At 40.3% G+C, this 908,274-nt stretch overlaps 3 protein-coding genes, 2 long non-coding RNA genes and 2 pseudogenes across 6 annotated transcripts; 2 read left to right on the forward strand and 5 right to left on the reverse strand.

The window, feature by feature from the left end:
• Nucleotides 1-9,902: 9,902 nt before the first annotated feature.
• On the reverse strand, nt 9,903-40,096 carry LOC123789535 (uncharacterized). The gene is made up of 6 exons (XM_045793620.2): nt 39,946-40,096; nt 36,464-36,534; nt 32,631-32,727; nt 31,021-31,122; nt 24,070-24,228; nt 9,903-10,386 (listed from the first exon to the last, which is right to left on the reverse strand). Exons 1-6 carry the CDS (start codon nt 40,021-40,023, stop codon nt 10,249-10,251), a joined length of 645 nt encoding a protein of 214 aa, XP_045649576.2. The 5' UTR covers nt 40,024-40,096; the 3' UTR covers nt 9,903-10,248.
• Nucleotides 40,097-231,694: 191,598 nt separating this feature from the next.
• Nucleotides 231,695-760,501, forward strand: RASGEF1B (RasGEF domain family member 1B). Of its 2 annotated transcripts, XM_087864047.1 has the most exons (17): nt 231,695-231,778; nt 342,315-342,362; nt 424,000-424,053; nt 608,466-608,549; nt 735,330-735,512; nt 737,198-737,320; nt 737,913-738,050; nt 744,010-744,222; nt 744,899-744,973; nt 746,341-746,436; nt 746,552-746,654; nt 748,121-748,200; nt 749,527-749,622; nt 753,580-753,675; nt 754,023-754,146; nt 755,560-755,632; nt 758,922-760,501. In XM_087864047.1, exons 1-17 carry the CDS (start codon nt 231,710-231,712, stop codon nt 758,944-758,946), a joined length of 1,680 nt encoding a protein of 559 aa, XP_087720173.1. In that variant the 5' UTR covers nt 231,695-231,709; the 3' UTR covers nt 758,947-760,501. The 2 variants fall into 2 exon arrangements, with proteins under 2 accessions (XP_087720173.1, XP_045646297.1); XM_045790341.2 differs by lacking the exons at nt 231,695-231,778; nt 342,315-342,362; nt 424,000-424,053; nt 608,466-608,549 and adding an exon at nt 723,031-723,165.
• LOC148109528 (large ribosomal subunit protein uL23 pseudogene) lies at nt 358,972-359,435 on the reverse strand (annotated as a pseudogene).
• Nucleotides 572,183-677,342, reverse strand: LOC148109529 (uncharacterized). The gene is made up of 3 exons (XR_015725430.1): nt 677,035-677,342; nt 575,784-575,865; nt 572,183-573,831 (listed from the first exon to the last, which is right to left on the reverse strand). It is a non-coding gene; the product is annotated as an uncharacterized LOC148109529 (long non-coding RNA).
• Nucleotides 653,473-671,082, forward strand: LOC123789513 (small ribosomal subunit protein bS16m pseudogene; annotated as a pseudogene).
• Nucleotides 759,266-773,795, reverse strand: LOC148109530 (uncharacterized). The gene is made up of 3 exons (XR_015725429.1): nt 773,199-773,795; nt 764,724-771,291; nt 759,266-761,895 (listed from the first exon to the last, which is right to left on the reverse strand). It is a non-coding gene; the product is annotated as an uncharacterized LOC148109530 (long non-coding RNA).
• A 53,593-nt stretch (nt 773,796-827,388) lies between these two features.
• Nucleotides 827,389-828,193, reverse strand: LOC148109531 (thymosin beta-4-like). Its single transcript, XM_087864398.1, has 2 exons — nt 828,034-828,193; nt 827,389-827,438 (listed from the first exon to the last, which is right to left on the reverse strand). The coding sequence occupies exons 1-2, from the start codon at nt 828,191-828,193 to the stop codon at nt 827,389-827,391; spliced, it is 210 nt and encodes a 69-aa protein (XP_087720524.1).
• Nucleotides 828,194-908,274: the final 80,081 nt, after the last annotated feature.

The raw sequence follows: 908,274 nt of genomic DNA on the forward strand, positions 1-908,274 counted from the left end.
TTAGGATTAGGGCAGAAGAGTTCTTTTTTTTTTTTTTTTTTATCATTTGTTTTATTTGGTAAATGTAAAAATTGGTAAGCTTTGAGTTGGAAGGATTTGATATGTTACTGGCATTTAGGGAATTGATATATCAATTTGGAAAATCTCTTCTAATTAATGACTCGAGAATAAGCGTTCTACCCTGAGTGGTAGTTTAAGACTCTGTCTAGCCAGCTAGGTCAAGCTAGGCTGCTAAGAAAGATTAGCTAGAAAAAACATTATAAATGAGAAATGGTCTAAATTCTGTATGTAGTAGAGGGAACTGATTTTTGTATTATCTTTGGAGTTGGATTGTCTGTTAAGAATAGACCTTCCAACTAGGCAAACATCTTAGCAAAAATGAGTGCTGCTAAGTAAACTTTCACAGTAAATCGTGGGCCAGCAGTATGTTCCTGTAACCATACTGCAGCACAGCTGTGCTTGTTTCCCTATTGTGTATGGCTGCTCTTTGCACTGCAGTAGCATTGAAAAGAACTGTGAAAGCCTAAAACATTTACTCTGGCCCTTTACAGAAGAGGTTCAGAGGCCCCTGATCTAAGAGAATTTGTGTTGGGATTGTTAAGCAGCACTATGCTTATTTTATGTAAATAGTACACATCAAAACCTTTTTAAAAAAGGAGTTAAAACTAGGTTTTAAGAAGTGAGGTTTGCCTACATTGGCTATCTGATTTTGATTTTTTGTTACAGAGTTAAAATGTCACTCTGGCAAATGATTCGGTAGATTTAATTAGAAAACAGACTAAAGTGTCCCCAGTTTTAATTCTGTGCCCCCAGTGATATTTTGTTTGGGGAATGATTCCCATTTCTGACTTTTTGTAAAAGTAGCAGTTAAGGAAAAGCAGCTTAATTTTTGTACTGTTTGTTTCCATGTATTCTCAGTCACATTGAAGTGCTCTTTGATCCGTTTCAGGCATTATGTCTTGACCTAGATGAGTATGTTTTTTGTAACAGGCAGATTTAGTTCCAAACTTAGAGAATTGAAAATTTCTCCCTTTACGCAGATCAGTTTATCCCCTTCATGTTTTTCTTCTATATTTCAATCTGAACACACTGCCCTTTAGAAATTGTTGAATAACTGTTGAGTTGGGACTTTGTCATCATTCTAGGCTTCTATTTGCCTGTCCGTTTAGGTCCTCCATTTCCTGAATTTCAGAGCTGCTTTTTGTGCAGCCCATCTTATGCTTCTGAGACCTTTCTGTCTAAAAAGGTCTATTCTACCTTCTGAGTGAATCACTAGTTTTGCTAGATGATACTAGGTTAGTGAAGAAATTGGATGGAACGTTGGTCCTTGATTGTTCCTATGAAGTATGTTTACTCTAAAATGGCTCAAGGTTTTATCTCTGTCCACCAGTGTTCTCAGATTTTATGAAGGGATTATTTCATCCATTGTGTTGGGCACTACATGGGTCTTGTCATTGTGTAAACTTGCTCTTCAATTCTGGGGAATACCACTGAAAAGTTTCTTTGCTCATCCCATTTACCACCACTCCAATCTTCTCTGTTCTCTGGAATTTTGAGTGTAAGCCCTAGACATCTGTTTTCCATTGAAGTGTGTTTGGGGTGATTTTTACAACTTAAATCTTAACAGCTTTTTTTTGTTGTTGTTTAAGGTTTTAGTGATCTAATTTCTAAGACTCCCTCCCCCTTTCAACCTGTGTTATAAACAGCAACATGTTCTTACATGGATACATTATCTTTTCCTCATCTCTGAGGTTATTAGTAATAACTTCAGATTTGTTTCCAAGATGCTTTACTTTCCTGTTGCTTGGGCTTCTGCCTTTCATATTACAAATTTCTCTCAAATGTTTGGTAATCTTTGGCTCATATTTAGGAGTGGACAGTTTAAAAGCTAATTGGATGTTGGGAATTGGGCTAGGGCTTGTTAACTTTGGGGTTCACTGTTGAGTGATCGGACTGTGTCATTTTATTAGGAACCCCTTGGTAATCTCTTCCCCCCTCCCCTTTCCTAAGCTGCTCAGATTCACTGGAAGTGTTCGTCCACTCTCCTACCTGAGGGGTAAAAAACCTGGCTGCCACTGTTTTGGGATTCCAGTGAAAGTACTTTGTTCACTCTATGCCTGTTGAGTACAAAGACACCACTTTTTCTTACCCACTACAGGTAATCTTCAGTTTTCTGCCAGGAATGTAGGGTTCTTTTTGTCAGTAGAGAGGAACTTCGGGTTTAACTGCTTGTCAAACAGACTTTGAACCAATCCTCTTAGTCCTTTTACCTCTATTTTGAAAGGTACTGAGCTGTCAGTTGCTGGGCCTTTCGGGGGTTCTGTGGCACGATACCTTCATTGCTGATAGCATATTCGGTTTTCTTGTCTGTTGAGTCCATTACCACTTGTTCATAAGCTTTGCAGTTTCCAAGATTCTGTTGTCACTCAATGGTTTTTAAATATTCGCGCCCCCCTCCCCCCCGCTTTTCAAAGTACTGGGTTTTAGTAGGGTTTCAGAAGGGACTAGAAGTGATACGGTCAATTTTTTACAGCTGTTTTTATTTGCGTGGGGGTGGTTGGTGATACAGGTATGGGGGAACATAAAGGGGCAGGTAAATTAAAATACAGATAGTATTCCAGAACAGTACCTTCCAGAATTTGGCCAACAAAGTAAATTTCACAAGTTTGCTAGTTGATTATAGAACCGATTTCTGTTTATTAACAGTGTTAGGTAGCTTTGATTTAAATTCTCCAGTTTTGTAGACTTACAAGAGCTCCTGCTTTTCAAGTAATGTGTGAGCTTCCTTGGTCTGCTGTAGTTCAAGTTTAATACTTCTTGCTGTACTAGATGTGTGCTACCAGGTGAGTCATAATCTCTCTTGGGGTTTTGGGTTTGTCTTTTATTCCTTTCTTAACCTTCAATGAGTTTGATAAGGTTGCAAGTTTTGTTTACTACATTATTTCCACGCTGCGTTAGCTCCAGCGTTGTGCACAAGTTAGAATATGTGATGTGGGGCGTGTGTCCAGGCGTCATTCATGTGGAAATCATTTTGAAAGGTGGTTTCATTAATACTAGGATCCAGGTTACTAGACCTTTGCATTCTATATGTGCTTTGTTTTTTTATTGCTTGGAAAAGTTCTTTGAAATTGTTATCTTGTACCTTAAAAAAGTACTTTAGTGTCTTGAGGTATTGGGAATTTTGAAAACCAGAACTGAACCCGGTATCTACCACAGCATTTGTTTTGGTTCTGAAATGCATAATTTTATTTGGTTTGGGGTCAGATTTGTCAAAATCTAGGTCCATAAATATACTAACAGATCTCAGTAAATTTCTTTGGGAGCATTTTACTTAATAGTGTATCCGCATTCTAACATTTAAGCATGACTCCAAACTATTCATAAAAACTGATGTTTACTATCGACTTTTGACAGGCTGAGAGTGCATTCTTTATCCCTTCTTCACTGCTACCATGTTTGAGAATCCAGCCTGAAATTCCACAGCTGAAGTGATTCTGGCAAGATTGAATATCCACTTGGGCAAATTGAGTCAGCCTGGCTTGTTAATTGCTGTTAGTTGCCCGTAATATGGTAAATTGGGGAAGGGTTGATTATAATCCTCATTTCAAAGAGGCCTGCAGCCCATTTATATCAGAATCAGAATTGTTTGGGGTTATTGCCTGGGAACTTGTATTTCACCCCCCCCCCCCAAGTGATCTTAGCTACACTAAAGTTTTACATATTGTCCCTTTAAGATGGTTAAATATGCTGTTTCATAAGGATTTTTTGTTTTTACTTTTATCTCGTGTAAAGACAAAGGTGCATGTTCCTAAGACTTAACATCCCTCAAGTCTAAACCGGAAAGACTTTGTATCCTAACGAGTGTACAAGATGACAGCAGTAGTGTACCAAATGGGGTAAGGGATACAGGAGTAACAGTAGCCTGGGAACATGGCAAGTTGGTTTTATGAGTTTTAAATTCTCTACAGGCATTATGCTCTCATTGCATATTGCCCCTCTTTGGTCTGTCGCTGATGTCACTCATCTATTCCTTTATGAATTGGTAATCAACTCTGAAGTTGTCTTGTGGTTTGGTTACATACTGCCCCACTTCCTTAGTGTCTTTTAGGTTCTCCAGTAATTCCAGCAGCCTCCCATTTTGAATGGCTGTGGTACAGTAGCCTTAGGTAATAACTCCTATCCAAGGGACTATGCAATTTAGGAAGACCAAGCAATGGGTAGCTGCTATGTCAATTTTCCCCAGTAAGCCTTGTAAATTTGGGGGGAAGAAGTGCTCTAAGGGCATGAAGAAAGGACCTTACAAAATTACTGTACTTCTTTTAAAAGGTGAGGCTTCATAGGAATTAGATCCTAAGTAAGAGGAAGGTGTTCTTTGTTAATAGCAGTTCAAATCCGTTACTTTAGTGGTCACACGAGAGGAGATCTTTAAAGTCTTGAGAGAAAGTACAGTTAGATACGCATTAATTCATTAAACAATGATAAGGTTATTGGATTTTTAAAATTCTATTTTGAGAAACTTAGGCACTTAATAGGAAGATCGTTTACTTCAAGGTTAATTGGTATACATTTTATTTTGTAATTGGATAGGCTATATTCTGTTCGCATTTTAGAATTTGAATGCAAGGTTACTTTTCTGGATCTTTTATTTCTCTCAAAAATAAAATATTGGAAGAAACTTAAGAGGTCTGTTAATGTCAGTACCTAAAAGCGACATTTAACATGTTATGGAAGCTATGCTTTGAATAAGTACTCAAGAAAAGGAATTCTATGATTGCCCTTTTTTTGGTTGTATGGATGGCCTTGGATTACACAGGAATTAATCACATTTTTAGAAGACACTTTGCAATCTCACTGATGAAGTGGAACCCTTTAAAAAAAATTGGAAGATGGCTCTTTATTACAGTGTAGTTAAGAAGTTGACTAAGGCAATAAAACCTTAAAATGCTCAGAAATTTGTTGTACACTGCTTCTACAGTCATTGATAAAGCATGCTACTACTAGTCAATTAGTTTTATATATTAAGACCTATCGGCATGTCTTTTTAGTACCTGGTTGACTTGATTTTAAACTAACATGATGTTCTCTGTACCACTTACCATTTTCAGGACCTTCCCCAGCAAATTCTGTTAGAACCAAGTGTTAACATTTCTAGAAGCCTATTTTTAGTCTTCATACTAAGTTTATAGTGGGCTTTAGTGGGGTTTTAATTTGCACTAAATTTTCTTTTCTGGAAGATTACTTATGTTCAAATTATAATGTAGTGCTTTTGTCTTACAATTAAACTCTTACAGCACTCATGCATTTTTTGCACTGTCTTTTTGTTTTTCTTTTTTTTTTTTTTAATTTAAGCTTTCCCCTCTTGGATGAATACCTTGAAATAACAGGCCTTATTTTCTTAGTTGAAAAGGTAAGACAACTGTCATGTTTAAAATGTCATAACGATGTTAGATGATGGGATTCTTTTGAAAGTTAGATTAGGCATAATGGTCAAATAGTGTTTTAAGTTGAAGAGTCACTGAATTTAATGGAAGGAAAAGGGGTAATTTCAAGATTTCTCCGGATGTTCATGAGGAAGAATAGGAAGATTTTATATGGAGATGTTCAGTCTCTGGCCTCTGCTGGGTTTGCTGTCAAATGTGGTGAGGCCACTGAAAGTGCTGGTAGGCATCTATTTATGCAAACTTGTCAAGTTTGCAGAGGGTGGCAAATTGTATTAGACGTGTAAAGTAGCACTAATGTTAGCCAGGGTACTCATACTCAGTGTAAGTACAGAGGAAGCCTAACATAACGTTGTTTCACTATTCCATTTCCTATGTGTCCCTTGAGAACTTTTTGAGGAATACGGGTCAAATCCTCTTGCTGGCCTGTCAAAAGAGAGGTTGCCATTATGACAGGTCACGGTGTGGTGCTGAGCAGGTCTGCTCTGCCACAAATGACCTGTCTATATCCAGCTTGTGATTTGCCTTTTTTCCCTAAAAATCAGGCCAAATAATGGGTTTTGTTCTTTTAATCTCTGCCGTGATTTTATAATGAGATAATATGAAATGTTAAAACAAGTTAAAATACTCCTTTTCAGATTTATTAAAATGTGTGAGACATTCTATCTCGCAGACTTAGAACGATTTCTAGTTTAATACATTCAGTGGAATAGATTATTTCAAATGGATGTTTCTGAGGTTCAGCTCTGTCATTTGCCCTGTGATGTCTGGGCAAATAAAATTTAACTTCTCCAAGCATCAGTCTTTTCAGCCAGCCTCCTGTTTTCCTCAGGTGTGGGTATTAGATGATAGGCATGTGGAAGTGCTTCTGGGTTAGTGGTTGTCAACTTTATTGTGAGATTAAGCACACACTTCGAGGCCATATCCCTGCCTTAAGTAGATTCTTCCGGGGGGGGGGGGGGGTGGAGCCCAGGCATTTGTATTACTTAGGGAAATCTGGTGATTTAGAGTTGAAAACCAAAACTTCATATTTATTGCTATGACTGTTTAAGAGCTACGGAAGTCACGCATAAGAAAAGGTATCAAGTGTTAACGCCTGTATGTGCTGGGCCATCTGAACGTGATGAGTAGAATATGGCCGGGCTTGGGATAGACACAGCTGTCCACCATGATGGGATGAGTGCCCTTTTTAAAGTTTGCCCGGGCTTCTGCTAGGACTCCCCACTTTTACTTCTGTAACTCTTCTGGGCTTCCCTGATTATGAACCTTTGGGAGATTTGGTGTAGAAGTCCCTTGAGTTAGGTAAGTATTTTGAAAGGAGCAGAAAGTAGGCTAAAACAGTCTGGATTACAGAATAGCGTGATATTATAGAGGTAAGAAATAAAGTCACATAAGCGTTTTTGTGGGAAAGGGGGAAGAATACATAGTTGAGTTTTGAGATTTAAAATGTAAGGTGTTTGCGTGATATCCAAGTTGGTGTAACCAGTAGAGAGTTGGAAAATGGTTTGGAATTCAGAAGAGGTTATTTGCTGGAGAAGGCAATGTCAGGGGAGTAAATACAAGCACCGTAGAGTGGGAAATGCAGAGAAGCACAGGCTGAGCTCTGTTGCAGGCCATTTGATGAATGAGTGCATGTTGGACTCCACGGCCTACTCTGCCTGCACCCCCACAGCAAGTGGTGTGTTCATTTGTTGATCCTGTTTCCTCCTACTAGCCCAGTGCAATCAGACAAATGACACTGCTTGTCCTTCAGTTTTCTTATCTGTAAAATGGAAATAATCGTCCCTACCTCAGGGTTGTTGTGAGGATTAAATAAGAATTTTTAAAGTACTTAAACGGCCACTGGTGCATAGTAAGTGCTCAATCCGTAGCTGTTACTGTTGACTGCCTTTACCTATTGAGATAAATTCAGTTTCTAGTAAGATTCAATTACTATCCCACTTACAACCCATGAAATCTTCCTCAGTGACTGGAGCTGGTGTTGATCATTATCTTTCTTGAATTTATTCTCTGCCACGCAATGTACCACTTGAGTAGACATTGTTTTAATGTGTTTATGATTTTTATTGGTCTTGCCACCTCAACTGGAATGTAAGCTTTCTTTGGGATTACGTCCGTTTCTTATACTTCTATATATAGTCACTAATTTCTCAAACATCAGTTGTCCTTATCAATATGGTGACTTAACAATAAATCCTAATGTTTTAGAACTGTTTTGGTGCAGAGTAGGAGCCGAACGATATTTGAATGCAGAAATAAATGAAAAGTCTAAGATTGCCTTAATATTTGTTTCTACTCGGTTCTTTTCTTTTCTTTTCTTTTAAGATTTTATTTATTTATTCGACAGAGATAGAGACAGCCAGCGAGAGAGGGAACACAAGCAGGGGGAGTGGGAGAGGAAGAAGCAGGCTCATAGCGGAGGAGCCTGATGTGGGGCTCGATCCCGTAATGTCGGTATCACGCCCTGAGCCGAAGGCAGACACTTAACCGCTGTGCCACCCAGGCGCCCCATCTACTCGGTTATTTTCTGACAAATGTAGCACAAATAGCAGGTAAACACTCCTTATTAAGCAAGTGCTTTTCTTCTTCCTAACTCTCAAACGCTAAGACCGCATAGGAAAACAGGCGTTACATGGAACTTACTGCCTGGAACCAGGGTGATAGCCTGTGGTACTGCGAGTGGAGAGGAGCTTGTCACATGTCCTTCAGTTTTAGGCTCCTGGGTGTTGGCATCCTAATATGTAAAGTTGGGGAGGGGGTAGATTAGGTGATCTTTAAGTCCATGTCTTCTAGCAATAAATATGCTAGCAGTCGGGAAACATATATATATTTTAAAGATTTTATGTAGGTATGAGAGAGCATGCATGACCCCGGGGTGGGGTGGGGGGAGCAGATGGAGAGGGAGAAACAGGCTCCCTAAACTTGGAGCTTGATCCCGGGACCCTGAGATCATGACCTGAGCCAAAAGCAGACACTTAACTGAGTGAGGCACCCAGGCGCCCCACAAATACATGGTTTTATACATAATTATAAATTATAGAAATGTTAGGGGACACATAGGCCTCAAAAATAACAGCAGCAAAACACATGGCAATTCTTCCTCTCACAATATTCCTCTTCAAATTCCCGTCTCTCCCCACCCTCCCCGAAACAACCAACCGACAAAAAGCAAAATACTCATGTGTCTGGTGTCTTATCTGGCCCACAATTAACTTAAGGCATCAGATAATATACTTTGAGTTAAAGATATGGGCTTCAGGGGCGCCTGGGTGGCTCAGTCCTTGAGCGTCTGCCTTTGGCTCAGGGCGTGATCCCAGAGTCTTGGGATCGAGCCCCACATCAGGCTCCTCCGCTATGACCCTGCTTCTTCCTCTTCCACTCCCCCTGCTTGTGTTCCCTCCCTCGCTGGCTGTCTCTATCTCTGTCAAATAAATAAATAAAATCTTTAAAAAATAAAAAAAAAATAAAATGCTGATACTTGATCATTATCGGAATTAAAATGAATTATCTAGCAGACAGGAAGCCCTGTTCTTTTATTCTTCCCCGTGGATCACTAAATGATTTCTATTTTTTTAATTTTTATTTTTTTAAAAGATTTTGAGAGAAGAGAGGGCATGAGAGGGGGTGGGGGGGCAGGGGGAAAAGGAGAAGCACAGCCTGATATGGGGCTTGATCCCAGGACCCCAAGATCATGACCTGAGCTGAATGCAGATGCTTAACCAACTGAGCCACCCAGGCACCTCACTAAATGATTATTAAAACCAACTTTAGACTTCCAAGTTCCCACTTAGGAAATACAACTCATGAAGCCTTGTTAACAACTGTAAAGTGGAGTTGGATGCTTTGGTTATTAGAAATCTTAGCGATTTGAGGTTATTGGATGAAGGATATCATGTGGAAAAAAAAAAGGCCGTTAAGGTGGTAAAATAGGACCTGTGATTTATTAGGGAAATAATACAGCTTCCTAATTTAAAATTTTTTACACAAGGAAATGTGTAGTATTAAGCAATGGTTTGAGTTGTCATTTCAAATGAAAGAATATGTAGAAGAGGTGAATGTCTATTTCTGGACTGTGTACTCATGTTAAGACTCCTATTTCTTTTTTTTTTTTTTTAAAGATTTTATTTATGTATTCGACAGAGATAGAGACAGCCAGCGAGAGAGGGAACACAGCAGGGGAGTGGGAGAGGAAGAAGCAGGCTCATAGCGGAGGAGCCTGATGTGGGGCTCGATCCCATAACGCCGGGATCACACCCTGAGCCGAAGGCAGACGCTTAACCGCTGTGCCACCCAGGCGCCCCAAGACTCCTATTTCTAAGGGAATTATAAGTTCACAGTGATTTATCTTCTAAGGGGTAAGATAATAGAGATTTAATCAATGCCACAAATGCAATCATTTTTTCCTATTAAGTAATAGTTAACACTTAGATAGCACTTACTATGTGGTATTCTTATTAGCTCCATTTTACAGATGAGGAGACAGGGGCACAGGTTAAATAACTTGTCCAAAGTCACCTAGATGGTATGTGGCTGAGGCAAGTTAAACTTCAGGGGTCTGATTCCACAGTTTGAACTCCTAAACTTAACAAAGGGAAGAGAGGCTGGGGAAGTAGCTAGAGCAGTGGGAAAAAACAAATGGGATTACAGAAATGGCAGAGGTACAAAGACATACTGAAGGGACGGGGAACAACATCCAACCCCCTCTTCCTCCAGTCTTCCATTACCAGAGAATGCTTTCATAATTGTTGGTTGTGGGATTCTGTACACACAACCGTTTATTGATAACTGCTGGGCATGGGGAGAGAAAGGATCAGGTTGGTATTACATTTGTACTTAAAAGAATGATGATGATCGAAAGGAGAATTACCACAGTGATGACTACGATCTTTCGGAAGTGTTTCCACCAGATCCTCCTAAGAATCTTTCTTGTTTTTTGGGATTCTTTGGCCTGAAATAAAAATAAAGACACATGTAATGTTTTCTTTCTGTATCTGGATTAATGGGCACACGTCAGTACTTCTCAGAGCTGTCTGAACAGATTTCGCTTGATTTTGATCAACCGCAGAGTCTCAATAAGTCTGAACAGCTTTTAGAATATGATGCACCAAGATTCTGGGTGCCTTCCTTATTGTGTTCAGCTGTACTTCTTTAGCTTTATTAACTCCATGACTTGACCAAGTTACTAACTCTTTGAACTGCAATTTCCTCATCTTCATTTTATGATTTTACTTAAGTCCCTTAAAACCCTATTTAAACTTGCTACCCCCCATGGGGGACCCGGGTAGCTCAGTTGGTTAAGTAGCCGACTCTTGATTCTAGCTCAGGTCACGATCTCAAGGTCATGAGATGGATCCCCACATTGGGCTCTGTGCTCAGCATGGAGTCTCCTTGAGATTCTCCTGCTCCTTCTCCCTCTGACCCTCCCTGCCCACTTACTCTCTCTCAAAAAATTAATTTAAAAAATTACTACCCCCATCTCCATCCCAGAAAAATATTCCCCTTCAATACATTATTTTTCTCTAAATAATTTTCTTATCTCTTATCTAGCATTATGTAAAAAAATTTTTTTAAGAGAGGGAGAGAGAGAATCTTAAGCAGGCTCTGCTCTCAGCATGGAGCCTGACATGGGACTCAATCCCACAACCCTAAGATCGTGACCTGAACTGAAATCAAGAGTTGGATGCTTAACCGACTGAGTCACCCAGGTGCCCCACATTATGTAAATTTTACTTATTTGTTGAGAATGTAAGCTCCATGAAGGCAGGGGTTTTGGTATGTTCCACTCACTGATATATTGCCAACAGTGCATAACAAAGAACATTCTTCTATTTTTCTTTAGCACCTGTATATTGCTATTGAGAACTGTGGTGCTATTCTAATTGCCAAGCCTTTGTTTTCTCTCTCTCTCTCTGAAAACATTCAAAATCTCTTTCTTTTTGATGTTCTTTAATTTCTGGATTAAATGCCCTGCTATGGTCCTCGTTTTGTTCATTCAATCTGGAAACTCATGTTACTTCTAGGAATGTTTCCTGTATTACTCTGATTTTCTCTCCTTTGAGTCCTTCATGTTCTTTTTCTGAAACTCCTGTTATTCATATGTTGGACCTCTTAGACGATTCACTGTCTTCCTTATCTTTGCTCTCTCTCTTTTTACTCTCCTTTCTGAGAGAATATCTCAACTTTATATTAAAATAATTCCAGAGTTTTAAATTTTTACTATTGTTTTAATGTCCAAAAATCTCTTTTGTTCTATGAATAAGCTTTTATATAGCTTTTATTCTTGTTTCAGGGATGAATTACCTTCTGTTATTTCTCAATAGACAGACAGAGGTTAGGGAATGGCCACCATATTCAAAATATAGATATTCAGGATAAGATTGTTGACTTAATCCATCTGATTTTAATATGCTGGTCACTCTGGCCTCAACTGCACACGGTGTCCTTGTTCAGAGCCTCTCTGATGTATTGTCTTTAGATAATAATATTTATTATCCTTTGTTAGGGATAAGGAGAGGAAGCAATGTGGCTGTAAAGAGTAGGGAAAGAACTCTACAGGTAACATGTTCCTTTTAGAGACTTATACCCAGTCTCTTCTTCCTAGACTTTTACTGCATGTCTACTTTTACAAGTACCATGTATCTCCAATTTCTGATCCTTTCCAAGGTTCCGTGGCCCGGATCAATTAGCATCTTAATGTCTTCTGCTACAAACGTACGTTTTGAGTTTTCTACTCTATTGAGGCTAACAAGCACTCACAATCCATTTTCTAGTTTCCAAAATTATTGACATTTCTTACCTGTTGTCTTTTCTCTTGGTTTTTTTTTTTTTTTAAAGACTTATTTATTTTATCTTAGAGAGTGGAGAGAGAGAGGGAAAGAATCCCAAGTAGACTCCCTGTAGAGTGTGGAGTCTGTTGCAGGGCTCAATCCCACCACCCTGGGACCATGACCCGAGCCGAAATCAAGAGAAGCTTAATTGACTGAGCTACTCAGGTGCCCCTCTCTTGTTTTTTATCCTAGTGTTTTATACATTAAAATCCCTAATTATTGCTTTACCTATCATTTTATTGGAGTTTTGAGAGTATACCAAGATAAATGTACCTGTTTAATCTGCCAAATTATAGTCCATGACCCACATTTACCTGTAGGCTGACTGAGAGAAAGCTTATTGGCCTAGTTTTTATTAAAAAGCCAATTCTGCTTCCTAAGGACATTCAGTAGAGTCTTTTACATAAAGACCAAGGGAAAAGAGAGAGAGAACTAATTTTTGCTAGGCAAAAAAGAGGTTTTAGTGAGAATGATTATGTGCTGTGTGAAAATATTGTGAGAAAAACAAATACTTCAGTCAAATATGTTTTATTGTGCTGCTCTATTCAACTGGCTTCAAAGAGGAAGTCATTTTTTCTTCGTGTAATTGTGTGTGCATTAAAGTGAGATTTGTTTAGAAAGTAAGGCAATAAAGTGAAATAAAATCTCTTAAAAAATGTTTTTTGCCATATTTTCATGGTATTTAGATGTTGCCACTTCCCCCATAAGAAAGACATATAATCTGGGGCACCTGGGTGGCTCAGATGGTTGAGTGTCTGCCTTTGGCTCGTGTCATCACCTCCAGGTCCTAGGATCGAGTCTTGTGTTGGGCTCCCTGCTGGGCGGGGAGTCTGCTTCTCCCTCTGCCTCTCTCCCTTCTTATGCTGTGTTTTTCTCTCTCTCAAGTGAATAAATAAAATATGTTTTTTAAAAAACACAGTTTAATAAAAAATTAATAGATCTAGCAATATGGTGGATTAGGTAACCCCATAATCCTCCTGCCACTATTACTACTCAGAAGTGCTAGATAAAATATAACAGGCAAACTTAAATTCATAGCTGAGTTTGGAAGAAAGTAAGAGTAAGGCCTGGTGCAGGAACCTAGAAAAGCAGTGAAAAATTGCACTTATGGTGCAGTTCCTCTGTATTAGGGAGGGTGAAGATGTTGGCTTCTGTCATCCAGGGCTTGGGGTTCCACTGCTCATAGGCATAGCAGGCTAAGCTCTGGGCTCACATGAGGAGAGCGATGGAACTATACTGAATTTTCATCCTTCCTGTTAACTCAAAACTTTGGAGTCTTCCTTAACTCTTTCCTACTACACATTCAGTCTGTCAGCAACTCTGATTTGCTCCACCTTCAAAGTATATCCAGAATCCAACCAATTCTCCCCACTTGTACTGCAGTAAATATTCATTTAATGTTACCTATACCTTTACGACTTTCTCTGCTTTTTAATTTTTTGCTGAAACTCAGACTTTTCCTCTGAGGTAATTTTCCAACTACCAAAAAACTTCCTTTAGAATTTTCTTTAGTGCAGATGGGACAAAGACAGCCAACTATCCACTGAAGACTTGCGTTCCCCTTCCACAATGTAGAATTGTTGCTGGCAAGAGACTCTCCAATCTCAGGCCACATTTCTCAGGTTCCTCAGCCCACCCTATGCTGTGTCCCTCTCTGCCTCTTGCATTTATGCAAAGCTCTAAGACTAATTCTTACCAATAGGTTGTGAGTAGAGGTGATGGGTATCACTTTGGGACTGAAGTGGATATAAGCAAATGTGCTTCCTCTACTCCCTGTTTAACCTGATCTGCCACCTGAAATTGAAAGACTCTGAAGTCCAAGGCAACGACAGAGTCACAAAATGGAAAAAGCTTGAGTTCCTGGATTACCATGTGAAAGTGTGCCCACTGAAAACCTGTCTTAGACTGTTATACAACCAAGAAATAAACCTCTATTTAGTTAAAGCACTGAAAACTGAGGTATGTCGGTACAGCTAGTGTTTCTCTAATGCAATTGGTGATAGGATGAGATGTTATTATAAGAATCTAAAATATGTGGCATTGGTTTAACTATCAGAGTAGGTAAACCTGTGAAGAAACTGCTGCTAGGGGCTGGAAAGATAAAGACCTATGCTCTTCAGAATAAAATATTTGATAGTTTTACTATCTCCTGTGACAACTTGGAAGGTAAACAAATTGCCTATTGAGTCTCACTTTGGCAGAAAATATTGGAAAACAGAATGGTAGTGGTGTGAGTTCTCATTACTGGCTGCATTTATCAAGGTACCAAATAGTGATTTGCAAGAAGAAATGAAAAAGGAATAGAGAGGGTGTCAAAATGTGGAACACTGAAACATTAGATAAGCTGATGTGGTTTTTTTGGTCCGAACGGTAGGAAATAAGATTGAAAAGGTGTTTAATGACAATTGCCCATTAAGATTCTGCCCTTCCTCGATAACAACCCCCCCAACCTATTAAAAAATGGGCAAAGGACTTGAATAGATTTTCTTCAAAGAAGATCTATAAATGGCCAGTAAGCATGTGAAAAGATGCTCAACATTATTAAGGAAATCACATTAAGGAAATGCAAATCAAAATGAGATGCTAATCAAAAAAGAAAATGAGATACTAGTTCATACCCAGTAGGAGGGCTATCACAAAAAAAATAAATAAATAAAGGAGGGGCACCTGGGTGGCTCAGTCATTAAGCGTCTGCCTTCGGCTCAGGGCGTGATCCCGGCATTCTGGGATCAAGCCCCACATCAGGCTCCTCTGCTGGGAGCCTGCTTCTTCCTCTCCCACTCCCCCTGTCTGTGTTCTGCTTCTTCCTCTCCCACTACCCCTGCTTGTGTTCCCTCTCTCGCTGGCTGTCTCTGTCAAATAAATAAATAAAATCTTTAAAAAATAAATAAAGGAAAAGAGCAAGTGTTGGAGAGGATGGGGAGCATCGGAACCCTCTTACACTGCTGGCGGGCGCCCTCTTACATTACTAGGTTCGACACTGTGGAAAAGAGTTTGGAAGTTATCTCAAAAAGTTAAACACAGAATTACCATATGACCTAGCAATTCCATTCCTATGTATACACCCAGAGGAATTGAAAAGAAGTTTTCAGACAAAAGTTTGTACATGAATGCTCAGGACAGCATTACTCACAATAGCCAAAAGGCAGAAATAACCCAAATGTCCACCAACTGATGATGAATGGATAAGCAAGTAGAGGTAAACCCATACAATGGAATATTATTCAGTCACAAAAAGGAATGAATCACAGATGCATGTTACAGCATGGATGAAGCTTAAAAACATCATGCTAAATGAAAGAAGCCAGACACAAAAGATCATAGATTGTATGATTCCATTTATATGAGATGGCCAGAATAGGTAAATCCATAGAAATAGAAAGCAAATTAGTGGTTCCTAAGGACTGGGGAATAATTGATTAATGGGTATGAGGTTTCCTTTTGGGGGATGAAAATGTTTTGGAACTAGTAAGGTGTTGGGTATACAACATTGTGAATGTAAAAATGCCACTGAATTGTATACTTTAAAATACTAATTTTACCCCAGTTAGGAAAAAAAAAGATTCTGGGGTGCTGGGGTGGCTCAGTAGGTTAAGCATCTGCCTTTGGGTCAGGTCATGATCCCCGAGTCCTGTGATCGAGCCCCGCATCAGGCTCCCTGCTCAGCGGGGAGTCTGCTTCTCCCTCTGCTCCTCCCCCAGCTCCTTCTCTCTCTCACTCTCTCAAATAAAGAAATAAAAATAATAATAATAAAAAAATAAAAAGATCCTGCCCTGCGGTAGAGATCAGATTAAGGGCATATAAGCTACCTATCCAAGCCTTATGACCTCAAGGTAGTTGTCTTTACATTGAAAGGGAGGCACGACGGCAAGGAAGCAAAGAAATAACCAGGTTTCAGAATATCGTCCAGAAAAGAACTTTACATTTGGCTACAGGCATTGGAAAGAACTAGAAGCAAAAGGATTAGAAATCATCAGGTTTTGAACAGAATTATAAATAAACCAAAATCCGGTCCTTTGAAAAGACAAAAAAAAACCCACTTGATTAAAAAATTAAGAGAGTTTAGGAATGAGGAAATTAAACCAACCATAGGCACAGGATAGACTATAAAAATTATTTAAGAATACAACCTCACACCGCAAATAGTATACAGCTTTTATACATTGCTAGAGTCAATCTTTTGAGGAAACAAAGGTAAAATTATAAAACTGAATCCTACAACACACACAAATATTTAATGTGCAATTTATCATATTAACAGGTTTAAGAAGAAAAAGCATTATCTCAACGTAAAAATAGCATTTGATACAATTCAACCCCCTTTCAAGATAAAATTTCTTAGCAAATGAAGAATAGAAAGGAAGTTGTATAACTTGTTAAAAAGTATCAAAAATCTGAATGCAAATTTAATACTTACTTGGGAAGCATTAGAAATAATCATTTTAAATTGGGAACAAAACAAGTATTTCAAATATCACCATTTCTATTCGACATTTTCCTGGCACTGCTAGCTAACATAGTAAGACAAGCAAAATTAAAAATAATAATTAAAAAAAAAACATAAGTAAAAGAGGGGAACCTAGCCGGCTCAGTTGGTAAAGCATATGACTCTTGATCTTGGGGTTGTGAGTTCGAGGGCCATGTTGAGTACAGAGATTACTTAAAAATAAAATCTTTAAAAAAAAAGGAATACATATTGGAAAGGATGAAAAAATACAGTCATTATGTATATACGATAAAATTTCAATGTAGAAAATGTAAAAAAATCCATAGATAAACAATTTTACCATGAAAAGTTTCACTAAGATTTAGGATACAAAATCGGTGTGCAAAAATTGATTGTGTTTCTATTAACCAAAAAAAGCTTTTGAAAGAGACCTAGAAAAATGAAGAGACATAGCATGTTCAGAGATGCGAAAACAATATTTTAAAGATGTCAATCCTCCCCATATTAATGTAATTCCAACCAACATTCCAACAATTTGTGTGTGTGTGTGTAACCTGAGATGTAGATTTTAAACTTCACGAAAAGAGAAAATAAGACTCACCAACACAATTTTCCGAAAGTAAAAAGTATCTTGCACTATAAGATATTAAGACTTCTTATAAAACGACAGTAACTAAAACAGTATAGTACTGGTCTAAGGATAAAGAAATAGACCAGTAGAAAAGAATACGCATATATAAATTAAAAGAATGAAAACATGATATATGATAGGGTTGGCATTACAAACCAAATGGGAAAGGCTGAGCTGTTCAATAAATGGTGTTTGGGCAAACTGGTTTTTTGAACAGAAAAAAATAAAATTTTGATTACTATCTCATACTACGTGCAAAAATAAAGTTCCAGATTTTTAAAGATCCATGTTTAAGGGGGCGCCTCGGGTGGCTCAGTTAGTTAAGCTTCTGCCTTTGGCTCAGGTCATGATCCCGGGGTCTTGGGATGGAGCCCCACATAGGGCTCCCTGCTCAGCGGGGAGCCTGCTTCTCCCTGCTCCTGCCCTCTCTTGCTATTTCTGTTGCTATCTCTGTCTCTCTCAAATAAATAAATAAAATCTTTTTTAAAAATCCAGGTTTAAGAAGCAGAAATTAAAACTTTTTTTTTGTTTTTTTATTTTTTAAAGTTTTTTATTTATTCGACAGAGATAGAGACAGCCAGCGAGAGAGAGAACACAGCAGGGGGAGTGGGAGAGGAAGAAGCAGGCTCATAGCAGAGGAGCCTGATGTGGGGCTCGATCCCATAACGCCGGGATCACGCCCTGAGCCGAAGGCAGACGCTTAACCGCTGTGCCACCCAGGCGCCCCCAGAATTTAAAACTTTGAGGAAACAATATGAGTATTCTTTATAACCTGGGGAAATGAAGGAGTTCTCTCTTTTTTTAACATATTTTTATTCCCTTATTTATTATCTATTTGAACATTTGGCAACCAATTTTTTTTTTTTTTAAGAGAGAGAGAGAGCGAGCTTGCATGACAGTTGGGTGGGGGGCAAAGGGAGAGGGAAAGAGAGAAAACTTAAGTAGTCTCCAAGCCCAGACAGAGTCTGACGTGGGGTTCGATCTCATAATCCTGAGATCATGACCTCAGCTGAAATCAAGAGTCAATGCTTAACTAACTGAGCCACCCAGGCACCCATATTATTTAGTTTTAACTGAACTAAAAAGTAGACATGTGGCTTAAAAATTATACCAACTAAGGGGTGCCTGGCTGGCTTAGTCAGAAGAGCGTGGAACGCTTGATCTCAGGGTCCTGAGTTTGAGCCCCACGTTGAGTGTAGAGATTACTTAAATAGATAAACTTAAAATTATACCAATAAGGCAAACATGAACAACAAAAACATGGCAAAGAGGATATATTTTTGCTCTAGTTTGAGTACTCCATCTGCATATTTAGAGATAAATAGTGATTATAATCAGATCTGACTTTTAATCAAAATTACTATCATTAAAATACATTATTATTATTTTCTTAATCAGAGAGGAACAGCTTTCTTCTTCTTAAAAAACCAAATCATCTAATATTTTATTTCATCTTCATCCCATTCTTTTATTTCTATTTTTCTGTGTGCTTTATTAAAACGTTATTATAGAAGAATATATAATTTAGATACATATATTTAAATGCATTCTCAGGAATATTTTACAAGTAAGTATGCATGATCAAAAAACTTTACAGATCATTGTCTTAGAAATAGTTTTGCAGGGGCACCCGGGTGGCTCAGTCAGTGTCTGACTTCTGCCGACTCAGTCATGATCTTGGGGTCTCTAAGATCCAGCAGGGTCAGGCCCCGCCATCAGCAACCAATCTGCTTGCCCTTCCCTCGGCCCTTCCCCTGTGTGCGCGTGGTCTCCCTCTCTCTCAAATAAATACATAAAATCTAAAAAAAAAAAGTTTTGCAAAAGTGTGCCAAGAGACATGAATAAGAGTGTTCAAGGCAGTATTGCTCATGATAAAGTTGGAATCTACATTGATGTTTATTAAAAGGAGTAAAGATAAGTACACTGTGTTATTTAAATAGTAATGATACGCTGTCAGAAAGTACATTGATAAATTAGAGCTAAGTGTGTCCAAATGAATATATTTCATAAACATAACGTTGAACTAAAAACTCAGGTTTTAATTCATTATATGTATATTATACTGTCACAAATATAAAGTTAAAAATGCAAACCAAGAATGTAGATACATATGTTCCTATAGATACTTATCAGACAAATAGAAGCATGCATACAAATGAGTCATCAAATTCATGATAGTGGTTCTTCTGCTGTGGGAGTGGAATGGGCTTCGGAAAGGTACACAGAGACTTTAATCATATGTTTAATTTATTTCTTTTAAAAACAAAGGCCCCTATCAAATATGGCAAAATATTAGGTCAGATAAAGTAAGCTGATGATTACAAGGGCATTAGATGTATTATTCTTAGAAGTTTTTCATATGCTTGAAATTAATTTTCATAATAAAATTGTTTTGATCCCCAACTATGGCCTCTGATCATGTGGTATTTAAATATTATGACAGGCTTCCTTTTCTTAAAAAAAGAATTTATTTATTTACGTAATCTCTACACCCAATGTGGGGCTCAAACTCATGACCCTGAGATCAAGAGACATACACTCTTCTGACTGAGCCAGCCAGGTGCCCCTACACATGCTTCCTAATACAACAGAATGAGTTAATATTGATTATGTAATTTTATAACTGCCATTTTAAAATTCTTTGTAAGAATGTAATGTCAGTTCTCCACTGTTTGGCTGTTATGCTTTATCCATCTATTGCGATACTTAATCCACACTTAATATTGCAGTTAAGTTTATATAAATCTGTCTTCTTCAGTAGATTAAGCTGTGGCAAATATCTTATATTCTTTTATTACTGAAGATGACCAACATATTGTTTTGTATATAATAGGCCCCTGAAGAACACTTTTTAGTGAATATTGAATGAATCTAAATGGCTTGGACAGTATTATCTGAGCTCTTGTGTTAGAACTTTCATAAAATACAAATGCAATCTTAGATAACGATTTACTTTATTGATTCTCCTTTGTAGATTATATAAACTGATGTGACCTTATCTTTTTTCTGCTATAAAATGATGTAGAGGATTGCTTTGCTCAAATAAATAGTATTAATTTAAATAAGGCTGAGGGCTTGTTTGCTAGGGTTGTAGGTAACTATTCATCATCATATTCTTAATTCTTCATATAGAGCCTGGCAGACAGTAGATCCTCAAAAGATATTTGTTGAATAAATCAATCAATAAAAGTTGCAGGGTTGGCAGAGATAAGAGAGTGATAAACTCAGTCTGGGCAATGAGGAGATGACTCTTGAGTTGGGTTTTGATGAGTGAGTAGAAGTTTTCTAGGGCAAGGAAAAAGAGAGGGAACAGCATGTGTAAAGGTGTGAAATAACGCAATACGTATTTTGGAAACCTACAAATAGTTCAGTATTTTTTGAGATTTATAAATTGCAAGATTGTGATCCCTTGGAGCTATGACTAGAAATATAGTCAGAAGAAAGCTCATTATGTTAGGGGGTTGGACTCTACCCTGTGTGGACAAAGGTGCAGCATGGGAGGGTTCAAGAAGGCTATATATAGATAGGGGTGACTGAGTGGCTCAGTCCCTTAAGCACCCAATTCTTGATTTTGGCTCAGGTCGTTATTTCATTGCTGGGAGATCAAACCCTGTGTCAGGCTCTGTGCTCAGTTGGGAGTCTGCTTGAGACTTCTCTCTCTCTGCCCCTTCCTCTGCTCTCTGTGTGCTCTCTCTCTAGCAATAAATACATAAATCTTAAAAAAAATTAGAGATGTCTCTATATAATACTCCTAATTGCATTTTACTTTATCTTACTAATTTTTTTTTATTATTGAAGCATAGTTGACATGCAATGTCATATTAGTTTCAGGTGTACAACATGATGATTCTACAATTCTGTACGTTATTCAAGGCTCACCATGATAAGTGTAGCCACCATCAATCACCATACAACATCATTACAACATTATTGACTATATTCCCTATGCTGTACTTTTCACCTCTGTGCGGTTTTTTTTAGAGGGAGGGCAGGGGAGGGGCAGGAGAGAGGGAGACAGAGAATCTTAAGCAGGCTCCACCTCACAACCTAAGATCATGATCTGAGCCAAAATCAAGAGTCAGATGCTTAACCGACTGTCCACCCAGGCGCCCCTCTGTGATTTATTTTATAAATGGAAGTTTGTACCTCTTATTCCCTTCACCTATTTTTTTAAAAGATCTTATTTATTTATTTATTTATTTATTTGAGAGAGAGAGAGAGAGAGAGCAGAGAGAGGAGCAGAGGGGGAGGTACAGGGAGGGGGAAAGAATCTCAAGCAGACACTGCACTGAGCATGAGCCCTACATGGGGCTTGATTTCACAACCCTTAGATCATGACCTGAGCCAAACAGTGGGTTGCTTCGACCAACTGAGCCACCCAGGTGCCCCTCCCCTTCACCTATTTTGCCCGCTCTTCCCAAACCCTGCCCTCTGGCAACCACCAGTTTGCTCTTTGTACTTATGAGTCTGTTTCTGTTTTGTTTGTTCATCTGTTTTATTTTTGAGATTCCACATATAAGCTATGGTAATCAAAACAGTATGGTATTGGCACAGAAATAGACACATGGATCAATGGAACAGAATAGAGAGCCCAGAAATAAACCCATGCTTATATGGTCAATTAATCTATGACAAAGGAAGCACGAATATACAATGGGGAAGGGCAGTCTCCAATAAACAGTGTTGGGAAAATTGGACAGCTATATTCAAAAGAATGAAACTGAACCACTGTCTTATGCCATACACTCAAAATGGATTAAAGACTTAAATGTGAGACCTGAAACCATAAAACTCCTAAAAAAATATGGCTATGTCTCCTTAGGCAAGGAAAACAAAAGCAAATTATTGGGACTATGCCAAGATAAACACAAATTTTTGCATAGGAAAGGAAACCATGATACTTGCATTTTTAAAGAACAGTCTAGTTTCAGTGTGGAGGATGACTGGAGTAGAATAGAACTAAAAAAAGGGAGAACAATTAGAGGAAAGACAGTAGTTAGACAAGAAATAATAGAGCGTGGAATGACACAGGAAGTGGCACTGGGATGGGCAGAAGATGGAATTTAGCCATTCTGTGGACTATTATTTAGCAATGAAAAGGAATAAAATATTGATACACACAACAACATGAATATTAAAAATTATTGCTAAGTCAAGAAGTCAACCACAGGGGAGCCTGGGTGGCGCAGTTGTTAAGCGTCTGCCTTCCACTTGGGTCATGATACCAGCGTTCTGGGATTGAGCCCCACATCGGGCTCCCTGCTTAGCGGGAAGCCTGCCTCTCTCTCTCCCCCACTCCCCTTGCTTGTGTTCCCTCTCTCATTGCCTCTCTCTCTCTGTCAAATAAATAAAATCTTAAAAAAAAAAGTCAAACACAATATGTATTGTATAATTTTATTTATATGAAATTCTAGAAAAGGCAACATTATAGTGACAGCAGATCAGTGGTAGGCAGGGGTCAGGGGTGGTGAAGTCAACTGCAAAGGACAGCAGGAAGATTTTAAGATGAAAGAGCTATTCTATAACTTGATTGTGGTTACACAATTGTACACAAGTAACACAATTCATCAAACTCTATAAAGTGGGTAAATATTATTTTACATAAATAATATCTTAATAAATTGTTTCTAAAAGTGAAAAAATGAGGCCAAGAACAAAAAAGATCTAGGAGGCAGAATCAATAGAACTTGGTGAGTAAAAAGTATGTGCGTATTTTGTTTTACATGGCGGCTGTGTTTCTAGAAAAGATCGGTAAAAATAAAATTTAAAATGCTCTAAGGTAAATAACTGTTCGATCCTTACTAATTGCTTTAAAAGTATTTTCTAATAGAGAATTTTGAACATATACAAAAGTTGACAGAATGGTATAATGAACCCCTATATACTCAACATCCAGGTTTTTTTTTCTTTCTTTCTTTCTTTTTTTTACAATTTTATTTATTTATTTGAAAGAGAGAAAGCATGAGCTAGGGGGTGCTGAGGGAGAGGGAGAAGCAGACTCCCCGCTGAGCAGGAAGCCTGAATTGGGGCTTGATCCCAGGACCCCAGGATCATAGCCTGAGCCAAAGGCAGACTCAACTGACTGAGCCACCCAGGCACCCTCAACAACTAGTTTTAATAGTTATCAATTTATGGCCAATTTTGTTTCATTTATACCCTATTCTACTCCTGAACTATTCTGAAGCTCAGACATTATAAAAATTCACTCAAAATATTTTAACATGTATCTCTAATAAGTAATGACTCTTTAAAGCGTAACCACAATACCATTATCACACCTAAAATTTATAATACTCTTCAATGTCATCTAATATCAGAGTTCAAATATCTGATTATTTTATGAAGTTGCAAATTTTCATTTTTATAGTTTGTTTGAGTCAAATTCCAAATAAGGACCACACATTGCAATTGATACACCTTCTCAACCCATTTTTTGGTAAGTTCTCCCTCTTTTTTTTCCCTTGCAATTTATTTGTTGACTAACCCATATCTTTCTTAACGTAAGAAATACATCTGTTATGCAAATAACTACCTATTACTTTAATGGGCTTTTAATTTTCATTGTTTTATAATTTTTAAAAATATTTTAGTTGCATTCCAATCATTTTTTGATAAAGCCATAGTTGGGCAACATAGGATTATCTCACAGTATCCCTGGTATGTATTTGCTTTTGGCCATTTGTTTTAAGCACTATTTAAGTATCAAGACAGGTGAGCATCACTTACAGTTGTTTGGAGATCGTTAGTTCTATCAGTGAAGATGTTCAATCTGTTTTCGCTTTCCAAAATTTCATCAATATTTTGGGACATAATATTTTTTACATCAGTTACTTGACTCCTTAGTGTAGATATCGAGCTACCATCTTGATTGTTATTGTATTTCATCTATATAGAAGTGAAATATAATACAAATATTATTTTCTATAATTGAAATCTATTATAGTATATTGTACAAATTGAACAGAAGTGTCAAAGGTACATTTCACTTGTTTTTCAGCATAAGGAATCAACTCAGCTTCAGATTGTCCCACCTTAATCTTGCTAAGAAAAGAGGGGGGATGGATGGGAGAGCAATATTTCAACGTATTCAATCAGTGGTGAAAGTCTTTTTTTTTTTAAGTTGTTTATTTATATATTTATATAGATTTTTAAAGAGAAGTTTTAGGGTCACAGTAAAATTGAGTGGAAAGTACAGAGTCTTCACATACCCTTATCCCCTCCACCCCCTGCCGCCCCAGGTCCCTATCAACATCTCACACCAGGGCGGTACGTTTGCTACAATGGAGGAGCCTCCATTGATATATCATTATCACCCAAAGTCTATAGTTTACATTACAGTTCACTGTTGGTGTTGTACATTCCTTCGGTTTGGACAAATGTGTAATGACATGTATTCACCAGTATAGTATCATACAGAACAGTTTCACTGCCCTTAAAATCCTCTGTGCTCCACCTATTCAAGCATCCCTTCTCCCTAAGCCCTAGCAGCAATTGGTCTTTTTATTGTCCACATAGCTTTGTCTTTTCCGGAATGTCATATAGTTGGAATCAAGTAGCCTTTTCATATTGGCTTTTTTTCACTTAGTAATATGCATTTAAGGTTCCCCCATATCTTTTCATGGGTTGTTTGCTCATTTCTTTTTAGTGTTGAATAACAGTCAATTGTTTGGATGTACCACAGTCTATCCATTTACCCCATGGGAAGACATCTTGGTTGTTTCCATGTTTTGGCAATTATCAATAATGCTGCTATAACACTTGTATGCAGGTTTTTGTGTGGACATAATTTTTCAACTCATGTGAACACCAAGGGAGTGATTGCTGGATCTTATGGTAAGAGTATGTTTAGTTTTGTAAGAAACTGCCTAACTATCTTCCAAAGTGACTGTTCCATTTTGCATTCCCATCAGCAGTGAATATGACTTCCTATTGCTCCACATCCTTGTCAACATTATGTGTCGTCAGCGTTTTGAATTTTGGCCTTTCTTTTTTTTTTTTAAGATTTTATTTATTTATTCGACAGAGATAGAGACAGCCAGCGAGAGAGGGAACACAAGCAGGGGGAGTGGGAGAGGAAGAAGCAGGCTCATAGCGGAGGAGCCTGATGTGGGGCTCGATCCCATAACGCCGGGATCACGCCCTGAGCCGAAGGCAGACGCTTAACCGCTGTGCCACCAGGCGCCCCTGAATTTTGGCCTTTCTAATAAGTATGTAGGGGTATCTTATTGTTGCTTTAATTTGCAATTCCCTAATGATGTGTTATATTGAACATCTTTCCTGTTTATTTGCCACCTGTAGATCTTCTTTGGTGAGACCATCCATTCAGGTCAGTGGCCCATTTATTTTAAAGACTTTATTTTTTTAAGTAATCTCTACATCCATCATGGGGCTCACACCCACAACCCCAAGGTCGAGGGTCACACGCTCTACCGACTGAGCCAGCCAAGTGCCCCTTTGGCCCTTTTTTGAATCAGATTGTTTACCATCTAATTGTTGAGTTTTCACAGTTGTCTATTTTGGATAATAGATATGTCTTTCGCAAATATTTTTTTCCAGTCTGTGGCTTGTCTTCTCATTCTCTTGACAGTTTTTGGATCCAATCTGACAATCTCTCTCTTAATTGTTGTATTTAGACCATTAACTTTTAAAGTGATTATTGATAGAGTTGGACTAATATCTACCATATTTGTTACTGTTTTCCATTCATTGTTCTTGTCCTTTGTTCCTATTTTTGTCTTCTACTTTATCCATATTAAACAAAAATGATCTCTACGATAGAGTGTTATATAAAAAAGTAAGCTGCAGCTGCAGAACAGTATCAAATAATAACTTATTGAACACTTAATATGTACCAGCTACTGTTTTAAGCACTTCACACATATTAACTCATTTAATTCCCAAACCACCATATAAAGTAGTATTTTTATCATCTTTTATTTTCTTAAGAAGAAAACTGAGGGGTGCCTGACTGGTGCAGTTGCTAGAGTGCTTGACTCTTGATCTCAGGGTCTTGAGCTCAAACCCCACGTTGGGTGTGGAGCCTACTTAAAATTTAAAAAAAAAAGAAAAAGAAAGAAAGAAAACTGAGACTGAAAGTAATAAGGTCACCAAATTGTTACCCAGCAAAACAAGGACAGACTCAGGCTTCAGAGATCAAGCCTTTACCCATTGCATTAATGAACTCAGTTTTGTGAACTTAGAAGGTACATATAACTTATGTTACATATATTATAAACATATATGCATATAAAATGTATATTCACATATACTTATTATATATTTATTTATATGCATATTTATACGTAAATCATTCTGGAAGGTTATACACTAGGCTGTCTGTTAAGAGTGCTCACTTCAGGGCCTTTGATTGAAATTGTAGGAGATATTCATATTTTGCTTTATATACTTTTGTGTTATTTTACTTTATTAATGATAATTATTTTTTAAGTAAAAAATATTAGAAACCCCTGCTCTTTGGCAAGTGATCAAATCACCCATTTTTTAAAAAAAATCTTTTTAAAATAAATGTTTTATTTATTTATTTGAGAGAGAGCAAGCGAGAGGAGAGAGGGCACGCCCAAGTGGGAGGAGGGGCAGAGGGAGAGAGAGAGTAGCAGACTCCCCGCTGGGCAGGGAGCCCGCCACAGGGCTCAATCCCAGGACCCTGGGACCATTACCTGAGCCCAAGGCAGACACTCAGCTGAGCCACCCAGGCCCCCCTCAAATCCACCTTAAACAGAACTCTGATCTTGCTGATTATTGGACCATGCAATTTACAATTGATGTTCTGTGAGGAGCTCACTAGGTAAATGTAGAAAAAAAAGGTTGCTAGCTGAATTTGTGTCCCTCCAAAAAGATATGTGCAATTCTTAACACCAGATAGCTGTGAATGTGACCTTACCTGGAAATAAGGTCTTTGCAGATATAATCAAGTTAAGATCAATGATTAATTTTTTTTGTTCCTTTTTTCTCTTTCTCTCCTTTTAAAAAAAGCTTATTTTTTAACCCAAGGGAATCATTTAAGTTTTGTTAGAATAATGTATTCATAGTCCATTCATTGACATTCAGCTTCTATACACACACACACACACACGCACACGTATATATTTAAATCTCAAAACTATTTTTATCTTGTTAACTATTGTATAAGAAATTCAACAACTTTTATAAAATTTTCTACAGATTTAATGCTTACCAGGTTAGCTTATAAATGTTAAACAGAAATTTCTTTGATGTCAGATGTGTTAACTGCTTAAAATGTGCATATTTTCATATGGTAACTAGTCTTCAGGGAGCTATGTCAATAATATATTTTGGCTGTGTTGAATATGCAGAATTCTTCACAAGAAAATTTATGAATTTAATATAAAAGCATCTATCCTTATTTTTCACACATTGTGGTGGACACACCCTATGGTGACCCCCGATGTATCACATTCTTGAAACCCCCCCCCCAAGTATAACTTGCTTCTAACTAATAGCAAAGGTATTAGGATGTCACTCCTCTGATTATGTCACATTATATAAAATTCAGTAAACTGGAGTAGGGAGATTGTTCTGCTGGCCTCGAGAAGCAAGCAGCAAAGTAGCAAGGAACTATTATCAGTCTCTAGGATCTGAGGGTGTCCCCTGGCCAACAGCCAGCAAAAACCTGCATCCCTGGCACAACTATAAGAAAACGAATCCTGCAACAGGCTCTAAATGAGCCTGGAAGCCGAATCTTCCCGGGCTTCTGGATGAGAACGCAGCCTGGCTGACGATCCTCACCGCAGCTTTGTGAGACCCTGAGAAGAGAGCCTGTTAAGTGGGTCCTGGATTCCTGACCCACAAGAACTATGAGATGTTAAGTGCGTGCTCTTTTAGGCTGCTGATTTGTTAGATACATAAGAGAAAACTAAAACAGGTATACTTAGAATATTTTATTATGGAAAAGTTCAAACATATACAAATGAGAGAGAAGGTATAATCAATCCCTATGTACCATCACCTAGTGTCAACACATAGCCAATCTTGTTGCATCTGTGCTACTACTGATTACCCCTTCCCCAAATGTATTATTTCAAAGCAAATCCCAGACGTTATAGTATTTTAATCTGTAAATACCTCAGTTTGTATCTCTAAAAGATATAGCCTCATTTTTCTTAAAAATAAAACCACAACATAATTATCATATCTACAAAAATTCCTTAATATCATCAAACATCCAGTTTGTGTACATATTTATCAAAAACAAATCAGGTTTGTTTTTTTTTTTAACACTTGTTTTGTTGATCCAAGATCCAAAGTCCACATTTAGTTGATATGTGTAAGTCTCATTCTGTGAGTTCTCCTTAACTTTTTCCCTGTTGCAATTTATTTGTTGAAGAAATTGGATGGTCTTACAGATCTTCTCATATTCTGGATTTTGCTGATTGCATTGCTGTGGTATCATGCAGTGTGGTCACTGATCTCTCTATTTCCCGTAAACTGGTAGTTCGATATGAAGGCTTGGTCATATTCAGGTTTGTTGTTTTGGGCAAGCATACTTCAGATGTGTGCAATATACTACTCATTGTGTAACGACAGGAAACATAACTAATGATTGATCATCTCCCTTATTGTGACCTTAGGAATAATCAATGGTTTTAGGTGTTTTGAGCCCGTTTCCTCTGTTATGAAGTTCCTTACCAGCTTCTCACCTGATTTTTTTCAGTCATTGATTATGACTGCTTAAATCCATTATTTCATCAGGGATAATAAAATAGTGAAATTTATCACCTCTTCTTTGTTTATTAGCTGGAATACTTCTATAAAGACCAAAAGAACCTTTTCCCTAGCAACTACTTGTTTCCTTTGAGGTACAGTTCATATAGGAAAGTCAGAATAAATGATTGAGTCTTTTATGTATTGGTTTTTAGAGTGATGAGGTGGATCCTTAGTATCTTCCAGCGTTGACTGATGAGGGATTATTTCGGCTTTGATAGTATCTAGGAACTGATGGAATGTAACATATTTGGTGTGTTACAAGCCACTGCAGTTATTATTCTTTCCCACTTTCAAGCTATCCCGTTACTGACCAGTGTTAGCCTCTCTAAGTTGGCTCCTAAAGTCTTTGGACATGAGCACAGTGAACTTTGATGGCTTCCTTGCTTCTGGTATGACCAAATGCTTCTGGCTTGTATGTTTCCTGCCTGATATCTGCAATCAGGCAGGTTCCTTTTAGTGTGAAATGGTATTTAGAGACTATAATTTAGATGCTAAGGGGTCACACTGCTCCTGGGTTGCTCATTATTTCTAATGTTTTTCAATAGATACTCTGGGAAGTACCTTTTTTTGAAAGAGAAAATTATTCATGTGATATATTTTCAATGAAAAAATTTTCGGGGCGCCTGGCTGGCTCAGTCGGTGGAGCATGTAACTCTTGATCTTGGGCGTCATGAGTTTGAGCCCCACACTGGGTATAGAGGTTATTTAAAAATAAAATCTTTAAAAAAAAAAACAAACTCAATACTTAGTTTTCAATTAAAAATTGTCACAATTTGATTTTCTTTTAAAAATATTTAATTTTCAATTAAAATTTAGGATTATAAGGTTTACTTAATTCTTTGACCTTACATTTGCAACTCTTGCTGAAAATCTTGATTCCTAATGACATTAACTTGATTATGCAAAGTAATATATCTATACAAACCAATTTTAGAATAGCAACCCAATGTTATCACTAACAATGTGACACTTAAAAATAAATACTTTAAGATTTATTTTTAGTTCTTTTGTTATTAGGGTATACTCTCACTAGGAATATACAATCGGATTATTGTGTTTTAAAATCACTTGAAATAAATTTTTGCTGTCTTTTCAAGCCATCAACTCAATACACAATTAGGTTCTTAATGTTTTTTTCTTTTGAGTTTTAGGGATTACTTTTTAAAATTAAAACAATTATTATGGTAAGATTTACATAACAAATTTATAATTACAATGATTTTTAACTTTATAGTTCAGAGACATTAAGTATATTCACATTGTTGTGCAATTATCATCACCACCATCTCCAGAACATTTTCTCTCTTCCCAAACTGAAACTCTGTACTATTAAACACTAATTCCTCCTCACCCCTTTCCCCCAGGCTCTGGCAACAAATATTCTACTTTTTGTCTTTATGAATCTGATTACTTAGGTATTTGTCCTCTTCTGACTGTCTTATTTCACTCTATGGACAATTTTTTAAATATTTAATTTTATAATTTTATATACTTTTATTTTTTATTTTATAATTATGTAAAATATTAACATGGTTCTAAAGTCCAATCTGGAAAACAAGTTTCATTCAGAGAGGCCTAGTTCCTATTCCTGTCCCCTATCCCTACACAGGCAATGATTAAAATGTTTTTGGTTTATCCTTTTCTTGCCCCCATCCCCCCCTTTTTTTACTATAAGCAAGCATATACATATATTTGTATTTACTCCTGCTTTCTTAAATGGTTGCAAATAAGAATGGTAAACAATAGTATACCATACATACTTTCTCTATCTTGTTTTATTAACTTATTTGTATGTCAAGAATATCATTCTTTATCATTACATAAAGATAGAAGTTCTCCATTCTCACTCATCTTATAGCTCTTATCTCCTAATTCCAAACTGTTTTGTCAGCTCTAGTACAATGTTTAGGGGTACAGTTGGAGGTTACATACCATATACTTTCCTAATACTTGTTGAAAATCTGTAGCAACTGCATTTGAAGGAGAAAAATGTTCTTGCGACATCAAAGGATTTCTCAGAAAAGTATCACTAACCTGGGGACATTAATGGAAATATTTAACCTATATAGATAATTTCAACTGGAGAATTACAGAGCAAATGTTTATTTGAAGCAAAGTCTGGCAGAAATGTGAAATAAAAGAATATTCTATTTCCACACTATTTCTAGCTTTTTAGTGGCAGGGTGTCCTTTCTAATCAAATCTGCAGTATTTACGAAAACTGTGCTTGCCCAGTCTTCTCCACTGCTGTAGTACAGATCACAGTCTCACACAGTGAGACCGCAAATGCACTTTGAGTCTTTGGTATGTCTAAGGACTTGAGGGGAAGAGCAGATGTTCACCTCTGGCAGGCAAAGAAAGATGGGAGTCCATGATATTTTCTAAATAAGTGTTTTTTATTTTGCCTCCCCCCCCCCAAATCCATTCAACGATGACAAAACAATCCCAACTGAATGTCATGGTACTATCTTTCAAACCCTTATGGTTGTTTTTTTCTTTTTTCTTTTTCCAAACCCTTATGGTTGTTATAGGACATTTCAAAGTCTCAAGAAGGAATTCTTGCAAATGTTTGTACTCAATGTTGTATTCCCCAGAAATAGTGGTAAAATGCATGTGGTTGGCAATTTGGTATCATCTGGTTTTGAAAAGATGGTAAAGTTCGGATGTTTTGTCATAGTAGCAGAGAGGGAGAAAAATTAGAGTATAGTCACTTAAATGGCTAACAGTGCTTAGCATCTAGACTCTAGCAATTATTAAGGTGTGTTTGAAGAGTGAATTTCAGTATTAGTCCTTATAATCCTTGATTCTATATGTGATTACAGTTTGAATTGTGTTAAAGCAAGATAGTATGCTAACAAAGTATATGCATGATTCATGAATATGACTGGAGAATAACTGTTAGTAACTATAGTATTGCTGACTGATTTTTCCATTAATGTTTTTTACTTATTTATTTATTTATTTTAGGAAAGATCTATTTACTTATTTTAGAGAGAGAGCACGCACAAATGGGGGGAGGGGCAGAGAGAGAATCCCAAGCACATTCCCAGCTGAGCAGGGAGCCTGATGTGGGGCTTGATCCTATGATCCTGAGGTCATGACCTGAGCCAAAATCAAGAGTTGTATGCCTAACGAACTGAGCCATCCAAGGCACCCCTGTTTGTAAATTAAATACACATGTTATTGAAATGGTATATTAAATATTAGTAAAGTTTAATTTCTTATTTTTAAAGAACAAGATAAATACAAAGAGAGAGTCTAATAGATCTGTGTGGGTAGTCTTTGCAGACCTTGCTTTAGGGTTGGGAGAAATGTGGAAACAGGGCAGATGAAGAACAGGGGTAAGAAATCTCTGAAAGTAAAAAAAAAAAAAAAAAAAGACAAAAGAAAAGAAATCTCTGAAGGTCATTAATAGCTCTGCTTTATAGACAAATGAGTGATCTGCTTTTAGGTAGTGACACTACTACTAACACACGATAAAACAAAGACCTCATAACTTCAATAACTGAAAAAGTCCTTGAAGTAGCATAAGAAATTACTTACATTTTTAAGAAATGCAGATGGTGTTATGGTATCCAAGGCATTGTCTGTAGCACATAGGTATGTGATTCCATCAATAAAGAGAGTGTGGTAGACAAAGCTTTGAAAAGAATACATTCATTTACATGATAACATTGAAGAAATTAAGTACCTTCGTAGAGAATCTGCTTTTATTTCCAAGCTCTCAGTAGTGTATACAAGTTGTATAGATAACGTTTTATAATAAGAATTAGAAAATCTTTCATACATGTGAAAAATTAAATCATGTTAAATAAAAACTCTATTAAATTAGAATATGTATTTAAAATTTCATCAGTAAAAATGAAATACAATAAAGAGAAAACTCTATCATTCTATTTATCTACCCATATTTAAAATAGCTTTGATAGGGGTGCCTGCGGGGCTCAGTCAGTTAAGTGTCTGCCTCCGGCTTGGGTTGTGATCCCGGGGTACTGGGATGGAGCCCCACATAGGGCTCCCTGCTTGGCGGGGAGTCTGCCTCCCCCTCTGCCTCCCTCCTGCTCCCCCCCCCCCCCCCCCGCCGCTTGTGTTCTCTCTCTCTCAAATAAATAAATACAATCTTAAAAAAATGGCTTCGATAGATAATTACTCATTCCAAGACTGAATAAAGATTCTCATCAAATAGAAAATGCTATGTTCACTGATTTTTACTATCCCTATATATTAGGTGGACATATTTAATTTTGGTACTTCTTGGCTTTCTATATTGATAGATTAGAATTTAAAAGTTGTAAACTGCCAATACTAAATATTCCGACGAACAGGATGAATTGGGAAGGGGGAAATTAAACACCTCTATAGAATGTGAAAGTGTATCTTCTCTGACCTTTTTTGCCTTCTCAGAGTCACATATTAGGAAGCTAGAAGACTCTTGGAAAGTGCCTCCATATTTACTGCCCAACAATCCAGAATATTTAAAAACATGGCAACAAAAATAGTTGCTTGGTGCCTAGACTTTTAATCTAATGACTAGATTAAAAGTCATGTATCCATTAAAAAGTCATCTATCCAAATGGTTAGCAGGCACAGACCTGGTCAAATGCTAAATTGGATGTACACAAAAATGACAAATCTCAGAAACAGGGAGAAAAGACGATCCCAGAGGCAGAAAATTTAAAGTATGTGCCCACCTTTTCCAGGTAAATCCTTCATATCATATCATGAATACAATATGCTACAAATATTTTTAATGATGATATTGACTGATACACATAATCCCTACCTGGAAAATATTTTTATTTCTAAGTTGGGAGGAGTCTTTGTTGAAAAAGAGTTGCTAATTCTATCATCTCTCTGAAAGGCATATATGTGATTTGAAGTAAATTGATATTGGATGTGAGGAAGAAATATTTTAAATTTATGCTTAGTATGTTATTAGTGAGTAACATTCAGAAACCATCTTTAAAAGTTAAAAAACTTGAATACGCGATGACTAGGATACACTGTAACTAACAAAGGCAAGATGAGGAAAAGTGTGTATGAGGTACTACGACTTATCTATCATTCTCATACGCTCCCTGAAGGGAAACGCACGTGTGTCTCTTATAGAAAAGAAAAGAAAAGAAGAGAAGAGAAAAGAAAAAAGAAAAAAAAAAAAGAAAACGGCAAACTGAAAACTTTTTCAGAATGGTTACTTGTCTAGGTGGGAAGGGAGAACAGTGTGGAGAGGAAAGGAATGAAAATTAGATTCTTTTTATTTTTATTTTTTTGAAAATTGGACTTCTTTTTTTTTTTTTTAAGATTTTATTTATTTATTTGACAGAGACAGCCAGCAAGAGAGGGAACACAAGCAGGGGAGTGGGAGAGGAAGAAGCAGGCTCATAGCGGAGGAGCCTGATGTGGGGCTCAATCCCAGAACGCTGGGATCATGCCCTGAGCAGAAGGCAGACGCTTAACAACTGTGCCACCCAGGGGCCCCTGAAAGTGGGACTTCTTAAAGAAAACTTGTTTTCTCAATTTGACTTTGGAACCACATGCATATTCTGCTTAATCATAAAAGCTATTAAATCAAACTTTGAGAAATCCTTGAAAATGAAAAACCATGATGACAAAAATGAACCTAACTTTGTGTGGAGGAACCCAGACAAGAGATGATGGCGTGGTTCCCGTGGTAGGACTGGAGGCGGTTGGATTCTGGATATTTGGAAGGGAAAGGAAACAGGATTTGCTGATCGATTGGGTTTGGATGTCAAGGAGACAAAAGTCAAGGATTTCACAGGTTTTAGGCCTGAGGAACCAGAAGAGTGATATGTGCAAGACTGCAGGGTGGGGGGCTTGGTTTTGGACATAAGTTTGAGATGCCCATCAGGCATCCAACAGAGATGCAGAACAGGCAGCTGCATATACGAATCAGTTCAGGAAGAGATCCTCAAAAGATTCCAATCAGAATGCACAATACAGGAAAGCAAATAGGAGATGAGAAAAGAACCTCCTTTTGAAATCATGCTGGCGAATAAGTGAGAACAAAGCTAGAATAGCACCATTTTGCACTCCCCAATCAGTGAATGGGTCCAGGATATAGGCAAGGAATATCACTGGCTGCTAGCATGTCAAAAGGAAAAGTAGGGGCGCCTGGGTGGTGTAGTCGTTAAGCGTCTGCCTTTGGCTCAGGGCGTGATCCCGGCGTTATGGGATCGAGTCCCACATCAGGCTCCTCTGCTACGAGCCTGCTTCTTCCTCTCCCACTCCCCCTGCTTGTGTTCCCTCTCTTGCTGGCTGTCTCTATCTCTGTCGAATAAATAAATAAAATCTTAAAAAAAAAAAAAAAGGAAATGTCAGTAGACACATGTACCATCTGATGGAAAAAAACACCTATAGTCTCACAGAAGGGATCCAGCCTGTGGATCCAGCCACGTTAAACATGGTGGACTGTGTTCTGAATATGCAATCAGCAAAACCAGGGAGTGGGAAACTACACTCTACAGGCTCTTCAATGATAATCCGTAAGGAAAAGAAAGCGATGGAGGGGGAAAATATAGATTAAAGAGATTTAAAAGACACCAAAAGAGAAAAACCGGGCAGGATCAGGCTCTTGTGTGTGAGGTTGCATATTTAGGTGCTGAGGCAATGAAGACCCAGGGTAAATGACTGCGATAGGGGCTGGAGTGGTGGTTGAGTTGGGGAAGAGGGAGGAAGCTGTGGATGGGATAGGACGTGTGGCGGGGAGTTTTGGGGATGGCTGACAGTATTCCATATTTTTGGCTTAGGTGGTAGCTGGAGTTGGTGGGGAGGTTCTCTTTTAAAGCTTTATAAAAGCTATACTTTCACGTGATGTGGTTCTTATATTTTGTTTTATTCTACAATATAAAGGTTAAAACAAACCTGCTCTTAAAAAAAAAAACAGATGAGTCTAAAAGTAATAGATGCTCTTATTTCCCACCTGTTTTTTTACTAGCAAAATGTTGTCAAGACTGGTTTAGGCCATATCATGTTGTGTCCCAAGTGTAGCTTAGAGTGGTTTTATTAAAGATTTTTCAAGTGAAAGTTTCCTTTTTTATTAATGAAATATTTTGGGTATACTAAAAAAGTTTGGAGAATAAGATAACAAGAATATTTTAGATCCACCATCTGGTTATAGATAACAATTTATGTCCCATGGATACCCTTCCCCAACTTCATTTTTCCTCCCTTCCCTTTGCAGAGGTAACCACTATCTTGAATTTGGTGTTAATCATTCTCATTTGATCTTACACTTTTACATACAGAAGTTCTCCTTTATGAGGGTTCAACTGAGAGCACATGCAACTAACAATTTTCCCCCTCATGTCATTACTAGTGTTAAAAAGCAAGCAGACTTTTATGAGAATAGACCTTACCTTCCCATCTGCATTATGGTCTTTGGCTCAGCTCTAAGAAGCACGAGTTTAAGCACTGTTGCCACAGCTTCCTAAAAATAAATTATCAGCATTTACTTTGTGGAACATTGTAGTGTCTTTAATTATTCCTCTCCCTAAATTTACCAATGGTTTGGTTTATTAAAGAACAACTGTTCACTAGGAGAACCAATGGGTAGTTAGTCATAATGTGTGGTTAGAAGCAAGTTATGAAATAGTCATTTGACTATGAAGGAAAATATTAAAATTACACAACTATATATATACTTGTGTGCAAATATAGGTTGTACTAATCAGTCTTAGAGTCACATCTTTCATCTGGCTTTAAGGCTTAGGAAGCACTATCTAATCAAACATCTTTTCAGTGACTTCTAGTCACTGAAACTATACCTAAAAATGTTAATGGATTAAAAGTATTAACCCTTGGGGGGCCTGGGTGGCTCACGGTTAAGTGTCCAACTCTCGATTTCAGTTCAGGACATGATCTCAGGGTTATGAGATTGAGCCTTGTGTTGCGGGGGTGGGGTGGGTGGGCTCCATGCTCAGCAGGGAGTCTGCTTGAGATTTTCTCTCCCCCTTTGCCCCTCCCCTGTCTGAGCTCTCTCTCTCTTTAAAATAAAAATAAATCTTAAAAAAAAGTATTCAGCCCTTATTCTCTGAATATCCTAAGGTTTCCCTTTCTCTCTCTCTTTCGCTTTCTTTTTTTCAGCTTTCTTCTTTCCTTATTTTGATTAAGATAAAAATTTTAATTCGATATTATTCACTGATTTCTTTCTATGAACCAAATAACTGTCAAGGTTTTTAATTTCTGTTTCTTGTAAGGCTCATTCTCTGCGGGAAAATGTGCAAGGTGTTGACGATTATCCAGAATATCTTAAATATGATTAATTGTATGGAGTCCTATTAATTTACTTTAGAAGTGTGAAAGGAAACTGAAAGTTACCCAGGAAAACTTGAATAGCCACATTCTTTTTTTTTTTTTTTTAAGATTTATTTATTTATTTGAGAGAGAGAACACATGTGCTTGGGGGTGGGTGAAGGGGTGGGGGGAGAGAGTCTCTGGCAGATGTCCCACTGAGCCTGGAGCCCCACGTGGGGCTTGATCTCACAACCCATGAGATTCCAGGGCTCGATCCCACAACTGTAAGATCATGACCTGAGCCGGAACCAAGTCAAATGCTTCCCAATAGCCTACCATACACTGAAAGTCTTCCCTGTTTTGAAAAATGAGGCCCCTTCCTGGACCATGTTTCTTTAGCTTTCACCTTATCTCACTCCCTTTCTAAATGCTTAGAATGCCTAGGGGTGCCTGGGTGGCGCAGTCTTTAAGCGTCTGCCTTCAGCTCAGGGCGTGATCCCGGCGTTATGGGATCAAGTCCCACATCAGGCTCCTCTGCTGGGAGCCTGCTTCTTCCTCTCCCACTCCCCCTGCTTGTGTTCCCTCTCTCGCTGGCTGTCTCTCTCTCTGTCAAATAAATAAATAAATAAATAAATAAATAAATAAATAAATCTTAAGAAAAACAATGCTGAGAATGTCTAACTTCACTCTCCCGACTTCCTCTCCCATTCAGTTGGCCTCAAGCAATCTGGCTTCTGCCTCTACCACTTCTTCCAAACTGCTACCTGTAAGGTCACCAATCACCTTTTTTTTTTTTTTAAAGACTTTTATTTATTTTATTTGAGAGAGAGTATGAGTGAGAGAGAGAGCAGGGGGTAGAGGGAGAGGGAGAAGCAGACTCCCCACAGAGCAGGGAGCCCGATGTGGGGCTCAACATGGGGCTCGATCCCAGGACCCCTGAGATCAGGGCCTGTGGTGAAGTCAGATGCTTAACCGACTGAGCCACCCAGGCACCCCCACCAATCTTCTAATTGTAGAGCCCAATAAGCACCTTTTAGATCTTGTTAAACTTCTTTAGATCAATAAAACATTCTTGTAACTTTCTTCTCTTGGCTTTCAGGACACCAGTGCTCTCATTTGGGGTCCCACTTCTCTATCCTGCTCCTAAACGGTGTTCTGACTTTTGGTCCTCTTCTCTCCTCACTCTCATACTTTTCTTTTCTACTCTCTTCTACTAGCTTCAACTGTCAGCCATGACCCTCTGAATGCTACCTATTAGTGCTACCTAACGGACATTTTTTGACTTAAGTCTTTTGGGAATAAGGTGGAGGAAGAAAGACACAAATAGATTGGCCACTTCCAACAGGCAACAAAATTCAACGTGTCCCAAACTGTACTCTCCTCCCTTGCATTCCCTCTGACTTCCTCCCTCGCAATCCCGCTCCTCCATCTGTAGTTTCAATCTTGTTTAATGCCACCTGAGAAAAAAATTTGACAAATTATCATGTCATACACCTTAAATTTATACACCGTGATATGTGAATTATGTCTTAATAATTCTGGGGAAAAAAGATTGAAAAAAAATTGAGAATCGTTCTAGGCATGACCCGGTTCCCTTAGTTTTACAGTCTCTTTAGGATCTGCCCCCTCCTTTCCATCTGCACCCTCGCTGCCCTTCACTCACACCCTTCAGTCTCCTACAGAATCTACAACAATGCCATCCTAACTGGTTCTCTCCCCTCCAGTTCACCTTCCGTATTACAACCAAACCAAGTTTTCCAGAGATGAATCAGATCCTGCTATTCCCCTATTTCATTGGTCCCCAGTTTCCCTACGATAAGAAAATGAATAATATAGGACCCTTCATTAACTATCTTGTCTGCTTTCTTGGCCTCATCTTTAGCCCTACATACTGTGACCCTGTGTTCTAGCCACACTGAGGTTCCTGAGGTTCCCCAAACAAACACACCATACTGTTCCATCTGAATGGAATACCCATTTCCCTTTCATGCCTCAGGCGAAGACTAACTCTTACAAGGCTCCTAAGCCAACCATCCTAATATCACCTCTGCTGTGGTCACCAGCAGCTACCATCCTGAATGCTACCGGAGCAACCTCGACCTATCTCCAACTGGAAGGCTTTTACACTGTAGGACAAACTGTATACAGCCCTTGGTCAAAAGAGACAAAGAGCTCATCAAGGGGCAACTCCAGGTCCCGTCTTTTCTTCATTGCTGCATCCCCTACACCTTTATCCCGGGATTATGCAACTAACACATGTTCAATAAATGTGTGCTGAACTGCAAGTCATTTCTCCGCAGGAGAGATAAAATATTTAAGGGTCTCGGAATTGCAACTGCACGAGGCTGCTAATCGCCTCCAAATAGGTCGCGTGCACCACCAACCCTAACCCCTAGGTGGCGCACGTGCGACCCCGCGGTCCGGATTCTCGGGCTCACAGGCTCCGCGGCTCACAGAAGCCAGCCTCTCGCGGGGCGGGGCCCCTCGCCCCCCACGGTCGGCTCCCGGCCGCCCAGCTGCGCGGCGTCCTGAGGGGCGGGCCCGGCAGGCGCCACTCTTGAAGAGGCGGGACCTGCCGAGGCGAGAGGTCCGGACCCAGAGGTACCTGATAGGAGCCGCCGGTCAGGGCCAGCTCCGCTAGGACCGCTCGGCCATTAGCAATACAGCTGTAGGTGATCGTCATGGTGGGCGGGCCAGTGAAGGAAAGGCTTCGGCCGGACTTAACCGCCTGGGACGGCCTCGGGGCGGTGTCTGGGACGGCCTCGGGGCGGTGTCTGGGGCGGGACTCCAGACGGTGCTTGCGCAGGCGCGAGGAGCGATTGATTGGCAGGGAGGGAGGCGGGGCCAACCCTGGCCTGGGCTGAGCCTATGATGAGACGGGGGCGGGGTTTCGTGAAAAACTGTCTTGGGGTGAGTGAAACCTTTCTCCTTCCTGGTTATCCTTAATTAATCCATCGCTAGTTGAATGCATACATAAAATGTGGTATATTCAGCCTTAAAAAGGAAGAAAATCCTGACACATGCTAGAACATGGATGAACCTAGAAGACTTTATGCTAAGTGAAGTAAGTCAGTCATAAAATAACAAATATTATATGATTACACATACATGAGGTACCTAGAGTAGTCAGATTTATAGAGACAAATTAGAATGGTGGTTGTAGGTGTGGGGAGTAGGGGGGAGGGAGGAGGGAGGAATGGGGAGTTAGTGTGAAATGGGTACAGAGTTTCAGTTGGGGAAGATGACAAAGTTCTGGAAATGGATGGTGATAATTATTGCACAACAATGTGGACATACTTAATGCCACAGAATTGTACACTTAAACATGTACAGTTAAAATGGTAAATTTTATGTTATGAATATTTAACCACAATCTTAACAATTAAAAATTTTTAACCCATTGAAAAAAGTCATTTGGTGAGAGCCAGTGTACTTCACAGTACTACCTACCTAACTTCATTCACAGCCTAGAACATGAAAAGTATAGACCTTGATTTAAAATAAAATTCATCCATTAACTCAACTAGTGTTTGTTGAACTCACAGTGTGAGGATGCTAACATGCAGGCCCTGGGCCCTGGCTGGGAGGGGTTCTTTCTGGAAGTGGTTACAGAGGCATGTGCAGACAGATGCCAATCTCAAGTGATATGTGCAGGTTGTGGTGGAAAGATAAACTAAGTTGCAGAAGCTGGAGTGGAGGCAGCTAATTCTTGGGAGAGCTGCCTGACTTAGGAGGAATTGGAATTCTTTAAGTGGGGAGGAAGGCTAGGACACTCTAAACAGAGGCAACAGCTTCTGTAAAAGCTTGGAGCAGGCAGGTGGGTTTGGGGAATGGGTGTGAGTGAGTGTGGCAGAGGAAAGGTGTGTGGTAGAGTGGGTAGGAGATGAGGGGGGAGGGGTGGTAGAATTAGTTGGCATTTTTAAAAATATAAGCTTCAGGTAAGTGTATATATTTTCATTAGCAGGGTGCCAGTGGTAGAGTGAAAAGAAATCAGACAGACTTGGATTAAATATAGACATTGCCATATACCCTGCGCCCTCATTGTAACTTAACCTTTCTGAGACTCAGTTTCCTAATCTATAAAATGGAGATAGTTGCCCAGTTTAAATTAAGTAATCATACAAAATACTTAGCACACCGTAGATAAGCAGTTGCACTCTTAGTGTGATAAATACATTAGTGAGAATTACTTTCTTGCTCCCGGTGGTATAACTCTCAAGGAAAAACAATCGATGTCCTTCTGGGGTGATTGCCAGAGGTGAAGACAGGTAGTCAATGGAGTTTGTTTTAGCCCAGTGCAATCAAATTGGATTTGACTAGGAAGTAGCAAAACTTGTCTGGAGTGTAGCTCCTGAGAAAAATGCTTTGTTGAATCATGTATCCTCCCGTATAAAGGAAATCTTGAATCTGTGTGCCTTATCAGCTTAGGGAGACTGTCTTGTGTCACAGGTGGGGTGACTGAATTATGAGCACTGGTCACACTGTTTATATAATGTGCGAAAGTGAAATATGTTAATTCTGAGGTACTGTATTGGAATATTCTTGCTCATGATAAAAATAAGCTAAATAAACTTGGCCACATGGCGGCACCCCTTGTGTTTTGTAACTAGTGGAGCCGAAAGAGACTGGGCAATGAAATCATGAGCTGTAGGAATGACAACGAGCATCTGATAGTTGGGGGGTGTATATGGGGCCTCCCCCATCTTGGTCTCACCTTGTCACGTTAAAACAATCCTGTAAGGCAGGTGTGATGGGTTCATTTTGCACAGCCCACAAATTTAGACCTACAGAAATGTAAAACTTAAGTGATACCACAACTCTTTCTTTGAGCCCCGTTTTACCTGATATCTGAGGCTTAATCTAGTCAATGCTAGGTTTCCTCAGTTAACTCAGGATTTACCCCTTCCCCTGTTTCTATATGGGGTAGGGCTGGTGTGTGTGTCAGGGACTTGGTGGTGGGGGAGATCTGATACGTGATCGTCATCTCTCTAAGGTGGCACCTGCTGCTAATGTTTGTTTTCTGTCTTTGGTCATCAGTTCACACACTCCCCTTGGAAACTCAAGGCCCCTTCAGGCTCTCTGGTTCTCTCTCAGCCACTTTTGTAGCCCTCTTGGAGTGAGGAAAACTTTCCCCTGGCCCCTCATGCCATTCTGAGGCTGTGGGAGGCTCGAGAGACTGTCTCAGGCCTCTGGCCAACACGCCATGCTGCCACCCCTCCTGTCGTGCGGTCACTCTGTTGTCATGTGGGGAGCAGCTCTTAGGCCTTAATCTCACCTGGGCAGCAAGCCCTTGGATTCCCAATTAACCAAGAGTCTTCTTCTCACCACACTCATCACCCCTCACCTTCCAGCGGGAACTTTGGCTAATTGGCTTGCTTCCTTCAGACTCTGTCTGCCTCCAGCCTGTGGACACTCCAGCAAGTCTAGGTGGGGAACCTCCTACCACCCCGGGCATTCTTCCCAATTTATGGCATTAATGTTGGCTTCTGCAGCCCCGAACCTTTTCTTTTCATATACTGTCTCTTCAGGGACTTGCCCAAACCTATTTTGAAACTCTAAGAGTGGAGAATCTTTTCCTTTTTTGCCCGCTCTTCCCTCTATCCGTCCTTGTCCTCCATTTTCTTTGTTGTCTATTTTTATGCAGAGAATAACAATGAAAACCGCAGCAGTAATATAAAACATCGCAGGCATTTTTATCTCTCCCTTGATAGTCTGACAAAACCTTGAGGGTGGAGCACGGTGAGTGGCGAGAAGCTGGATCGTGGGAAGGAGAAATGGAACGTTCACTATTGTCCATTTCTTTTAACACAAGCTCTTAGACTTCATGGCTACTTTCACTGACTCGAGAATCTACTGTCACTGCTTTTTACAGGTTAGCTTCACAGACGGGAAAGTCACCGGCATTTGAATCATCCAATTTCTTAGGTCACTGCAGAGTTTGTAAATCTTCCACAAGCTGGGGAGCATCAAGCCCTCACTGATTCACGATGCTCCTTCTTTAGTATTGAAGTTCTCCTCTGAAGGACTCCGCCTTTATGTTGTTCTTCAAAATGAGAATGTTTATATATTTTCTTATGGCACGTAATCGCTGTAGTAATTCAAACAATACAGCAGTAAAAGTCTCTTTATTTTTACCAACCCATAAAAACCCACTAATAATAATAATAGTAATGATCTAATTTATATTTGACTGTTTTGATATTTTTATATTTAACGTTAACAGATACATGCATACTATTTTTTTCTGAAATCTGTTTTTTTGTTTTGTTTTTCAGTTGATATATTGCTTTCTTTGACTATCACATATAGTTCAAATATTTTCCTCTGATGTTTATCATTTTCTTTTTCTTTCTGGTTCCTATTCTTTTGCAGATATTTTTGTTTCTTACTTAGTGAATCATGTCGCTACTTTTTTTTATGATGTTGAAATTTAGTGGCATGTTAGGCAAGGCTTCCTTTCCTATTTCCGTATGAAAATATTTCTTTAATTTTCTTGTCACTTTTGTTGACTTTAATGTTTATTTATTTATTTTTAAAAGATTTTATTTATTTGAGAGAGAGAGAGAGCACGAGAAGGGGGAGGGTCAGAGGGAGAAGCGGACTCCCTGCTCAGCAGGGAGTCTGATGGGACTCCATCCTGGGAGTCCCGAGACTCCGAGACTCCAGGATCATGACCTGAGCTGAAGGCAGTCTCTTAACCAACTGAGCCACCCAGGAGCCCCTATTTTAATGTTTAAATCTTTAATCCAACTGGAAGTTGTTTTTCTGTCTCCTGTAAGGGAGAAATATGTGTTTTTCCAAATGTAATGCCAGTTGTTTCAAAACCACGTAGTTGAAGTGCCACTTCTGCCATAAACTAAATTCTTCCACAACGTTGTTGATTGGATTTTAGAGTTGATTAACACGTCTGTTTCTGTGCTGATATCACAATGATTCAGTAACTGTAGCTTGAATTGCTTTAAATTTAACAAATTGGAAAAAGTTAATATATTTGCAATATTGAGTCTCCTCATCCAGGAACATGGGTTGACTTTCTACTTATTCTTTATTATATCTTCCTATAAAAGCTCTGTAAGTTTTTTCATAAAGGCTTGCCAATTTTTAAAATGTTTATTCTAGGGTATTTTGACTGCTCTTGTTTATTTTTATTTATTTATCTTTAAGGATTTTATTTATTTGACAGAGGGAGAGAGAGCACAAGTAGGGGGAGTGGGAGAGGAGAAGCAGGCTCCCTGCTGAGCATTGAGCCTGATCCCAGGACCCTGGGATCATGACCCAAGTCGAAGGCAGACGCTTAACCAACTGAGCCATCCAGGCGCCCCTTGGCTATTTTTGATTATGGATTTTGTTCCGCATTTTGTCTTCAAATTGGCTGTTTCTGGCATATGTTATTCCTTTTTTTTTTTTTTTTTTTTTAAGTAGGCTCCATGCCCAAAGTGGGGCTTGAACTCACAACCCTGCGATCAAAAGTGGTGTGCTTTACTGACTGAGGCAGCCAGGTGCCCCTGTTTTGGGCATACAGAAAATCTGTTGGCTGTGATGTGGGGTTGTTAAGCACAATGGCAAAGAAAGAATTCTTGAGATACTGTCTCATACAACTTAGCAAGTTTATTGAAGAAGTGTGGGGTCTGGACCCATGGGCAGAAAGGGCTGCACTGTTGCTGTATGAAGCTGGTGGTTATAAGCTTAGTGCTCAAGGGGAAAGGGACATGCAGGGAGTATTTGATCATCAATGTCTTCTTTGAATTTCTACTCGTAAAACTACTTTCACATGATTTCTCTGGCGCTTATATTCAGTTCAATATTAACTCTCAGTGAGATACCCAGGAAGTCATGAGTCCCTTTCAGGATGTAGCAACCAGCACAGATTTGATCCTTATCAGAACTATGCAGGTCAGCCTTCTGGGCTAGAGTTGAACATTTTTCTGCTCCTATCCCTCATCAGCTATATTTAATTTATTTTACATACAGCTCCTGCTCCGTTATATTGTAAACTCCTAAAGGCCAGGGGCTCCCCGTGCAGCACAGAGTGCTATCCTCCATTTGAACAGGATGTAGGATACTGTTGCTGGCTCTCGTATTAGGCTTTTCCATTATATTCAGCATCCAAGTGGAGGGGAACCTCAGGTCGCAATGATGTTTGTGAAAACTAGATAATGATTGAAGATAGTGTAGTGGGAGGAGATTGAAGGGACTTTGGAGTCAACCAGACCAGGACTGTAATGCTGACTTTGCCACTTTCTAGTTGTGTAATCCTGGCATCTCTGAACCTCAGTTTCTTTCTTAGGCTCATCTCTGAACTTAATTCAGAAAATGAGCGTGGGGTGTCTGGGTGGCTCAGTCGGTTGAGTGTCTGACTCTTGGTTTCAGCTCAGGTCATGATCTCAGACTCGTGAGATCGAGCCCCGTGTTGGGTTCCATGCTCAGTGCAGAGTCTTCTTGTCCCTCTCCCTCTGCTCCCCCCCCATAAATAAATAAGTAAATGAAATCTTCAAAAAAAAGAAAATGAGCTAACATACATAAAGCATATTATGACTGCCCCCAGGAGGTGTTCCAGTGTGGATGGCTGTTGTGATTGTCATGAATCCATATTGTCATGGCACCAGCTCTATCCATCAAGATGCACCTTTAAGAAAGCACAGCCTGGCCTATATGAGTTGCCTCTCTACAGATGCAGTGAACGTATTTGAGTCATCACTCTAGGCACATGATACAGAAGTTTTCTAAAATTCTTCCTTTTAAGAAATGTGATCTGTTGGTCTCCCCTCTGTAATAAATTTCCTGAGAACAGAGGTCAAGTATTACCAATCTTTTTATCTCTAGAGCCTCATGCGGTGGTGGACACAATTTAGGTGCCTGCATTTCATAGTATGGAGCACAATAAATTAAATCCCATATACATTTGCCTACCTTTATTTTGTTGTTGTTGTTTTTGTTCTGTTGTTGCTAATACAAAAGATATTGGATTCTCATCTTTGCTAGGAAGCGTAGCCGGGTTTAAGAGAGGGTATGTAGAGGCAACCATCTCTGCAGGCCACCCAAACTATTGTAGTTGGTTTTGAATCGCATTGCTGCATCATGGCCAGCAGAGGGAGCACAGAGCACAGCTTTGAAGGAGAAAGCGGTGCCGCTCTACTGGGGAAGAATGAAAAAGGCCGCTCAGGGCTTGTATAGAGGAAGGAAGTGAGGGCTAGGAAGAAAGTCATTCCTCATTTTTGTTCTCTTCACCCCGTTCTCTTTGGTAACTCATTTAGGCCCTGACAGGCCTCTTCTCAATCTTTTCTTTAGTCCTTGCTCAGCAGCTTTTCATAACCCTTACCTTTCCTCTAGTTAATTACACAGCAAGACCCACAAGTGCCCTCCTGTTCTCTGGGCTAGTTTCTCTGTTAGTTAGCTCAGTTACTTACCTCAGATTCAGGGGATGGACATTGGTGAGGGTCCCAGAAAAACAGTAGGAACCCAGGTGCCTTGATTCACAATTCCCTCTGAATAAAGCCATTTGGGGGGACTGAAAGGCCCGGGGTTGGATTCCTCTCTGCATGAGGAATTGGAGAGGCAAATGAGGACTGGACATGTTGTAGGGAGTGGGGTTTCTAGAGAGTGGGGAGAGGGCCACTCTCTGTATTGTCTTGCATAGGCAGATCTATGGCATGTGCAGAGTCACATGTGACATGTCCCCAGCCACAGAAGCTAATATAGGCCAGTGTTTCTCAGTGTTTTCTGTGGAATGCTAGGATGTTGGTAGATATTAAGTGAGAATAAGGTCTGTGATCAAATAAGTGTGTGGAAGCTGTTAAAAAATTGAACAGATTTCTGTACTGTGGGAGTTCTTAGATCCTTTAGTAGGCTAGTAAATATGATTTGTGAATCTCTGGTAAAAGGGGATATTATATGTATATGGGATTTCCCAAACTTAGGTGAACTGACCATTTTTAACAGATGGTATCTATGGGATGAGTATTTCGTGATTCCCATTTTGGAAAGTGCTGAAATAGACTTGTCTAATGTTCAGGAAATTAGGCAAGTGCTCCATGAGATAGAGCCATGAAAGGGCACTGTTTTCTTCAGAGATCTCCTGTGACTTCCCATTTCCATTGAAGGAGGTGTAGAGGAATGAGCGGAGTGGTTAAAGAAGGAATAGCAGAATCTCAAGTGGGGCTTTCTGAAATCTCATGTCCCTCCCTTCTGCACCCCTCTCCAGAGTCTCATACCATTCTCATCACCTCACCCCCGTATTTGAGGCTCTCTTGAATTGTGAGCCACTCTGTAACTGGGAGGCATCGTACATCTCAGGTGTATTGGAGGAGGAGATAAAATGGTTGTGAACTGTTGTCCTACAAGTCAAGTACAAAATTCTCTGCCTGTTGTTTAAGGTTTGCTGTTGTCGTCCCCAACCCCAGTAGCTCCCTACCTTTAACCTTCTTCTCCCCACATTAATCACCACCATAGCCAATTTAGTCTGTTCACTGACTGATCTGACATCATATCATGTTGATTCCAGGCTGGAAGCTTTTGTTCCTATAATTTTCCCCGCATTGTCCTAATTCTTCTTCCATCCTTTGAAACCCACGTAAAGACCTTCAGAGGTCACCAGCTTTACCACTTATTTTTTTTACAGGATGGGTTTCAGCCATGAATAACATACAGCTAACAAGGTTTAAAAAGCATATAAGTTGTTTGTTTGGAATGTAGAGCACATTTTTCTGCAGAAATATTGTAACTGAGTCAAGGTGTATTTGTAATAGAAATAGTAGAAAACGATCTTTAGTAATTAAACAAAATAGCAACTCTAGTGATTAAACAAAACAGGGAATCAATAAGGTTGAATTAGCTCCCTCCCATTCATCTTGGTGCTGGTGTTTAAGGAAGAGCAGGTTTAATTAAAGGAGAATAGAGAGGTGTTGGAAATTAGTGGATATTCTGAATGGGCCTTATGGGGCAATTTCACAGAAGACACAGGCTTTTTGTTATGTCTTTATTACTTCACAATTCCTCACTCTGCATTTCCATGGTGCTGGTGTCTAGCTGCTAGTGCTTTTGTACTTAGCCATGGTTTGGGTTATTTTTGGCTTAAAAAAGGTTTTGGGAGAATGTCAGAAAAAATGGCAAATAAAGGACCTCCAAAAATATTCCTCTTCATAAGAGCAATGAAAAAAAAGGCAAAAATTTTTGGAATTTATTTTGTAACATATAATTGTTGAATCACTGTGTTGTGTAGCTGAAACTAATATATGTCATCTATACTTTAAAAAAATTTCAGAATTAAATTTTTAGAACCCTCGAAGTTAACCAAAGGTTTACTAACCCAAGGATCATTTATTCAAGAAAAGTGGCTGAATCTTAGTAAGAATAATGAGCTCTGTGACATTTTAACTTATCCTAATCCCACCCCCCCACTTTCCAGTTATGCAGTAGTCTTAATAACAGTCCATATTCCTGGGGGCAGCTTGGCAGCCACCAGAGAGCATAGAACTCTTTCAAAGCCCCATTCTCATAGAATTGTCATTATCTGATCTGTCCAGTGGTTCTCCAGAAGACTTCAATTACAAGACTGACCCAGAGCTCACTCAGTGCTAAAAAAGCCTTCTCCTCCCACAGGGGTTATTGTCAAAACAATCACAGTCAAGGGTTTCAACTTGCAGATGCTTTAGGTGATGGGTAACAGATGGGAAGACAGTAGACTAAACCAAAAGCTTAAAAGGAATAGCTGATGAATGCACTGTCCATAGGGCTTTGAAAACTTCTGACATATTTCTGGTAATTTAGAAGTCCATGTTATGTGGAAGAGCTCTGAGGATGCTTGGGAAAGATGTGAGAGGGCCCTAAGCTGTCATGTCTGATTGACCTTGAGATTTTATGCAAGTAGGAAGTGAAGGCTAAGATGGAGTTATAAACTGAGTTTTTTTTTTTTAAGATTTATGTATTTATTTTAGAGAGAGAGAGAGCACAAGTGGGAGGGGCAGAGAGAGGGAGAGAGAATCTCATGCAGACTCTGCACTGAGCGCAGAGCCTGACTTGGGACTTGATCCCATAACACTGAGATCATGACCTGAGCTGAAACCAAGAGTCAGACACTTAACTAACTGCACCACCTAGGTGCGCCATGGACTGAGTTTTAAAGGCATGCTCTAACACCTACACAGAGCTGCTCACAACAAAGCCTGGGAGATTTATTAGTTCCAGCTATTTAAGGATATTTCTGTCCAATCATTAGTTGACCATTAAGCTAACTAAGTAGAGGCACTAACATGACAAAGAATGTAGACTTTACAGAATTAGTTCAGAAAAGTCATTAAACAAACAATTACTATAATAAGTGGCAACAACAATAAACTCTGTAGGTGGGGGTGGTGGATCTGATTGTCAGAGTTGTCCCATTATATTATTTTAAATGTCTAGTTCTTAACAAAAAATTGTGAGACATATATGGAAACAAGAAAATATGTTCCATAAAAGGAAAAAAGCAGTCAATAGAAATTATCCTTAAGGAACCCCAGATATTGAACTTACAAGACAAAGACTATTTTATTTATTTATTTATTTTAAGATTTATTTATTCGAGAGAGAGAGAGAGTGACAGAGAGAGAGAGAGAGTGCAAGCAGGGGGAGGGGCAGAGGGAAAGGGAGAGAATCTCAAGCAGACTCCCCACTGAGCATGGAGCCTAGTGTGGGGCTTGATCTCAGGACTCTGACATCATAACCTAAGCTGAAACCAAGAGTCAGACACTCAACTGACTGAGCCACCCAGGCGCCCCCCCAAGACAAAAGAGTTTAAATGAGCTGTTTTAAGTCTTCCAAAGAACTAAAGAAGTAATTAAGAATTGATCTAAAGATTTTATGTGTGATAATGACATTTCACTAAATCGACAATATCAATAAAGAGATAGAAATTATGGAAAGGAAACAAATACAGATTTTGGAATTTAAAGGACAAAAACTGAAATGAAAAAAAATCGCTAGAGGACCTCAACAGCAGTTGAAGATGCAGAAAAAAAGAATCAGGGAACGTGAAGATAGATATGTTGATATTATTTAGTTTGGATGACAGAATAAAAAAAAGAATGAACAGAAGTGAACAAAGCCTCATAAACCAGTGGGACACCAACAAATGATACCAACATTAAGCATAATGAAAGTCCCAGAGGAAAGGAGAGTAAGAAAACGGCAGAAAAATACATGAAGAAATAATGGCTGCGAATGTCACAAATTTGATGAAAAATATTCATCTACACATCCAAGAAATTAAAAAAACTCCGTGTAGTTTAAATTCAAAGAGATCCACTCGTAGACATATTGTAATGAAACTGTTGAAAGCTGAAGGCAAAGATAGAATCTTGAAAATAGCAAGAGAGAAGGGATGTATTACATATATAGGAACCCCAATAGTAACAGCTGATTTCTTGTCAAAAGCCATAGAAGCCAGAAGACAGTTGCATGACATATTCAAAGCACTGAAGGAAAAAAAGAAGAAAGAAAAAAAAGAAGAAAAAACCACCACTGTCAACCACAAATTCAGTATCTGGCAAGGAGAAATTAAAACACTGCCAGATAAACAGGAACTGAGGGAGTTCATCATTAGCAGATCTGCCCTGTAAGAAAAATTAAGTAAAAGAACATTATACAGTAATTCAAATCCATATGAAGAAATAAAGAACACCACTAAAGAAAGCACAGTTAAATTTAAATGATAATATAAATGTACTTTTTGTTATTCCTTCCCCCTTATCTGATTTAAAAGACAAACTGCATAAATCTCTAACTATAAATATATGTTGATAAGCATACAATGTATACAGATATAGTCTGTGATAATAAGAGCATAGAGGAGTAGTGGGGAATGGAGCTATTTGGAACAGATTTAAAAATAACCATTGAAATCAAGTTGGTATTAATCAGGAACAGATTGTTATAAATTTAGGTGTTACTGGTAATCACCAGGGCAACCAGTAAGAAACGAACTCAAAAATATATAATAAAAGAGTTGACAAGGGAGTTAAGATGGTCCACTAGAAAGTATTTAACACAAAAGGCTGTATCAGAGGAATCAAGGACCAAAAAAAATCAGATATGTAGAAAACAAATAGCAAAATGGGAGATGTAAATCTTATCAGTAATTAAATATAAATGGATTATACTCCAAGTAAAAGGCAGAGATTGGTAGGATGAGTTAAAAAGCATGATCCAACGGTATGCTGTCTGCAGGAGACTCACTTTAGATTAAAAGACACAAATAGTTTGAAAGTAGAAGGATGGAAAAAGATATACTATGCAAATAGCAATCAAAGAAGTTCTATAGGTATACTAATGTAAGACAAATAGACTCTGAGACAAAAAATGTTACTAGAGACAAAGAGGATGTTTTATAATGATGAAAGGGGCGATTCATCAGGAAGACATAAACATCTGCATGTAGTAGCAGAGTGTCCCATTATATGAATCTAAAACTCTCAGATCTCAAGGAAAAAATAGAAAATTCAAGAATAGTAGTTGGGACTTAAATGCCCCACTTTTAGTAATAGGTAGAATAGGCAGATAATCAATAAGGAAATAGAAGAATTGTGTAACACTATACACCAACCAGACTAATAGACAACTATAGGACACTCCATCCCTGAACAGAACACACATTCTTCTCAAGCGCACATGGAACATTCTACAGGATAGACAATATATTGTACCGTAAGAAAAGCCTCAGTAAGTTTGAAAGGATTTAAATCGTTACAAAATATGTTCTATAACTACAAATCAATAAAATTAGAAATCAGTAACAAAAGGAATTTTGGAAAATTCAAAATACATGAGAATTAAATAACACATTCCTAAATTAACCAGTGGGTCAAAGTAGAAATCACAAGAGTAATTCATCCATACTTTCAGATGAGTCAAAGTGAAAATACAACATGCCAAAATATAGAATATAGCTAAAAAAAGCCCTTAGAGGGAAATTGTATATAGAGGTAAGAATCCCAAATACAAATTCTATAAATTGACAGATAGGTAAATACAGAATACTATTCAAGGCGTGTGCTCATGTGATAGCAGAGGAGCAGGAATAAATAAACTCAGTCAAGCAAGCTCTTTCCAAGCCTCTGCTTGTGTTACAGATCTGCTAGGATCCTGTTGGCCAAAATAAATTACGTGATAGAGTTAAGGGGAGGGGCAGGATACGCTCCTCACCGTGGGAGGGCCTTGGTGCTCTCACTATTATGTTGCTTGTTTCTATTTCCCTCTTCTTGAAGTAGGTATAGAATTGTAAAAACCCAAGATAAAAGCAGTGAAAACCATGTTGCTTTCATTGTTCAGGATCTTTGGTTGTGAATTAATACTTAGCATGAATTCATATGTTAGAAAACTGCTTTAACTGTGTACTCTAATCATTGTGGTGTCACAGAGGAAATATTTACTTGTTATACATTCCCTAATCAGCAGTGTCGGTTCTGTTCAGATGCCATTGTTTAAAATGTACTGGCAAATGATTCTTTGATACAGCTTATCTTTTGAGGGTGTTCATCTTGAATTAGAGAGTCCTTATGGGGCTCTATTAATTAGCCCAGAATTAATAAATCCTTCACTAACCTGTGAAGTTGGGAGGTAGAATTGGAAAAAGCCTGAATATTGTATCACATAAACTAATTTTTGTATTGTCCACTTGGTGGTGGAGTTGTTTTTAGAAAGCAGTGTAAAGAGTAGTGATTTAAGTAAAAAAACAGAATCTCATTAATTTCTTATATATGCAGCATATATTTTTAGTAGGTATTCTTCTAGGCAGTAGCATTACATTTATGAAAGTATAAGAGAGAATGTAATCCAAGGTAGGTATGTTCATATAATAGTGATTTTTTAAAATCACACCTAAAGAGGTGTGATAATTCCATTTCCCAATATATCAGATGAAGCTACTTGCTTACTGGTTAGAGTTCAGTGCTCAAAAATATAGATTTTTAGAAATTGTCTTAATTTGGGTAATCCTAAGCACCATCTTTTCTTTTCTTTTCTTTTTTTTTTTTTAAAGATTTTATTTATTTATTTGAGAGAGAGACAGAGAACGAGAGAGAGAGAGAGAAGTGAGCACACGAGTGGGGTGAGAGGCAGAGGGAGACAGAGCCTGATGTGGGGCTCGATCCCGGGTCTCAGGGTCCCCAGGATAATGACCTGAGCCAAAGGCAGATGCTTAACTGACTGAGCCACCCAGGCACCCCCCCCTTTTTTTTTTTTAATTTAGAAAAATCCTTGTGTAAAGTAAGACTCCTTATACAGTGTTGTCTTAAGTCCCTCCTACTCAAAGGGTGGTTTGCTAATCAGCAACACTGGCATCAGTTGGACTTGGGAGCTTATTAAAAATGCAGAATCTTGGCCCTCACCTCATACTTACTGAATCAGACCGCAATTGGGTTTTTTGCGTGCACTGTAAGATACATTGTTCTCCACTGGTCAAATGCCAGCAGTGGATGTGAGATATAAAGGAAAAAGAAGTAGGACAGGTATCAGGATTGGAATCATTTAAAAGATATTCAGAGATTTATTCTGAACTTTTAATTGCTTATTTGAAGCCATCCTGAAATGCTCCTGCTGTAGTGCTGAAGATTGTAAGCATGGAGCTACCTTGAGTTCTTTTCGATTTTGAAAGAAAGAAAGCAGAGTTAGGTCAGTCATTCACACACTCACCAATCAAGCATTAAAATATGGGAGATTCTGGAGACAGGTGTTCTAATTTGGCCCAGCCAATAACTGATGGTGTTACATTTGGCAAGACACGAATCTCTTAGTTTTTAGCTTCTTTATTTGAAAACTGAGGTGGTTGGGCATGTTTATCCTTTTCAATTTTTCTAAAAATGCTATGGTTTTGGGTATAGTCAGGGCGGATGTTCAGCTGGTAAACCCAGGTAGCCCTGTACCTGTCTTTATACTGGCATTGGTTCCCAGGGGCTGGTCCTGGTGCCCCACTGGTCATTACATAGTTTGACTGCTCCTGTTAACTGATGGTGGAAGGGAAACTAAGTACCAGGGACTTTAAGAAACAGAGTATTATCACCGTAGGTTCCCGAATCCTTACATGTTATGGATTCAAATACATGTAAGTATAGGCCTGAGGTATAAGAAAGCTGAACCCAGCAGTGCAGGGAGTGGAAAGTACATGCTCTCTGGTGTCAGTCTTAGGTTTGAATCCTAGTTTGGTTGTATGGGTTTAAGTACATTACCTAAACTCACTTGGTATCAGTTTTGCTTCTTAGCTGAAAAATAGGATTAATATACTATGTGCCCCACAGTATAATTATGAGGAATTAATAAGATGATTGATGTAGAGAATCTGGCAAATAATAGATGCTCAGTAAATGTTAGTTTGCTTTTCACTTATGTATCCATATACAGAATGACTAGTACATACACTTTTTCTTCTGGAAACCTCTGTAATGTGATATACTGAATGAACAGAAGCACTATGTACCCTAATAATAATAAAAGAAGATGGGGAGCCTGGGTGGCTCAGTTGGTTAAGTGACCGACTCTTGATTTCTGCTCAGATCATGATTTCAGGGTCATGATCTCAGGGTCATGAGATCGAGCCCTTCTTCAGGCTCTGCACTGGCTAGGGAGCCTGCTTGAAATTCTCTGTCTCTGTCCCTCCCCTCCCCCTCCCCAGACTCGTGCACTCTCTCTCCCTCTCTGTCTCAAAAATAAATAAATAAATCTTCAAAGAAATAAAAGAAGATAGCTAACTTTTAGGGCAATTCTAATACTTGCAATTGAGGAGGGGGAGTTTATAACTCCACCTAGGGCTCTTGCTGCAAATCAAAGATGATTTTCTTCTTTAGGGCAGTGGTCTTTAAAGTTTTTTGCTTGCACATCCTCTCTAAAAATTTTGAAACAAACACAAAAAACCAGCCATGTTCTCCATATACATTTTTAAGTTTACATCTAAAATTTTTCATCATAAGTTTAGATAGTTGGAAAAGATGCAACTTCTGGTGTACTATAAATATTACCGTTTAAAAATAAAACTGTTGTTTATCTTTCTTAGATTTCAAATATTTAAAGTTTGTAAAGAAGCATGATGGGAGATTCCAACCTGCAAGGAGGACCATTCTGTATTTTTACAATTCTTATTAGTGAGAAACAGCCTGGTGAGGATTTGTTTTCCCTAGTGTCTCATTCTGTGCCCTGGGTGCTTATTTAGTTTCATTTCAAGAAGGGAAGGTGAAAAATTACATATTACTTCTGACAGTTCAACATTGCATCTTTGACTAAGAGGAAGAGTGGCAAACTTTTTCTTAAAGGTCCTGTAGTAAATATTTCAGACTTGGAGGATCCCACAGTCTTTGTGACAACTATCCAGCTCTCCCTTATAGTGCAAAAGCAGCCACAGACAATACCCGAAAGGACAGGGCTGTGTTCCAGTGAAGTTACTTCCCCTATTAACGGTCACTCCCTTCACCCCCACACCAGCCCTACTAAGTGAGGCATTTACCTTTTATCTCTATAGATTTGCCCAGACTGGAATTTGGGAAGGCTACTTAGAGTTTGTTCTGGTGATTCTGAGAACCTAATTCTTTTTATTTTTTATTTTTTTATTTTAATGTTTTTTTATTATATTACGTTAGTCACCATACAGTACATCCCCGGTTTCCGATGTAAAGTTCGATGATTGTAGTTGCGTATAACACCCAGTGCACCATGCAATATGTGCCCTCCTTACTACCCATCACCAGCCTATCCCATTCCCCCACCCCCCTCCCCTCTGAGGCCCTCAGTTTGTTTCTCATAGTCCATAGTCTCTCATGTTTCATTCCCCCTTCTTTTTTTTTTTTTTTAAGATTTTATTTATTTATTTGACAGAGAGACAGCCAATGAGAGAGGGAACACAGCAGGGGAGTGGGAGAGGAAGAAGCAGCCTCCCAGCGCAGGAGCCCGATGTGGGACTTGATCCCGGAACGCCGGGATCATGCCCTAAGCCGAAGGCAGACGCTTAACGACTGCGCTACCCAGGCAACCCTTCATTCCCCCTTCTGATAACCCCCCCTTTCTTTATCCCTTTCTTCCCCTACTGATCTTCCTAGTTCTTATGTTCCATAGATGAGAGAAATCATATGATAATTGTCTTTCTCTGCTTGACTTATTTCACTTAGCATTATGAGAACCTAATTCTTTGTATTAAATTCCTTTCTTTTTTTTTTTCAAAGATTTTATTTATTTGACAGAGAGAGAGAGAGCACAAGCAGGGGGAGCTGCAGAGGAAGAGGGAGAAGCAGGCTCCCCGCTGAGCAGGGAGCCCCATGTGGGGCTTGATCCCAGGACCCTGGGATGCTGACCTGAGCCGAGTCAGACGCTTAACAGACTGAGACACCTAGGCGCTCCTTACATTCCTTTCTACTTAAAAGGCAGTGAGGGGCTTTTGTTTCTTTTCTTTTTTTTTTTTTTAATAATAATTTTTTATTATGTTAGTCACCATATAGTACATCCTTAGTTTTTGATGTGTTCCATGATTCATTATTTGCATATAACACCCAATCCTAAACCTCCTTACTACCCCTCACCGGCCTATCCCAGTCCCTCACCCCCCTCCCCTCTGAAGCCCTAGTTTGTTTCCCAGAGTCTATAGTCTCTCATGGTTCATTCCCCCTTTTGTTTTTTAAAAAATTTATTTATTTGTTTATTTTAAAAGTAATCTCTACACCCAACGTATGGCTTGAACTCACAACCCCAAGATCAAGAATCACATACTCCACTGACTGAGCCAGGCAGGTGCCCTTAGGGGCTTCTGTTTCTTCCACTCAACCCTGGTTGGTTCACTCAGAGTTTAAGGAGAAAGATGAAGGGTGTAGCATTTTCAACTTTAAGGAGCTTGTTTATTAATGTGTGATAAATGGATATGAAATCACTATGATATTTAGATTCACGTGTATACATTTAAAAATATCAATATTTACAGCATGCCAAAAATGATATCGTTTGAAAATATTTAAATAATGGTGATAAAATTAGATATTTCATTTAAAACTGTGCAAGATACATTGTTTACAAAGTTGCTAAAGGTGAGGTGGAAGCAAAGGAGTCTGAAGTTTTGTGTTAGACTGGGCATCATTATCTCTAGAATGTTCTTTAAACTGAGGCTTTGATTGTACTTTTTGGCTTCAGTCTTTAAAAAATGTTTACCAGCTTTTACAAATCATTTTGTTTGATTCTTTAGATGACAAAGCAACATGCATTTATTATTTAAAACTTTTGAACAAAACAGATGTGACGGTCCTACTTTTAACCACACTTTCTAGAGGTAAATCATAATTAACAGATTTTTATCCTTTGAGATCTTTCTCTGACACAGGAGCTCTAAGAGAAACTTACTTGGTACATTAGTTGATCTCTTGAGGTGCTTCCCAGCATCTAAGATTTCTTTCTTTCTTTCTTTAATTTAATTTAATTTATTTTTAGCAACTAAGATTTAAATACAAATTCAGTGCTTTTCACTGAGCTCTCTTTGAATTCCTGACACAATGCCCTACCTCATGCTTGATGAATCTTTGTTGATACTGATCTCTAATTTAAATGATTTGAAGCCTGACAGCTGAAAAGCAGATCATCTAAGATGTGAGTCTGAAGTACACCTTTTTATGTGCGGCAAAGGTCCTCTGCGGAACAAGTGTTTTGTTTTTGTTTTTGTAATTGAAGATTTTATTCACTTTTTAAACAAGTGGATACCTATTATACAAAAATAACAAATGTCTTTTTTCTAGATCTGAACAAAATGAAGTGATTTTTCATGCTATATCATTTCAGTAAAGATTAATACTAATAATACCTGACGTTTATAATTGCTTTGTATTTTTTAAATTGCTTTGTATTTTACGAAGTACTTTGTGATGTATTTTATTTATTTATTTGAGATGTATTTTACTGGATTCTTGTGAGGCAGACTTAGGAAGGGTTATACCCATTTTAGAGATGAGTAAATGGAGACTAAGAGAGGTTCATCAACTTACCCAAGATCACAGAGTTAGTGGTAGAACCTGAACTAAAACATTTTGACTTTAGTGTTCTTTTCCCCACACAAAACATTGCCCAGCAATTGCCTTTATTAAATGAGAATTTGAGTTAAGATGACTTTGGGGGGTAATTATGGGATGGCTGACATATACTTCTGTAATTTTCACTTCTGTTGCACAACTTTCTATTCTTGGAAGCCAAGTGACAGTTTAGCACTATTAATATAACTCAGTAAGTTAGTTGTGGTCTGAGGAAGGTGCTCTTATTCAATGCAAGGTTTGAGAATTGATGTTAAATTTAGTTTATAACTTTGCATATTGATTAAATAAATGAGTGGGAACTTGAGTATATGGTCCAAGATACACACACACACACATATGTGTTACCTATTCAAAGAACTGGAATCTTGTCTTTTCCCCTTACTTTGAATATACCACAGATTTAAAAGAATAAAGAACCTTCCAAAAATGAGATTGATTTAACTCTGATTCTGGAGGGAGGGTGTGAGGAGGGAAATAAGGCTGGATCAAACCAGCACTGAGAAGATGGTCAGCAGCTGGTGAAACTTTAAGGAGCCCTTCTGACCCTTTCCTCCTACTCAGTGCTGCCAGTGCAGACATCACATGAATTGGATTCCCTTGTGCGGGCACTCAGTTTTTGCATTAGCCTGTCTAAACATTTGGCTAACACCAAAAATTAGGAAGTTTGCATTTTGTTTTTCTTGATTTACTGATGGAAAAAATTAACCTTTTTAATCCAAGCTGCCCATTTGTGGACTGACTTGGGTGATACTTTTTCCTGGCTGGACGAGGTTCCCCTCCCTGCACTTGCCACTGTCACCCATGCACACACAGCCCCAGGTCTCTTTTGAGCAGGTGCTGCCCCATCCACCCAAGCCTGGGAGGCCCTAGACAGATTAGGAACATCATGTGGTCTGTTGACCCAATGATCACTCTCACTATGTGACCTCTAAGACAAGACATTAATTTATTAAAACCCATTATACTGTGGTACATTTAATTCCTTAAATTAAATAGTGTCAGGCAGCAGTGACCCTGCCACTTCCTAGCTAGAAACTCTGAGCAAGTTATCTAACCTTTGGGTTTCAGTTTCCTCACTTGCAGAATGGGGCTAATAATGGTACCTACCTTCATTATGGTTGTGGGGATTTAAAGATGCTGTAGAAAGACTGCTAGCATATGGCCTGATGAATACTTAGTATTATTAACTATCCTTGGGTATATGCCCTAAACTTAGTGGGTAGGGTTTTTTGGGGGGAGGGGGTGCAGGACTAGTAATAATAGTAATTTTAGGAACAATAAGTTGAAATAGGGACCAAAGAAAGATTTCTATAAACTCATAAGTGGGAACTTAATAAGAGGAACTTAAGGGGGAAAGATTCAAGGTTCACAAAGGAAATTAGTGGTCGTTTTTGGAGATAATGTCCCGGGTACAAGTGCTGGTAAAGGGGGCTCAGGTTAGAATTGGAGATCTAGCAACTCCTTCCCTAGTCATCTAACTGGAAGGATGCCTCAGTGTTAAACATCTCCAGGGTGATGGCTGGGACAGCTCAAGTAAAGGAAGATCAGTACTTGCATTATACCCAGGAAGACAGAGGGAGGAAAATTGTGTAAATTGGCACCAGAAATGATGAAATTCAGCAGGTTTTCATTGCATGTTTATCCCTTTTATCCCCTCAGTGTTCAGCTCCTTCAGAGTTTATTTTTATATAGTTGAAATAATGTATGTGCTAATGATTTTTTTTAGTCAAGAAAAATCTCTTGTTTGGAGATCTCAAATGTTTTTGGTTTGGCAAACTTTTTATAGCAATGGATTATTGAGTTCTTAACAGAGCATTTGAAGTGATATATTTAGTGTGATATGATTTTTATTGCTGAAAAACAGAGGATTCTCCCAATGTATATACAACATTCAGATGATTTTCTCTTTCTTATCATCATTTAAATTTCTGTTTTAAACTTACCCTCATCTTCCTTCTCTGTTTTCAACTGCTGCAGAAAAAGGATGAAATGGAATTGGTGTGAAAAAGACTTCCCTGAGAAGGGGGCATCTATTAGAGATATAGAATGCCTAGTGGACTCAAGGAAAGATGCCAAAGTGTGTATTTCTGTGTATGTGTGGGAGACAGGCTGAGCATGGTTATAGAAAAGGAAGGGTGTGGTCAGCCGAGAAGAATTAAACTTCAGTTATCTGTCTATTTTATTTATTTTTTTTCTTTTTAATAATGATTTTTTATTATATTATGTTAGTCACCATACAGTACATCCCCGGTTTTCGATGTAAGGCTCGATGATTCATTAGTTGTGTATAACACCCAGTGCACCATGCAATATGTGCCCTCCTTACTACCCATCACCGGTCTATCCCATTCCCCCACCCCCCTCCCCTCTGTAGCCCTCAGTTTGTTTCTCATAGTCCATAGTCTCTCATGTTTCATTCCCCCTTCTGATTACCCCCCCTTTCTTTATCCCTTTCTTCCCCTACTGATCATTCTAGTTCTTATATTCCATAGATGAGAGAAATCATATGATAGTTGTCTTTCTCTGCTTGACTTATTTCACTAAGCATTATCTCCTCCAGTGCCGTCCATGTTGTAGCAAATGTTGAGAACTCATTCTTTCTGATTGCTGAGTAATATTCCATTGTATATATGGACCACAACTTCTTAATCCAGTCATCTGTTGCAGGGCATCTCCACTCCTTCCACGATTTAGGTGTTGTGGACAATGCTGCTATGAACATTGGGGTGCATATGGCCCTTCTCTTCACTACGTCTGTATCTTTGGGGTAAACACCCAGTAGTGCAATGGCTGGATCATAGGGTAGCTCAATTTTTAACTTTTTAAGGGACCTCCACACTGTTTTCCAGAGTGGCTGTACCAACTTGCATTCCCACCAACAATGTAGGAGGGATCCCCTTTCTCCACATCTTCTCCAACAATTGTTGTTTCTTGCCTTGTCTATTTTTGCCATTCTAACTGGCGTAAGGTGGTATCTCAGTGTGGTTTTGATTTGAATTTCCTTGATGGCTAATGATTTTGAACATTTTTTCATGTGTCTGTTAGCCATTTGTATGTCTTCATTGGAAAAGTGTCTGTTCATATCTTCTGCCCATTTTTTGATTTGTTTATTTGTTTCTCGTGTATTGAGTTTGAGAAGTTCTTTGTAGATCTTGGATACCAGTCCTTTATCTGTAGTGTCATTTGCAAATATATTCTCCCATTCCGTGGGCTGCCTCTTAGTTTTTCTGACTGTTTCCTTGGATGTGCAGAAACTTTTAATCTTGATGAAGTCCCATAAATTCATTTTATCTTTTGTTTCTTTTGCCTTTGGGGATGTGTCATGAAAAAGGTTGCTTTGGCCGATGTCGTAGAGGTTGCTGCCTATGTTCTCCTCTAGAATTTTGATGGATTCCTGTCTCACATCGAGGTCTTTCATCCATTTGGAGTTTATTTTTGTGTATGGTGTGAGATAGTGGTCAAGTTTCATTCTTTTGCATGTAGCTGTCCAATTTTCCCAGCACCATTTATTGAAGAGACTGTCTTTTTCCCACCGGATGTTTTTTCCTGCTTTATCAAATATTAGTTGCCCAAAGAGCTGAGGGTCCACTTCTGGGCTCTCTATTCTGTTCCATTGGTCTATGTGTCTGTTTTTGTGCCAGTACCATGCTGTCTTTGTGATCACAGCTTTGTAGTACAGCTCGAAATCCGGCATTGTGATGCCCCCAGCTTTGTTTTTCCTTTTCAACAGTTCCTTGGAGATTCGGGGTCTTTTCTGGTTCCATACAAATTTAAGGACTATTTGTTCCAGTTCTTTGAAAAACGTTCTCGGTATTTTGATCGGGATAGCATTGAAAGTGTAGATTGCTCTGGGTAGCATGGACATTTTAACTATGTTAATTCTTCCGATCCATGAGCGTGGAATATCTTTCCATCTTTTTATGTCTTCCTCAATGTCTTTTAAGAGTGATTTATAGTTTCTAGAATAAAGGTCCTTTACGTCTCTGGTTAAGTTAATTCCAAGGTAACGTATGGTTTTTGGTGCTATTGTAAATGGGATGGATTCCCTGATTTCTCTTTCTTCGTTCTCGTTATTCGTGTACAGAAATGCAACTGATTTCTGAGCATTGATTTTGTATCCCGCCACGTTACTGAATTGCTCTATAACTTCTAATAGTTTGGGAGTGGCTTCTTTTGGGTTTTCCATATAGAGTATCATGTCGTCTGCGAAGAGAGATATTTTGACTTCTTCTTTGCCGATTTGAATACCTTTGATCCCTTTTTGTTGTCTGATTGCTGTTGCAAGGACTTCTAGTACTATGTTGAATAATAGTGGCGAGAGTGGGCATCCTTGTCGTGTTCCTGATCTTAAGGGAAAGGCTTCCAGCTTTTCCCCATTGAGAATAATATTTGCAGTAGGCTTTTCATAGATGGCTTTTATGAGATTGAGAAATGTACCTTCTATTCCTACACTCTGAAGGGTTTTAATCAGGAAAGGATGCTGTATTTTGTCAAATGCTTTTTCGGCATCAATTGAGAGGATCATATGGTTCTTGAGTCTTTTCTTGTTGATATGATGTATCACGCTGATTGATTTGCGAATATTGAACCACGCTTGCATCCCAGGTATGAATCCCACTTGATCGTGGTGGATAATCCTTTTAATGAACTGTTGGATTCTATTAGCAAGTATCTTGTTGAGGATTTTGGCGTCCATATTCATTAGGGAAATCGGTCTGTAATTCTCCTTTTTGAGGGGGTCTTTGCCTGGTTTGGGGATCAAGGTAATATTGGCCTCATAGAATGAGTTTGGTAGCTTTCCTTCTGTTTCTATTTTTTGAAATAGCTTTAGGAGAATAGGTATTATTTCTTCTTTGAATGTTTGGTAGAATTCCCCAGGAAAACCGTCCGGGCCTGGAGTTTTGTTATTTGGAAGGTTGTTTATCACTGACTCAATTTCTTCATAATTAATTGGCCTGTTTAAGAAATCAATTTCTTCCTTTTTCAATCTTGGTAGTTTATAGGTTTCCAGGAAGGATTCCATCTCTTCCAGATTGCTTAGTTTATTGGCATATAGCTGTTGATAAAAATTTCTAATAATCCTTCCAATTTCAATGGTGTTCGTCGTGACCTCTCCTTTTTCATTCATAATTTTAATAATCTGGGTCCTTTCTCTTTTCTTTTGGATAAGTCTTGCCAGTGGTCTGTCAATTTTATTGATTCTCTCCAAGAACCAGCTTCTAGTCCTGTTGATCTGCTCTACTGTACTTCTGGTTTCTGCTTGATTGATTTCAGCTTTAATTTTGGTCAACTGCTTCCTTGTGCGTGGATTAGGCCTGTCCCTCTGTTGCTGTTCCAGCTTCTTGAGGTGAGAATATAAAAACTGCATTTTAGATTTTTCTATTCCTTTGAGTGAGGCTTGGATGGCTATGTATTTCCCCCTTAGAACTGCCTTTGCAGTATCCCATAGGTTTTGGACTGTTGTATTTTCATTCTCATTGGTCTCCATAAATTGTTTAATTTGATTTTTGATTTCCTGGTTTATCGAGTCATTGCTGAGCAGGATGGTTCTTAGTCTCCAAGTGTTTGAGTTTCTTCCAAATTTTTCCTTGTGGTTGAGTTCCAATTTCAGAGCGTTGTGGTCTGAGAATATGCAGAGGATAATTTCAATCTTTTGGTATCGGCTGAGACCTGTTTTGTGTCCCAGAACATGGTCTATTCTTGAAAATGTTCCATGGGCATTAGAATAGAATGAGTATTCTTTGGTTCTGGGGTGTAGTGTTCTATATATATCTAAGAGGTCCAACTCGTCGAGTATGGCATTCAAAGCCTTTGATTCTTTGCTTAGTTTTTGCCAGGGTGTTCTGTCTATTTCTGAGAGTGGAGTGTTGAGGTCCCCTACTATTAATGTATTTTTATCTATATGTCTCTTTATTCTGGTTAAGAGTTGGCTTGTGTATCTTGCTGCTCCCCTGTTGGGGGCATATATATTTATAATTGTCATATCCACTTGTTGAATACTTCCTTTAAGAATAATATAGTGCCCTTCTGCATCTCTAACTATAGTCTGTAGTTTAAAATCCAATTTATCTGATATGAGAATTGCTACCCCAGCTTTCTTTTGAGGTCCATTTGCGTGAAAGATGGTACTCCATCCCCTTACTCTCAGTCTGAATGCATCTTTGGGTTCGAAATGAGTCTCTTGTAGACAGCAAATGGATGGGTCATTTCTTTTTATCCAATCTGCAACCCTGTGGCGTTTGAAACCAGAATTCAAACCATTAATGTTCAGGCTGAGTACTGAGAGATATGCTTTTAATTCTGCCATGTTGTCAGTAAAGTCTTTGTTTGTATTGGCTGTGACTTTCTGTTTTGTATCACTCTTGGGGCCTTTTTACTTTTATAGAACCCCCCGTAATACCTCCTGTAGGGCTGGTTTCGTGGTTACGAAATTGGCTAGTGACTGTCGATTCTGAAATGTCTTTATTTCTCCATCAATTCTGAATGACAGCCTTGCTGGATAAAGGATCCTTGGCTGCATGTTTTTCTCTGAAAGAGCTTTAAAAATGCTCCCCCAACCCTTTCTCTCATTCCAGGTCTGTGTAGACAGGTCTGACGTAATTCTGATGCCTTTGCCTTTGTACGTGAGAAATTTCTTTGCCCTGGCCGCTTTCAATACTGTATCCTTGGATCTCATATTTGCGAAATGCACTATGACGTGACGTGGTGTAGGTCTGTCATGGTTGAGCTTGGGAGGGGTCCTCTCTGCCTCTTGGACACGAATTTTTGTTTCCCTTGCTAGATTAGGGAAGTTTTCAGCTACAATTTGTTCAAATATCTCTTCTAGGCCTCTGTTTTTCTCCACCCCCTCGGGGATGCCGATGATTCTAACATTGGATCGTTTCGTTGAGTCAGTAATCTCCCGTAGCCAACATTCGTGGGCGTGGATTTTTTTAAGACCATCTTCTATTTTTATTTTTTCCTCTATTAACCCATCCTCCAATTCACTAACCCTTTCCTCCGCTTCTGTGACCCTGGCCATCAGAGCCTCTAGTTTTGCCTGCATTTGGCTCATAGAATTTTTAATTTCTGTCAAATTCGCTCTCATTTCCGCCCTTAGGGATTCTATATTCTCAGTAATATTTTCCTGAATACTTTTTTCAAGTCTACTCATTATCTTGACCATTGTTACTCTGAATTCCATTTCTGATAATTTGGTTACATCCATATCCGTTACTTCTGTGGCAGAGGCCACTGACTCACTGTCTTTTCTTTGCTGGGGGGGGGACTTCTCCTTCTTGTCATTCTGATGAAGAGAGGTTGCGGGGTTTCCAGAGCCCAAAATTATTGACTGGGTCCCAGGCCGTGCCCCTTGTTTTATAGGGATCTTAGAGATGTGGGCTTCTTCTTTAAAGATTTTATTTATTTACTTATCTGAGAGAGGGAGACAGACAGTCAGCAAGAACGGAACACAAGCAGGGGAGTGGGAGAGGAAGAAGCAGGCTCCCAGCGGAGGAGCCCGTTGAGGGACTCCTTTCCAGAACGCTGGGATCACGCCCTAAGCCGGAGACAGGTGCTCAATGACTGCGCCACCCAGGTGCCTGGGTTGTGGGCTTCTTGATTTTTCAGCCTGCCTTCTGGGGGAGGGGCCTGCCGCGCCAATACTCAGGCAACCCTGTTTGGTTAGAGTCTCCGTGTCCCCTGCGAGGGAGGATGGGGATGGGCACTCTCTGAGCCGGTCTTTCCAGGCTTTTGTTCTCTGGCGGCTTTCCCTGGCGGCCGGCTATGCCTCTTCTGAGGGTCAGAGCAGCAGAGGCTGCATTGTCGCAGAACAGAGGGATTGCGGCCCGTTCTCCACTGATGTTCTGGCCACTTTAACTCTATTACTGTTGGTGCTGCTCAACCCTGCAGCGTCCCGGGATGTGCGCCCCACACCCGGCGTCCCTGCCCTCACTTCCAGGGCCGGCGCGTCTCTGTCCTTTGTGTTTCTAATGCCGCCAGCCACCGGCCTGCGCGTCTCTGTCCTTTGTGTTTCTAATGCCGCCAGCCACCGGCCGCCCGGTGCGCTCCCGGGTCTCCCGGTCTCAGTCTATGCCCGGTGAGCACACCTCGATTCCGGAGTTTCGGGAGAAGCCTGGTGGCGCGCGCACCCGGTTCAGGGTCTCAGTCTGCTGTTTCGCGGGTGCCGACCGCGAGTCCGCCCGCTCCCCCGTGCAGGTGGCCCGCCAGCCGCCAGCCGCCCCGCGCGTGCTCCGGGAGTTCCCGGTCTCAGTCTGGATCCCGTGAGCACACCGGGATTCCGGTGTTCCGGGAGATGCCTGGTGGCGCGCGCGTTCACGGCTCACCGGTCCCAGTCTGCTCTCTCGCGGGTGCCCTCTGTGAGTCCGCCCGCTCCCCCGTGCAGGTGGCTGCCGCTTCCCGGCGCCCAAACGCGGCGGCTCCCTCCCCCTTCCGTTTATCTTCCGATATCTGTGCGCGGTTTCATGGCTCTCCTCTTCGTACCTCAATACTCAGCGCTGGAGATGTTCATTTGTAGAGATCCAGATGCATCATCCTGCGTCTCAGGCTGATTCCGTGGTTATTTAGGCTGGTCTGGTACCTATCCAGCTCGACTCAGGGGACCGGCTGAAAAAGGGGTCCCCTACTCCTCCGCCATCTTAACTCCTCTCCTATCTGTCTATTTTAAATGACAGTCTTGATTCCAGAATCTTGATTAAGTAGACTGTAGTAGCCAGGCTAACCTAAGCTTTTCTATGGAACAGATAAACCTGAAAATCTCAGGGGCTTAACACAGCAAAGGTTTATTTCTCTTTTACATCATAGGCTGATGTAGGTTGGGTAGCTCCCTGGCTTGGCTCTCCTCCAAGAGGTGGCTCAAGGGTCCAAGTTGTTTTTCTTTCACAACTCTGATGTCTTGGAGTACTTGGTTACCACTGCATGGATGGGAGAGAGAGTGTGGATAAGGTGCATCCTTTTTGGATTAGAAGTGACACATCACTTCAGCTCATATTCCACTGTTAAGAATTAGTGACATGATATGGAACCTTTACCATAATAGATCACATATTAGGCCACAAAACAAGTCTCAACAAATTCGAAAAGATTGAAGTTGTACCATGCATCTTTTCCAACCACAATGCTATGAAAGTAGAAATCAACCACAGGAAAAAATCTGGAAAGAACACAAATACATGGAGGTTAAATAACATGCTACTAAACAATGCATAGGTCAAGTAAGAAATCAAATAATAAAGAAATTAAATAAAGAAATAAAGAAAAAATAAAGAAATAAAAAAATGCACAGAGACAAATGAAAATGAAAACACAGTGGTTCAAAATCTTTGGATGCAGCAAAAGCTGTTCTAAGATGGAAGTTTATAACAATACAGTCCTATCTCAAGAAGAAAAATCTTGAATAAGCAGCCTAACCTTACACCTAAAGGAGCTAGAAAAAGAACAAAAAACAAAACCCCAAACCAGTAGAAGGAAGGAAATAATAAAAATTAGAGCAGAAATAAATGAAATAGAAACTAAAAAACCCCCCAATAGAACAGATCAATGAAAGCAGGAACTGGTTCTTTGAAGAGATCAATGAAATTGATAAATATTTGGCCAGACTCATTAAAGAGAGAGAGAGAGGACTCAAACAAAATCGGAAATGAGGAGAAATATCAACTGACACCGCAGAAATACAAAAGATTATAAGAGAATATTATGAAAAATTATATACCAACACACTGGACAACCTAGAAGAAATGGCTACATTCCTAGAAACAGATAATCTCCCAAAACCGAAGCAGGAAGACATAGAAAATTTGAAGAGATGATTACCAGCAATGAAATTGAATTAGTAATAAAAAAAAAGGCCCAACGAACAAAAGTCCAGGACCAGATAGCTTCACAGGTGAATTCTACCAAACATTTAAAGAAGAGTTAATGCCTGTTTTTCTCAATCTATTCCAGAAAATAGAAGAAGGAAAGCTTCCAAATTCATTCTGTGAAACCAGCATCACCCTGATACCAAAACCAGATAAAGACAGTACAAAAAAGAGAACAACAGGCCAACATCTCTGATGAACATAGATGCAAAAATCCTCAACAAAGTATTAGCAAACTGAATCCAACAATACATTAAAAAAAACTATTCACCCTGATCAAGTGAGATTCATTCTTGGGATGCAAGCGTGGCTCAATATTTGCAAATCAATCAGTGTGATATATCACATCAGTAAGAGAAAAGATAAAAATCATATGATCATCTCAATAGATGCAGAAAAAGCATTTGACAAAATATGACATCCATTCATGATAAAAACCCCCCAAAAAGAAAGTTTAGGGGTAACATACCTCAACATAACAAAGGCCAAATATGAAAATTCACAACTAACATCATACTCAATGGTGAAAAACTGAGAGCTTTTCTTCTAAGATAAGGAATAAGACAAGGATGCCTACTCTCACCACTTTTATTGAACATAGTATTGGAAGTGTTAGTCACAGCAAGAAGACAAGAAAAAGAAATAAATGGCATCCAAATTGGTAAGGAACAAGTAAAACTTTCATTATTTGCAGATGACATGATACTGTATGTAGAAAACCCTAAAGGCTCCACCAAAAAACTACTAGAACTGATAAATGAATTCAGTAAAGTTGCAGGATACAAAATCAATATACAGAAATCTGTTGCATTTCTATACACTAATAATGAAGTAGTAGGAAGAGAAATTAAGAAAACAATTCCATTTACAATTGCACCAAAATGATAAAGTACCTAGGAATAAACAAGGTGGTGAAAAACCTATACTCTGAAAACTATGAAATGTTGATGAAAGAAATTAAAGGTGACACAAATGGAAAGATATTCCATGGTCATGGATTGGAAGAACTAATAAGTGGAATTAAAAAAAAAAAGAGTAACAACCTGACACAGTTCAGGGACTAAAACATATATGTATTTTTTTTAAGATTTTATTTATTTATTTGAGAGAGAGACAGAGAGGGCACGAGCTGGGGGGGAGGGGCAGAGGGCAGAGGGAGAAGCAGACTCCATGCTGAGACCATGACCTGAGCCAAAGTCAAATGCTTAACTGATTGAGCCACCCAGGTGCCCTGGGACTAAAAGACAGTTTTAAGTAAAGCACTGGCAGCTACAAATTTTCCCATTAAAAAAAAAAAAAGAATTAGTGACATGATCCCACTGGGATTTATGGGGGCTGGGAAATAGAGGGGAGCACATAGATATTTGGTGAAGCATCAACAATTTTTGCTACGGACCCACTGCCTCCATTACGTTATTCTGTGTCCCTTATCTTTTCATGATAGATATCTTATGGAATTAGCATCAGGAAAAGGTTTTCTCATTCTAAAGAGTTGGTATGCTTTTCTCCTTCTCTTTCTCTCTTTTTTGTTGGGAACTTTAAATTTAATGCTGATGTTTACCTGAGCTCAGATTTTTGGTGGCATCATCTGTTCTGTTCCTTTGCTGGGTTTCTAAAATCATTTTATGACTTTATTTTTAACTGACCTATTGTATTTGTTTTTATTTTAAGTTGCCACCCTCCTTCCTAGTTATAGCTGTTATATTGGTAAGGATGTTTTTGCTGCAACAGAAAAGCCAACTGCTAGTTCAAGCAATAAATTCTTTATTATCTGACATCACAAGACTGACAGTTCAAGGCTTGATTAAATTGGATGGTATAACAATATCATAGAGGACCATGTCTATTTTATTTTACTGCTCTGTGAACTTCAGTGTTTGGCAGTGTCCCCTCCTTGTAGTGAATAGATCAGTAGTTCTAGATGTCACGTGCCATGGTAGACCTTGGTCAGGCCTGGGTCTTGGGATGCAGGAGACAGATGATTCTCACAGATGGTTTATCATGATATGGTTGTAACGTAGTGCTGTTAGGCAGGCATCATGCCTAGTTATTACATACCCACTGTGCTATATAATCTGTGGAAAATGTTGCACACGATGCTGGTGGCAGCATAAGAAATTGTATCCGGAGTTGGACGTTCGATCTGGGCAACTGGCTTGTGGAAGAAAGTTTTTGCAGTCAGGTGAAGAAATCATGTTGGTATATCAGTTCACATGTTTGGCAGAGGGGTGGTGGTTATAGAAATGGTGAGAAGCAGCTGGATTCTGGATATAGTTAGAAGGACTTGCTGATGGATTGGACAGGAGGAGTGAGAGTGACAGAGATGTTGAGAACAGCTCCAAGTTTTTGGCCTGAACAGTGGGAGGAACGGAGCTGCCGTTTATTGAGATGGGGAATACTGGAAGAGTTTGGTGTGTTTTATTAAATAAAACATTAAGTTGTTAGCCACAACTGGTGGAAGGACACTAAGGAGTCTGGGCTGGGGCTGAGACAGAGAGCTGGAATCAGAGCAGTGCCCCAGGTCCTAGGCCCTAGACAGGTAGAGAAGATAGCTGGCGTGGGCAAGGACTCCCGTGTGCTGGGGCCACTTCCTCATGTTCCAGACCATGTTCACCTCCAGGTGTCATTGGATACAAGTGTTGAACTTACAAAGAGCTCTGTTATCCATTACTCCACTCAGCCCTCAGGAGAGCCCTGTAATGTGATGACTGCTCTTATGCCCGTGGCCAAAGACTGGAAAACAATCTCAGACCAATCTCAAACAAGTTGTTATTCATGCATTCACGTAACAAACATTTATTATGTGCTGGCCATGTGTCAGGATATAGACCCTAGCTCTCTTGATTCAAGGCCAGTATTCTTTTCACATATCTGCTTCAATATGTTGATTCCAGCTTCCTTCTCCTCTATTCCTCTTCTGTTGTGGTTTTGAAATGTCTACAAATTCATTGATACTTTTAATTCCCTTCTTCATGAATTTGGGCTGGTTAACATTCAGTTAGAATGAAGCAGAAGCGATGGTGTATAAATACAGAGACCATGTTGTGAAAGAGACAGCAACTTCCCTATGAGAAGGGCCACAGAGTGAACTGAAGACACACGTCAGTGACCTTGTAGTCAGATCCCCTTGTCCCAGTGAAGCCTTCAGATGAGTGTGTAGCCTCAGTCCGCATCTTGCCTGCAACCTCACAGCTAGAACCACCTCAGTAAAGCTGTGCTTGGATTTCTGACTCTTGGAAACTGTGTGAGAGAATAAATATTTATTCTTTTTTTGAATTAGATTTTTGAAAAATGCTGAAAAATAGAGAAAAAAAGACAATCTGTAATTTTATAGAAAGAATAATATCTATTTCCAGAAAAATTCCAATAGTATAAAAAGGAAAAATTAAAATGAAACTCGTTTTCCCATCCCTGATCTCTATTTCTTTTTTTTCCAGTTTTATTTAGATGCAAGTGGCATATAACATTATATTAGTCCAAGGTGTACAGTATAATGATGTATGTATTGATTGTGAAATGTTTGCCCCAATAAGTTTAGTTAACATCCATCATCCCTAATCTTTAGTTCTTTACCCCAATGTGACTAAGTTATTCTTCTAGAAAATTTTCATGCATATGCAATATAATGTGTAGCAAATCCTTTTGAGATGTTCACAAAAAGATCATATTACACTCTTTTGAAAAACCATGTATTTTGAAGATGTCTTCATATTAGTTCTTACACATCCATCTTATTCTTCTTAGTGGGTTTTCCATTATTTGAATGTACCATATTTCTTTTAATCATCTCTGTATATGGATATTCAGAATATTTCCAGTTTTTTTCTGTTATAAGAATATTGTGATGAGTATTTTCTTGCTTTTGTTGAATTCCTAGTGTTCTAATTCTGACATCAAAGGGTATGTGCATTTAAAGTTGATCCTATCCACCTGCTCCACAATCTTCGCCCCCCCCCCATTTACACTGACAAAGTATGAGAATGCTATTTCCCCACCAACCTGTGCATATCTTTGATAGTAAACATCCGTTATTATTTTTTGGCCATTTATTTTTCTTCTTTTGAGAATTGCTGGTGCCTAGTAGAGTGTTTATCATATAATATGTAATATTGTAATAGCAATCTCTAGCAATTTCTGAGCCTTCTTATACTTTACATATATTTTATTACTTACAAAGACCCTATGAAGTAGGTATGCTATTAGGATGCTTATGACTGGTGAGAAAACCGAGTCAGAGGGAGGTTAAATAAAGTGCTAAAGCCCAGGAATGCCTGGCTCACTCACTTGGTAGAGCATGCGACTCGATCTCAGGGTTGTAAATTCAAGCCCCATGTTTACTTAAAAAAGAAAAAAAAAACCTGCTAACGGTCACACAACTAGAAAGGGTGGAGCCAGGATGCAAATGATATTGAATCTAAAAAATAGTAGTTGTTGAATGATGAGTGAATGACCTGTTTGCTTCCTTTGCTCATTTTTCTATTGAGTTTTTCTTTTTTATTGGTAGGAGCTCTTTATATATTATGAATATTAACTCCATTTCTAGTCTATGTATTATGAACATTCTCCTCAGTCTGTTACTTATCTGTAACCTATTTATTTGCCACATTTTGGTATTCATTTCTTGTTCCCATTAGAAAACCCCAAAGCAGTAGTTGAAAATATTACCCCAGATATTGTTGTTAAAATTTGTACTGGCCATTTGAGAAAAGTAGTAATAATTTACAGAGGAACTATGATGTGGGTAATATAAGGTCTCACTAAGTTAATTTAAATATGAAAAATAACCTCAAGGGAATTAGTTGCTTTGTTCACATTGAGGTACTTTAAATTATAATTCCCCTTTAGGCATACTTATAATTGAAAAAGAAGGAGTTGGGGGTGTTCATGTATATTAGATTGACATTAGGGGAAATGAATTTTTACTTCATCAGCAACAAATGAATCCTAATCAGTGAAGTAGCTCTGGGCTAAAGGAACTAGAGTGACTTCCTTCTCTCATTTTGTTTCCACTTTTTGAAGTGCCCTTTTTGGTCCTGTGAAATTCTCCCCATCCTGCTGGCTGAGTCACATGTCACTTCCCGTGAGACCTCTAACCTTTCTCTGATCCCCTGGAACATTGGACTTGGAGACTCTGTGTCAGACACCTTTCTTGCTGTCAGAGCCCCACATTTGTTTAGGGATGTGATCGTGCTCCAGCTTCGGAGGTCGAATCAGAACTGGTCAAAGCCTAAGTGTTCTCACACGTGAGCATGCGTCACTCTCACCTTGGGGCGGGAAGCTTGTTAAACATCCCTGAGACCTATTTCCAGAGTATATGATTCAGCGGGTCTGGGGTGGGGCATTCCTAACAAGCTTTGAGGTAATGCTGATGGTTCAAGGACCACACTTGGGGAATCACTGGTCTAAGCCAGTCATGACAATCCAATTGATTTAGGTATATTGTTCTTGATTTTCTCAATTATGTCCTGCAGACTATCATACCTGGAAAGGGACACAAAAATAATTTCTCAGATGATAGCTCTCAATACGTATTGTGTAGAGTATGATCACCATTTCATATTATTTCTGTGCTTTTGTTACTAAAGATTGTGCCCATAACACAGACCCAAGTATGTAAATATACAAGATGCATATACGTGTTTGCAGCTCTGCAATTCAGACTCACTGGGTTTGTGGAGAGGTCTGGTACATGGGCTTGGATATCAGAGTAGCTTGTGTTTGAATTATGCTTTTCCTGTGTTGTGCTGCTTGAACTTTGACAAGTGATTTAATTTCTTGGTCTTTGATTTTCACATCTGTAAAATGGGGATAATCATTCTGGTCTTATGGAGTTGTGAGTATTAATAATAATGTTTGCAATGTGCCTGTCAAATAGTAGGCACTCAAGAAAAGGTGGTAAGTATCGTTATTGTTATTTGGCCATTTTCCAGCTTGGTGCTTTGGTATTCAGTTGCTACCACTAGGCTCCTAGTAGTCACATGTAGTTGAGACTATATGCTTACTGGATTACTCTGGTCTCATCTACATTGTGGAACAGCACTAAAACTGGGAATAGAGCGGATGTAGCTTTGTCCCTCACTTTCTGGGCCTCTGTGTCTTGGTGAATATTGCTACTTCTAAATGGTAAAAATAGAACTAAGTGCCAGATAATCCCTGGTTCCTTTTTAGCTGATCAAAAGAAGGATATTCTCTGAGTTACTTATTGAAGCCTAACCCTTCAATATTATTCCTAGTCACCTGTGAAATTTATTCAAGAATATAGGGAGATGTTGTCAAAGGGTAGCCTTTGTAAATTTTTCTTTTTCTTTCTCAGTACAGACTCAATGAGGACTGCTGAGGCTAACCCAGAAGCCAAAGGCTGTAGAACTTATTATTATTCCTCAAGCCACTTGTACTTTAAATACTAAGAAAATTGAAAATTCAAAATAAGCCATGATGAAGTCACCATTTTTCCTAATGTCCTTCTACATTTGGTACATTTAGTCAATAATGTTTGATAATATTCATGTGACTACCTCATGCATTATTACTGGCTATTCATTTAAAACCTAATTTATCTGGAGGGCAAGGGTTTAGTCTATTTTTGTGAAAACTCTGACTCCACCAGCCATTAGAACTTTTCAAATGCAGATTTTCACTGCACTTGTAACTACTTCAAAGTTGACTTCCAAATCTGGGTGAGTGGTACTATGGAAACCTTTTAGAGTGTGCACAGGTCACGGAATTATAAATTACATCTCTTGCTCATTTCGATGCTTTTAATATTCTTTAACAAAACTTGAAAGGCCAAGGAAAATGCTTTACAGGGGAAAAGCAATACAGTAATTTTATTCTCTTTATTGGATCAATGCAGTTTATTTTTTATCTTTTAAAGTGTCAGTTGCTCAAATTGTCAACCCCCACAGAAATCAGTCTTGAAATAATCCAGAGCTCCAAAATTGGTCTTTGTTCCAAGTTTTCTTTTTTTTTTTTTTTAAGATTTTATTTATTTATTTGACAGAGATAGAGACAGCCAGCGAGAGAGGGAACACAAGCAGGGGGAGTGGGAGAGGAAGAAGAAGGCTCCCAGAGGAGGAGCCTGATGTGGGGCTCGATCCCAGAACGCCCAGCATCATACCCTGAGCCGAAGGCAGACGCTTAACGACTGTGCCACCAAGGCGCCCCTGTTCCAAGTTTTCTAAGGAAAATCAGATGATAAGTATAGTTTCTAATCAATTTTCACATCATTAGAAGCCACACATATTAAACCGGTTTGGGTTTTCTGTGATTATCACTCAAACTTATTTACTAATTATTTTTCTAAATAACAAGATAAATCTCCACACAGTCTTTCCCCCTCCAATAGTCCCATAAGAAATCATTTTGCTATTAGCCTGCAAATGTTCCCAAAGCAGAGCAGCGTGCTGGCAGTGTACAGCGTGGCCTCAAGGGGAACATCAGATGTTGGTTCAAATGTGACTTTCCTGATCTTGATCCCACATCTGAAAGTCAAGATGCAGTGTGTCTCTGTAAAGGTGGTGCTGAAAGGGAGTGTTCTGTCTCTGTCAGCCCATCGGCCCCTGAGGACGGGCAATCTAAAAGCCATCAGTGGACTCCTGGGCATCTCCTTTAATCTAGGTCTTTCTTAGGGCCTTGAAATATGGTGGGAGCAACCAATTTAAAGCAAGCAAATGCTAATCATGCAGCAGCCAGCTGTAGGAGCAGCTCTCATCTGGGGATTTAAAAACACTTTGCAAAACATAAGTCATTAATCTTCACAGTGGCCCTCTGGAGTCATAAACATCCATCACCACCCATCTTTGCCACTAGGAAATCTGAGCTTTCACAGGCACAGCATAGGGCTGCACCCAGGGTCCCAGGTGGGTCCTATAATACAAACAGTGATCTGATCATCAAGCTCTGGCGTTGATCTGGTGAGAAGGCACAGTGGGCCTTTGGGGAGATGGGGCTGATATGATGGGGCCACTCTGTTTGGGGCTGTGGAAGTGCTGGCTTCATCTGGACCTCACCCAAGTGAGGCTGTGTGTTTTCTGAGGAATTGTTAGTGGCAAATGACTGGGCTGTTATGTCTGGCTTTAGTACTTTTCTTTCACTGATCATTTCTCTCCTTACAAGTCCTTCTTTCTTTTTCTTTCTCCTTCCCTCCCTCCCTCCTTCCTTACTTTCTTTCTCTCTGTGTCTCTCTCTCTTTCTTTCTTTCCTGGGGGGGGGGGAAGAGAGAGAGCAAGAGAGAGAATCCCATGCAGGCACCACAGTGGAGCCCGATGCAAGGCTGGATCTCACGACCCTGAGATCATGACCTGAGCTGAAATCAAGAGTCAGACGCTTAGCCGGCTGAGCTACCCAGGCGCCCCAGTCCTTCTTTGTTATATTTGCTCTCTTAGATTTCTCATGTCTAAAGTCATAGATTCACAGCATTTTAGAACACAAAGAGGCATCAGAAACAAACCACTTTTATTTTATTTTATTTTTTTTTAATGATTTTTTATTATATTATGTTAGTCACCATACAGTACATCCCCGGTTTTCGATGTAAGGCTCGATGATTCATTATTGTGTATAACACCCAGTGCACCATGCAATATGTGCCCTCCTTACTACCCATCACCGGCCTATCCCATTTCCCCATCCCACCTCCCCTCTGTAGCCCTCAGTTTGTTTCTCATAGTCCATAGTCTCTCATGTTTCATTCCCCCTTCTGATTACCCCCCCTTTCTTTATCCCTTTCTTCCCCTACTGATCATTCTAGTTCTTATGTTCCATAGATGAGAGAAATCATATGATAGTTGTCTTTCTCTGCTTGACTTATTTCACTTAGCATTATCTCCTCCAGTGCCGTCCATGTTGTAGCAATTGTTGAGAACTCGTTCTTTCTGATTGCTGAGTAATATTCCATTGTATATATGGACCACAACTTCTTAATCCAGTCATCTGTTGCAGGGCATCTCGGCTCCTTCCACGATTTAGCTATTGTGGACATTGCTGCTATGAACATTGGGGTGCATATGGCCCTTCTCTTCACTACGTCTGTATCTTTGGGGTAAACACCCAGTAGTGCAATGGCTGGATCATAAGGTAGCTCAATTTTTAACTTTTTAAGGGACCTCCACACCGTTTTCCAGAGTGGCTGTACCAACTTGCATTCCCACCAACAATGTAGGAGGGATCCCCTTTCTCCACATCTTCTCCAACAATTGTTGTTTCTTGCCTTGTCTATTTTTGCCATTCTAACTGGCGTAAGGTGGTATCTCAGTGTGGTTTTGATTTGAATTTCCTTGATGGCTAATGATTTTGAACATTTTTTCATGTGTCTGTTAGCCATTTGTATGTCTTCATTGGAAAAGTGTCTGTTCATATCTTCTGCCCATTTTTTGATTTGTTTATTTGTTTCTCGTGTATTGAGTTTGAGAAGTTCTTTGTAGATCTTGGATACCAGTCCTTTATCTGTAGTGTCATTTGCAAATATATTCTCCCATTACGTGGGCTGCCTCTTAGTTTTTCTGACTGAGAAACAAACCACTTTTAATCTGTCCATAAAATTTTGAAAATCAGGGCAGGGGTATAAAATTATTGACAGTGAAAGCATAGGCATTGGGGAAGAACTCTGTTCCTGTTGCTTTACCTTTCCCCCTGAAAGTTTCTGGCCCATGGCAGTTGCTTCATAAATGTTTTTTGAATGCATGTATGAATGAATACAACCACACTGGGGGTAAGGGTTGGGAGGAAAGGAATTGTGGCAGTGGTAATTGTTCAGATATTACTCAGGTGAGGCTCAGAGATTTACTAGGTCAGCTTTTCTGGTTGCTCTACTGGTGGTTGGGAACCTTTAATCTATTTAAGACCCTAATTTATAGAACAAATTTATAGAACAAAAAGGATCACAGAGAGTTTAAGTGACATACCTAAACTTTCATAATTCTTAAAAACATAGTCATATAGTAAAATATGAGAAATAACTGGATTCTTTCCTACTTGTGTAGAACCTACAAGCAATTGGCATAATGTCTCGATAAGTGAGTTAAAGTCCTGGTCTGTCACTTCTTCTCTGCGACTGGCCAAGGTCAACTTAATTCTAATGACCAGTTGTTTCTTGATCTGTAAAATGCTAATAATGATACTAACCTTACAGGGTCATTGTGAGGATTAGTAAGATGATGAATGGGAGAATACTGAGTAGATGGTGGAGCATTATGTATTAAGAAGTAGGTATTTTATCATTGTATTTGAATGTAAGGTTCTTGTTGGAGTTTTTTCCCTGAATTACGTATAGCAACTTATTCATAGTGACTCATTAGACTTCCAGACACATCTGATTGTTGTAAGCAGAAGAGTGTATTATCTAGAAAGGAAATGTTGCAAATACGTCTGCTAATGTCAACCATTCCAAACAAAGAACAATTAGATATTGCATCACCGACAGTATTGAAATGAAAATATTAGAAAATATGTTGCAGGAAGTTTATTGAAAGCTTCTCATGTATGGGAGAGACAGGGGAGTGGGCAAGGAAAGGGTGAGAGAGTGTGTGTGAGTGTTGTGACCATATGTTGTGATACATAGGTAGAAACATAGAACAGAACATTTGGGCCTCAAAATTTTTAAAAAAGGCTCTTTTTTTTTTTTTACATAGATATGTAAATATGCATCCACCCCTCTACTCACCAGCATAATCCAGTATTGATATCAGTCACTTGGTTCTCTACTCAATACACATTTCTACTACCCCTCTTGAATGAAGCTAAACATGCCAGATTCTCATTTTGTCAGTGTATTTACAGCTAGTGGTATCCATGTGACCCAGTTCTGGTCCATGAGACATAAGAGAATTCTGCTGTAATGGGAAAGATTTTTCTCCTTGTTCGAGAGATTTGTATGTGGAGGCCATTTCTTTCTCTCTTCCGGTGTTCTGCACTATGGTGTGAGGACATGATAGGTGTCGTTGCTGCAGCCATCACACCACCATGAGACAACCAAACCAGAGGATGAAAGTCTAGTGTGTTGAGGATCTCAGAGCAAAAGAATGGGAAGAACGTGGGCCCTGGATGACATCACTGAGCTGCTGGACCAATTCTTTTTTTTTTCTTTTAAAGATTTTATTTATTTATTTGACAGAGAGAGAGGCAGCGAGAGAGGGAACACAAGCAGGGGGAGTGGGAGAGGGAGAAGCAGGCTTCCCGCTGAGCAGGGAGCCCAGTGCGGGGCTCGATCCCAGAACGCTGGGATCATGACCTGAGCTGAAGGCAGACACTTAATGACTGAGCCACCCAGGCGCCCCTGCTGGACCAATTCTTGAACAGTATGCCTTCAGACTTATTACTTGAAGTGATTATATATTCCTTTATTGTTTAAAGCACTCTAAGTTGGGTGTTCTGTTGATTGCAGTCATAAATAATAAGGATGCAGATAGACTCTTAATGCCCCTTTCTCTTCTTTGTACCAGGAAGAACTGAGGGCACCTGCAATACAGTAGGAGGAAAGAAATTTGAAATAGGTGAAAAATAAAAAATAAAAAAGGATGGAAAAGAAAGATGGAATGAGGACAACAGGTATGCCATGAAATTCTATATATTTTCTAGAAGAGTGCTAACATTTTATTTTGTGGTAAATGAAACACTGTTAGGATACAATATTCAGTGGTTTCTCCAGAAAGTTTGTTGAATGAATAAATAAGAGTACAATCCCAGCTTGGGAAGAAGCTTCCTCCTGCTCTCCTCCCCTCTGAGTAAGAAGATTTTAGCATGGAGAATCAGGGAAGTCAATGAATAGGCATTAAGACTGAGACTCTAAGTTGCCACCATCAGTTGGTTTTCTGACCCTGTTGGCCACTCTGCCAGAAAGAGAAAAAGAATTTTTTTCACAGAACTGTATAAGGCTGAGAATATTAGAAATACATCCTTGGATCCCGATTCTGTGACTCTATTAAAAAATTACAAAACGTTGAAAGTATTCTCAGTATATAATTTGTAATGGCAATAACTGAAAAGAACTTAAATGCGAACTTACAAGGATAGGGGAATAGTATGGTCAATTGTGGCTTATCTCTTTAATGGAATGCTATATGGCTAGTTTTTATTTATACACTTCTACCTATATTTAAATTTTCAAACAACAACAATAACATACTCCTGCTTCAGGTGATACAACTGTCTCTCAGTCCAGTGGAAACACAGTCTCTTCCCCAGAAAAGAGAGATCTAGCATCCCATCAGTCAATGCCACCATTTCTGGGGTATGTTTTTTCTCCTTCTTGCCTGCTTTGTTGGACCCAGCTTACAGAACTGTATTAGTCATCATCCTTGGTTCAGATATACTTTCATCTTTGGTTCTGAGTAATGTTCAGACCTCTCTTAATAAAGTCAGAATTGCAGCTTGATATCCTATACCCTAAAAAGTACGTTATAAAGTTTATCACATTGGGGCACCTAGGTGGCACAGTCAGTTAAGCGTCTGCTTTTGGCTCAGGTCATGATCTCAGGGTCCTGGGACTGAGTCCTACATTGAGCTCCTTGCTCAGTGGGGAGTCTCCTTTTCCCTCTGCACCCCGCCCCCACTCATACTCTCTCTCTCTGTCTTTCTCAAATAAATAAAATCTAAAAAAAAAGTTTATCACGTCAACCTACCTTGTATAAAATAGGGAAAAGGCAGATGGAAAAATGTAGAGATAAAATAAGGAAAAAAAATACATGGTTACTACAATTCTCATTTATGTACCTGACCATAAGATTAGAATTGGTATTTATAACTTCTTTTTTCTACTACCCATTCTGTATTCCCTATGCTTTCAGCTAGTGCCTCAGTGAGTTGTGGTTTTTTTTACCTGGTGGGTGACCCGAGCATTCACTCCTATTGAGTATGAGCCTTTGTTCTCAGTATATTGGGTGGCTAAGTCATCTATGAATTTTTACAAAGGGACAGAGCAGTACTAGGAGCCACCATCTCCCAGGTTCCAGGCTTTGTCTCCCTAGGCCCATTGGCTGGCTCCTGATCCCAGCGGATCTGATGTCTTCAGCCCTTGCTTGTCACCAGATTTTTTATTTCTGAGCCTCAGATTTGCTTATTTTACTTATGAGTGTAACTGTACCTTTAAAATATAAAAAAATGGATGGTCCCTAGGCTTTTGTAAAGGAGGTGGGGTGGGGCTTAACTCTGCTCTACCACACGGACATAGTGTGGTGCCCACCCTGATGCCCTTTTTAGTCACACCCCTCTGTCCACGGACTGCGGGGAATAGGGGCTGGTGCGGGCACCTCTGCTGCAGGAAAGCGCCCTGCCCAGCGTCGCGCCTCGTCTTGGCTGATGCGGGTGTATGAAGGCCTATCCCCTTGCCTTAGTTTGGAGAACTCTGAAAGGCTGTCCAGGCTCCAGAGCTTCCCGCAGGATTGGCTGAGAGCTCAGCGGCAAGTCGATCGCTGTCAGCTCCTCCCCCTGCCCAGCCCTGCCTTCCGTTGTCCTTACAGGTAAAGTGTCTCCCGACAACACTGCCTGAAATCCTCCTGCACGGGGCTTTCCACCTCAGATTCCACCTGAGAACCCAGTCTAAGACAGGTGGGAAGTTCACCAGAGAAGCTATTCACAGGCCTGCTAAATAAATACATTTGGCTTTAGCTAGTGTGGTTGGTATCTACTATACTTTTTCCTGACAAGCCTTTGCTTTTCTGGAATTGTTTTCCTTTTTTTCTGGAAACTGTCCTTCCCTGCAAATCCACTCACACTGTTACAGGGGCTGCCATGTTCTTACATGACCTCATTTTTTATAACAATTCTTCCGGCTTAACATACAGCGAACTGTAATTTCTGCTTCTGGCAACCAAATGTTCTAAACTAGTTCACTAGGTTAAAGCATTATTTTATATACCAACAAATTAATAGGCGTGTTTATTAGATTGACCTACTGCAGCCCAGCAGAGGGCAGGTTTTAAGATAGGATAGGATGAATTAAAATGTAAGATGTGTGATTTTTTTCCTTAACATGAAAAGTTGTACACGACCATTGTAGAAAACTTTGAAAGTAGGAAGGAGAAAAAAAAGATTGTAATCCCACTGCCGGGAAATGATTTCTGTTTATTATTCACTTTTGTATGTTTTTCTAGTCTTTATTTAGGGTTACATGCTTATGTACATATATTTTCTTTTAGAACAATGGGATCACGCTGTGTGTGATGCAAGCTGTTTTAAAATGGTTTTACGATATCATGAATGTATCTTGTGTCATTAAGTATTTCTACCACATACTTTTAAATAACTACACAGTATTCCAACATATGGTTGCATCATAATTTATTGACTCATATCCAAATTTAGGCTGTTTCCAAATAATTTTTGTCACCAATGATATAGTGAATGAGGTCTTAAGGTAGATCTTTGAACATAATTCCCAGATGTGTAATTGCTGAATTAAAATCTTTGTGGATTTTAAGCCTTTCATAAGAATTACTAAATTGATACATTTTTTAAAAAGACTTATTTATTTAAGTAATCTCTACACTCAACGTGGGGCTCAAACTCATGACCCTAAGATCAAGAGTCACGTGCTCTTCTCAGTGAGCCAGCCAGATGCCCCTAAATTGATTTCTCAAATGATTCTATCACTGTATACAGTTGCCAGCAGGGTATGAGAGTGCTTTTTTCTTCTCTTTTCCTTTCTTTTCTTTGTTTCTTTCTTCTTTTTTTGTTTTTTGTTTTTTGTTTTTAGAGGGAGAGAGAAAGGTGGGGGAAGGGGCAGAGCGAGGGGGAGAGAGAGTCTCAAACAGACTCCACACTCAGTGGGGAGCCGCATGCTGGGCTTGATCTCACAACCCTGAGATCATGACCTGAACCAAAATCGAGAGTTGAACGCTCAACCAACTGAGCCATCCAGCCACCCCTGAGAGTATGTTTTTCTTTTTCCTTTTTTTTTTTTTTTAAGATTTTATTTATTTTATTTGTCAGAGAGAGAGAGAGAGCATACAAGCAGGGCAGTGGCAGGCAGAGGCAGAGGGAGAAGCAGCTTCCCTGCTGAGCAAGGGGGCCCAATGTGGGACTTGATCTGAGGACCCTGGGATCATGACCTGAGTTAAAGGCAGTTGCTTAACCGACTGAGCCACCCAGGCATCCCGAGAGTGCATTTTTCTAATATTGGGTTGTTTTCTTGAAAGAATTTTGTCAACTTGATAGGCAAAATGATGCTTGCTTTCTTTAATTTGTATGTCTTTAATTACCAATGGATGAAACCTATTTTCATATGTTTATCATCTCTCTTTATATGTGTGTATGAATGTGTATGCATGCATGTACACATAGACATCTAGTGTGCTGTGTGCAAATGTGTAAATTGCCTATTTTGTCCTTTGCCTAAATTTTTTTGGCATGTTAAAATTTTTCTATGTAATATGATGCAAATACTTTTTCCCGTTTGTCATTTGCCTTTTAATTTTGTTCATGGAGTCTTTTGATATATTCAGTCAAATTTAATAATTGTTTCTTTTGTGGTTTCTGTTACGCTTGGTTAGGCCTTATCTGACTCTAGGGAAGAGGAACTTTGATGGGGGTGGGGTCATCTGTGGCGGGGGAGACAAAAGGGAGTAGACCGAGAGAAAGGTTGACTAAGCCTGCGGCTAACTCCAGCATCCTGACAAAGGCCCTGGAATTGTGTCTTCTACCTCCTTCATTTTACAGATGAAGGAGCAGAGGTCCAGGGAGAATAAGAAATAAGATTGAAGCAGATCCGTAATAACAGCATTACCCATAAAGGGATATATTACATTTTTAGAAAAAATAATTAATTTAGTGTTGGTAAAAAGAAAAAAATCCTTTTGTGTTCTTCTTATATGCTTATGTTGCTTACCACATCGAAATAAAGAATTTGAAATGCCCCTGGAAGCTGATTACATCTTTACACATAGAATTGATGGTTCTAATTTCTTTTTATTGATTGTGTAGCATTTTATAAAAGCTGTATGGATGTCATGGTGCTTACCCAAAGCAAACTCACCGCAGCGGTCATCATCTGTCCATAATTGTTAACAGTGTCTACAAATTAAACTGGAGCTCCTGGAAACCAAAGAGGAAGAACAGCCTGCATGGTATTCAATATCTGGTAGTTTGTCTTGTTGGCTCAAGGACTAGAAACAAACAGCAAATAACAGAATATTCCAGAAGCAGACCTTGCGTCTATTCGGTGGGATGCAGGGCTGTCAGATTTATCAAATAAAAATATAGGACACCCAGTTCGATTTGAGTTTCACGTAAACAATGAATGATTTTATAGTAAGTGTGTCCCAGGTAAAGCATAGGATGTAACTAAAAAAATTATTCATCGTTTATCTGAAATTGAAATTTAGTGGGGCATCCTGCATTTTATCTGGCAACGCTAGCAAGTAGGACCTTTTGTTATACATATTAAAATACTAAACCCATTGCATGCATGGCTGAGCCTGGTTCTGTATCACTGCAATTACAGTGGCTGAATGAAGAAGGTACTTTCAAGGAAAAGTTCACCAAGAATCTCACAGTGATGTGAAAATTAGCAGTAAGAAGCAGAAATACTGTGTGTTGGAGTCTCACGGCTGGCAAAACAAAATACCACAAACTGGTGACTCAAAATAACAGAAACTTATTGTGTCACAGTTCTGGAGGCTGGAAGTCTAAAATCAAGGTGTTGACGGGGCCCTGCTCCCTCTGAAATCCGCAGGAGAATCCTTACTTGCCTCTTTCTAGCTTCTGGTAGTTTGCTAATAATTCCTGGCGTCCCTTGGTTTGCAGCTACATTACCTCTGTCAGTTTCTGCTTCTGTCACCATGTGGCATTTCCCTGGCTGTCTCCGTCTTCACATGGCATTTTCCTTTCATTAAGGACACCAGTCATCTTGGGTTAGGCCTCACCTTAATGACCTCATCTTAATTTGATTACATCTGTAAACACCCTATTTCCAAATTGGGTCATATTCACAGGCATTGTGGGGTTAGGACTTCAACATTTCTTTTTGGAGGGACACAATTTAACCTATAACAGATGTAGTTGCGTAGTATCTTTAATTATATATAAAAAAATAAAAACCGACTGTAGTCATTTTATTATTTGCTAATTCTAGGTATAGAACTGACTAGGCAATCAGCTTCTATTCAGTTGTTCTCTACTGAAAAGATTTTCATTTTTAAAAGAACAAATAGAAGTTTTTATGTGAGATCCTAGGATTTACACTTACACCCTTGGCCTGCAACCCAAACTTGTTAGATGTTAGAAGGAGGAGGCTCTGGGGATTGCAGAAGTCCATGTTTCCCTGAACATAAAGTGGAATGTGCTTTAAAACAAAAATAATAGTCATTGCTGTGGACTCGCAGGTGTGATGGTCAAGTGGAGACTCCTTCTGCAGTCCCAGAGGGACCCCTCATAGCCACTTCAGTGACTTCTAGTGCAATTATCCCAAGAAGAGAGAAGGAGATATTATAAAACCTTCAGAAACGTTTGCTTTCAAAACACATAAAGCAATTTGATTTTAAAGTGCTTTGGAGGGGTCTTTAGACAACATAATCAGATCAACTCCTTAGTGGCAGACAAGTTGTAAAGGAGAACTTGAATGAGCATAACTTGGATTTAAGTTATGATATCAGCAGCATGGTATAGTTACCCAAGGCTAGAGCAGTTCAATTTTCTAATTCAGAGTAAGTCAAGGAAAGGAAGACATTCGAATATTTTTATTCTTGGAAAGATGATATGACAGCCTTGAAGAAAATTTTAAAAAATTACTCTAGGGGCGCCTGGGTGGCACAGCGGTTAAGCGTCTGTCTTTGGCTCAGGGCGTGATCCCGGCGTTATGGAATCGAGCCCCACATCAGGCTCTTCCGTGATGAGTCTGCTTCTTTCTCTCACTCCCCCTGCTTGTGTTCCCTCTCTCGCTGGCTGTCTCTATCTCTGTCGAATAAATAAATAAAAATCTTAAAAAAAAAAATGAAAAATAAAAAATTACTCTAATCTCAGAAACCTTATGCAAATATGTTCATTTCTGCAACTTTCCACTCCTTTTGCAATACAATGACGTACTGTTATAATGTTGGTGTTTCCCTATGGTAAAGTAAAGCATATTTTTATAACTTAAAAATATATCCTTTGAAAATGAAGGCCACCCCCCCTTTTTAAGATTTTATTTATTTGTCAGAGAGAGAGAGAGCGCACAAATGGGGAGTGGCAGGCAGAGGGAGAAGCAAGGAGCTCCTTGCTCAGTGAGGAGCCCAACACGGGACTCGATCCCTTGACCTTGGGATCATGACCTGAGCCAAAGGTAGATGGCTAACCTACTGAGCCACCCAGGTGTCCCAAGGCCACCCAACTTTAAAAAGACATCTTCTACTTGGGTCTGTTATGTAGAAAGAAAGATTACAATAAAAATGTTAGGAAATTGTTTGACATGGTAAATAAGTTTGGTCATGACAGGGGACTTTCTTGTTGGGGATGTTTGTAGACTGAATGTCTTACCTGTAAACTTGTGATTCAGGTTTACAAATGTTTCACCCCACAAACTTAAGTCTAGAGATAAAAGGTTTTATTTCCCATGATTTTTTTGGTTCTTGTTTGGAATGGGAGTATCTACTTTTTTAAAAAGATTTTTTTTACCTTTTAGAGAGAGAGAGAGAGAGCATGAGGTGGGGAGGGGTAGAGGGAGAGGGAGAGAATCTTCAAGCAGGCTCCCTGCTGAGTGCAAAGCCCAGTGTGGGGCTGAATCCCAGGACCCTGAGATCATGACCTCAGCTGAAATCAAGAGTCAGACACCCAACCTACTGAGACACCCAGGCACCTTGGGAGGAACTACTTTTTGAAATAGGTTCATCTCTGATATGTTAATATTTTTCACTATGTGTTCTTAGGCAATATCTGTTAGTTGCTAACGTAGACTTTCTCTGAAAGCTTTCATTCTGTAACCAGTGACGTATTTTCTTTGCAAATCCTGACCCAGTAGACCTGTAGATGCTGGGATATTTCCAAGATAGAAAAGGCCTTGACTGAGTGTAAGTGGACTTACAGAGTGATGGAGAGCTTCTTCTGCATTTGTTCTTGACCACATTTTAAAGGTGAACATTGTTAAGGAAGAAATAAAACTTACACTATTTGCAGATGACATGACACTATATACAGAAAACCCTAAAGACTGCAAGAAACTACTAGAACTGATAAATGAATTCAGCAAAATTGCAGGATACAAAGTAACAGGCATCTGTTGCATTTCTATACACTAATAATGAAGTAGCAGGAAGAAAAATTAAGAAAACAATCCCATTTACAATTGCACCAAAAATGGTAAAATACCTAGGAATAAACTTAACCAAGGAGATGAAAGATCTGTACTCTAAAAACGATAAAATGTTGATGAAAGAAATTGAAGATGATACAAAGAATTGGAAACATAGTCCATGCTCATGGATTGGAAGAACCAATATTGTTAAATTGCCTGTACTACCCAAAGCAATCTACAAATTGACTGCAATTGCTATCAAAGTAGCAACAACACTTTTCACAGAGCTAGAACAAATAATCCTAAAATTTGTATGGAACACAGAAGACCCCAAATGGCCAAAGAAATCTTGAGAAAAAAGAACAAAGCTGGAGGTATCAAAATCCCAGATTTTGAAGCTGTAGTCATCAAGACAGTATGGTACTGGCACAAAAATATACACATAGATCAATGGAAAAGAGTAGAGACAAGAAATAAACCCATACTTAGAGGGTCAATTAGTCCATGATGAAGCAAGAATATACAATGGGGAAAAGACAGTCTCTTCAATAAATGGTGCTGGGAAAACTGGACAGCTACATGTAAAAGAGTGAAACTGGACCATTTTCTCACACCATACACAAAACCTCAAAATGGATAAAAGACCTAAATATGAGACCTGAAATCATAAAATTCCTACAAGAAAACATAAGCAGTAATTTCTTTGACACTGGCCATAGAAACATTTTTCTAGATATGTCTCCTCAGGAAAGGGAAACAAAAGCAAAATTAAAACTACTGGGACTACATAAAAACAAACAGCTTTTGCACAGCAAAAGGAACAATCAACAGAACAAAAAGGCAATCTTCTGAATGGCAGAAGATATTTGCAAATGATATATCCAATAAAGTGTTAATATCCAAAATATGTAAAGAATTTATACAACTCAACACCAAAAAACCCCCCAAATAATCTGATTAAAAATGGACCTGAACAGATATATGTTTTGAAGAAGACATATAGATGGCTAACAGACCCATGAAAAGATGCTCAACATCACTAGTCCTCAGGGAAATGCAAATCAAAAGCACAATATGATCTTACTCCTGTCAGAATGGCTAGAATCAAAAAGAGAAGAAATAACAGGTGTTTGCGAAGATGTAGAGAAAAAGGAATCCTTATGCACTGTTGGTAGGAATGCAAGCTGATGCAGCCACTATGGAAAACAGTATGGAGTTTCCTCAAAAAATTAAAAATAGAAATACCATATGATCTGGTAATTCCACTACTGGGTGTTTACCCAAAGAAAATGAAAACATAAATTCAAAAAGATATATGCACTTTTATGTTTATTGCAACATTGTTTACAGTAGCCAAAATATAGAAGCAACCCATGTGTTCCTCAACAGATGAATGAATAAAGATGATGTAGTATAAATACAGAGTGAAATATCACTCGGCCATAAGAGAGGATGAGATTTTGCCATTTGCAATGATACGGATGAACTTAGAAGATATAATGCTAAGTGAAATAATTAGAGAAAGTCAGATATCATATGATTTCACTCATATGTGGAATTTAAGAAGTAAAACAAATTAACAAAGAAGAAAAGAGACAAAAAAACAGACTCTCCCCCCCCACCCAAAACTAGAATTTACTTAAATTCTAGTCAGTTAACATATAGTGTACCAGGAGTAGAATTTAGTGATTCATAACTTACATATAGCATCCAGTGCTCAATACAAGTACCCTTCTCAATACCCAACACCCATTTAGCCCATCCCCTGCCCACCTCCCCTCCAGCAACCCTCAGTTTGTTCTGTGTAGTTAAGAGTCTCTTATGATTTGCTTCCCTCTCTTTTTCTCCCCTCCCCCTATGTTCATCTGTTTTGTTTCTTAAATTACACATGAGTGAAATCTTATGGTATTTGTCTTCCTCTGACTGACTGACTTCGCTTAACATAATACACTCTAGCTCCATCCATGTTGTTGCAAATGGCAAGATTTCATTCTTTGTGATGACTGAGTAATATTCCATTGTGTGTGTGTGTGTGTGTGTGTGTGTGTGTGTGTGTGTGTGTGTGTGTGATGGACATTTGGGCTCTTTCCATAATTTGGCTATTGTTGATAATGCTGCTATAAACATCGGGGTGCATGTGCCCCTTTGAATCAGTAATTTTGTATCCTTTGAGTAAATAGCCAGTAGTACAATTGCAAGAACCTACAATAGTTCTATTTTTAACTTTTGAGCTTTTGAATATCCATATTGTTTTCCATAGTGGTTGCACCAGTTTGCATGCCCACGAAGAGTGCAAGAGAGTTCCTCTTTCTCTGCATCCTCACCAACATGTTGTTGCCTGTGTTGTTAATTTTAGCCATTCTGACAGTATGAGGTGGTATCTCATCATGGTTTTGATTTGTATTTCCCTGATGATGAGTGATGTTGAGCATCTTTTTATGTGTCTGTTGGCAATCTGGATATCTTCTTTGGAAAAATGTCTATTCATGTCTTCTGTCCATTTCTTAACTGGATTATCTGTTTTTGGGGTGTTGAGTTTGATAAGGTCCTTGTAGATTTTAGATACGAACACTTGCATATATCTTCTGCCATTCTATAGGCTGCCTTTTAGTTTTGTTGATGGTTTCCTTTGCTGTGCAGAAGCTTTTTATCTTGATGAATTCCTAATAGCTCATTTCTGCTTTTGTTTCCCTTGCCTCAAGAGACATATCTAGAAAAATGTTGCTATGGCCAGTGTCAGAGACATTACTACCTGTGCTCTCCTCTAGGATTTTTATGGTTTTATATCTTACATTTAGGTCTTTCATCCCATTTTTAAAAGACTTTATTTATTCATTTAGAGAGAGAGCGAGAGAAAGCAAGAGAGGGGGTGGGGGAGGTGCAGAGGGAGAAGGTGAGAGAATTCCAAGCAGATTCCATGCTGAACATGGAGCCCAACGCAGGGCTCAATCCCACGACCCTGAGATCATGACCCAAGCCGAAATCAAGAGTTGTATGCTTAACCGACTGAGCAACCCAGTCGCCCTGGTCTTCCATCCATTTTGAATTTATTTTTGTGTATGGTGTAAGAAAGTTTCATTCTTTTGCACGTCACTGTTCGGTTTTCCCAACACCATTTGTTGAAGGGACTGTCTTTTTTCCATTAGATATTCTTTCCTGCTTTGTCAAAGTTTAGTTGACCATATAGTTGTGGGTCCTTTTCTGGGTTTCCTGTTCTATTCCATTGATCTATGTGTCTGTTTTTGTGCCAGTACCATACTGTCTTGGTGACTACAGTTTTGTAACATAACTTGAAGACTGGAATTGTGATGCCTCCAGCTTTTTCTTTTTCAAGATTGCTTTGACTGTTTGGGATCTTTTGTGGGTCCATACAAGTTTTAAGATTGTTCTAGCTCTGTGAATGATGCTGATGGTATTTTGATAGGGACTGCATTAAGCGTATAGATTGCTTTGGGTAGTACAGACATAAAAAACAGATTCTTGAACACAGAAAAAACTGGTGGTTGCCAGAGGGAAGGTGGGTGAGGGAATGGGTGAAACAGATGAAGGGGATTAAAGAGTGCCCTTATCATGATGAGCACAGGGCAATGTATAGAAATTGTTGAATCATTATACTGTATACCTGAAACTAATACAACACTGTATGTTAATTATACTTCAATTTAAAAAGCTAAAAAATGTTGAACCATTGGTGGCTTCAACCCCCTCCCATCATTCACTTTCTCTGCTTCATCTTTCCTGGTGCCTGAAAGCTGGTACGACTGAAGCCTTCTTTATGTCCCTCTCACCCTGGTCCAGGTTCAGGGCCAGTCCTTCCTGAAGCAGGACATGTGTGGTGTCAGGTCCCTTGCTTTGTACTTAGCACTCGTCATATTGCCACACCTGAGATTGGGTGTACAGGGTATCATGCTCCAGTGACTCCCGTTCTCCAGCACTCTCCGTATCCTGTATCCTCTCCCTCCTGTGTGTGCCAGCCACCCGTTCTGGCTGTCAGCTCTGGTGCCTGTTAACTTGTTTTGTTCTTGCTAAGCCTTCTCCTACAAGCTACAACCCTGCCTCTGCTTCCAGGATAGGTAACGTGGGCTCTGCTTTACCTTTGACAAATGTTAACACGTTACTCTGGAATCTTTCTTGACCATGGATTTACGGCTGCTATTTTCCACCCACTGCTGAGTGGCTTCCCCCAGTCTTCTCTTCGACTTCCTTTGTGGATCTTTGTTTCTACCACTGATGTTCTTTCCATTGTTCCAGCCCATATTCTTTTGGAGGCTAGATCTATTCAGGCAACTGTCCTAACCAGGTTCTGAGGCATATCTGTGCTATCCTACTCTGCTTCCTCTCTACCTGTGCTGTGCTGCTGGGAAACCCCATCTGTCTGGTACGGAGTTCTGAGACATCACAAGATGGGCCTACTCTTTCTGAACCATTTGTGGATTTTTGTCTTGAGAGCATTTGCACATCCTAATATTGGGTCTTCCTAAGTTCCTCCATTTCTGCATTATCTGTTCAGAACTGTGGTAAAGACAACTTATAGGACTTGATCAAAAAGCATTTGTTGATTAATGAGTGCATGAATGCATGAATGAATGAATGAATGAATGAATGAATAAAAAAATCCAAAGCTCAAGAAGGGTATCTCGTTACTCACAGTAGATAGTAGAAGAGCTGGAATTCAAAACCAGTTCTGCTTGACTTCAGCGCCCACAGGAGAACACCCAGTGACAGCTAATTGATGTAGTGGAAGAAATACTCATAATTCTCTCCCTAGCCAGGGAGAGTTAAAGAGGAAACATTGATAGGTTTTAACCTTTTTACATGGCTTCTAGTTTTATTGATTGTGCCTTGGAATGTTGACTGTGAACTGTTGTACTGCTATAGTGCCTGTGATTATGTTGGAGAAATGGCAGCTGCTTTGTGTGTGACCCAGGCAACATGTATTGCTCCTCGATAGCAGTGAGAGTGAAGGGTTCTCTTGAGAGACCCCTGGGAAGAGAAAAGCACCGAATGGGGGTTTGAGACTTGATCATCATGCAGTTATGTTGTAACAGGAGGCAAACATGTACCCAAACAATGGGTCTGATGATTTGTGGTCATATATCAAGGCAGACTTGGAATAAGGATTTTTTTTCTTATCCTCGGAAGGTTTCAGGAAGGTGTTTGAAGGCTCCTACATAAGCTCCAGTGCTTGAGATATTCTGTGTAGATGCTCTTAATCTGTTGTGTGTTTTTTTTTCTTTTCTTCTTTTCTTTATTTTTCTTTCTTTCTTTCTTTCTTTCTTTCTTTCTTTCTTTCTTTCTTTCTTTCTTTCTTTTTTGGTGCCATGGATCCTTTTGGCATCAGAAGAATGTTTTTGAATGCATAAAATGAAATATATAGGATTACAGAGAAAACACGTTTTATTGAAATCCAGTTATCACAACATAAAGGTCTAATAACTGCTTTTGTAGCGGTGATGTGTACAAATGAAATGACAGGACTCAGCAGCTAGGAAAATATCTGGGGTTTCTGTTGGTGACAAATTCGTAGGTGCCTTGAATACTACAGTGGTTGGTGCCCTATATAATGGAAGGAAACCTAAGTGAGAGGTTTGTGGGGAAAAAAAGGTAATTTTTTTCTAACCCAAGTTCACAATGCCCTCGGTGAAGAACCATTTCTCTTTGGGCTGGAGAACAAACTGGCTGGAAAGCAGCCACTACAGAGCCAGTCGGCCAGGCCTCCCCATAGGTGGCAGAGGGATCTATAAGGCAATTACGGCGTGACAATCGAGCCCAGCTTCATCACTTCACCTCTTTATGTATCACTTTCTTCTGTGTCACTGAATGAGATATGCTGGCTCCATCTTTACCCAAAGGTTAAATGTAGTGATCTATGTCAAATAAAATATGTCACATGCCTTCAGGTCCTTAGAAGCAAAGTCAATATTTAGTAGGTGTAATTTCATCCAGACAGATGTAGGGAAAATTAAATGGGAGAGATCAGTTTTCATTATTCATGATTCTTTCTTTACCCAGTTTTTTTCCCCTCTGTGATGCCCTTCCTAATAAATGTTGCCTCTTGATGATAATTGCCAGGACCCAAATGAGAAAAACCTGGATTAGTTCCATTTCTTCCTTCAGTAAAATAGTTTGTTACCGTATTATTATTAATAATTTAATAAAATTTCTTTGTCAGTTGGAAGATACTGAAAAAAACCCCAAAAAGCCAAAAAAAAAAAAAGGGAGGGGGAATCACCTTCAATTCCTCAGCTATTTTTGGGAGCTACATAAGGTAAGACGTAGAAGTCACCCTGTTCTCTACAACCCTCCCCCCACTGCTCTCCCCTGTCATAAGGATGAAAACGGACACCTGAGCCTGGTGAGCTATAGGGATTGATTAGTTAGGAACAGGGATTTCTAGGATATTCTCTAGGTTGGTTCACTAGACAGTCTTTCAACGTCTGCTTCCTTTGCTCTCCTTCGCCATGGAGTTTGGAATGCTAAATTTTCCTAGATCCCTTTGCGGTGGCATGGGACACTGTTCTGCCAGTAAGAAATAAGCAGGCCTACTGAGCATTTTGGGGGGAGCCTTTGCTTTTTCCTGATATACACACCGCTGCTGCTTTCTTCTCACACCGCCCCCAGAGGTGTGTTAGCTGAGTAGCTGGTGGCGCCTTTGGACCACAAAGAAGACTGGCAGAACATCAGTGCCTGTGACGTGAGGCCAGCAGGCTGTCTGCTCTGGGGACTTCTTGTGGTGTGAGGGAGAAACCTAAAACTCTTATGTGTTGAAACTAATATTACTTGGGTTTTCTGTCACTTGCGTCTAAATGCAAACCCTAATTAATTCAGCATGTGTCTCAAGTTGGAACAGTCAGTCCCCTCAGACTTTTCATGGGAGCTGAAAGGGAAGACAGCTACTCTCCTCTTGCATTGGAAGGATGCGAGTCTGGGTGTTCAGGGGCCTCTTTGGCTACCCTGAAAAAAGGGTTTATCTGAAGAACAAAAGGAGTGACACACTCAGGACAGGACAGCAGAACCCGATGACATCCTTTGAGTTCCTAAATCCAGTCTTGTCTAAAGCTTGGAGCTCTGGGTTTATGATAATGTTTTTATCTTGCCCTGTATGTTAGTTATGTTTCTATTTGTTTTTAGTTATGTTTCTCTCACTTGGGACCAAGAATCTACAAATGACTCATTCTCCTATACTCCCATGTATGCCTCTATTCCACAGAGACATCCATGGTTAGGAGTTTGGTATATGTCCTCCAAGATACTTGTCACACACACACACACACACACACACACACACACACACACACAATTCCTGTATACATATAGGTGGTTTTTATTTAAACATAAATGGCATCATGCTTTATGTATTTTTATGTATCTTTTCTTAACACATTTTGAATCTTTCCATTTTAGCATGCATAGATCCACTTCATTCTTTTTAACAAATGCATAATATTTCATGGAATGGTTTCATCAAAAAAAATTTTAATCGTATTTCTCTTGATGGACGTTTAGATTTTTTCATATTTTTCTGATTATAAACAGTATATAACTGAACTTTCTTGCAAGAAATCCTTATGCAGTCGTGCAAGTATTTTCTAGGATGGATTTCTTCTGTAAGTGGAATTAAGGGTGTTGGAGGATTTGTATGTTTTAAAATTTTCATAGGTATTGGTCAGTTTATTTGCATGAAAATTATATTAATTTAAACTCCTTTGGGGCACCTGGGTGGCTCAGTTGGTTAGGCATCTGACTCTTGATTTCGGCTCAGGTCATGATCTCAGGGTTGTGTTAATTTTTTAATGGCTATTAGCATTGTAAATGATTTCTTTTAGGTATATTTTGGCAGGTTATCTTTTATTTTCATTTCGGACTTTGGAAAAATTAGGCTTAAAATGGGTTTTCATAGTTTGATGGTAAGTTTTGCACAATCTATTAGACTAGCACCGGTGCAGATGCTCCGGTGTATTTTGTATCTATAAATATTAATTGATTACTTACTGTGTTCAAAAGTAGTTTTTGTATCTATAAATATTAATTGATTACTTACTGTGTTCAAAAGTAGTTTTTAATTAGTATTAAAATTTTGAATTGTTATGGTAAAATAATATGCATAAACATAAAATTTACCATTTTAACTATTTTTAGGTATACAGTTCGGTGGCATTAAAGTACATTTACAGTGTTGTGCAAGTATCACCACCATCCATCTCTAGAGCTTCTTCATTATACCAAAGTAAAACTCTCTGCCCAAACAATAGCTCCCCATGTCCCTCTCCCCCAGCCCGATTTTACTTTGTCTCTATGATTTTGACGACGTTGGGTACCTTATATACGTGGACTCATACAGTGTGTGTCCTTCTGCGACTGGCTTATTTCATTTAGCTTAGTGTCTTTAACTTTCATTTGTGTCTAGCATATGTCATGATTTCCTTCCTTTTTGATACTGAATAACGTTCCATTGTCTCACCACAAAACAAAAGGTTAGCTGTGTGAGGTCATGGATGTGTTAATTAAGTTGCGCGTAGTAATTATTTCACAATGTATGTGTATATCAAGTCATCATGTTGTACACTTTAAATATATGCAATATTATTTGTCAATTATGTGTCAATAAATCCAAAAAAAAGAAAGCACTGTTTAAAGATACATGCATAAAAATATTTCATTGTATGTAGGTGCCATATTTTGTTTATCCCTTCATCTATCAACGGACACTTGAGTTGCTTCCAACTTTTGGCTACTGTGAATAATGCTGCTCTGGACATGGGTTTACACATATCTGTTTGAGTCCCTACCTTCAGTTTTTAGATTTATACCTAGAAGTGGCATTGCTGGGTCATATGGTAATTCTATGTCTAATTTTTTGAGGAATTGCCATTCTATGTCTGTGCCTTTATCCATTCTCACCAGGAGTGTACAAGAGTCCCAATTTCTCCATATCCTCACCAATACTTGCTGTTTTTTATTTTATTTATTTATTTTTTCTTTAACAATGGCTATTTTTTTAAATTTATTTTTATTTTTTTATTTTTAATGATTTTGCTGTTTTTTATTTTTATTTTATTTTTGTAAGAGCCATCCTCATGGGTGTGAAGTGGTATCTCATAGTGCTTTTTAATCAACATTTCTACATACAAGGCGGAGGGTGATCACTTGTGACAAATTATAAGGGATTTTTTTTAAAACTCAAAACTACTGTTGTTCATAAATGGCTTTCTTTAAAAAAACTAGAGTGGATTTAACATAATTTCTTTAATAACATCTGCCTCATTTATTTGCATTCCAGTATGCTTTCCTGAGTGGGAGAGTATGTTTTGTGCACCGGGAATTAAGTATAACCTGCACAGTGAGTCATCTGAGTCCATTTCACAGGCGTGGGGCTGAGCCAGCTGTTAGTGAAGCAGATGAATAAAACAAGATCTCTCATCATCTGCTGTAGGTTTACAGATGGGAACATTTTGTTATTAGTGCTGTTCATGGAATTTGATGTAATAAAATGGCCAAGTATTTCCAAGTCATAGCAAGGCATTTATATTGGACATAGTCTTTATATTTCTCTCCAAGTCCTGGAATCACCTCCTTCTTCTGGAGGACCTGCCTTCCTCCTGACTCAGCCACCTTTGCTGGTTCCGTTGCTTCCTGGAGCCTGAGGTTAGGTCCTGAATCCCTCTGGCTTCACACCCCAAATGCTGAACCCCCCTGCATGAAATTAGCCCTTTCCTTCTGTGCTTAGATACTTAGGCCATGGGATCTGGCCTCCTGAGTGGGTCCTGGGGGGCTGACGGGGGGCCCTGAGGGACCTCGATGGAACGGGCACTGGAGATGGTGGGGAACTGGGAAAATAAGGCCTCCTCCTTTCTCCCTTCCTTGGACTGCTCTGGGGTAGTTACTTGTAATCAGTTACGGAAAAGCCCCACGTGCCAAGTGCACGGTCTGGCTGCCTGACCCTGTGTGTCTCTGCAGATTGTTGTAAGGCTGTCGGTGGTCGGGAGGTGGCACTGTGTCTCATTGCTTTGCTGCTTTCCCCACCACTCCTCTTCCATCTCCCCTAAACCATCTTGGACTTGCAACTTCCCAATAAAAGTATCAGCACTTTAATTTCCACTCTAAGTTCTGCTTCCTGGACGAATCCGGCTGAGACGTCACTCAATGGATACTTTGTGCTGAATTGTTTTGAGCTAGCAGACCTTTTAACTCTCGATGGTTACAAAACTCAGCGAATTCTGATATTTAAAAAAATGCTTTTTCTCAGAGCAGTTCAAACTAAGGTTCAGTTTCTTCTTGGTATTAAGCTGTGATTATTGAAATTTAGTGAAAAATTCTTATTAGAAAAATCAGAGGACAACTATTATCATATATGATTATCTTTTACTGATCATACATGTAATACATGTTCATTGCAGATATATCAGAAGGTAAAAGGAAAATATAGTAATCCTAACCCGGAGACTATAGTTGGTTGATATCTTTCCAGCCTGTTTTCTAGATATGTGTGCATACATTTGTCTGTATATGTGTGTATGCATCTGTATACCTTTTTACAGAACCCGGACAGTTTAAACAGTCTGTTCTATTTTGAAACCAGCATTTTGTACTCAATCTGTTATGAACATAATTCCATGCCATTAGTTCTACAACATTGTTCTTTTGTGCCTGACTGCATAACCGTCCATTAACATTATGGTATGCTCTAATATTAAGTAGATTCTTGTGAGAATCACATATAGAAGAATCTTTATTTGGGGGGGGCACAGAGGCAGCGGGAGAGGGAGAAGCAGACTCCCCACTGAGCACAAAGCCCTGTGCGAGGCTCAATCCCAGGACCCTGGGATCATGACCTGAGCCAAAGGCAGACGCTTAACCGATTGAGCCACCCAGGTGCCCCTAGAAGAATCTTTTCTTAGTGAACACTCAACCACTACGCTAATGTAAATTTTAATAATTATTATTTGCTGAACTAGAAAGTTGAAGACCTTCCTTTGTTTGTGGTTCTGTTTTTCTGCCTACTCTCTCACTTTCGCCTTTGTCTTTTCTGAGTCATCTGTTCAGGAGAGGTTAAAATAATAGTAAGCGAAGTCAGTGAAACTTTCTGTGCTTCAGGCCAAGGGATTTAAATTCTGTTGCCCTGAAGAAAACTCATGAAAGGCTTTCTGTGAGTTTTTAAGGCATCATTTCTCTTTCGAGGGCTGGTGAGGCAGATTAAACAACGAGCTTACTCTGTATGACTTCTTTATGCATGCTCAGCTTTTTACATTCCTTACAAGAAATGCATGACCACTACACACTATTAGTGGGCAGACGTGCAGTGTAATCTCAGACATGTCAACCCTTTCTGACACCGCCTAGTGACTTTTGCTGTGTAAAGAATAAGGACACCTGGAGGGGTTGTAATAATGAGCAATTTCTTTTTTTTTTTATTTAAATTCAATTAGCCAACACATAGTACATCATTAGTTTCAGACGTAGTGTTCAACAATTCATCAGTTGTGTCTAACACCCAGGGTAATGAGCAATTTCTTGATCAATAATAGATAGAACTAGTCAGTGCCAAGGTCCAAACTGTTAGGTAAATTGGGCACAAGTCTCTGGTGGTCACTGGTGTTTCTCCATGATTAGCAGAGAGTAGTTTCACTTGCTGGATGAATGGAAAGCTGGACAGGTAATTTATGAGTGTCTCCTAAGGGATATCCTTTGCCTAGTAGTGGATGTCCTCCTTTGCCTGATAATGGTGTCTGGGTTTGGATGGGAATTGGTAGGATGTTGGGCCTTGTGTGTTGAAATAATCTGTAGTTAGGAAGTTGTTGAACATTTGCATCAGAAAGAAGCTAAGGCACACACACAGGCCAAATAATACAAGACACTTTCCTTTGGCAGCTGGAGACAAGGTTCATTTTATTCAAGTCTTTCGCTGCGGTGTTTGTGATATTCAAGGCATTTTCCAACCTTGAAGATCCTTTGGGGGTTTTACCTGAGTCAGAAAAATTTCAGTAAAAAGAACAAAGCGTAAAAGTGTAAAAACAAAGTGTAAAAACTTCTGAATTGCGCCTAGAAACATGTGGATCTGTCTCTAGCAGAGCATTCTTTTTTCCATGAAGGTTTAATAATGATGAATATTTTATGATGTTTGCCAGAGAAATAAATCCAAGGCTGTTGCTTCAGAAGTCTGTCTAAGGAATCAAAAAGAGGGGATCCTTCCCTGTTTGGGGAAAGGCGTTGTTCATTGTTGTAGCCAAAGGAGACTTAGGAACACCTTTGGTGCTTTGGGCTCACTTCGCTTTCCAGGCTGCTCAAGAAATGGTCTTATCCCCACTCATCTTTATTGCCCCCCCCCCCCCCAGTTAGATTACATATTTGAGAAATATATGTTTAACAGCAATTAAACGTCTAGAAGTTTACTCTATGAAAAATATTTATAATAGTCCTCTAATCAACTTGCAATGTAGTAATAAAGCAAGGGAATCGTGAAACTGACACAAATTGTTGAAATATTTTTAGTAGTACTGTTTAGAATTTTGGATTCTTGTTGCTTGTCAAAATACAAACCTACCTCCTGGGGTGCTTCTCATAATGTTTGTTTTTCTTATTTATCAATTAAGCACTTTTGCATTTGCCTTATTGGAAGTTTTTTGTTTTTGTTTTTTTTGAAGAAGTGTAGAAGCTCTTGGTTTATCGTTGGTTAAGATGTTGAACTTGACTCTAGATCTACTTTGCAGAAAATAGATTCTAACTCTGATTTGCATTTATTCTTCTGTGACATTTGACATAGTTCTCATTAGCAAAGCTGGCCTTTGTTTGATTCCAGTAGCTGTTTCTAAGTGATTTCTTGATACTCCTTTTCTATTGGGTTTTGGAGAATGCCATGTCCCTGCTGTGTGACGTCACTCAGCCATTAGCATGTGACATGGAGGAGACATTCCTAGGAGGGGATATGAAGGGAGGAAGGTCCATGCAGACACAATATCAAGTCTGCCATCATTGCCCCTCATCCAACGAACCCCTCCTCTTATTTCTAGAGACTTCACTGCCCTTCTCTTTCACCACCTTTGGCTTTCACATATCTGTTCCCTGGCTACCATTTTTGGTCCACATGTGGATAGGTAAGTAACCCCATCAAGAATCTACTGTTTTTAGGAGACCAAAGGAAAGACATTATTTCTTTTTTCTCTTCAGCAGTGTGGATAGTCTGCCCCATTTTGTTCTTGATTAAGGAGAAGCTATGGCCTAGGATGTCCTGTTCTTCAGAGCTGTTCTCCTTCAGCGACCTAACTGTGCTTTAATTGTGATTTGTATCATGCCAGGCATGTGGGAGTTGCTCAAAACAATTTCTTAAATTGTTAAAAATGACATTAGACATTTGTGTAGTACTATAAGCTAGGCACTATTTTAAGTGCTTTCTATGAATTAGTGCATTTAATTTAACAAGTAGAAGAATGTTATGAAAGATAACAGAAGAAAATGCTTCCAAATTTGATAGACATGAATCTGGTCCATATTTTTTTTGTCTTTGAACTCTATAAGGTTTATGAGAAATGGTATTTAGAAAATTACCTGTGATAGTTATTTAAAAAATTTAATGCTTTATTTATTTAACCAAATGTCTCTGAAATACTACCATTTTAACATGGAACCAACATAAGGTTATTAATTATATGTTTCACTTTTTTTATGTGAAATCTTCTAATCTGGTAGATATTTTATTAAAATTTCTGGATATGTTGACCCTCACTTTTGAGGTTACTAAGAAATATTTACTGAATGCAGCTAGTCAGCTCTGTGAACTTTTCACTCTTTATTTCTGTGCTTTTGAAGCAGGTGTTTAAATAATCTCAGGGATCCAAGGAAACAGTAAAGAAAATTTTATCTCTCTTTTCTCATATTTGTTTGTTTGTGTTTAGAGAGGGGGGAGGGGCAGAGGGAGAAGGAGAGAGAGAATCTTAAGCGGGCTCCGTGCCCACCAGGCTCGATCTCATGACCCTGAGATCATGACCTGAGCCCAAATGGAGAGTCAGACACTTAACTGACTGAGCCACCAAGGTGCCCCTCTCTTTTGTCATATTTGATAAAGGGGTTGGATATTTGGAAGTTTGGAAGTTGTGATTATAAACCAAAATTATTAAGTCTTAATAGTATTTTCTTATGTCTTAATAGTATTTTCTTATATGTGTTTGAAAAATGGATGTTATAGTTTTATGCCACAGAAACTTGTGTAATAATAAACTCTTACTGGATTGTTTTGTGATGCATTACACTATTTTCCCTGAGAACTCTTTTGTAGGGAGAAAATGTCTATCCTGAATATTATAAAAATAAGTCAGGTGTATTAATAAACAGCATGGCAGTGCCTTTTACATCTTTGTCATAGTTCAAGACCTTTAACTTAGGATCTCAATAAATGTTTGTTGAATAAAGATAATTTGGAAAACAGGCAAAAAATCATCCCATATTCTCATCAATAAACATATCCACTTTTAGCATTTATGGGTATTTCATTCCAGATCTTTTTTTCCCCAAGGATAATGAGCAAGCTTCCATGTTATTATTATAATTTTTGTAACCATCATTTCAACTGTATTTTTTCAAAATGGAAATATCTTCATATCTTTCTTCTCATTATAATATGAAAGAAATAACAAATTCAAACCTTAAGAAATGCATTAAGTGCAAAATAAAAATTCTTTATAGTTTTACTTCCCAGAGATAACATGTTTAATAGTTTCATCTGTCATTTGAAACACCTACTTATTATTCCATTTAGTGGGTATAATTTACTCAGGATTTTCGTTTACTTAGGTTTTTCATTATTATTGGATATTTAAGGTCTTTCTTCCAATTTTAGCTATTATAAGTAATACTCCAGTGAGTATCTTCACACATAAAGCTTTGCCCATATTTATTTCTTGGAGATAAATTTTTCAAAATGGAATTATTGCATCAAAAGCTGTGAATGAACTTAAGGCCTATGAAAAATATTTTCAAATTGCTTTCAAAGTGGTTGTGCCAGTTTACATTTTTGACAAGGTTGAAAGGTTGAAACCTGGTGTAAAAATACCAGGTTCACAACACCAGTGCCAGAGTAGAATATTATGATTCAACAAAGTACTTGCTAGTATCATGAGAAAAATAACACTTCCCTGTGGCTTTATTTTGCATTTCTTAAATTTCTATTGAAATGTTTCCCCATGTTTGTTTACTAGTTGTATTCTCTTTTGTGGATTGTCTGTTTATATTATTAGTCTATCAGAGCTGTGAGTTTCCCCTTGTATATATGAACCCTATAAATTGTAATAAGAAGGATCACTTATCTACTATATAACCTAATTTTTTTCTCAATGTATGCCTTTTAATGTTGACTTTTTTTATTACCTTGGAGAAATTTCCCAAGTTTTGGGTAATAAAGGTATTGATCTTTTGTTTCTTCTATTGCTTTTGAGCTTGGGAATGCTTTCTCCCTCCAGAGGTTTTATAGTTTTTATCTGCAGTGAGTTTTAACTACTTAACTTTTTGACCCATCTGGACATTATTTAGTTATGGCAAGAAAGGAAGTTCTCTACTGGTCTTTCAATTCTTTTTACTAAAAAAATTTAGAAAAAAAGATTTTATCTTTTCATTTTATTTTAGAGAGAGAGGGAGAGCGGGAGGAGAGGCGGGGGGGTAGGGAGAGACTCTCAAGCAGACTCCACGCTGAGCATGGAGTACAACATGGGGTCAGTCCCACAACCCCAAGTTCATCACCCAAGCTGAAACCAAGAGTTGGATGCTCAAGAGACTGAGACACCCAGGTGCCCTTTGTTTTTCAATTTTTTATCACATTTCCTCAACATTTATTAAATTATTCTTCCCCTCACTGCTGTTTTATGATAACTCCAGTATCATACTTTCAATTTTTAAGTACCAAAAATTGGTACCAAAGTTAGATAAGGTCTAATTCTGAGTTTTTTATTTGAATCTGGGCATGTGTGCCTTTTACTTATTTGCTTATGTATTACATGATTTTAGCTACCTTAATTTTATAGTTGACTCAGCACATATTTATTGAGAGCTCCCATGTATTAAGATTAGTAACTGATTAATAACATTTCTTTTATCCCTTTTTATTTGACATTCTTACCTGTTTACCCTTTCTGATGAATTTTAGAATATTTAAAGTCTTCTCCACAATCCTGTTAGAATTTATTTTATTTTATTTATTTATTTTTTAAATAATTTTTATTTTGTTATATTAATCACCATACAGTACATCCCCAGTTTTTGATGCAATGTTCCATGATTCATTATTTGCATATAACACCCAGTGCACCATGCAATACGTGCCCTCCTTACTGCCCATCACCGACCTATCCCAATCCCCCACCCCCTCCCCTCTGAAGCCCTCAGTTTGTTTCCCAGAGTCTATAGTCTCTCATGGTTCATTCCCCCTTCTGTTTACCCCCCTTCATTCTTCCCTTCCTTCTCCTACGGATCTTTCTATTTCTTATGTTCCATAAACGAGTGAAACCATATGATATTTGTCTTTCTCTGCTTGACTTATTTCACTTAGCATAATCTCCTCCAGTCCCGTCCATGTTGCTGCAAATGTTGTGTAATTGTTCTTTCTGATGACTGAGTAATATTCCATTGTATATATGGACCACAACTTCTTAATCCAGTCATCTGTTGAAGGGCATCTTGGCTCCTTCCACAATTTAGCTATTGTGGACAATGCTGCTATGAACATTGGGGTGCATATGGCCCTTCTCTTCACTACGTCTGCACAGTCCTGTTAGAATTTTAAAACAACCATAAATTCTGGAAATTTTGATATTTTTACAATAATTTCCCCATTCTTATTATTTAAATCTTATTCTAGAGTAAAGATTTGTGTTTTTTCATACTTGTATATTTCTCATGGACATTTTCCCCTTTTAATTTTTGTTATTTCTGTAGTAAAAATGTATTTTAAAATTATATTATCTAATGGACTACTATTAGGAATGTTGTTTTAAAGAAATATTTATGTTATATCTGGCCATTTTTCTAAACTCTTTTCTTAGTTCTACTAGTTTTTCTTTTTTTAATTAAAAAAAAATTTTTTATTATGTTATGTTAGTCACCATACAGTACATCCTTAGTTACTAGTTTTTAGAATTTTCTCTTTGTATATCAACGTGGTCACTCATCTGCAAATAATGATAATTTTGTCTTTTTCTTTCCTGCATTTATTATTTTTATTTTTTAATATAAATAATATGAAATATAGGTGATAGAAAGGTTACTTGTTTAGTGCTTTATTTCTTAAAAGATTTTATTTGAGAGAGAGACGGAGAGTAGGGGGAGGGGCAGGAGGGACTGAGTGCAGAGCCTGGGACCTGGGGCTTGATCCCAAGACTCATGAGATCATGACCTAAGCTGAAACCAAGAGTCAGGCACTCAGCTGACTGAGCCACCCAGGAGCCCCTGTGCTTAATTTTAATATTACACCTGTAGAATTTCTCTTAAGCATGAAGCTGGTTGATAGTTTGATATAAAAAATAGCTTCTATTTATTGAGTGCTTATCATGTACCGGCTGCGGTGCTATATATACACAAGGTCAGTAGTGCTGTTAGTTGACCCTGGGTCTGTTAAAGTTTCCCCTCTTTTCTTTCTTATTTTTAAGCTATTAACAAAATCAGGAATGGAGGTTAATTTCATAAACTGCCTTTTTGGCATCTGCTGATTTTTATTTGTTGATGTAATGATATTATAAATGTATGTTTGATCCTTTGTGTAAATTGGTATTCTTCCTTATTCAAAGAAAGAATTTGAATAGCTTCCAATTATTTGTATATCAGGATAAAAAATAGATGTCAAGTTGGGGCAGATGATTAAGTCGAGCATTACCTTATAAATTATTTTGTTTAGCTTTTTGTTATAGAATATTATATTAATAAAATTTTCATGATTGGGCCTTTCTTACTTTCCCTGTTTAATTCTATTTGGTTGCCTTAGAAGATATTTTGTTGAATTCTATTTACAAATATTTTATTTGTAATTTCACTTATACTCTTAATTGAAAATTTTCAAAAGTCTCCTTTCTTTCCCTCTCCCCTTCTTTTCCACTTTTCCTCTAAGAAATGTTGTGCTACTACTGGGTATTTACCCCAGAGATACAGACGTAGTGAAGAGAAGGGCCATATGCACCCCAGTGTTCATAGCAGCATAGTCCACAATAGCTAAATTGTGGAAGGAGCTGAGATGTCCTTCAACAGATGACTGGATTAAGAAGATGTGGTCCAGGGGCGCCTGGGTGGCTCAGTCGTTAAGCATCTGCCTTCGGCTCAGGGCGTGATCCTGGAGTCCTGGGATCAAGCCCCACATCAGGCTCCTCCCCTGGGAGCCTGCTTCTTCCTCTCCCACTCCCCCTCTTGTGTTCCCTCTCTCGCTGGCTGTCTCTCTCTCTGTCAAATGAATAAATAAAATCTTAAAAAAAAAAAAAAAGAAGATGTGGTCTATATATACAATGGAATATTACTCAGCCATCAGAAAGAACAATTACACAACATTTGCAGCAACATGGACGGGACTGGAGGAGATTATGCTAAGTGAAATAAGTCAAGCAGAGAAAGACAATTATCATATGGTTTCACTCGTTTATGGAACATAAGAAATAGGAAGATCGGTAGGAGAAGGAAGGGAAGAATGAAGGGGCGGTAAACAGAAGGGGGAATGAACCATGAGAGACTGTGGACTCTGGGAAACAAACTGAGGGCTTCAGAGGGGAGGGGGGTGGGGGATTGGGATAGGCCAGTGATGGGTATTAAGGAGGGCACATATTGCATGGAGTACTGGGTGTTATACGCAAAGAATGAATCATGGAACATTGCATCAAAAACTAAGGATATACTGTATGGTGACTAACAGAACATAATAAAAAATTATTATTAAAAAAAAAAGAAATGTGCTATTTCTGTAAAGTTTTGGCATTAGGGCTATATTTGCCTTTCTAGAATTAATTAGGTTGTTTCCCATTTCTTCTTTATGTTTTGGAGCTGTATCTATTTATTTCATATTGCACCCTGCATTCCTAAAAACTTGAAAGACTTCACTTACAAAACAGTGTGAGCTAGGAACGTAAGCATTCTGGTAAATAAGACAAGAAAAAGTGTGAGAAGATAGTATACCTATTTTTATTCCTTGAAAATGTCTGCCTTTCTTTATAAGTTAATTTCCCTTCTCAAATAAGAATAGTAACAAAGACCTTTGTACTTTTGAGATTAATGTAGTATTTTAAACTGGAATTTTCCTGCTGCCATGATTACATTTGCTGCTCTATCAGTTCAGACTTGACCGTTTGTTGACATTAGTGGTCCCTGAAAAGCTTCTTGATGGTTAATTGTTCTATTCTTGTTCTGCCCAGGTGACAAATCCACTTATTTTCTTCCTTGTTGGCATCTTGTTTAGAGCATTTTATTGTAATGACTCTTGGGGCTCTGCAGAGGCGCAATGTCCTTCTCCTTTGTGAGAAAGTGTGGTGCAAATTCTGGGAGCAAGGGCTACTTTGGAGATCGGCTGATTTGACTTTCCAAGCCCACCCCTCCCCACCACTTAGTAATGGTTGACTTTCCTAAGTCTCATTTTCTTCATCTGTAAAGTGGGAACAGAAATAAACCTTAAGACATTGGTTTTACTAGAAAATACTTTTAAAATGCCAAGTGTAGATTCTGACACCCAGTAAATAGGCAGTGGTAGCTCTTCTTATTTAGTGCTTTATGTTTGTTGCCTCTTTATACCAACAATGTCAAATGTGTTCAGAAATGTAAAAAGTGCTAACTTTTTAATTTAAAAATGGGCTTTACTGAAGTATAATTTACATAAGATGCAATGCTTCCATGAGTTTTGACAAATGTATATACAATCAAAATATAGAACATTTACATCTGCCCGAATGGTCCCCATGAGCTCCTTCCAAATCAGTCCCGTCTGCCCACTTCCGTTCTAGGCAACCACTGATCTGCTTTCTATCATTATAGATTACATTTGTCTTCTACAGAGTTTCATGAGAAAGGATTTATGCAGTAGGCAGTCTTTTACATTAGCTGTTTTGTTTTTTTCCAGCATAGCATTTTAGAGATTCAACTATATTGTTGCATGGAACAGTTTTTGTGTTTTGTAAGATGCATTTGGGTTGTTTTCAGTTTTTGGCTATTATGAATAAAGCTGCTGTAAACATCCATGTAACAATTTTAAAAAATGAGTGTGTACCTATGTTTTCTTTTGAAGAGGTATTTGGGAGAGGAATTCCTGAGTCACATGGTCAGTGTATGTTAAACTTTCTAAGAAATTGTCAGTTTATCAAAGTGGCTATACATTGTTTAACATTTCTACCAGTAATGTCTGAGAGTTCCAGTTGTTCCACATCCTCACTTATATTTAATATTGTCAATTTAAAAAATTTCAGTCATTTGAGTAGGGAAGTAGTGGTTTCTCATTATGGCGTTAATTGCATTTCCTTTGTGACTAAAGATGTGGAGCATCTTTACATATGGTTTTTGGCATTCTGTGCATCTCCTTTTGTGAAATTTCTTTTCAGATATTCTGCCCATTTCAGCTGGCTTATTTATCTTCTTTTTATTGAGTTATAAGAGTTCTTATATATTTTGGAGATAAGTCCTTTATGTCAGATATATGCGTTTGAATATTTTCTTCTAGAATTTTTTGTGTTTTGGTTTATGATCTATTTCAAGTTAATTTTTGTGACTAGTAAAGATTAAGGTTCACTTTTTCCCATGTGGGTATCCAAGCACCGCTTGTTATTGAACATAGATGGGCCGTGTATGGATGGGTATTTTTTTGTACTCTCTATTTTGTTCCATTGATCTGTATGTCTATTTTTATGCCGATACCACTCTGTTTTGATTACTATAACATGATAGTAAATCTTTAAGTCGGGTAGTGTGGATGCTTTGTTCTTCTTTTTCAAAATTTTTTTGGCTAGTCTGAGTTCTTTACATTTCCATATACATTTTAGAGCCAGCCTGTCAGTCTATACAGTGAAGTCTGCTGGGATTTTGATTGATACTATGAATAATCTATAGATCAATTTAGTGAGAATTAACATCTTATCAATATTGAATCTTCTGACCATGCATGTAGATGATATGTTTCCATTTATTTAGGTATTTTGTCTCAGCAATGTTTTATTGTTTACAGTATAGGCCTTGCATACATTTTAAAATAATTGTCCATAAGTATTTCATATTTTTGATTCTGTTATAAGTAATATTGCTTTTTAACTTTAATTCATAATTGTTTATTTCTAGAATATAAAAATACAGTTGATTTTTCAGTATTGTCATTGTATCCTGCTACCTTCCTAAATTCACTTATTATTTCTAGTAGCTTTTGTCTAGATTCCTCAGGATTTTCTATGTATATGAGCATATTATGTCTACTAATAATGGCAGTTTTATTTCTTTTTTCCAATCTGCATGCTTTTCTTTCTTTCTTTCTTTCTTTCTTTCTTTCTTTCTTTCTTTCTTTCTTTCTTTCCTTTGGCTAGGACTTTTAGCAATATGTTTAATAAGTGGTGAGAGAAGGAATTCTTGTTTCTTTTCTTTTTAAGGATTTAATTAATTAATTAATTAGAGAGAGAGAGAGAGAGAGTGAGCAGGTGGGAGAGGGAGAGAGAACCTGAAGCAGACTCTGTGTAGAGCCCGACGTAAGGCTTGATTCCATGACCCTGAGATCGTGACCTGAGCTGAAACCAAGAGTTGGATGCTTAACTAACTGTATAGTTAATGCCACGCAGGTGCCCCAAGAATTCTTGTTTCTGATTTTGGAGGGAAAGTATTCAGTCTTTCACCAGTAAGTGTGTTAACTATGGGTTTTTTCTATATCAGCTGAAGTTCCATTCTATTCCTAGCTTGCTGAGAGTTTAACATGAATGGATTTTGATTTTTTTTTTTGTCAAAAAATGAGATAGTCATATTGTATTCATTTATTTTTTTGCTAATATAGTGAATTACATTGATTGGTTTTCTAATGTTAAACCTTTCATTTCTGGGACAAACAAAAAGCCATTTCTGGGATGCCATTTGATCATGGTGTTTTACTCTTATTACATATTATTGGATTTAATTCTGCTGAATTAAATGCCAATTATTTCATAAAGGTGCGTGCAGATCATGTAGCATTAATTCTGTTAAAAGAGGTAGTGAGATGCTAGGTATAAGGTAGAGCAAATGTTTCTCTGAAACTAAGACTGTAGCCATCAAGGATAGTAGGCGATGTGTTTTACTGCCATAGTATTAACTGACACTAAACCAAAGCTTTCTGTTTTACAGAGAAGTTTAGAAATGTAGAAAAATTCATGGTGAATAAAGTTTTGTAAGCATTTTCCTTCCTTATATTTTTGTTGAGGTTGTCAGTTTATGTTCCTGCTAGTGGGCTATAGAAAGCTTTACAAATGGACTTCAGTTATTCTACATGGCTGGAGAGCTGACAACTACAATGGCATAGCCGTTTTACATGGGCTCTGCAGTCCAATGTCAAGGCCTTTGTTCCCAATAGAATTTAAGTAACGTAAACAAAAAAAGGGCATGGAGGAATGAAAATATGCAGAGCAAAGTCCTTGGGAGTAAATAAGTTTTGGGTGATGGTCCAAGGGTTAGGCTTGTGATGCTACTGAGGATAATTCTGCATCGTATTATCTGAGGCCGTAACTGTAAAGTGATCTTTAAGGTTGTCATCAGATTTGTCACAAAGGAATCTCTTTCTCTGGTAAAAGATAAAAGTCCTTACCAGAGCATCCAGGACAAGTGTATTAAAAAATACATAAGAAGAACATCCCTTCGATTTACACTGGGGTGTGCACAGTCTTCTTTTGAGAGGACCACAGTCCTTTCTCAAGGACCTCTATATTCTTACAGAAAGAGAGAACCATTCCAAGTCTTAATCCAGGAGGCAATCTTTCAATAAAAAATCAGCATGAATATTAGTCCCTTTATGTATGAAACTCAGGAGTTCTGCTCTAGTTTGAGGACCTCTTGAAAATAAGATCTGCACACAGCTCTATGTCTAGTATACTGTAGGGGCTTAGGAAATGTTTGTTTAAAGAATATGTGGGTATTTGGGGACACCTGGGTAGCTCAGTCGGTTAAGCATCTGCCTTTGGCTTCGGTCATGATCCCGGGGTCCTGGGATCGAGCCCCACATCCGGCTCCTTGCTCAGCGGGGAGCCTGCTTCTCCCTCTGCCTGCCGCTTCCCCTGCTTGTGTGCACTCACTCTCTCTCTCACAAATAAATAAATAAAATCTTAAAAAAAAAAAAAAAGAATGTGTGGATGTTTCAATGAAAGAATGTACTTTCTAATATGACCAAAGGTTACAATGTCAGAACTACCTGTGTTCCATAACTACAATAGTCTAATTCCTGGGTTATAGATTTTTAATGTCTGAGGAACATTAACTTTTTATTGATTGAAGAATATTAGGTAAACGAAGACCAGAGGGGTTTGATGCGAGAGGTTTGACTTTATAAAGAAATTAGAATTGGTGTGGACCAGGAGAATCAGCATTTCTTAAAAACAGAGAAATGAAAATTCTCAGGCCCCCATCCTGGATCTCACTGAATCAGAAACTCTGAAAGTGGGGTGCAGTCATTGGTGTTTTAATAAGCCCTCAGGTGAGACTGATGCATACTAGGGTTTGAGAACATTGTGTAAGGGCATGGCTTCTCAACCATGGCTGTAAAGGAAAGACTCATCTTAAAATGTACTGACGGCTGGGTCCTACCCTAGATCAATTAAATCAGAATTTCTGAGAATTGAGGTCTGGGCCTTGATGTTTGTTAAAGACTCTCAAACTGAGTTTATTATTCAATCGGGGATGAGAACCACTGTTATAGGACACTGGTTTTATTTTGTTGTTTGGTTTTTACTTTTTTATTGAAGAAAAAACTTACATACAGAAAAGCAGACAGATCATAAGTGTGCATCTTGATAAATCATCACAAGGTGAACTTGCCTGTGTAACCAACACCTAGGTCAAGATATAGACCATTACTTGCACCTCTTCAGTCCCTTTGAGCTCCACCTAATCATAACCCTCTCCCATGTCCTCTCGTGTAACTACTTTTCCAACTCCTTACACTACTGATGAGTTTTGTAGGATGTTATCTTTTTTTAAACATAGTCTGCATCACTGACATTAGAATCATCTGACGTTCTTGTTAAAATACAGATCCCTGCCCCCTCACCCCACTAGAGCTTCTAAGTCAAAATCTTTAGGGATAGGAGTATGAATTTTTTAGGGGGAGGCAAAGGAAGAGGGAGAGAGAGAGAATCTTAAGCTGACTCCATGCCGGGCGTATAGACCCATGCAGGGCTTGATCTCACAACCCTGAGATCATGACCCGAGCCGAAATCAAAAGTCAGATGCTTGACTGACTGAGCCACTCCGGTGTCCCAGGAGTATGGACTTTTAACAAATTCTACATTTGTTCTTTGCACTAAAATTTGAGAAATGTTAAAACAGCCATTGCTATCACTTATTGTGACTCTTCTATGTGCTAATACTATTCTAAATGTTCTTTATATATTCATCTCATTTAATTCTTTCATCAACACTCTGAGATAGATCCTATTATCGTTCTCATTTTTTCAGATAATTAAACTGAGGCTCATTGAGCTAAACGACTTGCCCAAGGTGATACAGCTGGTGTGAACCAGACTCAGTCTCCGGAGTCTGTATGTGTTACCACTAGCTTATTTTGTTTCTAGTAGGGAAACTAGGGGAAAAATGCAGAGGCATCAGAATAACACTGCCCCATCTCTAATCTTTTTTTTTTTAATTATTTTTTATTTTATTTTTTATTTTTAAGTAGGTTTCACACCCAGCGTGGAGCCCAGTGTGGGGCTTGAACTCACGACCCTGTAATCAAGACCTGAGCTGAGATCAAGAATCAGATGCTTAACTAACTGAGCCACCCAGGTGCTCCTCTAATCTTTTTTTAATAACTAATCTGGAATTAGGACACATTCCAAATTACTTTGGGGACCACTCTTGTTTATTCCCATTTCTTTTGGTATTCTTCCATATATCATTCAAAATTCCCACATGAAGAGTCATTTGAGAACATAAATTATTGGTAAAGTTTTAGTGACTTAATGTACTACCCCTCGAAGTGGTTTCTGAAACAATGAGTCTATTTAGTGCAAAAAAATGAAGTTTGAATGGAGGAATTTTGGCAATAGTAGATGGGTTCATTTCCAGTAGATGGGTCAAAATGGGTATGTTTGGGGGCTTGGGGCCACATTAGGATTCACAGACTATTTCTTTTGTAAGTGACTGGGTGTACAGTACACCTCCTAGTCTGTTTGGTGTGGATGTCTGTTAGGTAGGAACTGTATTCTCATTCATATTGAAATTTATAAAGCATACATCAGCTGAAACTCTTAGGTTCATCTTTTTAGAACAAGGATTGACAAATTGCAGACTCTATGGTGAGATCTAGTCCTTGAGCTAAAAATGGTTTTTACATTTTTAAATGTAAAATTTGAAAAAACTGTTAACCTTTCTACTAGAACAATTGCCTAAGAATTGAGGACATTGTTTCTTGGCTCGTAAAGCCTAAACATGTTTCCTATCTGGACCTTAATAGAAAGTTTACTGACCCCTGGTTTGGGAGATAATTCTTTTTTTTTAAGAATTTTTTTTAAAAGATTTTATTTATTTATGTGACAGAGAGAGACAGCCAGCGAGAGAGGGAACACAGCAGGGGAGTGGGTGAGGAAGAAGCAGGCTCCCAGCGGAGGAGCCCGATGTGGGACTCGATACCGGAACGCCGGGATCACGCCCTGAGCTGAAGGCAGACGCTTAACGACTGCGCTACCCAGGCGTCCCTGGGAGATAATTCTGACATTGCAAGTTATGCCAAAGAAAAGGAGTGCAGTCGCATTGTTTAGGACATATAAACTTTATTGAATTAAGATGTGTTTGTTGGATGGGTATTTGTGTCTGTCTGTGTGTGTGTGTGTGTGTTTGTGTGTAAGCTGTGGGTTTGGGATCCTCTGCTTAGTTGTGTTTGAGTATAACCCAGTATGGCATCCCCCCAGGCTCTGATGATGTCCTGCTTATCGAAATCAGTAAGCAAGGATGCCTGGGTGGCTCAGTCAGTTAAGTGTCTGCCTTCGGCTCAGGTCATGATCCTGGAGTCCTGGGACTGAGTCCTGCATCAGGTTCCTTATTCAGTGAGGAGCCTGCTTCTCCCTCTCTCTCTGCTCCCCCTGCTTGTGCTGTCTCTCTGATAAATAAATAAATAAATAAATAAATAAATAAATAAATAAATAAATAAATATTAAAAATACATGAAATCAGTAAGCATTTGATAACTATTCTTATCAAGTGCCGCTTAAGATTTAATTATAATCTCTCGGATAAGCTTTGAGCTCGGTGGGAGAAATGAATTCCTAAACCTGCTTTCCTAAACTTCCTACATATGATTACCTTCTCAACGTCAGCCATTGATTTCTAAGTGCTTTACATTACTTTGTTTAATCCTCCCAGCTTCTCTATGAGGAACTATTAGCTTCCTCTTACAGATGAAGAAATGTGAGATGGAGATTTTTCTTAGGGCTCTGGCTCTGATTCCTTAAAGTGAGATATAGAGACGAGGGACCAAAACAGGTGTAGTGAGAAACACAGAGGATATTCCACACTGAATAATGAGCCAAGAAAGCATTATTATCCAAATGTTGAATTAATTTATAAATAGGAAATCCCTTTTTTTTTCCTGGGATGTGCAAGCAAATTAAAAAACATCCTTTATGCACAGCAGGATTTCAGAACAGATGCGCACATTGCTGCTTGCTGCTCAGTTTTCAATTAGTTCTGCAGGCCGTGGCAACAGGCCAGCACTCTATGTAGGTTGGAATAGAAAACTGCCCAAGTGCCTGAATTCTCTATAGCAACAACATGGGACTCAGGAATTTGAGGCAAGAAGCTTCCTTCCATTCTCCACTCCTTTCTGGCCACTCACTGATGCTTGAAATTCATTTAACAAGGGACAAAGGCTTTGAGTCATTAATTTAAGAAATACTTCCTTGCAGCCCCTCCTGAGGGCTCTCATACCATTCTGTGTGTCTTAATCCTGGTACTTGTCACACTGTGTAGACAGGGACTGTGAGTTCTATTTCTATAGATAGCATCCAGAACAGTCTCAGGCCTAAAACAAGTTGATTATTAGATATCTGTTGAATGAATAAAAGTTATACTTTGGTATAAATGACTAATATCAGAACCTTTCCTGACAGCTGGTTTTGACAGGGTCTGGGGGAGGAAGGGGCTCCAGGAGAGGAGGAAAGAACCAGGGGGAGGAGGCCGAGAATACTAAAGAAAGCTCATCTCCTTCAGAATTTCCTATGCAGCCAACCCCGACTTGGCTAGCTGAGGTTGGAGCTGCTTGAGAGACATGGGCGAAAACCTGTACTCTTGCTCTTTACACAAAATGAAAACCAGTGGGTACAGTCACTGTGAGTATTTCCTTTCGTGCCCAAGGTGCATAGCAAGTGACCTAGAACTACAATCCTGTGACGGCAGTGAAGCCGTCTTTTGGACATTGAGTCTTAGCATAGTACTTCGATTTTGTTGTTGGTAGAGAGCTTTTTGTTCTGTGACATGGTTTTAGGGTTTGACATTAGCAATTATGCATGTCACTAACTTCATCTGCAGTTCCCAGGGGGCATGTTGTGGGGGTAATGGCTGTCCCATATCTAGCAGGCAGGAGTTAGTGATACGTCCATAGCTGACCAGAAGTGCTGGACCAGAAATGCCCAGTTACTCACTGTTCCAGGGAGCAGTCCTCAGCCAAAGGTTGGTGAGCTTACTTCTCAGGTAGGATCACCTGAGGATGAGTATTTTGTACTGTTTCCCAGTTTCCCCATGGGTTGAAGCTCCAGCCACCCCCCAGTGGTAGCTAGCTTGCCATAATACCTTTGTTGGCTTCTCTCCCTTCCCTCTCTCATTTCCTGCTCACCTACTGGAGGTAGTGCTTTCTGTGCCTCCCAAGGAAACTTCTTGTACACCAGTGGTTGCCACAGGATCCATTTCTGGGGAACCCATGCGAAGGTCATGGATTTTGCTCCTTCCAAAGTAAACCCTAGTGTCTCGCGGTCATCTTACAAACTGCTGGGTTTGTTTTATTTCGTGTTGTCTTTGGTGAGGGTTGGGAGAAGTGTGGGGTGGAGATACAGGGATGAGGATGTATGAGCTTCCGTTGACACTTGATTTCCCTGGCTCACTGTGGACTGTTAACCCATCAGTGTTGAGAGGGTGAGAGTCCTTCTTGTCTACTCGCAATTGCATCATTTGGGAAAATCTCTCTACTTCAAATAGAATTTTTTTATGACCAGTTTATTCATCAGTTTTTGCAAAGCTGGTGTCGATGGCCTTGCTTAGGAGCACTTCCTCAGAAAAGCCCAGATGAGAAAAGCCATCGAGCTTCCGTTTCAATCAGGTACCAACACCTATTTGCCCTTGTCCTTGTGCACTTCATTTTCTTCGCCTGAGGAAGCGTTGAACACATACCGGCACGTGGCAGAGCGTTTAGGTGAGATGTAAGGAGTGACGCTGCTCTGCTCGGTGCCGTGTGTCACCCGGAGCTTCGAGCTTAGGCAGCATGGGACGTAGTAAGACAGCAGTGTCGGAGTATTATGAACATGTCAGGATGATGAATTCACTTTAACAATATCACCATCGGCAGCGCAGGCAATGCACTATATCTCAAACTGTCATTTTCCATGGTCATGCATTGTGTGGAATCAAGCTTTTTTTTTTTTTCTTTTGGTATTGAGTGATGCTTGTAATGGTGGTGGTGAGAAAAACAGAAGTGGATAATGATTTTGGATAGCCTTGTTTGAGTTAACTGTTGTTGCCAGGAGACAAGGGGTGGGTGTGTGGGGGTGAGAGAGAGAGAAGAGAGAGAGAGGGAGATTGAAAGAAGTTGGGATTGGAAACTGGGTGAAGGTGAAAAGGGGTGGAAGCAAGATTGTTATTAAAGCATTTAAGTCCTGGGATAAAGTCTTAGGCCATCCAGGAAAGCTTATGCAACATAAAATTTATCTGTACTCTCTTGTCAGGGTGTACAAACACGGGGTGGGAAATGGGAAGCTTGTATTTGCAGCCCCTATTGGGCTTGGAATATCAACTTGAAAATGACTTAGCGTCTCAAGCTTTTCTCCATTGCTTTCAACTATGCCATGAACCCCCACTCACCCTGTGGCTGCTGGTCACTTCCTGGGACTTTCAGACACATGTCATTGAGAGACTGCTGCTTCTCTGCATAGGGACAAGCAGAGAGCTTGATAGAGATGAGGCATCCTTCTCACTTCCTGTCATATTCCCTTCTCCTCTCTCTTGCCTGCATCTCACAGAAGGTTGTATTAGTGTACACGACTTTCTTTGTTGGAAGGTTGGATAATTAAAGGAAATTAAAAGGTAGGAGTTGAAAATTTAAATCTGTGTGATAAATATTACCTTTTAGAAGTTCTGAGAGGAAGAAATGCAAGAAATGAAATCCTTAACAGGAGAGTACCTATAGCAAGCTGGAAAATAGTCACACAAAAATATTAGATCCTAACCCCTGCAACCTGTGAATGTTACCTTATAAAGAAAAAGTCTTTGCAGATGTGATTAGATTAGGGATTTTGACAGAAGGAGATTATCTGGATTATCCAAGTGGGCCTTAAATCCAGTCACCAGTGTCCTTCTAAGAGAGAGACCAAAGGAAATTATGCACATATAGGAGAAGGGGGTGTGAAGGTGGAGGCAGAGATTGGAGGGATGTGGCTCTAAGCAGAAGGATGTTGACAGCCACCAGAAGCTGGAAGAGACAAGGAAACTGATGGAATTCTCTTATGGGCATGCTCCTGTCCTCAGAATTATTCCTGTTTCATATAGTTCCTTCTTCTAACTTTCCTCCCCCTGAATATCTCCAGGTCTTGTTTGGGAAGCTCCATATCTTTCTAGGAACTGTTTCTCTTCCCTCTTTCTACTGGGAGTCTGTTTCCCCAAGTCTGAGTGGTGGAGCCTAAAGTGATGGCACCCCATCATCGGAGATGTGATAGTAGATCTGAACACAATAGAACTATCTAGATGGAGGTCAGATGGAGACTGTGGTACCCTGAGTCTCACACTGTGGTCCAGACTGGACAGGGCTCTCCCTTTTGTATCTTCTTTATGATCTCACCACCAGAGTTGAGTTGCTCCTATTTCTTCTCCCAAATTTAAACACACACACACACACACACACACACACACACACACACACACACAACACAACACAATCCTTTTATGGACAAACATGAATTCCCTAGAGATAGTCCAGTCTAGACCCATAAGAAGGAAAAAATACCCCTGCCTTATACTTTGTAAGGTGTGGTGCTACACATTGAGTCAGTCCACTACACTTATGCCAAGTAGTATTGGTTCCTTTCCTTCATTCTCCCTTTTAAATTGTTCCCATTAGGATCTGCTGGGAACAAGTAGAGGGTCTAGTGCTGGGCCATTTGGCTTTTGATGGCTGTCTCCTTAATTACCCAAAGATACCGTATTCATATAATTGTCTTGATAAGGGCTTAAAGTTTTATTCTAGTTTCTGTATGGCAGAAGGGAGGTGAGTAATGTATCAACAATACTTCCAAGAAAGAAAAAGAAAAAAAAAATAAGGGGGACAAGTGATTTATGTTTCTATCCACTCAGTTGACTGGAACTGTGGGAATCAGTTCAGAGGGTCTGGGAGAGAAGAATTAGTCTCATTAAAGGAACAGAAAGAGGAAGGTCTGGTTTGCTTAGGGGTTGTGTTCACAGTTGATCATTGGTGAGATTTAAGAGAGGGCTAGAATCTCTCTTACCTTCTCCCCAGTGTTCAATTGTACTAACTTCCCTTTCTCTTTGACTTGAAATGCTTACCATTAGTAAGAGCTTATTATACTACAAAAGGGAGGTGGTGTCTCCAGAAATCCGGTTTTCTGAAAAGCAAAATGGAGCCCTACTTGGGCTGCCTTTGGAGGTCTAGCCCAGAACACATTAGCTATGCTTGAAAGTTTCTTTCTCTTGACATGTCTGCCAATATTGTTAGATATTTTATGCTTTTGCCAGACTTTCAGATATGAAATAGTATCTTACTCTGGTTTTAATTTGCTTTGTCCTTGGTTATTAGTGAGCTTAAACATCTTCTCATAGGCTTATCAGACATCATTTTTTCTTCTATAAATTGCTTGCTTAATAGCCTTTGTCCTTTTTCAATATTTCAGTTTAGATTTCTCATGTTGATTTGTATGATTCAAGATACAAATTGATGTTGAAATATCTTAAAATTAATATTATTATGAGGATGTATGAGCTTCTGTTCACATGGATGTTCCTGGCTGTAGCCCCCCTCACATGAAGACCAAGTAGCACCTGTAGTTAGATGAGACACCACTGTGAAAATCCTAGAATCTGGGAGTGAGCCTGAAACACTCCCCTGGGCAAGAGAGACTGAGACAGGCCACGTTAGACATGTAAGAGGACCAGCTACACTCGGCTGCATAGCCCCTGCCCCAGGCCGCCACAGCACCACGCTAAGAGGGTGCCCCAGGGCCTATGGTTTCTCCTGGGGGAGGAAGAGAACCCAAGGTGGACATTCCATTCTCCAACATTACAAAATGCTTCCTGGGATGCTCATTGGGCTTACCCCATCTTACCTCGCAGGGATCCTTGGTGGTTTGTAGCCCCTCCTGAACTCAGAGTCCATGAGTTGGATGCTCAACCAATCGAGCCACCCAGGCCCCCCAATCATTTTTCAATATATGTGTATCAAATCATCACCTTAAACTTATACAGTGTTATATGTCAATTATATCTCAATAAAACTGGGGGGAAAAAGAAATGTCTTCTTTCAATCTGTGGCTTATTTTTTTCACTTTATTTGTATATTTATGTATTTATTTTTGCCATATGGGGTTTTAACTATAAATGCAATTGAATTTATCAGTCTTTTTCTATATGGTTTGGCTTTTTCCATCTTATTGAAAAAATACTTTCCTACTCTCAGATCATAATGTTGTACTATTATATCTCTCTGCACAAGTTTTAGATTTTTTTCATGTTTACGTCTTTTAATCCATGTGGAATTTAGTTTTTGTATACAATATGAAGTGGGGATCTAAATTATATATATATTTACATTTGAAGTCCATTGTTTTAGCATTATTTAATTACAATATCACCTTTGTTTACAGGCATATCTTGGAGATGTTGTAGGTCCAGTTCCAGACCACTGTGCTAAAGCTAATATTGCAACAATAAAGTGAGTTGAATGAATTTTTTTGATTTCCCAGTGCCTATAAAATTATGTTTACACTATAGTGTAGTCTATTAAGCATTATGTCTAAAAAAACAGTGTACATATCTTAATTAAAAAACACTTTATTGCTAAAAAATGCTAACTATCATCAGAACTTTCTGTGAGTTGTAATCTTTTTGCTGGTGGAAGGTTTTGCCTTAATGTTGATGGCTGCTGACTGATCAGGGTGACTGATCAAACTTGCTGAAGGTTGAAGTTACTATAGTAATTTCTTAAAACAAAACAACAATGAAGTTTGTTGCATCGATTGACTTGCTTTCACGAACCATTTCTCTGGAACATGTGATGCTATTCGATAGCATTTTACCCACAGTAGAACTTCTTTCAAAACTGGAGTTGATCTTCTCAAACCCTGCTGCTTTATCAAATAAGCTCCTGTAATGTTCCACATCCTTTGTTGTCATTTCGGCAGTCTTCATGGCATCTTCACCAGGAGTAGATTCCATCTCAAGAAACCACTTTCTTTGCTCATCTGTAAGAAGCAACTTCTCATCTGTTAGAAGTTTTATCATGAGATAGCAACAATTCAGACAGATCTTCAGGCTCCACTCCAAATTCTAGTTCTCTTGCTATTTCCACCCCATCTGCAGTTACTTCCTCCACTGAAGTCCTGAACCCCTCCAAGTCATCCATGAGGGATGGAATCAGTTTCTTTCAGACTCCTTTAATGCTGATATTTTGACCTCTTCCCATGAATCACGCATATTCTTAATGGCATTTAAAATGGTAAAGGCTTTCCAGAAGGTTTTCCATTTACTTTGCCCAGATAGGAAGGAATCACTCTGTGTGGCAGCTATATATCGTCTTGCAAATGTATTTCTTAAATAATAAGATGTGAAAGTCAAAATTACCTCTTGATCCATGGATTGCAGAGTGGATGTTGCGTTAGCAGGCATGAAAATTATGCTAATCTCCTCCATCTCTTTCAGAGCTCTTGGGTGACCAAGTGCATTGTCAATGAGCAATAATGAAGGAGTCTTTAAGAGGAATCTTTTTTCTGAACAGTAGGTCTCAATAGTGGGCTCAAAATCTTTGGTAAAGCATGTGGTAAGTAGATGTGCTGTTATTCAGGCTTTGTTGTTCCATATACAGAACACAGCCAGGGTAGATTCAGCCTAATTCCTAAGGGCCCTAAGATCTTCAGGATGTAAACGAGCATTGGCTTCAACTCAAAGTCACCAGCTGCATTAGCCCCTAACAAGAAAGTCAGCCTGTCCTTTGAAACTTTGAAGTCAGGCAGTGACTTTACCTCTCCTGCTGTGGGAGTCCTAGATGGCATCTTCTTCCAATAGAAGGCTGTTTTGTCTACATTGAAAATCTGTTGTTTGGCACTCCTGAGTGGGTCAGATGGTTAAGTGTCTGCCTTTGGCTCAGGTCATGATCCCAGGGTCCTGGGATCAAGCCGTGAGTTTGGCTCCCTGCTCAGTGGGGCATCTGCCTCTCCCTCTGCTTCTCCCCTCTGCTTGTGCTCTCTCTCTCTCAAATGAATAAATAAAATCTTTTAAAAAGAAGAAAATCTGTTGTCTAGCTTTGGCACCTTCATTAATTATTGTAGCTAGATCTTCTGGATGACTCGCTGCTGCTTCCACATCAACACTTGAGGCTTCCCCTTGCACTTTGATGTTACAGAGGTAGCTTCTTTCCTCAAACCTCATGAGCCAAACTCTGCTAGCTTTAAACTTTTCTTCCCTAGCTTCCTCACCTCTCTCAGCCATCAGAGAACTAAAGAGAAATAAGGCCTTTCTCTGGACTATGCTTTGGCTCAAGGAAATGTAGTTGATTTGATCATCTATCCAGGCCACTCAAATTTTCTCCATTTCAGCAATAAGGCTGTTTTGCTTTCTGTCATTTATGTATTCATTGGAATAGCACTTGTAATTTCCTTCAATAACTTGTCCTTTGCATTTACAACTTGGGTAACTAGTTTCGAGAAGTCTAGCTTGTGGCCTATCTTGGCTTTTGATATGCCTTCCTCACTAAGCTCAATCATTTCTAGCTTTTGATTTAAAGTTGAGAGACTTGTGACTCTTCCTTTCACTCAAACACTTAGAAGCCATTGTAGGGTTATTAGTTGGCTTAAGGTCAATATTGTTGTGTCTCAGGGAATAGGGAGGCCTGAGGAGGGGGGTGGGGAAGGGCAGTCGGTGGAGCAGTCAGAACACACACAACATTTATCAATGAAGCTTTCTGTTTTATATTGGCACAGTTCGTGGTGCCCCCAGTTACGGTAGCAACAGCAAAGATCACTAGTCACAGATCACCATAACAAATATAATAATGGAAAAGTTTGAAATATTACGAGAATTACCAAAATGTGACCCAGGGACATGAAGTGAGCAAATGGCATTGGAAAAATGGTGTCAGTTAGACATGCTTGAGGCAGGATTGGCACAGACCTTTAATTTGTAAACAAACACAGTATACGAAGTGCAATACAACCAGATATGCCTGTCTGTGTGTGTATATATGTGTGTGTGTACATCTGTATGTATGTGTGTGTATATATATAATATCATATATAAAGTGTCCATTGATCTGTTCGTCTATTTCTGCTATAATACTGTTATAATAATTACAGCATAACAACACTAAGCCTTGATATCTAGAAGAGTGAAATTCCCCTCCTCTACCTTCTTTAAAATTGACCAGGCTACCTTTGACTCTTTACCGTATTTTCGCAAGGTTTGTCATAACTGAGAACATAGGTGTACAATTTCATAACCTGCCATTTTTCATTTAACTTGATAATAGCAGATTTTAAAATTTTCTTAAAACTTTTGTCAAATTTAATTTAAGATAGCTCATACTGTTCCCCTGTGTGCTGCATCATATTTTATTTAGCCATTCCTGTATTGTTGGACATCTAGTTTATTTCCATGTTTTCTTATAAATGGTAACACCGTCGTGAACCTTCTTATGCATAAAGGTTTTCCATCTTCAGGATGATTACATGAGAGTATATTCTCAGAAATGTAATGCATTAGGGAGCCCCTGGGTGGCACGGTCAGTTGAGCATCAGACTTTTGGTTTTGACGCAGGTCATGATCTTGGGTTCCTGGGAGTGAGCCCTACGTTGGCCTCCTGGCTCAGCACAGAGTCTGCTTAGGACTTTCTCTCCCTCTCCCTCTTCCCTTCCTTCCTGCTCTCTCTCTCTCTTTTGCTGTCAAATAAATAAATCTTTAAAAAAAATAATTTTGCCTCTAGCTGGTCCTGAAGAGGTAATTTTCTAGAGACACTAAGCAATATTCCTAAATATTGAAGAAGAAATGGACTTGCAATAATTGTTTGCATGGAGATGGCTTTGAAGGAGGGAGAGAAGAGGGGCTTAAAGAAATTAATCCCAAAGTGGCTTTTTGATTTGGTGTCAGGAATGAGGATATTTCTGTTGGTTTCACTAATGGTAGTCTCATTTCTTCCTCGTATCCCCTGATTCCATATACAGATTTTAGAATACAGCGGCGTTTTGACAGATTATTTAAATCCCAGTGAGGTGGAACAGTATTCGGATTGTTTATAATGACTATCATCAGTGGCAAATTAGTTCAGCCTGTCTCAGTTCATTCTCTCTGACAGCTTCATGTTTATTTCACACCATAGAGGCCGAAAAAGAAAACACATAGAAAGGAGAACTTGTTTTATTGTCATTTAATTATATGAATAATAACACAGTCAAGAATGTGTTTGGGATCCTGTCCCAGCCACAAAAGGAAAGTGGATCTGAAAGTCCACACCAATTAGAATTTTTGGTAGGTTTGGTTTACTATTTTTGTTTCCTACGTAATAGTGTCTTTTTAAATTGAATTCTGTCAAATTGATGTTTTTCTAGAAATGGAAATTTAAGAAATAGACAAGTCATGGTAACTGCAAATCATCCATGATTGCTTGGCCTTTGGAATGTACTGTATGGGATAACCATTTCTTCTGGCCACAAGTTTGACGAATGATACACTTTTACCTATTATTTCAATTAAAAGGGTAAGAATACATTGTCTCCAGAACTCATTCATCTTGCATAATTGAAACTTCATCATCTTTGATCAGCATCTCCCATTTCCCCTTCTCCTGGCAACCACCATTCCACTCTCTGCTTCTATACGTTTGACTCTTAGATTCAACGTGTAAATGAGATCATGAAATATTTGTCTTATTTCACTTAACATACCTTCCAGGTTTATCCATGTTGTTGCAAATGGCAGGGCTTTCTTCTTTTTAAAGGCTGAATAACATTTCATTATTATATATACCACATTTTCTTTGTCCATTCATCCATTGATGGATATTTAGGCTTTTTTCATATCTCGGCTATTGTGACTAATGCTGCAATGAACAATGGAGTATGGATATCCTTTTGAGATGGTGATTTCATTTCCTTCAGATACATATCCAGAACTGGGATTGCTGGGTCATATGGTAGTTCTATTTTTATTTTTTTAAGGAACCTCCATATTGTTTTCTCTAGTAGCTTCACCAATTTACCTTCCCACCAACAGTGTGCAAGGGTTCCCTTTTCTCCAGATCCTCACCAACACTTGTTACCTCTTGTTTTTTTTGATAAAGCCATTCTAACAGGTGTGAGGTGTTGTCACATTGGAACAGCATGGTAACTGCCATTAACATACCGTATTGTATACTTGTAGTTTGTTAAGAGGGTAGGTTCTTAAGTGTTCTCACCATTTTGGTTTTCACTAAAAAAAAAACAAAGGAAGGAAAGAGGTAATTGTGAAGTGATGGATATGTTAATTAGCTTGATTGTGGTGATCATTTCACAATGTATACAATGTTTTGATATCAAACCATCAAGTTATATACCTTAAATGTATACAATTTCTATGTGTAAATTATACCTTGGTAAAAGTGAAAAAATTTTCAAACTCAAAGAAAGAAAAGGTTAAGAATAATTTGAATGTACCCACGTATTTGCTTGTTTATGATCTACTTGGGTACTTCCCTCTCTAGGAGTTATTCCAACATGGGGCGCCTGGGTGGCACAGCGGTTAAGCGTCTGCCGTCGGCTCAGGGCGTGATCCCGGCGTTCTGGGATCGAGTCCCACATCAGGCTCCTCCGCTATGAGCCTGCTTCTTCCTCTCCCACTCCCCCTGCTTGTGTTCCCTCTCTCACTGGCCGTCTCTCTCTCTGTCAAATAAATAAATATAATCTTTAAAAAAAAAAAAAAAGGAGTTATTCCAACAGATGTTTAGTTCTAGGTCTGTCTCACCCTTTCTAGGTGGTGTCTTTGATTAATGCAAAGTAATGTTGGTATTTGTATAAACAGAACACAATAAGAAAGAGTAATCTATTAATAGAAAGCATGTATAGTTTTCTACCAAAAATATGGTTTCACCAAGAGAATGTGGGTGTCTACCTGGGTTTGGACATTTCCAACAGGAAAACAACCATTTACCAAACCCATTTGCATGAGAGGAATCCCAGTGAAGGACTGCCTACATCAAAGACTGGGTTTGTCACCAGGCACCGCTAGCATACCAGCTGTATGATCTTAATCAAGTTTCTTAATCTTTCTGTGCCTCAGTTTCCTCATCTATAAAATGAAGTTGTAAAGATGAAATGAGTTAACATGTGTAAATTATTTGCACATGTAAGTACTTAGCAAATGTTGGCTATTATTATTATTTCATATCTGGAATCCTGAGCAAAGTCCATAGGCAGTGGGTACATTGGGTCTCAGGGAGACATCTTGGTCCTCCATCTATTCCGAACATTCTAGAATTTCTACTGCCACAGGTTGAGCTCCTTAGAAGCAGCCTCTGAGATGGAGATTAGCAGGTTAATTAGGGACTCTTCGTGAGATCATCATCTGTGGAAGGGAACAAAGTGGAGGCTGGGCAGAGGTGGTTTTTGTTTCCCAATTAGATCTTGACTGATATATACCTTCTCCCTCCTCCAATTCGCAAGAAAATTCCATGAAGTCAGGGGCTATATTTGTTTTTGCTCATGAAGGTATTACTTGGAAGTGGCACAGAAACTGGAAGAAATTTCAACAGCACTGCAGCCCTTCTCAGTCCTGGACTCACTGGCAGGCCTTGTCACCATCCAGACTTTCCTGTGGAATCTCAGATGCCAAATAACATATCCTGATGACAATTTCAATCTTTCTAACTCTCTCACTCCTTTACTTCCACTGCAGTTCAAAAGTAGTATAGGAAATGCAGAAGCAGAATTTATAGGTCTGTTTTTTATAGTGACCTTTAATTGGAAGTAATATAATACTGTGTATCTCTTCTCCATTACTTCCCTCTCTTCGCCAGCTTCCTTCCTTGCATCTCCCTCTTCCTCCCCCTTTATTTTGCCATGGCTGCCTGGAAGCCTAGAGCCAAATCTTTCACCTGAATATGGTGCCTGTTTCAATCACCCATTTTTTAAATTAAATACAGATTTATTTACATGGCTACTAGAGACACCAAGATGAGTAAGATGTGACACCTGCCCTCCATGAATGCTAATAGAAGAAACAGACATGTGAGTACACATGCTATAATAAAAACCAAGTGTAGGAGTTCTGTTGGAATGCAGTAGATGGTCTGACTAATTCCGTGGGAGCATAGGTAAGCTATCACAGAGTGTTTGCGTCTTGAAGGATGGATAGAATTTCTTCAGGCAGATGGGGAGAGGCAAGGCATTGCCAGTAGAGGAGACAGCAAGAGCGGAAGCATCAAGGACTAGGAGAGAGTTTCTGGGCCTTTAGACAGGCTGCAAAGCTTGGGCTTGTAGTACTGTGTGGAGCCGGGCCGATCTTAGTGGGTAAGGTGGGCAAACCAGGTCATAAACGCCCTAAGAATTTTCCCAAGGAGTTCAGCCATCACACTGTGGTGATGACAAAACCTCTGAAGGGTTGAAGTAGGTGAACACTGTGATATAATTTGCATTTTATACAGATAATGTAAGTGGATCTGAGATCTGAGGTCTGAGATCAGAAGCTCTCATAGTTATTTAGGTAAGAAATGATGCCTGGCATAAGGGATGGTTGTGGGCTTAGACCTAAGGATATAGATTAACATATTTAAGAAGATAAAACTGATAAAAGTTGTGGGTAAGAGTGAAGATTCTGGAGCCAGGCTGCCTGGGTTTGAATCTTGGTTCTGCCTCTTAGTAGCTGTGTGACCTTAAGTTACGACTTAAGCTTGGTGTTTCAGTTTTCTCCTCATACCCTACAGTGAAGATTAAATTACTTAATATATTAAAAAACCCCAACAACTTAGAGAGGTATTGGCATATAGGAAATTACATTGGGTGAGGCAGGGATGAAATTAGGATAACACCAGCTTTTGGCTTGGATGACAAGATAAATGGTAGTTCTATTAATTTAGGAAAAAAGAAAACAGAAGGAATAGCATTCTGGAAGCAGGACAGCTTGCGTTTAGTTATGGGCTTTCCGCATTTGAGAGCACCTCAACTGTAAATTGTGAACGGACCTAAGCCAGTTTGGTTTTGCATAACTATTAGGTTCTTTTTTGGTTGATAACAGTGAGGACACCCAAATCTGAGATGGATGAGGTTCACCTCTTCCATAGGCTGATATCAGGAAATGATATCATTGGTGATGTCATTGATGGCAAGTTTTAGAGCAATTTCTGCCATACACACAGACTTTTATATTTAAGGTGAGCATTTATTAGCAAGCAGGCACAAAATAATTACCATACACGGTTTTGTAATGTTGATAGAGTTAAAGTCCTCTGTCCTGTTAGCTGTCACATTGACATCTTCATAAAAGTTTCAGCTGTAGCAGAGGCATAAAGCAGTGAGTCCTCAGTTCCAGTGGCTGGAGAGAGGACTGTTTCAGTATAAAATCTCAAGCATGGTCCATAAAGATTCACACTATATGTTCTGCTATCTTCTTGAACTCTATCCTTGTGAGGGAGGAGAATGTCTTGAATATATTTTATTCAATAAATATCAATGAAATACCATTAATTTCTCCATCGAGAGCTTATTTCTACCATCCTCTGGGCTATTCACTTTACCAGTGAAACTCATTTTTTAAACATTCATTATGCTAATTAGTAAACCTCTGGTGTTGATCGAAGATAAAGATAACAGAAGCATATGTAATAGTTGCAGCTGGAGCTGGGCTGCTTGGTTAGAGCACAAGCTGACCACCCCTGGGACATGGATTCCTGACTGGGTTAACTGAGAATACCGAAGGTGTAACTTAAATTTACTAGAGTAAATATACAGGTAATACTGTCTGTGTTGAGGCACTTTAAAGTACAAATACCATAGTTCAAATCCAATAGGGAAGAAGATATGTGTAAGCCTGGGGGTCAGGGGAAAAATCTGAATTGGAAACATATTTTTGGCAGTCTTATGGTTGGCATATTTATTCCCCCTCCTTTATTTTTTACAACACTGCTTTCCTCTTTTCATTCCTATTTCATGAACTATTTCTTATGTATCTTTATCCATCCCTGGAAGTCACTTTAAATCCTTTTTTGGACATTGGAGTATATAAATATCAATAAATAAGACTTTCCCCTCCATATCACTTGTTTTAAATTTCTACTAAGAACTATTTCTTCTGCAACTAACTTTTAAAACTATGTGCAAGATATTTTATTGTTCCTCTTACTTTTGTCACTTTCTTTAAATTACTTCAAATTTTAGGTCAATTTCAGCTTTGGACATATACACACCTTTTTTTGTTGTTGTTTCAAACCATGTATATTTTGCTGCTCCTTTTGGAAATACCTCACAATAATGAAACTAATACACTTTGCCATTCAATAGAGAAAAGCAAGGTTTTACTCTTCATATTTTTAGGCAAGACCATAAACCTTAAATTTTGTTATTGCTTCCTTCACATAAATGACCCTCCCCAATTGCTAGTCCTCAATTTAAATGTCACCTTGAGTTCCATGGTGAGGATATTTTTATATTATATACTGGAAGGAGCAATAAATATTCCGATTTAGTGATATTTTAGGGATATTTTCTTTTATTAGCTTGAAAATTAAAAAAAATCATTTTATATAACAAACAGAAGAGTGAACAAATCATAAGTATTTGCCCCCCCCAAAATTATTGCAAAATAAACATAACTATGTATTCCCTACCCGGGTCAAAAAATAGAACATCACCAGTACCTCCAAAGCCCCTCTTATTATCTCCTGCATATCAGTAGCTCCCCTTTCTGCTAGAAACATTGTGTACAACTGTTAGTATGAACATATGCTTTCATTTCTCTTTAGTAAATACCTGGAGTAGAATGGCTGGGTTATATTTCAGATACATATATATACATACATATATATATATGTATATATATATATAAAAGATTTTATGGGGACATAAAATTTATAATTGCTATAATTTCCTGGGTAATTGAAACCTTTATCATTATGATTTTGTGTCCCTCTTTTTTTTGTTGTTTTTTTTTCTGGCTTTTTGTCTTAAAGTCTACTTTGTCTGATATTAAGATGCTACATTGATTTCTTTCGATTTGTGTGTGCATATTATATCTTTTTCCATTTTTTACTTACGTACCTTTGTATCTCTATTTTTTAAATGTGTTTCTCTTTCAAAAAGCATATAATATGGTTTATGACTTTTTAAAACCCAGTCTCACAATCTTTGCCTTTTGATTGGAACATTTAGTGTTTTTATATTTAATGTAATTACAATCTACCATTTTCCTATTTGTTTCTCCTTCTGGCCCTCTTTTGAATTAAGTATTTTTATTATTTATTTTTCTCTACTAACAGGTTAAGGTACTTTACTATGCTTTTAATGGCTATTCTTGATTGCAGATTACAATCTGCATTCCTGATTTATCAAAGTTTAATATAAATTAGTATTTTTATCCAGGAAAATTAAAAAATATTAGAATACTTTAACTCCCTTTGTCCTTATCCTGACCTATTATTGCTGTCTATTTAATTTTCTCTGTACTCTAAGACCTGCAAGATATTAGTGTTATTGCTTTATACAATCAATATTTGTTTATGTCCCACTTTTTTTCTCTCTTCGTTCCTTTATTTCTTACATCTTTAATATTTTACCTGGGTTTACTTTTCTTTTGCCTGAAGGATACCTTTTAATATATTTTTTATATAGGTCTAGAAGTGTCTCTCTCTCTCTCTCTCTCTTTTTTTTTTTTTGTTTGCCTACAAATGTCCTTATTTTCCCAGCATTCTTTTTTTTTGAATATGAAACTATTTGTTGATCACTGTTTACCAGTATTTACAATAAAGTAAACAATATACTGTTAGATAACAATCTGACTACAAAGTTATTGTTTTTTCCTGATTTCTGCTGAACCAGTAACTCAAATACTGAGTAGATCGAGGCTACTTGTCATAAATGAGTTGGGGTATTTTACCAGCATTCTTAAAGGATATTTTTGGTGGGTATAATTTGGCAGTTTTTCTCTTTGATGCACTTTAAAAAATTATACATTGTTTTTTGAATTCCATTGTTTCTGTTGAAAAGCGATATTTTCTTTTTGAAGGCAGTATTTCTTTTTGTGTCAGGGAGCTGCTTTCAAGATTTTTCTCTTTGTCTTTTTCTGTCAGCAGTTTTACTATGGTTTGCACAGTGTGTTTTACTTTGCATTCATGTTGCATGGGGTTATAGGGTATTTTGGAGCTGTGACATAGCATCTCTCACCAGCTTGGGAAAAATTCTCAGTCATTATTTACCCATTCCTTCTATCCTCTTCCTTTTAGATTATAGTTACCCTTTCACTGTATCCCCTGTATGTCTTACTCACTTTTTATCCTGTCAGTCCTCTTATTCCTTCCCTTCCCTTCCCTTCCCTTCCCTTCTCCTTCTCCTCCTACTTCCCTTCCCTTCCTTTCTCCTTCTCCTTCTCCTTCTCCTCCTACTTCCCTTCCCTTCCCTTCCTTTCTCCTTCTCCTTCTCCTTTCCCTTTCCTTTCCTTCTTTTCCTTCCTTCCCTCCATCCCTCCCTCCTTCCTTCTTTCCCTCCTCTCTCCGCTTCCTTCTGTTCCTTTCTTCCTTTTCTTTCTTCCTTTCCTTTCCTACCTCCTTCCCTCCTTCCTTCCTCCCTCCCTCTTCCTTCCTTCCTTCCTTCCTTCCTTCCTTCCTTCCTTCCTTCCTTCCTCCCTCCCTCCCTCCCTCCCTCCCTCCCCCTTCCCTCCTCCCTCCCTCCCTTCCTCCCTCCCTCCTTCCCTTCCCTTCTCTTCCCTTCCCTTTCCTTCCCCCTTCCCTTCCCTTTCTTTCTTTTTTATTTTGAGTATAGTTGGCCACAATGTTGATTAATTTCAGGTGTACAACATACTGATTCAGCAACTCTGTTACGCAGTGTTCATCACAAGTGTAGCTACCATCTGTCAACCATGCAAGCGCTATTAAAATACCATTGACTATATTCCCTATGCTGTACCTTTCATCTCCATGACTTATTTCATAACTGCAAACCTGTATCTTCCACTCCCCTTCACCCATTTTGCCCATCATCCCACCCCCCCTTCCCTCTGACAACCACCATTTTTTCCTCTGTATTTATAGGTCTGATTCTGCTTTTTGGGTGTTTGTTTATTCATTTGTTTTGTTTTTTAGATTCCACATATAAGTGAAATCATATGGTATTTGTCTTTCTCTCTCTGATTTATTCACTTAGCTTAATGCCTTCTAGGTCAATATGTGTTTGCAAATGGCAAAATCTCATCCTTTCTTACAAGTAATATTCTATTGTATACCGCACCTTCTTTATCCATTCAGCTATCAATGCTTGGGTTGCTTCCTTATCTTGGCTATTGTAAATAATGGTGCAATAAATCTAGGGTTGCATATATCTTTTCAAATTAGTGTTTTCGTTTTCTTTGCGTGAGTATCCAGTAGTGGAATTATTGGATCATATGGCATTTCTATTTTTAATTTGTGAGGAACCTCCATACTGTTTTCCACAGTGGCTGTACCAATTTACATCCCCACCAGCAGTGCGCAAGGGTTCTTTTTTCTCCACATCCTCACCAACACTTATTTCTTGTCTTTTTGATTCTGGCCATTCTGACAGGTGTAAGGTGATATCTCATTGTGGTTTTAATTTGCATTTCCCTGAGGACTAGTGATGTTGAGCATCTTTTCATGTGTCTGTTGTGCATTTGTACATCTTCTTTGGAGAAATGTCTATTCAGGTCTCTGCCCATTTTTAAACTAGATTATTTGTTTTTTGGGTGTTGAGTTGAATAAGTTCTTCATGTATTTTGGTTATTAGCCCCTTATTGGACTTATCATTTGCAACTATCTTTTGCCATTCAGTGGGTTGTCTTTTTGTTTTGTTGATGATTTCCTCAGCTGTACAGAAGCTTTTTTTTTTTTAATATAAATATTTGTTTGGACAGATTTAAATATCACATTACAGTTGTCATTCAGGAACATTATGCCACTGATTTGAGCAATAAGATCTTACACAAATAGAATAATGAATATGGGCACACTAAAATGTATTGAGTAATTATATGATAGGAAATTGTCTTTTAATGATTAGACAATTAGAACATATCTGTGTGCTTAATCTGAAAGTGTCCTTTATAAAAAACAATCCACACCTAATCACAATTAAAATAATACCTTCAGATCTATAAGAACTTTGTTTTGAATGTCCTATGTTTATATTCCAGTTGTCTGTTTCCCTGTCAATTGTTTTCCTGTGAGCTCAAAAGAATAGGTATTATAGCCATCATTTAAGACTATGGGAAACAGAGCTAAATTCTTTCTCAAGGCAACTTAGTAAATCAATATTGAGCACACACTAGAAGAAAAATCCTGTTATTTCTATTCTATGATAACCATGACACTCAGATACTAAAGTACTTCACATATTTCTCATCATGCTGACAAAACCACTCTGATGTAATAAGGACATATAATAGTATACCCTTTTAGTAGATGAAGAAACAGGTCTACAAACTGAATAACCTACTCAAATATGTGTTCATTGCATGGAGCAATGGGAGAGCATGAATTCTGACTTCTAGTTCTGTGCACTTTTTACTATAGCACACTTTCTTTTCTTATATATTCTATTAGACAAAAATTTCCAAATATATTAAATTATATTTCATCCAATGGAATTCTATCTTCACTGTACCACATGTTTTTTAGATGTGTTTGCATGTATAAAAAAATTCATTCATCTTCACACATCTAAAATTCGGATGTTATTTTTGGAGTGAGATTAGGTTATTATTATTATTTTTTAATGATTTTTTATTATGTTAGTCACCATACAGTACATCCCCGGTTTCCGATGTAAGGCTCGATGATTCATTAGTTGTGTATAACACCCAGTGCACCATGCAATACGTGCCGTCCTTACTACCCATCACCAGCCTATCCCATTCCCCCACTCCCCTCCCCTCTGAGGCCCTTAGTTTGTTTCTCATAGTCCATAGTCTCTCATGTTTCATTCCCCCTTCTGATTACCCCCCCTTTCTTTATCCCTTTCTTCCCCTACCGATCATCCTAGTTCTTATGTTCCATAGATGAGAGAAATCAGATGATAGTTGTCTTTCTCTGCTTGACTTATTTCACTTAGCATTATCTCCTCCAGTGCCGTCCATGTTGTAGCAAATGTTGAGAACTGTTCTTTCTGATAGCTGAGTAATATTCCATTGTATATATGGACCACAACTTCTTAATCCAGTCATCTGTTGAAGGGCATCTCAGCTCCTTCCACGATTTAGGTGTTGTGGACAATGCTGCTATGAACATTGGGGTGCATATGGCCCTTCTCTTCACTACGTCTGTATCTTTGGGGTAAACACCCAGTAGTGCAATGGCTGGGTCATAGGGTAGCTCAATTTTTAACTTTTTAAGGGACCTCCACACTGTTTTCCAGAGTGGCTGTACCAACTTGCATTCCCACCAACAATGTAGGAGGGATCCCCTTTCTCCACATCCTCTCCAACAATTGTTGTCTCTTGCCTTGTCAATTTTTGCCATTCTAACTGGCATAAGGTGGTATCTCAGTGTGGTTTTGATTTGAATTTCCTTGATGGCTAATGATTTTGAACATTTTTTCATGTGTCTGTTAGCCATTTGTATGTCTTCATTGGAAAAGCGTCTGTTCATATCTTCTGCCCATTTTTTGATTTGTTTATTTGTTTCTCGTGTATTGAGTTTGAGAAGTTCTTTGTAGATCTTGGATACCAGTCCTTTATCTGTAGTGTCATTTGCAAATATATTCTCCCATTCCGTGGGCTGCCTCTTAGTTTTTCTGACTGTTTCCTTGGCTGTGCAGAAACTTTTAATCTCGATGAAGTCCCATAAATTCATTTTATCTTTTGTTTCTCTTGCCTTTGGGGATGTGTCATGAAAAAGGTTGCTTTGGCCGATGTCGTAGAGGTTGCTGCCTATGTTCTCCTCTAGAATTTTGATAGATTCCTGTCTCACATCGAGGTTTTTCATCCATTTGGAGTTTATTTTTGTGTATGGTGTGAGAGAGTGGTCAAGTTTCATTCTTTTGCATGTAGCTGTCCAATTTTCCCAGCACCATTTATTGAAGAGACTGTCTTTTTCCCACCGGATGTTTTTTCCTGCTTTATCAAATATTAGTTGCCCAAAGAGCCGAGGGTCCCTTTCTGGGTTCTCTATTCTGTTCCATTGGTCTATGTGTCTGTTTTTGTGCCAGTGCCATGCTGTCTTTGTGATCACAGCTTTGTAGTACAGCTCGAAATCCGGTATTGTGATGCCCCCAGCTTTGTTTATCCTTTTCAACAGTTCCTTGGAGATTCGGGGCCTTTTCTGTTTCCATACAAATTTAAGGACTATTGAAAAATGTCCTCGGTATTTTGATCGGGATAGCATTGAAAGTGTAGATTGCTCTGGGTAGCATGGACATTTTAACTATGTTAATTCTTCCGATCCATGAGCATGGAATATCTTTCCATCTTTTTATGTCTTCCTCAATGTCTTTCAAGAGTGATTTATAGTTTCTAGAATATAGGTCCTTTACGTCTCTGGTTAAGTTAATTCCAAGGTAACGTATGGTGTTTTGGTGCTATTGTAAATGGGATGGATTCCCTAATTTCTCTTTCTTTGGTCTCATTATTCGTGTATAGAAATGCAACTGATTTCTGAGCATTGATTTTGTATCCCGCCACGTTACTGAATTGCTCTATAACTTCTAATAGTTTGGGAGTGGCTTCTTTTGGGTTTTCCATATAGAGTATCATGTCATCTGCGAAGAGAGACATTTTGACTTCTTCTTTGCCGATTTGAATACCTTTGATCCCTTTTTGTCATCTGATTGCTGTTGCAAGGACTTCTAGTACTACGTTGAATAATAGTGGCGAGAGTGGGCATCCTTGTCGAGTTCCTGATCTTAAGGGAAAGGCTTCCAGCTTTTCCCCATTGAAAATAATATTTGCAGTAGGCTTTTCATAGATGGCTTTTATGAGATTGAGAAATGTACCTTCTATTCCTACACTCTGAAGGGTTTTAATCAGGAAAGGATGCTGTATTTTGTCAAATGCTTTTTCGGCATCGATTGAGAGGATCATATGGTTCCTGAGTCTTTTCTTGTTGATATGATGTATCACGCTGATTGATTTGCGAATATTGAGCCACGCTTGCATCCCAGGTATGGATCCCACTTGATCGTGATGGATAATCCTTTTAATGAACTGTTGGATTCTATTAGCAAGTATCTTGTTGAGGATTTTGGCGTCCATATTCATTAGGGAAATCAGTCTGTAATTCTCCTTTTTGAGGGGGTCTTTGCCTGGTTTGGGGATCAAGGTAATATTGGCCTCATAGAATGAGTTTGGTAGCTTTCCTTCTGTTTCTATTTTTTGAAATAGCTTTAGGAGAATAGGTATTATTTCTTCTTTGAATGTTTGGTAGAATTCCCCAGGAAAACCGTCCGGGCCTGGAGTTTTGTTATTTGGAAGGTTGTTTATCACTGACTCAATTTCTTCATAATTAATTGGCCTGTTTAAGAAATCAATTTCTTCCGGTTTCAATCTTGGTAGTTTATAGGTTTCCAGGAAGGATTCCATCTCTTCCAGATTGCTTAGTTTATTGGCATATAGCTGTTGATAAAAATTTCTAATAATCCTTCCAATTTCAATGGTGTTCGTCGTGACCTCTCCTTTTTCATTCATAATTTTAATAATCTGGGTCCTTTCTCTTTTCTTTTGGATAAGTCTTGCCAGTGGTCTGTCAATTTTATTGATTCTCTCCAAGAACCAGCTTCTAGTCCTGTTGATCTGCTCTACTGTACTTCTGGTTTCTGCTTGATTGATTTCAGCTCTAATTTTGGTCAACTGCTTCCTCGTGCGTGGATTAGGCCTGTCCCTCTGTTGCTGTTCCAGCTTCTTGAGGTGAGAATATAAAAACTGCATTTTAGATTTTTCTATTCCTTTGAGTGAGGCTTGGATGGCTATGTATTTCCCCCTTAGAACTGCCTTTGCAGTATCCCATAGGTTTTGGACTGTTGTATTTTCATTCTCATTGGTCTCCATAAATTGTTTAATTTGATTTTTGATTTCTTGGTTTATCGAGTCATTCCTGAGCAGGATGGTTCTTAGTCTCCAAGTGTTTGAGTTTCTTCCAAATTTTTCCTTGTGGTTGAGTTCCCATTTCAGAGCGTGTGCAGAAGCTTTTTATCTTGCTGTGGTCCCAATAGTTTATTTTTGCTTTTTTCCCTTACCTAGGAGATGTATCTAAGAAAATGTTTCTATGGCTGATATCAAAACAATTACTGCCTATGTTGTCTTCTAGGAATTTTATGGTTTCAGGTCTCATATTTAGGTCTTTAATCTATTTTGAGTTTATTTTTGTGTATGGTGTAAGAAAGTGGCCAGTTTCATTCTTTTGCATGTAACTGTCCAGTTTTCCCAGCACCATTTACTGAAGAGACTGTCTTTTCCCCGTTGTGTATTCTTGCCTCTTTTGTTATAGATTAATTGACCATGTAAGTGTGGACTTATAGTTTGGACAATTTTTGACTAATCTTCCAAATCATGAATTCTCTTTTTGACTGTGTCCTGGATGCTGTTTAATACATAAAATCTTTTTTCTTAAGTTTGCTTTTCGAGGCAAAATAGTTGTATTAAAGAATCTGCTAATGAGGCCCCTATGGTCCTGCATTAAACATCTTCTAGTGTACCAGGTGTGTGATTGTCAAAGATTTGGTAATCATGAGGGGAATAACTCATAAAGATATTTTAAGGCAGGCTTTCATTCAGCTTCCATAATAATGCTATTTTTCCTATGTTGAAAATAATTCATCAAATTAATAGCTCCTACTTGAAATATTTTTGCTCACTGGCAGTCAGTTCCAGTATTCTTCAGACTGATCCCTCTCTCTCTCTCTGTCTCTCTTTTATTCTTTTTCTTGGTTGCAAAGTTTGCAGCCCAAAGCGACTTCACAAGCCTGTAGAAAATCATGAAACAAAGTTTTCTTAAAATTGCTTCTGAAAAAAAAAATGTTTGTCTTTTATATTTATTTGTTTAATTTTGGTAAAATTAATGTACAGTTTATATACAGTGTTTCAGGTGTACAATATAGTGATTCAACAATCCTATATATCACTCAGTGCTCATCACAGTAAGTGTACTCTTAATCCCCCTCACCTATTTCACCCATTCTCCCCAACCCCCACCCTCAACCTCCTTTCTGGACAAACCACCAGTTTGTTTTTTATATTTAAGAGTCTGTTTTTTCATTTGTCTCCCTTTTTTTTTTTTTTTTTTGTTCATTTGCTTTGTTTCTTAAATTCCACATATAACACATAAAATTTTTAATTTTAATTATTTTATTTAAAAATTTTATAATTCTCCTATGGTTCTCTTTCATAATTTCTGGTTCTCTTCCGAAATTAAAAATCTTGTCTTTTATACATATTAAGTATAGTTGTATTAATTATAGTTATATAAAGTTTGTGTTGGTTAACTTTATGGAGAGTCTGGAGACCCTCTCTATAGGTCTGTATTTGATTGCTCTTTACTTTTGTTTTTAGTCATATTGTCTTGTCATCTTATGTCCCTTAGCTATTTTGATTAAGCGCTGAAGATTATGAAAAACTACAGATAATTTGTAGCTCTGGATATTACCTTCCTCTCAGGGAGAATTTGTATTTGCATTTATGGAGGCTAGGTACACTGGAGATCCCAGATTGGCTTAATCCAATCAGCATTTGAAATGAAAGGGAGCCGAGCTTCAACCTCTGTGGGGGGTGGTCTGTTTTCAGTTTACCCTTACTCAGAGTCAGTAGGTCCTCAAGGAGCTCAACTCTATGTCTGGAGGGGTTGGGGGAGGATTTATCAACCACCACTCACTTCGCTGTTGGCTGTGAATTCCAGTTTTTGTCCTCCTAGCCCTGTGAGTTTGTTAAAACCTCGGGTCAGTTTCTCAGCCTCTCAGCTCCTAGCGGAACACCGGCACACTTCTGTGGTAGAAAAGTGGCTTCAAATCCAGGCTTTCTTCTTGGGTTTCCTTATTCTTCTGGACCATGGCTATGTAATTCTTTACTGCCTTATTATCTGTGCCTTCAAACATTTAAAAAAATATTTGTTTGTCTTTTCAAGTCATTCTTAGCAATAAATTTGGTCTAAATCATCCAATCTGCATTAATGAGAGTAAAACCCTTTTTAAATATGCCTTTAATACTCAAGGGACTGTATTCTTGCTACTCAAGAATATCTGTAGGAAGTACAAGTGAATGCTTTAAATTAAGATGAGATTATTACTTTAAGTTTGCTTGAGTTTGATTAAAAAGATATGCCTGTCTATAAAATAATGAATTTTCATGATTGAACTATATATTACCTTTTTATATCCAGTTCCCTTTCAAATCTGTGCCTATCATTGGCAAAGTAACCCAAAGTTCTTTTCCGTAGTCCTTTTTAACACATCTGAGATAGGATGTTAAATGAAACACGGCTTATGAACTACGTAAGCTGGGACCAGGACACCATGCTTTGTAAATTTAAATCTTGTATTTTTTCATCTCATTTGGAAATTAGCTCAAACTTCTTCGATCTGGGGATGAACACAATAGATTAGTTTTATATATATTCGAGTCAGAATATTGAAGAGGAAAGAGCATTGCTCTGAAAGTCAGAGTGTTGACAACAAGGTAGAATTGGAGTAAGAGATACTTTCAGAAAGAGGTAGATGGGAAAGAAGAGGATATAAACAGGCTACCCACACACTTCCCACTCCTCACTCAGAAATATTCCTTCCAGAGCTTGTTTTTGCTCCCTCATTGTAAAGGTCGGACATTTTCATGCAATTTCTCTCATTTGGTAGACAGAGCTCACTGTGGATCATAAGATCATTACTTATCATCATTATATCCTATTACTATATTATCATCACTTATTAGTTGTATTATCCTAGCCATGCATTGTACCACAGTGTACTACCAACCCAAGGGAAATTGAGCTGATTTTATTTTTCCTGATTTGCTGTACCTCGCACACACACTTGTGTTTGAATTTTTTTTTTTTTTTTTTTTTTGAGTGGGGAAACAGTTCCGTGTAGACCGCATCAATTCTCTGGAGATATATGAGCAACCCAGAAGTCAATTTTTTTTTTCCACATACATAACTAGACTGACAAATGACTGGGTAAATGGCAGGGAAGTAAAATGAAATTTTCGAAGTGGACTCCAATAGAAGAATTTTAATGTCACAGCTTATCACAGTATGGATATATCAACTACGATATTTGGACAAATATGGTTAGAAAGAAAAACAACATGATTTCTTATTTTATGAGGCAGAAAATGCACTCAGTGTTTCTTTTTTTTTTTCCCCATTTAGTAATATCTGTGGTTTCTTCTCTAGGAAGTATTTCTGTATTAATGATGTGAGTATATGCATGCAGACTTACACATTACTTCTGATTACACTGGTTACTTATGACTTTTCATATGTGGGTTATTATCATTTTGTAGTTTATATATGCACATTATATTGAATATTTCTTCAGTGTCAATGAGAAAATAAATCATTGGTATGAGAAAACACTGGCATTACAAGGTATTCATCTGGAATTATTCAACCTTTCACAAGCAAATGAGAAAGATTATAGGATTAGACCAAATCCAGGATTCCTTTTCCTCTCTGCCCATCTGTATTCATTATGGTTGAAAGATAGACAAATGAAACTATTGGTAGCTCAGTCTTTAAAGCTTTATTACAATTTAAAAGCATTAAAAAAGAGAGAAAATGGAAAAATCTTATCAAAGGCTGGAAATGATCATCATACTGAATAGTTGAATTTTCCAGCTTAATGACAAGGAAGAATGAAGATAGGTGTTGTAAAGATATGACTTCATTATTGGTATCGCTCAGTATTCTCAATTCCAAAGAATTGAGCATAGAGCTTTTAAAAGCCTCTGTCAGCATATAGAACTGACAGTTGGGCACATTACTGGAGGAAATGGAATGGGTCAGTGATTTTCAATTCTATATAAACTGCAAGCCCACAGCCTTGGCTAAAACACCAGAATCCGAGACTTCTCTGGACTGTTGTTGTGGTTATTGTTATGCTTCCTGGACCCCAGGAATTTTGATCAAGAAAAGGGAAAGACAAGAGAGCACAAAGCTGCCACATGAATGCAGAGGACATTGTCAGTTTTCTCCCAGTATCTATGTTTCTGCCCTTTCCCCAAAGTAACTTCCTTTTAATCCAGGAATCCACCTTGGCCAACAATGCTCATGGACTCTAGGGGCAGCTGAGCCCATTTCCAGTTCCTGATTAGTGTAAGGGTAATCCTCTCCCTACTGTCACAGTGATTGATTCTGGAATAGACATGTGGCACAATAACAGATTCTTGCTGGGGACGTTGGGTAGAATATTTTCTTTGGCTTTAAGAGAGGGCACCAGACATCTTTTCCTCTGGACATGTTTATGATGTTAGTCCCAGAATTCCTGCAGCCAACTTTGAAGCAGAGACATGGAAAGAGAGTAAAGAGAATCAAAAAGAAATGGACAAGGACCCTGATCCAGTCATTCCTGATCACTGCTGGGAGAGCTGTGAGGTAAACATGTCCTTACTTGTTCATGAAATTTGAGTGGGCTGTTTCTTGCAGCCGAGGTTATTCCTACTGATAGAGAAAGGAGGTCGACTTCAAGCCCTGGTGGTTCCTAATCCAGACGACCGCCCGCAGGGTCTGTTTCAGGGATCCCTTGGCCAATTTGATCTAATAGGAGGGTCACAGAGATGCTCTCTTCTGGTCCAGAGCTATTTTTTAAATTTCATGTTTTGTGGTCCTGCTCTCCAGATTCTCTGGTTTGTAAGCCTAGAGCCCTTCTCCAAAGGCCACCCTTTCTGGGATCGATCTTCTGGATGCAGCCTGATCCAGCACTCTCATGTTGGGCCCAGAAGGGTCTGCCACGGTCACTCCAGGCTGTGGAGAACATTTCAAAATGTTCTTCTCTCTGGTAGTCCATCATCTCCAACAAAAAGTCGAATGAAAAGATTTGTCTGTGGGCAATGCAGCCTAATGCCTGGCTTCTCAAATTTCCCATGCAGCTTTAGTTTTTAGACTAATTTTGGTCCAGGCACACATCAGTTTTGGGAAGGTCAGTTGAGTCCTTATCAACTAAAAGTGGAAGCTGTTGTGATAGAGGCAATTTGGCAACGGAAAAGCTTGGTCAGGTGTGAAAATAAAGCTGGTACCCTAAATGATCTCTAAGCCCAGTAAGAATAGCTGGCTTGCATTCTGAGGGTAAAATATCTATTGTGGGGGCCACTATATAATACAGACAGAATTTACAGCGAGGCATCTGTGATGTGCATGGTGTGTAATATTGTGGGCCTGCAATCAGATAGGTAAGTTTTGCACTTCTGTTTAAATAGAACTGTCGAGTCAAGACCAGGGGAACGTGTTTGAGCAGGAGCCGGTGAGCACCCAGTCAGGAATGATGTCTCACTGTCCTGAGTAAGAGATTTACCTATTGAGGTCGCTTCTAATTTTAGAAGCCCGTGTTTCTGTGAAATTGTCTTTCTTTCTCTCTCTATGTATTTGATACATGTATTGCAGGTCACTACGCATATAGGGCCAATGTGTCACACAGTAAGCTTAGGGTGACTACAAAGAATGACATTTTATTCTTTGGAGGCTCTAAGTGAAAGTGACATGAATCCCCATCACGTTCATATCGGTACTCATGAAATTTTGTTGAGAATTCCTCTGAGAAAGAACGTCTCAGTATCTAGTCAGTTTTGTGGCCTTGAGCTAAGACAGTTGACGAGACATCTTATAATAAGAATAAGAGGGCAAGATGCCCTAAGGGCTTCACATACATTTATATCAAAATGCTGTGAAGGAAAATCAATGTTTTGCTCCTAGCAGTGAAAATCCAAACCTCACCAAATTACTAGGGATGAACACTTTATTTTCAAACACCAGAGAGGGAAACCTCACCCCCCAGCATCCCCACCAAGTTGAACAAATGTTTCACCATGGTTCTGGGTGTAACACGGTGTGGTGGGCGTGGCAATGATCCTGGTTTGAAACTACAATGACCTCATTCCTCCTTCCGTCCAGGTCTTTCTTTGAAATGACCTCAGCGAAGCCTTTCCCAGTCACTCCATCTAATACTTTACTCCATATTTCATTTCCTCTTTCCCTGCATCATGTTTCCTTAACACTTGTCTTGCCCAGAAGCAGGATCGCAGAGAAGGATTTGAGTGCAAGTGGTTGACATGGGGGTGATGAAGGCCAGGGGTTTGTGGGAAAGTGAAACAGGGAAGGGGAGGAAGCCAGTCAGGGTGCGGCAGTGAGCAGGTCGCTGCTGTGGGCAGCCAGGACTCACTCCTGCTGGGGCCCCTGGGAGGCTGCACTGGAGTGCCTCGGAGGGTGTCTGGGGCATCAGGAAGTCAGCATGTTTATCCACCATTCTCATCAGTGGGTGGTTGGGACTTTAACTTCCTAGTGGTTGGGCAGGTGTCCTCCAGCTGCCAGAGAAAGCCCTCAGCTTTGCAGAGGCTCCCAATAGGAGCCCTGGGGTCAGGGCAGGTGGGAACAGAGTCCAAGGGAATCTGAGAAGGGCACTGGTAACATCTGCTGAGAACTTGTTACTCTCTACTGGACTCTATATTTTACTTGTTTATCTTTTTCTCCCACTGTAACATAGACTTCATGAAGACAGGGGCTTTTCTCTCTTTTGCTCACTGAATGGCACTGGAAACATGGTTTCTGAGTTATTCATTCACCATTTAACAACACCAATCAGTGCCTGCCTGAACCCGGTACTGCTCTCACTCTCTCTGACACTCTGGTCTCCAAGGGGCTGTGTAGATCCCCTCGGTCTTTGTATCTACTCCTTCACCTATGCCAAGTCGAGATTAAGAATTATAAGGGGATGATGATAATTTGACAAACACTGTTGTTGTAATGCATATTTGTGGTGACTAAGGAATAACTGACAGCATGAACTGCTAGATCAGAGAAAGATCAACAGGGGGTGGAAGAGAAAATGCAAACAACAGATTAGAGTGCTTACTCCAGCCCCAGCTTCCACAGACAGCCTCCTTGCTAACTGGGTCTGGATGTGTGGAACCCCAAATCCAAAGCCTATCTCTGGCTGACAGAAGGGTTCAGGGCTCATAATTGAGAAAGATGCTTTTGCTTTGGACTCCATGCTTCAGTCAATACAGACTTAGATCTGCCAAATGGCACAGATGACTCACTGAGTGTGTAATCAGCAGCAATTCCAGAGCATTTTTAAAAATGTATGACTGTTAAATTACATCATACCTGCCCTGAACTTTTTTCCTGACACTCTAAACCTAAGTTTAGAATAGTTGTCTTTTTTTTTTTTTTTTTAAAGATTTTATTTATTTATTTGACAGAGAGAGTGGAGAGCACAAGCAAGGGGAGCAGCAGGCAGAGGTAGAGGGAGAGCTGAGCAGGGAGCATGATGCAGGGCTCCATTCCAGGACCCTGGGATCAGGACCGAAGCCAAGGGCAGACGCTTAACTAACTGAGCCACCTAGGCACCCCTAGAATAGTTATCTTAAAATATTTGGCTCATCTTTGTAGCCCGTCATTGGACTCTCTCTCTGAATCCCAGTTGTATCCCTTTCAGCTTCCTATTTCTCGATTTACCAAACTAGTGTTTAGCTCTCACTTATCTGCTCTGTCCTTTTTTTTTTTTTTTAAGATTTTATTTATTTATTTGACAGAGATAGAGACAGCCAGTGAGAGAGGGAACACAAGCAGGGGGAGTGGGAGAGGAAGAAGCAGGCTCCCAGCAGAAGAGCCTGATGTGGGGCTCGATCCCATAACGCCGGGATCACGCCCTGAGGCGAAGGCAGACGCTTAACAGCTGTGCCACCCAGGCGCCCCTGCTCTGTCCTTTTACTCTTCTCCCTCGAATGCTCACTCCCACGCACCCCTGCCCTTTCCAACACACGATACATGTGATTACTATTCTTGAAAACTTTGAGTCCTAGTGTATCTTAGATTTTCAGTCAATAGGAAATAGAAATGAATTTTAATGGGACGTCATTTGTATACAGCCATACCTCGTTCCCTTATAGTAATGGTGTTCCTCAAGGATTGAAGATTGCAAACACTTTCAAGTTCCATTTCCCCGATTTCTAAGTTTGAATTTTTCCTCTGCAGTCAAAACTGCAGGCAGCCGAAGGTCTAGATACACAGCCCATAGTACCAATTATTCTTGTTAACACTTTGTAGAGTCATTTCTGATTGGACACTTTCCTGTACCCAACACCGGAATATGTACTGTTTTAAAATCATTCGTGGGAAGCTCTAGAGTATATCCTCAATGTTGGAAAGGAAATTTATTTCTAAATGCAAATCCAAACATTTTTTAAGTACAACTATAGGGAGGAAAATTCAGAGACATTTGTTTTATGCAGGCACATCTGGCTTGGAAGTAAAACCTCAAGAAGTGGTAACTTCCGGGGCGCCTGGCTGGCTCAGTTGGTTAAGTGTCTGCCTTCGACTCAGGTCATAATCTCAGGGTCCTGGGATGGAGCTCCATGTCGGGCTCCCTGCTTAGCTGAGGGTCTTCTTCTCCCTCTCCCTCTGCGTCCTCCCCCCACTAGCGCTCTCTTTCTCGTTCACTCTCTCTTTCGAATAAATAAATAAAATCTAAAAAAAAAAAAGTAACTTTTGGTAAATTAGGCCATCATCAAAATAACATTTCTGAATATTACTTATGTGTTATTTAACTGGGCACTGCACAAAGCAAAGTGGTCATATCCAAATGTCCGGAGGAGAATCAAAACGCGGTTGGGAGCTCCTGTACCCCAACTCATCGAGGTTTCCTAAGGGGGCCCGTGAGTAGAGGAATGAGTACTCCTGGGACCCTTCCATCCCAAAGATTACGGTATGTGGACTGAGCAAATCTGCCACATTATAAGGTCATGTGTGGGTCTACCAAAGCCACGTTGGTGTTGCCTAAGACTTTGGCTTTACCATCCCTGGAAGTAACAACAGTGGCTCAAACAAGCCAATGGACAAACCATGTGGTTGTGCAAACACTAAAAAATAAAGTAGACAGAGAAAAAGCCTTACATTATGTTAAAAAATTAGGGACAACAAAACGTACATTTTTATCTCCGAGCTCCCTTGGTATTTCATAAAGGTTTTCTCTCAAGTAAAACAATGAGCTTGCTGGTGTGATGAATTAGCAGATGCCTCCTTTGGCGTGAAGTATTCCTGTGTTGCAAATCACTGATTTTATTAGATGGCACCTCTAGCAGCAGTTTAATGCTGCCTCATGAAAAATCCATAACAATTCAATCTAATTTTAATGATTCTGGAAAATAATAGTACATATTTGAGAACAGCCCACTTGCTCGTATTCCCACCTTCCTGTCATGTCTGTTAAAGTGAATGTGATTCATGGACTTTTGTGGCTTTTTTTTTTTTTTAACAACATATGAACCCAACTCAGTTTATCTTTATCTTCACACATCCTTGCTCCCCCTCCGCGTATTTCTCACATCTTGCATATGTTTACAGCTTGTTTATTTATTCATTTGGTTTCTAAGCTCGTTGGAGGAAGATCAAAACTAATTCAGTTGAACATTTAAACCCATTATGACCCTTGTTCACAGAAAACGTGCACATAATGGCTTACTCTTTTGTTTTAGAGAATCACTGAAAATAACTGTACCTAAGATTCCCTTCTGACATATAATTAGAGAGCAGGAGGAGTTTCTAAGATAAGCAGAAAATTGATGAGAGCCAATCTAGGAGTAGACTGTAACTCTGTCCTATTTGCCTTTTAATTTCATTTGTTTACTTATGTGTAAATCTTTATTCATGTGACACCTTCATTGTGTGAAAGTCATGCTGTTTTCCTGTCAGTGCAAATCCTCTGGGAATACACAAGAGCTTGATGTGTAGTCTCAAATAGGTCACTATCTTTTTTTTTTTTTTAATATGGTTACAATAATTTATCTTCCAGAGGCACAATATTGGAAAAGAACAGAACACTACTATATTTTTGTACCTTCTAATTCTTACATGTTAACACTACTGCCTATCCATTAGTTAGACTGTACACAACCTTCAAATATCTCAAGGTAAGAGAACATGTTACTTCTTGACTTCCACGGTTGTTTAAATTCCTTTTCTAGATGTACATAGTTATCAGATTCTGTTCTTTGCATTATTTTTCCCATCAGGATCATCATTTACCAACAGCAAATATTTAGTTTGCTAATAAAATATTAGTCTGTGCCTATGTTTCTATTCCTATTTTCTGGTACATATGCTTTTAGTATGATGTATTTTTATTGGTGTACAATTTCAGCAATATGAGGACTGTTGATATTATTCCTTTGTTTTATTACATTTTAATGGTTTTAACCACCATTTGTTGTCTGCTGCTATTAAGAAATCCATCCTTTAATAGACATACAACACTTTGACAATAAGTGGTAACAAGAATTTCCTAAAAGAAAAGCAGAGTACTGAAATAATCTTAGAAGTCTGTTCGGTCGCCCCAGTTTTCCTACCTAGACTTAGAATAGACTAGTCTGGAGAGATACAGATTGAAATAAATGCAAGGTTTATTTGCTGACTTTGCTCTGTGCGTGTCCATGCCTGTATAAGAGCATTTGCCCAACTCACCATTCGTGGAGGTTACGGAGGTCACATTCTGTTATCTGATATATTACGTAAATAGTCCGTCTGAGACCACTGGTGATCATCCCTAGAGGTGCTTATCATTTCATGGGTCTGATTCCATCCATATTTCTAGTCCTACATTCCTAAACTTTAAAGCCAAAAATACATGTCTTATCCTATTGTCCCTCAGGTTAGTAAAAGATTAACATACAAAAAAGTAAGAGAGCCTAGCCCAGACAGCCTGTTTATCTAGAAAACTCCCGATTTGGATCATACCGTATGAAATCTACTTTCAAAAACCCAAAGGAGAAAGAAATAACTTAATACAAATTGTGGCTGATTTTTCTTGTGGCAAATGGAAATGTCAATGAACCATTCACAAATTTTCCAACAGAATTACAGAATGTTTGCTTTTAAGTGGATTTCATTAAGTATGAAAATACCCTACTGGAGTCCTTTTTTTCCCTCCTCCAGAAATATCTGCTATTGGGTAGGCTGTGGAATAGTTGACTCTTTATCTTTTTCAGACCATGTCAGTCTTGGTATTCTGGCACATACAACATATAGATTCAGTCTGTCTAATTCCTAAGACAATCCTTGATTGATCTTGAACAAGGTGGGCTTTATTATGGTAGACTTAGACTCAGGAACTGGTGGGTATAGAATTGCTGGTGCAGTGGTAGGTTCTGTATCCAGGATGCTTGGAGTAAGGCTTGGGTTGTCAGGCAGAGTTGTACTTTGGGTGTACGCATACTTTAATGCAGACACAATGCCTTATCAAGATGGTTATTTCTTCTACATCATGGCTAATACCAGCATATTGATTAGCCCTTTTCTTGACCACTTTTCCAAATGCTCTCCCTTGGCCTTCCAACCCTACTTCCGAGACACTTAAGTCACCAGGACATAAAAATAAGGTAGAAGAAATCCATTGTCCAGAAAGTAGTAAAGAACATCTGTAGAGCATGTGGGGAAATTTCTCTGGTTTGGCCTAACTCCTATCCCTTCCCTCTGCATTCTGGCAGTCTTCCTTACAACTCTGCTGGCTCCTAAACCATGAGGAGCCTGACTGGGAAGACAGTTTGCACTGTGCACTCCCTGTCCCTTTCTTTCTTAACTTTTCCTCAGCTTCAGAGGTTCTCCACAGTATCAGAGTAGTGGATCTATGATGCTGTAGGTGGTTGTGCTGTAGTATGGGGAAAACGTTTAACATCGTTCCAAGGGTTGTATGAAACCACAAGATAAATTTGGTACAGTTCCCCAGATGTCAAGCTATTATTTCTTAAAGCTCTGAAATTTAAATTGGGCTCACTGGGGTGGTTCTGTGGCCCCACATGTGACTGCTGGAGCTGGAATATTTGTTTATTGATTGATCGATTGATTACTTATTTGATAGAGTGCGCACAAGCAAGGAGGGAGAGGGGCAAAGGGAGAAAGAGTATCTCAAGCAGACTCCCTACTGAGCATGGAGCCCGATGTGGGGCTTGATCTCATGACCCTAAGATCATGACCTGAGCTGAAACCGAGACTAGGACACTTAACTGGCTGAGCCACCCAGGTGCCCCAAAGCTGGGATATTTAAGGTGACTTCTTTACTCACATATCTGGTGCCTTAGCTACAAGGGCTGCAGGAGCTGGGGCAGGCTAGCTAGGCAGCTCTCTCTCTTTCCATGTGGTCTCTCCATTACGGCAGTGAGACCTTTTTACGTGGTGGCTCAGGGCACCAAGAGGACAAACCCACTGTGAAATCACTTATCAAATTTCTGCTTGCATCATAGTTGCCAATGTCCCATTGGCCAAAGTAAGTCACATGACCCAACTCAGAGTCAAGGAGAAAAGGGCTTGAAGCCTAAAAGCATGATTCATTGGGGGTTGCTAACTGAACAGTCTACCACATGGAGTAATATGCCAAATTTACATGAAATTTAACAATGAAACTGCTGACTTCAAGATAACTTGGCTTTATGGTGGGCCGGGACTCATGCACTCTGGATAATGCATTTACTTTTTTCTGTTGCTGAGAACTGACCCAACCCAGTTTGGTATGCACAGCTATTAGGTTCTTTTTTGGTATATCTTGGGAGATATTAATGGCTAGAGGTAAAGAGGGTTAGTTATTCTCTCATAACCTTGTATCAGGTTATTAAGAAAGCAAGTCTCGGAGCAAATTCTGCCACTCACATAGACATTTCTATAGGCAGGCACAATATCATCCCAAACCACTTCTGCAAATATCATTTAGGGATCTTACCCAGGGCTCCACTCCTAAGGACAAAAGTTCCAGGGCTCCCTAGAGTCTTCCCTCCTTTCCCTTTTTTGCAGTCACGGAGAGTGTCTATAAAATATTACAGCCAATTCATATTTCTCCACTGCCACTGACTTCCCAAATGAAAGCCTCATTTTTATCAATTAACAAGCCACTAATTCCACCCATGAAAACCCACTCCTAACATTATGCTGATTAGGAAAGCTCTGTCAGCGAAGGGAGAAAACAGTGCCTGAAGACCTTTTAGTCATTACCTCTAGTGCATGACTTTTCTAATAAAATTTAGCTCATCATCTCCAGACTGTGGATTTCTGATTAGGGCAGCATCCTGCCCCAAGAGTGCAACTGTAACTGACACACACTGTCCATCCTAGAGAATATTAAAATATAGAGACCATAGCATGCCCCTTATAGGGTGCTTCAGTGGAAATATTTAAGAAACCTTCAGCAGAGTATAGGAAATTAGGACCTTGAGGATTATGATTTGTCATTTCATTGCTTCTGGGAACAGCAACATCATACTTCTCAGGTAACTGTTTCTAAAAGTAATCTAAGGGAGCACTGGGTGGGTTAGTCGATTAAGCGTTGGACTCTGATTTTGGCTTAGGTCATGATCCCAGGGTCATGAGATTGAGCCCTGCATCCGGCTCCATGTATTTTTATTCTCTATTTTCAAACATGCACAAAAGTAGAAGCTGTACCCCTCACCCAGCTTCAGTGACTATTAATATATGACCAAACTGTTTAGTCTCTTCTTCACTTTTCTCCTGTTTTCCATCCAGATGCCCGATTCTCAAGTAAGTCCCAGATATCATGTCATTTCATCTGTAAATACTTCATTGTATATTTCTAACTAAAGATAAGAATTTTCCTGTTAGCATAAGCATAACACTATTAATACACCTAAAAAGTGAACAGTTCCTCAGTATTCACTCAGTGTTCAGATTTCTCTGAATCATAAATGTCAATCATTGGTTTGTTTGGTTCAGGATTCAGACAAGGCCCACAGATTACATTTGGTTCCTATGCACCTTGGGTCATATATTTCCTGTGATAGACCCAGAATAGGGTTTCCCAATGTCAGTACTAATGACAATCTGGACTGGATAGTTACTCGCTATAGGGGACTGCCCTATGCACTGTAGGATATCTTAGCAGCATTCTTTACCTCTGCCTACCAGATGCCAATAGCACCAGCCCCCTGTGTGACAACCAGAAATGTCTCCAAACATTGTCTCATGTCCTCTAGGCATAAAATTGCCTCAGTTGAGAGCCACTGATTTGGCATTCATGTTTAACTTTCTGACAAAAATATTTCACAGTTGATATTGTGTATTTGTTATTACATCACATTACAAAGCTTGCAATAATTGGTTATCTCTCTTTTTGATTAGTGGGTCCATGTGTTGTCTACCTGATTTATCCTTGCTAAAGTTGCTCCTTTATCTTTCAGCCAAGAATTTTAATGGCCATTGAGGGTCACTACCTAGATCCATTGTTTTATTAGGTAGGGATTGCAAAATGGGGATTTTACAGGTTTATCATTCTCTCTACATTTATTAGCTGGGATTCTAGTATAAAGAAGAATGTTTCCTTTTCAATGATTTGATTACACTCTAAATGAAGAAACACTGTCCTTCTACTCATTTCACTGCTGACACCAAATGTGTGGGTTTTCCATGAGGCAATTCTCCAACTACAGGTTAAGGGTTCAGTCTCACAAGACTGTCCCCTACTTCTAAACCCATGTTGTCACCTATACTTTATCAATCAGCTATAAATTGGGGGTTCCTATGGCCTCCTCCTTGGGTTCAGTAACTTGCTAGAACAGTGCACAGAACTCAGGGAAACACTTTACTTACTAGATTACCAGTCTGTTATACAAGGTACACTCAGGAACAGCCAAATGGAAGAGATACATAGGGCAAGGTATTGGGAGGGAGCACAGAGCTTCTATACTCTCTGCGTGCACCACCTGCCTGAGAGCTCTCCAAACCCTGTTGTCTAGGGTTTTTAATGGAGGTACCATTACATCGATTAAATGGTTGGGGCCGTTCGTGATTGAGCTCAGCCCCTAGCATCTCTTCCCTTGTAGGTCTGTGGTTGGGGCTGAAAGTTCCAATCCTCTAATGTCATGGTTGGTTCCTCTGCCAACCAGCCCCCACCCTCCAAGAGTCATCATTAGCATAAAATCAGGTGTGTTTATAAGGGGCTTCGCATGAGTAACAAAAGATGCTCCTCTCACTCTTTATCACTGACCAAATTATAAGGGTTTTAGATGCTTTGTGCCAGGAGCTGGGGATGAAGACCAATTATATATTTCTCATTATTTTACAACATTATGCTCCACCCCCTGGTCTTTGGACACATATCTCTTACAGTAAAATGCTCATAAAAGTCAAAAGATACTGGCACATTACTAGAATCCATTTAGTCATTAATAATTATCCAGTCCATCATCATATGGTATGAAAATGTCTCCCAGGGAGAGACCACTCAGGTTTGCAGGCTTTCGTTCAATCTTGTCAGGTTCCAAAAGTGGGAGTGGTCTCAGCAATATATGTTCTTCATTTGCTTTTTTCACTTAACAATGTATCTTGAAGAATATTCTGCAGCAGGGTTTATCAATAGCAGCACTATGGATCGGATGATTCTTTGTTTTGGGGGGCAGTTCTGTGTATTATAGGATGTTTAGCATACCTGGCCTCTACTCACCTGACACCCCTAGAGGCTCTGTCTGCCATTAGACAATCGAAAATGTCTCCAGACATTGTCAAGTATCCCCTTGGGGTGGGAGGAAAATCATCCGTGGCTGAGAACCAGTGCTTTTTAACAATATTGAGACTTTCTCATTTCTTTTTATGACAGCACGGTACTCCATTTTGTGAATGTACCATAGTTTATTCAAGAAGCATCCTATGGTTGAACATTTAGGTTGTTTCCAGTCTTTTGCTATTACAAAACGTGCTACAGTGAATGGTGTTATGCCTACATCATTTCATGTTTTTGCTAGTTTATTTTTGATAGGATTCCTAGAAGTGGGATTGGTAGGTCAATGGGTAAATGAGTGCATGTAACCTATCTAGATATTGCTCAAATTCCCCTCCTTGGGGAGTCTACTATTTTTTATTTCCTACAGCAAGGTATGGGAATGCATGTTTTTCCATAGCCTCACCATAGAGCTTGTTATGTATTGGGGATTTTTTTCATAGTTTAAGAGACATTTGCTTTTCTTTTTCTGCAGATGTTATCATTTGCCCATTTTTCTCTGGGTATTTCCACTCTCTAGAACCATTCAGACCTCTGTACATATGGAAAATAGTAACGCTTTATGAGTGTTATAAGAGGCAAATCTGCCTCCCTCCCTCTTGATTTTGCTTATGTTTTTTTTATGCAAAATTTTCTATTTTCATGTGGTCAAATTTATCCTTTTTAATTTATTCCTTCTAGATTTTAAGTCAAAAGTTTTCTCCATTTTCAGGTTGTAAAAGAATGACCTGTGTTTTCTCTTAATACTTACACACATCTGTGTTTCACATTTAGATCCATTTGGAGTTTATTCTGGTGTATGGTATGAGGAATAGTTTCAGTTTTCTATTTTTCTATATAGCTGACCGGCTCTCCATTGGATAGTCCATTTCTTCCACACTGATTTGAGATTGTGCCAACAATCTGAATTCCATATTCAGCTTGGCATATTTTTGGGTTTTTAATTTCTTTTTCTGTTGGTCTATCACTTCATGTGCCTACACTGAAGGCTTTATAATGTGTTTTAATACCTGATAGGCCTATCCCCCTGCCCTACTGTTTTGTTGTCATTGTTGTTTTGCTAAGTTCACAAAATCACTATGGAGAACTGACATTTTCATGGTGCTGAGTTTTTCTATCCAAAAAATATGGCATGTATTTCCATGTGTTCAAGCCTATTTCTGTGTCTTTCAAGAATATTTTACAGTCTATAAACATTTGGGCCATCATACAGTGTGAAGAGTAAGGCTGTCCTCTCATCTCACACACAACTCCCAGAGAACATGCATGTTTTGAGACTCATCCTTTCATTTTTGTTGCCGTGATCATTTAAACCTGATTCTGTCTTTCTGAAAATTTAGGAGGTAGGGAGAAGAATTGCATATAGAAAGAATATGGACTTTGGAGCTGGACTACCTTTGGTTTGAATTTGGCTCTATCATTCCTCAGTTCTGTGATCGTGAGCAAGTCTTCCCTGGCAAAATAGAGATTTTTACCTCTTAGAGTAATAAAAATCAAAAGAGGTAACATATGTAAAGCAGCTAGCACAGTGTCTGGCATGAGTAAGAACTCCGTTTCAGGGGTTGCTGATACTTATTGGGGGGCACTTAATTTTCCCAGTAGCTATCCTGCTCATGAACAATTTTCCAGTATGGAATTGAAAACTGTACCACCAGCCTTCTGTGTGTTTGAAATATAGGTGTCTCCTATATTACATATACATTTTTTAAAAAAATCCATCCATCTTCTATGTTAATTTCATTGGTGCTTGGTAATACCATGCTGTTTGGAGTTTTTCCTCTTTTCCCATGAGTTGGCATTTTTTTAGACTTGACATTTGTCTCATTTTTACAAAATGCTAGAATAACCTGCAAGTCGTGGTAGACGTTTCGCTCATCTGAACAGTGATGGATCATCTTTTCCAGGAAGCCATCAATCAACAGCAGCTAACAAGAATATGGAGTGGGGCAGGAGTGGAATGGGGCCCGAAGGTCACTTTACTTGGTTCACTGACTACTTGCTGTGAACCCTTTTGATTGATGTTGTGGAAATTTGTGCTGATCGCATCACTATTTCAGGACAGTGTTGATTTGCTTTCCCTGAGCTGATTTCTGATTTTAGTTGAGAATCAGTAGTCTGAACTTTTGAAATTTCATTCAGACAACAACATTAATTGAGCACCCACTGTCTACTGAGCATTGCACAACAGAGCTAAAAGTCAGAAGAAGGCCCAGTGGTATACTATCCCAGGCTGGGTATCTGGGGTAGGCCCGGCCACAGTTGAGGACATGTGACTGACTGGTCCACTTAGTGATTCAAGGAAGATGGGCTGGTGAGTGCTTAGGTACAAGGAGTGCTGGTTCACCAGGGAAGGGTCATCATGGGGAAACTGAGGTAGGGAATAAGAGTGAAGTTGGGATCCTTTATTAGAGAATGGGGAATGAAATTTGGTGCTGTGGCCAACAGAGCTAGAAGAGACAGTCTTGTAGTCCTAAAGCCTTGGCTGAAAGCTGTAGAAGCTGAGCAGATGGTGGGGCAGGAGTTAAGCCAAGGTCACGGGCAAATAGCCAGCATTTCTCTTGGGAGATGGGTTGTGCTGACAGAGTGTGAGGTATTGTGCCGCCTTTTTCAAAGGGCAGCCCAGACATCCCTGGGAGTCAAGCCAGTGAGCAGTGGCCCCTCATCTTAAAGGAACCCTGTCCTCGGGTCGAAGATGTTAGCCCGCAGCTAACAGGCTCAGCACTCTGTAAGCAAAACTGCTATACACAGCAGGGACAGAATCATGTTAATAATACTAGCACTTTTATTTAGTGCTTTTAATGCTTCCCCGCGTTTCTCCTATTTTACCACACAAGGACGAATGCCGCCCCCTTCCTATGAAGAGGATGCTAATGGCTTCCCACTAGCTCTTGTCCTTGACATTGTTTTCCCAGAAGTGTTTATCGACTTGGGTTGATTAGACCACAGTTTTTGGTCTTTTGGGGTAACCCACAGAAGTCAGAAGTGTCAGAGTGAAACTATGTATTGTCTAGATACAAACTTCTGTGTGAGCTATGCACACACACACACACACACACACACACACACACTCATTTACTTCTTCAACTAAAAATTCCCATTGTGCCCCCATTAGGTAGCAGGCACTGCTTTGGTGCTATAGATGTACAAATATTTCTGTGGAAAAGATAAATCTATGTGTTTAGTATGCTGTAGTATCACCTCTTATCCAGAGGTCAGACTGATGGCAGCCTCAAGCATTCAGAACATAAGTTGGAAAAAGGCAACGAGAGAGGCTTGAAGCTGCAAACTGGTGAGGACTTTATTCTGTAGGAAAGACAGAATTGGCCTCAGGCAGTTGCTCAGAACAACCGTGTGTGTAAGGCAGCAGACGAGAGCAGCAGGACTCACTGACCTCATGAGAAATGATAGCTGACAGCTGAGGGAGGAGACAGAACTCTCAAAAGCAGAATAATTTCTTTTGAGTTCTCCCCAGTTCTTTGGCTCAATGGTGCAAGGCAATTTAGTTTAGGAGTAAGCAACCACAAGGGCTACAGTAACTTTTGAGGGCAGGACTGCAGTAAGTAGCACCATACGTTCATAATGCTACTAGTTCATATTTGCATAGCTTTATTTTTTAAAGATTTTATTTATTTATTTATTTATTTATTTATTTATTTATTTATTTATTTAAGAGAGAGAGAGAGAGAGAGCACGAGCAGGGAAGGGGCAGAGGGAGAGGGACAAGCAGACTCCCTGCTGAATAGTGAGCCTGATGTGGGGCTCAATCCCAGGACCCTGAGATCATGACCTGAGCCGAAGGCAGACGCTTAGCCGACTGAGCCACCTGGGTGCCCCCAGCTTTTTTTTTTTTTTTTTGAACACCCTTCTTTACATTACATGGTATTATTGAGTCAAGGCAAACCCCCTATGGCAGCATGTATCAGAATCACCTGGAGGGTTTGTTAAAACAGATTGCTAGACACCACCCCTAAAGTTTCTGATTCAGTAGGTCTGGGATGGGATCCCCAAATCTGCCTAACAAGTTCCCATACGTTGGGACCCCGGCGTGGCACAGTTGGTTGAGTGGCTGACTCTTGGTTTTGGCTCAGGTCATGATCTCAGGGTCTTGAGATTGAGCCTCATGTCAGGCTCCACACCCAGCACAGAGTCTGCTTGAGATGCGATCTTCCTCTCCCTCTGCCCCTCCCCCCTCAATATTTGAGAGAGAGAGAGAGAAAGAGCACACAAGTGGAGACGAGCAGAGGGAGAAGGAGAAAGAATCTGAAACAGACTCTGCATTGAAAGTGGAGCCTGAGGTGGGGCTTGATCCCACAACTGGGAGATCATGACCTGAGCGTGAACCAAGAGCCTGTGGCTCAAATGACTAAGCCACCCAAGTGCCCCATAAATAAATCTTTAAAAAAAAACAACAGCAAGTTCCCATATGTTGATGATGTTGCTGGTCCAGGGCCACTATGTTTGGCTTGATGTATTATTATTGTCTCTATTTTACAAGGGGAGGAAATAGGATTTCAGAGAAGCTGAATTACTTAACTAAGGTCACAGAAGAGGCAGAGTTTAATTTAGGTGTTCTGAGAATAAGCCACATGCTTTTTCAACTATGTGCTGTGTTGTCACAGATTTTTTTTCCTTAAGAATTAAGACAGAGTTTAGTACATTTTAGATTTTCATCAAAATGTTTGGAATTAGGGGCACTGGGTGGCTTAGTTGTTTAGACCTCTGCCTTTGGCTCAGGTCATAATCTCGGGGTCCTGGGATCAAGCCCCGAATCAGGCTCCCTACTCAGTGGGGAGTCTGCTTCTTCCTCTCCCTTTGCCCCTCCCCCTAACTCATGTTCTCTCTCTCTCTCAAATAAATAAATAAAAACTTTTAAAAATGCTTGGAATTAAAATATTGCTATTCTGACTATTATCAAAAAGACAAGAAAAAATACTGGCAAATATGCGGAGAAAAGGGAACCTTGGTGCTCTGTTGGTGGGAATGTAAATTGGTACAGTCATTGTGGCAAATCGTTGGAAGTTCCTCAAAAAATTAAAAATAAAACTATTGTATGATCCAGCAGTCTCACTTCTGGGTATGTACCCAAAGGAAATGAAATCAGGATCTCCAAGAGATATCTGCACCCCTATGTTCCTTGTAGCATTATTCATAATAGCCAAGATATGGAAATAATTTGAGTGTCTATCAATGGATGAATGGATAAAGATCTAAGATGTGAGATTGTGTGTGTGTGTGTGTGTGTGTGTGTGCATGTGTATGTTATAGATAAATTATATGAGAGGAAATCTTAAATGTTCTCAACACACACACACCCATACACACACACACAGAATTATGTGATATGATGGATGTGTTAACTCATATTATTGTGGTAATCACTTCACAATATATAAGGATCAATCATCATGTTGTGTATCTTAAACTTACACAATGCTATGTGCTAGTTATATCTCAATAAACCTGGGGGCAAAACACTGCCATTCTAGTTTATTAGAATATTTATGTATTATGGCATATATTTTTCCTTGACAATGTTGGATGGGGCTTTTGGTGTGTCCAGTCTCCACAACACTTAGAACATTTAGATAAATGCTAAGTAACTAGGATGAGTGGTTGGAAAAGGAATACAAGGAAGTGGATTTTTGGATTGACTGGGGCAGGTGCAAATCCTTTGGAAAACAGCCATGAAAGAGTGGGAAATCATGAGATTTTAGTAGACCAGAAGGAAATTTGTATTTTAGGAACATTTTCTTGCATAGATAATTAATCTGGAATGCTTATATTAACTTCGACTTGATGTTGCTCTTGGTGTCTACACTGGTCTTTTCTAACTGAACAAGCATTCTACTTCCAGGCTTGGAATGTCTAAAGAAAAATCTATTCTGTTCATGTTTATGTGCCCGTTTTCCTTCTCTGAGTGATTTTGTTTTTTTCTGAAGTAGACTCTACACTGGCATGGAGCCCAATGTGGGGCTTGAACTCAAGACCCTGAGATAAAGGCCTGAGCTGAGATCAAGAGTTGACTGCTTAACCGACTAAGCCACCCGGGTGCCCTCTGTGAGTGATTTTCTGTGAGCCTCTTTGTCCCAAGTCCTTTCTGAATCAATTTCAGAATTATGATGAAGCCTCCTAAGAAAAAATCTCTAAAGCCATCTTAGGCAAAATTCTGGGATCCTCCCTGTCCTTTCATTTCAGTACTATAATGCAGAGAATCGACATTAGTCTCTCAGGCCTTATGGCTGTATCAGCAGGATCCAGTCAGGAAAACAAAGCCACTGTAGGTATTTAAAACATGAAGAGATTTTTTTAAAAAGATTTATTTATTTATCTGAGAGAGAGAGAGCATGAGTGGGAGGGCAGAGGGAGAGGGAGGGTATCTGAAGCAGACTCCGCACTGAGCGCAGAGCTGATGAGGGGCTTGATCTCAGCGATCATGAGATCACCACCCTGAGATCACGACCTGAGCTGAGACCAAGAGTTGGACGCTTAGCCAACTGCGCCACTCGGGCGCCCCTAAAACATGAAAAGATTTCATCCTGGGATTGTGGTGCTTAAGAAGCCATGGGAAAAGCTGGAGGAGTGGAAATCGTGGATCCTAGCATTTGCTTCAGGTTCACTGCCATGAAGAAGTGAAGAACTGCTCCCACCCAGAATCAGGACCGTGCAGACAGTGTGGCCTGTGGCCTCCCAGCTTCTCTGAGCTCTGAGTGGCTGAAATGACAGCAAAACAAAGAGGCTGTTGCAAAGACACGTCTGGGCAACTCACACGGCCATCCACCAGTGCTGCCAGAGGAAGAGGAATGTCTGTGTCCTCTCTTCTACCTCCCGAATCTTGCGCAATCTCATCGTTGAACCCTAAGACTCTTGGGTTTAACTTCTTAAACAGGATCTGCTTGGAAAGTGAGGTTTGTGTCACTACATGGATGTGGCTATGGCCCCTTCCTCAAATCACGAGCTAGGGGTGGTTACATGGAGTCTGGTTGGAAGTAGAAGTCCCCACACCTCATTACCAAACCTCTGAGCCATGAAGTCTCATTGCATTCGCTGGTTCTGGATTTGATTTTGCCTGACAGGTAGTAATGACTTATTATTGATTATATTTTTATTTACAGTAAAACCTTAATTCATAGGAACCTACTAAAGCACAAACTTCTATTAATTACATTTTTCTCTCTCTGCATGATTTGGAAAGAAGTTTTACCACTAGAAAACAGTCTCAATGAAAAGTTTTCATTTTTATCCAAAAAATTAAAAAACATACCTGATTACCCAGTTAATACATAACCATTATATAGAAATGGGGAAAAGTACAGTATTTTAAAATATATTTATACAAGTAAATTTGTATTTGTTTAATCTGTCTCTCTTTTTTTAAAAGGTTATTTATTTACTTGGGGGAGAGAGAGAGAGCAAGCTAGCACATGAGCGGGGGTAGGGGCAGAGCAAGAAGCAGACTCCCCTCGGAGCACAGAGCCCGCTGCATGGTTTGATCCCAGGACCCCAGGATCATGACCTGAGCTGAAGGCAGACGCTTAACCAACTGAGGCACCCAGGTGCCCCAATATGTCTCTTTTTATTAGAAATTTCATAGGTTCCAGTTTTTGTTTTTGACTTTAATTACCAGTGGTGGTATAAATACTCTGATACATGCGTCCTACCTTAAGCAATATCTTTGGATAAATTGCTAGAAGTGGATTTTTTAGTACGTAAAATGATGTACTTTTTGAAGATTTTTAAAGCACATATTTATAAATTAACTTCCAGAAAGATTAGGACACTTTTAATTTCCTACCAGCTGTGAATGGGAGTTCCCAATTCCCTGAATCCTCCCCAACATTGGTTCCTTTTTTTTTCTTTTATCTTTTTTAAAGATTTTATTTATTAATTTGTCAAAGAGAGAGAGAGAGAGAGAGAGAAAGCACAAGCAGGGGGAGTGGCAGGCAGAGGGAGAAGCAGGCTCCCTGCTGAATAAGGAGCCCAAAGTGGGACTTGATCCCAGGACATTGGGATCATGACCTGAGCTGAAGGCAGATACTTAACTGGCTGAGCCACCCAGGCGTCCCAACATACTTGTTCTTACATACTTTAAAAAGCTTTGCTAACTTGATAGTTAAACATGATATTTAATAGTCTTAATGGTTTTCTGTGATTAGTAGAGAGGTTGAACATTTGTTCATATGTTATCGTCTATTTACATGTATTCTCCTAGTGAAATACCTTTAGCCTGTTTTTTCTCTTGGGTTGTTAGACTTCTTTAAAAGTTGATTTTTGGTAGCTCTTTATATATTAAGGATAAAATCACTTCTCTCTTTTATATGTCAGAAATATTTGTCTCAAATTGCTGTTGCCTTTTTTATTTCATCTTTTATTTCCTAAAGAGTTTAATATTTTTATTTCATCAAAATTTCAATTCTTTTTAAAATGGGTGTTTGCTCTTGAGGGCATGCTTAGAAAGTCTTTCATCTAATATTATATAAATATTTTATTATATTTTCCCATGCTTTTAAAGTTTCATTTTAAGTATTTACACGTTAATTCCCTTAGGAATTTCTTTCATTATCGTGGAGAGATGAAACCTGGACTGTTTGTTCACATTCCTCATATGCCATGTATGCTGACCAATCAGAATGAATGCCCGCCGTAAAAACCGGATATGGCCAGATTGGTAGATCTTGCTGAGTATCAGCCCTGGATGAAATAGAATTTTTTTCCCCATATGGTCAGCTATTACCCTGACACATATCGTATCTTTTCCTCATTGAATTAAAATGCCTTCTTTATCCTATATTCGATATTTTTTATATTTGGACTCTTTCTAAAGTTTGCTATTGACTTTCAAGGATATGATTGCCTAATTCTACCTATTTCTAGTAAGGCAGTAAACATTTGGCTTCAGAAAACATTTGGCTGTCTTGTAGAACAATTTTTTAATCTCCTTTTCAAATCACTGTGACTGGCAGGCAAGGAAAGGTGCCACTACCCTGACACTTGATCAGCAGGAGAGAACAGGGCTGCCGTGACTCAGTGGAGGCAGGAAAACATGTTCCACTCTCAGGTGTTCCAGTGGGACAAATTTTGATGCTCCCGTCTTCAATTAAAAAAATTATACAAAAGAAAAAAATGTATGGGGAAATCTAAAATGTATGTTGTAGTAAAAATAGATCAGATTTTCCTAGTTGCAAACCAGAGTACTCTACCGATCTCAAAGCAGAGGCCTATGAGGAAATTATTTGGAAATGACTGAAAAATTAGAATTATTTCAGAAAATAGCATTAGCAGTCAATAATTCCATAAGATTTCCGGTTTTGAGTTGTAGCGCTTATATAATTTTCCTTAGGAGATTGTTTCTAATATTTCAATCATTCTTAATATTTGGAACATTTTGTTGGTTTTCCATTTTCGTCTTTCAGGTTACTGCTGTTTTTCTTGATCGAATTCCCTTTTTAATCATATTAAATAATTTCTCTCATTTCCTTTTAAAAGTTATTGTGTTTTCTCCATTTCTTAGATACCACCTAATTATTTCCTGAGTGTGTGTGCGCCTTCGTGCCTACATGTTCTCATATGTGCTGCATTAGTAAAATGGTGCTGCTTGCTATTATCTTGAAATATCTCGTTACTTTCCTTGGTCAGTAAAGCTTCATGCATATGTGAGATGATTGAAGTAATAATTATTTGCGAGACCTAATGTGATCGTTATTTCTGTCCTGAATGTAAATAATGATGTATGTCAATTTGGATGTAATCTTATGTAACTTTTGTCTGATAAAATATAATCTCTGTAAGTACTAAATTGTTCACATTCATCATTGAGGGGCATTCATTAATAATTTTTCAAAATCATTTTGACAAGTTTACATTTCATATTATTGGATAATCTGTATAATGAGCTTGTTTATTTGGAGCTTGTTTATTTTAGTCTTATGGAAAAGAATATGATGAGTCTTAGCAGCAATGCAAATATATTAACAAATATTACTAAAGTTGTTACTTCTGGGCTGTGGGAAGTTTCGTATTTCTCTGTTTGCTTACCTATATTAAAAAATTTATTTTTAAATAACCATCTACTTCTTTGTTTAAAAAAAATTAACAATTTAAACATTGTGTGTTTTTCCATAGAGCTCTGAGGAGGCCCGCAATAAAACAGATAAGGAAGGAAGTGTGGGGTACAAGATTGTGGCTTGCAATTTGCAATTCTGTTCCTCCACTTGTTCTTAAGGGAGCTGAGCAAAAATAATTTTTATGTTCTTCACATTTTTGAGGAATGCATTATTTAAGCAGGTGAATAATATTTAATTTTTTAATATTTATGACCTTTCATATGAAAAAGGAGCTGGAGTGCTAGAGACTTTCTACTTGCAAATAGTCTTTTCAGTTTTCCCTGACCATTAGTATTTGCAATCTGAAATGAATGATTGAATATACTAAGCATATGTACACGTTTGCTAGGGTCGCCATAATGAATACACAGACTGGAGGGTTCAAACAACAAATTTATTTTCTCACAGTTGGTGGCTATAAGTCCGAGATCAAGGTGTCAGCAGATTGGGCTCCTTTGAGGACCATCTTCTCCTTGTGTCTTCCCATGTTCTTCCCTTTGTCCAAATTTCCTCTTCTTATATGGACACTAGTGATATTGGATCAGGGCCCACCCTAATGACTTCGTTTTAACTTAATTACCTTTGTAAAGAGCCTCTCAATGTGGAGTCACATTCTCAGATACAGGGGATTCTTTAACATATGAGTTTTGGGGGGGACAGAATTCAGTCCATAAGGGCAAAAGTGTGCCTATCTATTCAGATGCTCTTTGGTTCTGTAACCACACAGTGGCTCACGTAAGTGGTATTTAACTTCTGCGTTAAGGACTCCTCTGGGAATGAGAAGTAGGAGTACGTTACCCAGAGAGATGCACATATACACTCAATTTCACATCAGCTACCTCCTCACCCTACCTGTGGACCCGAGGCTCTAGAATCCTTGGTCCAGATGCTATTAAACTATGAAGTCAGGGAGTTCAGTGATCAAATCCACCAGACTAGTTGTCTGGAAGTCACAAAACATAGGAAGGTTAACCAGTACGACTTGCAATTTTAGATCTTTCACCTAAATGTTTATAGTCCATTGGCTATAAACTTGACAATGCATGGAATTGAAAGTTGCTCCGTAAAATCCTCACCGTAGCCACATCAATTCCCAAGTGCATGCTGGGAACTCTTCTGAGAAAAAGGTTTCCAAAGAGGTCTCCTGATACCAGGTTTTAAGCACAGATCCATAGTAAGAGAAGCCACGCCTGCTCTCAGGGTGTGGGTCTGGGTGTGGCACTTTGTCAGGGTTTGTGTCAGGAAGAAAATTGATATTTGGGTTCATTCTATTTCTGAAACATTAAATAGTTCTCAATAGCTTTTGTTTTACAGTTCATTTGATTTGACTCCATTATCAAAACAAAATTCAAAATGCTAATTCAAGAATACAGTGAAACTGGAAATCACATAAAATTCCACATTATATAGCTACACTAAAACTCTGTACACAAGCCAAAAACAGAGTGAAGGAAAAAAAGCTTATTTATCTACCAAAAATTTGTTAATTAAATTATAAAATTTTAATGTTTCTTTAGTTTCTCATAAGTGCATTTTTTCTTTGTCCTTTTATTCATTTGAAAAATTATGCAGTTTTGAACCTTTATTGTTACGAGTATGTTTTTACTAGAAATTAACTGGCATACTAAAAATTATCAGGAAAATCTGATTTTACTTAAAACACTGATTCCATAATATGAAATAAGTCTATTAATATATTCAACAAACAACTTATTATTTTTTGAGACAAAATTGTTTAAAGAAGGAAATTTAGAGATCTTATACTTTGATAAATGAAAGGTCAATATTAATATTTTTATATCCTTTCTCAAATATGAAAGTTCTTTTGATGTTCTATTTGGTTTTACGTTACTTAATTGACTTTCAATTGTCTGTGCTACATAGGTAAGAAAAATCATGAATATAAAAACTAATGTTTGTTTTTTTCAAAAAGACTTGAGGAAAGGTTTATGGGTTAGATATTATATGAAATAAATCTCAAAACAGATACTAAAAAATGGTTTAAATTACTTGTAAACAATGATTAACTTTTGACCTTAGTAATGGTGATAGAATTTACAGTTTTGGGCCACAGATGGCAAGAATTCCTTAGAAATGATTTCCTTTTTAACCCAACTCAGATTTTATTCAGATTTCATCAGCTTTTCCACAAGTGTTGTTTTTCTGTTCCAGGAGCCGGTTCAAGATACTACATTGTATTTAGAATGCATTTTATTTTATCAAGTGATTTCTGTTGTTCCCATATTTTATAATAATTTCCAAACAGTAGAAATTCTGACCATTCTGTGTGTGTGCGTTTATGTATCTTTCTTATCCTCTATGGCACAATAGCAAAAGCAATCTTATGTGCTTTCGAATCACATTGACCTGAGTTTTAACCCCAATTTTGCTACCTAATTTTGGGGCATTGGTGGCGTCACCTAAACTCTCTAAACTTCATCCATAAAATAGAAATAATAATAACAACAATACCTATCTTGCTGAGCCAGTAAGACTAAATGTGAATATACAACGAACTGTAGTAGTGATTGTTGGCATTTTTATTACTCACCATCTAATGAAGATACTAAAGAAAAGAGAATTATCTGGAGAGCAGATGGCCAAGGATGATTTTTAAAAATGCGAGGAGGGGGAGTGGCACAGAAAATCACAACTTGACAAACCAACTCTGAAATAATCAGGAATCAATTGTTCAGTAAAATTAAGAAGCTTTTCTATTTCTTGCCAGCATATTTATATCAAAATGTGTAACATGGGGCCAGTTTTGTTACTTGGCATGTTCCTGGCCATTTGTAAAGAAAATGTTCAACAGCTGTTGATCTGGGAGGCAGATGGATGGATGACATTTGTGAATTGTATTTTTCAGATGGAGAAACTGAGGCACCAAGTGGTTAATTGTTTTTCCCAAACTTCCACATCTATGAAACATCAAATTTGAAATTACGGTTCATGAATATCGTCTGCCTTCCAGCTATGCGCTGCGAAAAGAAATTGCCAGTGGATGAGATGGTAAAAATGGGGGGCTTTCTCTAAGGGAGGCCAGCTGAAGGGTCGTGCTTTTGTGTCTGGTACAGATGGCCAACTGGTAGCACTTACCAGGGCTTTCCTCCCCTGCAGCCACCCACCCTCAAGTGACAGCTTTTTGCATCTTCTCGTCTAATTAAACCACCAACAGAGAATGCCAGTTATCTGCTTGTGTGACACCTCTGAATATTAAGTAGCTTTTGTAATTAATTATTTTTTGAAAGGCTTGATCCTCCATCATTAAATAAATCTTTGTGAATTAATAATAGGTTAGCATGGTCTATGGACTAAAACCACCATGAGCAACAACTTGGCAGCGAGGGAAGAAGTTTGCATCTAATACAGTGTGTCTATTTGATCAATCCTTGAGGATCTGAATGCTCCCGGTGCTAACATCATGATGTGTTTCTTCTTTTCTCTATATTCTTGTGCACCCAAGTGGAACCAATTTTTTCTGCACAGAGTAAGATATAAAAATGCAGATTCGCTTAAATAACTTATTGCCCAACAAGGCAGTCTGTGTTGTACATGAAAATATGCTGCAAGCAGCTGTCTGCCTCGTTGTTGCCCTCTGGGTTATGATTGTGATGCTCTTTAGTAACTTTTGTGTCTTTTTGTGCTGGAGGCGACCCTGAGACCCAATAATGGATGCTGGCAAGATCTTGAGAGCAAGGGCGTGGAAAGAACGCCTTTAATCAGGTGGTCAGGTTTTTCCGTGATGAGCTGGTGGGGTGTGACAGAGCTGGCCCACCCCAGAGGACAGTCCAGGATGCCCCCACTGTCTAGCTGGGGAGTCTGCTCTTTTACCCTTGAGAAGCCAGGCGGCTGGAGAAGCAGGAGACCCGTTGCTGGGGGATATCCTGCCTCCGGGGTCTGGAGTCATGATTTTGCTTGTTCGGTGGAGGCTGTTTAAGTCTGTAGGGGTCTAGGTTGTTAGCTGCCAAAACTGGATTGGACAGGTGTTTAGCCAGGAGCAATAGGGGGGAAGGGTGAGGGGCGGAGTTAGGTGAGCAAAAATGGTGCTGCTCTTTCCTTTCACCACAGCTCACTCCCTTTCCTCCCCCTTCTTTCCCTGTCCCTGTCTTTCCCCTTGTCTGCTTGTCCTGCTTGCGCGTTTTTGTTGTAGTGGTTGGCACGAGTATTGTCTTGCGTAGATTTCAGCTGTGAGAGTAACAGGATCATGCCTCGGCATTATACAATTTCAGATCTGAAAGGTCATCTTGGGGGTTCTGGACCAGCCATGGAGAGTCGTGAATCTAAAAGATTCTGGAATGATTTCAGGGTTTCTCGTAGGTGTTTGACTTTTTGTTAGATGAGCCAAGGAGTGCTGTTTGGCTTAGATGTAAGGGTGATGGTTCTAATGATAATTATCATCATCATAATTAATATACATTGTATGATGCATACTCTGTTATATCTTGTCTTTGATATTTTAGTTAATTCCTTTTAAAATTGTTTAGATAATTTTTTTTCAAATACTTATTTATTTTGAGAGAGAGAGAGAGCGTCAGCAGGAGGGGCAGAGGCAGAGGGAGAGAGAAGCCCAAGCAGATAGGTGCTATAGCTGTATAGTTCACAATGCAAAAATTAAAAGAGATACTAATAAAAATTGCCCTTCTTCCTTCCACTGGGTTACCGTCAAAGAAAGAAATAATAGTTATACATTTATTGTATATCCTCCCTGAGGTTTTTATGCATAAGGAAGAAAATATGAACACATATATTCCCCCTGTCTTATGGCACAAGCAGGAGCACATTATCTAGTGTTCTGCACTTCTTGTGTTGTCTTTACTTAATCCTCACAGCAGTCTGACCTGGTTTTACAATTAGAATTCAGCTGTAGCTGAGTAACTTGCTCAGGGCCACGGAGCAGGCCGGTGGAGCTGGGCTACCCCTGACGGTCCGGCTTGATCAGCTGTGATCTTCATTGCTAGGCTGCCCTGCCTGGCCGGAGCTGCTGTGACCGCCCTGCCTTCCTGCCAATCCGCGCAGGCTCCCTGGGGGCTCAGGGCAGTGCTGTCCTGGCCCGACCGGACCCTAGACTCCAGGCCACGGTTAGGGAATGTGGCAAAACTTACTCCGCTCTGCATCCTTTGGCATTTAAGTTTTTCTTTTCTTTCTTTTCTTTTCTTTTTTTTTTCTAATGAAGGAATAGTGTCAAAAAAATTGTAGTCAAATATGTAAAACATAAAGTTTACCATCTCAACCATTTCTAAGTATATAATTCAGTGGCATTAAGTACATTTACTCTATTATGAAACCAATCTGTAGAATTTTTTTTCTTCTTGAGCTGAAACTCTGTACCCATTAAACCATAACTCCCAACTCCCTGCGTCCACAGCCCTTGGTAACCTCTCTTCTACTTCCTGTCGCTACGAGTTTGATCACTCTGGGTACCTAATGTAAGTGGAATGGTGCTGTATTTGTCTTTTTGTGCTTGCCTTATTTCATTTAGCATAGTGTCATTACGCCTATATCTGAGTTTCATTACTTTTTAAGGCTGAATAACGTTCCATTATGTATATACCATATCGTGTTTATTCATTGGTCTGTTGGTGGACACTGAAGTTGCTTCCACCGTTTGGCCGTCGTGAATAATGCTGCTATGAACATAGGTGTACTAATGTCTCTTGTGACGTCTGCTTTCAATTCTTTGGGTACATACCCAGACGTGGAATTGCTGGATCATATGTAGTTCTATTTTTAATTTTTTGAGGAACTGTCACACTATTTTCCATAGTGGCTGCACCATTTTACGTTCCCACCAGCAATGCATTAAGGTTCAGTTTCTCTATATCCTCACCAGTATTTGTTATTTTGTTTTTTTTTAATTTTAAAAAATATTTATTTAAGATTTTATTTATTTATTTGAAAGAGAGAGAGTGAATGAGAGGGAGAAGGAGAGAGAATCAGAAGCAGACTCCATACTGACAATAGCCTGACTCGGGGTCTTTGTCCCACAACCTCGAGACCGTGACCTGAGCTGAAACCAGGAGTCAGACACTTAACTGACTAAGCTACCCAGGCACCCTTGGTTTTTTGTTTTTTTTGGGTTTTTTTTTTTAATAGTAACCATCCTAATGGGTGTGAGGTGGCATTTCTTTTATCATATGCCATTAAGCACATTCCTTCATTGTTGGTTGGGGCCCACCTGCCGCAGAATTCAGAGTTCTTCTTACCTCAGGTCTCTCTTGCTGGGGTGGGGTGTGGGGGTGGGGGGAAGGAGCAACTAGCTTGGAGGCCAAGTGAAGCTGGTGGCTCAGCTCAGAATACCTGGTCAGACCTCTGCACCCACCTGGGTTCTTGGTGACTTCCCTCTGTGCCTTAAGGTGACTGCATCTTCTTGCTGCTTATCAAGAAAGATTTTCTTGGGGTGCCTGGGTGGCTCAGTCATTAAGTGTCTGCCTTCGGCTCAGGGCGTGATCCCAGCATTCTGGGATCGAGCCCCACATCAGGCTCTTCCGCTGGGAGCCTGCTTCTTCCTCTCCCACTCCCCCTGCTTGTGTTTCCTCTCTCACTGGCTGTCTCTGTCAAATAAATAAATAAAATCTTAAAAAAAAAAAAAAGAAAGAAAGATTTTCTTGACCTTCTCTGAAAAAGACAGGATGGGCTCCCAGAATGCAGAGAAGCCTTTCCCGTCTTGTAGGTTTCTCACATACTTCCTTCTTCTTGGATGGCTGCTTGCTTTGTTAAAGTGGGAGACCTTTTAAACCTTGTAACATTTTTATTCAGTAAACCAAGTCATTGCAAAACAGGTCTGCCTTTCACATGGACATCAACCTTTGTTTTATCCTCCCTGGGAAGAAGAGGGGAATGTTTCTCCCACAGTGTAATACTCGGGATACATCAGATACTGTTCAGACTCCCCAGGTTAGTGATGCAGTTCGGCAGTTTAGGTGAGCCATTTTTTCCCCATCTCCCGTCTTTTATCCATCTTCCAGCCTTGGGCTCAGTGGAGGTATTTCTTGGGAATGACTAGGGACCTTGAATCACTCAGGACCCAGGCGTGGTCTCAGAGCTGTACCAGAGTGAGGCATTTGTGTTCCTGCCGTCACCCCACCTCTAATGCAAGGCTCAGCTGCCGCTAGGAAGGAGGTGGGGCACTTCCATTGGGTGCTGTAATCCATTCTCAAACTGTCTTCTCTATGTCCCTGAATATAGCCATTTAAAAAAGTGGTACTCCAGGGCGCCTGGGTGGCTCAGTCAGTTAAGTGTCTGCCTTCGGCTCAGGTCATGATCCCAGGGTCCTGGGATTGAGCCCTGCACCGAGCTTCTTGCCCACTGGGGAGTCTGCTTCTCCCTCTCCCTCTGCCTCTTACCCCTGTGTGTTCTCTTTCTCTCTCTCTCAAATAAATACAAAATTTCTTTTAAAATAAGAAAGTGGTACTCTTTTTAATAACAAAAGCAAACACACGTTCAAAGAAGAAAACTTGGAAAGTGAAGCAAAACATACCACTATAAACATTGTAGTGCCTAGGATTATAACATGGATACTGCTTTACATACAGCCCACTCATTGGCTTAAAAGATTGTATAATTGTCCTACACTAACAAATATTGTTTCACTGTATAACTTTTAGTAATAATATTCATGGCATAATATGGATATACCATCTTCATTAAAAAATTCCTTTTTTGTTGAAAGTTTAGACAATATCCTTTTTGGCTGTTGTGAATTTTCATGAATATCTTGGTACATATATGTGAAGATTACACTATTTTTAAATGCTATCTTTGAAAAGATGTATAGGAAGGTCTATTTTATTTTTGGTGACCCTGACTCCATAGGGATGTAAGTTGACAATGTAGAGACAAATGTTGATAAAAGGGAGTGGAAAGAGAGTACCTTCCCTTTGAATTAAGTTGAAGCATATCTGGGCACCGACACCAACTCCAGAGAACTTAGAACAAACTCAACATCATTATTGCCAATTTCATTTGACAGTCAAAGTTTTAAGATGCTCTTTTTTTCTCTCTCTTCTTGCTGTTCGTGGTCTCGATTAGTGGAACCCTTGGCAATATATCTCCAACAAGCAGCCATACTCTGAAAATATAGATCTAATGCCTTTTTTTTTTTTTTAAAGATTTTATTTATTTATTTGAGAGCAAGAGAGAGAGAGTGAAAGCATGAGCAGGGGCAGGGGCAGAAGGGGAAGCAGATTCCTCCTGGATCAGGGAGCCTGACGAGGAACTCAATCCCAGGACCCCGGGACCATGATCCGAGCTGAAGGCAGAAGTTCAACAGACTGAGCCACCCAGCCACCCCTGTTTTGTTTCGTTCTGTTTTTTAAAGATTTTATTTATTTATTTGACAGAGAGGGAGACCAAGAGCACAAGGGCAGAGGGAGAGGGAGGAGCATGCCCCCTGCTGAGGAAGGAGCCCTATGTGGGACACAGTCCCAGGACCCCAGGATCATGACCTGAGCTGAAGGCAGATGCTTAACTGACTAAGCCACCAGGCACCCGTTTTTTTTTTTTTTTAATTAAAGATTTATCTATTTATTATTTTTTTTTAGAGAGAGAGAGAGACTCTCAAGCGAACTCTGTGCTGATTGCAGAGCCCGATGTGGGGCTCAGTTTCACTACCCTGAGATCATGACCTGAGCTGAAACTAAGTAGAAACCGAGCCGAAACCTACATATTCTTACCAATTAGCTTGGAATCAAATAAGTCATAGGTATGGTAAATTATATGTCGTTAGAAAAAGAAACATCTTTCTATAAATTTTTTAAAAAGATTCCTTTATTTATTTGAGGGAGAGAGAGAGAGAGCGAGCAGGGGCAGGGGCAGAGGGAATGAGAAAATTAAGCAGACGCTGTGCTGAGCACAGAGCCTGAGGCAGGGCTCCATCTCAGAACCCTGAGACCATGACCCAAAGCGAAACGAAGAGTCCGATGCTTAACTGATTGTGCCGTCCAGGTGCCTCTCTGTAAATCTTCTGAATTTTTTTGGAGCAACCGGAAACATTTAAAAAGTGTTTCCACAAGCTTAAGTCATATAAAGTGAGCATAAAAGCATGGCATGTATTGTTTATTCAGAGGGCCCCACATGTACATAGAAAGTATACATAGAGACTATAAAAACCAGGGTGGTAAACTTGGCCCACATCTAGGGCTGAAGAAACTTAAGGGCCTATCTTACCTCATTTGATAAGTAAGGAAAATGGGTCCCACAATATTAAGAGACTTGCTGAAGGTCACTGTGCTTACATTAATTCAACATGTAATTAACGACAGTTTTGCTCCCTTTCTTAGAACTTAGATACAGTAAGTGGATAGAGGGGTGGGCTTATCAGAACCCCACTTAAGGACTGAAACTTTTATTGCCCCAACTACTAGGAATGTTGGCAGCAGGTAGCTCCCAGCTGAGTCCTTCTCTGGGGACTTGCCCTTGATTGCCTCTTTACTGAAGCCTCTTTACTGAAGGTCACACTCTTATCTCAAGGGGCAACTTGCATCTGAAGCCTGGGGTGTCTGGTTGATGAGAAGGTATAAAGGCCTGACCCCCTCAATCCCAACAGAGACAACTCTAAAGGGCCAGGAGGATCAGCAGAAGCCCTTGTTATCCCTGGCTTGTGGCCCAATTTTTCCCTCTGTCCAATGCAGCTTCCTTCCCTCCCCTCTGGGTATGGATCCTGAGAACACTTTCTACTAAATGTCCCGCATGCAAATTCCATTTCAGAGTTTGCTTCTCAGGGAATTGAACTGCAACATTAGACTAACCACTGGGGGATCCCTGAATCTTTAAAAAATATTGTACCATGAAGTTTACATTGATGTCTTTTTTTTTTTTTTTAATACTCTTCATAAATTTTCTTAGGGAGTAAACAGAGGCATTCAAAGTGGTTCTGTTGGGTCAAGTTTGAATATGTATGTATACAAATGCATATGTATTGTATACATTGTACGTAATGTGCAAGCACACATTTTTTAAAACTTATTTATTTGAGAGAGAGAGAGCATGATAGAGAGCACGAGCGTGGGGACATGGGAGAGGGAGAAACAGACTCCCATTGAGCAGGGAGCCTGACACGGGGCTTGATCCCAGGACCCCGGGATCATGACCTGAGCCAAAGGGAGACACTTAACCAACTGAGCTACCCAGGCGCCCTGCCAGCACGCAAATTTCTGCTAATTTTGCAGCATTTCAATAAGACTTAAATTTGGAAAATATGTATCTTATGTATTAATTCCCCCCTTCCTTTCACACCCATCAAATTCACAGTCATTATTAAGGGGAGAAGAAAGTTCCCCAGGTTTTGGGAAAAAGGGAGGGATGACTGGTGGGGATAAGGAGATGAAAGACATTTATGAGCTAATTTTATGGAAATTAAATCTGAGGATTTGAAAGAAAAAGAAAAAATACAGAAATAAAATAACAAACAGCAATGTAGCAATTACCCAGAATTAATATCTGTCAACAGATTCTTAGATTTGATCTTTTGATATATGAAATTAAATGCTACAGACAGAGCACTCAGGATCTCTCTTGACAAGATGGCAGGGCCCCGGTCCTCCCTGTTCTCTGTGCTTGTTTGAACCAGCGTCACACAGCAGCTGACCTTTGACCCCAGCAACCCCGAATGGGAGAATGTGGACAGGTGCCATGTGGAAGCATCACTGGATAGCATTGAACTAGCATGGTGACGAACTAAGTGTTGAAAGTAGAACACACCTTACCTGTGTGTGGACAGTCACCCTGATGGGGTCAGAAAGCTACCAATTGAATTCCAGGTGGTAAAACTTCCGTGAACAAACCCTTTGGGAACATAGCTTTTCCTATGATACAGCCAGTAGCATTTAAAATTCTCCAAAATTTGTGGAGATTGAATGGCTTGTGTAAAAGGGTTTGGAATTCATGATGAATTCATAAATAACTCCTGATATTCCCAAACAAGTTTCTCCCCCTTCTTCCCCGTTCCAGTAAAGCTACCGCTGAGTCACATGAGTCAGAAACCTGGAAATCTCCTTGAATTCTCCTTACTGACACACACAATTGATTTAACCTTTTATGGGATTGTTCCAACTCATTCTTTCCTCTTTATGCTCGGTTCTCTTGTCCTTATTTGGAATCTCATCTGCTCCGGGTTGGGTTATTAGTCTCCTAGCTGGTCTCGATACCCTTAATCTTGCTCCCCGGTCACAGCTCTCCTAGCTGGTCTCGATACCCTTAATCTTGCTCCCCGGCCACAGCTCTACGCCACCTCACAGGCAGGATTTGCATGGGCATCAGCGCGGGTCTTCCTAAAATTCAAATCTGGCATATCTTTTCTTTTTAAAAAAACTTGTTGGCAGTTCCCCACTGCTCATAAAATAAGTTCAAGCACCTCCATGAGGCATTCAAGTTCTCCCCATCCTGGCCTCTGGCTTTTGGCTTCATGGGGCACCTCTCCAGGCTTCACGCTTTATATTCCAGTCATACCAAACTGATGGTATATCCCCATGCCAAATATTTCCCACCACCATGCCTTGGATCGTGCCTCTTCCTTGTCTTAAAATGTGATCGTTGCCCCTAATATTTCGATTGGCTGACTCCTAGTCATGCTTTGAGACTCCACGTTGCTGTCTTCTCCTTGAGGAAAATCTCCACAATTTCTTCCAGCAGGGCTGTCTGTCTGTTTGTACGTCTGTCCCTCCTATTCTGGTGTGAACTCGAAACCCTATTAAACTCTGCATTCCAGCGTCGCCAGCATCCCACATAGTAGCGCACTTAGTCAATGCTTATAAATTTTGGTTGAGTACCAGATCAGTCTCACTGGGAGAGAGGTTGACTCACTATTCAGAACACCAGCTGGGTGACCAGACCTAAGCAGTGTGTGGACCACATGTAGCTGGACACTAGCCGGGGCTTCTGGAACACAGGCATGTCAACTGCAGTGGTTTTCTCTCTAAGAAAGAGGCAGAGGGCTGGGCACCAGGTGTGTTTTGAGTTTTTGTTGACTCCCTGAGACCCTCATGGGCTCACACAAGCTAGATCCCTGGAGTTGGGAAAGAGTGTGGACTTCATGTCATTGGGCAAGGGGAAGGGAACGGTGGAGGTGGTTGAGGGGACAAGATGTCATTGAGCATTGCAGGAATGCACAAAAAACGATAGCAAATTTTGCATGGAAGAGACTGATCAGAAAACATCTTCCTCTTCTTCATCTTCCTTTTTCTTTCCCATTCTTCTTTCTCATTCACTTCCCTTTTTATTTCTCATTCTGCTGCTTCTTCCGCCTCTTTCCTTTAGTTTTGGCAGACACACTACATTTTATGTCCCGAATGACCTTTCAAAAGTAGTGGCACGCGACAAGAAAAAAGGTAGAGAAAAGTCTGTAGAAGTACAAAATAAATTTGGGCTCAAAAGGAGGGTTGAAATTAAAGAGATGACAAGTAAAGTGGTTCATTCATTAAGCTGGGCATCAGCAGCTTTAAAATCAGTTGTAAATCAAGTACTTGCATCATGCAAGGCATATGGCCTTGGGGCATAAATCTCGTAACATTATTGCTGCTAAAATAACGTGCAAGCTCAAAATGCTGGGTTACTCACCAAAACAGGAAAATATATGGTGTTAGGCGATATAGCACAGAGCTTAATCTCCCTCGGCGCTGTCAATCACGCATAAGGTACTGCGTTTCTTTGGTCATTTGTGGATCAGAATTTGCATACAATATTTATGACTTCTTATGAATAGTTTTAGAAGCTAAAGACGAATGCTACACTTCAGAGTATTTATATCACAGGTAAAACCACCGGTGCTAGAATAAGACCATAGCAGAATTTCCATGCTACTGGTTTTACGGTGTTTTGGCTTGAAGGAGTGGTTTCCTGTGTTTAGTTGAAAATATGTCTCCAAGTCAGGACATCATTTCAGCCTCTCTTAGTTGTTTCTCACATTGTGGGCCTTTGAGCTGTATTAGAATAACCTGAGGTGCTTGTTTTGGTCCAGATTCCTGGGCTCCCCGTCAGGTCGACAAGATCAGAATTCCAGAGAGGTGGTGCCAGGGCTCTGCAGTTTGGTTAAAAGCCATTAGTCCCCATTTTCTGCGGCACGCTGTCACGAAAGTGATGTTAGTCTCCGAAATATCACGTAAGCTCCCAGTCATGTTGGATGGAAGATGTGGATAGCTGTCAGAAATTGTGGAATTGGAGTCAGAAATTGTAGGCCACACCGCTCACGTTACACACATGGCAAAGCTGGTGAGCTTTGGGGGGCTGACCTCAGTGTGGTCAAGGGCTCCTGGGTGGCTATGGGAAACCCTTTCCTGGTGAGATGACAAAGCAGTGGCTGGAACAGTGCCCGTGACCTTGGAGGGGGCCCTGCCAGAGGGTATTAACCACAATTGTATTTGGCTGCCTGACTCATGCATGGGAGGTTTTTTTGAGGGTACAATCCTGACCTTGAGCAAAACTGCACAGGGAAGTGGTCTACTTCGGGAGGCTGTGAATTGCATCCAAGCCACAGCCAAGTTCATCTGCGGCTCTGTACAGCTCCTGAGCCTTCAGCCCGCCAGGCCTGCTGCCACTATGGCAAAGCAGGCCTGCAGGAAAGCTTTGGGGCAGCATTTCCACTGTATCTTAGTGCATGGAACAGAAAGTCAGATCGTGATCCTTCTTAATGGCTTTCAACCCATTTGATGGGATCCCAGAAATTTAAACATATTTTCCAGCCTTGATCCACTTCCACTCTGATAACCTAGAATATCGTTTTATCTATTGTATTATTTCTGTCTCTAGCAATATAATTCCTAATAAAGAATGTCATTGAAAATGCACCCTCCATTTTATTTAATGGAAGCATTAGTGTCTGCAATATACTCACATGACATCTTAGAAAAGGATATTGGATTTGTTCCAAGAATTTTTCAGGTTACTCTAGCATCTGGAGTATGTGAACATTCACTACCAATTCTAAAAGCTGCTGCTTCTCTATTACACCCCCTGGATTCACCATTATCAGACTGAGGGGACTGTGGCTCACTTGTTTTGGCTCTGGGCATTCCTGTCTGGTTACAAGGTAGAACATTCGCAGAGCCTCTAAGGACAGGAAAATGTCACCGCTCTGACCTCACAGAGTCCAGCAGCTCTGCCCCTGCATCAGTCCAGTTAGAACCTCCCTACAGACCTCATGATTGTCATGCCTGTCACACATTTCTGTGGACTCTAGCAGGGCTGCCCACACTAGCTGAGAAAGAAGAGAGCAAGAGAGCAAAGGTCCTCTAACTCAGAATTTTTGATAGTTTTACCCATTGGTTCCTGGCTTTTTTTTTGTTCGTTTATTTATTTTTTTAAAGATTCCACTTACGGGGGAATCATACAGTATTCGTCTTTCTCAGCCTGACTTATTTCACTTAGCATAATATCCTTTGGTTCCATCCATGTTGTTGCAGATGACATGATCTCATCCCTTTTTGTGGCTGCATCATATTCCATCTGTGCACACACCACATTGTCCCTATCCATTCATCTGTTGATGGACACTTAGGTTGCTTCCATGTATCTTCGGTATTGTAAGTAGTGCCACAATAAACATAGCAATGCATATATCTTCATAAATTAGTGTTTTCATTTTCTTTCGGTAAATACTGGGAGGGAGGAGAAAGAAGGAAAGAGAACAAAGGTCTTCTAATTCAGAGTTTCTGATAGTCTTACCCCTTGGTTCCTGGCTTCTTGCTTACATCTCTGACCTTCCAGACTGTAGACCTTGTGTGTCTAGAGCTTTGGCACTTGCCAGTGGCTCCTAGGCTTAGCTGACCTCTCTGGGACGCACCCCTTGTGAGACTGATTCTTATGGCCTCATCTCCTGTGCTTGCCTCTCTCACCAGTAGTAGCTGTCAGATCCCCACCGGGCAAAGCAGGCCTCCAGGAACAACTCCTCCTGGCTCTCTGCATTCTTTTCCACCTGAATCTAGAATTTACCCAGACCTGGACATAAGCTCTGTGGGGGGAGGTACTATGTTGATCTGCTCACACCTGTATTTCCTGTGTAGCTAGTACTCAATAAATGCTGGCCAAATGTTGAATGATGCTGTGTATAGACTTTGACATTTTATTTTATTTTTATTTATTTTTTTAAAAAGATTTTATTTATTTATTTGAGGGAGAGAGGAAGAACAAGCATGAGCAGGGGCAGGAGCAGAGGGAGAGGGAGAAGCCGACACAGCACTGGGCACGGAACCCCACGCAGGGCTTGATTTGAAGACCATGAGAACATGACCTGAGCAGAGGTCAAGAGTTAGTTGCTTAACCAACTGAGCTACCGAGGCGTCCCTAGAGTTTGACATTTTTAAAAAAGATTTTATTTATTTATTTATTTATTTATTTATTTGAGAGAGAGCATAGTGGAGGGAGCCAGGGAAGGGACAGAGGGAAAAGCAGACTCCCCACTGAACAGGGAGCCCGATGTGGGGCTTGATCCCAGGATCCTGGAATTATGACCCGAGCCAAAGGCAGACGCTTAACTGACTGAGCCTCCCAGGCATCCCTAGAGTTTGACATTTTAAGAAGTAATTATATGTTATGGGATTGGGAACCCAGAAGGAAAATTATTTGAATAGAAGAACATAAAACTGCAATTCTCCTTCTCATGTTCACAGTAATTCCTGTAGTTCTCTCTGTTATCAAGAGATCTTTCCTACATTCTTCTCAGGTCTTAGGAATAACAGCTAAAAATTGCTTTGCCATTCCGAAATACTGACATAATGGGATTTCTCCCGTTACATGAACTGTACACAGTATACAGAAGGGCAAAAACCTCCCAAATCAGGGAGTAAAATCTAAGAAAGACCACTGTAATTAATGTTCCTGACTCTGAAACAAATGCATTTCTTCTCTTCCCTAGTAAACGCAAATATCATGTGAGCCAACTATTCTGCCAAAAAATTATTTTTTAAAAACTGAAGCATAACTGACATATGACATTATATTAGCCTGAAGTGTACAGCATAATAATTCAATATCAGTGTATATCGTGATATGATCACCACAATAAGTCTAGTTAATATCTGTCACCAACATAGTTACACAAATATTTTCATGTTAAGAAGAAAAATCACTTATGATCTGACTGCCTTAACTAAATCAACTGCTTACCTCTGTGTTTCCTCAAATTGGCATATTAGTGTCTTATCTGAATTAAAGCCTGAGTTGAACCAGCATGACACGAATTCATCCTTTTATCTATTTTTTTAAACTCTGACTTGGCTTGTCTTCTTGGCGATCACTGCAGCTTGTCAAATGACCTCCTGGGGTCATAGTGATATCAGCACTATGGAAAATTTGCATTGTCCATTCTCTTAGAACATTGTATTTTTCCTAAATGAAGGAACTAGAAAAAACAGACCCTTAAGACAAAGCCAAACTCTGGATAAGAACATATGTTTTTGCTTAGATTTCAAAAGAGCCGAACATACCTCAACATGTAAAGAGCCCAGTGAACTCTTAAGAGGGTCTGTGATGTGTGTGTGAGGAGGAAAGATGGACAGAAAGGGGGTTCTAATATCTGGCCTAAGGACAGCTCCACGCGGTCAGCAGCATGCTAGTGATTAGCACTGGCATGGAGCTGTACGTTCGCAAGTGTTTCCCCCTCTGAGTCCCTCAGCAATATGACAATGTGGTTGGATAGGCAAGAACATTCACTAACCTCCTGTTCTACGTAAGAAATGGATGCTCTCCTCAATACAAATTAAGGGAAAAACAATAAAGAAATGGATGTTCAGAACGTTGCTAAACTTCACTCAGCAAGTAAGTGGCAGAGTTGAGAAGCAAACCTAGGTCTTTTGGCCATAAATCTTACTCCTTTCCAACACCACCTTCTGGAATAACGACTACTCTATGTTCTTCCGGAGCTAAGAACAGGCCAGGAATCTCCTCTGCTCTGCGTTGCCTGAGGGCTGGGGTTGATGTGAGATACTTGCTTTTCGTTCAGTTTTATTTTTGGTTTCTTCTAATATTTATTCAGGATGATTTGCCCAGTGTACCGTTGCTTATGAGGTCCAAATTCCTGAATAAATATTGGAATTTTACCTACCTGGAGTTCATTCAATAAACTAGTATCTTTGATATAAACATAAGCCAAACCTATGATAAAAGAGACATTTGCAGAATGTTCAGGGGGTTTTGTTTTCATTCTTTTGTTGCTGTCAAGCTGGGTTATTGGGTTTAAATAGTGCCATAAATTGTACTGTCTCTGACAGAGAGTGGAATGGAAGCCTCATGACATTGTCAAAAAACTTGGTTTTCCTTTTAAATTTCTCGTTGGTTGTTAGTTTTGCTTCTTTTCTGTTGGAGGAAGAGACATTAAAGCACATTTACTCCATAGCCAATTCTTAATTGTGTTCGTCCACAAACCATTACCTGAAATTCTGAATTCCAAAAAAACTCGGAAAATCCCATTTTAAAAAATAAGTTATGCAAACTTATTTGGTGAAAATACCCAGATCTAAACTGGTAGAAGTTTAGGCTTATTTATCCCACTTCATGTGGATATTTATGTGTTTGTTTCAGGAATAATAATATATGGCGCTCCCCAGATCCCATTTGGTGTACAGCTAATAACGGTTGCATAAAATCTAAAAAATTCTGAATTCTGAAATTGTCTAGCCCCAAGGGTTTCAGATAAGGGATTGTAAATCTCTTCTAAAGGAGAGAAGAAGGACATCCTGTGAATAACCTAGAATAATGGAGAAACACAAGCGGTGATTAGAGTACCTTTCATTCACGTTAGTGCCCTCCCTGATGGAAGATTCCATATCTTCATGCTGTTGAATTCATGCACACCCACATGATTGATTTTCTTTGGCAAATGAAATGTGAGCAGAAGAAATGAGTCATTTCCAGGCAAAGCTTGAAGAGGCAACGGGTAGCTCTCCATTCTCTTTCTTTTGCCACGAGCTCAGCAATGTTGCAGCTGAAGGCTCAGGTTCATCAGCTTGGGTTCCCGGTGAAGCCTGGCACGGAGCTGTGGCAGGACACACCATCTGGAGATGGAATGTGAAAGAGAAAGACACCTTCATGGCTGAAGCCTCTGTTGTATAACCTCATCTATCTCTACCGACATGTGCGAAATCAGTGCCCTCTGGGACGGAGCCGTCCATTCCTGTAACACCTGTGGGCAGCGACCATTAATGACCAACAGCCAGTATCCTGCAGGGGTTCCCAGTTCAGCTATATGGATGAACAGTGAAGAAGGAGATACCGAGTCAGGCCTGGCCTGCCACACTGCTGTGCTTTCCCCCCCACCCCAGTGTTGCTTTCCATATGTAGTCCCAAGGCCAAATATCTGCTGATTTTAAGTATGCAAACACATAGTTGGACATTAACACACGTGTTTTCTTACTTTACTGGATATAACAATTGACATCAGTAGTTCATGCTTATTAGAATAAATCAACACAAGGTATGTAAAGAAAAGGCTTATTTTCTTTTTCTCTCCTTCCAGTGGCTATATCCTTCCATACCTTTTTCTGTGTGAGGCAAATATATATAGATACATAGGGTCACTTTTTAACATTATCCTACCATGAACATTACTCTGCCAAGAATATCCATTCTATTCGGTGATTAGCTCTAACTAGACAAGGAATTCTTTTATTAGCTTCTTTTGCTGAGTGCTTACTATGTCCAAATCACTCTTGCAAATACTTCATTTAATCCCTTTGTCAACCCTGTGAGGTAGGTGCTGTTATCATTCGCAATTTCCATTTGAGAAAATGGAGGCCTAAATTGAATAATTTGTGAGAGCCACGCAGATTAGGAAGTGGTAGAATGAGAAACCCAGGTGGTCTGACTCTACACTCTATGCTCCTAAATTCTATGCAATATTGTTTCTTTCATCGCAGAATAGTCTGTGAATGAATGGACAAGAATTTACTCAATCATCTCCCTATTGATGGAGATTGAGGGGATTCTCTTTTGTTCCTCCTCTTGCAACTGCCAACAATGTTGAAATAAACAACATTGAAATATACATACTGATACTCTTTTTATCTGTTGAAAAAAAATCCCATGTTAATTTCTTCCTGTGCTAATTTGGGAGAACCCAGTCAACTCTGGTAGTCTCAGTCCTGGTTCCAATGACCAGTTAGGAATTCTTGTATCACCAGTTCCTCTGAGCCCTCCACATATCTCTCTAATACAGGGCCAACTGGAGAGGCCTGTTTAAGTCAACGCAACTTAACATTTAGAAACAAGAGGAAGTGAACTGTAAGAATTATCTTCTCCTAGATGTGTCAGATGCAATCACACGGCATGGATTTATGAAGTGGAGTGAAATATTTGTTTTGATTGCTCACTGATTAAGAATACACTCTAATGCACAATCTTGACAGACATCTAGGGCAACTACCCTTACTTTAAGAATCTGGGTCAGGTTTTGCCCAACTTCTTCTAATTCAGCAGTCTCGTTTCATTAAAGGATTATGCAAAGGAACCGCAGTTGGCTCTATATAATTGGCTGCTTTGTCTTTGGTATTTAATATTGCAGGACCCCAGCAGTCACCAATGTTACTGTCCATTAATTTGTAATGTCTTCTTCCTCATTGTTTAGTATAGAGTTGGAAAAACCGCTTAGCTGGGGAGTTTATGAAAAACGGACCTACTGTATGAAAAGTGGACATATAATTTAATACTAAAATAATTCATTAACATATTTGAGGTATTGGACAAACCCCCATATGTTGGAGATGCTTAAAAAGGGGGTTTTGCAAAAACCTGAAAATTATTTAAATGGAAATGGTTAAAAATCTCAAGAGGTGTGTTTAAAAAAATTAACCTAGCAGCACTGCAGGGCAGGTATTTATCAACAGATTGCTACAATGTGTTAATATATGAAATTGAACAGTGAAACAGATTTGGTTATTTTAAAGTAAACTATGCAGTGAAATGCAGAGAAGAAAGTCTTAGCATAAACTGGGAGGTTTCCTGTTTGTGGCTAGGTAGTGTATTTCTGTGTGGGGTGAGGCGTGGGGGAGGATAAGCATGCCTCTCCTTCAAATTTTTTTTTTTAAGACCATGTAGGCTTTAGGGTAACCAGTAGTCACTCTATACAGTATATGTTTGAAAGAAATGCATTCAAGACCTTAAAAATTGATGTTCGTGGGGCGCCTGGGTGGCTCACTTGGTTGAGCCTCCAACTCTCGGTTTCGGCTCAGGTCATGATCCCAGGGTTGTGAAATCGAGCCCTGCCTCTGGCTCTGCGCTCAGCGGGGAGCCAGCTTAAGATTCTCTCTCTCCCTCTCCCTCTTCCCCTCCCCTCCCTCTAAAATAAATAAATAAATAAACAAATAAATAAACAAATAAATCTTTTTAAAAAAATGCATGTTTGCCTAGGTGAGAACTTCTGCTTCCGAAGTAAAGTACCACATCATCTCTGCCCTGAAGGGTTCATTTGTCTTTCTGTCCTTAGCCGCCTTCTCCCTTTCTACTTGCATTCCTGTGGATGTAGGGGAAGGGCCCAGGAGCATTTAGGTAGGAAGCCTCACCCTGAAGCATGCGGTTTGCAGGACTCAATCCATTTTTTTTTTCACACTGTTCTTGCAAGCGTGGGAAATGAGGCAGATATTTTCACCATCCCACATTTTTTTTAATACTACTCTTCCCAGGAAGAGCCTCTTCCTACGTCCGTGGTATTGATTAAGATGCTAATCACCAGCGGAGCTCTATTTCTGAACTCTGTACTCCTTAGCAAAAGCACAGGTGAGGACCAAGATATGAATACCTGAGCGCAAGAAGCAGAGTCCGTGTGGTGTCTGGGCTTTCACCCCAAGACTGGGGGCTCCTCATTAGGACAACTGACTGCCCCTTGAGTAAAGCGTAAGCCAACGAACACGTGATTGTGTTCCATCATCTGTACTGAAGGTTTTAAAGTAAACCATAGACATTTAACTGTGAAGGACCTATACAAGCTCTTCAACTCAGCTGCTCTCCATCTTATTTCTCTCTCTCTATTCATTCAGATTTTGCCTTTGGCCACATACTTATTTCCATTTCTGACTCAGCTCCTGCCCCAGGCTGACTTGTGATGACAGTTCTCTTTTTATACCTAAGTGTATGGAAAAGGATCGTTACTATTTTGAGTGACCATTGAGGTTACCTTATTCACTGTTGCCATTATACTAGGTGCAATGTTTTGGCCTTAAAGATGTAAAGCTCTGCCGGAAGAGAAAAACAATGGCAAATTTCTCCTTGGTGTGGAATGCTTTACACTTCAGTCCTTTAGGGCTCTGCTTCCTTTCACCTGTCAAGTGCAGGATTTGGACTGTCCCCGTGAGCTCTGAGACTCAGAGATGGTCTTCCTTGACCTAGTAGTTACACCGGAGGCTAAGTCTGCAGCAGCCTGTGAGGCAAAGCTGTGGAACAGGGTCTGCATTTTAAAGGGCTTGCTCATTGGGTATAGGTCTTTTCCCTTCGGATGGTGAATCTGAGAACGCTGGGCATCGATGTTTGATAACCCAGCCAGCCCTGTTCCTGTAATGACTAATGGATGTGTGTGATGAATAGTGCCAAGATTCTGCCATAGGTGGGGCATCCTGAGACTGAGGGGTGCATCAGAGGGAGAATCCATGAGATTCCACTGCTTTCCTTCAACTTTTGTGCATTGACCAAAAACACGTGAAGAGTGTCACAATCTTACCATGTTTGCTTTTAAATTGAGTTCTGCCCTCTGTGTAGGTTGCATAATTTGTTCAAGGCAGCGGACTCTGCCTCTGAATATTGAGAGTTGTCTGAGAAGGAATAATGGGCTGGCGTTGGTGTCTATATTTACACTCAATTTAAATATTATTTTATAATTTTTTTGTTTCATGTCCATTTCTTCTTTAATGGTAGTTATTCTTCATTACACAGAAACTCAATATAGTGAAACTTGAAAGGAGAATTTATAGGCATAGGTATCTTTTCAATATATGGTACCTGTTGATTGAATTCAATGAATTGCAGATCTCTTGGCTGATACTCTAATGAAAGGACTCTGTTATTTGTTCATTTGTTGCTATATTCCACTGGTTGGTTCTCTCTCTGTTCCCTCTTCTTCAGTTCCCATGATTTTGTTCATTTCCCAAAGACCATGTGCTTGGGTACTTCCTGAACCTTCTATTCCCTAGAACACATGGGGAAGAAGGATTGGCAGAAATCGGCTGCTTTTTCAGCTCAATTTCTTTTTCCTGGATAGTTTAGTTAAATTCTTTGCTTTTCCTTTAAGCCATCAAGCCATTAGGCCAAGAAAAGAAAAAAAATCAAGCACACTTAGAGTCATGTTTGATTATTCTTAATTTATTAGAAAGTAAAAATTTAAGGACATAATATTATATTTTTCTATAGTCTTAAAGTATGATTTTTATTGTGTTTTTGGTCAAATATTCTCTCTCCCCACCTCCTACCATTACTCTTTGGACTAATATACCTTTTTATGCCTCTTGTGACTCCGAAGAAATTTCATGACGCAATGATTCTTCTTTAAATTCATATTTGGTCAATCTGTTTCCTTTTCCAGAGCCATGCTTCAGCTTTTCCTACATTGTTCTGTGCCCTGGCCGTTGGACAACTTCAGCAGGCTACCTTGTCCTCTGGCTCTAGGTTGGTTTGGCCGGGGGAAGCATTGGTGAAGATTAGAGGGAGGGAGGAGCCCGGAGGCCTGTACCTTCATCACCCCTCCCCTTTCTTTGTAGTGTCCATTGGCTGCATTTCTGGACGGACTTATGTTTTCTGTAAACTGTCCCTCTCTACATCACTTCTTTGTTTCCAAATTCCAGGAGCACCCCTGCCCTTTCAGGCTTATGGGTATTAATAGGGACCACCAATAACCAACTGTATTGTCCTTTGAGGTTTCCTGCCTCCTGCCCACCCCATTGTAGACAGGCCTTTTGTTAAACTTTCCTCAAGTTATTGCACTGGAATGTACCATCTGTGTCCTGCTGGGGCCCTGACGGATAGGACAATATAATAAATGCCTGTGTTACTGGGAGGCAGTTTGGTATAGTGGTTATCTTCCATTTGGCATCAGACTGGTTTGGGTTTGAATACATTCCCCTCACTTGTTAACTGGGAATGGGGATGACTTAACCACTCTGAGCCTCAGCTTTCTCAAATTTAAAGTGGGTATGGGGCACCTGGGTGGCACAGTCAGCTAAGTGACTGACTCTTAGTTTTGGCTCAGGTCTGATCTCAGGGTTGTGAGATTGAGCCCCATGTCGGGCTCAGCATGGCGTCTGCTTAAGACTCTCTCTCCCTCTCTAAAATAAATAGATCTTTAAAAAGAAATAAAGTGGGATAATATTATCTATGTCACAGAATTGTTATAAGAATATGTATGAGAATTCAAAATGTTGATTATTATATTAGTTTAAATAAATACAAATATATATGTATATATAATGTTTTAGTTTCCCCTCAACTTACACTGAGTAACCTCCTCACTGACGAGGTGAGAAGTTACAAAGCAATGGTTTTAAGTTCCTCTACACTTTGTGCCGATCTTCTTGCTGAGTTTCAAGTTATATGGACCTCCTCTTCCCTTGTGCCCCATGAGTTCCCGCTTATCTAAACGAAACTTTGTCTCCCACAGATGGTCCTGGCTGCTCTCATAATCTTACCTCAAATCTGTGGAATTTGCAGATATCTCTTCTTCAAATGGTGAATGCTAGACACAGGGGGTCCCTGGTGCAGTGAAAATCTTCTGCAGGTGGGCGGGCGAGTATCTTAGCCCTGGCGTAGGCTGCTGACTGCTCAGGTGGTATGCATCCTTGGGTAATCCAACTGCTTTATAGGATAGCTGTTTTTTGTTTCTATCTGCTTTAAACCATATCTCTAAAATGTTATGAGAGCACTGGCTAAGCCCAGAGAGGTGTTGCAAGGATTAGCTAATTGATTATTTTAAATGCTTTGAAGCTGGCAGAGAATTTAGTAGGAAGGACAGGCTAGATAATTTTTGCAGGCTCAGTGGGAGTACAAAGTGTACCAAACGACTCTTGTAATTTGGTTTGGTATCTAGTAGGACTTGCTTATTGTGTCACGTGTCCCATTAAAATGAGTTATATATGTTACTGCATTTAACGCATGACCCGGGGAAATGTTCTAAGATCAAAGGAAGTGTTTGGAAAATACATAAAGCTTTTGTCAAATGGAGTTGCAGTTCCTGAAACCACCTGAATTTTTCTGACTCGAGAGAAGCCCTATGAAGTGTTTTAGTAAAGTTTGTTTTTAAGGGCCTGTTGTGTATCAGGGCGGGATATGGTCCCCGTGGGTCCCAGCCTCAAAGTTCCATAGGCTGGAAGAAGAGACAGGCAGACACTCAGTGAGACCCTTCAAAGTGTGCGGCAGGGGCTACATGGATGAATATACAAGGTACAGAAGGACAAAAGCAAATGGTAATTAGCTCACTCTGGGGGAAATTAGGAAAGATTCATAAAGGAGGAGAGGCGTGAGTTGGTTTTTAAGGATAAGAGAAATTTGCCACATGGCAAAGGGGTGAAGGACATTGCAGACAGAGGGAACAGCTTGTGAAAAGTCTCTCTTTCTGTCCGGGTTTTATTCAGGCATCTTTAAGAGTTTATACTGCCGCTATATCTAGCTCTATCTTATTCTTTCCACCTAGTAGATACTCAATTAATACTTGTAACTGGAGCATAGTGGGTGGTAGGATTGTTGGCAGTGATTTCAATTTTATTCATTAGGATTTTTTTTAGTTGTAAAATTTTCTAGAGTGAATATGTCTTTCTTTGGTAGGAAGAGTATACTAAAATATTCAGGGAATGGCTCTCAGAGTCTGTGGCTACACGGGGAAGCACCACGGTCAGTCAGGGGGCAGATGGAGAGGGGGAGACATGGGCAGGAACCTTTGCTGTGGTTTCCATGACACGGAAGAGGAAAGGCAGGATAAGCAGGCTGAGGATTGGCCAGTTTGAATAATTTTGGTGGGCTCTCAACATTGGGGCTGTCCCTAGTTGTCTGGTACCTGGCTGTGGGGTGATTAGGGCAGGGGGTGGTGATCTGAGTTAGGTGGCTGGGATATGGGCTTGGATTGGTTGGTTTGCGTATGAGAGATTCACGGGAAGGCAGGTTATTTAGGATCTCTAGGAACTGGCTAGCTGTGAAAGGGGTAGTTTCCTTAGAGTCAGGAAGACCTGGGGTTGAGGGTGGGGCTGGGGAGGGAAAGTGCGGGGAGGGAAAGAATGGGGTGACCGGTTGGCTCAGTCGGTACAGCATGCGACTCTTGATCTTGGGGTCATGAGTTTGATCCCCATGTTGGGGGTAGCGTTTACTTAAAAAACAAACAAAACACCATAACAGAATAAAAACACAGGCTAATACAAGCACCGCCTGACATTATATGGCATGTTTGTTTGTTTGTGGAGCAGTGCCGGGGCTTGGACAAGGGTGAGAGGAGTGGGGCATTCACCTGGGGCACAAAATGTAAGAGAGGGTACACAAAACACTCGGTAATCAAGGTAAATCAGATGTTAATATTTCTAAAAATCAAAACGAATGCAAACATGTGCATGATGAGCACGGTACCAACATTGTAAGTGAGGACGAGCGCAGGAGTAGTGTGTGCTGAGCCGTGTTGGAGCCCGAAACAGAAGGACAAAGCAGTAATATGGAGCCTTTCTGATTTTTATTTTTTTATTTTTTTAAGATTTTATTTATTTATGTGACAGAGAGACAGCCAGCGAGAGAGGGAACACAGCAGGCGAGTGAGAGAGGAAGAAGCAGGCTCATAGCAGAGGAGCCTGATGTGGGGCTCGATCCCATAACGCCGGGATCACGCCCTGAGCCGAAGGCAGACGCTTTAACGACTGTGCTACTCAGGCGCCCCCTTTCTGATTTTTAAAACTATTGCATTAAAATTATTGGGCCTTAAAAAGGAAGAAATTCTGACACATTGCTACGACATGGATGAACCTTGAGGCAAAGTGAAATAAGCTGGTCACAAAAGACAAATATTATAATATTCCATTTACATGAAATATGAAGAGTAAGAAATAGTTGAAATCAGAGACAGAAAGTAGAATGGTGATTGCCAGGGGCTGGGGGAACCCAGGAATAGGAAGTTATTGTTCAATGGGTATAAAGTGTCAGTTGGGAAGGTGAAGAAGTTCTAAAGATGGATGGTGGTGATGGTTAAACAACACTACGAATGCATTTAATACTGCTAACTGTACACTTCAAAATGGAAGATGATAGATGTTATGTTAAAAAAAAAGGAAAACAACCACTGTTGCCTTAACATATTGCTTATCTTGATCACTGAGTTTTTTGGCTGCTCCTCACATTTTGTACTTGCCTCACCCATGTGCTGGCTCTGCGGAGCACTGTGAGAGGAGCTGGGCATACTGAGGAAGGTAGGGAAGGGAATCGGGAGCTGAGGTCTGGCTGTCCTCCTTCAGAGGAGGTGTGCCTTTTCCATTTACTGGTTTAGAACCATTTAGTTTAAGTGAGAAGAGGAACTGTATCAGTTAAAAATGTTTTTGACTGCAAATAACAATACTGTGACTTAAGCAAAAAATGGTTTATTTTTCTCACACTTGAAAAAATCTGGACGTGACCACTGCTGGAGTTGGTTCAGCGATAGTATGGTTGGATCTAATATCTCTCTGGTTTTTGTGTGTTTGGTTGCTTGTTATAGGGGAAGGAACGGCACCATATGCATCTGTCCTTTCCATCAAGGAAGAGCAAACGTTTTCAGAAACACACTTTCCAATAACCTCTTAAGCCTTGTTATTTAATTCTGAGTCAAATGGTACCCTACCCCCCTACCCCAACCCTGCAGCTGCAAAGGAGACCGAGAAAGCAAGGGGCAGAGCCGTCAAGACTGACTTGGACGAATCCTGATCCGTTGCCTGTGTCTGGGCATAGTGACCTTTGCACAAGATTGGAGTTCTGTTAGCAAGGAAGCAAGAAGGGAAATGAACTTTGCATAGGTGGCTAACACAGGGTCCTTGCCTACTGACATCCTTCCACAGAAACAAGGGTATTGGTACGTTGGCATATTTACATAATTTTCCCTCTTGCAAATATAGTAAGCATTTTCTTCCCTGTACTGTGTGGTGTCTATTCCATTGGTTTTTATGAGCTTGAAGCCCTGAGCTATTAAAGGCAAGCCTATGTTACTGCTGGGGGATCCATCCCTCCAACCTTGAGGAGTGATTAACACAGAAGCATTAAAAACACAGCCCCTTTTCTTTTTAAATTACTTAGGATTGGCTGAGTGTTTAATCCTTTACTCCTGCTGGGCCTTCTGTCCAGTGTCCTCACCTCATCATTGGAGACAGATGACTTTCCCAGGGTGGTGAGCCAGGGAAACAGATCATTACATTTTTCTCTTTATATACTAGATAAGCAATCCACAGTTTACTGATTTAGAAAAATTCTTGTCTTGGATTTAAAATACAGTTGAATGGGATAGAGATGTCTGAAGTTCTTATAAGATCTCATTGAAAAAACAGATTATACAGATTCCATGGTCTCAATGTCCCAAGGTCAAACCCATGTCCAGCTACTCCCCAAATATTTTAATATGGAAGAAATAGATTCACTAAAACTGGAAGGAAAAAAGGAATGGAGAGAACATCCTGAAGAAGTTAACAGGTAAGTTGAGAGGTGTGTGTAGGAAAGGGGTCCCTGCCTGGGTGGTCCACGTTGATGATGGGGAGGCACCTTGGGTCTCCATATCAGTGTTGAGTGCCACTTGCTTCTCCGCTTTTTTTCCCTCTGCCTGCTGGAGTTGCACCTATGTTTGTGTGTTCCCTTCTCTTTGCAGTCCCAGCCTTCCTCCACTGGGGCACCTACTTCTCTGGGTTCTCCCTGGTCTCCCCAAGGGAGCTTCTTCCAGGATCTTTTTTATAGAGTTTTACAATTCCTGGAAGAAGTACCTGTTGGATGATCACAGGCCTGGGTGATTCTCTGAGCTATAGAGGACCCTTAACATATCTGGGGATCTTCCCTAGAAATATTCAAGAATCCCCAGATTTGCAAATACTGCTGTAGCTTGTAAGTTCCCTACAAAATGGGTATTTTTTTCCACTGGCTGGAGCAGCTGCTGAAATAGTTTAAGGATTCCTTTCCCCGCTATTTCCGTACAGAGCATATTGTGGACTCTGAGTCCTAGATCCACGTTCATTGCCAAATTTAACATTCTGCCCTTTAATGTATCCAAATTCCCATGGGATTGCAAGCCTTGTTTTGATACCTCTGAAGAATCCTCAGGGAATTTCAAATTATGCTCCAAGTACTAGGTGTCTTTCATTCATCTTGCTGTATTTACTCTGATGTTACAAGGTGGCACCTCCCATCTGGTGGCAACTGTTCTGGTCCACTGTGGCCATGTTCCTTTTGCTGCTTGTCCTAAGAGTGGCTCCTACGTGGCCGCTGTCCACTGAAGGCACTGCTGAAGCCAGTGCTCTGTTGCTGACGCCAGCCAATACCGGTGCCCGGGATGCCAATGCCTGGTAGGTAGTGGGGCCCTGTTATCCGTCCCAGAATTGCTGGTTTCTAGGCCGCAGAGCTGCCAGCACCAATGCGGGGATGCCTTGTTTCAGAGATTACAACTGCGGGTTTTTTTCTCCCCAAGCACCCTTCCTTTTTAAACCAAGCTGAAGTACAAAATGAGTCAAGAGAGAAGAGTCAGAAACCCTTGAAACATAAAAATGTGCAAGTGAAATGTTAAGAAGAGGTCAATTTAGGCAATGTGAAAGGTCTGATGGTTTTAATATTGTATTTATAATATTACCAAACTTGGGGGAGTTTATTGCTTCTTCGATTTCAAAAAGTAATTGCATTTTATACTGTGGTTCAGTTCTAAAGCCAGTGTGCAAAAAAATTTGAACATACCCAAAGTCACTCTGGAAATTCCCTTAAGTTGCTCGTAGACTAAGTATACGTGGCCATATTTACACGCCACAATGAAGACTGATGTATTATCTTTCAAGAAATTGGACACAGTCAGTTTTCCCACTGGCATTGAAACAAACCATTATTTCTTTCATTGCTAAAAGTAGTTGACTTGGGTTTAGGGCCATATTATATCAGAAATATAGATCTTTAAATACTAAAATCCTATGGAATTCAGTAAGATGTTCATGCTGTGAGAGGTTAAACACTGACGTGGACTAAGGGGAAAATGTGGCTTTCATTATACCCATTTTTTAAAAAAGTTAAGCGGAGGCACGGGAGGTCAGGTGATTTGCACAGTTAGAGGCAGAGCTGGCATTTGAACTCAGGAAGGCTGGCTCCAGTGTTCTTGCTCTTAATTGCTTTGCCTTACAGTTTTAACCATGATTGCACAATTTAAATGATCTTTTCTCTCCCCCTTTTCACTCTGGGCAGGGTGGAATTTATCACTTTAAATGTTTTTAATGATGTGACTCCATTGTACTTTCTTGTAGCAAAAATTCAAGCTCTACTAAAAGACATAATGTATCTAAAGAGATGACGTCCTGTGCTCTTGTCCTTAGGTAGAACAAATGTTAACAGTTTGTGCATCCCCCCCCCCGGGATTTCTTTAGTCCTTCCCCCCACCTTGCCCCGAATTTCTTTTATGCATGCACTCACACACGTATTTTTTTGAAACACATACTTTAGTTTAATTTCCTTTTCCACTTATCGATGCCATAGACATCTTTCCATGACAGAATATAGAATTCCACCTCCTTCTTTTAAAGGGCTGCTTTAGTAGGTACCTATTATTCCACTTCATGAATAATCCATAATTTATGTTTGTGTGTTCCCTTCCTGTTGGATACTAAGGTTTAGATGAAATTTTTCCCGGGTTTTTATAATTAGAAACTCTGTGGCAAACATGCTCATGTGTTCTCTTAGTATTTTGTGGGTTTATTTTTTAGTTTTAAATCTTTAATCCGCATGGAATTTATTTTGTGCAAGAGGTGAGGTGGGGATTATAGTGATTTCTTGACTTTCCTCATTCAAATGATGACCCACCTGAAGAGATTCAGTCTCCAGGCGCCCAGGTAAACACGTTGCATCTGTTATAGAAATACATTAAAAATTGTAGTAAGGGGCATCTCTATGGTGGGAAACAGTCGGCTGCGTATTGAGGAGAGGTAGCAGAAGCAGCAGGCCCTACCGGTATGGACTGGAGCAGGGAGCTCTGCTTTCAGGTTGGAATGCTGCATTTTAATTAGCAATATTACTCCCAAATGTTTAGCCGCCACAGTGAGGGGATTAGAGACCCCTGCTTGCTCATCATAATTCAGAACCTGCACATCAGAGTGTCTAATTAGATTTTCTCTCTCTTGAAAGGTCAGCCAATAAAATTGTCATGTTGTGTCATTCAAGGTCTAGAAGTTACTCTGCGATAAGCTTGATGGATTTTTTAAAGTTAAAAATTGCCCGTTCATGTCTAGTGTCTTTTAGCAATCTTTGCTGGCCCGAGATTCTGGCAGGCCATCATGCAAAAGATCTCGGAAATCTTTCAGCCACTTAGAACAATTCTCGTCCTTTCTGTTATTTTTCTTTATCACTTTGGACACTATACTGCTGAGGACCTCTGTATCAGAAATGGGTTGGTATATTTTCCTATTCCCAAGGAAAACAATATTCGATTCAGTTTTTGTTTTGGGACTTGGCTTCTATAATTGAAATTATTTGAAAGTCTGTAATTTCAATTAATTTCCATGGAAAAAAAAAACCACCCCAAATAAGCTGTACTCTTCTGGAAATATTATCATCAAACAGAAATTAATGGAGCTAGATTATCTCAATTTTATTACTTGGATGTAAGTGAAGTAAGTTAAGGCGCTACCTTAATTTTTTAAGCCACTAGGATCTTAATTAGAATTCTGTATGGAGTGACAAGTTCGGAGGGGGGGATGTGAATTATGGGCAACCCTTCTGTATGACAGTTGCTGCTGTCTCGCTCCACTTAGTCCCTATGAGAGGGGCTGCCTGCTGTGGATGCTCAGAGCTCTTGGGCTCTCAGCCTAAGGTTCTGAGACTAGGGGGAGGGGTATTCAAACCCGAGAATGATCAGTACTCCTATTTCAGTTATACTATGGGTTAAGTTAGCTTTTGTGGAGGCTCTCAAGAAAATCTTATTATCACGAATAATGATAATTTTCCAAAGTGTGATTGCATCAGAATCACCTGGCATTTAATCAAAACTCGGCTTGTTGGATTCCATCCCAGAATCAGAATCTCTGATGGTGGAGCTCAGGGATCTATTTTTAACAAGCCTCCTCTGTGACTCCTTCGTTTATTAAGGTTTGAGAACATTTGATTTGTAACATTACTTCTATGGGAAAGGTCCAACCAATTGGCTTCAAAGTGTACCTTTGGAATTTAGTGTGTGGGTGCATGGGGGCTTGCCTCTGTGAGAAATCGGTGGTCTGGATGACAGTCATTTTAAAAGTGTAGAGCTAGGGGCGCCTGGGTGGCTCAGTCATTAAGCGTCTGCCTTCGGCTCAGGGCGTGATCCCGGCGTTATGGGATCGAGCCCCACATCAGGCTCCTCCGCTGGGAGCCTGCTTCTTCCTCTCCCACTCCCCCTGCTTGTGTTCCCTCTCTCTCTGGCTGTCTCTATCTCTGTCAAACAAATAAATAAAATCTTAAAAAAAAAAAGTGTAGAGCTAACAAGTGGGGAGTAGATTATGGCTCAGAGTGTTCGGATTAATTAAATTCTAAGGTGTGGAGTGGGGACTACACGAGGACAGAGCTCCTGCCACAGTTAAAGCACAGAACAGGGGTAGAAGGTGAAGGGACAGGAAGGTGAAGGGGTAGGAATAGTTTAAGCATCTGTACCCGGACATCAGCTGGTTACTCTGCCCCTGGAGATGTGGAGAAGAGGGCTCAAACCCTGGAGTCATCCCCTGGATGGTTGCCAATACCACTCCCAAGATTCCTGCAAATCCTGGGGGAGTTCGCTTCTAGGGTGATATCTGGGGGAATCCCTTTTTACAGTCTGTGTCTTGGAATGATCCTTTATCTCTGTCCGGTATGGCAGGACGTTTCTTCTCAATTAGCCAGAATTTTTATTGGAGGATTGTGGAACCAAAGGCAGGAGTCACATTGCCACATCACACATCACGGAATATAACTTAGCAATCATATGTTAAACATTCCTGTCCCTAGAGGGGTTTTGGCTACACATCACAAGGGTATATGTGTTCCTGGTCAAGCCACTTCCTGTTGTAAACCCAGCCTCTGTCCGTTTCGCTGGCTTCTCTGTCTTCTTTGTCTCAGCTATTTCTCCACTCTTGCTCTCAGGAACTCCAAATTCTCCTCACTCTCTTATTCAGAAAAAGTCAGCACTCTAGAGCCCCCACCGCCAACCTTACACCCCAGGACAACCTTTGCCATGTCCACCACCAGCCAAGGTGCTTGGCTGAGCAAAAGGGCCACCCAGTCTTTTCTTTAAAAGAATTCATCCTCCTTAGAATACAATTTTGGGATTAACTAGGCTTTTCTTAAGATCTATTATATATTTCTTCCATAGAAAAATTAATTCTGGGCTCTCCCGAACGCATAAAAGCTGAGAAAGAATCTTTTCTTCCTACATCATTAAGGAATCTTTTTTGTTGGGAGATGCTCATCCGGAAACCGTTAAGCAGGATTTTTATAAGGTTTTAAAAGCCAGGCGCACTCCAGTGCGCTCCTATTAGTTAGCCTCATCGGTCTTTACAACACTTTTGCTAACGTGTTTAGGAAGAGACTGTTCATATTTGTAGCCAAATAAATGAAAGCAGAACCATTTCCCATTTGCCAGCAGAAAGAGTGATACTGACGGCAGGTGAGTGGTGTCTGCAAGGCCACCCCGTTATTTTGAGAATAAAGCAACAGTCAAATTGTTTACAGGTCAGCGTGCCTTCTTGCTCTCTTTTGTATATATCCGAGAGCTTTCTGTTTGGCTTGAAAAGGAAAGTCATTTCCCAGAGGAGAGAGCATTTTATTCAGTGCTCTTATTTTCTTGGTAAGTATTCGGAATTTTTTTCCTATTAATTTCTATTTTTATGCACAGTGATTCTCAATTGGTGAGAAAATTATGATCTCATAATCTCCTTTCCTTGTACTTGCTGAACGATTAGCCTCATTTGCTGTGTGGGTTCCACTTCACGGTTGTGAAATGATGACTTTCCCAGACTCTGGCTAAGCATGTCGGCTTGATGGCTTTGACCTTTTCCACGAAAACAAGGGAGATGAAATGATGTGACATGTGTGTAAATTGTCACTCAAATGGGGTTATTTTGGCAAAGAGCTCGAAATACATGCTTTGCCGAACTCACAGAAGGTACCAGTAGAGTGCTTGGTGTTTGGGGTTTTCTAAGGCCTCTGAGAGTCTTGTAATGTTTAGGCAATGAGGGAAAAAAATCCTGATTGGCCATTAAATACAAACAATAAATTTACAACCTGAGTTACAAGCCGGGTGGATGACTGCATTATAGATTCCCAGCGAACCCTGTTCTCGAATGGTACCGTGAAAGCCGCCTCCTCCGCGCTGTTGTAGATATTACTTCCACTGCACTTAATTGGGATAACTGACAAATTTAGATTCAGAGCATTGCAGGAACTCCAAGGGATATATAAATATCTCACCAAATCCATTTAAATGGTATTCTGCATTTGGTCAGGGGTCTCACTGTAGTAATTTGCAGGTGTGACTGATATTAACGTATAAATTTCCCATGACTGGTCCTTTGTTGATTTCAGGCCTCCCCTCCTGTTTGGTAATGATTGTTCAGCAAGCATATTTTACCTCCCTTCTCTGCAGGCCTTTTATTGCTTTGAGACATGCCCCCCCCTTTGTGTTTGTGTGTTTATGTGCATGCATGTTTTTAATAGCAATGCATGAGACAGTATTTCCCAAGGGAGCATATTCATATGGGCTTGTGGAGCCATTTCTTACTAGGCATATTTCTCTCTTCACTTGGTTGTGCTTTTTGTGAAGGGCACTTGGACTCTGACTGGACAAGCAATGGCGATAGGGACACATGCTCTAACAATCTGTACAGTATTGCACTTGGCTGATGATCCTGTGATATGGTTTGTAGTAATCACCATTAGGGTGGGTTCGAAGTCTAGCATAATAATCCTAGGAGTTGCTATAATGGAGCTGATAAATTTACATGTGGGTGAAAATGAATGGTTTTTAAAATTCTTTTTCTTTTTCATGACTGAAAATGAGATTCTCATCCCCTGACATTAGAACATGATCTTTCTATCGTTTGTCTTTTTTCCCTATCACTAAAATAGTTTACTATATTGTGTAGGGTTGAATTTCTCGCTGGTTAGTTTTTGACTCATTTCAGAGACTTGACAGAATCAGTTGTGCCTACAAACATGTAAGATTATTGAAGGCAGAACTGTTTGGCTTGTATTACTAGTAATTATTGTCCTCAGCTAACATGTCTCTGTTTAAATGGAGATCTTTAGGGTCTCCTTGCTGCAGTTAGATTTAAACCATTTTTAAATTAAGTTACATTTATTTATTTATTTATTTATTTATTTATTTATTAAGATTTTATTTATTTATTTGACAGAGAGTGAGACAGCCAGCGAGAGAGGGAACACAGGCAGGGGGAGTGGGAGAGGAAGAAGCAGGCTCCTAGCAGAGGAGCCTGATGTGGGGCTCGATCCCAGAATGCTGGGATCACGCCCTGAGCCGAAGGCAGACATGACTGCGCCACCCAGGCGCCCCTAAGTTACTTTTATTTATAACCAACTTTACCTTTTCACTTTTATTGAGGTATGATTGGCAAATAAAAATTGTATATATTTAGGTTGTACAATGTGATTTTTTAATGGTATGCAACGTGATGATTCAATATACATATACCTTGTGAAAGGATTATTGCAATTAAGCTAATTAACACATCCATCACCTCACATGGTTACTTTCTTTTTTCTTTTTTCAATTTGGGCCATTTTGGTGGTAAAATGAATCAGCAGTAGTATGGTCCTGTACATATGAATGTGTCTTTTTCGTTAATGACGAAGAAAGACATTTCTAACGTTAGTATTGTTGATGAGCATTAAGATGGGCATAAAATCTGTCTTAATGAGATAAGCATTAAGATAAGGATAAAACTTCTAATAATAGTAACGGCCAGGGGTGCCTGGCTGACTCAGTCCAGAAAGCATGCAACTCTTGATCTTAGGGTTGTGAGTTCGAGCCCCATGTTGGGTGTAGAGATTACTCAAAAGTAAAAGCTTAAAAAAAATCATGGCTATTATGTAGCAAATAGTTAATACTAAGAACTTATTATTTTGCTGCAACATGGACAGCACTGGAGGAGATAATGCTAAGTGAAATAAGTCAAGCAGAGAAAGGCAATTATCATATGGTTTTACTCATTTATGGAGCATAAGAAGTAGGAAGATCGGGGGCGCCTGGGTGGCACAGTCAAGCATCTGCCTTTGGCTCAGGGCGTGATCCCGCATTCTGGGATCGAGCCCCACAGCAGGCTTCTCTGCTGGGAGCCAGCTTCTTCCTCTCCCACTCCCCCTGCTTATGTTCCCTCTCTCACTGGCTGTCTTTCTCCGTCAAATAAATAAATAAAATCTTAAAAAAAAAAAAAAAGAAGTAGGAAGATCGGTAGGAGAAGAAAGGAAAGAAGGAAGGGGGGGGTAAACAGAAGGGGGAATGAACCACGAGGGACTATGGACTCTGGGAAACAAACTGAGGGTTTTAGAGGGGAGGAGGGTGGGGGATTGGGATAGACTGGTGATGGGTAGTAAGGAGGGCACATATTGCATGGTGCACTGGGTGTTATACGCAAGTAGTGAATCATGGAACTTTACATCAAAAATTTGGGATGTACTGTATGGTGACTAGCATAACATAATAAAAATATATTATAAAAAATTTAGTACACCATAACTTTTTCTATACCTTTAATTACTGTTCTATAATTCAAAATTTCTGCATCGTAAAAAAAAAAGAACTTATTATCTGACAGTCAGTAATGTAAGTGCTTTATGTATGTATGAACTCATTTAATCTGTACAACAACCCTATGAGGTAGATTTTTATTATCCCAATTTAAAAATGAGAAACCAAAGGACAGAGAGGTTAATTAACTTGTCTGAAGTCACACAGCCAGGAAGCCTTAGAACCAAGCTTTGAACCTTGTCAGATTCAGAGAAAACACACACACACACACACACACACACACACACACACACACACACACATACACGATACCCATGCCATACTTGCCTTCTTTTTGGCAATAATTGGAATATAATTACACTAAAAAGTTATTCATTGTTTATCTGAAATTCATATTTAAAGAAATGCTCTGTGTTTTATCTGGCAAACCTAGACCTAAATTGTCTAGCTTCAGAGCCCATGTTCTTAACTTCATGCTAATTCTGTCTAAAACCCAGGCTTACCTGATGAGTGTTGACTTTGCACATGTTAGGTCAATTCTTTTCTGTATCTACTCAAGCTTTCATTGTTCAAGAATGTTCTTCTTTCTAGGTAGGATGTACTATCTATGATAGAGAGAATATGTAAGTTAGCAAAAATGTACTTTTCATTTACTCTATGATCAACATTGTGTCAAAGATTAATGAGATATGGTTTTACCCCGGAAGAGCTCACAACCCAGTAAATGAGATGGGTATGTAAAAAGTTAGTCCTATTACTGTATAATAGTAGCTTTGTTGGACTATGAGCTGTTTAATCTCCTAGGAAATTTGCGGAAAGCATCATAGAGTAGGGAACATTTGAATTGCTCCTTGAAGAATGAACAAGAGCTCATCAGGGAAAGAAACTATCCATAGGAAGAAAATACAATGAGAAAAGGCAAAGTTACGTGAAAGTGCATGGTGGAATAATTTTTCTTTTAAGTAGACTCCACACCAAGCATGGGGCTTGAACTCATGATCCTAAGATCAAGACCGGAGCTGAGATAAGGGTTGGATGCTTAACCAACCAAGCCACCCAGGTGCCCCTGGAATAATTTTTTAAGTGTAAGGTCCATGTGCTCTGCCTAATAGTGGGTGATAATTGGAGAGCAGGATATCACCACAAGGATTTTAGTCCTATATTCGGAAGAAATTTTTCCTGGGTAGCTGGGAGCCACTGAAGTTTTTAAAATGGAAAAGTGACATGATCAGAGATGTGTTTTAAAAACATAACTCTGGTAGCAGTGAGACAGATGGACTGGAGAGGAAAGGCTGTGGATCATGCATTTGGAGAGGACAGGTGTGGTGTGGACATGCAGGTGTGTCCTGGGAGTGGGTGAGTTTGCCCAGGAGAGTATGCAGACAAGGGGAGGGGAGGGCAACTATCGAGTCCTAGGGAACACTGACATTTAGTCTGGGGGCAGGACGAGAGAGGCCAGAAAAAAAGAATAAGAAGGGCAGTCAGAGAGTGAGAAGGAGAAGCAAGAAACGGCAACATTATGAAAACCAAGGATAGTGTGGGGAGTACAACGGGTTCCTCGACGGTGTCAAGTAGTATGCTGGTAGAGGTGATGGAACTGGATTGGACAACTGGGTTTTTTTTATTTCCTTTTAAAAAAATGTCAATTTTAATGGACCATTTTTGAAGGCCATATTGACCATCTTTTCTCTGTGGTTTGAATGTGGCATTTGCTACAGGACTTAAATCAAATGCTCTGACTTGCCTTCAAGCTGATACTCTGTAAGAGTCTATTTTATTTACGTGCTGCTCCAGATTCTGAAATTCTGAATTATTGTGCATAAAAGAAGAAAAAAATTTACATGGGAAATACTATGGTCTAATGCCAATGCAGAATACTTCACAGTATAAGGACTTTGGCTCTTTCTCAGTGACATTAGAAGACACTTGCCCCCCAGGTGTTGATGGAATTGTTAGCTAATCCACTTTACTGGATCTCTGCCTGTGTGCTCCTCCAGATCCTCTCTCGTTTTTTCTCCAGGCCCAGAAAACTGGCCTGCAAGTACTGCCTTAAGGAGATCTCCTTGCCTTCTGGCTTCTTGGTTGGGTTTGATGAATGGGGGGAACTGATAGGACATTTGACAGAGGGAGGAGAAGGGAGTCCTGCTTCCTCCCTGCTGGGTAACCATAGGTTGGCTGCTTCCCTCTCTTGAAGGTCACAGCTCTGGAGTCAGGCATGGACCTTCCCAGAATTCTTTTCCCTGGGTTCTGATAAACTCCCTGGGTTCTAATAAGGCCCCTAGGTGGTAATTTCTCCCCTCTCAAAATCTTCCCCCCATGTTACTAGCTCCAGTGTATGGTTTTATCCCTTACTGGTTTCCCTAAATCTTTTTTTATTTTTTATTTATTTTTTATTGTTTTTTTAATTATATTATGTTAGTCACCATACAGTACATCCCTGGTTTCTGATGTAAAGTTCGATGATTCATTAGTTGCGTATAACACCCAGTGCATCATGCAGTACGTGCCCTCCTTACTGCCAATCACCAGTCTATCCCATTTCCCCACCCCCTCCCCTCTGAAGCCCTCAGTTTGTTTCTCAGAGTCCATAGTCTCTCATGCTTCATTCCCCCTTCTGATTACCCCCCCTTTCTTTATCCCTTTCTTCCCCTACGGATCATCCTAGTTCTTATGTTCCATAGATGAGAGAAATCATATGATAATTGTCTTTCTCTGCTTGACTTATTTCACTTAGCATTATCTCCTCCAGTGCCGTCCATGTTGCAGCAAATGTTGAGAACTCGTTCTTTCTGATAGCTGAGTAATATTCCATTGTATATATGGACCACACTTCTTAATCCAGTCATCTGTTGAAGGGCATCTCGGCTCCTTCCACGATTTAGCTATTGTGGACAATGCTGCTATGAACATTGGGGTGCATATGGCCCTTCTCTTCACTACGTCTGTATCTTTGGGGTAAATACCCAGTAGTGCAATGGCTGGGTCATAGGGTAGCTCAATTTTTAACCTTTTAAGGGACCTCCACACTGTTTTCCAGAGTGGCTGTACCAACTTGCATTCCCACCAACAATGTAGGAGGGATCCCCTTTCTCCACATCCTCTCCAACAATTGTTTCTTGCCTTGTCAATTTTTGCCATTCTAACTGGTGTAAGGTGGTATCGCAGTGTGGTTTTGATTTGAATTTCCCTGATGGCTAGTGATTTTGAACATTTTTTCATGTGTCTGTTAGCCATTTGTGTGTCATCATTGGAAAAGTGTCTGTTCATATCCTCTGCCCATTTTATGATTTGTTTATTTGTTTCTCGTGTATTGAGTTTGAGAAGTTCTTTGTAGATCTTGGATACCAGTCTTTTATCTGTAGTGTCATTTGCAAATATATTCTCCCATTCCATGGGCTGCCTCTTAGTTTTTTTGACTGTTTCCTTGGCTGTGCAGAAGCTTTTTATCTTGATGAAGTCCCATAAGTTCATTTTATCTTTTGTTTCTCTTGCCTTTGGAGATGTGTCATGAAAAAGGTTGCTTTGGCCGATGTCGTAGAGGTTGCTGCCTATGTTCTCCTCTAGGATTTTGATGGATTCCTGTCTCACATCAAGGTCTTTCATCCATTTGGAGTTTATCTTTGTGTATGGTATGAGAGAGTGGTCAAGTTTCATTCTTTTGCATGTAGCTGTCCAATTTTTCCAGCACCATTTATTGAAGAGACTGTCTTTTTCCACCGGATGTTTTTTCCTGCTTTATCAAAGATTAGTTGCCCAAAGAGCCGAGGGTCCATTTCTGGGTTCTCTATTCTGTTCCATTGGTCTATGTGTCTGTTTTTGTGCCAGTACCATGCTGTCTTTGTGATCACAGCTTTGTAGTACAGCTCGAAATCCGGCATTGTGATGCCCCCAGCTTTGTTTTTCCTTTTCAGCAGTTCCTTGGCAATTTGGGGCCTTTTCTGGTTCCATACAAATTTAAGGACTATTTGTTCCAGTTCCTTGAAAAATGTCCTCGGTATTTTGATCGGGATAGCATTGAAAGTGTAGATTGCTCTGGGTAGCATGGACATTTTAACTATGTTAATTCTTCTGATCCATGAGCATGGAATATTTTTCCATCTTTTTGTGTCTTCCTCAATGTCTTTCAAGAGTGATTTATAGTTTCTAGAATATAGGTCCTTTACGTCTCTGGTTAAGTTAATTCCAAGGTAACGTATGGTTTTTGGTGCTATTGTAAATGGGATGGATTCCCTAATTTCTCTTTCTTCAGTCTCATTATTCATGTATAGAAATGCAACTGATTTCTGAGCATTGATTTTGTATCCCGCCACATTACTGAATTGCTCTATAACTTCTAATAGTTTGGGCGTGGATTCTTTTGGGTTTTTCATATAGAGTATCATGTCATCTGCGAAGAGAGACATTTTAACTTCTTCTTTGCCGATTTGGATACCTTTTGTCCCTTTTTGTTGTCTGATTGCTGTTGCAAGGACTTCTAGTACTATGTTGAATAGTAGTGGCGAGGGTGGGCATCCTTGTAGTTCCTGATCTTAAGGGAAAGGCTTCCAGCTTTTCCCCATTGAGAATGATATTTGCTGTAGGCTTTTCATAGATGGTTTTTATGAGATTGAGGAATGTACCCTCTATCCCTACACTCTGAAGGGTTTTAATCAGGAAAGGATGCTGTATTTTGTCAAATGTTTTTCTGCATCTATTGAGAGAATCATATGATTTTTAATTTTTCTTTCTGGATAAAATCTAAGACACCGATCTATTTGTGAATGTTGAATCACCCTTGCATCCCAGGGATGAATCCCGCTTGGTCATGATGGATAATCCTTTTAATGTACTGTTGGATTCTATTAGCCAGGATCTTGTTGAGGATTTTGGCATCCATATTCATTAGGGAAATCGGTCTGTAATTCTCCTTTTTGAGGGGGTCTTTGCCTGGTTTGGGGATCAAGGTAATATTGGCCTCATAGAATGAGTTTGGTAGCTTTCCTTCTGTTTCTATTTTTTGGAATAGCTTTAGGAGAATAGGTATTATTTCTTCTTTGAGTCTTTGGTAGAATTCCCCAGGAAAACCTTCCGGGCCTGGAGTTTTGGTTTTTTGGAAGGTTGTTTATCACTGACTCAATCTCCTCATAATTAATTGGTCTGTTTAAAAATCAATTTCTTCCTGTTTCAGTCTTGGTAGTTTATAGGTTTCCAGGAAGGCCTCCATCTCTTCCAGATTGCTTAATTTATTGGCATAAAGCTGTTGATAAAAGTTTCTAATAATCCTTCTAATTTCATTGGTGGTGGTTGTGACCTTTTTCATTCATAATTTTATTAATTTGGGTCCTTTCTCTATTCTTTTGGATAAGTGTTGCCAGTGGTCTGTCAATTTTATTGATTCTCTCAAAGAACCAGCTTCTAGTTCTGTTGATCTGCTCTACTATACTCCTGGTTTCTAATTCATTGATTTCTGCTCTAATCTTGATCAGCTCCTTCCTCGTGCGTGGATTAGGCCTGTCCCTCTGTTGCTGTTCCAGCTTCTTGAGGTGAGAATATAAAAACTGCATTTTAGATTTTTCTATTCTTTTGAGTGAGGCTTGGATGGCTATGTATTTCCCCCTTAGGACTGCCTTTGCACTATCCCATAGGTTTTGAACCATTGTGTTTTCATTCTCGTTGGTCTCCATAAATTGTTTAAATTGATTTTTGATTTCCTGGTTTATCAAGTCATTCCTGAGCAGGATGGTTCTTAGTCTCCAAGTGTTTGAGTTTCTTCCAAATTTTCCCTTGTGGTTGAGTTCCAATTTCAGAGTGTTGTGGTCTGAGAATATGCAGGGAATAATTTCAGTCTTTTGGTATCAGTTGAGATCTGTTTTGTGACCCACGACATGGTCTATTCTTGAGACTGTTCCATGGGCATTAGAATAGAATGAGTATTCTTTGGTTCTGGGTGTAGTGTTCTATATATATCTATGAGGTCCAACTCGTTGAGTATGGCATTCAAAGCCCTTGTTTCTTTGTCAATTTTTTGCATGGGTGTTCTGTCTATTGCTGATAGTGGAGTTTTGAGGTCCCCTACTATTAACGTATTTTTATCTATATGTCTCTTTATTCTGGTTAAGAGTTGGCTTGTGTATCTTGCTGCTCCCCTGTTGGGGGCATATATATTTATAATTGTCATATCCACTTGTTGGATACATCCTTTAAGAATAATATAGTGCCCTTCTGTGTCTCTAACTATAGTCTTTACTTTAAAATCCAATCTGTCTGATATGAGAATTGCTACCCCAGCTTTCTCTTGAGGTCCATTGGCATGAAAGATGGTATTCCATCCTTTTACTTTCAGTCTGAATGTATCTTTAGGTTCAAAATGAGTCTCTTGTAGACAGCAAATGGATGGGTCATTTCTTTTTATCTAATCTGCAACCCTGTGTCATTTATGGGAGCATTTAGGCCATTTACATTGAGACTGATTATTGAGCGATATGATTTTAATGATGCCATGTTGCCGGTAAAGTCTTTGTTTCAATAGATTGTGACTTTCTGTTCTGTATCACTCTTGGGGCCTTTTAACTTTTATAGAACCCCCCTTAATATCTCCTGTAGGGCTGGTTTCGTGGTTACGAAATTGGTCAATGACTGGCGATTCTGGAAGGTCTTTATATCTCCATCAATTCTGAATGACAGCCTTGCTGGATAAAGGATCCTTGGCTGCATGTTTTTCTCTGAAAGAGCTTTAAAAATGCCCCCTCAACCCTTTCTCTCATTCCAGGTCTGTGTATACAGGTCTGAAGTAATTCTGATACCTTTGCCTTGGTACGTGAGAAATTTCTTTGCCCTGGCGGCTTTCAATACTGTATCCTTGGATCTAATATTTGCTAATTGCACTATGACATGACGTGGTGTAGGTTTGTCGTGGTTGAGCTTGGGAGGGGTCCTCTCTGCCTCTTGGACACGAATGTTTGTTTCCTTTGCTAGATTAGGGAAGTTTTCAGGTACAATTTGTTCAAATATCTCTTCTAGACCTCTGTTTTTCTCCACCCCCTCGGGGATGCCAATAATTCTGACATTGGAACGTTTCATTGAGTCAGTAATCTCCCGTAACCTACATTCCTGAGCATGGATTTTTTTAAGTCCAGATTCTATTTTAGCTTTGTCTTCTACTAACCCATTCTCCAATTTGCTGATACGTTCTTCTGCCTCATTCACCCTGGCCATCAGAGCCTCTAGTTTTGACTGCATTTGGCTTATAGAATTTTTAATTTCTGCCAGATTCGCTCTCATTTCTGCCAGATTCGCTCTCATTTCTGCCCTTAGGGATTCTATATTCTCATTAACATTTTTGTTAATACTTTTTTCAAGTCTACACATCATCTCGACCATTGTTACTCTGAATTCCATTTCTGATAATTTGGTTATATCCATATCCATTAGTTCTGTGGCAGAGGCCACAGACTCATTGTCTTTTCTTTGCTGGGGGAGATTTCTCCACGTCATTCTGATGAGGAGAGGTTGCGGGGTTGTCCAAAGCCCAAATTATTGACCGGGACTCAGGCTGTGCGCCCTTGTTTTATAGGGATCTTAGGGATGTGGGCTTCTTGATTTTTCAGCCTGCCTTCTGGGGGAAGGGCCTGCTGCGCTGATACTCAGGCAGCCCTGTTTGGGTAGAGTCTCTGCATCCCCTGCGAGGGGGGATGGGGATGGGCACTCTCTGAGCCGGTGTGTCCAGGCTTTTGTTCTCTGGCGGCTTTCCCTGGCGGTTTGCTGTGCCTCTTCTGAGAGTCAGAGCAGCAGCGGCCGAATTTCAGCCTCTGTCACTGAACAGAGGGATTGCGGCCCGTTCTCTACTAATGTTCTGGCCACTTTAACTCGTTACTGTTGGTGCTGCTCAACCCTGCAGCGTCCCGGGATGTGCGCCCCACACCCGGCGTCCCAGCCCTCACTTCCAGGGCCGGCGCGTCTCTGTCCTTTGTGTTTCTAACGCCGCCAGCCGCCCCGCGCGTGCTCCCAGAGCTCCCAGTCTCAGTTCGGATCCAGTGAGCGCACCGGAGCTCCGTTTCAGTCTGGTGGCGCGTGTTCCCCGGCTCACGGTCTCAGTCCGCTCTCTCGTGGGTGCCAGTCCGTGAATCCGCCCGCTCCCCCATGCAAGTGGCTACCGCTTCCCAGCGCCCGAACGCGGCGGCTCCCTCCCCCTTCCGTTTATCTTCCGATATCTGTGCGCGGTTTCACGGCTCCCTGCTTCGTACCTCATTACTCAGCGCTGGAGATGTTCATTTGTAGAGATCCAGATGTATCTTCCTGTGTCTCAGGCTGATTCTGTGGATGTTCAGGCTGGTCCGGTACCTATCCAACTCGACTCAGGGGACCGGCTGATAAAGGGGTCCCCTACTCCTCTGCCATCTTAACTCAACTCCCCTCCCTAAATCTTAAGCCTGCCCATATCCTTATAAACAGTCTCCTAATGGCCCAGTATGAGTGTGCCGTCTATTTTCTGCTACAACCCTGACTGATACAAGTATGGACCCTCTTTTCAGAATGGGATGTAGGGCCTGGTGAGAAATACTAACTTGTGAGACCTGGTGAGAAATACTAACTTGTGAAGAAGGAAACTGCACACTTCCTGATAGAGATGGTGCTTCCTTAGGTCATTCATGTTTCTTTTGGGAGAAGAGAGTAGGTGTCGTAAATTATCAGAGGACCTCTGGTGGATTTAGATACTATACTGGAGAAATGAACGGCTCTATACTGGTGTGTACGTTCTTGAATGTTTTTAGGGTCTGTGCCTACCATGGTACTGGGCAGATTAACCAAATGCTTACTCCAGTGCCGTCTGAGTCTTTGTCAGACTACATTAGCTTATAAATTTTATTTTGCTATAGGTGAAATAAAATTAGAGGAAAAGTGAAAAACAAATGGAAGGCAGTTCAGTGTTTTTCAGGTTTTGACAAACCTGGGAAGGAAAACAAGCAACATAAGCCTAAGTATGGAAGGAAAAGATCTAGATTTATGTTATCAATAAAATAAAGGTATTACATGAAACTAGACACCTATTCATTTCATCATGTGATATTAGAATTACAGATGGATTATATAATGTAAGAAAACAAATATATGTAAAAAAATTTCAAACTGTGCCATCCTGTATAAATGGAATTTATTACAATATTCCTGCTTTTCACTATTATACCATTATTAGGATACTCTGTCTCTAGTCCTACTTTTGAACTTTAATTCTTCTAAGGAAAAGTGTGAGCATCACTTTTTGATCAGGATGGTTTAAATTTAATCTTATTTGTTGCAAAGACTTTTTGTTCTCTTTACAGGTGTAAGTTAACCTTACGATCTTGTGCTTTTGTGAGATGTGGGACATACTACAGGGTAAGATGCTTTAGCTCTTGAAAGGAAATCTGAAATATATTCTAAACATCACATTTTGATGATGATAATGGTAATTTTGGAATGTTCTGGATGAGAGTATCTGAACGTACTGTGAATAGAATAAGCAACAGAGGTCTGACCTGGGTTGAGAGGGTCAAGTAAAAATGATCCCACTGGCATCTTAAATGCATGTCAGCCTCAAAGGCATGTCCACTCCTACACGTGTTCTAGTGGAGCTTAGTTACACTTCGTTACCCCTCCCTCCCCCCCCCATGGTGGAAAAGGAAGTAGAAGCTGTTTGAGTCTGAGTCCCAGAGCTAGACTGCATAAAATGGGGGCTAGAATCCAGGCCTCCTCACGTTCACTTTTGTGGTAGGTTATCCCAGCTTTCACTCTGGGATTCTACAACTGCAATGGGAAAATTTGCAAGCATGTTGAAGGAGAAAGAAGCCAAAGAGCCTGGGGTGCTCTGTAGTCAGTCTCTTAAAATTTTGTGACTCGCTGATGGTGAGAAAGAGTTAATTTGACAACAAAGCCACCATAAGGTTATAATCATCTGAGAACCATGTAATTGGCATCCAACCCAGTATTATAATTAACAGATACAGCAGGATCCCTATCCAAGGGGCAGGATAGATGTTGAATTCAGAGAATGAAGGCTGACTTACACAGTGTCCTCTCTCCTTAGCTGGTTTTCCTGATAATTTTCGCCTATTGATTCAGCCATAATTGTGTTTGATAAAATGACTCTTACTAAAGTTCTTCAAATGATCAAACCTTTATTGTGACCTTTCTTTGGAAAGTGTTTGTAAACAAACAGCTCCAAGACCCAAATGAATAATAGTGCTCAATTGTAAAATTTAATGCAGTGAAACTAACAATTATAGCAACACTGCCATCTAACTCAAGTTCATCAATAGCGTCCTAGTTGCAGTTATACTTGAGAACTATGGCAGTGGCAAATTTACCGCTGCAAAATTGAACTGTGAAGAATGAATACCAATGGCATATTGTCCTATTGATGTGGCTCTGGTCGCCCAGCTGGAGTAGGGAAGGATGCTGGGGTGCACTTTTTATGGCTCATGCAAATTAGCAGAGAGTTGTGGGAATAAAGTTCTCTTCTTGATCTATGGCAGGAGATAGCTAGTCTGCAAGAGTTCATTTCAGACTGTAATTAGTTTATTCATTAAGGTTGGGGAATTCAATGACACAGCTGCATGAGGTACCATTGAAAGCTACCTGAACATATGGCAGAAGGATAATGCAAATTTAGTTCCTGAAAGAAAAAGGCAAAATGGTATAACTCTGTGCTTTTATTTTACATCCCAGAGTGATTCTCTGAAGGGGGGGTGGTGAGTTGATTACACTCCAAACTTCCTCATATACATTGACTTTAGATGGGGGGGTATTTATTTTTCTGGAATGTTACATGTAGTACATATAAATGTATATAACACATCCCTACACACATCTCTAGGCATCTAGATACATACACAGAAGACTGAATGCTGCTCTTTGGTCGCTAGCAAGAAAGACTAACACCTATACCTATTAATAATGTTTCTGTCTCCCTTTTTTGTGTTTAGAGTTAATTATCAATATAACAAAGCTTTAAGTCTGATTAAAAATGCACATACAGAGGTGAAATAAAACTATTGGTCATGTCAGACTTCTGTAAGACTTATGTATCTCCATCCATACATATAAAATTCACCTTTACTTGTGAAATGCAAACGCTTGGGTAGAAGAGATTCTCTTAAGTCTGGTTGTTTTGTTTTGGTTTGTACCGTAAAGACTAATCTGACTTCAGACATACCCAGGGTTATATAAGGTTTAAAATCCATATAGCAACTTGGCTTACAGAAGCCAAGGCCTGTAATTCAAGTAGGTTATGAAAGAATCAAATTTGCATTGTTAGGAAGGAAGCCCAGTGGGTTGAAAAAATTGACTGGAGTAAAGCAAAACTCAATTTGAACCACTCCACCAAAGCATTCTTACTTATGTCTCTCTTTATATTCTTCATATGCCACTGATAAGCATTCTAAATGAAAATGTTATTGAAGTCAAACCATTCAACCAGGGAAACAAGCAGGTGTGGGATTGTGACAGATCCCTCATACCTTTGTTCCTGGCAACTGATTTACTCCACAATCAGTGCCAAAAGCTATTTATTGACTACATCATGGGCTCATAACACTAAGGTCTCTTCTTGTGACTCTCAATCCAAACTGATGGATAACACAGATGAAACAAAGTTCTTCTGCCACAACTTAGATGTTGAATTAGGAAGGAACACACAAGAATGCACAATAAGAGGTTACTAGTAATTATTTCTTGGGTGTCTGATTATAAGGGAGCTTTATGACCTATTTTGTAATTTTCTGTATTGTATCAATTTTGTTAAAGGGTGTGTGTGTGTGTGTGTGTGTGTGTGTGTGTGTGTTGCTTTCATAATAATTCAAAGTCTTTCATTTTCAGGGATGTGTATTCACTTCTGTGGAGAGCCTAATGTCTGTGGTTTGTGGCTCTGAGTGAGAGGTGGTTGAGAGAGGCAGGTGGTTGTGGATAAGCAGGCAGAAAGGGGCCAACCACAGCTGTAAGTGGTAGCTCAGGGAGACTTTAGGGACCAGAGTGAGGATGGGATCTGAAACTCATATGCCCGTCAGCGGCAAATTCAGCCAAGGAATGGGTCCAGTTAATTGGACATATTAAGAATCAAGTGATGATAAAATTGAGGTGTTGGGCTGGTAGCATAATCCAGGATCTAGTCTGATGTTGGCAAATGAGAGTTAAAATGAAATGAATCAGGAATCAGATGGTGCAGTGCTGGAATCAGGAGACCCTCCTGCAGAAGGCAGCCTTCCAACTCATCATCCCCCAAAACTTTTGTATCTTTAGGTAAAATAATGCCCAGAACAGAGAGAAACCTCCTCAATTGTACGTAAGAAGACGCAAGTGGAAACACTTGGGTGGATTAGGGAGTACGGACCTTGACCCCCCTTGCATTCATAGACCCTGGTGTTAACCTCCTGAGAGGAGAAGCAGCAGAGTTCAGCACCTCCTGGGTCACAGTAGTTTAGCTGGGTTGTGTTGTGGGTTCAGTGTCTAGACTGTTCTGTCCTTTTCACGGGGGGATGGTGGAAGCTATTCCTCCCCAGAAAATGTGTTTGCTAAGGAGTATCTGTTGACTGATTCCTAATTACTCAACTCTCTATTGATGTTTTGTGTATGAAGAAAAAATAAAAGTTACAGTCTCTGCCTTTGGGAATTTTGTAGCCCTTTTGAGGAGACAAGAGATATAATTGTTCATTTTTACATTCACTCACTCACTATGCTAGATACCATGTCTATGACAATAACTGAGGTCAATTCATCCTTGCCTTCATGGAGATTATAGTCGAACAATTTACTTAAATGATGCAAACTTTCTATTTTTCTTGCCTGCTCCAAATGCCCTACCTTCTTGCTTAAATAATTCTTTATTTTGCAAATGCAGAATAGAATAAAATTAAACAAGGCCTGGTAGTATTAAAGCTTTGTTAATTTTCCGAGATGGTTTCAGCACATTTACTAGCGTCTGCTGAAGAATTGTGATAATTAAAATTCAGCTATACTAATTAAAACAAGTGAATAAAGTCTGTTTAATGTCCTTTTCTCACAATTTTTAATTTCCCTTTTGCTTACTCCTGATTTTGCAGAATTGTGTAATCCTCACTGGAGTTTTCCTGTCATTAGGGAAATTTATGAGGTTATGTAGTTCAGGAAACCTGAAGGAATTATGTAACAGTAATATTTGAATAAATTTAGATTCCTTTGGGTCAACTCCTTAAATCATTGAATTTAAGCTGATATGTACTCTGAAAGTCAACCTTTCAGAAGAAATTCTGACCAATGTTTATTATTTTAATATGCTAAGGTTAAAACTGCATGCCCATATGCTTCCCCAAATCTCAGAAATCAAGAGCTATATTTGTGATGTGAAATCAGCTACATAAAAACTACACAGAAAATAGACAGGAAGAAGGGAATTATACAGACTACTAACAGGGATTGTCTCTGGGTACTGAGATCATGAGGTTTCTGTTTATTTGTTTATATCTTTTCTGTATTTCTAAGTTTTGATTCTAGCATGTAGGATATTTTAGGAAGAATAATAGTAGTCAAGTGGTAACTGCTTTCATGGGTTGAGATTTCTGCCATACATAGGACTTTTGTTTCAAAGACAGGTCTCAACTTCCTTTCAAACAATTTGGGATGGAGGAATCCACTGGCTCATTTTGTTTTACAAATTGTTTTATTTGTTTCTTTGGAACACTGACTTACCAGGTCCTATAGGGTTAGTTTGAGTCAATGGAGAGCTTGGAGAGCTCAGCTTCATCTCTTTAATTTAGTCCAACTCTGAAAAATATAGTGCTGCCTTGTGATTTAGTGTTGTATCGATGATGATAATAATAAATACTGTCTCTACGAAGTGTTGAATCATAGATATGGTGGAGTTTTGAGGGAAATCAGATTTCCATCTGTCAGTATAATTTCCAGCCCCACTCCCCACTTCCAGAATAGGAGAAACTTGGTAAGTTGTTCCAAATGAAATGGGAGAAGGAGTTCAGGCCTGGCTTCATGAGAGTGGGATGAAGATTCAGGCTATGAGGTGTGTATCGGAGAAGGGTATGGGCGTTAGAATCTAAGAGCTGGTTTTATTTATTTATTTATTTATTTATTTATTTATTTATTTTTAAGATTTTTTAATTTATTCATTCAACAGAGAGAGAGACAGCCAGCGAGAGAGGGGACACAAGCAGGGGGAGTGGGAGAGGAAGAAGCAGGCTCCCAGTGGAGAAGCCTGACGTGGGGCTCGATCCTAGAACGCCAGGATCACGCCCTAAGCCGAAGGCCAGACGCTTAACGACTGAGCCACCCAGGTGCCTCTAAGAGCTGGTTTTAGTTCATACCTCCCTCACTGGATAGCTGTGTGACCTTTGACAAATTATTTAGCCTCTCTGAGCTTCCTCACCTGTGAAACATGGACCTTTCAAGGTTGCTTTGCCCTGGTACTGTGCATAAAACATTTACGATGGTGCTTGGCACATGTAGCTAGTTTGGGAACAGGAGAAAGATGCCTGTAGGTAGAAAAGTCCACACGTAGCTTAATATCCCTGACTACCTAATTTAAGAAAATCAACCTTTCTCAAGAACAAGTGTCAACTCTGAGAGGAAGTTATAAACTTTTGTAATACAGGAAGTATTACAAAGCACCCCTGGGATTTAGAATTTTGTTAAAGACGCTGCGTGGCTCTGCAAGCAAGGAATGAGTGCTGTTGCCCACACGTCAATTAACTTCACCCCTCATTAGTAATGTGTGCCTGCAGACATTATTTCTTTTGCTCTATCTTATCTCACTAGGATGCCATCCAAGAGCACACTTAAATAAAAATCCAGTTGTCAAGTCTTGCTGTTAGCTGAGCAAGTGTAGAGTAAACACCATTAAGGTTAAATGTATTACACTAACCCCAGTTGAATGAGCGACAAGAAAGCCGAGAAGTACTCCATCTAAGCTGAGAAACAGCCAAATGTAAATGACAAAAAAATGGAACCTTCTAAACTTAGACCTGGGCTTAATTAGGAGTGTTGGGCATTCTTACCTGAAATCACAAGAGGAAGACTATTTCAAAATTGCTTCATTGGGGCCCATTGATTACTTGTAATTCTTCTTCCTATTCAAGATGACAACTGAGGGTATTTTATACCCTCTTCTTCCTCCTTCTCCCTTTTTGTTCTCATCAAGAATGATTTACTGAGCATCTATTATGACCAGAACACTACGCTAGCTGTTGAGAGAGCTAAAAGTATGAGACAGAATTGTTGCCCTCCTCATCTGTTTAGGCAGCTTGGTTACAAAGAGGGGGCAGAACAGCCACGGTCGAATGTAGTTTTTGATGATGAATGGCCGATGAGTTTCTATATAAAATATTCTGTTGACAGGTTCATAAAAACAGAGATTGGGCTTTCAGTTCCCTCCACCTCGGGTAGGTGACAACACTTTATTTACCTTCAGTTTTCCCAGATCGCAGCTCTACTGCCTCGATCTACCTTTTCTACGGCAGTAACATCCCAAGGTGTCAGCCGGAAGTCGAGAGACATGCTCCATTAACCCTGATGAGTGACTTGTGGTGAAATCCTCATGGATCATGCTGAACATCTCCCTGTAGGTATTGGTTCACATTTCATTTCGGTGGGCATCACACCAGCCTGCACTGAAATTGCTTGCATCATTTAACCTGTAAGGGTGTCCAACAAACCTATGATTGATGGTTTGGAAAGTATTCAGCTTAGTCCAGGCTGTTATTGAAAATTTCCTGGTTTCTTGGTTACAGTTTCATTTTTAGGCCCAAATATAATTATAAATTTCCAGGCCTTCCTTGTTTCCTGTAGGACTCGGGTCAAGATACTTTACATGTGGAATAATATGACTTTAAAATGACTGTTCTAGCAATAATAGAATTATGTAAATTTACTTCTGAGAGCTAGAGGTTTAAGTTAAACATGCATGACAATTGAGTTGCCAGACTGTATATTGTTGTCATTGTAATGATTGGTAAAATAACCTTCAGATTCACAGGCATACGAATGAGCAATTTTTAAAATACTTTCCTGAAAAGCCCAAGGGAACAACAACAAAAAAATCCGATTTCTCTTCCTTACATATCTCTGACTAGTGTTTATATTAATTGTATCTATCTTGATTGCAAATTTCATGTCAGGAAACATTGTTGAGATGTGTAAGTCAAGGTTAATAAGAAGGTGTTCTGTTACATGATTTAGTCATGAGCCACAGCTTGAGGCCTCACCCTTTCACCACTAATGAGTCTCCTCCAGATTATCCTCTAAAGCTGCAAGATTCTGAACCTTTGAACTTCTGGGGAGGGCGTGGGCAGATTCTTTGTGCTTGTGTGTTTGCCCTTTTGTGTGGGGAGCTGGTCCTCACTAGTATTTCCTAACAAATCGAGTCCCTGTTGTAGTCTGGCTGTTAGATTGGGAGCCATTAATAATTGGCAATTTGTAGCTGTCATAACGATGCGGGGGATTTTCCAGATGGCTTTTTCCTTTCTCTTGAGAGGGACTGAGACTTCTGTTTATTCTCTTTGATGGGGCTTTAATCAAGCAGACAATGGTCTCGGCCCTTGACCCCGGTAGGGACAGGACCCGGTTGTCTCATCTCTGGTCTGGGGAGGGCCTGTCTGTGTCTTGTTTTCCCTAGGACAGGCTCACATGCTTGTCAGAGCTCTGGCTTTCTGATACAGGGACAACTTCAGGAGGGTGGCAGTAGGGTATATTAGGAGGGGGTGGTAGAAGTATTGGGGTGTTGTGATTGTAAAGTTGAAAAGAAAAAAAAGAAGGAAAGAAATGCCCATGTGATTTTTAAAAATAAGAAAACCAGTTGTTAAGGGAGCAGAGAGTAGGAAGATGAGAACATTATGTTTCCTTTGGGCCTAGCTCTATGCTGCTCACAGGTGACACACTTAATACAAGTTTAAATCAGGAACAAAATGGTAGTTTGTGCTCTTAAGTTTTATAGCAAATCATCTTCTCAGCTCTAACTTTGTTCCCCTTCTTGTCCTACCACATCTCCCATCCAACCTTAAGGAAAAAAAAAAAAAATGGAATTTGCTGTCAAGTTTTATGGTTGATCTTACCCGAGCAGCATTATGCCTCAGAGTGGGGATGGTGGTCGTTAGGAAGTATCTTTCCTGTGAAACCGAGGAATGTTCTAGAGTCAAGCTTCCTTCTGCCTCATAGTTCTTGTGCTTGGGCTGCTCTTTGACCCTGATCCTGTTTTCTGGGCGTTCTTTGAGGTCTCAGCTTAAACATGACCTCCTTACATACTTCTCCTGACCTGGTCCAGGTGAATGGGATCCTTCCCTCCCTGCCCTACCATAGCCTCTCTTTCCTCCCTCTACTTTCTTCATCCTTGTGGCACTTGTCACCCGCTGGGTAACTGCTTATTGTCTGCCTCTCCTATCAGAAGGAGATCTCCATGAGGGTTGAACCTGACTCTCTCTCTCTTTTAAAGATTTTATTTATTTATTTGACACAGAGACAGATAGCACAAGCAGGGGGAGCAGCAGAGGGAGAGGGAGAAGCAGGCTCCCTGCAGAGCAGGGAGCCCCACACAGGGCTCAATCCCAGGACCTTGAGATCATGACCTGAGCCAAAGGCAGACGCCTAACTGACTGAGCCACCCAGATGCCCCCAGAGCCTGTTTCTTACTGCTATACACACCCCGTGGATTCACTGTAGGCTCTGCATGGAGCACCTGAGTCTCTGTGAAAATGCAGCCCTGCTCTGCTTGTTGAACTCTCATGGATGCTGAATTCCGAGATGCATAGCTGTTCACATTTTAACATTTCTGAAATCAGGATACGTATCTAAAATATACATTTACTTAGATAGTGGTTACTACCCATCAAAGCCACTACTAACTTAATGTACATCTTACAATGAAATGTGCCTTGGAATCACAGATATTGTTGTAGACAGAATGTTCCCCTCTGTGCCCCAGAGGTGTCTGCAACCTGTGAATATGTCACCTTACATGGCATAAAGGGGACTCTGCAGATGTGATTCAGTGAAGGATTTTAAGATTGATTATCCTGGATTATTCGGGTTGGCCCAATGTAATCACCAGGGTCTTTGTGAGAGGGAGGCAGGAAGGTGAAAGTCAGAGAGGAAGAGTTCCTGAGGGAAGCAGAAGTCCGAGTGCTACAGGACAGCAGGTGGGAATGCAGACTCTAGAAGCTGGAAAAGGCAAGGAAATGCCTTCTTCCCTAGAGCCTCCAGAAGGAAGACAGCCCTGCCAACCGTTGTAGGCTTCCACCTCCAGAACTCTGAGATAACAGATTTGTATTGGCTTAAGCCACACATCTGTGCCGACTTACAGCAGCCCTAGGAACTAATACAGGTGTGTAACTGTAGGCAGTAACCTGTGCTACAGTCTGGAACTTTGTACTGTCCAGCTGTGTAATCCTCGTGGGCTTCGTTAACATATGTCATTGCCTCTGTCTTTCCGGTAAGAAAATGTCATTGCTATTTCTGGAGCTAGGCAGGGTGCACTTGTGGGATCTTCTGATGCCCTTTCACAGTTGTCAGTGTTCCACCCAAATACCTGTGACCTACTCCAGATGTCCTCTGCAGATAGCTCTTCTGTTAGAGTAACCAGTCGTTTCAGTTTACCAGGGCTTATGGGGTTCCCAGGATGCAGGACTTTCCGTGCTAACACCTGGCCATTCATGGGTGAGGTGGGTGGGTTGTTCACTCTACCTGCATGCGGAACGTCTTCCTGCATGTGATGAGATGTTCTCTGGCCATAGGCCCCTCCTCATCTCCGTAGAAAGTGGGAGTGAACACTACAGAAGCATCTTGCAAACAGCGGGGGGGGGGGGGGGGTAGAATTGATGGCTATGTGTCCAGCTTCCCTGCCTCTCAGTGGGAACATTGTAAGGCATGTTTCATGCTGTCACGCAGGGGGTCCCTTCTGGGATTGACCCTGATTTTCTCCTGCGCTCATTGGTGACCCTCTTATTGTCTTGCCTTGCTACCTTGTCTTCATCCCTCACCAAGCTTCCTGGATTACTTCCCAAACAAACTTTTTATACCCAGTCCTTGCCTCAGGATCTGCTTTGGGATGAGCTCCAACTGGGACATTGGCCTAAGCTCCATAGTCTGATGTGATAAAGTCCCAAATCCTTCACATGGTCCCAAACATCTGCACCCCGTCTTCCGCACTAGCTTCATCCCTGCTGCTGTCTCTCTTGCTCACCAATATCCAGCCACAGAAGAATCTTGCCTGTTCCAAATTCCTTCCTCACATAGGTTGTTTGAGCTTGCTTCTCCTGCGTTAATGCTCCTAAGTTGTGTTCATTCTTTAGGTCCCCAGTCAAATGTCACTTCTTCATGGAGGTTTCCCTGGTCCTCCAGACTGTGAATGTTTGCCCTGACCCTCCTGCACTTTTCCCTCATGGTACTTACTACAAATAAAATGAGTTAATTGTTTATTGGAGAATGATTATTTGTATATATGTGGGTCTGCAAAGGACTGGAGCACACCAATATCATATGGTGTGGATGTAAGGTAGGGTTGGTGGGAGGATCACAGGTGGAAGTGTCAGTGTCATACATGTCCCTGTCCTCTGGCCAGCTCACTCAGATGTGTGATGGGTGAGGCACAGCGGGACAAACAGTGGTGAGTGCTCTGGGAGAAGGGCCCTGCTGTATACCGCTGTACATATTTATAAGGTCACTGGAAGGAGGCAGTGGACATCTAATGAACATGTCATAGTGGAAGCTTCCTGGACAGGGAGATCGCCTAAGTGTACCACAGCTTAGCTAGAACCATCAGCCCAGTTTTTAAGTGGAAAGCCCTATCAGTTAAAAAAAAAAGTTGAGTCCATACTTTCCATATAAGTTTATACACATATTACTGTCAAGCTAAATGTCAAATAGAAGAGAAGCTGAATTTCTTTTTTGAGATAATCATAAACAATAATAAAAATAAAATGAACATAGAGATAAACATTTAAAAATAAAAGTCATAAAACTTCTTTGCACACCCTATAGATGATTTTGTGTGGGCCCCGAGGTGCACACACCTCTCCATCGAGATTATTGCCTGCTGTAGAGCAGTGCTCTTCTGAGCAAACAAGTCCCATCTGGGGAGCTGGTTAAGGCACAGACTCTGAATCAGTAGGTCTGGGTGGGGCCTGGAACTCTGCATTTCTAACTAGCTCCCAGATGATGTCAATGGAATTGGTTTGTGAACCATACTTTGAGTAACCTGGCTCTAACGCAGCTTGTCATCCAGATACTCATAAGCCACTGAGCTTTATTTATTTATTTATAGAGAGGGAGGGGGGATGGGGAGGGGCAGAAGGAGGGGGAGAGAGAGAATCCTAAGCTGGCTCCACACCCTGCATGGAGCCGACTTGCGGCTTGATCTCATGACCCTGACATCATGACCTGAAGAGAAATCAAGAGTCGGTGCTTAACCGACTGAGCCACCCAGGAGCCCCCGAGCCACTGAGCTTCAGATGCTCAGGTTAAAAGAGGAATACGGCCCATTCTATTATTTTGGAATGATTTTCTCATCTCATCCTTTGCTATTTCCAGGCAGAATCAGTGGAACGTGTGTGACCTTCACCACATTGTTGAATGATGGCTCATCGGAAGATATAAAGAGTAAAGGACTGCTGGGCAAGGTAAAAGTTTGTTGACTTCATTTCTCCTGGCCTTTAAAATCTAATTATCTGTTCTTATTTCTGCAAAGAGATGGCAAAAAACATATCAAGCCCCATCAACAGGCTCTATGCTGGGTGCTTTTCACGTGCCATTTCATTTCATATCTGCCTCTAATGGCAGAAACCAGTCTGAATACAAAGACATCCACTGTGTGTGCATGTGAGAGAGAGAGAGACAGAGAGAGACAGAAATGGAGAGATGGAGAGAGTGACACACAGGGAGACAGAGAGAGATGGAGAGATGGAGAGAGTGACAGAGAGAGATGGTGAGAGTGACACAGAGAGAGAGATGGAGAGAGTGACAGAGATGGAGAGAGTAACAGAGAGAGAGACAGAGAGAGACAGAAAAAGAGAGCGAGACAAAGAGAAAGAGAGAGAGAGACAGGCAGACAGACAGACAGAGTCAGCCTTCTGACCCTCTTTGTCTGACCTGTTGTGAGGGTGGGGCAAACCATTCAAGCTCCCGGTGCTGGGGGAGGCAGTGAGGATTTCCCAGCTAGTGACAGAATCTGAGTGATTTGTGGCCATTTGTGTGCTGATTGTCTTACCCTCTAGGCATGAGCTGTGTTGTATCAGGAGGGCAAGAGGATTTCAGTAGATTTAATATTCCTTGTATGAGCTTCAACCATCTGCCCGCCAGCTCTCAGTGTGAGCATAATAGATGTTTCCAGAATCAAACACAAAGCCTGTTTTCCCCCCCTCTTTCCCCCCTCTTTTCAGAGTTTTTTAGTTTAGGTCATTTGTTTTCTTTATCTTTTGGGGTGGGTTACTAGGGGCACCCTTTCTACAATTGTATTTTGTTTTGTTTGCTGCCGCCTCTGGCATGTTTTAGTAAATGGCTTCTCCTTTCCTGATCCCACTACCCTCTACAGACCTGTATCCTTGAGATTGATAAGGATCTAGGAACTCTTGCGGTGAACCCATGAGGTGGCTGGGCTTAAATTGCAGTCATTCCCAGTGGGTGCCCATCAGACCGTGGACATCTGCAAATTCTTCCCTGGCTAAATCTGAGTGCTGTTTTCTGAAGGGATGAAACTTGAACCTTTTTCCTCCCTCAAGGGAACTTTTGTGACTGTTGCTGGGCCTGTCACAGTATCTGTAGCTCATTGTAGGACTAAGGTCATTTGGCTGTTGGGTGTCTTTGACCTGCAACCTTGGGTCATTTAAGATAATTGGTGTATGGGAATTTTTTTTTTTTTTTTTTTTAGATTTTATTTGAGAGAGAGAAAGAGAGACAGCAAGCACAAGCGGGGGGAGCTGCAGAGGGAGAGGGAGAAGGCTCCCCGCTGAGCAGGGAGCCTGACCTCCATCCAGGACCCTGAGACCATGACCTGAGTCGAAGACAGAGGCTTAATGGACTGAGCCACCCAGGTGCCCCTGCATTTGGGAATCTTAAACTCTGAAATGGGTGAAAATAAGTTAAGCCAATCAAACCGAGTTCTTAACTTAAAATCTCACTTAAGTTGGAGAAATTTAGCAGGAGATTTGGAAAGCTCTTTAATTCAATGGGTGGGAACCCATTGAAACTCTCCTAGCATTACTCAGCAAGCAAGTGTTGGGCAGGGGTAACTCACAGAAAGTGAACTTGGAATGTTCTCTTGTGCAGGCTTGAGGGCATTGGGGTCAACATTCTTCCGTTCTGCTCATTTTTATTTAGTCAGAAAAATTTGCACGTTTTTAGATGAGACAGTGTATAGTTAAAAACTGCTTCCTGTTAAAACTCATTTCACATTCAGTTTTCCCTACAGGGGAGCTGAAAGAGCCCAATCCCTTGCTGCTCTTTGCGTCTAATGATGATGGGATGTGGGGGAAGGCTGTGGGCTCTGGAGGCCAGGCTCCATGTCTTTCTAGCTATGTGACCTTGGAAAGGTAATAAACATCTCTGTGCCATATTTTCCTCATTTATAAAGTAGGGATTAGGATTGTGTTCCGTGAAGGAGTTGATAAAATGATCAGATATAATAATACATAATAATATAAGCAAAGTGCCTAGCACGGTGCTTCTCACATAGCCACGTTGGCTGTTGTTACTGTCATTAGCCCAGAAACGGAGGGTACAGAAAAATGGACATGTGGCTTCCGCATCATGACTTGTGCTGCTTGGCTGTGGAAAGATGTCTGAAACACACCTCTGCCCGTGGAGAATTGAGAGGTCAGGGCTGATAGGGGAAGGAACAAAGAAGATAGAAGTAGTGTTTTTTTTCCCCAAAAAGCTTTGGTTTGGGTATGTGGCTGTTATAGATCTGGTCTGACGTTGAGTCATTTTTGAACTGTATTGGTTGTGGGACTGATGGAGCCCGAGGGGCGACCTTGTCCAGAACTCTTTAATCTTGCTGAGTGTCTAATGCAGAGCAGATCTGGGCCTCTGTGGATAGTTAGAGCTGAAGCAGCCTTAGTGGGATGGTGTGCTTCTCTCCGAGAGCTGACAGTGTCCGTTCCCTTGTCCCAGCTGTCTTTCGTCTGGACTCTCACCCACGTAGGCCACACCACACCAGTTAGCATGGTGGAGCAGGCCAAGGAGGCTATGAAACAATGGAGTGCCAAAATAGCATTTGCCTCAAGCCCCTTCAGGGGAAGCTTTTGGATCTTTAGCTTTCTAGCAGATGCCATGGAGGATTCCTTCCCACGGAGGACCCAGGCTCTCACATGGTTACCTCTGTCCCTGCAGCAGCTCTGCATTTTAGTGCTGGCTCCCTTTCTCTGCTCCACTGTTGTGGCCTTTGTGGCCGCCACTGCTTCCTGGGTGGTGCCACGGTCCTGGCCCTGGTGTTCCTCTGCCTAGCGTAAGCTGCAGTCCTGCTTGCTGCTACTCATTGATGCGCTTGGCACTCAGGGCTCCATATTGATGCCCCACTTTTTTCTGAGGTGAACTTTGGTTCTTTACCCTTGAACAGAGCAGATCCTAAGGGTATGGTGTAGCCCTGATACCACTGTGGGTTTTGTCATTGTTATGTAGTTATCAGTCCTCTCATTGTCGTTGGTGTTGACATAGGCACTCCCACAGTCACCGGCACCCTGAAGAGCCAGACCCTTTCCCACAAGCACAGTGATTCTTACATTAAGCCCCAAACTGGGGGGAGGTGTAGCTTATTCTCTTAGCTTCTTATCACACCTATAATATTGCAACTTTCCCATTTATTGATTCAATTTCTCCAGGCTGCACCTCTCTCTCGAGAGTCATAATACAAATTCCCTGCAGGGCTGAGTTGGAAGCTGATTGATATCACACTGAATGACTTAACCCCTTAAACAGACTAACTTCCTTTTTTGTTGAGGATCAGCCAATTATATTGACCTAAACCTTGAATTTTTCCCATGTTAGAATAGGTTTCCCTTCCATCTTGGACAGCCAGGGCAGGGCTGGGAGGGTCAGAGTATTTCTTTGCTCATTAAAGAACCTCTGGCCATCAGCTTCAAATATCCTGCAAAGACTCTTTCAGGGAGTCCCGTCACAGCTTTTCAAATAAATAAACCTGAGCGGCTAACTTTGCCAGGACCAAATTCCTGCATCAGGAAAGTAAGCTTGGCTGTGATGTGGGAGTGGTACCTCGGGGATGTGATGCTGGGCTCTTTTCCTGAACCTCCATCACACATTCTCTCTCCCCCTTTTTGTCTTCTTTTGTTTTACACCTAGCTCAAAGAATAGTGCTATTTTTCAGGCAAAGTCTCATCCATGATTTAGAGAAGATGTGGAGTTTCGCACAATGGGCACCGAGGAAATGACTCAGGGAACGTGTGGGCTATCCAGAGATCTAGAATCTGGGCCCTGCTCTGGGCTAGCTGTGTAAACTGGGGCAAAAGCCTTAACCTCTCTGTGCCTCTGATTCTGTAAAGTGGAGTGAGGGGAGTGGGATGTGGTGGATTGGACTAAATTCTTAAAAAGACTGTCTTTTTGATGGAAGTGGGCTTCTAGCAACTAGTGACGGAAAAGGCTACTACGTGTCAGGTTTTCCCTCCCCTTCTTCTTGGTTAGGCAGAATGGGGGTCCAGATAAGCCACATGCTTGCTTGTTGTACCGAGAAAGAAGTGAGGCAAATGTGAAGTTTAAATCAATGACAGTACTTGAACACAGAAGATGGAACTATTTTCCTCCAAATTGTTTTGATTGCTGCCAGTAGCTGCTATTTGGTATGAAATCCATTCCGATCATCAAAAGCCCAAGGAGCATACAGTGCATGAAAAGATGGTGTAATTGGCACCATTGTAACTCTGTACAGCTTGTGATCTTAGCGGGAGGAGGGAGGATTGTAGGAAAACTTGTAATCTAATTTTCTTTGTTGTAAAATAGAATGTTACCATTGTATTCCTGTGGAATAATAATTATAACATCTCAGACAAATAGAGCGCCTTTCTCAGGAGGTGCTTAAAGAGCTCAGTAGACATTCATTCAGCCTTGTAAACACAGTGAAACCTGGCTGGCTTGCATTTCTCTCAACTGAAAATTCCTATTAGCCAGCATCTCCCCTCATCCGTCCTACTGGGATAAATGATTTTTATGCTGGCGAGCCTGACACCATGAGAGACACTGAAGTGCCTTCTGCATCATCAAAGAATTATGAAACCTTCAGTAGAGTTGCAGTGTTAATTGCGATTTATGACAGCCTAATTTTTTGAAAAGTGGTAATTCATGTGTTGCATGGATGATAATTAGAATAGTTGATTAATCAGACTGCTCTATTTTTTTGACCATACCGAAGTACAGTATTTACAGTAACTGCAATGCCGGCTCTCCCTGAGAGCCACGAAGGAAGCGAGGTACACTGAAGTAGTATTCTTCCTTTGATTACTATTATTTTTTATTGAGTTATAGCTGACATGCAACATCATGTTAGTTTCAGGTGTACAACATAATTTGATATTTGTCTATATTGTGAAATGATCCCCACAATAAGTCTAGTTACCATCTGTCACCACACTGGGTACAGAATGTTTTTTTCCTTGTGATGAGAACGTTTAAGACTTACTCTTGTGGCAGCTTTCACTTATTCAATACAGTATTATCAACGAGAGTTGCCATGCTGTACATTACATCCTCATGACTTATTTCCTTTATAGATGGAAGTTTGTACATTTTGACCCCCTTCAGCATTTTTTTAAAAGATTGTATTTATTTATTTGAGAGAGGGGGCAGGGAGGGGCAGAGGGAGAGGGAGAGAATCCCAAGCAGACTCGGTGCGCTGAGCGCAGAGCCCGACACAGGGCTCGATCTCACAACCCTGAGCTCATGACCTGAGCTGAAATCAAGAGTCGGTTGCTCAACCAACTGAGCTACGCAGGCGCCCCCCACTTCACCATTTTGCCAACTGCTCCCCCCATGGCCTCTGGCAACTGCCAATGTGTTGTGTGTACCTATGAGCTTGTTTTAGTTTTTGTTTTTTTAAGATTTTACATGTAAGTGGATCATACAGTATTTGTCTTTCTCTTATTTCACTTAGCATAATGCCCTCAAGGTCCATCCATGTTGTCACAAATGAAAATTGCATTCTTTTTTATGGCTAAATAATATTCTTCTGTGTGTGTGTGTGTGTGTGTGTGTGTGTGTGTGTGTGTATCACATTTTCTTTATCTATTCACCCATCAGTGGAGAAAGTATTATTCTTTCTGGCTTGGCAGGCATACATCATCACTTACTCTGGGTAAATGATGATTTCCAGAGCTTTATTCTTCAATTTCTACATTAGTTTCTTTTTTCAAAAAACAAGATTTTATTTATTGATTTATTTATTTACAGCACAAGCGGGGAGAGGGACAGAGGGAGAGAGAATCCCAAGTAGACTTCGCACTGAGTGCAGAGCCCGATGTGGGGCTCGATCCCACAACCCTGAGATTATGACTTGAGCCGAAATCCAGAGTCCAGTGCTTAACCAACTGACCACCCAGGCATCCCTCAACTTCTACATTAGTTTCTAAACTGAATGAGAAGAGAAAATACGTAAGCTATAAAAATAGGTTATATGTGCTGCTTATGACTTTGCCATCCTCAGGGTCATGGCTATTATTGATAACCAGACTCTTAGCTTTTACAATAAAGGTGAGTGTCTTTAAAATTGAATTTTGGATGATATTTAGTAAAGCCTCTTTACAAACCGATTCCTTAAGTAGAGTATCATTGCAGTATATTTAGCTGTGTTAATTGGCCTATTGCAAATGTTTTACTAAAGGGATAAGATCTTAAGTCAGTTAAGATTACTCAATAACTTTTTTTAAATGTCCACGTTCTTCATGACGAAATTTAAAAAAAATTATTAGAATGGATGCTGTGCTCACGTTCACTGCAGAAAATAGAAAATTCAGGAATGTATAAAGAAGAAAGAAAATAAAAGTAATCTATTATTCTGTCACCCCTAGAGAACTATTATTGCCTTTGGTATATCTCCTCCCATTTTCTTCTGATGTATGCACGGAAACATTTTACATAGTGCAGACTACACGTACTGTATGCTGTCCCCCACCAACATTATATAAAGGACATTTTCTAGGTCAGTGAATATTCTTTAAAAGTGTACTTTATGCTGACTGTATTTATGAACCATAATATATCAAACCAGTCTCCTGTTGCTAGATGTTAGAAGATTTACAAATTTTGGCTTTATAATGCTGCAACAAGTATCTTTGCTCATTTATTTGTCCATCCATCCATTCATTCAATCAGTTTTTATAGAATACAGGCAATGTGCCAGGAGTTGAGGATGTATCGTTAATCAGAACCCCTCTAATAGTTAACATTTATTACTATTACTAACTATTGACTAGGTACTTTATTACTATTAGTATATTAATTATTGTATCTGGAGTTTTTGCTGTAAGCCTCTTTGCCGTAGACATCTTTGCTGTAAACATGTTCACTGAAAACCTTTTTTTGCCATATGACTCATTGGCTGTAAGGCAGTTTTGCCATAAAAGATAAAAAAAAATAACTGCTCGACAGTTTGATTTGATTTCTCCATTGACACAGTACTATCATTTTTATATTATATAAACAGCCTTCCTAACAGTCTATACAGTGGTGTGGGGTTTTGAACCCACATTTCCCATAGAATTTAGGAACATCTATGAGCAGACTTGTGACAATACATCAAGAACAAACAAAAACTGTGATACAAAGCTCAGTTACAATGTACATCCTAGGATTTGGAAACTGATACCTCTCTCAATGAAGGAAGAAATTTTTTAGCAAACAAAGAAAGAATGTGATGCTGAATGAGAAGAAGTAACAAGCAAAAAAATGTATAATACTATGAATGAAATACTTTAAAGAAAGTGCTTAGTTAGGTACAATCCACCAAGTAAAATCAATTTATTTGCACAGTATTGCCATGAATCTACACTATACATTTTGAATGTATTAAAATACTTGGTATTTTGCAACAGAGTCTTTATAATTTTGTTATTCTTTTTCATGTTTCCTTTTTTCTTCTTTAATGAATACCCCTCTTCTATTTTTCATGATTTTTATCTTTTATGGCAGTATTGCCTTATGGCCACGGGGTTATGTAGCAAAAACGCTTGCGGTAAAGATGCTTATGGTGACACTACCTAGAACCATTAATTATGTGAATGTATGTTAGTATCATCATCATTCTAATAAGTTAGTGTAATAGTAGTAACTAATTAAATTCTTACGAGGTAGATGTTATCATCCCTACTTTACAGAGAAGGAAATGGAGGCTTACAGAATCATCGTGCCTTGCCTATAATCATTCACCTGGTGCTTGGCAGAGCCAGAGTTCAACCTCAGGCAGGCCGACTCCAGTCCTGCTCTTTTAACCATGATGATTACTGTGTCAGTAAAAAAGACACTTGCCCCTATGGACATGAAACAATTTTAAATGCAATACTCTTTGAGTGATTCTCTGATTATTTTTTAGGATAAATTCTAAAAATAGAAATACTGAGCCAAAGTGTATGAATAACTCTTTTAGTGAATAATGCTATGGCCAAGGTCCTAAATGGGGAAGACGAGAGATGATACTAATTTATTTATTTGCTTTTTTTTTTTTTTTTTTTGTCCTGGGTGTTTGCTAGCTAGGTAGACAACAGAATATAGGTGTGGTAGTGATTTGGGCCTGGGTAGGCCCTGGAGAGAGTCTGGGCAATGCTCTTGCTATCAAGGTTGGGTCAGTGGGACTGCTCTTCGGAAATGTTTATTGCCTCTTGACACTGCAAGATGCAATATGGCAGAGGGGAGGTGCCACGGGGAGGAAGAGCTCATTAAAGCAATGAGTCTCGACCACAAGTGAAATGTACAGCCTTTTAAGTGGAGTATTATCACAAGAAAATGCCACTGCTCACTAAAAATCACCAGTTCCATTAAAGACTTTCTTAATTTAGTATAGCTTCCCTCACACTTAGACCATAAAGTACTCAGCTTCAGCAAGTGACTATCTGTGACTATTCCTTCTGCCGCTCGTTATTGCCACAGTCTTCCTCAAGTCCGCTGTCCCCAAATGAACAGTGCCTGTCCTCTGCCAGCTTTCTGTGATGCAGTATCACGTCATAGCAAAAGCACAGACTTGGTTGGCGGCTGTCCCAGGTTTGATTCCTGTCTCTGCTATTAATCGGTTGGTTGTGTGGTGTTGGACAGTCTTTTTTTTTTTTATTTAAATTCTATTAGCCAACATATAGTATATCTTTAGTTTTTAATATAATGTTCAATGATTCGTCAGTTGCATATAACACCCAGTGCTCATCACATCATGTGTCCTTCTTATTGCCCATCACCCAGTTACCCCCTCCCCTATCCACCTACCTTCTGCAACCCTCAGTTTGTTTCCCAGAGTGAAGAGTCTCACATGGTTTGTCTCCCTCTCTTATTTCTTCCCCTTCAGTTTTCCCTCCCTTCTCCTATGGTCCTCTGCACTATTCCTTATGTTCCACATAGGAGTGAAACCATATGATAATTGTCTTTCTCTGATTGACTTATTTCACTTAGCATAATCCTGTCCAGTTCCATCCATGTCAATGCAAATGGTGGGTATTCACCCTTTCTGACGGCTGAATAATATTCCATTGTGTATATGTACCACATCTTCTTTATCCATTCCTCTGTTCAAGGACATCTTGGCTCCTTCCACAGTTTGGCTATTGTGGACATTGCTGCTATGAACATTGGGGTCATGTGCCCCTTCTTTTCACTACATCTGTATCTTTGGGGTAAACACCGAGTAGTGCAATTGCTGGGTTGTAGGGTAGCTCTATTTTTAACGTCTTGAGGAAACTCCATACTGTTTTCCAGAGTGGCTGTACTAGTTTGCATTACCACCAACAGTGTAGGAGGGCTCCCCTTTCTCCATGTTGAAGTGTAGTTGACACACAATGGTACGTTAATTTCAGGTGTGCAGCACAGTGATTAGACGTGTCTATATGTCATGCTATGCTCACCGCTAATGTAACTGCCATCTGTCACCATGTAACACTATTACAATACCATTGACTGTATCTCCTATGGTGTATCTTTTGTTCCCATGACTTATTCATTTCCTAACTGGAAGCCTGTACCTCCCATTCCCTTTCACTCATTTTGCCATCCTCTGGCAGCCATCAGTTTGTTCTTGGTTTATTTGTGCTTTTTGTTAGTTCATTCATTAGTTTTTTTACATTCCACATGTAAGTGAAATAATATATTTCTATTTCTCTGTCTGACTTATTTTACTTAGCATACACCCTCTAGATCCATCCATATTGTCTCAAATGGCAAGATCTTATCCCTTTTTTATGGCTGAGTAATATTCCTCTGTGTGTGTGTGTGTGTGTGTGTGTGTGTGTGTGTGTGTGACATTTTCTTTATCCATTTAGCCATCAGTGGACACTTGGGTTGCTTCCATGTCTTGGCTATTGTAAATAATCCTGCAATAAATATAAGGGTGCGTATATTTTTTTGAATTGGTGTTTTCGTTTTCTTTGGGTAAATACCCAATACTGGATTATGGTATTTTTATTATTTTTTAAAGATTTTATTTATTTATTCGACAGAGATAGAGACTGCCAGTGAGAGAGGGAACACAAGCAGGGGGAGTAGGAGAGGAAGATGCAGGCTCCTAGCAGAGAAGCCTGATGTGGGGCTCAATTCCAGAACACCAGGATCACGCCCTGAGCCGAAGGCAGACGCTTAATGACTACGCCACCCAGGCGCCCGTATGGTATTTCTATTTTTAATTTTTTAAGTAACCTGTATACTGTATTCCACAGAGGTTGCACCAGTTTACATTCCTACCAACAGTGCACAAGGGTTCCTTATCCTCACCAACATGGACAATCTTTTTGATTCTCAGTGTATTCCTTAAAATAATACAGAATTTTAATGACAATCAAATGTAGTGCCATGGGCAGGAAAAAAAAATAACAGCTAACCTTTACTGAGTTCTTACTGTAAGGATAATGAAATGAAACACTGTTCTAAAGATTTAAAATGCATACATTTACTTATTCTTCAAAACAGTCTGTGGTAAGCTGGATTCTAGATAGCTCTCATGGCTTTCACCCCGGTGTTACTTCTGTGATTATGTTACTTGATGTGATAAAAGCGACTTTGCAGGTGTGATTACATGACTGATCAGTTGACCTGAAGATAGGAAGATTATCTAGACGGGCCTGGATATTATAATCATATAATCACATGAGCCTCTTTAAAGCCAAAGGTTTTCTCTGGCTGTTGGCAGAAGAAGTCGGAGATTCGAAGCATGAGAAGGGCTCAACTCAACTGCTGCTTTAAAGATGGGGCCACATGAAAGGAAGCCGGGGTGGCCCCAGCAGCAGAGGACGGGGCCTGGGCCGACAACCAACAAGGAAGCAAGGACCTCAGACCTACAGCTGTCAGGAACTGGGTTTGGAAGTGGACTCTTCTCAGGGCCTCCAGATAAGAGCCCAGCTGGCTGCTGGTTTCAGCCTTGTGAGATCCTGTAGACACAATCCATGTGAGCCCACCCACAGAATCGTGACATAATAAATGGGTGTTATTTTAAGGTCCTAAGTTGTGACAGCGATAGAAAACAATTACAAACCAAATGCAGTAGCTACCTTTATGATTTGCCCAATTTACAGATGCCCAAACTGAAGCACAGAGAAGTGAAGTCACTATTCCGAAATCTCACAGCTATTAAATATCAGAAGTGAGATTTAGGGGCTCCTGGGTGACTCAGTCGGTGAAGCGTTTGCCTCTGGCTTAACTCATGATCCCAGGGTGCTGGGATCCAGTCTGGCTCTCTGCTTAGTGGGGAGCCTGCTTCTCCCTCTCATGCTGTCTCTTGCTATCTCTCTCTCTCTCAAATAGATAAATAAAATCTTAAAAAAAAAAAAAAAGTGGGATTTAGTAGTCTATCCCCAGAGCCATGCTCTAACCCAGTGACATAGTGCCTGAGACATTCGTAGGTACTCAGTGCATATTAGTTTCCTTTCTCTTTTCTGTTTAGCGTAGTGCACGAAGCACCTAGCTGCCACATTTCTTGATTTTGCTGATGGGGATTAGCTAGTGCTGTGCCCTTGGGTTCTGGATAAAGATAGAATACTTGAAGCGTTAGTTTTAACCATAAGAGTAGGTCTTTCTATACTGTAACGAACCTGAATATTTTATAGGCTAAAATGAAAAAAAGAAAAAACCAGAGATTTCATAGACAATTTATTTTTGATGATTTCTTTACTGTGAAAAATATTTGACTGAAAAACTTGGAGAAGCACTGAGGCCAACTAATTTAGTTTAACACGTTTCCTTCCCATTTTTTTCCCCCTGAATTCATAGTGAGTTTGCTGTAATGGCTAGAATTCTGGAATGTGAATCAGGAAATCCAGCAATGCCTCACCATCCATCCAGCTATCCATTTTCTTCTCTTTATTCAGTCAGGCAAGATTTTACAGAGTGCTTCTATAATGCCTGCAGTGTCTCTAATACAGTGTGGCTTGTGAAGTAATACAAACTTTTCTAGCTCTTCTTCCTTGCATATAAAATTAGGTGATTTGGCAAACTTTCTTTAGGGTCTCTGTCTATGGCCAGTCTAATGCTTTTATAGTTCTTGTATGCCTTGACTTCTGTATTTCACAAGGTAGGGCAATGCTTCTCCAAATCCACACACCACCTGCATCACAATCTCCTGGAGTGCCTAAAAAAAAAAAAAAAAAAAGAAAAGAAAAAAAAGCAGATTCCGAGGTTGCCCCAAACCTTCTGAATCAGAAACACTGGGAATTGGGGCCCAGGACTTCTGGTTTTAAACAAGCTCTCCAGCTTATTTTTATGTACACTAAAGTTTGAGATGTACAGCTATAGGGATGCAACGGAGGTCTTGTGTCCTAAAAGTAACTCCCTCATCAAAAGAACATTTGGAAAGAAAAACAGGGCCACACCTGTCTGTGTCTGTCTCCCGGCTTGACCATCCTTTCCCACCCTAACAACTCACCCAGCCAGGACCAGGGATGGAGCTGTGACTGTGATTACGGAGCTTATCTGCTCCAGCCTCTGTGCCTACAAAGTCACCTCGGCCCTTCTGGGGCACACCTGTGCCTGCTCCATTCAATCACAGGGGTAATGTGAGGAGAGGAGTGGGAGTCTCTCCTCCCAGGCCCTGGAGCCTTTTCCCTTTCCCAAAGGAAGGGTGGGGCTGGCGCAAGCCGGTGGGGGAGCCCCCTGGGCAGCTCGCGCCTTGCAGCAGCAGCTCGCGCCTTGCAGCAGCAACTCGCCGGGGTCAGTCAGCGGCCCGAGGCAGCCGCCTTTCCCCCCTCGGTTCGCGCCGAGGAGGGAGAAACTGGGGAACTGGGTCATCCTGGCCCGCCTCCCCGAGCGGACCCTCCCCGCCGTCGCCTCCCGCTGTCCAGCCGGGCGGTGTCGCCGGAGTGGCGGTGCCCGCGGCGGTGCCGGGCGGTTGCCTGCGCCGCGGCGCTCTGCCCGCCCGCTGCCCTTGCCCGCGCGCTCGGCCGTCCTGCGGAGCCGTTGGCCCTCCCGCCACCCCCTCGGCGGGGCCCTTCCCTTTACTATGGTAATGGTGACATTCAGCGGGAAAGGCTAGCGCGGACCGCAGCGCCCGGCTCCCGCGGCGCGGGAGGCTCGGTCGGCGGAGCGGGCTGCGGCGGCCGGCCGGGCAGCACGCGCGCTCGCCCCGGCCCCCCCCCGCCGCTGCTCCAGACCTCGCGCCCCCCACCCCGGCCGCCGTGGGGCAGCCCCCGAGCCCCGGCCTCGCTGGCCCGCGGGCTGCGCGCGAGCCCCGGCCGCCGCTCCGGCTCCCGCGCGGGGCGAGGACGCATCCGGCGCTTCGGGAGGGAGCCTGCCTCAGCGCTCGTATATGGCAAAGTTTCTCGCCGAGCTCCTGGGCTGCACGTTGCCGAGCAAGGGCGCCTCTCCCATGTTTGAGGTAGGTGGAGGGTGTGTCCCCGCCAACGCGGGCGTCCGCGGTGGCGCGGCGGCCAGCCCCGAGCGGGGCCCTGGGGTCCCCAGGAGTTGACAGGTGTGTGCAGTCTCACTTGCCGGCTTTCCACCTGGAAGTCTGGGGTAGGGCCGGGCGCGGATGGCGAGGAGGAGACCCGAAGCCCGGGAGCCCGAATTCTCGCCTCCTGGACCTCAGTGAATCTGTTTTTTTCTGCCTTAGTTGACAGGCGAGCACGTTTTCTGTCAGTCTGGACTGAGTTTTGCGAGTTGCTCTTTACCTAAAATGCCAGGAATGTCTGCAAATGAGCAGTGTCCTCCAGTCCCTCTTTGCTGCTTCGTTTCCCCTCACCCCCTTTTAATCTGTGGAAAAAAAAGGGTAACAGTAAAATCTTTAGGTCAGAAGGTGTCTGCCTTTCTGCCTCCTCCTGCTCCCTTCCCCCAACCTCCAGCACACTCCAAACTCCATTGAAGTTAACTCATCTCTTCTGTGAGTGAGATACATTGCGGATGAGAAGGGTTAACATGGGATTTGCCAAATCAGGTGAAGCATCTGCAGTTCTGAAGGCAGGGACATCTAATGGCTGGCACCTGCCGGAGGTGGCGATGATGCCGCTGTAAGCGTCTCTGCGAGGAGTCCTTTATGAGAAGGCTGGCCGGCTTGTCCTGCTGTGGGGAGTGGTGGCTGCAGCTGTTTAATGGGAAACCTGTATTGGCTGCTGCGTAGGGAAGGCTTCACAGGGTGCCCGGTAACCCCCTTCCCCTTACCTCTACAGTGGGAACAGTGTATCCTTTGTCTCTATCTACCCAACAGACTGCCTGACAGCCAGGCCTGGACCAGAGGGCAGTGGCCACAGCCGTGGCCAGCTGAACGGGCCTTGCGTGTTCTCGCCTGGCACTCCTCACTCAGTCCTGGGGCCTGACAACTCTTCCCGACAGCCTCAGGGCTACTCCAGGAGCTGCCTCAGCCCTGTCTGTGTGCAGTTTCCTGACTGGCCAGGGAGAGCAGAATTTGGAGTCTTCTCTCATGGGAGTGGAAGCTTATCCTTCAGCAAGGCAACTCTTCATGCTGCAAACTCTCAGACTCTTCCCTGGCTGCTCCTGGGTCTCTTCTCCCCTTTGGCAACTGTAGGTGTTCTTACCTTCTGAGGTCCTGTGGTCACATTGCTTTGATTTTAGAGCTCAGATTGCCCAACCCGTTATCTCTGCTGTGCAACAAATCGGTGTTTAAGCAGGGAGATCTCAGTAGTAAGGGATGAAGAACAGCTGGGAAGACAAGAGCAGACTGGGAGAAACCAGACTGAAATGCCTGGGTGCTTGGTGGCCTGAAATCTAAAAAAATAATGAAAAGCCTGAAAAGGTAAAGTTATCCAGGCCTGCAGCCAAAATCAGCTGTCTTCTTTGGACTGTTACATCTCTGCTCATTTCATTCTCTGTGATGTAAATGTTAGGTAGCATTGGGGGTCATTCCCGAGAGGTGAGATGCTCCTTTAAAATTTTCTCTCTGACTTTTTCTTCATTGTATTTGGATTTTTATTTTTACTTATTTGTTTTCATAAAGAATTTATTTTTAAGTAATCTCTACACCCAACGCGGGGTTTGAACTCACACCCGGAAGATGAAGAGTCGCATGCTCCACCAACCAAGCCAGCCAGGCACTCCCTGGATTTTTGTTTTTAAATTGCCAACCGACACCAAGCAGTTTTGTTGTATGCACTGTCTTTTGGTGGTATATTCCTGTCTTTTTTATCCTCCAGCCAACAGATGCCCCACCTTGAATTCTTAGACTAATTGGCTCTCAATCTTTGCTGGTTGGTGGGCGACTTAAAAAGTAGTCAGAGACCTACTTAGACAATTAAGAAAACGAGTGGCTGTTTCATCTTTCAGGAGCTCTGGGGACAGGGAATTCCCTCAGTTCTTGGTAACTCCACATACCTTGCTTTGCATTATTTTCTACCCATCTGGGGGCCGGAGCCACTGTAGTCTCTGCTCTCTTCTTTCTACAGATGATTGATTGTGTTGGCTGAATCACCACACCAGGTATCACTTTTAATCAATGTTGCTGGAAGAGTTAAGAGATCATCCCTTCCCTACCTATGGGGGGAAATCTGCCCAAAGAGGTGAATAACTGAGTCAGGAATGTGTTTTGAGATTGCTTTCTTCTCAGGCAACACATTCCTACTCATAAATGAAGAGGCATTTGTTGAGCTCTCTATATTTGGGAGGGAGAGAAATGTGTAACAAAGATATTCTTAAACCTTTCTAAATATTCATTTCCCAAAAGTGAAAGTGCTAGGACATGAGAAAATTTAGGCAGCTTTTCCTTTCCAAATGCTCTAATTCTAACTTTGGAGGCTACCTTTAGTTTCGGGGAGATCAAGAGAAGAGACGGAGGTTTTCATAATGAATGGCCTTTGGTTTCATTTTGCTTAGGGGGTGGCTACAAATGTGGTTTCTTCTGACACGGGCCAGTTTGGTCTGCACAGAGGAGATCTCTCCTGTGATTGCAGTTGTCTGACAAGGGAAATCGGGTGACAGATTGCGAAGAACACAGGGGTGGAGAGTCCCTGTGATTGGAAAGCAGGTCCAGTTGTGCACCTTGCTGTGTCCTCTTCAGAGGCGAAGGACAGACAGTGTACATTGGAAACCCAGAGTGTCTTCGTGACCATTTTGTTAATCTTCCCTCTATGTTTTCTTAGTATTTAAGTTTACCAAGTCCTTGAGAAACAATTTTAAAAATTTCAAGAAAAAAATGAGAGGATAGTAAGTTGACCTCAGTCACGGCAGTGCCCTGAGCACTGGGCTAGAATTTTGGAATAATGTTTGTGCCTCACCAAGGCGGAGCTTCTGCAGGAAGAGTGGGCTTTCTGTATATTCTGACGTCTAGAGAAGTAGGGCATTCTAAGCATAGAGTGCTGCTTTCAGACTTAGCAGGTCCTACACACGTGTCCTGTATGCTTAGATGGTTGGATGTCTGGCCCTGACATGCATTCCTGCCCCTGTCAGCTCTGACCTATTATGAACCTTCCCCCCACCTCAGCCTCAGCATTACTTTGCATTGCGCTTCCTGATAGTCAGTGATGAGGTCTGGTTTCAGAGCAGAAAGAGGCAGGAGAACTATATACACAGAGGCGACTATGTTTTTTCCTGCCAGGCCCCCTTCCCTCAGTCTGCAAACCTGCGTTTTTAATGCTGCCATCCTTCATCATCTTTCAGGAGCCACATCTCCTGGGCAGAACACATCTGGCTCTCCAGAAAAGGGGTGTTCAGTTCCACGCCACTGTTTCTGGAAGTGGTCTCTAGAATTGTCACACTTCATGTGTGTTCTACTTATTTCCACATTCTGTTTTCTGTCTCTACCACTATTGCTGCCTAACTGCGACTATAGCTTTAATTTATACATAATACAATAATAACTGTCATTTATTGTCCACTCTGGTAGGCATTGTTCTAAGGGCACAACACACACAATCTCAGCTCTTTTCCCAGTAGGTTCACGATATAGGTGTTAACAGCCATGCTTCACAGCTGAGAAAATCAAGGTTTACAGAGTTCAAGTAATTTGGTTGAGGTCACTCTACTAATGTGTGCTAGAGGGAGAATCTCAGAGCTCGCCTACCTTCTTCAGCTGTGGTTATTTGGTAGCTGGTGTTTTGTTTTTTGTTTTCTACCTCAGCTTTATTCCTAGCTATACTCTTTCTCTTTGGAAATAGGAAAGGTAAATACCCGCCGTCTTTCATTCTTCCTCCTTCACTGTGTTACCACTGGGATGGCATGAGTACCTTACTCCTGGAAATGTTCAATCAAAGGCTGATTGAACTCAGAGGAATTGTTAAGGGAAAGATTCAAGTTCAGTCACCATGACCCTTCACAGAGAGCTTCCACTGATGAAGCATTTCCTGCATGTTGTCCAGTTTTATTCCTCAATGACATTCTGAGGTTAAGTTGTGTTGTCAACCCTGTTTTAGAAGTGAGGAAACCAGGGCTCAGGGTCATTACCTGAATTGTCCAAGGTTGCTCCCTATGATGGATCCCATCTGGTAAATCCTGGACTCTGATTCCACAGTGTTTTGCCAGCCAGCTGCACTGACTTACCTGATCTTGTCCTGGCCTCTGATTGCTGCCTCATCTACTCTATCTTTGGGACCATTGCCAAAGTGATTTTCCTTCATAGCCCAACTCAACACAGTGTCCATTTATATACCCCCAATTCTTTGGTAGGGTTCGCCATTGCATGCAGATGCGGTAGGGGATGCTGTTCCCCTTGACAGTGTGGTCACTACCTAAGTTTCTTGTCCAGTCTTTCCTTCCTTTTACTGTACTCCTACTACTCCGGCAACTTTTGTCTATGCCCATTTCTTGATCATGTCCTCTCACTGCTAAGCTGTGGCTCTGCCTGGAGATTTCTTTCCCTAACTCATCTGTTGAGTTTTCCTCTTTCTGCAAGGTTCAGCTCAAATCCCGCCTCTAGACCCAGCCCCTTGGATCCAACCAGCCCTCTACTGCAGGCCCACTAAATACTATTGTGTTTCTATCGGAGACCTAGGGCAGCTTTCTCTTCCAACTTCTCTATGCTTCAGTTTTCCGTCTTCAGTGGGGATGATAGCAGTGCCGAATGCAGGGTGGTGAGGGTTAAGTGAGTCAATGCCTGGAAAGTGCTTAGAATAGTGCTCAGGGCATGGTCATTGCTGAGGTCCTTGCCTGTGTGTCTCTGACTTCTTCAGGCTCAAGAACTAAGTATTTTTTTCTTTCCACAGCACCCAGCAGAGTATCATACACATCATTTTGCATCACATAAGTAACTGATGGATCTGATTGATCTTCCAACTCTGAGGGTTCATGATTTTCCTTGCTCTTAAACTATTTGTTGTTTTTCTGGAGTTTGAATGTAACCAGCTCCTTGTATTTTTATTTGCTAAATCCGGCAACCCTATCTTACCTTTCCCTCCTCCCCTCAGAACCCAGTCCCTAGAATCCAATCCTACTCAGCTGTAGAAGCCTTGTCCCCATCTTTTCTGCATAATGGCTCCTTTTGTGACAGAGATCCTGTCCCAGGCCAAGGAAACTACCTGTTGGGAATTGCAGTCAGGCAACCGTCTGTCCCCACTGCCTCACAAGTATGGAAATGCTGTACTGAGCAGGCTTTCCTCTGCAAGTGTCAAGTCTGTGACTGAGAGAGGTGTATCACTGGCATCCTGTTTATTCATTCATTTGTTCACCAGTTCGTGCAATCATTCATTCATTTAACAAATGTTATTAAATCCTGGCTTTGTGTTAGGCACACCATGAAAGCCTTGCTAAAAGACATGCAAACTGTTTTAACTGTGACATACAGTAAGAAATATATTTTACACTACAATTCTGAATGCACGTAGCTATTTATACCTATAACATTGAAATTAAGTTTAAGAATAATACTTTTACTTATGACAGGGGACATACTTTGATCTTTGCAATTCTGTTCTTTCCATTCCGTTTCTTCCATTCTACTAAGAATTAAACAGGGAAAGACCCACTGAATTGATTTCATGAGTTGTGACTCATAATTTGAAAAGCACTGCTATATAGGATGGTAAGATTCTATTTTTACAGAACAATTTGTATTACCTCATTATCCCAGTACTATTCTTACACATTATTACACTATACATTAGGAGATTTTTGTGATCTACCATGGGAAGCCAATCACCATGAATAACATTATTTTTTGGGAGAAAATATTTTCAGGGTTTCAAACAACTAACTTACCAAATAACCTTTGATAAATATTCTGCCTCTAAATTGGGTAAAAGGTTTGACATGTTACCTGAGCCCATTTTATGATACGCTTTTTATTTGGAACATTGTAGTTGGATTTCAATTTATTTCTCTTTGCATCTACTAACAACAAATGTGCTCCCTGGGCTGAATGACTCCTCAGGCTACATTTGTGGATCTCTCCAGCTTTATATTTTAATTGAGCCCAACCCTTCTCTCTTGAAAGAACTTCTACTTTCAAGCAGTTTATTCCCCCCTCTAATTTGCCTGGTAGAGAGCTTCATTTTGTCCATTACAATGAGCCCCTTTGTTTCAATGAGTCTTACATGCTCTCATCCACTTGGTCATTCTGATGGGCTTCAAGCATCTAAAGAATGAGCCAAGTGGTCAGGCTGTTTTGAAAGCAGATAATTTGGATGAGTAAGGCTGTAGATTCAGTGATTGGATGTTGGTACATGATCAGAAGGGAGAAGTTTACTTTGAGAATAATAGCTCCTGTTGCCACAGCTGGGCTTTCGATGAGGGTCATTTGAATTTTAAGCTAATGGATACTGAGTTTGTCTTGTAAATTCACAATTCGGTTTGTTTGAGGGCCAATTGGATCGCTCTCTCACATCTGAGCCATTGTATATGCACAGGCAACTCTACTTACCTTTTGTGTTAGCTGCTTTTAATCTCTGCTTGTGGTCCTAAATGCATGCATTTCATTTATAGGAATATTTGGTCCCATTATGATTACATCTGTCTAATGGCTTCTTGCTGAGAAACCATTACATGATTTTTTTCCTTTTTGTATTTCGATAAGTAAAGGCTGGTGTTTCCTTTCTGTCAAATGGCCAGTGCTGGCTGCATGTCACAAGGAGCAGGAAAAGAGCTTCACTCTTTGATTTATTTCCTTTGGCTTAGTTCTTTTCAATTTGTGATAGTATTCTTGTACCTTATGAACTTCTTTACTTCACAAGTCTTTGATAAAATACAATAGGTCTAGTAGTGACATTAATATTTAAAAAGTTCTACCTACTTGGAGTTGCCTATAGAAGTAGCCCATAAATAAAACAGCAACTTCTATTTATCTGAATTTCGTGATGAGTAAGGACTGTGCTTTCTACCCTTGGAGAATCTTAAATGTATTCTAGGCCTATTTCTCCAAATGCCTATAATATAGTAAGTATTCTGTACCCCTTTGAAACCTCTACATTTTCAAAGCAAAAGGGAGGACTCATCATCCTCACTGGACCCACCTGGAACCCCCTTCTCCTTTCCAACTCCATTGGCAGCCCAAAGCATCACACATCTTTTTACTTAGAGTAGCACTTTGGTGCCATTTTTGCTTTCTTCCTTTTCTTTTTTCTTCATGAACAATCTGTCAGTGACTCCCACAGATTCTTTCCTGGACTTAGACCTAGACCTTTCTTTTTATCCCCGTTAGTTTTTGTCCACTGATCTGACAAACATTTATCGAGTATGTACCAGGACCAAGGAGCAGTAGGGTTTGTAGGGGATTTCACAAGAAGTAATAATTGGTTTGCTTCTTCCAGGTCTTCCTCTTCCCCCCTTTCCTGAATATGCTGCTAGAGTACCACGTTGGTACTCTTTTCATTGTCACTTTCCCACACAAGAGTCTGTCTATATGACTCTCTGTTTCCAAAGGCTCAAGTCTTTAAATTTTGCCTGGGTTATTTCCAAGGTGTTCTTTTAAGTGTCTTACTCTGCCTAGCTAACTTTACTTCCTGCCATTAATTTTCTTCAGGGATACTCACAGGTCAAATACAAATTCTTGCCCCTGTGCCTTTGTTTATGCTACTTGCTTATCCTATAATATGATGACCTCTGTTCATTCTTTCCATTTGTCCTAACTAAGCCCTACCTCATCTTTAGGGCCATGGTAAAGATCCAGCCCTTCATGAAGGCTTCTCCAATTACAGGAAAGAGGCTAAGAGTACACAGGCTGGAGATTCAGATATTTGGCTTCCAGTCCTGGCTCCTCCACTTCTTAGCTGTGTGACCTTAAATAAAATACTTCTTTGTATCTTGCTTTTATTTTCTGTAAAATTGGAATGATAATAGTAACTAGCTCATTGAGTTGTTATGAGGATTAAATAAGATAATTCAAATAAAATACTAAGCATAGTGTTTGGCATGTAGTTAATTGACAAATAATATAATGATGAAGATAATTATATACTTTCACCTTGACCCCGATACCCGGGGGTGTCTCTCTCTTTTGACTATCTTAGGACATACCTTTTACTTCTCTGAATTCTCCACAGTGCTGAGCACAACGTAGGTGCTCAATCAGTGCTCATTAATTTTGAAAACAAGCCATATGCTGTTTTAGCAAAATCTGGGAACCAATTTATTTCTGAATATATTTAATTGTATTTTATGGAAATGCGACAGCCACTGTCCTTTAGTGACTTGCCCCCTAATCTATGGGATGTGTATTGATGCTAACTTGGGCTGCAGTTGTACAAATGTTGATAATGTACTTTTACATGCAACTCTGGCAGAAGTAGTACTTGACAAATGTGCCAATTATAAATTCCATTTAAATGAAATTCGACCATAGATTGCAGTATAATTAAACAGAGTATTTTTTATTTTTCAATTGGTTTGCAAACATGTGTCCTCAAAATAAGTCAAGTGAAGCAAATCCATGCTATAAGTCAAGATTTTATTCATCTGACTCTTATGTTGCATGCTATTGATGGAGAATTCTGGCTGGAAGTCAAGTTAGATTATTCCAAAATTAATTTACTCCAAAGAACACTTACCCAGTGGGCTTTCTTTATCGTATTTCCAGTGGGAAAGAGGGAGTAATGATGCCCTGCTTCTCTGGAAGCTCTGTTGGATGGCCTGAAAGCATGGAAATTTACTTTCATGGAGATTATTTGAACTTGGCTGGAAGTCAAGTGAGGGAGCCTGCAGAGAGGCACGTGGGGCTGAAAGCTAGAGGGTGGCAGCATTATGCATTGCAAAGAACCTATACCAGGAGTCTTAAGATCTGGATTCTGAGCCTGGCTCATCTCCTCACTGGCTGAATGCTATTGGGGGAAATCTCTTTACCTTTCTGAGTATCAATTTGTATAGCTCTAAAATGAGAGTAACAATATTCGATTTGTTTTACTCACAGGAATGATGTGAGGCTCCAGAATGGTAATAAATGTGAAAGTCCTTTATGAAATGTCAAACATTATACAAATGTGAATTGCTATTACTGATACTATAATGGAGAGCACAGAAACATAAGCTGCATACTTGGCATCCCAGGCATGTGAGGATCTGTTGGTGAATGGACTATCAAGGATGGTATGGATGGTAAGGAATAGAAATGCTATCATTTGAAAGGTAGAGAAGGAAGTAGGAAGCAGTCATAATTTACTAGAGCTTTAACCCCTGGGCAGTAAGCCCTGGAATCTACTTGAATCTAGAGATTTCCTTAAAGAATAAAACATTTTCTAAGGACGAGACTTAACTGAGTTTATGAGTGGAATTCTTTCAACATTGGGGGGGAGGGCGGGAGCAGATATCAGTGGCAGGAGACAAATTGCAAGGAGGAATTGTTGGGCTCTGAAGAGGGTCTGAGAGTCTAGGATTGTAGATTGCAGAAACATATAGTGGCTGTTGCTTGAACTCTCTCCCTGTTCCTTCTGTCCCCTGAGCCTAGCTACTCTGTGTCAGAAAAAAGAACTTGACCCCACAGCAAGATCATCCATATTGTGTCGGAGAGTAGAACTCAGAGAACAGAACCCTTTCCATGCAAGGGGAGCACTGATGACCTGGGCAGGGCAATAATTGGTAATCTCCTTCAGGAGCCATTCAGGCTCACAGGCAACCTGGGGCCAGCAAGTCCTATCGTTGCCTGAACTGGTTCGAGAGCTCAAATGATGGTATTTCCCCTGGAGGACCCCTACCAATACCAAAGGAGGGATCCTTGGAAGAGAATCTGATGTTCTCAGGGTGAAGGTGGGTTTTTATGGCCAGCAAAGTTTGGGTATGTGATAAGATTATTTCATTTGTAACCACATTTAGGTACAGAATATTGGTCCATATACTCCTTCTTAATCAGTGTCCTTCTTTCCTATTCCATTCTTGAATCAGTGTAGGTCTTTTGTGAAGTCTAATGCCCCAGGCCTTTTTTTTTTTTTTTTTTTGGTCCAACAATCTATTCTTGATGTTCATCTTAGCCAAATTTCATATGTGTTAAAAGGTGTTGTATGTCTGTTGGGAGAAAGAAGGGTGGTGTGGGAGAGCTCAGACGCACATACAGAGCCACACATAGACAGGAAGACACACAGACAGAATGACACACAGCGGTTTGCTTCTGGAATGGCCTTGATGATTAAACCACATGACCAGTGGTTAAAATGCATCCAGAAATCTCCTTGATTTTGTTTACCACCTATGCTCTAAAACCTTAAATGTGCTATGTATGTACATGAGACCGAGTGCGTGGGACGCTTTTCAGGGGCTCGCAAATCAAACTTCCTTTTCTTTTGAGTTTCTCTTTTGCCTCCTTCCTCTCTTCCAGCTTAGGAAGGTCCTTTCTAAGAATCTGTGACATAGCTGTGTGCGATTTTCATTTTTTCCATCTCACTCTGCAAATAGAAACTGATTTCATTTTTTCTCATGTATAAAGAAATAGTGCATCTGATTTCACAGGCCAGAAAGAAATGATTGGAAAGCATCCAGCCAGGCCCTAGGGAACCCCCTAAAATTATCCTCTACCTTATGGACCGTCCAGATTGTTTGTATGTGTGGCTAGGGAAGAGGGGGGCAGGGAAGTGGGATTTGGGAAATAAAATTTTCTCATGCCCAGATGCTGTGAGTGAGTCAGATGGCTGGGTGAGTACCCTGATGCCTCCTGTGATTTTTAGGAGTTCATTTGCTCAGTGCCAGGTTTGGATGTCCAAGCAGTTGGGCGGACCCTCTGGGGTTCCTAGTTAATTCAGCTCCCTCTCTGCACGTTGTATGGACTTCCCTTATGTGCGAATACTTCCTAGATAAATAAAGGGGTTTCTTTAGGGTTGCAGCTTTGATTTGGATTGCTGTGGGTTAGAGTGACTAAGAAATACACTCTCACTTAGCAGAGTTGATGGATAATGGACAATAATAACAGTTCTTTCGAATTTACCATAACACCGTACATACGTAATTTTATTAGAAATGGAAAAACAGTAGGGGATTATTTTACACTATTTACAGATGGAAAAACTAGGGAACAGGGAATTAAGAAATACTAGCTTTGGAAAACAGCTTGGGTCTAAAATTGTCTAACCAACTTTTCACATAATAAAAATAATTTATCACCTTTTCTGTGTATGACTTCCTCCTTCATAGAATTAAGAAGATAGTACTATAAAAATACCGTGTATTGAAAGGCATCTGGGTGGCTCAGTCAGTTAAGTGCCTGCCTTTGGCTCAGGTCATGATGTCAGGGTCCTGGATCAAGCCCCACATTGAGCTCCCTGCTCAGTGGGGAGTCTGTTTCTCCCTCTCCCTCTGCCCCTCCTCCCGGCTCATGCTGTCTCTCTCAAATAAATAAATACAATCTTAAAAAAAAATACAACCAATTGAAATCATTGTTATGAAATTCTTTGCAAAATCACAAAGTGGTACCAAAAACTCTGTAAGGTATCTTACCTCAAATACAGTTTGGAACAATGCAGAGTATGCCTAAATACCATAAAATATTATTATTATTATTATTTTTAAAGATTTTATTTATTTATTCGACAGAGAGAGACAGCCAGCGAGAGAGGGAACACAAGCAGAGGGAGTGGGAGAGGAAGAAGCAGGCTCACAGCAGAGGAGCCTGATGTGGGGCTCGATCCCATAACGCTGGGATCACTCCCTGAGCCGAAGGCAGACGCTTAACCGCTGTGCCACCCAGGCGCCCATATTATTTGAATGAAAAATTAGGGGCTCCTGGCTGGCTCAGTTGGTAGAGCATGGGACTCTTGATCATAGGGTCATGAGTTTGAGCCCCACGTTTGGCATAGAGTTTACTTTAAAAAATAATAAAAAAATAAATGAATGAAAAACTAATTCCATCATTAGTAAAGTTTCTTCCCATTTCTGGCCTTGAAGATGAATATGATAACAAATGGGAACAACTTTGATTCTCTCTTTCCAAAATCATTTTCAACCCCATCTTTGTCCCACAAAATTAGCATAAATCCCACCTGCCATTTCTAACTATCCCCATCTCTTCCTTCAAGTTCCTTATATCACTGGATGAAGAGTACCCAAGCCATGAACTATAAAGAATCATTAGATTTTTCTCTCTCAAGGAACCATTCCTAAGGTACAGCATGTTAGGGTGATTGCCCAGGATTTTAGGTTATGGCGTCTCCTATCCCGCTGGTGGCCAAGAGTGTTATCAGTAGAAGGGAATAATCAACAAATTTTGTGGCACAGTGCTTTCTAGATTTTGAAGCACTTTGATTGAATCCTCTTAATGGTTCTTAAAGTATTATCATCCCCACTTGACAGGCTTAGAAGGTGAGGTTTAGAGAGGTAAAGTGAATGCTCCCAGATAACCACAGCCAGAGAACAATAGAGCTAGGACTTGAGCTCTAGGTCTTCTGTTCCCAAGCTCCTCTGCTCTTTCTAGGGCAACCTAGGTGATGCCCTCACCAATGTAAGGGAGCAACCAAACCTCATATGCATTAGTTATCTCAGTGATGACTCCAGTATAACCAAGGCAAAAGTTGGTTCTTCCCATTCCCTGTATCTTTAGTGATATTAAAGTCTGCCTTTTTTAAAAAAATGAGATGCATACAACATTGTATCGATTTCAGGTATATAACAAAGTGATTTGATATTTTATATATTGTGAAATGATTACCACCATAAGTCTAGTTAACATCTGTCACCATGCAAAATTACAGAATATATTTTTTCCTTGTGAAGAGAACTTGTAACATTTACTCTTTTAGCAACTTTCAGATATGCATTACAGTTATTAGCTATGGTCACCATGCTATGTACAGTATATCCCAGGATTGATTTATTTTATAACTGGAAGTTTGCATTTTTTTGACCACCTTCATCCATTTTATCCACCCTGATCGCCCACCTCTGGCAGTGACCCATCTGTTCTCTGTATCTATGAATCTACGAGCTGCTGCTGCTGCTGCTTTTTTTTGTTTGTTTGTTTGTTTCCACATATAAGTGGGATGATATAGTATTTGTCTTTCTCTGTCTCTGACCTATTTCACTTAGTATGGTGTCTCCAAGGTCCATCTATGTTGTCACAAATAGCACAATTTCATTCTTTTTTTATGGCTGGATATACATCACATTGTCTTTGTCCATTTGTCTGTCAATGGACATTTAACATTATTTCCTTATTTTGGCTATTGTACATAATGCTGCAGTGAACATGGGAGTGCAAATTTTTTTTGGATTAAAATTTTTGTTTTCTTTGGATAAATACCCAAGACTGGAATTGCTAGGTCATTTGGTAGTTCTATTTTAAATTTTTTTAGGAATGTCCATACTGTTTCCCATAGTGGCTGCACCTATCTCTTGTCTTTTTGATGATAGGCTGCCCTTTAATGATTATCTTCTAGAGTGTAGACTGAATCTTTATTCTGTCACTCATCATTTATTATTTGTGTGACCATAGGCAAATTACTTAACTTCTGTAAGCTCAATGTCTTCATATATAAAGTGAAGTCCGTAATTGTTATAAACAGGGTTAAATGAGAAAATACATGTAAAGTAAGTACTATGCCTGACACATAATTTAGATGTTACCTTTCTTCTTATTTTTCCACTTTGTAACATTTTAGCATTATTCCTCTTGTATTAATTATTTGGAAGTAGGGTTGATTATGAGTGAACATGTGATGGGTGTAGGGAGGGCTCCACTATGGAAAGCACATATAGTATACTTTGTCTCTGGCCCACATGAAAAGCAAATTAGATGCCATAGCACTAGTGATGATAAAAGATTGGTTTAATTTCTATCTTTCTTGGATAAATAAACCATTGTGTACTTTTCTTTCTTAAGTCTCTTACCCATAGCATACTGTGCTATGTTGATTACTCATAGAACAAGTATTTATCTAATCCCAGTTATGTGTCCTATATGTGTGCTTGGTGCTGAAAAGGAACAAGACATAGTCTCTTCCCCGAGTGTACTTGAGGAGGCTTGATTTCTAAGTGCAAAAACAGAGGACTATTCTGAACTGGGTGTGTGGTGGAAAACCAGTATGCCTATTCTAAGGAAAAGATTTCACAGACTAACTATTCCCAGCATGCTTCCAAGTGCTGTGACAACCCCTTAAAATGTTTGTCAAAAGAAGTAGTCAATTTCAGAAGAAATTCTGCTTTTCCAGATTGGTGCTATAAATAGGCAGAATAAGTTATTTGTGTCTTACAACTTCTTAAGACACAGCAATGATTAAAAATGGTAAAAAGGTGGCATTATGTTTGGGGTCACATCAAAACCTTTTTGAAACTGTGGCTCATTATTGGATTTTTTTGATTTTTGTTTTGTAGTGCCTTGGGCAAGTTACTTTCTGCATATGTAAAATGCTCTAAATAAAAATATCTCACTGGGCTGTTATGCAGATTATATGAGATATGAGGTAAAAGCACTAGGCATAGCACATGGTAACAAGTATCCAATTAACAATAGTTTTCTTTCTACATTGGTGGGTATGCTCCTTGTCTTTTCTAAATTGAGGTTTTAAATGAGGTCCTCCTTTTGAAGCTCCTTCTCCTGTTATCCACTTTTATTCTCCTATCCCCTGGAGCATTTCAGTACTGTGTGCAGCTCTGCATGGCTTTACATGCATAGCCCATCAAAGAGTTAATAATGCTGTGCTCCAACCTTTCTAGTTTGCTGGAGCTACTTAATCAGAGAAATCATTGTGGCTCTTTTCATGCAACTCATTGATGTCCAAAGCAACTAATTAGAGAGAAGGAGTATAGAAAATCAATCTTTACTAACATTGACATTTCTTCCAATTTAAGCAATTGGTTTGCTTACATTCTTTGTAAAAACCTGTTGAGATCTAAAATTATCCCAGATGACTACATTAGATAGTTCTAATAGGTTCTTAGTACTAGAATAAAGATTATTTGAACATTAAATACATAGAATTTGGAAGGGATCCAATATATTTCATGAGCTCACTAGACAAGTAGTTTGTACTCATGACACCATTAAAGAAGTCTCCTGTCAAGTTGGGGGGCCGTATAACTCTTTGAAAATGTAGCCTAATTAGGGGGAAGAGGTTTGTGTTTGGTATTTCCCTTTGTACCTCTAGTTCTTGATCTTTCTCCTCTGTACTCTAGGAAGCCAGCCCTATGAAATACATCCACAGGGTTCTCTTGGTCTCAGCTTTGTGGCTGGGTTTGGCCAATGGGGAACATTGGTCAGTGACTGGAGGGAGTGGAGATTGTGAGGGCAAGGCATTTATTACCTCAGTTCCCTATTTTCAAGGTCACCTTGAGCTGGCTGTGTCCCTCTACCTAAGATCACACCTGCTGTAAAGTGGTCCTCTCCATATAGCCTGTCTGTCTCCAACTTCCTGCAACTCTCCCTTTTCTTGCTACTTTTTGTGTATGGGGTGGCAATGGGGCATGTTACTAGCCCCATAATATTGTACCATGCCTTGTGGTTTCTTTCTTTCTTTCTTTCTTTCTTTCTTTCTTTCTTTCTTTCTTTCTTTCTTTCTTTCTTTCTTTCCTTCCTTCCTTCCTTCCTTCCTTCCTTCCTTCCTTCCTTCCTTCCTTCCTTCTTCCTTCCTTCCTTCCTTTCTTTCTTTCTTTCTTTCTTTCTTTCTTTCTCTCTCTCTCTCTCTCTCTCTCTTTCTCTCTTTCTCTCTTTCTCTTTCTCTCTCTCTTTCTTTCTTTCTTTCTTTCTTTCTTTCTTTCTTTCTTTCTTTCTTTCTTTCTTTCTTTCTTTCCCTCTCTTTATTAAAGATTTTATTTATTTATTTGACAGAGAGACAGCCAGGGGGAGAGGGAACACAAGCAGGGGGAGTGGGAGAGGAAGAAGCAGGCTCCCAGTGGAGCAGGGAGCCCGATGAGGGAGGGGCTCGATCCCAGGACCCTGGGATCACTCCCTGAGCCGAAGGCAGGTGTTTAACGACCGACCAAGCCACCCAGGCGCCCCCCCTTGTGGTTTTTCTTATACCCTTCTTGTATCTTTGTTAATAGTCAAAATTTTACTAAGCTTTCCTTAAATTACCCAATTTGAATATGTCACCTGTTTCCTATTAGAACTTCAAATGATAGAGAACAATAGCAACTTCTTCTTCTTCTTTTTTTTTTTTGAAGATTTTATTTATTTATCTGAGAGAGAGCTAGAGAGAGAGAGAGCACAAATGGGGAGGGACAGAGGAATTGGGAGAAGCAGACTCCCCGCTAAGCAGGGAGCCCAGCTTGGGGCTTGATCCCAAGGTGCCAGCATCCGGAATCAGGACCTGAGCTGAAGGCAGATGCTTAACTGAAGGCAGACATTTAACCGACTGAGCCACCCAGGCACCCCTTGGCTACTTCTTCTTGAAAGATCAGAGTGACCATTTGAGTTACTGGTTTACAAAAAATTCTGCCAATTCATAAGAATGCTGTGTGCCTCATTATATTTTCAGATAAGAGTGGATGAATTCTCAAGAATGGTATATAATGATGTGGCTTGTGCTGGTTGTGTTTTGTGGTTAAATGGAATGTCATTTGGGTCAAATGAGGATAGTATTAGAAGTTCAGTAAATGCCAGTGTCTTAAAAGAAGTAGAGCTGGAATGGGATGCTGAATGAATTACATCTTAACTTAACTTGCATGTGAGGAATCTGAATGGTCAAGAAATTAGATGAGTTGCCCAAGGTCATATAATTCGTTTGTGGCAAAGCTGGGTCTTGAGCCATGTCTGGTGATTCTAAGGCTAATGGTTGTTTTAGTGCTCCAAATTGTAGAAAAGCGTTAAATTTAGTTTTTATTATGCAAAATACATGGATTTGACTTCAATTGGTCAGCTTGCAATGAACTAGAAATGTACTCCAGTGTGGTGTTGTGGGTTTGATTTGTTTTTAAATAGGAAATTAAGTGCAAGTAAGGAATTTCAGTTTACAATAACCCATCTGTCACATTGACTTAGCCAAATAGAACAGTGTTATGAAGATGTTAACATTGTTTTAGAATTTGTTTATTCGTAAGGGAATTTTTTGTTGTATAGTACTTTTAATTTCAGAAAATATGATTTATACTATTGCTGAGTGATGAATTATAAAAACACTCAGAAAAAACACTAAACCTTTTAATATCTTATTACTAGAAGAGTTTTAGGAAAACTGGTCTCCCACTGTTTTACACTAGAAAAACATTTTATTTTCTATTGCGTATGTGGTGTATATACCTTGAGAATTGGAATAGTTGTTACATGGAAGGTGTCAGTGTTTCTGCCCTTAAGATGATAACATCCTAATGCAAGGGATATGGGATAGAGATTATATCCAAATTGGAAAATAAACAGGGTAAAATGCTGTCTAAGCTAACTGTTAGGAGGACCTACAAGATAACCCCTTCAATTAAAGTGTAAGTCCCTGAAGTCCAGGATAAAAAATTACGTTTCTTTCATAGCATCTTCTACATGTTTACATGGTAGGCAGGGAAAATGATACTTAGTAAATATTTGGCAAATAAATAGATGAAATCACAAAAGGTGAACGTTCTTGTAGTATTTAAGGAGTAAGAAGGAAGTTTGGTCTAATCTGCTTTTTTATCCAGTTCATAGTTGCAAGGCTACATGGTTCACATGTATTACTTTGGGAGTATTACTTTACTATATACGTTGTGAATGTGGTGACATTTTTTTCCTATTTAGGTTTGCATATAGAAAGATTGTTCGTTCAATATAACCTCTTTAATAAATTAAAAAGTGAAACTGTTTAGGTAAATCAATAGCAGATTGATTTAAATCAATTTTACTATGAAACATAATCAGTTTTCTCATACATAAAACCTTGAAAATTAATAAATATAAGCAGTTTATTTGCTTTAATTTTTGTCCTTTGAAATTAATCCATGAAAAGAGTGACTGACACCAGCCAAATGTGTTAGTTTTCCTTACACTTTTGAAATGCAGTAAGATGGTCTTTGCTCTAATTCTGCTTTCCTTGATACATACAGTAATACATTACTGTATTACCTGCATAGTTTAGAATTTTGAACTATCAAATTTGCCTCTGTGTAATGCAAATATGTACCATTCCCTTTAAAACATAAATGGGTCCTTGTTTTTTTAATATCAAGATTGGCTCAGGGGCTCCTGGGTGGCTCAGTCATTAAGCGTCTGCCTTCGGCTCAGGGCGTGATCCCAGCATTCTGGGATGGAGCCCCACATCAGGCTCCTCTGCTGGGAGCCTGCTTCTTCCTCTCCCACTCCCCCTGCTTGTGTCCCCTCTCTCACTGGCTGTCTCTCTCTCTGTCAAATAAATAAATAAAATCTTAAAAAAAAAAAGATTGGCTCAATTAGAGAGAGACAGATCTGTTGAAAAGATAATGGTCAACTATATGCTTATGCAGACCTGAAAATTATATTTTGTTATTTTTATTTTTTTTTAAAGATTTTAAAGATTTTAAAGATCTTTTTAAGATTAAAGATTAAAAGATTAAAAAGATCTTTTAAAGATTTTAAAGATTTTTTTTTAAAGGCAGACGCTTAACCGCTGTGCCACCCAGGTGCCCCTGAAAATTATATTTTGATACTGACATTTCCTCCGAAAAGAAAGTTAAATAGAAAGTTATACCATGATACTCTAGAGAGAGTACTCAATGCTCCTTTATTTCTTATTCTATCAAATTAGTTTTCTTCCTCATTTGACCCCAAGGTGGAGGAATACAAATTTGACAGGTTGCAGGACTCACATTGAGCCGTATCTGTGAGTGGGTGGATTCTTAGTATGAATACGTCTCTCTCTTTCCTTCTTCCTTTCTTCCTTCTAACATGGTAAGGACCAGGGAAAACTCTCACTTGTGAAAACACACAGCTAACTCTCTCTTTTTCTGTATTTCCCTTCTGTATTGTGAGAGTAGAATGCTGTTCCTCAGAAAAGGTCCAGCAAGCTTTCTTGCTGTCTCTAGATTCACTCTCTTCATTCCACAGTGCAACGAATGTGGAGTTACTGTCCTAACAAGAAGATCAATATTAGAAGAAATATATTAGTGCTAGTGAGAATACAGAGGAACTGAAACTCATACACTACTAACGGAAGTGTAAAAGCAGTCAACCCTTTGGAAAACAGTTTGGCAATTTCTTAAACAATAAGCATACACCTACCAAATGATCCAGCCACTCCATTTCTAAGCATTACCCAATAGAAATAAAAGTATATGTCTACTATCTGTGACATGTCTACTATCTGTGACACTATCTAAAGTATATGTCTACTATCTGTGAAGAAATAAGCATAGTTTATGTTTATTTCTTCACTGTTGTATCCCCATAACATAGCAATGTTTCCTGAATAGCAGTCTTGTAGAACTAATACACAAATAAATAAATGCATAAAACCACACCATACCTTTTCCACAGAACTTCCTCTTCCCCCATAATCAGGGAAACTTGAAAAACATTCTACTCCATGAGTATACATACCAAAGGATGTAAAATACTTCTTTGATGAACTTCTTCCTCCTTTCTCTTTGGCCTTGAAGGCTTGCAGATTTGACTTTCATATTAATCTGACTTCATTTCCTTTCAAATATTGAGGGTGGATAGGAAGAATATAGATAGGAAGCATCACCTAATATGATTTGCCCTTCTTTGGGGAAGGCCCTGGACCCTAAAATATTTTAGGATAACATTGGTTGTCAATTCTAAGATCTGTTATGATAGGAACTTTAACATTGTTTAAATTGGTTAAAAATATTGTTACATGTCTGGCATTTTTAATTTAAGTAGTTGAAACTTTATTCTTTTTAAGTTACTAGTATCATTCAATTGAAGAGCACAGAAGTGTAAAATGTAATATAGTTTGTAATGTAGTTTTATTTACTTTTTTGGTAGTTGTTTTGTTTGTTCATTTACATTTTTTGATTTTTTATTTTTTTTTTATTTTTTTTATTAATAATGATTTTTTATTATATTATGTTAGTCACCATACAGTACATCCCCGGTTTTCGATGTAAGGCTCGATGATTCATTAGTTGTGTATAACACCCAGTGCACCATGCAATATGTGCCCTCCTTACTACCCATCACCGGTCTATCCCATTCCCCCACCCCCCTCCCCTCTGTAGCCCTCAGTTTGTTTCTCATAGTCCATAGTCTCTCATGTTTCATTCCCCCTTCTGATTACCCCCCCTTTCTTTATCCCTTTCTTCCCCTACTGATCATTCTAGTTCTTATGTTCCATAGATGAGAGAAATCATATGATAGTTGTCTTTCTCTGCTTGACTTATTTCACTAAGCATTATCTCCTCCAGTGCCGTCCATGTTGTAGCAAATGTTGAGAACTCATTCTTTCTGATCGCTGAGTAATATTCCATTGTATATATGGACCACAACTTCTTAATCCAGTCATCTGTTGCAGGGCATCTCGGCTCCTTCCACGATTTAGCTATTGTGGACAATGCTGCTATGAACATTGGGGTGCATATGGCCCTTCTCTTCACTACGTCTGTATCTTTGGGGTAAACACCCAGTAGTGCAATGGCTGGATCATAGGGTAGCTCAATTTTTAACTTTTTAAGGGACCTCCACACGGTTTTCCAGAGTGGCTGTACCAACTTGCATTCCCACCAACAATGTAGGAGGGATCCCCTTTCTCCACATCTTCTCCAACAATTGTTGTTTCTTGCCTTGTCTATTTTTGCCATTCTAACTGGCGTAAGGTGGTATCTCAGTGTGGTTTTGATTTGAATTTCCTTGATGGCTAATGATTTTGAACATTTTTTCATGTGTCTGTTAGCCATTTGTATGTCTTCATTGGAAAAGTGTCTGTTCATATCTTATGCCCATTTTTTGATTTGTTTATTTGTTTCTCGTGTATTGAGTTTGAGAAGTTCTTTGTAGATCTTGGATACCAGTCCTTTATCTGTAGTGTCATTTGCAAATATATTCTCCCATTCCGTGGGCTGCCTCTTAGTTTTTCTGACTGTTTCCTTGGATGTGCAGAAACTTTTAATCTTGATGAAGTCCCATAAATTCATTTTATCTTTTGTTTCTCTTGCCTTTGGGGATGTGTCATGAAAAAGGTTGCTTTGGCTGATGTCGTAGAGGTTGCTGCCTATGTTCTCCTCTAGAATTTTGATGGATTCCTGTCTCACATCGAGGTCTTTCATCCATTTGGAGTTTATTTTTGTGTATGGTGTGAGATAGTGGTCAAGTTTCATTCTTTTGCATGTAGCTGTCCAATTTTCCCAGCACCATTTACTGAAGAGACTGTCTTTTTCCCACCAGATGTTTTTTCCTGCTTTATCAAATATTAGTTGCCCAAAGAGCTGAGGGTCCATTTCTGGGCTCTCTATTCTGTTCCATTGGTCTATGTGTCTGTTTTTGTGCCAGTGCCATGCTGTCTTTGTGATCACAGCTTTGTAGTACAGCTCGAAATCCGGCATTGTGATGCCCCCAGCTTTGTTTTTCCTTTTCAACAGTTCCTTGGAGATTCGGGGTCTTTTCTGGTTCCATACAAATTTAAGGACTATTTGTTCCAGTTCTTTGAAAAACGTTCTCGGTATTTTGATCGGGATAGCATTGAAAGTGTAGATTGCTCTGGGTAGCATGGACATTTTAACTATGTTAATTCTTCCGATCCATGAGCATGGAATATCTTTCCATCTTTTTATGTCTTCCTCAATGTCTTTTAAGAGTGATTTATAGTTTCTAGAATAAAGGTCCTTTACGTCTCTGGTTAAGTTAATTCCAAGGTAACGTATGGTTTTTGGTGCTATTGTAAATGGGATGGATTCCCTGATTTCTCTTTCTTCGTTCTTGTTATTTGTGTACAGAAATGCAACTGATTTCTGAGCATTGATTTTGTATCCCGCCACGTTACTGAATTGCTCTATAACTTCTAATAGTTTGGGAGTGGCTTCTTTTGGGTTTTCCATATAGAGTATCATGTCGTCTGCGAAGAGAGACATTTTGACTTCTTCTTTGCCGATTTGAATACCTTTGATCCCTTTTTGTTGTCTGATTGCTGTTGCAAGGACTTCTAGTACTATGTTGAATAATAGTGGCGAGAGTGGGCATCCTTGTCGTGTTCCTGATCTTAAGGGAAAGGCTTCCAGCTTTTCCCCATTGAGAATAATATTTGCAGTAGGCTTTTCATAGATGGCTTTTATGAGATTGAGAAATGTACCTTCTATTCCTACACTCTGAAGGGTTTTAATCAGGAAAGGATGCTGTATTTTGTCAAATGCTTTTTCGGCATCGATTGAGAGGATCATATGGTTCCTGAGTCTTTTCTTGTTGATATGATGTATCACGCTGATTGATTTGCGAATATTGAACCACGCTTGCATCCCAGGTATGAATTCCACTTGATCGTGGTGGATAATCCTTTTAATGAACTGTTGGATTCTATTAGCAAGTATCTTGTTGAGGATTTTGGCGTCCATATTCATTAGGGAAATCGGTCTGTAATTCTCCTTTTTGAGGGGGTCTTTGCCTGGTTTGGGGATCAAGGTAATATTGGCCTCATAGAATGAGTTTGGTAGCTTTCCTTCTGTTTCTATTTTTTGAAATAGCTTTAGGAGAATAGGTATTATTTCTTCTTTGAATGTTTGGTAGAATTCCCCAGGAAAACCGTCCGGGCCTGGAGTTTTGTTATTTGGAAGGTTGTTTATCACTGACTCAATTTCTTCATAATTAATTGGCCTGTTTAAGAAATCAATTTCTTCCTTTTTCAATCTTGGTAGTTTATAGGTTTCCAGGAAGGATTCCATCTCTTCCAGATTGCTTAGTTTATTGGCATATAGCTGTTGATAAAAATTTCTAATAATCCTTCCAATTTCAATGGTGTTCGTCGTGACCTCTCCTTTTTCATTCATAATTTTAATAATCTGGGTCCTTTCTCTTTTCTTTTGGATAAGTCTTGCCAGTGGTCTGTCAATTTTATTGATTCTCTCCAAGAACCAGCTTCTAGTCCTGTTGATCTGCTCTACTGTACTTCTGGTTTCTGCTTGATTGATTTCAGCTTTAATTTTGGTCAACTGCTTCCTTGTGCGTGGATTAGGCCTGTCCCTCTGTTGCTGTTCCAGCTTCTTGAGGTGAGAATATAAAAACTGCATTTTAGGTTTTTCTGTTCTTTTGAGTGAGGCTTGGATGGCTATGTATTTCCCCCTTAGGACTGCCTTTGCAGTATCCCATAGGTTTTGGACTGTTGTATTTTCATTCTCATTGGTCTCCATAAATTGTTTAATTTGATTTTTGATTTCCTGGTTTATCGAGTCATTGCTGAGCAGGATGGTTCTTAGTCTCCAAGTGTTTGAGTTTCTTCCAAATTTTTCCTTGTGGTTGAGTTCCAATTTCAGAGCGTTGTGGTCTGAGAATATGCAGGGGATAATTTCAATCTTTTGGTATCGGCTGAGACCTGTTTTGTGTCCCAGAACATGGTCTATTCTTGAAAATGTTCCATGGGCATTAGAATAGAATGAGTATTCTTTGGTTCTGGGGTGTAGTGTTCTATATATATCTAATAAGAGGTCCAACTCGTCGAGTATGGCATTCAAAGCCTTTGATTCTTTGCTTAGTTTTTGCCAGGGTGTTCTGTCTATTTCTGAGAGTGGAGTGTTGAGGTCCCCTACTATTAATGTATTTTTATCTATATGTCTCTTTATTCTGGTTAAGAGTTGGCTTGTGTATCTTGCTGCTCCCCTGTTGGGGGCATATATATTTATAATTGTCATATCCACTTGTTGAATACTTCCTTTAAGAATAATATAGTGCCCTTCTGCATCTCTAACTATAGTCTGTAGTTTAAAATCCAATTTATCTGATATGAGAATTGCTACCCCAGCTTTCTTTTGAGGTCCATTTGCGTGAAAGATGGTACTCCATCCCCTTACTCTCAGTCTGAATGCATCTTTGGGTTCGAAATGAGTCTCTTGTAGACAGCAAATGGATGGGTCATTTCTTTTTATCCAATCTGCAACCCTGTGGCGTTTGAAACCAGAATTCAAACCATTAATGTTCAGGCTGAGTACTGAGAGATATGCTTTTAATTCTGCCATGTTGTCAGTAAAGTCTTTGTTTGTATTGGCTGTGACTTTCTGTTTTGTATCACTCTTGGGGCCTTTTTACTTTTATAGAACCCCCCGTAATACCTCCTGTAGGGCTGGTTTCGTGGTTACGAAATTGGCTAGTGACTGTCGATTCTGAAATGTCTTTATTTCTCCATCAATTCTGAATGACAGCCTTGCTGGATAAAGGATCCTTGGCTGCATGTTTTTCTCTGAAAGAGCTTTAAAAATGCTCCCCCAACCCTTTCTCTCATTCCAGGTCTGTGTAGACAGGTCTGACGTAATTCTGATGCCTTTGCCTTGGTACGTGAGAAATTTCTTTGCCCTGGCCGCTTTCAATACTGTTTCCTTGGATCTCATATTTGCGAAATGCACTATGACGTGACGTGGTGTAGGTCTGTCATGGTTGAGCTTGGGAGGGGTCCTCTCTGCCTCTTGGACACGAATTTTTGTTTCCCTTGCTAGATTAGGGAAGTTTTCAGCTACAATTTGTTCAAATATCTCTTCTAGGCCTCTGTTTTTCTCCACCCCCTCGGGGATGCCGATGATTCTAACATTGGATCGTTTCGTTGAGTCAGTAATCTCCCGTAGCCAACATTCGTGGGCGTGGATTTTTTTAAGACCATCTTCTATTTTTATTTTTTCCTCTATTAACCCATCCTCCAATTCACTAACCCTTTCCTCCGCTTCCGTGACCCTGGCCGTCAGAGCCTCTAGTTTTGCCTGCATTTGGCTCATAGAATTTTTAATTTCTGTCAAATTCGCTCTCATTTCCGCCCTTAGGGATTGTATATTCTCAGTAATATTTTCCTGAATACTTTTTTCAAGTCTACTCATTATCTTGACCATTGTTACTCTGAATTCCATTTCTGATAATTTGGTTACATCCATATCTGTTACTTCTGTGGCAGAGGCCACTGACTCACTGTCTTTCCTTTGCTGGGGGGGGCTTCTCCTTCTTGTCATTCTGATGAAGAGAGGTTGCGGGGTTTCCAGAGCCCAAAATTATTGACTGGGTCCCAGGCCGTGCCTCTTGTTTTATAGGGATCTTAGAGATGTGGGCTTCTTCTTTAAAGATTTTATTTATTTACTTATCTGAGAGAGGGAGACAGATAGTCAGCAAGAACGAAACAGAAGCAGGGGAGTGAGAGAGGAAGAAGCAGGCTCCCAGCGGAGGAGCCCGATGAGGGACTCCTTTCCGGAACGCCGGGATCACGCCCTAAGCCGAAGACAGGCGCTCAATGACGGCGCCACCCAGGCGCCTCCGGTTGTGGGCTTCTTGATTTTTCCGCCTGCCTTCTGTGTTCTGGGGGAGGGGCCTGCCGCACCGATACTCAGGCAACCCTGTTTGGTTAGAGTCTCCGTGTCCCCTGCGAGGGAGGATGGGGATGGGCACTCTCTGAGCCGGTCTTTCCAGGCTTTTGTTCTCTGGCGGCTTTCCCTGGCGGCCGGCTATGCCTCTTCTGAGGGTCAGAGCAGCAGAGGCTGCATTGTCGCAGAACAGAGGGATTGCGGCCCGTTCTCCACTGATGTTCTGGCCACTTTAACTCTATTACTGTTGGTGCTGCTCAACCCTGTGGCGTCCCGGGATGTGCGCACCTACTCTGCGACCCTGCCCTCACTTCCAGGGCCGGCGTGTCTCTGTCCTTTGTGTTTCTAATGCCGCCAGCCACCGGCCTGCGCGTCTCTGTCCTTTGTGTTTCTAATGCCGCCAGCCACCGGCCGCCCCGCGCGCTCCCGGGTCTCCCGGTCTCAGTCTATGCCCGGTGAGCACACCTCGATTCCGGAGTTTCGTGAGAAGCCTGGTGGCGCGCGCACCCGGTTCAGGGTCTCAGTCTGCTGTTTCGCGGGTGCCGACCGCGAGTCCGCCCGCTCCCCCGTGCAGGTGGCCCGCCAGCCGCCAGCCGCCCCGCGCGCGCTCCGGGAGTTCCCGGTCTCAGTCTGGATCCCGTGAGCACACTGGGATTCCGGTGTTCCGGGAGATGCCTGGTGGCGCGCGCGTTCACGGCTCACCGGTCTCAGTCCGCTCTCTCGCGGGTGCCCTCTGTGTGTCCGCCCGCTCCCCCGTGCAGGTGGCTGCCGCTTCCCGGCGCCCAAACGCGGCGGCTCCCTCCCCCTTCCGTTTATCTTCCGATATCCGTGCACGGTTTACAGCTCCCCTCTTGGTACCTCAATACTCAGCGCTGGAGATGTTCATTTGTAGAGTGATTTTTTAAAAAATAAATCTTCAATCCCAATTAATTGGAACATTTAGATAATAAATATAGAGATTTTCTTCACAAGGCAAATTGCTTCTGTTATATTCTATGATGTTATAATTTTGAAAGGTGGTCACAAAAAATGAAAATGGAAAATTTACTTATCATAAATACCAATTAACTTGAAATATTAAACTATCCATGAACTTTTGCTACAACGATTTTTAAAACAACATAATTGTCTTTTGTGCTTGAGTCAGTGTCTTTTTCCTACTTGTTGTGACTGTCCATGGTACTGAAAGCATGCCCACTTGTTTTAGACATAGTCGCAAAATGATGGTGATGTGAGAAATTTCTAGACTCATCCCTCCATTTTCAATGAAAACTTATAGAAGGTTGAACTCATTTACCTAATTTGCTACAGCTTGTAATGACTGATCAGGACAAGTATCCATGTGTTTTTTCCACTTTGCCAGAGAAGTTTTTCCACTTTGCCTAGAGAAACCCATTAGAATTAAATGCATAAGACTCTGGGGTTCAGTTTGAAAAAGCCGTTTCTATATTGTGAGTCTTCATAAACCCTTTGTATGCAGGGAAGTATATAAGTATTTTTGTCCTTGTTGGGTACACCGATGAGAGATTTCATCAGCTTGTAACAACCCTATTGGTGAGGGCTAAACAAAACAAAACAAAACACCAAGACATTCTGAATTTTTCCTGGGCTTTGAGTCTTTTGAGGGCCTTCTTAAAAATCTGGCTGATTTTGGAGTACTTCACAAATGTGAACAACTACCTCATTATCTTAGCATAATGAGATAATGTTAACTATTTAAATTCAGTGTCCTTGCATGGTCTCAAAAAATACATTTGGGAAAGGCAGTGAGATTTGGAGGAATAAATCTTGAGACAACTAGGTAAAAAAAATCCAAGATAAAATATGAGCCACCCTTAAAAATTATTCCTAGAAGAATTTTATCTGTTTAGGCTTTATTTCCCTTCCCAGTAGTTTGAGATGCTACTTTGTTTGTTCTTGCACGATGGATTGCTAATTTTATTTTCCCCATAATTCTTGCCTTGGTTTGACTGTCTTTAGGAAACATTTGAAATCTGTAATGGTACCTTTTTGAAAAAACTAATAAGATTATTTTTAGAATATAGGGAAATTAAAAGAAATGTTGACCTTTGTCTTCCAAATGTATCAATTGGGAAAAGAGCAAAACACGAAAATACCCCCAAAACCAAAAAAACCCACCCTTTAAGCTACACCTGTGTATTCATTGTATCATGTAAGTGCATAGTATTTATTCCTAACTGTATTAGGAAAAAATTAATTCATGACATTCTCCTGGTTTGTTCTTTTTATCTTATACTATAGATTGTTTAAAAATGAATATCATTTTTATAAAGCATTATTGTGCTATAATTGACATATAGTAATTTGCTATTAATGTGTACAGTTGCTGTAAGTACATAATGTGATAGGTTTTGACATATGCATATATATATATGAAATGATCATAATCAAGATAATGAACATATCCATCACTCCCAAAAGGTTTCTTGTACTCTTTTTATAATCTTCCCACCTGTCCCCAGCAACCATTGATTTGTTTTCTGTCTTTAAGGGTTAGTTTGCATTTTGTGGAATTTTACATCAGTGGAACCATAGTTTGTACTCATTTTTTGAAGTTTTATCTTATTCTTTTTTGTGGAGCATAGTCCTCTTCTTCTTCTTCTTCTTCTTCTTTTTATTTTCTTTGACGTTTTGTGTTGGTTTTTACGCATTAGATAAAACAGCCAACTCTGCATCTTGAAAGAGTCGCCTCATGTAGGAAATAATCAACCCTGCCCTAGCTCTTGGTTGTCTCTCAAACCTTGGTGATGGTCCAAGCAGCCTATTTTATTTTTAGTTGCTCCCAGCAGTTAAACATGTGCCAAGACTTTTTTTTTTTTTAAAGATTTTATTTATTTATTTGACAGAGATAGAGACAGCCGGCGAGAGAGGGAACACAAGCAGGGGAAGTGGGAGAGGAAGAAGCAGGCTCATAGTGGAGGAGCCTGATGTGGGGCTCGATCCCATAATGCCGGAATCACGCCCTGGGCCGAAAGCAGACGCTTAACCGCTGTGCCACCCAGGCGCGCCAAGACTTGTTATTATCCTAAAGGGGAGGACCTCCATCAGCACCTAGATTTAGGCTGATTGGAAGCCAGACCCTTAGGCAGCAGACCCCTTTTTCAAGGGAAAACACCCAGAGATGTGTTAAGAGTTTTACTCATTTTTGTCTTGCTTGTCTATCATTATTTTGTGATCAATCCATGTTATTGTATGTATCCATAGTTCATTCTGTAATTTATTGAGAGTATTTTCTTGTATGGATATACCAAAACTGGTTTATTCATTCACCTGTTGATGGACATTTAGATTGTTTATAGTTTTTGGATCTTAAAGTTGCTATGAGTATTCATGGGCAAGTAGACATATACTTTTATTTCTATTGGGTAATGCTTAGAAATGGAGTGGCTGGATCATTTGGTAGGTGTATGCTTATTGTTTAAGAAATTGCCAAACTGTTTTCCAAAGGGTTGACTGCTTTTACACTTCCGTTAGTAGTGTATGAGTTTCAGTTCCTCTGTATTCTCACTAGCACTTGGTATGGTTAGCCCTTGTGATTTCAGCATTCTAATAGGTGTGTAGAGGTATCTCATGTGGCTTTAATTTGTATTTCCCTAACGACTAATGAAGTTGAACGTCCTATCGTGGGCTTATTTGCCATTCATATATCTTCTTTGGTGAAATGTCTGTTCAAATAATTTGCCCATTTTAATATTTTTCTTATTATTGAGTTTTGAGAGTTCTTTATTTATTTTGGATACAATTATTTTATCAGATAAATGATTTGCATGTATTTTCTCCCATTCTGTGGCTTATCTTTTCATCCTCTTAGCTGTTCTTTTGACAAGAAGAAGTTTTTAATTTTTATGAAGTTCAGTTTACCATTTTCCTTTTTATTGATCATGCATTTGGTGTATCTAAGAAATATTTAATCCAAGGTCACAAAGACTTTTCTCCTCTATTTTCTTGTAGAAATTTCCATTTTACATTTAAGTCATCGATCTATTATTTTTGCACATAGTGTGAGGTATAGATCAAAGTTCTTCTTTTTTTTTTTTTTTGCACACAGATATGCAGTTATTCCCACCATTTGTTGAAAGATGATCCTTCCTCCACCAAATTGCTTTAAAAATTTTTTTCAAAGATTTATTCCTTTTTTTTTTTTTTTTTTTTTAAGAGAGAGAGAGCATGAGCAGGAAGGGCAGAGGGAGAAGGAGAGAGAATCCCAAGCAGACTCTACACTGAGTGCAGAGCCTGACAACGGGTTTGATTTCATGACCCTGAGATCATGACCTGAGCCAAATCCAGGAATAGGGCATTTAACCAACTGTGCCATCTATGTGTCCCCCAAATTGCTTTTTTATCTTTGTTAAAAATCAGTTGTTTATGAAAACACTGTACTTTCTACTCAATTTAACTGTGAACCTATGTCTGCTCTAAAAAATAAACTCTTTAAAAAAAGAAGAGGCAAAAGCAAAAAAATATCAGTTGTTTATATAATGTAAATTTATTTCTATACTCTTTGTTTCATTGACTTATTTGTCTATCTTTATACTAATACCATACTATCTTGATTATAGTAACTTTATAATCAGTCTTGAAATCAGATCCTCTAACTTTGCTATTCTTCTTCAAAGTTGTTTGGACTATGCTAGGTTTCTTACATTTCCATATGAATTTTAGAATCAATTTACCAATTTCTACAAAAAAACATGCTGGGACACAATAATATTGTTATCTTCTGACCCATAAGCACAATGTATCTTTCCAATTCACTTAGGTCTTTTAAATTTTTTCTGAGCAATGTTTTATAGTTTTCAGTGTATAGGTTTTATACATCTTTTGTCAGATTTATCCCTGAGTAGTTAATATATTTTTTTAAGATTTTATTGATTTATTTGGCAGAGGGAGAGACAGCCAGCGAGAGAGGGAACACAGGCAGGGGGAGTGGGAGAGGAAGAAGCAGGCTCCCAGCAGAGGAGCCTGATGTGGGGCTCGATCCCAGAACGCCGGGATCACGCCCTGAGCCGAAGGCAGACGCTTAACAACTGAGCCACCCAGGTGCCCCTGTAGTTAATATTTTTAATGTTATTGTAAATTGCATTGTTTTTTGAATTATAATTTCTTCTTTCTTTTTTTTTTTTTTTTTTAAAGATTTTATTTATTTATTTGATAGAGATAGGAACAGCCAGCGAGAGAGGGAACACAAGCAGGGGGAGTGGGAGAGGAAGAAGCAGGCTCATAGCGGAGGAGCCTGATGTGGGGCTCGATCCCAGAACGCCGGGATCACGCCCTGAGCCGAAGGCAGATGCTTAACCGCTGTGCCACCCAGGCGCCCCTCTTCTTTCTTTTTTTTAAGTAGGCTCCATGCCCAGTGTGGAGCCAAACATGTGGCATGAACTCATGACCCTGAGATCAAGGCCTGAGCTGAAATCAAGAGTCAGATGCTCAACCAACTGAGCCATCAGGCACCCCTTGAATTTTAATTTCTATTTGTTCATTGGGAGTATATAAAAAAATACAGTTGGTTTTGTATATTGATCTTTGACCCTGCAACATTGCAAACCTCACTTCTTAGTTCAAGTTGCTTTTCTGTGGATTCTACTTTATTTTCTACATAAGCAATCATATTGACATATTTTTCTTTTATTGCTTTAAAAGATGTTGCTTCATTGTTGTCTCCTGTACCTTGTTGCCTATGGGAAATCTGCTGTCATCCTTTTATTTGTTCTTGTGTATGTAGTGTGTCTTTTTTTCCCTGGCTGTTTTAAAATTTTTTCTTTTTATCATTGCTTAGAATAATTCTATTATGATGTGTATTGGTGTCATTTTCTTATGTTTCTTGTGCTTGAGGTTAATGAGCTTTTTTGTTCTGTGGGTTAATATTTTCATCAACTATTTATTCAAAAATTTTTTTATTCCCTGCCTCTTCTTCTTCTTCTTCAGGGTTCCAATATATGCACGGTAGACCTCTCAAATTGTTCCACAGCTCATTGATTTTCCATTTGTTTTTAAAATTCTTTTTTTCTCTTTATGTTTCATTTTGGAAAATTTCTATTAGTATGTCTTCAATTTAATAATATTTTCTTCTATATACCTAATCTGCCCTTAATCCCTTCTAGTGTATTTTTCCTTTTAGACATTGCAATTTTCATTTCTAAAAGTTTGGTTTGGGTCTTTTTCATGTCTTCCCTGTCTCTACTAAGTTTTTGAAAATATGGAATATAGTTATAGCTACTGTAATGTCCTTCTAACATTTGTGTCAGTCTGGGCCAGTTTTAATTGATTGGCTTTTTTCCCCATTAGGATTTGTATTTTCCCACTTCCTTGCATGCTTGACAATCTTTGATTGAATGCCAGATATTGCCTTTTTGAGTGCTGGACATTTTTGTATTTCCATGACTATTTTTGTGCTTTATTTAAAAAAGTTTGTTAGGGTCACCTAGAAGTGTGTTTAGTCTAGGGCTAGTTATTCCTCACTTCTGAGGCAACACTCTTCCAAGCACCCTACCCAATGACTCCTGCATTATGATGTTTCCTCACCTGCTTTGTGGGAACAGGCACTATTCCCAGTCCTAGGTGAGCTCTAGGTACTGTTCATCAGTTCTTTTCTTTTTTCTTTTCTTTTCTTTTCTTTTCTTTTCTTTTTTCTCTTCTCTTTTTTCTTTTTTCTTTTCTTTTCTTTTCTTTTCTTTTCTTTTCTTTTCTTTTCTTTTCTTTCTTTTCCTTTCTTTCTTGATTTTATTTATTTATTTGACAGAGACACAGCGAGAGAGGGAACACCAGCAGGGGGAGTGTGAGAGGGAGAAGCAGGCTTCTGCAGAGCAGGGAACCCCATGCGGGGCTCGACCCCAGGACCCTGGGACCATGACCTGAGCTGAAAGCAGATGCTTAATGGCCAAGCCACCCAGGCACCCCCAGGTACTGTTCTTTCTAATCCTCTCAGGTTGTTCTTTCCCCAGCTTCAGCTCATTTTCTCACATTCACGCTCAAATCAGTTTCCTGCTGAATTTTTTTAGAGAGATCCTCTGCAGATCTCTGGGGTTATGGTTCTGTGAAAGTTTTTTGTTTTTTCATACTCTGTTGTACAAAGTTCAGTTGACTCGGTCTCCCCAGATTCTCAGCTTTGTCCTTTCATCTCAGGGAGTCAGCTGGATTTCCCCTGGATTCCCTCTCTCTAGGCTGCGTCCTGGAAACTCTCTCAAGGCAGTATACTGGCACAGGTGTGGGCCTCACCTTGTTTCTTGTCTCCCAGGGAGCATTGTTCTTTGTTGCCTGCTATCCAGTGTGTCGAAAACCATTGTTTTATGTATTTTGTTTGTTTTTGGTGGCTTCAGGTAGAAGGGTAAAGCTGGTCTCTGTTACTTCAGATACTCTTGGGGAAATAATTATATGCTAAACCATGTGCTGCATGCAATAAGTTTAGCTGTAGGAATTAAGTAAAAATAGAAGTAATTTCCAGAGTGATAGGAGAAAGGTACATGGAAAAAGGGAATGAACTGGTATTTGAAGGTTAGTAGGATTTGGGTATATACAACAGAAGTATCATATCCTGCAGTCAGAAAGAGTCCTTCTTTTGTCACAGAAAAACTATGGAGATGTGAATGAACAAAACTTCTGTTGTTGACTATTTTAAGGAACCAGTCTACATATTTACCTCAAGGAATTCTTTTTGCTTATCTGTATCTTTTAGAAGAAAACTATTAAGAGATACAGTGAAATACAAAGCTTGGTCATTTGAGAATGTGCTGTTTGTTAATATAATACCAGGTTTTAATTTTCAACATCATCTTATTTTACTATATGAGTTTTTATTATAAATAATAAACAAATGTTACATAAATGGGCTTTGAATCAAGCAGATCCGGATTTGAATTCTGACTCTGTCATTTATTAACTATGTCCTCAGACCAGTTCTCTTAGTTTCAGTTTCTTCATCTTTAAAATGGGGATAATGATGATTGTTTTCAGGGTTAAGTGAGATCATTCATATAAATTACCTGGAACAAAGCATGTCAATGACCGAACCCTCAATAAATGGTGACATTGTATGTTATACTATGGAGTAGAATGGCAGTCACGTGAGGATATTTTGTGGCATTCAGCCTTCTGATGTAAAACTTCTTTTTTTTTTTTCTCGCCAACTCTTATAGCTGAAAAAACTATATTCAAGTGTAACATTCCTCTATTCATTTCTTAAGCTTCATTTTATTTCATATTCTCAGTCTTTGCCTACATGATAATAGACATCTGGGTAAAATTTGAAAAAGCATGAGATTTGGATGACTGGGTTCATCTTAATAACATGCTGGATTGACCAGATGACCTTGACTGAGTTAACTCTATTTATGTGTGTTTCTCTTCCCCACTTTTTATCTGGATTGTTTCTTTTTTTGTCTCTATTATTCCAGTCCTGCTCAAGTTGGCATCTTTTCCCAACAGTTTATCCTTTGTAGGTTTTATTCTGGGAGGGAGTTTGGCTGGTTGATTTTAAGAGTTTGTAGGAACCCAGCTCCCTCAGCCCCTTCAGACCTTACTGAGAACCTCTTGGACTACAAGTGAGAATGTCCTGAGTTCTGAGTTTCAGCCACTGTCCTCACATTGGTCCACTGTGCTTTCTAGTAAGCACTTGTTGGCAATTTTTGGGTCTTCCTGTTCTGATTCATCAGATATACCCTTTGCTTTTTTCTCTTTTCTCCTACATGGCCTAACAAATGGGTCTTGTGGCAGCTGGTGGTTTACTCCCATCCACTCAAATTTTCAGGTTCCTGAGGAAATCTTATCATTTAATTGTCGCCATTTGATGTAAATATTGCTCGAGTTTTTGGTTTTGGTATTCTAGTTGCTGTCTGTTTTTATGGGGGGCATTCGGGGAGATTTAAAAACTACATCGTGGCTGCTATCATATTGCCAGAATTCCTCCCTGATCAGTCTATTTTTCACATTTATCTCTTCATTTGAGATATCCAACAGTTTGCTGGAAGCTTTGACCCAAAGGTTAATGAAATGGAAACTAGATTGTGATAAAAGAAACTAGCTTAGCTGGAGGTGGCTTGCTGGTGGGATTCTTTTAATGCAGGCATTTAATTTTTCTAGATGTGTCTATCCGTGGCTTAGGATACATTACTTCCCTATTATTTAATTTGCAAATACGATGACAGTGTATATGTATGTATATATATTATATATTATATATATATATATAATTTTTATACATTTCAGATATACCATGTGTTAATTTCTGTTCTGCCATCATAAACATGAGAATTGCTAAAAAATTTCTCATATAGCACCATTAATTAAAATTCAGGTGTTGGTTTTATTCAAGATCACCAGAATTATAAAGGGATTTTACTTTTGCCATGTTAAACACTTTTTGTTAAAGTCTTCTTGGTGAGCTGAGGTTGTTTTCATTTCTTTCCCAGATCTCTTATTTTTCTTTGTCTTAAAAATCATTTGCGCTGGAAATGTAGGAAGTGGAAATATATATATATATATTCTTTTTTTTTTTTTAGGGTTTTTCATTGGCTTCACACGTGGAGAGTGTCAATTAAACCAATCCAATTTCTTTTGGAACTTTGCCCCTTTTTTTGAGGAAATTAATCACTGCAGAAATAAACATGTCATCTGGTCATTTGCAACCTTATGGATTTTTGTTCAAGTTTAAAATTGATTAGAAGTAGTGCTGGTAGTGGTCTGGGGTGACTGAGAGAGGAAGGAAGCAGAATTAATTATTGCCCCAAATCTATCACACTCCAAGGGCATTTTCTGCAGAATCATTATTGTGAGTGTGTTGTGAGACCATGAAAGGTGAGTGTATTAGCAATTTTACCTGATTCACAGGAGAGAAAAATAGGAATCTGAGAAATTTTTTAAAGTCCTGGCAAATATAATTAATCCCCAAACTTCCTCCTTGTGTTCTATGTTCTGCTGTAGAGAAAGCTGAACTTTTAACAGCAGTAATCACTAATGACTTGTATTTGCCTTACAATAACCATTTTTACTTAATTTTCAGAGAGATTCACAAGGCCCTCATTTTGAAAACTGTAGAAGTTAGTATTGATCACATACATTTGATCACACACATAAAACCAAGCACACTTCAATGTAGTCAGATGATTTGCAGCAAGCAGAGGTTTTCTCCTCATCTGACCTCACCTCTTTGTCCCCAGTACAGCCCATCTGCTCCTCTCTTGAGTCTTGCTGAGTGTGGTACCCAGTTTAGGACTGTTGAATCCCCAGTTCCCCATTCTTGCCAGGCTGTTTTCTGCTGTCTGAAAAACCTCTCAACATCAGTTGTGTTAGTAAGAATTAATCTTTCCATTCTTATCTTGCTCAAAACTCAAATCCTGCAGGAAGTCTTCTCCTATTAAATGATATTTATTCCCTCAAATGGTGCCATTGGGCAGCATCCCCTCAGCACATATATATTTTATTTGAATGACAATGCTGCTCACTACACTTCATATAGCTTTCAATCTAAACTGAGCTCTTAATAAATGATTATTAACCAACTAACCTATCATTTTCCTTGTAGGAGAACCAGTAAGCCTCATATATAAAAATTCTGTATTTATTCAGGTTTTGAATATATGAGAGTAATACAAATGATTTATGGAAACAAAAGAGGATGAGTTTATTTATTTTTTAAAAAAGAGTATTTATTTATTTATTTATTTATTTATTTATTTATTTATCTATCAGAGAGAGAGAGAGAGCACAGCAGGAGGAGCAGTAAACAGAGGGAGAAGCAGGCTCCCTGCTTAGCAAGGAGCCTGATGCGGGACTTGATCCCAGGACCCTGGGATCATGACCTGAACCAAAGGCAGATGTTTAACTGACTGAGCCACACAGGTGTCCCAAGGATGAGTTTAGATGAATTGGGTGTTATACTAGAATTTGGTTATTTGCGTACCACCTCTTAAATATGGCATATAGTAATAACTCCTTAAATGTATTTTGAATGATAAAAATAGCTACTTTTTAGCTAATTTAGTTACTAGCTATTTTTACTAAAAATCACTACTATGTATTACTATGTACCAGGCACTCTGCTAAAGAAACTGGATTATTTTGTCTAGTCTTCCCAATACTTGGAGGTTTGTAGTACTATTATACTTATTTTATGGTTGGTGACTATGGTGCTTAAAGAAGCTAGATAACTTGCCCAAGATCACCCAGATAATAAATGGCAGAGATGTGGTTTTATTACAGGCAGTCTGCACCTAGAACTTTTGTTTTCAGCCACTCCATTTAACTCTTAATGCCAAGAATAAAAACATTCATGATGAATCATCTTTTTTTCTTGTCCGTTTTGTCATACCTGGGTGGATTTAAATGGTCCAGAGCAGTGTTTTACAAAAACTTTTTTCCAGACAACCTGCCTCAGAATCATTGTATCATATAACAATTCATTGAGAAAGCATGGCATGTGGGATGCAGATTACAGCTTTAGTTTTTTCTCCCACTATCCTGGTTTTATTCAGAGGTCTACTCCGTACCAATTCTTGGTTTAGGCCTGCTTCTTATTTCCTTGTACAGATGAGGCATTCAGTGTTGTGGAACTGGTTTGAAACATTTTTTTTAAAAGATTTTATTTATTTATTTATTTGACACAGAGAGAGAGGCGGTGAGAGAGGGAACACAAGCAGGGGGAGTGGGAGAGGGAGAAGCAGGTTTCCTGCTGAGCTGGGAGCCCAATGCGGGGCTCGATCCCAGAACGCTGGGATCATGACCTGAGCCGAAGGCAGACGCTTAACAACTGACCACCCAGGCACCCCTGAAACATTTCTTTTATAAATTCTACACATAGAAGGGGTGGGTGTGTTTTACACTCACTTTGAGATCTATCATATTGGTGCCTGTGCAGGATATCTTCGTTTTTACCCTCTAGACCTCCTCCCCATTTCTATCCATCCTCTTGTGTGGACTTCACCAGTGGGCTCCCCTGTTTTCTGGCTTCCTCTTGATCAATGGGGAGTTTGAGAAGAAGCCAGGAAAAAGGGAGGAACATGAGGTTGGGTTAGTAATTCCTTGGCTCCTTCTCTACTGGATTTTTTTTTGGGCTGCCTGCCTCCCTCAGCAAAGGCCATAGCTTTTGTCTAACAGTTATCTCCCCCTGACTCTTCTTTTTGGTTCTGGTGACAACTCTCTTCCCTTGTCCTTCTGGGTCTAATGATGTTGACTGGTGCCTTATGTGAGACCTGAGGCTCTGCATTACCCCTTGTCATTTCCCTGCACTCTGCCCTCACCTTTTGTAAATACTCCCTTTATTAAACTTTCCTCACGTTACCCAGCTTCAGTGTGCCATCTGTTTCCTGCTGGGATCCTATTTGATATGACACCCTAGTTGAAACTGATATAGAGATGCTGTCGTTTTAACATCCTGTTACATGTATTAAAAATATAAATTCCTTGGACCCTTACTAGACTTAACTGAATCACAATCTCTGGTGGTGGCAGCATCTGGGATTCTGTGTTTTTAGCAAGCATCTCTGATGATTCTAATGCTCACTAAAGATTCAGATTTAACAGAAGTCTAACATCAATCCAGGAAGTAGAAATCAAGTATTGAGCGAGTCCCAACTATGAAGGTTTAACCATTTTGCCAGCCTAGAAGGCTTATTGAGTTCAAATTGACAGTTCTTTGAGATGCAGTAATTGAGAAATACTGTGTTCATACTATCCATGGAGCATTTGTGTGTGTGTGTGGTTTTTTGTTTTTGCTTTTTTTTTTTTTGGTGTTTTCTCTAAAATTGGCTTAATTCTTGTAAGTGAATTGATTGATATTTTTGACTGCCATACGTAGCTCCTATGCATGGTTATTTTTTTATACTTTTCTTGAGATTATAGACATGGACTACTAGTATCTGTACAAGTTAATGGTTGGCCCAATACCATTTGTTGTTAATACTTCAACAAACAGTGTTTGAAATAACTATTACTGCTACATGCTTTCTAGGACATTTTTTTAAAGGGAGAGTTTTGGAATTACTTTTAATAGAGATGTGGCAGGCACTATAATGGCCCACCAAAAATGTCTCGGTCCTAATCCCTGGAACTTGTGAATGTGTTAGGTTACTTGGCAAAGAGGAATTAAAATCGTAGATGAAATTAAAGTTGCTAATCATATGACCTAGAGATGCTGAGACTGTCCCAGAATATCCAGCTGGTCTTCATGTAATCACAAGCGTCCTTCATAGTAGAAGAGGGAAGCAGAAATCAGAGCAATGTGATCAGAAAAGTACTAGGCTTGTTGGCTTTGAAAATGAAAAAGAACTAGGAGCCAAGGATTGAAGACTTCCTCTAGAAGCTGGAAAAGACAAGGAAGTGGATTCTTCCCTAAAGCTTCTGGAAAGGAGCACAGCCCTTCTGACACCTGGGTTTTAGCTTCAGTGAAACTCATGTTGGACTTCTGGCCTACAGAAATGTAGGTAATACATTTATATTGTTTTAAGCCACTAAATCAGTGGTATTTTATCACAACAATAGAAAACTGATACAAAGGGTTAAGGGAAATGAGGGAGGGAGGTTTCAAATAGTAAATCAATACTTTAACCGCGGTCATTTACCCTGCAAACCCTTTAAGTATGGAAAGGCTGTAATTGCCATGTCTGAATGTTTGAAAATTTAATTCATTCCTTTGGAGCTTTAGTGGGTGACATCATGACTTTTTGATATTTTAATTATGAGGTTGGCATGGGAGCAAATTGCACACCGAGAGTGAGAACTGGGAACCTGTGGTGCGTTATTGGACCCATTCTAAGCCAGGGCTTGACTGTCTAGAGTGTAGCTGACTTTCTGTGACTGGCAGGCCAGCCCCCAGGCATGATAGCTCCATAGAAACCCTGTTCTCTTGTCTCTCTGGGAAACTGTTAGCCCATCACTGAGCAGGTAAAGGAGGCTGGGCAAGGAGCAAGAGCACTTGTGTCTGAATATCTTTCTTATCTTTAACATTTTCTATTGTATTTTTTATTATCTCCCAGTTCTCATATTGAAATTTTTACATTTTCTATCATTTTTAATTCCCAAGAACTAATTTTTGATTTCTGAATGATGATAAGGACTCCCTTCTTAACCAACCTTTAGTCTGGCTCTGCTGAAATCTCTTTTTGAGGATGGCTCTCTTTGGCCTGCCAGCCCTGTTTCAGCAGGAATCCTGCTAAGCCAGTTTAGTGAGAATTCCTCCCACCCCCAATGCTTGATATCCAGTGAAGTTCCTTAGCCTCTTACCTTCCATACCTAACAAATTTCCTCTTAGTATTCCATCTCAAATCCATCTGATGACTCCCTTCGTTCAGCCTGTTGGCCACAAATCCCCAGCTGTCCCTACTGTATTCAGAGTTGAGCTCAGTCTCTCTCCCTGCCTTGGAATAGTCTTGAATCCCTATTGCAATCATCTCGAATAAATTCTTTCTTGCCTGTTTAATTTGTCCAGTGCAGTTTCTCTTGGATAATCCTTCTTTTATATATACTCTTTCTCTTATTTCTTTCAGTTCAGTATCTTCTTTTATCAATCAGAGAACATTGGTGATGGTTTTTTTTTTTTTAAACTTTTTGTCTGAATTTTTTTCTATAAATTTTGAGGGTTTTTTTTTTGTTTTTTGAAAATTTTTTTTGTTTCTCACATTGAAGAATGAGGCAATAAAATTCTGATTGGAAGTTCTCTGTGTGATCTGTGACCTGAAGGGCGTTAGTGTAGGATAACTGTGCCAGGCAGGCCCTTTCATTGCCTCTGCCCCATCCTGCAATTCCCCATGGACAATGGCTCTTTTCTCTGGGGCTGGTGTTCGTCCAGAGAGAAATTTCCCAAACTCTTGCCTGTTGGGAGAGAGAGAAGTATAAAGCTAGCTATGTGAGTTCTGGAAGCAAAGGTGAATGAGAAGCTGAGAACCTCATCTTTCAATATATGGTTTTTATGTACCCACCTATTTTTGTGTCGCATCTGTTATTCTCTGTGTCCCTGGTGACCCCTACTCACAATCTCCCAGATCAAGAGTCTCCTCAGGGTAGGGAAGTTACGGAGAGGTTTCATACAATCTTAGGCAGACTCCTAGCCAATCTTCCTGTTTTAACCCTGCCCAATTTCCCACTCTTGGAGGTACTTAGTAACTCTAATTACCGAGTCTTTTCAACGTTCTGAGGAAGTAATTGGTTGGTCCCTTGGTTTCTTTCACTACGAGTTTAGGGTTAAATTTTCCTCAGGTCTGCTGAGTCAGTGCCACTTGTCTATCTGTTTTCCATTCTCCAATATTTTGTTTCTGCATTTCCTAATTTTTTTTTTTTTGACTTTACTAAAAGTAGGAGTATGAGAAGGTGTTCAGTGCTTCATGCTTAACTGGAAGTAAATGCGTACATTGTAGAAAGGTTTTCAAGATGTTAGCTAATTATATCCTGGTTTCCTCTCAGTCAGCAAGAAATTAAATTCACGTTAACATCCCAGTCCCTCCCAGCAAACTCAGAATTAATAAATGGTGATGGAACTATTGATTTATTATGTAAATAGGCACACTATGTTTGCTTGACACTTTTTAAAGGGTATAAAGCAGCACTGTATTAAATAAATCCAATTGAAGGAAAATAATTCACAGTGGAGAATAAATTACATAAGTGGAAACTACCTCACCCACCATATTGCATTAGAGCTGAGGATTATCTCAGTAATCACTTAACAATAGGGGTCCATATTGATTTTAACTGCTAATTATGTCAGGAATGTGCCCCCAAGTTAGAATTTTAAATTTAATTCTGTGTAATCTGAAAGTACTCCCTGAACTCTGAGTTGTAATTTAAACAGAAAAAAATTACAGAACACAGCAGAACAACAAATCTGACTAGCTTACCCCACATGCAATGATTAAGAACCTTTTCATCATCTTTTATCATGGCAGGATCTGGCCTTGTATTTTGGACCGAGGAGTCACAAACTGGTGTATCTAAGGCCAATCCTAGTGGAATAAAGCTCCCAACAAACTCAGAATTAATCAATGACAACAGACTATTCCATGTAACTAAGCCATTAAGATGGGATATTTCCCTTCTTTGTCCAGGGCATTTGAGTGACAAAAAAAAAAACGTGATTAGAATTTAAGGAAGTTGTAAACAAAATAAAGAATCAGGAGTAAATATGGAAGAATATAATGAATTCTTATTTGGTAAAATCCAGGACTCCTCTTTCTCTGGAATAATGCCTCAAATCTCTGTCCTTCCTTTAAAGGAGATAGAAGCAAACACTGATGACAGCTTATTCTCAAAGTCAGGAGTGATTCTTGGATCAATCTTGGTCATGTTCTTCACTTACATAAATAAATTGGGTCATGGCTGAGATTTTTGAGAAATGTTTTAGGTCATTATTGATCAGCTCAGCTACCCAAAAAGAACTCTGTTTAGAGTAGGGTCCTGAAGTGTCGTATGAATAGTACATTTTCTTGGATGTTTGGATCCAACATGGGGTTTAAAATATCTTGTTAGTAGATAGATATGAATTTTTGGCTGTCAAGGAGATATAGAAGATTAGCTGAATTGACTCCCACTTCACTTCATTCCAAGCTCATGTTATAATGTTTCAGAACCTTCCCAAATTTTAAAAAAAGCTTCTTATTGAAAGCATAGTCCAATGACTTGATGCCGGGTGGTAAGGAGAATCAATTTCTAAAGAATCCTCTGGCACAGTTATGTTTTGATGACTAAGATAACCTTTAAAAATATTCTTTCGGTAAGCCTCTTTTACCTGTAAAATAAGATTTATGTTCAGATACTCTTTTAACAAAGCCAAAAAGTTTTCCATACAAGGAAAGATAGGTTTTCATGCTATATCTTTAGTTTCAATACAATGAAAGAGACTTAAATTTTTTTTTTCTCAAGCTACCTTTGCCAATTCCAGCTAGACTAATGTATTATTAATATTTCAGTCAGCAAGTATGTATTCATTAAATGTCTTAACATGTTCCGGGATACAGAAAACATGTTTTCTTGTTTAATTTTATGAAAGCACCTACCACGGTGCCTATCACCTGGTAGATGACTAATGAACATTTTCTGTACTTCAGTACCTGTTAAATTTATTGACCACCCACTTTAAAATAAGAGGTCTTCAGAAATAAAATATTAAACAGGACTTAAGCCTTTTAAGCAATTGAAGATGAAGAAATGTTCAAATCACAATGTTAAAGTAGGTAAATTACCTATGACTTACCCACACAGAGCTGATATTTAATTAGTATCAGACAAAATATAAACTATACCAGTTGGTATATTGCCACCGCTCTGAGCACCTCTTTCTCTGGGTGCCCTTAGCACCCTGGACCTCCCTACAGTGCAACAATTAAAGAATCAAAGCCTGGAAGATTAGGGGTTGGGGGTCGGGTGGCGGTGGGGGGGTGTCTTCAGGGTTTACAGCTGATTCTGATTGGTCAGTGTCTAGGATACACTGTTATTAAATATCTTGGCTATCACCCTTCTCCACTCACCAGGTGATTTTTGCTTAGGGAATGCAAATAAATTTCAATATTAGCTGGATGCAGATTATATCAGTAAGCAAATCAGTTCTTTGTGGGGGCAGGTTAGAACACAGCATTTCTCAAGCTCTCTTTCATGGAAATATTTTTCATTTGCTTGCAAAATACTGCATTGAACAAAGTTGTGCCTATTTCTTTGGCAAAGGACTTTTCAGAGCCTTTAATATACGACTTTCCATGTTAAATCTCTCGGAAAGTGATATCTCTATTTTCCGAACTTATTTTAGTAAGGAACCTTTTTTTCTTATGGAACACCAATTGATTTCAGTTGATACAATGTGTACTAAAATGCTCCATATTTAGAATAGCCCTTGCTTCTCCTCATATCTGTTAAAAAATCAGCACCACTCACTCTTTGAATTATCAATTTTCTGGCAAGGCAGAAGAAAAGTTAGATTTGATATTGTTTTCATCAGGCCAGGCTAGGTTAGGTCATATTGTAGGAACACATAACTCCTGAACCTCAGTGGTTTAACAGAGCAGTTGCTTATGCAGAATTTGCTGTGGTTTGAGACACTGTCCTTCTTCTAGTAGTGGCCCAGTGTTTGGGCTGCTTTTCCTTATGTCAGGGAGCAGACGGAAGATTTGGTGAGCTCTACTGTCTTTACCAAGACTGTATTGCAAAAGTCGGGATTCTGTAGTTTCATAGGTGAATTGTTCTTCATTTTTATTTTGATAAATAAATAAATAAATAAATAAATAAGAAGCTACATGTTTTTACCTTGCTCGAAAAGTTGATTTTACCACTCTGCAGATTTTCCATTTAACAAGTATCAGTAGGCTTTCTTAGCTCATCCTCAGAGCGTATACCGTTTTTACCATTACATATTCAGGTATTTAGCTCAAGTTTTTAAATATTCAACCTACGCTGAAAACATACCGAATTGGGAGTTTGGTTGTCCGATTTCTATGCTTTTTGGCGTCCTGTTTCCGTATCGATGTTGTTCATTTTAGTGTTTCTTGTTCTTGTGTCTCTTTGGTTAATTTGTGTGTAGATACTCAAACAAGAGCTTGACATTTTTTCCTAAACATCAAAATTACTGTCTTTTCCCATGATTATTTCCTAAAAGACACTCGCCAAATGAGAAATCTTCCCAAATGAGAAATCTTCCCAAATGAGAAACCTGTCACAACTGATAGTCTCTGTGGAAGAGATATTCTGGTCTTTGTTGTCAAGAGGACAGTGCAAAAGATATATTACCACCCAGAACTTCGCAAGAGCAGCGCAACAGAGTGTCCTGTGGTGCCTGGTCTAAATCAATTGTTATTAATTTGTCAGTTTTGTGAGTAGCACATGCACTCACATTTGTTCAGATGTTAATAAAGCCTCCAGTGTTACCTTGGCCTCTCAAGACTCTGCAGGACACGACAGCCTTGATAACGAAATGAAGACCTGAAGAGGTAGTTAAACCAGAGTGTTTTATGCGAGGTTTGACAAAGAGTGAAAAGTTGCAGAAAAACATGAGAGAGCAAAAAGGGGATGAACTAGGTGGAGTAAGTAAACTGGGAGAAACAAGCCCCGTTTGTTCAGATTCCTCTGATGTCCCTCCATCTTAGAAATAAGGATGTTCTTTTCCCCCCAGTGTAGAGAACCTACCACCCACAAGAGGGTTTTATGACCTGCTGCAGGGTTAAGAAGTTCCTTCCTGCACATGGCGTTTGTCAAGTTTCTTCAGCCTAAAGTGTGTTGAGGTACATGTCTTGAACTGCATCAATGTTGTGAGTAAATATGCTAGAAAGTTCCATGGCTCCAGCTGTACCTGAGACTTTCCTTTCTTGGGTGCTCTTACTTACTTGGGGCCATACCAGGCAGATATGGCCTTTGCCGATTTAAGACACTCAGGATGAGCAAACACTGGGCAGCAGATGTGCTAAGCCCCTGTCGGTACTGTTTTCTTCGGGTCTTTGAATCCAGTGCTTTGAGAAAATAATTTTTCCTACAAAAAAGTTGGAGATGGGGTTTAGAGCCTTCAGCATGTTGGATCTTTAAAATAAAAACATTTAAAAAATTTAAATTAAAAAGCAATATGTGCTTGCTGTAATAATATTAAAAATGACAGATAAAGGAAAAGAAAACAAAATCCTCTCTTACCTGCTACCACTCTCCTACACAAAAGTCACTATTGTCATCAGGTCTGTATGTATTATGGTGTTTTATGACCCTTTTAAATAAAAGTATAAATAATTTTTCAAGGTTGTAATAATAGCATAGACAGTTCCATGTTTTCTTTTGCTTTTATGTTTTATAGACTCTTTTCCATGCTTTTTACAGAATTTTTATATTTATCTTTTTAGTGCCTTTTGAACATTTTACTGAGTTGACATACCATTATTTGAAATTAAATTATTGTTAGGAGAAACAGATTTTTTGAGAAATGGCTTTCCCTTCTATCCTTTTGGTTTGAGCAGAGTTCTGGAATATTATAGGTCATTCTCCTGTCCACCTGGGGCATGTGCTCACCTATCCTTAATGTTCCTGTTTTCCATCAAATATTTTTTTAAAGATATTATTTATATTTATTTGAGAGAGAGAGAGAGAGAGAGCGTGCGCATGTGCACAAGCAGGGGGGAGGGGCAGAGGAAGAGGGAGAAGCAGACTCCTTGCTGAGCAGGGAGCCCGATGTGGGGCTGGATCCCAGGACCCTGGGGTCACAACCTGAGCCAATGGCAGACACTTAACCACCTGAGCCACCCAGGCACCCCTCAAAATATATTTTTCTTCATCTAGGCATATGAGTAATATTAGAATTTTGTTTGGAAAGAAATAGTAAGTAAAAAAAGTATTCTCTGAGGAAGCTCTTTTTGGATAGGGTTGAAGGCAGGGTTTTTCATTTTATCCGACATTCGATTCCAAATGAAAATCGAAGGAACTGCAGCTGTATTTTAGCTGCAGAGTTGTGCATATACATGTCTGAGAAACTTTTTGAAACATAAAATGATCACCAGTGCCTTGAACCAAGTCATTACAGTGTGTGTACTTATTTAAGCATATTCTTGGGCCCTCTGCATTCAGACAGCCTGATTTGTAATATATGCCATTCTTTTCCATGCTTTGCATATCAGAGATGACGCCTTTTTTTTTTTTTTCCCCTCTCCTTACTGCTGCTGCTGCTTCTACCTGGGATTATGCAGATTCTGGCTTAAACCTCTTTATTCCTTTCTGCAAGTGCACAGCGTGATGGGCTTCATTCCTGCAAGTAGATGATAATGGATTTCAGCTTTCACCAGTGACATTTGGAAACTACATGTCTTACGTAATATGTGTGCCACACAATAAAAATGGTCACCCTGTTCCAATGATGTGAAAATGTAAATAAAAAGGAGTCCTGTAAATATGTGGAGGCCAGATCTTAAAACAAAGGTGTGTGTAGGGGTCCTAATTATTTTAATGGAGCCAATTTTATGATTTTTCAAGGTGGCTATAAAGGACAATCTTATCAATAATAGGTACTTTGGATAATCAAGGGAAGGCTCTTGGAAAGGGTTTAATTTATTCTGTCAGATATTCAAGGCTATAAAACATTTCAACAAATCAAAGCCATCATTTGAGAAATGACAAAGATTAAAAGCCAGCATTGGATACCATAAGCTTGTGTCCTTCTTGCCCTTTTAATTTGAGTACTAGTTTTATATTAAATAAAGCATACGTATTGATTAGCATTTATTTCTATCTTATTGGGTGTACAGTGCTTTTTCATGTGTTAGATATAAGGGGACTCAACTTCTTGTCTAAAATAACTGAGTATCTTTTGTTTACAAAGATGAACACAAATGTGTGAAGGGTGTGAAGAAAGAGTTTTGATAAATTGGTCAGGCCTGGGCTTTATGGCTGCAGTCCGTGGAGGAAAGCGAGGCAAGGCCACAGAAAGGGCCCATGGGGCCAGGGCACTTGAAAAGAGCAGAGGTATTTCACTAAAGAGCAATGATCTTGAGGATAAGGTTACTGAAACCTCAAAACCCAGTTTTGGTTCTTGAGGCAAAGAAACCTTTGCTTATTCCTTTATTCTCATTTTCCTTATTCCCACTAAGGGAATTTGCTTATTCCCTACCATCAGAGAATGGGCATCAGTTTCCTGCCTTTATGAAAACACGTTTTATTGAGCTTCTCACTCCCATGCTATTTATTCTGTAAGAGAAAGAGGGGGCTTTTCTGCTCCAGATGCCCAGGGAGGACCCTTCCTCATTTCATATTCCTGAATCATCGGGGCCCTTGCACTTGGAGTATTGACCTGTGGCAGCGACACCTCCACCTCTGTGTAATACGTCTTTCAAGTGAGAAGGCTCTTCTGGTCAATACTGAATCAATTTGCTCTGGCAGTCTAATTGAATGCCTCCCTCAGACAAATGGGTCACCGGGGGAAAGGGTAAAACCTTGATATGCAGATCGGAATCGAAGCCCCAGAGAAAGCGATTTTAAAAATATATATTCCTCTTGAGAAGTAGCCTCTGGAACAAAAGCAGTGGTAGTTATTTGCTCAGCAAAATGAACATAAATCAATCTGTTTGCATCCTTCTTTTTTATTTGTACTACTTTTTACTTTAACTTGATCCCTACAGAAAGAGAGAGAAAGAGAGAGAGGAAGAAAGAGAAAGACCCAAAGTCCAGAATGAGGCTAGGATGAGAAATTTCTTGCTTTAAAATTTTGGTTATGTAGATTTCTTTTTCAAAATGGCACACCACTTCCATTTAACAAATTACACCGATGTTTAAATTATTTGATATCCTTCATATTCATAAAATACAGCTTTTTCATAAGATGAGCTTGTTTTTTTTCTCCGTGTTCCCTTGGGGGTTTAAGGGAAGAAATGAGCAGGAAACTCTGCAGTGAGAGCTCAGCATTGGATTCGCTTCTTTCTAATAACTCTTTCCTAGTCCTTACTGCAGCCCTAAGAGAAGTAATGATCCCTGATTTACAGAGAAGGAAAGTCAGAGAGTTTGGGTAACTTGTCCCAGGTAATTTAGTTGCTTATCTGTGTGAACCAGACTCTGGTGTCTCCAAGGCCAGTGCTGCTTTTTGTATGGGGTTAGATTTTGATATCATTTTTTAAAGTGATGTCTTGGGGATAGCTCCTTTTATCTATCGTTCTACCTGAATGATGCAAAAATGTATTCATACTCTGTATTAGTTTCCCGTTGCTGCTGTAACAAATTGCCATAAACTCGGTGGCTTTAAGCAAAACAAATTTATTATATTTCAGTTCTGGAGATCAGAAGTCCAAAACTGTGTCTCACTGGGCTGAGATCAGGGTGCCAGCAGGCTTGCATTCCTTTCTGGACTCTGTAATAGAGAGCGTGCCTCTTCCAGGTCTGGAAGCTGCCCAGGTCTAGAAGCCTTGGCGCATGGCTCCTTTCATCTTCAAAGCTGGCAAAGGCCAGTTGAGTCTTTGTCATGTTGCATCATTCTGACTTCTGCTTCTGTCATTGCTGTGATTGTACTGGGCCCTACTGGATAATCCAGGATAATCTTCACATCTGAGGTCAACCGATTAACAATCTTAATTCCATCAGCAACTTTAATTCCCCTTTGCTGTGTAACCTGACAATAGTCCCAGGTTCAGAGGAGTAGGACATGGACATCTTTGGGGGACCATTGTTCTGACTACCATATGAAATCTTTTAACATAGCAATACACTTGTGAGAGACCAGGATTTTAAGTCAGATTGCCTGATTTAAGTCTTAACCCCTTGCTTTCTCACTGTATGATTTGGGGGCAAGTCAATTACATTCTTTATGCCTTGGCATCCTCATCTATAAAACAAGAAAAATAATTTGTTGTGAAGATTGAGATGATCTTTGCAAAGTTCTCAATATGTGTCAGCATATTGCATACAGTAAACATCCAATAAATGTTGGCTATTACTATTTACGAAACATTACATGCATGTATGATGCTTTGTGTTACAAAAAGGTTTCACAGATATTATTTTGTTAGATTTCAAACCATGCTGTGGCACATATTGTTAATATATTTCCAGTTTATTGTCAGCTTATTTTATTGTTTTTTAAAGATTTATTTATTTATTTTAGAGTGAGAGTTGGGGGGGAGGGGCAAAGGGAGAGAGAGAATTTAAAGCTGACTCTGTGCTGAGTGAGAAGCTGGATGTGGGACTCTTTCTCACAACCCTGAGATCATGACCTGAGCACAGATAAAGAGCTGGACACTTAACCAACTGAGCTACCCAGGTTCCTCAATTGTGAACTTATTTTAAATCAAAACTGTAATTGTTAAAAAATGTGGCTTACAGGCAACTTAGGGGGAAATCCACCATATTAATACCTTGTCATAATTATTTAATTTTGAAATACTTCTAAGTTTTTACCTTTATACATTCTTTAGTTATTTATAAACTTCTAGAGAGTAGAGACAATGTTTTTGTTCCTTCTGTAGACACTGGCTTGAACATGATTAGCGTGTAAAGAGTGCAAGTAAACGCCTGAAGGAATCCAGGGAGGCTGACATGGCTGGAGGTGGGGGCATAGGCTGGGAAATGGTGGGGCTTTTGCATTCTGTCACTTCTTTTGCTGCACTGAAAGTCTCCTAGTGGGTCCCTTAACCTTGATGTGTTTAAATCTTTTCAACTCAGTGAGGACATGGCAACTTATTAAGAGCTGACTTGATCAATTCAGTGAATTTGGCTTTAGCCATGTGCAAGTAACAGAAAACTGGCCTCAAACTGGCCAAATCAATGAGGGGTTTATTAGCTCATGTAACTGAGAAGTCACAGTTAGGTCAGGCTTCAGGTCAGGCTGGAGCCGGTGGTTCACTGATACCATCATTTTGTCTCAACCTTTCTCTTCTCTGTTTTGTTAGGACTGCTTTAGCCTAAGACTGGCCTCGCTTGTGGTCAAAAGACAGTTGCTAGCAATTTCTAGGGGCTCCTTGCTTCCTTGCTTATGTCCTGCAGGAGGAGACAGTACAACTCTCAGTAGTAGTCACAGAAGAGTAAAGAACTGTCTTTCTTAGAAGCCTTCAAGAAGCAGTTCTCACATCTCATTGGCTTAGATGGAATCTCAGCCTCTTGCATTATCCCTGAATCAATCCTAGTGGCCACGGGAGATGAAGTACTCGAGTTGCGTGGTGATGAAAGGTGGATTCCGAGTAGCCAAACACAGCAAATATGAAAACAGCTAAGTTCATCTGGGGGCATAAAAGAAGAAACTCTTCTAGGAAATGAAATCTGGCTGAGTTGGGGGTCCCAGTCTCTTATACCTTTATAAACAGGTCTCTTTAATCATCTTTCTTGGTCATCATCTTGTTAATTTATGGAGCATTTCCTAAAGGTTTTGTTGCAGAGATTTGCTTTTAAAGTGCTAAATACCTCGTTTATTTATTTACAAGGACTTATCAAACATACTCATGCCAGCTGCCCTTCTAAGCCCTGGGGATTCAGAAGTAAACAAAATACAACCCCAAACTTTAAGGATCTTACCACTAAATAGAGATTCTGAACTGCCAGGATCCTTGGTTATTTTCAAGGGTTAATTCACATCAGATTCTCAGTGTGTTTATTATTGTGTCAAGAAAGTTAAGTCTTATTTGTACAGGAGTAGAAAGAATCCACTCACTTATCTCAGAGGGAGCAATTTTGGAAAGGACTCAGGTAATCTGGATGAAAGGTGCATAATCAGTAATGAACACTGACACAATTTAAACTTCTCGTATTGAAGTCATAAACGTAGGGTGGAGGTGGGACAGAGTGATTGGGAGTGGAATGTAGAATGAGGTGGTAGCCTGAAGTGCATTCCATGGTGGCCTGGTGTGAACTGAATGGAAAATGGTTTGAAACCATGCAGTTACATCACAGTTCATGACCTCTATTGGGAGACCCTAGAGAGGAACCTGGGATCGAATCTGTCAATTAAAATCCTATTTTCTCTGCAAGAAGTAGGTCCTCTGGGTCATCCTGAGAGCTTCCACTGATGATGAACTTCACATTTTAACTGCTTTCTTTCTAAATAACTACCTCCCTAGCGTGGAAGGTGCAGATCCTTTAGTGCATACAAAACTTACTTTAAGCCATGAATCGACTTCCTGTAGGTCAGTACAGGAAATCCCGCAGGGCAAGGGTCTAGGCTAGGGGCAAGGACTGGAGTAAAACCAAGTTGCTTAAACTGTATCCACTCCTGTGGTTGCCATTTTCTCCCCCTTTCATAATGTTTTAGTGCTAGATGAACAGAGGAAGCCTAATTATATGGAAACACATTTGGTGTTATAATCAAATAAATTTCAAAGAAAAATAAGATGACTGACGTTAATGGTATTTTTAGTAGTTATTATACATATGACAATTAGTCATGATGCTATTTTCTGCCACTTATTCTAATTAGTATTACTTTGACATAGCTGGACCAGTTTTACATTTTCCCTTTGCTTTGTTAGTTTTTCAGTATCCATGAGTAGCAGTAAAGCTTGTTGGGATCCTTGAAGGGGGCCTCTTAGATAACATCCTCCATCTTGCCTGAGGGCTAAGAAAGGTGAGAAGTAAGACAACAGAATAAAACCCATGAGAGTTCAAAATACTACCTTTATTTTTCATAAAGGTTCAGCTGGAGAATATATTTAATCGTACTTTCCCACCCAGTTATCGGCAGTGCTGGACCAAAGCTGACTCTCTGTGAGTGGGGGAGGGGATTTAAGATAGGGGATTTTAGGGGATGACTTGGGCAGCCCTGGAGAAATAGCCAAAAAACCCTATGAGATAAAAGGGCAGAGTTGAACTGAACATGTCATGTTTATTCCTCCAAATTCATCCATCAGGTAAGTCAGTCCCACGGAGAGGTCATGGGCGTATGAGCTCCCTTCATCAGGAGTAAGAGAAGTGTTCCCTTTAACTATAAATAATTGTTCTAGATGTTTTATGCAGTTTGATTCTCTATTTATATACTGACTCATTTCTACTCTCAACCAGAGACAAGCTCTTGGATTCAAAACAACCATAGGACTTCTTTCTTTCTGTCATCCCCTCTTCTGCCTCATCCTTATCCTCATAGACTAAATCTGGCCCCTGGGCTCAGGCTTCTTGAGGTTCTCCTCTGTATTTATGTAAATTATTTAATTATATTAAATCACATATTTAATCCTACTCGGTAGGTTTGTAGCTTGTCATGTACCAGTCATTTTATAGTCATTATCCCATTTAATCTACAACAAACCGGGGGAAGAAGATATTCTCATTTCTAGATGCAGAAACTCTCAGAGAGGGTAATTCATCTAAGGCTAAAGAGAGAATAAGTAGTGAAAATAGGATTCAAACCTGCATCTCTGCACTCTGAAGCTGAGAGAAACTGATAACTCCCAAGTCTTCGCAGTAGTGATGAATAGGTTTGAGTTGGAGGTGAAGTGTATCCACCCTGACCTGTGAAATGAGCAAATTCACATAGATCTTTGATAGCAGCAGGTATGGGAAAGAGCATAGTTGGACACTGACCTCTCTGAAAAGGTGGAGGGAAAGTAAGAGAAAACTAACTTATATTAAAAAAAAAAAAAGATTTTAGGGGCGCTTGGGTGGCACAGCGGTTAAGCGTCTGCCTTCGGCTCAGGGTGTGATCCTGGCGTTGTGGGATCGAGCCCCACATCAGGCTCCTCTGCTATGAGCCTGCTTCTTACTCTCCCACTCCCGCTGCTTGTGTTCCCTCTCTCGCTGGCTGTCTCTATCTCTGTCGAATAAATAAATAAAATCTTTTAAAAAAAAAAAGATTTTAAGTAATCTCTACACCTGACGTGGAGCTTGAACTCACAACCCCGAGATTAAGAGTTGCACGCTCCGCCAACTGAGCCAGCCAGGTGCCCCACTTACATTTTTAATATAGGCATCTGTCCTCCTAGTCTGACTCTATATGGAGAGAAGTTAAAGCTGGGCAGGCTTCAGGATTAATTTTTCTAGCTTTCCTGCACACATGGACTTGGGAAAGGCTTGATTTCTCTTTAGGTGGAAGCCCTGGGGCGAAGAGATGTGTATATAGGTGAGCAGTTTGTTGACCTGCTGTTCTCAGACAGGCACCTGTTCTCAGCTGTTGGCCCCTAAAGGTGTCCTTTCTCCTAAGACACCTCTTCCCTTTCCTCCTCTCTTTCTTCAGTCCAGAAAGCTGGCAGGAGTGGAGTGCATGGCAGCCTGCACTGCTAAGAACTCTTAAGGCTCCATGGTCAACAAAAGCTTCTCTGTTATTGATGGAGGAGAAAGAAAAGTGTGTATTCTATTTTTTTTTTCTTGGGGCATGGACAGTTATGCCCACGTGTACCTGTTTCTGAGGATCCATGGTTTCTTGACCATCTTTGTCTCTGGAGCAGGAGGTTTTCCTTCATTTTCTTCTTGGTGGATAATGCCATAAACCTTGTCTTACCTTCTTCTTTGAAAGTGGTGTGTGCCCCCACCCTCAAACCACTAATCTAAATGTTAAGACAACCAGTCGTTCAAACTCTATCTGCCTATAGCAGTGCACTGGAAATAGTCATCAGGTTTACTGTACCATGTGCACAACAACTTGGTTTTTGATTCAAGAGAAACTTACAAGTGTTAAACCTCAGGGATGGTGTGCTGGTACATTTACAGTGAATAGTTTTGTCTTTTCTCATTTATCTGGATACCTAATAAGAAGAATAAACATCTCACCCAGAACAATGGGCAAAACCCTAAGCCTGTGGTGTGTGAATGACTAAATGTTTGGCTGAGACTTGTAGGAGCTAGCTGTGATTTATTGGCCTATTATGTGGTGTGGAACTGAGTTACATCGCAAAATCCTTAGTTCTAAGAAGGGTGGAGAAAAGAGATTGTAGGATATTATTAGTAATGTTTCTGAAATATTTAGTGTTTCTCATAGCAGGGTGTCATATTGCCAGATTCTGGTACATTGGTAATTCTAATTGGCCTTTGTAGATTTACTCATTTCTCCTACTAGTACTAAAAAGCAAAATAAATGAAAAAAAAAAAAGCAATAAAAATCCATTCTCTTCATTTCCACACTGCTCAAGGAGACTATACAGTAAGTACTCTAGGAAATTTAAGTTGATTTTAAATTCTATTAATAAATGTAAAAAAGGAAAAGAAAACATGTTTGATTGATTTCTCTCACTTTGCATCCATCTCCTTTACAAACAAACTGGAAACAACGACATGATTCTATTCCATTGATTTCTGTCTCGGTTGGGATGATGAAGGAGTCCATCAGTCATTTATTTAAATTGTGTCTTTGAGGTATCTGTGTTGTTCATGGAGTACTTAAGAGTTTTGTCCTTGAACTAATTGCCAAACAGGGATTCATTTACGGACTTCAATAGAAATGTGTAACCCGCATATCCTTGAGTTTGGCAACACCACTGAAAAAGTGCTCACAGGTTACATACAATGTATTTGTTTTATGTTTAGCTTGAAGGTGTCACCAAAGAGTAGTTTATGTCAATTTTCTTTGTGTAATTGCAAAGAGTTATTTGTGGTGAGCAAAAGTTGGGGGAAAATCCTTTAGCTTGGCAGAAGGTACCCTCATCACCTTTCCTATTAATAATAGCTCATATTTTTGAGAGCTAACTATAGGCTTGCCCTTGCGCTAAATGCAGTGGTATACTGGGAAATGTTAAACAATGATTCTCAAAAAACCCCCAAAACCCCCCAAAACCAAAAACAAAACCAAAACACCAAAAAACAAAAACAAAAACAAACCACACCAAAAACCCACATAGTTTTCATTTTTGTCATCTGCCAATTTTCTGTGGTGTAAATATTCTCACTATGGCCAGTTGCAAGCCATGAATGTGATGTCATTGAAAGGGGAATTGGGAAGAAATGCTACTAATTGGCTTTCGTGAACTAATGGAGTGAACTTCAGCATATCACTGGCTAAATATTGTATTTGTACTGAACTCTCACAACAGCTCTATGGTTTAGGTGTCATAACAGTCTCATTTTAAGGTTGAGAACACCGAAGCACCGAGAGGTAAATTAACTTACCCATGTTACATGGCTAGTAACCAGGATAGCCAGGATGTGCTCAGGGCAGTCTGGCCCCAGAGCCTGCACTCTTCGCCACAATTCCATATGACCTGCAGCCCATGGAGTGGTTTCATCTCCAGTTAAGAAACTTGGTGGGGAGTATTGTTTAGGAATATGAGGTTGTTGAATGTAAAAATTACAAAGTGGAATACACTGTATTAATCTATACTTTTATATCTATGTAAGTTCATCTCTATAAATTACTAAGATAATGGCTATGAGAGGCCATCAGTTGGGGCTAAAATAGTGCCCACATGGGGAAATATCTTTAAGAGTAAGTGAAAACCATCCCATAGCAGGGTGTTTGAGTAGAAAGATGGAGGATGGGAGGTCCTGTGGGTGGATGGTGACAGGGTAAGGCTCTGTCAGCCGGGACTGATAATGTCTGCCCCACTGGCTGGGCACAGAATGTTTATAGATTAGGATACAATTACAGTGCTGATTATATCATTATACTGGTTTCACATATGTGTAGGAGAGCATCTCAGTCTTCCTATTTTGAGTATATTTAATTTCACCAATAGTAACCCATTTCTAGCATCTGTTATGCCAATTAAAAGCCACTAATTTCACCAATGAAAACATTTTCAACATTTATTAAGCCAGTTGTGGAAACCTCTGGTGTTGATCAGAGGCAAGGATAGCTGAAGGCTTGCAGTAGTTGCCTCTGATTAAGTAAATGGTGGCTGACAACCCCTGGAGTATGACTTTCCATTTAGGGCAACTGTAGTTACAGTGTAGTTTAAACTAACAATATATAATACCATGCTGAAATCAAATAGGAGTTGTGCGGGGCATATCCTTTGTCCCAAGATATTTAAGTATTTTGAATGTTCTTTCTAATCCCAAGGCATGATTACCCCTTCCCTCTCAAGAGTGTCCCCAAGATGACAGGGACAAAATCACAACTTTTCTCTGTGGTGCAAGATTACAAACAAGGGGAGGATGTACTGTTGTAAATAGACATGAATGGAGACAGTCTGGTTTGATAGAAATACACTTGCAGTCATTGTGATGGGTTAAACCGTAGAACTTTCTAAAGGGAGAGATATCCATTTTTCTGGCATGTAAACTTTGTTTCCCTAAAAAATGAACTGAAAGAAACGGTAACAAAATGCAGAAAATAAATCCCCAGAAACCTCTATGTAGTTCCTTGTTTTTCATTTTTTTGAAAGTCAGTGTGATAAATATTGCTCATGACTTGAAGACCAAATGAAATGAATGGTAACTTGAAACTCAGCCTACCATTAAGTCTTTTTTTTTTCTTTTTTAATTTCATGTGTCAATTCAGACAAATTGATGGCTTGTCCCATTAAGGTGAAAAAGACAAATAAAGAGAATAGACAATTACCCTTCCTAACCAACCTGCAAAATAAAATATTTATGGAAACTAGAGTTCTTAATTAGCCAGGGGCCATGGAAAAATGAGTTTATGAAAGGCCACTTGAAAATTAGGTTTGCTAACACATCTGAATTTTTACATTGTTCAGGGTACATCCTAATTGGGATCTCAAATAACTCAATGATAAAAATCAGTTCCTTAGGAGGGATTAGATATGAGGTATGATTTTGTTGATACCTGTGTCCTAGAGAAGAGGGCTCAAAATTTGATGTGCAGTATTTTAAAGACAGATTTGAATGGATGGGTTGTTATCTTCCATGGTGGGCCACTTATGCTTGGAATAATTCTATACTTTCTGGCTGTTACATCTTTGAATATGTTTCTCCTATTCTCATTGTCTTATCCTGGCTCTTTCCCTGACTTTTCCAGTTTGAACTATGTGTGTGTGTGTGTGTGTGTGTGTGTGTGTACGCGTGCGTGCACTAAGTCTGGGAATTCTTTAATGGTAGGTAAGGGAAGTCAGGGAGGAAACTTGGATTTGGATCTGGATCCATTCTGGGTCTTTGTGGTGGATTTAGAAGGACAGATCCAACTGTAAGTGCTGGGAAGTAGGTAGGTGTGATAAGTTACAATGGTACCTGGTGAGGAGGGCAATTAAAAGGTAATGGCCCATGAAACATGGATAAGAACGATGCAGCCCTTGTACCCACCAGGCCTCCCCTTCTATGCCAAGAATAGCCATCACTAACCGGTTGTGACATTCTTTCCTCTGGAAACTGATGTGGCCTTGGACTTCTTTTCAACAAAGTGTTCTAGGTAGCCAGTACATTTAAATGCATGATATTTGTGCTCTAACTGGGTGACTCATTGTGGGGATAACAAATCACAGATCAGGCAGTATGTGGAACAGCCGTCAAACAGGCCACAGACATTGTTGGAGCAGGCCGTTAGCTACTAACCAGCCTGGAACTCCAGTCCTTTGAAGAGTGATGAGCAAAGCATGAAGCACTCAGTTGTGAAGGGACTGGGATGTGGGCAGGTCACCAAGATGGGGAACGGGACAGGTTCCTAGAACTAGACTATCAAGTGGGGTCTAGGCTTCAAGAAGAAAGAAAAGTCCTGTTATCAGGCCTGGGGGAACAAGGTTAAAGCTGAGTTAACTGCAAGGAGAGCTTCCTGTTGTTCCCCGGAACAATGGGACAGAAAGGAGAGACCGAAAAACAATCTTTATTGGGCACCTGCTGTGTGCCAGGGACTATTTGATGCTTTACAGACCTGAATTGATTTCGGAGGCAGCTTCTATAATCCCTTCTGCCTAAGAGTAGATTTATTCCTGGGCTGGCTTTAGGCCAAGCTGCAGAGGCCTAGGGTCAGACCAGAGCCATCACCTGCCCCCTCCTCTCATTACTTGTCTTTTAAACTCCCAACTAGATTTTAAGCTCATGAGGGAAGACACAGGACCTACTGCTTCTTTGTATTCTCCCTAGGGTCCTACTTGCCTTAGGTACTCCGTAAATATTTGTTAATTGATTGCTATGTCCTGGTACATGCAGCATCTGCTTTAGAAGAAACATATTTCCGGGGATGGTGTCTCAAAGCAGATCTCTGTGAGACTAAATCCTAATTGTCCTTGCACTGTGGTCTGTGTGGTCACTGAATGAACAGGTAACAGCAGTGAGAAATGAAGTCTGGATCTAAATATGTTGTAAGTGATTGATCAGAATTCACTCAGTGGGATGCTGTCCACATTGAACCTCTATGAGAGGAAGAGTCTGGGTTAAAAACGATGAAAGCCAGAAAGAAAACATAGTACTGAATTCTTACAACCCCTCTAGGTTGGATATGCCCTCCACACCCCCTGTTCACCTCAGCATGCCTTTTGTGCTGAGATTCCCATAGTACTTACTGGTGTCTCTGAGTCAACCCAAAAGAGTTTATGTTAAAATACAGCCAGTGTCTGGAAGATTTAAATTAAATCAGTATCAGTCCTCTGTTTTGCAAGATGAAGAGTATGGCACTCCGGGTGGCTGCGTCACTCAGTCTGTTAAGTGTCCGACTCTGGATATTAGCTGAGATCTTGATCTCAGGGTTGTGAGTTCAAGCCCTGTGTTGCGCTCCATGCTGGGTGTAAAGCCTACTTAAAAAAAAAAAAAGTTATGACACTCTTTCTGTTAGGGCTGTCAGGTTAAGCTCAGTATGGCAAAATAATTTGAGAAGAAACGTGTCCAAGGAAAAACTAATCCTAAAGATAGTTACAATCAGCCTTTCTCAATCTGGGCCACCCCCTTTTAGATATTTGGGGTGGATGCTGAGACATGCAGGTGAAGCAACATGGGCTTTGGGGGTAGGCTGTATTCTTATTTTGTCACTTACTTATCCGGGTAGGTAATAAACCTCTCTGATTCCTGGTTTCTTCATCTCTAAAATGAGGATAACATTGCCTGTGTGCACAGTTTTTGTAATGCTCACAACTGTGCAGCATGGGATACATGCCCAATGAAGTGTGGATATTACTACTAAACTTTTGATTGGTTTTGGAAAGTAGGAGATGAACCCATTCATATCTGTTTTTATTCTTTTCTGACTTCTCCTTTATCCAATAAACAGACGAACAAACAAAATGTAAAGTCCTTGTGATGTACTGCCTTTTTTTTTTTTTGGTATCTTTATTCATCAGACATGGAAATATTTGTCATTTATTATTTTGTCACTCAGGTAACACATACCATTATGTATGTGTAAATGCGAAAACATGAAGTACATGCTGATAGTTAGAGCATTTAATACAGACCATTAAGAAATTCATGATAGAGAGACGAGGGCAAGGTGTATCTTTGATGTACAGATGCTATTGAAAGAAGCAAATACGAATTCCAAAATGCAGATATTGAGGATGTCTCCCTACTACAACCCCATCTCTGTCACGTTCTTCCTTCAAAATTATTTGGGTATTAGTTGTAGCCTTCAGTCATCTTTCAATCGTAAGTGATATACTTATTTAGGAGTGGTCTCCTATATCTGTTAGGCAACCAGGGCAGATCAGTGAGAGGTCCTATGACAGTTCTAATCCATTAACACTTTTTTTTTTTTTTTAAGAGGGAGATGGCATGCACAACAGGGAAGGTGGGGTAGGGATGACACAGAGGGAGAGGGAGAGAGAATCCCAAGCAGGCTCCACGCCCAGCATGGAGCCCAATGTGGGGCTTAATCTCATGACCCTGAGATCATGACCTGAGTTGAAATCAAGAGTTGGACACTTAACTGACTGAGCCATCCAGGTGCCCCCACATTTTTAATTTAAAGAAAAACATAAATGCAGGATAAAAGGGAGCTTGCTATGTTGCATGTATGTGTGTGTGGCCCTAATCACAATAGAACTGTTTAATATTCTGTGAAAATATTTTTACAAGCTCAGTTCCAGTTACTATAATCATGACAATAATTTTTCACACCCCGGCACCTATTAAATTAGCAAACAAGTTCTTTTCTTGAGCCATTATTCAAATGGATTCTGTCTGCATTCAAATTAATCTCAAGATCATAGAAATTAGCAATGGGAAAGGTACATTAAATCACCTAGTCCATTTGTTTGCTAGGGGAGAGGAGAATTGATCTTTACATCATAATCTCTAGTGCTTTGTCCAGTCTGTTTTAAATGCCTTGAATAAGTGTTATTCTGATTCTGGGTGGTCATCTCATCAAATTCCAGGGGAAATTCTTTTTCACAGTCTACTGGAATATATATGGATTTTCTGATGCTTTGCAATTTGCCAGTGCTCAGAGCTGCCAGGAATCAGGCAATGAATTTTCTAGAGGAGTATGAGCGTGCGTGTGTGTGTGTGTGTGTGTGTGTGTGTGTGTGTGTGTATGCGCATGCGCATTGAAGAGGGTTGGGTAGATCATGTGAAGGGGAGAGAAAGACAAAAAGAGGGCAACTTGAGAAGGATGATACATTTGATAATATTTGAGATCTGACTGTTGTTTGCCTTTACTTACTAATGCCCTCTGTGGCTTGGGGAATTGAAAGGAGAAGTAGGCGTTGTCACTAAGCCAGGGGAGGCAATGAAAAATGTGGGTGGGTCTGTTGCTAATTTGAGTGGTAGTTAATGAGATTTTGTGAGGTCAATCATCTAAAAGCCAACTAAAAAGTTCTTTAACTTAAGGTTATACTTTATTAATAATCTTACACATGGATAGTTTAACTTATAGGCTCTAAAGTAGAAAGTCTGAGTTTGGGCATTCTAATATTAGCTATTTTTCTTTCTTTACAAATTCAGTGGCAGCATTCCAATTAGATAGTTAGATAGATAAATAGATAGAGGACAGATAGAAAGACGACAGATAGGTAAAATAGGCATCTATATTCACCATCCAGCTCAAGAAACAGAACATTATTAGTGCAATGAATCCTTCCTTGATTGATGTTTTATTTAACTCAAATGAGATGGAAGGCCTGAATCAGACACTTTGTAAATGTTAGGGTACAACAAAATTAAACCAAATTTTATGGTCTTATTACAACATAGTCATTATTCAAATTAAACACTCTTAGTAGAAGCCAGAGAAGGAGTTGGTACACTAGAATGGACATGAAAAGCATAAGGGTCCCTTCTTTCAGAATCTCATGGAATATAAGGATCATAAAGGACTTTAAATTCATTCACCCTCTGTGTGCTGCCCGAATTTCTACTTGAACATCCAGGACAAGTATTTGTGCAACTCCTGCTTGAATACCTTCTGTGGTGAAAGAAATCATTAGCATGCACGGCTTCAGTAATAATGGCTTGAAGGTTCTTACTTCCTTTAGACCCAAACCCTGCTGCTCAACATGGCCCCCTGTGGATCCTACACTTAAGGGTCATACAGAGTTAATCTCTCACCACAGCTCCTCACACGTTTTGACACCATTATCATTCCCCTTTCTTCAATCCTCTAGCGTTCCCACCCCAGTTTCTTAAGCTACTTCACTCCTTCCCAGACACTGCCCCCTCTGCTTAGTTTGCACATGACTGTCTGAAGTGGGGGCTCCAGGCAAACCCGTTTTTCACAGTCTTCCTGAAATATAGCCTTCAGTGCCCGAGACATCACGGGGGCTTAATATATATACCTGCTAAATGGATGAACATAGCCTAGTCAGTCTTGCAGCACATTTATCTAGTATTGTAAACCTCAGCCTACAAAAACAAATTTTCTTCACTATCTCCCATCTCATTCTCTTCTTGAATCTCAGTCCTCATTAGAAGAAATGGTGAAAACACCACCTTTGCTTCCAAATCCTTCAGTCCCTCAGGAACTGATCCATCTTTTTTGATAAGCCAAACGCAGAGCAAGAATTACTTCAAGCCTCCCTCTCTTCCACCTGCTCTTAAAAAAAAAAAAAAGGAAATCAGCTTGTATTTAACAGATACAGGATTCTTTCAATGCCAGCTAAAATGTGTTGAATCCACGCTATGCACCAACTACGGAGCCCTCCTGTGACCTTTAGAGGACATGCATTGATGTCACAGCAGCGGTGTGGTGGTTCTACTCAGGCGACTGGATTAGAGAAGTCGTTGTGCAATGTAGGAAAAGGGACCCCCACTGGTGGGCTCACAGACAAGCCCTCCCTGTCCCTCTTGGCAGTCCTATTCCCTCCTTCACTGGCCACCTTTGTGGGCTCGCCCTCACAAACCAGCAAATCAGATGCCCAATAATAGATAAAGCTCTTGGAAACTCTTGCTGCTTAAAGGATGATGTTAGGAAAAGAAACAAACCAAATGTTAAGAATTATTTTAAGGGGAACAAGCCAAATGAATTTGTTTAAATATGGTCATGCCTGCCAACCAAACCCACTTGGCTCAGACTTATCTGATTTTACATGGAAACATATTACCAGAGCCCTTAAAGGATGGGGGCGATTTATAATTTGAAAATGAACTGGCTGTGGCTCCTGAAGCTGTGGAGTCCACCAGTACGGGATCACGGGATCACGGGATCACGGGATCACGGGTTCAGGGGATCACTAGCCTTGCCCCTTAAGTGGCGCTGTGCAGACAGAAGGTGGAGGAGCCCGCCCAGCAGGTTGTCTGCTGCCTGATGGTCCCAGCTCTCAAGGCCAGATATTTGTTTGGAGATGAAAAGCTGAGCTCCTAAGAAAGTGGAGAGTGCTGGAAGAAAGAATTAGCACATCCCTCCTAGGGAGGCCAAATGTTAGATCAATCATGTCTTCCAGCCACTGCAGGGACTGCAGGGAATGAGATGTTAATTTATGCGCATTGCCATCAGGAGACTGGGAAGCAAGTTTTGTAATCTGCCTGATTCTCAAGCTGACGGAGCTGCTGCTCTGTAATCTTTGGGCTCCAGTCAGGGACAAACCTTTCCACTGCAGTGGTCACCTGTGGGATCAGCAGACCAGGCCCTATTTCCTAACTTTCTTTTCCCTCCCCTCACTCCCCACTATTTCTTTCTTCTTTCTCCCTGTACAAGTCTGAGATGCTGTGGTGATGGGATAATAAGGAAAACTTTGGGTCCACGTAGAACAATTGTGACTGACTGGAAATGCTTTTCTACACCCTGTAAGGACACAGTGAGTGTGTGAAAAAGAAATAGGTTTATTTCATGTGGTTTTGAAGAAGCCATTTGGAACCGTGGAAAATAACACTCAGCTTTGCAAAACTGGAAAGTTGACCTTGCAGTTTGTTTATGACTTTTTTTTTCCCTCAAGAAAAGCCTACAATCTGTGTTTTTTGGGGAGGGGGTTGGAGAAGAGGTAATAGAACCATCAGCAAGAAAGCCAGAATTCACCCCCTAGCAATATGAATAATTGGAAGTTCTTAAATGGAAATTGGCATGGTTACAGATGACATAACATTTGTTGATGTAAAATGGGATGTCCCCAGAGGCACAGATAGCTTTAATTGTTCCTATCCCAGAGCTTTTATGAGCCCAGGAAGAAGCTGTATTTTGTAGTATGTTTGTGGCAGGTGCCCCGGATAGCAGCAAAGATATATTTAATAAAGTTTTCTTTCCAGACAAAGCCGGAAGGCTCACAGAGCAGTGCTTTGTACTGCATTGCAAGTGTGATATGCCAAAGTTAATTTCCATTTGCTTTTTGTTTGTGTTCTGTCACATACAGGACACCCTGTGGGATTTAGCTGTGTATTTGACCTTGATGAAGTTCTCTCTTCATTTTCTGATTTATTTCCTCATCTCTGTGAGTGTTTCTTACTCAGAGGTGCTGGAAGGGAAGATTACATGGTTGGACTTTTGAAAAGGAGAATGGGAGGTGTTCTTGCTCCAGTGTGTGGAAAGGTCAGATTGAACAGACCAAGTGAGGGGACTTCTTCCGGTGGAGTCTCTTATGCTGATGGCTTTTGCCAACCTCTAAGAGCTTGGAAAAATGTTATGGCTGTGGGTCATGGAGGAGAGGTTTGCGTCATTCTTTCTGAGGCTGGTTGCTTCCTGATGTCCATCTGTCATGGTTCACTGATTATTCACAGAATCACAGATGAAAAAGCCCAATCTCAAGGGGCTATCTTTGCACTGTGTCCAAATTCATATTCGCTAACTTCTAAGCCTTCTCCAGCCCATGTTTCCATAGAAATGATCTTTGAGTGTACTGTATCCATTTTTAATGTGCACTTGTTTTCTCAGTAAGGTGTTTTACACAGTGATCTGGCACAGCCCCGAAAACGTTGGATTTTGAGAAGTGCAGCCTCCTTCCGTGGCTCCACCCTGGGTGCAGACTTCAGCAAGGACTGGTCGCTTTGTGAGATCCAGACACCATGCCTTTCACTTTTACCCACTCTCTCTGCATTGCTGCAGAGATCACCCTATTGGCTCTTCTGTCTCACCAAGATGGCTACGCTCTGGGCTTTCTGCCACTCTGGTCTCAGACTGCTTGATCTATCCAGGCTACATTTCATGACTTACCCCAACACTCTGCAAAAACAGGCAAAGAGGTCTCTGTCCTTATTGAGCTCACGTTCTAGTTGGGAGAGAGAGAGAGTTAAAAAAAAAAAAAGTGAAAAAGAAAAGCAAGCAACATAATATATATATGTGAATGTATATGGGCGTGCCAGTGCAGGGCTAGATCTTGTGATCCTGTGCTGCCCCTCTTCCCTTCTGAAGAGCTCTACCAGGAACCTATACCTTCTTTCTGGGTAGCCATGGAACGAGGCTCCCTTATCCTTCTGGGAGTTCTATTACTGACCCCGACAGAAATTGAGTAAAGAGGGAAATTGTGCTGGAGATGGAGAGCTGGTTCGGTAATAGCACAGAAACAAACCCAGTATAGTAATCGGAAAATCTGGGCCTTTGACTTCATCCAAATCCCTGTATTTGATTTGGGTTGATTGACCTAATTAATTGTAGCACTGAAATGTTGCGCTCATTAGTACTCACTTCCAAAAGAAATGGACATACATATAAAAATATCTGTGTGGCACTTTGCCATTTAAATGAAATGTTCATAAACATCATCTCATTTTAGCCCCACGAGAGTCTTGAGTGGCGGACACAGCAGACTGCATCCTCCCCATGACAATATCATACCCGTAAATTCCAGTCCTACTGTGTTTCCCTGAGCAAGTTACTTAAATCCTCAAAGCCTGTTTCTTCATCTCTAAAATGGGGATACTACTACTTATCTTGCACAGTTCTGGTGAGGTTGTAATGAGAAAATGTAGATAAGGCACCTCGGTAATGCCTGACACATCATAGGAACGCTATGTGACAGCTCTTGTTACAATATTGCTATTTGCAGCTGAGAAACACGTTCATGGAGCGTACTGCATAACAAAAATTTGTCGACCTGAGTCACAGGCATAGTGTCCTCTTAATAAAAATATACTGTTTTTGAGAAATCTCTTCATGATTTAAAAGGTAAAGTAAAAAAAAAAAAAAAAGGTGAAGGCTGAGCGCCTTTTTTGGGCTCTCCAAGCATTGGGAAGGCTGGTGCCTGGAAGTCAAGATCCTCCAGCAGTAGGAGAAGTCATAGGTCGCAGGAATGGAGGAGGTGGCCCTGAGAGGGGTCATGTTTTTCTTTTCAGTAGGAAACGTGATGAGAGGTGAAATGGATATATAGCCTCAAGTTAATTTGAATATCTTCCATTTCTTTTTCCTCTCGATCAAATTTTTCACTTTACTTTTTAAATAAATAAATATATAAATATTATAATATTTATATTATAAATAAACTATATTATTTATATATAATACATATATAATATATTTAATATATTTTAAATATAAATTATAAATTTATATATATTTATTTGTAAATTAAATAAGTAAATAAATAAAAATGGTTCCACCACTTATTTGCTGTAATTAGGGCTGTGGCCTAATCTCCCTATGGCTTTTCCCCACTATAATGATAAACCCACATCAGGAATGATGCGAGGGGCGCCTGGTTGGCTTAGTTCGTAGAGCATGTGACTCTTGATCTCGGGGTTATGAGTTCAGGCTCCATTTGGGTGTAGCGCTTACTTAAAAAAAGGAATAATGTGATTAATAAATGAGTGTATGCCTGGCATTTAGCATAGTTCTTGACATATCCGTTAAAAGGACTCAAAAAATGTTATCTATCATCATCATCATCATTGTTTTAAAAAGTGATGGTAAAATCTTATCGCTAGTTATATTTCAGTATATTACAGGTTAGAAACACAAGCTGATTGCTTGGGTAGAGATTTATTTCATTCCCATTTAAAGATAGAAACAAAACATTTATTGAGCCTCTCTGTACATCAGGTCCTCTGCTGGGAGTTCACATACTCATCGCTGACTTGATCCTGGTGGGAAGCCCATGCACTGCTTGGGCAGAAACTACTATTATTCCCATTTGTTGTAAGTGGAAGCTGAGGCTCAGAGAGAATAAGCGATTCTAGAAGATATTCAGCTAATAAAAGGTAAATGAGACTAAAATCCAGGTTTTCTGACTTAAAGCCTAATGCCTTCTCTACCGTCTCACTGTGTTGCTCCCCCGACCTGCTTTTGCCCATCTCTGCTGATGACCGTGCGTTCCCTTGAATTCTGGCTTGGCCTAATGGCAACCCAAATTCCTGTGCTTGGAGTCTTCAGGATTGGCTTTCACATTCTTGCTTTACAAAGACTTTTAATGCTTGAAAAGTTTTTTTTCCCCTTTACATTTAAAATATCCTGTCTTGAAGTTTCCCAAATGCACAAATTCAGTGTTGTACATACTGTAACTCATTAAAGAATTGGATGATGACTGTATTGAGTAATTTTCAGGGTTTTTACTGAGTAACTTGAACAAGGTCATAGTAAGAGGAGGATAAATTCAGAGCTGGCGGCTGTACCCACCCTCTGTGAGAAAGACTCAGAGCATCATAATGTTTATATGTGTTTCAAGCAATGAATGAAAATTTGCCAAGTTGGTTAGTTGATTATAGCAGAAGAGTCAATAGGATCATGTTTCTTTACAAAACGAAAACTTAGTTTTGTTTGATTTTTTGGCCTGGTTTCAGTTTCATTCTTGCCTTTTCCCGTTTGTCGGGGCACCGCTTCATCTGCTGTAATCTCCATTGCCCTGGCGTTTCTGACGAGCTGCTGGAATGAATACTGCAGAGCCCCAAACAGGTCCAGCAGCAGTCAAGGCTTGTGTGCGCTAGGCTGCAGGGTTATACTGGTGGCAGAAATGCAGCAGCCTAAAGGGGGCTCCACGTCACTTGAGTCCAAAGAGGGATGGGGTTAGCCCCTCCCTTCCCCTTGTCACAGGCTGAAGTCAGACAACGATTTAGTAATCTAGACATTGCTAGTCTGTTCCTATGGAGGGAAAATGTGAAGGGTCAGGTATATAAGTGAGTCATTCATATATTCACCCATTCATCAAAAAGTTATTAAGACCTCTTGTGCGTTTCTCTCTAGAATGTATGCTCCCAAGATCCAGCATGGTGCCTTACATGATGATTTTCTGTTGAATGAATGACTGAATGAGTGCAGGACAAACGCTGTGCCATGGGAGCATGTAAGGGGCAGACTTAATTCCTCAGAGATGAGTCTGGGAGGAAGAGATATGCGAGAAGAGATGAAAGGCAAGGAGATATTGGCCATGAAGTAAAGAAGTGTGCTTTTGGAGATCTGAATCCAGCAGTGCAGTTTTCTCTAGAGTCCTCATCATAAGAGAGGACAGAAAGTGGCAAGGATGGGCACAGGAAGCACGGAGAGACATTTCAGAATAAGAGGTATTAACAACACAGAGCTAGAACTGGGCGTGGGGAAACAGGTAGCTTGGTCTATTCTTTATTTGCTTATTCAACAAATACTTAACTAGCACTAACTATGTGCTGGCACTTGTTAGCACTTACTATTCTCTGTGCTGCATAAATTCATCTTTGGGGCATCTGGGTGGCTCAGGCAGTGAAGTGTCTGCCTTTGGCTCAGGTCATGATCTCAGGGTTCTGGGACAGAGCCCCGAGCCCCGTGTTGGGCTCCCTGCTCAGCGGGGAGTCTGCTTCTTCCTCTCTTTCTGCCGCTCCTACACCCACTCATGCTATTTCTCTCTCTCTCAAATAAATAAAATCTTAAAAAAGTAATAAATTCATCTTCATAACAAAACTATTATTCCCATTTTACACTCGGGACACTGAGGCACAAAGAAATTAAATAACTTATCCAAGGTCATATGGTAAGTGGTAGATAGAGCCAGGATCCAAACCCAGACAGCCCAGCAACAGGGCCCATTTTCTTAATCCCATTGCCATATGAACTCTCGTTGATAAGCAAAAAAGCTGATCAGAGACCTGGTCTTTCAGGACATGAAGAGCACAGCTAATGTTGGACTCCTAGAGGCTATTCTTTATACAAGGGAAAGGAGGCTTTCAGTACAGAAACAGATAGATACCTGGCTTGGTGATATTACAGGAACCTACATTTCTGTTGCATTTAAAGAGGAAAAGGTTCTTCTTAACCTTTCTGACCCTTGGTATTGTGTGTGAAGAGGAGGAATTGGGATGGGTGTTGGGGAGAGAGGGGGGAGAGACAGAGAGAGAGGGAGAGAGAAAGAGAATGGGAATATAAATGGGGGGAATTCTAGTTCAGCGTTTTGGGTATTCAGCCAGACTCTTTGTTCATTCCCAGAAGGTGATCACTGCCAAAGCTGGCTCCTGTATGCCCAAATCTGCTTATTACCAAGTCTGGACTGTTACTTTTGTTCTACATTGCTTCAGACACAACCGGAACCTCCAAATAAATTATTTTTTATTGTATTGTGGTAAGAACACATCACAAGTTGTTAATAAATCTTTAAGTATACGGTGCAGTATTGTTAACTACAGGTACAGTGCTGTGCAGCAGATTTCTAGAACTTGTTCATCTTGTGTAACTGAAACTTCATGCCCATTGAGCAGCATCTCCCTGTTTCTCCCTCCCCCAGCCCCTGGCAGCCACTACCCAAATAATTTTAAGGTGCCTGAAATGGTGAGCAGAGTCTGTCTGGTGCAGTGATAATTTGATGTTTCCTTCTCCAAATTACCTAGACAAAACTTTGATGCAAAGTTTTAGCAGACATAGTTGTAATTGTTACCCAAAAGAAAGTGTATATTTCTGATAGTTCTAGAAAGACATTAAAACAGTTTCTATGTTTAGATTAAAAAAAAAAAACTGATGGCGGATTTGTCTTATAAACTTTATCACATGGCGTTCTTCTGGTGTCCTGTGTTTGCCAGTGAATATAATGCTTATAATGGGGTTGGGAGGAATTCCATGAAAGGCCAGTATCAATAAGATTCATGATATGAGACAGTTGACCGGGCGCTGGTAATTCAGATTTGCTAGGCTGGATTGACAGAAATGAGTTGGTGAAAATAGCATGTAGCTATTGTTTCCAATAGATTTTGCTTCTAACCAGTATTTAGTGAGTAGTCCCTACAGCCAATTGTATATTGGCTTCTGGACCCAGGAGCTCAGGCTCATTTTTCTCTCCCTAAAAGCACTATCATTTCCAGAGGGCAGAGCACGTTAGAAACCTGTTCCTGGGGCTGCTTTGTCAGGAGAGGGAGATATAGTAAGAGGCTGTCGGGAACAAACAAAGACATCCTTGACAATGGCGATTTATCTTGCTACCTGCAACATGCCCTTTGGTTTGATAGCTGCCTGGGCTGGCTGGGATTATTTATCTTGAGCATACACTGATATATGGAAGTGTGCTCCTGGCAGGCTTCCTTCCTTTCTTCCTTTTCCTGCCTGGCTGGTCTCCTCCGTTCATTCTTCCATATCAGAGGGCTGTCAGCCAGCGTGGTCCTGGGGAATTAGAGGGGAGGGCAAGTGACTAGAAATATCTTAGGAGAAATGATCTTCTTTGCAAGCAGAACTTGATCTAGTTTCTTTTTTTTTTTTTTTTTCCTGTCAGTAAAGCCTTGGAAAATCAGCTGCCTAGGGGCTCAAGCTCCTAGCAGGTGCTAGGAATGTGGGACTGTGCATCTCTCCAGCAGCGATCTTATTTAAGCAGACCCTCTCTCATCTTCTGCCTTAAAGAAAGGCTTCTTTCCTTTCTCTCTGCTGCTTGGGCTTGTTCCAGGTGATGCTAACACGTGACAGTTGCAGAAGAACCTCTGGCAGCAGCTCTCCTCCATTTGTGCCTCAGAAAATGCTGCTCCCTCTGTTAAGAATCTTGCCTTCCCTTTACCCTTGACTCACTCCTGCTGGTTGTTTACACATTCAGTTCAGGCATGACCTTTCCTCAGCATCGCTTGACCAGTTCCCCATCTTAGACTGTGTAGGGAGTTTTTCAGGTCACTGGGAAGCTGGGGAAAGAGTTATTAATTCAGGGTTCCTGGGCATTGCCTCGGATATCTTCTCCCACTCCCAACACAAGTCTACAGCACGTGTACACACACACACACACACACACACACACCACATACACACTGCTCCCCCAAAGAGATCTGGTCGTATCCTTGCTGGTTTAGTTCACAAATCAGGCAAGCCTCATGCCTGCGAGTGGAATCAGGCTCGTAAGAAATGGAAGTTGTTCTCAAAAGACTTTTAGCTGCGAAGAGTTTGATAAAGCCACTATTTCCAGTAGGGTGGGTGAGTAAAAGAACCAACACGGGGTAAAATACTGAAGGCCTAGTGACAGCAGGAAGGGACGAGGCTCAGGGATAAAGGTCGTGGGCATTGAGAGAGATGGTACTGTACAACAGGGCTGACCCCTGTGGGCTGGGGCCGCAGAGAAATGCAGCCTCTGCTGGAAGCCTAGTGAGGTTGGGAAGGGGTGGGAGAAATTCATCTATCCTCGAAGACAGAAAAGGCAGAAGGAAGTGTGGATGTTGAATCCACAGAGGGCACACTTCTGGGGCCCAGAACAAGGCCGAGAAGCTGTGGAGAGTACAGGATCTGGGGGGCAGGGATACGGGAAAGCCTGTGGTAGGGTGTAAACAGAAAATAGCCAGCATATGAACATTCTTTTTGTTCTTTGAACCCCTTTGGCAGTCTGGAAAGCTAACAGATCCCTTTTCAAAATAATGTTCCTAAATACAAAAGAATAAACATAGGATGACAAAGGAAACCAATTATATTGAAATAAAGCTATCAAAATACTAAAAATAAATTGTGATACAATAATATATATGCTGGTTAACACAAGACTAAAAAAATCTAGTGGCAGATCTAACAATTGCCAAACTTTCTAAATAATGACAAATGTAAATGATATTTTCAGATAGCTATAACCGTTGAAATAAATATGGAAATATCTGTGATGTTTTTATGGATGATAAAGTCTTAGGTTCTTCTAACACTACCATACTTTGTTCTCTACATTTCTAGTTGAGGGAAATGCTAGATTTCAGTTGAGTAGAGTTTAGTGATATGGATCAATATATAATTTCCCCCATCTAAGTTTACAGACCTCTGAATTCTGTCCAAGGGTTCCTTAGGGGTGTGAAGATCCCAGGTTAAGAACACTTGCCCTAAATATAAGTGCAGGAATGTTACTTTCTAGTGGAGTGGTGTAAGCCTGAGTTTGAAAGGACAGCAGATAGCCCTATTCAGCTTTTTATTGGTAGCAAGATCTTCCCCGTGCAGTGCCCTGGGGCCCTAAAACTCCATACTAGGAATGCTGCATTTGCTCATTTCTCTGGTCAGCAGAGACTTCTGTAAGTAATGTATCCTTGGCTATGCTAGAATGTAAACTTCATGAGGACATGAATTTTTAGTAACTTCTTATTGAAGTTTTATATATGCGCGCGCGTGTGTGTGTATACAGCAAGTGTATGGTTGAGGAATTTTCATAAACTGAACATACTGGTATAGGCAGAACCTGGATCATTACCAGCATCCCAGAAGCCTCCCTCAGGTCCCCTTCCTGACACCCCATTTCCCCTTAAAGGTAGCTATTATCCTGCTTCCTAATGACATAGTTTTGCCTGTTTTTGTTCTTTTTATAAGCAGAATAATGCACTCTATACCCTTTTGTGTCTGGCTTCTTTCTCACAACATTTTACTTGAAGATTCACCCATAGTGTTCCATGTAGGTGTAGATTGTTCGTTCTCATTGCTGTATAGTGTCCCATTGTGTGACTATACCATAAGTCATCCATTCTCCTGTTAACAGGGATTTGGACAGTTTTGTGTTTTTGGCTTACATGGATAATACTTGTTATAAATATTCTAGTACATGCCTTTGGTGAACATATTAAAATATTTCTGTTGTGTATATAACTAGGAGTGGAATTGCAAGGTTCTGGATCTGAGTATGTTCAGCTTCAGTAGGCATTGTCGGTTTTCCAAAATGATTGTGATGGTTTATACTTCTACCAGTTCCCATTGCTCCAAATCCCCACCAACCTATAGCATTCTCTGTCTTTGTTCTGGTAGTTGTATGGCCATAGCCCATTGTGGTTTTAATTGGCATTTTCCTGATGACTAAGGAAGAAGAGTACCTTTTCACTCAGGTCTTTGCCATTTGGATATCCTCGTAATGAAGTATCTACGCAAGTTTTTGTCCATTTTTCTAATAATGTCTGTCTTTAGACATCTTGAGCAAATTAATTATTCTCAGTTTTCTCATTTGCTAAATTGGGATACTAATAGCATGAGGATTAAGAGAGATAGGCTTATAAAATGTTTAGCCTAGTGCTGACTGCCTGGCATGTGGTAATACTCAATACTTTGTGATGGTTATTATTAGTTAATCACTAATTCAGTGCACATCATGGGTACTCCATCTATATTTCTTGCATGACTGAATTTTAAACATATCACTGTAACAGCATTGTAATCTGTTAATATTGGCTACATCTCAGTGGGAAGCTCAGTGGCTTGGGGATGGGATAAAGTAAACTTATTTTTATTCTCTTTTGATCTTTGTACTATGTGAATGTATTTCTTGTTAATAACACAAAGGTAATGTCCAAAAAGCATAGCTGAAGTAGAAATGGAAATAACTTGGCATTAGGTTGAATTATGAGTTATATTACCTGTGTTGCCACAGGTATGCCCAGGATGTGTATGGAGAATGGGCATGTTGTGTGGGTGGTAAAAGGGGGGAAATCTTTTAAAGAAAAAGATTTGGTTAGGAAGGTGTGATGTCGGTGTATTAATGTAGAAGTTATGAGTAGGAAGGAGAAGTAAATTATTCACTAGTTTTAGTATTTGAGGGTTTTCAGAGTTTAGTGAGATGGGATATAAATTTAATGTTGGGAAATAAAAGAATTTCAGAAGATAGAAATGAAATGAATAGAATGCTTTAGTCATGTCCGATCCAGCCTCTCAAAGTCCCAGGAAGCTTGAAAGGAAATATTTCAGTCCAGGTTTCTTGAGTTTGGGGGTACAAATCTTTGAGTCTCTTGGGGCCTTGCTATGTAAAAAAAAGCACTTGTCTCTCTTGGTGAATTTTATATTGCATTTTTTCCAAGATAAGTGAACTTTGATTGATCTAGGAGAAGTAATAGAACTCTGTGTATGTTTTAAAATTATTATTATTGATAACAATTCTGATAGTCTCAATTTGCATAATTTGCTATTAATATGTGCTCTTATTTGCTCTCCACGCTAACTCCTGAGGAGGATAGCTCTGTTTTATGGAAGAACTAAGTCACAGAGGGGCTAATGGGAATGTGGGTGCCAGGACTAAAAGCTAGTTTAGTAATGGAAAAAGCCCAAATACAATCCACATGGTAACTGCGACAAGATGTAAGGGTTGAGATGAGGAGGAGCATTGATGAGATGTTTGAATGGAGAATAATGACAGGAGAATAATGAATGGAGATGTTTGAAGTGGAGAGTTCAGTGACTGCCACCATCAGGGGGAAGTTCGTCGTGTCCTGTCATGTGCTGTTCCTCTAGACTGTGTCAGTTCTGAGCTTTGATGATGTCCAGAACAATGGCTTTGAACCAACATTCAATTTAGTGACTTTTCACGTGGTTCTACTTTCTGTTTAGATGGTATAAGTCTAGGTATTTGGATTTACCTAGACTTATTGAATAGACCTGGGAAACAGCTTCAGTGTCACCTTGAACAATCTCCTTATAATTTTGTAAATGAGGAAATTTGGACCCAGAGAGGCAGTCACTTGTCCAATATCACAAAGCTGGCTGACGTAGAGGATGCATGAAATAAGCTGGAGGAGAGTAAGAGGGCACAGTTGACTTTCAACAGGGAAGATTTTCTATAGAAGTTGATTAAGTTGAGTTTTAAGGGAGGTGAAAGTTCTCGTAGGTCTATGGAAAGAGGATTGCTTTCTGGACCAGCGAGAATTTTACCTACCTAGCTGCTGGGTAATGATGGCAGATAGTGGCCACAAGCTTATTGTAGCTATGGACCCATAGGGCTTTAGACGTAGCACTCCCTGATACACCTTCAACTCCACACCTCAATCCTGAACCAGTGCCAAAAATAGAAACTCATTCTAAAAGGTCATGGCATATGAGCAGGCAGAATACTAAGATGGACCCCAAGATTCCTGCCCCTCCCTTTTATATATTCTTTTTATACACTCTTTATAAAAATCTCCTCCCCTTTGAATGTGGACAGGTCTGTGAATGTGATGGAATTCACTCTTATGATTGGGTTGCATTACATGATAAAGATGAAAGAATTTTGCAAATGTAATCTCAAATCAGCTGATTTTGAGTGAGTAAAAAGGGATATTATCCTGGATAGCCCTGTCTTAATCAGTGAGAGTTTTTCAGAGGACTCAGAGATTCGAAGTAATAGAGATTCTCCTCCTGGATTTGAAGTAAGCCTCTGTGTTGTGAGAGACCTACATGGCTAGTACCTGGGATAGCTCCTCTAGGATCTGAGAGAGACCTCTGGCTGTAGCCAGCAAGAAAATACAGGGACTTCAGTCCTACAATTACAAGGAAGTGAATTTTGCTTACCACCTGAATGAGCTTTGAAGAAGACCCCAAGCTCTTGATGAGACCACAAGCCCAGCTGACACCCTAAGACCTGGTGAGACTCTGAGCAGAGGACCCAGTTAGGCTGTGCCTAGACTTCTAACAAACTCTGCTGTTTATGTTAAAAAAAAAAAAAAATCCCTATCTAGGTAGGTATCTCTATCTTGGAATGTCTCCAAGTCCAGGAGCATAAATTCAGGCAAGAACATATCTTTGGGGGATACTTTATTTACTCTTGGTTGTCAGGGCTGATGCGTTCTCATAGTATAATCTATTAGTTATACAGGCCAGTAGCAGCAGATTTTCAGAGAATTGGCTTATAATAATTTTTGTGAATTATTCTGCAGAGAAATAGTTTTCTAGGGAGTCAAATCAAGCTTTGCTAAGAAGCTTTATTTTGGAGAAGATAATATTCCTGGAAACCTACCAGAGATTCAAAGTAGGTTTTATCCTCCTAGATATAGGATTTCTTTATATTAAGCAAAATCTTTGCTTGCTTGAAGAAAAGAGTCTTTCTGATATATGAGGAAGCACACTGGTGTTTTTCTTCTCTGTTGCTTTATTTTCTAGACTACCTCTTAATTCTTTCCTGACAAAACAGGAAAGACTGAAAATCATTCATTTCTATTTGGTGCAAGGCTTCCCAGGAAAAGAAGACTTAGACCTTTGGACAGGGCTGGCCTCTTTTCTTCCCATGAGACAATGGCTCTTTGTTGCATGGGTCTCTCTTAATCACCTGCAATTCTAGTGGTTCCCTTGCTGCACGGTTTCTGTTCTACAGTTTTGGGCCCATCTGTCGTGAGGGGAGAGGGTAGGGTTGGCAAAGTTCTTGCTCAGGAAGAGCCACTTGGTGGAATTTACTTGCGACACTTCTAGTACACAAATTGTTTATTTCAACTCTCATTCATGGCTGAATACTTGTAAAGAAAAGATTCTTCTAATAATCTTCAGCCGTATCCTCCAGATGACTCTAGATTTTGTGACTATTCAGCCCAAATCAAAATGGCTGAAAGAGGTACATGGGTGGCTCAGTTGGTTAAGCATCTGGCTCTTGATTTTGGCTCAGGTCATGGTCTCAGGGTCATGAGACTGAGCCTGTGTGGAGCTCCATGCTCAGCATGGAGTCTGCTGGAGGCTCTCTCTCCTTCTTCCTCTGCTCCGCTCCTTGCTCCCATGTGCGCACACTCTCTCTCTAAAATAAATAAATAAAATCTTTTTAAAAATGGCTGACAAACTTCCTACTTTGTGTGTAGCACAGAAGGAGGCTTTAAGGAACCATGTCTATTATCAAGGGAGCCCTAAAATGTGGGGGTGCTATTTGTTTCTACAGTACAGAGTGTCCAGGTTCCCCTGAGAGCAGCAAGCAATGTGGGGCAAAGGGAGAAGAGAGAGCATCGCCTCTGAGGAAACATGCCAGATCAGTTCAAACGCCTTTGAAATTCAGAAATAAATCTCTGACTGGGAATCCTTGTAAAGTGACTCAGGAAAGCAGAAAGAATACTGGGCCAGGATTCCATTCTTTGCTGTTACCAACCGGTTGTGTAACCTTGGCCAATTCACAGAATCGTTCTAAGCCTCAGTGTCCTCAGGTTAAGAGTGGGACTTTCCGTCAGAGTTCTTGGTCTACAAGGAGCAGAAACTAGCTGTCACCACCTTAAGCAGAAAAAGATTGTTTGGAAGGTGCTGGGCTGCTCAGGGAACCTACAGAGGCTTGAGACCCTGACTGGGAAAGGGCAGGAAGCAGAGCAGGTCTGCCTGAAGTCTGTGGAGCAGGGCCACCTGCTACAGTAGTGAATGTGCTCAGCTGTGGCCGGTTCTTAGAGGCATAGTTCTTTCCCATGTTACTAGAGACAGACATGGGCTGGTACAGAGGCTTCACGATCACCGCAGACCCTCCTGGCTGAGTCCCTAGCTTTTGGTTTCTCACTTAGTGCAGAACCTCGGATTCATAATATGAATATTTAGTTTAAAAGAAAAAAAGAGATGGGCATTCTTAGCCTTTCTCTTCTGGAACAGTTTCTCTTCTGGAATATATGCTTTATTCAATGGAGTTTCGATTTGATTGAAATTAATACTCTTGCTACCAAGCCAAAGTTTGAAATATGTAATACAGTTTTATCATTTAGTAATATAAGTATGGCGAGGAAGACTCTAGGCTTGACATACTTGACATTTAAATCTAACTTTGTGAAACAATTTACTAGGCAAGAAAAGTATTTGCTATGCTTTCTCAGGTCTGTCTGGATATGTTGTAGGGCAGTAATGAGCATCCCTGGAAGGGGTAAAATACAGGTTTGAAATTGCATTTTTATTTTCTATTTTATTGAAATAGATTCTCTAGGTCAAAGGCCTTTCAACTTATGTTTTCACTGTGCTGGCCATATATTTAGCCATAGTTGCCATAGGAATTATGATTTAGAAAATATTTATATGGAAATACACTGCCACTGAATACATCAGAGCTTTTTTCTTGCTATTCTGAAAGTCAGATTGAAGACAATTAACAGAAGTACCGAATTTCAGGCCATTCATTCAGTTTGTGCATTTTAATCACTTGGAAGTTTAACCATTTCAGATCTTTTTCTTCTTCCTTTATTTCTTTGTTTCTTTCTTTCTCTTTCTCTCTCACAAAATAAAAAGAAAGAAAGAGAAAGAGAGAGAGCGAGAGCATGTGCATGATGCTGGGGGTAGGGGGTCGGGTGGGGGGAGAAGCAGAGGGAGAGGGAAAGAGAATATCAAGCAGGCTCCATGCTGAGCTCGGAGCCTGATGTGGGGCTCGATCCCATGACTCTGAGATCATGACCTGAGCCGAAATCAAGAGTCAAATGCTTAACCAACTGAGCCACCCAGTGCCCCCAGATCTTTTCTTAATCTAAAAATGACTGGGGGTCTTTGTGTTCTGCTGCAAGGATATTTTTCATCTGCATAATCAGATATTTTAATCAGCAAATATTAAGTAAACAGAAAGTGTTGATCTTGTGTGGGTTTTTTTCATGCTAGGAGATGGGTGAAGATTGCAAGAAAGAGTCTCAATCTTGGCTTCTCAGTTGAGTTTAGGAGGCCATGGTTTATTTGTGTTTCTATGTATCTAGCACTCTTCAAGGAGCACTACGCTTCCAATTATCAGTGACAAGGGTGAGCTGTGGAAATGGGGTTCTATTGTTTTCCCATCAGATTCCCCAGGGAGTGTCTCCCATAGGCACATACTACCATGTGATGGAGAGCCCACAAAATCCCCATGGGAGGAATGTGTCAGAGGTGGCTAGCTGTACCCCAAAGTTCATGCTCCCCTTTCTACAGTGCATACTTGTCTCTGTTAAGTAGCTACCCAGTTAGGGCTAAGTTTCCCAGTCTTTCTTGCATGTAAGTATGGCCAAGTAACTATTTCTCACTAACAGAACATGAACGGAAATGATGTGTGTCACTCCCTGGCCACAGTGTTTAAGAAGCAGGGATGCTTCCTCCATGTTTCTTTGCCCCTCTGCTGGCTGGATGCAGACAACTATACTTGGGCATGGTAGAGCCAAAGGATGGAACCATTGTGAGGAGTGCTACCTGTCAGTTAGGAATATCTACCTTGTATTCTTACCAGAGCAAGAAATAAATTTTTGTTGTGCTTGAATTTTTGCACATCTGTACGTCTATTTGTTGCATCAACCAGCATTATCCTGTTATAGGAAATAGATTCCTTTGGGTAATCTCTGATCTTACTATTATTCTATGTTTATTGTATCTTTGAAACCCTTTGTCAGTCTGAACTTATAGTGGAAAGAGACCAGTCTACATTTCCTGTGCTTGTCATATCTACAGGAAGACACAAATGTATGATTAAAAAATTGATACATTCCAGATTTATAAATCACCTTCCTAAATTCTTCTCCCCAAATTTTCGCCCATTGAGAGACAGTATGACATAGTGGTTAAGTGTGTAGGCTGTGGAACCAGAACGCTTGGTATTAATATTGCCTCTGTTGGTTATTGTTTCTGTGAACTTTGGCAAATTGCTTAACCTTTCTGTGTCTCTGTCTCTGCATCTGAAAAATAGAGGTAAGAATACTACCTACCTGAGAGGGTTATGAGAATTCAATGAATTACAGTAATTCCCTTTTATCCATATGTTCCAAGACCCCCACTAGATGCCTGAAACTGCAGATAGTACTGAACCCTATGTATATACTGTATTTTTTTCTATATAGACATACATATGATAAAGCTTAATTTAAAATTTGGCACAGTAAGAGATTCATAATAATAACCAATAATAAAATAGAACAATTATAGCAATATGCTATAATAAAAGTTATGTGAATGTGGTCTTTCTCCCTTTCTTTCTCTCAAAATCTTATTGCACTGTACTCACCCTAAGCCTTGTGATGACATGAGGTGATAAAATATGTGATACGATGAAGTGAGGTGAATGATGTAGGCATTGTGACATAGCTCTAGGCTACTACTGACCTTCTGATGATATGTCAGAAGGAGTATCATCTGCTTCCAGATCATGGTTGAGAGCAGGTGACTGAAACTGTGAATATGGGCCAGGTTGGGGGAAGTGGGGACTACTGTAGTACAGCTAAGTGCCTGCAGTGTTTTCTGGCTTGTAGTGAGCACACAATGAACGTCATTTCTTAGAAAATTTCAAGGACTTATAGTTGTGGTTTAGCCTAGGACTTCTAAGGACCTTTGCATTTGTGTTTCGTTCCCTCATGTTAACATCAGGAGAATCCAAGAGGCTTTTACATGAATGGATGATGCCACTGTTGATGGGACAGAGGCAAAGCTAACATTAAATAATGAGCTGCAAACACTAGCAAACTTGTAGATTAGAAGATCTAAAAACATGATGCTGATGAGGATGTTGATAGTTTACCCTTTATAGTGCTTATATGTGTCAGGCGTTGTTTTAACTTCACATATATTAGCTCATTTAATCATTACAGTGACCCTGTGAAGTAGGTATGATCATTTTCTCTTTTTTACACATGGGGAAGTTGAGGCACAGCAGGGTTAAATTATTCACCCCAGGTCACACAACTAGTAAGTGGCAGAGTTGTTGCTTCAAATCCTGGTAGTCTGGCTGTAAAAGCCACGTGTGGGAAACTCCTGCTCATCTTTATCACCTGGTCAAGGGGCCCCTCTTTGGTGAAGTCTTTTCTGGTCTGTTCACGGGGGTTGTTTACTGCTTTCTATGCCAGCCACCACGATATCTTGGACTGTTTTGATTGCAGCTGGAACCATACTGTATTATAGTTATTTGTTCGTGTTTCTGTGAGGTCCCTGTGCACATAGACTAGAGTAATGTTGTCAAACATCAGTGTGCCAATGAATTGCCTGGGGATCCTCTTGAAATGCAGATTCCAATACAGTAGGTGTGATAGTTAATTTTATGTGTCAACTTGACTGGGCCATGGGGTATCTGGATATGTGGTCAGGCACCATTTCTTTGTGTGTCTGTGAGGGTGTGATTAACATTTAAATCAGTAGACTGAGTGAAGCAGAATGCCCTCCCTAATGCAGGTGGGCCTCACCCAATCAGTTGAAGGCCTAACTAGAATAAAAAGGCTGACCCTTCCCTAAGCAAGAGAGAATTCTTCCTGTCTAACTGACTTCAAATTTGGCTTCTTCCTGCCTTCGACTTGAACTGAAGCAGCAGCTTTTCTTGGATCTCAAGCCTGCCGCCCTTGGACTAGAACTAAACCATTGGCTCTCCAGTTTGCCAACTCAAGCAGTAGATATTGGGACTTGTCAGTGTTCATAACCGTGTTAACCAATTCCTTATAACTTTCTTTATGTGTGTATCTATATATTTATGTGTGTCTATATATTTATATAAATATATATATTTATATCCATATCACCTGTATCTGTATGTATCTCCTATTGGATCTGTTTTTCTGAAGAGCCCTAATTAACACAGTAGGTCTGGGGTGGGACCTGAGATTCTGCATTTCTAAGAAGTTACTAGATGATGCTGATGCTCCTAGGCATTGGACCACATTTTGAGAACCAAAGAAAGACTGTTACACTCACCTTTCTATCCTTGGTCTCTAGTACAGAGGGGGCACCCAGCAAATTTCTTTTGAATATTTTGAATGAAGTTTTCTTACCAGGTGAAAGATTCTCTAAAGGAAATTCAAGGAAATGGTGATAAGAAGTGGTTTTGAAAACTGTAACTTCAACTTTAATAAAGTCTACACTTGACCTAAATTAAGAGAAAAGAGAAAGGAAAATCAGAAAAATGACAAATTTTGTCAAAAACAGTGCTAACATCTAGGAAATGGAAAGTGAGATTAATGAGATTAATGAGACTGATTGGAACCAATGGAATCTATCAGTGGTTATGCATAGAAACGATGAAATTAGTTTTAGCACTTGTGGTTTTAATAGCATGGATTTGAAACTATGCATTGCCTGTGTATCTTAATGTTATATAAAATTTAGTTCCACGCATTCATGCATCAAAAGTCATTATAATCATCTGTAAGGATGATAATGTATCCATGAAGTTTGAGCCTGATAACCTTCAGTTAGTTTCATGGGTCATTATTTTCTGCTACGGAGATGGTGTGGCTCATTGGCTGTGTTTCCTCTTGGAACTTTGTTCCTGAAGTTTGGTTATGCTATAATCAACTCAACAATTCAGAGTTTAATTTTTGTCTGGTGAGTGTTGACAACATGTTTCATCACTGCTTGTTCATCACTTGCTTGTTTTCTCCTAGTAACTAGGGCATATCTACCAGATTTGTAAACCTGTGACTCTTAGGATTAAAATTACCTCAGGAGGCACATATGAAATAAAAGTACTAAAACAGCAACAAAGGAAGACAGTAGGAGTAAGACACATACACAGACATATACATAAAATCTAAGATGCTGTTGATTATAAGATCTATCACTAAGGTATGTACTGGTAAAATTGAAAAAAAAAAGCACTATAATAATTATATTATTATGTTATAAAAATGTCATATTATTATATTGTAATTTGCATCCCAATTTCAGAGGGGTTAATGTGAAAAATGTGCATTTTAGGATTTCTGAAATACATTGTGTATTAATGTATACATGTGTATATTATGGACATATAAACAAATACATATACTTATGTATACATACCCATTTAGATGTTGAAGGCCAAACTCTGTATGGGAGGCTTCAGATACTCTATACAGAATGCAGAAAATGTGTTTTCTCTGGTTCTCTAGAGCTAGAATATGAGATCAGTAGTGATATTTTTAAGCCATTCATTAATTCATTCATTCATTCATTCATTCATTCATTCATTCATTCATTCAAAGTAAGCCCCATGTCCAATGTGGGGCTCAAACTCACAACCCTGAGATCAGGGGTCACATGCTCTACTGAATGAGCCAGCCAGGCATCCCTTAAGCTTATTTTAAATGTTGGGAATGATTGAAATACAGTCCCATTGTAATGTTCTTAGGGCTTAAGCTATTTCAGGCTTTAAAAATAATACTTATTTTGACCTGTGAAATTAAGGATCTCTAGTTAGTAAAGAGAATTTTAATTCAGATAAAGCTATTTGGTTATTCATATGAAATATATAGCTCTTAATGCTATCTTGCTTTTTTTTTTTTTGGCCAGATATTTTAGTACAGATTTGCTGCTTTTTAAAATCTTATTTGATCTCAGGTCTCCCTCTGACTGAACCTGTTAATCAAACCAAATTGCCAAGGCTTTCACTGGTGTGACCTTGGTTAAAATTGCAGGGCAAGTTCAGAATTGCTTCATACATACAGAACTCCCAAAAGTTCAATAATGATCTTTAAGGTTTGTGGACTTTGTGACATGTGGCATGGAGTTTATGTGAGAAACAATTAAAATTGCATCAATACTCACTAATGTCTTGCACTGAGGGATCAGAATTGTGAAAAAGCTATGAACCCCAGGAGCATGATGGATATTGTAGGGCAACCACAGTTGTCATGGAAAAGCTAATGATCGTTATTTTTCATGGATGGAACTTTCCCACTGCCAATAAAACCTTTCAAATGGGTGGACGTGTGTCCCTCAGGAAACATGTTTAGGCATTGCTAAAATCTGTTTTCTCTCCTCCCTCTACCCGAAGTCCCTTTAAGAGATTGATTATTTAATGTTGAGCTTTGTTTTATTTCATGTTGATTTCTGTTGATATATTACATTTGAACTAAGAAAGCTAGCTTATTCATTGTTAAAGCAGGAGATAGAAGAGGGTCATTAAGGAACTACCAAGTTAGCAAGACTATAGGGAGTAAATAACAATACAATCTCATTTTCAGGACCGTGGGCATTCTCTGAAATATTATTATGTAAAGTGTATTTTTTTTTGTCTTGAAAAAAGAACCAACAGTATTTCAATAATGATAGAGATGTAATGTGCTTGCAGTTAACATGATTGAATGTTTCCTGTGAGGGGGGCCCTGGCAACAATTCTATGAGGTACATTCTGTTACTAGACTAGTTTTACAGATGCAGACACTGAGGCAGAGAGGTGTTTGATAACTTTTCTGAGTATCAGCCAAGGTCCCGGAAAGAAACACATTCAAATTGGGTAAGTGAAGGAGAGTTTATTAAAAGGATTATTTATAAGAGTATTGGCAGGGTTTAGAGAAACCAGAATAGAGTTAGTAACGTCAGAAGCCATTTTCACCCCTAGAATTGAGGGGCTGGGGGAACGGAATAGTTCCTGGATTCAAAGCTATAATGGAGAGGATTGCCTGAAAGGATCTATCGATTTAGGGAGAGATGTGTTATTAGGCTCAAAGACTCCACAGAAAGGGTGCTGGGGAATGGATACTCAACCTCACTCTCCTTCTGCTCTTGGATATCCTTCTGGTGCCTTTCATTGACTGAAGGCAAAAAAGCCCATTGATAGAGTCCCTAAGGTTCAGCCTTCTGGGGCACAGAGTAAGAAAGACTGTGGTCTAATTTCGGCACCAGTGCTCCTAACTACTGCTTCATGCCAGGTGCCCTCAGTTTGCCTTCAGATTGAATCTAGGATTTTAAAAAAATTCCATAGAAATATCTTAGCAGCCCCAAGCATCATTTACTCATTCTTTATTATTCACTTAAAATTTCATTAAACTTCGTTTCTACTATTACAGAGTTCTGGAAGAGCATCTTGTCTTTCTTTTCCTGGATTGCATGAAGTTCAGATTTATCTTTGGTTCTTAATGACTATATGTTTGTTATTTCACTATCCCTGTGTAGAGTGTTCTTTTATTGTTGCAAGTGATTCTCCAATAATTATTTTAGTTGAGAAGAATAAGTTCATATCTTAAAGTGATCTTTAAGCCAGGTCGATTTGGAAGTATTTTGCAGTGTCAAGAAAGTATCTGTTTCCAAAAAAGACAAGAAAATTGCCTTTTAGTGTATGTGTCAAAAAGCCAAATTGTCTGGAGAAAGTAATCCTCCTTGCGAACAGGCAGATAAATAAATAAATGGCTGTGCTTTTATACCGAAATGTAGTTATTTCCAGATACCTGATTCATAAGGATTAATTATACAGTTGTGTTTTTCAAAGTCTATTTGAATTATACATAGCAATGGTATAATGAACTTCTAACTTCTTATTTAAATATTTCACAGTTTTCTTTCAAAAATCATTGATGTGCAGTGCCTTAAATAGAAATTAATAGATTCAGTTTCCTATTTTTATATTCACTTGCTTCAAGATATATTTTGGAAATGTATTAGACTTTATCAGTTACAGTAATTTTTATTTTATTTTTTTTATTGTCGAGAAAAGTATAATGAAGAATTTATATGTTAAAATGTGTTGGTATTGTGATGATGTTTTGACCAGAGGAAGCTATTCTTTGTAGGGAGTAGGGAGCCTCAGGTTAACCAGGAATCTGCATCTGGTCTGGGGTATGTGGTAGTCACAGAGCTTAATATGGTTACTCTTGACCCTGGTGGACAGCCAGTTTAATGAATATCCTGATTAATAGTAGTAATAACTGATATTGGTGTATGGCTTTATGTACATTATTTGGTCAAGTCTTCATTCTTAAGAAGAAGTTATTTCTTTATCATCAAAATACAAACAAGGAAACTCAGTATTAGTTTCACAGTTGTGAATGGTAAAACAAGAATCCAAACAAGTTTTCTGACTTCTAAGTTTGGATCTTTTTCTAATTGTCAAATGCTGGCTTGTAAAGTATCAACAACCCAATCAATTGACGAGACAGAACTGAATTTATTGCTTACAATGGTGAAAGAGAACACTACCTTGACACAGCCTTGGCAGTGTCTTGGAGGGGGAAAAGCAAGGTTGGATTTTATTGGGAATTGGAAGTTTGGTTTAAAACGAGGGAACTTGGTTAGGATTGAGTAAGGGTGGCAGTATAACAGTTTAGGATTGGTGAAAACAGCAACATGACGGGGTCCAAGAATGTTGATATTTATTTGTTTTTTATATTTTTTAATTTTTTTTGGAGAGTATGCACATGCATGTGGTGAGGGAGGGACAGAGGGAGAGGGGGAGAGAGAACCTTAAGCAGACTTTGTGCAGGACTTGATCTCACAACCCAGAGATCATGACCTGAGCCAAGATCAAGAGTTGGACGCTTAACTGACTGAGCCACCCAGGTGCCCCAAGAATGATGATACTTAATAAAGAGTTGATGGTGTTTTGGGAAATTCTTGTGATTAACAATCAAGTTACTTGCTGCCTAGGCAGGTGTCTCCTGGGACGGTAAAGTAATACTAATGAAAATGACGGGAGAGTAGTCATGTTAGTGTAGATGGCTCTTTGTGTGTGTGTGTGTGTGTGTGTGTGTGTGTGTGTGTGTGTGTTTGTAAGTAATTTCAAAATAGTGCTTTCTTGTCCAAACTGTGTATGGGGGTAGATGAGTTAGGTTCCCAGTGTTCCCCTTGAATTGAAATGCAGTTATTTCCATAGATACCTGATTCCATACATATCTTTAGCTGAATTGAAGAATAGATCACTTATGTCTAGGAATGGGATCAATCCAGATCTTCCCCAGTGTTTGAGGTGTCACAATTGTATAACCAGTATCTGGGGGTTGTTGTTTCTACCTCTGTAAATATCAAGTTTTCCTACTCTTTTTGCTCAATGATCATTTGTTAGAACATTTGATGGGACAGAATGCTGGAGATCACATATCTGTTTTTTTTTTTTTTTAAAGATTTTATTTATTTATTCGACAGAGATAGAGACAGCCAGTGAGAGAGGGAACACAAGCAGGGGGAGTGGGAGAGGAAGAAGCAGGCTCATAGCGGAGGAGCCTGATGTGGGGCTCGATCCCATAACGCTGGGATCACGCCCTGAGCCGAAGGCAGACGCTTAACCGCTGTGCCACCCAGGCGCCCCTGGAGATCACATATCTGAATACCTTGACACAAATACTAAGAGAATGATCACGATCAGACTTGTAGTCTGCTTCTCAGCCAGAAGTCCACAATGCCCAGATTAAACCAAGAGATTAGATACCATACCAAATATGAAGAGCCCACAGAACTGGGTGGGGTTATTAGCCACATTAACTGTTTTCTTTGTATGCTTCCTGGAGTTTTTAGTGCTATTAAAGATCCAAGAGAGGTCTGTGGGGGACGTAAATGCAAAATTCTTCCTCTAGAATAGCACAAGTCCCCTCCAGAGGCCAATATTATAGCTCAGGCAACTCTATTCTGAACCACTCTGTCCATTTGTTCTATATCCTCGGTACTATTGTCTAACTTTCCTGCAAGTCTCTGAACCATGGCATCTAGGATTCTTCTTACTTTTTCTTTTTTTTTAAGATTTTATTTATTTGAGAGAGAGAGTGAGAGAGAGCACGAGTGGGGTGAGGGGCAGAGGGAGAAGCAGGCTCTCCGCTGAGCAGGGAGCCTGACTCAGGACCCAACCCTGGGACTCCGGGATCATGACCTGAGCCAAAGGCAGGCATTTAACCAACTGAGCCACCCAGGCACCTGGATTCTTCTTACTTTCATAGCCTCTTGTAAAGTGTGATATGAAGAGGTTTGAGAAAAGAATAAAGCGATCAATTTCCCTGAGCAGTTACAATTTTGGTTCTTAAGGCCCAGTTTTTCTCCTTACAGCACAAACTGATGGGTCAGAATGGGCCTTGGGTGATGTCAAGAACAACCGCGAAAGTAGGCATTAGTTTATAGAAATAAGACATTCCTGTTCAGTTATGGGTAGTAATCAGTAGGCTTTTCTTCCACAAATACAATACCAGTCATTAGGGGCTACACGATGATCTACTTTTGGCCAAGATACTCCTATAGGTTTAGCAAATAGTATTGTAATATTTTAGTGCCACTCATTGGATAGAATTTCGTATCATACAGTGAAATGTGTAGTATCAAGAGAATTAGGTCTGGAGCAAAATTAAAAAAAAAAAAAAAGAAACATGTCATACTTGTAAAATCTGTGAAAGGGAGACAGCTTCCAAATACACACCAGCTTGATAAACCACAACTACCTGTCCAAGTAATGAATGCTTTCCCAGAAAATAAAATAATTTTTCCCCTGAGAATTCACTTATGCTTTCAATTAATTTGGGACTTTTTGAAATATGTCAGGCATTGTATATGTTGCAAAATAATTGTCTAAGACCTTGGTTTTCCTTTTTTTATCATACTGGAAATAATTAGTATATCTAGTGAACCCTACACCTAATACAAGGTCCCTCATGACCACTTCCTCTGCTTTTGTGACTCTGTTACATGGTCCTTTCCCAACCCCTTTTGTGTTCTTATGGCTACCGAAGTACTTCAGAATCCTGGAGAATACTTCTGTGGGTCTGTGCACCGTGGAGCTGCATGGATTTTCATAAACATGTTGATAATTATTTGGAAAAAGGAATTGACAGTTGGGGAGGTGTTAGAAGGTGGAGGAGGGGCAGTAAAGTATCCTCCAGGCTGAGAAGGCACTTTGAGACTAAAAAATGAAGCAGGCCACTCTATACTGTTTACACAGAGTTTTGTTCAGGATAACTTACTGATGGGGGGGATTGGCTGGCGATGATCCAGGTGCTATGCTATTCTCGTCTCTGCATGGTTCAGAACTTAATCCACAGCTTTTGTAAAGTAAGGGGCATTGTGGTGAGGTCAAAGGGTAGTTACCTAAAGTGACGCCATCTGTGTGCCAGAGGGAAGCTCAGAACAAGCCTGTCCATGTTCCAGTTAGTGCATACATTAACCTCCAAGGGTCCTGGAACATGGAGGCCTGAGGAAGGTTATTGCACAGACATGAGCAAGATGGAGGGCCAAAGATGGAGTCAGTGTTGTCAGCGCTCCTACACTCCATCCCTCACGTCTTTATGGCTCATACAGTCTTTACACACCATCCTTCTGCAATGACCCTAGAGACAGATATCAGGAGGGGACTTGCATCCTTATGTCACAGCAGCAATATAAACAGCAACATGAGATTAACATACCTACAAGACAACATACTTAGAACTGTGGTTCCTCAGTGACCTGGTAAAGAGGTCCTTTCTGCAGACCCAGCCGTCAGAACAACTGTGAACTTCAGTGTAACTGGTGGGCTGTGACAGGAAGATGTTTCCTGATGTAGCAGGAAAGAACATCAGCAATATGAGGCTAGGAGTGATAAGACAAATATTTTATAGGAGATGAATATGGCAAATCTTCATCTAGGAACAACATGGTAGTGGTTTGGTTCCCATGAGCCCGTACCACCCCTGGATTGTCACCATTCCTTATTCTTGAAGGACTGGGGCAGCGACTGCTCTAGCTACTTCAGGCTGAAAAGGGGGCATAGATCAGGATTTGAGGCATGAAACTGTCTTGCATCTAACTGCGGGTATTCCCTAGTACCAAGTTGAGCCCCCTTCCTTCCAGAACCTTTATTTTTTTATTTTATTTTTATTTTTAAAGATTTATTTATTTGAGAGAGCAAGAGCATGCATGGGGAGAGGGAGGGGCAGAGGGAGAGAGAAAATCTCAAGCAAACACCCCACTGAATGCAGAGCCTGACATGGGGCTCAGTCTCACAACCCTGAGATGATGACCTGAGTCGAAATTAAGAGTTGGACGCTTAATCAGCTGAGCCACCCAGGCGCCCCTAGAGCCATTGTTTTAGAACTCTGATGTATAGTCACAGACAGCAGCGTATTCCACATTTCACAATGAGGTAAATTAGATCAGTTCAGCTTACCAGTGGTCTCATTTCAGGAGGTGGTCCGGCAGGAGGGCATTCAGTCAGGTCTATAGTATGAAAACCATCAGGCAGAAAGTTACCCAGATATGCAAGGATACCAGAAGAATTTAGGATCCAGCCTGGTTTTATAGGTAAACAATAAACATTCAAGGACAGTTAATCAGAACTAGAATCTAACACCCATAAAGGTGTGTCACTGAAGCATTTTTTTTCCTCTCTGAAGCCACCCTCATTTCTGTCAAAAGGAGCCAAATTAAGACTACGTTGTATGTAAAACAAGTCCAGTTTTAACAAACTTGGCCTAATTATTTAAAAAAGTGCAGCAAGAATAGTGACTGGCCATGTAGGTTATTTTGAATCTGCTTTGTTGGAACTTTTCATAACGAATTTCAGATTGAAAGGCTAAGAGCCTTGAAAGGCTAAGAGCCAAGCCAAACACTTGCCATTAGACTCACCTGCAGTACTTACAGATTTGGGTTATTTCCTCTCTTCTCAAGGTTCCCAAAGTATCCTGAGGTTCCTCAGCCTGCTGGGAAGTGATCTTTACTCACCTGGTAAGGCTCCGGGGAACCCTGTAAGCAAAGACACCAGGCCAGTTTTTTCCAAGGGGCTTCACTGGCCTCATAAAATAAATCTTAGCTCCTTAAAGCTGTCTGGTCATATCTGAGTCTATGTACATCTCTCTTAAGTATGACATTTCAGTCAAAGCCTTGGTAATATAACCAATGTTTTTAATGATGTCATGTTACAAGGAGAAGAGATTCTTATTGAACTTATGCAAATAACTATAATTGATTTCCCTTTTGATGGATTCTTTTGGTTTCTCTTAAGTCAGCCATTATAGCAGCTACTGTAGCAATGGGTTGATTAATCATAGGTGCAAAGACAGATACTCAAGTCCTGTACCATGCCCTGGGGGCTGACTGTAAGAAAGGGTCTTTAATCCCTTGACATCTTACAATTGTAACACCCACGTTGCTGTATCTTTTCAGCCCTTTTGCTCCCCTACAGTTTTGGATAGGATATCTAACAATTTCTTAGGCATTTTGGGGGTATTCTCACACTCACACACTGGTCTGAAATGTTCAAAAAACCTGGCCATCAGGGTACCTGGGTGGCTCAGTCGGTTAAGGATCCACCTTCAGCTCAGGTCATGATCCTGGGGTCCTGGGATCAAGTCCCAAGTCCTGCGTTGGGCTCCCTGCTCAGCAGGGAGTCTGCTTGTGCCTCTCCCTCTACCTCTCCCCCCTGCTCATGCTCTCTCTCCTCTTAAAAAAAAAAAAAAGAAACCTGACCAAGTGTACCCACATGGAGATAGCTGGCCAGCTGGGTATTTCTTCTACAAACGGTGGGCTTTACCCCATGGACAATGAAATTTCCCCCAAGGATGTTAGGCTTTCCCCTAACATGGCTCTTTTACGCATGCTTGTTTCATTTCGGTCTCCTGGCTGGCTCACCAGTTGTTAGAAGGTGGAGGAGGAATAGTAAAGTATCCTCCAGACTGAGAAGGCACTTTGAGACTAAAATGGAAGGGGGGAAAATCAGAAGGGGAGATGAACATGAGAGACTATGGACTCTGGGAAACAATCTGAGGGTTTCAGAGGGGAAGGGGGTAGAGGAATGGGGTAGCCTGGTGATGAGTATTAAGGAGGGCACGTGTTGTAATGAGCATAGGGTGTTATATGCAAATAATGAATTAATGATGTACTGTATGGTGACTAACATAATACAATTTAAAAAAATCAAAAGCAAGCCACTCCATGCCATTTACACAGAATTTTATTCAGGGTAACTTACCGACAGGAGGAATCCAACAGATGACGATCCAGGGACTATACAACTATTCTCTGCGAAGTCCAGACCTTCATCCACAGCTTTTATACAGCAAGGGGCATTATGGTGAGGTCAAAGGGTAGTTATCTGAAGTGGCACCATCCGTGCATTAGAGGGAAGCTCAGACCAAGCCTTCCTGTATTCTAGTTAGGGCATCAACTAACCTCCAAGGGTCCTGGGACATGTAGCCCTGAGGGAGGACATTGCATGGACATGAACAAGATGGAGGACCAAGATGGAGTCAGTGTTGTCAGCACTCCCACAGGAGGGAAAAGAGAGATCAAATGAAGGGCATAGGAGGGTATAAGATGTTTTCATAATGCAGCATTGAATCATAGAAAGGAAACTGAGGCCTTGGGACAGCATCTCCATCACTTAGGACATAGCTCACATCAAGCAATCTTTGAACCACATCAGAGTATCTTGCTATATTTTGGTGTGGTCTTAGATGAAAGTATCTTAGCTGAATTATAGCTAGAGAACTTTGTGTATTTAAGAGTTGGCTGAAGAAATATCATGAGGGCATATGAAGATTACATCCTAGCTAAGAGTCACGACCACCACCACTACTACCACCACCACAACTACCATTTCTTGTCTGCTTGCTCTATGCCAGGAAATGTGTAAATGATTATGGCATTTTCTCATTGAACCCTTACAACAACCCTAGGAAGTGGCAATTAATAATACTCTCCTTTTACAGATGAAGATATCAAGGCTGAGAACTTAGAAGCTGGGCTTGGAAAGCTTAGGTAGCATGGCCAAGGACATACAAACAGAAATACGTTGGTGCTCATGTTTGAAGACAGGTCTCTCTGACTCAGCAAGATATTTTAGTAAAATTCCAGTTTGAGCATCTAAGTAATTGTGGGAGCAGCCTCTATGAGACTTGAAAGTGAATATCAATAATTTGGCATGGTCAGCAGGATCCCTAAACTCCAGCATGTCTGCAGTGGTGTCATAGGCAGACCTTCTGGGAAAAGGGAGGTTTTAAATATATAATTGGGAATTTCTATTCAGTGGACTCCTCTGGGAGTCCTTTAAAGAGCTGATGTCTAAATGGGGGAAGACGTCTAAATGGGGAAGAATGAAGGACAGTTGTGACCCCAGAGCCAAGTCAGAGTATTTTTAATCCAAGAAAAGTAGAATCATCTTTTAGGCCTTTGGAATAGATCCACAAGCAGAATTTGTAGGAAGTGATGGACATATATCTGTCCTAAGAAACTGCAGGGAGATGGGAGTAGAGGTCTCCTGATACTGAGGTTTATGGTTGGAGAAACCCAAATTAAAGTTTTATAAGGCTAAGTAGCAGAGCAGGGGATATATTTCACACCATCAGGAGTTTATTCTACCTCAGGGGTCTCTGAGCTCTTCTTCTGAAGTATATGGGAGTGACTCTGACTTAGGAAAAGACCCTCTTGTGAAGAACATGAGGTTGTTTTTACCAGATACTTTTAGAGTCTACACTTCCTGTGTATTTCTATCATCTCGAGACTTAAAAGGGGAAACCGAAGTAGTGGGAGTACTACTGGCCATAGCATTTAATGTCATCTGTCATTTTAAGGAAACATAGGTTTCATTATTCGGTACTCATCTTATATTCTCCAACTAATTAAACAGGATAATTAGAAGATCAGTATCTGCATCCCGAAGAATTCTGTAATTTAAAGAAAAGATTCACGGTATAATTTTTTTACATAGAGTTACTCCCTGGGCATTAAAGTACACATTTATATGGCATTAATTAATTCAAAATGACTAGGGAGAAAGGAACATAAATGTGAAGACTTAGGAGCCATTTCAGTTGGAGATCAGTCAGAAATGAAGATATAGGGGCGCCTGGGTGGCACAGCGGTTAAGCGTCTGCCTTCGGCTCAGGGAGTGATCCCGGCATTATGGGATCGAGCCCTGCATCAGGCTCCTCTGCTAGGAGCCTGCTTCTTCCTCTCCCACTCCCCCTGCCTGTGTTCCCTCTCTCACTGGCTGTTTCTATCTCTGTAGAATAAATAAATAAAATCTTAAAAAAAAAAAAAGAAATGAAGATATACTTAAGTCAAAATGTGAGGCAATAGGAAAACCAGGTTTGATTTACAAAAATTCTATTCACAGACATATCTTCTTAAATGTACTTGGGCTGATTTTGCTGGTAATGCTGTTGCTGACCACCGCTCTTCCTCTTGGTGTTTTTATGTGGCTGCTTCCACAAACTGTTGCCTCAGGAATAGGAAGTCAGCATTCAGTGACAGTACTTCAAGGATCCCTTCCTTGGATAGGAAGGCTTCCCCAATGATAGTCACAGATCTGTTGTCTGTGACATCCACTTTATCCATGGACTTAGCCATTTTCTTAGTACAAGACATTGTTTTGTTCACCTGAACTACTGCATTAGTATACTAACTGACCTCTTGTCTTTGACTTGTGTCTCCTGTCATCCATTATCCACCCAGAGATAGGAATGATTTAAAAAAATACTTACCAGACCATTTCTACCCACTGGTTAAAATTCATCAATAGCTTCCCATTGTACTTGGAGCAAAATCCAAAATCCCTATGATGGGCTATAAAGTCTTGCATGATATGACTTCTGCCTCCCTCTTCAACCACTCAGTTTCTATTCTTTAGCCAACACTGATCAGTTTGTTGAACACATTATGTATCCTTTGGCCTAGGGCACTGCTGCATCTCTGCATGCCTAGTATTTGCATGGCTCTCTGCTTTCCATCCTGTAGGTCTTGGCTCACGTATCACCTCTTCATAGGGGCCTTGTCTCATAGGTTTCTCTTGTTATTCTCTTTCTCAGTTTCTTGCTTGTTTCACATATGACACCTAATACAAATTTGTAATTTTTAGGTTTATTTGTCTGTTTGCTTATGTATTTCTCTCTTCCCCTCCTGTAGGTAGACTCCATGAGAACAGAGACAATTACTCTTTTTTTTTTTTTTAAAGATTTTATTTATTTATTTGACAGAGATAGAGACAGCCAGCGAGAGAGGGAACACAAGCAGAGGGAGTGGGAGAGGAAGAAGCAGGCTCATAGCAGAGGAGCCTGATGTGGGGCTCGATCCCACAATGCCAGGATCACGCCCTGAGCCGAAGGCAGACGCTTAACCACTGTGCCACCCAGGCGCCCCCAGAGACAATTACTCTTAAACGAGTTCCTTGCTCAGTGTCTTGTACACAGTAGGTAACCAGTAAATACTTGTTGAGTGAATCATCTTAGAAATCACTGTCTCACAGAAATGTTAGAAATAATAGTTGATTGTCCAGGCACCCCATAAAAACTTATTTATTTCAAGGATGTAATTTATCCATGGCTCTAGGATTAGCAGCTTGAGTTACGGCTTCTAGGAGTTCACAGAAGGGGCTATGAAGTGGGATTCAGGAAGAGGAGAAGGAATAATTTGCTCTTATTTTCTTACATACAGATTTAGCTGTAGGCAAATTATGAAACTGAGAAATTTTGTCTTCAGCATCTTTATACTTTTTTTCCTGAAGCCTTTTTATTTTATTTCAACTGTTGTAAGGGACAGAGATCCATTCAGGGAAAGCCAAGGAAAGGGAGATCAGATAATGGGTAACCAGGGATAGGAACTAGATCTCACAGAAATAGGAACCGACCGGGAAGATGCTGAGACATACAATATATCCCCAGATGGCAGGATTGACAAAGTGAGAGGAGAATATAGGGAGAGTTGAGATAGAGGCCAAGGGAAGAGATTGAGGAGAACAGAAATGGTTAGCAGTGTCAGGAGCTGCAGAATGGTAAGGTAAGATGAAGACTGTAATTTGGCATTTATGGATTAGGAATCCCAGGAAGAGAGTGAAGAAGTGTGAGGACATGGGTCTGTGACTGCACATGGATACTATGTCTGAAAGGTTAAGCTTGATGGGCAAGAGGTGCCTACATTGGACCAGAGAAATAGGAAGGGTTCTGGCTATTATTCAGAGAAGTCTGGACTTTGCCCCACAGGCAGTGAGGGGCCATTGAAGACAATTTGGCATTATAAGTGGGGTATAGAGTAAGGTGGCAGTGGGGGTTCTGGGATACAGAGTAGCAGGCAATCACATCCAGCTTCACCTACAGCTGACCCTGCACAAAGGAGTCTTATTTAAGTCAGTTTTAATACTTTGTTAGCAGCTCTTGGAAAAGGTTTATTGAAGGAGATTGAAACTCTTGGTTTAAATGAAGGTTCTGGATTATTTATGGATTTAATTTATCCCTGTGATCCATGTCCCCATTTGACACAGGCTATCAAGAGTTAGCTGCATTCTTTTCTCCTTGAAAAAGTAGGAAGAATATTTAATCATAACCGAGTTGCTCTAATACAGATTTTAATAAAACCGGGCTGAGCTAGGACTGGGAAGTTGCATAAGCGATTGGAGAGTGAATGGTCCTCTGGGTGCACTCTGTGCACTGGCATAATTCTTAGGACTGAAATATAGTATTTAATCCAAAGAGCTCATAGGGTTTTCATAAATGCAGTTTAATTTAAAGTCCATGCAAACACATGCAATACATAAACAGGATTTTCTGGGAATGTTAAGCCTCCCTATGACTTGGATATGACGTAAAAGAAAATCTGTGATAAATTTGATAGCGTGCTCATTTAAATTAGTTTACCTTCCATGGAAATCAAGGTAAAGACTCTTGACTGGATCCCTCTCTCATTTTTACATACTCAGCCTTTCTTTGAGGGTAAGTGAGAGGGCCTGAAGAATCATTGCCATCTGGAGCTTAGAGATCATCTTGTACAATTCTCCATTTTGCAACAAGGAAACTGAGGGTCACAGAGGAGAAATGACTTGTCCAAGGTGCCTAACTGTTTCATGCCAGAGCTAGGAAAAGAACTGAGTTTAGGGTACTTGCTATAGGGCAAAACCTACATTACTACTAATACTAGTAATAAAAAAGCAGCACGAGTAAAATCTTACCAGTGCTCCTGACTCCGCTCTAGATGTCTTTAACCCTGCCAGAGTTTTCTTTCCAAAAATGCCCTTCCTACCATGTAAAAGTCTTCAATGGCTCCCCATTGCCTATGGGGCAAAGTCCAGACTTCTTTGAATAATAGCCAGAACCCTCCCTATTTCTCTGGTCCAATGTAGCCATCTCTTGCCCCTCAAGCTCTACCTTTGAGACATAGTATCCATGTGCAGTCACAGACTCAGTTCTCACATTTTTTCACTCTTTCTTCCTGGCATTCCTAACCTGCACCCAGTGCTTAACAATGCCCATTTATCTTCCAGACCCAGCCTATGCACCACCCCCACCCCAGAAGCCTTCCTACTCCTTCTCCCTTTGTGCTTCTGTTCTAGGAGGTTGCATTTCTGTTAGAATATGTGCCACATTGATGGTCATTTATTTGTATGTATGACCATTCCACCACGGGATCCTTGGGTTCAGAGAAAATATCTTACCGTGTTTACATCCTGAGTGCTTAATGCCTAGAATGTATAGATGCTCAGTAAATGCTTATGGAATTGAACAACAGCAACAAAAAGTTCAGATGGTCATGAGCACCTTGTAAAAACTTTAGGTAAGATTATCCATGAGCCCTTACCAGTTTGAAATTCACCTCTTCCATCTGTTCTGTATAACTTCATGGAGAATTTGGCTGGCCTGCTCTTTCCCAGGGATGCTGTCTGCATGTCTTGCTCCCCTGGTGTCCTGGTCAGTGGCATTCTCCCTGCTTGGCAAGCCCATCCTCCTTGTTTATTTAGAAGTTTTTGCTGATATTGTACTGGGCTCTTTACCTATCTAAATAAGACTCCACTATTCGGGCTCCCCAAGTCTTACTCACACTCGTGTCTTCTTCTGACCAATAGTCTCAGCCCTCTGGACTATGTTAGCGCTTCCTATAGGCACTGCGTATTTGATATGTAATAATATATACTACATTTCTATGTTTTTTTTCATTCTAGGCATATTACACACCCACCCAACTAAAGTATAGGACTCTTGAGGGTAGGAACTGTATCTTAACCTTTGGAAGTAACTTAGTAAATGTTGGCCAATGATTGAGAGGACTAGGGGAACTATTTTCTAGTGCAACTCTAATTTTTTTCAATGTAGCTTTTATTTTATATTTGAAGTGTTTTGCTTCAATGTTTCTTTTACTACATAGATTCCAGCAAAGGATGGTCTAATATCAGTCAATATTAAGTTTTTCACTGAGTACCCAGCACTGTCTAGGATCGTGTTTATTTTTATTTTTTTATTGAGATATAATTGACAAACAACATTATATTTGTTTCAGGTATACAATATGATGCTTTGATATTTGTATATATTGTGAAATAATCACTACAAAAAGCCCAGTTAACATATATCACCATATATCCTTTTTTTTTTTTTTTAAAGATTTTATTTATTTATTTGACAGAGATAGAGACAGCCAGCGAGAGAGGGAACACAAGCAGGGGGAGTGGGAGAGGAAGAAGCAGGCTCCCAGCAGAGGAGCCTGATGTGGGGCTCGATCCCGCAACGCCGGGATCACGCCCTGAGCCGAAGGCAGACACTTAACCGCTGTGCCACCCAGGCGCCCCTCACCATATATCCTTACAATTTTTTTTTCTTGAAATGAAAACTTTCAAGATCTACTCTCTCAGCAACTTTCTTTTTTTTTTTTTTTAAAGATTTTTTATTTATTTATTTGACAGAGATAGAGACAGCCAGCGAGAGAGGGAACACAAACAGGGGGAGTGGGAGGAAGAAGCAGGCTTATAGCAGAGGAGCCTGATGTGGGGCTCGATCCCGTAATGCCAGGATCACGCCCTGAGCCGAAGGCAGACGCTTAACAGCTGTGCCACCCAGGCGCCCCTCTCAGCAACTTTCAAATATGCAAGACAGTATTATTAAGTATAGTCATTATGCTGTACATTACATCCCATGAATTATTTATTTTATAGTTGGAAGTTTGTACTTTTTAAACACCTTCACCCATTCCCCGCACTGACTCTGGCAACCATTGATCTGTTCTCTGTATCTGTGAGCTTGGGTTTTTATTTATTTATTTTTTTGTTTCCTTTTGTTTAGATTCCTCATATAATAGTGAGATCATACAGTATTTGTCTTTCTTTGTTTGACTTATTTCACTTAGCATAATACCCTCAAGGTCCATCCATGTTGTTATAAATGGCACGGTTTCCTTCTTTTTTATGGCTGAATATATCACATTTTCTTTATTCATTTAGACCCTGTGATTTTGCTACTGGAATCAGCTGAGTGTGTTTGTGATGCTGCTATGTGTGGAGGCAGGTCAGTCGGGCTGTGGTCAGGGATTCTGGAATTGAAGAGTGACTTTTGGAAGCATAACTGCCTGAGTTTATTAAAAGTAAATATCTCCCAGGTGGGAAGACTAGATCATGTAAAGATTTCCTCAAATTGCAGTGATTTATAGATTTAATACACTAGCAATTAAAATCTGGTTGGGATAGAGAGAAGAGTTTATCTGAAAGAATAAATAGAATTTACGAAGGAGATTCTGTAAAAGTATATTTGAGAGTCTATTTCTATCAGAATTTGAAGCACAAAGAGCTATAATAGTTAAAATATTTTAGTACTCATCCACAGATTGAAAAACACATTATTCTTTTGTTGATTTAATGTATGTGTGTATGTTTCATATGATGCATATGTAAAAAATGCTTATAAACAGTATCATCCTGCTGTCAGTCTTCCCTGGAGCTAGTGGTGGAAACAGCCTTAAATATGCCTGTCCCTGTCTCCTTCCCAGGGACAGCAGGACAAGAAACTCGATTATCCTGAAAGATAGGCATTGGGAAGTATTTCACCAAACCATGGCCCTTTCACATAAATTTTTTAAAACTATATGATTCCAGAGATAACATAGAAACTGTGGCAAAGGGCAGATTTTTTTCCTTATAAATATTGTTGAAATGACAAGTTAGCAATTTGGAGGAAAACTCAGTCTAAATCATCCAATAAGGTAAATGCCAAATGAAAAGCATAAAGATCAAACCATAGTTCTGCATGAAGAAAACAATTTCAAAACAATTTCATACTCTAGGGGGAATGTACTTTACAATGCTTGGGGGTCAGGCAGGGCTTAATGGTGACTTCATAGCCCATAAAGGCCTACAGTAAGTAATTGTAGTGATTCTGTCCGGCACTGTGTCCCTAACAGCATCTGGCACATAGTAGGTTCAGTAACTCCTGGTAGAATGTGGGGATGCATGGATGTTTGAGTGAATGTGTAGACCCTTCAGTCTGATAAGCTGTGAGAGTTCGTTGTGTGCTTGTTCATGCTTTGGCTCTCTGAACCCTGGAGAGAGGAGATAAAAGAGCTCATAGGGCCATCACGTACCATTTCTGACACTTGAGGGCTGTGCTATTCTTTGTGTTCGGTGGGACGAAGGTGCAGACGAGGATGAGAGCCTGGAACCATAGAGAAAAAGTAAAGCTCTTTCAAGGATGTAGGATGGGGAATGGGTTGATGGGGACAAAAGGTGAATTTCTAAATGGTCTTTAAGTAATCACAATCCTCTTCTTCTTTTATGGTGGCAAATAAAATGATGGCCTCTCCTGTACCATGTCTCTTTCTCTAGCTACAAAGTAGGTACTAGAGAGCTGCTAACTGAAAAAGAAGTTCCTTCTTCTGGAGTTTTGTTAATTTTATAACTGCTTGATTACAGGGATCAATAGACTGGTTGAACTATACTAATAACTGTTTACTTGTCTGCCTTCCTTCCTGAAGGCTGGCCTTTGTTTGATTCACCACTGTATCCTCTGCACTAAGCCTATGCCAGTTTTAGAATAGAAACTTGAAAACATGTGTCAAATGGATGAATAAGTGCCTACTATGTGCTTTCAGAGAACTGTAATGAAGTCCTGTAAGACACAACCCTTACCTTGGAATTTATCGTGTGAAAATATCTGGTCTTTATTAGTGTTTTCCTTGTGGCATTGCATTTTCAGAGAATGTTCAGTATTAGGCTTCTACACGTTAATTAGCTTTGGAGACATACGGATCTAGAATACATTATCATCATTTGTCTTGGCCTTATTCGTGCACTGAGTTCATCATTGTCTTATTTTGAGCACAGCTCCTTCTTCCCCTCTCTACTGTAGAGTTATTAATAGTAATCGGAGCTTCCCAGCGTCAGTCAGCGGCATGCCTGAAAGGGATGTTCAAAAGAGATAGGAAGGATTCATCTCCCAAGTAATTTGTATGCCAGGGAGTACTACTCCTTAGAAATCCTGTTCTTTGTAGCTGACATGGTTCACGAGAGGGCTGGCGTGGAGCAGTGAGCCACAGCAAACAGGGTAGACAGGAAGAAACTGGAACGTACAGCTACAGCCCTCCTCCCCTACCCTGGGGCTGAACAGGTGTTAAGGGGCTGGGCAGAGGCAACAGCTAGCTGTGGGAAGAAAGAACAAGGCAGGTAGGCAGACCAGAGCACCCAGGCCGTGACAGGGCAGTCCTGGAAGAGGGTCTAAATGCAGAAAGCAGATAGCAAAACATATGGGAGATGATTAAATGTCATGGTTGAGAAGGGCAGCTTTTGAAAGCAACCCAAGTGTCTAACAATGGCTGAATGGTTAAGCAAAATGTGGTGTATGCATACAGCAGAATATTACTCAGCCTTAAAAAGGAAGGCAGCCCTAATATGTGCCACAGCATCGATGAACCTCGAGGATATTATGGTAAATGAAATGAGGCAGTCACAAAAGGACAAATACTGTATGACTCCACTCACGAGGTCCCTAGATTAGTCAAATTCAGAGAGAGAGTAGAATGGTGGTTGCCAGGGGCTGGGGGTAGTGGGAATGGGGAGATGTTTAATGGGGACAGAGTTTCAGATTTGCAAGATGAAAAGTTCTGGAGATTGGTTAAGTAACAATGTGAATACAGTTAACATTACTGAACTGTACACTTAAAAATGGGTGATATGGTCAATTTTATGTTATGTGTATTTTGCCACAATTGAAAATTTAAAAAAATCAGAGACGATCTGAAAGAAAAAAGAAAGGCATCCTTGAAGACAGGCTGTCCAAGTTCAAATCCTGGCACAGACACTGACCAGATGGGTGTCTTTGGCCAATCAGGTAACGTCTTTGAGCTTTGGTTTTCTTTCTAATATGGGAGTGACAATTATAGTACCTATACTATCGGCTTCTTGTGAGGATTAAATGAGATACTATATGTAAAGCCCACAGCATTCAGGAGAGCACAATAGTGTGAGTTTTCACAACAATGGTCAGAATACATAACATTTCAAGTATGCAAGCAGTTGGCTTGCTTTAGAATGTCTTTGCGCATTCTAAGGGCATAGAGTTCCGGATACCAGGTTCATATTGAGGGACATGACTTCAGTGTGTAGTGGGGCCTGTAAAGAGCAAGGTGTAACCTCATGCTAGTGTCAGCAAGTTTTTATGGAGTACGTGCAAGCAGCCAGGTGCTGCTTGAAGCATAGGAAGACAATAACGTGATCCTGCGCGTAGTATGGTGGATTTGTTGTTAAGTTATTATGGTGAGAATCCAGTTATTTGTGTTGGGATGCAGGATAGGTACTTAGTATTAGGAGCTTTTTAGATGCCCAGTCAGTTATTAGATTAGTTATGGCACCACAAGAGGAGAATTGGATTAACAGCTAGAGTAACTATGTATTAAGACTTTTCCAATTGCCAGTGACAGAAATCCCAACTCAACCTAGCTTGAGCATAAAATTTGATTTATCACTTTACAAATGAAAATCTAGTAATATACCTGTCTTCAGGCCTGGTTGGACCCAGATGTTCTAACGATGTTGGAAGTCTGTCTCTTGGCAACTCTTGACTCTGCTTCCCCCTGTGTTGGTGTCATCCTTAGACAGTTCTCCATGATGGTGGTGATATAGCCACTAATGCCCCTTGGTTCATATCTATCAGCTTAACACTCCTTCTTCCTCTTTCTCTGCCTTTTCTATTTTCCTTCTTTTCCTCTTTTCTTCCTGAATTATTCCATGCAAAAAGCCAGTAAGTGGAATTTAGCAAGCTAGGGGTCTTTGCTGGGGGCTGTGGTGGCACGGAGCAGAGTGTTCGAGCCCAGCAGCAGTGAGAAGCGTGTCTACACGGGAGTGATGAAGCCCATGTGGGGTAAGGAAGGCATTCCAGCAGGAAGGTGGTTTTTGCAGGGCATCGGACTCCAAGAGGGGTAACCAGAGCATCCAGGGAGAAGGGCTACTCCGTGTATTGTGTCAAAGCCTGAGGCGAGGAGAGTGTTCATTGAGTACAGGTTGTTGGAGACCAGGCAGGATGAGGAGAATGCCCACAATGGAGGACCTGGCATGGAGCTCAAGTGGGGTGAGGAGGGTGCCCATGAAAGAAGATAGCTCAGAACGAGGTCTCAGAGCCTGAGAAGGGTGAGGAGGCTCTCCCTGTGGGGTGGAGGGCTTGGGAAGAGGTGTTTGAGTCCAGACGTGGTGTGGAAGGCTTTCACAGGGGAGCCAGGTTCTCAATGTGAGAGAAATGTGTTATAGATAGGAAAGGGAGAAAAATAAAAGCAACCCTGTTAGACTGGATTGGAATTTGATTTGTTCTCTCTTCCTCTATGGTAAGTAGGTAGTTACAGATATATAGATAGATGGAGAAATAAATATAAATGTAAATGTGTACGTATATGCAGTAGTGGTGTGTGTGTATGTATATGTGTATATATATTTGTATCAGTATCTACCTGCCTACCTACCTGCCTACCTATGTTTCTAGATACCATTCTTCACTAAAAGAAGGTAGAGATCCCTGGGGAAATTGATGATTGAGGGGCTGGGGCAGGGAAGGCACAAGATGAGCCTGGAACATTTTGTGCACGAAAGCAAGGAAGGGCTAAAGAATGAGAGGGATATGTCAGAAGGACTCAGGAGCAGTGTAAAGGGCTCCCCCTGGCCACACATGGGGCAATGTGAGTCTCAAAATAAACAGTGATCATAACAGGTTAATGCCCGCTGAATTAAATCAGGGAACCATGATTCAAAGTGACACAAACTGAAAGTTGGGATGACTATGAAGAATGGATATATATGTAGTGTCACTGCAAAATACTTACTACTTACAGAGAGAAAGGAATGGGAGGTAATGTCTCCTAACAAAGGACTGAAATGCTGGTGCTGGAGATGTCCCACAGTCCCTCCAGATCCACTCTCTACGTCTTCCTGCTCCTCACTGGGAGGCTGATCTCTACAGACCCTCACTCCCTTGTCCTGTGGTTTCTACTTGGGTTTGCAATGATCAGTGGCAGCAGGTGATGGGAGGGTGAAGGGCTAAGTTACCTTGTTCCTTGCTGGCTGGGCTGTAGTCTGGCAGTGCTGGGCTTCAGCACAAGCCTCTCTGATGTCTGCAGCTCTCACTGATAGTGCAGAACCCTCCTCTGGGCCCTGTAGGGCCAGTGGTGATAATCACTTGCTACTGTTGTTAGCCTGGAGTGAGTCCCCATCCCATGCTGATTTCCCTTAATCCTGTCTACATGTCTGTACAACATCCCTTCGTTAAACCCTCTTCAGGGTGCTCCCTGTTTCCTCCCTGAGCCTGACTAATACAGGGTTCTGCACTATTAGCAGAAAGAAGGGTAAACAGTAACAGCAGATGTCCACGGCAACTGATGCTGACCCGCCGCTGCTCCCAGATTAGAACATCTGGTCATCTCCGCCATAGACAGGATTGGGCCCCCAGCTGTCAAAAGACCCAAGGTGTGGAAAGAGAATAAAATCAGAGCAGCAGCTCAGTAACCGGAAAGACATTTTGTCCCAGTCATTTGTACAGATACTCCTCTAAAAAGGAAGGACTCCTTAAATTTACATTGGAGAGTCAGATACTTTCCCTCACCTTCAGTCAAGGAAGTGGTGGCCCTACGTTATGAAAGAGTTGCAGTTCAGAATGTCCTAGACCTTTTGAATTAAACTGTCTTCGTGATTTCTTCCAAAGACGATCGAATAAAAAACAACCCAGAGGTCAGGGGATTATCTTCTTTCAAGACTTTCAAGACTTCAATGACTGCACCATTATCACCAGACAAATCGTAAGTGTCAGACATTCTTATTTCTGGAAACTTTCCATTTCAGCCTTTTCTTCTTGTGTCGTTCTGGAAAGCAAGCACAGACAAGGACATGAAGTAGACTTTCCTCTTGTCACATCAGCTCAGAGGTGTCCCTTGTTCCAGTCTCTAAACATGGGTGACACTTCTGAGTACAGCTCGCTAAGAGAGTAGGCAAGTACTCCCATGAGTTATTGGGTTGCTAAGCACCCCATTTGCAGGGTGATCCCATTAAATTACCCTGCATCTTCAATTAAGGGAACTTAGACCAGAGTCCATATTTAAGAGTGCTCCCTTGTCAGTTTCATCGTCAAATTTTTTAATTCACATATATGCATATTTCCTTAGACTAGATTCTTAAATTGCTGGAGTTGTTGATGCTGGATCTGATGTAATATGCATTTTCCTAGGCTTTTTAAATATATTCCCACAAACCTTTCAGAAAACTTCTATTTAATGCCCCCCAGCAGTGCATGAGAGTACCAGGCTCCCAGGGCCCTAAACAACACTGGAAATTGTAACTTTTTAAAATATGAATTTGATAAGTAAAGTCTGGCATTTTGTATTTATTCCTTGATTATGAATAAAGTTTTGTATTAAGGATATTAACTCTTTGATAGTATGTTGCAAATATACATAAACTTTTTAAGCCCCCAAGTAATAAACAGAAATTACATTTGAAAAAAAAAATTAAAAAAAATAAATTGAATTCTTACTGTTGGTAGAACAAACCAAAACATTTCCTAATTCTGCTAGGAATCATACACTGGGGCCCCCTTTCCAATGTGGACAGGGAAAATAGGTCATATTTGCTAGGAAGGGTCACTTAAATTCCCTTTTGGTTTCCATTAAAGTCCTGCACGCAATGTCCTCAGTCACAGCTGCAAACTTAGATGCCAGAGTGCTCATTTTCATAAATAGTCACATTCACCCCTCGCTGTTTTCAACTTTGCAGTAACTTTCTGGAACAAGCTCTTTTAATTAACACTGACTTATCTGAGTTAAGGCCAGAATTCCAGATAGGCTAGTATAATTTGATTGTGGAAGAAGATTCTGGATTTCTTTTATAAAGTTTTTTTCCTGCTGAGCCTCTTTTTTTAGTGTATGGCTATGTATGTGGGGGTGGAGGGTTAGCCTTATTGGGTAGGCTATTTTCATTTAAATGTCTTGAAGTTTACAATAAAATACCATGCAGGTGGTCCCCAATTTAGGCACGCCTAATTTGTGCATGTGTTTTGCATTTGAGGTGCCCATTACATAATAACCCTTCCCCAACCTGCCTCACCACAAAGCTCCTCTCCTTTTCTTCCCTTCTTGTCATTTGCTGGCTCCAGAGAATAGTCTTGGGGTTCTTGGCCACTGATGCCAGCTCAAGTATGACATGGGTAAATTTCTGATTTACCACCTCTTTTCCATGACATTCTTTCTTCCTCTTGAAGCAATTATTCATGTAATACTATTTCTGTGTATCCTGTGATTTTCATTGCTCTGAACTCTGCTAATGCTTTCTCAGGAAATTTTCTCATATAACTGGTATAATGTTTAAGACCATGAATCAGACAGACAAGTTCAGGTCTTGGTTCTACCACATTTCAACAGTATGACTTTTCTTTCTATGCCCCAGTCTTCTGATGTATAAAATTGAGATAATAATATAATTATTCTTATTTCTTAGCCATGTTATGAGTATCTTGTAAAACGTAAGTTGGACAGTATGGTGGGGACCCATTGTAAGTGCTCAAGATGTGATTTGTTGCTGTGCGTTATTATTTTTATTTTAGTTTCTTCTCTGTTTTTCTTTCTTGCTCTATTCTCTCTTTCCTAATTTTTACTCAGGTGTTTGAGGAAAAAACAAGTTTTTTCCCCCTTTTGATTTTCTCCCCCCGTTTCTGTGTTTTTCAACCTGGGGCACAGGCAACAAAGCACAAGAGTCCCTACTGAGGGCTGGCCTGGGCTTTGTCCTGCTGCTGCTCTTCACTACTTACGAGTCCTGAGTGGGCCCTATTCATAGCTGCCGAAGATCAGAGGAATGCTGGGGATACACTTCAATCAAGAAAAGAGAAAACGCCTCTGCCTGGGTGGGGAGGGTGAGGGCATCAGATATGTTAGCAGTGAATACCATATCTTAAAGTTTCTAACAAGGCCTCTTCAGAATTCTGGGATTCCTACTTTAGTCCCCATCCTCTTCAAATTAAATCTGCTTTTGGATTCATACAATTTTTCAAGATGTTGTTAATGGGAAAAACAAAATAGTTTCTTAATTGATTTTATTATTTGTCTTATTTGTATAACTGCTACTCTTGTGATAGTATATTATTTTTTATTGAAATTGCATAGCATCTTAGTTATATTCAATGTTAAATAGGTCTTTGTGTTGTAGTCCATAAAATTATTTCTATGGGGAAAATAAATTCTAAGTCCTTAATGCCTAACTAATGAAAGAAATTTTTAGAAGGCTACAAGTTTGTAAACGGAGGACTGAATGTGTAGTATAGTATGTGTAATGCAGGTGATCTTTTACTAGGCCCAACCACCATTCTGTCTAGATAAGACATTTACCGGGGGAGATGCAAGAACTTGTTTAATGTCAAATGAAAATGTTATTTCTCTGGAATTGAACTGGCTTTTGTATTAGTCAGGGTTCCCAGAGAAATAGAACCAATAGGATATAAACACACATACACACAGAGACAGAGAGAGAGAGAGAGAGAGAGAGAGAGAGAGATTGATTTATTAAAGAAATTGACTCGTGCAGTTTTGGAATCCAGAAAATCCCACAATCTGTTCTCTGTAAGCTGGAAAACCAGGAAAGTTGGCAATATAGTTCAGTTCAAGTTCGAAGGTCCGAGAGCTAGAGGACCACTGGTGGACGTCTGAGAATCATGGCTCCAGTGTCTGAGGACAGGAAGAGATGGATATCCCAGCTCACGAAAACAGAGATAATTTGTCCTTCCTTCTCCTTTTTGTTTTTTTTGGGTGCCCAAAGGATTGGAAGATACCCCCTCACCCCCATTGGTGAGGGTGGATCTCTTTTCTCAGTCAACTGAAAGAAATACTAATCTCTTCTACAAAAACCCACACAGATATGCCCAGAAATAATATTTTACCGGCTATCTGGGCACCTCTTAGCCCTGTCAAATTGACATACAAAATTAACCATCACAACTTTTAATCCCCTTTATTATTGGAAGTCTTATCCTTTAGCTCAGGTTTACTCTCATGACTGGGTTGAGTACAAAGGCTATAATCGTGGAGGTGTATTGCATGGAATATGACATTGAAACCCAATTTCTAAATTTCTAAACATATAAACAAACACAGAATTTGTTTGCTCATGTTTTTAAATTGGAGAGGTTGAAGAACTGTTGCAGATTTACTTCTGGACTACTTTGAGTAATTTACCAACATTCAGCCTGTTTCCATTATCCTTGCCCACCCACTGGTTCAATCAAATTAAGAATTTTAACACCAGGCATTTAAAAGGGAAAGGAAAAAGAGATTCATGTATTTGGATTCTTCAAAGAGAAAGTGAGAGAGAATTCATGCCAATTTCTGTATTTTCTTACTTCTCATCCCAAGTTACTGCTGTCCTTGGCAGGCAAGTCGTCCTCAAATTGTAGATTATGTACCACATATCCATTTGAATTCCATGGGGTGCTCATTAGCATGCACAGTCCTGGGGGCCACCCAGACTTTCTGAGTTGGAATTTTTGGAGTTGGGGTTTGGCAAATTGCATGGTTAACAGTCCCCAAAATGGCCTTTATGAACTCTGATGTCTGAGAACCACTGATGCAGACATTCTGCTTTAGGATGTATGTGCCTGACAATGAACGTGATGTTAATGGCCCCTTTTGATTCAGGATTTGGTTTTGCTGCACCTCCATTTTTTAAGATTCTTGACTTCTTCGAGGTGGATTTGTCAGGGTCTAGGTAATATTAGTTTGTTCGGGCTGCCATCATAAAATACCACGGATGGGGGTGGCTTAAAGAACAGCAATTTATTTTCTCACAGTTCAGGAGGCTAGGAGTTCAGGGTCAAGGTGTTAGCAGGGCTGGTTTCTGGTGAGATCTCTCTCCTTGGCTTGTAGGTAGTCATCTTCCTTGTCTTTACATGGTTTGCTCTGTTCATGAGTGTTGTCTGTGTCTTAATCTCTTCTTCTTGTAAGTACCTCAGTCATAAAGGATTAGGACCCACCCACTGAACCTCATTTTATATGATTGACCTCTTTAAAGGCCCTGTCTCCAAATACAGTCACATTCCAAGGCACCGAGAGTTAGGACTTCAACATGTGAATCTGAGGGGAGGCAATTCAGCCCATAATAGTCTAGATGGATTTCAAAATACTATATGAATAAGTGCAAGGTGAACAGTGCAGATTTATGATCAAGTTCCCTCCCCGTTCTGGCTCCTGGCCATTGGGAGGAAGCTTACTCCTGGTTGCTCTCTTAGTCTCTCTCCTCTAAGGCAAGCAGGAAGAAGGTAGGGACAGTGACAACTTGGTTTTCATTGGCTCTGTTCCTCTGAAGCTCCATTTCTTTGACTGTAAGAGAGTCTAATTACTATTGACTCAACTGCTTTAATGACTAAGAATGGTGGTTTTTGAAGCAAATCTGAGAAGCCAAAAGTCTCTTCATAAGTAATACTAAGATGGTCTTTCCTTTTTTCTTTCTTTTTTTTTTTTTAACTGGACAACACCTGCACTGATCGTGCAAGAGCAGTGGTGGCTGAAACCGTTGGTGCTTCCGCATGAATTAAGGCTGTGGCACTGAGCTGTACTAGTAGTCATTACATATGATTTCCCCACTGTGCATTTGCATTGAAACAAAGAAAATGCCAGTTCCACTTAAAAATGCCCTTGCTGAAGTGGTAAAAATTATTAGGTTTGCTAAATTTCAACCTTTGAGTATCCATTTTTTATTTTAGTAATATAGGTGACAAAATGGGAGGTTTGCATAAAAGCAATTATGCTACATACAAACTTGCAGTGGTTATTTTGAGGGAAAGCTCTTACCGGATTGAATTGTGAACCAAACTAGCCACTTTTTTTTTTGTCATGAAATATCATTTTAACTTCAAAGAACAAGTGATAGATGAACTGTGGGTATTCAGACTCATGTAGCTGGCAGACATGTTCACAAAAATGAATGAAGGGAGCCTGTCACTTCGTGAAATGCGACTGACAGTGTTTGTTGCCCATGATAGAATTCAAGCTTTCAAGTGAAAATTGGAATTTTGGAAAACTCGTATCTGTTACTGTGAGCTTGATAGCTTACCAACATTTGAAGATTTTTCTAGTGAGGTTGGTGATTAACAAATGTGATTTTTTCCCCCATTTTATGTAATGAAATGTGTCAGTATTTGGGAAAACTGCATAATTCATGGCACCACTATTTTCCAAATGATGCTACAAAATCATGGGTGGGGGAAAGATCTATTCTAAGTGTGAGGCAGACCAACACATTTTTATGTAGCAGTTTATTATATGATTTCAGATTCTCATTGCAGCCAACCTTTAAGAAACTCTAATTGTCAAGTTTTGCCATATTATCAGAGAAGAACATTCGCAATTATCTGAAAGGATTATTACAAATGCTCTTTCCTTTTTCAACCACATATCTGAGTGAGGCTGAATTTTCTTTATTTACTTCAACCAAAAATATATCGAAGTAGATTAAATGCAGAAGCAAATGTGAGGATCTAGCTGTCTTCTATTTAAACTAAACATTAGAGATTTGCAAAAATATAAAAACATGCCATTTTTTAAAAAAAAGATTTTATTTATTTATTTGACAGAGAGAGACAGCCAGTGAAAGAGGGAACACAAGCAGGGGGAGTGGGAGAGGAAGAAGCAGTCTCCCAGCAGAGGAGCCTGATGTGGGGCTCGATCCCAGAACGCCGGGATCACGCCCTGAGCTGAAGGCAGATGCTTAACAACTGAGCCACCCAGGCGCCCCAAAACATGCCATTTTCTGACTAATTTTTTTGTGCTTAGGGATATATATGAAATACATAAATAAATTTTATTTAACATGGAATGGGTTTATCATTGCTATTTTAAAATGAATTGTTAAGTACCTATTTAAAAAAATTTCTCAGTTCCAATTTCTAATACAATGAATATCTATACATAGAACCCAATAAACAAAGGCTCTTTGGAGCCCCAGTGATTTTTCAGAGTGTAAAGGGATCCTGAGATCCAGTAGTTTGAGGACTACCGAATTAGACATTTTTCTAGCTATGTTGTGGTAATTGGTTTAGAGTTAACTTTGATTCATGGTACACTTGGAGCCAAATATATTCACTATCTGAATGCTAAACATGGTTTGACTTCTGCTTTTTTCTCATTGGGAGAAAAATCATATTGGTATTCAATACCAAACTTTGCTCATGCATAGAGTAATGCCTGTTTTATCTTTCTTAATTCCAAATAAGGTAGGATAATCATGAACAAACTGGAAAACAAAAAGCCTTCTATAAAAACTAACGTTTTTGAGAGCTTTATTTCAGTTTAATGAAGATGTATTGAAATTAGCAGAGGTTAAAGTCTGCCCTATAGAAATGTACTTGGAAAACTTGCCATAAATGTGCTTTCTTCCTCATTCTGCCCCTATTTTTCTTTTTCCACTTTACAGAGCCTTGGTTTCCCTCTTCTCCTTCTCGTCTTTGTTTCAGACCTTTTCTTTTATTTATTTCTCCCTTTTTCCCTTTGTCTTATTATAGCTGGAGGTAATTTCTCCTGCGTTGCAGTGTGTGGTTTCTGCGGTGTCCTCCAAGAAAGCTGCTGAATCAGTAACTATGAGCAAGGCAGTGACAAAATGTAGCTGTGTCTTTCCATTCTCAGCTCTCGGACTTCAGCGGTCTTCTGTTCTGTATGTAAAATTCAACACTGGAGACTATGCTGTGCTTCCATTCTTAGATTTCTAGAGGCTGTGAAGGAAAGATAGGGAAAGGATTTTAACTTAAGACTTACACCTTCCAAAAGAAATGCCTTCAAAATAAGTTCTACTGTTATACTGTATTCTTCATAGATTTCTTTCTCATTTTTCCTCTAGTCCAAAAGTCACTCCCGAGTTGGCCTGAAATCAAGCACGAAGCAAAAGGTATGTTTTCTTCCCCTCTGCATTGTTCCTTTAGAATACCATTATTTTGGTAGATGGTTTTATTTTTAGTTTTTGAAGAGAATGGCTTGTTTTTGGAAGGTAAGGAGAGTTCCAGAAACAAGGTATTTGGGGATTTTCATTTGCTTTGCTTCTGCAATAGCAAAACTGAAATGGGAGAAAAAATCCTTGAAATGAAATGGAGTGAGAGAGATTCTGGAAACCCAGTGACAGAAGCTGAGAATTTCCCAGGGCTTATGAGAAATTCTGAAAGCAAGGTCAGAATGTGCCAGATTCAGTTCTCTTATTTTTTAAGCCCTTCGCAGTGAAGGAATTTGTTTTTATCTCAGTTCCTGTGTTCACTAAACTTTATTCTCTCAGAATCTGCTATGGAAAATGACCCTCACCTATGACCCGTGGTGAATTGGCTAAAACATGAGCTCTGAGTTAGAAAGAATTGGTTTCAATTCCTGGTTCTGTTACTTTGCAAGCTACCTGACCTTGGACATATTTGTACCAAGAAGATGATTGTACCTACTAGGGTAGTATATTTTAAGGATAAAATGAGATAACATTGTGACAACAGTTATATCCTAAAGCCTAGCACAAAATAGGCACTTCAGTTTTAAAATCCTATATTATTTCATTGGTCCTTTAGATATATGAAACAATAGAAAATTTGAAATTGCAAAATCTTAATCCCCAGACAGACACAGACACACACACATTTACATATATTTAAATTATGTTAATTCCTGGTGATACATAGGGCAATGGTATAAATAGATTTATTAGAATTTAGAGAAGCTCCTCTTCAAAAATTATTATTCTAATGTCGATGTTTGAACCTGTTGGAGCACTTGCCTAACCTTTTAGGATAATGGACGTACTAACTCGGAGTACCTTTCTTGATGTCAATTGTTAGAGGAAAAAAACACCTCAAGAATGCAAAGCATCTAAGAGGTGCTTAAGGAGATTAAAAGAGGTAACATCTGTGAAAGCTCTAAGCCCCGTGCCTAAGTACATAGGAGCTCTTTTTATTAGCAGAACATCATGTTGTTTGGAAAGAAGATGGGGAGACACAGGTTCCAGCCCAGCTTCAGCACTCACCAGCTAATAACAGCGAACACCTAGAGAGCAAATACTGTGCTCCAGGAACAGTTATGAGCACTTATTTAATCCTCTCTATAGCCCTCTGACGTAGGTGTGCTTGTGTCCCCAGGGTCTGTCGGCAGAATGAAATTACACCAATAATTTGAACAGAGACAATTTAATATGAAGAACTGTTAACGGGCTGTAAAGTTAACTAGGTAATGGAAAGAGTCAGAAGCATATGGGCGGGGGTTAGCAATTACCAGAAGCAGGTCTCACCCCCTGGGCTGAGGGATCAAGGGAAAGAGATGGGATTATGAAAACTTCTTAGGTACTTGGAGCAAGGGCCTCACAGAGTTGAAATTCAGACCTCTGAGGAGAGGGTGGCAGATTCTGCACAGACTGGATTCCGAGGCTCTGCAGGAAGGAGAGAAGGGTGTGCTGCTGTGGGGAGGCCCAGAGGAAGCGTGCGTGGTGGAACGAGTTCCTTCTTGTTCCCCCAGCTCTGCAACCACTCTAGTGCTTGTTACTGGCACAACTAACAAGAAGCCAGCTGATGACTCAGGAATATGTCTCTCAGAGTCCCAGGCCTAGACCATAAGGCAGGTGACAGAAAGGTGGGTTTGGAGATGAGGGATAATAATTTAGCAACTGGTACAACTCTTAGCTCCCTTTTGTAGATGAGGAAACTGAGGCACAGATGTGTTAAGCTCTGTTTGTCTAGTGTTATGGTCTGAATATTTGTGTCTCCCTCAAATTCAAATCCTAACCCTTACAGGTGATGGTATTAGGAGGTGGGAACTTTGCGGGGGTGCTTGGGTCATGAGGGCTCTGCCCTCATGAATAGGATTAATGCTTTTATAGAAGAAACCCCACGGAGCTTCCTTAGCCCCTTCCACCACGGAAGGACAGTGAGACGTGTGCAACCCTCACCTGATTATGCCGGCACCCTGATGTCGGGCTTCAGGCCTTCAGAACCGTGAGAAATAAATTCTGTGGTTCATAAGCAACCTGGGCTGTGGTTTTTTGTTATAGGCACCTGAATGTACTAAGACCCCCATCTAGGATGAGGCAGGGTCAGAAATGAAACCCAGCCAACTGGGCTCCAAAGTTTATGCTCTTAACCTCTTGAACAAGTGACCGTGGGCAAAACCACTTCAAATCTTACTTTTAAAATCTGCAAAATGAATGAGAGACTATGGACTCTGAGAAACAAACTGAGGGCTTCAGAGGGGAGGGGGATGGGGGAATGGGATAGACTGGTGATGGGTAGTTAGGAGGGCATGTATTTCATGGTTCACTGGGTGTTATATGCAACTAATGAATCATTGAACTTTACATCAAAAACCAGGGATGTACTGTATGGTGACTAACATAATATAATAAAAAAACATTAAAAAAAATAAAATCTACAAAATGAAAATGATAATCCCCAACTTCTGGGGTTGTTGGAAGGATTAAATAATGTAAACGATGTGCTTATTATATTGCCTGGTCCATTGCAGGTTCCTACTAAATTCTAGCTCTTACTCAATATGGCATTTCTCTTATTTTGAATACAGGAATTTCCTTTTGCCTCAGTGACTCTCTGTGCAGTTTTGAAAGTATTGTTCTTGCCTTGGGGTGATCCCATGTCCGGTGGGTTGTTTATTTAGTTGATTATCTCTCCAGCTTAGCATATTTAAGTGTTTATGTTGGAAAATAAACAGTGGAGAGAATTTAATGCTGAAGGTTCATCAGTGGAGGCTATTTATTTATTTATTTATTTATTTTTAAAGATTGTATTTATTTGAGAGAGAGAGAGCAAGTGAGAGCATGAGCGGGGGGAGGTGGGGAAGAGGAAGAGGGAGAGGCAGATTCCCTGCTGAGCAGGGAGCCCTACATGGGGCTCGATCCCAGGACCCGAGATCATGACAATAACTGACTGAGCCACCCAGGTTCCCCGATGGAGGCTTTACTGATGGTGTCCTTCAAATCATAATTTATTAGGGGTTCATCAGAGCACTGAATTCCTCTTTCACTTCAGATTTTAAGAGGTGGGGGAAATCATTGAATTTATTTATTCATTCTTTAACACAACAGTTATTCATTGGGTACTTAATTGCACCAGATATTATCCAGGAGTGGCATCCAGGAGTGATATAAACAGATGAACAGACCCTGCCCTAGAGACTGTTTCTTCTGATCTGGGGGGACATGGGATGCATCAACTCAGATGCTCATTCTCACTCCTCATTCTTGATAGGTGTATATGTATCTTTCTTGTTACGCAGCTATCATGCTATCGTGTGGGTAAAATATCTATTGGGCCTACTGCAGAGTTGACTAATATCCAGTGGAGACTGTATGGTGGTAGAGAGGTGTTAGGGAGGGAAGCTGCCTCTTCTGAAGGATGGTCATTCAATAACTGAGGAAGTGGCGAGTCTCAGACCAAATGCAGGGACTGAGTGGGAGAGGCTGGGAAGCAGAAGTACTGGAAAGCTCCTGGGCCCCTGGTGGGAGGTCGTAAGATGTTTTTGTTTACGGATATGAGAGTTATGGGCTTCAGGCTGGGTGCTCTGATGCCCTAGGGGCCCTTTTCCCCTTGCCTGGTCGATAGATTGGGAGACAGGACCTGGAAAAGGCAGGGCCTTAGAGCTCTGGAAATAGCTAACGGAGAGGATCAGAACCTCTCCTGTATAAACCAGCCTGTTTTTATGCTTTATTTCCTCTCTGTGCTTACTTTCTGTTTGCTTAAAAATGCCAAATATCATGGTATCCCTAAAGAACTAAGGAAGGGCTTTATATATGAGTTTTGGTCAGAACTTTATGGGGAAGCTGACCTGGAGGCTAGCATGGTAGCCGTTCATTTGGCAAATGAATATTCTATTGCCCCAGTATGGAATTTCAGTGAGCAAGGCTGAATTAAATAGAAGGCTCTTTTATTCCCTTTCCACAAAACTTACCTTCTACTCCCCAACTATCTTTTCAAGATTAATAACAATATTAATAGTAAAAATAGCATACAATCAATGTCCTGGTTGCTTTGCAAACATTCAGTGGTTGCACTGTTTTCATTCGATTTTAATCAGAAAGAAAATTGAACTGCCAAAGCCTACAGTTAACAGAGTGTTTTAAATATCTTATCTCCTGCCCAAACATTTCTCTGGTGTTCAGAGATCTTGAATTTACTGCGTATATCCTTTCTTCTATTAAAACCATCTCTTCAGATCTGATAAATAAATTCACAGTAAGTTACACTTGAATTATATGGCTTAAAGTCTAATCTCTCCTAAGAGTGTTTGCATTTTAATAGGTGACAGAGCTAATGAAATGGAGTTGAAGGGGTGGAATTTCTGGCATAAGCAAACAGGGAACAATTTTGGGTTGGTCGAAAGCTCTTACCCTTGCTCCTAAAATGACATTGTTTACCTGTAAGATTGATTCTGGAGGAAATATTAACTGATTAGATGACCTAGGGTCATGAGTGTATCTAGTGGGTGGGGAGTCAGTGCTCCAGTTTGGAACACCGAGGTTGGCATTTTGCTACTCAGCCTATGATAATCTCCTTCCTCCTACTCCATCCCTGCCAACCTCCTTATTTATGAGTATAATATCTCTTTTTCCCATGCAATTGTAAGCTCTCCTCCAAACAAAAATTGTGTTTTGTTAATATTTGTACCTTTCCTCTACCCTTCTTTGTGGCACCTAGTATCTGAGAGCTTCCTAAATGTTGATAAGTGTATTGAAAAAACAGCCCATACCCCAAACCGTGTTATGGACAATAATCGAGCCTAGTTTTAAGTTTCAGGTCCCTGGAGAAGTAGCTTGTAGTTTTTCCTGCTATAGACTAAAAAAGGCTCTTGCACATTTCCTGTGGTATTATTTTCATTTTCTAACTCTATCTTTAATCTTCATCAGCAGTGTTCTTTTGCCCTTCTGTACCCTCCATTCAATTCCTGCCCCCCACGCCCAGCCTTTCCCACTATCAGCATCCTGCACCAGAGTCATACATTTGTTACACTGATGAACCTACACTGATGCTTCATTATCACCCGAAGTCCATAGTTTACATTAGGGTTCGCTTTTGGTGTTGCACATTCTGTGGGTTTCAGACAGTGTATGACATGTATCTGCCATTATAGTATTATACACAATAGTTTCACTGTCCTGAGAGTCTGCTGTGCTTCCGCTGTTCTAGTCTCCACTCCCAACTGCTGGCAGCCACTGATCTGTTTAGTCTCCACTGTTTTGCCCTGTCCAAAATGTGCCATTGTTGGAATCATACAATATGCAGCCTTTTCAGACTGGCTTCTTTCACTTTATAATATGCATTTAATGTGCTTCCATGTCTTTTCATGTCTTGATAGCTTATTTGATTTTAGCGCTGAACAGTAGTAGTCCATTGTCCAGGTCTACCACAGGTTGTTTATCCATTCACCACTGAAGGACACTTGGTTGCTTCCAAGGTTTGGCAATTACGAATAAAGCTGCTATGAATGTTCATGTGTGGGTTTTTGTGTGAACATATGTCTTCCATTCATTTGGATAAATACCAAAGAGTGTGATTGCTGGATCAATATTTCTTTTTTCTTTTCTTCCCCCAAATAACTCACAGCCTTTGCTTGATTGTCTTCGAATTTCTACATCAATTTGTGTGTTTTCTCAAGTGTCCTTCCTGTTCTTGGCTGTGTATTTTCTGCATGGAGCCCCCTGAGTCCCTGAGAATGATCTGTGCCCCACTTGGAAGAATGCAAGGAAAGAGACACACTATGTAACAATAGTACAAAGAAGTTTTTAATGGAGCAGCTAGATTTGGGCAAGTTAAGATGTAAAAACCGGAAGATGAGCACCCAAAAGTTAAAATTCTGTCTGCCGATGTGTTTCCACTGGCATCAGAGAGAGTCATTTGGGCCTTCTACATAGCTGTGAGGATCTGAACAATGAACCTAGCTTAAGGGAAATTAAAAGTCACTGCTTTCTAGTAGTGGCAATTCCCCTTGAAGGCTCTGGCAGGAGACGGAAAGGAAATCAGACTCCTTGAAGTGGAGTCCATATTATCTTTCATCTGTGTTATCTTTTCATGGCCTGTGAAAGTTGCCCAATGGCTTTCTGGAAGATGCAGCCCAAATAAAAAATGACAAAACAAGCAAGATGAATTTAAAAGAGATGGAGATCATCTCTACAGGGTATAACAATAGGGATTCTAGGAGAACCTACTATTTTTTTTTTCCAGGAAAACAAAAACAAAAATAAAAGACACCTGAATAGCACTTCTATGTTTTGGTTTTTAAAAATGCTATTTTACTTTTCTAGAAAGAGGGAAGTTTTTCAGACAAATATTGTTCAAAGGACCAATGGCTGTGTGTCAGACACACTGACAGTAACTTTTACAGTTATCTCATTTCTGAATTGTATCCTTAAAAGACCCGGAAGGACAAACTGGGCATTTCAGCAATGTAGGTCAAATTCTATTGCCATGAGCTCCAGGGGACTGTCTGTCCAGTGCTTTTTTCACCTCTTGAACTTGTGTTATATTGAATAGTATTTGGAAAGTAAGAGCCTTAGGCTGAGGCTCTGAAAGTGTGTCATGGATTTTTAACGAGATGGCATTTATTAAATGGGTATTGGAATCATTTCACTTTTCCTCTTATTCCTTTTTTCCCCTTTGCCTTGGTGGAGAGCAACTTAAGTCTAACCAAAGCTTGTAGTCCCTCCATGTCTCAGTCCCCTGTGGCTCAGACCAAAGGTCTCCTTCATTCCTGTCTTCTCTCCCTTAATTTTCCAGTACCCTGAGATATTCCAAAGATAGAATGCATGCTCGGAATTGCTAAAGTTACAGCCTAGTACCTCTACCTCAAAAGAGTTGGCTTCAAGGGTGTTTTAGGCCTACAAGTTTAAGCATTCATTTCATCAAGAGCAAATGTATTTGTATAAATGCTATGGGAGATGAGGCCTGACCTGGGTTGCTCGAAGCATCTGCCATGTATTTCTGGAGCAAATGAGAAATAATAATGCCTCTAAGTACAGCTCTCCTTGTTAAATGTTAAATATGGTCACTGCCCAATTCCCCTGTGGTTCTCTGAATTTCAGTAGGTCTCTTCCAGCTGGTCCTCTAATGGGCTTTTCTAGCCTGAATTCAACCCAGCATTTCCGAATGACGGTCTCTCTAAAAGGCGGTGCCAGTGAGCTTAAACCTGGAGGCAGGAGGAGACTAGGTGAGGTTATACTGGGAAATGTCACAAAGGGTCCATAAAGCAATCCAAATGCAATGCAGTTTCTTCTTTTAATTGAAGGGAATACAACCTCTGAAAAATTCATGGGACTTCAACTCAGAATTGGTCTGGGTACCCTTGTGTCCAGACTCTTCTAAAGTAAGTGGTCTAAGTGGTCTTTTATTTTAGGTTAACTAAAACAAAGAAGGTATTTTGATTTGTATAAATTAAAATCTTCCATGGTCGAGAAATGCTCTAGATAGGATTTCAGAAGGAAAAAATGAATATGTATCTCTTTTCCCTCTTTTCTTATAACAAAGACAAATCTCTATGCAGAGATTGGGTATAAACAGCTGAGTGTGTTTTGTTTTGTCCATTTAAGTGATTTCTTTAATTTGAGCAAAGTTAACACACAATGTTACATTAATTTCAGGTGTAGAACTTAGTGATTTGACAAGTTTTTACATTATGCGATGTTCACCACAAGTATAGCTACCATCTGTCCCATTACAACGCTATTACAATGTTATTGACTGTATTCCTTATGTTCTGCTTTTTATTCCCGTGACTTATTCATTCTAAAACTGGAGGCCTGTACCTTCCTTTCTCCTTCACCTATTTTGCCCAGCCCTCTACCTGCCTCCCCTCTGGAAAGCATCAGTTTTTTCTCGGTATTTATAGTTCTGATTCTGCTTTTGTTTGCTTATTCATTTTTTTAAAGATTCCATTTATGAGTGGAATCATGGTATTTGTCTTTCTCAATCTGACTTATTTCATTTAGCATTATACTCTCTAGGTCCATCCATGTTTTGTCTGGGAAACTCTTTACTCTCCTTTTTTTTTTTCTTTTTAAAAAATTTTTTATTATGTTAAGTTAGTCATCATACAGTACATCCTTAGTTTTTGATGTAATTTTCCATGATTCATTGTTTGCATATAACACCCAGTGTTCCATGCAATACGTGCCCTCCTTAATACCCATCACCGGCCCAGCCCAATCCCCCACCCCTCTTCCCTCTGAAGCCCTCAGTTTGTTTCCCAGAGTCCATAGTCTCTCATGGTTCATTCCCCCTTCTGTTTACCCCCCCTCTTCATTCTTCCCTTCCTTCTTCTACCGATCTCCCTGCTATTTCGTATGTTCCATAAATGACTGAAACCATATGGTAATTATCTTTCTCTGCTTTACTTATTTCATTTAGTATAATCTCCAGTCCTGTCCATGTTGCTGCAAATGTTGTGTAATCGTTCTTTCTGATGGCTGAGTAATATTCCATTGTATATATGGACCACAACTTCTTAATCCAGTCATCTGTTGAAGGGCATCTTGTCTCCTTCCACAATTTAGCTATTGTGGACAATGCTGCTATGAACATTGGGGTGCATATGACCCTCCTCTTCACTACGTCTGTATCTTTGGGGTAAATACCCAGTAATGCAATTGCTGGATCATAGGTAGCTCTATTTTTAACTTTTTGAGGGACCTCCACACTGTTTTCCAGAGTGGCTGTACCAACTTGCATTCCCACCAACAATGTAAGAGGGTTCCCTTTTCTCCACATCCTCTCCAACATTTGTTGTTTCTTGCCTTGTCAATTTTTGCCATTCTAACTGGCGTAAGGTGGTATCTTAGTGTGGTTTTGATTTGAATTTCCCTGATGGCTAATGATTTTGAACATTTTTTCATGTGTCTGTTAGCCATTTGTATGTCTTCATTGGAAAAGTGTCTGTTCATATCTTCTGCCCATTTTTTTGATTTGATTATTTGTTTCTCATGTATTGAGTTTGAGGAGTTCTTTATAAATCTTGGATACCAGTCTTTTATCTGTAGTGTCATTTGCAAATATCTTCTCCCATTCCAGTTTTTTTGACTGTTTCCTTGGCTGTGCAGAAGCTTTTTATCTTGATGAAGTCCCACAAGTTCATTTTTTCTTTTGTTTATCTCTCCTTCAAATCTGGATGATAAGCTTGCTGAGTATGTTTGGTTGTAGGTTTTTCCCTTTCAGCACTTTGAATATATCATGCCACTCTCTTCTGGCTTGCAAAGCTTCTGCTGAAAAATCAGCTGATAGCCTTATAGGTTTTCCCTTTTAGGTAACTTTTTGTCTTTTGCTGCTTTTAAGATTCTCTCTTTACCTTAATCTTTGACATTTTAATTCTTATGTGCCATGATGTACCACCTTGGGTTTATCCTGTTTGGAACTTTCTGTGCTTCTTGGACTTGGACATCTGTTTTCCTTCCTAGGTTAGGGAAGTTTTCTGTTATTTTTTCTTCAAATAGGTTTCCTACACCTTTCTCTCTCTTCTTCTTCTTCTGGTACCCCTATCATGCAAATGTTTGTTTGCTTGATGTTGTCCAAGAGATCTCTTAATCTAGCCTCATTTAAAAAAATTCTTTTCTCTTTTTGCTGTTCGGCTTGTGTGCTTTCCATTACCCTGTCTTCTAGATCAATGAAATGTTCTTCTGCATCCTCTAATCTACTGTTGATTCCCTCTAGTGTTGTTTTTAAATTTCAGTTACTGTATTCTTCAACTTTGATTCATTCTTTTTAGCATTTTTTATTTCTTTATTGAAGTCCTCACTGAGTTCTTTCATTCTTTTCTCCAGTCCAGTGAGTATCTTTATGATCATTACTTTAAATTCCTTATCAGGCATATTGCTTATCTCTGTTTCATTTCATTCTTTTACTGAGGTTTTCTTCTTCTTTCTTTTGGTTCATAGTCTTCTGTCTCCTCATTTTGCTTGATTTTCTGTGTTTGTTTCTATGGATTAGGCAAAACTGCTATGTCTCCTCAAGTTGAAGAAATGGTCTCATGTATGGTGATCCCTATGTAGATTGTGGTTGCTTGGTGACTTGCTGGCTGGCTGGGGCTTGGCTCTATACGCTGGTTACTTTTTTAAATTATGGCTTTTTACAGGGAGAATAAAGAAAAAAAATAAAGGAAAAAGATAATAAAAGAAGAAAAGAAAAGAAAAAAGAACAAGGAAGAAAAGAACAAAAGTAAAAATAAAAAAATGAAAAATGAAAAAAAAAATAAATTAAAAAGTAAAAAAAAAAACCCACAAAAAAATCCCATAAAACCATGGCTTGTTTCTGTGCCCCAGCACCACAGGATGGCTGGTGGACCTTTGGCTTGCTGAGGTTGCAAACTTTCTGTGACAATCTGACCCACCAGTTATAGCCTCAGAACCCTGCAATTATGGCATCTGAATGTGTCTCTTATGATGGCTAGACCCTGTCCAGTCTGGGCTTTTGAGGTAGAGAGGGAGAGAGTATTCCTGCAGTTCCTTGGCCCTTTTAAACCATGGCTTTTTTCTGTGCCTCAGCACGTCCAGGGCTGAGGAGGTTGTGAATGAAATTGCAAACTCACTGAGGGGACTAGACTCACCTGTTTGGTGCCTGGGTGTCTGGACCCTGCTCCAGTCTAGGCTTTTTTTTTTTTTTTTTAAGATTTTATATATTTATTTATGAGAGAGAGGGCGAGCGAGCGAGCACGCGCCTGTATATGAGAACCGGGAGGGAGGAGAGGGGAGGGAGAGAGAGAGAGAGAGAGAGAGAGAGAAGCAGACTTCCTGCTGAGTGTGGAGTCTGAAGTGGGGCTCGATCCCATGACCCTGAGATCATGACCCGAGATGAACTCAAGAGTCAGATGCTTAACCCACTGAGCCACCCAGCCACCCCCTTTGGTCTAGGCTGTTAAGTCAGGCTGTTAAGTCAGGGTGGGGTATAAACCATGTCATTCTCCCTCTGACCTAGAGAGCTTTCCTGCAGCTCCTCCATTACTTGGCAGAGTTCGTGTTGTCTCTTTTATGTCCTAGTTGCTACTTTAAATCATGGGTTTTTTTTCTCTGCCCAAGGACAGAAGGATCTATGCCTGGTCCCTCAATACTGCCTCCCCTCCACTGCTGTTGGTAGCATTGGGGGTGGGGGTTCCCTTTGTTACTGTGTCTCCATCTCTCTTGCTATTCTCTTGTTGTTCTCATTGTCTTTGGGGTGTTCAGCGGCTGTTTAGTCAGCCCTCAGTTCTTCTTCAGAAGGAATTGTTCTATTAATAGGTGTAATTTGGTGTGTTCTATGGAGGAGGTGAGTTCAGAGTCTTCCTATATTGCCATCTTGAACTGGAATTCCATTTGAGTGACTTTTAAAAATACTGAACCAATATTTTTAAATTTGTTTTTACATAAATACCTGGATTTGGGGCTTGTTTTGAAATATTGGAATATCTGGGAAGTTAGCATGGATTTCCAAATGACAGTAATCAACCCTAGCTGAATCACCCTCCTCTGAATAGGGCAAGGCACCGCCAGTTCACCACATTCCTCACTTTTCCACATTGTCTTCCTGATACCCTCCACCTTATGCCTTTATTGTTTTCATGGCCCTGAGTTCTTGACCTCTATTCTGTGGGATATTATACTACTTCTATTTTTGAGGCATTTTAAGCCCTTATATGTAGATATTTTAGCTGAGATCAACCCCAGCTGTCTTCTTGTGAACACATTCTATTTAGCAAATTTATTAATTAGGGTTCAAGTTCTCTTAATAACATGTTAGACTTCAAAGAATTATTTTAAACTTGTTTTTTTCAGTTTAAACAGAATTTCTTCTAATATTATGATATTTAAGATTTTTTGGTAAAAGATAATTCAGTTTCATAAATCTTGCATTTCCTATCAGACCCTTGACTTGCAGAACAGTAGTTCTGCATTCTGTTTAAGCTAAGAATAATTATCCTTAAAAATGGAACTAAAGACAGGAATCTGATACATGAATATCCTAGCTTTCTACATAATGATTTAAGTCCAAGTCCAGACATTTTCGAAACATGAATGTTGTAAACAAATATACTCTCAAACATCAATCACCTGATCACAAGACAAACCAATATAGGGATAAAATAGGAGGGAGAAATATGATAGGCCACAAAAGGAGGAGTTGCAAGGAAAATCTGGACATTAAAATGCAAATGATCAGATTCTGGGAGACTGCTGCCTAAGTTGATAGTTCTAGAATCACAGCATCACTGCCATGACCAGGTCTAGATCTAGGATATGATGAGCAAGGTAGACACAAAGTTTAAGAGGGTGCCAAAAAACTTAGTAATCATGATAAATACTTTAGTGCATGATTTAAAAAATTTCCTGCAATATTTTATAAATAAAATTAATGCCAAAAAAATCGATGATGTATAAAGTGATCTTGTTGGCCAATAGGCTAAAATTTGACCAGCATTTAGGAATACTTACCCTATGCCAAGTATGGAGCTAAGCACTTTTCAAGCTTTTAAAAAAGGTTTCGTATACAGAACACCTTCATGAAATAAATTCTATTATTTTCCATCCTTCTTTCCATTTTGCAGCTGAGAAAACTGAGGCTTAAAGATGTTGAGTGATTTGCTCAGGTTAAAGCTAATAACTGATAAAGGCAGGATTCAGGTAGCTTGACTCAAGACCCTGCTTGTGTCCATGGTACTATGGGATGGCTCAGGCCATAGTGAGATCATGAAGTTCTGCAGATGTTGAAGTGAATCCACTATCCTGGTATTCCTGCTGGATTAGGGATAGGTTTGTGACCTCAGAGCAGTCATGTATAGACTGGCATGGAGGAGCTGAATTTAATTTGATGGGAAGACATAGCTTATTGCTTTTCCTATACTGGATGGTTTCTGTTCCACCCAGTGTTAGGAGAGATGGGGGAGAGGGAGAAGAAGGAAGAGAGATGGCAGGGGAGAGAGAGAGAATCAGGAAATACATATGCACACACAGAGAGAAAGAAACCTAAAGACAATGAGAACAGGCCAATGAACAAATAACTATTGTTGGTAGAGGCGAGAGTAAAAGGAAGAGACTGTTTCACCATCAAGTTCAAGCCCAGAATGGAGAGCAGGGGTTTCCTGGCACTGAAATGCACCCAAGTAACTCAGCGCTAGAGCTGAGTGAAATGGTGCTTCAGTCTCTGGGATTATATCTGAAGTCACTGCAGCCTATTTTCCGTTTTCTTAGTGTGTCTTCTTCCTCTGCCTCTACATATCCATATTTTAGTAGATATCCAAAGGTATTCACCACAACCCAAAATAGCCCAACAGGCCCTCTCATTCCCAGTTTCATAGGTCTCTCTTCCCAGTCTGAGTTGTCCTGTCCTCTTGTCCTTTCGCTGCCTTCATCCTTTTCCTGGCCATCCTTTCGCTGTCATTACACTGTACTAGAAGAGTGCTCGTGAGTGGATCCTCGTTTTTCCTCCTGTGGTGCTTCATGAAACTGTAAAGACCCCAGTTGTCTGTGACCCTTCACTGACTCTCCAAGTGCTCCCTTACCTGTCAGTTTCCCCATGCCCACAGGGCAGGAGGCAGAGGGTCAGGAGCTGAGAGGGCTGGCCCAGAAGGGTACAGTAACGGAGAGGTAAGAAAGAAGTTCAGTTAAACTACTGGTACGCTATGAGCACATCTGCTGACTGTAGTGGCGTAATTCTGATGGAACATTTACCTTCAACTGCAGACTTGCTGCTAATGCTACAGCCAGACTTCTAAGACATATGGTAGATTTTCCAGGAGCACTCCATTCACTAAAAATAATAATTAACCCTCTAAATCAGTGGTTCTCAGTCCTCCCAAATCCAACAGCCCCTTTGGCAGTAAATGCATAACAAACATTTTGTAATGACTCCTCCAGTATTTGTATGGACAATATAACCTATTTACGCATACTTTAAAAAATGCTATAATTGTATAAGAAGAAATAAGAGAAAAGTGAATTAAGTTAATAAATGAGGTAAATACAAATTCTTGGGCAAGACCACCCCCAGACACATATAAAGCTGTCAGATATTTTTACCTCTTTTTAGAATCATTGAGAATGGGATGATAAATAATGCAATCTGATTGCTTTTATATTAACCACTCAAAACCCATGAGCAATGTTATAGTCAGTGACATGATTTCCCAAAATGGTTTAACTGTGGTAAGCAGAATAACGGCCTTTCTAAGAATGTTCAGATCTCAATTTCTAGAAACCGAATATGTTACTTACATGGCATATTTTGCAGATATGGTTAAGTTAAGGATCTTGAGATGGAGTGGTTATACTGTATTATCCTTATGGGCCCAATGTGATCACCAAGGTCCTTATAAGAGTGAGACAGGACTATCAGAGTCAGAGAAGGTGTGACAATGGAAGAAGAGGTTGGAGTGGTGCAGGGCCATGAGCCACGGAATGTGGGCAGCCTCTAGAAGTCAGAAAAGGCAAGGAAAGGGATTTTCCCCCAAAACTAGACTTGATGACTCACTTCAGACTTCTAACCTCTAAAATTGTCAGATAATAAATATGTATTGTTTTAAGCGACTAAGTTTGTGGTGATTTCTTACAGCAGTGAAAGGAAACTAATATAGTGACTAACTCTTGCAAAATTCCAAATTACCTAAGTTCAATCTTTATAAAATTTATGGTGATAGCTTTCTTCCTGGGAAATTTATTGATAGTCAAAGTGTACAAAAATATTTTGTGATTATATGTAAAATGGAGCTTGCTGTAGATAGAAATAATTACATACCAGATTTTCACTGGTTTGCCAGGCTTTCTGTTTTCTCACTCTTCAGTTTTCTCTCTTCTCTGCTCTCATCCACTTGCAGTTTTGGTTCACTTTTTGTTTAGTTTCCACCATGTTTTGAGTCTCCTTGCCTTGTGACTTCACCTTCCCTTTGCAGAATAGCCCTTCCAAGATGTTTCCACGAACATGGTTCCCTCTCTAAGACTGCCAGCTTTAAATTTTTTGTTTGAGGAACATGATTTTCCTTCAACCTAAAATGACCTTCTGCCTGCAATCTCTAGGTTTGAGAGATCCTTGTGATCCTTCAAAACTTGATACCATCATTTCCAAGCCACTTCTTTGTCCTCCACTATCATGGGTAGGTCCTTCTTTTGGGTTTTCATTGGTCCCTGAACTTATTTATCTTTTATCTCTCACATATTTTTTAATCTTAATATGAGGACACTTTGCTAAGTACTTCAGATATCTTTTGTCATTTATATCATGTATCAATCCTATGGGTTAGTTATTTTTTTATCTCTATTTTGCAGGTGGGAAAACAGAGTAAATATTTAAAATCTAAAGATTAAAAAAAAGATTCTTGTTCTTAGAGTCCTTTATATTCATAAAAGATTAAATTTCAGGGGCGCCTGGGTGGCTCAGTCGTTAAGCGTCTGCCTTCAGCTCAGGTCGTGAGGTCCTGGGATTGAGCCCTGCATTGGGCTCCCTGCTCAGCGGGAAGCCTGCTTCTCCCTCTCCCACTCCCCCTGTTTGTGTTCCCTCTCTCGCTGTGTCTCTCTCATTCAAATAAATAAAAATCTTAAAAAAAAAGGTTAAATTTCAATAGATTATACTTAAAAGGGTTAAAAGTTTACAACTTTTTACTCAATTATCGTTTATTATGCTTGTATATATAGAGAGGAGTTTCTAGACTATGGCCCAAACTTTTCATGATGCTTGCCTTTGGAGTGAGTGCATGGTTTGTTTTATACATTTCTGATATTTGGACTTTTTATAGTGGTCAGTTAGTGGGGTCAAATTTATTTGGCTTTCATGTATAAAATCTAAATAAAAATTAAAAAAATAAAAGTTTGTATTGGTAGTTTAAAACTTTGCTAGGTTAATTACACACGTATATTTTTTTCATGTGTAAATACAAATTTAATTCATTCAAAAATTAATTTGTTCCATATTTACTTTTGAGTGTCATCACGAACCAGGTTCTGTTCTAGGCACTGGGGATAAGGCAGTGAGTAAGAAAGACTGTGGGGCTCACGTTCTAGTGGGGAGTGTATTCAACACTACATCAGGTGACCACAATACTAAGAGAAAAAAGTAGGATAAGGTGATAGAAAGTGGTAGGGAGTTCTCTATTATATAGTAAAAGAAGGCTTCTCCGAGGAGCTGTTTTATGAGCATCGGCCTGAATGAAATAAGGGAGAAAGCCATGTCAATATCTGGTGAAATGTGTTCCAGAATGTGATTTGCAATTTTTATCCAATAGTTTGGGTTTTATTTTGAAATGAGACTTAATTATATGAAAAGTACTTTTTTTTTAAAAAGATTTGTTTATTTATTTGAGAGACAGGATGGGGAGCTGCAGAGGGAGAGGGAGAGAGAGTCCCAAGCAGACTCTGTGCTGAGCATGGAGGCTGCCGTGGGGCTTGATCACAGGACATCGAGTTTGTGACCTCAGCCTAAACCAAGAGTCTGGCGCTTAACTGACTGTGCCACCGAGGCACTCCAGGACTTCTTTTTTTTTATGGTGAAAAAATTTATATTTAGATTTAGTCAACTGGACTCAGTTTAGATGATCCAAATTTTTTTGACAACATCTAAAGCATCATAATCAGGAACCGGTCGAACATATGCCTTCTTCTCACCGTTGGGCCTGATCAGGGTGTTGACCTTGGCCATGACAGTGTCATAGAGCTTCTTCACAGAGTGATCTGGTACTTGTTGGCCTTGACATCCACAACGAACACAAGTGTGTTGTTGTCTTCTATTTTCTTCATGGTTGACTCGGTGGTCAGGGGGAACATGATGATGACATAGTGGTTAAGCTTGTTTCTCCTGGGAACACTCTTTCCACGATATTTGTACTGCCTTTGGAGATGCAGTGTCTTGCATTGGAATATGGGTGATGTGTGGATCTTCTTTTCTTTTGTGACTGTGGACACCTTTAAGCACCGCTTTCTTGGCCCTCAAAATCTTTGCTTTGGTTTTGGCTTTGGAGGGGCAGGGGCTTCCTTCTTTGCCTTTGGTGCCATCTTTGTGAAAGGGCTATATGAAAAGTGGTTACTGAGCATGTGCTAGTTCTTGGTGGGTGAGTTCGACTGTTGGATAACAGGCAAATGTGAGGTCTGATCTTGGCCACCTAGTTTACAACCTTGATGGGAATTGAGAACAACATATGTAAGAATATCAAATGGAATCAGAATATAATTATGTGGTGCTAAATTGTGTGACACAGATTCTAGGTTTGGGAGGACCCTGTTGAGTCTTACATTTCCGAAAAGAGTATAATTTTGCTAGATTTAAACATTTTAAAGGACAAGTCCATAGACTGAAGCAAGAAGGTGAGAAAAATGTTCTTTAATGGAACTTTAGTTCTCATTCCTTTGGGATTTCCTTATCTTAGGAGCTATTAATGGAGTCTGTGAAATATGATTCTAACTGGGGATAGGAAATGATCAGGAATCCAGAAAATCAGTTTGCAGTCTCTGTTATCCTGAATAGTGGTAGCTTTCCATGGACCCAGACTCCTGAGTCACTGAAGTATGGTGGGAAGGGTAACATGCATTTTTTTTTTCCTACTTCTCTTCCCCATCACTCCTCTGTGCTATGAACAAGCAAAAGTTGTGATCTTGATTTAGACTTATAATCTAATTGATACCGTCCATTCTCTAGCACAGAGCTCTTGATAATGCCTCTCCTTTGGGGCTCTCAATAAATGATTTGTGACCCAAATAGAAATATGCTAATAGTATTTATGCTAGTGGGATTATGATACTTTTGGTGTTTTCCAAGTTTTCTGCTTTCAACAAGTCCCACTCATTCATAGTATGGTTTCTGATTATACTTGAGTTTCTGATTATATTACCTTTGAAATTAAAAAAAAACACGTGAAAAAATAATTCAAAGAAATCATTGGATTTATTACATTAATGAGTGCTTGTTCTGTTTGCACAATAGATTTTCTTTGTTAAATTTAATTTTTTGCTTCAAAGATTTTATGCTTGAATCAACTTTTTCTTTTGTTTTAATGATGAGTATTATTGCAAGCATTAATTATAATACCTAGTGTGCACACTATGATCTCACCCCAAAATGTATAAGCATATTTTTAAATTTAGTAATCCCTTAAGCTTAAGCTTACACAGAAGAGACGCATCAAATATTTGCATTTTATAGAAGGGCTTGGAGGCTAGGTGACTAAAACAACAACAACAACAACAACAAACCAGTTGCATTTACAAAGCTGCCTGGTCTGTTCCTAAAGCTGTTCCAAAGGATGCTAGTGAGAGGGTTTTCTGAGATATACGTAAGCGCTGCTACAAAACTGAGTTGGAAGGCTTTCCCTGTGGTTTTGATTAATAATTTCATTAGCTGAAAAATCAAAGACTACATTCCCTCTTGTTTTGTTCTCTGGTGTTAGAATTCCAGGCAATGATCTTGATGAGCTGCCTCTCACACGGGGGCGGGCCTTTGATTGTTTTGGAAGAGCTTTGTTGCTCTGTGTGCATGTCAATGCGCTGGCCCCAGTCCTGTTATTTGTGTGTCTTCCTGGCTCATCTTCTCCTCTGCTCCCTGTGACAGAGGATCAAACCTGCCAGGCTGGATTGATTCCTAGGCTCCTTGTCCGTTGGTCTTTGGCAAGGGTCAACCAAAGGTGGGCAAGAGGGCTAGAGGGTGGAAGGATCCAGGACCCCAGCTCCTCCAGGGGACTCCAGCTCCTGCCTCCTTTGGGTGGAAGGATCCAGGACCCCAGCTCCTCCAGGGGACCCCAGCTCCTGCCTCCTTTGGGTGGAAGGATCCAGGACCCCAGCTCCTCCAGGGGACCCCAGCTCCTGCCTCCTTTCATGATCCCTCCAGCTTAGGGTTGGTCATGGCTTTCTGCTGTTGCCAATCTCCGTGCTGACTTGCTTTTCTGTTGGGTTTTCTCAACCCCTCTTCCATTACCCATGCCACCAATTTTCTGTTACTAAAGACTCTGTTTTAGGTATGTAAAGTGGTTTTTGATTTCCTAGTTAGACTTTAAGTTATACAGCTCTCAGTTCTTAGGGATGATTGCCAACAGAATGAACCATTGTCTTTGTGAGAATTTTCAGAAAATTAAAGTTTATAAAATTCACCTCATTTTAGACCTTAAGGAGGAGAATAATATGGGAAAACTGGGGTAATAGTTTTATCATTTTGTAGGCAGGTACTTCTGAGCTGATGAGTTATTTTATATACGACTATAAAATGAGACATGTTAATTGCATTGACCTGGTGAGTTTCTTTATTGTCCACCTTAGATTAGTAACATTTCATAATTAGCAAATGATATGATGTGGTATAAAGTGAAGCCACTAAAATATATTGATTGAATTATTTAAAAGTTTATACCTAAAAATACATTATCTGTGTCCTTATTTGAGGCAGACACTCTCCTTAGTAGCATACTATAAGATAGACTGGGAAATAAGTTTATGTGATTTTTCTAAGATGGAGGGAAAATGTCTATCCAGCATTAACAAGTTAGGGGCTAGTTTGTAGTGGTGAGTGAGGGGCTAGCATTTCTTTAACCATGCAGAGTCTGCAATGGGGAATCCACTGGAGTAGGAATCATAAAACACAGATCTTAGGTAGGGGTTACTAGAGACAGGGATGGGCAAGTGATTGATTGAGCAAGGGCTCTATAAGAAGCGAGGGAACAGGACAGGGCAGGGGAAGAAGATTAGCATAGATGTGTTTCAGCTCATGTCTAGCCTTGATCTGATTGCATGGAAAACTCTGGAGCATGAACGACTTCACAGAGAAGTCTCACACTGAGACAGGATGGATGAACTTTGGTTTGTTCATTCACTGTGGTGGCCCCTGGGTGGGTGTAAGTACATAAGCTCCACATAGGGCAGTTCTCTGGAGGAAGTTGTAGCTATGAGCTCTTAACAGCAATACCTGCAGCCGCTGAGGGCTGGGAAAACTGACCTAATAAAGGAGCTATGTATGGATGCCCACAGCAGCTACTGTAAGTATCTATACGCAGCACCCTGTCTCCACCACTTATAAAGCCTTGGCACCAGATAGGACATACGACCTCTCCAAGCCTCAGGTCGCTTATCTGTTAAAAAATGGGGATACAGGGAACAACAACCACCCCATCACTTGCCCTCATAAATGTGCTTTGAAAGGAATAAAGTGTTCTGGAATATTATCTTAAGTAGCTAGTCTACTGGGGAGAGAGCAATGCAGGGTTATAAAGCTACTTCGAAAATGCCAGTTTAAACATGATCATGGTCTTCCTTTGGATTCCTCTGAAAACATAGCCAGCAATGAGGACTCGGGTGAAGGTCGTTTATTTTGGAGATGATCCTAGCAGGCAGGAGTGAGGGAGTGGGGAGAGAGAGTCAGAGATGGCAGAAAAGCTAATACACAGGTGTGCCGCTGAGGTGCCTGCAGCAGTGTGAGGTGGGCTCAGTCATGTGCACTGGGGGCAAGCTGTTAGCAGCAGGCAGCAAGTGAACGCATGAGTGGCACTGTTCATCCCAGCACCAAAAGTGTTCTGTCTGCTATACCACACTCTTGGTGCTGCTCAGATCCACAGATCTTCTTCATTCATTCTATTCTGTCACTGATTCTTCAAAGACTAGGCAGACTCCTGCCTCTAAGAAAAGATTTATCAATGCAACCAGATATAGTCCCTTTTGCTGCAGCTGATTTTGAGGCCAGCAATTGATATCCATCATCTCTGTCCTCCACCATCCATTCTAGATTCATCCTCAACCAGCATTTCTGAGGATGCTTGCTCAGTAGGTGACCCAGACCCTCATCTCTTGGAGCATCTAAACCTGGGTTGACTGACTTCCCACAATTCCCTGTTCCCTGTGATCAGTAGACATAGAAACACCAGGAGAAACCCCAGTGCATCCCCTGAGATCTAGACTTAGTCGTCCTTTTATCCATTGTGTAGCATTGACTATTTCTCCTCAGGATTATCACGACCAGTTTCTCTGTCAATATAGAAACTCCATTCTCTGCCTGTGATCCTCTGGTATGAAGAGCCTAACTGATGAGGTGGGTTTACAGCTTTAGCGTCAGTGTCTCATGGAGAATTTTTGACCTCTAAGAACCAGGACCTTTATTCTAGAAAAGATTAAAGTTGTGGAAACAAGAATTCCAAGTTAAGCAGTTGTGTCACTGGGAGTGATGATGAGAGGAGTCAACCAAGGCTTGTACCCATTGTTACCCAGATCTTTGATTTCCAGTTTTGGGATACACAGCACATGTAACGGCTATTGCTTCAATGCATGTAATGGATCCTGGAGAATAGTATCTCAGCCCTGAAGTGTTGTAGACATGAGTTGATGCCATATTTGAGCCAATATGAGGCTCTTCTAATATTCTAATGGGCAGGGTCCTTCTGGGTGATGCAAAGTAATAGGACCTGTGGGTCCTGGGGTCATGCCTACACTGTTGCATCTTCTCTAGGAGGGAGGTGATCACCATAAAGTGAATCTAATTCACACAAAAGTCTACTCCAGCCATGGCTGAGATGAGAGGTAAGCCCAGAAGAATGTCAGTCAGGGCACGAGCTGTTTGCTACAGTTACTATCACAGATCTTTTGTGATGTTCCTCCTTGCATGGGATGCTGGGTTAGGGACTATATTCCCAGGAAGTGCAAAATACTAGCTCTGCTCTCCTTATTTTCTCTCCTGTTCACCTAGTCACTCAGAAAACCGTGGGTAACTGTTCCAGAACTGTGCTGGGTTCTATGTTAGAGACACAAATATGAGTAAGTCTCTGTCCTTTGGAAACCCAGCACCTAGCACAGGAAATAGATATATAAATAGTGAACTATATTGTGTAACTGATGCTTTTTAATCTAGTGAGTACAAAGAAGAGAGTAATTCATTTTTTCCTGGAGAAGTCTGGAAAGACTTTATAGAAGAGATATTTGTGTTGACCATTATAAGATGAATATGAGTTTTCAAAAGAGACACTGGTAGACCTAAAGGATGCTGGGTAGAGAAAGGGCACACACAAAGGCACTGAGACATGAGAAAACATGGCGCGGTTCAGGAATGACAGGAGATATAGGGACTAAAGCAAAGGGTATGTTGTTGGGATGGGAAGGAGGGAGCTAGAGAGGGGCAGAATGTGAGGAGAAATCAAAGGTTGAACCAGGTCAAATGGAAAGGCCCTGAATTATATTCTAAGGAATTTGGACCTGACATCTCCAACACAGAAATGTGTTTATAGGCGTTGCAGTCAGCATAGTAGAAATGTTAAAGTGGGATGTGAATGGGTAGACAAAACAGTGTTGTAGTGAAGCTCTCAGAGCCTGTGCCATAGCCTGTGCCAGAAGGCTAGCGCTGGAAGGAGCCTTCCTTGCTATTGTGGAAAATGTTTCAAATGAAATCCTACAATGGAAGTCAACATGGTCATCTATGTAGTGAAGTCAGAGCTACTCTGAAGCAATGAAGATGGTGGGGTCAGGAGACTCTGAAGGGAAGGGGCCCGCAGACCTAACTAAATGTTCCCTTGCTCTGTTTACCAGGTAAAAAAATGAATAGTCAGGTGAAATCATGTGTGATTTATCCTAGGTTAGAACACGAATCTTTGAGAGTCTGAAACTCTTTCTCCATATGGTTAAATTCCTCAGGTGTCAAAATGACAGAATCTCAGATGACATTTTGAAATGAAATTTTGTTTCATAAAATATTGAATGTTAATAAGTGTTCAGTCAGTGTTGACTATTCTTACTGTTTCAATTAACCAAAGCATTCAAACAAGTATATTTTGGAAGTAGGTAAGGGGAAATGTGAGGGAGAAATGGAATAAGAATGTGCCGAGTCCCTGCTTGGATGGCACTGGGGAAGGGAAATGGGAGTCCCTAGTGGTGGGAAATTTGCCAGAAGTTGTCTCTGACATTCCACATTCCCTTTTTCTGAATTTAGTCCAGGGTCAACATTAAGCCTGGAAAATCAGCAAATGCTTAGTGGGAGTGGTGTTGGAGGCAAGTTATACTCTATTTCCTTGTTGTTCTGAGCTTTTATCTTTTGCCCTATGGTGACATCTATCTTCTTAATTTGATCCCTAAACTAGTTGTCTCCATTGGATGAAAGGAGCAAATTGGGGAGGAAAAAGAGAGAAGAGGAAACACACCCATGAGTGGGGACAGCAGGACATAGGGGCCTGCTAGAACTACCGAATAGATTTTTTTCAAACTACCCATGGCTCTTCTTCCACTAGTAGAAATGTTAATAATGCTCCCCTGTGGAAGAGGGGAGGTGATTAGCGAGTGTGAGTCACAACAGAGTATGTCTTATCCTTTAGGCACGCTAGGGAGAAAAGAGGTTCAGAACCCCAGATTTACCCATTTCTTTTGCTTTATCTTCCTGATAAGTTCTGGGGAGAATCCTTTCTAATTTCATATTCTTCGTGACATCAGAAAACTGGTAGCTCCTGGTATTTATTTATTACAGTCCTTGGAGTTTATAATTAATCCTAATTAATGATAACATAAAAACCATAAATATCACTGCTAAGAGTCTTAGGCTCATATGCTAGTAGTGCAGGACAAATGTCTGCATTTCTTTCATGTTTTAACAATGGGGAATGGAGTAGGAGGGAGGAAGTTTCCTATGCGTTTATTGTGGTACCCTGTCATAAAGACATTCCCAGTGTTCTGAGTAATTTTTAAACACAATTATGAGTAATAATGATGTGAAAAAAAGAGACAGACCACAAAGAACTTTATATTTTGGTAATTTGTGGGCCATAAGGATGGATGAGGGGAGATTTAATACTTTAGAACCAAATCTTTTAAATAAAATAAGTTTAGTACAAATGCATAGCTTAGTTCCATTAATGGAAAAGGCTTTTTATTTCCCCAGAGTATTTTAGAAATATTTAATTCGTGAAAAGAAAGGGCACAGGGTTAACTGTATTGTAATCTTACTCATTTTTTTTTGCTTTAAAAAATTTATCACACGAATACATGCATGTGGTTTTAAAAGTCAAATGATGGTGAAAGGCTTATGTATAAAAAAATAGCAGTCATCTGTGCCCTCCCTCAATGCCATTCTCCAGAGGCAGTTAACTGCTTGCAACCCATTCTTGTGGTATGACTTCCTGTCTTATGAATTTCAGAATTTTCAGTCTCATACCCTGTCTTCTCACCTCCTATATCCTTTCACGACAGCTATTTCAAAAGTTTTGGTTAATTTCATGTTCATGCTTTTTATTATTTTTTCTAGGTAAATACTATTTTTCACTGGGCAGAATAGGCTATGATTACATTTTCTTTATTTTATAACCTGTTTTCTTTTTTCCTTTCCTTTCCTTTCCTTTCCTTTCCTTTCCTTTCCTTTCCTTTCCTTTTCTTTTCTTTTCTTTTCTTTTCTTTTCTTTTCTTTTCTTTTCTTTTTTTTCTTTTCTTTTCTTTTTTTTTTTAAAGTAGGCTTCATGCCAACATGGAGCCCAGTGTGGGGCCTGAACTCGCGACCCTGAGATCAAGACCTGAGCTGAGATCAAGAGTCAGATGCTTAATTGACTGAGCCACCCAGGCGCCCCTTTTTCTCTTTTTTAAAAATTGAAGTATAATTAACATGCAGTATTATATTAGCTCCAGGTGTACAATATAATGATTCAACAATTCTCTACGTTACTCAGTGCTTGACAAGATAAGGTGTACTCTCAATTCCCTTTGTCTATTTGTTTTATAACCTTTTATTTTTCCTGGAATTAACGATTGCCTCATTCATTGTTTTTACCTGCTTCACTGCCTTCAGATCTTTGGCCCAACTCTTCCCATAACCTCCAGCAGCTTTGTAAAATGTCTTTCTTAAAATTTTTCGCAGCGTCAAACGTATCAAACAATCTGTCATATCCTGCTCTCTTTTTTAAAAGACACCTTGGGTAGCCTCAGTCACTGCTCCACCCTGGAGTGGTTGCTCCCTGGACCTGCTACAGAATTGCCATCCTTTGCTTAATTCACTTTGCTTTTCTCCTGTGACCAGGATTTATGTCATTTTCTTTCCTAGTTTTTTTCTCTTAGTCCTCCTTGGCTTCCTGAAAATCCATTGGAGGTCAATTTTCTGAGACTTTACATATTTGAGAAGACTTACTTTAACTTTGACACTTGATAGTTTGGCTAAATCTAGACTCCTTGGTTGCAAATTATTTTCTTTTGAAATTTGGAAGCTGTTACTACCTTGACTTCTAGCTTATAATGTTGCCTTTGAGAAGATGGATGCTTTTCTTATTTCTGATCCTTTGCCTGTGACCAGTTTTTCCTTGCTGGAAACCTTTAAGATCTCTTTATCTCTGATTGCTGTTGCAAGGACTTCTAGTACTACGTTGAATAATAGTGGCGAGAGTGGGCATCCTTGTCGTGTTCCTGATCTTAAGGGAAAGGCTTCTAGCTTTTCCCCATTGAGAATAATATTGCTGTAGGCTTTTCATAGATGGCTTTTATGAGATTGAGAAATGTACCCTCTATTCCTACACTCTGAAGGGTTTTAATCAGGAAATGATGCTGTATTTTGTCAAATGCTTTTTCTGCATCAATTGAGAGGATCATATGGTTCCTGAGACTTTTCTTGTTGATATGATGTATCATGCTGATCGATTTGCGAATATTGAACCACGCTTGCATCCCAGGTATGAATCCCACTTGGTCATGATGGATAATCCTTTTAATGTACTGTTGGATTCTATTAGCCAGGATCTTGTTGAGGATTTTGACATCCATATTCATTAGGGAAATCGGTCTGTAATTCTCCTTTTTGATGGGGTCTTTGCCTGGTTTTGGGATCAAGGTAATATTGGCCTCATAGAATGAGTTTGGTAGCTTTCCTTCTGTTTCTATTTTTTGAAATAGCTTTAAGAGAATAGGTATTATTTCTTCTTTGAATGTTTGGTAGAATTCCCCAGGAAAACCATCCGGGCCTGGGGTTTCGTTATTTGGAAGGTTGTTTATCACTGACTCAGTCTCTTCATAATTAATTGGCCTGTTTAAGAAATCAATTTCTTCCTTTTTCAGTCTTGGTAGTTTATAGGTTTCCAGGAAGGCCTCCCTCTCTTCCAGATTGCTTAGTTTATTGGCATATAGCTGTTGATAAAATTTTCTAATAATCCTTCCAATTTCCTTGGTGTTGGTCGTGACCTCTCCTTTTTCATTCATAATTTTATTGATTTGGGTCCTTTCTCTTTTCTTTTGGATAAGTGTTGCGCGTGGTCTGTCAATTTTATTGATTCTCTCAAAGAACCAATCAGACAACAAAAAGGGACAAAAGGTATCCAAATCGGCAAGGAAGAAGTTAAAATGTCTCTCTTCGCAGATGACATGATACTCTATATGGAAAACCCAAAAGAATCCACTCCCAAACTATTAGAAGTTATAGAGCAATTCAGTAATGTGGCGGGATACAAAATCAATGCTCAGAAATCAGTTGCATTTCTATACACGAATAATGAGACCAAAGAAAGAGAAATTAGGGAATCCATCCCATTTACAATAGCACCAAAATCCATATGTTACCTTGGAATTAACTTAACCAGACACGCAAAGGACCTATATTCTAGAAACTATAAATCACTCTTGAAAGACATTGAGGAAGACATAAAAAGATGGAAAAATATTCCATGCTCATGGATCGGAAGAATTAACATAGTTAAAATGTCCATGCTACCCAGAGCAATCTACACTTTCAATGCTATCCCGATCAAAATACTGAGGACATTTTTCAAAGAACTGGTACAAATAGTCCTTAAATTTGTGTGGAACCAGAAAAGGCCCCGAATCGCCAAGGAACTGTTAAAAAGGAAAAACAAAGCTGGGGGCATCACAATACCGGATTTCGAGCTGTACTACAAAGCTGTGATGACAAAGACAGTATGGTACTGGCACAAAAACAGACACACAGACCAATGGAACAGAATAGAGAGCCCAGAAATGGACCCTCGGCTCTTTGGGCAACTAATCTTTGATAAAGCAGGAAAAAACATCCGGTGGAAAAAAGACAGTCTCTTCAATAAATGGTGCTGGAAAAATTGGACAGCTACATGCAAAAGAATGAAACTTGACCACTCTCTCACACCATACACAAAGATAAACTCCAAATGGATGAAAGACCTCGATGTGAGACAGGAATCCATCAAAATTCTAGAGGAGAACATAGGCAGCAACCTCTACGACATCGGCCAAAGCAAACTTTTTCATGACACATCTCCAAAGGCAAGAGAAACAAAAGATAAAATGAACTTATGGGACTTCATCAAGATAAAAAGCTTCTGCACAGCCAAGGAAACAGTCAAAAAAACTAAGAGGCAGCCCACGGAATGGGAGAATATATTTGCAAATGACACTACAGATAAAGGACTGGTATCCAAGATCTACAAAGAACTTCTCAAACTCAATACACAAGAAACAAATAAACAAATCAAAAAATGGGCAGAAGATATGAACAGACACTTTTCCAATGAAGACATACAAATGGCTAACAGACACATGAAAAAATGTTCAAAATCATTAGCCATCAGGGAAATTCAAATCAAAACCACACTGAGATACCACCTTACGCCAGTTAGAATGGCAAAAATAGACGAGGCAAGAAACAACAATTGCTGGAGAGGATGTGGAGAAAGCGGATCCCTCCTACATTGTTGGTGGGAATGCAAGTTGGTACAGCCACTCTGGAAAACAGTGTGGAGGTCCCTTAAAAAGTTAAAAATTGAGCTACCCTATGACCCAGCCATTGCACTACTGGGTATTTACCCCAAAGATACAGACGTAGTGAAGAGAAGGGCCATATGCACCCCAATGTTCATAGCAGCATTGTCCACAATAGCTAAATCGTGGAGGGAGCCAAGATGCCCTTCAACAGATGACTGGATTAAGAAGTTGTGGTCCATATATACAATGGAATATTACTCAGCTATCAGAAAGAATGAATTCTCAACATTTGCTGCAACATGGACGGCACTGGAGGAGATAATGCTAAGTGAAATAAGTCAAGCAGAGAAAGACAAATATCATATGATTTCTCTCATCTATGGAACATAAGAACTAGGATGATTGGTAGGGGAAAAAAGGGATAAAGAAAGGGGGGTTAATCAGAAGGGGGAATGAAACATGAGAGACTATGGACTATGAGAAACAAACTGAGGGCCTCAGAGGGAAGAGGGGTGGGGGAATGGGATAGACTGGTGATGGGTAGTAAGGAGGGAACGTATTGCATGGTGCACTGGGTGTTATATGCAACTAATGAGTTATCGAACTTTATATCGGAAACCGGGGATGTACTGTATGGTGACTAATATAATAAAAAATCATTAAAAAAAAAGATCTCTTTATCTCTGGTATTCTCAAATTTTACAATGCTATCTTCAGTATGGGTCTCTTTTTCACTCATTTTGCTATGTCTTTTAAGCAAGAAATTCATGTCCTTCAGTTCTAGCAAATTTCCTTGAATTGTTTCTTTGAGAATTTCTTCATCAATGATTTCTCTGCTCTCTCTTTTTGGAACCCTTACTGACTGGATTGAACCTCTACCTTCTGAAGTTTTTTGTCCTATTTTCCATCTTTTTGTCCTTTTGTCCTGCTTTCTGGGTGAATTCCCTGACCTAATCTTGCTGTTCTTTTACTGTTTCTTATTTTTAAATTTTAACAGTATTTTTAATATCTAGAAGAATTTTCTTTTTAATGTTTATTTTTATACTATGCTTTCATTGCATGGCTGTAGTCTCTTCCTCCACCAGCAGAGATACTAATATGCCCCCTTTGAGGAGATAAAGGGGCTTTTAAACCTCTTTGCCATGAGTATGTCATATGCCATGGGCACATTGGGAGAAAAGTTTCAGAATCCCTGAGAATGTTGAATAGATTACCTTTGTAGTTTTTTGATTTTCTTCCCACATCTTTTCTGTTTCTTCTGAGTTTTTAAAAATTTCTCATCATTTGTTTGCTTGTTTAACTTAGTATTACAGACTTTCCTCAAATGCCTGGAAGCTGTACCTGTCCATTCATATTTATGAGTGAATCTTTAGAAAGCTGATTGGAAGTTCTGTGTCTGTTCATTGGACTTTTCAACTGATGGGCTTCACTGTGGGGTCATTAGGATGACATGGGTTTTTCACTGGCAACCTTCAAATGTCAGAATCTGTAGTATTTTGTCTGGGGTGGTTCAGTTTTTCTCGAGAAGTTTCCTTCAATTTTCTGAATGTTGTCTCTGTTCAGTCTGCAGGCTTTCGCTTAATCTTCCTGTTTTCATTTGCATGCCTCACCTCCACTTTCCCTTTTACCTCTTGTCTCTGAGTCTGGACCCTTATTTTCTCCTTGCAGCAGTAGAAAAGCAGTAGACTAGGACTTGTCAGATACAGCTTTATCCCACCTTCTGAGGAATGTGGGCTCCTAGCCTGCCTGGATTCTGTAGGTATTTTTAATTTTCTTCTCATCATTATCTTCCTTTATAAGCACTTAGATGTATTCTGCCTTCTCTCTGGCAAGTCATTTACTTCTCTATTGCTTTCTGCCGTCTTATAATTTAGTTCAGAATTAAAATTATCTTGTAGTCTGATCAGAGATTCAAGTGCTATTTCTGATTTTTACTTCCTTGAGTATTAGGGTGATTTTTAAAATGAGAGAGGTTGGACCATCTTAAAACTGAAACTCCAGCAATAATCACTTTAATTATAATGGAGAATAATTGGGGGTGGCTAAATAAGTTGCTGAATGGAAAGACTTTTTTTCCTCTTAAATTTCTCTTTTTCTAAAAGCTGAAAGACTGATCTTATGAGAACTTCTTTTTCTTAAATTTGTGAAAGTGGATGGGGAAACAATGAAAGTGATTGATTACGGCTGAAAATCACATTGCAGCCTTTTTGCCATCATTGATAGTGTGAGAATTTCTTCCTTCTCATACAAATTCATGTTTTCAGATCACACCTAGGTTAGAATACAATGGGAGGAAATTGTGAATTTTCCAGATGGTTTGTAGTACCCTGCATACAATCCTAACCTGTGGGAAGAGTGCTCAGTATTCTGGTATCATTAAACTGATGCGTCGTGCTTAAAGTAACAGAGAGAATAGGAAGAAGAGTCTAATGGCTGGATCAGTTTGGGAGAAGGATGTGAAATTGTTTCCCGGGAAGAGTGGTTTTGTGGGAGTGATACAAACAGGAACTAGGTTATGGGTCATCAGAGAAGACAGTGAGCATTCACTGCGTGGCAGGGCCTGTGCTTGGAAATGCTTTCCATTGAATCCTCATGACGAGTCTTGTGGAAAATACCATTACCTTTATTTCACAGGTTGGGAAGCAGAGGATGAAGTGGCTTGCCTAAATTTACACTGACCTGCGATTCAATCCCTGGCAGTCTGCCCCTGGAGCCTCTGCTACTACCATAGTCTGCAGTGGTGCAGAGGCCATAGACAGTATAGAAAAGGAATACGGTGGGTATAGACAAAGGAGGCCTCCTGAATGGAAAAGGGAGGCAGCCTGTATTGATGACATTGAAGGAAACTGTGCCCCAGGGTCTTGCGAGTATTGCTGGGATGAGGGTGTGAGGAAAGGAACAGGGTAAACATTTGCTTCTGTTTGAGCGTGTACCTCCCAGCACTCCTCCACCAATTAGGAGAGCTGTCTTGAAGGATGCTGCCTCAGCTTCTGAAAAGAAGACCCCAGGACACGCATTAATGAGAGGAGGGGAGTTGCAGCTGACAGAAAAATAAAGCTCTCAGTGGGAGACCTGAGCCCCCAGTAAGGCCTGGAGCTTGTTGACTGAGCAGCGAGAGACCCCCTCTTCCCACTATTGGGCTCCCCCCTCACTTGATAGCCTCCCTGCTGCATCTTGGAAGAGCCCTCTTTCCCCTTATGACTTGCCTTATATGGGACAATTAATGAGCAGCGTGATGACAGGCGACACCTCTCCATATTGTTCAAGCTTGGGTTTGTGACCAGACAGTTTGCCATTGCCCTCCTGGTTCCATTAGAGGAGAAGTGCCTTTTCAGCAGTTTGCAGAATTAGGTTGTGAAAGCAGAGGGCACGGAGTTAACTGCATCACATCTTTCATTTATTTAGTCAATTGCTTTTGGGAGAAGCACGGATTTAGAAGGGAAGGCTGTTTTGTTCTATGATGTAATCCCTCTTTAGTCGATATTAAGATACTTATTAGAATTAATTGGGATAAGAGTGGCAGGATTCTTTTACCCACTAATTTAATACAAAAGGAAATCCTTTAGAGTTTTCTTCTATGTAACCTGTTTTGATTCTAAGAGGAAGGTGTTATTATTCCCTTTCTAAAGATCAGGAGACTGAGGCTCAGAGCTGTCTTTGCAAGTGCTATGCCCAAGGCTGGATAGGATTGAAACAGATGTGGAGCTAAGATTGACTTGTTCATAATCCTGGCTCTTTCCTCAGCACCATGTTGAGTTGCCTGTTGCTTGAAGTTTGCTAAAGCCAATAATTCCTTAAGGCTTTAAAAGACTTCCTCTCACAAGTTCCCAGGAGATCATCTGGGAAGAGTCAGTCAGTTGCTCATTAGACATTTTTTTTGGATTATATAAGTATTCACTACATTTCTAGGCACCTGGAGAAAAAAATCAGGTCATGTTTTCTGTCTTCAAGACATTGTCAGTCAATTGGAAGATGAGTAAACAAAATACTTAGTACAATTAAATTCTTGACTGCTACTAAATGGTAAATGTGGAGCTGCTCGAAAAAGGGAAAGAGATGGTGTAGGCTGGACTATTTGGGGAATGGAGAGGGTGGTATGTGAGTGGATGTGGAGGGATGGGTAAGGATGGGAAGATGGATAAGGCATAGAGAGGCAAGAAGAGCTTTTTCCTACCAATAGAAACAATTAGAATATGCAAGGGAATATTCTGGGCTAGCTTTAGAGTCTGGGCTAGTGGTGTAATGGTGGAGGGAGTAAAGAATATACGAATGTGCAGATACACGTTTGGTTGATCTCTTTTGCTCTACTTGGTTTTCTTCCTCTCCTAAGACTGCATAATTTAAAGTGAGACTAAGAAAGAAAAAACCCCACTTTTTCTTGCACCTGTATTTATTGTATTTCTTAATCTATCCATTTTACCAAATAGTTTTTGAAGGCAGAGGAAAAAAGTGGCCAGCACTTGAAAAATTATTTTTAGGAGAGTTACTAGTAAGTGCTAAATATATTATCTGACTTTAAATTCCAGCCACCTCCTTCCCCAAAATTGATTTCCGGGATTTTTTTTTTTTTCTAAAACAGGTCTCTATGTTTATCAGAATATCCACCTGGGAAGAATTTGTATTAATGTAATAAATTCAGAAAAGATAAATAAAAATAAGATTGCCATGTAACTGTCAGTGCCTACACAGGGGAGAAACCCCATAATTGAGGCAGGCAGAGCCAGTCATTCCCGCTTAGTATTTCCATAGTGTTGTGAATCATCTCTCTTCTTCACTACACCATGAGCCCCTAAAATAAGAGACTATGTCACGTGTGTCTTTACATCCCCAGTATATACCCAACTAGGAGAGGTTACTTAAACTTTACATTCATTTAGTTGAATGAATAAGTGACTATATAAAGGGAAGTCTGGCTTTCATCCTATGTACTAATTATGGTAATGCTAGTTGCTACAATAAGTAGGCCCATGAACTTCATTGGCTTTGTACAACAGAACTGTAGTTATTATTCATAATAGGCTAATGTAGTATCTATGATTGATGGGTGGCTTTCCTTTACTTGGCTATTCAGAAGTCTGGGCTCCTACTAGCTTATGACTCTGCTTTCTACTGGCACCTCAGAGCCCACTGAAGATGCTGGGCAGACAGGGAAGAGAACATAGGAGGGGCACAGACAACCTACATCATTTGTGTTGATATTCATTCAGCTAGAACTAGCCACATGACCTTTCCTAGGAACAAGGAGGGCAGGAACATGTAGTCCCTAACTAGGCAGCTTTTTCAAAAAGACTCAACACCCATCATCATGGATGAGAAAAATAGGGATTTTAGTGGAGAGTTGGACATCTCTACCACATCTGACCTTTAGCACTTCCTGCTCTGTGATCTCGGGCAAGTTTATAGCTTCTCTAGGTCTTGGTGCCTTACTTGCAAATGGGTATAATATATTTATCCTGCATGATTGTTGTAAATATTAAATGACACATGTATTTGAAGTAGCTGGTAGTAGTGCTTAATGTATAGGGGCTATTATAATTGTTAATTCAATTCAATGAATATACTTACTGTGTTAACATTTTCCTTTAACCACGGCCATGGCACATACAGAACTAGGGCAACCCAAAGAGAACATGTAGTCTCATGTCTTAAGGTAGAGGACGAGGTGGAGACTTTTAGATTAATAACTCCTACAGGGGCACACACTAAGGCTAGAGTAACATATGGTACCTGTTTGGTAGTGTGGACTTTAGATATAAAGTGAAAACCTACTGCAGGCGTGCTAAGAGAAGTTAGATATTGTCAGTGTGGAAGGTGATTGTCTTGCAGATTTGCACCCCATCCTACTGGTGCTAGATGGAATGGGATTATTACAGGCTTATCCCACAGACCAAGGAGAATAAGAGGCTGGACCCTGGGGAAAGGAGAACAAGGGAGTGTGAGGACTCAGGGCCACGGGGAAACAAGAGAAGGGAAATGGAGCTGGGGTGGGCCCCCTGAGTCTCCCCTCATTTCCTAGCTGCCGGGAGTGTATTGGTGCTGAGGGCTCATAGCTGAGTCCTCTCCCAGAGATTGCCCTTGGTTGTAGGAAGATGCCTTGTCTAAGGTTACAACCCCTGCTGCTCAAGGTGACACTACCAACACCCACTGCAGTCTCTGAAGGGCCTTCCTAGCCTTCTACTTCCCTGCAGGGTCAGCTGAGGCCTTGCTTGCAACTGAGTTCAACTTCTCCTTCTGCTCAGTTCTGCCCAGTTCCCACACCCTTAACAGCTGTGGTTCCCAGCACACTGCCAGGAAGGTTCCCACACAGGGCTGTCCATCTCAGAATCTGTTTCCTGGGAACTGGCCTAGGAGAGAATAGAAGAAAAGGGAAGGGAAAAAAAGGAGAGCAAAGGAAGGGGAGAAGACCCACAGGAGAGGGAATTTTTGCTCATGGATCTGTCCTAGGCAGCACTTCCCAAAGGCGTCAGTATAAAAGGCCTCTTCCTGTTTATTTCCGGGAAAACTCAACGTTGTTAAACCATATGACTCCAACTTCAAGTAAAGGCCTCTGTACATTCTTTTGGACTCCCTCCATATGCTTGCCCAGATGTCCGTGAGCTTGTTTAATAATGCATTGCTCTGCTTACCTTTCACTGTCAATGGCCAGTACTGGTGTTATAGGGTAATTCTGCATGCAGAATGTGCTTCTTACAAAATCTGTTTTCTCCCTCCCTCCCTGCTCCCCCACCCCAAACATAGTCTAACTTACCAAGTTCTGCTCTGAACAAACAATAGTGTACCTTCCATATTCGTGTGTTAGAAGAAAAGAGGAAAAATTTACTTATGGCTTCTTTAATGAAGGGCTTCCCACCAAGAGGGTTTATGCTGCTTTTCACTCCTGCCGATAGGCTATGGAAGGGGGTTTTATGGTTTTCTGTGCCAAGCACACAGTGGGCCTGCAAAATATATTTATATTTATATTTTTATTTATTTAGCACGTGAGGTGGAAGGGGCAGAGGGAGACAGGGAGAGAGAATCTCAAGCAGACTCCCTACTGAGTGTGGAGCCTGATGCGGGGCTCCATCTCACAATCCTGAGGTCTGACTGAGCTGAAATCAAGAGTCATACGCTTAACAGACTGAGCCAGGTGCCCCGCAAAATGCGTTTTAAAATGGATTGCATGGAGTCTAATCAGCGTGACCTCCCTAGCTGCTGCGGCTGCCATTCACCTTCAGGCATTCTCAGCCTTATCTGTTTGCTGCCTTTTCATGGACTTACTCCATAACAGAGCTCCCACTTCAAGGATACTGTGAATATTCTAAAATTTTCCTCTATTTTAAGGGTTTTGTTTTCTTTATGGGTGGGTTTGCCACCATGAGATTCAATTTCCCCCGTAGAAGTGCGTGCTCTGGACTCCCATGTGTGATTAATTCAGAGGAAGCATTTATCTGTTGTGATCTAAATGTGTATTTGTTTTACCCTTAGCCAACAAGACAATTACAAATGTTGTCTTTACTGCAGCTCTAGGCTTGGAAATGTGCTTGTCACAGTGAAAGCTACAAAGCATATGAGTTCCAGGCTCTGTGCTGACACTTGACTAGCCGAATACATGCAGGAGCCAGAAAGTGGAAAATTTTTTTCCTGGAGATGATGAATGCTTTTCTGCCCCACAGAATTGGCAATGGGACTTACTTGGGCCTTAATCTGACCCTGAGCTGTTCCTGGAAGCATACAGAATGACACGTACACTTCCCTAACTTCCCTACCACATGGTATGCCTGTGGGCACTCTGAGAATATTAATTGTGTGGAAGTTCCTTCTTCCTCCTGCCTTAGGGTCCTTGTTGATTCCAAAAGCTCCGATGGGTCCCAGCATCTGGGACAGACTCTGAGTGGAACTTGAGCAAGTAGCTCATTCTGTATTCCAGAACTAGGCTGGGGCTGAGACTCATGTGGGGGAAAACTCAAGGATTGAATATCTGCATTACAATCCTGGAGAAGGTGGAGCCCACTGGACCATAAATCCATCTCTTGTACCTATTTGCCTAAAACCCATTAGTCTTCTGCTGTCATGCACTAAACATTCATTCATAATAAATACTTTTCTGCCCATAGTTCTAAAGACAGAGATGATTATGAAACTATGCTGATAACTATGCCATCTTTGTTATTAAAGCTGAAAAAAAAATATGACTTAGGTGGTGCCCTTCCTAGTGACAAGCCTGAGTATCTGATGCTATCTTGTGATGGTTCCTTAGGGAGCAGTTTTATGTCATTGTCTTATAACTGTCACTCTAATGTGCTGAAGGGAAGCTTTATTGTCATTTGCATATTCTGAAAGTTTATTGAATTTTAAGAGATGTGTGCCTGAGAAATAACTTGTCTGGATATATTTAGGAATTTGGATTTTTTTTTTCCTGGTTGGGACTGCCAAGCCTGGCTGCTACTCTAATCATTTATTTAGTATACCTTTATGTGGATTTAGTCCAAGTACTTGGGATTTAAAAAGGTATGAGCCATGATTCCTGTACATAGTAAAATGAGGGAGTCATACCTGTAAGCAAGTAGCTGGAGCCTTGAATCCTCAGGGGAGCTATGTACCAAGCACTCTGAGAGTAGAAAGGAAGGAGAAAGGAGGAGCCAACCAAGTCAAGCTGGGATACATTCACAGTGGAAATGGCATTTGAACTGGGTTTTATTTATTTTATTATTTATTTTTTTTTACATTTCTTATTATGAGAACTGGGTTTTAAAGAAGAAGTAGGAGTTTGGAAGATGGGGAAAGGTAGTGAAGATCACCCCACACAAGGGGTAAAGTAGGAAGAGGCAAGGTGATACAACACAGTGGGGAATACTTTTGGATTTGAAAAGTGTCTGGGGGCAAAAAGGCACATAGAGATTGTGAAAAGCTCTGGGTGATAGTCTGAAGGATTTGAAATTTAGGTGGAGCCATGGAGGCCTTCAGGCAGGAGAATGAGGATGCAAATGAGCAACCGTCAAACATTGCACAGAGGGTGAGTAAGACGAGAATTGAGGTGAGGGAGGAAATGAACGAGCCAAGGGCCCTGGTAACCTCGGAGGGAGCAGCTTCAGTGGAGTGGTGCTGGTGGAACCAGGCAGCACGGGATTACAGGGTAGGTTGTGGGTCAGGGATGGTAGCCATAAAGGGAAGGGGAGAGTGTGGGATGGTGGCTAGAGGGTAAAGGATGGTGAGGGAAGATGTGTTTTTTAGAATGTTGAAGATTTGTGAAGATAGTTCACCCCCTTTATGAACTATTTGCTATTTATATGTTCTTTTGGACGTCTTCGACATGTTTGACTTCCCTGAAATCCCCAGGTAGAAATGAGTGTTGCTTGGGATTTCTTCTTGGCTTCTGAAATATTCGGGAAAACTTGGCTGGTTACATATTTGCTTTCCCTTATTAGACTGTAAGTGGTTTGAAGGCAAGGATTGTGTCTTGTTAATCTTTGTATCCGTCATCCCTGACACTTAGTAGGTGTTTAGTTGGGGCTTGTCGAAGAGCAATTGAATGATGATGTAAATGTGACAGGTTGAAGGGAAAGAAACTATGGACATGGAGAGGATGAAGATGATGGAGAGAAAGGAGATATTGGTAAGAGGAATTTTCAAAAGGTAGAAAGGGATAGATCCCCCAGAGCAGAGGTCAGCAAACTTTTCTGTACAGGGATGGATAGTAAGTATTTTAGGCTTTGTGAGCCAGGTACTGTTACTCAGCTCCGCCATCATAGTATGAGAGGAGGCATGCACAATAGATGAAAGAGTGGGTGTGGCTGTGTTCCAGTAAAGGTTTGCTTATGAAAAAAGGCCTTGACCCATGCTCTAGGAGAGCTAGAAGGGGAGAGAGACTGGCACTAGCTTGTAAGGTAGAGGAAACTTACAAAGAGAAGATGGGGGAGGGGACAGAAGTTAAAGTAGTGCATATAAGAAAGACTATGTTAAGAGAGGAATAGGGCAGAAATGGGAACAGACTTTTAATATGAATGGAAAGCATTCCAAAAGAGTTCTCTGAAGAATGTTATTGGAAATATACTGGGAAATTTTTAGGGCAGCAGTGGAACCAGGTATAGACTTAATACCATGGTCTCAATAAGCATGGTTATGTGAATTTTGCCACTTTAAGAGGAGTGTTCACTTTACTTTTCCCTCAGCTTAGTGTGCACCTGAGTGCTATGCCCTGTCAACGGTAGAGACATTTTTCCAGGTTTTGGGACATCAGCACTGATCCCTGTCTCATGTAAAGGCCAGGGGAATTAATGAATGGCGTCTCCTGCTGTGGGCAGGATGGTGAGTGCTGACATCAAAGTAGAAGCTTGCTTGGGTTTGTCATTTCTTACATTGAGGTTAAGAATCTACCATTTTATGAACCCAGACTTCCTCTTCTTTTCCAGGCAATCTGAGACCTCCAGTTTTTTGATCCTCAGACATAAAGGTTTTTCTATATCCTATCTCAGGGAATAGAACATTCCACTTGCCCACCCTGTCAAGGGAAGCTAGTAGGATAATCTTCAAGTGACCCCTATACCTTCTCTTTTTTGATTTATAAATGTTCATTACATTTGCAATACCAGACATTAGCATGAATTGACTATTTTTCTACTGGTGATTACCCTTATTTTCTCTTCAGAGATACAAAGTTTCTTACCAAAACCAAAACCAAAACCCCCCAAAAACAAAGAACAAAAACAGTAATTATAATAAGATCCACAGAAGTATAATCACAGACCTGTACCCCTGAAACAAATACATTATATGTTAATAAAAAAAAAGAAGTATAATACCTGGCAGGTAATCCGTGTTTACTGTGGGCTTCTATTTGGGACCTCTATTCTAAGCTCCCTCTAGTATGCTCTCCACTATAGGAGAGGCCAGAAGGTTAAAACCTTTGGAGAGTCTCTTCCAGTTATGATCTGGATTCCTACTCTGGGACCACAGGTAAGTGACTTGATGTAGAAAAGGGAGCAAGAAGAAAGGTGTGAGGTTCCTCCTTCCTGATTACATTGGCTTCTGCAGCTGTTGGGCTCTCCCATGTTGGTGGAGGAAGCTTGGTTCCATCAGCAGGTCTCTAATGGTCTGTCTTCTAGCACGGGCGACAGAAGCTTTTTAGATCACAACAGAGGCTATATGATTTTGGGAGATATTCTTGGAAGCTTGACTTAGTCTATCTCTCCATTTCTTCTACTGAATTTGCTAAGAACCTAATACCTGGCAATAAAATACACACACACTCACACACACACTTATATATATTTATGCTTAAACCAGCTGTAGTAGTGTCTGTTGTTTGCAACTGGCCCTAAACTGATGCAGCCTCCTATCAGGCCTGCAGGCTGAGCTAGGAAGTCAAGAAAGAGATGGCTGCATTTTGTCAGGCTTGATGGTGAGGGAATAGACTGAGCAGGGAGCAGGAGCCAGGACGCAAATGCACATTGAGATGGTGAAGCCAGGTGCAGACTGAGAACTTGGAGGGCAGGGAAGCCTCCCAGCACTGGGGTTCTTCATGAAGGTAAGGGCTGCTTTCAGTGCTGTAAACAGGTGAGGTACATCTTGGCATCAATGAGGAAAACAGCAATATGTGTAAGAATCTCCCAATATACTGTTAATGGAGTGACATTTAAATTTGATCACAGAGTGCAGTAAAGCATGACTGAAAAATTAAGTGAACCTCTTTGGGACACTTAGTAAAGATTTTTATGTCTGATGATGATGCACAGAGAACAGTAAAACTGCAGTGAGATGCACATGCTTGGCCATTACTAAGTTCACTCACCAAGTTCACTGCCAAGGAGTTGATGGATCTCTGCATGTCATGGCCCTTTAGTGGTTACTTGCAAACAGTGAAACCACAAATACTTACATGTTTTATATGTTAGTTGTAGGCTTGTTTCTTAGTCAAACTAACCGATTAGGTAGTAAGTAGGCCAGCTAAATCTCTACTTTGCTTTTTAAGCACTTCATATGTTGATCAGAATCTTGTGATTATTTAATGAATACCTGATAACTGAATTATCAGCCATTCAAATGTGATTGAGACCTTAAGAGTCTGTGGGTAAAAATTAAATCATCTTATCATTAATGTCTCATTTATAAATCCCTTACCTGCTATCTCATGCAAGAATCTCAGGTTTCCCTCAAAGTTTCCCTCATTTATAACTAACAAAGACGTGGGTTTTTGTCGACAGCAAATATTTTAATGGAATTTGGTCAGATGGCTGGAAAGTAGATACATTGTTTCTGTCCTTCCAGTCGTTTTTCATATTTGAATAATTTCTGAGATCACAAACTAAAGGCTGAGGGTAGCTGCAAATGTGTTTTGTTTGCATAGCTGCCATAAAATGTTTGAATTCTTTCCCAACAATAAAAATCAAGAAATCTTACCAGAAAACCCAGATCTGCCAACAACATGGGTGCTCATCTTGGTTGGAGCAGAATAGCTGTTCTCCCAACAGGAGGCACATGGCTGGCCATCCCCAGGCAGTCCCAGCCAGACTTCCCTCATTTATATTGGCAGCCCAACTCCTGTAAGCATTTAAGTTTGTGACTGTGTAATAGCTTATGATTGAATAAATAAAAGTTGTCACCTAGAACTGGAATGTGAGGTCCTCTGAAAAAAAATCAATGATGTTAAGAATGTTTAGCCATTGGTCATAAAAATTGTATTTGTAACAGAAATTTCCTTGTGAAAAAAAATTATTTGGGTTTCTGTTCTAGGCTATGCAGATGATGAAGACTGACCAAGTAATTCCTGTACAACACTATCATTAGCTTCTTTATCCAGCAGCCATTGAGCACTTCCTCCTGCTAAGTTCTTATTTACACAACTTGGAAGATATTTTTGCAACCATGGTATTTATTTGTCTGGTCCCTCTTTGTGGTCCTCCTAGATTGCTCATTTATTCTGTTGTTTAGGATTATCTATCTTTGCCATGTTCCTGGGGCAGCTGGTTCTGCTCTATTTCCTTCTCTTTCCTCCAGTGCATTGTTCTGTGCACTAATATCTATATCATCTTTTATCCCCCTTAGTTTGAAAAATATATCACTCAGTAATGAAGTGTGTTCCTAGAGAATGAACATAGACCCACAGTCACTATTTTGATAAAACGCACACAGAAAGCCAGTATATCTACTTTAGTATATATCAGGGAGTTACATTTATTCATTCAGTTATTCACTCGGCAGATACTTCTTGAACACCAAATGTGTGCCTGATGTGTCTAGATCCTAAGGATGCTGTAGAACCAACATCTAGCCACCTTCTAGGAGGGCGACAGGCACTAAACAAATATCTGATAGTATCTTGGGCCAGCGCTGTGAAGAACAATGATGGAGGGGAGTGATGGAGTCCTGGAGGTGCTATCCTAAATGGCCAGGCAAGTATAGCCTCTCTGAAGAGGCGGCATTTGAGCAGAGATGGGAATGGAACAAGGGGACGAGCCCTGCAGATATTTGTTGGAAGATTTGCTGACTGTTGCAACAGGTGTTGCAAAGGCCCTGAGGAAGGAATGTTCTTGATTTGCTTCTGGAAGAGCTTGAGGCTACTGGAATGGAGTCCCTGAGGGAAAAGGTAGGAAGGGTCCAGGTTCAGGTCAGATGGGCTTCCGAGGCTATCAAAAGGAATTTGGGTTTTATTTTAATTGTGGCGGGAAAACATGTAAGGAAGATTTGTTGCTTGTTTTTAAGATGGGAGACCCTTGAGCATCCATCTATGCTCCGTTGAGAGGAGCTGGCCTGGGTTAATGCGTGATCAGCGGTGGGTTCATTCCCGGCGTCATGTTCAGGTTCGACACAACAGAGGCTGTATGCAGAATTTGGCTGTAACTATGGCCACCCTTGCTCTGCCAGTGCTCCTGGGCTCCTCCTCCTCTCCTCGACCCTCTCCTGTTGGTGCAGGGTCTTCCCTGCGGAGTGTAGCACAATGCAAAAATGGTGCGTGCAGGCTTGTACATTCGTGATTTGTGATGTACCCACATCGGTGTTCATTTGAGTCTTCTGGGAGAACATGGATTCCAGAAACAATGATCCCCATACTTTCTGACTGTGTGATCTCCCCAATATGAATATCTGAATGTTCGCTCAGGGACACATCTGTGCTTATTGGAACTGATGGCAGAAGCCCTGTCTGCACGGCAGCTCTCTGTTCAAAATCCTCCAGGTGCACATTTGGATGGATGTGCATTTAGTCAGGTGCATCCATTAAAAGGGATGATTTTGATAGACAAACTAATTTATAATACCCCATTGACCAAATGACAAAAGCACTCACTTTCCCATACTCCAAAGTACCGCAGTAATTACTTAACTGTTTGGAATTATCATTCTCATGTTAAAGACCTTATTACTTTTCCTCTGGTAACCACTGTTGGAAGGGCACTGATTTATCTGTTTTTCTAGTAGAGAGGGTGATCCACCATTGAGATCTTACTAAAGCCCGCTGATAGTAAGTGTTCTTGTCAAAAGTTAATTTTCATCGTAAGTGAGGAAAATTATCATAGTATTATCTTGTTCCTGTTTTCACTTTGGCATGATTTTAACTCAAACTAATAAATACTGTAGCATGACTCAGAACAGTACGTCATCTGCTGCTCTGCCCCTTGCTGTCTATACCCCAGGACCCTGGCTCTGTCACAGCCAGCTTCAGTTTTTGTACTTGCTGTTCTCTGCCTTGAATACTCTTCCCCAACTTCCCCACACAGTTCCATCACTCATCCCCTTAAGGTTTCTGTACAGATGTCAGCTTATTATTGAGGCCTTTCCTGAACACCTTGTATCAAATCAGTACCCCACCCACCATGGCAGTCATTTCTTTTGCTCTGTAGGATTTTTCTGGGTAGCATCATCACCCCCTGGCATGCTGTTTATTTACTTGGTTTCTGGTTTATTGCCTCCCTCACTAGAGCACAAGCTCTGTGAGAGCAAGGCCTTTGTTTTGAATACCCCTTATATCCTGAGTTGCTAGAAGAGCACTGCATACAGAGGAGTCACTCAGCCAATATTTTAGAAAATAGAGTGTTGAGTGATGGCTGATGAAATCAAGTTGTAGCTCCGGGGACCCATTAGCAGCATATTCTCACCAATGGACCTACTTTCCATAGAGACACTGAAAGCCCAAAGTAAGCAATCCTCCCAGCCAAGGATTTCTACAGGCCAGTTTTCTTTGGATATTGGATGTTTTCTCTAGGAAAGAGAAGTTTGTAGGTGTGACCAACAGACTATATTGGAATTGGCCTTTGAATCCTTGCTCCTCAAAGTTTGCTCTGCTGACCAGCAACACTGATATCACTTCAAGCTTGTTAGAAACGCAGGATCTCAAGGCTCACCCAACCTGCTTAATCAGAATCTGCATTTAATACAGGTAATTACTATGTAAAATTAAAGTTTGAGAAGTACAGCTCTAAATCATCTGACTTTGACATAGAAATCACAGGATATCTTCTAGAACTTGGTCACTTAACTTAGTTTTGGAAATCATCATTAGTAAAGGGGTCATTTTAAGTACTTCATATTTTTTTTCCTTTTTAAGTTGAAACAAATAGGGAATTTGAGTTGGTCACTTAATTTCTCTGTCCTCAAGTGCTTTCTCTCTAGGAGGAGGCAGTTGTTCTGAATGTATCTCTGTGTGTGTGTATGTGTGTGTGTGAGAGAGGGGGTAGAGAGAGAGGGAGTAGAGAGGGAGGGAGAGAGGGAGAGAGAGGGATTGGGGTGTACCTTCCAGTTCGAGCAGATCTGTGGATATCTTCAGTTTCACTTTCCCTCCCCCGCCTCCTACTTCGATCTTTTTAGCGATCTGTAGAGTATCAGATGGAGAACTCGACTTTCTGAGGAAAATGATGACCCCATTTTGTTTGAAGAGAGCGGTCTAATGTTCTGGTCCACGGAAAGAATACCAGCTGATGTGTTAGACTGAAGAAAATAGCATGTGAACTCTTACACTGGCTCAGGCCGTTTGTGCTTTACACCATCAACTCACATAATCCTGACAACAACTTGGTAAGATGAAAGTGGTGCAGTTGTCCCCATTTAAAGTCCTGAAAACCAAGGCCCAAAGGGCGTCACTACTTCGTCAAGTTCACACATTTATAGAGTGGAGGAGCTGAGCTTCCAACCCAGGCCTCAGGGCCTGAGCACTTCCCTAGTTCTGAGGGAGAATCTTGCAAACTGACTTATATCTATTACAGGGAAATGTGGATTAAATGTGGGTGAAAGGCAGTTGTAGGCACGTCCGTGGGACTCATTTGAAGGCAATAGTATGACATCCTGAATTTTGAGCTGAGTGATCAACCTTTATTTATTTATTTTGAGGCTCCTATTAAACCTTTTGTTATGCAAAGCTGCTAATGTGATTTTCCAATGCAAGAACTGTCTGGTTGATGAACAAGTTGTATATATTATTCACTGTAACTACGAACAAGTAGAATAACTCGAGACTGTTAAAATTGCTCTCAAGCCACCTTCAGGCGGTCATTAGCATGCCGGTGCAGGCAGAGCAAGGGCCTTTCCACAACTTGGTGACGGGAAGGGGAGGAGGGAGTGAGAAGGAGCCAGATGTGTGTTTAGCACCTTCTATGTGTGAGGCCTGTGCTGGGTGTCTTACATACATTATCCTATTTAATCTTCACAACACACCGATGAGGTAGTATCGGTCCTTCCCATTTTACAAAAGAGGAAAACCCAGGTTCGGAGCCTTTAAAGTGTTGCTTGCTCTGAATCTCCCAACTAACTGCTAACTGATGGAGGCAGGATTGAAACCTGGTTTAGTGGATCTCAAAACTCATTCCCATTTAGCACTTTGGAGAATAACTGGGAGGTGCATGTGGTGATATGTTTAAAACATAAAAATATGGATTTCAGGTCAACCTATTTATTTAAAAAATAGGTATTTCCCCATCTTATTAAAAAGATGGTGTTCTCACTGACTTCTGGCTCAGATTACTTGACAACAGTAATGTAAGTAAATTAAAAAAAGATAACTGGTTTCCAAAGATATCACTGATTAACTAAAAACAAGAGTAGCGAACTGTTGGTTTATGTGTAGCAGACAACTTATCCACTGCATCTCCAGTCCTGGTCAGTTATCCGTTTGTTCACTTTATGTGGGAGAGGCTGGCTTTGCTTTGGAGGTAGTTGAAGTTATAAATACATACGTATGTCTCCCGCCATCTCCGTAACAGTGCACTCCATGCTGGTGTGCATTGACCTGTGCTGTAAACACGCTTGGCAGGAAATCCACCCCAGTCTTCCTTCTAGTGATTTGCTTCACTGGATACAGTTGCCTTAATGCTGGCGGATTCTCCAAATTAAAAACCCGAGCTGATTTTACCTATCCCTATTCTTGGCTCCTACTAAGACCTAAGAGACTGTGATCCAAACAGGTCAGACTGGCCATTCCTGTGAGGTGGAATTTCTTGACATATTTCTAGATGTGTTGATGGCAAAGTCTGCAAAGGAGAGGTGAATCTCTTTTTTTACTAAAAATGCAGGGTATTTTTCACATTCCAAAAGGAAGGCAGCTGAACCTCTCCGTCGCCACGGAAGCATGTGGCTTTCTGCATTTTGCAAAGTGGCGTTTGTAGCCTTTAAGAGGCAGCAGCCGTGGAAATCGCTAGGGAATCAGCATTCCCCCATTCCCAGTTTAAGTGGCTTTTCTCCCTTTTAAAATTAAGGGCCTTCTGGAAGTCCTCAAAACAACCCATTCTTATGCTGCACCTTCTGGTGGCCTTTCTTAAAAATAATCTCAAATTTAGTAACTCGAGGAATCATTTTTGAATGTAGAGTTATCGGAGTTGATCATTCTAATTGAATAACCCTTGCAGTGTCTGGTGAAGAATGAAAAGGCAGGCCAGTTGTGTCTCCCACACCTCTCCCTAGCCGGACCGTCTTAAAATCCTCCAATTATTCTCCAGTGACAGTATTTTTCAGCTTCCCGAGGCAGCCAGCAAAACTCTGATGTAAAAGGATTTGTCATTTTGTTTCTAGTCGAAATGAAGCATTTTGTACAGTACACGAAAAAATATAGAAGTCTTTTCAGTGGATGAACAGCCTATTATCCATAGCAAAACCACTGTGTTTTATGTCTGTCTGAGAATTACTGATTACAGCGACAGCCCAGGCAGGAAGCAGCTAAGCTGCTGCTGAATTGTCGCGGCCTGGAAATGGATGGGAGCTTTATTTTTTTAAGTACTTTCCCTTGGTGCCATAGTCTCCATTTTCTAAAGTACAAATGAGCTCTTTGGTTAGAAATCCTGAGGGTAAAAGGCAGCTACATAAATGGAGGAGACATTCTCTGACTGCCCGGTTTTGGAGCTGGACAGGAGTGATGGATAACTGATTCATTCCACTAGTGACAAAGCCTGCCTCTTTGAAACCTGTTTACTTCTCTAGGATGATCCATCAGCGTTTTCCTAGCTGCATCCGTGATGGCCAATTTGAGAGGAAGATCAGTGCCTTTTATGACAAATGTGTCTCAGTTTTGACAAGAGCACAAAACAGTCTTTTGTGGAGCCTTACTATAGTGTCTGTATTCGGATACTATGACCACCAAGGTTTGAACTTGCCTTTTCTGTCTTTTGGGTATAAAAACCCTCCAGGAGGGGGCCATAGGAGAAATGTCATCACAGAAAGTGTTGTTTGATGTGTCGAGGCATTTGTAGTCATCCTAATCACATCAAACCCTTTTTGTTCTTGGACTCGGTGCCCACGGCTTGGGTGTGTGGCTCATGTGGTCACACAGGATGGGGTCTCAGAAGAGCCCCGGGCTTGCTTCAGTGCTCTGCTCTTACCTTCTTGGAGTTCTTCATGATTTTTGAGCAAGGAGTACTTCATGTTTATTTTGCTCCATGCTCCACAAATTATATAGCCAGTCCTATTTTTAGTTTAGTCTTAAAAAGTGGCAAACGGGCACTCTGACCAAATATTTCTCTTGTTTATTACCAATTGAGATCGCTTTCCTTTTTAATTTTTTGTTCTGTTTTTTTGTTTTTGTTTTTTTCTCCTTCTGTTTTTTCCACACGGGGAGGAAATTTGTGTGATGTATAGTTAAAAGACAGACTGAGCTGAGGTCATTCTTCATTTACTTGCTGTGTGACCTTGGACAAGTAACTTTTATTTCTTTAAGCCTTAGTTTAATTATTCATAAAATGAACTGATAATAACATCTAACTCGTAGGATGCTTGTAAGGATTGAATTAGATAATGCCTATAAAGCTTTTAGCATAGTGCCTGGCAGTAGTAAGCATTCTCTAAAGAAGAACTGTCAATTTTACCTTTTATTGATTTTCTCCAACATTTTATTATGAAAATTTTCAAATATATAGAACAGTTAAAGAATTTCATGATGAACACCCATACCCACATCTTAGATTCTCCCATTAACATTTCATTATATTTGCTTCACCATATATCTCTCCATCTCTCTATCCACCGATCTGTCTTATTTTTGTGATGAATTTCTAAGTAAGTTGCAGACATGAGTACACTTCCTCTAAACATTTCAGCAAGTCAATCATAAACTAGAATCCATTATTTGTTTACATTTTTTTCTTTTGAGGTAATCTACATAGAATGAAATGCTCAAATGTTACGTATATATTCACTGAGTGTTGACAAATGTTTGTACTTGTTTAACCCAAATCCCTATTAAATTATAGAACATTATCATTACTCAAAAAGTACCCTCCTGCTCCTTGCTCATCAATCCCTACTCCCATCCTCCACCCACAGAGGCGATTGTTGTTTTTCTTAAACCTTAGTTTTGCCTGTCATGTAACTTTATATAAAAGCAATCACACAGTATATACTCTCATACAAGGCTTTTTGCACTCAACATCGTGTTTTTGAGATTCATTCGTGTTAGAGTTATTTGTCTTGTTGAGAACTATTCCATGTATGACTATACCCTAGTTTGTTTAGTCATTCTCCTACTAAGGGACCTCTGGGCTGTTTGTAGGTTTTGGCTATTATGAATAAAGCTGCTGTGATCATTCCTGTAGAAATCTTTTTTTTTTTTTTTTTTGGTGGAATTGCTAGGTTAGAGAGGAGTTCTATAATTAGTTTTATAAGAAACTAATTATAAATTATAAACTATAATTTATATAGTTCCTATATATATTTATATAGTTCCTATAATAATAGGAAACTAATTATAAATTATCCCCAAATGGCTGTACCCAGTTGTGTGCTTTATCAACTGGCTCTCCAAAAAAGAAGGAAAATGAAAGAGGAGGAGGAGGAAGCGAAAGAGGGAGAGGAGGAGGAGAAAAGAAGAGGGAGAAGAGGGAAAAGAAGAAAAAGAAGGAGGAGGAACAGGAGAGAGAGGGGAAGGGGAGAGGAGAAGGAGAGAACCACCCATAGCAACGAGCAGAAAACTGCCAATTCCATGGTGTAAATACTCCTACCATGGCCAATTTCAAGCCACCAGTGTGAGGTCATTGAAAGCTAAATGGCAAGAGATGTGCACGACTGGTTCTCACGAGCCACTGCAAGCTGGCACCTGCACACCGCTGGATGTGCTCTTTCATAGGCCCACCGACGTTGCAGAAGAGTTACAGTTGTTTCACATCCTTGTCAACATTCGGTATTTTCAGTCTTTTTAGTTTCAGTTATCTTGATGGATAAAATGGCATCTCATTAGGGTTTTTAATGTGCATGTCTCTAATGGGAATGCAGGTGTGTTTACTGGCCTTTCATAAAACTGCTTTAATGATGGTTCTGTTGAATCTTACCCGTTTTCGATTGGAGAAGATTTGTCTAAGAATTTATCTACCTCCAAGTGTTGAAGATATTTCCTACCTTTTGTTGTAAAAGCTTTATTATTTAACTTCTATGATAAGCATGCAATCCATTTCAAATTAATTTTTGTATTTGGTGCAAAGTAGAGGTCAAAGTTCACTTTTTCGCATATGGATATCCAGTTATTATAGCAACATTTGCTCTGACTTTTCTTTCCCAGTTAAATTGTCTTCATCATAAATTAAAGGAGTGTTTCTGTTTCTTGTCTTCATTCTGTTACAGTGATTGGTTTGTTGATTACCATGCCAGTAAGGTGTCTTGATTGCCCTAGCTTAATAATAGTCTTGAAGTCAGGTAGTGTAAAACCTCCAATTTTATTCTTTTTAAGATTGCTTTAGATATTCTAGATCCATTGCATGCATCATATTTTCCACAAATTTTAGTCTGAGAACATAGCAAATAACTTTTTTTTATCATAACCTGTCCACTTTTAAAAATTAAAATTCCTTTAAGCATTTAACATATTATGAATATTTTATAAATACTAAGCCCTCAATCAGCAATTCTCCAACACTGTAGTAAAATGTTGTCACTATGACTTTATTTCATGCAAAGAGTAACTGGGGCACAGGGTTAATAAATGCCATATGGCTGTTAGGTAAGATAGGAATCACGTTTTCTGCCTTTAGAGACAGTGAATCCCATTAAATCATGCTGTCTGAAGGTAACAGTGTCAGTTCTTAATAAAAGAAGGATGCTAGATTTTCTAGTGGTCTGCCAGTAGGTAGAAGTCTCAGACTATTTCTGAAGAATAAATATGTGCCATTAATATTGGGTATTTTCAGTGAGCTTTTTTGACTTATGTAAGATCAGAAGGAATTCTGATTCTAAACACCATTCCTAGTCCATGTTGGAATCCCTATTGAGAAATGTTAGAATTTAAGGGAGCCAATTAATCACACTCCCCTTCCTTTTAAATTCTGAACCACTTGAGCAAGATATATAGAAATTAGATAAGAATCAAACATTTACTCTAACTTGCAAAGTTGGTTAGAGTCATGTGGTCAAAGTAGGCTTCCTGTTTCTTATCTCCTGGATTGAGCCCACTGCCCAGATACAGACTATGTAGCTGGATAACTGGAGTTTTTCCCACCCTATAGAGTCCGCATCTGTCCTGGGAGCCTTCCTACACAGAGGAGGCAGGAGTGGGGAGAAGAATGCGTATGATCTGTAGATCTGCGTATAGGCAGCTCTGAAAGGGAGAGAGTCTAGAGAGAGCCTTGGCTAAACATGAGTGTTGAATCTCTCCTCTGCACATGGGGGAGAACATAAAAGGGTGAGAAGAGAAGGCAGAGCAGATGATTTCCCCCTAAAAGGAGAGAGATGGGTCCAAGACAGGAGTGTTGGAGGAAGAATCTCTGCTTGGCCGTTTCAGCATGGGAAACCCACTTCTTCTCAGGCAACCTCCTTATTTTTAAACATCTCCTCTTGTGATAAAGTTCATCCTTATTTTAAGTTGAAGCTGCCTCTTTAAAATGTTACCTTTTGGTCCTAGTTCAGTTCTCCTGACACTCATGGAATACATCTACATGTTGTTTCAGCAGAGTTGAAGTACCCGAGTTGCTTGTTGTTATCTCTTTGTTCCTTGGACCATGTTCAGCAGTCCTTAACTTTCTCAGATTGTGAAATGTACACGGTGTGTTTTCACCTGACCAGCATCTTTTACTCCAGTCTCTCTTCTTCTGGTAACAGCGCTGCAGTTTTTCTTTAGGGAACCCCCTCTTTCCTGTCTGAGTTATTTAACTAGGGTGGGTTTGTACACTGCCTCTCTCCAGTCACATTGTCTCTAGTTCCAGGACTAGGTAATTGATCCCATGGCTGGTCAGTGGATTTGAAATCACTAAAGACAAGAACTCATAAGAACTTTCACTTCCGAGGGAATAGCTGCATGCCTAGAATATTTATCTTCTGGTATACTGCAACTTCAAAGCATTATGGATACTTAACAAATATTTTATTGATGCCAGGTTTAGCATCCTGTCCATTTTCAGGAAGAAATGAACACTAGCTAAATATTTGTTTAGCTTCATTGACTTGCTATCATTGGAGTGACCTCCAGAATGACTGGAGTGTTGTTGGCAGATCATATCTGGATCCTCTGCCCCTTGATTACATGCAGATTTCTGTGAATATGCAGGCAGGGCCCTTTCTGCTGGGCAAGGTTGCCTCTGTGAAACTGACTGTTCTGTTCCATAAAATAAAATGAAGTCATCTATACTTCCCTTTGGATTCCTATAATGTACAATGAAGTCTTTTATTTTGCCCTTTTTATTTTCCATAATTAAGAATGAAATTTATTTAGTGAACTGTACTAGCTACTTAGTGTTTCTACATTACCCAAGGTAATTGCTACTCAGAGCCAGCTCTTTATTGCCTGCATTTAAAGGTCTATTTTTCTTTTGTTGTGGTTTCTTGGCTTTGCTCTTGGCAGGGATGACAAATTAATAGGCATCAGGTACTAAAAGTATTTGCAATTAAAGCAAAGTGGTAATAAAGGTCACCTGTTCCAAGGAAGCTTTTCTTAAAACACACACACAACAAAACTGCTTAAATCAATGCACATTGTGTATAGATTGTTGTCTTTGCTGCAACCCCTTTTCCACAATCAGGTTTTAAATATTTTTTCTGCTAATTTAAAATGGATAAGAATTGCAAATGTTCATCTTTACCTTGATTGTTGTCATTTGTATTTTGAACCAGATCTCTCTGTTATAAACAGAACGAGACAGAAATAATGACACCTGTTTTACCTTCATCCCATTCATTTATTCAAGAAATATTAATTGGGTACTTCTTATGTACTTGTAGCTGGGAATGTAAAGACTCAAGGCTACAGACTGTCCCCTTGAGGTGTCATAGTCTAGTAGAGAGAGATGGAGAGAGGGTAATTGCCAAGCAATGTGATTAATTCAACAACAGAGGAATGTTGGAAATACAAGGGAGGCTATGATTAATTCCATCTTTAAAGGTAGAATGGATAGTTTTTAGGAAAGAGATGTATTTTAAGGGATGAGTAGAAGTTCTCTCTGAAAGCATGGGAGAAGTGGGCGAAGACCATGTTAGGTGGGGGGAGGAGTCTGCAAAGCAAGGCAGAGTCTTTCTCATTTTGAGAACACAAGCAATTTAATGTTTCTGAAATATACAGTCTGAGGTAGGAGATTGGAAATCGAGGCTGGGGGATTATGAATGAAAGAACCTATATTTGTCCTGTGTTGAATTTTATCCTTTGGGTAATGGCATGATTAGCATTATATTTGGTAAGATCTCTCTGGAAGCCATCTATGAGTAGATGTTATTTGCTAATTTTAATGGAGCATGCAGTCAGCAGCCAACTATTTATTATAATTTGCATTCTAGGAAAGCATAAATAATTGAAATCCTTGAGTGAAAATTATTTGACATAAGTAAAAAATAGATATCAGTCCCATTCCACTGTCAGTAAGTAACTGTGTGACTTTGAGAAAGTCATTTAACTTCTCTTGGTTTTGGTTTCCTTCTGTTTCATCATCTGACCAATGAATAGATTCTCTAAAGTCCCTTCCACTGCTAGTAACTTATGGGTGTCACCCAGTGAATTTAGTTTCCTTCCTCACCTTGCCACCTAAGAGAGCCTAAGTGTCTTATTCTACCAGCACAGGACAGGACATGTTTTATTTTCTAGGGATAGTTTACTTTGATTAACGGACACTTGCTGGGCTTCTTTCAGGATGGTTTGTACTTTGATTAATATGAAACTTCATATCCTGGGTTCCAGATAAAAGTTTAAAAAATATGGGGGCGCCTGGGTGGCACAGCAGTTAAGCGTCTGCCTTTGGCTCAGGGCGTGATCCTGGCGTTACGGGATCGAGCCCCACATCAGGCTCTTCCGCTATGAGCCTGCTTCTTCCTCTCCCACTCCCCCTGCTTGTGTTCCCTCTCTCGCTGGCTGTCTCTATCTCTGTCGAATAAATAAATAAAATCTTTAAAAAAAAAAGTTTAAAAAAATATGAGAAGATTGAAGGCAGAAATCATGTTTTATTTATCCTTTTATTTCTGCTCTCGTGCCGTGGATTTTCTTTCCAAAGAATTAACTGGCAGAAATTTTGGGGGCCCTTTTAATTGGCTTTCTCCTTGCTCATTATATTTTCTATGCATCTACTTTTCTATTCTTAGTTTGAGGCATTCTTTTTCATTTATCTCAAGGGTTATAGATTCAACAGAAGAGGCAGGAAAATAGCTGTTTTGTTTCACTGGAATGGGTTGAAGAGTAGGCTTTTCCTTGTAATGTTCTTCATTCGAAGTCAGAATAATATGGTGTCAAAATAATTGTCCTTAAATAAAGGAATTAGCCAGTGCAAATGATCTCAGAGCACCTAATCTTGGAAATATTTTATCCTATGCTTTAGAGTTTGTGATAATTCAGTTATCAGCATATGGATTAGAATATATTCATGGTCAGATTGAGTCTTTTCACCTTTATGATACCAATTCTATGTGAAATACTTGACTTTTGCTGTAAGTGATACTTCTGCCTTCCAGTAGCAATGCAAAAGGGAGATGATTTACTGTATGAAGGCAGAAAATTGAGAGTCCTAGAAGGTACTTAAATACTATTTTAAAATGACCATAATGATAAAGGAATTACAACATTTTCTATCATATTTATATTTTTTGAGTATGTGGTCAATTCAGTTTTCTGTGAGCTAGAGGTGAAAGTACCTAGAAAATCATACTATTGTGAAATTCACGTTCAGTACCGTCACTGTTCATTTCAGAAGGTGTTGACATAAGGCTTAAAGAAAGAAAAAACAACCACAACTTTAAGTCTTTACTTTTTCCTCTAAATTATTTAAACTGTGTTTCTTGATTACATTTACTTGCTCTTTAGTTTCTTGGATGAAATACCTGTAGTTGTAGGAAATTCAATCCTTACTTTGATAGTATTCTTTTTATCTGTGGAAGTTTCAGTTATCAGTTTGCTTTGGAAAGGCCGGTTTTCTCATTATCATAAGCATTTGGGTGTATATCTGCTAGCTGAAGTATACTACATGAAGATGTATTGTGATTGGCTTCGAATAATGGCTTCTATTTAGGGAAGACATGTAATGTCTCTTAACAGCATGAGTCAGCAGAATATGGCAGTTAACAGCATGGATACTAGTTGCCTGGATGTGAACCTCAACTCTGCCACTTTTTGGTTGTATAAGCTTAGGCAGTTATTTAATGCTCCTTTGCCTCATGAGTGTTAATAAACTGTCTATCTAAACAGATATCTGTTTAGATAATAAACTATATTTATCAAATGGAGTTTGTTGAGAAAATTAAATAAATTCATTTAGAAAACATAGATCAAAGTGTTAAAAATTTAGCTGTTATTATTATTTGAAGTCCTGCATTCTTTTTCAAGTTGGTACCAGGAAAGGGTATAGGAGAAGAAGTCTGAAAAGCCTGTATTTTTTAATGTTAAGAAGGGCCCGACACAGTTAAATGTAGCTCTGTAAAGCTGAGCTGCTTTTAAGTTAATCTCTGCACTTTGTCGATTAAAAATAAGCAAAACCAAAACCAAAAAACTAACCCAACAAAGCAAAAAACCCCCCAAATACCTGCATTGAAAAGTGCCAAAACAATTTTAAAAAAATTTAACTGTCTCAAAAATGCTTTAAAAATGCCGATAGCCTCCTTTATATAGTGGGAATCAGGAAATAAATTAGAAGTTTGGTTTATGTGAAGTGCAGGGCTCAAGGAGAAGCCAGGGCTCATGGGGAAAAGTGATGTTTAATTTAGGCATGCTGAGTTTGTATGTCTGTATATCATCCAGGTGAAGAGATCTAAGAGGATTTTATATGAGCTTGAAATAGTGGTAAGTCTATGAATTGAAATAAGATTTGGGAGTTTTGAACAACTGAAAGAACAGAAGTTGTTTGGAGAAATGGAATAATATAAATGGATGGGCAGATGATTGTTGTCATAGAGCACGATATAACAGTTTAGGATTTTGGAAGTAGAGCAGACCTGACTTATGACAAACTTTAGGATGAGAAAATTGAAATTAAGAGTAGGCAAAAGAGTATAAATTTTCATTTTTATAATCACATTTGAAAATGACTTTGCTGTTTGCAGAAATCTTTTTAAATAAAAATAATGAAGGGCGTTATAAGGGAACTGGATTAGAGGTCTGAATATCTTCTTTTCTAGCTGCCCTGCCTAATTTCTCATTTAACTTAGTCTCTGGTAGAAAGTAGCTACTCTTGGGCTTATATAAGCTTTGGCTTTTTAAAAAAACTTCTCTAAAGGAGGGATTGAGGTTCAAAGATTTGGCACCTATAAAACTTCTCTACATGCAAAATAAGTTGCCAGCAGTGATAAAATGAAAACATTTGAGATTAGCTATCAAAAGTGAATGTTAAGGGGCGCCTGGGTGGCCCAGTCAGTTAAGTGTCTGCCTTTGGCTCAGGTCATGGTCCCAGGGTCCTGGGATGGAGTCCCGCATCATGCTTCTTGCTCAGTGGGGAGTCTGCTTTTGTTTCTCCTTCTGCCTCCCTACTCATGCTCTCTCTTGTGCTCTCTTGCTCTCTCTCAAATATTATTTCTCAAATAAATAAAATCTAAAAAAAAAAGTGAACATTAAGTGTCCAATGTAGGGAAGGTAATTGACCAAGGCAGGTGTGAACATGGCTTAACTATAGATGAGACTGAGGTCTTCTGAGGGCTTCTTCTAAGTTCTGCTTCTACTCATGTTGAAGTTCACTTGGGTTATACAGATAACTTGTGTACCTGATTGTCATCCCCTTGAGGATGTGAAGGGACTTTATGCTACTGGGCCTGTTCATAGACTGTATGTGCTGTTGTTTTGTTCTCAGGCCTCCCGGAGGGTCAGGCGTTCACCCACTCCCCTACTTCACTCTGCACAGTTTTACAGTGATGCCCTATAGGTGTTATATTGTATTCAGCTCTCTGAAGTCTTTTGGAGCAGTAATGGTTTAATGCTATTTTTAAAAAAGATTTTATTTATTTATTTGAGAGACAGAGAGCAAGAGCATGAGTGGGGGGAGTTGCAGAGGCCCCACTGAGCAGGGAGCCAGACATGGAGCTTGATCCCAGGACCCCGAGATCATCCTTGAGCCAAAGGCAGATGCTTAACAGACTGAGCCACCCAGGTGCCCCAATCCTATTTTTGAAAGCAGTTCTTGCTGATATGTAAATTTAAGTGTTGATTATATCAAGATGATTTTGACCATGATCAACCATTTTAAATCCTTAACCAGCCATTTCCCCAAAATTAAGGAGCTGTAAAGATACATATATACATACACAAAAGGCAGGGCCAGACAAATAATTCTCCTTGTTACTGTCTGAGGTTTTAGGTCACAAACCATCCTCTTGTCCCCAGATCTTCTGGATGGGAGTATATATGACACCTTTTTCCAAAGTAGTCCTGATTAAACACATAGTCTGTTACTTCCCCAGCCTCCTTCTTGGGTTTTACTCTGTATTATTGCATCCAACCTCGTGGTCAGGGGAAGCAAGGAAAGAGGAGGAAATGCCTCTAGCTGGCTTAGCACAGAAGGACTAAGGCGGCTTTTATGGAACTCATTTACCTGGGTTTAACCCTACTTTCTAGTTACCTTTCTAAAGAAGAGATGTGAGGGTGATGAAGGAAGATGAGTAAAAGAAGGAGGTGAAAAATGATTCTCCTGCTGTGGGGCTTGGAAGGAAGGAGGCAGGAGAGATAATCCTAAAAGAAGTTAGGATTCTAAATTACCACATCAGCCAGAAAGCAGACCTTTAACCTTTGTCATACCCCAAACTTCACTTTTTATAACCCAATACTATCCTTGTCTCTACTATCCCCATCACATGCTCTTCTTGAGAGTGGAAGTAGGAAAATGGAGGTGAGCCTTGGGCTCCTTCTAGAGATCAGCATTTGTTTATTTGTTCATTCAACACATATTAATACTCATTGAGTACTTTCTTGTGTAGTCATTGTTCTAGGCACTGTGTGCAACTATATGGTGAAAGAGAGATTGAGAGAAATTGAAATTTTGATTGTCTCTGGATTTATACAGAAGAGAAAATCTCAATCACTCTGATATAGTTAATCTTCCCTATGCATAATTATGTTACATACTTTTTGTAGTTTTTACACCACCAACCTATGAGATTTTAGAGTCTTTAACTCCTTTCCTTCTATATATTTTAAAAGAATTAATATGTTTGATTACTAAAGATTGGGAAATTATCCAGGTCCATTTTCATTCCAAGTTAAGAAGTTGTTTGGGAGACATACCAATTTATTGTCTTGGCAGATTGTTTAAACTGGCTCTATGGTTTTTAGTCTTCTGAAAGCCAGGGTGAGGAGTGCCAGGTTATTTGGCAAGATTTCTGTCCCACTGTGCAGTCAGACAGACATATGTCGAGCTATGGAATAAACCCAAACCTTTTCTTGGACTAGGGACTTATGGACCTTCTGAGAATGTAGGTCATGGTCACTATCATATATTGAAGAACTTGATATTGAAAATCTGCCAGTGCGTAGCTAAGATGGTAAACTTGTGGCTTTCTCTTGGGAGCAGACAAGAGCCATTCTAACTGAATGTGGAGTTTCTGGATTGCTGGTAAATTAGCTAGAGATTACCAGCACAGGGATGTCCCCATGCTGATATTTGGCCAGAGAAGCTTGGCACCAAAGAAGGCCTTCTTGGCCAGCCCCTATGAACAAACTGGCCTAGAGTCTGACAGTGGGAGTTGATAATAATCCAAGGCTAAGGTATATCTTTTGGAGAATATGTGAAGTCCTGTTTTTACTTCTTTTCATAATTAATTTTTCTATAGTTATAATTGAATAATAATTTCCTTATAAATTTCTCTATTAATACTTATATTTGAATTCAACTAATCTGTTCTTCTATTATACTTCCTGAGTGAAATTATCAGTTATTTTTAAAGAGAGAATCGGTATAGTGTTCCCTTTGTTTTCAGTTAAGTTTAAGAAGTTAAACTGTATCTTTGGGCAGTTAAGGAAGTTACATACACTTCTGATGGTGGGGTTTGGAAACCTCTTCCTAAGCACTAGGAATAAAGAATCTCATAGGAATAACTGAATGTGAAAACATGAAATTAATGACCAAGTCTATCATAGTATAACAAGTTTCTTGCCCCTGTAGTAAACTTCTCTGTAAAGATGGAGAACTTGAACTGCAACAGGTTGCTCCCTTTACTTACTAACTAATTAAAAATTCTTGACCCCTCCTTGGTGAAATGGGGAGATTTTCAACAAGAGAGCAAAGTTTGCAATGTTGGCATGGAATATTGGAAGCTGGACAGCCCCATCACCCAGATCAAACTGGTCCAATGTTTTTGCTACCTGTTCCATGTTTTAATAGATCAGTGTCTCTCTTGAGTACATATTTATTTAATCATTCACTCACATTTGGCTTTCTTTCTCTAGGTCTTCATTTTTGTCTTGTTTATCTCAGGTTTTCATGGTATTGCATTATATGGAGACATGACTCTCATGTGTCTTGTTTAATTTTTTCTCCAGTTATAAATTTTGTTCTCTCTAGTAGAGATCAATGAATTTTGTTCTACGTTTCAAATAACAATAGCTTCTATTTTTTATTAGCTAGCCATGAGCTTTATGACATAAGTGTACTCTTGTAAATTATGTCCTCATTTCAGTATCTGCCTATTCTGCTATGTTGTAATATGATTAACTCTGAATTAGTGATTGCCTATTTTCAGGCAATGCATTTTTGAAAATGTACATGAAAGGTGATCAGTGGACTTCTAGATTTCAAGATGTCATGGGGTGGGGTGAGGAGGTAGTGCTACAGAGGTGAAATATAGTCTAAAATCCTAATCACTCCTACCCTCTTAGATACTATTTTATTTATTTCTATTTATTTATTCTATTTATTTATTAGTACTTACCTTATTTCACATTACATTCTTTATTTTTTTCCCCGTTGAACATACAGTTGACAAGCTTAAGTCTTATCATTTCCTGACTGAAGTTGGGATTTGTCACTTTTGATAAAGCTAAAATTTGTTTTTTTTTAATACAAAGACATGATATTTATCTCCATTGATTCTTCTTTTATGAACTTCATTGAAGTTCAGTAGTTTAATTTATATAGGTCAGACACATTTCTTGTTAAGTTTATTTATTTATATTAATTAATTATTATTATTTTATTATTGTGTTCAATTAGCATATAGCATATCATTATGCTTTTTGATATAGTGTTCTTGTTAAGTTTATTCCTTTTTTCCCCCCATTTTCCCCTTTTATTTTATTTTTATATAATGTATTATTTGTTTCAGGGGTACATGTCTGTGCTTCATCAGTCTTACACAATTCACAGTACTCACCATAGCACATACCCACCCCAGTGTCCATCACCCAGCCACCCCTTCCTTCCCACCCCCCTCCACTCCAGCAACCCTCAGTTTGTTTCCTGAGATTAAGAGTCTCTTATAGTTTGTCTCCCTCCCTGGTTTCATCTCATTTCATTTTTTTGTTAAGTTTATTCTTAGAAATTTATCTATTCATTTAATTTCTGGGATATAAGAAATCTATCTACTTTGCTACTTTGCTAAATTCCTTTATGAATTCTTAGAACTATTGATTTTTCTAAGCAGACATGTGATCTGCAAACAATGACATTTTTGTCTTTGTTTCCAATATTTACTTCATATTGCATTGGCTTTTCGTATAACATTAAACAGTAGTTACAATGGGCATTTTATCTTTGTCTTTTGTATCATGATTTTGATTTCTTGTTATTAATTTTAGCATATGAATGAATTGATTTTTGTTGCATTTTGGTTAAAAATAGGGCAAAAATAGAAACGAAATACTCAAATAATTGCACATAAAAGATAGTACAGAAGAGGCAAAGATGGTGTCACTGCTGGAATTGAACTGGTAGTCAGCTAGCAGCCTTTGTCATACAATGGCCTGAAGTTGTCCCTGGGCAGTGTATGTTCAAAAGTCTACTTTAGGATAGAAAATATTTTTTTTTGGATATATTTATGAAAGTGTGAGTTGCATCAAATTTCAAAGTTATAAATATGACTTCCTCATATAATAAATACGGCTGTGATTGTTAAAAACATGGTCTAAAATTTTTAAAAAAATTGATTGCTGGGATTAGACCACTGATGATCAGAAATCATAGAAGGTGCAGCTCTCTTCCTCATTACCTCATAAACAAAGATTGAACTATGGTTTTCTGTTAGTCTATGAGTTTAGACCAAAGTAAGTAGAAGTATAAAATAAGGAAGGCATTGAATAAGAAGATGTATCCCCAGAGAATTAAACTGCTTTCGTGTAGTTAAATTATGGGGGTCTTTAAATTAGATGCAATTACTTAGAAATAGAGATAACCAAGCATCAAAGTACTCTCTATTAAAAAAAATCATCTCATGATAGCAAAAAAGCAAAATCTAGAAATACTAAAGATAACTTGGTAGAAATTTAGTTAAAGTTTTAAACTTTTTTCTCCCTGAAGTGGCTATAGGTTTTGTTTTTGTTCTTGTTTTTCAGTAAACTATAATGCAATAGTATGTCAAAAGTAACTCTTTGTAAGAGTTTTGACTGAAAATCCCTCTTAGATGTCTTTAGTGGATCAATAGAAAAACAAATGTGTCTGTAGTAGGTCTGGGTCTCATGGCTGCCTAGCTAGCCTGGTGCCGGAAGGGCAGTCACCAACATTCCTTATGATATCTTTAAAGATGTGTGATGATCTCTGGCTTGGTCAAAGCCACCGTTCTTCTCTTAGGGTGTCTGATTTGGAGGGTGTGAGAGAACAAGGAGATATGTTTCCAGGTAGGTTCCCCCCTCTACCTTTGACCCCACTAATTCTTTTTGTACATCCAGTGCTCTGGTCAAATTAGATGAGTAGCTGTTCCTCAGCACGGGCACCACTCTTTACACCTCTGAGCCTTTGCTCTCGTCTGCTACATCTGTCCAAAATTACTTTTCTGACTTTTTCCTCTGTCGTACTCCAAACCAGTGTGGAAAGGCTAGCTGATCTTGAGTAAGTGAAGCAGGAAATTGTAACAATTCCTCACTTGTCTCTTCTCTCTTTCCACTCCTTTGCCACCAACCAAACACAAAACCAACAAAATCAAATCCTCTCTGAGGGTCCATAGAGCTTTTTACTTCTTTGTTACATTCTAGTTTGTACAGCACTTATTGTACATTGTGATTTCTCTATCAAGTTATAAACTCATCAAGGAAGAAAAAAAAGTATCTTATTCATTCACTTCTTTATTGTGTATTCTCTGCCTTCTCCCTCCTTACTTTTCACTGTACTGTGCATATAGTAGATATTTAAACAAATATTAAATTATTTTGAAGATAAATTTCATCATTACAATGAAATAAGATCAATGTACATGGCATGCATCATTTAAAATTCTCTGAAAAGGGAAGTTAAATAAAAGAAGGTAAAAGAGTCAAGGGACTTTTTCTTTTTTTTTAAGTTTTTAATTTTAATTCCAGTATAATTAACATACAATGTTATAATAGTTTCAGGAGTACAGTATAGTGATTCAGGAATTCTGTACCTTAGTGCTTATCATGGTAAGTGTGCTCTTTAATCCCCATCACCCATTTCACCCCTCCCCCATCCATCTTCCCTCTGCTAACCACCAGTTTGTTCTCCATAGTTAAGAGTCTATTTCCTGATTTCTCTCTCTTTTTCCTCTTTGCTCATTTGTTTTGTTTCTTAAATTCCATGTGAGTGAAATCATATGGAACTTGTCTTTTTCTGACTGACTCATTTTGCATAGCATTATACTCTCTAGCTCCATCCATGTTGTTGAAATGGCAAGATTTCATTCTTTTTTTTTTTTTTTTATAGCTGAGTGATATTCCATTACACACACACACACACACACACACACCTTCTTTATCCCTTCATCTGTTGATGGACACTTGGGCTGCATCCATAATTTGGCTATTGTAAATAATGTTACAATAAGCAGGGGTGCATATATATTTTTGAATTAATGTTTTTGTGTTGTTTGGGTAAATACCCAATAGTGGAATTACTGGATCATATGGTAATTCAGTTTTTAATTTTATGAGGAACCTCCATACTGTTTGCCACACTGGCTACACCAGTTTGCAGTCCCACCATCAGTGCATGAGGGTTCCTTTTTCTCCACATCCTCACCAACACTTGTTGTTTCTTGTAGTTTTGATTTTAGCCATTCTGGCAGGTGGGAGGTGATATCTTACTGTAGTTTTGATTTGCATTTCCCTGATGATGAGTGTTGTTGAGCATCTTGCATTTTTCATGTGTCTGTTGGCCATCTGTATGTCTTTTTTGGAGAAATGTCTGTCCATGTCTTTTGCCCATTTTTAAATTAGATTCTTTGTTCTTTGGCTGTTGAGAAGGGACTCTTTCTTGAAAGTCTTTTAAACCAAAATTATGATGGTAGTGTACCATCAGTAGAACAGTAAAATGACTCTTCTTTGGCTATCTTATGTCAGATTTCTTGGAAACACACTCTGACATGGAGATTTGTGTACAAGAAATTTACTGGGGAGTGTGGAATGAGACTGGCAACTGTGGAAGGAAGGCAGGAAGGAAGCAGTACTGGGCAGTTCCAAGATAGGCCTCAGATGGTCGCCTGGAGAGCTCTGGAGTGAGATCTTGAGTCAGAAGTGCCAAATCTTTATACCACCATGCTGACCCTTATTGGAAAAGGTCAGTGACCTTGGTCTAGATGACATTTTTTGGCTGAAGGCAATGACTAGAGAGTGACTCAGCTGAGAGCTATTGCTGCCAACATTGCCAGCACCTGGGGGAGTGAGTGCCTCAGTTCTGAAGAGGGAATCTGGATGACATACCATGGCACTGACTATTTCTGTACCAACAGGATTGGGATACTGGTTGGTTAATTTAAAAACTCAGGTAAAGAGGAGAATCATAAAAAACAATACGTATATCCATAAATACTTTGTTTCAACTTAAAATATGTCAATGTGTATTTATTTGCCAATCTTTTAACTACAGGAATAAAGCCTTTGTTTGAGCACAGACTCTCTGGTTGATGTTTTATATCTTTTACAAGTGACATAAAATCACTGTGTAAAAAATTTAGAGATACTTGTGAAATGTCTTCTTATACATAATTTGAAAGCAATATTTTTAGTGATTTGCCTTTATGTCTTAGTTTTAAAATTTGATTTTATATTTTGTCATAGTCTAAATGCACATATATTTTAAAGTATCACATAGTTCTATAAACCGTATAATTAAAAATAGCACCCCTCCCCACCTTTGAGCCTACTCTCTGTAGGCAACCACTTTAAACTCTCTTTTTTTCATCTGGATTTACCTCCACACACCTACCTCTATGTTTATATTGTTATTTTTGTCTTGATTTTTCAGTTTAGATAGTATTTACATAGATGTCTGCTGTAGAAACCGATGATTTAGTTTTCTTATATCCTTACTGTATCTGACACCCTGGCCCCATTCTTCAACATACACTCTCCGCCTTGTCTTCCAAGTGTGGTTATGTTCTGAAATTGTGGTTTATATTATTAAGCCTATGTTACTATCATAGTTAAACCATGTAGTATGTTATGGTTGCATTTACTTTTCTATGTAACTTTTATGGGCTTTTGTTTTTTTTTTTGAGTTAGTAATTACCAGAAGCTCTCTATGCTTCAATCTGTTCAGCTGTAAAATGGGGAAAATAACTGTACCCACCTCATTGGGTAGTCACAACTATATAAGTGTTAATTACTAGTTTTCATTGACTTTTTTTTTTAATGTATCGTCCCTAATTCATCTCAAACTATCTGACAACTTTATCCTTTTAATACACTTCACCATGTATTAAGTGCTCAATGAATAACTGTTGAAAGATATGCATAGCTAATACTTTAATCTACACTTTACAAACAGCAGAGTAATTTAATTGAGAGAACAATGCATTTGGAGTTAGGAGGCTTCGTTCAAGGCCTGGGTCTGCCTTTACCTAGCCGTATGACCTTGGGCTAGCATATTTGATCACAGCTTTATAATCTGCAAATGAGAGAATTGGATTAGATAATAGAAGATAGGGTATCTTCTAGCTCTGTAATTCTATTAATGAAATAAAGGATTCACAGAAAATACCGAACCATATACAATATAAGATTGCAATGATATTAACGGCCACCACTTCTAGAAGAACACCTCCAGAAGACATCTTAGTAACTTGTCAGGCAAGATTATGGAGACATCACTCACACTGTGGATAAAGGAGAATTTTGCTTAGTCATTCTGTCCCAGCAATTGTCCTACCCCTTTGGGACACCTGGTTGTAATTTGAGGGAGCCACCACTAAATGTCGCTATAGGTTACATAACAGTGGTCAGGAGAGCTCTAAGTTAGTGTCCCTCTACAAGCCACAGAGCTACCGTGAAGTCTCCATACCGATTTAGAACTACGTACTTGAAATACTTAAACTCAAACATAAGGAAACACTAAGATGGAAATTAACTATGATTTTAAAAAAGCAGATGGTAAAACCTTCTCAAATGCCCTTTACTTCTTCCATTTGCCTTTTCCCTCGAAGGTGGTTTCTGTATATCTAGTTACTGGTGTAAATTGGGTAAGCTGGTATTTAAAGGAACGCCGAACTGAGCAATTGCTTGACACTTTGGCCTATATATTCATGATTTTTTTCTCCTCGAGATAAAGACAGTAAGCCACAGAAGGAAATATGGAATTTTCTGTTTCCTGGTTCTTGCTTCTGTTGTATCTCCAAGCTTATCTGGAATCCTAGGCTCTTACTGTATTTCATTGATTTTATGAAAATATGTGCATATTTTAACATTAATATTTTCATATTTTAACACTTCCAGAATTGTAACGCTTTGTATAATCAATGGCAACATATGATTACTGGCATTTCTTCTTTTTTAGTGATGCCTTATGTAATAAAATATCCTATCTGCTATTATGGTATACCCATCTTAATTTATTAGTTTAGTGCTATGTCAAAAATTGTTTGATAGATAAACTTTCTTTTCTAGTCCAATTTTTTAAAAAATGTTCAGAGTGGGGGCACCTAGGTGGCTCAGTCTGTTAAGTGTTTGCCTCTTGCTCAGGTCATGATCCCAGTGTCCTGGGATGGAGCCCCGTGTAGGGCTCCCTGCTCAGCGGGGAGTCTGCTTCTCCCTCTCCCTTTGCCCCTCCCCCCTGCTCATGCTCTCTTTCTCTCTCACACTCTGTCTCTCTCTCAAATATATAAATAAAATCTTAAAAAAAAAAAGGCTTGGAGTGGAAGAGAAAACAATATTTACTGAATATCCACCAGGTGTCTGAGCTAAGGGCATATAGGATCATATTTAATCCTCACCATGCTGTGAAGTGGGTTTTTTTTTTTATTGTTGTTGTTTGTTTTCATAATACAGTCAAGGAAATTTTACATTCATTTTATAGTGAAGGAGGGCCAGAAAGTTCAGTAACTTGTACAGAGTCATACTGTTACAATGGATCATTATTCAACACAATGTATTTATGTATTTTGACTACAAATCTTATACTTTTACTATCATATTAATTACACTGATATTTTGTGGTACGCTGCTTCTGTTAAACAGCCCGAAGACCCCAGCCCTCTTTGAACAATGTACAGTTGTCCTCTGGCAGCCCTTTAAAAATGTTGAGATATCCAATTAAACAGTGTAGAAATGGTTTTTCTGAACTCCAGCCTCAGTCTTTGTGATCAAAAGTATGAAGTGAGACTTGGCGTCCCTGAGATGTGAATCGTTTCTCTGTTGTGCCATGGGCTTCCTAGAGTAAACAGTGTCCCTGCAGCACAGGGCACAGCACAACTTATTCAGGGCTTTTGGATTTCCTTTATCTTCTGGAAGACCACTCTAGGAAATGGTTTTCAAAATGCCTTGAGGGAAAAAAAGGCTTCTAACTTACAGAAAACTGGTTTATCTGCTTTAGAATATGGTTTCAATCAGATTTCACAAGGGTCCTGGAGCTCCAGTCTGTATATGTTATTGAAGGGAAGGATTTAATTGGTCTTCCTTAACTTCCCAAGGGGCAAGGCTGAGGAACAGAGCGAATTCCTTTCAAAGGTCTTTGCTGTAACAGTCCCTTGTATGCAAATGACGCTCCCTGGTAAAGTCAAAAAGGACAAGAGAACAAAGGCAGTTTACTGGTCATCATTGTGTTTGCACAGGCCTGGGCTAGCTAACTTTTCAATTTCCTGCAACTCTCAGAAAATGCTGAAATACATTCTCTTCTAATTCCTCACCTCATGTCCTGAAGTCCATTTGTTGTCTGTAGACTGTATTCTGTTTCCCATTTCCAATCCTCTTTATTTCAAGTTCTCCTCATTTCTGAATCTAAAAACAAAACATTAGCAATCTGTTGAAGGTAGTGTTCCATTCATTTGTCTAGGAATTTGTCATTAAAATACTCCTTTTATATCAGCAACTTGGGGTCTTACAATGATAAGTAATCTTTTTCCTATTTTGCAATGATTTCCCAAATAGAGGGCATATGACTATAGCATGTACAGGATATAGTAGCCAAGAATTCAAGATTGCTAAGAGATGAATTGATCACAATTTGCTTTAAGTTTCCTTGGCTTAAAGAGATTACTGTTTGCTGAAGCAATTTTGAAATGATGTGTTTAACTTTCCATCTCTTAAAGGAGGTAATGACTCTTATATGCTATCTGGGTGAAAACCATTGGATAAGACCTATTTTCACTTATTCAGAGCCATCCATCCATCTTTCTAGTGATGGTTCTGGGAAGGAAGTGGCCAAGTGACAGCCGTGAGGCTTTTCATTTTACCTCAAATTCTTGAATCTTCCCTGTGAAACTGATGAGTTTATGAGTATATGTGGCAAAAGACGACAATAGAAGTCACCCAGTATCTTCCTGAATACTGAAGTCAGGGGCATATTTCAATCCTTATGTGATTTCTTGACTGAATTTCACTCATTTATTTAATCATTCATCTCTTCAGTTGTTCAACAAATATTTATTGAGCACTACCTATGTTTCATGCACTGTGCCATATGCTGTCACTGACGTACTTCCTGCTTTTGGGGAACTATTATTCTATGACGGGTGCAGACCAGTAGACAGTTAAAGTGTACTGTGATAAGCAGTCTCACAGGGATTAGTATTGTATGAGGTGAGAGCACAGAGAATGAGATTCTAGTTCTGATTGGAAAACAGGGAGAGTTTCTTTGAGGAAGTGCTCTCCTAGGTTTCTTTTAGCAAGTGCTATTCTATGACAACACTCTGGCTCTTCTCCTCTGACTCTTTTTTCTTAATTTCTTTAGCTGGTTCTTTTTTTCTCTTCATCTTAGTAAATATCAGTGCTCCTGAACAGTTTGTCGCAATTCCTTATTTCTTATAATCACACATTTTCCTAGGCACTCTCAATTTTAACTTGGCTTCAACTATTCATTCTTATAAATAGTTGGTGCCTAACTATAACTAGTTTTAGACTATTAAGAAGAAAGCTTTATGACTTGAGAGTTTTCTGTAGTTGAATCAATAGAATGTGATGGGTAAGGAAGAGAGGAGTCAAAAAAGACATTGAGATTTGTGGTTGAAAGAGGGAATATGATGGTCTCACCATTAAACAATATATGAACAATTGGTGACAGTTTTTCAGGAGGGGAATACAATGTGTTCAGTTTTGGACAACTCAAGCTGGATATGCCTGTGGGACAGTCCAGTGCAGATACTTAATAGGCAGTAGATATTTAATAAAATAATGAATTTGAAGCTTGGGGGGGGGTATCAGGGATGAACATACAGATTTAGAATGATCATCATATACTAGGAGTTGAAGCCATAGAAGTAGATGGATTATGTTCATATTCAACAAATTAAAAAAATCTATGTACCAGCCATTGTGACATTTAGAATAAGAATATGAATATGGTATGGCCTCTGCTTCCAAAGAAGGGGCATGGGGCATAATCAAATAAGTGCAATATAGTGGGATGAAAGTTATTGTAGAAGTATGTGCAAAGTTCAGAAGTGGCACAAAGTAAAAAGAGATATCACACAGGAAGAACGGAAGACATAGGAGAGAAGAAAACTGGGGTCGGAACTCAGTAGAACTTCTCCAAAGAATATGGGAAATGTCACAGATTTGCTTATCATCTCTCAAGGCACATGTCACATCTCATTTGTCAATATCCTCCCAGCAGAACCCATCCTAATGCCGCAACATAAGGGCTCAGTAATGTTTGTTGAATAAATGGGCCCAGGGCAGTTGGAAAGAAAGGAAGATAAAAATGAAGCATGGAATTTCCCCAAGCCCTGGGGAACACTTTAATCATCTCTTATTAGCCTTTCACTTGGAGAGCTTGTGCAGGTGGAACTCAAAATAAACTCTCTGAAGAAATGAAGATGCAGCAATTTAGAACGAGGACAAGGACTGTGTCTGGCAGTGCTCTAATTATGAAATGTGCTTATGGCAAGCTAGATCTTTTTATTTCTGGTGTAGAGTAAAATTGTGTAACCATTGATTTTTTTTTTTTGTCAAACCATCACTTACAGTGTCTGAGATAATAGTGCATCACCTTTCATTTATTAATGACAGTGTTGGGCTTTTAAACTGGAACCCATCACATTGGGCCTTGCACCCTCCATTATTGTTGTGTGTCCATTTAAGTGTTTTGTAATAGTCAGTGATTATGAAAATGTCTTTCTTTCTTGACCTTCTTCCTCCCTTCCTCCCCACCCTCAAATTTACACATTAATTCCTCAGCTTGGATTACAAATTAACATCGTTGGTTTTCTTTCTCTTTTTTTAAAGATGGATATATTTAGATACCTATTAGTCATGGGATTACCGTGAAAAAGAGAAAGAAAGATATTACGTTGAAGCCTTATGATAAAAGATATCCCCACCACTCTGCTAGTCAGAACTCCTCCAAAGGTTGAGCACCTTCAACTTCATTGCCCCGGGCTGGTACCAGTTTAATCCGCATCTTTCCTGAGAAGTTTGAAGGAGAGAATCTTATCATCAAGCACCTACAACTAGGCTCGAGACTAATATACTTCATAGCAAAAGTCATTATCTGTCTAGTTTAACCAGGAGCATGAAGATTTGCCAGTTTATAATAACCCAGAGAGTATTCAAGGGAGGAAAGGCCAATCCCTCCTCCCTGCTCCCAGCCACTTGCTCTTATAGAGTCCAGGCTGCAAGTAACTTCGTAGCTTTTCCCTTGCTTTCCCCATTCACCATTATGGGCTTAGTGGCACAGTGATAGCCCTGTAAGTCGGTATTTGTGAAGTCTGTAGAGTAAATGTGGCTGGAGACAGAGCTGGAGAAGAAGTCCAGAGTTCTCGGAAATTATAATAATAGTACTCTTTATTGAGCACACGTCCTCTTAAATTCTTACAAAATGCTCTAAGGTAAATCGCCTCATTCCCATTTTACAGATAAGGAATTTAGGCCCAGAGAACTTAAGTGATGAGCCCCAGTCATCGTACAAGGGGCAGAGCTAGGATTTGGGCCCATTCCCCTTCCATTAAGCTACTCTGCTCCCAAGAGGGACACCTCTGGCCTCACCATGCTTTTAAGTGAGAGTCTTTGAGAAGAAGGTATCACATTGCTAAGAAATGTGTCATAGCCATGGCTTTCTTCTCTGTTCTTAGGAAGGCAGGTGGTGATGTGCCAGGGTGGAGGTGGGAATGGGGAGGAACGCAACAGGGAGGATGAGAGTTTGGATATTGGTAGCAGCCAGTAGTTGGCTGAGATTGTGGATTCTCTTTTGTTCAATTCCTTCATGAGTATGAGGAGTCAGCAACTGAGAATAAGTTTAGTAACAACGCTTCTTTTACATCCAGGAAGTACACAGTCTTAGGAATGAAGGATAATTAGAATAATTAATTTGGAGTAAAAAATCCTTTCTAAGGATTTATGACCATGGTCATTACGCTAGTAATTTGGAAGGGTATGCTCTTGGCTCCTCAAGGGCATAACTCAGTTCTAGGGAAGTCTACAGCCCTATGCAGTGTGAGCAAAATGATATTTCCTCCTGTGAACTATTTTCTTTGTTCCTTGGTGCTCACTTTGGCTTTGCCTTGTGCCAGACCTGAAAATCTGGAGCTGTCAGCTCAAGTCCGGTCCCCGCAGAGCATAGTGGCAATGTTCCAATTCCTTATGGTGGTGAGTGTGAAGACGGTTCTGCATGGAGGGTAATATTTATGGCTTTGTCAGCTGTTGGCACTGTAGAAATGGGCTCAAGATGGCCAGAGGAGCTTTAGTGGATGATGAATGTTTGTTTAGAGTGATGATCTAGGGAACTGAGTTACAGCACAGCCTCCCAGCAGCAAACTGTCCTTGTCCAGAACATTCCTAGAAGATGAAATTCTTGGTTCAGCAGTAGCCCAGGTCAGATATGACCAAAGATGATGACCAGTTGCCTTGGACTTGCTGTTTACTTCAGAAAGTCCATTTGCTCACAGCTTTGTGCGTGGTATGCATCTCCTTGTCCACTTCCCTGATATATCTAAAGATGTGGGTGATTGAAGGGGGTTACATCTTTGCTTTCATGCTGCTCTAGCCCCGTGACTCAGTCAGTTGATCATCCCCCTGACCTTAGTGTTAATATTTATTTCCGAAGAGTAAGACAGATTAAAGATATCCAAGTATCAATGCCATATGTATACAAAGTGTTTTGAAGTATACGATTTTCATCTCATCCTCATAATAACCTTCTATGTGGGTAGGGAAAAGTCTATTATGTTCTCTTTTTTAAAATTTATTATTATTATTATTTTTTAAAGATTTACTTATTTATTTGAGAGGCAGAGAGAGTGCATGTGTAAGCGGGAGAAGGGGCAGAGGGAGAGAATATCCATGCAGGCTCCCGCTGAGCACAGACCCTTATGTGGGGCTTGATCTAACGACCCATGAGATCAGGACCTGAGCTGAAATCAAGAGTTGGATGCTTAACCAACTGAGCCACCCGAGTACCCTATTATGTTCTCTTGAAGATGGAAGCCAGTGATTTAATCACGGTTATGAAAATAGTAATTAGTGGAATCAGGACTAGAGTCAGATGTTTTTGATTCCTAGATCTGTACCCAGAAGCAGACAAACTATTGCTTGCAGGGAAAATCTGGCCCACTGCCTGTTTTTGAACAGCTTTCAAGCTAAGAGTGGTTTTCACATTTTTAAATAGTTGAAAAAAAAAGCAAAAGAAGAATATTTCATGACACATGAAAATTCTATGTAATTCAAATTTCAATGTCTATAAAATAAAGCTGTGTTGGAACACAGCCATCCTTATTCGTTTATGTATTTTCTATGACTTCCTTCATGCTGCATTGATGCAGTTGAGTTGTGACAGACACCTTTTGGCTCCCAAAGTCTAAAATATTTACTATCTGCCCCTCTATAGGAATGGCTTGTCAATCACTGTAACAGTTGATTAGTAAGTAGAGATACTGGTTATGTACTATGGTACTAGAATGCTAGGGCTACCATAAAAAGCATAAATTGGGTGGCTTAAAACAACAGAAGTTTACTGCATCACAGTTCTAGAGGCTAGAAGTTCAAAACTGACATGTCAGCAGGGCCGTGCTCTCTCCGAGACTGTGGGTGGAATCCTTCCTTGCCTCTCCCCAGCTTCTGGTGGTGGACAGCAATCCTCGGGGTGCCTTTGTTTGCATCTGCATCCATCCAGTCTCTGCCTCCATCATCACATGGCCGTCTTTACCTCATGATCCCTCTGTGCGTATCTGTGTCCAAATATCCCCCCCTTTTTTAGAAAAGATGTATTTATTTATTTATTTGACAGAGAGAGCACAAGCAGGGGGAGTGGCATGCAGAGGGGGAGGGAGACGCAGACTCCCTGTAAAGCAGGGAACCCAATGCAGAGCTCAATCCCAGGACCCTGGGATCACGACCTGAGCCAAAGGCAGACACTTAACCAACTGAGCCACCCAGGTGCTCCTGAATTTCCCCCTTTTTATAAGAACACCAGTTGTATTGGATTAGGACTCAGCCCATTGGCTTCATCTTAACTGGATCATCTGTAAAGACCCTATTTCCAAATAAGGTCACATTCATAGGTACCAGTGGTTAGGACATGAGCATCTCTTTTTGGGGGACATAATTCAACTCATAACACTTTTCCCACTATAGAATATTGTCCCCATGTTAGCATTACTCTTCCTTCTTTCCCTGCCTCAATCCCTTTGTTCCCCCTTCCCCACTTCTTCCTTTTTCCTCCCCCTTACCTCCCTCGCCTTATTCATTACACATTCAGCAAACATCTGTGAAGTTCCTACTGTGTCCTCATTGTTATGCCCATTACTGTGCCAAGTATAGGGTACACAGATGATGAAGAGTTGGCCTCTGGCCTCGATGAGGTTACAGTGCAGTATGGATCAAGTCCTATCAGGGCGTTTGTATGAGGGACAGTAGAGATTACAGTCAAGATTGGGGGGCATCTTAAGGATCTAAACTCCCAAATATTGAACAATAATCTTTCAAAGCAATTGATGTACTCCTGGTATTTAAAGTATCACAGCTACTGACTCCAAAATTATAGATGCTAATAGACATAGAATTTTAGTGTATCCTTATTATTCTTTTAAAGTCAAAATGTATAGAAATATTCTGCTCCTCTCGTTTGTGTCAGTTCCTTTAATCCCTCTTCCCTTTAGCTCCTACCAGGTCAGATTAGGATATTCTGCTCTGGGAAGAACAATGGGATGACCCTGAGTAGGGGCATCTAGCCTTGTTATATTAAGTTGATGGCTTTAGGGAAACCTGGTCTGCAGCTTTGAGAGATGAAGCTCGACACCACTCAGTGGGTGTCATTTGTCCCAATATGTTGTATTTTGTTGTGTCTTCTTTGAGGCTCTTTGTTTCTCTACTCTCTCCTCCTGGCACTAATTGGCCATGTTCAAATAATGTCATGAAGAGCATGAAATGTGTTTTGACAGCTTCTCCTCCCCTTGTCCCAGAGTGTACCATCTCCCTCATCTCATAGGATCCTCCTGGTCATAGTCAGGGGTGTGAGGGTACAGCCAAGGGAGTCTGTCCTTTTCATGTCAATTCTAGTGGGGGCCATTTGTGGACAGCAACCTCGGGTCCCATCGTTTTTTACTTCTGTGCTCTTTGTAAACTGTGGAATTCCTTCTGCTCTCTGCACATTTAGAGCTTCCTACTGGTTATCTGCCCCAAAGATGCTAACCTGGTGGAAACATCAAAGATCCACTCTCTGCAGGAAGGGGAACTGGTACTAAAAAGTAACACCTCTTCTTCCAGTGGCATTCTCTTCCTAGTGTTTGCTGTTGCTGCCAACCTTATCTTTGTATTGGACTTTATATATACATTTGGACTTTACATTTACATTTCTCAGTTTCTGTTCCACCTAGCCCTTTTCAGGGAGATGAAAAAAATATCTTTATGTAATTCACAATGAATGCAAAGGCTCATTAGCTTTTATAAATGGTGCTGAGTAAGAAAAAAAATTAGTGTTTATTAGTAAACAAACTGAGGGCTTCAGAGGGGAGGGGGGTGGGGGAATGGGATAGGCTGGTGATGGTAGTAAGGAGGCACATATTGCATGGTGCACTGGGTGTTATATGCAGCTAATGAATCATGGAACTTTACATCAGAACCAGGGATGTACTGTATGGTGACTAACATAATATAATAAAAAAATATTATTATTAAAAAAAAGAAAGAAACTTTGACATTGATATTGTCAGACTAGAGCAACCTCACTTTATTAGTTTTTAAATGAATTTCTTACTGTACTCTGATGATCCCAGAGTATAGTTCTCATAGCATAATTCTACCCCAGAAACACTTCTGAAGGCCAGTGACCTGAGTCTCAGTTTGACTACTCACAAGTTAAGAAAACTTAGGCAAGTCACTTAACCTTTCTGTTTCTTGGTGTCCTACAGTGAGGTTAAGAACACTACCTTATAGTGTTGATTGGAAGTTGAAATGAAACAATGTGTGTCAAGGGGCTTTAGAGATTGGAAATTTTATGTAAATATCAGAAGGTATTAGTATTGCCACTAATTAAAATTATACTTATGGAAATTCAAAGATACTTTTTCCTTTCTTGTGAGATCATAAAATGCATAGTTACCGCTACTGTTAACTTCCTTTGGGTATAGCTGAGACCCCTGATTCTCAAGGGATGGTTCCCAGACCAGGAGCATCAACCTTACCTGAGAATGTGTTAGAAATGCAAATTGTTGGGCCCCAACCCATACCCTCTACATCAGAAACTCTGGGAGGTGGAGCCCAGCAACCTAGTTTAACTAGACCTCCAGGTGATTCTCTAATGTTTGAGACCCACTGGCTTAGATGAAGTTATTCTCAACTGGCTATGTGTAAGCTCTGATTTTGCAGATTTTTTAAAAAAAATCTGGCTTTCCTTTCAGACATGGTAGGGATTCTGAAAAAACATAAATGTGTGCACCTAAGATTGAGTTGCCACCGTTAGTTGACTTCCCACAACATGCCTACCAGCTGGGCTTCCCATTTTCAGCACTGACGTAGATCCTAGGATTGGAGGTTCTTGAAGCATCGCCTTTGTTAAACACAAATTTGTCAGATTATGGCAGGGACTCAGTGGGGGTTTTTTAAGGTGCTCCCTCTCACGTGGGATAATAACGTTGAATGAAATGGCTATAAACTAGCGAAATTCAGTAGGGCTGTAGTGAGCTTGATTCCTGTTCTTGCTACCCCTGAATATCAGGTGTTGTCTTCCTTTAAGCAGTCTTTAGTCTTCCGTACACGAACACCCACCTATTAATGAGCCTGAGGCCCAGCCCTGAGGTGCTCTGCCAGGTGTCAGAAAAAGCCAACTGCCCTATTGTACACCCTGTATTTTCCTGTCATGTCCTACAATTGCAGCTATGCCGTAGCTGTCACGACAGACAGGTGGTCGGTAGTTACTTGGGTAAAGTGAAAACCAGAGCTGTAAACGTAATGAAGCTGGAGGAGGGAGAGTGGTGGGGAAAACATGAGGGAAATCATGGTGCTATTGTGTTGATCCACAAGGGCAGAGGCACATGGAAGGTGTTTAATAAGTATTGAATGAATGAATGAGGAATGAATTTTGTGTTTTGGGAGCTAACCTGCCTATTTAACTGAAGAGCATCTATCTTATCCCAAATGAACAGACATTATGACTTGATTGAGTGAACTATTAGATATGTTTAGTTTTAAATGCAGACATAAATAGATTTGATCTTTCCATGGTTCGAATTTCCTCCCATCAGCTTTCCCTTAATTATCCACAAGTGTTCCAAACCTTCATTAGCTAAATAGGATGCAGATGATGGTCATTAGTCTGGGATATAAATCCTGCTGGCACATTCACTGGCTTTTCACTTGGTTAATTGAAATTTTCAGTATTCATGGACTACAAGAAAACACTGTAATTTTATCATTTATTCAGGGGTATAATTTTTTTTCTTTTAGCTGGTTGTGTTTTATAACCATGCATTTAAAAAATATGAATGCCACACTTTGCCTGGAGGGATGCCACTATTTTCAGTGTGCATGTATCAATACTAGTTTGCTAAAGCATGAAGACCAAATGGAAATTTATACTTTGTCTAGAAATTCTAAAATTGGCTGCCTGTAATGTCTAAGAAAGCATCCAAGTAGTGTGCACTTTTGGGACCCCTTGATTCATATGTAAATGACTTCCAAATTGTTAGTAATATGAGTAGGTCTAGTTCTGACATCTACCAATGAGTAAGAAGGCATCCAGTGTGTCTGTGTGGTACAAATGGCTGGTATCAAATGGAGATGCCTTATGCAGGCATCATTCCTTTAAATGGTGCTTAGCTTTCAACTGTATTTGACCATTTACTGAAACTAGCTGGCCTGTTTGTTGGTGTCTGGCTGGGCGGAAACACACACATACACTCATACACACATGTACACACACACATACAGGAACAACTGATGCTTGAAATAAAATTTTGTAACATTACCATCTATCTCAGAGATTCAGTTTCTGAATTCCTTAATTTTTATAATCCAGTACTTAAGCAATTCTCTTGCACCTGACTTTGTTCCAGTTTAATCAAGTAAGCATCATAGGTTTGTTGTTTTTAAAATATAAATCTTAGCTCTAGACATTACATGGAAGAAATCAGCTCAGTAGAGTTTGAGCCTGTTTTTGCTTTTTTTTTTTTCTAAACCTAATTTAGTGGGACTGAGACAACATTATAATAACTCTCACAGGTAAATTCTCTCTCAAAAAGCAGTGTAGAACATATGGAGTCTCTTTTCAGTGCTCACTTTGCAAACCGCTCTCACCAGTGAGAATGGGGTAAGCGTTGCCCTTCTGGAATCTGTTTCTGTAGGCTGGACTGGATGAGCCGTCAATTGGTGATCCTCCATTTGCGTTCTCAAACCAAGGCCTTATTGTGCCAGTTTTTCATCCCAAGTCACTCTTCCTTCTGGGTTGCTTTTGTCTTTCTGCCCACTTGGAATATTTCTATAAATGATCATGAATGTTAATTTAAGGAAGATGTGTTTAACCACCTCATCTTCTAAATAGACCATTAGTTAGTGTCTCTCAAAATCAGATGTAGAGAAATTTTATAAGTTATGCTTTTGTGGATCACCTGTAAAACTCTCTCTAGCTCTGGAGGTAATCAAGAGCTGACCATGTTGTTCAGTCAAATGTTCTTTCCTCAGAGGATGGAGGGAAGAAGTAGGCTGTATACTCATTGATTTCTAAATGATGTGTCTGATAAAATCAGGCCCATTTTCTTCAAATTAGCCAGGTTATCATTACCTAAAAGGTCCTAAAACCCATGAATATGGGTTTCCTTATTTTGTAATGAAGAATTCAAGACCTTATGGCCAGCCACCCATCTTAAGCTCACAAGAGATCTGTTAAGAAGGGACATTAGACCCAAGCACCTAGACTCCTGAGCAAGTGGACCGTTTGTTTATCTGTCTAGAGATTCTATCATAAAAGACCAGCAAACTTCTAATAAGGGATCATGTTCAACTAGAGTAAGTTAGTCACAATGAGTATCTGCCCTTGGCAAAGTGTGTCAAAGTAAAGTATATTGTAGTGGACACAGCAGTGCTCCACACAGATGTCCCTGTTGCTAGGAGAGCAGCTGGCTGACTACTCTCAGCTGTCAGCCCTCTCAGGAAATTGCCCTTGGCTGAAAATAGTCATCTTGCCCAGGGTCATGCCTCCTTTCCAGGGCAGCTCTTAGCTCCGCCCCAGCTGGGGACAAGTCTGCCCCAGTTCAGGGCTCCCTGTTTGGTGGACTGAGACCTTTGTTGAGTATTACCAGGGCCCAACTTCTTCCTGTGCTTGGTCCTGCACCCTTCTCTTTCCTTCCACAAGTGGAGTTCCTGAGAGCAGTCCCTAATAAACCTCCCGTATGCTAACCTCCATCTCACAGTCTGCTTTTTAGGGAGCCTGATGTGACCTATGTTTTTAGATCTTTTCCCATCACCATGAGTGTCCAGTGTCTTTTTTTATGTAAGTTTTCATTTCTCTCCATCAAAATCTGTTTTTGAAATTTTTAGAAAACTTAAAAAACCCAAAGTCAAAAATCTACTTGCAGAAAAGGATCTGATAAACTCATTCCTTCTAAGGTGTAACAGACCAACAATTATAATACATGAAATTTTTAATTGCCCCCTTTGCATTGACTCTTATACCCTAGTATCCCTCGAGGTTTTGTCTATGGTGATACAAAGCCTGATGTGAAAAGCAGGGCTCTAATAAGTGAAATTTCAGGTATCAGTATATAAATGGACAATAGTAGGGCCTCACCTTTCTAGATTCATTTGGCAAATTGCTACAACTTCTATGTGTAATACTGTTCACCCCATGCTGGCCACCTTGCCAACAGGGTTAGAAGTCAGTGCTCTAAAAAGTCATTGTGCACCATTGTGCTTGCACTCCTTTGACAAACGCAGCATCGTGCAAACTTTGGTGGAGTAGACTCATTAGGGGTTTCCTCTTTAGTAGAAAAATATTGATGCAACAGTCAAGAAGGTCACAGTGTGGGTAAGTCACCGTGTTTTGAGCCTTTCATTTCCAGTAATTAAAGTGAACATGTTATTGGAAGGTTTAGAAAGCCCACCCAAAGTCATTTACAATAGCTGTAATTAGGAAACTGGAATATGCCGGTTAAAGGTTTTCGACGGGAACGAAATGAGACCAACGGAGCGTATAAGTAAAATCCCCTTAGAAAATGGCCAAATTAAGGATATAGACTCTCATTGACCCATGCCATACTTCTTTCATACTCATTCCAGGTACCGAGATTTCACCATACATTTGTCCCTTAGCTCAAGTGGTTCCTTTCTACAAATATAATGTTTAGAGCTACTTGTTTTAATTTTTTTAGTGAAGCCAATTTCACCTGTCTCTGACTCTCATTTCTCCCCCAAACATGTTTCTCAGGTCACCTGAGACTATTCTTGAGGGTTGAATGGTATTGTTTAATTTTGAAGATCATTTCCCCTGGGGCTAGAGCACTAATATCTGAATTCTTAGACATGTTTCTTAACTTACCGTCCCTAGTGGTGTATCTTAAACTTACTTAAAAATGCAATTAGAGTTTCTCAAGTTGCCCCCACATGGAATCTGCAGTAGCTAGAATTTGGGTCCTCTCCAGATTCTGACTTTTCAACTTCCATTTCCTGGAAAAAATTTAGTTACACTCGTCAGGGAATCAGGGTTATTTCCATGAGTAGCTCTTCTTGAGTGTAGACCAGTGCTTCTCAACTGGGGGGTGAATTTGCCCCCTCCAGGGCGCACTTGGAAATATCTGGAAACATTTTTGGTTGTCATGACTGAGGTCAGGGGGTGGGGTGGGTAGAGGCCAGGGATGCTGCACAGTACAGCCCACTCCCACCCCCACAACCAAGAATTATCTAGTCCAAAATGTTCATGGGGCTGACATTGAAAAATCGATAACCAAACCAAGCGGATAATAGACAATAGAAATATACTGAATAGAAACTGTATTTTACTACTCTTTGGGTATCTTTTATTTCTCATTTTCCTCTATCTCTAGGCTTTACTTTGTAACGTTATTATATGTGAGGCTGCTTTTCTGGCACTGTGCTTCCAAAGCAGTGTTTTGGGATAAGGACTGAAGTTTCACCTGATGCCGTGGTTTTGTTGTTGTTGTTGTTGTTTGTTTGTGTTTTGTTTTGTTAGCTCAGTGCATATTGATTGGATACCTTTTCTCATGGAAGGCCCTGGGCTAGGTAATGGGGCTACAGCAGTGACAAAGTCTTGTGGGGTCTTTATCTTCCTGGATCAGGATTCTGAGAGTGAACACTGAGGCCTCTCTCATAACATGGTGCTCATGTATACAAAAACATAAATATGAAGAAAGATCATAAGGAAGGCATTTGATGGGAAGACTGCAGGTGGAGTGGTTCAGGAGCATGTTGAGAGCAGTCTGTTTCTTTGGCTTTTCTCTCTCCTAACTGGTTCAGTCTTTGAATAGCAAGCAAGAATCTTTCCTTCTATTCACAAGGAATATGTAAACAAGAGAAACTAAGGTATACCTGGCAAAAGCAAAGGACAAGACAGCATGGAACTTTTAGAGTAGATCTACTCCTGTCAACATGGGCTGCTATTTGTCAGGGTTGAAATTAGGTCAGTGGATTTAATTATGGTAAGAAGAATGAGTCACAGGCCCTCATCCTCTTTGAGCAAAGATGGCTGTTTCTTTTATGGGAGCCTTTTTTTTCTTTTTCCTGATAATTCTGTTATGTCTGTTTTTGTGAACTTTTCATCTTGCCCTTCTTTTTTGATTTTTGCTTTTCCTCTTTTCTTCTACCACTTAAAATTCTTCCCTTCTTTCCCTTTCCACTTTTTTTTAGAGGTTTTATTTATTTATTTGAGAGGAGAGAGAGAGAGAGAGCGTGCAAACACAAGCTGAGGGGGAAGGGACAGAGGGAGAAGCAGACTCCGGGCTAAGCAGGGAGCCTGATGTGGGGCTCCATCCCAGGACCCTGGGATCATGACCTGAGCAGAAGGCAGATATTTAACCGACTGAGACACCCATGAATCCCATCCCTTTTCTACTTTTAATTCAAACTTTCTAGATAACTCACAAATAAAATAAAAACACAAAACTGCCAGCAAGCCATATTTAAAGATCACACCAATCTAAATCTTGAATTTATTTTTTTTCATTACATATGCTTTTTTGTATGTATATCCACATCTGTGTTTTCTGTCCTTTAATGCTGCATATTACTTTGGATCAGGATATAGGCTGGCTCAGATTTTTAACTATCTCTAGTGCTTGTCCTAAAACAAAGCAAAATCCTAGGGGGGGTGGTAGATATTTTTATGTTATGCGAGGAGAGAGTGTGAGAAAATTGATGTAGATTACATCTTCAAGCCATACCAACGTCTTTATTTATTTTACATTTCTTTTGTTTTTTGACCCTATTCAACCAAAATAAAATTATCGGTATAAGTATGTATATGTGTATGTACACACATACAAAATATATATATATGTATATATTGTATATATATATATGTGTGTGTGTGTGTGTGTGTATGAATGTTTTCTGTAACATAGTTTGTAATAGCAGACAAAAGTAAACAAACAGAAAGCAATAACAAAAGAACCAAAACGTGAAAACTACCAAATGTCCATCTGTAAAGGAAAGCACACGTAAATATGGTATATCTCTATTATGGAATGTCATGCGGCTATTGAGAAGAATGAGCAAATCCATATGAACTGACCTAGAAAGGTGCCTCTACTGTATTCTTAAATAGGATGATATTATTTCAGGAAAGAAAGAAATTTCTATATGTGCATATGTAACATAATACAGATAATATGTAAGTCATGTAATTACATATGATGTAATATGTATTTGGATAAACATAGAGAAAGTGTGGAAAGATGAACACTGATTTTTTTGAGAGAGCGATCGAGAGAGAGTGCACACATGCATGTGCAAGCAGAGGGGAAGGGGACAGGGAGAGAGAGAATCTTAAGCAGGCTCCATGCCCAGTGCAGAGCCCGACATGGTCTCCATCTCATGACCCTGAGATCATGACCTGAGCCAAAATCAAGAGTTAGACGCTTAACTGACTAAGCCACCCAAGCAATCCTGGATGAACACAGATTTTTATTATTGATTACCTCAAGAGGATAGGTTAGAAAGGAGATTGACTTATTAAAAATATATATTTTGTAATTAAAGAAAAAGTAGACAGATTTACTGAAAAAAATTTCAATACTATTTATGTGGTTGACCATATATTCATTTAACTCTTCATAGGATAGTCCAAAAGGAACAAACGTGCATATAAATCCCAACTGGCCTTGTATGCTAAAGTGCCTTTTTAGTGGTTCATGAGGCCAGGAAAATAAACACAAAAATATATAAAAAATAAGTCATGTGGAGAGCAAGTGCGCTAAAGAAAATAGAGATCAGATGACAATATCTGGTACTGCTGTTCAGATTCACAAATCTCTTAAATGGGGAGAACTTCCCCTTCATTACTCAGACTCATAATAGGTTTCATTTGAATCATTTGGCACTTGACATTTTGCACATATCTCTTCAAGAGAAAGACAGAGAGTACCATGTGTGGTTGAGAATGTGGGTTCTAGGGTCAGACTTCTTGGCTTTGATTACTCACCTCTCTCCAAGGTATGTGATTTTTGACAATTAACTGAATTGTGCTGCAGGTAACTTGTGAAACAAAGATAAATAAGAGTCCTTATCTCACTCTATTGTTGTTGGCCCATAATCTATGTTCCAGCTTGGGTAGGGTAGTTGGTAGTGGGAACAGTGAAGGGAAGGTATTTTTTAAAAATCCAGGGAAATCAATGGGGTCATAAGAAGTGGTGCCCACCATGGATTAGAAATGAACAGGACAGGGGGCCTGGGTGGCTCGGTCGTTAAGCCTCTGCCTTCGGCTCAGGGCGTGATCCTGGCGTTCTGGGATCGAGCCCCACATCAGGCTCCTCTGCTGGGAGCCTGCTTCTTCCTCTCCCACTCCCCCTACTTGTGTTCCTTCTCTCACTGGCTGTCTCTCTCTCTCTCTCTGTCAAATAAATAGATAAAATCTTAAAAAAAAAAAGAAATGAAAAAGACAGAGTCAATATCATTACACTTTGATGATTCTACTGTGTCACCCACTTTCTTGTTTTATAGACCACCATTTTCAGCGCATTGGCCAGCGAAAAGTCCTTATCTGACTGCAAAAAGGTAAGTCAGCCTCTAAAATTTCCAACTTGCTGTCAGAGTACTAAATGCTTCAGAGTTGATGACATTCAGTTGAAAAGCTACAGGATCAATGAGAATGTTCTGGTGACATGTTGTAGCTCTCTTTCTTTAGAGAAGGAAATTTGAATGGTTCTCTTTAAGGATGTGGAAAACTCTGTTACCGTTTGACAGCATTTTGTTATCAAGCAGCTCTGGTTGCATGTATCTATCTCGCTATTATCTGACATTTTATTCTGCAAGATGAGTATCAAGGGAGTCCAGGACAAGCTGCATTGCAGGCATCTATATTCTTGTTTCCAAATTTAAATGTAATAAACCTAAACTCAACACAATATAAAAATGATTTTTTATTTTGAAAGCTGAGCATATAGCATAAAAATTTGGTTTGGATTCACCACAGTCAAGTTTGAGAAGCTGTCATGCTTTGCAAAAGGATTAGCATCGCTAGCATCTGATGGAAGACGTCCCTGTAATAGATCTTGTCTGGAGACTGCCTGCTGTAGCAGTAGCAGCATGTCTAATTCCTGGCCTTCGCAGACGAGGGGGCACTTTTATCCGCCTCTTTAATCTCAGGTTTAACTAGATCTTCTCCTTCTTGAGGGGAAAGAAACGATTTCACAGCCTGAACAACTCAAATAAATTTTTTGACACTATCTATTGATATGAAAAACCAGGTGCATAAAGAGTTGACCTGTGCCTCATATATTAGTAACTTGGCATTTCTTAGGGTTTTATAGCATGACATTGTTTTGCTGTGCTGTTTCTGCTTCTGAATTCGCTTGATATGGTAATAGGTAGTTGGGATATTCATCTTTAAAGGTGATGTGAGGGCCCACTATTCTGAATGCCATCCATTTCATTATCTTGATAGTTTTTGTTGCCTATTAAATCTCCATCTTGATTGAGTTCTGCTGTGTTTGTCTTGGTCTGGGCTGTCTGAGATTGAGGTCCATCTCGTATTCTTAACATTACAGATCCAGGGAATGAAGGGACTTTAGGGGTTCTCCAGTCTCACCTTTTTTCCCAGAGTGGGACTGCCCTTGATGTCATGTATAGATGGACTTCTAGCCTGTCCTTGAATACTCTATTAACAGGGAACCCAAAGACCCTGACTGTTCACCAGTGAGACAAATCAAAGCTTTAGAAAGTTCTTCATTTTACTGAGCCAGGATATGTTTCCTTTTGATTTCTGCCTGATGTTTCTTCTGAATCTTCTCCCCAGCTCACTCCTGGGCTAATGGTTTTCCTTCTTTATTTCTAGTAGAATATTGTTATAATTGATTTCCAGAAGTGTGGGCTGCTGGTTGCTGGCTATTTGGTTTCAAAACTTGGCTCAGCCACTTACTACCAATGTAACTGTGGTCACATAAGCTATCTGTGCCTCACTTTTATCACTGTAGAATGGGGGTAGTAACTGTACCTACTTCATATTATAGATGAGTTAATATATATAAAGTGCTTAAACAGTGCTCAATATATAATCAGTGCTATATTAGGTATTATTATTGCTTCTAATCTAGGTTATACTTTTTTTTTTTTGCATACTCTTTGTTACCAGTGTCCAAAAATTGTGTATTGTTCTTCAGATGTGGTCAGTTTGGCAAAAGCACTTTGAGACTTTTCTCTCCTCCTTCAGGAGATTTGCTTACATACTTGGTGTGTGCCAGGTACAACATAAGACATGGGCTATGATGAAAGGACAAGCTGTAGGCTTTCTTTAGTGTAACACTAATATTCTACTAATACAGTGTAAGTTGGCATCAGTTTCTGTTTATTAGCCATGTCCCTCTGTGGGCCATGTGAAATTTGAAGTCCTTGTGCATGCTCTTAAGACATTTTCACATGACCTGCTATTAAAACATGACTTTCTTTTATATTTATGTAAATAAGTCTTTGAGTGTGAATATAGACCATTATATTTATTTTATTCATTTTTACAATTTTGATCAATCAAGATAATTTATAAACCCAGTTCTGTTATCCAGCTTATTTACTACCTCTCTCAGTTCTTGTCATGCACAAAGTAGAGTAGCATGGTCAGTCTCTATTGACTCAATTTGATTCATCCAGCACAGTTACCAAGTGATCACTGAGCACCTGCTTATGTGACATGAACTGGAATATCACGGCAAGCAAGTCACATATGACCTTTTCCCTCATAGAACGTATGGGTAGTCATTGGACAAGTAAAACTGTGATGGATGATATGGTTCTTTTTTTAAGTTGGGAGGTTACAAGATCTTACACCAAGGGAACTTAACCTAATCTAAGGGTCAGAGAAAACTTTCCTGAAGAAGTGGCCTTCATGCAGATATCCGAAGAATGGGATTTGGCCACATGAAGACAAGGTGGAGGCAGAGAAACACCAAGTGTGAAAGTCTGGAGGTAGAAGTGGAGAATGATAAAATGCTCAGAAGGTCTGAAAATTGCAACTTGAAATAGAGAATGATAAACAGTGAGACCAAAAAAACAAAACAAAACAAAAACCTGATTATGGAGGGGCTTGTAAAACCGGAATTTGGATTTTTTCTAAGGGTAACAAGAAATATTTACTTGAGGGGGTAGGTGTATGCGACTTGATATGGTTTTCATTTTAAAATCATTTGGATGCTGAAGAACAGAAGAAGCAAGATATCAGACACAAAGTCTAGGTATAAGGCTATAATCTAGACAAGAGATGGTAGTGGCCAGGATTAGAATAATAACGTTGAAGATCGGGAGATATTTGGGTGATAAGATCGACAGGATATGATAAGAGTTTGGATATATGGTAGAGGAAGTAGCTAAGGATGATTCCTTGATTTCTGGCATGGGCAACTGGCAGAATGACAGTGCCATTTTCTTAGGTAATAGGGTCAGGGAGGAAGTTGATGAGTTCAGATTGGTACATGTCAGGTTTGTGGTGTTTGTAAGAGCTCCCAGCAAAGATGACTAGGAGGCATCTGGACATGTTGATTTATAATTCAGGATAGCATTCTAGGATAGAAATATGAATATGGGAGAAATACGCATATAGAAAATGGTTAACAGAGTGTGAATGGACAAGATTGCCCAGGGAATGTGTGGAGGGGAAATGAAGAGTGTTTATAAGAATATGGGAGTATTGGTATATAAGGCCTGGGAGAAGACTATTTCCTGTGAAGGAAAGTGAGAAGATAGGGCCATAGATGTTGGAAGAAATCAGAAGAATATAGTGTCACAGAAATCAAATCAATAAAAAGGAAGTCATTAAAAATGAGGTAGTCACTTGTATCAAAACTCTTGCTGGGACGTTAAATAAAATAAGGACTGAAAAGCATCCACTGGGTTTATCAATATCATAGGTCATTGTTGGTTTTAGTGAGATCCAAGTGATGGGTGCAGAAACCAGGTTACAGTGGGTTTAAGATTGAGTGAGGAAGGAAATAGAAATGGTAGGCTAGTCTTTAAAGGAATATGTTGCGCAAGGAAGGAAAGAGATGAATAGTTAGTGGGGGGCTATTGGGTTGAGGGAGGGTCTCTTAGGATGGGGTAGATTTGAACAAATGTGTTTAAATGCTAGAAAGAAGACAATAGAAAGGCAAGGAGATGCCAAAGCACAGCATTAACCTTAGATAGATGGAGGGGCACATCGTGCTATATAATATCAGGGAAAGAAGAAAGGATATAACTCATATAGATGGAGTTATGAAAGCAGGGAGCCAGAATAGGTCCTTGTCATTGGACAACTCTGGTCAATTCATCCACTTTTTTGTTTAGTTTTTTGATGGGGAGGTAGGATTATTATTCAACCAACTTTGAATCTATACAACTATACTATTTCAACAGTATTTATTTAACCTACAGACATTCCCCTACAATATTTTGCATAGATAGTACCATGCGCATAATCAACAATCTCTGGGCAGTGTTGCCTGTTCAGATGGGGTCTATTTTAAGAAAATTACTCTCATATCTGTGTCTCAAGTAATGAAATCTCTTCTGAACCCTAGATCTGTGATGCTGATTAACCAGAGGTCTTCAAATCAAAACCACACTAAGATACCACCTTACGCCAGTTAGAATGGCAAAAATTGACAAGGCAAGAAACAATTGTTGGAGAGGATGTGGAGAAAGGGGATCCCTCCTACATTGTTGGTACAGCCACTCTGGAAAACAGTGTGGAGGTCCCTTAAAAAGTTAAAAATTGAGCTACCCTATGATCCAGCCATTGCACTACTGGGTATTTACCCCAAAGGTACAGACATAGTGAAGAGAAGGGCCATATGCACCCCAATGTTCATAGCAGCATTGTCCACAATAGCTAAATCGTGGAAGGAGCCGAGATGCCCTTCAACAGATGACTGGATTAAGAAGATGTGGTCCATATATACAATGGAATATTACTCAGCTATCAAAAAGAACAAATTCTCAACATTTGCTGCAACATGGACAGCACTGGAGGAGATAATGCTAAGTGAAATAAGTCAAGCAGAGAAAGATAATTATCATATGGTTTCACTCATTTATGGAACATAAGAACTAGGAAGATCGGTAGGAGAAGAAAGGGATAAAGAAGGGGGGGTAATCAGAAGGGGGAATGAAGCATGATAGACTATGGACTCTGAGAAACAAATTGAGGGCTTCAGAGGGGAGGGGTGGGGGAATGGGATAGGCTGGTGATGGGTAGTAAGGAGGGCATGTATTGCATGGTGCACTGGGTGTTATACGCAACTAATGAATCATTGAACTTTACATCAAAAACCAGGGACGTACTGTATGGTGACTAACATAATATAATAAAAAAATATTATAATAATTAAAAAAAACCCCAGAGGTCTTTCCCACTTTGGTTCCCACAGACCATGTCTTAATGTAAATACATTTTTTACACGTATTCTTTCCCATCCTGAACTCTCTTCTCTTATATTCACCACTCCAGTCAATGGCTTTACCATTCCAAGCTAGGAATGTCAGTGTCATCCTTGACTTCTCTTGTTCCTTTACTTCCCACATCCAACTAGCTTGGATCAAATTCTGTAAATTCCATTTTGAGATGCCCCTAGAATCTCTCCACCATCTGTTTCCTTCCCTTCTTATTCTTTCTTTGGAAGGTTGTAACAGCTCCCTCCTTGCTCTTTTCTTACATCAAGTCCTCTCTTCTTCTTTCCATTTTCTAAAACACTACCAGAGTTACTTTCCAGAAAACACACAACAAACACAACTGTTCGCATCAAATCTTATTTAAAAGCATTTAAGGGATTCAAATTTTATTCAGAATAGACCCCATACCCCCATACTCCTGCATAACTTGACAAGTCATTCGCATTATCTTTAGCCTCATCTCTTGGTATTTTACTAGGTGCTGGAGTCTAGAGGTCTTGAGCAGACTGCTCCAAATGCAAAACTTTTTGGTAACTTTGTGCCCATGTACAAATTGTTTCCTCTTCTTGAATGCTATCTTCCATTTCTTGTCTCTTAAAAACTTAGTCTTCTATGGAGAGACCCTTAATATTGTCATTTGCTTTTCAAAGATTTTCTTGGTCTCTCCAGGAAAGATGAGTGGTTTTACCTCCAGAGTTCATTATGTTTTGTACTTACACCAAGATATAACACCTAACAACAACCACAAAACTTGTCAAGTGTTTACCATATTTTCAGCCCTGTGAAAAGTACTTTACATGGATCCTCTCATTCGATTTTTGTAACAGCCCTCTCAGGTAAGTAAAATTATTACTACCATTTATAGATAAAGAATTTGAGGCCTAGTGACATGAAAGATCTTATTCAAAGATACACCAGTAGCAGGTGTTGGAGCCAGGATGTGAATGCAGGCAGTCTGACGTCAGAACCATTGCTTTAGTGTTTTGCTACTTCTTTCTGCCACTGGATTCTAAATACTTATTTATGAGTTCAGTTTCCCCTTAAACTCTCATCTCTTGGAGGGGAGGAACAATGATGGATTCTGTTAGGAATAATAATACCCCACTAGTAGTAAGAGCTAATAAAGGTTTATTGAATGAATGGATTTGCTGAATACATGATTGTCCATTAATGTAATATCGTTCTGGGGCTATTGTGTTAAAAAAAAGCAGGGTTTTTTTTTTTTTTTTTATCCTTTTCCTAGGAGTTGAGAAAAGAATACTTATATTCGGGGTTTATTTTTGAAGGCAATTTCTTTTTTTTTAATAGTATTTTTTTATTATATTATGTTAGTCACCATACAGTACATCCCTAGTTTTTGATGTAAAGTTCCATGATTCATTACTTGCATATAACACCCAGTGCACCATGCAATTTCTGCAATAAAATAAGGTGTTAATGGATAGCTGGGCAGGGGTGGGGCGTGGATTGAAGTGTTCAGTGAAAGATAGCAAATATCCTACTTCCTAAACACTACCTTATAGAGTTGTAAGAATCCCTGTTCTTATTTTCAGTAAAAGACCAGTTCACTCTTTAATTTGCAGAACCTAAAAACATGTAGGGGATATATATGAATTCATTCATTCATTCATTCATTCATTCATGATTATTTATTGGGTGCCTCCTATTGCAAGGCAGTTATTACTATTAATATGTTGCAGAAGAAAAATGGATATGCCAAGATATGAAGTGACTTACTCTAGGACGCATAGTAAACTCAAAGCAGACTCCTAGAGGATAGGCCTAATTCATATCTTCTGATTTCTTTCCTCTGTAACCTCTCCACCCTACACTATTTCACTAAAGTTGACTTATGGGGAGATGTGTACTGAGGGATGAGCAGCAGAGAATGATCCTCAAGCATGTCCCATGTCTCTTGCTACCTGTTTTATGCTCATTGATATTTATATCGTTGTGTCTTGATACTTTTAAATCTCTCAGTGCAAGATATTCAGACCCAGACATGTTGACTCAGCTATTTTTGTGTAGGGATGTTCTGTGGCAGCACTACTGAACTTCCAGTGTTTTAATTTGAAGCAATGGGCAAAACATATATCCTCACTCCTTCTCAGAGGCTCTTGGCTCTGACCCTGACTCCCACCCCTGGGGTACAGGTCAGAGATAGGTTAGGGGTGATGGACAGGTGAGGGTGATGGATGGGATGAGGGTAAGAAATAAAATGAATCCCAGGGATGGGGTAAAGGTCAGAGATTTCTGTTTCACAAATTACTTAGAAATGAAAAATAGGTGTTTTCTGGTTTGGTATCAAAATGACCTGCTTTATCCTGTTGTAACTTTCATCTGTTTATGGTAATCTAGAATCCTAGCCCAAATCCCTGTTATCATAAAAATAGGTCCCTCAGGTTGGAGAGTTTATTTTAAAAATTCAGCTACCATTTTGATATTTTATTGTTAACATTTTTGTTGGGAGGTGCTCCATTTCACTCTCTGTTTGTCCCTCTGTTCTCTCTCCCTGGATTTCTGATATCTTAACCCTTGTCAATGATAACTTTTTTCTTTTTTAAAGATTTATTTGTTTATTTGAGAGGGAGCCACACAGAAGAGGAGGGAGAGGAAGAGGGAAAGAATCCCAAGCAGATTCTGCACTGAGCACAGAGCCCCACGTGAGGCTTGATCTCAGAACCCATGAGGTCTTAACCTGAGCTGAAACCAAGAGTCAGATGCTCAACTGAATGATCTGCCCTCAGTGACAACTTTTAAAGGTAGTATCTTTAGGAAGTGTATCCCTATCATATAAAAAGTATTGGTTTTGGGGGTGCCTGGGTGGCTCAGTCTGTTAAGCATCTGCTGTCGGCTCAGGTCTTGATCCCAGAGTCCTGGGATCAAGCCCCATGTCAGGCTCCCTGCTGAGCTGGGAGTCTGCTTCTGCCTCTGCCCCCACTTGTGCTTGCTCTCTCTCTCTCTCTAGTGCTCTCTCTTTCTCAAATAAATAAATAAAATCTTTTTAAAAAAGTGTTGGTTTTAGAATATATGGAAACCTGAAGGAAATCTATCTGTTGGTGGCAGTAATTTATGGGATTATTTGTGGTTGTGTTGACTGTGCTACCTATTCTGTCCACCCTTGGCTTTGACCTGAGTGCCCTCCACCATTACCAGTGATGTGTGAGTGTGCAGAGCATGTGCCCACATCATCTCTTAGCCTCCTGTGTGGTATTTTTATTTTTAATAGACATAGTTGATGCTTCACTACCTTCACTCTTCCTTTAGGAAGAGATGATTAAGAATTTAGAACATAATGGGCTATTGGAAAATTCAAGTTTTTCTTCAGTGTTGATGAATAGGTCTCTGGGTAAACACAGTCCAAGATAGTAATATCAGCAGTTAAGATATTTACTCTCAGTTGGTTCCTCAGCCTTTTGAAACTATACTGTATCTGGCTTCCTCTTTCAAAGATCAAGACTTAATGTCTAGACAGTGTTCATTGACCTCCACAAAGCTGGCTAGGCAGAGTTCCATGACTCTCAGCTTCTTGGCAGAATTTCTGGGCTAGTAGGTCATGGTGGCTTCTTCCCATGCCCCGAGAAAGGGCATAAAGACCAGACCAACCCTGTCAGCATTGGAGGAATTCCTCTGTCCTCCCCTCCCTACCCCCTGAAAGACAGAATCCTACATTCTGGAGCAGTCACAGTGAAGGGTATTATTTCGAGTAAATTTGAATGTTGTTTACTTTTTTTTTTTTTTTAAGATTTTATTTATTTATTCGACAGAGATAGAGACAGCCAGCGAGAGAAGGAACACAAGCAGGGGGAGTGGGAGAGGAAGAAGCAGGCTCCTAGCGGAGGAGCCTGATGTGGGGCTCGATCCCATCACGCCGGGATCACGCCCTGAGCCGAACATAGACGCTTAACCGCTGTGCCACCCAGGCACCTCTACTTTTTAAATAGATTTTTTTGGAAGTTAGGAAGGTTCGTTTTTGGCAGAGTGCTGTTTTTGCTGACTTGATGTAGTGCTCTCTGCTGGATAAGGTGTGATATATATATCTTTGCAAATTTCTATCCTTTTTTCATATGTGCCAACACAGGCCACCAATTTATGGGAAGGACAATTGTATTTCTCTGAACACAGGGGAAGCACTTCAGCTCTTCCTCTTTCCTTGCCTCCCTGCCTCCCCCTGCCTCACTCTCCCAGCCAAGAAAGAGCTCTTAGCATTGATTTGCAATATTTGGGATAAGAAAGGTGTTTCTGGATTCCACGCACTCTTCTTTCATCTCATATTGTCTGGTTTTGATTTTTACTATTGCATTTTTCCAATCCCGCTCTCCTGAGATGCAGTATAGGGCAGGGGTCAAGAGCACAGGCTCTGAAGACCAATTTCTGTGACTGGAGTCCCAGCTCCACCACCCATCAACTCTACAACTTTGTCCAAGTTACTCAGCTACTTTGTGCCTCACTTGTCTCATGTATAAAATGAGACAAGTCATGGTATCAACCTATAGAACTGTTGTTACGGATTGAACAGATGGCTCCATGTAAAAATCTTAGAGCAGTGTCTCCGTAAGAGATGTTCATTATTCCATCCCTATGCTTGCAGAGAATAATTTGAACCTTGGTACTTTGAGCCTCACTTCATCTTTTCGCTCTAAAAGAGCAACAACACCAAGGAAAGTACATCAATAGACTTGGGCTAAAATGCACATTTGCAAAAATATAAGCTGTAGTTGCACTGAGAAATACCTTGTATGGGTCTCTAATTCTTAGTAATTCTAATTCTCCGTAATGAGAATGCAGTCAAGTTCAATATTGTTATGGGTTTCAGCTCTATAAGAGCAAAGCATTTCTTAATAAATGAAACATAAAACCTTCCTAATAGTGTGGTGACTATACTTTTCTGTACCAGCACTGACACAATTTTGAGCCCGTAATAGACATTTAATAATATTTGTTAATTAATAAACTTGGCATAGGATCATTCCACCAAAAGCTTCCAGCAGAAGGCTCAAAATGAAAAAGAAAGGAAGGGGGAGAACCTATTCTTTGTATGTCTTCTTATGCCAGCACCTAGAATATACACAGGCAGGTAAAAGCGCTTTATCACTTGCTTGGAGGTATAGAATAAACTATAAAATATTCCTGTCCCTCAAATAAATGTATATCCATTGCCTTTTCTAAATGTTAATATATGGGTTTCTTTTGCCCATTAGCCTATATTTGCCTCTTTTTTTTTTATAGATATAACCTAACACCAGGCATTTTTGCAACCATAATTTCTAGCCTGTGCATCTCAATAACTTTCATAAATTTCTTTCTCTTTTTTCTTTATTCTTCTTTTCATTTTCTTCATTTCTCTATTTAGCTTTCTCTACTCCCTCCTTCCTTCCTTCCTTTTCTCTTTCCTTGACCTAATACATCAGATAACAAGGTATAAGTTATAAATTGTGTCCATTTCCCCATCCTACTACCCACAGACACTTCAATTAATTCAAATCTTTAGGACCTGACTGAGAGGGTGGTTTGGATTCACCTAGACCTAATTAATTTACTATTTCATACATATTGAAAGTCTCCCGTGATTATTTGGAGGATAGAGGACGAAAGATATGGTTATTTGGAGGATAGAGGATGAAAGAATCCCTGTCATGAATGAACTCATAGTTTAGGGGGTGGGCAATACTATACTTGGATAAATCACAACAGGGTAAGTTCTGTATGCTTTGGTAGCGGAGAAAAGGTTGTGAGTAATCTTCCCTGGGAGAGCCACTAATTTTGTCAGTGTCCCCCTCCCATTCTTCTCTCATCAGGATAACATCGAAATGCACCTCTGGGTTCTATCTGCTTTGTGGCCAGGACTGTTTATGTTGAGTCAGAGGTTGAAGGATGGTTTTTTCAAAGATTTGCCTGCCGCATGGAAATTAGTGAGATAACTCTCCAATGTTGCTTGCATTTTAAATATTGTTGCAGGAGATCATGTGCTCTGTCCTGCTTTGGGGTTGAGGCTAAATTTAATGATCTTTAAAACCACAGACCGTGCGGGCTTGTGGAACTGCCTACATATGTTGAAAAAAAATGATGCTGCTGGTGTGGAATTGCAAGATAAGCAGAGAACCCAGTAAATGACTCAGTGGGAGTTTTCCCCAAGGGAGGGATAAAGAAAAGAGTGTACTGTTTTTTGGCAAAGGAAACTGGCACTTAACATGATTATTGCAACTCTGGGCACTTGGGTTTTCCCACTGGGGAGATCAAAAGTGATAACAGCAGAGCTGTTCTTCTAAAGCTGAACCTTCATGAGCTCCAGTCTCCAACTGAGATGTCAAATGGCCAATATCCCTGGCAAGAAGAGCCTTTTAATTAATTAGAGCCTTGAGCTGGCAGCTTGCCACAAAAGCACCTGAACATGGTTGCCTGTGAAAAGAGCTGCGGAGGGCTGCTTCCAGGGACTTGCTGCTCTCCCAAAAGCCTGCGTCAAGTGTCTACCTGTCTCCATGGGAAAGGCAGGTGCTGTGTCCTCATGACGAGGGGTCTCTTTCCACTTGGTGTTCTTTAGAGAGAGGTTTCTGGCCAAGTCTTTCCTCTCCTGCAGTCCCAGAGGTGGGACAAAGACAAAAAGGAAAGTGTTTTCAGTTTCTGTGTGGAGAGCCACAAAGGTCGGCATCTGGAAGAAGCAGAAGGTGTCTAATGAAAAGGTGCACTGTGGCTGAATCAGAGCTTGTCATCTTGCATAATGGAAATCTGGAAATCCCAAGGTTATTCAAGCAGGAAGAGGTCTTGAGGCTGGTCTCGTGTCATCAAAGGTAATCTGGCATTTTGAGAGACATCTCCCTGTTATCTCTTAAGGGGCTTTGAGTCTCAGGAGTCAGAAGCAGTGCTGCCAGTGTCTCAGAGGAAGCATCCTGCAGGCTTGCAAATGTTTTGTGTGCCCCTGTTGCGCAGCCAGGCAGCACCTTCTGCTCAGGTTGCTACAGAGATGCCCTTTGGTAGACTCTTTTCTTATAAAAGACTCTTTACTTATAAAAGACAGAGATATGCTGGAAGACAGAACTCTGCTCAACTTTCCTTGCAGAGTTGTGCTGAGCTACAAATCACATGGTCATAATGAGGACCACTGACTGTGTAGCTTCCCGTCCTGCTCCAACCAGAGCATCTGGCTTTCTTTCTTTGATTTTAGTCTTAATCATGATAGGGGAAATGCTTTGTGTGAACATTTCCTCAGTGTTCTTCCAGGCTCTCTAAAATTTTTAAAAAATCTTTTGGTCCTCTGAAAAAACGTGACAATGTACTTCTACACATCAAAGAGTTGTTATTTATTTATTGGTAAACTTAGGCTAGGTAATCTGTAGACTATTTATAGCATCACGGGATATAATTTCTAGTTTTATGTAAGTACTAAATGACTCTGGAACCAAACTGACCAAATAAAAGGCTGTCTCCAGCCTTAACTCTGTGATGCCCACCAATTTACTGAGCCTCTCTATATCACACTTTGCTCCTTTCTTTTTCTTTTCTTTCTTTTTTTTTTCTTGAGAAATTATTTTTACTTTAATAGTTTAGAAAGGTTTAGTGAGTGAAAGTCAATAACAAGCTTCCACACTGTGGTCAAGGACAGCCAGAAAAGCATTTTATGCAACGTATTACTATTATAAGTCAGACTGAAATCCAGAGTTGATATGGGCTTTGTTTTCAAACTAGAAAATACAAAAACATAAATGCAAAATTGAAATATTATGTTATTGAGTGCCTCAGCGAAGTATAGTATTACTTAAGATTTAGATGTGGGAGTGACCAACTAGGGATATGGTTATTAAAGCCTTGAGAGTAAAAAAAAAGCCTTAGACTGAAAAGAGCAAGGTGAGAAACCAGGTGAAAGGAGAAATCTGGGGAACAGTACTTTTTCAGGGGTTAAACAAAACAACAGACACAAAAGGAGACAAATCTAATGAGACAATAGAGAGGGTTCCCAGAGTTTGAAGATGTTGAGAAAAGAGAAATCAGTTGGTGTAGGAATGTCTTGGAGATGGAGAAGAAAGGGTGCTGGCCACGAGAGCCTAGAGCACAAATGCAGAAATTAACCTTGACCAGAAGGAGAAACACCTCACCCGCACAGAGACCTTTTCAGTATGAATGGATTTGGGTGTAACATGTCTTCATTTTTAAAGTGAAGATAATAAAAGTACCCACCTCAAGGAGTTACTGCCCAGTGATGACATCAAACTCAAATCTCATCAGAGTCTACATCAAGTTTCTCTTGATCTAGAGACAGATCTCTCCACCCCCTTCCACAGCAAAGTATCTCTCCGTCCACACACACGCAACAGATCGTGGTGAGACAGGAGGGAAATAACCACATCGCTTCCTACCGCCAGAAAGGGGACACAGACTCACGGCAGCTGCTGGCTGTGTAATCCTGACGTCTGTGTGGCCCCTTACCTTGGGTAGGCCTCACTTCTCTTTCTAGGGGATACTTTCCCAGGCCTCTGGCTCTGCCTCTGAGAGTCTGTTCTCTTATTGTTATCCTCTTTCTATCTCTTATTGATACCCTCTTGTTATGCACAAGTTAAGGAGGCATTACAGAATACGCCCTCCCCAAGCTGTGAGCCCAGATACCAGCACTGAATACCATATCATGCCTGTTCTTAGCACCCACCTGCCGACAGAGACAATTTAATTCTTGGCCACGTTTCTCTCAGCATGTGTTTTTGGAAGTTCCTCAGAGTTTTTCAAAGGAATTTCTCAGGTTTCCTAATGGAGGTCTGCTAACTGGTCACCTGAGGGAAGCTTGTCTTTGCTTTGGCTGTCCGCTTTCCACGAAAACACTGCTCACCTGTCAGCCTGGTGGGCAGGCGGGCACCACTGCTTCGTGGCTCTGCTCCACAACCCTGCAGGGTGCTGCTCTTCTTCAGTGATAAAATTGGAGAACGCCTCTCTCCTCAGGTCTGCAAAGAACCTGGGCCCTCAGGCTTCAGAATAGCACTGCTTGTTCTTAGAGTTCCACAGTCTTTCATGAACACAGTGTCTTCCAGTTGAGATCTTACCACCCTCCCCACTGAGGCACAGGACCTGTTCTTAAACCTAGGAGGAAAGGTATATGCCATAGCGTCTCCTCCACTATGCTCATTCACCCCCTCCTCGTGTATATCTTTCCTTTCTCCTGAACACCCTTGCACCAAATTGTCTGCCTTCTCTTTTATCCAAATACAGCTCCTGTGTCTTAGTCCATTAACGTATGTGGTCAGATGGTCCCAGCTCAGTTTCATAAGTAGGGAGTCTTAGAATCCTAATCTGGACAGATAGGATGCTCAGATAGTCTGCTTCTCCAAGGTGGTGAGTAGCTCAAAGTCTTTGCTCACAAGACTCCTAGTTCTAGAAAAGTGTGAAGGTTAATTAACCAAAATGTTGGTCTTTTTGTTCCTCCAGACACCAATCAGTTGCTAGAGGAAATCCATGTTTATGTTTCTAATGCTCTCTATCTCTGTAATGTGCATTTCAGCAGTGTGTGGATTTAAAGGATTGAGAAAGCCGGAGTGTCTGTAGATTCTTATCTTGACTTCCATTCATAAACAAAGGAAGCTAGATCACTTATTGAACCACCCATTCAACATCCTTAGAACCAAGCTTGCTACCTCAGCATTTTAAAAGTTAAATCAGAACGTTTTACACCTGAAGCTAATGTAACATTTGTGTCTAGTATACTCAAAACAACAAATAATAACAAACAGATAAAAGTTGGCTTTTGTTTGCAGACAAACTATTTCTAGTGGAATCCGTGAATATCAGGCAAAGTCATGACCTGGTCAGGAAAACCTGCCACTTGGGCTTCAACTTAATGTTATTTTATTGCCATTTGTAACTGTGAAGTAAAAAGACAAAACAAAACAAAAAGGTTTTATTTTCTTTTTAAATCAATCTTCCTTCTTTTCTTTCAATTCTAGTATAGTTAATATGCAGCGTTACATTAGTTTCAGGTGTGCAATCTGGTGACTCAACAATTTTATGCATTAGTTAGTGCTCTTCATGACAAGTGTACTCTTAATCCCATTTACCTATTTACCCATCTCCCATCTACCTTCCCTCTGGTAACCCCCCTCCCCTTTGGTAACCATCAGTTTGTTTTCTATAGTTAAGAGTCTGTTTTTTGGTTTGTCTCTTTTTTTCTTTGATTTGTTTCTTAATTCTGCATACGAGTGAAATCATATGCTATTTGTCTTTCTCTATTTCACTTGGCATTATATTCTCTAGATCCACCCGTCTTGTTGCAAATGGCAAGATTTCATTCTCTTTTTATGGCTGAGTAGTATTCAATTGTGTGAATTCAATTGTATTCAATTCTTCAATTCAAAGAAGTATACCACACCTTTTTCCATTCATCTATGGATGGAAACTTGGGCTGCTTCCATAATTCGGCTGCTATAATTAATGCTGCAATAAACAGGGGTACATATATCTTTTCCAGTTAGTGTTTTTGTATTTTTTGGGTAAATACCCAGTAGTGTGATTACTGGATCATAGGGTAGTTGCATTTTTAATTTTTTGAGGAACTTCCATACTGTTTTCCATAGTGGCTGTACCAGTTTGCATTCTCACCAACTGTGCAAGAGGGTTCCATTTTTTCTACATCCTCACCAACACTTGTTTCTTGTCTTTTTGATTTTAGCCATTCTGACAGGTGTGAGGTGATATCTCATTGTGGTTTTGATTTACATTTCCCTGATTAGTGATATTGAACATCTTTTCATATGTCTTTTGGCCATCTGTATGTTTACTTTGGAGAGATGTTTGGTCATGTCTTTTGCCCGTTTTAATCAGATTATTATTTTTTTATTTTTTTAAAGATTTTATTTATTTGAGAAAGAAAGAGAGCATGAGTGGAGGGAAGGGGTAGAGAAAGAGGGGAGACAAGCCGACTTCCTGCTGAGCATGGAGCCCGGTGGGGGCTTCATCCCAGGCCCCCAAGGTCATGACCTGAGCTGAAGTCAGACACTTAACCGATTGAGCCACCCAGGCACCCCTGGTTTCTCTTTTTCTTTCTTTCTTTCTTTCTTTCTTTCTTTCTTTCTTTCTTTCTTTCTTTCTTTCTAGGAATGATGAATTCCTTTTACTTTTGTCTGGGAAACTCTTTATCTCTCCTTCTATTCTGAATGATAGCTTGCTGGATAGAATATTCTTGACTACAGATTTTTTTCTTTCAGCACTTCATATGTATCATGCCCCACTTTCTTCTGGCCTGCAAAGTTTCTGCAGAAAAATCAACCAGTAGCCTTATAGGGTTTCCCTTGTATAACTGTTTTTTTTTTTCTCTTGCTGCTTTTAAAATTCTTTATCACTACTTTTGCCATTTTAATTATTACGTGCCTTGGTGTGGACTTCCTTGGGTTGATTTCATTGGGGGCTCTTTGTGCATCCTGGATCTGGATTTCTGTTTCCTTCCCCAGATTTAGGAGGTTTTCAGCAATATTTCTGCCCCCTTTCCTCTCTTTCCTCCTGGGATCCCTATAATGTGAATGTTATCACACTTGATGGTGGTGTTGAGTTCCCTTAGTCTATTTTCATTTTTTATTATTATTTTTCTCTCTCTTGTTTAGCTTGATTGCTTTCCATTACTCATCCTTTAGGTTACTGATTCGTTCTTCTATTTCCTGTTGTCTACTATTTATTCAACCTAGTGTATTTTTAATTTCAGTTATTGAGTTCTTCATCTCTGATTAGTTCTTTCTTGTTTTCTGTCTCTTTGTTGAAGGTCTCACTGAGGTCCTCCACTCTTTTCTCAAGTCCACTGAGCATCTTTATGACCATTACTTTAAATTCCCTATCAGACATATCACTTATCTGTTTCATTTAGATCTTTTGCTGTGATTTTGTCCTGTTTTTTTTCATCTGGGACATATTCCTCTGTCTCCTCATTTTGTCTATTTGTCTGTGTCTATTTCTCTGTGTTAGGAAAGTCAACTACAACTTCTGCTCCTACGAGTAATGGCTTTATGAAGAAGAGTTCCTATAGTGCCCTGAAGTGCAGTGTCCCTTGTTCACCAGAGCCTGGCACTTCAGGGGTTTCTCCTATGTGTGTTCATGAACCCTACTGTTGTGGCTGAGCCACTTTTGCTTCAGTCCAGTTGTCTGCCCTGGCTCTCTTTGCCTGTTGTGGGCAGGGTTTTGTTCCTGTGTTGTTAGTGGGCTAGTCTCCGGCTGTTTGGGCTTGAGTTGAGTCAGACCGGGTATTTGCGAGAGATGCAGTAGCACTGAACTGTAGGGGACTTTCCCTATTTTGTCCCCTTAGAAGCTTTCATTGGTGTGTAGGGCCTGCAGTCAGACCAGATGTCTGCCCCCAGCCCACTGCTAGGGTTGCAGTCAGACTGATATCTGTGGCTAGCTTCCTTTCTCCCTGGGACAGGAGTCATTTTGGAGTGGTACTGCCCTTGTCAGGGCTGCTTTCACACCGCCAGACTTGTGGCACTGCTTTGGATGTGCCCCAGCCAAGGGCATATTAAAGGCAGCAGGTCCTTAGGAGAATGCAGAGGCCAGGCGTGTGGTGCCAGCAAGGTCCATGCCGGTCTGCTATGGGAGGGAACCTTCAGCTACCTGGGAAAACTGTAGAGGCTAGCTGCGTCAGAGGGGGTGGGTGTGTGGAAGTGTGTGGGGGCAGGGCAGACTATTAGCAAGCTAGGTGGAGAGTGTTGGCATTGGTTCCTACAGGTGTCCATGTATCTAGGCTGGGGGGCTGCTCTTTTATTCTTGGAGAAATGTCCCAAAGATCCCTGCCCCTCCAGCATATGCTCTGAGATTAGTAAATAAATCTCCTTCCTGTAGATCCCATGTGTTTTTAAACTGCTACTTCTATGCTGTATCTCTCTGGGTTTGTTTATTGCGCTCTCTTTAAAGGCAGGACTTGTTTCCCATCACCCTCCCAGTTCTCTGGGAGGTGAGCCCACTGATTTTTTAGGTTCTAGATGTTAAGTTCCACTGATTGTAAGAACTTGTGAAGTTTTCAAACTCTGGTTTTAAAGCCAAATGTTATGGGGATTTGTCATCCCTGTGTGCATACCCCATGCCTGGGGTGCTTGGTGAGGGGGTCTGTTCCTCTGCCCTCTCTGTGCTTGCCATATCCCTCCTTCCTATGGACTGTCCCGGGAGTCTGTTTAGCTCCCAACCTTGTCTCCACCCTTCCTACCCTCTTTGACTTGGCCTCTTCTCCATATTTAGCTATGAAGAATCTGTTCTGCTGGTCTTTGGGTCATTTTCTAGGTTATTTATACTAACGTAGATGTTATCTAGTTCTATCTGTTGGGGAGAGGTGAGTTTAGGGTCCTCCTATTCTGCCATCTTCTCCATAAAAGAAGAAAAAATTATTTTAAGATGAAAGAATAGGTGTAAATCCAGGAATAAAGGAAACTGAAATAAGATTGAGTCTACAAAAATTAGTTGTTTATGCTCTTGGAAAATAATATTGATTGATTTGAGGGAGATTATTGGAGTTAGCATGATATTGTGAGAAGACCTAGATCTTAGATTCAGTTTCATTATGGATTTCTGTGGTTTGGGGGCAGTATCTTAATTTCAGCATCTATTTGCTCATTTGACAAATGGTTATAATAGCATTTAGGCCCAATATAAAAAGTGTTTTTGTGGATTAACTGTGCACCTGCTGGAATGGCATGAATGTGGTTCTTTGGCATGAGGGTGGAGAAGAGAAAAGGAAGGAGAGGTGAAAAAAGAAGACCATGTTTGATTTCTGTAAAGTGCATGGGAGGACAGAGGGAGATTAAACAAATTGTATAGTTTTTGTGAAGGGAAGAAAAGAGAGGAAAGTTTCAATTGGGGAAATTTGTTGTGCTGTTTCATGCTTTACTAATGAGAAAAGCTGGGGGGGGGGTGCCCCTCTTCATGAATCAAACTGTGATGAACCCTGTGTACTGCTGGTTCTTCAAAGGCAGGGAACCACAATACTATTGTTTCTGTTCTTCCTAGCACATCCAGACTGGACACTGGAACAGAGCTAGTTTTTAATAAATGCCTGTTGAATGATGGATAAATGAATGAATGGATCCAGGGTATAACTTAACCACATGAGGATACAAAGCAATCTCTAGATAAATGCTTTTTGCATGAATGAATAAGTGAGCACACAACTCATTCTCGATGATTGTATAATTAGGTTAATTTGAAGACTACAAAGTATACAAATAGGTGGGTATAAAATAGTTTAAGTGCAAAACTCCAGTGAATCAGGAGGTAGACTGTTTTTAACCCTTGCCACCACTGCTGCTGCTACTAGGGATGATTAGGAGTGTGTTCATATGATAAAGGAAGTGATCATGTAGATGCAGTTTGGGGACTTCCACGTAATAAAGGAATTTCTTTTGTATTTTCAATCTGAAGATTTGTCTTCCATAACCTGGAGCAATTTTTAAAATCCCTTTGCCACAGTGATACAGATAGTGTTTGCAACTTATACATTGGAAAAGAACAGTGGCCTCTATAAAATTGGGTGAATTTGTAGACATGTTCAGAGCTGTGTTAATAAGGTATTCAAAAACCTGACCTTGAGGCATTTGCCAAAAATTTAGACTTTAAGGAACTGTAAACCCACCAGGACCTTCTTTTTTCACTGTTGATGCTCTGTTTACATTTGATGCATGAATGAACGAATCAAGGGAAATTTGATCGGAACTTCTTGAACCTTCTATTCTTCTGTTTAGCTTACCAAAACACTAACTCCTAGAGAGATTGGGCAAATAGCAGACTGAGTCGGTGGAAGATTGTGGTATATAACAGCTCCATTCACAGATATGTTTAGGACTTGGCATGGAAGAATGTGGTTATCTGCAGGCCTGGACAAGTTTTTCTTCGCTACCTGAAGGTTCGTGTTATGCCATTTTGCTTTTATGAAAGACCTACATTATTGTCTTTCTTTTTGCTAGCCAAAGGAAATTAGAAGAGGATTTTCACTTTTACAAAATGCTAATTGCTTCTTCTCTTTATACCATTTCATGCTTAGGATAGGTTTTATAGTAACGCTCTACTTTTGATAGTGGAGGTAAACTATTTTCATTTAAGAAAAAAGAGGAATTTTAGCTAGTATAGGGAACAACCAAAGAGAAGTAGGGTATAATATATATGACTCAGGAAATCATTTCAGTTAGAATATGCAGTCATGAGATGTGTTTTAGGGGTAAAGAATGAGAATATTTGATTTCTTGGGTCACCTCAGGGGTAGGATATTTTTAATATAAATTGACAAGAATTTGCCAACATCAGGTAGAGACAAGTACCAAAAGCCTGCTGGCTTTAGGGTCTTAGAATAAGAGAGAAAGAGGAATAATAACACTGGTAATGCCACACCACTTGAATTGGCTGGGCTCTCTTACACTTCTGTGTCCTTAGATATGCTTCTGTCCCTTTAACTTTTCCCTCCTACTCTGCCAAGAAAGCTCTTCATTAGGACTCTGATCACCTGTTACCTCTGTGTTAGAGCCTTCAGTGAATCTCTAAGCTGTTTCTGTTCTTCATTCCCAGCACATTGGACATTTGTTTTATTTTTATAGCTCTTGTTCATATATGTTTATTGACCATCTACAATGTACCAAGCGCTGGGATGAACAAGATGAAATTGTTGTTTGTCGGGGTTCATAGTCCAGTAAAGAAAATAACATTTGCAGTAGACTAACTAGAAGAAGGCTATGGAAGATATGTTGTGGAAGGCAACTTGATGGGGAGTGGGCATATGCAGACCATTTCAGAAATGGTCTCCCCTCCCTGAGATTCTGATTCAGTTGTTCTGGCAGATGGCCTGGGCACTGACAAATTTTGGAGCTCTCTGGAGGATTCTGCTGTGCAGTCAGAGTTGAAAGCCACTGAGCTAAAGGTATGAGTAGGTTTTCATCTCAAAGTTCTTTTTCTTATGAAATGCCCCTTATGTAAATATGGGGAGGCTAAAGGTGCCTGTGGGTACATTTCTGGCATTGTCTGTAGTTCAGTATGTGACTACCCCTGTTCAGTTCTTTGAATTAAACTGACACACCTGTAATATAAACCACATATAACAGGTAGCATTAAAGAAAACTGCACGGAGCCCTGGCCAACCCCATCCCATTTGCTTCCATGTTTGATCCAGACATGTTTGCTTTATTGCTCACTCTCATCTTCCAGATTCTAAATTCCTGACTCTGTATCTCCACTGAGATAGAAATCCACCTCTAGGGCCCTCCTTGGGTTGTCACACTTTCTGGTCGTTCTTTCCTACACTGCTGCTAGTTCAGCTTTCTCACCCATCCCTGGTCTCTTCCAGGTCAATTCACTCCTCTTTCGCCCCTAATACCATAGGTGGCCACCCTGCCTGGTTCCTTAGCTGGTACCACAATTCTCCTGGGAGGTTAGGCTTTTTGTCACCCATCTGTGTAGACAGTTACTGCTGCTACCTTTTTCTGCCTGCATCTGGGAAACAGGCCTGGGTGAGAAGACATAGATGTGGGCACAGGGAGCAGCAGATGGCTATGCTGATGGGCACAGAGCCCAAAGAGGTAAATTAAGGAGGAGAGTGGTATACGCTCCTACTCTTGAGGTTAGAAGCTAAGGAAGAGGTTATGCATACTGCCTGTGCCTTAGAAACACCTGAGGACAATGAGTGAAACTAGATATTCCTAAGTGCATCTCCCCTCACTGAGATTCTGATTCAGTTGTTCTGGCAGATGACCTGGGCGCTGACAAATTTTGGAGCTCTCTGGAGGATTCTACTGTGCAGTCAGAGTTGAAAGCCACTGAGCTAAAGGTATGAGTGGGTTTTCATCTCAAAGTTCTTTTTCTTTTGAATTGGCCCTGGCTAAGTGGACTCAGTTTGCTTCCTAACCCAATCTCCCCCAAGTGTTAGATACTGCTCCCAAGTCCCCACTGCTGAGGGTCTAGAAAGTGGTGGCACTTCCCTCACTGATCTTTGTTTTACACCACCCCTAATGGGGCCTCAGTGCTGTCATTGGTTCTAGAACTAGAGCTTGAACTAGACTTGGATGTCTTTGATATGCCCTAAACTCAAGGCACGAGCTGTCTCTGGAAGACCATCCTCACATGGGTTTTAGAGATTGACAACTAGAAGTCACCTATCTAAATACTTGGAAATTCCTGACTAGGCGTTGCCATTTTTTTGTGCAGTGCCTCATTATTTTTTTATTTAGTTCTTCTCAACACAGGCCCATGTCAGAGTCATTCTCGGGGAATTTGTCTAGATACACATACCCATCCTGACCAGCTCTCCCAATTAGAATATTGGGTCTGTGAGTAGATCCATGATAACATTTGTGCATACTTGGTCAGGAACAACTCCCTAGATTCCCAGATAACTCTTATAGTCCAGTCCTGATTGATTTCCTGCTAAAAGTGATTGAGTTGGAACCAAGATGATTTGAACATTACCTGGAAGACATCATCATATATTTGAGCTTTCAATATGAAAAGTGTATCCATTTGTGATTAAAGTGACTAGGCTAGCTGCCCACCAACTCTGTTCATCCCCTCTTCTAAGGGGAGAATAGATCTACTCTTAATCCACAAGGACTGATAGACTGCTATTTTGAAGGATTTCATCATGGGCCTGCCTCCCTTCCATGGCCACAATGAAGACTGTTACCCTTACCAAGATGGCAGAACACAGAGTACATAACAGTTAGCTGTACTCTGTTCATTAGGGAAATTCCTGCCTTTACAATGATATAAAACCTGGTCCTTTAATTCCACATATCAGTTTATGTCATGAATCTAGAAGACACAGTTAAAAATCCTGCTTGTTCAGAACCTTCCATCCTCTGCTCCTTGTGCTTACACTAATAGTCCAATGGAATGTAATGTGGCTCCTTCTACATAGAACCTTACATTCCATGTATTTCAACACTGCTAAATTTATGCATAATTATTTACAAATTTCCTCCATACAGAAAGCCCTACAGCTTCTCCCCCTATTTTTTTTATTGCACCTCAATTATTACCATAACCTCAATATCTGGCAGATACCTAGAAAAGTTATCAGTTGCTTAAGATCTGTAAGACACCCTTTTCTATGTCAAGAAGTAATTCAGTGCTAATTCTTACAGGCTCTAAGCATCAGAAAAACAAACTGAAAGGAAGAAACCTTATATTCCCAGTACAAATACAGAACCTGTCCCAGACAAAATATGGAGGACTATTCTTTAGAACTATTTAAAATCAACTGAAATAATGGCATTCCAGTTTCACTGTCCTGTGCCTGTGGACCCACCTGGCTTTCACTATTCCCTGTAACACTTGTCCCTCAGAAACTCTGCTTCCACCCCCACCTCCAGCTCCCACCCCCCATTCTTGATGTAGCCCTTAGAGCCTAAGGTAGAGAAGCAGAATATATGGGAGTGGACTTCGCCACCACAGAGACCAAGAGTGCCTTCCAGTACCTGATTCCAGGGATTGCTATGGGCCTCAGCCCACCACTCTTCTCACCATTTCCTTGGTCAGGCCAGGGTGTGCAATCCAGCAAATCCAGGGTGGCCTCAACACCTACTGCCTAGGGAAAGGCCATTGGAGAAGGGCATGTACCAACTTTCACCTAGCCTTTATTTTATTTATTTTTTTAAGATTTATTTATTTCTTTATTTGACAGCCAGCAAGAGAGGGAACACAGCAGGGGGAGTGGGAGAGGAAGAAGCAGGCTCCTAGCGGAGAAGCCTGATGTGGGGCTCGATCCCGGAATGCCAGGATCACACCCTGAGCCGAAGGCAGACGCTTAACGACTGCACCACCCAGGCACCCCTCACCTAGCCTTTAAAAATGGAACCAACTATGAACAAAGCTGTAAAAAGTCTAGTTGGTAGTGTTCAGATCTTCCAGTGTCACCCTCCTCTTGGATTCTGACCACTTGTCCTCACTCTATTTCCAAAGCCAGCCTCATATCTGATTTCAACAACCACTTGCACCCCTTTCCAGATTGGTCATGCTTTCTACCTCTGCCATCAGGATTTTGGACTTCTAGTCTCCTCTATTTCCTCCCCCCGCCCACCCCACTTGCCTTAGTCATCCAGGCTGCTATAATGAAAATATCATAGACTGGGTCGCTTAAAAACAAACAAACAAACAAACCAAACAACATTTATTTTCACAGTTCTGGAGGCTGGGAAATCTAAGATCAAGGCACTGGCAGATTTGATGTCTAGTGAGGGCTGCTTCTTGGTTCATAGACAGCCATCTTCATGCATTTCTTCCCCAAAATATATCTAAAAGAGAAAAATTATTTAAGGGCATACATCTTTCTGCATTATAAGAATGGCAATTTGGGGGAAGAATTTAATCTACATCTTGAGAAAAAAATGGTGGGACTCAAAGCAACCAAGGTCTGATAAATGAAGGTGACTGCTTATAAATTGGCCAGAATATGGGATTAAAGCACAACATTCAAATGGAGTTTATAATGTGGACATAAATTGAGGAAGCTAATTAATGGAATCAATAATAGTTACATGCTGTAACAAATAACAGTGGATGTGAAATCTAAGGTGAATTTTGAAACTTCACAACAACTGAATTATTTTCTCCTAAAAAGCTGGGGGAAGTTGGCAAGTAAAAATTTGAAGATATTAGAATTCCTGTTAGAATGATGAAGAGAAAGGGTAATCAGCTTATAATATGAAAGTGGACAAGTCAGGTGACACTGAGGAAAAGCTGTGAAGCTAGAAAGTTTCATTGTGGAGCTCTCTCATAGGTAAGACAGATGATTAAAAGTGGGAAAAGTGCAAACAAAGCTAAGGCATCAAAAATGAAGAAACAAAATGTTTAACTGCAAACATGGTAGCTTAGGGAGTGAATAGCTCAATCAAGTTTTGAAGAGTGTGAGCATTCTAGGGTTTACAGATTCACTGTTGTGCCATACAAAACTTTTTGAAGACTGTATGAGAGAAACTTTGGCAAATAGGATGAAGGAGGGAAGAAAAGAATATCAAAGACTAAGAGAGATATTAGAAATTAGAGGCCACCACCACTGCTGAAAATATATTATAGTAGATTTCCCTGTAGGGCTACCTGCAGTGGTCAGCTAGGTCAACAAAGGGCATGTCACAATGTATTATAATATAGCATATGGGGTAGGGAGAACATGAAGGAAAATCCCAGAACATTCCAAAGGAAAAGGTAAAGAGGATGTATGTTATATTTGCATTAATGATAGACTTTTGTTTGATCCAACAAACTATGATTATTTTTCTTTAAGACCATGCAAAAATATACAGTGCTAATAAGATGTGTTGAAAGATCTTTAAATTATTCTTAGGTCATGTGGCCAGCATATGTGACTATTTCTAAAATCATTGACTAGAAAGGGTAGAAAATGAAAGCACTAGGGAAATGAAGAAATGGTACCCAATGCATGTCTTTATTCTATGCATAGTCTGTTAATAATCTCTGTATTAGTAGGGTTCACCCAGAGAAGCAGAACAAGTAGGACACGTATATTAAGAGATGTATTTCAAGGAATTGGTTGCACAATTGTGGGGCTGGCCAGGCAAGTCCAAAATTCCTACAGCAAGCTCTCAGGAAAGGAAGCAGAATTCCCAGGCAGGGGCTGAAGCTGCCAGCCACAGGTAGAATTTCTTCTTCTGGGAAGCCTTTAGTTCTGTTCTTAAGGCCTTGCAACTGATTGATTCAGGCCCTCGCAGATGATCTAGGATCATCTACCTTAAAGTCAACTGATTATGGACTTTAATCGCATCTATAAAATACCTCCATGGTAATAGCTAGATTATTGTTTGATTGAATGACTGGAATTTTAGCCTGGCCAAGTTGACCCATCAAGAGACTAACAAACTCTCATAAGAAAATTTGACATGAATGAGCTGTTATATAAGAAGGGATAAAATTAGCATGCTCAGCCAGGGAGCATGCCAGTCAATTATTCTGACAATAAAAGGAAGGGAGAATGCATTTAAAATATATGACTGGAATATGAGAAATGCTGGATGGTGCAAAGACATGAATTCACTCAGTTCATCATTCACTTACCCACATACTTCATCAAACAGTTGTTTCCAGCTAACGTACAAGACACTGAGGTTATAACAATATGGCACAGCTTCTTCTAATAAGTAGGTCCCAGGCTTGTGAGAGAGATACAGAAGTAGAAAGACTTTACAAGATGTGTGTTTCAGATTATAGAAGTATGTATATGCTATAGGAACAGCAAGGCCGAGCAATGAGGATGGGTAGACAAATCAAAAGGAGCTTGCATTGAAGGTGTAAATGGTGATAGACTTGTGAGACTTCTAGACATATATAAGGAGAGGATGAATAAAGAAAATGAGAAGAAAATAAAGGGAGTAAAAAAGTTACAAGCACGGGAGGGTAACATATTTCTTATGCTAATTTTGCTCTTACACATTCATGATGTGTGTCTCCCCCGAAAGAGTATGTGTGATCCCACCAGCAGTAATGAAGATCCTTTTATGGCCTGTGGAAAAGTAGCACAGTCTCTGAGGGCAGCTGTGCATCTGCTAGAGGGAGAAAAACATGCTGTATAGAATTTTTTCACACCTCGGGGTTACCGAATTTCAACTTTAAGAAACCTGAAGATAAGAGCGATGGTTGAGTGTATAGGTAACTGAAATACCAGATGTCTGAGTCAGCTCAAAAGCCTTCACTGGAAAGAACTGATTTTTATAGTGACTCTATCTATCCCCAAAGGCACCAGTTTACGTTTCCTCCTTTTCCCCTCTGCCCTTCGAAAACAGATCCCCGCTGTATTAATTTAGACTCTTGGTTGTAAGTAACAGAAATCAATTCAAACAGACTGAACAAAAAATGATTATTTGTGAGAACGCAGGAGTAAATCATAGAACCAAGGGTGGGCAGGTAGCCAGACCTGGAATTTTCACCCTATCTCTCCTATTTTTTCTGCTCATTGAACTTCATCCTCTCTGGGGACCAGTGGTCTTTGGGCTCAAGTCCACAAGGTGGAATATCTGCTACATTGAGGACTGTTTGCTCCAGAGTTAACGATTATAGCCAAAGCATCACACATAGACACTTTCCCAGTTCCACATCTGATTGGCCGTGTTTGGATCAGGGATCTGCCCTGTTTAATCAGGTATGGCCCAGGGCTGCGCCTGGCGAGACCATGAGGTCCACAATAGGAGAGATGGGCCATGCACTAGTTAAACCTCTGCAGGGAAGTACCTGGGAAGAGAAAGGAGAGCTGGAGGACATTATATACTTTTAGTATCCCTGTGAACTTGATTCCTATCCTTATTCTTTTTCATCCTGATCTATAGGTGGGCCTTATAGTCATAGCCCTAGAAAATTAGGATGCTCGAGATCCATAGTGAAATAAATCTTTAGGAAACAACAGCCAGTGTGCTTCATTCATTTTTCCATTTTAGTAAAACCATAGTAACACACTGAGTTAAATAGCTACCCTTCCTTTTCTTCACTTCAAGCAACCTATGCCAGGAATTAAGAAACAAAAACCCAGTAGATCATTGTGTCTTCACTTAACTCCTCCTATGTGCTTAGTTTTGTGGGGATCAATATCAGGGATACAGAGGAAGTGTAAGACATGGATCTTGCAAAAAAAGAAAGAAAGAAAGAAAGAAAGAAAGAAAGAAAGAAAGAAAGAAAGAAAGAAAGAAAGAAAGAGGGCTTATTATCTATTAGAATAAAAGGGAAGATTGAGAATAAAGCTGCATGATATCAGATATGTATTCCAATGTAACTTGTTACTATGATATATATAATATCACAGAGTACTAGAGGAAAAAAAATACTTGGTCACTGCCCTCCCTGGGCCTCATGTTACCTGCCAGGGCAGTCTTATATGCTCAGAGAGGGGGAAAAGCACCCTCTGCCCCTTGCACCCTGCCTCCTTCTTGAGGGAGAGAAGAGAAAGGCTGATGTTAGAAGCCCCGGGAAATGCCTAGCTGGGGAGAAGGTGAACATGAATACTGAAATATTTCTGAACCTGACTAGTGGTGTTTGAAATCAAATTTATTATACTTCTCTCTCCATTATGCCATACTGCCTCTCCATAGATGTATAAGTGATGGTAATTGCTCTATTTTTCTGAGCTTTAGCCCTAGTAATAGTCTTATAATGATAATATATTTTACATGGTAATACCCTAATAAGAATACTCCATATAAGATTAAGTGAATTATATTTGACAAATTTAATTTTAAAAAGCCAACAGGAAAAACCACATCCCAATGCGATTAAACGCTGACTTAAGTCCTCAAAGTGGGAAATTGCTAGGTTAATTTTGCCTTTATCACTACTCCACTCCTTTTCCCAGAGGGCTTTGCAGCTGCTGTCGGAGCCTGCACCCCAGAGCCTCTGAAGCACCTGTTGGCTCCTGGGTGGTCAGCGGTGAACTTCAAAGTGAGTTTGTCCAGTTATTACCTCTCTCTCAAGGAACCCTATAAAGATCAGTTAAAATTTAAGTGAATGAATTTAGAGGTTTGTGGGGGAAAACCTGTCAAAAGATTTAAAAATAATGTAGTATCTCCTCACCCTGGATAATCTTCCCCTTCTTTAATAGATAGCTCAATGGAGCAAAATCTCTATTTGTTTTTGATGGGGAGGGGCTGTGTAATTTTTCAGTGTATCAGCAGTTTCAGAAGCTTGGTTTTATAAAAAAAAAATTGTCTCAAAAAGTACCATAAAATTCTTAAAGCTAAATTTGAATTTTGAAAGCAAACCTGTCACATCATACTTTTAGGGAGATGTAATGGAATCTCCCTCAGAAATTGCACCACAAAGGAATATGCCTCTGATTGTGGTCGCTTCCTAAGGTGTGAAGGAAGCAACTTCTGTTGCAAGGACTCACTGGGAAAACAGCCACAGTTTGATTATAACAGATATAAATAGAAGATATACTATTTTCCCTCTTGTCTATAATTGTACTCAGTGTAGTACACAGGATATTTCTGTTTGAGGTTATAATGGTTAATTTGGGTATTGAGGGCGTGTATTGCATGGCGCACTGGGTGTTATACGCAAGTAATGAATCATGGAACTTTACATCAAAAACTAGGGATGGTGACTAACATAATATAATAAAAATATTATATAAAAAATAAAATCTAGGTTGTCTGATAAAAAAATATGTATTTATTAGAGAGAGAGAGTGGGAGGGGGGAGGGACAGAAGGAGAGGGAGACAGTCTTAAGCAGACTTGTGGTGCTCGATCTCATGTCCTTGAGACCTGAGCTGAAACCAAGAGTAGGATGCTTAACTGCCCAGGCACCCCTATAATGTTAATGTTATGTGTTGACTTGGTTGGGTCCAGGTGCCCAGATATGTGGTCAAACATGATCCTGGATGTCTCTGGGAGGGTGGTTTTGAATGAGATTAACATTTAAATTGGTGGACTTTGAGTAAAGCAGATCGCCCTCCGTAAGGTGGCTGAGTCTCATCTAATCATTTGAAGGCCTGGACAGAAAAGGACTGGCCTGGTCCTAGCAACAGGGAATTCTGGCAGCAGATGGCCTTTGGACTTGAATTGTAATGTGGCTATTCCTGGAGTCCCTAGCCTGCAGATATTGGACTTATCAGCCTTCATTATTGCATGAATCAAATCCTTAAATTTCTCTCTCTCTCTCTTACACACACACACACACACACACACACACACACACACACACTCCTCCTGTTGGTCTGTTTCTCTGGGGAATCCATTAATATGGAGGTTGAGTTCCATTATTTAAAAAAATGAAAAAAAAAAAAGATAGCTCCTTATAAGAGTAGTTCTCTTTAAGAACGTATTTAAATGGTATAGACTCTGTTACGTTCTTTAAAACACTCCCTCTTGAATGTAAAGGTTTATAAATCATTTAAAAGGTGCTTTATTTAAGCAAGCACTTAATGAATTGGAACAAACCTGTAATAAGAAGTAAATTATGTGGGACACATTTGAACAAGTATTAGATTGTGAACCCATGGAAGACAAGGTCATTTGCATCGTATTAAGTTCAATCTCTGATCTATTGTATTGAACCTTACAAAATTGCCAATATTTGAGGGTGTCTGACCTATTAAAAAAAGTAATTGAGTATGGTTCAATCCAATACAATTGTATCATATATTTTTATATGATAATGGCCAGCAGAGAGTACTTCCAGATTCTTCCTCCATATAAATAGTTTCCTTTGTTTAGAATCACTGTTTGTTTGTTTGTTTTAGGGCCAGTAAGGTAAGTATAAGATGGAGTGATCAAATAACTTTATGTGAAGAATACGTAAACTTGGGCAGGATAATTGATTCTTTTAAATATTTTTCACCAAATCCTGAGATTTCATCTCTTTCTTGAGGATACTGCAACACCCCTGAAATCATAGATACCATCTATTTTCCTCCCTAATGAATAGCTTCTTGCCTAAGTCACCATTCCAATCCAGTGAACTGGCTACATGCCAGGTGTTCGTGTTGATGCTATTGACGTGCTAGTTGATGTTCAGTCTTAAATGGTATTGATAAATCTGCACAGGAACAATTTATGACATCTCTAGTGATCCCTGGTAGGGCAGGGTTCATAGCTGTATAATACCTTACCAGTTTAGAAAGGTCATTTTCCTTTCATTTTCACACAAACATCATAGAATGCAGTGTCTTCCCCATATTTATAATGTAGAAGATGCAGCCTAGAGAACCAAACTCACTTGCTGAGGTTACATAACTTAATGGAAGGAGCTGGAGCTATAAATTATTCCAGGCGTTGTTGCTTTACCACCTAGAGATTGATTTCCAGCTATCCTGCAACTTACTCTTCACCTTCCAATTCAGTTCTGCCCGTTTTGTGGATTAGCTCAGTACTGGACCTTGCACTGCTTATGCAGCAGGATTCTGTGAACATTTTCCAGGCTGTTTCCAGGGAAAATCTTAGCAGTTCCCTGCTGCATTCTGGTGAGTGGTCTCGACTGTGTTTGGGCTTGCTCTTGTTCCAAAATGCAGTGCTGTCTTAGCAAACTGTCCGTAAACTGTGTGCACTTGGAAAGCATAGCCATCTGCATGCAGTAGAGCTGCAAATGTGGCGTCAGAGCAGCTGGCTGGTTGAAATACAACCTCACTTGTCAAGTGCACAAAGAAAAGACAGCATCAGGATACCCATGTAGCTGCTGTATAGTAAGCTAAGTTTAGAAACCGTGGAAAATGTGAGAGGAAAAAAAAATTTTTTTTTAAAGATTGTATTTATTTATTTGACAGAGAGAGACACAGCCAGCGAGAGAGGGAACGCAAGCAGGGGGAGTGGGAGAGGAAGAAGCAGGCTCACAGCGGAGCAGGGAGCCCCATGTGGGGCTCAATCCCAGGACCCTGGGATCACGCCCTGGGCCGAAGGCAGACACTTAACGACTGAGCCACCCAGGTGCCCCAGGGAGGAAAAAATTTTTGAGGGATTGTTTAAAGGCTCTGCCTCAAGTGTTGGAGAACAAGAGGGAATAAGTGGGAAATATGCAGCCATAGACCAGCCTGGCTGTTAACTACTGTGAACAGAAGAGTCCTTTACCAGAGAAGGCACGGAAGGATGATTAGTTTCAGAGAACATGCCCTGGAGGGCAAGAGCTCTACCTAAGTCTGACTTGTGTCTACCTAAGGACTGGGCATTGGACCCACACGCTTGGATTAGAAGAAAAAAATGGTCAAAATCAGCAGAATGTTCTTTGTGGTCACAGAATAACACTGACTCTCTAGTTAAGGCAAAATTATCCATCTCTTTCCATATGTTTTAGCATCCTTGCTGGTGTCTTTTACTCTTTGCAGGGAGAAAATGCAGTTCTCTTTTGCGATTTGGGTTATCTGACTAGAAGACCGACTTCACCACTGCATAAACTCACAGAGTTTGTGAATATATCTTCAAATTTAGTTCACAATTTCCCTCATCATAGATTTTCTTTCTTGTGAATTTATTTTTCAGTCTTTTGCCTAGATATTTATAGTTGCTTCCTACTTTCTAGCTTAGCACCACAGGGGCAATACTGGCACGAAACAGACATTAGCAGACTGGAATACAAGATCAGTCTCTTATCTTACTAATTACCACCCGTTCCTGCTGACAAAAATCCTCAGATCTTAAAGAGAAAACAAACAATTTACCTGAAAAGCTGAGGTAAAAATATGGGTGTAATTTCACTTGGCTGCGTGCACTCTGTCAGAGGAATTTTTAGTGCTGACTTTCTGGTTGGTGTAACTTAAACAGCAACCGAGGTAAAAAGCTGTCTCTGGCCTGAAGTCTCACAGCTAGTAAATTGGGCCTCAGTATCGCCATCTGTAAAATTGGGATAATGAGAGCTACTTTATTGTGTTTGAAGATCAAATGAGATAATGAATGAAAACTGCTTTGTAAGCTGTAGAGTACTATAAGAGCTTTAGCTATGATGATGATGATGATGATGGATAGAATTCTGGGAAGTTAGTCTCTACACTGTCAATTTTAAGTTGCCCTTTTGTTTTTTGTTCTCTTTAGATGAATAAACTTGTTTGTAGGTATTACAATAAGAACACACAAACACACACATACACACCCCACACACAATTCTCTTTATATTTCTTTCTGAGAATTGTCAAAAGGTTGGTTTTAAAAATGACTACACAGAATTTTGAGAGAGGTTGGCAAACTATGGGCCACAGATGAAATCTGGCCAGCTGCCTGTTTTTGTAAATAAAGTTTTATTGGAACACAGTCTGCCCATTTGTTTACAAATTGGCTATGGCTTCTTCTAAGCTCTAGCAGCAGAGTTGGTTTCTTGTGGTAGACTGTATGGCCCAAGGAGCCTAAAATAGTCACTGTCTGGCCCTTTACAGAAAATGTTTGGTGACGCCTGAATTAGATCAGAGGATTTGGCAAAATAAAATAAATTTTAGTATCTTAGTATGAATATATCCTTTAATATCCCCAGTGGCTCATTGAAATGGACATTTTGATACACTGGTGGTGACAAAGTAAATTGGGGTAGCCTTTCTAAGGACGGTTTGGCAATATGTTCAAGAGTTTGGAAAATTCTCATCTAATTTTAGACACTGAGTGCAAATACAATGACTATTAACAGTATTTACTTTTGAGATGTGATACTTCAAATGATTTTAAAAGCAAACAAAAGCTTCTAATTTTTAAAATTCCCTGCTGTCATTGGAGAATCTTCATAAGAACCAAATAAAAATATAAACATAGCAATTTATGTGATGTTGTAGGGAAAATAAGCCCCTAGTTCAATGCCATTTTAGTATTTATTGCTTGTAGAGCTATGGCAAGATGCCTTTTGGTATGTGGATAGGCAGCTTGCATTTTATTTTGCAAGTTTAGAAACTTTTTAGGTTTCCTTGAAGTCAAACAGGTCCTGGGTTCCAAGTCCTTCCATGTGCCTTCGTATCAAATGTTTCTGCTCCTCTTGTTATTGATAAACACACACACTCACATAAACACACCAACTCAAAAGGACAATTCAGTATTAGTAAGAAAAATATTGTTATTTCAACTTCTCTTTTGCTAGAGCAATTAATTTCATGTGGAAATTCTTGTGTTTAACCAGCAGTCTCTTTTCTTTGGTAGAAAAGAATTACAGTAGTTGGATACATTTTTGTAAAGATTCAGTAAAAAAAGGTTTCTGGTAGAACAGCTAAAGTTGCAATAGCAAAATTTTGCCCTCAAAAAGAAAAAAAGTAAAAGAAATGAACTACAAGTTTAGTGCCCTTGCTATGGTTTAAAAATGATTTTATACCAGAATCTATTTGCATTTATTATTCTTTTATAGTCAGTAGTAGTTCCCTTCATTTGTGTCTTACATTCTTCCTCCAGGGATGAATGCATCAGAGAAAGTGGTAACTCCTGGCAACCAGGCACTGTGTAAGAGGGGCAAACTAACTTGGAGGTGTACTTAATATTTTTTTTGGTGAGAAAACCTTGTGGAAATGATTTTCCTTTCCCCTATTTCCATAATTCACAAGTAATGCACTGTGGAATGTCAAAATGAAAGTGCGGTGAGATATACTACTAGTGGATGGAACTTAGTTAACAACTTTTGAAGTTCAGTTTCAAGGCTGTATAACTGTAGTAGAACCTCTGGGGTCTTCTACGTACATGACGCAAAAGCTGGATGAGTGCTTATTAAAAGTGTGTGTCTTCTCACACTACAGGTGCAGTTTTGGTGATTACAAAGTGACTTTTGCTTTAAGAGAGAGTCAAGAACCAAGCTCATGGAAAAAAAATAGACTGTATTCTGCATATCTATTGATTGAGATAAGCATGCTTGCACAAATACGATTTATAGGTAAACATGCTGCTGAGTATTGATGGAGTGCTTCTTTTTTGTAAGGACTAGATACCCTGATGAAAATTCTAAAACAGACCATTTTTTTTTCCGTTTAAATATACAAACATGCCACAGGGTATTGTTTCAGTATGGAAATGGAATAAATATTGTTTCTACCTCTACTGTTAAATATTTTCTCCTGAAAAACAGAAAAGCTTGACAAACTGATTACTAAATCTAAGAATATAGATAAAAGCATGAAAAAGTTAGGACATAGGGGAAAGGGCTCATTGTACTTCTGTCCCTAGAACAAGACCTGGTGACAACTCCTCTCAAAGAAAAAGAAACCATTAAATCCTTAAGGATTAGAATTGATGGTGATTCTCTGTGTTCACAGAATGTACTGCCTTCATTGCAAAGACTATTAGCACATGGTGGCTTTGTTAATTGCACTTTGCCCTGTGGATTACTAGCAGACCAGATTTTACCACGGGGGGGTGGATAATCTTATATTTGGAAGGGTGTATTTGTGATGTGTGTGTGTATGTGTTATGATACATATGTATGTGTGTATACATATGCATGTATGTGTAGCATACATATATACGTTCACATACAGGCTGCAGCATTATTTGCAATAGCAGAAAACCCAAGAAGCAAGCAACTCCAATATGTATCTATGTTTGTGTAATAATGTTCTCATTTCAAAGTGTCAAAGTTTATCCAAGGGATAGGAGTTTTGTTTTGTTCTGTATGCTTCTGCGCATTTGAAAATACCCACATCATTAAAAACAGTATTTGTTAGCTGTAATGGCAGCTGACAGCTTTTTAGCTATCCAGAATAGTAAGGGAATTTTAAAATTTAAAATTCGGGTCGCTTTTTGTTCTGCAGTTAATAATGAGGTCAAGTGGCACCTAGCGCCATCCCCCCCACCCCAGCCCGTTAGTCATTTCCAGTACCGCTGCCGCCCCCTGCAAAGAGGAAACTGGGCGAGGATGCTCTCTGCGGCTGTGTGCGACAAACGCACTTCACTACCACAGTTGCAGTTATAATTTCACATCCTGACAATGCACACAGTGGACCCAATCTAATAGCCAGTAGTTTGATAATTGAAAACATCGGGGCTTCTAGTTCAGGGTTTAAATTTCTAGTGGCTTCACAGAGTCCATAGTCTCTCTGGGAAATAAATTCAGGGCTTCAGAGGGGGGAGGGGGAATGGGATAGCCCGGTGATGGGTATTAAGGAGGGCACGTATTGCATGGTGCGCTGGGTGTTATGTGCAAGTAATGAATCATGGAACTTTACATCAAAAACTGGGGTTGGGTACTGTATGGTGACTAACATAATATAATAAAAAAAAATTTCTAGTGGCTTCAAACTCCATGATCAAGAAAGCCCAGATTTCTGAACCCCTCTCACACAGAAGAAACCAGAGAAAAAGTGAAGAGATGGAGGAGGTTCCAGTGGGAACCATATATCTGTATTATCACCTGTAGTATCTGATTTCTAAATTTGATGTAGATAGGATGTCTTCAGTAAGTATATAAGTACAGCTTTCATCAGTATATAAACATTTATTTGAAATAATGTGAGAAAAACCAGGGGAAAATATCAGTAATACCTCCAACTTAAAGGCTTGTGATTTAGATTACTTTGGAATTAGCCCTCTTTTGGTTCATCCCTGGAATCACTATTGCCAGACAGAGTAACCCCAAATCCACTCACATTAGATGAAAGGGGGGAGTTATTGTTGGAGAAAAAAAAAATACGAGATTGGATACATCAGAGAGGGTAACAGATGCAGTTTGAACTTACTAGCGTCCCCCCTTCCCCAAGGCAGCACATTTCAGTGCCAAGAGAGATCTTCTCAGCTGTGATTTCTTCTGCTGGGGGAAAGTGAGAGCATGTCAGTGGGTGCCTGGTTTCTCCAGCTGTGCAGGATGCTGCCAAAGAGGCTCATTGCTCTCTAGCCTCATCCAGAATACTAGGTCACGTGCTGAATGACTGGGAGTGGGAAGAGGCTGGAAGAGTGGCAGATAGGATTCTCAGAGGCATTAAAGGGTTGTGGATCCTACTAATTGCCTCATGGACTCCATTGAGAAGCCCTCTCACAAGCTGCTGGGCATATCTCACCCCCAGATCTCTCCAACTAGCCCAGAGCACTCCCCAGCACTCTGTGTGCCCCATTCACACACCCCCTCACCCCATGGCTGCCTTTCTGTGCACACTCCTGATGGTGGTGAGCGTGAGCTATGGCAGATGGCTAGTGAGCATGCATAGACAAAGATGGCCAACAGGTACATGAAAATATCACTAATCATCAGGGAAATGCAAATCAAAATCACAATGAGTTATCTATTACCTCACACCTATTATCAAAACAGATAAAAGATAAGTGTTGGCAGGGATATGGTGAAAAGGAAACCTTTGTGCATTGTTGATGGGAATGTAAATTAGTACAGCCACTATGGAAAACAGTATGGAGGTTACTCAAAAATTAAAAATAGAACTATTATGTGATCCAGCAGCCATACTTCTGGATATTTATCTAAGGGAAGTGAAATCAGGATGTTGAAGACATATCTGCACCCTCATGTTCATTGCGGCACATTATTTATCATATCCAAGATACGGAAATAACCAAAGAATCCATTGATGGATGAATGGATAAAGAAAATGTGGCATATATAATGGACGGAAAATTACTTAGCCATGGGAAAGGAGGAAACCCTACCATTACAACATCATGGATGGACCTTGAGGGCAGTATACATTTTTACAGACAGAGAAAGATAAATACTGTATGGTATCACTTATTTGTGGAATCTAAAAAAGCCAGACACGTAGAAATGGAGTGTTGAATGGTGGTTGCCAGGGCTGGAGAGTGGGTGAAATGGGGAGATATTGGTCAAAGAGTATAAACTTCCTTTATAAGATAAATAAATTCTAGAGATCTAATTTACAGCATGGTAATTATAATTAATAATACTGTATTATATACTTGAAAGTTGTTAATAGAGTAGATCTTAAATGTGCTCACCACTAAAAAGCACAGTAATCGTTTGAGGCGATGGTTTTGTTAGCTAACCCTCCTATGATAACCATTTCACAACAGAGAAGTGTATCAAATCAACACATTGGACACCTTAAACTTATATAATATTATACATCAATTATATCTCAATAAACCTAGGGGAAAAAGTCAGAAGAAGTTAATCATGAATATAGAGGTTATATCTTACTAGGCATACTCATTACTTTGGGGAAAGGAAGAAACCCCCAACTATAGTATAGTTAATCCCAGTGGGAGATTTGGCTTTTAAGACCAATAGTGATGTAATCAGGGGATCAACATTACTTTAAAGCATGGTATTGGTTAGAGATTGGAGGACATATGTAAAGTCTATTTCTTATTGGAGAAATGATTAAAATTTTATAGACACTGCCTCCTCTTCTGAATGGAACTTTGTAATCATCCCTTTGCATAGCAGTTCAACTAATAAGCTGCCTAGAGTTCTAGGTGAATTTTTTTTTTCTTTTACAGAATTGCTTCAAAGCTCATTCTAACTAGGAAGCTCTGATCTATGACAAATTCCTTCAAGTAATTTTTTCAGGTATGATGTCCTTTAAGAGGACTCAAAGTATAGTTTAGACAGTAAATGATAGAATATTAAAGCTATAGAATTATCACTTTTCTAAATATACTTTCTAAATATTATTCCAGCTTCCCTCTTAAAAATGCACGTTTGAGTTTGTTGGTCCAGTATTTTACAGGACGAAACAAGTGTGTTTCAGGCTTAACTATGTTACTAAGGGAAACAGAAAGGTACAGAAGTTATGATTACAATAGTTTGGGGTCAGAGAATCTTGAGATTTAATTCTAACTTTGCTGCATGACAGTTTCTTTACCTTTCTGAGTCTCAATTTTCTTATTACTGAACATCAGAAGTACTTTCTAGATAGTGTTATTACAAATGCTAATGAGATAATATTGGTAAAGGACTTATTCCAGAATCAGGTGTATAGCAAATGTGTATAAATGTGTGTTTGTTTAAATTTGGTGTTACTTTTAACTATTATTATACATTTTTACTATTATACAGAAAAAAATGTCAAATTCTATGCAAGATTTTGTGTCTCCTTTATTGATTTCTGATTCTGTCTATTTACTTATGGACCAAGCTATATGAACCTAATTTTTTTCTTGGTAAGTAAGGTGACTGTTTTAACTGTTGCTTGGTCCTCACCAGGTGCCATCTTTTCAGATGTTTCTGCGTTTACCCTGAAATTGTAAAGATATTGTCCATATTACATGGGACATGCTCCCTCCTTACATGGGAATTTTCTAACCGAGTTTGGTTCTAGGAAAAGCTTTATCACCCTTGGGAAAGTAGTGTGTTTCCTCTTCTCAGATCAAAATGATTTATGAGACTTATCACTTTTTCCCCTTAGTCTTGTTCGTCAGGAAGATTATTGCTGTTCTTTTCACTCAATTATAACCACCTGACTTCTTGTTATAATTTGAATATTTACTTTTCTTCTCCTGTTTACATGAAAAATCTTAGCTTATTAATTTGTTTTGTCTTCCTTTTATCAATTATCTCATATCCTTTCAGGAAAGAGGTGAAGCAGAAATGTATATATTTATATGTATATATATGTATATGCAGATATATGCATATAAACATATCTTCATACAGAAATATTTTCTTTTAATTTTTGTTTGAAAGTTTGACACCCAAGTTTAAATTTCGGTATTAGCAACTTCTTTATTCCGACTAGTGCTTTCTTTCCCCCTTATTCACTTCCTTCACATGTTTGTCCAACACATATTTCTTGGTGCCCAGTATGCTGCATTTTTAGGTGGGGAAGACTCCAGGGAGATGAATAAAATTGTCATCAATGAGCTATGTCCTACAGGGGGTATGAACTCTTGAGAGGAAAAGTGGGCCTAATGAGATCAGGGTTGCTTTCCATAAAAAAAAATAAAATTTGAATACCACGCTAATTCTGATAAAATAATAGGTAGGCTAAGGCCTGGGCTTTTTTCTAATATTATCACTGAATCTAGTGGGATTGTACTAGTTTGCCCACAGCCTCAGGTGAAATTGGTTTTGCTGTTCTTTATCTTGGTATCTTTTGTGGCATAGCTACACATAAGATCCTTTCATATCTGTGGGGAGAGAGAATGAGTTTTGTTTTGTCACGTCCCTGACTGTGCTCTTAGAGACAGGGAGAAAATATAGCTTAAGAGCCCCTGGTTGTTGAATCCCATTTTCTTGTCATTTTGTAGTACACATTTAGGGTATTTCTCAGGACAGCTTAACCATCCTTGCTTAATGTTGTCATATTTTCCTCCTTGTGGTTGTTTAAGGCAACAAGAGGCCTTTTATCCTATTTCATGAGGAAATGCAATGTATTATTAATCATGATTACTTTATTCATAAGTCGACACTGCCTCAGAAGAGCCTGGATCACACTAAGGATATCTCTTCCTGTGTGAAAGGATGCTTTTGAGTCACAGGCTTCTTTAGGGATATTTCTTTTCATCTCAGGGAGTGTTTTTTGACTTTAACACAATGGTACATTTTATTTAGGAAAGCTGCTCCCCAGTGTTAGGGATAATGGTAGTCATTTTGGACTTATTTTCTCAATACTTATTGAACTGCCATTATGAGTTTTATACCATGCTGGGATCTGGACTGAATGTAACCAGTATTTAGTACCTTCAAACTGTAGTGAAGTCTGGAAGTAAGAATATAAGGTAGTTTGTAGGTGTGTAATTTTTGTTGGTCGTCTTTCAAACTTTTGATTCTAACACTGGATATGGGAATTTATGAATTTTGTATAGACTCTGTTATTAAAGTTGTGGTGATCAATGGTCCCAGTTTTTAGCACTGAAAGTGCTAGGTCCCAGGAGCCTCTCAGTCTCAGTCTCAGTCAGTCATACTAAATTTGAAGCTCAGACAGAAATGATACCATAATATGACCATAAAGTGATTTGGACCTTAGGATCTTAATTTCTAGTAAGGCTGTCTTAGACACAGTTTTCTATTTGCATGGAAATTATACCTACTTATTAGCTTAACCGAAGATGGTTTGTTATAAGGAGCATTATGAAAATCAAAGACATGTTGAGCAACCAGACTTCAGGAGAGGTGAGATTCGGGTGGCTCTGAGGACCTCAGCAGCTTAGGTTCAAGGAATTTTAATCTGGTGTTCTGCCATTAATATAAGCTAGCTTGCAACTCCCTTAGGCTCTATGCCCCTTAGTTCAAATATTTTAGAACAAGACTCTCAATGGCTAAACATTGTCTAAGGATTGGTTCCTCTTAGTTCTTGTGTCCAGATGTGGTCTATTTAGCAGTGGCTTAGGGTCCCGGTTGAGATCATTGCAGTTGACTGTCTAGCATCTATCTCACCCCAGCTAATCACTGTAATTCCATTCTACTCACCTGTAGTTTGGTTAGGAATGGACGTGTTACCCAATTCTGGTCAATGATACCTAAAGGGAATCTTCTGGGGGTGCTCTGGAAATGATTCATAAATCCTCAGAATGAGGCACAATGTTCTCTGCACATTCCTCTGTCTACTTGTGTTGCCTGGAATGATGGCGGCCATCTTGTTGGTGGCCTGATGATGAGAGTAATACAAGAAGGGCAGAAAAAAGAGACCAAGTCCTGAGTCTTTGATGACATCTTTGAGTCAGTGAATTAACCCAGAGTGTGCCCTGACTCTGGACTTCCTATAATTAGAGAGTTAAGAAATTCTTTGTTTAAGCCATTTGACAAGTGTATAATGTATCCTATATCCTAGGATGCATAATGTGTCCCAGGTTAATAATAATGCATCATCATCAATCCTCCTCCTCCTCATCATCATACATGCTAACACACACCAACTGGGTCAGGTGGTAGGAGCTGGTAGGGCTGCTCCTGTGGGTAGGATATATTCTTTAAGAAAGCATGAGAGGAAAGAAAATGAGGGGTATTACTTCCACATGCATAAACCATAGATACACTGCATCTTCTCTTCTTTTGAACCTCTGCCTTAATGATTTGATTCCTGTTTTGAATGTGCTAGATACATCCTCCCTCTTACCTTAAAGAGAATAAAAGATCCTACTTCCTCTTACTTACAAATGCAGTGGCTCTAGTCATAATCTAAGAAGGACCCCAATAAGCAATGAGCTCTGCTATCTATTAGTTGCCGGAAGGAAGGAATGAGAGATAACTAAAAAATAGAGTCATCATGGTAGAGTAGACACCTTCTAATATTAACTGGATTATAATTAACTTATTCAGACAAGTATCTTGTTTGGTTATCCAAGATATACTTTGGAAGCAGTTCATTTTGGAGTATGTACAAAGAAGTTTCATTGTTCAAGGGTTAACATTATACAGGTGCTTATACACATACATATATATATTTAAATGGCCAAGCTAGGTATTTGAATAATATCTATTTTTACAATTGTTCAGGCTTAAAATTTCTATGTGTTAGTGAGCTCTGCATGTTATGATTGTTGATTCATCTGTGAGTTAGATTGGAAGAATCTTGGATTTTCCCACGGGAAGAGGGAAGCTCCTTGAGAAGGAAGGTTTAAACATATGGACAGAGCTGGCTTCACAGATATGTGACCTATACAGTCACACAGAACCCCCCCTTCAGAAGGGCCTTGTATGTGATTTAATATTCTGCTATAGCAATCTTGAAATTCTTAATTATTTTTTTCAGTTTTCTTCACATGTTTTTTACCTACCATTTTTTTCTACTTTATTTTTATTTTTTTCATCATGATAAGTGTACTTTTTAATTCCTATCACCTATTTCGCCCATCCCCCCCCCCCACATCCCCTTGTAACCATCAGTTTGTTCTCTATAGTTAAGAGTGTCTTTCTTGGTGTGTGTGTATCTCTCTCTCTCCTTCTCCCCCCCCCCTTTGCTTGTTTGTTTCTTAAATTCCACATATGAGTGAGATCATATGGTATTTGTCTGTTTCTGACTTATTTCACATACATTATATTCTCTAGCTCCATCCATGTTGTTGCAAATGGCAAGATTTCATTATTTTTTATGGCTGAGTGATAGTCCATTGTATTTATATACCACTTCTTTATCCATTCATCTATTGATGGACACTTGTACTACTTCTGTAGTTTGGCTATTGTAAATACTGTTGCAATAAACATAGGGGTGGATGTATCCCTTTGAATTCGTGTTTTTGTAGGGTAAATACCCAGTAATGTGATTGCTAAATCATAGAGTAGTTCTATTTTTAATGTTTTGAGGAACCTCCATACTGTTTTCCACAATGGCTGTACCAATTTGCATTCCTACCAATAGTGCATGAGGGTTCCTTTTTCTCCACATCCTCACCAACACGTGTTTCTTGTGCTTTTGACGTTAGCCACTCTGACAGGTGTGAGATGATATCTCATTGTGGTTTTGATTTGTATTTCCCTGATGATGAGTGATGCTGAGCGTCTTTTCATGCGTCTGTTGTCCAGCTGGATGTCTTCTTTGGAGAAATGTCTATTCATTTCTTCTGCCCATTTTTAGTCAGATTATTTGTTTTTTGGTGTTGAGTTTTATAAGTTCTTTATATATTTTGGATACTAACCCGTTATTGGATATGTCATTTACAAATATCTTCTCCCAGTCAGTGGTTAGCCTGTTAGTTTTGTTGATTGTTTCCTTTGCTCTGCAGAAGCTTTTTATTTTGATGAAGTCCCAATAGTTTATTTTTGCTTTTGTTTCCCTTGCCTCTGGAGACACGCCTAGTAAGAAGTTGCTACAGCTGATGTCAAAGAAGTTACTGCCTGTGCTCTCTTCTAGGATTTTTCTGGTTTCAGGTCTCACATTTACGTCTTCAATCCATTTTGAGTTTATTTTTGTGTATGGTGTAAGAAAAGTGTCCAGTTTCATTCTTTTGAATGTAGCTGTCCAGTTTTCCCAACACTGTTTGTTGAAGAGACTGTCTTTTTCCCATTGCATGTTCTTGCCTCCTTTGTTGAAGATTAATTGACCATGTAATCATGGGTTTATTTCTGGAGTCCTCTATGCTGTTCTATTCATTTATGTGTATTTTTGTGTCAGTACTGTTTTGACTACTACAGCTTTGTAATATAACTTGAAGTTCAGAATTGTGATGCCTCCAGTTCTACTTTTCTTTTTAAGATTGCTTTGGCTGTTTGGGATCTTTTGTGGTTCCATACAGATTTTAGAATTGTTTGTTCTAGTTCTGTGAAGAATGCAGTTTATATTTTGATAGGGATTGCATTAAATGTGTAGATTGCTTTGGGTCATATAGACATTTTAACAATAGTTGTTCTTCCAATCCATGAATATGGAATGTCTTTCCATTTTTTTGCATTGCCTTGAATTTCTTTTATCAGTGTTTTATAATTTTCAGAGTACAGATCTTCACCTCCTTGGTAAGTTTATTTCTAGATATTTTATTGGTTTTGGGGCAATTGTTTTCCTAATTTCACAGATTTCCGTACATTGATGGTATGTCCTGAGATTTTACTGAATTCATTTATTAGTTCTAGTCGGTTTTTTTTGTGTGTGTGTGGAGTTATTAGGGTTTTCTATATATAGTGTCATGTCATCAGCAGATAGTGAGTTTTACTTCTTCCTTACCAGTTTGGATGCCTTTTATTTCTTTATGTTGTATAATTGCTGTGACTAGGACTTCCAGTTCTATGTTGAATAAAAGTGGTGAGAGTGGACATCTTTGTCTATTTCCTGACCTTAGGGGAAAAACTCTCAGTTTTTCATCATTGAGTATGGTCTTGGCTGTAGGTTTTTCATATAAGGCCTTTATTCTCCCTCTGGATCCACTTAGCAGAGGGTTTTGTTTTGTTTTTTTGTTTTGTTTTGTTTTTTAATCATGAATGGATGTTATATGTGGTCGAATGCTTTTTTGGCATCTATTCAAATGATCATACATTTTTTATCCTTTCTCTTATTGATGTGATGTATCATGTTGATTGTTTTGTGACTATTAAACCACTCCTGCATCCTAGGAATAAATCCCACCTGATCATGGTGTATTTTTTTTTTTTTTAGGATTTTATTTATTTATTTGAGAGAGACATAGAGAGGGAAAGCATAAGCAGGAGAAGGAGCAGAAGGTGAGGGAGAAGCAGGCTCCCCGCTGAGCAAGGAGCCTGATATAGGGCTCGATTTGAGGACCTTGGGATCATAACCTGAGCCAAAGGCAGATGCTTAACCAACTGAGCCACCCAAGCATCCCAGATTTTTAAAAATATGTTGTATTCAGTTTGCTAATGTTTTGTTGAAGGTGTTTACATCTATATTCATGAGAGATATTGGCCTATAGTTCTCCTTTTTCGTGGTGTCTTTATCTGGTTTCTGTATCAGAGTGATACTGGTCTCATAGAATGAATTTGTAAGTTTTCCTTCCTCTTGCATATTTTGGAATAGTTTAAGAAGAATGGGTATTAACTCTTCTTTAAATGCTTGGTAGAATTTTCCTGTGAAGCTGTCTGGTCCTGGACTTTGGTTTTTTGGGAATTTTTTATTACTGATTCAGAAATTCTTAATAATTGTAAACAAAGGACTTTACAGTTTATTTTGTCTGGATTCCTGCATATGACCCTGTACTTATCTAGATCTGGTAGCACTAAATAGTTCTGATCAAAGAATAGAATATTGGACACACAGCCCTTGGTTTTTATCAAAAGCTCATTAGATGGCATTAGTAGAGATCGGTTGAAAAATTTGTGGCCTTTCCACTCCTCTAAGACACGCTAAAATCAATTTCTAGATTAAGCCACTGATCTCAGTGCCTGGACTTCATCATTTGCTGCTCTCACCACCCCTCACCTCCTGGCCCCAATTGCTTTATTGAATTGCTCTTTGGGTGAGCCCTCATATTGAAGGATGTCTTTTAAAAGTCCACATGGCACTCATTATTGTATTTACTGGAAAGATGTTGTTGAAGATGTTGTTTATAACATTATGCACTATCTTTATTATGGGGATCAATGAAAGATATTTCTCTTTGTTCTCCATACCAAGAAAGGTTTTCATGACCTATTTAACTGGTTTATCTCCAGGATCTGAAATGATATGGTTGTGTTTTCCTGTTGTCTTGGTTGCTAGAAAGCTTAGAAACAAGTAGCAAATGACTAAATGCACAAACCTCATCATTTGCATATTGTATAGTAACTTCATCCTTGCTTTCATCTTATCTTCCACACCTCATTCTCTCTCTACCTTCATTCTCTCACCCACTTATTTTTTTTCAGTAGCAATCCATTTTCGTCATAGCATGTGCAATATGGTTTAAATTCCTCTGAAATATGGTGAATAATAGCTATGTAACACAAATTGTTTCTTGTATATGTTTCCTCTGTTGTATATTTACTATTTTTTCACTTGGGAACATATAAGGAAAACATTTTCAAAGGGTGGCAAGATTTGAGAAGTAAAGAACAATGACAGAGTTGTTTTTTTCCTATGTGAGATAGAAGTAATTTTAAAGTGGTGTTAATGCAAGAAATGATAAGGAAAATATTTGGTGATAATAAAATATGACTTTGAAATAGATAAACTCTTTGCATGAAATTCGGTTGTATTTGAGTTTTATTTCATGGTGACTCTTGACAAATCTCTCCATCTCCTCGTGCCTCATTCTCATCTATGAAAAGTAGATAATAACATACCATATGTTTCCAAATATTTAGAAGTATTTATTATTACCAGAGTTAAAAGAAAGCAGAATTGCCTTTACTATAGGTATTTTTATAAGCACATAAAGCTACTTTCATTTCAGTACTATTTCTTATAGGGCTTTTTTTTTGGCAAAGAGCGGAAGATTGCTAATATACTGGATATAAAGTAAGTTTAGGAAGAAATATGTGAAATTATAATATGTAGCTAGGTTTTCTCATTTCAAACTTGCATTGTCATGTTTTTCCTATGACATTTTTGACTCAATTTATTAATTTAATATTCATTTACAACTGTTTATCGAGGACCTATTATGTTCCAGTGTTTGTTCTAGATTATGAGAATACGGCAGTGAACAAAAAGCACCCTTATTCCATGATACTTACGTTCTAGTGATTTACTACAAATTATCTTTATGTATGTCTTGAGTATATGTTCCTTTTCCAGTACTATATTTTATTTTCTTATTGGTATGTTAAAATCAAATTTGCCTGAGATAGAACATCTAAGAATGTTCTGGGTTTTCCTCCTCTTTCTATTTTTTACTGATCAAATAGCTGGAAGTTTCACTGGATTTGCTAGTGAACTACATATTTTACTGATTATAGGGGTTATGTGATGTGCTTGATTTGGGTTAATTTACATAATTTCCTGATTGAGCTACATATTAGCCTTTTGACCTTTGCACTTCTTTGAAGTGCAGAGAATAATTAGGCTGCACAATTTGACAGAAAGAATTCACATCTGCTAAAAAAAATTTTTTTTTGCCTCCATTAGCAGACATTTCTGATAACATATAGATATTCTTCCAGGCTGGATATGAATGAGTAATTTTCATTCTGTCAGTAACTGTACCATTGAGAGCATTGCCCATATTTGAACAAACAAACAAACAAACTATGCCACTTCTTCCAAGCAAGTAGCAAAAAAAATCAAGGCATTTGCCAAGGGAGGACAGCAATTTTTTAGTCCTGATAGTGTCCTTGCTTTACCACTTAGAAGGAAACAAAAAGGGAGAAGCTATCTGCAAAAGTACATGAGTTTGCAGTTAGCGCTCAAATGAAAATGAAGTACAAGGACTAGTTAGGTGAAGATTTGAAATTTCTTTTCTGGAAGGAACGACATTTAAATATTCAAGTCACTTCTCTGACTAGATGGAGAAAAGCCACCTTGAAATAGCTTTGTTCTGAGGATAATTATCCTGGAGGAAAGGAATAATACGACCTTTTTTGGTAAGGCTTGACAAAGGCCAAGGAGACTTTAAGCCGTGATCCTGTGTTTTTCTGAGGTTCACTGTTATTAGCAGCTTTCTGGTGGTTACGATAGCTCTAAGATATCACTCTCCCTTCCTAGCTCAAAGAAACTCATCGTGAAGAAAAGAGAAGCCTCGACTTCTCATTGCTGCTTCAACATCAGGGCATTTAAGTCTATGTTGGCGTGCTTTAAAGAGCACAGGCAACAGCTATGTTACTGTAGCTAAAGAATGAAGACATGGGAAGTCAAGGGGGTTACCCTTGAGGAAACAGAATCTCGTTTCCTTGGTAGATCAGCTTGGCCTGCACAAGGATCTGACCCAGCTCAGGAGCCACAAAACAACGGACAAAACCCTTTGGGGCTGTGCGTGCATTTTTAGTAGTGATTTTGTGTGGCAGTCACAAGAGCAACAACAGAAATGAAAATCTCTGGTGGGCTAACCAGACTCCAGTCTTCTCAATGCTGAGAATCTGCAATCCTGATTTTTAGTAAACTTCCAAGGATCTTGAACAATCCTGAGGTGAGGGGGAAACCTCTGAAAAGGGGAAACTCTCTGTTAATTGCACGTCGGAGTGAGTGGTGGATGCTAGAGGTGGATATTTGTATATATGGAAAATAAGAGAATGAAGTGGAATAATCTAATTACATACATAATGTTAGTCCATGTCAAGATGTTTGCAAGTGGATTGACTGTGACTGCTTTTCTAAAGCAACACGAGATAGTAGCGGACCCTCTAACAAGGAGCATTTCATTTAAGCAGCCCTTGCAGATCCCTTGGTGAAATAACTAGTTGGTCTTTCCAGTAGTAAATGTGAGTGGTATCATTTCAATTTAAAGTGTTCCCACTTGACTACGTCTATGAATCTTTGAGTAGGCCTCTTGTTGTTGGAGAAAGTCTATGCATAGTTTTAAATTCAATGCTGTTCTATAATCTTACAATTCCTCTTGAACCAGGGAAAAAGGAGTAAATCTTGTCTCCTTTCAAAAACCACCTCAAATCACTTCAGCCACTTTTCTATTCTTTACACATAGAAATAGTTTTCTTACTCTCTGAGAGGGACTTTATTTGGTTCCCTTGGCCAAAGTCATGTTGTGATAGGGCTTTAGAATGGAGTTTGGTTTCTATCCTCCCAAGATTCCAGTAGACACTCTGATTATTTTTCCTGCATGAAGACTGGTTATAAGGCCCATGGGCCCTTGCAAAGCTCCCCATGGGCATGTTGCACTACAGTGTTTTGGCAGAGTGTAAGAATGGGTTTCTCATATATCTAAAATACGTCCGAGAGCATTTTATCTTTTCTGCTTCAGGAACTATATAATTTTTAATGTTCATCATTTAATGGCCATGAAAAGCTATGGCAGGAGTAACAGGTCTGACAATGCCTAGCACAGTACCTGGCACATAGCAGATACACAATAAATGCCTATTGGAAACAGTGAATGAAAACCTGCTTGCTTATTAAGAAAATATGATCTATGTGGAAGGGAAGGGACAGACTAGCAATAAACTGATAAGTCACTGTCACCTTTGCTAACTGAAAAAGTTAAAATCCCAAGGAATAAGTCAAAGAATCCCAATTCGTGATTAGAAAAATCACGGCCTGTTAACATCCCCGCAGTCTGTCTGATCGGAAGAAGGATTTTACTCCTTTGGATATTTAGTAAAATTTGAAGTTTCTCAAACAAGTCAGGGGACAGCAGAACCTGAAATTTATATTGCACTTTCTGTAACCCCAATGTGCAAGATTAAATTAAATGATCTCAGTAGGCCCTGTAAAACCCCAGGTCACCCATACACATTATTCATATAACCATTTTTTTCATATAACCACTTTAATGAAGTCTAAGAGGATAGAAAGAGCATTTCTCAAGGCACCAGTTAATTATAAGCACAATAACTTTGATTTGAAAGTGGTAATGTTGAGCCAGAGATAACAAATATACAAGCACTTAATGCCTTCAAAACAGGTTTAGACTCTACTGTATTACACCTTCTCTGTATAAAAAAGGCATGACTAAGCTTTCTCCTTAAGTTAGAAGCTTCACCATGAATAAAAAGGCACACAACTCAGGTAATGATTCCAAACCACCAGCTGTTGAACCAGCTACTTTAGAATAAGCTGGTGGAAGTTGCCAAAAAATTGATTTTGGGACCACACTTTTGAAATTATGACTTGGTGGGACCCACCTATGTGTGTGTCTTCAAGGGTTTTTAATTCTGGTGATAGAATTGGTTCAGATGATTAGAGAAACCTTGCCTGATATACATCTAAAAATGCCCAGTAAGATGGTTAAAATAAAAAATATCACTCTTTCTCTCTCATATATTTTATAAGTAGCTGAGTTGGAGGCAGAAGAATGGAATTCTTTGGGTTCAGGTGTGATAAGAACTTTGACTTGATAGAATTAAGCCAATTGCCAAGCCTGGCACTGACCTGGAGTATCTACAGATTGCAGGTTGTCTGTAATGTGGGTTTTAATAGACCACATGTGCACTGAAGGAGGAAACAAAGCCCAGAGCCCCAAGCAGATTGGGGAGTCAGAACAGAGTTCGCACGCAAACACAGAACAATATGCTCAGTAAATATGCCAGAAAATTGCCTCCAAGATGATGTGGCTATGCACCTGTTTTAACTTTGTCTCTCGGTGGCACAAAGAAATAAAGAAAATTGCCTCCTCTGATAATCCCTGAGCACAAGCTCACACTCATGCTGGATCGTATCTTGAATTCACACTATCATGTTGGTGCCAAAACATTCCAAGCTGTATATTTAATGTGAGACGGCCCTGGTTGGTATGGTCTCTAAGTGGCAAGTAGAAGCCAAACAAATCCTCCCTGAAGGTATGCACTTTAAACAGTGTCTCCAAAAATCCCACAGATGATGTTCCAAGTCAAATGAATTCATAATTTAAAAAATTCCTATAGACATCTGGAAATAAGCCACTATAAGTGAGAAGTAGCAATAACAAAGAACTACAGAAACAGATTAAAAACGAAAACAGATATCCAAAAGCTGCAGTCATTGAAATGATCAGATATCAAGTATAATATATAATAATAAAAAGTTGAAGGTCTTCATTTCACCATTAAGAATAAGAAGAAGATGCCCACTGTCATTGCTCTATATTCTCTACTGGGGCAGGGGTGAATCAATGACCTGTGGTTTATGTTTATATTTTTCTGACTAACAAACAAATAAAATTATTATATGTCTGTATTACTTTGGTGGGGTACCATAACAAAGAACCAGGGAGTGGATGGCTTAAACAACATAAATTCATTTCTTCACAGTTCTAAAGTCCTAAAGTCTGGGATCAACTTGAGAGCAGGGTTGGTTGCTTCTGAGGCAATTTTCCTTGGCTTGTAGGCAACCATTTTCTCTCCGTGTTTTTACATAGTTGTCCCTTTGTACATCTCTGTGTCCTAATTTCTTATGAGGACATCACTCATATTGGATTAGGGCCCATCCTAATGACCTAATTTTAACTTAACTATCTCTTTAAATACTCTGTTTCTAAATACAGTCACATTCTGAGGTATGGGAGGGTTAGGACGTCAGCATATGAATTTGGGGGGAGACATAATACAGCTCAGAACAGTGTACAAAGGCAGTAAGTGCAATAGGGAAAAATAAGGTGGGAAAAGGGGTTGGAAATACATAGAGGCTGTAGTTTTAAGTTGGGTTGTCAGGGAAAGTCTCACTGAGAAAGCGACATAAGCTAAGACCTCAAGGAGGTGTGGAAGCAGGCCATACATATTTCTGGTGGATACCAGCAAAAGCAAAAAAATACTATTTTATACCTATGTTATCAGCAATAACTAACAGATCTGAGGATACCAGTTTTTGGCAAGGATGTAGAGAAATGGGAACTCTAATATACTGCTGGTGGTAAGGATATAAATTGCTATAAACACTTTGGTAGACATTAAGTCATTTCCAAATAAGACTGAAGAAGCCTATGTCCTATGGGTTGGCTATTCCATTCTTAGGTATACCCACAAAGAATCTTGTACCTAAATAATAGGACAGAAGTATAAGAATATTCATGGCAACATGGCAATATTCATTGCAGCAAAAAATTGGAAGCAACACAATGTCCATCTAATGAAGAATACATAAATTTGATGTATAAATAAATGAAATAATATATGGCAGTGGAAGTGGATAAAACATAGCTATGTGTGTCAACATGGATGGCTGTCAGAAGATGATAAGCATGTATACAGTATGCTTCTGCAAAAATAAAGTTCAAAACCAAACAAAACTGAATGATTTCTTTTAGGAACACACACATACACACCCACACACACACACACACACACACACACACACGCACGCACACACACGTGGTAAAACCACAAAGAGAAGCAAGGGAATGGTTAGGGGCATGACTAGGTAGGATGGACATAACTGATGGATAGATTGGTTATGGGTTCAGAGGAAAAGGATAATCTAAGACATCATTGGTGGTTTGTCTTGAGCATATGGTAACATTTACAAAGGTGGGGAATCCCAGGAGAGAGCAGATTTGGCAGGGAAAGGGGTAATTGGGAGCTCTTTTTTGGACAAGTTAGTTTTGTTGGACTATTATTATATATCCAGGTGGAGATGTCAAGTAGGCAGTTATATCTACGAGTCTGGATTACAGGACAGATATGATGGTTGAGATAAAAATGTCAGAGTTATAAGCATGTAGATGATTATGTCAATTCGAATATTTCCTGCTACATGTAACAGGAAACCCAAATAGAACTAGGTTAAATGATAATTATACATAAGAGGAAGCCCACATATTGATCTGGTTTGGTTTATACAACACTTAGATGATCTCTTCAAAGATTCAAATATTTCTTTCTCTCTATTGTGCTGCACTAGTATCTTCTGCATCCCAAAGTTGGCTTTTGAATAGTTGACATCAGAACAATGGGCTTTCTCATTCATATTTGAAAGGGGGAGAGAGAAAGACAAAGAGACAGAGAGAGACACACACACATACTGACTGACCAACTGTGGCTCTTAAGAATTAAAAAACAGGTCCTGGCCAGGGATCCCTCAGCAAACCTTTGCCCACATGTTATTGGTCCAAATTGGCTTAAGTTCACCCATCCCTGAACCCATCACTGGCAGAGGTTATGCGATTTCTACTATTGACTCTGACAGTGTGTCTGGAGTGGAACCAATCTGTGAGGTTAACCTCAATTGAAGTCAATTATTTAAACACAGGAACTCATGTAGGGAGAAGGTAGAGATAGAGGGTACAAGAGAATCCAGGCCTGTGCCTGCTGGAATTCTAATATTCAGAAGCTGACCCGAGGAGAATGAGGAGACAGCAAAGTAGATAAACAAGCAGTGGCCAGTGAGGGAATGAGAAAACCAGGGACTGTCATGTCGCAAGGTTGACAGAAGAAAGTGTGGGGAACTATGCAAAATGCTTCTGAGGGATAATATAGTGAGGCAGAAATCTTTGGATTTTGTTAGTGTCTATTGTCCTGTAAAGCATTCATTCTCCATTGGGTTGTGGCTGGAGGTAGGGAACTAACTCCAAAATTCATAAAATTCTAATACTGATAAGTTACTGTTTCTGGAGGAAGAGTGGCAATGGTAAGAACTTACGTTTTTTTTTTTTCCATTTGCTAATTGTGAATTGATAATCATTAGGAATAGTAGTTGTCCATAATTGGCCTTGTTATGCAGGTAAAAATGTCCATTTTTCAGAACTTACAGTTAGACCAAAGATTAGGTTTTACACATCAATAGCTAGGTTTTTGATCCTTTAGTGTGCTATAAGCTGGGAAAAAAAAAAAGCAAAATGAATATGAAAATGTTAAAATCTGATCTCTTCATCCTCCTCGGGTTTCTATACATTCTTTTGTTTGCGTATGCCTGAGTAGACCACAGCCCTGCAGAGGGCAGATGCATCAAAATTAACTGTGACCACACGTGTGAAATTTGCTTGGATGTCAGTGAGAATTCCATGTTCCCTTATGCTGAGGAATAAGGGAATAATAATAAGGGAATGCTGTAACATTCAAAATTTCTTAAGCAAGCTCAGGGTGAGGCAAAGTCAAAAGTCATGTAGAGGGTGTGAACGCCGAAAGAAAAGGGAATATGGAAGAATGATAATAAGCAAGTTTTGTATAGGCCATTTGGACTTTATTGTATCATTTGTTCAGAGTTTATTTCTCCCTCAAATTTTGAACTCCTTCAGGGAAAGGACTGTATGTTTTTACTTTTGTGTTTTCAGGGCTTAACTAGAGTGCTTTGCCTGTAAAGATGCTAAGTAAATGTAAGGAGGAAGGTTGGATGGGATGGGAGAGGGTGGCACAAGACTTAAATTACTTAGAGAAAACCGAGAGTTTTACATCTTTGTGTGAAGCTATTAGTTATGTTGTAAAACCTGACAAGAGGACCCAATGTTAAGAAATTAAATGTTTCCTAAAAGGACCCATTAATTCTGTGAAGCCAGTGGTTCAACTAGGGGCAATTTTGCTCCCCAAGGGACATTTGGGAACATCTGGAGCATTCGGTACAGTTTTCTACACAGTGAACTGTGCATTCACTTCCTGTCTCCTTGTAGAATAGAGCCTATAGTTACTCAGGTAATGATACCTGGAGAAGAGCAGAACCAATCCTCGATTTGATGGTTATGTGGAGCTTTAAAAAATATTCCGTGTGGTGTGTTTGTGTAGAATTTACAGACAGACACCTTGGTTGTAAGGAAGTTGAACTTCACCTGTTTATATTGTTTCTGTGGATAGAAACTATCACTCTTCACACGAGGACACACTCTGGCACACCTGGAGTGCACAACAAAGCTTAAACAGTGATCAGATGAACGGCAGGGTGTATGATGAAATGTGCTGTCCTGCATCTAGCCACTCCCCGCACCATACTCAAATGGCAACAGCACTTAAACATGTAACAATGCTGCTGTGTCCACTCGAGTTTCCTATTTGGAAATGAACATCAGGTGGTGTCTGACAAGCTCAAGGATGTTGAATAAAGGTTTCCCACAGCTGTAACTAGTAGGGAGCTCCCCAGGATAAGGCAGGGAGTGTTTGGATCATTCCAAATTTGCCAGGCTTCTGTGTAATCGCTTCTGAGTGCATAGTTGTGACGTCTCTCATTGCAATTTTAAATGCTGAGCTGATTTTTTAATGCACATAAATTGCCTTCAATAGACTTGGTGATTGAACACAGTAAATATTTTCCTGTGACACTAAAAATAGTAAGAACTCTGGAAAGTGTTTTTCTCTCCTTTTCTGCAAAGGCTTTTCTTTCTGTAGAGTATGAGCTCTTGAACATGATCGTTTACGTCCACCCTTCTCCCTACATCTTTCGCCATCTCCTTTACTAGGGTGAGCTCTGGCAGGGTTTGGTCCAACGCCACTGCCCTTAATAAGCTGAGCTGAGCTGGGCAGTCTGGTGCTCTTGCATGTGTAGTGGGAGTGGGGCAATGCCTTTGAGAAAAGCTGCTGGATTTGGGACAGAGAGGGCCCTCCTTCAGCCGGTTGCCTTGTCACAGATCTGGGCTGCTGCACCTCTGTTCCTTATGGCAAAAAATCAGCTTGCTCTTTTTGCACATTTCCAAGGGCCTGCCATCCCCTGGGGGGTTGCTCATGCAAATTGTATATGGCAAAGCTTGTCCTTCTCTATCTGTGTTTTCTGTGAGCACTCGCCTTTACATTGCTGTGTTAGCAGTCTGGTGTCAGACTAAGGGGCCCCACCATCTGGGCCCCAAGAATGCATCCCTGTAAAATGATCTCGGTTGGTGGTGGAGGGAACTGATCTTAAAAAAAAAAAAATCTATGTTTATGGTTCCAAGCATGATGGTCTAGCATTGCACTAAAAGAATAGCTTTTCTTCAAATTCATATAAAGGACAAGTGGATTGAAATGAGAACTAAAAATGTATAGCCTAGGGTAAAGATTACAGATATTCAGAGGAATAGCCTTCAGACATTTTACTTTAATGTCCCTCTGAATTTTCAGAAGCTGGTACATTTCTATGTTGCCTAACAGTTTCATAAATAATAAGGTAACTTATTGTGCAAGAAGAATGGGGTTCTACTGATTCTGCCATTTTGTTTTCTCACAATATCACCTTAAAGTCAATACTTTTATATTCCAGTAATCTTATAGAGAAAATGTAGAAAATATTGCTAATGTCTTATCCTAACATTTGGGAAAGTTCTCATTACATTATTAATCTCCTTTTGGGGGGCTAGAAGGCAGCAACTTGGATGAGTCATTCCAGGTCAACAGCAAGAATTCAGCACAGGAATTGGGTACCAGCTCTGCCTTCAATCTCTGTGTGTCAGTCTTTCTTTTGACCCCTAATACTCTGCTGGATTTTTTTAGCTGTGAAACAAGGAAAGTATGATCTGTTCTGCTACCTCTCCTACTTCTAGGTCCAGGATCCTTGGGCTGTTCATTGGCAAAGATATAGTAGGCATGTGTTCTTGATAACACTATGATTATTTGCCTCAGCTGACTCCACACAAAAATGATAAGGACGATGCTTTTTAAGCCCCAGAGAGATCGAGTGTCTGTTCTTTGAGGGCAAAACACTGGCTGAGTGTTCTTTCTGGTCTGGTGTGTCTGTGTATGTGTATGTGCGTAGAGGTCACTAAAAGCTGCTGCTGATAGGGACCAGGTCCTGGGCTCAACTTCCAAGTGGAAAATAGGAGCAGGGAAAGGGCTTTGGGGCTTTGCAGCCCACTGTTTTTATAATGCCAGCAGGAAGGGATAGCCTCAAATATGCTGCTCAGAGACCAAAGAGACATCTTGCCAGAGAGGCTGCTGCTTGGCAAGGCGAGAAGAAGAGCTGTGAATCTATCACCCAGTTGGCAATAGGCCGGGTGGTTACAAAGGGTTGATGCACAAAGCAAAGGGGCTCCGGCTGTGATTTTTGAGTAGACCCCTTCTGGCAGCTCTTCCCTGGAGCTCAATCTGCAGGAATGAATAGATGACATTAACTCCCAAGTCTTTTGTAAAAACAGGCCTATCATCAGTACATTCAAAAATAAAATAAACTTACCAATAAGATTGCTAAGAAAATAACATCCACATAGTTATCCTTTATTTTTCAGTAAATGTGTAAGATATCTCATGGTGTTTTTCAAATTTTAGGACTTTGTATAATGTTCAATTAAGACCTCAGGTTTAGAAGCTAGCTCACTTGAAATGCATTCTTCAGGCATTATTGTGAGAAATGCAAATGAGGGTGCTTCTCAAGAAAAGGGAAAGGCTGGAATATGCTGAATCTTAGCATAAAACTCCACATATTTACCTCTGTTATGGGCTGAAGTGTGTACCTCCCAATTCATGTGTTGAAGTCCTAACCCTCAGTACCTTAGAATGCACCTATATTTGGAGACAGGGTCTTAATGATGTAATTAAGTTAAAATGAAGTTATCAGGGTGGGTCCTAATCCAATATGAGTGGTGTCCTTAAAAGAAGAGGAAATTTGGACAGAGATGCACAGGGGGAGGACCATGTGAAGACAAAGGGAAAAGACAGTCATCCACAAGCCAACGAGACAGGCCTCAGAAGAAACCAACGCTGCCAACACCTTAATCATGGGCTCTTGGCCTCCAGAACTGTGAGAAAATAAATTTCTATTGTTTCAGCCCTTCAGTTTGTGGTATTTGTTATGGCAGCCATAGCAAACTAATATACCTACCAGTTTCAATGAGAGTCATGTGAAATGGGCTACAAATCTTAGCCCAAAGAGTCTTCCTTCATCTTATATGTAAAAAAAAAAAAAAAAAATGATTAGACTATATTCTTTCCAACTCAGTCCACACAGTGAAACAAAGAAGCAGGTTGAGAAATACTAGCCAAAAGAGAGTATTACTCTCAGTAGAGAAGAGCAGCCAAACTGTCATCTGTTAGCTAGTCCTCTGAACACTTCCTTCTCCCTCTCCCTCCTTCTTTTCTATCCTTCTCTCTCCCCTTCATACCCCACTCACATATAACCACATCCATGATTGTTAGGCCTGTGTGAAAGGTATCACTCCATAATCATCAGAGAACTGAAGGTGGCCTGTGTGGCTGGAGTGCTGAGAGCAAGGGAAAGTGACAAGCAATGAGGTTGGAGAGCTGGGCAGGGACTAGATGACTATAGACTATGACAAGAATTTTTATCTTAATCATAACAGCAACAAGAATCCATCACAGGGTTTTAACTGGGCAGATAATATAATCAAATTTGTTTTTGAAAGTCTTGCTCTATCTGTAATATGCATAATAGATTGAAGGGGGCATAGAGTGGATCTAGGAATATCGGCTTCCATGGTATTCCTATAGCTCAGGCTTGTGGCAATGGAGATGGAAAAAAATGGATTTAAGAATTAAGAGGTTCACCTATCACCCATTAGGATGGCTACTACTGAATAACTAGAAAATTGCAAGTGTTGGAGAGGATATGAAGAAATTGGAACCCTGGGCTGTGTTGATGGGAATGTAAAATGGGGTAGTCGCTATGGAAAATAGTATAGTTGCTCTTCAAAAAATTAAAAATAGAATTACTATATGACTTAGCAATTCTACTTCTGGGTAGATACCTTAAAGAATTGAAGGCTGGGACTCAAAGAGATATTTGTACCCCCACGTTCATAGCAACATTGTTCTCAATAGCCAAAAGGTAGAAGCAACCCAAGCATCCATCAACAGATGAATGGATAAACAAAATATGCTATATATACACAATGGATATTATTCAGCCTTAAGAAGGAAGGAAATTCTGACACATGCCACAATACAGTTGAACCATGAGAATGTTATGCTAAATGAAATAAGCCAGTCACAAAAGGATAAATATTGTATGATTCCACTTAGAGTAGTCAGATTCATAGAGACAGTGGAATAGTGGTTGTCAGTGCTGAGGGAGGGGAAGAATGGGGAGTTATTTTTTAATGGGGACAGAGTTTAGTTTGGCAAGATGAGAATGTTCTAGAGATTGGTTGCATAACAATGTAAATATCCTTCCTACTGAACTTAAAAGGACAGCTAAGATGGCAAATTTTATGTTATTTGTGCTTGACCACAATTTTAAAAGTTCATTTGAAAAGAAAAAAACAAAAAGAATTAAGAGATATGATGGAAATAATCTGATCATGGGTTGGATATGAGGTGATGAAGGGGTTGTATCAAGAATAGCTCTTAGGTTTCTGACTTGCAAAATGGCTAAAAAGTGGTGCTATTCAGACAAGATTATGGGACACAAATAGTAAGTTCCATCTTGAACATTTTGACTTTGAGATAGATTTGAGACATTCACGTGGTAACATGGATTAGGCATCTGGGTATATGAATATGGAGCTTAGAGGAGTAGCATAGGGTTGAACTATGAAAGTCACCATATTACATGTGAGTGGGATTTATCTCCTGATGAAGGGAAAGGAAGCCAATCAGAATCAATTGATCTGGAGGTTATTTAAAGGTTGGGTGGGAGAAGATGAAGGATGAGCTAAGTAAAGATAGAAAAGGATTCCAGAGATATTTGTGAGGTAGAATTACACAAATACGGGGATTGATTAGAGTGGTGGGTGTGGGATCCATTAGAGGGTCATTGTTAACCCCTTTAGGTTTTTAATTTGGGGAATTGGATAGATGGTGAGATCATTAACTAAACCCAGAAATTTAGGAGGTGTAAGGAGGTAGAAAGTCATCATAAGTTTTGAACCTGTTGAACATGAGGTATTTATGGGGAAAAAATCAAAGTTGAAACGTGTAATAGGCAGCCAGATAATTAGTCTGGGTATCTGTCACAAGCCCTGTCCTAAGGAGCCAGATGTGGGAATCAACAGTGTATAGGTGATAGTGGAGAATGAGCTGTGAGAATGAGCAGAACAGACCAAGAGAATAGGCACAGTAGAGAATAAGAAGGCTGAATACAAATCAGGCAGAGAAATAGGAACCCAAAAGGAACATAAAAGTAAAAAAGGATGGGGAGAAAATATTGCTACAGAATCCAAGTTTAAGAAGGAAGCAAGTGCAAACTATGACACTGAGATCAGCTAGGCTACTGAAATTAGGACTGAGAAATATCACTAGATTGGTCAGTAAAGAGGCCCTTGATTGACCTGAGTAAGATTAGTCTCTGGAAAGTGGTTGAAGGACAGGAAGAATTTTGAGTGAATGGAGAAGTGAATTTTCAGTAAAGTACTGTTCATGCATTATACTTTCTAGAGGTTGGCCAGAAGAAGAGGGGAGAGTGAAGGAATTGGCTGAAGGAAGACATTGAACTGAAAGAAGGTTTTTATTAATTGAAAGGTGATGACAAAATTTGTAGATGGAAAGGAGGGAACAAAGGTTAAAAAATACAGGAGGAAGAGGCATGGGGAAACCCCAAAGAATAGGAAAAAAGAAAAAATTCGTGCACAGAAAACAGGATGTTTAGTTCTCTAGTGTGTTAGGGAATGAGGTCAGGAGAAGCATGGCTATGGATACATTCGGCAATGGTGAAGAGGAGGAGGAAGTCGAGGAGATTCATGCCTGACTGCCTCCCTTTTTCTGTAAAATGAGAGACAAGCGCATTTCCTGAGAGCAGCAAATAGGTAATGGGGTCAGGGACTCCCAGATAGGGATGAAATATTGAAAATGAAGTACAAGAGGAAGTTCACTAGCATAGGCTAAGGAGGTGCTGGGTGGTACTAACAGCTTGGAAACCATAAAGTATCAGGTGATATGATAGTGTAATCTCTTTTGAGAGTGAGCCATGGTCTGGGTAGAAGCATGGAAGGCAGATGGTGCATAAATTAAGGAATTTGAAGGACAGGTGCAAAGAAAAAGTTTAAGTGGGTGAATGTGCTAGTCAATGAGGAGTTGAAGTAATGGCTTGTTGAATCAATCCTGGAAGAAGGAAGTGAAGCCAAGAGGAGAAAAATGAGACGTCAAACCACATGAAATCTGAATGAAATCTAAAGGCAAAGATAGTCAGAGTTAGAGATTTGACAGCTGGAGGGATAGTATTTTGTGGTTAGAAAGTAAAATTTTGGAGTGTAAGATTTTGGACATGGAGCAGTACCAGGCAAAGAAAAGATCATGGCTAGGAGAAGGGATTGGGTAAAGCATGGTTAAAAGTCATTGAAAGTTTTAAAAGAAAGGCATGGGTTTATTTTTATCATGATTTTCCATGAAAAATAAATCGAGGTGAGATATTTGTGAGTAGTGACCAACCAGGGCTGGGGTTGCAGAAGATATGCTTAATGGTGATTGATTATGAGAAAATTTCCCCTTAGGAAAGAGCATTTGCTTACTCATTTATTTTTGTGCATGCTTATTTAAATAAAGGGAATGGGTGGTCTGGGTTTTTCCATTTCCAAAGTCAAATAAATCCCTAAGAGCTGGAGAAAAAGCAACACAAGATGTGATTGCTGCTTTAAATAATGAATTCTCCCTCAGTGCCACCAAATTGCAAATGAGTCGCGATGTAGTTGTGATTATTTCTTTAATGAGAACGTGACCTTAAGACATTCCCAGAAACATAGTAAACTTCTGTTTGCTGATACACCCAGTGTTTTGTTAACTTTTTCACACATGCCATTTTCTGTTCATCCCAAAGCTTTACATTTAGGCCCTCTTAAGTGCTTTATAATATAAATGGACTTGGGAGAGTTTTCTTTTTCAGCACAAAGAGAAGAGAGCAGAAGGCTCTACCTTCCAGTTCTCCAAGCACAGAGCCACTAAAATCAGGATGGGTGACTGGAACAAATTGCAGTCTTGGATGACAGTTGTCATGGAAAGTTTAAAATCCCTGTAAAGTTCTCTTAGTGAAATGCTATTATCTAACTAGCTCTGTTAGTCTTTATATTTTGTATTATTCCTGTTTGCTTGCATTGAGAACAAAGTTGATAGGGAACAGAGGTAAGATGACTTGAAAAAAGTTTATGTGGGTTAAGCAAAGTCCATGAGGCTGACTTCCTTGGTTTCTATGGCTCACTTCTTTCACTTTTAGGTGATTTGTTAAGCATATCGGCTGTCGGGCCATGCCCCGTAAGTTATCCATCAAGAGTGTTCCAGATTATTTATGGTGCGGTTTTATTCTTCATAGCTGTGTCTTAAAAGGCTGCGTAGAAAAAGCCACAGCAGATTTACCTGAGCATAACTTCTATCACCTGATGAGGCATTGAGATGGCCAGGGTACTGTGAAACATGCCTTTGGCTTCACTTTAAAGGGCCAGAAAATAGCCTGCTCTTGTTTTCCTGTGTTTGGTTTCATGTTATACATTGTCAATGCTGCTGCTGGCAGAAAGCTAATTGTGCTGGTCTGGATCAAAGAGGTTAGTCAAACAGCGTGGGCAGAAGAGACACTGGACAGTCACTGACATGTTATTTGACAGAGCCAGAAATGGGTGATGGGCAGCAAGCAAGGTTGTTCAGCTGACTCAGGGGGTGACAAGGGGACAGGTTAGCCCAGCACGGTCTGAGCAGAACCGTCCTCCCTTCTTGTCCCCGCAGATATCTGTGGATCTTGAATCTTTTAAAATGGATTCATATTTCTTATGGACATACCAATAGTTCCTAAAGCTGGCTGTTATTCTTACCCCACCCCAGGCCACTGTTCAGTGTCAAAGCATATGGATCTACTTTTAACCAACAACACAGATTGTCTAAACCTGAACACCTGACCTTTTTCCAGCCTAGTCCCTATCAAAATCTCTGTTGCGGGAATTCATAATTGCAAAGGAGCATTTGCAGATGTTACAAGTCCACCCACTCCTCCAGATATAAAGAGCTTTTCCCTTGGTTGAAGAAGATCATCAGAGGACTGTCTACCTCGATCCTTATTATCGGTCCTTTGTCAAAGTGTTTTAACTGACTTGCACTTTGGGGTTCGAACTGCTTTCGGGTCACTGTGCAAGTTTTCATCAGTAACAGCTGTTCACTATTGCTTTTACCATGGGATGTGTTCGAGGCCATTGCTCACCACATCCCACAATGTCCCCTTTATGAGATCCCACAGGAGACACTGCTTTTAGGCGTCAGTACCAGGAAAAACCATGTTACTCCTGAGTAGTTGGTTTGCTTTCCTCTTAAAGACACGATTCAACTTGTAACATTATGTTTTTTCCTCTTTGCTTTAGCCATTAGAAAGTTAGAGCTGAATTTGGGACATAGCTCTAAAAAATACAATGCAAATCTTATCCTTAGCTTTATTGTATTCCCATCCAGTTTACCTTTTATACTAACTTCTTCAAGTGTTTTATATTCTTTTGTGATTGATGTATTAAGAACTAAAGGAAATTCTCTCTAATGTGAAGAAATTATGGTACACAATCTCAAGTATTTGCAAGTAAAATAGTAGAAAAGTAAAGAACAACTCCTGATGCTCAAAGAAAATGAAAGTAAAGAGTCCACGAGTGCAACTGGCTCAGTTCAAAGTGTGTGTATGTTGCAAAGGTCTGCTGTGCAGCTTTGTGTCATTTAAGTCAAGAAAACATGACTAGAATCAGTGTTCCCCAGAGTATGTCCTGTAGGACATTTGCTCTTAAAGAATTCTATGTTCAAATACATTTGGGATCCTCAAGGAATATAACTTTTTAAAAACCTAAACTGAAGAATTTCTAGGAGTTCTTAACATACATTCATGGTGGATCTTCCGGAGGCAGACTATGTTGTGCTGAGTTTCTAAATTTATTTGGCCATTTGTTTTTCTTGGAGCATGTCCAAAAGCTAATCTTCTTTGAGAAATGCTAGGGTAGAATCATGCCATTATTATTATTATTATTATTATTATTATTATTATATTATTATTGAATTATTAGAAAGGACTTTCTGTTTTCTCTCAAAAAGTATAGGACAAAGGCTTAGATATTCATTCCATTGTGTTCTTAATTTCTTGTTTAAAATTTAAAGTGACAATGCACTAAGAGTGTAAGTAATCCAAAACTTTATAAGCGTGTATGGCATTTTTCTGGATTTATTTAGCAGGGTCTTTCATATTTAGGTTATTCCTTCTTCATTTAATATTTAAGGTTCTTAACTATAGGGTAATGTGACGTTCAGGTGGAATCCTTGGCAACATTCTGATTTGATGACATAGTTATACTTCAGGAAGGCACAGTAGTGAAGTAGTTGGAATTTGGAATGAGACATGGTTTCAATTTATATCTCTGTTACTTAATAGATAGTGACTTACTAGATCTGTGACCTTGGGAAAGTTACTTAAATTCTATAAGCCTCCATGTCCTCGGTATCCTCAGTGTCCTTATATATTAAATTAATTCGTATGTGTGTGCATGTGTATAGTGCTTGACACAGTGATTTTCATGTAGTAAGTACCTAGTAAACAGTAACTATCATAATTTTTATTTACTTGGCAAACGTTTATTGAGCAACTGCCCGATAATGGGTACTATGTTATATGTATGGATATAAATATGAATGAGTCATAGTCCCTGCCCATGAAGAACATAGTCAAGTAGACAAATAACAGTTACATAAAGGTATAAAGTGAAGAGTTTATGAATTAATGGTAAATAAAAGTATAGGAAGGAGTGGAATCATGGAAGAGAGAATTTTCAGTTCTTTTGGGACAAGGTGGAAATGTGGCTTACGCGAGGGAACCTAGTGAATGCTGCATTAGAAATTAAAAGGGGATTAGATGTTTTCCAGGGAGAGGGACAGTGAGGCCAGGGCTTCTGGGGAGAGGGATTCCAAGCTGACTTATGAGAATGAACAAAGGAAGAATAAATTTAGGAAGATACAAGGAGCTCAGAATAGCTGTGAATGGCACCTGTAGGCAAAGATATGAAACAGAGTGGCTGATGTTGGCAGTGGATAGATTGTGAAGGTCTTAAATCCCAAAGTGAAGCATTTGCAAATTATACTCTAAGCAGTAGGGAGGCATTGAGGCATTTCAGCGGTGGGTAACCTTACCATATTTGTTTTAGGTCAGTACTACTCCATTTGTGGTCTGTGTACTTGCTGCATTAACAGCACCTGGGAGCTTTGCTAGAAATATAAAACTTGGGCCCCATGCAAAGCAACTGAATCAGTCTCAGCAATTTATGTTTTGGCAAGCTCTCTAGATGATTTCTTTGTAACATTAAAGTTGAAGAAGCACTGTTTTAAATGGATCACTCTACATACTTCATAGAGGATAGATTGGACACTCTCCAATTAGAAGTAGAGAGATTAATGAGTGAAGAACCATCATCCAGGCAAGGAATGATGGCAGGGTCTGAACTTAGATGTGGAGAAAAAAGAAGAAGAGACAAATAGTAGAAATAATAATAAAGTTTACTTTATGGAATCTTAGTCATTGCCTGGGTATTGTATTAAGAAAAAGGGATGATTCAGGGATAACTGTCAGGTTTCTTGCTTTATTTAGGATCTTAGATATTATGCATTGAGATAAAGAATATAGGAAGAATGTAAGGTTTTTGTTTTATTTTTTTGGCAGTGAGAGGGTTTAATTATAATTTTTGTTTCCAGTATATTAGAAGTGCCTGTAAGATATCCAGATAAAGGTGTACTATTGGCTTTTGCACACAAGGGCCCAGTGCTGAGGGATGGCATCCTGAACAGTGTTATGGATTTAGGACTCATAAATATCAGAGTGGCTGAAAAAGCAGGAATGAATGAAATTGGAAAGTATAGAAATTTGGGTAACAGCAGAAGTATTAGTGGGCTTTTATTATCAGGGCACTGTTTATCTCTCTACCTCATCTCACACCATTTGCTCTTAGCAATGTACCCACCAGTCAAGCTAAAGCACTTGACATTCACTGAACACACATGATATCTTAACCTCAAAGTGTTTGTGCATACTGTTCCCTCTGTCAAGAATATTCCCGGCCTCATTCCCTTGTTCAGTTCTCTGCATCTAGCAAATTCCCATTGATCCTTCAAGACCCACCTCCAAAATAATCCCCTATCCAGGAAAAGTACCACTTCTAGATTTTGCTTAGGGTTACTACATTAAGTACAATGGACTCTTTGTTTCTTTGTTTCTTTTATGCTTAGGTCCTGATGTTAAGGTCTATGTCTGTTAAACATTTCACCCATCCCTGACAGGATACCTGACACATAGTAAGGTGCTCAATAGCTAATTGTTGGATGAATAATGAAAGAATGGTCAGAGGGCGAAAAGTTTTCAAAGGACTAAGAAAGCATAGTATTAGAAGTAGAAGAAGTACAAGTAGGGAGTGACAGCATAGAAACCAATGATGGAAATTTCTAGAAAGGAGTGGTCAATAGTGTTAAAACCTTCCAAGTGATCATGTAACATTAAGACAGAAGATGTCCATGGGATTTAATAATCAAGTCATGGTGCCCTTTTCCAGGATGGTTTGAGGGGGTGAGCTCTTAAAAGAAACCAGATTGTAGTATTTGAAGAACAGCTAGTGTGTAAGAGCGGAACCTAAAACTGTAAGTATCTGGCCCAGAATAGAAAGGATGGAAGAGGAGACATGGGGTCAAAAGAAGTTTCTTTGAAATGAGAGATGATTTAATATATATGTGCTGTTGAATAAGGGCCTGGTATAAGGAGGAATCTAAAGTAAAGGCGGAGTGATAAGTGAACCAGATTTCAGCTTAGCAGAAGGGATCAATCTTCATGAAAAAGGATTAATCTTAAACTGGAAGAGGGCCTGGAAGGGAGTGGAGATGGGTGTGGACATAGACAAGTTTATGGGGCGGGGGGAAGGGAGTTTAGAGAGTGGAGAATTGACAGCTTAATTTTCTCAGTGGAATAGGGAACAAACTAGAAGTTCCTATTTATGAACTTGTGTGTATGTGTGTGTGTGTGTGTGTGTCTAGGGGTCGTTTGGTCAGGCTGGGTGTGCTCATGGAAAGGAATGAAAGGTTCTAAGTAGTCATTAAGACCTGACCGAGAGCCCTGACCAGAAACACGTTATTTTTTTTTTTTAAGATTTTATTTATTTATTCAACAGAGATAGAGACAGCCAGCGAGAGAGGGAACACAAGCAGGGGGAGTGGGAGAGGAAGAAGCAGGCTCATAGCGGAGGAGCCTGATGTGGGGCTCGATCCCATAACACCGGGATCACGCCCTGAGCCGAAGGCAGACGCTTAACCGCTGTGCCACCCAGGCGCCCCAGAAACACGTTATTTTTTTTTTTCTCAGAAAAGGAAGTCCTGTCATTTTAAGGGTAATGTCCCTTATGAATTCTAAGAGTTTATTGATTTTGATGAGAACTTTTTATTGAGTATGTGGAGTGCCATAAGGTCATTTTTGATTCATGATATTATCCTCGAGAGACTATTACTGAGGAAAAATTAAAGGGCTATCCTTCCATATTTCAAAGAATGTTATTTGTCTCACCATCAGGATATTTATACACTATGTAAATGATCTGAACATTTAATAACAGTGTGATCCACGTGAGCCTCCCACATTACAAGAGGAAGACAGAAGAATCCAACCATGTTATTACTTTGGTTGAGTTTATCATATCCCTTAGTTAAATGCATGAGCAACCCATGCTGTGCTGCCTTGAAAAAACTATTAATCAGTATAAAAATATAAAGATATACACCTTGAAATCATGGTTTTATGTCCCAAGTGGCATCATAATATTAATCATTAACATCTTACATAATGCCGTATATTATGCTGCAAGCTTTCTTAGAGTAATCTCATTGAAATGTCATAATAATTCAAGGAGGCAGGAAATATTTAAGTCATATTTTATAGCTGAAGAAACTGAGTCTTAGCAATAGGTAGCTTGCTTCTCCTTTGGCTTGCCATTCAACGGAGGAGATGTAAAATTCAGAGGGCCTGGTATTTAGTAAGCTTAGAGTTCTGCATGTAGTTGCAGTTCTACAACTTTCCCAGTTTTCCAATTTTATGACATTGAATAACCTAGGTAGGGAAGTTCAAATGTCCAGGCTAGCCCAGACTAGCCCCTATGCTCGTGTTGGACAAATACAGGGCATATGTGCCTTCCCATCCCCCTCTGTGCCCATTGCAGACATTGGTAATCAGTCATAGCACACTTTTCTTGGAGTCCAGGCTTGGCCTCAGAAACCTTCAAGAGGTAATGCTTCAAGTAACCACTACTAATTGATTTATCACCCGGACGCTAAAATACCCAAATATTTTGAATCACAGCTGGTGGATAGGAGTATCAGTTTGGATCTTCTGAACAGCAGCCAAGATGGGATGAGACCAACAAGAGGAAATGCCTGTGAAGATAAAGGGGAAGGGAGAAGTTGTAGGCAGGGAGAGTCTTCAGACCATGGTGCAGGTTTGACTTCTGTGAAAGGACAGAGGGACTAAACGATTGCATAGGCAGATTCTCAGATTGTAGCACAGTTCTGAGAATGTCTCAGGGAGGATGATGGGTTTCTTGAGCAAGGTTGTCTCTTCGAATGCTCCCCTATTGGTCAAGAATGGGCTGGCCCTCATACTTGCTTTCCTTGCCATACTCAGTCACTGGTTGTGAGGCTGGGGGAATCATGGCCTTGGAGCTAGAAGCCACAAATCAACTACGCTCTCTAAGACAGTGTCCCTTGGTGAAGATCTGAGTGCACACTTCTCTGGCAGCACGACGAGTATCTCTAGAAATGTCTTAGCTGATTCTTTATAGGTCTGCTAGGAACTGTGATTTGCTACCAAAGCTGACAATTCACGAAGCCACTGAAAATGTCTTAGCAGCTAGAAGATGAGAAGTTTATTTCTTTTTTGAAGCTGTGGCTCATATCTCTGAGTTTTAAGGAGTTGTATGTAGAGGAAGTTCCTGTGTGTTTGTGAAGTCTTCTTCTCCTTCCCTCCCCTTCAAACTTTGAGGACGAAGTATGGCAGCCACTATTTTTTTTTTCATCTGCCAACTAATCCTTGGTCTTATCACTTCATCCAGCTGGAAATTACGTTTCACTTCCACTTAGCAAAAAACCATTCTCTTTGTTACAAGGGTTGAAAAATGATAACATGATTTGTAAAGTAAAACATTGGTATCTACAGGGAATATGTTTAAGATCTCCAAATATTCTCTGAAATTAAAAATATAGAAATGTTTATATTGCTCATTGGCTTTCTCCCAAGTATTTTTGCACTGAAAGACACATGCATTTATCTTTCTTATGTGATGGACATTTTTTTCTTAACAAGGAAACAAAGATTCTGCCACATCAAGAGTCACTAACAATAAGTAACAACTCAGCAGAGCTGCTTGGCTGGTAAGTTTATTCACTAGCTAAGTGAATTGGTCCTGCACACCACCCTCAGAGCATGTGGGATTCAGTGTACTCTGGAAGGATTATATGTTACCACATGTATAATACCACATGTAATGATGACGACGATCACAGCTAATACCTACCATTTATTTATTGCTCATTGCCAAAGCACTGCATCTGAAAAACATTAATATCAGTTATTCACAACAACCCTGTGAGATAGTTGGTACTATTCCCTTTTACAGAGTAGAAGGGGAAAAAAAGGATCAGAGAGATTAATGATGTTACCAAAATCAAACAGTTAGTGAGCAGTAGAGCTGACATTTAACGCCACACACCCTTTGGCTCCAAATCCCAGCTCTTAATTACTATTTAGGGTTATTCATAATAAGCCAGAAGTTGTAGGTCAAATCAATTTACACCAGGGGTCTGCTGCATATAATAATGTATCACCCCAATTTGATCTGATTTGCCTTTAGAGCTGGATGCAAATACCGTGTAGTACATGTATAGTTAGTAAGTCAACCTCTGTCTAAATGTTGTAATTGAGCCTTACAGCTTAAGGTTAGCCTAAGAAAAAGGAGCTTTGTACAGGGACTTTCCTAAGGCATATTAAAAATAGAGAACAATTTCTGTTTATCTCTTCTCATAGTTATCTTGGGGCCAAGGATCGTGATATAAGCTATAAGTGAGTAGAGGTCATGTCTAGCTTATCCCCAGCTCTAGCACCATGCCTGGAATATAAAGGAAGTTCCATACAGATAATGCACAAAAAATTACTGGCACACTGCTGAGAAAATGTGATGTTCATTTAAAAGAAGACATAGGCAGGAAAAGAATATTGTAAGTTCATTTAAATGAAGATGGAAAAATATCTAGAATGTTGTGTGCCCCGTGTCTGATCAGTGGTCTATTCTTCTTTGAGTTTGAGGGTGGTTCTTTGAGGATCTTATTTTCCTAACGGACACAAAAAGGGGCAATTGGCTTAGCTATTGAGAAGGGAAAATGAAAAGGAACATCTGACCACTATTTTTTTTAAATGCCTTATTACAAGTCCTGGAAAAATGTGTACAGAAGATCAAAACAGCCAGGTGTTTGGATAACAGCCCTCTGGGGCCAGCTGGCAGAGGGCAACTGGTCATCAGAGTAAATGGAAAGAACATCTCCTAAAAAATGAAGAGTTAGCCCAAGAGAGGGCACAGGAAAGCACCCAGTGTGGGGAAGGCTATAAACAGATCATAAATTATGTGGATGAAAGAGGATTAAAGGAGCACATTTCAGAAGGTATGGGGGTCTAATAAAAGGTCTCTAATCAGCAGAGGCAAACGTCCAGCTAGGGATGTCAGTTGAGCCTTCAGATGTTGGTGGGTCAGAAGACATGCAAAACATCCAAGAGGTAGACAACTTACTTCAATGTGTGCTCTGATGACACTGGGCACCTGCAGCAGACGAACCACTAGGCTCAGGTCTAAATTACAGGGCAGGTCTCTCCACCTTGAATGTCGGGGATGAAAAACTACTAAAATTTCAACAAATACAATGTAACTAATGGCCTTATGAGGAAGTAATTCAACATCTATGTCTTGGATTTTGAACCTGTCATCCAGTAAAATTATGGACTTTATGTATAAGGGAGAAATTCAAATTATCGCCGTGGTTTCCCTCTTCTCCAACCCTTCACTCTTCTCTGACCCCACTTATGTTTTCAAGCCAACAACATACTGTAGAAAAGAACTAACACTGCCTGCCACTGTGTTTTACATAAATTAACATCTTCATCCTCATAGTAGCCCTCTAAGGTAACAATATTATTATGCCTATTTTATAGATGAGGAAACTGAGTCACAGAGAGGAAACTGATAAAGGAAAAAAAAAGGCCACCTGACACCCAATAGGGCAAGAGAACATAGTCCCACCATGGTTAAAATAAGCTGCTAGTGACAATAACCGACAGGTAGAGATGAAAGGTAAGAAGGGCATCCGGGAAAAACAAGCAAGAAACTGGAGAAACAACCTTTTTAAGGGGGAAGAAAAGACTAGTCTTGAAGAAAGGTAAGAACTAGGCTGAAAGTCTATAAAATTAGACCGATATTTGCTCAGTAAAGGGACTTGAAAGCTAAAGGACAATCTCTAAATCTTGAAAAGAAAACACATCTGGTCATGCTCAAGTCAGCCCAATAATTACAAACCTTGAAGAGGCATTGAGAAAAAGGGAGCACAGGAGAGGGGGAGAGAGTACAGCCCCCAGGGCAGTGATGGGGCGCAGGAAGCTGAAGAGCTGTGCTGTTGCCTGTCTGGTGCTGGCCATCTGTCATGGTCCTTAAACCCTCAAGGCTTTGGCTTCCACACCCCAAAAGTCTCTCATCTTCTGTGGGGTCCATGGAGAGAAGTTAACCAGGCTCCCACTCCCCTGGCAAGCAGTCTGTTGTTACATATATGTTGACATGGAGGCCCTGTCTTCTATGAGAAACTGTTATTCATGTATGCCTATGTAAGCTGAATCAGCTTAACCAACCTACTAGAGGTCCAAGGCCATTCCTAGCAGGTGTCTTTCTCTGTCCCTGCCCTCACCTGGCCTCTTCCCTGCCTTCTGCTGTCACCTTCGAGGCAGGTCCCCTATCCTGAGTCTTATGAACAGAACCGGTCCACCTACAAGGTCTCTCTTTGCCTCACGATTCTCAACCCTGGTCACAGCAAGAGACACTGTTGCCAAGAACTGGGCCAACAAAAATACAAAGATGTTTTTCAACCAGGCAAAAATATGCAAACAAACTGGTTTGAAGGGAGGTGCAAGGCAAATCCAGAGTCTTAGCTCTTGACCTAGAGCAAAGGGAGAGAACTCAGAAGCTAGTGTGCCTGTGGCTCAGTAGTAGAAATGTAGGGACGCCATTGTTTTCGGACTCGTTGAGTCTGAAAGCTGAAAAATTAAACATGAATACTCCAACGTTATCAAGTTGAAGTCCTCAAAATACAAGTTTGGGTTAAAATTTCTCTTCTCTCATTTCATGAGATGTCTGCAGTTGCTTATTTGAAGTCTCCACCATAACAAATGTGGAAGAAGTTATCTCTCCTGATTTCCTCTGCTCTGGTTGCAATGTTGCGAGTGCCTGGCTCTTGGCTACACGGCCCCTCCCTGCCTACTTTTCTGTATCTCAAAGCTGACTATGTCTTTTGTGAGGAGTTAATCTCCTAAACCATCATGCTGAGGGTATGAGATGGCTGCAGACAGTAAACTTCCTGAGAGGAGAGAGGGACAGAAATACCTTGCCCAGCTGGAAATCATAGCCAACTGAGGTAGGCAGAAGGCTGTGTATGTGCGTGTGCGTGTGCGTGTGTGTGTGTGTGCACATGCACACCAATTTGATTGCCCACAACATCTGTCTTGTCAGTTTATCAGGTAAATATGCAGGATTAACTGACTGTAGACTGATCTTTAGGCTTACTGCTTTGTTTTTTTAATTTATCGTCAGACGTAGGCGTATGTACAGTGCTGAATCTGACGGTAGTTCTCAGCATTGGCTGTATGTTGCCATTATCTGGGGAGCTTTAAAACACCAGGATGCGTGGGAAAGTTGGCTTCAGTTGGCCTGGGTGTGGCTTGTGCATCAGAACTTTCAAAAGCTCTCCAGATGATTCTAATTTGCAGACAAGACTAAGCACCAAAAGTGTAGCGTTACTTCCTAATGAGAAACTTAAGAGGATTCCTTAGGCTACGGGGCCGGATGAAAGGACATGTTGTGGTGACACCATTAGTTATAAGGAGGAAAAGATACTCCAGGTAAATATCTAAATGCAGGTCTTTCTGTTTACAAAACAGCAGGACCGAAAGCTATGAGTCAGTGGGGGGGGGGGGCACAGAAAACACTCAATCTCTTCCAAATTTTATTCTTGTCATTAATTCATTTACATCAAGGTGTACTTTGGTCCCCTGCTCATAAACACTAAGAGATGCTCAGGAAGCCCGGAGTCAAAAGGTACAGCTTTATCAGCAACGTGTCCACTTGTTCTCCCTGGAGTTCAAGCAACAGAATAATCTCTGCAGACAAAACCAGTGCTTTCAGTGCACATCAAGATAGCCACCGAAGCCAGCTTGTCTAGATCTGTCACCCCCAATTTCCGGGTGAGGAGACTGTGAAGCCAGACAATTATGCCACTGGGGGTTTGGAGAAGCGAAAGTCAGTCAGATTTGCATTGTCTTTCTGCATCTTGGACACTCAGGCAACTTTCAAAGCATGACTAGATTTTAGTCAAGGAATTCCCTTCCTTATAATTTTATGAAACACTATCAACAATAACACGCCACCTTTGCTGGGCACAGCTCTGGAGCAGGCCTTCTGCTAAGGGCGTGATACGGATTATCTATTTCATTTCATTCGCATGCTTTACAGGAAGTAGATGCTGTTTTCCTCGTTTTATGGGTGAAGAAATTGAGACTTAATGTGCCTTATGACATGGTCATTATCTTGTGTCTAGTAAATGATAGAGCGAGGATTTAAATCTAGATGCGTGACTTCAAAATCCATGCTTTTATCACTGAGTTACCGCCCTTGGTTTATAGACTTCCAGGATAAAACAATTCAATTTTGCTTGTTTCTCAGCCCCTTGGTTTATCCCTTCCTAGAATCTGAATCCTAGTAATTGTAGGGATGAGTAATTTTTTGTTGTTGATTTATTTAAAAATGAGTCTTTCTCTAAGAGTTTGCCGACGCATATGTGAACTTAAACAACAGCTGACTTTATTACTGGGGATTAAGATGTTTCTTTATGCAATCTGATGAATCGCAAGAAGGAAACAACAATAAAAATGAAATAAAGAGTTGCCGAATATGCTCGTGTGCCAACTTATACCATTGGTACTGGTATTTTGTCAACATTGCAACTGGATTTTATGCTTTATACTGTTCCTTTCTGATTTAGCTAATGGTTGTGATAACATCTTGCTCAGTCTGCCAGAGATACTTGAAAACTTCCCAAAGCTATCATTGGCAAGTAATGCAAAACAGAGCCAGCCAGAGTTTCTCTGTCTACCAATACATGGATTTATTGAATGAAGATATGAGGCATGAGGTTACCTGAGCTTTTCTAAAATGGACTGCATTATTACAAAGTAATAAACTGAGAGGACAGGAGGACAGCAAATGAAGGCTCTATTAATTGCATTTAATGTGTGTATATGAAGGGGTCCCCAGGTACATGTCTTCTCCTAACCTCTGTCCTGCACATTAACGTGTTGCCTAGCCTCCGAGAAATCCTGTCATTTTAGTGCAGGCTAGGTGAATGGCTCGGGTTTACTGCCTGAGCTTGCCGTGCTCTTCTGAGGACCTAGACGGGATGACTCTTCGCAGACAGGGCTGTTTATCTGGCCGTTATAGAATGGTCAGGGACTCTTGCCTGGGGCTCTGCACTTGAATTTACAGTGTCAATGGGTGAAGGCTGTCCATGTGAATTATGGAATCTCTAGCACATCTAAAATCTGCTTCAACCTTCTCAGAGTCTTCTGAGGTCAGAAAGCCTAGAATAAATAAATCTTAAAGATCAGTTTATTTCCTTTGGAAGTTTTTATTTCTCTGATGCCAAGACCAATTTTTTTTTTAACCTCCTCAAATAAAGCAGGTAGCAGCATGTCTTTTTATGCTGTTGGGCTCCTCTAACTTCTGGGCTTAGGTGAGAATGGACTTGAGAAGGTGATGGGAAGAGGCAATGCTCCTTCTCGCTCATTGGCAGAGCAGCCGTGCATGGCTGTCCTTGAACTACGGGGAGGAAGCATGAGGCAGAATGCTGGGGATGTCCTTTGATGGGGAGACCAGGTTTTGTTTCCTTCTGATTATAATATATATTATAATTTATATAATTATACATGCATAATTACATATATTATGTTATAATATAAATTATCACTAAGCTGAATTTTGGAAATAATGCAAAGATTTGTGCAAAACCTAGAGAGAGGCTACAGTGGTCAGAAGGACATTGTCGTGTTCACAAGGGCACTCCAGTCTGCTCACGCTCCAGGCCTGCGGTGGCTTTGCACTTCCCCCACTGTTCCCTTGAATTAGGTGTGGCCTAATGACTGCTTTAGCTAACAAGGTGTGCATGGAGGGAAAGCTGAAGTTCTAAAGCCAGAGTGTGCTTTGTAACGCTCACCTTCCTACCAGCGGGGTAGAGGCTGCTCCAGCAGCGCCGGTCCCTGATGAAATCTTCTTATGGACTCACTTTGAATATGTAGAGAGAACAAGAAATAATCCTTTGTTATTTGAAACTACTGAATTTTGGGGTTAGTCTGATTGATAAGGAAATGATCATATTAAAGTCCCCATATTGAGGGGTAGTAGAAATATGACAAAGGAAATTGCTCAAGAGGAAGGGTCTTACAAATTTCTTATTTGTTTGTTTTAACCTTGGGAATTACTAACCAGAAAATGTATGAAAGGATAAAAAAGATATTAAATGCCCAGGCCAAGCCCTATAGAACCCCTGTTTAAAAAAAAAAAATTGGAGTAAAATATGTATAACATAAAATTTGCCATTTTAGCCATTTTTTATGTGTACAGTTCAGTGGCATTAAGTACATTCACACTGTTGTGCAGCCATAACCATCATCCGTCTCTAGAATTTTTCATCATTCCAAACTGAAACTTAGTACTCATTAAATAATAACTCCCTGTTTCCCCTTTTTACCCCCTGGCAACCACCATTTTACTTTCTGTCTCTTTGAATTTGACTATTCTAGGTACTTCATATAAGTAGAATCATATAGTATGATTTTTGTATCTGGATTATTTAAAGGCTCTTTTTTTTTTTTTTTTTTTGTAAAAAGATTGCCTTCTAGTTTTTGCTAGCAGTTCCAATTATCTTTCTAGCTATTTCTGAGACAATCTTGGCTCAAAGAAGAGAGGGATGACAGGACTCTGCCATAATCACTGACTCTGGCAGTGGGTTGAGGTGGCTGCATGCTTTCCAGGCCAGAGGTCAGTAACCTTTCCAAACTGGAATGCCAGATTTCCAAGGCCTATGCTTCCCTTGGGTCAGGGGTCAGGGATGGTTTCCAACCCTGAGCGACCAAGTTTTGCCTCCTGCTGATGTGGGGAAGGCAGATTGCCATATCGTACAAATTGAGGTAGAGAGACAGCTTTGATTTCTTTCATTTGTAAAGGTGGAGTCCGGTGACAGCAGGTGGTTATAGCTTTCAGAAAGGGCTGTGACAATGGTGATGGGTCCCAAAGGCATAGAAAACCATCCTATGGACCATCAGAGAATTAGGGCAGGAGGCTTCTTTATCATTTTTTCACTTAAAGAAAAGTTAAGTTGTCAGAAGTTGTTGGGGTAAGTATGTTTTTTGGTAGTTGCTCTCCCTCCTCCCCGAATTACACTTGTTAGAAGTGCATGGATTAGGGGTGCCTGGGTGGCACAGCAGTTTAGCGTCTGCCTTCGGCTCAGGGCGTGATCCCGGCGTTATGGGATCGAGCCCCACATCAGGCTCCTCGGCTATGAGCCTGCTTCTTCCTCTCCCACTCCCCCTGCTTGTGTTCCCTCTCTCACTGGCTGTCTCTGTCTCTGTCAAATAAATAAATAAAATCTTAAAAAAAAAAAAAAGTGCATGGATAGTCCAAGGGGAACATTGGAGGGGTGAGGCATGGCCGTGGGAGTGGGGTCAGAGGACTCTAAATTGGAGGATGTAGACTCAATGGCATTGATGTGGTCCCCGAACTCCCATCCAGGGAGGTAGGCCAGCCTCAGAAGAGATGGGGGAGCCTTGGGGGCCACTCTGAAATCTAGCTTCTGCACACTCCATTAGTTTTGAGGGCCCATAGGCAGAGTGGCAAAATCTCCATCTTCTGGTCATACATATTGAAGTTTGGAAATGAGTACAATCAAAGGTTTTATTTTTTTTAAAGGGTCACAGACAATTTCAATAAGTGCCATAGAGATAATACAACTGTACTCTAGTTTTCTGTGTTTGCTCAGTAGGTGTCATATATGTGCCAGGAATTTAACTGGCTGCTGAGGATTCCACAGAAGCATAAACACACATGGTTTCCTCCTTCATGGAGCTCCCAGTCTAGGGAGCAGACAATTATTAATCAATAAGTCAGTCAATAAGTATTTATTGAACATGCATTATGTTCCAGACACTGGGGATACTCCAGGAAGCTAAGCAGACACAAATCATGCAAAAAAAAAAAAAAAAAAAAAAGTCAAATTGTAACTCCAAGAGGGGCTAGGAAAGAGAGGTGTTCTATACTGTGAGAGTCTATAATCCGAGTTTAAAGTAGCCAGGGAGAACTTGTTTGGAGATCCAGGGGACAGAAGGGCTTCACCAGCCAAAAGGGGACAAATGAGCATTCAGGCAGATAGAATAGCACTGCAAGGGTCCTGTGGGTGGGAGCTTCGTAGAAGTGAGATGAATGGAGGCTATTTGTGGTGGAGTGGGGAGAGGGGATTGGTGGATAAATTGATCTGCACAGGGTAGGTGGGAGACAGTCCAGAAAGGCATCCTTATAAAAATAAGAGGAGAATGACTTACCGTTTTCCTTGTTAGAATGTGCGTCTCCTTTCTTTTCCTCCTCAATCTAGTACCATGGTTGAGAGCGTGGTTTCTGGAGCCAGACTGCCAGGGTTGGATCTCTGCTTTCCCACTTACAAGCTTTGTGACCACAGCAAGTATAACGTCTCTGTGCCTCAATTTCCTTATCTGTAAAATGGTAAACATGATATTACCTACCTCATAAATTTGTTAGGAAAATTAAATGAGTTTATATATGTAAAGTGTTTAGAACAATACCAGGCATGAATTAAAAGTATCACATGAATAAGACCTATTATTATTGCCCTATACGACAGAGAACATCACTAATCACCAGCTGTTCCCCAATTAGTTTGTGAATAAGAAACCCGAACTGAATCCTATCCCAAACACATACATGTTTGCATGATGAAGAGAGAAAATCTAAAACAAACTGCAGGTCTCTTCAGTGTCCATTTATAGTCTGGAAAAATGCATTTCCCAAGTAAATCATCTCGGAAAAGTGCTCTTTCAAAGCTGAGAGAATTAAAAGGCCTTCTCCTTTGCCCAATGTGTATTTTGGGTTTTTGGAAGAATGTGCATTCCTGATAGTGATTCAGGTGATCACCAAGTGAGGATAGAAATTACCTCAAATCCTTTCATCATTTTGCCATTGATGCAATTGAGCAATCTTAGATGGTAGAGTCAGAAGAAACTTTAGAAATCAGCAAGTCATTTGTTCTGATTTAATTGGCTGTTGGTTTCTGCATGAAGTGATCACATTAGACAGAGCTGCCAGTTTAAGAATTTAATAGACAAGTAATTAATTTAACTGAGACGCTTTGGTGAAAATCATAAATACCATCTGCAGCTTCTCCTTTGGAAGGTGGTGATACATTTTTGCTGAAATTTTCTTTCTTTCTTTTTTTTTTAACTATTTCTGAAAAATAAAAATAATAAGCAGCCTTTGTGCCTATCAATTTGGTATCACCGTGAGTCATCAGGCCCTTTGCGTGGATGATGCTGTACTATTGAAAAAACTTTTATTGAAAGCTCACTATGTACGAGGCCTTGGGGTGGGTGCTTTATATGATGCCTCATTTAATCCTCACAGTAAGTAAATGGGGTCCTGGATAAGTCTTGAGCCCACTGGCCTTGGATCCCGCCTCACCCTTCCTGTGCTCTGTTCTGTGTTGCGGGAGACTGACTCCAGCAGCTGCTTTTCCTAGCTTCTCCTGACCATTAGTTAGGGCATTGGGAGGCACTGGTGTAGACGTTGGGTAGGGGCGGAGAGAGAAGCCAGGGTATTTCTTCTGTCTCTCTGCCAAGGGCTGTACCTTCTCTATGGCTCCCGCTCCCAAGGGACTGTCAAGCCATGCTTCTAGCTTCCACTTGGTGGTTCTGCCCCTAGGTTCCAATAACATTTTCCCCTCACTTGCTCTCTCCAGCCGGAGGATAGTAGAACTCCCGCTCTTACTCATCTCTGGATTACTCCATTGTCAGCTATTTGGCATCCAGATTCCATCACCTGTTTAATCAATTATCTGCATTAAATTCCCCCTATTATAAATAGTTGAAGTAATTTCCTCTTTCTTGTTTAGGCCCTAACTGATAGAGTTCAGTATAAATATACCTATTTTTCTTTTTTTTTTAATATATGAGGAAACTAAGGACCATATAGGCTATATATCACAATTTTAAGCCTAATATTATAAATCTATTAATTAAGTCAAAGCACGTGTTTTGTTTTTAAGATTTTATTTATTTATTTGATAGAGAGAGAGACAGCCAGCGAGAGAGGGAACACAAGCAGGGGGAGTGGGAGAGGAAGAAGCGGCCTCCCAGCAGAGCAGGGAGCCTGATGTGGGACTCCATCCCAGGACCCTGGGATCATGCCCTGAGCCGAAGGCAGACGCTTAACGACTGAGCCACCCAGACGCCCCAGTCCTAGCACTTCTAAGTTCATGTGTACTTTTTCTACTATTATGTTATGGTGTCTTCATAACTCGCTAGGAAATGTAAACCTCTTTTTATAAGGGTGGTCCCTCTTAGATCACCAGTATCATGATGGGTTTTACCACAGTCCTGTTTTAGTTCTATTGGATTTGTTCAGTTCAAAGTTCAGTTGATGACTTATTGCAGTATAAATTTGAGGATCAATATTATACATGTGTCTGGAGACAGAATTATTAGGCCCTCAAGCAACAAATCAGAGAGATGACTTTTGTATGACAACAAAAGCTTGTTTCCTGTGGAAATGCTCCACAGATCCATGGAGCCACCAAGCTCTGGCCGCTCTTCTAGGCCAGATGATGAATTTCCTTTGTTTCTGTTCAAATAGAAAATGGAGATCTTTATTCCTCATCTTGAATTTAACTCAGAATCAGGATAGGAATACTCTTAAATTATTGTTAAGTCCCACATAAGATCAAAGACTTTGGACTTTACCATAATTTTAGACTTAATTTTTAGACTCTTCATAGGAATAAATCACAGGCTAAAATGTATGCGGTCTGAAAACACTGAAGGACTCTTAGGATAGCAAACATCAATAGGGCTCGACGGTATTTTTAGATTTCTAGAACATCCTTATAAGGTAAGAGTTTTGTGCAGGGCCAGGCAAGGGGTGAGGTAATCAATTACCTCAGGTTCACCTGGGGTCAGGAGCAAGCTTTGAACAGGGTGGTTCTCATACCTAGCATGCCCCTCCGCTCCAGTTGGGCTGGTCTGTCTGCTGCCCTGAGGGCAGATCACACCTTTTCTCACCTCTGTGTCTTCACTTCTGCTGTCCTCTCACTTGCAGGACCCACTCCTCCATTCATACCCTCTCCATCCATCCTTCAGAGCCTGAGTGCTGCCTGCTGACCAACCTCTCCCAAGTAGCTTGTTTCCCTTTAAGCCATTATGGTGTGCACATTTCCCATTACTTTGTACTTCTTCCTTTATTGCATTTCATTACCATTTCATTTCTCCGGTTGTGTTAGTCTTGTCTTTCCAAGTAGATCGCGAACTCCTTGAGAGAAAACCTATTTCTTACTTTTTATCGTCCGCCACAACACCTCATACAGCGTGAATGCATGTTCAGTAATTGGCTTAGTGTGAAAACTGCCCTGGGTCTTCTAGCTCCTAGCCATTTCATCTGCTTAGTTACCTTATTGCTTTCTTCTGTAGCCATTGGGCTGTCACCATGCAGTACAAGTTCTGAGCACAACATCTGAGTCCAAAGGGTACTGTGGCATTCAGGGCTCCAGACATGGTGATGAGGAGAGGGGGAGGAAGAAAAAAGGCATTTAGAAACACAGCTTGTTCTTGACCTGGGAGAACTTGTTTGCTGCAAGTTGCCGATAAACAAAGCTGCTCCGAACAATGATCTGTCCGTCTTCAGACTCATACTGGTATGTCTTAAAACAACAATATGGTAGGGAATGACGTACGCCAAGAAATTCTTGGTGGGACATTTGGGTAAAAAGGATTTTCTTTTGTCTAAGAGCATTACCTTCTACATCCATATGTAGAGACCAGCAGGTCATGTCTCAGTAACTATTATTTATTGAACCAAGAATATTATGGTAACTTGAATCTACATGCTGAATTTTTTTTTTTTACCACAAATGTAGATCTGAGTATTCTAAATTACACTAAAAATGAGAAAACTGAGCTCCAGAGTTCAAGTAACTTAAACATCAATAAATCACCTCCTCCAAGAGGCCTTCCCTGGACCTTCAGGATGAGTGAAGCACTGTTAGATCTCCCGTAGCAACCTGCGGCTATCTTTATCGTAGCCCCTATTTATTATTTTATAGAGTAAGTAGAGAGTTTATATAATAATCTGTTTTCTATATCTGTCTCCTCTGTTAGATTGCAGCCTCCTTGAGGATAGAGTTCATCTTCTAAGTTTTCTCTATGTTACATTTATGTTGCTCTTTTCACACATGTCATAGACCTTGGGGTTTTCCACCACAGAGTGCCCTTCAGTTATTGAGAATAATTACTAGCTTTATTATACAGTCAGGGTTATTCAGTGTATCCTCCTTCTCTATGGAAGAGAGTATTTAGGACATTTTCTTTCTTATGAGACACCCACCCCACTGCATTTTAGTGGCCGGAAAGGCTCTGTTTCTACAAGTTAACATCAAAAGAGGATAGCTTACAGTCATAATTGCTCCCTGGCAGAAGGGTTGCCACGGACACTAGAGAACATTCACGGTTAATTTTATAGAACCATGGCTAATGGGACAAATCATTCAGCCATGGAGACCCCTCAAGCTCAAAGAGCATAAAGAGTTGCAAAGAGGGAAGCAGGTCATGGGTTCTGCCCTGGGCTCCTGAGGGGCTCCACGGCAAGGGGAAGGCAGGCAGATATGGCTTACCAGGTCAACCGTGGGTGGCACTGGACTAAGCTGTCACAGCTGGGCTGGCATCAGCAGCAGGGGATTGACATCAGTGCAAAGACAATGCCAGCGGCCAGGGGTGGGCCAACCAGGGTTTGAATCTCCAGACAAGAAAGCCTTCTGTAGGGGGGCACCAAAAGACCATTGATGGAGGCAGTGAGCCATCTTTTGCCATCCGAAGTCTAACTAGGCACAGCTGACGTGGAGCTCGTCTAAGGAGGAACTGTGACGTGTCCTAGAGCACACAGAATGTTAGAGGCCAGGCTGGGATCAGCAATGCAGCACTGGTGTTCTCTCCATACACCACACAGAAAGGGAGACAAGAGCAGATTTTGAAGAAGTTGGGAAATCAGGTTAGGAACAGCCTGACCCTTGGGCAGCTTGCTTCTTCAAAGCACAAAAGGTCTTTGGGCATGTTTGGTGACTGCAGTGATTTCCCACAACAGCTTGGCATTGTTTGCTGGAGGTGACTTTTATAGACTAAGTCAGAAAAAGATTGCAGTAGTGCAGTCATCACGCATGTGCTGATCCTTACTGATGTGTAAGAAGCAGCAAAGTGATGCATGCAAGAGAGAGATTTAAGTGGGAACCCTTCCCGTGCCAGCAACACTCTGCCTTTCGAACAGGAAGCGGTAGTGCATAATTAAAACTATAACAATCTTTAAAATGATTTTTAGAAGATAATAAACAGCTTGGATTTGCCAAACACTTCACTTTTTCAAAATGCTTTGATGAACCCTGTCTCATTTGATCTTCACAGCTACTTCTGCATAACTTGGGAGGCAGTGGTAATCACCCATTTTATAGAGGAATCTGAAACCAGAGAGGTTTGGTGATTTGCCCAAGACCACACAGCAGTACTGTCAGAACTGGGACTAACATGTTGCTTCTTTATCTAGCATTCTTGTGTAGTAAAGGTCACGATCCCCTATCTGAAATTCTGAAACCCAAATGAAAGCAACATAAAGTCTATTTTTTCTTTCCTAACTCATTTGATGGCAGAATTTTTACCTATCCTGATCTAGTTTGGGCAATAAAACCTTTTTTGAGATGATGTGAAGCTCTTTTTGTCCTCTTTGGGAAGAATATTTGTATATTTTATTGATGAAACTCGAATGTGTTCAATTACCGGATGCTGCTTCAAACTGGTGTGTTGTATTTATTGTATTAGCCATATCATCATTCTAAAGTCCAAAAAAAGTTCTGATTTCAAAGCACATTGGGACGTAAGAGGTTTGGATGATAACTGTAACTCTGAAGAAGACTGTCTTTGTCATCTCACAGAGTCAGGGAAGGAGGTGATTCCATTAACTAGATACTCTGGTTAACAGTCACTGGAGGTGGCGTACATGTACCGCTAGTGTTGAACGAATTAGACTCTAATGAGACAGACTTAATGTCAACTCAGCAATTGTTGTGAGGGTTAAATAAGATAACTCAAGTAAATCATTTATTACTGTGTCTGGTTCATGGGACACATTTTGTAACCAGAGTGTTAGCTATTAGCTATTACCTTTCTTAATAAACTTTGTATCCCCATGTTATAGATGAGGAAATGGTCACAGGCAGAGAGGTTAAGTAACCTGCCGAGGTCACATGGCTGGTAAGTGGAACTGCCAGGACTGGACACCCAGACTGACTGTTCCACCCAAAGCATATGCACAACCAGTAGGGTAGAGATAATTCTGGGATCTTCCAGGGGGCTCTAGAAATCCTTCCAGATCATCATTATGAAAATTAATTACTGAATCATTGGACTGTAGCATGTGGAAGTGTTGTTTAATAGCCTGCTGGTTAAGCCAGGTTTTGCTGGCTACAGAGACAGGGAAGAAGTAGGGGAGGGAGGGAAGGAGGGAGAGGGAGAAGGAGTAAGAGAGGGAGAGAGAGAGAGAGAGAGAGGGAGAGAATAAACTACTAGAGAATGTCTTATAAATTAAAAATGACTTTATGGAACAATTGGCAAACCTCTATTTCAGAGAATTATTGCAAGAATATGAACTCGTTGGATAGACTGGATGAGGTCTTCCTGGGAATTAGAGCAAAGAAAAGACACTCCTAGGACTTTTCCCAAAGTTCTGTGGACTAGGCTATTGGGGGGAAAATAATCACAGTTCGTGTTTGTGTGTATAATGAGAATTCCTTCCACTCCCACCCTCCTCCCAGCTTCCCTGGTGACAGCTTTTTTGCCTTCTTGATTTCCTTACTTTGAATCCAGGACCATTCATTTTCTGAGCACGCTTCAGTGGGGAAGGTGGGTGGGCTGAGAGAGAAGGGGCAAGGACAGGAGCGTGGGATACAGATACTTGGGAGAGGAGAGGAGAGTGGTGCTGGCTTTTCAAAAACAGATTCTATTCTGGCTTCCTTCCTGCAAAACGCCCATCCCAGATGGCAAGAGGAGAGCCCCGTGCCTGTGCTTGTGGTCCAGCAGGGCAGCCTGGCAAGACGGTGAGCCACTCAGTAGCTAAGTCTGAGATTAAGAGGACCTCAGAGCCATTGTGCTGGCAGCTGCTCCGCTCACCCGTGCACTGTGCGGCATCGGCGCATGTCTGCTCTCATTTGCTATTTGGGATGCGGCACTTGAAAGGTGCCCCCTCCCCCAGACTCCTTGACATTTGTCCAGAGATTAATTGGGCTAATCCCCTTCTTGGAAGAATAGGTTGGAGAGTATGTATTCAGGGAGGGTGAGGAGGCAGGCCAGGATTGAAGAGGCAAGCATTAATGAAGGCGCTGGGGCTTGCTGGAACCTTTGATGGAAGAAAAGAGCAAATTTCTCTGCTGTTCCTGGACAAGGCTGACAGGTGGGCAGGGAGACTGCGGTTCTTCTGTTCTGCCTGGCTTTGCCAGAAGGGCTGTGCACACCAGCAGTAACAACTTTTGACAGCACCAGCTGTCACTTAGGGAGGGAGCGCTCCCAGCACACCTTGGCCTGCCATTCTCATTTCTTGTACTGAGGGCAGAAGATGAGAGGCCCAAGATAGGCCCTCCTGGCCGTGGAAAACACACATCGCTTGGACACTTGTCTGGGATACTTAGAAAAGAATATTTAAATTTTTTTTGAATCAAGTGTTCAAAACAAACATCATTTATTATTTGAGTTTTTTGGTCGAGGGAAGGCAGGGGACCATGAATAGTGTTCTCTTGAGCTGTAGGCAGCTTCCATATTTGAGAGGGGATGCAAAGCTCTTCACCTTATTGTCTAATAATAATAGCTAATATTTATTGGGAGCTACTTGTGTGCCAAGGCACAGTTCGAAACATTTTGATGATGTTAACAATTAATTTATTCTTCTTAACAACTCCAGTGAAGTGGATGCTGATGTTGTCTCCATTTTACAGACTTAGGAACATGCCCAGGGTCATTTGTAAATGGTGGCACCAAGACTCACATCCCGACAGTCCAGTTCGTGGCCTCCCCTTAACCACTGCACTAGCTGTGTTGCCAACAGAGAAAAAGGAATAAGCATTTGCCTCGGCTAGTCTTGGTTTGGAATATGACTTAAGTGAGATCGAACCGTTAATTGAGGATAATGCATCCCGGGAGAACTGAGGATAAAGAGCCATGGAAATACTTTGAGGTCCCTGGGAACCTCTGAAAGATATGTGCCTAATTGTACTATAGGTAGAAAATTTCTTCCAGCTAACAGGATTCCACTCATGTGCTGTGTTTCTTTGTCAATTACTGTAGACACTGGCATTAACAAATATGAAAGGACTGGTGCTTAAGCAAACGATCTTAAGAAGAGAGTTCTTTAAATGGGATTTATATTGATATCCATTATAAAAACTATTAATAATGAGGAACTTAAAAAATGTCATTGCAAGGTGAAAGGAAATCTGCAAAGGTATGAATATCTGTTCATCCTTGATCAGAGGTAAGATAACTAGGCCACAGAATTTGCTTGGAGGTGGGGGGAAGAAATGAGAGATGCAAATGTCAGAACAACAGTGGGGCGTTTGGGGCATATCTGTGGTTTTTGAGCACAGGGAGAGATTCTTTGAGTTAGGAGTGTCTAACGTCAGTCTGTTTCTTCTATGTAACCACTGTCCACTTGGCCGATAGCACACGCTCAGCCTCTTTGCCGGCCATATTTTCTCCTGCTTTGAGGATTGGTTTCCTGGCACCAGAGACCAGTACAGATTCTCAAGTGGGGTCAGGAAGAGAAGGGAAAGTAGATGCAGAGTCAACTCATCTCCTCTTTGATCTTCAAAACCACCTAAGAAGGAGTACTTTCTTCATTTTATGATGAGGAAACTAAAGATCAAAGAGTGAGTAGTATACAAACTGGATTCGTGCACGGGCTGTGACATTCAGAGCGGTGCTTTCTGCACTGTGCCTACTCCTGCTTGTCACCAGGTCTCCAGCACTAGGTGTTAAAGGTGGTGAAGGAAGGGAAGGGAAAACCTTGTTTTGCCAGTTTGGTGCCAGACCCTTCTCTCCTCTGCTTTGCTGCCAGACCATCAGATCATTTTGCCACACCCAGAGTCAGTTTCCTTGCTACAGGAGGGGATCTGGGGAGGGAAAGGAGGTAGACATCCTTGCTTCCTAATTTCCTATTTGTATTCTTATCCCGGTTCAACCACAAGCCTCCTCTATCACCTCCTAACTGCTCTCATCCATGCCGTCCTTGCTGCTTGCTTGGAGCTGAGAGCAGTACACTGCTGTTGACTCCATAATATGGAAAATAGCTTTGGTCATCTTCGGTAAACTCCTGGGCTTGATGAATTTGATCTGGCAAATCAAGATCCAGGTAGATCTTTCCATATACTCAGGAAGGTTTTTTTCAATATTCATCACCAGGATAGGGTTATAGTTGAAAGTTCATTATACCCAGGGGGGGAAAAAACTCGATGTTAGAGTTTGTCAGAAGAGAACCTCTTTGAAACCAAAGATTTCCAGATAAACTGTTGAAACAGGCTCATTTTACAAGTTGGGGATCACTAGCAAGATCTCTTTTTTCTCCATATATAAAGTCTTCAGTATTTGATAAAATGCCCAGTGGTTTTCAAGTTGTACTTTTTGCATAAAGATCAATGTCTTAATTATGCAAGGTAATATCATTTATATCTATCTGACTTTATTTTAACATGGCTTGATTTGATGGGTGACAGGATCAAACCCAATTTTTCCTTCTCGGTACGGCTCTGGTGCCTTGGGTGCACGTATCCCACTGCACGGACCACTCTGGTCATGTGAACGCCTTAGTTGCATAGCCCATTTATTTTTTAAAGATTTATTTATTTATTGGAGGGGAAGGATAGAGGGAGAGATAATCCAAGCAAACTCCTCACTGACCAAGGTGCCTGATGCAAGGCTCGATCTCACGAGCCTGAGATCTCAACCTGAGCTGAAACCAAGAGTCAGATGTTTTACTGACTGCGCCACCCAGACGCCCTGCACAGACCACGTTTTAACTTATTTTGCATCTTAGCATGAAATCCTTCCACTCTCACCCTGTCCAATCCATTTTCCATGCAGTAGCCAAAGAGAGCTTTTGAAAACATACATCAGATTGTTTCATTTTCTTGCTTAAAACCCTTCAAGGTTTTCCCATTGCCTGAAAATACAAGGTGCATGCCTGAGTGGCGCTCGCCACTCCCTGCAGGTTCTGGCTCTTATCTCCTCGTCGGCCCTGCTCCAGGCCTTCCAGCCTTGGCTCAGCACTCTGCGGCCTCAGGGCCTTGGAGCATGCCCTTCTTTCTGTCTGAAGGCTCTTACCCTGGCTTTTGCGCAGTTGGTTCCTTCTCAAGCCTCAAGTCTTAAATTCTTAAATGTCACCTTAAATGTCAGAGAGACCTTTCCCTGAACAGTTCATCTGAAGCAGGTCTTCTCTCCTACTTTCTATCTCTGCACTCTGTTTAATTTCCTTATCCTAGATATCACACTCGGCAATGACTTTGTTTATTGACTCACTCTGAGTTCTCTATTTCTTTTAATAGAATGTAGGCATCAGGAGGACAAGATCCTCATCTGTTCACAGATGGATCTTGCACACACAGAGTAGTGCTTGGCATGGGGCAGTGCTCCATGCACGTGTGCTTCATCAGTGGATGCATGAATGAGCAAATGAACAATCACAGAGGTTTTCCTGCAGTCATCACCCATAGGAATTACATGTAGAGATTCTACCAATGGTCTGTAACTTGTATTTACCCAAGCGGATTGTGCGACCCCTCATATTTGCAAACACATACCAACCACAAGGAGCCAAGAGCAAGCCACCTCTTATTATAAGAGAGCACTGCCTGAGAGCAGAGTTGGTGTCCAGGGCCCCAGTGCCTGTTGCTTTCACGCAGCCTGCCCTCCTCCTTCTGCTGAACCTGACATCTTTCCAAGCCTGAGATGGCCAAACTGCCTTTGGACATTTTTTTTTTAATGTTTTTATCAGAGAGAGGGAGCCCTATGTGGGATTCTATCCCAGAACCCCAGGATCTTGACCTGAGCTGAAGGCAAGACACTTAACCGACTGAGCCACCCAGGTGTCCCACCTTTGAACACTCTTAAGTACAAATAAGAATGAATTGGGAGATTCTCACTCCTGAATTTGAAAGATTTTTATTCATAGCTCTTTAAATAAAGTATCTGCTTTTACAAGAAGCTTTAAAATAAATGGAAGTGGGTTATTAGGATCTAACCCCTTGTAAGGCGGCTGCCCTGATGACAGCATTACTCCCTCCAGAAGCTAACTATCTTCAGAAACAGGTTATTTATACTGTCATATCCAAAGCCCTGTGTCTCTCTTTCAGATCTTGTGTTAGCATGCTGAGAAGCAAAGAAGTGAGTCTCGCCAACTCTACAAGCACTTAGGGTGACTTACTTTTGGCTCAGCTGGAAAATTTCCAAATTTATCTTAAAAGAAGGGAAGAGTGACCCCACCCCAACAGACAAGGGTGTGTTCAGTACTTCTGTTGCTCCTCCGTTTATGCACTAGGGACCTGGGAGCATACTGTGGAAAATAACTTCTCCAAAACCTCATGTTATCTAGGACGTTTAAAATGTACTTTTTTGGACAAAGGTGCTATTTTATTTAAAATTTTCTATTTGTTTTTATTTATAATGTTTACTAGAATTTCCAGCATGATATTTTGGTTAAGTTCCCACAACACTATTAGTGATTGCTAATGTGGACTTCAAATAGAAAATGGCAAAGATTGTTCTAATAATATTCAGGAAAAATTTCATCCCTGCATTATCAGCTCTTTTGAGATTGAGAAATAATTTCCTAGATTGTGGCCCAAGGTGATAATCTCCTAAATACTGTCTCCTCTTTCAATCCTTATTTTGTTTATTGCCTTTGAATCATTTGTGGATTTAAAGCCACCCCACTGAGTACCAGCTCATCTCTGCCAGGTGCAGTGGGCCTCTATGGGTTGGAAGTGAAATGTGGGGTCCCAAGCAGGGAGAGGGATGGAAACCACACTTGCAGTTTATTTGCTCACAGATGTTCACATAATAGAAGCTGAAATTTAAGAAGTAGTTTCTTTCTCTTCGTATTTGAGAGGAGACAAAGAAAAACAGTTGTGTGGAGGTTGGGAAGGCAAGGGGCAGTGAAACACGGAGAAGAATTGAGAGTATCCATGTTCATCAGCCCTGGCAAGAGAATAAACTCATTGACAAGGGTATTGATTTTTATTCCCAGGAATTTAGACTTGGGCATTTGGCTCTTGATGAATTATCAGCAAGTGACTTTTACATGAGGAAGGAATGAGGGCTTGATCCAGGATGAGGACTCCAAGACCCGACCATTGATTTCTCCCCTCTCCCTGTACCCTGAAGGGCTGTGGAAGAATCATTATGCAGTGTCAGGGTCATGACAACTCCCAGGGTTTCCCGATTCTGCTAAGATGGCAACAGATCTCCCCTCTGCCTATGTCATCACAGCCGGTTTGGGTCTGTGTTGATTACGTCCTGGTATTGAGTTCTCTGTTCTCTCATGCCAGGAAAGGGAGGGCACTGTGAATGACAGGCATCTGCTGTGACTTTCCAGGTGAGCACTGTCTAGGCTGGAAGTTTAGAAGCTACTCTGTTCCCTCCTGTGTGCAGGGCTCCTATAGTCATGGTCAGTCACAAAATGAAGAATTGCTTCTGAATTATGATTTTTATGTGGGAACAGCTAGATTTCTCTTAGATTTGACTAAGTGGTCAGTGTTTAAGATGCTTTTCCAATATGTTATAATTCTTCTAAAATTGCAGTTGTTGTGATGAGCCCTGGGTGTTGGATGGGAGTGTTGAATCACTAAATTCTATACCTGAAACTAATATTACACTGTATATTGCCTAGCTGGAATTTAAATAAAAACTTGGAAAAAATTATACTTATTACATATTTTAAAATCAATGTTACCCTGAGTTCTCACATGAGGGAATATCTCTTCTCCCTTGCCCTAGCAGCCAAGCCTTATCTCTACTGATGTAGCAGTATAGACTGGATCATGCTAGGTTTTGCAGGCCAATAGACATTATTCCATTCCTATTGCCAAGGATCTTATTTAAGAAGAACATCCTTGGTTATGCTTACTTAATCAGGACATTCTTTTGTTTTCCAATCTCATTTTCTAATTATGCAAATAACTTTTTAAATCTCATTCAGCTAATACATTTCCACATGACATTTAAACTCGTCACTCGGTTGCTCTCATAAACTAATCAGATGATGTTGAGTCCCTAAACTTTTAATGAATTGGTTCAAACCCCACTAAATGTCCCTATGTGGGAGACTGAAAATAGATGCAAATCTTTAAAAAGAGCAGATAAGAGAATATTTTAAGTGAGACATAGTGTTTTCAGGCAACAAGATCACGTAATCATGGAAATATTTCCAGACATCTGTTTTCAAAATGCTCTCTTTTTTAATAAGCAATTTTTAAATTCATTGTAAAAATACTCCTCCATAATGGAGGGGCAGATTTTAAAGCAAAATAGAATAGAATTTTTTTTTTTAAAGATTTTATTTATTTATTCGACAGAGATAGAGACAGCCAGCGAGAGAGGGAACACAAGCAGGGGGAGTGGGAGAGGAAGAAGCAGGCTCATAGCGGAAGAGCCTGATGTGGGGCTCGATCCCATAACGCCGGGATCACGCCCTGAGCCAAAGGCAGACGCTTAACTGCTGTGCCACCCAGGCGCCCCTAGAATTGAATTTTTTGAAAATGAATTAGTAGATTTATTATTTTGACAAAATATACCTTCTGGGGTTAGCAATCTCTTATATTACAGAAAACGTCAGAAGATTTGTATTTTTGTAAAAAGAATATGAAACTCATCTGTAAGTTTCATGACTGCAGTACTGCCATGAGACAGCCAATGGAATTCTGTGGAGTATAAGAGTTTTCATGGATACTGCCATCCCATTGCAAAATACTCTAGGCAATTAATGAATAGTAACTGAGAGAGAGAGAGAGAGAGAGAGAGAGAGTGTGTGTGTGTGTGTGTGTGTGTTTGGGGGTGGGGGTCGGTGGTGCTCTGAGTATTTTAAATAAAATACTTATAATGCAGACCAGGAAAGACATATGCAAGAAGAGAAGAGGAGAGTCCATCTTTCTCCACAGAAAACCAAGAGATCTTAAAAGAAAAGCCTTTTTTTCTCCCATAATTTTTAGGTCCTTTCGAACTCCTGGGCATTCTGAAGGAGGGCCTGAATCTTCACTCTGCTACTGGTGATCAGTCTTAACGGGGCAGGTGGCCCCTTGTTTACTGTAGCCCTGGGGTGGGGATATCAATTACCTATTAAGGAGAAGGAACTCACGGCCCAGAGGAGATACTCAATCCACCAAAGGTCACATGAGTCAATGACAGTTTAGGACCTAGAACATTAACTGGAGCTTTATTCACTTGAACACCCAATTTTCCAGGACAGAAAGCAAGCTGGTTTCCCCTCAAAGATGGATACTTTTTCTGTGGCATCTGACACTCCATTTTTCTTAATTACCTAGTTGTGGTGCCCAAGAAGATGTGACTGTGTCTTTGTGCGACTAAAAGGGAAAATCAGACTGTTCAAATATGAAGCATTGTATGAACTGAAAGAGAAACATTATGATCGACAAACTGTCAGAAGAAATAACAATGAAAAATTTCATTAAAAGATAACTAATTTCTTTATCGAAAGGAATCAGTTTTCCAATACTATGCTGCACCATGTAGGGATGAAACTGGGCCTTAACCTCTGCCTTCCCCAGGGGTGTAAACAACACCCCCTTGAATTAGACAGTGCAAAGGTCCTGGTCCCCTGTGAGGGCAGTGCCAGGTCCATAGTAGGTATTCAGTAAATATTTGCTGGATGGATAAATGCACTGGGTACTCTCCTCAACTTCCAGAATCATTTCCCTGCTAGACTTGAGCGACCCTCCTCTAGTCTTCCCGGTTGGGAGGTTGAAACACTCATGCGTGGTGCGACCTATTGTGTTACAAGGCAGGTAACATTATGATCTTCCTCTTACAGGTGTGTGCGTGCATGACTAGTGCACTGGGAGTTTACAAACCAGATTGCCTCGGTTTTACCTTTATCCTGTACTCCTGACTTGCTCTAGTGTCGAATAGTAGTGGATCGGCCCAGACCTACAGAACTGTGGTCATCCTACTAGCCATTAAACAAGCATGTTTTTGAAAACTTGTTATGGTCAAGCTCTGCTGAGAAGTACAGAGATAAATGGTACAAACTCTGCTCTCAGTTCATTACTTACTACCTGACAACCCTAGGAAGTTGGGGGCTGTGGGGAAGGGGGTGAGTCCACTAGTACAGAGGCTGCCCAAGCTATTTGCACTTGAAAGAAGGCTGTGCTGTTGGCATATTTTGTGGGCCTCTTGGGAGAGAGTTTAAAATGGGATGTCAAAATTGAATTTTAATGATATTCAGAAAAGAGGAGAAAGATGAAGCTTCTGTGGCTCATTTAACCCCCACCAGCTTCCCCCCCCCCCCCAGTGTAGGCCTGGGCAGCACTCAATTTCCCTACCCATGATGGGCCCAGGAAATTGAGTGTGGCCGCAGTGTGAGAACAAGGAGAGGGAGTGGAGGTTTGAAGAAAACAAGACTGGTTCGGAGGCTGGAAGGTGTGAGCAGAAGGCTGTGTATGAAACCTGTGTGGTAAAGATGTCATCAGCAGTAACTAACATCACCTGAGTGCCCTCCATTTGTCAGGGATTGTTCCTAGCAGTCTGCATTCCTGTATTTCATTGAATCTCTACAATCGTATGTGGTTGATATTATTATTATTGTTATTATTATTATTATTATGGTGTTTTTCAGAAGAAGACACTGAGGCATGGGGTCATTAAGTTACTTGCTCAAGGACACACAGTTAGGAAGTCCTAGAGGCAGGGTTTGAACTCTTATCCGCCACTGTATGCGGCACAATACAGGAGTCCCCTCCTCATCTGCGGTTTCAGTTACCACAGTTTGAAAGCAGATGATCGTCCTTCTGGCATCGGAAGGTCACTAGTAGCCTCAGGCTCAATCACAGCGTCTACATCACTCACCTCGCTTCATCTCATCACGCAGGCATTTTATCATCTCACAGCATCACAAGAAGAAGGGCGAGTACAGTATGATAAGGTATTTTTTAAGAGAGAAGGAGACCATAGTCATGTAACTTTTATTACAGTATATTGTTATAATCATCCTATTTTGTTATTGGTTATTGTTAATCTCTTACTGTGCCTGATTTATAAATTAAATTTTATCACAGGTGTGTATGCATAGGAAAAAAAACATAGTTTGTATATATATCTATGTATATATATAGTGTTCCCCTACCATCGATGGTTTCAGGCATTTACTGGGGGTCTTGGAACACATTCCTCCCTGGATAATGGGGTACAATATTGATGCTTGTTAGATTGGCTGTGAGAAGTGCGTTGAAGGGAAGGGCCTAAGGTGGACACCCGGTTTTCTGGTGTAGAAACCAGGCCTCATGATGTCATCATTATGATGGGGGACACCAGAGGAGCAAGCAGATTCAGGAGGCCAGCAAGGAGTGTGGTTTGGGACAATTTGAGATGAAGACATTTTGGGGACCTGCTAGTGGAGATGTTCACTTAGCTGATGGTAGGTATATGGTTCTAGAATTCAGGAGAGAAATCTGAGCTTAAAAGAATTTGAGATAGATCTAAACAAACAAAAACAAAGTAACAGAAAAACACACATCGCAGGAAACCAAACCTTTCTATAACATTTGAAATTTTGACCTTTTAACTTGAGCAGTTATCTTCAGAGTCACTAGATACCTCAATCCCTAGTGTTTATGCAAAACAGGCCTTCATACATAAAGTTTATTTCTCTGGCTCTTCTATAAGGCCAAACTTGGAGTGACAATTTTTTTTTCTTTTGTAGCCTTGATGGGTTTGCAACCATGCATCCATAGTCTTCCACTCGGCCTTTGTGACAGCATTAGCTAGTATTGTTGGTACCACTTGTGTCCATGGAACAGACTGACATATGCAGACATCTAATAGACGGTATTGGTCCCACCGACACTATGTAGCCACCTAAGGAGCTGACTGAGAGCAAGACTGGGAAAGGGGAGATGCTGCTGATGTTTTTACGAGTCTGTAAAAAAACGTTTCGGGGCTTATATAGTCAATAAATCTACTTGCAAAACCGATAGAACATTCTATATTGTGGGGAAGATAAATTAGCCTCATGCCTGTGCAATTCTTTGTTCCTGTTCGACAAAAGAGGGTTGCCCACGTGCAGCTATTGCCCACAGAAAACTGTGTTTCAGTCTTTTAATAAAAGATGTCCTTCATGGGCAACAAGTGCCCCCTCTCCAGCCCCAAATCAGAATATGCCCCTATTTTTGGCCCTGTGTTGAGTGCCTATCAGAGAATCAGTTTCATGGAGTGTTTAGGTGATGAGTGGTTTAAAACCAAAGATCTTCAGCGTTAGATTAGAGGTGGCTTCCTGGGGCCGGAAGTCGTTCCCCATAAACTCGCAAAGCATCTTCTCTGTTTCTCGGTGGGGCGGAGGGGTGGACAGCACTGCTCTGCATGAGAACCCAGAGGCCGCTGGGGCTGTTCTAGTCAGAAAATGGACAGAAAGTTGCAAAGAGAAAGAAAAATGGGAACCAATACATTAAGCAGTGCAAAGTCACTCTCAAGAAAAGCTGGGCCTGCAGATTTCTGAATAAGCAGGATGATAGGTGCCCCAGGACATGCCTCTAATTTTCTCTCTCTAATAGGAATTGCCTAAAGGGCCATTCCTTCTATTCTCTGTGTAGCCAGGATAGCTGTTGCTATGTGAGTCATCTCTGAGAGAAACCCATGTTTTCTTGAAAGAGGCTTTCTTCCTTCTATCTTTAAACTACCAGTGTTTAAACTTTTTAAATTGTCTTTCCTTATTGATAGAAAAAAACTTGAGTAAAGACTCTCAATAAACATTTGTGTTCTTAAAATGGATGTGTGTGTGTGTGTGTGTGTGTGTGCGCGCACACACACATGCATGCATGCTTGCCACTGGCTATTATACTGTGAACATTATAAAATTCTTTTTTTTTTTTTTAAAGATTTTATTTATTTATGTGACAGAGAGACAGCCAGCGAGAGAGGGAACACAGCAGGGGGAGTGGGAGAGGAAGAAGCAGGCTCACAGCGGAAGAGCCTGATGTGGGACTCGATCCCGGATCGCCAGGATCACGCCCTGAGCCGAAGGCAGACGCTTTAACGACTGCGCCACCCAGGCGCCCCCAACATTATAAAATTCTATCCCTTGCCTATTCAAGTTAAGCATACTGGAATGCACGTGGGTGAGAATGGCATTATTTCAGTTATTCGTTAGTAGTAGTTGTTAGTGAAAAAGAAAATTGTTGCAATGCAGTATGTCCATACATATCTCGAGATCTCAAATTGAGAAATCTTAGATTGAAGAGAGAAAAGACTGGAAGAGACTTCTGCTTGCATCCAGCAGAGAAGCAATTATGGAAGTCAGCACTTTGCTCTGCTCGATGGTTCTGCACTGGACACCTACTTTGTGCCTTCGAACAAAGCAAGGCCCCGCCTGAGTGAGCCTCTGTCCTCCTGAGGAGGCCCAGCTGCCCTGTGACACGACTCAAGTGGGTGCCGTTTACACAGGTTCCACGGGAGCCCTGGGAGGGGTGGTGTGGGTGAGGAAGCGAAGCTGAACACCTGCTGGGTCAGTGGAGAGCAGCGCTATGAGGAAGAATCACGCGGAGTGAGGGGGTAGATGGTGAGGGGAGCTGCTCCTCCTGGTGGGCCTGAGACCTGACGCAGACGCTGGGAGGCAGCTAGTCCTACGGATATCAAAGGAGGAGCATTGTGGCGTTGATTTGGGGGCCCGTCCGCACACATGAACACCGCCCAGCAGGCCTGAGAATGACCTCCGGAGCGGCTTGCCGGTGCCCGGGGAACAGGAGGCCCGTCCGCAGCAGCTGTGAGCTGCCACATAAATAAGGCACCAGAGCTTTGTCACGCTCAGCCTGCTCCCTGTCAGGCCTGACAAGGCGGCACCCTTTGTGCTCCCCGATAATGGATTTCTTTCTGAGGCACCGTCAGGTTCTGAAACGTGAACCGTGAACCGGTAAGCCCAGCTCCTCTTCCCACTTCTCCCTCTATGAGGCCGGGTCGTCAGAAGCTTGTAAAGACTTTTATGAACGTGCATTGTCATTGTCTCGCATAAAATGAATGTCCAAGCTATGCATGCAGTTTAATCACCAGCTGGCAGGACCCTAGCCTGTGGTGACTGAGTCTTTTGGAAAAATGGGCTTCCAGGACACTGCTCGTGAGGAGGGGCGGAGGTAGGAAGTATGTACTTTTGTTGTAAGGACAGTTGGGAGTGTTTGGAGTCTCACTCCCCTTCTATTCCTAGTGAGCCTTTTTCCAATTATAGAAATAACCCATTTCTTAGTAACTCCCATAATACAACAGTAGAAGAAAATAATAATCTCCAGCCCTTCTCTAATAATTTGTGTAGTAGAATAGAGCAGAGGTCAAGCTTAGCCACACGGCCTGATGTAAACCCTGCCTGCCACTTGCTAGCTGTGTGACCTTGCACAAATTAATGTGTTTGGGCCTCAGTTTCTTTATCTGGGAAATGGGGGCCATAACAACCTTTTACTTACTTTATGAGGTTATAGTATTAAATGAGTAGCACATAATACACTTACAATAATATCTGGTAAAAAGTAAGCACAATATTCATATTAACTATTATTAGCATAGTTATGAAAGTCAATTTTTTCTTTGTTTTCTCTTAAATCATCACATAGAACTTGGCAAGTCATGTTTTTCTTAATTATCTTAGTTAATCTATCACAAGCATCTTTCTAGATCCAAATCTAAACAAATGTAGAGATTACTATTAATTTTGCATTACTGTTACTTAATGTGGATTGCCATTTATTTGAACATTACATTTTTGTAGGCATTCTGTTGTTTCTAAGTTCTTACAAACACTGTAGCAATAAGGACTATTGTACATATATCTTTTTGTACTGTTGCTTTTGTTTCTAAAAGATTCTTAAAAGTGTGATTGCTAGATCCAAAGTTATGAGATTCTATTTTATTTTATGGTTTGTAATTTTATCTTAATTTTTTTTTTAATTTGGATATAGTTGACACACAATGTTACATTAGTTTCAGGTGTACAACATAGTGATTCAACTTCTCTATACATTATGCTATGCTCACCACAAGTATAGCTACCATCTGTCACCCTAAGTTATGAGATTTTAAAATGGTAATAGATGTCCCAAAATATCATAGCAATTTGCACTCCTACCAGAAATGTATGACTGCTCATTTCCCCATGTGCTTACCAGCAGTGGATATTATCAATCTTTAATTTTTTTCAGCCCAGCAGGCAAAAAATAGAATCTCATTGTCCTTTCGATTGACATTCCTCTGACTACCAGTGAGATTGGGTCCATGGAAGGGTTCTAAGCTGAGGCATTAAATAGTAGACTTTCTGGTTTGAAAGATCACTGGGGTTGCAGTATGGTGAGTTGATTAGATGGGAGTGGGGAAGGCTGATCTGGATTTAGGGAGGATGGTTAGCAGGCTGTTTCTGTTCTCCTGCCTTTACCTATTACTTTGACAATAATCTGCACTCCCCGATGTCAGCCTCTAACCCTGACCTTTGTCCTAGCTGCCAGCATCACACTTCTTTCCATGTAATAGACATTACTGTCTGGATGCTTGTGCAGAAACAGCTCAAACTCCAAATGTCCACAATGAGTTCCTATCTTCTGTTTTCCCTCTTTCCAGATCTACCCTTTCTGATAGTTTTCTTGACTCAATTAATGGCCTCACTGTTCCCCTAAGTAAATTGAGGATTAGGTTTAGTTAGTCTTGCCTAAACTACAAAAGTTGGAGTCACTCTTCAGTCCTTGTCCTCTCCCTCCCACAGCCAGTCTTGTCACTGAGTCCTGTAGCTTTTACGTCTGTATGGTCATTGAAGTCCTCCTTGCCTGTTATTCTCTTTGTGGCTGCCATATGATCATAGCTCCATCATCTCTTTCTTGCTCGTTACACACCTTCCTGAGTTCCCAGCCTGGTTGTGTTCTTTAGTTGTATTCTCTCTGCTTGGAATTTTCTTCTATCATTTACCCCCGGTGAAGTGAAACTTTCTCCTAAGCTCGGCTTGAGAGTACCTTTTCCTGGGAAGTCCTCTGCTACTCACATTCTAGTCCAGACAGAACCAATAACTCCTTCTCTTGTGCCCCTGTTGTACTCTCTACAATAACCTGTATTACCAGCCTTTGAAACCATGTCACTCTCTTTTCCCTCAGAGAACTCTGACCTCTTTGAGAGCATGGGCCATGGCTTTCTCATCATTTTATCTAGCACACTACTTGGCAAAAGGTTGCAGTTAGCAGTTTGTTGAAACGAGGAAGCCACACTGGTTTAAACTTTTGTGGCTAAGAATTAGATTATTAGTAAGATGTCTTATCTTTAATTTTTTTTAAAAGATTTTATTTATTTATTTGACAGAGAGACAGCCAGCCAGATAGGGAACACAAGCAGGGGGAGTGGGAGAGGAAGAAGCAGGCTTCCAGCCGAGGAGCCTGATGTGGGGCTTGATCCCGTAACGCCGGGATCACGCCCTGAGCCGAAGGCAGATGCTTAACGACTGCACTGCCCAGGCGCCCCTATCTTTAATTTTTTCATTTAAAATTGTAAAACAACGCTTATTCCTCGTAAGAAATTTGGAAAAAGTTGAAAAGTAGAAATAAAAAAATGATAGCAAGTCATCCACGTTCCCATTTATAATTTTATCTTGCCTTCCCCCATCTTAGTTGAATAAGTATATAATAATTGATGGTGGGATGAGTCCCCCCATCTCCATTCCTAGAGTCTGGTAACCCTAGAATAAACTAAAAAGAAGGGAGCCTGCCATGATATCACTTATTGCTGGAAAAAGAAGTTCATTTGTTAATATAATAAGAGATAAGAAATAGTCACCATAATGTTATCCTTCACAGTGTTTTGATAGATATAGTATTTTCCAGTGTGGTGCCACGGGGTTTAGAGCTAAAGTCTTGTGGGAACTGAACTTGGGATGAATTGAGTGGATAATAGGTGCTCATCTTGGAACCCTACCACCCACTGTATGCTTTATCACTCATCATCATGGTTTTTTCCCCTTAAAGTAAAATTTCTCAGATGAGATTTTTCTTCTTTCCCTTATTCATTTTCATTGACCAATGTAAGCAATGAGCAAACTAGTATTTGTTATCTACCTTTATGTTAGGGCTTGAAAAAGACAAGGGAGATGGGCCATATCTCATCCCACCAGACCTTTATGTCATTAGTCTCAGAAACAAACACAGCAGTTGAACTTCCTTTTGGGTTTCTGGTGTGTGCTTCACAGCTATGACAGTAGATCTGTTTTGTAACTGACTCTTCACCCTCCCTCTTCCATGTAGAGCAATGTGGTTAAAATTTCCATTTGTTAAGTATAATATCTTAATTTCCAAACTCAATCCCATGGTGTTGGATATTTAAGTTTTTCCCTTTTTTACTATTGTAATAATTATAATTAAGAAATATTTTAGGCATTAAACATTTTTTCTGTATTTCAGCTTTTATATCCTTAAGCCATTTCTAGATACAGAATTACCGAATCAAAGGATTAGAACAGTTTGAGGCTTTTGATACATTTTGCCCTATTTTTTTTCAAAAGAGTTTTTCAAATTTACACACTCCCCCATAATGTATGAAAGTGGCCATTGTGTCACAGCATTTCCAAGAGTGAGTGTTGACCATTAAAAAATAAATCCCAGCTAATTTGCCAGGTGGTAGGTTGTTATAGGATTTTTACAGATTGTGTCCTCACTTCTTCAGGAAATCTTTAGACTGACCAAGACAGTTCATCTGTTTGTAAAAGTTTTAACTGGACTACAAGTCTGTTATAGATAATTTTAAATATTCTGATAGCCCTATAATTCTAGGCTACTCTGAATTTATTCCCATTTATAAGGTGCACAGTTACACTTCAAAAATGAATTATTATGAGTATTATGGGCTGTGTCATCTTTGTGTGGGAGGAATGACTCCTGTAAGAGATGGCAGATGGAGGCCCCAGGCAGAAAGGAAAGGAAAGGAGATGTTTGATCAGGGGTAAGTTACGTAATCAGGGGAAACATGAGCTCACTAAACTTTGCTAACCATAAATCATAGTTTTATGACCAAAGGACTGTTAGAGAATGTAACCAGGGGCTTGCTTTCTTTTGTAGCTTACAAAAAAAAAAAAAAAGAAAAGAAAATTCTCACACACATTTCTCTTGATAATGGCAGGGGAGGTGAAGGGAGAAAATGACAGCAAAAAACCTTGTGAGTCTCTACTACCTTTAAATCTAGACACTCCGAATACTCATGGGGACTCATTGAGAGTCCCTGTCTTTCACCACACTTGGTTGCCTCTGTGTAGCCATCTGCCCTTCCTGAGCTCATAACGTGCCACATGCGGGGTTTGGATACCAGGTCACCATTTGGAAATCATAATTTCAAAGTTCCCCAGAGCAGGAAGTTGCTATTTGTGGCAAATGCTTCTCAAACTATTTCTAACCCTTCACAGATATTTTCTCACTAATCACCACATATTTTTGTTTTTCCTTAATGGGAAAGTTGGTCTGATGAGATGAGATTCTGCTGCACTCCCTTATTCATTTTCAGTGCCCAACTAAAGCAACTGGCAAACAGGTACTGTTGTCTACTTTGTGGTGCGCCTTAAAAAGGACTGAGAAGACTGGCCTAAACTCATCCCCCTAATCTCTTCTGGTTAGGAAAAAGCTCAAGGTGATTTGTGACAAAACAAAATTCTGCTTCCAAATAGATTACAGTCCCGTTTGGTAAGATGCATGTGTACCAATAGTGGAATTGTTTCAGTGGGTGATATGTGCTAAGTGTGTTGGGGTACAACTGTGAAGGCAGACGAAGGTTAATAAACAGCTGAACTTCTCTAGAGCCTAACAATATAGAAAAACTTGCAAATAAATTATTCTTATTTGAGATTCTTTAAAACCCTGCTGTGTATTGTAGTCTCATTTTATAGCTAAAGAAACTGAGGCTTGGAGATATTAAATAAATGGCTTGTCAAATAGAATTCCATGTGTCAGGACATGGAAAGGAGCAAACATCTCAAGTTCATGACTCAGTGAGGAGATTCGCCTTCCTGGATTAGGAGAGTCCACAAAGTGACTTGCAGGGCATATGATTCTAGAGGTATAGGAGCCTTTGGAACAAAATTCGATATCTTTGATTTTTTTAAGTTGTGAGTAAGAATATGATGTATTAAAGGTGATGCCTGCCTAGGTATACAGCTTGAATTGGGATGAAGAGAAGCTGACTTCTAGAGGTCGGCTAAATGATACTGTAGTAGCCAAGGTATGATCCACCTGGACATACATTTGGATGGGAGGATGGCGCAGGATGGAGAGCAGAAGATCCAAATGGAGGACATATCAAAAGTAAAACATGGAGGTCTTGGTAATAACACAGACATGGCTGATGACAAAGAAGGGGAGAATAAAAGGTGATTCAGTTTTGAGGCTCGAAGAAGGATGGCAATTCAACTGACATGGACCTGGCTCCTTGAATTCTCAGGCAGACAATTCTCTGAAAGCATTTCTGGTGCCAGTGGAACACAGAGCTGGAGGGTCCTTACACAGCAGTTTTCTGGTTTGTTTATAATCAAAAAGTTAATTTGATTGGGGGAGCTATCAAATAAGAGATGGGAGGCTATAAACCTGAGAAATAACTTTTGTTGGAGTGATGCTTCCATTGTTGATGAGTGTGTTTCTTTGCTATAAGAACATCAACACTAAACCACTGTAGCCAGTTTTCTGCCTTGTTTTGGGGAAGGGGTGTCTGCAAGCTGCCACAGGGACAGGTAAAACTACAGTTCTTTAATACGATTTCTATTTGTGAAGATTTGTAAAATTTTCAATCTCTTTTCAGAAAAGTAGACCCAACTGTTATGACAATTTGTATTTCTCTGGTTTCTCCAGACAAGCACAGTTCCTGAATGCACCTTTAGAGCACATAACTGCTGTTTTAGTAATGTGGGTGTTTGAACAGGTCAGTGATAACAGAAGCTTTTGAATACAAGGGTGTTTTAAGCAGATTTCAATATAATTAGTAGCTCGCGGAATAATTATATCTCATGTTCCACAGTTTTCCCTATTTCAATAATCAGGAGTATTATATAAGAGTAATATTATGTAACCAGATCTCATAGCTTTTAGAGAATAACAGAGAGGAGGCTAGGTTAGGTATCTTTCATGGACATGGAAGAGTCAGAATTTTTATTTATTTTGTTTATTTTAAAGATTTTTTTTTTAATTTACTTGTGAGAGAGAGCATGCACAAGCAAGGGGAGTGGCAGAGGGAGAGGGAGAAGTAGACTCTCCATTGAGCAAGGAGCCTGATGTGGGGCTCGATCCCAGGACCCTGAGATCATGAGCTGAGCCAAAGTAAGACAATAACTGACTGAGCCCCCAGGCATCCCAGAGTCAGAATTTTTAAATGGCCTTTTGTTTTACCTGAATCAATGCGTGAGGGAGGCAAGGAAGCAAAATGTGAGGAAGCAAAACATAAATAGGACTTTTAAAGTCCTTTTGTTCCAGATCTTTTTTGAGTAGATGAGACCTTGAGTCGATAGCTGTCATCAGTGCCTTCCAGAGGCAGACTCTTTGATCTGAAATGAAGGAAAGGTATCTGACCAATGCCCTTCCAGTGTCTGGGGCTGGAGAGAAGCTCACAGTTCTGCCTTCCTCTTCTTTCTCCTCCCCCCCAGATTCCTCCTCCTCCAGCCGGTGAATGTCCAGCATTCTCCCGACTTTGCTAGGCTATCTGTGTGGACTTTGTACTCTGGAAATTATCATCCGTTGTGTCGTGAAAATGTATTCCAGGTTCTTCACAGCAAGTGGACAAGCATTGCCTGAACACCTACCGTATACTCTGTGCTAGCTCCTGTGCAAAAAATGCCCTTTATGTTCACCGAGTCTGGCTCTTTGTTTCTATGGAACCCTTGATAGAAAGCTAAGTAACACTTCCAGTAACATGCCGCTCATTTGGGATTTTGGGTAATGCTGGGACAAGAGCTCCTTAGTGAATTAGTATCATATCTTACTGAGACTTCTCAATGCTGGGTTCCTTTCAGCAAGCATGATCCTTCCCTGAGATAGATAGATAGATACATAGATAGATAGATAGATATCACATATATAATGCGCACACACATATACAGGTCACAAAGAGACAGAGACTAGATGTAGTGACAAGAGACTTGAACTAAGAAGGATTTCTAGACTGGAATGTTCCCATCTGCTATGAGGCTTTGTCCTGGTTGTCTCACTTTGGGAAAATCTTTGGTTTTTCTATATCTCAGTTTCCCCATCTGCAGAATAAATGGTTGGTCTGGAGGCTGCTTATAATCCCTGCCCTTTCCCCAGCTCTAACACCCCATTATCATGTCTTATTTAACTTTTGTTAGGAAAAATGCTACCTTCTATACCTTCAGAGTGCTCAGTAAACTGATATAAACTATATTAAAATGATCGTATTAGTAAAAGTTGCTTTGTTTGTCATTCAGAAACACATTTCCATCATTGGGAAATAAATCCACTTGTAGGGATAATTTGTGTAATGTTATTGTCATGCCTCTTTAACTGGGTGTTTCATGTATGGAAAATAAGTGTAACCTTTTCAAGAGATAAAGCCTCAGAGTTTAATCAGACCGTTTTTACTGCATCTGCTATCTGGAGGCAATTTTCTGTTGTTGTTTTTTGGAAAAATGATTTTTTTCAGTAGATGAATATGGGCACAACATATTTCCATGGTGGGAACAAGGAGGGAGATGAGGATATAGGGTTGGGAGAATACAGAGGAGACAGAGAACTAGGTAGAAACAAAACAGATCCTAATCAAGTCTGTGTGTCCTTTAGAAAAGAGAAAAAGGCACAGCTGCTCCTGTGAATCTAAAATAAATAAATAAAGATTTGTTGTTTAATTATTCAGTTACATAGGCCCTGTTAGTGATGAGGGTGAAGAGAACTGAATAATCTATTTAAATTAAATTGTCACAGGGCATTCTTTTGGGCCCTGGCTGCTTTTCTGACTCTCTGTGGGAGGTTTGCTTTCTGGGTTGGCATCAGCCCAACCAGGATGGTCTGCTGTCCTTGAGAGCAGAACTTAAGGGGTGGGGAGTGAGTGGGGCTCAGGGAGAGAAGGAGACTTGGGACACCTGTGCCTACCCTCACAGACTCAATCAGGGAAACACACTCCCTATGAGAACACAAACCCATGCCTGCCCCTGTGATATATTAAACCTTGTAATTCTAGGGCAAATCATCACTCCTTTGGTTGCTTTTCTTTTGAACCAAAGTTGGACTTTTCCACAAGAGTCCCTGCCTAGAGTTTAAAGCTCGCTCTGATCTATCCCCTATTACTTTTGTCCCATTGCCAAGGTTCTGTAGCCTTCAGTTACAGAACCCAGGTGCGATTTTGCTAGCAGCTAAACCTGGTCCCTTGATAACTACCAAAAGCAATGGCTTCCTGCAGAGGCTGCCCTGGCCTTGGGCTGGTTGCGTGGTCAGACTACTAATTGCTGCCTCTGATGTTTGTCACAAATGCCTAGGAATGAGAATATTCTAGTCTAAGAGTCTTTTTCTCCTGTGAATTTGAAGTTGCATATGGATGGTTGTAAAGGGGGGTGGGCAAGGTGCCTGAGGTCATAGTTCTTCTGTGGGTCTCACCTTCCTCACCAGATAAAGGAGAGGGTTGGCTGAGGTCGTTGCCAGCTCTAATACAGCAAGATATCACAACGTCCACATCTTTATCACTATTTTCCTACCAAGTTCCTGTTCAAATCCCATCCACTCTGTGAGGTCTCTTTGTCCAGACTCCTCTGCCTCCATCAAAATTAACCTCACTTTTTGCAGTATCATCTCACCATGTTCCATTATAACCCTTATCACAGCCCACTTTGTATTTTAGGCTTTGGATGTGTGTCTGTCTCCCTGACTAGACTGTTAACTCCCAGGTATCAGGGCTGCTCATGTCTTATTTATCTTTCCATTTCTCATAGTGTTTCTGCATTGCAGGCAGGCATTCAAGAAATGTCTGAGTTGAACAGAACTACAGTGAAATGATCTGTAAGCAAGTCCTTAGGAACACAACAGGTAAAATCTCAGCTCTTATTAACCTCTTTAGAAGCATAGCAATTGAGGAGGTAGTTAACTCTTTGCTACCAGACCAAAGTTAATTAAAAGGACAGCTGGTTTCAAGAATTCTAGTTCCCTAATGTACTTTTAAAGTTCTATAGCAAACAAGGTTATTTCAATTCCTGCCAGATTAATCACCCCACAAAGAAATGGCCTCTGCAAATATTCCAGAAATAGCAAGTCTTGGAATCCACTGAAAAGAGAGACCAATCAGAGCTCTTTTTCACTTTGCTGGAAAAGAAAATTCAAAATGGTATCATTTCAGCATACTCTTCAAAGATTTATTGAGTCCATACTATGCTCAAGGTATTGGGGGACATAGAAAGCTGAAAACAGCCTCCACAATTCTGGAGGCTAGAGATCTAGGCTTAAGGTGTCAGCAGAGTTGATTTAATTCTGGGATCTCGCTCATTGGCTTGTAGATGGCTGTCTCCTCCCTCTGTCTTCACGTGGTCCCTCCTCTGTGTGCCTACATTTTCTCTGTGTCCTAATCTTCCCTCTTCTTATAAGGGTCTCAGTCATATTGGATTGGAGTCTACCTTAATGACTTCCTTTTACTTTAATCATCTCTTTAAAGACTCTGTCTCCAAATACAGTGACATTCTGAATTACTGAAGGCTTAGACTTCAATATATGAACTTGGGGGGAGCATAGTGTTTCTCCTTTATTTTCCCTACAAGGGAGAACTTTCCCCCTCAAGTAGAATGTGAGTAGCAGAGGTGTGTTCCCCAGCTAGCATTTATGTAATAAGTGAAAAAGCTCTTAACAAAAATATGTAATTATAACTGAGTATATAATGTGTGTGTTATGTACAGTGTTCTTTGTCTCTCTCTGTCTCTCTCTCTATATTACATTTGGTAATATAAATATATAGCTATATATAACACACATGTGCACATATGCACACACACGTTTATTTGTTAATTTTTTTCTCACACGTATGTTTAAACCCTATGTATAAAAACAGGAGACTGAAAGAAAGTACACCAGAATAATAATATTAGTTATCTTTTGTTTGTGGGACTATGGGTACCTTTTTTCTTTTCTCCATGTTTTAGTATTTATCAAATTGTCTACAATTAATATGAGTTATTCTTTAAAGAAAAAAGTATACTTACTAAAATTTAAAAAATAAATAATGAAATTATTCATCCCTAGACAAGTCATTCATAACAAAACTCTTGATAATTCCCACTATCTCTTTCGGAATAAGTCCTTCCATAGAATTACTGCAAGAATTAGTGAAGCACTTTGAAAAAGATTATTCTAAGATCAAATTCTCCTTCTGGAAACCAGAAAAAAAGAAAGTCAAATCTAAAACTTGACTCCTCTACGAAGAAGTGAAAAACTAATAAGAAAGGTGGGTGGAGGAATGGGATAGGCTGGTGATGGGTAGTAAGGAGGGCATGTATTGCATGGTGCACTGGGTGTTATACGCAACTAATGAATCATGGAACCTTACATCAAGAAACAGGGATGTACTGTATGGTGACTAACATAATATAATAAAAAAATATTATTATAAAAAAAAGAAAAGAAAAAATTAGAATACCAAACAAGTAAAAATACAAAGTTCTGAACATAAATGTATTTTAAACTTTATTTATTATCAGAAGGATTATGTTAAGATGGCAACCCTGATTATCTTTGGGTCTTAGACCTATGAGTACCTTTGTTCTCTTATTGATACTTTGCTGTGTTTTGGTCATAATCATGTATTACTTTAATAATCAGGGGGGGAAAAGAGTAAATTCAGAAACTAGCCAGCTGGTGAGACTAACAAAGAGGTCAAATGCTGAGTTGGACTTGGGTTTGGTTAGCATAGTTTTTGCTAGCAAGATAAGGAAATTTCTTCCAATAAGAAAGGTAGCAGAATTGAACATTTGTGGGGTTTTTTTTCCCCCCAAATTGAGCTTGGTCCCTGGCCTGGGTTTGGGTTTAACAATCTGGGGCTTCTTGAAAATGGATAATGGCCATTGTCTCCACAAAGACGTAACACAAAGTTCAGCTGCAGATGCCTGTGGAATGCAGACAGTGGGCCTGAGTGTTGATTGCAGCCCACTCCTGTTTTCTTTGGCTTGAGTAGTTTTTAAAGAAAACTAGAGATTTAGAATAAAAATCTAAGATTCTGGCTTCTAAAAAAAAAAAAACAAGAATATTTGGTATTCCAGTATGGACACCAGCTCTTGGAAGGAGATTGTAGCTGCTACTGGTCCCTGTTATTTCCCCAACACTGGTGTAGAGTTCTGGCTTCAATTCATCATCACACCTGGACTGCTCCTTTGAACAGTTAAGCCAGGCCATGAGTACCTCATGTTTCAAGAAAAGAGTTTTCTTGAGGGAGAGGTAAGGATTAATGAATGTTTGATGTGAACACGTTGGTGTGTTTATGCATTTACTCACCTGTCTGTCCCTATAGTGATTGGAAGTGATGACCCTTCTGTGGACGTTGGGGAAATAGTGCTGAGAGTCTCTCCATGGGTAACAGAAGCCAAAGGAAACAGATATCATAGCCCAGGACCAGGCTGGATGAGACTGAGGGCAAAATTGTTGGTAATACTACATGCAACCCCCAGTCATCATCCCAGAAATCCTAAGATCTTTATCTCAGTGAAAAGCTGAGTCAGTCAGAAGGGCTTGGTGATGGTATGGAAACAAAATACTCCCACATCTCAGCGTCTTAGGAAGCAGGTTTTATTTTTACCTCATACCATTTATGTCTATTGTGTGTGACTAGGGACTCTGCATTGTGTTCTTTTCACTTTGCTGCCTCAGCTGACAAAAAAGACCACACCTGAAGCATTGGCAATAACTGTGGTAGAGGGAAAGAGAGCTATGCAAAGTTGCTCACTAGTTCTTGAAACTCCCACTTAGAAATAATACATGTTATTTCTGCTCACATTTCATTGGTCAGATTAAGTCTCATGGCCATGCCTAACTGCAAAGATTATACGTCATACAGTCCCACCGAACCCAGAAGTCAGAGAGTTGGAAATGGTTGGTGGATAGCATCAAGGACTATGACATAAACCTCTGGAATCTCTCTTAATTTATTCATCCTGCAGAAAGAATTTGAATCGCTCTCCCTTAAATTGAACTTTAGAAAGGAATGGCTGATAAATATTCACATGACTCGTCTTGTTGACAGCCAAGGAATCAGAGACCGTGTACTTGGACATGAACTTTGAGGAGGTGGGCCCTCTTTGTCCAGTAGGAGTTTCTCTTTGGCATACTGAGTATAGTGAGCTTTTTATGGGTTCCTCGCCCACAGCATTAAAAACCATTCCCACTGTGACAGCATAGCAGAAGAGCTGAAGCTTTTGTTTTCTTCCAGAAATAAAAAATAAAATGAAACTATTATTTTGGCTATTCATTGTTCTTTTTCTCATTCCACCCTCAAAACAACTTTTAGCATATGTGTTTTTTGGACATGGCATGATCTGAATGTATAGACAGTTTAGTGTATTCTTTTAAAATTCCACAAAATCTCGGGGCACCTGGGTGGCTCAGCGGTTAAGCGTCTGCCTTCGGCTCAGGGCGTGATCCTGGTGTTATGGGATCGAGCCCCACATCAGGCTCCTCTGCTATGAGCCTGCTTCTTCCTCTCCCACTCCCCCTGCTTGTGTTCCCTCTCTCACTGGCTGTCTCTATCTCTGTCAAATAAATAAATAAAATCTTTAAAAAATAAAAATAAAAATAAAATAAAATTCCACAAAATCTCCATAGATATCCCCCAGGTATGTTTGTATAGTGGTAGTGAGTATCTCGCTAAGCATTTAAAATTAGATCATCAAATAGCCGAATATGATTTCAGAAAGCTCTCAGGACTTTTATTCACTAAGTCGGTACACTTGACTGGTTTGTATTTTCCTAAGGGAATGCATCAGTATTGTTCCCTAAAAGGTTTTGGTAGGTGTATAGAGGTATTCAAACAGACAACTTAATCTTTCAGGGGGTATTTTAGCTACTGAAAAGTCACATCTACTATCATCAAGATTTATACTGCTTTTTATTTTTAAAGTTCCTCCATGTGATTTGTCTTTATAGAGAGAGGAAGAGGAAGGTTAATTATTGAAAGAGTTCATACAGAAATAGAAGTATATTGCCCCAAAGTGTGACTTAAAACTGGGAGAAGTCTGTTCTGACTGGACATTTATTTTCTTTAATCAAGGAGTGGGGGATAAGGAATATTTCTATATATTAACTAAAGAAGACAGAGAAGAAACATTTAGTTCTACGTGGTGGGGGAAATTAATGCCAGAAAAGTTCTCTGTTGTTCATGTATGAAGTTCTTTCATTTTCATCAAGGACTCTAAAACCTTTTTTGTGGGTCTCTTTATGTTTTACCTAGCCTGTTAAAAAGGAGAAGTGAAAAATACAGTTAGAATTTCTTCTTAGAAAGATCTTCTCTTCTAAAATATGTAAGCCACAATGACATAATTATTTGATCTCCCCAAGTCAAGATCTGTGAAAGACCCATTCTCAGGGCTCAGAAAGCAAGATCACAGGGCTCAATTTGCTTGGTCAATACATGGAAAGTCGTAGTTTGAGTTGTATGTATCAGTGGATTTCTAATGCCTGGTTTTGTGGAAATTTAAACCCTTTGAATTAAGAATAGGAATGATGATGGCCTCAATAAAAGGGACAGTAGAATCAACTGTCCCTTTGGGAGAGTGGAAAGTAACTACCTGGAATACCAACAAACAAACTCCCAAAAATTCTTATCTAGTATCCTGGCTTCATGCAGACTGACTTCTCAGACTCTCCTTCGGCAAAGCCAGTTCCCCAGTGGCCTTTCTGCAAGACATCTGGCCCTCTGGTATTCCCCAGAGAAAAGCAGTTCCATTCATCCCAGGCAGCAGGAGGTTGCATTTCTTCTTTTCACAGCAATATGTGGCTTCTTTTCATTTAAGGATCACTGAAGGGCTTTTGCAAAGAATAAAGACATACTTGCAAATCATGGAAAGCATGTTACCCCATTTTACAGATAGAGAAGCTGAGCAGACTTACAAAATGTAAAAGGCCATTTTCTCAAGTATAGCAAAAGCCACAAAATCTATGTCATGACAGTGATTCTAATGGAGTGATCTGATTAAATCACAATTCAGAGGCACTTTTTTTTTTTTTTTTTTTTGCGTCTTCAAAATCAGCCCTGCAATTAAAACATAATTATGCTTTGCTCTTTTGTGGTACCTTTCACCCAGGGAACAGAAAGTGCTGTACAAACATTAATTAAGCAGCACAACACCCTTGTGAGGAAGGTAGGAATTATCCTGTTCTTAGATGTGGTGACATAGAAACTGAAGAATTTAGTAATTTATCCATGATTACAGTGGGAATTGTTATCCAAGGTTCCATATGGTTGAAGTCTCTCTGTAGTGTTATCCTTCAGTGAAATAGTCTTTGAAATGCATTAATAATCTTTTGTGGAAAGTATTTTTTGACTGCTTATTGTTATGAGCATTTTGCTATTTTTTTATTTGTGCTTTTATAAATTCTTTTCATTGTATACCTATTTTAAATACTAAGAGCTTAAATTATAGGGAACATTTTGGTATTTTCATTGATTAGAGTACTCTAAATATCTAAGGTCTCACCTAAATCTGAAAGTCATTTTAAGCATTTTTATCTTTCAGTAAATTTTTTATTGAACTGTATTGAAGTAATACATAGATACAGAAAAGTGCAAAAATCATAAATACATGGTTTGGTGAATTTTCACAAAGTGAATACACTGGTATACCAGCATAGAGCATTAGTACCACCCAGAACCCCCCCACCTCTGTGCCCATATCCAGCCATTGCCCTCCCCTAAATAACCAGTGGTCTGCGTTCTTACAGCAGAGATTAGTTTTGCCTATTTTTGTATTTTAGATACATGAATCATACTGTAGGTACTCGTGTCTGTTTGCTTTCTTTCTAAAAAATTTTTTGAGGTAAAAATGATATACAACATTGTATTAGCTTCAGTTGTATATGACATAATGATTTGATATTGTGAAATGATCACCACAATAAGTCTAGTTAACATCTGTCACCATACAATGCAATTATACTTCAATACAAAACAAACAAACAAATAAACAAAACAAAATCAAATCAGTACATCGTTACAAAATTTTTTTCTTGTAATGAGAACTTTCGGGGTGTTGGGGTGGCTCCGTTGGTTAAGCAGCTGACTCTTGATTTCGGCTCAGGTCATGATCTCAGGGTCCTGGGATCGAGCCCTGTATTGGGCTCCACACTAAGCAGGGAGTCTGCTTGAGGATTCTCTCTCTCCCTCTCACTCTGCCCCTTCCCCCTTCTCTAAAATAAATAAATAAATAATTTAAAAAATGAGAACTTTTAAGATTTACTCTTAGCAACTTCCAAATTGGCAATGTGTACATAATATGTATTATTAATTATAGTCTCCATGTTACATCCCATGACTTATTTATTTTATAACTGGATGTCTGTATCTTTTGACTCCCTTCATCCATTTGACCCACCCTTCACCCCCTGCCTCTGTCAACCATCAGTCTGTTCTCTACATCTTTGAGCTTGGTTTTTTGGTTTTGGTTTTAGTTTTAGATTCCACGTATAAGCAAGATCATAAGGCATTTGTCTTTCTCTGTTTGACTTTTTTCACTTAGCATAGTTTCCTCAAGAGCTATCCATGTTGCTGCAAATAGCAAGATTTCCTTTTTTATGGCTGAATTATAGTTCATTGTTTATGTGTGTGTGTGTGTGTATGTTTTATATAACATTTTCTTTATCCATTCATCTATCAATGGATGCTTAACGTTGTTTCCATATCTTGGCTATTATAAAATAATGCTGCACTGAACATGAAGGTCCATATATCTTTTTGAGTTATGTTTTTGCTTTCTTTGGATAATTATCCAGAAGTGGAATTGTTAGATTGTACATCTTCTTGCATTAAGCACTGTGTTTCTGAGATTCATCCATGTTTTTGCCTGCAGTTAGAATGAGTTCATTGTCATTGCTGTAAAGTAATTCAATTATTTAAACATACCACAATTTCTTTATCTATTCTACTGTTGATGAACAATTCGATTTTTTTCCAGTTTAGGATGATTTGAGTATTGTTTTTAAAGGTATGTTGTTATGCACATTCTTCTTAAATTAAGTTGAAATAAGTAAAAATTGTTTTATTTACCATGGAGGCATTGAGACAAATGAATGATGTATACTAAGGAGTTACTAAATGTTATTCATATGAAGAGGATTGAGAGTCTTAAGAACATGTTTCCCAGTTGTGGAGCAGGAATAATTAACATTTTTCTTTAAACCTGAAACTGTCACTTACCTTATTGGTTGGTTGAGTTCACAAGAGACAGTTTAGGGAAGTAAAAGGAGCTCAGGTGGCAGGTAGACCTGGGTGTGAATTCTTACTCTACCAGTTACTATGTGACCTTGGCCAGCTCAGTCCTTCAACTTCATGTTTCTTAGCCATCAAATTGTCTCTGGGTGGGGCGCCTGGCTGGCTTAGTTGGTGGAGCATGTAACTCTTGATCTCAGGGTTGTAAGTTCGAGCCCCACATTGGGTGTAGAGACTATTCAAAAAAACAAAATCTTAAAAAAAAAGGTCTCTAGGTTTGTTGAAAGATTTGAAACTAAATACATAGCACTAAATAGGAACTGAGTGAATGACATATATTATTAGATATTTTATGACCCAATATGACTCTAAGTCCTACCAAATGGTAGTCTGACTGACTTGGATTATAGTTTGGATTGTTAAGAATACTTACTTGAAAAATTCAAGTATACAGTGAGTATAGAGACATCTATTTTCAAAGAGACCTCTAACACTAAAGGGACCCCCAACATTAAGGATTTCCATATTTCTTTTTGAAATATATTAATGATGAATATACAGCATCCAATTGATTCATTATTGGTCTCTAAAAGAGTTTATCATAGTTTATCATATAATAGAAGAACAGATCAAATATTATTACAGACATATTCTGTGAACAGCTTGATTTAATATATGATTTAGGTTTAGAAAATTATTGGCTTTAAGGTCAGAATTCTGTTGAAGTGGAAGCTTGGGCAGAAACTCATATGAGATTTTGTGTTTGTTGGATCCTAGATCGAGAAGCCGCATGTTAAGTATTTTAAAAGTGATAATAGTTGGAATAAATCAAATGGGAGGGGTGGGTTTATTCCCCCTGATTCTCATGTGGCTTGTTGCCATTTAAACACAGTTTACATATTCTTGAGTTTCTATTGGAGAGTCATTTATCTGAAGCACTACTTCATCCTATTCTACTTTTTTCCATCTGAGGAAATGGTACCCAGTTGCTCAAGCTAGAGCCTGAATGTTCTTGACTTCTACTTAGTCCCATCTAAATCAACAATTCCTGCCAATTCCCCCTCCTTAATATTTTGTGAATCTACCCATTTCTATCTTCTTGCCACTACCATAGTCTAGTCTGCCAACATCACCCACCCGAATCATTTCAGGAACATTATACCTCATCTAGTATCCATTTTCCCTCTTTTACAATACTATCCCAATGTTGCAGCCAGAAGTGATCTTTTCAAACAACAAACCAGATAAGTCCTGTCTTCTTCAAACCCTTTAATAATTTCATACTGAATTTTGGGTAAAGTCCGTAATTCTTAACTCAGTCTAAAAAATGGCCCTTCTCTCCTTTGGTGCCCTGCCCCAGAGATTTCACGCTACAGCCACACAAGCCTTTTTCCTGGTCCTTTCTTTCCCTCAAGAACCCTTATTCTTCAGGTCTCAGATGTAGTATGTTTTTTCAGGAAAACATCCCATGATCCCATGCATTAAATTATTGGTTCCTTCCATTGTATACTTTCACAGCATCTTCTACTTGCATTTATAATAGTGTTCATACTAAAAATTTTGCATTTAATGCTTACTAAAAGTCAATAGGGTTTATGAGAGTAGGGATTTTATCTACTTTGTTTTTTATGTGTCCCTATTACTAAATGGTCAATAAACATTATTGACTGATCGAGTCATGTATTTCTATAAAGTAGGATTAGATTGTTAGCATCGTCAAAGGAAACAGCAAATTTTATCTCTTCACAAATGTGGAAATGATTATTTTAATACAGTTAAGAAAATTGTCAGTGTCTGTGAAACTAAAGAGAAAACTCTTCAAAAGGAATTTTAAAGCCTTTATACTGATACTTATTTTTACCATTTTTCTTGATTTATCTTGTTATCAATAGATAGGCCTTAACTTCACAATATAATTTAAAGAGCAACAACAAAATACAACATATACGATCTTTGGTATCTCAGTAATAGTATGCAGCAGCAACATATACCCCAAAGGAACTCCCTTTCCACTCTACTTTTTCTAACCTTTTAACTATTCTTCTCCACGTGCATCAAGGCCGTGAGCCAGTTCAGAGAGGATGCCTCTTCCTCTCCCCTGCTACATCAGCTGAGCGCAGGGCTAGCTCCTCAGAGTGGAGCATGGGAACCATTTCACTTAGATCACCCCTGGTTTTTACTACAAGTACAAATTCCTGTTCCTGTCAGTAACCCTGGAAATTAAAATCTCTGGCAGATGAGGCCCAGGGAACTACATCTTTAATAAGAAGCCAGGGTTTCAAAATTATTGGCCTAGTGCCTAGTCATTACAGGTTAGGAACTGACAACAAGCATGTATGATGCTAACTTTGGGGAACACAGAAATATAATTTATGCACACCTTTGTCACTAAAGCTCCCGTGTCAACTGTAACCTTCAAATAAGCCTGAATCTCTAGCATGAGAGAAGCCATAGAGGCACAAAGCTAAAAGGACCTTAAGAGACCATTTGGTTAGGATTTGTGCTTCAGGCATACTTATACCCAAACTACCTGAGATTGTTAATGGTCTTTTTCCTTACTGGAGCTGTTTAAGGGCAGAAAACCCATTATTATGTCTTGGGTTTTTCACGGAGACAATCAGATAATTTTAGGTCATCTTCTTTTAACTCTAAAACCTTTTGACTTTACCTAACTAAGGTCCACTTTTTTCTTATTTGGTACTCTGTAAACGTGGAAAACACTGAACATAGTCACGTTCTTAAAAATACTTACAGGTAAACATCCCATTATCCACCAGGACTAATGCTGAACAGTACCCCAAACACAGACTCATCGAGTTGGAAGCAATCATAAACACTAGTTAAACTGAACCTTCTAATTTTACAGACATGTAAACAAATGCAGGGATTAGATGTCATTCAGTTATAAATCTGACAGATTTGTGCATATATTTCAACACCTCAAATTCATTTTTATCTTGAGTTATATTTTCCCATGGTGCAGTTGGAAAGCATCTGGTCCATCTAAATTTGGATCTGTTTCAAATCCTTCTCTATCACCTACTACCTATATGATTTCAGCACATTATTTGACACACTTGAACTTTGTTTTCATAATATTATACTATATATGAAGATAAAACCTACTTTTGTATAATCATATGGAGAACTAAATGGGATAAAGCATAGTGCCTGTCACATTGTGGATGCTCAGTTGAAAATTCATATTTGTTGTTGGTGCAATTTTTTGGAAGACAGTTTGGCAACATGTATCAAAAAATAAGATATGCATACCCTGTGACTTGGCAACTCTAGTCAGCGTAGTGAAATCAGGCACCACAGGCAATATTCAGAAATCTATAAAATAGCGTGCTGTTACAGGACTTTAGTGACTTTAGTCAGGGCTTATTTCCTCAAACAAGAATCTTGAGTAAAATCTTGATACAACCCAAACACCCTTGTACGGTGATGCTGTCTTCTGACAACCTTCTAGAAGATCTTAACTGCATCTACTTTAGCCATAGAAGAAAAATAATCATGATAAAAACAAGTTAACAGTTTATTTAGTGTAAGTTTTGTGCCACCTCTGTTCATTCACTTCATCTTCACCATAACTCTGATGTAGATATGATATTATCCCTATTTTATATGTTTGTTTTATTTTTTAAAGATTTTATTTACTTTTTTGAGAAAGAGAGCACCAGCAGAGGGAAGAGGCAGAGGGAGAAGCAGGCTCCCCAGTGAGCAGGGAGCCCCATGCGAGACTCCATCCCAGGACCCTGAGATCATGACCTGAGCCGAAGGCAGCTGCTTAACCAACTGAGCCACCCAGGTGCCTAGTATTGTCCATATTTTAGAGAGATTAAGTAATGTATGCATCTTGTGGGAGAGCAGCGGAGTGGAAGCATGGTTACACAGTTAGTGAATCAATGAATCAAGATGAGATGTATGTTCGTTTGATTCCAGAGCCAAGAGCTTAAATCTGTAATTCTTATTTGTAGGGATTTAACAAAAATTACTGCGAGTGCCCCATTACAGACTTTCTGAGCCGCAAAGGTGTAAGGCAGGCAGAATTAAGAACAACGGTCAAAACCGTTATACTTTCCTGTCTCTTCATGCCCCTTCTATGTGGTCTGCTTATTAAAAAGAAAATGTACTACCATACGTGTGATTCCCTTAATAACAATAATCAATTATTGTGGCCCTATTTTTACCCATCAAACACTTTACACGATGTCTCAGGGAGTGGGGTCCCCCTTTGAAAGACCTTGATGATGAAAAGAAACCTAATTAGGTACAGATGCCCATGAATACTTGTTTTACTTACTAATGGTTGGGTGTAGATTTACTTCGTTTCCCTCGTCAAGAAGTTCTGAGGCAGCCACAGACTACAACATAAATTTGGGGAGGAAGAGAGGGAAATCTTAGAAAACTCAAAGACTTGATATTTCCCAGACTTGCCCTAATCTGCTTCTGACCTTGTTCCAAAAGGAGTCGTTTTCCGGGGCGCCTGGGTGGCTCAGTCAGTTAAGCATTGCCTTTGGCTCAGGTCATGGTCTCAGGGTCCTGGGATCGAGCCCCACATCAGGCTCTCTGCTCAGTGGGGAGCCTGCTTCTCCTTTTCCCACTGCTGGTCCCCCTGCTTGTGTGATCTCTCTCTGTCAAATAAATAGATAAAATCTTAAAAAAAAAAAAAAAAGGAGTGTCTGTAACAGAATGGAGATGACATAATGTGACTCTCCTGGAGAGTTCTGCTTGAGACAGTAGACTTTCCTTTCTTAAAACCAGGGATTCTATTATTTGGTTCTAGATGCTAAATGCCAACAGAGGGACTGATACTTGGGCCCCCCACTCCAGTACCATACCTCCTTTCTTCATGGCAGCTCTGGTCTCAACACTGCTTCCTTCTCCACCAACATCACCCGGTTGGGTGGGAACAATTTGTGCCCTAGGTGATATGTGCAGTTTATAAGTGTTCACTAATTATATCCTCCTACTTCTAACCAGCCTTGCCTGGTAAGTAATCTGAGAGCTAAAACAGTTTCTCTTTACATTTGGCTGCAGAAAAGACTGAGAAAAATTTGGGAGGTGAGAGAATCTGCCCAAAGCAGCGTGGGGGTGCACGCAGAGCCAGCCAGAACTCAACTCCGAGCGTTTCCAATCTATTAGGCAAGATGACCTCCCAGTTTGCCATGTGGGCTGCCTTATTCTCCTGGTATCTTCTGACCTGAGTTTTTCTTCTGGGGCTAACAACAAGGTTAGAAGAAGGGTCAGCCGTCTGGGTGACTTGGCAGTGGCTTCCATTAAGATGGCTTCTTTCTCCATAATGATGAGATTCAGCCTCACAGTTTCAATGCTTGTCCCAAAATATTTCAAAATGTGAAATGCATGCGAGCCAAATGACAAAAATGTTTTTTTTTAAAAACAAAAACATGGGCTTCTTGTCATCCACCACACTGGCTGTTTCAATGTCTGTTCAGTCAGTAAATTATTCTGTCTGATCTTCATTTCTGATGATATCCAGATGGTCTAAAAGTCAATCTTTTCTGCAAAAGAGAAATTCTCTGTGAAAAGTGAGTAGCCTTTATGTTCAGTTGGTGTGGATAGGGAAAAAATGGAATGACATAAAATTGTCTGTACCCAATTAATACTAATTGATATTTAAATAATTACAGTGCCTATATAGTCAATCTGGGGCTGGATTTAATTATTGTTCTTAACTCTTAAAAAGCAAGTGTATTTTTCCTCCCAAATTATAGAACATTTTGTGAAAGCCAGAATTGCTAATGTAAACTTTTCTTCCTTTCTATTTCTCTCAAATCTTCTAGTATTCAAATGCCGTTTTGATGAGTTCAAAGACATTCTGTAGTCAGCCTGAAAGCTTGAAATGGATCATGGTGCGGATTATGGTGTTTAAGGCTTATTCTGTTTGTTTTTAAATGTAACCTTAAAATGGTTAATAATAACACAATATTAATATAATTTTGAAGTCACTATCACTTATCAGACTTTTAAAAGAAAATGATTATTTTCTTTTTCAGAATGAAAATATTAACATTAGTTTCTATTTATTGAGTCTCTATCCTCTAACTAAGCACTGTAGTAGAGGTTTTCATTTGTTATCTCATTTAGCTCTTTTTAGAACCCAGAAGGCAGACATAATTATCCATGTTTTATGGACATGGACAAAAAGGCTCAAAGAATATCGGTAATTTCCCGAAATTGCGAAGGTTATAAGGATAGGAACCCAGGAGTGTCAGACTCAAAGTCCAGGCACTCTCCACTCTAGCGAGATAGCTTACCAAATTAAAACCCTCACAGCAGTGTTCATGTTCAGTGAATAAAAGGTAAGCTCTGTTATGCAGTTGCTGGTTACTGCGGGATCCAGTGCAAGCAGGAGCTGCTTCAGTTTCCCCTTCCCACACACAGATATGCTCACACCAGGCTCTAGAATACCACTTAGTAGTTACTGATTTTCTTATTGGCTGGATCTGGGGAGAGAACCCCACATAATTGTACATTGTATGGCAGAAACTTAGATACAGAACTTCGGAAGTGCATTTAGTTGTGAAAATCAAAGTATTAGGATTTGAGAAATACTCTGGGGAGTGGAGAGAACACCACAGAATCAATGTTACCATACAAAGGCTGAATATTCAAAGACTATCAGAGACCTCAAAACTCCCACTTTGCTTTTTTTTTCTCCAACGTTCCCCCTCCCCCTCAATCCATCTCTCTTTGCTTTTGTTTTTATTCTCACTCTCACGCTTTCTGATTATAAACAGTTTTCTTCTCTAACTCACCAGAGGGTATAACTGCCCGGCCACTAATGTGAGAGCTCACCATGGGTGTAAGTGGAGGTGGTCGTGGGCACCAATGTGGAGTTAGAAGTGGCCACCTAGATACTTGCTCCTCAGAGTGTGGCTTGGGTGCTGGCAGCATTTGGCATTACCTGGGAGTCTGTTAGAAACACGGAATCTCAGACACTATCCCAGACCTAAAGAATCAGAATGTACCTTTTAACAAGATCCTCAGGAGATTTATATACATAGGAAGTCTGAGAAGTACGGGTCGAGACAAGTCCAATAGGTCTTTCCCTCTGGAGTAGAATCACTGTTCCGAAGTGGAAAGAGACCATCAGAGAACATGGATTCCAGGCTCCTTCTCAAATTAGCTCTAGTTAGGACCAGGGCTGTCCTGTTGTGGGGGGAGACATGCGTTACCGTAGGGAGCAGAATAGGACAAGCCTGTACAAGTGAAGGGTCCAGTGCCAATTCTGGTTACCATTTGACTACACCATTGGTAAGGTGGTCACAAAGCAAGTCCTCTGGAGACTGAGTTCTTGGGGCAGCTACTTCTTTAATTCCCTATTAACAGACACACGCACAGACACACATGCACACAACGTCACTGCCACCCACATCAAAAATAGCCAGGTATGCACCTAAAGGAAAGGGAAGAGAGAAACTCAAATCTATTATACATCTACTATTTGCCAGACTTTACGGTAGGTGCTTTCATCCTGAAGACTAGACGGCATGCAGAAGAAAATCCGGTCTTTGTGTGTGAGCACATATTCAATTACCAGCCAAACTTCATTAGCCGGAAAACCTCTGCACATTAAAGAGGTCTATAACTCGTATTTTTAATGATGACCTCATTAAATGATTAAATTAAATGATAAGATCCTAAAAATCTAAATCATAAAAGAGTAATTAAATTATATTAATTAGAGTTCTCATGTTTATAATATCATCTTAAAAGTCTGTTTCCAAGGGACTTCAAATGAAAAAAATATATTTTAGCATAAATATTATATACTTAACTCAGATGTTAGGGACTTGAAAGGGATCTTCTTCCCTAAGAGTGGTTTTCTGGAGTTGGAGACTATGTGTGAATACTGTAATTTACCAAGTTGTAGCCTAGCCAATCTCTGGGAAGGCTGTCTTTTACAACATTTCTTTGTTTTATGACCTGTAAAAGTTCCCCAGAGTTTACCCTCCACATGGACCACTAAAAGTTACTCAGGCCTACCTTCCTAACATGGGATTATACAAAGAATCCTTGAATGGGATTCTAGTCCTGTCAGTGAGCTGACTAGCTGGAAGATTGATTTGGGGCTGTCACTGAATCCCTTTGGATTTCAGGTTTGTCCTCTGTGAAATGTTAAAGTAGTAGTTTAACTTGTGAGCTTTACTGGACTCTAAGATCCCTTCCATCCCACATGAATATTCTAGAGTCTGTGAACAGAATAATTTAAAATAGAATGTGTCAACAAAGATTTAAATGGATTCAGTTGGGTCTCATCTTATGCTTTGAGCATTTCCAGGCATCCCAAAGTCTGTTCCCAGATGCCAGTTTGTGAATCACCATGACCTTGACATCATTTTCACCGTTCCATGACAGTGTAAAATAATTACAGTACTAGTAGTTTTCCACAAATTTGAATTTATTTTTGTGAAATGATAGTGACAGTAGATGGTAATTATTGTTTTTAACTTATTTGACAAAATAAGAAACCAGTAATTCTAAGACATCTGTCCATATTTTGCTTGCCTAATTTGTCTGATCTATAAATCCAAAAAACAGGACTCACCAAATTAAGATATCCTAATCGCATAGACTATTGGGTTCCATTGAATCAAATGATTTTCACTTTGGAAATCATTTCAATGGGGGCAATGGGATTCTGGGCCTTCCACTTCATGCTACAGCCAGTTACTGTCCCCTGAATTTTTCTATAATACCAATCATCCAGATAACTCAGTTCACACTCACTGTGTATGTGTGCGCATGTGTGTGTTTGCTCCTGTGTGTGAGTGTGTGTGTGCGTGTGCGTGGCATGTGCTTGACACCAGTTCTCAACATGGTCTCAGTGTATCTTGTTTGTTCCCCAGCAGATTTTGGAGTTAGACACAACAATGCAGAGGGTATGTGCTCTTGCGACGGAGTCTGTGCCCTGCAACCGGACTGCCTGGGTTCCAGCCCTGGATCCACCCCCCGTAGCTGTGTAACCTCGAGCAAGTGACTGACTTTTCTTTTTTTTTTTTTAAAGATTTTATTTATTTATTTGACAGAGACAGCCAGCGAGAGAGGGAACACAAGCAGGGGGAGTGGGAGAGGAAGAAGCAGGCTCCCAGCAGAGGAGCCTGATGTGGGACTCGATCCCGGAACACCGGGATCATGCCCTGAGCCGAAGGCAGACGCTTTAACAACTGTGCTACCCAGGCGCCCGTGACTGACTTTTCTATACCTCAGTTTCCTCATCTATCAAATTTCAAAACTAACATTCACTACCTAATAGGGTTATTCTGAAGATTTACTGAGATAATCCTTTACGTATTTATAATAATGCCTGATGCATTGCAAGGGCTCAATAAATAACAGGAAAAACAATAAACAAAGAACAAGCAAACAAAAACCCTGGGGAGTCAGACCAATGAGCACTCTGACACACCCCCCTCCATCACTATTCCCTCCTCTTCCATTTTATTGTATACCTTTAGACAAGTTACTCAGAGTCTCTGCGTCTTCTTTTCCTCCTCTATGTAGTGCCTACCTCAAGCATCTGTTGATCTTGCCATTTGTTCCCAAGATCAATTAAGCTATATATAAAGTACTGAAAACTGTGCCTGACTCATTGTACTTGTACAATCCGTGTTTTATCTCCTCCTTCCCCTTTCACAAATCTGTGTTGCACACAGCTCACCTTTGTATGTAGTGCATACTAATAATTAATAGGTATTTATTGCAGCCTTGTACCCTCTCTTTGTCTCACTGCCTCTCACCTCCATTGTCAGTTTCTCTACAAGGAAGAGCAGAGACCAGTGTGCTCTAAACACAGAACAGGAATCTTACTGGTTGAGACTCAGGTTATTAGACCTGTTGGCCATTCCTCCACTTTGGCCGAGACTGATCCTGATAGACTTCTCTGCTGACCAGACAGCTTCTCAGGAAGGACACTGGATTGGGACTTGTTGTGATACCTTGTCGCAGTTGGGAGATTTATGGGCCCAGCACATTGTTTTAAAGACATGCTGTATTTTAAGAAGTTTGCAGCTTGATGTCTCTCTTTCCTGGGAACTCCAACCTCAGCCTCTTCCTTTTTGCAGTTCTCACATTGTCAGTTCATGAGGCAAAGGTGGACTGCTTTGTTGAACTTGACCACAGAGCCTGGCATGCACGGGGAAGACTTATAAGACATATTCTGGGGTTGATACAGAGATGTCTCTCAAGTTAAATATATTTCATTGCTCTTGAAAAATATATTTCATTGCACAGTACGGGGAATATAGACACTTGTGGTGAGCATAGCATAACGTATAGACTTGTCTAATCACTATATTGTACACTTAAAACTAACGTACATTGTACGTCTTCGGTTAAAAAAAGGAAAAAGGGCAGCACCCTTTTACGAGCCATTTTGGAGTGAGATAATGTTTATTTTCGAAACTGTTGGGGTGAGGGAATGAAGGAATGAGAGATTGCAGAATAAATCACTAAAATAGTTTTAAATATAAAAAAGTATCCTGCCTTGCTGTGACTGCTCCAGTATATAAGGATGCAGTGCTCCTTGCACTAAACTCTGCTCCCCGGGCTTTTCTTTTTCTCAACTTCTTGTAACCTGGAACATGTTCCTTTCCCTTTATCTTTTTAACATTGTCTTAAAAAATTAATGCAGCATTTTAGGAGAGATTCCTTCCAAATATGAGAATTTAGAAGTAATGGTTAAAATTCTGACATTTTAAGATTTGAAGATGTATTCTAAAAATTATGGGGTTATAAAGTGGAGGGTGTGTTCTGTAATGCTGAACTTCCCATCAGGCAGCAGATGGCACCTTGCCAGGGACAGAAAAGGAAGGAGCAACATGACTGGAATGTTCACTTTGAGCATTTGTTGCAATGTGTTTCTCCTCAGGTGTCTGCCATTTCCACTTCTCAGAATAGAACATTCTTTTTTTTTTCACTTTAAAAAAATTTTTATTTTATTTAAATTCAATTAATTAACATGCAGTGTATTATTAGTTTCAGAGATAGAGGTCAGGGATTCATCAGTTGCAAGAATAGAACATTCTTTTACTATAATTCACACGCCTACCCCAGCTCCAGGAACAGTACTGTTTGCAACTCTTGGAGAAGAGATTGTAAAAGTTTCATTAAATATTTACCCTCTGGCTAAAGGTCTGTTCAAAAGAATGAATTTAGACTTGTTTTGGTGCCTTTTCCCTGGGGCCCTTTTTAACATACCTTTTTGTTACTGTGTGACGCTGTGTCTTAAGTAAAATGGGATTAGAGTCTAGAAGAGCATCACCCCTTATTGGGGAGACAGAGAGGAGCAAGTCAATGAAACATCTGTGGACATTTGCCAGATTAGATCAGTTTTTCACAAACTTGTTATTCAGAGAATATTCATGATTTTTTTTTGCCTTATCTATATATCACCTCACTTAATACTCCATAGTTTTTTTTTCTTTAAATCGATGTGCTTTTAAAACCATAGTTTTGTCCTAAGAAATAGTATCTAATCCCTTTCTTCTCCTACTGATCTTCCTACTTCTTATGTTCCATAAATGAGTGAAACCATAGGATAATTGCCTTTCTCTGCTTGACTTATTTCACTTAGTATTATCTCCTCCAAGGATAAAGAAAGGGGGGTAAACAGAAGGGGGAATGAACCATGAGAGACTATGGACTCTGGGAAACAAACTGAGGGCTTCAGAGGGGAGTGGGGGGGGGGAACGGAATAGGCTGGTGATGGGTATTAAGGAGGGCACGTATTGCATGGTGCATTGGGTGTTATACGCAAGTAATGAATCATGGAACTTTACATCAAAAACTAGAGATGTACTGTATGGTGACTAACATAATATAATAAAAAATATTATTATTAATTAAAAAAAAGAAAAATAGTACCTAAGAAGTTATTGGTTTTATGTTCTAGTTTCCTAACATGTACAAAGAAATCCATGACAACTAAAATTAAATTTTAAAATGTGGTATTTCTTAAAATCATCATTTGTAAGACTAGTGATAAGCACACTGACATTTGGGAAACACTGAACTGGGTTGTCCCACTGTTGGAGTTAAAATCAGGTCAAGACCACATTCCTATAATGGGATTGGGAATATAGGAGCTAATTTGCATAGCCAAGGTTGGTAGAAATACCTGTAGGTTTGCCCAGGTGTTTAAGGCCTTCCCTTTCTGTCTGCTCTATAATTCTAAATCTGTGTGTCTGAATGTTAGGACTCCTCCTTTCCTTTTGCGTTCTTGACCTCCATTCTTAATTACTACCTCTGCTTGGCCATTGATTGTGATCTATGTGTTGCCAGCCTCAGACTGAAGACTCGGTGCTCACACGTAGATGCCTCTTTGCATTGGTTTCCTTTGACCTTTTCGACTGTGGGCTTTCCCCCATTTCTGTTGTTATGAAATTAGTAACAGCACATTATAGCATAAACTGCTTAGAAAAGAATGATCTGGAAGGACTTCGTGTGACTAGGAATGGGGCCATTATCAATTAAAAAATAAGATCTTGTGAGAAGCTTCATGTGAAGCAGTATGCCTGCCTCTATCTCTCATCATCATTTTATATCTTAACTGTGGAAAATGTGGACCACCCTCACTGGTTCTCTCATTATCTCCTGCGCCAAAGTAGTTTTCAGTGCTTCAAGAGTAATGATTTCCAAATATTCTTAAACATTTCACCATGCTTCACATACATCCCCAGAGACAGTTTCAGGGCTGGAGAAATGGAAACTGAAAGACAAGGAAATTTACTGGTCTGAAACGCAGCTTTCTGCCTCTGGTTTAGGACTCTCTTCACTGATTTTTGTTTCCTCTCTTTTCTTTTTTTTTTTTTTTTTTTTTTTTTTGAGCTGAGAGCAACATGCATCATTTGGCATCAAATAAAAAAATACCTAAGACTTTTCTTTTAACAACATATTCTCTGAATAAGATGTGGATTTTTTAAAGGGACAAAACCTGTAAATAGTACTGCTAAGTAACAATTGGTAAGTACTTGGTTTACTAAATTCTATTATCAAAGATCTCCTTTGATAATAATACCAGTGGAAGGCTCTACTTCTGATAAATGGTATCAAATTCAGGGGCCATGAGATTGTAGTGTAGCATTCATAGTTTTCACCAATAGTCTTATTTATACTGATGCAATTTCGCAAGTCACCTTTTGGGCAAAGAACAGTCATACCATCTGCTGAAGCATTAAAATAGAGGAACGTGCAGAGAAGCCCTACACTTTCGGATTCTCCTTTCTCTAAAATATCTGAATTCGAACTGGATTTTGGAAATATAAAATTCCTGAGTCCTACTAACCAACGAAGCAAATTTGAAACCAAAGTGGCACACTGAAACGGTCCTGTTGCCAAGGGTGGAGGTAGAAAACCTGTTCATGTCTTTGAGTCCAGGACAGAATGTTATTCACGTTGTGTGGGCAGCTGTTACATTGGGAGTCTTCTGAGAGCCGGCAGAATCTGCTGTGCCTGCGATACTAACTCCTTTCGTCTGTCCCAACCACATGGTTGAATGTGTGTGATAGGTGCCGGTGATGGTATCTACAAATTACTGCTCTTGGTTTTGCTGGCTGCATGGAGTGAGTTCCTCCTCACCACACAGGAACATCTTCCAACCTAACACAGGGGAAAAGTGTGGTTCAGGAGAAGCAAAAATGGGTAACTCTTGCCTAGTGTTTTATTGATGTATTTATTTTAGAGAGAGCACGAGCAGGAGGGGCAGAGGAGAGGGAGAGAGACTCTGAAGCAGACTGCACTGAGCATGGAGCCCTACACGGGGCTTGATCCCAGACCCTGAGATCATGACCTGAGCCGAAACCAAGAGTCAGGCACTTAACTGACGGAGCCACCTAGACACCCCTCACCTGGTGTTTTAAATGATGGTTTGAAAATTGTTAGCAATACTGAAAATATTTACTCACATAACAGAATAAAAAATGGTACTGTAGACTAAGAATATCAGAATACCAGAGGCTTGGGTTTGACAGATGAGACCCCCTTGAAAATGAACAAAGAGAGTACTTGCAAGAAAGGCTAGGCCGGATTTCCCTCTTCAATAGTCTGCATTACTGTCTCAGCTCTATATTTCTTCAAATTCCCCACACACATACCTTGTGTCTCCACAGTTTTTAAGGCAAAGACAAGGCCTTTTAAGATTAAAGTAACTTGTTTATTCACAATTCATAACTCTGCTTAAGAAAATAAGCTAATAGATAAATTGCAAATTTCCTTAATCCTAGAGCTCTATTTTGGCCCATTTGATTTCTTCACTTGACTTTGATAGCATAAACACTGATAATTCATATATGGAAAGAAAAGCATATTGATCGGCCAGAGGCTTTTTCTGGCGGCAACTCGTAAGCAGCTCCATCTACAGGATGTCTGTAGCTGCCTTTCAGAGTCTGCCCTGCTGCATCCATTAACTGAATCCTTAGACTTATTGATGGAAATTCACATTGCATCAGCCCGCAGACCAAAACCCTCAGTGGGTTAAGTAAGGTAATATATTACAGTTGAAAGAAAGCTGAAAACCTGGTTTCAAATTCTGAAACTAGTTTTATGACTTTATGCAAGTAACCTCTCTGACCATCACTTTCAATGAAATAAAAATGTTGAATCAGATCTGGGCTTGTCTCAAATGCAAATTCAGATTCATTGGGAGTGGTGTGCTGGAGAATGTTGAGAAGCATTAAGACAGCATCTACTCTCAGAGGGAATCAGCATCCTCTTTGATTCAGATTTAGGCCGATCCTGATAGATTAGCTCTGTCTATCCTGGGCAGGGAAAGGCGAGAATGTCCTGTATAAGCTAACCTTAACTAGAGTTGTGCTGTCTGGTACCTTTCATCTTTATTTGAGAGAGAGATAACTCATTTAAGAAGCAGCAAAATTATTTTATAATTTTCAGAACCAGAAATAGAAAATTCTCTCGAACAAGACAAGTTTTAAGAGACTTGATTCTTTCTAACTCCTTGGCTGAACCTCTCATACTTTCTTTCTATTAATAACCAGTTGGAACAAATGGCCAGATGATGCACGCTGTCTGGGGACAAGGAATGGAAACTCCTAGAAATTGCTTCTTCACTCACACTCATTAGGTGGGACTTGGAGGGTTTACTTTGCTTACCAGTCAATCGATTTATAATATGTTAGTATGAAGTGCATAGAGCTAGTTCTAAACTGGAGACTTTATATAATCTCCATTTGATGGAATCAGCTCTGAGAGGTCTTTAAATCAGGCAGAAATCATAAAATTATTTAAACCTACATAATCTTAAGAAGAAAGTTTACCATTTAATTGTAATGTTGACTTGTACACTTCGGGATTTATGATAAGTGCCCTGGACGGGTTGAGATACACAAGTGTGTCTTTTGTTAGTTTATTTAAGCGGGGTGTTCCTAGATCCTAAAAACTGGTTCCTACTTCCTAAAGATTTGAAGGAGATTCAGGCCACTGTTTATTTATCCATTAGAATAATTTGCTTGACTTGAAGCTGAGCTTTTGGAATCACTATTCATCACCATCTGTCAGTATACTCTGCCTATGACTAAGAGTCAGAGTTCGGGGGTTCTGGTCCTTTTTTTTTTTTTTTTTTTTAACTTGATCTATTCCTAAATTTAGGAAAATTGTTAAAGCACTGTTTGTCTGCTTCCCTCCCCAAACAATTGGTTACTTGCTTTTGCCCCTTGACTGTACCTCAAAGATATCTGAAGAATCAAAGAAACTCTAGGAGGTCCAGCAAGGCCCTCTAGGGAAAGTCACTCGTGACATCACCATTGTCATTGTCAGCTAGGCTGTTACTTCTCCTGGGCCTTTATGGTAAATAGCCCTGCATATTCTCTTGAGCACAAAGATGCCATTTACATGACATTTACAGCACCCAGAAACTACAGCAGGTCAGAAGAAATCATTTTGACTGTGAAATATTAATACAACTTTTATCTTAATTCACAAAACAAGTTCATCTACTTTATGATTTCTCAAATGGGAGAACTTATGCAACCAAGGCTGCTACCAGGGCATGAGAGTGTGTTGGCAGGTGCCCTAAACACGTTTTATATACTGTAGACTCCTGTAGTTACTTTTCCTACAGTCACTTGTTCTGCTAAAGGCAAAAAGGAGCAGAAGTAACATGTCATGACTTCATTGTCCTTAAAAATTTATTAACTTCAAGAGGACAGATGTGTACAGTTTCAGAGAATATGGTTTTACTTCAACTGATCCTCTCTTATTCTATCATTTTTATAGACTTTATTCATAGTATTAGAACTGGCTGACTATTTTTCTGCCAATATCCGTTCTTTCTCCTTTCCAGCCAATCTTCTCATTCTTTATTCCATATGAGCAGTGGTACATGATTCAAGGGTTAACAAATTCTTGACCTCTGAAGGAAAAAAAAATGAGTCCTGATTTATCCCATTTGCTAATTTTGTGATACAAATACTCCCATCATGGCCATTTTCAAGTTACCAACATGTTCTCACTGAATTCAGAGTTGGGAAGAGGTGCACAGTAGCGCAGCATTATGTAATATTACCACCACCCAAAGCAATAGGCATAAATGCACTTAAGAGCATAGATAATAGTAAAAGGTAGTAAAGTAACTGGTAAGCGATTGGGGTTGAATATATATTTCTCTGGTTTTAAACATGATTTGTTTGTTAGTACATATAATTTAATTTTTAAATAACAACCGGTGTTTAACAATCACCTCACAAAGTTCCTGAAAGTTTAATTGTTGGTTCTTATGAGCTCCTATGGACTGGTTCCAACACACCATTACAAATGAGATATTTAGAAACTAAAGTTTATTAATTTCCTGGGAATGCTTGAAAAACCGGGCAGGGAAATGTAAGTGATTCTAAACTCCCATCCTAAGCAAAGGAACTTAAAGAACAGGAATATGTCCATTTAACATGCTTTATTTGGTGCCAGTACAAAGCCCTGGCATTTGTGCACTTAATGCACAGATCATATCAACAGCAAAGTGGGGGGAGACCAGGCTTGCCAGATAGGCCACTCCTAAAAACATTAAAAAGACTCTTTAGAATTTTGAAAAGAATATAAACATAACTGAACATGAAACCAGAAGAACTTCGAGAGATACATTTTTTACAAAGTTAGTTTAATCTAGACAATATAAACACATAGAGATAGTATTAAGTCTGTCTGGAAAGGCAGTACTGCAGATATCATTGTTCATTGTGTATGAAATGAAGGAAGTAAAGAAGACAGGCGGAAAGGAAACAGAGCCTTAGAGTTTGATGTATGTAGGTAGATTAGGAAAATAAATTTTGTATTTACTTTGGCTACAAGTGAATGGATCTGAGACCACCATGAGTCAGTCTTCAAAGCTTGACTGTTTGGTTAGAATAGCTTAAGGTGCCAGAAGGGAATGTGGATTTTTCTGTGTCTAGAAATCGTGGGCAAAGAAAGTGAAAAACTGTTTTACAAACCTTTCTTCTTCTCCTCCAGAAATTGCCTCCAAGCTACATACTTCCTCATTGCCCACTTCCCGTTGATTCTCCCTCCTCTACTGTCGCCAAGCACTTACCTGGAAGGCTACTTAGCCATTTCTCCCCTAGTCTCCCTCACTGTCTCCTCCCAGCTTTTGCTGTTCTTGGAACTGCAGCTTGAGTATTGGTCCCTGGAAGCTTATCGTGACCCCCCAGGTCCTAGCTGGAAGACACACTGAGTTGAAATGACTTGCTTAAGGGTATGTTTCTCCCAATAGACTTAAAGCTGCTTGAGCACAGAAATGTATCTTATTTTATTGTATCCTATGTGCCTAGAGCAAATCCTAATTATGTAGTATGTGCTCAATAAGTACTTTTTCTGAATGAGTAAAATAAATGAATCAATGTCCCCAGGGAAGACAGAACCCAAAGGAAATTGGAAGGCTTCCCATTGCTTAGTACACATAGTAATATCTATATTACTAGATGATAATACTGCCTTACCACCCTCTCTGAATAAAGGAACAGAACAAAGTCAATTAAGAATTTTCCTTCAATGATCATGCCTCCTGTTGCCCTTCTTCCTGCCAGTATTGTTATTCTCCCATTACTTACAGTAATATCTTTTCCCCCTTTTCCCCTAATTGCCTTCCTGGGCTCCTTGCTTTCCGTACCAAGTACAACAGATGGTCTATAATTACCTGGGATGAAATGAAGGAGAAGGAAAGTCCATTCCAATGCTAGGGACTCACTACCACTGAGCACCTGTGTTACTACTCTCCTCCCTTTATCTCTACCTGAATAATTAAATGCATGCTCTTTGTATTGCACTTCAGCACTCTGGCAACTACTGCTATCTACATATTCATGGAGACGAAATAAAGTGGAGTAAGGAAAAATTACAGGTTAGACAGGTGTCTGGTGATAGCCTAAATTATTATCTTTGCAAGAAGCAAAAAGTTGACGTAGGCCTTTTATACACCTCTAAAGACATGAAATTCAGGTTCTAAATTAGAGGTAGAGTTACATTATGGCGCTTGATATTTTATTCTCAGTTGTATGGGGGATGTCTGGAAGTAAATAGCTTTAGAACCTACAGACTGGGACTGTTTAAGTTGGAAGATATGTCACATGCATGATTTTTAATAGGCAGAAATGCCTTGCACTTTGACTTTTTAGAGTTTTCTGCCTTCAGTCTACTAGACTAACCATGGATTTTATTCACTGCTCTCACAGCCATTTAGGCACAACTGATGACAGTCCATCAGCAATGAGAAGAACTTTTACTTCCTTTGTGACCACAGTGTATGGAATGTCCCATTAACGTGGATGGCATGATCAGTCTTTACCTGCACTTTTTCTGCTTGTTAATTTGGAATCACACTATGTGAGGATGGGACCCAGGAATCTGCATATTTAGCAGGTTCCCAGATGATATTGATATACTTTGCAGACTAACGTCTATCAATTTAGACCATTAAAAAAATAAGCAAAATGCAAGAAATACCCTGTCATTTCTCTATAAGCACAGTGAAAACAGAGCACTCCTTATTGCTGCCATGAGTTGATAATTATATTGTTGGAGAGCCTTGGATGTATACCTGAGCCATGGTGGGTAGAGGTTTGGAGTAAGCTCTCAAAATTGGTAGCCTTACAAACTGGTAGCAGAATTGCCTGTCATTGAACATTGTACCTGGTGTATGAAATTGCCTGTTGTCAGACTCAATAATACAGGTAGGACTGAACAAGTAAGTTTCCTGGGCCCCAGATAGCAAGTACCTTTCTTGGCATGATGTCTGTAGATGAGGTGAGATAAGGTGAAGATTTTTTAGGACTATTTATTCATTCATGCGTTCATTTGACAGGTAATTTGGGGGCACTTATTTTGTCTCAGGCACTATGCTATATTCTGGGAATATAGATGTGAGCAAAACTGATGTGTTCCTTATCCTCATGGGGCTTATAGCAATGTGGGAAGGAAGATATTAAATAAATATTCCTGAAGTCACAGAAATAAGCAGGTAATTGCAATCTGTGGTAAATGCTATGAGGACAAACTACATGGTGCCGAAAGAGTATGGCAAAAGGATCTAACACATAAATTTAGATTTATAGTGCAACTGATAATTCAACAGAACAACCCGAGTGCAATTTATTATTATATATGTAATAAATATCATCAAAATAATAGCTACCATTATTGAGTACCAGCAATCTATCTTGGCACCATGGTAGATTTTTACAAATATTTTCATGTTTAACCTTCTCAATGACCTGATAAGGCATATCTTATTTCACACACAGGAAAGCAAGGTTCCCATACCTATTAAATGTCTCAACTAGGATTCAAATTCTGTTCTATCTGATCCCAATGCCTATATTCTATTCACTGCAATACATTAGACAGATTCCATAGAGTGACTATAGAGTAAAATCTTCATAGGTATATCAGAAGTCATCTAGCCCACTATTTAACACCTCATTTTATAGACTCAAATGCAGGAGCCAAGCACCTATCAAAGCTCATGTGGAAACTTGCTGAGAGTAGAGCTGAGTCTAGAACCCAGGTCTTGAGCCCTCATCCAAAACTCTTCTCCCTCTACCATGTTGCCTCTGTGCGTCACAATTATGTGTGCTCTAGTAGGAATTTAGGATTTAATTGATTCTCTGTGCTAGGCTTTAAAACTGATTGTTTCGGCTGTACAAATAATTCCCACTTTTCAAAAATTGCACTCTTCCGTTCTGATATATTATTATCCCCATAGTCCCCTACTGAGTATTCAAAATCCATCTTATGATCATTAGTAGTAACTCGATGTTCTTTAGCTGCAAATAGTATGCTGTTGGCATATTCTTTGCAAGACATGTACTTCTCAGTTGTACTTTCAGTGATAGAAATTGACTTATTTTTTTCTACCTTTTACCCTGGGTTACATTAATCCTAAGAACACCAATGGCAAGGTGTCTGAGATCCACAGACCTGCAGGAAAAATTTAGCCAACGGCAAGATTTTTTAACCCTTTTCTTTAACATTGTAGCAAACATGAATATACTAAGGAATAGAATGCAAAATTAGAATACATTTTTTAGATAAATAGAAGACTTGAAAAAAATTATGTGGATGCAGCCAGACACTTCAGACTAATGCCTCACAATCATACTGTATCCTTTCACCATATCCCCTCCTCATCTTGCAACACGTGCTCATACCTCTCACCCATGTACATTCACTCCTTTCTGCCATTCGGGATAATTTGGTGAAAAAAATTAGAGCAAATGTGCCTTAAATTCATCACACAGTCAAATCTTTGTCTATTTCTGAAGGTGTAATATAGAGGAAAATTTTGTACTTTGGAATCAGTAAGGCTTGAGTTTGAATCTTGACTCTCAGCTTTGTGACTCTATATTCTGAGTCTCCGTCTGTTTAGTTGTGTATCGGAGATGTATTTTGTACACCATAAGCCTGTTTTGATCATTAAATGAGATAAATTAACGTGCCAATACCTGGGATACAGATGGCACTCAAGAAATGATAACTAATCGTGATCACATGTATCATGAGCACGTATTTGTCAGATGGCAGGCAGAGAGGGTAGGGGCATGGAGTGTGGCCAGGGAAATGAGAAAGACACTGATCCAAGAGAATTTCCTTGGCTTCTAGAGCATTGAAACAAGATGTAAGAGCAAAGTACAAACACCATACACCAATTCCACCACCACAACACACATTCACATTACCTGCACTCACAGGAAGAGGGGACAAGCAAATACCAAGTGAGAAAGATCGGACCATGGGAGAGAGACTTGTGAAGCTTGGAGGTTTTGAGACGTGAGGAGAGTGAATTGAACTGTCACAGGAAAACCAAACCTTTCCATCTTGTTTCCTCTCAAACAGTAATTTGTGAAAAATTAAGGAAACAATTGGGATATGCTTTTTTTTTCTACATACATTTTGTTTTAAATCTAGTCTTTATTCACTTCACATCTATTGCAAGGCTGCTATTTGTGACATCAGGATTAGAAATTACATTGTACCAGAACTAGTGTGACTCAGGATTTGCCTTAAATTTGAACTTTTTGATTTTCCAGTTTATTTTCCCACTTCCTGTTTCCAAGGCCAAGAGCTTTAAAAAGATCAGAAAATAATTATCACACAACATTAGGCTGGAAAAAATGTTTTTATAAGTCAAGTGCAAATTCATCAGAATTAGATAGCTTAAAATATCTTTGGCAGGCTATATATAAGTTTATAGGCAAAAAAAACCCCAACCAACCAACCAAACAAACAAACAAAACAAAACAAAAAACGAAAAAACTTTGGATTCAATTCATCCACACTGTGAAAACTCTACTGTCAGTTGACAAAGCCAGCCAATAAATACCTGTACTCCTGATGCATTATGTTTCTAAATGCCCTCCCCACACAGCCATTGTATATGGAAGTTTAAACAACAGTTCTGTATAGATCCATCTTTAGTCTGGTTCCTATAGGGAAGAAGTGAAGAGAGGGCAATTGCTCTGAAGATCAAAGCGTTAAGCTTGTCTGCTGGCCTGGGGGAAATAGATAGAATGAATTCCATACCCTCCTCCAGAGAAGATATTCTACCCACCTCTGCTCTATCTCAGCTGCCACCTGCATCTCACTACACTGACTCTCACCCATACTCTTTGGGAATGAGAAGATAAGGGTCCTCATATCACATTCTCCAGCTATAGAGAAGGCAACTTCCTGGTCATTATCAAACCAGCAGCATCTCCATGTTGTTTCTTGATTAAGCTTATGAGGAGTTTTAACATCTTCTTACTTTAAAAAGTTTTAATATTACTTCTAAAAATAAAAATATCTGAAGAAATAAGAATCTCCTAGAACCACATTCCCCCAAGGCTCTGTCATACCTCCTGCTCAGATATACTTCTCAAGGCCTCTCTTCATGACACCTTTTGAGCATATTCAGATAGACCTATCCCACTGAAGAATCAGAAACAGGTGGAGGTGACAAAGCTCTTAGAAATGCTTATGCTTTTTCCTTCTCAGCCAAATATCTCTGAACATTGCATCACACCAAGCTCTACTGTGGTAAATTCTTGCCTAGCTTGACAGGTGTTATTGGCGGGCTGGCTTTGGAGAGAAGCTCCACTGGTCATCTCAATAGTGTTGACTAAAGCATAAAGGAAAGGAAATGCTGACGGTTTTGATCAAAGACAGAGATGGTCTGCACCGGATGCAGACAATTGTCAGGACTAAAAGCTTAAGCCCAATGAATCATACTTGTTCAAAGAGATGTCATGAGGCATAGGGGCCTTGAAACTTGTTCTGCCCTGTGGCACCAGGGTAAGGTGAAAAGAGAAGATATTGAAAGGATCCTAACAAGTACCTTCTGAGCATCAGCTTCCAAAGAAACCCCTGGGTATTTTATTTTCACATAGTAAACAGTTTAGACAAATTTTCTTGACCACTGAGTTGACTGTCATTTTATAGACACAACCATAATTAGGAGTATTTGTTTTCATAGTACATACTTTGAGATGACAACCATCAGGATAGAGGGTCAATACTGTGAATTAACTGAGGTCAAGAGCACTTGGCATGTGGAATGAATTGTTACCTATCTCCCTTTTTATGGAAGAAGGAAGTTTAGAATTTGAGGCTAAGTGCAGGTTTTCCTAAGACTTTTCCTAGCCTTGGGCAGTTACTTACAGAATGTGATATGTGGAACATTTCTTCATTCCACAAATATTTATTGAGTCAAGTGCTATGCTAGATGCTAGGAGAAAACAGAAGAAGCAAGTCCCTGCCCTCACAGAGTCTATAGACCAAAGGAGAGAGGTACATCAAATACTTCTGGGTCTGGAACCCCAGACCCCCCACGGGCCTCCACCAGCTTCAGTAAGTACTCTGGTTTCTCAGCTCTCCCTCAAGAGTCCTCAAAGTCTGGCCCACGGACCTGCTACATCGTTGTCTCCTGGGGAACTTGTTTACAATGCATATTTCTGGGTCTCACTCCAGTCCTACAGAATAAAAATCTTTGGCCTTTTAACAAATGTCCCCAAATATTTCTGATGCCATAAATTCTCTCTGCACATTTTAACTGTGATAAGGCTTTACAGTGTTTGTGAAAGAGGGAGCACATGAGCTAGAATGTTGGTTTGTTGTGGAGTGAGCACTGGATTTGTGGCTTTCAGACAGGACTTTAAATATAGGTTTCTTCAGTTGCTTCTTTGCTTTTGAGTCTCAGTTACTTCATCCCCAGTCCATTGAAGGACTGTATGTGATAGTGCCAAGTCTGGTTTGCCAATTGCTTCTTTTGGCTTCTTTATCTAATTAGTAATAAGTTACTCATAAACAGTGTTAAAATATAAGCCATGGACAGGGAGAAGATATTTGCAATATTTATATATAAGGTATACAGTCTTATTTATATATAAAGAATTCCTACGAATCAGTAGACAAGAAACAAATAATCACATAGAAAAACAGGCAAAGGATGTGAATATGCAATTCACGGAGAGGAAAACTAAATCAGAAACAACTCAACTGGTCACAAGGAAATTTGAATTACAACTATCACCTAGTCTAACATTAGCAAAAATTAAGATCTGACAGCATCATGAATTGTCACCCTGTGGGTGAGATGAATCTTTACTGCATTGGTCTTGGGAATATAATTTGATAGACCCACTTTCAAGATAGTATGGACGGCATCTAGTAAAATTCAAGATATAATACTTAGGTCTCAAATATTCCACTGCTGTGTATATATCCAACAAAAACTCTTGTGGGTGTACACAGGGTCATGTAATAGGATCAGTATTTCAGCCTTGCTTGTAAGAGCAAAGAAATGGGAAACAATCTAAATGACCATTTAAAGAGGTACGGGTAAGTAAAATGAGCAGTTAAAAGCGATCATCTAAATCAACTGATTAGATCTCAAGAATTTCATGTTGAGTGAAAACAAGGAAAAGGACCAAATACTCAGCATGAATCATTTATGTAAACAAAATATATTTCCACTGGTAATAAACACAAAGAACAAAAATAATATTATATGTTATTCTACAATGCATGTTTATGTTGGTAGAAGTTTTTTTTAATGAAATAAAAGAAATCAAAATTTACATTTGTTACCTGAGAAGAATAATAAGAAAGGGATAGGTGGCATAAAAAGATGTTTGACTATATCTGTCATTTAACTACATAATAGCAAAATAGTAAAACCTGGAAGAGATACGACCAAACATTAACGGTTGCTAAATCTGGATCATAGGGCTGTGAGCATTTGTGGTTATGTTATTCTTTGTACTTTTCTACAACATTAATGTTTCTGAAGATTAAAAAATGAAACCGATTACTCTTCATTTTCTCATAGCTGGAGAAACCATTTGGATAGACAAGAGGTTGTTGCTAACCTAGAAAGCAGTGAAGGGTCCCGGTATACCTACTGGCTGGGGGATCTGGGGTTGGTTGGGGAGCGTTGGAGGTCCCCAGAAGACTTTCAGGACTCACCCATGGAAGGAGGCCCCAAGAATGGGAACCAAGTTTATAGTATATTTGTATTTGTTTTTAATGCTCTCAGCTACTCTTTATGTAGACAGTGAAATTACCACTCAGAGAATAAATAGCTCTTTCTTCTCTTCCACGTTCCCGCTTCTCACTCACCCCCCCTCCCACCTGCGGTTTGGCAGCCACACTTGACTGCCTTACAATTGGCCACTCCTCTCCATTTCTATTTTATCTTCCTGTCTGGTAGGCGGTTGCTGTGGGAGTATGAAGGAGACAAAGAAAGGAGAGAAGAGGGAGAATGTAATTGACTCTGGATAAATGAAGGACATCTCTTGGCTCGTCATCCAAAGGGTCAAGTTTCATGTCCTGACCCACACATGATTTTAGAGATGAAGGCACTGGGGATTCTAACTTCCAGGCTCCTCAGCAGTTTTGCAGTGACTCTTAAATTTCATGCAGCTTGTCCTCCGGAAATGTGGAGGACACACACACACACACACACACACACACATATACACACACACGTCACATACTCCCATCTCCCACGTTTTAGTAAAACCTCCAGCTTCTTTGGGCAGCATCCACACCCATTAATAAAAACCAGTGTTCAAGGGACTGGAAAATAAGGTATCCCATTTATTTGAACATGCTTCCCATGTATGCATTTAACTTTCAAGCTCCAAATGATACAAGTCAAAGAGAAAGAGGGTTTGTTTTTCTTTGTAATAGTGTGTTATCATTTGGCTTTGATATACTATTATCTAGGTTTTTCTCTTCTTGGAAAGAAATTAGATGTTTGTTGATTCTGTCCACCTAAAAAAGAGCTGTCTTAGTGTCATATAAAGCAGTGATTTCCAAAAAATGTGGTGCCGGTACCATCAGCATCAATATCACTTGAACACTTGTTAGAAATGCACATTCTTGAACCCTCTCCAGAACTGGGTAAAGGCCCTGGACAATCTGTGTTTTAATAAGCCCTCCAGTTGATTCTGCTGCACAGTCAAGTCCAACAGCCTGTGTTGCAAAGAAACAGCACTGAACCAGGGATCCAGAGATGAGAGCTCAGATCTCAGCTCCTTTACCCGCTCTGCCACCTTGAGCAAATAACTCATTAAGATCAAGTGGTATATATATATATATATATATATATATATATATATATATATATAGTAAACAGCAACTATCTAGTGAATGAGTAATGTCTGAAAGTCCTCTGAAAATTTAAGGATCTTATAATTTAAGTTGTTATTATTGCTGTTATCTCATTCAGGGAGTGGTTTTGTTTGGTAAATTGGATGCTCTGATTTAAGAATCTCTTCTGCTTCCCTTAGAAGCTGCTTATTACCATCCATAAAGAGTTGCCAGATTTAGCAAATGAAGATCCAGGGCACCCAGTTAAATTTGAATTTCTAATAAACCAAAACATTTTTTAAAAAGATTTATTTTTTTATTTGAGAGAGAGAGTGAGAGAGTGGGGGAAGCAGCAAAGGGAGAGAATTTCAAGCAGACTCCCACTGAGTGCAGAGCCCGATGTGGGGCTTGATCTCATGAGCCATGAGATCAGTACCTGAGCCAAAACTGAGTTGGACTTTAACTGACTGAGCCACCCATGTGCCCCCACAAGTATTTTTTTAATATAGGTGTATCCCAAACACTGAATGGACATACTTACATTGAAAAGTAACTCATTGTTTTTAAAAAGTCCTATATTTAATAATTTAATCTGGTGTCCTGTTTTTACTGTGGCAACCCCGTGTTCAATGGGTATTTTTTTTAAGATTAGGGGCCAGATCTTATTGATTTCAAAATGTTCATGAATAAGAAGGAATGCTTTAAGCTTCAAGTAAAAGAAACTCTCAGTGTTTTTAACAAAAGGAGTTTATTTTTCTTATATAGGAGGTAGTCTTAGAGAGAGATAATCCTAGGAAAGTTTCAGTGGCTAAGAGACATGAAGGATCTGGTTCTGGGTTCCTGTAATTCTTTTGGTCTTTCCCTCATCATCACAAAATGGCTGCAATAGCTCTAAGCATCATATCCTCACAGAGCTTTCTTGTCAGACAACTTCATAGTATCAGGAAGAAGAATGTTTTTCTCAGAATCTTCTGGAAAACTGGAAAAATACCTAGCTTTACCACTCTCTAGAGTGGAAGGATGAACCGGGGAAGCATTTAGGGTAGCTAAGTCAAAGTATCTGCCGATGTTGAGCAAATATTTATTGAGTGCCTACTATATGCCAATACTTATGTCTAGTGTTAGGGACTCAGAATGTGAAAGACAAAGTTCCTGCCCTCCGGGAGCTTATACTGTATTCAGGAAGGTAGAATTAACTTACAAGAATTGATACTATTAGCCGTGTGCTTTGTTAGAGGTGTGTTCTAGGTGTAGTGAGAGCTTGTGGTGGGGGCACTTCTCTCAGGCTGGAGTTGAGAAAGGGCCTCCTGAAGAGATGCTACCTAGCAGCTAGTAGATGCTTGGGATTATGTGAGGATCAGTGTATGTATATACAAATCTTTATTGTAGTTTCTACACCTAATAAGGATACAACAAATGTTAGCTCTTGTAATGATTATTATTGTAGTCGGAGTCAGTGGTTTGCCTGTTACACGGATGCCCATCTTTTATGGGCTGATCTAAATTAGGTAGTATGACCTGCCTTAACTTAAATAGGGCTAGGAAGTTGACAAGGAGTGGTGAAAGTAAGAAGAAACCAAGCCGATGGCAGAACCAGGGATTGGATTAGACCCTGCCCTAAAGGCCTCATTGAACTTAATCAGCTCTTTAAAGGCCCTGTCTGCAAATACAGTCACATTCTGAGGTACTGGGGGGCTAGGACCTCAACATATAAATGGGGAGGGGACAAAATTTGGCATATAATAGTAGGTAACCCACTGTACCTGTCACATTGCCGGTGACAGATTTCTTTCTGCCTATCCCTGAGCGTTCTCTTGTTCCATCCCTCCGATCCAGAACCACTTTCTTCTCTCCAGATAGCCAAAGATACTCACTTTCTAAAACAAATCCCAAGTTCTCCTCTCCCGTGAATCCTATTCCTGCACCTTTCCTCATCTTCCTAGCCCACTTTGATTGAATTCTGCCTCAATTCATATGCCTGCATCTTCACTGTTGAAGATTTGTCAGCCTGGAAATAACTTGATTAGAGCTGAAGAAATATTATAAACAAGTCATGACATCACACAGTGTGAATTCTTGTTTAGACAAAACCTGGGTTTTAACGAACTTTGGCTGAAGCTGGGAAAGTGTCATCATGCTGAGACAGGAATGTGATCTGAAACCTTTCCTAAAATCTGCAGGTGAGTTCTTCATTGTCACATGTTAAAGTGGGGACTTGAGAGGAACTTGAGGTTCAATCTGAAATCTTTTGAGGGGACTTTAGAATAAGAAACTGGAATATGAGTGTTTAGTTACAAAAGGGAAATTGGTTGGGCACCATTTTATATATGTTGAATTCCCGGTGAGGAGATTCTCCACAGAATTATAGTCTCATGCTATATGCTTTCTTCTCAGTACCTATTATCCTTATTATAATGTGTTAGTATGGAGATGGGAGAATTGCAATTTCAAGATTAAGAAACTCAGCTCACAGACTTTTATAGCAGCAACCATGTTTCAATTTTATTTTGAAATGTGCAATTAACTCCCTAGGCCTCTATAAAGAGTGTATTTCTCAGAGGAGGATCTGGAGTCACTTATTGATAAGATCCTCCTGGGTATGGAATTCTTATTTGTCATAGCTTCACTTGGTGACTTTTTTAAATGGACTATTTCAAGGTTATTTTGAATCTGGAATTTTTTAAAAAGGAACTGTTACTACGTGGGCCTGCTTAAGGCACCGTGCTTTCAAGATTGCTCCCCTCTGTCAGTGCAAAGGTCTTTTTATCTCTGATCAGTGATGGACTTCAAAGAGAAGGACACGTTTGCACATCTTGCCTCGCCACCAATTCCTTTCTTTGCAGCTTTTATTGAAAGGAAGCCAGTGCATTTCTACACACGTGACATGCACACAACATAACAGGTGTCCTGGGCCAGAACCTTCCAAAGGTCAGCCCCCCAGTGATGTGATGAGCCATGAAAATGGTCTTTCAAGTCAACAGCACTTTGTTATCAGGCTTATAAGGAAAATACAGTGTCAGAAGTTTGACGTTGTGTTTAAATGATCCTCTGTTTTGTCACACATGCATCTGCTGTGCTTTCTTATTTAAAATCAGCAGACGTCTACCAACTCTGACCCATTGTGGTAAGTTTGAAATTACTGATATAAATGAAGTGCAGTAGGAACATGAGGGAAGGCACCGTTAGCTCTGTCTGACAAGAGAAGACTCATGGATGAGTTGAGACAGAAGGAAGCCTTGAAAATGAATAAAGTAGAATTTTGCCAGATTGGAGAGTATTTTGGGCAGAGGCAACTTCATGGAGGAGTGAAAATGCAGGGTCTGGTGAAGAAATGTAGAATAGTTACAGAAAAGTCAGGGCACTGGGACAAGGGTGGGTAGTCAAGATCTTAGGGAGAGGAAACAAATGCACAAGTTAGGTCTTAAAGGGTGCTAGGCTATGAAATCAGACTAAGGAAACTCAGTGGATTAACAGAGTATACAGAAAAAGATACTGGCACTAATATTTTACACAATTACAGCGACCAGAGACTAATAGTTGTAAAGTAGTTGGAAAGCAAGCAAAAGTATTGTATCATCAGGTTCTTAACTAAATTACCTGGACAATAAATGCATACTTAGATAGAGGTTTGTGTAGAGGTCAGCATATTCAAAGAAGTCTTCCTGGAGTGGGTGGGGTTGGGCCAAGGTCCGGCAGGTGAGAGAGACTTGAATTACCAGAGAGGAGAAGGGAAGGCATTCTCCCTGAGCAAATGAGTAGGCTTGTGGGAGTGGAAGTGGTAGATATGAAGGACAATAAAGAAATGAACCTAGCAATTGGGAGGGAGGTTTAAACTGTGGAGCCAATTGGTTCATTTAAGTACTTCTCAATATTGACTGCACATTGGAATCACTTAGGGAGATTTAAAAAATATTGATACCTGGGTCCCACACCCAGAAAGTCTAACTAAATTAGTCTGGAGCATGGCCAGAGCAACAGGATTTTTAAAAGCTCCCAATTGATTGATTGTAATATACAGCCACATTTAGTATGGAGACCGATGCATTCCAAGCTGAGGACTTTGGACTTGGTTGCAAAGGTGTTGCATGTTCTTAAGTGATGGAGAAATAGAAGTAATCTGCTAGAGGAAGCTGGTGATTGAAACATGGATTAGAGAGAGAGTGGAGTTTACAGAAATGAAGCTCAACCAGAAATTCATAGAGAAATCCTGGTGTGAATTGTCAGAGCATCAGGCTAGCCTTGTGTCCTTGAGAAAGGAAGGAATAGGGCAGACCCCAGAGATGTGTTAAAGAATCATCCTGAGAACCTGATGACAGGGACAGCAAGATTTAGCAGAAAGAGTGCTGATTCTGGGAGTGGATGGACCTGGGTTCAAATTGCACCTCTGCCCAATTTCTAGGATTCTGACCTGGGCAAGGCCTTTAACTGCTCTGTTGGATGATCTCTCTGCTGTAGAGATAATAACCCTGACCTAGCAGAGGTGTGGTGAGGAACAGTGAGATAATGTATACAAAGTACCTAGCATAGAGCCAGTATTCAGCAAAAGCAGTCTATGGTATTATTTCCGAAGGGAATTATAAAAACTGACTAGTTAAGAGCATCCACGTTAGAGGCAGACCAGTATCTAAACCTAGCTCAGCCCCTTGACAATCATGTGACTTTGGATAAGGGATGAAATCTCTCCAAACAAATTTTCCCATCTGTAAAATCAGTACTTCCTTTTTATGGTCTAGTAATATTCCATTGAACAAATATTCCACATTTTATTTATCCATTTCTCAGCTGATGGACATTTGGGTTGTTTTCACTTTTTGGCTATTATGAGTAATGCTGCTGTGAACATTTGTTTACATGTTTTTTTGTATGTATATATGTTTTCATTTCTCTTGAGTATATACCCAGGAATGGAGTTGCTAACTCAAATGGTGACTCTGTGTTTAACATTTTGTTTTCCACAACATCGGTATGATTTTACATTCTTACCATCAATGTATAAGGGACCCGATATCTCCACTTCCTTGCCAATGTTTGTTACTTTTTGTGTTTTTTATTATAGCCATTTTAGTGGGTATGAGGTAATATCTTATTATGGTTTTAATTTGCACTTTTCTAATAGCTAATTATGTTGAGCATTTTTTCATATTCTTTTTTTTTATGTTCAGTTAGCCAACATATAGTACATCATTAGTTTTTGATGTAGTGTTCAGTGATTCATTAGTTGCATATAACACCCAGTGCTCTTCACAAAACATGCCTGCCTTAATACCCAGTACCCATGAAGATGTGGTTCATATATACAATGGAATATTACTCGGCCACCAGAAAAGATGAATACCTACCATTTACATGGACATGGATGGAATTGGAGGGGATTATGCTAAGTGACATAAGTCAAGCAGAGAAAGACAATTATCATATGGTTTCACTCATATGTGGAACATTTTTTCATATTCTTATTGGCTATGTGTAAATCTTCGGAGAATTTTAAAAAAATTCTGTGCTATTTTTAAATTGGGTTGTCTTTTTATTATTGAGTTATAAGTGTTCTTTATAGATTCTGGATGCAAATCTCTTATCAGATATGTAATTAGCAATTATTTTCTTCCATTCTGTGGGTCACCTTTTCACTTTCTTGATGGTGTTCTTTGAAGCACAAAAGTTTTTAATTTTGACGAAGTCCAATGTACCTGTTTTTTCTTTAGTTCCTCGTGTTTTTGGTGTTGTATTTGAGAAGATTTTGCTCATCTCAAGGTCATGAAGATTAACTCCTATGCTTACTTCTAGGAGTTTTATAGTTCTTACATTTAGGTGTGTGAACCATTTCGAATTAATTTTTGTCTATGGTGTGAGGAAGGAGTCTAAGTTCATTCTTTCGCAAATGTATATGTACCATTTGTTGAAAAGACCATTCTCCATTGAATTGTTTTGGCACCCTTACCAAAAATGTATAAGTCTAGCCTTATGCTGCCTTATCTTTTCAATGAGAAATAATCTAAGTTTAAGAAGTCTTACAGGACACACTGTTACTATTATCCTTTGTTAGATTTATTTCATGTCATTGAAACATTTTAAATTATCTATCATTGCCTTTTATTTTTAAAAATTGTTTTAAAGATTTATTTATTCATTTGAGAGAAAGAGAGAGTGGGGATAGGGCAGAGAGAGAAGGAAAGAGAGTCTTAAGCAGACACCGTGCTGGGGCATCTGGGTGGCTCAGCCGTTGAGGCTCAGGTCATGATCCTGGGGTTCTGGGATTGAGCCCCACATTGGGCTCCCTGCTTGGTGGGAAGCCTGCTTCTCCCTCTCACACTCCCCCTTTCTTGTGTTCCCTCTCTCACTGTCTCTCTCTGTCAAAAAAAAAAAAAATCTTAAAAAAAAAAGAGCAGACACTGCTGAGCACAGGGCCCAATGTGGGGCTCAATCTTACAACCCTGAGATCACAATCTGAGCCAAAACCAGGAGCCCAACCTTAACCAACTGCACCGCCCGGGTGTCCCTCTACCATTGCCTTTTAAAAAAAAGTGATTTGATTTAGATTTTATTCTATATTTCACATTAAAAAAATTGGTGGTGAGAAAATTATCATTTTTTTTCACTTTTCCAAAAGAAAGAAAGGAAAGGAGGAAGAAACAAAACAAGGAAGAAAAGAAAGAAAGGAAGGAAGAAAAGAAAGCAAGGAAACAAACCATGCAGACTTGGCTTGAGGCTCCAGCTGTGGTACACACACTGTTCACTGTCACACATTCTCCCAAACATCTCTCCCTCCCGGCATACTTTCCCTTAATGCATAACTCAACTGGACCAACAGTAGGTTTTGTGGTTGGATAACCATGCTTAATTCTTTCTTTATGTTCATAGCTGTGGATTTTCAGTACAACTCTAGCAGTCTTGTTTATCTACCCCAAATATCTCAAAAATCCTTTTGAAAATGTGCATTGTTTCTCTGCCCTGAAGGTAAAACAACACAACTTTGTTTAATAGTAAATCTCATGTGACTAGTAGTTTAGGAACAGAAGGATTGATTGTCCTCCCTCTGGGTCTAGTCCGCGTTTGTTCAGCCAAAGATGAGGAGCAGAGCTAAAAAAGAGCCAGCAAGCTGGACAGGCAGTGCTACTTTCTGTTGAACGGTAAAGCAACATATGGGGCTGCCTTTTATGGGACATTCTGCCTGCAGAGTGTGTGAGAGGCAGACAGTGGGCATCAGGCCTTGGAGCAGAGTTAATCCATATTCCCAAGGGCGCAATTGATTTCTAAGTCTTCAAGCTGCCCCAGTTGTGATCTTGGGACACCAGACTAACAGAGCAGAGGGTGATTTGAGCCCAAAAAGGACAGTAGAAAGTGATTGTGGAATGGAATATGGTATCTATTGATCCGTACTTTGGCCTGTACTCTCAGTGATTATCTCCTAATGACATATGCTATGGTAGTTTATGCTATCTTTGTAGAGACAAGCAAGGTGGACACGTGGGGAAATGGAGTTTCAGTGCGTCCAGTAATAGCACTGAAAAGACCAACAAAATCTGATCAGGCTTGAGTCATCTTTGTGATGTGATCTAAGGAATTAATGCTAGATTTTGTTTTCTCTAAAACAAATGCCTGGATAATTCTTTAAAATAGCCCAAGAAGTTAATTTGTTGACAAATTTCTGAAGGATAACTGTCATTGTGCCATTCATATAATTTGTGCCAATTTCTGCTTTGTCCTCTATGGGTGCTTGCCAGAGATATAGAATGAGTCTATTCCACATCAGAAATGGGAACTTACTATCCCTACTGAGATATTCTCCTTTGTGGGTGAATATAGGATAGAAAGGCACAAGTTATATGAATGTCACTTTTTAAATTGAACTTCCCTCTGAAGAACTGTGTATTTACCAGTGTTGCTTGTACCATGGATGTATTCTGAAGTACTTAACCTTCACTAGAGCCTGTTACTTTGAAGTTCTAAATCCCTATCTAAACCTTTTCTAGGCTAAGAGTTTCTAATCTTTCTTGACTAAGAGATGATTTCAAATTCAAAATACCCATGGTTAAAAAGCTGGTTCTCTGTGGTGAACAGTGTAACTTGGAGGGTGTTTAGAAAAGCGTGGTTGTCGCAGAGACTGAGGGACTACTGGATACAGTGGACGGAGCGAGAGATGCCACGTGTCTTGCAGTGCAAGGGACAGTCCTGCACAACAAAGAACTTTCCCACCTAGAATTGTGCACCGAGCCCCCTGCACTGAGAAAATCATCCATTCACCTGCTCCCTAGTCTTGTCCCTAAGCTTTTGAGTGGACTGCCATATATTTGTCTACGCATCCTCGGCCCGATATCCAGAAAGAGCAGTCACAGGGTGGGCTGAGGCAGTTACAGCATCACCTAGGTCTGTGGTGCTCATTTTCCTTACTTCTTCTGCTGAACTATCCCCAGGTACCATCTTTCCCCCCACAGCCTCATTCCTGCCATGTGAAGCTAAACGTTCATCTTGGTATTCTTATTAATACTAATAATGACTAACAGACTGAGTGCTTACTTCATAGCAGGGAAGGTGTCAGGTGACTTTATATATTATTTTATTTTATCACCATAATAATCCCCAGAGGCAGACATTATAATATCTTTCATAAAAATGAAACTGATATTTTGAGGAGTTAAATAACTTCCTTCAAGTTGTGCAGAGAGAACAGAGAACTTGTGGAGCTGGAATTGGATACCAGGTCTGTCCACATACAAACCCCTTTCCTTGGACCCACGGTGCTATGTTGCCTCCCAGCCTTTGTCTCCTGGCTAATGGACTCTGCATTGGCTCCCATGCCAGCTTGTTAACCATATATGTGAGAACTCCTGCTAGAATCTCCTCCTTTCTTCATCCTCATCCTAGCCTCTGTCGCCTGGACAATTTCTACCTAGATGTCAATTTCATTTCCTTGGGGAAATTTTTGGTGACTTCTCCACTTTGGAGGCAGGGACCTCATTTCTGTGTACCCTCAATTTCCCCAATCATGGGCAATAATGGCATAAGTACAGTTCATGTGTCTATATCCCTTATTAGACACCAAGGGATTGTGCCTTGTTTATCACTCTCTTCCTGATGCCTAGGTGAGGGCCTGGCACAGATCAGGTGCTGCACAGATGTTTGTGGATGTGGAGAGGGTGGCCTGGGCTCACCCTTCTGGTTCTTGCCATTCCAGGAGTGGCTCAGGTAGTACCTCTCCCTAGGTGCAGCCTTCTGGTCACAACCAGACTTCCTGACTGGGACCCTTTGTAAGGCCAACTCTAAGTGGGGGGCATGAACAGAGCTTGGGTAGGGAGACCGGCACTGAGTATGGTGGCAGGGATTTTCATGAGAGAGCTGGCAGGGCATTCGTTGTACTCTAGCCAGATCTATAGCGCAAGTGGGACGAACTATCATAATGTAGATTCCTTGGGCCACATAAGGAATTAGAAAGGGCTTCCTGATCTGCTAATTTGCTCTAACCTCAGTGCAATTACACTAGAACCCAACCTGGGCCTAATGGGGTCCCCAACCCCAAACCCTCCAAGTGACTCAACAGGAAAAAAGTAGTGAATTTCATGAGAAAAACATTGGAGAAGGAGCATTTCTTTAGTAATGCTTTTGGCACTTAACATTAAAGAAAACTGGCTCGTTACATAGTCAACAACTCAGGCATTTTTTTATAAGATTATATAGATTCTCAACATAATTATGACATTGCGATGGTGCCTACTATGTGCCAGTGGCATTAATTATGTGGATGTGTGGGTTCATTTATTTGTCTGTTTATTTTTCTAATGTTTACCACACTTCTAAGGCTTGGCTATTATTTTCCCTACTTTACACATAGGAAACAAACGTTATGTAACTTGCCCAAGCTCATGCACCTTTTAAGTGACAGAGATGGAATTTGAACTCGGGTTTGTCTGAGTCCACGGTCTGATGAGCTGCTGGTTGCCTCATGCAAAAACATTGCTGCTGTTCCTCCCCACAGTCCTGTCACTTCCTCATTCTTACAGAGACAGTGTTCTCTCACCTGGGATGAGCCACGTGGCCCAAGAAAGCACGAGGAAAAGAAGACTCAGGCATGACAGGGGTGGGTGTGTGCTGAGGAGAACACTTGGCCATTCTTTGCCAAAAGGTGGGATAAGACCTATGACAAGTTGTATGTGTAAGGGATCTGTGATATGACGGGAAGCCTTTCTTTTCCATTAGGACTGCTCGTCATCAAGCAGAGATGATTGAAAATGCCCTAGGTCAAAGAATTTACCTTTGTTTATTCTTATCCAAATTCTGTTTCTTTTTTTTTTCTTTTTTTTTTTTTTAGTTTCCGATGTGCTTAATTTATTTTTCTTTCAGAGAAAAGGCATGAAAGATTCATGCCATAAATTTATTTACAAACATATCTAGTATGCTGAGTTCAAGAGTTTGATCTATTTTTCAGAAATATTGCACCTTTTATTTATTTTTTAATGTTTTTTTATTATATTATGTTAGTCACCATACAGTACGTCCCTGGTTTTTGATGTAAAGTTCCTAATGAACCAAATTTTGTTTCTTAAACCCAGAAAAATATTCCATCTGACGCAACCAGGAGACCTGTACTCATAAATAGATCCTCCCGAAAATAATCAAAATGATAATTTCCTCCTCTGGGCTAGACCAACCTGGTTGCCCGACTGCAATTATCGTCTATCCGCCAGTCTACTGTGCCATTTCATTTTGTCAATCCACACTCGTTTCCAGGCAGTGCAAAGAGCTGGGTGGTTTTGTTTTGTTTTGTTTTTTTCTGCAGCTCAAATCCTCCCAGTCTCCAGGGGCAAGCGTGACTGCTGTAAGTCAAATCGAATTTGCAATTCCCAGGGTAGCCTTTATCACTGTTGTGCAAACACCGTCCTCCTAAAAACCTGTGTGAGGAGCAGCATTTGATACCCCTGTGTCTCCTGACTCCATGAGGTCAGAGTTGAAAAGCTCGCTTTCCTCCGCACATATTCCTGTCAGGCCAGCGCGGATATGGCCTAGTGATATTATGAAATGGCTGTTCTCTTCTGAAGTGTCCCCCACATATGTGGTTCCATTAACAGGGTGGGTCATCACTAAACAAAGGAAGTGAGTGGGTGGAGGAGGGGAGAGTTGTAAGTATTCCCAGGAGGTTAAATAGTTTAAGTGTGGATATGTGTGCCCATTTACGACAGGGCCACTTCCTGTCCTGAATCCCCCTCCGCAAACGTAGGACAATGTCATGTGGTGTATGCCATAGATAATTACACAGTGTGCTGCAGAGACATCTTCAGAGGTTGTCATCGGGAGGACTTTTGATGATAGGCAGGTGAGGACTCTATTTCCATTGTCCGGAGAGAGAAGCTGATGACAGTGAGATTTCGGCATTGTAGCCTGTGTCTGTCAGCACGATGTAATCAGCTCCTGATAATTTAGAGGCAGTTTTTCTGCTCAGTGAATGATTTAGGGCCTTTTATTCTGTGATTGCCAGCACTTCTTTCACAAAAAGGGCACAGGGAGGGGAAATGAGATGAAACTCAAACATGTCCATTTTTCCAACCCATCGTCAGCTTTGCTGAAGGACGTCCTGTAGGCTGAGAAGAATAACACCAATAGCTGGGAAGCCTGCAATGGTTTTTGGAGGAAAGTATATTTAATGGATTGGTATCACTCTCTTCCTGAGAACTGACACAGATAAAATTAAAAAAATAAAAATCGGGAAGTGGAACTCCCATGTCTGTGCCCCAGCTATAAGGTGTAAAAAGAGAATATCCAGGTCACTATAGTTGATAATCTCATCTGGCTTTGGGCACCAGAGCCCCCACCCTGTTTCTTGAAACCGTCAACTGTCTCTCTCCTGTTTCCTTAATCTGCACACTTTATGCTTCTGTCCTCCCTGTTGGCACATCCTAAGCCTCCTTTGCTAATTCCTAGGTTTTCCACTCAGTTCTGTGATGGGGGCACTGTGTTAGAATCTACAGTCACCCTCTTCTCTGCTGGACTCTCTTCCCCAGACTGGTTCCATCCACTCCTGTGTCCTCACTCACACTTGGCTCTTTTAGCGCCAGCGCTAAGCGTCTCACTGCCTGCTGGGTATCAACATAGAGTACAGCAGGCATGTCAAAAATCAAATAAAACTATGCTTCTCTTCCTTTCCCAGCACCTCCCAGGCCCCCAATTCTCACAATTGCTCATCATCACTAAAAATGTCCATCTATTGTTGCTACAGCAAAAATTGCTTCACAGTCTTTGAAAGAAAATCGGAAGACTCAGTTACAATGGAAAATACATATACCCTTTAACCCAGCAACCCCACTTTGGGTTCCACCTTATTGAAATCATAGTACATCTCTATGTAAGAGTCCATGTGTAAGGATGTTTATTGTTTGTAGTGGTTGGAACTTGGCAATCACCTGCATGTCCATTAGGGGAGAATAGATGACAGTGAATTATAGCTGTTATGCAGCTATTTGATGTGAAACGTAGTCCATGTATTCTGAAGTGAAAAAGCAACTTGCAAAGTAATATATATATATAATATTATTTGATTATTGTATGAACAAAATAAAAATTTTTAAAAACCCCTATACGTGTCTATGGGTTTGTGTGTTTGAATGGACATGAGGAAAGAAGTGGAAGGATATTCAGCAGACTATTAGTATTGTATTCCTGGTTGGGGAAGTGGCCAGGAGGAGTAAGTACATGTTTCGTTTGTAATATTGGAAAAAAAGATTTTAATTGTTCATCCTCCCATATTTCTTGCTAGTTATTCAAATAAGAATCTTAGCATCATTTTAGGCACCTCCTTCTCCCTTCCTCTTTCGAAGGATTTATTGTTTTGATGTTTGTGTCCTCCACTAGACTATAAAGTCATTGTCATCAAGGACTTTCTTCATAATACCTTGCATGTATTGCATGTATTTCTCAATATAAGATTATTGACTTAAAATGAACACTTCGGTGTATCATTGCTCCATAGTTTATATATATTTCATATATATATATATATATATATATATATATATATATATATATATATGCTTTTATTTCTAATTCAGAGGGATGCTGATGCTTTTACCAAAACCCTCAAACGCACATTGCCTTCCCCCACCCTGCTTTGGAAAAATGCCCTTGGAGTATGAAGCATTACATCATGTACTTTTCCATCCCTGGTTTACTTATTTATTATTTAGTCTTCTCTTATACATATTTTTACTTACCTCTGTATCCTGCTTTCAGTATCATTTAGAGTCCTCTGAACACGAAGCAGGTAAACAGGGGATAAACAACCCCCTGCAGAGCCTTGTGCATATTTGCACGGAAAACAGCAAATGTAGCACATGTGTCAAACACAGCGATGAAGAATTTGGTCAAACATCTAGGTGTCTCGTGATATCAAATGTCTGGCAATATGAAACCACGACATTCAGACATTTAAGAGCCAACTCTTAAAGCCTAATCTCTATACTAAAGATTAGGTAGGGAACATTTTGTTGCACCCAAGGGAAACTTTCAGCATACCCATGACCTTCTTACACCCACATCCAAACACGCACACTCATGGCATTGAACTTTACCTGAACTCCAACTTGCTGAATCATTATTTCTCTGCCTTTGCTCCAGTGGCTTTCCAGGACTGACGGTTAATGTCTGAGTCGCCTGAAAGGGGAGTGGTAGATGTTCAGTCAGACCTGATGAGTGAATTCCTCTACCAATCTTTCTGCTAGTTCTGCATGTACTGTTCCAGTTTGCATTCCATAGCCTTGAACAAATTCTGATGCAAAGACCTGCAGTTGATCATCCTCACAATTTGTGGGATTGCACAGCACGTTGAATGACCAGGCATGATGCCATTTTGATGCAAATAAACAAGAACACAGACTCTCTGAAAGCAGATCGAGTTAAATCATCGGCATGCTATTTATATCCCCAACACTTTTCAGGCCAAGAGTTCAGCATAATAGCAGATATTAATCACAATGCTCCTTTGTTCCTGGAAGTTGCCATATATCACTATTGCCATTTTACCGATAGGGGAAGTGGCAACGCTGACTTATTCACAAATGTACTGCTCATAGGAGACAGAATTTGACATTCCATTAAAGAATGTAAACTCTGCAAATAGTGAGACCCAAGTAGTTAAAAATAATTGACATGAAAGAAATCGGGGTTCCTAAAGAATGCCACCCTTTGTGATGATATCTACATATATTAATAGGTTCTAGGCTGAACATAGCCAATAGATAGAATCTCATGCAGGAGTTATGTTTCTTGAGCCCTGCTGTCTGTGTGTTCTGCATATTTTAAGGGTTGATATCAAGCTAGTACCTATTGGGGGCTGTATTTTCTTCTATTGGATGCGAATTCTGAATATGGCCACCTCACTTCAATCACTTGACTATTCTGATTGGAGTCAACTCTTCGGAAAGATACTCTTATATCTCTATATTGCTCCCTCCTTCCCTGCAACCCCCCTCCCCAAATAAATAGGAAATACTACCCCAAGCAGAAAAATGTCCTCTGAATGAGTATAATCACCTAGAATCAGAAGTTAGTGGGAGCTTTGCCTAGGGAGAGGAATTAGAAATCAGCCCATAAAAATAAATGAATCTGTTTCCATAGTGACGGGAATCTTTCTCTCCATAGTTTTTATCTTGTGTTCCCCCACAGATCCCTTAGGCAGAATAACAATAAACTCGAAGAAAACATTTTATTATCTTAATGGATTCTTAATTTAAAGCCAAAAGCCTTTAAATTATCTTCCCAAGGATACCATTGGCCATAACTTTTGGAATTGAGTACCTGAACAGAGTTGTGGGAGGAATATTACCTCCCAGAACCCAGCCAAGTGGGAGAAGCAGAGTGGGGAAGACCTAGTGGGTTACACATGCATTTTGTATGCAGTCTTCCTGATGGGTAACACACCTGTCATGTTTAATATTTCATTGGTGAAGGAAATGTGCATCTGTCTCTGTTCATCTGCCGAATGAAATTTTGCACTGATGAAGCCTGCATGTGGTGAACACGACAGGGCTTCCTCATTACGCCCCTAAATCGTATTCCACAGCAACCCGGAGGAATCCGTGCTAGCAGCAAATTCTGAGCCCCTGCTCTTTGCCCACCAGCCAGCTCCAGGGGGCCTTTACCTTTGTCTCTGCAGCTGTGGCTGGGCCTGCCTCTGCCAATCACACCGAGGAGGCTGAGGCAGGCCCAGCTGCCGTTGTGAGAAACATGGTGGCAGAGACAAAGGACCCAGCAGAGCAAATTCCTGGGCAGGAATGTCCTAGGGTGCGGGTTAGAAACTGGGGGCCTCTCCAGGAAGGCAGAGCAAGTGGAAATATCCTGGTATAAACATGGCAAGCTCATTCTATTAGTGGTTCACGTGTGGAATGATGCAAACCACATGAATGGAAATTATTCCAGCATTGTCAAAAAATCAGATGTGAAAGGTCTGAGTAAATACCCTCGATTTTCTGAAGTCATCTCAATAGGAAAAAAGTCTTGACTCCCTTCCTCATTGAGGGTGAACATATGTCCCAATTTTCTTGGACGGTTTTGGTTTTATGCCTGTTGTCCCAAGATAACTATTAATGCCACCCCTCTCCATTCTCAGAAATATCTCAAAAGTTGGAACAATAAATGTTAAGGTCACCCTACTTATAGTCAACAAATTTAAGTCCAGTCTTCCACTACTGACATTTTCTCTTTTTCTTCCCATCAATATTACATGCTGTTTCTAGATAGATTTTTACAACTTTCCCATAATGTAGCAGCTGACATGTGTAGAATCTTTCAAGATAAGGGGAGCCATGAAGACATTTTTCTCAGGATGAAAATTGGAGAAGGAAGAAGTTGCTTCTTTATTATATTGTAATACTTAAGTTGTATAATAATAACCCATTAATTAGTTTTCCACTCTAGATGCAAGTTTCTTGAGCAAAGAGAAAATATGACTTGCCCTTCCATTGCTGTGGACAATTTATGGTGTGTAGATGTAGAGTAAATGCATGTAGGTGCGATCATAAAGGAAAGAACAGAGCAATCGCAAGGGGACAGTTTATTTGGGCCTAATACCAAATAAACTTTGGAGGGGAGGGGCTGGGAACTAATACATGACAGTGGGATAGATAAGGCAGAAAAAAAGAAGGAATTTTGAAGACTATCATTTTCTTTCTCCACATTCGTTAACTTTTTCCTAGTTACAAAATATTACATGTTCATGTTCATTTATGAAATTTAGATAGAGAAATAGGCAAAAATTTAAAAAGGAAAGGAAAAGAAAAAAGAAAATCACAATAATCACGATGAACTTTGTGGGGTTTGGACATCTTGTGTTTCCCACTTACATTCACAGACATGTAAGTGGGTGCCTGTACGTTTGTATGGCTTTTGTCATACAGTCTCTTATCAGGATCACTGCTTTTGTAGGGACTGCACTGTTGCCATTAGCAAGATTTCTTATAAAGTAATCTGTACTACTTGTTCAGGTGGCAAATGGGAGCTTGGAATCGTCTGGAGAATTGATGTGAGTACTCCAAGTCGTGGAGGAGAAATGTGAAAAAATAGTGGGGATTGTTTGTATTGTTTTACTTGGACTCGAGTCTTCCATCCTTTCCAAGGATATTCTGCCTTTTTTCAGAGTCTAAGGTTCAAGTGAGTTACGTCAGGAATATGGGACTTGGAATCAGAAGGTTGGTACATAATTAATCACATAGTAGTTGTCTGAATCTGGCCTCGTTCTTTAACCACTCTGAACCTCAGTTTTATCACTGTGGAGGCATTTGTTCCCACCACATGACACCATTGTAAAGATCAAATGAAATCAGAAGCATACTTGACAGTGCAGGCAGTGAGCACTAGGTGATGGCTGATATAGGGGGTGGTAATATGTTCTTTATGATTCCTATGGAACAGTGTGGGTGTGGAGAACACAGTATTTGGGACATGGAGATGGGTTTGAGACTGTGCTTAGCCCACAATAACTTTGTGATTTCGAGGCAATTTGTTTAATTTTTTTGAGTCTGTATCCTCATCAACTACCTGAAATCATTTATATAATAAAGTGTCAATTTGACAAATAAAATTTTACATTATCATCATGATAATACTAATGATGAGAAGAAGAAGATGATGATGATGATTGTTTCCTTATTGGTAGAGTTGGAAAGAGGAGAGAAGAGGAGGAAGGAGAATATTTCATAATGCTATTATAACAATGGATGAGAGAACGATATTTTGCTACTATATCATAAGCCCTACACCTTCAAGCCCTATGCCAGCCCTACAAATCAAATTGTATTTTATTTCCGCTGTTTTCAACTTTGGCTGTGCATTAGAATCACAGGGAAGTTGAGAAAAGAAGCAAAAACAATATCTGCAACTAGTAAAATGAGAATCTGTGAGGGGCTACATTGGATATCATAGTTTACAAAGCTCCTTAGATCATTTTCATAGGCTGTCAGGGTTAAGAACTACTACTATATGTCCCTGCCTCCAGAAGGAAGCTACTGGTAAAAAGCATTACTGGTTTTCATAATTCAGGGGACTTGAACAAGAAACTTTTTGGGACCCAGTACCCTATGTTGGCAGGAAGATGAGGAAACTAGGACTGGACCCACTGGAGCTAGGGGAGCCAGCCCATCCAGGGAAAGGAGCTCCCTCCCAAGTTGCTGGGTGCTTAAAAGCACAGAGGTCAAAGGCAGCGGTGATCTCAGCTCAGCTCAAACCTCATTGCAATTCCAGGCATTCATCCTTCATCTGGAAGACTGTGTCAAGCCCCTCACTGTGTCCCTGTCTCTAGCTTTAACCCTCTGTAAGCAGTTTTCCACATAGTCCAGCTGAAAACTATATTTATTTTCCATTGCTGCAGAGCAAATCACTGTGAACATGGCAGCATAAAACCACACCCATTTCTTAGCTCACATTTCTGGAGTGTGGAGTAGCTGAATTCCCTGCTCAGGGTCTCACCAGGCTAAAATCAAGGTGTTGGTTGGCTGTGCTCTCGTCTGGAACTAAAGATCGTCTTCCAAGCTCATTCAGGTCACAGATAGAGTTCAGTTCCTTTCCGTTGAAAAGGAAATTCTTGTTTCCTTATTTCCCTGCTGGCTATCAGCCAGGGACCACTCTCAGCAACTACAGACCATTCCCATTTCTTGTCACAGGGCCCCCTCCCGCAATGGGGAATCTCCCTCACATCATATTTATCTCATGCTTTCAGTCTCTTTTGTCAGGAAGAAGTCAGATCCTTTGAAGGGCCCATCTGATTACATCGGGTTCACCTAGGATAATCTCCCTATTTTATTTTATTTTATTTTTTTTAAAGATTTTATTTATTTATTTATGTGACAGAGAGACAGCCAGCGAGAGAGGGAACACAGCAGGGGGAGTGGGAGAGGAAGAAGCAGGCTCCCAGCAGAGGAGCCCGATGTGGGACTCGATCCAGGTACGCCGGGATCACGCCCTGAGCCGAAGGCAGACGCTTTAACGACTGCGCTACCCAGGCGCCCCAATCTCCCTATTTTAAAGTCAACTGACTTGGGACTTTAATCACATTTGCAAAATCCCTTCACAGTGGCACCTAAATTGGTGTTTAATTCAATAACCGAGAGAAGATATGTGTACACAGTGGGCTAGAAATTTGAGGGACAGCCTTAGAATTCTGCCTACCATGGAGTCCAAATATATGCTTAAAACTTTTCAGTGGGCACTCATTTTACCTACTGAGTAAAGCTCATGCTTCTTAGTATGGTATATAAGGCTCTATATAATCTGGCCTGTCTATCCAGACTTGCCTCTGGTTAGTCTACGCTCTGCGCCTTACTCCAGTTACGTTATATATTATCTGCACTAATTTGTTCGTACTTTTGTGACTTTGTACACCATTTTGTTTCTTACTTTTAATCTTTACCTAATGCTGTTCCCAGTGCTTAGAATGCCTTTCCCATCTGTATTTACATGAAAACCCTTTATGATCCATCACAGGCTTTATCCTCTAGGAGACTCCCTGGATTCATTCATTTGAGCAACAAATACTTATTGCCAATGATGTCTCAGATATTGGAAATATAGTAGTGAATCTGGCAATGTCTCTCTCTTATAGAGCATACCTACCAGTGGGGGAAACAGGAAAAACACAAAAATAATTATAAAATCTGTCAAATGGTGATAGTGCTACGAAAAAGAATGAAGCAAAAAGAGAGACTGGTGGACAAGTTACCATTTTATATACCATTAACCTGTAACACTTCTGTCATAGGTGACATTTAAGCAAAGACCTGAAGGAAGTAAGGGAGCGAACAATAGTGAAATGTGAGGAAGAGCCTCAAGGTTTTTCCCTTCTGTTTCTTTTGACTCCATGATTTGCTGAATGGATGAATGGGGAAAAAAGAAAAAGAAAGAAAAGAGTGTTTTAGGGAGATGGAACAGAAAATACAAGTCTCTGAGGTAGGAAGTCCTTTGATACACAGTTAATATTTGCCTGGCCTGATGTATGCAGTTAGACTTTTCAGGGAAGAACTCTAGCCATTGGAACCTGAACAGGGAGAGGGAAAAAATAGATGTCATGGTCCAATTCCTGGGCAGGGACACTAGGGAGCAAGACAGGGCATCATCAAGCACCAACTGAGTAGTCTGGGCTCATGGCAGAGTACTAACTCCTGTGGGACCCCTAGGCCCAAAACAGGGAAACTGAGGCTGGAAGGACAAACTCAAAACATTGAGGGTAAGGAACTTAGAGACAGTGGGCTGATCCCTGTCTGTGGCTGCTGATTTAGTTTACATCCTCAATACTTGCTTTGCATTTTGAAAATCTTTATCACCATTTCTCTCATTTCATTGAAAATCATGGTTTACAGGCCTGTCTCCTGGCCTTCTGGAGGTAGGAATTAGTAGAGGTCTTGCTGTGTCCCTAGCGTCTAGCACAGCTGCCATGAAACAGTCTCCTCTGGCATGACTGTTGGTTCGCAACTTCGGGAGTTCCCTGGGTGAAATTTGAAATTGGCCTCCATACGTGGAGGGTGGGAAGAGACCAAAGAAAGAGGCAGACCACTCCAGATGGGTGGGTGGCAGTTTTCATAAACAAAGGCATTTACGTAAGAGGTTTGTCTCAGGCAACTGCAAAATGAATGATCTCTGCACCTGCCTGTCAGAATCTTCAAAGTTTATATAAAGGCTTTAATCAGGTTCAGTCACAGTCCACAATCCACAGCTCAAATGGTCTCAACAACACCTTGGTCTCTCAAGGTTGTGTCCTTGAACTGTTTCCAGCTATAGGAATAGTGGGCAGAACATTCTGAGGACAAGGGAGAGGGTGAGAAGCCTCCCAATTGTCCAGATCCAGCTCTTTGGTCAGCCAGTGGTCCCATCCTCTTGATGACCTCCTTCAACAATTGTCAAGTTGCCAAATGTGGTGGGGCGAAGCATGAAAGCTGACAGGACCTCTAGGGTTTGGCTCATTGACTAGGCTTTTCTGATTGACATTTTCAAGGTGGTTTGGATAACATAATGTTCGTTGCAATGATGTATATTGATTTAGTACTCTAATTAGAACTAAAACTGGAAAGCTTTCATGATACAACTCTAGGGAATGATAAAGTACACTCACTCACCTTCTTTCTCTTTCTCCTTCTCTCTCTGGGCCCATATCCAACTGGTAGCTTTGTTTTGTTTTCTTTGCTGTGAGGTTTTTTTCTGCTTATTCATAGTTTAAAGTGCCTCATAATTTTGGACTGCACGTGCTTTTGGCTTGCTATGAACCCAACTCTGCTTCATGGCATTTTTTCAGCTTCAATTCATACCACCAACTGGTACACTCTGACTGCATGACTTATTTCAGATTTAGGAGCCAGAGATCTTAGTTGTCCCAGCTCATCGCTTCTTAATACCAGCAAGCAAAAGGATTAGCTTAGCTCAGGTGCTCACCATTAACTTAATTATCTGAAGCTTGGATGGGAGTAGGAGGAAGGAAATAAAGAAGAGGGATCGTGCTGTATAAAATGTAGCTGTTTAGATACCAGGGCCTGAAGGGCGGTGGTTTCTTCAAAAGATGGTATAGGTGAGCAGACATTAGTTGACATCTCTAATTCGGGGAATGAGGTGTGCCCTCGTGGAGGGACTGAGAGTTAACTGAGGAGCTTAAATATCATCACTAAGTACCCAGAGTCAAGAGTAGGTTTGTGAGGGAAAACTAAAAGCAACAGCAAAACCTAGTTGGGAATAAAAGGTAGTGAGCAATCAGAGTAGGAGTTGAAGGAACATGTCTAATGGAGGCTGATCTGTTTTTGTTTTTTTTTCAGAAGTTAGTATCTGCCACTCCTACTTTATTAGGCAGTGGAGGAATAGGGCAACTCCTCAAGGCCATCCACATATAGAGTGGTGTTAAACTGCTCTAAGACAAGAAGTGAAGGGATGCTGAGAGTTCATGTAATTATAGTTAGTATGCTCCAATGCTCTGGCCCTCATTCACTGAAGACTTACTTGGAGTCATAAATACTGGGAGTATGGCAACCTTCCCCACCCTTGATGCTTCCTATCCTCCTTGCCTGATTTATTTTTGTTCGTAGCATTTTTAGCTTTCTGAAATACTACCTGTTTCACCCCTTTATTAGCTTTCTGAAATACTACCTGTTTCACCCCTTTATTTCACCCCTTTATTTCATCCCTGGAATCTAAAATCCATGGATTCTAAGCTATATGAGAGCAAGGATGTTCTTTGTTTTGTTCGATGTTATATTTGTAGCATCTAGAAAGTGCTTTCTGAAATACTACCTGTTTCACCCTTTATTAGCTTTCTGAAATACTACCTGTTTCACCCCTTTATTTCACCCCTTTATTTCATCCCTGGAATCTAAAATCCATGGAATCTAAGCTATATGAGAGCAAGGATGTTCTTTGTTTTGTTCGATGTTATATTTGTAGCATCTAGAAAGTGCCTTGCTCAAAAATAACTTGTTGAATAAATTAATGAATTTCATCATTGATCGAGGTTACTTGAAGAGAGATCATATTCGTAAGTCAGAAACTACCTGGGTGTTCCCTGGAAACACTGATGAGGCATGTATGCATTTCTGCATCTGAGTATTTCCCTCTCTTATTTGGCATAAATATGTCTTGAACATGTTATGTTAACCAATGTATTCGTCAGTATTGGCTACGTTAGACTGTGGTAACAAATTGACCACTCAATTTCAGTGGTCTCACTCCACACAATGTACGCAATGCTGGGTAGCAGGATGTTCTGCTCCATATAGTCACTCAGGAACCCATACTGACAAAGTCTCCATCATCCTTTGATGCCATTGCCTCAGCATGGTATTTCAGAGTTTGCTGCTACAAGAGAGAACAAGGATAATTTATAATCTCTTCATGTTTGCATAAAGCTTTCTCCTTTCTCCAGTAAGACCACCTCTTTTTCCAACGTGACCTCATGGAGACTAGGAAGGCTTCCCATGTATCCAGGAAGGAACAAAGAACCAGGTGTAGTAAGCACACTCAACTCTATCATAGCCCGTGACCAATGCTGTGGAAATATCCCTTCCATTTAACATGAAAAGCTCTTGGAGAACACAGAATTGACTTTTGCGGTTAAGTTGTTTAGTTTAACAAGGTTTGAAATACAGGGCTAAAAGTGAATAAGGATAATCACATGAGTGTTATTCCATATGTATGAGCAAAACTTGCAGCAAATTGTCTTTCAGTAAATTAAAGGGAAAAAAAATCACACAAGGACATCAAGAAGTAGTGACTGACCCGCTCAAGTGATTCAGTCAAGACTCTGACCTGTCGTGAAAATCTGTATCTGAACCACCACTTTTGGTACTCGTTCCCTTTCTCCTCATGCAGAGGGAATTTGTTTTTACCTCCTGTTAGTGTGAAATTGCCACAACAGAATCCATCTTTCTGAATAGAGATGTCTATTTGGACCTGACCTCCGAGGCCCCATTAAAGAGGAAAAGCAAGTGCTTACTATTTTCTAAAGACAACGCATTCTGGCTTTTTATCTTATAATGAAGGAAATTCCATCATACCAGCTCAGTCACTGACCTTGACTCAGGCTCGGCAGGAATAGTTGTGCATAGTCTCAACAAGCCCAGTTTTCATAAATTCACCCTGCTCCCAGTGGGAAACATTTGCAGAAAGCAGTTGTACGAGCAGGCAAGGAGCAATGTCCTCTTCCTCTTACATTCTTTTCGTTTTAATTTCTGAATAGACTAGTTGCCAAAGTGGCTCATGTAATTAAAAGAAATAGAACATTAAGCAATATAAAAATAACATTATCATTCATTATTATCAAGGTATTTTCATTGTAAAAAATGAGAAAATACAGAAATGGCCACAGAATGCAACTTAGCAATAAGGACTCAAAACTATATTCATTGTCACCTATTTTGTGCAGGGTGGAATGGGGAGTGCTAGGGAAAAACCAGTGAATAAAACAGATAGAACCCCTGCCCCCATGAAGTACTATTCAGAGATAATTACTATTAAATATTTAAATGTCAAACTAATAGCCTTCCAGTCATTTTTATTTATTGATTGTATTTTATTCTATAAGACTTTATTTTTTTCTAGAGCTGTTTTAGGTTCACAGTAAAATTTATAGTTCCAGAGATTTACCATAAATCTCTGCCCTCACATGTGCATAGCCTCCCCCATTATTCACATCCACCACCAGAATGGTACATTTGGTAGAACTGATGAACCTATATTGACACATGATAATCACCCAAAGTCCATGGTTTACCTTAGGGCTCACTATTGGTGTTGTACCTTCCATGGGTTTGGACAAGTACAGAATAACATGATAATATGTATCCATCATCACATAAAATCACACAGAGTAGTTTCACTGCCCTAAAAATTTTCTGTGCTGTGTCTATTCATCCTCCTCCCCTAATACCTAGTAACCATTGATCTTTCTACTATCTCCATATTTTGCCTTTTCCAGAATGTCATACAGTTGGGATCATACAGTACATGGTATTTTCAGATTGGCTTCTTTCACTTAGTAATATGCATTTAAGTTTCATCCATGTTTTTTCATGGGTTTATAGTTTATTTTTAGCACTGAATGATATTCCAGTGATATACCAGTTTATTTTTCTATTCACCTTTTTTTTTAAAGATTTTATTTATTTATTTGACAGAGATAGAGACAGCCAGCGAGAGAGGGAACACAAGCAGGGGGAGTGGGAGAGGAAGAAGCAGGCTCATAGTGGAGGAGCCTGACGTGGGGCTCGATCCCGTAACGCCGGGATCACGCCCTGAGCCGAAGGCAGACGCTCAACCGCTGTGCCACCCAGGCGCCCCATCTATTCACCTTTTGAAGGACATCTTGTTTGCTTCCAGATTTTGGCAATTTTGAATAAAGGTGCTATAAACATCTGTGTGCGGGATTTTCTGTGGATATAAGTTTTCAGGTGCTTTGGGGAAGTACCAGAGAGTGTGATTGCTGGATTGTATGGTAAGAGTATGTTCTGTAAGAAATTGCCAAACTATCTTCCAAAGGAGATGTACCATTTTCTTTTCCCACAAACAATGAGTGAGAGTTCCTCTTGCTTCACATCTTTACTGGCATTTGGTTTCAACAGTGTTCTGGATTTGGGGCATTCTGATAGGTGTGTAGTGATATCTCATTGTTTTAATTGGATTTCCCTGATGACGTATAATGTGGAACATATTTTCATATGCTTGCTTGCCATCTGTATATCTTCTTTGGTGAGGTGTCTGTTAAGGTGTATGGCCCATTTTTTAAACTGGTCATTTGTTTTCTTATTGTTGAGTTTTAAGTGTTCTTTGTATATTTTGGCTAGCAACCCTATATCAGATATGTCTTTTGTAAATATATTCTGCCAGTCTGTGCTCATTCTCTTAACATTGTCTTCCACAGAACAGAAGTTTTTCATTTTAATGAAGTCCAGCTTATCAATTATTTCTTTCATGGATCATTCCTTCAGTGTCATATCTAAAAAGTCATCTCCACACCAAAGATCATCCATGTTTCCTCTTGTGTTATCTTCTAGGAAATTTATAGTTTTGCATATTACATTAAGGTCTGTGATCCATCCTGAGTTGATATTTGTGCAAGGTGTAAGGCCTGTCTAGATTCATTTTTCTGCATGTGGAGGCCCACTGGTTGTAGCACTATTTGTTGAAAAGACTGTCTTTGCTCCCTTGTATAGCCTTTGCTCTTTCGTCAGAGATTAGTTGACTATATTTATGTGCATCTATTTCTGGCTCTCTGCTCTGTTCCATTGATTTATTTTTTCTGTTCTTTTGCCAATACCACACTGTCTTGATTGCTATTGCTTACTTCTAATCATTTTCATTTTTACTTGTACACACACACATTTCGGGAGATTTAAACAAATTGGCATGGCTGGAGTGTAAAGATGCTTTGAGAATAGCCTATTTTCAAATCAAAGTAATTCTCAGACCCTCCAAGTCAGGACACATGCTTTAGACTTATATTAAAAATTGCATAAAGAAAGTAAACATCTGCATCTGCCACATAATTTTCATGAATTAACACAATTGTAAGCTACAGTTCAAGTATATGGATGGCACCCTTAAAAAGTAACCAAGCAAGTGAATCCTCTCAATCTATTACAAGTTTCAATATTAAGCTAAAGTCTTAATGTTAAGATTAATACCAACCTTAGCTAGATTCCAAATTTCAGCCAAAACAAATAGATTTCATAGAGACCAGAATTTAAATTCAGCCACAGACGGGGAGCCTCCTGGATAAAAACTGATAAAATAACTCTTCCTTACTCTGAATTCTGTAACGTTTTCTGTTACACTGAAAAAATACATTTATTTGGTAGTCAGGTACTAAAAGTTCTTAATTCTTACCATGCTAGCTCAAATAGAATCCAGATATACACCAAATGTAATGATGAATTAAGGTCTATTAAATTTTTGCTGTTGTTGCTGTTGTTTGTTTTTTTGTTTTACTCTTTGTATACATACACTAATATTAGAGGGTAAATCCTGAAGTTAAAAAGAGAATGCTAGGAAGAATATAGTGGCTGTGTTGTTATGTTTTATCTGTATTTTTAACTTCCCATAAGACTTTAAGTAATAAAAACCCATTAAAATAAGGGGAATAAGGAATTAGAGGGAGGGTGAGTCAGAGAAACTAAACACCAGGTTGTCAAGTGAAACACCTAAATATCAGGTTCCAAACAAGCCGTGGTGGTTCATCCTCTGAGTTTCTTAGATGGATTTTTTTTTTTTAATTTAAAGCCTAAATGAATTGTTCTCCATCAAGAGCTTAATTCTACTCCAATCTGTCTTTAACTGTCAAGTACAATTTCAGTTCAGAATCATCTCTTTTTTATGATTATTAAATTAAATGGTGGAGACACTCAGAAAGAATTAACTGCCCATTCAGAGTGTTGAGGATTGGAAAGAGAGTGTTACTTGAATACTATTACTGGGGTTTACGTGTATTGCACAGTCGGGCTTAGCATCTGCTGCGTCTGCTCTTCGCTAGGAGAGGCTGCCTCTCCCTGACAATGGAAAGGCATTCCCCTACCCTTGGTATGACTGAAGATGAAGTACATGAAGATGTTCAGGCCCACCTGGTGTATGTATGACGGAGTCAGCTGTCTGCATTCTGAAGGCTGAAGTGGCCCCAGCGGGAGTAGCAGCTGGTCTGCATGTGCTCACATCAGCCCATGCTGCAAAAATAGACCAGACTAACACCAATAACTGGCTTTGCATTTGGATGGAGGACACAGTTTTCACTTTTCTTCAAGGCTGATTAATTACACAATTTGCATCTAGCAATCACTTGTCAATTATAAGCAGCAGGCAGCAGATGATACTGTAACTGTCTGCTCAATAGTAATTTTTAGAGAGAAGTGTTCAAAATAGAATTGGTTCAGAAAACAATGTAATTAAATAAGCAGCCAAGAGAAAATATTTCAACTCTTCTTATTGCCTTACTCTACCCTTCTCTATTGGGCTAACAGAAGTATTTTCTTGGTGTTGGTTGTTACTACTGATTTCTAAGTAGATGCCAATGTTGCCTTTTGATGTGACTTGATTTTATAACTGCAGCTGCATAATATGAAGAAATGCCCCTAGTATGTGCCAAATCTATTCAGTTTAAAATTTTTCTATTACTGTTATCTATGTTTTAGAGTAATAGAAACTTAAAAATAGAATTGAGGGAAATTCCACCCAAGGAAGGAATACTCTTTAATTTGATAAAATGTCCTTGAAGCCTTTAGCAGGAGACATGCATCAGTAACACTTTAGGCCAAACATCAAAAACTACCTGTAACATAACAGTAGCAACAAGGCCAACCAACCAACCAAAACATATCAGTCTTCTAAGCTGTAAAATTCTTACAGGTTGAATCAGTTTGTATTTTGATAAGTTGGTTCAAATTTAGTATTTATTTGTGAGAATAAAATAAAATGAAATGTAACAGAAAACAGAATTATATTCCTTTTCTACTCTGTACTCATCCTGAAAAACTGACTAATTTTAGAGAAAGACTTGAATGTAGATGGTGAAGAAACCTATCACTCCTTGTGTCCTAGCGGTGTTCTGACCTGTAAAGTTTTAGGGTGCCAAAAATTGTATGAATATCAAATTATTTTTATTACCTAAGAGTCTCTGTTTACCAGAGTGGAATGCAGCATCAGTAGCTGCTAGTAACTGAAGAATATTGGCAAATAACTTGTCATGTTCTCCATTCCGTGGAGTGTTCCATCCTTTCCATGACACACCCACCATCTAGTCTAGGACGCTCTACACAGATACTGGGAAAAATAAAGAACCCTGGAAGATGACTGGTGCTGTTTAATGTTATTTAGAGTTGACAGAATCTGTTCTAAATACTCTTCATAAGTGAATCATGCTTTTCTTAGACTTTTTTGTGTGCTATATTGGTGAACAGCATAGCTTTTGGAGCCATACAACCTGGTGTTCAAATCCTGCTTTGTCATTATATAGAGATTATCTTAACCAATTTATCTCAATTCATTAAATGTTGGTTTCTTGATCTTCACAAATATCAATCATACTTACTTCATACGGTTTTACTTAACATAGTTCCTGGCATACAAATGTCAAGTAAGAACAATTAACTGAGATTATTTCTGGCTATCTATCTGTCTATCTATCTATCTATCTATCTATCTATCTATCTATCTATCTACCTAGGGGTGGGTGTGTGTGTGTGTGTGTGTGTGTGTGTGTGTGTGTGTGTAAACATTTAGGCACAGTATTTGCTTAGTAAATAGTCAATATAAGGTAGTTATTAAATGGCCTCAGGGCCTTTCTCCTTGGTATTCTCAAACATAATACTCCTCTCCACATGTGTTGTGAAGTTCTTAGTTGCAAGCATTGGAAACCAGCTCTGGCTAATATAAGCAGAAAAGCAAATGTCTTGAAATGTACTGCTGGAGGAAACATAAATTTGGTGGAGTGCCTATTGGTACAACCACTTTGGGAAACTATTTGGTATTGTCTACTAAATTTGAATATATGCAGATTCTATGATCTAGTAATTCTACTCCCAGCTATATACCACAGAGAAAATATATAGATAGTTGAACCAAAGGGCATGAAGTAAGGATGTTCATAGCATTATTATGTATAATAGCCCCAAACTGGAAACAGTACAAATGCCTATCAGCAGTGAAATGGATAAATTGTTATATATTCATAGAATGGAATACTACACAATAGTGAAAGTAGACCAATGATAAGCATGTACAATGGCATGATGAATCTCAAAAACATAATGTCAAAGAAAAGAATGTAGATCCAAAAGAATACATTTTGCGTAATTATATTTGTATGAAGTTCAAGAACAGTGGAGTAGGAGGGAATCTATGATGTTAGAATCAGGATAGTGGCTTCCTTCACAGCAATGACGGGGGGAAGTTTCCACCTGGATGGAGCCTTACCTGGCCTCCAGGTTGCTGAGCAGGAGACCATCTGTCCCAAAGGAAGGAGAGAAAACTTCTATCCTCCTTGACCTAAGAAGCCTGGGAAGCTCCAGCCTGCCTTGATTAGAGATGTGAGAGGAAAGTTGGACCCACTAAGGAACAAGGGGGCAGAGGCGACTCCATGTCCTAAAACAGAACTACTTTTTATTATTTTCACCTTTTGTAATAAAATTTCAGATAAAAATGTCATTGGCATGCATCCTCTCCACTAATCTACTATCACTGTAAATTCTATTTCTTTTCTTTTTTTTTTATTTGAGAGAAACAAACATCTGTGTGGTACTATTCATTCTAGTTTGTAAGTCATGCCCATATGCTTTATCTCATATGGAGTATTACTCTGAGAATTAAAGACAATGTCAAAATGCCTCTATCACTGTGTGTGACCAGAGTGACAATTCATTACAAAACTTCAAGGTGGGTAGGGCAGGCAAAAAGTATCTGTACTTTCTTTTTGTGGAATCAAAAAGAAAAAAGTGTCAGACTCGGCTCCTCTTCTTTTTTTCATTTTTTTCAGCTCCTCTTTTTAAAAAAATTTTAAATTAACATATAGTGTATTATTAGTTTCAGAGGTAGAGTTCAGTGATTCATCAGTCTTATATAACACCCAGTGCTCGTTACAGCACGTGCCCTCCTTAATGTTCATCGTCCAGTTACCCCATTCTCCCATCCCCCTCCCCTCCAGCAACCCTCAGTTTGTTTCCTAGAGTTAAGAGTCTCTTATGGTTTGTCTCTCTGACTTTTGTCTTGTTTTATTTTTCCCTCCCTTCCCCCATGATCCTGTTTGGTTCCTTAAATTCCACATGAGTGAGATCAAATGATAATTGTCTTTCTCTGATTGACTTATTTCGTTTAGCATAATACCCTCTAGTTCTATCCATGTCATTGCAAATGTCAAGATTTCATTTTTCTGATGGCTGGGTAATATTCCATTGTATATATATATATATATATATATATATATACCACATCTTCTTTATCCTTTCATCTGTTGATGGACATCTGGGCTCTTTCTGTAGTTTGGCTATTGTGGACCTTGCTGCTATAAAAATTGGGTCAGATCACTACATTTGTATTGTTGGGGTAATACCTAGTAGTGCATTTGCTGGGTCATGGGGTAGCTCTATTTTCAACTTCTTGAGGAAGTGGCTGCACCAGCTTGCATTCCCACCAAAAGTGTAATAGGGTTCTCCTTCCTCCGCATCCTCGCCAACATCTGTTGTCTCTAACTGGTTACCTTTAGCCATTCTGGCTGGTGTGAGGTGGTATCTCATTGTGGTTTTGATTTGTATTTCCCTGATGCTGAGTGATGTGGAGCATTTTTTCATGTGTCTGTGGGCCATTTGTATGTCTCTTTGGAGAAATGGCTGTTCATGTCTTCTGCCCATTTCTGGACTGGATTATTTGTTCTTTGGGTGTGGAGTTTGATAAATTCTTTATAGAGTTTGGATACTAGCCCTTTATCTGATAAGACATTTGCCATCTCAACACCTGTGAACTCAACCGGTCTCAAACTCGATCTGACACTAAATTCTGCGTTCTTCAATCTGAATGCAGTTTGGATAATGTATCATACATAATAAAGAAAAAACAAACAGCCAATTTAACAATTGAAATATAAAATGAGCATACAATGCTGTGCCATAAATCCCAACCAGATGCATCTCTGGGCATGTCCAAGTAAGAGTCACCTTTGGTCTTGTTCTGAAGTCCAGCCCAGAGGGCTTTCCTCTTGTCAGGAGGAGCTTATCTATTGGTGTGTCAATAACTGCTTCCATAAAACACCATTCCCATTCCCATTCCCTGAGAATTATAGCCATAATCATATGTGAGTACCTAAAATGATATAAATTACATGATGTGGAATCTACAATGTGGACAATATTTTTAAGAATATTTTTTTCTTGTCCTGTTAAAATGGGAAGGGCTGCTTTTGGCTTAAAAATCACTGTAGCACAGAAATAAAATCAGGGAACCCAAAAATCTCGTGAAGGGGCAGATGCAGTGTTGGGTACACGACTGTACTTGCCCCCACGAATGTAGTTGTTGGTTATTTCTCTTTGCTCTTTTTCCTATCAAAACTTGATCTTATTCTTCCTCGGTCATTTCTCCCCTTATCGTGAACTAAAACCAAGAACACCATCTTTCCCAGGGAATTTTACACATTAAGCTTTTTGCCGATTGTTAATTACAGAATGAATGTCTTTTCTCTATAAAAGAAATTTCAGGTGCAGAGAATCAATGGGTGGGGCATCCTTAACCTTCGTGCTTGAAATTGTACTGCCTGTCTGTGTTCTGGGAGAATTATGCCCATGGGTTATGGCTCCATTTGTGAACTTCCAACTGACCTCATTTAATTTCTAGTAGCACAAGAAAATTTTAGGATGACTAGTTAAGGGCTATATTGTTTGAAAATGTTATTGCTGTACGTACTTCTTAAAATATAAGAGTAACTCTGAGCAATCTTTTAGCTTCAAGAAGGGAAGATTGATTAAGACATTTTTACTTTACTATGTCCATATCTGAAAAATGAATCCAAAAGTCACTATAAGAAAGACAGGACTAGAGTTAAAATACAGCTGCTTAGGAAACAGAGAAAGGCTTAAAAGTGTGAGAACAAGGGCTTATTTCCTCTTCCTTAGAAGTGGTGTTTCAGTATAAAGGATGCATGGATATTTTCATTTGTTATTATTTTAGCATTGCACAAAATTTATATAATTGATTTAATCTTTGAAAACTGAAATTTTGTCTATATGGTTTCAGAATCCAAAGCTTAGCTTGAGTCTGTCGTTAAAGAGTACTTAGAGGTGCCTGGACCAGATCAGGTTCATACATTTTCAGACAGATCAATTTTAGTGATTTTGGAATCCAATTTGACTATCTCTGTCGCTTGTATTTTACCTGAACTCCTGATCTGGGAAAAGCACTGGAATGTATCTCAAGTACAGTTTATTATAGTCTTCTAACATCATATCACAATAAATTTGCCTAAGAGTGTAGATTTCACCTATCAGGCCATGCACACTGTGGTAGTTTATGTAGACTAAATTAGTTTTTTAAATATAATCGAACTTTATTAGTTATTTTTTAACTGCTTGCCAACAGAATTGGTGATTATCTTGCCTCTACATTAGTCCATGACAATTCTACTTTAGTACCCGGCCACAGTTAGACTTTTAGGAGGGCTCCTGGCTTCCTTAATTGCAATGCCCTCAACAAAATGAAAATGCAGGACCTTTGGTTCAAAAAACAGGAAAAATGAATGCCATTAAATGTACTAAAGCATATAGTGTTTTCCTTTCTTCTGCAGTCTCTCTCTCAATTTGTGATGGTGTTTTTTATTTGCTGTTTGTTGTCATTCGAAGTAAGGAAATATTAAATCAAATTATTAGGATGAATTTTATCATTTCTATCTAGATTATGCAATGTCAACTTTAAATGTAAATATAAGAGCATTTAACTTGTATGCAGACTCACTGAAATTAAACAACACTTAGTAGCTTGTTTAAGCATTTGTATTTTATTCTTGCCAGAACAGTGGACACATTGTACAATTAACTCAGATGTTTTTATTCTACTTTTTGATACACACATATTCTACCAACACGTTCTACTTCTGGTTTATGGTGGGGCCAGGAAGGACTAAAAGGAAAAAGAACTATGGATTGCCGCATCTTTTCCTTTCTTTTTCTATCATCATTTTTAGCCTAATCAGCTAGCTTACAGGAGACTAAAGGATATGATAAGGTTCCTTGGTTGTTCATGTTTCTTAAAACACTATTGCCTTCATGTTATGTTTGAAGCAAGTTCAAGTCCAAATGGAAAGCATGGTCAGGGCTCTCAGAGTCTGTGTTTACTCAGCTGTGGACATAACACACTTACACCTTGTACTTGCACTAAGTCTCTCTGAAATCCCACCCATTGTGGTTTCACTGGCAGTTTATGCCCATGGGACATCGCTAGCACTGTATGTAAATGGGTTGGCAGGGAGCAGCACACAGACTGTGTGTATCTCCTCTCTACATGTGTACCCTCCATTATTCCATCAGATTTCACTTACAAAACAATGCTTATTTTTTTAAAAGATTTATTTATTTGAGAGAGAGAGTGCTAGTGCGTGCAAGCTATGAAAGGTGCAGATGGAGAGGAAGACAAGCAGGCTCCCTGCTCGGTGCAAAGCCCGTCATGGGGCTCGATCCCAGGGCCCCAAGATCACAACTTGAGCCGAAATCAAGAGTCAGATGCTTAACCAACTGAGCCACCCAGGAGTCCCCAAAGCGATGTTTAAAGATAAAATTAAGAATTGTGAGATGGCAATAACAAAGCATGATATCAAGCATGGAGTTCTTGTAAGCACTGAGCTCTGTGCTGTTGTACAGGTCACACACCCACGGAGCCGGCCCTGAATGTGGTAGTGGAACTATAGTGAAAGTGATTTGTTGCTGTGAGGTCATTCAGAAAAGTATCTACTATAATTAACTTATATCTTGATGACTTATTCACATCAGATGTACACATTTTTTCCTTTGCTGTAGAACAAAATCACGCCTGAGTTTGAAAGTTAAGGTGAGGTTCAGCATCCCCAATCAGAGTGCACAGGCTTTTATACTTGGGGTTGAGGCTCCTACTCTACAGGCACCTCCACTCTCTTCTTGTTTTATTTGGAACACGAACATATACTATTCAAAATCAGGGTATATTTACAAGATGGAGTGAGGGCATTCACTAAGCACAGGCGAAGAGCCAAGTCATTGAAAAAAAAAAAAAACACACAAAAAAAACCCTTTTAATGTTGTCCAACAATTAGCTCTGATGAGGGTGATAGACTGATTCTTTTGAATCCATTTTCTTCTCTATATCCTGAAATGTCACTGCCTATGGTAGCTCCCAGGATCCTGCCTGACTTCCGGGCCTTCAGACTCAACCTCTAGTATGTTCTTCACCATGATGCCAAAGTGATTTTTCTAGAGCATATAGCCAATCTAGGTGCCCCTTGCCTAAAATATTTTGCTGGATTTTTCATATCTTCATGATCATCAATGTCCTTAGTGGTTTGACCCTGCCTACCAGGCAGAAGAGGTAGCCTGTCAGCCTTCAGACAAGGTGCAGTTATTTAAACACATCTGCTCTCTCATCTCTCTATATGTGTATCATCCTCCTGCCTGGAAAAGTCTACCCAATTTTCTTTGCCTGCTCTTCTCTTACTTGTCTTTTAAGAATTGTCTTAGTAGTTCATCCATTTGTTGATTTACCTTTTCATTTATTTACTCAATAAATATTTGTTGGGTGCCTACGACATGCCAAGTGCTATGCTAGAGTTTGGGGGCCCACTGGTAGATAAGAATAGAGAAAGCCCGGACTTGTAGAGTGCTTAGTCATGGGAAGTGGAGGCAGATAATACATGTACGGTATTTTTGCCATAAGCACGTTTGCCACAAGCATTTTCATCACAAACATTTTCACTGAATAACTAATTGCCCATAAGATAATTTTGGTGTGAAAGATGAAATCATGAAAAATGAGATGGACATTCATTAAAAAGGACATAATGAAACATGAAAAATGAGTAACAAAACTTAAAAGACTTTATTGTAAAATATGAAATATTTTAACATACTGAAAATGTATATAGATTTATGGCAATATTGCACAAATAACTGATTTTATTTTGTGGATTGTATCTAAGCACTTACCTTCAAAGTCTCATTCATAGCATTATACATTTGTGGGGTTTTTTTGCTTATTAATTTGTCTCATTTAACATCTTGCTTTTTCTTTTTTCATTGAAATTTTTTCATTCATTCAGAGAGGTATCAGTTTCCAAACACTGGAATGCATATTTGCAACTAAGCTTTGTATTGTGTTTTGAAAGCCATCTACCACTGCTGTTTGTTCTCGGGATATTGTCACATGTCCAGTGATGGGCATTCCTAAGTGTTATGGGAAATGTGGGTCCAAAACTCTGCACCACTGTATAGACCATTATCAGGGTTAAGATTTATATAATATAAAAAGGGGAGTACTGTGTCCATGGAGAAATCAAACCAAATTGTCAACCAGTTATTTTTTTTTATCTTTTATGGCAAAATTGACTTACTGACAATTAGTAATGTGGTGAACGTATTTGCAAAGAGGCTTATGGTGAAAACACTACCTACCACCCAAATAATATGTGCTTTCTTATTAAAAATCATATAAATATAGGTACAGAAAGTGTCCAAATCAATAACAACTTTAATAAGAGCTGCCAAGGAAAAATGCTATGTGGGATGAGAACACAGAAGGAGGGAAATATAACCCAGTGGAAATAACAATTGAGCTGTGCACTTAGGAGAGAATTGGAGTGACTTAGAAAGTGAAGTGAGGAGGTTGACTGGGATGCAGGGAGCAGGGAGAGTTTTTTCTGGAGGAGAGAAGAGCATAAGCAAAGGTCCTGTGGCAGAAGAGAACTTGACATTCAAGATACCAAAAGGAGGAAAATGGTACAATACTAGTGAGGAGTGGCAGGAGGAGGTTTGGCCAGGAAGGACCTTGTAGGCCAAAATAAAATTTTAGTTTGCATCTAAGAGCAACAGGAAACTTCTGGACTATTTGGTTTAAGGGGGAAGGCAGTAGATCAGGAGGATTACAATTCCATTTATTATTATTTTTTTAAATTCCATTTATTCTTAAAAAGACTTCTCAGTCTCAGCTATGTGTGGAGAGCAGATCTGGGGAGTAGAAGAGTGGAGAATCTTTCACAAGTCCAAGGAAGAGATGTTTATGTGTGAAATAGTAGAAGTGAGGTTACCACTTGCATGAAGATTTCTTGATTTCCCTAAACCTCACCCATTTCCACCATTAGGTCTGGATTAGAACTTCTTTCCTTGTGCTCCCATGAAACCCTGTGTTTTTGTTGTGGTGGTGGTTCTCATTTAGTCTATGCAGTGAACTTGTGTGATGAGCATTATCCTTATCCTCATTTTCTGTGCAAGGAAGTATAAGATGTGAAAGGTGAAGGAACTTGCCTCTATTTTCACAGCTGATAGCTGGTGGAGCTAGCATCTCTGAGAAGGGGAGATGAAGGTATGAGGAAGGACGGGGAATGAATCAGCCAAGTGTTTGCATGGGAGAACGCAGAAAATTTTGGCTGCACAGGAAAGTTCAAGTTGAGACAGGAGGACAGTTAGAGTCAAAAAGTAGTACAAAATTTACATCAAATAATAGTATGTTTAAAATCAGAACTCCCGGGGCGCCTGGGTGGCTCAGTCGTCAAGTGCCTGCCTTTGGCTCAGGGCGTGATCCCAGCGTTCTGGGATCGAGCCCCACATCAGGCTCCTCCACTGCAAGCCTGCTTCTTCCTCTCCCACTCCCCCTGCTTGTGTTCCCTCTCTCACTGCTTCTCTCTGTCAAAATAAATAAATAAAATAAATAAAATAAAATAAAATAAAATAAAATAAAATAAAATAAAATAAAATCAGAACTCCCAAGTGGTGAGTGCTGTTGCACCTTTTGGTGCTTAAGGCTTACACAGATGCAAACCCACAGTCCCTCCACATGCCTCACCTGCACCCTTACTATGTCATTCCCTCTTCTTTGAATCTCTCAGGAGTGTGTACTCCTGGTCTCTACTTCCTTACTCCCTCGAAGCATACATGTAATCCTTCGAGCCCAACCTCCACTTCCAAGCAATGTTTAAGCTCTGATGATTTTAATTCCAAACCCTTTCTTATGTCTCTCCACTCTATAGCCCTTCTACTACTTTGCTAGTCCGGATTTTCAGGCATTAGCCCATCTTTCCTGATTTGTTCCAACAGCAGTCTGAATAGTTACAGTCTTTCCTCCTTGAGACTGTGTGCTCTGTCTGCTGGCCAAGTAATCCATTCAAGTATTGTTATGAAAGAATCCTGGGCTTCCTGCCTGCCTTTCCTGCGCCATCTCCCACCACCTCTGTCTCACTCTGTAAGATATGACAGCTTCAAATTATTTATGGCTCACACAAAAAGTCAACATTTGGTTTTTTTCCATACCTCTTGCCTTCGTGATATTTCCTCTTCCCAAAACACTGTAAACCTCTTTTCATATCCCGAGACCCTCCTACCCCTCCCTGCCCCACACCACTGCTTTGTCTGCCTGACTTCTGTTCTGACCTCCTGTGCTCAGCTCCTCTCAGAAGGACCTCCTGGCCGCAGGAACTGCTGTCCTGGCTGAGCTGGATGCTCTTCCTCCTGTAGCCTTAATATACACTGCTCCTTTTGAATATTATTTGTTTACCTCTCTCCCTCATTAGCCTTGGGTAAGATCCTTGAGGGTAAGACAGCCTCTTATTTGCCTGAGTATCCCCAGGGCCTACTCAATACTGATGTACAGAACACCACCCATTCAAACTTCTGCGTATGCTTGGTCGCTGGTCACTGAAGCACCCTTTCCCCAATTCATCTGGCAACCTTTCCTACACTGACTACCTAAAAGTCCCCAAAAGATTTCTGTCCTAAAAGCCCTTCCCCCTGATATTTATTGTCTTTTTTGCTAAGATGTCTTGTGTTAGTTTTCTACAGCTGCCATCACCAAGCACCACAGGCTGGGTGGCTTAAATAATTTATTTTCTGACATTTCTGGGCTAGAAGTTTGAAGTCAAGATGTTAGCAGGGTTGATTTCTCCTGAGCCTTTTTTCCTTGGCTTGTAGATGGCCATCTTCTCCCTGTGACTTCACATGATCTTCCTTCTATGTGTGTCTGTGCATAAATTCCTTCTTCTTGTAAGGACCAGAGTCCAATTTGGATTGGGGCCCACCCTAATGACATCATTTTAAATATTTAATTACCCCTTTAAAAACCCTAACTCCAAATATGATTGTATTCTGAGGTACTAGGAGTTAGGACTTCAACATATGAATTTGGGGAGACACAACTCAGCCTACAAGATGCCTCTTACCCATTGATAACTTTCCCCAAATGTATTGCCAGTCTCTAAGCAGCCCTATCTGCAGAGATGCGGTTACAGCATTGCTGGCTTCCTCCCTCCCTCTTGTTCAAAGCTCCTTGGTCATCACTTTAGATTTGGCTCTTTCAGAACCTAAACTTTTAGAATCATTTTGGGTATGAAGTTGACCATTAGTGACGTAGGAACTGGGAGAACTATTTCTTCTTTGTGATGTTTTCTCATGCTTAAATAGATGACTTCCCATTTTCATTTTATTTCCTATCTTTTCTCAACTCCTAGAGAATGTAGGGTTCATATACTACATGTAAGTGGGTCATTGTGTGGTGTAACTGAACATCTTGGTTTTGACATTCCAAAGAGATGTATAATTTTTTGGTACTGCTGATTGTTTTCAAATACATTGCCTTATTTGGATCTTCTTTAAAAAAATACAAATTATATACTATACTTTTTATTGATGAAGAAATAGAACCCCCAAGAGGTCACACAACAAGTGTCACAGCTATTCTCAAATTTGAGTCTTTACATACAGGAGGGCAGGGCTCTTTTCACTCTGTCATTGTTATTTACAAGGTCTTTAGAGCTAGACATATTTTTATTTTATAAGCATTTACTTTTATGAGCTTATACTTATTTTATTAACTCATAATTGATTACTTTTTAAAAATTTGCCTATTTTTAGACTTTAATTACATGTTTTATTTTAAATAAATTTAAAATTTATAATTATGATTTATAATGTAAACTTCTGAATATTTTTTAAAGTTAAAAAAGGTACCTATTTAAACTTATTTAATAAACTTGTAGCTCTGTATTTATAGCTTTTATAATTATAATAATCTATAATTATTATATTTTTTATTGAAAAATTTACAAACCTTTATATTACTTACTAATATTTCTATACAAAAATACTTATAAACTTAACACAGAGCTAAGTTACAGCACTCAGAGGATAATTTGGTGACCAACAAAGGGGAGAAAATCTATTTATTAAATCATAATAGAGATACATAGATATCTGATATTTCACTCTGAAGAGGGCATCAAGAAAGAATAAAATAAGACATTTGTTATTCACTTGAAAAACAATATTAACACTTTTTATGTACATTTCTTTGGCTGAGCCAAAATTTAAGTTAAATCCTCCAGGTGAGCCTATGGTGTAGGTATCATCCTGTTTTATGTTTGGGGAAACTGAGGTTTATCATGATTCAGCAGCTTACTCAAGATCTCAAAGCCAGCAAGTTATGGAGCTAGAATTTGATCCCGTGCCTCTGACTCCATGCTTCTTGTTTCATTGTGTCACAAGCTGAAGAAATTACAGGATAGAGACATAGTCAGCAACTACTCACTGAAACCAGGGGCACACTGGGTACAGACACTTGAAGCCAATGAAGCCCGTAAAAGGGGCGTTGCATTGCTTTGCTTGGTCATCTGACACTGAGTTACTAACCCCCGTGGGCCTTAGTGTCTTCATCTATAAATACATGGTTAATTGTGGCATCTTTCTCATAAGTTTGCTGTATAGAAAAAAAGGCGTGCATATATATATGCATACATTCATGATAAATATGAATTGTAGCTGTGTAAGCCAGTCTAATCCTTTCAAAAAACAATAATTGGATGGTATAGAATAAGAGCCATAAAAATGTCCATATCTTTGGCTCGGGAACCCTATTCCTGGAAATATATTCTGAAGAAATGATTCAAAAGACAAAAATAATGTTTATTTGTATAGGTATTAGTTATGGGAAAAAATAGTTTGGTTGTTCCTCAAAAAGTGAAACATAGAGTTACATTATGATCTAGTATTTCCACCCCGAGAGAAATGAGAACATATATCCCATACAAAAACTTGTTCACAGATGACTTATTCATAATAGCCACAAAGTAGAAACAGCTCAAATGGATGAATAGATAAATAAAATGTGGTGTATCCAGTCAATGGAATATTTTTGGCAGTGGAAAAGGATGAAGTAGTGATACTTGCTACAGTATGGATGCACTTTGAAAATATTATGCTAAATGAAAGTCATGAAAGACTGCATGTTATATGATTCCATTAAAATTCCATATAAAATGTCCAGAATAGGCAAAAATATAGAGCTAGAGTAGACTAGTGGTTGCCTAGGGCAGGAGGTAGGGAGAGAGCAACAGGAGGGATGCTGAATGACTGTGAAGAGGTAAAGGGTTTCTTTTGCCAGGTGACAAAAATATTCTAAAAGTACATTGTGATGATGGCTGTACAATTCTGTGAGTATACTAAAAAATATGGAGTTTTGCACTTTAGATGGGTAAATTGTATGTTATGTGAATTGTTTCAATACAACTGTTTTTTAAATTTAAAAAAGTAGAGGGAAAAATGGAAATAATAAAAATATTTACCAACATATCAAATACATTATACTCTACTTTGTTGATGGAACAGTATGTATTCACTAAATATTGTAAGTCCAAAGGCTGTGTAACAACACAGAAAATAAGTAATATGATATTAAGTGGAAAATGTAAAAGGGTGTGATGCAAAGTGGTGCTGTAGCTAAATATACATGCATTTGGATAAAGGCTGGCAGGAAACTTATTGACACAAGCATATGGTGAAGGGAATGTGCCTCTTTCTTTCAGGAGTACCATTAATGTTGTTGAGTATCTCCAAAGCACTTGTTTTAATGTTCTTTGTAATGGTAGCCTTGTGGTAGGTACAGGTGCTACTGAAGATGCATAAAACATGGGAAAGGAAGGAAAAAGCACAAGGGACATTTTAAAAATCAGCATGTGAAACATCCAAGAAATGGAAATTTAAATGCAAAAATTTAGCAGAGCATTTAAGGGAAATGGGTACTGAGGGGGGTGCTGGAGAATGTAAAAACAGGGCAGCCTCTAACAGAATTCTGCCCAGAAAACTTAAAAACTGGACTGCTTGTATGTTCTCCCCTGTGATTCTATGCCTGCAAGTTTTGAAGGGAGGGGATTTTCATATGCTGGAGCTAGTGTAGGTCTGTGATAATAATCCAAAAGGAAATAGGAAAACTTAGCAGTATGCACAGTTTACTTAAGTTCACCAAAATTGTACTGGAGTGTGGAAAAAGGGAGGAAGTCTGGTTAAGCCTAAGTGAGTCAACATTTAATGGCCCTCCACCCAGTTCTCCTCCCTTCCCAAGGCCACCTCACCTCTGCATCTGTGTGCTTGACCCTTGCAAGGAAGGAACTCCAGCTGGGATGGGTGGGGTGAACCCAAATCTCTGTTGATTGGCCTCAACTATCAGGTTGGGGGGCCAGAGAAAACAGGGGCCAGAGCAATGGTGACCTATATCATGTCCTTTTTCCGGAACTTTCTCCTTCCTGGGTTCGCACTGAATGTTTGCAATGTCACAGTTCTCTCAATATCCTAGGTCCCGGAAACAACTTATGACTTTTGTGAGAAGCAACTAAAGTGCTGTATTGGCAGTTCTTTAGAAGCACTCTAAGTTATATTTACTCCAGATAAATAATGGTGAGAGGGTAAGGCTGGACAGAGGCATGGCAATCTTTAAATTAAGTTCTGCTTCCACCTCAAAACAGAACATATTGTTCCTAGCCCCAAGGTGTGGAGACAAGGGGTGAGATGCCCATATTTTCTGTGGAGTATAAAATCAAGATTTCTGAAGGAGGACGCATTCTTTCATTCTAGGGTTATTAGGTTCGTTTGAGCTGCCCAGTGATGCACCCTTAAGTAGATGCCATCTGGACTGATCCCACCGTTCAATCAACTAGCTGAGCCTACCAGGTGATCCTTGTGTCCTTCTTTAAAATCCTAGATTATTTCTTTAGCACCAGGAGTTGCTCTTATATTTCAGGCATCAGGATAAACACTGAAGGTTGTAATTACAGTTCCAATCCTTAACCACTTCTTTCATCTTCCTTTAGGAATTCAGTCTTAGCACAAAAACACCAGGTACCTTTCCTGTGGGGATCTCTGAGCAGTTCTGTAGCTTCTCAGGGGTGCTCTGAAGTTATTATGTAAAGAAGATGAGGGGCAGTAATTGCCCTCTTTTTGCAGAGAGCTGCCTGAGGCTTCAACAACTTTTCTCTAATTCTCTATTATTCTACTTTGTCCAAGTCCATTCTCAGCACCGCTGTCCCTGCATTTAGCAAATGGTGAGTTCAGTGTGGAACAGCAATCATGCCCGCCACCCAGCCACTCAGTCACTCAACCACCCAAACAACAACAACAACACCCCATGTGGAAATCCTGAAATGAGGAAGGAGTATAGAAAAAGGGAGACACTAGTTAATAACAACTGTTTGTCCATCACTACTCTGTTTTGCATACAAACCCATGATTTCAGAAATTCCCTTGTATGTATGGCCCAGAATCATCACATATTTTCCCACCAAACCAATAATTTCTACGTAAGAAATCTATGTTTTGCAGTTGCTGGGTTGTTTTAGTCTTAACTATACCCAGTGCAAATGTATCAAGGGAATCTTTAGTCTAAAGAAAATCAGGCTGCACAACAATGTTACGTGTTGCCATAGCAACTGGACCAGTATCAGAGTGAAGGGCAGAGTTCTTCAGATTCATCTACTGCGTCTGCAGATTGACTTCCTTGAAACAGAATCATATGTCCTGATCATCAACACTGAGCCAGTTATTTTCATTAAAAAAAAAAAGTTGTGGTCTCAAGTAGGTATATTTTGGCCTTTCCCTGGTGCCATTCAGTGTCTTTTTATCTTTGGAAGGTGGGGTTTGGTAACGGGATCCTTTGGAAATTTCATTCATGGATTCACTAACATGGTTGGGACCTGAGCCAACAGGGTTTGATAGTAATTAAACTTTGATGGCTGGAATATGACCTGAGAAGTGAGTTGCTTACTAGTCTCAGTTTAACTCCTGAAGGACAGACTGAATCCCTTGGAATCCAAACATAACGCCTGTTTTCAGACCCAGGGTAGGAAGCACAGGTTTGAATGACTTCTCCTAAGGATAAACGCAGGGCTTCTTCCCCAGGAATTATGCTCCACCTTTTTAGGTCACAGATCTCTCCACAATTAGTTTCAAAATACCCTGTGAGATGTGTGTAAATAATGCAAACCACATTCACAGGCAGGTAATTTGCCCAGGGTAAGATAATCAGTAACAGCAGGGGTAGAGATTCCAGAGGGCCATACTCTATCCTTTGCTAAGACCACTGAAAAATCTTCCTTTCACTCAAGAAACATGGCCAATTAATGGACAACAAGAGGTAGGGATGGGTCAATACCTGCTGATTAATTGTTATAGGTCATTTTTATTTTATGGGGTTATTGGTTCCTATAGTTAAGTTTTTTTTCCTTTAATATAACCCTCTTGATGTCTCCTCTAAAAAAGACTGAAAAGAGAGTGAAAAACGTGTGTTATGGGAATGAGAGCTGGGGGTTGGAGAGAGCTGGATCTGGAGGGTGCTTTGGAAATTAGTGACTACATAAAGAAAAATATTTAGCTGGCAAAAAGAAACATTACTCTAGTAGAAAGCACCTACAACATATCCTAGTCTGTACTGGCTGCTACAACAAAATACCACAGACTCGGTGCCTTATAAACAACAGAAACTTGGATCTCACAGTTCTGGAGACTAAAGTCAGATCAGGGTTCCAGCACTGTTGGCTGAGGGCCCTTTTCTGGGTTGTAGACTTCTCATATCTTCATACAGCAAAGAAGCTCTCTTGGGCTTCTTTTATAAGGACACTAATCCCACCTATGAGGGCTCTGCCTTCATGACCCAATCAGTTCCCAAATGCCCCATATCCTAATATCATTCCTTAGGGATTAGGATTTCAACATACGGACTTTTGCAGGGACACAAACACTGAGACCACAGCAATATGTAAGACCCGTGCTAGACTGTGAAGGATACAGAAATAACTATGACATGAGTCTTGTCCTTGGTAGTTCACAGTCCCAGCAGATAGTGACAAGCACTCTAATAATAGTACATGGACACTGTGGTAGAGAAATTTATTCTGACTCTAGTCAGAAGTAGAGGAAAATACAATCTACAGATTTAATGCAATCTCTATCAAAATACCAACAGCATTTTTCACAGAACTAGAACAAATAATCCTAAATTTATATGGAACCACAAAAGACCCTGAATAGCCAAAGCGATCTTGGAAAAGAAGGGGAAAGCTGAAGGCATCACAATTCTGGACTTCAAATTATATTACAAAGCTATAGTCATCAAAACAGTATGGTACTGGCACAAAAATAGACACATACATCAATAGAACAGAATAGAAAGCACAGAAATAAACCCATGACTATATGGTCAATTAATCTTCAACAAAGGAGGCAAGAACATGCAATGGGAAAAAGTCTTTTCAACAAATGGTGTTGGGACAATTGGACAGCTACATGCAAAAGAATGAAACTGGACCACTTTCTTAAACCACACACAGAAATAAACTCAAAATGGATTAAAGACCTAAATGTGAGACCTGAAACCATAAAAATCCTAGAAGAGAGCATAGGCAGTAACTTCTTTGTTACTGTAACAAAGTAATATCGGCCATAGCAACTTTTTTCTCGATATGTCTCCTGAGGCAAGGGAAACAAAAGCAAAAATAAACTGTTGGGACTACATCAAAATAAAAAGCTTCTGCACAGCAAAGGAAGCCATCAAAACTAAAAGACAACTTACAGAATGGGAGAAGATATTTGCAAATGACATATCCGATAAAAGGTTAATATCCAAAATATATAAAGAATTGATACAACTCAACACCAAAAAACAAATGATCCAATTAAAAATGAGCAGAAGACATGAACAGACATTTCTCCAGAGAAAACATACAGGTGGCCAACGGCACATGAAAAGATACTCAATATCACTCATCATAGGGAAATGCAAATGAAAACCATAGTGAGATATCAACTCACACCTGTCAGAATGGCTAAAATCAAAACAAGAAACAACAAATGTTGGCAAGGATGTGGAGAAAAGGAAACTCTCATGCATTGTTGGGGAGGAATGCAAACCGGTACAGCCAGTCTGAGTAACAGTATGGAGGTTCCTTAAAAAATTAAAAATAGAATTACCATATGATCCAGTAATTCCACTACTGGATATTTACCCAAAGAAAATAAAAACACTAACTTGAAAAGTTATGTGCATCCCTGTGTTTATTGCAGCACTATTTACAATAGCTGAGGTATTGAAGCAACCCAAGTCTCCATCAATAGATGAATAGATAAGGTTGTGTATACATATATGTATGTTATGTATATATGCAATGGAATATTACTGAATCATAAAAAGAATGAAATCTTGCCATTTGCAATGACATGGATGGATCTAGAGGGTATAATGCTAAGTGAATAAGTCACTCAGAAAAAGGCAAATAGCATATGATTTAGCTAATATGTGGAATTTAAGAAACAAAACAAACGAACAAAGAAAAAAGAGACAAACCAAAAAACAGACTCTTAACTATAGAGAACAAACTTATGGTTACCAGAGGTGAGGTGAGTGGGGGATGGGTGAAATAGATAGAGGGGATTAAGAGTTCACTTATTGTGATGAACACTGAATAATGTATAGAATTGTTGAATCACTGTATTGTACACCTGAAACTAATGTAATACTGTATGTTAGCTATACTGGAATTAAAATTTAAAAATAAAGAAAAGAAGAAGTAGAGAAAAATAGTGAAATGTTCCTTAGGGAATCTGAGCTGGGCTTAATGGGACAGGTAGGAAATCATAGGCAGATATGGAGGAAAGGATATTTTAGGAACCAGAAACAGCATAAACAAAGGCATAGGATGGAGTCTGTTTAAGGAGAACACGTTGACTAATGTGGCTTGCGTTTTAGTTTAAATTGTGGAACAGAGTTGGAACTCAGGCAGAAAAAGTAAAAAAAAAAAAAAGCCACATGTTGGCAAGTTCTGAAAAGCAACTAGAGAACTTTGGACGTTTTCCCCACATAGAATCAAAGATTTGAAAACTGAAAGTTTACTTGTGGCCAGTGTTTTTGTGCGGTGAGGTATCAGTAAAGTTATTTTCATTTTAAAAAGATTCACATAGTTTGATTTATGGACTATACCTTAACAGATTAGGCTGAAAATATTTTGCATTTATGTCAACATGTATGCATGAATTCCTTCAAAATGTCATAAATGGTTTTGTAATATGTCCTTGTGCAAGGTTAACTGAGTTTGCACAGACTGCAAACTGAAGATGCTCGTGTAAAAATGCTGACTCAAGCATTTCAAGTGACAACCCTTACATTTAAGTGCTTGAGGCACTATTGTGAGAAACTGGAAAATGGTTCTGTGCAGCAGAAAAGCCAGCCAAGTCCCTGAAATCAATCTCTGTCTCTGTCTCTGTCTGTTTCCTTTCTTGCAGGAACAGCAATGGAAACTTTCAATGTATGGCAGCATAACTCCAGTCTGCTTTACAAGCCCTCTGATTGAGAAGCCAATTGGCAAAGTAAGAATGACTCCATTTCTTACTGAACAGTATGATTTGAACTATTGGCTATTATTTCTTTTTGTCTTGAGCTATTTGCGTGAAATAGTCAAACTGATCTCATAAAAGTGGCTGATAAAATCCAAATTTTGAACTGTTTGGTTGGCCCTAGTTTCCCCTTACCCTTGGCAAAATGTCGAACCGAGAGACGTTGACCTGAGATGCCTATGCTTCAGCTTCTACCCCCACTCCCATCCTGATGATGTCCTCCCCACTCCTTCCAATGTCCTGGTTTCTGAGCTCTTGGCCTTATCTTCCCCTATAATGTGTTAGAAGGAAAGAGGATAATTTTAGTAATTTACATTGTAGAGGAGGTAAAAAAAATGCTTTACTCCTTTTGGTTCAAAATCTGGGGTTATGCAAATTAAACTGGAAAAAAAAAAGCTAAGCAAGAGAAAATGTTTATTACTATGAATAAGGAGGCCTTCATAGAAAAGAAGCGGGGACCCAAAGAAGCAGTTCTATTCAGAGCTTACACTATTTTAACAAAAAGCAATAAAATGTGGAGAAGTGACAAAAGAAAGGAAAGGGGGTTTGAGCTTCTCACCATAGACTTGGGTAAATTGTGGGAAGATAAACATAAGGGGGAAATGGATGGGCCATAGAAGTGTTTATTAAGTTTGCTATGCAGACTGAAGTTGGTGCGTTTTCCATTGATAAGAATCATGGCTGGTGATGAAGAGTCATCTTCTTGCTGGTATGTGAGAGGAAGACACATTTACAAATTTATGTAATCTTTAGAAAGGGAAATTTATGTCCTGCTTTTAGACAGAAAGTGATGGGGGAGGGGGGCAGAGTGCTTTTCCTGCCAGTCTGCTGTTTCTCGATTGTCTTTGGCTCAAAATAATTCTTACACCAAACTGGCATATTTGGGGGTGGCACATTCTGATCCCCTTCAACATGTTAGTGTGAAATCCAGCCACAATACTCCCTCTTTCCAACGTACTTATTAAACTATCTTGTGGAATAAAAGACTTTGCTTCTAGAAGAGAAATGACAGTTTTTGCCTGAAGTGCTACTGTTCTGAACCTGAAATCACACCCAACAATCCCACCAGGAAGTGTAGAGCCTGATGGTTCAGTGTGGGCTCTCTAGAGCCAGCCTGCCTGGGTTCAAATCCCAGCCCTGCTATTCTCGTGCCGTGTGACTTTGAGCAGGTCGCCCGTAGAAAGGGCACCATAATAATACCTGCCTCACAGGACCGTCACCAGATTAAATCATTTAACATAAATCCATGATAGCAAGTTTTTATTTTTACCTATTTGGTTCACTCTGTCTCCAAGCACTCAACAAATCATGCAAGCGCATCGAATGAATGAATAAATGAAAAGCAATACATGGTAAGCTTAGAGGAGGCACATCTTCAATTTGCTTATGTCAGGAAATTGAAGCTGGAGGAGGAGATGGAAGAAAAGCATAACTGTGGTGAGTAGATCGGAGACACTTTCCAAGCACACGTTACCAGAAGGACTGCAGTCTGTCTGAGAAGCCTGCCACCTGCCTGTCCTTTGCTTCAGTGGCGCATCTTGGGGCCACACACAATCCAGTGACCTGGATGAAACATAGCTACTGTTGGCACAAGTCAAAAAGAAACAAAAGTTCTTTTAATAGGGCTTTTCTTTCCAACGTATAGGTATATGTGGACAGAGCCAGAGCTTTTTGCCCTTTTTAAAAGGAAATGAATCTATTTGCCTGGCAATTCCTGGTAATTTTGACTTGGCAGCAAGTCCTGCCCAAGGCAGCTGTCCACAGGGTGTGAAATCCTGGCTGAGCAGGAAGCCTCTTCCGCATGCTGTCAGCAAGGCTGATGTTTTGCAGGCATAGCAAGACAGCAACCCAAGCTTCTTGGGACTGAGTTTCTGTACTTGGCGTTCAGTGAGGTTTATACTTCCCCTCTGCTGACTTTAGTTCCTAGTGAGACGAGTATCATTTGGCTGAGAGATTAAAACAACAAACAAACAAAACACACCCTACACGTCACAAAATGCGTTGGCAGCTGCCCCAGCATTCACTGCCTTGCCTCTCCTTCTGTCCCCTCCAGCCCCACCTATTCTGACTTTGTTTATATAGGTTCTAAAAAGACCACTTTGTCTGTGGGGACAGAAAGAACCTATTTCAAAGGCTAAGGTCAGAGGTCAATGAATCTTGGAAGGGTCTCTTTTGACTAAGTTTCACTTCATCCAATAGACAGTCCTGAGTTTCTGCAGTGTTTTCCTAGACCTGATCAGAAACACTAATGGCAGTATAAAAATGGTAGGGAGTGACTTTCTGGAATGCTTTTCAGAGAGCAGAAGGAAATGAATGGCAGTATAACCATTCTTGGTTTGGTGGGATTCTCAGGTCCCCCTCCCACGGCAGGGCAGGGCAGAGTGAGCAGTGACACCAGGACTATCCTGGGTTGTGGGGGATTGCTCTTAAGGATTCTCTCTCTCTTTCTTCTCTCCATAGCTCTGGCTTCTGGGCTCAATACACTTGCTGTAAAATACTCTAATGAATTCATTTTGTATTCAGCTCTGCTTCCCATTCACCTGAAGGGGGAAAATGATGCCAAATATGTAAGCTTTAATTATAGGGGTCGATGGAAAGTAGTGTTTGGGGTGAATAATCGAAACCTATGGTTACTCTGTCCAGAATCCAAACTCTCTTCCTCACTATCAAGAAACTTTCTGTTGGGTGAAAGGCTGCATGCAGGACCCAGATGCAATTTCTACCGCCCAAATTATGGTGCCCCAAGCTGAACGAAGGACCAGTGTCTCCTTGCTATGGGGGAAGGAAAGGTGTTATGAAAACCCCAAGTGAATAACAAAAAATTCCAATGTGAGCTCACAATGGAAAAAAAGGATATTTGGAACCAACTCCAATCTTACAATCGAATGATAACTCTTCATTAATGGTGATGATTAGAGGGTAGAAATAAAGGAAGAAAACTTCTAGGAGCAGAGAGGGAGAAGCCAAACAAATCACTCTGGGCAGCAGGAAAGCAAGCCTGGAATGTGTGATTATTCACTCTCAGATCAAGAGGAATTGAGTGTTTTATTTTACATAATTGGAGTCAGCGCCTTTTGAATGAGCATACAAATTTATGTAAATAAAAATGCAAATGTTAAAAATATGTGTCTTGGGATTTCCAGGGAATGACCCGGCAGCTTTGTCTTCCTTGTCTTTGCAGCTGCTAAATATTGTGTTGTGAAAGCTCAAGATGAACTTATTCCCCCAAATCCCACAATGTTATAACTAGAGGACTTTCTTTGTAATTTATAGGAGATACTCTGGAGAATGAATTAAAATTGACTACTTTTTAATGTATTTGACCGTAAACATGTTGCCCCCAAGAGTTTGCACAAGCTAACAATAGATGCAAAAGGGATTTTGGGATTTCAATAAATTAATGGCATATCCAAAGTGGACTGTTGAAAGGTAATAAGACAATGATGGTGGAGACAAAAGCAGGGATTTGGGGAGATAAGTAACATTAGAGGATGACATAAAATTTAACTTACCAGAGGCTCTCCCACAAAATTCTCATTGGTGCTACTGGCAAGACAAGAGACTGGGCTGAAAGAGGCATTATTTCAGCCCAGCAAGCATTGTGGAGATCATGCCAAGTCAAAACAACCTCGTAAAGTGCCATGACCTTGGCAGACTGAACAGTATACATAGGCAGACGGAGCTGTTTTTAGATTAAGGAACTGCCCGTGACCATGGCTATGCCAACCTGTCTCTCTCAAGAGGAATTTAGGTGACAGATAAACGTGTCCCCAGTCAAAAGGAAAGTAACTTTAACACATTACTTGATCTGAGCAGAGGGAAAGGAGAGAGACACCGCCTTGAAGGATAGCAGTGTTATTAAATGGAAGGGTGGCTGAGAAAGCAAACAAAGCTCCCTGGGCCTCTCTATTTCCGGGTGAGGGAAGGGGAGACTGGAGGAGCTCCATGGAAGTAACTGGATAAACAAGAGATAAAGAGAAAGGAACTGGTGAACTCAGAATCAACAAAATATAGAGCTGCTTTATTTCAAAGTTGGGAGGCATCTGTGGGAAGAAAAGAAATAGAGGTGTCCCTTTAACAGATTAATCTTTAGCTCCCTTTAGCACTGGAGAATTTTTCTTACCAAAGGAAAGTTTAGTGTAGCAAACACAGGCCATTTTATTTATTTATTTATTTATTTATTTATTTATTTATTTATTTATTTATTTTAAATTTTTTTATTATGTTCAGTTAGCCAACATATAGAACATCATTAGTTTTTGATGTTCTGTTCGATTCATTAGTTGTGTATAATACACAGTGCTCATCATGTCACGTGCCCTCCTTAATGCCCATGATCCCGCTACCCCATCCTCCAGCCCCCTCCCTTCTGTAACCCTCATTTTGTTTCCCAGAGTCCAGAGTCTCTCAAGGTTTCCTTTCCTTTCTGATTTCTTCCCATTCAGTTTTCCCTCCCTTCCCCATGGTCCTCTGCACTATTCCTTATGTTCTATATGTGAGTGAAACCATGTGATAATTGTCTTTCTCTGCTTGACTTATTTCACTTAGCATAATCTCCTCCAGTTCCATCCATGTCAATGCAAATGGTAGGTGTTCATCTTTTGTGATGGCTGAATAATATTCCATTGTATATATGGACCACATTTTCTTTATCCATTCAGCTGTTGAAGGACATCTCGGCTCCTTCCACAGTTTGGCTATTATGGACATTGCTGCTATGAACCAGAAAAGACCCCAAATCACCAGGGGAATGTTGAAAAAGAAAACCAAAGCTGAGGTATCACGACACGGGATTTCAAGCTATGTTACAAAGCTGTGATCATTGTAAGAATAGTCTTCTAAGTCATGGGCCGTTGGGAATCATTGAATGTTACAACATGATATGGTGGCTGGATCTGGATAGACAGCACCTATTTTGTGAGAAGTACCTTGGGATTAATACTCAATATTTAGCGCTCTCAGTGACCCAAGAGGTTGGAGAAACCAACTCACAAACTAGTCTGTGGCCTACTGCTGCTTCCAAAAAAATACCGAAAGTCAAGAACAGAATAATCAGAAGAAAATAACAATGCTGAGCAAAGCAAGCCATTGCAATTACTACAGTTGTAGATAAACATGATTTTAATTCTCTGAACATGAGCCGATTTGACTGGATCTCTTTCTCTATACATTTAGCTTCTGGTCAGGGAGGCAAAATGCATTAAACTAAGTATTTCACTTCTAGAGCTTTTTATAATAAGGTGAAAGAGACTTTCCAGTTAAAGGGTCAATTTTCTTCTTCTAAGATAATGGAAATTTTAGTTGGGATATGTCCAGCCAGCTAAAAAGCATATTTTTTGGCTTCTCTTGCAGCTAGATGTGGCAATATAATGAGATTATAGGCAATGGGATGTGGGTGGAAGTGAGGTATGCAATTTCTGAGTTATGCCTTTCATAGGAAAGGCATGCCCCTCTTGCTGTTTAGAATACAGATGTGGTAGCAAAAGCAAGAATAGCCACCTTAGACCACGAGAGGATGGCAGAGAAACAAAATTTAAGAGTGAGGGTCTCTGACTCCATAGAACTGTTGACAGCTTGTGTTCAGCCTGCTATTGCCTGAGACAGACATCAACTTCCATCTTGCCTATACCACTACTATTTTGGCCGTGTTGTCCTAGTACATAATTAGACCAACGGGAAAAGTGGCTGTGTGCTCCAGGGGAAGTCACTTAGAATCTAGTGAAGGTAGAAAGCAGAGCCTGGTACAGTAAATATCAGTTAAAGGAATGAAAATGCCTAGTTGTGAAGACCTATCTCCCAAATTGAGTCTGGACGAGGAAGGAGAGATACACACATTAAGTTCTATCTCCGTGAACAAGGTGATGAGCAGAATTCTGTTCAGCCGAGAACCCTATCTTTGAATTCTGAACATAATAAACCCATATATCTATCATACACTGAATTTCAGAAAAGTTCTCCCTAGACCTGAGGCCAACCAGTTTCCAGTGAAAATACTCAAACTAAGGTACTGCAGTGGAACCCATTACCTGATCAAATAATATTTCTATTGATACTTACTCTACGCAGGAGCTGTCATTTGTTTGAAAATATTTATAAATATCTTCATGCATGTATTTGGCATAATATTCTATTCTTTCATCATCTGAAGCAGGTTTGGGTTCCCTGGGGCAAACATTTTGGACTCCAGCTTTTGCTATAACTCTATCTCATAGGATTTTATGGATAGAGTGGATTGTTACCTCAGACCGCATTCTAGAGTCATTCTCCTTTTATTTAACATAAAATAACACTGTTTTGATTTAATGAATTAACCTGCTAAGACATCAACTGTTACCACTACCGCACATTGGAGTCTATGTCATTTTTTCCCATTCCTCAAAATGCCTGACACCTTGCCATGCATGTAGTGGCAGGTAGTACTCAGCTACTGATGGGTGATAAGTGAACACAGAATTTTAGTTTGTGCTTCAGTCAGCTATTTTCATCTTCTTGTCCTCGTTCATAATGGTTGTTCATAATTTGAAAATTCAGTTTCCCCGCCACTGTCCCACACAGGCACACCTCGGAGATATCACAAGTTCAGTTCCAGACCACCACAATAAAGTGAATATTGTAATAAAGTGAGTCAATTGAATTTATTTTTGTTTCTTACTGCATGTAAAAGTTATGTTTACACTACACTGTAGTCTTTTTAATGGGCAGTAGTTCGTGTCTAAAAAAACAAGTATATACCTTAATTAAAAAATACTTCATTGCTAAAAATTGCTAACCATCACCTGAGCTTTTAGTGAGTTGTCATCTTTTTGCTGATGGAGGTTCTTGCCTTGATGTTGATCTGCTGACTGATCAAGGTCACCATCTGAAGGGTGGGGAAGCTGTGGCAATTTCTTAAAATGAGACGACGATGAAGTTTGCCACTTCAGTGGGCTATTTTTTTTTCAAATGATTTCTCTGTAGCATGCCATGCTGTTTGATAGCATTTTACCCACAGTAGAACTTCCTTCAGAACTGGAGTCAGTTTTGTCAAACCCTACTGCTGCTTTATCAACTAAGTTTACGTAACGTTCTAAATCCTTTGTTGTCATTTCAACAATCTTCACAGCATCTTCACCAGGCGTAGATTCAATCTCAGGAAACCACTTTCTTTGCTCATCCATAAGCAGCAACTCTTCATCTGTTAAAGTTTTATCATGAGATCGCACCAACTTAGGCACATCTTTAGGCTCCACTTCTGATCCTAATTCTCTGGCTATTTCCACCATATCTGCAGTGACTTTCTCCACTGAAGTCTTGACTTGTTAGTTTATAAAAAACAAACAGCACAATAAAGTGAAGCACAATAAATGAGGGATGCCTGCAAATATTAAATAACCAGAGGTGAAAATATAGATCCCTTAAATTCAGATTCTTGGGTTCCCACTATCACACCAGCACTACCTAGGATGAAGTTTGGGCTCATTGGTAGAAGTTCACCTGGGTAAGAAATGCAGCCTGATGCACAAGGACAAGAAGTCTATCCAGCCTCAATATTCCTAGCAGACAAAATGGCTCCATAAACAGGTTCGATAAGCTCCAAAGAGTTAACAAATATGCTTAAACCAATGGCTGTTCAACTTACCTTCTCCTATAAGCATATAAAAATATTCAATGTTGGGGCGCCTGGGTGGCACAGCGGTTGGGCGTCTGCCTTCGGCTCAGGGCGTGATCCCGGCGTTATGGGATCGAGCCCCACATCAGGCTCCTCTGCTATGAGCCTGCTTCTTCCTCTCCCACTCCCCCTGCTTGTGTTCCCTCTCTCACTGGCTGTCTCTATCTCTGTCAAATAAATAAATAAAATCTTTAAAAAAATATATTCAATGTTAGCTCCCAAAACCTACAGAAAATAAACAAAATATGAACAGTTAATATCTGTAGAATTTTTATTTTTAAAGATTTTATTTATTCATTTGAGAGCGAGAGAGAGGGAGCACACGAGCTGGGCAAGGGGGGAGAGGGAGAGGGAGAAGCAGGCTCCCAGCTGAGCAGGGAGCCCAACACAACATGCGGCTCCATCCCAGGACCCTGGGATCATGACTTGAGCCGAAGGCAGATGCTTACTGACTGAACCACCCAGGCGCCCCTGTAGAATGTATTTTATTAGGTTTACAAAATTCATCAATTCAGAAACAGATAGATGACTATATACTATAAAAATGGGAAACAACAGAGTTAACAAAAATCATTCTTGTTCTGATCTTTCTTTACAACTTATCTATAAAGGCTGAAATATATGGTACGACATGTATGGACTAAATGTACAGCCACATTATGACGTACTTAAGGTTAAATATGAGGTGAGTGTTTTGTTAACAGCACACATACACACACCCACACTTACAGATCACCAGACCCTTGCTACTGGAGACTGTGCCGTTATCAAAGGTCATGGAGTCATATTTATATTACAGAACTACTGTTTATTCTTTTCTTGTCTCAATGTGCTGACACTTTCCCCTTAACACTACCCCGATTTCTCCCCCAGAACCCAACTGAAAAATATCAAATGGAACTTCTGATAGAAAATGCTTGGTAGACTGCCTGGTCTGTTATTGACAGAAAAAGAAACTTTAATTTGTCCCACCTAGAAATAGGGGAAAAAGGTGACCTAAGACTGCCATAGGATACATATACTCTCTATTGACATGGATCAGGAAAAAAATACCACTAAACTCTGAGAAATAGCACTATAGAATTAACAGCAGAATTAATGTAGAATTTATGCAGTTTTGCTGTCTTCCCAATACTGTGGGTACCCTTGAGAAAGCCACAGGAAGCCCTTCCTGAAAATATTACATTCTAAGTATTCTATGCCAGCCAAGCATCCACTAAGAAATAAACAGATATTGAATGTCTTCCTTGTGTGAGGCAGTCTGCTATAAACAGTAATCCAGGTCAGTTGGGTATAAGTGATAACAGCAATAATTATTGTAATAGGCACCATTGTTTGAGGGCTCTGTCAAACACTAACATAAGTTCTTCATATCCAATCTCCCATTTAATCATTTTACAGATGAAGCGTAGAGAGAATAAAGAACTTGACCAAGGTCATAGAGCTAATAAACGGTAGAGCTGGCATCCAAAACTAGGCATGGAGGAGAGATGCAGGAGACATGGGTTTTTATTTGGACGATCTCTGTTCTGTTCCTAGTTGAAATATAATCAAAGTTTCCTGAGAGGACACAGAAGGATGCCAAAAAAAGTATGACCTGGCTTATATTATGGGTCACTCTGGCTATAGCTAACCAACCTTAGATTTTCATTTTCCAAAGGCCCCAGTTATAAATAGCAACCCTGCACAAATGGGAAGAAATGTGTGAGCATGCAGCGTTAGGTTATCTCTTTAAAGGCAGTTGCTTTACAAAGAACTTTAAAGGGGGTATGAACTGCAAAGATATCACCATGAGGTTACTCAGATCAAAATAGTATTCTTCAGAAGCGCTTCCATATATTTTGGTGTCCCAGTTTGTCTCCTCTGGGAGAAAGAGGTCTAGTGTTCACCTAATTCATGAGACTATGCTTTTAATTTTAAGAATTTTAACACTTTCAATGAAGAGTCAAAGTGGCATTATTAAATATCATTAAAGTTCAATTTAACAAAAGAATCACAATAAAGCCAAGGGTAGAGCTGGAATCTCCACTTGCCACTAATGCCTGTTAAGTTTTTCATACAGACAGTTTGGATGCCTGGAGAAGTAAATGAGTACGAATGAAGTGAACAGAGAGTAGATTGCATCCAAGTTTACGGTGAAGAGTAAGGGAGGTAAGTGGTGCGATGAACTCCCCAATTGCGTCTACATTTTTAAAGATCATTTCCTGCATTTTATGAGAGATGGGGAATTATATTCAGGCCCCCATAGAACTTTGCTTTTACCATTATGAACGTTTATTTCACCCAACCTTTCTTTAGGGTTGGTTGATTGCGTGTCTGTCTTTTGCGGGGTTTGTAATCTCTGTGGCTGGGGGCCTAGTCAGGGCAGGATTTGTGCCTTATTCATTATTTTTGTCCTCAAATCACCAAGCCTAATTCTTTCCACATTGTAGCTGCTTGTTAAGAAGGGGAGGGAAGTGGTAGAAAGAGAAAGGGAAAGAAGTTCTCATATTGTTGTATCTGAGATTACTGTTTTCTTGATTACCTGGGTTCAGGCTGCTTTTCATTCAGTGCCTTCTGAAACCTCTCTTAACATAAACAGCTTAGTGAAAAATTCAACCTTACCTCAAAAGACATTTGCTTACAGAATAATTCTTAAAAGACATTATTCATTTGCAAAAGGCAGAAACTGATTTTTACACCAAGAACTTTGAAAAGGAAATCAGCATTTGGAGACATGTTGAGATTACAATAAAGTAGAAAAAGAGGGGGCGGGGAGGGAAATGTTCTCATGCTTTGTGGCATGGAAGTTTCCTTCCTTCACTGCACCAGAGAAAGTAATCTTGCCAAGGTCAGTAGGAAAACCCAGAGTATATTTCAGTTCTTCTCTAACTTGACTCAATTGACCTTTTCTTGAAAGTTCTTCCTCTCTTGTTTGTTTTTTTTTTTTTTTTTGAGAACTGACCTTTCTAATTCCCATCTGACCTCAGTCTCTTTCACTATTTTATTCATCTTCCCTCAATGATGCCTCCAATTTTGTTCTCTAGTGTTCCATTCCTGGCACACCTTTAAAAAAAAATCAATTCTCCCTCCTTGAGAAATTTTCTTTATTCTTTTGTTTCATTTGCTCAAGTTCATAACTAGACCAGTTGGCTTCTCATTCCCTTCCTCTGATTCCCCTACTCTACCAATGTTCTGTACCTCTCCCAGTGAACATTCCTACCTTCTTCTACCCAACAATTCAAGGCTGGTACTTGGGCATCATCCCTCTTTCTTCTCTCTCTTCCATTCAGTCAGCCACTCAATTCAGATGGCTCTAAATCCTTGACAGTCATCTTCTCCTTCCCCATTGTGATTGCTGCAAATGGGGACTTTGTCATCTCTCCTCTGGTTCCTGGTGAATTCTCTAACTGGTTCCCCTCTCTCCACTCTCACCTTCTTTCAGCACCTCATCAATACCACTACAGAGTTATCCTTTCAAAGTGCAGATGTGATCAAGTTCCTCACTTGACTGAGAGGTGGACATACTTCCCATTACTACTGAGTTAGTCCGAATGTCTGAATGGCAGACTGAGGCATATGTGATGACATATCTCCCCACCATCCCAGCCTCAGCTCCACTGTTCATTCCCTTGACTCCAATACACTACTTCACAACTCTGTGCCATTGCGTAGGCTGTTCCTGACTTTTCCAAAGTCTGTCTGACTTTCCAAAGTTCGCTTCCACTTTTCTTCTGCTCCTCTTTTGTCCTCTGTTCTGAATTAAAATGGTGCTTTGTTTTCTATTACTGCATTGCTCTCATTTTGTTGAAATTGTTTGCTTCGATTTCTGTCTCCTTTTAGTAATGAACCATGTTTCTTTTCTTTGTATTCCTCAATGAGTGGCACAGTGTATGGCACACCTGAAGCACTGAATGGTCTGGAAATCCTGTTTGTGCTTGTGAAGTTCTTGTCTGTTTATTTTACCACATACTCAGAATCCAGAGCTTGTTCAAACCCAGAATTCAGAACTTTTCTCCCCACTTACACACTTTAGGATTCTCTTGGTCAGAGTACCTGACTCCAAACTCCCACTAATTAAAGTAAAACACTTCTCACAGATGATTAATGCCTACCGTTATGCTGGAACTCATTGTAAGAAAAGGAAAGATTTTTATCAATTAGAGACCATGAAGACATGCCTTGACCAACATGAATTACCTCTATTAACTGATAACAATGAGATAATTGAGGAAGATAGGTATATTACCTTGTTCAGGTAATTCTCCCATATCTATTTATTAAATAGGATTGCAGTGGGAGTTAGAACTGCCTGCTGTGCCTATAGAAGGCAAGAGTGATCGTGGTCAGCAATTCCAGATGCTGCCTATACAAAGAGAAGGAAAAATGGTTACTGGCTTCAGCTTCAACTTTTGATAGGAAGTTGGTCATGAAAGAAGATTTTAGCCTCTTGTACCTTGAAAATATCTGAGCAGTTTAAAACGAGGCATTCTCACAGGGAAACGCCAAGTGAGAGAAGATGAGAGCTTTGTACGTATGAATTTAAACATCCCACAAAGAGGAGTTTGTAGCACTAAAATTTACACTCTCTGATTTTAGCCAATACTAGTGATTATAAAAATAAAATTTGGGGGTATCTTTTTTTTTTTTTTTAGAGCAATTGAGAGACAGAAAAATCAAGAATCCTCATATGTCTTCATTTTAGCATGGAACAACTCTTACCGTGAGAAAAGTATACATTTACAATTATATAATCAAACAATTTTATTAAATGTAGTAGGTGAATATCATTTGATATGCAGTTTTAAGTATTCTGGGAGATACTCAAGTTATTCCTGTCTTAAGGGATATAGAATGGTTTATTCAGCATTGGAAGGTAATTTAAATGTCATCTAGTCCGACTTCTCATCTGATGCTTAAATCTGTCCTACAAATACCAGCCAAACCTCCTGTGGCTATCTGTAGTTAGAGGGGGATTTCTACCACCTGAGGCAGTTCATTTCATATTTATATAGCTCTTATTATTAATGATAATAAATAAAACGTATTGCATGCTTACTATGTGTTAGACACTGGGCTAAGCATTTTATCTTCAAAAATCCTGTTTAATCTTTATCACAACCTTATGAAATGATACTGTTAGTATTTCTATTTTATAGATAAAAGGGCAACTGAGGCTTAGTGAGGCTGGGCAGCTGCTAACATCACCCAATTCTAAGTAGAGGACCTGGCTTTGACTACATAGTCTACATTCTCTCTTTTTTTGCCAAGTAGGCTCCACACCCAGCATGGAGCCAAACATGGGACTTGAACTCACAACTCTGAGACCAGAACCTGAGCTGACATCAGGAGTAGAATGCTTAACAGACTGAGCCACCCAGGCACCCCTACATTCTTAAACTGCCTGCACATGCAGCCTCTCTAATTCAACTTCTTCCCTTTGTTGACTTGAAATATACTTTCTTATAGCTTCTATTCATGGGTCCTAATTTTTAATGAGGTGGCACTAAACATGTCCAGTCTATTTTCCACATGATAGCTCTTTAAATAGTTGAACACAGTTATCCACTTTACCCCCTTGTTATTTCCACTGAATACACAAGTGCACTATCTTCCATTTTTCCTTGTGTAACATGGTGTCTAGGCCCTTCAACATCATGGTCACTGCCCTCTGGACGAAACGCACTTTGGGGTCTTATACATTTAACACAGCACAAAGTCATAAAATCACAGCTTACCGAAAAGCTCAACTTTGTTGGAAGAGTGGAAACACAAGGTTGAGTCATATACTTGTGGTCAACCAAAGCCACTAAAATGTTTTGCATATATGTTGGTAAGCTATCTCTCTGCTATCCTGTATTCCTTACACAGTTAGCTTTTTTAACTTGAATTTAGAGCTTTGTACTTATTTCAGTTATAGTTTACCTTAATAGTTTATTTTTCTAGAATGCTATAGTCTTTTAGGATCAAAATGCTGTGATTTGATATTTTTAATATTTTTAAATATTTAATATTTTACTTAATATTTTCATTTTATTTTATTTCATTAAAATTTTTTCCCCTTTGTATTTATTAGTGGTGGATTTGGCTCCTAATTCTGTGTGTCAGAAGTTATGTTAGGCTCAGCTTAGTGGTATTTTTGGGCTTCACCACTCACGCATCTGTGGTCAGCTGCTAGGTCACCTGGAGGTTGGTGGGCCTAAAAGAACCTCAGCTGGGATCACTAGTCTCTGTTTTACATGGTTTCTTATCCTCCAACAGACTAGCCTAGACTTGTTCACATCTGAAGAGGGGTCCCAAGGCAGTAAATGAAGCCAAGAAAGACTGCATGAATCCTAATAAGCTCAGGACAGAGATACCATCATTTTCCTTGTAGTCAATTGGCCAAAGCAAGTCCCAAAGCCAGGAACCTTCAAAACCTGGGAAAACAGCCTCCATCTCTTGATGGGAGGAGCTTCAAAGTCACTTTATAAAAAACTACAATATCAGAAGACATGAAAATTGCGGCCATTTTTAAAAAATCTACCATACTCTTAGTGTTGCGATGCCATTTGTGGATTTGATAAGCACATCATCAAAATTATTCTTAAAAAAGTTCATAGGAATTTCAATTTAATAGGGTCCAAAAATAAAGTCCTAATTAGTATACTACTTTGATTATTACGATCTATTTAGACAACCATAAAAACACACTATAAACAGTAAAAGAAAAAAGCTTACATGCTAAATAAACTATATCATTCTGTTTCTAAAGACACATAATGAACAAGTGATCTTTAAGGCTACTACCAGGAAAATGAATGTAGATGAGTTTAAACTTGATCTTGTGCAAAACCACACAGACTCAGAGAATAGACCAGAATGACAATATTGAAGAATTCCTCTGAGGAATAAGTGTTAAGAGAAAGGAAGGCTAGATTGTGGGGGATCCATAATGAGAGAACTTGAAGGTGGAAACTTGAATTTGAATTTGACTTTGTAAGCAATGGGAAACTATGGATGGTTTTGAGCAAAAAGATAATGTATTAAAATTCTTGCACAACTAACCTAGCATTAGTTAAAATGCGACATTTTTTTTTTGAGTTAAAGAACCACTGAGAAAGCCTGATACCTTTTTCTTAAGGTAGTAAAAAAAAAAATGACCTAAATAATTACCCTGTCAATAAGTTTTATTTCTGCAAATTTAAGGAGAAGACAGAAGGTGCCAACATCTGGAAAGAGGTGACTATGTTCTTTTTCTTAAAGAAGAAGAAAAGGAAATGTAACTACTTCTGCTTATATTTGAGTCATTATGTCATGTGTACAGATTTTTCAAGGTTATTTCCCTCAATGGCAAAGTGACAGTTTGCAGAAATAAAAAGCTGACATTTTCAAGATTCAAAACTTAGTGATTGAGCAAAACCCTGAGTGATCAAAAAAGTCTTAGTTTTCCATTCTGGTATAGAAGTGCTTCTTATTGTAAGAGGTCATGACAGACACCCCAGCCTTCTCGGATACTCTCAGTCTGAGTCCTACTGTGAGGTCTCTGTAAGTAACAAAATCTCTTTCTAATCAATGTTCCAATGCCAGGACACAGAGTGCTGGGAAAATTATTGAATGTTTGGAAAATACTTTGGGATCCCCCTGAGAAAAGCCTTATGGCTGGCTGGAATTCCATCTCTAGGTGCATATGGTATAATAAAGGCCATCTTGACTACTTGTCTGAAGACATTCTTAGAACACATACTTTCTAGAAGAAGTCAATTTAAATCCTCATCTCCCTTATACACTGAAGTGAATTCCAGATTGATCCAAGATTTAATGTTAAAAAAAATAATAAAGTCCTGGGAAAATATTTAATGATCTGATATTGTAATAGAGTAAGACTTTCTAAGCTTAAAAGTATTGGAACGCTAATGCACTCATGGATCTAGGAAACAATTATCAGTGACCATTAAAACTGATAGCTCAAACATTGATTGCCTGCAACGCTGATTGCCTGGAACCACCAATTAATTTTAACATCACTAAAAGTGAGACACTCAGACATTATGTGTCTCATGACATGATACAAAAGGAGGTCCACTGCATCACCTATGAAGTATTCTGTCTCTCCAAAATTAAACCTGAAGCTTACCAAATCTGTAGCTCTATCACTTGATAGAAAAATTCACAGGATAGAGTAATGTAGTAAATGACATCACATGGATATGACCATCCAAATCTAGAAAGGGGGTTATTCCTTAGGACAGATGACTCCATTTCTTCAACAAATGAAGAAAAACCTTTGCAGCATATCACTAAATACAGCACACGGGTCCTATTTAAATCTAGATTTTAAAAAAAAATTCTGAAATGACATTTATAAAAATCAGAGAAAACCAAGCCCGACTGGATATTAGAAATTTAAAAATTATTGTAAATATTGATGGGTGTGTTGGTTGTTCTTTGAAAAGCAGTAATCAGCTAGAGATATATTCTGAAGTACTTATATATGACATGATATTATGTCTGAGATTTACTTTAAAATACTTCAGCAAAAAAACAGTGAGGGAAGGGGAAAGAATAGATGATGCTTAAAAATGGGAATAGATGATAATTTTTGTGCTTGGTAATGAGTACATGTGGGTTCATTATAATATTTTTTCTACTTTTATATAAGTTTGGAAACATCTGTTCGAATTATTTGAAAGTTGTTGGAAAAAATGTCACAAAGGAAAAGGTCAATATAATCTACAACATAAAATTAAGAATCTCTGTTTTCTTAAACAGCAGGCTGGGGAAAATGTTCGTTACAAATCTGGCAAAGAATTAACATCCATTTTGAAATACATGCATGCACATACATACACACATACAAGCTGAGAGGAAAAATGCTAAGAACTCCATAGCTAAACGATAGAATTCAAAAGGGGAAATGCAAATTACTTAAAATATCCCTTTAGAAATAATCATAAAAAAGCAAGTTAAATTCTTTGGAACTACTAAAGCAAGCTAATCTCCAGAATATATATGCCTTTTATGTCCTGGAAGACAGTCATTTCCTATGATCAATAGAGAAAATTTTTTTAAATAGTACCAGCTTTTTTATTAAATGCCAAAAAATGTCATGTACTGTACAGTAAGGACTATTTGGGGAAAGTCTAACACTTCACCAGTGCTGATAAAATCCTGGCCAAGAATCCATGCTGGGGCTGAAGAGGGAGGGCATCCAAAAAATGAACTCGGGGAGAGGGTTGTGACATGGAAGGGCTTCACAGGGTGCTCCTAAGGCTGTTGACAGTGTTCTTAATTTGGTTGGTAACTGTGTGGGTGGCCCTTTGTAACTATTTCTTAAATTGTACATACAGATTTCATGCCCTTTTGATACATCCTTTATATTTTAAAATAAAAGTTTGTTTTAAAGTAAACTGCATCCAGTATGGTCACCCACATGCCTTGAGTTGCCTTAAGTGGTGGTTGGCCTGAAATTGCCCTGAGTGAGCACAGAGGAGTCTAACTGCCTTGGAATGGAGTGCAGCACGGGAGTGTCCTCGAGGTTCTATAATGCAGAAGCTGTGTTCCAAGAGGAATTCTTACGTTTGGTTTCAGGGGCTCCCCAGAAGCATTGTTGGCTTTTGGAGGAGTGTTCGTTTCTGGAAGTACCCTAAAATTAGAATACCCTAGGAAAACCCAAGAATGCCCTGAGAATTTTCTTTTTTTCCCCAGTTTTATTGAGAAATAGTTGACATACTTTATTGTGTAAGTTTAAGCCATACAGCTTGATGATTTGATCCACATATATTGTGAAGTGATTACTGCAAAAGGTTCAGCTAACATCTGTGTTCTCATATAGATAGAATAAAAAGAAAGAAAGAAAGAAAGAAAGAAAGAAAGAAAGAAAGAAAGAAAGAAAGAAAGAAAGAAAGAAAGAAGAAAAAAGAAAAGGAAACAAATATTCTCCTTGGGACGAGAACTCAGGATTTACACTCTTAACAACCTTTCTATATGTCACACAGCAGAGTTAGCTATGGTCATCTCATGCTGTACATTCTATCCCTAATATTTATTTATCTTATAATGGTAGCTGTACCTTTTGACCACCTTCCTCCAATTCCTTCTCCATACATCGCCTCCGGAAACCACAAATTTGATCTCTTTTTCTATGAGTTTTGTTGTTGTTGTTGTTTCTTTGTTTTTAGGATTCCACATATAATTGAGATCATACTGTATTTGTCTTTCTCTGACTTATTTCACTTAACATAAGTGACTTCAACATCCATTCTTGTTGTCATAAATGGTAGGATTTCTTCATTTTTTATGCTAAATAATATTCCATCATGTATATATACCACAGCTTCTTTATCCATTCATCCATCAGTGGACTCTTAGGTTGTTTCCACATCTTGGCTGTCGTAAATAATGCTGCAGTGAGCACGGGGGCGCAGATATCTTTTCCAGTTAATGTTTTCATTACCTTTGGATATATTCTCAGAAGTGGAGTTGCTAGATCATGTGGTAGTTCTATATTTAATCTTTTGAGGAACCTCCATACTGTTTGCCATAGTGACTGGACCTGTTTCTTTTCTTTAATTCCATCGATAACAGGATGTTTTAATGACTAGAAGAGCTTCGTAGACATTACACATAAAGCTAGCATCAAGACTTTCTAAGAATGGACAAACTCTAAAATGGTTTTCTGATAGTGAAGATGGATTTCTTCTTAATTTTTTTCATCTTTTTACCGAGATTCCCCCAGTGACTAATACTGTGTGTTTGCAAGATGGAAGGTGAGGGTAAAGGAGTGGATGATTTGGTTAAGCTATGATCTTACAAAATTAACCAAGTTTTTCTCCAACATTAACTCTCAGCTCTAAGATGCTGTGTGCAGTTTGTAATTGGTGTGTCCAGAGGGCTTGTGTGTTAAGCAGTCATATCTGGTCAATATCAAATCCTGTTCTTAGCATCAGGTGTTCAACCATGATTTGACCATGGCCATGCACTTAAAAAAAAATGATAAATGATAAAAACAACCAAAAAATATCAAAGAAAGATGTGACCATTTATTGATACAACTGTGGAGATAATCAATTTAAAAAGTTATTTAGAACAAGGAATTAAGGCTTTTCCTGAAACCATACAACTCATATTATGCTCTATAATTCTCTCTCCTCACTTGTCTTCCCAATTCCTCCCACTTTATCAAATTACCTGGAACCTGATTATTATACTCTATTCTCAAGAAAGTCTTTCCTGGAGACAAGGGATTTAGTCTTTAAGTTTCATGCATGAGTTTGATAATATTAATTAATGACAAATTGGAATGTCATTTGATTGTTTGAAATAGAATTTGGTTATCTTTTCTTAGTTCTCAAAAAAAAAAAAACACCCTCATTTTCTGATTATGGAAGTAATACTCTCCTTATTCTTCATTATGGCTAATTTGGAAAATTCAGGGAGGGTCAGAAGGAAACAAAAATTTCCACAACCCAAAGATAACTACAATCCAAAGGTAACATTTTCTTTTTTGTATTTTCTTCCTACTTTTGCATACATTATTGTTATATAACTAAGATTATAAAACATTTACAGTTTTTTATTCAAAAGTTTTAACTTCACATTATTGTTTCAGCATTTTACAATGTCATTACATAGCTTTCAAAAATATCAATTTTTTAATTAATGCATACATTGAGATACAACATTATATTAGTTACATGTATATAATATAATGTTGAAAATCCCAATTTTAATAAATAATATTTGAGTATATCATTATAGTTTAAATTATTTTTAAGCCTTGGATATTTTGGTTGTTTCTTTTATGTTTATCACTAATGCTAAAATTTTTAAAAATGAACATACTTATACTTAGATCTGTGTATGTTTCTCTAATTATTTCTTTGTAATTTTTCTTACACATGGCAAAGGCTGGAAACTTAAAATTTCACAGTTTGTACTGCCTAGTTGCATTTCAAAAGGATATTCAGTGAATAGTTCTAGCATTATATCAGAATGCCAATCTCACTATACCTCTACCAGCACTGAATATTATAGCTTTTAATCTTTGCCAGGTTAAATCATGATATTTCATTGTTTCATTTGCTATTGTTTACTAGAGGCATTGAGGGTTTTTTTTTTTTCTGTGTCAATTTGGTTCTTTATATTTCTGTATAATATATGTTCATATCTTTGATCCATTTTTCTATGGGAACTTCATTTTTTTATACTGATTTTTTTTATATGTGTGATAGGGATAAAAGGAAACTGTATTAAACGAGTAATGTTTGTGATCCCTCCCCTCTTCCCTTCTCTTTTCCATTCCTCATTTCTTTTCTCATAAGAAGGAATGTTGAGCCTTCAAATCTGCTAATTGGAGAGAGGCGTGGTGGGGGGAATACAGACTAACTTATGTACATAAGAAAAGGCATGGCAATATATGAAAGAATAAGATGTGGACATATGGAGGTAGCTGATTGGGGGGAAGAGTTATGGAAATAGCAAGAAGTTGAAGACACTGGACCAGACTGAGGAGGAGAAAAGAAAAAAGGTCAGAATGGGCTACAGTTTGGAGACATGATAATAAGTGATATGAGCAGTTGCTTTGATAGATGAGGCTTTGATAATAATAAGCAAAAAGAATTTTTAGTAAATATCACTGTGTTTTATGTCGTGAAACCTCATATTTGCTGCTACCTCTCCTCCTCATGGCAAAATAAACCCGTGTTCCATAATTAAGTGTCTATATTACTCTTCAAGATTGTGGAGTTAGATTTGTGGTTTTTTTGGATGTGTCATTGAGCTAGAATGGACCTTAGGAAAGGATAAGGTAACCCAGGTTTATTATTAAGGTTGAACTCACATAAGAAATATAAATGATGCTGTCATTTTTTGTTTGTTGAGAGAGAGCGAGAGCTGGAGAGCGTGAGGTGGGGGACAGAGGGAGAGAGAGGGAGAGAGAAGGAGGGAATCTCAAGCAGACTACCTGCTGAGCACAGAGCCCACATGCCGAGCTTGATCCCACAACCGTGAGATCATGACCTGAGCCAAAATCAAGAGTCAGATGCTTGACTAGCTGAGTCACCCAGGTACCCCAATGCTGTCATATTTTTAAACAAGTTATTTTCCCTCTATTGACTTTTTAATTTTAAGAGAATTTGCACAGACATTCTGGAAGGTAGAAATAGCAACTTAGAAAAGTTAGACTACAAAACAGTCCTCTCCTATCTGGGAAAGATGGTTGTTGTTGTTATTGGGGTTTTGTGTGTGTGTGTGTGTGTGTGTGTGTGTGTGGTTTTTTTTTATCTAGTTTTTTCAGTTTTTTTATTATTATTATATTATGTTAGTTTTCTTTCTTTTTTCCTTCCTTCCTTTCCTTCTCTCCTTCTTTCCTTCCTTCTTTCCTTCTTTCCTCCTGTCTCTCTCTTCCTTCCTTCCTTTTTTTCCCTCCAAATGTGTGATATTACACAGGCCTATAATACAGTGAGGTTTGAGAGAACACCCTCCTAACCAAGCAGATCACTTGGGTCAACCCAGGCTATCAATTGTTATAACCAGGGAGTCTGCTCACATTCAATTGTATTATTTATAGCTATATATCTCTATCTTTATATGGTTATGTTTACAAATGTGTGTGAGTGTGTGTGTGTGTGTGTGTGTGTGTGTGTGTGTGTGTGTGTTGGAGTTTCCCAGTATCATTACCTTGCTTTTCTTCCAATTTTTCTGTGGCATCAGTATTTATATTTAACATATAAATAATTATAGGATAATGACTTTTGATATACGATGAGTTGAGGGTCTAAGTTGATTCTTTTTTTAAGTTATCCAATTTGATCTAATGTCATCATTGGAAAGTGAATTCTGTCTCTGTTAGTACGGGACACTCTATTGTATATCAAATTCTTAGAGTCATTGGACTTTGTCCTTTCTTTTCTAGGAGCATGCTGTATTGATTTTTGCAGATTTATAGTACCTTTTGATATTCCCTCATTGCTTTTTTGAAATTATCTTGGCTATGTTCTAAAATTTTTTTGAAACTTTATCAAAAGTACACTAACTCTAGGGGCGCCTGGGTGGCTTAGTCATTAAACGTCAGCCTTAGGCTCAGGGCGTGATCCCGGAGTCCTGGGATTGAGCCCCACATCAGGCTCCTCCAGTGGGAGCCTACTTCTTCCTCTCCCACTCCCCCTGCTTGTGTTCCCTCTCTCGCTGGCTCTCTCTCTCTCTCTCTGTCAAATAAATAAATAAAATCTTTAAAAAAAAAAAGTACACTAACTCTATAAATCACTTTGTAAAGAATTGACAACTTTACCACATTTGTCCATCACATTTAGAATAAAGAATATCTCCCTATTCCAGTATTTTCTCTGTTCATTAGAAAAATTTTATAATTTTTCTTTATGAAAGGTACCACATAATTTTAATCAAAGTTATTGTTATATATTTTATATATTTTATTGCTGTTATAAATGAGATTTTTTCCCTGTAATATTTCCAAACTGGTTATTGCTAATACATAGAACAAATTTTGAATTTTGAATTTTAATTTGAATCTCATCACCATACTGAACTTTAAAAAAATTAATTTTAATGTTTTTTTAGTTGATTCTCCTGGGATTTTCTTTTCTTCTTTCTTTCTTTTTTCTTTCTTTCTTTCTTTCTTTCTTTCTTTCTTTCTTTCTTTCTTTCCTTCCTTCCTTCCTTCCTTCCTTCCTTCCTTCCTTCCTTCCTTCTTTCAGATTTTATTTATTTATTTGAGAGAGAGCGAGAGGGAGAGCACAAGCAGGGGGAGTGGTAGAGGGAGAGGGAGAAGCAGGCTCCCTACTGAACAGGGAACCCGATGCATGGCTCAATCCCAGGACCCCAGGATCGTGACCTGAGTCAAAGGCAGATGCTTAACCTACTGAGCGACCCAGGCATCCCATCTTCTGGGGTTTTCTAAACAGATTTATACTATCTATAACTAGAAATAAAATATCAGAAAGGGCATAAAATTGATTCCGTTTCTTATACTTTGGTTGGGAGATTTCCTAGGAAAATTTTTACCTAATACTGAAAAACAATAGCAAGGTCATAGCTAATAATGGAACACCAGAGACATTACTATTTAATTCAGAAACAAAACAAGGATATCCATTAAGACCACATTACAAATGTTATTTAACCTTTTCATTAACTTAATGGGGATGGTATTATTGATACAGAATACATTTAAGCTTGATGGAATACATAACACATCAATAATACCATATTTTAGATGAGGAAACCAAAATGTGGAGTGATGAGGAATTTGCCCAGGGTCAAGTAGACAGGATTTGAACCCAAGTCTGTGATACGCCAGTCTATTCTGTTCACTAGAACTTTTTGCTTACTTGACCTTTCAGCAAAAGGGAAGAATTTTATTTGTAAATTGCTTTGAATTTAAGAAAAAGCTTTTACACACTTCATCTCATTTTTTTTCAGAATGAATCTTTGAGTTAAGTGAGCCCATGATCATTCTTAAATAGTACTAAATAAACATTAAAACTTTGTCTCTTATCTCACAGATGGTTTAGCTACATCACAGTATCATCTATTCCCTGAAAAAAATAAAATAAGGCAGAGCCCTTAGAGAATGCTATTCTTCCGATTCAGATATGCCCCTGCTGCTTTAATTATACCTGTGGGCTTTCTCTTTCATATGTATTTGATAATATTGAATTGGTGTAATTTTGTAAGAGGATTGGTGTGAGTTAGGGGTTTGGGAGAAACCCAGATAGAAAGACTTTTATTATGTCGAAAAGAAGAGCTACTGGAGAATTTTCAAGTTACCATGTGGATAAAATTTGTATGTAGGAAGGTGATAAGCCTTTTTTCCCCCCAGACAATTTCCAAACCCACAAAGAGCAGCATTTGATATATTTTGAAACAGAGAATGGAGCCCAGATTCCTCACGGCTTGTCTGAGGTTTTACCAAGCTTTGGTGCCGATCTATGAACTGATACAGTTTCTGCTTTTCTTTCAAGAACAATCATGGTGTTATATATTCTTTCAATCTTTCCATTACAAAGAAAATGTAGACTTAGGTTTTGGGTGCCTGTGTTATTTCTGTGTGCCTAACCTGCTCGTCTGGGCTTCACAGTGGCCTTTATCCCAGATTTTCTTACCCCATGACTAAGATCAGGTTAGGGTGGGGCTGCGCCTGCCTTAATCTGAGTTGCAATGGCATGGGGAAGCTGGAAAATACCCACTGTGTCCTCATAAAAGCATTTGTAATAGGTTCAGTTAGGAAAACAGTACTCAAGGAATTATTTGAAGGAAGGCTAGATGTCTTCACACTAAGCTGGTGTGTGTGTGTGTGTGTGTGTGTGTGTGTGTGTGTGTGTGTGTGTGTGTTGCCACTTCTAGTAAGAAAAGAATTCTTGACAGAATATTGGAGTTCTTCCAAAATCATTTGGGCAACAGGTTCTTAGATGTCTTAATACTCTGAATAATTTTAATAGCATTAACAGTAATCAACTTTGTCATTTAGCTTTCTTATACAGTGTATCCATACTATGAAATATTATCTAGCCATTAAAAGCGATTTAAAGCATATGTAACAACTTAGGGAAACTATTTTATAAGTCAATGAAAAATGTCAATACAAACTTAAATTGAGTCAGGTCTCTTTTGGTTGTCTGCAATATTGAGCCACTTCAGGTAAAAGGGACTTTAAGTATGTTTTAGAAGTCTCATGAGAATCAAATCAGAGGAATCAAGGATGGAGGGATATCTTGGAATTTAAATGTGGAAAGTCACTGAGCCTGAAGCTCCTTTCTTGGGTACTGAATTTCCTGTCAAACCTTCTGTATACATGCCTTCTCCATATTTCTCTCTCTACTAGGACTACTCTCTTTCCTTAAACATAGATTTCCCTGTCTCATAACTTCAGTTTGCACAAATCCAAATGATTTCCTTACCTTCTATTATATCTCACATGTGTTCATCCTAACTTATTTATCTTTGCTTAGTTCACTGGCTTCACCTCTGAGTCTCCCAATTCCAAATTTCTAAACTGATTGACTCAACTCGTCTTTTTGAGTCAGACCATAGTTTGTAGGTCTTTAGTCAGTCAAAGAATGGTCCACCCTTGATTCTGGTGACCAGAAAGATAACTTTTTTTTTTTTTAAAGATTTTATTGATTTATTCGACAGAGATAGAGACAGCCAGCGAGAGAGGGAACACAAGCAGGGGGAGTGGGAGAGGAAGAAGCAGGCTCATAGCAGAGGAGCCTGATGCGGGGCTCGATCCCATAACGCTGGGATCACGCCCTGAGTCGAAGGCAGATGCTTTAACCGCTGTGCCACCCAGGCGCCCCCAGAAAGATAACCTTTGTATAAGATACATACCCTTAGGCTGAGGGAACCCTAGGTAAGAAGCATCATCAATATGCCTAGTATTTAAATGCTATGTAGAAATATGCATGGATAAAAAATAGAATTAGGGGGGCACCTGGGTGGCACAGTGGTTAAGCGTCTGCCTTTGGCTCAGGGCATGATCCCGGCGTTCTGGGATCGAGCCCCACATCAGGCTCCTCCACTATGAGCCTGCTTCTTCCTCTCCCACTCCCCCTGCTTGTGTTCCCTCTCTCGCTGGCTGTCTCTATCTCTGTCAAATAAATAAATAAAATCTTTAAAAAAAATAGAATTAGGGCAATAAACCAAAATATTAATAGCCATTGTCTCTGTTCAATGATATCCCAAAAATTTCTTTTTCTTCATTTTGTCTAATTTTTCTTCAATAAGCAGATTATTTTATAATTACAAACACAATAAACTTCAAAATACTCAAAAAATTCTTTTAAAGGATAATGGTGTTACAACTAAAAGAGACCTCAGGATGATATAATCCAACATCACTTCCATTTACAAAGGTTGAAGCAAGCCCATGTAATTAAGTGACTTACCTAAAGTCACAGAACAAGGGAGGGGCTAAGCTCTGAGGCACCTGACTTATTCCTGAATAAGCTCAGCCATACACAATACTGCTTTGTCTGAACCAAATCAGATAAATGCCCCCGATTGCAAGTCAGAGCTTGTAGGTAGATCTCTGAGTGTGAGATCTAACTGTAAACCATGCTCTAAATTTTAGGACTTGGGCAAGTTTGTTAAAATAATACCCAGCTGACTTGAAACAGAACTCCAATACCCAGGTTTCATTAAACCATCATTTTACTGTGAGCTGCACTTTGCTTCTACTTACACAATTCAAATTGTCAGCTGTGCTTTATGTTAAAAAAAAAAAATACCAACATGAAAGATGCAAAGGAGGAATTAGGGAATTTCCAGACTGGAAGTACACTCTCCCTTTACACTTGCATCTTTTTCTGCACTTTGGTGGTTTTGGCCTCCTTCCCTCCCATGTCTTTTCTCTTGATGAATTAGCATGAATCTCTTAAGAAAGAATAAAGTCTTTTGGGGTGAGAGTGAAGTAGAGGCTGGGAGGGGAATAAAATCAGATCTACACTAAGGGAGAAGAGAAAAGTTAGAAGACTCTTAAGGTTTTATTCAAAAACAGGACATCATGCTAACATGAAATACCATGCCTGGCAGGAAAACGTTCCCACACAGTTTGAAACTGGCTCCTGCTGAACCTGGAGGAAACAAAAGCTCTGAGAGATTTAGTCAGTTCTGGACATCAAAATGCTCAGAGATGGTCTTAGCTCTGACACATTTACGGTATGTAAATTCCTCTTCCATAGATCCTCAGAGAAGCTTGAGATATGATTCAGGTAGAAGTCCCTGGGCTGTTGAGAATTTATTTCACTGTTGGCTTAAGAGAGTTTGAGCTAATATGATATATGTCACAAGAATGACAGACACAAGATTCAAAAAGTCTCAATAGTCTATAATGGTGGCTTGAAAAATCATTCCAAAACAAGTACAATGGAAATTTTTAAATTATAAATAAATATGAATTCTAAACACTGAAAAAAAACAAACAAAAATTAATCATGAAAGTAAAAAATAGGGCAATAATGCTCACTAGTAGTTGACATAAAAACATCTCTGAGGTGTTCATTTCAAGTGAAATATGAGTTAAGCATGTCCAAGACAATGAATATAGGCAGGGAAAGTCCAAAATAATTTTTTTAGGTTTTAGTATTTCATCTTAGAGAAACACAGACTGGAACATACCCAAAGTAGGAAAGAGGGTGCACAAACCATGTCTTAGGGAATCAGAAATATTTATCTTGGATAAGGATATTCACTTTGGGGTAGGGAGGAAAAGGATTATATAATAATGGTTTTCAAATGCTTGAAGCTTTCCTCAATAAACAAGGAAATTTTCAAATAAACAATCAAACCTTACTTCTAGAGGCACTAGAAAAAGAACAAACAAAACTCAAAAATACTAGAAGGAAATAATAAAGATCATAGTGAAAATAAATGAAACAGAGACCAAAAATAGAAAAGATCAGTGAAACTAAGAGCTAGTTCATTGAAAAGGTAAACAAAATTGGTAAACCTTTAACCAAACTCATTCAAAAAAAAGAAAAAGTGAGGAGATTCAAATACATAAAATTCAGAAATAAAAGATGAAAAGTTAAAACTAACACCATAGAAATACAAAAGATTATAAGACTACTATGAAATATTATATGTCAACAAATTGGACAATCTAGAAGAAATGGGTAAATTCCTAGAAACATATAATCTTCCAAAACTGAATCAGAAAGAAATAGAAAGTCTGAACAAATTACTAATAACAAAATTGAATCAGTAATCAAAAAACTCCCATAAAACAAAAGGCCTGGATCAGATGGCTTCACAGATAAATTTTACTAGACATTTAAAGAAGACTTAATATCTCTCCTTTACAAACTATTAAAAGAAATAGAAGAAAATAGAAGGAGTATGCCAGCTGGTTCAGTTGGTAGGCTCAGGGTCAGGAGTTCAAGCCCCATTTGCGAAGTAGAATTTACTTAAAAAAAAAAAAAAGAAAGAAAAATAGAAGGAATGCTTCCAGATTTACTTTATGAAGCCAGTATTACCCTGATAACCAAAACCAGACAAAGACACTATAAAGAAAGGAAATTAAGGACCAATGTCCTTGATGAACATAGATGCAAAAATCATGAACAAAATATTAGCAAACCAAGTTCAAAAATACATTAAAAGGATCATTCACTATGATCGAGTGGGATTTATTCCAGGGATGCAAGGGAAGTTCAGTATATGTAAGTCAATCAGCATGATTGTGAGCAGCACTTTAATAAAATGAAAGATTAAGATCATCTCTGTTGGCGAGGATACAGAGAAAGGGAAATCCTTTTGCACTGTTGGTGGGAGTGCAAACTGGTGTAGCCACTCTGGAAAACAGTATGGAGGTTGCTAAAAAAGTTCAAAATGGAACTACCCTATAACCAAGCAATTACACTACTAGGTATTTATCCAAAGGATACAAAAATGCTGATTCAAAGGGGCACATGCACCCCAAAGTTTATAACAACACTCTCAACAATAGCCAAATTATGGAAAGAGCCCAAATGTCTATTGACTGATGAATGGATAAGGAAGATGTGGTGAGTGTATACACACACACACACACACACACACACACACACACACATACACAATGGAATATTACTCAGCAATCAAAAAGAATGAAATCTTGCCATTTGCAACAACGTGGATGGAACTAGTATGTATTATGCTAAGCGAAATAAGTCAGTCAGAGGAAGACAGATACCATATGATTTTGCTCATATGTGAAATTTAAGAAACAAAACAGATGAACATAGGGGAAGGGAAGGAAAAATAAAGTAAGATATAAACAAAGAGGGAGGCAAACCATAAGAGACTGTTAACTATAGAGAACAGACTGAGGGTTGCTGGAGGGGAGGTAGGTGGGGGAGGGGGATTGGCTAAATGAGTGATGGGCATTAAAGAGAGCACTTGTTGGAATGAACACTGGTTATTATATGTAAGTGATAAACCACTAAATTCTCCTGAAACCAATATTACACTATATGTTAACTACCTTGAATTTAAATGAATAAAAGAAAGATTATATGATCATCTCAATAGATGAAGAAAAAATATTTGACAAAATTTAACATCCATTCATGATAAAAACTCTCAACAAAGTGGTAGTATACCTAAACATAGTAATAAAGGCCATCTATGACAAACCCTTAGTTAACATTATACGCAATGGTAAAAAGCTAAAAGCTTTTCCTCTAAGATTAGGAACGAGACAGAGATGTCCACACTCCTCACTTTTACTTAACATTGTAAAGGAAGTACAAGCACAGAAATCAGACAAGAAAAAGAAATAAAATGAAAGAGGAAGAACTAAAACTATCACTACTTGCAGATGACATATTATACATAGAAAACTCTATAAAGATTCCACCAAAAAACTATTAGAACTAATAAATGAATTCAATAAAGTTGCAGGATACAAAACCAGCATATAGAAATTTGTTGTTTCTATACAATAATAACAAAATAGCAGAAAAAGAAATTAAGAAAACAATCTCATTTATAATTGTATCAAAAAGAATAAAATACCTAAGAATAAATTTAACAAGGAAGTAAAAGACCTATATTTGGAAAACTATAAGGCATTGATGAAATAAACGGAAGATGACGCAAATAAATGGAAAGATATACCATGCTCATGGATTGGAAGAATTAATGTTGTTAAAATGTCTGTACAACTCAAAGCGATCTACAGATTCAATGCAAAACCTATCAAAATACCGATAGTATTTTTCACAGACCTAGAACTATCCTAAAATTTGTGTGGAACCACAAAAGATCTTGAATAGCCACAGCAATCTTGAGAAAGAACAAACCTAGAGGTATCACAATCCCAGATTTCAAACTATAGTACAGATTATAATAATCAAAATAGTATGGTACTGGCATGAAAATAGGCATACAGATCAATGGAACAGAATGGAGAGCCCAGAAATAAACTCGTGCTTACGTGGTCAATTAATCTATGACAAAGGAGGCAAGAATATATACAATGGAGAAAAGGCAGTCTCTTCAATAAATGGTGTTAGAAAACTTGGACAGCTGCATGCAGCTTACACCATACACAAAAGTAAACTCAAAATGGAGTAAAACCTAAATGTAAGACCTGAAACCATAAAGATCCTTAAAGAAAACAGCAGTAAATTCGTGGACACTGGCCTTAGGTATATACACAATGGAATATTACTCAGCCATAAAATATGAAATTTTGCCATTGTGGATAGACCTGGAGGGTGTTATGCTAAGTGAAATAAGCCAGAGAAAGACAAATACCATATGATTTCACTTATATGTGAAATCTAAGAAACAAAACAAACAAATAACAACAAAATAGAAACAGACTCAGAACAAATTGGTGATTGCTAAAGGGGGAGGAGATTGGGGGTTAGGTGTAATGGGTGAAGGGGATCATGAGGTACAAACTTCCAGTTATAAAATAAAGGATGACAGGGTTGAAAAGTATAGCATAAGGAATATAGTCAGTAATATAATAACTTTGTATGGTGACAGATGGTAGTAATGGCACTTACCATGGTAAGCATTTAGTATTGGATGTAATTGTCAAATTACTATGTTGTACACCTGATACTACTATAATATTATGTGTCAACTATGCTAAAAATAACAATTATTAAAATTTTAAAAATATATGGAATATTAAAAAATAAAATTTTTAAAAATGCTTGAAGGATCCTCATGGTGTTAGTAATCTTTGATAAAGGACCGAAGGATTGAATTTACAGGAGGCAAAATCCAGTTCAAAATGAGGAGAATCTTTATAATGATCAGAGCTATGCCCAGATTGGAATGAATGCATTGTGAGGTGCAGTATTCTCTGTCTGTTATTTAGAAGAGTTTAAGCAGAGGTTTAAAAATGTACTAGATCATGGTAGAGGTTTTCCTAAGACTCAGCATGTGAATCTGTGCATTTAAAGGTTCACAGTCACTTAAAGTGTTGTTTCTTTTTTTACACTATTCTCTGCATTAACTTATGGTATCACTTCCCTTGTTATTTTAGGGTAAACATTGAGAAAATTACGATATTAAAATAACAGCAAAACACCAGCAGTCAGGGCTGCCCCATGCATTCCTCAAGTAATGAGTTTACTTACACTCGTGGGGGTGCTGCTGTGAGACCTCTACCATATTTACTTACGGTTCTCTCCACAAGCACGGATTGCACGTCTGCCATGTGCTAGGCAGGCACTGTGCCAGGGTCTAGGATCCAACCATGAAAAAGACATGGTTCCTCAGGACACAGTTTTATTTGAGATTATAACCCATACAGTGTGATATGTTCTAAATGCTACAATGAACTTCTGTTTTAAACTTTCTTGATTTAAAGCTGCCGCATTTTGTCAGATGCTTTGATGTCCTTAGATGAGATTTGTTCAAGTTTATATACCTGATGAATCACTTGTAATGCATGACTTTCCGTTCAAATCTTTCCGTGTATTCCAGTTAAGAAAGGGGTTTCATCACATTCTATTTAAGTGAGGTAGAAAACAAATAAGTGTGTATTTGGTATAAGCATCCTCCCCTATGCTGCTGTCTTTGAATATCTAGCAGGCTTATTCAGCACTTATTCTAAGGTATCTTTTTATCTTACAAGTTGAGCTGGTGAAATTTAAGTTCTGAAGAAATCTCTGATAATTAGAGGCCCTTTGATCTGGAGTATTCCACAGTTAATGTGTGAGCAGATGTTGGCCTGCATTAAGCATTAAGATCAAAAAAAGAGATAAATGGAGGTTAATTTTGCAGTAGGCTTTAGTGGTATCCAACCAGTTCTTTGGACTTCTGCTTGGACATGAGGCAACTGGCAAATTAAACGCCAGTTTTGTTTGCTCCTCGACTACTTTGCAATTAGCTGTTTTCTTTGTATTTTTTACAAATTAAATCAAGCTTTTTTTTTTTTTTAAAGCAATCTCTAAAGTTGCTTTCAATTTGCTGAAACCACCAAAGTCCATCTGTGTTTGGGTAGGGCAGGACCAAGGCGGGGGGTGGGGGGAATCCTTGACCAAGCCCATACTACTACTTTTGGGACTGAAGTGTGATCCTTTTGAACAGAAGAACAGACAGACTAATTCCCTGATGGAGAATGCCAGGCCCTTTAGCAAGCTGACCACATCTTCACAGTTGCCTGTTGCTTAGGTTTGGCTGTCTAATGAACCTGTATTTTGAGGATTCAAGGATATGAGTCATGTTCTTAGAAAGATTTATATCCACTTTTTTGGAATACTCATCTCCTTAAACAGATAGGACAGCACAGTTGACTGTACATTACGTTACTTCAGTAGGTCCAACGACTGTTTTAAAACAATAATGATAACCTATCACTGTTTTCTTATAAAGTGTGTTAGCACTGAGGCAAAGCTGCTCTCGGTGAAACCCACACTCGCTCATGAAAGATACAACTATAGGAAATCAGATGGAGCTGTCCAGGTTAACAATTAAACAGCAAAATTTATCAAGCAGCAAATGAATTTGTTTTATTTTATTTATTTTTTGGACATTGATTCATGTATTGGTTCATTGTAGAGGAGGCGGGGGGGGGGATTGGGAGACCCCCTAGAGCAGCAGAGGGGTCGCAGCCTGTCCTCAGAGCTACTTCTCAGTCAGAACACAAGACATGATGGACAGAAACTTGTCCCAGGCAGCATGGGCAGTTGCCCAGAAAACCTCAGGGAAGTGCAAGGTGACCATGACTAGCGGACAGTGTGACAGGAGCTTAAAGCTGATTGGGTCCACCTGCAGGATATAGGCATGCAGCTCTCTTAGCGTGAATAGGACACCTGCCATGTTGGCATGCTGGTGTCCCTGTTGCCGCAGGCAGCCCCCACCCTGGAATCCTTTGTGCACAGCTGTGCCCACCTGGCTGCAGGTCAAAGTGCCTGGAGCAGGGATCGCTGGGGAAGAGCATCTCCAGGGCCTCAGCACCCTCAGGCCCTCCTGTGTGTAGATCTTACTCCACATGTACAGCATGATGGTCTTCTCAGCCTCTCTCAGAGACATGGTGGTGACTGACATGGTGGCAGAGCAGCAAATGAGTTTACTCAGAATAATAGCAGAGGAATTACAATTCGGGACATTCAAACTATGGCAAACCATAGGCAATGGCGGAGGACAAAGGAGGAGAGCATCTTTTTATAGAGAGGAAAGGAGAAAGTTGGCAGGGGTTGTTTTGAACAAAAGTTCATTCATTGGAGGAGAACGAGAGTTGGAAGTGGTAGTAGCTTCTCATCGGCTATAGGCGAGGCCAGCTTGCTGTTTCCCGGCTGTGAGGTAATCTTCCTTCTTCCTGCTAGACTGTTAAGGTGTCAGGAATGGTGTCTCAAGAGCTCTCTCTTCATGGTTTCCTGACTCCATTTTGTTTTTTATTTTTTATTTTTATTATTTATTTTTTAAATTTCTTAGAGAGAGAGTGTGAGAGCAGAGGTGGGGGGGAAGAGGGAGAGGGAGAGAATCTTCAGCAGGCTCCTTGCTCAGCATGGAGCCCCACGATACAGGGCTCTACCTCATGACCCTGATATCCTGATGACCTGACCCAAAACCAAAAGTGGGATACTCAACTGACTGAGCCACCCAGGTGCCCCCTGACTCCATTTTGAATGCGATTTCCTTTATTCATTTCACAGAACATAATAACAACCGTAGACCAGTATCACTAGATTATTTGATACCCTCCTTCCTGCTTAGTTAATGCAATCTTAGGAAATTCAGGAAGAGTGTTGTTTTCAAATTTGTGTCTGTCTGTAATAATGGGAACAGAAAAACCAGATGCCTTCAGCAGTTGCTGGGATTCAAGAAGAATCACTAATCCCCTATTTTTTCCGTCCTGGTGATCCTTAGGTAGGTGTGGCCGTAATATCCATACCGGGTGGATTTAGAGGAGTTTCTTCTAATGATACTCTTGCCTGGTGACCCTGGGAAGCACCTTCACTGTCCTCCCTACTGTCACATCTGGATCCTGGCTCTTGGGGAAGACAGACTGTGGCTTTACTCATGATAGCAGGAGCTCACATTGCTGTATTTAACAATTTTGTGCAGTATTTAACAATTTTGTCAAAAATGAGCAGAGAGTAAGCAGACTCAAAAAGATACATACTCGGTATGTATGTAACTATACATCGGTATGTATGTAACTATAACATCGATAATATGTAACTATATATATATATATAGTTACATATTATATGTGTGTGTGTGTGTGTGTTTAAGTTTTCACCTAAGGCAGGACAGAGAGGGACCATGCACATAAGTCTCTGAGACTGACTCATCTTCTTCAGTGTGTAATGATGCATGTTCAGTACTGGTGTCCTTACCAGGCGGCCTCATACTTTCCACATCCTTTCCTGCTCACATCATACAGCATCGTACTATCAACCTAGGTCAGTTTCAATGTCACACATTTGAAGGCTGACTGAGACAACTACAGAATTCATTGCCAGGAATCTCCAAGTGCCATTCCTGTACATAGAGAGTCACGAACTATTAATGTGAAGGATGGAGCAAGAAACATTGATGCTATTTTGCATTATAATTAAGAAAATTCTCTAGTCCTGGGGCGCCTGCGTTTGCCTTCGGCTCAGGGCATGATCCCAGCATTATGGGATCGAGCCCCACACCAGGCTCCTCCGCTATGAGCCTGCTTCTTCCTCTCCCACTCCCCCTGCTTGTGTTCCCTCTCTCACTGCCTGTCTCTATCTCTGTCAAATAAATAAATAAAATCTATAAAAAAAAAATTCTCTAGTCCTGAAAAGTCAGTATAGTTTCCTGTCTAATGATTCTTTTTACTTTCTATGGCCTTACTATAGCCCTGCACCTTCATATTTTTCTCAAATTCTACTTCAGACTACTAGAAATTGAATCTGGCCAGTTTTTTCTTCTTTTAATAGTTTTCGGATGTCCTGCATACGGTGTGGCCAAGATAAAATATGAATGTGTCAAGAATAAAAACTGTTCACAAGCCATCGGTATAAATGCCTTGCTCATAAGTGATGAATTCTAAGGGGGGAGTCATGCTATTATTTCAAGAGGCTCTGATGCTCTTGTCTCCCAGTTTGATAGGAATCAATCTGGACTCCTAGAAAGCAAATATACATTCTTATTGTAATAACGAAGTGAATCAGAGAAGCTTTAAAACATCAAAATTATAATTGGAGCTGGCATGCAATAAATTAATGTCCACCTCTACAGATGGTTCAAGATACCACCTTTGGGTATAATAGCTCTTGCTGCTTCAATAAAGCATTCAACAAAAGACTCCCATTTAACATCCTTGATGATGAATCTAAGTAAGACATTGATAATAGCCTAAGAAAAAAGCACCAGCCATGAGACTATATTAAAATACACAAATGAATTAATGGCTATTAATGATAGTGTTACCTCTAAACTCAGACCGGCCAAAGCCCCAGGCCAACGAGAGCCAGAGGGCTGCTCCCCAGCCCTGCTCATTATTGAGTGGGGTCTGGAAGTGGTGTTTCCTCTGATTACACTGAACCCTAATGCCCTTGTGAGCCCCAAGCCACAGCCTTCCTTAAACTTTATGAGCATGGCAACTCTGCTTGTCCAGCCCAGCTCCTACGTTCTGGTGCCTAGCTACCTTCTTTAACTCTTTATTCCTAGATGACTTTCTTATCCAGTTTCTGTGTAACCATTATCCGTTCAGCTGGACCTTGCTTCTTGCCTCCCTTACTAGTCTCCTCCTGGGCTTCCAGCATTAACTGGACATTCATACCACTGCCAGCTAGAGCCAAATACCTCAAAACCTAGATCAGATGACCCCCTAAAGCCCCTCAGAACCTTCTTCTCTTTGACCATTGAGTCTGACCCAGATTGGATTGAGGTTCTTTACCTCCCTAGACATTTGTTTTGATCTAACAACTCTTCCCAGCTTTAATGTGGAGCCTGACTTCGTCCTGGATTAGTCTTTTCTCCCGGGCAAGAGCTTCTATCACAGCCTGGCCTTGGCTAACCCATGCAGTGAGACCTAGAAGTGGATTGCATAACACAAAGGGAGCTTTCCAAGTGATCTAGGACATTTCAAATGTTCTTACGTATGAGAAACTGCAGAAGGTAACCACTAACATTCTGTTTGCTGATTCAAGAGTGTGGCAAACTTAAGAAGATATGCCTTTCAAAACATGAAATTATAAACCAGGAGCGTGTTGTAGAAGTCATACCGTGAAGGGGCCCAAGCCCTTCTGATGAAGCCCCTCCCCCCAAAAAGAAGTCACATCATGTGGAATTAGTTAATCTTTATTATTCTCTACTATTTTTTATGAAAGAGATGGGGAGAGGCAGAGGGAGAGAGAGGGAGAAGCATGAACAGGTTCCATGCCCAGTGCAGAGCCTGACACGGGTTCCATCTCATTACCCTGAGATCATGACGAGCTGAAATCAAGAGTCAGATGCCTAACTGACTGAGCCACCCGGCACCTCCATTCTCTTAAAAAAATATGTGAATTGGATGTATTCATCTGGCATTGAGCAATGCATCTTAGATAAATTTAGTGATAACCATTTAATAATTCTATCACAATGAATGCCAGATGAATTTGATTCTAATCATAGTTTATCAATAATCAGAAAAATAATTTACCCCAAGGCATTTTGTTAAAGTTCAGAGACTATATAACCACAGACGACATTGCTGAAATTGCAATGTGAATGTACAGAATGGCTTTTTCACAGAAAAGCTCCCACCTTACCTTGTGAAAGGCGCAGGTAAACCTCTTGGAAAGGGAAGCAGTTCACAGAGAGAATGAATGGTCAATTTAATCACCCTAACGGACCAACCGTATAAAGTAGCCAACATATATACCTGGTTATTAACTAAGGAAATTGGAGCTTACAAGTAGGATCTATGCTATGACTTTTGGATCCCTCTAATTCATGACTTTATTTAAATATTAGAAAAGTACATTTAAAAAAAAAGATTTTATTTATTTATGAGAGAGAGTGTGTGCAAACTGAGGGAGGGGCAGATGGAACAGGAGAAGCAGACTCTCCACTGAGCAGGGAGCTGAACTGGGGGCTCAATCCCTGGACCCCGGGATCATGACCTGAGCCAAAGGCAGACACTTAACCAACTGAGCCACCCAGGCGCCCCCAGAAAAGTATCTTTTGTTTGAAGAAAGAATTGATGGCCCAGCTCTGAAGCTGGTGTAAGGTGAAACAGTGGTCCTTCGGTGTTCCAGTGCATGACAGTCACTTAGAGAGCTTATTGAAAGAGCAGATTTCTAGGCCCAACTGTGGGAGATTCCAGCTCGGGAGATTTGGGGTGAGGCTCAGTAATCCACATTCTAAATGATGATCCAGATGATTTTAGTGCTGGTTTCATGAAACCCACTTCGAAAAACTGGGGAAAGAACATAGATTTTGAAATCAGACAGAAGTCCTAATTTAAGCACTTACTTGTTTGTAGTCTTAGTCAAGTTAGTACACTTTCTAAGTTTCAGTTTCCTCATCTGTAAAATGAGGATATAATACTCTCATAGGATTGTTGCGCATATAGAATGAAATGCGTATAAAAAGCCCACAAAACATATACTAGGTGCTCAATAAATGTTAGTTTTCTACCTGAGGTCCTTGGTGGCTTATAGCAAAGGTGTAATGATAGGGCGAAAGTTTGAGGGAAACTCTAAGTCCACTATTACAACTGACTACGTCATCTATTGCTCAAACACGGACACTACTGAGAGTGAAAGGAGATGCTGTTAATAATCATGCTGAGACAACAAGGATAACCCCGGGACTGTAGTTACCCTCATCATTAGTAACATGAACGGCCACATAATTGCACTGCCTTGCCCCAACCTAGTCTATATTCTTAAACTGAGAGAACAGGATGTGGTCTTTGCAGTTGTTCACTTGACAAAAGCTTGTCAAGCACTGTTGGTAATCTTGCAGTCGGAATCTGTCCTTAATGCACTTTTACTGTCTCTGCAGTGCCTAGTATTAGTACTATGTACTAAATAAACATAGTAGGTTCCCCAGAAAATCATTTTGAATGCATAAGTGATTTAGATTCCATGTTAATCCAATTATTCCCTGATAAAAAGCTTTCAAAGTCAATTCCCATTTTCTGCTAATCTGAAAATTTCCGAAGAACCCAAATAAAGAACAGCACAATTCTATTCAAGTTCCTTTGTTTTTTTTAACTTTTATAGAGAATTTATAGCTTGAGATCGTCTCAGCCCATGAATCTCAGAATGCAGGTCAGCTTACATCTTCTTATGCTTGAGAGTCTTATTTTAACAGTAAGAGCTGGTTGATCTTCATTTTAACAGGATCTCATACTTGTCAAAATAAGAGAGTCAGAAAATAAGGGATTTTTAGCTCTTTAATACCCTTGAAGCTTAAATCGTTTTACAAATGGGAAATCAAGAAATATTGATTTGAGGATATTGTACAAAGAAAGTTTATATTAGCATAGGACCAGAAACAATCTAAATGTTCAGCAAGGTGGCTAAAAAAGTAATAATAGCAGTTCTCAAAATGTGATCCACAGACCCCTGGGATTGACTGCGAGGTCGGAGCTATTTTCTTAATAATGTGAGGACATCGTTCATCTTTTTCATTGTTTTGACATTTGCATCGATAGTACAAAGGCAATGGTGGGTAAAACCGATGGTTCCTTAGCATGAGTCAAGACAGTGGTACCAAGATATGCTGGTAGTCATTATATTCTTCACCACTGCACAGCCCATTAAAGAAAAAAAAAGCTAGTTGTACTTAAGAATGTCCTTGATGAGGCAGTACGAATTACCAATTTCATTAAATCTTGTCCCTTGAGCTCTTGTCTTTCAATATTCTGTGTGATAAAATGAGAAGCATGCAAAAAGCATTGTATGAAGTGTGGGGGTTATCTCGAGGAAAAGCACTTATCCCATTGTTTGAGTTGCAAGTTGAACTATAATGGAACATTTTACTTGAAAAACTTGACAGGCAAACTGTAGTTATTCAGAATTCAAACTGTAGTTACTGGGCAGATACTTTCTCAAAAATAAGTGGACTTACCACTTCAAGGAAAATAATAGACCACATTTCTTGCCAACGGTAAAATTCGAGCTTTCAAGAGAAAATCAGAATTTTGGAGAGTCTCCAGCAATTTAACAAATTCTCAATACTTAAAGGCTTTTATGGGGAGATTGGTGGTGATATTAATAAATATTATTTTGTGATATGACATAATAAAATTAGGCCAACCTTTGGGAGATCTGCATAACTCAGTAAATCCTATTTTCCAAGTGATTAATGCATGATGCTACGAAACATGAAGAAATAAATGATCTATTTGAAGTGTAACAAAGACCAATAGATTTTAATGTAACAAAGCAGGAAAAGTTTATTTATGTGATTTCAGATTCAATATTGTTACTAACCTTTAAGAAATTACCACCTCTTTGATTTTTTGCGCAGAGAAGAATATTCACAATTATCTGAAAAGACTATCAAGATACTACTCTCTTTTCCAACTACATATTTGTATGAGGCCAGATTTTCTTTATATATTTCAACCAAAACAAAATTTTGTAACAGATTGAGTGAAAAAGCTAATATGAGAATCCATTTATCTTCAATGAGGCCAAACACTAAAGAGATTTACAAAATTATAAATCAATGCCATTTTTTACACTGGAAAATATAATTAATTGTCACAAAATATATTTATGTTAATATGCAGTAGGCTTACAATTGTCATTGTATATATTTTAAATTTTTCAGAATTGATTTCTAACTCATAGACATTTATATATAGTAAGTATTACATAAGTATCAATATAACTAAGAAGAAATCTTTGGACTATTAAATAATTTTTAAGAGTGTAAAGGTTTGATAAGAGACCAAAAAAATTTGAGAACTGCTGAGTTATAGAGTATTAATAAAATGGAGTTCTATGAAACAGTGAAAAAGAATAAAATAGATTTATAAGTACTTACTGGAATTCATTCTATTATATATTATTTAGCAAATGAAATGTTATGTTATAATATGTACAGTATGCTTCAATTTCTATAAAGATAGGGGAATAAAGATTATAGCAATACAGTTATATGTACATAATATACACATTATTGTTTATGAATGAAGATTTCTTGTATGTCCTATACTGTAGCTGCATTTGCGAAAGTGACCTGGGGTTTTAGCAGATGGAAAAATAACTTTTCATGATATATCCTTTTGCATTAAAAAAAATCACAATAGATTTATGCTATTAAGAAAACTAATAATTAGAAAAACAAAAATCATACATAGAAATGATAAACTGAATACAATTAGATAAAAATTCTCAATAAGACAGACTTGGCAATAGACCCTCAGTATATTAACGCAGAGTTTGCCAACTCTGGCTCCTGATCTATTAAAAGAAATATCTCCTTTTGAGTTCACAGTATCAATTTTTAACTTCCACTATAGCAAATAAGTACTTTTTGTCCTGCTTCCTATCTTTCTGCAAATATTTACTTTTCATTAATGTTAAGCAATTCTACTGGCAGTGCTCATTTTCGTTAAAGTGAAATGGCAGAATTTCACAGGCAGGAAATATCTTTTCTTCTTGCCAGTTTTGGTTTATCAGAAGAGGGAAAGCAAGACAAACAGAACATGAAGGACAGAAAAGATAAGGATCAGGAGCAGAAATTACTAAAAGAACAAGGAAGAGAATTAGAGTGAGGAAGGGAATGGGTGACAATGGGAGGGGAATGAGGCCAGAGAAAGTGAACCAGGGGAAAGACAGTAGGGAAAGAAAGCAGGAGAGGAGAAGGCAGAATTAGTGTATGGTCAGAGAACAAGCACTTAGAGATAGTTGGATGGGGGAGAAAAAATAGAAATCGGAACAAAGGGAAAACAAAAAATAGTCTGTTGGAGAGAAATCGCCCCCTTAGCAAGTAACTGAGGTCCAGCTGAGTTTGGCTTCAAGAGAAATAGGAGTGGAAATCACTAGACTAAAATCCAGTGGAAGTTGAGTGGGACATTACACCAGGACAGGAGGGGATGCAGAGTATTTTGATTTAGGTGAGACTTTTTTTAAGATGTAAATTCTGAGTAGTTTCCAGGCACGAATGATGAGTCCCCTAAACTTTCTCTGTTCCATCTGGAAAGCTGAAAGCATAGGGAAGGCAACGTTGATCTGTGATGGGTGCATACAAGGCAGAGGCAGAGAAAGAAACTGCTGTGAGCCCTTATCCTGTGAAGAAAAAGAGAGGGGGCGCTGAAAGGGTCCTTTATCCACCGGCCACGCAGCTGGAGCCCAAGTCTGTCTCAGCTGAGCGTCAGCCCCGTCACTCTGACCCAGACAGTCCCTGACACACAGCGTTCCACCCACCAGCCTTGGGCTGGGGCCAAGGGTTGTGGGAGGCGGGAGTGAGCAGAACCACCTCTACACCAAAATATTAGGGAAATGGAAACATTGAGAAAAGTGGAAAAAGGGGATTGGCATCAGCAAAAGTGAAACTTTCACAATAGAAAAACTGGAGTGCTTAAAATTGGGGAACAGAGGTAGGAAGAGGAACACTCAAACAGAACTAGAATACACCCAACTGAATTATTCCTTTTAAGGAATATTTATTCCGTGATAATAAAGAATCTGGGCATTCTGAGTCAGCAATTTGTCAGTATTGTTATCATCTCCTAGACTCTAGAGTCCCCCAGTTTTATCTTTTAAGTCTGGGCTCTGGCAACCAGTTTATGTCAACCACGATCTGCTCTTTGCCAGCAGCTGGTTGTACCAAAGGGTGTCGCGCAGCAAGTTACCCAGGGCACCAAATGAAGTAGCTGCACAAGAATAATTTGCTGATTTGCTAGTGTAAGGCATTTATTAGCTTTTAGTGGATACTGGGATGAACAGCCATAAAAAGCAAGATGGCACAACTGAGCCACATTCTTGTCTTTCCATGCTGTTACCTCCAATCTATATGGTATCAGTCTATGGAGGGACTGTTAATGTCATGGTCCTAACATTGGGCTAACCCTAACCAAGAAGCAAGTGTTCTCAAGTGATGAGAAAAGTGAACAAAAGGTTAAAAGATTACAGTACAATTATTCTGAAACATCTGGGAATGAGTCATTCAATATAGTTGGCAATTTATTCCCTGAACTACAAGAATATTTTTGTTGTAATTGTTTTCCGTGGAAATCATCTTAAACAAACATAATTTATTCTTCTCTTTCTCTAAGAGTGTCTTCTGGTTATAATTTTGCCTTTCCTTTATTACTCAGTGTTAATTATTTTTCTCTACAATTATATAAGGATGATCTGGGTCCTACAGAAGGATGTGAGTTCGTTTGCCCCCTTTGCTCCATCTCTCAATCAACTGAATATTTAAAGGTTTTCTCCTTAATTTTCTTTTTATAGCTTTCTGTCTCTTTCCTTGTTGCCAGGCTGCCAGCTGCTGCTTCACACCCCCAACCTCCTTCAGACTTGCCTCTAATCTACTAGGCTTGGAAGTCAAATAGCTATGTGTACAAAAATTATGGCTATGGTACCAGGAAATAGATTCTGAATCAGTAAAGGAACAAAACGCCTGGACTTCAGGGTGCCAGATTTGTCAGTCTGTCGTGAACTCTCTGAACTCTGACATCATCTGGCTGCTCACAGTTGTTTTTATTTTATTTTATATTCTCAGCTATGATCTTGTTTACAGAGACTGCCAGGTGAATTCAGGAAAAATGAAGTACTTTAAACATAAATCGAGGAAATCCTAGGCAGTTGTGGAGGCTTTACTGAATACAAATTTGACAGTGAAAATAATATTGGGGGGGCAAATTCTTCCCGCCAAAGCAAAACGCATTTATTTATTTATTCCTCTCAAAGCTCAAATTCATACTTATTTTATGAAATTTTAAAAATAAATAAAAAGGAAACAAGTATCTCAAAAATATTACCAAAGATACCTGCTATTAATATTAAAATCATTCAGGAATCACCATTTAAATAACTGTTGTATATGTGTGTATGTCTGTCTGTTTACATGGAATAATAAGATAGGGGAGTTGCGTAACTCTAGTCATTTTGTATATGCAAGTTTGTAGCCTCTCTACTTAATGTATCATAAATATTTTTTGCCTTACTACATAATCTCCATTAACAGTTCAATTATTACATAATACATTGAATGGATGTCCTTCAGTGTTCATATTTATGGATCATTATACATACTGGTATATTCATATTTTTCCACTTATTTTATGAATTTATTTTGAGGTGTGGTTTTTTGGGTATTTTGAACATAATTGTTCTTTTATCAGGTTGTTGTAAAAGTTTGCCTTAGTATTTTGTCAGTTAGTTTTAACCACACTACTTAAAATACATTCATTTTTCTAGCAAAAACATATTTTACAAAGATATGAACTAAAAAACAGAATTCATTTAGATGGAAATTTTCCTGACAGCAAACTCTGTGAAAACACACTAATCAAAGACATCTGAGGTTGTCTGGCTTACTCTGATGTCAGAAAGTCCTTTCTCTCATGCTCATCCTGCTTATTTTAAACTCTGTCTTCTTTTTCTCATTCAAAATACAGTTGACTCCTGAACAACTCAGGAGTTAGGGGTGCTGACCCCCTGGCACAGTAAAAAATTTGTATATAACTTTTGACTCCCCCAAAACTACTGACTTTTTTTCACTACCATTTGCTTACTATTGACCAGAAACCTTACTGGAAATACAGTCTATTAACCCACATGTGTATTATATGTATTATATACTGTATTCTTGCAATAAGGGAAGCTAGAGAAAAGCAAATGTTATTAAGAAAATCATAAGGAAGAGAAAATACATTTACAGTTCTGTACTCTATTTTTCAGAAAAATCTGCATATAAGTGGACCCCCACAGTTCAAACCAGTTGTTCAAGGGTCAACTCTAGTAATTTTTAAAAGGCACTCGTTTTCTGAATCTTCTGTATTCTCCAACTTATAAATAAAATTCTTTGGCTCCTTTGGAAGTAGCGGTGACTCAGTCCTTATATTTAAACCATGTGCATTGTTTTTGTATTCATTGGAAATAGAAGATGATATTACTTCACAGCATCCCAATGGACAAAGAAAATTGCTATTATAGAATGTATATGCTGTAGGGAAATCTGCTCACTATTGATCTTCTCACAGATATCTTGAGAAAGAAAACACAGCTTTTATTTTTCTGCTTCTGAAGTACATGAAAAAAATAGCAAAGGAATTTAAAATCAGATTATATGACTTACCAAATTTATTAGAATTTATTAATTTCAACTGTCTAGCATGAATTTCTATAAGAGGAGAAACTGCCCTCGGGAGACTCAATAATAGCTTTAAAATGCTTAAGCCAAGTATTACGCCTCTCCCAAAGATTTAAGGTAACCTTGAGAAAGAGTCTAAATACAGTAAGTTAAAGTAACAGAACTAATTCGCTGAGGACAGTTTAGCCGTCTCAGATCTGCCCGGAACAGGCTTTCTGAGCGTGGGCTGGGCACTGGCTTGTCTCGGCCTCAGTTTCCTTATGTGTAAAATGAAAGGGTTGCAGGAGGAGATCTGAGAGGCTCATAGGATGCTACACTGGATAGACTGTCAGAGAGAGTCAGCATTAGAATGTCAATCCACCTGAAACATTAAGCTAAGAATATCCTTCAGGAAGACACTGATTCAACTACTGATAGAGACTGTAGGGGAAAAACCAGTCCTTTCCCACTTTCATTATTGCAGCTGCTAGTTTCACTTCCTACTTTGTAGGAACCCCCTTACTGTGATGTACAGGAAGGATGCTTGAAGTGGAAGCAAAAGCAGAAACTCTGGGCACTATAGGAAACACTGAATGAATCTATATGCCTGTAAGGGGGTCCTGGCTGTTTATGGTTGTGTGTAATTTGGAAGGAAAGGTAGTTAACCAGTATCCACTTCCTCAAGTAATACCTTCCTCATGTGAATGTACTGCCTGAAAGATAATAAACATTTGAGTCAAAATTCCAAAGTAAAAACCTCCCTTAGGACATTTTCTTAGAAATAAATATAACCAAATGTCAAATATCAATTGGAATTTTTTGGTCATAAATGCCAATAATTGTACCAATCAAACACAAAGCAGTTAGGGAGCCATCAAGTAGAATAAGGCTGGTAATGGAGATGTCTGGTAAAGAGGGTAGACTCATCACAGATTTATTTATGAGTGGCTAGCTCAAGCCCATCCAAAGTACCATTTTAGTTTGCCAAGTAGGTGAATGGTAGGAGTATAGACGTGCTGCTCCTGAGGGCCAAAGCATTGCCCCCAATTCAGCGTCTCTCTGCTTCGCTGCTCGTGCTGCAAGCTGTTTATGATCGCCATGGCCACCTCTAAGCCCGGGTGAGAATAGCAGCCTTAGATCTTTTCTAACCACAACCCCCAATAGAAATTACATCTTAAACTATGTATGTACCAGTAGTCACATATGTGAATGGATGTATGTATGAGTATAAGCAAATACATCTGAAAAAAGTCTCAGGAAATGATACACTCACCATATGGGATGTACTATGAGACTCTATTTTAGTCTATGCTGCTTTATTTATTAAAATGCTATGGCAACCCACTGTATTGACTACATAATCCACAAATAGGTTGTTGCCTACAGTTTGAAAAACACTGGCCTAGATTAATAATAATGGCGATGATAAATATAATAGTACATAATAATAATACAATAAAAGCATCAACCAACAGAACCCTGAGCCTTATTTAGAATAATCAGAATGATTTACGAGTAACCTAGAGTAGAAGATGTGGAGGAACTGTCTTACAGTCCAGGAGGATTTTCTGAGATAATAATTGACAGTCACTTTGCAGACTCTCTGTCCCCATTCCACCTGTGTTCCTGATTCATCTAAATAGTGTTTTATTAGATCTTTGAAAGATCTACTTCTATATATATCCTGACCTTACCTGGAAAATTCAATTGTATAACACGCCATTATTTTATGAACTGCTAAGAAGGAAAATATGCTGTCAGTTATGATGGTATAATGCTGTTGGTTATATGACACATCTCGATATTAGAGATGTTAAAATAGGAAAAAAAATTTAAATCAATACTGAACTAATCACTTGGAGAGTTCTCTTCAAGACTTCTAGGTCCCCTGTTCTTCCCTAGGTAAAGCCAACAGGGATTTTCTTATCCATGGGGAAAGTTACATAAGATTACGTTTTATTAATCTTCTGCAATTTCATAGAATTCTAAATCCGAAAGGCTCCCTCAGTGATAATGTAGGTTGTTGTATGTTAACAGGTGAAGAATCCGAGACCCAGGGAGACTATGTGGCTTGCCCCAGTTAACATATGAAAATAAAGACAAAAAGAAGTTAAAAACAAATAAAGGAAAAGATCTAGATTGTCAGATTGAAAGGAGAAATAAATAGTAGCATGGAGAAAATCAAGGTTGGAACCAAAGTCTTGGTCTATTTAGCCTGTCTCCTCAGTTTGTAATATGGAATCAGTCGTCTCAAAACAAGGTCATGAAAAGGGGGACATCATTGCCTGGTATGTTTTGGATCCAGTATCTCCATTCTGTGAAGAGAGAGAAATTATTGCCAGACCTTGCCTCTCTCAAATATCTTTTTAGTCGTAATATTTTTCCCTCCTCAAGAACTCACAAGCTATCTTACCTTGGTTTCAATCTAATTCTTTATTTTCTGTCAGACTATCAGGATCTTTCCCTATCAACTCCATTTGTTTATCTATTATTTATATCCCCCCCCCATTCTCCATAAGGAGTAGTTGGGTCAGCCTTTCTATCTAGTTCACCTCATCCATCTTACCACCCTCATTCTCACTGATTCTTGACAAAGTCCCAACCTACCGTGTACGTAAACCTGTCTGCTATCATCCACATGTGGTCTGAGGCTTCCCACTTCCATTGCTTTTCAAATGCTCCTCATGCCAATTCCTGGTCATCTTTGCTTTTAGGTCCAACAGTTAACCCCCTCTTTTTATTAATAAAACATCCTTTTATTAATGGTGTTTTGGGGTCCCTGTATACTTGAAACATGTTCTACATTCCTTTCATTTGAGTCAGCAGCTTACTTGAAAGATGCTTTCTAACTGATCTCAACTTTATACATATTGTGTTCCTCTCAGGGTACTGCTTTTGCACTGCCCATAACGTTGAGGATGATGCCTAGTTCGAAACGTTCTTTGATGCATATGGCCTCTGTCTTCAGAGCTAACCACTTAGTGGGAAGCACTATTCAAGTACACGCATACACATTCCACACTGAAACACAGAAAGGAGCACATGAACAAAACAGCACAGCTCCGTCAATGTTTATTCACCCAACGAACAGCCAAAGGTACAGAGTATTTCACTAAACTGGAGACTCCCTACCATCCCAACATTCACTATCTGCATCTTAACACATAACCCATACCTAACTGCTTCTAGTTCCTCAAGGCTGCTCTGTCATACCTCTGGGCCTTTATTTGTATACCATCTCAGCCTGGAGCATCCCTACCACTTTCTCCACCTGGATTGCACCTGTCCTATCTGAAATCTCTCAGAAGAAGTGCTTTCTTGCCACTGCTCTGTCCATGTTTCCCTTCACTGTGCACCCATGGAGCCCTGAGCAACTATGGCCCATCGTAGCCTTTGTCACAATACCCTGCCTGCTCACATGTTCCCATTCTCAATGTGCCTGAGAGATGCCTGAGATAAGGTGCCGAAGATCCTCTTGGAAATTTTGGCAACTACCATGGTCCTGGCAACTATAATTTGTGGTCAATCCATATTGTTCTCCCCCCCAAAAAATAAGAAAAAAATAAGTTTGAGAGAAATACTATTTCTACCACTGGATGGAATAACTCTTTTCTGGAGTTCGCGAACAAACAGAGCCACAGTTAATCCTCCTAGATATTAGAAGTTATTCTTAGAGTCAGGTTGCCATTTAGTTTATCTTCGGTGTGGAATGAGTCATATAAGCTTGTTAGCAATATCTTAGAAAAAATATCATCTAAAAGGTTAGAGCCAGTTGGACTTCTGTTGCAGTGACTCATCAGACAGCCTTAGAAATGTGGTTTCTTTCTTTAATGCTACAACAGTTTAATCACTACCATAACATTGTCTAGGTTGGATAACACATGTTATATCAGTTTGTTCATTTTCTCTTGAATTACGGTTTATTCTAAAAAACTATATATATATTTATATACACACATATATTATGAATATGTGTATATATGTGTATATGTATGTATATATATTATAATATATATATTAGCTTTAATACAGTTCTATTAATTCATTTCACTTCACTTTATTCTTTACTATTGCTATTGCCCCATTGACAATATTTTCAGAGCCAGAGAAGGGATCCTTCTTAAGGAAGGAAAAGGCAATTGAAGTCTATTTTCAAGTAATCAATGATAAATCTGAATATCAGTCAATTTGCATCCTGGAATTCGTAATCTGAGAGGTATTCCTTGTACCTTAAAGAAGGCCATCTCTGGACAGACCAATGGTGGGACACAAATATAAGTCACATTAGAGTTTCTAACTTTCCCATCTTGCTAGGGTCGGCAAGTTTAGCATAGTAGCAATGGAATGGACTCCATAGTCATATTCCAGTATCTGTGGAATGCCACATGCATTTTAAGGATGATGCAGAGAGCATCTGAGTTACATAAATCTTGATTTAACTTCTTCTGCCATTTGCCACATAGGTGACGTAGGGCAATTTACCTCTGTGCCTGTTATCCGTAAATGAGATTTGAAATACCTGCCTCATAGAGTTGTTCTGAAAGACGTGTGTAAAAGAGTATATGTAAAGACTCATATGTGTTAATGTCAGGTACATATTAAATCTTAAAAATGTTTATTTTAAATAATATTATCACTTCTTCGGGTGTCTGGGTGGCTCAGTTGGTTAAGCGTCTGCCTTCAGCTCAGGTCATGATCCCAGAGTCCTGGGATTGAGCCCCTTGTCGGGCTACTTGCTCAGTGGGGAGTCTGCTTCTCTGCCCCTCCCCTGGCTGGTGCTTTCTCTCTCGCTCGCTCTCAAATAAATAAATAAAATCTTTAAAAAGAAGGGCCATATGCACCCCAATGTTCATAGCAGCATTGTCCACAATAGCCAAACTGTGGACGGAGCCAAGATGCCCTTCAACAGACGAATGGATAAAGAAGATGTGGTCCATATATACAATGGAATATTACTCAGCCATCAGAAAGGATGAATACCCACCATATGCATTGACATGGATGGAACTGGAGGGGATTATGCTAAGTGAAATAAGTCAAGCAGAGAAAGACAATTATGATATGGTTTCACTTATTTGTGGAACATAAAGAATAGCATGGAGGACATAAGGAGAAGGAAGGAAAAAATGAAGGAGGGGAAATCAGAGGGGGAGAAGAACCATGAGAAACTATGGACTCCGGGAAACAAAGGGAGGGTTTTAAAGGGGAGGAGGGAGAGGGATGGGTTAGCTCGGTGAAGGGTATCAAGGAGGGCACGTATTGCATGGAGCACTGGGTGTTATGCGCAAACAATGAATCATGGAACATTACATCAAAAACTAAGGATGTACTGTATGGTGACTAACGTAACATAATAAAATTTTTTTAAATAATAATATCACTTCTAGGCTATTTCATAAAATTGTTACCTCATTAAATGCTTTTTCATTCATATCTCACATTATTTAAATTTAAAAAGCACAGTCAATAGCCCTGGGGCTTTGGCACCACCATTGACATTGGAGATTTAGAATTTCTTATGTAACTTGCTTTATTTTGTTTATCACTCAGGATTTATTGCTGGCTTACCCTGTGCCAGGCACAAGTATTATTACAAAGTTGAGTCACTGATAGTCCCAGAATACCATTATTGGTATTTGTCAGAGTTCCTCGTATGTGAGTCCTTGGTAAAGCTCTCTGGTGATTTCTTTTGGCTGAATTAATTACTTTGGAAAATTTTATTGATCTAGGCAGAGCCTGAGTTGGGGAGACAGCATTATAAAATGACTCATAAATTCAAAGAACAGGGCGCCTGGGTGGCTCAGTCATTAAGCGTCTGCCTTCGGCTCAGGTCATGATCCCAGCATTCTGGGATCGAGCCCCGCATCGGGCTCCCTGCTCAGCAGGAAGCCTGCTTCTCCCTCTCCCACTCTCCCTGCTTGTGTTCCCTCTCTCGCTGCCTCTCTCTCTGTCAAATATATAAATAGAATCTTTAAAAAATTTTAAAAATAAATTCAAAGAACAGCTTTGAAATTATTTTGTTCATGATATGTAGGAAGACAGAGCTTGATAAATCAGCAGAAAACAAGAGAGACTTATTCCAAAAAATATAGACATGCCTACTTAGTCCATGAGGGATTACCTCAAGATTCTGCTTATAGATTCAGGTTGTGGGGAAGAGTCTGTAGGCAGGAAATCCATTTACATGAATACTGCATTTTGGAAAGTTGTCCACAATTTGTTTTAAGTGAAAAGACAATTTTAAAATACAGAAAATCTAGATATATAAACATCAAAATGTGGAGAGGGAGTGGTGGGATTGCAGGTGGATTTTTTAAATTTGTATGTCTTTCTAATTTTTACTGAATAAACATATACATCTTATGTAATAAGATAAAAGTCACATAAAAAAGAAAGTGAATGCTGTTCAAAATTTGATCTGAATGAAGTTCAAGGATTTCTATAGCAGTTCATATCACCTGGTAACAAATCATTTTAGTACTGATATAACAGTGAAAGGAGAGGTGACTTATATATAAGTATCCAAACAGAGAGGGCCCTAGGAACTGCAATACTTGCAGGAATACTCAGCAATACCTAGGAGTACAACATAGATGTCTACATTTATTTCCTATTCATATGGGCAAGAGTATCTTCCACAAAATATTTTAAGTTACTTTTGCCAGGATCATTGAGACCAATATGCATCCTACAATATTTAAGTAAAAACAGTTATAGGGACGCCTGGGTGGCTCAGTTGGTTAAGCATCTGACTCTTGGTTTTGGCCCAGGTCATGATCTCAGAGTCCTGGGATCAAGCCCCACATTGGGCTCTGCGCTCAGCCAGGAGTCTGCTGGAGATTCTCTCTCTCTGCCTCTGTTCCTTCCCCTGCTCTCTCTCTCTCTCTCTAAAATAAATAAAATCTTTAAAAAAACAGTTGTCATAAAGTGTGTTATTTGTTAAAATTATAATCCTATCATAAAAAAAGAAGAGTCTCCATGCCATTGCAAGAGAGTGACACAGAAACCTCTAGGTAAAGAATTGGTTCAGCCTACTAGTAATAAGCTTGCAGAGCTTATTAAGAAGAACTAAACAAACAAATAGAATTTTACCAAAAAATTTTATGTTCATAAAAATGGCCATATGAAGCAGAAACTTTCAAAGAAAGTAAGCTTGTCTTGCCTTCCAAAGTTAAAATCTTAGTAATTAGAATTCAAAAGACAATACGGAGAATCGCTGTCTAACTGCTTACCGCAAAAGAACAAAGCATGCCAAGTGTCAGACCACAAAATATCACAGAACTCAACTTCTTCCTAAACCAGGAAGGAGAAAGGCAGTCAAAAAATAAAGAATGTTTTGTGCTGTAGATTTTGGTTTAGATTTACAGAAGCAGGATTAAAAGAGTCTTTAGTAAAACGAAGCCAAGCCATCTTGAAGGTGAACCCTCTTGGCAAGAAGCCATTAGACATTGAACTTTCAGTTACACGTCAGTTAAAGTAGAGCTCCAAGTCAGAGAAAGAAAAGGCAGAGGCAGCTACCTTGAAAGAGTCATCCAGTAATGCCACACCTACTAGTGAGTGAGTCTCACCCTCTTGTCCATTAGAAGCTGATGTTGGTTGAGGGCAAGGGGATCTAAGGGAGAGGAAAGGTACTGGGTATGCCAGAGAAGTATGGTATGATATTGGTTTGTTCATTTTTGCGTGGCTGTTCCTTTCAGATATGAATCTCTCACGATTGAAGAAGTAGAGTACAGGTTAATTATATAATTCTTCATTCTAATAATGTTTTGTGATTAGCCTTTACCTTTTCCTGCCACTCTAAACACTGCTTGTCTTGAATGACAAATTATATGTGCTGTGAGTCATTGATCTTTCTTAATTATTAATTCTTATTTATCCAGAATTCCATGGATAGAGACCCTTCCGGTAGGCAGTTCAAGCAGAGACAGGTAGTAATATTTCTAGTCTTCCATTTGTAGACTTTTCAGGAGTGGGACATAGGGGAAATCTCAAATTGCTAAACACATATTTAGCTAAATAACGGATGATTTCTACTATTGCAGCTTCCCCATTCTAAGAGTTAGGAGAGCAGAGTGAAACACTGTATCAGGGTTATCACATATTACATAACTTTGCAATTAATTTATTAGAGAAGGCGTGGTAGGAACTAGATTGTGGTACTCCATATAGGTGTCTAGTCAATCCGTGCTTACAACGCCAGTAACTTTAAGTATAATAGAAAGTATCATTTCTCACCACATAACTATTTTTTTTTGCAATTCCATAAACAAAACTTGTATGGGTGCAAATTATTTCCCAATTATAAAAAGAAAAGAATGTGAACATATATAAAACATTAAAATATATATATAAAATATTAACATGTGTTATCAATGTCCCTAAATATGTAGCTGTGTGATTTTTGTTTCAAGGATAGATTCTGGATTGTTCATTTGAAGAAATATTTATTGAGCATCTGTTATTTGCCAGGTAGTAGGGAATTCTGATCTCCAGGCATTTACAATTTAGTGGCAGAAACAGATAAGAGACAATAAGAATTCATGTGATAAATGTGAACTTTAGGCAGAAGACAATATGCTATAATAAATTTAGTAATTTATTGACTCATTTTTCTGATACATATAGGGTTTCACTAGACTTAGGGCTAGCTAGATCTGGGGGTTCAAACAATATTATCAGGACCAGGGTCTCTTTCTCTTTCTCTCCCTCTATCTCTCAGCTTTGCCTTCTTTGTGACGGTGTCATTCATAGGCAGCAGACTGGCTCCAATAGCTCTAAGCTTACTCCCACCAAAACGGAAACCACTGTCCCATTAGTTCCTGCAAAGTTTCCAGCGCTGGCTCTGATGACCCTTCCTGAGTCACATGTCCACTTCCGATGCAAGCAGTATGGTCCTGTGATACACCAACATGGACTGAGTTAGCTATGGGTGAATCTCCAAGGAACAAACCAGGGTGCTACTAGCAGAAACAAGGGGTGTCCACCATCTATGATCACTGATCATATTAAATCGTATGAGATTTAATGACTCTATGCTGTATCACCTTCTATGTTACATCAAATATATCTCGTCTATACTTGAATATAATCTGTAAGGAGAGATCTAGACTGGACTATTCAAGAGGAACATGCAGAATTACTTACTCAAATTCAAAGAGCTGTGCAGCGTTCAGATATACCACTGAGAAGCCTGCGGTGTGAGGCGGCAACGTGGGAAACAAGAGACCGCTTTGGAAATTGAGGTGGAATAAAGAGAAGGAAAGAAAACAATGTAAAAAGAGAAGAGAGTTTTCTGCGGTGGACTCCGTATACTCCTAAACCCTTCAGTCCTTTGATATTTAGGAGCTACCTCCGTGAACGGTTTTAGAAATTTGTCCCACGAGCCCAGAGAGATGGTATAGACCAAAGGAACTACAGCGACTTCCAAGTAATTTTAAAATTCCAAACCAAAAGAAGTGTTCTTAGATGCTTTGACTTTTTTATCTCAGATAAACTGAACAAAAGCAAGAAGCAAAAAATCTAAAAACTTTAACTCCACCGTTTCTTTTTGGAGAAGGTTATTTGTTTGGATTTTCCAAAATATTGAATGATGCTCTAACATGCAGCTCAGCTACATCAGAAGGAAATTTATCAGTAATTTATCAGTAAACACATAACTGTGTTTTTCCACAGGGCCAAAATGTTCCGATGGTTTCCCAGTAAATGTGTTTACTTCATTAAAGATCTATTTTCATAAGCCAGAGGTCATTACTAGTCATGGCTGCCATGAATGTGTCATTAATAAAGCAAAACCTAAGCACATTAAACAATTACTACAGCAGAAATCCAGGCTTAGGAATAGTCGTGTATTAAAAAAAATTAAGCCAAGGTCCTTATCCTCATTAATTAATATGTTCTCAAATCTTTCCAACTTAGAGAATGCCTGATGTGACTTTAAAAATTACTTGTTCCCCACTCTGTACCTCACAGTACTTTGTGTCTGTTGTTACAGCATGTATCAGGCTGCATTTTTATAAAATTTGCTGTATCTGCCTTTTTTGTGGAAAAGATTTATGACAGTTGTCATTTGCTTCTTTACATCTTTGCCTCTATACCTGGACTGTGAGCCCCTTGAGGACAGGGATTAAATCTATCTTTTTTATTCCCATAAACTGTGTTTGGTGCCTACAGATATACTTCATAAATGCTGAGTTAAAGAAAGAATGAATAAGTGTTTTAATGGACCCTCCCATTTAAATGAGTTCCTGAACTCCTGTTTATTATCATCTTCATTAGTTTTCATGTTTTAATTGCTTCAAAGCTCAAGCCTACATACGCTAACCAGCTCCCAGGTATATACCTGCTTATAAAATTAGATTATGACTTGTGCTGAGAGTAGGGAATGACAGATTGTTCCTGGGCCAGGTCCCCTGTTGGAGTGTAGGCGTGATTGGCAGTGTCTGGTTAACTCACAAGACAGACCCCCAGTTGCCTTTTTGTGTTGAGTGAAGAAGAGACTCCCGGTGAAAAAACTCTAACTATGTTTACTGCTGGGATTAGACCCATGGAGGTATGTTGGGCAAATTCTTGAGTCTGCTCCAAAGCAGATTTTCAGGTTAGGAGACTGTGATTTCTTCTGGAAGAGAATGAATTTTAAGCGAAGATAGCCAAGCATGATAGGCCAAGCCAATGGCACATCCTTCCTTACTTTGGAAGGAATGAGAATTCTGTGCCCAAGCAGGTGTGTCCCTTGGACTGTCTCCTCCGCCCACCATTAGACCCAGGGAAGGCAGAAGGATGATAAGCCAAAGCTGGAAAGACTCTCTCATAAACTCTCTAACATTTGGGGTTCTGTTTTACGTGCTCTGGGATCCTTCAAATAGAGTGTAACACAGAGTAGGCCAGCCGTTCTGCCTCTGTCCCTTCCTCAGCAGCACTTTATCATGTTCTACTACATAGTCTTCAGGGAAGAAGTTGAATCTCCTATCTTCATGTTTTCACGGGGGAAGAAACCTTGTTCTCCTTCCTATCAGGACTGGTCTTTGAAAGTAAACTTCTGGCTTCTCTCCCAGCCCTACACCTGCTTCCCCACAAAGGAGGAGTGGGAGCTCATTTCAGGGAGATGTTCCTGTGTTGAAAGTGACTGTTCCTGCATAGATCTCTTGCTCTGCAGGGCCCACATGGGAGCAGTCAGGTTCTCTGGCTCACTTTGTTTCTGCACGAGAAAGCACAAAGGGAGAGAATCCACCTCCTACCCTTCCCTCTCTATTCTCTAGTCAACCAGTAACAGGGTTGATGCGGCAAGCCTGTGATCTTCCACGCATTTGCCTGGGTGCTGAGTTTGCTCTAAAAGATCCATTTCTCCCTCACCTTCCCAACCCACCCCAGGCCCCAGATGGCCCCAAAGTCTGCATTTGGGTGGGGATGGGATGAAACGTTTTGGTTTTAGATCCAAGTTGCATTCTCCAATCCAAAATTTACCAAAGGTTGCAAGACACATTGGGCACATGCCCATTTCATTCATAACATAAATCCACAGGAGATCATCAATTAGTTATCCCTTCCTAGACTCTGTACTCTATCCATTGGAATCTGATAGGGAGTCAGGGTAGATCATAACCTCCTCTTGTATACACCTGAGACTCCTCTGCCACCGTCAAGGCCCAACGAATCAAAGGGCTGTGCCCGTAGGGCCAAGCCTGATGGAGCGTTGGTGGATTATGCCGGGAGTGGCCATGCCTGGTGGAGCCACTTAGCAGCTGGGCATTGATGGAGGGGTTGCAGTGCCTAGGAGTCTGCTCATGATTACATGTGAGAAGACAAGGTACCAACTGATGGCTTCCAGAAATGTTTTGAGGATAGAGAAGCTTCACATAGCTCTTGAGGACCTACATCATGTTGGTGAAGTCAGTGAAAATTAAATTATTGTTTCAGGCGACCTCGTTCATATTCACAAACTGATGGCTGCTGGGAAAATCATGGTCACCTTTGTTTTACTCTCCAGCTGAGCACTTGTTGGTCAGAGCACCTTGTGTGAAACAGGCAATCATAGTAGGGGTATGAATTGATTAGTTCACTTGAAATGCTGACCATTCGCATGTTACTGTTAAGAGGATTATCAGTGGAAATAAGAAAGCCACTATTGTTAGGAGGTATTAATGTGCTAGCTCAAGAATTTCAAATAATTTTTTGTGCATTTCTGAGTGAGTTTGAAATATGAGTGAAAAGTAAGGCTGCAAACTAGAAATGAAGGCTTATTCCTTAAAAAATGTTTTCAAGGCCGATGTCATTATCCAAAGCTGGTTCTCTATATCCTCAAGAAATTCTCTTCCTTGCCACCTCAAAACCACATTGCAGATCAAAACTCTTTTTTCTCCAAGTGAATTTCTTTCCGCTAAGTTATTATTTCAAAAGATAGTGCCAAATCTGCGTAGTTTATATTTGAAAGCTATTCCAACAAGTAGATGCTACTTAATGCATTTTTTAAATTTGACTTTTGACTTACCACCTAAGTATACACAAATATGCACATGCATACAGAAAATTTTATTTTGCTATAAAATACATCCTTTCTGCTATATAATGGATATGACTTTAGACATTTCCTTTTTGCTCGTAAGCAATTACTTCTTCTCTTCCAGATAATGGCAATATTTGTTTCCTATTTTCATTGAATTGAAAGCTAGTATAATTCTGAAATCTTGGCAACATTTTTATTTGCATATACTTTTATGTATTTATAATAAATCCTTCTATTTATTTATGATATTCATATGGTTTCTATTCTTTTTCCTCCCAAGAATAATGTTTATATCAGTTACTCTCTGCCTCCTGGATCCGTATCAGAGTCTGAGGTTTTTTAAACATCAAATTCACATCTAAGTTGAGTTTGATAAACTTTCATGTCATTAATCTATTCCGTGTATTTAAGGGTTTAGTTACAAAATGACATGTGTTCTCAATATTCTAAACAATTAGGAAGTCTTTAGGATGTTTTTCCAGCTGTGTTGACAAATTGACAAATAGATATTTTTTCTGCAATCCTGCCCCAGTAGCTTTACCTAAAAGTTAATAATAAAATGTTGTGATCGTGGAAAGGTAGTTTGGTGTGGTGGAGGAAAGCAGTGGACTTTTGAAAAAAGGAGGCCTGAGCTCAAACTACTTACTAGCTGTGTGATGTTGAGTAATTTACTGCTCCCCTTCTGACCTCAGTTTCTACATATGTGGAATAGAAATCATGCACACGAATGGGCAGATTACATAAGACCATGTTTGTGAGTAGCTGTCACATGGTAGGCACTGAAAAATGCCAGTTTTATTATCTAATAATATATTTCTCCCTGGAAGCTAGGCTATTTCTATGGATTTAATATACCATTCATCTTTTTAATAGCTATAAAGCCATGGGACTTCGGGGCTATAAGTTAGCTTAGAGATCAGTTAATTAATGGAATTTCACAGATAGGGAAGCCAGGGCACTGGAAAGTTAAATGGTGTAGAGTCCTTTTCTATGTTTTGTATAATAAAGAAATTAGAGGCAGAATCCTTACTTGCTCACATTTCCATCTGAAAATGGTAGGCAAAACCAACCCTCAGAACAGTGGCAACAGGTGTGAGCCAAACTTCATGACAGTTATGGTTCATACTGCAAGTAAGATAAACAAACCCAGCTATTTTGAGAGAGGGATTTCTTCACTTTACTAGTATGATGCATCTGAATGTTTTGTAAAATCCTGAAAATTATTTTTTTTAAAGATTTTATTTATTTATCCGACAGAGATAGAGACAGCCAGCGAGAGAGGGAACACAAGCAGGGGGAGTGGGAGAGGAAGAAGCAGGCTCACAGCGGAGGAGCCCGATGTGGGGCTCGATCCCATAACGCCGGGATCACGCCCTGAGCCAAAGGCAGACGCTCAACCGCTGTGCCACCCAGGCGCCCCAAAATCCTGAAAATTATTAACTGAATGAGTATAATCGGTTGTCTAATATCTAAAGAAGTAGACATTCACTGTGGTTGATAATTCTACATCCCAAAGATATTTCCGATGCACTTAAGATATTTTCATCTGAGACTATTACTATCACTATCAGCTGGAACCTGAGAAGTAAGAAACTCTAGGCCTGAATGCCCGTGAACTTACCACATAGAGAGGGCTTCATATTCCTCAGCAGAACAAAAGGGTTGGATTAGAGGAGGCTTTCTTATGTTGCAGTCCTTTACATTACATCACAATTTTTATTGCATTCATATCTGTAATGTTATTTACTTTTTCAAATGGCTTCACTTTTTAACTTAACTTCATCCTACATGATAATATCTACCACATTTGCTATCCTGACTTCAGTTTTCTAATGTAAAGATCATTTCATCGCTGTCAAAATGAAAGATGTCTAAATACCACCTAAAATTATCCCTGCCTTCTTTCTAGCCTGGCAGAATCTCAGCCTTACTCCTGCTCATCCCAAGCCTGGTCAGAATGAAGTACGATTTGCAATGACAAAGCCCTTTCTATTCTCAAGTGTCCAGTCCCTGGAATAAAAAGAGCCACCATCCTGGATCTGTGTGCTTTTTTCAGGTGCTGGGGGGCTGTGGTAGCATCCACGTACTTTTGGATAAGCACTAAGAGAGCACAAAGCCAAGTCCAACAAAATGTCGTGTTTATAATATTGTTTAAAGGATCTAATCACCACCATGAGAAAGTATATTTTCAGATTACTTCTAATAGCATCAAATTAAGTCCAAATCTTTCATATTAATTTGTATTTACCCAAGGAAACTTCATCTAAAAACTAACATTCTTTAATAACGTTCCTAAAAGATGATGGAAATTTTAACAGCCCCCCAAACAGCATTCCTTCAAAAATAAAATATTTGAATAGGAACAAGTGGGAGAAAGCACATAAAAAATTAGCCCTCATTAGTGAAGAATGTATATTTTGGAAAAGATGTTGGAGAGTAAAAGAAAATCCCAGCCCCACATAAATGTTCCCTAGTAAACCTCTTGATTGAGCTGGTTCATTTTCACAAAATTCCTTCTCTTCACCAAGAACTTAAAATTGCATTCCACCATTTCTCTCAAATCTAACAAGTCTGTTTTCTTTTTGTTTTTACTAAATGCATAAATAATCATGGCTATTTTCTATTAGATACATAAATGATACATAAATGCATGGATGTAGCTAAATATATATACCCACATATACAGATATATGTATATGTATATAATTAACACATACACAGAATGCTTTACTTGGGAGGACTTTAGGTTCATGGAGCCTAGCATCACCCATACTGTGTTCTACAATTTCCATGCAATGTTAAATGAGTGTTCCCAGTATTTTACAAAAAGAAATCCATGAGTAAATAACTCTGGTAAACATTGGATTAAGCAAAACTTAACAATTTATAACACTATATACATTTTGAATTTCCAAGAAGAGCATATAGCAGTGCTTCTTAAACTTTAATGCATGTAAAATTGCATATTGACTAGGTCTGGGATGGGATCTAAGATTTTACATTTCCAGCAAGGTCCCAGGAGATGCTGATGCTCCTGGTCCAAGGACCAAACTTTGAATTGCAAGGGTATAAGCTTTCCTAAAACTGATTTTACTAGTTAAACTAGTAAATACTAGTGCCTTCCTCACACATAATTGGGTTTTTAAGATTTCTGGTTGGTTGGTTGGCTGGCTTGTTGGTTGGTGCTTGTTGGTTTTCAAAATCAACCTCGGTGTTTTACAATTTTTGAAACTATTAATATAGCTGAATCTGCTCACTTTATAGGATGGTAAATGTCATTTTTAAAAATCACCCTAAATTTATCTAATTGACTTTTACCTTTTCGGTGTGTTTGCCTTGTTGTACTCAAATTGTACCTGGGAAAACTTCAAGTCCTATACCTTTGTAGGAAGGGATGAAGGAAATAAAAACACATGTCTTTTGAGTTCTCTTTCAATGTGCAATGAAGAATGTGCACTTTACAAGTACAATAAAAAATGTACTTGACTCCTATATCCAGACTAAAATTTTACTAGCAAACAATTGTTTGGATTTATATTATTGACATTTTTTGGTCGGCTATTGAACACTCAATCACGGGATCATACAGCAAATCACCCAAGTGCTTTAGCCACTTGGTAGCCAATGGGTAGCCACCCAACGCTCTTGCACCTACTCATCCTCCTCTCTAGCCACCTAACTATACGCTCCTCCACGCACATATCCTGTCTCCACCCATGCATTCAGTCCTATAACCCTCACCGGTCCACCTGCCTACACAACCACCCACCCATTCACCCACACACTCATCCCTTTACATTAATTTGTTCAACTGTATTTATGTGACATGGTTTCTTTGCAAACATAGAGTAAAAGCAAAATGAATCTGCGAGTTTAGGGTAGGTAAAAGAGTAAATTACATGTTATTTTACAGTCTTCTACTACACTTCCTTATGCACTAAACTCTCAATCTGTAAATAAGAGTTCTTTCAGTGGTAGATTTTGAACAGTGGCTGGGATGGTGCTTGTGTAGGGAGAGAAAGAGACTGCCTGTGAGCTGAGATCTGAGTTGTCTAACATACTCGCTTAACCTGACATTCCTAATCCTTCATTCCATTAAGGGATTCATTCAGTCCATTAAGGATTCATGCAGTCCTTTCCTGCTACATTTCCTGCCATTCCCCATTTGTGCTACTCTCCAGCCAGCTAAACTGAGTTACTTGAAATTGCCCAAACCACGCCTGTAATTGAACTTTTCCCTCCACCTGGACCGCACTTCCCGTCCATCCTGTATGTCTAGTTCACGGACTAGTACATCTCTTTTCTCCCAAAAGTTTCCCCAAATCTGCTCTCCCTGATTTGTCATCCACACTTGTCCTGTAGGTAACCACCACTTTTGACCGTGTATTCTAGTTATTTATGGGTATGTTGATCTCACCTATTAGACACAAAACTCCCTAGAAAAATGAGGTCTGTGCCTGATTTTCTTTGCGTCCTTCATAGAATCTCAAACAGGGCCACTCAGTAAATTCATTCATTTCTGAATTGAAATCAGCTAAACCTCTGATTGAATGAATGCTTTGAGTGCGCCGATTTCATGAGTAACTAAAGAGTTTGAAGCTAAGAAATATCCCAGTGCCTGTAAAATTTTAGTTAACTATATTGGTGGATTATTATTGCTGAATCTTTTGTAAAGTACTTTGCCATGCTCTTGCCTGAGGATGCTAGTATGTTACAAAGTGACATTACAGGGGCTCCTGGGTGGCTCAGTTGGTTAAGCATCTGCCTTTGGCTCAGGTCATGGTCCCGGCACCCTGGGATCAAGCCCCAAATTGGGCTCCCTGCTTGGCGGGGAGTGGCTTCTCCCTCTCCCGTTTCCCTCTGCTCGTGCTCATCTCAAATAGATGAATAAAATTTTTAAAAAGAAAAAGTGATGATATTATATATAGAGAGAGAGAGAGAAAGAGAGAGAGAGAGAGAGTCAGTCTTGATTGAATTAAAGTATTGACCTTCTGGAGCATAAGCTATGAAAATTACATATCCTTACTTTCTGATGTATTAATTCTTATACTATTTTTCCCCCTAAAAGTTTCCTTCTATTAATAGTCAATTCAATGTCAAACTTGAAAGAATCCCATAGAGTTATAGTTTGGGACTTATTATCCAGTGACAATTTGTACTGCTACCTTTGGCTTTCAGGACACGTTGGGGATGCAGAGTCTTTTTACCATCAGCAAAATTCTTCCCTATCCTTTTTTCGTTTAAGAAAATGATTATAGCTTTTGTTGTTGTTGTTATTCATTCCTTTAAAGTGTCTCAAACACTATATGAATTCTCAATAATTATTATATGAAAGAGAGAGAAAAAGAAAAAAATGACTCAGCTGGTAACTCAAAATAGTATCCTTCAGATTTGTCCTAAGACTGGAGACAAGAGTGCATTTGTGTTAAAATCCTTGTTTTCTGAAAAACGTGTTTCTCTGAGTTGTAGCCCAACAACTCCAGGTGCTAGTTTTGGTATCTTTGCTAATTTGTGTTAATTGTATTGCAATAGACCTACGTTATGTCTTTGGAGTTTTTCCCCCTCTATCATCAAAATCTTCTAACTTTAAAATGACAGCGTGTGCTGGGGCTTGGGTCGTGGAGAGGTGAGGCCCACCGTCTGGCAGTGCGCACTTCTCCACGTCCATCTGCCGCCCTGCCCGGGGCCGCAGAGCTGATCTGTGTGGGCGGCCGGACGCCCCAAAGGCTCGGCACCCCGCGCACAGACCCCAGCGCACGCACGCTGCACCGGGGTCCGGCTCCCCTGTGCACCGCAAGGCCTGCCATGGAGGCCACTTAATCCTCCGCCTTGCCCCGAGTGGCTGTGCCATCTGGCCTTTTACCACATCGTGGCCGCTCACAACAGGTGTCCCAGGGACGGCTGTTTCGTGGAGCAGCTGGATTCCTATGATCCACTGCGCAACCGTCATGGTTGCTCTCAACCTGGACCGGATCCGGCTTTGGGTCGGCTCTGGGGCCCACCTCTGTGAGCAAGTGGAGAAGCTTCTGGGTCTTTCTGTATTTTTCCCTTTGCATCCCATGATGATCACGAATGCTGAGAGGCCGTAAAGGTAACGGGGACCTGAAGTCCTTTTAGCATCTCAGAAAACAGATCCAGAGGCCCCGGAAACAAAAAACGAGCTGACTTCAGGGAGCAGAGCACTGGGGAAAAGGTCAAAGTCCTCTTAAAACACTTGTGCAAAGCTGTTAGTTTTATCAGATTTGGAGGTCAATAAGTGGAGTTTTCTAAGTAAAAGCAAATAAATAAAATTTTGAAAATTTTAGCCAATTTTGAAAATTAGCTAATTTACACAGTTTCACTTTGAACAGTGACAGGAAAATAGAAAAAGGGTTTCATTGGCTTTGATTGAGTTGTTTATGTAAATTTATGTACATTTCCCTGGACCCACTTGAAGTGGACCTGGCTCTGAGGGACAGAGCTGCTTCCACAATTGCCCAGGATCTCCTGACACACTTACTCAGTGACCAGACTTCGTTAGCCCTGTCAACTGAATGGACTCGTTACCTTCAAAAGACATGGTTTTATTCTTGTGGCCATGAACGAGCATATTTAACGCATCTATAAAATGTTGCCATGACCCACAGGTCTTCTCTCGCATGTCCCCCGGCCCGGATGACTCTTGTCTCCCTGCCACTGCCGTGTGTCCATTGCCATTGGGTTCGGACTGCGGCCTTGGGCTATCTGACCACCAAGAACGGAGTTACTGTGGTTTAAGCACCTGGGGTTATTGCCCTTTCGTTAAAGAGGAACAAAAGAAAAAGGGACAGAAGTACATCAGCCCAGCAGTTTGCCTTCTCTCTGAGCCTCGCGTAGTTTAGCAGACCAATGTTTGGACACACCATTTATTTCCCAACAGTCCCGAAGGTCACTTTTTCTTCAGTACTTACAATTGGGTCCTCTGGCGCTTACCGGCAGTCCCATGTGGCCTGCCTGCCTTTGAAAGCCTCTGTTGACATTGGTCTCCTCCACTGCAAAGCCCTCTCCCACTGCCCTGCCTCACTGCCAGCTGCCCGGGATAGAGCACCCACCGTGCAGAAGAGGCCCCAAGGGCCACTCCCGGACCTGGCCTGTAACACTTCCCCTTTGCTGGATGTGTCTGCTCTGTCTACAGCCCTGCCCCTCAGGCTCCCCCACCAAAGCCTTTGCCCCAAGAGGCCCTGGAGGCAAGAGGAACCAGGGGAACTGTCAGAACTTTCTCCTTCAGAGACCTGGGGGCAGGCATTTCACCATTTCCAGCATGGTCTCCTTCAGAAGGGATACATTCCAAACAGCCGCCTTTCCAGTGAATTTGGAACACAGACTGTTTGACTTGGGGAGTGTGCGTACTTACATCAAGGAAGGGAGGTTGTATACACAAACTACTGTCTGACTGCTGAGTGAGCACTTAACATTTTTTTTTTAAATAATTTAATTCTCCAAAGACAGGAAACTGCAGGCAGCTGCTCTTCCACCCACCCGAGAAGCACTTTGCTCCCTTACAGCCAAAGAGCTGAACTATGAAACGAACGGTGCCAGTGCCATCGGGAAGAGGGCTAGTATTTTGGCAGCCAGTCAAAAGTCTTTTCTGATGGTCAGATAGCAAGTTTGGGAAGAACTGCTTAGAAATGCTGGGTCTTATTTCTTTGAAGATTAGAACAGGATAGGGAGGGAACGGGAATCCAGAGTTAACACATGATTCTTTCTTTGCAGCTGGAGAAACTGAGGCAATAAAAAGAAGAACATTATGCAGGGTCACAGAGGGGAGCCTGCAATTTTGAGAAAATGGTCTTCATTTACTCTGTCATTTCCACACAGCTGGTTAAAAGCTAATCTTATTTTTAGATAAGCGGAGTTGTCTGGGGTATTATTGGCCACTCCATCATAGGGAAAGATGGTGTGTTTTAGAAATAAGGTTAGTTACCAGACCTCTATCAAATACAGTATTTTTTAAAAAAAATAGGTGTATTTCCTTATAAAACTGTTTTTACAAGTTCACTTTTTATTGAGGAATATATTTAAGTCATGAAACATAATAAACCCCATCCCCCCACCTTAAGAACTATAATATTAACATTTCTGCTCTCTTCCAATCTCCTCCACTTCCCACCAGCCCACCCTCTATCCAGAGGTAACCATGCTTTTGGATTTTAGGTTTGGCTCCTCGGTGGCTTTATTTTAATACTTTTATCACATAAGTGTATATCATTAGACAATATGATACTGTTTGTTTTTGAGTTTCACAGAAATAGTATCATATTGTGTGCTGTTCTCTGCATCTTAGTTTTTCATTCCAATATCATGTTTCTAAGATTGATCTATATTGTTGCTTAAAGTTGTTGTTTACTCCTATTCATTAATGTATAATATTCATTATGGGACTATATCAAAATTTAGTCACTCTTGACAGTGAATTTTTGGGTTTATGAGTAAAGAATTAACACTCTGAATTGGGCTGGGGTAGTTGTCCAACAATCTCTCCAGGTCAGTGGTTTTCACAATTTTTCTTTGGACTCTTATCAGAAATAAAGATTTTATATTGCACCTCAGTATACATACACATATAAATAATTGAAACAAAGTTTAATGAAATAATACTATTTTTACCATGTTTGGTATACTCTAATATTTCTAATCCAGTCCATTCTATTTCATTCTTATTTTGTAACGTTTAACACTTAACTTTTTTATTTTCACCACACTGTTTTCATTACCCTTGGTGTTACAGATCACAATTTGAAAACCACTGCTATAGGTCTTCCAGTGAAGAATGAATTAGGAGGACAAAAAGTATAGCATGCTTATTTTTAATAGTAGGAATCTGATTGGGGTCAAGAAAAACACTGTAGCAAAATCCCTATAATGCACACTGTTCTTTATTATGATCACTATGATTATGAGATCTTGTCCCTCATATCAATAAAGCTCCCTTAATGAGATAAAAAAAAATGTTCCACAAACTTAAACATTTCCAGAAGTCTTTCTTTAAATAATTTTTTATTATGTTATGTTAGTCGCTATATAGTATATCCTTAGTTTTTGATGTAATGTTCCATGATTCATTATTTGCGTATAACGCCCAGTGCACCATGCCATATGTGCCCTCCTTAATACCCATCCAGGAGTCTTTTTATCTAAACTAAATTTAAAAAATTTCAGCACAATATGTATCAGAGGTTTTAATAGGATAATTTTTCATATCACTTTAGGAAATTTAATTTTGTCATGAGACAAGGCAAAACACTTTTTCTTTTCTTTTGCATAGGAGATAATATGTGGCTTTCCAGATTAGGGGTCAAAAAGCTAAGTCTTCACTTGGGCATCTCCCCTGTGGGTTTCCATCTCTAGGCAGTAGGCAAGAGAAACGGATACCATGAGGTCTACACCTGTCTCTCTCTACTGCATAAAGACACTAGGAAAAAATCTGTATTTTAGCCTCCTTAGGAGAACATTGGAGAAAAGTCTCTTCCATCTGTCCCCAAATTCAAAGCAACCTAAAAGTTCCTTTGTGTATGGAACTTTTATTAGAGATGATGGGGATTTATTAGTTTCCATCCCAATTACAAACATCGTCAAATTTCAAGGGACAAAGTTCCTTTATTGTTACAAGAGAATTCTAGAATGCTGGGTAGATCTGTGTGCCAGGTATCCTCACCCCAAAGAGGACAGAGTTAGAAGAACAGATTCTGTTGACACTTTCCCCTTCATGCCTCTCACACCCCGTGTGGAGAATGGGTTAAGGAGTTCAGGGTTGTCCTCAGCGAGGTACCCATGATTTTAGAATGTTCTATTTGTCTCTAGACTCTCTCTCTCTTGCTTGGGAAAGGAATTATTCTGTATTAGAAGAACTACTAATGTCCTCTCCAAGTAAAGCAGGAAATATTTTTAGGAAGGACTAAAAACATATTTTTATAATTATGATAACATTGGGTTATTCTTGGATCATAAATTAGTCTCTTCCTTCTTAACCTTTCTTTCTCTTTTTCAGAGATAGCCAAAAAGTTAGAAATATTTTAATTTCTAATTCTTTAAGCAGATTTTTTATTTTTCATGATCTTTCTTCCTTTCTATGTGATTTTATTAAGGAGTCCTGATAAGCAGTCACAATAGTGTCTATTCCCTTTTTCCCTTTATGTTTCGTTTGTAAGTCATTGGATGTTTTACAATTTTTATTTAAGAAACTGTTTATATAAGAGACAATTTACATTTTGGAAGGAGTCCTTAGTGATTAAGAGAGAGCGCTCTGGAGCCAGACTTCTTGAGCTCAAGGCCCAGCTCTTTTACCTACTTGTTTTGTGAACTTGGCAAGTTACTTAAAACACTTGCACCTCAGTTTCCTCATCTGTAATATGGAAATAATATCTTTTTCAAGGTTTTTTTTTTTGTAGGATTAAACAAGTTAAAACATATAAATGCATAAGCCAGTATCATACATACAGCTAGGTCTCAATCTATGTTATTCTTACAACTATCATCATTACTATATCATTAGACAGTTGTTATATTATATGGCAACCCATGACCTCCCTCTTAGTGCCTAAGAAGCTAAGACTGATTTTTTTGGTTTCTAAATTGGTTAAAACCAACACATTTTTTCCTCTCTGGAGAACAATTTGTCCAACATAACTTTCCAATGAAAGTTAGCTTTGTTTAGTTATCAAATAAGATAAAGTATATAAAGTAGTCTGCAAATCATAAGATACTATACAAATGTCAGTTATTATACTACTAAGAAAATTTCAATTTTCCAGATGCCATTATTTAAGAGAGGTCTTATCTTTCCTTCTGGAAAGAAATTTGAGGTGATTTTCCCATAAAGAATAATCTTTACGGAGCCTCAAAGATCTTAGAGTAAGATTTGTTGATGACATTTTTCATTATTGGAGTAAGGATTTAGATTTTATCAGATTTAAACACATTTGCAATCTCAGCTTTCCTTCAACAAAGACATGAACAGATTGCTGTCCCTTGTCTATAAAAAACAGAACAAAACAAAACAAAGCACTCTTGGTTGCAGGAATTGCAACAATTAATGTTAAATAAAATAGGTTTCCAGAAACTTCAACTCTCAGTCCATTTGATGCATACTTCGCCTAGCTAACTATAAGTAATTGCGTATCTTACGAAATTTCCTGAGAAGGAGATATTCAATCTGCAGACCAACACTCAACTGCTGGAATTTCTTAGACCGTCATCACACAGTATTCTGTCCTCCTTCAATTTCCTTTTGTACACACAACGCACGTACCCCCTAAATAAGACCTTATCATGGTATATATTGTCCTTTTCTCAGGCTGTCGGCCCTACACAATCTGACATTTTGTTATCAGCATGTTATCATATGTAAAATTATTTCTGGAGTATATTTGCCTCCTTGACTAAATTTTAAGCCCTTGAAATCAAGGATCATACTTTATACTCTTCATAATCTTTTTATAATGGCCAGCAAAGTCCTAAGCATATAATGATTGCCCTGGGAGTGCTAATTGATTGATTAATCGAAACTCATGTGAGCCTCCTCTAGAATCGAATGAGACAAAACCCACATTTTCCCCAGATGAAACAAGACCTCATAACAGGTTTTTCACTTTTGCTCAACTTCTCGTACAGGCTTCTCTGCTGCCTCAGTAACTTGCAGATAAAGCGGTAGAGAGGAGAAAGAGCTCCAGCTGGAATTTAAAATGTCTGGATTACTGAATGCAAGTAGAATATTTAACCTAGAGCCTCAGGTTTCTCATCAGTAAGATGGGAAAAATAATGTCTGCCTCCACATTTTGAGGATTGGAAAAATATTTCACATAAAACGCCTTACAGAATGTCTTGTGGGGGCACGATAAAAGTAGGCTGGTAAATGTCTACTAAAATGGAGATGCAGATTTGACATTTACAGGGGTTTTCTCAAAGACTCAGTATGTCCAAAACCAAGCTCATGGTCTTCCCCAAACCCGGTCCTCCTTCAAAGAATGGCTCCATCACCCATCCGCTTATGCAAACCCAAATCTGGAATTCATCTCTAACACCTGTCGTACTTTCTCCCGTACCTCCCACACTCAAATCAACACAAACTCATTATCTTTTGAGTCTTCCAACACCTCCCCACCCTCTACAACCGCCAGATGGTAGAAACTACCATCATTTCTCACCGGGTCCGTCAAAACACCTCCAACTGAGCTTCCTTCATCCACAGCTAGCTCCGGTTTCCTCATAGTACACGAACGAGCTTCCTTTATAAATGCCAGTCAGATCGCATCTTTCCCTTGCTGGCTACCGCTTTTAGAAAAACAAGTATTTGGCCCATAAGATCTGGTATGATCTGGCCCGTACTCTGCAGGACATTGTCTGTTTGCCCCTCCACATCCGCTTTATCCTTCTCCACCCCATTCTGTGCCCTAGGAGCTGACTTTTATGTTCTGCATCAAGGGGCTCCCTCGCCGTCTGATTTACAGCTCATTTGACTAAAGAAAGATGGGAGATGGGAAAGCAGCTGGAAATTCCAGCTCGGTATTTATTCCCCTGGATCTCTTCCTGCTGTGTTGCCTCAGACTGACTGCGTCTCCTTACAGCCACAGCTACAGTGACGTGTCTCTCTCCCGTAGTTCTTGGCTTTTGTCAATACTCCTGCTTCCACTGTGGTACCCAGGCTAGTGGCAGCTTTTCATTCTTTCCAACTTCGCATTCACAGCGGGTGCTATATGTCCCTTGTGGATTCCCCTTAACCTTACAGACGCCATTGTAAAGAGTCCCTTTTTCACCTGTCCTCAGTAGCCCCATTTGCGTGTGCCCTGTCTTCTGCTGGACCCCTGACCGAATCATGCTTCCCTCCTCAAGCCACTGGCCTTTCAGTGCTTCAAACATGCCATGCTTCCTTCCACCTCTGCCTAGATGAATCTCTTTCCCTAGTTAACCCTAATGCACCCCTCAAATCTTAGCTTAAATATTGCTTCCTAGTGGAAGCTGCTCCTGACTCCCAAAGTTGGTCAAGTTACTGTACCACATGCTTTCCTAGCTCTGTGAGATTCTCCACAGCACTTACAATAAGATAACAAGCGCATCATTTAAATGAAGTATGTCTTTGCCAAGAATGTAAGAACTGAGTCTGTTTTGCTCATCGCTGTGTCCTAGTTCCTTACATGGTGCCTGGCACATGCGGTTCTCAGAACGTAAATGGTAAAAGAACGAATGCGTTCAGTTTGGTGGCTGCTACCTAAAAAAATTCCTGTCTTTCAGTGTGTATAAGTGGATCCCATTTATGTATTTATTTTATAGATCTGTGTTCCTAGGCTAATCAGGAACAACAATTATTTTTTTATTATCTCTTCCAATCATTTCCAAAGCCAAGCATTTCAAAGTTACATTATGTTAAGAATTCCCTGACTGCCTGCTTGCCTCAAATGACTCTAGCTCTCTTCTTCTTCCCGTGCTCTTTCTCCTTTCCTTATTGATTAGTTTTCCCCTTTCCATTTTCCCATTCGTTCTTATTTGTAGCCTGGGATGCTCTCCCCTCTCCACCTACCCATATCCGTGTGACTAATTTCTTCACCTCTTTCAAGGCTTGCTCAGAAGTTTCCTCGATGGAGCCTAGCCTACCCACACTATTTAACATTCCAGAAGCACCCCTCTCTCCGAATCTCCCATGCCCTGCTCTATTTTTTGATAACTTTGAGCATCATCTAGCACCATTGATATTTTTATGACACTTACCATTTATTGTCTCCTCTATTAATATTATGTATCTAAGTGCCTCCAACAGCATCTGGAACATACTAGGTCTTCAAAAATGTTTGTTGATGAATTTAATTCATGTCCTTTTCTCAACTTTTTACTGGCCTGTACCTCGTTGTTCACATCTATTCTTTTCCCCACAAACCGAAAGGCAGTTATAGACTTTAAGATTGTCTCTTGACCCTTCCTCTCTCTACACAAAGCTTTACCTAGACAGAAATGGGTGAAGGGGAGTGGGACGTCCAGGCTTCCAGTTCAGGAATGAATAAGTCACAGGAATAAAAGGCACGGCGTAGGGAATACCGTCAACGGTACTGAAATAGCGTTATATGGTGACAGATGGCAACTGCCCTAGTGGTGAGCATAGTATAACAGAGAGAGAAGTGGAATCAATATGTTGTACTCCTGAAACTAATGTAACATTGTGTGTCAAGTACACTCACAAATTTTTAATTAAAAAATAAAGAAGAAAAAAAACTTTACTTACACAAAACTTTTTTGATGAAAAAATTTTAAAAGAAATCTCATGTGATTTAAAGGAAATGCCCTTACCATAAACACTTCTTAAATTATTAATTAAGCAATGTGAACACAGGAATCATGCTTTTTGGATTAAATATGCCACCCTCAGTAAATATTTTGTTATGAGAGCCATAAAAATGAAAACAAGTGTTAATGAAAGTCCATAAAGGCATAAATAAAATGCCTAATCTCTATCTGCTAAGCAATTAATCCCTATCTCTTCAGCCACTTCAGAAATATTGCTTAAAAAACAAATTTGTCATATAACGTAGCAGTAGAAACTTCTTACAAATTTGTACTTATGCAAGTCTGTGTTATATTCATCACTGATGTTCAGAATAATTAGTCAGGGCCCTGCAGGCTCCCAAAGTGCCTTCTGAATCATCAAACATCACATTCTCCATAGCATTTTAGGCCCCATCTTAGTTACTGAAGGTTGGTTATCCATGCCCTGTGTACGCGGTTACCCCCCAGTAATCGGCATAGTTCAACCAGTCAGTCCGACAAGAAGTACCTGTTAAATGACTAGTGTGTGCTCATCCTATCATTGTTTTATTAACCGGAACAGTGTGCCTCTGAGGATGCTAAATGCTGAGCACTTCCTGTGTCACTAACAACTACAAATATCTGGTATTCTGAAATGACTCTCATCCAGACGCGGCTACATGGCTGAGGAAAAGGAGAGGTGACGTCTGGTTAACATTCGTGTCAGTTCTCATCCCTTCACGAGGCGGCATCTTCTCTGAGGCATTTACCTCCTTTCTCCTCATGATTAATCATGTCGAAACTCTAACTGTTTTTTTCTCTCCTGTAAGGGAAGTAATAGTAGAAAATTTTATCGGAAATATTTAATGCACCTTTCCCCCCCCTTTTACAGTACATGTTAATAAACAAGTAATTAGGAGGTACAGAGGGGAAAACAAAGAAAAATTAATTCCCAATTCTCCCACATATTTCATCACTGAAGGTAACTGCTGTTAATTTTGGAATGTGTTTGTTTTCATGGGTTTTACACACACACACACACACTCACAGCAGTAATCTGAAACACGTCAATGGTGGTAAGCTAGAAAAAGAACAGCCTAACTGTATAAAAGTGACATCTATAAAAAACATACCTAAAAGAAAAAAAAAGAAAGAAAGAAAAGAAAGGATGAAAACCTAGCCTCTAGGCTAAAGGTTAACAACTGACCTGTCACTTAGAGTTGATGATTTGCTTTCTCCTAAGCTTAGGACTTTCAGGGAATTAGTTTATGATCCCAGGCAGCTTTCTTGGCAGGGGGAGGGTGCCCAGTTAGCCCTAATTATTACATTTTGTTTCACATTCCCACTTAAACAGCTAACCTTTTTTCTAATGGGTCTGGACTCTGGCAGCCACAGCTTGAACTGACGGAGCTGTTCTTTCTCTAAATGGCCTTTTGTGTGCGGATAATGACCCCACTCTCTTGAATAGGGTTTTTCTCTACTTGCTGCAGCTAAATGCATCATTGGAAAAAACAAAGCAAAGAGAAAATGCAGTAAAATGGTACATAATGGCCCCCTGGGATGGCGAGTAGGCTTGGCTCTCAGACTTCACACTTCTTTTTCTAAAGTTTCATATAGAATAATATTTTACCTGGGAGGGTGGGGAAGGTGGGGAGGGAGGTGGAAATTTGCACCCTGTGCCATTTGGGCTATGATCTGGGCTGTGCTTTGAGAAGACAAGCTGCCGCTGAGTTAAGGGGTGCCTGGGTCTTATCAGTAGAAATAGTGCTTTGCTTCTTGACTCAGAGCCCGGGTCAGAATAAGTGGTCAGAAAGATGAATTTCTTCCTGGTCAACCTCAGGCTTCTGAGGCACATTGGTCATTCTTGTCCTTGTGCTACAATTCTGTTGTGATACCTGAATTTACCACGTCCATGGCACGGGGGTGGGGGTGGGGGGCTTGTGCAACAGATGAATGGAAGCTCTCAGAAACCCCTTCTATATGTTAAAATTTAGAACTATATAAAAAAATTCCATAAAATAGAAGGAGTAATGTATCAAAGTTCACAAAACTTTAAGACAGATTTTGATCCACCTATTTTCCATTTAAAGTTAAATAAGGGGATATCTAGATTTCTTTGTAGTCCCAATGTATTTCATTACTTTGGTGTAACTTAAAGTCACAATAGGCAATTTTAAGGTCTAAAGACTATGTGTTAGTGAAGACTCCCTACCCATCCTTATTCACCGTCCTCTTCTGTTTACTCTCCTCCTGTATGTAAAAAGCACTTTGTAAATTACTAGACATTATATAAATACTAGCCAGTGTGATCTAATTACTCACACTTCTCTCCTGTAGTGAATTCCCTCCATGGCTCCTTATTTACTGGGTACTTACTAATTACGGCCAATCCGTGTCTCCCACCTCATCCCTTGGGTATTTTAATAGTTTCATTTAGTAAAGTAATGACCCATAATGGATTAATAAAGGGCAGTTAAGGATGCTGGGGTACAGCCCTTTGAAGATCTGCAGGGTACTCCCGGAGGCGAGTCATTCTCCCCTTCTTTCTGGGTGACTTAGAAGCCTCATCTTAAAGGGGGTAATAATAATACATATCTTCTTTTCTCAAACAAGATATAGGTGTGGCACATGTATGTGTGTTTAATATTTTTCACGTTTGGCCTCTTGCCTCAGCAAGAGAGCAAGAAATAGGACTGAAACATGGACAGAAGGAAGCTGAGGAGATCGTTTCCTCCCCACACCTAACTTTGTGGGGAGAGACAAATATTAGGAATTACAATACGTATTAGTTGAACAAGATCATTTTTGTTTCATCACAAGAGACTCTGACTAGGTCTTAGGCAAGTTACACCTTTGTAAAATAATATTAGTTTTAAAAATCCAGTGAGGTTTGGGGAAAGTTCAAGCAATCAAACTCATTCTCTATGAAGGTGTAGTCCAGCCATTCACGTGTCTCCCTACACTTCCTGGAGCATTTTTTGAGGCAAGTGCAGCTTTGCCCAATGGTTTTGGGCTGCAGCTGCTGAAGAGAAGCGTGGCACTAATGAGACATACTGATTGGTTTATAAACCCTGTCTTTACACGTGGACTAAGTGCCCTTTGACTCTTTCAAACTTACGCTTTAGATGTGACCTCGTCCTTATAACCCATATGAGAATCTGAAAGGTAATTAACGTTTCTGACACTAGGAAGGCTGGTATGTCTTAGAGTAATACTATTTTTTTAAAAGATTTTATTTATTTACTTTATAGGGAGAGAGAGCAGGGGAAGGGGAAGAGGGAGTCTTAAGCAGACAGAGCCTGACGCAGGGCTTCATCTCGCAACCCTGAGATCGGGACCTGAGCCGAAACCAGGAGTCTGATGCTTAACCGACCGCACCACCCAGGCGCCCCGAGAGTAACACTCCTCTTAAGTGCTCTTTGTTGGCCTATACATGTGTCATCATGAATTAAACCATTTACTAGTGACCTGGATCAGTGCAGACAGGCTTGGAACACTTGCAGAGCAGATAGTAAACGGTGATGGCTAAAATAAATAAGACCATAGACTAGGGATAGGACAATTACAATTAGATCATCACTGATGAAATAGTGACAGTCTATGTCACTTTATGCTACATGTGGAGTTCATTCATTTACGTAGTCACACATCTTTATGGAGTATCTCTTATTTGCTAGTCATTGTATTAGGGTCAGGAATACAAAAGATAAAGAAAACAGGATTATCACTTCTCTCAGGAGGTCACATTCTACTGGAAAAGACTGAATGTAAATAACAAAATAATAGCTCCTCTCATCCATCTATCCCAAGTGAGTTCCTGCTACTGTGGTTAAGTGATTCGCACATACTCACCCAGTCTCACAACTATACAGGGTAAATATTACTATTACCCCTTTTGTATAGATGATTGAAGTGAGTCCCAGAGATGCATCCTACTGATACAAGGTCCCCCAGTAGTAAGCAGTGCAGTCAGGATTCGAACCCAGACCTGATGCTCTTCCCCGCTGCCGCTGTATTCTAAAAGAAAGCTGTAAAGGGGGATCAGGAACCCCGGGGAATGGTTAGCACTGTTTTTACCACTTTGTTTTATTCCTATGTCCCATATATAACTACTGTTAAAGTTTGGTGCATTTCCTTTCAACTTTTTATGCAACTGGTTTTGGCGCCTTTTTTTCAGATATAGCTGTGATTATATTGTATATACGATTTCTAACGTGTGATTCTGAAGTCTGTCTGGAGGCCCTGAATATTATTAAGCAATGACAAGGGAAGTCCTTGAAAAATCATTGTTTAAGGGCTGTCATGGCCCAAGAGATACTATTTTTTAATACTATATTTTAAAAACATAATTCACTGGGAAAGTAGTCATTACTTGTAAGAAGTGTATATTATAATATAATAAGCAATTTATCTTTAGGAATCATCACGAAGGCTCACCTACATGTTGATATAACTAGAAGTCTCAGGTGTCAAAATTATATTTAAATACTTTTACATCTCGTGTTATTTAACCTAAGCAAGTGGAATTGGTGCATCAGGCATCAGAATTATAAATGCATTCATAATTTTAGAAATTTCCACAAATATTTGTCAAGAGCTCAGTAAGAGAAATGCTTCTTTTATAGTGCTAAAAATTGGGGGTGGGGAAGGGATTTAAAAATCATAATTATGGCCAGTCTTTCCATAAAGTATACGTCTGCTTAAATTTTAATGATGGTATAAACAGGAGCACACTGCATGCCATAAATACACATCTATTAAGAAGGCACATGAAACTCTCCTTAGAAAAATAAGGAAGTGGGTGGGGGAAGGGGAAGAAAATTTGCTACAGACTTCTAAACTGTAGCTACTGACTTTCACTTCAGAAGCCAATTCTTACATTTGAAACCCCAACTGATCTAAGCAAATTTTTAGTTTGCCAACTAATGAGTTTAAAAACGAAGCCCTCCTGTTGTTGCTTGATTTCCTTTCTGCTTCAGTTGTTCTTCCGAATAAAATGCTGAAATGCCAAGGAAGCAATTTTCAGAAATGCATTGGGAGCTAAACCGCAGCTGTATATTGAGATCACATGTAGGTGGACTTCACTGCTATTACCTAAAGCCTCTATAACATTCTAATATTATTTAAAGGCAGAAAAATCAATGCTTAAGAAGGGAACTTCTTAGCTTTGGTAGACAAAAGCAGAATAAAATTGCATGGTCATGAAGTCATAAAAAAGACTCTCGTCTTTTAGTTGTGATTGCCAAATTCACTCCAACCTCGCCCCAACATTGATTTGAGAGTAAATTTTTCAATACAAGACAAATTTGCTTAAATCCGATCCAAGATAAGCTTTTAAAAAGCAATCATATCAGACCCAAGCATTTTACTTAGATGATTTCATTTGGTCCTCATAACAACCTTATGAGATAGCTACCATAATTTCCTTCATTGTACAGATAAGGAAATTGAGATTTTCAGCAACACAGAGGTTTAAGTAACTAGCCCACATTTACAGTTAAGGAGTGGCGGGGGCTGGAATGTGAGCATAGATAAGGCTTCCCGAAGCCTTATTTTTTTGCCACTTCCTTGTTCAAAATCTCCAATGGCAGCTAATAGCCTATCAATCCAATTGATAAGAAATTAATGAGCCAGGATATATCTTTGGAGAGCAGAGAATGTACAAAGGCATAGGGAGGAAAAGGCACACAGTATTTTTAAAACCAGCTTTCACAAAAGTTGCTAAGAGAGTGAATTTTGGAAGTTCTCACTAGAAGAAAAAAAAATGGTAACGTATGCATGGTGACAGATGTTAACTAGACTTGTTGTGGTGATCATTTTGCAACAAATATACATGCATCGAATCATTATGCCGCACACCTGAAACTAATAAATGCTGTATGTCATTTGTGTATCAGGTCAAAAAACAGCCTTGCAGTTTCAGCTCACCCCATGGGCTGTTGGTTTGCCCCCATTCTCAGATCCGTTCTCCAACCTTCTCTGCCCTGCTTTCACGCCCTCTGGCTTCTGGTCAGGTTTGGCCGGTGGGAGACACTGGCAGAAGGTTGGAGGCCTGGAGGAGAGAGAGTCGGGCTGTGTCTTCCTCATGTCCTCCCTACGTCAGTACTTGTCTCTGGTAGTAACTGCGTCTTTTCTGTCACAGGGCTGCTGCTGCTCTGTGGGGCTGCTCTCTGCTGAAGAGGTGCTATGGGCCTCCTCCTCCTCCTAGTTTCCAGCTGCTTCAACATCCCTTGTTTCTTCCCTTAACCTTACCTGGGTTTTTTTGTTTTTTTTAAAGATTTTATTTATTTATTTGAGAGAGAGTGAGTGAGTGAGAAAGAGAACAAGCCGGGGGTGGAGGGGCGAGGCAGAGGGAGAGGGAGAAGCAGACTCCCCGAGGAACAGGGAGCCCAACGTGGCTGGGGACCCTGGGATCCTGACCTGAGTCAAAGGCAGATGTGTAACAGACTGAGCCACTCAGGTGCCCCTTAGCCACACCTTTTTAAGTCATTTCTTCATTAAAGTGGTACTTGAATTAGCTGGGGTAGATTCTGTTTCCTGCGGAGATCTGATTGATAGACTTTATCTTTCCTCCTTTCTTTTTTAATTTACTTATTTGAGAGAGGGGCGGGGTGACGAGGGGAGGGAGCAGACTCGCGGCTGAACAGGGAGCCCAGAACTCTGGGATCATAACCTGAGCTGAAGGCAGACACATAACTGACTGAGCCGCCCAGGTGCCCCAGAGTTTGTCTTTTTTGTCTTATCCCTCCCTTCTTCCTATACAAATCCATTTATTCTTTCATTCATTCAACAAATATTCGCTGAGCCAGGCACTCCTCCAAGGGCTGATGGTAAAGGACATCAAGGTGAATAAAACAGACAAGCTCCTTGCTTTCCTGCAGCTTAAAATAGTTCATGCCTTCATTTCTCTGTGCTTTTGTTCATTACCTGCTCCTCACTCATCTCCTGACAAGTGTAATTTTTTAAGCCCTAGCTCCAATATTTTTTTAAAATTTCAACATCTAGATTCCTGTTGAGCACCATGAAGGGCTAGGTTCTGTGCTAACAACAATTGGAAAAAGAATTCTAGAGATTTCACTGGTCACACCAGCATTCCAGATCGTCTTGGAATTTTCCTGCGTGGACTGCAGCTGACTATTTCGCCCCTTTGAAATGCTTGGTTCTCCCAGATGATAAAGAAATGCTTGTGTCAAGGATAATTTGTAGGACTATTATTTTCCCCTAACATTTCTAAATAGTTAGCAAGGTTTTTGTGCTCCTTTTGCCTCAGGATAGGAGTGTGTTGAGGAAAGAAGTTTTCCTCAGACAACCTGCTTTCTGTTTCTAGAGGTCTGAACTCTTGAGGAAATCATGGTGATAGAGAGGGGAGAGAAGAAGGTGGATGGAGGCAGGAGTTGGAGAAGTAACTGTAGAAGCCTCAAGGAAGAGCTGAGGCGCAGCCTTCCAGAGAGGTGTCCCCAGCAAGTCTGACCTCTAGTCTCTCAGCCAGAACAAAGAACCAGGGAGGCTAGACGATGGCCTGTCTGAGCTCCCTGCATCCCCTGGCCACATTGGCACCACAGTGCAGAAACCTCTGTCTTCAAGGTACAGGAGTAACAAGGTGCAAGAATACCATTAATCTTCTCCAAACTTTGGTTTCAAATAAAGTAATTACATACCATCGGATGCCGATGTTGCTTAATTTCCCAGTGGCAGAACATACTGTCTATTACTGTGTTTTCCAGAATTGAGGTCATGATGCTTAGTTGACATCAACTCAAACCTGTATCTAAACTTACACATGAATCATTAAATTGTATTTACAAAACCCTAAGCTGCTTATGAGAAATAAAATTGTAGTTCCCTGGGTACGTAGGAGTATTTCTTCCAGAAGGGCCTTTTGTTTTCTTGCCTGCTTGTTTATGATAGTGGGGCAGTGGGAGAGAAAGATTGAGAGAGAGAAAGAGACAGAGAGAGAATTGGCCAGATTCAAGAGGTGTTTTATCAAATCATTATAATTTAGGATAAGAGTTGGTAAACTATGCCAACTTTGGTATGACCCATGAGCTGAGGGTAATTTTTACATTTTTGAATGGTTGAAAAAAAGCAAAAGGAGAAAAGTATACTGAAACACATGTAAATTCAAGTTAAACATCTGTATCTATTAATATTAAACATAAATTCAAACGTCAGTGTCCATAATAAAGCGTTATTGGAGCGTAGCTACGCTTAGCTTTGTGGCTGCTTTTGTGCTACAAAGCAGAGTTGAATACTTGTGACAAAGACTCAAAAATCCAAAAATGTTAACCACCTGGCCCCTTACAGAAGTTTGCTGACCCTTGATGCAGAGTGAATATGGTGATTCTCGTTCCCAGGATTTCAACTTGGCTGTCCAAGAGAGGATCTAGTGACGTAATATCTAGATTTATTTTTATTTTTGTAAGGAGTAGACAAAGGTTATTACTCACTCAGGAGTAAGATTGGCATCAAAATAGACTGAATCCAAAAATGGGGCCATTTCTATGAGTCAAACAGAAATCAATACATTTTAAATGAACTTAGCCTGACACAGAAGTTCTTTTAGAGACATTATAATAGCTGCCGTTTTCAGAACTCTCACTGTTTGCCGCATACTTCTCTGACAACTCAATGTCATCCTGAAAACCGCCCTGAAAGATGGGTATTTTAAGGATGTTATTTAAGTGGAGCAATGAGTTGAAATATAAAAACCAAAAGGTGTGTTCAGTCCACATGAAACTCTAGAGGTTGGTGAACGAAGAGAAGTACTTCTAGGGGCGCCTGGGTGGCTCAGTCCATTAAGTGTCTGCCTTCAGCTCAGGTCATGATCCCAGGGTCCTGGAATGGAGCCCTGCATCGGGCTCCCTGCTCACTGGGGAGTCTGTTTCTCCCTCTCCCTCTGCTGCTCTCCCTGCTTGTGCTCGCTCTCTCACTCTCTCAGATAAATAAATAAAACCTTAAAAAAAAAAAAAAAAAAGGAAAGTACTTCTAAAGTACAATGCAAAGGGCTGGGGTTTCTGCCCACCTGACGTGAGGCCTGGTCTTGTGGCAGATAAAAAGACCAACTTTACAGAGCTGTTTTAAGGAATCAGTAACCTAACTTATGGAAAAACACCTAACCAGTGTCTGGCGAGTAGTGGTTGCCCAATAAAGATTGGTTTATTTCCTTCCTCTTTTTTATCTAAAAAATTTCATACTTACTGGGGTGCCTGGGTGGCTCAGTCATTAAGCGTCTGCCTTCTGCTTAGGTCATGATCCCAGGGTCCTGGGATTGAGCCCCGCATCGGGCTCCCTGCTCTGCTGGGAGCCTGCTTCTCCTCCCACTCCCCCTGCTTGTGTTCTCTCTCTCGCTGGCTGTCTCTCTCTCTCTGTCAAATAAATAAATAAAATCTTAAAAAAAAAATTTCATACTTACTAACATGTATGTGGGCTATGCATAAAGGAAGATTGGACGAACACGGCAGTAGTTATAAAGATGGCTATCCACAGGGACTCGGCAGTGGGTATGGGCAGTGGGTATGGAGATAGGCATGGGAATGTAGCTTCTCTCTATTTTATTCTTATATTGTTTTGATTTTGAAACATGGAAATATATTAGCTATCAAAAAATTAAATTAAAAATCTGTAATGAGGCTTAATTAGGGACCTATACATTTTGGAGCCTCTCCAGTAGAGGCCTACCCAATTTTATGATAGTGGTTTTCCCCTTACATTGATTTTATTCCATTCCGTTCTTTTTTTTTTTTTTTTTTTTTTAGATTTTGTGATTTTTTAAAAAGTAATTTCTACACCCAACGTGGGGCTCAACCTCACAACCCCAAGATCCAGAGTCGCGTGTTTCACTGACTGAGCCAGCCAGGCATCCCCATTCTGTCTTTTTTTTTCTGTTTTTAAAGATTTACGTATATATTTGAGAGAGAGAGAGCACAAGCAGGAGGTGCAGAGGGAGAGGGAGAGAGAAGCTGAAGCTGACTTCGCTGAGTGTGGAGCCTGACGTGGGGCTTGATCTCACGACCCTGAGATCGTGACCTAAGCCACAACCAAGAGTTGGTCACTTCACCAACTGTGCCACCCAGCACCACCTGCCCCCCCCATTCTGTTCTTTTTAAAAACGTACTTTGGACTTAACTTATTCCTTGATTTGGACACATAATACATACCCCATTTCTTTGTTTATACAAATAGCTCCTGTGGATAATGGTGATTCTTCAGCCAGTGGTTCAATTTTATACCTGAAACTTAGCTTCTGGGAGCTTGTCATATCTGGTTTTCTTACACTTTCATGTACACGACTACTAGTGGTTCAGTGCAGTAGCATTATGGGTCCGAACACGTACGCTGTAGGAGGTAAAATCCTGACTACTCATTGATGTTATACCAAAATAAATCATAACATATGTCAAAGTTCAATGACTTGTTTCCAGACTTACCAGAACATTTCAGTGGCTTGTGACAGTAGAGAGAATCAAGTCCTAGCTCCTGGACCCTGCCTTCAGGCCTGCCCGTGTCCTGATGGCCCTGCTTCACCCTCCGACCTCACACACCACCCGCAGGTCTCACATGCTGCTTCTCACCCACGTGTCTGTCACTCAGTGACAGCTGAGTAAATATTTGAGTAATTGATGAATGAATGACCAGTAAACATTCTGATACTGATTTAATTTTTCAGAATGTTGTTTCTCTTAGAGGAGAACTAGTTAGGCTAAATTATTTATGTAAACCTCATTCTTCTTAATCATTCTGTCGCTTTCTACATTTTTTAAACTGTCTCTTTCTGAGCCAGCTCTCCTGAGTTTAGTTCATATGAATCAAACCACCCATTGGTAAATTGGGGAAAACAAATTTCAAGGCCCACTGAGCCTATGGCTCGGAAGAGACGGAAGGAAGCATTTGGGCAGCACAGACAACCTAGCCCCCCCACGCACACAAGTGCACAGCTCTAGCAGAGTTTCTGGGCATAAACCGGGTGCATGGTCCACCCTGAATAGCAGTAAGCTCTCCAGAGCCTGCGACCTCAAGGATCAGATTCAGTTAGTTAGGATAATATGCAAGGCTCTTTACCAATTGGTCCCAATTTCCTCTTTTTGAGCTATTTTCCCCCTTGAAGCCCTCTGTTCCAGGTCGGTCAGTTTCCTGAAGCATATGCTCTATTCGTTTCTCCTCTCTTAAATCTTGTAAATTTTATTACATCTTAAATCATATTCTTCCCATTAAAAAAAACTTCCCTAGGTTTGTTTGTTTTTAACGTAGTTTGTTTTGCTTATGCCAATTAAAATTCTCTATGCCACAAAAGCCTAAATAAAACCCATCCCTTTCCCATAATCTTTCTTGGCACCTGCTGTTTAAACCATACCTCTAATACTTGTCCATATGTGCCCTAATGGCTTCCCAGTTGCATTTCTTTTATACATCTTGTTTCCTCAAATAGAAGGAATGTTCTTCTGAGACATAATTTGGGTTTTCTATTTCTTTATCATTTCTCAATAATGCCTACCACAGAGCTCGCTGGACTGCTAGGTGTTCTAAGGATAACAATTAAGTTGAATCTCCAGAAAGCATTTTCGAATTGGGAGGAAGAGAATGAACAGAACGAATACATAATATTTGCCATGATAGGTGTTCGTGCTTGGTTATCTGATGTCATTTCAACAAAACGATGCCAAGTATGTGTTATTTGCCTTATCTCTTAGAGGCGAAGAAACAGATGTTTGCAAACATTTAACGACTGATCCAGAGTCACACAGATAGTATGTGGCAGAGCTGATGTGAAAACACATTTGCTTGATGTCATAGTTTTTTTTCTCCCCTCTCTCTTTCCACTCGGTATTTTAACAGTGGTAACAATCTTTAAGACTGAAGATCATAAAATGTTATAACACATTCTTAGCTGGTAATTTGATGAAAGAAATTAGTTTTGCCTCTAAAATAGCACTTTTATCTTTTTTGAAAAATTAAATGAAAATTGCACGGGGACAGCTTCTCTTTATCAAATAAGATATGGAAACAAGGGGGAATCGCTAGGGAAATAAAGTCGATAGTTAAAAAAATAAAGCTTTGCTCATCTTCGTTAACGATCAAGAAAGTCCTAAGGTTAGACAAACTTGAGGCTTCTCAGTTTCTTGGAGAGCAGCAAGAACGTCAAGGCATATTTTCTACTGCCTGCAAAAGGGTCTTTCAAAGACCGAGATTTTTTTCTTCCTTTCTTTCGTCTTAACTTTAAAAGACAAACTAACATCGTAGCACAAGTGTAATTTTGAATGCTTTCCAAAATAAAATCTAGGCCCGAAATGCCAAGAAGGCAAAATGGCAAAAAAGATCTCATAAAATTCTTTCTTGAAACCCAGATCCTCTTTCCATCTCCAAACCACATTACCCGCTCTCCCTGCGTCTGAGCCTCCCTCTTGCCCTGCAAACAGAGTGTGTTTGTTTTATCATTTCTTCTCCATTGGGCTTTTTCTTTTTCACTGACTGGGAGATACCTGAGGGCTGTAGTGGGCATGCTGAGCGTAGGCAGACGGTCTCCGGAAGCTGCTTGACGCAGGCAGGATGGTGTGGGGCAGACAGAAGGAAGGATCTGTCCGTCCCTCTTCCAGCAGGGCCACTCCCCCTGAGAAACTTCCGAGCTCCCTTTGGGAGATGACTACAGAAAAATACATTTTATTGACATCTTCCTTTCCCGTAGTTCCCACCGCCTTCCCTTCCAGTGAGCTCTGGAAACTCACATGATAAGTCATACCCCTGTATGTCCTCTAGCTGACAGATATCATTCTGAGGCTAGATAATAAGAGGAAGGGAAAGGATGAGGGGGAGGGAAGGGGCTTTTTTGAGGAGGTAGAATCTTTCCTTACGTAGAAAAACCATTTCCCCTTATTCTAGCCCCAGGCTTGTTTTAATTTTAAGCTATTAATTTGAAATAGCTAATCGGTTGCCACAGGCATACACACATTGCCAAGATTGCAAAATACCTGCTCTTTTCTAATCAACCCCAAAGTGATAATGATTTATATGTATAATGTGCACTTAGCCTGAAAAGCCCTGGCACTTTCTACCCGGTGATTTGCCGAGATTATTCAGTAGGACTTTCTAATTCATACTAATGGCTGAGAGGCCCATGGAGGATTACAACATTTTCACGACTGAACAATAGACTGAACACACACTTTTTAAAAAACAAAAAACAAACCCCACAAACTTTAGGAAGAGACTCCACAAAGCTTATTTTACCCATTTATTTGGACAAGTGTCATTTTGCTTTAAATGTTTATCATTCTCAATGGGGTACGAGTGGAAATGTCCTAGAAGCCCCCAAAGAGAAGTAAGGTTTACATAGCATGAGCTTTCATTGCTGCTCTGATACCAAATATTTACTGGGAAGCAGGATGGGTTTCTTCATTTAAATGAGAATTATTTGGTTTGGCTTAATGAAGCAAGAATTAACTGTTAGCTGTATCACTTAACCCACTGCTGTGATGTATTTATCTTTATTAAGGAAACCTAATACATTCTTGGCAGGTCACAGCAACACTTCACATCTGAGGGAATTGGTAGGAAAGAAGACCATCGGTTCTAATGAAATGACAGCAGGAATTTGAGCAGTGTGGAGTAAGAGTATTGAAATGTTACCGCCATCCCAATCAGAGCTTGCGTACTGTCTTCTACCCAAATGCCAATCTATTCTTCACTAACCTTGCAAAACAGTGTCTTGACCACCCCCTTGAGTCCCACTCCGGGAATTCCGTTCCTATAATGGGGTGCTCTCTCAAGGGAAAGTACAGCATCGTTAAGTGCCAAACCTGGCGTAGCAACTTCTCTGGTGTTCTGCCATTCAAGTCAACTGCAGTGTTGACCCAAGCGAGATTATGAAATTATCTTGGGAACATCATAATCCTAGGGAACAGGGTTGCAAAAAGATTGGCTTCCACTTGCTTGAATTTGACTTATCTTTTCCAAAAGCCTTTCTCAAACTAAGGTGTATTTAATATCGTGATTAAAATATACTCAACATTCAAATGAAATTTCCGAGGCAAATATTTTTATTATTGTGTCATTATAGAGAAAAAAGGGGGTGACAAACAAGAGAAGTAACCGGGGGTTAGTTTTTCAAATAAAAATTCTACTTGATATGCTACTTTACAATAGTGCTGAGTGACTGCCTCTCCGAGATCTCAATATATTTTACCAAAAGAATCCTTTTATTATTGGTGTCTCAGTTTCTAAATTTTGAAACTTCAAAGATATGTGTTTTTTTCCCCAGTAATGAGATAATCCTTTTATTTTTATAGCAGATCCGTAAAACATCATTGTGGTAGAATGATTATGTTTATCCCTTTCTATGGATCCTTGTTGCTGTTTCCTAACCTACTATTTCAAGAGAGAAAGAAACTGCCTGGAATGGATAAGGAACGTGAACACCTTCGGGCCCCCTTCTCTTGACGGGACTTGTTTTCCATTCGGTGTTGGAAACATGGAAAACAGGCAGAAGAATAAGGAATTCACTTGTATTGCGTATCACTGCAGTTGCCAGTGTGTAAAGTGAATCAGTTGGACCTCAGGTGCAATCCTTGCCCAATACTATTTGGATGGTTATAGACCAAACAAGTCTGGCCTCGGCATGTCCACAGAACACACAGATGTCCTGAGAAGTAGTATTGGTAACTCAGTTTCTCACATCCAATACCGAACAAATCCCTAGTTGTGTAGTTAAGGGGACTCAATGTGTTCCTTACGGAAGCCCTGTAGTTCTGCTGCAAGGTTTCTCTCTTCTGGTTATCACAGTCGTACTAACCGAAGTAATTCCATCCTAATGTGCCTGTTACCTATCAAGAGGGATGTCATGGTACTTTTCCCCCACGGGGGGATGGCTTCTGTGGGTAAGACACGCACACACATCTGGGTTGTCACATACTCCAGAAACCTGGTGGGTTTTACTGTAAATGCTCTAAACGTACAGTTGCCAGTTTTAGGGTGTGTGAGTGTGTGGGAAACTGTCCATCAAAAATGGAGCTTAACTTTTCCTGTGCCTCTTGCTATTGAAATACAATTTTTTTTTTCTCTGCTGTAAGCTCAGAAGTGGAGTGGAACAAGTTAATTAACACACTGGTGGCTTAATATTTTTAGCCCCTGTTATGCAAACAATCAGCACTTCGTTTCCAATCAGCACCTTCTCTGGAGCGTGTTTTTGTGAAGCTCATATGGAGCCAAAGAAAGATTCTTTAAAAAACAAAATAATTTCTTCTAAGCTCTTTCTGCCGTGTCTTTTAAGATACGAAGGCAACAATTCCATGGGCTATTCATTAATAATTTAACCCCTTGGGTGCCTGGGTGACTCCGTCGTTAAGCGTCTGCCTTCAGCTCAGGTCATAATCCCAGGGTCCTGGGATGGAGCCCGTCACTGGGTTCCCTGCCTGGGGAGCCTGCTTTCTGCCCCTCCCTCTGCCTGCTGCTCCCCCTGCTGTGCTCTCTTTCTCTCTGTCAAATAAATAAAATCTTTAAAAATAAGTTTTTAAAATAAAATAATTTTTTTAAATAAAATAATTTTTTAAAATTTAAAATAATAATTTAACCCATCTATAATACTGTGGAAAGTGTCAGGGAACATCACCTTTTGTAAGGACATAACTAGAAAATAGCTTTATCAGCAGGCATCAGCTCTGTGTCTTTACCTATCCACAGAGATTGGACAGTGCCCGCCAGCAATCTCTGAATCCTGAGGAATAAATAACAACAAAATCCTTCATAGGTTTTTTTTTAGGTTATTTTTGGCCCTTGATGTCCTAGATATAGAAATATGCAGGAAGAGATTTATTTGTACATTGAACTCTTTGCTCTGCGTGGAATTATTCAAAGAATTATTTTAAAACTAAAATATTTTACTATACAAGGAGTGAGAGTGCAATCATGGAATGTTCCTCTTCTAGAAGTTGCTAACTGGCAATCCCTGCTAACTGCCTGCAAACATGCTTTTTGTGGTCTCTGTGTTTTTCTATCAATTGACCTAGGAGCCATTTTATGCAAACCGGAAATTTCACATAGAAAAATTTAGGGATTAAAAACAATCTGTCAGTAGCAGGGCTGCACTACCCGTAGGTAGGAGCTGAGTAGCAACTGCCCCCTTTAGATGGGGCTTAGGCCCTCCAGTAGATGAGGGGTGCACTCCCTCATATCAGGAATAAAGCTTTTAGTTGCCCCTTTAGGGCAGCATGGGACACCATTTTGCCACATTTCTTTGCAAATCACAAATCAAATCCTACGGTAGGTTTGCCAAGGACATTTGCTTTTGTGATCACTGCTCTTGACGAAGACTTTTTTGATATCATAATCTTTATTAGGAATCATAAAGAGGGGCGCCTGGGTGGCGCAGCCATTAAGCGTCTGCCTTCGGCTCAGGGCGTGATCCTGGCGTTCTGGGATCGAGCCCCACATCAGGCTCCTCTGCTGGGAGCCTGCTTCTCTCTCTCCCACTCCCCCTGCTTGTGTTCCCTCTCTCACTGGCTCTCTCTCTCTGTCAAATAAATAAATAAATAAATCTTTAAAAAATTAAAAAAAAAAAGGAACCATAAAGAGAAAGTATGATAATGTTTTCTGAGCTCCTTAGGGACCTTCCTTTTCAGGAAGATGAACCATCATTCATTAAACACCCATCATGTGCCAGGCACCTTTCTTCTCCTATCTCAGGGGATCATTGCAACTCTCTCAAGGGGGTATTTTATAGGCAAGGGAAGTGGAGCTCAGAGAGACTAAGTAATTTGCCGAAGATCACACAGCTCTTAGCTGGCAGAACTAAATCGCATTTCTAGGCCTGCGCAGTTCCAAAGCCCAGACTCCTTTACTAAACCTTCCAAAGATTTCGGATGACTCCATAAAAATCTCATACCTCTTACCACATCCCTGTTCAGGATGAGGAATTGAATCAGAGAGGTGGAAGAGGGAAAGGGAAATTTTTAAGCTTTTTTTTACTTCTCAATGGCTATGTCATCATTTCCTTATTAGGACGGCAGTAAAATTACCTATTTTGGTTTCTGTAATTCCTCAGGAGCTGTGAAACTTAAACTTATGTGCAGCTCCTGTAGGCTGCTAGAAGGTTGGCATCCACAGGCTTCTGTTTTTTTCCCTGGCTGTATAGACTCACTCCTCACTTGCTGCACAGCTGTACGGAGCTCAAATTGTAATAAAAGTGGTTTAGTGCAAACCATACATACATAATGGTCTTTGATTTCCCCCTAGGCTTTGAAAATCTCTCTTAATTATCTGCCTGTACGCTTGGAATTTCTTTGCCAAGTCTATCTTCATTTACTGAAGTGTCTCCAGAGCACCACTTTTAGAGGAATTTCTTCAGAAGTGGAAACTGGCCCCAAGCCCTCGTGCTGGGGAAGGTCAATGCAAACGATAAAGTTGACTTGAAAACTTACTCCAGTGAGGCAGTCACTTAAGGAGTGGGAGTCTGGGCCCACTCTGTAGGAAATGCCGTAAAAATAGGAGTAAGGAAGGCAAAGGAGAACAGGCCAGACCTGGGGGAAATAACAATTTAGTCGAGTCGATTCTTTGGGTAGAGAAGGAGGCCTTCCTTCTGCTCCAGATTCCTGCTGTCCCAACACAGTTATACCACCTTCCCGACACCTCCGTTCAGAGCCTTTCATCCGTCAGTTACCCATTCAAGCCATCTTTGAGCACCTGTATTAAATGGCGCCTCTCCGTTCCTCTCTACCCCCTTGCCCACTGTACTCTTTCCTTTGCATACCGATCATGGCACATTATATTATATTTTCAGTTGTTGTATATGTTATTTGTCTCTCTCACCTGCATGGAAGCTGTCTGAGCCCAAGAACATGATCTGTTTTGTTTACTGCTATACCCTTAGGACTTTGTGCAGGACACATAGTAGGAATTCAGTAAATATAAGTTATTGAATTTTCAATACATACTTTGGATCTAAAAGTGAGTAAGACGTGGTTTCTACCTTCAGGCATTCATAGATCTTTTTTTATTCATGGGTTTTGGGGTTTTTTTAGAGAGATAGATATAAACATAAATGCAACTCGTACTATACCTTGACTTGTATATTGCTTGTAAAGCAGAGGTGCTTTGACTAATTAGCATTGGATTCCATGGGTGTAATGGTTAATTCTATGTGTCAACTTGACTGGGTCACAGAGTACACAGATATTTGGTCAAACATTACTCTGGCTATGTCTGTGAGGGTGTTTTAGATGAGATTAACATTTGAACCAGACGATGGAGTAAACTGTCTTTGCTAATGTGGGTGGGCCTTGTCCGATCAGTTGAAGGCCTGAAAAGAACAAAAAGACTGACACCATATTGCTACCACCACACCAGCCCCTCATTCCCTAGGAGTAAGAGGGGACCCCTCCTGCCTGACTGCTTTGACATTGGTCTGTTCAATTCTTCAGACTCAGAAACATCAGCTCTCGGGTCTGAAGCCTGCCAGCTTTCAGACTAGAACTTACACCATCAGCTCTCAGGCCTACAGATTCTGGCTGAAACTACACATTAGCTCTCCTGAGTCTCCAGCGTGCCAGCTGTAGATGCTGGGACTTCTCACACTCTGTAATCGCATGAGCCAATTCCTTATAATATGGATAGATAGATGATAGATAGATAGACAGACAGACAGACAGATGATAGCTCTCCTATTGGTTCTGTTTCTCTGGAGAACCCTAAACAAGGTAGTGGGCCAGGCATGCTAACTTTTAAAAGTGTCACGCCCTACTTCTCTTAGAAGCAGATGCCAGGAGGAAGGAAATGTGCAGGCGGCTTAGTGAGGAGAGTGCTTGGGAATGATAAGGGATAAAGTGGGGAAGAGAAGGAGCAGGCAGGGGGAGTCTTCGGCTTATGGTGCAGGTCTGAGATCTAGGAAAAGGAAGAGGGAAGGAAGGATTGAGTAGGAAGAGTTTCAGACTGTGGCAGAATTCTGAGAAAGTTTTGACCATCATGCTGGGAAGTCCCCACGCCAAAAGCGCCCATATGAGGAATCCCCCCTTGAGACAGGAATGGCCCAGTTCTAGTTCCCCTACTGTGCTCGGTTTTTGTCTGGGAGCAGCCCTAGGGGAAGTGTGGCCTCTGAGTGAATGCTCAATAAATCCAAAATATGGCAGCTGGAGGCCATGCTCCATCACGGGTTCTCTCAGAGGGGGCATCTCGGCAGGGCACCTTCATGCCCTTTCTTCTAGAATGCCTTTCTGAGGCTGAGGGTGGGCTTTTGCAGGTTTCAGTAATCAGAATCTCTGTGAGGAGGACAGTCTGTTTTTAAGGGGGGATCCTAGGGACTTCTCTTGGAGTCTATGATCTTACTTAGATTGTATATTTACCAAAGCTGGTCTTGGAGCTGCCTCTGCCCACCACCAAGAATAGGATATGGTGGTGGGAATGTAAGGAAAGCAGGGCGTGGCCTGCCGAGGCCAGTGGTATGGGATAGCAAGCACCTGCCATCCCGTGATGGGAGGAGAACCTGGTGTTGGAAACCCACCAACGCACGGACCAGCTCTGGTAACCACACTCCACTTGACAGACCTCTGGCTGAGACTTCGGGGATCTGGATACATTTCAATAGAGCTAGGAGTAATATGCCAGAGATCAGCTTGCCTTAGTTGGAGCAGAAAATCTCCTGTGAGTGGGCAGGAAAAGATACTAGGCCACCTGTTCTTCTGGCAAACAAAATAGTGCTTGTTTTTGTTAAGTGATTATAAATTAAGTTCTTTCTTTTATTTCTCCTTTAGGATCAAAATTTATTAGCAATTCAGAAGATTTGTGTGGGCTGGGCTTCCCCTGTAAACATTTCCCTCCGTTAATGTATTTCCCTGACTCTACAAATTAAGAGAACTGCCACCTGAAACTTGTAAAAAAAAAACAAAACAAAACCAAGAAACAAAAAACCCCACCACCTTTGTCAATTAATTTTGATGGAATCATAGTGATCAAACATTAGCACTAGACAGGAATTTGGAGATCCTTTACATGTAGGGAAATTGGAACCCAGAGTAATGAGGGATGTCCCAAGGTCACCTGGCTGATAATGGCGGGAAGAAGGCTGGAACCCAAAGCTTTCGGCCAGACCTCTGCCCACCTTGGCAGCCTAGTTTTCTTCTCTGATTGTACCTTGCTTTTTATTTTAAGTCCTTTAAGTTAAACACATCCTTGGTGAGCCAAAGATTTTTTTTTTTGTTGTAACTTGTTTTCTAGGAAATCACTTTTTTCTCTGGCTGAGTTTAGTGACTTAATTTGAGAAAGAAAACAAAAAATAATGCTGTGCCCCAGGAGCCTATGTAAATCCCATCGCCTTGAAACCTGACAATGGCCAAAGCCTACCATAAATCCTGTGAGGGGAAAGACGAAGAAGCAAGGGGGGGGGCCCTGAAATCACCCCGCTTTGTAAGTGGTAGATCCGACATTTGTTTACTGGATGAATGCAGGACGCCAGCAGCTGCCTGCCCGTGGACTCTGAAATTTCTTTGAGCTGGAAACAACCTTGACAATTATCTATGAGGAAATAGAGCCCCAGAAAAAGCAAGTTAGGACTGGAACGCACACACCTTTCAGCTCTTAGCCAGATGATTGTCTACAACAAAATACTTTGAAGAGTCCAAAGAAGAGGCTTTTAATTGAAGACAAGCGAGTGCAAATTAGGAAGCCATGTCAAAAGTCAGAGCACATCGGTGGTTATAATCGCTCTTGAGCCCCTCATATGTTCCAGGCACTGTTCCAAGTGCTTTCCATGGATGGAGTCCTTCTTTCACTGGGCTAGGCGTCAGCTTCACCACGTTAGGTCCCAGCAACAGTTCCTGAATCCCAGTGGCCTACAACGGCAGAGGCTTGTTTCTCCCATGTTGTATGTTGGTTGTGACGGCTGAGGTTCTGCCCCACATGGCCTCTTCCGTGCAGGATCCAGCATGAAGGAGAGGACCCTACGTGAGATGTGTCAGTCTTGTGGAGAGGAAAATGGGCACAGTGGCCCCAGAGCCTCTGCTCTGTCATGGCATATATCACTTCTACTTAAATTCCACAGGTCAAAGCAAGTCACATGGCCAAGCCCAATGCCAATGAAAGGAACACAGCAAGTCATGTGACAGTGAGCAGAGAGGTGAGACAATGAGCAGAAATATTATATATATATTTATATATATACTTTAGATATATTTAATATACACAAAATTTTTTTAACATGAAAGGCAGCAAATTATTTGAAACAATATTGCGATTTACCACAGCAGGGATCACCACTTTACATTTATCAGCTTTTTTTTTTTTTTTTAAGATTTTATTTATTTATTTGACAAAGATAGAGACAGCCAGTGAGAGAGGGAACACAAGAAGGGGGAGTTGGAGAGGAAGAAGCAGGCTCATAGCGGAAGAGCCTGATGTGGGGCTCGATCCCAGAACGCCGGGATCACGCCCTGAGCCGAAGGCAGACGCTTAACCGCTGTGCCACCCAGGTGCCCTTACATTTATCAGCTTTTTTAGTCTTCACAACAAAACCTATGAAATAGGTTAAAATGCCCTTTGATGCCCCAGGTTCATACAGTGGAGCTCCAGAGCTGGTATTTGAACCCAAGCAGCCTGGCTCCAGAGCCCACACGTAATCAGGAGGCCATGTCACTTTTCATAATATGCTGCCCTTAATCGGATAGCCCTCTGACACAGCTCCCCTCTCCCCCTCTCCCTCCACCAACTAGGAAAGCCTGCCCAACGCCTCATGCCGAGACTTTGGCCATCTGTTCTTTTTACCTGCATTGCCACATTCAGTTATTTATTCACAAGATATATACTGAGCATCTGTGAGCATGACATGATACAAAACAGGAGGTGGAGAGCGGTTAGAAAGAGAATTCGGAAATGGATGACGGGCCTGGCTCTCACAAACCTAGTCAGGACGCCCATGACTCCAGAGCATGGAATAAAGTGGTAAATTGTAACATGGGTGAACCCACATGAAATTACTGTGGGGAAGTAACAAGAGATTTCTTCTGAGGAGCGAGGCCTAGAAAAGGATGAGAGAAGGGTATTTAGTTTAGCCTCTGAAGGAGTAGTTGGGCGTGAAGACGTGCGGGTGAGGGGAAGGAAGGGGGTGCGCGAAGAAAGGGGTGATAGCGGCAGCAGAGGCCTTAGCTCAAGGCCCACGCTCAGCACGTCCTACACGGGCGAGAGCAAAGATGACCTTTGTCACTTGATTTTAAACTGCTGCCCCAATACTGGGTCACACTGCCTGTCGTGACTAATAATGACTATTTCTACAACTCCCGTAATTATCTTTGCATAACACAATTATACTGCATTGTGTTTAATAATCATCAAAACATTACTTTGATAAACATTATTTTCTACAATATATCAAATATTTAAAAATCTTGTTTCGGCTTTTCTTCATCTTTAAAAACGAAGCCAGCAGCTCTAAAAAATGAAAGCAGCTCTCCTGTCTTTAAATGACCAGTAGGCTCTGCAGTAAAACACAGTGGGAAGAAAGTATCATCATTTTGGCGGGGAAATTGTTTTCATTCATTCATTGACTCAACCAGCAAATATTTAGTAAGCACTTAATGTAAACAAGCAATTATTCTAGGTATCGGGGAGGCAGCAACGAACAAGAGGCACAGATTTCTGCCCCCATGGATTGTGTGTTTTGCTGAGTGCGCAAAGAGATACAATGAGAACCCAAAAGCTAAATTGCACATTTATGGAGGAAGCAGACCTTGATTGTCAAGCTGACTAGTATCATTTTTCTTCTGCAGAATGCGGGAAGTCGTTGAACGTCTTCTGCAGGGAAGCTCTAGTGAGAACTAGGCTTTGGGGGTTAAGCAGGCAGCATTGTGCATGTGTGTATTTCCGGGGGAAACATCCAGAAAGCATCTGATATCCAGCAAATCCAAAAGCAGTCCTGAACCAGGGTAGTCAGAGTGAATGCAAAGCCCAGCAAGATGTGAAGGATTCCCATGCGGTAGAACAGCAGGAAAGGAGTTCCCGACTGTGTAGATGGGAGACCGAGACAGAAGAAAGAATCAAAGCTCCTATGGTTTGCAGCCTCGTCTCTGGTAGGGGGCAGGTGGTTTAGCTATAGAGTGGGCATGGACACTAGCCGACCCCAGCTGCGAAGTTAGGTCTGATACTTAACAGCTATGAAGCTTTGGGTAGGTTACTTAACCTCTCTGAGCTTCATTTGCCCAGTCTGTAAAAGTGAAATGTAATCCCTAACTTGCAGGATTAAATAAGATAATAATATTCAGAACACAGACTATGCTCTCCATAGCTTTTTGTGGTGATTGTTATGGGTATATGGGAGGTGCGCTGGCTTGGGGCATGCATTTGAAGTAACTGTAGGACATGCAAAAAGAGGTGTCAGGTGGACAGTCACAAAGGTGGGAGCCTTAGATGAGCCCCTATATCAATTAATAATGGTATTTTTATTATAGGACTTCCAAAGGGAGATGTTAAGTAGATAATCAGAAAGTTAGGAACCTGACATGAGCCCCTATGTTAATTCATAATAGGAACGTATTAACGTTTATTCTTGAGCGTTTACTGTGCTAAACATTTGACAGGCTTTAGCTCCGTTAGCCCTCACAGCAAGCCTATAAGGAAGATATGGTTGGCATCACTGTTTTATAAATGAGAAAACGGAGATTTAGTTGACTAAATTTAGCCCCGCCTAGCCAGCTAATGGAGAAGCAGAACTTGAATTTAGGTCCCCTTGACTACGAAGCCCACACCCTTACCATTCAAGGTTTGGAGTAGCAAACTGGAGGTGGCACAGCATTGGCTTGAGAACTCTAAGTCCCCCTGCCCAAGCCCCTGCAGACACACCCACGTCTCCCCGGTGGCTGGCCCTGATTCTCCTGCTGTGCTCATGAAGAAATGAAGTCAGTCTGAAGGGAACCACCCTACCCACCTGAGCACCCCCCTTTTTGTGGATTGGAGCAGATTTTGTTGGTTCCACTCAGATCCCAGTCAGTCACCCTAATCATGACCACAGACAGATTTTTGGGCTCTGGAAAGGTAGTCACAGTCCTTCCAGGCTGACTATCTCCTTCCTCTGGTAACTTTGACCAAGCCCCCTGGGGCTGGGAGCCAATGTCGAGGAAATCCAGGAGACAAGACCAGGTTCACCAAGGGCCTCTGCCATTTACTGCCTGTGTGATTCTGGGCAAGCCCCTATCTTTCTGGGGCCTTTTTTCCTTCCTCTTTGGCAAAGCAGAGATAATGACCCAGGCTCAGATCAAACAAAAACGAAATGAAGGCATCTGCAGAAGGAATCACTATGTAAAGACGGGCTGTTCTCTGTGGCGTTGCTGGGTCCTAACAGGGGCCAACTGGGGGAATGAGAAAAATCAGGGCAGTTAGCCCCGAGAAGATGTCAAAGTCTTGAGCCCCAAAATGCTTCCAGGGGAAACATCTTGCCTGACCCTGTCATCAGACGACCTTGAACTTTGGTAAAACCTATTTTAACTCCTCTTTTGTTTCCCAAGTGCAGCCATCATGAATCATTTTTCACTCAAGAAAAAGTGTCACATCCGCAGTCCTGCCCCTTGTATTTTGATGTTAATTTTAGCATTACCTGTGTGGATTGCTGGGTTTTGAAGCAAAACAAGCCCTGCTTGGAATAGAACAGAGGCAGCTCTCTGACTCACTTAGCAGTTTAAAAATCAAGCCTGTTAATAGCTTTGCCATTTCTCAGTGAACAGATTCTGGCAACAAAGCCGACTGTGGTGTTCGGTCCTAATAATTTTCTGTATGAGGATCTGACAAATTGGCTTTCAAGAAATCCATGGCACAAAGATGGCATTTGCCATCAAGTTTTGGGAAGAATCTGATATTCTCAGAAGAAAGCATGATGCAAATTGTCCTATGTGTAAGTCAGGGAAGCTTGACTTTGCTTTTTATTCTAAGTCAATCCCTTTAAAATATTAACTGGTCCCAGTGAGCAAAGACCTGCCTTTCTCTGAACATTCCACTTCTCACTTACACCGTCTCACAAGCAGGCATTTTCTTGTTTTCCTTTTTCTTTTCTTTTAATGTACGATCTGGCCTGTCTAAGGAGACACCCAAATGCCAGAGCAGTCGAGCGAATAATCGGCATTTACTCTGGGCTCTGCCACATTTTCGAACCAGAAGGACGACAGAGTTGAATGAGTGGGGGTCTCTCTGCATGTGGCTTTGTGCAGCAGGCCTGCCAAGCATTACTATTCCAGCCCTTAAACCTGTGCCAGACTGTTAATGTCTTAATGCTTATTCAAGTGTCAGGGAGTGCTGGCAGATGTCAGGGAGAATGGGAGGCTGTCAATAAGGACATTACTTACATTCACAGGGTGATTGCGGCAGTCTGTCAGGTAGCGTTTGAAAAGAAGGAAGCAGAGGGGAAAAAAAGAAGGTGGCAGCAAACAGTGTTGGGGGAGGGTCCTTTTTAGATCTATAAATTGTTTAAAGATATCTTATTTTCCTTCTATTTCTAGAACCAAGCTCCAGATACAGCAATCATAGGTCAATCAATACACAAGAAGCTGTTTTCTATTTCTGGAGACTTCCAACAAGAGCCCTGCGACTGGGGCCTTTTGTGTTTGACACATGACAAATAACTCAGGTTCTTTCCTGAGCAGCGGGAGCCGGTTCCCTGGTCATCGGGGAAACACCTATGGTTTTCCATACTGTATAGATTTCACTCAACAACTACTTACTACCGGCTCTATGCTAGGTGTGGTAAATAACCCAATGACTAAATGTACGCAGGAAATATATTTTAAAACTCTTTCTTAAACATTTGAGGGAAGAAAAGGCATCCTCTTTGCTGTGCTGTTTTAAGATTAAGAATTTGAACTCCGTCGAATCCCACCCATGCAGATGTAACAGGGCCGGCCTGCTTCCTTGCCCGTGTGACAGAGGGGGGTTGAGGATTGGAGCTTCTGGTGAAAGGCTTGCGGGGGATCTTGCCTTTGAAAGCTTCCCTTAGTTCTGGATTTGCCACGGTGATTCTATTTATTGCCTCCTTATGCCTGTAAAGCTCTTTTCCTGTCTCGTTTCTTTACTGGTCTTTACACGCCCCCCCCACCCCATTCCTCCATGTACATATGTGTGTGTGCTTGGCGGGGGGCAGAAATACTGTTGGCATTAGTCAGTGCTCAGATACACGGGAAAAAACGCACATGTAGTTAACAAAACTTGCCTTTTAAATGAAAGGTCAAGACCCCCAGAATCACCCTGGAAACATGAGATACTTCCAGTGTTTGTCCCCGATGATGAGAAAAACACCATTGCATTTAAAGGGAACATGGCAATTCCATTTGTAGTTAATGGTGGCTTTTGAGGGCTGCCTGCACTTAATGTCCCATATCTCCTATTTAACATAGCCCCCTTTACTATCTTAGAATTTCTCCCAGAAGGAAGAGAAGAGAGGAAGTCAGGCACATGTGTTAGTTGCTTCCAGACTACCTAAGGAAAAGTAAGTATTTTACTGATGGAAACTCCAGGGCTAAAGGTGCCCAGGAGTATAGGAATTGAGGACAGGGAACTTTTCCCCAGAGCACCTGAGTCAACTGAACTCCTAAAAGATACTGTGGCCCCTGGGACTGGACTCCGTGGGAACCAAACCAGAGGGCTGAAAGGGCGAGGCAGCGACCTTCTAGACCTCTTCTGGATCCCTGGACCGGGAGGGAGGTGGCCCTGGTCCATCCCCCTGGTTCCCACTCCCCACCGCCTTTCCTGGCCGCCCCAGCTCCTGTCCCTGCGCCCGGATGAAGTGGTGTGGAGTTTGGATTCAGGGCAAGAATGTGCTTATGTTCAGGTCAGCACAGCCCCCCACGAGCGCCCCGCCTCCCTGCTGGTCTGGCCACGGGCTCACCGACTGCCATAGTATGTACCCCCAGCAGCGGAACACTTAGTCGTGCACGGGGCTCCCGGCCCTTTGAAGTGTCCCCTGACCCTTTGAAGTGCTCTCCTCAAGGGGGGAGAGGCAGATTTCTGTCTGAAAAATGTGGGATCACTGAACTCATCCAGAGGGATTCTCCCAGGGACACCTCACATTTCAGGAAGGGGTCAATAGGTTTCTATCAACTTACCTTGCAGCTTTCCTTCTTTTCCTTGCTGAGCTGAAGCAGAGAGTGGTGGGGCTGGAAGCTCTCTGTGGCCCACATACTAGCTTTGAAACATCTTTCCTCGGGAGAGCGAGAGGTTCTCCACCCCCACCCCACGGCCCTTGTCCTAATCCTGGGAAGTCAGTCCTACCCTTTCTCCTAGATGCTGCAGTAGTAAGCTGGGGGTGAAAGAGCGTGCAAATCAATCAATCCATCCGTCCAATGACTAATGCTGGAAGAAATACTTAAAACCACAGAAAAATATGCTATCAGCCAGACATAAGCAATATCATGACAAACCTGAGGTGTCAGAAAAAACATGAACAAAGCATTAGGCTTCCTGTATACATTTATTTCCCATTTGGTTACTTACAGTATACTGCTCATTTTACTGAAGCATTCCATTTTTTAAAAAATTAAAATCTATAGCATTTTCAAATTATTTTCTTTTTCTCCCCTCTCCTTTCCACACTTACAATTGTTAAATTTATTATTCTAAATCTTTATATTTCCTATATCCTATTCTCTAAGTGGATATGGGTCACAGAGTAATGAGAAAATTAAAAATAACAAGGCCAATAACTATCATTAATTAAGTAGTTACTAAGTGCTGGGATCATGTTGCAAACCATTGCCCGGATGTTACAGGTGAGGATTAAGGTTTAAGAAATGTTAAACAACTCAAGGTCTCTTTGTTTTGTAATCCCAGCTCGAAGGCTCAAAGTTCCTGAGGTCCTACCCTGGACTAGGTCAGATACCTCTTTAAATATTCATATAATCTTATAACATCTTGTATATTTCCTTCATATTTATGAAAGTTTGTAATTTTACATTTTTTGTGTCATTATTTGATAAGTATTTCTTCCCCCTAGACTCTCGGCTGGAGGATAACAGAAACCACATCTATTTTTGCTATTACTGAGCCTGATATATAGTAGGATTACAATACATATTGAATGAATGAATATTGGAATGACTTACTTAATGAATAAATGAGTTTTTATCTGTCCGACCCCAGAAATCCAGGCAGCAAGAAATGTAGGCAGCAGGATTGCTATTTTAATGAAGTCCTGGACGACAGAATATGCAAAGTGCCATATAATATGCAACGTCAAGTCCTGCTAGCTGAACTGCCTGGGTTTAAGCCCCAGCTCCAGTGGTGGTTTTTTCGTGCTGTTTGATCTTGGACACGTTACTTGACCTCTCTGTGTCTCAGTTTCCTCATTTGCTAAATGGAGATAATAATAGAACTCATATAGTTATGAGCATTAAATGAGTGCGTAACCTCTCAGAAGAGTACACGGTACTCAGAAAGTTCTTGTATATGTGTTAGATAGTATCACTACTCAGGAATTTACTTAGCACAGAAAAAAAAATACCCCAAGCTGATTTCATTCAAAGAGTCCTATGTGATAGTATTTTTTCATTGATTCAAACCCCCTGCTTTGGTCCTTCTTAAAGGAGGATCCTGACGGCGTTACTCTCAAAGAAGTGGCCCCAGGTTTTTCACTCTCAAGCAGAAAACACCCAACATGAGCCCATCTGGAGATTTCTACTCATCTTTCACCCCAAAGGTTCAGAAAGAAAATATTTATCAAAAATAAGTTATTTTTAAATTTTGAGCATACATTATAAATATATATTTTAAATATCTACTACCCTCCTGGTGGGCCCACATCCTCCATGATCGTTATCAGTAACTGTGGAATGAGGCAGCCTGGTCAAGGGCCTGACCCAGAGGCCCTCAGTCCCAGATTTCATGACCGCCCTGCCCCTTATTGGCCAGTAGTCCTTAACTACTTCTTGTCTTATTTCCTCAACTGGAAGATGGAGAGGGCTTTACATTGTTGTAATGGTTAAATGAGATCAAGTTCTTAAGACCCTGGTAAGTCAGAAATGCTTAGTAAAAGTGAGTTTCCTGTTACCTCCTGCCTTCTTATTTTCCTTTTTATAACCACCCAGAACTTACCCAATACTCTGCTATCCTTCTGTGCCTTCTCTGGTCATTTTGTCATTGTTTCCCCAGCCTTCCTATGGCCAGGGTCATCAAGTGGCCCTTTGCCCCTTCCCATTGTCCAGGTTTTCTCACGGTTCAGAGTTACGGAAGTAGGGCTGTAGAAGAGCGAGACAGTCGATCAAAACACCTGCGTGCAAATTTGTCTCCACTTCTGCTTCCGACTGGCTGCTTGACTTGGAGCAAGTTATTTAACCTTTCTGGCTTTCTTTGTGCTCATCTATAAAAGTGAGACCAGTTCTCCATGGTGCGTATTTTGGAATCATGTTCTCCTTCCTCTGCCCTGTCTGTTCGTATCTGTGTGTCATAACAGCGGTCACAATTGTACTATTTTCAATGTACACTTTTCCAAATCTTTCCTATTTATTGTATTATTTGGTCACCATATGAAAATGGTGAGATATTCCAGTTAGGCTCTCACCCCATTTCCAGATAAGGAAATTGAGCTAAGATAGAGGAGGTTATATGACTTGGCAACATGACAGAGACCCTAGAACCCAGATGTATTTTACTGTGGCCTGTCAGGCTTTTCTGGTCCGCATGCTGTTTGCATGGCATGGGGCAAATTGCTAGCGATACACGCACAGTCCCACAGGATTTGTAACAGAACACACACACAGAGACGACTGATAACTGGAAGTCATAGACGGAAGAGCCAAATGAATAAACCAAATTCCCTTTCACCTTGTTGCCTGTGAAGAAAGAATCCCTTTTTCTTAGATGGAATTCCCCTATCATTGTGGGAGATAGCCCCATCTCTCGTGGATTCCATGGAGAGCTCCGTGAGAGAAAGAGATTCATTTTACTTTGACATCACTACTTCAACTGTATGTAAGCGCTAGCCTTGGGATGGATGTCTCTCAACGCTGGTCTGTTTGGGCTTTAAATAGCGCACGTGTTAATGTATTCTGAAATGTTGACCTTCTGTAGAGCAACAAAAATCAAAATTGGAAATTATCTTGGTAAGTTTTCTTCTGAATCCATGTCTTAGGTCTGGGTGTTTGAGAAGTACACAGAGTTTCAGTTTCATTTTTAGTGAAATTGAGACATAATAGGATTTACTCTGCACAATTTGAATAAGAGCTATAAGAATATCTGGGTTATTTTCTATTTTTTTAACTCCATTTTCCTAAGACTTTTGACAAGGCTTTTAAGGAATATTTAAGTTTTTGAATATGTCATGCCTTCCCAGTTTAAACAGGATAAAGTGTGAAAAGGTGCCTGTCATGTGAGAAATTTCCTTCCCGTCTGTCCCTCTTGCTGTGTCCCACGTCCTAGTTCCCATCTCCTCCCCAAATAGCTAACCACCTATCAGTTCCTTGTTTAGCTGCCCACAGACTTTTTTTCACATAAGAAATAATACAGTACAAATCTATATGCCTTCTTGTTTTATCCTTTTACATACATTATGGCATACACTACCTAATAGCCTCACCTTCTTTCACTAGCTAGAATATGAGCATTACGTATCAGCACGTAGTTTCCTTATTATTTTCTATTACACTTGCAAACTGTTGGATTCTTTTTTTCTTTTTTTTAAAGATTTTATTTATTTATTCGACAGAGACAGAGACAGCCAGCGAGAGAGGGAACACAAGCAGGGGGAGTGGGAGAGGAAGAAGCAGGCTCCCAGCAGAGGAGCCTGATGTGGGGCTTGATCCCATAACGCCGGGATCACGCCCTGAGCCGAAGGCAGACGCTCAACCGCTGGGCCACCCAGGCGCCCCAGCAAACTGTTGGATTCTGTGAATGTGTCAGAACTCATTTATCCAGTGTTCTGATGATGGACGTTGGTTACTTCTGATCTTTCACTTGAGGAAATGAATAGCTTTGTTCACATGTTATTTCATGTAACGAATGGAGTGTATCTTTAGGATGAGTTCCTTAGCCGCTATTGGTGGATCCAAAGGTACGTGCGTTTGTAATCCTCCAAAGCAGTGGATTTTTATTAATCTGATGAGTTAAAGAAAAAGATATCTCGGTGTAGTTTTAATTTACATTTTTGTTAATATGAGTCAGATTGAGCGTTTTCCCTCAGGGTAAAAGCCTTTTCAGATACAAACTCATGTCTTCAATCCTTTGCTGAGTTTCTCTTGGTTGTTGATGATTTTCATTTAGTGAAAGTACAATAAATAAGTGTATATTTATTATTTTCAAAGTTTGCTATGGGATAGGCTTCTCTTTTAGGAGAAAGTGGCCATTCTCATCTTCTTTGTATTTAAAGTTACAGTTGATTAGTTTTAACCTAACAAGTCATGCATCTTTTTATTCTGTTTTTAAGATTTGGCCAAAGTTGAATTTGAACAAACAGAAGTATAACTATACTCAAAGTCCTTCTCTTTCCCCTGCATCCCTTCATATGGTTAAATTTGTTCAATATATTTTGAAAAAAACAATTACAATCAAGACAAACTCCCAGTCTTTCTTCCTAATTTTAGAATCATTTCACCAGTCCTTACAATAAGAACTGGAAGAACTAATGATGTGAAACAAACAAACAAACAAACAAACAAATGGAATTGTCTTCAACAGAGTCAATCTAACAGTATAGCTAAATGATTGTTCTTGTTTCCTCTCTCAGATGTACGAAAATGATTCTTTTTCTATTGATAGTTTTCAGAGATTTGAAAAATAGTGGCATGCTCTGCTTTGGCTGAACATGCTATAAAATCAACCTCTTGACTTCATAGTGCACTAATTAGAAGAAAAGGAAAAGCTGGAGTATGAAAGGGGGATGAGGTGGCCTATGCGCTGAATCTCAATGATCTGATTGATGCAGCACGTAGTATCGAGAAGCTGTTACGAGCCAGGCGTTCTCCTGGACACTGAGAGTGTGTATTAGTAAATACGAAGGGTATGCCCCTTGGCTTCTCAGAGCTGGTATTCTAAACCAGTCCCTCTTTACCCTGATTACAATCAGAATCACTTGGGGAAGCTTCACGACAATCCAATGAATGGGCCCGTGACAAGAAACTCTTTTTAAGGATGCAAGTCAGGAACAAATATTTTTTAAAACTCCCCCAGATGACTCTAAGTGAAGCTAGAATGGAAAACCACTGGGGTAGCCATACCCCGGAGATGCCTACAAAACCACAAAGTATTTTGAAGAGGAAGTGGTCATGGAAATTTTGATATGATGTAATATGAACTACATAGCATCGACTTTGAAGCATTTTTGGCACAATGTTTAACTTAAAAAGCAATAACGCCTTAAGATCAGCATTCCAATATAAAGATAACTTGGAAGATAGAAGAACAGGTTAAATGGCACCTCCAGGAAAAACACTGGACAAATCCAGACTGTGATACTTTCTCCAAGATGAATGGCCTGGTTTCTTCCAAAAAGACAATGTCAAGAAAAGCAGAGAGGGCTGGGAGTGAGGTGGAGACAGATACAGATTAACAGAGAATAAAGAAACAACTGAATAAAACACCTTGGTTACATCCTTGTTCAAAAAATCTTTGGGGATAATTTTTGGGGACAACTTAGGAAACTTAAATATTTAAATATATACTAGAAATTAGATGGTATTAGTTAATATGGTTGATTTTTCATAGATATTAGATATATCATTATCTATGTACAAGAATGTCCTTATTTTTAGGAGATGCATGCTAAAGTATGTAAGGGTATCAGCGACTTTCAAGTGGTTTTTCAATAACAGAAAATGAAAGCACACGTATAGATAAGCAGATACAGTCCTACTTTTTTAAGGAGTTTGAAAGAGGCTGAGGTATTAAAGATGAGAGAGGCTGCTGCATAGTGATAATTATATTTAATTACCTACCATTTACTGAGTCTTATGGGCCAGATACCATACTAATGACTTTATATGCAGGATATTAGGTCCTTTTTAACACAAGCATTATTATTGTTTTAATTTGACAAATGAGAAAACCGAAGCTTATAAAAAGTAAACAACTGAAGTTCGCGCTGAGCCAGAATTTGAACCAAGTTCTTCCTGTTTCCATTGTGGGTGATCTTGGTTATCAGGCAGCACTGCCCCGCCTCCAAACGGTACTGTGGCCACTTCTGCGGTGATGGAAAGCACACAGGCTGTGGACTTACTTCCACTACAAGAGTCATCACAGCGCAGATCCTTCTGATGTTTATGCATCTGCTCCACGGACTGTGGCCTCCTTGTCATGCAGACACATAGTTAGGCCTACCTACATGGGTCTAATCTTGGATCTGTCATTGATTAGACACTTGTGCTTAGACAATTTTTTTAAAAACTTCCCTCAGTTTCAGTTCCTCTTGTAGGAACTGAACCCTAATAGGATTGTTATGCAGATTAAATAAATACATAGAAAAAGCACTGAGGGCAATCCCTGGCATACAGTAAATGCTTAATAAATGTTAGTCACCCATCCCCCAGCTTTTTAAAAATTTAATTTAAATGGCTTCAAATGACTCCTGCTTATACAGAAAAACACCTGATGCGCAAAGTGACTGCCAGTGCTGGATCGTGCAGTCATGAACTATCAATCTGGCATCAGGGACCACGGCTTTGAACCCCTAAAATTTGCAGCGGGAGAACTCGGCTAGTATGCACAAATGTGTTTGTTATCAGTAGGATAGTCAGTATGGTTCGTTTATTAAGGCTGTGAGTTTATTAGACCTCTGCCTTCTTTTAATTAGTAACACCACAACCCACTGATAGAGGCGGGCCATCAGAAAGCTGAAGGCTTAAAACCATGAGCTATATCTGTCCTCGACTTAGGTGGCGAATACGTAACATCTTCTGAGCTAAAACATGAGCACAGAACAAAGGAGAGTGCTTCAAAAATCTCTTGCGGCCAGCAGGCACACACTGGTTCAGAATAGCCCTAGCCTGAAACTTACAGGTGTTCCATGGCCCATAGGATCTGCAACCCCATCTACTTTATGGACAGGCTGGTTGAGAAAAGGGGAATATTTTAGGGAAAGTGAGTTTGGGGAACCACATAGTAGATCAAGAGGTAGCAATATTTTTGCTTACTTATTCAAAAGATGTCAAACACCTACTATACACAAGTATTGCTGTGGGCATTGGTGTTATAGATAAGATATTTGTTCACATGTATTTTTTATTCAAATTATTCTATTAAAATGTTTATTCCAAATTTAATTCTAGTAGTAATAACATAAATGGATAAATAAGGTGATTTTAGAGAGTGCTAATATGATCCTAAGGGTTCCTTGAAGGGCCTCTTCATTCTTAGAAATGACCTAGAACTAACCTATACTGGCAATATTCATGACTGACTCCTTGCCCTAAAGGTCTTGCTTCAAGAGAAGCCTTTCTTGACCCCCTCTGAGAAGGGCCCCACAGCTGTTCTCCATCCCAGTAATGATCACCATCTGTGATGATTGGTTGTTTATTTATTTCCTTGTTTTAAGTCTGTCTTGCCCACCTGGAGGGAAGCCCCATGACAGACAGTGGGAACCTTGTCTGTTTTGTTCTCATTGGGTTCTCAATGCCTTTTCCAGGGCCTGACCCATGGAGGTTTCTCTCTTCAGTAAATATCCATGGAATTAGGGCAACCAACCATTCCAATCTGCCTGGAGCTGAAGATTTGCCCAAGACATGTGGTTTTCAGTGCTAAACCCAGCACAATCCCAAGTGAATTGGAGTGGTCAGGTCACCCTACATGGAATGCATATCCTTTGGATAAGAAATTAGTCCCAGACCTTCCATTATTGAAGTTGTATCTCAGATCTCATTACCCCGGACCCAGAGCAGAGGTGTCACTATGCCGTGATATAGTCACCGGGAGCCACTGGCTCTAGCGTAGGCCGAGCCTCAGGGAAAAGTGAGAGTAGATGCCCAGGGACTCTTCCCAACATCATAATCACTATAATAATGCAGACTTTGGACTCCAGAGAAAGAATATGCCCACAGTCATAAGGTCAGTGGGTTAGGTCAAGTTTATCACTTCCGGTCCTCTCCAAGCCTCTTGACTGGCTGCTGGGATATCCAGATGGAACTAGTCTAAAAACTAATAAAAACTTAATATGAAGTAGCGTTTGTTGGTGAGAAAACACCTCTGAAATCATGTCATCCAGTCCCCTCATTTTACAGTTGAGGAAACTCGGAATCTGAGTGTTAACGTCCTTAGTGGAGAGCCAAGTTTTTTTTTTTTTTTAATAATGATTTTTTATTATATTATGTTAGTCACCATACAGTACATCCCCGGTTTTCGATGTAAGAGAGCCAAGTTTTATAGGAGCTTCTTTATTTGTTCGCACACAGACCAGGGACCCTTTAAATTTTGGTCACTGCTGCTGCTCTCTAGGTGAGAAAATGTGTCCCTTCCACCCTTTGCTCTCAACTAGCTGTCCTGTTTTGCATTTCTTTCCTCATTTTGTCTGCTCTGGAACAAGTTCTGCTAGCCTTTTTTTGCAAATGACTTACTTCAATATACTGGTTGTTTCTCCTCAAAAGAATTCCTGTTTAACAGGTTCAAATTTTCCCTCATGCCCTATAAACTTCCTTAAAAAAAAATTCTAGGGCCTAATAGACATCTTACTTGTCAGGCGAGATGTTCCTGGAGTTTATGTCATTGAGATACACTTTAAAGGACTGGTCTGGCATTATACATGGGTTTTTCCTTACCAAGGAAAAGACCCAGATCGAAATTTGCATTCATTTTTGTGTTGTTTGTGTTGGGAGTCAAAAAATGGCAATATGTCTGCCATTAGCCCTCATGTGAGAGTGGGGGCAGGGCTAACCCAAATCACATCTATTTAGAGATATTTTCAAAACAGTATGTCCTAGTTCAACTATTTTGGGAAAAAAAATACAACTTGTTAGTATTTTGGAAGTTAGAAAGTTTGGATTCACAACTGACTTTTGTAATACCTGGTGTTTAACTTTTGACTTAGGCAGGAAGAGCATTTCAAAAAAAAAAAGTTTATGAGTTCTTACACAACAAAACAGAACAACTTAAGACAAATGTTTTATTTATGTGGGGAAACTTTATTCGGACTGAGGCATTTTATTTGACCCTCTGTTATAAATTTCTTGCTGTGAGAGGTATGAAGTTCATACCTCCATAAAGAAGGCCTTGGTCTTTCTCAGGCTTATTTCCTTAGGAGCTTTCTCTTAGGAGATAATCTCTTTTAAATCATTGAGTAATAGTCTGGGCCAGAGAATTCCTCTTTCCTTCCAATCTCCCCAAACTCCACCCCTACAAGCAACAGCTATGTCCTTCTACCCCATTGACTCATCTGAACACATCTCCAAACATATACTTTGATTCTCTCAACAGACCTAACGTAAATGGGACCATTCCATGAATAGGGAGACATGTCCATATATTCAACCTCCATTTTTCTTTCGTTCTTGACCATTCTTCAGAGACAGCTAATTGGAGACAATTATGTGAATAATTGTAGATTCTAAAATTATCACTACTTAATTCCAGGCCCTGGAAACATTAATCGTATGCTAGTGGTGTTAGTCTGTGGGAGATTTGACTTTAAAGCAGGTCTCAGTCAAGAATCAAAGCTCTTTTGTGTGTATACTCACAATATGCATCACTGTCTGAGAGGGGATACATGCGATCACATCAAAACGCAAGAGGAAGCTAATTCCGATAAGCTATGTGAGATGTATAACATTCTTTAACAAACCTTTCACACATTATACTTTTGTATGGTGAGACCAAATAAAACTGTCTGTTCTTTTGATTGACAGCCATACTTTATAAATATGATTAATCAGTGAGCCGAACAAGGTAAAAAAATAACGTCGCCAGTATAGATTGCCTTAAAACGTAAGCTTTACATACAGAAGTTTAAGGTTATGCAGTATAGCTATATGAAACTATAGCTATAATTATAAAAATTGGGGAGTTTTTTTGAGAAATTTACAGGATTAAAGAAAAAGTATAAACACTGTATACCCACCACCCACAAATGATAATAATGAATATTTTGTCATATCTGCTTTCTTTCTTTATGAAAAAATTCAAACACAACACAAAAAATTGAAGCCCCCTTTGCCTCCATCCTAGTCCCACCTCCACCCCTTCCCAGAGACAACTGTTCTTTCTCATTCGCTAGTGAAATACAGTTAAACTATATGATCTGCTCCATTCGTTTCTGTGCAGAAAATATACTCAGTATTATGTTTTCCGTAGCAATATTTAAACATATGTACAGAAATGCTGGTTTTCCAATGGAAATAATATTATTTAAGTGTCAAAGTAAATATCTGGATATTTTACCAAATTAAACTTTAAAAAATTATCTAGAAATCACTACAATGCTGTATTTTTTTTTAAAAATGATATGGTCTTATTAAAATCAATTATTTTAGTAGATGAAAGACAAAATATATTAGGTATATGTTTTCATTATGATAACAGTAAATGCTTATTAGAAAAGCTTTTTTGATCAACATCATTTCTTGAATATATTTGATGATATCTGATGAATAGTTAATGCCATGGTTACTTTAATGATAAAACAACTAAGAGTTTACTATCTTGAATATTAAATAAGAGAAGAGCAATAAAGATATTAGCAATCTTTAGAGAATTCTAATGAAAAGTATTAGCAACATCTTGAGAATTCTCCCTTATCATTTCATCAAGAAATACTTAATATCTTGAGAATATTTGTCATCAGTATTTGAAAACCAATTGTACCTTCTACAATGTCAAAGTAGTTCCATAGATGTCACCCCTGCCTGCAGAAATAACCAAGAAATAAAATCATGTAGTTTTTGAAGTTTTGGGCTTATCATCCAGGCTCTTTGACTTGCATAACTTTGCTATTATCTTGTTGGATGGCCTTGGAAAGATCATTTAATCTCTCTAGAATTCAATTTCCTTTCAAAAATGCCTTGGTTGGTGCCATGGGGGTGGGGAAAGAGTAAAAGAGATGGTCATTAATATTTCTACCAGTTCTAAAATTTTATTATTCTATTATTCATTTTCTCCTTTCTTCCTTCCCGCTCAATGTTCTAGGACATAGATTGGTAATTAGTCAAAACTAAGGGGATCTTCTAGCAAAGTAATCAGACTTAACACTAAAGGCTGTAAGAATTTGAAACAGAAAACTTATCTTAATTCATTTTAAGATCAATTTATTCACAAGAAAGCAGACAAAAACTGCTAGAAAGAAAACAGAAATAGAGAAATACATTTATATTTACTATTTGTATAAAGATTTTATAGGATGAATACTTATCTAAACAAACTCATGTTAAACAAAGTTGAATTTACACTCAAAACAGCATTACATATTTCTTTGTGCAGAAAAAAATAAGTCACCATGCATTACAGAACCAATGAAAATGATGAGACTGTCTCATAACCTTATGATCAGGCCAAGTTATATTATATCTCTATATCAATATCCCTCCTGAGGATATTACAAATAATTACTTTGTATGAGTAAATAAGAATTGGCAAATGAGTGAAACAGTAATGCTGATAAAGGAAAAAGAATAACTTCGCCTTTCAGCAGTTCTTATCTAGCATAAATGAAGATCCATTAATTTTTTACATCTCCCTAGGGGATTTTGAAAACCTACTACATCGGTTGTGGAATTTCCCATGGGATCATTATATTCTTTTGTACAACTTAAGGTCTGAGAGATAATAAGTGACGGTGATAGAAAAGCATATGGGTCTGTGGAAGAGACTTCCCTGGAGTCATCTTTTATAGTCAGTCCCTTTGTCTTTAGGAGTATCTTCTTAGCAAACACGAATAAATATCTGTAATATCTGTAGTGATCCCAGGAAAGGGAAATATATGCCTCTGTAATGACAACCGTCAGAATTGAATGACTCTCACAGATCCAATGTTCTCCCTAAATTAGATAGTGGATGTGAAAAAACATTGTAAACTCTCATAAGTGTTGGGAATTACTATTGAGATGATCATTCCAAGACTGACCCAAGCATGTGTTTCATTACCAAAATTCCTTCTAAATGGCAGGGCTGTAAAGGTGGTCATGTAGTTGGGCAGGGACTCGGGACCTTCAGTATCTAAATCTTCATGTTCTGCCTTCATCATCCTTCCCTCAGGTTCCGGGGAAATGCATGTACACAGGTCAATGCCAAACACATACACACTTTTCATTACTATGAAATTCCAGTGTGGTCCCCTAGTGAGCTAGGCTGGCCCATGGATGGAACTCCTTTCACTCAGGGGAGAAGCAGGAAGGGGGCACGGCACCAGAGCGCGCCAAGCAGCCTCCTTCAGCCTTTCACCCTAGGCTCTCAGGCGATGAGGAAACGGAAGCCCAGGAGAAGCCCACTGAACAGCAAGGGCAAGCTAAGGGGTTTTTCTCTAAGGTCTGGAGCTGGGCTGATCTAATTGGCCTGTCCAACATCTTGCACAGAACTCATCTCAACCGTTGCAGCCCTTCACTAGAGAGTCCAAAGAGAGGGGATCCCCAAAAATGAGTCCTATGGCTCCAAAGTGTTTTTGTCTTGACTTAGCCATACCACGATAATATTTCCTCGTCCCATGTGAAAGGGGTGGGGACGGGGGTGGAAGAGCTATATTTCATATTAACAGACCTTGCTTAGGTCTTATTAACATACCTCGCTGAGGAACTGTTAAGTGATTTTCTCAAAATTGCATTTGGTCATTCTTCGTGTTTTTGCTTTAAAAAATTCTCATGGATCTTTTGTTAAAATACAAGACAGGCATTGTACATCATACTTAGTGGGTTTGTCTTCCTTGGCATTGAAAGTGAGAAGGCCACGGTTGTGGTTTCGATTGACTGTTGATAAGTAGGGTGATCGGCGCCTGAGTTTTCTTACCTGTATAAGCTCAGACTAAAATGCCTTATGCTGGAACTGTTCATCTCCATATTCCAGAGTGACACTGAGAAAATAAATGAAAGAGAAAATGTCAAAGTGTTTTGGAGAGTTACTTGGCCATTTCACAAGGCCTTTTAAGATCCAGAGAGAGGGAATTCAATGCTGAAAAAGGCTGCTAATCCACCTTGGATATCTTTAATGTTTTTCTTACACTGAAGCTGTGATCCGTTCCCTTATTCTTTTCTGTCTTTAGTCCTATTTCGTGCTCTGGGACCTCATTCGTCTTTCACAGGGCAAGTTTTACATATTTTAACGTAGTTATGCTTTGTGAGATTTTCATTTAAAGTTCAAGTGTTTTAAGAAAATCATAAACCAGGGGGCGCCTGGGTGGCACAGCAGTTGGGCGTCTGCCTTCGGCTCAGGGTGTGATCCCAGCGTTCTGGGATCGAGCCCCACATCAGGCTCTTCCGCTGTGGGCCTGCTTCTTCCTCTCCCACTCCCCCTGCTTGTGTTCCCTCTCTCGCTGGCTGTCTCTATCTCTGTCGAATAAATAAATAAAATCTTAAAAAAAAAAAAAAAGAAAATCATAAACCAGGGCCCCTGGGTGGCTCAGTCCAATGAGCATCTGACTCTTGATTTTGGGCCAGGTCATGTTCTCAGCGTCCTGGGATCGAGCCCTGTGTCAGGCTCTATGCTCAGTGCAGAGTCCACTCCTCTTCCTGCTCTCCCTCCCTGTCTCTCTCTCAAATAAATAAATAAATAAGTAAATAAATAAATCCTTTAAGAAAAGGAAATCATAAACCACAATTAATATTGAACTTGTGTCTCAGACAAATAATAAACATTGCTTTCCAATGAAAACAACTCTAGCTTAAATACATATATCTACTAGTCTTAATAGCAATATCTTAGACATGTAAAATGAGTCAAAGTGGTGGTATATTTTTTCAGACATTATTTCATAAATCTTACAGTAAGGAATTAAATCCATTTTATAAAAGACCGGAGCACTGGCATCAGAGAGATACAGGTTTGATTTATTGTTTCTTCAGCTATATGGCCGTGGCAAGATACTTACCTTCCTAAGCAGCAGTCCTTCATCTCAGAAGTGGAGAAAATAGTACCTATCTCTCAGAGTTTTGGCAAGGATCAAAGATAATGTAAGTAAAAAAAAGTAACACAAATATGATGAAATACTCAACAGAAGGTAAAAGGAATGAACAACATCAACATATATCAACATGGGTAGATGAGCAAAGTCAAGAGTTGGAGGGAACACATTGAGAAACGAAATAAGATGGATTGTACAATAGCATTCAGGTAAACATACTCATGTGGTACTCACATAAAACAATATCGTCATTGTTCATGAAAGGTGGATTGAAAAACACACTAAATACATTGTGAAAGAGTAGGTGCCTTTGGAATGGTGAAAGCTAGGATTTTAGATGGGAAATGAGAGACTAATAATATAAAATAAATATATTAAAATGATAAAATTTAAAAAAGAGTGTCAGACATGAATTAGTCACGATGATTGCTCCAATTTTGTGCACTTGAGGTCCAAGAGGAAAAGAAGAGAAAAATAATGTTTACCACAGGGCCTGCCATATACTTGAAGCTCCATACAAGTGGCTATTTTATTATATGAGTATCCGACTCAGCAGGGCTTTATTTGCATCAATGTGACTGGTATTATAGAGCTTACCAACATTTATAGGAATAAAAATTGATCCAATGAAGTCAAAAGACCAGAAAGAAACTATGGGAAGTAGAACATGGAAAAAATATCTTTTCGTGATAGAGAATAATTGATACATAATCATCACAGCTATTATTTATGGAGTACTTACCATTTACTAGGCATTAATTAAGTCAACCAATACATATTTATCGAATGCTTATTGTGTTAAACACAGTTCTAGACATTGGAAATACAGCAGGAAATCAACAATCACAATGACAACAACAAACCCTGCTGTTTTGGAGCTTATATTCTAGCGAGGGGGGAGAGGGATAATAAGTGAAATATACAGTATGTTAAATGGTGGTAAATCCTATAGAGGAAACAACAACAAAAGGAGGGAAGGACGCTGTGGAGAGGGGGTCAGGGAAGGCTTCTCTGAGGGACGTTGCTCCAAACCCACTTCATGCATTAACTCTTTTGATGAATTTTCTCAATATGCTGTGAAGAAGTTACTTTTATAAACTATGACTGCTGTTTTCATATGAGCAAACTGGGGCCCAGGGTCCTTCTGTATTTCTTGTAAGGTTTTTTTAACTGGCTAAGCAATAGGACAAGATCAGAGTTTGGGCCACCTAGCTCTGGAGCTGTCCCCGTATGTATCTCATACAGGGAGCTGGAAGGGGCCCTGGGGGATCCACCAGAATGGAGAGCAGGAATGTGGCTTGATAAAACATTAAATCAATATTATCATTGTGTCCATTTTATATTTTGAGAATCTAAAATAAACATCTTTTGTTTTGGTGAGAAAAGACTTAATAAAGTAAAACAGGGCAAAATCTTCTGGGGTGGTGGGTGGATATATCCAGAGGTTATAAAGGATATGTCAAATATTTCCACTCAGAAATCCTGATTTACTCCAACCCTTTTAACTAATTGCTACAGACCCAGGAACCTCAGTATTGCACATGGCTTGCACAACCTCAAATGGTTTGTTTGTTACAGAATCAGGATGGAAAACTGAGCTTGTAAAACAACCAGCACAACCGTAATAGCTAGGCTGGGCAGCGCGCGCCTCTGTGTCTCTCTGCATGGCCGACTCCCACCAAGCCTTTTTGGGCTGCATTGCTTCTCCTTTAAACTGCAGAGAGGCTCAGAATGAATTACTGAGCTGGGGAGACCCATTTGCAGGAGAAAAGGAGAGAGTATAATTAGAGGAAGACAAGTGAAAGGAGGCACAGATGAAGAAAATGAGGGGAGGAATCAGCTAAGAATAGGCAAGGTGAACTTGAAGATGAGCGTTTCCAGGCTAGGAAGGAGGAGGGAGAGAAAGAGGATGGAGCCGGGACAAAAAGGGTTCCTCTAGCTCAGTAATCCTAATTATAGTCCTATAAGACAGGTATGAATAGTGTTGTTTTTTATATATGGGAAAACTGAAGCTCAGAAAAGATACTTTACTTACTCAAGGTCATGTAGCTGGCAAGAGAGTCTCGGGATACTTCGATTTTTTTCTTTCCATGGGTCCCTTTCTCCCTTGTTTCCATCGTTTCTTCCCTTCGGTCTCTTTATTTGTACAAGGTGAAGTATTGAGGTTTTTACCCTTTTTCTAAAATAGTTATCAAGTATCCAATGATAGAGTATGTGGTTACCATGACAACACAGCCTTTACGGAGGACTGGCCTCCCTGCCTTGCCTCCAGAATCATATTTCACAACACAGATTCCCTTCCTTTGTGGAACTTGTAAGAGCCGCAATTTTATATTTTGTTTGGGTGACCATTTGCTTAACGTTTGTCCTCCACCAGACTGGCTGTAAGCTTCAGAAGGGCAGGAACCTGCCTATTTTTGCCTGGAGCGTGCCCCCAGCGTTTCGCACAATGCCCAGCGTTCGGGCTCTGCGTAAATATTTGCTAAGCAAATGTTCTTGTGGTTTCTCTCAGCTCTCTTCTGAAAGTACATGGACAGTAACCTTTAGCTCATAATTATGTTAATAGATACTGTATAACGAGTCGGGCCGGTATTTACAGGTAGTACACAGGTAAATGAACACACACACACACACACACACATGACTTCACAAACAGCCCCGGGGAGGCGGACTCAGAAAGAAACGCACGCAACCCGAGCGGGCAGAACCCACGCAGGTAAACACCGCTGCGCCGGGCTCGGCCGGCCTCCGCAGCGTAGGAGGGCACCCAGGCGACAGTGGTGGGGCCGGAGTCCCGGGCGTGGGCGGGACCCGGGCTCCGGAGGCGGTGGTGGCGTGGGCGGCGAGCTGCGCCGCGATTGGCCCACGCCTGCCGGGCTGGGGCGGGGCTGGCGGCGGGAGGCGGGCACTTGGAGCGAAGGGGGTGTGAGCCGCGGCTGAGGCCGTAGTTTCAGTATAAACAAGGCACCCGACTGGTCGGGCGGATTTTTTTCCTTCTTCCCGCGCGCTTTAGCTCCCTCTACTCTGGTCGCGCTTGTGGGCGCGCGGCAAACAGCCGGAGAGCCGAGGACCCGGGGTCGAGCTGCAGGTGGGTTGTTCGCTGGCCAGGCATCTTCCGGAGGGACTGGAGCCTGGCAGCGGGAATGTGCGGCCGTGCTGCCCTCTGCGCTCTCCCAGACGGCCGGTCCGGGAGCGGCGCTCATAGCGAGCCTGGATCTCAGGCGCCCCGGCTGCCGGGTGCGCCTCGAAGAGGCGGGAGAATCCAGGCGACCAAATGCTGTCTGGCACAAAGCGCCTGGCAAAAGCTAGAGACCCAGGGAGTCCCCTGCCTGGCCGCCGAGGGCGCTTGGGGCTGCCCCGGGAGCGGACCGGGTGCCAACAGGTGCGGGGCCGAGCCGCTGGGGCCCGGGCAGGGACAGGCTTGGGTTTTGCTTTGCTTCTCTCGCCCCGATCCCGCAGCCAGGCCTTATGTTTGAAATCTTGGTAGTTTTTGAGGGTTTGTCAGAGTTCTAGTCGCGTTCATCCTTTCATCTCCTCCTTTCCAGGGCTCTGCTAGGCTGTTTCCTTCTACTACTTAGCTAGTTTTCCTGTGTGTTGGGGGTGGGGGGAGGATTGCTTATTTTTGGTGTAGCTGTCCTATAATCTAAGATCTGATTCTTAGGAAAGGACAGGAAACAGAAGTCATGTGCTTACCCCTGACGAGGTAATATTTGTTCATCCTTCTGTTCACCGGGCGAATTTGGGACCCACCGAGTCTCCTGGGCTTTTGCCTGAGCTCAGGTGAGTCTCCTGGAGACACCTGGCTAGGTTATAATAACGTGAGCGGAAGTACCTAGGAGCCTTGCGGCAGCTAGCATAACACAGGCTCCACTTTCTAGGGGAATCGTGGGAACAACTTGAGTGCTGTACAAGAGCAAAGGAGGAGATGGGGGGTGCTGGTGTGCACACACCTGTGCGTGTGTTTGTGCCCGCATCCGCGTACCACCTGGGTATTGCTTGAGTATTGTTTCGCACTTTACCCCGATCAAATTGACGCAGTTCAGGCTAAAGCAAGGTAGCTAAGCCCTCTGACAGTGCAGAGGGTGGTTCAGTGATGTAAATAGCAGGAGGAGCTCTCTAGGGAGCGACTTTCTCTTCTGAATGTGGATGTGCCCATCTTCGCGGATGAATTCGATGGGTATAGTGTGTGTAGACGAATATGCACACAGATTTGTGTGTGTGTGTGTGTGTTTGGGCCGAGCATGTCTCCAAGGAGTCCATCGTCAGCAGCACCATGTGACAGCGGTCAGGAACTGCTGGTGTGCGTAGATCTATATTTAGCCCTGGATGATCTCCAAAGGCCGAGGGAGGGTCTCTGAACTGGGTGCATAAAGGGGAAGAGTCTAGGGATCAGGGTGTTGCACTCTTGAATAATGTCTGGTACAGTCAGACTCAGATGGGGTGAATAATTATTCTTTCCTCCTGAAAACAGCAGCCAGAGCTTGGCATGTGATAGCTATGTCTCAATTTAAAACATAGTTGGACCACTGTGATAAAACCTACGCTAAGAAACAAGGAGGTTACAATTAACCAGAATGCCTCATTGGAGATTTGGGAGGAATATAACTGAATAACTGATCAGATAGGGTTTGGGGCAAATATAGAATTGTATTTCAAAAAGAAATAAAAATAAAAATTTGGTGCTGTTGAGATTTTCATAACAGAATAAAAGAATGGCAGCTTGTTAGATCCTATCATTAGTGGTTATTTTAATTTTGTGGGGACAGTTGTTGGGCACTTTCGACAGAAATCAGGGTTCACAAGCATTGCTATATTATTCCTTTCAAGCAGATTTTCTGGCAAAGATGAGAAGATCAGCTACTGATTAGCAAGTTTCTTGTTGGCATTATACTACTACACATCAGTCAATCCTTTGTTTTCCTGGAGGTGGCAACATTTCTGGCTACTAAGCATACTGGCCTTGTACTTTCCAGTTGTCTGATGGAGTGTTAAATTCTTAGAATTTATTTCTCCCGCGGTTCATTTTCAGTCTCGCTCCATTTTATGTGCTCCACAAGACATTTTCTCTGATACTACCACACCTGATACCTGAGATAATACTGTCTTTTGGAATAAAAAATCACCAGGAAGCATTTACAATTATTGTCTTTTTTACCCCAGCTTAGCATCTAACCTTATATATTCTTAAGTATATATTACTTATTGTTTCTAAAAGTGTATTATTTATCATAATACATATTTCTTATATTATTAGTAACATTACATTCTGACAATCTAAAATTAACCACCGACTAATAAAGTACAATAGACCCTTTCAAAAAAAATAACAATTGAATAACTCCTATCTAGGAAAAAGAAATGAAGGGGAGAAGCTGGGTGAGTGTCTATATAAGGTAAGGTACCTAATAATGGCACAGGAAATGAGGGAATAAACATTATCAATCTCCAAAGGCTACCTGGAAGAAGTGGACTTTGGAGAAGCAATTTGGATGGCCCCAGCAAGTCTCCCCTGAGACAGAAAAATGGGAAAAGGGGGTATTCTCCCCTACTAAGGGAAGAAGTTGGAATTCCTGAAGCAGGGATTGAGAATCTTGATTCGGATGCCACAAATAATAAATGAAAAAGACATCATAGTGTATTGTGAAGCCTTAAAGAGACAAAGTGTACTGTTGAAAATACTGCTTAAGATTTATGGCATTTTTGTTGTTAGTGGTTGAATTTAGGTGTTGCCTCCCCACTCCCTTCACTTCTCTAGAACTACGGTTGTCCTTTTTTGGTTCTCCAATTAAACCTACAAAAAAAAATAGATCTATACAACCCTTGATTATCTTAAAATAACAGATATTGTAGATTTCCTCCCTGGGATTAGGGAGATGGGTTCTGGAGCCCTCACAAGTCACTCGTTCACTCCCTCTCCCTATAATATCTATGAAGTTGATGGGGTGTTGAACTAGATGATTTATGAGTCCCTTTTAGTTCTGTGACAACTGATTTGTTTTGCTATATTATCATTTCATCCATTTAGATGTTCAGCTACTTTCTGGGTATAGGGAAATGAAGAGAAGAGAGTGAAGTTTCTTTGTATTGATAACAACTATGTAGAGATTTAATATTTTCTTTTTTTTTTTAATTTTTTTTTAAAGATTTTATTTATTTATTTGACAGAGATAGAGACAGCCAGTGAGAGAGGGAACACAAGCAGGGGGAGTGGAAGAGGAAGAAGCAGGCTCATAGCGGAGGAGCCTGATGTGGGGCTCGATCCCAGAATGCCAGGATCACGCCCTGAGCCAAAGGCAGACGCCCAACGACTGAGCCACCCAGGCGCCCCGAGATTTAATATTTTCTCGATCTCCTTTTTGCTTTTGTTTTTCTCCTATAAGTGTATTAAAAAATACTAATTATCAAGTTGAGTTAGAAATTTTTTTGACTTAAGTCAATGTTACCATTTATGAAAAATTTTAAAAGATTTTATTTATTTATTTATTTGAGAGCAAGAGCTGGAGTGCGAGGGACAGAGGAAGAGGGAGAGAATCTCAAGCAGACTCCCCACTGAGCATGAAGTCTGATGCGGGGCTTGATCTCATGACCCCGAGATCATGACCTGAGCCGAAACCAAGAGTCAGATGCTTAACTGACTGAACCACCCGGGCAGCGCACCATTTATGAAATTTTTAACCAGTCTTTGACCTATCATTTTTTCTTATGTTTATATATTTACTATTCCATTTCAAGGTATGTCTATGTCTAGAGGTCATTCATTTGATTCAAATTTTATTTTATTAGGAAGCCCTGGTATGAAAATCAGTTTCACTCAGGGAATGTACAAATTAGCCTTGTAAGGAAGGAAAATACTTTACAGATCTCCAGGATCATTCTATTTATCAAAAAGAGAAGAATGGAGGGGGAAGGATAAGCATAGTTTTCCAAGAACTTACAGCCAAAAAATAAAATTATCCCAGGAACCACGTTACATAATAAAATGTAAATAGAAAATTCTGCTTGTTTACTAAGTGTTCTCACTGAGTATCAGGTCATTTTCCTGCTGAAATGAATTGGGTCTAGAAATATAAACCGTTTTAGTTAAGGATGCTCCCCATATGAATACTCTATAATTTGGCTTGAGAGTTATCGTATGGATGATTCAGCACCTGATATCTGTGCCGTCCATATGATAGCCACTAGCCACATGGGGATATTTAAACTTAAGTATAATTAAATTAAACAGAAGTAAGAATTGAGTTTCTTAGCTGTGCCAGCCACATTTTAAGTGCCGCTTAGTGGCTACTTGTGGCAAAAGGCCACTGTATTGGACAGTGTAGAAGAGACCATTTCCAATATCCCAGAAAGTTCTTTTTGACAGCTCGTAATTAGTTCAGGATGATTTTGATTATCGAGAAGATCACTTTTGTCCCTCTGGGAAAATGAAATAATTATTTCTCATCGTATTTGGGCACCTAAGACCTACAAAATAAGACCGAATTGACTTTTTCAGCCAGTATTTGTTTTCAGCTGTGCAGCACGAACAGTGCCACGTTCCAAAGCTCAATAATATGCCAGATCACAAACACCAATTTCTTAGGTTTTTTTCACCCAGAACTCCAGTTGTCCTTTTATTTTTCTAAACCATCACCCACTGTTACAGCTGGGAAGCACCAATCTTTTCACAGACAAGGAACGTGGAGCCATCTACTGTTCAGCTCAGGAACTACATGGAAGTTGTCAATTCAAAACAATGCATAAAGAATATCAACGCGTTCTGTGATCTGTTCCCACATGGTAAAGATTTGTCTTATAGAAGTCTTAAATGACTCTCCAGGCCCATTTAGAGTTGCCATGTGGTGAAATGTTGTTTTGTGTTTTAATAAATAAACTGCTAACAAGATATCTCCAAGACAAAAGATGACAAATTTTTTAGCTTTAATTTTCTTCCAAGGAAACCAAAGGTAGTAATTATTTGAGTCACAATCATCTTCCTCCATCAGTTAGGAATTAGTAAAGGTTCTTAAGTAGCATCGAGGTAAATCAAGCAAAATGCAAGTTAATTTTTTTTTGGTATGAAAGCCTATAACATCGGTAAATGATAACACCAATTTCATCATATGGAGAGAAGTAAGAACTTCTTTAATAAAAAATACTTTTCCCTCCTTGATTATGAAATTTACTAAGCATTTGGGGCTCAGTTCCAAAGACTGTACCTCTCTGGGAGTGAGTTACTTTCTGTTCACGTGCCAAAAAAGTGAGTTCATTCAGAGTTGTCTACTCTGCATTGTTTGTGCTCACGGGAACTGTACCTCTTTTCTCAAGGAGGTCAGCAGGAGTATAGCATTTCCACCGTTTCCAGAGCTGTTGCTGGAAATATCTGCCTTTAGGACTTCCCCTGGCTCAGGAAAGATGTGAGAAGATAATCTTCTAGACATTTTCAAGCTCAAAAGAAGCCATGTTTTAGAAAGTGTCAGTAACGTGACTTTTACTTTCACCCTGAATCAAAACCATACCTTGCTATACTCTGTAAGCATGCAGTCCGTCCTTGTATTCAAGATCCAGTGGTGCCAAAAGGAAGCTAGAAGTACTTGAGAAAACCAGCTGGAGTAAAGCTGAAATATGTGAACTCTTTCTCATTCAGCTTTCTGGAACCTCAAATGAGAAAAGGAAGAAGGTGCATCTCACCAAAGTGCAAAGTTCCTTTGGAATCTAGATGGGAATTGGGAAACCGGTAATTCCAGGATATTAAATTAAGCCTCTCCTCACTAAACAAATATACTTTCAAAGTTCAGCTGTGATAGGGAGGCCTTCCTCTACTTCAGTGGGTTTGTTTTTTTACATTGGGACACATGCTCAGCACTTGAACGGAAACGAAAAGATAAGAATCAATATAGAGGCATTGGATTTGTTAAATGTTTAACCAAAGTACTCTATGATGAAATATGGATCGAAAGCTCCCCATACCTTTTTTTTTTTTTTTTTTAAATGTGTCCTACCTTTTTTAGCTCATTCACCTAAGTGTAAGGGAAATGCTGACTTGACATTCTGGTAGAGATTTACAAAGCACCTAGAGCAGATGTTGAAGGATAGCTTTTGATTTAGTTCCCACACCCCTCTTTTCCTCAACCTCTTTTCCAACTTGAATTGTCACCTGAAACCACCTTATCCTGGTGCACCTGCCTCATCATAAATAACATTGTGCAAAAGCAGTCGCTAATTCAAACACAGTCTGCTCTTTAGAAAAAGGCAGCTTTTCATCTGGTGCTTTCGTTGGTTTGAAACCATTAGGCATGCCTTTCAAATCCATTCATCCCTCAAATCACCCAGAGCTTGCCTCCCTGCTTCTGGATCAATGTCAGGCTGAACTTTGTCAGAGTCCTTGGAAGAACATGATGTATCTTCGTGACGGAATTAGCTGCCCCAGTAGCACACCCAGTCTGTCAACCGACTTTTCAGCTCACCAAGTCAAGTTAAGAAAGAGCATTCATCTTGTACACCTGAGTTGGACGTATCTTTTACTCCCCTTTGGGAAGTTTTCCAACAGAACCTGTGATCTGTATGCTAATTTCATGGCTCTAAGCTTTCTTTTAGCCTGGTTCATTGTTTTAAAAGCTGAAATCTGTTTCCCATGGTCTCATCGCATCTTTCCCCACCTCAAAGTGCCATCTCAATTAAGGGGGAAAAATACCTGTTTAAATATCGTTACCCGAGCCAAAAGAAGTATCACTTTAAAATCCTCTTTAACTCCATTTGATTGGTACTACCTGAAAATACAAGGATTCCTTGATTTCTAAGGAGTCAGGCTTGAATGTGTTTGACCAAGCTTCCCTACAGAACCGCCATGTTCTTCTTCTTTGAAGGTGATTAGCTAAATCATACCCAGCTCTGTACAGGTCTGCGCATGTGTTTCCTAAACCGGGGTCTGAATTCCCCGAAGGTATATGCAAACTTGCTGGTACATTTCTCTCAGGGCAGTGTGGGGAGAGTTTTGTGATCTCCGGAGAAATTTAAGAGCCATTGGCCACATTGAGTATATTGTTTCCCAGGAAATGATTTACAAATGAAACTTTGTAAGGTGAGAATTGCTTGTGAGGTTAACCTGTCCTCTGCCTTATCTTATTGGTAGTGATTTGAGTAAAGTCAGCAGTTTTGTTTTGTTGTGTTTTCAAGTATCTCATATAAATCTTTTTTTCCAAAGGAATTAGCTACTTTGAAGTTTGACTTAATAGTAAATTAATGGCAGCATTTACCTTAATGATGTCACACATTCTAATTTTGGAAAAGTCAGGTTCTCCTGAACAAGAATTTTGGTTAGCAGACAGGTCTACTCGATTGGGCAAAATCCGTGCGAAGGAAGGGTGGTAGACAGTGGAGAAGTTTTGAGATTTTTTTGGAAAGGGTAGAAGGGAGTAAATTGAGAGTTTAAAGGACCCTAGAGACAGACAGTATTCATTGTGAGAGCTGTAGAGAGAAGGTTTGCTGCAGATAAGAAATCAGAAGTACACTGAGAGGAAAACAAATAAATGGGATCTCTGGGATACGAGCAGCCTCACCCTTTGCCTTTCTTCCACTACAGAAATTAGCAAATGATTCCTGGCGTTAATAGCGCCTGGGGATGAATGTTTTTCTGGATTCTCATGTCCAGTCCTTGGGTATTTTCTGTTTTTAAACAAGAACCAAGCTAATATGTAATCTTCTGAGCCTTGTTTTTCAACTGCAGAACTGGAGCAAGTAGAATTCAAGTCTTGGATGACAAATCTGAGTAATACTGAACAAACAGTTCTTGATGTGGCTGATAACAGTGAAGATGCTTGAAAGAAAAAAACTACTATGTTTACCTTCTTAGGTATTTAAGGTAGACTTCACGGACAGTACTTTCTGTACCATACTGTTGACCTCCCCTTGTTTGTCAAATGGATTTCTTACACAAGGCAGTTGATCTTTCTAGAAAATGGCTAGACTGGCCACTTGTTAGAGATTGTCCAGAAATGGGTAATGAATACTGTGATCCATGATCTTTATTTTGGTCATTTGTCTCAGAAAGATTTTTTACTGGAGATCTATAAAGTAAACACAAGCAAATATTACTCTATTTAGTTGAATCTGAGATGCTGTCCGTTGTAAGATGCTCTTTTATTTCATATTGCTAAAAAAAAAAAAAAGACTGTCACACATGCCTTTTTATCACTATGTGCATTCCAGTTACAAAGATACTAAAATATAAAAAAGTATATGTTAAAATCTGGAATCTCTGTCTAGATGGGACTGTGCCTTGATTGCAAGGGTCAGTAGCATAAATACTTCTGTTATCATGACAGTATTGCTTTTTAATAAGAGTAATTAGTGGCATTAATACATCTTTGGAGCAATGACTTACATAGAACATGTAAGGCATAGAAATTATTCTGGTAGCCTACAATTTGGGATAGACTGACTTTTCATTTTATGGTTAAACATAACAGGTCCAAGGAAGTCCATTCGTAGTACAACATGACGTAGTATAATAAATTTGGAGCCTGGAGCCTGAGGATCTAGGTTTGAAACACTGTCCTGTCTGTCTCTTATCTGCTGTGTAACCCCAGTCGGTTATGAGTTTTTCTGAACAGCAGCTGCTTATACAGCCAAAACAATGAGAGGATGTCTGCCAAACAGGGGAACTCTGAGAATCCCAAAAGGCATTTGTAGGCAGTCAACTTGACACAAACAGGAGCGGCTGACTTTCTCAGAGCCTTCCACGCTGTGCATCTAGGCATTTCTCAAGTGAGGGGCCTTGAAGGGGAATCAGAAGCAAAGGAAGGTGGAAAGTGGGGACCTTTTCCTTGCACAAAGGATCCCATAGTAACAAAATGGGAAGGGAGGGAGAGGGCCTAAGGAATAGAAGAGATAGCTTCTTGAGTATAAGACAACGTAGAAAAATATGACCAACATGCCTAAATAAGGGGCTGGGGTCTCTCGAGGTGCTCGAATCTCAGCAGTTGATTGTTGCTATGTGCAAGTTCAACAATCAAGATGGATCATGGGAGAATGAAATCAGCGGATTAGCAATAGACCTTAGGGCTGATTAGAAGGCAGAAAATGACCTGTGACATACCCTCTTCTTAAAATTGATTTGTAGGTGTAATAAGCTATAACCCCAATTAATTAACCTCAGTTTGGTTTTCATTGCTATTTGCAGTATTTTCGTCGGTGCTTGGTTGGAGGGGATTATCTCAGTGTCGATATTTTCTACCTTGTCAAAGAAATCCCATGACACATTTCCAAGGCACAATACAGAAGCCTTTTGCCATCTCTCTAATAATGTTCTAAGAAGAACTTTGCTACAAAAGAATTTAGTAGTTTTGTTATAATTTAGGATTTTGGAAGGAGTGAACAGAATTGAGAATAATTTTCTAAATAAAAAACATGTGTTGGGGTCTGGTGGTGGTATATTACCTTCTGAAGTTCTCACAGCTGTGAAACACCAGATTAGGGCTTCATTACATCTGAGTCCTTGGTCGGATCTGAGTCCTCATCTGCTTCGTGGGAGTAAATAATTGAGAAGTACAAATACTTGTGGCTTTTGGTGCTGATTCCTTGGAAGGGAACTGGGAGACCCTTGACTATCATGGGCTAATGGTTACTGTCAATAAACAGAGGCAGGGGCGCCTGGGTGGCACAGCGGTTAAGCGTCTGCCTTCGGCCCAGGGCGTGACCGCAGGGTCCTGGGATCGAGCTCCACATTGGGCTCCCTGTTCTGCTGTGAGCCTGCTTCTTCCTCTCCCACTCCCCCTGCTTGTGTTCCCTCTCTCGCTGGCTGTCTCTATCCTGTCGAATAAATTAAAAAAAAAAATCTTTAAAAAAAATAAACAGAAGGCAGCAGGGGTGCAAGATTCACGAGGGGGGAGGGTGGATTCCGTTGGGTTCACTTGGTGCTGTAGCCACAGCACTGTGAGATCTTAGCCTGATCCCTTCGTTTCACCTTCCAGGGTTTACACGTTTATAAAAATAGGCGATCGGAGCAGACTCTGATGGCACTTGGCCTTTGGCCTCTTCCATGACTGTTTTTGCAGTCACTGCTAATCACTCAGGACACACATTCTCCCACCTAGTTTCAGCCTTTGAATTCTTCTCACTCACCCTCAGGCCACTAGGCACCCACTTCTAACTGATTGCAGTTGGAAAGCGAAATGAAATCTATTTTTCATCCCGGACCAGATGATTTCTATGATCCTTTTGAACTTGCAGCCTTTTCTGATTTTCTGAAATTCCCAAGTCTTTGGCCAACCATCTCCCGGGCTCACTTTACTAGGATGGTCTCATTAGTGATGAATAAGTGGAGAAATCGAAGAAAATTCATGGTTCTTGGCAGGAAAAAAGAAACAACAAAAACCCAACTCCCAGGGTATGGTAGAGTTACACCTGCCATCCTGCTGAGGAAGGACACTGGGTGGTTTTAACCATCCCGGAAATGGGTAACCAAATTCAGATGGACAGTTCCCTCCAGGCTATCAGACAAAACTTTGAGGCACTTCTCATCTCGGGTCCCAGAGTCTCAGTTTATGGACATTTTGAGTTTCTCAAGGCAAGGTAGATGGGCTCTTTTTTTTATCTTCCCACCAAGGACAACTCATTTGCAAAGATGATATTGCACATGAATCGTACTCCTAGAAAACTGGCGATTTGAAGAGGACAGAAACACACTTTGTCCACTGTCTTATAAAAGGTTAACACTGAGTTATTTATTTAACAGTGATTTCAACTAAGTGTAGAGCATTTGTGTTCATGCTTACATCCCATAGTTCCTGATCCTTTGGCTGTTACGACCGCGTCCTGCTTCAGCGAGAGGCATGACAATGATGATGCAGGTAGCGACAGATCTGCCAGAGTGATTCTCAGGAATCAGTTTCTTCCCATCACTGGCTGTTTTTTTCCCTTTTGCATTCTCCCTCGGCATTGGTTTGCGGACGGGATAGAGTACAAAATGCTGAAGCTTGTCTTCTGTTTCTTTCTCTTGATGCTTCTTTCCCTAAATGCTGTTTTCATCTGCCAGGTTGCCCTAATAGTAATTTTTTTTTCCCCAACACCCACCCCTTGGCCACCCTAGCCAGGGCAAGTGCACATGTTATGACGCCGGGGTCCCCCTTACCTGGAGCTGGAGCAGATATGCTTGGAGTGAAGTGTGTGCCTTCTCAGACAGGGCTCCACACCCCTCCCCCATTCGGATGCAAATATCTTTTGGCATCTTGAAAAGAAGGATTAGCCCAGGTTGTATCCTCCTGCAGCCTCCACATACCCTGCCCAGGTCAGTCCAAAGCCCGGAGTTGGCTTCCCTTATTGTTTGCCTTCTGAAACTCCTAGTCTGGCAGCTCCTGAATGCCTCCATTGTCCACACATGCTGCTAGAAACCGAGAGTCTGTTCTCAGGGTCCGGAGCTCTGTCCATAGGACTCCGAGTAATAACTTCATAGCCTCTGGCCTCTGCTGAGCACCCTCTAACAAGGGCTTTGTGAGTTGCAAAGCATACAAATGGAGAGATCCGGCATAGTGCTTCCTGTTCCCCAAATCAGCTGCCTCTCAGCCCACGTGTTTGCTGACAACCGAAGGCTTTAGAGAGCCCCCGCCCCAAAAGAATTTGACGCAAAGGGGTGAAAATCGACAGCATCGGATCTCCCAGTGGAAGCTGGAGAGTCAGCATTAAATCTCTGGATTACATACGCACATCTGTACATAACTGTAAACACACGTGCACCCGTGTGCGTGCACGCGCACACACGGAAACACACACAGAAACACACACACACAATGTACTTTAATTCCAGTACGTTTTCAGTTTTTTGACTTCTCTTTTGATTATCTCCTGCTCTACCCAATGTTAGTCCAGTATTTCTTGCATGGGATGTAATTCTTCCCAACCAGCTTTGAAGGCTTGCACATTTCTACCTCGGGATGGTGCTTGACTCAGTGAGAGAAAGCACTCGGCAGCTCAGTTCTCTTCCCGACACGTGAAGGAGTGATCTCTAAATATGGCAGCCGGAGACCTGAATTCAAATCCAAATGCTTGGATCCTTTGATCTAAGCATTTTACGGTATTCGACTGAATGAGATTGGTACTCAACTGTATGCACACATGTGTTACTCACAGAGCAATTTGCTTTCTTGATGGATTCTGATATTCCATCAGAACTTAACCTATTTTTAAAATTACCTATTCCCTCATTGCTATGAAAGCTTACTTTTCTTCTGGACGGCATATTATTGACACTATGTTTTCTCCTTTTAAAATTCCTTTTAGGAAAGCATGCCTCAGACTCCTCCCTTTTCAGCAATGTTTGACAGCAGTGGCTACAACCGAAACCTCTACCAGTCTGCAGACGACAGCTGTGGAGGGTTGTATTACCATGACAACAACCTCCTCTCCGGATCTCTGGAAGCCCTCATCCAGCACTTAGTACCCAACGTGGATTACTATCCGGACGTAGGTATCCCTATTCCTCTGAAACACATCCTTGGTGTTCTTGAGAAAAAAGTACAGTGTGGGCAGGGACCCTAGATACTACTGAATTCTATCTGGGTTGCTAAGAATTTTTTAAATAAGAAAATGCATATTGATAATTGAGTACTTTGAGATCAAATTGAGCCTGGGTATGATTCAGATTTTGACTATGGTCTGCATATCAGTTCCTTTTCGGGGCTGGTACCACACTGTAGACGGTCAGATACCATCTAAGTGAAGTATCTGTAGGTTTAATTCATGCATATACCTTGGTCCTTACGTAGAAATGCAGAGAACATTGGATACTCCTAAAATACTTAATGCCTTGTTTTGTTTCCAACACCATCACTATGCTGAGAAAAGTGAAGTTGGACGGGAAAACTTTATAGAAAGGAGAACAACAGTCATATTCAAGATGCAGTTCTTTATTGGTTGCTTATGTTTTACTTTGATAGCCGGTGTTTATATAGATAATACTTCCTAATCTAGGGAATTCATTTACATTTTCTCAGTCTTTACGGCAATTCCAAGAGACCAGAGAGGAGAGCACTGAAATTCAGAATGTTGAGTAATTCACACACGGTCTCACCCCCAACGTCAGCAATCCAACCTAGGTTTTTCTGTTTCTGGGCACGTGGTGTTTTTCTCCGCCTTCGCTTGTGCCACAGCTGCCCCTGTTACTCAACAGCAGCTGGTTGTTGATAAAGATTTCATGAAACTATCTAGACAGTGGATTCGTATGTTTTTATAAATATAATAATGACCTTGGTGTGCGAAGGGGAGTTTGTGCTTGCCACCGTAATTCACCAGTGTTTCTTCCTGAGTTCTCTCTCTGTGTGGTTTGTCACATAGCATTTTGAAATATGTTGCCTCACAGGGAAAACTTGTAATCAAAAGAAAAAGGAATCCCTTGTTCAGCCCTGTAAGTGTTTATGAGCTAGTAAAGGCGCCTAAAGGGGGGTAAAGAAAAAAAAACACCCTGGAATTTTTCTTTTCACTGGGAGTCTGAAACTATTATGACAAATAAACCCTACTTCGTTACTGGCTTCTTGGAAGAGAGTGTAGTTAAAGGAAAGTATATAGTGTGATATTGTGTTTTATCAAATTGCTTGGCCTTTGAGCAAGTAAACAGATGACTTGAAAGCCCGTCTTTGAATGTCCTGGCACAAGCATACAGACACTGCCGTGTGCCACACGGGACACACTGGAGAATTCTTGAGCTGATGTGGGTTGGGTGTTTTTTGTCTTCCTTTGAGTTACCATAATATTTGGACCCAGGTTGGACCCAGAACCAGGTTCAGTACGGTGGTAGAGTTAAGTTAGGTCTACTTCTCTGGGGTGGATTTCATTCTTCTTCACTAGAATGAGTTACGTGTCCTGGTGTCCTGGCTCCCAGAGGAAGGCAGTGAAAGTGTGCTTTGACTAATTTCAGTAGATAAACTTATCTTGTACTTCTGTTATTTTTAGTATGGTTTAAGGGAAGAGATGCCTCAGAAGGCAAAGGAAAAATCCATCTAACGTGTTTTACTACAAAGCATTACTTTGAAAACTGTAGCATATTAACTTTGATCAAGAGAACTTAATGAAATAAGATGTATAATCTATAGGAAAGACATTCGTTTCAGAGAGAATGTAACCATGATGATTTTTTTTTCTTCTTGCCACAGAGAACGTACATATTTACCTTCCTACTCAGTTCTCGGTTATTTATGCATCCATATGAGTTGATGGCCAAAGTTTGCCACTTATGTGTTGAGCACCAGAGACTAAGTGATCCTAATAGCGATAAGGTAATGATGCGTTTTGAACTTTACAATTTACACTATTAGGCGTGGTAACTCGGTCGCTTAGATTTTGTGAAGTTGGTTTCCTTCTCCCCAGGCTGAAGGGCATAAATGGTATCATGGCTATGCAAAAGGAATTGGGAATGGCATAAAGAACACAATATAGGGTCGGACCCTGGAATTATTAGTGTTCATTTTCATCTAAGATCTTTATTTCTCTAACGTTCTTGGTCCTATTGAAACATTTCAGTATATAAACATACTGCAGTGTTAATACCCAAGAGAAAAGCCATCATAACGTGTATGCCGGTCATTATGACCAGTGTGGTCGAATTTTTAAAAATAAACTGTCATGCCCTTCATGCCAAGCAAACAAACAAACCAACCCCCACAAAATAGAGTTAATGCCATGGAAGATCCCTAGATCCTGCCTTTGGCTGGTGGTACTTGGCATTGACTTGGGGGAGGGGGACTCGCTGCTTCTTCAACACCAAAGACTTTGCCCTGGAAGTTGACCAGTGACTCTGTTTGCAGTTACTGATTTGATGCAGTCCATGGTGATAGAGATCACTGAATGAGATTTGCTTTTTCTCCCCAGAACCAGATAAGAAAAATTGCACCCAAGATCCTTCAACTCCTGACAGAATGGACGGAAACGTTTCCTTATGATTTTCGGGATGAAAGAATGATGAGAAACTTAAAAGATCTGGCTCACCGAATAGCCAGTGGCGAGGAGGTTGGTATCCCGAATTTAGCAGAAGCACTTGAATTTCCAGGCCGAGCTGGGGAACTGGTGCTGCATTAGTATCACGATCTCCACTTCCTCCTTCCTGTGTTGCCTCGGGCAAGTCTTCGGCATAGCATGGTGGTCTATTTGGTGTGTCGGATGGGGACGATTACACAACCCCACTTCAGAGGGCTATCATCTGGAGTTTTATGTGATTAATTTGGGGGTATGTTCATGTCAATTCATGCATAGGATTCACATTCCAAGTGTGTTTTAATTTTACTTATACTCTTCTTCCATCTAAAAAGATTTAACATAGCAAGTTACGTATCATGTATGATAATACATATCATATTAATAGATCTAAACACAAATAGATATAAGATAAATAACATAGTAACATATTAACAGATAAGAAGTTGTATGTTGATACATCATAAATAGAAATAGACACTTTGTACCATGGAAGGGAGAAAAACAAATAGGCTCATGTTGAGAAGCAGTCCAGTAGGACAGAACTGCTGTGATTTGAGCGTAAACTCCAAGTAAAAGAGAAATACAGTTGGTTATGTGATTTTCACTGTCAGAAAAGAGAAAGCCTACTAATTTTTCAGGCCATTAAATTAAATGAAATTTTTTAAAACTTTCATATGGAAGACTTTATCTAGGGGGCGTAGAATGACATGGGGGAAACTGCTCTGTATAGTTTTTATAACAAATGCTCCTTGATAGAAAACTGAGGCTATACAATTAATGTGTAATTAGCAAAGGTCATTCTTTGGGAGAGGAGAGGACAAAGAGAAAACGATCCGAGTCTTCTGGTGCCTGGAAGTTGATTAAGGCTAGCACGGAGGGTAGGTGGAGAAAGAGAGCCCCTTGGATATTCTTTCATAAACATCACTTCCCTCAATCCAGCCTTTGATAAGAGGTAACTGGCTGTAACAAATTCAAGGCGATCCTCTTTGAAGCGGGCCTGGAGGGCTGATATTTTGTGTTGAGGCTTGTTGGGCAAGGGTGTCTTCTGTGCTGCCAGCGAGCTCCTGGGAACAAGTTACTTAGGCGCGGATACAACATTTTCACAAGGAAAAGATTGACGAAGCATTTGGCGGTTGTAGAGATGTCTCGTTTCATTCGTTTTAAAATGCATTTTCCCATTATGAGTAACCTTCCTTGAGAACTCATTCTTTCAGTGGTGTGCTGTAAAGATCACGGAACAAGATACCCTATCTGTTGTGTCTACTTCTGGTGAATATATTTTAATACCATTTCCCCCTACCTTAAAAAAATTATATAAGATTTGCAATTGAAAAACTTCATTGCTTCCCTGCAGTGATGTCCTCATGAAAATGGATTTAACCCCTTTACCGCTCCCTTATGACATTATATTGAACCCTGGTGCTCACGACAGCCATGATTTATATCTGTAAGGCTGAATGAGTGGTTTCCTGAGTCGTTTTGCAAGTTATGACTGTTATAATTATTTTGCCAGCTTGCCTGGGACGGGTTCTAGCCAGATATGAATTGGTGGCTCCCTCACTCACAAAGGCAAAAGTCCAGAATCGCAGGGCACTTTTGTAGTAAATCTTACATTGGAGGGCTTATCTGTTGGCTTGCCTGGCAGGGTCAGTCCTGGCTCAGTGAACTTAGTTTAGGACAAGATGCTCAACAGATGAATGGCATCATAAGGACTTTTTCTTGTGTGAAGGCTGAGTCCTGAGTCTTCATTTTAGTTAAGTGGTATTGAGGCACGTAACTTGATGGGTCCATCAACCGACCTTCCCTGGATTACCTTTTTAAAAAGTAGAAATGGTCACTTGATCCTTTCCAAAGGAACACCTTAAAAATCTTTTACAGATAATAAGTGAGCATTCGAAAGTGCCAGATCCGTGGTCTTTTGCTTTTCTTGTCACCGTAGTCAATGAGGGAGATGCCTTCTATCTGTGTCGGCCAGATTGGATCCAGTCTTTTCTTTTTTTTTTTTTTGACAGGCTTAAGCCACTCAAGGGTTAGGGGAAGTGCAAAGGGCCACACCGCCTTTTAACCCGGCTTCCTGTCAGCACTCCTCTGTTAAGAGCAAATCCTTGATAAACCTTGAGATTTTCAGATGGTTTTGAGTGTGAAAGGAGGAGATGGGAGGATAAGCCCGGTCGAACCGAGGAATTGATAACCTAGGGACTGAGCAGCCGAGCCTCACGAGCCGTGATCAGTTAGGGTTTTTCCTTCGGCTCCTTCAGTCCAGGATTCAGAGTCAGGGCCGCCCTTGGCATCAGGTTGACCTGAGTGCGCTTGGGCAGGTTCCCTAAACTCCCTGCGTCTTCTCCGTTCCCGTAAATCGTAGAGGTGACTGCGCTGTGTTACCGTCCCTGTCGGCTCCAAGACTCTGCGATGGATGCTCTTTCCTCAGCTCTTTGCTTGACAGGCCACGTGTCTGTGATGTGCTCCAGTGTCTCTCCTCCGAGAGACCTTCCCTCACCGCCCCAACCGCAGTCACCCCGCGGCCCTCTCACTGTTTGTTTCGCCCCTGTTGTCTTCATAGCACTCTGTGGTTAGTAATTACTTGCTTTTTTTTATGACTTGTTTTTCCCGACTCCTTGCTGTGCCCCCTTTGTTCACCACAGTACCCTTAACCACTAGTGCCTGGCATTTCCTAGGTAATCAGTAGCATTTGAATGAGTGAATGAATGAATGAACGAATGAACTAATCAGTTACTGGAAGAGGGGAAAAAAATATTTCCCTCCACAGGAAGGACTATGGGCTTGGGTTGAGACTTGTTGCTTCTTGCCCGAGACTTTAGGGATTTTTTTTGGCAGTCAATGAATCCAGGTGCACCCTATAAATAATTTTGTCTGGTTCTGCTGAATCTGCTAGGACAGTTCTGCATAATTTGGCTTAATATGTTTCCCCCCTGGGGATTTGCCCAAAATGAAGTGGTTTATTAGGACTTGCCTGCAAGAAACATGAAATGGAGCTAATGATTGAATTACATGACAAATGACTATAGTGGGTAAAATGCAATTTTCTCTTCCTTAAGGGGCTGGTCTTTATTCTGTCTTTATTTGCCAGGTAATTACTGTCACTGGCATTTGAAGTTATAAAAAAGAATAAGAGCATATTTAGCAATTCATGACTCAGTAAGGAAGCATGCTTAACAACACAAAGCTTGGAATGGAATCAAATGGCAGCAGGAAACTTTTTAAAGAGGTCATACATACATACTCTCTTTCTCTGTGTGTTTCTCCTTCTCTGTCTCTGTCTCTCATACATAGACACACACACACACACACACACACACACACACACACAGACTAGTTCTTTATTATTTGAATAGCTTTACCCTATGCCTTATTGTATACATTTTCCCCTTATAATTTGCTGCCTTTTGCTCACTAGCTGAATCCTCGACCTCTTCCCTTAAAAAAGCATATTTTAAAGTGTAGAATAAGAATCTTTCACCAGATACGCCAGTAGAGCATAGATTCTGACACTTTGCTACATACCAGAATCACCTGGGAATATTTATTATGACATTTCACACAGGGGGCTGAAGAAACCACTTTAAGTTCATAGATTTTTTTTTAAAGATTTCATTTATTTATTTGACAGAGAGACAGCCAGCGAGAGAGGGAACACAAGCAGGGGGATGGGAGAGGGAGAAGCAGGCTCCCAGTGGAAGAGCCCGACATGGGGCTCGATCCCAGAATGCTGGGATCACCCCCTGAGCCGAAGGCAGACGCTTAACCCACTGAGCCACCCAGGCACCCCAAGTTCATGGATTTTTAATATAACTCAAAATGATGAAAAGTAGAAGAGCAAGGGAAATAGGGACAAGGGATTTATTTTATTTTATTTTTATTTATTGTTTTTATTGAGATGTAATTGACATATAACATTATATTAGTTTCAGGTGTACAACATAATGATTCGATATTTGCGTATATTATGAAGTGATCACAATAAGTCTTACTAACATCCATCACCACACATAGTTACAGAATTTTTTTTCCTTGTGATGAGAACTTTAAGATCCATTCTCTTAGCAAGTTTCAAAGATGCAGCACAGTATTAACTACAGTCACCGTGCTGTAATTACATCCCAGGACTTATTTATTTTATAATTAGACGTTTGTACCTTTTGACCAGCTTCACCTGTTATGCCCATCCTTTGTCCCCTACTCCACCCCACCATGAGGGATTTAAAATAGCACTTAATTCAATCTTGAACTCCTTCAAATTCCAAAGAAAAAGATATTTTCTTTGAGTGACAAGTGTATTACCAAATAGGTAGCATCTTTTTTTTTTTTAAGATTTTATTTATTTATTTATTTATTTGACACAGAGAGCACAAGCAGGGTGAGCGGCAGAAGCAGAGGAAAAGGGAGAAGCAGGCTCCCCAATGAACAGGGAACCCAGTGTGGGGCTTGATCCCAGGACTCTGGGATCATGACCTGAGCCGAAGGGAGCCGCTTAACCGACTGAGCCACCCAGGTGCCCCTAGATAGTATCTTCTAAACTGATAATCTTAATGCTGTGTGAAAGATAAGTTTTTTGAGGATTCAACTTTTTAAACACTTAGGTATTTCATTAATGATTTAGGGTGGTCTGTGAATATATATAGAAAAAAAAAGGTCATCTAATGGACCAGTTTAAAGAACTGAGTGGAATATACACCAGACAAGTAGAGAGAAAGAAAAGAAAAAGAAGGCTGTGTATGCGTTTTTGCCTTGATTAAGTAAGAATTGATCATTTCCAGATGCATTTGTAATTTTCCTTAAGTATGCAAATGTCTATATTCATTTCAGTTTTTGTTCTTTGGTAAACCAAATTGCGTCTGTAAAATAATATGGTTCTTACACTTGTAGGTAAGGTGCCATTCAGGTTTCAAATAATTAATCTCAAAGTAATACCGTGTGGTACCTTTTAAAAAGGGTCTGACTAAGCACAGGGGCATAACCATAGGCCTTTTCACATCTCAGTTCGCTGGCACCGTCCTCCTTTGGAGCTGTTAACTTGAGGACCGTGCGAGCATGTGTACCTTTCTTAGGTAATTTACCTGCAAGGATGATTGTGTGTGTTTGGCAGTTTGGGGCTAGAAAAGGAAGAATAAAAACACACCATAACTTGTATCATGATAACAGTACCCTAGGGATGGATTGATTGTGAAGTTATTTCTTTGACTTAACGAGGGCTGTAAAAAGTCAAGAGATTGACATTTACGGCTAATACGTGAATTGCTTTTGAAACCAACTGATCTCCAGTGTTGTGGCTGCAGCCTGATGCGGTAGCAGACAAGGCGGCCGCTGGTAATAGCATTACGGGCAGAACGGCCACGTGGAAGAGTCTGGCTGGTTGCGAATGTTAGCACCGACACATGAATGTGAGAGACATGGACAGGAGTCAAATGGAGGTCAGATACCAAAAATGAATATCCACCGCTTCCTCGTGCTAACCCATGTCCTATGTGGAAGTCAGGAAGGTGGTTGGGGGTGGGGGACTGAGGAGTAATGGTATTTGCTGTCGGGCTGGCGTCTGTGCTTGTAGACTAATGAGAGCGGGCCTGAGAGGAGCGGGGAAATCAAGAAGGTGACCCGACAGAAAAAGTGTTAGGAAGAGGATGGTCCGAGTCGAGATCAATGTACTTTAGCCTACCAAAAGTGACGCGGGACGTTCCTACGCCGGCCCAGAGAGCAGCTGGTTCTCTGTAGTAGCGGGTCTAAGATGTCCCTGTGGGGTTTTCCTGGCCCAGCGTGAAGAGCAGCCTGAGGAGAGAGCTAAAGTTTACAGGTCTGAAGGACCACCTTATGTGTTGCGTGTCTCAGACTCTGAGAGCGAGGATGGCTTGTCCCGTCACTGCCCTGGCGGTTCTCCAGCATCCGGGGAGAAGCACTGGACAGCACGGTCTGTGAGTTTGCGTGGTGCTGGGAATGGACACGCAGAGCGGGCTGCAGTCCTTTGCTTTTCCCCCGGCAGACGTACAGGAAGAATGTGCAGCAGATGATCCAGTGTCTAATCCGCAAACTCGCCGCACTCAGCCAGTACGAGGAGGTCCTGGCAAAAATCAGCTCCACGTCCACGGATCGGCTCACCGTTCTCAAGACCAAGCCACAGTCCATACAAAGGGACATCATCACTGTCTGCAGTGACCCTTACACTCTGGCTCAGCAGCTGACTCACATAGAGCTGGTAGGTCCTTGTCACCCTTTGCTGTGGTAACCACAGCAGCTGTTTATCCGCTGTAATGTCACGGGACATTATACTAGAATAATCCAAATGGGAAGTAATATGTGCAATACCTACACTATGTTTTGCTTAGACATTCCAATATGAATGTTTTTGACATTCTGGGAATTCACTTTCTTTTTTTTTTAAGATTTGTTTATTTATTTATTTATTTATTTGAGAGAGAGAGAGAGAGAGAGGAGAGAGAGATTGAGAGCACAGAGGGAGAGGGAGAAGCAGACTCCCCGCTGAGCAGGGAGCCCGATGTGGGGCTCTATCCCAGGACCCTGGGATCATGATCTGAGCCGAAGGCCGACGCTTATCTGTCTAAGCCACCCAGGCACCCTGGGAATTCACTTTAAATACCAATAAGCAAGACTGATGGGCAAATTTATTGACCTACCTCATCTTCTCTACCTTTCCATGACTTGCCCAGCCTTTCACTATGTCAGGTAGCATTGACTCACGCAGAATATTGCCTCTGCTCAGATCTTGAAGATGATGACAATATTTAAAATTAAAGACTCATTTTATAAGCTGCATAAAAAGTGGGGGTCATGCCAAAAGTCAACAGAAGGAGTTAACAGTCCATTTTTTCTCATTTTCTTTAATAAGGTTGACCTGGGGTTTTGTGTTTCAGGAGAGGCTCAATTATATTGGGCCAGAAGAATTTGTTCAGGCGTTTGTGCAGAAGGACCCTTTGGACAATGACAAGGTAAGAATCAGTCTACCTAGAGGTCAGCTCTGAAATTGGAAATGGAATTTCTTAGTCTGTGATGGTGGGTACAAGAGGCAGAAATTGGAATTATTTTGTCTTAGGTTTTACAATCAGAAAGGTTTTTTTTTTCATGAGCCACGTCTGATTCATTGCCGTTTTCTTAAGCCATATCTTCAGGCACCGTCACCATATTCTTCCCCTCTCACAAACGGTTAGCCTCTTCTTCCTCCTTATTGGGAAATTTAATAAGCAAGTAAATGCAGGACTTGTGGTGATGAAGGTAGGAGATAAAAGCATAATGGTTTTAGCAGATTATGTCAGAGAGAAAACACAAGAGAACGCTCATGATTCAACAATAACAGGGCAGTGAAGACAGGATGCACACCCGGCTTGCTGAGCAACGGTCTCCGTTGCTTCGCCTTTTGTTTTGAGGTGAATCTCTCACGACAGGTTTATGGCCTAAGCGAAGCCCACATGTGAAGAAAATAACACGGGGCATGGACTATAAAATCGGTAAACACACATAAGAAATTTTTCCCCCCAGTGACGTCCAGAAGCATCTCAAGTTGTGAGGCAAAGACTGTAACCCCCACTAATGGAAGCCCCCCTTTGGAACTTAGGGTAACAGCTGTTTTCCGGCCTTAGAATAGCTTCCCTCAGTACAGGAAGCAAGGATTAGGTTTTACAGTAGACGGCTAGTGGACTTTTTGTTTGTTAGGGTTTTTTTGAAGGAAGGAAAGAGGAGTGTAATTAACCTGTTCAAGCTTGGCCTTGAACTCCAAGATGGGCTTAACTCCTTTTGCTTTTGAATAATGTGTCATTCACCCTACTAAAGACCATGCTGGCCTAGACTTCCATTTACCTACTGTGGAAGATACTTAGTGTCTTGCTACATGATGCTCCAAAATTTTTTTCTAGACTTAATTGTAAGAGAAAATGTTCTGATCCCCGGCTCTCTCAGCTTCTTGCTGTGTTGCTGGCAATTGGCATTCACACCCCATTTATCAGTCAAGATTGTTTTAGAATGCAGCCAAAACCCTTTGAATTGTGCTTCTGAGGACAGCTCCCACCGAGGGTAACTTAGTTTCCGAGGAGGGAAGGGCACCATTTTGAATGCCTCAGAGTACATTTCTAGACCTTATGGATTTCACCGGACTGTACCGAGAGACTGCGATATATCTGTAAAGGGAGTCAAGAATGTTAGTGATTTTTTTTCTCTCGGTCCCCATCCCCTTGTCTTAGAAAGCTGTCTTGCTCCTATTATTCCATTAACTGGAAGAAAGGCCTATATCTGACAAAAACGAGAGCCTAATCCACTGTCTTTTTTGTCTCCAATTCATCTGCTTCCTTTGCTCTCTCTATAGAGTTGCTACAGCGAACGGAAGAAAACACGAAACTTAGAGGCTTACGTGGAATGGTTCAATCGCCTCAGCTACTTCGTTGCCACAGAAATCTGCATGGTGAGAAAGCAAGTTTTCTCTCACTCTCTCTATTTTTTTTCATACTTATTTTACATCTGTTGGGTCTACATGTTGGATCACTGCCCTGTTTTTGTTCTCCCCCTTTTCTGTAAAGCCTGTAAAGAAGAAGCACCGTGCAAGAATGATCGAGTATTTCATTGACGTAGCTCGGGAGTGTTTTAACATTGGCAACTTCAATTCCCTGATGGCGATAATCTGTGAGTGTTTTCTGGAAGATACGTGTCCTTTTTTTGTCTAGGTCCTATGAAATGTGTCTACTAAAAATTTATACGTCGTACAGTTTTATTAATGAAACTCTACTTTTTAATCCTGAATTGTTTTAGAATGTTCAGAATGTGTTAAATGTCAATGTCGTACAAGTGCGTATGCTCTTTTTGACGTGTGTGAGAATTCATGGAATACATCCCGTCAGTTTGTCCTCATCTGAATATTTATCGATAGACGCTCATAAGTGAGAGAGTTGTGTAAATGAAGGGTTGTAAAAAGTGTTTGGGCAGCCTGTGTGTCAAGCATTAGAGAAATGCATGACCCGAGACTACATCGTATGATTCTATCAGTATGGCCCGGAGGGTGGCCTGAGAAACTGGAACATGTTCGGACTGTCCATGCTCCTAGTACTTTCCACCTGCAGCATCTTATTACCCTGGTGTGCAAACTGTGCTCCTCCTTTGTGTCGTGGGGATTTTAATACCAGTGACCGTGTTTCTTTCCATTCATCCTATAAACATAGTGCATGGGGTCATGCCACAATTATTGATAGTGACTCTTTCATTTAAAAATACCCTAATCTATAGGATAAATCATATGTTTATCCTACACATTGTAGGTATTCAGTAAATAGTTGAATATTTACCTGACCCTTTAGAGTCAGAGTCAATTGGAAGTCGGAGAATCCACCAAATGTGTAATTCAGTGCTTTTGATCCTGATAACTCCCCCCTCTTACCAATTCTGTTTTCCATTTACTTTTTGACATAATTTTCCTTGTTTTCTCCCTAAAAATACTCACCAAATTTCAGCTCTTTGTCTGGTTTACTTCTTGAATATAGGGAACAGAAAGATCATTTAAATCAGGGACCTGAAAGTCCATGGTCTGGGTAACAGAAGATTACTTCATTTTCCCCCGTATACCATTAAGAAAATGTCAAGACCAGCCATGTCATGGGAGAAAGTATTTGTAATACATTATAGCTGAAAAAGAACTTGTATCCAGACTCTATAAAGGACCCTATGAATCAATAATAAGAAGACAAATAACCCAATGAAAAATGGCAGATTCTTAGATATGTCACAAAATTTTGCTTTCATATACTTACTATTATATTATAGATAATAAGCATATGAAAATATGTTCCATTAATTAGTCATCAGAGAAATACAAATTAAAATCACCATGTAAAACCATTTCACACACTGGAATGACTGAAATTAAAAGGACTGGGTGAACCAAATATTGGTGAGGGCGAGGAACAAGAGGAATTCTCACATATTATTGGTGGGACTATGAAATGGTATTTCTACTGTGGAAAACTGGCAGGTTTTTTATTAAGTCAACTTACTTACACTTAATAATGAACACTTTTTTGGAGGATCACTTCAAGTGACTTTTCTTATTTGTCTGTTTCCGCTTGTTCTCCCCCCGCAACTCCATTTTAAATGGGAAGCTGGCATGAACATGAGCCCAGTGTCTCGACTGAAAAAAACATGGGCCAAAGTGAAGACCGCGAAGTTTGATGTTCTCGAGGTATGTGAAGCTGACGCCTCGCTGTTAACACTGTACTCCCAGGAAGTGGGATTCTGCCGCGTGAGTTTGCCTCTAGATCAGGGAGTACTACAGAGAAGAAAGCCCATCTACCCTTCCAGACGTAGGGAATGGAAGGGGGTTAGAACTGGCGGAGGGGAGAATAAGCCAGGTTGTAGACCGGCCCTCTCATAGGCAGAGGTGTCCATTTTGAGGAGAACCGACTGAAGAAATGGTGACCTGTCAGTTACATCCCATCACGGCCAGGACGGAATTTGGATCCTGAACCGTTAGGAGTGCTGCTTCAGAGCGGGCCCCGTAACTTCATTTATTTACAGCGCCCCAGGGGAAAGGTTCCCGTCCCTGTAGAAATACCCGTTCGCCATCCTTTCAGCAAATTTAGCTAACCTGTGCAAAAGCTCTTCCAGTATAATTCTGAGGATAGTAAGAATTGTACATAAAGGCATTTGTGTTTGGGTCATATTAATGTCATTGTCACCTTGGCAGGTTGGTACTTTGAATCAATGGTCTTGGGAGATAATAAAAAAAATGTTCTTTCCTAAGTTTTCCTCTAAATTGGGAAGTATCATTGGATATATTGCATTGTGCTTTTATTCGTATTGTCTAATAAATGCCTTTTCCTTCTTATAAGATAATATCCTTCAATTAATTGTGAATGATTTGTTAACAAATGCAAAGAACGAGTTCACCGCAAAGGGTTGGATCACTGTGCACGGCCAACCATCAGCTGATCCATTACCATTCAAACGAAACCTGGAAATGGCTTCTTATGCTGGTGTTTATTCTTCGTTATCTATTTTAAGTCTAATCTCCACAGTGAACCTGGAAAGAATTTGGTCTAGGTTTGACATTACTGAAGCTGACGTCAGCTTATTTAAATGAACCAAACCTCAGCAAAGAAAACGTTTGTGTTCTGATGTGTTTTATGCCTACACGTGTGTGTGTGTGTGTGTGTGTATATGAGAGGGATAAATCCTATCCTTAATGAGTTCTCTCACCTATTGCAATTCTTAAAAAAGATCTATTTATTTTAGAGAGAAAGAGAGAGATAACGGGAGTAGGGAGGGGCAGAGGGAGAGAGAAATCCAAGCAGACTCCACACTGAGCATGGAGCCCTACACAGGGCTTGATCTCATGACCCTGAGGTCGGGGCCTGAGCTGAAACCAAGAGCCAGGCACTTAACCAACTATGCTACCCAGGCACCCATCGCCTATTGCAATTTTTTACGTAGGGTTAAAAGTATGATCTTGCAAACTTTCTGCCGGTGAGAAGTAAATGATTAATAGTCTTCTCTCTTTTGTGGACAGCATCAGATGGACCCTTCAAGTAATTTCTACAATTACCGAACAGCTCTTCGTGGGGCAGCACAAAGGTCTTTAACGGCTCACAGCAGCAGAGAGAAGGTATGTGCCGAAAGGAGTTGTACTCACGGTAGAGCTGCCGTGTGTTGCAGTGAAATGCAACGTGAACTCCCGCCCCGAGCTGCTTTAACCTGTTCCCATCTAAGAGAGAAGTTGATGTACTATGGAAATGTTTATGCTTTGCCACACAGAGAAGGGGAATGCTAAAGGAAGGTACCGTGTTATTATCCATTATAAATGGATATTACTATGTTATTGCATTATTTAAATGATCATTTTCTAATATGTCTTAGTTGTTTTTCAAGCAATAAATTAAGTCTTATGTTAAGATGACTGATAGATAACATTAGAGTAATTTGGTTTAATTGAAAATAGACATTTCAGCTCTGCACAAGGTAGCTGATTTAGTGTAACCTTTTTTCTTAAAAGAATTAGCTTACCTCCCATGGTTAAGTCATTTATTTTCAGAAAGTAGGTTAGTTGCTGTCGCATTAGGCCTGCTGTTTTAATTGGATATATGGGTAGCAGAAAAAGTATAGGGATGATATCTGAGAAATTAATGGTCCTTACTCTATCTACTGTTCCCTGAAACAGTTTAATACTACCCTGGATCTATCATACCCTCGACTCTGAGGGTCCTTTCTTGGCCCATGTCAGTGGCCTATTTCCTTAGGTAGAAAGGAAAAGTCATTTCGATGTTTAAGGATCATGATATTTGCAAAGTAAATACCTGGTTATGGTAAATGGGCTGATGAAGTTGTTTGATGAAAGTTACGTTTTGCTTAGATTCTATCCATCTTTTAAACTGTATCTTCAACAAATTTTTAGAAATGAGGGTAAAAAACGTTTCAGGGCATCTCAATCCCTTCCACAAAAAAGCTTCAGCCTCAGTGATCTGTAATAAAAACAAACACAAAAAGAAATGCCACCTTTTGAAAATGTTTAATTGGTTCTCAACAAAATCCAAAATATCAGTGCTGATAACATTTGAGAGACACTGTGAATACATTATTTTTTTTTAAATAAAGAGACAAGGTCAGAGAGGAGATGAAGCAGGGAAAACTGTCTCACATTAGCCTGACAGAGAGTACAAGCTCTTAGGTTTTACTTGCCCAAATCTCAGCATCCCTGTGACAAGACTGAGAAAAAAATTGAATCAGAAGTTTCTTCAGCTTCAGGAAATCAGCACATGGGGGGCTGTCTGCTCCCTCTCATTCCCCCTCCCAGCTGGATGCCAGGCTCCGTCTGCGGGACCCTCCAGGAGAGCCAGGAGGCTGTGGAATCCTGTCTCTAGCAGGGAGCTGGAGTCCTGGCCAAAGTCATTCTGAAGTCCAGCCCCCCAGAAAGACTGTACTTGTGGGACTCTAATAGCTCTTACCAGAACACAGTCCAAAGTATTTACCCTTTCACATCATTTAATAAATTCTGTCCGCTTTAGTTCTGTTGTCCTTTTAAACCAGTTCTGTGTGAGCATATGAATTGTACTCTTGAGTTCATAAAACAAATGAAATCACCACCATAAAAAAAAATGCCATTGCTTTTTCACAATTGGTCTCAAAGGCTATGAATGAAAACATTTCTGGGTAAAATGCATCTTTTATTCAGGAGAGTTGGGGTTTATTTTTCCTTTTTTTGAAGTGAGAAGAAACTCTCTTTATTCCTAAGTAATTTAAAAATCTTTCTAGCAACATGGTTCGGGGTAATAGCATCTTTAATATTCTTTCAAATTGTAAGTTTATGTGGCCAAGGTGGCACATCTCTAGGTCCCATATCATAGAACAAATCAATTCTGTCTTCCACATAGAGGCCCTTAAATGATCTTTAAATAGCTATTTTTCCTATGGGTGCTCATGCCTCCAGGTTTTTAACCATTCCTCATGTGATTCCATGGATTTAAATCCTTTTACCGTTCCATTTATGTTCATGGGAACTCGTTCCTGCTCAACAGCGTTCATTTCTAGGTATGAAACGGATAATGCCTCCAGGTGTATTTGCCAAGTCTCTGAATGAAGAATATTTTGAAAGAGGGGTGCCTGGCTGGCTCAGTTGGCGAAGCATGCATGGGACTCTTGATCTCAGGGTCGTGGGTTCGAGCTCCATGTTGGGGGTAGAGATTCCTTAAATAAAATTTAAAAAAATATTTTGAAAGGGAATTAGAAAACATTATTACTTGAGAAGTTCTCCCATTAAAGACATCATTGGCAGGATCTCCCAGAAACCAGGCTTTTACTCCCTCCTATCGGTAACCCATACATCTACCTTAGTGCCTGGAAATCCAAAGTCCTTATAATCTCCTGATTTTTATTATGTTAGGTTTGTTGTAGGGGCTGCAGATATGAAGAGAACTATCAATGAGTAAATTAGAAGTTGAAGAGCCTGTGAGACTTCTTTCTGGCATGTGGGCGTAAGGAACGGAACAGTGAAGGGAGATTACGTATATTTCTATATTGTGTGGCTCCCGGGCTATCCTAAAACAGGTGGTGGGCCTGGGCTGGTTTGCGGGCCACCATTTGTAGACTCGTGGCTTGTACTGCCAATAACTGTGGGGCCGCATCTTAAGCCAAGGTCCAACAGAGTCCAAAACCCAAGCTTCCCCATCAGAGGTGGTCTTCCAAAGAAGTGGGGTCCGGGGTGTGCTTTTTCATTGTTACAATGGCTGTTCAGTCCTAAAATAACAGAGGATTAGCCAGTAATATTTGAAGGGGAAGGTAATGAGGGGATCTTTACTGATTCAGCCTGAGAGACTCGCACAGACAATGGCAAATGATTACAAGTGCACTCAGAGACGCCGTCAAAGCTGCAGGTCCACTTCGGCCATTACAGCCGCCAAGGACATAAAAAATAACCAAAGCTTGTGTTTTTTGAATGACTTTCGGGGGAAATCTGAGTTGATCTCTTGAAGTGAAAATGGAGACTTCATATTTTTGCGTATGAGCCCAAATGTATGTTTTCCAGGGCTCCCATCCATTTAGTGTAGACATACTCCATGAGTCATAGGCTTAGGGAAACTTCAAAAACCTGCTCTTGGGTAAACAGCAGAGGCCCACAACTTGTGTTTGGATCACGGTTCACACTGTAGCAAATTTAGAATCTTCAAAAACTTGTTGGCATTTGAGAAAAGGTGGAGTTACCATGTCTGAGCTTTGTTCTTTGTTTGTTATGGGCTCGGTAGGATTTAGGATAGTTTCTTAGAGATTATTATTGTAGGTTAATTAATTAAATACCATCTCATCAAATCAAAGACCCGAGGCAGGCGAGTCTTACTCGAGGTTTAGTTCTTCAAACAGCCATTAATCCTAATTTACACATTTATATTCCTCCTCCACTTGGACACACCTCACAACATACTGTGCAAGGTACTGCCTAGGTGATTTCCCATGAGAACAGGTGCCTACGTGTTCTGTCTTATGAAGGCCAGGTTTACCCAATAGGAAGTTGCCAGCGACTATTACCTAAGACCCTGAGCTCTCACGTTATCTTGAGCAAGGGTAAAATGTCCATCTAAAAAGAAATTCATCTAAAATGTAGACGTCTAAATGATACAGCAGTACAGATTTCTAGCAGAGAGATGGGTCACATATCTTACAATCTTGGTACCTGCAGCGACAGGTGTTCTATTAATAGTTTGCTCTAATTAAGGGATCGCTAAATGAAAAGCAAGAGTTCTTTTATCTCTTCTTCCATTGATTAGAGCTGGAACTTTTTGATTTATGATACACTGTTGCAGTGGGGAAGACGGCAAAAGCTACATGAAGCCACCCACCTCCTAATGCTTGTTGTCTTTGCTGGGGTTTGGTTATTAATAGCATTTGCATCTGTAGCAAAATTATGCAAGGGAGAAAACTGCTGTCATGGGTGGTGAACAAAACACTGTGTCTTAATTCATCATAGCCTATTACGTAAGCCAGCACTACTGTCGCTCATGCATTTCTTGTATTGTTTGATGAGAGGCTGAATATCTATTTGCCCAAGCAAACCCAAGTCTTTTCTTTTCTCTAGATTGTGATACCGTTCTTCAGTCTTTTAATCAAAGATATTTACTTCCTCAATGAGGGCTGTGCCAACCGCCTTCCAAATGGCCACGTCAACTTTGAGGTAAGGGTAGGCCACAGAATCTGAGCACGGAGAGGGGTCAGCCTCTCCAACGTTCCATTTGGGGCCAGGCAGCCTACGCAGATTCTGAAGTTCTAGAACCCAGTTTTCTCTTTGTTGTTTTGTAAGAAAATAACACTACTGAGTAGAATAAATTAGCTGCAACATTATTATTGGTTATTATCTGGAGGTATGTGAGTAAATGTTTACCTGTTCCTCACAAATACCTATAGCTAGTTTTTATTAAATTAAGAAAATTATGTAGTTCAGTTGATTCGAAGCCAGAGGAAGAGATTAAATGGAATGCTCATGATTTTTTATGACCGCTTTTCAATTTTCTTTTTTCTTAGAAATTTTGGGAACTGGCCAAACAAGTGAGTGAATTCATGACGTGGAAACAGGTAGAGTGTCCATTTGAGAGGGACCGGAAGATCTTGCAATATCTACTCACGGTGCCAGTCTTCAGTGAAGATGGTGAGCAAGCCTAGCAGCTGGGGCTGCCCCCAGCATCCCCAAACCCTGCAATTAGGAAATGGGTGCAAACATGCCTGCCGTTTGGTTCCTCATGTAACATCAGGCCTGTCTTCTGACCTGGTCCAGCTTAAGAGTTTTCTGTTGCACAGGAAACCGTATGGTTTATCCCTAAAATATTTGCCAGGCACTCACTCTTCACTCATCAACAGATTGTTTCTGTATTTAAACATTCTTTTTATTTTTAATTTAATTCTATTATTATTATTTTTTAAGATTTTATATATTTGACACAGAGAGAGAGCGAACACAAGCAGGGGGATTAGGAGAGGGAGAAGCAGGCTTCCCGCTGATCAGGGAGCCCGATGCAGGGCTCGATCCCAGGACCCTGGGATCATGACCAGAGCCGGAGGCAGCTGCTTAACTGACTGAGCCACCCAGGTGCCCCTAAACATTCTTTATAATACTAGAGCTGCAGAGTTTTTGGCACAAATGGAAAGGTTTTGAAGGACTTTATCCCCCCATGTTTGGACTTGTTTCATTGGAGAAAAACGGTGTTTTGTTTGTGGTATGTTGATACTAAAAGTAATTTGAAAAAACAAAAATTTTAAAAAAAAGAAACCAGTTAGTTGCTACCTGCTGCTATTTGAAAAAGTAGTGGAAAATCTTCACCTGTTAAAACATTAAGGAATTTGAGGCAGAAACAGTGATTTTACTGAAAAAAATTGATGAGAAGAGAGTTAAAGTTTGTAAAAGACTTAGGGATTTATTCTTTTGATCTTTTATATCCTAATATTCTAGAAATCAAAGGTATTATTAACAGTTTCTCATAGCAGATTGATAGTGTTTTTGATAATGACTGAAGTGCATTTTGCATTAATATTACCCGTTCCAGAGGGGACTTGATTGCTATTAACCTCTACAAATAGGATTAATAGCAAGCTTTTAAATCTTTGAATGAGATTCTTTTTGATTTAAAAATAAAGAAAAAATATTAGAAAAATGAAAAAGTGGCCTGGAAAATCTGGCTTTTTTAGTAGGAAAGGTTTTTTAAAAATCAAAGCTACCAGGAAAGGATCCCCGCCCCCCTTTCATCCCCTTCTTCAAAAGAACATAAATGTGAGCGTGTGATAGCATCATGTGGCTTGCATTTGTAAGCTGTTTCTCCTCATAAACTGTCATTTAACTAAGTGCCTTTTTGGCCTAGAGGCCCGTGGGTTTTTGTTGAGATGGTCATCCGGCAAAGTAATATTTTGTGTTCTTAATGAAACTATGATGCTTCTCCATTATAATTGAATATGTTAAAGCGTTTTGCTTTAGGGTTTAGCTCACGTTAAATAGGAGATGGATGGTGGTGGGTAATACAGCAGGAGAAGGCCTCAGTTTTCATGCATTCTTACTTTTGGTTGATTGTAGCGCTCTACCTGGCTTCCTATGAGAGTGAAGGACCTGAAAATCATATAGAGAAGGACAGATGGAAGTCCTTAAGGTGAGTCTCTGTGCTTCTCATTGCTGTGAACCTCCATAGGCCATGTTGGACTTACTTGAGGAAAGCCACTGCTTTCTGTAGCAAGTCCCTTCCTGTGTGTTCCGAGTCCTCTCTGCTCCTTATCGCTTGTCACCTGAATCTTTGTGGCTGCGAATCCTCATTGCCATCATTGAGTTTTATCGCCTTTCACTTTTTCATACTGTCAGATATACAGTGACTCTGCTTTCCTTTCTTTCTCACATTACTTTATGGAGTAAGGAACGGAGATTATCCCATAGTATGTGTGGTAGAAAGAGCACTGACTCATTCTCATCAACTAAAAGATAACAAGTTCAGACTCTATTTCTGAATAGTTCTAACACTAAAATTTTATTTGACCTGAGATAAAAGAGACCCAAGTACCAGTTGGTTCAGTAAATCTGAGTGTGTCACTGTTTTAGCAGCTGGATCTTGGTCTCCATTTTATTTTGAGAGAAAGAGGAAGTTGGGACTTTATTTATCTTTTAAAAATTTACTTATTTGAGAGGTGGGGAGGGGTAGAGGGGGAAAGAGAGAGAGAGAGTCCCAAGCAGACGCCCTCCTGAGTGCAGAGCCTGATGCAGGGCTTGATCTCAGGACCCTGAGATCATGACCTGAGCGGAAATCAAGAGTTGGCTGCTCAACGGACTGAGCCGCCCAGGTGCCCCCGAAGTTGGGACTTTAAACATAATAGAGAATCTATTCAAATTAAAGAGTTGTGTTATTCTATTGGTATTTTCAAAAAAATAAGGATAGGTAAATAGGTAAAAGTATATTTTAACCATCTGAGATATTTTAATAGCTAAAATAGCCCAGGATAAAGTAATCGTATAATCAAAATTGCTCTATTTGTATCTCCACTAAGAGACTCTGGGAGCATGTGCCTTTTGGTACCAGGGTGGACAAACACATTTCTCTTCTTCGTAAAGTCATTTAGGAGTCTTCATTATACTTGATATTGGGCTACGTTTCATGAACCAGGGTATCTTAGGTATATTTGGTTTTGTGTGATTTCATTTGTTTCAAGGGAAAATTTAGATTTTCTGTGTACCTCTCAGTGATGAGGGATGAGGTACAGAGGCAACAGAATTATTATCCTTAGAACGCGTCATGGTGAGAGGGAAAGGATCAGAGATGTTTCTTTTATCCCGGACACAAGCGTAAAGAAGGTGTGGCCAACACCTGGAGTCAAGGGACTGTAACAGGCTTGCTGGGCGGGTGCTCAAATCTACTTTTATGAAATTGTGTGCCTGTCAGTGGCATATTTATATTAAAATTTCGTATTACTCTGTTGGGTTAAAGGATATTTACGGCACTCTTCAGTGTTATTCGCCTGTAAAACGTGATCCTCAGCGTCCACACCTTGCTGGATAAGAGCTTAGGAATGACTCCTTGTTGTTGTTCTTTTTAGGCGAACTTTGCTTTCCGTGTTTCTCCTCTTTTTAATTCCCTTTCTATTTTTTTGTGAGAGCATGAAGTTGATATGGCCCCTGAGGATAGCTTATTAACTTTTGTGACTTTTATAGGATTTTTAAAGAACTAGTAGGCAGGTAAATTAGCTGTACTTAAATGATACCTGGTATCGGCATTGCCTGTGAAATCCAGACACATTAAATAGTCCAAGCCTCCCATGTACTTCTTTTCCAGGCTTTTCTGATTGTTATTCTTTTATGCCATATTCCTAGTGGTGAGTAGGGCTTGTAAAGTCAAAGAGTTGATAGTAAAAACTAAAGACCTAATTACACAATCTCTTCCCATATCTGTAGATACCATACACACAATATACAACAACAGTTAACATTCGACTGGTTGAAATGTGACCAGAGAATTTAGTTGAGAATTTAGAAATATGGAGTGAAAACGAGAGTGCCCTGTACTGGCTTAAATTCAGACACAAATCTATGAATCTGTCTGCAGTTGTGCTCCACTCAAAAGTGTTCAGTAATAACGCCTCTGATAAGCATTCATTGAGGGGCCAGCCCCAGCACAAATAGAGAGAATGGTATACGGGGAAATATGTATATAAACACTGTGAAGATCTACTCTTGGTAGAACAGACTATTTTTCTACATGAAAATTGTTTTTAAGGAGCCTTGAAGAACAAACTCTTGTTTGAGGCTGGGTGTGAGCTCTGCACTCTGCCCTTTCCCCCTCCTGTGTAATCTCAAGGCCCCGCTCCAATGCCTCCGCCTCCCTGACCCGTATCTCCCCAGAAGGGGTCGAAGGCAGTCGTCTTCTCCTGTTACAAGCCAACTGGTCGCTCTGTAGTGCATTGCTTCTTATCCCTACTACAGCGTAAGCCCGTGGCAGGCAAGCGTGGGGTCTTTCCTTCCCACTGCGGCACTGGGCACTTGCTCCTGCCATACTGGGGAATGACATTGCGTTCCTGTAGGTGTTGGCCACATCATAGCAACGACGGAGAGGATAAAGCAGAGAAAATAGGCTATGATCGTTTGCAAAGCTACATGTGTTAAGTGGATACAAAGACTAATTATTCTAGAATGATAGTACCTACCTGAAACGTGTATTACATTAACTTTGAAGGCAATTAGATAATTTCCCATAGACGCTTTTCTTGCTGGCCCTAGCCTCGTCGTTCAGACACTTGGGCTCAGCAGTGGCAGTGACACATACACCTCTGAGGGTAGACACCTTTCTTGTCACTGGCTATTTAAATGCTCTCAATGGGCACTGGAATGTGAAGATGCTTCTATTTACTGAGTAAGCTCATCTGTGATAAGACCAGTGCAGATGTAAAAGCTTTTCATAATTAATGACTTTTGTTTGTCTTTTTGTTTTTGGTTTAATATAAAGCCAGTCAAAATAAAGATTTACCTATGAACAAAGCTTTTGCCACCTCCATTAATAAATATTTATTTGAAGTGACTGGGAGTCACTAGTACAAAAACTGGGACGTCAATGCTTAACATTTTTTTCCTTCTTTTTTTTTTTTTTTTTTTTTAAGAGAGCGAGAGAGCATGCATGGGGAGGTGGGGGCAGAGGGAGAGAGAGAGAATCTCAAGCAGACTCCCCTCTGAGCGGGGAGCCCCACGCGGAGCTGGATCTCACAACGCTGAGATCATGACCTGAGCCAAAATCACGAGTGGGAAGTTTAACCTACTGAGCCACCCAGGCGCCCTTCTTCCTCTTTTTAACTCTGTGTGATCAACCTTGAAGCCTAGGAGAGGTGAAGCTAGTGTTAGGCAAGACATTTTAATTAACTGAAATCATCGGCCGCATTCGTCCTCTTGCCGTCTTCTTTATTCCTCAGGTCCAGCCTCTTAGGCAGAGTGTAAGGAGTGGGATGCTGACCATCGCTGCTGCTGCTGCTGCGTCACGTGGATCGCCGAGGGGCTGGCCTTTGTGTTTTGGCGTCCAGTCCTACAAACTATCCTGCTAAGTCCCCGCAAGCAAGCTGGCTCAAGAGCAGATGGGGAACTTATTTCCCACAGCTGACGGATTGACTCGGATTTCGGGAGACTGAAATGTTCACTGAAGACACTTGAGAAAGAATCCTCCACCGATCCGGCTCTGCACGTGATTCATCTTCTGGAATTTCCATGTGAATCACAGCTCTGCACTTGGATGGAGCTTTCTTTTGTGTGCGTGTGTTGATTTTGTTTTTTTTTTTTTTATTTGGTTGAACATTTGCTGCTAATGGGACTTGCCCAGCTGAGTGCTGGCTCTTAGGAATTCCATGTTTCTTTGTTAACTTAAATGAAAAAGGGAGAGGAGGGAGGGGAGACAAACTTCCATGTAGATCCCAACTTCAGCTCCACGGTATTGCCAGGAGGGGTAAGACTGGTTCAATGCTGACTCTGGACTTTGTTTCCCCTTTAGTGTGTACTGTGTTTTGAATTCCTCTCCTCCCTCTTCCTGCAAGATTTTGAGTTGGCTGCTGGTTAGCAAACTCCTTTTTACCCATATAAGTTATTTAATATAATGAAGCTCAACACTGTGGTAGGAAAATAGCCACTAGGAAAAAAAAAAGCAGAGTTTGTCGTTGGACTGCTTAATGTTCTAGAAGGACTTTTTGTTTTCTCTGCCCTTCTGAGCTGTTTACAACTGACCACTGTGTTCTACAGATGTATTTTTCAGTAGTTTTTTTGTTACTTAGTTTTCCATCATGCCTATTTTTTTCCTCTTGTAAATTTAAATGATCTGACTTTAAGGGTCTTGGAAAAAAACCCATGGCCTAATTACAATTTAATTTTTTGAACAGACTGTTATTTTTCATTATGTTTGGGAGTCTGTTGGTGACGAAACATGTGAACAAAGAATAAATTGGAAAAGTTAACCCCCCCCACCCTCCACTGCAGCAGGGAACGAAAACAAATGAAAAACATCTTGCTGTTAATGCAAAGGTTGATCTAGTTGTGAAATAGTTCACCTTGTTACACATCTCAATAAGTCTGTAGTTGCTCTGCAAACAGCCGCTATATTTATTTACTCTAGGAGAAACTGTAGAGTAGTAAACCGTGCTAGTGAAAAAAAACAAAGCATCATGTTCAAAACAGAGATGTATTTGAGAACTTACTGACATGGTTTCCAGAAACAGAGCCTGCGTGTGTATGCTGCACGTCGTCTCAGCAGACCGGAAATGTCTCCAAGTTGTCCCTTTACAACCCTCAATATATTTTACACTCTGCGGCCAGGAGCTGTGGCGTCTCTCTTTACTTGCATGGATGGGGTTGTTGGGGGGGGGGGGTTGTTGTCAAAGCAACTCAACTCAAGTGACTGGCTAGGAGTGTGTCTGTCCTTGAGGAAGTGGCCTTGAGGAGAATGTGTGTGGACACTTATTTTCTAAAAATGGATCAGAGCAAGCATTTAATAAATAGCACTTGCCAGGCACTTCCCAAGTGTTTAGCATGGATCACCATCCCCACTTTTTAGGTGTGGGAATGGGCATATTAATAATAGTAATAATAGGGGCGCCTGGGTGGCACAGCAGTTAAGCGTCTGCCTTCGGCTCAGGGCGTGATCCCAGCGTTCTGGGATCGAGCCCCACATCAGGCTCCTCCGCTATGAGCCTGCTTCTTCCTCTCCCACTCCCCCTGCTTGTGTTCCCTCTCTCGCTGGCTGTCTCTATCTCTGTTGAATAAATAAATAAAATCTTAAAAAAAATAATAATAGTAATAATAGTAATACTACTACTAATAGTTTGTCCAAGGCCACTTAGCTGTTGAGAGGCCCAAAGGTTTGAAGGAGGCCTTCTGAATACAGAAGCCAGGCTTTAAACCATGCTGCCAAGCCTTCTTCAACTTCGATATAATCTTTCAAACTTGGAAACAGCCCAGGGATCTTGCTTCAGTGAGGATTTGGATTCTGTAGGTCTGGGGTGGGGCCCAGAGGTTGCTAATGCTATCGGTCCTGGAATCCCTTAGAGTAGGAAGGCACCCCACAGTACTGCCCCTTTTCCCTGAGGAATGCCTCTCCCGGAGCTCTGTGCCCCTTTCTCTGTTGCCATGACAGCGGTGCTGTTTCTCTCTCAACCATCCACATTCAGGATCAGCTAACTATGGGCCGCCGGCCAAATCTGCCACAAGTAACAATGGTTGAAAAAAATCAAAAGAATAAAATTTTATGATTTGTGAAAATCATTGAAATTTAAATTTCAGTGTCCATAAATAAAGGAGCACACAGCCACACTCATCCGTTCAGGCCGTGTCTTATAGCTGCTTTCTGCTGTAGAGCCTTCTAGTTGGGGCGGAGACTGCATAGCCCGCAAAACCTCAAATATTCATTCTCTGGCCCTTTGCGGAACGTTTGCTGACTGACCCCTGATCTCAAGCGGCCGTTTTGAGCGTTACATAAGTTTGCCAAGATGCTGTAAGGTCTCCTTTAGAGCATTAGATACCTACATGTGGCTGCAGGAAAAATTTTACTGAAGTGGTACTAGGCTTAAAAGCAATGTGATGCTAAGGCTATTTAAACAAAGTTTTCATGGAAGGAGTTGCCATCTCACACCTGGCCTCTTTCTTAGTGTCTAGATAAACCCGGGATTTAAACCGCGTAGTTGGCCGATCTGTGGCATTTACTATTCTCTTCGTGCCGCGCACTTGGACTCCCAGCAGGTTATCGACTCCTGTCTTACTGGCGGGGCTGGACGGAAGCCTCGGTGAACAGCGTAAGCAGCACCGGCCCATGTCAGTCCGTGGGTTTCGATTCAGGAGGTGATCTGTCCAGGCTCGCCCGACATTCCAGAGCGCGCTCTGCGCTGAGGCCTGGAGGAGCTTCTGAACAACCTGGGGTTGGTAGGGAAAGAAGAATGTACCTCTCTCCGTGGGAAGTGTCCCCTGTGTTCGCGGACACAGGCCTGAGCTCCCCAGGGGCGGCCTGCCTTTCATCTCACAAAGAACATCCTTGGATACGGTCATCCAACCTTGGGCGTTTGATGGTTTTCAGCTTTATCCCGCCACGCGGCCTGGCTCCGGCACCCCCGCCCGGTGCCTCCCCCGTCTTGTGCTTTTCTCCCAGCACACTTCTCTCTGGCCTTTTCTTTTTCTAACTGCCGCCCATATGCGTCCTGCACTTAGAAGCTCTAGAAACCGCTACCTGCCATGGGGGCTGAGTCGCGCCATCTACAGGAATGTTGGGCAATGTTGGGAGGTCTACTACCACCCTCACCCGCTGCGGGGGTACATTGTGTTTACTTTCCACCGTCAACAAAAGGCCGTGCCTGCCTCTTTTCCAAACATCTCTTACTATTGTGACGGAGAGTGCACGACTGGGGGTAATTTTCTTTTGGAGCTAAGGGTTCAAAGGAATTCCTAAATTCGTTGCCTAGAAAAAAAAATGTGAGTTACCTGGAAACTAGTAACTAAACATAAAAAACTCGAAGATACTCTGGTAGCAACTCTGTCAGCTTTCCCCTTGAGATATATTTTTTAAGACTTCAAGTAATCTCTACCCCCACAGGAGGGCTCGACGGACAACCCCGGAATCGAGAGCTGCACACGCGACCTCCTGAGCCAGCCAGCTGCCCCACCAGTAAGACATTTGAAAAGGAAAGCCGTCTGCCAGATTGGGGCTTTGAGAGTTTTAATAGAAAATTAAAACTTCCTAGATAAGACAAGCCACAATTTTTTTCTGGATTTGAATGATCACATCACTCGCTCAATTGTCTGCTTCACGGATCAAGATCACTGGCTCCACTAACAAAAGCGATGTTGGGGTGTGAGATTTATGCCTTGGAACATAGCAGGTTAGGGACCTATCATTCAAAACTAGCAGATAAGTCCTGCTCCATGCAAGAAAGACCACTGCCCTAATTCTATATTAAAAATCAACTCCTTCTAAAGGATGTATATAGCTTTTATTTTTTTGACTTAATGCATAAGGAGATTCCCAGGCAGCTAATTTACTATTTAGTACTAGCAGCCTTCGACAGGCTTAATTCCCACTCTGAAAGCCTAAAACCCTGCTTCATTTCTCCCTGGTTTGATCGAAGGAGAGAAGAAACATCCAAGAGTGAGCGACCACATGCTGGATGGTGTGAGAGGTCTATCTTAGATACGGCTAACTATTGGCACACTTAAGTTTAAATGTGCACATAATCCAGCATTTATGGATTTCTAGGCACTGGTTTGTAGGATGTAATATAGGGAACTAAAGAGGAAGAGGGGAACTGATATTTCTTAAAATCAAGAAGAAAATAGTACTTCTCGAAGGGTGCCAAACCAATGGGTTTTCTCCCATGAAACAAAGTTTGCATTCTTTCCCTCCCTCCACCTACGCTACTTGGAGAAAATGATAGCAAGAAATCATTCGACTCTGGATGAATTGCTGTGGGAAAGTAAGTTCAGCAGAGTATATTGTCAGCTTGGTTGACACACGGAGTTGGAGGACGGTGGGCATTGTTAAATTTTTTGCAAAGCAATTACGAAATCTCATAAGGGCAGGTGAGTGGTGTGCAGAGTCAACGGGTGCCCAGTAAGTGTGTTGAGTGCACGAGCAAGCCAATTATCAGTCTGGTTATTGGAGACTCACAGGTTTTTGCTTCCTTTGGGTTGAATCAATCTCAAACGTACCTTTAAGACATTTGGATTTTGGAAATAAGTATAAATTTAAGTAATTCTGGTCCATGCTCATTGGTGCCCAGAGATCAACAAGGGAAATCCAAGGCACTGAGGTTTGTTTTTATTATGATGATGATGACTTAGACTGCTAACATTCCCCTGTGTTTATTAGTACCAATAATCATAACAAGAAACCCATCTTTAAAAATAATATTAAAATCCATCATTTAAAAAAACAAAACACCTGGGACCAAGATTGCTCAGGCTTCTGGAATAAGTTTGAAATACACTCCGTGAGAGTATTAGATGAGTCACATGAGAACTAAGTGCTAAACCTCAGTGTGCTGAGATCTGTGGGATTTGGGGGAAGTCTCCCACCTTTCTGAACCTCAGTGTCCTCCTTGGTAAGTAATGGGTCTGGACTCATTGATGAGGAATGGCCACTCCAGAGCTAAGAGTCTGCAGTTTGGGAAAGCCCTTCTCAGCTTGCCCAACTGGAAGGAGAATTAGCAAGGAAATACAGCAACCTGCATCTGTGCCTGCAACCTTCCCTTCGTCCCGGCCAGCCTCTTGTGTGTTTTGTTTCATTGTGTTTGAAAACAGAAGGGATCAGAGGCTAATTGCTACTCAGAGGAGACGAGAGTGATCGAGGCTCAAGTCACCCCTTCAGTTGCATCCCACCCCGGGATAGTGTTCTCTACAGTGACAAGTGACCATTACACCAGGAACCAGAAAATACCCTTTGTGCAAGGCCAGCAGAATGATTTCAAAGGTGCTAGATTAAGAAAGCACAGTTTCTGAAGATGACAAAAAATAGCTTTGTGGTGTAGACTAATCTTTGCCACAGCGGCTGTTGTAATCGTGCTTGTTTCTGTAGATAAAAGCATATAGGAATCGCTGGTTCACACCTAGTCATTTACAAATGAGTCACAGTTTGGCTCAAAAGACCCAGATTCACACAAGTGATGATCAGAGCCCACTTTCTGCATTTCGTCAACTTTCGTTCCTTGGGTTGGGGGGCCCTCCTTGGTGGTAAGCTGCAGAGTTGGACCTACGTGTTAGAGGAAGTCCTGCGCTGTAGGAGACCAGAAAGGGGCTCACACCAGTCGCCTGAAGATGGACACCTTCTTTCCTGGAGCTGCCGATGCTCCAGGAATCCTGATCCAGGAAGACCTCTGCAATGGAGAAAAGATCGAAGGAAGAACACAACAGGCAAGAACTCAAGCATGAAAAAAATATAGGGGGGATATGTGCCTTGCCAAGCTTTTGGCAAATTTAAGAAGAGGCGTGATAGGAGCAGTGTCAGAGTTTCCGAGACACTCAGAATATTTAAACTCTAAGAAAACAGTGAAACTAGGCTATATGTGGGGCAATTACAAACTACTTGCTATCAAAATAGATATTAGATAAATGAATAGAACTAGATAAACAGGAGGACAGCCTTCAATTATACTCACTTACTTGACTCCGTACAATGGTATGAAATTCTGGAATATGGCTGTCACCAATCCCTTCCCCCTTATTAAAAAATGACCAAGCCCTTTGTTGCTGGGCAAAGAGAAGCTGACTGGAGTGCTTGCCTCTGAGCCAGTGCGGACCTAGGAGGTAAGGATAACCCACAGGGTTCTCGGGTGCCCCCCAAAGGCTCAAGTATTGTAAAATGCTTCCTCTCCTTCAGACTGTTCTCTTGGCTCACACATCAGTCTAGCCGGGCTGTGCTGTCAGGTGCACAGTGGACTAAATGGGATCCCTTAGCTCTGCCCAGGCTTATTACTGAAATATTCTTGTACACGAAATGTCGTAGGTTCGGAGAGTTTAGGATACGGTACAAACAGCTCTTTGGTTTTTCTCCTCGAGCTATTTTTTCAGCCCATAGCTGTCAACCTGGAACAGGCCTGAAGGGAGTTTTAATCTCCCTCATCCAGCCTCGTGGGGCCTTCTATTCCCAGACTCTGTCCTCATGGGAACTCTGGGTTCCAGCAGAGATGGAAGAAATGAAGGAACGTAGCTGTATTCCTGCTGAGACTGGCCACCTCTTTTAGCACAATTTGCAGGTGCTTTTGTGTGTATAGAGCCTCTCTTTTCTTTGCCTTCGCGAAGAGTCCTATCAGTTATCTCTACCTGGGATGTGCCTGGGCCCCAGAAGGTCGGTGGTCATGTGCCTCTGAGGATTGGGAGATGAATGGAGGAAAGTCAGCCTTGCCGATGACAGACAACACCGTTCCCAATAAGGCTGGTAAATTCCCAGCTCCCATCTACCTCCTTAACTTGCTCTGTGTCCTGGAGCCTCCCCTCACTCCTCTCTCCAAAGCAAGGCATCACTTTCTTTAGCATTTACTGATCTAAGCTAGCAACTGGGAGCTTTAAATTTGTTAATCTAATTCATTCTATTATGTGATTGACTAAGAATCATTTTACGTCAACTTTCTAATGGGTAGAATTTTAGGATATCCAGCAGAGCGAAATTTAACAATTTAGGCAGCAAGGAGAGACGTGTGCATGAGAACTCGTAAAGCCCTAGAATAGGAAGGCTTTAAAGGTTTCAGTAAGTGATTGATTACTTTAGCCATTAGGCTGGTTGGTGAGTGGCCTGGGACCGGAACCACAATCTGGGACTGTTCCCTTGCACTAAGCATACTCCCTCCAAGGCAGGCCCGCCTGCTGGGACTCTGCCCAGGTTCCTGTCCTTAGCAATTCGCACTGTTTTCAGCTATCCCGGAACGTTGGAAGTTACAGATTCTCTAACTGTCAAAAAAAACAAAGGGAACCTCTCACCGGAGATTTGCCGAGTTCCTATGCACACCGCACACTACGCGACATGCCGGAGATCCCGAGGTGTGAGTGAGACCCAGCACCTGTGCTCCAGGGGCTCACCTTCTCCTGAGCAGCTCACCCTCCACAGTGTACCAGGTGCCGGGAGCGCCTCTCTCCTGGACGCTGCACCTGAACCCTTTACTCTTACCTAAGTAGTTTGGGAGATCAGAGCCCTTTCCAGGGCGGATGCAAACCCGCGACTGTACAAATGTCTGCCTGGGGAAACTGCGACTGCACGCAGATCCAGGCCGAGGGTATCCTTGCGTCCCGCACGGGCAGAGGAGGACAGCTGCGGACTGGAATCCAACAACCCCACCGTCCGAGCTGCGTGGAGCCTACGTGGAGGCAGCCCCACCTGGAGGACGGGGTGTCCGCTGTCGTCCAGCCTCCCCAGCGAGGCAGCTTTTCCTAACTGGCACCGAGGCTCTTGACGTGCTGCCGGCAGCCCTTCCAAAGGGCGCAGATGACACGCTCTGTTCGAAGAACCGGCTCGTGTTTGGGACGGTTGAGTCAGGCTTTAAGCTGTGGCCTGAGAGGTGGACGGGAGCTAGATGGAGAAAAGGTTGGGGCTCTGTACTGAGAAATTGCACTTTTCCCAAATGTCTACGTAGAGCCACTGAAGGATTTTCGGCCGTGAGGTGACAAGATCAGAGGCGCATTGTGGCAAGAGAACACTGGCGGCCCAGTAAGGATGAATTGGCGTGAGGAGCGGGCACTATCATGAAGGTAACTTAGGGGCCCGAGCAGAAGATGCTTGGCTAGACCGGACAATGAATCAGCAGAGCCTGAGCCAAAGCAGGGAGGATGGAGAGGAGGAGAAGGATTTGCACAATGTTAAGAAGGCAGAGAAGGAGCCCTGCAGGAAGGTGCCTGAAAGGGTGTGCGTCCTGGAGGACGAAGAGGAACTGGGGCCAGGGAGCAGTCGTTGTATGTGGGTGTGTGTTCTGGGCCAAACTGTGTCCCCTACAAAGATAGGTCAGAGTTCCGAGTACCTGGGATAAGTACCCGGGTATTAGTCTTAGTCCCCGAGAATGCGACCTTATTTGGAGGGAGAGTCTTTACAGAGATAATCAAGTTAAAGTGAGGCTATTAGCGGGGCCCTAAAACAAAACAAGGGGCATCTTTACAAAGCGGGGGAGCTGAAACAGAGACAGACATGTGGGGAGAACGCCACGTGAGGATGCAGTCGTGCTGCTACAAGCCAAGGAACTTCCAGAAGTTGGGAGTCAGATCCTCCCCCGCGTTTTCAGGGGGAGGCTGGCCGGGCTGACACCTAGGTCTCTGTTGTTTGAGCCGCTCAGTTTGTGGTACTTTGTTCTAGGAGCCCTAGCAAACTAACAGTCTGTCTCTTGTGATTCAATTATTTATTAGCTGAAGTCTGCCACATTAAACTTCCTCTAATAAAGAGGAGGTTTACAAACGAATTAGGTAATACTTCCTACACTTTACTTTGAACTCCACAACGGCCATCATTCCATTTTATTGCCCAACAGCCTTTTAGGGTGCCATATTTCATTTATTTATGACCTTCAATTGTATCATATCTTAATCAATGTAAAATGAATAGGGAACTTGAAATGTTTACACAAAGCAATTAAATACCCTGCTGATGGGATCCAGTCTTGGGGCCCAGCCCATGGTGAGATGGAATATCTGGGCCGAATGGTAGAGTCGGAAAGGACTCCAGGGAAAAAATGATACACTCCCTCATTTTATAGATGCCTATACTGAGGTCCAGAGAATTTATGTGACCCGGGGCTACTGATCTAACAAATTGGCCACCGGGCTGGAGGTTAACATTTAATCTCTTCACCTGCTGTCAATTCTTTATCCTTCTGCCGGGTCAGTGCTGAATTTCCCTCGGAGCTGAACTGGTCTGCAGCTACCCCCAGCTTCTGAAGGCCCGTGTTCAAGTCAAATGCTGTGAGGCTCCCTATCCTGCAAGTCGTTCAAGAGAAGACGTGTCATGAATGCAGGTAGCAGCCCATAGGAGAGCAAGCACGAAGGAAATATCAGAGGAAAGGGATTATTTTGTTACGGAATATACCTCACCAGCTACTTGAGAGCCTTCTTTGCTGATTGCTTTTCAAAACACTACATGAGCCCAGATTTCAGGGACTGCTTTATATTTACTTCCTAGGTGACTTCATTCAGTCCTGTTGCTTAAAAATCCTCTACCAGCTGGTGTCTTTTCCATTTATGGCTCTAGGCCTTTTTCTTAGAGGTGGATTCACCTTGAAACTTCAGGCCCTCTCACTTGTACAACCCCTTCTCAGACCCTGGCCCTAATTTTATATCGAGTCTCAAGGTCTTTAACGTAAAGAAACTTCCCCTAAAATTATATAAACTCAAGGTTCCTATAAGCCTGGATCCACACCTTACTACCCCCCGGACTTCAGACTTGTACAGTCTACCTCTACTTGGGTGGCTGTGTCCAAAAGACAAAAGCAAAAAAATGGGGATTTTCTCACCGGTGGTAGTCACTGGGGCTAGTGAGTCTTTCCAACTCTGATTTCCAGGCATGTGGTAGAATTGCACTTCCCATCATGCCCTGTGAAGTGAGGCAGAGCTCTGCAATTGCTTTGTCTGATAAAATGTGAGTGGAAGTGACTTCACTTCCCAGCAGGGGTTTTTGAAGCCAGAGTTCAATTCATGGTGCTCCCTTCCAGCTGTGGTGGTGATGGAGGAAAGGTGTCAGGAGGAAGCCTCAGCCCTTCTGGGTCCCTGAGTGACTACTCCGAGCGGCAACTACTGCCAACTGGCAACAGACGGGTACTATGAGCGGGAAAGAGGTTCGTGTGCATTAAGCCAGTGAGACCTGGGGGTCTGTTTGTTTCTACAGCATCACCTAGCCTATCCTGATTGATGCACTTCCCAGATATCTCCTTCTCCCTGTTTTTCCATCTCCGTAAACATCAACTTAGTGTTCTGGGTTGCTCAGGCCAGATCACTTGGCCTCATCCTTGCTTTCTCTTTCTTCCAGTGCACATCAATAGTCCTGTAGACCGCGCCTTGAAACATATCTAGAAACTGACCACTTCTCACCACGGCTACCCCTTCCACCAGGTCAAGACACCATCATCTTTTCCTGGATTATTGTCACAGCCTCCCAAATGCTGGCGCCTATGTGCCACATCTCAGTTAGGGTGGTGATTTAGGACACAAGTCCATTTATGTCACTCCTCCCGTTGCCCATTACTACCATAATGGTCTCAAGTCTCTCTCAAAGTGAAATCTGAGATCCTGTAAGAGTTAACCCTGCTGCCTTTCCAGCCTCATCTCCTACCATCCTCCCCCTCCTCATTCAGATCCAGGCAAACATTCCTCACTAGTCCGTACACACCTTGAGCCTTGTCCTAACCATCCCCTTGGCCTGGAGCCCTCTTCCCCAGTCAGCTTCAAGGCTCATTCCTTCTTCACCAGCTCTGCACAGATGTCTCTGTCTCAGTGAGGCCTTCTGGTTGATGCCCTCTTGTGATATTGTGAATTACAACAAGAAATACATAGTTGGTTTTCTTCCCTTCCTGGTTTCTGACACAAAGCTCCTAAACCCTTGGAATTTCCTAAGTGAGGAGAGTGATCAAGGTGTCTTTTGTTATGTTGATGAGGAGAGTTTTGGAAAGCACCTAAGGAAGAGGGCTGGTTGCCAAGAGAACCAACCTTGTGGTTAGAGGGTTGGAACATTCAGTTCCACCTCCCTGACCTTGGGGGAGGGGAGACAAGCTGGAAGTTGAATCAATCACCAATAGCCAAATGATCTGATCAATTATGCCTAAGTAACGAAGCCTCCATAAAAACAGAAAAGGAAGGGTTCAGAGACCATCCAGGTTGGGGAGCACATGGGGGAGCAGAGAAAGTGGTGTGCTCCCAGAGGGTGTGCAAGCTCTGTGACCCCCCGCCCAGACCTTGCCCTTTACTTCTCTTCCAGCTGGCTGTTCCTGAGTTACATTCTTTTATAACAAACTGGTGATCTACTAACTAAAATGTTTCTCTGAACCCAAGGAGGAGGTGGGGGAAACTTTGGATCTATAGCCAACAGGTCAGAAGTTCAAGTTACAACCTGGACTTGTGCTGGCATCTGAAGGGGGGGTGGCGGGCAGTCTTGTAGGACTTAGTCCTTAACCTATGGGATCTGACTCAGAATTCACTTGAATCATAGAACATCTAGCTGGTTTTGGAGAATTGCTTCTTGGTGTGCCTCCCACATGTTGGAACTGGTGATCAGAATTATTTTCCCTAAATCAGCAGCCCCCTCCCAATGTGTCTTTAAGTTGATAATAACATATATCAAGCTTCCCACTACATGCTAGGTTCTCTGTTAAACCCCCGATAGAAATAAACTAATTTACTTACAAATATCCTATGGCATGGAAACCATTCTTATTCTTATTTAAGGGGTAGAGAAACCATGGCCCAGAAACGTTAGAAAGTTGCTCAACATCACAAAACCGGTGACACAACTTAGATTTATCTGTGTCAGACTAGAAAAGTCATGCTCTTAATTGCCATGTCATTTTGCTTTTTAGATTAGGAAAATTCCAGAGGCATAAGAAAACTTGATTTCAGCAATTTTTAAAATAAAAATTTACATCATCCTATCGGTGCACAAATTGAGGCCACATCACAGCTCAGGAGAATCCAGAGTTCGCTGGGCAGTGGCTCCTGGAGTGTGGGTTGATGTCAGTGTCCGCTCCCACACAGCTGCTCAGGGAGTGACGGAGCTCTGACTGTCCTCGTTTTGTTCTCCTTTTTATCATTGACCAGCATGACGCTTGAAAAGTTGACAGTACCGGTGGAGTTTTCGTTTTGCTGCGATGACAAATTAAACCAAACCAGATGAAGCTTGACAGACCGAAGTTAGGTTTAAAACTCACTCTTGGAAATTCGGGTGGAGGAAGATGGGTCTTAACAAAAGTTCGTGTAAAGGGCGCTAGTGATTTTAACGGGCATGTATCATCATTGGACCAAAATAGGTTTTTGTAACAGCCATTTCAGTCTTATTAAGACAAATCCTGCATGCAGCTGGAGAAAGGCTAGAGGTCTATAATCAAGGGGCGGCTAATCCACATCTGTTTTAGCTCATCCTGCTGTTTTGTCATCCTATTGTTTTTAATTTATTTTCTTAAAAAGATGTATTTATTTATTTTAAGGGGGGAGGGGCAGAGGCAGAGGGAGAGACAAGAATCTCCAGCAGACTCTGTGCTGAGCGCAGAGCCCCCTGTAGGGTCGATCCCAGAACCCTGAGATCACGACCTGAGCAGAAACCAAGAGTTGACCACTTAACTGACGGAGCCACCCAGGTGCCCCCACCCCCGTCATCCTATTGTTTTTAGTTCTGAGTGCCAGGCTTGAGGAGGGACATTGACAAGGGACATTGACAAACTCGGGAGCACCAAGAAGGCAGTGATAAGGACAGTAAAGTTTTAGAAATCAAAGCCATGTGAGACCCAGAGTTATTTAGCCAGAAGGGAAGACTTGGTGGAAAGTAACCACTGTCAGAAGTCTTCTTCTATTGTGTAAAAGGGAGGACCTAGGGTCCAAAAGGGAAAATCGCCAGGAGGCAGATTTCAAGTCAATGCAAAGAATTTTCTCCTCCCGTGTCTCTAATGGTTACGAGAGACAGTCCAGAGAATAGTAATGTGACCATCCCCTTGCCTTCACGGTGCTCGCTGACCAGTAAGAGACCCGGCTGGCCCACTTGTAAATGTTGACTTTGCTCCAATGCAACCACGGAGGCTGCTATAGGAGCCAGCAGGGCACAGCGCGAAGCAGCTGAGTCCCTCTCCCTGAGGGGTCAGGGACACAACAGAAGCAATGATTACACATAATGTTAGGAGCGTAAGGATGAGTTCTGCAGGGGGATATGTGCTAGGGCCACGCTCCCGGAAGACAGCAGTCAGGGGGTAGGGATATCATACAAGGATGGGAGGAAGCCAAGCAAAAGCACAATTTCAGCTTAAGTCCCTCATTCAGCCTGATCCCCACGCCCATGAGGCGCTCTGGAGCATAAACGACACTCAGAGTGTGTCCTTCTAGAGGGGAAATAGTGGGCCTTTTATACTTCCACGGTGGTCTGTCACTGGTTATGGGGACCCTGATGGAGAAGCAGGGGTGGGGTATAAAACTCCCAGCATATGGGGAATGAGCGGGGCATCTCCAGTACAGTCCTCTGAGGGGCGCAGGTGCCGGGTGTGGGCCAGCAGCAGCAGAACGGGCTCAAGTTGAAGGAAGGGTGCGCGATATGGTTAAAGGGTCACGTATAGCCGGGGATCTGATTCCATACCAACGGTGTCTTCCGCCAAAGATACGGAAGGGAGGGGCTTCTAGCACAGGAAGTCCTGAGCAAAGGCACCACAACTGATGGCGGTTACAGGAACCGATGCGGCGTCACTCAACATAAAGAGTGAGTAGAATGTAAGGAGGAAAAATGCTAAAGAGCTCAGGTAGTAGACTTTTGTGTTACTAAGGAAAAAATTCCAGCACGTTAGCTCAAGGGAGGCTGGAATCTCAAGGAAATCTGGGGGAGGGGGGGGACCCTGTAATATATCGACAGTTCCCTGAAGCTGATTCTGGAAGGCGATTCAGGACTCAGGAGGCTCTGGGGATCTCATCGGCAAGAGTTAACAGAGTATGACTTCAGTTCTCAGATTTTCTCCACCTTTTCTGATTCAAAATCCAAGGTCGAGAATCCCTCGACCTAGATAAACACCACTGACCTTGTGGGAGCAGAACTTTTTGCATCAGCACACTTCCTACTCTGCTGGAAGCTTCGGCGGGTACCACACCTGGTGCCCGGCCGCCGTCACGGGAGCACAGGGCGGTAAATCGTAGGGCGCACTCTGAGCGGACGAACGCGGCGGTGGCCGTGGTCACCATGCAGTGACCGAGCAGAGCAGAGTCTCGGGAGCCGGGTCAAGAAGCTCCTTGCTCCGGTCACCCATGGCCGCAGAGCACCTAGGCGGGGGCAGGACGCCGGCCAGGTGAGGGAGGCCTGCGTGACGTGCGGGAACAAAATGGCGCCCCTCTCAGGGTCGTGAAAATGGGAGCCTCCTTACGGTTTGCACTATAGATGCCGCACTGGCTTTCCCCGAGTTCCGATCTTCAGCCACCCCAGCACTTCGTGGTTTGACCCATGAACCTATGGGTCAGTAATTTGGAGCGAGCTGAGCTGGGCAGTTCTGCGGGTCTAGGCTAGGCTTTTTCACGGTCTGTGGTCAGCCGGATTGCGCTGGTTGGCGATGGCCTTGGCTGGAATGTCTAGAATGACTGCCTCTCATCCACCAGCCCCCTGGCTTGAGCTTGTTCACGTGGACTTCCAAAGGCCCCCAAGAAGAGAGGAGAAGGCTCCAGTGCCTTTCGTATATCTGCGTGTAGCAACTTGGCTGCTGTTCCACTGCTCAAAGCCAATCCCATGCCCAAACCCAGACTGAAGGGGTGGAGACATGGATTCCATCTCTGGTCAGGAGGAGCTGTGAAGTCACTTTGCAAAAGTGCATCCATACAGGGAAAGGAAAAATCCGTGGCTAATTTTCAGTTTACCAAAGCCTCATGTGCCAAGAAAAGAAGCTTGGTTTCTATTCAACAGTCAAGGGAACTGTTGAAGACTTTTAAGCCACGGAGTCCTATGAACAGATTGTGTGGTAAGAAATGTCACTCCGGCAGTGGCGAGAAAGAAGGAAGATTGGCAGAGAGGGGGAGGTGATGAGACCAGTTGGGTGCAGGTGAAAAGTGACAAACATCTCGAGAGCAGCAGTGAGGCGAGAAGGCAGGATCAGGACTACCTAACAGTTAGAACGATGAAGTTGGCAGGCTGGAAAAGAAAACTGAAGAGCTGTAGATGAAAGCCATTCCCAAGTCAGGGTTTCCCCACTTCAGCCCGGCTCTCAATGCTTCTTTCTTCCTGGGGGTCCTTCCAGCCTTCGCTTTCAAAATTCCTTCCACCCCCACTCCTGTTCACACTCCACTGACAGTCTTGCCTCCTGATTCATCAAGAAAATTGAGGTCGATGGGAAAATCAACCCAATTTCCACCTCCCTCCACTGACCACCCATCCTTCCTTTCCAACTCATCTGTGTTTGTACCCAGCGTGACCATCCGCAGGGCTCTCTGGGGATAGTCACTTTCCACCAAAACTTCAGGCCTCTTTCTATGACCTCCTCCCTCTTCTCCACTTGCCTTTGGTTTTGCTCCATCTCCTTTATGAAAGGTTATTGTCCCTGTTCTAAAGTTTTGGTATTTGGTGACAAAGGGCATTAAATGTATTATAATATATTATAGAGGCCTGCTTTCAAAACTTCCTTATGGGCACAGCCAGCAAATAGTCAAGCCCTTCAAAACCAGTTTGGGCATTTCATGCAAATAAGGTGGCCAATAATGAAGTTTCTTTGTTCCTGGTTCCAACTTTGAAACTGTACGAAAAGGGTTAACTCTCCCCCTGAGTCCACACAGCCCTATTTTTCTTCTGGGTAGCTCCAGTATTTTACCTGAGACAATAAATTGTCAGTGAGGTGCTCTGGGGCCCAAAAGAGATGGAAATGCTGGAAGAAGATCAGAGAATAAGGACAGACAAGACTGAGAGAGTGGGCGGGATTCATTTATGTGGAAACATGAAAGCCAAGCTAACTAGGCAATGACTAATGATACGATAACTGTCTACAAACACCAAGTACGTATGATGTGAATGCCAAGAAGTCATTGCCTCACTCAGCACAAAGATGCAATCTGGGCAGCAACACGGTAGACAAAAGAGATAGGGCATCCTCAGTGATGGTCACAGAAAAATAAAGACTAGAGATCAAAATGATTTCCTGAAGCCTACTTCCTTTCTGTGAGGACAACTACTCTTCATTCATTCCTTTCTTTCTTCAGTAAACTTTAAGCACTCAGGGAGCTATAAAGAAGTCATCTCTTCGGCTTTCTGGATTCCCTCCTCAGAGGTCCTAGCTTCTAGCATTACCTTCATTTTCTGCACAGCATGGCCTTCCCAAATCCTCTCCATTGTTTGTTTCCAACGATGTTCAGCCAAGAAATTATTGCTAAGAGGGCCAAAGCAATAGCATATTGATGTATAACTTAAACTAATCTCAGAAAAAAAATCTAGACCAGGCTTGACATTGCATTAGAGCCCACTGCTGATCTGGGAGGCACCCCAGCCTAGAGAGAGGAAGGTGAAGTGTGTGCTCTCACTGCTCCTGAAAGCTCACCAGGAGTGTGTCATGGACTCTGGAGTCAACACACTCTCTCGGGATTCTCCCCTCACTGACTAATTCTCCCTTTTTCTTACGTGACATGACCTCACCCTACCGCCAGCATCTTCACGGATCACTATGGCCAATGGTAGGCTCACATCAGAGTAGAGGCACCAAAAGGAAACTTATCATCAGCATCACTGCAGCCAAGGAAATCACAATTGCACAATTACCCATTCTGCAGTCACAGCACTAGGCTCTTTGCTGAAAGCTGAAAGCTGGCCTCATGAAGAGTGCCCGAGATACAGTTATAGCTTCAAGGAGCGATTTGAGGGCTGCTTCTACCATTCGATACATGAGTTAGGAACTGCATTCCGCACAGTGTCCGTGTCTAAGGCAGTGACAGGTGGTGGAGAATCATGGGAGTTGCCTGTGTAGATGGGACAGGGCCGAACAGGAAGAAGTCGGTTGTTTCAGAAGCTGTTTGAAGGAGCAACCCAAATAGTGGCAGGATGAAGATTAGAGGTGGAAAGTTAGGGAATTTATTAGACCCACCACAGAGAAAAGGTGAATCTGTGAATCCCATACTAGCTCCCAGTGGGAGCTCTGAGGAAGGCGATGGGCCCCATGAATGGCCAGGGCATTCCACCCACGGCATCTTGAACACAGCAGAACTGGGGATTACGGAAAGGCCTAGGCTGCTGCACTTTCCAAACAGGATTCCCAACTTCCAAGAAAGGGACAGGTTTTAGGTATTCGCGGGGTCTTGATTGCCATCAGGTGGTGGACGAAAGGATAGCTCTGAAATAATTTCACAGGAACTCATTTTTCTATGCATCAGAGAGGCTGGAAGCTCTTAAATTTGAAAGTGACAGTTGGGTTTAAAAGCTTTTACTTTGTTAGGGTGCCATCACAGTTTGGGAACTTTTCCTCTTTTCATTAGTCCTGTATTAGTTGTCTCTTGATTTCCACTTTGGGCTCTGTCGCCAGATCCCTCCAGTTTTAGGTGCTGGCAGCGGCATCGCTGGGGAAATGCTGCCACCCTGTGGCAGATGTGAAAAGAAGCACTGAGAGCCAGCAAGAAATGGTTGAGTTTTCCAAGAGAAATCTGGACCGGTTCAAGTGGGAAGTTAGGCTTAAGCAAAACCATGAAGCCCGCAGGATAGACCTTTGACATTTCTATCCTCCCTTTTGTAGGGAAAGGACTCAGACCACTTCTGAATTATAGATTTGTCACTTCTGCGTGGCCATAAGTATATGGATTCCTTAGCCTCAGTTTCCTTCTCTGTAAAAGGGACATCATAACGCTTACAGAACATAGTAAATATTATTTTCCTCGATTATTTGCCTCCATGATCACAGGAACTTCTCGTATTTTTCTCTCCCCCTCTCCCCCAGGGTAAATGCCCTGCTTACATTAATGCATACTGAAGTATCTGTCACCGCTGTGCTGTTTTGGGGGGTGTATCACTCCATAACATGGAGGATGGCAAAAATGAATCTTTATTTTTATAACTGAACATAAACTTCTAGTTTTTCAAGGGCAACTCAGTAGAACTGCAGCCAAACTGAAAATTCATTTCACTGAGTTTCTGCTTAGAGCCTCCGGGGCCTCTTCCTCCCGCTGGTCACGTCATGTCGGTGGGCACTCCCCCCGTGCTCGTCCTGTACAAATGGCAGATCCCGAAGCAGGGGAGCCCACAGGACCCACAAAACACAGGTTTCCCAGAAAAGAGTCCAAGGACATTGTTTAAATCGTATCTCCTTAAGGATACGGAACCCCTACTTGTCTATTACATTTCTTCCTGTTTCTTTACGGTGGTAAGGGGAGAAATAGATAATAAAACTGGGGAAATGCTTCTTAGCAAATCAAGTTTTTAACAGTTAATAAGAAATGGGGCTACTGATTTTCGTTTTCCAGAGTAAACAACTTGAAAGGTGGTAAGCCCAGACGTTGGAAAGCTAGGAAGTTCCTATATGACTTAGATTTCCCGGAAGATTTTGCTCATTTCCTGCAGGTGCCGCCCGCCTTCTTTAATGGTCCTGGAGTTAAGGAGAAACACAGATCCCCAAACTCGCCCTGCCTGGCGGATCACGAGGGCTCTGGATTTTCTGGGGAAATGCTCCCCACCGCACACGTGGCCAGCAGAGGGAGGCCTGGAGCTTCTGGGCGACAACAACTCTTTGCCTCCACCGGGGATCTCCTTAGACCCACTGCATTTCTGTCGGCCCAGGCCCTTTCTCCGTGCACGGTTCTCTCTTTACTTATCTTCAATTCACAGCACATAGGAACTCCTTTTCAGCTTGAGAGGGATCAGTCGCATTTACAAATATATTTCTTAGGAAACACTTAGAAGGCCCCCCTGCCTTGAGTTTTGGGTAAATGTAGAAGAAAGACTAATTACATACCAGAGTCATTTCTGTGTCAAGTGTAGTACTTACTGAGAGGTGAGGAATGTGTTTAGATGGAATTTTCAAAAAGCCTCTGAAAACGACCTTGCAAAGCCTCGAGCAATAGATACGGTGGGTGACAATCATGGGAGTGTCTCACTACCTGTTACCTGGTGGTGTTTTGTTAGCACACGTAGGCCATCACCTTCAGGGAAGGGAGACCTGGGCTCCATTATTGCCCTGGATGCCTTCTTGTTTGTGGAAGATGTTTCCAAATATCTCGGTGGGTCCTCTCCTGCGTTGCGGCGCGGCTCAACCCTACGCCTGTTATTCACAAGTCATACGGAGAAGTGTTCCTGCGATGATCCCCTTTCACTTGGCGACAAATGCAGTTTGCCTCACCCTCAATTCCATCTCTGCAGTCAAAGGGTCTTCCAGGTCCCTGGAAACATTTCAATCAGGTGGTCATTCACGCAGGTGGTATGGACAATTCCTTTTTTATAATGCTGGAGCGAGGCAAAGTCGGCCTAAATGAGCAAGTACATGAGACGTGTACGTATGTGTTCAGGGGCATCCCAGAATTTCGTGCCATGGTCTGGCTCTGGGTCCGAGTCTATCATCATGAACACAAGGGACCGGATCTCACGGCACTTCTCTCTTCCAATGCTTTGGAACAAAATTATCATAAACGAGCGACCCTGCCCTGAAGTTCACGGGTAGGTTTCAGAGGACCTCTGACCTCCTGAAATGGAATGTAAACGGTATGCGTGTGTGTATTCGTGTGTGTTTTATGTATACGTTTCTGAGGAGAAAGTCCATATGTTTTCTAGAGTTCTCAAAAGGATTCACAGTTCCTCAGTGGCCCTACTAAATGGCGTTCCAGAGTATAAGAATGTGGTTCCTTGAACCAATGAGGTACCTTTTTGGGATCCAACTATTCCCTCTGCTGAGAGGAAAAAAAAAAAAAAAGAAAAAGAAAAAGTAAGTTAACCAGCATCCACAGAACATCAAGTGCATGCTAGGCACGTCCAGACAGCTCACACCATGCAAGGTCAGCGTCGTTCTCCTGTTCATGCACAGGGCAGCGGAAGCCCCCGAGTCAAATACCTTGCCCAGCGACACCTGGCATTCGAACAGGTCTTCCAGGCGCCAAGATGCACACCCCAGCTGCTACCCCAGGGCATTGATCATCCGGGGTCCTGCCTGGCTCCGCCCACTCTCTCTCTCCTCATTCTCTTTCTTTAGCCACCTTCCCTTCTGTGAAAATGAGCCCGGTCCTGTCTGGTGGGTGTCTGACCCTTTCCTCCCCTGTTCTCTGCTTACACGCTGGTCACACACCATAGCTCTTGCATCAACTCTGCCTTTCAAGTATTTTTCATGACAAATGGTGTTTCACCAATACACAGAAACTGGAATGAAAAGTCTATGAAAGTCTGGATTTCAAACTGCCTTGGAACAATCAGAAGATCCAGCATTACCAAGCCCGCATTCTCTCTTGACAAATGCAAGCTGGGGGAGAGTAGTGGGGACACGCGTTCTCCATTCACAGGGGTCCTCACCACTCCCTCTGGGCTCTCCTCGCTGGCCTGTGCATCACTCTCCCAGGTCACCTGCTGGGGGCCCTCGGGCACCTGAGCGTTCAGCTCCTGGCCCCTCCGCCCCCTTCCCTCCCCACTCTCCCTCCCTCCACTTCCATATTTGCCCAGCTAGGGGCTCTCCTTCCCCACAATGCATACCTTTCAATTCTCCTTGGTTTCTATGCCCTCTTTCTCAGGCTCATCTCTTCCCTGCTTCCCCCTCTATCCTGATAAAGAACAAGAGACCAACAGAGACAAATGGAGACACTGCTGTCTCTCTATAACATGGTTGAGCTCTGTGGAGCTGAGGTATTAAGGGGGTGAAGATGGCCCATGGCTCCCCCCTAGTCAATGAGTCTCTCTTTTCTAGTTCCCTTTAAAAAGAAAAAGAACAAAGAACCTGATACATATAGATGCCAGTTTGATCTCAACTGTCTTGCCTCTCAAAGGCAAATGAATAAAGAAAAAAAGAGCAATATGGTCAAGTTGTAGGTACTGAAGAAAGAGCTGCGTGAGTGTTGATGTCTCCTGTACCTCCCCGCCCCCCTCGCAGATGCCGCGTGCCACGTGGACGCGGCCGGCTTGTTCCGTGACACTGAGCACGCGACTCTGATTTCCCACATTCCACTCTCTGAGTTCAGCTTGCCAGATAGGATTGGCTAGTCCACTGTGTGGATGCATTTAGGGATCTTTTATGTAGTCTAGGTGTGCTGAAGTCCCAACACGTTGCCCTTTCTCCTTTGTGAGTCTGGGAGCAGGAGATGAAGGAAAAGATGGTCCGAGGCAGATGGACACATAGTGGTACTAAGGATTACCCTCCTTGATGGCAAGAGTGCATTGATCAATTTCTCCAGGATCAGCATTCCCACCCAGTTCAGTGATGTTGAAAGGAAAAGGTCATGCCCTGCAGGGGAGAGTGTGGCACGTATTCTTTGGGAAGAAACTCACAAGGCCCCGCAGGTGGCCACCATCCCTGCATTGTCAACTTCACACACTGCATGACCTTCAGCACGCCCCTCTTTGTCCAGTGAACTCGTCCTAAATAGTATTTCATCCTGGCGGGTTTGGTGAATGGAAACATATTTTCCCATTGGACACAAGCATCCCACTTCAGAGACGGTGAATCAGAATGCCTGGTTGATCTTTGGCAGATAGCGGCTCTTACCCCTGAGTTTATCTATCCATGACAATTTCTCACTACGTTTCCCATCACAGATACACATCATACATTTAAGGAGACCAGCTAGTCCAGCGACTTCCAGCGTCAGGACAGAGCACAGCTCAGTGAATGTGCGGGACCAGAGCACTAGCACTGCCTGTCCTGATAGGTGCTGACGACGAATGGATATTATTTTAGGTTTAAAAGGGCTTGAGAACCACTGGGTTAGACACAATGTATCTTTTCACAAGCTGGAGCTCTTGGATGGGCTCATCGTGTGCAAGAACACAGCCGCGTAGCGGGGGGCCCCACCCCTCCCGGGCCTGAGCTCCCCGTGCAGAGCTGCCAGCTGAGCCAGGAGAGCCCCTGGGAAACCCCTCGGCAGTAGTGCCTTTAATGCGTCTGCTGCGATAGCGTTTGCGGTGTTCGTCTGAAAGCAGTTCTTGTCTTCTTTCTCTTTACTTTCCTGTGTGCTATGAAACCAGAAGACCAAGGCAGAGAGGAGTCGCTGGGGATGGGAAGTTACCAATACTGTGGTTTCTTCTTTTCTATCTTCACTTCCGTGTGCTTGGAGACCACAGAATGGACATTATTCTTCTAGTTAATAAAATGTACCTTTCAGATTTTGTGGAGTGTGTCTCTGTTCTCCTAATGCCTTTGACTGAGGCCCTGGAGCTGCGGTGTGGGGCCTTCAAGAATGGCATTAGCTCTGGTAAGATTTCCGGCCCTGCCACCTACCTGCTCTGTCCTGTCTCCTCGTGGACCGTTGCTCACTGTGAAATCATATATTCATGGAAGTCTCAGATGACCTTGAGGAACTCATCCGAGATCCAAGAGTCTTGATTTTATCCTGGGACCCGACACCGATGCTTTCTAGGGCCTTGGACAGTTTATCGGGTTTCTGTGGTTCTCTTTTTCACTCATTCATATACGGGATTATTAAATAAAACATTTCCCCTTTTGAAAATGTTAGCTGCTTATGGTAAGGAATTCAGTTCACATATTTAAAATATCTACTGCATGCGTGTAAAACATTCTAATAGACATTGGGTGAGGGGGAGGGTGTTGGAAAGTCAAGAAAGGAACTAAGAACTTTATGACAAGGGTGTTATCCCCATTTTACACATAAGGAAACTGAGGCTCGGGGAAGTTAATTAAATCACACAAGGCCACCAACCTAGGAAGATCTGGCATTCAAACACAAGTCAATTTAAGATCAAAGGCTATGTCCTTCTATTGTCCTATTTTTGCCACAAAGACGGTTGGAATATGGCTTCTGTCCCCAAGGGGTTTTCCCTGTTGAATGGATGATAGTATATACACAGTAACAATTTAAGGAATAGTCTTTAAGTTCTTCGTCACAGCAAAAACACAGGGCTATGAGAGAATGATAAATGCAAAAACTACTTAGGGTGATGTTTGGGTCTTTGTTATTGGTGGTGTTACCGTAGTTACAGCCTGAACCTCTTGTAATTCTGAATGAAGGTCAGGGGTGTATAGGAGAGAACTCAGACATTAATAGGTAAATCCATGGCACGGATGACAGCAAATACTGGTGTCAAAGATACACAGGGAGCTGTAAGTGTTCCAACAGCTGTGAGGATCGGGCACGAGTACAATTCGCTCACTGTACCCCATCCTCTCTACCCAGGGTTCACAGTTGAACCCCCTCCATGGCTCAGGGACATAGCCGCCTCCTTTAGGAACTGGTGTTGATCTGAGCTTGTCCTGCTTATGCTACCTAAGGGAAAGTTAACACCATTCCCCAAATGTGGGAATGAAGGATTTCAGACATCCCAGTGCAACATTCTGGAAGGAACCAAACACTCAGGCTCGGCAAAGTTTAAACCCCCGGCCAGATTCCAGATTTTTATCCTCTGAAGCTCTATGAGAGAGTTATTACTGCGTTCAGAGACTAAGAATCTGTCCCAATAAAAACAATCCAATTTATAACTGTTACAGACACATTCCACTTGTAACTCTCCACTAAGAGGCATTATATGCTAGATATGCGTGCAGCCCTGTGATCATTGTTACTGCCAGACCCAAAGCAGATTCATTTGAGTTTTAGATATGGCATTCTTGGGATCAGACCCACCAAGTTCTGGGTAACCAGAAGGCTGGTCCGGTTAGAACACCTGTAGCCATCACACTGGGGATTAAGAAGCACTTGTCCCAGCTGTAAGCCTCGCCAAATGTCTCCGCAGCACAGAAATGGGATCCGGCCTGTGTGGGGGGCAGGGGGCAAGGGGCCCCCAGCTTGTATCACATTCTTCCAGCCTTAATCTATTCAGCAGCCACAGTGGAAACAGCTTTCTCCCCACTCGTGGCCAACAGAGCGTGCATATAATCTCGTGCCATCGTATAGCAAGTGGGCCTCGCAGTAACTAACTCTGCCCCACGGTCCTCCAGCCACTTAAGACCTTGCTTTGGGCATGATCTGGGGGACAACGGTTCTCTAACAGGCAGGAGAACAACCTAACATGCGCCTGGAAAAAGGTGAAGCTTTGAATGGCAATGACAGTTTAGTTCATATTTCAGCCGAGTGGGGCAGAAGTTATAAATGTGGCACAATAATATAGTGCAAGCGGTTCTGGAGCTTGTATTTAAGACTGTGATCTTGTCCCTTCAAGTGTGGCTCAATCTGATAGACAGACGCCAGCCTCTTTGGTGCCTCTCTCCATGACTTTATTCCCGGGAGCGGGAACTAGGAAAGGCAGCCGAGACTGGCTTCCCGAAGCTCGACAATGTCAGCACTGTAAGTCGGTTCCAGGGACCGGGGTGGGGGTGGGGTGGGGGGTGGGGGGCTTGGGTTGTGGTCTGCGATGCTCATGCTTGCTTGACTCTTCCAGCCAGCACCCTGGAGGAGGCCTTTTCAAAGATGAGCGGCAAAGATCAACTCGTGTTTGTTTTGTAGTTTTGACACTAAACCCATGATTTCAAAAATTATTTCTAACAGGGGCCCCTTTGCCATCTAAATGTAATTTCTTATATCCTAGCTCTTTTTTCTTCAGAGGTAATATAATAGTATATTCTGGAAAAGACTTGGACTTGTTTTTCTACATTCTAAGGAGAAACCAAGCAAAATGTCATTAAATTTTTTTTTTAAAGATTTTGTTTATTCATTTGACAGAGAGAGGGCACAAGCAGGGGGAGCAGCAGGCAGAGAGAGAGGGAGAGGTAGGCTCTCTGCTGAGCAGGGAACCCGATGTGGGGCTCGATCCCAGGACCCTGAGATTATGACCTGAGCCAAAGGCAGATGCTTAACCAACTGAGCCACCCAGGTGCCCCATCACTTAACATTTTAAAAAAGTATTCTCTGCCTTATTAGAAAAGGCAGGTTGAATTTAACTTTGGAGCATATTATCCTTTCGTTCTGGACAAAACTAGAACAAAACTGAAATAGTTTGTAGGTAACCAGTTTCATTATGCAAAAGTATCCATCACTATTTTGGATAAAAAAATTAAATGCAGGGAACCAACCCAAAACTGAGAAATTAAATGTTCTGTCAGTAACGCAGCCAATGAACTTGAGGTTAGTGGCATTGTCTCTCTGATTTCTTGCTGTCTCCGAACCGTGGAGAATGAGAAGTGTCCGGCACGGAAGAGGCACTCAACATTCATCTGTTGACCGATGCACTGACTTGTTGCTACCACTTGGAAGTTGTTCCGGTTCCTCTGCTCCAGACTGGGGTGGTCTCTCATCTTGAACTGCAGTAGGGCGGGCTTTACCTTAATTAAATGGTCTGTGTTCCTCAGGTCATGTGCAACTTTAATTCTTGTAAGAGAATCATTTAAAATGCTCCAAGGAAAAACCTTTTAGAGAATCCCACTGGAAAGATTTTGTGGTGATTATCTTAGAAAGATGAAGGTGGAATATATTTTATTTGTTTGCTTTTGTTTTTTTAAAGTAGACTGTTTTTGCAGTTAGGAAGGGCTACTAGCACTGATGTGACCAATAGTCTCTTCTCTCCCCAAAGTCTCCATTGTTTTTTTGTTTTGTTTTGTTTTTTCACGTGCGTATTGTTAGAAATGACTGTATCTCACCATACTAATTTCCCTGAATATCCCTGCTGAGTTCTGCAGGAGAATCTGTTTTGCACATATGCAACTTTTGTTCACCAAGGGAGGCAATCACTCTCAAGCCCCTTTGGAACATTGAGAGGAGAAGGTCCTGCAAATAGACCATGAGTTTTGGGCTGTTCTGTTCTCTAATAGCCTCTAGATGAAGGTAGTGAGAGACAGAGGGCAAGCAGGTAGAAAACAATTGGAAATTGGAAAAAAATCATTCAGACCCCTAAGGAATAGAGACCAAGTAAAGATAAAGCCTCAGGACAACTGAAGTCACTGTGGAGATTTAAATAATCACTGTATTCAATGAAATCTTGCCGTGTGCAATGACATGGATGGAGCTAGAGTGTATAATGCTAAGTGAAATAAGTCAGAGAAAGACAAATACCATGGGATTTCACACATATGTGGAATTTAAAAAACAAACAAACAAACAAAATGAGCAAAGGGAGAAACAGAGAAAGAGAGAGAGAAGAGACAAAGCAAGAAACAGACTCTTAACTGTAGAGAACAAACTGACGGTCATTAGAGGGGACATGGGTGGGGAATGGGTTAACTAGGTGATGGGGATTAAGGAGCGCACTTGCTGTGATGAGCGTAGGATGATGTGTGGAAGTGTTGAATCACTATTTTGTACACCTGAAACTAATATCACACTGTATGTTAACTATACTGGAATTTAAAATTAAATTATATATTTAAAAAATCATTGTAGGGTGCCGGGGTGGCTCAGTAGGTTAAGCATCTGACTCTTGATCTCAGCTCAGGTCCTGATCTCAGGGTCGTGAGTTCAAGCTCCGTGTTGGGTGTGGAGCTCACTTTTAGCATACCTGTGCCTAAGAGATATAATGCATTATCGAGTGAATGTACTACAGTCAAATATATGGCCTCTCAGTTAAAAAGAAGGAGGAGGAGAGGAAGAAGAAGAAAACCTACAAGCCAAAATCAATAAAATTATTCGGTTACATAGTACTCATGGTTGCCTAAATGTGTTTGTTTTTAAGCACTATTCTTTTTTCAAGTACAAAAGAATCTTCTCATAGCAGCTATTGACCACATGGGCTCGATACCCTGTAGGTCTAATCTTTCCAGAAGCGCTGCAACTAGGGATGGTAACAGCCTAATGGATCATAATCGTTGAGCTCCTAAGTTAATGTGACAGTTCCTTTGTCTGTGGTATAAAGGGTTCCTAGTGTGTCTGCCACTTAAAAATATTTGGCTCACAAAAAGCTGTAGCTAACCAAAGGTCGAACAAGATAGATAAAACATGGATCGATTTAATTCCTCTGAGCTCAACATCAACATGTTTTGGGCTGACAGGTAAATATTGACTAGAACAGACCTGAGAGCCAAGAGAAGTCAGACACACCGAAAAATCTTTGCCTTATTCCCAGGGCAAAGGCCACAGTTTTTCTCTTTCTTCACGATGACACAAGACTGTTGGAAGTCACACGGCAGCAGCAATGTGCTCCCTTTCACCCTGGAGGACACGGGGGTAGTTAGGTCACCTGCCCGAGGCCATGCCCCGAACTCAGGAAAACGGCACAGAGAAAACTCAGGGCGGGTGGCGTCATGGTGAAATAACATGCTATGAACAAGGGCTGGAACTAATTGTCCAGAGGGAAGGAGGCGTATCAATAGGGCACGTTTTTAAGCCAGGAATACGGAAAGCTAGTTCCGAGATGACTGTCCTCTACTCAGTCTTAACAAATTTGGTTTTACAAATTCTGCGGCATTGTAGGGACTTGTCCCTCATCTGTCCCTGGATGTGCATTAATGTCGGGGTCTGCGGTCGGTACGACATCGAACAGATGCAGTGAGTGGAACGGTAACGTTTTGCTGCCAATTACTTTATGCTTCTTCTCCAAATGAAGACATGGTTCCCTGACTGTAGAATGAATCCCGGTGACAGAGCGCCCCGTTCAGCAACAACGGCAAACTCCAGCGTTTGTAACTGATGAAAACAATAGCTAACACCTATCGCACACCTCTTAGGTAACGGGCACTATTCTAAGTGTGTTCCACGCATTGTCTCACTTCATCCTCATTTCATCCTAGAAGGGAGGGGGGCCAAGGGGCGTTAGTCCTCCATGCTATTGCTCGCTGTCCCCACTGCCCCGGCCTCGTTCTGGAACCCTCGGGGTGCCATCTACCTGGTCTGCTTGCCTTCTCTGAGCATGCTGCGTCCAGGTCGATTTTTCTGAAGCCGGCACAGGTCTTGGCTGGATTCGAAGTGAGGGCTCACCCACAGCAGATGAAACATCTGAGCGTGTCCGGAGCGCAGAACCGGCGAGGGCTGCTATCTGGTTTTAGGCAAATGAGCAGGACGCAAGAAAAAAGATTCATGAGCCAAACTGGGGGCCACAGTCAGAGCTCCTGTGTGAGGAGCAAAGATGGTGGTTTCATAGGCAATTCAGGAGGACTATGTGGACTAGATGAAAAAGCGCCTTTCTCACCCAGGAGATAAAAAGGGGTACTATGGCTCCAGAGGGTTGAGGTCTCACCTGAGGAAGAGCAAGCCTGGGGGGTGGTGGGGAGGGAGAGTGCAAGGAGAAATGGCATGCCCTTGGCTAGCTTGGCCCACATGTCTTACTTGTACTTCTCTAAGATCTTTTTCTCACGTCCACACATTTCCTCAAAGCATATTTTTTTAGAAAAACGTGCCTCTCCGCCTCTTCCATCCCACCCTATACCTTCAATTCTGATGCCCAGAACCAAGACGGAGAAAGCAGCTTTGCGAATGGTCTGAGAACCTGCCCTCGCCTAGCATGGTGGGAAATGCAAACCACCTGGTCCTGACAGGGGGTGGGGGGGGTGTTGTTGATAAGAAGAAACTAGGATCTGTTTCTTTGAAAGGACCGTGAGCTAAAAACCACTTAGGGTCTGTGAACTTACCGTTTCTCTGCTTTGGGGCTTTCTCTTCCTCCCTTCCTTCCTTCCTTCTTCCTTCCTTCCTTCCTTCCTTCCTTCCTTCCTTCCTTCCTTCCTTCCTTTCTTTTTTTTTAAGGTTATTTATTTGAGAGAGAGAGAGAGTGAGCAGGGGTAGGGGCAGAAGGAGATGTGTGACAGAATCCCAAGCAGACACCCCACTGAGCACAGAGCCGGCAAGAGACTCCATCTCAGGAACCTGAGATCATGACCTGAGCTGAAATCAGGAGTCAGATGCTTAAGTAACTGAACCACCCCTGGGGTTTTCCTTTCTTATCTCTGGTCACTCTCCCACTGTTGTTTTGTAGTGAAGTTCTTTCACAAACATCCTAATCTTACCTCAGTTGAACTGAGGCACTGGGCTGTGCTTCGGTGACCCTCGCCCTCCTCCCATTGTAGTGGGTGCTTGTGTACAAATAGGGGCTTGATGTTTAGGGTCCCAGAGAGTTCCCTGCTGGAATCTAACGTCTCTCAGGAGCATTTTATTAAACAGTCATGGAGGTAAGTGTTGGTAGCATCAATTAGAAAAGGTGAGGTCAAGGGAAACTGAATTAGCGGACTCTTGACTACTTCCTGGGTCGGGGGTCACAGGGAACTGCCTGGATCTAAACCCAGACCTAAGGAGTCTGAGTTCAAATTTCAGATTCCTCAGTCAGTTCACTAGACACAAGCAGGAGAGGAGAGTATGACAAAGGAAGTAAGAGCCCAAGCTTAGAGTTGGACAGGTGTCATTGGACCCCTGTCCTTTAATAGTTATGTGGCCCTGAAAAAGTCCCTTAATCCCCCTGCCTCAGTTTCTTCAATGGCAAATGAGGATAATAAGTTACTATAGAAACATCACAACAATTAAATTAGATAATGTAGGTCAAATGCTTAGCACAGACTGTGGTTCATAATAAAAGCTCAGAAATGGAAATATTTACTTATCTTGTACCTAATAGAGATGTATTGGGGATGTATAATGATTACGGAATTTAACTGAATCCTAGTTTTTTAGTGGACATATTCAGCCAGCTTAATGAAGTGGTGAAAATTTAACACAAATCTCTAGACATGTTTAGAATCAATCTACAGTAATGAGAAGCTGTCACTTGCTCCGTTAAACAAGCTCACTAACAGCCCATGAGTCATCATCAGGGTTTAATATGTTTGGGTTTTACACAGACAAATGGAACTTCAAACCAAGAGGCAGGAGTGAGCTTGATGGCTACAACTGGTTTCCAGGCACTTTGTGCTGCTAAGGATATGCGGGCTCGCGCCTTTGCTCTGCACGTGTCCTTCTGGAGAGCCAACGGCAAGCTCTAGGCTTTAATGGCGGGAGGGTAAAAACCACACAGCCAGGCTACGGTCAGCCAGGGCTTGACCCCCCACCCCCATACTTCTCTGCTCTTTCAGAAATAGTCCCTCTTTGTCTTTAAAGTAATAACATAACCTGATCAGAAATAATGAAATGACTTCTTCCTAGGTAAACTCGACAGTCCAAAAGGACATAGATAAACTGCCAGGAAAAGAAAAAATAAATAAAAATCGCTTAAAAGGGGTTTTCTTGAGAAAAAGAGACAGCTCAATCATCCGATTAATAATATTATTGTGTTCTGTGTGCTAGGAGCTCTGAATGTGGATATCTAGGTTAAGTGAAAAATGACTAATAGACAATACATTCTATGAATTTAGTTCGAGGAGGGAGAGATGATGGAGAAAGCAATGGCTTGTAAATGGCCTGCTTCAGCTCTGTTTTCCTGCCTCCCCGCTCCTTCAGTGCCCCAGTCAGTAACGCTCTGGCCTGGAGAGCCAGGATGGTTCGGGAACACCTCCACGTCACAGCTGGTGAGCGAGGATTGTTGCTGACCCTTAGTCCCGAGCTAGCAGTCCCGGGGGCTTCCCCAGTCCCTTGGGCGGGGCAGGGGTGATTTGCCCCGGCTCTTTGGGCAAGAGAGGACTTGAAGTGTGTTTTGAAGGATGGATGGACTTTGGGAAAGGAGGAAGATGGGAAAAGTTATTCCAGTTAGGAGAAATGATCAAAGAAAGCAAAGCTGGAAAAGTGGAAACTAAACGATACATTCTGGAACACTGAATGAGTCAGTTTTATCTGTGGTAGGTTCCCATTAGGGGAGTAGCCTACATCATAGGCTTTGTCCTCAAGATGCAACATATGAGGGGCATATGAAAGATTTACACCAACCGCTTTCCTCTGGGATCCATGCTTCTGCCTTCTCAGTTTGGGGAGCCCTTGATCCTAAGGTGCCCTTAGGTTCAGTCTGTCCAAGCCATTCATGTGGGAGCAGGAATGCTGAGAGCTCGCTATGCAGAAGGAGGGGAAAGGGGTTCTGAGAAGAAGAGCATATTCATCTGTAGATTTCTGTTGGTCATCCCCTTTTGCTCCCACTGACACATCCATCCTCTAGTTGATGCCTTTGTGTTTTAACAAGATCCTGACTTTGGTATTGGCGAGTAGACTCAGGAAAGGCCTAATGTGTCCACATCATACACACAAAGATTTCATGAACAAAGAAATAAATTACTCCCCAAATTATTTTATTATGCCCTATTTGATCACCATACAGCTGTTGATGAGCTTTCTTCTACACGGGCAAGAGCAGAATGTTTGAGACACAGGTGGCCACAAAACCGGAAATGCAAAATTATCTACAAGGGGATCTTATTTATTTTTTAAATTGTGTTTCTTTGTTTTAAAAGCAATGCATTGATAGGATGAAAACTTTGAAAGATATAAATGGGTATGAAAAATCTCCTTCATTTTTTGATCCTACGGCACCCAGTGTTCCTCCCCAAAGATGACGGCATTTCCATTTTTTTGGTTCACGCTTCCAGATCCATTTTATATGTGTGTGTGCAAGTAGATACATACTTACGATCTTCATTTCAATTATGCATAGCTACATGGCACTAAAAATAGAGGCAACTTCTCAAAATAAAAACAGGTAACATTTCAGAGCCAGTTTCCAAGAAATCATTACATCAAAATCTCATTCCAGCTTCTCCAAGCAGCTGTGTTTATGTGCATTTTAACCTTGCTGCCATTTAACTCAAGTGTCAAAATAACTTTGGCTCTGCCTTGAGAACCAGGCTGATTCAAGGCAAGGAGCTCCAAAAATGGTAAAAAAAAAAAAAAAAAAGGTAAAATGAAGGGGGAAGGAGGGAAATCAGTTTGGGGAAAACTGTGGTTTAGAGTCTTTCGGGGCTAAAAAGACTAAATATTTCCAGGGTGACTAATGGATGTCCTTGCCGGGAGAGAAGACACCCTAACTAAAATTGTTGTCTCCAATAAATTGTGTTATTCCCTCCACACTAGGAGTGAATGTTTTTATGGTATTTATATGCTATTTGTTTATAACCAAAGTTATTTCATAGGAAGGCTCAGGATTTCTAACAAAATGATATTTGAATGTTGTTCAAATATTTAAAATAAATTTGAAGAAAATAACTCTTACAGGATGAAGAATGATTAGTTTTAGAAAGCTTGCACTAACTAGATCTGCGATAGTGAATGAAAATCATCAGTGTGAACCCAAACTACACGAATTCTGAGATACGATTTTCAGCCCGAGGGGGGAAAATGTCAAAAAACCCCAAAAAACAAAAAACAGCTGTAACTTATTTCTGCCCTCACAACTTCTTGACAAGTTAGCCTTGAGAAATCCAGATAATGCGGAGAGCATTACCGTTTTGTGTATGCTATACGTACTAAAGTTTATAAGAAGAAAACGTAGTGGCTGGGATTTTTGGAAGGTGTGGCTCAGCACTTCTCAAAAATAGCTGAACGTTATAATTGCCTGGAGAAGTGCTCTGTTTGTTTGCTTGGTTATCTTTTTTAATTCAGAAATTCTGACTTAATTGGGGTGGGATAATTTTAAAAACTGCCAGGTGATTCTAGCGGGCAAATTTAGTTGGAATGAAAGACAGGCAAAAGACCCCAGAGAGGGGCCATCTCCCCTGGGCTTGGACCCCAGGTGTGGAGTCTACCCCTGAGAGCCTAGCGATCATATTTCACTGACTCTATATGGACTCCACAGCCTCTGCCCATCTCTGCCAAATTGATCATCTCTGAAATTGGGATGCGATGCGGTCAGCAGGCCAGGTACCTGGCCAGCCTGAATGTGTCCATCGCCACCTGTGGCCTGGGTGACAGTAGCTTGGAGGCAGATGCTCGGAGCAGTATTGCACTCTTTTTAAAAAATGCGGCAATATTGTGTAACACGGACTCCGACGACTCTTAAACAAAAAGTGATTCAGGAAAGTCAGCTCTGAAAGAGAAGGGAATTTGCAAATTACGTCACCAGTTTCTTTTGCATAGATATTTCTGCACAAGAGTAATATACGATAAAATCTGTTTAAATGAATCTGAAAGAACTTTTAAAAAATATAAAAAGAAAAATTCCAAATAAGAGAAAAGTTTGGGTCATAATTTAATTGGTAGCAATTTGATCTCCTTTCTTAGCGGTATATAAGGTAATGGTAGGTCTTGTAACCCATAGTCATTTAGATTAAAGGAAATATGGTAACATTCCAGTGCTGGAATAACTATGTTTTCAAAAGAAAAAGATTATTGATTATAAGATGGACAGCACCAAGGAAACACCTTTATTTCTTTATTCTTCCCCCTGTGATAACAAGATCTTTATTTAAAAATTAGCTTCTCTCTTTTGTCTTGACAAGACTGTTTCTGCACACCAATCAGCGTAGGACTCTCTGTCCAGGTTTTTTTTTTTTCCCACTCTGTCTTCAACATCCTTTGTCAACACTTGTTTTTGTTTTTTAAAGATTTATTTATTTATTTGAGAGACAGAGAGAGTACGAGAGGGCAAGAAGGGCAGAGGAGGAAAGGGACACAGAGAGAGGGAGAAACAGACTCCTCACTTAGGGAGCGTGACGTGGGGCTCGATCCCAGGACCCCGACATCGTGACCTGAGCGGGAGGCAGATGCTTAACTGACCGAGCCATCCAGGCGCCTCATGTCAACACTTGTTTTGTGCAGAGTCACTAGCTGCCTTTATGGTGTGACTTGAGGAATGCTGAGACGTTTGTCCTAAACAAAAGCACCATCTCTCATCAATACTCAGACTTCAATGATATACACTCTTTACTTTGGGTGAAGCCGTTAGCATCGGATGCGGTTCAGTATACGCTTGACAGAGGTCGTACATTAAATATTTCTTTCCCCACTAATAACTGAGCAAATGAGTTTGTGGGAGAATTTCAAGTGTGGGGTTATTGGTAGATACGTTTGCTACGGGAGAAGGAGAGAGAAAAAGAGCAGAGATGTGTCCGAGTCACTGGCATGCTGCTACACGTGTAACAACGGGTTACATCGCCAGAGAGAAAAACAGCCCTGCTCTATAGTATTTGCAATTTCCATGGTGCAAATTCCTCTCGCCACGACTGGTCTCTAGCTACAGGGTGATGTCATGGAACACGGAATCGAGAGGAGGTCCCCAGAACTGGCTCACACGAGCACATGCAAGGTGGTCCCAGCACATGCCCAGAACCCCTGGGGAAAGCTTCTCTGATTATCTGGGAGATCGAAGAAACACAGGGAACCTGGGACAGCTCTTCAAGCGGACAGAAAGACATGGAGGGCTGGTGGGAGAAGACAAGGTCCTGTGGCTACCTCAGAGCTGCGGAGGGAGCCGTGTTGAGGGGATGTGCTTTCTGCCTCATGAGCCATCTTCAGCCTAGCCTTCGTCCTCGTTTTTCAAGTTAATGGACACAGAGTTGTAGTTTCACTATTACTTTTTTAAAATTTAAAAAATGTATGCAATGTTCTCATGAATTCATAGTTCAGTGGAGAGTGTTTTATTCGTGCAGAGCTGTAGGAATTCTGTAGAACTGGGCCGTGAATCTGCGTATCTGCAGTGCTCAGCTACCTTCACTCACACGGCAGACATGCAAGGATCTTTGGCTTCTGATCAAATAAATTAGAAGAGTCTCCTATTTATGGTCCTCAGGAACATATGATTCCTCATTGTGGGGAAAAGGCAGATGCCCGAGTTACAATTAAATTCAAAGAAAAAATGTTCTACCGTTTTTATCTTATTAGTGGTTATTCCTTAAAAGGTAACATCTGTAATGCTCTGCTTTTCAAAAGAGAAGGCATCTTTGGGAGACTTATGAGGTGCCCAACATCTCAGACTTCTGAAAAAAGTAATGAAATGGTACTGGAAATAGGCATATGAGACTTGAAAGAAAGAATACAATTTTCCTCGAAAGACTTAGGCTAAAGGCTGCCTCCGGGATTTTGTCTTCCTAATTATTTCTAATTAGTTATGTGTCCACGTCATGTGTATCCTGTGTCAACCACTTAGCTCTTCCCCTGAGATCAGGCCCCCAGGCATCCGAAGTCTGCTCAGGAAGAAACTGAAACAATCTTATTGGTAATGATGTCATGGATAAAAAGAAAAAAAAACAGTAATAAAAAAGGGGTTTAAGTAAGAGATGTAGAGAAGTAATTATACTCTCTTTACCATTTTTAAGCAGAAAAGGAAATTTTAAGTCTATACGTTTGTGATTCCACATGAAACTTAAATGTGGGCTCAGATTTAGAAGAGTAATTTTTGTCAGGTTTTTATTCATTGAACGCTTTTCTCTGTCCTTCCCATTGTCTTCTCTCTCCTAGTAGATAAGGACCGCTGTCTCAGGAGAGCCTCCTGGATGGTGAGGAAATGAATGTGTTTCTACACCTTTGTCTTAACAGTAATGATTTACTCATTTCAATGTTATCAGGGCTGTTCGCCCACCAAAAATGTTTGTTGAACTTGGAAAAGTGTTAGGATTTTGATAGGTCTCAAAAATATTTGTAATAGTTTTTCCCCCTTGGTTTTGTTTTTTTAAACAAAAATGTCATGCCCCAGCAGCCATTTGATGGAAAAAACAAACAAATAACAACAACAAAACCCAAATTCTGGGGGAACCTCCAATTTGCAGATTGTGCGTCTGGGTTGAGTAAATCTTTATTTAGCTGATCAAGTAGAAAATATTAGACTAGGAGTTTTCTGGAGATAAAATTCATTAATCTCTAACCAAATAAAACAAATCATTGATAGTATCAGTGCCAGATGGCTATTTAAATACGTATATATGTATATATGTCATCATATGCGTTTTTTGTTTTTTTTTTTTTTCTGTGGAACATTCTTGTTGGCTAGTTGCGTTAGTGAGCCCTCCATAGCCCTGATTCGCTAGGATGACCTAACTGTCTTCCACTTGGTAATTTTTGTCAATACTTTTGAAATACAAATATAGTTACTTGTAACTACAAGAACGTGCACGCCTTCTGACAACAAAGCAAAACTTCCCCCAAGATGGCTGACTTCCTAATTCCCCAGGTTTCCTATAGCACTATGAATGGGCGAGGGATATACAGACTTCACAGAAGGGCAGGGTTGAAAAGTCTGGTTTGTTTTTTTGAGCTGAGGTCAGTGTTCTATATTTCTGTCTTCCCAGGCCGCCTCTTACTCCCTTCTCAAGTTACCAGCAATTTCAGCCATGAGGTCCGTTTGCCTCCAAAGTGTTTATGGGGCACCTGCACCTGAGAATTTGATAAGGAATTCCTGCTGTGATAAAAAGTGCTTTTAGGTCAAATGTGTAGTGGTAAAATTAATTGTTCTGAGACTGTGTGTCTCAAGCCATCTATAAAAGCCAGATTATTTACTGCCTAGGATACCACCTGTGTAATGCAGCTGTCTCAACCATTTTACACACATACACATACACACACATATGGAGACAGAGAGAGAGAGAGAGAGTAAGAGAGGGAAGGAGAGAGAGAGAGGGAGGGAGGGAGAGAGAGATTATATTCAAGGGGAGGTTTTATTTGGGTTAAAGCCATACTCTGTGGAAGTTTTGTTTTTCACCTAATTGAAAACATTTACAATACATCTGCCAAAGAAACCCGAACAACCTGGAGATGGGGGCCTCTTGTCTCTAAACCATGAATCACTGATGATCTTGCCTCAAATCTAGGCCCACGTAGAAGGTTCTGCTTATCAAATGAAAATAGTAGCAAACAGCAGGAACACTGAAGTGACAGCTACTTGATTCTCAGCCAGAGAATTGTCATTAGGCCTTTAGTCCCCAAATGTTGCATGGAAGTAGCTGAAGTAAGGCTAATTTTAAATATCTCGGGGAGCTCAGTGAAAGGTCTTTCCTCCTTGTATTCCCTGGTGCATGGTTTACGTTGCTGTTTGTAATTTCCCTGTCCTCTCTACCCCACCTTCATTTCTTCTTATAGATTTGAAAAGCAACAAGGACTTTTTCAGGTAATTTATCTCTACTAATTTTTAAATCTTAAGTTAATTTATCTTTGAGATCTAGTTTCTTTCATTCGACACAAATAGAGAGATCAAAGACCATCTGAAGCCAAAAGAAGAGAGGCTGAGGAGGCTACCATTTTTTCAGACTACATCAGGGCTTGACCACAGAGCAAATCTGGCCCTTTACCTATTTTTGTAAATAAAGTTTTATTGGAACACAGCCATGTTCATTCATTTACATGATATCTCTAGCTGCTTTTAAGTTATAACCACAAAGTTAAGAAGCTGTGAGAGTACACAAAACTGAAGATACTAGTTTTCTGCTCTTTATTATTTTGTTTGTTTGTTTTTTAAGATTTTACCTTTTAGTAATCTCTACACCCAACGTGGGGCTCGATCTCCCAACTCCAGGATCGAGAGTTGCGTGCCCCACTGACTGAGCCAGCCAGGCGTCCCAATTTTCTGCTTTTTATAGATAACATCTGCTGACCCCTGATCACTATGGATTAGTGTTTGAGGACTTACCTGGGTGTTGGAAACAAGCAAGCAAATGGTCAAGACTCCTCAGCCTCTGAAATAAAGTATAAGGGCAATCTCCTGAAAAGAATGGCAGCGGGGCAAATCTGGCCTTTGTATATGTCAGTGGTGAGCTGTCTGTGAGAACTCACCCGCCTGGGTATATTTAAAAGTGGAGGGGATGTTTTGGATGATATTTCCCAAACGTTGTTGCGTAGAACATTAATCTCCGTCAAAAGCTAAATCATTTCATGACAAAGGGATTCCCTCTGGGATATAAGTTTATTAAATACTTGGGCTGAACAGACTTCAAGAGTTTTCTATACCCAAGGACTTGTAATTCACTAATGTATTACGGGATATAACAGGAGTGTAACGTGCACGGTATTTCTGAATCTTACTTGACCTTAGCAACTCTCTTGGAACATCTAGAAATATCTTACAGGCTACATTTTCTCATGGAATACATTTTAGGAATCCTCTCCAGGGTCTTAGCACACATGAAATCTGAGTGTGTGTGTGTGTGTGTGTGTGTGTGTGTGTGTGTGTGTGTGTTTTCAATATTGCTTCCATTCTCTTCTCCGGCTGGCAGAGCTGATATTCACCGGGTACACAACAGTACAGTCTGTCCAGTTCTTAAATGTCTTGCAGTACTTCCATACCGGTTGGCAAATGACAGTTTCTCTGAGCCCTCAAATAGCCCCCATAGCCCTGGCTAGCCAGCTGCTTCTTTAAGGTCTTCCAGACTTCTGCTCATTCTAATAAATAAAGGTTATTATTCTGCAGAAGGGCTCGGGGGAAGAGACTCTAGGATCATGCTTCAGCATTACCAGTATGTGTTCTGACTGGTCACTGCCCATTCCTCATGGGTTGTTAACGATTTTGAATATCGCTATCCAAATTCCAGCATGAGTGTGTCTGTTTCCTACTCCACTAAGAAATGACTTGCCTGCCATGATGTCAGTGTTACAGCATCGCTGAAGCCACACAGATTTGGGTGCCACATCAAGGTCAGCGACATCAGCAAATGTTGAGAAATCAACATTTGCAGCAACATGGACAGAACTGGAGGAGATAATGCTAAGCGAAATAAGTCAAGCAGAGAAAGACAATTATCATATGGTTTCACTCATCTATGGAACAGAAGAAGTAGGAAGATCGGTAGGAGAAGAAAGGGAAGAAGAAGGGAGGGTAAACAGAAGGGGGAATGAACCATGACAGACTATGGACTCTGGGAAACAAGCTGAGGGCTTCAGAGGGGAGGGGGTGGGGGATTGGGATAGGTCGGTGACGGGTATTAAGGAGGGCACGTATTGCATGGTGCACTGGGTGTTATATGCAAGTAATGAATCATGGAACTTTACATCAAAAACTGGGGATGTACTGTATGGTGACTAACATAATATAATAAAAAATTATTATTAAAAAAAGAAAAAGGTTAGCGACATCAGAACCACTGTATAAATGGGGAACTGGAAGGTCAGAACAATGGTCTAAATCCTCACATGGGTTCCTTATCTCTCCCAGCCAAGTAAACACAGTGTGAGGTAAGTGATGAGGGAAGTTATTGTGGGAAAACCTGGAATATTCTCTAAAACACCAGAAAAGGGGAAAGTTTGGGATTTTAATGATTATTAGCAACAAATTAGTGATACATCTGAGAAATAATCAATCCATATTGGGATAATAGGGAACGTTGTTGGCCTAGTGAGGGACTCGGATGAAAAAATGGTCATTGTAATGTGACAGATAAATACTGTGTTGGGAGAAGCACAGAGCTGAGCACCTTGGCAAGACTCACTGAGGGAATGATCATGAGAAATCTTCTGGAGCAGGGGCCATGTGAGTCAAGCCTTAAAGTAGGGGCTGGTTAGGATAGGAAGAGGGTATGGGAGAGGAAGTTGCAGGGAGAGGGTATGAGGTATTCTGAGCTCAGTCCTGCTTCTCACGCTCTTTTCTCTCACGCTTGTGCCTCAGAACCCACCTGCTGTCCAAGGCCCAGCTCAAATGCTCGGTTTGGCTTTATGTCCATATGCCCTCAATCCAATGTGGTCGCCTTCTGTTTTCTGCTGCTGCAGACCTTGGTATTGTAAGGGAGCAAAAATAATTTTCCCTCTTCCTTATGAATTTTTAGCTGAGATGCCTGTAATAAAATACAGGTTAACAAGAGAAAAACAGACATTTATTAACATGTATACCTCTTGTATACATCACGGGAAATATCCAGAGAAAAATGAGGTAACTCCCTGAGGTGGCTTAGAATTTGGTTTTAGATACCAGCTCAATAGGGAAAAGGACAGGAGGTATAGACCTCTTGGGGGAGAGTAAGTGATTTTTGGAAAGATGAGTCGTACCTTACAGGAATAGATGGGAGGCAGGACAGTTTGTGACAAGGTATGTCTGGGTGTACTGTCACTTTCTACTCTCCTTTTTTGGGACAAAAACCAATCTCCCCTAGTTGATGAAAGTTGCCAGGAGGGCATCTATGACAATTGAATTCCTTTTGGAAGATCTGTCTGTACGCAGAAAAGGGAAGTTCAGAGAAAGCCTCTCCCTGCATCTGCTCTTTTCCGAGTGTCTACAGCTCAAAATAGTCAGGACACCAAAGCAGCGTATCTCAGGCTGGTATGCTCTGCTGCCCTTCCGTGCTTCCTTTATACTATACTCGCGTACACTTAGAATTATTATGCCAGTGTCCTTGTCTTCTCTCTGCTATTAAGCTACAATGTCTTTGAGGATAGAGTCTTACCATCTTCTTACATCCTCACCCGATGCTTTGTGTGTTGAATGAACTTAAAAACAGTTTGTAAACTTGAGTTGCAAATGTCCTCACTCATTTGCACTCCTGCTTTTCATTTCTTTCTTCATTATCTGCTGGATTCTCTTGCCATATTCCTTTCAAAACTCTTTGAGAGAGCTAGGCAATGTCCTGTACGTGTAAGGCACAATGTGGAGTGCCCTTTAAGAGAAAGTAAGTGTGTTTTTGAAAGAGAAGTACTGTAATCATCTGCATCTCAAGAATCTGGTATAATTTCACAGACTGAAAATAATTTGAGGTAATTTTATCATGAATTTGTTACATTTTATCCACGTTGTTTGGCTAAACATATTTGGCAAAAATATGAATTTGGAACACAAGAAAGGGATAAATCCCAAATTGGGAGTCAACATTTCTCATTATAAACTTGTTTTCATTATCTTGTTTGTTTTTTATCATCTGAAAGACGTATCTCCATCACTTGTTTCGGCTACCCCACCTCATATCAGTAAAAGTGATGTCTCCAGGGGCGCCTGGGTGGCGCAGTCCTTAAGCGTCTGCCTCTGGCTCAGGGCGTGATCCTGGCATTCTGGGATCGAGCCCCACATCAGGCTCCTCCGCTATGAGCCTGCTTCTTCCTCTCCTACTCCCCCTGCTTGTGTTCCCTCTCTCGCTGGCTGTCTCTCTCTGTCGAATGAATAAACAAAATCTTAAAAAAAAAAAAAAAAGTGATGTCTCTGTTCTTTCCTTGGACTTCCTGAGACGCTTCTTAAAAGATTCCCAAGGATTTCTCCCTCAAAGCATATAAAGTGGCTACCAAAAGAGTTCATTACCACTGTTTAGGTGTTATGTGCTGGTCTAAAGAGATTAAGAGACGGTTTTAGTTAAATCTCGTTTGATTGCCAGGTGATAGAAATCCATTTCCAACTATGTCATCCGTAAAGGGGATTCCATGCGAGCCCATGAATTAACTGATGGATCTAAGTTCAGGAAGTTAGCTAGCTATCACGAAGAACAGGGACTAGGAACTCGACAACGATCAGGAACCCAGGTAAGGAGCTTTCATTTTCTTCCTGCTTCTCTTTCCCTCTTTCTCTTCCTCTTCAGGCAGCTTCTACTGCCTTGGCATTTAGTGGGGGCTAAATCCCACTGCCCATTTTTATCTCCTCAGGTCAAGTAACCACCTAGATTTCATGGTGTTCCTTATTTTCAGGCCATGATTGTGGAAATATTTGTTTATGTAAGTTACTTCCCATTCAGCAATAGAGTCAGGGTTAATGTCACCCAGTACAACTGTGGCCTTTTGAGACTCTGCTCCCCTGTGTGGGTGGAATTGGCAGGGAAGTGCAAAACTTGTCTCTTAGACGTCGGCCATTCAGTGTAAGAGCAATCCTACGAGGCAGGTGTTATTATTTCTATTTCTCTGGAAGAGGTAACTGAGCTTCAGAGGGACTAAATGATTTCCTCCGGATCACAAAGTCGAGGTCCTAATTCAAACCTGTCTGACTCCAAACCTGTTCCCCTCACCTATTTCCTCGCAGTTCCTGACTAGAAAACAGGGAGCTTCAGACAGGAGACAATAACATACTTGGACAAAGTAGACTGAATACTCATCTGACACTATAGAGGTTGTGATGGTAGGATGACCATCCCCTACTTTTAACCCCTTTTTCAGCCAAGAGTAGAACAGGGAAAACAGAGAGCATCTTCTGGGACTTGTCTCCTAGGAAAGTGGCAGAGCCCTTGGTCCAGAGTGGCATGGATTTGGGTTACGCTTCGGAGATATAGCACATTTTCGTTTCAGAAGCTAGTGTGACTCTCGGACACTGGCTGAATTGTGAATCTCCTCAGGAGCGTGTCAAAAACAAAAAAGAAAAATATATAATAAATTTAAAATATATTATCTGGAAGTGATTTTTTTCTCAACCGTGTGTAACACTATGCCTTCGTATGTAGAAAAAGCAGAGTTGCTTCGAATGACTTGACAATGCGAACAGGCTCCTCAGATTGTCCTGATGGTACCACACTCTTGGGTCCCTGAAAGCCTGACGGTCGGATTACATGCGGTCTCAAGCACGGGGCTCACTCACTTGAATGTTTTGCTCCCTTTCACGTACACAGGATTTTGGCAGGTTGTGACACTCAGCTAGACAAAGAGCTACCCCCCTTGCACTTGGCCCTCCGTTCCCTCTCTTTTCCCATATTTCCCGCCATAGGAACTTCTGATGATTGTTTCCTCTCTCAACCAGCAATCTTCTATTTATTTCTCGTCTTTGCCATGTTTTGTTCTTCGTTCATTTTTTTTTTTTAATCCAAGGGATCTTAAAGCATGAGCTTCCCTATAAATGTTACCCTTAGTTATTTATCCTCATTTAATTAGAGTTTGTATAAAGCAACTCAGGGATGTAATTTGGCCAAGCTGTTGTTAGGCACGTTTCTGTCATTCCCGACTAAGCTCCCGGCCTCCCTAGCGAGGCGCTTTCAAACATATGTCTGGAAGTTCTCATTGGGGAATCCTCCAACAGCACCTCACCGCTGCTGTGATGGCTCCAGACCCCTCATCGGCCTTGCAAAGCACGTAGGCAGCGAATCACAATCTCCCAACGATCGCACAACGCAGGCTTTTCATCTGTGTGGTCGGGGAATTATCAATCCACAACTGTTGGTTGAACACTTACCTATGTTGTCCTCAGAACTGTGTGGAAAGCCCCTAGCGGCCAAGTGGGGTGGAGGGAGAATAAAACACAGGCCTGTTCTAAGGAAGAGCACAATCTAACAAGGACACTACTAAGACACAGAAAGACAACTCACGGTATAAGGCCGCAGACGGCGGGTGCCGAAAGAGAGGTGTGGTCATTAGACGTTTTCACAGACCAGAGCAGGAGAGCACTTCTGGTCAGGGTGGGCGAGGAGGGCACCGGAGACATCAGCAAGAGCGAGGATTGAAGACAGAAAAGCATGGATCTTGCTTGATAGAATGTGCTAAGCGCTTTCTCTAAAATGGGTGGATCTGGTGGAGACGAGCATGAGAGCAATCTATGAAAGTACTTGGGACAGCTTGGGAATCGAATTGAAGTTAAAAAAAGATAAAATCAGGATTTATCCTAAAGGCCACCTTAAATCTAAATTCATGAATATCGTATAGTATGATCTCTTATTCTCCTTCTCTCTGCTACCTCGCTCCCTTTTTCTCTCCCTTGCATTTATTCTATATATGTATAAAGATCTGGAATAATATTGATTAAATATTAAAAATGTTTATTTTCAGGTGGTAAGATTTGGGATCATCTGTGGGATTTCTTTGTACTTTCCTTTATCTGCCTAATTTTTTTATTTTTTATTTTATTTTGTTTTAAAGATTTTATTTATTTATTTGGCAGAGAGAGAGACAGCCAACGAGAGAGGGAACACAAGCGGGGGGAGTGGGGGAGGAAGAAGCAGGCTCCCAGAGGAGCAGGGAGCCCGATGAAGGGCTCGATTCCAGGACCCTGGGATCACACCCTGGGCCGAAGGCAGACGCTTAACGACTGAGCCACCCAGGCGCCCCTGCTTAATTTTTTTAAATCATGAGTGTGTATCATTTTTATAAAAGCAATGTAATCATCACTTAAAAAAATCCTAGTTGAAGTCACCTGCAAGGAAGTTGCCAAATGACATTCTGAGTCAAAGATACCACATAGAGTGCGGGTCAGAGATAGACAAACACTCTGATTATGCACAATGACCAGGTGACGGTGGAACAGTCTTCAGGCTGAATCCTTTGTAAGGGTTTTTAACCATTTCATCCCTGAGGCCAAGTCAAATGACTGAACGGGTTGGCCGAAAAGTGAAAACTGAAGTCTACGTCTTTAACACCAGGAAGTTAGGTAGGTGTCAATCGTCCTACTAATTTTCTAAGCTTTTAAAAACAGGTCTTGGATTCACCCATCTCAAAACTTTCCACTTGGCCTCTTTCTAACTCCAGGGGAAGAATAAAAACAATTGATGGGCAAATACTAAATAACATGCAAATTTAAAACATTTTTAACTACACTGCTTTACTGAGGACTTCACCTGCTCGCCCACAGTATTTCGCAAATGGGCTGAAGAGGTCCTGGGAACCCCGACAGGGTGGGCAATGCAGATTTTGACTTCATGCCTAACTTCAGGGGAAGTGAACAAATGCTCTCTATCATTCAGCCCCAAACTAACAAATACTGCAGACATTCTATTGTGTGTTGACTGTTTCAGGTCAAAGGGAGGGAGAGATTAACATAGACTCATATATACCTTAAGTCAGAAGGCATCTTAGGGTTTTCTTCTATGTTCTAAGGCATTTGCAATTCAATTGGTTTTTGAGAAAATGTATGTTTGGAACAAAGCCTATTATCGCACAGCTCCAGTTACATTGTCAGTTAAACATTTCGCAAAAACGTGCCTTCATAGACCACTAAGTGAAAGCCTGACACACATACCACTTGATCTATAAGTCTAGTTTGTTCTAAACCTCAGTGCCAGCATGTCACGGCACTCCGTAAATTTTAACACTTGAGATTTGTTCTGCTTGCTGATTGATATTAAATTTGTATTAGCCAAACAACACTTATGTGATTACAAGATTGAGAAAGGAAAAAAAATGGAGGCTCTTCAGAGCACAAACAGGATCGTCATATTCAATTCCCAGGAGTTCAATATATAGAAGGTTGAGTGAGTGGAATCAGTGGGTATTACATAAGCTTCACGGCAAACAATATAAACAAAACCTCTGAATATTAAATGATGATCTGGGTAGTTTTTCAATTCTTTGATTTGCCTTGTTAGGAAAAAGGGTCCCATCTATACAATAATGGCATTTTAGAGCTGCAAAGGACCTAAGAAATGATTTCATTCAACTTTTCAAGGACCACAGGAAATGACACATTATCTATGATGATTTCCCAATTCTCCAGTGAGAATCGATCTAAAAAAATCTCCTTGTTGGTTATAAAGCTATTAGATGCTGGCTAAAGAAAATCAGGTAAATACAAACTCTTATTTAAATCTGGTTGATTTCCTTTCAGAAGTTTTCCATATGCCTATTACATAACATCTTATCACAAAACCCTTAAAAAATGTTTTTTAGGAGCGTCTGGGTGGCTCAGTTGGTTAAGTGTCTGACTCTTGGTTTCAGCTCAGGTCATGATCTTACGGGTCCTGAGATGGGGCCCCACTCGGGCTCCTTGCTCAGTGGGGAGCCTACTTGAAGATTCTCTCCATCTGCCCCTCCCTCCACTTGTGCGCGCCCGCACATGTGTGTGTGTGTGTGTGTGTGTGTGTGTGTGTATGCGCTTTCTTTCTCTCTCTCTAACATAAATAAATAAATCTTTTAAAAATGATTTTAAAATTTTAGCATAGCATTTCATTAGTTAGATGAACCATAATCAATTTTATAGTTTCGTTACACTTTTAGACATTTAAATCTTTTCTGAATTTTTTTTAAAGATTTTATTTATTCATTTGACAGAGATAGAGACAGCCAGCGAGAGAGGGAACACAAGCAGGGGGAGTGGGAGAGGGAGAAGCAGGCTCATAGGGAGGAGCCTGATGTGGGGCTCGATCCCATAACGCCGGGATCACGCCCTGAGCCGAAGGCAGAAGCTTAACCGCTGTGCCACCCAGGCGCCCCTCTTTTCTGAATTTTTATTATGATAAATGAAGCTGTGCTTACCTCTCTTTGTGTGCACCTCTGATTGTCTTTCAGGGTTAATTTCGAGATGTGGGATTCTTATTCTTGTCAGAAGGTTGGGATTGTTATTCTGCTTTTCAGAAAACACAGCCAATAGCGGTATCGAGGAGGCCAAACAGTTTCTCTCTCTTGACTGCAGAATTTTGTACTTTCCTGAACTTTCTTAGTCGTGTTGTTTCAGCTGCTGTAATCAGCTGAGGACCTGCCTACATTATTGTAGAAACAGGGAAACCAAGATCCAGACTGTGCAATTGAGTGAAACTGAGGTCCACTGTGTAGCTGAATTGCCTAAGTTCACAGAATTAGTGGCAGAGCTAAAGTTAGAGCCAGACTCTTCGACTTCCAATCTGGTGCTCTTTTGCTATCATTCTTTACCTGCACCTTAACCAGCTATTTTTATCATTATGGCTCGAACCACATTTTTTTGTCCATTTTCTTTCTTTCTTTTTTTGGTTAATTTATTTAAACAATCTACACCCAACTTGGGGCTGGAACTCACAACCCCAAGATCAAGCTCTGCGTGCTCCACCAACTGGGCCGGCCAGGTGCCCCTATCCATTTTCTTTTAAGATATTTCTAGGTGGCTGCTAAGGTGCCACGGTGCTCACTGTTTTATGCTGTGCCTTTTCCTTTATTCAGGAACTTTCCTTTCCCCCTACTCATCCAAGTACCAGGGATTCTAATAGCTTGCAACATCTGTATCATCTTGTTAGCTTGTTAGAAAGGCCCTAGCTGAGTCTAATGAATCAGAATCTGCCTCTTTACTAGAACTCGGGATGGTTTGTGGGCACACTAAAATTTGAGAATTATTGTTCTAAAACATTTGGGTCATCTTTCTTGCAACATGGCAGCCGTTTTTTAAGAACTCTCATAATAGAGGGAAATGAAAATATGTATTAACACCCTGAGTTGAATTGCTGGGTGATAATACTTTTCCCCAAAAATATGACTAAATAGTTCCTGGACAATAATTATAAGTTGGGCCAGATGTAAAACCTTTATTTCTTATAGGGCAATAATATACTTAAGGATTTTTTTTTTTTTTGTCTCTGAAAATCCATTTCTACTACAAAAGCTGCACATTTGATCACAAAATAAAGGAACATGATACAAAACAGAAATAAAAATTTTTAGGTTATTAGGGAAAATACTGCTTTGGTAAAAATAAGCATCTTTTGCTGTCTTTTGAGAATATTTCTGTAGGGGCTGAGTTGACAACGTATGTTAAAATACGCCTTCGGTGAAGTTAGGAACAGAATACACATGTATTTGCCCCCTGGCAAAACTTTCTATTGCAAACAGAAATATTCTTTAATGTTACAGATTCTAAGTTTTTTTTTTTTTTCAAAATTATGGCAAGTGCTGTTTAAAAAGTTGTTGTCAATTTGATGACACGAATGTGGGAGAAAAATCTTTGAATGGAGAGCTGATGTCCTTTGTTATCTTGCTGTGGACCCCTTCGTCCCACTCAGTGCTCACTCTTTAAGATGCATTTTGCCTTTCCTTTGCATGCCTTGTGTGTGATAGGGAAACTCATGAATGGTTCACGGGTTTTTAATAGATCCAGATCTCTGTTTTGACCCACTTTTAGGGGAGGTCCAATGCTCATTGACCGCCTAGACTGTTCTCTGAGAAAGATGGATCTGCCGGCTGAGGTAGAGAGAAAGGGAGGCAACTTTGGAGTGTATGTACCAAGCCATCGACTCAAGTCTTTTCAAGACTTTCAAGGAGTAGGAAGAAGCTCTAAGTTCAAACCTTGTGACTTTTAAAGAGTTGGTGTAAAATGACCCTTAAAATTTCAATCATAAAACAAAACTTCGTAGAATAGGAATTACAGCAACTCCCAACATTTAAGAGAAGTTTTTTTCTGTTTTTTTTTTAAGTATAAAGTCACTTTACAGGATTTAATGAAAATCTGCTGTATAATAAAAAGAAATAGGTGAAAAAAAAGTTGTTTTCCAAGTATCAGCTCCACTAATTTGGACTTATGTAATCAAATAAGTCATGTGATGATCATTAGTTAACCCCTCCCCCGTCGCCCCATTCCCACCCCCAATTTCAAAAACCCAGACATTGATTCGATCTTAGTTGCCTTTCTAGAGAAAAGCAAGTTAAATGGTTTACTCACAAAAACTCTTTTCCATTGCAGCCCAAACTTCTTTAATGTATAGAATAGTATTTCTGGTTTACAAAATACAGAGAAAAAAGAATAATTCTAACATAAGTTTTTTTTTTTTTAATTAAAGCTAAAGGGAATTTTTCTCCCTCAATCCCACTCTGTAAAAATTGATTTCTTCTTTACAATGTTGATAATCAATAAAAGCCTTTACTCAAACTCCCCAAAGTGCCCGTGGTAACCCAGCCCTTTGATAAATCTAGGGACTCTTCAGGGGTTTCCGGGCAAAACCACCCCACCACTTTTATGATGATATATGAGGGTCATATACAGGGACTTACCCGACATCCTTTAAATTAAAAGTCATTGGGGCAGGTAGTTTAAGAAACAGATTTATAACAAGTTTCAAATGAAACAAAGGTATTCCTCACAGCTGTGAGCCATCTGCAACCAATTTGCTCATACTTAGAGTATATTGAAGATAAATATTATCCCCATACCCCCCTCACCCCTCAGCACATACAGAGACTCATACAATATGCCACCCAGAGGAACCTTAATGTTTCCGAAGCGTACAGCTGTTCAGGCTCTCTCTGGCCTTTCCCTTGTAGCTCATACCAATTTCAAATGATTACTACACTTATTATGTAGACCCTCACATTGTTGTTTAACCTGAAAATGCTGGCCAGAAAATTAAGGATAATTTAATTGCATGAGTTTCACAGCTATGACTGATTATTCAATGTAGTCCCAAGTAATATTAGAATAGTTGTCTGGATAATTTTCCGTAAGGATGCAGAGAGAAATGTGAATACAGAGCAAGAGACCCTCGTGGGCCAGAGCAGGGCATGGATCTGACAGACAAGGCTTTCTACTAGCTGCGCAGCTTTGGCCTCCATTTCCTCAACTATAACCTGAGGGTATAAACACAGTTGACCCTTGAACAACATGGGTTTGAACTGCTCACTAATACACAGACTTTTTTCAATAAACGTATTGAAAAATTTGGGGGAGATTTGCAACAATTTGAAAAAACTTGCAGATGAACCACTGTAGCTTAGAAATACTAAAAATATTGAATAAAAGGTATTATAAGAATACAGTACGTAGTACATATAATATATAAAATATGTAGTAGTTGGCTGCTTATGTTATTGATAAGGCTTCAGGTCAATAGTAGCCTATTAAGTTTTGGGGGAGTCGGAAGTTATACGCGGAGTTTTGACTGTACAGGGGGTGACGCCCTTCCTCCTGTGTTGTTCAAGGGTCAACTGCAGCACCGACTTCACAGCATTCTTGGAAAGGGTCAATTATGATGATGCATGGAAAATCTTCAGTAAAATCTCCAGAAGGTATTTAGCACTCAATAAATATCAGTAATTATTATTATCTTATGAACGATAATATATTCAAAGTTACTTTTATTAACCATGGTGATCGTATAATAAAATATTAAGATGTGAATAACTTTTGATCTATCCCCTCAGAGCACTGCACAAACTATTTATTCCAGCACGCACGTCCCATGTTGTCCTTCCAGAGAACATCAGCATCCTGTAAGATATCACAGGTCTCTCTCTCTCTCTCTCTCTCTCACACACACATACCTGTCTCGTTGTCTTTGAATAAACAAGAAGAGAGATGTTAGGTTGAATATAATTAAAGAGTCTTTCCTGCAGAACTTCCCAGAGCCTTAGTGTACTGACTGTCGCTGTCAGATCCGGCAGGATAGGGGTGGTGGCGGCAGCAGTGGCAGGGGTGGTATTGATGGGGGATCAGATTATTTCTCACTCTTATTAGCCAAAGAACACTTTATTTTCCTTCACAAAAATACCCGTATATGTGGTTTATTAAATGGTCTGAAGTTGGTCCTAGTCAGTTTGGGTTGCTATAACAAAAATACCACGGACTGGGGTGGCTTAAACCACAGGAATTTATTTCTGACAGTTCTAGAGGCCGGGAAGTCCAAGATGAAGGCACCAGCAGATTCAATGCCTGGGGAGGGTTCATTTTCTGCTTTATAGAAGGCCATCTTCTTGCTGGGTCCTCATATGGAGGAAAGGGTGAGGAATTCTCTGAAGTTTCTTTGATAAGGGCACTTATTCCACTCATGAGGGCTCCAGCCTCATGAGCTAATCACCTCCGAAAGGGCCACCTTGAAGCACCATTGCACTGGAGACTGGCTTTCAACATATGAATTCTGGGAGGACACAAACATTCAGCCTACAGCAGTGCAATTTAAACATGGAATACTTATTTTTTTTTAGTCCCCTCCTTCAACCACACACTCCATGCCATAATGATACAGTCAGATCCCACAGCCTTCTGGTCATTCTGGTCCAATCCGGTCCAGTTTCAAACTTCGATCTCATACCCAGTGCAGCACCATTCTCTTCCCCAGCATTAGCATTTGAAGTAGGGAGGGGGGTGATCTGCCTTTTCACCTCTCCTTCTTGATTCTGTTTATCTGTGTTGGGATAGGAAAAAAATTAAAGGTTACAAAGTACAGCCTGGGGGGTGGGGGACTTGGTTAACTGTGAAGCCCTATCTGTGACTTGGCATGACGGGCATTCAAATGTTAATTCTCTCATAAAGCTCTCATTTACATTCTCCGAGATGTGGACCTTCACTACATAATGCATCAATGAGCTCTTGGGTTGATCTCTTCCAATGTTCCTAAGTTCCCACTTGCATGGCAGACCCTACAGCCTCTCGCTTCCGGGGACCCCTCACAAACCAGCTGCTCTCTTAGATGGGGCACTGCTGCTCAATCCAGTGATCTTCCATGGGAGTGAAAGTTGTTCCACTGCCCCCCTCTCCACTGTGGCTCCTCTCAGATAGCCACAACTGGCTGACAGCAAGTTCACTGCAGAAGTAGACATTTCACTAGGGGATTAGAAGTCTATCTTTCCTTTTCAAAAGCATTTCCAGTCTCAAGGGAATCTTAACTAGCACTTCCTTTACTTTGTTTTTGTGGTGAGGAGGCAACTGCTGTCTTCACAGGGAGGAGAGTGAAGAGCTACGGTACTGTGGGAAGAACTTGATACTTTAGGCTCTTGAATCTATGCCTTCCCTCTTCATCCCCTTGCCTCCCTATTCTTCATGCATAGAAAATGGGGTTGGGCTTGGATGATGATTCGTTATTGGAAGTGGTTCAGTGGCCACTTACTAAGCCCTAGAGATGGTGAGAATCTGGTCTCCAATTGCTTACAATTCTCTTTATTCTTTAGCACGTGGATTATTTCTGGCTTTGAGTCCTGTTCAGCAGAGAAGTCGGCTCAACGTTCTGTAACAATTGTGCAATTCTTACAGGACACTGGGGGGTCTGAGAGACACAGTTGAGTAAATGTTAAATTCTAAGTTTCATGAAGACAGGGTGATTGTCTTGTTCTTGTTTTTATCTCCTAGTACTTAACAGTAAATATTTGTCGAATAAACAAATAAATGAATAAAGGATCAACTTAGCCATTCTTTAGATTTTAATATGGGTAAGAACTACTTAGGGATTTTGTTTTTAATACAGATGCCCAGGCCTCCATGGCAGAGATTCTCATGTAACCGATCTGGGGAGGTAGAGTATACTTTGAGAGATACTGGCTAGCCCACGGGTAGGTTAACCTTGTATGGTTCTACGCTACTGGGTAATGATCGCTTAAATGCACCTTTGCAATGTTCCTTTCAGCCACTCTTTCGACTGCATGTGAAAAAAATATACATACAGACATACAGGCACAAACACACACACTACACTTAGGTTAGATGGAGAGGAAATGAGGTACAGGACGGATGTCCGAATCAATACTTTGGGACTCATGAACGTATGACTTCATGGAAAATGTCATCGGGAAACCCTATAACCATTTCTGACTTTTACATACGGGTAAAAGTTGCTTTCCTTACTGTGATTAAATCACATGTTTGAATGCTGCAAATCCAGATTCTTTAATTCCCAGGGTCCTTGTCTGTGGTGAAACCCAGGAAGGAGTGATGGGTGGGGCTGTGCTGCTTCCACTTCGCAGGTGGTACCAGTTACAAGAATAAATTACGGATTTGACTCTCTAGAGTTTTCAGTACAATATATTTCACAAGCACAAGAATAAAAATTGCAACCCCAATACTCCCAAAAAGTAGTCATCATCACTGCAGATGAAGAAAAATCTATTTAAACAATACACTAACAGTATGTGAACCCCAAAGAGTCTGACTTAATTTGGAAAGATTTGAATAACAAGGGTAATATTTTTAACAGAAATGAACTCAATAGCTACAACTTGTCTTATTTCATCTATTTCTTTTAAAGATGTTTTTATTGAAATATACATATAGCAAAATGCACTTCCCATACTTGTCTTTATTCTCAGTTGCATAACTGAAATTCTTCCATAAACAGAATAAATATTCTAGAAATATATTTATTATTTGAAACAGTTTCCATCATAACCATCTAATATGTAGTTGTAGAGGTTAATTTCATCAGGTTAGGTTATCATTTTGTAAGTCATGCTGTTTACAGGTGTTCTTTACAAAGTGAGGGGACATACAATATTTTACTATCAGATCAAACTCAGTATCAGGGAGCAATCAGGCAAAATATAAGTAGAGGAGGGTATGATTTCAAGGATTTAAAATCATGAGCTTTCCAGAGCAGGAGTCAGGAAGAACCTACAGTCTTCAAGCTTATGAGTTATGAAACAGCTCTAATAACTCTTTTGCCTCAAAGCTTAGAATAACAGCTATGACTATAAGAAATAAATTCAGGGGGGTTGATACCAAATCTTTCTTAGATACAAGGAGAGATGCAAACATTTATAGCATAATGTAAATTATGGGATTAAAAAATATGTCTCCCTACATCAAAATAAAAAGCCTTTGCACAGCAAAGAAAAAGACCAACAAAACTAAAAGACAACTACTGGAGATAGGCAGAAGATATTTGCAAATGACATATCCAGTAAAGGGTTAGCATCCAAACTATAAGAAGAACTTCTACAGCTCAACACCAAAGAACCCAAATAATCCAATTAAAAAAATGGGCAGAAAACATGAATAGACATTTCTCCAGAGAAGACACCCAGATGGTCAATAGAAATATGAAAAGATGCTCAACATTACTCATCATCAGGGAAATGCAAGTCAAATCCACAATGAGATACCACCTCACACCTGTCAGAATGGCTAAAATCAAAAACTCAAGAAATAACAAGTGTTGGCGAAGATGTGGAGAAAAAGGCACCCTCGTGCGCTGTTGGTGGGAATGCGAACTGGTCCAGTCATTGTGAAAGACGGTATGGAGGTTCCTCAAAAAATTAAAAATAGAACTACCCTATGATCCAGTAATCATACTATTGGGTTTTTACCCAAAGGATACGAAAACACTAATTCAGAGAGGTATATGCATGCTTATATTTATTGCAGCATTATCTAAAAACCACATTATGGAAACAGCCCAAGTGTCCATCAATAGATGAATGGATAAAGAAGATATGGTATATATATATATATACACATATATATATATGCATATACACACACCATATATATGATATCATCTCATATATATGATGGAATATTATTCAACCATAAAAAGAATGAAATCTTGCCATTTGTATCAATATGGATGGATCTAGAGAATAATGCTAAACAAAATAAGTCACTCAGAGCAAGACAAATACCATATGATTTCACTCATCTGTGGAATTTAAGAAACAAATAAATGAACAAAAGAAAAAAGAAAGAGAGAAACAAACCAAAAACCAGTCTCTTAACTGTAGAGAACAAACAGATGGTTACCAGAGGGGAGATGGGTGAAAGAGGCGAAGGGGATTATGAGTACGCTTATCTTGATGTGAACTGAGTAATATATGGAGCTGTCGAATCACTATATTGCACACCTGAAACTAACACAACATTGTATGTTAGCTATTATTAACTCTACTGGAATTAAAATTAAAAATTTTAAAAATATTTTACATTAAATAATGTTTTTTCTACCAAGAAATAAATTGACAAAGGTAAAACCTTCTATGGTAAAATGAAATAAGTCACTCATACTCGATATTCGGTTGTGTCCTCTCACTCCGCAACCCCTCTCTCTTTCCCTCTTCCCTCCCCTCTTCCTTCCTGTGTGTGTGTGTGTATGCACTATCGGATTATTAATTTCTATTTGGACAGCCTTAAACCAGTTATAAAGGAGAGACTACAGTCTAGATAATTAAACCACTACGTCATCCCTAAGTCCCTGAATCCTATAGAAGAGGTCTTTTTTGTAGAGTCTATATTAATATCTCTGGTCTCTTGGGGTTGTGTGTGAGAGTGGGCGGGGAGAGAGAGAATTCGAGGAAAGGGATGAGGCCAGGCATTTTCAATCACTTGTGAAATCTACTTAGGGCGGGTATGTTTATATGTTTATTAGTTTAAAGCGTTCCTGAACTTTTAATTCCTTTCAACACAGAGGTCCAAATACTTCTAGAGTGGCTGTAGAAAACCTAGTTTCATCTAGACCCCAAGGTTAGCCTTCAAACATCAACAAGATATTTGGATAATCGCTCTAATGTTTCAGATAAAGAGCTGGGGCAAAGGAGAGGTATCCGAATCCTCCTAGGGCAGGACATAACTTCTAGGGTCACTCATCGTGGACTGTAAACCTCAATGGCTTGCTAGCATTGTCCGAAGCTTGGCATTATTTATTGACTGCAGGGGGTGGCATTTGACACATCTCTGTCGTATATTTTATATCTTGACCCAACTGCTTCCCAAATATGTTATGATAAAAATTGGTGGGGTTTTTTTGTTTTGTTTTGTTTTTTACTTTATGTAACATATATGTTGTCAATCTAAAAAAAAAACCAAAAAATCCATCTCTCTGGGCACAATGCCTAACACTGAAACTAGACATATTCCCCACTTCATTTCATTACCTTACGCTGTGTTCAAATCCCTGCCAGGGTCCCACCTGGAGGCGCAGAAAGGTGTTAGCTTACTGAGTATGGAAAAACCAACCTCTTGTGGGCTATAAAGCCACAGTTTACAAACCTCGGGGATTCGTATATAATGCTGAGTGATTTATGAAGGTGAAAGGGAAATTTTAAAGTGTATTCTATCTCTAGAGCTCTCTGTAACTGTTAGAATGAAAAAATTCAGGAGTCCAGTGAAATGTTTCAAATGTTCACACTGCTTATTTTTTTCTTTGACTCTTTAATAGAAGTATTCATAAAGCAGCAAACATAAAAACACACGGTAATGGAAGGCATAATTATGACCCAAAATTACAATTGTGAATCACTATTAGGCATACATTTATGTGTCCCATATGATGCTAATAGCTTTCTCTCGATGATAACCAGATACTTTTCTGCTGAATTAACACAAAGACATCTTGTCTTTTACTGCCAAATTTCTTCTTCGAGTGTACTACCCCAATCCATTCCTTTATAAATTTTCATTAATTCAGTTTTAGGTCAGTTCCTAATGATCCAGTGCAGAATGACGACTTGGTAAGTATTCACAGCCTGGATTGTTCCTCCTCCTGATTCCTCGGATGAGCCTGTGTAATAAGAAACAGCGAGGAACTAGAAATAGGCTGGATATAAAATGAAATTAGCAAACAAAGATTTTAAAAGTCTGTCTATGTGTGCCTTTTTTTAAGCTGATATCTGTCTCTAAAGTTGATAGCCAAATATAGATAATTTTTTGATTATTTAAAACCTGAATCCAACAGAGACCGTTAAAATTTATACTTTAATCAAATAATTTTAAAAATGCACTTTATCCAACTGTTTTCTATCTCTTCAAGAGGGCACAGCTTAGTAAGATAACTTTTACCAACTTTTCAAGTGAGTCCAATGCTAACCTTTGATTCTTGGCTCCAAGTATAGCCTTACCTATGTACTTGCTCTGACAGCTTAGAGGACAGCTCTGTATATGTCAAGTGAAATCACAGGGCAGGGAAAGGAATATTGGTAAACTTCTACAGTTTATCTTTTGGTTTGTAGATGTATCTGTGTTATGGACTGAACGTCTATATTCCTTCCAAAACGTGTATGTCAGTTCCCAGCCCCATAGTGATCATAGTGGAAGGTGGGGCCTTTGGAGGTGATTAGGATTAGATTATGTCGTGAGGGTAGGACCGTCATGATGGGATTAGTGACCTTTTCAAGATGAGGAAGAGAGAGAAATCTCATTGTCTTTCCCGCACTGAGGAAAGGCCACGTGAGGATGTGAGGACGCAGACAGAAGGTGGCCTTCTGCAAGCCAGGATGAGGGCCCTTGCCACACACCAAATCTGGTGGTGTCGTGATCTTGGACTTCCCAGCCTCCAGAGCTGTTTAAGCCGCCCGGCCTAGGTATCTGCTTATGGCAGCCTGAGCATTCTAAGACAATCTGTTAGGAATGTATTATTCAGTTATAACTAACAGAGAACCAGGACAGTGACGGAGTAGAAGCATCTGACAGTGAGGTTTTGATTGCCTTGCTGGGGCACCCATTTCAAAGACTGGCATCTTGAAAAACATATTGCCAACTGTAAGACACAGCTCCTAGCAAAACAGCCAGATACGGAACGGGGCCACCCACACTCAAGAAACCCCCCTTTCAGAAAACCCTGGGTGACGGAGACAGCTAGCTGCTTGGCTTACCCTGCCTCTCCTCTCCTCTCCCCTAATTTCCCACTCTTGTTCTTCAAATTAGCCAAAAACAGGTGACCTGGGGAAACCCCAGACACCTCTAACCCTTGACCCTCATTAAGGCAGATCCCCATGTCCGTGCTCCCTCTCCTGCTACCACAGACGTCTCTGTGTGGCCCTGGGGTGTGCTGTGTACCCTCCAGCACTTGTGAGTAATAAATCTTGTTCCATAAAGTACCCTGATGGTTTTTGCTGTAGTGTGTCTTGCGATCATTATGAACCACAGGGTCAGCCCGGCCACAACACCACTGGCCCCTGTCAGGGCTCCCTAGGATTGATACAGGCCCAGGTGAGTGCATCAGGCATTCTTAGCTGAGAGTGTTACCATCAACAGCCTGAAACTCATAATAAGTGGCTTCAACATTAGGGTTTACTTGTCTTACCAAAAAAAAAAAAAAAAAGGCCATCAGTGAGCCACTTCACCATCTTTAACGTTTAAGTCTTCATTTCCATGCTTGTTACCTCACAGTCACAGGATGGCTGCCACACTGCCAAGCCTCTTCTTTGTGTTCCAGGTGTGAGCAAAGGGGTAAAAGATGGTGGCGGTCTATCCTGTCTTCCTAATGAGGCCTTGCCCTTTTCCTTCAGAAAGGTTGCCCTCACCAGGCATTTCTAGCTTTCATTGGCTAGAACTATGTCACATGACCACTTTGAGCCTCAAAAAAGAGAAAAGCTGTGTTCATCTATAGATTCAGGGATCCTTTAGTAGGAAAAATATATTTTACCCATGTACCCCTTGGGCAATGTGCATCCGTCCATGCCCTTCCTCACATAAATGCACTCTGTACCGAATGCATTTACACCCTCTCCAAAAGAAACAATCACAGGACCCTTGCTGCTGCATTTCTTTTGAGGTCCGTGATGCTCAGGCAACGTGTAGAGCCATCAGCTCTGCGTGTGACTCCACCATCCGGGGAGGTTTCTCCCCCCACATGCGCCGTGTCGACCCCCTGAACCTTGGATGTGCCTTGGGGATGGATGTGTGAGATATCAGCAAGCTACACCTCCCCGCTTGTATCCCTGATGTCATCCTCAACCTTTGCACTGTTGTTGGCCGCTCTGGGAATAAAACTGAAGTGAAAGCAACCTTGAGCGGAGTCCAAGGCAGAATTCCTGCACACTCAGACCAGACTTTGTGGTCTGGCCTAACTCACTGGATTGGTTTTGCTGTGTCTATGAATTGTCAAAACAACTGGAGGATTCAGTGAAGAAAAGAATCCGTGAAACTCCTTTGACTGAACCGTGGCTTAGTTCGGTCAGCCTGGTCAGTCGTGTAACCTCACAGGGACACCACTTCAGAGTTCTTGTTTTTCTGATACACAAACTCTAAAAATGCCACAACAAACAAGTAAACATGTGGATAGTATCTTGAATCACTTACAGCTTTCGCTCACATTTCCCTCTGACATGAGACTATGTAAAGGGCTGTTCCCAGCCTCTATTCCTCCGGCAAAGCCCCCACTTCTTCCCTGAGATTCAGAAGAATTCCAGAGTAGTGGGCTGCATTCCACATTTATATTTCGTTGTAAAAACAGCAGTGCGTCTGATTTATGTTCCCTCGGGGACATGTAAGAGGAAGGCCCTGCCTAGAGAGCACACATTCATTACCACCACTGTCTTCTCTGCGCCCTTTACTGCCTTTGCCTAGTTCCTGATCAATGGGAAGAGAAGCACTAAGAAATGCTTCTGTACCCGAAGCTGACGGAATGAACCCTGTTCCATTTGGAAAGGTCTCTCTGTCATTTTGAACCCATATCTCAAGCCTGGGTTACGAGGCAGAGATTGTGTATGGTTGCCCCTGTGACAGTCAATAAATGCAGGAAAATTATTCTTAAAGAATCCATTGAGTGGAGGTTTGGCCCTACATTTGTATGTCTCTGGGCACTGGAAGAAGATGGGGCTTCGGGGTTCTTCAGAAGTGCGGCTTGAGCAGAAGCTGCTTTTACTTCAACCACTAGGGGGCAGCACGGCATAGAGAGTGTGGAGCAAGGAGAGGCGACTTGTCTGGTTTAAGGACCTTCACAAAGATTTCAGGGGTCTAGGGCCGACAAGGAAGGAGTCCTCAAAAAGCAAACAATCAAAAAATAACCTCTACAATTAACCCCGTGGAAAAAGTTAGACAGATATGCCAAGATTGCCACATTTCTTTGGAATTCATGCGGCTAGCTAGAGAAAAGTAGATGACCCTATGTAGACACTCATCCCCATACCAGTAATGGAAGAAGAAGAAACAACCACTCAGTTAAACTGAGAGCAAGGTACCATAGACAGGAAGAAAGTTTAAAATATAACTTTACTCCCTTGGGGCACCTGGCTGGCTCAGTCGTTAAGCGTCTGCCTTCGGCCCAGCGTATGATCCCAGGTTGCTGGGATCGAGCCCCACATTGGGTTCCCTGCTCCCCTGGGAGCCTGCTTCTTCCTCTTCCACTCCCCCTGCTTGTGTTCCCTCTCTCGCTGGCTGTCTCTCTCCGTCAAATAAATAAATAAATAAACAAAATCTTTAAAATAAAATAAAATTTGACTTTACTCCTTTGGACACTTTGGACACTTAAAAGCATTTAGAAACATTTGAGCTAGGTTTATAAGCCTGTTCTATCATTTATGAGTTTTGCAACGCTGAGCAGTTTAATTATCTAAACCTCAGTTTGTTCATCCGAGAAATGGGGATAATAGTAATGCTACCTCATTGAGGGGCCGTGTGTTTAAATGCAATAATGCATAAGAAGAGATTAACTCAGCTAGTTCACCCCCATAAAAGTAGCCTCTGTGATTAAGGTGATCCCACAGCTCATTGTGGGGAATACACTTTGCCCTTCCAAAGTCTGTTAAATTCTGGAATCAGGATCCTATGGAATATACAAGCAGGAATAAATGGGCCCAGCAAGAGAAGGAAGGAGAGGTGACAGCAAGCTCTGTGGCCAACATTCTTGTCTTCCGGAGAGTAGCGGCGGGAGCCTCGGGCGAGCTGCCATGCTCTGGGAAGGTCACTGCTGCCGCCACCGGTCCATTGGCTCCGTCCTCCAGGCTCCTTGCAGAGAATGGGCAGGCTGGGAGCACAGTGCAGAGGCGGCCAGAGGGAGATACAGCTGCTGATTCTACCCCCTGTCCTCTCGCCTATATACTGTTCTGCTGAAAAAAACATCCATTTAACTCTCCTGCCTATTTTTTAAATTGGATTGTTTGCTGTTTTCGCTCTTGAATTGTATGAGTTCTTTATACATTTTGGATATTAACCCCTTATGGGATACATGGTTTGAAAATATTCTCTCCCATTCTATAGGTGGCCTTTTAATTTTGTTAATTGTTTCTTTTGCAGTGGAGAAAATTTTGCAGTTTGTGCAGAGGTGAGATAAGCCAGACTGAGAAAGACAAATACTGTACAATATCCCTTATATGTTGAATAAAAAAAATGCAAACTCAAAAAAAACGGGGAATGGTCATTTCCAAAGGCAGGGAGAGTGGGAGGAATGTAGGTGGAGGGTTCATACTTGCAACTAGAAAATAAATAAGTCCTGGAGACCCAATACACAGTATAGTGATTATGGACAAAACCATATTATAAACATTAAGCTTGCTAAGAGACTAGATCTTAATTGTTCCCACCCCTGGAAGAAATGATAATTACGTGATGAGGGGGGTGTTAGCTATCGCTACAATGGCACCCGATTGCAATATAAATGTATCAAATCAATATGCTGTGCCCCTTGCATTTACACAGTGGTTTGTCAATTTCACCACAGTTTTTATAAAAGGGGGAAAAACATTTTGCTGAGCATGAAGCTGCAATGACAGGAAAGGGAGAGCGAGCAGCTGAGAGGAAAAGCCCCTGCCTCCTGTTTTTATTCTCACTTCCTTTGGGACTCTTCTCCCTAGCTCCTTTCTCTCTACTTTTAGTCTTGTCAAACTCCTCATTCTGCTGACAAGCTTTTCTTGTTTATTTATTCATCCATCCAAAAAATATTTGGGAATACAGCGATGAATGGAGGTCAGAGCCCTGTTCTACTGACACATACTTTCTAGTGGTTACATTGCAGGTAAAGGTGGACATGGAGGGCATCTGGGTGGCTCAGTCGGTTAAATGTCTGCCTTAAGTTCAGGTCATGGTCTCAGGGTCCTGGGCTCGAGCCCCGTGTCAGGTCAGGCTCCCTGCTTATCAGGGAGTCTGCTTCTCCCTTTGCCCCTCCCCCCACCCGTTCTTTCTCTCTCTCTCTCAAATATATAAATAAAATCTTGGAAAAAAAAGGTGGAAGGTGCGCGCATCAGATGGGGCCATCAGGGAAGGCTTCTTTGAGGAGGTGACATTAATGCCAAGAGCTGAATGATGACAAGCCATCCTCATGTAGGTCACAGCACTCCAGGTGAGTTCAGAGCCCCCAAAGTGGGCTTGCTGCATTTGGGGGGCAGAAACAAGGCCCAGGGGAGTGGGGGGTAGGCAAGAGGTGACTTCAGAGGCTGGCTCATGGTGTCAGACTTTAGAGGCGAGAATAATGAGTTTGAATAAGCTTCTAAAGCGAAAGAAGAGTGCTTTTCATGTCTTCAGAAAATGTTTCCTCTTTGAATGACGTGAATAGTATCTTAGGCTTTCTCTCGGTTTTGCAGTTTGGGTTTCTACTCTGAGGGCCCTACTGGCGAAGCTTCCTTTCTCTCCTTGCTGTGCTGAACCCCTACAAGAGGAGGACTCCGTGTGGGTGGAGCCCATGCTCTGCGGTTGGAGCATTTGGGTCGGGAGCTCTCTGATGTCAGCCTGGCGGGGCTGAAGCCCTCTGAGACAAGTTTCCCTGCTTGTGGGCGGCTGCCGGGATCCCATTCTGAGCACAAGAAAACAGGAGAAATCAAGGACCTTCTGTAAAAATCAAGCAAAGGCACAAACTTTCTGTGACCAGTAAGATTTATTTCAAAAACAATTAAATTAACTATTTTTTGTTAGTTGAGCAGTACTAATAGCTAACACAGGGGCTGCGAGAGGAAAATCGAGAGAGACATCCGAGTTTCCTGGCGTCTGGAGCCGCAGCAAATGACTTGCTCAAATCTCAAGTGGCCACACTTTTCTTCTACAAGGTGCAGAAGGTCACTTCTCCCTTATTAATAATGTATTATGTGACCTGGAAGGGGGACGCTTTCCAGAGTCTCTGTCAATAAGCTCGGCCCACAGTACTTTGGCCCCTCCCGGCCCCCAGCATGGTGCTGGTAGCTTTCGTCCAGAGTCAAGGGGCGGCCGGGGGTGCCGCGTTCCTGGTGCCTGGGGCATAAAGCCCAATCTAGCAGAAACAGAATTCTTACAGCCAAGTATCTTACCTTGCAAAAGATAGATTCCTCCTTCCTTTCATTCATTTAATCATGTTCATTGAGTACTACCCATACGACAGATACCGAATGAACAAGGGCAGACAAACATATTTTCTGTGTTTGTGAAACTTCCAGTCTGTAGAGGGGCTTCAGCCGTCAGGGGCGAGGCAGCTCATACAAATGCATGTGGGTGGTTGAGTGTTCCTGTGAGGACAGTGGTAATGACCCTGGGCCCCAGTACTGGTATCAATAGGGTGGCGGGGTCGGTGGCAAACTGCAGGGCACTTACGCAGTCTGAAAGAGCAGATGTTACTTGCTCTAGCAAATGCTTGCTATGTAACGAGGGCCCCACGTTGCTGAATCTTTAACCTGCAAAAGAAGTAGGAAATCCATGTTGTTACACAGAACATGCTATTTTAAAAACGTAGGCAGTGAATTTAAGTTTCTGTGAGGAGCAAACAAAGCAATTTTAATTGCTTATCTTAAAAATTAGTATAGTTTACATTATAATATGGATTTCCTATGTATATGTACATACGTAATTCAGATTTTTGTCAGGACCCAATAAAACATATCTATACGTATGTACGTATACTTATAGACGGATATAAAGATATATATCTTTCTTTATACCTTTTTTATTTTTATATATCTTTTTAAATATACCTTTATATCAATATCTGTATCTGTATAGTAAATTTGACCATTGAGCATCTAGTTGCATCCTCTGATTAGGAGGAATAATTTTTTTGTCTGATATACATATAATATATACACACACACATATATACATACATATATATATTTAGTTTAGAGGAATAAAATTTAATATCACATCTACTTCAAGGAAAACACACTCTAATTCATCTTTGACTTACTGACTGCCTATTGAACTTGAAGGGCTCTGCTGAAAAGTGCAGGGCAAGATGTGGCAAAGCAAGAAAAGAACAGCTAGATAGACACATTCAGTAAGAAGCACATCCCTAGTGTGAAAATGCCATAAGGAGAAAGAAATCCCACCTACATGAGTCATTATGTGCGTGAGATCGTCACAAATACGCCTCTCGAGAGCATGGATTACCTTCTCTATATAGAAATGGCCTCGCAAGAAGGCCGGCTCCTATGGGGGTGGAATGATGTGCATTTAGTAAACTAGATAGATTGATAAATCAGAGAATGTAGCCCAAATAAGTGGGGCCTCCCTGTGGGCCGCCTCCGGAGTGAAGAATGATTAGATCGCTGCTTGCATTCTAGCCTGGAGCATCTTTGTCCAGAGTCCTGAGCGGCCCGGCAGTTTCCTCACCTCCTAGAGAGAGCGGACCTGGAGACTAGCATCCGGAGGGCCACCTGGGCGGTGCGGGGGCTGCCGCGGATACGAGGTGGTGCAGCTCAAAAGAACACGAGTGGTACATACGTAATCAGGGCGATGTTGAGGGTAGCCCTTCCCAAACAGCAATCTCGAACGCAACCTAAAAGAGCAAAGCCAGCTGAGATGGCCCAGATGGTCCCCTTGCTTGTAAAATAAAATGCCAAGGGAAAAACGGGGAGCCATGGCATCCAAGTGGTCTGTGAAGCAGTCTCGTAATGGAATCAAAGACGTCCCTAAAGCTCTCACGCATGAGCTCCTGCAGCGAGGCATGGGCTCCTCTGGACCGGGTGGGTAATGTCAGGAAAAATACACATCTGGAAATAACATCATGAATGCTCCAAAAGTTCATTCTTTCAATGATAAGGGGTTGCTTTGTTCGGTAAAAGATGAAATAGTGCAGGTTTCCCAGGCAGACTCTTCACCTCCAAGAAAGGTAAGGAGTTTCCTTGTATAATCTAAAACAACCAAACAGGCAGAGAATAACCATAAGGACAAGTTGGAAATTCTCATATGTTGAAGTCCTTAGTCTGATCTGTTTTGATTAAACCAGAGCACAGATGTGAGATCGGACGTGCTGCGAGTGTATGCTCCTCATATCTTCTTGGGTCCCTTATCACTTCGTGCGACCGGCCTGATTTACAATGGCCGACACCTGCTCTCGGGCTGCTAGAACTCACTTTGCCTAACGAAATGCCTGGGAATTAATGCCCCCATCGGGGCATCCTTACTTAATTACTAAATTACTTCAGGGGGTGGGAATAGAAATATCTCTGCTCCCTCACCTCTTGGCAGGGTAATTCTGACGTATATGTGTTTATGCTTTTCCCAGAGTCTCTCCATTGGATTAAACTCTGGTTTCCCCTTGAGGCAGCTAATGATGTGCTCCCATTCCCTGCCTTATTTCTTCTGCCTCATCTATCCCCAACCTCACAAAAAAAACTGTGTGCATTCAGCCTGCAGCTCAGGGTATGCTTTGCAGGCGAACCCGATGGATACATAGCCCTACTGAAAAAATTTCCCTCTCCTTAACATTTATAGGGAAAGGAAGCACATTTCTCACAAGTGAGGGGTACCGCAGACACAAGTCAGCCGAAGTTTCCTATCAGCTGCGCAGCTGCACGCTGGATGTTGGATGCCTATCTATGATGACTTCAGGATTATCGACCCTACCCTTACTAACTTTCCTGCACCTTCCCTTGTGCCCTGCTCTGCTTGCAGTGTGGGGGGAATTCAAGGTTAGAACAGACTGCTTAATTCTGCCCCTTCCCACCTAACGAAGCATGGTGCTTGTAGACATTACAAAATACCCTCAGCTAGAGGAACACAGGGGAAATGGAACTTTTATGTTAAAATAAGAGGTTCCAAAATGATGTAGAAGTCAAATTTTGGTCTGCTTAAGAAAAATTTGGGGTGCTTATTAAAAATATATTCCCAGACTCAAGCCTAGAAAATACCGATTCAGAGAGTCTAGGGTGAAATTGAATTATTTGCTTTTTTAGTAAGTGTAGCAGGTTTGAAAACATGGCCCCAGGGTTTCTGACACTTCCTGCATTGAGAGTTGCATTCTATGTCCCCTCTGTTTGACTCGGCACAGTCGCTGCTTGACCAATAGAATACAGTGAAAGGGATGCTGTGCAGTCTTCTGGGCCCAGGACTTAAGAAACCAGTAGCTTTCACTTTCTGTCTCTTGGGACCCTCATTGTGGAACCCAAGCCACTGTGCTGTAAGGAAGCCAAGCAGCTGTATGGTGAGGCCCTTCATAGGCGTTCCAGCCACGAGCTGCAGCGGAGGGCCCAGTCCACACTCAGCCACCAGCCCAAAACACGTGAGTGAGCCAGTCTCCCGAGGATCCAGTCCCTGGAAGTGGGTCACGTACTGACATCTCACAGAGCACAGCTGAACCAAGCCTGCCATGTCCTGTCCAAACTGATGAACAATGGTGGTTATTTTAAGTCACTGTTTGGGAGTGGTTTGCTAAATGGCAATACGAACCAAAACAATAAATTCTCCAGGTGACGAGTAAGTAAAATGGCTCACGTACTTTGAAAAATATTTTTTCTGATAATCAGGTGTGTACAGAGACTATGCAAAAGTCAATGGGGTAAAAACTGTTAAAGAAAATAAGGTGGTCAGTAATTAAACACAGAGGAAAGATGGTTTTATATGAGGTCTCTATATCGATAACATGGAGATCATGGATCTCAGTCTACATATTCTGGAATATTCTACATACTGGAAAAAAGAACTTTTTAAATTGTGAAAACACAACTTCATTTGTTCCCTTTCCTCATTCCATTCCTTTGTGAGGCTGAGGCACTGGGGCTTTTGATCTTGCCCATGGTGCATCTGTCCTTTGGCATCAACTAACACGTCCTTGGTCACATGTCTGAAAACACAGCCCACTGCTTTTGGTTTCTAGTGACTACAACCTCAAGGCCCCTTCGTGTCCAGCCTTCTGAGCTACTTCTGTCCCTCCTTAGGACGGCATGGCAGCATCCCTCTGAGGCCTTGTGGTCACACTTTGCAATGATTTCTACTCTGCATTCTGCTGCCTTCCTGGGGCTCCAGTGGGAGAGTCAAAAAGTGAAGTGGACCAGCTGCTACTTTGCTCGAGCTAATGGTTGCCATAAGGGAATATGTGGGGTGCCAGACACCCTGATATTTCAAGAGGCTCCCGAAGTGAGACTTGCTGTGTAGACTCTCCTGATAGTACCTGCGTGTAACAAAGACAAACTTTTAAAATATATTGTAAAGGTCAAGCAGAACATGTCCCCGGGCTGGCCTTACAGCCTGCCAGTTGGTATGTTCTGACTTAGTTAATTTTAGGTGTGTGGGGAGTGGGGGGGGGGTACGGGACACAAAGGGAAAGCCAAGCAAAGAATTAAAAGAAATGATTGGACTCAAAATCCTGTCTGTGAGTCTTTTTTTTTTTTTTTTAATACTATCCCATTCTTTAATGGGATAAGAAGGAATAAGGAGTGATACAAAACTTGAAGAAAAAGAGATTTCAATCTAATTTTGAAGAGGGAAGTTTCCCTCTGTGTGGAAAGTAATCAGCCACCCAATGAACAATGCCCTGCCCGGAGTTCAGAGCCCAGAGCCCAGGGATTGGAGCATCACCCTCAAACGGAAAGGGAACTGGAGAGAGAACTCAATAGGAGAGGTCTGTGAGGCTCAGATAAGTCAGTTTACAGAGATCTAAGCAAACAGGCTTTCTGACGGCCATTTTGCATTTTAAGTTCATCCTCAGACTCAAAAGCAGAAGCGACTGCAATTCGCAATCAGCTCTTCACTTGGAATATGATTCTATTGCCGAATAATCATGAACCCTCCTACTCAGACATAATCACAGCTCTCTAAGACTTTAGCTCCTAAAATGATAATTGAAACAATCTATTAAAATTAGTGGTACAAAAAATGGACACAGGGCAGAGAAATGCAAAGGTTTGCTAGATGAATGTAGGTCAGCAGGGATCCAATGAGGAAGAATTCAATGCAGATGTCCTGTGTGCAGTCAGGTCCCTACATCAATGCTGTTGCTTTATTAGGAAAGGCCTAGAAGGAAGACCATTTACAAGTTGGGAACTAGACCAGAGAATTGGTCTGAAGTTTCACATAATATGATATATACCCTTCCTTTTGGAAGGTACAAATGAAGGCAGAGTGCATTCGAGTGCCTAAGAATATAAGAATGCATAAGGGTGTTTGTAGTTAGGACTTCCACTGAAGGTGACAAAACAAAAAAGTAAAGACAGAAATATTTGCTCATGGAACCTACCAGTCCAGTGATAGGATCAGTGCAGCTCTCTCCATGGCCTCAGATGATGTTATCAGGACTCAATTACCCTTCTCTCTTGGCTATGAATAGACGCCAGCCAGCCCAGAGGCCCCAGGTTCCAGTCCAGTGGGAAAGAAAGCACCTCATCCTGGTGCCTGATGCCCAAGCTCCAAGATTAGCCCTGATTGCACCAACCTGAGTCGCATGCCAGCTCTTGAGCCAATCATGTGGCCATGGGAAAATGAGCGGTCTGATTGGTTGGCCCTGGGGCAGGTCACATGATCCAACATGGGCGCCTTTAGTTTAGTTTTGTTTTGTTTTCCCCAGTACTTTTTCTCTTCTGATTCTCTCTCATCTTCTGTTGTGTTTCATCTGCTGCTTAACCAGTATGTTTCTGTTCTTTAATATATTACATTTTTCAATTTTAGATCGTCCATTGGATTATTTTTTGTGGCGATTCAGCCAAAGACATATACAAGTATGTTCAAAGAAGCATTATTTGTAGTCAATTGCTAAAGTCCGATCAAAAACAAATTCTATCAAAAGCAAATGTAAAAGTAAATGGTGTTATATTCATAGAGTGAGATACCATATAGTAATGAAATTAATGAACTCCAACTATATCCAACATCATGAGTAAAAGTTGAAAACAAAATTAAGACAAAGAAGTTAGATGTAAAATAATGTAGGGCTGCATTTATATAAAGTTCAAAGACAGACTAGGTTATAGTAGCTATGGGTTAATATTTGGGTAGTAAAAGTATAAATAAAAGTAAGGAAATAATTACTAACAAGGCCAGTGTATGTACTTTTGGGTAGATGCATTCTATTTTTCAATAAAGTATAAGATAAAAGAAAGAGATAACCATAGGTTTTGGCAAACTCAGGAGAACATAAGCAGTTTTCCTCTGCCTTTGACCTTTACAGTCATCCTTTCCTGCTGCCTCTTTTAAATACCGTCACAAACTTGCCGCAGTGATGACCTGAACGTCTGTCCTAGAAAAGTGGTAAGTAACTATCCCCAGAAGTCCTCTGTTAAATTTTACATTATCTAGTGAGTTAGTAAAGAAGTCAGCGTGTACTCTATAAAGAGTTACATCACCTGTCTCTGTCATCAGTATGATAGGTTGTAGGTTTCAAGAGCAAACATGAGATAAACCTCAGCTGCAGGGAAAGTGGGGGTAAGTGACATGAGACGGCACCCTGAGAGTTTAAACTATAGAATCCAATAATGAACAAAGCAGAGATTTGCAAATTTCCACCAAATAATCGTTAAGATTTATTTAGTCTTTTACTAAGGCTAATGTGCTAAAAGCATTACATGCATAATCTTTGCAACAACCTTGCAAATTAAATGGGATTATTTGCTCTTTTCAGATTTTAAAACTTTTTATTTACATATTAAAAATTGTGCATTCCAATAATTACAATCATTTGAACAACAACAACAAAAAAACCATGGCACTCGGATTAAATTGTATTTTACAGCCTGCAGGACACGTTGGACCAGCTCGTTTTTTACTCCAGATTTCTCTGTCATCCCACCTGGCTTCTTCCTTCACCAAGATGCAAGTTCTTTTCCTTTCCCGCCAGCCAGACAGGGATGGGAGAGGCAGGCGCCGCCTTCTTTGTTGGTGGTTCTCAATTCTTTGATGTGATAAGTGGCAACACACTCTTTAAACTTGATCCAACCCATTTGTGTCTTACAAAGTTAAACGGCTGAAAGGAGTAAATTAGAAGGCAATGCTGTGGAATGTACAGTGCATGCTGGGGGCGCTGCCTCGTTGGGATGTGCCTGCTTGCTTCTCCTGTTCTATTGTTTCTTTTGAAGGCAGTGGATTTTTCTCTTGTGTTTCTGTCTTCCTCAATATCGATTTACCCAATTTCTCAATCTCAGCCGTATAGGGATTGTCAGACATGGCTGCAGAGGAAGCAGGGCAAGGCACGTGAATGAGCGCAGCGCGGGCTGTGCAGAAGCCCGGCCGAGCGCCTAAATGGGATTATTTTCTTCAAGTTGCAACAACCCCTCCAGGTCACATGGCCAAGAAGTGGCAGAACTAAGATTCAAAATGAGATCATCTGGCTCTCGTGCTCTTGTTCTGAACTCCCACATTATAATCTCTGTACTAAAGAGGTACAGTGGCTCCCAGACCATAGCAAGTCTAGAAGGTTCCGTTGTACATGGTGTTATATAGCAGCAAAGGAGTGGAAAATCAGCCTAACTTGGGAGGGCCAATTCGGGCACTTCTCAGGGAGAGGAAGTCCTACTGATAGATTCTGGTTTTCATGGTCCCTTTGGTTTAAGGCTATTTCTACACTGAGGCTGGTTTTCTTAGCCTCGTGATATTAAACATTTTAATCATACAAGTAATCTCTTGTCTTTTGAATTCTTGGTTAGCGAGCAGATTTCTGGTTATAACTTGGCTTTCCAAAAAGAACTCCTTAGAATTTGTAGTCTGTGCCAACTTGAGTATTCTGGTATGTGTGTGACAGCTTTTATTTCTCATTGTCTACTGATGTATTGGCATTCTTATTTATACACTAGCTTCTTGAGCTATGTAAATGGGAATTTTTTATTCAAAATTGAGCTTTGAAAGATGCATCTACAAAAATCTGATTTCTGAGTCTGAAACACTGAAGACCAATCTCTGAATATTGGCAAATACATCAAGGTAAAGTTTTCATATGAAATCTTTTGGGCAATAAAGCATTGACCTTTCTATTCAGATCTGAATGAAACCTGGCATGGGGTTTAACTTTTTTACTTAACTTCTATAAGCATATCAGTCCACTTTATCTGGTGAGTAATTGTCACACTATGAGGCCAAATAAACCATGAAGCCGTTAAGTTTTAGTGACATGATACAGTATGAGGTTTAGAGAAGAGCCGTGGACTGAGTTGTGTGTCGCCCAAATTCATATGTTGAGGCCCTAACCCCCAATGAGATGGTATTTGGAGATGGGATTTGGGGGAGATAAAAAGATGGGGTCATGAGGGCAGGGCTCTCATGATGGGATTCGTGCCCTTATAAGGGGAGACACCAGAGAGCTTTCTGTCAATGTCTCTTTCTCAATCTCTCCTTCTTGCGCTCTCTCTCCCTCTCTCCATGTACACGAAGAGGTCATGTTAGCACGCAGAAAGATGGCAGCTGACAACAAGCCCGGAAGAGAGCTCTCATCAGAACCAGACCATGCTGGCATACTGATTATGGACTTTTAGATTCCAGACTGTAAGAAAATAAATTTCTGTTGTTTAAGCCACCCAGTCCATGGTATTTGGTTGTGGCCGCCTGAGTAGACTCAGACAAGGAGGCAATAGAAAGTAGGGAGGCAGCCCCTGTCTGAGTGAATGAGAGATGCCTTGGCTGTGGTGGAGAGGCAAAAGAAAACAGAAAGGCTGTCCCAAGAAAGTGAACAATCCACAGAACATCATCTTAAGGAGAAGAAATCTGAAACACTACCTTTGTTTCTTTAGGACTGTCTTATACCTGGCGTTCCTTATCAGACTTTCTGTGTTAGAGTATTTGGGTTTGTTTTCTGCAGCTGTCTTATTCAGTGAAAGAGTTGCGTTAGTATCATCAGCAGATAGAAGACTTTTAGAAAGAAAAGAATTCGATTCACTAAAAATGTTTCATTACATAGTATTCCTTTCACAGATCATTCTTTCCTTTCTGGAAAAGGACCAGGTTATAAAACCTTGGGAATGCAGTTAGCAGGACTTTTAAATGGTGTTTGATTTTTTTTTTAAAGCCTAAGCATCTGACCATGGTCTTTCCAAGTCAAACAGCAGTTTAAAATCTAAGAGGCTTTGAAGTCAGAGGCCTGTAATGCTATGGGCTACTTCTCTCTCTCCCGAAATAGTAGGTGAGATCAGATGAGAAAACTGGTATAGATACTGTTTGTGTTTCTCTACATTTCTTAAGAGTCTGCCCTACAAATCTTACTGAGGTTCTAGAATGGCCTGAGCCACTTTTTTGAAGCGGAAACTCACTTAACCACACTGTTATTACTTTTGAACATGAAAAAGTGTCATTTTCCTTTTGCTTTTCAAATAATGAACAGAAAGACCCAGAGTCTCAGAAGGCTACATTGCAAGCCATGACCCGACTCACAACGATAGAGGTCTTTTTAAAGAATGCAAACGCCTCAATGACAGTAGCTGTCCTTTACACTGTACTTAAAACATGTCAGTCATAATCTTTGTTATGTTGCATTCTTGTTATCACAGGACACGAGCAATGAAGATATTTGCAATGGATGAAGAAAGTGAGTTCGGAGTGTTGAGTAACTGGACCAAGATACATTACTAATAGGAGGCTGGGTCATAACCCTTCAACTCCCTGACTCCAGAATCCACATTCTTTCCACTATTATGCCACGTGACACCCGTAACAATATCTACATCGGAGAGATCAGATGACTATATTAATAATTAATTTTTCATTTTAGATAAGTACAAAACTCTCATTTCTCTAATATCAAAATTCTCTCAAAACAAAGCTGATTTTTTTTTTTTAAATGGTGGTCAGCATGTACAGGAAAGGAAGGAAGGCCAGAGGGACCGAGGGCTATTTTACCAGCAGGTTCTAATCATGCCATGATGACAAAACATGAAGGTTTTGATCTGCAGGGCTTACGGTAATCACAATAATTCACATTTATAGAGGACTCTGCTTTTTAGGTCAGATATCGATTGTTTGGAAGAAGACAAGATAACCAACTGGATCAGAAAAGGAGCCGTACCATGTAAGTTCGGTTAGCTTTTTCTGGTCAGCCTTGATGGGACCAAAGTTTCTGTGAGTGTGGGGACTTGTATGTCACAAATAGTCACCATGGAAGCAGTCAGCCTGCAAAATACAATAAATACAAAGGAAGTTTGAAATTGGGAATTGGTTCATTATAACAATGCATGAAATACAGAAGGGTGATGAATTTGAAGTGGTTATAAATACCTTGAATAGGAGGAGGATTACCCAAAAAACTAGGGGTGAAAGTCATGTCTGTGAGCAGTTTCTTGCTCTAAAGAAGGAAGGATGTTAGTCCGCTTGACAAATCTATTGATGTACAGAAGGAAGGGGATTCATTAGTTTGCCATAACTTCATGATAAGGCTCCCAGGATAATCCAACTCCCTGAGGTCTGATTCTGTACTCTCTAAGCAACCTCCCAGTGGTAATTGAGTTTCTCAAATAGATTTCTCTCCCGGGAGGGAAATGAGTGGACAGACTGACATGTCTATCCAATCTGCTTGCCAGCGTGATTTCTCACTGTTAATTAAGCCCCTGGCTCCTGCATATGATGTATTTGGGTGGTGTGAGTCAAGTCTCTTTGGGCCTGACTTCTTGTGGGAAAGTGGAAATCAAGGCCCTGGGTCTGGAGAGCTGATGACGGGAACCATTTACGTTTGTATAGGATTTCTGGTTTAGAAAGTCTTTTGACTCATGCCATCTCATTTAGCTCTCCCAGTGCCTGTGAGGTAGTTATTTTTGATCTCTATTTTATTAAGATTTAGAAAGCTTAAGTGAATTTTTCAAGGTCATGTAGTTAGAGGAATACAGGACACACAGCCTTGGGCTTGTGACATTCAATCCAGAACTCCGCACAACCTGGGGCAGGTGAGTATGCAAATGCATAGAGACCCATCAGATGGAGTTTCCAACAACTTGCAGCTTACTGGTGCCTTGATACAGCAGCACTTGGTGGAGAGAAGATGTACCTTTTTGTTTTAAGCTTATTTAGCCATCACCCCCAATCTCTCTATCCTCTCTAGCCCTGGTAAACCACAAATCTACTTTCTATCTCTATAGATTTGACTATTCTTGGTATTCCACATAAATAGAATCATACAACCTGTGGTCTTTTGTGACTGGCTTCTCTCCTTTAGCATGTTTTCAAGTTCATCCATGTTGTAGCATGTATCAGTACTTCATTCTTTTTTATTGCCAAATAATATTCCATCATATGGATATACCACATTTGGTTATCCGTTTATGAGTTGATGGACATTTGGGGTTGTTTCCACTTTTTGACTATTGTGAACTGTGCTGCTATGAACTTTTGTGTACAAGTTTTTGTGTGAACATAGGTTGATTTTTCTTGTGGGTATAGGACTATGAGTGGAATTGCTAGGTCATATGCTAACTATTCGAAAGCTGAGAGATTATTTGTCAAAGCAGCTGCGTCAGTTGATATTCTTACTAGCAGTATGTGAGTGCTCCAATTGAAAGATAGTTATCCTACTGGGTACAAAGTAGTGTCTTGCTGAGGTCTTGGTTTACTGTTCCCTGATGACTGATGATGTTGAACACTTTTTCATATGACTATTAGTCATTTGTATATCCTCTTTGGAGAAATATTTATTTAAGTCCTTTGTACATTTTAAAGATTTTATTTATTTATTCGACAGAGATAGAGACAGCCAGCGAGAGAGGGAACACAAGCAGGGGGAGTGGGAGAGGAAGAAGCAGGCTCATAGCGGAGGAGCCTGATGTGGGGCTCGATCCCATAACGCCGGGATCACGCCCTGAGCCGAAGGCAGACGCTTAACCGCTGGGCCACCCAGGCGCCCCATGTCCTTTGTACATTTTTAACTGGGTTGTCTCTTTATTATTGAGTTATAATAGTTCTTTATATAGTCTAGATGCCAGCCCTTTACTGATAATTACATAGAACTATATAATTTTCAAATGTATAATTTGAAGACATGTTCGGTTTTGTGGGTTGTCTTTTCTCTCTTCTGATGGCGTCCTTTCTAACCTAAAAGTTTCCGATTTTGATGATAACTACTGTATCTAGTTTTTGTTTTGTAGCTTGTGCTTTCAGTGTGCAGATAAATCTCTTTGCACAACTGGAAAACCTGATTAGATGTCCAAATGATATTGCTACCGTGAGGAGATAAAGTGTAAAAGTGTCAGAGGACGAGTGTCTGCTTTCATGAAGTTTGCATCGTGATGAAAAAAAAAAAACTAAAAAAGTAGAAGACGATAAAGGAAGGATAGATTAAGTGTTGGTAAGGGATGAATATTGAAACTGAAATTTCAGCAAAACAATAGCTCGTAACTAGCAATGTTTATCGTCCTTTGTCTTTGTAGTACAAACATTATATCAGCAAAGTACATCCGTCAGACACTATATTTCATATTTAATTTTTGTGCTTCTTTTTTGAGGTGGAAACAACCATCACTGTATTATACATTTGCTTTCAAAACTACTGTAGGCCAAATGAGGTGTCCACATATGTTTGCATAAGATTTAACTGTTTATTTTAAACTAATTTACTTTTGTTGAAATATCATTGCTAAAATAACACCCTGGTTTATGCATAAGTCTTGAACTTCCTCTAAAATTTTCATGTAGCATAATATAGTCTCTTTATACAAACCCAGATATCTGTAGCTTCTACGTATTACACAATTAGATTTCCTTCCTGGTCTGCTGACAGGTATTTTATGAATAACATCTGCAATATCCAGTAATCTGCTGCAAGAAATAGTACTGATTTCATTAGAAAATAATTTGCCTTTCAAAACATTGTTTTATATACTCTAAGCACTCCCTAATAATATAACTCAATAACAGAGCATTAAGGAAAATTCTGGTTACAGTAAAGAAAAAGTAAGTCAGTTCAGTGCTAAAAGAAAAGGGAGCGGAGAGCCTGCCTCACCTGGGCTTTTGCAAACACCCAGCTCTGTGATGTTGCTGGCTGCTCTGTACCTGGCTTAATATCTGGGTGTAGGTTTATTTACTCATCAAAATTAAATTTGAAGTGCTGGGGGGCTGCAAACTCCAGGAATACTGCTATGGTCATAGAATTCAAACAGCAAGTGCTTCATTAAAGGTCTGACTAAACTGTTATTTTGAAAAAAGAAATCTCTTTATTAAATCATTTAAACCTAGGTAATATTAAGCAGACACTGTATTTAAGAGTGAGGTTCGAGGCTAACTTTGGAATAAATTAAGTGCAGGTTAGGATTTCTTGCCTTCCCCCATTTACTCTGTTTTTCTCTTTCAACTAATTCCAATTGTATTCTTATGCACAAATGTTTACCAGAAAATTCTTCTATGGTTGACCCTGTTTGTCTAATACGAAATCCAAATTTTCCTAGGATTTGGGCCACTTTCCCAGATTTTAGGATATTTTTGTAACAAAGTGACTTTAGGGTTTTTTTTTCCTCTCACATCTGATTTTTTTTTTAATGTAACTCTGCTGCCAGAAACACACACACACGCCCACATACGTGCACACGCATGTGCACACGCACACACACGCTGCACAGAAAGATTCCGGTTCTTCTGTTTATTGCTGTTCAGTGTTTTCTTTTGCTTCTGAAGAGCAGGGGCAAAGCTAATGAGGCAGAAGAGGGCCTTCATGGCTTCAAAAGCGTCCTGCAGGCAAACTAAGCTGGCCTGATGCAGGCAAGTCAGAGGTCTCCTAAGCACCCTTCACTTCAGCTCGCTGGCTCCCTGCTCAGGCACACGCACTAATGTCCCCTGCATGGTGAATGCTTCCTGCCCTTGGGCCCCCTTCTAGGTCACCCCCTCACTTCTGCTTCCGCTATTGAGTTGAATGCTTCCCCAGAGTAAATCTTTTTTTTTTTTTTAAGATTTATTTATTTATGTATTTGAGATGGAGAGAGAGAGAGAGAGCACATGTGTGAGTCCTGCGAGGAAGAGCAGAACCAGAGGGAAAGGGAAGGGGAAAGAATCTCAAACCGACTCTGTGCTGAGCATGAGCTCAATTCAGGGCTCCATCTTACGACCCTGCGATCCTGACCTCAGCTGAAACCAGGACTGAGCCATCCAGGCGGCACCCGAGGAAATCATTTTTACACTTACGCCTATCAGTGCTAGTTGCACTTGTTCTTATAACTATGTGATTTAATTGAATACTAGGTAAACCAAAGAAAAAGGAGTACAAAAAGAAAAAAACGTTTTTTTTTTTTTAATGAAAATAAAATGAAATATTTTGGAAAAATCTAAAATAAAGTCAGTTAAAATATTGCTGTTGAATTAGCATATAAGATGAACCATAACATTTTTTAGCAAAGGGTAACAGAAGTTGAGTTATTTAATCACTGTCTGATCTAGAAAGTGGCCTGATTGCATACATTCATAAATTCACCTATTTATCCTATGAACATTTATTACGATGTGTGCTGATAGCTGAGTAGCCAGGTATATAAAAACAAGTCACAGATCTTAAGAAGATAAAGTCTAGCAGGGAAAGGAGTTATGAAAACACATTTATTGCAAGAAAATGTGAGGACTGTGTATAGGAGTGTGCTGTAAGCCTAGAAATGTTCAAAGAAACATGTGTGATCTTATTGGTTGTGAAGGGACATTTAAAAATAATTTTCTCCCTTGATAATATGAAATGGGTTATCAATATAGAACAGTCGGAAAACAGAAAAAATGTAAAGAAGAAAATAAAAATCATCCCTAATGCTACTACTCAGAGAATTATTGTAAATTTTTTGGTGCAAGTTTTTCAAATCTTTCTTTCTTTATACACATGTGCCTACACACACATATTTAATATCATTTTCATTGTATTATATTGGTAACACTAATATCATATAATAATATATATGTATTCATATATAAAGCATACCTATTTTTTAAAAAAATGTTTAAAAACATATTAGGGCCAACACAGTGTTCAATATTAAAGTATCTTTTCTGATGTATCAAAATCTATCATGAGGATAATTAAGTAAACAAAAGTAGACTTAACCAAAGGGGCCAGCCTAGGAGAAAATTAAGAAAAAAATGGGTTGTCAAGTTTTACATTCTCTGTGATAAGTGCCAAGTGTTTGAACTGCTTGGCAGAGCAGAGTCTCATCTTTTTCACATCTGTTGACCCATGTCATTGGGCCACAATGACATGGCAGGACGATGTAGATGGAAAAAACGGGCCGCATTTTAGGATTTGGGAGGGCGTTTTCACCTCTACAAAATAAAGAGAGAAAATCTCCTAGGGAGAGAAGGTCCTGCGGGTCCCGCAGGTGAGTGTCACCCGTCCTCGTCCTCACACTTTCTCTTCCGGTGCAAAGGAATGCTCTGGAAGGAGAGGGAGGCTGCTCCCGCGGCCCACTTGAAGCCCATGAAGTTCTGGTGACCGATGGCCGGTCTTCTCACATCTCGTCTCTCAGAACGGGGGGTCTGGATGCCCATCTACAAGCGGTATTTCACCTGAAACACAGCCTTGAGATGCCCACGTCCGTGTGATGACGATGCAGGATTGCTCTGAAAAGTCGGAAGTCCTGTGTGTTTTGCTCCTGTCTGCGTCCTGCGGACCCGCCCGCCCCACTTCTTCATCAGTCTGGCGGCAGCCCCTCTCCCTTTCCCACCTTGCTTTCCTCCACACAGAAGGTTCCCCCGGGCTTCGATCAGGAGCCCGGCCCCCACGGGGACACCTGGGCAAGTGTGGGGAGGGCGGCGGCCCGCTGTGCCCTGCGCGCCCGGAGCTCACCTCGGACTCCCGCGCGGGGTTCCTGAGCCCACGACGGAGGAGCGGTTTTACTAAGCATTGCTGTCCTTCAAGTCTGGGTTTTTGGTAATCCTCAGCTGTTTCCTCCTAAAGGGCCTCCTTTCATCTTCTCGGCTCTTGACTTTGTTCCTCGCCTGCACCCGTGCCTGGAAACAGAAGCTCTAGTCCTCTTGATTTCCCGTCTCGCTTTGTCCCGGATTTGTTCTGTGATCAGAGCCAGCTTCCTGCGCGAGTGATCTGTGCGGTCGCACGTCCGTGTGCTCAGAAGAGCCCTGCTCTTGAGGTCATGTTCTGCTGTCACTGTGTTCAAACTCTTAATTTCTGAGCCATGATCCTGCATTTACATTTTGCACAGGACCCCACAAATTAGGTAGCCTGTCCTGTCCGGGACACGTGCTGAAGAGCCAGCATAGCCCATTCCCCTGGTTTCCCCAGACACACTAGCGGAGCTCAGACCTTTTGCAGGCGGAGGCCAGACTCATGGGGGTGAGGCCCCCACTCTGTCCCTTCTTGCCAAAATGGACACAGTCGCAGGCGTAGCTAGACAGCTAGGGAATCAGTGACTCCAGCTGAGGCCGCCACCAGGAAGGCAGGATTTAAGAACTAATTCAATAAACTCATTTGAATGGCGAAGCTGGGAGCTAGGATGGGCTGAATCTTTTCTTCTCCCAGACAATGTTTAATTAAGAACAAGGACAGAAGTAGAGAAGCAGGCAGTGGGCACCCCCACCTCTGCTGGCCTGCAAACCTAAAGCGGACCTAAGCCGGCTGCCGGGAAGATTTAAATTGAATGTGAGCTTGGAGTTATGTGCTTATTGGATAAGATTAAGTTTTTACTTATTTGATAGTGACAGTATTTCATAGTGACCTGGAAACCTATGAGACCTGCCCAGCATTCATACCGGCTAGAGAAAGAACAAGTTGAAAGAGTGGGTTCAAAGAGATTGTGGCAAAAAGGAAAAAGCTGTCTTTTGCTTGTACTCGATTGAATGCAGCATACTTAAGAAATTAGTCATAAAAGCCTTATTGCCTTAAGGCAGGAGGATGAGCAAGAGTGGATCATGAAAACATACTCATATTAAATCATGAGGCCTACTCTTTTTATTCGTGAGGCTAGCCCCCAAATCACGTAGGGACTTACCCAGTCCCTGCTAAGATAACAACCGCCAATTTGTACCAAGCAGAGTGCTTGGCTGTTGCTTTAATAACCATCATGTAAGTTGATAGAGAAACATAAGTGGAATGGGCATTTGGTAGTCCACCCATCCCGAGACTAGGCCTGTGTTTTCCTTACTCTGGTCCCTTCTACAAAGTTTCCATTTTCTTGGCTTTTAGCAACCAGTATAAAGCTGTGGAGGGCGATGCCCTCTCTGCCCGTCACTCCGTCCCACCCCCCTACACCCAAGGAGTCTGAGGGCTTCTGGGAGTCTGAGTTTGGGTAACGTCACTTCCTCCTCACCCCGAAAAGTGTTCCTTTTTGAGAAACAAGTAGGTGGGGAGAAAACAAGCAAGAAGTTGAAGGATGATCACCCCTCAGCTCCGATCCCCATACCAGCCCCCTCCTCCCCACCACACCACCTTTACCTCTGTAGTGTCAGCCCACTTCTCCCCGGGCTGCCAGTTAGAGACATCCCATGGTGACCTAACTCTGTCCAATCACTTGTGAAAGACTGAAATCCACAGAGGAAAGATTTGTGAAAGTTGATATAGAACGGGTGACAGTGCAAGGTGTATGAATACCAAACCTACAATGGTTCAAAATTGAACACAGAGGACATTCGCTGAGAACGTATCCTGGGATAACACCGATTCACCCAACACCCAGTGAGCATCCACGTGTCCTGGATCGGCCCTGCCCTCACCTCATTAACCTGTCCTAATAACACTCACAGTTTACATGTGTGAAAGTTTTACATGGTTGAAAGTTTGGGGAGCTCACTTCTCAATACCATCACTGGAGTTTTGCAGTATTTGTTGATCTATCAATTAATTTTGTGGCCACCAAGCAATACTCCTATAACATTATTGTGTTTGTCCTGTCCTAACACAGTTCTGAGCAATGTGTCTAAATTTAGAGATTGTTTTTCCCAGAGACCTCCAGATACAAAGGTTGGAATGAAGTGAAGGGCCAAAGCCTGTGGCCATGCGCTGGGCAGTTGGGTTCTGTGCTCTGCTTGGCCCATAGCCAGCTGTGTGATCTTGGATCAGCCAAGATATCTCTCGGAATTTTTATGTCCTTACTTGTAAAAGAGGAGGATTAAACTATGATCTAAGATTCTTTTAATACACTCATTTCTTTACCATGGCTATGTGCTTTTTCCCCCTCTTTAAATGCATACCTTGGTGTATGAATTCAAAGTTCACATTTTATGGCAGTGGTTACAATGGAATACCGTATCTTCTCACTTGATTATCATCTTTCCCGTAACTCTTTCCTCTTGGTGTAATGACCATGGTGGTTTCTAGTATTGTTAATGAATGTATATGGTAATGGATAATCGAAACTCATTCATATCCTGATGTTTATATTATGCTTACCTCATCAACTTTCTAACTGTTTAATGGATCTCTGCACAAAAAAGAGTTAACATAGCAGGCCTGGCTACCCTCTTATGAATGGCTTGGCTGGCATCTGGCAACTTGTGTTGGGGGGGTGCTTCATGCCATCCTGACAGGTAAGAGTAGCTTGCTGTGTTCAAACTGCCTGTACCAACAAGCTGGTTTACATTGAAGCCTAGAATTTCTTCTCCAAGTCTAGAATTTTGGTAGGCATGAGGCACAGGATGCCTGTGTAACTATCCCCCCAACAAAGATCCTGGACACTGAGTTACTATGAGCTTTCCTGCAACAAAGATCCTGGACACTGAGTTGCTATGAGCCTTCCTGGTAGACAACATTTCACACGTGTTGTCACGGCTTGTTTCTCTGGGACTCCGTGGGAGAGAACTCGAGAACTGCTCCCAGTTTCCTGCAGGCCCTGCTCCGTGGATCTTTCTCCTTTGTTGATTTTGCTTTGTATCTGTTCACTGTAATCATCATGACCACGAGTATGCCCATGTGCTGATCCTGGGAGTCCTCCTCGCTAGTCCTCCTCCCTCGTCCTCATCCCTCATCAGACCTGAGGATGGTCTTGGGAACCCTCAACCTTGTATCCTTGAAACGTTTCCTTTTCCTCTTTCACTTCAGAGGCTGGTTGATGTCAGAGACATTCCTGGTAGGAACAGTTCCCCTATCATATACCAGTTTCCAGCCCTGCATGGATTAAATGAATGGAGTGGCCATATGAATTGGCCCAGATTGCAAAAGTACTGTTGTCTTTTTCTTCAAGTGTTTTCTTGAACATAAATATTATAGAAAAGTGGTTTTCAGACTTAATTTTTCAGTTATGGAATCCTTTGCGGTAGGCAGAACTTATGGGAAAGCGTAATGTGGGAAACATTTCAAAGTAAGGCTGCTCTGCCTGAGGGAAGTTCTCCGAGCTTTGCCTACTCGTCATCCTTCCCCCTTCCTGACAGCAAGCTCGAAAATATGACTTTAAAAAAAAATCTATACCATAACTATGAGCATTCTACATGTTTACTTCCTTACGGAGGGAGGGAGATGGATGGTAAAGTACTTGCATTATTCACCAGTGAACTCCTAAATGACATAAATGGAATGACAAAATTCAGTTATGACAACATCCTGTTTATCCCTTTGACCAGTAAGCAAAACAGGAGTGCTGTGGGGAGTCATGGACGCCATAGCTGAAGGCACAGCTGAAATCCACTTCCGTGCCTGACTATTTCCCTCAGTCCATCGAAGAGAGTAGTGAACGGTTTTTTAAAACACCTATCATGAGCACACTGTATGATTTCATTTAATTTTTAGAAAACCATGAGAAGGACTTTCTCTCCATTTTATAGACCAGGAAGCAAATTCTCATATTGTCACAGAGCTGGGATTTGAATCTACCCTTGACTCTTTTTTTGCCATAGCCCATCCCATCCCCGGGTGTTAGCCTATCAGGTCATGTACGGTCTGACCCAACAGCCCAGCTCACCAGTCTCATGTGCTCTAGTCCTTTCTCTTGTGGCTGCTGACGTCCTTTTATCTGACTGAAGAGTGGCTGGGAGGTCTTACTCCTGGATGCCCTGTGAAATAACCAGGGGGATAAGAAGGGGGCCATGTGGTCTCGCTCCTCTGAGAGACAGCATTGAAATTTGGATGAACATGTAGCCAAAAATATCCTCACTGGTCCGCAGTCCTTGCTAAACTGGGTGCACAGGAAATGTGCTTTAATTACCACTGGTCACAGTATTGGAAAGAGACTTTGCTGTTTGTGACTGTTTCCTGGTCAGCCAACTGCCTTTGTTTAAAAAGAAAAGCTGTGTTTCTGATAGCTGCTTGTCAGCCTGATGTTCCTAATTGTCTCCAGTTTTTCTGTTTCTTGAAGTTGCGCTTCAGTGAATCCATAAAGCATTTCCTTTTCCCTCCCAGCTCGTGATTATCCCACTTCAGCCTGTCCTACAACAGCTGTCTGGGATGCAGCTGTCACCCTCCAATGCACGTGAGCAGTCCAGCAGAACGACATTCCTGTGTACCGTGGCTTCGCTCCAAGCCTGTGCGAGGACATCAGTCCCCTTGGAGGATGGAGGATTGAAGAATGAAGGAAGTTAGGACAAAATGCATGGACCTAAACACCCAATCCATCAACAAGGTGTGGTCACAACAGGTAATACATATTTGAACAGGGGAGATAACTTGCATCCTTATTTTTATTCGTTCACTCCTCCAGGGCTTTAAGGCAACAGTGAGATAGGACATGCTTCTCAACACCAGCTATGAAGTGTGCTGGGATTACGGGGATTCAGCTCTAGATAGGAGGTGGGACACTAGGAAACCAGCCAGCATGGCAGGAAAGATGGGGTTGTAGGCAACAGAAAGAAGTGCACCATCCATTGGCAAAGGCCAAAATGAAGCAGAAGCAAATGGATGTAGTTTGGGTTCAGATTGGGTGCAGGGAGGTGTATAGAGAGACAATTAAAAGAATGACACATTCAGTTACCATTGCACATTTTAATGCTTACCATTTATGAAGTAGGTATCATCAATTTTATTTTACAGATGAGTAAGTCAGAGCTCTAAGAGTTTAAGAAATTTGCCCAAGGTAACATCATTAGCGCCAGCATCATTAGAGCCAGGATATCAACCTTGTTCTGCTGGAGTGAAAGTCAGTACCTATCAACTACGCCCCGCTGCTCAAAACCAGAGCAGCGAAATCAAGGTGAAATTCAAAAACTGAACTCTTTATCTTCTCCCAAATATGAGTCCTCCTTGGTTCATTCCCTATCTTGGTTAATGACGTCATGATTCCTGAGCTTGCCAGGTCTGAAACCCACTGTTAGCATCCTGTGACACCTTGTGTGCCTATCTTTCTCCTCTACCGCTGTAACTGGGCATCTCTAGAGCTCAGGGTTGTGCTCCACACATTTGCATATCCCCAGTGCCTAGCAAAGGACTGTCACATAGTTGGCACTGTATATGAATAATGGAATGAACAAGTGATTGGAAAGCAGAATATCAAAGGAAATGTGTTCTTTTTATTTGTAATTTTTTCCCCTTTTAGAACTAACTGCTGGAGAATTTTTCACTCAGGAGTATCTATTACGGTGGGCATTGTCTTTCATGGCAGTTTCACAAGATGTGCAGAAGGGAAATGTCAAGTGCACAATATGTTTATAGTCTTAATAATCACTAACTAAGCACTTTGGATGGACGTAAGCCACCAGATATTATTAAAGAAAATTGCTTTTCCGAAATACTTAAAGAAGCATTTGATTATGGAAAGCTACTTTGGACATTAAAACAGGATGCCAAGATTCATACTGAACATCCTCTGGACATGATCTTTTTTTTTTTTCCCTGACGTAGACACTGGGAGAGTGTGCATCCTGGCTCCTCTCCCTTCGTCTGTACATAGTTTAGCAGAAATCAACAGGCAAGTGGAGAGCTGTGTGGCTGATCAGTTTCACCCGTCGGATCACAGCGCGACACCTGAGTCCCATGCAATTGTTCCTAACCATCCCACAAGCCTAGGAAATCAACATGGGCACATCTCAAGCATTTTTCCAAACAGTCATTTGAGAAGACCACTTTTCTGATTAACAGGAAGTCCAGAATCACTCTCTTAATGCCTTCTCCACCCCCACTAAATTGTCCAGCAATCACAAAGGTTTAATTAATTTGGGGTGAAGGGCTGGGATTCACCCTGCTTCCAAAAGCCAAGTGCACAGGAAAGTGGAAAAGTGGAAAAGTGGATCAGTTCACTGCCTGCCGCTGCTTCTGGCTGCCGCAGTCCAGTGTTAGATGGTTGGTGAGTGGTTTGCTGTACAGGTCCCCCTGGCGCCCTCTGCTTAGAATCCTAGGCTAAAGCTCTTTCAGTTTATAGACATGGCCAGTGACTGTTACTCAAAGCACAGCCACTGGGCTAAGCTACAGACGGATTTGTGGCTTCGGTTCCCTCTATGTTGGAACCTGTCCTCTCCCCAATTTCTACGACCTTGTATAGAGTGAAGGTCATTAAAATGAACCTCCCTTGAACAATGATGATGATCTCTGCTGCCAATAAACCATAGTCGAAGCCACTCGGCGCACTGGTTTCTCTAACTTACGCTCTCAGAAAACTACAGATTCGGTCTTCCTCCCTCTTCACCCCCAAATCCTTAGGCTCAATATGCAAACAAATTCCACCCTTTCCTCAAAAATCGATCAAGCTTTTCAGAATATTTTGAGGAGGAGCTGGCTCTGCTTCCTTCTCCCAGAGCAGTGGGAAGAGAAGACCAACTCCAGTGCAATAAATAAATATATATTTAAAAATCCTCTTTTCCTCCCTGTCTTTCTCTCGCATACATAGCTTCATACAAACAATTCTCCATTACACCCGGTGGGAGAAATGACTAGATGCATCCATTGGCACCCCCGTTCTTTGTCACAGCTCTATCAGCAGCATGAATGACCACAGAAGGAATGGCGCCGGGTGTCTGAGGATGGCCTGCACCGTGTCCTGTGACTACTAGAAAAGCCTCTTAAACTCATAAACTCCAGCCCTGCTGTTGGTGAGCTGAGCATCCATGAGAAGAAAATCTCCCAGATATTTTTATGTGGCAAGAACTACCTTTCTCCTCAACTGGTTATTATTTATCTTACGGACATTATGAATGTAGAGTTTGATTATACCCTTCCAGGCTTGAAAATTCAGAAATAAATGGATGACTTCACAGTATGCATGTATTTCTTTTACTATATCCCCTGATTTACCAGAAATAGTTTACCTGTACCTAACAAGTCACTCTGCATTCTTTTTTCTATTGAGCGGATGCATTTGCTGAATGTAACTTTCAACCTTTGAGCATATTTGGAGAGAGATTATATTAAAAAACTGAGGATGCGTTTGAAGTATCTTCTCCCTATACAAGGGCAATTGTTAGTATTATCTAGTTCAGATGCCTTTCAGAAAAATAATTGGTGTGATTTATATCCTATGCTGATTTTTAGTATATGGTATAATAATATATTTTAATGGACAAAATTCCACTGACAAGAAAGGTAATACCTTTTTTTTTTTTTTAACATCTCAGAGGAAAACAGACAAGGCCATTTGGATTTAAATATAGAAATGTCTTTTGCATCCATTAAAGAACATATTTTTAGGCTATTTAAAATATATCCATGCATTCATCAGAAGTTGACACCTTGTATATAATGAAGTTCATTTGCTTAAGCATTTCCTAGAACTGGTCATGAAGTCATGTCTATGTACAGACAAAATTAAGAACCACCGTATTCTATCTGTTATGACTTAAGGGATGTTAAATGAAGAATTGAGAAATTGCCCAGATAATTCAGTACCACTTTCCCTCCCCACCCATATATTAAAGTCCGGCTAGCTTGTTTGGTTAGGATATGGTTCATTTAATGTCAAAACCAGGCTCAATCACTTCAAGGGCCAGATAACTTTACAAAAAGAAACATTTCGTGCCTCAATCATGGGCGGTCTGCCAGAAGCCAACAATCTCCCAAATTCGTGGCCCCAAATCTGGAATGAGGAAAGCAGGCTCCAATTTCCCTGGCATGGGCCTGTGTTGACCAGATCGTGTTTGAAGGACAACAAGCTCCCAGTGCTGCCCATTTCAGTGCACACCCAAGAGCCAGAGTTTGCTTATCCTACTTGCAAACTTCATTTTGTTTCTTGAGGGCTTCATGTGACCAGCCTGATGAGGTCTCCTGTTCTCTCTCTTAGGTCCATTATTTGTCATTCCAACTTTGCGCCATGCAAAAGGGCAACAAGCAGATCTCCTGTGTCTTCCTTTACATCAGGTGGCCAAACAACCCCAGGCCAAGTAGAAACCTGTGGGCCTAGCCCCGGGGATCTCCCTCTGGATTGACTGGGCAATCTCTCCCTTAGCTACAAATCCTCCTTTCTCCATCTACTTCGCAAATGTATCTTGCATGGAAAGAACATACGAGGCCTTCTCGCATCCCCCGCCACCCTCACTCCAGGCTAACCTGCTGTCACACGTCGCCTTTCTCCTTGTGTGTAGTGTACTTGCCACCTCATTTGTGACTGTGTTTCTAGACAAGGGAATTCTGTAAAACAGTGTGTGTGGGATGGTCATCTTTATGGGGATCGGGGTCCCAGTGGAAGAGCAGGCCTCAGCCTGGTCATAGTGAGTGACGTAAACACATTAGCCACCGGAGAAACAGGACACATGTTGGCCCTGTGGATTGCATCTCCAAGCCTCCTTTTTTCTAAAGGGAACTTCATGGAGGGTGGCTATTCCCCTGAGGAGGGAGGGCTCGTCAGGGGGATTGCTGTATTCCAACTACAGTCCAGTAAAGGGATTCTGGGGGCAGAATCCCAAAGGTATTCGCATATGTGAGTACCGTAATCACAATTGTTACTGCCTTTATTGAGCGCCGATGCTATGTGCCAGGCACTGCACTAGGAACTTTATGTGAGTTACTGTACCCTTTCACGGACTCAGAAGGGAAACACTAGAGGCCGGGGAGGTACGAACAATGCAAACTATAGGAACTTTTGTGAACTTTTGTCACTTGCTCGTGTGCTCACCTGATTTCTGTTTACCTCTGTAATAACATTAATTCTTTTACTGCTGTAAGGTTTTTAAAAAATTTTATTTGTTTTATTGTTTTTTGTCTGTTTGTGTTGAGGGGCCACAGAAGACGTAGGAAGCCTTCCTTTTACTGCAGAGCCTGCTTAATGGAGAAGAGCACAGGGCCAGGAAAGATCCGGGAAGGGAGGGAGGGCATCCCAAAGGCACAGGTGTGCTGGAAGACGTGTGCAAAGTACCTGTGGGGGTGGCACGTTACAGTGGCCCCGGGGTAAGTTTTCCCACCGCTGTGGATTTCAGCACACCCGCATGGCGACACTGGGCGTGGAACTGGAAGGACATGCCTGCACGTGACTCCCGCGAGCTGGTGAGAGCCAGCCTCTGCACAAGCCCGTGAAGAAAGCTTCCAGGAACTCCCTTGGGCTGGAGATTGCAGCCATCTGGGGTCCGTTTACTGTCCATGACTTAGCTTCGAGCTTCTAAAGCTAGGCTGCCAATCTTCGTCTTTGTGTCCTCAACCTGAGGCAGATTCTGACACATGGCAGGCTCGTGAATGGTCTGACAGATCAGAGCCCTGATTTCAAGTTTGTCTCCGTAGCCGATTGAGTGCTTCGCCTTAGGGATGTCAGAATCTCTCGAAGCCTCAGTTTCCTCATTCGAAATATTGGAATTAAAGTAGTTCTTCTCCCCTGTCATTTTTGGCTCTGAGATGCTGTGCAAAACAGTACTAATTTTCTTCAATCGAGGTACATGTTTATAGTTTCTCCCTGATTTCTCAGATTTGTTTTAAACTTAAAAAAATGGTGGTTAGTTTAATAGAAGTTATTATTTGTAAATTCATGTGGGCCCTTAGTGATAAATGCTTCCTTTTTAAGGTACTTAAAAGACAGTGGTGAATTGATCAGGTATGAATTTTTAGATCATGGCCCAATTGTATAAAACCAGAACATTAGTGTTTTTGAAACACTAAGTTTCACTTCATTTTTGAACTCTGGTTCTGCTCTCTAGGAGAAGACGTAAAATCAAGGGAAAATGTAAATATAAAACCAAAATCAAGGAACACGCCATTGAACACTGCAATTTCTCAGGCAATTCAGGACATTTTCACTCATCTTGGCACATTAAAGACTACGACCTATCATTCTCACCTCTGCGAAAGAAGGATCATTCAGGGTTCATCGGAACAGCAGACATTTGCTCCGAAGGCTGTTTACAAACACATATTGGGATGGAGCAGGTTATCCTGAAATAATCAAGTTAGCAATGCATGCAGTCAGTCTCTCTGGGAAGAGCCCCTGGGCCTTGGGCTTATCTCCGGCTGACACTGACTCCCGTGAACACCCCCGTGGCAGCCTGTGCTGGTCCATGTAGACAACAAGGCTGCTACTGGGGGGTGCAGTGCCCATTATTTGTCCCTGAGGATTTCCCGGCATGATGGATGTGTGGAGCGGTAGGCTCGCGCAGGGAGACGGCAGATAGAGCAAACTCAAGACACAGTCACTCCCTCTCTACTAGGAAGGAGACAACATCACCATTTTTAAAGGCCCTTTAGGGCTTAGGATCAACCTCAAGGAGGAAAGGGAAAGAAAAAGAAGCAAAACAAAACCCCGAGAGAGAGTCTTAACCCCTCTTGAACTGTAAATCTGAATGATTGAGAAACTAGCTAAGTTGCATGGGATTTAAGTTAGACACGAACAGACTCTTTTCTTTATCAGCTAGAATTATGGCTGGTAGCCAGAAATCAAATTTGATTATTGAGCTGGTAATTGTTAAATTCCTGCATAATAAAATAATAATCTATTTTAGCATTTTGCTAGGAATTGACACCAAGATCCTCAGTCTTGTGTTTTTCAAATACATCTATCTCTTCTTTTTTGGAGTGGACTTCTTTTCCACTTTTAGATTCTCAGCATCTCTGTTTTCTGTAATTATGCAAAAGTTACAGAAATGAGCAGTGTTCACATTTGCAAATCCTCTCAGTACTTTGGGAAGGAATTCATCTCTGTCTGGAGACTTGTGTTTATTTAAAACCACTAAGAGCTTTATTTCCAACTGCTTTCCACTTATGCTGGGTCTCTATTCCCTTGCCATTATGTTTGTTCAAGCCTTTCCAGCTTGAGGATGACTGCTCCTCGCGGATTATGATGGCTTTATTCTGAATAGATAGATAACCCTTATTTACTGTTAGCATCGGTTGTGGCTGATAAATGAAGAGTCGTGTTATAATTAAATGCAGCCCTTTAGATCATACGATCCAAGTCTAGTGGAGAATTAATATAAATATGCAAATGAAGTTAGCCAAGAACACTTTTTAATTGATCTAGATGAAGTGGTTCCGCAGCTTAAATTATTCGGGTACTGTAAGTGCTCCGGTTAGTCCGGTTACAGCCCAGTGTAGGTCAAGTTCATCCGAGAGATGAAGGCGCTGTGGGCAGATCCTTAGATAATCAGATTTTTTTTTTTTTTAGATTTTATTTATTCATTTTAGAGAGAGAGCTTCTTAAAATTTGTATTTTATGGTGATCTGTTTTCTCATTCTGAACAAATATTCACTTTGGTGCCTAATTTTATAGCAGTCATTCATTTTTTTTTCTTAAAAAATATCTCCCACAAAACCAAGATGTCTCCTCACAAGATACCATATTTCCAACTGATACATCCCTTATGGTTCTCAGAGAACACATTTCAAGTATTAGTTATTGAGAAGTTGTGATGCACAAAAGTGTTTCATAGCTATGGTTTGACCTGAGGAAATTTGCTTTGCCTTCCTGAGCTGAGGATTCTTTATCTGTAAAATAGAAACAACAGGCTGACTCACAGCATGTTTTTCTGGATCCAGTGAGGTTAAACGATGCCCTCGGAGGTATGCTTTAAATTATCAAGTGCAATTTAGATAGTTGGCCTGACAGACAGCCTTTGAATTGGCCCCCCTCTGTTTTATTCTGGCCCCATCTTACTAGTGATATGTCCTTGGGCGTGTTCCTTTCTTCAGCTGTGAAGTGGGGGAAGATGTACCCAGCTCGTAGGGCACACATTACATGGGTAATTGCCATTTTTATTATTGAGTTACAGCTGTGATTCATTACTAAGATCTATGCTAAATAGTAGCTCTAAAGAACTATGGCGGAATTACAGAGACCTTTTTAAAATTAGCTTATTGCTTTTAATGAAAAGGTACCCATTATTATTTTTGTACTTTCATTTGTATGAGATTTACTTATTTTGCAGCCATGAATATTATACCGGCTTTTAGTTTTGTAATTGATAGTATTTTGATTTTTTAGCTTAGGTAATATGAATAAAAGATATAGCACGTAGCCAAGTCTTAAATATTTTGTCACATGACTAATATGTGAAGAAAATTCAGGTCAAAGATACAAGAGCAGGAACTAGTAAGTATCCGGGACCTTGTAGGAATCATAGGAAGTTGTGCATGATTTAGCAAGATAAATTAATAAAGCATCTTTCTTTTCTACCAGGTTCTAAGAAAAATCTTGTTTTTCTTTTTCCTTTCATATCTCTATCCTTTATTTCAAAAAGAGTAACCTTTAGAAAAAGAGCTTTCCCCAGTTAATGCTCTTTTCTTTCCTTACCCCAGCAGGAGAGATTTCTCATATTTAAAAAATTTCTTCTCACACATAGCTGCATCTCACATATAGTTCATCAGGGAAAGTGTCTTGGCATCTATGTTTTGGGGTGTCTAGTGTAGCAAGATGGAGGCAGAGAATCAGGATGAAGATGAAGACATTCGCTGGCATTAAACAGACAATGATAGGAGATTATAGCGGCACGATAAGTGTTTGAGTCTATATCCCAGCAACATTTCTCAAATGGTGGTCGTTCTTTTTCCCCTGTGAATTTCCAGCTCTACAGCTTCCATTGTGGTTCATGGTAAATATCCCAGTTACTACTGCTGCCTAACAAACCACCTTGAACCGAGTGATCTAGAACACCAGCCATTTTATTGTGCTCGCAGATTCTGGGGGCCAGGGATTCTGACACAGAACAGCAGATATCCTTTTCTCTGCCCCATAAATCTGAGGTCTCCAGGTGCCTGGGTGGCTCAGTTGGTTAAGAGTCAGACTTTGGCTCAGGGTCCTGAGTTCCAGCCCCACGTTGGGCTCTCTGCTCAACTGGGAGTCTGCTTCTTCCTCTCCCTTTATCCCTCCCCACCCCCTCGCTTGCATGCGCGCTCTCTCTCTCAAATAAATAAATAAATAAAATCTTTTTTAAAAGATCTGGAGCCTCGTTTGGGAAGAGCAGAAGAGCTAGTGGCGACTTGATGGCTGAGAGCTGGAATCATCTCGAAGCTTCTCCACTCGCATGTTTGATTCCTGGGCTGGGTTTAGTCAAGTTTGGCTCACCTAGAACCATCGACCAGAATGTCTACTTCTGGCCTCTGCATACAGCTTGGGCCCTCTCTGAACAAGCCATTCCCTGGCACTTCAGGACTCCATGAGCCAGTGCCCCAGGGAACAAGGTGGGAGATTCAAGGCCTTTTATGTACTAGCCAAGGGAGTACCATAGTGGCACTTCTGTCATACTCTATTGGTCAAAGTAGTTAAAAGCTCACCCAGATTCCAAGAAAGTAAACAGAGACCCAACTTTTCATCTGAAAAGGTGTCAAAGAATTTTCAGCTACTTCTTAGAACTACCTCTGCCTATAACTTTGTGTCAACGCTAAGGATCAGGAGTGAATGCATGTAATTGATTCCCACGGACCACACAGCTTGAGATCGAAACCTTGGTGAGAAAAGTGAGATGAAATATTAGGTAATCTAAACGAGGCAAGATTCTGTAGTAGGAAGGGCTTTGGGTGGTAAGGACCGAGGGGTCACAATCCTGTAATGTATGCATGAGCTTTCTGACTTCAAGCATCAGCTTTCCTGTCAGGGTAAATAAATAAAACGTGTTAACCTCCACGGTTGGCATGAGAACTACTCAGATAAGAAGACCGAGAATATGGCTTCTATTAGCATGGCAGATCTCCAAGGCAAACCCAAGGCAGGAAAAATATCAAAATTCAATAATCTTTTAATACTCAGTCTTGATTCGGATTAATGAGTCACAGGTTACATCTAAGAGGGAAACTATAACAATCTGACGGGCGTTACACATTTAACTTTATGAGAAAACTTGTGGCTGACAATTGGGAATATGTTTCACAGTTTTAAACACCTATGCTACTCCTTTAGGCCAATCATGATTACGACCTATATCAGATTTATCTATGAGATAAAGGCATGATAATATAGCAGCAAACATTTTGTAAAAGCTTACTATGTGACAGGTATTATGTTAAGCAATTTACATAGATTCAATCCTAACAATTGTATTATTATTATTAGTTACATGATAGTATGGAGAAACTGAGGTTTATGGGATTAGATACTTGATGGAGTTCTGGAAGCTTGTAAGAGAGGAAGCTAGAATTTGAATTCAGGTAGTATATATTATACAGATTAATGATACAAAGACTTGTCTATTTAATAGCCTGGTTTTTTTTATTGTGCCAACATGACATTAAATTGAGTTCTGATTCAATCTAGTTAATTTAACTCAATGAATAATTATTAGGCAACTCTTCAATCTAACTAAACAAATATTTAGTAAGAGGTTAATATCAACCAGGCTCTGTCATATAGACTTGACAAGATAAAACTTCATTTTTTTTTAAGATTTTTTATTTATTTATGTGACAGAGAGACAGCCAGCGAGAGAGGGAACACAGCAGGGGAGTGGGAGAGGAAGAAGCAGGCTCCTAGCGGTGGAGCCTGATGCGGGGCTCGATCCCAGAACACCGGGATCACGCCCTGAGCCGAAGGCAGACACTTAACTACTGCGCTACCCAGGTGCCCCAAAACTTCGTTTTTAAGGAGAGTGTACAGCCTATTAGAACACATAAATAGGTCATTGAAGTACTGGCTGGTAAATTCCAACCTAGTTGTAAACATTGTGGGAGTATTATGGAGGCTAGAAAAATAAGCCAGACACAATATCTGCCCTCAAATACTTGTAATTTCCTTGAAGAATTGAATTCCATTAACACAGCCTCATCAGATAATCCAAGCAAATATCTACTCTGGGTCCTGATATGTGGTTTCTGTTGATTATTGATAGTTTCTTTAAATTTCAAGATGATGCTACTTGATGAAACATTCCAATTTTTTTATGAATGTAGCTAAAACTGTCAGATAATAAGCAATGACGCATTTAATAACAGAGCAGATAATAGCGCTTGTATAGATAACTACAACCATAGCACAGGATGGTCATCATTGTGGATACATTGCCTTCAGTTTTCAAAGCGTTTATTATAAAAGAGGAAAGCTATCCCTGAGAATCGCCTCTTGGCTGCTTAGTGTTTTCGGTTAGCTATGTTTTGGTCTGTCCATCTATACATCCATATAACACCCATCCAGCTCCCTAGGAGTGTGATGGCAGGTTAATGCTGAGTGTCAGTTGTATGCTCAAGCTGGTTCGACTGGTTTGCAAGTGACAATTGTTGAATTTCTAGAAATTGGCATGCTTCAAATACAGCCATTTTAAAAAAATTAACTGATATAAACCCACAATTAAACGAATTAAAATAAAGGAATTAAATGAGTTAAAAATAAGTTAATAAATACTTCAAAGTCATCATTTCCTAATTATTTTACTACACTTCAGAATTATCTTTGTTCTTAAGGTTATTTAAAGTTATTGTTTCTGTATAGTGGAAGTACTACCTAATGGTGAGTTAATTTGCATCTCTTCCCAACTCCATGTTCAGCGACATCATGTTGGTAGTTTGAAATCAACCATAATGGGAATATCTACACTTTGGGAATTAGAAAAATTACCTTTGTGTATGTCATAGAGTAAAGATGGGTGTGGTCAGTGTTTTAAGTAATGGTGAGTTCTGAAGGTGTTTGTTTGTTCATTTGTTTTGTAACAAATATCTTTTATTTTATTAAACATTTAAAACAAACACATTTGGGAGCTGTAAAAAACCGAACCATTCTAGGAGGCTTTATAATTTTAAAAAACCCACAAAATCAATCTAATACAGAGTCCCATGTAAACGGCAGCCATTTTTAACTCTTAAGTGTTTCTTCTGGTAAGTTATTTTCATATGTAGAAACAATAGCTTTTAAGTTGCAGGTGTACAATGTAACAATTTATAAATTGAGATATAATTGTCCTATATCATTGTATAAGTTCAAGGTGCACAGTTGATTTGATACATTTATATGTTGCCTTACGATTACAGCGTAGTGTTAGCTAATACCTCCAGCATTAAGTCACATACTTATAATTTCTTTTTTGTGGTAAGGACATTTAAAATCCAGTCTTTTAGTAATTTTGAAGTATACAACACAGTCTTGCTCAACTGTAATCACCATGCTGTGCACAGGATCTCCAGAACCGACATTCATCCTCTAGCTGCATGTTTGTGCCCTTTGACCGACAACCCATACAAGAAACAATATTCTTAAAATTCTTAATATGATAAAATGATTGCTTGCAGATACCAAGATGCCAATATTGTATAGCATTTTGACTGTTTAAACAATTTCCACTTAAAGTTTTTTTTCAAATAGATAATAACTTATTTTAACTTAATTTTACCTAATATTTGTTTCTAATCATGATTTTGTGGACTTGCTTTTAAAAGTATGTCCCATCAAATCTACAGAGCAAAGGTTTACTACAATAAGCACTTGAAATTCCACAAACCATCTCCATCCACATTTGATTCTAGAATTTGAAGTTGCTATAATTTTCTCTTGGAATTTTGAAGGCACCTTTCCATTGTTTTCTAGTAGCCCATGCTACTGTTGGGATGTCTGCTCTCTTGTACCTGTATTTGACCTTCTTTTCCTCCTTAGAAGCTTTTTGCATTTTCTCTTTATTTTTGAGTTCTAAAATTTCAAAGTAATACTCCTTCGTGTGTTTGTTTTCAGTTCTGTGGGCTGGGCATTCATTAACCTTTCATTTTCTTTTAGCTTTGTTATAACAGAGTTCTTTGACTTTACCTTCTAACCCTGTTGCTTATTATTATTATTTTTAAATTTCAGGAACCATTTTTTAAAGTTTCTGAAATGTGTTTCCAAATCACTTTGTTTTAAATGTGCCATATGCAACATTACATAGGTTTTACTCTATATCCAGTCTGAGAATCTTTTTGTCATAATAGATGCTTTCATACCATTTGTTCATTGATATGACACATATATTAAGTCTTAAATTTGCCCTTTTATGTTATGCTCTTTGCTTTTCATTCGTTTTGCTGGGCACTTGATGGGATTCTTCAAGCTGCAAATCAGTGCCTCAAAGAAAAATACAGCATGGTATTGAAGCTTCTTAATTTCATAACCTAAAGGGTAAATCCTCTTTTATTTCTATGTACCTTTCCTGCCAACCCTACAGTCCTAGAATAATGCCGAGTTTGTATTGTGTGTTTAATGGATCTTGTTTATTTGACATTCCACCGTGTGTTTGCTAAACAGAGATTGTCAGGGACCTAATTTCTTCAGTTCCTTGCAGTGCTTGGTGTTATTAGGCTTTACTGAATGAATAAGTGGTGAGATTAACCCATGTAGAAAACAGTTTTTAAAAAACAAATTGTTGCCCCAAGTTAATTTTTATTTGTGCAATATATGGTGCAAATACATCAGAAAACTCAAACTCTTAGCCTGTAACACCATGAGCTACAGGATATGAGAAAGGCATTTGTGGGCGTTTCTTGGGTTACGTTTTTTTTGGAAAGGAGCTACTATACTCATGACTATACTGTTATTTTTTTTCCCTCTAAGACTACTCCAATTTATAATAGAAGTCAGTAGGGGAAATTCCCTTTATAAAAACTTACCCTATGATCTAAGTCAATAGGGCCTATCTGTTCCATAAATAAATGATGCCTACAAAAACAATAACAAAAATATCCATTACACAATTGTCATACTTATAACATTATTAGATCTCTGTTAAACAAGAGAGGCGTTCACATAGTTAAATGACCCAGCTTAAAGTATAGCCTAAGATTTTCCCAATTTAGTCGCATTTCATTTTTCTTTTTTCTGGCTCCCCTTCATTAGCCTGGTCTTCAGTCACATGTGAATCTAAGCCAAGTTTCTAGCTTGTTAATGTCTCAGTACTTCCAGTTTCTCATAATTTTCTTCTTAAAAGTAATGCATATCAAACTCTTTAGAAGAAGAGGTCTAAGTAAATTCAGATTTGACTTTGGTAGGTCCCAAAATGATATGGTCTGCAGAGTTCAGAGAGGCTTCTTATGTGAAAGTTGATTTGCACCTGGAACTGGGCAGATTCTGGGCAAATTTCCACTCAATTGTCTCTAATGGATTTAGAGAATTTGCCTAGTTGTCTATCTTGTATTCTTTCTTTCACATTGCCTTCTTTCCTTCCTATTTAGACAGGAAAGGACAAATTAACTCCTCTTAGTCTTTGACAATATTTCCATAGACTTTCCTGGTGCCCTTGACATTTGCATTGTCTGATGGAGAAATAAAGAGAGGCAAGGAAGTTGGCCAGTAGGTAAGAATGAGGTGAGTGGGTTGTATATGCCAATGGTCGAAAGAATCGTCATTAGCCCGTGCCAGTCCTGGCATACGGTCATTAGGAATTGGAGTGGACATTTCAGTGTTGGGATTGCCAGCAGACCCGACACTAGACTAAAAGGGTTTTGAAAAAACCACACAGCTAATCACCCCATCTACCCTCCCTTCCTCCCTTCCAACACCAATCTGGGCCAGACATAACATAGGGGTGGAGACTGACAAAGAGAAAATATACTCTAGATAATTTACTTATTTTGTACCTTAGCAGGTAATAAGTGTTGTGAAAAAAAGTAAAGCAGTGAAGGTGATAGACCGTGCTGGAAACAGGAAACAGACTCTAGGCTCTATCCAAACCTCCTGAATCAGAATATACAAGGGTGTGAAGAGCCAGTATCTGAATTATGAATGAACTTCCCAAGGGCTTCTGATGCAGTCCAAAATTTGATCTAAATAAAATTCCTTGTGCTACCCTGTATCTCCTAAGTAAAGAAAGAGTAAGTGTTACCATTCTTCTCCAAAAGTTGCACAGATTTTATTGTTCATCGAAGCGATCTTTCTCCATTTGCTTTTCCTTTGAACAAATATTGACAATTTCTTATAATCTTGGTGCTCTTTTCTATGGCTCTTATGCTGATATCTGCAAGCTGGGTTTCAGAGGAGATAGTAAGGGAAGAATACCAGAAACCTCAGTCTGTAAGGAAGATGCACTGGTTGGTTTCAGTAAAATAACCCGGAGAAGATGATACTTAGACAATGAGTTATCATAACAAAATAATTAACTGTCCTGTTATTTTATTCAATTACACTGCAGTGCTTTTGTTTGGACTTGAAGATGCAATTCAATTTCCTTTTGCTAAAAACATGCATGGTCGTAAATTTTTATTATCTTTATCTATGGAAACAGACGATTCAGGCTGACTCTAACTAATCGTATGACCTGTTGACTAAACATTTGGACAGGGCAATAAATCTTGATGAACTTTGTCCACTGCTCTTATGAGTGAAAGATTAGGAACTGAGATGTAAAGCAAATGACTTAATGAGTAACCCCTTCTCTTAGGGGGCAGTGGGATTGGCTTGCTCTACAGAAGCACAAGGGAAGCACAATTCTTTCCTTTTAGTTTCCCTTAGAAACCTCAGGTTTCTGTCCTAGTGGATCCCAGAGTCCCCACAGGAGCTGGTTGTTTGTGCAGGACCCTCGCATATGCCTTTCTTCTGACCTCTCGCTGAGCCACGGGAAATAGGATAGAAATGAGGGCAGGAAATGAGTAGGACATTTCCCATTACTTTTACAGGGTGAGTGGATTATTAGTTTAACTGTCTTTTAAAAAGACACCTTAAAAGACATATTAAAGAAAAAGAACTTGCAAAAGCCCAGGCGTAGTGCTAGCATATAGAACCAGCTCAATGACGCTGATTCATAGAATGGGCTACAACGCGGCGTGACATTTCGTCCAAGAATCAATGCATATTATTCCGTTGTTGAAGCTTCCTATGCCTGTAAGAGGGCTTTCATATGGGAAACAACAGACAATTTACTATCAGTGATTTTAGTAGAAACTTTACACTTACTGGGAACCTTTGTATGCTGCATTTGCTGGACATAATCACCAACCAAATGCCAAGACCTCTGGGGCAACATGACATAAAATAGCATGCATGCATTTAGAAATGCTCTTCCTACAATGAAGAGCAGCTTCAAAAGACAATCTGAGGCTTTGTATGCTTGATTCTGTTGGGTCTCAGGATAAAAAATATGTTGGTCAGTGTGTGCGGGTAGATAGCAAAAGAGGTGTGTGTGTGCATGTGTGTGTGTGTGTGTATGTGTGTGTGTGTAAGGGGTGGAGTATTTATCAGAACTCTGGGCTTAAAGGCTTATAAATATGTGAAGAACTAGAGTAGGATCACAGGCTAACGATGAGAAGGTAACTGATTTGTGTTAACTACGCCTTCAAGCGCTGGGAGGCCGTCACTGGGGGCAGACAAAGGTGAACGTGAACAGCTCTAGCCGGACTTCCAGAGACAGTGGGCCAGGCATGCTCTCTTGCTTCTCCTCATGATTCAGGAATCTGCTCGCTCCTGGGGCAGAGCATTCGCGTGCTTGTGTGGCTCACCTTCCAGACCGACGTCACCAAGGTGTCACAGTGACCCCCGGCCACAGTGCCTGCCTTTCCACGCTACACACCGCCAAGCTTGGCACCGCACATGAGACTAAGAAGACAGAGAGTTGGTAGTACGAGGTCAATTTACAGATTGTTTTCTTATAAAAGGGACAGTCTCATAGGGTCTTTCATAAAATATAATTCCTTTTTTGAGTCCTATTTTTACAGAGAACTGAGCCAGCGAAGCTCTTTCAAAATAAGTTTTTACTTATTAAACGTTTCATCAACCCTTTTCAATATGACGGATATAAACTGTAAATGATTAAGAGTGGAAAATGAAGTCGTACAATCCTGAAACAATCATGTTATTCCCAAGTCAAATAATTTCAGAAATATTGCCATGCTATTTTCTATAGCCCGTTAGTGAGACAGTATTGTCCATTCAGATTTGGTTTGTAATCGCTCCTTGAAGGAAATGTGCATTCTAGTGTGGCCCCTTTTAGAAAAATTTGCCCATGGGGCTAGGATATAAACTCTTAGGGTCACAGAACCAGTTGGTCTGCAGGCATTTTACCCTATAAAGGAATATGATCCGATTCAATAAAGTGGTTTGTTTCAAAGCAATGGACTCAAAACATAGGGTGGGGTCGGGAGGGGAAAAGTACCAACATAATCCAAGATCTGGCTCCACACTTGACTGGCTGAGACTCTCTGCGGAAGGGAAGGAGTTAATGGGATACAATTAAACAGTCAAGTAAGGCAGCACGGCAGCACTCCGTGCTAGATGAATCGTGTAATTGTGTAGACAGGTTTTAGGAACGGAAGTCCAGCCAGCCAGATCAGACTCATGTGTGAGCTGGGTTTCAATACCTTTCCCTGAGGCCTTAAAATTACGGAAGGATGGAATGAAATGGTGTGAGATTTAAAGACTTGACATGGTAACCGTTGTAGGGCTCATAGACCCAAAATGCCACAGCAGAAGTTTTTCTTTTCCTTCTTTCTTTTTTTAAAAAACGTTTCTTTATTTATCTGAGAGCAAGGGGGTGGGAAGGGCAGAGGGAGAGGGAGAGGAGAAAGAATCTCAAACAGACTCCCCGATGAGCATGGAGCCCGACATGGGGCTCAATCTCAGGACTCTGAGATTATAACCTGAGCTGAGATCAAGACAAGAGTCAGACCCTCAACTGACTGAGGCACCCCAGAAGCTTTCTTAAGCTACGCTTAATGCTCCTGAGTCTCCCAGGTGTCTGACACAGTCCCTTCAAATGCCTAAGTGAGGATCTTGTTTTCTTTACCTTAAGTCAAGTTTGTATCACTGGTGAACTGAAGAGTCCAGTGAGTCTGTTTTTCTGCCTCATACTACTAACAAGGTGAAATTAACTGAGTCCGAGTCATGAAAGCAAGCTCTCTCAGGTCAGGCAGACTTTATTTACTATCCCAGTGAGGATCTGGGATGTCATGTAGACTCTGCCATTGGTCATTTCAGGGTGCAATCCAATCCAATCTGTATTTTCTCTTTGTAGAGATAATAGTCATTACTGGAGCCAAAGCCTGTACTGGAGACTTGTTTCTGGCTCTGGGACTCATTATCACAAAATGTCATAGTGTTTCTGGTAGGTATTGGGTTAGATCTAAGGATGACCTAAGTTAAAGATAATCTTAGAGGAAGCAGGGCAGATAAAATCATTCAGTCTCAACCCCTTTCATGAAGGCTCCCTTCACCTTCAAGTCCCCTTTTAAAAAAAACCAGGTTTAACTACAAAGTATGGGAATGATTCTTTGGCATGTTCCTCCTGATGCCAGCCATCTGGCAGGACTATTATTGGTAACAGAAGCATATTTTAGCTATTATTTGCTAATGTTGGGGCCACATGTCCCTATCTTCCAGCATTCTAGGGAATGCCAGAACAAGGTAACAGGGCTGATGCTCCTTTTCTCCCACCCCAGACCTAAAAGCAAGTATGTGAAGGCTTACATGGCAACCCAGTGTGAACCAGGAAAATTGGTGTTCTGAATTGGAGTAACCTGAAGTATTATCAAGGTAGAATTGAAGCCTCGCTCACTTCTTCTAAGAAAAGTTGATTGCTCAGACCAAACCTGAAAGAAATGCTTCATTTTCTTCAACTCTGGAGTCAGTAAAAGACCTATTGTTAGATCCATTTCAGACATTGTGATAAGTTAAAAAAAAAACTATAAAGCACATAGAATCTGAACAAATTCAAGATCGCGTGGTTCGAACACATGTGGGTCCTAGTAGGCTGTTGTGACATGTGCCCTTCGTCAAGTTAGATGGATTTTTGAAGCTATTGGGAGTTCATTCATCTTAATGTGACCGCCTACATCTCAGCCCAGAGAGAAAACCACAGGACCCAAAACATTTCGTCAGCTGGAGTCAGGTCAGATTGTATGTCTTTCCGAGTGACTGAGCCATTCTACATGGAGGTTGATGGCCATTTCATAGATGAGATGTGAGCAGCCCATACTCAGCAATCTGAAGAGATTCCATTTTTATTTAACCCCTCCTGACTTTCTTCTCACTAATTCTCAGTCCATGGCCTGTGTCCCATGAGATGGCCAGCCATCTAACCTGGTGTTTTGGTAAGAGAATGCATCGATTATTTATATCTCATCTATTTCAAAAAATTTTTGAGATGGTTTTGGGCCTCTTTTAATCTTTATAAAGATGGTTTCAGCTGAAAGAAATGGGCAATGATCCTTTTTTACCCCTAAACTGGTGTGGCTTGCCCTGACCTTGATTCAGGAAAAAGGCCACAGTTATTTTGTTGTTGTTGTTATTTGATTGTTTGTTTGTTTCTTTCTTTTAAGGTAAGGGAACGTGCGGCAACATCATTCTGGAATAAAAAACAAGGTGATAGGACTCATAGTCATTTGATACTAACTGAAACTCGTGGAAAGTCCTTCGTAATAAACTGTTTCTTATATTAACACACAACTTTTTTTTTAAGATTTTATGTATTTTTTTGACAGAGACAACAAGAGAGGGAACACAATCAAGGGGAGTGTGAGAGGGAGAAGCAGGCTTCCTGCTTAGCAGGGAGCCCATTGGAGGGCTCGATCCCAGGACCCTGGGATCATGACCTGAGCCGAAGGCAGACGCTTAATGGCTGAGGCACCCAGGTGCCCCAACATACAACTTTTAAACACAGAGGTCATGATCCTTCTAATGGCCTAAAATGCTTTGCTGTTGTTTTGCATTCAGAGCTTTTCTTTTAAGCCTTCCTTCTTTCAGACATGGTTTCTGCTATTACAAAAATAGCCACCCCCGATTTATATTTATGTAGTACTTAGTATGTAGTAAAGAAAAAGTATTACACTTCCGTGTTTAAATGAAGAGGTCTCCCCCACAAGAAGAAAACTGAACGAAATTCAGTTTCTATTGGATTGAAATGAGAAAAGTATATATGTTGGAGTTTAGAAAGAGGTTGCCTGCAAGTAAGTTCCATTGCCAAGTTGTAGACATTGTATTTTGCTCACAAGGTTTTGGGTAACCATGAGAGATTTGAAACAAGAAAAAACAAAGTGGGGGCGGTGGAGAGAACATGTCACTCAGTAAACTGCCAAAAGAAAAATCCATATTTCACATCTAGTTATGTGAAAAAACACCTATTCTCCCCTGTGGCCCATTGAAACAAATTGTTGGAAACAGGACTTTCCCTTTGTATGAGGAAAATACACATTCCACCCTTTAGGTAGAAACTGAGCGTGATAAACAATGTGTCTGGGAAGAAGTAGGAAAGATTTGTTGCTTGAATAGGAAGTGAATGCACAGCTATGCTATGACAGATTAGGGAAGGGGAGGGGTTGGGGGAGGGGAAGACACAAGAGAAAAGAAGTTCTCCTAGTGTCGAGGCAAGACAGCAGCAAGGGTCAGGGGCGTTCCTTGGATCTCTGTGTAAAGATGCCTATTGACACATATAATGAAGATGCCTATGTTGACCCTATGAACTTTGCTTCTTGTTGAGCACAGTACATGTAGGATTTTTCCTGTGCATTTGTCCCTAAATTTCTGGAAAGTTTATATCCAGACATGAATGACCTATCCCGTAATCGGTCAGATCACTAGATTTATTTTTTAAAGACTCGCTAGTTGATGCTTATGTAAGTCATCTACCTAAAATCCTGGTTCGCAGCCTCAGTTTGGCGCTTACGGTATACCCACTGCATTCCAAATGGCTTCACTGGCAGCCTACCAATGCCTCTTGCCTGTCTAGCCAGGCCCACCAAGGACTGATTCTTTCTTTCAATGATATACAGTTCGAGGGCCTGTGGCTCCTCCCTGTGAACCCTGTGATACTTCAAACCCTTACTTGTCTTGTTATATTAACATATTACCCTGTTGGTGGGAATGCAAGCTGGTGCAGCCACTCTGGAAAACAGTATGGAGGTTCCTCGAGACATTAAAAATAGAACTACCCTATGACTCAGCAATTACACTACTAGGCATTTACCCCAAAGACACAGACGTAGTGAAAAGAAGGGGCACATGCACCCCAATGTGCATAGCAGCAATGTCCACAACAGCCAAACTGTGGAGGTAGCCAAGATATCCTTCATCAGATGAATGGATAAAAAAGAGGTGGTCCGTATGCACAATGGAATATTACTCAGCCATCATAAAGGATGAATACCCACCATTTGCACTGACGTGGATGGAACTGGAAGAGATTATGCTAAGTGAAGTAAGTCAAGCAGAGAAAGACAATTATCATATGGTTTCACCCATCTGTGGAACATAAGAAATAGCACAGAGGACCACAAAGGAAGGGAGGGAAAACTGAATGGGAAGAAATCGGAGGGGGAGACACACCACAAGAGACTCCAGACTCCGGGAAACAAACTGAGGGTTACAGAAGGGAGGGGAGTGGGGGGATGGAGTAACCGGGTGATGGGTATTAAGGAAGGCACATATGGTGATGAGCACCGGGTATTATATACAACTAATGAATTGTTGAACACTACCTCAAAAACTAATGGTGTATTATATGTTGGCTAATTGAACATAATAAAAAAATAAAGTAAAAAAATAACATCAGAATTATTAGTATATTAAAATTATAAGTAATTCTATATTATTACTAATTCTAGTAATTAATTTTACTAGTAGCTCTATCATAGTAGGTTGGAATTAAAGGTGGTAGACATATTAGAATTAGTAGTGATATATTACTAATATATTAATGTATAATATACAACTTTTTTAATTTAAATTCAATTAGCCAATATATAGTACATCATTAGTCTCAGGTGTAGCATTCAACAATTATCAGTTACATTTAACATCCTATATAACATAATATTCATATATTTATATAGATTAGTGATAGATTAGTCCATCACTCAGTAAATAATCTTTGAATGCTCATTACTTGCCAGATACTCTTTAAGATCTATGAGTAAAACTGTTAATAAAACTAACACAAATCCTTGTGAATGTAGAAAGTTATGCTCTACTAGGGGAAAACAAGACGGGCAAGAACCATCATAAATAAGTAAATTAAATAGTTGATAACTACTATGGAAAAATTAAAAAGTGGAGCAAGACAAGGCAATTCAGTAGTGCTGGAGGGGAATGGGAGATGGGGTACAATTTTATTTTTTTATTATTTTTTAAGTTTTTTAAAAATTTCAGTTAGTCATCATACAGCATCTTATTAGTTGCAGGTGTGCAGTAGAGAGATCCATCACTTCCACACGTCACCCTGTGCTCATCACAGTACACTTCTTAGTCGCCATCGCCTGTTTCACCCATCCCTACACCCCCTTCAGTCTGTTCTCTATAGTTAAGAATCTGTTTCTTAGTTTGCCTCTCACTCTCTTTCTCTGTCTCTCTCTCTCCATTTCTCTCTCTCCTTTTCCCCTTTGTTCATTTGTTTTGTTTCTTAAATTCCACGTATGAGTGAAATCATATGGTATTTGTTTTTCTCTGACTGACTTATTTTGTTTAGCATTAGACCTTCTAACTCCATCCATGTTGTTGCAAATGACAACTTCTTTATCCATTTATCAATCTATGGACAATTGGGTTGTTTCCATAATGTGGCTATTGTAGATAATGCTGCTAAAAATATAGGAGTGCAAGTATCCCTTTGAATGAGTATTTTTGTATCCTTTGTGTAAATACTTAGTAGTGCCATTGCTGGATCATAGGATAGTCCTATTTTTAACTTTTGAGGAACGCCATACTGTTTTCCAGAGTGGCTGCACCAGTTTGCATTCCCACCAACAGTGCACAAGGGTTCCCCTTTCTCCACATCCTCATTGACACCTGTTGTTTCTTGTGTTGTTGTTATTAGCCATTCTGACAGGTGTGAGGTGATAGCTCATTGTGGTTTTGATTTGTATTTCTTTGGTGATGAGTGATGTTGAGCATCTTTTCATGTGTCTGTTGTCCATCTGTATGCTTTCTTTGGAAAAATGTCTATTCTTGTCTTCTGCCCATTTTTTAACTAGATTGTTTTTGGGGGTGTTGAGTTTCATAAGTTCTTTTTATAGTTTGGATACTAACCCTTTATTGCATATGTCATTTGCAAATATCTTCTTCCATTCTGTAGTTCGCCTTTTAGTTTTATTGATTGTTTTCTTTGCTGTGCAGAAGCTTTTTATTTTGATGTAGTCCCAATAGTTCATTTTTGCTTTTGTTTTGATAGGTTGCAATTTTAAATATGGTAAGCATCATTGAGAAGTTGATTTTTGAGTAAAGGCTTGAAGGAGAAGAAGGAGTTATCTGAGGGACAATAGATCCAGGTAGAGGGAACAGCCAGTGCAAAAGCCTGAAGGCAAAGAGCTAGTTGGCGTGTTCAACAAGCAGCAAGGAAGCTACTTGGGCTGCCACAGAGGGGAAGAGTGAAAGGAGATGAGGTCAGGGACCAGAAAACCAGGGGTGCAGGGCCAAGGAGCTGATTATAAGTGCCTCTAAGACATTACAAGGAGGTCATCTCTTACTAGGAGTGAAATTGGGAGATGTGATAAGGTTGTAATCAGCAGAGTGACATGATCTGATTGCACATCATAAAAGAATTACTCCTGCTACCTGGGAGTAGTGTATAAGGAGACAAGAGGAGAGGCTGTGAAAGCAATTGGGAGGCTCTTTCAGTAACCCAGTACAAGACGACGTGGCTTGGACCTGGTGGTAGCTCTGATGGTGGGCAGAGCTATTCTACTCTGGTTCCCAACAATAGGATTTCTGTCTGGGATCAGTCACATCAGACCCTGCAAGACTGCGAGTGGCATCCTTTGGAGACCACTCCTCTGGTGCTGCTTGGATTTGGTATGCCTGCCTGTAGCTCAGGTTAAAGAAGACCATAGCCCTGTTCCTTTGCTTTCCCTTGTTTATCTTTCTGATTACACATTTGGTATGCATGTTATTTCTTGTTGATGATCTTCTTCCTTTGACACTTGAGGAAAAAATAAAAATTAACATTTGTTTAACTACTGCACGGATCAGGCCCCGTGTTGGGTGCTTAAAATGTGTGTAATTAGTTAAGTAACATCCATCAAGTGCTTACTAACTTCCAGGCATTGTGTCAAACACTTTTATACAGGTGATCTTTATTAATCCTCTCCATAATCACGTGAAGCTACAAGTATCATCCCTTCTTACAGATATTAAGCTGCACAAGACTATCTCATAAGCAGCAGAGCAGGGAATCAAACCCAAGTTTGTCCAGAGCTCTTAAATGTTTTGCTTTCCATTTAGTCCTCACTCATAAGCCCCTGAAATGCTGTGACATAAGAATTACTGTCTTCATTTAAGTTAAACGAATTTCCGGTCAACATATTGTTATTTTCTATTGCTAACATGTATGTATGTGCAGACTTTCTCCAATTGGCTGATTAGTTCCTTGCATATAGAAAAATTGAGCATATGCCATAGCGTCAAGTGTGATGCCTTGAGCATAGTTAGGGTTGAATAAATACAAGTTGATTGATTTTGTGCTGTGTTGTTTCATGACATCACCTTAGACCACATGCAGGGTCAGATTCTACTTCGTTATGCTCCCCAGAGTACACATAGCATAGTGTGTGTTCCAGAAACGTTATTCACAGCATATGTTTGTTACTTAATCTATTTCTATCTTTGTGATTCTGCAATGACTCTTTCAGCTCTCACCCAGCTATTTTGTCTGCTATGACTCTTATGAGAAGAAACAAACAATAATTTTTTTTTCTAGAACATTTTTATTGTACTCCCACTTGGGCAGATAAAAATGAAACTGACATCAGGCCTCAAACAACAGCAGTGTTCACATGGACTTACTTTTCCTATCTTTACTAATCTCATGAGATCTGTAGATTTATAGTGTTCTTAACTCCTGCAGCAGGTCCTACAGGGGAGTTGGAAAGAGATAGATAGTCATTCTAGCGAGGTCAAGAAAACAAGGACAGGTGTCACTGGCTGGTGTAAAGAAGGGAATAACCCTATTTGCTAATCTAGGGATCAGAAACTTGGGCTCTTGAAGAAACAGTGGAGATCCTATAAAGGATTATATGTCAAGATCACACTAGCTTCTTGCCCTTCATTGACTAATCTGTTCTCAGACCACGTTGGGGATCTGAACTTCTGAAAAACAAACAAGCAAACAATAACTGCAAGAAAACTCTAAAAAGCACATTCACCCATCACCTAATGAAGTATTCTTTCCTTATCTTACCTTAAAAACATTGATTTTCTTCTCCTGTCATAGGTCTAAGTTAGTCAGCACTGGTTACCATAACAGAATACCGTAGATTTGATGGCTTAAACAATAGAAATGTACTTCTTACAGTTCTGGAGGCTGGCAGACCAAGATCAAGATGCTGCTTGATTCAGTTCTTGGTGCGAACTCTTTTCCTGGCCAATGGCCACCTTCTTGCTGTGTCTTCACGTGGCAGAGAGAGAGAGAGAGAGAGAGATCTGGTTTCTCTTCCTCTTCAACAAGTATGCTAATCCTGTGTGATCACGACGCTACTCTTATGACCATGTTTCACTGTAATTACTTCAGTAAAGGCCCTATCTCCAAACATAGTCTCATTGGCAGTTAGAACTTCAAGAAATGAATTTTGGGAAGGGGTCAGAATTTAGTTCACAGTAGGATCTATCTTTGTGATTTATCTTAAGACTGGGATCTATTATCGAATTGTGGAATATAAATTCTCTTTATAGTGCTCTCACTAGTGATTATTTAGGAGTGATCTATTTCTGGAATAGCTGAGTGCTATATTATTCCTATTTTAAGATGAAATGCCCAATAACTTTAACAGTGAAAACACATACTTAAAACTAGCTTGGGGGCCCGACTGCTACTGTTATTAGTGCGTCATTGGAAGATCTCATTAACGATTTAGAAAGCCTAGAAAATGATGAGACAAAGTTATTCTGCTATTAGCTCTAGGACACAGATCATCCTGTTCAGGTATATTCATTTTCTTCACTGAGCACAGATCGTACAATAATAATAATAATAATAATAATAATAATAATAATAATATTCCAAGCTAACGTTTAATATCCATATTTTCAAACCCATCATATCTTTGTTTTATAATTTAGTCAGAATAAAATCATGTCATTAAACCAACAATGGTAGGAGAGAAAAGAATATTGTTGATTTTCACCTAGTCTACGTCTTCCTGACTTTCTAAACAACAGGTTGTGGTCAGCTTATGGAAATAGCCAGCCAATTAAATAAAAAAGAATAAGAGCAGTCAAACTAAGTTTTTTGGATCAAATATAAGTAGTAATGACTGTGTTGTTTATTCTTCTTCTTTAGTCAAACATATAAATTGATTTTAAAGTCACATTTAGAATATGGGTTGCCAAATGTAGATCCTTTTGATAGAATTTGGAAGAAGGAAGGAATTTTAGAGATCTTTCTTCTCAACCCCTTTTTGGTGGCTGAAGCAATTATTGCAGAGGGAGGTAGGAAGGTAAGAAAGAGCCCACACCCAGCAGAACCTGGATTACAACTGGGAGCCAGTTTTATCAAGTTGTATTAAGCTTCCTACCAATATCACCCCATTCTAGATTTAGATTATTTCCAAAATATACCTCCATGTTCTTTCTGTACCCAATAAAATATCCTTAAACCAGTAATACCCAAAACATTTCCTGATGAAAAGGGTTTGAAAAGGGTTCTTAAAAGAGCATAAGAAGTGACCTTTCCTTGATATACTAAGAACTGTGTGGTCGTGATGTCTGTAAATTGTCATATCTAGTTTTTTTTGTCTTATGAACTTACAGGTTTTTAATTTTTTTAGAAAATTATAATTTTTTAGATTTAAAGAATTTTCCTGAAAGATTGTTTTAAGTCTTCATTTACTAGTTTCATTCCTCCAACTCAACTGTTTTGCTTTAGATTCCTTTCTTGAATTTGTGAAACTTGCCTCCTTCACTCACTAGCCCTCAAGAATCTATTCTTATCAGGAAGATTTGGTGACTAGAGTAGGTGAGACTATTGTGTGAGTCTATGTTTGTCTATCTTCGGCAAAGAGCTGGTGAGCTGTCACCATTTTTTTTGAAGGCTATAGAAATACAAGAATATATCTGCATATCATATTTTTAAAAACATATTGCAATCATTTCCTATTTCTAAGTGGCACGTGATGCGAAACAGCTGAAATGTTTCAAAAATGTGGCAGATACATTAGAAAACACATGTACGTGAAAGACTTAAATTTTGTATTGGGTTTGATAAATAGCATGAGACTCTCGGAGAGTTTGAATATTTTCCAATGTGTGATATACTGAGCGTGCTGTCATATTTATGCGGCTGTATGATCAAACTCCAGCATGAGAAATGGCTTGGTTTTCTCATGCAGAGTGGACAGAGTCAGATCATGGTGCTGTTGACTTGAATTCAGATATGGCAGATGCTATATTCATACATGTGCATTCTATAACTGTAAATACAAGTATAAACACAGATCCACATATAAATAGATAAATGATTGGGGCTCTGACGAGAGATGAGCAGAGTTTAGACTTGAGGTAAAGGAGTGTTGGAAAAGGGAAAGAAGCACTGAGGTCAGTTTCCAAAACAACAAATAAACAAACCCTGCAAACAAAACAAAACGAAGATGAATTGGCTTTGCCTCCTTCACAGCTGTCGTCTAGGGCCCTGGACGAACCTGGGTAAGTACATCTGCTAGGAGTCTTGAATTCCAGAACCAGGTTGCATAGGTTCCATTTCTTACTAACTGTGACCTGGGAAAAATTACTTAACTTCTTTGTGTCTTTATTTCTTCATCTGTAGAATGGAGATGATGACAGTGCATACCACGTGGATTGTCGTGAGGACCGAGTGAGTGAACTCAGAAACATGGAAGTGATCTATCTCAGAGAGTGGGCCTGGGCCTACACACAGTGGGGGCAGGGGGAGAGGAAGTGTTTTCTCTTGCTATTCCCTAAGCCAGTATATTTTCTAGTTTTGGGCCTGTTAAAAAAAAAAGAAAAAAAGAACACAGTGGAAAATATTACCTTGGTAAAACGTCAAGCTTGCAACTTCAACATGAAAAGGCCCTAAGAAATGGGAGCTCTGCCCATCTCATTGTCATAGTCATTTCACAGAGGCTCCAAGGTTGCTTTATGGAAGATGGAAATTCAATCATTTCCCAATCAAATTACAGAGGAACAGATGAGTTAACATTGTTTTGTAGACCTTTCACTTCCTGACATTTGGGTCAGAAAAGAGAAAACACTCAGCCTTTACTTTCTATGTTATTTTCTCCCCCTTATCTTAGAACAACTATTCCTTCTCAAGACAGTAGGCATCTCTGAGAGTGCAAACTGCTTCCTGTGCTATCGGGCACTTTTAGAAGAGCATTTAGGTCATTACACAAAGAGATTAAAACAAAACAAACAAAACCAAACATGCTTTATAAGTAACTGTCATAAAAGTTGTATTAAAATACTTTCTCTTTAAGATGTAAATTAGACATCTTGGACTGTGTTCCTTTCAAGATTATTCTACAGAGTACTTTAAAAGATACAACAAAAACAACCACGAAACACTCTCAATAATTTCCAGATAAATGCCTCCAGTAATGTTTATATTTAGGTTTTTGAGGCTGCATCATTGTACTGGGAACTCTTTTCTCCTTCAAAGATGCCAGAGTTTTGTTTCTCTCTCTCTCTCTCATTAACATTTCAGAGTAAAGCAACAGATAGCTTTATGCCCTTACAGTATTGAAAAGGGCATAGATTGTTTCTTTCCCTAAAAGCGCATATTTTCGTATTTTGTTTTTCATTGATTAACATTTCCCTGGAAGAAGTCTTGGAGGAAAGTAAGGTTGGGTGGACATTTATACTTTACATATTGACTGAAATGTAATAGTTAATATGAATAAGCAGTATAATTTCTCTAAAATCTTGGGACACATAAAATCTTTGATCTCTCCAGCAAAAAAACAAGATTTGTTTTTTATTTATTTATTTTAAATAATATTTATTTTGTTATATTAGTCACCATACAGTACATCCTCAGTTCTTGATGTAAAGTTCCATGATTCATTACTTGCATATAACACCCAGTGCACCATGCAATATGTGCCCTCCTTAATACTCATCACCGGCCTATCCCATTCCCCCACCCCCCTCCCCTCTGAAGCCCTCGGTTTGTTTCCCAGAGTCCACAGTCTCTCATAAAAAACCAAGATTTGAAACAACGTTTTCAACTCTTACTTACGAATGAAGAAATGGAATTCAGAGGTTTTACGTATCAGACTTAGGGAAGTCTGATTTCCTGATGTTTAATAGCAAAAAACTGATTTATAATTAAAGTCAATATGAAAAGAAAAAATGTGTACATTCTTAGGTGGCTCAAATACCTTTCCTCTTTGATTAATCACCAAATGTTTGGTTAATGCAACAAGCGAATGAAATTGAATAGCCCATTAGGGAAACAGCAATGGTCATTTTCAAAGTAGTTATCTAGTTGCTACCAAAGGTTATTCGAATATATAGGTTTGTGAAGGAACTAAATTTCCGCCAGCAATCTTCCATATCATATCTTATTGCATTCCAGAATCCCAAGAGTCCAAAAAGGATAACGAAGGACGGTGGAGGGGAGTGACCAAATGAAGCAGGAGCGCAGGAAAATTTGCCTGAAAGATCAGGCAGACGGGTGAGCCTCAGGCTGTTCTAGAAAGAGCAACTCAGTGATTTAGAGGGACTCCAGGGGTTAGGGAAAGAATGCTTGTATTAATAAAGGTGAAAAAGAGAGTCCTATGGAAAGACAGAAATTGAATTTGTAGTAGACAGGTCGCCATTTCTATACATCCAGACCTGACCTCTAACTGTTAGCATCATAGATTCTTTGCCTGAAGGCTCTCTGACTGTCAGGGGAGGCTGGAAGTAAAGGGAAATGACTGTCCCAGGAAAAAGAAATTATTGCCCTCCACCAGTCACTAATGAGAGTTGGTAGAAAAAACACCCAGCTCCCTCAAGGGTTAACTGTGGCAAGACCTGGTGATTCCCAGGTCTCCAAAGGGCAGATGCTATATTCATACATGTGCATTCTATAACTATAAATACAAGTATAAACACAGATCCACATATAAATTGATAAATGATTGGGGCTCTGACGAGAACCAGAGTTGCATAGGTTCCATTGGCTTATTCCATGGAATAAGCCCCAAGTGCTTACTGTGGAAACTGGCTTGATCATGGTCTTGTAACGGCTTTCTTCTCTTCCTGGTCTCTCTGCTCTGCACTCTGCCAGGGCTTCCTGGTACCATCTCCTAACTGAACTATTTACACTTGAATATTGGCTTGGTGTCAGCTTTAGAAGGAAACTCACACTAGAACAACTCAACCCAGTAAAGTACTTGGCGAAGAGGAAGACATTTTTTGTCAGAAGATAGAAAATGGCAACGCCCGTACATTTCCTTCTTCTCCACAAAGGCCACCTGTGTATACAGATGGGAGCAACTTGATGCCATAACAGTTCTTTTGAGCCATAGTAGCTCTTCTCAGTCTCTCCCTTTGGAAAAAAAGGACTGATGGCCTGAGGTGTCATTCAACTTGTCCTTCTGTGTTGAGTCGGTGGAGCTATGACTCTGGAGGTATGCGGCCAACGAGGAAACACACCTGCTGCCTCTGCTCCCGCTACGCTCTGGCGGGCCTACGCTACATGCCAATTTCTCTACCTTGAGTGATAGCCAGGCACTAGGCAGGATCCATAAAGGGCTGTGCAGCCCTCCTTCTCACAGCCAGGCCCACCACCGCTCAGGAGATATCCACTGCAGTCCAGCAAGCTGGAAATGGCTTCTGTTGCTGGAGTCCAACAGCGGACATCTCACCATCCTTCCTCTAGAGCTCTGAGAAACCTGCTTTGTGGCTGGCGGAACGTTACCTTCATGTTCTCCGGCCACAGTCAGCTGTTGACTCCTCGCAGGCCTGTATAAAAGTTGACTCCCTCTGCATCTCCCTGGGGCACCCGCTGCCTGGCCACTAGCACAGCACAATGACACTGTTCGGAAGGCGCAGATGGCCCACTTGATGTCAATTGATCCCATCATTTCATTGGGTATTGGCATTGTCACGGCACAGAACTACTATATACTCAATTTCTTTTCTTTTCTTTTTTTTTTTTTTTTTAAGATTTATCTATTTGAAAGAGGGAGGATGCATGTGAACAGGGGGAGGAGCAGAGAGAGAAGAAGGAGACAAACAGACTCCCCACTGAGCGTGAAGCCAGATGTGGGCCCGACCCCAAAACCCTGGGACCATGACCAGAGTCAGAATCAAGAGTCAGATGCTCAACCAACTAAGCCACCCAGGTGTCCTATAACCAATTTCATGTGACTTGACATTTTGTCTTCTTTGGGTCAGGTGAAGAAATGCTTCCCTTCTTTTGGAACACCGGGTGGGCAGGGGTGAAGGAAGCTGCGCTCTTTTCCCTTCACTTTACTGAAGTCACAAGCCACTCCTTGCTGCACTCCCTCATCTCTCCTTCCCAGGGAAGTGCTCCAGACTGCTCCACGTCCATGCACACTTTCCTTCTGGAGTCCTCGGCAAGCGGGAGACCTCCTAGCCACGTATGATGCTCGGGATTCAAAGTGCTTCCAGGAAGTGAGCGGATAGCCAAAGGCATGATGGCGGCCACAGTGTTGCTTTGGTCCTCTAAGAGAAGGGAGTAAAGTGGCCAGACTGAGGCTAGAGGGGGCCGGGGAGGTAGGGGTGTGAGCGCAGCAGGGCACCATAGTGAGGCAGGACCCGGAGCGAGAAGACTCCCCAAGAGTGAGAGGACAGTCATTCCAAAGTGTTGAGTCTGTAAGGGGTCCTAGGAATTATCACCTGTTTCCTGCGCCCTAAACAAGTACAGAAATAAAAGAGAAATGAGAGAGACCAAAATACTACTTTTTTTAAAAAAAGATTTTATTAATTTATTTGAGAGAGAGTGAAAGTAAGAGAGATCACAGAGGCAGAGGGAGAAACAGACTCCCTGCTGAGCAGAGAGCCCAATGTGGGGCTTGATCCCAGGATCCTGAGATCATGACCTGAGCCGAAGGCAGACGCTTAACCGACTGAGCCACCCAGTCACCCCCAAAATACTACTTTTATTTCTGATAGAATTAGATGACCATCTTCCCTGCCATGTAGGAATCTGTTTACCTTAAAGCCTCCACAGTGGAGAGGCAATGTGGAGACATCCATATAGGGATAGAGAACGCTGGCCCCAGGTGTGTGAGTGGGCCAGACTATAGTTTATTCCAGTCTTAGAACTTATCTGACTGTGGCAGGCAGGTTGCTAAGATAGAACCACTTAGCCAAGCCCTTTCCATATACTTGACCTGCAGAAACTGTGATCGATTTTAAATGATTGTTGTTTTAACCCACCACATTTTGCAGGTTTCTTGTTATTTTTGTTGATAAATAAGTGGAATCCTACTTTCTTATTTTGAAAAACAATATCATAACATCATTAATGGACAGCACCTGCTACAATTGCTATTAGCAGCCGTGAGTGTATGTGTACATGTGTGTTTAGACATTCCCCAGTTTAGTGCGTCTTTATGAATTACCACTTTACATGCTTCATAGTCCAGCTAACCAACAGCACTCACCATAAGCCTGAACCAAGAAATGCAGAAGCATTTCTGTCAATCTCCCAGGAGGTGCCAATGCTGATGGGCCAGGGACCACACTCTGAGCAGCAAGGCACTAACCTGTATTGTTTCTCATACCGGTTGCTGGCCTAGATTTTGCCCGTAGGATATGGTTGTAATACTGTGGGGATACTGAATTCTCACTCCCTCTTTGGACGACACTACTGGATTCACAACGGCATCAGAACCTACCAGTAACTGTGCTGACCCTGCACTGGCGGGCTTTTCAGATCCTGCTTCCTCCAGGTCTTTATGCCAGGCCCGGTTATAAGAAATGAATTTCTAATGACATGGCCCTGAATTGTGGTCAGTATGTTCTCTGGTCCTTATAGACGGCATATATTTAAAATAAATAGAAGGGTTCATGTGTATTAGAGTTTTTTCAGGCTTCTGGTAGTTCTCAGAAATCTCCATCAGATGAAAGCCTTTATGAAACTAATTAGGTTTTTCATAACCCTTATTAATGGGGGAAGAACTATGTTACCAATATCCAAGTAGCCAATAACCACATTCGGTTGACACCTATTCTTTCTTTTCTTGTTTTGATTTTAATTTTTTTGTTGTTGTTTTCTTAAAGCTAACATCTAAATAATCATGCATTCCTCTTTTAGGTGTCAGCTAATAGTGGAGGAAAGCTGGGCAAGATTTAAAAATACGGTAGCAATTTTATGCTTAAAGAACGACTCCTCTACGCATCCAGGTTTGCAATGGATTATGGTAAGAAGGCAGGCTAGGCAAATTTCTAGAACACCGGATCAGGCAGGGTTCTAGATATTCACTCAAATGTAGAAAAAAGCCAAGACTCGAATCTATCTCTCTATTAGTGCATCATGGATGATGTTGCAAACCTCTCAATTTGAGCAACCCTGAACTGCAATTGGAACAGCATTTCTTGAAGTGTTCCAAGGTATGATGAGAGTTACTATGCAATAAAGGATGGAAGGAATGAAGGAAGAAAGGTCACTAAATTTGGGGAAATACTAGACTAAAGAAAGTTAAACAGAATTCTTTCCTGAAGGACATCCTAAAGCCTTCAAGATCCCAGTGTGCAGTGAGTCTTCAAGTGGGAGTTAGCTATTCTATGCCTTTCCCAAACATTTTTTAAACAGAAAAACCTCTTTTTTTTGGCATGAGCTGGAAAAACATCTGGCTTGGGGCAACTCTTGAAAATACACAACTTCCTTTGAGTATCTGGTGATAGTCTTACAGGTGTTTTCAACTCAAATGTCTTTATGAACTGCATGAAAGCCTGAGGCAGGTAGTGGAAGAGTCTGTAACAAATTGGAAGATATTCTCCCAATCTAAAAACATTTTTTTAACTTTATTTATTTATTTATTTATTTATTTATTTATTTATTTATAAATTTATTATTATTATTTTTTAAGTAGGCTTCATGCTGGGTGTGGAACCCAATGCCAGGCTTGAATTCACAACCCTTAGATCAAGACCTGAGCTGAGACCGAGTTGGATGCTTAACCGACTGAGCCACCCACGTGCCCCAATTTTATTTTTTTAACTAATCTCTATACCCAATGTAAGGCTTGAACTTACAACCCCTAGATCAAGAGTCACATGCTCTACCAATTGAGCTAGGCAGGTGCCCCCCATAAACACTTAAAATCAAATTTCTTAAAGCATTTTTCTTCTTTTTTTAAAATTTAAATTCCATTAACCAACATATAGTGCATCATTAGTTTTCGATGTAGTGTTCAATGATTCATTAGTTGTGTATAACACACAGTGCTTAAAAGCATTCTTCTGGCCAGGTATACTAGTTGGCTATTGCTGTATAACAAATTGTCCTAAAGAAACTAGCATTTTAAAACAAACATATATTAGCTCACAGTTTTTGTGGCTCAGGAACGGGGGAATAGTTTAGCTGGATATTCTGGCTCAGGGTCTCTCGTAGGCTTGTAGTCACGGAGTTGCTGTAACAGGGCACCCCTTCCAAGCCTATTCATGTGGCTGTTGGCTAGAGGCCTCAGTTCCTGGCTACATGGGCCTTTTTTTTTTTCTTTCAAATTTTTATTTATTTATTTATTTTTTATTTCTTATAATTTTTTATTTTGTTATATTAGTCACCATACAGTACATCCCCAGTTTTTGATGCAATGTTCCATGATCCATTACACATGGGCCTTTTCATAGGACTGCTCACAACATGGCATCTGGCCTTCTCCATAATGAGTGATCTTATAGAGACAAAGGACAAGCAGGAAACTGTGGTGCTTTTATGTTGTTTCTAATTTTTTGCAATTATAGAATAGATTGTGGCTAACATCTTTACAATTAAATACTTCAGACATGCACATCCATTACCTTAACATATATTTTTCAAGGTACGATGGTGTTCCTACCGCCATCATGCCTGAGACGTCATGTCTTCTCAGATGTCTTCCCCAAGCTGTCTGAAATAGACCTCGCTCCTGTCACTGGTTATCTTATTATCCTGTTTTACTTTCTGTAGGATCATCGCTGTCTAAAATCATTTAATCATTTATGAGCTTCTCTCCTGTTGTAGAATATAAGCTCCACGAAGACAAAGATTTTGCTTGATTTGATCATTACTATATTTCTGGCACCTGAAACAGTGCTTATCATGTTCTGTGTTCAATAAATATTAATGCATAAATTAATACACATAAGTCTTGTTTTCCTGTGATTGGCCTTACACTGTCGTTAAAAAAAAAAAGAAACTTCAAATAAGTGAAAACTGACTTCTTGTTAATGGTATCTTTTATGGCTTTGCTCACTATTTAGGTTGACCTTTATTTTTTTCAAGTGTTTACTGATGACTGTAGTTCTACTTTTAAAAACTGCCCTTTCACATTCTCTTGTGACCATAGCATGCGTGTAGTTACCGAATCCCTACGTCACACACCTGAAACTAACGTAACATCGTGTCAGCTACACTTCAATAACAAAACTGCTCTTCCACATTCCTTTCCCAGTTAAAAAAATCGGGGCATTCTTCCCTTTTCCTACCGATCTGTAATAGTTCTTGATATATTGACTCATTGCCTGCCACTAGTGTTGCCGAGGCACGTTGTGCCCAGTTAATGTCTCTCTGCGGGCCCGATCACTTGCAGGCATAGACTTTTCAGTTCCAAGATGACAGCGACAGACTGCTAGTTGAATACGAATGGCAGAAAGGACTCACTCTGTTCCTAGAAGTATGCTTGCAGCTGCGATTTGCAGAACCCAAGCCTTTCGTTTGCTCTGCCTGGGTTTCCGGACTTAGCCTACGGTCTTTAAAAGGCCTTCTTCATCAGACCAATGTGACAAAGCTGGGCCTCATCATTGGAAGCTGTGCTTCAGGGAGTCCTTAAAATAGTCCTCCTGCCCCATCCTGCTCGGGGCTGCCCTACTTTAGCTCACAATTACGAGAGTTCCTTGAGCGTCTGGTGGTCATCCGTTTCCGAAATGGGGTCCGTTCCATAAAGCTATACCAAGATGAAGGCGATGTTACTGTGGGAGTCCCTGGCTGCTCATTTGCTGTTCAATAGTTTAGCATGGAATGCGCTGGAAGTGCTCACGCAAGAAGTGACTGCCAAGGGACATACAACTCTCAACATGTTCTGAGTTGGGCTTTAAGTTTTGAAGTCACCCTCCGCCTTCTGGCATCTCAAAGGGGTGAGCCTCCCTGGCCCAGGTTTCTTCTTCGTCCATCTGTGCAATATTGGACCGACAATTTGTGGGCACACTTTGGATACTGCTTCCACCTTCTTCTGCATGCCTGAGGACAGTCTTTAAATAGGTGTGTAACCTCCTAGCCAGTGTAGCGTATCTTCATCCTCTCTTATTCTCCATCTCTGTTTCTTTCTTTCTCTCTCCCTTTCTATGAAAAAGAGAAGAATGGATTGGGACAAGTGACCAAATATGAGTAGTTATGGTCCTATAATTCCAACCTATCCCTTTAGTGATGAGGGACTATATTGTATTATATACACCTAGAATGGGCTTTAAATGAAACCATGATAACAGCCTCTTCCTCTATTTAATATAGGAGGAAAATAATAAGACCTTTAAACTTCAGCTCTATACTAAGCTTCTAGTTATTACGAAATGGGATGATTGGAGTGGGACAGGGATGCATCAGGGAGTGAATGGAGGCCTTCGTGTCTCCAGTTAATTGGGTTGACCTCCTGCGGCTCACTGAACTCGATACGGGTGTAATTGGAACGCGTAAACGTAGAACTTCAAACTCAAAGTGAGTCTTCGGTACGACTTCCGTGTGAAAAATCAGAGACTCTTTGCTATGCTTTTTTTTTTAATTGACCCAACCTCTATTCAACATGTAATTGAATTAGGCCAGTGATAGACTCTCCTACTAATAGATCATTGCCAGATCGTGCTTCAGTTGTTAAGGCAGATAGAAAATGCAGGGCGTGCTGTTAATTCTTTTCTTATTTTTGTTTTTGATTGAAAACTATGGTTTTCGGATGTTTTTCTCTACGAAAGAGCAGCGCTGGTCATAATCTTTTCATTTTATTTTCTGAGAGAGTATCGCAATTTGGGGCCATGGTCATTTTCATCTCCACTTGGGCTGCAGCTGAGACTCTGAGTGGATACAGAGTATAACTTCAAAGGCCCTGGTAGAAAACTCGTTTTGGAAACTTCTAGCAGTAAAGGATCCCTGGGGTACTGTGGCTTGCTGCTAGTATACCCTTCCATCCTCTTGAGGGACACAACTTCTTCTTTAGAAAATAAGCTCTACCAACTTTGCAAATCTGTTTTTTTTTTCTCCTAGGGTAAAGAACCGTGTCTCTCGGTGGGGCTGGGAAGCTAACTCCGCACAAAGGAAGAGCAAGTTCTGCGAACGCCCCATCATAGCGAAGTACTTTATAAGCCATAGTGGCAAGTGCACCCAAAGGCCTGTGCTTGAAGATATGCTGTGGTAAGGGCCATTGCAGCAAGAATCCAGAACAAGCGGGACTTTTCGTCTTCTTAAATATGGACGTGGGACCTACTGTGCTATGCATAATGAGCTCCTTCACCTGTCAGGACTTCTCTGAAAAGCTAACATATTTCATTTTCTTTACTTCCTTTTCAGCCCCCTGAGTACTGTGTTTGGTCTTTGTATACCATTTGCAATTGTTTGAGGAAGGACACTTCAAATAAAAATTAATACGGGGTGTCTGGGTGGCTCTGTCGTTAAGGGTCTCACTCTTGATCTCAGCTCAGGTCTTGATCTCAGGGTTGTGAGTTCAAGCCCCACTTTGGGCTCCATGCTGGGTGTGGAGCCTACTTAAAAAGAAAACCAAAAACCATAGTACAGCAACATTTTAAGTGAATTAGTAGTGCAGATTGAGTGGATCTTACTATCACATTTACCAGTTCGGGGATGTACAGGACATGGCTTACACTGGCTCCTGAGAGCTGATTTGCTCATCTCTTCCCAATCCCACATTTAGTGGCATCACATTGGTAGCTGGAAATTAGCCATGGAAGCTAATCAGGTGTGCTTACACCTTTGCAAATCAGTTGTGTCCACCTGACCCCCAAATCCCGTTGTTAAAGATTTTTCAACACATCACTGCCTATGGTCAACAAATGAAAGCAAGAGGGCGAAAGCGAGTCATGCAGATCCACATTGGAAGACTCATGACCGGCGGAACTGTTACATATACACAGTTACTTCAGTCACATGACCATCCATGTAAGCGGAGACTATAAAGGACTGAGAGCCATTCTTTTGAACAAGTGCAACAAAACAGGTATATTTAAATGTGTCTTCTTTCAAAATTACCACTATGAAAAATGAAGCATTTATTCTGCTTAGTTGTCACTACTCGGGTTAGTTTTAAGTTAGCCTCTTCTCGAAACCAGTTCTGGAGGGATGTGTACGAAGCATGCACATGCTTTAGTACCTCGTAGTCTAATGCGTAAGATACGAAATGCTAAAATATCTTAATCCTTACCGTACTCTGACAGGCAGCAGGTGACATCAGCAGACATTGCTGCTGGGGTTCCCAGCAAGACTCCCAATGGCCCATTTTCCCTGCTGGAGTGGCATTGGGCAGGAGAGCCAGCCCAGTTCCCAAGCAGCCGTGTAACCAAAAAATGAAACGTCAATCTCCACTTCCAGCAATCACCCTAAACCTTACCAGAATTCTGTGGGGGCTCCCTCCCATGAATTCAGGGAAGAAAAATCCTCTCTTCCCAGTAGGGGGAGCTGAAGGAAGGGAGGAAATAGTTCTTTTTCATAGTACACTGTAGTCCCCTAAAAGATGGTCTTTCTGGCTCTCATTTCTCCTCTTACGTTGTTGAGGGGTGAGAAAAGGTGGGTCAGCAATGCCTTGTCCTGACACCTCAAGCTTTAGAGAGGTGATTGGACCTAACTTCGGATAGTTCTCTTAGGAACTTGTCACCTTTCTTTTCAGTCAGGGCCATAATTGTTTTAAAATGCAGTCTCATCCAGCACCTAATACAGGAATCCAGTTGCAAAAATAGATTTTTTTTTACAGCTTTTATGCTTGGGAATTCAGTGTGTGAAAAAACGGAGACCATGCAACACATTCAATTTTTAAATGCTATGACAGAAGAGTAAACAGGGAGGGGTGTGTGTGCGTGTGTGTGTGTGCGTGCCCTCATGTTCACGCACAAGCTTGCACACAGAGGAATCAGGACTCTACCCGGTTTTAGCAGCTCACAGAAGTTTCCTCAGGGCTGTTTATATTACTATTCATTTTTTTTTATTCTCTGATTTTATCTTTACTTCCTAATCTTTTGAGGAACACTCTATCATATTTTAGAAGCTTATCTTTTAGCAGTCCTCTTGCCACTTGGAAAGAAAATGTGTAAGGTCAAGTAGAGAAGAAAAGCTTTGAGGAATTGTGTGATAAGTAACATCTACTCATTTTTATCCTGTTGGGAGAATCACATTCACTTAACATACACTACTGATTCAAAACAGGTGGACACAGATTTAGAAAAATGGTAGGAATGTTCGAAATTTGGTTCTCATCACTCTTTCTCCCTCCCTCTCCATCTCCCTGTCCGTGGGGTCAGTATCAGCATGTGAGGAGAGATGGATTCACTCAGAACTGCCTTGAACTCGGGGGCTGGGATCAGAGCTTCACCGCAGAAAGACTGGAGTCAGGAAAAGAACAGGAGAGCAGGGAGATGGGACTGGAGCGGATTCTGAGGACAGCAGTGGTGAAAGCAAGGGTGGGTGAGGTGGGCTTGTGAGTCACCTGGATCAAAAAGCAGGGTGGGGGGGGGAAGCGCTCTGGTGGGAGGAAGGCATTTAATTAAACTGAGTTTGCCCGTAGCTGGCCCCTGGGAAGTGCTGACGCAGGCGGAAGGATGATTGGCTGGGGGCTGCGAACCACTGTACAAATTATATTAAATGAATAACACATGGGGAAGGGCTTAGACGCCTACCTGACACATAATGGAAATTCAATTAGTATTAGCTTTCCTTCCCTTCCGGCTTTTGATGATGCTACCAGGTGGCACGTAAAACACATGGTGTGAGGTGGGTCAAAGCATCACTGTGACAGTACTGTTTCAGCAGCATTTCCAGTGCAGGTAAAAGTGTGAAATGGCTGAGTGAGAAAAATAGCAGTCACAGATCAGGAGAGAAATAAAACTGTGCCCTTAGCTGGAGTTGAGAAAGAAATAACAGAGGTCTGGTTTCCCTTGGGGAAAGCAGAAGTCTCTGGAGGCTCAAAGCTCATATCTCTCGGGGTCAGTCCGTGAGCCAGTGACCACGACAATGAGATGCACACTAAGGCTCGGCAAGAACATTAGGAAGTCATAAAAAAAAATCAGGTGATGTGGGAGTCCGTGGAAAACGAACCTTAGCATTTGGAATGCATTCAGGAATTAAGTCCAATGTCTATCTAAGGAGGTCTGGATGCATAGAGCAATAAAGAGGGCAGAGACAGGCCGCGGCTTCTGTGGGTCCTCTGGGTAGGGCCTGCCAGTGGTGGTCGGGCTTTTGGAATCTTCTGCTCGCTGACTGGGGTCTATTGTGTTTCCATCGTTTGCATTGTCTTTTAGGGTTTCCTCCCAGTTACAGCATTTACACCTACTTGAGAAAAACTAAAAAGCAAAACTTTCCCCTTTACTAATTAATCAACCCCTTAATCTTTATTTAGATACCGCACCTTCCCTCCACACACCATAAACATTAAAGTAATACATTTACTTCCTTAAATAATAAATTATAATTAAAATATTAATTGCCTGCTACCTAGAGAGCCCTTCCTATCTGCTTGAGCCTTAAGACCTGAATCGGATGTCACTTTCTGAGGCCTTCTCTGGCTGCTTCCCTCTGGAAAGTCATGCTTTCCTAATGCACTGTAACATTTCAGGACTTCGGAGAACTTCGGCTTGTGTAAGGTCTGCAATACACTTTGGAGCACTGTTGATTGGATTCTCTTTATATTTATTTGCAGGAGGGTTGTTTGTTTTCTTCCACCCACAATCCATCACTCCCCCGCCAGCTCCTTTGCGTGAAAGGGTAAACCTCTTTTCTTTTGGGAGAATTATCCCTCTCGTGTATACAATTTTGATGGAGATGCCACTCGACATGTCGTGCCTTCCCCCAGCCCAAGGCGGGTGTAGGAACCACCATGGCCAACTGGACTCGAATGGAATGTTCTCAGGCTATTTAAGCAGGAGGGGATTTACGGCAGAGAACTGTACTTGCAGGAATGACTGGCAGTACAAGACGGGTCTACAAATAGAATGGCTACCATCAGAAAGCCGAGGAATGAGGAAGTCAGGATGCCGACTGTTGGCTCCAGGAACAAGCCAGCTTAGCCGTGACCTGGGGATTAGAAGCCACTGCTAGATTATTGTCTCCAGAGCCGTGACACATCTGCTGGGACTGCACCAACAAGATGAATGATCACGTCATGCCTCTCAACACCTATTAGGCTAGTGGCTGGATATTGGGACCTTGGTAGAGCTTTTGCAGAAAAATCTAACACCCTGCCATCCATGCTCTGGAACAGAAATCACAGAAGCAGCACACACGGTATTTCCCCTCACTTCTGCCTTTCCAACCTCACACAAATGCATGCGACTAGCTGAATAGTTAAGTATCTTCTGGAACACTGGCCACATGGGAGACTGGGGAATACAGTTTTTAGCTGTTGAGCCTTTAGAGTGAGCGAAGGGACCCAGGAATAGGGCGGAATGGATAGCATCAAGCCATCATCTAAACAATGGTCTTTCTCTGAGTAAGCATCAAGCCATCATCTAAACAATGGGCTTTCTCTGAGTAAGCATCAAGCCATCATCTAAACAATGGGCTTTCTCCTGATGCTTTGACTCTTGAGCCTAGTGACTACGGGGCAGAAATTGGTCCCACTGCAGTGACCTGCAGGTCTGGCACTTGAATCGCTAAGAGGTCCTACTTCTTGTCCTTTCAGGCTTCTACTTCTGCAAGTTTCCTTTCGGGTCTGTGAGCCCCACCATGACCTGATGATGATTTCCCCTTTGCTTGTCATTAGCCCAAGTTGAATTCTGTTATTTACAATCAAACACCTTAGCTGATACATTTATAATACATTTAAATACATTTCACAACGTCCGAGTGAAAAGCATTAACTCTGCATTCAGAGCAGGCTGCTACTCACTGGTTTGAGAAGCACTCTCGGAATTCTAGTTTCCTGGAACTCAAAACTGGAGAAGTCCTCAGAGAGCATCTCATCGAACCCCCATCGTCCCTTTTTAAGATTTTAAGAATTTGAAGCACAGAGAGCAGCTGAATTCATTTCTTTTCTTGTCAGACGCATTCCTTTCTTACTGACGTTGTAGGAATTCTTCCTGAAATAGTTCACCTATATAACAGTCATAGTCTTTTTAACAGCATAGAAATATCCTTGGAAGAAAAGGTAGATAAAAAAACTCAGTGTAAAAAAAAAAAAAGTGACAGGTTTTGTTTTTTGTTTTGTTTTGAGAGAGAGAGAACAATCAGGAAGGGGCAGAGGGAGAGAGAGAATCTTTTTCTTCCCCAGAGATTTTAATTAATTAATTAATTAATTATTTATTTATTTTAGATAGAATAAGAGAGAGAGCCAAGTGGGAGGGGCAGAGGGAGAGGATGAGAGAATCCCAGACTCCGAGCTGAGCGCAGAGCCTGGTACATGGCTCAAGGTCATGACCCTGAGATCATGACCTGAGCAGAAACCAAGAGTCAGACACTTAACTGACGCTTAACTGACTGACCCACCCAGGTGCCCCCCCAAAAGTAACAGGTTTTAAGTTGTTCTTGTCATTAGCTAATAATTTTATTGTAGAATTTGTAGTCACTTGTGAAAATCCATAAACATCTTATAGAAGTTTCTTTGATAAGGAAGATCACGCTCAGTGGAATGCTTTTGGGGTTTCTAATCCTCAGTGGAAAGGCTTTTGGGGTTTTTAATGCAGCCATTGATTCTCCACTTCTTAAATTTTAAAACTACAATGAGCCCATCTGTCAAAGCCTACTGAAATATAAACTTTGGAAATGGTCCAGTCACAATCTTCTAGCCTATGAAGATTTCAAAACACACTCCATGTCTTCCCCACAAAAATACTTTCTGGTGAATAATGTTTCACTAGATTTTTATAGTAGTGTCCCGAAGACTTTGAAAAACATCCTCAAGAAGCTACTACAGGAACTTCTAATTTAATGAATTTTAACAGCTGTTTCTGCCTCTGGGCCCATAAGTGGAATTTGATTTCCCTTGAGGCAATTCCATTAATTTGTTTTTATTATTTTAGGATGGCTAATACGCTTTCGCTGGCTGGGTCCTGACACTGGGAACGGTGTGGGTGGCATGGCAATTCTGGTCCTAATCAGTACTCCTTGGAGGGCTTCCGGGAAAGACCACCCCGACAAGGGGGCTGTGTGAATGGTGCCACACACTACCCGCCACCCGGTTCACTCAGCAGCGGAACGTTTCTGCCAAGCACCTTGGAGAAGTTCTCAGGACAGGAGGACACTTGGCAGTTTCCTGATAGAGAAATATTATTTCCTCTCCGCTTTTAATCTACAGACAATCCCCCAGGTGTTCAAGGCCATGCCTGTTGGAATGCCCTTCCAGTAGGAGTCAGGACCGCTGTGCTCCCTGGGCAGCTGGGCTTTTAAAAGAACAAAATTGTGGCTTCAGATTCTATATCAGAAAAATAAAGATAATAGTATCTGCCCTCTGATTTCTCAGTGCTATTATATGTATAAGACATGGAAATAAAGATGAACGCATTTAAAAAATTATCGTGTAGGGGCCAAGGGTTGCCCCCCTCCCCAAAATTTTCTACTTTGGCATAAAGATTATTTCAAATTGAAAAGCAGTCAAAACTCAGCCAATTCGGGAAAAGCTCTTTTCCAATCCCTACAACTGCCTAAAAAGAATTAGGACCTGCTCCAGGAAGAGAGCTATCACTGTGGGTAACTACAGTATGATATGAACGAGGTTCGGTAGACAGGGAGGAGCCTAGCAAGGCCTGTTTGATCCAAGTCCTCTAGGTCCCACTATTTCTCAGTGGCCCGGCAAGCCTTTAACAAACATTTACGCTTTATCAGCTTCCTGTGAGCTGCGTTCCTTCCCTTCGAATTTCCACACCCCTACCCCTTTCTCCTCAGTTCGGGAAGACCTATACACACACCTCATGTTGCCTGACTGTCTTTGGAATCTCCATGTCTGTATGTATTCCCTGGATATACACCATTAAATTTGATTTTCTCCTGTTGATCTCTCTTGTGTCAATTTCTTAGTCTGGCTGAAAGGACCTTGGGGGACAGAATATTCTTGCTCCCCAACAGCTGCTATGCACCTACCAAAGTTTCCTTCTAGACAGGAATCCAATATTACACTTACTTAAAAACTTGGTGCCTTATGGATCATCTTCCTGGTCATACAGTGAGGTTAAGATCAGGTTTCCTTTTCCTAATTGTATTGCCAAAGAAGAATTTCAAAGGGAAAAATTAAGATATTTCCTTGAAGAATCTGAGCAATTCGGTCAAGAGGAATTCTCTGAGTGATTTATTTCTGATTTAATAATTTTAGTCCATTTAAAAGATAGTTCCATAATGCACAGTATGGTCAGTTAAGTTCTTTTAGCCAAATGGACTTGTTCCTTTCGGACATCATCAAACTAACAATGATGCATCTGAATTTCTCATGAAATGTTCAAATGGTTGAATTGGTGCATTTTGTCACAAGGACATAGGCTTTGCGTGTAAAATACCTACCTACATGCGTGTGCTCTAGCAAAGGATCGCATTACACAACTGCGTGGGCTCCCTGTGGTTTGCGCTGGGTTACATCTCCATCATAGCAAGTCTTTCCTCACTCAGAGGATCCAGCTTTCAGAAGCAGATTTCTCTGCAATTGACTGAACTGTAAATGATGTTCAATGAGCAAAACAACGGTTATTATCATTTTGGCTCCTCTATATGTAAACCTGCATTTTTATCTGATTATTGTTGCTCATTCTCGGAGTAGGAAACACTGGAAAGATGTGAATGTAAGCAGAGGCTTTTAAAAATCTGTTTTCTTATTTCAAAATTGTACATATTCACTGTAGAAAATGTGGAAAATTGGGGTGCCTAGCTGGCTCAGTCGGTGGAGCATGCGACTCTGATCTTGGGGTTGTGAGTTTGAGCCCCACATTTGGTGTAGAGATTATTTAACAAATAAATAAACCAGAAAATAAAATAAAAGGAAATGGGGACAAATCAACAAAGAGTGAAGAAAGAAAAAGAAACCACCTAAAATGGCACTATTTAGACAGAGTTAACCATTTCTAACATTTTGGTATAATTTTTTCTGTTTTTTATTTCCTATATGCATATATATTTCATTTTTAGAGATATATACTACTCTGTGATCTACTTTTTTTCTGTATTAAACATTATTTATTTGTCCATTTGATAAATCTTATTGAGTATCTTCAGTTATATGTTTTAAATAGCTACAAGATATTCAACTTGGTCCATGTTTTTTTAACTTACAATCATCAAAAGATGGGAAAGATGTGGCTTTTTCTTTCTATTGTGTGTGCTGCCCTGATTTGGCTCGGTGATATATCTGAATCATTCCCAGTTGAATTTCTAGAGACTCTAAAGTTTGAAGAACTCATAAAAATCAGGAAGTATCGTCACCGTCAACGAGTATATGAGCCATTTTTTTGATAAGCCTTTTTTTTTAATGTTAATCTCTTTCAAATTAGTCGTGCTAGCCATCATCACTGAATATGGAAAAAATCTATAATACATTGAATAAATACCTTCTGGCAACAAACTCTCTTTTCTACAGTTGTAATAACCACAAATCATTAAATATTTTTATTAAAAATGATGAAAAGTCATGATGTCCACATTTTCCTTTATATTCAAGTAAATTCAATAAATATTTTATAGAAGTTGTAACACACAAGACATTGAAAAAGAGGATATGAGGATGAATATGACATGATCCTTACCCACGAATAGCTCACATTCTGGTTGGGGACCCAGCTATGAATGTAATTAACATTTACTTGGTGTTATACTAGAAATGATGCCATGGCAGCTTATAGGACTTTGAGATTAATTTGGGGGAACTGGGGAAAGCTCCACAGAAGAATCAGCACTTCGGTTTGTCTTAGAATTCCCTAGGCACAGACCCTGATATGAGGATTCACGTGCAAGTGATTTATTAAGGAAGTGTTCCCAGGAGAAACTAGTAAGGAAGCAGACACTAGGAAGGGCAAGCAACCAAGCATAAGGGCAAGAGTTCCAAGTCCTGCAGAAGTAGCTTCAACCTTATCCTGGGGAGAACTTGGGAGTGTGAATTCTCCTTCAGAATTGGCCTGATCCAAAGAAAGCTGGGTTTTCATGCTCCTGCACTGGTCATTCATGGACTGAGGGCTGCTCTGGGGTGGAGGTGAGGAGATGGGGCTGGACCTAAACTCCTGGGCTCTTGGACCTCTTCCCACGCATGCACAATGGCTCTAGTATTTATAGGACAGTCTCTTAAGCGTTACAGGTATAGGCTACTAGAAGCAAAAACTGAGAGGCCAAGAGAGGCACATAGAAACAATAAAAGGGATCTGAGATGTTGTATATGAAACACTGACAGTATTCACTACAGTGTTAGACATGGAAAGGAAGGGAGTAGAACTGCAACAGATTTGGAAATACGGAAGAACATTCTAGACCTATGACATCCAATAAATCAGTCTCTAATCCCATGTGGCTAGTGGTTACTCTACTGGACCACGCGATATAGAACATTTCCATCAACAGAACAAGTTCTTTTGGACAGCGTTGTAGCTAGACTGAGAGTAGTATTCATAAAATCATGGAAACGTGAAGGAGTAAAGAGTTCAGTAGAGCTATCATGAAGATGGATGGAATACAGGCTGTGCTAAAATCGTAAAAAGCATTGATCCATTGATTGTAACATCTAAAGCAAGGCTGCTGTTGGATGGGATCCTCCAATTATAAGGATGCCTCCCGGAAACACCTGTAAAAGTTTGGCAGCATCCATGTTTGCATCCTGTACTGATTGCCTCCAAAGCCAGCCTTCTGTTAAGTCAATTTGCACCTTTAGCTGAAGACCTTGTCTTTAATTTGGTCTTCTGGCCTCTCGTTTCCTTTGACTCCTGGTCTAGCCATCTCACCATCATTTGTTTCACTGCCTCCTCTCTCAGCTCTGGGCTTGACTCTTTAATCCTGATTCAACAGTTTAGAATGCCTACCTTCTCTTATCAACTACTTCCCAGTTAGCCCCAACTTGTGTATAAATCTATGATTGTCTATATAAAGAACTAGGAAACAATAAGAGGTGGATGGAGGCAAATCAGGCGAATGGATTTCAGGAGTCCTGAGCATATTGGGTAGACTACGGGTAGTCAATGGGGATGGAGAACTGAAAGGAACAAGACAGAAGGGAGATAATTAACAGAATAGGAATGTTTCAAGGAACAACAAACTTTTAGGAAAATAATCTATTCCTTGACTTCTGTTAGAAAGAATGTATTCCCCATCAACACTATGTGCTATAAAAGGGAAACCAAGGCTACTGTATAGTTAAGTTCTTATTGTTCTACATGCTTCCTGTAGAGTGAAATCTTAACTCCATCCTCTCATCAACCTACATTTTTTTCTACATATGAATCTATAAGAGAAGAAAATGACAAACTTGCAAGCTTAAATCATAGAATTTATAATTTTAAAAAGTTTTAAGTCGTGGTAAAATACACATAACAAAATGTACCCTCTTGACCATTTTTAAGTGTACATACAGTTCAGTCGTGTTAAATACAGTCCATTGTTGTGTGACCAGTTTCTGGAAACTGTATCCACTAGATGGTAATTCCTCATCAACCCCCTGCCCCCACTCTTGGCAATTATCATTCTACTTTCCCTTTCTATTATGAGTTTGATTACTCTAGGTTTTTTATGGAAGTAGAATTATGCAGTATTTGTGTCATCGTGAGTGGGGTTTATTTCACTTAGCTTCATATCCTCATGGTTTATCTATGTTGCAGCATGTGACAGGCTTTCCTTCCTTTTTAAAGCTGGATAATCTCCCATTGTATGAATAAGCTGAGTATTATTCTCTTGTATGTATATTCCACATTTTGTTTATCCAGTCATCTGATGATAGATACTTAGGTTGCTTCCATCTTCCAGTTATTAAGAATAATACTGCTATGCACGTAAGTCATGCCATTTTTACAAAGAGATCTTTTAGAATATAGACTTAGTTTGGTATAAGTCATTATCCTCTTCAACATCACTTAGGATATACATGTTTAATAATCATAATGGAACCTGAAAACATATCTAGATATTTAGAACCATCAAAAACATTTTTTTTTGGACACAGTATTCTTTAGTTAGATATTTTCTTATTTATATTGTATTTCCTGGACCCTGGAGTCCTAGTGATTACAGATGCAGAAGGATATTTTTAAAGATATTTAATATAGTACTCTGCTTTCAGGTTACCAAAATTTAAGAAATAATTAAATTACATTCAGTATACTATGATTTCTAAAGTGGAGATAACTAATCAAACACATATTAGCATGGTTTTTAAGAAATAAGTGGGGCGCCTGGGTGGCACAGCAGTTAAGCGTCTGCCTTCGGCTCAGGGCGTGATCCCGGCGTTGTGGGATCGAGCCCCACATCAGGCTCCTCCGCTATGAGCCTGCTTCTTCCTCTCCCACTCCCCCTGCTTGTGTTCCCTCTCTCGCTGGCTGTCTCTATCTCTGTCGAATAAATAAATAAAATCTTAAAAAAAAAAAAAAAAGAAAGAAGTGATGAAAAAATTGATTGTGGGTAACATTTTATCTAAGCAGAATATTCACTTAATCAGAGCACAATGAGTGTTCCAATGCTTATTGACTCCATCACAAATCTAAAGAATTGTGCTTCAAAGGATGTGAACCCTTGTCTGCATCTAATGTTGAGAGACTAAAAATGGCATTTGTGTGCGGTTAATTTGGGGTAGAATGTCCTCAGCCAGATGCAAGAACAGCGTGATTTCAAATAGGCCCTTTCAGGGCTGAACTTAACCCCAAAACACGAGGCAAATCTTTTTAGAAAGATGAAGAATTCCTCAGCCAATTCAGCCAAGTTTCACCAACCATAATTTTTACTGTTATGAATGCCTTCTCTCAGGATTTTTGTTCCTTTTTTAGGAATCTGTTAAATTGCATGGTGAGGCCGTTTTTGCACCACCGCTTACTTGTGGTCCCCAGCCGACGAAGGGCCTCGCAGCGCATCTGCACAGCTGATAAACAAGCTCACAAAACAGCCACAGAGAACAGCAGAACAAGTCCTGACTTCCTGTTACAGGGGTCCTCTTTGGTGTGGGTGGAGGAAATGTGTGATATTGGACGAAATAGCAAATAGCCGGGCATTTAGGGGCATCATTTGGGGAAAGACATGTAGTCGATCCTCTTAGTTTCATTAACCAAAAATCAATCTCTGGGGCGCCTGGGTGGCTCAGTCGTTAAGCGTCTGCCTTCGGCTCAGGGCATGATCCCGGCGTTCTGGGATCGAGCCCCACATCAGGCTCCTCTGCTGGAAGCCTGCTTCTTCCTCTCCCACTCCCCCTGCTTGTGTTCCCTCTCTCGCTGGCTGTCTCTCTCTCTGTCAAATGAATAAATAAAATCTTTAAAAAAAAATCAATCTCTGTATCCTTGATACACAATTTTATTTCTTCGATCCCTTTTGGCTTGTTAGGGAATTTCTATTTGACCCGTACCTCCCCTTATTTGTTCTCCATCAAGGAGTAAGTGGTTGTTAAAACATGCTGATCTTCTGCTTCTCTGTTTAAACTTCTCCCTGTGAACATCATCAGGACTGCCTTCCTGGATAAAAAGACTTGGGTTTTCTGCTTTCTGTATCTCGGCACACTTTAAAAAGCAGCATGACAGATACAAAAGACCAAAATGTAAAAATCCAAGCCTGCTGGCAAAGCTGGTGATCATGGCCCATGGGCGTCCTTAGTTTCCTACACTAAACCCCATCCCTGGGTGGGTAATATCTGTTCTCTTTCATTCCAGCTCCTTTCCGAGGGATATAATTTTGTTACATGGGCACTGTCCACTAAGCCAGCCTGAACAGACGATGAGTTGTACGATTGTGTACATGGGCAAAGACCTCAGGCGGAATTTGAGGCTGTGGTAGACAGTGACCCCAAATGGGGAGAGATTTCCTGGAAACTGAACTTCAGCCGAAACCCAGGAGTTTAAAAAAGGTATGAAAGTAAATGTCAGCTTCTACCACTGGAATAAGTTATTGACAGTGGATTAAGGCAAAAAAGAGAAAAAAATCATAGTAATTATCTACACATCCCTATCAACTGTCCTCTTTGTAATTTAATAATATTTCTACTGGGTTTAAAATGACTTCTCAATGTTCATATTAGTATGTGTATGAAAGCAATATACTTTAAAAAATAAATGAAAGCATAAAATATAAAAACTTTGATTGTCTGCTCATTTGATTTTCCTGCCTACTGTTTTTGGGCTCTCAAGTCTCAATGGGAACTCCGTAAACGAATCTGCCATTTGATCCTTACTGACTGGAGAACTGCAAATGGAAGATATTTACAAAAGATGAAGCATATCATGTGTTTCTTTCTTCTTTACTCTGAAAGGATCTTCTTGCTTTTAGGCAAGACTTTATTTCCTTGCTTCACGTTGATCAATGTAACATATTTGGTGGAGGCATATATAACTCCCAGCCTACATCTTCTTAAAAAAATTCTCCTGAGAACATTCAGAAGAAAGCAGGGGAACATGAAAAACTAGTATAGAAGACTTTACTCAGGAGAAGAACTGGCTTCAAGTTCTAGCTCAATTACTTAGGAACTTTGTGAGCTTGGGTAAATCTCTGCTTTTCTCTGCGATCTAATCTAATGCACCTGTCTCACAAAGTTGTTTTAGGGATGAGATGGATGTGAAGCGAGGGCTAAGCTGAAACACACCGCGCGAATATAAGACATCATCTATAGAAGACCTGAGTAGGTGAACTCGAAAGACACCAAGCAAAGGAATCCATGTTCTGTGAGGTAGGTCGTATTCTCCCATTTTACAGGTATGGAAAAAAGCCCACCTGGGTTACTCTGGTTCTATTTTTACTAGGTGGGAGAATCAGGGTTCCAATACTGGTCCGTAGGAACAAATGGCTTGATGGCTTGCTGTCTCCGCCACTGCTTCATACTGGCTTCCTACTCGCTATTTCTGATATAGATTGTGTTCCTGGGAACCCTATGAAACATCTTGGGAACTCCTAAGACGGTCTAACAATATTACCATCGGCTCTGATGCCTAATGTTATGACAAGGATTTATAGGATTTTTGAGATTCAAAGCACAGGAAAATGAGAGGCAGCATGCTTTAAGTGCTTACTGTTTGTGTGTTGTTCATTTAATTCCTTTAACCCCAAAAGATAAGCTGTTCTTTGAAACCCCATTTTATGAATGAGGAAATTCTCGCACAAGGGGGCTAAGTAACTGGCCTGCAGCGGCACGTCTGGTGAGAGGAAGACAGGGACTTGACCGTGGACGGTCTGGCTCCGGAAGCCCACGTTCTTACCCACTCCGCTCTGTCTCTGACGGTCTGTGCAGATGAAAGCAGATGCTCGGGTCCTGGAGTCACATGACTTGATCCTAAGCGCTAGACTTTGATTTTGACATTATCCTTTCCAGGCATCATTTTCACGTGTGGAAAACATATACGTTCAGTGTCCCCACGTTCATGCTTTGCTGTCTTACACAACACGTACGTTGTTTTCCTGGGGCCCTCGTCTACATGGAATATAAATCATGGAAGTATGATTAAGATAGATCAATCCTACCTCCTTGCCTTTTCTCTTTCCCTCTGCTGCTGTTCTAGACTGAAAGTTTGTGTCCCTCCCAAAATCTTACATGTTGAAACCTAAGCTCCAAGTGATGGTATTAAGAGATAGGATCTTTGGGACATGAATAGATTAGAGAGGGGAGCCCTCATGAATGGGATTGGTTCCCTTATAAAAGACACCACAGAGAGCTCTCTCATCCTTCTGTCATGTGAACCAGGAGAAGACAGCCATGAACAAGGAAGCAGGCTCTCTTTAGACATCAAAACTGCCAGCATTTGGCTCTTGGACTTCCCAGCCTCCAGAACGTTGAGAAATAAATGTTTGCTATTTAAGCCACCCATCTATGGTGTTTTATTAGAGGAGCCAAATGGACTACAATAGTCTATGGTCATAAAACCAAGTAGCAAACACACGAAAATTAAATTAAGTATGGCTGTATCAGTCAACATTTGCTGTGTAACAAGCTACTTTAGAACTTAGTAACTTAAAACAACAGCTATTTATTTAGCTCTCTGATTTGTTGGTCAGCAATTTGGGCTAGGCAGATTTGAGCTATGCAGTTCTCCTTGTCTTTGCTGATTTGGGTTGGTGTTATGAGCTGAATTGTGTCACCACACCCCGCCCCTGACTTTGTCCCCTCAAATTCGTATGTTGAAGTCCTAACCACCAGTATCTTAGAATGTTACTATATTTGGAGATAAGATCTTAACAGATGTGATTAAGGTAAAATGAAGTCATTAGGAAGGGCCCTAATCTAGTAAGATCTGTGTCCTTGTAAGAAGAGGAAATTTGGACACAGATGTGCAGAGAGAAGACAATGCAGAGATATAGGGAGAACATCATGTGAACATGAAGACAGCTGTCTGTCAGCCGATGAGGAAAGCCTGGGATGACAGAGCCTTCCCTCACAGCCCTCAGAAGGAGCTAACCCTGCTGACACTCTGATCTCAGACTTTCAGCCTCCAGAACTTGGAGCACATACATTTCTGTTGTTTCAGCCAGCCAGTCTGCGGCATTTCGTTACAGTAGGCCTAGCAAATGAATACAACTGGGCTCTCATCCGCATCTGCAGGCAACTTGCCGCAGGGCCAGGCTGGCTGGTTGTGATGGGTTCAGCTGGGAGAGCTTTAAGAACTGGGGTCTCTCTCCATGTGTTCTTTCAACTTCCAGCAGGCTAGCCAAGCCAGATCACATGGCATTTGCAGATTTCTAAGAAGCAACAGCAGAAGGTGTAAGGCCTTTTGAGGCTGAGACTTAGAACTGGCACAGTATCGCTCTTGCCATATTGTGTTGATCGAAACAAGTCCCAGGGCCAACAGAGACTCAACAATTAGGAAAATAGACTCTCCCTCTTAGTGGAAGGAGATATAGGGTACTGTGGACATTTTTGCCACCTACCTACCGCAATAACCATTTGACACCATGGCACGAACACTTCCACACAGCAGAAGTATGGGTCAAGATTATGCTTCAATATCCATTCTGGAAACCTCTTCACTGGAGCTTTCTATCAAAATTATACTGAGGTCAATATCTAAATAATAAGCTCTAGGTTATTATACATCATAGGTGCTTTTGAGTACAGTCTATCCCCATAAACAGTTTGTTTCAAGCAGTTGCTAACATACAAGACTGGATCACTGATTTAAAAAAGAAAGAGAAATCTCTATCCAACAGGCTGGTTATTAGATTTTAACTTTTAAAGTTATTATTGAGAGCAGAGTTCATTTGTGTTGTTTTAATACAATGAATTGTCTGGATACTTTTTTTGGGATACTTTAATATTACCCTTTTAAGTGTCTTCCATTAACTAATAATTATTTCATACATTTATTTATTGAATAAATAGATATTAAGGACCTTATTACTTGCAAGGTTCCAGTAACACATCAGCAAACAAAGTGGACTTGATCTTTACTTTCCTAAAACTTTAGTAAAGAAGAAGATACAAAGTCAATAAAAAGCACCCATAAAAATATAATTAAAATGGTAAAACTTTCTATGAATATAACATAAAATGAACTCTAAAGGATCACTCATTCAATAAACATGTACCGAGTGACTTATTATGAGCCAGTTATTGTGCGAGGCACTGGAAATACCAAAATGAATGAGTCAGAGATGTCTCTTTCTTTATGGAGCTCCCTTTCTAGCATGATCGAGAGCCCAAAGACCAATTAGGTAATTAATTAAAAATAAACAAAGACTAATGAAAGATTAAACAAAATTAATGCTATAAAAACAAATGAGCAGAGGAAAGGACAAATGTAGGGCCATCTTTAGAGGTTGAGAGCTGATAAGGTCTCCAAGAGAAGGTAATATTTAAGCTGAGATCTAAAGATGAAAGAAGCTGTCATTTGGAGAAGCGGTAGAAAATTTCCAGGCAGAAGAAACAGGAAGACCAAAGCCCTGGGGGTGGAAAGAGCTTGACATGAGAGGGCAGACATCTTAATGGAAGTCCAGTGATGGGTGCTGCTGCAGGGCAATGAGTCCCATGAGATAGGCGCCAGATCATGCAGGCCTTCGGGATCTGGAGAGCAGTCTGGATTTTATTCTAATGAAGTGGGAAGCCATTGAAGGATTTTAAGAAGAAAGTAAAACATTGATTCTAAATAGTCTACTGCTGTGTGGAGAACAGAGTAAGAGGATTATACTTTCCTGGAGAGCAAGAGGGGAGTAGGGGAGTTCACTTTGGACATGACTGCACTAACGCCAGTGAGAAATGAATGTGGGTGGATTGCAGGTGTGGATGGCAGTGGAAAAAGGTTTGCCATCAGTCACAGCCAAGTCAAATGTTCCTAGAGGTCAATTCTGATCAGAAAATGTATAGCTTACCTACTCTACTATTTTTTAAAATAGATTTATTTTTATACCACTTCTCTATTTTGACTGGAAAAAAACAGAGTTGAGAGTTACTTTAGTTAGTACAAATAAAATGTCAAAAGCAATGTATCGGTCTACTGACTTCTTCAAAAGAACTAAAAAATGTCATCATTTTTATATTTGGAAATTCACTCTCACTTTGTTCTGTTTTGATCTGTATGGTTTGCTTTAAAGATAATACTGTAGCTACTCTGGCCTGTGCGTCTTGAAGTAGCTTTTAACCAAACACATTAAAATTCTGACCTGTAATAATTCATTTTTGACTGTACCAACTTATTTTTTCTTTTTACATTTTCATTTACTTTGGCTCTCCTATTAGGCTGTAAGCTCCTTTTCAATGTCTGAATAATCCAATTCTTTGGTCCACAGGTTTTATAAACTTGACAAGAATAACCCACTCATCTTTGGATCTTGAGCAAAAAAATAGTGCATGAAATAAATAGATGTTCTGTCTGTTTTTGGAACGGAATTTGGGTGTCCTGCCCTCAAGGAGTTTGCTGGTGACCTGGGTAGTCAGCTGCATCAAAAATGACATATAGTGTTAGTAAGTGTAACAGGGGAAGTATGCTGTGATACAGAGGTAGGAGAGAGAAAGGAAGATCATTTGTGCACAGAAGTGTCAGGTAAAACATGAAAAGGGCCGTGAATCCAGGGGAGGAAACATCATACAAAAAAGAAACAAGGGGTATTCAGAAGTTGTAAAGTTCCAAACTCCTTAAACGTGCTAAAATGTACTGAGAAGGTGGGCCATATAGAAAGAGACAAAGTCTAGAGATAAGCAGGGGCAAAAACATACAAGACTCTGTAGGTCGGGTTATGGAGTTTGGACTTTATCTAACAGGCAGTGAGGCAGGGGGCAGGGCCAGGTCTTAGCATGGATAAGCTGTCTCATAGCAATATGATCAGACTTGCACTGTGCAAAGAGCACTTTGTATAGTTGGAATGAGTTCAAGTGCACTGGGGAATTGACTTGGTAAGGTGCTAATGGTGTAATAGAACAGATGAGAGAAGGCTACAACCTTCAATAAAGCAGAGACCATAGAAATGGAGATGCAGGGTCGATTCAAGAGATTTACAAGATGGAATGGCAAGACTTGATGACTCGATAATGAGAGTTTGGGAAGAGAGAGGCATTGGGAAGATTCCAGATTTATGAGTTGAAAGACAGGTAAATCATAGTGTCACCCACCAAGGTAGAGAAGACAGGACAGGCTGTGGGGGAGTGGAGCAAGTTGACAGTAAAGGGGAAACAATCAGTTCTTTGGGACACTTTGAGTGTGGGGTTGTTACAAGCCTTTAGAGTAGAAGACACTGCATCTTAGTGTCCTTACATAACAGACAAATGCAGTTTTTCCTAAATATTTTTAATAACACTTATGCCTTTATTATTCCTGTATAGCATCTTCTATATTGTAGTTTCTTCACCCCTTAGTAAAATCTGCACTTTTTTTTCCCTGAACTCTCAGTCCCAGTTAATGGTGACACATCCCACCCACTTAACCAAGCTCATCGCGCCAGAGTTAATATCAATTCTTCTGTCTTTCTCACTAGTCAGATACAGTAGGTCACTCAGAGTGTCCCTAATCCTTCTCCTTCCCTCCTCTGTAGGGTCACAGTTTTGTCCAGCATACCTGTCTACTGCCCTATACACACATATTCCCAGCCCTTGCCAGTCAGCTTCTTTCTAAGACCCTTGTGGTGATATCCAAACTGCTCTTTCTGCCTTTACATTTGCCTGGACCATTTGTCACTCACACTATTGACAGGTCAGGTCAACTTCTCTATAACACAGGCTGAGTCTTACCGCTTTGTGAGTTAGAAACATCAATAACCCTTCACTGCTTAAATGGTCAGGTGCAAGTACCTGCATGGTTCAAAATTTGGCCCAAACTTACTCTCTAGACATAGCAAGTTACTTCTTCCTTCACAAACGAAACCTCAGTTGTGATTCAAAGCCACTCTGATATCTTGGTTTCATGACCTTGTGTAATTTCAGGCAGGTTTTGAACAGGTAGGAGGAGGGACTCGGCCTGACTTCCACCACCACCAGCACACACCCACTGTGAGATTCAAGTCCAAAATTAATTAGCCAAGGATACTGTTAAGAGTTGAATTGTTTTTCACCAAAAAATATGTTAAAGTCCTAACCCCTGGTAACTGTGAGTGGGATCTTATTTGCAAATTGGTCTGTGCAGATGGGATTAAGTTAAAATGAGGTCGTTAGGGTGGGCTCTAATCCAGGGGTTGGCGTCCGCATGAAGAGGGGCATTTGGATAACAGTCACACAGGACGAATGCTATGCGATAAGGGGCAAAGAAGGATTCTCCCTTTCAGGTTTCAGCAGGAGCATGGAACAGCTGACATTTTGACTTCAGACCTCTAGCCTCCAGCAAGGTGAGACAACACATTTCTGTTGTTTGAAACGCTGGGTTTGTGGTAGTATGTGATGGCCGCCCTCGGAAGCTAAGAGAGATACCATACTTCAGAGTGGCCACGGAGCCTAGCTTCCCGCAGCCTCGAGCATTTGTGGCGGGTACAGCCGCTCTGAGAGCACTGCGCCTGTGCAGAAGAGCTGCCTCAGCCCTGGAGAAAGGGCCACCACGGCGCTTTTATGAATAAACTTACAATTCCTCTCTGAAGAATTCACAATCTATGGCCATCTGCTCAAGAGAATGTTTACAAATGTATTTTTCTGGTTCTTGTTCCAATTCAATTCAAATTGACAAAGCCACTTCTTCATCCAAAGCGAGAAATGACAGTGGGTCAGGCCTCCCTGAACCATATCTTTGCCTCCAGCTCATTGCACTGCTCGTTTCCGTGCAGACCCACTTTTTGGTAACAACTACGAAAAGTTACCTAGGCTTATTCTCATAAAGTTACTCCTCTTTGTCTTTTTTCAACATTGTGATGTACGTTGTCACCGTCTTTACACCTTACTTTTACTCTGCAGGTGTTACAGGGAGTGATAGATGAACAAAAGCAGTAAAATTCTGATCCTACCTCAGTAAGGGCCTTGTGGTATTTTGCTCTTCCAAATTTACCCATCTTGTTTGATTTCATTCATTTCTAGGGTAACACACACTCTTTCATGTTTCCTTGCTTTTGCATCTGTGGGTTTCCTCACCTAGAATGTATGCCTGATTCACTTCCTCCTAAATAATGCCATCACTTCTCTAATGATGATAGTCGACACTGGCCTGGGCACTGCACAGACGAGATCACATTTGTATTCATGGCCTATGATTTAGGTTTAAGTGGTCGGAAAGTGGTGGAGATGGTATTAGAACCTGGCTCTTTCAGATCACAGAATGTGATCTGTTTTTTGGCCTCGTCCCAAGCTAGAAATCTCCTTTAACTTCCCTAGCCAAATATTTATTTTTCTCCTCCAGGTTCCTATAGAGTTTTGCACCTACTTTCATTGTGATTTAGTGTATTTTAACTACTTATTCAGGTTTGTGGCCCTAGTTGGTTGAATTCTACAAGGCAAGAAATGGTTCTTCCACCTGCTTCAATGATGAAGCATAGTAGGTGCCCAATAAATATTTATCGAATGGATTAGTGCATGATGAGTAAACACATGCATGGATTATAGAATTACAGCATAGTCTATTTGACTGTGAATTTGTAGAAAACAGAGGCCTTGCCTTTTGAAATTTTGAATCCCCAGGGTTGAATAAGTCTTTTGGTTGAAAGAACAATTGGTCAATGGATGAATACTTGAATGGATTATTGTAGCTGACTAGAAGCCCAACATGTGGCAGGTTTCCCTCCATATTTTACAAGGTTTGGGAGAGTGATAAAGGATCTTACAAAAAGCCAAATTTCGTCTAATCTCCATTAACCTCAGATTGAATGCAGCTAATCCAGCTTCATGGTAGGGACTATAATCTAATTTCAAGATCAAGTAAATGAAAATATTAAAATTGAAGAACAGTTTAATTTTTTCATTCATTTATGTATTCATTCATTTACTTACTTACACTTGGGAGTTGAGAAAGCACACTAGAGCTGAATAATTTGCAATCCTGTAATCCTCCTTTTTTTTTTTTTTTTGCCATTGTTGGAAGACTATGGTTGGGGTAGCCAATTAGTATGGTCACTGGGCTAAATGCCAAAGACAGCCACTGTGGTAGATGGGACCACCAATGACACATAATATAGTATGGGGATCATAAATTACAGTAGTGGTTCTCAAAGTGTGGTTCAGGGGCCAATGGGGGTCCCGAAGATCTTTTTAGGAAGTCGCAGAAGGGAAGAGTTATTATGACAATACTGAGACCTTATTTGCCTTTTGTTCTCATTCAGTGGACTTTTCCAGGCATTATGTGATATGTAATATAATACCAGTTAGAATGCAAAGGTCAATATGCAAATCCAGCTATCTTAAACTAAGCCAAACATCAAAAAGATTTGCAAAAACATAAAACAATGCTTCTCTTTTGCATTTTTTGGGAAAGAGTTATTTTTCATAAGATGATATCTTCTGTGTTAATATTTAATGGTTTTATAATAGTTATTTTCAAATAAATCTTTATAAAATTTCTTGGTTTTAATTTTGAGTATGATATTGATAGGTATAATCCACATAAACAGAAGTATGTTGGGGTCCTCAAGAATTTAAAACTGTAAAAGTCTTCTGAGACCAAAAAAAAAAAAAAAAAAGTGAGAACTCTATATTAGCCAAACATGGGCTAACAAGACATTTCAAAGCACACTGACCTCTCAGTTGATGTGTAAGTTGGGTGTAGAGGCAGAAAGTGCATCACTTACATAGTTTAGGACCTCTACCCTCCTCCTTACCTTATTCCTCTGAATGTACTCCCTCCACAAAGCCAACTCTAGTCTAGTTCTCTGGGAATCTGCAATTGGAACCGGATATTTCTGGCCTGAGCCCAAATTCTGGTGTCCATTCTCCCAACTGCAAATCTCTCAAAACATTCTTCTCTCAACACTGTGAAGCCTCAACTCCTACATAAAATCTGTTAAGGAAGACTAATTACAATCAGCTACTGGAGAGTGTGCTAATTATGTAGTTTCTGAAATGTTCTCACAATAAAGGAGCCATTCACTAATGGGGAAAAATACAACAACTCAATCACAGTTGCAGAACCTCTAATAAAATATTTTTATTAAATTTTATATTTTTATTAATAGAAATTGATCCTCAAATGTTTTCACTTTTATTAAATCGTCAAAAACAATGTGGTGTTCGCGTCTCTTCTTATGGCTGGGTAGCCAGCAACATTTGTACATCCACTCAAGAAATATTTATTGATCACCCACTCTGTATTAGGTACACTCTGTGATTATTTGTAAACACTCTTGAACCTTAGCTTTTATAATATGAAATTTTGTTTATAATATGGAATTGTTATTATCCTTCAACATAGATACCTGTTTTAAATGGACCACACTGACAATTAAATTGGTAACTTACTTCCAACTAGGTCTTCAAAGGGAAGCTGGGTGTATAAATTGCAAAGTCAGTAACAAAGTGGTCAGGGAAAAGGAAAGGACCATGTAGTTTAGGTTAATTAATGGTTATCCCCATAGGCAAGATTACGCTATGGAAATAGTGACATCTGACAATGTGTTAAGATGGAAGACGATACAGTAGTGTTTTACTGGCTTCTTCATGCAACATTCTGGCTAGATACAGGCCCAGATTTGATTTATTATTTGCTATCTTTGAGCAGATGGTTCTGCCGGGCATTGTGGCCTTAAATGGGCTCACTTAGTGGTACGCTGTTTACATAGACTGAGCAAAGTCTGAAAAACAATTTGCCCCATTGAAGTTCTGAAATGAAACAGGATTTTCAATTACTCTTATTTCAGGGAAATATCATTGCTGACTGATTAAATGAAATCTTTGGTATCTGGAGGACTTTCTGGGAGGAAGAATCCGTTATAGACAGTCTGGGTTTGGGAAATAGACAACTTTATATCTCCGGAGAGGTCCTAATGGATTTAGTTCCCCTTGAACGGTTATGTGAAAAGTTAAATGTAATATTGTTTGAGCCAGGTTTCTGCTGTTTAAATGCCAGGATGGGCAAATAATAGCCCATATTTACATAGCATAGTATTCTAAAAGCATCAAGTGAAAAAAAATAACACTGAAGTTATTTTCATTTATCTTTCATTACTTTGGAGGTAAAGTTGTCACTACACATAATACAAATTATTACATAACAACATAAACAACAGGCCAAACAAACCAACAAGCGAAAACCAGCAACCATTAACAAACAGCTTATGTTTCCCTAACTATTGCTAGATAGGCATGGGTGTTCTTTTAAAATTTATAGCTAGGGCTGCCATTTATAGAGCTGTTGCTATGTGCTATTTCCATTTGTTGGGTACACGGCATCTGAGTGCCAAAACAGCTAACCCATCTCTAGTTACTGTACACAGGTTGTCCTGTGGGATGGAATTATTTCCTGACATTCCAGAACAATGTTGCCTTCTGGCCGGAAGTTATACTTGAATAGATACTAACATCACTCTTTTATTCATTGTTATCCACTGAATGATTACCATGGAGAAGAAGAGCTCATCTTGGCCACCTAGGAATTTATAGTTTAATCCTAAAACAGGTACATGAACGCATGATTATAAAACTGCTTGATAGAAGCTGTGTTACAGGCAAAGTCTCAACCAGACTCTGACATTAGGGAAATAGGCTTGGGGGGAGCCCGAGGCTGTGTGAACGTATGTCCAGAGTGCAAGCACATATAAAGGTAAGTGTATTTGTCTGCGTCGCCTGCTATCACACAGTACTCAGTCTCAATACTGCATATATTAAGTCTCTCATCTTCTAATCCTCAAAATCCTCTTTTTCTCTCATAAAGATTTTCCATCAAGCTATAAGCACCTTCTAGCCATTGAACCTCCAAGCTAACTTAGACCCCCTGGAGCTCTTAGCATTACTCGAGTAGCCAACGGAAAGAGGCAGGGCTGCCCTCTGGGCTCTTGTGGACCAGCAGTAGCACTATCACCTGGAAGCTTGTGAAAAACACATCGCAGCCTCTCAGTCCCCTGCCAGGGTCAGAGCCCGCATTGTAACAAGTTTCCCAGGTGTTCAGATGGACATTACAATTTGAAGAGTACTGGCCTGGGGCCTCCTAGGAGGCCAGTATATTCCTCCAACATGGACACATCCCAAGACAAGCTACAAAATGCAGTTCTGACATGCTGGAAAGCCACATTAAAGATTTGGGACTTAATTGTAAGAGCAGCAAGAAGGCCTTGGAGGCCGAACTGTTTAAGGATTTTTATAGGCCCTACACACTCTGACTTTCAGAAGCCCCACCCCCACAACATAGTAAGCAGATTCAAATATATTGGCATCCCATTCAACATGCAGACATAATTTTTTTTAAAGAATGAAAATTCCCTATAATTTAAAAAGTTGAGTTTTTATGTGATGAAATTATTCCTTTTGTTTTCCGATTTAAAATTGAGTATATATATACACATGTAAATACACATGTACACTTGAATTGCTAGTTGGCATATCATGCTTTATAGATATTCAGTTAAAGATTTTATAACTTTTTCTTCTGTAGCATGGAGGCAATAATTTTTTTCCCGGTCCCATGTAATTTCACAGGTCCTTGGTAATGATGGCCCAAAGCACCGTGGCTATATGCTTGTTAGATTAATGGCCTTTGAGCAGAGAGGGGACAAAGTCAGCTTTCTGTTCTAACGAGATCACTCAGACAGCAGTGTGGAGAATGTGCTGGGGCTGGAGCGGGGAGCAGAAGTGGCTGCAGGGACACAGTGAAGGGACTCTCACAGCAGCTCAGGGAAGAGATGATGCCCGTGATGGTGACAGAGAGACTCTCCTGGATATTAGAGATACGTGTGTGGCAGAATTGGCAGGACTTTGGGATGACGTTCTTACGGAGGGTGAGGGAGAGAAGGAGATAGGGATGACTTCCCAAATTCTAACCAGAAATCTAACTGGAAAATGGCTTATGCACACGAGTGACACTGAAGAAGTTTGTTCTTGTGGAAAAAGATGTTCCTTTACTCTTGGGCATGTTGTTATTGAGTGGCTTGCATCTTGGTCCCCGAGTGGAAATACTAAAAAGACAGATGAACAATGTGTTCTGGGATCACAGAAGAGAAGCCTGACTTGGAAATGTCAACTTGGGAGGCACCATCGTGCAGATGGCTGTTGAAACAAGGACGTCTCTATGGGCCTCCTTCTTTATTGTGGAACCAAAAGGGGGGGCTGCTTCCAAGAGGATGGTCACTCCCAGGAAGCACAACCTTGCCCGATGCAGCAAGGACTTTGAACACTTGTGGTTAAAGACAGACCCATCAGCAAAAGAGCTTGAGAAGGAGCAGCTAGTGAAGAAGCAGAGAAACTGGTGAATATGTGCTCGCCGAAGCTGCCCCCCTGTGAAGAAGTGAAGTGGCTGCGTGCGGTGCTGCCGAAAGGTCAACCCGAACGGACAGACTCTAAGGAAACTAGAAATCGGAGGTCGTCGGTGACGTCGGGGAAAGTACTTCTGGTACAGTGGTGGGAAATCAGATGACTGAGTGTGGTAGACAGAATAACAGCCTCCCCAAAAGTCCATGTCTTAATTTCCAGAACCTGTGACGTTGTTACCTAAATGGCAAAAAGGACTCTGCGGCTGGATTAAGTTAAGGGTTTTGAGATAAGGAGACATCCAGGAATATCTGGGTGGGCCAAGTGTAGTCACAAGAGTCCTTATAAGTGGAAGAGGGAGGACAAGGATCAGAGTCAAAGAGCGTTTTGAAGAGGCTAAGCCGTGAGGCTTGGAGATGGAAGGGGACCAGGAGCCAAGAAATGTGGACAACCTCCAAGAGCTGGAAAAGGCAAGGCAACAGATTCTCCCTTGGAGCCTCCAGAAGGAACACAGCCCGAGGACACTTCGATTTTAGTTCAATGAGACCGGTCTAAGAGTTCTGAGCTCAAGAACGCTAAGAAAATAAGTGTGTATTGTTAGTTGCTTTAAGCCCCTCAGTTTGTGGTAATTTCTTACAGCAGCATTAAGAAACTGATATGCTGGAAATCAAAGGAATGACAGAGGAGAAGAAGACAGTAAGCGTAGAGGTTGGGAAATTGGAGGAGGAGCTATATAAGAAATAATGGAAGAATCCCTTGCTGAAGGTGGAACAAACTTAAATATAAATATAAATCTATGCTCTAAGGTGGGAGAAACTTCAGTTTCTAATATATGTGTTAGCACACACATATACACACACATATGTAGGCTAATGGGAAGATATCAGTAGGAACAGGAAGATGAGAGATTAAAAAAAAATCAGAAGGTTAAGGAGCAAAGTGGGGCAGGGAGGGATAGAGAGCACAGACGGAAGCATCGACAGATAGGATGAGGGACACAGCATCCTGTGGGGAGGTAAGGGAGGAAAGAGCACATCCTGGGGCAGATGGGTTCCTAGATTCGTGTGGGGGTGCTGAGGTAGTTCCTTACAGATGAGTTGTACCTACTTTCTCTGTGCTCCAGTTTCCTAATTTAAAATCAAAATAATAATAACAGTAATACGATTATCTCATAGGGTCAAGGGGATTAACTCCATTCATGTGTGTCAGGAGCAGGGCCTACGTGGGTTGTATGGGCTCAACACATGTCGCTATCAATACTATTATTTTAGTTTTCTAGGGCTGTTGTAACAAAATACCACAAGCCAGGTGGCTTACCATCAGAGATTTATTGTCTCTGGAGTTCTGGAGGCCAGAAATCTGAAATGAAGGCATTGGCAGTGTTGGTTCCTGTCAGGGCTATGAGTGGAGTATCTGTCCCAGGCTCCTGTCTTTGGCTTGTAGGTGGCCATCTCCCTGTGACACTTCACATCACCTCTTTATGTGTATCTGTCTTTATGTCCAAATTTCCCCTTTTTTAAAGACACCAGCCATATTGGATTGGGGCCCACACTATTGGCGTCCTCTTAATTACATCTGCAATAAACCTAGATCCAGATAATGTCATATCCTGAGGTACTGGGAGTTAAGACTTGAATGTATGAATTTGGAGGGGGTGGACAGAATTCAGTCCATAGCCACTGTTATTATTATCCATTCTCTGAGGAGTCAGTAAGGCCAACTACCATGAGTGAAGGTGGTGAGATAGAGGTTTGAAGAAAGAAGAAAAGATAAGCTATTTTTATTAAAGTAGAGAGAACACTCACCAGGTAACTTCAGCAGGCTTATCAGGGAGTCTTTAGTAGTCAGTTGAGATTGGTATCAAGAATTTATGGGGGCGCCTGGGTGGCACAGCGGTTAAGCGTCTGCCTTCGGCTCAGGGCGTGATCCTGGCGTTATGGGATCGAGCCCCACATCAGGCTCCTCCATTGGGAGCCTGCTTCTTCCTCTCCCACTCCCCCTGCTTGTGTTCCCTCTCTCGCTGGCTATCTCTCTTTCTGTCAAATAAATAAATAAAATCTTTAAAAAAAAAAAAGAATTTATGGTGGCATAAAACCCAACTCTTCATTATTGCCTATGGGTGTTTGTGTAATCTGAACATTTTGTGATAGGATTGTTTGGTTTTTTTGCTTTTGGGTTGTGCGAGTTCTTCATATATTTTGGTTATTAGCCGCTTACCAGATATATGATGTGCAAATATTTTCTCCCATTAGGTAAGTGGCCTTTTCATTTTGTTGATGGTTTTCCTTTGCTGTGCAGAAGCTTTTTAATATGACGTAGTCCCACTTATTTATTTTTCTCTTGTTGCTTTTGTTTTTGGTGTCTGATTCAAAACCATTGCCAAGACCTATGTCAAGGACCTTATTGCCTGTGTTTTCTTCTAGGAATTTTACATTTCAGGACTTATATTCAAGCCTTTAATCCATTCTGAGTGTACTTTTGTGTATGGTGTAAATTAGTGTTTGAGTTTCATTCTTTTGCATGTTGTTGTCCAGTTTTCTCCAGCATCATTTATTAAAGAGACTATCTTTTCCGCATTGTATATTCTTGGCTCCTTTGTCGTAAATTAACTGATTATTTCTGGGCTCTCTATTTGTTCCATTGATCTATGTGTCTATTTTATGTCAATACTGTACTGTTTTAATTAGTAGAACTTTATCATATACTTTGAAATACTATATTTAGTAATATTTAGTATATATTCAGTATATAATACTGCATACTAAACAGTAAGAAGTTGGGTAAAGACAGAGAGAAAGGAAATAGAGAGTCAAGGAATTAGAGGTCACTTTAAAGTGACATGAAGAGAAAGTAATTTGGCAAATAAACTTGAAGAATGGAAGGCTGTGGTCAGGGAGTGTACCATCATATCTTGCCTGAACACTACATTTGAAACTAATGATGTACTATATAAGTTGGCTAATAGAATTTAAATTAAAAAAAAAGAAAAGGAAAAGAAAGCAGAGCCTGAGGCAAAGCTCACATGGTAATTCTTAATTAGGGGGTGCTATCCTAAGGAGGCGGGAGTAATGGAAAAAGGGAAATGAGGGAGAGAAGGAGAAAAAGCAGATTCGAGGTGGTACATTACCACTTTGTCCACAGGTTCTTTAGAAAACAAAGTTGGTTGCTGAGTCACACTAGAGCAGCCAGAAGTACAGAACCACTGCATCTTTGAACAGCTCCTGGGTGGGCAGGAAGGACAAGCAATTATCTGCCAGCTTCTTCTTGGCTCCTGTCTCTCAATGGTCAAAGTTGATTCCATAGAGAATTAATTCTACTGTATTTCTAGGACATGTCTTAGGCCCCCTCCAGGTATAGCTAGGGAAGCTGGAGCTTCTGTGGGTCCAGGTAGGTCAGACCTGGGAGTTGGAATAGTTTAGGCTACCTGTAAACAGTGGGTGTCATAGAGGCCGTGCTGGTCTGTTCCTCACTCTAGAGAAGGCCGAGGTCAGTGGCAGTGTTAGCCTAGGCTTTACAACTATGTGAGCAGCATGAGGCAGTGTTATGGCCATCGTGTCTGAGAAGCAAGGCAAAGGGCTGAAGCTTTGGGGGCAGGCCGGGCCGAGCTGATCTGGGGTGCACATATACCATTGGAATCAGTGATTTTAGAGGAGATTCCAGATGTAACTGTGGGAGTGGATGGCTGAAGCTCACTGGAGATGAAGGATGTTGGATGAGGACTAAGGAGTTGCAAGGTCAGAACATTGCATGGATGGCGTACATCGACTTTGGAATAGCACAGGATGGTGGGATTCCAAATACTATGAGTTTAGTGCATAGTTGATAAACACTGGCTGTATTATCTAATGAGCATCCATAACTAGGAAAAAAATCACTATTTAGGAAAGTCAACACACTGTGGACTGAAATTCAGTATGTGCAGAGAAAAGCAAAATGAAATATTTGTTAGTCTTTTATAGTAAAACCTACTATTATCTAATTGTTAATTAGGCAGATTATTAATTTGTAAATTAATTGTGTCATTATTCCAAACAATTGTTTTTATTCTGAAAGGAAAACCATG

Source organism: Ursus americanus, chromosome 8 (assembly GCF_024610735.1).
Source record: "Ursus americanus isolate L20-20 chromosome 8, mUrsAme1.1.p, whole genome shotgun sequence".
Classification (NCBI taxonomy): Eukaryota; Metazoa; Chordata; class Mammalia; order Carnivora; family Ursidae; genus Ursus; species Ursus americanus.

Coding starts and splice junctions, on each gene's coding strand:
- LOC148109531 (XM_087864398.1), bottom strand. CDS start 828,193: ATGTCTGACAATCCCTATACGGCTGAGATTGAGAAATTGGGTAAATCG. Junction 827,439..828,033: donor CAGCGCCCCCAGCATGCACT/GTACATTCCACA, acceptor CTTTCCCTGCAG/CTGAGGTTTATCTCATGTTT.
- RASGEF1B (XM_087864047.1), top strand. CDS start 231,710: ATGGCAAAGTTTCTCGCCGAGCTCCTGGGCTGCACGTTGCCGAGCAAG. Junction 735,513..737,197: donor ACGTGGATTACTATCCGGAC/GTAGGTATCCCT, acceptor TTCTTGCCACAG/AGAACGTACATATTTACCTT. Junction 754,147..755,559: donor GCCAGTCTTCAGTGAAGATG/GTGAGCAAGCCT, acceptor GGTTGATTGTAG/CGCTCTACCTGGCTTCCTAT.
- LOC123789535 (XM_045793620.2), bottom strand. CDS start 40,023: ATGACGATCACCTACAGCTGTATTGCTAATGGCCGAGCGGTCCTAGCG. Junction 36,535..39,945: donor TGACCGGCGGCTCCTATCAG/GTACCTCTGGGT, acceptor ATTTATTTTTAG/GAAGCTGTGGCAACAGTGCT. Junction 31,123..32,630: donor CATCTGCATTTCTTAAAAAT/GTAAGTAATTTC, acceptor TAATGTCCCCAG/GTTAGTGATACTTTTCTGAG.